The sequence below is a fragment of the Plecotus auritus genome, assembly GCF_963455305.1.
Source record: "Plecotus auritus genome assembly, chromosome: 3".
Lineage (NCBI taxonomy): Eukaryota > Metazoa > Chordata > Mammalia > Chiroptera > Vespertilionidae > Plecotus > Plecotus auritus.
Genome location: NC_137772.1, coordinates 164,903,858 through 166,057,290, shown reverse-complemented (window position 1 = coordinate 166,057,290; position 1,153,433 = coordinate 164,903,858). Strand labels below are relative to the sequence as shown.

At 38.4% G+C, this 1,153,433-nt stretch overlaps 2 protein-coding genes and 3 pseudogenes across 15 annotated transcripts; 2 read left to right on the top strand and 3 right to left on the bottom strand.

Moving 5' to 3' along the window:
• Nucleotides 1–446,536: 446,536 nt before the first annotated feature.
• TAFA2 (TAFA chemokine like family member 2) lies at nt 446,537–957,360 on the bottom strand. 4 transcript variants are annotated; one of them, XM_080658930.1, is made up of 5 exons: nt 955,889–957,360; nt 596,824–596,930; nt 499,464–499,616; nt 498,278–498,402; nt 446,537–448,663 (listed from the first exon to the last, which is right to left on the bottom strand). In XM_080658930.1, exons 2-5 carry the CDS (start codon nt 596,927–596,929, stop codon nt 448,652–448,654), a joined length of 396 nt encoding a protein of 131 aa, XP_080515056.1. In that variant the 5' UTR covers nt 596,930; nt 955,889–957,360; the 3' UTR covers nt 446,537–448,651. The 4 variants fall into 4 exon arrangements, with proteins under 4 accessions (XP_080515056.1, XP_080515059.1, XP_080515058.1 ...); XM_080658933.1 differs by having other exon boundaries at nt 446,552–448,663; nt 956,566–956,832; XM_080658932.1 differs by lacking the exon at nt 955,889–957,360 and adding an exon at nt 856,403–856,527 and having other exon boundaries at nt 446,552–448,663.
• LOC308244218 (heterogeneous nuclear ribonucleoprotein A1-like 2) lies at nt 618,341–619,224 on the top strand (annotated as a pseudogene). Its single transcript has one exon. The product of its transcript is annotated as a heterogeneous nuclear ribonucleoprotein A1-like 2 (transcript).
• Nucleotides 710,225–717,138, bottom strand: LOC308244217 (peptidyl-prolyl cis-trans isomerase NIMA-interacting 4-like; annotated as a pseudogene). The gene is made up of 2 exons: nt 717,086–717,138; nt 710,225–710,617 (listed from the first exon to the last, which is right to left on the bottom strand). The product of its transcript is annotated as a peptidyl-prolyl cis-trans isomerase NIMA-interacting 4-like (transcript).
• Nucleotides 870,643–871,023, bottom strand: LOC308244216 (large ribosomal subunit protein eL31-like; annotated as a pseudogene). The gene has a single exon. The product of its transcript is annotated as a large ribosomal subunit protein eL31-like (transcript).
• Nucleotides 957,361–1,024,305: 66,945 nt separating the features above from the next.
• Nucleotides 1,024,306–1,151,766, top strand: USP15 (ubiquitin specific peptidase 15). Of its 8 annotated transcripts, XM_080662439.1 has the most exons (23): nt 1,024,618–1,024,748; nt 1,051,595–1,051,722; nt 1,053,063–1,053,122; nt 1,054,949–1,055,079; nt 1,075,901–1,076,027; nt 1,080,197–1,080,342; nt 1,082,107–1,082,168; nt 1,095,283–1,095,369; nt 1,103,170–1,103,314; nt 1,130,628–1,130,801; nt 1,132,087–1,132,245; nt 1,132,325–1,132,549; nt 1,136,452–1,136,535; nt 1,136,629–1,136,723; nt 1,136,820–1,137,011; nt 1,137,852–1,137,967; nt 1,138,148–1,138,420; nt 1,139,574–1,139,644; nt 1,139,992–1,140,107; nt 1,140,700–1,140,849; nt 1,142,824–1,142,927; nt 1,145,831–1,145,919; nt 1,149,267–1,151,766. In XM_080662439.1, exons 1-23 carry the CDS (start codon nt 1,024,660–1,024,662, stop codon nt 1,149,447–1,149,449), a joined length of 3,006 nt encoding a protein of 1,001 aa, XP_080518565.1. In that variant the 5' UTR covers nt 1,024,618–1,024,659; the 3' UTR covers nt 1,149,450–1,151,766. The 8 variants fall into 8 exon arrangements, 6 of the variants coding, with proteins under 6 accessions (XP_080518566.1, XP_080518568.1, XP_080518569.1 ...); XM_080662440.1 differs by lacking the exon at nt 1,053,063–1,053,122 and having other exon boundaries at nt 1,024,306–1,024,748; XM_080662441.1 differs by lacking the exon at nt 1,095,283–1,095,369.
• Nucleotides 1,151,767–1,153,433: the final 1,667 nt, after the last annotated feature.

Genomic DNA, 1,153,433 nt, shown 5'->3' with positions numbered 1-1,153,433 from the left:
AGGATCAATCTGAAGAAAACCACACTAAGAAACATCATAGTCAAATTTCTAATGACTAAATTTGAGGAAAAATTATTGAAAGCATCCAGAGAAAAATGATTATTGAATATGGGCGGTGGGGAGTCATTAGAATGACAGAAAATTTCTACTCAGAAATCACGGAGTACAGAAGAAAGGGACATTAACATTTTTCAAGTGCTGAAATAAATGAATACTTGAAATTTTGTATCTGGTGAAAATATTCTTCAGGAAAAATGATGATATAAAGACATTTTCAGACAAAAGAAAACTAGGAGAATTTTTCACTGGCATACATACCTTAATTTAATTAATAAAGGAAATTCTTTGAACAGAAAGGATAAAAAGAGGAAGCTAAAGACAGGATGAAGAAAGAGATAGAAGTGTGAATGCGTAGGTAATAGACTATTCTACTTTTGAGCTTTTAAATAATATTTTTTACTAAACAGTGCTGATAGAATTTATTAGCACTAAATAATAAACTTGTTTATATGAAAAACAAGAATGTATTTCATAAATATAATGTTCAGTTAAAGAAACCAGCCATGAAGCAACCATAAATGTTGCTTACTGTATATTTCTAAGCATATAAAGTACTATGAAAAGTATAACCAATGTATGTTATTACAAACAAGGATAATGATCACCCTTGGGTGAAGATCTGAAGGAAACATAATGTAAACTATCCTATATAATAAAGAGCTAATATGCCAATTAGACAAGACAGCAGAACGATCTTCCGGAACAACCTTCTGGACGACCTTCCGGAACGACCAGTGGGCAGGACCGCAGGGCCATGAGGCAGCTGGGGCTGCAGTGGCCCAAGGCAGCCAGGGTTACAATGGCCTGAGGCAGCTGGGGCTGTGATGGCCCGAGGCAGCTAGAGCTGTGAGGCCAAGCCCCTTGCACGAATTTCGTGCATCGGGCCTCTAGTCATGGGATAATATTCTGGTTGTTGGTACATGTGTTTGTTCAGTTTTTATGCATTCATCATCATCTGTTACAAGTTTGATATATGCATTTTATGTATGCATATTATTTTATTTTTACTTTTGTAAAATTTTATTTTCTTTTATAATTTACTAGAGGCCTGGTGCACAAAATTCATGCACGGAGGTGGGGTCCCTCAGCTCAGCATGCAACCTCTCCAAACCAGGACCCCTAAGGGGATGTCCAACAGCAGTCAGAGATCCCTCTTGCAATCCGGGACCACTGGCTCCTAACTGCTTACCTGCCTGCCTGCCTGATCACCCCTAACCGCCTCTGCCTGCCTACCTGATCTCCCCTAACCACTTCTGCCTACTGGCCTGATTACCCCTAACTGCCCTCCCCCACTGGCCTGATGGCCCCTAACTGCCCTCTCCTGCCAGCCTGATCGCCCCTAACTGCTCCCCTGCTGGCCAGATCACCCCTAACATCCTCTGCCTCGGCTCCTGACACCGTGGCTTTGTCTGGAAGGAGGACCGGATGACCGGAAGATGTTTGGTCTATCCGATCTAATTAGCATATTACCCTTTTATTAGTATAGATTGTTGAAAGTATTACATATGTCTCCCTTTTCCCCCCATTAGTCCCCTGCAGCCCACTGTATGCATATTATATTTCAATAAGAATTTAACAAAATGTTAGGAAACATTCTGAAATCCCATTTAAAAGTAACATGTCAAAATCAAGTGTTTTTCTTCAGGAATTCAAAAATTGTTTAATATTAGCAAATTTATTAATCTTAGTTCACCGTTATAATACATCTAAAGAGAAAAATTAGAAAACATCTTGACAAATATCAAAGAGATTTCAACAAAATTCAACCAACAAACAAACCTTTAAACTACTAGGAATTAATGCATATTTTTTTAAAATGGTAACATATATACACCTCACTCTGAAAGTGGAACTTATTTAATGAGGAATAAATAATTAATAAAGAATGGTGTTTAATGTAAGAGACAACAATTCTTGCTTTTTGAGCCCCCCAATTAAGTAGACTTACCCAACAAGTTTGAGATAGTACCAGATTGGGGCACACTTTCCAAAAGTTTTAGCTATTGACAACATAAAACCCTGGAGAAACAGAGGAGAATTGTTGTTCTTCATGGATAAATCACTTCCAAGATCCACCCACCCACCCCCTAAAAAAACACAATGAACTGAGAATGCCATTATTTTTTTAAATTACATTTGACATAAAATATATTATTTTCAGGTACATAACCCCATGATTAGACATGTATGTAACTTACAAAGTGAGCACTCTGGTAAATCTAGTACCCAACTGACACCATATATAGTTATTACAATATTTTGTCTCTATTCTCAATGCTATACTTTATATCCCCATGACTATTCTGTAACTACCAGTTTATATTTCTTAATCCCTCCACCTTTTTCATCATTCCCCCAATACCTCTCCCATCTGGTAACCATCAAAATATTCTCTGTATGTATGAGTCTGTTTCTGTTCTGCTTGTTTATTTTGGGTTTTAGATTCCATATATACGTGAAAGACCTGGCATCTGTTTTTCTCTACCTGACTCACTTCACCCAGCACAACAACCTCCAGGTCTATCCATGCTGCCACACATGGCAAGACTTCATTCCCTTCCATGGCTGAATCATATTCCATTGTATATGTGCACTGCTTCTTCTTTATCCATCAATCCAAGGATGGACATCTGAGCTGCCTCCACATCCCAGCCATTGCAAACAGTGCTGCAATCAACATATGGACACCACATCCCCTCCTTTAGTGGTTTGGGTTTCTTCGGGTAAATACTCGAAATTGGAGTTACTGGGTCCCTCTTTGTCTCTTATGTTTCCTGGACTTGTATGTACATTTCCTTCACCAGGTAGGGGAACTTTTCTGTCATCATTTTTTTCAAACAGATTTTTAATTTCTGGCTTTCTCTCTTCTCCTGCTGGTACCCCCATGATACAATTATTGTCTTGAAGTTGTCCCACAGGCTTCTTACACAATTCTCATCTTTTTGGATTCTTTTTTTTTTCTTCTTTTTTGGTGTTTTCTGTTTCCTTATATTCCAAATTGCTGATTTGATTCTATGCTTCATCTACTCTACTGTTGATTCCCTGTAATTTATTCTTCATTTCAGTTAGTGTAGCCTTCATTTCTGGCTGGTTATTTTTTTATGGTTTATGCCCCTTTTAATGGTTAAAGTTCTCACTAAGTTCCTTGAACATCCTTATAACTATTGCTTCGAACTCTGTATCTGGTAGTTTGCTTGCCCCCATTTCATTTAGTTCTTTTACTGGAGATTTTTCTTCTTCTTTCATTTAGGATCTATTTCTTTGTCTCCTTATTTTGGTTGCTTCCATGTGTTTGTTCCTATTTACTAAGTAGAGCTTCTATGTTTTCCAGACTTGGTAGAGTGGCTTTATGTAGCAGGTGTCCTGTAGGGCCCAGAAGCTCAGTTTCCCCAGTCACCTGAACTTGGCACTGCAGATGTTCTCCCTGTGTGGGCTGTATGCATTGTCCTGTTGTAGTTGAGCCTTGATTGCTGTTGACATGTCACTGGGAGGGATTGATCCACAGACTGATTGGCTGTGAGAACCAGCTGCAACTACAGCAGAGGAACTGCTTTCAGGTCTGACCCCAGCAGGACTCTCTTCAGTGGGGCTTTAATGCCAGTCAAGTCCACCCTCTGAGTGTGTGACTCATGGAGGTGGTAGAGTTGTAATCTATCATAGTCTGAAACTGTCCACTGGTTCAACTGGCTCTGAGGCCTCCTGGGAAGTGCAAAGTCAGCCACCACCTGTGCATTGCCTGGGGCCACCAGGCATGAGCCACAGAGCGATCTGTAGATGGTTGCTACTTGTTCTGGGCTTGACGGTGCCAAGCTGTGAACCAAGGCTGGCTATCAGTAGTGCTGGGTCTAGGGCCACTTAAAGGTACAGGGAATGCAGAGACCATATGCTGCTTGTTTTAAAGATTTTAGGAAAATCTGAAGCATGAGCCAAGACAGGCTATTTGTATGAAAAGTCACTAGAAATAGTTTGGGTGGACCTGCAAGTTGGGTGGGGCAGGGTCTCAGGGAATCACCAGGGCTGGGTGAAGAGTGTAAGCCAGGTTGATGGAGACTCAGATATGGCACCTCGCTGCTGGCTCTGTGGCCAGGAGGGCTTAGAAAAGGAGCAAAGGCCTCTGCCAGCACTTCTTTCTGAGAGAAAGCTGCCCTTCCAGCCCTTGTCCTGTTACCAGACAATTCAGTTCTTACCCGTATGTCCCTGGCATTTTTCAAGCTGCTGCCCCAACACTGGAGCTTAGAGTGAGTGAGTCCAAGTAAGTTCCTGAGCCTGGGATTCCTACAGCACTCCCTCTCCCTCAGCTACAATCCCCCCTCCCCCAACTTTTTTTTTTTTTTTTTTTTTTTTTTTTTTACAGCCAGATATATGGGAACTTCTCTTCTCACACTGAAACCTTGGGCTGGGAATTCTAGTGTGGAGCTGGGACCCTCCTTGCTCCTCAGGGGGGACCTTTGCAGCTGAGATATCATTCCCAATTTTTATTCACCACACATGAGTGTGAGATCAGCCTTTTCTTGTCTTCGCCTCTCTGACCCTGATCTGGCTTCTTTATATCCTTAGTTATAGCACTTGTGTTCAGCTAGATTTCAGGCATTCTGAATGATGGTTGTTCTATAATTTAATTGTAATATTTTGTGGTTGTGGAAGGTTCGGAGTACTGCATTTACCTGTACAGTACTGCATTTATCTTGCCACAGTTATTTTTATTTCATTTACACATAAGTGATGAGAGTATTAGGAAACATGTGAGAAAGAGGTTTAGAAGGACATGTTATTTTTCCTTTATATAAAGGAATCAGCATTATATAAAAATGCTTACAATATAAAATTAAGTGGAGTAAATTGAAGGTAACTTTTAAACATGATAATAAGAATATAAAATATATATCATACCTATGTGCAAAGAATTTGAAAAATTAAGTTTTCTTATTATGTTAGTAGTACCTTGCTTGCTACCAATGATGCATTCCGTAAAGAATCCTTGAGTAAAGGATTAATAAAGAGGATTTATTACAGGACAGATAACAAGGATTTAGAATCTTCTTAGAATGTCATTTTCAAATTACCCTATACCTTCTATATATTTATCTTTTAAGATTACATTTTCACACCTTTAATAGCTCCCTGAAAGGCAATTACAAAATTTGAGGAAATGAGTTCACATTTGCACAGTGTCCTTAGCAATTCCTCACCAAGTGTGAGGAAATTGGGAAAGTAGGGGGCAGTGTATTCAAGTGAAATTCAATTAAGTTGAATGAATAATCATCTAGATCAGTTTTAAGCTACTTTGAAAGTGGCAGCAGAAGTAAAATAACACAAAATAAACTGAAGGGAGAAAAAGATGACGAAATGTCAAAAGCAAACCAAAATATTCAGAATATGTTTCTACTACTCTTTTTGTCTTCTTATTTTCCTTTAAATTTTGAAATTTAATGATAATTTTCTAATTAGATAGTTGAGGGATTATAGTAATTAATTAAGGCATAACTGAATTGTTTGTACTTTGGGACTATTTACCTTTCAGTGCCTCTTTTTCAGGTGTACTTAGTAAGGTACTACTCCAAGTTCATTCAACAAATATTTATGGGTGGCTTTTATGTCTGATGCCCCAGGCTATTTGTGGACACAAAAACAAATTCTTTTTCTGGCCTGAATAAAGGAATGGTTTTGTTTTTTTAAAAATAGAAGCATATAGTACTAAATATGTAAATACCCATACCTTTTTTGACCACATGTTTTTATTAATATTCTCGTGCAAATAGTACAGTTTCTTTTATAAAGTTAAAGTACCAGGGAAAAACAAATATTATAACAATTTCTAAAATATATATTTATGAATATATATGTAACATTATTTATGTTATTAGAATATATACTGGTTAGTTTGTATATATTTCCCATTCTAAAACATGACTTGCACAAAGCAATAACATTTTTTTTTAAATTCTTATGCTCTGTGCATAGCAAAATATGGACCATAATAAATGTTCAATAAGTGATACTACATTTTGGGCAAATCAATATACTATTCCTGACATTAAAATATAAGGGAATCAGGTATAAAAGATGAAAGGAAATGATATCTCATTGGTGAACTAGTGATGTTGAACATCTTTTCACATGCCTGTTGGCCATCTCTTAAGTCTCCTTTGGGAATATGATGATCTGTTCAGCTTTTGACATTTTTATTTAAAATTTGTTTATTGGAGAAATACTTATTGAGACCCAATTAACATTGAAGGAATGGGAATACAAATAGTAATCAGTGAGGCTACAAATAAATAGCCAAGAAGATAGAAAACATTGTATGATGTAATAGGAATCAATAGAGAACCTTAATTGAGATAAAAATGGAATATGTAAAGACATATAATTCCAGTAAGTTGGAATCTAACATTTAGGTGAGCAAGGAATCACCAGTACCTGTTTTAATAAAAATCTCTTGCTATTGTTATTTTTGTTCTTAAGAATTATTCACATTTCAAAATTAAAAACAACTACTTAGAAAATTTGTTTATTTCTAGTTGAAGAGTCAGAAGTTATTGAAAATGAGTAGAGTAAAACTGGCAGGGGATTGAGTGTATTTGAAAATCACAATAAAAGTTTTATAACACTACATTAGTTTTCCAATTGTCCTGATAAAGAAATGTCTTTTTCTTAAATATATATATGAAACCTTGTGCCTACTATCTTTTTTCCTCATTTTAAATTATAATTGTTTCTCTTACAAAGATTATTTTGGTCTGAGTGAGTATTTGATATATATGATGTTGCTCTGAATTTCATGGATTCTACTCTGAGTTGGTTCTTGAGCTACTTCAATCCCATTTTGAATCATGTTTGCACAATATAATAAGTGCATGCTGTGTAAAATCAGTGTACTGTGTATGTATAATTTAACAGCCACAAGCTGGAAAACTTAAGATTTGGTGAGCTTCAGTATCACAGAGTATATAAATAGATTTAATTGAGTTTAAACTTACATAAATATTTATAGATTTCATTTAAATGTTATAAGTTAGCAAAACCTAAATTTTGAATACAATGAAAAGTGTATAAAATATTTAAATAAACCACATAGTTTAAGTCAAACAAATGGCAGTTACTAAATCTATCTCAAATAAAAATAATGGTAACATAGACATATAGATATAAGAATAAGTATAGGTACAGATATATTGGTATGGTATAAATACAGATAAAAAGGAAATTCTAGTAGTAGAGATAATTTACAGGTAATACACCAAGTGATTTAAGCACCCTAATATTCATAAAATTCCAATAATAAATTTAACCACATTACAATTTTTACAAATGACTATCCCCTTCTAATCACATATAAACCATACAAAAACTGCATGAGATAGGAACCATTTAATTATCTATTTTATAGATAAGAAAAGTGAAGTATACTAATTTTAAAACATTTTTCATATGTTTATCTACCTAATTTTGAAGCAGAAAACTCATTTTCTGATTTATCCATATTACATCATAACTTCAGATTAGTTTGTATTGCAATCTGAATCAACCTTTTTACACATCTCACCATAAAATATACTTACAATTTAGATATTTATATTGTGGTCTCTATCTTTTCACAATCAATTTATCTCAACTAGAAATCCTATATTCCTATTCAATTTTGTTTCCTAATTGTGAATTTTTTTTTTTTAGTGAGATGGGAATAGAGAATAATATGAGACTCTCATGCTCCCAGAATCCAACTCTATCAAATCCTAACATGATTCTATATATGTTCAAGAAAACACTTTCTTTTTAAAAGTAAAAGCTTCCTAGATATGGTTGAGGTACACTATCTTTTTTTAAAATATATTTTTATTGATTTCAGAGAGGAAGTGAGAGATAGAAACATCAATGATGAGAGAGAATCCCATTGATTGGCTGCCTCCTGCATGCTCTGGACTGGGAATAGAGCTTGCAACCTGGGCATGTGCCCTGACCAGGAATCAAACCATGACCTCCTGATTCATAGGTCAATGCTCAACCACTGAGCCATGACAGCCAGGGGATGTCCACTATCTTTTGTGATCCATTTCTTCTCTTTTTTTTAAAGATACCTGGCATATGATATCTGTGTTTATCATTCTTTCATATATTTTCATGTATTTATCAAATATGCATAAATCTATAAGTGTATTTTTTATGCAAAGTTGTTTATTTGAATATAACCAAGATGCTCATATTACCCTGTATTGTTTTAGAGACTTATAATTTTTGTATATGTAGCTATCATTCATGTGTGACAATACCATAATTTATTCTTCTGTTGAAGGCCACATAATTTTTTTTCTAATTCTTTGCTTTAAAACCAACAGTGTTGTAATGAATAGTTATATATACTTTCTTGTGCACATATGCAAAAGTTTCTCCAGATCATTAGTCTTAGTACTGTATATTTAGAGATAAATAAATTTTTCTCAGGACAGTTTAAGGAAGTTACTGTCCAGATAAACAAACTTGGCCAGACATTGCAATTGTCTTAAAGTCATTATGCCAGGGTTTCTTTTTCAACTTTCTAGTCAAACTTGGCCTTTTTCATTTTGTAGAGAATGACGTATTTCTGTTAATAATTTGATGAGAAGTTTTTATTGAATAGAGATTGACATTTTAATGAATTTATATATATTTAAATCTTTATTGTTGAAAGTATTACATATGTCCCTTTTATTTCCCCATTGACATTTTATAGTCCGCCATGCCCCCCACCCCAAACCTTCACCACCTTGTTGTCTGTGTCCATGAGTTATGCATATATGCATACAAGTTTTTTAGTTGATCTCTTCCCACCTACCCACCCACCCTTCCCTGCCTTCCCTCTGAGGTTCAAAAGTCTGTTCCATGCTTCTAGTCTCTGGATCTATTTTGTTCATCAATTTATTTTGTTCATTAGATTCCACATATGAGTGAGATCATGTGACATTTATCTTTCTCTGACTGGCTTATTTCACTTAGCATAATACTTTCCAGGTCCATCCATGCTGTTGCAAATGGTAAGAGTTCTTTCTTTTTTTACAGCTGTGTAGTATTCCACTGCATAAATGTACTACGCCTTTTTTATCTACTCATCTGCTGTTTCCAAATCTTAGCTACTGTAAATTGTGCTGCTATGGACATAGGGGTGCATATATTCTTTCTGATTGGTGCTTCTGATTTCTTAAGGTCATACTGTATTCCTGGAAGTGAGATCACTAGGTCAAATGAGAGTTCCATTTTAAATTTTTTGAGGAAACTCCATAATCTTTTCCACAGTGTCTGCACCAGTCTGCATTCCACCCACAGTACACTAGGGTTCCTTTTCCTCCATGATTGTAATTTTTATATATATTATGTTTGTATGTGTTTAATTGGTGGAAAGTTATCTCATTATCTTCACTCAGTTTTGATAACATTTTCTAATATATGTATTTAATTTTTCACCATTTATTGAATTATTTTATAGGTTCTATCTATAGTTTTTGCTACCTTATCTTTGCTGGTAAATTTTATGAAACTTGTAAATATATAAAGAAATTAATGTTTTTTTTTAATTGTTAGGCTTGCACATTTTATGGATTATATGTTGAAGGTGCTATTTTGCAATTCTGCAGAATCTAAGTCTAATTTGTAGATTTCTTTCAGGTAGAGATACAAAGAATTTCTGTCTAGTGAGAAAGATAACTTCAACATTTACAATTTGTGTTCCTATGAAACAATAACTGGAATTTTATCTTAAAATTCCTATATTAAATCTTCTATACATACACAGCTCCTCAAATTCACGTTGGAAAGTTTCAACATCCCAGTGATTCTCTAATTAATTAGTGAGTTGTATAAAACCTTTTACATGTATTCATTTTATACTTGCATAAGAGTAATGGTTTTAGCTTTTTAAAAATTATACTGTAACTAGAGGCCCAAAGCACAAAATTCATGCACGGGAAGGTGTGTCCCTCAGCCCAGCCTGCAACCGCTCCAACCTGGGACCCCTCGAGGGATGTCAACTGCCCATTTAGGCCCGATCCAGGTAAGATTGGGCCTAAACGGGCAGTCAGACATCCCTCTCACAATCCAGGACTGCTGACTCCCAACTGCTCGCCTGCCTGCCTTCCTGATTGCCCCTAACCACTTCTGTCTGCCAGCCTGACCACCCCTTAACCACTTCCCCGCCAGCCTGATTGATGCCTAACTGCTCCCCTGCCGGCCTGTTTGCACCTAACTGCCCTCCCCTGCAGGCCTGGTCACCCCTAACTGCCCTCCTCTGCAGGTCTGGTCACCCCTAACTGCCCTCCCCTGCAGGCCCGGTCACCCCCAACTTCCCTCCTCTGCTGGTCTGGTCCCCCCAACTGCCCTCCCTTGCAGGTCTGGTCCCTTCCAACTGCCCTCCCTTGCAGGCCTGGTTCCTCCCAATTGTTCTCCCCTGCTAGCCATCTTGTGGCAGCCATCTTGTGTCCACATGGGGCATCCATCTTTGACCACATGGGGGCAGCCATCTTGTGCGTTGGAGTGATGGTCAATTTCCATATTACTCTTTTATTAGATAGGATAGAGGCCTAGTGCACAGGGGGGGGTGGGGGCCAGCTGGTTTGCCCTAAAGGGTGTCCCAGATCCAGATGGGGGTTCCCTTGGGGCATGGGGCGGCCTGGGCGAGGGGCCTGTGGTGGTTTGCAGGCTGGCCACACCCACTGGCAACCCAAGTGGAGGCCTGGTATCTGGGATTTATTTATCTTCTATAATTGAACCTTTGTAGCCTTGAGTGGAGGCCAGGGCCCGTCAGGGTGTGTGGAAAGCTTGGCTTCCTCTATTGCCGGGGAAACCCAAGCCTCCTGCTCACTCTGTGGCTGCAGCCATCTTGGTTGGGTTAATTTGCATACTCGCTCCTGATTGGCTGGTGGGCATGGCTTGTGGGTGTAGCAGAGTGATGGTTAATTTGCATATTGCTCTTTTATTAGATAGGATATCTCCATTTTCAGAAAAAAAATTCTATATTGCTGAGCAAGCTTCTGCAGATAACCATCCATTACTTTAGTTGAACATTACTACATTATATTTTTCTTCCTTTATTGATATTATTGCCTCCTATCTCCTCATTTGAGTTTATCTTTCTGTTTGTCTTTAAACTTCTTATATTGGTCAGATTAGTATTTCTCATTATTTTCCCAACTTCATTATTTCTAAATTAAGTTTTTAAGTATGTAAATTTATGTCCTACAAGTTTTGATTTGTATTATTTTTTAATGTTTTCAGTTTTATTTATTTTATTCCATTATGATGTCTTATAATCATTAATTACTTAATATAGTAGCATATTTTAAAATTTTTCAAATCTAAAGAATTTCCAAGAGACTGACAGCTTTTTAGTTCTTTATTTTGTTAATTTTAACCATTATGTTGACAGATGAGTTTTTCCTCCCTCCTTTTCATGCTTTCTTTTTTTCCTAATGACTGAACTTGACTGAGCTCCCAAGAGATGAGCTTGAAGCATTAAGAAACGCTTGTTGCTACAGGAACCAACAGAGGATTGCCTAACCCCCAAGGAACACGCAGTTGCTCTCTTGAAAACTTTTTACCTCCTTCCAGTTGCCAGATGCTTTTGTTCTCTGAAAATAACAATATCTGGAACATATCCATAGTATGTTTGGAGAGAAATGCAATATCTATATGTTGGGTATGGCTAAAAATAATTATAGCAGATAATCAGCTGACTAATCATGTGCTATGTAAAACTAAATTAATTTAACATTTGGTTCTTCTAAGGTTAATAAAATAAAATAAAATAATAGGTCCCATTACAACTGATTAACTGTTTCTTCTATAGGTTTAACAGAATAGGTTGCTAAACTCATTTTTAAAAAAGTTATAATCACTTTATAAGCATAGTGATGTATGCCAGTGGGTTGTAGAGGGGATGGATTCATTTGTTCCACCAGGAGGAGTCTGGAAGACAGGGAGGAGTTTAGAAAGTTCAAATGTTAATAACAAAACCAACTCCACTCCCCATTCATTTTAAAGACTGTAATATAATTGGATCAGCAAGGAGACCTATGAAACCTCAGTGAAATGAATTAATATGAAAACAGAAAAACGTGAAAAGATTTCAAAAAATAAAAATCTTTTTAAAAAGACAATAATACCATATGAACTCACTTATATGTGGAATCTAATAAACAAAATAAACTGATGAGCAACATAGAACCAGAGGCATGGATACATGGAATAGCCTAACAGAAGGCAAAGGGGAGGAGGTGGGGGGACTGGATGAAAGAAGGTGAAAAGATTAGCCAAAGAACATATATGCATAATCCATGGACACAGATGACAGCATGGTGATGACTAGGGTAGAGGAAATGGGGGATGGGGGAAGGTAGGCAAATGATCTGGGGAGAGGCAGATTGGGGACATCTGTAATAGTGTCAATAATAAAAAAAAAGATAATTGAAAGTCTTTATAAAAGAGTGAATTAAGCATTTAATGTTTCCATTTAACCCTGATGTAGAAGATTCAATGGTAGAATCTAAATTTTGACAAGTGTATGTATCTGAAACAGATAATTATCCTATATAATAAAAGGCTGATATGCAAATTGACCAAATGGTGGAAGAACCAGTTGCTATGATGCTCACTGACCATCAGGGGGCAGACGCTCAATGCAGGAGCTGCCCCCTTGTGGTCAGTGTGCTCCCACAGGGGGAGTGTCATGCAGAAGCCGGGCTCAAGGCTGGCGAGTGCCGTGGCGGTGGCGGGAGCCTCTCCCGCCACTGCAGCAGCACTAAGGATGTCTGACTGCTGGCTTAGGCCCGCTCCCCGTGGAGTGGGCCTAAGCCGTCAGTCAGACATCCCTTGAAGGCTCCCAGACTGTGAGAGTGCACAGGCCAGGCTGAGGGACCCCCCACCCCCATTGAGTGCATGAATTTCATGCACCAGGCTTCTAGTAATATTATAAAGTCCCACTACTAGAAATATATAAGTGAAAAATTATTCAGCTTCTGACTGAAATGCTAGTCTCTTAACCAGTTTCCTTTAAAAAGTAATTTCTTATTTTTACTAATTCTTCTTTTTTGATTGTTTCTATTCTATGTTTCTATTATATTCTTTTTACCAAAGATTAATACTCTTGGGACAAGATATTTTTGGAGAAGGGAAGATTCCTGCCCTCTACCCTTCTTTAAATTATTTTGGCTAGACTAATAACAAAATTGACAGAAAAACAGACTAATAGGAAAAAATAATTTAATATGTGCACATGGGAAAATCATAAATGATGCTAAGAACAATGGTAAGCCAGACAGCATTTTATACTTGTTAGAGAGATAAAAAATAAATTAGAGAAGAAATTGACAAGACAAAGGAAGTTAGTGCTCCTTTGAAAAAATCCAATAAAGTATTCATTAGTGCAGAATCTAAACAAAGTTTGGGTTTGGGTAGTAAATTAATAAGAGGCACCAAGGGCTGCTCATACAGACTTTTCAACTCTGGTTCTAGATAAGGGGTGTCTGCAAGTACAGGGAGAACACCTTTCACGTAGCATATTTATCTCCTGCTCTTAGGTGGGCAGAGAAGTCAGAGTATTCTTTTTTCACTGGCAGTTTCTTAAGTAACTCTAATTCAAAATAATCAGTATTCTATTGTGGGATATCTTGAGGTAAACTGCTCTGGGACAGTTCCCTTTTCTGAAACTTCCCTGGACGTTTCACATATTACAAGCTGGGCTGGCAGCTGCAGAGAGAGGAAAAAAATGAGTTAGAAGCTGAGTGATAAGATAACTGCAAAGAGAAAAAGAACACAGAATTAGGACAAACAAATAAAAGCCAAATCAGAGCACATTTCCCCATACTCCCTTACACCAATCTCTCATCCCTTTGGCATAGATCAGTCCAAGAAAATGTCTTTGCTTCATTTATTTGATGGGAAATATGAATCCTTTCTTTTAATAGGTTTAATTTAAATTCTACTTGTCCCATTTGGTTTACATAGAAGCAATGTTTTTTTATAGATGATTGCATGAGCTCCTCCTTGCTGGGCAGTCAGTGTGGCTAAGGCATACTAATCCTATATAATAAAAGCCTAATATGCAAATCGACCAAACGGTGGCACAACCGGCGGAACAACCGGTCGCTGTGATGTGCATTGACCACCAGAGTGCAGACGCTCAACACAGGAGCTGCCCCTGGCCCGCAGGCCCCAGGCCAAGGCAGATGCCAGCGGGGGCCCACTGATTGCCCTGCCGGATGCCCCACAGAGGTAGGCAACCAGTGGCGGCAGCAGGGGTGGGGCCAGCAAGTGGGCGGTGCCAGGCTGGCCAAGGTGGGTGCCAATGGGGGCCCCCTGATCATCCTGCTGGTCGTCCCACAGATTGGCCCTCATTGCTGGCCAGGCCTAGGGACACTACTCTTGCACACATTTCATGACCAGGCCTCTAGTTTTGAATAATAACACAAGTTTAGCTATTAACTTCTGTCTGGAATATTCCTAAAGTTTGCATAGTGGTGTTGAACTCTTGTTCTATTACCACAGAGATATTTAAGATCGCCTTTTCCAATTCATAATCTCTGATGCCTGGGAATAAGACCCTCAATGTTGAAAATAACTTGGAGTTTTGATACATAGGAGAATTCTATAAGTTCTTGACCAGCTTGTTTATGTAGCACAACTTCATGAACAAAGAACCCAAATTTGTAATTTGACTGTCATTTAGTTGGATTATTTGGTAATAGAAGGAGACAGGTATCCACATCCATATCATACTGACCATCTAGGAGAAACTTTTTATAAATTTCTTTTTTTAATCATATAAAATGAAACACCATTGTGATTTACAGACAAGGTTAAAGTAAAATCTGTAATTCCAAGGATATAAAGCATTTCATGATTTATGTTAGTATCTATAGTTCTCCAATTTCTATATGCTCCCATCAGTCAGTGAGAGCAGAACAGATTGCAAAATATCTGGTAGAGAAGGCATGTACCCTGGTTGGTTTGGGCAGCTATGAAGCTTGTTTCTGTAACCTGGCTAAATAAGTCATATTCATATATAGTCTATGATATTGGGCAGCTTAATCAGGGGAGCAGCTGCAATACCCCACATTGCATAAGGATGGCTATTAATCCATCCAAAATGTTTGGTGATTTGGCAGATGTTTGTGCCAAAAAATAAAAATAAAAAATAGGTTGTGCTAGAATAAGTTTTAATCTCTTTCAGAGGTCTGAAGATGTTACCCGGGGAGTCAAATTACAGGGTCTTATTGGAATATTGTCCTGGTAAAATCCTGTGTCATATCTGTTTTTTAATACAAAGAGAGAAAATCTTTACCTGTCATTATCTGAATAAAGGACAGTTCTAGAGTCTGTATAGAGTTTTCTGCAGGCCCAGATGACTCACTGGAAGAGGCGACAGTGACATTTGTCTTGTCGTTAATGCCATACACCAATCATGTCAAACTCGCGGCCCGTGGGCCGTATGCCTTGTTTATTTGGCCCACATTAGCCTTTGAGTTTGACATGCTTGCAGTACACTGTCACTCACTTATCTTTTCCACCTCGTCCAACAAGTGTTCACATTGTCAGGAATGACGACTAGTTTAGGTTCTTTTGCATTGATAACAGACAATCAGCTTGATTAGTTAATGTGGCCAAGGTTTAGCAAATTGAAATAAAAATACCAAACCTGTTGAAAAAGAGGGTTATTTAGAGCAAGACTTGGGTTGAAAAAGAGACCACAGCAGAAACTTATAGAGGGAAGGTAGGATAGAAAGAGACAAGCACTTGCCAGTCAACCTCCTAATAACTAATTAAAAAATTAGGGAAAAGGTCTTCATATAAAGTTAATACACCCCAGGAAGTCCTCCCCGGCCCACACTACCCCTTGCGGCACTCCAAATGGATTTCATAGACTTGACCCCAGTGTAAGGCTAGTCTCACTGTTTGGTTATTGTCTGCATGTTTAGTGGATGGACTGAACTCTATCTGACTAGATGTGCTGATGTGACAACTATGGCAAAGAAATTAATAATTGAGATTATTCCACATTCTTGATCCGTGATCTTGTGAAAAAAATGGTCTATATTGTGGTGCTGCTTGCTTCTTGGTCCTGGAGATTGGCACTGGAAATCCTTAGTTTAAAGTCACTTGTGGGGACCACCTCTCAGTTGTCTTTAGAGTGATAGTCTGTGTCCAAGGCTTGCTTGGATCCTAGGAAGATTTCTTTTAATCTTTATTGTTGAAAGTATTACATATGTCCTGATGATGGCAATATGCTTCAGGTTAGTTCTTGTATATGGTTAGTCATCATACCGAATTGCTCCCTTAAGTTCCCATAATTAAAAAACAAAAACAAAAACAAAACAGGAATGGAAGGTGTAGAGATGCCAGTAGGCAATGGGTGTCCAAATGTTTGGAGTATTCCCTATCTTTATAAGAGCCAATGTCAAAGCTTTAGGCCATTTAAGTCCAGTTTCTTGACAAATCTTTTTTAAAATGCTGCATTTGCCCTGGTTATTGAGGATGGTATGGGGGTATGAAATTTTAATGAATATCTCATAGTTTTGCAAGCAGGTTGTTTATCTCTTCTATAAAAATGAGTTCCTTAATTCATAAAGGAATACAAAAATGTAGAATAATCTCAGCTATTAATTTTTTACCATAGTTGTGGCATTGGCACCTCTAGTTGGGTAGCATTCAGTCCACCCACTACATATGCAGACAGTAACCAAACAGTGAGACTAGCCTACAGCTGGGGGCAAGTCTGTGAAATCCATTTGGAGAGCCACAGGGGAAGTGTGGGCCTACAAGGACTTCCAGAAGTTGGCGAGATTACAGGTAGTGCCCTGGGCAGGGAGTAAGGGGGTGGCTGGGGGAAGGGGGTGGAGAAGAAATGGTCAGGAATTTTGTTGATGCCAGGGAAAAACCAACTGTTTTTAGTCTCTTAACTATCTTCTATCTGCATATATGTAGCACTTGGCCAGATGTAAGTGCAAGCCAAAAGTCAAAGAAAAGGAGCTACAAGAAGTCCATTTAGCCAAATGTATAATCCATCTGAAAATTATTTGTCACCATTTTGTATGTTGTTGGTTTCTTTTTGCAGATTGTGGGGCATTTTTCTGGAAGTTAATAATATCGGTCAGGAATAAAAGCAGGTTTAAAAATTGGGTAGAGAAATGATAAGGGGGTTCATTCTGAGCTGCATGTAAAACAGCTTTGTTAGCCCTGTTGTTTCCTAAAGATATAGTATCAATCTCCTTAGTATGAATAATAAGGCTGAACAGTGAATAATAGCAATTTCAGAAGGGGAGTGAATAGCCTGGAACAGGGCAGCGATTATATGCCCATTAGCAACAGTACACACCTGCAAAAGTTAAAATTCCATGGGAGTTTTAAATTGTGCCAACAGCATGACAGACTCCAAAGGCATATTTAGAGTCTATGAAAATAATAGCAGTTTTACGAATTCAGTTTTTCCTTAGTTTTGTAAATTTTTACACAGTTTAGTTTTTTAGCCTTAAAGTTACCAGGAACATGTATTCAGATTTTTTTCTATGAATCATTGAAAATGAATCATTTTATGTAAGAAGCATCAGAGTAAAAAATAACTAAATAAGAAAAGACTTTAAATATGGTGAAAGATCTGATTATATGTAATTAATAAAGTTATTTCTGTAATACACATTTTAAGATAGTGACCAGGTATTACTGATAAACTTATATTAGCATATATCAGAATTTTAATATTTAATATCATTTTAGAGAATTTATTTCTCAATATAGACATAAAATGAAGATTTAGTATTACTTTTATTTGACACTAGAGGCCTGGTGCACGAAATTCGTGCATGGGGGTTGTCCCTCAGCCCAGCCAGCACCCTCTCCAATCAGGGACCCCTTGAGGGATCGGGCCTAAACGGGCAGTCAGACATCCCTCTCACAATCTAGGACTGCTGGCTCCCAACTGCTCGCCTGCCTGCCTTCCTGATTGCCCCTAACTGCTTCTGCCTGCCAGCCTGATCACCCCCTAACCACTCCCCTGCCAGCCTGATTGATGCCTAACTGCTCCCCTGCCAGCCTGATTGACCCTAACAGCCCTTCCCTGCAGGCCTGGTCACCCCTAACTGCTCTCCCCTGCAGGTCTGGTCCCCACCCAACTGCTCTCTCCTGCAGGCCTGGGTACCCCCAACTGCCCTTCCCTGAAGGCCCGGTCGCCCCCAACTTCCCTCCTCTGAGGCCTGGTTCCTCCCAACTGCCCTCCCCTGCTGGCCTGATCACTCACAACTGCCCTGCCCTGCTGGCTTGATCCCTCCCAACTGCCCTCCCCTGCTGGCCATCTTGTAGTGGCCATCTTGTGTCCACATGGGGGCAGCCATCTTTGACCACATGGGGGCAGCCATCTTGTGTGTTGGAGTGATGGTCAATTTGCATATTACTCTTTTATTAGATAGGATAGAGGCCTGGTGCATGGGTGGCGGCCAGCTGGTTTGCCCTGCAGGGTGTCCTGGATCAGGGTGGGAGTTCCCTTGGGGCATGGGGCGGCCTAGGCGAGGGGCCTGTGGTGGTTTGCAGGCCAGCCACGCCCCCGGCAACCCAAGCAGAGGCCCTGGTATCTGGGATTTATTTATCTTCTATAATTGAAACTTTGTAGCCTTCAGTGGAGGCCTGGGCTGGCCAGGGTGTGCAGGAAGCTTGGCTTCCTCCATTGCTGGGGAAACCCAAGCCTCCTGCTCGCTCCTTGGCCACAGCCATCTTGGTTGGGTTAATTTGCATACTCACTCCTGATTGGCTGGTGGGCATGGCTTATGGGTGTAGCGGAGGTACGATCAATTTGCATATTACTCTTTTATTAGATAGGAAGTTTTCTCATATAATTTAACATCCTATATAATAAAGAGGTAATATGCAAATGGACCCTCATGCCCTCATGCAAGATGGCCACCCCCATGTGGTCAAAGATGGCTGCCACAAGATGGCCAGCAGGGGAGGGTAGTTGTGGGCGATCACGCCAGCAGGGGAGGGCAGTTAGGGGCAACCAGGCTGGCAGGGGAGGGCAGTTAGAGATGACTGGGCTCGCAGGGGAGGGCAGTTGGGGGCAACCAGGCCAGCAGGGAAGGCAGTTGGGTGGGGACCAGGCCTTCAGGGGAGGGCAGTTAGGGGTGACCGGGCCAGCAGGGGAGGGCAGTTGGGGCCTATCGGGCCAGCAGGGGAGCATTAGGAATTGATCAGGCTGGCAGGGGAGTGGTTAGGGGTGATCAGGCAGGCAGGCAGGTGAGTGGTTGGGAGCCAGCAGTCCCGGATTGTGAGAAGGATGTCCAACTGCCGGTTCTGGCATTGGGCCTAAACGAGCAGTTGCACATCCCCAGAGGGGTCCCAGATTGGAGAGGGTGTAGGCTGGGCTGAGGGACACCGCCCCCTCATTGCACGAATTTTGTGCACTGGGCCTCTAGTATCAAATAAACCTAATATGTTTAATATTTGTTTTTTATAAGGTGAGACAATATTTTTTATGTATTCCAGAGGTGCTCTGGAGACCCCAAAGTTATTTTAAGGTCAATAATACTTAACTTAGAATTGTATTTGGGGACCAACCTGGCATGGCTCATTGGTTGATCATTGACCTATGAACCAGGAGATCAAGATTCAATTCCCAGTCACAAGGCACATGCCCAGGTTGTGGGCTCGATCCCCAGTAGAGGGCATGCAAGAGCCAGCCAATCAATGATTCTCTCTCATCATTGATGTTTCTCTCTCCCTCTCTCTCTCTCTCTCTCTCTCTCTCTCTCTCTCTCGAATCAATAAAAATAAAAACAAAACCAGAATTTTATTTGGGGAAATTTGTCAAAAATATCAAAAAGTTTTAAAACACTTGATAAATGTTGTCTTATAGGTCACTGTGAGACAACACTTACTTATGCATTTAGCCATTGTGACAAATAATTTGTAGGCAAATACAGAAGGTTAAATAGCTGTAAGTAAAATTTAACTTTTTAAAATATTAATATATAATGAAGACTGTAATGTACAGTTGTTAAGACAAAATCTTTAGTTTCTAGAAAAATTACATTAAAAGGTTAAAAGAAAAAAGCTTTTACAATCTACTATCAAAAATAGACCAAACCCTAAGAAAACTGAAGTTTAGCAGGTGAAAAAAAAGTTTTAGTTTTATATGTCTATCACTGATATTAAAGCTTAGTTTGTAAAACCCTTATAATAACATTTCAATTTTTAGCCTTTTGTATAGATACATTTAGTTTGCCCTTCATAACCAGAAATTCTAGTTTAGACAAAATTACTCTCATTGTCATGGACAAAATGCATCCTCATCCTTTATATCAATTTTTAGCTAAAACATTCCTTACTTTTCTTGTGTATAGCTGCCCCCCCTTTTATTTTCAGTAGCTTCAATTACATATATTAACACATTTAATTTCTAGTGAAATTATTCTGGGTGGGAAAATATCTCTAGATAAAGAAACCTCAAAGTACTCTTTTATCAGTTTTGTATCAGAGTTGCTAGACCCAAGAAGCTAGGTTCACAGATGTTGTTTTATTCTGGTTTGTGTTTGTGTGTGTGTGTATGTTTTATTTCCCCTTCTAATCTAAATTAAGAGAAAGATAATAAAACTTCCACAACTTTCTTTTTATACCAGACCCTGAAGACAGAGATTTTGGGAGGCTGACAAGGTAAGAAAGCTCACCCATTTGCTGGCTCTTTGGTCAGATATCCCAGGATCTCTTAGCGGTGGTGGGCTCTGGAAAAACAGTTTGCAGCTGGTGAATCCCCCTGCTGGCTCACCAAAGCTGTTGGGGAGGAGGAGAATTCTACCCCTTCCACCCTCAACTTCTTTTGGCTGAAGGAATAACAAAATTGACACAAAACCAGATTGACAGGAGGAAAGAAAATCAATTTAATGTTTGTGCATCAGAGAATCACAAATGAGGCTCAGAAAAAATGATAACCCAGATGCATTTTTTAACTTTTTAGACAATGAAACAAGACATTTGTGAAGAAATTTACAGAACAAAGAAAAAGGTAGTGCTCATTAGAAAGGAATATAAGCAAGGTTTCGGTGTTCATTAGTGAAGAATCTAAACAAAGATTTGGCTTGAGTAGTAAATTAGAAAAAGGCAACAAGTTTTGTCTATAAGACTTTTTGTTCTGGGTTCTTCAACTCTAGTGATAAGGGGTGTCTGCAGGTACAGAAAGAACACCTTTTATATGGGGAATTTATCTCTTGCGTTTAGGCAGATAAAGAGGTCAGAGCAGGGGTGGGCAAACTTTTTGACTCGAGGGCCACAATGGGTTCTTAAACTGGACCGGAGGGCCGGAACAAAAGCATGGATGGAGTGTTTGTGTGAACTAATATAAATTCAAAGTAAACATCATTACATAAAAGGGTACGGTATTTTTTTATTATTTCAATAGTTTTATTCATTTCAAACATTTTAACAAGAAGAATGTAAACACTAATTATTCTAATTTGAAACTTCAAAAAATGGAGGAATCATAGCACAATAACATACCTTATATTGAAGATGGCAAAGGCAAAATAAAATTGCCTAACAAAGGAAAGGTACAAAAGCCTTTCAAATTAAACTTAAATATAATAAAATAATTTAAAACTAAAACAAATAGAAAAGAACAAAATGTGTAAACAGTAAATTAAACATTTTCTTTAGTGCAACTTCCAAATTATACCCGGGACGTAGATGTAGATGGCAATGTAGACTGGGTTGAAAGGTTTTTGGTCTTTAAAACATCAACTGCAGTGGGAACAGTGTTGTTGGTCTCCTTTTTAGCTAATGCTCTGATACTGTGCTCTCCAGGGGCGTGTCTCCCTACATCACCAGGATAACGTGTCTACGCATTTCCAGGGTGATGTCGGGGACGCGTCCGCGGGCATTACAAGGAGCCTCTGGAAGATTGAGAGGTTGTTCCTTCTACTGAATGGGCGGATATAAATCCGCCCACTCAGAAGAAGGAGCTGCGGCCGTGTTTCCCGACGTTGCCATGTTAACACTGCTGCTGGTGAAGGAGCGGAGGGGAGAGCAAGAGAACCCTCTGCTCTTTCGGCTCCGCAGGCTGGATAGAACAGCCGATCAGGCCGGATCCGGCCCGCGGGCCGTAGTTTGCCCACGGCTGGGTCAGAGTATTCTTTCTGCACTGGCAGTTTCTTAAGTAACTTAAATTCGAAATAGTCAAAATGCTATTGTGGGATATCCTGGCATATAAGTAGAACTGTGACAATATGAAGTATTGTTTTCCCACAGTTCTACTTATATTTTACTCTTTATGTATGTTAAGCCAACTGATCCAACACTAACTATTGACTACTTTCTTTTCCTTTCTAAAACATATAACCTCTGCGTCACTGAAGGCATCTTGTATAATTTTGAAAGGGAGCTGGGATAGGTTCTCATTTGTTGCTGTATTAATTTGCTGAGGCTATGGTAACCAAGTCCCACCGACTGGGCTGCTTAAATAACGAAGTCTGTTTCTCAAATTTGAAGGATCCAAGTCCAAGATCAAGGAAGATGTAGGCATGGTTTTGTTTCTTCCCAGGCCTCTCTCCTTGGCTTGCAGATGGCTGCTGCTCCCTGTGTTTTCAGAGGCATCTTCATATGTTTATTTTTTCAGATTTTTCATCAGCATCCTGTAGTTTTCAGTGTACAAGACTTTCACCACCTTGGTTGAATTTACTGCTAAGTATTATGTTGTTATTGATGCTATTGTAAATGGGGTTGTTTTGTTAATTTATATTTCCAATAGTTTGTTGTAGTGCATAGAAATGCACTAACGATGTGTTCCAAGAGTGTGACTTCTGTATATCAATTTGAAACTTTACTGAATTTGTTGATTTGTTCCAACAGATTTGTGTTGGTTTTGGGTGGGTTTTGTTTTGTTTTGTTTGTTTGTTTGTTTGTTTAGTGTTTAGGCTTTCTATATGTAGAGCAAGTCATCTGCAGAGACAATTTCACTTCTTCATTTCTAATCAGTGTGGATACCGTTTTCCCCCTTGCCTCGTTGCTGTGGCTAGATTTTAGCTAGAATGTACTAAGCTGAAAAGAAATGACAGTGGCCATCCTATTCTGTTTGTGATCTTAAAGGAAAAACTTATCTTTTCACCATTGAGCATGATGTTAGCTGTAGGCTTATCATATATATATTTTTATACATTAAGGTACTTTTCTTCTATATCCACTTGATAGTATTAATGATGAAAGGATATTGAATTCTGTGAAATGTGTTTTTTTTTTCTGCATCTGTCAAGATGATCAGGATTTTTATGTTGATGTGGTATGTCACATTTATTGATTTACATATGTAGAATCATTTTTTTTTTGTATCTGAGGGATAAAAACAATTTGGTAATAGTATATGATCCTTTTAATGTGCTGTTTAATTTTGTTTGCTAGTATTTTTCTAGGATTTTTATGTGGTATCGGCTTATACTAGTAATGTTTTTTTCTTGTAGTGTTCTTGTTCAGGTTTGGTATCAGAGTAATGCTGGCCTTATAAAACCAATTTGGAAGTATTCCTTCCTCTTCGAATATATGGAAGATTTTGAGAAGAATTGATAATAATTCTTCAAATATTTGGTTGGAGCTACCAGGTCCTGGGCTTTACTTTATTTGGAAGTTTTCAATTATAGATTCAATCTCCTTTCTCATGATTAATATGTTCATATTTTCTAGATTTTCAAGATTCAGTCTTGGTAGCTCATGAGCAAGCTTCCTGAAGGAGTCCACAAAACATTTCGTAGGATCTGCATCCTTCTGATGCCCTCCAAGAGCCCTGTGTGCTGTTCTTCCTGCCTCTCCCACCTCTCAATCAAAAAGCACATTCTAGGTGTTCTAGGTGGGGCGAGAATGAAGTGGGCCCGTTCAGTGTCCCACATGGCACTCACTCACTTTCCCTCCAGGAAATCTGGGGCTGAGGGGTCACATAGGTAGAGTACAATTGTTTCTCCTACATGCTGAAATTTACCCAATCTCAGATTTGATTTTTTTCCTCTCTGATGGTGAGCTGGGCTTCTTCTCTGCTGGATCTGCAAAGGTACTCACATCTGTGAGCAACTGTCAAGATTCTTTGAGGTGAAGATAGTAGGAAACTATTCTACTATTTGGTAATATCACTCCATAAATTGTGACTTTTAGATTTCTAAACATATGAGTGTGTGTGGCTTTTTTTATTATTGCTTCCTAATGATGTTGTATTCAAAGAGGGTGGCTGAATGTTATTGATTCGCTGAAATTTCTTGAAACTTCTTTAGGACTCAATATTGTCACTTAATAAAACTGTCCCACATGTAGTTAAATAAATAACTGTGGGCTTTGGGGCATGGGGTGAAAAGTGTGAGTGTGTGTATCTATTGACATATTAAATCAAGTCTTACCTTTTCTTGGTCTTTGTTTGGAGGTGCCTCTGTACCTGGTTTACTACTTTACTTGTTTTTTTTAACTTTTCAAACATTCATTTTATTTTTATTTATTTTTTAAAATTTTTATTGCTGAAAGTATTATATATGTTCCCCTTTTCCCCCATTGACCTCTCCTAGCCTGCCCCCAACAGCCAGCCCAGGCCTTCACCCCCATATTTTCTGTGTCCATTGGTTATGCATATATGCATACTAGTTCATTGGTTGATCTCTTCCCACTTGCCCACCTGCTCCTGCCTTCCCCCTCAGGTTTGACAGTCTTTCTGATGTTTCTGTGTCTCTGGATCTATTTTTGTTCATCAGTTTATCTTGTTCATTATATTCCACATATGAGTGAGGTCATGTAATACTTATTTTTCTCTGACTGACTTATTTTTCTTAGCATAATGGTAAACATCTGAGAGCTGCAAATCAAAACGACAATGAGGTGCCACTCACACCTGTCAGAATGGCTATCATCAACAAATCAACAAACCAACAAGTGCTGGCGAGGATGCGGAAAAAAGGGAACTGTAGTACATTGCTTGTGGGAATGCAGACTGGTGCAGCCTCTGTGGAAAACAGTATGAGTTTCCTCAAAAAGTTAAAAATGGAACTCCCATTTGACCCAATGATCCCACTTCTAGGATTATGTTCCATAAAATCAGATATTATGCATCTCTATGTTCATAGCAGCCCAATTCACAGCAGATGAGTGAATTAAAAAACTGTGGCACATCTTCACAATGGAATACTACACAGCTGTAAAAAAGAAAGAACTCTTACCATTTGCAACAACATGGATGGACATGGAGAGCATTACTACTTTACTTTTACTCTGTAGGAGTTTCAGTGCTCTCTTGGGCTGCTTTTTACCTGATTTCCATTAATCTGAGGCTGAAACTTCTTATTGAGTGTGATGTGTGTCTTTTTCATTTCTCTCCCATTGTGCTGTCTGTGTGGGTGTATATTTGTTATAAGGATATATATAGTCAGAGTCTCTTTTTCCTGTTATTAGTATGTACTGAACATTGTTCATGACAATAATGAAGTTATGCATAAATGTGGCTCATCATTCTGACTCACAGTTCTGAAGGTCTTCTTGGTTGTTGTTTGCTGGCTTGTTTTTGTTTTTCATATATTACTATATCCTTGGGTCTCACTCTTAGGTAACCTGAATCATGAGGTCAGTGTTTGACTATAGGATGCTGCATTTCTTTTTTTTAAAATAATTTTTTATTGTTGAAAGTATTACATATGTCTCCTTTTTTACCCCATTGATCCCTTCCAGCCTGCCCCCGCCTCCCTCCCCACCCCAGGCCTTCAGCACCCTATTGTCTGTGTCCACGGGTTATGCATATATGCATAAAAGGCCTTTGCATTTCTAAAAAAAAAACATTTCTGGTGTTTCTGGTGATAATCCACATTTAGGAAACACTGGCTCCACATCTATATATTGATTTAAATTGTCTTAACTTTTATTTTTTTCTAGTTATTTAGTTCATCCTGGATCCTAGCCACATGAAAAACCTCTTCAATTGCAGATTTTTAAAATTTATATTTTTTACAACTTGTATTTTCCTAGCCATATTTATTTATCCCATTGATAATTCATTTATTAAACATATATTAATGCCTTCTACAGGCCAGGACCCACGATATAGACTAAAATAACAATGGATTCTGGAAACATACTCTTCTTGAGTTTTCAACTCTGGTTTTCACTAGGAAGCTCACAGAGAGCCAAGGGTACAGGGAAGACAAGTATTTATCACAGTCCATGTGAGGGAAGAAAAACTCAAAAGAAGATTACATTGAATAAAGAAAGACAAATAAGACTGTGCTCTAAGCATCTGTAAGGTGAGATGGGAGAGAATTCTATGTAATGAGAGTATGAAAATTATTTATGAGCTGAAGGGCATCAGGATATTGGGAAACACATTTCTATTCAACAACAGAACATTGTGTTTTTGGGAATGGGCATAACATAAAACTGTAGCTAGATTATGATGAGTAATATAATCCAAGCTAAGGGGTTTGACTCTATATTCTAAGACAGGAGGTCCTGGTTAACTTGTTCTGCATAAGGCCAGAGAGTTCATGTTTAAGCTTTGAGGGACAACTGAGATTTGTTAGGTTTACTCAACTCTGCTCTTGTAGTATGAAAGCAGACACTTACTGTAGTAAATAAATAGGTTTGATTGGATTCCAACAAAGCTATTAAGGCTGATTTTTATCTGAGTGTTATATTTGCTGTGACCTGCTTTAAAATTTAAAAATAGAACTACCATACAATCCAATAATTCCACTTCTGGGTATGTATGCAAAGGAAATGAACACAGGATATCAAAATATATCTACACTCCCATGTTCAGTGCAGCATTATTCACAATGGCATGATATGGAAACAATCTAAGTGTCCAAAGAAGATGCAGATGTGATATATCGATAGATAGATATAATGGTCTATTATTTAGCCACAAAAAAGAAAAATTCTGCCATATGACAATATGAATGCATCTTGAGGGCATTATGCTAAATTTAAAACATCAAAAATATACAATAAAAAATCACACATAATTACATCATTTGCTTCTAGTATGTCTATGATTTTATTTTATGATTTTCAAAATCTATATATACTTTTCTTAGAAAAAAACATACATACTAGTATTCCATCTATACGTTTTTCTAGTGATCATCTTTGGAATGGTTATATTGAAAAATAATATTGCTATCTTAGGTGAACTTTAGAGTAAATATTTAATAAAAACTAAAGGGCTGATTAAAATGTGGTGTCAAGAGTCTCCTGTCTGTTGTTTCCAGATTGGAGGCTACCTTTGCCATTTGAATAGCCCCTTAATGACATGATATCAAAACACAATCCAGACAAAATACAGCCCCAGAAAAATACAATACAAAACTAGTAAATCTTTGAGTCTAGCAAAAAAATTATGATGTATCTTCATTAAAATGTTATGTATTAACAATAAAATGTGGTATGACAAGCGTTTGGCTTTGTTCATAAAAACAACTCAGCGTAGGCTCTTGTTATAGCTTAAGAAAGATATATGAACAGTTTGAAATAAATTACAGGAATAAATCTTTCTTGGTTGCCCCTAAAGCTCTGCAGATAGTCAAAAACGAGAACACGTGAGGAAGGAGAAGGTTTAAATTGCTTGGATTACTTAATCCTTCCAGTGACAAGTCCTGTGAATTTCATTGATACCATATCACTGTCATTAACATTTTTTTCTGTATTTGCTACTGTATTGTAATTGACATTCTTTAGAACACAGGGTTATGTTTAAAAACGTTGGTAAACCAAGCACAGATTCCAATTTTAGTAGTCATTCCTCTATGGTGAATAAATGGAAGGTCTGAAGAAAGGGCATATGAACCAACCCAGTGTTTTTGGAATGTTTCTATAGGGCAAGTCATGGAATTGTTTGCTCAAGAAAATTATTTTCTTAAATCTCTCATGATCTCTGTCCTGTCAATTTCTAGGAAATGGAATTACTGAAATTTTATTTTATACTATTTTCTTATTCTGTTGTTAGTTTAAATAAGGAACAGATGGAATATTTAACTCAATACAGTTAAAACATGTCACTTACCCAATATCTGGCTTCTGGGTCTAACCTCATTTCTTCCTCAAATCTGAACTTCACCTACTAGCTTTAAACTTGAGAGAGTTCTAAAGATCCACTTATTTTTTCTCATACTTTTTCTCACCTTATTTCTCATGTTGAGTCTGGCTAATTGTGATTTAACCTGCATGTTAAACTCTGACCCAATATCAGCTAATTCTGTAATCAGCTCTATAAAGCTCCTAAAGCTCTACTCTTTCTTATAATTTCAAAAGAAAAGTTGCCGAAGGAATATAAAGCTAATAAAGGAGTACATATTTCTGGATTTGTCTTGGTATTTTCAGATTAATGATATAGAGTTAAATCTCACTCCAAATCTAATTATAACTTATACTAGAGGCCCGTTGCAGGAAGATTACTGCAAGAATAGGGCTACCTCGGGCCTGTTCCTGCAAGAAGAGGGCTTCCTATGCCCTGAGCGAAACAGAGAAGGGAGTGAAGCCCTGCTAGGCAGGCTTCCCCCCTGCCACCACCACCTCCCCATGCTTTCGCTGCCACTGCCACTGCTGCTGCCAAGGCAGGCTTCCCTCCAGCCGCTACCACCTCCCCACACTTTTGCTGCCCTCGCCCCGCTTTCTGCTTTCCCTCCCTCTTCCTTGTACACTGTCTTCAGTCTTCACTCTGTGCCTGCATATGCAAATTAACCACCATCTTTGTTGGGTTAATTTGCATACTCGCTCTGATTGGTTGGTGGGCATAGCAGAGTGATGGTTAATTTGCATGTTTCTTTTTTATTAGTGTAGATGTTGTTAATGCTGACTCAAGGTAGATACAATCCTTCCACCATGCAATAGTAGGTGACAGTGGTGATCACCAGAATAATTGAAAATCAAATCTCTCTTATCCTAAAATACTTTTAAAACTCATAAGAATACTATTTGACTTCACTACTACAAAGCACAGTTTTAAAGTAGGAACAGATCTTAGATTGGAGTCACAGATATTGAATGGTGGTGTCTTAACATGACATACAAAATTTGAGGCATGCTATGAGATTTATTAAGGGTCATATATGCCAGAATATTCACTGTTTGATTTATAAGATGAAGTAAAGAAAAGGGCATCAGATTAAAAGCCAAAAAAATGTTACCATGGACTAATCAGGGAAATTTTTTGAGTCTCAGTTGACTCATCTGTAAAATGGAGATAATATCATATGGTCTATCCAGAGCAATGTCATTATTAAGAAAGCAAAACAAAACAAAACAACGGTTTTAAAGGTATTAGATAAGAAATGATATATTTAAAAGGAATTGTTTCACATGCCAGATTAGTCATCAGAACTACTCTCCAAATATGTCTATATGTAAATATTACTTAATTTCCATTATAAATGAAATATATTTTACAGGAGATCCTTTATGTGAAACAGCCTTATTAGATGCACCCCTGTTTATTTAGAATAAGGGTAAAAAGAATAAACTATTATATATCTTGACTTCATAATAGTATATTTCCAGAAAAGTTACAAAAAAAGAAGTAGGGAAATAAAAGATATTCTAAGGAAAGAATAAAAATATATCTCACCAGTTATCACATTAATTGTATAAATATGTCATCAAAGACTTTTCATATAATGACATTTTATATTAATGTCACCTTGTCATATGTGAGTTAGACATAACATACCAATGTACCACCCAGTTCATCTCAAATATAAATTTGTTTTTAATCCAAGACAAACAGAAGCTAACCTCCTATGGCCATGCCTGATTCCTGTAACCCAGTGGTCGGCAAACCGCGGCTCGCGAGCCACATGCGGCTCTTTGGCCCCTTGAGTGTTCTAATGCCACTTATTCAATAGACTCGCTCAGGCCAAAACCGACTTCTGAACATGGGCCACGAAGTTTCAATCACACTGTCCGTGCGCGCCCGCACGTGGTATTTTGTGGAAGAGCCACACTCAAGGGGCCAAAGAGCCGCATGTGGCTCGTGAGCCACGGTTTGCCAACCACTGCTGTAACCCATCGCTGATTTCTTCTTCCCAGGAAGCGGAATTGGATGTTTGCCTTTCTATTGTCCTAAATGGTTTCCCTCTCTATGGCAAGACAAACCCTTGCAGTTTCCTATTTCTAGCTGGTGACACATATTTCTTTGGAGGCAATAGGCGTATTTCATAAATACAATTTCTTGGTAAGCTCATAGCACTTCTAAGTCATTGGTATAATTTGTTTCAATAAGAATGATACACATTTATGTCATGAAGTTGATATACCTTCTAACTTAGATTTTTTTAAAAAGCTCCTTTGTGTAATACTTTGTGATACATCTGCTTTAATAGTCATTAGTTGTATTTCTGGTCAAAAATACTCTCTGCGTGTTGGTTGCTGGAAAGGAAGTTTACAAAAACCATAACCCATGACTCCATGGAATATTAGTCAAGTGTTTCAGTTATCCATTGCCATTTAAAACGTCCACATTGGCTCCAGGAAAAATGGCGGCGGAATAGACAGGCGTGTTCCGAGCCTTGTCCCGGAGCAGAAAGAAAGAACAGCTGAGGGTCACACTAGGAGTGTTTGTTGGCAAGTTGGGGGACAGCTGAACTCCAGAAGAAGGTGGGAGACTGCTAGATGGGGTTCCCCTGACCTGGCAGCTCCCACTGCGGCTGGGTCCCCTCCCGGAGCTGTGGGCTTGGACGCGGAGTCTGCGCCATCTGGAACTGGAAAGTGGAGCTTATCGGAAGCCTGAGAATCCACATCTGCGGCACCCACGGAACAGCTGTGAGCCCCAGAACAAAGCTCTTCAATTGGCGCAAACACACGGGTTCAGAGGAGCTCTACACTCCAACACGAGCCTTGTGTGTTGTACCTGGTAGTGCTGTATTTTGTGCCTTTAAATCAATGCAGGAGAGAGAGAACTACATAACCAGACACCCAGAGAAGAGAGAACATGGGGAGACAAAGACACAGCCGGCATATGAAAGAAAAGCAGGCATCACCAGAAAAGGAAGTAAACGAAATGGAGGCAAGCAACCTTCCAGAAAAAGAATTCAGAGAAATGGTCATAAGGTGGCTGAAAAGAATGGAAGACAAATTCGACAATATGAGCAAGAACCAAGAGGAAATGAAGAAGAACCAAGAAGAAATGAAAAATGACATCGCTGCTGTAAAGAACTCAATAGAAAGCATCAAGAGTAGACTAGAAGAAGCAGAGGACCGCATCAGTGAGCTAGAAGACAAGATGGGAAAAAATACACAAGTAGAGCAACTTCTAGAAAAAAAAATTAAAAGGCAGGAGGAGAGCCTAAGGGAACTTTGGGACAACACGAAACAAAACAACATCCGCATAATAGGGGTTCCAGAAGGAAAGGAAGCTGAGCAAGGAATAGAAAACCTCTTTGAAGAAATAATGACAGAAAATTTCCCTGATATAGAGAAGAAAAAACCCACACAAATCCAAGAAGCTCACAGAGTCCCAAGCAAAATGAACCCCAAAAGACCGACGCCAAGGCACATTATAATTAAATTGGCAAACACCAACGACAAAGTAAGAATCTTAAAAGCGGCAAGACAGAGACAGAAAGTTACATACAAAGGAAGCCCCATCAGACTAGCAACTGATTTCTCAACAGAAACTCATCAGGCCAGAAGGGAATGGAATGAAATATACAAAGTCATGCAAAGGAAGGGTCTGAATCCAAGAATACTGTACCCCGCAAGGCTATCAATCAAAATTGAAGGTGAAATCAGGAGCTTCACAGACAAAAAAGGACTAAGGGAATTTATTACCACCAAACCAGCAATGCAAGAAATGCTAAAGGGTCTGCTGTAAAAAAAAAAAAAAAAGAAATAGGAAGCAAAGAAGGAACACAGGTGTAAAGAATAGGAATGGCGACAAATAAGTACCTATCAATAATAACTTTAAATGTAAACGGATTAAATGCCCCAATCAAAAGACATAGGATAATGGACTGGATAAGAAAACATGACCCATATATCTGCTGTCTACAAGAAACCCACCTCAGAAAAAAGACGCACACAGACTGAGGGTGAAGGGATGGAAAAAGGTTTTCCAGGCAAATGGAACTGAAAAAAAAGCTGGGGTAGCAATACTTATATCTGACAAATTAGATCTCAAACTGAAGGACATAACAAGAGATAAGGAAGGCCACTTCATAATACTAAAGGGAGCAATCCAACAAGAAGAAATAACTCTGGTAAACATATATGCACCCAATACAGGAGCACCCAAATACATAAAAAACTCCTGGAGGATATCAAGGGAGAGATTGACAGCAATACAATCATAGTAGGAGACTTTAATACCCCACTATCACCATTGGACAAATCCTCTAAACAAAACATCAGCAAAGAAACATCAATCCTAAATGACTCACTAGACCAGATGGAATTAATTGACATCTTCAGAACATTTCACCCCAAAGCCACAGAATATACATTCTTCTCAAGTGCACATGGGTCATATTCAAAGATAGACCATATGTTGGGTCATCGGCAAAGTCTCTTCAAATTCAAGAAGATAGAAATCATATCAAGCATCTTCTCAGACCACAGTGGCATAAAACTGGAAATCAACTACAATAAAAGCAACCCAAAGAAATCAAACACATGGAGGCTAAACAACATGCTATTAAACCATGACTGGGTTACCAGAGAGATCAAAGAAGAAATAAAAAACATCATGGCAACAAATGACAATGAAAACGCTACAATCCAAAATCTATGGGACACGGCAAAAGCAGTCTTGAGAGGGAAGTTCATAGCTCTACAAGCCTACTGCAAAAAACAAGAAACAATGGTAATAAATTACCTAACCCAACAACTCAAAGAGTTAGAAAAAGAGCAACAAGAAAAGCCCAGTGTAAGCAGAAGGAAGGAAATAATAAAGATCAGAGCAGAGATAAACGACATAGAGACCAAAGAAACAATACAAAAGATCAACAAAACCAAGAGCTGGTTCTTTGAAAGGATAAACAAGATTGATGAACCTCTAGCCAGGCTCACCAAGAAGCAAAGAGAGAGGATCCAAATAAACAAAATCAGAAATGAAAGAGGTGAAATAACAACAGATCCCGCCGAAATACAAAGGATTGTTAAAAAATACTACGAACAACTCTATTCCAACAAACTGGACAACCTGGAGGAAATGGACATATTCCTAGAAAAATATAACATTCTAAAACTCAATCAAGAAGAATCTAAACAGCTCAATATGCCAGTAACTATGGAAGAAATTGAAACAGTCATCAAAGAGCTTCCGGCAAACAAAAGCCCAGGGCCAGACGGTTTCACAGGAGAGTTTTACCAAACATTCAAGGAAGAACTAAAACCTATCCTCCTCAGACTATTCCAAAAAATTCAAGAGGAAGGAACACTTCCAAGCTCCTTCTATGAAGCCAGCATCACCCTAATACCAAAACCAGATAAAGACAACACAATGAAGGAGAATTACAGGCCTATATCCCTCATGAATGTAGATGCCAAAATCCTCAACAAAATTCTAGCAAATTGGATCCAGCAGTACATCAGAAAGATCATACACCATGACCAAGTAGGGTTTATCCCAGGAATGCAAGGATGGTACAATATCCGAAAATCAATAAATGTGATACATCACGTAAACAAATTGAAAGATAAAAATCACATAGTCATATCAATTGATGCAGAAAAAGCATTTGACAAAATCCAACACCCTTTCTTGATAAAAACTCTCAACAAGGTGGGAATAGAAGGATCATACCTCAACATAATAAAAGCTATATATGATAAACCCACAGCTAACATCATACTCAATGGGCAAAAACTAAAACCATTTCCCCTAAGAACAGGAACAAGACAAGGATGCCCACTCTCACCACTCCTGTTTGACATAGTACTGGAAGTATTAGCCATTGCAATTAGACAAGAAGAAGAAATAAAAGGCATCCAAATTGGAAAAGAAGAAGTAAAGCTGTCCTTATTTGCAGATGACATGATATTGTACATAAAAAACCCGAAAGACTCCATCAAAAAACTAACAGACTTAATAAATGAATTCGGCAATGTAGCAGGATACAAAATTAATGCCAAGAAATCTATGGCATTTCTATACACCAACAGTGAACTTACAGAAAGAGAGACTAAAAAAGCAATCCCATTTTCCATTGCACCAAAAAAATTAAGATACTTAGGAATAAACCTAACCAAGGAGGTAAAAGACCTATATGCGGAAAACTACAGGACACTGAAAAAAGAGATAGAGGAAGATGTAAACAGATGGAAGAACATACCATGTTCATGGATTGGTAGAATCAACATCATCAAAATGTCCATACTACCCAAAGCAATCTATAGATTCAATGCACTCCCCATTAAAATACCAACAGCATATTTCACAGACCTAGAAAGAACTCTCCAAAAATTCATCTGGAATAAAAAAAGACCTCGAATAGCCACAGCAATCCTGAGAAAGAAGAATAAAGTAGGAGGTATCTCAATACCAGATTTCAAGCTGTATTACAAAGCCACTGTCCTCAAAACAGCCTGGTACTGGCACAAGAACAGATATATAGATCAATGGAATAGAATAGAGAATCCAGATATCGACCCAAACCACTATGCGCAATTAATATTTGACAAAGGAGGCATGAGCATACAATGGAGTCAAGACAGTCTCTTCAATAAATGGTGTTGGGAAAATTGGACAGATACATGCAAAAAAATGAAACTAGATCACCAACTTACACCATGCACAAAAATAAACTCAAAATGGATACAGGACTTAATATAAGATGGGAAACCATAAAATACTAGAGGAATCCACAGGCAGCAAAATCTCAGACATATGCCAAAAGAACTTTTTCAGCGATACTGCCCCTACGGCAATGGAAGCCAAAGAGAAAATAAACAAATGGGACTACATCAAAATAAAAAGCTTTTGCACAGCAAAAGAAACCATCAACAAAACAACAAGAAACCCCACTGTATGGGAGAACATATTTGCAAATGGTATCACTGATAAAGGTTTAATTTCCAACATCTACAGGCAGCTTATACAACTTAATAAAAGGAAGATAAATGATCCAATAAAAAAATGGGCAAAGGACCTAAATAGAATATTTTCGAAAGAAGACAGAAGGAAGGCCAAGAGACACATGAAAAGATGCTCAAAGTCACTAATTATCCGAGAGATGCAAATCAAAACGACAATGCGATACCATCTCACACCTATCAGAATGGCTATCATCAACAAATCAACAAACGACAAGTGTTGGCGAGGATGCGGAGAAAAAGGAACCCTCATGCACTGCTGGTGGGAATGCAGACTGGTGCAGCCACTGTGGAGAACAGTATGGAGTTTCCTCAAAAAACTGAAAATGGAACTCCCATTTGACCCAGTAATCCCACTTTTAGGAATATATCCTAAGAAACCAGAAACACCAATCAGAAAGGATATATGCACCCCTATGTTCACAGCAGCACAATTTACAATAGTTAAGATTTGGAAATAGCCTAGGTGCCCGTCAGCAGATGACTGGATCAGAAAACTATGGTACATCTACACAATGGAATACTATGCTGCCATAAAAAAGAAGGAATTACTACCATTTGTAAGCACCTGGATGGAATTAGAGAACATTATGCTAAGTGAAATAAGCCAGTCAATGAAAGAAAAATACCACATGATCCCACTCATTTGAGGATAATGAAAAACATTATAAACTGATGAACCAAAAGATAGTTACAGAGGCAGTAAAGCATCAAACAGACTGTCTAATTACAGCGGTAAGGTTAGGGAGAGGTGGGGGAAATAAGAGATCAACTGAAGGACTTGTATGCATGCATATAAGAGTAACCAACGGATGCAAAACATTGGGGGGTGAGGGCATGTATGGGAGTGGGGTGGGGGGGGGGGGCAATGGTAAGATATGTACACATATACCTTAATAAAAATTTGAAAAAAATAAAAATAAAAAAATAAAATGTCCACATTGGCTTGCCAGTAGAGCTTTTGAAATGTAACAGATTAACATCCTTCCTTTGACTTAATTTGTGGACAGGTGGCATGAATAGGACGGAGTGATGCATTGGGCTATCCCTGAGCTTGTCAGGACTTATTCACAGCATAGGAGTCACCCTCTCCAATGGCTGATTATCTGCTTCATTTAATAGGAAGGAAACTGACCTCTGGTTTCTGTGCCGATGACTCTGCAGGTAGCAAACCACTAATGCAAAAATGCATATATTCCAAAAAGGCGCTGATCTTCAAATCTTACAAGACCCATTAAAGAGCTAACTTGTTTTATTGGACCCAGGGGATAGAAGCAATTATTTCAGCCCACTAGTTAGAATAATGAAGTTTGTGAGAAGAAATGAAAGTATTTAATTTCTTGGCATAACCAAATAAAAGGTGGTATTTTAAGTAACATTTACCACATCATTCTATACATTTACATTTATGCCTTGTAATATACCCAGTTTAGAAAAAAAAGGTTCAGTGAGTAAAGCACATATTTCAAACTCATATGTTAGATGTCACTTAACCCTCAATTGAAGACAAGCCCCCAAGAAACACTATTAGCTAGAAAGCATTACTTTTTTTGCAACATACATTTTACTTAAACTCATGGGTTAAACTATTTTATAGTTTGAATTACTTTAATTAGGACATCTCTTAATGTGATTACATATCTTAATGCTTCCAAAACTGTAATATGAGAAATATGCTTGATACTATAATTTTATTTTATCTCTTTAGACAAATAAACTATTTAGAAGCATAATAGTAGTTATTTGTAGAAAATGTATATTTATAGATCACAAGAGGTGCTGGAATAACTGGACATCAACAGATCTTTCATCTTTCACAAAATTTATTTCAAAATGCATCACAGACCTAAAAGTAAATGACACAACTGTAAAATTTCTAGAAGATAGGAGAGAAATCTAGGTGCCTTTAGGTTTGGCAATGAATTTTCAGATACAACACCCAAAGCACAATCCATAAAAGAAAAAATTGATAGGTGAGACTTCATTGAACTTAAACACTTCAGCTCAGCAAACAACATTACTCAGTGAGTGAGAAGATAAGCCAGAGACTGAGATAAAATTTTGCAAATTTGATAAAGTACATTTATCTAAAACATTCAAAGAATTCCTAAAACTCAGTAATTAGAAAACAAACAACCACTTAAAAAAATACATATGTGTGGACTCCTTTAACAGTCTGAGATATTTTATATAAATCAAGGGTGCTGATATGATAAGACTGAGGATTTGATACAATTTATGTAATTATTCTGCATAGATAATCTCTAAGGCAGTGCTGTCCAATAGAAATTTCAGTGATGATGGAAGATGGAAATGGTCTATATCTGTGCTGTCTGATACTGTAGCCTCTAGACACAGGTCACTATTGAGCACTTAAAATGTAGCTGGTGAGACTGAGAAATGGACTTTAAAATTTTTTATTTATTCAAATATAATTTTAAATACTCACTTGTGGCCTATGGCTATTGATCCATATTAGATAGTGCAGCTCTCAGTCTGTAAGAGGTGAAACCAAATAAATGTGCAGTTCTACATATTGAACTATTTCAGAATTACCTACCGTTCTGTGTACTACATAGCATGTTAACTAGGAAATGCTGTTTTCAATGTTGTATTTTTATTAGTCCAATACTAAGACCTGACCACTCACCAACACACATTGTTACACATATCATGCTTATTCAAAAAGTTAATAATTCCAGCTATCAGGTCAAATTGTTGTTGCTCATGACTTTTTCTTAAAATATGTAAGTTAATTGAGTTGCAAATGATATTGTCCCTGATTAGTAATAGAAATACTCTTTTAATTACTGGTGTATTTGATACAGTTTAGATCACATATACCATCTCAGAACAGTGTTATATTTTTTCAGCATTATTTCCTGCACCAAACTATCTGCTTGAAATAATTCTTGTCTTAAGAAATTGCTCCCACATCTATGGTGGAATTACACTGATTATTTGGCCACATGTTCATCTCTGGTTCCCTCTGTTGTAATTATTGCATGAAAGCAAATTATGCTGCTGAAACCACAAGGCTCTGTAGTTACCTCTGGCATGAGTTTTTAAGGAGGTGACCCATTTTGGATATTCAGTCTGTGATAATGAATTCACCTGACATACTTAAGGGATCAAATCTTTGCTCATGGCTTCTTCAATATAATGTACTATCCAATTAAATAGGCCTACTACTATTTATTGCTGTGACACTGGTTGTGTGCCTAAGAGTAATAAATGCTCCGGGTATAAAAAGGAGCACAGAAGCATATGTAAGAGGATGCAAAATTTAGCAATATTATAAAAATACTAGAGGCCCAATGCACGAAATTCATGCACGGGGGGAGGGGGGGTTGTCCCAGCCCAGCCTGTGCCCTCTCTCAATCCGGGACCCCTCACTCCTAACCACCTGTCTGCTCACTCCTTACCGCTTTGCTCGCTTGCTCCTAACCACCTGCCTGCTCACTCCTTACCACTTTGCTCGCCGCTCCTTAGCGCTGCTGCGGAGGTAGGAGAGGCACCCGCCACTTCCACTGCACTCGCCAGCCATGAACCCGGCTTCTGGCTGAGTGGCACTCCTGCTGTGGGAGCACACTGACCACCTGCATTGATCATCTGCTCCCTGGTGGTCAGTGCATATCATAGCAACTGGTCATTCTGGTCATTCTAGTCGTTCTGCCATAATGGTTGCTGGGTTTTTTATATATATATAGATAGAACTTGCCAGCTATGAAGTTGATCAGAAAAAAAAAGTCAATGCAAATTATCTTCTCATATGCTGGAAGATTGCTTTATTTGTTCATTCATTTATTTTTACCATGTAGTAAGCCAGTTGGAGTGAGCTCGGTTGGAAGAAATTATTACTCTTCTGAGTGTCAGCACAGGGAATAAAGTTTGTACTATATCTTTCACTTGATGGTATATATATTGAGGGTAATTGAATCCCAAATGTTTGCTGTGAATATTTACATTTCAAATTAAAGTATAAGGTCTGGAATGATATGAATTATGCCTTACATTTATTTAGGTTTCCAATCATTCTTGGTATAGTATAGTTTGATTTATGTCTTCATTTAAATAAACATAGTTCTCCCCATATTTATTGAGAAAACAACATGCTCACTTTGACAATTCCTGAAAGAGAGAGACAAGGAATAAATATATGCTGAATGAATGAATCAATGCTAAGCACTCATTTAGGCTCTGGATACACCGAGGTGAAGTATGTAGACATAGTTGGGCTCTTTACTAAGTTATAACATAGTAATTCAGAGGATAATATTCCTTAAATGATACAAAAATAATTTTGATCAGAGCTATGAATGTAACATTTAAGATTCTTTCTCCTGTGCAGAGAAGTACACACTGAGGGCATAATGATTTTAATACTTCTATATGTGATAGGTGTGCAAATTTAGGAGATGGGTAATAAAGTCAAAATCAGGGTTTCACCTATAGGGTATTGTGCTGAGTGAAATAAGTTAGTCAGAGTAGGATCAATACCACATGATGTCACATATATGTGGAATCTGAAGAACAAAATAGACAAATAAACAAAATTGAAACAGACTCCTAGACACAGATTGTGGACTGGTGATTGCCAGAGGGGAAGGAGTTTGGGGGACTCATGAAAGAGGTGAAGGGATTAAGCAGTACAAATTGGTAGTACAGAATAGTCACAGCGATGTAAGTAAAGCATAGGGACCATAGTCAATAATATTGCAGTAACTGTGTATGGTGTCAGGTGTGTACTAGAAATATCAGGGGGAACCCTTTGTAAAGTATATGATTATCTAGTCACTATGCTGTACACCTTAAAGCAAAACAAAATAATAATGAAATTAAACTGTAATTGAAAAAAAAATAATAGTAGTAATATCTGTGTCCCAGATGAGAGCATTTTCCTGGATGACAGTTTCCTGGATGACCCAGACTTAACAGGATTTGCAAGTGTCACACCCTAGGCCTTTCTTGTGTTTACATGGAGTTGGCTTCCCTAATCATACGATGGCTTCACAGATCTCTATAATAACAACCTAGAGTTACTCAGCTACTTTTCTATGCTTCCCCTGCCATTTGTTCTCAGGAATGTCAGTGTGCTATGTTATTGTTTTTGGTTGTTTTTTGTTTTTTACTCTTGGAAAGGATGAGGATAAAGCCTGAACTAATATGTAAATAAACCAATAGTAATTCTCAATGTGGAAGATAATATCAAATCTACCTCCTTGTTAAAATTGAATAAACAACAATAAAAATTTACTTTGAGTATTGTGTGAAACAGCATACAGCAGCTAAAAAACAGTTATCAGTACAAGGAAAGGATGATTGTCTTGTCTGTGGTATTGTATTTTGTTTATTTATTGTTATTGAAGTAACATTTATTAGTTTCAGGTGTACAACCTGATGATTCGATATTTGCATACACGGGGAAATGATTACCACAGTAGTCTACTTACCATTCATCACCCTATCTATAATTTTCTTTTAAACATCTAGTAAGGCAGACCTGTGTTTTGTTATTTTAATAGGGGCTGAAGAAATGAAGAAAATTATTTCCTTTCTCAAGAAAGTCTGACTACAAGGTAAGAGTTTTGCAGTATACCTCTCCCCATTAAAAAATTAATATTTTTATTGATTCCAGAGAGGAAGGGAGAGGGAGAGAGAGATAGACATATCAATGATGAGAGAGAATCATTGATCAGCTGCCTCCTGCACGCTCCCCACTGGGGATGGAGCCCACAACCCGGGAATGTGCCCTTGACCGGAATCGAACCCGGGACCCTTCAGTCCACAGGCTGATGCTCTATCCACTGAGCAAAATCAGCCAGGGATAAAAAATTAATTTAAAAAATCTATCCTTCATAACAGCTCTTTGATTATTGGCTTTCTCCTCCACTAAAATGCAAGTCCATAAGGACAAGATAATTGCCTTTCTTGTTCATTGCTGTATCCCCTACATTTATAATAGTTTCTGGAATTTATAGTGCATAACACTACACTGTAGTGTGTGTGTGTGTGTGTGTGTGTGTGTGTGTATCATATATCTACATATACTAGGTATGTGATGTATAATAAACAATATATGCTTTTTAAAAAATTCTTATTATTGAGTGACTAAATTAGAATTAAAGGATGTGGAGCAGACTTGAAAACATCCCCAAAGCTGTACACTGATAAATTGACAAGTGGTGGAAGCCTTTGTTGTCAAGGGCCCTAAGCATAACCTCTGGCCAAACACTAGCTAAACAATAATCCACTCTAACCCAGAAGAAACTCCAAGGAGCCAACTTAAAAAGTAAAATCACATAGAGTCCGGGAAGTGTGGAAGACGGTGTGCATTCCCAGGGATAAGTCCTCGCAGAGAATATTGATCAAAGAGCAAAAATCCAAACTACTAGTACCTAGCTGAATTCCTTGCATTGTAATAGCAGCCTGTGAGACACACACACACACACACACACACACACACACACACACACACACCTAAAGGTAAAAAGTTAAAAACTAACACACTATGGGTGTTTAAGCACAACCTTTGACTAATAAGTACCTTTTTTAATGTTGTTTTTTTTTTGATTTCAGAAAGAGGAAGGGAGATGGAGAGATAGAAACATCAATGAGAAAGAAATGTCGATTGGTTGCCTCCTGCACACCCCTCTGCAGGGGATCCAGCCTGCAACCCAGGCAGGTGCTCTGACCAGGAATTGAACCTGCAAACTTTTGGTACATGGGATGAAGCTCAGCCAACTGAGCCACACCGGTTGGACGTAAGTATCTTCTTCTTCTTTTTTTTTTTAATACAGGGGCAACCCCCATATATTTAGACTAAAAGATAACATTAAGACTGTAAGACCCCCAAAGGGACCCTTACTCTATCTCACGGATCGGCGGCAACCCCAATCATCCGCAGGAGGCGTCACTTGATGCAAACAGCAAGAGGCTTTATTCCAGCGCGCTGGGGCTCAACTCCTGACTCACGCGAGCGAGGAGTAGAACCCCGAGCAGACAGTCTTACAAGTATATATAGGCAAAAACTATACATCGGGGGGTTACACATGTGAGGGGGAAGAGAGGACAAAGCCGCCAGGAAATTCCAACAGGGTTCGTTAATAACATGTTTAATGACAGGGCCTAAGTTTTCAGTCAACAGTCCCATCCTGTAATCTCCTGTCCTGCTTTTCTTATCTGTCAGAGCACTATTTGCTTTATCTGCTCTTAACTCAGTGCTATTTTCCTGGGACAGGTCCAAGGGTCTTGTTCCCACCACCGGCGAAGGGGGAAGACCTTGGAGTTTTAAGATAAAACGGACAGCTGTAAGAAAACTTTACTCTTTCAGTTAGGGTTTGCTTTTTTCCTGAAGCTCCATTTTCCATTGTTGCTTTTTAATCTCTGGAGTTAAGAAGTTCAGGATTTGCCTCGATAAGATAAAGTAAACAAAATTCTTTACCTTTCAAGACAAAAAATTTGAACATAGGAATTAGAGCCTGCACCCTGCTAGAAACTTGACTTTTCAGAATTATTTCAGCCTATTTATTAATTAACAAATAAATAAATGACCAAGCAAATAGCACCTACAACATTAATATCTTTGGGGAGAGAAGGAAGAAATCAGTTTCTATAGCTTATTTCAAATATTTTCTAAAATATCCAATTTTCATCACAAGTATATAAAACATGCAAAGAAACAAAGAGTTCCATTCACAGGAAAAAGAGCAGGTGATAGAAGCTGCTATAGAAGGGAACTAGATGCTGGGCTTTATAAAGGTTTATAAATATGTTCTTAGAACTAAAGAAGACCATGTCTAAAGAGTTTAAGGAAAGTATGATGTCATCAAACATAGAATATCAATAAAATATATAAATAACTTTAAAAGAGAAAAATGGAATAGATGGAGTTAAAGTACAATAATTGAAATTAAAAGTTCACTAGAGGGGCTAAATAATATATTTGAGGTGGTAGAAGAAAGAATCACTGAATTTTAAGGTAGATTATACAATCCAAAGAACAAAGAAAAACAGTGAATAAAAATGAAAAAGACTCAAAAAAATGTGAGAGAGCATTAGCAACACCAGCATACGAGTAATGTGAATTTCAGAAAGAAAGGAAAGAGAAAGGGATAAAAAAAAAAATCAAAGAAATATTAGCTCAATTTTTCCAAATTTACTGAAAAGCATTAATCGACACATCCAAGAAGCTCAACAAACTCTAAATAAAATAAACACAAAGAAACAATTACTTATCCTTAAGATCAGGAACAAACAAAAAAAAAAAGTATGTCTAACTCTCACCACTTCTTTTAACATTGTCAGTTTATAGTTTCAACTTAATAAAAATAGGACAAATAACCCAATTTTAAAACAAGCAAAATTCTTTAAATAGAAATTTGTCTAAAGTAGATGTGCAAATGACCAACAAACACATATGACTTTCAACATCATTAGCCATTAGGGAACTGTAAGCCATGATGAGATATCATTTCAAATCATTAGGATGTATACAATCATAAATACAGAAAATGGCAAGTTGGTGTGGATGTGGAGAAATTTGAACCCTCACACATTGCTGCTGAGAATAAAATATAGTAAAATTGCTTCAGAAAAAGTCTGGCAGTTCTTCAAATGTGAAACATTGACTATCCTTAAGACCCAGCAGTTTTCCTTCTAGCTATACATCTCTACAAGTGAGATAAGCATTTTGGCAGCTTGGAGCTATTTCTGCCCTTCATATATGCATTCCTCTCCCATGGACCCTCTTTATTCCCTAACACTGCCTGTCCTGTCTCTAAAATTCCTTTCAGAAGGCTAATAATGGCCAAAGACTAAAATAATATGTGGCCGAGTATAATAATAATGGCCAAAGAATAAAAACAACTCAAATGTCTATCAACTGATAAATGGATAATAAAAATGTGGAATACTGATATAATTGAATACTATTAAGCAATGATACTAATACATGCTACAATATGGGTGATTTCTTAAAAATATATTTTTATTGATTTCAGAGAGGAAGGGAAAGGGAAAGAGAGAGAGAAACATCAATGATGAGAGAGAATCATTGATTGGCTGCCTCCTGCATGCCCCTACTGGGGATCGAGCTCACAATCTGGGCATGTGCCCTGACTGAGAATCGAACCATGACCTCCTGGTTCATAGGTTGACAGTCAACCACTGAACCCCACCAGCTGGGTATGGATGATTTTTGAAAAAAATTATGGCGAGTGAAAAAATCACAAAAGATCACATATTGTATTTTTCCATTTATATGAAATACTCAAAATAGGCAAATATATAAAAACCACACATGGATTAGTGGTTTTATAGGGCAAAGGGTGGAGGGAAAAAGAATGACTGCTAATGTGTACAAGGTTGCTTATTTGGGCTAATGCTCTAAATTTAGATTGTAGTGATAGTTGCACAACTCTATTAATAAATAAATATTTTATTCATACATACACTAGAATAAATAAATGTGAATAATGGACCCTAATATAAGAATAAGCTATTAGTAAATACATAATATAAGAATAAATGAGTAAATATGTATAATCTTAAAATGTAGAAGGCCTTTCTAAACTGAGAAACCTGAAGGAATATGATTACGATAAGTAACCAGTAAAGTATCATAATTTCTGTATGGCATGTAAGGGAAGCCAAAAAGTCAAGTTGTGTTTAAAATAAGAGGAAGAAAACAAATTAGATGGCTTTAATAATTTAGGAATGAGATACTTTTTGCATAACAACTGTGACATTTATAGAATGTATATTAATGTTCCTAAAATACAGCTTTTATATATAAAACATGAGTTTCCTTTAAATATAATTTTGTTTATTTTTTATAATTAAGTTCAAGCAAAGTAATGTTTCCTATAGATAGCAATGTTGCACTTTGGAAATATATGAATCTTCAGTTATCATGTATATTAAATGCAATAGTTTTTTTTTCACTTAAGTAAATTTAACATTTTACCAAAACACTGTGAGTCAGCTTCAAAAACAGACAGCTACACTGAAATAAAGGGACAGACTTTCTGCAGTCTTAGAGTATTTTCAAATGTACATTTTATGGAAGAAAAGATGTAAGGTGAAACTGGGGTGCCTATAGGCATGGAGATTATGACAAATAGCCAAATTAAGCAGAGTTTGAAGAAAGAAACAATCAGAGAAATTAAAAATGTAAACAAGAAAGTGTAAAAGGTCTGACTAATTATAATTTCCTCTGAAATAAATTTGCTTTTGGTAGTATGAATACTTATGTGTACAAATTGCCTTGAAAGTGTTAATTCAAATATTCAGATGCTCTGGATGTTCACTCTAACGACTCTACATGAAACACAACAAAGTTTCATCTGGTGACACACCTAGCTAGTTGTTATGGAACTAGAAAGTACTTGGGTTTAATGAAGACTTACACTATGTTTATATTAGAGTATACTATGTGTATATTTGGTATGTGAGAAATTTAAAAAATACACATTATTTAATGGATTGTTGCCTCATTTCCATCTGTCTGGATTTGCCCATTTATGCTTTTACCTTCTATTTTTAGAGGATGGATTGCCACAGATACTCAGACATATAGCAATACTATACTCAGATTTAAAATTCCTTAGAAAATTGGATACCCTAGACAGAGGATTCATTATTCATCCATTCATTACTGTACTTAAGACCTCTAGGTTATTTTAATTTATTCATTACTGTGAACCCCTTATATATGGTCATATTCTGTAAGTATTTCTTTATTATTATCACTGAAAAGAGATTAGGGCCATATTTTAGTAACAGAATAGAGCAATGTCTGAAGCAGGGCTGAATAATTTATAAAATCATGAACCTGAATTTGATTTAATTTCTGTTTGATTCTCTTGTAAAGGTTAAACACCATTTGTTAGCCTAAGAACCTTTGCCTTAATTAAAGCATTATTATGTGACAGTATTCAGAGTTTCTATTCTCTACTTTCTCTAGTGGGAACAATAATATAAAATATTTAATATGAGAATTTCAGCTTAAACTATCATTGCCTCCTACCTACTAAGGACTGTAATAAAAAAAGTCAATAGACTATTAGAATTGTGACAGGCAAACAAACTGGGCCTTAATAATAATGCAAAATTTCTTTTCCTTAGTGTTGGCTTTCAGATAAACCTGATTTTCATCTAAAAACTTACAGTCATCTGAAAAGTATTTCTAATAAAATAGATTATTTCACAATTTAGGGACTGTTAATTCAGATATTTATGTATTGGATAGGCACACAAGCATGTCAAACTTGGGTCCCGCCGGCCACGAGTTGACATGCTTGATAGTCACAAATCTTTATTGTATCTTAAAGATGTCTCAGGAAGAAATCAATATTGGTGTAATCGATGGATATCCCCAAGGTACCCCATCTAGTCAGAATACAAATGCCAAGAACATGTAACCCACGAGATTGAAAGTGGAAGGCAAGAATAGGAGTAGGGATGGGAAGGGTTTAGAAAGATCATGGGTGCCATTGAGAATGAAAATATACAAGCCACAGTGAAACTCTCTTACAACGGGACAGGAAAGCAATGGTGGAAGAAGTAGATGACACAAAACGAACATGCATAGAACCTAAGTTACAAGTTTAGGGAACAGAACTGTAAAGGTCCAAAAACTTTGTTTTCAAAAATCTAGTTGTGGATCTGGCTACCTGTAACTTTTTGTTGTTGATGTGGAAACTTGTGTGTGTGTGTGCCCCATTTTATGTATTTATTTTTAAAATTTAATTTATTGAGGTGACATGATTAATAAAATTATATAGGTTTCATGTATACAATTCTATAACAGATTATCTATATACTAGAGGCCTGATGCACGAAATTCATGCAAGGGGCTCAGCCCTCACAGCTATGGCTTCATCCGGAAGGTTGTTCGACTTTGTGGTCTAATTAGCATATTACACTTTTATTATTATAGATTGTATTGTGTGCTCACCATCCCAATTCAAGTCTCCTTCCATCATCATTTATCCTGCCTTTAACCTTTTTCTGCCACTCCCCACCCCCACTTCCCTCTGGCAATCACCATACTGTTTTCTGTGACCATGAGTCTTTCCTTTTTGTCTTTACCTAAACCCTTCACCCTTCTCACCAAATCCCCAACCCCCTTTTTTTCTGACAGTTGTCAGTTTGTTCTCTGTATCCTTGAGTCTGTCTCCACTTTGTTGGTTTATTTTCTTCATTAGAGTCTACATATAAGTGAAATCATATGGTACTTACCTTTCTCTAACTGGCTTATTTCAATTAGCATAATACCCTTCTTTAATACTAGAGGCCCAGTGTATGAAATTTGTGCATGGGGGTGTGTGTCCCTCAGCCCAGCCTGCATCCTCTCCAATCTGGGACATCTCGAGGGATGTCCGACTACCCATTTAGGCCCAATCCTACCAGGCAGTCGGACATCCCTCTCACAATCCAGGACTGCTGGCTCCCAACTGCTCACCTGCCTGCCTTCCTGATTGCCCCTAACTTTCTGCCTGCCAGCCTGATCACCCCCTAACCACTCCCCTGCCAACCTGATTGATGCCTAACTGCTCCCTTGCCAGCCTGATTTCACCTAACTCCCCTCCCCTGCAGGCCTGGGTCCCCCCCAACTGCCCTCCTCTGCAGGCCAGAGTGGGCGGGAAGCTTGGCTTCCTTCATTGCTGGGGAAACCCAAGCCTCTTGCTTGCTCCGTGGCCACAGCCATCTTGGTTGGGTTAATTTGCATACTCGCTCCTGATTGTCTGGTGGGCGTGGCTTGAGGGCATAGCAGAGGTATGGTCAATTTGCATGTTTCTCTTTTATTAGTGTAGATTATATTGCTTATTTTTTCTGTTCAATAATTAAATGAGAATATAATTATGTGTAAAACATTTACATTAGTACCTGGAACATAGTATTTATATGCCCAATAAAAGTTGCTTATGATTATTTATGATAGTTTTATTATTAAGAGAATAGTAACTTAAGAGAAATACTTAGAATACATTACATTACATATTTGTAAAGAGATAAATTTGAAAATCAACATGTACTAGTAAGCCCAAAATAGCTGAAAATCACTCAAATTTAAAATTACTCTTGGAAGTGTCTTATAGAGAAATTGAAGATGAATGCTAAATCTTTTAATATATACAGTAACACCAATTCATTCTCTATGTTAAAATAGAAGACTGTTCAGCTAGGCATCTGATACAGTACTTCAATAACCAAATGCCAGCCTAGTCCTCCCACTAAATTAGATTTTGGAAAAAAATAGTTTTACCTTATATTCAATATTTACCATACAAAGGCACTGTCTCTGCTATAGTATTTTATTTTCAACAACAAAATACTATTTAGAGAAGTTAAATATCCTATAATAAGTTGTGGAGTTGATTTTTAAAAAGCAGGGGATTAAACATTTAACACTTAGATCACTATACCTAAGAGTATGACCTATTAAGTGTTGTATACTATTATAAACATATCCTATAAGCAATATTTGTTTGAAAATACAGTAATTGGCTATGATGTGGAAAATATAGGAAGAATGAAAAACAAAGGCACACACAAACAAAAAAAGACCACTATATTAATGTATGAGTGGAGTATCTATGCAGTTCTCAGTCTCACAGATTTTCTTTCCCCAAGCATATTACATCAAATCAGAGCCCCAGGACTATCATTAACTAAGTATGCTGCCTGGAGTTATAGGTAGACCTAAACTAATAAGTTTGGCCTCAAAAGTTTTAACTAGCATTGGCTCTGCCAAACCCTAGGCAATACATTAAGATGCAGAGAGATTTGTACTAACTACTCTGGGGAGAGAGACTCAAAAAATGACTAAGGTTAAGTTTTCTATTAGCGATCAGGATGTGAGTGGAAAGTCTGAATTATTTTGATTTAACAGATTTTGTAATGGAATGTTCCTTGTGCCCATAAATTTGGGGACTGGATAATTTGCTCATGTATTTGACTTCTTGCTAGGTTAGACAGGAAGGGTTAAATTAATTGTGTAACTAATGCCTTGACTGAAACTTCATTCTGAGGTCTGTCAGAATCCCATGTGTCTGGAAGAGTGTGAAAAAAAAAAATGGAGCTCATCACAAAGATAAACAAAAAAGCAAACAAACAAGGAAACCAACTGGGTTATGACAGAATAGTGAAGAGTTGTGTTTTACGGTGTGTTTCAACAGGGACGCTCCTGGCATTTTCTTCATTGTGTGAGACATTCAAAACAGTACAGGGAGTGCGCGTTCCCTCCTGTCCTCATCGTGTCGTAACATGCCAGGAGCTCTGAGATTCTTGACCCCTTCTCAGTTATCAGCACAATCAAAGAAGCACCTTCATGTTTATTAAACCCACAGGGAGAATGGAGCTTAGAAAGCCACAGCAAGAACTTCTTTCTCTTCCCCATGATGTAGAAGACAGAAATGCAACTCTATATATTATGTTAGACATGTTTCTTTTATAAGAATTGATTTGAAATTTACTGAGCCTGCAAGTGTTGTTTGCTCTTGTGGAGACAAGCATTTTTGTTTAAGTCATTTCTCAAAGGAGATGAGAATCCAAAAAAAAAAAGATAAAAGTGTATAAGGCTCGGCCAGTGTGGCTCAGTGGTTGAGTATCCACCTATGAAACAGGAGGTCATGGTTCAATTCCTGGTCAGGGCACATGCCGGGGTTTTAGGCTTGATCCTCAATAGGGGGTGTTCAGGAGGCAGCCAACAGATCAATGATTCTCTCTCATCATTGATATTTCTGTCTCCCTATCCATCTCCTTTCCTCTCTGAAATCAATAAAAATATAAACAGAATTAGGTCAAACACAGGTTGAGATGGAACTTTCAGGTGGGAAGAATCAGTAGATCCAAAGAAGAGGAACTGGTGATGCCAATTCAGGGAAAACGGATGGTCAAGAAGAAATAGGGCATTAATACAGTATTAATTTGTCAATGTGAAATGTTTGTGCATTTAATAGGTAGTTGACCTGTAATGTAATACATGTATTCAATAGATTAAAATGATTATTCACATATCTGAAAATCTGAATATCTCTGGATATTCTTTTATTATACACTAGAGGCCCAGTGCACGAATTTGTACACCTTGAAAGAAACTGTGGGCCAAGAGGCTGTGGTGGGCACAGGGGCGGGTCTCAGCCCATCCTCCCCGCCACCGCCCAGCCCCTCCTGCCACAGCCCCCAGTCCCCTGTCTGCCAGCATCCCTGCTCCCGCCTCCACCGCTCCCACGTGCTGACAGCGCCAGCCTTGCTCGTACCCACTGAGAGTGCAGAGTGATTGGGGCCGGCGCCAGCAGCAGTGCAAGAAGGGCTGGCACTGTCAGCAGGTGTGAGCAGTGGCTACCGGCCCCCATCACCCCTCAGGAGCAGGGGGAGGTGGAGAAGCTCTGAGGGACGATCAGGGATGGCAGCACCCACTCTCACCTGCTGACGGGCCGGGCGCTGGCATTGGGTGCAAGCAGGGGCCCTGGCACTGGAAGTGGGTGCGAGTGGGGTTGGCGCCAGCAGCAGGTGTGAGCTCTGGGTGGGACCACGGCGTGCGGGAGCAAAGAATTTTCAGTAACCACCAGTGGCTTGCCCTGATGACAGCGACTGGCACCCCGCCTTGGTCTGGCACCCCCGCTCACCTGCTCCACCATCCCACCACAGCCGTTGCCCACCATGTTCCGTGCTCTGCTGCCTGCTGCCGACTCCTGCCATGTTCCACACATGCCCCCTGGCGGTCAGGGCAGGTCATAGTGACCAGTTGTTTGCTTTTTCAGTTGTTGCACCTTTCAGTCTATTTGCATATTAGGGTTTTATATATCTAGAGTGTCATGGCTTCTAAGACTAAATGCAGCGCATTCCTCTAGATATATTAAAGGACAGACATGCAGCCTATAATAGATCATGCTGTAAAGATATTCAGCAAGTTCAATTTTATTAATGCACTGAATACATGCACACACACACACACACACACAGAAGGGTATCCTATCTAATAAAAGAGTAATATGCAAATTGACCGTCACTCCAACACACAAGATGGCTGCCCTCATGTGGTCAAAGATCCTGCCCCCATGTGGACACAAGATGGCCGCCACAAGATGGCCAGCAGGGGAGGGCAGTTGGGAGGGATCAGGCCTGCAAGGGAGGGCAATTGGGGGCAATCAAGCCTGCAGGGGAGGGCAGTTAGGGGTGACCAGGCCGGCAGAGGAAGGAAATTGGGGTGACTGGGCCTGCAGGAAAGGGCAGTTTGGGGGGACCCAGGCCTGCAGGGGAGAGCAGTTGGGGGGGCCCAGGCCTGCAGGGGATGGAAGTCAGGGGCAAACAGGCTGGCAGGGGAGCAGTTAGGCATCAATCAGGCAGGGGAGTGGTTAGGGAGTGGTCAGGCTGGCAGGCAGAAGCGGTTAGGGGCAATCAGGAAGGCAGGAAGGCAAGCAGTTGGGAACCAGCAGTTCTGGATTGTGAGAGGGCAGTCGAACATCCCTCGAGGGGTCCCAGATTGGAATGGGTGCAGGTTGGGCTGAGGGACACACACCCCCGTGCACATATTTTGTGCACCGGGCCTCTAGTGGTAAATAAACAGCTTGAATTATGCCATTTACTCATTTCAACAGCTATATTAAATGTGGGAGATTTCCATATCATACCAAACCAAAATTTAAAATAAAGTCATTTTCTAATTTTTGTTTTAAGTTAAATATCTTCATCATACATTCTGTGGATATAATTTCACTTTGAATTTTATTTTTAAACTAGAGGCCCGGTGCATGAAATTCGTGCATGGGGATTGTGTCTCTCAGCCCAGCCTGCACCCTCTCCAATCTGGGACCCCTCGAGGGATGTCCGACTGCCTGTTTAGGCCAGATCCTACTGGGACCAGGCCTAAACGGGCAGTCAGACATTCCTCTCAAAATCCAGGACTGCTGGTTCCCAACTGCTCGCCTGCCTGCCTTCCTGATTGCCCCTATCCGCTTCTGCCTGCCAGCCTGATCACCTTCTAACCACTCCGCTGCCAGCCTGATTGATGCCTAACTGCTCCCCTGCAGGCCTGGGTCCCCCCAACTTCCCTTCCCTGCAGGCCCGGTTGTCCCCAACTTCCCTCCTTTGCCAGCCTGGTCACCCCTAACTGCCCTCCCCTGCAGGCTTGATCGCTCCCAATTGCCCTCCCTTGCAGACCTGGTCCCTCCCAACTGCCCTCCCCTGTTGGCCATCAGTGGCAGCCATCTTGTGTGTTGGAGTGATGGTCAATTTGCATATACTCTTTTATTAGATAGGAGGATAGAGGCCTGGTGCACTGGTGGGGGCCAGCTGGTTTGCCCTGAAGGGTGTCCTGGATCAGGGTGGGGGTTCCCTTGGGGTATGGGGTGGCCTGGGCGAGGGGCCTGTGGTGGTTTTCAGGCCGGCCCCCCTGTGACCCAAGCAGAGCCCCTGGTATCTGGGATTTATTTATCTTCTATAATTGAAATTTTGTAGCCTTGAGTGGAGTCCAGGGCCAGCCAGGCTGGTGGGCATGGCTTGTGGGTGTAGCAGAGGTACGGTCAATTTGCATATTACTCTTTTATTAGATAGGATATTTGGGTGTGTTTTTGTTCTGGAAACCTCTTTAAAGTCTTATTTTTTTAACCTATTCCCAATGACGTTATTGTTTCCTGAGAAATTGGCATTAATAACAGTGTCAGGATTAATCAAAGACATTCCAGGAAAAATGTATTAGTGTTTCTAATTGCAAACCTAACAGCAATTCTATGCTTGTTTTGTGTCTATTATTTTAGTTCATATAAAAGAATATTCAGGGATAATCCACATTTTGTAAGGAAAAATAATTACCTATATATGTCTCAGAAAGACTGCTTTCTCATCTAAAATATAGGATTGGTTAATTTAAAGCTTGTGTAAATAGTAAAAGCACAACAATTAATAAAATCCCAGGAAAAAGACATTGGAATGTAGCTTTCTTCAAAATCAAATGTCCACATGTTCTTTGAATATACACATATATGAAGAACTGCCTTCCTTTTGGTTAGCAATAACTTTGCCTTTATTTTCTATAAATATTCATTCATTTGTATGTCTCATCTAAAGACATGTCAAAATCTTATATTTAGTGATCTATTTGGTTTTTACTCTAAGAATATACTGAAATCCAATAGAATAAGAAGAAAATGGGGGAAAGTTGCCTAGCAGCAGTATGTATGAACACAAAAGAAAAAAAATATCACTTTTGGGATTTTAGGAAACAGTAAACTTAGTGATTATACATGGTGATATATTTCTTTCAAACCTTCTAATGTGATCCTGGACTACATTAAGAAAATTATAATTTTTAGAACAGGGAGGTGATAGACTAACCCATTCTATTTATTTGAACAATTTAAATGCATGTCCTTATAGCTTAGCAAACCAGGGGATAAGTGCACTTTTATATTCTGATAGCATGGCTTTGCAATCATGTTCTAGGAATAGCCTCATAAAACAGTTCAATTTCATCTGGAAACACAATTAAATTGTTAACTCCTCAGGGGCATAAAGTTTATAGCATTTATATTTTGCGCTTTAATCGTCTAATACATAGTATGTATTCAGTAAATCTTTAGTGAAACATTATACTTCCTGTAAAATATAAAGCAATAAATATTGATTATGCTCAAGTCCAAAATATCATAAATAGAGCCATGTTTTGCATCTTATTAAACAGTTTTACACATTTAGTTATTTGTATTTAATATTGCAGATAAATTTCTCTAAAGAATTCACAACTGGGAAGTGATGCTCAATATTAAATGATATAACAGCTAGTATAAGTGGACATTGGGTAGTTCCACTTCTCAAAACTCTTCCAAATCAAGAGTTTCCCAAAACATTGCATAACTCCAATGTTTTTAACACTGAAATTTGCTCTTGAAGACATCCACACTGACTTCTTAAAAAGGTTAGGCCTTTCCACAGGCAACCTACAATCTACAGTTGGATTGAATAAAAGGGAAATATAGCTAGTTTACACATAATATATGCCAGATACAATAGCAAGTAATTTTTCATAGCATTTATGTGATGGTAAATATAATTACTCCCATTTTTTAGTATATAAGGAAGGGTAATTCAAAAACAATAAGTAAGTTGCCAACTTATACAACTAGAAAGTGGCAGATCTAAAATACAAAATATTCACTCAGGCTTTCTCAGAGTTTTTTAGATGCTCCACGAGAAGGGGTCAGTACTGAGCCAATTAAGCTTATAATTATTTTTCTAACAATAAAGAGTCAGTGAGCACACTGGGTCCTTTTCATTTTTTTTTTTATTGAATTTGTTGGGGTTACATTGGTAGAACACTGAGTCTGAAAATACACTTCTCCAGACCTGCCACTACTATCCATTGGGGTCAAGAGAAGATGCAGTCACTAGATCTCCAACTTCACTTCCCCTAAGTTTTCTCCCCTATCATGATGGGTGAGAGAGAAAACTCTCAACACTCATAGCTTTGTCACCAATTTATTCATTGAATCCATAGGATTCATCTCATGTTTTCTTTATCTTAGTTCATATAAGCCATTTAAGCCCAGCCGTTACAGCTCAGTGGTTGAGTGTCAACCTATGCAGGAGGTCATTGGTTCAATTGCAGGTCAGGGTATATGCCCAGGTTGCAGGTTGATCCTGAGCAGGGGGTGTGCAGAAGGCAGCGGATGCAAGATTCTGTCTCTCCCTCTCCTTTTTTTCTCTCTAAAATTCAATAAAAACATATAAAAGTAATGTATCTTTTTTATTATATAAAAATCCTATCTAATAAAAGAGAAACATGCAAATTGATCATAGCTCCACTACACCCACAAGCCACACCCACCAACCAATCAGGAGCGAGTTTGCAAATTAACCCAACAAATATGGCGGCGGCCACGGAGCTGGAGCCAGCCAGAGGCTTGGGTTGCCCCCAGCGATGGAGGAAGCCAAGCTTCTTACCCACCCTGGATGGCCCTGGCCTCCACTCAAGGCTGCAAAGTTTCAATTATAGAAGATAAATAAATCCCAACAAAAATGGCCACGGCCATGGAGCTGGAGAGAGCAGAAGGCTTTGGTTGCCCCTGGCGATGGAGGAAGCCAAGCTTCCCTACCGCCTTGGCCTGCCCTGGCCTCTACTCAAGGCTACAAAGTTTCAATTATAGAAGATAAATAAATCCCAGATAACAGGGCCTCTGCTTGGGTCGCTGGGGTGCATGGCCAGCCTGCAAACCACCACAGGCCCCTCACCCAGGCCGCCCCACACCCCAAGGGAACCCCCACTCTGATCCAGGACACACTTCAGGGCAAACCAGCTAAACCCAACTCGTGCACCAGGCCTCTATCTTATCTAATAAAATAGTAATATGCAAATTGACTATCACTCCAACACACAAGATGGCCACCCCCATGTGGTCAAAGATGGCTGCCCCCATGTGGACACAAGTTGGCCACCACAAGATGACCAGCAGGGGAGGGCAGTTGGTAGGGACCAGGCCTGCAAGGGAGGGCAGTTGGGGGCGATCAAGCCTGCAGGGGAGGGCAGTTAGGGGTGACCAGGCTAGCAGAGGAGAAAGTTGGCGGCAACTGGGCCTGCAGGGAAGGGCAGTTGGAGGGCACCCAGGCCTGCAGGGGAGGGCAGTTAGGAGTGACCAGGCCTGCAGGGGATGGCAGTTAGGGGTGACCAGGCTGGCAGGGGGTGCAGTTGGGGGCAACCAGACTAGCAGTCAGGTGTGTGGTTAGGAGCCAGTGGTCCAGGATTGTGAGAGGGATGTCCGACTGCCAGTTTACACCTGATCCCCAAGATCTAACCTAAGCCAGCAGTCAGACATCCCCTAAGGGGTCCTGGATTGGAGAGGGTGCAGGCTGGACTGAGAGGACCCTCCCCAACCCCACGTATGAATTTCGTGCACCAGGCCTCTATTATTTTATAATTAACTAGAGGCCTGGTGCATGAAATTTGTGAATGGGGGGGGGGGTCCCTCAGCCCAGCCTGCACCCTCTCACAATCTAGGACCCCTTGGGGGATGTCCAACTGCCAGATTAAATCCTGCAGGCCTAATCTGGCAGACAGACATCCCTCTCTCAATTCGGGACTGCTGGCTTCTAACTGCTTATGTGCCTGCCTGCCTCGTCACCTCTAACCACTTGCCTGCCTGCCTGATCACCCCTAACCACTCTGCCTGCCTGCCTGCATGATCACCCCTAACCACTCTGCCTGCCTGCCTGATCACCCCTAACCACTCTGCCTGCTTGCCTGATCACCCCTAACCACTCTGCCTGCCTGCCTGATCACCCCTAACCACTCTGCCTGCCTGCATGATCACCCCTAACCACTCTGCCTGCCTGCCTGATCACCCCTAACCACTCTGCCTGCTTGCCTGATCACCCCTAACTGCCTCTGCCTGCCTGCCTGATCGCCCCTAACCACCTCTGCCTTGGCCCCCGCCACTGTGGCTTCATCTGGAAGGACATCCAGAATGACGTCCAGAAGGTTGTTCAGCTATCTGGTCTAATTAACATGTTATGCTTTTATTATTATAGATCATTACTTCCTGGACAACTCTTTCATCTTACTTACCTAAGAAACTCAATATCCCTGATAAATCTACCTCTGCTCTTTTCATGTCTATACCTATGCAGCGGAATATTGCTGGGAAATATATAATCATACTGATTAGACTCACTTTAAATTCACAACCCAGATGATTCCAAGCAATCATATTTTATTAGTCCATTTACCCTTCTCCTTTATTGGGAGAATACCTTATAGCTTCCCTCCATTCAAACTTCCATGATTCCCAACTGAAGATCTTACTCTGTACCTCACTAAGAATTCCAAATCAATCAGGAAAAGTTGTCAACTACAGGTCGTGTCACTTGCCAGTATTATCATCTACATACTAGTACTCTATATCCTTGTAGGATATCTGGTCCTGTCCAAAGCACCCATTGAGACATTTGGTCCATGCCCAAAGGTCCTTGATGTTTGATTCTGTCCAAAACATCTATGGAAACATTTGGTCCATGCCAAAAGTTCTTTGAAATTTGGTCCTATCAAAAACATCCACGAACATATTTGGCTCATGACAAATTATTTTTAATATTTGATACTATAAAATTACTAGTATCAAATTTGTGCACAGGTAGGGTCCCTAGTGGCTGCCGGCTGCTGGCCGGGGCCTTCCTTTGTTCCATGATGCCCCATGGTGGTCACCACATGTCATAGTGATTGATCGAACTCCCAGTCAGTCGAACTCCTGAGGGGATACTTTGCATATTAGGCTTTTATATATATAGATTATGAGGCATTATTAAATACTTTTAAGCTTCTTATTCATTGACTTCAGATATTGTTTTAAGAATGCTTTTAGTCATACACTTTGATATTGCAACTAGAACACACTGAGAGTGTAAATAAATATTCTAAGGGTAAATAACATACGCCAAATAATGGAGTATAAAGTCCATGCCTCAAAGAGTTATCCAGGTAGCTCAAGTGTGTGTAGTGGTTGGGTGTAGGATCTCTAGAATAAGACAGACCTCATTTGGTGCCTGGCCCTGCTATTTACTCCCTGTATAACTTGAGAAATTTGATCTGTTCCTAGAGTCTAGATCAGCCGTGGGCAAACTACGGCCCGCGGGCCGGATCCGGCCCGTTTGGCTGTTCTATCCGGCCCGCGGAGCCAAAAGAGCGGAGGGTTCTCTTGCTCTCCCCTCCGCTCCTTTACTTTGAATTTATATTAGTTCACACAAACACTCCATCCATGCTTTTGTTCCGGCCCTCCGGTCCAGTTTAAGAACCCATTGTGGCCCTCGAGTCAAAAAGTTTGCCCACCCCTGGTCTAGATGCTTATGTTCCTTATCTGAAATAGGGAAAATAATAGTATCTTCTGTAGCAGACACAATTGATATTCTACTTCATCATTCCATGGGTCAACCTGACCTTACCTGCAACTATAAATATTTCTAGCAACATTCAAGGCATTCTACTTCAATGCCTGTATCTGACTATATTTCTTATTAAGGATTTTCTCTGGGTGCTTGCTCGCTTCTAGCAGAGAAATCTCACAAGTATGAGATTGTTGAAGTATGATAGGGTGTAACTCTCAATTAATGGGGAATGGGAATCAGTGAGTGAATTCCCCAATCTCTATTTCATCTGGATTAGAACTGATCATAATCTACAGAACACCCAGTTAAATTTGAATTTCTGACAAACAAAAAATACTTTCTGATATAAGCATGTCCCATTAAACATTTCTTTGTCTACAATTAAAATTTAACTGGGCATCTTCAATAATACTTGCTAAATCTGGCAACCCTCAGTTGACAGGGCTGAGTTATTTTCTGTATCGCCATTATCTCAGAGGATCCTTCATGGGATTGAGCTCCAGCTCACCACAGCTGTAACTGCTCAGTAGCACACAGAGGTCATTGGATTTCCTGTCTCAGTTCATGACATCTGCTACATAGGATCATTTCCCAAAGAAACAATCTGAAACAAATTCTTTGTCTCAGGGTTAACTTTGGGTAGATTCTAAATTTGTAAAACTTCATAGCGTTTTTGTGAGGAATAAATTAGATAAAACATTGTATATGTATAACACATAATTATCTGGAAATTTACTGGTGCTGAAAATTTTTAATGTGTTAGTATTATTGAGGGTAAAGTAACAATAGGCTTTACAAAATAGAACTAATATGCTAAAATAATGTCATTTAAGTATATTGTGTGGCACTGAACTACAATATTGAAGGAATTGCATGATTGCAAGAACAGTGTCCCTGTGGGCTGCTATGTAATCTTTCCAAAATGTTATGTATTCTTGCTTTGTGTGTATTTTTAAATTATATGAAAATCCCTTCCAATTGCCAGGATGGAGTTATTCTTAACTCATTTTTACCATTGAGGAAATGGAGGTTTGTATAGACTGAGGAATTTACTTACCAGTATATCCATTAATGTGATAGACACAGGTCCTTTGCAAACAAATAAATATCTAAGTCATTCCAAAATAAAATACTTCTTTCAGAAAAATAAATATATATAGTATACATACACATACATATAAACTCATCAGAAGGTACTTAGAGAATAAGGTTCAAAAAATTTCCTTGAAATTCAGTTACAAAATATATAGCAAAATGGTCACTGGATAAATTTAAAAATATATTCAAATAATTCAAAAAAGATAGAAAAGGATGAATAGAGAGACAAAAAGAGAAAAAAAAAAGTGCACAGACAGTATATAGATAGTAAAATGGTAGATCTACAGTAAATCCAGCCACAACAATAATTAAATCAAATGTATTCTATTTAAAAGAAAGAAATAGTCACAATGAGTAAAAATGCAACAAAATTAATGAAAGGATAGGAGATCACTTCATCTTTTTTTTTCTGTTTTGGAAAGACCATATTTTTTTACAGTACTTGGAAAAATGGAAATGACAAGACATTAAATAGGCCATGAATTCTCTTTAAAAATAGAAAGCTATCTCTATTTTTAAAATAAGTTAAACTGTTTCCTATAATAAAATGTACCTTAAAATAGCAGTGTAAGAGTTTTTAGGCGAATTCTTACAATTCTTGAATAGTATTGTAGTTTCTTTTGAACAAACTTGCCTATGTACATTTTTTAGTTACTTATGATGTAGCTCTCATCTGCTTTGCTACTAATATGTTCTTTGGTTCTCTTTTTCTTAAATGTGATATTTTAAAAGAAAAGAAAAGCCATTCTGACTTGTCACATCTACCAATGCCATGTTTATATACTCGCACTATGGCCAATTTTAAGTTACTGACAGACATCTCTAAGTGCAGAGTTGGACAATGATGTGCACTCGAAAGCCAGTGAAACTGTCTCCAGCACACTCCTGTCCAGGTCTCTATCTTAAATTATTAGGAAGAACTTACAGATTTAAAGTTTTTCAAGATTTATCAATATTTTATGATGACTTGAATTTGATTATAAGATTATCATTGAATTACTTAATTTTACAGATGAAAGGACTGAGGGCAAAAGAAGTAAATTGAACAATGCTACATAGGTAAAACAATGAATATTAAGACTTTATGAAATAAGAAAAGGATGAATAGAGAGACAAAAAAGGAATTCTCAGATTGTCTTTAAGATTACTGCTTCTGCCTGGCTAGAGTGGCTCAGCTGGTTGGTTGGAGCATGATCCTATGCACTGAAAGGTTGCTGCTTCAATTCCCAATTCCCAGTCCGGACACATATGGAAGGTAATCAATTAATGTGTCTCTGTCTCTTTCTCTCTGTTTCTCTTTCTCTTTCTCTCTTCCTTCCTCTCTCTAAGCATGTCCTCAGGTGAGGATTTAAAAAAAAAAAAAAGATTACTGCTTCCTGGTGTACATACTTTGTATAATTCCCTCCATTTGAACATTGTTTAAAACAGATGCACTTGAAACATGAGATTTAAAAAATAATATCTATAAGTTATACAATATATAAAAATATAAAATTATATTAAAAATAAAAATTAATCTTTATGAACATAATGGCTGTTGAGTTACTTGTTTTGATTTTTTATTTGGCTCTGGCTAGTACATAAGATCCTTAATTTTGAAAAACATTGATCTTCTGAACATAGGTAGAGATTATATGGCCATCATTAGGAAATCAGTTATTTTAAAATCAGTGAGTTTTCATGCTTCTTCCTTTGACTTAAAGACTTTATCCATGTTGGCCACTATTTCTGATCAAATCTCCCACTTTACTTTAAAGTTGTTTTTTTGTGTGTTGTTTTTTTTTTTTTTTCTTACATGAATGTCAACTCTGGTAGCAAAGAATTCAACCATTGCTTGAATTTTACTTAAGTATAGGCATTTTATAACATAGTTTTTTTTTCCTCCTCATATTAAAGCCTAGGCCTACTTATGTTTTTAAAGACACAGTTTATGGCTGTAGAAAATTGTTTCAATTTTTATCTGTGTTGAAGCTTATCTGTATGGCATAAAATATTAAGAAATATGTTTTCTAATATACAGAGGGAAACCAGCAGAGTCAAAAAGACCTTAAATGATTTTCCCAAATATATATCTGGCAAATTTGGAAAAAAAAAAACAAAACAGTACAGATCTGTGTGGATTGGAATAAAAATAGGCTTTCAAATTGAGAGACATAAGAAATATTTCCTTTTCTGAGTTCAATTTATCAATTTATTAGCTCTGCTATACCTCCTTTTCTTGTTATATTTACCCTTAGAAAATCAAATTTATCTTTTGAATGGAAAACAAATATATATTTTTTTTACTTATAACACTTAGTATTTATGTCATCTAGTACTAGAAAAATAACAAACAAACAAAAATATATATATACATATATATGTATATATACAGTATCGTTTCTGGGCTAAAATAATTAATTAATGACTAAGAATGTGTGTGGATCCACATATTTTGACAGATTATGTTCTTTCAGAATCTGGACATCTGAATTAAGCATCTAAAAATAGGAAGGTAATGGTTAGTTGTACCAAAAGTAGTAATATCTAGATTTGATGTATGTGGTCCTTAATTTTATTACATATACTAGAGGCCTGGTGCACAAAATTCATGTACTGGGCAGCAGGGGGGCCCTCAGCCCAGCCTGTGCCCTCTCACAGTCCAGGAACCCGCAAAGGATCACCCCAAAGAGGTAGGCCCTGCCCACCCAGCCAGGGCTCCGTGATGGATTGCCTCTGCAGAGGGAAGCCCTGCCCACCCGCCACAGCCCGCCGGTTGGTGGCCTGGGCCTCGCTCTGAAGGGAAATCATGGGGTGATGGCCGGGCCCCCAACCAATTGCATAGCACCCACCTTGGCTGGCCTGGTTGCCAGTGGGTGTCATAACATGGTCGTCTGGACAGCTGTTCCACTGTTCAGCCCTTTAGTCTATTTGCATATTACACTTTTATTATTATAGATGATAACAGAGGTTGGGTAATACATAGAAAAAGCCACTGATTTTGGAACTGAAAAAAAAAACACGAACCCTGAGTTATACCTTTTATAAGCTTTCTATTGCAGTGTGACAAAATGTAGTTGCTTCAAGTAATGCAAATGTATTATCTCACAGCTTTTATGAGTTAGGAGTCCAGGGAGAGGTTAGCTGGGTCCCCTACCCGGGGTCTTGCCAGGCTGAAATGGGTGTCAGTCTCGGCTGCTATCTCATCTGGGCTCAGGTTATCTTCCAAACTCACTGGTTGTTTGCAGGATTCCGTTTCTTACAGAACTGAAATCCCCATTTAATTGCTCTCTGTGCAGGGGCCACTCTCACCTCCTGGAGAGGCCACCACCTTCAGGTTCTTGCCATGCAGATCCCTCCATGGCAGTTTATAGCACAGTTGTTGTTCTTCAGTGCTGGTGGGAGAATTTCCACTGCTTCTAGTTTCATCTGATCTGCAGGCCCATCAAGGCTAATCTTCCATTTGATAAACTTAGGGTCAGTTTACTAGGGATCTGAATTCTATCCCTGAAAGTTCTATCAACTTTGCCATATATTGTAACCTAATCATGGGATTAATAACCAGTTATTTCACTTAGCAGCACTCATATGAAGGAGATTATACAAGGCATGTACATCAAGAGATAGGAATCTTGGAAACTACCTTAAAATTCTGCTTAACATAGAGTCCAATATCTATTTTGTGTATCTATATAACATTGAGCAACTTACTTCTCTTGCCTTTGTCTTCCCATCTGTAAAATTCTATAATTGTACTAAGCAATACTGCTGGGAAACTTCTAGCTTTGACATTCTAAAATTCTATAAAGGACAGAGGCTCTAAAACTTTTTACAGTGCTAAGGGATAGACACACAGACTCCTGGCAGTTTACAATGCCCTCAGATTGTCTGGTAAGGGTTTTAGGAGCTTGCTTTAGATTAGTGCGGTAAGGATGCGTGGGGGTGGGGGGCAGGCTAGAAGGGATCAATGGGAAAAAAGGGGGACATAGATAATACTTTCAACAATAAAGCTGTTTTAAAAAGCGAGTTTGGGGTAAGCAAGTAAATTAAGAAATCAAAAGCAAGTATTTAAATAAATTCAGGGCACACTTTTATTGTCTCTTACCTTCTCATTCAACCAATGTAGGATTCAAAGCATAACATGCGGCGTTAAAGTATTGATTGAACTATAATCATTATGAAAAGTTAGAAATTTAAGAGGTGTGACAGAGCAGGTAGTAAAACTGACTAAAACTCTATAAGTTGAGGTATTTTTAATGGCCTTCATCTAAAATGACAAATTTATATTACTATATAATCTGTCAAATTATAAAATTGTATTTCCAAGCTAATAAAATGGTTTATAAAACTTGACTTGAAATATATTAGCAGTAGTATATTACTATTAGAAAGATGCAAGAATACATAAAACATGGATATAACAAATTTCTCTAGAGAAAGTTGAGAAGTTGTGCCAGAAAACAGGTAATTCTGTACTCCATTCCAGAAAGCATAAGCATGCCCCCAACCCCCTCCAAAAAGGATGGAATGGGACAGTAGGGTTTTCTTTTCCACTTTAACCCCATGTAGGGTATTCACAACTTGATTAGAAATACCAGGTGGTCTTAAGCAGTGCCTCTGACAACAGGACAAAGCCCACTTTCTTTTTACATGGTGTTCCACGGAACTGTTTTTCAAATGGTTTCCAATAAGTGTTTTATAGGGTTAGCTAACTCTAGACAATGTGACACTGCTGTGGTACTTGAAAAAATCACAGGAGTGATCCCGGGCCAACAGATCTTATTCAATTTAGACAGATTCATGGACAAAAAGAAAGCACAAATCCTGCAATAACATAAAGAAAATGGCAGTAATGATCAGCGGGGAGATCTTTGAGGGGCTTAAGTGTGTCCTGGCAACTAGCTCTGGTCAGAGTAAAAAGCTAATCCTCTGGGGTTGAATAAGAGTTGCTAGAAAAATCCTGAGCCACTTGAAATCATTGTACTATTTATAAAGAAATGATAAGGAGGGTTGAAGATGTGGACATGAAGGTGATGTAGGTTGCCAGGTAAATAGGCATAATGGTGAACTTCCTTTATTCATGCCCCAGCAGGCTGACTTTCAAAAGGGATTTGCTGTCTGACTTGCTGGCTGACTGCCAAATCCATTGGTCTTGCTGCCAGATCTGTTTTGACTCACAGGAAGGTAGGAAGCTGGAAATGCCTTACAAGGTGCTCTGTTGTACTTAGAAAAGGCAGGCAGTCACGAAATGCCAGAAGCACAGCGCTACACTCAGACTTCCAAAAGCCACCCTAATACCAGCCGTTTAACTGAGTGGCATATTTCAGAAAAAGTATACAGATGAGCTCTTACTCGAGTGCTAGCCTACGTGTCTAGATTTTCTACTGTTCATAGGAAAGTCATTTCACTAAGTTACTCTTCTTTTCAGTCTAGTTGATGAGAGGATATTTGAGCCAGGGGCTGGGGAGGGGTCACGGAGAGGCAGTAGAAACTGATGTTTTAAAAAAGAAATTCTGAACTAGAAGGCCAAGCCAGAGGCCCAGATGAAATGTTTTGCTTCCAAAAGACACTGCAAAACCCATAGGATTGTTATAGCCATTGAAGACCAATTCCACCAGCCAGACGGACAAGTGGCCACACTCTCCAAGACTGAGATAGTGAGGTCATGGCAAAGAGTGGGGCCTCAGACTCTTGGGCCAAGGAGGGGAGAGGACAGGGCTGAAAGATGTAGACAGAGGAGAAGATGAAAGGAGGAAGGAAGAGGAGAGAGGAAGTTGGAAGTGGAAAGTGGAAGGAGAGTGGAGGGAGAAGGAACAGAGAAACCACCTTTCTAACTCTAAGAGGTATTCAAATGGAATGGTATTCAAATTCCATTAAGAAACAAGTGCCTTGTCAATGAAAGGACTCAAAGAAAGAGTGGATCAAAACTGGTCAACAGTGAGGAATAAGTAAATTGCTTCATAGGTTGGACAAGGCTATTCCCACCTTCAATTAAGTGGATTTCCTACCCTTAACCACTCCTCCATGCCCACACCATGAGCTGGGCTAGGAGCTGTTAAGGCTCTTTCATTTAGACATAAACTTATTTTCCTCAGTTGGGACAAGGGGTCCACTTGGTGCAAAGGAAAAAGCAAACTCTATCTGCCCCTCTTTCTCAGGTAGTTTGTTGGACTCCTGCAGGTGCCAAACATTGTGCTAAACGTAAGTGAATTAACTCATTGAATTTTTACAAGAAAAATAAATAAATAAATAAATAAATAAATAAATTCTATGTAAAATTGCTGTAGTGGCAAGAATAGACACTTGGGAGGTGATAAACTGTATTGACAATAATAGGAAGTCATGCGAACAGGCAGTCTGAGCTTAAATCTGGTTTTCTTCTACATCCTGTGTAACCTTCAGCAAATGAACTTATTTGCTCTGAATCTTGGCTTCTATATTTAAATATAATAATATAATAAATTATTAAATATTCCCTAACAAAAAATATCCCTTTTTACCCTGCTAAAACTAATCACCCAACACTTCAGGTCACTTTTCTCATCTTTTATTATTTCTTAACTGTCATCATCATTACATCCAATATATAGTTGCTGATTTATTTACTTATTTTTGTTGTTGTTTCTTCTTCCAAAAGAGATGTAAGCTCCATAAGGAGAGTAAAGGTATTTTTGTCTGCTTTGCCAACATCTCTTTGTCTAGGTACAGTGGTTCTCAACCTTTCTAATGCCGCGACCCTTTAATACAGTTCCTCATGTTGTGGTGACCCCCAACCATAAAATTATTTTCGTTGCTACTTCATAACTGTAATTTTGCTACTGTTATGAATCATAACGTAAATATCTGTGTTTTCCGATGGTCTTGGGCAACCCTGCTAGCGGTTCTCAACCTGTGGGTCGCGACAGGGTTGCCTAAGACCATCGGAAAACACAGATATTTACATTACGATTCATTAACAGTAGCAAAATTACAGTTATGAATTAGCCACGAAAATAATTTTATGATTCGGGGTCACCACAACATGAGGAATTGTATTAAAGGGTCACAGCATTAGAAAGGTTGAGAACCACTGGTCTAGAGCATAGAATATTACTTAACACACAGTAATGGCACATATTTGTATTTGTTGAATAAATAAATCAATTCCAGTTTCACAGGTTCTTGTGGGAATAAAATGAAATAAGATATGTAAAGGATTCAGTCCAAAGTACCTAATAAGGACCAGCCCCTTCTTTCTTAAAAGACTGTTAATAGATCTTTTCTTTGTTGCATGTATAGGCTCTGCTTCCCTGTCAGATGGTGAGTGCGGAGAATGCAGGTACTTATTTTATTTCTCTATAAACGTATCACCTGGCAAAGAGCTTGGCACAGTGTTCAGTAAGTATTCATTAATTAATGAGTGAATAATATTGCAATAAGCATATGCTCAATAAATAATTGAAGCAAAAACGAAACAAACAAACAAACCTGAGCCATACCTGAAAGCACAAAGTACATTCTTCTAATGAAGGTAATAAAATTATCAGTTTCTTGGTGAAATAATCTACAGCTTCCTTTACCTAGATACTGAGTCAGAGGCTTTGGAATTTCACAAAACAAGGCAGAATATTTTGTTAAGTCATTTTAATATTCTACATTTAACCATTTTTTCCCAAAAACCTATATTGATCAAGATAGGTTTTCTTGTATAGTTTTTGTTGTTGTTTTAAACCTGGGAATCTAGTCTTTCTTCCTTTGAGAGCACACTGCTAGAAATAAAAATACAGGAGCCCAGCCGGAGTGGCTCAGTTGGTTGAGCATTCTCCTGTGCAGCAAATGGCTGCTGCTTGGATTCCTTGTCAGGGCACATACTTAGGCTTCGGGTTTGATCCTCAGTTGGGGCACATAAGAAAGGCAACCGATCGATGTTTCTCACATCAATGTTCTCTCTCTCTCTCTCGCCCTTCCTCTCTCTAAGCATGTCTTCAGGTGAGGATGAAAAAATGAATAAATATATAAACAAATAAAATAACATTTTTTTTATTAATCACTCCAGTCCACCTGCAGATACTAAACTCTAATTATGCCAGGAAAAACCGAAGAGCCATAATTCCAACTAGATTTGTCTCTTTTGTTAAGACATATGTTAGGGGAGTTTCACGTTCTCAGCTGAAGCTGCTGAGAGAAAATTCAAAACAGATAAAATCATAGTCTCTAAAGATCATGGCAATATTGCTGGTATTCCAGATGTCTTAAGTATAAAAGTGGATATATTAACATAATGAGAAAAGCATTAAGATCAGTCCAAGGCTAGTTCCTTCAAAGATTTGGAGACTTGGTATCAGTGAAGTCTAATAGCAATTAGAAACTAGGACATTGTCCAGCAGGAAAAATATAATTTGATTGGAGTATGAGGTAAAAAGGCTGTAGTGTGTTGGAGATATAAATTGGAAAGATAAGATCTCAGTTGTAGAAGTATTGAAATTCTAGAAAGTTCTCTAAGAAACAAAATGGGTACAGGACGGTAAAATTCAGTTATCAGGTCAAAAACTCCAAGTCAATGAGGAACAAGAGTGATTATGCTGATTCAAAAGTGTTCTTCATGAATAATTTACATTGAGTTTGGTACTAGGAAGAGTCTGAGCTGGTAGTAAAATGGCCATAGCTTTCACATAGACTTAATATAAGCCTGGACCTCTAAAACATGAGGTCCAGTGAGTTTAAAAGATATGACCAATCATACATATATAATTAGTGACAAATAGAACTGGATATGAGTCTTCAAAGAATCTCTGCAAGAAAAAAATGATGCTATTAATTTGGAAATCACATTTATAAAAATTACATATTTTTTAAAAATCAAAGATAATCTTTATTTTGAAATAATTTCAAAGTGCAAAAAAGTTTCAAAACTAATAGAAGTAGTCCCCCCCCTCCGCCCCCCGCTAAGACTCTTGAGAGTAAGTTGCTAACATGATGGCTCATTACCTCCTAATGCTTCAGTGTGTAAATTCTACAAACAAGGATATTATTCTATGTAAAGATAATAATCCACGAAAATCATAAAATTAACTTTGATACATTATTACTATCTAATTTATAGACTTTATTCAAGTATTGCCAATCCTATATAATAAAAGGCTAATATGCAAATTGTTCCCTCAACCAGGAGTATGACCAGGGAGTGGGGCCAGCCCACCAACTGCCCTCAACCCCTCACCCCGGCCGGCCCAGCCCAATCCACCCTGATTGGGTCGGGCTGGCCAGACCCCACCCATGCACGAATTCATGCACTGGGCCTCCAGTAGTCTTAATAATGTTGTTGAGGGGAAAAGGCATCAATCTCAGGTCATGTGTATTTAATTATGTCTCCTTGTTATACTCCAATCTGGAACACTTCTTCAGTCTTTCTTAGACTTTCATGATCTTGAAGAACATTCCTCGATTTGGGTGTATCTCCTTTTTCACCATTAATTTCAGGTTGTGCATCCTGAGCATCTTTGTCACAGGTATGATGCTTTAGTTTTTGCCTTGCATCTTGTCAGGTCCCATGTGATTTCAATTTTCCCATTATTTGAGAAGTTAGGTTTGTTGATTAGATTGAATCAATGTTTGCCTAATTTTTCTTTGTGATATTACTATAGTGTCTCTATTGGAGTGATAATTTTGATAAAAGGTAAATTAAGGCTATATAAATATCTTGTTCCTTAAAAACTTTATCCCCATTGATTTTCTTAGCTGACTTAATAATTATTATGATGGTTACCAAATAGTACTTTTCTAATTCCATTAGATGGTTCTCTTCATTCATTAATTTATTCATTGATTTATATCAGTATGAACTCATAAATAGCTATTTTATTCAATAGGTTACTTATTCTGATGCACAAATGTTCTAGGTTTCTATTAGCAGGTACCTCTTAGAGATGGGTTCTGTGTGTTTTGCCATATTTCTATCATTCTTCAATCTGTCTCTTCTTCAAGGAGCCTTGCTTCCTTCTTGTCAGCAATGTTTCAAATACAGTGGTAAGCACTCATCAGTTTTGAACAAAGGTAAAGAATATATGTGTGTACACACACACACACATCTACTTATATATATACTAGAGGCCCGGTGCATGAATTTGTACATGGGTAGGGTCCAGCCGGCCCACCCCGATCACTGGCAGAGGGGTGGGGAGGGGCCGTGTGCGGTTGGCTTACTGGCTACACCCCCCAATCAGGGTGGTTGGCTGCCTCAGTGCATGTCATAACAACCAGTCATGCCAGTTGTTCTGCTGTTCTGGCCATTAGGCTTTTATAAATATAGATGTTTATTTCTCTTTACATATTTATATGTTCACACCAATGGTTCTAATTCTAATCCAATACCATGGGTTCATTCTAGTTGTCTTTTTTTGTATACTTGTATCTCACTTCTTCAGCAATGACAAAGCTGGCTTCCATTATTCTCAATAGTATTATTTATTAAATTTGTCTGTAGTGTATGAAACCGATCCCTAATTGGTATCACTACAGCCTCCTCTGTTAGCATCTCCACTCCTGCTCAAACTCTGATATCTCATGCTGAACATTGCCCACCCTTTTCCCTTCCACCTCCCTCACCTAACTCCCATTACCTAGGTGGATGCCTATCTATCTCAGCCCCCACCTAATTTATTCTGTTTTTTAGTGTGGCTTGTTTACTTAATTGTTAAAATAGAAATTAGGGGGATGGAGGGGGGGAAGGGGAAGAAAGGAAGAAAAGATTAAAAAAAAAGAAGAAAGACCTTTAAAAATATAACTTTGTCTTATTAAATCTATTCCAAACTGAATTAATGTTAACATACTAACAATTTAAACACACAATCTGTAATTCTTTTCTACCTGAAATTGTTCTTTACCTCGCCAAAATGTACAGACCCCAGGAAACCTTGGCTGACCTTGTAAGTGGATCATTTCTTAACCTTACCTTTCTACATGAGCAATGGTTTTACTCATAATCAGTATGGTGTCATTATCCCATAGTGATTAAAGTGTTATCTTTCTCTTGGTCTACACAGTGAGAACCAAACACACATGTCACACTGTTCTACTCCTAATCACCCTTCATGAGGACTGTTATTCAATCCTTATAAAACCATAATCATTCTTCTATGCTGGTCTGCTGCATTGTGTGACTTCTTTATTTAACTGCTATTTTGCTTTTTCCCATCTTTCTTGGGATTTCCAACTGGGAGCAAGTTACAAACTGAGATTGTAATTCTTCAACTCTTAAGATGAGTTTGCTCAAGAGAGGATAGGGCTACAAAGATCTAGCTAATCCAAGCATGGTAAAAGTAAACCCCAAGCTCTACTCTCAAGCTTTTAGAATCCTGTTTACTACATCCAAAGATAATTGCACTAAGAACAATGAAAGTTCAATATACAGAAAAATAGCTACATTCACAGAATCTTATTTTAAAATGTGTATACAGGGTGAAGCAAAAATATGGAAAATAATACAATCCTATATAATAAAGAGGTAATATACAAATTGACCACACTTCAACACACAAGATGGCTGCCCTCATGTGGTCAAAGATGGCCGCTACTGCTATAAGATGGCTGCAGGGGAGGGCAGTTGGGGGGAACCAGGCTGGCAAGGGAGGGCAGTTAGGGGTGACTGGGCCAGCAGGGGAGGGCAGTTGGGGGCAATCGGGCCAGTAGGAGAGCAGTTAGGCGTTGATCAGGATGGCAGGGGAGTGGTTAGGGGGTGATCAGGCTGGCAGGCAGGCGAGCAGTTGGGAGCCAGCAGTCCTGGATTGTGAGAGCGATGTCTGAATGCATGTTTAGGCACGATTGCACTGGGCTTCTAGTGATTAATAAATGATAATACAAGAATAAACTGTCTCCCATACTCACAATTATAAGCCTACTTTTGCCCCAACCCGTGCATTTACAGAGTAGCTGTCATTCACCTCCCACAGTTTTCATCTTTCTTAGAATGTTACTTGCAACATTTTGGCAATACTATAGAATATTAGTATACTAGGTGTATCAGTTAATAATGAGGATTTGTAATCAAAGAAAACATGATAATTTCAAGAGAAACATCAAAAGTGCTTTATTCAAAGTAATGTCTATTGTTAGCTACACATTTCCCCATCTTTCAGGTAATTTGTAGATACTGTCCCAATAGAACTTTTCTTGATTTGAGGCAAACCATTCAGAGACCCAATTTTCCACTTCTTTGTACGTTTTGAAGTGCTGCTCAGAAAGTGCATGTGCCATCTATCGGAACAAGTGGTAATCTGAAGAAGCAAGGTCTGGTAAATACAGTGGGTGGGATAATACTTCCCATGCAAGATCTTTTAACATGTCTTTAACTGGTTTTGAAGTGTGTGATGGTGTGTTATCATGAAGCAAAATTACTTTGCCATGTCTTCTGGCCCATTCTGTTCGTTTCACAATCAAAGCGTGGTTCAAACTGATTATTTGTTGTCGATATTGATCAGTATTAATGGTTTCACCTGGTTTTAGAAGCTCATAATACACCTCACCTTCCTAATCCCACCAAACGCAGAGAATTGTCTTCTTTCCAAAGCGATTTGGCCTTGAAGTGGATGTTGATGGCTGACCTGGATCAACCCATGATTTTGTGCATTTGGGATTCTCAAAATAAATCCACTTTTCATCGCCAGTCACAATTCGATGCAAAAAAAGACTTTCTTTCATGCCATTGAAGCAACATTTTACTGATGACTTTTCAGTTTTCCTTTTGTCTTTCATTCAGTTGATGTGGCACCCATTTTCTTTCCTTTAAAATCTTTCCCATTGCTTGTAAATGATCGGAAATTGTTGGCTGAGCAACGATTAATCTTTCTGCAAGTTATTTTTGAGTTTGACACGCATCTTCATCCAATAATGCTTGTAATTGTTGGTTTTCAAACGTTTTGGTGGACCTGGACGTTCTTTGTCTTTCACATCGAAATCAGCACTTTTAAAGCGTTTAAGCCAGCGTTCACAAGTATCTTGAGATGGAGCATGTTCACGGTAAGCTTCCCAAAGTATATGATAACTTTGAGCAGCACTTTTCTTCAAAATAAAGTAATGAATTTAAACTTCCCACAAATGCTCTCTTTTTGGCACAAAATTCAATATTTTTAAGCATAAAAATATCTATGATGTTAACACCTTCAGAAAATTTGACATATGAATTTTGAAGCTTGTTGTCAATACAACAAAATAGCATACATATCAAATCGCATATATATCAACATATGTGTAACTCCATCTATTGAAAAAAATTTGCATTATTAACCGGTACAACTAGTATACCATCTATTCTCATAAAGCATTTGTGGGATGCTTTTGTCCCAAAAAGGAAAAAAAGTTCTCTTTGTGATGTGAAAAATATTTATTCTTTTTTATATATAAAGTACAACCAGGCTTATGGTCTACCCACACTATATCTATAGTATTGCAATATCACGGAAAAAAAAAGGTGATTTGAAAAAAAAGGAAATGTGTAATAAAAGGCTCCTTTGGAGGGCAATAATAAAAAAGGTTTGATATACAGTATATTGCTATGTGTCTATAACTTTGAGGGAAATTCTCCTTCATTGTCAATGAAATAAAATATTGTCATGGTTAGAATTCCACCACTGCTCTGTGGTCTCCTGGTTTTGCTCTCATGTCACTTGAGGTGGCTTGAAATATGTATGAGAGTTATAGGTCATTTACTGGTAATTATTTGACAGGTAATAGACTAACTTTTAGGTTTCACAGGTATCAAAGACATACTCCCTTTGGGTAATCCTGTTGCATGATAACTCTTGAACAGGTATTTCTGTGTTAAAAGTTAGTAGTTCCCTAACTGGGGAGATCAAAAGTTAGTTAATTATTAGTTACTTAGTTAGTTTATTTATTTATGTATTTATATATTTACTGGGTAGATGTTTGATGAGAGAAGCTAGTTAAAGATTATATTTAAATCTGGAACCTCAGATTCTCCTAAAAACTATGTTATGGTTACTAAAGTTAGTAACATACCAGGTGATAATCTTATCCACATTCTGATACTCAATCACTCCTTCATTATAGAAAGCCCAGGCACTGAGGTTACAGCTTTAACTAGCAGAAAGTTCCTGCTCTCAGGATTTTCACTATGTAACCGCAGATACTAAGCAAAAACTAACAATTATGCTCACCTTCATGACTTGACCAACAGATTCCTGCATGATATATAGAATAATAAAACATAATCTCATTACCTTCCAATCTTTATTGTAATTAATTTACATTACATTATTTTCCTACAATATTATATCTACTATATTAAAGAAATGGAATTTATCAAGGAAATAATGTGGAATGCAAATACACACTGTATCTTTGTTTACAAATAGCTGTGCTGTAATACCTATGTCAAAGTGTCATAGAAATTTATAGCAGGCAAGGATGCTGGTTAGTCTATTCACAATGTGAAGTATTTTATCTTGAAAAATATTTTCTTAGAGCTTCATCAGGAGCTATTTGCTTAAATATCCATTAAACTAGCTTTTTGTACTACAGCAAATAAAACAAAACAAAACAAAAAAATGGGAGAGGGGGCAAAGGGCAGTTTTCTGTGCTAATTTTGAACAAAACACACACCATAAAATTAGATATTATACCAAGATTAAAATCATATACAACAATCAAATAAACTCTGGACCTAAAACAATGCTGAGCTAAAGTTTAAACACATTGTTGTCATTTTTCAGTGTTTAGAAATGATGATGAATATAGGGCTCAGAGATCCAAAATTTGTTGAACTTTTGGCAACTGAAATCAGATAAGATTTGAGGTATACAGTTCCTTCAGATAATGTGATTTAGAAGGTGGTTGCATCTCCAGATTTATTGTTTGGGGACACAGTAGGAGATATAGGGATACCTAGTATCCATGATAAGTCATTTGTCCTGTATATTTTCTCCTTATATCTGATCGCTAAAAAAGCTTACACTTTTTATTGGTAATTGAAAATTAAATAACTTTAAGCAGCAGAAGGATTTAGATCTGTAATTCTATTAAATGGAGGATGACATGGTATGAACATTGAACATTGCATGCCAAATGGTACCTGATAATGAATCACTTTAAACAGTTTCATCAAGAATTATAGCAGTGAATACTCAAAACACCTTAATAGCTATAGAGATTGAATAATATTAATTAGTAGACCTTTTTGAAATTAAAGTTAAACCTTAAGACTTTACTTTTGTCCCATGAAATTTCATCTTGTTTTAAGTAAATAATTGTGCCTTTGATATTAATGAATTCACACAAAATTTGAAATAATGCATAATACTGTCTATTTACTTTAAAATATTCCTAAAAATGTTAGAACATGAATAAATGCATTAACAAAATAGGTAATTAACTCACTAATGGGCAAAAAGAGAGTAGAGTTTTAATTTCAACCACTATAATTTCTCTATGTCTATTATATATATTGTAAAATTATATAATTATATATCTAGAAAAAGACAGAGATAGATACAGATGATCATTCTAACATAAAGAGGCACCATATTGACTTCTGAAACTGGTAATTCTGACAGGGATGAGATTCTGCACATTTCAGGAGAAAGAGCCCATTTTCATAGGTCTCTTCAATGAATCCTGGGTTCATTTCCTGAGTCATAACTACAAAGTCTTCCTGAAGCCTTAACAACAAGTAGTTTAAATGAGTACTTAAATGACCACTGTAAATTCAGTTTCCATGACCCTTAAATACATTGAGCCTTATTATAACCAATCTAAGAAACTGGCTTTTAGAACTCTGGTCAATATAATGAAATGAGTTGATGTGGAAGAACCCACCTTATGTTTAAACACATACAAAGATTGAATAAAATAAAATTTTTAAAAAGTGTATTTACGTAACTGGGTTTGCTATGAAGACAGCAAATATCCCTGTGTTAGAAATGAAGAGGAGATTAATCGCCAGGACTTAATCATCTGACAGCATCACAAAAGCCCAATAGAGAAGGAGAAAAGTCGGGGCTTTAATTATAGATTAGGGGGGGGGGAAGGGGGGAAGGGTGTCCCTCAGCCCGGCCTGCACCCTCTCCAATCTGGGACCTCTCAGGGGATAACCGACAGTCAGACATCCCTCTCACAATCCAGAACTGCTGGCTCCTAACTGCTCTCCTGCCTGCCTGAATGCCCCTAATTGCTTCTGCCTGCCAGCCTGATTGTCCCTAACTGCTCCCCTGCTGGCTTGATTGCCCCTAACCACCTCTGCCTCGGCCCCGCATCTGGGACCCAGGATTCCCTCCTCCAGCCGACCACAGGCACATGGGATCCGGGCTTCCCTCCCTCTGGTCAGCATAGACGCCCAGGCCGGCTACAGCTGCAGGGGATGATGGGCAGTGGTTTCGCCTGGGCTGCAGCCACAAGTGCTGGCACCCAGGACCACGGGGTGGGTGGCTTCTCTGTCTACCAGGCTGTAGCCAGCCGCAGGTGCTGGTGCCTGCTTCTCCGTCTTCCCTGGGATGCGGTGTGGGCGACTTCTCTGGCTGGCTGTGGCCTGGGATCATGGGGCAGGTGGCTTCTTTGTCTCCCGGGCTGCAGCCAGCCTCAGGTGCTAGCACCGGACTTCTCCAACTCCCACAGGCCCAGAGTGGCTGGGGGGCGGGGCTGCGGCCATCTTTTCAGGTTAATTTGCATACTCACTCTGATTGGCTGTTGGGCGTAGCGGAGTGATGGTAATTTGCATGTTTCTCTTTTATTAGTGTAGATACTTAGTTGAGCTGGAGCTTAATTTTCTGCAAAATGACAAAAGTAATGAACAATGGAGACTTGAAAAAAATTAACTTCAATCTACCAACTTAGAAAGCAGCAAAAAATATTGCCATGTTTTTTACTTTAGGTGAAAACTGTGTTCTTTGAAAATTGGAACCTCATGCTAGCACCTTGCTGTAGGGTCCAAAGTCCCACTACAGAAGTAGTGAGGGGCCACCAGCTGAGAAATTAGTACAAACACTGATTCAGACTCAAAGGAGCACCTGCAATGGTGAATGCTAAACTATCTTCACATTGTCTCCCAGTCCAGAGCACACAGCAGTCCCTGGGAGGCAATCCTGCTGAGGATAAACTCAGAATCAAAGTCTTAAACACATAAGAAGGAAATGAACCACCACAGAAAGTGAAGGATGAAAAAAATGGGTAACTTGAACTTCAAAAACTAAACATTAGAAAATACCTGAAAAGGACTTTAAAATAAATAGCCCATTATATTCAGAGAAAGAAAAATGCAGGCAGATTGGGAAAAGACCCAAATAGAAATTATAGAAATGAACACTGTAGTCATTGAAATTAACAATCAAATAAAACCTCAAGGTATGCTTTGAATTGTTGACTAGCCATAGTTGTATAAATAATCAGTGAACTGTAAAAACAATTTGAGTTCGCATAGAAAAAGCAATAAATAATATAAAAGATAATTCAGACATGGAAGAAAAGAAAAAACTGTGAAAAGAGAGAAAATAAAAAGGATGGAGTAAAAGTGTATTTCCAGTGATCAGGGGCTTGAACTTGAGGTAATTTTTGTAAGGTGACAGTGGTGACTTCTTAGAGAAAATAGATGTAAGCATTATTCTCAGGTAATTCAAACTGAAGTCAGGGGAAAGCAAAATGTCTTCTACCTGCCTTTAAATAAAATTTTATTAAAATAATTATATTGTTGCTGGAGGAGTGGGTAGGTGGAATAGCTCTGTCACTAGTGGGAGTGGGGTTCTTGCCATATCTTCAGAAGCAGAATTTTCTTAGACTCGCATGAGAGAATGAATGATTTTTATTTGTGTGGAATAATATTTATTGGTTTCCAAAGTCCATTGTCTTTAAACCAGGCCTGGAGAAAATGCAGCGAGGTCTCCAGTAGAACTAAAAGCAGGGCCAGTGTCCAGAGTTTTCATTCCATGGTGCAGCTGGGTCCAATGTATCATCAGGCTAAAGTCCATTGGTCCATTGTGTGGGTCCCACATGGCCATGAGCCACGTGGGCGAATGCAGAGGAGCGTGCCCCGTACAGCGGGAGTCCTAAGAGAGCAAGAGAGGGAGCTTCCTTTGTTTAGGAGTTAAGTATTTCAGGTTTCATGGCCTTGCAGTGGCCACACCTGTTCTGGCCACTGACTCACTTCCAGGTGTGACTGACAGGTATCTTCCCACCTGACCCAGACTTTCCTGGGCATGCTCCAATTATCTAGTCCCTTCCCCTAGGGACCTGCTGGGAACAGATTTGGAGAATGTTAATTGCAGCTTCCTCGCAAAGCTTTATAAATGGCATGCTGATATTATCTAGGCTCTCCTTTGCTCCTTTCCTGTTAAATAATAAACAAGTTGTTATAAGGGCATCAATAGCTACTATTTCTAAATATCTACTATATGCTAAGCACTTCACCAAGCATTTTATGACTATTTATCTCCTCCAATCTCAATAACACCCACATGAGATCGGTACCATTTTTGTCTCCCTTTACTGCTAAGGAATCTGAGGTTTAGAGAGAGTTAAGTAACTTGCAAAAGCATTAGACAATTCCTGGGTGATTATCTGGCTCAGCACATGCTCTTAACAACTATCCTGTACTGCACATTTTAAAGAAGGAAATTGTAGGTTTAAATATTCTCAAGAAAAAAGGTTTTGAAGTAAACCAAAATGAAAAAAAAAAAAACTTTGACAAAAAATGTTTAAATTAATGCCCTTTAGAATACAGATATGCTCCCTAAATTACCATGGCTTTAATGTGTTGCTCACTTGACATCTGAATTTGTTAGGCTCTAACTAAGTGATCCTAAGACTCAAACAGCCCCTTTAAATCTATTTGATCACCTTAACAATTGAAACAGACAAATGTCTTTATTGTGACAGATCTAACAACCTCTTAAGTTCTTAGAAAATCCTATGATTCTGCCTCATGTCAACACTGTAAATGTGCTTGAGTCTGAATTACTTCTTACAGTTTTCAAGATGTTGATTTGCTTATTCAAAGGACAAAATAATTAAGGGAGGTAATGGATTTTAAACCATTACTAAAATAACTACCATGGGCCCCAAAACTATAAATAATTAAATCAATAAATGTAGGAGAAACAAATAGTTCTTCTTTACAATAGAATTTCCAAGTAACCACTGGGCAAACAGCACAGTTCTAATTGCCACAGGCAAGAATTTTCAAGGATTTAATGGATTAAACCATAAGAAATAGGATATCAGCCTAATCTCAAAGTATTTCTCCACAAGACATTTGTTAATTCCAAAGAGAAAAGAAAGTGACTTTACAATGAATAACCTTAACCAAGTAAGCCATCAATGTTAACATCACACGTAATGAAACATTTTCTTTGTCTTGCACCACACCCACACACACTCACATACACTCATACACTCACACTCTACAACTGTCCTTACATTTCCTTTCTGAGATAAAGTTCATTAAACTTCATTAAATAAATAAGTAATCATTGTGACTCACCTTAGATTATGCCTACATACAATTGCCTAAGAAGCAGTTTGACTTAAATCTATGTTTATAGATGCTCTAGGTGGGTAATTTTCAACTGGGGGAGATTTTGCTCTAGAGGGGCCATTTGGTCATTTCTGGACACATTCTGTTATGACTAGGGTTTAATAGCATCTACAGATGCTACTAAAAATCCAGAATTTACAGGAAAGCCCCACAACAAAGGATCATCCTATCCTAAGTGTCAGCAGTGCCAAGCTTGAGAAACTGCCGGAGCCAGTGATCATTTAGTGCTTTGAGGTGTCCCATGTGGCCCCCAAATTGATTATATGTATAATATGCATTCTATGTCATATGTCATGCCATCTCAAATATATCAGCCACATTTGATGAAAAGCAGCACAGTTTTTTTGTGTGGTGTGAAAACAGAGAATAGAAATTTAATTGAATTTATATAACTTAGCATGCACGGACATTTGTTTTTATCTTCTTGTTGGCTTTTCTTTTTTGTTTTGTTGTTTTTAATTTTTTTCCCAAGCAGACTCTTTGCCTTTTAGTGAATACAGTGCTATAATCCAATGGGATGAAAGCAACACCAGGAGCATAAAATGACATAAATACTGGACACAACTTCATTGTCTCCATTTCAGTGACTTTAGGAGTTTTGCTCACTGACTAGCAAGAGTTAGTTTCTCTCAGGAGTTTTGATTCTTCTGTGTTTTTGATAAACTTGCAGGCATCTTCTTCCAATGCAAATCCAAGTACTTCTTTAAAATCAGAACTAGAAAGCTGCAAAACGTAGTCATTGTGCTTATGATTTTGGGATTCAGAATATCTAGGTTCATATTCTGTTCTGATTATGCATTAGCTGTATGTCTGTGGGCAAATTAACTTTCATAATATATTTTCCTCATATGTAAATTTGAAATAGTAATTCCCACCTCCTAAAGTTATTGTGAAGATTTGCTATAAATTACTTAGAATTACTTCCTAGTACATTAAAAGTTCTATTTAAGTTTCTGCTCCTATGTCCTTATTATTATTATTATTACTAGAGGCCCGGTGCACAAAATTCGTGCATGGGGGTGGGGGGGAATTGTCCCTCAGCCCAGTCTGCACCGTCTCCAATCCCGGACCACTGGCTCCTAACCGCTCACCTGCCTGCCTGCCTGACTGTCCCCTAACTGCCCTCCCCTGCCAGTCTGATTGCCCCTAACTGCCCTCCCCTGCTGGCCTGATCAATCCTAACCGCCTCTGCCTCGGCCCCTGCCACCGTGGTTTTGTCTGGAAGGACATCTGGAAGATGTCTGGAAGATGCCTGGTCTAATTAGCATATTACCCTTTTATTAGTATAGATTATCATTATTACTCAAAAGGAGCCTACTCCTTGTAGACAAGCCAGGAATAAACTCTATGCATGAGGACCCTTTAAAGTGCATATGTCATGCATGTCCTTCTGGAGCTTGCCCAGGTGTGTTTTTCTTCAGGCTCTCAGGGTCAATCTCTATCTCTTCTTAATGGAGATTTTTTTTTCCATTAAGAGTTTCAAGCAGTTTTCCTTATTCTCTTCAGACGCCTGATGTTTACATTACTTGGAGACCTAGTCCTGGACTTCCCAGGGCTTTTCTCACGATGTATACACTTAATCCCTAACATTAGATAGTATCATTTTGATGGATATAGCTAAAAGGCACTAAAACCATAGAGAGATTTTGGATTTACATGCACAAACGCATGTATTTATAAGACTTGATCTCAAAATTATTGCTGCATAAATTTTTGAACTATAAAAGATGTTTAAAGACTTATTTTCTATTTATTTTCTATTTATTTCAAAGCTGACCATCTGAGATCTTTCTCTGCCTAGAAATACCCTCCATTTACCTGTTTCTAAATTGAGACATTTGCTAAAACCTTTACTTGGGGAACCCGAGTCTCTAAAATGTGATCTTGTTTTAAAGGCTATAATTAAAATGCAATTATCTTGTCTAAAACAGGACATATGAACTAAATGCATGCACTTTTGTTCTATATGTCATATCCAGAATGAAATAAAAACTGTCTTTTTAAAGTCAAGACCATTTCTACTTGTTTAACTCTAAATACATTATTTTTTTTGGCATTTTGACTAGCTTTTGGTACAAAAGTTGATAGACTATAGTGACTATCATTTCCACTAGTAGTTTGGAGAATTGTATAATTTTAAGAATGTTCTTAAGTTAGCCACAGATTTCTAAAAGTTCATTCCAAGTAGAGTTTTTATTTTTTTCACATTTTGCTTTTTTAATCTCGAGCATACCAGAGATTAAAGCAGAAAGATGTGATGTAATGTATATGAATCCAATACCAGATTTATTATCACTTTCATAGGACAGAAGTGGAGATAATCGGTTCAATGATGTCTTCTCAAAAGAACCTTAAAGATACTTTTTAAGTGTGATTAGTAAATGCTATACAAAATAGTTCAGAAAGTATGAATTAATTAATGTTATGCAAATAAATGTTTCTTAGTCCATTCAGGCTACTATGAAAAAGTGCCATAGACTGAGTGGCTTATAAACAACAGAACTTTATTTCTCACAGTTCTGGAGGCTGGAAGCTGCAGATTCGGGTGGCAGCACCAGGCCGGTTCTGGTGACAGAGCCCACTTCCAGGTTGCAGACCTGCAGCTTCTCACTGGATGCGCACCTGGTGGAAAGAGAGTGAGCCAACTCCGGGACCTCTTATAAAGAAACTAAAGCCATTCATTACAGCTCCATTCTTAATATCTAATTACCTTCAAAACCATTACATTGGGATGATGGTTTCAACATATGAATTGGGAGTGGGGACACAAACATTCATTCGATTGCAAATATGCTATACAAATATTGTATAATACATTTATTTATTTATTTATTTATTTATTTATTTATTTATTTATTTATTTATTTCCATGAATTTAAATACTGGTGCAGAAAGAAAAGTCCATCAGAATTTTAATAAGTAAAAGCAAGTTATATTGGGATTTAATATTTTCTCCAGTGCACAGATCAGAAACAGGTAGGTCATCACTAAGAGGACACTTTTATTGTAACTGGCATAATGTTCTTCAATATTTTACTTTCCTTGCCCATCCTCCCAGTTGAGTAGTTTCTGTGGATCACATAGACTTTCTTTCTGAAAATACCTCTAAAAGTTGTAAGTAACACAGAAATAAAACAAAGCCAAGCTGCTCATCCAGCCATCCACCTAGCTGTCTGTCTCTCGGTCTATCTCTATATCAATCTATTTAACCTATCTAATTCAATTTTGTAGCACACTCTTTAGAACCATTTGTAGCCATGTATTTTTTTCTCTATGGGCAATGTGTTCTCTTATAGTATTAAGGAATCTGTGCTACATTTATGTAGTATTTAGCTGCTCTATTCATGTTATTTATTGGTATGTTCTGATTTGGCATGCTCAAATGCAATAATTAGGTCACACACATGAACATTGATGTCACTTTTTGAATGCTACCTAACTAACATTGAGTTCTTTGTACTTGTCAGATACTGTTCTTTGGGTTTTATAGGATTAAATTACTTCTCAGAACATTTTCAGAGGTAGGTTTCCTTTTTATTCCATTTTGGTACAGAGGAGTTAAGTCAGTTGCCAATACCTAATAACTGGCAGAACCAAGTACTAAGCCCAAGAATACGGACATAATTCCTTACTTTTTACAGCTACAAAAAAAAGGATTCTTTCTCAGGATTGGGTAATGCTACCAAAGACAGCATTTTTTCTCCTACCTATACTTTGAGGCAAAGGCTATTTTGAGTACTTAGAATGTGGGAGACGTCAGAATTATTCTTCAACATGTTCCCCCTACTCAGCTTGTCAGGGGAAGGAATTTATAGAGGAGCCCAATTGATCAACATCTTTGCCATTATTTTACACAAAGCTGTGCTCTCCATTAACATCACAATCTAATAAAATAAAATTAAGGAATAAAAGAAAGGCCTCTAATTGGCTCAAAAAAAAAAAAGGAAAAGTGGTATGTGGAAATAAAAACTTACAGTTATTAAAAAGGGCAGCAATATCTCTGAATATAGATACAAAGTCTGTACAATAAGGGAATCTTCTCCAACACCTCTTTCTAAAGCAAGGGTCGGGTAATGAATACTGGCAAAGCCCCTGGAGGGAGAGACCCCAGAGCAGCTAGTGTTGCTGACTGAAGAAATAATTCTAGTGACAAGAAAATTCATCAACAAACTAATGCTGATTAGTGAGATTTGTTATTCTTCTTGTGCATGATCTGTTACATTTTGTGGACTAATTCCATTTGGACTACCATGATACTTAAGATAATACCTTTTACAAAATTAAACACTTAGACTTTTTTATGTATACTTTTAATATTAACTTTTAATTAAAACATGTGTCCTTTATATGTACCTTACCCTATTGCCTATACACACTAAATTATAAAAGATTATAAGGGTGTTTAAAAAGACTTCACCTAATCACCCAATAGAGACTAGAGAGTTTTTTAAATGCCCACAGAAATATTTTCAGCAATTAGTTTTGTTATTCAAATTCTAATTTTAATACAAAAAATGGAAGGAAAGACATGGTGCTATTATTAAGATAAGCTTCAACAATTTTCAAATATTAGACTTGATAATTTTATTATAAGATTGTAGTAAAATATATGCATATACAGTATTTTATCACAGATTGAAGAGTTTTAAGGAAAATTAAAGGTGCAAAAAGAAAATTAAAGGACTAAATTGTACTGAAGCAAGCCTTTAGGATAAGCAAAAAGCATACATATGATCAATAAATCCTTATACTGTGCATGTTATAAATACAATCTATTAGTGATCAATTAGTTAAGAGCATGCTTAGAATAAAGTTTTATTCTTTATTGAAATAAAGTAAGCTTACATTCATCTGATCATGCTGGTTCGTTTTTATGAAAATTAAAAGCAACCTACAATTTCAGTAACTCTCATGTCAGCTCTTTGATTAGTTGAAACAGCTATCAAATAATCTCTTAATCATTCCTTTGTCAAACAAACATTTCCTTGTGCTCAAATATTTCTTGTGTGCCAACTAACATAAACAGGGAAAAAGTTACTATTAACTTTATGTAATAGTAATAGGTTTTACATGTTGTTTTTCATTGTTATTTCAATAGAAAATGGCCCAAAGATAAGCTTATATGTTTAATATAATTGAAAAAATTAGAGCACAATGGTTGATAATAATCGAGTGGATCTTATGTAGATTTGGTGATCAAAGATAATATGCCTGAAAAACTAGAGTGAAGACTAAGACACAAAAGTATGGGGAAGATCAATTCAGCCTGAAACATTCACTGAGTCAAAGTCTGAGGCAAGAATAAGACTTTATCACATAAAACTTAAGAATGACCAAAGTGCCCAAATATTGCAATGAATGATAAAGACTATAATGGAAGTAGGGTAAGGTTGCTTTGGAGACAAAAATGAATACAAACTTCCATTGTAGCACTAGCAGGCTTCAGCAGTGCTATAATGACAGGTTTTAGGAAGTTACTGAGCAAGCTTTAGCACCCTAAATAGATACCTCTTGTGATTGGATTGTGACTATGTGATGTCCCTCCTGGTTCCTGTAACAATTTTCAGATTGCTACTGTAAATAGTATCATGTTTATGGCATAGCATAACACAACAATGGAATGATATGAGTTTGTAGAGGTTCATTCAATGCCTTACAAGTGATAGTATGAAATCCTGATTCTAATTTGAGTGCAATTTGAAGATTTTAAAGAGGTTTTTTTTAAAAGAACATAATCCATTTTAGACTTTTAGATTTTTACAAGTTCACACTCATGCTGGGCAGAGAATCAATTGAGAAATTTAAGTAAGAGGGAAAGTAAGTGATCAGTTAGAAAGCCATTTGTAGTTAACTAGGTGAAAAATATGGTGACTTGAAATGGGAATATAGAAAAATGGGTTGTTTTGAGCTATAATATAGAGTTAGACTCAAGAGAAATACAATGCTAAATTAAAGTCTTGTAGGAGATACTGTATTTTGTGATCATGTAGTATTTATCCCTGTCTTTTTAATAGCATCCAAGTTTCTTTTTATGGTATTATTGTACCCCACAATGTATACAACTGATAAAACAATAAAACTATTCCATCTTCAACTAAAGATGGAATATATCCCTGTAGGCTCTATTGTCAAATCCCTTCCCCCTAATTTATAGGCCAGGGATTAGATACATGAAGCATAGCTAATGGAGCACAGTCTCCCAGATGTTTCCATCTTGAAGGAGTGATGAAAGTTAGAACGCTCAAAGTTCTTTGGCTGGAGGGCACTCTTACCATAGAGTTCCTGCCATGAGACCATTGTTAGAGTTCCTGTTTTCTGGCTGGATTAAAGCCTGGTTTTCTATTATTTGGTTAATTTGTGGAATCAAACATTACTCAGGATAATTTCACATTTACGTTAGCCAGAGTCAGGTTCTATGATTCTTACACAAAGAACCCAGCTTTTAGTTAATTTAAGCATCTGAGTAATGTTTAAACCATCATTTGGTGGTGCAGTCTGCTGAGTGAGGAGAAAATGAGGCAGACATAGGTTTATGGGTGAAAGTGAAGAGTGAAGCTTTATGTTAGTTTGTGATATCTCTGGGATGTTTAGGGAGACATTGAGAAGCAGTTGGAAATATGTCCAGGGTTAAAAGCAGAGCTTTAATTAAAAGTTTAGGAAGCATTGCCATATATATTTTAAAACCATGGAAACTGATGAGAGCCATTACAAAGAGAAAATCCAGAAAGAAAATGTGGAGATTTAGGACAAATCCTGGGAATTCCAACACTTATGGATGGGTTAGAAAAGGATGTGGATGAAAAGGGGCCACATGTTAACCTAGCTCAGGGAAGGCCTGTGTGATGGCCTTGCAAACTCAGAGACCTAAAATAACCACAAAGGATGGTCTGAAATTCAAACCTTTTAATTAAAAAGCAGTTTATAGTGGGTAGTCATGTCCTAGGCCAGTGTCTTTCCTGACAAAGATCAACTTCAATCTTTACTGAGCCTATTGTCTTTTTACATCTGTGATAACATACCTGTGGAAATGTCAGAGTAACTTGTAACTTCCCCTTTTCTGGACCCCTTGGGCACAACAAATGACGCCAGGGCATAGACCACAAATTCCCTCATTGTTATTGTTATCATGTTTTCTTTTTAATATTTTTTTTATTGTTTAAAGTATTACATGTAGTAGTACATATATCTCCTTTTTTTTCACCATTGACCTTCCCCCAGCCTCCCCTACCCACTGTATCATGTCCTCATCCCACCCCCACAGTGTCTTGTGTCCATTTGTTGTGCTTATATGCATGCAAACAAGTCCTTTGGTTGATCTCTTCTCCCTCTCTCCAACACTCTCCTGCTTTCCCACTGTAATTTGACAGTCTGTTCAGTGATTTACTGCCTCTCTATCTATCTTTTTGTTTATCAGGTTATAATGTTCTTTATTTTCCATAAATGAGTGAGATCATGTGGTATTTTTCTTTCATTGCCTGGCTTATTTCACTTAACGTAATGCTCTCCAGGTCCATCCATGCTGCTGCAAATGGTAAGATTTCCTTCTTTTTTATAGCAGCGTAGTATTCCATTGTGTAGATGTACCATAGTTTTCTAATCCACTCATCTGCTGATGGGCATTTGGGCTGTTTCCAAATCTTAGCTATGGTTAATTGTGCTGCTATGAACATAGGGGTGAATATATCCTTTCTGATTGGTGTTTCTAGTTTCTTGGGATATATTCCTAGAAGTGGGATCACTGGGTCAAATGGGAGTTCCATTTTTACTTTTTTGAGGAAACTGCATACTGTTCTCCACAGTGGCTGCACCAGTCTGCATTCCCACCAGCAGTGCACGAGGGTTCCTTTTTCTCTGCATCCTCTCCAGCACTTGTCGTTTGTGATTGCCATTCTGACAGGTGTGAGATTGTACCGCATTGTCGTTTTGATTTTCATCTCTCTGATAATTAGTGACTTTGAGCATATTTTCATATATCTCTTGGCCTTCATTCTGTCTTCTTTCAAAAAGATTCTATTTAGGTTCGTTGCCCATTTTTTTATTGGATCATTTATCTTCCTTTTATTAAGTTGTATAAAGTTCCCTGTAGATGTTGGAGATTAAACCTTTATCAGTGATAACATTGGCAAATATGTTCTCCCATACAGTGGGTTTTCTTGTTGTTTTGTTGATGGTTTCTTTTGCTGTACAAAAGCTTTTTATTTTGATGTAGTCCCATTTGTTTATTTCCTCTTTAGTTTCCATTGCCCTAGGAGCGGTATCGGTGAAGAAATTGCTTTGGCATATGTCTGAGATTTCTCTGCCTTTGGATTCCTCTAGTATTTTTATGGTTTCCCATCTTAATTGTTGACTATTAACTATCCCATGCCCACATGTAAAAGAAGCATGTATCTATCATTTTACTTTTTATCCATTCCCAGAGGTCCCCCCGCTCCTGCTTTGCTTTCTCTTGCCTCCCTAATCTGTCACCAATTAATTTCATGTAACTCACTTCTCCTCCTTTGATGATAATTTATAAAAGTAGGTGAAAAACCACCATTCTTTGGTGCATTATCCCAATATGTTGAAACTCTGCTTCCCAGCAATTGTGGACAATTTAGCTCAAATAAACTTACAAAAATTCTTCAAAGGTTTGGATGTTTCCTTACATTAACAAGGATAAAGAATCAAATTAGATTAAGGCAGTAGCAGAACAGCAATGGCCTACTACCTGATTCATTTAGTAGCATAGTGCTGTCTCATTGAAACATATGTCTCAAGAATTGAGAAAGATCAAGATTATGCAGCTGAAAAATTAAGTAAAGTGATGACTTAAAACTGGGCACTTATTTGGCAGCAGGAAGGTCATTGTTGACTTTACAAGAATAGAAGGAAAGAATTCTGAGGCTAAATTAGACATTTATTTATTAGGCTGATTAGAATTAAAACAGCCCTTTTTGGGGGGCGGGGGGAGAGAGAATACTAAGAACAGCTAGAGGCAAGAATTTCATTCTCACTAAGGTTTTCATACAAGATTGTGGCAGATTCATTCTCCCAGTGCCCTGGCAACTAGAGATGAGAATTTGATCTAGACTCAGCCAAAATGATGCTTCCATGTGAGCTTTCAATCATCAGAGAGTAATAAAAGAACAGCCAGAAATGATTCAGCAGGCTTCAGTGGTGCTATAATGACAGGTTTGGGGAAGTTATTGAGCAAGCTTTAGCACCCTAAGTAAATACCTCTTGTGATTGGATTGTGGCTATGTGATGCACCTCTTGGTTCCTGTAACAATTTCCAATTGCTACTGTAAAATATTACCACAAGCTTATGGCTTAACACAACACAACAATCATCTCTCAATTATCTTACAATTCTGGAGGTCATAACTCTAAATTCTAGGTGTTGGCAGGACTGTGTTAGGGGAGAATCTGTTTACTTGCCTTTTCTAGCTTCTACAGGACTGCTGCATTCCTTAGCCCCTCCCTTCATTTTCAAAGCCACCAACATAGCATCTTCCAATCAATCTCTCTCTTTGTCCTTCTATTCCTATCTTCTCTCTCTCTCTCTCCTTTGCTTCCATCGACACCTCTCCTTCTATGACTTTGATCCTCATCCTGTGATTACATTGGACCTACCCAGATAATCCAAAATAATCTATCCATCTCAAGATTCTTAACTAACCGTATCTGCAAAGTCCCTTTTGCCATTTGAGTAACATATTTACAGGGTTTTGGAATACGATTAGGACATTTTTTTGGGGGGAGAGCACATTATTGTCTGCCACAGTTTCTGATGGATTTTCAAATCTGAATCTCTAGGATGATGGAGATATCCTCTCCAGAACCTATTTCTTCCTCTTTGAGTGTTTGTTGTGCTTATCTTAAGCATTGCATATTTCTCTTGTTTGAAACCAAGAATGTTGAATGGTATAGAGTGGAAGCCAAAAATAAAAACGAACATTCAGTAATCAATGCAGAATGTGAGATAACAAGCTTAATATATATATATATATATATATATATATATATATATGCATACATGCATACATAAAAAGGTTATAAACTAATGTCCAGTGCCTATTTGAAAGTTTGAAGTGAAAACAATGGGTGTACAGGACACTAGGTGACTAGATAGTTTCATTTTCTTGGGCAATGCTTAACTGCTTTGGTGTAGATTTGAAATAAAGAGGTGAATTCACTCATTCAGGTTACAGTTTTGATAACCCCATAAAATGAATAGCTCAACTCTTGGAAGACAGCTCAATTTTCAAATGTAACAGGTTGTCAAGTGCAATTTTTATTGATACTCCAGAATTTTCATCTAGATTATATAGCTGGGGACCACAAGGTGTTTATTACCCCAGATTGTAAAGAGTTAGTGATACTTCCATTTCAATAGTATAGTAAACTAAAGGTTCTAAAATGATTGTGCTGCCTCAAGTGAATGGATCCTGAATAGAAGTTATTTCAGTGCATTTTTATATATCAATAATTATATTAAAAGATATGTTGAAAAATAGAAATAATTATGAGTGAAAAACAACCAGAAAATTAAATTAAAAGATGTCATGGGCAATACCATAAAAACATGAACTATGACAGGAAAGCATGGGGAAAACAAACATGCCTAACTGAATCTGATTATAATTCTCATTTTGCTTCTGCACCTCTTGACTAGTGAGCAGCCCTCATGGGTGGATACTAGGAAGACAGTCAATTTAACCCCTGGAAAACTCAGTCACTCTGACTGCTCCTAGGCCTTCACTCTATTTGATCTACCATATGTCTTGCAGTCCCCTCTGGGAAATTCATCTGGGCAGATGGAAGATGAGCAAGTTCACAAACACTGGCCTTCCATACAGGGGCCATGGCACATTTATTTCCTCAGTGGTCTGGCAACTAAGGAATGGGAATTCCACAAGGCCAATGCTCATTTTGCCCACTCTCTCCAATGGCTGATGGTGTTTAGATAGCTCTGAGGGGAAACAGTCCTAGTCATGGCTGTTTTCTATGTTTGCTTTATTTTAATATAATCTCTATATATAAAAGCCTAAGTGACCGGCCAACTGGCAGACCAGCCAACCAGCAGACCGGCCAGTAGCTATGATGAGTAATGACCATCAGGGGGCAGACACTCAATGCACAGGCATGGAAACATGGAACAGACTGATGAATCTCAGAGGGAAGAGGAGTGGGGGGAGGGCAGGAAGAGATTAACCAAAGATCTTATGTGAATACTACAGGCCCAGTGCATGGGGTCCCTCTGCCTGGCCTGCGGGGATGGGGCTGAAACTGGCAGTCTGACATCCCACGAGGGGTCCTGGATTGCGAGAGGGAGCAGGCTAGGCCTAGAGATCCCACTGGTGCATGGTTCACCGGGCCTCTAGTATTTGATAAAGACACAAGAATACGTGGATATTTAGTCAGGGCAGGGTACTGTTGTATATGGCAGGCCAATGCTCCCACTGCAGCAACTGCTAGAAAATAAATAAATAAATTTTAAATATTATGTTTTACCATTACACTAGTAACCTATGGAATCAAAATGTACTAAAGCCACTAAACTAGCAGGAAGGTAGGAACCTTTGTTTTTCCAATATGAGTAGACAAATGTAGGGTATCTATTAAAATCCAGGTAAGGTCATGTCTGAGTCTTGGGCCATATGTCCATTTCACAGTTGGTAAAACATGGGGAGGATTAGGATATTGTGATTCATGGTGAACAGAACTTGAGGTGGTTCCTCAAGAGAACAGAGCTTGGCAAATATCATATGTCCATTGAAATGGATGAAGAACTACAATAAACCAAAATTAGAGTTATATTAAAAGTCAAACTTAAATTAAGCACAATCATAAATAATGTATAGGAAATATTACCAAACATTAATTTGTTTCTCAAATCTGTTTTTTTATAAGTGCAAGGGCCTGAGAAAGTTGCTTAATTTTTATGAGTTTCTGGTTTCTCATTTGTAATTATATTCTAACCCTCACCATAACTAATTCTAATTTCTTAGGATTGTAATGTATTTATAAAAGAGATCCAGCCTTAACCGGTTTGGCTCAGTGGATAGAGCATTGGCCTGCAGACTAAAGGGTCCCAGGTTCGATTCCGGTCAGGGGCATGTGCCTTGGTTGCGGGCATATCCCCAGTGGGGAGTGTGCAGGAGACAGCTGATCAATGTTTCTTTCTCATCAATGTTTCTAACTCTCTGTCCCTCTCCCTTCCTCTCTGTAAAAATCAATAACACATATATATATATATATATATATATATATATATATATATATGAGAGATCCAACAGTATGTGTCCTATGTTTCACAAGTTTTTATGAGGGTTTAAAAAAGATCATTATGTAAAAGTATTTGGTTATTTATTCTGTAAGGTATAATTTATATACAAGTATATAATATATATAAGGAGGAAATAAGATAAAATAAGATACATATAAAATATTATAGAAAAAATCAAACACTTAAGATGTTTTACTTTTAATAATAAATTATTAAAATAATAAAACTTTTAATCATTTATTGAGCTCTTATTGATGGCATTATGCTGAATACTTACATGCTTTATCTCAATTTGTATAATAAACCCATAAATCCCTTAGTACACATGAGGTTTAAAGGGATTGAAAGAACCTGATGCAATTAAATAAACAGCAAGGAGCAGATCTGAAATTTGGACCCAAATATTCTAACACCAGAACCCTCACAGTCTTAGTCTACAAAAACAGAAATCAAATAGCTACAAATTTAGGAGGTAAGTGTTAACTATATGGGATTTAATTTTAAAAAGTAAATAAACCTACAATACACATCTGAACATAGAAGAAGTTGCATTTTTGAAATAATATAAGTGCATTTGTGCAAAACCGATATTTATAAAAAACTAGAGGCCCGATGCACGAAGATTCTTGCAAGAATAGGCCTTCCTTCCCCTGGCTGCTGGCACTGGCTTCCCTCTGGCACCCGGGACCTGAGCCTTCGCTCTGGCTGCCACCTTCTGCCTTCACTCCGGCCCTGCTGCACTCCTGTAGCTCCCTCCACCCCCGCACCCCCCATAGCAGGTGTCCCTCCCTGCCCTGGCCACTCTGCACCTGCACACGCACGCTGCCCAGAGGCCTGGAGTGGCCAGGGCGGGGCAGAATGCCAGCATCATAGCCATGGCGATGACGCAAGTGTCACGGCCTGGCCGCCACCATCTTTGTTGCGTCAATTTGCATATTTCCTCCTTATTGGCTATGGGTGCTGCCATTTTTGTCACGGAGTGATGATCAATTTGCATATTCCATCTTTATTAGATAGGCTATTTGCATGAAAGCATATCAACATTTTATGAAATTTTTCAAATATTTGATATGTTCCTCCCACCAAATCTGAGAAATTCACTGGATAACTCTGGCCATAAAAAGAAAACTAACTAAATAAAATAGTTCCACCAAACAAAATGCTTTGTTTCAGTGTTCAAGATAATTCTCAAAACACACATTTATGTAACTTGGAATTAACTCCTCCTCCCAACAAAATTGTACCTGCTTTCAAATAAGGATATATATCTCTTATCAAAATATTCTCTATATCAACATAAGTATCATAGTTGAACCAATAAGAACAGCCAGCAGGCATTTTTTCTGTGAAGTGTGTAATAATACACTAACACATTATGCTTTTCAAAGCAGATAGGTATGATTTGCCATTCTATAACTGATTTGGTCTTGGAAGAATTTTCTAGCTTGTAATGTAGGAATTAGCCAAGATTTAAGCCTTCATAAAGCAATATTCTTGGCACTTAACTAACTTGAACCTTTTCCAGATTGAAGGGTGATGTATTTATCAGAGAAATGAATGCCTTTCTGGCCAATAGACTCTAAGAGAACCAAAACAATCAGATATGGTCGGCAATCATCTTAACCAGATCAGATTGACAACTCTGCAATTCCATTCATTGTTTTGTTTCAAACTTATGAACAGTTTTGGAGCCCAATTGCCTTTCATTGAGGTTGATTTGGTACACTTTGTTTTTATTGCAAGGTGAAATTTTTTAAATGAAATTTAACTCTTGAGTACATAATTAATTGCTTTTAAAGTGTTTTCTATGGGGCTTGAATTATTGCAAAATTATCTCCATCCTTATGCAGAAAGAAACTTAAATAATGTCACTAAGACATCAGAAAAATAGAGGCTGAAACATTAACAAAAAAAGTCTTTTGTAAATGTCCTCACAGATAATTTTTATCTCTCTGGATATGAGTTCCCACCGTGGCAATCACTCAGTGATCTGTCAGGGATTGCAACGGGTGACAGAAGCAGAAAGTGTTAGTTCTCCTCTGCAGGCTTTGTTTGAAGGAAGATGAGCCACAGGCTTTCTGAAAGGGCTGTAGGTGTTAAAAGAAATTTAGTTACATAGTTTATTGTTAGACTTAATTCTCCTTTCTTTCATATACTCACTGCCCTATTTACAATTTGCATTTATGACTCAAAGAAGAAATTAAGAAATACAGCAAGAAATCAGTTACCAAAAAAGCTGCAAATTCTTGGTATTGTTATTTCTCATAATATATAATCATATTCAATAACATGGGGATGTATTAAGCTAATTAAGTATGACAGTTCATAATAAATCTAATGCACAAATTTACTAACTTTACAAGTGTGTCAAGCTTATGTATTTTTATTCTTATTAATAAATAACATAACTTGAGGCTTGTTTTTACATTTTCAATATAGATGAACTCAATGTGATATATTTTAATGTTAAAGTTACATTTGTCAAAGTACTGTAATTTGAAAGCTGAATCAATAGACATAGAAGCAAGTTAAATTTTTAGACAGATAGCATACATTGTTAGTGTAACAAAAATGCATCCATCTCTGGTTTTAGTTTATTGGCAAAATTTTTGGGGAAAAGTAATGATTAGTGGACAATTTAAGATTGATTTGAAGATGGAAGATGATTTGACTGTAGGTAGTGGACACACAATGTAACATACAGATCTTGTAACAGAGAAATCTATGCCTGAAACCTATATCATCCTATTAATAAATGTCCCCCAATAAATTTGAAAATAAATACATAAATAAAATTAAAAGTAAGAGGTTTTGAGTTAAAGTAAATTTTCAAAAGTCATCAGAACTTTATATGCAACCAAAATTTAACCCAAACTCAAAATAATTTTTAAAAAATCTCTATTGTCTGGAGTATTACAGATGCTCCCCATTTTCCCCCATTTGCCCCTCCACCCAGTTCCCACCCCACCCCACCCCAGGCCTTCACCACACTGTTGTCTGGGTCCATGGGCTATGCACATGTGTATATAAATTAATCTCTTCCTACGCCCATACCGCCCTTCCCTCTGAGATCTGTCAGTCTGTTCCATGCTTCTATGCCTCTGGTCCAATTTTGTTCCTCAGTTTATTTTGTTCATTAGATTCCATATATGAGTGAGATCATACGATGTTTGTCTTTCTCTGACTGGCTTATTTCGCTGAGCATAAAACTCTTCAGGTCCCTCCATGCTGTCTCAAAGGGTAAGAGATCCTTCTTATTTACTGCTGCATAGTCTTCCATGGTATAAATATACCACAGTTTTTTTTATCTACTAATGGGCACTTGGGCTGTTTCTAGATCTTAGCTATTGTAATTGAGCTGCTATGAACATAGGGGGGCATACATTTTTTCTGATTGGTGTTTCAGGATTCTTAGGATATATTCTTAGGGATCACTGAGTCAAATGGCACTTTAATTTTTAATTTTTAATTTTTTGAGGAAACTGCATACTGTTTTCCATAGTGGCTGCACCAGTCTATATTTCCACCAGCAATATATTAGGGTTCCCTTTTCTCCACAACCTTTCCAGCACTTGTTATTTGTTGATTTATTTATGATAGCCATTCTGGTGGGTGTGAGGTGAAAGAAACCATCCTCAAAATGCAAAGGGAACCCACTGTATGGGAGAACATATTTGCCAATGATACATTTGGTTTAATTTCCAAACTATATAAAGAAGTCATAAAACTTAACAAAAGGAAGATTAACAATCTAATTAAAAAATGGGCAAAGGACCTAAATAGACACTTCTCCAAAGAGGACATACAAATGATCAAGAGATATATGAAAAAGTTTTCAAAGTCATTAATCATCAAAGAGATGCAAGTCAAAATCATTTTTAATCTTTCAATTTTGACTGTGAATTTTACTTATTGCAAATAGGTGAATGCAATCAATTGTATTTGAAATATAGAGAAATTATACAGCCAAATACAGGACTTATTTACATAAGAAATTTTGTTATTATTTGGAGTAGCAAAACTGAACATCATGACTAAGTTACTCAAGTCAAAAACTCAAATGCCTTCTCCTTTGGTTTTAAGTAACAAAACATCCTGAATAATACCTCAATTATAATAACTATATGATATTATATTTTCTTTGTAGGGTGGGGTCTGTGTCAGTTATGAGGCTATTGTCTCTCAACTCCAAACCTATCTTTCTATACCTTTGTGATGCTATGGCTGTTACCCCATAAATTACACTTCTCTTTTCTCAGCGGCCTTTTTGATAGGCCTGTCACTAGGGATCACTAGAGGAAGATTGGAAAGTAGAAGGAGAGGAGGAGAAACTACTTCCTGTCTTGGTGACTAATCATGCTAGGAAAGACCCTTCACTGTTGGTCCAGCCTCAAGCTTATTTTAGCATTACCAGACTAGCCTCATTGCACGCTTCAGAGGGATCAGCAGCTGCTGAGCTCCGGCTCTGAGGCACCACACTTTCATGGCACCAGCAGAACGAAGGCTACATCCTCTCTGTAGAAGTCTGTCTCAGCTCTGTAGCCCTCACCTTTCCTTTTGTTCACTCAGCTCCAGAGATTGTAGCTGCCTCTCACTATTCTTTGTTACCTCATATTTCCCATTTTGCTTTTTTAGCTTCCCAACACTCATGTCTGAGTTCCCTAAAGCAAATCCTCTCTGTTGAAAAACCTAGGGTGGTTACTATTTTGCTGATTAGACCAATTGTATTCACAGTACCAATTGTACCACAGAATCACTTTTCAAACATCGAAGGCACTTAATAGTTGTTGAATAAATGTTGATTTTTGTTCCTAAGAAAATCAGTAAAATGGGTAAGAAGATGGCATGAACACATACTAAAAAAATTGATGCTTACTTTTTTCTCTCACCTTTTCTGGCTTTCTCTGCCCACTTCTCTCTTTTCTTCCTTTCTTTTTAGCTTCTTTCTTGCCTTCCTTAATTTCTTCTTGCCTTCCTTATTTTGTTTCTCACTAGAGCAAATGGAAAGCAAATTCTATCATCCCATATTTTACAAGGAAATAAACTTTGTCAGAGGAAATTAAAAGTGACTTGCCCTAATGAGAAATCCACTAAATGGTAATGAAAAATTTGTACTGTCTGGGCTTAAAGTTCAAACAAATTTTACTATACTATACTAGAGGCCCGATGCATGAAATTCGTGCAAGGGACACGGCCCTTGCAGCCTCGGTGGCTTGCCTCAGCCCTCACAGCCGTGGCGGCTTGTCTTAGTCCTCGCAGCCCCAGCTTCATCCAGAAGGTATCCGGAAGGATGTCTGGAAGGATGCCCAGAAGGACATTTGGCTGTCTGGTCTAATTAGCATATTATGCTTTTATTATTATAGATTGATGACAATTTAGCCAAATAAAAAAATAGCATAATAGTGGGAGAAATGCTTAGTCTTTCATACCCTCTAGAAAATGCCATTTGATGGCAGATCATCCTGCAGTTTTATTATTGCCTGGAGTTTAGTTATCAATTTTTGGCAGGAAATAATATTCTTTTTTTTCTGCTATTATAATTTTTTCTTTATTGATTAAGGTATTACATATGTGTCCTTATCCCCCCATTGTCCCCCCACCCCCGCACTCATGCACTCACCCCCTGGTGTCTGTGTCCATTGGATAGGCTTATATGCATGCATACAAGTTCTTTGGTTGATCTCTCCCCCTTACCCCACCCTCCCCTATCTTCCCTCTGAGGTTTGATGGTCTTATTGATGCTTCTCTGTCTCTGGATCTGTTTTTGTTCATCAGTTTATGTTGTTCATTATATTCTATAAATAAGTGAGATCATGTGATATTTATCTTTCTCTCACTGGCTTATTTCACTTAGAATAATGCTTTCCAGTTCCATCCATGTTGTTGAAAATGGTAAGAATTCCCTCTTTTTTACCACAGCGTAGTATTCCATTGTGTATATGTAACACAGTTTTCTAATCCACTCATCTGCTGATGGGCAGTTAGGCTGCTTCCAAATCTTAGCTATGGTTAATTGTGCTGCTATGAACATAGGGGTGCATATATCCTTTCTGATTGGTGTTTCTAGTTTCTTGGGATATATTCCCAGAAGTGGGTTCACTGGGTCAAATGGGAGTTCCATTTTTATTTTTATTTTTATATTTATTTATATATTTATTTATTTATTTATTTATTTATTTATTTATTTGAGGAAACTCCATACTGTTCTCCACAGTGGCTGCACAGTCTGCATTCCCACCAGCAGTGCACAAGAGTTCCCTTTTCTCTGCATCCTTGCCAGCACTTGTCATTTGTTGATTTGTTGATGATGGCCATTCTGACAGGTGTGAAATGATACCGCATTGTCATTTTGATTTGCATCTCTCAGATAATTAGTGACTTTGAGCATGATTTTATATGTCTCTTGGCCTTCCTTCTGTCTTCTTTCAAAAAGTATCTATTTAGGTCAGTTGCCCATTTTTTGATTGGGTTGTTTATCTTCCTTTTGTTAAGTTGTATGAGTTCCCTGTAATGTTGGAGATTAAACCCTTATCAGTGATAACATTAGCAAATATGTTCACCCATGCAGTGGGCTTTCTTGTTGTTTTGTTGATGGTTTCTTTTGTTGTGCAAAAGCTTTTTATTTTGATGTAGTCCCATTTGTTTATTTTCTCTTTAGTTTCCATTGCCCTAGGAGCGGTATCAGTGAAGAAATTGCTTTGGCATATGTCTGAGATTTCTCTGCCTTTGGATTCCTCTAGAATTTTTATGGTTTCCTGTCTTATGTTTAAGTCCTTTATCCATTTTGAGTTTATTTTTGTGTATGGTGTAAGTTGGTGGTCTAGCTTCATTTTTTGCATGTATCTGTCCAATTTTCCCAACACCATTTATTGAAGAGACTGTCTTAACTCCATTGTATGTTCATGACTCCTTTGTCAAATATTAATTGAGCATAGTGATTTGGGTCGACTTCTGGGTTCTCTATTCTATTCCATTGATCTATATGTCTGTTCTTGTGCCAGTACCAGGCAGTTTTGAGAACAGTGGCTTTGTAATACAGCTTGATATCTGGTATTGAGATCCCTCCTACTTTGTTCTTCTTTCTCAGGATTGCTGCAGCTATTCAGGGTCTTTTTTCATTCCAGATGAATATTTGGAGAGTTCATTCTAGGTCTGTGATATATGCCATTGGTATTTTAATGGGGAGTGCATTGAATCTATAGATTGCTTTGGGTAGTATGGACATTTTAATGATGTTGATTCTACCAATCCATGAACACTGTATGTTCTTCCATCTGTTTATGTCTTCCTCTATCACTTTTTTCAGTGTCCTGTAGTTTTCCGAGTACAGGTCTGGTACCTCCTTAGTTAAGCTTATTCCTTGGTATCTTAATTTTTTTGGTGTGAAGGTAAATAGGATTGCTTTTTTAGTCTCTCTTTCTGTACATTCACTATTTTTTTTAAATATATTTTATTGATATTTTACAGAGAGGAAAGGAGAGGGATAGAGAGCTAGAAACATCGATGAGAGAGAAACATCGATCAGCTGCCTCCTGCACACCTCCTACTGGGGATGTGCCCGCAACCAAGGTACATGCCCTTGACCGGAATCAAACCCGGGACCCTTCAGTCTGCAGGCTGACACTCTATCCACTGAGCCAAACCGGTTTCAGCAAGTTCACTATTGGTGTATAGGAATTCCATAGATTTCTTGGCATTAATTTTGTATCTTGCTACATTGCCAAATTCATTTATTAAATCTAATAATTTTTTGATGGAATCTTTAGGGTTTTCTATGTACAGTATAATGTCATCTGTGAATAAGGACAGTTTTACTTCTTCTTTTCCAATTTGGATGCCTTTTATTTCTTCTTCTTGCTTGATCACAATGGCTAGTACTTCCAGTACTTAGTCAGAAATAATTTTCTTAATATCCACTTTTATTTAAAAATCAGAAACCTAAATATTTTTTTAAATATATTTTATTGATTTTTTACAGAGAGGAAGAGAGAGGGATAGAAAGTCAGAAACATCGACGAGAGACATCGATCAGCAGCCTCCTGCACGCCCCCCACTGGGGATGTGCCCACAACCCAGGTACATGCCCTTGACCGGAATCGAACCTGGGACCCCTCAGTCCGCAGGCCGACGCTCTATCCACTGAGCCAAACCGGTTAGGGCAGAAACCTAAATATTTTTTAAAAATCATTGAAATGTGTATGTGCTTCTGCTAAATTGGCTCTAATGTCACAAAACCATATCTATTGAGATTAAAAAAATAAATATTGCTTTATTTTACTACTCCTTAGCTTGTCCTTTATTTTAAAGGGAAAGGAAGAGCTGTTTTGAAGTCTTTATCTATAAATACTGAGTTGAACTGCAACCCCAAAACCATGTCTTGCTATATGACTGACTACTTCTAGGTAACACTGTTTTATTAATAATTTGAACTGTTAAACATTTCTTAAGCTATGTAATGACTAAACATGCATGTATTTTCTATATTTAAATGTGGTTGCTAATGCCTTTAATCTCTAATTGTATATTTACTATTGTACAACTTAATCCATAGATCTTTAAAAAGTATTTGTTATATACTCAATGTATTTCAAGCACTGTAATCTAGGGATCTCTATATATAAAAAGCCAGTGACCAGAATGCTGTAAAGACCAGAATGCTGGTCACTACTATGCCCACTGCAGCCAGCGAACCTGCCTGATCATGGGGTGAGGCTGGCAGGCCAACCCCTGTGGCCCCTCCCCCAGTCAGCCCCACCCCAGATAGGCCCCCACTACTCCAATCAGGGGCAGGGCCTGCTGGCCTACTGTCTGTGGACTGTCCCCCCAGCCGGCTCCGCCCCTGATTGGACCCTACTCTGATCAGGAGCAGGGCCGGTTGGACAACCACCCGTGGCCCTTCCCCCAGGCCACTGGCCCTCGATTGGCCCCCCCACCCCATTTGGGGGCAGGGTTAGCCAGCCCACCACCCACAGCTCCACCCCAATCAGGGGCGGGGCCTGCCAGCCAATTGCCTGAGGCCCTTCCTCCCAGCCAATCACCTGCAAACCCTTCCCCCAGATGGCCAACCTCCTGCTGTCTCCTCCTCCTGACAGGCCCAGCCCCAATCTGCCTATTGGGGCCAGGCCAGCTGGACCCCACCTGTGCACGAATTTGTGCACTGGGCCTCTAGTATAATAATAAAGACAGCCTTTGTCCTCAAAGAAGTTTATAATTTTTTTATCATATTGAACATTATTAAATTAAATAATGAGAGAAATATATAGGGAAGCACACCTAGAGTCTTTATAAGACAGAAAGAAAATGTAAATATGATGAAACAGGTTCTTGGTTACAGTCTAGTCTCTGAAACATTTTCAGTCATCATTAGAATGAATCCTCTTGGGCCAACTGAACTCCCTGAGAATAGGTAGGTGACTGAGCAGAATAAAGGTATGAACCTTTATTAAATGGGAAAAATGAAATCAATTAGTTAAATTGAAAGAATACCTAATCACAATTGATTTAACTAAGTCTCATGAGGTTAAGGTCTTCTGAACAATTAACTATTCAAGAATCAGAACTCATCACTGAGATGGAAACTCTGATAAATATCTCAGTATGAACTAGACTTCAATTAAACAAGTTCACAAAGCAGGCTATCTAGAATTTTGGATTCTTTTCTAAATCTGTCCCTAACTGAAAAGATTAGCATCCCTTTATCCTATTTCTTCCTCTTCTAACTGTGGATATAATTGATATAAACTTTCTGACCTAATCTGTATTTGGATCTAAGTACTGCCTATCTTGAAAAATTGTCCAGTCTGACTTAAGCTATTTCTGTTATCCAAACATATTTCATCAAAGCCCCATGTTAAAATTCTCAAAAGATGGGAGAAGTGGAGCATGTTTCTGTTTGCATTGTCATTCATTTCCTGGAAATTTTTACTCATTGGTATGAAATGTTATGTCACATTTTTTCCTTCACTACTTGGTACTGTTTTATTATGTTACACCATTCAAAATTACATGAGAGAAGTGGAAGACAAATCTACTTTTGCTCTTTTTTATATAATATTACTCTTAATTCCTCAGATTATTATGAAATCTTTTCTCTTCAGAAGACTTTGGAAACTCCACTGAGGTTTATTTGTTTGCTTTTTAGTATGGATTGGTTTTCACTAGGGTTTCCTGAACCATGACTCATGCTCTATATTTTCATGCTATGGTCATTTTTTTCATCAGTAATGTTTTCTATTGTTATTTACAAATTATCATTTCTTCTCTACTTATTCCTAGTTTGTTCTCCAGGGCAATCATCTTTTCACTTACTGTAAATGTTATTTATTTTTTCATCTACGTTCTTAGAATATTTTCTTGTATCTCTTGCTACTAGAGATTGTAATTTGATTTTTATGCCATTTGAATTTCTACCTAATACTGTGATTGTGATTCTTAATCCATGTCATTGTTTTTCTCTAATTGAAAATTTCATATTTATAATATGTATTTTAGCCTCATTTATGCAACATCTTGTTGAATTTTGTTGAGAACACAAGTATAATACATCCTTTTTTTAATGATAATTTAATTCAAATGGAAAATTTTTCAATTTTCTAAAATGTTTCACTTTTTTTCTGAGCCTCAGGATCTTTCCTAAGACATTATTCTATGCTGTGTTTTTACATGCTTAAAAGAGCTTTATTGACTCACCCTATATTTTCTATATATTTTTACCTAAATTGAACTGGAGCTGAGCTCTGTAAGAGTTCATTCACTCAGGTCACTTCATCAGTTTTTGTAAATAGGATCTTTAAATTGTAAAAATTCTTTACCTATGTTAAATTTTTGGTTGTTTTTGTTTTGTTTGTTTGTTTAATTTTAACGTGACAGCCTGGTAGGGTTTGGAGGTAGGGATTGGAAGAAAGATAAAAACATATTTATTTAAAGTAAGCTATTTCATCACTGTAATACAGACATGGAAAAAACATCAATTGGAAAATATCCACTTTCCATCTCTAGGTTATAGAATCGGGGCATATTTGGCAGCTAGAGCCAAAGTGATGACATGATTGGGTTGCATATGACCCTTTGGAAGTTGGTTTTTGTTTGTTTACTTTTGCTTTAGACACCTACCTGGGAGTGAGGATTTACTTGTCTAGACTCTCTCCTACCCAATGGTTTGTGGTTGGAGTAGTGGTGAGGGAGCTAGTGCCAAAGACAGAAAATGGGAATTAATATCTCCAATAGTGAACTTCTAGAGAAGTACAGAAGCCAATGGTTGATGCTGAAAATAAAAATAATGAGCAACATCAAATTCATTTCAAGGCTGCCAATAACTAGGAAGCCAGATGGAGGTTACCAGAACTGAAAGTGGCCAAAAAAATTTGAGAGTCAGCAATTAAGAAGTAGATTTGAGAGGAAGATGGATACAACTCATCAAAGAAATTGGGAAAAGACTCAAATGAATCCAGAAAGGGTATTTTTATATTACTTTATATAAGTCAACCAGAAGATGCTCAGTGAATCAGCCTAACTATGAGGGCAAGAGGAAAAATGGACATTGCTAAAACTAGATGCCAGCATTTTGTCAGATAGTTTGCTTTGAAAACCCACCATATTTGTAAATTGAAAGCATGAGACAAATCATTCCACAGTTTACACTTAAGCTTACAAATGGAGGCGAAAAATTATTTTACAGACAATAAAAGGCAAGCTAACTCAAATTCATTTCTTTAGTAATAAATATTATTCAATAAAAATATTAGTTAACTTTTAGGTTAATGTTTTATTAGTTTCTATAATTTCTTTGATAATCCAGTGTTAATTATAAGTACACTGATACTTTATTCCTCACACACTCAGAAAATCAAAACTAAAATCCAGATTTATGTGAGCATATCAATAGTTTTATTTTCCAGCTTTTATAGTGTATAGAAAGGTTTCCTATAAAATAAGTTTTCTCATAGAAGTTAAGAAATGAGAAAGGCAAAGTATCAGTGTTCTTGTTTTTGGTGTGGTGGTGTTTTTATTTACCCATTTAGAATGAGGTGCATTAATAATTTCCATCATTATTATCCATGGAATGTGATGTTAAAAATCCCCCAGTAAATTCCTATGTAAAGTAGGTTAAACATAGATTCCATTCACTTAAATCTACTTTAGAGATTTTATTTTTCCATCTATAGAAAGTGGAAATAAATACCAGGGACCAAATTAACAAAACATTGGCATAAAGAGTGAATGCCTGCAGTTGTTTGTTAGGCAACAGTGTAGACCTCAGATATTTACAGTTATTTTGTTTTAATGACATGATCTATTAATAATGGGATAATGTAGTGTAGCAAAGGTCAAGTTTGTAAAAGATGGGCTGCAAAATGTGAGGACACTACAATAATCCTATTTTCCTTCCTGGACTTTAATTTAATTTTATTCAGTTTAACAATGTGAGGGTGAAAGGGTAACTGCATTCTTTTTGCCAGCACCCATGTAACTGTAATCTCAGAACATGGCATTACATTTAAGAACTACAGTAATTGTATTAGTAATGTAAGTGTATGCCCAGGCCATCATCACCTTCTCTTATATACTGCAAACAACAGCTAAAATTGTTAGAAACTACTCCTTTAACTCTTTCTGATTTTGTATGGTTTTTTTATATACCTTCCCAATGAACTCAATATTTTATTTTATATTTTTACATCTCATCTTTTAATATGTATATGTCAAATGTTTTATAAAATGTATATTATTATAAGATAAAATGTGAGAATCAGAAGAAAGGGAAAAAGAAGAGAAAACAAGATGAAGTTGTTGTTTAGTAGTCAAAAATTCATGCAATATAAATTTTTCACAGATTGAACGTTTGGGCAATTTTTTAAGTCAAGTGAAATTAGAAAACAGAACAATTTCATCACTGTTCCTTAAAATTCTCCACTGAAGAGTGATCACACAGTTTTAGTGATTCTGAAAGGCAGAAGAAAAAAAATTATTTCAAGTGTCATGTTTATCTTGAAGATTTCTAGAAATTTTGTTTTGTCTTGTATAATATATACAGTTTTGTTTTAACATTTACATTTTTCAAATTATTACCCCTGGGGAAACAAACTAAAATTCCCATTATGTTATCTATGGTTTTTCCTGTCTCATACTACATTATCACATATTCTACTTTTATAAAAATAATACATGGTCCAAAATGTCCATAAAATAAAAAATAAAATAGTTACACAGGAGGTGCACTATTTCTTTTTCAGTCACAAAACCAATACACTGTGCAAGTTTTTTTATGAGTTTTTATATTATTTAAAATGCATGAGAAAAAAGACTTCTGAATATACCTAGGCTGGAAATGTAAGATATTATTCTAATGGCCTGCATCAATGTTAATATACAGCATCATTAGCTTATATAAACCTTATTTTACATTACTGCTGAAGAATTATTCCCCAAGGAAAACTACATATCATACACACACACACACACACACACACACACACATACACACACACACACACACTGTGGAAAGTCAGCCTGGTCCTTATAAAGAATATTGCAAAGTAATGAGTAGGGAACTTAAGGAATAATCAGGATGAACCAAATCTTCATAGCTTGGTTTTGAATATAATTTGTATACATATCCATTGGGCTATGAAATTATGTTATCGTAATTGGCTAGTTATTAATATTAACTAGAGGCCCGGTGCACAAAATCTGTGCATGGGAGACAGTGGTCCCCTCAGCCCAGCCTGCACCCTCTCCAATCTGGAACCCTCGGGGGATGTGGACCGGCAGGGATATCCATCCCTCTCACAATACTGGACCACTGACTCCTAATCGCTCACCTGTCTGCCTGCCTGGTCACCCCTAACTGCCCCCCTCTGTGGCCTGGTCACCCCCAACTACCACCCCCGCTGGCCTAGTTGCCCCTCACTGCCCCCTCTGCTGGCCTGGTTGCCCCCAACTGCACTGCCTCCCCACCGGCTTGGTCGCCCCTAACTGCCCACTCCCGCTGGCCTGGTCACCTTTTACTGTCCCCCTCTGCTGGCCTGGTTTTCCCCAACTGCCCCCTCTGCCAGCCTGGTCACCCCTAACTTCCCCCACTGCCGGCCTGGTCACCCCCAACTGCACCCTCTGCTGGCCTGGTCACCCCAACTGTCCCCCCTGCTGGCCTGGTCACCCCACGAAGCCTGCTGTTCAGTCATTTGGTTGTTCCTCACTAACCCCCCTGCTGGCCTGGTCACCCCACGCAGCCTGCTTGTTCAGTTGTTTGGTTGTCCCTCACCAACCCCCCTGCTGGCCTAGTCGCCCCATTCAGCCTGGTTGTTCAGCCATTTGGCAGTCTCTCACTAACCCCCCTGCCAGCCTGGTTGAAGGCAGCATCTTGTGAGGGCGTGACAGTCAATTTGAATATTACCTCTTTATTATATAGGATAGTAGGAAGAAAGGAAAGAGAAGGTCAGACATTATTATCATGGTCATCTGGGCAGCTTCACCAGGAACCTGCAACTTTACACTCCCTAGGGAACAACAGGTCCATTTCCTGCAAATCATTGGGGTAAGGAGTCTAACAAAGGGGAAAATGGGCATATGCACAGTGCAATCAGAGCAACATAGGGAATGTGTTATCCATCAGTCTAACCTGGGAAAAAGATAATAGTTGAGAGGAGGTGGAGCCACTGCAAGTACAGGAAATCCTGAAGGATTCATTGGTTAAACTCCTTATTAAAATCCCTGACAAAGAATTTCTCTCTCTTGGTTTGCTCTTGCACTCCTGTATCTCTCTGGCTCTATGACTCACACTTGCCCATGCTTCCTCCACAGCCATGTGGCCCTAGAAGCCACATGGCCCATGCCATGCAGACTCCACATGCAGAGGACTGCAGCTGAGAACACAAGCTAAGCTAGCCAGGTGCTAGACTGGACTGTGCTTTGATATGGAGCAGAAACTCTGTGCAATGGCTTTGATTGTAGCCCTGATGAAGACAAAATGGGAATTTTTCCATGGCAGGGCAGAGGGAGACAGAACTTGGAGGGGAACTCCCTTAATACTACATCACCAATAAAACTTTCCACGATGTCCCATCCTCCCTTGGGGGCCTCAGGAAATTCTTATTCCTGTGGTACCCCAAGAACTCCACTTCAAGTAGTAACAGGTGGGGACACAGAGGACATCTCACCAATAACAGTATTGCTAACAAAACCAAAATATTAGATCCACTCCTTTTATAGATCTGCTTCATATAGATGAAACTATTTAATGACTACAAGCAATTCCCCTATATTATAAACAACTTGTTTGTCCATCAAATGACTGCATTTTCAAGGCAACCAGATGAGAGAGGATTTATATCTTTCAGTAAAAACACTACTAGAAAAAGAAAATTCTGTTGGCATGTAAGAATGATTGTGTTCATAATGATTATTTTCATAATAAAAATGACAGCACTGAGATTGTATTGTCAATAATAATAAATTAATAATAATGATGGAGAAAATCATCATTAAATAACTTATTACTTATGGCAAATAATAAATCATTTGTTGCCTATGGCAAATAATCATTAAATCATTTATTACAGCAAATATGTTTTACCTTATGCTATTTGCATACATACTTATGTTTAGAAAGGCAAAGTATTCCTTTTTAAAAAAGAGCTTCAATGAGTAATTAGCAAAAAAAAGATAGAATAAATTATACATTGGAAGCATTAGATACAGCACTTAGAGAGTGATACCAAAATAAATCACTTCCTGGAAATTCTTGACTGCGTTGTTTATAGAGAAACTTCATGAATGCATTTATAATGTTTATTTCAATGTGATATACAAGAATACTTGAACATATAAAACTCAATTGTGCAACCTGTGACCAAATTTGCCAATTATCAATAACATTAGTGTCACCTCCACAGTTTGATTAGAGGGATGCAAGGAAGATCTTGACCTCACATCATTGGTCAGATTAAAGTAATTCAATCACTATCAGTTTGGATTGATTCGTTACATTTTTAAGACCTTTAAGTCATTCCGAATCTGATAAAAGACTCATACATATTAAAATGCAATGTTCTACTAAAATGAAAATACCTTCCTTTCTCAATTTACTGAATCTGTTTTACTTTTTTCACTAACACTTTTTGCAAATTCACATTAAATTATATGTTTTCGTCATTATCTTTTGCATCACTTAAATAAAGTACAGGGATTTAGTGTGTCTTGTACACCACTGTATTCCTAGTATGTAGGACACTCTCTGGCATATCTATTGTAAAAGGCCAGTGGCCTTGATGCCTTAACGGTCCCTCCCCCCTGGCCTGCGAGCCACACGTGGCAGTGGGATGGGGCTCGGCACACACAGCGTGGTGGGCCTTGCAGCTCGTGCAGCACGGAGGGGCTCGCACGACGCAAAGGGACTCGCAGCTCGTGTGGCCAGGTGGGACTCGTGGCTCGCACGGCGAGGCGGGGCTTACAGCCCACACAGCGTGGTTGCTCCTGGTGATGAGGTAGGTCTGGGGTCCCGCCAGTGCGGAGGGTCTGGGATCCCCCTGGTGTGGTGGGTCTAGGTCTCGCAGGATTTCACACACTGGGCCTCTAGTTATATATATTCAGTATTTACTTTTATTGAATAAATACTTAGTGGGAACAGATATATCTTAAAAGCTTTGTTTGAAGCTAAATTTTGAGGTGGGAGTACCAAATTTCTAAACCTTTTCCCTGACCCTCAATTGGTAAATATGACAGTAAATATGTTTGTAGCACATTGGATTAAAGTATATGTGAACTCTGTCTCAATCAAGGAAGGGAAAATGCTCACTCACAGGTCATCAATGGCTTTTAAATCAATATCCTTTATAATTAGTCCATATTTTCATGTGTCATTATTAAACCGCGGCTCTTTCAGGATACTTTATGTCTTCCTCTTTCTTATTATTTTATCTCTTCTTCCACCCACCAAGCCTGAATGCAATGCATCCAATTGATTCTGTGCACCATCTTCTTTTCCCACTCTTCATAACTCTTGGTAGCACTTCTCTGCAAATGACTCCTAAATTACATATATAATTCCAAACTCTCAAGCACAAGCCTTATACCCCATCTACCTGTTGGACATGCACACACATTATTTCCTCATCTGCTTCTTAGACTCAACCTCTTTAAATACTTACCTTCTCCTCCCCTATCAAATCTATTTCTATTTTTCATCCTCCAGATCAAAAACTTGGAATAACACTGTTCTTTCCACCTCTCTTCTTAGATAGAATAAAGCCTTAATTCTTGTTAATTAGGTGTTCAACGTATGCCCTCTTTCATGTTTCACTTAGCATTTCTTGCCACAATCCTGAATCAGGAGCCATTTTCCTCAAATTTTGACTTTTTAATAGTTTTCCAATTGGCTTCCCTGTCTCAAATCTCACTACTTGTGAAATTAAGAGATCAATCTTAATTTCATATATGCTTATCATTCATACATCATTCCTCCTTCCTCTCAATATGGTAAAGTTTTCCTAAAAATTGCCCCAGTCTTTCTTTCTCAGGCTTGCATCCATTATCCCCATATGATACAGAAAATGTCCCAGTTACCACTCAACCTGCCATTTCCTTCCCTATCTCTTCATATTTATTCATAACATTTTTTTCTTCTTCTTCTGGTACATCAACTGACATCCTACCAATTCTTTAAGGCTGTAATTTGTGTTTACTACCAACACTTCTAACACCAAACTTATGGGTTTTCTACACCAAAAAATTATCCAATTCTCTGCAAACACCAACTAGGTATCCTACAATTCCATTCAATTCTGCCACTATCTGGAGTTAACACAAACCCTACAGGTTAAGGGCTCAGTCCCACAAACTGCTCCTACTTCAGATACCAGTCTCCGACCCCAGGTCGTCTCTTGTACTCTGACCAACTGAACTGAACCACCTACTGGGAGAATGTGCAACTCATTTCCAAGAGGACGGAAGCACCTATGCTTCAGACACTCCTGGAGCTATAAATTGGCGTTTGCCCACAACCCCCTTCTCAGGTCTGATAATTTGCTGTAACAGCTCACAGAACACATTAAAACAATTTACTACATTTATTATAAAGGATACTGTAGGGGCTGAAAATTACTAATATTTTACTCCTACCTTCTAAGTTTTTCTGGCTAGGTTAATTATTAAATTTACTAGAGGCCTGATGCAAGAAGATCATGCAAGAATGGGCCTTCCTTCTCCTGGCTGCCGGCACCGCCTTCGCTTTGGCTGGAGCCGCCTTTCTGCTCTGGGCTGGAGCCGCCTTTCCACCTTCCCATGCTGCCCAGAGGCCTGGAGCGGCTGTGGTGGTGTGGAATGCCTGAGTCATCACCATGGCAACGATGCAAGCATCCCGCCCCACCCCAGCTGCTTGGCACCTGCATATGCAAATTAACCCTCCATCTTTGTTGGGTTAATTTACATACTCCTGATTGGCTGGTGGGCATCACAAAGGTACAGTCAATTAGCATGTTACTCTTTTATTAGGTAGATAGAGACAGATTAACAGGAGCAACAATGGGACACAGGGTGTATTTATCTAACAGGCCCCTACTTAAAGCCCTCTTATATTCACTAGAGGCCTGTTGCACAAAATTCATGCACTCAGGTGCGGGGGGCCCCTCTGCCCGGCCTGCACCCTCTCACAGTCCAGGAGCCCTTGGAGGATGTCCAACTGATGCCTTAGGCCTGAGGGGAGTGGGCCTAAGCTGGCAGTCTGACATCCTTAGTGCTGCCATGGAGGTGGGAGAGGCTCCTGCCACCACTGCTATGCTCGCCTGCCATGAGCCTGGCTCAGGGCTTCTTGCTGAGTGGTGCTCCCCTGTGGGAGTGCACTGACCACCAGGGGCAGCTCCTGCATTGAGCGTCTGCCCTCTGGTGGTCAGTGCGCATCATAGCAACCAGTCATTCCACCATTTGGTCGATTGGCATATTAGCTTTTTATTATATAAGATAATTAATTCAAATTAGGTTAAGGTGACATCCTAAAATCTCCTTCCTCAAAGAGGTTTCTCTGTCTGAATCTCATGGGCAGGGAAGGAGGGAGGTTCAGTGGTTCTTTCTGAGTCTTGTTTCTTAATAAGCAGCTTAAAATCAATAGCCCAAGAGGGCAGCTTCAGGGTGGCAAAACCTTGATTCCTGTCTATACCAATGAACAATCTGCTTCCATCCTCTTGGAAATAAGTTGCATATTCTCCCAGTAGGTGGTTCAGTTCAGTTCAGAAGCTCTCTAATCTCTGTAGTTTAAGAGTTTTTTAGGGAGGGCAAATTACATAGGCATGATTGATTAAATCATTGGCCTTCAGTGATTAACTCAATCTCCAGTCCTTCTCCCTTCTCCAGAGGTCAGGAGGTAGGTCTGAAAATTCCAACACTCTAATCATGCCTGGGTCTTTTTGATGAGTGGCCCTCATTCTCAGGAGCTTCCAGCCATCATTCATCTCATTAACATACAAAAGGACACTCTTCACTCTGGGGATTCCACGAGTCTCAGCAGCTCTCCTCAGGAGCCAGGGACTAAGGTAAAAAATTATAACAAAAGATGCACCAATCATCCCTGTCCCTAAGTAAATTTTAAAGGTTTTTAAAGCCTTTGAACCAGGAACCAGGGATGAAGACCAAATGTATATTTCTTATTATATCTCCACTAGTGGCCTGGTGCACAAAAATCTGTGCATGGGGTGGGGGTGTCCCTCAGCCCGGCCTGCACCCTCTCCAATTTGGGACCCCTCGAAGGATGTCCTACTGCCAGTTTACAGGGATCGGGCTTAAACTGGCAGTTGGACATCCCACTCGCAATCTGGGACTGCTGGCTCCTAACTGCTCACCTGCCTGCCTGCCTGATTGCCCCTAACCACTCTGCCTGCTGATCTGCTCGCCCCCAACTGCCCCCCTGGCAGCCTGATCACCCCCAACTGCCCCATGTGCCAGCGTGCTCGCCCCCAGCTGCCTCTCTGCCGGCCTTCTTGCCCCCAACTGCCCCCCCTGCTGGCCTGCTTGCCCCCACCTGCACTTCCCACTGGCCTGCTCACCCCCAACTGCCCCCCTGCTGGCCTGCTCACCCAAACTGCCCCCCACTGACAGCCTGCTTGCCCCCAACCGGCCTCCCCACTGGCCTGATCACCCCCACTGTGCCCCCCCCCCCACCGGCCTGATCACCCACAACTGCCCTCCCCTCTTGGCCTCTAACCGCCTCTACCTCGGCCCTGCCACCATCGCTTTGTCCAGAAGAATGTCCAGAAGGTCCCCTGGAAGGTCTCCCAGTCTAATTAGCATATTATCCTTTTATTAGTATAGATAGAGGCCTGGTGCATGGGTGGGGGCCAGCTGGTTTGCCTTGAAGGGTGTCCTGGATCAGGGTGGGGGTTTCCTGAGGGTGTGGGGCAGCCTGGGCAAGGAGCCTGTGGTGGTTTTCAGGCCAGCCATGCCCCCATGGGGTGAGGGTCCCCGCTGGGGGGGGCGTGGCCAGCAGGGTGAGGGGCTGATGGCTGTTTGCAGGCTGGCCATGCAGGGACCCTCACCCCATGGGATCATGGCCAGCCTGGGTGAGGGGCTGAGGGCTGTTTTCAGGCTGGCCACACCCCCTTCAGGGTGGGGGTCCCCCTGGGGTGCCTGGCCAGCCTAGGTGAGGGGCTCATGGCTGTTTGAAGGCTGGCCACACCCCTCAGTAGGGACTCTTACTCCATGGGGGTGTGGTCAGCCTGGGTAAGGGACTGAGGGCCATTTTCAGGCTGGCCACACCCCTGGCGACCCAGGTTCCCAGCCTCTCCTTCAGTGGCAGCCAGGGAGGTTGGGAAGCTTGGCTTCCTCCATCTCTGGGGGAAATCCAAGCCTCCTGCTGATTCCAGCTCCATGACCACCACCATCTTTGTTGGGTTAATTTGCATACTCACTCCTGATTGGCTGGTGGGTGTAGCGGAGTGATGGTCAATTTTTATGTTCCTCTTTTATTAGTGTAGATATTACAAAGACTCACTCAAATATCACCTTTTCAATGATGGCCTCTGATTTTTCCAAACCAAGCACATTCATGCACTTTGAAGTAATTTTCTTACAACACATTTCACATATGATTTAAAACAGTTATTCTTTTGTATCTGGCCCCTCCTATTGAAAAACAAGCTTTCCAATGACAATATGGTGCATTATATATCACAGTCATAAGATATCTTATGTCTCTCATAAGATATCAACAGATATTTGTCAAATAAATGAATGATTGATATAAAATATACTGATTGAGTTGCTCAAAACATAATCATATCAGGAAAAAAAATAGGTCTGTGGAATAGTTCTGTGAAAACAAAAAAAGAAAAAAAAAGTTAAATACTGGAGATTATATGAACCTGAACAAGTCCCGTTTCCATTCTGAAAGCAAGTTATTTTCCTGTAAAGGAAAGAGTTGGCCTAGGTGAACTCTAAGGTTGTTCCTAGTCCCAACATTCTATAATTTCACGATTCACTAGAGGCTATCATAACTCAGTGCAAGCAATAGGACGTGCCTCCAGCTCATGGCTGCACTGTCCACTCTTCTCAGTCCTATCCAGCTATGCTCCTATAGACAAAGTCAAAGTGATAAAGTGGTTAATTCAGTATGCAAATTAGCACAGCTCAGAGCCTAAAAGAAATCATGCTGTGGGCAGGTAAAGAAAATTGGAAATATGATCCACAACTTCACATATAATGTGGTTTGGAATAAATAATGTTCTCATATATTAGATGTATAATCTCTATTAGTTGAAGTAAAGAAAATAGGCAGGTTAAGAAGTTAGTTTAATATGTATGTGTATATTATATGAACAAATACATTCATATGCCCTCATTGTGATTTTATGATTGTTCACTATATGCTTTTATAAATAACTCAGTATAACAGTTTTGGTCCCAGTTTTCACATACACATTTACAGTAATTGACATCTGTCATTTTACATGAAAGCTTAGTTTCATTACATTCAAGGAAAATGCTGAGTTGATGGGGGTGGTGATTTGTTGTTATTCTATTCCAATAAGACTCCAATTAATCATCATTCAAAGCATAACAGGGCTCCTTAGTCATTAGCCTGGAACAAATCCCCAAACTGCCTTGAGTTTCTTGTAAATGCATTTGAAAGTTTTAATCTAGCTGCATTAAAATATCACAAAACAAAGCTCAGTTATCTTGACCATTTAGTTCCAGCAATTCTTACCTTCATTTTTTTTTTACATTTCCTTGTAGACACACATACTTGAAACATTTTTTCTACTTCAGATTTGTATTTTACCATGTCCAAAAAAATCACCTCTCACCATTCACTCAGTTGCATAAGCAAGAAATCTAGATTTATCCTTGACTCCTTCCTCTTAATTCATACTTATAATAAATTACTGTATCTTGCCAACTGTATTTTGTATATATATATATAATATCTAATAAAAGAGTAATATGCAAATTGACCGTACCTCCGCTACACCCACAAGCCACGCCCACCAGCCAATCAGAAGCGAGTATGCAAATGAACGCAACCAAGATGGCTGCGGCCACAGAGAAAGCAGGAGGCTTGGGTTTCCCCGGCAATGGAGGAAGCCAAGCTTTCTGCCTGCCCTGGCTGGCCCAGGCCTCCACTCAAGGCTACAAAGTTTCAATTATAGAAGATAAATAAATCCCAACAAAAATGGCTGTAGCCACTGAGCGAGCAGGCGGCTTGGCTCCACTCAAGGCTACAAAGTTTCAATTATAGAAGATAAATAAATCCCAGATACCAGGGCCTCCGCTTGGGTCACGGGGGGCTGGCCTGAAAACCACCACAGGCCCCTCGTCCAGGCTGCCAGTTGGGAGGGACCAGGTCTACAAGGGAGGGCAGTTGGGGGCGATCAAGCCTGCAAGGAAGGGCAGTTAGGGGTGACCAGGCTGGCAGAGGAGGGAAGTTGGGGGCGACTGGGCCTGCAGGGAAGGGCAGTTGTGGGGGACCCAGGCCTGCAGAGGAGAGCAGTTGGGGGGACCAGGCCTGCAGGTGAGGGTAGTTAGTGGTGAACAGGCCTGCAGGGGAGGGCAGTTAGCGGTGAACAGGCCTACAGGGGAGGGCAGTTAGGGGCAAATAGGCTGGCAGGGGAGTGGTTAGGGGGTGATCAGGCTGGCAGGCAGAAGCAGTTAGGGGCAATCAGGAAGGCAGGCAGGTGAGTAGTTGGAAGCCACCAGTCCTAGATTGTGAGAGGGATGTCTGACTGCCCATTTAGGGATTGGGCCTAAACGGGCAGTTGGACATCCCTCGAGGGGTCCCAAATTGGAGAGGGTGTAGGCTGGGCTGAGGGACACCCCCCCACCCGCGTGCACGAATTTTGTGCACTGGGCCTCTAATTTTTATATATATATATATATATATATATATATATATATATATATATATATTTGATCTTCCTTCTGCTTTTAAGCTTGTTCAGGCAGACAACACCTCTTGTCTAGAGTAGTGTTTAAGTCTTTATTGATCATGAGTCTATATCAGTCACATATTAAACAACTACTTCCAAAATGCAAATAATTATTTGTTTCTTAATCATGCAGGCAACTTTATATTATTCTATTTTTGATAATTAGAAAACATAAAAGAGAAAGTGTTATTGGTGAGTTTTCCATGTCCCTACCTGTTGCTAGGCGAAGTGGGATTCTTGCAATGTCATGAGAAAAGGGATTTTCTTAGACTCGCATGGGAGAATGAGTGATATTTATTTGCATGGAACCAAACCCCTGAGTTTCCAAGGTCCTCTCTCCCTCCATGCACCGTGGAAGAATTCCAGCTGTATCTCCAGCAGAGCTAGAATTAAAGCCATTCCATGTTTGCACAATCCAGTCCAGCACCAGGTTAGCTTAGTTTTTGTTCCCAGCTATAGTACATGTGTGTGGGATCTGTATGACCATAGACCATGCCGATTCTAGGACCACATGAGAATGGAGGGAACATAGGCCAGTGCAATGAAGCAGGAGCAAAGCCAGATGAAAGAGAGGAAGAATTCCTTTGTCTGGGGATTTTAACCTTCTAAGATTTCCTATGCTTGCAGTGGCTCTACCCCCTCTGCCAATTATCTTTATTTCCAGGCTAGACTGACAAGCAAGCACTTTCCCGAGTCACCCCAACTTTACAGTGCATGCATCTATCTCCCCCTTGGTTGGACTCCTTCTCTCAGTGATTTTCAGGGAATGGACCGGTGGTTCCCTGGTGAGTGTAAAATTGCCACTTCCTGGTGTAGGTGCCCAGAAGGTCATGCTTATAATGTCTGGCCTTCTCTTTTCTCCTTTCCTATTATTAATAACTAGCAAGTTGCAATGGTAACAATAGTATACAAGGATAAGTTAAAAATGAAGATTTTAAATTTTCTTTGTGTGTCGTGGCATGGATTTTGTTTATGCCCAGGGAACACACGCCACATTTGAGGAACCAATAGCCTGGAGTCCTAACAGTCACCTGACTGGTTAAATAGCTCTTACAATGATATATCTAAAATGTGTGTTCATATTCCCTCCCAATTAAAACACTTCTGTGTCTTCCTTTTTCCCTTTGGATGAGATACAAAGTCCTTAAAATGCTTCATGAGGCCTCTTTATGAGCTGGCTACTCACTGCTTATTTCTCCTGTTTCATCTCCTGCTAGTTCTGCTCTGCTCTTCTTCCACATCCCCATGAACATGCACCTTGTCCATGTTGAATTATTTTTGGATCCTCTGTAGGTGGCCAGGCTTTTTGTCCCCTCAGAAATACTTTGCATACCATTTAATTTTGCTTAAGACATTTTCTCTTTTCTCCCACCCTTTTCATCTGGATAAATTATACCCATCTTTGATATATCATTTTAGACCTAATGTTGTCTGGATTGAATGAGATAAGCTATCTTGGCTCATGAAACTCATATTTATGTTAATCCATGGCATTGAAGTTTGTTTTTCACATTGGCTCAGTAATTATTATATTTGGGGTCAATAGGAATAATATAGGAAACTTAAGTGCAATTTTTTTCAACTGTATTCCAAAATATTTTGATTTCATGACTTTAGGATAGACTCAGGAATGTGCATTTTAAAAGGCCTTGGGTGATTCTTATATAGGTATTTATACTGGAAGAGTTGCTTATTTACTGTGACATTTGTATAATCTTCCAGGAGGATTGTCTCATAATAGGTGCTCAATAAATATTTGTTGAATACATGTGAGGAATCTGGTTGATAAGAAAAATAACTTGTTCTAGATAGAGGTAATGGTAAAAGATAAGAAAAAATAACTTGTTCTAGGTAGAGGTAATGGTAAAAGCAAGAAAATGGGTATATGGAATCACACTGTTTGCTGGGAAACTTTCAAAAAACAATTCCTAACTCCCACCCCTAAAATGCATGTCTGTCAAAATTCAATGCCAAAGAACTAGCAAGCATACTTAAAATTAATGAATAGCCTGAAGGTATTCTATCTGTGCAGTTACCAAGAAAGAGGAAAAATCGAGACCACCATATAGAGGGTTTTATAGGCTATATTAAAGGGTTTGGACTTTATTTTAAAGACTAGAGGCCCAGTGCACGAGATTCGTGCACTGGTGGGGGGCATGGCCTGCGGGGATTGGCCCACTGTGGGAGCACCTCTCATCCCAGTCAGACTAGCAGCTGTGGACCCACCCCCTGAGCGGCTGCTCCTGCTGTGGGAGCACCACTCATCCCGGTCAGCTCAGCGGTGCTCCCACTGTAGGAGCGCACTGACCACCAGAGGGAAGCTCCTGCATTGAGTGTCTGCCCCCTGCTGTCAGTGTGCGTCATCGCAACTGGTCAACCAGCCGTTCTGGTTGTTCTGCTGTTTGGTTGCTGGGCTTTTATTATTAGAGTTATATCCTGGTCCCTGGGAATACTGACTTACCTCAGAACATTACCTAGATGTGGAATATTAACATATGCCAAACCTTCTGAAGCCAGCATCAGTTTCACTTGGCTGCCTGCCTTTTGGAGAACCATGAGAGTCCACTCAGTTGCTCCATCCTGACCACTCTTACTTCTAGTATGCAGAGGTCCACTGGGAATGTCCACTGGCAAGGCTCACTGGTGAGTGTCACTGTTACTGCAGACCAAAAGAAAAGAAGGGCCTGACTCCTCGACCACATTGCTGACTAATTTCCCAAGTCTCCTTTGAATTCTGTGAGGCCCAAGAAGCCACTCTCTTCTAGGACATGAAATGTTCTCTCCTGTAGTCGCCTTTCATCTCCCATAAACTCACCCTGACAATATACTTGATTGTATTTTCCTGAACCAAAATTCAATCTTCTACCATCCTATCTAATAAAAGAGTAATATGCAAATTAACCATCACTCCAAGACACAAGATGGCCACCCCCATGTGGTCAAAGATGGCTGCTCCCATGTGGACACAAGATGGCCACCACAAAATGGCCTGCAGGGGAGGGCAGTTGTGGGCAGTTAGGGGTGACCAGGCCGGCAGAGGAGGGCAATTGGGGGGGACCAGGCCTGCAGGGAAGGGCAGTTGTGGGCAATCAGGCAAGCAAGGAAGGCAGTTAGGGGTGACCAAGCCAGTAGTGGAGGGCAGTTGGGGGGGAAGGCCTGCAGGGGAGAGCAGTTGTGGGGACCAGGCCTGCAGTGGGGCGGAGGGGGCCAGGCCTGCAGTGGAGGACAGTTGGGGGACCCAGGCCTGCAGGGGAGGGCAGTTGGGGGGGACCAGGCCTGGAGGGGAGGATAGTTGGGGGGGATCCAGGCCTGCAAGGGAGGGAAGTTGGGGGGGAACCAGGCCTGCAGGGGAAGGCTGTTGGGGGGTACCAGAACTGCAAGGGAGGGAAGTTGGGGGGGGCAGGCCTGCAGGGGAGGGCAGTTGGGGGGGCAGGCCTACAGTGGAGGGCAGTTGGGAGGGACCAGGCCTGCAGGGGAGGACAGTTAGGGGCAGCCAGACTGGCAGGAGAGGGCAGTTAGGGGTGACCAGGCCAGCAGGGGAGAGCAGTTAGGGACAATCAGGCCAGCCGGAGAATAGTTAGGTATTGATCAGGCTGGCAGGGGTGTGGTTAGGGGGAGATCAGGCTGGCAGGCAGAAGCAGTTAGGGGCATTCAGGCAGAGGCAAGTGAGCGGTTGGGAGCCAGCAGTCCTGGATTGTGAGAGGGATGTTCAACTGCCTGTTTAGGGGGGATCGGGCCTAAACAGGCAGTCGGACATCCCTCAAGGGGTCCCAGATTAGAGAGGGCGTAGGCTGGGCTGAGGGTCACCCCCCCGCCCCCATACATGAATTTCGTACACCAGGCCTCTAGTTCTTTATAAGTTGCTTCTTGGTTTGTCTCCAGTTACTGTTTTTCTCTTAGTCCTTGTCCTTCATAGAGCTTGCTTCATATATTTCTCTACTCTTTGAGATCATAGTCCTGCACTTTCTGGTGTCCAAATCTGGGAACATTTGTTTCATGTGTTCTAACAACTTTTCAGGTTATTAATGGTGGGAGAATAATTGTGGACTGTATAACACACACATAGAAAAAAAACAGAATTCAGAATTCAACCCTATACTTTTTATTCCTTTATTTATTTAATCATCTAAACAATCATATGAGCTAGATTTTTTCAACCCCTTTTTACAGCTAAGAAAAACTAGGTTCATGAATTTAATAACATGAATAAAGAAAATGTAGTGAATTTATAAGAAGCCAGAATTTGAAACCATATTACTACACTGAAATATTTGTTTATTTAAATATTTAGTGATTTATTGATTATTATATTAATAATTTCACAGCACAGAAGGTGAATGACACCACAATGGGCACAATATATTTTTAGTCCTTTATATATAAAAATGGGAGCAGAAAATATCTTTTAAATAATTATGTTTTCTTAATTTTACTGATTTTCAGTGAAAATTTATTCAATTACTTCAATTTCAAATCTACATATACTATCAATCTACCTCTAGTTCCAAATTAAAGAGATTTTGAAATGATTTATAAGTTTCTCCTGGTTTTAATTTATGTCTTAATATCTGTCATAAGATATTTGAATCAACACCTAGCAATAATTGATAAAACTGAAAGATACTAATGCATTACTTAAAAAATACAATATTTAACAATTGAGATAAACTCTTCAGCTCTTGTTTTGAAGATTTTATCATTATGCCAGTAAACATAAAAATCAATATATATTTATGGAAATAAGGTTTTATTCTGGTTAGAGACTACTATGACACCATTCCATCTCCACATTTTTAATGTCAGCCCAGTGAAGGTGTGTTAATTGAATCCTCCTTGTCATTTGTGCACATGATGGATTAAAGAGAGAAAGAATTGTCTTCCTCCCATGCATAATATAATTCCCCAAGTAGAAATTTGTTTATTTTATTCAATCATTATGTATTCCTTGGCTTTAAATCTTCAAATAAACTTTAATATCTGGCCCACCTCCTAATGAAACCCATGTCTATTATGACAATAATAGATTATAGTATGTGTCCTTACATTCACCAATCAAAAATAACAAGTGTATAACTTTGATATCTTATACCAAAATGAACACAAATAAAATGTGAAAACTGAAATACTCAAGAGGAAATAAGATTCTGATGCTATAACATCTTAGAATATACACACACAGAGAATAATTAAAAGAAGACTGTACAAGTATATAATATCTAATGAACCTATGTTTATTCCAGAATCTTTCTATTAAAGTATCTATTCTTTTCACATATAAGTAAATCCATATATAATTCTAATTCATAATAAATCCACAGATTATATCCTTGGCACAGTTAATATTTTATGTAATTTATAAGTTAAAAATGACTATGTCATGATGATGATTGATGATGCCAATGTTAACAATAGCACTCATCAATTTTTAAATGACAGTTGTGTCCTAGACCCTGAGTTTAATAGTTAAGTTTTTTATTATTAAAGTCAATTTTTGCATATCACAAAGGTGCTGCACATTAAAACTACTTATGGGATTTTGTTTTAATACTAATGTCTAGATCACACGCATCAAAGATTCTGACTCAATAGTATGAGAACTGGCTACAGCAATTTATTAAAATTTTTCCTTCTTCTTAAGTTAGATATAGTGAGTGATAAGAACTTCTACTCTAAATTGTGCTGATTCCAAATAAAATTTTAATGCATATATAATCCTTTTTTTGCAATAGTTATGGATTGAATGTGGTGGATTCTGATAATATGTGATATTCTTCATCTTTTATATTATTTATTATTTATAATTTTGTTGTTTTTAATCCAACAATTATGTTCAATATTTATAAAATCATAGCTCAAACTATGAAAAAATAAAATAAAAATTTTTATTTTAAAAGTATAAGGATGTTGAGGGTAAATTTAGGCATGTGCTAAAATTAAAAGTAAAAAAGTAAAGCATAGAAAACTAAGGTGTACTCAAAATATGAACTATCACCCTGGCCAGTGTTGTTAAGTGGTTAGAGTGTAGGCCTGCTCACCAGAGTCTTGGGTTTGATTTCCAGTCAAGGGCATGTACCTGGGTTAAGGGTTCACTCCCTGCCCCCTGGTTGGGGCATGTGTGGGAGGTAACCAGTCAATGTGTCTCCCTCACATTGATGTCTCTCTCTCTCTCTCTCTCTCTCTCTCTCTCTCTCTCTCTCTCTCTCTCTCCCCCTCTCTCCCTCTCTCTCTCTTCCTTCCCTCTCCCCCTTCCTCTCTCCCTTCTACTCTCTCTGAAAAGCAATGGCAAAAATATCCTCTTATGAGAATTAAATATATATATATATATATATATATATACACTACCAAAAATAAATACCTATAAAAAACTGAGAAGAAACACAATTATTTGTGTATTTTACATAAAAGAATCATAATTTCAGAAGGAAAATTAGGCCTGCTTTCAAATAATGATAACTGGAATTCTTGTGTTTTTCAAAAATATATTTTCAGTTTGCTTTGGAATGGTGACACAACCTTTTAAGCTACTGCACAGATTTAATACTCATGAGTAAAATAAAAGGAAATGATCATGCATTTTGCATGATACACTTTTCAAAGACAAGCTACTGCAAGGAGAAGCTAGCAATCACTCTGCAGGGAACAACTACTGAATTCCATAATACTCCACTGTCATCATCTTCAAATAATGTACATTTTACCATGAAGCACAACAATAACCAGCTACTTTCAAACCATTAATCCAAGCAAAATTTAATTTTACATAAATGTCTCTCTCAAGATAAGATAATGAAAATGAACATTAGTTGCCATAATAACCCAGAGCTACTTCACAAGCATGTATTATTTCAAGCCTGTTACTGAACTCATCCTCATCCTTATTAATAAACACTGACTTATAATTTTATGTAGCATCCATAATTTTCAAAACATGCCAATACCAGTAATATTATTTGCATAAGTTTTGAATTTTCTTGCTGATTCTGTTGACTTCCACACAAGATGACAGTTTAAATGCAGGGCTCTAGTGATGACCCTTTCAAAATTTAATTAAAATATCCAATCAAATGGAAAAATTGAACATTTTCTCTAAATATATGGGTCTGAAAGGCCGGTCTCTCCTGAGTTTCTCTTTTAGCAGGAAAAACAAAGTTGGCAGTCATTAGCATTTTAATGGAATTGAAACCAAAGAAGTAGAGTTATGAGTTGGTTCAGAGATGTCAAGTAAGATATGTGCCCACTGGATTTAAAAACAATAATATTAGGAGTGGCATTGCAAACAGTTTAGCAAAGTGGTAAGGGCAAACACAGAGGAGAGTGCTGGAGCAGAGAATTATGGCTTCGAAGGAAAAAGAATTCAATTGGCAGTGGGAATAGGATATGGGATCAGTGGAAGGAATTTATTTTTAACTTGCTTGCTTTTGAGGACAAGAAAAACGTGAACATGTTTAAATGCTAAAGTAGAAACAGGACATTGAAGCTAAAGAGAAAAGAGATATTGCATGGAGGTCCCTCAGGAAATATAAAGAGGAGGTAAGAATCCAGAGCATGGGGATTATCATTAAGTAGGAGGAAAGACAAAGTATCTCTTACTTATGGGCTAGATAACATAATTTCAAAATATTTAAAATAAAAAATTTTGGGGAGTACCAAGAAAATTTAGAAACCTTACAATAGTAGAAGATTGTAGAATATTTCTATCAGTTCTGAAGTAATCAAATAGATGAAATAAATAAGTATAGACAGGATCTGAAAAAAAAAAGATTAATAAATGTTGCTTAAGGAAAAATGATTGAATTCTTTTATTCCCAACAGTGTTCACAAAGAAATAGGTATAGCTATTGTTCTCTTCAGTTGGAGAGGTCTGATTCCTCTGATGTTTTTAGGAAGGATAGAGGGATAACAAAACCTCTTGATCTAGTCCAGTGGTTGGCAAACTCATTAGTCAACAGAGCGGCAAACGGCAGCTCATGAGCCGCATGTGGCTTGCGAGCCACAGTTTGCCGACCACTGATCTAGTCTCTCACTAGATGACCTCATCTGTTCTCATGGCTGTACACACTATTTATATAACAACTAGAGGCCCGGCGCATGAAATTCATGCTGTGTCCCTAGGCCTGGCCTGTGATCAGGGCCATCTTCCCTGGCTGCATGCAGCTGCCCACGTCCCCTGCCACCCACCCCTGGTTCCTGTTCGCCATTGGGTGATCTGAGCCTGCTGGCTGGGGGGGCAGGGAGGGAACCGAGAGGTCAGCCATTCCTGCCTGCTCGCTGCCCCCCCACCGTGGGTCACCCTCTGTGTGTGGGGCGACTGGCAGGGCGGGGGCCTTGCCCTGGCACTGCCCACATCCCCTGCCACCCACCACTGGTTTCCCATTCTCCATCGGGCGATGGGATCCTGCCGGCTGGGGAGAAGGACCAAGAGGTGGCCAGTATACCTCATAGTGACTGGTTGAGCAGTCGTTCTGATCGTTCCACCATTAAGGTCAATTTGCATATTACCCTTTTATTATATAGGATAGTCTCACATTTTCATGTCCAACTCCAACCGTTTTTCTGAGCTTTAGGCATTATATAAAAATAACATCTCGATATCCATACTTAGATATCTCATCAACATCTCATTTTAATCTTGCTCCCCTGAAGTGCTGATTGTCCCCCAGAAGTTATTTTTCCAGTACCCCCCCTTTTATTTCACCATAATCTCCACATTCTACCTCCATATATAAATCAGAAACTTGGAAAACATTTTTTGATTCTTCCTTTCCTTGTTCCTAAATTAAAATTATTACCAAGCCCTGATGATTCTACCTTGAATATATGCATATCAAAGTTTCTATTTCTCCCCATTTTGACTGATACTTTCCTAAATCAAGTCACTTTCACCTCTCTGCTTGATCACAATAATTTCCTCTAGTTTCTTAGGTCCATTTGCCACACTCTAATCCATTCTCCACATAGAAGCCTGAGGGATTTTTTGATAATGCAAATCTCTTTATGCTCCACTGAATACACTCCATCAAGCAATACCTTTCTAGTGCATTTAAAATAAAATCCAAATGACTTAACATTGCCTATAGGTCCTATGTGTGGCTCCAAAGTTATGTCACACTACTATCATCACCTACTCTACTTACTTCTAGCCTTTAGGCCCTGAAAGGGCAGGGCTTATTTGTTTTATTCATTATTATAATGTATCTAGCAGTATCTAGCTTGTCTGGCACATAACAATAATGATTGAATAAGCAAATGGTAGATTGCTCTTAGGATAAAATCTCTTCCAAGCAGTCAGATAGGAAAGTCAGCTCCAAGACCCTGTCAAGAAAGGGCCCATCAATAGGCCTTGGGCATTAGGGCAAAGGATCTTGCTCTCTGTTTTTCCCTCATTGGCTTGCTGATGTATTCAGTCATTTCTGAATATGGGATTGGATTAGGTAAGAGGAGTGGGGCTGTTAATTGAGAAAATATAGACCATCTTTGGCTTTATTTGATTTTAGCTCTAAGCTACAACTAATCCAAAGAAGTTATCCACCAATTAGCCAGGCTCATTGGGTTTCTACATTGGGTTTACGTCCACCCATAGAGTTCTTCACCGTTAGGACTCCAGCAGCAACAAGGAAACTGGAAGATTTTAGGTGACTCAAATAACCACTGTATAGACACAGACTGGTGAAAGGGTTTCCATTTAAATGTGGCTGTGTCCCACACACTCTTTTCCTATCCTCTTCAGTATCTCTATTTGTTGTCTTCTTTCTTTCACAGTAACTCACAGTGGATATTCAGGAAGAGGGAAATTATATATCCACCTGAGCCCTTGTATATAATAATGAAACAATTGAGTTTCACTTCCTTAAGTCCAGAGAAAGCACTCATTTGAAAAACACAAATTATTTAAATTAAAATTTTATTTAATTTTGTGTTTTTATTTATTTTTTCTTTCTGTTAAATTTATTGGGGTTACATTGGTTAATAAGATTATATAGGTTTCAAATGTACATTGAAACCTATACAATGTCAAATCATCTTCCATTACTATATATTTGACCCTCTTTATTAGTCCCCATACCCTCTTTCTCCTGGTAACTGCCATACTGTTGTCTTTGTCTATGAGTTTTTGTTTGTTTTTCTTGTTTGTTCATTTGTTGTTTTCAGTTTTATACCCCACATATGAGTGAAATCATATGGTTCTTAACTTTTCGGTTTGACTTATTTAGCTTAGCATGATGTTCTCAAGATCCCAATATATAACCAAAATTGAAACCAAGTATTCACAAAGACATATGCACCCCTGTGTTCAGTGCAACATGATTCACAATTGCCAAGACATGGAAACCACTAAAGTGCCCTTTGATAGATGATTGGGTAAAGAAGATGTGGTACATATACTAGGTGTACCAGTTAATAATGCGGATTTTTCTCCAATAGGTGGAGTTACACATATGTTGATATATATGCAATTTGATATGTATGCTATTTTATTATATTGACAGCAAGCTTCAAAACTTCATAAGTCAAATTTGCTGAAGGTGTTAACATCATAGATATTTTCACACTTAAAAATGTCAAATTTTGTGCCAAAAAAAAGAGCCTTTGCGGGAAGTTTTAATTCATTACTTTATTTTGAAGAAAAAGTTATCGTATACTTTGGGAAGCTTATGGTAAACATGCTCCATCTCAAGATACTTGTGAACACTGGTTTAAACACTTTAAAAGTGATGATTTCAATGTGAAAGACAAAGAACATCCAGGTCAACCGAAGAAATTTAAGGACCAACAATTACAAGCATTATTGGATGAAAATGTGTGTCAAACTCAAAAATAACTTGCAGAAAGATAAAACGTTGCTCAGCAAACAATTTCCAATTGTTTACAAGCAATGGGAAAGATTTTAAAGGAAGGAAAATGGATGCCACATCAACTGAACGAAAGACAAAAGGAAAACCGAAAAGTCATCAGTAAAATGTTGCTTCAACAGCATAAAAGAAAGTTTTTTTTGCATCGAATTGTGGCTGGCAATAAAAAGTGGATTTATTTTGAGAATCCCAAATGCACAAAATCATGGGTTGATCCAGGTCAACCATCAACATCGACTGCAAGGCCAAATCACTGCAGAAAGAAGACAATGCTTTGCATTTGGTGGGATCAGGAAGGTGTGGTGTATTATGAGCTTCTAAAACCAGGTGAAACCATTAGTACTGATCACTACTGACAACAAATAATCAATTTGAACCATGCTTTGATCGTGAAATGACCAGAATGTTCCAGAAGACACGGCAAAGTAATTTTGCTTCATGATGACACACCATCACACACTTCAAAACCAGTTAAAGACATGTTGAAAGATCTTGCCTGGGAAGTATTAACCCACCTGCCATATTCACCAGACCTTGCTCCTTCAGATTACCACTTGTTCAGATGGATGGCACACGCACTTTCTGAGCAGCACTTCAAAACATAGGAAGTGGAAAATTGGGTCTCTGAATGGTTTGCCTCAAAACAAGAAAAGTTCTATTGGGACAGTACCCACAAATTACCTGAAAGATGGGGGAAATGTATACCTAGTAATGGACATTACTTTGAATAAAGCACTTTTGATGTGTCTCTTGAAATTATCGTGTTTTCTTTGATTACAAAATCCGCATTATTAACCGGTACACCTAGTATACAATGCCATACTACTCAGCCATAAGAAAAGATGAGATACTGCCACTTAGGACAGTGGTCGGCAAACTCATTAGTCAACAGAGCCAAATATCAACAGTACGATTGAAATTTCTTTTGAGAGCCAAATTTTTTAAACTTAAACTTCTTCTAATTCCACTTCTTCAAAATAGACTCGCCCAGGCTGTGGTATTTTGTGGAAGAGCCACACTCAAGGGGCCAAAGAGCTGCATGTGACTCGGGAGCCGCAGATTGCCGACCACTGACTTAGGACAACATGGATGGACCTTGAAAAAATCATTTTTTAAAATTCTGGGGATATATTTACATTTCATCCTAGTAAAGGATGTGACTTCTAACCCCCCTCACTATTTTTATAGGAAATCTTAATTATATAGAGCAAAACTGAAGAAAAAGAACTTAAGTTTCACCTGGTGAATGTTTATATGCCACTACATAATATTCTCTTTCTTGCTCTTCCCCATTTACTGATACTGGAACAGTTATTACCCTTTTTTATTTTTTGTTCATTTCAATCAGAATCTGAGGTGAAGGACAGTTAAATGTGTTAGCATAAATCACATCATGATCCAGACACTTTCAGAATCTTTTTTTAAGAAGGAAATTCAATTAACATTGCATTTTGTGCATTTTCCATGTCATTATATCTTATGGCATCATTTTAATGCCTTTATAATATTCCTTTACTTGTAAGTATAATGATTTATTAAACATTCCCCATGTTGTTATTTATTTCAAGTTGCTTCCAATTTTGTATAGTTGTAAATAATGCTGCCATGAATATCATTATACATAAGTCTTTGTTTACATCTATGTTTATTTCCTTAGGACATATTTCTTAAAACAGATTTACTGTGTCAATGGCCTGAATACATATTACCAAGTTGCTTTTCAAAAAAATTAACATTTATTTAAACCCAGCCAAGACTGTATTTCATGAATATTACAATTCATATACTTACTTAATTGAGTCAATTTTTATCATATCATTTTTTATACATTTGAACATGATTTTTTTACACCCTTAAGCCTTTTTTCTATTAATACATTGAATTTTTTTAATATTAGTATATTGTAGCTTTTAGTAATTCTTAGTATATTAAAGATATTAATCATATTTTGGTCTTATTTGTTTTTTTTCTAGTTGTTAGTTTTATAATGTTTATAATGATTAGTTAGTATAGAATAATTTTCCTTTTAAAATGTAGTCAAATGTATTAATCTTTTAATCTATGATTTCTTTTACTTGTTAAAAGCACATTGAAACCTATTATATATAAACCAATACGTTTGTACAATTATTTTGTAATTTCATGTTTGTATCTTAACTAATCCATCTGGAATTTCTTTTTGGTTTGTGTATAATGTGAGGATTATATTAGGGTTCTACCAAATCATAGAACCAATCTATATATATAAAAGCTTAAGCAACCGTTATGGCAGAATGACCAGAATGACCCGAATGACTGGTCGCTATGACGCGCACTAAGCAGGCAGGCAGGCGAGCGGTTAGGGGCGAGCAGGTGGGCAGGCGAGTGGTTAGGGGCGATCAGGCAGGCAGGCAATCGGTTAAGGTCTAGCAGGCGGGCAGGCAGGCAAGTGGTTAGGGGCAAGCAGGTGGGCAGGTGAGCAGTTAGGGGTGGGAAGGCAGGCAGGCAGGTGAGTAGTTAGGGGAGAGCAGGAAGATGAGCAGTTAGGGGTGAGCGGTCCCAGATTGCCAGAGGGATGCCCGACTGCCAGATGCCCGACTGTAGGGATCGGGCCTAAAATGGCAGTCGGACATCCCCTGAGGGGTCCCAGATTGCGAGAGGGCGCAGGCTGAGCTGAGGGACCACCCCCTATGCACAAATTTTGTGCACTGGGCCTCTAGTAGGATATATATAGAGAGAGAGAGATGGAGACAGAGAGAGAAAGAGAGAAAGTGAGAGAGAGGGAGAATTTATTTTAAGGATTGGCTCATACAGTTGTGGGAGGTGGCAAATCTGAAATTTATAGGGCTGGCCAGCAGGCTGGATATTTATTTAGGTAAGCATTGATGTTGTAGTCTTAAATCCAAAATCTGCAAAGTGGGCCAGTAGGCTGGAAACCTTGGCAGAGTTTCTAAGTTGCCACCTCAAGGTAGAATTGCTTTTTCTTCAGAAAATCTGTCTTTATTTTTTTATTTTTTTGTTAAAGTCTTCAACTTATTACATGAGGTCTACCCACATTATAAAGTCAATTTATTATAAATGTTAGTGACATTTATACAAATGCATTCACTGCAATATCTAGACTAGTGCCTGACCAAACAACTGGGTACCAGAATCTAGCCAAGCTGACATACATGTAAAGTTAACAATTAGAAGGATCTAAAATTAGATTGTACATATATTGAAATAATTTCTAATTACTCAGTCATCTCAAGCTACTATCCTATGACTTTTTAAAATCTGCCATCTATGTGTTCTAGTATTTATTTCATATTTTTGTTCTATTCTACTTACATAGTGATATTATCTAATATGGCACAACTATTATTCAGTGAATCTTAGGAACACATTTGAATATCTGATAAGCCATGATCCTGAAATGACTCACCTCTTTACATTAGTAAAGAATTGCCCTTACCTCCCTCCAATAGCTTTTATTTGGAATAAAATCTAAACTCTCTACCATGAACCAAAATGTCCTATAAGCTTTGACTCTCAACTGCCTTTCAGACCTTAATGCCTATTCACAGTGGTCCAGCCACAATGTCCTCCAAGCCATTCACATTTCCACTTAACAGTCACTTACTCTTTTTCTTTTCTAATTATCCACAGAATCTGACCAATTTCATTCAAGTGTCTGCTCAAATGTCACTTCATCACCGATGCCTGTCCTGGCCACTGGATATACAAGAGCACTATTGTCATGGGCCAGAAAGTTAACTGTTAGCTCTTAGCCTTGTTCTCACACTTCATATCTTTCCCTATACTTCTTTCAACTGGATATCTCCAAACCATGCTTCTCAGACTCCACTGCCAGCTAGCTTCCTTTCTGGTTGTTTCTCTCACTGAGAGACAACTAGCAACTAGTACCCCATTAGAAGATGGGAAGGAAGAAGCCATTCTGCTCTTGATGGCGCCCCCAGTGGCAGCAGTAGCAGCCTCTACTCATTAGCACCAGACAGATTCTCACATCCTAGAACTCTGTGGTTTCAGCATGATTGGTGGCAAAAACTCCGGAGCATTAGCAGCAGTGGCTGGCACCTCCGGCAAGTACAACAGTGGGGCGCCGATGCCACTTTAGAGAGTGTGGGCTCGTGGTTTCCAGCTAGGGAACAATAGTAGCTTTTTCTTTCAGGATAGCATTCTCTTCCCATTTTGCATATCCAGTCCAAGAAAATAGTCATTTCTTGATCGATGTTAAGCATTCTCCTTCCCTTTTGCACTCCAGCCCAGGGTTGGTAGGATTTTCCTAATCTCAAAGTAAGATTTTTTTTTCTGTGTGGTTCCTCCAGATTTTTCAAAATTTTGTATGAATTCCCAATACTCATTTCCTCTCCATTTGAAATACCTATTTGATTTCCATTTTCCTGACTATCGATCTGATATACTCCCCTGTGTTTCCTTGCTCAAGTGAAGATGGCTTAAACACCTTCCAAAAGTACTCTTAGTAATAGCAACTCCCTGGTTTGGACTAGGCACATATGTACAAAATGTATTTCATGGGCTCTCTTGTAGCTGGTTATGCACATGTGACCCTATTTAGGACAAACGAGATATAACTACTAGTACTAGTAACTTGTAACAGTGATGTGTACTACTTATGCATCCTTGGGGGAATTCCATCTTCCTTGCTTCCTAGGGGCTGGGAAATGGAGGTGAGTGGCATGACCTTGGAGATGACAGTTTCCCCACCAGCCCTGGATCTCCCAACTCCGCCCCAACCTGTACCTCACTTAAGCCACTATATTTTGGGGGTCCCTATAACTAAGTTATATAGAAAATAATATTAGCAATGAGATAATTCTGAAACAACACTCTATATTAAATGGCATTGTATTAGCAATTATGTTGTAACTAGAGGCCCGATGCACGAAATTCATGCATGGGGCTCGGCTGCCTCAGCCCTTGCAGCCCCAGTTTCATCCAGAAGGTCACCCGGACGGTCGTCCAGAAAGTCATCTGGACAGTTGTTTTGCTGTTCAGTCTAATTAGCATATTAGCTCTTTATTATGTAGGATTAGGCATTATTATAGTCTAAAAAATTGGGGATTCATATTGTGGCATGACCAAATATATACCAAACAGTTTCTTGCAATTACTTGTTAAAAAACCAAGTGCTTCAGTATCCTGGAGCTCTAATAAATGTTCTTAAAAATAGTGTTTAGGTAAAAACAAACAAAAGACAAACTTAGAAGATATCTACATTTTCCAGGGTTTATATTGGCAAGGAACTCAGAAATGTGTTTTACAGAGTGTGTGCTTCTTGATTTTTTTTGTTTCTGTCCTGAAACAAACTTCAAAGCATCAAATATGTCCCAGCAGAACATTGTTTACAAGGAATATATTATCCAAAGCATGGGAACATTTACAGTTTCCATTTCCTATATAGTCATTAGCAATAATAGTTACTGCCAGAAAGAAAAACTAAGTGTGGCTAAATGGACTAATCATGGGTACCACTAAGCTGTCAGAATAGGGAGTCTTCATAATTTCTACCCACCAGCAAGGCTTTGGAGCCTAGGCAATTGTGTGTTTTTAGCTATTTGTTTTTCCAAAAGGGCTTTCTCTTAAGGCTGTTGTTTTTATTCAACATTATATATAGGAGCCTTTAATTGTACCAGCATTTTTCTACTTCTTAACCTGGGCCATGGATACATAAGTGTTTGCTTTATTATATTTTAAGTTCTACATACACATTTAATACATTATGATATATACATATGTATATATATATATTCATTAAAATACGGGAGGGGGAGTAATTGACAGGGCTTTAAAACATTGTAGAGTTTTTAAAAGAGTCAATACTAAGGCAACTTTCTTTGTCTTGCCAGGTACATTTTTGAGAAAAAAATCAACATATGATGGTATATATAATGCTTCAAAAAAAAAAGTCAGGCATATTTTTATTTATAATTTTTTTCTCATTCTCTGTGTAAACACTTATGAAAGTAAAAGCATCTAAACAGCATATTTAAGAAGTATTAAGAAAGAGTTGAAATATGGAGCCATAGATTATTATGAGAATAAAACTCAACAAGGAACTGAGTGGGAAGATATGGTTTATCTACAGAATATAAAACATAACAGAGATTATACCAATTTTAGTTAAATCTAACTGCCACATGAAGCTAAATCTGGAGAAAATGTGAACTTCTGGTGTGTTTGTGTGTGAATATATGTATGTATGTATATGTGTTTTTGTGTTTGTATGTTCAATGTATGCATGTATTTCTAAGTTTGTATTCATTTGTATATGTGTGTGTATATGTGTGTTCATGGCTCTATATGAACTTGAGTGTGTCACATATGTATGTGTACTTCCATTTGCTGATGGGATCCATATTTGTATGTTTGGTTTTATATGTATGTTGTCTATTATTCTTTACTAGAGTAAACAGCAGTAAGTATCTTCCTTGGCATTTTTCCTTGAGTTGCACGTGAGGTTCTCAAAACTAATTTATGTTAAGATGCCATAAAGCATCATGAAATGCTCATATTACTTAGCCACTTAGGAACCAAGCTTAAAATAAGGAAGGCTTTGAAATAGAAAGTGAAAGCATAATGGAAGCTGAATTCACTAATGTCAAAACTTCAGGAACATACAGAAAAATCAACAAAATATTACATTTTTGCAATTACTGAAGTTAATCCACCATGAATTATTAACTGTATTGCCAGATTTTGAGGTTTAAATGAGAGAATGCAAGACTGTTATCATAGAACCTAGGACTTAATAGCATTCAAAATAATAGTCATAATAATTGTCATTTTATTTATCAATTTAATTTATGTAGTTATTTTTAGTGAGAAAGAGGTATTAAACACTTCCCTGCGGCAAGTTAAGAAGCGTGTTTTCTGAGAAATTCCAGAAGTTCACTTTCTCCCAAAAGACCTTGCAGAATACCTTTAATTACCATGATTCATCAATCATAATCCACTATCTAACATGCAACTCCATGTGAACAAAAACCTGATTTTATCATCATAATGAATATACCTTCATTTCTCAGGGGTATGCCCACATTATCCACAATTTTATGAGTAATATATAAAACCTGAATACAAATCTATAGTTATAAAACAAAAATAAAATTAGCTTATATTACATAGACTCTATGTACAAAAAAGGCTGCTCACATTAGAATTGGATAGGGATCTAGACCAAAATCATAAGTCCCTTAATGAACAGGGAAACAAAACACAAGTAGATATTTAACTGAACCAAGTATTTAATGTCATTAGGCTAAGAAAGACATACTGTCTATCTCATAAATATGTTCTTGTCAATGAAATAAGAATACGAAAAAAACAGTGACTAAAATATTCTTTATCCTTAGTTTAACACCAGAAATGACATTGTCAATATGCATGGGATCTACTTGTTAATAACTATCATCACCAAGAGTTACAACTTTTTCTATGCTCTTAGGATTTTTTAATTATACATACATTTTATAGACATACTAGAGGCCCGGCCCACAAAATTCAATTCGTGCACAGGTATAGTCCCTAGGCCTGGGCTGCGATCAGGGCCATCTTCTCCAGCTTCCCGCAGCCGGCCCCACTCCCTGCCACCACGCACCCCTGGTTCCCCTTTTGCCATCGGGTGATCAGTGCCTGATGGCCAGGGGAAGGGACTGAGAGGTCAGCTGTTCCCACCCGCTCACCGGTCCCACCCCCGCCGCAGGTCACCGTCTGTGTGTGGGGCGACCAATGGGGCGGGGGTCTTGGCCTGGCACTGCCCACATCCCCTGCCACCCACCCTTGGTTCCCCATTCACTATCAGGCCATTGGAGCCAGCCGGCCAGGGAAAGGGACCAAGAGGTGATCAGTACGCTTCATAGTGACTGGTCCAGCCGTCATTCTGGTTGTTCTGCCATTAGGGTCAATTTGCATATTACCCCTTTATTATATAGGATAGAGGCCTGATGCACAGGTGGGGCCAGCTGGCCCGCCCTGATGGGGGCCCCGGATCAGGGCCAGCTTGGGTGAGAGGACACCAGGGGAGGGGGGTGTGTTGCAGGCTGGCCATGCCCTGATCAGGGTGGAGGTCCCTGCTGGGGGGCAGAGCTGGCTTGGGCGAGGGGCCCTGGTTGTTCTGGTCTCTGGTTGTTCTGGTCATTCCACTGTTTTGGTCACTGGGCTTTTATTATATAGGATTAATTAATTAAGTGATACAGAAAATGTAGTTTTCTGTTTAGGTATCCTTTTTCTGTTCAAGGTATCTTTGCATATTCCTGTCTATGTGCAATATATGTTTCTTGTTTTTCAGTTTAACTCATGAAGGGAAACATTAATTTCTTATTTTATAATGATTAGAGACTATTTCACTTTAATTTGCAGGTATACCACATCTGACTCTGGGGTTTATGAAAGTCTTTGGTTTGTATCTACCCTTTTCACACATTGGGATGTTGAAGAGGTATGATATTAGCATTTGTATAATATGCAAGCATGTCTGTCATCGGGGTGCTTATGTTACAGGTACCTCTCACAGACACCAGAGAGGTGTTATTGGACAGCCCCTGAGTCAGAGGGAGAAAGCTGTCCCCACTTCAATTCTTATCATGCTCATAGAAATGAATTCAAAGGAGTGACTCCAGATAATTGATCATGATAAAGCCAATTTATGGAAGATGGGTGGGAAGAGATCAACCAAAGAACTTGTATGCATATATGCATAATCCACAGACACAGACAATAGGGTGATGAAGGCCTGAGATGGTGGGTGGTGGTGGGCTAGAGGAGGTCAATGGGGGCAAAAGGGGTCATATGTAATACTTTCAACAATAAAGATTTTTTTTTAAATTAAAGTAAGCAAATTTATTAAAGAAGCAAGGCAAACAAATCTACTAAACTATGTCTGAGCTGGAACTCAGATCTGTTTTCCCAACTAGTTTGGGGTTGCAAGGGGTTATATACTCTCTGTCTATAGATTTTAAAATTCCTTTACTAGACATTCTGGTATAGGTTAACTCTGAAGGTCTCTCTCCATGTTACTTTGTTATGGCTTTCCCAGAATTTATGAGAAGCACCTGGCAATTAAATCACTAGGCTGCTGGCTTCTCTATTTAAAACAGTGGGATGAGATAAGACTGTACTTTTCCTTCCCCCTCCTCCCTCCTCTCTGTTGTCTTTTAGTTGGTTTCAGGGTGATTTAAGCTATGTATTTTCTAGTTGTATTTAGACTCTTTATCCTCCTCTCCTCTCCTTCCCTTCCCCCTCCTCTCCTGCATTCTTTGGAGGGATAGTAACCATTTGTTCTCAAGTGTCCTTGGTTGGGGGAAGGTAAGAACTTGCTATTTACTAGTGCATGCTGGTTGTAGGCTGCCAAACTGTTTGGCCTTAATTTTCTTGTCTTAGTTTCCCTATTCCTCTTGCCCAGGAATTTCCCTAGCTTTTCACTGTCCTGTAACAGTTCTAAGCTCTTAGAGACAGGAAGTAAAAATAATCTCATTCAATTTTGAATTTCCACTATCAATGACCTACCAACACATTTTGGCATTAATTATGTGGGTACTGTCATTGAATACCAATGAAAGAAGAGTGAACATTCATTGTTGAAGTGAGAAAAGTGTATATTTGGGGTAAAAATTGGAATGACGGGAGAACTTCCAGAATGGCAGAATAAAGCAATTGGGAGACCCTCTCCCCAGCAACACAACAATTTAACAGATGAATATTATTATTTTTTAAATAATATTTTAAGACCTGGCCTGCAGAGAAGGGTAGTTGGGGGGGACCAGTCCTGCAGGGGAGGGCAGTTAGGGGTGACCAGGCCAGCAGGGGAGGGCAGTTAGGGGCAATCGGGCTGGCAAGGGAGCAGTTAGGCGTCGATCAGGCTGGCAGGCAGAAGTGGTAGGGGAAATCAGGCAGGCAGGCAGGCAAGTGGTTGGGAGCCAGCAGTCCTCAATTGTGAGAGGTATGTCCTACTGTGAGAGGGATGTCTGTTTAGGCAGTTGGACATCCCCCGAGGGGTCCCATATTGGAGAGGGTGCAGGCTGGGCTGAGGGACACACACCCCCACCCCAGTGCATGAATTTTGTGCACTGGGCCTCTAGTCCTTTAATAAAATGTACTTACATATCTGCTGGCAGTGCACTCATATTTTTATCATCCTTATAATTTTTGTACCATAATTTTTATTGTATGGGAGAATCAAAACATGGCATTGTATGAATAGGTTGAAGAAGTAGGAAATGAGAGTTAAATATTAATGCGGTCTAGGATAGGAACCTAAGTCAAAAAATGATATATTTCCAATTTTTTTTCCTGAGTATTTAATCCATAGGAAGAATATGGTTCAATTTTATATTCTAAAATGTCCCTTTGGAAAACTAATGATGTGTGTGTATATATATATATATATATATATATATATATATATATATATATCTCCTATATAATAAAAGGGTAATATGCAAATCGACCAAATGGCAGAACAACCAGTCGCTATGATGCGCACTGACCACCAGGGGGCAGACAACTCAACCCAGGAGCTGCTCACAACCCACAGCCCCGATCACCTGATCAGGGCCTGCCAGCCAACCTCTCTGTCCCTCCCCCTGGCCGGCAGCCTCTGATCGCCTGGTGGGGAACGGGGAACCAGGAGTGGGTAGCGGTGGCAGCTGGGGAAGATGGCCCTGATCGCAGGCCAGGCCTAGGGACTATACCTGTGCAGAAATTCTGTGCGTCGGGCCTCTAGTGTGTGTGTGTGTGTGTGTGTGTGTGTGTGTGTGTGTGTGTGTGTGTGTATGTTTTTGTTTTGAAGATAAGTTATATATCTTTAAAGATAGAACTTTATGCTTGTGCTTCCTACACACACACATACACACACACACACACACATTATTTTGATCTTTCTGTTTGCCTTCACAAAGTTACAATTCAACTGAAAAACCAGTCGGGCTGCCTCTTTCTCTGATATACTACCAGTCAATCATGGGATTGTTGTTCTAATAATTCTGCTTAGTCAGTATCTCTTGACAGATTAAAATGAAAGTGAAATATAGTACATTGAGTTGACTTGAAAATGCTGCAACTTATAATCATAAATAAAACATATGTTTCTACATGTAATCTAATAAGTGAAAGGTCACAGCCATTATAAGCATAATGCTTATGATTTAGAAGAGTTTGTAATTTGGATATTATACTTGGCTTTTTGCTATTTTTTTATTTAACCCTCACCCCACAGCAAAATCATAAGTATACAGCCTCCATAAAGCCATTCTTTGTTCTCATATTTTCTGTATTTTAACCTCAAGTACTTTTGTCACTGTTTATTGCACTACCAATTTTTAGAACAGTGACATTTTAAGTGCTCTGATACACAGTGCAAAAAAAATTGCTTAAATTAAAATACATGTCTCTAACTCTGGTAAATTTTAAAAGAAGAAAAATGCTCCATTATCAGAAGGTTATTTCCACAGGCCTATAAATTAATAGCTCTGTGTTGCTGTTAGAATAAATATGTACTTAAAATGACTTCTAAATTGTATTTTTATCCTTAAAGAAAGGTAACAATAAATGCAGAAAGATACATTTATTGGACATGAATACTACTTTTTTTAGTCACTGATTGGTAGGACATTTTACATTTAAATCACATAGCTCTTTTGTGCCTCAATATCACAGCATTCAACTCTCCACCTCTGATTTTAGAACAAACACATAATTATTAAACTTGACATAGTTATCATTAGGACTAAAAGAATGGTCTACAACCAAATATTCCAGTTGCAGTCTCTTAATTCAAAGATCACTACATTTAAATGTCTTAACCAAACTAAATATAGAAATGTCATAAAACTCCTCAGCAATTATTAGCCTAATTTCAAATATTTTCTCAAGAATCAATTTAACTCACACTGTAACTATAATTTCCACGTGTCACTTTTAACTCTCTTTCTCTACCTTTTTCCCTTATAATTTAGAGCCAGATTTAAAACAGGAAACATCCTTATGTAAAGGAATGCCATCATTGAAAATTGAAATTTACCCAAATTATAAAATAATTATTTTTTTCAACTTACTGTCTGCATTATATGTTGATTTTCTCATCCACTCATGTGAAAATGTGGAGGGACATGCATTACAAAATGATGATTATATTATAAAGGTTTAGTAATTAACACCATGTGATAATATAAACTTTAACATTAGCAAATGTTAAAAAACAGAATAATATGCAATAAAATTAACATTTTAAAAATCAGTGGAAAAGAGATGGATTATTCTAAACTCAGTTGACCATTGGGAGAAATGACACCATAAATTAAATTAAATTAAATTATATGCATATATTAATAATTAAATGTAAACTATATTTTAATTAATTTATTCTTTGTCAAAGGCATACATTTAGGGACAAAGGACAGAATTTGAATAATGAACTCACAATGTCATCTATCCTAGAAATCTCTCTAAATATAACAATAACAAAATATTTTGAGTCCAGCCCTAGACAGTTTGGCTCAATGGATAGAGTGTCGGCCTGTGAACTGAAAGGTCCCAGGTTCAATTCTGGTCAAGGGCACATGCCCGGGTTGTGGGCTCAATCCCCAGTGGGGGGCTTGTAGGAGGCAGCCAATCAATGATTCTCTCTCATCATTGATGTTTCTATCTCTCTCTCCCCCTTCCTTCCTCTCTAAAATCAATAAAAATATATTTTTAAAAATATTTTGAGTCCAAAATTTTGGAATATTTACCTTCTGCCAGGCTGAAGAAAATCTTTTATAATATGTATGAAGAAGAAGAATTCATTAATTAAAAAATAATATTATTATATGATATTTAAAATATTTACCTTTAAAACACATGTAAAGGAAAAACGAAAAATGCATCAAATAAGTATGATAGATGAAAACGGATGCCATTAATAAATAATATTCTGTTACATGTCAGTTTTAAAAGTGGGCAGATACAAAAGAAAATGGGGAAAACTTGTGACAAAACAATCTCCAAGGAGCAATAAATGACCAATAAATATAAAAAAGAATGAGAAACTTCATAAGTGATCAAAAGTTTAATCAAGGAAATGTGCACTAAAACAAAATTTTCACCTTTGAAATTGGAAAATATATGTACACTGAGTGGCCAGATTATTTTGATCTCTGAATATATATATTTTAGAGGCCCGGTGCGTAAATTCATACATGAGTGGGGTCCGGCCAGCTTGGCCAGGAGGAAGTGACATGGGTGGTTGGCCAGCCTGCCTGCTGGTCAAACTCCTGGTCAAGGGGACAATTTGCATATTAGCATTTTATTATATAGAATATACACTGAGTGGCCAGATTATCATGCGTTCAGAGATCATAATAATCTGGCCACTCAGTGTATAGATAGTCCTTGCCCCTGCAAAGTGCAAAAGAAATTGCATGTGGCACACACATGAGCCATTTCTCGTGACAATGCAGGGAAATAAATTCATTCTTTACTGGTACCATCTTTCTAGAAGACGAATGTCTTGAATTAGCCATTCTACTTCTACATTGAGCCAAAAAATGGACTCACAATATATTTGAAAACTGAAGTTCTGTTCATTTTGTAGAGTATGACCTCATTTTTCTAAAATATGTTTGTATACATATACTATGTTTGTATATATACACTTGTCTGGGAATAAAGACATTAACATATAAGTGGTAGATATATTTGAGTTTGGCATTATGGGTGACAATTTCTTATTCTTTTATATTTCAGAAATTTTTAGAGTCAGAGCTTATTATTTTGTAATTAGGGTGAATTTCAATTTTCAAATGATGGCATTCCTTTATATAGGAATGTTTTCTATTTTAAATCTGATTCCAAATTATAAAAAACATAGTAGGAGAAAGAGAAGTGTATGTCTATATATGTGTATTTCTGTTGATTTTGTTTCATTGCTTTCACAATAGGATAATCACTTAAAGGAAAAAGTTTTAGCTTTGCCAGTGCATCCTTCCACTTAGTGTAAAATATTTAATTATTTATTTATGACCAAATAACTTCAAATAGCATTTAAAACATAAAAGTTAAAAGAAAAATAATGTTATGTGTTTTGAATAATATTCTCTAGGGCATATATTTATAATAATCTATAATAATAAAAGCATAATATGCTAATTAGACCAGACATCCTTCCGGACGACCTTCTGGATGAAGCTGGGGCTGCAAGGGAAGCCCAGGTCCCTGGTGCCAGAGGGAAGATGGTGCCGGCAGCCAGGGGAAAGAAGGCCAACCATTGCATGAATTTCGTGCATCAGGCCTCTGATGCATATGGTCTCTATGCAACTGATTTATATATATAACTCAAAACCCTTCTATCAGTTGCATAGAGACCATGCATATTCTACATTTAATCCTCAATTTACTTAACACTGAAAATCAGGAGTTGCCATCTCTGTTAAAGTGATCACACAATAGAATCTAAGTCCATCTTATAAATAAATAGTATATTTCCATTAAAAGTGTGATTTTTAAGTGTAATCCACTTATATCAAGAATAATAATATTTTCATTCCAATAACAAAATAAAATGTTTAAAGCAACTTCTACTCCAAGTATGTATTGTCATGTATCTACCCTTATACTTGTTGTCACCAATTGCATACTCCAGGGCCTTTCTGCTGACCTCCTGATATCAGGCCGCTGACTTACTCTGACTAATTGTGAGGGGTATGCACAAGTATTGAGGAGGAATGTAGAAAGTTCTCCTGACCAGATGCTTCATATGCAAAATTCATCAAGCCTCAGCTGACATTGATTCAAAAGTGTAAGCCAGCAGAGATGGCGTCATTAAGCTATTCAGTATCATCTTAGAGAAAATATTTAGCTTCATAGGAGATTTCAAGGTAAGTTCCAAAATACAGAGACTGAAAAAGCCACCTGATGCATTGCTTTGGGCTGGTTATTTGAATACGACTTGATGATATCTACGTTGACAGACTTGACAAGTACTAGCCAAGTGCACATGTGAAAGGAACAAGGTTAACATAACAGCTGAGCTGAGAAAACACATCTGACAAATGGGAGAGTAGAAAGTACGGTTTATGTTCTTTATCTTGCCCCAGAACACAGTTTCTATAACATCCTGGAGAAATAATTTAATTTTTCTAGAAATAGAATTTTAAGAATCATAATTTAAATATTATTATTATTTTGTGTCTATTAATTATCATTTCTGTTTTGTTGTGTTAGTTTTATTTTTAAAGTCAAACAATTGATGCTTCGTTGTAATACAATAAAGCACAGAGAACAATGATTTGAAAACTAAAAACTACCTTTCAAAACTGTCGTAAGATGTGGTTGTGTTTACTTTAAACATGTTGAATGGCATGACATAGTGGAACAAAGTGGCAATATATTATGAAATGTCCTTGGATCTGTGTGGTTAAAGTTAATAACCACCCCTCCTCAATTTTATATGATGCAGGACAATAATTTTGTTTGGAAAATAATAGGTGGTAGACAAATAGAAAAATAATTTCCACTTCAGCAACCTGCAGAGTAACCACACAGCTGGACTTCAGAGCAGATAATCCAAGATGGAAGAACTTATGTAAAAGGTGCAGTAATGAGATGTTTAAATATGTTAGCCCTCTACATTGTCCCTTCATGTATTTAATAAGCACTGCATAATGTTTGGGCTCCTGTGAGGCTGCCTAGACAGTGGTTTTCATTGGGACAGGTCATAAATACTCTCCTGCTACTCTGCTTTACTGGGATTGAGGGTAATTGTGTGAAGTTAAAAATATATTGGTGACATGGCCTCATGCCCTGTTGAGCTAAACATGAAAAGGAAGTCATGAATATAGAAAGTTTCCATTTTATTTGAGGGTCACAAAGGACAAAAGGGGACAAACAATACAAAGCCCCTTGGCATATAGGATGATCTAAGAAATATTTCATGGAACTGTGAAAGGGCTGTGACTAAAAGGAGGGAAGTTCCCTTTGCCTCCTCTGTACAGCTGAGTAGCACAAGTGAGAAATTCTTTTCATCTGCTCTGAGATATATTTTAATGAAAAGTTGGCCAGAAAGTTCATCATATGGGTTCTTGTAACTCCCCAAGTAACTCAAATAATAGTTTCATGGCTTTTAAATACAAGTTAAGCAGTGCTGGCATCTCAGCCATAGCTTTAGTCAGTAAAGATGCAGCTTCATTTTACCACCTGAATAGAGTTATGTCAACCAGATGTCAAATACTCAGTTTCCCCCAGGCGCAGGCCATGAGGACAAGGCACTATGTTTCCCTTTGATATAATCAAATCTAACCCCAATATTATGGCATACCTGATGCTAACAGGTAAGTCAGAGAAATACTTAAATTTTAAACCACTTTATAGTATTTTATTTCTTGAGGCATACTGCATTTTTTTTAAATTAACATATGCTTAGGTGCCTTTAAATTTGCCTATAAAGTTTCCTATGGCTTCTCCTTACAAATATACCTTGAGTGATTTTTTTCAGCCACAATTCTGTCAATGTTGCAAAATAACATTCTCAGCAAGAAAATATTTTTAATGTATAAATACATCACATAAAAAATTGAGAGACAAAAATCACATAATCATATCAATTGATGGAAAAAAGGCATTTGACAAAGTCCAAAACCCTTTTCTGATAAAAACACTCAGCAAAGTGGTAATAGAGGGATCATACCTTAACATAATAAAAGCGTTATATGACAAACCTACAGCTAACATCATACTCGATGGGCAAAAACTAAAACCATTTCCCCTAAGAACAGGAACAAAACAGGGATGCCCGCTTTCACCACTCCTGTTTGACATAGTACTGGAAATGCTAGCCACAGCGATGAGACAAGAAGAAGAAATAAAAGGCACCAAACTGGGAAAGAAGAAGTAAAATTGTCATTATTTGCAGATGACATGATACTGTACATAGAAAACCCTAAAGATTCCATCAAAAAATTATTAGACTTAATAAATAAATTCGGCAATGTAGCAGGATACAAAATTAATGCCAAAAAATCTATGGCATTTTTATACACCAATAGTGAACTTACAGAAAGAGAGATTAAAAAAACAATCCCATTTACCATCACACCATAAAAAATTAACATACCTAAGAATAAACTTAACTAAGGAGGTAAAAGACCTATACGCAGAAAACTACAGGACACTGAAAAAAGTGATAGAGGAATACATAAACAGATGGAAGAACATACCGTGTTCATGGATTGGTAGAATCAACATCATTAAAACGTCCATACTACCCAAAGCAATCTACTGTATAGATTCAATGCACTCCCCATTAAAATACCAATGGCATATTTCACAGATCTAGAAAGAACTCTCAAAAAATTCATCTCGAATAAAAAAAGACCCTGGATAGCTGCAGCAATCCCGAGAAAGAAGAACAAAGTAGGAGGGATCTCAATACCAGATATCAAGCTATATCACAAAGCCACTGTCCTCAAAACTGCCTGGTACTGGCACAAGAACAGACATATAGACCAATGGAACTGAACAGAGAACCCATAAATTGACCCAAATCACTATGATCAATTAATATTTGACAAAGGAGGCATGAACATACAATGGAGTCAAGACAGTCTCTTCAATAAATGGTGTTGGGAAAATTGGACAGATACATGCAAAAAATGAAGCTAGACCACCAACTTACACCATACACAAAAATAAACTCAAAATGGATAAAGATTTAAACATAAGCTGGGAAACCATAAAAAATCTTAGAGGAATCCACAGGCGGCAAAATCTCAGACATGCCAAAGCAATATCTTCAATGATACAGCTCCTAGGGCAATGGAAACTAAAGAGAAAATAAACAAATGGGACTACATCAAAATAAAAAGCTTCTGCACAGCAAAAGAAACCATCAACAAAACAACAAGAAAGCCCACTGTATGGGAGAATATATTTGCCAATGTTATCTCCAATAAGGGTTCAATCTCCAGCATTTACAGGGAACTCATACAACTTAACAAAAGGAAGATAAGCAACCCAATCAAAATATGGGCAATGGACCTAAATAGATACTTTTCGAAAGAGGACATACAGAAAGCCAAGAGACATATGAAAACATGATCAAAGTGACTAATCATCTGAGAGATGCAAATCAAAACAACAATGAGGTACCATCTCACACTTGTCAGAATGGCTATCATCAACAAATCAACAAATGACAAGTGCTGGCAAGGATGTGGAGAAAAAGGAACCCTCATGCACTGCTGGTGGGAATGCAGACTGGTGCAGCCACTGTGGAGAACAGTATGGAGTTTCCTCAAAAAACTGAAAATGGAACTCCCATTTGACCTAGTAATCCCACTTCTAGGAATATATCCCAAGAAACTAGAAACACCAATCAGAAAGGATATATGCACCCTTATGTTCATAGCAGCACAATTTACAATAGCTCTGATTTGGAAACAGCCTAAGTGCCCATCAGCAGATGAGTGGATTAAAAAACTGTGGTACATCTACACAGTGGAATACTATGCTGCGGTAAAAAAAAGAGTTCTTATCATTTGCAACAGCATGAATGGAACTGGAGAGCATTATGCTAAGTGAAATAAGCCAGTCAGAGAAAGATAAATATCACATGATCTCACTCATTTATGGAATATAATGAACAACATAAACTGATGAACAAAAACAGATCCAGAGACAGAGAAGCATCGATCAGACCATCAAACCTCAGAGAGAAGGTAGGGGAGGGTGGGGGTAAGGGGACGAGATCAACCAAAGGACTTGTATGCATGCATATAAGCCTAACCAATGGACACAGACACCAGGGGGGGTGAGGGCATGAATGGGGGCTAGGGGGCAATGGGGGATAAGGACACATATGTAATACCTTAATCAATAACAAAAGAGGAAAATTTGAATAAGTAAAATTTTGTTGGAAAACAATGGGCAATTTCTCTTCGAATATATGAGGTCAGAGGAAAAGTTCATACTTAGACTGTTGAATTGATGTAATTATATAAAAAATTCTTTTTTATCTTAAAAGACATAAAGAAAGATGTTATAATTTTTAATTGATGAAAGTTATAAAAACACTAAATAAATAATTTTGGCACTTCTTAGTTATTCAACTCTGTAAAGCAGGCATTATGGAAAATCAACTAACGTTTAATAACTACTAACACTGATTGAGCACTGGATGCAAGGCAAGCCCTGAACCTCTAAAACTCTTTTTATTCCTCCAACAACCGCATGGCATATAACTTTATTGTTCCTAATATAGAAGTGAAAAACTAATACGAAAGAGGCTAAGAAATTGCTAGTAAGTAATGGAGCTGAGATATAATCCAGAAAGTCTAGTTTAAGAGCTTTGCTTTTAGCCCCTATACCTTGTTATATAGCATTATTTAAGAATTTTACATAGTTCTTAAATCATGATTAGATGTTTTCCATGACCATGTTATTATCTGAAAACAGTGATGGTACTGTCAAATATTCAAATAAATCATTAGTAGAATATGCACCAGTAAAAAAAAACAAAGAATCTAATTTCATATTTCAAAATTAAGTGTAAAAATACTTTCTCTGTTTGTCAGGTTGTTTCACCTATGTCACAATCTTTTAAATTTAATGTATAAAGGGCATGAATAAAAGACAAGGTGTGTAACTGAAGAAGTTATTAATGCCAAGAAAAATATTAACGCAATTCTCAACAGAGTTTGTTCTTGATATTCATTCGGGACTTTGAGATAATTGAAGTGGCCTTTGAGCTTTTAAATCACATAATGCTTTCAGCTTCAGAACTACTTAGAAAAATCTTAGCTATTTTCTATTTAATATTCTTATACTTAAAATAATATTTACTAAAGCTAAATTGTCTCTTTTTAGAGAGCATGTAATAGACATGTGCTTAGAATTTCACACCATCATATTATTTGAAGACATAAAATCTGCTCTTCATTCCACTCTCTGTCTATGACCCTAGTTCATGGTTACTTGTGTTTGTAAGTCACTCCATTGTATTTATAGTTCTGAAAGTTCTAATTTATGGTCCCCACACTCATTTCTCTAGTAGAATCTGGTTTCATTGAACTGTTTTCTTTACCAGCAATAGCTTCTTGAGACATAGGAAAAGATGCTCAATGTCAATAATCATCAGAGAAATGCAAGTTAAAACCACACTGAAATATCACCTCACACCTGTCAGAGTTGCTGCCATCAATAAATAACAAACAATAAGTGTTGGTGAGGATGTGGAGAAAAGGGAACCCTTGTGCACTGTTGGTGGGAATGTAGACTGGTACAGCCACTGTGGAAAACAGTATGGGATTATCTCAAAAAATTAAAATGGAACTGCCTTATTACCCAGCGATTCCACTTCTGTGAATTTATCTGAAGAAGCCCAAAACATGATTTTGAAAGAATATATGCATTCCTATGTTCATTGCAGCATTATTTACATTAGCCAAGATTTGGAAGCAGTCCAAGTGTCCATTTGTAAATGAATGGGAAAAAAATGCTGTGGTATATTTATGCAATGGAATATTTGTATATTTGCTCAGCCACAAAAAAGAAGAAAACCTTACCCTTTGCGATAGCATGGATGGTTCTGGAGAGCATTATGGTAAGTGAAATAAATCAGTCAGCAAAAGACAAGTACCATACGATTTCACTCATATTTGGAATATAACGAACAAACAAAATAGAGACAGACTTATAGATTTGAAATTATAAAACTTTTAGAAGAAAAGGGAAAATTTTCATGATTTTGGATTTGGCAGTGATTTCATGGCAAATTTGATTTCTTGACACCAAAAGCACATGCAACAAAGCAAAAATAGACAAATGGAAATACATCAAACTTTAAAACTTCTGGACAGCAAAACAAACAACAGAGTGAAAGACAACAAGTAGAATGGGGAAAAAATATTTGAAAACTATATATCTGATAAAGGATTAATATCCAAACATAAATAATTCCTACCACTCAATAATAAAAAATACAATTAAAAAGTGGGCAAAGGACTTGTCAACTGAAGGTCATTGCTGCCAATTCAACACCAACAAGAATCCCCAGTTTGGAATATAATGGGTGAGGAGAGACTTTATTCAGTGGAAACATCTCAATTGAGAATCAGCTTGGCTGTGGAACAGCTCGATTGTGATACAGTGCAACTTTGGGACAACATGGCTATTAAAGAGCTCAGGCAAGCTGGCCTGGGCAAGGTGGCTGCAGTGTTATAGCTCAGCTCCAGGGAGATAGCTTCACTCCACTCTGCTCCAGTAAGACATCTCTGCTCAACTCTGTGTTACAGTTTCAGCTCTGGTGTTATTACAGCTCTGGCCCAGGAAACAGTCTTTAATGGAAACTGAAAATGTGCCAGAGGCAGGGCTGACTTATAGAAAGAGAACTTTGCACCCCTGGTTCCAGTTTGACCCATTTATATGCAAATGAGGACTACAAATCTTCACAGTTTTATTGGTCCAAAAATACTGTTCTGATTGGTCCGAATAAAGCTGCTCAGATTGGCCAGTAAAGATGCAAATGAAGATAAAGCAGCACAATTGAGATTGGACAGGGAAAGTCCCAGTGATACTGATCTATTAGGAGCCTAGGAGCTTCTTTATGAGGATCATCTCAGGAGGCAGGAAGCTCAATGCAGCTTTTCCCTGAGGCACAGAGAAGATGAGAGACCCCTGTGTAGCAATGACTACTAGACATTGCTTATAAATTTGAGTCCTGTTAACCAAGAGCTTTGGGGCAGGTATATTCTTCTAAGGGTAAATTGACTTCAGTAAACATTTCTCCAAAAAAGATAAACAAATTTCCAACAAGCATATGAATAGATGCTAATTATTGTCACTAATTATTAGGTTGTTACAAATCAAAATAGATTGAGATTCCACCTCACACCTATTAGCATAGGTGCAGTTGGTGGGAATACAAAATTGTGCAGCCATTAAGGAAAACATTATGAAATTTCCCCAAAAAACTGAAAATAAAATCCTATCTAATGAAGACGGAATATGCAAATTGACCGTAACTCCACAACAAAGATGGCAGCACCCACAGCCAATAAGGGCAGAATATGCAAATTGACATGACAAGGTGAAAGGCGGAAGGCGGCTCTGGCTGGAGTGAAGGTGAAGAGGTGGCTCTGGCCAGAGCAAAGGCAGTGCCAGCAGCCAGGGGAAGGAAGGCCTATTCTTGCACAAATCTTCATGCATCGGGCCTCTAGTTATTATATAATCCAGCAATCCCACTTAAGGGTATCTATAATAATAAAAGCATAATATGCTAATTAGACTGGATAGTCGAACGACCTTCTAGACATCATTCTGGACGTCCTTCTGGATGAAGCTGCAGCAGTGGGGCCAAGGCAGAGGTGGTTAGGGGCGATGAGGCAGGCAGGCAAGCAGTTAGGGGCGATCAGGCAGGCAGGCAGAGTGGTTAGGGGCTATCAGGCAGGTAGGTGAGCAGTTAGGGGTGATAAGGCAGGCAGGTGTGTGGTTAGGGGCAATCAGGCTGGCAGGCAGAGTGGTTAGGGGTGATCAGGCAGGTAAGTGAACCATTATGGGTGATCAGGCAGGCAGGCGAGTGGTTAGGGCAGTGGTCGGCAAACTGCGGCTCGCGAGCCACATACGGCTCTTTGGCCCTTTGACTGTGGCTCTTCCACAAAATACCATGGCCTGGGTGAGTCTATTTTGAAGAAGTGGCGTTAGAAGAAGTTTAAGTTTAAAAAATTTGGCTCTCAAAAGAAATTTCATTCGTTGTATTGTTGATATTTGGCTCTGTTGACTAATGAGTTTGCCGACCACTGGGTTAGGGGCAATCAGGAAGGCAGGTAGAGTGGTTAGGGGCGATGAGGCAGGCAGGCAAGCAGTTAGAGGTGATCAGGCAGGCAGGCAGAGTGGTTAGGGCAATCAGGTAGGCAGGCAGAGTTGTTAGAGGCAATCAGATAGGCAAGCAGAGTGGTTAGGGGTGATTAGCCAGACAGGTGAGAGGTTAGGGGTGATCAGGTAGGCAGGCAGGCAAGCAGTTAGGAGCCAGTGGTCCCTGATTGTGAGATGGATGTCTGACTGCCCCCAAGGGGTCTCGGATTGCAAGAGGGTGCAGGTCGGGCTGAGGGACCTCCCCCTCTTGCAAGAATTTCGTGCACCAGGCCTCTAATATATAAATAATAATTGAAATCTCAAAGAGATACAGGCTGGGAAAAAGTATATTTACAGTTGTTCATGTGGAAAATAATACAAGAATTAATAATACAAGAATAAACTCTGTTTGGCATACTCACAACTGACAATCTACTTTGCCCTGCCCTGTATTTGCATACCCATGTTCATTGCAGCATTGTTCAGAATAGCCAAGAGGGTGGAGTCAACCTATACATCCAACAGAAGAATGGATAAAGAAAATGTGCTACATACATGCAATGAAATAATATTCATTAAAAGAAGGAAATTGTGACATATACTAAAACATAAATGAACTTTGAGGACATTCTAACTTAAAGCACAAAAAGACAAATACTGTGTGATTCTGCTAATGTGAGGTATCTTACATAGTCAAACAGAAACAAAAAGTAGCATGGTACTTGCTAGGAGCTGGGTGTGGGAGAAAAGGGAATTTGTTGTTCATTAGGTATAAAGTTTCAGTTTTACAAGAAAAAAGTTCTAGTGATTACACAGGCATAATATGTCTGTTGTAACTATTTTGGAACTGCAGAGTCTATGGAAGTCTTTGAACTTCCCCGGGAAGGACTGGAAGGTGAGTTTTGGTTAATTTTAGCCATTTGCTGCTCTTAGACAGTAGCAGTTTTCCACCCCCCAGCTGCAGGGAGGCTTTCCTTCAGGGTTTCTGGAGCAGCTTTTGAAAGCCAGAGTGAGCAGTCCTCCACATATCGGGATCTGTGCTCTGACTGCTGATTGTACCCTCTGATTGCAGAGATGCAGACAGAGCTGGGCTGACACGGAGGCAGCCCTCCCCATCATTGTTGCAAGCATCTCCTCCAGCTGAAATAACTTTTAGGGGATTTAAAGGACTGGCACCTTTTGTTTGTTTGTTTGTTTTATTTTTATCTTCTTCCCCTTTTAGGAGCTAGGTATTTAAGGACTAGGACATTTGAAAGCAACTGTATATGTGGGAGAATTTAGAAAATCACCAAGCATGCTCAGGGAAGGTCACAGACTCAGAAAAGTCCTGAAAAAAATCTTAAGTTTATAGTTTAAACTGATCTGTGTACAGATACATCATACGAAGCCACAAAATACAAAAAAACAAACAAAAAAAAAAAAACGACCCAAAAACCCCCAAAAAAACAAAAACAGCAAATCCCAGGGAAAAGGGATCTCCAGAGTTTCTCTACTATAAGATTAAAATGTCTTGTTTTCAGCAAAACATCACAAGGCATACAAAGAAATAAGAAACTATGGCCCGTTCAAAGAAAAAAAATCGAAGGAAACTGTCCTTGTGAAATGTCAGTTGGTGGACTTACTAGACTAACGATTTAGATCAACTATCTTAAAGATGCTCAAACAGAAGAAAAAGAACCAAAATGAAAATTTGGAGCTTGAAAGGTACAATAAATGAAATGAAAAATCCACTAGAGAGATTCAGTAGCAGATCTGAATCAGCAGAAAAATAAAGAACCAGCAAAGTTAAAAATAGAACAGATATTATTGAGTCTAAGGAACAGAAAGAAAATAAATGGTAGAAAAGTAAACAGAACCTAAGAAACCAGCTGTGCACCATTAAGTAGACCAGCATACACATTTGGGACTCCTAGAAGAAGAGAAAGAGAGAGTGGGGCAGAGAGGTTAGTTGAAGAAATGCAGCCAAGATAAAAAATATTTGTGGAGTAACTGTCACATGTGGAAGGCTACAGGTGTGAGAGGGGACAGAAGTGCCCTGGCAGCTATCAGGTGCTTGATGCTGGTCTGTTGAAGGCCTGGGGCAGGTGGTGGAGGCAGGCTAGAAGGAGTCAATGGGGGGGAAAAGGGGCATATGTAATTTTTTCAACAATTTTTTCAATAAGGATTTAAAAAATAATAATGTTCACTGAAAAACTATGTAATTACATGGGAAACAGCTTATGTTACAGAAAGTGTGTAAAGGACAGTTACAATAATTTAAAAAAATAAAACATAAATAAAAGCACCCTCACCTCCTACAGTAACAAATCTCCAGTAATCCCCCCTCTCCCCTCCCCCGACAGGTTTAGGATTAAGATAGCCTGAATTCAAATTTAGCCCCTAGAATAGAAAACTAAATGTGTGAACTTGGGCAAGTAATTTACTTTTCTGTGTTCTCAAATGTAAAATGGGAATAATAACCTCATTATGATTACTACATGATAATGCTGTGTGTGTGTGTGTGTGTGTGTGTGTGTATATATATATGTGTATATATATGTATATATATATATATATATATATATATATATATATATTTAACATAAGCCTTGCCACATGATAGGATTTTAGTAAATTTTAGCTATTATTATTTTATTAATATTGAGGAATGGGAAGTGAAGTAGAGAGTTAAGGTCAATCATCTCATTAGGGCTTCATTAGTAGCTGTTTTCCATTGAATCAATTTTCCAACTCTCCCTGAGCTTCAGCTTCCTTAAAAGTTAAATGGAGCTATTATCTACTCTTCAGAATTGTTGTAAACAGTAATTGTAGTATTTGCAGGCTCTTGACAGGAAATAGGTACTCAATAAATGTTAGCAAAAATTTCCTTTATATATATATATTTGTCTTGATGGAGATATTTTTGTCAAGGAAGAAAAATTGAATCTATTTTAACAGATGATTTATAATTTCTAGATATTTAGACATTTGAATATTTATAGTCTTACCCTAAGCCTGTTAATGTTTGTGGGTAGGTGGAGGAGCTTGTTGAAATCATTTTGCTAACTTGAAAGTAATATTTAAATGTTAGCTGTTAAAAGAAAAAAGACATGTAATTAGACCAGTGGTTTTCAACATTTACTGCATATTAAGTCCATTGAGGAGCTTTAAAAAACATGCTGATATCTGGGCCTTACCTCCCTCAGCTCCCAGAATTCTAATTTTATTGGTTCAACGTGTGCTCTGGGATTGGGATTTCTCATTTACTCTACAGGGTATGAATTATTCGGCTATAGAACAACCAGTGGGTCTCAAACTTTAGTATGCAGCAGTGTCACCTGGAAGGCAGGCTACTGAAACACACATCACTGGGTGCTGTCCTAACAGGTGTTTTATTCACTAGGGCTAAGATGCAGCTAAGAAGTCACCTTTCTAACATGCTTCCAGGTGTGCTTTTCTACGGTTTGGGGACCACACACTGAAGAGCATAGAACTGCACCAATAACACTTAAACTTTTGAAAGTGATAGAATGTTGTTGTTTTTTAAATCTTTAGGAATGCTATTGCCTTCTCCTACCCCCCCCCCCATGCCCACCAACCAATGTATGTATATACCATAGTCCCCTCTTCTCCTCAGTTTTATGTCCTGTAGTTTCAGATACCCCAAGCCAACAGTGGTCTGACTATATTAAATGCAAAATTCCAGAAATAATTAATAAGTTTTAAATAGTGTGCTGAGTAACATGATGAAATCTCGCAGGACCCACATCCTCACCTGGGATGTGAATCATCTCTTTGTCAGGCCTCTCCATGCTGTACACACTTTCTATCCTTAGTAGCCATCTCTGCTATTAGATTGGATGTGAAGGTGCTTGTGTTCAAGTAATCCTTATTTTACTTCATAATGGCCCCAAAGCATGAGAGTAATGATGTGGGCAATTTGGATATGTCAAAAGCTTCCTTTAAGTGAAAAGGTTAAAGTTGTTGACATATTAAGGAAAGAAAAAAAATATGCTGAGGATGCTAAGATCTAAGGTAAGAAGGAGTCTTCTATTTGTCAAATTGTGAAGAAGGAAAAAGAAATTCATACTAGTTTTGCTGTTAAACCTCAACTGTGAAAGTTAAGGCCACAGTATGAGGTAAATGTTTAGCTAAGATGGAAAAGGCATGTAGGTATAGGGAAAACATAGCATATATAGGCTTCAGTACTATCTACAGTTTCAGCCACCCACTGGGGGTCTTTTTTTTTTTCAAATTTTTATTAAGGTATTATATGTGTACATATCTTACCATTGCCCCCCCACCCCGCTCCCATACATGCCCTCACCCCCCAATGTTTTGCATCCGTTGGTTACTCTTATATGCATGCATACAAGTCCTTCAGTTCATCTCTTATTTCCCCCACCTCTCCCTAACCTTACTGCTGTAATTAGACAGTCTGTTTGATGCTTTACTGCCTCTGTAACTATCTTTTTGTTCATCAGTTTATAATGTTTTTCATTATCCCCAAATGAGTGAGATCATGTGGTATTTTTCTTTCATTGACTGGCTTATTTCACTTAGCATAATGTTCTCTAATTCCATCCAGGTGCCTACAAATGGTAGTAATTCCTTCTTTTTTTATGGAAGCATAGTATTCCATTGTGTAGATGTACCATAGTTTTCTGATCCAGTCATCTGCTGACGGGCACCTAGGCTGTTTCCAAATCTTAGCTATTGTAAATTGTGCTGCTATGAACATAGGGGTGCATATATCCTTTCTGATTGGTGTTTCTGGTTTCTTAGGATATATTCCTAAAAGTGGGATTACTGGGTCAAATGGGAGTTCCATTTTCAGTTTTTTTAGGAAACTCCATACTGTTCTCCACAGTGGCTGCACCAGTCTGCATTCCCACCAGCAGTGCACGAGGTTTCCTTTTTCTCCGCATCCTCGCCAACACTTGTCATTTGTTGATTTGTTGATGATAGCCATTCTGACAGGTGTGAGATGGTATCGCATTGTCGTTTTGATTTGCATCTCTCGGATAATTAGTGACTTTGAGCATGTTTTCATGTGTCTCTTGGCCTTCCTTCTGTCTTCTTTCGAAAAGTTTCTATTTAGGTCCGTTGCCCATTTTTTTATTGGATCATTTATCTTCCTTTTATTAAGTTGTATAAGCTGCCTGTAGATGTTGGAAATTAAACCTTTATCAGTGATACCATTTGCAAATATGTTCTCCCATACAGTGGGGTTTCTTGTTGTTTTGTTGATGGTTAGTTTTGCTGTGCAAAAACTTTTTATTTTGATGTAGTCCCATCTGTTTATTTTCTCTTTGGCTTCCATTGCCCTAGGGGCAGTATCACTGAAAAAGTTCTTATGGCATATGTCTGAGATTTTGCTGACTGTGGATTCCTCTAGTATTTTTATGGTTTCCCGTCTTATATTTAAGTCCTGTATCCATTTTGAGTTTATTTTTGTGTATGGTGTAAGCTGGTGATCTAGTTTCATTTTTTTTGCATGTATCTGTCCAATTTTCCCAACACCATTTATTGAAGAGACTGTCTTGACTCCATTGTATACTCATGCCTCCTTTGTCAAATATTAATTGCGCATATTGGTTTGGGTCGATATCTGGATTCTCTATTCTATTCCATTGATCTATATGTCTGTTCTTGTGCCAGTACCAGGCTGTTTTGAGGACAGTGGCTTTGTAATACAGCTTGAAATCTGGTATTGAGAGCCCTCCTACTTTATTCTTCTTTCTCAGGATTGCTGTGGCTATTCGGGGTCGTTTTTTATTGCAGATGAACTTTTGGAGAGTTCTTTCTAGGTCTGTGAAATATGCTGTTGGTATTTTAATGGGGAGTGCATTGAATCTATAGATTGCTTTGGGTAGTATGGACATTTTGATGATGTGGATTCTACCAATCCATGAACATGGTATGTTCTTCCATCTGTTTACATCTTCCACTATCTCTTTTTTCAGTGTCCTGTAGTTTTCCGCATATAGGTCTTTTACTTCCTTGGTTAGGTTTATTCCTAAGTATCTTAATTTTTTTGGTGCGATGGAAAAATGGGATTGCTTTTTTAGTCTCTTTCTGTAAGTTCACTGTTGGTGTATAGAAATGCCATAGATTTCTTGGCATTAATTTTGTATCCTGCTACATTGCCGAATTCATTCATTAAGTCTGTTAGTTTTTTGATGGAGTCTTTCGGGTTTTTTTATGTACAATATCATGTCATGTGCAAATAAGGACAGCTTTACTTCTTCTTTTCCAATTTGGATGCCTTTTATTTCTTCTTCTTGTCTAATTGCAATGGCTAATACTTCCAGTACTATGTCAAACAGGAGTGGTGAGAGTGGGCATCCCTGTCTTGTTCTTGTTCTTAGGGGAAATGGTTTTAGTTTTTGCCCATTGAGTATAATGTTAGCTGTGGGTTTATCATATATAGCTTTTATTATGTTGAGGTATGATCCTTCTATTCCCACATTGTTGAGAGTTTTTATCAAGAAAGGGTGTTGGATTTTGTCAAATGCTTTTTCTGCATCAATTGATATGACTATGTGGTTTTTATCTTTCAATTTGTTTATGTGATGTATCACATTTATTGATTTTCAGATATTGTACCATCCTTGCATTCCTGGGATAAACCCTACTTGGTCATGGTGTATGATCTTTCTGATGTACTGCTGGATTCGATTTGCTAGAATTTTGTTGAGGATTTTGGCATCTACATTCATGAGGGATATTGGCCTGTAATTCTCCTTCATTGTGTTGTCTTTATCTGGTTTTGGTATTAGGGTGATGCTGGCTTCATAGAAGGAGCTTGGAAGTGTTCCTTCCTCTTGAATTTTTTGGAATAGTCTGAGGAGGATAGGTTTTAGTTCTTCCTTGAATGTTTGGTAAAACTCTCCTGTGAAGCCGTCTGGCCCCGGGCTTTTGTTTGCCGGAAGCTCTTTGATGACTGCTTCAATTTCTTCCATAGTTACTGGCATATTGAGCTGTTTAGATTCTTCCTGATTGAGTTTTGGAAGGTTATATTTTTCTAGGAATATGTCCATTTCCTCCAGGTTGTCCAGTTTGTTGGAATAGAGTTGTTTGTAGTATTTTTTAACAATCCTTTGTATTTCAGCGGGATCTGTTGTTATTTCACCTCTTTCATTTCTGATTTTGTTATTTGGGTCCTCTCTCTTTGCTTCTTGGTGAGCCTGGCTAGAGGTTCATCAATCTTGTTTATCCTTTCAAAGAACCAGCTCATGGTTTTGTTGATCATTTCTATTGTTTCTTTGGTCTCTATGTCGTTTATCTCTGCTCTGATCTTTATTATTTCCTTCCTTCTACTTACACTGGGCTTTTCTTGTTGCTCTTTTTCTAACTCTTTGAGTTGTTGGGTTAGGTAATTTATTACCATTGTTTCTTGTTTTTTGCAGTAGGCTTGTAGAGCTATGAACTTCCCTCTCAAGACTGCTTTCGCTGTGTCCCATAGATTTTTGATTGTAGTGTTTTCATTGTCATTTGTTGCCACGATGTTTTTTATTTCTTCTTTGATCTCTCTGGTAACCCAGTCATGGTTTAATAGCATGCTGTTTAGTCTCCATGTGTTTGATTTCTTTGGGTTGTTTTTATTGTAGTTGATTTCCAGTTTTATGCCACTGTGGTCTGAGAAGATGCTTGATATGATTTCTATCTTCTTGAATTTGAAGAGACTTTGCCTATGTCCCAACATATGGTCTATCTTTGAAAATGACCCATGTGCACTTGAGAAGAATGTATATTCTGTGGCTTTGGGGTGAAATGTTCTGAAGATGTCAATTCCATATGTTCTAGTGAGTCATTTAGGATTGATGTTTCTTTGCTGATTTTTTGTTTAGAGGATTTGTCCAATGGTGATAGTGGGGTATTAAAGTCTCCTACTATGATTGTATTGCTGTCAATCTCTCCCTTGATATCCTCCAGGAGTTTTTTTATGTATTTGGGTGCTCCTGTATTGGGTGCATATATGTTTACCAGAGTTATTTCTTCTTGTTGGATTGCTCCCTTTAGTATTATGAAGTGGCCTTCCTTATCTCTTGTTATGTCCTTCAGTTTGAGATCTAATTTGTCAGATATAAGTATTGCCACCCCAGCTTTTTTTTTCAGTTCCATTTGCCTGGAAAACCTTTTTCCATCCCTTCACCCTCAGTCTGTGTGCGTCTTTTTTTCTGAGGTGGTTTCTTGTAGACAGCAGATATATGGGTCATGTTTTCTTATCCAATCCATTACCCTATGTCTTTTGATTGGGGCATTTAATCCGTTTACATTTAAAGTTATTATTTATAGGTACTTATTTGTTGCCATTCCTATTCTTTACACCTGTGTTCCTTCTTCGCTTCCTATTTCTTTTTTTTTTTTTTTACAGCAGACCCTTTATCATTTCTAGCATTGCTGGTTTGGTGGTAATAAATTCCCTTAGTCCTTTTTTGTCTGTGAAGCTCCTGATTTCACCTTCAATTTTGATTGATAGCCTTGCTGGGTACAGTATTCTTGGATTCAGACCCTTCCTTTGCATGACTTTGTATATTTCATTCCATTCCCTTCTGGCCTGATGAGTTTCTGTTGAGAAATCAGTCGCTAGTCTGATGGGGGTTCCTTTGTATGTAACTTTCTGTCTCTCTCTTGCCGCTTTTAAGATTCTTACTTTGTCGTTGGTGTTTGCCAATTTAATTATAATGTGCCTTGGCGTCGGTCTTTTGGGGTTCATTTTGCTTGGGACTCTGTGAGCTTCTTGGATTTGTGTGGGTTTTTTTCTTCTCTATATCAGGGAAATTTTCTGTCATTATTTCTTCAAAGAGGTTTTCTATTCCTTGCTCAGCTTCCTTTCCTTCTGGAACCCCTATTATGTGGATGTTGTTTTGTTTCATGTTGTCCCAAAGTTCCCTTAGGCTCTCCTCCTGCCTTTTAATTTTTTTTTTCTAGAAGTTGCTCTACTTGGGTATTTTTTCCCATCTTGTCTTCTAGCTCACTGATGCAGTCCTCTGCTTCTTCTAGTCTACTCTTGATGCTTTCTATTGTGTTCTTTACAGCAGCGATGTCATTTTTAATTTCTTCTCGGTTCTTCTTCATTTCCTCTTGGTTCTTGCTCATATTGTCGAATTTGTCTTCCATTCTTTTCAGCCACCTTATGACCATTTCTCTGAATTCTTTTTCTGGAAGGTTGCTTGCCTCCATTTCGTTTACTTCCTTTTCTGGTGATGCCTGCTTTTCTTTCATATGCGGGCTGTGTCTTTGTCTCCCCATGGTCTCTCTTCTCTGGGTGTCTGGTTATGTAGTTCTCTCTTCCTGCGTTGATTTGAAGGCACAAAATACAGCACTACCAGGTACAACACACAAGGCACTGAACAGAAATGTATTCACAATATTAATAACCTCCAATAAAGGTGACCACCAGAGAAAGGCAAATTAGGGGATAGGAGAGAAAGAAGAAGAGGAAAAAGAAAGAAAGAAGAAAAAAAAAGGAGTGTCAAAATGAAATTGGGAAAATGGAAAAAAAGAAGAAAAAAAAAGTAAGAGAGACAAGAAAGAGACTAAGAGAGAAAGGGAAACAGACTATATATATTGGGGATAAAACTCCAATAGAACAATCACTTATCCCAGCAAATGCCAGTAACAAGTACCTGGGGATTAATACAAACTACAACACCAACTAATATTGAGTGAGGCAAGGGAAAACAGAAGCACTAAACAAACAAAAAATAAACAAAAGAAGAATAAGCAAAACAATCTCACAAAAAAAGCATAAAAATTCGATATAATCTACATTCAAGCAAACAACAACAAAAGGACAGAGAGAAAAAACAATTTTTTGGATAGTTAAGACAGTGAAGAGAGAGGTGTGTATGGACTTGGAGCAGGGGAATGGAGATTAGATATATAAGTAGGGTGAAATTTTAACAGGGGGTAAACAGAAAAAATAGGGAAAATCTAAAGCAGGAAAGGGGTAAGATAAACAGGACACCGAAAAGGGAAAAGTGAGGAAGAGAGTGATGGCATAAAGGTAGAGTTGAGATAGAGTAAAATGATGCTAAAGGAAAGATAAAAATAGAATGTAGAACATTAATCCCAAAACAAAATGAAAAGAAAATAAAAATGACACTTAAAAAAAAAAAAAGATAAAATAGCCGTAGTAATAATACGGATTGAAAATAAGAATGTAATAATTAAAAAGGTAAAATCAAGTGAGGAAAAAATAAAAAAAATTAGTTTCTTGAGTAAAAGATGCAAAAAATGAAAATAAAAAAATAAAAAATAAAAATAAAATGTGGAGTAGTGAAGGTCATTCACTTCCTCTGTTGTTCTGTTTGGCATGCCTGTTTCTCAGTCCGGACAGTATTGCAGTTCCCTGCGTTCCACTGCTCTTCAGTGATGTAAGCCAGTCCTGATTTTAAGCAGGCAGTGTGTCTTAATTCGTATTCCTTTATTTTTGATTACACAAGAGTCAATTTGTGATTCAGCCCCTGGGTGGCAGTGTTTCTGGATTGACTTCCGGGTGTATCTATGGCCTCTCTAGGCAGTGTTAGATCCTTCTTTCCCTGTGGCACTCACTACCGGTTTGTGGGAGTGGGCTGCCTCAGAGCTGGCTCTCCGATGGTCACTCCCCGCTCCAATCCCCAGGTTCCAGAAAAACAACTTTCCCCTGCAGTCTCCCAGGGTGTCCCCAACTGGGTGATCCTATGTATTGGGCTTAGTAATCAGAAGCAAGAATTTCAAGAGGAAAAAGCCCAAGTGTGCGCACTCCGTGGCTGCGTGTAAGTCTAGCACACCCCTGAAATTCTTAGGGTGTCCCTGCACTTCAGATAAAAATGGGTTGCTTTTTAGAGAGCCCTTCTGTTAGCAGCTCTGAGGACCCCCTTCCACATTCACAGATCACGCCAGCTCCAACAGCCACGGATTTTTCTAGGCACAGACTTCCCTGGTCCTCCAGCTCCCGCAAAACGCGCGTTCCTCTCTCGCGCTGGGACCAGAGACCTCACCTTATCCCAGGCGAAATCTGACCTTTCCGTGTGGAGTGTAGAGCTCCTCTGAACCCGTGTGTTTGCACCAATTGGGGAGCGTTGTTCTGAGGCTCGCAGCTGTTCCGTGGGTGCCGAAGTTGTGGATTCTCAGGCTTCCGATAAGCTCCACTTTCCAGTTCCAGATAGCGGAGACTCCACGTCCAAGCCCGCAGCTCCGGGAGAGGACCCAGCAGCAGTGGGAGCTGCCAGGTCAGGGGAACCCTGTCTAGCAGTCTCCCACCTTCTTCTGGAGTTCAGCTGTCCCCCAACTTGCCAACAAACACTCCTAGTGCGACCCTCAGCTGTTCTTTCTTTCTGCTCCGGGACAAGGCTTGGAACACGTCTGTCTATTCCACCGCCATTTTTTCAACCCCACCCACTGGGGGTCTTGAATGTTATCCCCCAATGAGATGGATAAGGGGGCTACTGTACACTCAAAATATGCATAATACAATTTCAAAGATTGCACAAATTTACTGAAGCTCATTTATTGAACTTCTAATAGTTCAACATTTAAGGTTACAACCCTTGATTCAAAGAATTTCTGATATTATCATCTATCCTTTTAGTGCAAAGACCCGATGTCCTAATTAGTCTTTGGGAAATAATGCAGTTTTATTGTGAGTCAAATATTAAAGAACTAGAGGCCCAGTGCACGAATTATGCACATTGAAAAGAAATTAATTAGAAGAGATATTTTAGAGGCCAGGGATGGACCATGAGAGGTTGGCTCCAGGGCATGTCTGGCTCAAATTGCCCAATCCAGATTGGCCAGACCCCAGCAGCAAGCTAACCTAGTGGTCAGAGTGTCTGCCCCCTTGTGGTCAGTGCGTGTAATAGCAACTGGTTGAGCAGTTGACTGAACAGTCGACTGATGGGTTGGACACTTAGCATATTAGGCTTTTATATATATAGATTAGAGAAACATTGAAAAATTCTATTGAAAAAATATGTACTTTTAAAAGTACACAAAATATTATTGGAGTTCTAGGTGAAAAATTAATGTTGCTCTCAGATTGTTTTATTTTTCACATTTATATGTTGTCTACTTTAGGAGACAAAAGCATAAGCATAATAAATTGTGCTAAGTAAATTTATAACTGTTTTCAACTTTTCTTTAATAAAACCCTAAACATTTAATATATATCTTTATAATAATTTATTTCACACTTTAGTATTTTATTCATTTTTTTATTTATTTAATAATTTTTATTGAGAATGTTAGTTCAAGGCACTGTAATTAGTGTTGGGAGATCACAGTGAAATAAATAGACATTGTTTTGCTCATTGGGAAACTTAATTTGTGCATGAATACAGGCATGAAAAAAAAATTTTGCATTTATAAACTCTTTTCGGTATGTTTTTAAACTTGTATAAATAGCATAAACTCAGACTCTTAAGTAGCTATTTCAAAATATCTATTACTGTGTATTTTGATGTTAGAAGTAAATAAATTTTGAACAAGATAGTAACAAAGCGTAATTGTTCAGTACAGAAGGAACATATAACATAGACAAGTATTATAATTTTTGCAATGTATTTTGCACCCCAATGCTTTATAAAAGTTACAATGAATTCTGTGCCAAGAAACATCTTCTATTTTATGAAATCTGTGCATTGAAATATATTTAACAGTGGCATTACAAATACAATGTGATAATAGATTTCAAGATAATTTGATTTATAAAGAGGAATCTCAGAAGTAAGGTTTAGTATGTTCGGCAAAGTGTAATTGCCTGGTTAAAGAAAGGCAACTGCTGATGTAGTGTTAATTAGATAGTCATGTTCTCCATGTCACTGCTAGCTTCACTTCATAGTACCACAGAAATTGCTGCTTTTGAGCTTAATGAATTTTTCTTCATTAATTTAGATTTTAATTTCTAACACTACCTCGTTCCAGTATCAAAATCACTATTATATCATATATTTACGTTCCTTCTATTACATTTTTAACTTTAGGAGGAACTAATGATTTATTTGATGTCAGCTTTGGAGGAAAAAATGGTGGAGGAATAGACAGATGTGTCCCGAGCCATGTCCCGGAGCAGATAGAAATAACAGCTGAGGGTCGCACAGGGAGTGTTTGTTGGTGAGTTGAGGGACAGCTATACTCCAGGAGATGGTGGGGGACTGCTGGACAGGGCTCCCTGACTGGGCAGCCCCCACTGCTGCTAGGTTCCCTCCTGGAGTGACCCGCCCGGATGCGGAGACTGCACCATCTTGAAGGGGAAAGTGGAGTTTATCGGAAGCCTGAAAATCTGCAACTGTGGCACCCACCGAACAGCTGTGAACCCCAGAGCACCGGTCCCCAATTGGGGCAAACACGTGGGTTCAGAGGAGTTCTACACTCCACCATGGAAAGGAGAGAGAGAACTACATAACCAGACATGTGGAAATGAGAGACCATGGGGAGACAAAGAAACAGCCCACATATGAAAGAAAAGCAGGGATCAACAGAAGAGGAAGTAAACAAAATGGAGGAAAGCAACCTGCCAGAGAAAGAATTCAAAGAAATGGTCATAAGGTGACTGAAAAGAATGGAAGACAAACTCGACAATATGTGTAAGAACTAAGAGGAAATGAAGAAGAACCGAGAAGAAATGAAAAATGACATCGCTGCTGTAAAGAAGTCAATAGAAAACATCAAGAGTAGACTAGAAGAAGCAGAGGACCACATCAGTGAGCTAGAAGACAAGGGAGGAAAAAATACCCAAGTTGAGCAGCTTCTAGAAAAAAAAAATTAAAAAGCAGGAGGAGAGCCTAAGGGAATTTTGGGACAACATGAAACAAAACAACATTTGCATAATAGGGGTTCCAGAAGGAGAGGAAATTGAGCAAGGAATAGAAAACCTCTTTGAAGAAATAATGAAAGAAAACTTCCCTGATATAGGGAAGAAAAAACCCACACAAATCCAAGAAGCTCACAGAGTCCCAAGCAAAATGAACCCCAAAAGACCAACACGAAGGCACATTATAATTAAATTGGTAAACACCAACGACAAAGAAAGAATCTTAAAAGCAGTCAGAGAGAGACAGAAAGTTACCTACAAAGGATCCCTCATCAGACTAGCGATTGATTTCTCAACAGAAACACATCAGGCCAGAAGAGAATAGAATGAAATATACAAAGTCATGCAAAGGAAGGGTCTGAATCCAAGAATACTGTACCCCGCAAGGCTATCAATCGAAACTGAGGGTGAAATCAGGAGCTTCACAGACAAAAAAGGACTAAGGGAATTTATTACCACCAAACCAGCAATGCAAGAAATGCTAAAGGGTCTGCTGTATTTCATGTCAGCTTCCTTTTTTTATTATTATTTTCCCCAGCAATTTTTAGTATGTGCAAGAATATTAACTTTGATACTCTAACCCAGTGGTCAGCAAACTGCGGCTCACGAGCCACATGCAGCCCTTTGGCCCCTTGAGTTTTTAGCAAAGGCCAGCTTAGGAGTACCCTAATTAAGTTAATAACAATGTACCTACCTATATAATTTAAGTTTAAAAAATTTGGCTCTCAAAAGAATTTCAATCGTTGTACTGTTGATATTTGGCTCTGTTGACTAATGAGTTTGCTGACCACTGCTCTAACCTATAGAAGAAAGTACTATTACAGCACCTCTGATATTTCAGCGAGCTACGGGCCCCGATACAGACCTTATTCAATAAGATGACAGTTAAGTGCCTCGTACTGAACATAGAAGAATTTCCCATAACAAGGGACTTTATTTATATACTAGAGGCCCGGTGCACAAAAATTTGTGCACTCCGGGGCGTCCCTCAGCCTGGCCTGTACCCTCTTGCAGTCCGGGACCCCTCAGGGGATGTCCACCTGCCGTCTTAGGCCTGACGGGCCTAAGTTGGCAGTCAAACATCCCTCTGGCAGCCCGGGAGCCTTTGGGGGATGCAGGCCTAAGCCATTAGTTGGACATCCTTAGTGCTGCCTTGGAGGCAGGAGAGGCTCCTACCACCGCCACTGCACTGGCCACCCATGAGCTGGTTTCTGGCTAAGTGGAGCTCCCCCTGTGGAAGTGCACTGACCACCAAGGGCAGCTCCTGTACTGAGCATCTGCCCCCTGGTGGTCAGTGCACATCATAGTGACTGGTTGTTTCAGTCATTCTGCAGTTAGGTTCAATTTGCATATTACCCTTTTATTATATAAGATTTGACTACACAATTCATTAATTCCAATTTCTCTCAACAATGTCTTTTAACTTTAATTTTAAAAATTATTATTATTCTCGTTACCAAGGTTATTTGAACTGAGATTAACTATGTTGCCAAACAGAAGAAACCAATGCTTAATGATGCCCCAAAAGCTCTTTCAGACTTTAGAGGTCTCTGTATTGAGAGAGCATTTCAAAATGTTGAGTGAGAGGATTTCTTAAAATAATGCTTGAAAGTGTGTGCTTTTCGAATATTTTTGTGAGAATATGGAATTTGAGCCTATGACACTAGCAAAAAAATATAATATACTCTTTTAAAAAGCCACTGTATTTTTAATAGCTAGGGAGAAGATAAGTGTAAATGAAATGGCTTAATAGCAAATGGGAAACTGCATTTTAGTAAACCATTCAAAATATGAGAAATCAACACCTTATGGCCAAAAAAGTGTTTTTATTTTCCAAAGAGCAAGAGAAGATTTCTAGGGAAAAACTGTAACCTAAGGTTTACACACACACACACAAAAATTGATTCTCTATCCCCCACCTCAGAATCACTGTCCAAAGGCAATGACCTACGAAGTTGTAAAAAAGGAGAAACTGTATTCACTATGGAAACTGACAAAGGTATCAAAATAACATAACTTCACTAATGTTTTGGTAGACAGGAGGCAGAAAAGACTAAATTAAGCCAGAAATCCTTGGGTTTCATTCCTTTTGCTAGAATTTACTTCTGAGGATCCTAGACCAACACATTTACTTTATGTTGTAGTGAGCAAGGACTAGAGGCAGAAATCCGCCTCTGAATTCCATTTAAAGCTATTTTAAGCTTTGAAATATAATATAATCTGAGGGTAATGTTGACAATGCAGTATAGTAACTGGTAAGACAAGAATTCATATACTTAAATCAGTTTGGTGAATTTTTACTTGAAGCCAACCGAGTTCTGTCTGACAGAGTCAGACAGATGAGTCAGAGAGCAGGGAGAGAGGAGTGGCAGGGATGCAGTGAATCAAAGGATGTAGTTAATGGAGTGCAGGTCTCCATTGACAAGAAGATTGCAATTTATGTCCAGGAATATTAGACAAGGAATTTTAATAGCAGTTTTAATAGTGGAGATACAGATCTGTCATTATTGGCAGATGACACAACTGTCAGTCTGAGAGATTGAACTGAAAATGGTGATAAACAATATCTGTTTAATAGGAAGATCACAATAAGATATACAAAGCACATAGCTTTTGTATAAATAAATAATAACTACATCATTTTTCTAGTTTTATTGAGATATAATAGATGTATAACATTATGTAAACTTAATGTGATAATAGGATACTCTTATATAATTATGCAAGTAATTACCACAATAGAATTAATTAACCCCTCTCTCTCACCTCACATAATTACCATTTATTTTTGGAATGAGAACATTATGATCACTTAGAAATCAAGAACTGTATATAATGCAGCATTGTTAACTATAGTTACCACACTGTACATTAGATCCCCAGGACTTATTCATCTTATAACTGGAACTTTGTACCCTTTGACATCTTCCCATTTACCAAAACCCCCAGCCCCAGGCAACCACCATTCTACTCTCTGTTCCTATGATTTAGGCTGTTTTAGACTCCACATATAAGTGAGATCATATAGTATTTGTGTTTCTCTTTCCTACTTATTTCACTTAGCATAATGCCCTCAGAGTCCATCCATGTTGTCACAAATAGAATTTCCTTCTTTCTGTGGCTGAAAAGCATTCGTGTGTGTGTGTGTGTGTGTGTGTGTGTGTTTATCTTCTTTATCAACTCATATGTAGGCGGACAATTAGGTTGTTTGATATCTTAGCTATTGTGAATAATGATGCAATGAGTACAGGAATGCAGCTATCTCATTGAGATACTGATTTAATTTCCTTCCAATATACACACAGGGTGATTGCTGATCATATAGTAGTTTTATTTATAATTTATTGAGGAACCTACACCTCCATACTGTTTTATATAGTGGTTGCACAAGTTTACATTTCTACCAACAGTGCACATGGATTCCCTTTCCTTCACATCTTCTCCAATACTTGTCTTCTCTTTTTGATAAAAGCCATTTTAACAGGTATGAGGTGATACTGCATTGTGGGTTTTGATTTGCATTTCCTTGATGATGAGTGATACTGAGCATCATTTCTTATACCTACTGGCCATTTGCATGTTCTCTTTGGAAAAATGTGTCTTCAGTTCTTCTGTCCTTTTTAAAAATCAGATTGTTGCCCTAACTGGTTTGGCTCAGTGGATAGAAAAGTCCCAGGTTCGATTCCGGTCAAGGGCATGTACCTTGGTTGCGGGCACATTCCCAGTAGGAGGTGTGCAGGAGGCAGCTGATAGATGTTTCTCTCTCATTGATGTTTCTAACTTTCGATCCATCTCCCTTCCTCTCTGTAAAAAATCAATAAAATATATTTTTTGTAAATAATAAAAATCAGGTTGTTTGTTTTTTACTATTGAGCTGTATGAGTTGCTTATACATTTTGGATATTAACTCATCAAATGGATGGTTTGAAAATATTTTCTCCCATTCCACAGGTTGCCTCACATGTATGGTCAACTAATAATCAGCAAGGAAGCAAAAAATACTCAATAAGGAAAGAATAGTCTATTTAATAAATGGTGTTGAATAAACTGGATAATCACATGCAGAAAATTGAAAGTGAACCTCTTTCATACACCACTCACCAAAATTAACCCAAAATTAATAAAAGACACAAGCATAAGGCCTGGAATCCTAAAACTCATACCAGAAAGTGTAGGATAAAAACTCCTTGACATTGGTCTTGGCAATGATTTTTTAATATAACACCTAAGGCAGAAGTAAAAAGACCAAAAATAGACAGAATTATATCAAACTAAAGATCTTCTGCACAGCAAAATAGACAACCAAGGAGGTATTTTAATTAAAATTTCCAAGAAATGAATATGACCTAGACAAAGATATCAGCAAAATATCATAATGCATACAAGGAAAGAGGAACAAATAGAGACATGATAATTTGATAAAATTGCACAAAATGAGGAGATATGTAAATGGCCATAACATAGGATAACTCTAAATAATACAGGGGTGGGCAAAAGTAGTTTTAGAGTTGCTTTGTGACATTCTTTTGAGTTAATAAAGCTATTGTAATAATCGTAGCCTGCATGTCTTTTTTCATACAAACAACGTAAACCTATTTTGCCCATGTGTATGCACAAACTTCATAAATAATCTTTTTTTAGGTATTAAGTAAAGCATGAAATGAAAGCTATTAAATATCTAAGGGGCATAAAAAGTAAGAGGTAATGTTTAAAATATACAAGGCTGAATAGGAAAATAGGGTGCGTATCTCCAGCAACTAGACTGAGTGCTGGACTGTATGTGAAACTAAAAGCCACACCCTCTAATCACAGTGCAAACTGCAACATATAATGAAAAATTCTTTTTATCTTCCTAATTACTCCCCTTCCCCTGTCAGTTATTTTAATATACGTTTAGCTTCTCCATGCATTCCCACACATGAAAAATCAAAGGAAAATACTTTAACTAGCAATCTGACTGAACTCAATTTAGTCCAAGTGTGTCAGGAAAAAAGCAAGTTGTCATTGGGAGTCTCCACTATGAACGATTATTTCAAATTTGAAACAACCAAACTATAAATTAAAACCAAAATTCTAGAGTTGAAACAGAAGTAATTTTTAAATGTGCTTACTTTTTATTTTTGAAAGACTCTCAAGTTTTCAGAATTAATTGTATTTTAAGGAAAATAATTTTCAGTCTAACATAGGCTACATATGGATATTTTGGTCTCATAAATAGTAAATATAAATCCTTACTATCTCACTCCTGGGTCCCACCATGTTTTATACTTCAAGACACCAAACTCAAGTTAAATATAATAATCATATGATCAACCTGGTAAGATGGATATTTTTGGCAACTTATACCCACATAATATCATTGAAGCTTCAGTCAATAAATAACAATTCATATTACTGAACATATGTATATATGATTTAAAATAATTGAAGCATTTTTTGAGTAACTATTCCATATGCATAGGGCTCATTCTTTTCAAAAATCTAAGAAACATCTAATTTTATCGGTTTATGTGTCTCTAAAAAGAAATTATGACACAAACTGATTTAAGTAGTAAGAGCTGCTTCCTATATCAAATAATATAGAACCTGAGATGAGGTTATTCAGGATAAGATAATATGAGGACTCAAAGACACTGTGAAAACCTAAGTTTTATCCCAGGTGCTCAGACGGCCTTTCATCATCAAGATGCAGAAGTTCTAAGCGCTTTATATGGACACAACATTATTCTGAATAAGCTGTGTCATCTCATATGTCTCATTTTAGATCTGAATTATTCACCAAATACCTCCTACCCATGATAGAATTTTACCATGAATTGTTAACCGAAATTTTATCGTAGGACACCTTTAAATGTAATTCAATTCAGAAAGTTAATTCACATTTAGGATTTAACCTTGATGAGGAAATAGAGTAAACTCTATTTCAGCTAATTTTCTATTAGGAAAGAAGAAAATATTTAAATAAAAAGTAATATGTCTTCACCTAAGGCAATGCAAATGTTTCCAATATAATACCTAACATTAACATCACATAAAAAATCATTAACTTTAGTTACCACTACAGAAAGAAATGAACCGAATTGTGACATAAGAGCCAAAAGATCTCATCTAGGATCTGCCATTCTCTGGTCACATAATCTCTGATAACTTTTTAATCTTCTTGAAAGTTGGTTTAGTTGTAAAATGAGAATATAATTGATAACTCTGTATACTCTTTAGATATTGAGGATCAAACAGATACAATCTATAAATTATATTGTATTCTATAAACCTGAATTATAATTATTATTTAAGCTTTACTGGTATCTGCACATCAAATTTATTCCCAGTGGAGCAACAAGTTGACAAAGGGAAGGTAATGCAGAGGAGGCTACTCAACAAAATGTGTGCAGGCAGTAGAAAAGCATAGGATTTTTCTTCTTTGTACTTCTGTCATTGCACTGATTTCAACTCTAGTATATTTTATTATTTAAACATGCTCAATAATAGTTGTTGTTTTTGTTTGTTGTGGTTGTCAGTAAATACATTAACACAAATGGAGAAAGTAGCAAGTATGTGTAAGCACTGTACTATGTGCATCCTGTGTCCATAAAGAGAGGATGACTAGATTAGTAAGCTCAGCCCTGACCTCAAAGGAAAATTTGCAATATAGAGAAAGAAACAACCATGGGCACATATAATGTTTATAAAACCTTAGAGTATAGAAATCAAGCACACGGAGTCAGAAAGATGTAAATTTATGTCCCAGCTCTGGCAAAGAGTTTTTAACCTTGGACAACATATTTTGTATTTCTAAGCTTCAAGAATCATTTAATATGCCATGTGCTACTCTAAAACTCTATCCCTTATCTCTTATTCAAAATTAAGAAATGGACATATTAATATGATAAAATAGCTTGGATAACAGACACTATATTTCATGACTTGCCAAATGGTGGGTTGCTTACAAGATACTATATAAGTTTATAGCACTTTTGGGGGGAAAACATAAAATCTGTAGGAAATGGCTCTAAGCATGAGATTTTTAGGTTCTTCTATAATCAATAAAATTATCTATTAAAGAGCAAATAAATTCAAACTACTATCAATATAAAACCTAAATAGTTTGATCAAATACAATGTAATACATATTATCAATCTAAGCATGTTTTAGCTTTCCTTTTGTTCTCTAAGCAATGAAAATATTTCACTTTTTATAGCACCTATACAAAGTTTAATCATATCATCTGCTTTAGGCTTTTAAAAGCATCATTAAGTAGAAAGCTGAGATAAAAACAATTTAATGTTACTCTAATCCTGACATTTTATTCTATTAAAAAGTGACAGTGCAAAAAGAATTGGTCAGGCTAGCCCACTTGAAATTGTCAGCAGCAAAGCCAATTTAAAATTACTGTTGAAGAAATGCCCCAATTAAAATTGTTTTAATGTGACTCAACTCTATTTCATGACTTAGGAGAAAAATCATAGCATTTCAATTGTTTTCTGCTTAAAATTGTTTTATTTCAAGCTAAAAACATCTTTATTGTAATAGGATTATCAATCAAAATCAATTTATGGTTTTAGGAACTGTAAAATATCTTATGCTCAAATTTTTAACACATGATTGAAGGCCTAGTATTTTAAAATATTACTTTTCTCCTTTTTCTAATATTTGACAATTATATTACCTGAAACTATATTTTTTAAAGTTTATTTTAAAGAATTTCCAACATATTTTAAACCTGGTTAAAAGGGAATGGCATGGTATATTCAACATGATGAAAGGAAAAAACCTACAACCAAGAATTCTCTACTGGCTAAGTTATCATTCGGAATTGAAGGAGAGAACAAGATTTTTCCAGACAAACAAAAGCTGATGGAGTTCATCACCACCAAACTGGCATTACAAGAAATGTTAAAGAGAATTTTTTAAGTGGAAAAGATAAAAACCAAAATTAGAAATAAAAAAATGTATGAGAAATAAAATCTCACTAGTATAGGTAAATATATCATAAAGGTAGTAGACCAACCACTTATAAATGTAGTATGAAAATGATTAAAATTCAATAAGCACATACCTATTAATGAGCTAAGTGCTCCCATTCAAAAGACATAGCGCAATTGAATGGGTGAAAAAACAAGACCCTTACATGTGCTGCCTAAAGATTCACTTCAGATTGAAAGATACACAAAGACTGAAAGTAAAGGGCTGGAAAAGATTTTTCATGAGAAAGCTGGGATAGCAATACTTATATCAGACAAAATAGAATTTAAAAGAAAGGCTGTAACAAGAGACCAAGAAGGACCCAGAATTCCATTTCTGGGTGCTTATCTAAAGAATATGAGACATTAATTTAAAAAAGATATATTCACCCCTATGATCACTGCAGCATTACTTACAAATAGCCATGATATGGAAGCAACATAGATGTTCATCAGTAGATGAATGGATAAAGAAGAAGTGGAGCTTGGCCAATGTGGAGCGTCAACCTATGAACCAGGAGATCACGGTTCAATTTCCAGTCAGGGCACACGCCCAGGTTGTAGAATTGATCCTTAGTAGGGGGGTGGGTAGGAGGCAGCCAATCAATGATTCTCTCTCAACATTGATGTTTCTCTCTCTCTCCCTTTTCCTTCCTCTCTGAAATCAATAAAAATATATATTTTTTTAAAAAGAAAGGGATGTGTGTGTGTGTGTGTGTGTGCACCTGTGTGATACACTGGAATATTAATCATGAAACATAATGAAATCTTGTCATTTGCAACAACATGGATGGACATAGAGGGTATTATGCTAAATAAGTCAGAGAAAGACAAATAATGTATCATTTTATTTACATGTAAAATGTAATAAAACTAAACAAATGAACAAACAAAACAAACAGACTCATAGGCACTGAAAATTAATAGTTTCCAGAAGAGTGTGAGGTTGGGAAAAACGGTGAAGGTGACTAAGAGGTACAAAGTTATGACATGAATAAGTCGCAGGATGTAAAGTACAGCAGAGAGAATATAGTCAATGTCACATTAACTTTGGTAACAGATCATGGTGATCACTTTGTAAGGTATATAAATGTCAAATCATTATATTGTATGCCTGAAACTAATATAATATTATATGTCAACTATACTTTAATTCAAAAAGAGCTTTACATTCCAGAGAAAAAGAAAACCCTGCTGATAACTTTTGTATCATGGAAATGATATATATATATACCTATGTGTATATATATATATATATATATGCTTATATACATATGAATAATAAAATATAGTCAAATATAGTAATACATTTTGAATAGTGGAATTTTATGATTCATTATTTCATGGGATAAGACTTATTGAATCAATGTCAGTGTGCATTATTATAAAATAGCATAACTGAAAAATGACACTCATAAACATAGTAGTATTCTAGAATAAGGCTAAATCACTTTTGACATTGATATCAAGAGACATTAATAATAAAGAAGCATGTCAATGGTAGGAAAATAAATAATTCAGAGGACTCCAAAATAATTTTTATACCAGTTTCCACCCAGAAAAAATTATATTTAATTGCCATTTAACAAACAGTACTATTTAACATATAATCTTACAAATATCTGCATTTTAGGAAGGGAAGATCAAATTATTTTAGAAAATATATTCTGAAAAATAAAGATAAGATAAAATTAGAAAGCAATGTCTCACACATTCACTTTACTCCATTTTCACTGTCCTCATAAAATACTCCCATCCTTAAGCAACTACTGATCTGTTTGCTGTCACTGTAGATTAGTTTGCAGTGTTTAGAATTTTAATAAATGGAATCATATGGTATGTACTTTTTTTGTCTTGTTCCTTTCACTTATCCTAATTATTCTGAGATTCATCTCTATGGTTGAATCTAGCAGTAATTTGTTTATTTTTAATTGCTGAGTACTTGTCTATTATATGAAAGTACCATAATATGTTTATTCATTCACCTGTTTATGTATATTTAGATCTTTACAGTTTGGGCTATTATGAATAAAACATTTCCATAAATATTTGCTTAAAAGTCTTTTTGTAGATCCAAGTTTTCATTTTACTTGAGTAAATATGTAGGAGTGGAATGGCTGTGTCATATGGTAGGCGCATGTTTAACACTAAGAAACTGTCAAACTTTTTACCAAAATTGTACCTTTTATATTCCAAGCAATCATTGCTTCAGTTGCTCCCCATACTATTCCTAGGCCCTTCAGAAAAAAAAAATAGGTGTACAATAAATGTATCTCCTTGTCTATACCTCAGTGGGAAATATACTATATGCCAATGACCCATTGTGGTAGGAAAAATTAATATATTCATTTTGGGTTAATTCAGTAAAATGAGCAGTTATTCAACATTTTAATCCCATATAAAATAAATCAATTCCAAATTTAATCTTAGAAAATGCAGTGAGCCTCCTATTTCCTCAGAATGAATTTGAGTTCTAAGGGGTCTTACACGTGCAGCTGACCACCTGCTGGGTGCCAATTGGGATGAGCTGCACCTTTTATAATGCTATCTGATGATATATAATCTTCCTCCTAATGGTTTGTGTTTGACCTATATAACATAATCACTAGCATTCATTCTTGTAAGCATATGCTGAGGTAGCCTAAATCTTGACATATTCTCTAAATGACAGGTCATACATTCTGATTTTTATCTTGTCCTGACGCTATGCTTCTTGAGGTAGAGCAGTCCTCTCATGGGCTTTTTCATCCTGAAATTGAGGGCCCATAGGTAGTTAGCAGTCTTCCCTTTTACCAGAGCAGTGGGATATCCCTTCGGATCATTCTCTTGAACTCTGAAAGTCGTTCCTCTACTGTGCAGATGCTTTGCTGAATATCATTCTTCTCTATGGTATTACAATTTCCTTGAGCTACCCTCCAGGATGCTTGATTACAGACGCCTCTTCTGTACTAAGATCACCCAGAGATGGAAGTCCCTATCACCATCTCACTGGAGTGAATCTGGTAAAGTGGAGCACGCTATAAAGATACTCTGTTCCTCTTCTTATGCTATTCATTCTCCTCCTCTTAGCTGGTTGACTTTATCTTTCTTAGGACAAAAAAACTATCCTTTAGACATTTTGCCGTTTCCTCAGATTATTTATTCATTGTATGAAGTTTCTACTAGGTTTTTTTCTGGATTACTCCATCTGCTATAACTTAAATATTTTTGTTTTTCTTCATTTCTATCATTTCTTACTTACTTTGTGGCAATTAAATACTAGCACTGTCTCTCAAACAAACAAACATTGATTGACACAGTCATTGGAGTGTTACACACTAAAAGAAAGACTTAAAATAAAAATGTATTTTTATTATCTCAATTTATCATTCTACTACAATTCTAATTATGGTAATACTAGTAAATATTTTGACCTTTTCCAAGCATGCATGTTTTTATGTGGGAATTTCTACCTTCAGGAAGCTAGACCCAGTTATCTGCTCTATTTGCAGGATGGGAATTCATGCCAACTAGTACTTTATTTTGTGGTTAATTATCAGAAGGGTCCTCCTTACTTGCACACCTGCCCCAAACACAGGAAATATGTTGCTGTTAGGGTCAAGGCTCCATCCTGTGCAAAAAGCTTTGTGGAATTTTTGTGATGACAAGGGAGCAAATGTCTTTGCCCAAACAAAACCCTCATGAACTGGCACCCTGGCTGACATCCTGCCATGTGCTTCTCTTCCCCACACTTCTGCTGATGTCCCTAGTACTGGGACTCTCTGAGACTGGAAAAGTCCTTTGGCCCCTTTTCTGCTTCCTAGGTTTTCCCAAGCCTACCAGAATTTCTACATTATTAGCAGGAAGTTCTTTATTGTAATTTTTTTTAATTTCACAAGCAAAGCAAAGAGAAGGAAGCTTCTGCTCCTTCCAGCAGTTACCTTAATCCTTCTCAGGGTAAGCAGCGTTCTCTCTAACCTAGCGTCAGGTCTCTGCCAATGTGTATTATCCATCTGTTCTATCATGTCCAATTTCACGTGTGCTTTACTTATCCTTAATACTCAGAGATGATGGATGTTCTTTGAGACAAAGTTTGAGATCAACAGTTGCTCTATATCCCTTCCTTCAGCTTATCACCCTGTACCTACCCTTTCAAATTCTCTCTTATAATTGTACAGGGGCATTTTAAAAATCCACAGTGATTTCCAGACTCTGTCTTCTCTCTGTAAAATCCTTTTCACAGGGTAACAGCTATTGCCTCCAGATGACTTGACTTTATAATTCTGGTCTAGCATAACCCTGGTATAGATATACTAGTACACTGCATGTTCCTCCTTAGAACTGTGATTACATGCAACTTAAAATGGGTGTATATTTCACAGACTGTTATCATAATCCAGTATTAAACAAACAGTAACACAAACATACTTAAATTTGTTTTTCCAAAATCTCAACTTAATTTCTAGCTCTTGGTTATATGTACTTTTGGAATGATAGAAAAAAAAAAACTAACAATCTTGCTATTTTCAAATATACTCGAATTAATTTAAATATTATTTCAGTTTTAATTAAGAAGATGACAATTCTTAATTGTAATTTTTTCAGAAATTATTTGTTTCCAGTTAGTGCCATTATTGATGGAATAAACATATGATAAATTTTTGTATTCACTATACTATTTAATGTTTATTACCTTTGGTGAGATAGGTATTATCCCTATTTTAGAGATAAAGAGACAGAGACTTAGAGATGTAAACTATGTTCTCTACAGTCACCCACTGAATTTGTGGTAGAACCATGAGCTCTTTCAGCAGGCCCTTTTCTCCCTCAGGTTCTAGTTATTATAGTTTAGATGAGACACATTGCGTCCTGCCTCTTCTGAAAATTAGAAAGATTTTAGATCTACAGGTTAGTAAACTTGAATTCCAGAGTGCTGAGCAATTTGGCTAACTGTACTGTACCTCATTTCTTTCTTTTTTTTTTAATCCTTACCTGAGGATATGTGTTGTTTTTTAAAAAAAAAAATTTGAGAGGGAAAGAGACAGAGAGAGAGAGAGAGAGAGAGAGAGAGAGAGAGAGAGAGAGAGAGAGAGAGAGAGAGACATGGATTGGGCATCAATTGGTTGCTTCCCATTCATGCCCCAAATGAGGAGCCCCAACTAGGGATCAAACCCACAACCTAGGTATGTGGCCTGACCAGGAATCAAACCTGCAACCTTTTGGCATATGGGACAGTGTTCCAACCAACTGAACCACCCGGCCAGGTCTGTGGTTCATTTCTTGTTTTAGGAGATAAATGGCAGAATAACAATATTTAAATGGCCTTCCAATTCAACATTCCAAGATTCTTTCTACTTTAGCAAAAGGAAAGCATTAGCAAATGAGATCAAAATAGGATGACATTCTATTCTTTATATTTTCATCTAAGAAAATTTTCAAATATGATTCTGAGGAAAATGAACAGAAATGAAAAGATAACTATTAAAAAGAGAAAAAAGAAATATGAACACATATGTATGTGTGTGTAAATATATAGTTTAAATTCTTTTTAAATGTTTTCAAAATTGAATTACAATTGTTTGTCAGGTATACAGTATATTGATTAGACATTTATTAACTTACTAAAGGCCCGGTGCATGAAATTCGTGCACGGGGGCGGGGGGTGTCCCTCAGCCCAGCCTGCACCATCTCCAATCTGGGACATCCCTCTCACAATCCAGGACTGCTGGTTCCCAACTGCTCACCTGCCTGCCTTCCTGATTGACGCCTAACTGCTCCCCTGCCAGCCTGTTTGCCCCTAACTGCCCTCCCCTGTAGGATTGGTCCCCCCCAACTGCTCTCCCCTGCAGGCCTGGGTCCCTCCCAACTGCCTTTCCCGGCAGGTTTGATCACCCCCAACTGCCCTCCCTTGCAGGCCATCTTGGGGTGGCCATCTTGTGTCCACATGGGGGCAGGATCTTTGACCACATGGGGGCAGCCATCTTGTGTGTTGGAGTGATGGTCAATCTGCATATTACTCTTTTATTAGATAGGATAGAGGCCTGGTGCACGGGTGGGGGCCAGCTGGTTTGCCCTGAAGGGTGTCCCGGATCAGGGTGGGGGTTCCCTTGGGGTGTGAGGCGGCCTGGGCGAGGGGCCTGTGGTGGTTTGCAGGCTGGCCACACCCCCTGGCGACCCAAGTGGAGGCCCTGGTATCTGGGGTTTATTTATCTTCTACAATTGAAACTTTGTAGCCTGGAGCGGAGCCAAGCCTTCTGCTTGCTCCGTGGCTGCCGCCATTTCTATTTGGATTTATGTATCTTCTATCATTGAAACTTTGTAGCCTTGAGTGGAGGCCTAGGCCAGCAAGGGCAGGTGGAAAGCTTGGCTTCCTCCATTGCTGGGGAAACCCAAGCCTCCCTCCTGCTCTCTGTGGTTGTAGCCATCTTGGTTGGGTTTATTTGCATATTTGCTCCTGATTGGCTTGTGGGCATGGCTTGTGGGTGTAGCGGAGTGATGGTTAATTTGCATATTACTCTTTTATTAGGACTAGTGGCCTGGTGCATGAAATTCGTGCACGGGAGGGTGTGTCCCTCAGCTCAGCCTGCACCCTCTCCAATCCAGGACCACTGGCTCCTAATGGCTCACCTGCCTGCCTGATCACGCCAACTGCCTCTCCCTGCCTGCCTGATTGCCCCTAACCCCTCTGCCTGCCTGATCACCCCTAACTGCCTCTGCCTGCCTGCCTGATTGCCCCTAACCACTCTGCCTGTCGGCCTGCTCGCCCCCAACTGCCCACCCCCTGCTGACCTTCTCACCCCCAACTGCCCCCCTTTGCCAGCCTGATCGCCTCCAACTGTCCCCCACCAGCCTGCTCACCCCCATATGCCCCTCTGCTGACCTAATCACTCCCAACTGCCCTCCTCTCCTATCCTGATCACCCATAACCACCTCTGCGTCGGCCCCGCCACCATGGCTTTGTCCAGAAGGACGTCTGGAAGGTCTCCTGGAGGTCTCCCAGTCTAATTAGCATATTACCCTTTTTTTAGTATAGACTAGAGGCTCAGTGTATGAAATTCATGCACGGGGGGCGTGTCTCTCAGCCCAGCCTTCACCCTCTCGCAATCCAGGACCCCTCGGGGGATGTTCAACTGCCGGTTTAGGCCCCATCCTAAACCGGCAGTTGGACATCCTTCTCACAATCCAGGACAGCTAGCTCCTAACCACTCGCCTGCCTGCCTGATCGTCCCTAACGACTCTGCCTGCCTGCCTGATCACCCCTAACCACTCTGCCTGCCTGCCTGCCTGATCGCCCCTAATAACTCTGCCTGTCTGCCTGATCACCCCTAACCCCTCTGGCTGCCTGCCTGAACACCCCTAACCACTTGCCTACTTGCCTGATTGCCCCTAACTGCTTGCCTGCCTGCCTGATCACCCCTAACTGCTCACCTGCCTGCCTCATTGCCCCTAAACATTCACCTGCCTGCATGATCACCCCTAACCACCCTCCTGCCTGCCTGATTACCCCTAACCACCCTCCTGCCTGCCTGATCGCCCCTAACTGCTCCCCTCCCTTCGTGATCACCCCTGACCTCCTCTGCCTTGTGGCTTCATCTGGAAGGACATATGGAATGATGTCTAGAAGGTCATTCAGCTGTCTTATCTAATTAGCACAGTTCATAGGTATTATAGATGAAGTGATCACCCCAATAAGTCTAATACCCATCTGACACAGTTCATAGACTGTTCCCTATGCTGTATTATACATTCCTGTAACTCTTTTTAAAACTGGTTATTTCTCCTTTTTATTCCTTTTCTCTTTTTCATCCATCCCTCTAACACCCCTCCATCAGGTAACCTTCAGTTTATTCTCTATAATTATGAATTTGTTTCTGTTTGGTATTTTTTTTATTTTATTTTTTAGATTCCACATATAAGTGAAATCATATGCTATTTGTCTTTCTCTCTCTCTCTCTCTCTCTCTCTCTCTCTCTGACTTACTTCACTTAGCATAATATCCTCTAGGTCCATCCATGTTGTTGCAAATGGCAAGTTTCCATTCTTCTTTATGGCTTAGTAATACTCCATTGTATGTATGTACCACTTTTTCAATCCGTTTTTCTTTTGATGGACACTTAAGTTGCTTTAATATCTTCATTATTGTAAATAATGCTTCAATGAACATAGGAATGCATGCCTCTTTTTAAAAAATATGTTTTTGTTGATTTTAGAGAAAGGAAGGGAGAGGAGAGAGAGATAGAGAGAGAGAGAGAGAAAGAGAGAGAGAGAGAGACATCAATGGTGAGAGAAAATCATAGATCGGCTGACTGTCGCATGCCCCCTACTGGGAATCAAGCCCGAAACCCTGGCATGTGCCCTGATTTGGAATCCTTGACTTCCTGGTTCATAGGTCAATGTTCAACCACAGAGCAATACCAACTGGGCAGAATGCATATGTCTTTTTGATTAAGTGTTTTAGATTTCTTCAAATAAATACCCAGTACTGGGTTATATGGTAGTTCTAGTTCTAATTGTTTGAAGAATCTTCACAATTTTTTTACTAGTAGCTGCATTAATTTGCAGTCCCACCAACAATGTACAAGAATTCCCCTTTCTTTCTTTAAATTTATTGGGGTACCATTTGTTAATAAGACTATATAGGTTTCTAGTATACAATTCTATGATATATCATCTGTATATTGCATTGTGTGCCCACCGCCCAAATTAAAACCTTCTTCCTTCACCGTATATTTTCTCCACAACTTCACCAACACTTGTCGTTTTTTGAATTCTTGATAATAGCCATTCTGGAAAGTGTGAGCTGATGTCTCATTATGCTTTTAATTTTCATTTCCCTAATAATTAGTGATGTTGAGCATCTTATGTCTATTGTCCATTCTCCTCTGGGGAAATGTCTATTCAGGTCCTCTGCCATTCTTAAATTAGGTTATTTGTATTTTTGGTGTTAAGTTATATGAATTCACTTATATAAATTTGTGAAAAAGGGGGAAACTGTGGGAGTTAAATGGGAAAGGGTCAGAAAGAAACCAAACAGGTTTCTTTATTGTTTCATAACCAGGAAAGAAGAAGAACAGAGCAAAATCAGTACTTCTGTTGGTGGAGTGAAATTTCACTTTTTAGTTTAGGGGAAGCAAATGCACAGAGCTGAAAACATAAAGGCTTTAAATTTGTTTGGAAGAGGTGAAATTGCAGAGAATATCAGTACTAGTGATCGAGGAACAAAACATCAGGCAAATACAGAAAGCTTAAGAAAAAAAGGCAGTAATCTTAGTATTTTGAGGAAATGTGAGGGCAATTAATTTGCATAAACCAAAATACCATGAAGTAAGGAAGACTTGGATGACAAATATAATTTTTAAAAGTGAGGTCTTTAACAATAAGGTATTCTGTAAGTGCAATAAATGGTTGTGTCAAATATCATGTAATAACTCCACATTTTAAATTTGAAATGATTCTTATTACTGTAAGTGATAAGATTATTTTCTTTTTTTGTTTGTTTGTTGCATGCTATAAGAAACTCAAAGGAAAACAAATATTCCACTAGGAAAAGTGCTTTCTAGGTTTTATGATTTTACATCTAAAACATAGTTATCTAAAAGTTGTTATTGATTCTTGATTTTCTTCTGTCACTGGTATGATAGAAAAATGAATGGGACAATTGCAATAGGAAGAAAATGAAATTGTTTTTTCAATGAAAAATAGAATATTCAAGATATTGAGTTATAGAATTTGTTGGCTTTCTCATAAGCCATTGGTCGGCAAACTCATTAGTCAACAGAGAGGCAAACCGTGACTCGCGAGCCGCAGTCTTCCGACCACTGTCATAAGCATTCAGTTGTATACAGTATTCCCAGATGAAGACTTACCGTAAAAGCCAAAGCAGGTAATACTTATGATGCCAAAACACTTTATTTTTAAAAATATATAATGGAAAGGCTCTCTGATTTTGTTTCCAGGTTCCCAGGACTGAAATCCCTGAAGAGAGGTGAAGAGATGAAGGTACTGTTATCTGTGTATAAGAAAATCCTTTTTGATTAATATGTCACTATTTCAGATTCCAAGGTTTTCCTCATATCCAAGAAAAATCTACAAATGTATACATACACTGAGCAGTTTTATTTCTACTAAACATGAATAAATTTACATGTTCAAAGATACAAAATGTATAAAATGTAAATCACCTTTGACCTATGCTTTAAAAATCTATGCTTTTAAATGTTTATGTATCGTGATTCTGCAAAACATTTCATTAACAAAAGGTTTCAAAAACAAGTTTGCAAATCACTTAACTAGACCAATCCCTTTATGTTCTTCCAACATTGTATCATAAAAACCTTCAAATATTAAGAAAAATAAAAATACATTTTCAGTGAATATTTATATACCCTTGACCTAGATTATACAATTAAAATTGTACAACACATGCACAGCATATATCTGTCCAACTATCCATCTTTCTATTGATCCATCAAACCATTTTTTAAATTTTTCATGTTTTTTAAATTTCAAAGTAAGTTGTAAACATCAAAACACTTCTCCCTAAATACTTCAACATGCATGTCTTTAACTAGAGTTTCCTATGTTTTTACAATATTTCCCCCTTCAGAAGTAGAATTTACATACACTAAAATGCACCAATCTTCAGTGTGCCATTCTTTATCATCTATACTAATAAAATGTATATGCTAATTAGACCAAATGACCTTCCGGATGTCATTCCAGATGTCCTTCCAGATAAAGCCGCAGTGGCAGAGGCTGAGGCAGAGGCGGTTAGGGGTGATCAGGCTGGCAGGGGAGCAGTTAGGGGTGATCAGGCAGGCAGGCAGAGGGGTTAGGGGCAATCAGGCAGGCAGACAGGTGAGCGGGTAAGAGCCAGCAGTCCCAGATTGTGAAAAGGATGTCTGACTGCCGGTTTAGGCCCGATCCCACAGGCAGTTGGACATCCTCCAAGGGATCCGAATTGAAAAGGGTGCAGGCCAGGCTGAGGTAACCTCTGCCCCACCCTGCATGAATTTCGTGCACTGGGCCTCTAGTATTATTTTAAAAAATTCAGACATACTGGTACAGAAAAACTGAAAGGACTTTGCAATTGACCATCCATATACTTCCCACTTAGATTTTACAATTAACCTTCTCCACATATTGATTACATATTTATTTGATTTGATCAGTCAATAATTTTCTGTTTAAAAAAATCATGCTGTCTGTAAATAGGCACTGTTTTACTTCTCTCCTTAAGGTTTTTGTTTATTTTATTTCTTTTACTTGCCTTTTCCCATTGGCTAAGACTTCAATTCAGTGTTAAATAGTTGTGGTGAGACTGCCTCCTTGCCATTTTTCTGAGTATAAGGGAAATATTTTTTAATATATACCCATAGAATATGCCCACATTATGTTTTTTGTTGATGTCATTTATCAAATTGAGAAAGTTCTCTTATTTGTAGTTTGCTGTGAACTTTCATCTCAAAGAGGTGATGAATTTTCTCAAATAATTGTTCTATTGCTTTGCAATGATTATATAGTTTTATTTCCTGCATTTTTTGATATTATGAGTTCTCTTAGTTGATTTTTGAATGTTGCACTTACCTTACATTACTTATGCTAAAACCTACCTATCCGTTATTTATTATTTTTTTTCTATGTATCGCTGATTTATGTTTGCTAATATTTTGTTAAGGATATTTTTGTCTATGTTCACAAGGGACATTGGCCTATAATTTCTATTTATTATGTCTGTCAAGTTGGTTTTAATAGTCTGCTAGTTTAACAAAATGAGTTGGGAAGTGTTCTCTCATCTATTTTCTGAAATAACTTAAGAATGTAGTTATTTCTTCCTTTTCTGTTTGGTAGCATTTATAAATGTAACAGTTTGGACCTAAAGTTTACTTTGTAGGAAGATATTTAATAACAAATTCAACTTCTTTATTAGGTATAGGGGCAGTTGGACTTTTTTATTTTTTTTACCAAGTATCAGTTTGGTAACCTGTATACAGTTTAAGGTATTTTTTTCATTTCCTCTATGTTATCAAGCTTCATGAAATAAAGTTGTTAATATTACCTTATTATCTTTTGAGCATCTTTAGTCATAATCCCTCTTTCATTCCTCATACTGGTAATTTGTACTTTTTCTTTTTTAGCTTCATGAGTCTAGTTTAGGTTTATCATTTTTAAAAATATATTTTTAAAGAATCAAAATTTGGTTTTGGTTTTTCTGAAGTTAATTATATTTTTTTGTTAATTTCTATAATAACCCTTATTATTGTGTTATTTCTACTTACTTTGAGTTAAATTTACTTTTATTTTCCTGACTACTTAGGATAGCACCTTAGGGCATTGACTGTAGACATTTCTTCTTATCTATTTTAAGCATCTAAAGCTATAAATTATCTTTTAAGCACTGCTTAACTGTTTCCCACAGAGTTTCATATGTTGTTTTTAAATTCTTTGTTTTGATTTTTTAAAAATTACCCTTTAGATATTATCTTTTTAAAAAAATATATTTTTATTTATTTCAGAGAGGAAAGGGGAGGGAGAGAGATAGAAATATCAATGATGAGAGAGAATCATTGATCGGCTGCCTCCTGCACACCCCACACTGGGGATTGAGCCTGCAACCTGGGCAAGTGCCCTGACCGAAAATTGAACCGTGACTTCCTGGATCATAGGTCGACGCTCAACTGCTGAGCCACCATGGCCAGGCCTAGATATTATCTTTGAGCCATGGGTTATTTGAAAGTATTTTTCAGTTATTCATTTTAGGGTGAATTTTTCTAGAAAACTTATTGTTGTTAATTTTCAGTTTATTTTTGTCATTATAGCATATACTCTTATAATTTTAATAATTAACCTTTTAAAATTCATTGAGACATATTTTGGCCCACACATGTTCCATATTGTCAAAAAGTTTCTGTGCACATGAAAGTAATTATAGTCTTGTTGGGTACATTGATCTCTAAATATCAATTACATCAGTGTTCTTCAAATCTTTCACTTCTTTTCTGATTTCTTTGACTAGTTGTTATAGCAAGTGCTCTGAAAAGGGTATTAACATCTAAACCTATGATTGTCACATTATCTATTTCTCCTTTAATTCTATCAATGTTTGCTGCATGTGTTTGAGGCTCTATAACTAGGTGCACAAAAATGTTGAGTGATATACCGTATATTCCTCCTAAATCATTCTATTTATCATTATGTGTTTTTTGTCATTACCTCTGGTAATTGTTTTTTCATGATGTCTATTTTGTCTGACATTAATATAGTGACTCCAGCATTCTTATGCTTATCATTTGTAGTATATATATATATATATTTTTTCTTTTTAACATACATTTATTTTCAACTAGCTTGTCATTATATTTAGAATACTTCTCCAATCCAACTGTCCATTGACACTAGAATAAATATTATATTATAGCACAATGAAAAAGATTATGATAAAAAACAGGTTATGTGTCTGGATAAAACAAATCAGTCATGTAATAAAAATCTAAAAAATTATTAATAGTTTAAAAACAATCTAAAAATTTATAGACATGAGTGAATATATTATTATTACTATATTATTATCATCATCATTATTTTAAAACCTATCACCGTTGGATTTCAAATGGTTATGGACATTAAAAGGAATGTAATTAAATTTTCTAATTGAACTATATATCATTAACAAAGGCAGTTGGTCTGGTACAGACTATCATTCTCCCTGTTGTCCTGTTCTATATGATTGGTTTGCTTTCAGCAGTGCTGTCCAATAGAACATTTTGTATTGATCAAAATGGTCTACAACTACTGTCTAACCTGTTGACTATTAAGCTATTGACCACTTCAAATGTGAGTAGCATGACCAAGAAACCAAACTTTGAATTTTAATAAATGTTAACAAATTTAAGTTTAGTAACATATAAATTCATTATTGTGGAAACTATTGTAGAAGCCTTATTTTAATATTTAATATTTTAAAATATGTTTTTATTGATTTCAGAGAGAGGCATGGAGAAAGAGAGAGAGACAGAGAGAGAGAGAGAGAGAGAGAGAGAGAGAGAGAGAGAGAGAGAGAAAGATAAGAGAGAGTCCTTGATCAGTTGCATCCTGCATACATCCTACTGAGGATCGAGCCTGCAACCCAGGCATGTGCCCTGACTGAGAATCAAACCATGACCTCCTAGTTCATGGGTCAATGCTCAACTACTGAGCCACACTGGCCTGGCTGGAAGCCCTATTTTACTAACTCAACATTTTTTTTTTTTACCAAGGGGCTATGAAAAAGTTGATTGCTTATATAATTGAGGTATCTGAGGAGAGCAGGGCAGACGTCTCAAACAGTTCCAGAAAGTCTTGAGAGATCAAGGAAAGGAGAGTGGCCTGGGTGCTTACTGTGATTAGTGGGTGAAACAGTGTGAAGGTTCTTATGCGAAGACAGGAACTTAGTGGTTAGAATTTTTTTGTTGTTTTCTTTTAGCATTTTTGTCTAGCTTTGGTAGCTGGGAAATGTTGGCCTAAATGAATAAGTTAAGGAGTATTCCTTATTTGTTTTGTTTTTGTTTTTTGGAGAGTTTAGGAGAAATTGGTGTTAGGTTTTTTTTTTTTTTAAATATTTGGTAACTTTAGTAGGAAAGCACCAGCTCCAGGGCTTGCTTTGTTGGGAAATGTTTGTTGAGTAAATGAATATATACATTTTGCCTGAACTACATCAAGATAATTAAAAATCACATTCATGTGTATGTACAAGTAACATAAAACTTTATTTTTTTTTATTATTTTAAGCTTTTTTTTCAGAAAATATTTGGCATTGCATAAAAAAATTGAGAGAGAACATGTTATAAAATATACATTCTATTCCATAAGCCATTCACAATATAATTCAGTGTTCCCCATACAATTTAATTGGTCATAAAACAATTATTTCTATTTTAAGAGAAGCTTCTGGTAACTTAAAATTTTTTTCACGGCATACATGTTTATAGGGATTGTAAGATTTTCAAAGAAATCAAGCATCTGGTGAGACTTTTTATCTCCTGAGTGACAGCTAGAATGATAAGACTTTTAAGAGGCAGGATCCCAGCTCTTGTGGCAGTTAATGTGTTGTCCATGTTGTTGTGCATGACCCAACATTCAGGTAAGGCTTCTTATTAGCGAAAGCTTTACCCCACTTCTTTGATCCTTAGCTTCAAAAGGAAGATGAGGGTTAGTGAGAAAGAGCGAATATAATAAACCATAAATACTTTCAGAACAACAACAACAAAAAAGCATGATTTTAGACAGCAGAATAGAATTGTGTGCTTCAATATGCCCCACGGTCTTGTATTCATGATGTGAATATTTTAGGGATATATACTTATTACTAAAGACAGCATTCATCTATCTGCAATCTAACATGAACAATTGATTCAGCTACATAATTAAGAGCAAGAAAAAGGCTTATTTCTAGAAGAGCTGACAATTCTTGGATAGAGGTCTCAATAAGAAAACAAAAGTTGTTTTCAATAAGTATCCATCTAATCAGCAGAATTTTGCTTTTATATATAACCGAGAAAAATCTGCTGATAAAAGCTGAAAATGATCTTAGATGTCTTTATATTTTCATGTCAGTATTTTAAGTATATTTCCTAAATTTATGTATAATTTATTTCAAGAGGTAGAATTAAGAGTTATAAGATGTCTAAAACAAGAAACATAGAGTAATCAACTATATTAACAATGTTACTAAATTTTCATTTTTAACACATTAATTCTCTTTGATTCCTACTTGAAACTAATAGCAATTAAAACAAGACCTTACATTTGCATAATAATGCTTCAAAATTTATAAGACATTACATACACATTATTCTATTTTATCATCCAAACAATAATGTGAGGAAAGTATCTTCATTTTAGAGTAGCTGTAAATTTATGGTCAATTAGTTAGTTTGTGATCTAATCCATGGTTTCCCTCTCATTTAAATGACCGAGATAGTCTTAATAATAGTTATTTTTTTCATTGTGCTTCCAATATATTTTGTTGTTGTTTTAATAAAAAAGACGGTGTGGGAAAACTCTGGGTATGAAATAGGCAGAATTTTACAAATATGACAATATATAACTAAAATGATATTGTATTTCAAATAAATTTTGTCGGAACATTAGATTTATAGCGCAGGACTATTCCCTATTGACATAGATATAATATTTTGTTATCTGAGGAATTGTACTAACAAATTCCAGAAATTTGGGCTGCTCTCTTTCCTCTTTTGGGATGAAACTCTTTCACATGAACTGAAAATAAGAACAGGGCACAGCAAATTTTAGGAGTGACCAAGTGTAATCTTTATCCAGAAATAGAGAATGAAAAAGCATTATTTATGCCTACCAGCACCAGAATATTGAGCATATTCATACAAAAAAACATAAGCATCTGCATTTTTTCCTTATGTACTTTTAAATTTCATTTAAAATAGATAGGAAGTAAAATCATTAGGTAAACATATTCAGTATCACTCAACAAAAATAACTTTCTTATATTTAAAAATGTGTTTTTGTTATGTGTATGTGCCCCTCCCCAAAACAGTTTTGAATAAAATACTTATTTTGGTGGCACTAGATACCCTCTCCTTAAGAGTCTGTTATGTGATATCTCATTGTGCTTTTAAAGGAGGGATAAATAGTGATGGAAGGAGACTTGACTTGGAGAGGTAAACACACAATACAATATGTACATGATGTATTGTGGAATTCTATACCTAAAACCTATAATTTTATTAACCAATGTAACCCAAAAATTTCAATTAAAAATAAAATAATAAATTACAGCAGATAGAAGGAAGGAACAAAATAAGGTTAATAAAAAATAAATCTATAATAATAAAAGCACAATATGCAAATCCACTGAATGGCTAAATAGCGGAACACCCCTCTGGGCGACCTTCCTGATGACCTTCCAGACAAAGCTGCAGCTGTGAGGGCTGAGGCAGCTGCGAGGGCTGAGGCAGCTGCGAGGGCTGAGGCAGCCACCGAGTCTGCGAAGGCCTACTAGTGCATTAATTTCATGCATCGGGCCTCTAGTAAATAACAAAAGAAAAGAATGTGTTATGTTCCAACAAGCTGTAGGTAATCTTGTAATATGTTCTCTCATGAAAGCTAAGTCATAGATATTAAAATAGTTCCTAAAAGTTCTGATTGCCCTTTTTAACTCAAATGTATAGTTTAACTATTGTAATAGTTATTTTTAAACCTAGTTTTTAGTGTTAGAAGCAAAGAATCATGTGGCACTGAAAGTAAAAGAAATAAAGACCCATTAAGAACATACAGTGGACTTGATATAATTTTAGAAGTAAGATCATCTGATTAAGAGTAAATTCACACTAAGGTATATACAGTTAATAATATCTCAAGAAAATAAAATTATTTATTTCCATTACTACAGGAAGATTTCTTTTAACATAATTAAATTATTAATTAATTGAATTTTTTCCAAATAATTATGAGACAACCGTTTTAATTTTGAAGGCAATGTAAGAGGAAAATATATTTTTAATTATGAGTTATAACCAAAAAAGTATGCTTCTTCCTATGAGTGGATTTTCAAGGTAACTTTTCCTTGACTCTTCCAAAGTGTTGTTTTTCCCTTCCTGGCTTTTGACAACACACAGTATCTTAAGACCATTAAGCTCTTTTCACAGTTCTTAGCATAGGAGTAACTCCCATTTTGCCATTGGTAAGATAAGGTATAAAAAGTTCCAAGTGTAATTGCTTGTAAATTATTCAACTTGTGTGCTAGGTCTAGATCTTAGCCAAATAACCAATTATCACTCAACATTCAAAGATCCATATAACTCCAGTGAACAGGAGTTTCTACTTCTATTAATAAAGAAAATATGACTAATCTGTTTTATATATATGGATCATATTAAATACATTTATCTTTTTTTCTTGAAATGTGTCCAGAGGGCATGTAAATGTCCTTTATTCAATATAGAAAACATTTATTTCTGGGATGACTGAGTGATTTGGAATATTAACTACAAAACAAAGCAAAGAGCATGCCTTTCACAATAAATGCCTTCAGGAAGCTCAATGATTCAAAAATAATTTGCTTTATTTGGTGTAAAAGAGGTCAGGGATTTTATGGCTGAGTAGTATTTTACTGGTGTGTATGTGTATGTATGTATGTGCATACATATATCCATTTTTATCCACTCATTTATTAATGGATGTTTAGATTGTTTCCATATCTTCATTATGTTTATTTCAGTTACAGTTGGCATTCAATATTATTTACATTTGTTTCACATGTACAGGATACTGGTTAGACATTTATATAATTTAAAAAGTAATTCCCTCACCCCCGATTAAGTCTAGTAACCACCTGGCACCATACATAGTTACTATAATATTATTAACTATATTCCCTATGCTATACTTTACATCCCCATGACTATTCTGTAACTACCAATTACACTTCTCAATCCTTTTACTTTTCACTCAGGCCTCCACTCCCACTCCCATCTGTCAACATTCAGTTTACTCTGTGTATTTATGAGTCTGTTTCTGTTTTGTTTGTTCATTTATTTTGTTCTTTAGATTCCACATATAAGTAAAATTATATGGTATTTGTCTTTGTCTGACTTATTTCACTTAACATAATATCTCTTGGTTCATCACATATCTTTATTATCTTATATAATAAAAGCCTAATATGCAAATTGACCAGACAGCGGAACGACCGGTCGCTATGACGTACACTGACCATTAGGGGTAGACGCTCAATGCAGGAGTTGTCTCCAGCCTGCAGGCCCCAGGCTAGCCAAGGTGGGTGCCAGCAGGGACCCTCCAATCATGCCACTGGTCGCCCCACAGATCGGCCCTGATCGCTGGCCAGGCCTAGAGACCCTACCCATGCACAAATTTCATGCACCGAGCCTCTAGTTATAAATAATGCTACAGTGATTCAGGGCTACATATATCTTTTTTAATTTGTGTTTTTATATTTTTTGGATAAATATCCAGAAGAGGAATTGCTGGATCATATGGTACTTCTATTCTTAATTTTGTAAGGAACCTTCATACTGTTTTTCATAGTGGCTATACCAATTTACAATCCCACCAACAGTGTACAAGGGTTTCCTTTCCCCGACATCCTTTCCAACACTAGTTATTCCTTGTCTCTTTGATAATAGCTGTAGTAACATGTGTGAGATAATATCTCATTGTGATTTTGACTTACATAGTCAATAATTAGTGATGTTGTTCATTTTTTTTCATGTGCCTATTGATGATTTGTATGTCTTCCTAGGAAAAATGTCTATTCAGATTCTCTGCCCATTTTTAATAGGACTGTTGTTCTTTGGTTGCTGAGTTGTATGAGTTCTTTACATAATTTGTATATTAACCCCTTATCAGAATTATTTGCAGATATCTTCTTCCATTCATTTAGTTGCCTGTTTGTTTTGTTCGTTTCCTCTGCTGTGCAGAAGCTTTTTAGTTTAATGAAATCCCATTCAATTATTTTTGCTTTTGTTTCCTTTGCCTTTGGAGTCAAATTCACAAAACACCACTGAAACCAATGTCTAGAAGCCAAGTACCCATGTTTTCTTCTGTGTATTTTATTGTTTCAGGTCATACATTTAAGTCTTTAACTCGATTTGAGTTAATTTTAGTGTATGTTATGATATAGTGGTCTACTTTTATTCTTTTCTATATGGCTATCATGTTTCCCCAACACCATTTATTGAAGAGATTTTCCTTTCCATATTATATTCTTTACTCCTTTGTTAGTTGCTGTAAATGTGTGGGTTTATTCCGGCCTTCCAATTCTGTTTCATTGGTCTGGGCATATGTTGTAGTGTTTTTTTCCTGCCAATATTATACTGTTTTGGTTGCTATAGCCTTGCAATAGAGTTTGAACTAGGAAAGTAGAATTATACACCACAATCAAGTGGGATTCATTCTAGGATGCAAGGGTGTTTAGCATCCACAAATCATTCAACATGATAAACTACATTAACAAAATGAAAGATAAAAAGCATATGGTCATCTCAATAGATGCAGAAAAAACATTTAACAAGATACAACATCCATTTATGATAAAATATTTCAATATAATTGATACAGAAGGAAAATATCTTAACATAATAAAGGCTATATATGACAAACCCTCAGCTAAAAACATAATCAATTGTGAAAAACTGAAAGCTTTTCCTCTAAGGTCAGGAATAAGAAAAGAAGAAAAGAACGCCTGCTCTTATCACGTTTATTCAACAAGTGCTGGAAGTTCTAGCCAGAGCAATTAGGCCAGAAAAAAAAGGCATCCAAATTGGAAAGGAAAAAAATAAAACTGTCACTATGTGGATTACATGATTTTATATATAGAAAACCCTAAAGTCTCCAAAAAAAGCAATTTGAAATAATAAATGAATACAGTCAGTTTGCAGGATATAAAATCAATGTACAAAATTCTGTTGCATTTCTTATACTAACAATGAGCTATAAAAAAGATCCTATATAATAAAAGCCTAATATGCAAATCAACCAAACAGTGGAAAGACTGGTCACTATGATGCTCACTGACCAACAGGGGGCAGACGCTCAACGCAGGAGCTGCCTCCTGGTGGTCAGTGCACTCCCACAGAGGGAATGCCACTCAGCTAGAAGCAAGGCTCACGGCTGGCGATCACAGCAGCTGTGGCGGGAGCTTCTCCCGCCTCCACCGCAGCGCTAAGGAGCAGCAAGCCTTGCAGTAAGGAGCAGTGAGCAGGCAGGTAGTAAGGAGTGAGGGGTCCTGGACTATGAGAGGGTCCCCCGAGGGCTCCTGGACTGCGAGGGGGTGCATGCCGGGCTGAGGACCCCCGCCCCAGTGCACGAATTTCATGCACTGGGTCTCTAGTAAGTAAATAAAATACTTGGAAATAAACTTAACAAAAGAGGTGAATAATCTGTACACTGAAAACTACAAGACATTGTTGAAACAAATTGAAGATTATACAAAGAAATGAAAAGGTATTTCATGACCATTAGAATAATTAGAATAATTAACATTGCCCAGTTGGCATGGATCAGTGTTTGAGCATCAACCTATGAACCAGAAGGTCATGGTTCAAATAAGGGCACATGCCTAGGTTGTAGGCTCCATCCCCAGAGTGGGGTGTACAGGAGACAGCTGATCAATGATTCTCTCTCATCATTGATGTTTCTATCTCTCTCTCCCTTTCTCTTCCTTTCTGAAATCAATAAAAATATATTTAAAAAATTAACATTATTAAAATGCACATATTAGGCAATCTATAAATTCAATTCAATCCCTATCAAAATCCTAGTGCCATTTTTCACAGAAACAATCCTATATAACAAAAGAGTAATATGCAAATTGACCATCACTCCAGCATGCCAGATGGCCGCCCCCATGTGGTCAAAGATAGCTTCCCCCATATGGACACAAGATGGCTGCCACAAGATGGCCAGCAGGGGAGGGCAGTTGTGGGCAATCAGGCCTGTAAGGGAGGGCAGTTTGGGGTGACCAGGGCTGCAGGGGAGGATGGTTGGGGACAACCCAGGCCTGCAAGGGAGGGCAGTTGAGGGGACCAGGCCTGCAGGAGAGGTCAGTTGGGAAGGACCAGGCTAGCAGGGGAGGGCAGTTGGGGGGGGGACAAGGCCTGCAGAAGAGGGCAGTTGGGGGTGACTAGGCCTGCAGGGGAGGGCAGTTAGGGGTGACAAGTGCCAGCAGGGAAGGGCATTTGGGGGGACCAGGCCAGCAGGGGAGAGCAGTTAGGGGCGACCAGGCTGGCAGTGGAGGGCAGTTAGGGGTGACCAGGCCTGCAGGGGAGGGCAGTTGGGGGCACCAGGCCTGCAGGGGAGGGCCGTTGTGGGGGACCAGGCCTGCAGGGGAGGGCAGTTAGGGGTGCCAGGCTTGCAGGGGGGCAGTTAGGGGTGACCAGGCCAGCAGGGGAGGGCATTTAGGGGCAATCAGATCGGCCAGGGAGCAGTTAGGTGTTGATCAGGCTGGCAGTGGAGTGGTTAGGGGGTGATCAGGCTGGCAGGCAGAAGCAGTTAGGGGCAATAAGGCAGAGGCAGGTGAGTGGTTGGGAGCCAGCAGTCCTGGATTGTGAGAGGGATGTCCGACCACCCGTTTAGGCCCGTTCCTGGTGGGTCGGACATCCCTCAAGGGGTCCCAGATTGGAGAGGGTGCCAGTGCACGAAATTTGTATAGTGTTTGTATATATATATATATATATATATATATATATATATATATATATATATATATTAGAGGCCCGTTGCAGGAATATTCCTGCAAGAACAGGGCTTCCAGCAGGCTTCCCTCTTGCCACCGCCACCCCTTCCGCCCCATGTGCTTTCCCCTCCCACTGCCTCTGCCCCCCACCCCGCACTTTCCCTCCCGCAGCCACTACCCCCACCCCCTACGCTTTCCCTCCCGCAACTGCTGCCCCCCCCCCCGCACTTTCCCTCCCACTGCCACCGCTGGGGGGCGCTTTCCCATGCTTTCCCTTCCCTCCCGCCGCCTCTGCCCCCTACCCCGCGCTTTCCTTCCTGCCGTCACTATTGCCCCGTGCTTTCCTTCCCGCCAGTGCCCCGCACTTTTCCTCCCGCCGCCGCCCCCCCAACCCCTGTGCTTTCCTTCCCACAGCTGCCCCTTGCTTTCCGCTTTCCCTTCCTCTTCCTTCTATGCTGTCTTCAGTCTTCACTCAGTCTGTGTATGCAAATTAACCGCCATCTTTCATTGGGTTAATTTGCATACTTGCTCTGATTGGTTGGTGAGCGTAGCAGAGTGATGGTTAATTTGCATGTTTCTCTTTTATTAGTGTAGATATATATATATATATATATATATATATATATATATATATATATTTATTTATTTTTACATTTTGCAATTGTATGATATTTGCCACATGTTTTTGTTGGGAGAATTTATTTAGGTGTACTGGACCCAGCCTCCAAAGGAGGACAGGGCAATGAGACTGAAGAAAGAGGCTGACAACTCTAGAATTAAACAGCTGAACTTACAGACAGAAGCAGAATCTTAGGCTGAAGCAAGACAGTGGGTCTCTGGATGCAAGAGCCTCCAGGAACATAAGTGGCTTGTAGCCAAGCAACATGTGCTTATTAAGATATAAATGATTCCTCAGAATTAAAATATGACCTTGCTTCATAAGATGAACAGTGTTTAGTATCCATAGTCATATACTCAGAACTATGTTAGATAGTTCCCAGACAGTGGTAGGATAAACAAACAAGAACAACACAGATATATTTCTGATATCATGCTTGCACAGACTATAAGCCTAAGAAAAACTTTTCAAGATTGAGGAAGGAGAGTTTATTTGAACTCTGACAGTTGATGTAGTACAAAAATGTAAGTGTTTATTCATTTAAATAAACTTCATTCAAAATTTGGATATGCTATTTTTCTTTTTTTTAATATATTTTATTGATTTTTTTACAAAGAAGAAGGGAGAGGTATAGAGAGTTAGAAACATCGATGAGAGAGAAACACTGATCAGCTGCCTCCTGATCATCATCATCAGAGAATAATTTCATATCTCTAAAAACATTGCCCTATCTTGCTGGAGTGCCAACCATGCCTACATTTCATTGATTTCATAAAGAGTTTTATTATTTTTTTTTTTGGCCCATCTGAACATTGTGTTACTTCTATTAGTCCTTGTATAGCATTTACTGCATTGAATCAAAATAGCAACAACCTGAGTCTGCCTCCCACTACACAGTCAAGAATACAAGAATCATCCTTTTGTTTTTTAACTTCTATATTTTCAAAATTATCTAATTTTTGTAAAATAAAAAAAATTTTGGCTCAATACATTTTGAATTAATAAATAAATGAAAACATTCTAAAATATATGAATGTGCTTGTTATTTAATATCTAAAGAGATATGATTCTTACTTAAGGAAATTAAAAATTTGAACAAGCAAGAGAGACCAAGAGCTAGTGTTCTTAGTTTAAAGTAAGCACTTAAATGTCAATAAAAAGACAATAGCAATAAATGGGAAAAATGAGCAAAGAACATAATTATGTAATTCACTTAAATATGTTTAATAATGGCAAATATTTATGCATTAATTATGTCTTAAAAACTATCAGGCTCGGTGCATGACATTTGTGCATGGGGGGGCAGTGTGTCCCACAGCCCAGCCTGCACCCTCTCCAATCTGGGACTCCTAGAGGGATGTCCATCTGCCCATTTAGGCCCAATCCTGGCAGTAGGACATCCCTCTCACAATCCAGGACTGCTGACTCCCAACCGCTTGCCTGCCTGCCTGCCTGACTACCCCTAACTGCTTCTGCCTGCTAGCCTGATCACCCCCCTATCCACTCCCCTGTCAGCCTGATTGCCCCCAACTGCCCTCCCCTGCAGGCCTGGTCACCCCTAATTGCCCTCCCCTGCAGGCCTGGTCACCCACAACTGCCCTCCTCTTCCAGCCTGATCGTCCCCAACTGCCCTTCCCTGATGCCCTGATCACCCACAACTACCCTCCCCTGCTGGCCATCTTGTGACAGCCATCTTGTGTCCACATGAGGGTGGCCATCTTTGACCACATGAGGGCAGCCATCTTGTGTGTTGGAGTGACGGTCAATTTGCATATTACCTCTTTATTATATAGGTTACACACTGAGTGGCCATATTATTATGATCTCTGAACGCATAATATTCTGTCCACTCAGTGTGTATCCTATATAATAAAAGGCTAATATGCAAATTGTCCCCTCAACCAAGAGTTCAACTAGCAGGCAGGCCAGCCAACTGCCCAAGTCCCCTGCCCCTGGCCAGGCTGGCCAGACCCCACCCATGCACGAATTCATGCACCGGGCCTCTAATATATATACGTTCAGAGATCATGATAATTTGGCCACTCAGTGTATATATACTAGAGGCCAGATGCACGAAGATTCATGCAAAAATGGGCTTTCCTTCCCCTGGCTGCCGGCACCGCCTTTGCTCCAGCCGGAGCCGCCTTTTCGCTCCAGCCCGGAGCCACCTTTTTACTCTGGCCCCGAGCCGCCTTTCCACCTTCCCATGCTGCCCAGAGGCCTGGAGCGGCTGGGGCAGTGTGGAACGCCCCTGGTTGCTCAGCACCTGCATATGCAAATTAACCCGCCATCTTTGTTGGGGTAATTTTCATACTCACTCCTGATTGGCTGGTGGGCGTCACAAAGGTACTTACTCTTGCATCTTACTCTTTTATTAGTGTAGATATTGACCTATTTAATCCTCACAATAGCAACAGGTATATAATACCATTACCATTCAATTTTACACAGAAGAAAAGTGAAGCACAGAGAAGTTACTAGCACATGATCACACTCCTATTTTATGGTGGAGTTCATAACTCCAAAGCCTAAACGTTTAACCATAATTTCACATTGCTCCAAGAACAATAAATACAAGAAAAGATGATTCACTTCATTCATAATGTAAAATGCAAACTAAACAAAAATGGGTGCCACATTTCAATTCAAATTAATAGATTAATAAATAGGTAGTCTATACACTGTGACTAGGAGTGTCAATGGAAGGACAGTTTGGCAATATAGACCCAATGCACTCTTATGTGTGCATAGAGACATACTCAAGGGAAGGCAAGGCAGAATTGTTTATAAAAGTAAAAAAATTAAAGAAAACACACACACCTAGAATTTACCTAAGTCCCAAAGAAAAGGGTTTTGGTCACATACATCCCAGTGTAGCCAAACAATGGGACAAATGTGCAGTAGCTATGTGTCCACATGGGGGTGGTCATCTTTGACCACAAAAGTAGCTATGTCTTTACTGACATGAAGAATTGTCCTTGATATAATTTCAATTGAAAATAAAATTGCTGAACAACATACGTATTTTTTAGTTTAAGTTTGTGGTAAATGTTAACATTAAATGTGCTTAGAAAATCTCTGGAAGGATATACTTAAAATATTAAGAGTGGTTATCCTTTATAATAAAAGGGTAATATGCAAATTGATCCTAACGATCACAATGACCACTGGACCAGTCACTATGAGGCACACGGACCACCTTTTGGTCCCTTTCCCCGGTCAGCAGGCTCCGATTGCCTGATGGCCACCAGTGGCAGGGGCGGGGCCAGCGAGCAGGTGAGAACAGCCGACCACTCCGTTCCTTCACCTGGCTGTCAAGCACTGATCACCAGATGGCAAATGAGGAACTGAAGGTGGGTGGTGGCGGGGGGCGGGGCCGGCTGTGGGCAGCTGATCTCAGGCCAGGTCTAGGGACCATATCTGTGCACAAATTTTGTGCACTGGGCCTGTAGTCCTATATAATAAAAGAGAAAGATGTAAATTGACCATACCTCCGCTACACTCACCAGTCAATCAGGAGTGAGTATGCAAATTAACCCAACAAAGATGGGGGTTTAATTTGCATACACAGGCGCCAAGCGGCCTGGTTTCTGGGAACATCCTTGGGACCCAGGCCGCCCCTAGCCTGTAGGCTCGTGTGTAGGCCCTGAATGGCTGGGGTCCCAAAACACTCCTGGCCACTCCGGGCCTATGGGCGCAGGCACCAAGCAGTTGGGGGTGGGGCAGCCACTTGCACGTGCACTGGCACCAAGCGGCAGCCCGGATCCATGCCCCCAGCCCAGCCCAGCGCCCAAAATGCAGGTCTGGCTGCCGGCCTCAGGGGTGTGCGGACCTGGTGGCTGCTGCAAGTCCAGGGTCTGCACACTGCCCCGAGCCCAGCGCCCACAACATGGGGCTGGCTGCTAACTTCAGGGGTGTGCCCCTTGGCCACAAGGACACGCCCCTAGCCCAGTGGACACAACTGAGGGGGTCCTCTATGCATGAGCTGCAGAGGAAACACCTTTTCTTTCTTTTTAAAATATATTTTATTGATTTTTTACAGAGAAGAGGGGAGAGGGATAGACATTCGGAAACATCGGTGAGAGAGAAACATCGATCAGCTGCCTCCTGCACAATCCCCACTGGGGATGTGGCTCCAACCAAGGTACATGCCCTTAACAGAAATCAAACCTGGGACCCTTCAGTCTGCAGGATGATGCTCTATCCACTGAGCCAAACCAGTTCAAGCGTAAACACCTTTTCCGACCGCTCATTGGCTAAGCTCCCTGTATGCCGCCACTTGCAGTGTTCTTGGTAACTTGGGTAATAAGAATCCAAGAAGGTGATCTAGGGTTTTTCCACCACACTCCTGGAGGAAAAACGAAGGTCTGCTACTGGAAGGGCTAAGAAATGTCATATCCTGCCCTACCCAGTTTGGCTTAGTGGATAGAGCCTCGGCCTGCCGACTGCAGGGTCCGGGTTTGATTATGATCAAGGGCATGTAACTAGGTTATAGGCTCCTCCCTGGCCAGGGCCCAGGTCAGGGCTCATGTAGGAGGCAACCAATCAAAGTGTCCCTCTCACATTGATGTTTCTCTCTGTCTCTTCCTCTCTCTTCCACACTCTCTAAAAATCAATAGAAACATATCCTTAGGTGAGGATAAAAAAAAGAAAGAAAGAAATGTCATATCCTATGAAAGACACATCTTGAAAATGCCTAAAGAAAGTTTTCATATTTTCATGGTGAAGGGACTGGAGTCCATGTTGATGAAAATACCTTGGTGGCTGTGGTGACTGGCAGTGGCTGCAGCAGAGGGGGGATGGGGCTGGCGCCTTCCCCTGATCAGACCAGTTGCCTCCCACAGAGGGAGGCCAGACTGAGACTTAGGCCCGCTCCCCATGGGACATCCGCCGTCAGTAGGACATCCCCTGAGGGCTTCCAGTCTGTGAGAGGGGGCAGGCTGGGCTGAGGGACCAGCCCCCAGTGCACAAATTTCACGCGCTGGGCCTCTGGTCTATATATAAAAAAACAGCAACCAGAACGCTGTAACGACTGGAATGACTGGTCTCTGTGATGCCCACTGCTGCCAGTGAATTGGCCCAATCCAGGGGTGGGGCTGGCAGCCAACCTCCTGAGGCTCCTCCTTCCAGCTTCCCCTCCCCAGATGGGCCTCTCCCACCCTGATCAAGGGCAGGGAAACTGGCCAACCCCCCTGCGGCCTTTCCCCCCTGGCCAGCCCTGCCCCTGATGGGCCCCCACCACCGGTATTGGGGGCAGGGCCAGCCCACCAACCTCCTGCAGCCCCTCCTCCCCAGCTAGCACCACCCCTGATGGGCCCCCACCACCCCAATTGGCCCAGGGCCCCTCCCCCCAGCCAGCTCTGCCCCGATCAGCCCCCCACTCCTATCAGGGGCAGAGCCGGCCAGCCAACCACACATGGCCCCTCCCCCAGGCTGCTGGCCCCTGATTAGTCCCCCCACCCCATTTGGGGGCAGGGCCGGCCAGCCCACCACACATAGCCCCTCCCCACAGCCAGCCCCACCCCCAATCAGCCCCGACTACCCTGGTCAACCCACAGCCCCTCTCCCCAGCCAGCTCCACCCCTGATCAGACTGCCCCCACATCAATCAGGGGTGGGGCCGGCTGGCCAACCTCCCACGGCCCCTTCCACAGCCCCTGACCCCAATTGGCCTACTGGCCAATCGCCTGCGGCCCCTTCCCCCAGCTGGCCTGGCTCAGATCTGCCGATTGAGACCAGCCTGACTGGACCTCACCTGTGCACAAATTCATACACTGGGCCTCTAGTGTCTACTAGTATATAATTGGTTGGCTTGCTAAGGAGAGATATATTAGGTCAGTTTCACTTTCTATTTGACCCTTTCTATGCTATTTCTAAATGACCCTTTCTATTCTGAATTTATTTTAATGAGTGGGTATCACTTTAACATTAAAAATGATTAGATAATGATATAGTATAAAGCTCTTACCTTCTATAAACACTAAAGTAACACATATAGTCATCAGCACACACTACTCAAAATAAACACAACAGGCATCCCGTGTGCAAGTGGAATCTACATCCAAGCCACTGAGCCCCAGCAGAGCGCTCACATTCAGAAAGTAGAGTCTGGTATCTGGTGTCTACTTTGGACCCATTTAGATTTGTGACAGAATCTCTCCTGGCAAACAGGCACTGATGCTATCAGTATGACAAACAACTCCTCAGGGCTTTTCTTCTCGTTACTTGGTGTGGCAATTTCGCAAAACCACAGCATAGTATACGTTTCTGAAATTGCTGTTAGCTTCCAGAGGGTGGGAACTTAGGTGTCAATTTCTTTCCTTGTCTCCGGTTCTGTGCATTAATGCAGTATTCAGCTCCCCTGGAGGGCCATTACAGACCGACCGTCTCTTTCTTAGGAACTTAAATTGATTGACCACATGTCATCAGGCTCTCAAACCATACCATGTTTCACCATTAATATCAATAGAATTTAGTGCCTATGAGGAGGTCACAAATGATAAAATGTTTACTATCCCAGAAAAATGGCCACCCACACCCCATCATGATTTTAGCAAGCCAAACCTTATGATTTCTATACTAAAACAGGTCGTTTTCTCCAACAAAGGAAAGTCAGAAGGCTATTACATGAACCACATAAAAAAGAAAGACTTGCACATGTAAAGTAAGCAAAAGAATGCTTTGTTTTTCTTTGCTGTCATTTTCGGGAAGATTTAGAGTTATACGAAGTTTCCATAGCAATGTAAACAGAAAATACTAAAAGGATACTAATGCAACAAAATTGGGATGAAGAGCGGGCATTGAAAATATAGAAGTTCATGGTTTCAATATGTGTGCTCTCATTTGTTTATCGAAGAGCTTAAAGTTGAATGCATTATTACATGGTCAAGAAATAGTGTCTACATATATAATTTACCTTCCAAAACAGAACATTTCAGAGCAAAGGGAGAGCCTATAAGTAATTATAACAGAACAATAGGCATGAATTGGGACTCTCCGAGGCCAAACAGAATATGCAGTCACCCTGTCCAAAGAACAGCAATTGCCTGATAGACTGATCTTGGATTTAAGTGTTAAGTAAACCTGTGTTTGAATTCCAGTTCCCCAGTTCTAAAGTAATATGTTTATTTGAGCCTATAGCCCTCTTTTATCAAATTGACTTAGTATAGACACCTTGCAAGTGTTCCTCTCACACATAAAGCACATAGTTCATGGCAGACATTTGAAATACTACCGTGTTTCCCCGAAAATAAGACAGTGTCTTATATTAATTTTTGCTCCCAAAGACGCGCTAGGTCTTATTTTCAGGGGATGTCTTATTTTTCCATGAAGAAGAATACGGTACACATTTATTGTTAAATGAAAATAAAGGAAATTTATTACCTGTATACGGTACGGTAGTACGGTAGTTGTCAACACAAACCAGACAAACTGTGAATCCTACAGTATTAAGAATTTACTCATTTATTCAATGACAATCATGTCATCATCTTCTGGAACATCATCATAACAATCCAATTCCTGAATTTCCTGGTGAATTTCTTGTGACTCCATTTCTTTCAGAATCAGTGGACCAAATCTCTCATGTTTAGCAATAGCACTGTCTTTAAATGAGTACTTCTTGTCAAGGTAGCCTGCTTGCAGTGCATTTGCAATGCAACTGTCAGTGATTTTCTACCATGAATTCTTCACCCAAGTCACAACTTCTTGCAGTTTAGGTTTCACAAAGTTTCCACGCTGATTTCTCTCCATTCTATTTTCAATGTAGTCATTAATTTCCATGCGCAAATTGTCTTTGAATGGCTTGTTTATTGCAATATCAAGAGTCTGGAGATAGGCCGTCATTCCTGCGGGAATCATTATCTGATCTATTTTTCTTTCGTGAAGAAATGTCTTCATGTCTTTAGCGCAGTGAGTGCTGGCTGCATCCCAGACTAGCAGACCTCTTTGGCTCCCTCGCATAACAAGCGGCAGCATTAAATCGACCCACTTCCTTATAACTGCTTGTGTGGCCCAAGCTTTTTCAGTTTCAAGAATAAAAATGCCCAAAACACGTTCAATCTTTTCCTTCTTGCCCTTAGAAATGATTAAAGGTGGGATTAAAGCGGGGTGCCTCCTTAGCAGTTTCATCCATAGCAATCATGTTGGAAAGATTGTATTTAGAGAAGTCAGCATCATCAATAAAGGACTTGAATGCAAGTGCTCGCTTAATAACTTGAGTATCTTCCAACCTAAACAATGTTGTAGATCTTCTTAAAGACAGTTCACTTTGCTGAAGGAAATTATCCAGCCAGTGTTGTGATGCTTTGAAGTCTTCTGGGGCTATGTCAAACTGTGGTGCCATTGCAAGGGCAAATTCTTGAATCTGAGCCCTATTCACAACCAAAGCCTTTGCTCTCCTGTCAACAACTCATTCACAGATCAGGTCTTCCAGCTCAGAAAATAATGGTTGCCAACCTGATCCAAACTTGCGCTTTTTAGCATTTCCCTTGTCCACTTGTTCAATGAGGTTATCATACTCTGCTCGCCATTTTCAGACCAATCGGGTACTCAACATCTTCTCTTTGCAGAAAGCAGTAAGATTTTGGCCCCAAGAGTCTTCCACGATTCTTTTCTTGTACTCCACAGAGTAGCTTTTTCTTTTTGCGCTCATTTCTAGGGGTAAAAAAAAAAAAATTAGGGTATCAAGGTGGGGGGGGGGGATCACTCAAAATGACACAGGGGGGATCAGAGAGGGGAATTAAAATGGCACAGGAGAATCAGAGGGGGGATTACCATTTTAGTAACCCCTTTTGATCCTCCTGTGTCATTTTGATTGTCCCCTCTGATCCTCCTGTGTCATTTTAAGTGATCCCCCTCCCCCCACCCCTGGCCACTGAACACCTTCACCAGACATCCCCCCTACCCCTTTATCAGATATTTACCCCCTGGGGCCTGCCTGGAGACTGTCACTGGGCTTGCTGGGGCCTGGATCTGGGCTGGAGCAGGGTCTGCCACTGACTGAGAACCTTTAGTCATCATGAAGGCGGCCACGAGCATCAGGTAGTGTCACCAGAGACAGACCAGCACTCACCACCTTCGCCGCGTCCCATCCGCTCTAATCCTCCTGTTCTTCTACTCGCATCTGCGAAAGTCTCCTCCTCTCTCCCGCCCCGCGCTCACCGCTCATTCCAACCTCCGCTCCGCCTCCACACAGCAGTGACGTCAGGACTCCGCGTAACGTCACTGGTTGCTAGACGCCAGTCGTGGCGGCCCTAGCGACCAGTTTACGGAAAATTAATTTTCATTCTGAGACAGAGCCTGGGGCCTTATTTTCGGGGGATGCCTTATATTTCACTCAGAAGGAAACCTGTAAGTAGGTCTTATTTTCGGAGGATGTTTTATTTTCGGGGAAGCACTGTAGGTCTTGTTCCTTTATTAATAGCCCTGAATGAAGAGCAGAGCTCTTGCTGTTTGCTGACCTATCTGCACTTAAAGTTCTTAACTTCAGTAAGTTAGACTATCACCAGACTTTACAACTGCATTACCTTTTGCCAAAAGAAAATGGAATAAAATATTCAAAACACTAAAAGAAATGAAATGTGAGCCAAGAATTTTAAGTTAACGGAAACTGATTTTGAAGTACAAAAGGTATAGGTAAAATGTTATCAATATATAAGAACTCAGAGAGTATTTTTCCATGAGGACCTCCTGAGAAATCTACTACAGGGAAAGCTTCGGGCAGCCAAGTAACTAGATAGACATTGGCACAGACTTGTGGTGAGCATTAAACATGAATATGGGGAAAAAGTAGATTGACAGTGGTTTGTATGGAAAATAATACAATAATCTATATTTAAAGCCTAATATGCAAATTGTCCCCATGGGAGTTTGACCAGGAGACCGATAGCTCGCTATGACGTGCACTGACTGTGCCACCCCCAGAACAAAGGAAGGCCCTGGCCCGCAGCCAGCATCCAGGGAAGGGAGGCCCCGGCCGGCAGCTGGAAGGCCCCGATTGGCCCTGATTGCCAGCCAGGCCTAGAAACCCTACCGTGCATGAATTTCATGCACTGGGATCTAGTCCTATATAATAAAAGCCTAGGTGGTGTAGTGCAATGTCATCACAAGATGGCTGCCACAAGATGGCTGCCCTCACGTCATCACAAGATGGCTGCCACAAGATGGCTGCCCTCAACTCATCACAAGATGGCTGCCACAAGATGGCCACCACAAGATGGCCAGCAGGGGAGGGCAGTTGGGGGCGAACAGGCCATCAGGGGAGGGCAGTTGTGGGTGATCAGGCTGGCAAGGGAGGACAGTTGGGGGCAAACAGGCTGGCAGGGAGGACAGTTGGGGGCGAACAGGCCATCAGGGGAGGGCAGTTGTGGGTGATCAGGCTGGCAAGGGAGGACAGTTGGGGGCAAACAGGCTGGCAGGGAGGACAGTTGGGGGCAATTGGAATGGCAGGGGAGCAGTTAGGTGTTAATCAGGCCAGCAGGGGAGCAGTTAGGGGGTGATCAGGTTGGCAGGCAGAAGGGGTTAGGGGCAATCAGGCAGGCAGGCAGGCGAGCAGTTAGGAGCGAGCAGTCCTGGATTGTGAGAGGGTTGTCTGCCTGCCAGTTTAGGCCCAATACCTAAACCGGCAGTCAGACATCCCTCAAGGGGTCCCAGATTGAAGAGGGTGCAGGCTGGGCTGAGGGACCCCGCTCCATTCATGAATTTTGTGCACCAGGCCACTAGTAAATAAATAATAACAATACAAGTATAAACTCACATACTTGTAACTGTAAACCTACTTTTGCCTCACCTTGTATAATTACTTGTAGAACTACAATTAAAAGAGATTATAAAGGAGAAAGCATAGTATGTAGTGGCCAATATACACCCAGGAGGATTATGTTGGTAGTGGTACTATCAATACTGCTATTCTGAGGCTACTGTGATTGCCAAATTGGATAAATAAGTAGTTATAGTGGACTAGAGGCCTGGTGCATGAAATTTGTGCATGGAGGGAGGGGGTCTCCTCAGCCAAGCCTCCACCCTCTCTAATCCGGGTCCCCTTGGGGGATGTCCGACTGCCGGTTCAGGCCTGATCACAGGTATTGGGCATAAACCGGCAGTTGGACATCCCTCTCACAATCTGGGACTGCTAGCTCCTAACTGCTCACCTCCCTCCTGCCTGATCACCCCTAACTGCCCCCCCCACTAGCCTGGTTGCCCCCAACTACCCCCCCCCGCCAGCCTGGTCACCCCTAACTGCCCCCCACCACTGGCCTGGTCACCCCTTAGTGCCCCCCTTCTGGCCTGGTTGCCCTCAACTGGCCCCCCCACTGGCCTCATTGCCCCTCCCTAACCCCCCTGCCAGCCTTGTCACCCCACGCAGCCTGCTGTTCGGTTGTTACTGTGAGGGCACTGTGACCAATTTGCATATTACCCTTTTATTAGTATAGATTCTAAATTGGCATCACCTATGCCCTTGAGATTGATGAAAGGAGATATATTATACAGAAGTAGTTAAGTAAAAAATGATCTAAGAAAAATTTGAATTGGAAGAATCAGTATGAGATTTTGAGGTTGTTTTAATCCTACATTACATATATCACATATCTACTTCTAGCTTTATCCACCAAAGAGACCTAGCAGCAATACCAATCAAGTAGCATGGAGCATTCCAAGTACTAAGATTGTGGTATTGAAATATTATGACACAATAAACAAAACCAGACCTTTTGGAAAAAAACAAAAAAACAACAACAAAAAAATCTCCTTCTAAAGCTAGGTAAAAAAATGCATATGGTGAGCCTAGAACATGTTATATCAATTGCAAGGGAATTATCTAACTCAGGTCAAGTCAAAAAGAATTTAGGAGGCAATCTGAACAAACTCCTTCTCAAAGATGGGAAAAGTGGAACTTCCTTTTTAGAGGAAATGCAATTGATTGAAACATAGCAAATATGGTTGAATCTATGAACACATAAAATTAATTTAAGTGGAGGGGGATAGGGAAATAAAAGATTATCTTGAAAACTGGTAAATAAAGAGGGAAAACCATGCATTTATTTTTCCCATTTTCTATGAACTTTATTACTGGATAACCAAATAGTAGATAAAGCAAATTTATTGAATTAGAAGATCTCCATTTTCAGTCTCTACTTGCTTAAGCACTTTAACAGTTAACCTGTAAAGGGGAAAAAAAAAAAGGATGAGGGGATAAAAGAAATAACAATGCTTTTAAAATGAGAAAAACTAAATTATAGTATCCAGAATGTAGTCTTGGGATAAAACTGTAAAGAACGCCAAGAAGAGATTAATACCCACATCACATAGTGGCTATATTGGGTGGACGTAGATTGTTGTGATTGGGATAGGGTATATGGAAGAGTTTTTGGAGTGAGATTGACAAAGTTCGATTTTTTGGCAGTGTATAGCTACAAGGTTTTACTAATCTATGCAATAACATACATTTTTGGTGGTTTTCAGTATCTGTATTTTATCTTCTAATACAAGCTGCCCCATTCTAGGAAAAAAAAAATGCCTAGACCTTCATTCCACCCCCAGAGATTCTGATTTCATTGATGTGGCAGAGATAGAGTACTATCCACCATGGATAATTTTAATTCATAAGTAATTTTTTTTCTCTGCTCCTAAAATATGTTTAAAAAATAAAATAGTTCAACTTGTGGAACTTAAAGTCTAAACCAAATCAAAAAGGGTGGTATTTTATACATTATTAAGTTATTCAAATGTATATTAACAGTGTCTTATGGAGGAGACTGATATAATCATACTTGTTTTAAGGCACAACCATTCTGGGGTCACTGATTCTTTTGCATCAAAAATTTTTATTTCAATTACCATAAAACTAGGATCCAAAACAGTCCTAGTATTAAATGACTTGTTTCTTTTTGGCATTTTTCTAAAACTGTCATTAACAGTAATAAAAATAAGAAATCCTCTACATGCAATTTAGTTTAAGAAGGCACAACCCAAAGCTAAAAGTAAGCCTCATGTGTCTAACCACAGACGTGCTGATACTGCAGCCAAGTCCAAACACGTAAGTGAAAGGCTATATTAACTCTGTTTTTCATTCTTAAATTACACTGAATGGCTGCCACCAGAAGGGAAATTAAAACAAAAGCAAAAACAAAAACAAAAATAACAACACAAAACACCAGAAGAAAAAAAACAGTTATAAATAAGAAACTGTTACAAATTCCTTGACATTTAACCACAAACCTCAGTAAGCTTTAGTCTTGAATATTTTTCTAAATAAAATTTGATCTTTAGAGCTAGAGTAGTATGATGGAAAGCTCTCTTTTATAAACAAACGATTAAATGTGTTAACGAAAACACACTTTTTATTCTTGATCACCCGTGAGCACATCATGAGTGAAGTCTACAGAAAGAAAGTAGTGAATAGACCTTTACCTTTCAATCCCAACAGCATCTAGGATGTATCAATAGGCCTGTCTGTGGTTGGCTGAAGGGCCTTCTTAAAAGATGTGCTTTGAATTGCATGAGTTCTGTAGTTCACATCAGACTGCCTGGAAGAATTTGATCAAAACATGGACTTTATCTGGCATGACCAAAGGATTGTTTTGGAGGAGGGAATTTTTCCAGCTGCCAAAGGCTCGCTTTTACAAATATTTATTTTCACATTATCTGATAAAAATCTTAGATATTGCATATAATGATCCCCTAGTAAACAAAATATATCAAGTATAATTTAACTTTTACAGATGACTCAGTGAATTTAAGTAGTAACTATTGCACTCTGCTCTAGGTATGTGATTACTTTAGAAAATATAGGTTTATGACTAGGTTCTTATAAAGTTTTGCCTGCCTTTAGTAAATTAGTCCTTTTTTAATCAGAACCTTTGGACATAAATTGGAATGTATTTTAATTTAATTATTTATCAAATATGTCATTACAGTTTGGTATATTCAAAGTAAATTCATAATAAAACAAAATTTGCAAATAAAATGTTATACAAAACTGTTATGAATTTCTACCTTTGAAACTCAGAAGCAAAATCATGCAACTATATATAGTAAAATGTGGATTGCTGGAAGCCAGGAACCCCTGTGATTGAAAGAGAAAAGGCATCCCCAGTGGCCCTCAGAAGCAGCCAAGAGCACCTTAACCAGAGAAAAGATAAGATGCAGATATTAGACCAAAAGTGCTGTCTGCTCTTTGAGAGGAAAAATGGGAGGTCCAATTAAGAAAGGGTGGGCCCCATAAAGGAGTGTTATTAATAAAGGTTAAGAGAGGTGTAAAATGTTCTCATAGACGTTAATTTCTAGAACTTCACACATCATTTTTGGTTTAAATAATAATTTGAAATGTTTTAATAATTCCCAAATATATATCATCATTATAACTTTTCTTCTGTTCAACCAAAGTAAATTCAAAATCAAATTATGATACTTACATTTTTAGACATTTTATTTGTGGTTACATGATTTCATTCACATTATCATAGCGATCCTTACTAATAGTGTCATCCACATTGCCTCCCCTAAACATAACTCCATATGTTGAGAGTCTGATTTCACACCCTGTTTAGTTGTTCTATATCAGCACATAATGTGAAATTGGTACCCACTGTTATCAGTTTTAATCACGTGCCCAGTAATACATCATTTTTCAAACTTCTGTCACAAACCCATTTTTCCGGTTACTATGAACTTTCCCAGAGTGTGGGAAAATAAGGGGAAATAAGACAAAAATGAAAGAATACAATTAGTCAATTTAACTAATTAATAACTCTGGTAGGAGTCAGAAATTGAAACTTCAGGATAAAAATTAGACTTTTGGCTTATTTTTTTGTTGTTTTTTTTCATATAAGCCTAGTTTTCAGGAGAAATATGTTGTTTGTTGGAAACTTCCTAAAATGTAAATAAGAATTTCTACTTTTATTTATTTTTTAAAATATATTTTATTGATTTTTTACAGAGAGGAAGGGAGAGGGATAGAGAAGTAGAAACATCGATGAGAGAGAAATATCGATCAGCTGCCTCCTGCACACCTCCTACTGGGGATGTGCCCGCAACCAAAGTACATGCCCTTGACCAGAATCGAACCTGGGACCTTTGAGTCCGCAGGCTGATGCTCTATCCACTGAGACAAACCGGTTAGGGCTCTACTTTTATTAATTAAAAATAAATAGTCATCCACCAAAATGTTTCCTCATAATTAATGTTGTAGAGGAGATCTTCACAGTATCTAACCCTTGGTTACAATGAAGAACATAGAATACAAAAACAACAAACATTCATCTCCTTAATTTGTAGAAATATTTCATATTGCCATCCTCCCCTTACTTATCCACTATTATCAAAATAATTTCATAAATATCTAAGGAAATCATCTAAGTCCCAACATTTCTATAGTGTGTTTAAAATCAAAGGAAATTGTATAATTTTTACATATATAAATTTGTGTTTTGTGCCTAAAGTCACTGCAACATTTCAAAATATCTACTTATTATATTTTACAAATTATAATAAGATTCTTAATTACATTATTTACTAGTAGAACCATTTATGGTTAAATATCTATATAATAAAAGCCTAAGCAACCATTATGGCGGAACAACCAGAACGACTGGTCACTATGTTGTGCACTGACCAACAGGTGGCAGACACTCAATGCAGGAGCTGCCCTCTGGTGGTCAGTGTGCTCCACAGGGGGAGCGCTGCTCAGCCAGAAGCCAGGCTCATGCCCGGTGAGTGCAGCCGCGGTGGCAGGAGCCTCTCCCGCCTCCGCGGCAGCGCTAAGGAGCAGAGAGCCAAGCAGTAAGGAGCAGCAAGCAGGCAGGCGGTAAGGAGTGAGGGGTCCCAGACTACAAGAGGGCACAGGCCTGGCTGAGGCCCCCCCACCACACCCAGTGCATGAATTCATGCACCAGTCCTCTAGTAGTATATAAAAATAAAAAAGCATACAATGACATTAAGACATTTCAAAAATTCAAAGCATAGATCCTAAAGAGGATAATTAGAAGCCTTAAAAATAAAATAAAAATCTAATACCATCTGAAGAAAAAAATGCATCTTCATTGTAGCATACTCATTTTTAAAACCTAACTTGAAGGACGTTCTGTAGTCATATGAGTACCATTAAATATATGTCAGGTGTTCAGAGATTTGACTATCTATAATAATAAGAGCATAATATGCTAATTAGACCGGACAGCCAAACGAACTTCCAGATGTCATTCCAGACATCTTTCCAGACAAACCCACCACAGTAGGGGCCAAGGCAGAGGTGGTTAGGGTCGATCAGGCAGGCAGGCGAGCAGTTAGGGGCAATCAGGCAGGCAGGCAGGCAGGCAGGCAAGCAGTGAGTAGCCAGCGGTCCCAGATTGTGAGAGGGATGCCTGACTGCCAGTTTAGGCTAAATCCCACTGTGGGGATCCCGTGAGGGGTCCCCTGAGGGGTCCTGGATTTCGAGAGGGTGCAGGCCAGGCTGAGGGCCCCGCCCCCAGGCATGAATTTTGTGCACCAGGCCTCTAGTTTAAGATATAAAGTGCAAGAAGTACCTGAGCTAATAAGCCATGGGACTTGACTCTCTCCCTGACCATCTGAGAGTTTCCCCCATGGCCAACTTTGCCTTCTGGAGCAAAATTCACCCTGAACCAAACCTTTCAACTACACAAGTTGTGAATAAAATCATTCTTTCTAACAGTCCTAACCAGATTGAGCTGTAGTTCTTTAAACACTCTTGAATCCCACTGATGAGTGTCACTACCCCTTCTATCTCCTATGATTCCATCTAACCATTTCTCTCACTCTTTCCACCCACACCTCTATAGACCCTTATGAAGTCCTTGCTATATGAAATTTATTTCATTAGTTTCTTATCTTTGCCTCCTATGTGTCTCTTTAAACAAATGAGAGAATGCATTTATTTTGTTACCAGGTGTACCGGTTCATAATGCGAATTTTGTAATCAAAGAAAACACAATAATTTCAAGAGAAACACCAAAAGTGCTTTATTCAAAGTAATGTCCATCGCTAGCTACACATTCCCCCCATCTTTCAGGTAATGTGTGGATACCGTCCCAATAGAACTTTTCTTGTTTTGAGGCAAACCATTCAGAGACCCAATTTCCCACTTCTTTGTATGTTTTGAAGTGCTGCTCAGAAAGTGTGTGTGCCATCGATCAGAACAAGTGGTAATCTGAAGAAGCAAGGTCTGGTGAATACAGCGGGTGGGCTAATATTTCCCAGGCAAGAACTTTTAATATGTCTTTAACTGGTTTTGAAGTGTGTGATGGTATGTTATCAGGAAGCAAGATTACTTTGCCATGTCTTCTGGCACATTCTGGTCGTTTTACGATCAAAGTGTGGTTCAAATTGTTTATTTGTTGTTGGTAGCGATCAGTAAAAACGGTTTCACCTGGTTTTAAAAGCTCATAATACACCACACCTTGCTGATCCCAACAAACGCAGAGCATTGTCTTCTTTCTGAAGTGATTTGGCCTTGCAGTCGATGTTGATGGTTGACCTGGATCAACCCATGATTTTGTGTGTTTGGGATTCTCAAAATAAATCCACTTTTCATTGCCAGTCACAATTCAATGCAAAAAAAGACTTTCTTTTGTGTCATTCAAGCAACATTTTACTGATGACTTTTCCATTTTCCATTTGTCTTTTGTTCAGTTGATGTGGCACCCATTTTCCTTCCTTTAAAATCTTTCCCATTGCTTGTAAACAATCGGAGATTGTTTGTTGAGCAATGTTTAATCTTTCTGCAAGTTGTTTTTGAGTTTGACATGCATGTTCACCCAATAATGCTTTTAATTGTTGGTCTTCAAACTTTTTTGGTTGACCTGGACGTTCTTTGTCTTTCACATCAAAATCATCACTTTTAAAGTGTTTAAACCAGTGCTCACAAGTATCTTGAGATGGAGCATGTTCACCATAAGCTTCCCAAAGCATATGATAACTTTTTCTTCAAAATAATGAATTAAAACTTCCCACAAATGTTCTTTTCTTGGCACAAAATTTGACATTTTTAAGCGTAAAAATATCTATGATGTTAACACCTTCAGCAAATTTGACATATGAAGTTTTGAAGCTTATTGTCAATACAACAAAATAGCAAACATATCAAATCGTATACATATCAATATATGTGTAACTCCATCTATTGAAAAAAAATCCGCATTATTAACCAGTATATCCAGTATTTCCCCTTTTTTTGTTGCATTAAACTCTTTTGCCCTTAGCTTTCTTTGTGTAATAATAGAATCTGAAGTCACTCCTTATCAGTTCATAGCCATTCGAACAGATGTGAGATGGTAACTTATTGTGGTTTTGAGTTACAGTTCCCTTACAACTAGATGGTGAGCATCTTTTTACATATCTGTTGACCCTCTGTATGTTTACTAAAGTGTCTACTCAGGTTCTCTGCTCATTTTTCAATAGGATTGTTTTTGTTGTTGATGAATTGTATGAATTTGTTCTATGTTTTAAATATTAGCCCCTTACTGGAGGTATTGTTTGCAAATATCTTCTCCCATTTTATGGGTTGCCTTTTTGTTTTGTTGATTTATTTTTTGGGGTGCTTTTTTTTCTGTGCAAAGGGACAGCATGAATGAAGTCACAAGACAACTGACAAACTGAGAACAATTTTTACAACTTATATTATAGATAAAGGGTTAATATCATAACATATAAAGTACCAATAAATATTGATGGGGGAAATGGCCAAAAATCCAATAAAAAAGACATGTAGAGATAATTCACAAAATAGAGGTAAAATGCCCTTTAACTTTAAAAAAAGCCAATGTATTTAATCACAGGCATAATTTGAACTAAAACAATACTAAGAGTCTGATTCTTATTTTAAAAATAGGCAATAAAAGTCTGATAACAATCTATTATCTAGGCTTTTGGGAGAAACATGCACTCCTAGATAATATTGGTGGAAATATAAACTGGTGCAACATTTTGGAGTACAATTTAATAAAATTTATCAAAATTACATATCCACTTACCTTTTAATTCAGCCATCCCACACTTAGTAACTTACCCAAAATTCATATGTACAAGTGCAATCATTGCAGTAGTGTATTTAACCATAACTGGACACAACCGCAGCAATGCCCATACATAGGAGAGTGGTTGAATAAAATATACATGATGGAGAACTATGTATCTGTAAAAAAAAGAGAAGATAATCACTATGACCTGATAAAGGGTGATTTCATTTTATATTATTACACAAAGAAAGCTAAAGCCAAAAAGTTTAATGCAAGAAATACGGGGAAATAAGAAAATAAATGCATCCTTTCATTGGTTTCTCTAAGGAGAAACATAGGAGGCAAAAATAAAAAACTAATGAAATAAAATGCATACGTCAAGGGGTTCATAATGGTCTACAGGGGTGTGCTTAGAAACTGGGTGGGAAGAATGAGAGAAATGGTTAGATGGAATCATAGGAGATAGGAGGGGTAGTGACACTAACCTGAGTAAATCTATTTATATACTTATGATTCTTACAGCTATATTCATGGTTTAGACAGTCACGTAAATAAATACATAAATAAATAAATAATTAAATAAATAAATAAATAAATAAATAAATAAATAAAATCAATAGAGATGGGGTTTGGAGGCTGAAATGGAATAAAACAGAAACAAATGAACTAGGTTTTACTGTAAATGAATAACTCATTGATGGGGCAGGGGAGAATCAATATAAATAACCCTGGAAAACAATATTTTGACTCTAAGGCTAAACATAGAAAAGAACTATATACACATGCTTTACTCTAGTTGGTAGGTTTATTTATTGCAGATATATGAGTTAGCAGTTTTGAAGTTTTTTATGCATATTCTAGGTATGAGCAAATAAGAAAAACATAGTGTATAATGACAGCTAGTTTTCTCTCTATTATAAAAAAGACTTATAAATAAGGACCAAGGAAGGCTAGAATGTTCCCTATGGTATTAGATATGCATTAGAAGTATTAGTATGAAATAATGGCTACACAGAGACACACACACACACACACACGCAGAGGGAGGGAGGGAGGGAGGGAGAGAGAGAGAGAGAGAGAGAGAGAGAGAGAGAGAGAGCGAGCTACAGACATACTAATTTTGTTCTTTTTCTGAAAAAAAAATTATTATGTGGAGAAAGTGCTCCTCATAATGAGTAAAGCAAAGAAGGTATATAGAATATACCTTCTAAAATATAGAAATTCAACACAGGTGTGAGGCCAAGAAAACCAGGAAAAGGGTAAGGAGAAACATGAGGATGAGAATTATGTATGAGGCTTAGTGATGAACCAGTACATATAGAAAAATGGCCGTTCCAAAGCATGGGCTGGAGCAGTTCCTTCCATTCTTCAATGGACCCAAATAAGTAATAAAGGCTAAGGAACACTACTTAAGTTTCACAGCCATTTTATTATTTACTTTTCTTGTGATGTTTTTCAAGTGAAAAATGTTATAGTTTTTTTAGGGAGTCAAATCTGGCTATTATGTTATCACTACTGAGATTAACAGCATTAGGAAGTCCTATTTATTTCCACAGTTATAAAATGTCTTCTAGTGTTTTATAGGATCATATTATTGATGATTGTATTATTTGTATAGGATTAATTCCCCAAAGCATCATTGCTGACCCTGTGAGTTTAGTTTATTGTTTTAACACTGAAAATAATGCTAAATAATTTAAACCATGCAAAAAGCAATAGTAACAATTAAGTTCCCTGACACCCCAACCCACAGCACTGCAGTTCCCTTCCCTAGAGGAAAACACATTTATCAGTTCTGTGCGATGTAATAGCAGAGATAATTTTCCCCCTTTTATGGTATTACATTTAAATTGCTAGTCAACTTCTAATTTATTCCATTTGGTTTAAGGCAGAATTGCTTTTTTTTTTTTTTCAAATAAATAGCCAATTATCTTAACATCATTTATCTATAGAATAGTCCATTATTTCCCTGAGGATTTTCAAATGCCAACATTTTCATATTCTAACTCCCCATATATAATGTCATTCTTGACCCTCTCTTCCATACCACTGACCTACTCGACTTTTCTATTCTTATACCACTTTTCAAGTACTTCTAAAATTATGTGTGAGAAGATTGAGTAACATAGAATTAAAGAAAACAGAGAAACTAACTTTAAATAACAGTTGATTTTGTGTCACAGCAAAGCTGTGCACATTTATTTTTCCTTTTCAACATCTTTGTGCCCAGAGGAACTTTTGAATCAAATTTGTAAGATCCAGTTATTATCCATTAGAAATTGGCAAAGTATTGGTTTTAATTCATAAAATTATTAGAGAAAATATATTTTGTAATAAAAATAAAGTCTTCAAGAAATACACATAATATGCAATATGCACATAAATATTTAAAAAGAGTTGTAAAGCACCACATCTAATCATGTCACCTTCTCATCTCCATTTAAAATATGCCATTGGCTTTTTACTGCTGTTAATATAAAGGAATAAATGTACAATATGCTCTGCATCATGTAGCTGAAATGTACCTCTTATTCCTCATATGATTCCATGGTACCTCTTATTCTCTGAGCTCTGGTAACCACTGATTTTTGTGTATGTTTTTCTTTCTGATTACAATGTTTGTCTGTACCTCCTTCCCCATTGGAAACTTAACTAAAAGATCACTTCTTCATGGAAGTATTTACTTACACATTCCCTCCTTGACTCACTTGTTCAGTACATCTCATAATACCATATGCCTTTTCTTATTTTTAATCCCCACCTGAGGATATGTTTTTATTGATTTGAGAGAGAGAGAGAGAGAGAGAGAGAGAGAGAGAGAGAGAAATATGGATGTGAGAGATAAACATTCATTGGATGCCTCCCCTATGTTCCCTAACCAGGAATGGAACTTGCAACCCAGATGTGTGCCCTGACCAGGAATGGAACCTGCCACTTTCTGGTGTATAGGACAACACACAACCAACTGAGCCACAATGGCCAGGGCCATACGCCCTTTCTTATAGAATTATTCAATCTACTTATATCTACTTTGTGAGTGTTTATTGAGGTCTCTCTCTGATAAATGTAGATTCAACGAGGGAAGTAACCATTATCATATCTTTCTTTCAGCTCAGTGCCTGGAAAATCAACTGCAATTTAATGCATAATTGCTTAATGAACAAGTAAATATATTGTGTCCCTATTATGCATAATCCATTCAGCTCTATAAGGAAAAATATAATTCTTTACTTAAAAAAAAAATCAGTCTTAGTTTATCATTTGCATATTTAAAACTGCAAACTCCCTTCTCTACCACTCCAACACACTCTTAATTCTCCTTATCTTGCCTTTTTTTTTTTTTTTTACCTTAGCACCTCTTGGCATCTAATATACTTTAAGATTACTTAATCATTATATCTATTGAGAGAAGGAATTTTTGTTGACTAATGATTCTCAACCACTTAAAACAGCTCCTAGTACATAGTAGACATTCAGCTAAACTTATTTGATAAAGAATGAATGAATTTCCAAAATAATATTTATGAAATGACTTTTTTAATTTTTTTATTGATTTCAGAGAGAAAGGGAGAAATAGAGAGGTGGAAACGTCAATGATGAGAAAGAATCATTGATTGGGTGCTCCTGCAGGAGGCCCCACACTGGGGATGGAGCCTGCAACCTGGGCATGTGCCCTGACTGGGAATCGAACCGTAACCTCCTGATTCATAGGTTGACACTCAGCCACTGAGCCACGCTGGCCAGGCTGAAATGTCTTATTAATAAGTGTTGTCACCCACAATGTTGACCTTCACCTTAGTTAACAACACTGTGTACCTATAGCAGTATTCACAATAGAGGCAATTTCCACCCCTACCCACAGGGAACATTTGACAATGTCTGGAGATATTTACAGTTGTCACAACTTGAGGAGGATGATATTGGAATTGCTATAGAAGTCAGGGATATTTCTAAATATCCTTAATTACAGGCAATTCCCCACAACTAAGAATTATGGGGCCCAAAATGTCAGTAGTGCAGGGGATGAGAAATCGTGAACCATAATCTCTTCTGCTCCCTGTCCCTTTCTTTCCATAACTTATCTCCATCGTTTGCATCACTTCTGTTGATATAAGTCTCCTCCTCAGCTGGACCTCACTCAGTAATTCTGGGTGAAGTTTTCCCAATTTAGTTTTATTTTCAATCTGGCCTGAGAGGAAGTACAAGAAAGGTCTGCCTATTCAGCCACCATCCTCTCCCTCCTTCCTCCCCAAGGATATTTTTCTCTTTCAAATCAAAGAGAGAGAAAGATGTTAATAGCTGTGCCCCTTCTTCTCTCACTAATTTTAGCTATGCCCCTCTTCTCTCACTCATTTTCACCTCAGGCTGATCAGTGCACCCATGAGCTTTGATTAGCACTACTGAGGGCTTTTTTAAAAAGTTGCTGAATTTCAAATTTACCAAATGGAATTCATGATATCATTTTCTCTCTTCTGTAGAGCCAGCTCTATCTATTACCAGTCTATGTAAAAAATATGCATGGTTACCTAACCTATTTTTAATTCAATATTTCAATTTAAAATAAAATGTCACTTTAATGTTATTTCAATAGCTTCCATTTAATATTTAGGGAGGGGTAAACAAATGCATAGCATTTATGACTACTTTTTCTACACATGTGAAAATTTTAACTTTAATATGATATTAATATTATTCTTTCTTATTTTTCTAATAAATTAGTGGAAGATAATTATAATTACCCATGTCTAGCACTAGTATAAAAATGGCAAGTGGAGCACTGGCTGGTGTTTCTCAGTGGTTAGAGCATTGGCCTGCTCACTGGATTGCAGATTCAGTACCAGTTGAAGTGTGTCCATGAGGGAACCAATTGATGTTTCTCTCTCACATCAATGTTTCCCTCTCTCTCTCTCTCTCTCTCTCTCTCTCTCCTGCCCTCTCTTCCATTTCTTTCTAAAAATCAATGGAAAAAAATATCCTTGGGGAGGAAGGAGGGAAAAGATAGAAGATGGTGGCGGCATAGGCAGACCTTTCTTGCACTTCCTCCCAGGCCAGACTGGAAATAAAACTAAATTGGGGAACATTCACCCAGAATTACCAAGAAAGGTCCAGCTGAGGAGGAAACTTATAATAAGGAAGGACAGAAAATACCTGGAGACTGGCGAGGTCATGAGAGTGCCTGACTCAGCTTCCAGGGGTGGCAGGCCAGGAGTGAGCATCTTATAACAGTTGACCTCAGTGCACATAAGACTCACCACTTACTTGTATTAAAGCAGTCTCAGTTTCAATTTCTATATGTGCAGAGTACACCAGGCTGGTCTACTTTGGGATTGTGTGTGCGTGTGTGTGTGTGTGTGTGTGTGTATGTGTATGCATGTATGTGTTGGGGTGATGTACATGGGGGAAGCAGAGGTTTTGGAGGTCCCTTGACATGAATCAATACTCAATAATGGTTGCTGAACATTAATGTTTTAATTTGGGCTAAGGAAAGAAGGAAAATACTTTTTGTGAAGTACCTGAAAAGAAGTTTATAGAGAAGTGGGAAATTAAGAAGGCATCGCCCCTTTGATTGATTTTTTAAGGTGCTATGAATGAGGAGGGCTGTATTTGTTTTCCATTGCTGCAAGACACATCACCACAAATGTGAAGGCTAAACAACATCCATTAATTATCCCACAGTTTCTGTAGGCCGGAAGTCCAAGCACAGTTCCAATGAGTTCTTTGCTCAATATCATAAACTGGGATCAGGTCTGAGGTCTCATCTGAAACTTGGGATCTCCTTCTATGAAGCTCCCATTGTTGTTACCAAATTCAGTTCTGTGCAGCTGTAGAATTCATGGATGCTTATAGGCCACCAGGGGAATCTCTGATTTCTAGAATTTTTTACATCGTTTACCTGATTAGGTCAGGCCCACTCAGGGTAATCTCCCTTTTGATTAACTCAGAATTAACTGGGCTTTAATTACCTCTGCAAAAATCCCCTCATCTTTGCCATGTAAAATAATCTAATTATGGAGTGACTATTTTGTCCTATTTCCAGGTTCTACCCACACTCAAAGGAAGTGGTTATATAGGGAGTGCACACCGGGGAACGGGGGCAGGAATCTTTGGAGTCATCTTAGAATTCTACCAACCATAAGCCCAGCTAGAGGAGGAGCTAAAGGAGATGGTTTAACACCCATTATTGTGTTGGGGTCAAGAGACAAAGAGAAACACAGAGCTGGGGGAGAACCATCTCCTATCAAATCTAACAGAGATGACTGGACACTGTGGCATCCTGAGGGCTCAAGGTGGCCCAAGGGCAGAAGTGCTCAGGCAGGACCACATTACTGGTGTGGTAGGACAGCAGTTTCTTTGTGGAAGCCCATCCCAGTGCCATTGCGAGGTTCTCCAGGGATGGTCAGGGTTGAAGAACCTGAGTGAACCTAATTTCAATGACATATGAAATATTAGAGAGAGAGAACCTAAGAATTTTCTGGAAAAATTTTGCTAGGGTTTGAGTTTTGGAAGTTATAACTGTAGTGGTTGTAAATTATCACAATTTAAATCTTTGATATAGATTTAACATTTTTACATGTGAGCTAGTTATTTATAATGGCTCCATTTTTAGGCATTAAATTACAGGTTACGTTAATATGATTTCTATGGCCTTCTCAATATCTGCCCTTATTAGTCACCAAAACAAACTCCACACAAAAGCAAATATCACCTCAACACTGAGCAGTAATGAAGAGCTGAGGTCACCCGCTGGTGGCGGCTATGCTCCGCGAAAGCCGGCTGCTCTGAAGTACTGGTCTGTGGGATTTTGTAAGATTCTCTGTGTATGTAATAAAAGGAAATAACTTAAAACCTGAGAACTACAAGAAAATGTGTCTTTTTACAAGGAAGTGTTGTACTACATGGTTGTTTACTGTGTCCTACTAGATGACCCCTGGCAGCCACTTTGAGAAAAAGCGTATTTTCACTTTCAGTCTCACCAGGATTTTGTGTTCAGCGGTCTGGTGCCCTCTTGCATTTGGGATGAACTTCACTTTGGGGCTATTGTGTAACATAATAGAGACAATCACTGCTTCCAGCTGGCCTGTGAGTAGAAAGAGAGAGTGTAATTCCAATCTAGTCTCAGAAAAGACAACCTTTCTATTCTTCCTTTCACCACTTTGCCCCCTTACATTGGGGAATACTCTTCAGAAAACACATTCGCTTTAAGTGCTCGAAGTGGGGATTGTCTTGTTAGCAAAATTATGACATCAAACAATAAACGGAGCATTTTATCAGCATTTTTTAGCAAAGCATTTTTACCAGAATTAAATATTGAAGTTACCAACACAGAGCCTACATGACTACTAATAAGAGGAATGCAGACTGGACAGTCCTGTCTTTGTTCTTGTGATGAGATTCCAAAGCTAAACAATTACTAGATAATCCTTTCATTTAACAGACCCTCAGAATCACTGGGGATCTAACAAACTGAAATTGCTTTTTGGGGTGGAAGGTGGAAAGAGGGTATATTTTGGAATAAAGTTTGGATTGTCTCAAATATATAAGAATTGTTTTCCTAATGCAATAATTGTATTTCCCGTAGTTTACTTGCTTGGAAGAAATAGTAAATTCCCAAATTAGCCAGAATGTTCTATTGCATTTATGTATGATTTTCAAAGTGCTATAAATATGTTACTTAAGCCTCATTGCAACTGTGTTCAGTGTAGCAGTAAAAGGGAGTGAGAAAAAGAAAGTAGGGCTCCACCAATGGACACAGACAATGGTGAGGTAAAAGCCAGGGAGTGGGGGGTGGGGTGGAGGTGGGGGTCAATTGGGGAAAAAAGGGAACATCTGTAATACTTTCAACAATAAAGATACATTTTAAAAAAGAAAGTAGGGCTCCATTCTACATGTAAGAAAAGCAAAACCAAAAGAGAAAAAGAAAACAAGTAACTTTCATATTAAATAGATAATGTCAAAGTGAATTTTAATTGTATTTCCATCGCTTTTCAGCCTTTTGGCTAAGATCAAATGTAATTATATTTCCATACATGGCATAGCCTAATATTTGTTTCCTGTTACACAAAAGAGAAAAGACAATTAATTAAAGGGAATGTGTAAGACAATAGGAAGTACATAAACATTGATGCTTGGAAAACCTATACATAATTCTTGGATTTGTCTCTTTGAAAAAGATCCCTGGATTTTCCAGCACTTAAATGTGTCTATTGGCCCTTGGGCTTCTTATAAAGCTCACATTTGTTGAGCTACAGGTCTACTGTGTATAGATAGATGAGGGTCACTTGTATTTAAATAACTTAATGATTGACTTCTACCTTCAACCAAGAAGGAATATTAGGGATTTAACCTCCCTGACTGTAAGCAATATGAAACACCATAAGGAAGAACAGCTTTTAAACATTGAACCAGAGCAGTGCCACACAGTGATCCCTATGAGAACAACCTAAGTAAAGACTACAGTTACATCAGTTAATTGTCTGGAAAAGGTGGGGAAATCTACGCAGAACCCAACGATCTTACTGAGTTAAGCAGCCAAAGGTTAAAGCTCAGAGAGGTTAAGGTAGCTGGACTTTGCCGATAAAAATACTGCCTGTTTATCCTCAGGCTTGAGATGACAATGGAATAATTTTCTATTTTCAAATTGTGGCAGTGGAGGGAGAATATTCTGTGTAATACTTTTCCATGCAACACAAATGGCAGATCATATTCAAATACCTGGCTATATCTACATTTTGATCAAAGAAGGAAACACTTTTTTTTTTTATGGGAAAGTAAACAAAAAGAACTACCCATTGGGCCTTTTCTTATAAAATTAATTTTATCAGCTTGAAAATAAATCAAATATTTAGATAGATTAAAAATTGGTATTCTGGCCGAAACCGGTTTGGCTCAGTGGATAGAGCGTCAACCTGCGGACTGAATGGTCCCAGGTTCGATTCCGGTCAAGGGCACGTACCTGGGTTGCGGGCACATCCCCAGTAGGGGGTGTGCAGAAGGCAGCTGATCGATGTTTCTCTCTCATCGATGTTTCTAACTCTCTATCCCTCTCCCTTCCTCTCTGTAAAAGTATCAATAAAATATATTTTAAAAAAATCCCTTAAAAAAAAAATTGGTATTCTGTGAATTAAAATAGTAAGTGTGACTAATCTCACCTATATAGTATAAAATTTACTTTAATAAGTTTTAATATTTTCAAGAATGCAAATATAATACTAATAAAATGACTAGGTATGGACAATTGAGTAATATTAAAAATCACATTATCATTCAAAATGACAATATACATATTTCATTGATTTTTTTAAGCCATAACAATTAACACCATTGCTGTTTTCACCTGTATTTTGCATTTGATGGCTTTTATTTACCCAATGTAACTATTGTTTATTCACTTAAAGGAATCAATTTAATTAACATCATTCTAGCTAAGTGTAAGGTAGGTAATATTTTGTATTTAAAAATATTTATTGAACACTTTCTCTGTGCTAGGCACCATTTACAGTGAAAGAACACAAATAAAATTTCCACCTTCATAGATCTTGAGTTTTATGGGAGGAGACAGAATAAAAGACAAATAAAATATATATCCTATTTGGGATAAGTGCTAAGGGGAACATAATTAAAGCTGAGAAAGTGAATATGTATTATTAGATTGAAGAGGAGACAGAATAAATTTTAAATGGGGTGGTCACTTCCTTCTTACGCCATATACAAGAACAAACTCAAAACAGATTAAAGATTTAAATGTTAGACTTTAAACCATAAAACTCCTAGGGAAAACATAGGCAATAAAATCTCTGACATTTATCTTAGAAGTATTTTTTTCTGATATATCTCCTCAGGCAAGGGAAACAAAAGAGTAAATAAACAAATGGGACCACATCAATCTAAAAAGTGTTTGCACTTTTAGATGGTTTGAAGAAAAACCATAAAAAAAAAAAAAGGCAACCTACTGAATGGGAGAAGTTATTTGCCAATGATACATCTAATAAGGGATTACTATCCAAAATTTATATAGAATTCATACAATTCAACACCCAAAAAAGCAACAACAAAAAATCAGTTAAAAAATGGACAGAGCACCCGAATAGACACTTCTCCAAAGAGGACATACAAGTGTCCAATAGGCATATGAAAAGATGTTCAACATCATTAATCATCAGAAAAAAATGCAAATTACAGCTACAATGAGTTATCACCCCACATCTGTCAGAATGGCTATCATCAAAAAATCAACAAATAACAAGTATTAGCAAGTATGTTCAGAAAAGGAAACCTTTGTAAACTGTTGGTGGAAACACAGACTGGTGTAGTCACTTTAGAAAATAGTATGGAGTTTCCTTAAAAAATTAAAAATGGAACTGCCTTATGACTCAGCATTTCTACTTCTGAGGATATACCTGAAGAAACCCAAAACACTAGTTCAAAAGAATATATACACCCCTATATTTATTGCAATGTTATTTACATTAGATAAGCTATGGAAGCAACTCAAGTTCCTATTAATAGATGAGCAGATACAAAAGTGATGGTACATTTGCACAATGGAATATCACTTGGCCATAAAAAAGAATGAAATCATCATTTTGAACAACATAGGTGGACCTGAAGAGCATTATGCTAAGTGAGAAAAGTCAATCAGAAAAAGACAAATACCATATGATTTCACTTACCTGTGGAATCCAAAGAACATAATAAAAAAAAATGACACAGAATTATAGATATAGAGAACAGACTTATAGTTGCCAGAAGGGAAGGGAATTGGAGGAATGGGTGAAGGGATTAAGAGATACAAATTGGTAGTTACATTATAGTCAGGTAAAGTATAGCAAGGGAATATAGTCAATAATATTGTAATTACCCAGGTGGGCCCTTGAAATATCAGGAAGAATACTTTTTAAAGTATATGACTGTCTAACCCCTATACTGTACACCTGAAACTAATACAAAATAATATTGAATGTAAAGTATAATTTAAAATTAAATTAAATAAATAAATAAGTAAATAAAAAAATACAGCAGTCACTTGAAAAAAAATAACTTCATACAGGAATATGGTTGGGTGGTTTTTAAAACAGCAAGGAGACGAACACCAATCAGGAAGGATATATGCACCCCTATGTTCATAGCAGCACAATTCACCATAGCTAAGATTTGGAAACAGCCTAAGTGTCCATCAGCAGATGAGTGGATTAGAAAACTGCAGTACATCTCCACAATGGAATACTATGCTGCTGTAAAAAAAGAAGGAATTCTTACCATTTGAAACAGCATGGATGGAACTGGAGAGTTATTATGCTAAGTGAAATAAGCCAGTTAGAGAAAGATAAATATCTCATGATCTCACTCATTTGTGGAATATAATGAACAACATAAACTGAGGAACCAAAATAGAACCAGAGTCATAGAAGCATCGAATCGACTGTCCAAAGTATGAGGGAAGGTTGGGGGGTGGGGGCGGGGAGGGAGTAAGAGATCAACCAAAGGACTTGTATGCATGCATATGAGCATAACCCATGGACACAGATGGGGGTGGGAGGGGTGAGGTCATGTGCTGGGGTTGGGGATGACCGGAAAGAGGTCAATGGGGGAAAGGGGAGACTTATGTAATACATTAAACAATAAAGAATTAAGATTAAACAAAAAAAAAATCACCAAAAACAGTTTAGAGCAGATGAGGGAGAGAGAAGAGCTCAAAAAAGTAGTAAAGGTCAAGATTATGTAGTGCTTTGTAGGTACAGTAAAGGGTTTTGGCTTTTATTCTTAAATGAATTTGTAAGAGGATTTTGAGCAGAGAAATATGATTAAATTTCTATTTTAAATTGTCACTCAAACTGCTGGATTGAGATAGATTGGAGGAGGGCAAAAAAGGAAAACAGAATACAAAGCTTAATTAGGCAGCTATTGTAATCTAGGTAAACATGATGGAAACTTAATCAAGGGGTACAGTTATGGTTGTATTCTTAGATATATTGTTTAAGTTAGAGCTGACATATTAGAAAATGGGGTTGAAATAGAGAGGGAACCAATTGGTCTCAGGGTTTTGACCTGTACATCTAGAAGGATGAAGTTGACAGTGACTAAGATGGGGAAGATTTCAGGAGAGGCTGGTTTGGTGGAGATTATCAGAAACTCAATTTAGATTTATTAGATTTGAGATGCCAGCAGTTCATTCCAAGAGAGATTTAATTACATCAAGTGTTTATTATAATCAACCTTTGTGTTCTCTCTCTCTCTCTCTCTCTTTCTCTCTCTCTCTCCTTTTTTTAAAAAAAAATCCTCACTTGAGGACATGTTCATGGATTTTTAGAGAGAGGAAAAAAGAGAAAGAGAGAGAAAAAAACATCAGTGTGAGAAACATTGATTAGTTGCCTCTCGCACATGCCCCAACTAGGCAGGGATCAAACCCCCAACCTATGTATATTCCCTGATCAGGAATCGAACCCATCACCTTTTGGTATATGAGACTATGCTCCAACCAACTGAGCCACACACACACACACACACACAGCTAGGGCAACCTTTGTTCTCTCTTATTTATAATTTACCTGCTGACAAAACTTACAAGGGAGGAGAACTAACCCTAGAATCCCAACTGGCTAGAAAGCCCAGCAAAATTACCTAATCATTGCCCCCATTAATTCTGTCTATATAGCTTATGGCAGTGATAAAATAGGGTACAGATTATGCCAGATTTCCAATGACCATTGTTGATTTACTCCTCTCCCACTCAGGAGAGTCTCTTGATATGTAAAGTTAGATGACTGTGAAAACAGTTTGAAATAGTTGAGACTTAAATCAGTACCAAATTTAGTACTTAACCTATTATTAGAAAAGTATTCCATGTGACACATTTAACAATTACCACTAGTTAAGAACTGAAAAAATAAAATGAAGTCCAATCAGTAGCACTTAAAAATTGCAATGTCTTACAGAAATTTCAGGGAGGCTGAGGGGAAACACTCCAGTTTTAACCTTTAATCATAGATCCTTTACTTCCTAAGAACTATTTATAAATGCATGTAAGCTGACATCAGAATTAAAGCTGAATGCTAGATACCTATTTAATCTCAGAATCATTCTTCCATTAATGTTTGCGAAAGAATCTATGTGACCCTCTTATTCCAGAGGTTAAATTCTCTCCCCAGAGTCATGTGTCCCTCATATCAATAAACTTCTTTGCCATGACTTAGTGAATTATTGCAAGACATGTCCAGCCACAGCTCAGGTTCAGGCTGACAGTATGAATTTATAGCATGAACAGACACAGTGTGTGTGTATCTATGTATGTGTCTTATATATGCACGCACACACACACACACACACACACAGATGCACATAGGACTATCGTTTTAGAATAATAATGGTTTTAATATTTGATCCTGCTTCACACCAAAACTCAATGAACTGAAAGGAATAATGCAAAGGCCTCCTAAATGATGTTGACCATCTGTACTAATTTACAAAGGTTACTTGTTGGTGCTTTAGAAGACTTCTGAATCACAAATATAACTATCAATTATTATGTTACTAGGATATGTGTAATCACTTCAATATTAACCTTTGTATTCTCAGGAGGTTTGAATTTAAAGAATCACTTGCTGACTCATAGAGAAACTAATTAGTCAACAAATGATAAGTACAGAAAGGACACAAATTAGTTCTTTGTTTACAGCTACATGGTTGTACCATATAATTTGTATTATAATTGAAATGTTTTATATTGCAAACAAAACATACTTAATTCAGGGATAGATAATAACAACAGTTTCAAGTGTTCCAATGTAACTATTTTCTCTCTTTTCTGCATCCAGCATGGCTAGAGAGCGGGTCCAATTCCTGAGTAGAGGCAGCTGGGGATTGAGAAATAAGAGAGACAAGACACAGAGATAGAAAGAAAAGCTGGGGCCGGATGGACCGCTGCCCTCTTCTGATGCAGAGATAGTGACCCAGAGCCCATGCAGCATGTTTATTTTATACCCCCAAATACCAGGAAGTTTCACCAAAAGGTCAAGACAAAGGAGAATATTTGCATTCTTGAATAGGTCCTGAGCATTCCTGGTGCTAGGCTGGATTTAGATATCAAAATCCACTTCCCCACACCATGGGCTGAAATGAAGGTCAAGCTGACAATACCCTTGCCCTTTTGGCAAGGCATGTTCCCAGGGCGTGGCTTTTCCAATGCCACTGGGTTCAGCTGACAATAATTAAAGAATGCCCATGTGCCTTCCCAGGGGTCCCTCTACAGCTCCCCCATTTTTCATTTTTAAATGTAGCTTGTGGACATCTAGTTGGAGCCTTCAGACTTGAGATCACAGGAGCTTGCTGATGACTGAAAAAAAGCAGAATAAGATTAGTAGTACACAAAAGAATCCAATTAGGTACCAGGCAGTGTTTTTTAAGATAAACACAGCTGGTAAGGTTACGGTAATGGCATTGGACAGCATAATGGGTGTCCAATCTGGTGATATTCACATTTCCAGTCACCAATACATATGGGGGCTTGACACAGGCTCATAAGCCATAGCAAAGGCTCGATGTGCATGCTCCTTTAGTATTAGCTAAGAAAGAGCCAGTAAAATTAAGAAAGTCAAGAACAGTGGCTAAATGCCACAGATCTTCCTGTAAATTTCCTGTTTTCGTGGTTAGGGCATTACCTACAAAACCTCCTGGTGACATAGGCTCATGATAGGGATATTTAGCATCAAGTCTGTGGGACCAATCTAATACATACAAGTCAGAGCCAGAAATATTGTCTCACTGGTACAGGATTGGCACAATCTTGCCATTGAGGAAATGCTCCCAACTCAGTAGTGGTGCTATTAGGGCAGGAGGGGAGCGGGGGATTCTTATCAGACAGCCATTGGGTGGCCTTAGGAAATCCTAGTTTAGTAACTGTCTGAACATATTTTCTCATATCCCAGGGGCCTTCAATGTTAGCAATGTTTGTGCCTCCATAGGACGTCTTATTTTCTTGGCCAAGCTGCAAACATTCTGAAGTCCCCCTTTTTGATAAACAAATAGGGAGCTCCCCACTAAAGCCATTATAAGTATAATCACCTTGGGAAGAAGGAGTTATATGCTTGTTGGAGCTACCCCCGACCATATTAGTGTTGTTACAAAGAGTATGACTGAGTTTGTTTTGAGGTGACATATAACATCCGTCTCCCCCTTTTTGTTTTAGTAATTGCATTTTAAGAGTACGATTGGCTCTTTCCACTATTGAGCGACATCCATTTTGCCAGATTAGGTTAGGTTTAAGTCCTCGGGGATTTACCCCTAAAGTTGGCACAGGGAGGTGGATAACACACTGAGGACATTACTTCCAATAAAATATGGAAGTTGTCGTTCTCAAATAACATTTTGAAGGCTGAAAAATAAATAAAGAAGTTCCTCTGAATTAGTGTGCCCTATAGTAGTTGTTTCAATAATTTTGGCCATACTTACCACATAAGCACTATCACTATAGGTTGATGGGCTCTGTAGCAAAATCTGTTAAGGCATAAATAAGAGCTTTTTTTTTTACTGAAATATAAGAGGTTTGAAGGACCTTTGCTCCCCTGATGCAGTAGATCCAGCCTTTCCAGAACTAGATCCATCTGTAAAAATGGTTAATGCCTGAGGCAATTTTAATTTTTGCACAGAAATATGACTGCTTTGGATTCATTGCATGTTAAGCAATTTTACTATGAGATGAACTATCAATAAAAATTTTAGTTAATACTTCAGAAACGGGTTTTTTGTCCAGTACAATTAAATTTTCTTGAATATTCACTTATTTCAAGTAGCCAATTTTAAATAATTTGAAATAAGGTTTATTTTTTAACTTCACTTGTAAACTTCTACAATTAGTCTTTAAATAACTTTAACATAAACTTTATCAGGGAGGCAAAAACACAAATTATTTACTTCAGTTTATGAGGCCAAATATATTGACTTTCAATTACAATCCTTACGACATTTGAAGGAAACCTCTTTATTTCCTTCCAGAATAATTTTCAGGCTACAGAGAGTTTCACTTAAGAATCTTAGTCTTTCTTTACACCAATAATAAGTACTGGGTCATATATCCGAGTAGCCATATCACAAGCACTTTTATGTTAAAGTTGACTACTAATTTACTGTCAGATTTAATACTTTAACAACAATCTTAGTTTACACTGTAAATATCAGTGAAAGAGATTTCAAAATTTTTAAATTTCTCCTTTTTATTAAGCTAGAATTTTATTTTTAAAGAGTATCCCCTTAGGCTTATTTGCATATACAGAGGGATTATGGGAGGTCTCAGTAACTTTCTTAGAAGACTTAATCAAATTGCTTACAAAGACACTGGCTTATTCAAAGGAAAGGGGTTCAACTTTGCTGTTTCAAGATGGCAGCCCCTATGGGAGTGGCAAACCATGAGACCAACATGGTGGCTGCCAAGCCAGGCAGTCCTCATGGTGGCTTTTAATTTGTTCTTAGATTTTACTCGGATTCAATTACTTATAAAAACATTGGCTTCTCATGTAACTTAATTTATATGAAACCTTGATTATATTTTAAAAAGCTAATTTATAAAGTAATTTAAGTAGGTATTTTTATTAAAAAAGCAAAGCAAGCAAATTTAGTAAACTTATAGGTCTGATTCACAAAGCACAAACGCTGCCCCACAACCAACCTATTTAAAATGCAGGCGGCTATGGGCTTTTTGTTACTTTAAATTCCATCTTAAAATTTTGCTATTGGATTTTAAGAAATATTTTGCCCTCCTTAGAGGCCAAAACCTTCATAACATTTAATATATGTATATAAGTAAAATATATTGATTAATTTTTATTTGATAAAGCTTTCCATGTGATTTCAAGTATCAATTGGTTTAATTAAAAAATATTTCTTTTAAGAGAGAACAGACTTTTGAAAACATTTCAGGGCCCATGAAATGCCTGAAAGTTATTCTCAAAGTCTTGAAATAACTTGGAAAGATTACATATATATATATATATATATATATATACACACACACACATTTATATATATGATTTAAAGATTATATATGTAAATTATCTTAAAGAATATTATCAATTACACTTAAACTGGTTCACAGAATTAATCCTCTTTTTTAATTTTTTTAAATTAGACCAATAAGTAACATATTTTGAATTCCTAATTATCAGAGAAAACACAAAAATTATTTTCTCAAAAATAAATTGCTATACTCTAGGCATTTAGTTACCACAATTATATAATTTCTCCCAATTCAATCTGAACCTTAAACTTTCAGAGCTTCAAATTTTAGGTAGCAAATTAAATACTTAGCATTTCTCAATACATTTCAAATAAAATATAAGGCATATTAAATTAATAGATTAAATTCTATCCTCTAGACTTCATACAAGGCATACTCAGATCAACATTTCAGTATTATACCATTTCAATATATTTAGATATAAGTTTTTATCATTTGATTTAGTAAACTTCAAAGTTTTTAAGTTTCCAGCTGACAGGCCTGGCTCAGAAGCTTAACTTTTATTTTTTCCCAGGTCAAATCCACCATCTTTAAGCATGGTGAAGATGAGACTTTTTAAAATGGCTTTCTCGGAAAGTGGGCGTCCATATTGGATCACCACGTGTCTCCCTTCCCCCACCTCCTTCTTGCTTTGAGGGAAAGTTCAGTGATGGTCTGGCATCTACAGTTTTTATTTTCATTATTATTCCAATTTTTATTTATTTTTATTTTTTAAGGAAAGAAAAAGAGTTTTTAAGATAAAGAATCATTGGCAGTTGCTGAGAAATTCCTTTAATCCTTTCTACTTGGTTCAGGCTAATAGAAGTAGTTTGAGCCTCCAACAAAATGAAATATGAAGTCACTTTCAGCCAAGCGCCAGCATCCTGCCATAAAGGCTGGGCAGCTGCAAGCAAAACCTTTCTTATCCCGCTCACAGTGATGCTTGTCCCACTCTGCCTCAAACTCTAGCTCCTGCTCATAATTACAAGATAAATCTTTATCAGGTGGGCTTTTGACTGCGGTCACAGGAGTGACACGTGGAGGCAGAGGAGGTGCAGAGAGGGGAGGTGGTATTCTTAGAGATTCGCACCCCTCCACTGTAGGCTGTAAAGCCGTGGCCACATCCTGCTTAGACATTCTTAAACTCTCCTGTGCTGGATCAAGACAATCACGAATCAATGGCCATAGTGTAAACGTAGGAATAGGAATCTTCTCTGGACCTTCTGCTGTGTATTGGTCATGCGACTGCTTTCCAATCTTTTCCCACGTTTCATTAACAAAACTTAAGAAATCAAGAATCTGACTACGCTTAACAGAGCATCCTTGAGCTTTGAGCATAGTTTTAAACATTTGAGAATTACCTATATTTTACACCCAGCTAATACAACTTACAACAATCCGCTCCTTACCTTATTCTGTGGTGCGCACACTTCTTGCAGAGATCCCCTCGCCTCTTGCCTCTGTACTCAGCCAGACTACGTGGGATCCAGATGTAACTATTTTCTCTCTTTTCCGCATCCAGCGTGGCTAGAGAGTGGGTCCAATTCCTGAGTAGAGGTGGCTGGGGATTGAGAAATAAAAAAAAAGAGACAAAACACAGAGATAGAAAGAAAAGCTGGGGCCAGGTGGACCACTGCCCTCTTCTGATGCAGAGACAGTGACCCAGAGCCGATGCAGCGTGTTTATTTTATACCCCCAAATACCAGGAAGTTTCACCAAAAGGTCAAGACAAAGGAGATTATTTGCATTCTTGAGTAGGCCCTGAGCATTCCTGGTGCTAGGCTGGATTTAGATATCAAAACCCACTTCCCCACACCATGGGCTGAAATGAAGGTCAAGCTGACAACACCCTTGCCCTTTTGACAAGGCATGTTCCCAGGGCTTGGCTTTACCAATGCCACTGGGTTCAGCTGACAATAATTAAAGAATGCCCATGTGCCTTCCCAGGGGGCCCTCTGCATTCCAAGAAATATACTGACAAATTCACTGTGGTCTACTGTTTAGCACTCACAAAGCAAGAAAGAAAAGGTGGAAAAATAACTACAATATAACCACTATCAAAAGACTTTCCTCGCTTCCATTGCCATTGTTTGAATTTCTGACTAAGATCCTATCTTCATAGACGCCAGCAAATTTGTTGGAATAGAGAGAACAAAAAAGTCTAGACATGAGGAATAGTTGTTTTTTTTTTTTTTAATGTAAAACATTTTTTTCTATAATGTCTCATAAAATGTAGTGTTTTCAAATGGAGAAAGGTTTATAGAGAAATCTTGACAGTCAATTACCCATACAAAGTTTCAAGTACCAATAAGTCATGTCATTAACCTTCTTCTTGTTTAATAAAGAATTGAAATGAAGCAAAAATTGGGGGCGGGGCAGTTAAAATAATAGTTATCTGCATGAACAAAGGCCTTGATTATTGCTGCTTATTTTGTGTGTTTGTTTTTTTTAACAAAATGCACTTTCCCTATGCTGTTTATAAGTGCTAAATAATCAAAACATACAAAAATATAGGTCTTGATTTTTTTCACTATGTTGCTGGTAGTTTTAAATTATGTTTCCTTTGTACTCAAAATTTATCCCTTCATTTAAAGAACTTTTAAATTTATTTCCAGTAATTATAATTGATTCTTCTTCACATTCTCTTTCTGACCATTTTTGTTTCATTTCATATTATTTTCTCTTGGGCCATTTTTGGCAAATTTATTTTTACATCACTTTCAGATAGCTTTTATTTTTCACTTACCTGATTAAATCCTTTTCCTGACTTTTGATGTTGGTGTTGATCAATCTGAATATTAATTTTCTTCGTGGATATCAAAATGTGACTTCATAGGTTGAGGTGAAAGTTTATGGCTTTGTTTTTACTATAGGGTTCATCATTTGTTATCCAGAAATTCTGAACTTTACCTAACACCTCCAGTCATGGAGGCTTGGCCCAGATCCTGACCACTGAGCTATGTCTGCTTCCTCCAATCCCTAAAATAGGGGGATTTAAATAAGCTGTAACCCCAATAATAGTTCCAAGGTGGTTTCTTTCATCATCTCTCACAAACAATGAAATCTCAGTCAGCCCTTGCTTTCTATCCATGAGGCTTGCTTCTGCTCCTCTGCTTTCTATGAAAACTCTACTAGCATTTTCCATCACGACAAGCATGCTTTGGCTTTGGCCCTCTCTTCATCACATTGTATTTTGGTCCCATAAGTGGAACAGCAATGCTTATCTTTAATTATCAAGTCTTCTAAAGTTTTCCGAGTCTATTATTCTGAAATGACAGGAAATAGTACACAATTTCAAAGGAAAAAAGCACACAGAAGCTGCTAATTTTGCTCTTTATTCTTTATTCTCAACATATATAACCATATTATTATTGAACACCCCTTCATATCCCAGCAATCAATGACCAAACTTTGTTTTCACTGTGGTAGTAAAGTGAAAGTTTTTGACATTAAAAAAAACACCAAAGTGGTTAAAGGCATTTGCTTTGATATTAGAGTCCTAAGGTCAGATCTTTCCAGTTTAGCAAATAAATCACTTATCCTTTAAGAACTTGTATCATATAAAATGTACATAATTATATTACCACAAAATAATCCTATATAATAAAAAGCTAATATGCAAATTGTCCCCTTGGGAGTTCGACTGACCAGGAGTCCGACCACTTGCTATAATGTTCACTGACCACCAGGGGGCAGCACAGAATGAAGAAAGGCCCCGGCCAGCAGTCTGGGGAAGGAAGGCCCTGGCTAGCACCTGGCAGCTGGGGGAAGGAAGGCCCCGATTGGCCCTGATTGCCAGCCAGGCCTAGGGACCCTACCTGTGCACGAATTTTGTGCACCAGGCCTCTAGTAATAATAATAATTGAGAAGAATAATTGAGAAGTCTTGAATTATAGTAAGTGTCCACTAAATATTATTTTAATTGTGTATATATTTTAACTAGTTTTTTACTTTATGAACCATTCATTCTCTACTGCAAATTATGAACTTCAGCTAGAAAAAGATTTAAACATCACCTTTAACTTAAATTTTTAAATTTATACTCAGGCTTTTAAATCTACTGGAAATATATTCACTTTTGTTGTAATCCTCACCTGAGGATATTTTTCCATTGATGTTTAGAGATAGTAGAAGGGAAGGGGGAGAGAGAGAGAGAGAGAAACATGGATGAGAGAGAGACAGGATGACTGGTTGCCTCCCGCATGTGTCCCAACCAAGGCCAGGGATCGAACCTATGACCAAGGTATGTGACCTTGACCAGAATCGAACCTGAGACCCTTAGTAGGCAGGCCAATGCTCTAAACACAGAACCAAACTGGCTAGGGCCGCATTTTTATTTATTTTTTTTATTATCAGTGTTCATCCATCATGTGTCAGAAGAATGGTTGGGAATTGGAGGTTTTGATGCTTCAGGTGACACTTATGAACTACTTTCTGGATGTGACTTGAATGAACAGGCACCTCTGAATTGCCATGGAAGACTCTCTTCACCACTGAGTCAGCAAGCTCTACATTTTTGCTTTATAAAAATAAAATAAAAAATGGAAGTCTACACAGCCATAAGGAAAATCCTCCCTATAATTCTTGAAATGTGAGCTATTTATTAATACAGTTGTAAAAGCTCAGATATTGGAAGAAGACAATCTTTCTTTCCCTTGTTGACTAAATCACTTACTGTATGACTTTAAATACATTATTTAATAATATATTTGACTCACAGTTTTTCATCTCCAAGATTAAGTAAGAATATTTTTTAAGTTTACTGTGAAGATTAAGTGAAGATATATCCTATATAATAAAGAGGTAATATGCCAAGTGTGTTTGCAGAAAGAGTTTGCATTTGCCGGGGAATTCTACATGTCAGTTTTTCCAAAGACTCTGGAAAGAGTAGATACCAGGCTGCTGGTATTTTGTGTGAAGGTGGAAGGTATGGAACTTAGAAATTCACTACTTAATATCAAGATTTTCACTTTATTTTCACCTCCATATTTCAAATTCTGCCTTCAGTCTCTACTTAGTATCTCAGATTTGAAAGCCTCCTTCTTTATTTTTATCAGAGTGGTGCTGTAGACATTTGAGTCTTGTCACTCTGCTGAGTGAGGTTAAGGGAGAGAAAACATTGATTCCTCCAAATATTGACTTCCAAGCAATCCAAATATCAAGTCATGTAACTTATTCCTGTTATTTGTTTTAAGAAGAATCTTTGATGGGAAACATTTCTGTGATTTAGTGAGTCTAATCAACTTTCTTCTCATATGCATCAGTGTGAAAATATTCTGTACCTTTCTTTTCTCTACATGCATTTATTTGCACAAAAGTATATTAAGTGTCTTATCTACAGGTCTCCCTTCAATTTTTATCTTTGTAGATTTTCTTTTACATAATTATATTTTCCTGAGCATTGCATGTGATCAATACAATGTATTTTAGATGACATGTGCTATATTTATGCAGTATACAAAAACTATCATTAGCTGAGCTCAAACCAAAGGTAACAATTAGAATGGGTTCCAAAAAGCTTTTCTTCCTTTGAAAATGGATTTAGAGTGCTCTCTCAAAGGAGTCAATTCATTGGCAAAAGAAGAGAAAATAATGAGCAAATATTTGAAAAATATTGCCAATTAGAAAGACTTAAAGTAATTGGGAGCATTTAGCCTAGAGGCAATAAGCTGGCAGTGAGGGATGATTTAAGACTCAGATGTCGTGACTTGCTCTCTTCCTGTCTTCCATCTTAAAAAAAAAACATACAAGCAAGCAAAATGTATAATGCTTCCTCAAAAAAAATTTTTAAGGGTCATCCCAATACCAACATACCTATTTAGTGAATTGTGGACTTTCTTTCACATAGACTGAGGTGATTTAGACAAGTATTACAAATTCAATGTTATGTGAAGGAGTGTACGATTATCATATAGAGGTCTGGATTTAAAGAGTAGGAGACAAAATTACATAATAACCAATATAGGCAGTCCTCAATTTTGCATGGTACCTTGTAAATGACACTCATTACATTAGTTTCCTATGCCTGCCAAAAGAAATTACTACAAATTTGGTGGCTTAAAGAACATGTTTATTCTTTCCTAGTTCTGAAGGCCAAAAGTGCAAATCAGCTGCCAGCAGGGCTGTGCTCCCTCCGGCTCTAGGGGAGAATCTCTTCTTTGCCCTCTTCCGGTTTCTGGTGGCAGCCAACATTCCTCGACTTACAGGCACAGCTCCCCAATCTCTGCCTCCGTGACCACAATGCCCCTCCTCTTCTCACTGTTTTCTATCCTGTCTGTTTCAAATTTAACTCTGTCTTTCTCTTATAAGGGCATTTTCACAGGATTTAAGACCCACTTGGATAATTCAGGGTGACCTCATCTCAAGATCTCTCAGTTACAATGGCAAAGAACCTTTTTCCTAACAATCACAGGTCCCAGGGATTAAAACATGGACATACTTGGAGCCATTATTCAAGCCACTAAGCTCATGTATGTAAGAACCATGTCCTCACATTGATCTCAGTTATTATGGAGCTGTGCAAAGAGAGACCTATCTGTAAGTTATATCAACTATCTAGGTTTTCTAGGCGAATTGTTAAAACCTGGAAACATGTCTCAAATTATCCAGCTCAGCTTAGCATGACAAAAGAGAATTATCATAGAATATCTGGTCAAGAACCAGAATATAGTATTTTAAGTGCCAGTCCTCTACCACGAGAAATGGAGGACAAGGCTAAAACTATGTACAACAGGGCTTCTGTGACTATCCACTAAAGTAGAGGCAGATGGCTCGAGATGATATCCAGCTTCTACCAAAAAAATTATTCTAATTAGTCATTTGTCTATCTTTATGAAATCATATCAGATATGAAATATGCAATATAACAGCATTGTGGGTATGTATGTTTTTAAAGGGTTGAATTTGTACAGTATGTTAATTATTCATTTCTTTTATATTTAAACTAGAGGCCTGATGCACTAACTTCATGCAAGGGGCTCGGCCCTCGCAGCCGTGGTGGCTTGCCTCGGCCCTCGCAGCCCCGGCTTCGTCTGGAAGGTTGTCCAGAAGGATGTCTGGAAGGTCATTCGGCTGTCCAGTCTAATTAGTGTATTATGCTTTTATTATTATGTATACAGGGTGGGGCAAAAGTACATTTACAGTTATTTGTATGGAAAATAATACAATAATTAATAAATAATAACACAAGAATAAATTCTGTGTTTCATATATTCACAACTGTAAACCTACTTTGCTCCATCCTGTATATTATTGAAGTGAAACTTATGCTATTACTTGTTTTAACTCAATACTGATTTTTGCTCTTGTTAGTTTGAAAATGTGGCAAGGGAAAAGAATATCAAACTTTTGGAGAATAGGTAATTAACAACAGAATATGCAATAGTTTAGTATGTTCTTAACACAAATATGCAAGAGTATTCAGATCTAACAAAATTAATGTTTGTAAATTAAATCTTTATGTGAATGATCTAAGTATCAATAGGAAAAGTGCACCTTATAGTGAAGACATTAAATGACTGGTATCAAGTCACCAAAATATAAGAGTACTATGTTTGTTATATAATTAGTGCTCTTAAAATGTGTGTTCATTTATATAGCCTTAATTTTATTATTTAATTAAGCAAAAAAGATACAATTAGGGGAGGGTGTTACTCCACTGGAGCCATTGACCCAAATGTTCCAGTAAAATATCTCCAGGAAATATCAATCTAACATTAACATTTCAATGGTAAGAAGATAGATCTGTGGATAGATCTATTTTACAAGTGAAAAAAGTTATTTATTCTAAGTTAATAAGGAGAGAAGTCATAGAGATATAGGTAAATGCATTAATATTAAAATGGGTTTGAATTATGAATCTATTACTTATTAATTGTTGCCATTTATAAGCCCTTTAATTTCTCTATACCTCAAATTCCTAATTTATGATGGAGTTAATAATGCTATTTTCATTAGGTTATTAATATTAAATGAGTAAATATACTTAAAGCACCCTTTATAAACCTTAGCTATAGTAATTATTATTATTTCAAAAAAATCTGTTGGTAGACTTCTCATCAAATCTTTTAGCAATATTTTCTTAGGTATATACCAGCTAAAGATATCAGTTCTAGTTCTTGGCTATCCTATTATAAGCACTTGAGACTAGAAGTAAACTAAAGTACTATAGCCAATGGCTTTAACTAACTAAATTCATTAAAAACAAAACAAAACAATAAAACCTAATGCTTCTTTGTGATGGTTATTGATCTGGAAAGTAATTGAAATACCAAGATGAGTAAATGTTAGTTTTAGCCTTCAAAACTTTATAGTTGAGTTAGGAAGCTTGATAATTATAAAATAACTCAGTATAGTATTAGAAGTACTGCTACAAAAAAAGGGTCCAGATAGTAAAGGGGAAGTTAATTTTCCCTGCAAGTTTTGTAGGCCTGTGATAAAATGGATTTGCTGACACTTCTTCAGCTGGACTTTAAAGTCTCAGATTGATGAGGATGGCATATGAGGAAGAGTGTGTCCACAGACCTGGGAGTAGTGTAATTGGAAGCAAAGGGCATGCATAATGGGATGAGGTAACTAGGAAAGGAGGATTTGCTTAGAGCTGTATACACCAGGATGGAGAGTATATTTTCTTCAGTGACAGGGGGAAATTGTCAATGAATGTTGTTTTGTTTTTCTTTTTGGAGCAGTGGCAATGTAATTTTGAAGCTATAGTTTAGAAAGTTTGATTTAATTTGTAGTCTAGGATGGATTGAAACAGGGAAAGAATGAAAGTAACAGTATCAATTACAAGACTACTTATATACAGTTATCAGTCTACACAAGAGATCATGAGAGCCTAAGAAGTGTGTTTGGGAAGGTGGGTGGCATATATAATGATATTATGGAATTCAAATCATCAGGACTTACTGGTTAACTATAAGGGAGGAAGGAAAAGTAAAAAAAAAAAAAAACACCAAAAAAACAAACAAACAAAAAAAAAACACCCTGGGTAATGAGATCCAACAAAGAAGAATAAAATCTTGTGAGAAATTGAGGGTGATAGGAATTGAGTGTAGAATCACAGAAGTAAAGGTAGATTATTTTCAAAACAGAGAGGTTGCCCATCACTGCCAAGTATCACTAGGAATTTCAGAAGAGGGAAGTCTGAGAAAAGGTATGACATTACTAGGAACTTACCTTCAACAGCAATAGGATTTGTTAGTAGGATTTGGTCTCCTTTAGTAGGCTTAAGAACTCAATGGATGGTGAAAGAAATAACATTTTGTGTCTATAATATGCACAAAGTATATGCATATGTTGTATGAATGATGAGAAACCATGAAAATTATTCATGAAAGACAAGGAAAAAATTCAAGTGAAGAGGGATGAGCCTTTGAAAGTATAGTCTGCTTTTTCTAAAAAAAAAATAGAGAAAAGAAAATTAGAGTTATTTTTAGAAAACAAAATTAAAAGTGAGACTAAATTTAAAATTTGTGTGGTGTAATGAGATAAGAAGTGAGCCTACTTCCTAAATAAGAGCTTGAGATTGGTGGGTAGGTTTGAATAATATAGAATAAGGTTGAGCGAACTGTCACAGGGAATACAATTAATTCCTCATACTGGTCATAAGCAACATGATATAAATAAGAGAATTATTCAAATACTAGTGAGGACATAATACAATAAACAGAATTATAATGATTTTATGGCCTCTGGCTACATTAATCCATCAAAGAGAAGGGAGAGACAGAGAAAGCAACAACAAAATGAGTACCATGGTTCTGTCTTCATGAAGCCTAAATGGTGAGCATTCTGTCTTAATAAGACTTAAAGATTTATAACAAATAACTGTGCCTAACCAAAGCTATGTATAGAAACAAAAGAAGGTGGGAAAAGTAATAGACTGATATAGGCAGAAGAGTATAGGGGACAACAAAATCAGGCAGAAAATTGGGTCAGCAGTGGTAAAGAAATAGGAGCTGTCAAGGAACAATCAGAGTTGGCTCCTTAAAGATAGGTTAGATGACACTGAGGAGTTGAAGCTAGAGATCTTTGTATTGGATGTATTTAGTAACAGAATGTTAAGGATGTTTTCTTTCGGCTCTTTAATAGAAATATGATATTAGATCAAACCATGGATCAGAAGCAAACAAAGTGCAGGGGAAATTCAGATCAATACTTTCCATAGAATGCATTAAAGGTAATTTTAAAACATATCATAGCTATAAGATTTACTTCTCTTAAATAAATATCTTAATAATTCTGTACATTTGCATGGTTCATCTTTCATTTATTCATAAATTCATCCATCCAAGAAATTCACCATATACCATGTTCAGGACTATACCAGAAAACATGCCTAAAATAGAATACAGATGCTGTTGTCATAGAGTTTATTATGTTGTTACAGAGACAAACACAAACTAAATGATCAGCCCAGCTGGTGTTGCTCAGTGGTTGAGCATCGACATATAAACCATGAAATCATGGTTTGATTCCCGCTCAGGGTGGGCTCAATTTCCATTATTGATGTTTCTATTTCTCTTCCTCTCCCTTACTCTCTGAAATCAATAAAAAAAATTAACAAAGAAAAAAACTAAATGATCACAAGCAGAGATAGAATAGATGAAATTGCTATTAGAGCTTAAAACAAAAGAAGTTTACCTGGTCAAGGCAAACTTTTTTTTTTTTAGAAAATTGTACTTGACCTGATAACTGCAGATGAGAGAGCAATAAATGCAATTTATGTGTGTTTGCTACTGGGCAAAAGGGGAGGATGGTCAGAAGCAGTTATGTGTTCTAAAAATAGGCTTCCTTGTTTGCAAACACATGTAAATATAAGAGAGAAAGGCATATTTCAAGGACTTGGTTCAAGAAACTGAAAATATTCCAGTAGGATTAGAGTGTAGAAATAGATAGGTAGGGAGATACAGCAGGTTTTTCTAAGCCATATTAAAGATTTTAGTCTTATTCTAAAAGTAATTGGATATCAAGCAACCCAGCTCAGCAAGAGTTATCATAACTGGATTGCATTTTGAGATCACTCTAGCTTCAGAAGGTTATGCAGAAGCCAGTGCAAATAAAGACAGATCACTGGTAAGGCTTTGCAGTAGACTAGAAGATATGAAGCTGCTTCAATCAAGGGTGGGAAGGGAAAGGATTTGATGAATGTATAGGATATTTAGGAGGTTCAATTGATTGGCAGGACTTAGTGATGGATGGCAGGGAGTTAAGGTGAGTAAGTTGTCAAGGACATCTTTTTTTGGCACAGTTAGATGAATGATGGCATCATTATCGAGATAAGGAACTCAGGAAGAACATCATGTTTTGAAGCAAGTGAACTGAAGTGCTTTGTCTTTGAAATATCACATTTGGTTTTCCTTTGAGATTCCATGATGTCAGGTTAGCGAATGAACATACTAGTGTAGGTCCAAGCTGTGAGGTTTCTAATAGCCATATGAAGAAGAAAAGCTATGATCAAATAAAGTAGCAGGAAACCAAGGACATTGAGTGTCATGAAAACAAGGGAAGGAATATTTGCTTCTGTTTAATTTTATTTTTTTCCAAGAAGGATATGATAATAAAAAATGCTTAACCCTGCTGAGAGGTCAGATAAGCTAATAAGTGACAAAGCATATGGAACAACTATTTTCGGACATTGGTCTGCAAGGAAAGTGAGATTGTGACCCTACATTTGCCCTCCTTTTCTGTCTAGAGAATCCTTGACAAGAAGGAATATCCTAAGACATTCATGGAATTCTGGCAGAAATGAGGACATAGAGATGGGCATTCAATAAAGGATGGTGGTGAATTTGCTGATAAAATTAACAGAGAGAAAAACACTCACAGAAAAAATAAACAGCTCAGTAAATCGGGTTAAAGCCTTCCTTGAATCTGCTGATGAATTATAAGCCACAAGTGCATAGGTGGAAACCCACAAGGTTAACTGAAAAATAATTTCCAGGAAACTTTAGGAAAGACAATTTCCAGAGCAAGTGCAGTGCTAGAAGACAATAACGTATGGACAATAAGGAGGAGGGGATTATTTTAAACTCAGAGGATTCAGTAGAAACACTGGAAGTGGCGCACTTTACTGGTAGAAGTAAACAAAGGCTAAAACAGGGGCTGTCAATTAGGGATGATTTCACTTCCCCAGAAGACCATGGGTAATATCTGGAGACATTTTTTTGGTTGTCACATTGGGTATGGATGGTACTGAAAGGAGTTTTGGGGGTAAAATAGGCAGGTTTAGGGAGTTTTAGGAATAAAGAAGGTCCATGGGGGAGGAAGGCATAGTTGGTTGGGGGCTTGGAGCTTCCAAAAGGCATACATTCACAGAAAACAAAAGGAGCCACAGGATAGTGGGGGGAGGAAGACATCCATTCACAGAAGATAGGGAAAAGCCACAGGGTATGGGGAGAAAGAGGAAAGAAACTTTCACAGAGGATAGAGAAATGCTGACAAATGGGAGAAAGAGGAAAACAGATTTTCACAGGAGATAGAGAATTCTACCACTGAAGGGAGAGAGAAGGAGGGGCACCCCATCAGGTTTGAACTTTGAAGTTGATATTCCACCAATTGGAAGGCAGCACCAAGAGACAAAGAACTGCAGCCTTTATAAACCTTAGGAAAAGGGGCTTAGTGGGCTACCCCTTTTGGGAGTCCCTCCCTACGTGGGAGTCTGTACTTGTTTCCAATAAATTTCCACTCTTTTCCTCTACCACCTTTTGTCCGTGGCTTCATTCTCAGAATCCAACTGGTCAAGACCCTGGGAAAGAAACTACCCTCGCATCCTGCTCAGAAAAACCTCCTGACTCAGTACTACTGGCTTCTACTGAGTGGAGGTCAGGTAGGCTTCTAAACATCCTATGATGCATGAGACTGGCCTTCAAAGCAAAGAATTATTCAGCTAAACAAAGCAATAATGCCGAGGTTAGAAATTGTGTACCAGAGTAAAGGAGTACTGTCTTTAGATATGAGTGGGGGCTGTGCTCTTGGCCCCATGCCTGGGGGGGTGAAGAGGGGTCCCAATTATTTTAAAGGAATTCCCCCTCCATTGCCTGAGAACAGCTGAGGCTGAGTGGGATGTCCTTGATCCCTGACCAGAATTTGTGAGGGCTCTAGTCCCCATATCTTTATTTAGGGCTTTCAGAACATTCCCATGCATGAGCTACACTAAATGCCCCAGGCACTCATGTTTACAGAATTGTCTAAGGACTGCAAGTTTGTCACTGACGATGACTAGCATAGTATTTCTTTCACAGGATTGTGTGAGATTAGAGCACCAAAAAAGGTATGTTCAAGCCGATTTGTTGTGACTCACACTCATGGTAAGTTCAATCGTTTTTAAGGTGATGAAATTCCACCACTAACTCTTGAGCTGAGGAGCTCCGTGGGCTGGTGAATCAGCTCTTCCAACTGTGTGTCATCACCTCAGGTCTTCAGCTGCTGAGAGTAGTGAGGCAGAAGCAGGTATCCCTTACCCTATTCATTCCACCATGGCCTCTGGCACCCCAGGCAGTCACATCCACAGGATTATGTGTCAATCAGTCTTCCAGGATGACCATGTCCCTATCCTCTAAGAATTTGCAGACCACTGCTCTGCAATACCAATGGGCTCTTCTGATTATGTTCTTTCTTGACTCCAAACTATGTGATGGTGTTGTGTTTTCCTGCGTTGGCCATGCTGATGAATAACACTCATTGAGCAAATGGCACTGCTATTACCACCCACCCCAGACCTTCCACCTACCCTCTTCATTGATGACAATGCATGGAAAACAAGTGTTCTCAACCTTGAAACAATCACTTTTTAGAAATGCAGCCAGTGCAGCCTGAAGAAATCGAGGAAAGAAATGGTTGGAAAATGTGCTGTTCTACATTATGTTATAAAATTCTGAATGGTAACATGTAAAATAACCAGAGAAGAAATTATTTGCATTTTTCTGCATGCTACAAGTAAGACTTTGATTTGTACTTATAATCAATGAAAAGTAGTAAAAGCATTTGAGAAAGTGATTGGAAACTGGCATTTATAGATGGCATAATGGATGATGTAGCATAATTCATGACTCAATTTGTCATGTATTAAATAATTTTTTTATTAAATGTTATGAGGAAACTACAGAGACAAGATCTGTATTTTTCAACATAGATCACAAAGATTTGTGACATTGTAACACCAGTATTATCACCTTTTACTCATGATGGGAGATAGGAAATTAGTCAGGAGTGGCACAGTTGAAAATAAAGAAAGTGAGGAAATGTTTTCTGAATCTGAAAAGGAAGAGATGGTGCATGTACTAATCAAAGAATTATAAAACCAAAATACACAAGAATACCTTCTCTAGCTATTATTCTAAATATCCATTAATTAATAAATACGACATCGAACATGGGCCCACTAACTTTGTAACATATATTTGAATCTATTTGTTTATGTAGACAGCGGTCATACAAAAATATTTTCTGGGAGTGTTACACGCTCTGTAGGCAGCTCTCAAAAAATGGCTACTCTAAAGCTGTCCTAACAAAGCTTTATGACAAGTTTCAAATGGATCAATATTATCTGCAAGTAACTTAACTGCTTGGCAGAAAGAAAAAGTTTAATAAACTTTAAAGAATGACAAAATCTGGCACGCTACAATATAAAATTTACAATAAACCAGAATCAAATAAAAAACTCATGATATGTGTGAAGAAACAAAAGCAGACACAGAAATAACAGATGATAAAATTAACAGACAAGAAACTCATTTTTGAGCTTTATTGTGATATTGATATATAATATATTAAGTTGTACAATTTGATTATTATATACACATATATGTCGTAAATAATGATATATAATAAAAGCCCAGCGACCATAACAGCAGAACGACCGGTCAACCAGTCACTATGATGCACACTGACCACCAGGGGCCCAGATGCTCAATGTAAGAGGAGAGGGCGGGGGTACGAGGGGCCCGCAGTGAGGCCTGGAGGCACAAGCTATGGCCCAGGGATCCCAGGAACCTCAAGCTCAGAGCTTGCTTTCCAATAAAAAAAATAAATTGAAAATAAAAAGCTGCTGACGCTGCCACCCTGGGAAGAATGGCTCCAGGAAGGAAAGGCCTCCCCAGGCCTCACCTGGCCCAGCTGGTGCCCTGCGGGCTCACAGGGACTCACCAGTGACATGCAGGAAGCGCAGCCCCTTTGACTCCAAAGCCAGTCACACTGACAGCTGCTCCCCATCCAGCTCCATGGTGGACATAGCGCTGCCAGGTCGCCTCAGCTCCTGCTTCCAGCTTCTGGCTTCATGCCCACCCCTTCGCATACTACCTGTGCTTGGGGACGTGGTTTCAGCCCCCGCAGCTAATAGTGCCACAGCACAGCCAGAGAGTGGCAGGACATAGCCAGCAGGCTGGCTGGGCATTGATTTGGCCATGTGACTGATGTCCATGTGCAGTTACACTGTGTGTTTACATTTGTAGGCAAGCAGGGTAGCCCGCTTCTGCCGCCCACGTCACCTTCTATGCTAAGAAAGGCCTGCTGATCTCCATGTTTCTCCTCCCATCCGGAATCAAAACGTCTTGGGAATGAATGATCCCAGAGATGGCCCCAACACACGCTCGGTGTCACTATCACAGACATTCCCAGTTATTACAGCCTGTTTTTCAGCCCGCAGTGCCCTGGTCCACCCACTGCCACTCCTCACCTGTCACCCCCTGAGGACCACCTTATGTTAACCTATCTGAAATGTGAGCAAGATCTCAAATGCCCGCCCCCCGTCAATGGCTCTCTTGTCCTACCTTTTTTCCTCTAAAAACCTTACATTTTAAAAATATATATTTGATTGATTTCAGAGAGGGAAATAGGGATAGAAACATCAATGATGATAGAGAATCATTGATTGGCTGCTTCCTGCACATTCCAAACTGGGTATCAAAACCTCCCCTGGCCCCTCCCCCCAGCCCTCCACCCGCCAGCAGGCCCCCAGTGGTGGTGTGGCACTGAGGGAAGTGGGGGGAGGTGGGGAACCATGGGGCGGTGGGGCGCCAGTGTCGGCATCTGGCGTCTGTTCCTTCCACACCTAGCCTGGCCACCGTCACCTCCTCTCATGACCCCACCAGGGCCTTTGGGCCCTGATCAGCCTGGCCCTGATCGGCCCTGATTGCCTGCCAGGCCTAGGGACCCCACCCATGCACGAATTTTGTGCACCAGGCCATTAGTTACCATAATAAGATCAGTTAACACCTCTATCTCCTCACATAATTACAAATGTGCGTGTCCTGATAACATTTAATATCTACTTTCTTGACAACTTTCAAGTAGATAATACAGTATTATTAATTATGGTGTACATTATATATCTGGATCTTATTTATATTATAGCTGTGTTTGTACCCTTTGACCAATATCTCCCCATTTCCCTCACCCCACCAACCACCCCACAGCCCCTGCCAACCACCATTTTAATCTCTATTTCTATGAGCTTCTTTAGCTTCCACATATGAATGAGATCATACACTATTTGTTTTGTCTCTGTCTGAATTGCTTCATTTAGCATAGGCCTCACATCCATTCATGTTCTCATAAATGGCGGGTTTTTCTTCTTTTTTTATGGCTGATATTATCCCATTGTATATACACAGTATACCATATCTTCTTTAGCCATTCATTCCTTTTCTTTTTAAAATATATTTTTATTTATTTCAGAGGAGAAAGGAGAGGGAGAGAAGAATAGAAACATCAATGATGAGAGAGAATCATTGATCAGCTGCATCCTACACACCTCCTACTAGGGATCAAGCCTGCAACCCTGGCACATGCCCTGACAGGGAATCAAACCATGACTGCCTGGTTCATAGGTTGACACTCAACCACTGAGCCACATTCTCTGATGGACTGTTAGGTGGTTCCCATATCTTATCTATTGTGAATAATTCTGCAGTGAACATGGGGGTGCCGACATTTTTTAGATACTTTTCATTTCCTTTGGATATATAGCAGGGTGGGCAAAAGTAGATTTACAGTTGTGAATACATAAAACAGTTTATTCTTATATTATTATACTAGAGGCCCAGTGCACGGATTCATGCACCCAGTGGGGTCCATTGTTGTAGCCTGTGGGGATAGGGCTGAAATTGACAATCCAATGCCACCTGTTGCTCTGCCTGCTGCTCCTACTCATCCTAGCCCCACTATGCCTGCCCCCACTACCCAGGAGGCTCCCTGCTTCTCTGCTGCACTCTCCGGGCTGCAGCAGCCAGTCATGAGCCCTGCATCTGGCACCCATTGGTCACCGGAGCAGTGTTCCCACTGTGGGATCGCACTGACCACCAGGGGGCAGCTCCTGCATTGAGCGTCTGCTCCCTGGTGATCAGTGTGTGTCATAGCGACCTATCACCTGGTCGTTCAGTAGTTTAGGCTTTTATATATACTAGAGACCTAGTGCACGAATTTGTGCACGGGTGGGGTCCAGCCAGCCTGCCTTGATGGGGGCCCATTGGACTGGGCCAGTAGCAGGGGAGGGGTTGCAGGTGGTTGGCCAGCTGGCCCCGTGCCCGATCGAGGTGTTGGGGGCTAATCAGGAGTGGGTCTGGCTGGGGGAGGGGCCAATTGGGGTCTGGATCAGGCTGGTTGGCTGCCGCAGTGCACATCATAGCCACTGGTCGTCCTGATCATTCCACCATTCTGGTTGCTGGGCTTTTATATATATAGATAGATATTAATTATTATATTATTTATTTGTATTAAAACTATGAACCTACTTTTGCTTGTTCCTATATACCCAGAAGTGGAATTGATGGGGCATATGACAGTTCTATTTAAAATTTTTTAGGAATGTGCATACTGTTTTCCATAGTCACTGTACCAATATGTAGTCCCACCAACAAAGCACAAGGGTTCTTTTAAACTCCACATCCTTGCCAGCACTTGTTGTTTCTTGCCTTTTTTATAATAATCATCCTAACAGGTATGAGGTGATAGCTCATTTTAGTTTTGATTTACAATGCCCTGAAGATTAGTGAGGAGCAACTTTTCATGTACCTGTTAGATATTTGTATGTCTTTGGAAAAATGTCTACTCAGTTCCTCTGCCCATTTCCAAATTGTATTATATTTGTTTAAGGGAGCATGGTTTGTTTTGTTTTGTTTTGCTACTGAGTTGTATGAGTGCTTTATACCTTTTTTATAGTAACCTTTTATCTAATAAACTAGAGGCTCGGTGCATGAAATTCATGCACCGGTGGGGAGAGATCCCTCAGCCCGGTCCACATCCTCTCCAATCCAGGATCCTTCTTGCAATATGGAACCACTGGCTCCTAACCGCTCACTTGCCTGACGGCCTAATTGCCCCTAACCACCTCTTCCTGCCTGATGCCCCTAACTGCTCCCCTGCCAGCCTGATCACCCCTAACTGCTCTCCCCTGCCTGCCTGTCCCCCTAACTACTCTCCCCTGACAGCCTGATCCCCCTAACTGCTCTGCTCTGCCAGCCTAAACCCCTAATTGCCTAACTGCTCTCCACTGCCTGCCTAATCTCCCTAACTGCTCTCCCCTGGTGGCCTGATCCCTTAACTGCCTAACTGCTCTCTCCTGCTGGCTTGAGCCCCATAACTGCTCTCCCCTGGTGGCCTGATTCCCTTAACTGCCTAACTGCTCTCCCCTGCCAGCCTGAGCCCCCTAACTGCTCTCCCCTGGTGGCCTGATTCCCTTAACTGCCTAACTGCTCTCCTCTGCCTGCCTGATTCCCCTAACTGCTCTCCCCTGATGGCTTGATCCCCCTAACTGCTCTCCCCTGCCAGCCTGATCCAGAAGATGGCCAGTCGACCTGGTCTAATTAGCATATTACCCTTTTATTAGTATAGATGGATTGTATAAGATAGGGTTGCTTAAATGGGGGGGGGGGCTTTTTCAGCAGGAGGAGATGCTCTTGGCAGATAAAAATACATAATCCTTATATCTGGACTGATAGCCAGCCGTATGCACTATACTGCCAAACCGGTCATTAAAAAATTGAACTGCTTTCTTACACCTTATACCAAACAGCTGTTGCTTTCTTACACCTTTCACCAAACCCCTCCTCAGCCCCCACCTTAGGTTCTGCCTTCGCAGTTCCCCCAGAGTAGGTTCTGATTGGTCAGTTTCTATGCCAGTCAGCATCAAAAGCTCTGCATCCTGGCAGCCATTGGCTCCTTGCAGTTCACCCAGATTTGGTTCTGATGGGTCGGTTTCTATGGCAGTCAGCGTCTCTGGGCCTGATCAGAGAGGCAGGGCTGATCCGCAGCCACCCCAGGCTGCTGGCGAGCAGGCTGAACTGCTGACCTCTCAGAGAGAGAGAGAGGCTTGGCTGCTTGCAAGACTGATTAGCCCTTGGCTGATTAGCCCTTGCCTCTCTCTCTCTCTCCAGGCCTCGCCTGCAGCCTAGGGCGGCTGCCAATCAGCCCTGCCTCTCTCTCTCTCCAAGAGGTCAGCAGTTCAGCATACTCACTGGTCCCCGCCCACCCGAGCCTGCTGTGCATGCAGCCTGGTGTTTGGTTGTCCCTTTGGTCATTTTGGACATTACAGACCCTGGCTCTTTATGTATATAGATATACACACATACTAACACATTTTATACATATGTACACATTTTATTTATATACATATATACACATTATATATGTGTGTACATATATACACATTATATATATGCACATATACACACGTATTAATGTTTTGATTGTTGTTTTTTATTTCTTCTGCTTACTTTGAGTAGGTGGAGTTTTCATATGGCATTACTACCTTTATAAATATGGTGACAATGTATTTTTACTGCATTTCCCTGAATGGATTTCCAGATGTGCCTCTCAGCTAATGGGCAGGTCTAAGCTTAGTAACCATAGTATAAATAGACCCTAGTCTAGATAGCAGTGGTTAAAAATGAGTTAGGCCCTGACGGGTTTGGCTCAGTGGATAGAGCGTCGGCCTGCGGACTGAAGGGTCCCAGGTTCGATTCCCGTCAAGGGCATGTACCTTGGTTGCGGGCACATCCCCAGTGGGAGGAGTGCAGGAGGCAGCTGATCGATGTTTCTCTCTCATCGATGTTTCTAACTCTATCCCTCTCCCTTTCTCTCTGTAAAAAAATCAATAAAATATATATTTTTAAAAAAAATGAGTTAGTATCCTTCAAATTTTTAAAATTAATTTCTGTTTCAGATTCATTAAAAATGTATTATTAAAGAACTTGACTTTAAAATTTCCAATTTCACTCTTCTAGGTAATATTATTTCTTTGAAAGAATTCTACTGTATTCTGACTATATATATATTTTTTACATTTGATTTCTTTAATTTTGTTTGGTAAAACTGGAATTAAACTAGTTGTTTGGTGAAATAAACTAATATGTGATTTATACTAATTTTAATTTCACTTAAAAAATATATTCAGAATTATCTATTGCACCTTACTTGACCCACAAGAGAGTTAATTAAAATTTTGTAGATTAATTGAGCAAATTTCAAGTGATTTTAAATGTAATTTATCTTGTGCTATTTTTTACTATTGCTATAATGTGTAAGCCAATTTATTGAATATGCTAAAATATTTATTTATTCTTTCAACCAGCATTTATTTATTTATTTATTTATTTATTTATTTATTTATTTATTTATTTTAAATATATTTTATTGATATTTTACAGAAAGGAAGGGAGAGGGATAGAGAGCTAGAAACATCGATGAGAGAGAAACATCAATCAGCTGCCTCCTGCACACCTCCCACTGGGGATGTGCCCGCAACCAAGGTACATGCCCTTGACTGGAATCGAACCCTGTACCCTTCAGTCCGCAGGCGGACGCTCTATCCACTGAGCCAAACCGGTTTTGGCAACCAGCATTTATTTTTAATGAAATATTTTTCAACTAGTAATAAATATATTGTATAGGAAAATTATATCTTCAACAGAGCTACACAGCCCATTCTAGAAGTATCCCGTGTTTTATTTGAAACTCAGTTTTAATAGAAATTACTTCCTACATTTTCATCCCCCAAACTCAAGAACATTTTTTTATCTAAAATATGTTGTGTCATGCGATCACTTAAATATAAAGAGTAAAAAAATAACTCATTTCATCTATTTGGTTCTCACAGGAAGAATTACCATCAGCACAAATGGAAATAGCTTAACATGATAAACGTTTCTTAGAATTGAGTCTGTCTACCAAAGGTGGACATTCTCTCTCATACTGATAAAAACATACCCAGTATTGCCATAGACATTTTTACTGATATATTGTGGGTAGCATCCATCAATCTATGAGCTGCATTGAGATATCAGTGAAATTTGATAGTCTCCTGATTGCATTTTCAAAGGCCTATTTTTTTTTTTTTTACTTTTGATTCTTCCCACTTCAGTCTCCAGCCAATTTTATCTCAACATCTTGCTACATTGCATTTTATAACTATTTGCTATATCTTTGTGATTTTTGTTATTTATAATTTAATGCTCATGTTTCAAGCCTCAAAATACAGAAAATATAACCGACCCATGAATATAAAGCTTCTACCAAAATTTACTGTTTTTCTCTTTCATTTTATCCCATAAGCTAGTTTCTTTAAATAAAACAATATTTAAGATAAATGTAACTCTTTTCTTCAATTCAGAATATGTGTTTAGTAAACATATAAAATTATTTCTAGATTCTTTTGCCATTTGTTTTTATATTAAGATTCATCAATTTTGTTTTAATATGTCTTAAAACGAAGTGGAAGAAATGCCAAATTATCTCTAAATTGACTTTTAGTTAAAATTTAAAACAAAATATTTGGAATCTACTACAAGTTGAGTTAATATTACATTAAGCAATAAATATAATAGGACAGTCTTTTAATGTAGCCTAATTTCAATATGTGCCACTCTCAGGATTTTTTGAAGAAGGTACCTATGCAAGATAGATTAGCAGTAACTCCAGGGATTCCCTTTATAGTAGGATTACAATGTATTTATGAATATATACCAGGTTCAAATATACATTTGCATGGTGCTTTTTGCATTACAAATTTTAAAACATATGCCCAATTGTGAATTATTACTGGTACTAGAGGCCTGGTGCATGAAATTCATGCACGGGGGGGTGTCCCTCAGCCCAGCCTGCACCCTCTCCAATCTGGGACCCCTTGAGGGATGTCCGAGGGGATCAGGCCTAAACGGGCAGTCAGACATTCCTCTCACAATCCAGGACTGCTGGCTCCCAACTGCTCACCTGCTTGCCTTCCTCATTGCTCCTAATTGTTCTGCCTGCCAGCCTGATCACCCCCTAACCACTCCCCTGCCAGCCTGATTGATGCCTAACTGCTTCCCTGCCAGCCTGTTTGCCCCTAACTGCCCTCCCCTGCAGGCCTGGTCCCTCCCAACTGCCTTCCTCTGCTGGCCATCTTGTGGTGGCCATCTTGTGTCCACATTGGGGCAGGATCTTTGACCACATGGGGGCAGCCATCTTGAGTGTTGGAGTGATGGTCAATCTGCATATTACTCTTTTATTAGATAGGATAGAAGCCTGGTGCATGGGTGGGGGCCAGCTGATTTGCCCTGAAGGGTGTCCCAGATCAGGATGAGGGTTCCCTTGGGGCGTAGGGCAGCCTGGGCGAGGGGCCTGTGGTGGTTTGCAGGCCAGCCATGTCCCCCGGCGACCCAAGCAGAGGCCCTGGTATCTGGGATTTATTTATCTTTTACAATTGAAACTTTGTAGCCTGGAGCAGAGCCAAGCCTTCTGCTCACTCTGAGGTGGCAGCCATTTCTGTTGGGATTTATTTATCTTCTATAATTGGAACTTTGTAGCCTTAAGCGGAGGCCAAGCAGGCCAGGGCTGCAGAAGCTTGGCTTTTTCCATCATAGGGGGCAACCCTAGCCCCCTCTCTCTCCAGCTCTGTGGCTGCCACCATTTTTGTTGGGATTAATTTATCTTCTATAATTGAAACTTTGTAGCCTGGAGTGGAGGCCTGGGCCGGCCAGGCTGTGCGGAAAGCTTGGCTTCCTCCACTGCCAGGGAAACCCAAGCCTCCTTCCTGCTCTCTCTATGGCCGCAGCCATCTTGGTTGGGTTAATTTGCATACTCACTCCTGATTGGCTGGTTGGCGTGGCTTGTGGGTGTAGCAGAGTGATAGTTAATTTGCATATTACTCTTTTATTAGATAGGATGTGTAACAATATCTGTAACTATGGTAACAGCTAATCCTTACTGAACATTTACCATTTGCTTGACCTATTTAAGGACTTCATATAAGTTTTTTTTTTCATCTAACCCATATAACAGCCATATGAAGTAAGCAGTATTATTATACTTATTTTACAGAAGAGGAAACTAACATTTTGAAAAACTAGAAGAACTATCCTATTAAATGAAGAATATATGAAAAGTATTTGGGGGATAGTGAACAGATTGACTCATCTGAGATTGGTTAATATAAGGCAATAGCAAGTGAAGAATTGAGGTGAGTAAATAGTTTGAACAAAATAAAGTTTTTGAGAGCCAGAATAAGGTGCTTGGAGAGAAGATAAAGTATGTTTAGCAGTTTGATTTTGAAATCAAACCAAGATTCCCATCTTTATCACTTACTTGTTAAATGACCATGGGCATATTTCCCTGATTGTAAAATAAGGTATTACTACTACTTCATAGAATTTCTGTGAAGATTAAATGAGATGAATGAAATCAACAGCTCTCAGTCATTGGCCATGATTCAAATACTAAAGGATAATCATTGAAAGTTTTTGAGCAGGGTTTAATATTGCAGAAAAAGTTTTTAAGTCATCTCTCTGTTGTAACTACTAAATTAGAAAAGACACGAATTGGGTATAGAAATGCTTGTTAAGAAGTTGAACTACATTAATTGCTATAATTCCTTTCTTAGGGCCTGGTAATGGCAATGAAATAGAATACAATGAAAAACAAGGGGAAAAATAAAGTAAGGTGAGGTAAATGAAGGGAAGGGAAGGGAAGGGAAAGGAAGAGAACATAAAACAACATTATAAAGGCCATATATGACAAAGCCACATACTCAGTGATCAAAAACTGAAAGCATTTCCCTTAAGTTCAGCAACAAGATAGATATCTCTGCTTTCACCACTCTTATTCAACATAGTGCTAAAAGTCCTTGCCCCAACAATTAGACGTGAAGAAATAAAAGGAAACTATATTGGAAAGAAAGAAGTAAAACTGTCATTATTTGCAGATGGCACAATACTATATATAGAGAACCTTAAAGATTCCACACAAAAAATTACTAGAGCTGATAAATGAATTCAGTAAAGTATCAGGATACAAAATAAATATCTAGAAATCACTTGCATTTTTTACATCAATAATAAATTATCAGACAAGGTAATTAAGAAAGCAATCCTATTTACAATTTTATCCAAACACAAAAACAAAACTTGGAATAAATGTAACCAAGGATGTAAAAGACCACAAATTACTCAGAAGATTATAAGACAATGAAGAAAGTGAAGAATATAAAAATTAGTGAAAGCATATACTGTGTTCATAGATATAAAAAATTAACATCATTAAAATATCTATACTACCCAAAATAATCTATAGATTCAATACAATTCCTATCAAGATACTAATGGCATATTTCACAGAACTAGAACAAATATTCCACAAATTTATATAGAACAAATATTCCAAAAATTCATAAAAGACCCTGAAAGCCACATCAATCTTGAGAAAAGATGAACAAAATTTGAGGAATGACACTACCTGGTATTAAGCTATACTACAAAACCATAGTAATTAAAAAACAGCATGGTACTGGTATAAATACAGAGATAGAGATCAATGGAACAGAATAGAAAGCCTAGAAATAAGCCCACACCTTTATGGTCAATTAATGTTTGACAAAGGAGGTAAGAACACGCAATGGTGTAAAGATAGTCTATTTAATAGGCAGCAAAATCTCAGACATTTCTCATAGCAATGTTTTTCTGATATATCTCCTAGGGCAAGGGAAACAAAGGCAAAAAAACACACAATAGCAAATAGAACTATATTAAACTAAAAAGCTTCTGCACAACAAAGGAAACCATCAACAAAATGAAAAGACAACCCACTGAATGGGAGAACATATTTGCCAATGATACACCTGATAAGGGGTTAATGTCCAAACTTTATAAAAAATTTATAAAACTCAACAACAACAACAAAAAAAACTAACTTAAAAATGGGCAAAAGACCTGAATAGACATCTCTCCAAAGAGAACATACAGTTGGCCAATAGACATATGAGAAGATGTTCAACATCACTCATCATCAGAGAAATGCAAATTAAAACCACAATGAGATATATCACCTCACACCTGTCAGAATAGCTATCATTAATAAATCTTCAAACACAAGTGTTGGCGAGGATGTGGAGAAAAGGGAACCCTTCTGCACTGTTGGTTGGAATGCAGATTGGTACAACGATTGTGGAAAACAGTATGGAGTTATCTAAAAAAAAAATAAAAATGAAACTGCCTGATGACCCAGTGATTTCACTTCTGGAAATATACCCAAAGAAACTCAAAACACTAATTCAAAAGGATAGAAACACCCCTATGTTTATTGCAATATTATTTACAACTAGAAGCCCAATGCATGGAATTTGTGCAAGAGTAGGCCTTCCTTCCCCCAGCTGCTGGCACCAGCTTTCCTTTGGCACCAGGGACCTGGACTTCCCTCTGGCTGCTGGAAGGCACTCAGGACACATCGCAGCCCTGGCTTCATCCAGAAGGTCCTCCAAGAGGATGTCTGGTTTAATTAGCATATTATACTTTTATTATTATAGATAGTCATGATTTGGAAAAAGCCCAAGTGCCCATCAGTAGAAGAGTGGATAAAAAAGCTGTGGTACATTTACACAATGGAATACTACTGCATCATAAAAAAGAAGGAAATCAAAGCATTGACAGACATGGAGATTATTATGCCAAGTGAAATAAGCCACTCAGAGAAAGACAAGCACCATATGATTTCACTTATAGGTAGAATCTAATGAACAAAATAATCAACAAACTAAATAGAAATGTGCTCATAGATACAGGGAACAGACTGTCAGCTGTCAGAGGGGAGGGGTATTGGGGGACTTAGTGGAAAAGGAGATGAGATTAGGCAAACAAAACCAAAACTCATATCCACAGACAATAGTACGGTGATTACCAGAAAAAAACATGTATTTTGAAATTATCAAAATGTACACTTAAATATGTGCAGTTTGTGTGTGTTAGATATACTTCCATAAAGATGCTATAATATGTCAGATGATGGATGCTCTCCATCCCTAGAACTTGACTCTGTGTGAGTCATACTACTCACTGATGAAAAAACTAAATTGGCATTTTTCAGCTATTTTTCAAGAACCAAGAAGAGAAGGATTATGACTTAGAATGAAAAACATCTCTTGAAGTTTGTAAATAAGGACTTTGCTAGGAGAACTGACTTGTCAACAAGAGGGAAACACTTAAATAGTGCTGGTATATTGTAAATGGTATAGTAATTCTGGGTATGCCTCAATTAAAGTATTTATCATATTTTTTTCTAACTGTTTATTTTACTTAGCTTCTTACCCAGTTGGACTTGGAGCTCTTTTATGAAAACAATTTGAGTCTTTTTGTCCATTGACTAGTATATTTCCTGGCACACACTTTTGCCCAATAAATGTTGGTTGAATGAATAAGTGACTAAAAATGGATAACATCTTGAATGTGATAGGATGAAAACGCATAATGGGAAAAATATGAATTATTCTTCACCAAAAATAATTAGGAATATAGTTAGAAATAATTCCAGTGACCTCAGAAAATCATAGCTATTCTTATTTGAGCATCTTTTGCTTTCAGGCCACTTTATACAAATCACTTCTAATTTAAAAATAAACATAAAAGATAGGCATTATTGTCCTCATTACAAAAATAAAGAAATCTTATATTCACAGTTGAATGACTTGTATAAAGTAATTCTTTGAATAATTGGTGGACCTAAAATTTTGATGGAGTTAGGACTTAACGCGGATCTGCTGAGTTTAGCCACCATGATTTTCTATTACATCTTGCCGGTGCCTCATAAGTACATACAAATTCACAGAAAGCTGATTTTCATGATTTGTATTTAATATTATAATAAAATATGGTGACTATTTTTCATTTTCCATCATTGATCTACTATGGATGTAATTAAAATATGTCTATAGAGCATTGTCCACTACTAAAGTCTAGTTCCATGAGAAAATGCCAGATATATTTCTATCTAAATGGAATAAACAAATCATGGCACAGTGCACTCTGGTTCTGAGACATTATATAGGAAAGATGGAGAACTTTTAATTCTTCAGATACTTATCCAAAATTGTATTCACCTAAAAACATTATCTAATAAGTTCATGACTTTCCTTACTGAAAATGTCATCTTCTAGTAGGTATAACAAGTGATGGTTGAAACCACAAGTGGCATATGGATTCAGATAAAAGGAGACATGAATAGAAGTGATGTTATTAGGACGTGTATTACTGACTGCTTGGTCAAATAAAGAGAGTGGATATAGTCCTGACACATATCAGTATCTAAGTCGGCCATCTCTTAGAACTTCCAATGTGCATGCCACTCCAGATTGATGACATTGGACTACTTCCAGTGTAACTTCTCTCATTGTCTCCATCTTGATCCACAGAACACCTCAATACTATTATCAGAAGTAATCAGGAAATACAAGTGTAGGTTAATATAGTGATGTAGGAATATAGCTTCTAGCTCTGTGTCTGTGGTACCGAAGAACGTTGATGTTGAAGGTTTTAGAGCCCTATGTATAGAAGTGAGACAAAAGCTTTGGAAGTAAAAAAGGTCTCTAAGGGAAGGAATATATGCAGAGAAATGGGCAGCAGTCCAATGATGAAAACAATACCCAAAGATGTAAGAGAATATAAACATGTCTAAGAGAAGTTCAGAAGTTTGCCAAAAAGGGAGTTATCAGGTTCTTGTATTAATTAGTGTCTATTTTTGAGGTTGAGAATTCAAGGGTTCTGCAAGGCAGTAGCTCACATTGCAATGAGATATCTTCTAGTATTATTTTAAATTTGAAGAAAGGTACTTGGAAACATAGAAACATTACAACAGGAAAAAATGGTAAAAAGCAATTTAAAAAATGCTTCTGTGGCCACTGATATCATCTTGGTCAAATATCTTGTATATGATACTCAAAGGAGCTTTGTGGTTCTTTGGAGAAACTCATTTTCTGGCAGAAGTTTGAAAGCATTTCTGGCATTAAAAAATCAATGAGGAAAAAAGCAAGAAGGATGAGTGGTAAACTCTCATTAAAAAACCTGTACACACCATAGAAAGCCTCTTTGCAACGCTTCAGTTGGACAGGACTTCTTTAATTTGAACTAAAACAGCCTGTGTTCCATATTTCTTAGCTTGGCTGGCATAGAGGTCACACATTCACTGTGGGACAAGGTAGAACTGCTTACAGATTACCCTAAATTTAGATTTGGTCTAGTTTTTTTGTGTTGTTTTTTTTTTCCTGAAATGATGAGAGACATGGCAACAAAGATGAAACTTTGCTGCTTTTATCATATTCTTCTTGCAAAGTTAAAAAAGCACAAAATAAATTGTGCTTAAGGAAACCACTGAATTTATCAAATTCTGTCTCTTTAAAATAAGGAAGTCATTTTACCCCAACTAGCCTGGAATTGCTTTTTAAATGACCTTGTGGCATCTCCTGAATAGTCATTCTTAGCAGACACATGCAAATATATACAAATGTGGGAATAAGATTATGTGAACTGAATAGTGTTCAGTTTGAATCTTTGATGTCTTTCCCACCCCCCATTTTCCCCAGGTAATATTACCATACAGCTGATGACTGCTAGCATGGCAAGAAAGACGTTCTCAGGCGTTCTTGGGGTTCTGGTTACTCACAATTTCTTTTCTATTTTTTTATTTTTATTTTTTTATTATTTTTTTTACATATGTGTCCTTATTCCCCCATTACCCCCATCCCCCCTTTTTTAATGTTACCCCAATTGTCCCCTAAGTGTGCACTATAGTCACTATTGTCACAGGAGAATATTGGATCAATATAGTGTGTACTTATTGATCACTACAAGGTGAAATGCATTCTGTTGCTGGAGGTTTGCCTACCTTCAAAAAAGTATAATTGAAGAGGCAAGATATAATTCCATAAGAACTTTAATAACAATTAAATATTAAAACAACTCAACCAACAATAGACCAGTAGAAGAGGAAAACATCACTCTAAGCTAGAATGACTGATTAATTGATAATGCCTGTACAAAATTATGCAACAATGCAAATCTGGATCATCACAAGCTGCTCAAAGCTAGAGTTGATTCATCCCAGTAGGATTTCCCTAGTAAAATGTCTCTGTCCCTATTTCAGAGACCTCATTTGCTTCTGCCTAACTTCCAGATGCTCACCTTCCACAGATAGGCATCTCCACAATTGCTTCATAATGTATCCCAGTAAACATTCATAATTCCAACTAACCCTCCCCAATCCTACATCTTGGATCACACAATAAATCCAATGAGTAATATATACCACTAGATTCAAGCCTAAACATATGCATGCAAGAAGAATGTCTAGAAAAGGCACCAAAGAGTAAGTATACACCATCTGTGAAGCTTTAGCCCTGATCAGGCATCTGATGCATAGACCAGCCCACATCAATGTGCTGACTATTCAGTGAGTGAAAAGTGAGCATTAGGGACTAGAAGCCAGGAAAAACACAAGTATGTGGGAAAAGCTACTATGCTTTCCCTGACCTGTCACCAGCAGTTAAAGATTATGTCTGAAAAATAATTCGACATGTAGAATTACGTTACAGGCTTGGTTCAGGGTCCTAAGAAAGAGCAGATTAAGAAAAGTAGACCAGGATGTAGAAATACACAGAAGGTACAGGAAGAGTGTCAGGTAGAGCCCAGAGTATTCTAGGAATTTCATCTAAATGAAGAAAAGGACTGTTAGAAAAAGGTCTAAAGCTGGATAGAATATTATAATATATGTGAGGTAGCTATCTATAATAATAAAAGGGTAATATGCTAATTAGACTGGATGTCTTCCATGATGTCCTTCCTGACCAAGCCAGGGCCTGAGGGAAGCCAGCCCGGGTCCCAGGTGCCTGTGGGCGGCCCGAGATAAAGTCAGGAATGTATTTTAGTCTGGGTCCCATTTGCCTGCTGGAGGCTGGAGGAGGGAAGCAGCCCCGGGCCTGGATGCCAGAGGGAAACCAGTGCTGGCAGCAGGGGGCGGGGAAGGGGGGTGAAGGCCTACTCTTGCACAAATTTTTGTGCATTGGTCTTCTAGTTTTAAATAACATAGTAGGGAAAGGTTCACTAGAAAGTCTCATTTATGCAAAGAATTAGAAGCCATCCCCTTCTCCAGTGTTCTGATGAGAAAGAGGAAAATGCATTGCATGATAATTATTATCATACTTATATTACTTCCTTCAATCTACTCTAATCTTGGATTCAGGATTTGATTTTGTATTGAAGACTTTCAGAAAAAAAGAATACCAGAGAAAGTCTAGTCTTTTCATGGAGGAAATAAATGTTTGCTACCAAACAGTATCATGGACATAAAAGATTATCAGTAAACACTGCTGATAAAGGATGAGAGGGAGCACTTTTATTTATTCATTCCTTTTTACCGAATTCTATCACAATGTAGACATTGACAGATTCTGGGAACACAAGAGAAATATGGCCTGTGTCTTCATAGAGCTTATAGTCCATAAGGTTCAATCTACATGTTCTAATGGAAACAGGTGGGTCCGCACAAATCAGAGTGGAGTCTTGCAATAACAAAACTGAGATTTAGAGAATAAGACAGAAATAAGGGGAGAATCGGTGATTAGATGCTTTCCTGCTGAAGTGGAACGGTCTAACTCAGAGAAGATCTTGGAATATTTAACAAAAGAAGAGAAGGCCAAATAGTAGCTGCATGCTGGACAGGAAGAGAAGAGTGGTCAACTGTAAGGTTTCAGTGGTAGGTGAGTGGGGAGGCAAGATCACAAATGATCCATGGATCACTTAAAGATTTTTGTATTGCAAATATATTTTATAACTAAGCTGGAATGTCTGGGAAGATGAAAGGGGAGAGTTCAAGGAGTGTGGGAGTAAAGGGGTAAAAGATCAAACAAAGGACTTGTATGCATACATATAAGTATAACCCATGGACACAGACAATAGGGGGGTAAGGTCATGTGTTGGGGGGTGGGAGTGGCTGTGGAGAGGTCAATGGGGGGAAAGGGAGACATATGTAATACTTTGAACAATAAAGTATTTAAATTTAAAAAAAGAAAGAAAATATATTAGACTGAGGCAAGAGTAGACATTGGGACATGGGGTAGGGGCCTGAGATGAGGTTAGTTTAGACCAGTTCACAACAGTGAAAATGAACAGAAGAGAATAGGATTTAGTGGCTGATTGGATGTGGGCAATGAGAGATAAAGTCAGGAATGTATTTTAGACTGATGTTATCAACACTGGAGGAGATTGAGAAGGCCATGTGGTGACATAGGATTCACCAGAGTTAAAGCAGGTTTGGAGGATTCTAGGGGAATGCAAAATGGACATGCCTCATTAATAATGCCTCTGGGCTGAATGGGGACCAAACTGGCACAATCTGGGTTTGACAGAGCATAGTTTATAAATAATTCCACTGTTACTAGGTCTCATCCCCAGTTTATTTTCCACACAGCTAAAATTTCCTGTCACTCCACCTTGCTCACTTTCCTCTGTTGCAGTGGTTTCCTTATTTGTCTGTGATTATGCCAAGTAATTCCTATGTCTGCCTAGAGAAGTTATCTTCCAGATATCCTCATGGCTTACTCCAATAATTTATTAATGTCTCTACTCAAGTCTCACCTTATCAGAGAAGACTTCATTCATAAACAACTAAAACTAGAGGCCCGGTGCATAAAATTCATGCATGGGGAGGGGGTGTCCCTCAGCCCAGCCTGTACCCTCTCCAATCTGAGACTCCTCGAGGGATGTCCAACTGCCCGTTTAGGCCCAATCCTGGTGGACATCCCTCTCTCAATCCAGGACTACTGGCTCCCAACTGCTAACCTGCTTGCCTGCCTGATTGCCCTAACTGCTTCTGCCTGCCAGCCTTATCACCCCCTAATCACTCCCCTGCCAGCCTGATCGATGCCTAACTTCTTCCCTGCTGGCCCGATTGCCCCAAACTGCCCTCTCCTGCTAGCCTGGTCGCCCCCAACTGTCCTCCCCTGCTGGCCTAGTTGCCCCCAACTGCCCTCCCCTGCTGGCCTAGTCACCCCCAACTGCCCTCCCCTGCAGGCTTGGTTGCCCCTAACTGTCCTCCCCTGCAGGCCTGGTCCCCCCCAACTGCCCTCTCCTACAGGCCTGGGTTCCCCCCCAACTGTCCTTCCTTGCAGGCCTGGTCGCACCCAACTGCTCTCCTCTGCCACCCAGTCACTCCTAACTGTCCTCCCCTGCAGGCCTAATTGCTCCCAACTGCCCTCCCCTGCTGGCCTGATTGCCCACAACTGCCCTCCCCTGCTGGCCATCTTGTGGCGGCCATCTTGTGTCCACATGGGGACGGCCATCTTGTGTGTTGGAGTGATGGTCAATTTGCATATTACTCATTTATTAGATAGGATAACATTCATTGTCTCTATCCTTATCTGGCTTATTTTTCTCCTCAGCCTGCATCATAACTTGATTAATTACATACCGGTAGTTTTATGTTTATTAAGAATAAAAGTTCCTTGAGAATAGGGACTTTGTTTATTTCCTTCCTTGTAACTCCAATGGTGGAGCCTAGTATGCACCTAATGCATACTTGTCAATTGCCATAGATTTTATTCAGCACCTCTGCTCATCCATTTCCTCTTCTATTACACCCCTGCCCTTTTAAAATATTAGTAGAAACTATGTTAATAAATCTCTATTAATTCCCAACTTTTTAGGTTAATCAATGTCATTTCCCCCCCTCTATGAAGTTTGATGTCTAGAGAATACTGAAATCTCATAGCTGTTAGACTTCTTGATACAATTCTTCTAATTCCACCATTAAGTCAAGAGCATTGGTTCCCTATCTGCTTCTACCAGCTGGACTTGCCAGTGTCATTTGGTAAAGTGATCTATTACGATGTAAATCAATATGATATGAATGTGAAAGGATAAACTTGTTTCTGTGCAAACCAATGTGAATAATAGGGAAAGACTTGATAAATGGGATTTATATTTTAAAACATTGCTATTGACTGAAGGGGGAAATGTTATAAATATCTATATTTATGTATTCAGTATGTAATATAGTAGGTATATATTTAAATTTGTTCAAACTGGAAATCTTAGATGATGCCTTATGAGTGTGGTTTATGCCAAAAGAATGATGCTGAATTTCAATTAGTGAAAAAGAAAAGGCTGACCATAAAAAAAATATTGATAAATTTAGTCCTAGCCCAGTAGCTCAGTTGGTTGGAGTGTTGCTCCCTACACCAAAAAAGTCGCAGGTTCCATTCCCCGTCAGGGCACATACCTAGGTTGTGGGTTTGATCCCAGGTTGGGGCACATAGAAGAGGCAATCAATGTATGTTTCTCTCACATTGATGTTTCTCTCTCCCCTTCCCTCCTTTCCTTTCTCTCTAAAGTCAATAAACATATCTTCCATTGAGAATTTTAAATAAATTGGTAAATTTACATTTATATGTTCTAGATTAAAAGAAAATGTTTAGGACATTTATGCATATTTTTAATTCCCTACTTTAACTGGTTTTTCCTATTAATTCTCCTGAAATCTATGCGTTAGATTGACTTCTCCCTAACCTAATCCTGTAGATGCTCTATATTCGGTCCTTTCCTCTTTCATCTCAGCACAGATGAAAGGGAACTTTATGTCTTTTTAAAATTGGGATCTGTGGGCCTTGGTTGACCTTATTTCTGGGTTGAAAAAAAAATGATAAAGTTTCCAATGGAGTAAGAGGAAAACAATATTATTAGGTGCCTGTAGGGGAAGAGAGAAATGTAATCCCAGGGCTACATTTGTGCTGTTCTTGACCTGAGCACCGGATACTTCCCAGGGAAGCCTGGTGTCGGGTTCCCCAGTGAGAGCAGCACACAGGCGCACCCACCCTGCTCTGCCGCTTCTTCTATCTATTCTTATCCCACCCGATTTCATTTCATTCCAAGCTTTTACTTAAGTTTCTACATCTGACCTCCTATTGGAGGGTGGACTTAAGAGTGTCTTTTTAGGACACGTAAAAATCATCAAGGTAAAAGGAACATGAAGCTGGAGAGAAAGAAGACAGAAAAAAAAGACAGGGATGCTAAAAGAGTTAGGAAATACAAAAATGTATCCCACAAAGGCTAATAACCATTCTGTAGGTGGGCCATAAAATTGGTGCTAGCAGAGTAAGAATGACTAAAAAAAAAAAAAGTCTAGAAAAGAAAATCGGGTTAACTCATCAGAAGAAGCAAAATTATTCCTGAGTACAAAACAACTATTCTGATATCATTCTGTATACCTAGCTGGGGTTCTGCAGAGGGGAGGTGATTTCTATGCAAGGTGATTTCATGCTTTCTCTCTCTGTTCCACTATATTAAGCAATTTATTTATGCTACATGTTCTTCAGTTAATTTTATATTTTTAAACCCTTAAAAGAGATGAAGACTTCTTTATACTGCCGCCCTCACTTGTGTGACGTTGCTAGGGCTGCCGTAACCAAGTACAACAAAGCAGGTGGCTCAGAACTGCAGAAGCTTATTGACTCCTGGTTCTGCAGCCCAGAAGTCTGACATCAAAGTGTTGATAGGGCCCTGCTTCCTCCAAAGGTGCTTGCAAAGGGTCTGTTCCAGCCTCTGTTCTCACTGTTGGTAGTTCCTTGGCTTGTGGCAGCATAACTTCACTCCTTCTTTATAGGGTGTTCTCCCTGTGTACATGCCTCTGCCACAACGTTTTCCATCTTATAAAGACAGCAGTGATACTGAGGAAGGGACCCCTCTACTCCAGTATGGCCTCATCTTAATTTAACCAATTACATCTGCAATGACCCTATTTTCAAACAAGATCACATTCAGAGTCACGGAGGGTTGAGACTTCAATCTATAATTGTGGGGTGGGGTGGGAGGGGCATAGTTCAACACATAATACTATCTACCACAGAACTTTGAATACAATAGAAACTTGGTAAATTCATAAGATAGATATTAAGAAGTGAAGCAGAAAATATGTGACCAAATATATGAAAATATGAATGTTAACAGTTTCCCTTTCCTTCTCCCCATGCCCCCCGCCCATTATTTTGTCAATCCTCTGGCTTATCCTCTGAAAGTCAGATTTACTTTGCCAACACTAATGAATCTAATAAGCCAGCTATGCAAATACATAAATGAGCAGATACAAGTACTTTAAAACTTTACAAGGATGATCAAACAGACTGTCAAATTACAGCAGGAAGGTTAGGGAGAGGTGGGGGAAATAAGAGATCAACCGAAGGACTTATATGCATGCATATAAGAATAACCAATGGATGCAAAACATTGGGGGGTGAGGGCATGTATGGGAGTGGGGTGGGGGGGTAATGGTAAGATATGTACACATATAATACCTTAATAAAAAAATAAAAAATAAAAATAAACTTTACAAGGATGTTTTTCCCCTCAAATTTAACTATATCTTTTAGTGGAATAAATGTCCATCATTTTTTTTGTGCCAAACACTAACTTCAGTTTATTCAGAACTCTAGCTCTTATCTAAATATTAAAAGGAATTATAATTTTGGTTCAAGATTATACAAAACTTAATATAATACATTTAAAGAATCCTTCTTTAAACATTGAAAAGTGTAATAGCCAATCACTCTTAACCTATTATTTCCACAAGAACACAGGTGTATCCGTGTGAAAATGACAATCTGAATGATGTGCAGAAGAGTGCTTAGCAGGCATAACCAAATTCAAGCAAAAGTCTGAGCAATTACTCATTGAACATAGAGCTCATCACATAGCCAGTTTAAATGCATTAAGTGAATTAAAACATCCAGTTACGTAAGCATTTATTAGTCCACCAGTAATCATAAAACTCTGCTTTGCTTTATAAGCCATAATAATATGTCAACTTACTATGGCTTCAACTTTTGGGTTATATTTATTCCACTTCTAAGCACATTTCTTTTTTTAATGGTAAAACAGTTCTTACATTGAATTACGCATTAGCAATGCTTACATCTTCTCTTTGAAATAGTGGGTGATTCATCATCAGGACAGGTTTCTTACAAATGACTCATTTAACTCAGCACGCCGTCTTAATCATAAGAGAAAATTCAATGACAATATCAGTGGTGGCTAAACACATATACACATGCAACTTACATGTACTTTCTTGCCAAATTTTAAAATATTAAAGTAAGATGATTTTCTTTGTATACCATATACTGTGAAGAAAACAATTAGTCTTGAAAAATTTAGTAGTAGCAAATAATTGTTTTCTTACTTACTGGTCTGAATTTTGTGAGCCAATAATGCAAAAAAAAAATACAGCAATAATATATGACTTTTTAAAATTGAGATTATTACCGTGCTTTTCAAATGACAATCTGTCAAATATTTGCTTTTTAAATATTACCTGACTTTCACAGAAACAATGTCATCATATTTATCCTGCTTTCTCTTTATTCATCAGGACTGAATCCTGAGCTTTACCCACCCATTCAACAGATAAAGACCCAATGATTGTCAGCTGAACCTCAGTGAAACTGTTCTAGCATCTGGGGAAACAAAGGTAAGAAAAGACAACCTGCGAACAAAAACCATAATCAGACACTATTACATACTCACAAAATGGGAGGAAATGGACAAATAGAAAAATACTAAGTTTTACCCTGGCCAGGTAGCTAAGTTGGTTAGAGCATCATCCCAATGCACCAAGATTGCAGGTTTGATTCCCAGTCAGGGCACATACAACCAATGAATTCATCAATCAGTGGCTCAATAAATGGATGTTCCCCGCACCCCTCCCCCAACCCCGTCCCAGTGTGTGGGCTCATGGACTCAGGCAGTTGGTTGCTATGCAAACTTGTATGACAAAGTAAATAATTTTTCTCTGCAGTGTGCTCATGCATAAAATTAAGAAAATAATAGTGCCTAAATGAGGTAATGTACGTAAAATGCTTACAGTAGTGTTTAAAACATACAGTCTTTCTGGTTTGCCAATTTTATTACATTTTGGATAGCTTCCCTTGCTAGTTCTCCAAATGGGTCCATCTTTCTTCTTCTGCAGTGTCTAATCTACTACTAAATTCTTCCAATATATTTTTCATCCCAGACATTGTAGTTTTCATTTCTGGAAGTTCAGCATTGTTTTTTTTCATATTTTTCCTGTTTCTACTTAGTATAATTAATATTTCTCTACTTTTGAACACATGTAACATTGTATAAACTAAAACTGTGTTAATGCCCATGTCTCTTATTGCTACAATATGTGACATTTCTGGGTTTGTTTACATTAATTAATTTTTCTCCTCATGATGGGTTGTATTTTCCTGTTTCATGCCTGCTAATATTTGATTGACTTTTAACTTACTGGGTCTGGAAATTCTGTATTCCTATAAATATTCTTAAGCGGTTTCCTAGGATACTGTTACACTACATAGAAACAGTTTCATTCTTTCTAGGCTTGTTTTTAAGTTTTGTTAAGTGGAACAGAGCAGTCTTTGGTCTAGGGATAATTTTACTTTACTATTTTACATGGAGTGCTCTGAATGGTACTCTGCGCAATGTACATTGAATTTCAAAATGGTACACTACGGCAAGTGGAAATGCAGACTCCTACACGTGAGCTTAGAGGGATGATTCCTCTACTGCTTTCAGGTGGCCTTTTCCTGGCCCGAGATAATTTCCTCTCAGGCAAATGCTGATCAGTGCTCAGCTGCAGACCCTGGGGAGACTTTCTGAAGATCTTTGAAACTCACGTTCTCTTTTATGTTTCTCTTATTCTCTATGAGACACTGTACTCTGCTATGTGAATTCCAACTACCTCGGCCTTCCTGGACTCTGAACTCAATTTCTTCAATTTAGGAATACTGCCCATATCTGAAAATAGATGTCTCACACATTGTTTTCCAATTTTTCAGCTGCTTCAAGTGGAAGGTAAATCTGGTCACTGTCCACACTCTTGGCTAGCAGCAAAAGTCATGTAAGCTTTTATTAATAAAGACACATTTCTCTGAGTCTTACCTAGCCCTTAGCTTGTTACATCGCACAAACTGAGGGTATGAGTGAGCGTATTTAATAGCAACTCGGTTAACTTCAGATGGGAAAACAGGCACCATTGCTTTCAACATCTTTCAGCCGCTTGTCCAATGAATTCCACTGGCCCTTCACTCGCCGAGGCCCAGTACTGTTCTAATTGAACACTGCTCACTTGCAGCCATCCATTCTCCCTTCTTCAGATTCTTTTCTTTCCATTTACCTCCATAGAACGATAAAAATAAGGGCCCACTCCTAAATTTTTTTGCATGATGATTCAGACCAATTTCTTTGCAGATTTTGTTTTATTAGCATTACTCAGGTTCTTTAGACTTTACTTTTCCAAATAACAGGAGTAATTCAAATGTGGAGATAGTACATATAGTGGTTAGTACCCAGGTTATGGACTCAGACTACTGGGTTTCAACTCTGACCTATTCTGCCACTTGCACCCTAAATGACTTTAATCAGGCCACTTCTCAGTGCATCATCTTTACCATCTGAAAGCAAAGATAATCATGCACCACGTGTCACAGAGTTATTTTTAAAATGACACAAGATAATATACTTTAAATGCTTTTTTACAATGCTGGTGCATAGAAACTGTTCAATATATATTACAAGAAATTTAAACAAAAAGAATAACCTTCAAGTTGCTGCTTACTAAGTCAATTTTGCAGGTTAGGAAAATGAAGCTCAAAAAGGTTAAGTGACTTTTCTGGGACTTAACAATTAGCAAGGAGCAAAGCCTGAATGTGACCTCATGTATTCTTGGATGCTCAGAAATGCTGTACCTGTCACTAACCTTCACTGTGACCTCCTGTATTCTTGTAACAATTCTAATTAGAAATAACATCATTCTTAATGAAATCAATGTAAATGAGGCCATCATGTCCTATGGTATTAGTGAGGGACCTGTTTCTGTCACCAGTATAGGTTTGAGGCCCATTAAGGTTTCTAGAAGTCTAGAAAACTTTACAATGACATACAACTTCATATTCATTACAATGGATATATTTGAAAACACTGACAATACCAATTGTTGACAAAGATATGGAGCAATTGGAATACTCATACATTGCTGGTGGAATGTAATTTACTACAACTATTCTGAACAGAAGTTTGACATTTATTTATCAAATTAAATACATATTTACCATATGACACAACAATTCTACTCCTACATAGTTATCCAAAAGAAATGAAAACTTATGTCTACAAATGTCCGTATCAGCTTTATTCATAATAGCCAAATACAAAAAGAGCTCAAATGCCCATCAATGTGTGGATGGTTAAACAAATTGTGATATACTTATGCAATGGAATCCTACCAATGACAAAAAGACGCACCTATTTATACATGCATTACTGTGGATGAATTTCAAAATAAATACGCTTACTGAAAGAAATCCAAGAAAAGAGTGTACATACTGTACAATTTTATTTCAATGGATCTTTAAAACAGACAAAATGAATCTACTATAGTGACAGAGCCAAGATTGGTGCTGGCCTTGACAGGGATGGGGAATTGAGTGAAAAGGGACCCAAGAAAACTTTCTACATCTGTATTTGGCAATAATTAAATGGGCATATGCACTTGTCAAAATTTATCAAAGTATGCACTTAAGATGTATTGATTTTATTAATGTAAATTAATAAAATTTTAAAAGATTTTTTAAAAGCCCAATTAGCAACATTTTTACAAAGCTGACCTACATTCTTAGTGAATATATCATTTAAACATTTTTCACTGAGAATCACTTAAAAAGCTCTGTTCCCTCAGGATCTTTAAAATTTCAATTTTTCTTTGCCTACAGTGCTTTTGTCCAAAATAACAGCAAGATTCACACAGCCACGTTTTTGAGATCCATGTTGAAAGTCATTTTATGAAAGACACCTTCCATAGCACTCTATGTAACATATACCTACTTACTCCCTTCCTCTCATTGTCCCAACCCCTTATCTTGGTTGATTGTTCTTCATAGCACTAAATGTGTATTTGTATATTTGTTTCTTGTCAGTGTTCGCCCATGCTCAAAAAGGCCGGGTCTTTGATTCTATATCCTCAGAGCCCCAAACATGTAGGTGCTCAAATGTGGTGCTCACTAATATTTGCTGACCAATAGTTAGCAACAAGAATGCAACAGTAAATTGTCAGCAAAGAAAGTCGTTGCTGCTGCTGCAGGTCTGGCTGGAGTTAAAATTGGAGGCAATGGGATTAAAATTATAGGAGAATAGTACAATGGTCTTCAACCCTGGCAGCAAGTTACTAGTGCCTAGAGAGCTTTTAAGTAAAACACTGCTAATATCCAGGGCCTACCACCATAGAGTCTAATTTACTTGGCCTGGAGTTGGGGCCAGATATTAATTCTAAAAGATCCCCAAGTGATGCAGCCAGGGATGCGAACCACTGCGATAGAAGAAGAGTTCACCCCCCATTCTTTGACTTTTGCTGAGGCATCTCTTCAATATCCCCAACAGGCCAAAACCTAGGGCCACTTTCCTGGCTTCAAAATCAACTCTCCCAGGCAAGGAGCAGGGAAGACTTGTGATTATAGGCATTTCTATTAGCAGAACATGTCTGTATGTGTCAGCATGTGTGTATCTGGGAGTGTATTAGTGTGTGTGTGTGAGTGTGTGTGTGTGTGTGTGTGTGTGTGTGTGTGTGTGAGAGAGAGAGAGAGAGAGAGAGAGAGAGAGAGAGAGAGAGAGAGAGAATACACATCCTAAGCATTTGAAACATGTTTTTGGACTTATTCAGAGAGGCACACACCATTGCATAATTTAATAATTTATCTAAGTGCCATTTGTTTGATGTGCCATGGTCAAATAATTTTTTAAGTGGTGTAGGAAATAGCATCCTAGCCAATAGCCCCTTCTTTTTCACTTGGAACTCTAAGGTCAAGTGCCAGGCATGGGGTGGGGGTTGCATCAGATCTAGACTGCAGGTTGCAGAGTGCGCAAGAATATCTCTGAGATGACCTCCTGTTCAAGAAGTGATCAAATACTTGAAAACAAATTTCAATCTGAGGCTGGGCTGGGAAGTGAAAAACTGGATTTAAAAGTGGTAAGACACGCTAGTGAGGGATAGCCAATAAGATCAACAATATGGGTTTGAGAAGGAAGATGAGAAACTGAAATGAGAAATACCCTGAGTGCTATGATGTGAGCGACATCACATCTGCAGTTTCATTTGGTTACGCCTTATACTCTACTCATCTGATTTAGACAGCTTTGAAAATAAAATATAGCAGTGAAAGGAGGAAAACTAAACCAAAAATCATTTAATTATTTTGTCTACGTAGTACACATATGTCGGGAAATATAATTTTATTTCACTAAGACTATTTAGCCTGACTTTACTCTTTGGATTTTATTATTAAGAATCAGTCTATATTATTGGGCATCTTTAAAAAAGGATTACTACCCTGGCTTATGTGGCTCAGTTGTTCGGGCTTCATCCCTGCACCCATAGATTGTTGATTCAATTCCCAATCAAGGCACATGCCTGGTTTATAGCCTCGATCCTCTGTAGGGTGTGTCCAGGAGGCAGCTGATCCATGTTCTGCTCTCACATTGATGTTTCTCTCTCTCTCTCTCCCGCTCTCTTCATCTCATTCTGCAAATCCATAAAAAATTTTAAGAAAAACAAGTATTACTAAAATGAACTAAAAAAACCTCGCTTTTTGTTATGTCAAAATAATTTAATATTAAGTAGGCAGTTGACTGCAGGTTAGGAATAACCTTTTAATATTGCTACATAGAAGAATAACTCATGTTTTCAAAGCATGTGTATAAGGGGATAGTTTTTCACAGTTCCAAATACATACTTCTGGAAATAGGAATATGTCTTCCTAGCAGGAAAAAAAAGCAATGCATGTATTAGAGAGTATTTGTTACATTTAAAGGCAAGTAATATACAAAGAATTCATAAAATATAAGCAAGATTTACATCAAATACTAGAAGGGGAAACTGGAAGCTATAGTTATAGACTGTATAAAAATAAGAAAAGAAAATAAGAAAAATAAATTTAGATCATAGTAAAATAACCAAGTTTACCAGTTTAACTACATCTAGCTTTCCCTAGTTTTCTAAAACATTTAAAAATATAGTCATATATCTAAATAGTGCTAAGAAATTGAAGAATTCTTCAAACAAAATGAAAAATTACATCCTTAGTGAAACTTTCAGTGAGCTACTAAAGTTACCACTAAATGCTCTTCAACCCCCATATCAATCAGGGTCCAATCAGGAGACAGAAATGCCACAGTAATTGGAACTGGTAAATTTTAATATAAAGAAATATTGGGAATTAGCTACTTCAGGGGCCAAAAAGAAAATTCTAAGCAATACACATGAGCTGAAAAAGAGTACCTAAAATAAAACAGTCTTAGGGAGGAGGCCCTCCCAAAAGCTGGACTTTAGTTGTTGAACAGAGTGTGGTGGATACAAACTGAGGTTGGGAAAACTCATTGCATTTCCCACAGCCATGGTTAGTCCATGCCCGGGGATCGGAGGCTGGTCGGTGAAGAACTTCCTAATGATGTCAATGAAATTCACTGGGAAGTCAGTGGGTGCTGGGAGCAGTTACACTCCCTGGGAAGCTGGTTGGACTCCCACAGAAGTAGGAGGGAATGAGAAGATGCTGCTCAACTCACCAGAAAGCTGTGTGGGCACCCGGAGAACTCCTGTGTGTCACCTTGGGGAGCTGGGGATTGGGCCCTGAAGAACTCAGGAGAGGTGCCCATGTGGAATGCTGGCCAGGAAGCAGATGCAGTACTGAGGGACCTGCAAGAAAGCTGCCCCCTCCTCCCGGTGCCCTGTATGCCAGTCTAGTGCCACAGCAGCCTGTGGGAAGAAATGCACAGCAGAAAGAGTAAGAGAATCCCCTTCCTCCTATAGTGTCCCTCCTGGATCCTCAACTGGCAAAGCGTTGCCTTGGGCCAGCTGGCCAGGGGAATTGCCAGCAGCACAAGTACGGCCTTTTGGAGCTGAGAGGCAATAAACTGATAACTGGCACTCCCTCCCAACTTCTAACATTATTCGTGTCAAACTGCCAAAACTCTGGAGTTCTTTATTTTTAATAACTGATTATTGTGTTATAAGGTCTTTCATGGCTTAAGTTTATTACAAAATGATCTATATCTAGCAATTTACAAAATCAGTTTCTAATAAATTAGAAAACCCAGAACATCAGTAGCCTTCCGAAGACATCAGTGGCAATGACCTATCTATGCTAAATATTTCTTAGATAGTTTGAAGATAAAACTTAATATACACTTAGTAATCCCATTATTACATAAATACCAGTGCATTATTAAGTGGTATAATTAATAACAGTAATACATTTTTCTCATCTACCAAAGCCACTTCTTATATATAACTAAGTTGTATAGAATGAATTCATTTTTATTTTTAACAAATCCCATGTGAACTTCAAAATATATAATTCAATATAAAGAAGCCGTGGCCAGTTTGGGTCAATGGTTAGAACATCGGCCCATGGACCAAAGGGTCATGGTTTCGATTCCCAACCAAGGGCATGTACCTCAGATGCAGGTTCAATCCCAGCCCCTTCAGGACACGAGCTGGAGGCAACCAATCAATGTGTCTCTCTCACGTGGATGTTCCTTTCTCCTCTTTCCCCCTACCTGCTCCCTTCCACTCTCTCTGAAAATCAATAGAAAAAAAAATATCCTCACTTCTCGGGTGAGGTTTTAAAAAAAATCAGCTTGATTTCCCATGCAAAACATTTGAAGAAATATCCTTAAAGCAAAAGACAAGTTTAATGCTGTTTTTAAAATATCATTGAAAGAAATAATATTTAAAGAAAAAAATCAGCTGCTTTTCTAAGTATTTTTTGTTATAAAATTTTAGTTGTGATTCTGTTTGTTTGGAGTATTCAATGACTGAAGAGAGAAATGTTTTCTAAAAGTCTCTGGCACTATCTAAGCATGAATAGCTAGCTATACAGAAATATAGGCCTTCCCACAACTCTGCTATAGCAAGACAACTGAAAGCAAACAACCTCCAGGTCACAATAAAGAGCCAACCTTTCTCGTAATCTTTCTACTGAACTCAATTTACCATCTTATCACTCATCAAATGCATCTAAACAAATGAACCTACTGACACCATTTGTTTCACAATTGGCCCACTTGATAAAAGAGAATTATTTCCTTGCTCAGTATTTGAGAGGATAATGGAATCTATAATGGCTCAAAGTATTGTACTCTGTCTTATTTATAGAGAAATTCTAACATGAACATGTTCATAAATGTACTGTAAAACATATAGATTATTTGTTTGTACTTAATATACCTACTCACTATTTTTTCAGGTTGTTTGGCTCTCCGTGGTATGTGTACAAAAGAGTCAAAGAAAACAGTGAGTGCTGAATCTACAACAATAAAATGTTGGCTATTTATAGAGCCCTCACAAAAGGCAAAGTGCATTTAAATAGACTATCTCATTCATACTATAACTGGAGTAACCTCAGGATCCAGGTCTCTTGGTACAAAATGTAATAGATTAAGAAAGCAGGAGAAAGGAGAGACCCCACTGCTTAGAGCACCGGGGTGGGGGGGGGTGGGCAACAAGCCTCTATAGAGCACCAGCCTTCAGAAGGAAACACAGCCCCAGTTGCCGGTGAGCTGGTTCAAGGCAGTGTCAGTAATGTTGTGCAGTGCACAAGCTAGAGACCCACCAATAAAGGTCATTTCATAGAGGTCAGGCCAGTGACTTTTTTTTTCTTTCATTGGTTGTGCCAAATTTCTGTAAGCTGCTTGCTTATACAAATAGGAAATGACATCAAACCCCCTGAATCTGTCCAGCTATCTTAAGGGACCACTCGTCTCAGATCAGAGAAACATTTGTTAGCATCTTTGCTGAGAACTATTTTCTTTCAAACACACTATAAACATCTCTGACAGTACTTCTACTGGGAAGTTCACTTGCTAAAGGAATATTAATGTAGATCCAGTATGGGTGAACCTCGGTTGGAATTCTGAGTCCCTCTGAGATATGTATTCTCTTACAAAGCCCAAGGTACTCATTGACCATTAGTGATGTTGTCTTCTAAATGCCAAAAGAAAGCAAATTCTAGTGAATGCTCAAATTACAGCCAATAACAATTAATTAACTGAATTTCTGTGAAGCAGTGTGGCCTAAATGATATGGCAATTATGATATTCTAGGGCAGAGCTAAATGATGGAAAGATTCTCTTCAAACCCAGTGAAAACTGTCATTTCACTTACCTGATCCCATTTACAATGTGGAAAGATTGTCGCTTAAGGGAAATGAAGGCAACATGATTATAGTGATCAGTCATTAGCGAACATTGTAGCTCGTTATTAATAATTATGTATAACAGGATATTGTAAAAATTAAGTTATGAAATTTTTATTAAAACATTTCTTATATACTGTTATATTGGCTGGGCCCAAAAAATATTTGTTGTGGGCCACATGCAGCCAGTGGGCGCCGAGTTTGACATGCTTGGTCTAGTAGTATAGTTTAATATCCGGTATTGTGAGACTCCCAACTTTGTTCTCAAGATTGCTGTGGCTATTCAGGGTCTTTTGGTTCCATATACATTTTTAAAATATTTTTTCTGGATCTGTAAAATATGCCTTTGGTATTTTAGCAGGAATTGCATTGAATCTATTGGGTAGTTAATAATGTTAATTTTTCCAACTTATGAACATGGTATATGCTTTCACTTCTTTGTATCCTCCTTAATGTATTTCTTCAATGTCCCATAGTTTTCTGAGTACAGGTCTTTTACCTCCTGGGTTAAATTTGTTCTCTGGTACCTAATTTCTGTTGCAATAGTAAATTTGGTTATTTTCTTAGTTTCTCTTTCTGATAGTTCATTATTAGTGTATAGAAATGCTATCAATTTCTGGATATTGATTTTGTATCCTGCAACTTTGCCAAATGCATTTATTAGATCTAGTAAAATTTTTGGTAGCATCTTTAGGGTTTTCTATATACAATATTCTGTTCAATTTTTGGTGTTGGTTGTTCCATGTAATATATCAAGATACTTCTTGTGTACTACTTCAGACCCTCCCAGCCCCACCTTTTATTCCAGCCACTGGAGAAGTTGCAAGCTTTGATCATATGAAACCTCAAATTTCCTTTCCTCAACTCTGCACCAAGCATTTCTCATTTTCCATCCTGAGCCTCTAGAATGCTTCATTGTTGGACACCCACTAGAACCCTCTTGGCACTTGTACATGTGAAAGAACATTTGGTATAAGAGAAGTGGGAATCTGAAATGAGAATATAAAGCATCTTGGGAAGTGGCTAGTTGTCTGCACATCTGAGCAGGTGCTTGGAAGGAAATAGTTGGAAGACCAGAGATGAGGACGTCTGGGTAGAGAAATACAGACGGACAAATAGGACATGGCAAAACATGTGAAGATTTCTGTATAAATGGAAAGCAGCCATCATAGAAGAGTCACTAAACTACCAAATAGACAAAATGATTAGTCTGCTTTCGTGATAAGCACCCAGAACTGGCATAATCAATAGATGGAGTATCCTTTGTGGCAGATGTGCAGGCTATGCATGGGCCCAACAGCAGGTACTGGATAGTACCAAGGTCTATCTAATGCTACTGCTCTAAGTGTCCAACCTGTCAACAACAGAAACTATCATTGAGTCTTTGGTATAATGGTGTCGGGCTAATTTATCCTCATAGAGATAACTACCTAGTCCAGATATGTGCTTGCCTTTCCTGTCCTCAGAGACTTGGCCAACACCACTGTCTGTGGGCTTATGGAATGCCTGATCAACAGATATGTAATCCTAACAATACAGCACCTAATGAGGGGGTGTGCTTCACAGCAAAGAAAGAATATGAGTGAGCATATCACCATGGGATCAAGTTATTGTATCACACACTGCATCATCTAGAAGAAGCTGGCCTCATAGAACACCTTAATGCCCTTCTAATTGCACAGCTGAAGTGCCAGTTCAAAAGCTCATTCTGAAAGGAAGGCATGCCATACTTCAGGATATGAGATATGCATTAAATCAGAGATGCATATGTGATTTCCTCAATACAAAGAAACCATGGAACCAGGAACAAAAGGATAGAAGGAGGAGTGGACCGTTGTTTTCAAAGACCCACTGAGGAACTTAATATTTACCATTCCCATAACTCTGGGCACTGCAGGATTAGAGCTCCTGATGTCCAAAGGAGGTGCAATTTAGACAATCAAAGTCCATCAAACTATAAGCTATGGTGGCCACCAGGATACTTAATGTGCTTTGTACCTAGGAGCCAACATACAAGATAAGTTATCTTCTTTTGAGGAGTGGTTTGCCCTAATCATTAAGAGAGCACAGTACTGTTTACATACAATGGAGGAAGGAAGGAATATAAATCAAATACAAGTGATCCAATTGGGTGCCTCTCAATATTCACCTGTTCCACTGTAACTGTGAATGCAGCAACTCTGACTTGAAAAGAGTATGAAGTTATTTTTATGAAGTCCCTGAAACTTCTCTTACCCATTAATATAGTAAATCAGAAACAAAAATACAGCCAAAAGGGAAGTGTAGGGATTAATGCCATCATCAAAGATTCAGGGGTAGCAATGCCTATTATATTCTCAATTAATAGATTTGGTGGACTCTACAAAAACTGCATGGATAATGGCAGATGATTTCGAGCTCTATGAATTTTGTCAAGTGATAGCCTCAAACACAACTGCCATGCCCAATGAGGTATCTTCACTGACCAGAATAATGAAGCACATGGTACTAGGTACCATGTATCTGGTCAATGTATTTTTCTAAATCTTTATCAGTAATGAGGATCAAACCCAGGTCTTCATTATTGCATGGAAAAACATTCCCTTTGCTCCATTATCATATTTATTCTTCTGCTGTGTCATAATATAGCCCTTAATTATCTTGACATTATGCAGAATATCATGCTGTTCCTAAATTGAAAGCATCATGCTAACAGTACTTGTTGAGCCGATATGGAATCACTCTAGATACCCTAATAAGGCATATGCATACCAGTGGGTAGAAGATAAATTTCAAATATACTCAGGGGCTACCATATTGGCAAAATACTAAGGCTTGCTATAATCTGGAGCATACAAGGATACAAAGTGTTGTCATTTGTACAACCTGGCCATTAAGAAAAAGGCACTTGGTAGGTCTCCTTGAATTTTGAAAGCCATACAACCACACGCTGGAATAGTGCCCTCTCCATATTTTTAGGTGGAACAGCACTGCTAATTTTGACTGGCACCTAGAGAAGAGGAGGCCCTGCAGCAGTTTCAGTCTGTGCTGCCTGCTGCTTTGACATTTGGGCAATGTAGCCAGCAGGTTTGATTGTGATAAAAGCAGTCATGGTAGATGGGATACTGTGGAGTTTCTGACAAGCCTGAATAGGAAAATTTTATAACATACCCCTAGGATTTTGGAGGAAGGCCATGCTTTCTCTTACAGAGAACATTTCACTGTTTTTTTAAAAAAACTGTTCTAGTTATGCTATTAATCTCTATAAAGATAGAGTTTCTGGTAACGAGACTTGTGATCACATGACAACAACAACAACAAACCCTTATAACTGGGTATTATTATATCATGCCATGTGATTTCAAGTCATAATGGTAGGTGGGCTCAGCAGCAATTCCTTGTACAGTGGAAACTGTACATGTAGAATTAGGTCCAAGTAAACATAAAAATTATGAATAAACCACCTGAACAAGTAGCCCAGATTTCCATGTCACCCATCCCTGCTGCCCTGCCACCTTTTTCTACCTAGTCATTTGGCATCATGGGGGATTTTCTACACCCAACTAATAGAAGAAAAAACAACTCTTTATCAATACTGACACCTACCATGAATATGTACTTCCCTTCCCTTTCCACAGATCCTCTGCCAGAAGCACCAGAACGCAGAGAATGCCTAACTCGTTCCCAGACAGATCAGCACAATGTGTGGTCACCGCCTTAGTGCACTGCTGCCACACTAGAGCCCCATTAGAAGTGGACCTAAAGGTCAGTAATGAAGGGGAACCTTCCCGCTGCCCCCCTCCCAGCCCTGTCCCCGGGAAGAACTGAGGGATGCACATCAGATCATTCATTTTGGAAGTAGCCTGAAATAAGATAGATTGGGTAGTAGCAAAGGATTGTCTAGGTAAGAGGCTTAAAAGAGCAATATTGGAAGATCGAAGGTAAGAAAATATGGGAAAGAGGCATGTAGTCAGACATCTAAGAGAAGGTCCAAGTGTTAGGATCTCTTGTATCATGTCAACACCACTAGAGAACAAACAACACAGAGGAGGCAGGACAAAACTTCATGGGAAAAATGCCATCTTCTTTCCTCAGTCACTGCAGGTCTGGCACTATTGGCCCATGAATGGACTGACATTATCGGCAGAGGAAGAGGCTCTGCATGAGCCCAGCAGCACTGGCTCTGCTTCATCAAGGCTGGTCTAGCTGCTGCCACTAATGAAATCACAAATCCCACACTAAAGGCCAGCAATGAGCCTTCAATATGCTGTCATTCCTTCAGGAGGTTACTCAACCTCTTGGGAGCAAGTTTATTGCATGGACCCCCTTCAGCCCTGGAAGAGGCATCGATATACCTTTATTAAAACTGACACCATGGGTATAGTCTAACCTTCCTGCCCACAATTTCTGCCAGCAGCACCAGAACTTATGGAATGGCTGATCTATTCACAGTACCCTCATAACATTTCCTTCCTCAGATTTCTTGGGATTATCCCACTAGGCAAACACTTAAACCAGACAATGCTCCAGGCAATAGTGAGGGATACCTAAAATAACTAATGGAGAAGGGAGGTGAATTATATTTACCTTCAACTGCAACAGTGGAATCTGTTCTTCCAGTAAGATTCTTATATCAAATTCTTATCGAGTTTATGATCAACACAAGTTGAAGAGGATTCAGTGATACTTAGGATTGAGTAAAGGACACAAGTACCACTTCAGGTGCTCTCATGCTGCCTTTTACTGATAACTGTGGGGTGACCAGCTTGGTGCAGGCTTCATCTGGCTTGTGCAGTATGACATTCGATGCCTCACCTTGGGCTGTGCCCTGCACCTTTTGTTCTGGGTTTGCTCTCATGTGCAAGCACAGAACCCCCAGGGTCACCCTGTCAGCACTCACACAGGCAAAGTCCATGCATGCAAAAGGGGTAATGCTGCAGGGCCTCCCTTGTCTATAAGAGTTGAGAACCGATGGATAAATATTCATCCTTTCATCCTCTTGGCAGACAGTTCTAAGACATATTTTCTGTTGCTCTTTAGAGGATGCTAGGGGATTGAGTACCAGCCATGGTGGACAACTTGATAAAGCATCCTAGTGCTATCTCTCCTTTTCTATTCAGTCCCAATGTCCCTCACCTTTTACACCCTGGGATCACTTTTCAAATAAGCAACATATGAAAGTTATCTTTTATCTCAGGCATCAGTTTTAGGGGCTCCTGTCTAAAACATGGTTAGATTTATTATCTCTGTGTAGAGTAAGTCTTTCATTTAAGTTTGTAAAAAAGAGTCTCTTAGTTTATACTTTGCTACTAATTAATTTATTTGAGCATTTATAGTTTTTTACTAATTATGAAGAATAATAAAAACTCTGTGGACATATTTATACAATTGAGAGATACACAAAAGGAAAAATAAAGTGCATCTATAATACCATTACCAAGATAACTCCAGTTAACATTTCTTTGAGGTTTTATCCATGCATAACACACACACACTTTACTGAAAGGGAAGTGGAACACACTATTGCTACTCTTTTGAAACATGATTTTAATAAAACCACAAACTTATAAAAATAGATTCCCAATACAGTCATGTACAGCTTAGTGACAAGGTTACATTATGAGAAATGCATTGTTTGGCAGTTTTGTTGTGCAAACATCATAGAGTGCAATGACAAGATCCTAGATGGAATAACCTACTACACACCTAAACTATATGGTATAGCCTATTGTTCCTAGACTACAAGCCTGTACATACAAGACAACACGTGATTAAATCAAGCACATGAGAAAATGATGCAATCAAGAGACATGGTAAGCAGGAGATATATAAGGCTGCTGCCTGCATGACACAGCATAGCGTTTTACAGCAAATTTTGTATACATAGAGTGCACTCTAAAATAACAATAAAAAGTATAGTAGAGTAAGCACATAAACCAGTAACATAGTATAATTCCAAGTATTATGTTCTGTATATAATGGTATGTGCTGTACTGTTATAAAACTAGAAATGCAGTAGGTTTCTTACATCAGCAGCTCAATGAACACGTGGTTAATGCATTGCACTATGACATTATGACAGTACAATGTCAGTAGGTGATAAGATTTTTCCAGCTCCATTAGAATCTTATAATACCTCCATGTGGTCTGCCATTGACCAATATGTCATTTTATGGCATGTGACTATACATATATATTTAATATAAAAAAGATAAATATATTTTAATTTTAATAATGCATCATATTCCATTAGATTGTATCACAATTTACTTAACCAAATACCTATCAATAACTAAGTTGTTTTTAATTTCATTAGTAAACAATACTCCAACGCTTTCCTTAGACAATGCACTTGTATTAATTATTTGAGAATTATTTTATAACATAGGATGAAAATCAAATTTCTGGGTCTAAATATATGTAATTTTTTAAACCTTATATACAGATAGAAACAGTCACCTCAAGAAATATTATCTCAGTTTGAAGTCCCATCAACATTTCTTCATACCTTCACCAACATTACATATCTTCCTTGGGGAAATCTGTCCCTCCCTGTCTTTCCCCATCTCACTCTTTCTCCCTTCTTCCCTCTCTCCATTACTCCCTTCTCACCCTCCTTCTCCTTTCTCTCTCTCTCTCTCTGATGTTTGTTTGGTGTTTAGCTGCCTCAAGATTATTTCAATAATAGAAGAATGCCACTAAACTACTTTTTAGGGGCCTGGTACTTTTAAATGCAGGTCAGTGTCCTTTTAAATGTTTTAATAATCTTGATGAACTTGAATGTTACCATTTGGTAGTAAAAGATAAAGCTGGGCTGATTGTTCTAAATAATAATGAATAAGGAATTATAAAATCCTCAGAGAGTTATAGTGAGATCTGGAGAGCAGAAGAGGAAAGTGAGAAAAAAGGAGGGAAAGCAAAGGAAAAAGAGAAGAATGCATATTAAGAGCAAAGGAAAGAGGAACAAGAAAGGCAGAAAAAGGGGCAGGAGAGGGGGAAAAGAATGGGGAGCGGAGAGGAAGAGAGTGAGAGAGGAAGAGAGCACAGGTAAGCACTCACATAAAGTAAGGACTATAAGTTTAAGGGGGGAGGAGTTAGAAAGGAAAAGTAGAATTGGCATAGGTCTGTGGTTGGCAAACTGCGGCTCGTGAGCCACATGTGGCTCTTTGGCCCCTTGAGTGTGGCTCTTCCACAAAATACCATGGCCTGGGCAAGTCTATTTTGAAGAAGTGGCATTAGAAGAAGTTTAAGTTTAAAAAATTTGGCTCTCAAAAGAAATTTTAATCGTTGTACTGTTGATATTTGGCTCTGTTGACTAATGAGTTTGCCAACCACTGGATAGGTGATAGGTGATAAGGACATTTGGAAGGGAGAATAGAAGGAAGTTTTCACATGGTCTTTGTTAAGAGGTAAAATAGACACATCTGAAAAATCTTTACGAAAGTCTACCTTTTGCATTAATGCTATTGTTCAAATGGAAAAGAAAAGGGAACCTGTGGTAATTCTGAGTCTTAGGTTCTTCATCTGCTTGGCAGTGATTCCCAGAGCTTCTCAAAGTTTCTGGTATATTGAAGGGTAATTATGGGCAGCTCTGAACCAGTGAGGAAACATTGAACCTGGGGTCAGGAGACTTAAACCCAAGTTCTGCTATCAGCTTTTAAATGATAAAGAGAGTCATTTAGAGCCCTCTGAACTACAATTTCTTCAGTAGGAAATTTAAAAAGATAACAATATTGTACACTCTTGATTATTAAGCTGGTTAAGTATATATATTTTTTAAGCAAAAGAAAAGGTAGATTCACACACTGTCTTCCACAAAGTAAGCAATCAATAAATGTTTGCAGAAAACAAAAAGATTATGGTTCTTAGGAAAACTATAGAAGCAACCCAAAATAAAATATGCAAACCAAGGGGAATTAAGTAGAGTCGAAGGGACTTTACAACACTGTTAAATGATTTAACATGTCTATTTCAAGAAATATTTGTTGTACAACCAGCAATTTTATGAACTTTTATTATTTATTTAAATGTACTTAAATATTAAAATTATTTATAAAAGATAAGATTTTTTAACATTTTCAGTTTCTACATATTTGTTATTTCTATGACAAATTAGAAAGATTTGGAGGGAGGGAGTTGTTTAATTTTAATTATCATAGTTTATTTTATTGATATAGAAATATATTGAATTACTTGCCAAACTGCCAAATATATAAACCTAATTCTCAGAAGATATTGACTGAGGAAGCCATAATAATCTAATGTAAAAATATTTATTTTGATATTTTTAAAATATAAATTATTGATTCATCTAATAGCTCTAAGGGAGCTCTAATGTCCATCATTAAACTATTTAATGACTTGTTAAAGCAATAATTATTTACCTAATTGACCATAACAGTTGCTTTGGTAGAGTTATAGTTATGTCATCTAATATCTAGTTAAAGGCTTTTATAAAACTACAATTATTAGCTCTTTTTACTGTCACAGAAAGGTAAGTAATCACTACTACCAGTTGTCAACTGAGGAGCAAAATTAACAGTGCTCTTTTGCTCTGTAGAGTAATTTTCAACATTGTGACATCAAGATGCCATGATAGGAATGAATCTACCTGTCAAGATGGCTAGGAAGCTAAAGGGTAAAGATTACCACATCCTCAGTGAATTAAATCCATTTTCCTAACTTCCTTCCCTCTTACCTTTTGCCCTGTTCTCCCTTTCTCCTTATTTTTCTCCCCACATCCCTACATCATTTACTCTTTATTTTTGTTAACAATTATACACTGTGCTCAGGTATACTGCTTAACCCTGGGAGCACAAGTTGAATAAAATTTATTTTCTTTTTCATATCCTAGTAAAAAGAAATATTGATGGAAAGTATGGCACAGTACACTAAATGTTATGCTAGGTATGCACAATGGCATCACAGAAAGATAGCTTCTAATTCAGATTAAAAGTCAGAGAAGGGTCTCTGAAAGAGACCGTGGTATGGAACCTGAGCCTTTGGAGACAGAAGTCTATTTCAATAGGTCTGGAGGGACAGGGCCCATCTGTCTGTGGCCCACATCAAGGAATTGTATTTGCTTTATTCCAAATTCTAATCATCAAGTGAGTTAATTTTTTTTCCTTTTTGGATTTGCCAAAAGCAAATGCAACTTCTAATGTCTGTCTCTTATTAAGAGCTTACATTTACATGTACCTAATGCTACACTTAACTAATAAGGTACTTGTTGCAAGGGAATATCATGTATGCATTAAAAACAAAGAAGAAGGAGTAGAAAAAGCTTATTTCCATTTTGGAAAGCTTAGCAGGCTGTCAGGTCTTGCTCTCTCCTTGACCCTGCTGTGAAGTATTTAAGGTCTTCTTTCTGGCCCTTCTTGAGCTAAGAAAGAGAGATCAAAGGCTGGTGCATTTGCAGTGAGGTAACACATGAGTCATCTATTGTTTCTGATCCTCATGTCTCCTACTGCTTATTCATTTGAAGTAGTACCATGGTTTCTACAGAAGTGGAAGACAGTCACTCAAAATGTTCTTGCTTCACTTACTGAATAATAAGTCCTCTCTTCCTCCCATTACTGACAAGCAAAAACGGGATGGTGAATTCAGGTACTGACTGACAAGATTTACGATACCTGGAATTGGAGCATCCATTGCAAAATTAGTTGACATTCTAAAGGAGATGATGGAAAGATACATGTTAAGATTTTGTGAAAGCAAGGGAATTAAAAAAAAAAAATACAGCTCTATTATTATTTGCACATTCCCAACATCAAGTGGGGCTGAAAATCAGTGTATCGTGAATACTAATGCTCATTATTTCTATGGCAAACAGCAGAGTGGTATCACAACCTAGGAATTTATAATGGCATGGTTTTTTTTAAAATTCATTTCTTTTTTATTTTTATTTTATTTTACATTTTAATTTCTTTATTGGTTAAGGTATTACATATTTGTCCTCATCCCCCCATTACCTTCCCACCCCACCCCCACTCCTGCCCTCACCCCCCTGTTGTCTGTGTCCACTGGTTAGGCTTATATGCATGCATACAAGTCCTTTGGTTGATCTCTCCCCCTTACCCCTAACCTCCCCTACATTCCCTCTGAGGTTTGATAGTCTGATAGGTGCACATTTTTAACTTTGGATTGTGTTTGTGTATTTGTGTGTTCAGGATTTAAACAGGCCTAATCCTATCTAATAAAAGAGTAATATGCAAATTAACCATCATTCTGCTACACCAACAAGCCACACCCACCAGCCAATCAGGAGAGAGTATGCAAATTAACCCAACCAAGATGGCTGTGGCCATGGAGCAAGCAGGAGGCTTGGGTTTCCCCGGCAATGGAGGAAGCCAAGCTTTCTGCACACCCTGGTCGGCCAGGCCTCCACTCAAGGCTACAAAGTTTCAATTATAGAAGATAAATAAATCCCAACAAAAATAGCAGAAGTGGAGCTGGAGAGAGCAGGAGGCTTGGGTTGCCCCCGGCGATGGAGGAAGCCAAGCTCCCTCAGCCCTGGCCTGCCTTAGCCTCTGCTACAAAGTTTCAATTATAGAAGATAGATAAATACCAACAAAAATGGCTGCGGCCACAGAGCAAGCAGGAGGCTTGGCTCCACTCAAGGCTACAAAGTTTCAATTATAGAAGATAAATAAATCCCAGATACCAGGGCCTCCACTTGGGTCACTGAGGGGTGTGGCCAGCCTGCAAACCACCACAGGCCCCTCGCCCAGGCCACCCCATGCCCCAAGGGAACCCCACCCTGATCCGGGACACCCTTCAGGGCAAACCAGCTGGCCCCAACCCCCACCTGTGCACCAGGCCTCTATCCTATCTAATAAAAGAGTAATATGCAGATTGACCATCACTCCAACACACAAGATGGCTGCCCCCATGTGGACACAGATGGCCACCACAAGATGGCCAGCAGGGGAGGGCAGTTGGGAGGGACCAGGCCTGCAAGGGAGGGCAGTTGTGGGTGATCAGGCCAACAGGGGAGGACAGTTGGGGGAGACCCAGGTCTGCATGGGAAAGCAGTTGGGAGGGACCAGCCTGCAGGGGAGGGCAGTTAGGGGTGACCAGGCCTGCAAGAGAGGGCAGATAGGGGTAACCAGGCCTGAAGGGGAGGGCATTTAGGGGCAAACAGGCTGGCAGGGGAGCAGTTAGGCATCCATCAGGCTGTCAGGGGAGTTGTTAGGGGGTGATCAGGTTGGCAGGCAGAAGCAGTTAGGGGCAATCAAGAAGGCAGACAGGCAAGCATTTGGGAGCCAGCAGTCCTGGATTGTGAGAGGGATGTCCAAATGCCCATTTAGGCCTGATCCTACCAGGATGTCCCTCAAGGGGTCCCAGATTGGAGAGGGTGCAGGCGGGGCTGAGGGACACACACCCCCATACACGAATTTCATGCACTGGGCCTCTAATAGAAATATATGCAGCCAAGAAACAGAATCTATTGCATCATATAACTGTGTTTCATTGAAGTTTGTATGGAATATGAAATTGTACAAGTGTGTGCACACATTTTCTTGTGTGGGCTTTATTCTGTGAGCATTGAGTGGAAGTAGGGACATCATGGAACATGAAGCTACAGAGGTAAAGTAGGGAAGTGACCTAATAAACTGGTTTTATATGGTCAATTAGGGAATTTGAACTTTGTCCTAGAGAGTAAGGAGATAGTTGAGAGTTAGTCTGGAGGAACAACGTTGGTTTCTTAAAAATTTACTTTGACACTGAATGAGGGATAGACAAATTGGGAAGAAATTTGAATGAAATCACCACAGCCAGTAAGGAGGTTTTGGATATCACAGTCATTCAATCAAGAGATAACATGTGCTTCAGTTAAGAATTACCAATAGCTTTTAGAAAAAATGAGAACAAAATGAAGATTTATGGGGATGAATGGTTGCATAACAATGTAAATACATTCAATATCACTGAACTATACACTTAGAATGGTACATTTATGTTATGTGTATTTTACCACAATAAAAAAGTGGAGAAAATGAGAGATTAAAGAAATATTTGAGAAGTAGAATTATGTTTGGGGATCAACTTAATGTGGATGTCTCTGGTGAATCTTTTATTTTTGGGTTTTGTGACTACATGGGAAATGTGGGCATTCTCAGATTCAGGAAAAACAGGGGAGGAGTAGATTGTTTTGACTGGAGGAAGGGTGACAGGATACAGTATGTGTTTATTGCTGGCCATGTTGATTTTGAGATGTCTGTTGCCATCTACCTTATGATGTCCAGTAAGCAATGAGAAATACAGACGTGGGCCTGAGGGGAGAGGTCTGAGTGAGGGATATTGGAGACATAAATCTGAGTCATAAAATTTGAAGTCATAAATAGGAGTCATAAAATTTGAACTTAAAGCTATGAGGTGACAAAGAGAATGCTAAAGAGGGATAGATAAGGTGAGAGTAGCTTCAAGCTGAGGACTAAACCCTGGTTACCCATATGTGAACAGGGCAAGTGGTGGCAGAGTAACTCTGGAAGAGTGAAGACTAAACCGCCAAAAAGGGAGAAAAGGATCTACGAGAGACTGAGATCATAGTTATACAAGGGAGGATAAGATCTCAAAAGAGAGAGGCTTAAGCAGTAGTAAAATGGTACAGAAAAAAATTGTAAAAGAATAACAGTCATTTATAATTAGGAAGTGTGAATAGTTTCAGCAGAATGTTGGGCACAAAATAAGAAGGGTTAAATAAGAGTGAATCAATAAAAAATGCTAATGATAATGGAGATACATAGGTCAGACGTGATCTAGATGTATAGTTCATACTTGATATGAAAAGAAGTAGAGAATAAAGAGTGATGCAGAAGGTGGACATGCAAGATGAAACAGGTTTTTGTTTACTTTTGTTTTATCTTATTTTGATTTTAGATAGGAGTAACTTAAGTCTGTACTTTCCTTAAAAGGAGTCAGGATACAGAGTAGGATGAATGTTCATGGTAATATAAGAAATGATTAGAAGAAGAATGGGCTTTTAAATATGGGCGGTGTGGTTAGCCTGGAATACCAGAAGGAACAACATTTCCGCTAAGGTGGCAGGAATGAAGGACAGAAAAGATTATGGAGGGACACTTGGGAGTTCATGCCAAATGTCCTCTATTATAAGAAACTAGAGGCCCGGTGCATGAAATTCGTGCATGGGGGGGGGGGTTCCCCTCAGCCCAGCCTACGCCCTCTCCAATCCGGGATTGGGCCTAACCCGGCAGTTGGACATCCTTCTCACAATAATGGACCGCTGGCTCCTAATCACTCACCTGCTTGCCTGCCTGGTTGCCCCACGCAGCCTGCTTGTTCAGTCATTTGGTCATCCCTCACTAAACCCCCTGCTGGCCTGGTCATAGGCAGCCATCTTGTGAGGGTGTGAGGGTCAATTTGCATATTACCTGTTTATTATATAGTATAATTATATTAGTATTATCAGCTGGGGCTCTGAAGAAAGACATTGTGGGTTCAAATACCAGTCACATTACTTGGGAAAGTTACTTAGGTTCTTTCAAGCCTGTAAGTTATTTGGAAAAAAATGGAGTGAAATGGAATTAATTGAGATAATATACAGTATATCAGGTGGTTAATACATTGCATAATAAGTATTCATGTTACAAGCTATTATTTTCTTTAGGGAAAAATAATGAGACAATTCCCAGTTGTCACTGAAGAAGTCAGCTACATGGGGAAGGTTTAGTGAGTAGGCTGACTATAAGAAGTGTCACATGGCATTGAGACTTTTGCTGAATGAAGATGGGAGAGCAGTAAAGCCAACCTCAAATATATGATGCTGGAACACCCAATTTTTCAACTTCCATCTAGTTCTCGCCCCATGTACTCTTGTATTGATACAGCTTAAATGTCTCTCCATTAAAATATCTTTTTTAAACTGCTATTTATTGAGTAGCTTCTGTGTGGCAGGTACTGTTCTAGTCTCTGAGGATATAGCACAAAACTTTCTGCCCTAGAAGGATTTCACTTAAGCAGGAGAATTACAATGAGCAAGATAAACTAGTGGAACAGAGAGCATGCTAAACGGTAGAAACAGGAGGAAGCAGGGCCACAGTTTTAGGATGCAGAGAAAGCTTTACTTAAAAGGTTGACAGCGGAGTAAAGATCCCAGAGAGGTGAAGGATTGAGTTATGTGGATAACAGGTATTCCAGGCAATGCTCACAGCAAATACAAATGCCGAGGCAAAAACTACCTGGTATGATCTTGAAACAACGTTAAGGTGACTGGACAGTGAATAAGGAAGCAGTAGAGAGGTAAAAGGACAGCATAAAGATATTGTGTTTTTCCTCTAAGTGAGAAAGGAAGCTACTGATAACATTTTAAATGCCTTGCTCTTGCTCATGCTGTTATGTCAGCAAAGGAGAAGCAGGGAGAGCAGTTAGGAGACTATTACAGTAACAAGGCAAGAGATGCCGATGGCTTGGACTAGAGTGGTAGCAGAAGAGGTGTGATTCTGGATACAATTTGAAAGTTAAGCCAACTTTAAGGTATCTGGTATAAAAGTAATATTTGATGTCCATCTCTCTGACTGTTGTTGCATCTGGCTCTCATTTGCTTCTACAATTGGGGCAGAAGACAGATATTAACACTATTTCACCTCCCAAATTCCCTCAAATTACCCTCTGCTTATTTCTGACATCTGACATCATACATTTCAGAATAAGGTTCAAGGATTAGGATATTATTGTTTAGGCTTCCTCTGTCATTATTTAAATTTATTCTGAGGTAAATGTTCTAAGTTTAATCTAAAAAATAACCTCTAACACCTTGACCTTATGCAAATGAAACTTCTCTTAATCTCAAGTTTTTTTTTTTTTCTGGTGATGGAATTAGGATATTAATTTCTGCCCTTCCTAATTCATTCACAGGAGTATTCAGGTCAAAACTGATAATGTATGCTGTAGAAAATGTCATTTGTTATTTGTATCACTTCTCATATATAAGCACCTATTAAAGACTAACTGCCTTTTACAATTTTTCAGTCCTCCATGGTGATAATCAGGTTGCTTAAATTTTATTCATCTCTCATCCTCAATGTGTCAGAGTGATCAGTAGAAACTAAAAACAAGGAGTTTATTCTTTCCTAAGGTATTATTATAGAAACTGAACTTAGCTATTTGTTACATATGAACAGTATTGTGAAATAAAATCACAACAATATAATTTTTATGTTTCTTTCTTTTTAAAACATGTGCTTGTCTTTCTTACTTGTCCCATTTAGTCCTGTTGAGAATTTTAAAGTATAAATACCCAGATATCATATGCTTTTAACCCAAAGTTACTAACAATGGATACTTTTGTTGGAGTGCCCACACACTCATCATGAAGTGAAAGAGAAACAAGTTATTTAATTCAGTCACAGTCCTGATTTAGCATCAAAGTTCAATGCATTTCATTTTTTAAAAATATTTAACTATTTTTATATTAATGAGCTGCATATACAAGTTGTAGAAAGCAACTGGGTGGTGATGCATTATTAGTTATGCAGAGTCTTAAGCTATTTAAAAAATGTATTACTGTGCTGTCAGTTTAAATAAATAAATAGTACTATTGAACAAGTTGACCTTCAAGTAAAATAAATGAAAATTTACCTACTAGGGATTTTAAATAAATCCAACTACAAAATGTTTTTAAATTAGCATGATTCTTCCCATTTGTTTTGACCTTTTAAAAATAAGCCTTACAAAATTTTCTTTCTTTTCATTAATTCCTAGTGATATATATAAATTATATCTCCCTGAACCACATACTTGATTTGAAAGTGTTAAATTACATAATACTTCAAGACAATGGGAAGTCACAGAAATTTCATACTATCAAAAATTTACTTGTGAAATGAGAGTTTGGCTGTTTTATTATTACTCATTTTTTAAAAATACATTCAGCAAAAACATGTGTGAATTTAAAGGAGAAACTATATATATATATAACAAGATATTTCTTGCTCAGAAACAATCTGGTCTGTTTAGTCACTGTGTCAAGAAAACTACAGGTTTTAGTCCTCCATCCCATACAGGCTGAGTGACTAATGTAAACTGTTGTTAGCAATACCTAGCACATTTAAAGGCAGTGTAGTTAAGTGTGAATGGGATCAAATTAGAAAGTAGTTAATCTCTTCAGTCAACAAATGATCCAAGACCCCACTATGGGCTGGTCTCTGTGCCAACATAAGGAATGTTCCCGGTGCCCAAAAGCCTTAATGCAGTATTTCTAGATGCACATTTTTCACATTTTACCATTTCTGACATTACGGTACCTTCTACAACAAATGAAGGGCTTCTTAGCTTTGACAAGACATGATCATTTTAATACCCTTTACTAAAATAGCATTTTTAAATGGAGAATAAGTAGACTAAACTGGCTAGATTGAAGAGCATGGGGTTAAAAATATGAGTAGATCTTTTAAGGAGTAGATCTTGATTCCTTTTCTTACACCACTGTGTGAGAGATCTTATGTTGATATTTAAACATTATGCTTTAAAAATGTATATGTGTGCAAACACCTAAATTTTTCAAGTTGTGAGCTACTTGAAGCCAAAGATGGAATCATATTCTTCTATTTCCTTAAACATATGTAGACTAGACACTTAGATATTTATGAATGAGGACATGATCACAGATATTTGAGCTATCAAAGGAAGCATTTTTCTTATTTCTCCCACTTAATTTGCATTTTTATTTCATAAATATTAAGATTTTACATAAGTTCTCATTTGCTTGTATTTTTAACTAAATAGTATTTTCAAAGAATATGTGTATATGTATGCACACACAGACATATATATATATATATACATATATATATATATATATATATATATATATGTTTTCTTTATTATGGAAAAATCCATATTCAATAATATTTCTATTCACTTGAAGATAGTAAAACATTTTGACCTGAAGTATATCCATATTTTGACAAATACCAGGTTAAAAGTTATAATTGCAGTAATTTTAGATATTTTGATATTTGATGTTTAAAATCATGACTGAGTCTGTAGAATACTGTGAAAGTTTATTTTGGGTTCTTTTTAACTATAAAACACATCATAGACCCAACTAAATATGTGGGGATGGGTTTAGGTTATGTCCCTAGCTAACTGGATTTTCCCTCATGACCCAGGGTTATGTGTGTGTGCACGCATGCACACTCAGATAGCCTCTACTGTGGAGCTGTGCACAATGCCAACGCTCTCCTCTCCCCTGTTGCCAAAGAGCCAGATGAAGTCTTATAGATATGAGCCCTTTCTCATCTGCTTTTAGAGATTTAACTTCGTTTGGGGGGATTTCAACCCCAAGAACAAGCAAGCAACTTGCTCATGCTGTTGTAAACAATTTAGGTTTTGCAGCTCAGGGGTACCCCTGGTTTCTGGATCACATGCCCCAGTTCTTCTAGAGGCTGCAGAGTTGGCATCCTTTCTCCTCTCTGCCAAATGCTCTCCTGCCCAGTCCTCCCAGGCTCTGCCAACCCTCTGTTCTGTGGGCCCAGTTGTCTCCTAGTTTCCCAAGAATGGATTTGTTAATTTTGTATTTCTTATTGCATTGGGAAATTCTCAGGGAGGAAAAGCAGAAATGCCAACTTTACCTCATCATCCCTAAATCAGATATTTCCTGGAAATGTTTCTTTGTAAGCAGGGACCACTGAATATATTTTTACTGTAGGCACAATAACTTTCTAAGGACCTATCAGAATTAATTGATCAACAGCTAGCTATTCTCCACTTATTTATTATTCCCTCCCCTGAGTAACTGCTACTTGCTTACCTCTGACTCTAGGCTCCAGAAAAGCCACATTTGTAAATTTATAGCCCCACCAGGAATTATATAAATCCTCGTACCAGTCTCCTAAGTTGAAGTAGACAAATTAGTTACCATTAGGCAAGATCATTTTGCTATAGTTCCACTCTCCGCCAACTGCCCTTGTAAACATAGAAGAGCATTTATCTACTTTTGGACAAATACCATTCTAACTATTTGCCTTTTATCCTGCCCAGTGGCCCTATTTATGATCTCTGTCATCAGTAGTGTATCCCTGAATCCCAAGGTTGCTGTTATTTGGTTTTGTTTGTTTAAAGCACTCCATTAATTAGATTAGATTTCTACTCTAACTTGAGGCACTTATATTTTAAGCTTTTCTAGTCTTTTAGGGATTGATAACGTAATGACTTCTCAAACTTCTTGTGGGTGACTTCTCTCTTGCGACTCTGAACCTTGCTGAAGGTCAAGATCTAGAAATGCATTCATGCAGCTCTGCCTTCTTGACTCTAAACCTCTCACTCTCAATCTGTTCCCACATCCTGAAACCCTAGTCTGCCTCAGCAAACCAAATGTAAGCATCTTATCAATGTAAACAGGACCCACTGCAACTAATTTTCTGCTATGTCAACCACCTTTTAGTGAGCTCTGAACATCCTCAGATATACTAAGCTTTTTAACTTTGCAGAAATAATATTCTCCATAGTCTTTAGAAGTTGAACGGATGCTATCTGTTAAGCACTTTATGCTTAGCATTGCCGATGTCACTTTAAAGCAGACAGTGTTTCAAGAATTAAGAGAAGGACAACAATGAAAAGTAAAGAAAGTGCCAAATTGTAGCTGAGTGAACAGCAGTGGCCTAGATCTGGAAGAGCTATAGCAGTGTTGTTCTCGATTTAGAATGAATCCTGTGGAAGTCCTGAATGGCAGATCTCAGAGAAGCTATATTTAAATATCCATGGTATAAAATTAAAGAACTCTCATATGCAGAGAAGTGGGTGACAAGAATTCAAACTTGGTCTCTTAAGCAAATTCCTACAAACTCTTCTATAATATTTCTTTGCACCTTTATGTTTATCTTCCTATAAATTAATTGTTGATGTTTATGTATTAGCATTTAAAAATTGGTCAACTTAACAATTAATAAAATGACATAAAGTGTGAGGGTTATTGAAAATATTATTTTCACAGGCTTAAAAATAAGATGCTATTTTGTTTTGAGGAATGGTTGTGAACATTTATCACAACACAATTATGCTCAAATTATAGTATTATTAATTTAAGTGTTTTATAGTATACAAATACATTAAAAATAAAATTAAGACAAATTGAATTTATAATTAATTGGCTGGTTAGTATGTTAGTTTTCTTTTTTAATTGAAGGAATGAGGCATTTATTTAATTGTTGAAGGTATTATTTGTTTTATTGGGTTCTTCTATGTTAGAAAAAAAGTTAGGAGATTATTAGTGTAAATTTGAAATGACAAAAATCTTTCTTCAAATATAATAAACCCAAAATATAAAAAGATAAAATATAAACATATTTAACTATATAAAGGAATAGAAAGGGTATGATAAATATATTATATACAAAGTTAAAATATGTGACAAATAAGGAAAAATATTGGCAAAATATGGGATAGATAAAGGTCAATAATCCTTCTACCACCAAATGACTATAGATTGAGAAGAAGAAGACAAACATCCTAAATAAAAATGAACAAATGGTATGAATAAAAATGTCATAGAAGTAGAAATCTAAATATTCAATTAATATGTGAATTCCCAAGTTCATTCATAGCCTGGGAAAATGCAAATAAAAGAAATAATAAGGTGCTGTTTTTAAACCATCAGATTGGCAGAAATTTAAGATACAACATTCAGTGCTTGTAAGAACATGAATAAATGTACATCCTAAGGTATTTCTAATCAAAGTATAAGTTGCTACAAATGTTTTGCAGACTGGTAATATCTATTAATAGTGAATGGATGTTTTGAATTTGTCCAGTTTAGGAAGCATTCCCATAGAAGTAAACGAATTAATATATAAGAATACACATATGTGTGCATGCACACACAAACACAGATATGTATTGCAGCAGCATCCATAAAAAAATGAATGCAGAAAACAATCAAAATAGACAACAGTAGGTAAATTATGAAGTCAGTGGTGTTACTTTCATTCAACGGGATATTGAACAGTTATTAAAAAATATGTTTAATCAATAGCTATTCACATGGAAGAATACCCAATATATACTATTAAAAAAATAAAGAAGTTGCAATATTATGTGTATTAAATGGTTTTATTTTAATAAAAACAAGCAATTGTGAAAGTAAGAGCACCATTTGTAAGAGGTTATATGTTTATGCATATTTACATAAGCATAAGGAAATAGTGTATGGATCAGGCCATTAAAAGTGATAATTCTGCAGACAAGGATAAGATTTTGAAAACAAAATCCATGTCAATTTGAGAGTATTCAACACAGTAAAACCTTAAATATAAAAACTTAATAAAAATAAATGTAGATTTCTTTACCTAGTATTTATTTTAGTATAAGGATTGAGGTTGGAATCAAACCTACATTTATTTTCCCAACATTTAATTAGTTTTCTGAACACCATTAATTGAATGTTGCATCTTCTCAACCACTAATTTGAAGTGTTATCTTTCTCTTATGATATCTTCATATCAATACATCTCAATGTGTACTGCTATCACACTTCATTTTTTTAGCTTTATAAAAAATATATTATGTAATTGAAATACTCTGTCATCACACTTCGTTATAATTTTCTTAAATACAATGACATATGAATTTTGCCATATAAACATTTTGTCAAATTCCAAAATTTCTAGTGGACATTTGATTAGGATTACGTTTAATTTACAATTTTATCTAAAGAAAATGAATACTTTACTAGATTCAATATTTATTTATCCCAAAGTATGTATTTTTTATTCAAGTATTCTTTCAGAACATCAGAAAAGTTTTCATTTTCTTCCTGTCAGTTCTGCACATTTTTTTTACTTGAGAATGAGTTATGCAGATATAAAATAAACTACCTGATTCAGACTTAGTTGAACAAAACTCAAGTAAGTCTGAGCCTGAATAATGCAGGAAACTACCAAACATGCTTCAGTGGCTGGAAATATTTCTTGATCCAAAATTTATTCTGTGTCCTTATAATTTTTAAATGATAATTTTTCTAAGTTTTTTGTATTTTAGTCTTGTTCTTTATTCTAACTTGCCTCATACTAATAATTTTTAAATATATATAAAAACACAACGTGAGACTGAAGACAATCACAATTTTTGTTAATGTTTTTAGAAAATTTCTAGAATATAGAAATATAGAACATTTCTCATTTTATAGCTTATTGAGCTATAGTGTTACATAGAATAAGCCTTTTTAAATGCCTTTGTTTGTATTTGAGGTAACTTCTAAGATCCTACACTGAGTGGCCAGATTATTATTATCTCTGAACGCATAATAATCTGGCCACTCAGTGTACTTATGTATAAGGGAAAGCTTGCAAATCTTGATATTTCAAGGGACCAAGAGATAGTGGCCCCCAGCCTCTGGCTAGTAAGTCCTCTGCTTCTTTCTAATTACCCAGAATGCAGTCCTTATACATGGAAAAACCTTATTTTAAAATCCCAACTCTGTGGTCAGTCTACACTGAGTGGCCAGATTATTATGCGTTCAGAGATCATAATAATCTGGCCACTCAGTGTATATAAAAAAGTGTAATATGCAAATCGACTGAACTGTGGAACAACAGGTTGGCGGGGGGCAGGACTGGCAAGCAGGCAGTGCCAGGCCAGCCAAGGCACATGCCAGCGGGCAGAGGGAGGGGACAACAATGGGGAGAGGGGTGGTGGTGACCAGTGGTGGTGGAGAGGCAATGGGGGGGCGGGGCCAGCCACTCACCTGCTGGTGCTGTCCCATGATCAGCCCATCTGGTTGCCTCCCACAAAGGGAGGCCAGACTGTGGCTTAGGTCCACTTGCCTCAAGCAGCAAGCCTAAGCTGTCACTTGGACATCCCCTGAGGGCTCCCAGACTGTGATAGGGTGTAGGCCTGGCTGAGGGGACCCTCCCCTCCAGTGCACAAATTTTCATGCACCTGGCCTCTAGTAAATATATATAATATAAAATATTTTTAAGTCTAAAAGCAAAGAACACAAGTGTGATGTAACTGGCATAATACTATATCCCAAGCTCATAAATTAGTCTGAATTTTCTTATTTTGCTGTGTAGCAAAATTTATTCAACCAATACTTAATCATTCACTCAACAACAGTTTTGAATGCCTAACAGGTTTCAAGAAATGTACTAGATGCCAACAACATAAAAATGAATATTCTTTGAGTCTACATACAAATAAACCAGTAATTACAACACAGGATATAATATTTGGGGTGCATGACAAGCTCCTTGGCTATTCAAGCTTTTGGTGAGACAGGGAATGTGGTGTTTCAGAGAAGTCTTTTTGAGAGGAAGTGGTGCCTAGTCTGAGAATCAAAGGAGGAATGGGAGTTAGTGTGTAGAGGAGAGGGGGAAAGTTCTGGCAAATGACTCAGTGTGAGACAGAGTATGGTAAGTTCAGACATCTATAAACACTGGACCAAAGAAGATACATATTCCAATTTGCTGTATTTTGTTATTTTTTAATCCAGTACATGGTAAAAAATTAATGAGATTCGACTATACATATGATACTTGCAAATGTTTTAAAAAGTTGGTCTTCAGTATTCATTAATGAAATGCCTGTGGACAGAACTGATATAACTATAGCTAAACCTTAATTCTTAACATAGCAAAAGTTTTAACAGCTATCATATGAACCCCAAAACATCCTTGGTTAATAATTTCCTCTTTTTTATCCTTGAAGCATTTAAAGATTATATTTTACCCAAATTTTTAAAAATTCACCTAAAAACAACAAACAAGATATGACCACAATTGAATAACTGAGTAGGTTAGCTTTCAACAAGGAATAGTTTCTTCCACATGAGACAAGCTGAAATAGAATTGATACACACAATTTGAGCATGTACTAAAATATTTAATATACAGAGTTTGCAGAAAAGTAAAACACCAAGACTTCTAAAGGGTCAGAAAGGACAAGCAAAAGAGTCTTTTTGGCACAAGAAACACTAAGTAATTCAAATAGTATCAATATTAAGTACATTTGTGCTCTGTATAGCAAAATCTTATATTCTCAGCATAAACTCTCTATTCTCATTATACTGTTGTCCTTTTTGTCTTCCCTGAAAATAGACAAGCTCGTGCTGACTCTTTTCCTTTATTTATATAGGTTTGGTGGTTGAAGTATTTACACACTTCCCTCAGGAGCCTCCTCTAGCTCTTCCTCTTCATAAAGCTTTCTGTTAGCATCCCAACCCATATCAATTTTCCCATTCTCTGAAGTACCAATATTATCAGTAACATGTAGTTTAGCATCACTTATCAAACAGTGAGTGAGCAGGACCTGCACTGTGCCAGGCACTGTACTAGGTGCCAGGGAAGCAATCTATAATAATAAAAGCATAATATGCTAATTAGACTGATGTCCTTCCGGATGTCCTTCCAGATGACCTTAAGGACGAAGCCGGAGCTGTGAGGGAAGCCTGAGTTCTGGGTGCCTGCTGGTGGCTGGAGGGAAGCCCAGGTCTCAAGTGCCAGAGGAAAGCTGGTGCCAGCAGCTGGGGGAAGGAAGGCTGCCTACTCCTGCATGAATTTCGTGCATCGGGCCTCTAGTAAATAAATAATAAATGATGCCTTTTCTCAAGTTACAGTCTAATAAGGGATACAGGCATGTAAAAAATTATAATGCAAAGTACTATGTTAAACATAATTGGGAAATTCCATTCAGAGAACAGAGGCTACTGTGGTTGGTTTAGTAATATTCTATTTTTATTCTGGTGGTTCTAAGTGAGAATTTGTTTCCTTACTTTTTCCAGTCACTAGAGACTATTCTTGGCCCTGTTCCTCCCTCTTTAAAACCAGCATCATTGAACCAAGTCCCTGTCACACTCCCTGATTCTCTTTTTTTCTGCCTCCCTCTTCCACTAATGAGGATCCTTATGATTACATTTAGCCCACCTGGATAATCCAGGATAATCTCTTCATCTATAAATCAGCTGATTAGCAACCTTAATTACATCTGATACCTTCTCTCCTCTTTACCAGGTAACCCAACATATTAAAAGGTTTTAGGAATTAGAGAATAGATATTTTTGGTGGACAATTATCTCTACTACAATGCTAATAAAATTCCGTCCCTTCTCATATTAGACAAGACAGAACCAGCTTGCAGGTTCCTACGGAGAGTAGAAACAAGATTCAACACCCTCTCTGCCCTAAGAAAATACAGCACACTGAAATGGTGGTGACTAATGAAAACCTTTAGCTTTCCTTCAGTTAGGGATGCTGCCCTTCTCAGGAGGTGTATCTGTTGAGTATGTCCTGTGTGTGATAAGGCTTACTGGCTTAATAGAACCTGTTTTCACTGTCTCTTTGGAATTTAATTTTAACAATTTTAATGATAGAGTATTGGTCAAGATTTTACCATTTGGTCACCAGATTAAAGCTTATCCTGACTAGACATTGCTATGAAGAACAGTCAAGTGCCATCTCTGTACAGTGGATTGGATGGCAGCATTGCTTTAGCAGGTTTTTAAACTGACCATTAGTTTAGTCCTCATTAATGACAGGCTGAGGGATTCATCTAGTCATTCACCATGAGTTTGCTGAATACTATTGTTTTCAAGTCAATGGGTTAACAAGTGGGGATTCGGAGGAAATAAAGACTGATGTGTTATTTACACAAACTCAACATTTTAACCTGGAGATAGAGGTGTGAAACTACAAATTATACAATGAATTATTTAATTACTAGGGGCCCAGTGCACGAAGATTTGTGCATGGAGGGTGGGTCCCTCAGCCAAACCTGCACCCTCTCCAATCTGGGAACCCTCAGGGGAGCCCTCTCCAATCCGGGAGTTTCTGTCTGTCTTTGCAGTCATATGAGTGAATTGTCTGAGATCCCAACCCAGTTTGGTTTGGTGCTCACAGAATAATAGAGGTCTTTTTTTTTTTTCTTTGCTCCATTGGTGGAGATTTCCTAGAAGTTGCAGGATATCTTCCCTTTAATTTTTCCTTGACACTCTGACTTTACTTATGTCTCTCACCTTTGCTTTCCCTCCATCCCCCACCCGCAACAATAAAAAAAAGACCTCCAGGCTCACTTTGCTCTAGTGTCTAGGACAGTGGTCAGCAAACTCATTAGTCAAAAGAGCCAAATATCTACAGTACAACGATTGAAATTTCTTTTGAGAGCCAAATTTTTTAAACTTAAACTTCTTCTAATGCCACTTTTTCAAAATAGACTCACCCAGGCCATGGTATTTTGTGGAAGAGCCACACTCAAGGGGCCAAAGGGCCACATGTGGATCGTGAGCCGCAGTTTGCCAACCACTGGTCTAGGAGATCCCGCAATGCGTCTGCCACCAGAACTATGATTCCCAGCAATCCTGGTGCTCCCCACGCTCTGGGCTTCCACTTCCAGTCCAGGGGCTGCCATCAGAACTACAATTCCCAGAATTCTTGGTGGTCCCCACTCTCTTGGTTTCCGCTTCTGGTACAGGGACTGCACAAACAAAAAGGACTGCGAACTCCAGCCACCCCAGGCCGGGCTGACAGGACCGGACACTCCAGTGGCATCCCCAGGATCCCGGCTGCTTAGTGCTGGTGCACACACGTGCTGCCCACAGACCTTCCTTTGTTGGGTTAATTTGCATACTCACTCCTGATTGGCTGTGGGTGTCATGGAGGTATGGTCAATTTACATGTTAGTCTGTTATTAGTATAGATAATTGTGACCAGAGTTGTGAAGAAGAACAAAACTCTATATATCCAATAATTCTCAAACTATCACCAATTAGGTTAGAAGAAAGAGCTCATAAAGAGGAAACAAAAGCATTAACAAAGTGAAAATTTTAGCTATTTAGTTCACCACTGTGTATGGATCACTTTGCACAGTATGTGGCATTTACTAGAAACTTATTAAATATTTACTAAATGAAAGAGGATGCTAGAATGGAAAACCCAGGGTGTTTTTATTAAGAACTATATTATTAAAAATGTATAATATTTGGACAGCAGAGCAGCCTTACATAAGCAATGTTTCCCATAGGCTTACACAGAGGGGAAATGATTTTCTGTATTGAATAACATAACCCTTCTTGTTTTACACCAGATCTTTGGTTGGGCTTCCTCACAGTTTTCTGAGTCCACAATGGAGTAATAGAGCCAAAAGCTATCTGACATATCTCAGATACTTGAGTAAAAAGAGCTGGATGTTCAAGTCTATGGTTTGCAGTAAAATCTAAGGCCTAGACTCACTGAAATAGTACATAAATGTAGCAGCAAATCTGAGAAGGGACTAAAGTGAGACCTAGAGGAACAAAGAGAGAAGAGAGCTGGTAGGTGCTGATGAGAAGGCAAGCACAGAAATTAGGACTAGTTTTTGTATTTTTTTGTTTGTTTGTTTGTTTGTTTTTAACATTTGTCTAATCGCATTTGTCTAGACTACACCCTTTTGTTTTCGGGTGTCTTATGAAAGTCATAGATTCCACATCTCATGTTGGGCTTTGAAATACTTTCAGGACACTCAAAATTCTGATAAATGACAATATTTTTTTTTAAAGTGTGGTATCAATGACAGTGTTCTTCTCTCCTAAATGAACATGAAATAAATCTAAAGTAAGCATAAGAGAGGAAGACAAAACAGCTTTATCCATTTTGTTTTCAGAACATGTATTTTCTAATATAGTAAGAAAACGAACACCAAATCTTCTCACATTACATATCACATCTTTTCCAGAGAGGAAATCAATTGTAGCTTTTCTTATTATTCTCTTCCTCTTTCATTTCTTTTCTTTTTAATCTGTCCTGGAAACATTAAGAAAGGCAAAGTAGTGTCACAATTCTTTCAGTCAACAGAAAATAAACTTGAAGTCAAACAAAGAATGTCTATCATTTAAAGTAAAGATGAAGGAGATCTGATTAAAATCAGAATTCCCATCACTACATCTCTACTTATCACATCCAACTCAGGAACTATTGATTCCTTTAATTAAAAAAGATCTGATATGGAAATACTACACTGAGACCAGTTCCACATGAACAAGTCTGTCAGGATTTCTATTTTTGGGATCAGACCTCAGAGATAGACATGCTTAAATTTGCAATTAAATATTATTGGACATCATGCATGCTCATCCACTGAAAAATCCCAAGGGAAAAAGAGTAGGAACAAGGGGAGAGAAATGGGAAAGTGAGTGGACTCTTATGTTCAAAGGGGAAAAGAGAATAAGACTCCAAAACACAGAAGAATGAGTCAAAGGAACCAAAATAGAAAGTAAAGAAAAAGTAAAAATTCAATGAAAGCAAACTATAAAATCAAGGTGAATTATGCAGTCATCATTCAAATCCCCCAAAGTGCATAACACAAATACTATAAAATGAAGTTTAGAGTAAGTGCAGACAACATGTGTTCAATATAACATCTAAAGATTATTTATGCATTATCCTTAAAAAGTATGAACAGACCTTGTTTATTTTGACACCACTTGTCCCTAATACTGTCATTCTATAAAGTTAAAATTAAAGATAGGCCATGGCTAAGAAATACAAGACAGTGTACAGTTTATATTTCCTTTCTTTCTTTTTTTCTTTTTTACTACTAACTAATAACAATAATTCAAAGGAAACATCAGCTTTCTGGATATATGCAAGTCAACCCTAATTAATGACTTTATATCATTGTTTTCTATTTCTCATATATTAGTATTCATAACATACATGTGAGGAAAAAAAGTAAAGGGAGTAGGAAATAGAAGGAAAGGGATAGGCAGGGAAAGAAGAGAGAGAGAAAGTAAGCGTGTTACTTCATAAATGCACCTGGTCATTAAATTTTCATTGCAAGTTATTTCAGTTTTACATTTCAAGGATTTCAAGGATTTTAAGACACTTAGACTCCTTCTTAAAATGGTAAACTGGTTTAATGTTCATAGGTCTGGGACCATGATGCTGGCATCTGAAGCAGAGCCAGTTTTCTACATTTATAAAACTGTCCTAAATATCTATTTCCTCATGAATAATGAATTTCTCTCTCCTTGGGACAGACACTTTTGTATTTTACACATGGGATGGTTCTTAAATGCAAAATTCAGCATAAGAAGAATAAAAACACTGCAGCAACTTGCAAAATTCTGAGTAGAAAATAAGGAAGACATAAAATAAACAAATGTACAAGAAATGATAAAAAGAAAATGAAAATAAATGAGGAAACAAAGTGTGAGACAGGAACAGATTCTGAGAAAGTAAAGTATGAGTCAATTCAGCAGAAGAATGACTCTAAAACTCTTCCTGACATGACAGCTGATCACCCTGGTTGTTTCCATTGGAAAAACTGATTCCTACAGACCTTTGTCAATGATTTCTCTCCCTGAAGGACCACAGCTGATTGATTAATCTGTAAACATTTCCAAGGTATTTCTTCTCATGTGTTTGTGGCACCTCACAACTCAAAAAAGATTTTTTTCAGTCAATTCAGATTTTCTTTGACGTCATATCAAGATGGTAAAGAGAGAAATTATCATTGTTGTCAGTGGAAATCAGGCTCTTCCACGGGGATCTGGAGGAAAGCATCCCAAGGACCCACCCATGGGAGATTGTGGTATGGCAAGATTTATTCAGGAAGGCGGCCCCTGGTTTTCAATGTCCCATTTCCGTCCATCCTGCCATGGAAAAAGTCCAATCTCGTCGTCATCAAGGCCAAAACACAGGCCAGTGCTGAGAGTTTCTGCTTTGCATTAAAGCTTAGTCCTTTGGAGCCCACCACATGGTCTGCTTGGGCCCCATGACTGCTGGGTCATATGTTCTAAGAAAGAGAGAGTGTAAGAAGCAACAGACTAGTGGGTTACTGGGTGGGAAAGAGAGAGCTCTTTTTTGTTCTCTTGGGGTTATGACCGGGAGCTTTTTCAAAAAAAAAAAAAAAATCAACTTCCCAAGCTTTTGTGGGTTTCAGATGGGTCCACCCCCTGGCCAATGATCTCTTTCCCAGGTTAGACTGACAGGCCCCTATATTCAAGCACCTCCTCCTGTGCCACTTTGACTTCTATTGTGCATGTGCTTACCTTTCCCTGCTCCCCCACTATCTGGTACTAGAGGAGGGAAGGGAAACGTGTTCATCCTTGGCAGGACAATGCTGTGATCCGCTGGAGTGGTGGGAATATGTAGCTTCCTGGTTATAGCAAACAGGCTTAGTGCTGATTCCCTTTGCTTCCTTCTTATTAATATTTAGCTAATTACGGGAACACTGTCATGTATTACCATCCAGTTAACAAAAGAAAAAAAGAGAAAAAAATTGTCAAATTTTAGGATATATATATATATATATATATATATATATATATATATACATATATAACAATTAATGATCAGATTCAACTTACAATCTTCACAATAGAGAAGGAACATTCCTTAGAAAAGAGAAAATAACTAAAAATCATAATGTTACCAGAGAAATTAGGGGGTCCAATTTCTCCAACACTAGTGGGCATGGGGTGACTCATGTGATATCTTCAGAAAAAGAATTTTCTAAGTTTTTCACAGGAGAATGAATGGTTCTTAGTGGTGTGGAGTTACATTCCTAGGGTTGTAAAGTCCCATATCCCTTAACCCAGTCCTAGAAGAAGGGCAGTTGTGGGTCCAGCAGAGCCAAAAGGAGGGCCAGTGTCCAGAGCTTCTGTGCCATGTTGCAGCTGGGTCCAGTTCAGCATTCAGCTGAATTAAAGTCCATTAGTCCATTGTGTGGATCCTACAAGGCCATGGGCCACATGGGCAAATGCAAGGGAGTGCGTCCTCTGCAACAGGAGTCAAAAGAATACCAGCACAACAGGCAAGCAGGAGAGGCAAGAGAGAGAACTCCCTTTGTTCAGAAGTTTACGTAAATATGCAGGTTTCGAGCGCTTGCAGTGCCCATACCTATTCTGGTTAATTACCTGCTCCCAGGTATGACTGACAGACAGGTAGCACCTTCCCATGTCACTCAGACTTTATTGGGCAGAGTCTGTTGTCTATTCCCTTCCCCCAGCGAACAGCTGGGAACAGATGTAGAGAGTGTTAAATTAGCAAAGCTGCATAAATGGCATGCCTATATTATTTAGTCTTCCCTTTACTCCTTTCCTGTTAAATAATAACCAAGTTATTACAGCAGATCAATAGAATGTGTAAATTTTTATCTTAACTTTGATCCTTGACGATCTGAGAAAGCCATTCACAATTAGGATGGCCATAAGAAAGGATTATGCTCCGCTTCCCTTTACCAACATCAGAGAGAGTTTTTTTAAATGTCCAAGATCTGGTTCACAGAAGAGTCCATGAAGAACTAAGAAATTAAAATTAGGAGCAAATTTCCCCAGTGTGTTTTTTTATACTATTCTAGGAATCGATTGCAAGAGAGGTGACTTTTATGGTCACTGAAAGTGATCATAAAAACTGTCTTGGCAAATGTCAATATAATTTTACTCTAAATAGATAAAAGAGGAGAAAGCACTGAAAAGGGGATGGATAGAAAAATAGCTTACAATTTCTCAAATATATAAATAATAGATATCATTTTCTACAAAATGGGATTGGGAGGGGAAAAGGGTGGAAGGGAGAAAAGAGATGCAATAAAATGAATTGGCAACTCTAAAGGTCTTGATTGAAAGTACTCCTGTGTTACTTATCAACATCAATAATAATAATAACCAGAACAATAACAACCACAACAAAAGGGCAGTCGGACATCCCTCGAGGGGTCCCAGATTAGAGAGGGTGCAGGCTGGGCTGAGGGACACCTCCCCCGCACCCCCCATGCACAAATTTCGTGCACCGGGCCTCTAGTATCCTATAATATTGCCACAGAAATGCCATCTTTGGAAATTTATTATAAAGAGAATTGAATAGGGGAAAATGATCCATATATTTTCTATGTTTTTTAAGTAACACGCAGCATAGACCCTAATAGCATTAAAATTATAATTTTAAATACTGTGTAGAAACATAGACTGAAGTTTATGATGTAAATGGGAAAAGAATAAAAATCAAAACAAATGAGGAAAGGAATTTACACTGTGACTGTAATTATGTAGTACATGTAGTTCAAAAGACTGTCAATTAGTTTGCAAAACTAAAACTCATGTTAAAATGCTGGGATTATAAATAGTCTATTTTTCTAACATTTCAGCAAGATTTACTCAAAGCTACTATTTTTTTTCAGAGATTTGTGTCTGGAAGGGTAAATGATTTGTCATTCTCAGCCTTGTCATAACAAAAATATAAAAATTTTGCTTGCTATGGGAATAAATTCATTCAAATTTTAGTTCACAACTAAACCATGTTAAAATTTTGATGTACAGAGAGAGGGAAAAATCTTGGAGAGAACTAGAAGAAAAGTTGAGATTTCTTCTCATTTAAGGAAACCAAAATTGTCATCAACACCCTAAAATACAGCATTGCTTTCTGCTCACTTAACTATATAAATGGCAAAATAAAGTCATGAAGACAAGGGAGCTGGGACTTGTTTGAAATTATTAGATCATCTGCATGTCAAAGAAAACAGTCACATTATTCTCTAAGGCTAAGCTGAAGTACCTATGGGCCCAGCTACAGGGAACTGCAGAAACTTCTGATGTTGCACTGACCTAAAGCTCCAGAGACATCTTTAAACTAAGAAGGATTTTTGACAATAAGTTGGAAGAAATAGCTACACTAATTTCAAGGAAAACAAACAAGTCACTGAACTGCAGGTACGCCCAGGGATTTCTCATTTTTATGACTGAACATGAAAATACACAAATGTGTCTCGCCTTTTAGGCATCACAACATGAGAGTGAAATCTTTTTTTATTATGTTGATTTTATTTTTATTAAAGATAAGTATACCCATAATTTAAAGACACAAAATTCTATAAAGATTAAAAAACAAACAGCACTTTTATGTGCCACCACATTTTCTCTCTCCAGAGAATTCATTTTAGCTAAATCTTTACATATTCACTTCCTTATCCCTAAATAATTGCTTATAGTGCCCTAGCTGGTTTGGCTCAGTGGATAGAGCATCAGCCTGCGGACTGAAGGGTCCCAGGTTTGATTCTGGCCAAGGGCACATGCCCAGGTTGCGGGCTCGATCCCCAGTGTGGGGCATGCAAGAGGCAGCCAATCAATGATTCTCTCTCATCATTGATGTTTCTATCTCTCTCTCCCTCTCCCTTTCTCTCTAAAATCAATAAAAATATATTTTAAAAATAATTGCTTATAATGATACTTTAATTTTTACCCTATTTGGAGGCACTGTGATGTAAGTGGGAACTTTTTCCCCAAATACACACACACACACAACTCACATTTCCCAACATTTTAACTTCTGAATTTGATGAAGATAAGTATTCTAAGTTTTATTTTACTAGATTCATGATAGTCACAGCTGAGCTATGTTCTTTACCATGATTATTTTTGCTTTCCTGAACAATATTTTGTTTTCTCTATAGTTAGTTTTTTTCCTCATTTGCTAAGTTTATTTGTACTTACCATTGACTTAACCACCTAAATCTTCTCCAGAGGTGTGACCCTGTCCCTAATACATGGAAACCATTAATTACTTTATTGCTTGTGTTTTTTAAATACATCTTTCAGAACCACCTACCCCGCATTAGCCTGGGTATCCTCTGAACCTGATACATTTTTTCCTTAGGAACTTTTCTCATTGAAGTCTTGGGCATCTCCTTTGCTTCTCCTCTGTTCTGGAGCCCTGTATTTTTTTTTATCCCATATCTTGCCCTGGTTGGAAATCATCTATATAAGAAATACTCAGAATTATTAAGCCATTGCTCTAGTATCTTCCATTTTCCAATGCATCGATTGAGATTATCTAATGCTAATCTGATTGTTGAAATTGTAGATATTCCTTTTAGTATTCTTTGGCAATTTTAGAGTGGTGGGCATCCCCATGGGTCTGTTTCATCCAATGTGCTGTACCCTGGTTGGGGAACTTTCATGCTTGGAGCTGGTGTTCATGTCTACATGTTTTCTTTGAGTTGCTTCTTTGATGATTTTCTGTACCCTTGCACTATTTCCTCTCTAGCACTCAGACTGTCCTGATGTTGGACAACATGGTTGAGTCCTTTCATCTTATTTCTTTCTTGCTTTTTATAGCTTCTCCTTTTTGCCTATTTTCTTGAGTTTCCAAAACTTATCTTCTTACTCTTATTTAAGTTTTTCATTTCTATAATATTTTCAATATCCAAGAGCTCAGTTTAATAGCTAAAGGTTCCTTTTTCTAGCAAACCTTCCTTATTATATGGATATAATATATTTTCTTATTGCTCTGAAAATATTAATGATATTTTAAATATGTTCTTTTCCCTTAAAAGTCTCTACTTATTTTAAATTGAGGGGCCATATAATACAGTGGTTATTGGTATGGATTCTAGTAATTAAGTGTCTTCATTCAAGTCCTGGGCTCACTACTTATTAGTTGTGTAACCTTGGAAAAGTTAGTTAACCTTTCAGTGCCTCAGTTTCTTTATCTGTAAAAATTATAAATGATAGACTTGCTCTGAATACTGTAGACTAATACCTATTTAATGCTTACAGCAATACTCAGCATCAGGTCAGGCCTATATGATTTATGTTACATGAGAAGCTAATTTGTCTTTTTTATTGTTATGTTTAGACTTTGCCATTTATAAATCACATATTTAAATATCTTGTGACCTCCAGCGGTATGCTCAGATCTGCTTCTGCAGCACCGAAGAAATGATTGGAAACTTTATGCATGTCAAGGGTGTTTCCATGTGTAGACTTATAGGCTATTTAGTTGGGAAACCCTGGATGTCATCTTCATGTTTGGAACTTCTCAGATCTCTTGCCTGAAGAGTACACACCTATCTGCCCTATAAGAAAAGGTGGCTGGGAATTTCAACATTCAGTTTAAATTTTTACTTAAAAATTTCTACAGGGTGTTTTCATCCACCACTCTGCTTTATGCTTTCTGGAGAATAAAATTCAAACTTCAGTCTGGAAGGGAGGAGCTAAATTAGGGAGAAGATCTGGGTGTCTAACTTCCTTTTAAACAAATGTCTTAATTTAAGTTAGGTCTCAAATTTTCCTATCACTGCCTTGAGAATCATGTCACTGATCTGGTAAGTGAGTAACCATTTAAACAGAGATTTCCAGGCCCAACGCTCTCAAAAGAAGTGGTTTTATATCTTGCTATAGATCCCTTTGCTATTTTTAATGGGATATTACAGAGAATAAAGGTAAATGTGAGTGTTCAATTTACCATCTTTAACCAGAAATTGAAATGACTATTTAAGACAATGAAAGGCAATTATTAGTGAAAAAATTGTCTAAATTGTACCTGGGCTTTTATCTCTATAAATTTCCCTTTCTTAGCAAGCATTGATATTTTGGGAATAGCACTTCTGAATAATTGCACCCTGTGCCCATTTAACATTTTTTTCTCAATAGCAAAGCAGAAATAAGACCTAAATTCTGAATCTAACCACAGTATTCTGCCTCGCCAGCCCTGGCCCTCTGCAGAGAAACCCCCAGTATCGCCAGGACACAGCATCAACCAGCCAGCATTACCTTCTCCACTTTGTGCTTAAGCATGGAAACATACATGAGGCTGTCTATTTGTGAGTTGCTATATGTCAAATGGTCCCAAAAAGAATTTTTTAAGAGTGGCGTAGAGCTTCTGAGAGCACAGAGAAGCATGCCGTTCAGAGATGATGCAGAAAAGCTCACAGAAGAGAATGAGAAGGTGAGAGAGAGAGTAGCCAAAACAGCCATTTCCCTTGTGTGTGGCCTGGTGCGGGAAGGGTTACTTTTATGTGTGAATTTGATACAAGCAGCACCTTTGAACAGAATGTGCTGTAGGGTAAGAGTTATTTCAGGAAAGGTCATTTTCACCTCATACCACTTTGGGAGGCAGCAAGGTGAAGGAATTAAATTGGAAGTAGGTGTATTATTTTGTATAACATGGTTTCAGCAACACTAATTAATATTTCCAGGCTTGACTAGTCATCTATTCTATTTTAAAAAATATGTTTTTATTGATTTCAGAGAGGAAGTGGGAGAGAGAGATAGAAACATCAATGAGAGAGAATCATTGATCGGCTGCCTCCTGCACACCCCACAGTGGGGATCAAGCTCAAAACCTGGACATGTGCCCTGACCAAGAATCAAACTGTGACCTCCTGGTTCACAGGTGGGTACTCAACCATTGTGCCATACCGGCTGGGCTATTCTATTTTTTAATTAAATAAAATTATAATTGAATGGATATTTGATTCCATATCTCAAGGGTTACCACAATGGGGTTTATAGCAACTGCTATCACTAAAACATTACCTCAGTGGAGCCATGATGGCAGCACCACTCCTACTGTAGGAAAGCGTCCAGTGGAAGAGGGTAGCCCCTTTGGTATTGTACCGTCAAACCTCCTCCGCATACAGCTTGCCCACAGCATCTGCAGCAGAGCAGCTTGACACTGGGTCATGTGAGCTCATCGTCTTTTGAAGCAATGAGTCTGTCCATGACATGTTCTAGCTGATCCAAACGTCTCGACTGGCATTGACATCAGAAGAACATGGTGGATGATTTAGGCATATAAGAAATGCTAAAGAGCGAAGTGTTTCTCTTCTTGCCTGTGTTCTGTCAGGGATTCCTGGAATCCTATATAATAAAAGCCTAATATGCAAATCATCCCCTCGGGTGGTCATTCAACCGGAGTTCGACCACTCACTATGACGTGCGCTGACCACCAGGGGGAAGCTCACAATGTGGTGGGTGTCAGAGAGGCACAGCTACCTCTTGCTGGCTACCTGGGGGTGGGGCTGACAGGGATGGAGGTGCGGTGAGAATGTGGGGTGTCTGCTAAACTCGCTCTCACTCCCCCTGCTACCCTCCCCCAAGACGCCAGGGCACATGTGCCAGGGAAGACCTGCGCCCAGGTGCCAGGCACCCGCGAGGAGCCCGCGGCCTCTTCTGGGTGAGCTGGGCTGCAGCCGCTGCGAGCGCAGGGTTCGCACAGGAGCCAGTCTGCAGGCCAGCCAGGAGAGAGCGCACTGCCCGCCCAGCTTCCGTGTGGTGCCGCTGGGCAGCCGAGAGGCCCATGCTGTGCCCCGGCCGCTCTCACCGCATCTCCACATGGGACTCTGGTGCTATGACTCAGGCAGAGGGGGTCCAGGGGGCCCAGGGGCCCAGGTGCTGCCCAGGGCCCAGAGGTCAGCTGGGACCTGCCCTTCCACACCAGACGCTTGTGCTTCAATCACCAGCCAGGCCTAGGGACCGCGCCCATGCATGCATTTTATGCACCGGGCCTCTAGTTATCAAATAACTTGTACAGCACAACGGCTCTACAAATTTCTCTGAGGCAAACAGAAGTATTCGGATTTAGCGTAATAAATAAAAAACGTATACTCAATTCTTAAACTTAAGCAAACTCCAGATGTTCTATTATACAGGGTGGGGCAAATGTAGGTTTATAGTTGTGAGTATGCAAACAGAGTTTATTCTTGTATTATTATTTATTAATACTCTGTTTCGCATACCCACACCTGCAAACCTACATTTGCCTCACCCTGTACACTCAAATTTGAGATAGGCATGCTGAAAAAAAATATTTTTGATGTGCAAAATGATTTCTATTGTATATTATATTCCTAGCACTTGTTTTGCTTAGCACACATTAAAATTAGATCACTGATTGATCATTGTTTTCTTTTTAAAAATTACCTGTATTTATAAGTGCAAATATATAGTCTATACTTATGTATTTTATATACATATGTATTTTTGTGAGCAAAATAGTTGATCTGATGATATTTCCTATGTCAATTTACTAAGCCTCCAACAGCATGTCTCTCCACCAACCAACATAACTACATAACTCACATCTCTGACTGTATATTTGGTTTGGATTTGGAGAGGAATGGTGAATAAGATTATGCCATCATGTGGAAAAGTACATTTAAAATACCTTAGACAACGATATTCATTATGAAATATCAGAAACTTAAATCACCGATTCCCCATTATTTTTTTTTCTTAAATCACAAACAAGCCGGAAGACAGAGATGTGCCCGGTTGCTGAGCCGAATGACGAGTTTGTGGGTTACACACCGCCTATTCAGAAACTCGCTCCCTGATGAAGATGGAAACTGTAGAGAATGTTAATGGAAAGACAGAATCTAAAGTTCCTCGGTAGAGGCTATTACCGGACGCAAATGAAAAATGCAGAGCTCAGTGCTCTGGGCTCTTTGGCCCATTCTGCCGAATTGAACGGGAAAATTGAAAAGGCTCCAATTATTCCATTTATTACCTTGATGAGTTTTTATAACATGAAATGAATTTTGTGATTAATGAGGATTTTATGAAGACTGTACATAAAAAAAAAAAACTTCATCTACGAAAAGCAAATAGCATTATTTTCTGGCTAGTGAAGGTGAAAATGAAATGCAAAACAAAGTTGATTGACTTCCATTTAATATATAAAAGGTAGCACTAGTTAATAGAGTATTGATTAAAGATATAAAAGGAGATGGTGACAATTCATCAAATATCCTTGTTCTGGGTCCTCAAGTGTGGCTGCTTAATAAACATCTTTTCTTATCATCGATTCATATTTTTATGTTACTCTTTTAATATCTTGTTTCTTTTTCCTATAGACATGTCAGAATCACACAGTAACAGTACAGGAACACGTACTCATGCAAGAAAATATTATTTAAAAAAAAACACTCTTATTTTAACATTTTAAATGGGATTGATCATAAATAGGTGCAGGCGCCAAAGGGCTGGGATACATTTAATTACAACACATCAGCCTTAATTAGTCAGTTAATTCAGGCACAAAACTATAATTGAAACATAGAGAAATATACCTATAATATATGTTCTTGTCCATTAGTAATTTGAACATATGATCAAATACATGAAATTTATAAATTGTTTTTATAAAACATTTATACATAGGACCATCTTTACAACATATCAAATTGTAAAACAATTTTTAAATCTTTAGAAAATGCTTGATTTTCTTATTAAATTTATCTTCTCCTTTTACAAGATGTACTCTCCACAAAGAGACAACTTAACCTCACACACACACACACATGCACACACACGCACACACGCACACACAATTTCTAGCAATGTGAAAGAGAAGAAACACAAAGCAGCCTCTTCCCAGGATCATGCATAAACAAGCCCCAATCCTAATTCAAGGAAGTAAGTTAACTACTTTATATGCAACAGCTGCCTCCTTTGTTTTCCTCTAAATAATGATACATAAAGTGATGGGTAAACCCCTCAGGACTGTACTTCTGCCCTCATGAGAATATATCATGAAGTTCATAACATTCTGCAACTCACAAATCTTAGAAGTGAATGGATTATGGGGGAAACCACCCTGTTTATAGCATAGTTTATAGTATAGTAATGTTTTAAGCATTTTCTTCTTTTTCTTGACCAACAGGTAACTTTGCCCTATGGTTGACATTTTGAACCTAAGCAAGAAATCAGCAACTCTGTGAAATAAGTGCCAATCAATCCTACCCCACGTCTCTATCTTAATGGACCCTTATCCAGCACAGGATAAATGGCCAATTTAACACTCAATCCAGTTGGTAATCTGGTCAGGTGGCCCAAGAAACCTCCACCTACAACCAAGAGACAAGCCAAGGGAAAAATACATCAGATAATTCTATTTTATCCTGCCTAGATTTCATAGATATTTTTTCAACACATAAAAACATTAAAAATACAGTAATGTATTGTATATAATGATGATTGAGAAACAGGATTAAGCATTACCCTCCTCCTTGAAATAATATAGTCAGAGAGTAAAAATATTAGATCGACCAGTATTTTAAAAGGAAGTACAAGATTTTAGACTTGAAACAGACAAAAACTTTGCATATCTTTTCTCCAAATTTCTCATTTATGTTAAAAAAAAGAAAATAGATTTATAGCACATCTCTGTATGCCTACCATTTATAGTCAAGCATAATTATTTTTGCCATTTACTTTCCAAGATAATAGAAACTAATAGCATTGTGCTGAAATAATTTTGAAGTGACATTAAAAAGCTGCTGAATATAGTTAAGTATTATTATTAATCACTACCTAGATTCAAGATCAATACTGCTTCACATTAAATTTAGCTTAGCCTGAATTATGCCTGAAAATATATTTAACCATTATGTGATGCTTCTACTTAGCTATATAGATCATACAACCCAAATTTTCCATATTAATCTCCATGTTAAATATTATATTTCAGTGTCAGCAAATGCTTCCTGTTTTTTATTTTGAAAAATTTAGTCACTTTATATATTAGTGATATTTCATGATTCACAATAGTTACCTGGCATAGTCTAATTAAAATTTCCTCTTGCTGCTTTACTAAATACAATTCCATATGAAAATAACATATTATTTCCAAATTTTATGAGTCCATAATCACATATTTTTATTGAATTAATCTAAAATGTTAGTATAAACAAAAAAGATAATATTACAGTGTTTGTTATCCTTTATAGTCATCAAATTACTAAAATCAATATTAGTTACAATGTGCAGAATATCAATCACTGCTCAGTCTAAAAAAGTGGGCAAAACGATTTTCCCTCAAGTGACACTGGAACACACTATGCAAAATAGCTGCAGCCATCCATAATAACTTTGGTTTGTAATATTTCTCATAGTTTACAAAGGAATTTCACATTTATTTGTATGTTTTATTCAGATTAATTCTATAAGGTTCCCATTTTAAAGAGGCCAAGGTGCTGGAGCAAGACATTCCGTGATAGAATTGCGTCAAGTTAGCGTGTCTGTCTGGGTCCTTAGGGGAGAGATTATGACTGACAAGTGGGCAGACAAGCAGCTCCCAGGAGGAAAGTTTCCCAGGCTGCTGTTTAATGATACTCTCCCCTTTAATACTTCAAGTGGTGTGGAGGAAGATAAATTCTAGGTACCAAAGTTGGCCAAAAATAAGTTAGGATGGAAGTTGAGAGAACAGATGATTCTGAACATAATTTAATGGGGGTATTTTTTTACTTATATACTAGAGGCCTGGTGCATGAAAATTCATGCACTGGCGGGTGGGATCCCCTCAGCCCGGCTGCCCAATCTCACAGTCCGGGAGCCCTCAGGGGTAGGAGGTGACCTGGCAATCAGGGGAAGGCAACGCCCCCATCACACCTCTGCAGGCAAGCCTCAGCTGGCCCTGGTTACCTGAGCCTCGGGCAGCCCTGGGCAGCTGGGCAGCCGCCATCTGAGGCTTGCCTGCACCTCTGGCTGGCCCTGGGTGGCTGGGAGGCTGAGGGGACTGGGGGACTCCGAAGACAGGTGTTTGGAGTGGCTGGACCCGCCTGGGGGCAGGCCTAGCTGTGCCGCATGCCTGTTGTCCTGGTGGGGCTGAGGGGACTGGGTGCTGCCATCTTGTGGCTGTGGGTGCCACCATCTTTGAGGGCGTAGCAGTCAATTAACATATTCCCTCCTTATTGGCTGTGGGCACCACCATCTTTATGAGGGCATGGTGGTCATTTAGCATATTCCCTCTTTATTAGGTAGGATTCATTCCTTGCTTGGTTACTAGGAAGAGGTCAACTGATCTGAACAAAAAAGAACAAACCAAAAGAAATAAATATAACCTTAAAAATGGGAGTGTAATAATTTTTAAATATGGACTCAAATTCTTCTACACTCCACCCATTAAGAGATATGCTCCTTACCCTTAAATCTGGGTGGAATTGTGACTGATGCAATTATAGAGTGTGATATATATAATGCCAAATGGCTTATGAGGATAGTCCATATAAAACATGTAGATTCTGCCTTGTCTAACTGGAACACTCACTTTTGAAGCCGCAAGGCCCATGTCTGACTACCTTGAGGTCTCCATGCCATTAAGAAACCCAAAGCCCTCAGGAGCATCATCCAGAGATGCCAGTGAAGCTGTCCCCAGATGATCCCAGCCCCCCGTCTTTCAAGTCACTCACAGCCCTCTGGGTCTTCCTAGCTGTGCCCTCAACACTATGGAGACAAACTATGCACGCTGTGCCCTTTCTAAACTTCTGATTCACAGGACCTGTGAACGTAAGAAGACAGTGGTGGTTTTGTGCCTTTAAGATTTGAGGTAGTTTGTTGTAAGTAATAGATAAATGATACAATGATTATTTTGACATTTGTCAAGGCAGGGTTTTATTCCCACTTCTTCCTAAGAACAAGGCTTTGGTATGACAAATAAGAAAGACCCAATTTGCTTTATAATGGATACAAAATAGCTAAGAGAGGCAGTCAAAAGTTGCAATATAAAATATTTGTTGTTTTTTTAGCTATTTCCCTCTGGAAAAAGTGAAAGATGTAGATTCAGGATGATCTGTTGCCTCTTTTGCATCAACAACACAGAGAAACAGAAGAACCTTGCCTTTGCCTTAAACTAGTGGTCGGCAAACTGCGGCTCGGGAGCCACATGCGGCTCTTGGGCCCCTTGAGTGTGGCTCTTCCACAAAATACCACGTGCGGGCGCGCACGTACAGTGCAATTGAAACTTCGTGGCCCATGCGCAGAAATCGGTTTTCGGCTCTCAAAAGAAATTTCAATCGTTGTACTGTTGATATTTGGCTCTGTTGACTAATGAGTTTGCCGACCACTGCCTTACACAATGCAGTCTGGACCTTAGGCGGGTATAGTGGTGGAAATTATAGAAACACACACACACACACACACACACACAACATGGAGAGGAGGGAAGAGAGAGGGAGAGAGAGAGAAAAAGAGATGCCAAAATGCCCATCTGAGGTGGATGCCATGTGCACCAACAGATGAGCCCAGGAAATGTTTGCTCCATGCTCTGGAACATCTACTTATGATTCCTTCTGATAAAGGGTATGGCAACAGGAGGGGTTATATTTTGGAAGGTTCCTCCATTAGGCTGTTGAATAACCACTTTGGAAATGATTCCAGTAAATCACAGTTTTAAAATCTGGTAGCAAAGTTGTTAAAATGTAACCAAACAGTAAAATGGGAATGTTGCCACAACTGGCAGTAGGGTACCATCCCTGTGTCAACTTGGAACTCATACAGAGAGCAGCAGGAGGGATGGAGGGGAGGGGAGTGAAGCCTACACTCAGAGAACTAGCACACCCTCAATCACAGTTTTCTAACACCTTGTTCAGGGCTTCTAGCCATCTTGAAACAAGAATAAAGCACCCGCAAAGGACTGAACGCCACCATCTAGATATAAATAGAATATGGAGAATTTAACATAACTAGCCTGGGAATGAAAATTAATTTTATTTGCTTACATCTATGAAGTTGTAGAATCATGGAGGATTTCCTTGTCTCCACTTCATTGGGGGGAGTTGAGATACAGTAAAATATAGAAGGAGACCACCTGGGAGCCAAACCCAGCAGACGGAGTGTCGTCACTTCCCATAGAAAGCCAGTTTCTTAGATTTCGGAGGCTTCACTTCTCTCTCACTTACCAGGGGTTAATATTTCTTCTAGGTTCTCCTCTATTCATTCATAATTTTAAAATCAGTCTTTAAACATTATCTGATCAGTTTCTTCCTGCAAACAAATAAAAAAAAGGAAGATGATATTTTTGTCACTTGTTAATAAATTTCAGTAAAAAATCATGTCTTGGACAATAACAAGACCTAATGTATTGCAAATATATTTTATAACTAAGCTGGAATGTCTGGGAAGATGGAAGGGGAGAAAAAGACCTTGTTTATTTGCATTTTAATAGAGTAAGAATTGCATTTTGAAAACTGCCGCAGTTTCATTTTAAACCAAGCCATGTTTGAATACACACATTTCAGCATTTTTAAGCACCTCTGTTTCCCATAAAACCACTACATACATTTAATTTCCTCAATTGTATATCACCATATTCAGGAAAAAGCAAGAACACTTTGGGCAAATCACTGGCAGTCATAATAGTACTCCGTGGAGTAAGTTCCATCTCAGTGCCCAGAAAAATACCAAATCTGACAAAATAGATTCTTATTTTTCTAAACGACAGACCCTACTTCACTAACTCGAAATGACTACATGATATTACCACTTTTTAAAGAAACATTTTGTTTACATACTTCCTTTCTCCTTGGCTCTAAACCAAATGAATTGAGTTAGCTCAAATATTTTATTGGAGCTAGTGACCTTGTAAATTATACTGAACATCTAAAGAATGCCTGTTGTGGGTAGTTTATTACCAAATATGTACAACTGGTAATGTGAAGAGATTGCGGTATCCATTCACATAGGAAAGAAACTAGAAAATTGGAACTGCTGAACTACTGTTTATGTAATGAGGTTTATAACTTCTAATTTTAAGTTAGTGCCACTTATTCCTCTAATGGGGAAACTAACTTTCACTAAAGTTAATTAGAAATAAATGCATTACATTGAGGGATTATTCCACCTATCAATAAAACTGATCCTAGGTTATTTTGATGCCTGTCACTCTAAAACTCATAAATCTTGAAAATAACATTGTCAGTTCTTAATTATCTAAAAATTAATCTCTCATCTCCTCTTTCCCTGCAGTTTCAGAAGAGATATTATCCCATCTTTTTCATGGCTAATGGTTCCATCTCCAGCCCGCTTTTATCTTTTGTTGCCTTTCTTAGAGAAGTACTTCTCTAATGGAAGACACTGGAAAGAGTTGAAAAGATTTACTTTCAGGAATAAACAGGCCTGGGTTCAGACCTCCATAACTGACCGCTTCCTAATTCCGTGAGATGTGACCTCGGGGACATTAATCACCTTGTACCTGGAGGTAAAGAGTTTGAAAAACCCTTTTCCCTATGGCATAGACATGTGGGCGTTGGTTAGTTTTAGCCAAATGAATCCTGCCTGGTAAATTGCACCAGACAGGGAGGAACTATAAACATGCTGTGACCACTTTACGGGGGAAGTCACAGGTTTGAACTTCCCTAAAGGTAAAGACTCTTGCAGCTAGTGTCTTCCTCACAAGAACCCTGGGAACTATGCTCGTGGAGTTGTCCAGGGCCTATTGACTTCTGTGGAGCATGAGGCTTCCAATCAGACCCATTTTTCATGGTCCTGGTGAATCTCATCCCCTAATATGTGAGCTGTCTGCCAGAGTGCCACATAGTCTCCTATATGGGGAAATGCGTGGCGCTTCCCTACTGGCATCTGCCTATTCTGCATGCACATCTGAGCATCCCGCTGTCAGGTGTGACCTATGATAGTCCAGTGAGTCTGAATATTTAGCTGAGCCTAAGAAGAATCCCACCACCCCACCATGATCAGTGAACAAGGATAATAAAATCTACTTTTTAATGATACCATGAGGGTTAAATCAGATCACACGTAAAGGCATACACCCATATTGATTGGTTCAAACACACCTATATTTATATATGTCCACACATATACAGACCTGGGCAAAAGTAGGTTTACAGTTATAAGTATGTGAAACACAGTTTATTTTTGTATTATTATTTGTGAATTATTGTTATTATTTTCCACGTGAACGACTGTGAACCTTTTTCTCAGCACTGTATAGTCTGAGAAAGCTTATTGCATTGAGATTTTGTCAAAATTGTAATTGGAAATGCTAAGATTTATAATCTCATAATTATAAATTGATGAGGGCAGGAGTCACTGCTGTCATTTAGTGTCTACCATCAGTGAGCTGCCATATAACAGGTACTCAGTTTATGTCTGTTCTTTCTTATCAGTGGAGATCCCAAATTGAGATCTGTGGAAAGCCAACTCTTTTTAATTTTGACAGGAGTTGTTTTAAATGGGAAAGAAAAAGACTCATTGGCCAAATAAATTTGGAAAATACCTGGTCAGGTAATACTAAACAGATTTTCTTTTTATTACAGTGCTTCTTGCAATTCTCCAAAGTAGAGTGGGGTAGGGAAAAGACATAAACTTACTGCCTATGCATATCTATCCCCCTCATTTTTAGGGCTGATTTTGAGATGGGTTTATGCAGGAAATACTGCCAAAAACCTAGAGATAGATCCTCTTGGAGCTCTAAGTGTCTCTGGCTATAAACAGATGCAACTGATCCTCTCATACACAAGTGAGTGGAATGAGAACAGAAAGATTTAGTAAATTTTCAAAAATCCCACAGCAAACAATATGTCCCTCTACAGCTCACCATTTTGTTGATTGAAAATTGCCCATGCAACTTGCCACAGTTTGTCTGTATTCTACTCACCCTTCCACACACACATTAATCATCCCAGATGCTAACACAATAAGATGAAGTAGAAAATTGAGCATGTGCCCAAGAACCAGAAGGATCCTCAGATGCTAGACCTGTGGGAGTGGCCTTGTCTGGTCCACATGCATGTAACTCCTGGAATGTGTGTTCTCTACAAGCGCAAGATGAAGTTGTGCATTGTACCTGCTTTTCCTAGTCTCCCTTAGATCCTCACCACTCAGCTCAGTGATAAACCTTTGGTTCTCTTAGCGTTTCTAAAGCTCTTGAGCATTTTGAGATTTCACAACAAGAGGAACCAACCATAAGCCTCTCATTACTGCATCTTCACCATTCAGCACACAGTATGTCCTTATCAAACATTTTTAAAATGAATAGATGAGTTAATGTGATAAGGAGAGTTTAAAGAGTCACAGAGCTATCTGAGCCAGGAACCCTGCAGAGTCCAGAACCCAGTTGCTCTGAACACCAAGAATTTTGGACGCAATGGAGACAGCAATATTTTTCCTGATAATGACTAATCTTCCTGTTTCTGTGAATTGGGTATTGGATACTTGATAAAATTCTGTCATTAATTATCAAATCAATGTAAGCATTTACTGAAAACTCAAGACCTTCTGACAATTCCTGCTATATTTCAATGGGCTTAATAAAGAATGTGTGGGATCTTGAGCACCTAAGCTGTCATTAGTTTAAGGTAAATAATTTAAAATAAGATTTTAAAAAAGAATTCTTGAAAATTTTAAATCGTTTTACTCAGGATAGGGCAATTTTTTTTTTATACAAAAACTATAAAATTATTAAGCTGCTCAAAAATTTAAGAAAAAAATACTTGGAAAAGGGAACCTACTTTACCTAGAAAGAGATTCTGGGGGAAAAGATAAGAGGTAAGTCCATAATTAGAACCTAAAAGACATGAAGGTTATTGATGCACTATATGATGTATTATACATACAATTTTATTCACAAAAAAAGAAAAATGACCATCTGTAAAGCATTTAAAGTAATTTTGCCCCATGTTTGTACTAGAAGAACAGAAGAAAAGGTCTGAGAGTCATAATGATGGTTGTGTTTGCTTTCCTTTTTATTGAATTTCATGGGGTGATACTGGTTAACAAAATTACACAGGTTTCAGGTGCACAATTCCACAACACATCACCTATACACTGTGTTGTGTGTTCATCACTGAAGTCAAGTTTCCGTCCATCACCATTTTCCCCCCTATGCCCTCTTCGCTTCCTCCCACACCTCCCCCCTCCCTGCCCCCAGCAATCCTCCACTGTTGTCCACATCTATGAGTTTTTTTAATCTATTTCTCCTTTTTTCTCAATCCTCTCCCCCACCCAGCCACCCAACAACACCCCTACCCCCTCTGACAGCTGTCAGCCTGCTCTTGGTCTATAGGGCTGTCTCTATTGTGCTTGATAGCTCATTTTGTTCAATAGATTCCACATATTAGGGATATCATATGGTACTTATCTTTCTCTGGCTGGCTTATTTCACTTAGCCTAATGTTCTCCAGATCCATCTATGCTATTGCAAAGGGTAAGAATTCCTCCTTTTTTATGCCCAGTAGTTTTCCATTGTGTAAATGTACCCCAGGTTTTTTTATCCATTCATCTACTGATGGGCACTTTGGCTGCTTCCACATCTTGGCTATTGAAAAATAATGCTGCAATGAACATAGGGGTGCATATATACTTTCGAATTAGTGTTTCCAGTTTCTTCAGATATATTCCCAGAAGTATATTCGGTGGGTTGTAAGACAATTCCATTTTAATTTTCTGAGGTAACTCTATTTTTTTCCACAGTGGCTGCACCAGTCTGCACAAGGGTTCCCTTTTCCCCACATCTTCACCAACACCTGTTTGTTGATAGCCATTCTGACAGATTGAAGTGATATTGTGGTTTTAATTTGCATTTCTCTGATGATTAGTGACATTGAGCATCTTTTCATATGTCTATTGGCCAACTGTATGTTCTCTTTGGAGAAGTGTCTATTCAGGTACTTTGCCTCTTTTTTATTTTTTAAAAAGATATTTTTATTGATTTCAGAGAGGAAGGGAGAGGGAGAGAGAGATGGAAACAACAATGATGAAAGAAAATCATTGATCAGCCGCCTCCTGCATGCCCTCTACTGGGGATCGAGACAGAAACCCAGGCATGTGCCTTGACTGGAATCGAACCTGGGATCATTCAGTCCACCAGCCAACACTCTATCCACTGAGTAAAACCAGCTAGGTCTGTTCTGTTCCATTGATCTATAAGTCTGGAATGTTTTAATTGGAATGTTTTCTTTATGGTGTTGAGTTTTGTTAAGTTCTTTATAAATTTTGGATATTAACCCCTTATCAGATATATCACTAGCGAATAGGTTCTCCCATTGAGTGTGTTGTCTTTTCATTCTGTTGATGGTTTCTTTTGCTTTGCAAAAACTTTTTTGATGTAGTCCTATTTGTTTATTTTTTCTTTTGTTTCCCTTGCCTGGAGTGATATATCAGAAAAAAAAACACACTGCTATGAGAAATGTCTCAGTTTTTACTGCCTATGTTTTCTTCTAGGATTTTCATGAGTTTTGAGTCTACTAGTAACATTTAAGTCTTTAGTCATTTTGAGTTTATTCTTGTGTATGGTATAAAAAGTTGGTCTCATTTCATTTTTTTAAGTCCTAGCTATAACAATCAGACTACAAGAAGAAGAAGAAATAAAAGGCATCAATATTGGAAAGGAATAAGTAAAACTGTCATTATTTGCAGATGACATGATACTGTATATAGACAGTTCTAAAGATCCCCCCAAAAAGTATTAGAACTGATAAATGAATTCAGTAATGTAGCAGGATACAAAATAAATATCCAGAAATCTGTTGCATTTTATATACCAATAATGAAATATCAGAAAGAAAATAATCCTATTCATAATTGCTTTAAAATTATGCTTTAAAAATAATAAAATACTTAGGAATAAATTTAACCAAGGATATAAAAGACCTATACTTAGAAAATTATAAGACACTAAAGAAAGAAATTTAAGAAGATACAAATAAATAGAAGTATATACCGTGTTCAAGGACTAGAAGAATTAACATCATTAAATGTCCAAATTATCCAAAGCAATCTATAGATTCAAAGCAATTCCTATCAAAATACCAATGGCATATTTCACAGAACTAAAACAAATATGCCAAGAAGTTTATATGGAACCACAAAAGACCTCGAATAGCCACAGCAGTGTTGAGAAGAACAAAGTTGGAGGAATCACGGTACCTGATATCAAACTATCGTATAAGGCCATGGCAATCAAAACAGCATAGTACTGACATAAAAAAACAGACTTATAGATCAATGGAACAGAACAGCGAGCCCAGAAATAAGCCCACGCCTTTATAGTCAATATTTGACAAAAGAGGCAAAAACATACAATGGAGTAAAGATAGTCTATTCAATAAATGGCTTTGGGGATATTGGACAGATATGTGCATAATGATAATTTTGAAGGAAAAACTTTTACTTTTGCTGTTAGTAAAATGAAATCAGAAATATGGTTTGAGACAATACATAGATATCTGATTTATTTGACTAGAAAGGAATCTCTAGGCCCTGACAGGTTAGCTCAGAATACTTGGTTAGAATGTCATCCTGATACACCAACGTTTCAGGTTTGAACGCTGGTCAGAAACATACAAGAATCAACCAATGAATGCATAAATAAGTGGAATGACAAACCAATGTTTCTCTCTCCTCGCCCCATTTCTCCCTCTTTCTCTAAAATCAATTTTTTTTAAAAAAAAGAAATTTCTCTAGTGACTCTTAGCAATCATTAGCCTTCTAACCTCAATCTTATTAAATTGAAATTAGTTTTTGAGACTAAACATCTTTCTTTTATTCCAGTTGCCTGAAAAGTGTTTCATCAGCATAGAGGGGGTTCTTGGATTCAGCAAAAAAGAATATAGGGCACCTAGTTCAATTTGAATTTCAGATAAATAATGAATATTATTCAGCATAATTTTTTTTAGTGTGTGTTGCATGCAATATTTGAGACATAAGCATACCAAAAAGTATTCATTGTTTATATGAAATTAAAACTTAACTAAGCATCCTGTATTTTATGTGGCAACCTTAACCATATAATATATCATTTAGAGATATATGCGAATCTTAGAAAAATCTCAGCTTTAATTTTTTCAAAGGACTTAAGTTGAAAGGATGTTGTGAAAGTTAAATGAGTTAATGAATGCAATGTACCCCCAAAATGGAGGGCACATGATAAATAGTTAAATGGTTGCTATTTACTAAAATTTTTGAAAATTTAATAGGTGCTTCTACTAATACTGATAAATATTATTTTATAGATGATAAAATGTAGGCTCAGAAAGAGTAGGTGACATTATCAAAGTCTTGCTGATATATAATGGTAGAAGCTTATGACCTCTAACTGCTAAGCTGGTACTTTTCATAATATTTCTTTCTGTTGTTGGCCTCAATTTGTACAACTATATATAGTGTTACTACAGAGTATTAGTGTCCTGGCCAAAGTGAAAATATAGTTTTAAAAGATTTATCTTCTCTTCGTCTTCTTCCTGTGATTAATAACTGTAGTTTTAGCAGCTGCAGAAATAACTAGAAGAAATGCATATTTGACTTGAAGCATTCAGAGATATATTAAGGATTTAAAGTTATTTTATTTTGAATTGTAAATGGGAAACCTACTGATCACCTAAATGGCCTTATGAGAAGCCTGATTTTATATTTCAATTATCGAATAGTCGAAGGTCAATATTTATTTGGTTTTGAAACTAAATGGCTATAGCTATTGATCACAGCATAACAAACTTGCCCAAAATACAGATTGATTTGAATCAGATACACTGGGTAAGAATTACAGTGAAGAATAGTCACATCTGAAACATTAATTATTTATTAACTTTTTAAAAGAGCCAATACTTAGTTTTCCTTTTACATTTAAAATTCTCACCTGCATAATCCTGATTGAAAATCATTGGTTTTTACACATTTTTTGAGTAATTTCTGGACTGCAGGGGTTACTCGATGTCATCAGTAAAAGTAAAGCCATCAAAGAAAAGTGCAACATTTTTACTAACCTATCTTAAAAAATCACTTATAAAATAAGGTTTCAATCACTTCTTCTTGGCTAACAGCAGGGTTTTCCTCAAACTTTTTAGTGCTCATAGTGGCCCACACACTTGGATAAGTTTACTCCATCTTATACTTTGTGGTCATGTTGCAAGAATGAAAATAATTAGGGGAGTAAATATACTCTACCTCAATCAGAATTCTAGGTGCAATCTGCAGGGGGCTCTGCAAGAACCAATTTGCAGTAACCAAATCAGTCACAAGCACTGTGCACGGGACATTGTGCAGGATAGGTTCTCCGGAGGTAGGACAACTTCTGATGGACAACCAAGAGGGCAATGAGGGCTTACTCAATGCCAGTGGGGTCTTGGCTGATTCAGTTAAGATTAGAACTTTCCCAGGCAAACATATAATCAGAGGAGTGTTGTATCCAAAATATCAGCATTTCAATTTAAACACCTAAATGTAATTTGGGAGATAAAGAACATAATTAAGATGACCCCAAACATCATAATTTATGAACTACATATTGATAATGGAAAAAATATAATGGAAAAAGCATTGCCAAGAGAAAGAGTTAGGAGGCTACTAGGGAAGTGGAGATTATGCACATCTTCTGCCCTAGTTCTCAGAGCTGCCATGAAGTCACTAAACTGTTGCTAAATTCAGCTCCAGCCCCTGCCATAAACATCCTAGAACAACAATCTATAATAATAAAAGCATAATATGCTAATTAGACTGGACAGTCAAATGACCTTCCGACATCATTCCGATGTCCTTTCTGATGAAGCCACAGAGGCGGGGGCCGAGGCAGAGGTGGTTAAACACCAATTCCCCATCTCCCCCTGCCCATAGTGCCTGGCAACTGCCATTCTACTTTCTGACTCTGAATTTTACTACTCTAGGTACCTAATTTAAGTGGGATCATACAATATTTGTCTTTTTGTGACTGGCTTACTTCACTCGGCCAGTTTCCTTAAGTGTCATCTATGTTGTAGCATGTGTCAGAATTTCCTCTGTAAGGCTGAATCGTATTTCATTGTGTATATGTATCACATTTTGTTAATTCACTCATCGCACTTAGGTTGCTTCCACCTTTTGGCTATTGTGGGTAATTCTGCTATGACCATCAGTATACAGATACCTGAGTCCCTGCTTTCACTTCTTTTGTGCATATATAAACACAAGTGAAATTTCTGGATCCTATGGTAGTTCTATATTTAATTTTTACTTAATTGTCATACTATTTTTCACAGCAGCTATACCATTTTGCATTATTACAAGCAACCAAGTTAAATTTTAGCAGTGCCCTGATCTTGAAGCCCAACTGCTTAATTTGAATTGACCGTGTTGGCTGCTAATGAAAATAACCTCAAAAATTATTCTGACAATGGTGTTCCTCATAAGTCCTTGATTTTAATGAATGAAGATTTCTGCTTCAAGCCCTGTGAACATTCTATGAGTTACTCCTCACTTCTGCCTATTTTGGGATCTGCATTAGCATGTGTGTGCATTAATGTAACAAAGGCAGAAAGACACAACTCTGTGACTACTCAACTACTCAAGAAAACCAGTCTTTTTTGGGGTGGGGGGCGGGGTCATCCTACACTCATTTGCAAAAGCTTCAGCATCTGTCTTCTTTGTCACTAATCCTCATGTGCTTCTTGTCCTGTTTCCAGGACTGGGTTTTCTTTAGGTACAGTCTTAGATTTACTAGTCATCTAAAGACCATTAGTGACCATTGTCTTAAGTCACATTTCTAAGACAAGAGGAATTCTGTCCTGGACCCTCAAGTTGATCCTGGCATCTTCTCCTAGACTTCTCGGGTGGCCACAACTTCCTATATTATCATTGCCTCATCTTCATCATCACAATTTCCTGCCAGGTACCAGTTTCTGAACTCTCATGTTGCCCATTGTTTGAGGCAGAAAGAAATAACTTCTGAACACCATTATGCTAAGAAAAATATCACCCATCCAATTCATTCTGATCTTTTCGAATTCCTTCCTTTAAAAAAGAGAGGAGTAATTCAGGATATATCTAGAAAAATATATAGCAGAATATAGAAATATTTATTAATTTTTTTCTATAAGAGAGAATTTCTGCCCTGCTGGTGTGGCTCAGAAGTTGAGCATTGACTCAGGAATCAAGAGGTCACTGGTTCGACTCCCAGTCAGGGCCCCGGGCACATGCCGGGTTGCGGGCTAGATCCCCAGTGAGGGGCATGCAGGAGGCAGCTAATCTATGATGATGTTCCCCTCTCATAGGTGTTTTTATCTCTCTATCCCTTCCCCTTCCTCTCTCTCTAAAAACCAATAAAAACATTTAAAAAAGAAAAAGGAGGATTTATGCCCTTAAATATAATGAAAGAAGTCAAAGAAAATTATAACATTTCAAACATCAGTACATAAAGAATTGCTACAACATAGGGAAACCCAGAGAACATTATGGTAAGTGAAATAAACCAGACACAGAAATATAAATACTATATTATCTTATTTATATGTAGAATCTAAAATAAACTCATAGAAGCAAAGAGTAGAATGCTGGTTGCCAGGGGCTGGGGAGGAGGAAATGGGCAAGTGCTTGTCAAAGGGCACAGAGTTTCAGTTATGCAAGGCAAGTAGTTCTAGGTAGCCACTATACAGCACAGTGCCTATAGCTGACTGTACTGTATCCTTAAATTTTGCTAAGAGGGTAAATCTATGTTAAGTGTTCTTGCATTAATTAATTAATTAATTAATTAATTAAAGAGTGGGTGGAAATTTTTGGAGGTGATGAATATGCTTGTGGTGCTGACAGTGGTGATAGATGGGTTCACAGGTACATATTATCCCCAACTAATGGAGTTTTAGGCATTAAATATGTATAGCTTTGTATAATTCAATCAAATATCAATAGTTATTATTATTTTTAAGAAAAACAACATGTGACCGAGGAGGAAATGCCTTAAAAATATTATCGATAATTAAATCAAATGTTGGGATGATCAAAGATTTGTTTTTTATAGATTTTTTTGTTTTCTTTCCCAAATAATTATACATTACTCTCATTGTTAGCAAAAATAAAATAGTTAAATAAAGTAATTGATGATTTCAACAAAATGCATAGTAGTGCATTGCAGGTATATCATCTTGATAATCTTGTGTTCCACCACGAGCTACCTGGGCTTGGTCAATCACAGAAGCTCTCTGAACCTTGGTTTACCTGTATGATACTTTTAACTTGAAGGACTGAAAGCAGGGCTTTGAGTAAACATAAATGTGAAGCAACTAAATGTAATTTGTAGTAAATGCTCAATACATAAGAGCTAATATTAATTTTTTTTTTTGGTAGTCTTGACTTTAATCATGCTGTTCCCAACCTCTGGAGAACAAGAAACACAGTGTTTAATACTCTGAAGCTGTGGCCGACATTATTCAACAGGGCAGAAAATCCATTTAAGCACTGTTAACATTCAAAAGTTCCCCAGCCCTACCTGTCTACCTGCACTAACGATCCCCAGTAGTAAGACACCTGCCTTTTATTCCTCCAATGAGACTCTGGCACCAATGCAGTGGCTGGTTATGTTTCTCACATTCTGTCTTTCACATGCACCACTTTGTTTAGAGTTCTGTAAGAACCTCTCAGAAAGTAAACTTCCGTGAGCCAGGTAAACTCGGCTATCCTGTGGCACAATCTTGCTGAGTCATTAAATGCTCTAGAGTAAATACTCCTGCTCTGCAGTTTAATAGGGAATCGCTCAGAGTTGTGGAATCAATTATGTTCCTGCTCCCTTGCTTCTCTCTACAGAAAAGAATTGACAAATGACACACAGAGGCCTGGTCAGCGAAATGAGTCTGTTCTCCCTTAACTGCAACTTAATCAGCATGGTAGTCTCAGTATTAATGAATATTAGTCCTGTCAAATTTCAGCTGGAAGTAACCCAGAGCATTCTCCAAGGCAGTCATTTTGTAGATGAGGAAACTGAAGTCCAAAGAATGAGCGACTCACTGGGACACAGTAGGCACTGAATACAAACTTGGTGAATGAAAGCTTTTATGTCAGAGGGCTAAATTGTAAGACAAAAAGTGATAGCTAATACGTTTTAAGGGATCACTGTTGTTGCACACTATTCTAAGTGTTTTACATACATTAGCTTAGGGCACCCTTACCACAACACATTTTACAAACAAAGAAACTGAGATATATAACAGTTTAGTGACTCTACCAAGGTGACATAAATGATAAATGGTGGAGGTGGACCTTAACCCCAAAAACTCTTTCCCCATGTCACATATCACATACTCAATAAATAGACTATACTCTCCCTAGGATTAAGACTCTTGTCCTGTATTTCTATTTTTAAAATATCTCTCAAGTTTTTCATTTCTTTCCACTATCAATATTAATCAAGTTCCACCGTCCTCTCTCACCTCTATTCCTGAAACAGCCTCCTAATTAGTCTTCTCTCCAGTCTTCTCCCTCTACCATTCTCCCCAGTACCATCAGACTGATGATCCTTCTAAAAGACAAATTTAATCATATTCTCCATGGTTAAACCTTACAGTGTTTCCTCATTATCTTTGGTATATAACTCAACTTATCAATGGCTCATCAGACCTTGGATAACCGTTTTCCCCTTGAAATTCCTATGTAAGTTTTATAAACTTCTTTCACCTCCTACAAAGCAATACTCTCTTTGACCTCTACTCTGGTCTACCCCTTGCCCTAGCTGGCTGACTTCTATTGATTCCAGGTTGCAGCTTATACATCACGTACTTGGGAAGGCATCCACCCAACCTGTCCCAAGTCTTGCTTAGAGGCCCCTTCTTTGTATATGATTCTCTAGCAAATAACTGATCACACCACAGTGAATCTTTATTGCCTATTGAGTTGCCTGTTCCTCTTATTAAATTATTTACCAAGTGAAAAATCAAGTTTGTCTTTTTATCATTGGATCCCCTTTGCCTGGTAAGTCTGTTAACCTCTGTGTAAGTCAATTTCCTCAACTAAATTGGGTATGATAGTATTTACATTGAATGAGAAAAAGACACATAAAGTCTGTCATGCCTGGCACATAGTGATTTAACAAATGACAATAAATACAGATTATATATATATATATATATATATACACACTGTACATTTAATTGTTTAGTAGACTTTCTGTTCCCAAGGGAGTTCTGAACCTTGTGGTTGTGTGCATGGGAAAATGCCCTCCAAGAAGCCAGCAACATAAAGTACATCAGCACCTGCCATAGGCTATGGCTCAACTACTAGTAGGTCTGTATTCACTTAGACCCCCTCTTACTAGAAATTACCTTTCCATTCTTTCCTCCTTTTCTCACCCTGATTTTCTAACACTGACCCTGTCACTATCAGAGTGAGCTGAACTTTCAAAAATGGTTTTAATTCCCCTTTTTATACCTCCTAGCAACATTTTCAAAGAAGTTCTCTATCTCCAGAATTAAATATTTCTTGTCACCTGCCCAGAACTACACAGCCCATAACTTTATCAAGTTCTAAATGGAGGAGTGGCTCTGTCCACCTGAAAATCCATGCTTTCATATGGGCCCAGTCTGCCTTTCATCCAAAAGAATCGGGTCCATGTACAAAGCTGCACCAGCGTGAGGTTCTCCAGTGCAACCAGCCAAGCACTTTGTAGGCCTCCACTATAAATACATACAGGGCGGGGCAAAGTAGGTTTACAGTTATGAGTGTGCAAAAAAGTTTATTCTTATAGTATTATTAAGTACTAGAGGCCCAGTGCATGAAATTCGTGCACGGGGGTGGGGGGGCGTGTCCCTCAGCCCAGCCTGCACCCTCTCCAATCTGGGACCCCTCGAGGGATGTCCGACTGCTCTTTTAGGCCCGATCCCACTGGGCAGTCAGACATCCCTCTCACAATCCAAAACTGCTGGCTCCCAACTGCTCGCCTGCTTGCCTTCCTGATTGCCCCTAACCACTTCTGCCTGCCAGCCTGATCACCCCCTAACCACTCCCCTGCCAGCCTGATTGGTGCCTAACTCCTCCCCTGCCAGCCTGTTTTCCCCCAACTGCCTTCCCCTGCAGGCCTGGTCACCCCTAACTTCCCTCTCCTGCAGGCCTGGGTTCCCCCCAACTGCCCTTCCCTGCTGGCCTGATTGCCCACAACTGCCCTCCCTTGCAGGCCTAGTCCCTCCCAACTGCCCTCCCCTGCTGGCCATCTTGTGGTGGCCATCTTGTGTCCACATGGGGGCAGGATCTTTGATCACATGGGGGCAGCCATCTTGTGTGTTGGAGTGATGGTCAATCTGCATATTACTCTTTTATTAGATAGTATAGAGGCCTGGTGCATGGGTGGGGGCCAGCTGGTTTGCCCTGAAGGGTGTCCTGGATCAGGGTGGGGGTTCCCTTGGGGTGTGGGGCAGCCTGGGCGAGGGGCCTGTGGTGGTTTGCCCCCAGCGACCCAAGCAGAGGCCCTGGGATCTGGGATTTATTTATCTTCTACAATTGAAACTTTGTAGCCTAGAGTGGAGCCAAGCCTTCTGCTCGCTCCGTGGCAGCAGCCATTTCTGTTGGGATTTATGTATCTTCTATAATTAAAACTTTGTAGCCTTAAGTGGAAGCCAAAGCAGGCCAGGGCTGTAGAAGCTTGGCTTCCTCCATCACCGCAGGCAACCCTAGCCTCCGGCTCTCTCCAGCTCCGTGGCTGCCGCCATTTCTGTTGGGCTTTATTTATTTTCTATAATTGAAACTTTGTAGCATTGAGTGGAGGCCTGGGCCAGCAAGGGCAGGCGGAAAGTTTGGCTTCCTCCATTGCCAGAGAAACCCAAGCCTCCCTCCTGCTCCCTCTTGCTGTAGCCATCTTGGTTGGGTTTATTTGCATATTCCCTCCTGATTGGCTGGTGGGTGTGGCTGGTGGGTGTGGCTGGTAGGCATGGCTTGTGGGTATAGCAGAGTGACAGTTAATTTGCATATTACTCTTTTATTAGATAGGATTATGTTTTTCATAAAAATAACTGTAAACCTATTTTTGTACCAACCAGTATATTTTGTATTGATATATATAAATAGACATACTAATATATGTATATATAAAAAACAAAAAGTGGCTTGCAATATAATTTACTTCATATATATAAAATATATAATGAAATAAATTACATTGAAACCTATTAAGTTTTCTTTGGACAATTTGAAGGTTGTATTTTTAGTTATTGCATATATTATTTTAAATGTCCTCTATATCATTTTTTCAGCCCTAGTCAGTTTGGCTCAGTGGATAGAGCGTCAACCTATGGCCTGAAGGGTCCCAGGTTCAATTCCAGTCAAGGGCACATGCCTGGGCCGCAGACTCAATCCCCAGTGTATGTTTGCAGGAGACAATCGATCAATGATTCTCTCTCATCATTGATGTTTCTATCTCTCCCTCCCTCTTCCTTCCTCTCTGAAATCAATAAAAATATATTTAAAAAATTTCTTTTCAGTCATGGTTAGCAAAATAGGAGACAAAAAGTTCTTGTGGTAAAGCAATTTGACTTGTAAGCATTAACTATATGATATATATAATGCTAAGCACTTCCTATGTGTCCCCATTTATCCTCACAACAACCTTGAGAAATATTCATTGTTATCCCTTTTTATTATGTAGAAACTGAGGTTCATAGAGGTTTACTAATAGCCCAAGGTGACATAGCAGTGCATGGCAGAACCAAAATTAGGCACTGCTCAAACTTCCTAGCCTGCAAGATTAGGTCACAGTCCCCAACCACAGCTGAGACGATCCTCATTTAGTGTCCAGGTGAATTACCATAATTTCAGAAGCACCTGACTTAGGGCAAAAGCAAACACAAGCAGAGGCAAGTAAAGGCCTTGAGTGATACAACTTTCACTCCAAAGTTAAGATTTAGCTATCCAGAAAGCACCTCAGACTATGAACAATGCTATTCCCTTTCAAAGCTACCTTCATGAGGCTAGGCTGCCAAGCATTTCTGTAGAGGGAAGTGTCACAATTTTCTGAAGGAACCCAGTGCTTCCTACTCTTTTCATACTTGACCTCATGTCTCAGCCACCTATGTACTTTTCTTAGTAAAACTGCCCTCCAGACCAAACCATAATATAAAAAATAATAATAATAGTTTTTTATTTCATGTCAAGATCACTTCAGGCCAGAACAAGGATTCTTACAGCTTAATCTTGTTTTTATATCAAACATCTTAGTTAAAAACAATTTTACAGTCATTGATTTTCCCAAATTCTATCTCCCAAAACATAACTCAAATATTTACCTCCTAGGAAGTTCTGTATGAAAAATGAAGTATTATTTTAGGTATGTACATTGAATTATGATATAGTGGACATTTAAAATAACATATGCAATAACTAAAAATACAACCTTCCAATTGTCCAAAGAGAACTCAATAGGTCTATTTTTCTTACACTTTATGTGAAAGTAAATAAATATACGACGATTACAGTAAGATAATATTCTTCAGAGACTAAAGTGAACACAGGAAGTTGATCTTGTAAAACTAAGAAGTTGCATAGCATATTGCAGTACTCTTCAGACTTAAAAGTGCATATGAATTCCTGCAGTACTTAGTTAAATCTGAGATTCCATTTCAGTAGGTCTGGAGTAAGACTGAGATGCTGCACTTCTAACAGGCTCCCAGTTGATATTGCTGCCGGTGGTCCAGGTACCACACATTGAAGAGCAGGAGACTGATGGTTAAGAAAGTGGCTCTTGCATGGCCGGTGCGGCTCAGTGGTTGTGCATTACCCATGAGCCAAGAGGTCACTGGAGGTCACTGGTTCAATTCCAGTCAGGGCATATGCCCAGGTTAATGGGCTCAATCCCCAGTAGGGGGTGTGTAAGAGGCAGCCAATCCATGTTTCTCTCTCATTGATGTTTCTGTCTCTGTATCCCTCTCCCTCTCTCTAAAATTAATTAAAACATTTTTAACATGTTACATAATCTGGGTTTATATCTGGGTCTATAATGTAACCACTGTGTAACCTTAGGTATGTTCTTTAACCCTCTTTCTGTTCAATATTATTTGTAAAGCAAGGCTAATCAGAATGTTGTTATATAAGACAATGTGTGTGAAACATTTATCACAGTGTTTGGCACATTAGAGATAACTAGATGAAGAAAATGTAGGAAAAGGAGGAGAGGGGGTTTTGAAAAATTAATATATTTTTTGTTAATGTGGCACAGAGGGGTGAGTCCTCAGCCTTATCCAAACAATGAAATACTCTGTGTGTATGCATGTTTGTGTGTGGGGTATGTATTCACTATTTCATAACTATTTCAATATTTATGCATATTTACTGTTTCACAAATATATATTCAACTCAGCTTTTCTCCAATAAGAATGAGAGTGAATGATGTAAGGATGAGCATTCCTCAGGATCTAAATTGTAGATAACAATAGGGCAGAAATGGAAGAGAAGTCCTGAATTCACAAAAATGCTGACACAAGATTAACTCTGCTACTGCTGAGACTACTGAGAAGTTTCTATGGCTGCTTAGAGCTAATTTCCAGACAGAGACACTCTTAATCAGCCAGTGATTATAAAATTAAGAAGGAGGAAAAGGTAACTAGTGGGAAGAGAAAAACGTTTTAGACAAAGGAAGCAGCATGTGCAAAGGCAATGTGATGAGATCGAGCATGGTAGGAAAGACTCATTGAAAGAAGGCTAGTGCTGTGGGAGAGCAAAGAGCAAGAGGCCACATGGCATCCGGTGAGGGCAGGCACTGAGGCAGGTCCCAGACCATGTCTGACCCAGGTGCTATTCTAAGGAATTGTGTGTTGATCTTAAGAGCACCACTGTGCTTTAAGTAAGCATTGACATCATATGGTAAAATATTATACTAGCCTTAGTATGACATGAGGTCTGGACTGAGGCCCAGCTGATAATGACTAGTTCAGGGACTATTAAAGTAGTTGAAGACAATGGTGTTAGAGTGAGAGGGGGTATAGTGGTGCATAGGCACTGGAAATCATTAAAGGATTTCAAACAAGGATTCAAGAAAGTAAGGTTGTTGTGTTAGAAACATATATGGTATATTGAAGATAGCAAGCCCAAAGACCAGTTAAATGGTACAGCAAAAGTACAGGAAGAAAATATGAAGGTCTGCGGAGTTAGAGAGGAAAGGATGGATTTAAGCAGTATTTATAATTTAGAAGCCCCCTTTTAACCAATTTTTGTGGCCTCCCATGATTCAGTGGGAAGGACACAGAAAAAAAAGAAAGGGCTTTTGAAAGGCTAAGTTAGAGGTTCATTACTTGTCACATCACATAGTTGATATATTTAATATACTTTACAACTCAGCAGCCTAATGTATGTCTTCCCTTAATCTTTTTTCATTTCCTTGCTAATAACATTTCAGACTGACAGGAGTTCTCAGAACAACACTATAAGTCAAAATAGTATCATTTAAGTCTAATCCCAAATATTTTTATAAAAGGGAATTGTGTTCTGACCAAGAGGTTGATATCCGACATTTTAAAAGCCAGACCTCAAATGTCACATTTAATTGACTGTGTGAGTACGCTGTATGAATAAAGACCATTTGTCAAGAGACAGTGCCTGAGTCTGTAAACCATATGGAACCTCAAGAATAACACTGGTCATCACAGGGTTTGCCACCTGAGACCTGAAACAGAGAATCAAATCTTATGAACTGAAACACTCCGGGCGTCAGTAGGTCAGTGCAGCGCCGCGCTATTTGCTGTAATGGCACTGAGCAATCACACGGATGGGTTGGGAGAGCAGCGGACCTGTGAGTCACTATTGGAGGACCACCCTGGGTTTGTTTTCAGCTTAAACTATCTACGAAAGAGCTGAAAGAGACACCTGGCAATGCCCCTCAAGGAGATGCTCTGACTTAGGAGCTGACAAAGCCAAGACGAGTGTCTATTTATCTTCACTGCAGAGAGCTAGATGGCAGTGCGACCTGGGAAAGTTCCAGGGACTCGGCTCAGCCTTGATGATGAAGAGATCAGTGCTTTAAGAGAAAGAACATCAGCTCGAAGGCCAGGCCAGATACACCTGGTTTCACTACGGTATTGCACGACCTTTGTGATCTTTGGAAAGAGAATGGAGGCACATTTTTACCTGTGAAATAATGACTGACTTATATCGTATATAAGTACTAAAAACTTAATATGCAAATAGCACATGGAAAGGTGACAGGAATATAAGTGCCCATCAAATGTGGTGCTGTTTTCCCTCAACTTACTACAAGGGTGGTTCAAGACTACATAAAAATCACCCAGGGTGTGTGTAATATGTAGGTTCTTATTCTACTTTCCAGGAATTCTAACACGCAGCTCTAGAGTTGGACTCAGAAATGTACATCCCAAAGCACCCAGGTGACTGGCACAGTTGATGCACTGACTGACCACATGCGTGTTGAGAGAATGTTAGAAAACTGAGACAGTGACTCAGAGACGCAAAGGGGCAATCCTGGACCCACTACAAGAAAAGGACTCAGTTTCCTGGCGTGGTCCCAAATCTCCACAGGAAAGACAGGCGTTCATTACCTCAGGCCAAATGTGGAATTTTTCTCAGAGAGCCAAAGGTCACTGGTTTTTCTAAAGATGCTGTTCTCCTGTCGCCCCAGGTCTAAGACAGAACTATAAGTGATTGTCCTATGACCAACAATATTTGATTTTAAAAAGAGGAACTCTCATTTAAGCTCAGTGAATGTTTTCAATAAAAAGATAAAACAAATATTTGAGTGTTAGAACATATGTTTTTCTATTCAAATCTATCATTTCCTGGGGGATTATTTTTTTTAAAACCCTGCTTTGTTATCTCAGAATTCCTAAAGAACAAAGCCAGTTTCTTCTCATCATCCCCTCACTTGACATTTCCTTTGCTCAATTCTGTACCTGGAACTCTCACATTAAGAACTGTGAGTCAGCCCTCTCTGTATAGGATATAGTATTTTCTACAGTGCTCTAACACAGCAGCAAGTACATTGACATCCTACCTGAATTCCCAAACTGTTCCTCTGACTAAGCAAAGCTCAATTAATTTACCTCCCCAGACAACTTCCCACACTAGCAGTGGTTCTTGAGGGAACCAGCTATTCTCATAACCTGGAATTTTTTCCATTCATCTAATAGCCTTGCTCTTTAGATGTATGAATACATTAAATCACTCAGTGCTGCGTGGTGGTAAATCACTGCTCTGCACGCCCAACTTCCACTGAAGCCACTGACAAGAAAGCCTCATACAAGGAGATCACATGCTATAAGACTCTTGCTCCAGACATGGTCTTGGGGGAGCCAGGATCCATTAAGGGGAAGAAAAAAGAAGAGGAAGAAGACGTGACCATTCAGCGTGAATCAAAAATGAAAAGAAACATTTTAGACCCCTTCTTTAAAATAGCTTTTGTATATGAGAGAATAAGAAATGATTTTCCCCAAAGTACAATCCTTTGGGGACAAAACTAAACTGGGCTTTGTAAATAAGAATTTAGGACTTAGGATAAACATAGTTTTAAAACCTCTAATTATCACTTTCAAATTCTAATACATTTTTTAAAAGTTCCTAAAAATAACTCCAAATATCGTTCTATGTTTAGGTTTTTTTAGGGCTCCAGAGAAAAATCAAAGGACTGGTAATCAGAACTTTTAAGATTAAATTCTAAGTGCCCCCAGATACAGGAAATGGAACTTTCTTCTCTTTAGAGTCTTTTTTTTTTTTTTAAATACATTTTATTGATATTTTACAGAGAGGAAGAGAGAGAGGAATAGAGAGTTAGAAACATCGATGAGAGAGAAACATCGATCAGCTGCCTCCTGCACACCCCCCACTGGGGATGTGCCTGCAACCAAGGTACATGCCCTTGACCAGAATCGAACCCGGGACCCCTCAGTCCGCAGGCCGACGCTCTATCCACTGAGCCAAACCGGTTTTGGCTCTTTAGAGTCTTATGTAGTATGTGTCTTGACTGAGTGCAATCAGGTAAAGAACATTAAAAAAAAAAAAAAAAAAAAAAAAAGAGCTCATTCTGAGTTGAGACCAAATTTCAGAGGTACTGGAATGGGAGTTGGGGTGGGAGGTGGAGGGGAGAAGGACCCCAGAAAAGGGAAGAGAGAAAAATCAACAATCTTTGAAAACATTTAAAACACAATATATAGTACCATATCTATAGTCTTTGTAGCTGCAAGATATTGCTTCAAGCTAAAATGACAAATGAATTAAGAAGTGTTTTGTTTTGTGGAATATAATGAACAACATAAACTAATGAACAAAAATAGATCCAGAGTCATAGAAGCATGGAACAGACTGTCAAACCTCAGAGGGAAGGTGGGGGTGGTGGTATGGGGAGAAGTAAGAGATCAACCAAAGGACGTGTATGCATGCATATGTGCATAACCAATGGACACAGACAGTAGTGGGGATGAGGGCATGTGCTGGGGGATGGGAGAGGCTGGGAAGAGGTCATGGGGGGGAAAGGAGACTTACGTAATACTTTTAAACAAGAATTTAAATTAAAAAAAATAGTTTGTTTTAAGAAAAATATCAATGAAGGGAGCCATGAGGTTTCCTATAAATACTTAGTTCTTACATATTGCACTCTAACTGTGCTACAATATATTTCTATACATCTTCCACCAATCATATTTATTACCTAAAGTAAGTTTCACCTGTTTCTGGTTTCCATAGTAAAGCCTCTATTGTGCCTAAGTTTTAGTCATTAAGAAACTCTTTTTATGAGGGAGAAAAGAAACCTTTGAAAGTTTTTCATTTGTTTCCCCTTGAATTATTCCTGTAAGACTTGACTGAATGATAATATTCATTCAACAAAAATTCATGGAATAGCAACTGTTCCAGGCTCGGTGCTTTCATGGTTGGAGGTGGCTTCATTAAGAAAACTTGCTGAGCATCCTGACACCATCAACACCTCCAGCTTTGCTGCCCAATGAGTGCTTCTTCCTGCTCACACAGGGCATACCCTCCTTGTTAGAAGGAATGGCTGCAGATGGAACGACATGTGAGATTTTATTTCTGTTTATCACTGGCTGAAGCACCTTATCTCTGTACCACCAACTCCACCATTAGGATTATTGAGCCACTTGACCAACACTGCCTTTCATCACTAGCCCCAGGAAAAGGCATAGCATGTCTAAAAGTCTGAGCTCTCACCAGCTTACCTCTCCAGGTTCAGCAGCAAGGACTTTGTTACCTAGTTCAGTGTGACCTTTTGCAATAGATATGGTAACAAGGGCAACTCGTTATATGCCCACCTTCCCCAGGAGGGCCCACCCTGTCCATCCTATGTTTAGTAATTGGACTTCTACTGTCCCTGTGCCAAAGACCCTCATGTAGTCCATCATGATAGCATCAGCCATAAGTGATCAGCCAATATGTGCTCAATATATACAATGTCCTCAATATATCTCTCTCTAGCCCAGCCTCCTCTCCTGCCTCTCCGACAACTCTCTCTCTCTCTATATATATATATAGCTTTTCACTGTTCACTTACTGCTCTATTACCTTCAAGCATTTTGACGCATTGATTTATTAGCATGTTGCCATTTTAGGAGCTCTTTCTATATCTGATTCCATGTTAAGGACCTCTGTTGTAACAACTAATTCTTAAAAATCAGAAATAGGAGGAAATAGGAACTTTTGTCTATTTGTCAAAAAAGAAACCATTCTTAGGGGGAAAAAAAAGATTTGTTCAAGGCCATACAACTAGTAAATAGTAAATCAATTATTTGAATCTAAGTCTGTCTCCAAAGCTCCCGGTCTTCACCAATTTGCATTACTGGTCTTCTATCTTCAATGATTATGGTAATACTTTGCCTTCGTTAGGTACTGAATAGATACTCTCTGATAAAAATGAGCGAATGAATGACAGAATTCATTTGTACTATATTAACTTCCACAGTATTATCCTTGTGTGCAGGGATATGGTGCCTGGAAGTCATGTTAGCAGTATGTAAGGTATTCCATGAACACAGTTGATTATGTTCAGAAAAATACTTGACTAGAGCTGTGCAAATCAGATTCTTTCTCCCAAGAATTTAGATTCAGGCTAGTCAACTGAACAGAAAAAAATGTTTAAACTCTGGACCTGTGAAGTGGCTTCGTTTGTTTTTGTAGGTGCCAAGCAGTGAAACCTAGTGTGCAGAGAGAGAATATTGATGCAGAAACATTGAGCAGAAGCAAAAAGGATACAAAATATTACCTGAATTATTAATGTGTTACAATTACTTTTATAGCATGGCTTAGTGCCAGGCTGCCCTTGAGTTCATTCCATGAACTATCCCTATATAAATAACCCAATAAGTTTTCTTTATTCTTTGGCTTGAGGTACATGGAAAGTTTTAAGTAAGATAATTATTCATGATCAGATACCTTCCCCATCACTTTTCTTTAGTCACATTAACCTTGGAGCACCCCAAATATCTCTATCTCCAGTATCACTAGAGACAACATCCCCTTTCTGACCACAAACTTATGTTTTCCAACTTGGTTTTTCAAATAATTTCTCCACCTATTCATTAATCCCAACTAATCCTCTAGCCTATTGGCCCCTCAACCTTCTCCCTATACAAAAGCCCCCTGTTGTAGGTTCACTCTCCACCCTACTCAGTTTAAATGCATGGTCTTTCACTTACATCATTTGTCAATACACTTAACTCCTTACCTCTTTGGCCTTCTCTAGGAGCACCTGAAAACCAAATATCATCACCACCAACCACAGCAACAGCTTGGATGAATCCAATTATCATCCCTTTTTCTAGACCTGCACTTGGACATATGCATATATATGTATATATTAAATATTATGTAAATATTAACATATTATTATAAACATGTATTAAATATATACCTTGACATTTCTAAGCCAGGCACTGCTCCAAGTGTTGTGCTTACAAAAACTCAGTTATTACATGAGGTAAGTACTTTTGGTTGTATTTTACAGATAAAAAAACTGAGGCACAAAAGGAGATGCTACTTTATTACAAGGTCACACAGCTAATAAGAGGCAGAGCCAGGATTATCTGGTTCCATAAAATCTGCTCTTATTTGTCCTACTTCACTTAAAAAATATATATAAATACTGTTTATATATAAACAGAAATTCATTGTCCCACCAACAAATCTAAATGTAGGCATGCGCCCCAATCCTTTCCTCCATCCCTTCAGTTAGAATAATCCTTCTGTTTATCTCCAAATTATCATTCCCATCCCCCATCTTCTTAGAAATCTTACTCTGGTTATTTTATTTTCTCTTTTCTGCATCTAAACCCTCACATTCTAATTTCTGAGGAATCTCCAGTGTTTGTATTCTAAACATTTTGTTATTTATTTTGCTATTGTATTTTTAACAACCAAGAGATATTTCTTGGTCTTGATATTTCTTTCTTGGTTTTAGCCTTTTCTTGTTTAAGACACAAGAAAAGTTTTCTTATCTCTCAAAGGGTACTCATTACAATATTCTGAAGATTATTTTGTTTTCTTCATTATCTCTGTTTTATCCATGATCCTTTCATCTCTTTGTTTATTCTGAACTCTTTCAAGATTGATATTTCTAAACTATGTTGTTTGCTCTTCAGCTACAGATTTCATTCTTAAAGCACCGAGGACCTAATGGAAATGCTGAGTCTGGCGGAAGAGCTTTCCAATAAGTATTGACTACTGTGCTCAGTGATCTGAGCTTTCTGTTTGGGGAACCAAAAATATATTTGAGTTGATTCAAATTTGACAACAGTATGGGTTGAATTGTAGTCCCTACAAATTTATTTATTAGAATCCTAACCCCCAGAACTTCAGCATATGAACTTAATTGTTGCAGAGGTAATTAAGATCATACTGAAGTAGGGTGGACCCCTCATCCAACATAACTGGTGTCCTCAAAAAAAGGGGAAACTTGGACATAGCGATACACACAGGGAGAACATGATGTAAAGATTAGGCAGAGACTGGGGTCATGCAATAGAAGTCAAGGAATGCAAAGAGTGCAAACAAACCACCAAAAACTAGGAGAGATGCTTGGAACAGATTTTCCATCACAGGTCTCAGAAGGAATCAACTCTGCCAACACCTTAATCTCAGACATCTAACCTCCAGAACTGTGAAAGAATAAAATTACGTTGTTTAAGCTACCTGGTTTGTGGTACATTGTTATGGAAGCCCTACCAAACTAATATAATACCTCTAAATGCCCTCCCATGAGTATTTGTTTCTGGCTTCTGACATTTAAGGAGCAAGATGAGGACTACCAGCTGGGATGCCCACTCATCAGCATGTAAACTTTCACTCAGTTCCTTTGTTTTTAGTCTTGTACTTCACCACCTACACACACACACACACACAAACACATAGACCCTCCCTTCCTATTGTGTCAGGTGTCCTGAGCTTTTTTGGGTTTAATTTCTACAGAGAAAAAGGCCTCTGGATTGTGGGCAGGTGGTTCTCCTGGTTATGCTCCCTCGGGTTGTGGATCAGCAACCCCAGGTGCTCCATCTACAGGATCTTCAAAATCCCTCTTATTTCTTCCTATGCCTGCAAGTTACTTTCCATGGCACATGGTGAAGCTCTATGGAGGGTCTTAACTCACTTGAAGTACTGGAATTTCAGTACCCCCTCTGCTATAGCCTACTTTCTAAATGTATATGCTACATAAAATGAGTTATCATTTCTTGATCTACTTTCTGTTTTTCAAAAGGGTGTTGCTTCCTCACTATCACCATTGTGGATACACTTTTCTTAATCCCCTTAATTTCATTGTAGTTGCCTCTCTGTAAGGAGTGGGGGTAAGTACGTGTGAACAATTTAACTTCCCTCAAAAAAACTACATATGTTCCTAAATTCGCACCTCTTTCAATTCCACATTTCCCTGTAACTTGTTCTGCTAGCCTCTTGCTCCTTCCAGTTATTTATACTTTTCTTCTCTATTTTATTACCTTCTCTTTAATCCTCACACCTCTCTCATCTAGCTTCTGCTCCTACACCAGTTCCATCAAAATTGTCTATATAATGACCCCTAAGATTTCAATGTCATAAAATCCAATTGACACTATTCAGTTGACTTCTTATCTGCACTGTTTAGATGACTATCGCCTGCTTCTTGTTACATTCCCTCTCTTTGCCTCTGTGACACTTGATTTTCATAAGTTGCCTTCTACCTCCAAGGTTATACCTTTTCAGTCTCCTTTGTTGGCCAAGTCTCCTCCACCTGAACTCTGAATCAGGCATCCCCAGCAGTTTCTCTGAGACACATTTCTCTTCCAAGACTGCTCTCTGCTTTATGATGTATTCCGCTCCCGTGGCTCCACTTCCTGTCCATTCTCTTATGATTCTTAGATGTGTTTCTGCAGCATGGACTGAGGCTGGGACCCATTGACCCATATAGTCAATAACCTATTTGACATTGTCCTGCAGATTTCTTATAGACATTTCAAACTAAATATGGTCCTAATTATAAGTAATAAAAGGAAAGGCAATATACCAGGACAATGATATGAGAAACAGAAAAGCAGGAGTGGGTAAAGAAAATGTCACAGTAAGAGCCAGAAGTGTAGAAAAAGTTGAGAGTGCTTGTTGTCAAGAAAAACAATTGAACAGAACACTAGAAGGATGGATTTAACAAGTGAGGTATCATTAAGATCTAGATAAAGATCAACAGTTGGAGAAAATAGATATTAGGTGAGATGGATTTTGAAAGATGAATGAGGGGTTTGGCAAACTATGATTGTGTGAGTATAGAGATGTTTAGTGAGTTCTTTGGGCAACAAGGATGTCAAATGCTGGCATTTGAGATGAAGATGCCAGATACTAGTATTTTGCTATCTTCACATTTTGGTTCTATTATTGATTTAATTATTACTATACAATCCTATATAATAAAAGCCTAATATGCAAATCAACTGAAAGGGGAACAACCAGTGGGACGACCAGTTGCTATGATGCACACTGATCACCAGGGGGCAGACATTCAATGCAGGAGCTGCCCCCAGCCCACAGGCCCCTGGCCAACCAAGGCAGGTGCTAGCAAGGCCTCCCCACCACCCCCATTGCCCTGTTGGTCACCCCACAGAGGGAGGTGACCAGCAGCAGCGGCGGCGGGAAATGGGGCCGGCAAGTGGGTGGCACCAGAACTAGGGAGCCTACCTGTGTATGAAGTTCATGCACTGGGCCTCTAGTTTGTGTTTAAAATGTTTATATTTTCAAAATTTATTTATTGTTAACAATCATCTCTATAGGTATATAGGGATGCAGACAGCCCTCAGTTTGACTAGACACTCTTTATCCATAGTGTAGCCCCACCAGCAAGCTCCCAACACTCCATGAATAGCAGTCCCTACCTCTGTATGATTCCAGTCAGAATCCATGAAGACAGAAGCACGGTCAGTGCGGGGTACAACCTCTCTGATGTCTGAAGAGCTGTTCCTTGCTCCTCTTATGGATTCTTTTTCCTCACCAGTGAGGCAGTACAGACTTTCCATAAAAAATATTAGTGTCTGCTGCCAACATTACTTTTCCTCCTATATTGTTGTTGTGGAATAAACTATGCTGGTCTGTAGCAACAACCAGCTTGACAATTTTTCTGCAAGGAGTGTCATACCAGGGTGTATATTGAGCCTTTTGTTTTCTTTTCCCCATAGCTCTGATCCTCAAAGGTTATAAAATACTTCTCCAAGGCCACCAGTCAGATTACATTACTCTGCAATTCTGTCATTCTGAGGGTTCTTTAGTTTCTGTTCTCTACCTCTCATCTCGGATCCAATTTTTGAGATTATTTCTCTTTATTTGACATGGATATTCATTTTCACAGGGCAGCAGAGGCTTTCATAAAACTTTACCTTTCTAGGCCAGCCAGTGTGGCTCCGAGGTTGAGTGTCAACCCATGAATGAGGTCATGGTTCAATTCTTGGTCAGGGCACATGCCCAGGTTTCAGGCTCGATCCCCAGTGAGGAGTGTGCAGGAGGCAGCTGATCCATGAGTCTCTCATCATTGGTGTTTCTATTTCTCTCTTTCTCTCCCTTCCTTTCTCTGAGATCAATAAAAATAATAAAAATAAAAATAAAAACCATACCTTTCAGCCACATGTCTTTCCAAGGAACTGGTCTTTCCCTATGCTTTCTCTCCTGCTATATTCGCCATAGATTAGTCAGCAGATTCAACTTGATTATGTTTCTCTTTGGATCTACAACTGTCCATCCTTAAGCTAATACTGAGAAATAGAACCCATTTTATGTTCCCATCTTAAATATGAAAAAATGTCACTCATATTATGTCAGCAAATTTATAAAGCATCTATAAAACGCTTAGAGAGAGCTCTACTTCTCACTCCTTCTACACTGCTGCCTGGCTAAGTCATGATTATCTCTCATAGATTATTCCAATAGGTTCTTAATTGCACACACACACACACACACACACACATATACATACAGTTTGTTATTTATTCTCACACAACAGTTCAAATGATATTTTTAAAACGAAGATTTAATTATGTTATTCTGAAGCTCAAGTCCTCCAATGGACTCTCATCTCACTCAGAGTCAAAACCGAAGTCCTGACAGTGCCCTATAAAAGCACTATCTGATCTGGTATTACATCTCTCACTCTATCTGCAACTATTTTCCTTTCACTACCTGCCCTGCTACATTGGCCTCCTTGCTGTAAAAGAGCACACCAAACATTCAGCCACATCAAGGTCTTTGCAGTCCCTTCTTCTCTGCCTACACAGACCTTCCCACCTCAGGTAGTTGCCTGGCTAGCTTCTAGTTTCTTTACCTTCTTGAGTTCTCTGCTCAAGCATCATCTTGGAAATTTACCTGGACACCTTTTTTAAAAAAATTTTCTCTATTCCTCACCTGAGGACATGCTTAGAGAGAGGAAGGGAGAGATAAATACATATGTGAGAGAGAAACATCGATTGTTGCCCTTTATAAGTGCCCCAACTGGGGATGGGACCCGAAACCTAGGAATGTGCCCTGACTGGAAATCAAACCAGCAACCTTTCAGAGCACAGGACTACATTCAACCAACAACCAATGTGCCACTCAGGCCAGGCCCAATTTTAGATTGTAACCCTCCCATGGCTCCCTGAACTCTCCAACCTCCACCTTATTGTATTTCCTCCAAATACTTTTCACTATCTGATTTACTCCATGTTTTAATTATTTTGTATATTGTGTGTCTCCTAACCCCCTCATACATACACATACATGCATACACATGTGAACATGCATACACACAGATAGCATTTTAGGCCATAACAACAGGAATTTATGTCTGCTTTGTTTATGCTATATAGTCACTGAATAGAAAACTGCCTAGATACCTGTTACATGTTGGGTATTCAATAAACATTTGATGAATTAATAATGAAAACTCACAGAGCACAGCTTACTATTTTATGTTTTTATTATAACAGTGGGTGTGCTATTACCACTTGTATTAGTCAGGCAGAAAACCCAGTTCTTCTGATGTCACATTGCAGTGATCAAAATACTGTGGGTAAGAAGATAAAGAGGGAATCAATTATAACAGCAAAAATAAGTAAGTGGAAATAAAAAGCACTCCAGTATAAGAACTAATAAGTTTTCATCAAATGTGCACTAAAAATATGAAGGAGGCAGCATGATTCTTAAAATATGTTCCATATCCTCCCACATTATCTTCTAAAGTAGTATAGAGACCAGTGATACAAATAATGATTCGGGTGTTGTTATCAGAGAATAAGCATTACATGCTTCAAGGTGTGTGAATGCATATGTGCTAAGAGTATTTTGGGAAGCATTTCTTAAATCAACAGAAGCTATCTGGGAGGAAATGTTTATAACTTATTTTTCTTAAAAGAAAATATTGGATCTTTTCCTGACATGGGACTGGAGGTCACTGAACACATTCTCATAGTAGTCCCCACCCCCACCCCCCACAAAAAAAAAGGAAATAATTCCCAAAGGCTCTCTTTAATTTTGAAGGTCATTAGCTCATTCCCATGAAGATGGTCACATAAGAGTTTTCCCTAAAGACATCTACTGCCTACTAAACAAATTATTGTTAGCTACATGCGAAGTGTATTTGTGGTTTATGGGCTGTGTCCGACAGTTACTAACCTCATGTCCATGTCAAAGCATGTCTAGCATAAGGAGATCACAGGTTTGAAATCAGTGTCCTTACAATAGTTGAAGGAGCTTTGTGATGTTACTCAGCCACTATGAGCCTTCTTTCTCTCATCTGTAAATGGCTATCATTATATCCTCCTCATATGATTGTTGTAAGGATTAAAGATATGATGTATGTAATGTTCCTGGCACAGAGCATGGAAAACAGCAGGTACTAGATAAATGTTCATTTCCTTTTAATTCCCCCAGATATCCCAAACCAAAGGGCCTTGCTTTGCTTAATTCATGTGATCATCTAATCCACGTAAAGTATGTTGTATGTTACCCTTCACTACTAATAGAAAACATTCTTACTGAAAATTGTTCTATACCTAAATAAGTGACATAATTGATAGTAATATGGCATCTAAAATGTATCATAGAAGTTTTGAAGCAGATAAGACAAGTAGCTGATTGACAGCTTTACCTAGGCAAACCAAACTAAGAATAAATACACTCTACAGATATTGTTAAGAAATTATTAAACCAGGTTGTGGTGGACAGTTGTTTTTGCTGCTTAGCACCATGATGTCTTCTCTTCAAAATTTTGCCTTATGGGACCCAACACAGCCCCACTTTCATGCTGTGCCTTTAGGGTGAAATTAATGCCTACTCTGGGCTAAGGAATGGGACATATAGGCTAAGCAAAACAGACTATGCATTCCACCCTATATGATCACACTGGATGTCTCAAAGATGATACTTGTCCTGAGTCTGAACATTTAGAGCTAATAAGACCCGTTTTAAGCTTTCTGGTAAGCTCTCTTGCTATACTAAGTATGGTATAAAGGTAAGCCTGAAGGTGTGGGTGGTCCCCATGGAGAGCCTAGAAATGAAACCATTCCAGACAGAGATAGTTGAACAAATATGTTTTCTTTTGTTATACTTTAACCCTCAATTTAAAAGCATATGTGACAGATAATGATGTCCTGCCCTTAATTTTCTGGCACCCATGGTTCTCGTGCACACCTATAGCTTCCTACTGCCAGCACCTGTAATTCTCTACCTGAAGTCTATCTCTGGCTACAGGAGCTTACTTCACCTAATGCAGAGGATGTCAGAAATGCTTGGAAGATATAGCCCCTAGGAGCGGCCATAAATGAATTGGAGGATAATACCCAGCTTCCTCGATCCTTGGCGTTGTTACAACTCTGAGTCTGTCTTGCAACATTCCCAAGTGGATTGAGTCTTAGTTTTCCACAGAGGTCAACTCTTCACACGTCTTTATTTGGCTTCCTTCCTTTCCTTTCTCAATTCTTCTTGGGATTACTTCCAAAATAAAGTACAGAAAGCCTTCTCTCAGAACCTGCTTCTGGGAGAATCTAACATAAGGCAATTGATGCCTGAGTAGCCCTGGGAAGCAAGCACTCAAGGTGGAATTCTTGGATTGCTCGCTGGCTAACCTACTAACCTACAAGGCCTCCACAGCTGGTTTGTGCAGCAGACTCTTTGACATGAGATAGGATTGAGATTATTAAGAATCTTAACCATGGTAAATTGGGATGCAGTATAAATGGAAGGCAATACAATATTCTAGTCTTTGAAAGACAGAGTGTTGTAATTACAAATCACTATAGAGTTGGTAGGCTGCTGTTATTAGCCAAAAGATGGCTGAAGCCAGTATCAAAAGATAGATATTCTCATTTCCTGCTGGCAGGGAGAAGACTGCTAAAAATCAGGTTCGAGATTTGCTTATAAAGGTCGTATTACAAAAAGAGCTGGATTCATAGCCCTGGAAAGTCTCCTGCTTTAAAGTCATAAACTTGACAGGCAAGAAAAGAGGTCCTGAGTCTTAGGATGGGGAAATTCAGGGGAGGGGGAGGAGATGATCTTGAGATCATTGAAATACAGATGACCCCGAATCCTCCAGCCAGGAGAAGTGGCTCGTTTCTCCTTATTAGAAGACTAAAGGCCCAGTACATGAAAATTCATGCACTGGAGGGGGGCTCCCTCAGTCTGGCCTGCCCCCTCTCACAATCTGGGAGCCCTCAGGGGCGGGAGGCAACCGAGCGATCAGGGGAAGGCGATGCCCCCATCACACCTCTACTGCTGGCACTGCAGGCAGTGCAAGCCTCGGCCAGGCCCTGGTTACCTGTGCCTTGGGGCTGGCTCTGGGCTGCTGGGCAGCTGCCATCTGAGGCTTGCCTGTGCCTCGGGCCAGCCCTGTGTGGCTGGGGGGATGAGGGGACTAGGGGATTCCGGAGGCAGGTGTGCAGAGCACCGGACCCACCTGGGGTGGGCCTGGCTGTGCTGCATGCCTGCCACCCCGGCGGGGCTGAGAGGACTGAGCGCCACCATCTTATGGCTGTGGGTGCCGCCATCTTTGAGGGAGTGACAGTCAATTAGCATATTCCCTCTTTATTAGATAGGATAACAGCCTTCCCTGCTTGGAGATTCCTAAGAGGCCTCATCTGAGCAGATGTTTCACAGAATTATGCTGGTCTCTTCCAGGCCTACCCCAATTGTGTCACTTTTTATACTACAGTCTCTCAACAGAGGCATTTCGAAAAGATTAATTTTTTTTGTTGTGGGGGGCTGTCCTGTGCATGGGTTAGCAGCATCCTGGCCTCTACCCACTAGATGCCAGTAGTGCTCTAATGGTGACAACCAAAAACCTTTCCAAACTTGACCAAAGTTCCAGGTAGGGAGGACACAAAATCACTAATAAGATCAAGCAAGAAAAAATGCATTGATGCAGTGTGCAGATGTGTTGTTATTGAGTTGTACACTTGAAATGTATGGTTCTACTAATCCATGTCACCCCAATAAATTAAAAAACAATAACAACAGCCCTAGCTGGTTGCTCAGTAGTTACAGCATTGGCCATAGGCCTGAAGGGTCTGGGGTTCCATTTGGTCAAGGGCACGAACCTCGGTTGCAGGCTTGATCTCCGGCCCTGATTGAGGAGCATGCAGGAGGCAACTAATGGAGGTGTCTCTCTCACATTGATGTTTTTCTCTCTCTCTGTCTCTCCCCTTCCCTTCCACTCTCTCTAAAAATCGATGGAAAAAAATATCCTTGGTTGAGGATTAGCAAAATAAATAAATAAATAAATAAATAAATAAATAAATAAATAAAACAAAGTAAAATACTATCTATGCTGTGGAAAGGAAAGGATTATTTATTTAAAGAAAGAGCTGCAGAACCAGATTAATAAGTATCAACCAGAAATGGGAGATATCTGGGAGTGGTTCTTGATCTTGGCTGTGGTAAGATGAACAGTGCCCCCGCCCCCGACACCCTCTACAGAGATGTGAATGAACTAATCCCCAGAACCTGTGATTATGTTATTTTGCATTGCAGAGTGAAGAGAGATTTTACAATAAGATTATCCTGGATGATCCAGGTGTGTCCACTGTGATCACAAGGGGCCTTATGAAAGGGAGGCACAAAGTTCAGAGTCAGAGAGAGATGTAAGTAAAGGAGGGATATAAAGCAGAGAGACTAGAGAACATACTGCCCTGCTATTTTGAAATGAGAGAATGGGGCCACAAACTGAGGAATATAGGTCTCCTTAATAACCTGGATAAAGGCAAAGAAAAGAGCTCTACCCTAGCGCATCCAAAAGGCATGCAGCCCTAAGGACAGATTTTAAAGTCCTGACCTCTAGGACTGTAAGAGAGGTTTTCTTTGCTTTAAACCACTACCTTGTGGTGATTTGTTACAGCAGCAATAGAAAATTAAAACACTTGTCCAGGGAGAATATAATATAAACCAGATAAAGAAGAGTTTATTTATGTGAGAGCATATGCCTATAACTAAAGATTTAACTCCAGGAAAGAATGGCTATAAGTGATTCTAATTTACTGTAAAAATGGTTCCTTAAAACTTGGAAACAATGATGATCTTCAATATAGAAGAGGGGAGGGGAAGGCTGGAACTGCCTTGGTGGCAAAAGGATCACAATGTGTGAGGGATACTGCAGTGAACATGGAGTATAGGTACCTCTTTAAAATCCAGATTTTAGTCCAGCAGGTGTTGCTCAGTGATTGAGTGTCGGCCTATGAACCAGGAGGTCACGGTTCTATTCCCGGTCAGGGCACATGCTGGAGTTACTGGCTCGATCCCCAGTGGGGGGCAAGCAGGAGGCAGTCGGTTGATGATTCTCTCTCATCAATGATGTTTCTATCTCTCCTTTTTCCTTCCTCTCTGAAATCAATAAAATCTGGATTTTAATTATTTTGGACATATACCCAGAAGTGGGGTTGATGGATATTAACCCATTATCAGATCTAGAATTTGCAAATATTATCTTCCATTTTGTATGTTGTCTTTTCATTCTGTTGATTGCTTCTTTTGCTGCAGAAACTTTTCGTTTTGCACAATACCTGATATATGGAAACAACTTGAAGGTCTATTGGTAGATGAATGATTTAAGAAAATGTGGTGTATGCATACAATGGGCTATTATTCAGCCTTAAGAAAAGGAAATCCTGCAGTAAGTGACAACATGAATGAACCTTGAGCATATGATGCTATATGAAACAAGCCAGTTACAGAAGGACAAATACTGCATGATTCCATTTATGTGAGGTATCTAAAACAGCAAAATTCATAAAACAGAACAGAACGTTGGTTGTAAGGGACCAGCTGAGGGGAAAGGAGGGGTTGTTCAGTGCTTATAAAGTTTTAGCTATGCAAGATGAGTAAGTTCTAGAGATCTGCTATACAACATAATACCTATAGTAAATACTATGATATTGTGTACATCAAAATTTGTTAGGATGATAGACCTTATGTGAAGTTTCTTACCACAGGTTTAAAAAATGCAGGGAAGTGGTCATTTCACAATGGTTTTTAAAAATCTAATGTAGTCAGTACACAATTGATTCCTTTCCTCATGAAGACACAAAGGATGTTTCTTTGCTACTTTAGTAGACAAGGGATGATAATAGGAGATGATGCTCTGGAACTGGGCTCCCTAATGTTGGTGGAAATGGTAGGATTCTGAAATATCAAAGGCCAGGGGGTTGCACTTAACCATCTGGGGCAAGCATGGTGAATGTAACCATTATAATGGGCCAGTAAAATCTAAATGAAAATAAATTGCCTTGACTCACAATAATCAGTAATTATGTTAATTAGACTTGGTGTCCCTAGGGGCAAGATAGATGCTCAGCCAGTGAGGGTATTACTTGACTAATGTAAAAACAACCAAGATCAGGCAAGCAGAACTTTGATGTAAGCTTCCACAAAGGAAATATTTCATTCTTTATTCAGTTTTCAGACCTGAGTCAGTTTTTAAACACAGAGCATTCAACGAAGAGCAGGCCAATTCCCCTTGAAAAAGTATCCTGAAATATTATAGGAAGTCTATATAAAGTGATTCCTCTAATTCTTTTCCAACATGATCTAATAGCATCTATCAGTGACTGCCCCTGAAGACAGATGAATATCTAAATCATTTGAGAGCCGTTGGATAATGGGTAGTAGCTGTTATCAATACCATAATGACATCATGGCCCTCACTTAGGGTGAGGATATATAAAGACCAGATAATTAATGGAGTCCTTATCCAAGTTTATCTTATAGTTGGTTGAATCTGCCATGGACACGTCCACACTGGTCATTTTCTTAGATCCTGAGATAACAGATATATTTAACACCTGGTTGAACCCTCACCAGGTTCTGGTCCTATGGAGTCAGATTAATCATGGTGGTAAAGGCCAAGTAGAAGCCTCTAAAACTATTCCCCATCCCAATAAGATAGAAATGTAAAAGCAATACAGAATCCCAAATTGATACAAAGACTAAAATGATGATGTGGCTGTTCCAATCATCCTATATAATAAAGATGTAATATGCAAATGGTTGTTATGCTGTGAAATGTAATGACTGACCGAATAATGACCAGATCATGGATCAGCAGGAAGGTGGGGCAGCGAGCTACAAGTGGGTGGTGGAGTGCTACAGGAGGGGGCAGGGCAACAAGCTATGAGGAGGGGTTGGAGGGTGGAGGGAGCTACAGGAGGGCGGGGCAGCAGGCCGAGAGCTACTGGAGGGTGGCAGTGAGCTACTGGCGAGCTACTGGCACATGGATTCATGCACAGGGCTACTAGTATCTCATAATGTGCCACTATGGCTCCTGCAAAAACCACACCTGCCAGTTGGAATCTTTTTAAACCCAACAGGAACTCATGCACATGAAAGGCATACATTTATAGACTTGCTCCAGGGCTCTGTTAACTCTCCTGCTCTCTGTCACAGCATAGTCCAAAGGGACCTTGATCATCTTGATATTTATTATCTTGATACTAGGCCTGGTGTATGAATTTGTGCACCAGTGGGGTCCCTCAGCCTGGCCTGCAGGATGGGGCCAAAACCAGCTCTCCGACATTCCCCGTAGGGTCCCAGATTGCAAGAGGGCACACTGGTGCACAATTGGGGCCAGGGAGGAATGCCAGAGGTGGTCAGCTGGGGAGGGACTGCAGAAGGGCTCCAGGGCATGTCCGGCCTGTCTTGCTCAGTCCCGATTGGCCAGACTCCAGCAGCAAGCTAGCCTACCAGTCAGAGCGTCTGCCCCCTGGTGGTCAGTGCACATCATAGCAAGCAATTGAGCGGCCTTAATGTATCATTAGCATATTACGCTTCGATTGGTTGAATGGACCACCAGACAACCTGACACTTAACATATTAGGCTTTTATTATATAGGATTCCAAAAATCAACATACTGGTCTACTTGAGTAATCACGTTAAGTCAATCAGACTGCTTAATAGAAAACTACAAGTACTCTGAATGCTCAGGTAAGACACATGTTGGATGAATACTACAAAGATTAAGGAACCTATCACATTACTGTTTTTAGGGGTACAGAGATCTGGGACATATTAAGATCCTCCCTCAAGTTAAAGGACATTATTGCACCCTGAACGTCCTATTTTCTCTCTTTAAGAAAGAGGTTCCATATGTCCATCCATGTTTTGTAAGCCTTTTGAATTTGGAGATAGCCTATACACACTTAGGAATATTGCTTTAACTGGGTGATTGCTACTAGTTTCACTAACTTTCTGATCTTCTCCTTTCCTTTTTTTTACGCCATAAATTATAGTGGGGAATCAATTGTAAAACAGAGTGAACATGTTAAATTGGGGAAAGAATAGTTTAAGCAGTGCGAGAGTGGACTGTAGGTGAGGCTCAGTGGGCTTCCAGTCCCTTTGCAACCAACATCCTTGTGTATACTTAGAACTTCCAACTGCAGGGATCTGTGACTGTCTGTGAACTTTCTCTAGTCATAAAAGTATCTTCAACCTGTATTTATGGAAAACAGAAGAGCCTAAGAGTTAATGTGCCTGTCAGCCCTCAACCAATGATAGGACAAGTTGGGCAGGAATAACCTAGCTTCTTTACCTCTTAGGTAGAACAACTCTCAGGCCAAGTCTACACTGTGTCTCACAGGGCATCTGTGTTGCACACAATGATAACATGCTCATTCTTTCATCCTTTTGAGAACCGCTGCTGTAGAGCCTAAGACCATCGGAAAACACAGATATTTACATTACGATTCATTAACAGTAGCAAAATTACAGTTATGAAGTAGCAACAAAAATAATTTTATGCTTGGGGGTCGCCACAACATGAGGAACTGTATTAAAGGGTCACGGCTTAGAAAGGTTGAGAACCACTGCTTTATAGGCTTCTCCTTCCTGCTGAGTTTATTCCCACTCCACTAGTGGTGCTCCAGAGAACATGTCACAAACAGCATGCACACAAGACTGTCTCTAAGTTCTATGTTCTTCTAGGGGAAACTAATCTAAAACATTGCCTGTGGTTTGGACTAACTCTGAGTATGTTTTGTTTGTTTGAGCTCTCTTTCCATAAACCTATTTGAGGAAGGTTTGCTTTCCCTGGAAACTAAAGAATTCTACCTTCTATAGAGGCTATAATAAAGTCAGTCCATGCTTATTTTTAAAGAGCAGACTCTATTTGCACAACGATGGAGAATAACATTACTTTTCTTAACCATTACATTTTATAATATAGATTTTCTAAAACGTATATTCTGCAAAGCCTGGAATCGTGGCACTACTTTATTTGTACCTTTCACTACTATCTAACTAGGACTTGTATCCCCTTTTGACTCCCATTTCCTAACCACAATTTATTATGTTCCTATTCTGTCTTTTAAGCATTCTCATTATTCAGGTTTTTATCTTTGATTTTCTCATATTTCTCATTGTAAGACAAAACAAAAAGACTATCTAATTTCTTTTTTACACCCTAGGGTTTCAACTTTTACCTTTGGACTTCTGAGTTTATCTTCTGAGTTTCTAACTAAAGGCCCACAAGACAACTGTGGGCTGAGCTTTAGAACTTAAATTAACCTTAACCCAAAACTAATCATTCACCATCCCTTAACCAAAATGTGTTAACTTGTTACTTCTGAATAGGTGATTATCAATTATGGGAGCCCAAGCACTATAAAAAGCCTTCTCTCGTGCCCGGCCTACAGGGCTCATTGGTTGAGCATTGACCTATGAACCAGGAAGTCACTGTTTGAGTCCCAGTCAGGACACATGCCTGGGTTGCAGGTTCTTTCCCCAGTATGGCGCATGCAGGAGGCAGCTGATCAATGATTCTCTCTCATCATTGATGTATCTACTAGTATCTCTCCCTCTCCCTTCCTCTCTGAAATAAATATTTTTTAAAAGTCCTTCTCTCCTTCTCTTTCTCCCTCTCTCCCTTCTCCCTCCTTCCTCACTTCCCACTCAACACCTAAGCATTACTGTTTCACTGGTTGCAAAAGTTATAGCCATAAAGGCAGAAAAAAGGACGGAGAGAAGCCAAACAAAACACTTTGTCCTAATTTGTCCTTTAAGGGCTAATGAGAATCAATTAAGAAATTAATACCTAAAAGTGTTTTATAAGTATCTAAAGTACCTCCCTCTCTGTTGTTCTTCATATCTAATTAGTCAAATCATGTTAATTTTAACACTTAAATATTTGCCAAACCCATTGACTCTGTCCTGCCTAGAAGACTACACCCAAAAAGCCACTCTCTATCTCAGCCTCTACTATGTTGCTGGAATGACCTTACCTAAAATCTAATTTGATTATATTTCTTTCCTATTTAAATCCTTCTATGTTATGGTTGTCTTATATATAAAATTTAATCTCGTGACCATATACAGCCCTTCATGATCTGACACCTGATCCCAAAACTCTTCTGGCTTCTCTGCATCAACTTAAATTTCACCTCCTTTTGGAAGTCTTCCCTGACTCCCCAAGGCTGACTTAGTCAAGTGCTCCCACCTCTACCCCCATGAACATTTTGTACAGATCCATTATGCTAAATATATCACTATATTACATATATTTCCATTTGACCTTAAGGCTCTAAGGGCAGACATTGGGGATTATTCTACTTTGATTTCCTAATACTGAACACAGTGCCTGGTATGCAATAGGCTTTTAATAAATTCTAATTGGAAAAAAATAAACTTGTGAATGAGTAGGCCAGCATCACAAGTGGTATAGCTCCTCTACAAGGCACTGAGGGTCTTTAGCAGAAATCCTGCATATATATTTGCCTTCTCAAAGAGCTCATAAAGATGCCCAGCAGGGTCTCAGAACCACTACCCCTCTGGGTATGGGAAACTAGGATAGCTCAAATCTTCTAATGGCTAAGCAATGAAAGGTCATCTATAGAACAATGTAATACACTTTTTGGAGCAAAGCCTTGTGGCATATTTTCAATGACTTAGCAATGCATTATGTATTGTCAATAATATCCAGATTGCAGCCAAGGAGGTTTGCTTGAGACTAGAGCACAAGGTCACAGGAGAGTTTATGGTGCTTGTAACTGAACAGCATAAAGTCAATCTTAAGTTCAATGAAGGAAATAACACCACTGACAGCATCACTTTCCAACACAAGACAAATAAATTGCTTTTATGATTAGAGACATGTAACAGAAGTGTCCAATCTCCAATTCACTTATAACTCTCATCTAACTCGAGCCTTCAGGGCCAAGCAGGTTATGATAAGACAGCATAACACCATCACAGGCCTCTCTTTACAACCCCTCCTCTGGACTTATTCCAACACAAATGCATGTTAACACACAGAACACACACAGCATGTATAATTTTGTGTCTGCCTGACCCACACTCAATGGTACTTCTAACAACAGAGGGTCTTCCTGCCTTTGAACTCATACTTTTTCCACTCCCTTTTCTCTCTCTGAGCAATACTCTGTCAAATTCAAATATCAAATAAATCCTCTTTAAAGACATCTGGTTCTCCTGTTCAAAATGAGCTACTCCCTTCTTCATACCCTTATGTCCCTTTGATCAAAATACATATTATATCACATATATCAAAGTTATTCTAATTAATTTTTACCTGTCCTGTCTTTTCACTTGATGATGAACTCCTTAAGGACAGAGAATATGGTTTGCTCTGTTTCATGTTTCAGTGCATAGAAGGATGTCTGGCACATCTAAGATGCTCAATACATGCTGAATGCATCAGTCATTAGACTACAGCTCTGGTTCTCCCATTGTTCTTTCAAGACTATATCTTTAAAAAGAGATAAATAATCTTGCTCAGATGTGATGATAATTCCAGAATTATTCATAGCTTGGAGTAGAAAATACAGCTTCCCTGGTCTGTCCAAGGGGTTAGAGCTTTAAGTACCTAGTAAAGTCCTCCTTTTTCAGCCTTTTTCATTACTGCCCTGGGTACAGTAAATGCTGATTTCTACTGAGGTGTCTTGGTTTACACAATCTAGAGGGCTCTTCCTCCTCTTCTCTGTGTATCTAGCACCTACCCATCTTGCAAGGTTCAGTTGAAATCTTACTTCCTCCATAAAGCCTTCCCAACAAGTTGGGTCCTGATTTAGCTCTTTATTCAAAGACTGGGGCCCTGGCTATCCCTAGCACCTGACTTATAGTTATCCCTCTTTTATGTACACGATTTATTGATTTATATCCTCCACAAAATTCATTACTTTCCTATATTGCTTTTCAATTATTTTTTCCATCTTATCTCCCAAGCCCCCTGAAAGACATAGGCCGTTCGGATGTTTCCTTTTCATAGCATTCAGTTGATATAGACCATTTACATTGCAACCATACACTTCAGCAGATGCCGTACTGTTCATGAAGGAACTGACTAATCCCCTAAATATGGGTACATCTGGGAACCCTGATTACAAAGATGGTATTATAATCATATCAGATTTCTTATTTAGTGAGGAATAAAAATTTTAAGAATAAAAGAAAATTAGGCCTTTGGATACTTGACAAATTAGGGAAGTAAATTTTATTTTCTTAGTCCCAAAATAATTTTGATGAATACTAAATTAGTACTATATTTATAGCAGTTTTTTATGATCAGTATAAAAGAAGTTTATATTCAGAGACACTGAGAAATTAAAAATCTATCTGTAGCAATGTGACAGAAAAGCTTTATAGGCAAATTCTACAACACACACACGCAAGTAAACAAAAACACCTCTCATAATTCCTATGACAATTGAGTATGTATTCTCATCTCAGTACTTAACACATAACTGCATTAGCAAGGCTTAAAAATATCTGAGAGTATAATACCTGACATTATATGGCCCACCATACTAATTTATGCAGAGAAGTAACTTACATACTTTACTTTCTCTTTCAAAGGGAAGGTGGAAGGTACAGGAAAAATCAATGTAAGGGTAGAGTTGGATCTATAATTATAACATTAATAAAAAAGATTTCATTGAAAAAAAAAAGAGGGATTTAATTTTCCAATTGTTTCTAAATACCTGAATGTTTGCTATTATGTAAATTTGGACAATTTGCTTCATTTTTGTTTCTTATTAAGATACATCAAGTCCTTGGAGATGTAACTTGGCATTTTGTTCAGATAATGGCTTTGTGAAATGTTTTTAGCTTTCAAAAGGAAAAAGGAAAGAAATTGCATTTATGTCACCCACTGTGATACAGGAACTGTGCTTGGTACTTAACCCTTATGATCTCTTGTACTTATTGATAAACCTGTGTACAGGCTGATTCAATTAAACATATTCATTTCAGGCTAACCAAATTATATTTTAAATACATTTTAAGTGGTTTTGTTTAGTAAATAATCAAAGATTTTTGTAACTTACAGGCAGTGATGTGCTGGCAAACTAACTCTGAAGAAAAATCTCTTATTTTTGGTGTTTACAGCTTCCTGTGGTGTAAATTCTTCCACAACTGGGAGAATTTCAAACTGTTTTAACACTGGCTAACACAATTCTTGGACATTTAGCATTTGGTTCCTGTGAGCTGGCATGAGTAAGCCCCACACACCTCTGCTCTAGGTGTGCGGTCCTTCATTCTGCTTCTAATCAGAATCCCTCCCATGCAGGGGGCAGAGGTTGCCTCTGTCTTGTTCTGCGTTTCCATTTATTACCTGTTTGGTTCCATGTAACAACAGCCTTTTTACTGCCTATGTATTTAGACAATCTCCAGCCATTATTTCACAAAAGGTTTGAAAGTGCTAACTGCCAAGTGGGCCCCAAGCAGCAGGGTGTAACATAAAGGTTACCACCCCACAGTCACCAGGCTGGATTGAGCCTTCAGAGTTTTGTTTGACCAGTTGAAAGCTTTCTGAAGTATTGAATGCATTATGGGCACTAAAAACACAAATTCTCAGTTTGTCTTACAAAGTTTGAAGATCTGAAAACACCAAGACCACATCCCCACATGGCAGCATCTTCCTGGAGCTAAAAGGATGCTACCCCCTTTAAATGGAGAATATCCTGTTCAGTTTGCCTAAGTGTCCTCCACCCCAATGCCTGGCACCCCGGCCAATTTTGCTCATTCCTAGTACCTGCCTGGCCCCGAAAGCTTTTGACCTGGGAACTGTAGCATGGTGTTTTTATTTTAAAAGGGGGAAGAAAAGGATCTTTGGAGTTAGACAAATTTGGGAACTAGTCCAGCCTCTGACACTGACTAATGTGTGAACATAAGCAAATGATGACAGCTCAAATCTGTCTCTTTTTCTGAGAAATGGAAGGCATCTTCTAAGGTTATAACAAGGACTAAACAGCCTACACAAATGCCTAGCCGAGCATCCGTCACAGAGTCGGGCCTCTGTACCTGTCAGTCCTTCTCCCATTGTCCCCCCATGCTCATCTCAGCTACGTCCCTTCATATTCTGTTCAGATCACTTACACTGAGCTTCGTTTCTCTTATGCTGTGCCCACTGAATTGGGCTCACTCTCACACAAGGCTTCTTTATTTTTCTTTACCATTTCCTGTTTTCCAACTTGTATTTTCTTTGTACAAGTGCTACTTGTCTCAGGAATGTCAATGACCTCACTGGTCTCATTTTTCACTCTGGCCGTACCAATCATCCTAACTGTGCAGTCCACAGGTACATCTGCTGGGTCTGACCCCTTGTCTTACGAGTCCATGCACAGTGAGAGAAGTAGGCACATGTCCCAGTTGTTTAGATTGGAAACAACTAGTTATGACAAACTCCACAACCCCCATCCTACTGCAGAGAATTAAAAAAAATTACACACTTTCAGTTATGAGATGAATAAGGTCTGAGGCGCAAACCTATGACATGGTGGCTGTAGTTGATCACACTATGTTATGTAATTGAAATGTGCTGAGAGTAGAACTTTTCCACAAAAACAAGGGTGGGAGGAGATCAATATGTGAGATTATTGATGTGTTACTTCAAGGGCCCTCCTTTCACAGTGTATAAGTATAGCAAATCATTACGTTGTACACTTTATTTTTTTAAACTTAGCTTTATTGTTGAAAGTATTACAGATGACCCTTCCCCCTCCCCACTCATCCTCTTCTTCCCACCCTTCTCCCCTCCCCAGGCCTTCATAACACTATTAGCATTGTCTGTGTCCATGGGTTATGTATATATGCATACAAGTTCTTTGGTTAATGTCTTTCTACCCCCCACCTCACCCCATCCCCCACCTTCCCACTGAGATTCCTCAGATTCCATACTTCTAAGTCTCTGGATCTATTTTGTTCACCAATTTATTTTGTTCATTAGATTTCACATATGAGTGAGATCATGTGATACTTGTCTTTCTTAACTGGCTTACTTTGCGTAGCATAATACTCTCCAGGTCCCTTCATGCTGTATCAAAGGGTAAGAGATGTTTTTTCACAGCTGCATAGTATTCCATTGTTTAAATGTACCACAGCTTTTTTTATCCATTCATCTACTGATGGGCACTTGGGCTGTTTCCAGATCTTAGCTATTGTAAATTGCACTGCTAGGAACACAGGGTTGCATATATTCTTACTGATTGGTATTTCAGGATTCTTAGAATATATTCCTCGAAGTGGGATCGCTGGGTCAAATGGCAGTTCCATATATAATTTTTTTAGGAAACTCCACTGTGTTTTCCACAGTGGCTGTACCAGTCTGAATTCCCACCAGAATTATACTAAGGTTCCCTTTTCTCCATATCCTCATTTGTTGATTTGTTGATGATAGCCATTCTGACAGGTGTGAGGTGATACCTCATTGTTGTTTTAATTTGCATCACTTTGATGATCAGTGCATTTGAGCATCTATAATAATAAAAGCATAGTATGCTAATTAGACTGGACATCCTTCCAGACATCCTTCCTTCCAGACAAAGCCTCAGCGGGCGGGGGCCAAGGCATAGGCAGCAGAGGCCAAGGCCCTTGCATGAATTTCGTGCATCAGTCCTCTAGTTTTTTTATATGTCTCTTGGCCATCTATTTATCTGCTTTGGAAAAGTGTCTATTTAGGTCTTTTGCTCATTTTTAATTGGATTGTTTGTCTTTCTTTTGTTAAGTTGTATAAGTTCTTTATATATTTTGGAAATTAACCCCTTATCAGATGTATCATTGGCAAATATGTTCTCCCATACAGTGAGCTCTCATGTTATTTTGTTGATAGTTTCGTTTGCTGTGCATCAACTCTTTAGTTTGACAGGGTCCCATTTGTTTATTTTCTCCTTAGTTTCCCTTGTCCTGGGAGATGTATCGGCAAGCATTTTGCTACAAAAGATTTTGCTGCCTAGCATTTTTATGGTTTCATGACTTACATTTAAGTCTTTAATACATTATGTTGTTCACTTTAAATACCTCAGTAAAGCTGGGGGATGGTGGGCAAAGTGATTTTGCCCTTAATGCTCCCCTGTTCTTTTAATTTGAAGCTCTTTCCTACCCACTGATATTGGATCAGGTAAAAAAGGCCAAAAATCTAATTTATAAACCAGCTGCTAGTTATATTTATATTGCTGATGTCTCTACAGGGAAGTGTGTTATCACTTTTACTTGGATAACCTCTTCCTCTCCAGCACATATATGCTACCAACAATTTAATTTTTGTTAATAATAATAGATTTATCTCTCCTCTTTACCACCATCACCTAATAATTCCCCAACCATGTTGATTCCAACTCCATAATATGCCTTGAGTCTATGTCTTTGTACTTCTACTCCCATCCACCCGATTCTGAACCACTCCAACTTCCTGCATGAAATCTGTAATAGCTTCATAGCTGCTCTGGCAACATGCACTTTGACCTACAGTAATCTAGTCTCCATCCAGTAGCTAGACTGATCTCTAAGTTACCAAGTCTGATATTGTCACTCCTCTGTTTGAAATACTTCAAGGATTTCATTGCACTTAGAATAAATCTCAAATTCCATGATATGACACTATAGAGTGAACTAATGAACCTGGTAGTACTACCAAAAATGAATAAGACAGACATAGACCTTACCTTCAAGGAGTTTAAAATCTAGTGGCAGACAGAATAATAGAAACATGTGTAACTCTCTATATATGATTTTGGTAAGTTCTGTGAAGAAATGTTCCTAAATAGCTATTGAAATTAACTTAGAGCTGTAATTTACATTTTGAAGGTTGCTATGATAAGATTCTGGTAAGTAAAGGAAACCAAAGCACAAAGCTGTATCAGTTTCTTACAATAATAGACCAGTGTTTTCAGGGTGCTTTATGTGTATTACCTCACTGAATTTTTGTAAAAGTCCTTTATTCTTTTGCAAATACTTATTGACCACTATGTACCAGGAATGATGTGAGGAAGTAATTTTACAGAAAGAATTAATACAGAAAAGAGAGATTAAAATCATAATAGCATAAGAAAAATATAAAATCACAATTAAAATAATTATTGTAAAGAATGGATGAGGTTGGTATGATGAATATAACAGGGACCAAGATTATGAATCAGGAACTCTTTAGGCAAAGTCCTAAATGATGACTAGGACTTAAAGAAGAGATAACAGATGAGAGGAAGTGAAGATAGTATAAAACTAAATTATCTAGAGTGTTAAAATGATTTGAGATGAGAAAACTAGAATATAGATAGATATAAGCAGAAGCATGTATTGAAGTCAAGAATCCTATATTTATTCTTTTATACATTTAAAAGAACATGTCCTTATTATTTTTAACAATAAACATAGAATTTTAATTATAAAATAGTTCCACACATAAAAAGTTACATAGCAATTGAAAAACAATGATCCACATGATAAAGAGTGAGGATTTGTTAATTGTAAAATTAATTTTATTGATTTAAAAATCCAAACCACTTAGTTACTTGAATCTTACAGTGTAGCTGTCTCTATTGACCAAAGTAGTTGGAAGATGGCCAAATTCCCACTCCTTTTTGAAGTCCAGATAGTTTTTCAAGGTTTTATTTTGTTTTGTTTTGTACTGGTCATTTCAATATAAAAAAAGAATTCTATTACGACACTGTGTCTTTGAGGGTCATGTCTCTATATCTTAGCACAGTTCAATAGAGAGAGAGATGCAAAATATAGTTAACTGAATATCTTGTTCCTGGAAGAATAGGGTGTTCAATGATCTGGTAGAATAACTGCCAAATCAAGCTGGACTTCTGTTTTCATTGGACCTTCACACCTCAGGATTGGACAGAATAGGAGAGTGAATCACATCCAGGATACTTTTATGTGCTCCAGTCGCCTATTAACATTCACACCTATTGGTTGTCTGGCATATACATGAAAAGCTCTAGTGATCCAATATTCAATGGATCAGAGCTCTAGTGATTCAATATTCAGAAGAGTAATGGACAAAAACTTCCATTACTCTTCCAAAAACTTGGTTAGAAAATTCTTCCTCATCTGGAACTGGTCTCTTTTCTGTGGCTCACAGTCATTGGTTCCAACTGTCCTATTTGAGGCACACAGAGAAAGTTTGGTTCCTCTTCAATATAATTAGCCCATTAGATATTATTATGCATCTGTTAAAATGTCCCTTTATTAACAATTAAAAGCAGAATAATTGTTATGTTACATTTGAGTTTTATCTCCTGATGGTCAATGTAAGGCTGTGAGTAACTGTTAGTATAATGTTCTCTAGGCCTTCCACAGCTGTTTGTTTCAGTTATTATCCTGCCAGTTCTCTCTCCATCTTCCTTTCTAGGCTGAACGTTCAGCTCCTACAGGCAGTCATCATGGGAAATGTAGCTGACCCTTGAATAATGCTAGGGTTAGAGGTACTGACCCCCATGCAGTCTAAAATTCATGTATGCATTTTGATACCCCCAAAACTTATCTATAATCATCCCTCAATATCTTCAGGGATTGATTTCAGAACCCCTGAGGAGATCAAACCCACAGATGCTCAAGTCCCTTACATAAAATGGTGCAGATCAATACATACAGTTTGCCTTCTACACCTGCAGATGCCCAACCATGGGTTGAAAATACTGTTTTCCATCCAGAGTTGGTTGCATCCATGGATACTAAACTCAGGGATATGGAGGACTGACTGTATATTTAGTAATAAAAATTCACATATTAAGTGGACCTGTGCAGTTCAAGGGTCAAACACAGTTATAACCTCTCTGAGCATGTTCCCAATTCATTTGCATTCCTCTAGTGATAACGGCTCAATATGAATTCAGCTTTACTATGCATATTTTTCTAAGCTGTTTTGATTATACAATTTAAAAAGAAAATTTGCTTAAATTAAAAAAAGAGTGTATTGGTTCAAATAAGTGAAAAGCCCAAGGGAAACTCTTTCGTCAGGCCTGATTGGGTACAAGGCTGCTAGCAATGAAGTCAGGAACCTGTAAGTTCTGCTTGACTCTGTGTTGGCCTCCATCTCTGGCAGCAGTTCCCTCTCACATTCTACCAGCACAGCAAAACTGGAGAGAGCACTGCATTTCTAGTTCTCCTAGCAAACGTCTGTGATTGACGTTGACCTACTCACATATCTACTTTGAACCTAAAAACTGGGTCTTTGGGTTATTCTATTCCCCTTGGCCAGGACTTAGACATGTGCCCATTTCAGAAGGCAACATCAATCCCACTCAAAAGTATAGACTAAAAAAGATAATAAAGAGTTCTCTTATATCATAATGAGGAAAGCTGGATAGGTGAAAATACTGATATGCATTGCTCTGTAGGAAGAACCTTAGTGACAGCTCTTGTATGCCCTGTGATCAGACAGGGACAGAAGTAAATTGTCTTTGGAAGTACCTACAAGATTCCACATAAGTTACACATGCTATTTCAGTGCTGGTTGGTGACTTTAAGTTAGAAGAACACTAGTGAGAGTTTGTCCAAATTTTGTATGTTTTTAATTCACCAACATAAAACCTGTACCTAGCACAGTGCTTTGGCTTAGATAACATTTACAAATTTGTTGTTGAAATTTTAAGCAAACATAACTATATGACACCACAAAATGGAGAATTTGTTTTCAAATATAAACAATATAATTAGGACCCAAATATACATTGTGAATGTGTCCAAATGTACATCAACAAATACAAGGCTTTGAAGAGGAAAGTGCCACTAAATGTGCAAAGAAATTTACATAGATTCCTTGATTTAAAGGTGAGGGAAATACAGGAGGTTTGGGGAAAAATAAAAGGAAAACTATACGCAGGATCGTGGAAAAACAGGGAAGGAAGGTACATATCAATAAAATTCCTTAACTGTGAATAATATATTTAATTATTAAAACTGAAAGTAGAGTAAGTATTCTGTTTACTTTGATTTAACATTCTTCCCCTTTTATCTCAAACTAGAGGATGAAAAGAGACAGATTCATTGAAATTTTCTAAGCAGTCAGTTTGGCTTCTTGATCACAGCATAGATTTTTCATGGGTTCACAAAAAGGCAGGGAGTTTGTTGATCCAATGAAAACAATTTCCACAGGTTTTAAAAATTAATGATAGCTGTCCCACCAATATTAAAGTTTATGACATTCATTTGCAAAATGAAACTTGCAGTTATACTTTTCATTGTGTCTAGGAAAATACAAAATGATTAAATTTATCAATAAATCATTTTAAAATGTATAATTTGAACCACGCACATTACATTCTAGTGACAGATACAAAGAACAAGCAACTGAGCAAACCAATAAAGTATTTTAAAATTATAAGTCTCATGCAAAACACACAAAAAGAAATGATACATAATGATAGAGGGTGATTATGGTCAGTCTCTCCCAGAAGGTAATGTATTTATTAAGACAAAAATTATGAGGGGGAGCCTTCCCTTCAGAGAACGGAAGGACATGTATCCCAGGCAGAGAGAACAGCATGTGCAGAAACTCCAAGGCCAAGTGACATCTGCAAATTTAATGAATTGTAAAAAGTCTTAACATGGCAGGTGATCAAGGGGTTTAATGTGCAAAATAGAAAGTTCAAACCATGCAAGACATTATAGGCTATGGTAGCATTTAATTTTAAGTACAAACAATAAGATGCATCAGAGGATTTAAAGGAGGGAAATGGTGTGATTCAATTTGCATGCGTACTTCTATAAATAAACTGAAATAATCAAATATATGTGCATGGGAACGTACTTTCCCATAATTAGTGACCCCAGTTCTCTCATACCCTTTGCTCAGGATAATAAAATAATTTAGCCCTCTAAAAACTCTCTAGATGCCACCAAAGAGAAAATAAATAAGATCTACTTCTGGAAATGGTAGAGAGAATAATCTTAGACTTGTTGAAGAGGTCATAGAGATAGATCTAGTAAGGGGTTTGAAAAAGGCCAAATAGATCCTAAGAAAAATAGCATTATATATTCAAGAGCAAACACTTGTGGAGCACTTATTAAAAGCACGATAATATTAAAAGCACTTATTTCTAAAAACATGTCTAATTCTTGTGATGATTTAATTCACCAACATAAAATTCTTGTGATGATTTAATTCACCAACATAAAACCTGTACCTAGCACTATGGCCATAGGTGCTTTACACAGTTAATACTCATAATAATGAGATAGTAACCATTATTATCCCTATTTACCAGAGGTCTAGAAATAGCACATACAGGTCATAGACCTATCAAGGGGTTAGAGCTGAGATACAAGAGTCCAGGCGGCCTGGTTGCAGAGCCAACGTTCTAAGAAATGCTCTGTTGTGCACGGGAAAGGATGAGCTTGCTTGGGGCACTTGAGTGAATCAGGTTTCTGTACTTCTTTCATGGGCCAAGTAAGCTCACATGCCACTTTCCTCTCATAAGCAGGTTCAGTGATCTAGAAATGCTCTTATGTATACAGAAACTCAAGCAATCTTAGTTAAAAAACTGGATCCCCTCGTACCATGGTGCACCCCTTACTAGGGAAATCTCTGTTCCTGGAGCCATTCTAATAGGTCCCATCCTGAGAGATGAATATCAGTCATGAGACCTGATATAGACTCCTTCCTTGACCAGACTTTAGTCAGGTTCCTCGGAGCCCTCTTCTGGACCTGCCCTCAACCTTTGCCTGCCAGCCCAGTGTTAGTAAAGAAGCTTACTAAGTCAGTTAATCAAGCATCCTCCTTCCCTTGATACCTGGTTATTGTGGTCTGCCTTTAGCAAGAATCCTGTTAAACAATTTTAGCAAATATCCCCTTACCCTTGATCTCTAATCAAGTTCAACCTTGTAATTTTCCACCCACAGACTGCCTTACTCTGCTATAAATCCCCAGCTGTCTCTTCTGTATTCCGAGTTGAGCACAGTTCTATATTGAAAGATCTTCCCACTACTATAGTAGCTTAATAAGATCTATCTTGTTCTTTTAAACAAGTGTCCAGTATGACAACTTTTTATACTCTCCTTTACAGAAAGCTTCTTTTTACACTTATCCAATAAAAAAAGATTAAGTGATAATATCTAAAATATTTACTTTGACAGAATACAATGCAACAATACTAACTGTGAAACTATATAAAATATATCACAAAGCATCCAAAGGGGACCAAGAAGTTTATTATACATAAGTTTACATGTTATATATTTAGCCATAACATAAATACATGCTAAATATAACAACTGCTATTACCCCTATACATGTGGATAACTAATGCTGGAGGAGATGAAAATATTCACATTTAAATATGTCCAACTAAACAATCCTAAATAGTTTAAATTGCATAAACATGTGTTCAAAAATGATTGTTTTATATAATAAATAGATGAAGGAGCCAAAAATAGGTAAACTTAGTTTAATATCAAAATTTAAATGTTCAGAAGCATTCATAAGGAATGTCAACATGTCCCTTCCTCTCCGCAATGTCACTAGACTGTAAGAAGAGTGAAGCATCCTGTTGGAACAATATATGATTGTTTAAACCTTCTCCAGTTTCTCTGGTTAATCTTAATGTTTAAAAACTCATTCTCCACACCCATCACCTGCCTTGGGATCCCCTGGCCTGCTGGCAGGGCCCCAGAACTGATTACATATCTCGGGGAACTCAGGTTTCTTCTCCAGGGAGAGCCCAGCTCACACAATTGGGCGAGAGACAGATCCATGGTACCAGCCACCACGAGGCCACAGGGGCATAGGCTACCGAGGAGACAGAACTGAACCTCACATCACCCTGCTTGGCCCCGGAGGATGACTGGTAAGCCAGAGACGGGTAAGATTCCTCAGGGAGGGAACAACCTAAGACAGGCACAGTCACAGAGGGGCCATCAGGAGAGAACTTGGATCATCAGAGGTGGGGCACAGACCCCCACCCTCCCGACCTTGCAGGGGCCTGAACCCTCACCCCGCCTGAGGGAGGTCTCCTGCTCCCATGGCTGCTTTGCTTCCCACGCCCAGCTCAGATCGGGACACAGGTGACAGACAGTGTGACTTGGCCCAGCTCAGATTGGGACCCAGGTAACAGACAGAGACTTGGCCGACAGCAGCTGCCCTATATATAAATCCAGCCTAGCACCAGGAATGCTCAGGGCCTACTCAAGAATGCAAATAATCCTTTCCACTAATATTTACAGGGTAAACTAAGATTGTTGGTAGAGTATTAAATTTGACAGTAAAATAATAATCAAGTTTTCAGATTAAATTAAATAGGCTAATTCAAATAAGTGAATATTCAAGAAAATTTAATTGTACTGGACAAAAAGCTGTTCCTAAAGTGTTAACTAAAATTTCTATTGGTAGTTCATCTCATGGTAAAATTCCTGAACATGCAATGAAACTAAAGCAGTCATATTTTTGTGCAAAAAATTAAAATTTAAAGTTATCAAGACTGCATTATAAAAGTTACAAAAGCCTCCATTAATCAAAAAAGGGGGGATAGTAGGGTAATATCATGTAAGGAAAAATATCCTATAAGTAAATTATATCTAGAAAATTTTTACTTTACAAAATTAGTTTTCATTTGTAATGCTAACAGCAAGACGCCCATGAAAAACACACATGGTGTCTAAATAAGACAAAGAAAAATCGTTTGGGCAAAAATAAAAAGGATCCCAAATCAATTATATAGAAAAGATTCCTTTATTAACTTTTGGTCGAGAATATGTTTGTATATTTTCAGAAAACAACTCCAAGACCATGTGGATTCCTGCAACAGAGAGGAATTGACAGGACTGCTCCAACCACGAAGACAAGAGGAGAAACAGTCCAGAGATGGGAGACGCTGACGACGCCTTGCCATGCGAGCAGTCAGAAGCTGTGCGACGCAGCAGCTTGCCTAGGACCAAACCAGAGAGGGTCGGACCTGCATTGCCACCATGTGCCCACCATCCAGATATCATTGCTGACATGTACACATAAGGAACTGTTTGACATTGAAACAGGGACTCAGAACTGTTGGACATTGAAATTGGGACTCAAACATTTTTTGTTATTATACGTTTATTTCTAGTCTGCAGAGGCAAGATTTTTTAAAGGAAAGAAATGGGGGGAAAAATAGATACAGAGGCAAATAAGCATTGGACAGACTGTCAAACTACAGCAGGAAGGCAGGGGAGGTTTTTTTTTGGGGGGGGGGGTGCTGTAAGAGATCAACTGAAGGACTTGTACACATGCATATAAGCATAACCAATGGATAAAAGACACTGCGAGGGGTGGGGGCAGGTAAAGGCATGTACTGGGGGGAAGGGGAGGCTGGGGGAAGGTCAATGGGGGAAAAAAAGAGACATATGTACTACTATTTGTAATACTTCAAACAATAAAAATAAATAAATAAGAAAAAAAATAAAATTATATTTAAAAAATAATAAAAAAATAAAAACTCATTCTCATTTCAAAAAATTATTAAAAGAGCAATTCATTGCAAATATTCAGACTGTTATGAAATATATAAAATAGAAAGGGAACATCCTCCTTAATTGCATACCATGGAGATTACTGTTAATGGTATGGGCATTATTTTCCAGGTCTTTTTCTCTCTTTTCATTTATATTTAATCTATACTTATATGATGTATATGCATATGTATGTCTAATATGAGTTTTTGCTAGACATGTTCTAATTTCTTTCTTATTTAACAATATATCAATATGAATGTACATTTTCCCATGGCATATGGATCTACCATGATCTATTTAAGAACACAGAAATCTGCTTTTAAACTAGCAGCCATTTAAAAAATCCTATGGCCATGACATAAACTGAGAATTGCTCAAGATTTCACTAAACTTCTACTAATCTTTCTATTAATAAAAAAGATACCAAGGACCACAGGAAAGAGTGAGTAGAGGAAGGAAAGGAAAATTCCAGCTGGAGTAACTCGCCACTGCACAGGTCTAAGGGTGAAACAACAGCCTGAATCTAAAGGACTTCCATAAGGAAATACTCCACAATCACGTAGCTGTGGAGCATAAAGTGGTTTTATAGCTAACAAAAATCTATTGCTCATTGTGGAGCAGTGTACTGAAAGCTAGTTTTGGGGAAGGCAATTGTTAAAGAAAAGTCTGTCATCCCAGTCATGTCAGGGTTCTGAGGGTTATGGAAATAGAGTCTATCAGGATTGTAGCTCAGGAAATGGAGTGTAACAGGTCAAGTACCATGTCAATTTGGGGCAGGCCACTGGGCAGAAGTGTTCCTGGCATGGGTCAGTGCCACAGCCAAAATGAAAAAGAATATAAATAGATCCAATTAAAAGCAATCCCCTTGTGGAGGTCACTTTGGCCTTAAAATAAGACTGGCAGGCAGATCTGTCTAGCTTATGACTAAAGTTTGGTGGGGCAGGGGGAGAAATAAAAACTGCTCTAGCCTTCCATAGCTTTTCAGTAGAATGAGTAATTAGTATGGAAGGCATAGAATTAAGTTCCATGATCACAAATAGATTACCTAAGGAGACTCATGTCAGCTACTTGGATATTGCAATTCAATCCCTGTTGCAGATGTGACCTTAAGGAGTTAATTATTATTATAATTCATCATGGTGAAGCTCCCATAAGTATTGAGAACCAGAGAGTCCAAAGAATTGTTTAGGTAATTTGAGGCAAACATTTTTGTCTAAATTATATTAATAGAATTCACTGAATGAATTCACAACATGGGTACAAATTTCACAACTATGTATTTATTGAACACTCTATGTCCAAAACCCTGTGCTAGGTGCATTCACATAACTTTTCTAATCCAATTGAGGCAACAGTTCTGTGAGAGGAGCATGAAGGAGATTGTTCCTCAGAGTTAAGAAGTGACTTACCAGAAATCACTGTTAGCAAACAGAAGAGCCCTTTTTGAACCCAATCCTCTAAACACGACTGCAACAAAATTGCTAAGTGTTCTACTTCTTTTAAGAGAAACACATTCTGCAGCACACGATGTCTCGTCATACACAGTGACAAATACCACTTTTCTTACAGCAGGATCCACAGATAAAAAGCCCACAGGCTGCTCACAGGAAACTGCGATTTCAGCCCCAAGACTGCCCTTATCTGTGTAATCTGAAGCAAGTCAATTCTATTGGCTTCATTTCCTACAACAACAAAAATACATGAACTGATAAAAACTATATGAAGTCTATTCTAACTCCACAATGCAAACTTGAATTGTTATTAGTGTCAATAATGTGAGTTTTGATCCAGATTTAGTAAACGCACTGAATAAATGGTACTGTTAATTGTTTTTCAAAAAATTAGATATTTTATCATCCCAACGATCCTATCAAGCAGATATTATTGTACCCATTTTACATGTTTAAACTAAAACCAGAATCCCAAATAATGTAGAAAAATAATCTCTTTACTAATTATAAATGACATAAGCCATGATTTATATCTAGGTATTCTGACAACAAGTTCAGCGCCTCTATTACTACCATCCAGCTGTCTCTTGGTCATGGTGGATGAATTTAATTTATATCTGCTATATTACCCCCAGACTCCATCTCAGGACCATTTTAGGGGTTGGAGTTCCAGGAAAACAATGTGGAAAAACCCAACAACATCCGCTTATTTTGGAAAGTTGCAGTAAAACTGAAATATCTGACACTGGCTGTAAGTTGCTCACAAGTTTAATCAGCCTGAACTGTTTACAGTAAGAAAGTCTACTACCACATTTGTATTCCTAAATCCCAAATCCAAAAATACAGTCTGGCTAAGGGAAGGGAAATGTGATAGCAGTGTTTGTGGCCCTAGCATTTGAGAGAGTTTCTAAAAGCAATTTTAATATTTTATTTTTTATTCAGTTTCTAAGGTCTGTTCTTGCACAAGCTGCAGCCTGAGCTGCAAGATTGGAAGAGAACACGTATACCGTACAGCATCCTTTATTAATGACTTTTCCTGGATTTCTATATTCTAGTGGTCCTTCTTTTTGTTCATGTTCAAAAGACTTAAATTCTGCTTTTCCCAGTTTTTTTGAGATGTAATTGACATAGAACATCATATTAGTCCAAGATGTACAATGTAATGATTTGATATCTTATATAATAAAAGGGTAATATGCAAATTGACTATAAGGATGGTACAACCGGTCACTATGATGCACACTGACCACCAGGGGGCAGACGTTCAATGCAGGAGCTGCCCCTGATGGTCAGTGTGCTCCCTGCCGGAAACCGATCATTGTCTCACTAATTAGAAAGGTGTGGACAAGGAACCTTGGAAGGCTGGTCAACCTTGAAGCTCTGAAAGGTCAGAGCCAACCACTCCCTATCTAATTGAGACAATGGTAATTGAGGCAACTTCCCCATCTTGTAATCATGTAAATCCTTACTGATATGATAATCCTCTTATTACCTGCTTAAGGGCTATGGGTGTTTCCCAAAGCTACTTAAGGGTAATGGGTGTATCCCATGGCCTCAATAAAAGGGATAGCAAGGCCAGAGCCTAGCGGTTGTCCTCCCACTAGAGGTGGGCTCCCGCCTGGCCCCCCATTTTCCCAAATTAATACTTTTCCAAGTCTCTTTTCATTTGTGTGCGGCCTTCTCCAGAACCCGAACCCTGAACCGGAACCCTGAACCACGCGGGATGTGAAAGGGGTTCCCACAGCTCCCACAGGGGGAGCTCTGCTCATCCACAAGCCAGGCTGACAGCTGCGAGTGCAGTGGCAATGGGGAGCCTCTCCTGCCTCCTCGGCAGCGCTAAGGATGTCCGACTGATGGCTTAGGCCCGCTCCCCATGGGCCTAAGTTAGTCTTGGTAGGCTTTAACTTTTAGCACTGTATCTAGGTAACAATTCTAAACTTTCTGAGGGTCACAGTTCTTTGAATGTGTTCCCCAGAAAAGTGAGCATTATCACAAACACATTTTTTCATCACTTTTATTGGCATTTTTAAAGATTGTTATAGTTCCAAACAGACAGAATAGGAGAGGGACTCACATCCAGCATACTTTTATGTGGTCCAGTCGCCTATTAACATTCACACTTGGTGGTTGTCTGGCATAAACATGAAAAGCTCTAGTGATCCAATTTTCAATGGGGGAGCGGGCCTAAGCCATCAGTGCCATCAGTCAGACATCCCCCAAGGGCTCCCGGGCTGCCAGAGGGATATCTGACTGCCAACTTACACCCAGTCCCCGAGGGAGCAGGCCTAAGCTGGCAGGTGGACATCCCTTGAGGGCTCCCAGACTGCGAGAGGGCTCAGGCCGGGCTGAGGAACACCCTCCCTGCCCTCTGCCACCAAGTGCACAAATTTCCATACACCGGGCCTCTAGTATGTATATATTGCAAAATGATTATGTTTTGTTACCATCAATCATCTTACATAGTCACAATTTTTTTCTTGTGATCAAAGAACTTTTAAGATCTGTCTTAGCAACTTCCAAATATGCAATATAGTATTATTAACTAGAGTCATTTTCCCCAGAAGTTATTTATTTTATAACAGGCAGTTTGTATCTTTTGACCATATTCACCCATTTTTCCTCATCTCCCACCTCCATCCTCTGGCAACCACAAATCTGTTCTTTGTATCTATAAGTTCCATTTCTTTTTTAGATTTCACAAATAACTGAAGTTACACAGTCCTTGCCTTTCTCTGTCTCAATTATTTCACTTAGCATAATACTCTCAAGGTTCATCCATGTTGTTACAAATGGCAGGCTTTCTTCCTTCACATGGCTGAATAATATTGCATTATATACATATGATTTTATTTTTCCATTCTTCTACCAATGACAGGTTGTTTCCATGTCTTGGCTATTATATATTATAAACAATTCTGCAGTGAATATAGAGATGCAGATATAACTTTGAGATGGTTATTTTGTTTCTTTGGATATATACTGAAAAGTGGTGTTCCTGGATCATATGGTACAGTTGACCTTGGAAAAACATGAGGGTTAAACATGCAGTTGTAAATTCACATATGAATTTTGACTTCCCAAAAACTTAAGTTGTCCTTCCATATCTGATGGGTCTGGTTCTAGTCCCCTACCCAGATACCAAAATTTGCAGATGTTCAAATCCCCTATATAAAATGGAGTAGATCAATACATATAATTGGCCCTTTGTATTCACACACTCCCAATCATGTATTGAAAACAGTAGAGGTATTTATTGAAAAAAATCCACATATAAGTGGACCACCCAGTTTAAATCTGTGTTGTTCAAGGGTGAACTGTAGTTTTAGATTTAATTTTTAAGAAATCTCCATACTGTTTCTTATAGTGTCTGCACCCATTTGCACTCCCACCAACAGGGTACAAGGGTTCTTTTTTCTCCATATCCATGCCAGCAATTGTTCTCTCTTATCTTTTTTATAATAGCCATTCTAGGAGGAGTGAAGTGATATTGTGGTTTTTATAAAGACTTAAATTCTTAAAACTACTAAAAAGAATATTTCTTAAGAAATAAGGGAAAACAGTCAAAATGTCATTTCAGTAAAAGGGATGTGCACATTCATAAGAATAAGTCTAACAGCCCTAACCGGTTTGGCTCAGTGGATAGAGTGTTGGCCTGCAGACTCAAGGGTCCCGGGTTCGATTCCGGTCAAGGGCATGTACCTTGGTTGCGGGCACATCCCCAGTGGGGAGTGTGCAGGAGGCAGCTGATCGATGTTTCTCTCTCATCGATGTTTCTAACTCTTTATCCCTCTCCCTTCCTCTCTGTAAAAAATCAATAAAATATATTTTAAAAAAATAAGTCTAACATACCACACACACACACGCATGCACGCACACACACACACAAACTTCCTTCTTGAAAACTACTCTGTAAAACCAATGTTTGGAACTATAGCAATCTTTAAAAATGGCAACAAAAGTGATGAAAAAATGTGTTTGTGAGAATGCTCACTTTTCTGGGGAACACATTCAAAGAACTGTGACCCTCAGAAAGTTTAGAATTGTTACCTAGATACAGTGCTAAAAGTTAAAGCCTACAAAGACTAATTGGACCATAATCTAGAAAACTTAATCTAGGAAATGCATTTATTTCTATTTTTATTGGGCTCAATACTAATGGGTATTTTTAAATTACCAACATGGCAACTGTAACTCAATGCTGTTGGGTAACTAATATTGGATAACTTGTATCACTTATTATTCACATTGAACAACATCTGGAATATGTAAAAATAAGTAAACACTATTGTCAAATCAAAGGATTCCATTTTTATTGCCTTAATTTGTGATATGTAGATGGAAAGTTTGTTAATTGAATAAGATATTATGTAATTTATTTTACTTGTACAAAAAAGCAATTTTCTAGGGAAAATAATGAACTTTTGTCTTTCTCCTGAATCTGTGACATATTGGTGGTGCTTTACATAATTTTTTGTGCCTGATGACTTGATGTGCATTTCCTGGTTACCTTTCTTTTCTATTGGTTTATTTAAAATATCTTTCCTATAGCAGTTATTTGTATTTACATGTTCTCCTCAAATAGATGAAATTTTCTTAAATAGAGATGTTAAAAGATTAAAAGTCTAGCTACAGAATGGAAAATGAATTAGGAGATGAGACTTGGAGGGAGATATAAAATTCAGGGCTTTTACTTTAAATTTATTTGAATTTAACAGATATGAAACTATGAATAAACTGGAAGTGTGTGGTAATACTTGTCAAGAATGACTCTGCTATTCTTGACTTCAGAAATTGTGTCAATGGTGGTGGAACTTTCTTCTCTGAAAAGATAAGAAGAACAATTTGAGAGATGGGAGCATATCAAGAGTTTATTTTTTGTATATGAATTTTGAGCAAGTGCTAGTGAAAATGGCAAATATTCAGCTATTAACCGTGAAAAATGTAGAACTCAGAACAGATGTCCTAGCTGGAGCAACCCGGGAGTTACCACTACTTAGATTGCATTGTAAGCTGTGTCTACAACAGCCTGGAAAAAGAGTACAGAAAGGGAATTTAAGAGGATCTGAGAACAATGACTTGGGAACTCTGTTATTGGGAAATTGGAAAAGGAGTCAAAGTAACTAAAGGAGATGGAGAAAAAGAGCCAAAAGAGAAGAAAGAATATTACAAGTCAAAAGAGAAGACAGCTTTGAAGAGGAGTGATCAACAATATTATACTTGCTAAGCCTAGTAAGATAAATACAAAAAATACCCATCCTCTTCTGTATTATGGGAGTCATTAGTAATCTTAGCAAGAGAATAGTGAATTGAGAGCACCATGCATGTGAAGAAAATGAAAGTGTTTGCAAAAATTTTTATGGGTATGCTAAGTGAAATAAGTCAGTCAGGGAGATAAATATCACATGATCTCACTCATTTGTGGATTATAATGAACAACATAAACTGATGAACAAAAACAGATCCAGAGACAGAGAAGCATTAATCAGATGCTCAAACCTCAGAGGGAAGGAAGGGGAGGGTGGGGGTAAGGGGGAGAGATCAACCAAATTGGTTAATGCATATAAGCATAACCAATGGACACAGGCACCAAGGAGGTGAGAGCATGAGTGTGTGTGTGTGTGGGGGGGGGGGGGAACAATGGGGGGATAAGGACACGTATGTAATACCTTAATCAATAAAGAAAGAAAAAAAATTTTTTTAAATTTATGGAACTTAGTGGAAAGGGGTGGAGAAATAGAGTGATAGCTCTTTTAATCAGGGTAATTTATGTAGCTGCCTCTAATAGACAATGGTGATGGATAATTATTTATGTCTCACTCACAGTGTTCATTGATGACCTCCCTACCCTCCATTCTGTAGTATGCCATATGGATCATGTGGCCTCTGAGTTCACATGGAGAACATATACCATCTCTTAGTGTTACACATTACTTTTACTCACAATCCTTGGATAAGAACTAATCTGGCCCAGAAAAGTTAGGGATTTTAAGAGGGCATTTGAAATAATTGGTGCACACATACTACTTTACCACAAAAATTGGAGTAGTATGTGGGGTCAAGGTCTATATTTTTATGGATTGGTTTTGTTTTATTTGTTTTTAAGATGGGAGATATTAGAACACATTTCTTATCTGATGAGGATAGTCTGGGAAGGAGAAAGAGAAAGAGAAGTAGAAGCAGCAGGGAAGGAAAAATCTCAGAAGACAACATTCCATGAGAAGGAAAAAGGGGATGGAATCCAAACCACCTGGGAAGGAACTGACCTCTGACATTTTATCTGCTGAGTCAGTGTCATAAAAGGAGGTGGTGGTGATTGGTGGAGGTGTATGTATTGAGCCGTGATGGAAAGATGAAGTGCCATTTTCTCATTGTATTGTGGAGCAAGATTATGAGCTGAAACTCAAGAGGGCAGTGCCTGGCTGGGGGTGGGGAGGGAAGCTCACCATTCTAAAATATTTAATAGAATCTAAATATGCCATGTCCTTGTTCAGATTTCATGATTTTATTGTTGCATTTTCTCTGCCTACACTATTCTCCCCAACCCCATCTTGACTGCCTTGCAAATCTTCAGTCATCCTTCATCTCTTCACTGAAGTAGGGGCTCCTTTATGAAGACTTTTCTTTTCCTCCAGAAAGTCCCCCCTTCCCCTTCCTCTTCTAGTAATTCATGTCTTCCCCATGAGACTCTACATTTCCTAAGGTCATGAAATCTTTGTTTTCAGAATCTAGCACAGACCATTACACAACATGCAAAGATGCTCAAATTGCTTGTAGACCAGCTACAAGCATTTAGTGAAGTATAAAGTATATTAAAGATTATGAATAAATTTTGTCACTCTAAAATTCTGATAGAAATCTAAATTTTAATTAAATATTTAAAATAGCATTTAAAATAGGAAAACATGATAGAAATCAGCCCATATTTACTAAGAGAGGTTGAGTGTTTTCTGCCACATAAGCAGCCAGTTCCAAGTCAGAAACACTGTAAATAACTAATTAAAACATCTTTCTGTTGCAATAAAAATAAAATGCCTTCAGCAGTCTAATCTGCTTTCTCCAACTCATTTAGCAACTTCCTTACTGTGTAAATGCCCTTTACAAAATAGACACCAGCTTTACAAAAGTTATTTTTGAATAATTGAAATATGAAAGCAAAATTTTAAGGCATGCCATCTGTTTTATTTTTCTTGGAGCTCAACGATTTTATCTTTCCTGAGATTCAAACCACCTCACCCTTTATAGCAATTCATTAAAACTTCACTGCAGGGGGAGGTGAACAGGAGAATCTCAGCCGCAGGATGTGAAAAACCTCCCAATTGATCCAGAGTGTTTCTACCACTTTGGATGATTCCTTATAGTAACTCTACAGGCTCTACAGGTAGGAAAATTTGAAATCACTTTTTCAGTTTGGCAACTCAATTTTTAATCAATGTACATGGAATTTGTTATGTCTTCCATACACCATTACAGAAATCCAATTAAAATCACTACTATTGGGTAATAAAGTATTGCCATTTTTCTCAAAACCAAATTGAAATCTAGGGTTGCAAAGCTGTCGTCACCACACACACCTGCACACTATTAGGAAACAGTGTATAATTAGTGGAGGCAGAGTTTATGTGGAGCTCTCAAATATATTTGGCTAAAGCAAACCTTTACAGCATAATCCTTTAACCTTAATTAAATTATGTAATTAAATACGACCTCAAAAGTAGGTAAAGTCCCCCTTCCATGGGAAACCTTGGAAGAAACTGGCACAATGGAAAGAGCACTGGTCACAAATATGAGAGCCTTGGGCTTCAGCAGCTCTACCCCTCCGGACTATGCAGCATAGAGTACCTCTGACTCTCACTGTCCTCACTGTGAATGGAGGGCATTGGACCTCTTGATTTCTAACATCAATTGCAGCTCCATAATTTGAAGAAATGCAAAGGCTAACCAGATAACATGTATGTCTCATTGTGAAACCTGTTTGTGTACCTTTCATATTACCCTGTGCTATGAAACTTGATTGCTGTTCAATAAATGGTATATAAATATATGAATGCCTATATGTAAGCAGGAATATGAAGAGACTTGTAAGAGCCAATGGAATGCAAGGAAATCAAAGAGAGAAGCAGGGACAATGGGTGGCTAAAAGGAAGGGATAAAAAGAGGACACATGAAGTATTTCCCTTTATTTTACACTAGAGGCCCGGCGCACAAAATTTGTGCATGGGTACAGTCCCTAAGCCTGGCCTGCGATCAGGGCCATCTTCCCCAGCTGCCCATAGCTGGCCCCACCCCCCACCGTCACCCACCCCTGGTTCCCCTTTTGCCATCGGGTTGGTTATCAGTGCCTGATGGCCAGGGGAAGGGACCGAGAGGTTCGCTGTTCCTGCCTGCTTGCTGGCCCCGCCCCCGCCATGGGTGGCCATCAGGTGATCAGAGCCTGCCGGCCAGGGAAAGAGACCATGAGGTGGTCAGTGCATCTCATAGTGACAGGTCCAGTGGTCGTTCTGCTGTTAGGGTCAATTTGCCTTTTATTATATAGGATAGAGGCCTGGTGCACAGGTGGGGGCCGGCTGGCCTGCTCTGAAGGGGCCCCAGATCAGGGTAGAGGCCCGGGTGAGGGGCCATGGGTGGTTTGCAGGCTGGCCACGCCCCCATTCGGGGTTGGGGTCCCTGCTGGAGGGTGGGGCCAGCCTGGGCTTGGGACTACTGAGGGTTTGCAGGCCAGCCATGCCCCCAATCAGAGTGGGGGTCCCCGCTGGAGGGTGGGGCCAGCCTGGGCTTGGGACTACTGAGGGTTTGCAGGCCAGCCATGCCCCCAGCTTTGTCAGGAAGGACGTCTGGAATGATGTCCAGAAGATGTCCAGTCTAATCAACATATTACCCTTTTATTAGTATAGATGTTTGCCCACTGCTTCTAACTCACCTGATAACTTTTTTTTTTCTTCAGGTAGTGTTTGCTCTGAAACCATTAGTAAAAGTCATTATTAGGGTACTAAAGTATCTGTTTAATTAGTATTTAGCTCAGCTCCCAGTGTCAGGAAATCCAAAATAATAGTGGCTTGAGAAAAAAACATTATCTCTCACTTATTTTATTTTTTATTTTTTTTAAATATATTTTATTGATTTTTTACAGAGCGGAAGGGATAGGAGGGATAGAGAGTTAGAAACATCGATGAGAGAGAAACATCGATCAGCTGCCTCTTGCACGCCCCCCACTGGGGACGTGCCCGCAACCAAGGTACATGCCCTTGACCGGAATCGAACCTGGGACCCTTGAGTCCGCAAGCCGACGCTCTATCCACTGAGCCAAACCGGTTTTGGCACTCACTTATTTAATTCAGGCAGTTCAGGGCTGGTGGTAGGTCAGGCTCCCTCTGTTCTTTGCACTCTGACCTGGAGGAAACTAGACAAATATACAGGGGTGGGAAAAAGTAGGTTAAATTACCAGCTGTCATTACCTAAATGATAAGTCATAAGTAAGGATACAAGATAGTAACAATAATAATAAAAAGAAAGGAATAAATAATGCAATGATTAAGAAATAATATAAGAATAAACTCTGTTTCATGTACTCATGACTGTAAACCTCCTTTTGTCCACCCCTGTATTTCTCCATTTTAATCTAGTAGATGTTCAGGGTAGTAACTCTCCAAAGAATGTTTACATTTTCAAAGAAAATCTCAAGAGGTCAAAACTTATGTTTAGAAATGAAATAAATGCCTCACTAAATAAAGTCTCATTGAATAAATGCCTCAGTGAAGGAAAGGAGAGTTTTAGGAGGCTGTCATGAGGAGCTCCAATGACACTACTCAGCAGCACCTATGTCTGGGAACAGAACCAATCTTCCAGCACTTTCATTCTTGTTTTTTTCTCCAATGGTTCTTTCATGCATTTGTCTACGGAATCATGGTTTTCTCTTTGTGTTCTTATTAATGTTACAGAACTACATGGTATGTAGCTGAGTTTTAGTTTTATTTTAATACTATAATTAAAGGCGATCTTCTGAATCTAAATGAAGATCGTGGTTTGTCTCCAGTGAAAAGTTCAGATTACAGGTTCACCAAACATATAACTATCAAAATCTTAGTACATACTAATTTATAGACATGAATGTTCTCACATGTTAAGATAAAATTTTAAATGAATGTTAATTATACTAACTAAAACTATAATAATGAAAAAAAGATATTTATTACTGTAAGATTCCCACTTATAGAACAAATTTATTTCTTAATATGTCCCACTGTGTCCAGCTATTAGAATACAGGGATTATTTTTGATTCCATATTGTGAGTCACTTTCCATCCACTCAGTTCACTTCATAGCCACCATGGTCCACTGGGTGAGTTCCAGACTCTAACTAACTGGGGAGCCTTACAGCTCTCCATGCCTACAGAGTTCTACATGTTTAAAGCACTATAGACGTTTACACTTGTGCTAAAGCATCTAGATGTTATTTCCTTTAAACATGGGTACACTTTTATCCTAAATTAAAACTTTAGGATTCTTTTATAGATATCACAGTTATGCTCAGGAGTGGGAAGAAATTGGGACAGGGCTCCATGACCACCTAATCCATCAATATGCAAATTCTTCAGAGAGCATTTATTCAGGATTCCCAAGGCAACTCAATTCCAACTTAGTCAAGTACATAGAAATGAGGAAAAGATGTGCATAAAAGTATCTGGGAAACTCTTAAAAGTGAAAATTCATGCAAATTTCCAGGGTTTAATCATGTAAAGACACAGAGTACAGATAGAATACATGACTGTCCTTTTTTAATTACAAGAAAATCAAGTGATTGTAAAGGTTGTAATAGGCAGAATTCCGCTCCCTCCCACCCTGTCTTAATCCCTGGAACCTGTGAATCTTTACACAGAAAAAGAAACTTTGCAGATGTGATTATGGCCAAGGCCCTGGAGGTGGGGAAGAAGAGCTGAATTATCCAGGTGGCCCTGATCTAATCACAGCCATTCTTAAAGGCAGGGAACCTGGCTGAGTGGAGCTGTGACTACTGAAGGGTCAGGGGACTTCTAGTTTCTGGGTTTCAAGATGTAGGAAGGGGGCCATAAACCAAGGAACATGGCTGCTTCCAGAAGCTTTAAAAGGTGAGATTTCCCCCACCCCACCCACTGCTGGAGCCTGGGGAAAGGAATGCAGTCCTGCTCACACCTTGATTTTCACCCAATGAGACCCATGTCGGACTTCTAAACTACACAGCTATAAGGTAATCAGTTTGTGATGTTTTAAGCCATTAAGTTTGTGATCATTTTCTATTGTTGTTGTAATAAATTAATATGTGAGTGCTCTGAGCACCACACTTTGAATTTCTATTAAGCATTCAAAATCCTATCTAATAAAAGGGTAATATGCAAATTAACCATCACTCCATCACAAAGATGGCAGTGCCCATAGCCACAAGATGGCAGCGCCCATAGCCACAAGATGGCGGTGCCCAGTCCTCTCTGCCCTGCGGGGGTCCCCCAGTCCCAGCGGGGAGAGTGGCCGCTGAGAACAGGCAGTGTGAGCGGCCTGGCAGGATATTTGCTTCGTCGTCGCAGTGATGAAGCGAGCATTCTGCGCCCAGCCACAGATGGGCCTCTGGCCAGGCTGGGGCACGGAACGCTTATGTAAGAAGAGAAGGAACTGGCGAGCTGAGCAGAGTCGAGTGGCCCCTGACTCCCAGGCAAGGTCAAGTCCGGGCAGCCAGAGGGTGGAGGGTGTGGAGGATAGTGTGACAGGAAGGAAGGGCTGGTGGCAGAGGCACAGGGGTGAAAGCTGGCCAAGAAAGAGGAAGGAAGCCCTTTATCAGAGCTCCTGAGAACAGGGAGGAAAATCATTTGCATTTCCCAGCCACAGATGGGCCTCTGGTCAGGGCGGGGCATGGAACACTTGTGTTGTCACCCAGGCGACAAGGCAAGTGTTCTGCACCCAGCCGTGGATGGGCCTCTGGGCTACAGAGAGCCTCTGGGCAGCGGGCAAGGAGTGGCCAGGCCCTGCAGAGAGCTACTGGTGCATGGATTCGTGCACAGAGCTACTAGTAATTAATAAATAAATAAATAAATAAATAAATAAATAAATAAATAATACTGAAACAAAATCAAATGGTGTTACAGTAAAGATGGCCTAGTCTGCAAAAGGAAAAATGTTTTCTGCAGCATTTGACAATTATTTAAATTCATGTGTGGGGTATTGATTGTTCCTATTGATTGGTTCTAAAGCATATGTAAAATTATGTTCAATTTTATCAAAAACTAAAAAAATAAGAGTAAGGAGATATGAGGATGGGGAATAAAATAAAAACACAGGAGGTTGGATAGGAATAAGAAGGAAACAAAGAATGAGGAAAAAACAGGAGATTTGTTATTCTTTCATTGGGGTAAGCAGCCTGAGGAAGAATGTGAATGCTTTCATATTACAAACAAATTCAAAGAGGCCTGACAAGCTAAGAAGCAAGTAATCACGAAGTGGCCTAATAAACAGCCACAGCTGTTCCCCATGCAGTGGTGTTTTCTCCTGGCTGCGCTGGTGCTATTATGTCTTGTGAAGCACATGTGCTCCAGTCATTTTTCTCCTGTTCTAAATTTGGCTCCCACTCACTATTCCATTTTCAATCAAAAACGCTTGCCTCTGTCATCTCCAAACATTTTTTTTTTTTACTTCTATAATAAAATCTCTGAGTCTGCTAAATACTGTATATTTCCCAATCCTGGATTCCAAATCAATATATTCTATAACCCAACCAAATTTCCTTACCTCTTCTCTAGGGCCAATCATTCACAGAACTGTAAGTAACGTGAAGCAGGTCTTGTCTTGCAAGAGGGCTATAGTCAGTCCCATATGTTGGAAACCCCAAGGCTATTCAGAAAATCCTAAATCTTTTGTAAACCCAGGCTGGAATACTTGGGGGTGGGGCATGTGGGAAGTTTGTGTTTCTATATTTTAAAGCCAAAGATTCGATTCAGAAAAAGCAGCATTTGAACATGTGCTAGTTAATATGTAGACGACATAACTCTCAGCTTGGTAAGAGCAAGGAATCTTAGTAATTGACCTAGTCGGGCCTCAGCCCTGATCTAGTTAATATGCCACCAACCCCATGTGCACTGTCTGGGGAAAGCTTTCCTTCTTCCCCTGAATGTTTTCCAGTTGAATCCTCTCATTTACCGGAAATATGTCAGTGCTCACTGCTATGATTATAAAAGTACTTTATTTCTGCTGACACACTACTCCACAGGGATCTTGGTCTCCCATAAATCTCTCTTCTCTATTACTATCGCCATCTTTCTTTCATTCTTTATCTCTCCTCCATACCACTCACCGACGCTCCAGCTGTTGCAATGATTGCTCTGTCAGAGCATCATGGATAAGTCACAGACCTTCCTTATCACCCACAGTTTCCCTCCTGTGCTCTCAATTCCCAGGGAACTCTTAATTAAGGAAATAAAGAGCAAGCCAGGCTGCAAGGAAGCCTCATGCCCAATTGCCTTTGTAATATATCCCAAGAATTCGGTTTACAAAAACCAGATTTGGATTTTTTTAAGGCTATCAATGCAAGTCCAGGGAAGAAATTTAGAAGTGTTCACCTCGTTTGAACTGAACTAAGCATAAACAGAAGGAGGGATTTCTTCAGAGGCTGGGCAGTGCTTTTTCTGCTTTAAGTGACGCTCAAACTCAAGTGCAAGAAACTGCAAGAAAATGAAGGAGCAGCCAGAGCAGTGTGGCCGCCTACCCCTCACAGAAATGGGTGATGCTGACCCTGTGGTAGTACATGTCACCCCTCTCTCTGTGGCCCATGCAAGAGGGAGAGGAATGAACAATAAATGGATCAAACACTTGCATATAAAACACCTGTAAAAGTTCCACCATAACAACATAGAATGTTATCACCGTGTGGGTGGTTATTTTGTAGTGAAGAAGCAGTTCTATGTTTTTATCATTTTCATTGTAAACATTTTCAAATATGCCGTGTAGTAGGCACAGCGATCCCCCAAAGATGTCTACACCCCAATTCCTGGATCCTATGATTATAGTACTTTATAGGCAAAAGGGACTTTGCAGATATAATTGAGGCAATGAATTTTAAAATACCCAGGGAAATGGTCTAATCACATGAGCCCTTAAAAGCAGAGAACTCTCTCTGGCTGGAGTTAGTGATGTGGCACAACAAGTCGGAGAGATTAAAAGTGAGAGGGATTTGGTTCACCTGTGCTAAAGGGAGGCCACCTGGGAAGCATGAGAAGGAACGTGGCAGCAGGAGAGACTGGGCCCAGCTGACAGCCAGCAAGGAAACCGGGAGCTCAGTCCTGTGATAGTAAGGAATGAATGTGGCCCAAAACCTGAGTGCCCTCGGAAGTAAATTTAACCCCCCAAATGTTAGGACAGGAACTCAGTCCTGCTGACCAGCTGATTCTGTGATCCTGTAAGGAGGGTCCCAGTGGAACTACTCTGTACCCGGTCTTCTTCCCCACATACTGTGAAATCATAAATTACAGAAATAATGGGGAACTAATTCATATTAAACAAAAGTTTAAAGTGCCATAAACATCAATATGCCCACTGCTTAAATGCAATAATTATCAGCGTTTTTTCATATTCTTTGTGTTGTGTTCTGCTCAAGCATCTCAAAGTGTTATAGAAGATCTGACTTCAGCACTACTTGATCATGCCTCTCCAAAGATAAGTACACTCTCTCCATAACCACAATATCATTACCACAATTAACAAAACTGAAAATGAAGTCAATTCTGTTAAGAAACTTATTCTGAAAACATGAATTTGTTTTGATACAATTTATATATTATGGGAACAATTGGAGCTTTCAGAATTTTGAATTTGTATATGCTTTCTGTCAGCAAGCTATAAATACAGCTTTTCTTTAGTTTGGAATAGGATCAAATCAAATACGACAGATTGCATTTGGTTGTTCTGTCTTAAATCTTTTATCTGGAAGAGCACTTATTATTTTAATGACACTGATAATTTTTTTGAAAAATTCGGTCAAGTTTCTGAATGTCTTAGATTTTTTTCTGGGCTCATCTTATTATTTCTTCATGATCTAATTTAACTTGTATCTCCCTTATGTTTTCAGTAAAATGTTATATCTAAAGTCTTAGAGTCAGGTTAACTATTTTGGGAAGAACATTTCATAGATGCCACCTGTAAATCAACCTTCCTCCCTCCCTCCTTTCCTTTTTTTATCAGCTGTGTCTATTTCTTACTCTGTCTAGATTTCTGACAAGCCAAGAAAAATGTTTAATTTTTTCCCTTTAATAACCAATTTGCAGACTCAGGAGTAGGTGAAATAGGAATATGGAATTTTTAAGAATGATTTAAAACTCAGAAATTATAAAAGAGATGATTAGTATAAGTGAGCTGTAATTTTAAATGTTTGCATCATGAAACTATGATAAAAGCAAAAGAAAATACTGGAAAAATATTTATTGTGCATATAATAGATAATAGCTAATTCCCCAAAGGAAAAATTTTCTATACATCAGTAAGAAAGATATTTCTATCAAATTTCAATAGAAAAATGAGAAAAATAAATAGCTCTCTCTATAGAGAAATGCAAATGACTCATAGACATAATATGCTGCATAACATTCATCTCACCTCTCCAATTGCCAAAGATCAAAGGTGTATCAATGTATTAATTTTATCAATGTATAATACATATGTACAATAATTATGAAAATACATTGAAATTGAAATGATGTGATGAAACAGGTATTCTCAGGTATTGCTATTAGAAGTCCAAATTGGTACTACCTTCAATAAATTAAGGCCATTTGGTAATGATTATCAAAATTAATCCATATATTCTTTAAGCCAATAATTCTCCTTTTTTAGAATTTAGCCTATGCACATAGGTTCAAAACTAACTTAATTAAATAATATTATTTCAATTTTGTTTTAATAAATTGGAAAAATGGAAATGATCTGAATGTACATTAGTTGGAATTGATGCAATAAATGTGAATTTGGGCAGGTTTATAAAATGGAATACTGTGCAATAGGGAAAGTAATGAGGCATAATACTGTGAAATAATTTTATAGATATATTTTAAGTGAAAAAGCAGCATGCAGAACAGTGCATGAAGACCAGAATGGATATTTATTAAAAATAATAGGGGTGTATATACAAATGTGCACACACATGTCACACATATATAGGCATGTATTTGCTTGTATATGCACAGGCTACCTGTCAAAGTACCTGATGCAGACACCTCCTGGGGTGAGATCTATATGGCTGGAGAGAACCTTTTACTGTATATTCTTCTGTATTTTGTGAATGTTATGCTTTATGAAAATAAAAATAACACACACGTACCTGGGAGAGATCACCTAATGAGTGAATCTAGGAGAGAGGAAGAACTCAGGAACTTTATTCTCTCACAACTCTGGAGGCTAGAACTCAGCAATCCAGTTCTCAGCAGGGCCATGCTTTTACTGAGGGTTTGGGGGAAGAATCCTTCCTTGCTTTGTCTACCTTATGGTGGCTCTAGACGTTCCTTGGTTTGTGAGGATAATGCCAGTCTCTGCCTCTGTCTTTACCCTGCCCTCTTTTCTGTTGCATGTCTGTTTTTTGTTTTGTTTTTTCCAAAGTCTCTCCTCTTCTTACAAGGATGCCAATCATTGGACGTAGGCCACACCCACAGGCACCCAAACCTTCATCTCCAGACGCTTAATTACCAAATAAGGTCACATTCTGAGGTTTCAGATAGATGTGAAATTTGGAGGGGATACTATTCAAACCACAACACACTCCTATGAGAGGAGCTGAGAACTACAGGATTGTTTTTTTTTTCTGGGCAACCATGGCTTTGGTGAAAATGGAGGGTTCTCTTGCTGTGAGAAAGAGACTAAACTGACTTGGAGGAAACAAGCTGTCTCTGCCTCTCTAGACTAACTTGGTTTTATTTGCACCTCATGGCTGTTCCTTTCCGTCTTCTCTATCTTTTCTTTCTTTTTGTTTTCAAACTCTAAATACTGGAGAGTCCCAGATCGCAGTTCTTGAATTTCTCCTCTCCAACTCTGATTTCCCTGTGTAATGAAGTTTACATTCAGAATCCCTAGGACACTAGCTTTGCATCATGCCCCCCTCATTGTGCCCAAGCCAGGGCCATGGAGTGTCCCCATGGTTGTCTGGGAAATGGTTTATCCTGAAGCCATGCCGCTCAGTGTGTGCAGCATATGTGGCAGCCCTAGGACTGGCCACTACATTGTCTTTCCATTTCCAACATTTTCATTCCTATGCTTTTCACTGGCACTTATCCCTTTCTCTGGGCTTCTGCTCATCCTTCAACTGTCAGCTAAACATATTTTAGCTTTGTGTGAGAAGCCTCCCCTATTCTATATCCTCATTGCTCTCTATACTTTTCCATCACAGAACTTATTTATTTCCATTAAATTGCAGTCATCATTTATGCAACTGTATTTAATGAAAGGCAGCGTGGCAGAGTGATTGAGAGCACAGGCTGTGGAACCAGACAACCAGGTTTAAATCCTGACTTACAACTTCCTAGTTCTGTGACCTTGGACAAATTGCTTGACTAGCCTCAGTTCCCTGATCTGTTAAATGGAATAATTGTAGTGCATACCTGATGAGGTAGTTGTGGGAATATGAATTAAGGATATGAACGTGTCTATGTAGAGGCCTGTAAATGAGTATACCTGATACATGTTATGACACATGGTTCAGAAATTTGTGGGCAGCATGAAATTTGTCAGCACTATAAGTTGGCAGCTAAAATTTCAGGTGTAATAAAAGCTGGGGCTTATTTCATTTTAAATTGCAAATGATTTAGAGTACTTTTGCATTTTTGGTTAAATTATGTTTCTTTAAAAAAGGTTTTATATATGTGTGTGGAAGAAACCACAGGTTGGCTCAAATATCCAGTAATTATGTTTCCCCTTGTCTTGCCCCAAATATAGGCTTGAGTGTTGCATACTAGGATTCTAAGCTTCCTAGCAGCCAGGAATGACCAGGAGACAAGTTCTGGCCAATGACAAGGGTGCAGAAATCCCTGGGAGGCTTCCCTCTCCAAATCAAGACAAACCCTTACAAGGAGGAAGGCTGAGGAGGTGTGTCATTTAACCCTTTGCTGAATTTCCCTGCCCAGAATGCAGCATGTGTACCCCCATTCAAAGCCACATGCTTAAGAATGGCAGAGCAAGAGAACGGAAAGAGCCAGGTTCCTGATGACTTTCCTTGCATGACTCCAGCAGCCTTGGATGCCCACTCTGGGCTTCTCATGTGAGAAACGTTAATCCTAGGAGGCTGGATATGCAGGCAAGGCCAGACTATATGTGACAATAGAACTCTGATCCACATACTAAGCCCAGGAAGCCAAACCACAATCTACAGCAGTGGACCCAGAATGGTTAGGATTTTGTCATGGGTGACTGACAACTGTTTTTGTGTCCTCTTCTCTTTCTAACTCAAGACCAACCAGAGAAAGCCTGTATTTCCCACCAAATCAATCACATATGATGTCCCACTTCTGGTTGGCTGCTTGCTCCCACTTTCCCGCACCAACCACCTCCAATAAGAGCACACATGAAACCTTGTCATTTTTCTTCTATGGAGCTTTTCCACTTCGCTAATTGCCTTTGAGTCTTTGCCAAATGCAAATGATGGTGTCTGACTCCCTTGCTGTAGAAAGTTCTGAATTCATGGCCTCTGCTTGTTCTCATTTGCATGGTTTTCATTTGTTTCCACAAACTCATATTTGTTTAAACATCTGTTTGCCAGCTTTTCTATTGCTCAAAGCTAAGTGAAATTTTGATGCAATATGGGTGTTGTTGTTTTAATATATTTTTAGTGATTTCAGAGAGGAAGGGAGAGGGGGAGATAGAAACATCAATGATGGGAGAGAATCATTGATCAGCTGCCTCCTGCATGCCCCACACTAGGGACTGAGCCTGCAGCTCAGGCATACGCCCTGACTGTGAATTGAACCATGACCTCCTGATTCATAGGTCAATGCTCAACCACTGACCCATGCTGCCTGGGCAGCATGTGAGTTGTTTGGTTGCTGTTTTTAATCATCTGTATATTGTATTTTACTAATAAGGCAAAGAAGTCTATTCCATAGTGCAGTGCTTCTCAAACTGCAATGTGCATAAAAAGGTCTTGGCTTTCTGAATTACTAGGTCTGGGGTGAGGCCACAGACTCTGTTTTTAATAGGCTCTCAGGCGATGTCTGAGGCCCACACTGAGTAGCAAAGCTGTAGTGGATATTTTCCAGCAAGCATTTAGATTCCCACCTTCAGCAACAAAAACATTATAATTAAATAGCAACTTTCCCCTTTTCACAAGGGAGAAGGATGTCAGAAAGACAGAGTCCAGTCAACAAGTGAACGTAGTTTTTCATGTTCTTACTCCCAATCTCTCTTTGGTGTCTGGGGCTTCTCTGGGTTTTCCTTTAGACTGTTCTGGTAGATGAAGTCAGAGTTTATCAAATAGACTAGAGGATCAAAGATTCCATCTGAATCCCTTATTCAAACACTCTTTCTTGTGAAATGAGATGAGGAACCCTGCTTCACAGCCTTGGTACTACAGTTCTTGACCACCCATCGGTCACACAATCTGGCCCTCTAACATCAAAGTGATGAAGCAGCAGCCCTTTGGTAATGAGATGAAAATGTTTTTAGAATGAGTCTGCAAAGTGCTGAGTCTCCAGCAAATAAGTATGAGAAGGAGAGATAAGGGAATTCAACAAATATTCTTTTACTATGTCACATTTTTTACATTCAAAACAAATATACAGCATTTTCCCAAACCACTGTTTTTTACAAACACCATAACAGAAAATGGAGAGGCACACGACCATAATAAATAACAAGTCTATGTATTAACATCATAGGAAGGTGTGCTCTGAATTTTGAGAGAGATTTCACTTTTTGCAGATTTAGTAAGACTGAGCCTGAAATCTTGTTTAAACAAAATTTTCACCAAAGGCCTTGTCAGAGAATAGAATCTCTGAATCCAGTGGTAATAGTTTTTTTCTGGACATCTTTAAATGCATAAAATTTAAATCAACTTTGCTGTCAAAGAGGCTGTCTTTAGTTTCAGTTTTGTGGCATTTTGGTTTTAGAAACATCACGAACAAATCTCCCAAGTCTGAGTTTTGAGAGCCGTAAATCAGACTGCCTGCTCAGTTCACAGACAATAAAGCCATCATCATATTTCTCTCTGCAGCACCCAGAAATCTGTAACACCCACTGGAAGAGCAAATGGCCATTAGATCTCCCGATATCTGATACACGGACACAGGGCGTGTGTAGTAGCAATTACATCTTAACAAAGTACTAATCTGACCGTCTTTGTGCTCTGACAGCATAACAGTAAATATAATATTAAAAATGGCATATGATTAAGACAGCCTAAGGTTTCTCCAGACTAAAGTTGCTTGATTAAAAAATGACTTGATCTTGACACTAGGCCCTGGCATCTTCTTTCTTATAGAATTCACCCTAGAAAACTTGCACTGTGAATTCTTCTCTCTTCCCTTGACGATGTAAAGTTTCTTAAGAGCCTCTCAGTGGTGCAACCTAGAGATGTTTTTCTGAAGGATCTAGGACCATTCCCTTTGAAATGAAATCATTAAGGAAGAGAGAGTCCCTGTCTCCCAGTCTCTGTAGGAGGGTAGGAGTCTAACTTATGTGGATGTCTTTTTCCAAGTTGTAACACCACCTCCTTCATGAAGATGGGAGAAAGTTTACTTTTCTTGTGGGTAAGGTCAATTAGCAAACACCAGAGGCCTAGGATTCCACCAACCTCAGCTTGTAAAAAACCCTTCTGCCCTCTGTTTCAGCCGAGTTGCATTCAGGCTGTGATCTGGCTTCTTTCCTGCAATAACCTTGAATAAAGTCTTCCTTGCCTGTTTAACTTTATCCAAGGCAATTTTTGCTTTGATATAGACAGTCAATTATGTAATTTATTACTAAGCAAATATACCCATGTTCTCTAGCATGTTCACAATTAAAGAAAAGTAGTAAGAGAGGGCAATTTTCCAAGTAGTTCTAACAGCCACCACCACCACCACCAAAATAAAATTATGAGCCTTTTGGATTAGAAGACAGTACCAATGAATTAATTTGTCGATTAAATCTCACAACAAATATATCATTTTTATCACATTAGGGGTAAAATGTAAGCAAATAGAGGTTCAGAGAGGAAAGGCACACTCCTTGTTCCCTATCACATGCTACCACACTGGGCTGTTTAGGGAGGTCTGGAATGTAAATCAACAATTGTAATTCAGTATGGTAATTGCTTTCAGAGGAGTACATGCAGGGAGTCTTTAGAAGGTCAAAGAGGAGTATCTAATTTAGATTGGGGAGGTTTTTAAAGAGCAAGTGACATTTTAATTACAACTTGAAGGATCAGTAGGTATTAACGAGGCAGAAAGTTGGAGAAGAGTTGATCTCGGTAGCAGGAATAAATAACAAGCACAAGCATGGAAACAGGAGAAGGTGTAGCATAACCTGAGATGATGTGTACTTTAGTGGGTGGCTGGTTCCTAGGGTGTGTGTGGAGCCCTTAACTCTTTTTCTCTTGCACCACAACACATGCAATCGAAAATGCTTTCAATTTAGCTTCCAAAACAAAACCTGTCCACTTCCCTCCACCTCTCGCCTACTTAAGTTAACTTTGAAAAATAGAATACTATTAAAGTTTCCATTTGGGGGGGTTAGATTAGAGACTTAGGGCTTGAGCAAGGTCATAGCACTAGTAAAATGGCTAGCATAGAATTCAGCCACCTCTCAGGACCTCCATCATTATCACCCTGGCCTGGCCCCCATACCTTTCACGTGGTTCATTGCAGTAGTATTCTAACCAGTCCCCCGGCCACCACTCTGCCCTCCTCCAATCAAATCTTCATACTACAGCCAGAATGATCCTTTAAAAATGCAAATCATATGTTACTCTCTTGACTCAATTTTTGCAGTCCGTTGCTCCTTTTTGCCCTAAGAATAAAATTCACACTTTTTGTTGTTGTCTTTAAGAGGAAGAAGGATATGTCTGTTCTACTTCTCTGGTTTCATGGAGAGTTTTACCAAAAATCTCTTAGGCTTTTCTTCCATTTTAAAATCCTTTCCTCAGAGATATCTTTAGTTACTGGGTTGGTAAATTGGGAGAGGAACTGGGCACAGATGGCTCAGCCTCTCCCTTCTCTTTGGGACCTATGGACTGGTAGAGAACTTGCCCACAAGCCTGCTCTCCGCCAAACAGAGAAAAGGCCTTAGTCTAGGTGGACATTTTTGCATAATTGGATCCTTTTTAGTTGGGGACACATTACAAATGTCACCTGACCATCCTGTCTAAAAGTAAGCCTTCCCCCTTCATCACTTATAGAAACCACTGTTGTTTTCTTTATAAAATCCATCAGTGTCTGACATTTTCTTTGTCATTTACTTACGTTTTTCCAACTGTTCACATTCAAATGTAAATTCATTAGAGTAGGAATCTTTTCCTTCTTATGCATTCCTATATCTCCAAAGCCTAGAACCACACCTGGCAAAGGCAGACAGATAGTTGTTACATAGCTTGGATCTACAGATGTAAAGAAAGGCTGGGTCATGGAGACAGATGCCTAGCTAAGTGCCCCTGTTTTCATATCATGAAAATTTAAAGCTTGAAAGCATTATTCAACAATTCCAAAACTGCATAAAATATAGAAGGAATTTAAATAAACCACCAAATAATAATTGTTATGAAACAGATTAAGAAGTCATTAAAATAACTACAGCTATGTAGGATATACAGTGTTTTCTATTGGCTAGTTGAAAGAAACATATCAATAAAGTTAAGACTTGTTTACATCAAAAATGGTCACATTTTGATTAATTGCCAAATACTTTAATAACATAAATGTGCAACCTACCTATACTTAAAAGCCTGAGACGTGTAATTGAGTTTCCTACCCTATGTGGGTAATCTCTAATCTTCATATTCTGTTAATCACTTATGCCCTCACATGCAAAAATATGCTGCTGCCCTCAGTTGTCTAGGTAGAAACATTCATTTTGTAAGTGAAGGCAGCTGTAACCTGACTCATTAATTGCTATAACATCGCAGGTGATTTAAAGGACGTGATTTTCAAACAATTGTCTTCCTTGTACTATAAAAAGACAGTTTTTAATTTGCTGTCAATATCTCCTGGTCACTTGCTGGTGGTTTTGTGATGAGTCTCAGCTAATGTGTCTGGCTTGATTTAGAAACATCTAAGTCATCATATATCTGAGGCAGAGGTGGTGATCTTGAGTAACTGTTTAAAGTCCCATAGTTCATATTCTCCAAAAGAAATGTATCAATAGAAGTGAAGATGTTCAAGAATTACAGAGACAAGAGATCATTTCTCCTTTAAGCACTTTATTCCATTATCCTCTCTGACTCCTCCTCTCACAGGTGAAGCTTGGGAAGGCATCTGGGCCACAAGATGGTCATGGTTGCTATTATAGATGTGACATGTGATTAAGCCAAGCTTCTAGGGCTTATATGTAAAAGTACTGGATTCTTATGCTAAGAAGTTAATCCTTGTATTTCCAATGCAGTTATTTCTGCAGATTCAACCTAGGGGTTTTAAGTCTGTCTCTTCTTTGATGGGTGATTACTCTAAAGGAGTTCTGATAGCCTAAGTGGTGTTTCCATTTCTTCTGGAGAGCTTTACTTAAAGTAATTAAGGTATCCTTAAATCATTTTCTTTGCTGAAAACATCATCCTTTTTCTATTTTTATAAAGTAAGATTATTGCATTCTTTTAACTATTGATTATTATTGATTTTGCCAGTGTTTCTGAAAGTTAAAGTAATGCACAAACCTCTTTCAAAAAAGCAAAATGTCTTAAACACTATTGGTATTAAAATTTAATTTTTGGTTAAGTGACTTAAAATTTATACACACATAAAACCAGACATATATTCATCCTATTTCCAGATCTCAACTACCATAAAATGGATATAAATTGAAATATTAAACACTAAAAAAACCTACAAAACCAATAAAGTTATAATTTTATTTCCTGTGATGGATGATGTTGTGTCACTGGAATTAAATTACCAAAGTTGAGGTTTAATAGTTAAAAGATGGAGCCTCTGGTCTAGTTCTACATGTAATACATTTATCGGTCTTAACTTGATAATATTCAGAAAATGGATTTTTGCAAAAATAATTTGGTAAGAATACATTAATAATTCCCATTTTTGTTTGCTATTTCAGAAAACTCTGACAATCACCCCTTAACAAATCATGGCCATCAAGTATATTTTCAATGGTAATATGAAGTCAGCTGATAATCCTAAAAACTTTCTCATTTAAATTAGCATTAAGCTAAATTCTAATTCAATAGTTGATGGAATTGGGAAAATAAGCATTATTCATTTAATATTTACTACCATAGTTACTGCTAATGAAATATAAATTGGTCTATTCATATTATAATAATACCTCTGATCACAACATTTATGTATAGTATGATTTCAGCACAGGCTCTCTGCACTTGATGGACCTATACTTTATCATAACTCAGTTTCCCACTGGTGATCTCTGAGCTGCATCAATACTTTCTTTCAGATAGTACATAGACATTGTAACTATATGACAGTCCTCAAAGTCAATTTTGAACCTCCAGGAAGTTGTCCCAGATCCATTTACATTAAGTGATTATTCATTTAACCACAAAAAAAGTAGGTAAAATTACAGTTTGTGTTTCAAAAGAAAGCCCATAATTTTTCCTTCCTTTCCTTCCTCTTCTTCTCATGCCCCACCTCCAACCTTGACCCAAAGATGGTAGATGAGGAGGGCTCAACAAGGCTAAAATTGTTAGCCATCTTCTGTGTGTCTGATGATTTACATAATCTTATTTAATACTCACAACATCCTTGAAAATTGGTCAGTCAGGATACAGGGGTTCAGAGAGATTATATAATTTGCTCAATCCCACACACTAGTAATTGTTATGACTGGTTTCCAAACCTAGACTTTTTATCTTTCCAAAGCTCTTTTGCCTGGAGGCTTAATCCAAAGAACCCATTCCATCGAATTTCTGTGATCATAACCCATTGATGAGTGTTTTTCTCAAGAGACAGTAAACTCCTTAAGAAGATGGATAGTATCATGTTCACTGTGGTGACAGGAGTCTAGCCTAGTGTGTGACACTTAATTGCCCATTGCTACTTTTCAGTGAATGAGCAAATTTATCCCTAGACATAAAATGTATATCTTTAAATCAATCTAAGTATAGATCATTCTCTCTCCACATCTTGAATGAGAGAATATTATTACACTGACTAACTTCTCTAAGCCTTCATTGGGAAACTCAGAGAATAATGAACAAAAACCTAGCAAATTTGCTTCATGGAATTAATCCTAGAAAATTATACCTGGATACAGATGTTATTTTGTTAGGTGCTAAAAAATCTTAAGCATCATGAGTTATAATACAAGGTCAGGACCTGAACAACACTCTATGTTAGAAAAAATCTGGCAGAAATCATCTGTTAGTAAATTTACTCTTTTTGCCGGGGAGGCGGGAGGAGCATTGGGGAAGAAAAATAAGGAAAGGAAAAAAATGTCTTCAAGTTCAGGACCGTAATCTTTCTCTTATGGGCTACTAAAAATTATATCTTCTCTTAATCTTCCCACTCATTTATTCATTCATTTATTCATCATCATCATTATTGTTATTACTACTACTTCTACTATTACCTATTTCCAACACTGTGCTGGATTCTAAAGAACATGACAAAAACAATTTCATAAAAATATTTGTTGTCCCAAGGAGAAAACATTATCAGACTAGAGGTAAAAAGAAAAGGTAATAGAAAGACAAATGCTAAATTAATAGGCCCTTACATTATATATAATAAGGAATAGTGGCTGTCACAATCATTATAATATGCAGTGCAGTGAGAAACTACCAAAATTCTATTTTCTCCAATTTTTCTTCATTTATGTCTTTGACAAAAGGAACAATTCTTGTCAAAAAGTGTTGCTAAAAGGAAGTATGAGAGTTTTAAGCAAGTGTTCTCAGGTTAGAACTGAAAATATCAGCAACCTAAAGCTTTAAGAAATAGTAACTATGAAGATGAGCCCCAGATGAGTTTTTATTTATTCTTAATTAAGACTATTAGAATAAAGTAGTTCTCCCCAAAAGCTCCTATGTTTTAGGAAAAGGAAGGCTAAAGCTCAAATTAATCACCTCACTATCATTCATCATTCCCACCAGAAAAAGCACTACACATTTTAAAGATGGCTACTAAATGTTTTCCAAAGTAGTTTAAAATTTGTTTGCTAAGATGTTCTGAAAAATGCACAAAAATAGGCAGCAGAGTAAAATGAGATTTTTTTAATGTTGAGTCTCTTTACCTTATTTCTGACAGAAGCACCATAAAAGAGATAAATTTATTTATCTATGAAAAAGTTTCCACTAGTTGTTATATTTTCATTAAATACTAGAGGCCCAGTACACAAAATTCATGCATGGGATAGGGGGTCCCTTGGGGGATGTCAGGCCTAAACCAGCAATCAGACATCCCTCTCTCAATCCTGGACTGCTGGCTCCTAATCGCTCACCTGCCTGCCTGTCTGGTCACTCCTAACTGACCTCCGCCAGCCGATCGCCCCCAACTGCCCCCCCCCCCCACCGGCCTGGTCACCCCATGCAGCCTGCTTGTTCAGTCATTTGGCTGTCCCTCACTAACCCCCCTGCCAGCTTGGTTGCCCCATGTAGCCCGCTTGTTCAGTCGTTTGGTCATCCCTCACTAACCCCCCCGCCAGCCTGGTTGTAGGCAGCCATCTTGTGAGGGTGTGAGGATCAATTTGCATATTACCTCTTTATTATATAGGATTAGCTGAATATTGTAATTCACACTTCAGTTCTCTCTAGTAATATGTATTTATGAATGTAGAGTTAAATTTAGATATCTTGCAAATGTATTTTAAGCAATTAAAAAGGTTTATTTGAAATTACTTTAAATTTGAATAATTTAAGGTTATTAACTATTAACATTCTTTAAATATTGAAAAATGATTTTCACAGGTACCTACATTTTTCTCCTATTTATTTTTATGCTATTGAGAAATATATCAATAAATGAATAAAAGTTGTGTCCATTGATGTGAAGAAAAGTCTTCTCTTTTTTTAATAGTTTTAATTTATCTGAAATTGTCTATTAGCATTGATACATACAAGATTTCAAGTCAGTTATAACTAATCTAATTCATGATTATTAGAATAGTGTAGGGACTTAAGACTGCATTAGTTTTCCAGATCATTTTCTTAGCCAAGGGAAATATGGACCATATTCTTATGCAGTTTCTTTCAGATTTTTCCTTGTAGCTTCAGAAAGAATTATACTTAAACATTTGCTATAGAAAATACACAAAGAGAAATAGTAAATGCCATTATGCAAAATCCTTCAGTGAGTATTTCTATGTGCCAGGGACTGAAGTAGTCACAGGGAATACAATAGTCAGCAAGACTGATCTTGTATAGCCCATTATAGAATTCAGAAGGGTTGGAAATTGAGAAGAGAACATTCCAATATCCAAGACAGGACACAATCAAAAGCTTTAAAATGAGCAAGCTTTCAGAGGCAAATGACAAGAAAATGGGCTTGACATAAAGGAATATATAATTAGAAGACAGTGAGATAATATGTTTGAGAGGTGATGAGGAAGGAAACAGGGATGGCTAGAATATTAGGTCTGAATCAAATGAAAAACTGAATTTTAGTTATTATCTAGAGTGTGATCTGAGTGAAACTGAAAACAGATGAAGCTGCCCAATGAGTTTGCTTAAACCATGGGTACATGTAGTAGCGTTAATCTAATCAGGTTGTGTTCCACTGTGTAATTATTTGTTTTGTCTTTTGGACATTTAGAATGCAGTAGTTCAAAAAACAAATGTCATGCTTTCTTTTATAAATTTGTTTTTTGGAAGAAAAATTTGAAAGATATAACTTATCAGCTGATCAGGAAAAATAAATTCAAAAAAGACAAAAGCATTATTAAAAAGTAACATTTATTAAGTAGTTCAATACTGTTTCTTTGACTATTTACTATGTACCAGACACTGTTTTTGCTATCTTGGGTATAAGATAGGGAATCAAAATGCAAATTTCTCTGCTTTCACGGACTTTACATTAAAGTGAGACAGATAAGATAATGACCAAATAATTATATAATGTAATGACAGTTAGAAATATGTGCCAGGAGAAAAATAGAACAGATGTAAAGAGGTATGACGAGGGTGGTAGGCAAGCATAGATATTTTAGGTATGGTTAGCATATAGGAATGTCAGAGGAGGTAACATATGACCAAGACCTGAAGGAAATGAGGAATGAGCCATGTGGTCCTTTGGGTGTGGGGAGGGGAGACAAAAGAGGACCTGCAGGAAGAGGCAACAGTCAGTGCAAATGCCTTGAGGCAGGAACTTGACCTGTGTGAGAAACAGCAAGGACAGTGGGGCTCCGAGTGGAGATAGAAGCGGGAGAGGAGGAGGTCGATGGAGAAGTTATCATAGGGCTTTGTAGGCCACAGGAAAACCTTTGAACTTTATCCTAAACATCATAAAGACCAACAAAGCAACTGGTTTTGAGTACAAGAATAGCATGATCTGATTTGTGTTTTAAAAGGATCTCATTCCTATTTTGAGAAGAAATTGTGTGAAATGACAGAAACAAGAATAGTAGTTAAAAGGCAATTAGCAATAATCTAAGTAAGAAATTTGGTGACTTGGATATATGGAAACAGGTAAGGTGGTCAAAAGGGCTGGATTCAAAATATAGTTTGCAAAAGGACTGACAGAATTGGCTAATGGATACGATTCACAAAGTGAGAAAATAAGCAGAGTTCACAATGACACCACCACCATTGGGGTCTAAACAGCTGGTTAAGAGGTCCTGTAATTTATCCAACTGAGCTTCTTAAGAGAGGGATAGACTTGGTGGGAAATGAAGAATATGAGATAGATAATTGAAGAAAATGTAGGAGAGATGTTCTTATTTAGTGCAGAAATAGAAAGGAAAGCAAGAAAGCAAGAGAACAAATAAAAGGTGGAAGCAGGAGCCTCAAATGAGACTTTAAATGAACAATCATGCTTGATAGAAATAAAAAACTTTTATCATTATTTTATAGATTTATGTCCCATTTTTAAAAGTTTAGATCATATATCTTCTTGAAAGCATTTTTCCCTCACCATTGAAAACTTCAAAACTATGATTTTAATAATTAGAAAATGTGGATCTACAATAATTTATTTAACCAAACCTTTGTTTTCAAAAATTTAAATACACTAAATTTTTTTTGGCAATTTCAATAACAATGTGAAAATATTTCCTGGATTTTAATTACTTGCCTTTGTAATTGAGTAGTTCTGTTGCCACTGACCAGGAAATCTTCTCACATTATTGTCAGATTTTATGTTGAATAGTCATTGTGTCATCATTATATTGCTCTCTCCTACAGAATTACTTGACTAGGATATTAATATGTCAGTAGCTTGGAGCCCTCAGCCAAGTAAAACACAGTAAGTCTGTTAATTCATGTCTTGTCAAACCTGAAAGAGAAAATGCATCCGTCTGTCATGCTTACATGGAAGGTAATGGAAGCCCTGGAAAATAATGACCTTCCATGGGGTGGACAAACAATCAGTGTGCTCTTCTACGCCACTGATGTGTCTTCCAATTTATTGCTCAGAAGTGTTGCATTTCCCCAAGGAAGAAAAAATCCTTTCATGGGCCCAGGTTCTTTAGTAAATGCTTATGACAGAGCATTTCCTCTTCATTCTGTGTCACAAAGCTGCCTATCTATCAGGAATGGGGAAAGTCAGGTTTGATAAATTGGAAGCCTATTTAAAATTCTCCAGCTCAGAGCCATTATCTCTCAATGCCATTTAGTATTTCTTGTTCCTTATTTTCAAGTTAAACAGAAAATGTGGAGAAAGGGTAACCTTTCTAATACAATACATGAGTTTGATGGCTGAAATTTGGTTGCAAAACAATTTGTAAGTCACAGATATTAATTATGTTAACTTCTAATTGCAGTTTTTATAGCTATAAAGTAAATAGTACCAGAGTTGGTCTTACAAGGAAACACAGCAAGAACACCATTTGCACTTCAGCCCCTGACCCTAATCTACCTTCTTGAAGAGGAGAAGGGTGGAGATAAAAATAGGTGCAGAAAACAATGGCAAAAACAGATTCTCAGATGTTTTGCTTTCCAGTAAGGCCAACCCGCATTTGAACAGAGATACTTTTATTAGGTAAGGGATTTGATCTCTTATCAACACCCTATTGAGGTTAATGACAACTGTCCAGTAAAAAGGAAAATAAAAGTGTAGAGTCCTGGGGAACAGTAAGGCTAATACCAAACCTACTTGCTTTTCGACATTGTCTAGGTTGGCTCAGAATATCCTAAGAAGCTTGGTAACACAATTGGGCAATCTCCACAGAGCCAGCCTGTGAATCATTATTCTACTGAAGAACACAAAACCAAATTTCAAAGAATTGCAAATGTAGGCAACTCCTATGCTTTGTGGAGTACACCCATCCAACAAAGCCCTTGCTAAGCCCTTTCTAATTAGTATTGAACTGAAATCATCCCCCACACATTAGCATGCTGAATCTGAGTATATTTTAACTTGCTGGCCTAATTGGGATATTTTACATTCCTCCCAAATAAAAAATTTTGAAATGCAGGTTATCTCAGAGACAACTAAGTAACTTCACCTTGCGGAGCAGACAATTCCTCAAATCATTCTTTCTCTTCTTTCGAACTAATCTCTGGACCCATCCTGGATGGCCCCTCTGACATATAGGGCTCTTCCCATGAGGTTGGGTTTATGCTTCTGTTAGTAGCATTCATATTTCACTGTCTTAATCATCTTCATATTGAATGATAATATCAATAGTTGATACCCAACACTACCTAGAACAAAGTAGGAGTTAAATAAGTGTTGGCAAGTATAGCAAGTTAATTCTAATAATGTCACCTCACCCCCTTGGCTCCTGGATATCCTTCCACTTAAAAAAAAAAAAAAACATTGATCTGATTCTACATGTAATCTAATACTTGGAAAGACCTCTATTAGCTCCAGAATTATTTTTTAAGATAGAGAAATCACTTTTTCCTTAAGTACAAAGCTATTATTATTATTATTATTACTTATTTTGTTAATCCTGACCAGATAATATTTTTTTCCATTGATTTTTCAGAGAGTGGAAGGGGGTGGGAGTGGGGGTGGGGAAATAGAGAAAGAGAAACATTGATGTGAGACACATTGATTGGTTGTCTCCTGCACTCACCCTGCCCAGGACCAGGGATCAGCATGGGTACATGTCTTTGACTGAGAATTGAACCCGGGGCCCTTCAGTCCACAGGCTGAAGTTCTATCCACTGAACAAAACCAGCTAGGGCAGGACACTCAATTTCTTTAATGAGTGTCTAGTTTAGTCAAGCAATTGATAATCAGACTTTCAGAGGAAATAGAATGAAATTTATTTCATTCTAATATGACGGAAATCACCCATATGGTGTTTCTTCCTATCCTAAAAAGGTCATTGAGGCAAAGAATGTTAAAGGGCCAGGCTACCTTCTTGAAGAGGAGAAAGGTGGAGATAAAAATAGGTGCAGAAAACAATGGCAAAAACTGAGATCTCAACAAGTATCCTGCTGAAATGGCATGACCAAATCATGCTCCCAAAGGAGAAATAGGACTTTGGCCTCCATCATCTTTCTTTGAACAATTCAGTTGTAACTCTCCTTGACATGAAGCAAAGTGGTAGGCAACCTACAGACTACCTTTCAGGGACACAGTCTCAGATCTTGCCTAGACTTATTAGATCTGACCTGCAGTGTCATAAGGATTTCAGATGAATCCAATGCGCATTAAAGTTTGACAAGCCCTGGCATGGAGAACAAGCTCTAAAGTCAGAATAATAATGATAATGGCAATTCAGCACATATGTCCAGTAAAGGCAAACAATTTATATTACACCAATACAATTTTTCACATATGAGGAATCAAAGGAATGAGAAGTAAATAACTTATCCCAAGTCAAAAAGGCAATAAATTGAATCAGGAAGTCAAATAAAGCTCAAGTTGAAGCTCTAACTCTGCTGTTACTGGCTTGTTGACCTTGAACAAGCTACCTAAACTTTCTGAGATTGTTTTCTTATTGGAAAAAATGGGAGATTGTATACACATCTCACAGTTGTTATGTAAGTTAAATGAGATTATTTGTGTAAAGAATCATACATACATTGATATTATTTATATTTTCAATGCTTCTGATAATCTCTAGAAAATACTAGTCAGCTTGTTCAGGATTAATATATTTAATCATTATGTTGGATGTGGGAATCATTATGTTGAATGTGGGATGTGAGTGAAAGTAACTCCAACAGAAGGTATATGAAACAATACTGAGGAGATTTAATCTTCAGATCTTTGGCTGTGGAAATAGGTGACACATTCCAGGGGCAGAGACTAGAGAAGAAATTGACAGACCTCAAAGAGGAAATGACAGCAGTCATGAGAGAAAATGTTTGAAGGTGAAGCTTTTGTTGCCAATTAGCAGATGTTTTAAATTTAATATCTGTATTAAACTCTTAAGTGTTTAAATTTAGCATAATCAATCATTTTGTAATGTTTTTTGCTTTAGGTTTTTTCCCTTTTCTTTTTTTTTTTTTTTTTTTTTTTTTTTGCTTCATTTCTTATTTTTTCTTTTTTAAAGCCAGAGGTAAAACTCCATAGGGTAGAAGCAGATGAGAAACATGAAAGGGTGAAACCTGTTGAGAAACTGTGAGATTAAAATCATGTTCCTGGAATCCTGGTACTGCACCAGGCCTGCCGAGCCATGAGGCAAACAGGGAAGTCTCCTGCTGTGTTTTCTAAGAAACCAAATAGAAAAACATCTAAAAGGAAGCGGTGTGAGGTAAGAAAGGAATCATGCTGCCGCAAAGACCCTCCCACACTAGGTATGCATACACACACACACACACACACACACACACACTACATGAGTGTACCCATAACCCCTGCATATAGACATACTGATACACACATCTATTTTTTCTACTCATCTATTTTTTCCCCAGTATTTTGCTTTGCTGGCAACCAGAGTGGGGGTTCTGAAATTATACTATATTGGGTACATTTGAAAAGGAAAATAACCTTGATTTGATTTATTTTAATATTTTTAACTTACAATTTATCACTGAACACATGTAATATGGGGCATCCTACAGGGCAGGCAGGGAACATTGCTAGGGTTCCTAACAGCATTTGAACTTTCAGTTTCCTAATTACCACCTACTTTCTACTCCCTAGAATGGACCTATTAGTGTACTTTACAGAATGAATAGATCTTTTATTAGCAATTATGTTTCAGAATTGCTTTTCATATAAAAGCCTTGCACTAACCGTATCATTCCATTGATCTTACTTCAATGTGCTCCTTATAGTCATTTCAAACAGCTAATAACTTGCTAATATAACTTAACAGGTACATTTTGTACCTTTCTCTGCACCGACTGTAGACATACCAGCTCATTAACACTGAGAAAGAACACAGGCTAAAGCCCTTTCTTTTAACAAGCCAGCAGTGTGAAACCAAAGTCTGAGCTCTTTTTCTTGTAATCATCTTGCTGCACCACCTCCATAAGACCAGGAGGTAAAGTGTAGGGAGAGAATACCTCATCGAGTTGCTTCAATAAGAAATTCTTAGCATTTGGGTGGTATTTCTAAAGTTTTCTTTCAGATGTGTTCATTCATTCCTATCTTGTGTCATTTCAAAGTCTCAGCGGTGCAGCTAGCTGGCTGCCTGAGGAGCGTGCCAAGGTCATATTGAACAACGATACTTGTGCCGAGGTGCACTTCCACACTAATATTACTACTTCCAGGCCAGACCCACCTCTAACAACACAAAAAGGAAAAACAAGTTGCTGTCAATTGGCAAGACAGCAGCAAGGAAGGTGAGTCTGCAGGAACCCTCCTGGGACGACGGTTGCTGACACAGTTGTTAACTACAGAGCACAGGATTTTTCTATTCCCAGTAGTTCTTTGATTGCATTTGATTATTTGGGGGTTAAGTCAGAATGAAAGGTGTTTTCACTAGTCCAGTCTATTTAATAAACTGCTTACAGTAAGGGAGAAATATGTTTGAGATTGTTTGCATATTCTATAAGGAAATATAAGCCAGCTAACAATAGAACCAATAAGAATTTCATAGAGTCTCTTGCTGAGTGTACTATATATTTATATGAAACAGATATTGCATACCTGCCAGAAAAAAAATCAGCACAGAGCTTCATTTGAATCCCATTACCCCAGTTAAATTAACCCAAAATGACAAAATTGTTCAATAATTGTATTCTTTTATTATACCCACTGCTTATGCTTTCAAATAAAATCAGGCAGCTCTTAAAAACAGTGTTTTTCACAAGGAGACCCTTTTAGTGAATGCCTGCTTCCAAAGTCTTCACTCAGTGAAAACTCCCACTGATTTAATTCACTTACAGGTATTTTCATAACCTCTCTCACACGAACATAAATGTTCATGGGCTACATCCAAGAAGTTAACAAGCCTAAGATAACAGCTCTGCAAGCTATGAACTCAATTCCTGCTCCAGTTTGTGGGAGAACATGCAATGCTAGCAAAATAAGGGAGTTCAATACATCAACCTGTCTGCCAAGAGAATTCAACTTGCTCAAAATACATGAACTTAAACCAATAATCTGGAGAGGTAGATGCAAATGAACCAACATGGCTGCACAACCAACTCCAGCTAGTTTTCACCATAGCATTAGTGTGTGTGATTGAAACACAGATAGTGGCTTTCTCCACGGTACTCCCATAATGCTTTGTATACACTGCTATTCTAGTCTTTTCTTCAATGTATTATACTTATTTCTTGGGATGAACTTTTCCCTCTAATTATCTTGGGTCCCCGGAAGGTAGGGAACATATTTTTGGTTTTACAAATGCTTGTCAAATGAATGAATGAATATTAAACATTTTCAATTTTTTTTCAAACGACTTGAGTTCTTCATTTTCAACTTATGTGTTTAATATTAATATTATTTTGTTAACAGATGTTTTAAATTTCAAATATAGCATTCATTTTATTTTGCTAATCGTCTTTCAAAGACCATTTCAAATGTAACTTTAACCATGAAACTTTTGTTAATTTCTCTAGCTGCTATGATTTCTTCCTCCTTTGAATACCTATTTCACTTGAAATGTGTTTCTGTTTCAGAACCTCCCTTATTTTTTTTAAATTCTTTTATTTCCTCAAACCCAATAGGCTAAAATTTCCTCAAGGGCAGGGTCTACCTTTTCATCAGTTGCTTTGTTCAGCATGAAGTCATGTACATGGTAGGTGTTTGATTTAATGCAACTTAACCAAATTTATTGATTGCAAAATATGGCTCAATACTGTATATTAAAAAAACCATAACTGTGGCTTGTAAAACATCTGGCCTTAAAAATAAAATTCACATGAAATTCAACTAATTCACCAAAGGGAGGAATATAGGCTAAAATAGTTTATGGATATCTACATGGAGAAACAAGTAACATTTTGAAAGGTAAAGAAACATAATGTATGAAAGACAAATATCAGAAATTGTATTATAGTACAGCAAAGTAAGTCCTGCCGTTTGCTTTTTCATGTGACACTGGCAAAATTGCACTGCCTTTGGAGTCTCTATAAAATGGACATAATCATGCCCACTTTACTTTGAGAAGGAAGTGTGAGATTTCTGAAGCTTCCTATAAACTCTAAGATGCTGCACAGGAGAAGATGTTTTTAAACACACAGAGGATTAGGTCCAGAATAGAGGGAAATGAAGATAGATGGGAAGGGTAAGGTTGTATTGAAAACTCTCAAAGTCAAACAGAGCAGCTTGGATTTGATGAAGTAGAAAGGAGAAGATGTGCATACTCTTTAACGTGGAGAATGACAGGAGAAAAGTAGTTTTAAGGTGTATAATCAAGAAGTACTCAGTAGAAGTGAGATCTGAAAAAAGAAAGATGCTATATGTTCTCAACTCTATGTGGAATCTAAAACAGGTAAACACCTACAAATAGAGAGTAGAATAAGGATTGCCAGGGGCTGAGGGAAGAGGGGGAATGGAGAGATTTTGGTCAAAAGGTGCAAATTATATTGTAACAATACAGTATCATATACTTGAAAATTGCTAAGAAACTAGATCTTAAATGTTCTCTCTGCAAAAAAAGATAATTATGTGAGGTTAGTGAGGTACTAACTAACTTTATTGTAGCAATCATTTCGCAATATATATGTGTAGTAAATCACCATATTTGTACACCTTAAATTGAGAGGATGGAAAAGGATATTCTAAGCAAATCAAACCAAAAGAGACCAGGGGTAGCTATACTTATACCAGACAAAATAAAATTTAAGCTCACAAGAGACAAAATGTCATTATATAATGATAAAGGGGTTAATTCATCAAGAAAATATAATAATTGTAAATATTTATTCATCCAGTATTGGGTCACTTAAAAATATAAAGCAAATAATAACAAACTAAAAGGAGAAATAACAGCAACACAATAGTAGTAGGAAACTTTAATATCCCATTCTCAATAATGGATAGATCATCTAGATAGAAAATCAATATGGAATTAGCTGATTTGAACAACACTATAGACCAGGGGTGGGCAAACTTTTTGACTCGAGGGCCACAATGGGTTCTTAAACTGGACCAGAGGGCCGGAACAAAAGCATGGATGGAGTGTTTGTGTGAACTAATATAAATTCAAAGTAAACATCATTACATAAAAGGGTACGGTCTTTTTGTTTTTTTTATTTCAATAGTTTTATTCATTTCAAACATTTTAACAAGAAGAATGTAAACACCAATTATTATAATTTGAAACTTCAAAAAATGGAGGAATCATAGCACAATAACATACCTTATGTTGAAGATGCAAAGGCAAAATAAAATTGCCTAACAAAGGAAAGCCTTTCAAATTAAACTTAAATATAATAAAATAATTTAAAACTAAAACAAATAGAAAAGAACAAAATGTGTAAACAGTAAATTAAACATTTTCTTTAGTGCAACTTCCAAATTATGCCCGGGACGTAGATGTAGATGGCAATGTAGACTGGGTTGAAAGGTTTTTGGTCTTTAAAACATCAACTTCAGTGGGAACAGTGTTGTTGGTCTCCTTTTTAGCTAATGCTCTGATACTGTGCTCTCCAGGGGCGTGTCTCCCTACATCACCACGATAACGTGTCTACGCATTCCCAGGGTGATGTCGGGGGACACGTCCGCGGACATTACAAGGAGCCTCTGGAAGATTGAGAGGTTGTTCCTTCTACTGAATGGGCGGATATAAATCCGCCCACTCAGAAGAAGGAGCTGCGGCCGTGTTTCCCGACGTTGCCATGTTAACACTGCTGCTGGTGAAGGAGCGGAGGGGAGAGCAAGAGAACCCTCTGCTCTTTCGGCTCCGCGGGCCAGATAGAACAGCCGAAAGGGCCGGATCCGGCCCGCGAGCCGTAGTTTGCCCACGGCTGCTATAGACCAAATGCACCTAACAGACATGTACAGAACATTTCGTCCCATGGTATTTAAATATACATTATTTTCAAGTAAGCTTAGGACATTCTTCAGTATAGATCATATGTTTAGTCATGAAATAAGTAGTAACAAATATGAAATTATATTAAGTATCTATTATTATGAATGCAATGCTATAAAATAGAAATAAATAACAGGAGGAAAACTGACAAATTTAAAAATATGTGGAAATTAAACAATACATTCTTGATCAACCAATGTTTAAAAGAAAAAAGAAAAAATGAAATAAAATATGTGACGTACAACACACCAAACTTATGGGGAAAAGAGGGAAGTTGATAGCTATAAAAATTACATTAAGTAAAAAAGATAAATCTCAAACACCTAACATTGCACCTGAAGGAACTAGGAAAATAAGATCAAACCAAGCCCCAAGTTAGTAGAAAGAAAAAATAAATATCAGAGTGGATAAATGAAATATAAACTAAGACAGCAGGAGAAAAGATCAGTAAAACCAAGACCTCATTTTCTGACAATTTTAGTCTGTGTGTGTCTTTGAGGCTAAATGGAATCTCTTGTAAGCAGCACATCATTGTCTTTTTTAACCCATTCAGCTACTCTGTCTTTTGATGGGAAAATTTAATCCAGTTACATTTAAAGTAAATATTGATAAGTTTGTTTTCTGACTGTTTCTTAGTTCCTTTTTTTCTTCTCTGGCTGTCTTTCTTTGTGATAGGATTTTTGTAGTAGTGTGTTTTGATTCCTTTATCTTAGCCTTTTGTTTGGTCTACAGGTTTTTTCTTTGTGCTTACCATGAGGCTACAAAAGTATCTAGCAGTTATAACAACCTTTATTAAGTTGGGCCAGTCACAGCAGTTGGCAGTCACCTCAGTTGGACAGGGTCACAGGCTATATTCCCTGACAAGGCAGTGCCACTGATTGGAGTCTGCAATTAGTCAGTGCTGCAAGCTGGGGTCCTCAATTACTCCTGGTCAGATGGGGCCACAGGCTGTGCTCCCCAAGATAGTACTGCTGTCTAGAGTCGGTAATCAGGCAGGGCTGAAGACAGAGCAACGTGATCCAACAGGACCTCAGGCTGTGCCCTAAAGTTGGGTGGGAATAAAGACAGGACTCTATCAACAGACAGGCACTGGCTGTGCAATCCTGTTGATCAAGATAGATGGGACTTCCAGTTATATCCTGCAGTTGGTGGGGCTAGCGGCTGTGGTGTGTTGTTGGATAGAGTTGCTATCCAGATTCCCTGGTGCAGAGGCTCCACAGGCAGTATGCAACAATCGGGCAAGGCCGTAACTGTGCTCTGATGTCAGGTAGGGCTGTGAACTGAGCTCTAAAGCCAGGCAGTGCCTTAGGCTGGGCTTCAAGTCTACCTGAGATCACTGTTTGGGCTTCTTGGTCAGACAGTGCAGGAGGTTATATTCAGCAGCTGGGTGGCATGCTGACTTGCTTCCCTGCCTAGGCAGGCCATAGAATGTGTTCTGCAGCTGCCTGGCATCTATGCCCAGACTTCCTGGTGAGGCATGACTGGAGGCCATGCTCAGCAGTTAGACAGGGATACTGACTTGCTTTCTTGTCCATGTAGGGCTGTAGAATGGACTGCAAGGCTGATACAGCCATTGGCTGGGAAACCAAGTAAAGTAGAAGCGCCAATCAAGTTCCTTGGCAAGATGGGACCAACATCTTGGATCTGTGCTTACGTACCACCTCTAGCAGGAGCACTGTTTTCTAACATCTACACACTGGTTGCTACAAGGCACATCCCCCTTCCCCATCTCTATCTGATCCCTGGTGGTCAGGGTCTATCCCGTGAACTCATGAGGTAAGACTCAAATGGTCCTCCGGGGAAGCAGTCCACAATGTTGTGAAGCAGGGATGCCCACCTTAGGCTCTCTTTTACTCACAAGAGAAACAGGAAGCCGAGGGGCCAGGGTATCCTCTCTGTGCTGCTCTGCCAGCTTCGGGGAGGAGCAGTGAGGTCAAAGTGAAACCACTCCTCTTACCCTTCTAATATGTTTCTTTCCAGTCTCTGTTGTCTAAGGGGGTGCTTCTGCCTAACTCTTCGCTTCTGGAATTTTTACAAAGGTGTCTTGTCTATGGATGGTTACTAGTTGGTTTTCTGTGAATGGGACTGATGTCAGGGACCAGCTATTCTGCCATGTTGATGACATCACTGAATTGTTTATTTTTAATAAGGAAAAAATAGCCTGGCCCAGGATTGTCAGTAGAAGGAGAATACAGAGAGCACTTCATTATGCTCCTCAGATATTAGGCTATTATAAAATGACAGCTGCCAAGCTTAAAGTAAACAGATAGAGAAAGAAATGCATAGCCCACTTGTGTTGATCTATAGGAATTTATCTGGTATGACCTTGCTGATCAAAGGTATATTTCTGCCCTGACTCCTTAATTCTGTTAGAAATAAAAATAAATTGTTTCTGTCCAACACAGTCTGTATTTCTTCCTTATGTACTACACAGATATCTTTTGTCCTCCCCTATCATCTACAGTGCTTGATATAAGAAAATCATATGTATTAGAAGTCTGTATCCCACTGTGCATCATAATCTACTTCCTGCTCAGTTGTTTCCTAGTAGATTTAGGTCCCAAATTATGTCAGAATGTACTAACGGGACCTAGGGAGGGGATGGTCCTGATTCTGTTTTAGAAACCAGTACTGCACAGCAGGGGATTGATTGCCAATCTTCTTGTTGCTGCACAATCTGCATCACAATCCAGAAGTAAATGGCTAGGAGAACTAAACCTGCCTCATGGTAGATAGGACTATTCTATTCCAAAATAGCAAAACGTGCCATAATGTTATATCTTACTTCAGTGCTATATGATCTAAGGTTATTGTCATTTATTCTCAGTCTTATTCATATGGTAGTCTGAAGTGCAGTTAATTTCAGAAATCATTAATCAGTTAATCAAAATATGAATTCAGTGTACCTAATGTAATTAAAACAATGATGATAATAATTATTGTGTAATGTGCTTACCATGAGGCTACATAAAATATCTAACAGTTATAACAACCTTTATACATCACATGTGTAATGATAGTGAGAGAGTCCAGTTATCAGTCCCACACTAGTCACCAAAGAGAGTGTATGTATCCCCTATTGTTTTCTACCTGGAAGAAAAGCACTGATAGGAATAGATGAAGCATAAGGACATTATTTGGTAATGATGCCAGGTTAGATTTTTTTAATTTATAGAGAAACAATTAAAAATACTGCTTCTCCATGGCACTTACTTTTGGCCTTTTTTTGGCAGGGAATATGGCATCTCTTTGGAGAGTCCTCTGGATCCTCTTTTGAGATCTTCATCTGTTGTCTAAGGCTATTAGACTCCTTAAGGCTGATACAAGGTGGCTGTTAGCCATTTGGGATTGGCTTCTTGTCCTGGAAAGGTCTAGAACAGTAATTCTCAATGGGAGGTGATTTGGGCACTAAAGGACATTTGGTGATATCTGCAGACATGGTACATACTACAATGCACAGGAACGCCCTTCACAACATAGAATTGCTCATATCAAAATATCTGTGCTGTGGTGGCAAAACTCTGTCTTCATCCTGGTCATTTGAGCACATAAGGGGGAAAAAAACCAAAAGCAGGTGACATGGGTACTTACTTATTATATCGTTATTTCTAATTTTAACTATCACAATCATCTTGTAAAGTAGTTATTAGTGCACACATAGATATATGGTAGACAGTAGAGAGAATTTTAAACAATATAAATAACTGCAAAGTATATTTTAATTGCCTGTTTTATTTTTCAGTGTTCAGAAAATATTATGATAGTTCACAGAGCCAAGATAGAACTCCAAGTCTGTTCCACTGCAAACTCACATTTCTATGCTACCACTTTATTTATATATATAAAAGCCTAATCAACCGAACAACCGAATGACTGCCGACCGGTCGCTATGACGCTCACTAACCACCAGGGGGCAGACACTCAACACAGGAGCTGCCCCCTGGTGGTCAGTGCGCTCCCATAGCCAACCTCCTGTGGCTGGCCAATCTCCCACGGTCCCTCTCCCTGGCCGACTGGCCCTGATTGGTCCCCATTGCCCTGATCACTGGCCAGGCACAAATTCATGCACCGAGCCTCTAGTAATTTTAATAACATAAATGCATCGTCATTCATCTGTGAAACATTAGTGAACACTCACTCAATGCTCTGAGTGGCAATTAGACCTGGAAAGAGTATCAGGCTGCTTGTACTCACACACATGTAGCTCTGTGCAGTTTTAGAAAGTGTTTTCCATATATTATCTCATTTTCAAAATGACCTCTGAAGTAAGTGAAATGTTGTACACCATTTTGCAGATGAGAAAACTGAGGTTCCACAAATGTAAGAGAATCAAGACCCAAACTGAGATTTCTGACTCCAATTAATCTTTACTAGAAAAGCCATTCTCACCTTAGCTTTTCTTATGTTCACCATAAGTGTACTTCCGGTGCTTCCCAAACTTTTGACATAGTGATAATATTTGTTCAGTCATTTTAGGCAAAGAGAAGTGTGATTAGTTCAATATTCTGGGGCTTCAGCTGTCCCAAATACCGCCCCCCTCCCCCGCCCCGGCCAACCACAAGTGCTAAAATTTGACACACCAGTAACCCATGCTGGTGTGTTGCAGATACTGACTGAAAATATGTACTTAGCCTCACATATGGGCTTTATTAGAGTCCTCAGTTTACTCCATTATGCACCAAAATGTGCTAGGCAACATCACCAATAATATGTCAATTACAGCATGAACTTATCATCAAATTCACAACAGGTTACTGCCCACAAATCAGATGTTCTATCTGTATAAACATAATTTAGCTTCATGTTTCCTCGTATTTTAAACATTATAGAAAGATTAATTCAAACATTCCCCATATTATTACTAGAGATATATCAAATAGTTGCCTTTTAAGAGAACACAAATGGCTAGGATCTTTCACTTCATGTTTTCTCTCCTCATCAAGAGAAACCAGTATGACAAAGTGAATTATAATATAATCGTGTTCTTTTCTAGTGCACCATTAATCCTTACCTTTCCATTCTATTATAATTCACTTTACCTAACAAAACCAACATTCTTAATGATATATTAGCTCAAATTTAGCATAGTATATCAAGAAGTAAAAATATAAATCTCAGACATAATACTGTGTCAGTATGAATGAATTTCTTTCTGTGTCTGTGTCAATTTTGAGTCTATTTTTACCCCAGTGGATTTTGATCTCTGCAAATAACACTTCTCAAACCCCATGATGCCATTATAAATATGTTTTAAACCTTTTTGCATTAAATAATTTCAGTTTCCTCTTGGCTAACCCTTTTCTCTAGCTAATCTAGAATTTCTATGAAATGTGAGTAGATCAAATAATCACACGCAGCCTATTTCTTACTTGAATGCAATAATTGTTAAATCTTCTTGCAGTATTTTTTGTTACCATGAATAACATCACATCGATTCACTTCATCAAAGATTTTGAAAAGAATCATTTCTAGTAACAGAATGTATAAACTAACTTTATTTGGGTTTTTAGTAAAATGGAATTGTGGTTGGAAGAGATTATAGAATTTTCCAATATGATATTTGGAAGATGTTTATTAGCTTTTTATGGCTACAAGTTTTCAACCTGTTATGTTAACAATATTTAGTAATTTATGTACTTAGTCTCACAGTAAAGAGAAGAGATATTCCTATGGAATTCCAGAAAAATAGATGACAGTCACTTATGAATGAACTGTCTAAAACCTACCCCCAACAATTTAAATATTATAAACTCATGTTACCTAGGCTTTCAAAACAAATACCTGATAGTTTTACCCTGTACTTTTTGGTCTTGACATAGTAATTAAGCTTAAAAAATTCTTCATGGTTCACCCTTTTGTTGATGACCAAAAAGCTTAGCTCTAACTAAAGTAAACTTTGTACTTTAACTTAAAAACAGTTCTTGCTTAGAGTTACACACATACACACATATGAACACACAAGTTCTTTCTTCGTTTTCTGCATAGAGCATTGTGCTTATGACTTGAGAAGAGAAATTCAAAAATAATTTATAGACAGACTCATAATTTGTGGAATATTAGAAACTATTCGATTTTCAAATATAAATCTGTTTAAGTATCTCCCCTGCTTAAAAAGTCTTCCGTAACCCCCCGCCCCCTCACTGACTTCAGGATAAATATGAAGCACCGTTATTTATAGGCACCCAGGGCCCTTCATGATCAGGCCTAAGCTTGTTTTCCAGCCTCAAGGTTCACCCCTCCTCACCCCTCCTTCTGATGCATGTTTGGTCTGTCTGATGCTCTTAAAACCTACACAGCGGGACTATTGGTAAGCCTTCCTCCAGAAGTCCTTTCTCAGGCCTCTACACCTACCTGGTACGCTCAAATATTGCTTGCTCCGTGAGAGTAATCAGCATTCCTGCCTTACCTGAGCCATAGCCCTGGTTTGCCTCTTGCTCTTCTGCTCCCTTGTGCACACCTCTCCCTCAGTTAGAGTGTGAGAAACTTCCACAGAACAAAAAATACACCTCAGGACCCCAGAAGGTGTATTTTGTACAGAAATCTTACACTTGTTTGCAGTTTAAGTTAACTTATTTTCCTTCATAATCTCATTCCTCCACTTAATTTGTTTTACTTTGTTGTCTTATGGGAATACATTTTCAAATAAATAAATATAGCAGTATTGACTTAAAGCTGGCATCAAAATTCTTTTAGAGAAAAATGCCCTTATTAGGAAGCACATTTTTAAGCCATGGGAGAAAGGTAAGCCCCTGCGGGCATGTGTTGGCAGCTTTCAAGACAACAAAAGCAGTCATCTAATTGCTCTGTGTTAACAATGAAGAGACATATGTTGATGGAAAATAAAGAGGAAATGGGGAGGAGGGGGAGAAAAATATATAACAATTTCAGCTGGAATTTTGATTATTGTAGAGGGACTTAGGGACAGAATTATCTTAAGAAGACTATTAAGCTGATTTCATTGATCTGATACAGACTTGTCCATCATTCCAAGTATCAAATATATGTTCTGCACCCTGGGATGGAAGTCCACATCTGGGATGTCTAGGTACATAGTGAAAGGCGTTTTCAGGAGTAAAATAGGCAGGTTTAGGAAATTTTAGAACTAGGGGTTTTATAGCGAGGAACCACAGGGCTGCAAAGCTGGGAGCTGCCAGAAGGCATACATTCACAGAATAAAGGAAAGGAATGCACTCATTCAGAGAGGGAAGAGGAAGGCCAAAGGGAATAGAAAAGCAAAAGGGAGAAGAAGAGGGGAACCTCACGCGGGGTTTGAGCTCCGAAGCTGCTATAGACCAGAGGGGATATCAAGACACAAAGAACTGTAGCCTTTATAAACCTTAGAAAAAAGGGACCTAGTGGGTCTCTCTCACCCTCCCCATGTGGGAGTCTGTGCTTGTTTCTCAATAAATTTCCACCTTTTCCTATGCCACCTTGTCTGTGGCTTCATTCTTCGAATCCACCTGGATAAGAACCTGGGAAGCGACCTTTGCATCCTGCCCAGGGGAATACCACACGTTCCAGTTTAATTCCCGAGTTTCAATAGCAGGAACATTGGGGAGAGTGCTATAAGAGGATCCCTAAACTGAGCTAATTATGGAGGTATATGCAAGTATACTCATGAGAACATGGGAACCACTGATATTTGCAGAAATACTGTTCTAGGCATTGACCACAATCATGGTCAAAGCATGAGAAGCCAATGTGAGCTGTACTCTAAGGACTGTGACTCCACCTGATAGCTAGTATGGAAGAAAATCAATCATGGCATGATTAACATAAGACTTTGTTTGAAAAACTTAGCAGAAGGTTCAAAAGAATCTTTCTAATTTGAGAAATAAGGGCAGTAATTTTATAGAACTTTCACAGGAGGGCTTACATAATTTCCAGTTTATATTAAGAATAGTGTAAGGGCAAGTATACATTAAAAATAAGAGGCTTAATTCTCTTGAAAATAAAGAGACTTCTCCCTCTCCCTTTCTTTAGAACATTTATTTTAGAGAACTTGTAAGTTCTTTCTCTCTCTTTGAAATGCATGTAAAACTTTTTAGACGTGATTATGTCTTGCCAGCTTTATGACCCAGAAATCTCTTTCTCAAGGAAATGTAAATATCAAGAGAGAGCACCCCCTGCCTCCCAGTCTATGGGAGAATTGGATCCTAATGTTAGCAAGTGCCTGACTCAAAGTTGTAAATAGGAGAATGAAAATAGAAGTACATTTTCCCTTTGTATAAAAGCAGTTAACTAACACCAATAGTCACCCCAATTACCTGGCACATTTAGGCTGAACTCTGTGTGATAAATGGTGCGGTCAAGTACTCTTTCATGAGGACTAGTTATTATCTTTAGGACATGTGTGCAATGGTTGGTATCTGCTTGACTATATTAAAGGGTGAGATTTCTTTCTGTCTTTGCAATCTCTTAGCAAATTGTCTGTGGTATATATCCCATTCTGGCTTGATGCTCATTCAATAATAAAACTGTGTGTGTGTTTTAATTACCCATGTGACAAGATTTCCTGGGTTGGGAGGTTTTCTTCTTAATTATTTCTTCAACAACAATTGATCAAAAGGAAGTATTTTTTCTGGATTAGCAACCATTGGGCAATTTGTATTTTACTGACAAAGCATGAGGAGGGGGTATGATAAAGTTAGAGACCAATTTCTTGTGCAAAAGAGGGTAGTGAAGAACTGCTGTGAGACTGAGGGGGGCCCAAGTGCATGTAAGAATCACAGTGGAAAATTCTCACCAATGTCTATTACGGTGAATATTGGATTAACAAACATTTATTGTTTTGAACATCTCTCCTCAATAAACACATTGACATCAAAGACTTGGTATAACTCATATTTACATCCTTTGTCTCTAAAATATACTAACATCTAATAGTTTAACATTGTATAAGTTGAAAGGTATACAACATGTTGATTTAATACATTTATATGTTGGAATATGATTACCAGCAGAGCTTTAACTATAACACCTCTATCACATCACATAATTGTTTCCTTTGTGTGGTGAGAACATTTAAAGTCTAGTGTCTTAGCAATTTTGAACTATATAATATAGTATTGTTTACTAAAATCACTGTTTTGTGCATTAGATCTTCAGAAGTTATTTATCTACTACAGGCAGTCCTTGGGTTACGTCGGACTCCACGTATGTCGTTTCATGGTTATGTCACCATCTCCCATTTATTTATTAAAAAAAAAAAAAGTTCTGTCATTTCAATGTATGTACATATGTGCTTTATGTTTTTTATTATTTATTTACCATAAGTAAAGGTCAGGAATTGTTATCTTTATTTTAATTTTTTTTTACTGTTTCACTTCATTACTGCTGTGTATGTGCTCCATGTGAGTGACATAGGTGCTTATATAGGTGGGTTCCGACTTACAGCGAAAATTGCCTTATGTTGCACCATAAGAACAGATCTCCGATGTAACCCGAGGACCTACTATAGTTGCAAGTTTGTACCATCTAATAACATCTCCCCAATTCCTCTTCCCCTAGACTCTGGCAACCACCATTCTACTGTTTCAATGAGTTCAGATTTGTTTGATTCCACATAAGTTATATCATACAATATTTTACTTTATCTGGCTTATCTCACTAAACATAATGCCCTTAAGTTTCACCCAAATTGTTTCAAATAACAGGATTTCCTTGTTTTTCATGGCTGAGTACTATTTCATTGTATGTCACATTTATCCATTCATCCATTGACAGACATAGGTTGTTTCAAATTCTTGGCTATTATGAATAACTAGGGGCCCAGTGCACAAATCCATGCACCTTGAAAGGAACTGTGGGCCCTGAGGTTGCAGTAGGCACAGGGGCGAGTCTCAGCCCATCCTCCGTGCCCCTGCCGGGCCTCTCCTGCTGCGGCCCCGGTCCCCTATATGCCAGCAGCCCCTCTCCCACCACCCCTGCTCTCATGCGCTGATGGTGTGCAGCGATTAGGGCCGGCACCAGCAGCAGTGCAAGTGGGGCCAGTGCCCCAATCGCCCCTCAGGAGCAGGGGAAGGTAGAGAAGCCCTCAGGGGTGATCAGGACTGGCAGCTGCCGCTCGCACCCACTGATGGCACCAAGCGATTGGGACTGGCACTGGGCACTAGCAGCAGGTGTGAGCAGTGGCTCAGCGCTAGCCATGGGTGCAAGCATCAGGTGGGCTGGTGTCACACAGGAGCAAAGAATTTTCAGTAACCACCAGAGGCATGCCCTGATGACAGCAACTGGCACCCCACCTTGGTCTGGTGACCCCGCTCACCTGCTCTACCATGCCACCACGGCCGATGCCCTCCATGTTTTGTGCATGCCTCCTGGTGGTCAGCACACGTCATAGTGACCAGTTGTTCGATTGTTCTGGTTGTTCCACTGTTCAGTCTATTTGCATATTAGCCTTTTAATATATAGGATGCTGCAATAAACATGAAGGTACAGATACTTTTTGATATCCTATTTTTATTTTCATTGGGTATATACTCAGAAGCAGGACAGCTGAATCATATGGTAGTTTTATATTTTTAATTATTTGATGAGCCTCCATACTGTTTCTCATAATGGTTGCACCAATTTACATTCCCACCAATAGTGCACGAGTGTTCCCTTTTCTCCCTATACATAGCAACACTGCTTCACTCTTGTCATCTTGATGATAGCAATTCTAACAGGTGTGAGGTGATAGCTTAAAGTGGTTTAGATTTGTGTTTTCCTTATGAATAGTAATTATAAAGTTCAGAACCTTTTTATGTACCTGTTGGCCATTTATATATCTTTTTTTGGAGAATATATATATATACATTATATATATATATTTTTTTTTCTCAATTTTTAATTGGGTTGTTTGCTTTTATTGAGTTGTATGAGTTCTTTATATATCTTGGAAATTAACCCCTTGTCTGATTGATATACACTTTACAAATATTTTTCCCCACTCTGTATATTGCCTTTTAATTTTGTTGGTTGTTTCTTTTGCTATGCAGAAGCTTTTAAGTTTGACATAGTTCCACTTGTGTTTTGCTTTAGTTGCTTGAACTTTTGGTGTTATCCAAAATATCATTGTCAACACCAATGTCAAGGAGTTTTTTTCCTTACTTTTCTTTAAGAAATTTTATGGTTTTGGGTCTCATGTTTAAATCCTTAATCATTTTTAATTAATTTTTGTCAGTGGTATAAGATATGGGTTCAATTTCATTTTCTACACATGGTTAATGAGTTTCACATAACCATTTATTGAAGAGACTATCTTTTCCCCATTAAGTGTTCTTGTCTCCCTTGTCAAATGTAGGTTGACCGTATATGTGGGGTTTTATTTCTGGGTTCTCTGTTCTGTTCCATTGATCTGTGTATCAGCTTTTATGTCAGCACATATTGTTTTGATTACTATAGCTTTGTAGTAGAGTCTGAAATCAGGAAGTGTGATGTCTCCAGCTCTGTTGTTCTTTCTCAGGATTGCTTTGGCTATTCAGGGATTTTTGTGGTTTTATACAAATTTTAGGGTTGTTTTTCTATTTCTGTGAAAAATGCCATTAGAATTTTGATAGTTAAAGCATTGAATCTACAGATTGCTTTGGGTAGTATGGAAATTTTAGCAATATTAATTCTTCTAGTCTGTGGATGTATGATATCTTCCCATTGGTGTCTTTTCTGATTTCCTTCATCAAAGTCTTATAGTTTTTATTGTACAGATCTTTCACCTCCTTGGTTAAATTTCTTCATAAACATTTTACTGTTTTGATGTATTTGTAAATGGAATAGTGTCCTTCTGTTGTTGTTTTTTTCAGATATTTTATGTTAACATATAGAAATGCAACTGATTTGTATATGTTGATTTTATAACCTGCAACTTTGTTGAATATGTTGATTAGTTCCAAAATTTTTTTGGTTGAGTCTCTTGGTTTTTTACATATATGCTCATAACATCTGTAAACAGAGATAGTTTTACTTCTTTGTTATTTGAATGCCTTTTATTTCTTTTTCTTGAATGTTTTACTTAGGATTTTCAGTACATGTTGAATAATAGTGGCGAGAATGGGCACCCGCATCTTGTTCCCAATCTTTGAGGAAAAGCTTCAACCACTCACCATTGAATATAATTTTAGATGTGGGTTTATAATAATGGCCTTTTTATATTGCTCTATGTTTCTCCTAGACTCAATTTCTTGAGGGTTTTTATGATGAAAGAATGTTTTATTTTGTTGAAGGTTTTCTGAAAATATTGAGATGGTAAAATGATTTTTATCTTTTATTCTATTAATGTTTTGCATCACATTTATTACTTTACATATTTTGAAACATCTTTGCATCCCAGGGATAAATCCCACTAGGTCATGGTTTCTGAACTATTTCATGTGCTGTTGAATTTGGTTTGCTAATATTTTGTTGAGAATTTTTGCATCTCTTGTTTTGTAGTTTTGTTTTGTTTTTTTCATTGTATTCTTATCTGAATTTGTTATCAAGGTAATGCTGACCTCATAAAATGAGTTTGGAATTGTTCCCTGCTCTTCAATTTTTTGGAAAGGTTTGAGAAAGATCAGCATTAATTCTTCTTTATCTGTTTGATATAATTCTCCAGTGAAGCCATCTGGTCCTGGGCTTATGTGTTGGAAGGTTTTTGATTACTCATTCAATCTCCTTACTAATTATTGGTCTGTTCATATTTTCTATTTCCTCATTACTCAATTTTGGTAGGTTATTTCTAGGAAATCATTCAATGCTTCTATATTATCCAATTTACTGCCATACAATTGTTTATAGTGGTCTCTTATGATCTTATGCATTATTGTGGTATCAGTTATAATGCTCTCTATTTCTGTTTTTATCTATTTGAATCTTTCTCTTTTTTTTCTTATTCTAGCTAAAAGTTTGTTAATCTTGTTTACTTCAAAAAAACTAGCTCTTTTTTTGTTGTTGATCTTTTTTAATTGTCTTTCTGGTCTGTATTTCATTTATTTCCACTCCTATCTTTATTATTTTCTTTTTTGCTAATTCTAGGCTTAATTTGTTCTTTTTGAAATTAATAGCCAAAATATTTTTGTCAAATTCTAGATTTCCATTACAAATTAATTTTAGAACATGTCCAGCTATTGTATAATATGCTACTTACAAGAACAGGTTTTCTTACAGATACAGATGAACCCTTTTGTTTTTAGCAACCTTACTTTTCTGTTCATTTATTGGATTCACCAGAATCTACAGGCATCTGAATCTGCTTTTACGATTTGACTTTTTCTTTATGGTAGTTTTGTTTGATGGTTTGGTTTTTAATCTCTATTCTCCTAATAACTTCTCCATCACTATCCTAATATCTTTTCACTATCAAATATTTCTTCAAAGCTCATAGCATAGGTTTCAAGAAAACTTGAAATTTAAAGATATGACTTTTACATTCTTAGTACATGATACTGAACACTCTCCTTGTTACCTGTCCATGTAAGGCTGAAAATGTTGATAAAGCCCTTGAAAGTCCTATACCCAGTCTATAAGGCTTATTTAGTCACCTCAAAGGGGATAAATAAGCATTTCCTCCTTGATTTCTCCAGTGTAATACTAACTTTTTCCATGTACTTGATACTATTTTGGTTTTTAAATTCTATTTAATTATAGTCCAGCCCCCCCCCCCACCCTCACCCCCCGCATCTGCCTCTTCCAGGATTTAGAAATTGATAGCAGAGGAACAATTCCAAAGATTTCTGCAATCCCCTGTAATTTCTGTTGAGGCTCTGATCAATGTGAACTGAATTAGGGATTGAGAAATAAAGGAGTTAGGGGAACAAAAAAGGAAGCCAGGGATGTTGAACATAGATATGGGATGGCATCTTGTCAGCATGAACAAATACATTCCCCACAGGTCTCGCCTCACTCCTCTCATCAAACAATTGGGATGAGAACATAGAGTTGTGTCAAATGTGCAAATGTGCAAAATGCTTAGGAAAATGCCAGGCATATTCCAGGCACTCAATAATTATTAGCCACTAATACTAAAAATAGGTGTGGTCATCAAAAGTGTTGTTTTTTTAATATAAATAGTAGCAGGAGCACTATTAAGACAGTGCTATTGTAGAAAGAACATAAACTCAGGAGTCTATATACTTGGCTTTGAATCCAAACCCTGTTGTATATAAACAAACCCCTAAACCTCATCATTTCTTAGTGTCATCATCAGTAAAATGGATTTAATAATATTTAACTCAAAGGTCTATTGTGAAGATCATGGTCTTGCACATTAAGAAGTTGTTCTTGTAAACTAAAAGAAAAAATACTATAAACATTATTTATCCTATTTCTACATATACTAAACAGAGCCAGTATGAGTTGAAGGTGACTCATACTAAATATTCCTGACTAAAATCTCTAACAGGTCTTGTGTAGATGTCTTTCTCCACCATTAGGGATTATTTCTGTAGCTTATACAAATGCTTCTAAAGAAGGAACATATGAAGCTGTTATGTCAGTTATACCATAGGGTAGGCCTAGTTGTGGAACAGATTTATCCTACTCACTTCCACTCTGACACAATAAGAATAGACTTGGAGGAGGAGAACAGAGTCAGAAGAGACAACTAGAGCATGAAACACCATTTGGAAGGGTAGAGTGAGGAACTGATCGCTTGGATCAGACACCAAGGAGAAATTTCACTCACAAACAACACAATTGTACTCTGTTAGACCTAACTTAAAATCACAATGACTTTTTGTCATTTCCTTTTTGATAAAAACTATGAGGAATATACAATTGGGCAAAATATTTTGCTTTAAGTTTGATGTGAAAGTAAATTTTAAAAAGACTTCATTTTCTTATGTTACTTTCCAGCTCACTAATTCATTCAAGTTAATTATAGACACCGCATATAAATTACCATTTTCTTTAACCACTGAGAAGCAAAAACAAAAACTTCTTTATTCTAAAACGTTTGGTGTTTTTTCCTCAAAGACTCTGTGATTATAGTCCTCGTACACAATTCTGGGTTATCCTGAAAACTCACTTTATAAAAATAGAAAACATTCTGACTACCAGAAATCTCTTTGCAGTGACACTGCCATCTTGAAGTATTAGAGGGGAAAAAAACAGTAGGAAAGGCTACCATTGAGTAGATCTTGGTAAAATGGACTGTGTCTCTGCTCTTTAATATGGAAATATACTGTCTCCGGGTAGTTTCAAAACTTCTGAAATATCACCACACACTTTTCACTACACTTGCATGAGCCACTGAAATTACAGCACTATTCCCCATCTCATTTCAATTGACAATTGTCTTAACTTACTTTTTTGCCATAAAACCATATATTCTACCTTCTCTTCTGTTTTCTATCCTAAGTCCACATATCTAGATTTCCCTGGCAAGAATAACTTTATTTTTGCTAAAAACCTTTTGAGATACACTATAGTAATGGTAATTCATACACAAGATGGTAAATTGCCCATGATTCTAAATTGTTTCTTATACTATTCTTAACTAATGCACAAACTTAATGTGTTCCTGTTCAGTTATTCTTCTCTACTGAGTCACAGCAAAGCCATATAGAGGTCTTTGGGGAGATTAAAAATTAATACTTCAAGTAGTAACCAGACTGGGGAATGAATATAAAGAAGAGTGAAAAAAAGGATTTCAGCCAACTTTAGCCCATAAAATTATTTCCTCCAAGGTTATAAGTACTTTGGGTAAATCTCTCATTTACTCCATACTGCACTAAGTGCAATGTCCTGCTCAAATGAACATTTGACAAATAACTATTGATGATGACATATGAACATAACTTTTAATAATACAAAAGAAAGGAACCCTAAATGCCAAATTTGATTAAACCTTTTCTTCGGTATTTTTTCCTCCCAAATTCCCCAGTTATTTAAAATGGTAGAACTTTTTCGTTTCTAATTTATGTTCTGGGCCTAAATGCTAGTTTCTAACATTCTCATTACTCATTTCTGGATAATTTTTATTAGGATCTTGGATGCTTATAAGTGGAGTAGAGTGTTGCTCTTTGAAAGTTTGTATTTGCAAATATCTCCTTCTCTGGAGGCTGAAAATTATCCCAGAAAAAGGGGAATCAGGATCTTCGCTGAGGTTTATGAATATAAAAATATTTCTGATGGACTAAAGTAAAACCACTGAGACCAAACTTCAAAATGAATACCAGTGCTCCCGAGAGGGAGATCTGCATAAAGGAAAACAGCCTGGAATAATGATCTGGCTGCAGCACCAAGACCTAGGCATGTTTGAAGGAGATAGTGAGGGTCTAGCAGAGCTTATACTGCAGTGGAATCCATGCTACCCAGTGTCCCTAGCATGTTCAATATGTCTTAGGGTAACATCAAAGACCAACCCCCAAGGAGAGAGAACATCACTGTTGGCTCCAGAGATTGCTATAGGACATACTTTGACTGAATGTGGGATCATTCACTTGATTTGCTAACCCTGGGCATATAACTAGTAGTAACATTCTTAGACTCCTCACTTTCCCTGCAGCATCATAGCTGCCTTGGCTTTTCCCCTGGGCACAGTGATGTCTGAGGAAAGTAAAGGCCACCTGATTGCAGCAGTACTGCCTCTGGACAACTCAGAGGTAAGTTCTATCTCAAGTGAATCGTTGACTTCCAGGGCCACCTACAGGTGAGAAACACTTTCCTAAATTAATGAGTATCTTTGGGGTTTGGAGAAAATATCTGAGGAAGTAAACCAAGGAAAACACTGGATTTTTAGTGAATTAATAGTAAAGTATTAGAGCATTAAGACCTGAAGCAAAATGCAAACATGATTTTATTTGATATTAAGTTGTCCAACTGGTATACCTAAGCTTTTCTCCTCCATAATCCAACCAACAAAACTTTAGAGATAATCTGGGAGAAAGAAAGAAAGGAAAAGAAAAGGAAAGAAAAAGAAATTAATGAAAAGGAAAGAGAAAGAAACTAATGATAATATGGAATCTTTTTTAAAAAACATTTATTTACCCTCACCCGAGGATATTTTTTCCATTGATTTGTAGACAGAGTAGAAGGGAGGAGAGACAGAGAAAGAGAAACATGGATGTGAGAGAGACACATTGATTGGTTACCTCTCACACACATCCTGACCAGGGCCAGGGATTGAGACTGCAACTGAGGTATGTGCCCTTGACAGGAATCAGACCCGGGACTCTGCAGTCCACTGCAGTCCACAGGCCGATGCTCCAACCACTGACCCAAACCAGCTAGGGCAATAATATTGAATCTTATTAAGAATCATAGTATGTAAGTCAAAATGTCAATTCAGTGGTGTGTGTGTGTGTGTGTGTGTGTGTGTGTGTGTGTGTGTGTGTGTGTGTGTGTATTTATGCTTGAAGTGACATTTTTTTCATTTGTGCCAGTTCTCCTACAAAGTATCTGTGAGCCAGTTTAATATGGCTTGTTATGTCAGTTTTTCAAGTGCAGCTTTCTGCAGCTGAGACACACATCCCTCATACTGAATATTGATCACCGATGATGTTTATTTTCCTCCCTTGTGAGACATTTCCCACTCAGCTTCTCTCAGCTGATGCCAAAGGCATGATTTACATGTTGAACAGTCCTGACACATCTAAGGAATTAACTCATCTTCTTGCTTTCAACTGCCATCTTTTTCTCTTCCCTTTCATGCAGATGTTACGTCTCTTGACCACCTGGTAGAGCAGTCACTTTGAGCTTTCAGCCATCTCCAGCTATTCCATCGACCCCTTGCACCACAGTACTTTCTCTAATTGCATGATGTTCAGTGGATATTCTCTTCCAGTTTTAAAATTTCATGAATTTATAACACTGAAAATTATTTTAAAATAATAATCTGTTATTTTCTGATAATCTATCATTTAGATATTTAAATATTTTATTTTTTCCATGTTCATATTCAAAAATTGTATTTAAAATTTACTAATTTTTTAATTAATTTGGCAAAATAATTACCTACTAATTAAAAGCATGTAAAATGTTGTCAATTTTTGTTTAGTATATATGGTATATAGTTATATGTGTGTATGTATGTGCATATGCATATATGGTATAGGTAATACATATGCAGCATTAAGTATTCTTATGGTAATGATAACATAACTTTTGGAAAAGGTTTAATGGAAAAAGAACCAAAATATCTATAATCAAATATATCCCATGACCCTATTAAGAAATAGGACATGTAATAGTATAGCAAAGGAACTTAAGTAATATGAAGTATGAGTAATAACAGGTAGTGTTCTTCACAGATTCAACAGAAGTTATTATTGGTCCACTCACTCCCAAGCCAGAGTAGCCAATAACTGACAGAACCCTGTTACCTTTACATGACAATGCCACCCAGGGCTCAGGGAGAAAAGACAAGTGTCCTTTAGCTGCAAGAGAGCAAATGAAGACTTGAAGAAAATGAAGCTACCTTACTTAGTTCCAGTATCACATGGATGTGTGCCATAGCAAACAAGGAAATATAATTGGTACTACACAAAGGTAGTTGATATGGATGTCACACCTTAAAATAGGAATCGTATACAGTTATAGACATAAAGCACAATAATTATCTGTACCTTAGATATCAAGGCTGACACGAGGAAGTGATCACATCAATGTGATGATCAGACTCATTAGAGAGAGAGAGAAAAAAAGAGGATTAGAAAACAATCAAACTCCATATTGTACATGGAATGATGGTGATAGAAACATTTAACAAAGCAGTCAAAACTTAAGATATCTCAAATTTTCAAGTTAGGAAGGTATAGTGGTTGGAGTAAAAGCCAAATTGCTATTGTAAGGAGACCCAAAAGTCAATGGTTTACATAAGATAAAAGTTTGCCTCTTTCCTATACCAGTCCAAGCCTGGCAGGCAGGCTCCCCTCCATCAAGTTATTGTGGTACAAGCTAGCAAGGTAGCTCTACCATCCTCTGGGCATTGTCATCATCTGCATGGAAGAAGTCAGTTTCCATCAGATTAGCCAGTGGGAAAGAAAAAGGAGCTTAAAGAAAACCATCTTAAAGCCCAGTCCAAAGGGAACACATTGCACTTCAGCTCCATTCCACTGGAAGTATAGAGCAAAATTTGGTGGACAGCTAGCAGGATTGGACTTAATGGCAGGGCTGCACATTAATAAGGATGCATTTAGGGGGGTGGGTGAGAGATATGGATGACTGTTGGATGAATGATTGCCATTTATTGATGGTTGTATAAATATAGTATGTGATTCATATGCTCTAGTTGGTGTAATGATGCTTAACTAGCCCTTTATATTATATTTTACCATGCCCTGAGTTTAAACAACCATTTACATTGTTTAAAAAAACACACCTCATTGATCTGGATGGACTGAAATTGCACAGGTCACAGGGTTGAGAATAAGGAGAGTAGGTAAGCAGCAACATCACCTAATGATATCTGAATCAGGGCTTGTCTAGACCTTCCTTTTGCTGTGTTACCTAGGATTTACATCCATTTTGCCCATCCTTAATTTTCTTTATTGATGTGTCAGTGCTTGCTCTCTATATAGTGAACAATGAAAGATAGGTATAATATAGTATATGTATGTATGTAACACATCATTGAGAAAAAACACATCATTTTAGTACCCCCAAAACTAGTAATGAAATATGCTATGAGGATGTGGAGAAAAAAAGGAACCCTGGTGTTCTGTTGGTGGGAATGTAAATTGGTATAGTCACTATGGAAAACAGTATGAAGGTTCCTCAAAAAATTAAAAATAGAACTGCCATATGATCTAACAATCTCACTTCTGGGTATATATCCTAAGGAAATGAAATTAGTATCTTAAAGATATGTGCACTCCCATGTTCATTGCAGCATTATTTATAATTAGAGGCCTGGTGCATGAAATTCATGAACGGGGCGGGGGGCTCTCCCTCAGCCCAGCCTGCACCCTCTCCAATCTGGGACCCCTTGAGGGATGTCCGCTCACCCATTTAGGCCCGATCCCAGTGGGCAGTTGGACATCCCACTCACAATCCAGGACTGCTGGCTCCCAACTGCTCGCCTGCCTCTGCCTGATTGCCCCTAACCACTTCTACCTGCCAGCCTGATCACTCCCTAACAACTCCCCTGCCAGCCTGATTGATGCCTAACTGTTCCACGGCCAGCCTGATTGCCCCTAACTGCCCTCCCCTGCTGGCCTGGTCACCCCTAACTGCCCTCCCCTGCAGGCCTGGTCCCCCCACAACTGTCCTCCCCTGCTGGCCTGGTCTCCCCCAGCTGCCCTCCTCTGCTGGCCCAGTCACCCCTAACTGCCCTCCCTGCTGGCCTGGTCACCCCTAACTGCCCTCTCCTGCAGGCCTGGTCCCCCCACAACTGTCCTCCCCTGCTGGCCTGGTCTCCCCCAGCTGCCCTCCTCTGCTGGCCCAGTCATCCCTAACTGCCCTCCCTGCTGGCCTGGTCCCCCCCAACTGCCCTCCCCTGGTGGCCTGGTCCCCCCCCCAACTGCCCTCCCCTACAGGCCTGGGTTCCCCCCCTACTGCACTCCCCTGCAGGCCTGGGTTCCCCCCCCCAACTGCCCTCCCCTACAGGCCTGGTTGCCCCCAACTGTCCTTCCCTGCTGGCCCAGTCACCCCTAATTGCCCTCCCCTGCAGGCCATCTTGTGGTGGCCATCTTTGACCACATGGAGGCAGCCATCTTGTGTCTTGGAGTGATGGTCAATTTGCATATTACTCTTTTATTAGCTAGGATAGCTAAGATTTGAAAATAACCCAAGTGTCCAGCAACAGATAAAGATGTGGTGTGTGTGTGTGTGTGTGTGTGTGTGTGTGTGTGTGTGTGAATGAATAGTATTCAACCATGAGAAAGAAAGAACCCTACCATCTGTAACAACATGAATAAACCTGGAGGATACTATGTTAAGTGAAATAACCAAAGAAATACAAATACTTTATGTAGAATCAATATATAAATTCTAAAAATAAAAAGGTCAAACTCATAAAAGCATTGAGTAAAATGGTGCTTACCAGGAGCTCTGAGGCTGGAAAAAATGGGGAGATGGCAGTCAAAAGGTACAAAGTTGCAGTTATGTAGAATGAATAAATTTAGAGAGCTAATATACAGCATGATGACTACAGGTTATAACACTGGATACTGGAAATATGCTGAGTAGACTTCAGGTGCTCTCATTATAAAAATAAATGGTAACTGAGGAAATATGTTAATTAGCTTAACTAGTAATAATTTAACTATCCATGTATCTATCTATCAATCATCATGTTATATACCTTAAATTAAAATGATTTTTATTTAAAATATAGTTACAGTCTGGCCGGTGTACACAGTCTGGTTGGTTGAGTATCATCTCATGCACCAAGAGGTTGAGGGTTCTATTTCCAGTCACGGCGTATGCCTCGGTTGTGGGCTCAATCCCCAGTAGGAGGCATGCAGGAGGCAGCCAATCAATATTTCCCTCGCATCAATGTTTCTGTCTCTTTCTCCCTCTTCCTTCCTGTCTCTCTAAAAATCAATAAAAACATTTAATATATATGTTTATTATAAATGGGCTGTATATTTACCTGGAAACAAAGTGATCACTAGTATTTGAGGAGAGGTGGGTTCTTAAATGAACTCTAACCATTTTGTCCATAAAATTCCTCTCCTCCCAGAAAATAAAGCTTAAGAGGTTATGAGGATCTATGTTTATTGTTACATACATAGACTTTAAGGCCAGAATCCCAACTGCTTTTGTGTCTGTGACCCATTCACTTCTACCATTTATTTACTAAAAAGATAATAGAAATAACAAACAATGTGAGATTTCCTGATCTGAGAATAGGAGGGAATATGCCATTAATCTTAAGACAGTCTCTCAGGAAGGAGAGTTCAAAGAGTGTACTGAATGTGAGCTTTTTGAACTAGATCATTTGAGAGTCATAGAGTCCAAGTACGACCCTTTGGTTTCCTATCACATTGACCTCATCAAAATAACAAGAATGGATTATTCTAAAAGAAGATTTCTAGATGTCTGCTGAGCTGTGAGCAGTGGCAGCATCTGCAGAAAGTTGCCTAGAAACAGGATTGCACCCTTTTAAAAGAAGCTTCTAACATAGTATTTCTTAGGGCTTTAAGCTCATTTTACTAACAAGAAACCTTTCCCTCAATCCTATAAAAATAAATGTCTCCCAGTACAGTTTTTATTTGTATATCAGTATGACTTGCACGAAGCCGAAAAACACAGTGAGGAAAATAAAGGAGGGAGCTTTACATCCTAGTTAGACAGAGGTTTTGCAGGCAAACCAGCAGATGTGCACGTACTGCTTGGGAGCTTTGAATTTGATCCAGTTATTTACACAATCGAGGGCTCAGTTTCCTCGTCTATAAAAGGCCTATCATGTTTATGTTATAACATAGTCTGAGGATTAAGAAGAGAATGTATGGAAAGCACTCTGAGCAGGGCCTGGCACGTGGGAAACAGTCACTAAGCATTTGACAGTTACCCTTTGCTGTTTACCCTTTGATTGACTTTGGGTTTAAGAATAATGTTGACCACTTTCACAAATTATGGAAAAACACTGCTGTGCTCTCTTCGCAGGTCTGCAATCCACAGTGTCTTTCATTAGTATTTAAATTGATTGTAAATATGTACATTTCATCAGCATTTCAAGATAATCATGTTTTTCTATATGTTTCAGTGGTGACTGATGGTCAAAACATCGGAGATTCAGGATGCTTGGGAAACCGGTAATGAAGCTTATAGAGCTTATTGAAAGTGCCATTTAACAAAATGTATTAGCCCATTCAAATGTCATCTCCAACTCTATTGTACTTCAAGTTAAACGCCATGCAAAAACAGATCTAAAAGGCTCCATTACTTGCTTATTTTCAAGGACATGAGGAAAATGTCACCAGTTTACAAAGTAAAATGAGAGTCTCCGACAAGAGGTGGAAAGTGAACTAAGCCCAAAACAGTGGCTGGTAACGATTCAACAATTCATCACTTATTAGGAATAACTGATGTTTTTGTGATTTCCAACTCTTCTTTCAAAATAGAATCTGCTCATTCCACTATTTCATAGCATCCTTTTTTGTATCCATTAATGTAACATATCCTTCCACACTCAATGGGGGAGATTTCTCTCTCCTGAAATGTCACCCTCCACGAATAAGTGTAGAGCAAGCCTTCCATCACTGTAACAGTTAAACGACGGTGAAGCTGAGTAATTGAAACAGAAAGAGAAGTCACCTTGGCAGCCCTGTAACTGGGAAAGCAGTGTAAAAGGCATCAGAGCTTTTATTGTGAACGACTTGAGTGAGTTTATGTCTATTCACCAAAAAAACATATATTTAAATAATTTTTCCAGCTTTGAGACAAATCAAGGAATTTCTTCCTGGAGCTTTTAATACTCTGTCAATTATAATAAAATATGCATACTAGAAAGTAAAGAAAATTAAACTATTGTTTCTCTAGGCATTAAGCAAATTATTGATGTTCCTGGGGGGTCTCTTACAAAAGAATGTCACTAAGATAAGAAATAAGTGAAATGTTTATTAATGACACTTTGTAAGAATTCTGGAATTACTTAAAGGGTTTTGTTTTGTTGTGATTGTTTAATAGCCCTCAATAGGTATTAGAAAGTAGGTATGTTAGACAATCTGGTATTTAGAGTTGTGCTAGCTAAAGTCGATGTTAGGAAAGAAATAAAAATGGCAAGGAATTTAAAAAACTAAGCATGCCGCTTTCATAGACAGTGCACCGGAGTAGGATTTCCTCCTCACCCCCTGAATAAAACACATAATTATATCAAATTGTCAATTGACATCACTAATGTAGACCCATTTTTTAACATTATCATTATTATTTTTATATACTCCAGGAAATGGCAGCACTTTATATTATAAAAGTTATTTTTTAGCAAACTGCAGTGAGTCACAAATATAGAGGATATTTTATAATGTTCAGTGTAAGCAACTGCTTCATTTTAATGATCTGAACAGAAATTAAACTGCCAGCTCAATATTATTGACATTTAAATCCCATGTAGGAAATACTGTATGACCCAACCATGAAAATTAGAGAGATTTCCATAAAAATTATAACTCTTAGCCTTAATGTTTATGGCCTATCAAACAGATTTTCCCTAAATTTAATAAAATATAATGTGTTCCTACTTTGATGAATGAACATTTCCCATCACATTTTCAATGGCATTACGTTCATTGCTGAAAATTAAATCAGGCTTGAGCAGGCCTCCAAGCCTAAGTTCAGAGCTGTTCATCTGCCACTTGCCATTTCCTGGAAGTGAAATGCAGGGAAAGATGTTGAGGTCAGTTCATCAGGAACATGCCTGAGAGCTCCCAGGAGGCAAGCCGAGGTGCTTTATGCAAGAGTTACAGAAGAACTTGGTTCGATGAAGCAACTAGAGGACCTTTGAGTAAATTCAGGCCCCATACAACTGGGACTTCGTAAACTCCTGCACCCTGACTCTGTAAGCAAAGCAAGGGTGCTTTGTCACAGGTGACTCAGAAGAGACTGCACATGTCTCATTGCACTTTCCAGGACCTACTGATTTTAGGACCCTCTCCAACATAGTTCTTCTCCACAGGGTGGTCATTACCTACATATAGGATGCTTACAGTTTCTCTCCAATTACTGCTCTCTCTCTCTCTCTCTCTCTCTCTCTCTCTCTCTCTCACACACACACACACACACACACACACACACACACACACACGTGCTCACATGTTAGGTTATAGGGATATTTTTCTTTTTTACATATCCTTTTATTTGGACATACTACATTCTTTCATATAAAGCCATATCCTTTTATTTGGACATACTACATTCTTTCATATAAAGCCACATCCTTTTATTTGGACATACTACATTCTTTCATATGAAGCACAGTGAACAATTAATACCATAAGGCTCTCTTTCTATAGCACCGAAAGTCTAGAAACATCGAGTTGAGATGTTTAAATTTGTGTTCTATATATTTCTGTGTGAATGTGTGTGTGTGTTTGTGTGTGTCTGCATACATAGGTGAGCAAAAGTAGATTTACAGTTGTGAGTACACAAAAAAGTTTATTCTTGTATTATTATAATAATAACCCATGTTATTATACAAACAACTGTAAACCTACAAACAACTGTAAACCTACTTTTGTCCCCCTCCTTGTATTGTTAATGTTTATTTACCAGTAAAATTTATTGGTGATTTTATTTACCAAAATTGAAAATAATGCTGCATAGTGTGACACATATAAGTACACTTATGAAAAAAAATAGAGGAGGATTCTTTAAAATCAGGATTTCTTCTAGAAAAGGAGGTACTCTGTTGTTTCCTGGGCCTATTATTTCCCATGGAGGCATTTGGGCAGGATGCTGGCAGAGCCATTTGCAGACTGAGCTGGAGTCATCACCCCAAAGTGGGAGGTCAGGGTAAAAGGGTAAAAATAGTCAATGGATCTGGATCTAACTATAGGCCTAGGTTTGGTCCTGGAAGTTCCATTAACATAAGTCTTAATGTGTTTTGCTGAAAGCAAATTCTTAAAGGGCCAGACCTGACAATTGTCTTTATATTTAAATGACCTTTAAAACTATTAGAATAAATCCATAAAACAGCTATATGCTGCTATAATATGATGGAGCCAATGGTTATCTTGACATTTTTCCTCCTCTGCACTATAGTTTTTTCTTCCATAAGCAATGCCATAAATTTTAAGTACAAGCACCCTTTTATAAGAAAAAAGGGTATTTAACATAAGAATCAGCCATCAGCATTGTTTGACCTGAATATTACCAAATTATAAATCCCTTTATTCTCAGGCAAGTAATGCTCAGTGTTTTTAATATTCTGTACAATTATTACAATGCCTTTGCCATGCTGATTTATACCTGAAAAGCAAGAGATACAATAAGCTAATTCTTAGCTAAAACTACCTGCATAATTATTCAATTTTGCATTTCACTTGGCATGTGTTAATAAGCCATTGATGGCTGTTTAACCATTTCTCTTTAGATAACATTTTTTGAGGGTTGATTTAAATGTTCAGGGTACTATTTCAGCGGATGGTGGTATCTTTTCCATAGACTAGACTGACAAATCAAAATATCTGCTTTCCTCCATTTATTAAGAATCATCTATATAATGAGTCACTAGAAACAATTATTCTTTTAATGCGTTCAACAGGGAGGAAAACCGAGTGAGTTTTGTCTCCTGGCATATTTGCTTATAGCCCATCCTTACAAAGGTCTGGATAAGTGGCAATGTGGTAGATGCTTGGATAATCTGATCAAAGCATGATCACAAAAGATAGCCCACTTTTCACATCTTATGTATGGTTATATTTTTGATATTGAATGCATAATTCCCAGATTTCCATTTTTCTCAGCTTCCTGAAAATAGATTCTAAAAAAGTAAATAAAACTTACCATCCAATTTACTGGGACCCTAGAAGAAGCCCAATGCAAGTCAAGGAAGGTAGTATTCTTGGAATTCGGCATTTGCAAATGTTATAAAAACTTACATGGATACTTGATTTTCAGATCTGCCACTCACTTCTCAACTGAGATAATTGTTCTTATGAAAACTTTCCATTAGCATTAGTGAAAGATGGAGGGCCAAGGGTTTTAATGGAATTTCTGAACAGCAAAAATCTGATTGGCTCTTGTGTTACATTTAACAGTAGGTCTTCTTTACCAATTGTGCCACTGCAAAGACACTGACTACTAAAATAGCAAGTTAACCAAAACAAAGGTCTCCTGGGAGAATAACTGATAGAAATTATGATTCATACTATATAAATAGATGACAATAATATGCAACAAATCTTACTTCAAATATCAGAGAGTCAACCCTCAGTAACAACCAATGAATTCTATTTCAAAACGTGTAGCTTGACTGATTTGAACCTGGATAGATATTTATTCACTCTGGTAATTGTCACTGGTGAAGAAATGAAAGTTTCCATTATCTTAATGTCCTAATATTTTACCCTTTGACTAATAATATAAAAGCATTTTTAAAATAAATGTATTAGTTGGGAAACTTCTCGATAATATTGATGATGATAATAATGACAACTTATCTGCCAGAACCTGCTTGACACTAATTGTTTTAGTAAATTCTCACAACTTCAGACTTTCTTGCCCTTATTTTATAGATGAGGAAATTAGGACTTGCGGACCATAAATCACTTGTGTGAAGAAACTGGAACCCATGTCATTCTGAGTGCAAACTCCAAGCTCTGAACCACTGACCACACCTCTATTTTTTACTGTCTTCTTCCATGGAAAGAGAGAGATTACAGTTACAGAAAATGCAGTAACAACCTCTCTTCTACAAAAGAATGAAGATTTCTGAAACTCACTAACTAGACTTTCAATACTGAAAAGGAAAATTAGAGAAGACACCCCTCTGGCCAGGAAGCTAGTAAATATTTAATTTCAATTGAGAATACCTTTGTGCTTTGGTTAAGATAGTGAGAATTATGTCACCTACTGCACAAAAGAGCAGCCATTACTATTTCTGGGAAGCTGTTTGCAGAAGAACTTTTAGATTATAAATACACTATCACACAGCATTTTCTACCAATGGCATCATTGTTTCCCTCCATATGTTTTTCCTGTAGGTGTCTAATGAGTTCCTACATATGAAAAATGACAAGGGAATCTATCTGAGGAATAATTTCTGTAACTGTGGCATATGGAGACATTGTTTTCAGGTCTCTTTGCCATGATTTCTAGGCAAAGCCGCAAGATTACCTGGTGGTAAAGGCTAGAACAGTTGTCGTCCCCCCTGCTTGTAAATTCTGCTGTGTCCTCACCTGCAAACTGCAGGATATTCTTTTCGGCTTTGTGCTGACAATGATAGTGGAGAAAAGGCAAAATTTCTGTCAGAATGTGACGACGTATTTTCTCCCGTCCATTCCATAGTCAACATTTCTCTGCCACTCAGCTCAATCCATGATGATATGAAAGGAATCGTTAGGACTTTTGCATTAGGCTCCTTTAACTCTACACCATTGATAAAAAACTCTCTTGTATTTCTGAGTGTTTTATGTATGCTCCTCTGAACACTTGTGAGGATTTGGCGGACTGAGAGGTTTTGTTTCAATAAAGACATTCCCCAATGTATAACTCTACTTTTCTTCCTTGCAAATAGAGGAGACCCTCATGCATTTGAGACAAGGTGGTAGAGAGATATAACATAGTAAGAAGTGACTCTCCACACCCTCTATCCTTCCAGATTCTTAAAGGTAGTGATTGTGCAATTTACTACTTCTCCCACATTCCAGCTGCACAGACATATTTTCACTCATCACTTTATTTATTCACAAGCATTATTGAGCACACTTCTAGACTGAGCAACTCAATACTGCCTTACATCACACTTTTGTGTATTCAGTGCTGCCTACTAATATATATACATTTACTTTACTGATTATATGCCAATCCCCAGTTTGGACTTTGGTGTTCAGTCATTTATTAATGACCAAATTAATAAATTTAGTTGACACCATTAACACATTATTCATTCAGGTCTATATTGTGGTTCAACTATTCATGCAAGTGGTTAACAATTCCAGCTTTTCTTTTCTTCTCTCTGTCTCTCCCCATCTTCATCTTTTACTCTTCCCATCTCCCTCACTCCCTCACATCTCATCATTTAAACAAGCAGGAATATGTATCTGCTACTTGCCAGACACTGTTTTATGATTTGGAGAAACCATGCTGAAGAAAATGAAATCTTACTTTCCTGGGTTTACATTTGAGTCAAAAGGGGGAGGAAGATATAAAGACAATGTAATTAAACTTATAATATCATATTTTGATGAAAACGTTAAGGAAAATAAAATATAGTTAAGTGGTGGAGTGAATGGACAGAGTAGGGTGTTGCCTACTTTAGAAATGGTAGTTTGGAAGTGTGTCTCTTAGTAAGAAACATTTGAGAAGATATATGGATGACATGTAGAAAGATACCCAAGTGAAGATCTGGGGAAGACCTTTTCAGACAGAGGAAACAATTAGAGGAAGGAATATGGCGTTTATTTTATTTGAAGTGTGGTAGACCATTAAAGAGACTTACTCAGAGCAGTTATTTGTTTTCTTTATATCCATTTTGTTGAGTTTTTATCATGAAATAATGTTGAATTTTGTCACTTGCTCTTTCTGCACCTCTTGAGATAATCATATGATTTTTATCTTTCATTTTATTAAGGTGGTGTGTTACATTGATTGATTTGGGGATGTTGAACTATCCTTGCATCCCTGAAATAAATCCCACTTGATCATGGTGTATGATCCTTTTAATGTGTTATTGAATTTGGTTTGCTAGTAATATGTTAAGACTCTTTGGAATCTATGTTCATCAGGGATTTGGGCTTATAATTTTCTTTTCTACTAGTGTCTTTTTCTGATTTTGTTATCAAGGTAATGTTGGTCTTGTAAAATGAGTTTGGAAGTGTTTCCTCCTCTTGTTTCTTGTTGTTTTTTTTAGAAGAGTTTGGTATTAATTCTTCTTTAAATGTTTGTTATAATTCAACAGTAAGCCAACTTGTACTCAACATTTGATGTCGGGAGAGGTTTTGGATTACTGATTAAACTTCTTATAGTTACCAGTCTGTTCAGATTTTCTATTTCAGTCTTGGGAGGTTAAATGTTTCTAGGAATTGGTCTGTTTCCTCTAGGTGTCCATTTTGTTGGTATATAATTGTTTGATAGTACTCTCTTATGAACCTATGTATTTTGTGGTATCTATTGTGATGTATCCTCTTTCATTCATAATTTTGAGTACTCAAATAGTAAACCTCTAATTCTATTTCCTTATTATACTGGGCATGAATCTTTGATTAAATAGGTTAGAATCTTATATATACCTTATTGAAAGTGCAAAATTAGAATCTAGCTTTAAAAAAATGTCCTCAGGTTATTCTAAATGATCACTATCTTTCAAGGATAGCCCCCATGAAATAAACAAAATATACCATTGGCCAAACATTACAAATTTTTAACCTCAAAAACTGTGATTTGATGCTTAGAATACAATATTTGCTTAAATCTATAAACACTTAAAGGATAACGTGTTTCCATTTGCAACAATATTAAAAATGTGCAAGAACCACCATGTAATAGAGTGCTGTTTTAATTAACAATGCAATGTTAGAGCTCTCACTGATAGAAAATGTTATATAGATTTTGCCAACAGCATCCAGTGCCACGGGTCCTCCCTGGTACATTCTAATAATGATCATAATATTAGAACATATTTATCTAGCAGTTTTAACTTTGCAGAGAATTAAGCAGTCTTTCACTTAATTGTTCCAATAGTCCTGGGCAGCAGAGAAAAAAAGATATTATTATTTATCTTTCACAGATAAGAAAATGGAGGCTCAAAGAGGTTAAGTAATTGGTTTGCCCAGGGTCAGAATTTATAAGTTCATGGCCCGATTCTCTGCAGTGCCGTCATCTAGTGCCAAATCATAAATCAAAAACCTGTCACTCTTATTCTTTATAGTCCTTTGAAACAAAGCAGGAGGCAAATACCTCTTTCACAGTGGAGAGACTCAGCAGAGCTTCTGTTTACAGTTGTGCCAGAGGAACGCTGGGCAGCTCTAGGGACTGACATTCACATAGTCGGTACGTAAATGGTGCTCCCTGGAATTGTGTACAGTGCCCAAGCTATGTGACCCATGAGGCACGTACGAAGAAACCAGTTTCATTGATCCAAAAGCCTAAGTCAGAAGCAACAAGCAGCGGTAGAATTGACATCCCGATTTCCATTTCATTGTGTGGTTTCACAGCAAAGAAGAACCAAAATGAAATCAAAAGTAACTTTAAGAGGAAATCTGTCACTCAGGTTGAATTTTCTCTTAGTTGAAATTCATCCTGTCCATATACAATGGAATAGAATGACATTTGATTGAACTGACCAGGAAAGAAAGTGACAAGATATATCCGGATCCGGGCTCTCAAATTTGGTTTATTGTTTAGTGCAGCAACCCCTGAAATTAAATGAACACATACAGGAGATTCATCATAATGCCATCTGTGGAATCATGTTCTAGGGAGACAGTGCTATTACAAAGTCCTCCCACAGTTAAACTCCCAAGATGGACGTGATATTCTGCAAAATAGCACATTGCATTTAAGTGAGCCTGCAACTTTTGCCCCCCCCCCCCCATTTTTCCACTTAAATTCAAAATCTTGTCATTGGATTTTTAAAAGCTCCTTGTGAAGTAATTATCTATAACCCATTCTCAAGTATTCTTTCTCAATAAACCTGTAAGAGACACAAAGAGATACCACATAACCTCCCTTTACAACTGCTACTCGGTTCTCTTTGAAACAAGATACTGCAATGAGTCTTTTATAAAAGAAAAAATGACCATTTTAAAAAACTAAATAGGAATTACAAGACAAGAAAAGAGGCTTAATGTATAAGCTGAGGTGAAATGAGGAGGGCCAAATAAGTTACACAATATCATTAGGAATGCTACAAGAAATAATTAAGCCAACAAAAATATTTAAGTGTCTGTTAGTGTTAGAGATGTTGGCACCATACATCATTAGCTATCATGAGGGAACACTGTAGAATTCAAAATTTCCTAAAATCAATTTTTAAAAGTTAGCATAGAAGAAATGCACAAATAAAGCATTGAAAGTGAAAATAAAAGGTGACCAGTGCTGTCACATTTTTAGTAAAGTAATTGACATGTCTGGCAGTGAAATAGCAATGGATTGTTTATATATTCCAGGACAAACAACTTTTAAACTGCAATTTGTGTTTCCTAAGGCTTCAAAGTTTTAAAAAATGTTTTCCATGAGAACTCACCAGCAAAGACCCACAGCAGTGATTTGGTAATACCTTTCTGCTATTTAGCAGCTTGGGAATTATGAGAAGTATTTGATCCCTCAGATTGTTTAGCTGGGACGTTTTTGATGCAGAAAACAAAAATGATTAATGTGATATTTGCACTACAAATCGCAATCATGCTTCATTTGCCAGAATCTTCCCTAACTGCTGATACTCAGATTTGGGGTGATAGGAATAAGTTAGTCAACAAGAAGCAAACTCGGTTACTAGTAACTACATATATGTAGTGCATTAAATCATACAATGATTCTTTTTTTAAAGAATTAAAATTTTTTGGTTTATGAATAAAAAGTAATGAAAAATCTCAATGACATCTGCAATGGCCTTATTTCCAAATAAGTTTACATTCAAAGGTATGGAGTATTAGGAATTCAACATCTATTTTGGGGGGCGACAGTGGATGGGTGTGCATACAACGCAACTTAGATCATACCCTATAGCATGTAGGGAGGGAAGTGGAGAGGGCAGTAAAGTGAATTCTTCTGGGTCTCTCTCAGTTGCTTTCCTGGCTCCTTTTGACATTCAACTGAGCTCTGTTAATGAAAACTGGGAGGAGCTTTGCCAACAAGAAAATAGGAAGGATGCTCATCTCTGTCCCTCTCTTCTTGATTCCCAGAGCAGTTTATCATTTCCATTCGGAGAAACCATGGCAGCCCTTGCCCACTGCTTCCTGTCTCTTCACAAAGTGTAAGCCTTGCTTGCCAGGCTAGGTTTGCAGTCATTGCTCACTGACCAGGCAGAAAACAACACAATGGCTAATGGAAATGTTCTTCTCAGCATATATTGTGCAGTTCTCTAATTTGTTTAGCTAAACTCCATTAGTCATACTGAAAGCTTTTTTATTATTATTGATTAAGGTATTACATATGTGTCCTTATCCCCCATTGCCCTCCTCTCCCACTCCCATTCATGCCCTCACCACCCTGGTGTCTCTGTCCATTGGTTATGCTTATATGCATGCATACAAGTCTTTTGGTTGATCTCTCCTCCTTACCGCCCCCTCCACTACCTTCCCTCTGAGGTTTGAGCATCTGATCAATGCTTTTCTGTCTCTGGATCTGTTTTTGTTCATCAGTTTATGTTCATTATATTCCACAAATGATTATTTTATTTTATTTTATTTTTAAATATATTTTATTGATTTTTTACAGAGAGGAAGGAAGAGGGATAGAGAGCTAGAAACATTGATGAGAGAGAAACATCAATCAGCTGCCTCCTGCACACCTCCCACTGGGGATGTGCCCGCAACCAAGTTACATGCCTTTGACCGGAATCGAACCTGGGACCTTTCAGTCCGCAGGCTGACGCTCTATCCACTGAGCCACACCGGTTTTGGCCACAAATGATTATTTTAATAAGCAATGTCTTGCCCTGGCCAGGTGGCTCACATGGTTGGAGCATCCCAAAAGCTTGTGAGTTTGATTCTCTCTCTTGTGAGTTTGATTTTCTCTCTCTCTCTCTCTCTCTCTCTCTCTCTCTCTCTCTCTCTCTCTCTCTTTCTGTCATGCTGCTTTGAGTAGCAGGCAGGGAGAGCATTTGAAAAGTAGGTACAGCTTACCACTTAATTTTTTTTTCACTGCATCTAACACAGTTCTTGGCACATGGAAGGAGAAATATTTGTTAATGAATTAATGGATCTCTCCTCATTCCTCATCCTAGGCCCCTAGCATTATTTCCCTTGGCCTCACTTTTAAATTTCTCTCCAGTTTCCTTCATCTTTGTTCATTTATCTCACAGAAGAAATGTTATTCCACTCACACTAATCATTCCACTTAATATTCTCAACCCCACCTATTACTTCTTCCTCCAGGATGTTAATTCATCTATTCCTTTATCATTTTCTCATTCTCTACTGACTCCTTGCACTCATTCTATAACCCTTTCTGTCCTCTCCTGTCAGAAGAAAAAATATTTTTACTCAGCCTGTCACTAAGGTTACTCTTTACCTACATTGTAGCCACTTAATTTTAGAAAATAAAATTATTTAAACGTAATGCCTCTATATCTTCCTCTTCTACTTTACACATATACCAGCAGGTTCCAAAACCTTTCATATCATATATATTCTTTTCTATCAACATGATTTTACATTATTGCAGAGCAAACAGAACTGTGACATCTTTCCCAGTTGAAGAACTACCATTTAATAAATATGTACTACGCATTAGATATTATGCTAAACACTTTTACATATATCATTCATCAATAATTCAAAATAATCCTGAGGTAAAATATTTTCATTTGACAAATAAGGATACTGAAGCTTAGTTTATTTTTTTGTGTGTTTATCTATTTATGACCTCAGAATCATTCACCTTGTAAGTCTCAGTAGCCAGGTACAAGTCGATACTCACCCATGTACTAATCAACTCCAATGATTGCTCTTTGACTCAGGGTCTATCATATACCAATACTGCTGTGCTGAAGGTCAGCAAAGACTTACCAATTACCTCTGCATTGTTCACATCCCATTAGATTTGCTATGAGATTTGGTCCTGCTCATTCCTCTTAGATTATAAGGATACCCCTGCCTTCATCAGTTTCTTTTTTTTTTCCACTTCTATCTCCTTAACCCCTTCCTCCCTCTCTCCCTTGCAATATATATATTTTGCATATTAATTTCAAAAGTAATATGGTTTTCTTCTTTGTTCCAAACAAATTAATGATAATGAAAACTCCCTCTCTCCCTTGCAATATATATATTATTTCTCCCATATTAAGAAATATATATAACTAGAGGCCCAGTGCACGAAATTCGTGCACGGGGGTGGGGGGTGTCCCTCAGCCCAGCCTGCACCCTCTCTAATCTGGGACCCCTCGAGGGATGTCCGACTGCCCATTTAGGCCCGATCCTACCTCGGACATCCCTCTCACAATCCAGGACTGCTGGCTCCCAACTGCTCACCTGCCTGCCTTCCTGATTGCCCCTAACTGCTTCTGCCTGCCAGCCTGATCACCCCCTAACCACTCCCCTGCCAGCCTGATTGGTGCCTAACTGCTCCCCTGCCAGCCTGTTTGCCCCTAACTGCCCTCCCCTGCAGGCCTGGGTCCCCCCCCAACTTCCCTTCCTTGCCAGCCTGGTCACCCCTAACTGCCCTCCCCTGCAGGCCTGGTCCCCCCAACTGCCCTTTCCTACTGGCCATCTTGTGGTGGCCATCTTGTGTCCACATGGGGGCAGGATCTTTGACCACATGGGGGCAGCCATCTTGTGTGTTGGAGTGACAGACAATTTGCATATTACTCTTTTATTAGATAGGATTAGATAGGATAGAGGTCTGGTGCATGGGTGGGGGCTGGCTGGTTTGCCCTGAAGGGTGTCCCGGATCAGGGTGGGAGTTCCCTTGGGGCATGGGTTGGCCTTGGTGAGGGGCCTGTGGTGGTTTGCAGGCCGGCCACACCACCCGGCGACCCAAGTGGAGGCCCTGGTATCTGGGATTTATTTATCTTCTACAATTGAAACTTTGTAGCCTGGAGCAGAGCCAAGCCTCCTGCTCGCTCAGTGGCTCCTGCCATTTTTGTTGTGATTTATTGATCTTCTATAATTGAAACTTTGTAGCCTTGAGTGGAGGCCTAGGCTGGCCAGGGTGTGCGGAAAGCTTGGCTTCCTCCATTGCCAGGGAAACCCAAGCCTCCTGCTCACTCTGTGGCTTCAGCCATCTTGGTTGGGGTTAATTTGCATACTTGCTCCTGATTGGCTGGTGGGCGTGGCTTGCAGGTATAGTGGGGTGATGGTTAATTTGCATATTACTCTTCTATTAGATAGGATAATATATTATTTCTCCCATATTAAGGAAAATGCACCCTTCCAATTCTGCCTGCCCTGCATAACCACCGCGCTTTTCTTTTTCACTCCCCAATGAATGAGACATTTACCTTATTATTTCCACTTTTAAATCTCTCATTCATTCTCCAACCTGCTAAACTCAGTTTTACAATAAGCACTTCATGGAACTGCTCTTTTCATGACCAACAATAATCTCTCATTACAAATCAAATAAAAATTGCTCACTTCCTATCTCACATGACCTTTTTGAAATTGTCACTTTAAACTCAATATGCTTAAACAATAACTTATGGTCTCCACTTGCCACTCAGTTTGCTTTTCATTCATGTTTTTATCTTATATTTAACTGAAGCTCTATAACCCTATTTTAGTAGGTTCAGGACCTTATGGAGTTCTCTTCCACATTTCCCTTTCACTTACCCAATCTTTTTACCCAATCCTGATTTCCACCTTGGCAAAACCCTTAATTAGTGGTTCTTAATCATAGATGCTTAAAATCTCCTGGAGAGCTTTTAAAAAAATACTCATAACCAGCACTGGCCGGCATGCTCAGTGGTTAGAGCATTGGCCTGGGGTCCAGAGGGTCATGGGTTCAATTCCCAGACAAGGGCACATAACTGTGTTGCATATTTGAACCCTGTCCTTGGTTGGGGTGCATGCAAAAGGCAACCAATCGATGAGTCTCTCTCACATTGGTGTTTCTATCCTCTTTCTCTCCCCTTTCCTGTCTCCCTCCTCCCTCCTTCCACCTCCCCCGTCCCTTCCAGTCTCTCTAAAAATCAATGAGAAAAAAATATCCTCCAGCTAGAATTAACAATAAATAAATAAATAAATAAATAAATAAATAAATCCCCAGACTCTAATCCCAGATGATTAAAAGAATCTCAGAGGGTAGAATAGGACATGGATATATTTAGTATCTTCAAATCATTTAAATTGAAACCAGGATTCATTCATACCCATTGTCTCACGTTCTTCTCAGTCTAATAGCCCAAACGCAGGCCCACATTAACTCTCCCCTGGAATGTTTTAGTCCCTTTTATGTTTACTTTTTGTAGTCTTTTACAGTGCAAGTCAATGCAGTAAAGAAGAAGTCTGGTATCTCTACTGTTTTTCATTCTATATACAAAACAAAAGAGAAAGAAGGAAAGGAAGGGAGAAAGGAAGAACAGAAAGAAAGGCAAATAGACAAACTCATACCTTAGTAAAAATAGTCATGATCTATGAGTTCTCTATGTGGGTAAGGGGAGCAAGAGATGCCCAACTTTTCAGTTTCTCCAAGCAAAGTGTCTGCCATCATTCTAATTCTCTCAACTTAAGTGAGTCCAAATGAGGAAGTTGGATAATGAAAAATAATAGTTAATATATTTGCATAAATTACTCTTTCAGATTGATGTATCTTCTATAAGTTGAAAAAAAAAACTTTTTAAAAGTCCCATTTAGTCATTGTGCTATTAGCTGCAGTGTGTTATCAAAAGTCACAATCCACCTGGATAGCATTAGTATAGTAGCACAGGACTTGCCAATGCAAATAAAGAACAGGATTAAACTCAACTATAGACACAGATTCTCAGATCTCCTCTTACCCCTCAAAACCAATACCAAACTTAAAATCATATACATGATAATATCTGGAGTTAAAACTAGAAGTGTTTATGTGTTAAGGCAACAAGAGTATATAAAAATAAAATAAATTCTATAGAATGTTATTCCAAAACTAGAGAACCTAAAAAATTAATTAGTTACTCATCCATATATACTCTCACACTCCAATCCACATCCTGGCATACTATAGTGGATAGGTACCACGTTGCTCAAAAGGGATAAGATCTCACATACACATAAACACACACAAGGTGCATGTGAAAACTGGTGAAATCTGAATAAAGTCTGTGTTTGAGTTAATAGTATTATTCTGCCAATATCATGGGCCTTGGTTGACAATGGTTTTATAAGATGTTATCACTGGGGATGACAGAGAAAGGGCACACAGAGTCCTCTGTGCTATTTTCATAACTTCTTGTGAATCTTAAACTATCAAATATTGGAACCTGTGTAAATGGCAAGATTTGCCATGGATTTCCATTTTTAAAAAATTGAAGAAATTATGTCAGTTTCCACATGAATTCAGAGGTTTTCCTGGATTGTAACTGAAGTGCTTTTAAAATAAAACCCTAGAAAACAGATTCTCCAAATGTAACTCATGAGAGTCTATTTTATATCCCAATTTTATTCACTTTTCTGAATAGTCACAACAGTATTCTATTGGGGATAATCTAGTTAGTATATTTGAAATTCCATTTATTTTTTCTATTGATATGCATGTATTACACATATATAGTACAGAATTTTCAGTGTTGTTTTCAAGAACATGGTTTAATAAATGAGAGGCATGATCTATAATTTCAAACCAACCTAGGACAAATGCATAATTTCAAAAGTAATATGGTTTTCTTCTTTGTTCCAAACAAATTAATGATATAATTGACGCAGGAACTCCAGCAAGACCGTTATTCCTGTCTTAATGTTCATATAGTATTGAACCATTGCAAAATCCATGTGGAGCCATTTAGTTTTATGTATAATTAAAATAAAAGGAATAAGTCATTTCATTGACTTATAGGGCAGTATAGTTTAGTTCAATGTCAAAAGCATACTTTACAAATTTAACTTTTAACAAATTTTACCACTTTTAGTTGTTTTGCCCAGAAAAGTTTACATCAGTCTTTGGAAGTTGTTACCAACTAACAGACCAAAGGTCTTCAGTTGGCTCAGCCTCTATCATGGAAACCAACATATACCTAATTGGCCACGTCAGTGAGTTTTAGAAACACAAAAGATGTCCACACCTTCTCTAACATAATGGAATTTCTAATAGGACAATTTCTGAAGTATTTTCCCATTAGTTTAAGATGAGTAAAACACAGAAGTCCCTCCATTTACATTCCTTCAAACTGTAAGTTTATACAATATTATTACAGAATAGCTTAGCAATTTCCATTCTTCTCTCCCTTCACATCATAAATGAAACAAAATAAATGTAGTATAAAAGTATACATTCTGTAATAACTTAGGAAAAAAGGTACATACATGTTTAAGGCCTTTAAATATTTATATGATTTCCCTATAGAACTGAAAACCACAAATGTTAAAATTACTACAAAAATGTGAGCAAAAACTAACCTAAGAAATTGTTCACATGGGACAACTATAAGCAAATATTTATAAATTTGATACCAAGGAAAATGTTCAATTTATTTTATCCACAGACTGGACAAACAGCATTCAAAGAGTCATTGGGATCAAGCAAGAGACAGTCTTCTAAAATGAGATAGAAAGAACAGTTTTAAAATGTAATAAATGTAAATGAATAACTTTCAAGCTAAGAAATCAGAAACCCACATGCATCCCTGGCAATTTTTGAAACTCAAGGCTACCTAACTCAATACTTGACTGCTCACTGCTGATTTCTGTGAAGGAAAAAAGTAAACATAAAACAGAAAGAAAACAGCCCACTTTAAAAAAGAAAGAAAGAAAGAATGCTCTAGAGGTACAAAATAGTATTCTATGAAAATGGTAATTCAATTCTAACTACTACCTATTTAACTGACAGAGAGCTGCAGTAGTGTATTAGCCTTGGGGAAACATGTCAGCTAGTCTATACATTCTTATGTGATTCATGTATTCAGATAACTATTACTTGCCAACAATAATTATTATCAATGGATATATTTTTCCATTCCTTTAACAAAAGCAACTTTAAGATGTTAAAACATGTAGGCTTTCAGAGCTCCAAGATTAGGATACAAATAAAATGATCTCAGTCCACACCATGCCAGAGAAGTTTGCAGAGGAAATGTCACTAAAGCCATATACAGTCCCACTAGCCACTGAACACAGGACCAGACCCAGGAACACATCCATGACAGAAGGCCAGTGCATTTGGGAGACTTTCAGGAACAAGAAAAGCAGTCACATTTGGAGCAAGGAGCCCAAAATGCGAGTGTCTCTGACATCCCCCGTAAACACCAACTCTTCAGATGACGACTTCAAATTCTTTTAGGAAGTACAATTTTACAAGTTGAACACAGTTCAAATCTGATGAACTCTTCATGACACAGAAGTTCATGTCTGACTTTTTTAAAGTCTTGATTTCAAGAAGATGCTGATGATGAGCCATAAAATCCCTTGGAAATAAGAGTCTGGAGTGCCTCTTCAGAGCAGTATAAAAATCTTCCTTCAAGACCACCAGAGAAGTTAAGTTTCTATGCATATGTTCAAGGTAATCAGCCTTGAGGGTCACTTGATTTATTCTTAGTTAATGGGTTACCTATAAAGGAAGAAGAAAATATAATAATTTCATAAAATGGCTATAATCTTAAATCCCCAAAGACAATTTAGTATTAGAAGTTAATATATAGTTCAAAATGCTGGTATGCACTATACGAAATGGTTGAATTTTAAAGACTACCACATCCAAGCTTATTAAAAGTTACACCTATATTTTTCTCTTTATCATTTCACAATATTTCTAGAACCACTTGCAGAATTATCTAAATGACTCCAACTGTGACCAGGAAACTCCTAACGGGTGATGCTATCCCTCTCAGACCCAAAGAATGAGTCAGGAATTCCTGTTCTTTGCACAGGTTTGGAGGACATAATCCAGAGACCATAAACACATCATCCCAGCCCTTGGGAATGGACTCCATAACATCCATTCTTGAAGTAGATTAAAAATTGAGTGCTTATCTGACTTAAATTATATTTCAGGAAAATCAATTATTCATGAAGGTGTTCGGAGTTGCCTAACAGCCCTTTTCTAGCAATGGTTGTAACAAAAATGGAATTCTTAAAAATTATTCTGAATACTTTGATTCCATTCCAATTAGTGACATAGTTATTTCTCCTTTCATAAAACATTTACAAAATGGCTATTTTTCTTTTGCTTTGCTTTTGTTGTGTTTTTAATCAACTATGAAAAAGAGAAACATTGAACAAACAAAAAAAGAAAGCTTCCTCTAGATTTTGTTCTACCAGAGCTAGTCTCAAATTATACCACAAAAGGAAGATGTAAAATTCACAAATTCCTTTGTGTGTCTGTGGTGGGCCCTCATTCCCATGGAAGGAGCCTCTGCCTGTACATTTGACATTCCTTACTCCCGTGCACAGAGGAACTCTGGGAGGAAGTGAACTGGGGATGGGAGTTACAAACACATAAGTAAAGGGCCCCCTGACCTCAAGAGATTCTAGGAGCCGGGGAGCAGGTAGGGCAGCAGTTCACTATCAGTTTGCCATTCAGTGGTCAGGTGCTGTGAATGGCTTCCATTTTGAGTGTCGGTGTAAGAAGAACATGGGATGGGAATAGGACAATTCCTATGGACATTGTGCCACAGACTACTAATGGAGATAACTGACGATTGTGAAAAGTATGAACATTTTATTATTACAAACTTTCTTGCTAAACATGAATTCAACAAATCTTTGATTTCCATGGGCTGAAAAAGATCCACCTGCCTCTTCTGAAAGTTCTTAGTAGGAAAAATTAAGAAGCATAACATAAGATCATAGTTCTAAAACTAGTGGTTGGAATGACAGGAAAAGAGAGGAAGTGATACAGAGAGGGAGGGGAAAAGATTGCAAGAGAACAAATGGTTTAGACTCAGCAGGGACACAGCATAGGCAAGTGGAGCGACGTGGTGTCATGACTTTGAAAGTGAGGGCATGGCCTCTTGAGACACTTCAAGCCCAGTTCCTAAGTCATCTATTGGTGGGTATGATAGATGCATTCTTCATTCCAAGCTAAGCTAAGTACTTCATTCTGCTTCTTTATGTAAATCTCAGGAGTGATTCTCTCAACTAATTATATTTTAAAACTTTGTTTTCAAATAATTTTTAAAAAATAGGCATCCAACTCGACAGTACAATACATAGGCTTATGTACCTAGAACAAATTTCTTCTCCATCTCAGTAGAGAAAACATATATGTATAGACACAAACATATAAACACATATAAATATAATTATACAATCCTAACCTTCAGGAATATCATAAGCATATATTCTTATTACACTCAGTTTTTATCAGCTAAAATAATTGCTAGAAAACCAAAATGTCAACCTGACTAAAAGAAGTAATTATTGAAATATGCATGGGTTGGAACATAATTAAGGTAATTTTTTCACACTGTAATTTTATAAAATATTCTTTGTTTATTAATCCTAAATGCTAGTATATTCTGGCATGTTTTATGAGGTGAAGAGTAGGGCATAAGTTATTTCTAATATCAGATGAAAGTGGACAATTGTTTTAGATTGGGTTTTGATCAGAAGGTCATGTGGTTTAGCATTCTGGATTTCGGTTACTGTGGCAGTAATACTGTTCACACTGGGAGCTCAGTTTTTCCATATGTAAAAAGGGGGAGGGGTGATCCTGTTAACCTCATAGGGTGCTGTGAGGATCAAATATTATGTTTATGTAAACACCTAGCTTTGAAGACTGAAGTACTATAAAAACAAAAGTTTTAGAGTTTTGTTTTGTTTTTTAACTGCATACATTTTTAACAAGAGAGCCACTAAAAGTAGGATGAAAGGATTATACTAACAAGTCAGAGGATTACATTTAGGGAATTCAAACAAAGGCTAAGTAATAACTTGCCCTTTTCAATGTAGTTATAACTACAAATGTGTTTACCCTACCTGACAACCTCCAGATTTTGTAGCAAATGAAATGGCAAAACCAAAGATTTAAAAAATTATGGAAGACTAGAGGCCTAGTACACAAATTCGTGCACCAGTGGGGTCCCTGGGCCTGGCCTGCGGGATCAGGCCAAAACCGGCTCTCCAACATCCCCCGAGGGGTCCAGGATTGCAAGAGGGCACAAGCCAGGCTGAGGGACCCCACTGGTTCATGATCAGGGCTGGGGAGGGACACAGGAGGTTGGCCAGCCAGGGAGGGACTGCAGGAGGGCTCCAGGGCATGTCCAGCCCATCTTGCTCAATCCTGATCAGCCAGACCCCAGCAGCAAGCTAACCTACTAGTTGGAGTGTCTGCCCCCTGGTGGTCAATGCATGTCATAGCGAGCAGTTGAGTGACCTTAGGCATATCATTAGTATATTATGCTTTGATTGGTTGAATGGCTGACTGGACAACAGGACAATTAGCATATAAGGCTCTTATTACATAGGATGCTTCTGAATATAGGTACCAGTTTTCATCACCTAATATGTAAGACCCAAATCATATCCTATATAATAAAAGGCCAATATGCAAATCGACTAAACAACAGAACGACCGCTCGCTATGATGCACACTGACCACCAAGGGGACAGACGCTCAACACAGGAGCTGCCTCCTGGTTGTCAGTGTGCTCCCATAGGGGGAGCGCCGCTCACCCAGAAGCTGGGCTCAAGGCTAGCCAGCTCAGCGGTGGTGGTGGGAGCCTCTCCCACCTCTGTGGCAACACTAAGGAAGTCCGACTGACGGCTTAGGCCCACTTCCTGTAGGGGAAGAGAAATGGTCCATAAAGAGCAGACCTAAGCCATCAGTCGGACATCCCCTGAGGGCTCCTGGACTGGGAGAGGGCACAGGCCAGGCTGAGGGGACCCCCGCCCAAGTGCACGAATTTCCTGCACCAGGCCTCTAATTTTAAAATAAAATCACTGGCTAAAATTTAATACACAAAAACAAACCCCTTTCTGATCTATATACTCATTGACTAAGTCCAAGGTACTCAAGTTTAAATTCTGGCATCTCAGTGGGGCAAAACCAATGTCATTTTACCCTTTGTAGACTACAAACTGGCACTTCCTGATATTGGAGAGTTGCTTGAGCAATATTAATACAATCCAACATTTAATTTTTTTTCACTTAAAAGTAATTTTTAGTACACCAAGTTAAGCATTGCTTTATTTTTAGAACTTAAATATTACACTCTTTTCATTCAAGCCGTATCTTTTGGAAGAGGCCAAATTTTAAAAGTTGTACCTTCTAAGGAGGATTTTCAGCAAGTTTTCAGTAACTAAAAGCACGATGTTGTAATAAAAGCAGTTTTACAGGAGAGGGAATAGCATTGGCTGCCATGAATGCACTGTCTTCTGGTTCTGAGGGCAATAGACATAAAAGACTGCAGAGGAAGAGAAATGGTCCTACAATTATGGTTGTGCCTGGAGCTTCATGCACTATAATCACTATCTCGGTAAATTTGCCTTTTCAAAGGCAATATTTTACACAGCTGTTCTTATTTATGTAAAGGTTATTTGTATGTGTGCTGCACACCAACCAATTCGTTAAGTGAATCTACTTAACTGCTGAACAGGTACAAAATGCAATAATAATAATAATAACAACAACAATAATAAAATAATAACAGCTTTCCCAGTCACAAGCAGAAAGGTTTCTTGGTAATGATTCACCAGAATGAAGAAGCTAATCTGCTAACATTTTTTTAAAGCACTAATTCTTTAAGATGAGAGTGTCTGTTTATGTCTCCCAGTCCAAAAAATCTATAATAGGGCCCTGATTAGATTTCTCAAAAATTTATAATAAAATTATGTCTTTTAATTTTACACAAAATTTATACTAAAATCACCAACTAAAATTGAGAAAATAAAACCAGGTATACGGCATATTTGAAATCAACTGAAGTCAACTATTTTATATACTTCTCCTTTTATATTTTGAAGATTACAAAATATCCTTTTGACTATCTTAAAGTTAAGATAAACTAGAAAGTCTCAAAAGGAAGAAAATTCAATAATCTATTCTGTTCTCATGTGTAAATGATGCTTTTAAAATCATTACATTTATGGAATCTAATTTTTCCCCCCGTTCAAGTCATGCTGACTAGATTATCAAGGGGTGACAACATGTTATGGTGCAAGGCATAGTGTGGGCTCTGTAGGCAAATCTCCTGAGTTCTGATCTCTGCCTTATATAGTAACTTTCTAACACTGTGGGGCTGAATAAATTAAACTCCCTGTGCCTTAGTCTCCCATGTGTAATATGGAAAGGGTATTATCGGCCCCTATAATTTTGCTACTTTGATGAAATCAGGTAGTTCCTGCAAAATGTCTGTCCAGCTAAACGCTTTTTAAATATTAAGAGGTAGTAATTGCCAAAGAAAGACACAAAAGATATGGATACATATTGGAGGGGGCATTACTTCTTATTTCTCTCCAGCTATTGACTTACTCAATTAGAGTTAATTTTCTGTGTCTTATAGTAACTGATCTTGCAATTTGTTCTTTTCATATTCCTGTCACTCATAAAACTATTATATCTAGAATGAAGCACCACTCTTTTGGAGAACTTTGGGAGAGAGAGAATCTTTTCAGAAAAGGTGATACAGATCAGTGGTTCAAAAGGATGTATCTCAAAGCTAAGCTAAGCTCAGTTCTGATAACTCAGTACATGACCTTGAGTAAAACAGGTATATTAATATCTATGTCACAGAGGTGTATGAGCTGAGAAGTTAATGGGTCAAGTGTTTAGAACAGTTCTAGACACACAATAAGCATAGCAAGTGGTAACAATTATTCACAATTGCCCCTAATTCTTTCTGAGCATACGTTATTAGTCTTCACAGGCACCTAATTTCATTCTTTTTCATCCTTTGCCTTTCCAAGGAGCCAGCTACCATCAGACTTTGCATGCAGGACAAATATTTAGGAAATTAGCACTGTACTCTAACTACTTAGGCTTAAAAATAAATAGGGTATAATGATGCCAAAACAAAATGAAGATTTGTAAATTTATTTATTCATTATTGACGGTTCCTCTGATATTGTTTTTCTTTGATTTTTTTTTGAACCTCAGTCATTCAATTTGCCAGTTTACATAAAACTGTGAACTCAAATTTCCACAGCATCAATGTGAATGTTATATCATATTAACTAAATTCACAAAATAGTATGTTCTCTTCTTCAGTATGATCATTAAAATCTTATTATGAGGAGCTACTGAATAATACTTACATTCCTGTGACTGTAAAATGAATCCTATACACACAATAATAGAAGACAATGCATTTTGAACATTACGAGTCAATTTCATTTTTTAAAAAGCTAAATTTTCACTAGGATACCCATGTTATTAGGGAAACATTTACTTTTGGATTGAGGAACATTATTTATTTAAGCAATTGGAAGGCAAGAAATATGTGGGTGGCAGGTTTAAAGGCAGTGCATGTCCAATCTTTCTAGTACATCCCCTTAGTAATATCACAAATAGGCTCCATTTCAAACTAACATTCCAATAAATAAATTCAACTACTCAATAAAGGTAAAAGGAAGAATAGAATATATTCATCATCCTAAATGCTGATTTGAATGCATTTTTCCTTGTGTGGAATATAATTGCTGCTTCACTGCAAATGTATTTTTTAATGTAGCTTTTACAAGTACATGAATTAAGCTCTCACTTCACTTTTGTCTACTAAATGTGCAATTAAAACATAATAACTCTGCAGTAGCAGGTTTTCTCATTTAAGCTGGAGAAAATCTGCTATTGAGCTAGTCATAACTGTACATGAATGTACTTGTCCCATCTTAAAGCACCTTATACAGGGAGGTATTACAAAATGAAAGACACCTGTCAGTCCGGGATAATCATTTGATAGCAAGCTGACCAGGCGGTTTTTAGGTACAAATGAAGTTAAATCAATGACTTATGAATTGCCTTCATAAATATACCCCTATACAAAAAATAAGCCTGTCATTGCCTTTCAGGTGATATGGTGATTCCAACAGCTTTGAAAGCTGTTGCATTTTCATACCACCATTTAATTTTCCTTCCTAAGAATGGCTAGTGCTGAAATGGTCTGATCATTTATTTTAACATTTGAGGCACCAAAGGTTATCTGTTTAATGCTTCAGCTAGAGTCAGCATTTCCACTAAATGACCTTGTTATCTGTTCTATAAATTCTTTAAAAATTTAACAACCTTGGGTGATTGGGACGAAAGTCATTTCAAACAACAGAGAGCCTTTCGGTAGCTAACTGATTATATTTAGGTGTAGCTCTGTGTGGAAGCAGAAGATGGCATATAGTCTTCCTAGATTTCTGCAGAGAAATAGAACAAACTACAAAACCGAGGAGAGAGAAGAGGATAAGAGTTCTATTCCAGCATTACAACCTATAGTGGTTTTAGAAATTTGGACAAGTCACTTAATCTCTGAATCTCCAGGGTCCATACCTTCCATGAGAGTCAGTTGGATTCAGTGAGTTTCTAATTCCCTTCTATCCCCAAACTACTATGACCTTTCTTAAGAAGGACTAATTCCACATGGGATAAAACTTGGCCCTGATTACCTAAGTTCATCAGTGGTATAACCCCTATGTAGACTTCTTTTTTCTAAAAAGCCTACTCACTAAATTAGAATGCAGAACTAGTGAGCTTTGCCACAAATTCAACAGCTGTCAATGGCTTTCAGCTTCCTATGCTGTGCACATGACGATCTTGACTGGAAATAAGTCTTTCGAACAGATGGACCTGCACTGTTTCTTGGAACTTTGAAAGCTGTACAGTGCGCCTGCCATGAACTCTTCTATGTGACTCATGAAAACAGATGACTGTTTGCATAGCCACTTATGCACATTCATCCACTCAGAGGCAGATCAAGAGCTCCTCTCTGATGACAGTAACTGTTAGCAAAACATACCCTGACTTCAATTCTGGCAGCTAATAAATTTCTTTGAGACAGTAAGGAAACTTAAAACTTTCCTGCTTCTTCTTCCCCAGACCCTCATCATGCACTTTAGTTTATGCAGGTTTAGTTCATGACCCCCAAATTAAGATAACTTTGAAAGACAGCAATATAATGGGATTCAGTTATGATTCCTTCAGAAATATAAAAAAGCCCTTAAAATGGGAGAATTATTATTTTGAATGCTTGGAGGAAGTCTGAATAGATTTTTTAAAGATATTATTCCATATACCAGCACAGTACACACATTTTTAGACAGTTGATATTTTGAATTCAATTAAAAGGTATTTTACCTGCTAGATTTGATAGTAGGTTCATTTTTTTTAGAATCACCTCTCATTTGTTAAGGTGTAATTTGAAATTATAAGTTTTTTTCCACTTTGTCATTAAGGCTTAATTTAAAAGTTAAAATCTGCTAGAGTATCACACTTCTCACAAATTTCAGCCTCACTACATCTGAGAGCTAGTAGAAATAAGCAGTAAAAAGTATGCTTAAAAGTGGAATTTCAGTACAGAAACTTAAGAAATTCATCTTAGTAACCTAGAGATGACTAAGAGAGCAATGTTTTCTCTTATCCTCCTGATTGGTTTGAGTTAGAAATACAAGTGGTTCCTAGTAATAACATTTCTTTAGGATACCTGACTGAATAAAGAATATGTTGTTTATTATATTCCACAGATGAGTGAGATCATGTGATATTTATCTTTCACATGATCTCACTCATTTGTGGAATATAATGAACAACATAAACTGATGAACAAAAACAGTTCCAGAGACAGAGAAGCATCGATCAGCCCATCAAACCTCAGAGGGAAGGTAGGGGAAGTGGGGGTAAGGGGAGAGATCAACCAAAGGACTTGTATGCATGCATATAAGCCTAACCAATGGACATAGACACCAGGTGGGTGAGGGCATGAGTGGGGGGTGTGGGGGACAATGATGGGATAAGGACACATATATAACACCTTAATCAATAAAGAAAAAAATTTAAAAAAAAGATGTTGTTGTCACTTTGAGAACTTGAAGAAGACAAAGCTAGTACCATGCCTGAAGTAGCACATCCTCTCTCATCTCCATGCCTATCTTTTCCCATAAAATGAAGTTTAGAGATGATAGATCTCTGAAAAACATTCCCTTTCTGCAAGTTGCTAAACTAAATTCATTTCTGAAGAACAGGGAAGCATCTAGACCAGGGGTGGGCAAACTTTTTGACTCGAGGGCCACAATGGGTTCTTAAACTGGACCGGAGGGCCGGAACAAAAGCATGGATGGAGTGTTTGTGTGAACTAATATAAATTCAAAGTAAACATCATTACATAAAAGGGTACGGTCTTTTTTTTTTATTTCAATAGTTTTATTCATTTCAAACATTTTAACAAGAAGAATGTAAACACTAATTATTATAATTTGAAACTTCAAAAAATGGAGGAATCATAGCACAATAACATACCTTATATTGAAGATGGCAAAGGCAAAATAAAATTGCCTAACAAAGGAAAGGTACAAAAGCCTTTCAAATTAAACTTAAATATAATAAAATAATTTAAAACTAAAACAAATAGAAAAGAACAAAATGTGTAAACAGTAAATTAAACATTTTCTTTAGTGCAACTTCCAAATTATGCCCAGGACATAGATGTAGATGGCAATGTAGACTGGGTTGAAAGGTTTTTGGTCTTTAAAACATCAACTTCAGTGGGAACAGTGTTGTTGGTCTCCTTTTTAGCTAATGCTCTGATACTGTGCTCTCCAGGGGCGTGTCTCCCTACATCACCAGGATAACGTGTCTACGCATTCCCAGGGTGATATCCGGAGATGCATCCGCGGGCATTACAAGGAGCCTCTGGAAGATTGAGAGGTTGTTCCTTCCACTGAATGGGCGGATATAAATCCGCCCACTCAGAAGAAGGAGCTGCTGCCGTGTTTCCCGACGTTGCCATGTTAACACTGCTGCTGGTGAAGGAGCGGAGGGGAGAGCAAGAGAACCCTCTGCTCTTTCGGCTCCGCGGGCCGGATAGAACAGCCGAAAGGGCCAGATCCGGCCCGCAGGCCGTAGTTTGCCCATGGCTGATCTAGACAGTGACATTTAATATGTTGGTGCTTTTACTTTTTCTCCTTTCTATTTCCCAAATATATTCCTCTCTGGGTGTTTTTTGTTTGTTTGTTTGTTTTTAATAATGCTCAAGCCCTAGCTGGTTTGGCTCAGTGGATAGCACGTTGGCCTGAGGACTGAAGGGTCCTGTGTTCGATTCCAGTCAATGCACATGCCCAGGTTGCAGGCTCGATCCCCAGTGGGGGGTGTGCAGGAGGCAGCTGATCAATGATTCTCTCTCATCATTAATGTTTCTATCTCTCTCTCCCTTTCCCTTCCTCTCTGAAATCAATAAAAATGTATTTTAAAAAATAATAATAATGTCAAAATTCAGTAGTCACAAATTCCCAAAGTTGATCAAAATGTGAATCTGTAACTCTAGCTATTTCTAATTGCTTAGATGGTGGTCTGAGATAGCTGATTCAATTATAGGGCAATTTACATATAGAAAGTATGGACCATTAGGTAAAGGCACAATCATCATTTGTTATATGGAAACTCAGTGAAAGCCTGATGGCACAATACTTTTCATGCTAATTTCCAAATTAATAGGCAGATTGAACACTGATAGGGGTCCACTAATACAACCAGGGTTTTATATTATCCACTGTGTCCACTGGAGGGCTATCGTAGGTGGTAATATTAAATTCACAATAATGATATATTGGCTATTTGTGGCCAATTTGTTCAATTTGTGGATATCATAGTTCAAAGAATGATGCCCCCTTCTTTTAATAAAGATAATTTGATGCCTTTCTTCACTGATCACAGAGGCAGATCTTTGCCTTCTGTTCCCTAAAGCTGTATGGAGTTCATCTTTCCTCTGCAATCAGGGGCCCCTGGAATGCTAATGGGAACTATAAGGAAGAGTTGGTTACAGTTAATCCTGTAACACAATGTACACACCTGCTTCTCTGGGAGAAATAAACTGAGGTGAGAGCGCATTTCTGGAGTTGTTTTGAATCTTTACTCCTCAACGAAACTTCTGTCCCTTCCTTAGAATCCGACCAACATTAGGATTTACCACACTAGTGCTGCATGGTGGAGCCAGAATATTTTGAGTGTGGATATTAAAAAATTGTCATCAGGCACAGCAGAAACCTTCTCTTTCTACTCCTCCATTCGAACTTGAAGAGTTTTACACATTTGCCTAAGGAACAAACACATGTCAGGGACTCCACTGTTCAACAGGTTATTACAGGAAGCAAACCTGAGAGAAAGGGAAAATTCAACAGCAAGACAATAATTTCCTTTACCTCCATAAAAGCTCAGAACAGCAATAGTTTTGTATCTCTCCTAGAGGATTATAAACTCTTAGAACATTTTTTATTTCAGAGAAACACATACCCATAAATGGGACCTAAAATAAACAGGTGTTATAAGAAACTGATACAAGGATAGTAAGCGTTTCTCATGAGTATTTTGGACAGCATTCTGCACAAACTTAAGGAAAAAGTTCATTAAGATCAAGGGAGAAAGTATGTAGAAAACAGCAGACAATCATTTTAACATAAAAGGGTAAAATAATTGTAGAAACAATATTATGTAGTAGTATTCAATTTGAATTCAAAGACTTAATACTTGCAATCTTAACTGTTCATAGGCTTGTTTGAGCATCCATATCTATAGTAATTTATAATTTGGTAAAGTATGAACTCATACATACTTTAATACTGATAAGTATGGCAGAGTAATATGGCCAATGTATGGGTCTAGCACCCATTGGCATTCTCATCTCAATCCATCTTTGTTATTCTCTGCTCATCATTTGTGTAATCCTCATTAATGGTCAGAATGAGATCCATGACTTTTTCAGTTGTAATTTATGTTATTTTATAGGTATAGACTTTCAAAAGTTATATTTCTTCTTTTTTATATTCTTTTGTTGATTTCAGAGAGGAAGGGAGAGATAAAAATATCAAGGATGAGAGAGAATCGTTGATCAGCTGCTTCCTGCACACCCCTTACTGGGGATCGAGCCTGCAGCAACCCGGGCATGTGCCTTGATGGGAATCGAACCGGGACCCTTCAGTCCACAGGTTGATGCTCTATCCATTGAGCCAATCCAGGTAGGACAAAAGTTATATCTTTCCAAAAGTATTCCAGATATTACATAAAGCATATACTATTTTAATTTCAAATATTTGGATAATTTATTATTGAATATTAGTCAGTATTATTCAATAATCATATGGAGGAGTGGCTAGTAATTTAGAATTAGATAACAGAGGGTTTTGGTAATATAAATCATTTCTTACATAAATTTATTATATAAACTAGAGAGCTCAGGGTAGTTAAAACTAATCTATAATAATAAAAGCATAATATGCAAATCGACTAAATGGCTGAACAGCAGAACGACTGTCCGGAAGAAGCCGGGGCTGTGAAGGCCTACTCTTGCATGAATTTTATGCATCGGGCCTCTAGTCATACTATAAAAAGCTATTTCCCAATTTTGAAAAAAAATTGAGTCTTTTAGTACTAAGAACAGACCCCCTTTTCCCTTTCACTGCTAACTTGGCCACTTCCTCCCTAACCATAAAATGTAAGACTAAAATTATGGTGTGAAAAAGAGCAAAAAATTTCACTCTGGTCACTGCATTTACTTGACTTTATGCATTTATATTAGAGCCAACGCGGTCATGATATGGGTCAGTGTCATGACTCACCATGGAAACATGTGACTGAAGACAAAAGATGAAGGTGGAGAAAATGTAGAGGAGCTTAATACCCTTGAGAAAAAGCATGGAGCAGACGGAGAATATACTGCTTAACATTTCTAGTTCTCCATTTTCTTCATGTTGTTCAAAAATGTGGAAAGTCTTATTGTTTTTTAATTTCCTATACCCACTGAATATTTTTAGAAAGATAACATAAATGACCCCCATATGTTTTATTTCTAATCAGTTTCCTAGTCATCTTTTTATTCTCTTCCCAACTCTCTGTCTGGCTGTTACTATCTTCATCAAGGCCTTTATTGCATCTGGTTTGTACAGTTGCAATAACCTCCTAATTTGTCTTCTGATTTGTCTTGTTCATTGTAGCCCTCCTCCTCTTTGCCACCATTATCCTGAAAACAAAAATCTATAATAGTTTCCTGTTACAGAAAGAGATGTAAATTCTTGTTGGCGATCTAGAAGGGCCTTCACGATTAGACCTCAACCCACCCAGCTTCATCTCTCTATCTCCCCAAAGCCCCTCAGAGACACATAGGCACAACTCCAGCCATACCTAACTAATACTTGTAGGACTTGATATGCCCATTCATATCTCCTTATCCTTGTGTACATTTTACCTTTGCCTGAAATCCTCTTCTTCCAGACATTGGAGTATTCAGATAGTTATCACTTCATAGTTCATTAGCCTTTGTGATTTATCTAGTCAGCACTTTGTCCATACTTCTATTATAAGACATATCTTGTCCATAATTCTATTATAAGACATATTTTGTCATATTATGCTAATTTATTAACCTGTTTGTTTCTTCCACTAAACTAGAATGTATTGGAAAAAGATGATATTAACATATTTTAATATTAATTAATTTTATTATTTTTTTTGTTGTCAGTTATACAGATGTCCCTTATCCCTCACCCCCTTGGCCCCTGACCCAACCATGCTCCTGTGCTAAGCAGCATTCCAGGCCCTTAAATAATGCCTAACATTTATTAAATAAAAGATTGAAACAGTGAATGGATGGATGGATGGATGGATGGATGGATGGATGAACAAATAAATGAATATAAGGGGAGAATGATAATTAATTTTAGAAGAAGAAAAACAAGTTACTGTCTGGATTCTCCATGAATAGCAAGGGGAATGATTAAGTGACCCAAAACGTCAGTTCCACCATTTTTAATTTTTTAAGGATTATTCCCCTGATTCTGTGATTTCAGAATTTTAAAATTATAGATATGCAGGGGTCCTGACATCAGCTTCACACTCACACCTTGGATATTTAAATTTATTCTCATTTGGAAAAGGCCTGATTTTTTAAAACAATATTAATTTATGAAAATCATAATGCAAGAAGATAATAGCAATCTGTGATGATTTAATTGGTATTAGACTAACCACTGGGGATGTGGAAAATGTCCAAATAGATACAGCAAGGTTGATTATGGCATATTCATTACAGTTAATACTTCACAGAGAAATTTATCCTAATTTTTTTTAAATGCAGTTTTCTCTTGAGTAATTTTAATACTGCTGCTTAACGCTGTCAGGAAATTTTTCTCATGAAATGTTCCATTGTGACAATTATCCTACAACCAAGTATTACATGCTCACTTGACAACAGGTATGGCAGTGCATATGAAGTACCAAATTCCTTATAATGGAACAAATACTGCAATGACTGCTTCACCCAAAGTACTATTGTGCATGCAATCTCTCTCCCTCTCCTATGCATGCCTATATTTAATTATATATTCTATATTTAAGTTCAGGATGCCTGGCTGCTCTCCCTCCACCCAGATTTTATTTTTCAAATATAGAGGCTGGTATTTCAAAAGACAAAGAGAAGTCAATTTTTGCTTAGCAAAATGCGGCAGATTGCATTTTCTAGTCTAGACAAGAATGTCAAAGGCAGTTGATCCTTCTGTTGCTCATGGAACCTGGAACCTTCCTCACCCTTCCTTTGCTTCCACCTCTCAGATATTAATTGCCAGCACCAGTAGACTACTTAGTGCACATCCATATTCTCTTATAGCTCTCAGAAACATTCTGTGAGACTGTCCCTGTTTGGTATTTACTGTTATGAGTCTTTGTTTCTAATTACTATTATCTCCTCGCAGTTAAATGGAAGCTCTGGTGAACTAAGTGAACTTTTCAAGGATGCATATAAGCAGTAAGTGATAGTTTGCAGACTGAGATCCCTGATTTGGGGCTTCAATCCTAGTGAAATAGGTCCTGCATATCTGTTATTTCATTCATTCATTTGACTAATATTTACTGAGCACATATGAAATGTCAGGTGCTTTCCTAGGTATGGAGGGGGGTAGAACAAAAATCATTGTTCTTGTGAAACTGATCATCGGTCAAAGACACAATAGTAACATTTTAAAGTATGTTAGCCCATGCAAAGAGAAAAATATAATCAAAAGGAAGAAGGGGAATTTTGAGGCAGGTATGTTCAATTTTAGTTGGCATAGATAGTGAAGACTTGCTAATAAAGTGAGACTTCAGTGACAGCCTGGAAGAGAGAAGAGAGCCAATCCAGCTGATAGCTGGGTACTTCACACAGAGGGAATACATAGCGTGTGCCAGTGACCTGAGACAAAAAAAGGAAGGAGAGTAGTGAAGGGGGGCAGTATAGAAGATGAGGTCACAAAGGCTCATTCATTCATCTATTTCTTTGTTATTGTTTTTTTCAACAAATGTTATTGTTCTTGCTATTTTACTTATTGAAGATAACCGGTGGGCAAAAGCAGATATGATCCTTGTTGTCATGATTGCACACTCAGTGGAACTACATGGTGGTTACCAGAAATAACATGGCTTCAGACCTTCCTCCTTTCAAAAACCTTATTCCTGGAAGTTGGAACTGGATAGGCTAGCCTGAATGGACAGGGGAGAACACAATGGCTTCTTTATATAAGCCCTGGAAGCCACTGTTCTTTCCATTCCAACAGCGAAGAATTGCAAAGCTTTAGGAAAGGAGGGCCGTGTGAGTGTGAGTGTGTGTGTGTGTGTGTGTGTGTGTGTGTGTGTGTGAATTTGGATGTGAAACGATGGAACATTTCCCTGGCAAATGTTTTCAGCTGACTGGTGGCAAAACATTCCTGAATGCCTGTCTTACATACACTTACACTCTAGCTAGATGGAGACATCCCCTAGTGTAGAAAACCAACCTCGAATAAGAAGGCCAAGCATTCCTCCACTGTAGCTTTCAGCTTTTCCTGTCTATGAGATATGCTTTAAAGGGATGTCCTCTCCCCAAACTAGTCAACTGTATGTGAGTTCAATTGTGAGAAAAATACCACATCTCCATTTGAGGGGATTCTGAAGGAAGAGGTGGAGAAGAATCTGAACTAATATCTGAAGCAGAGAATCTCTAAGGAGCTACCCCTGCCATGGCAAACTGGTTTGAAATGTGTAGCAGAGGGAAAATCAAAACTTATTTGGTCCATTTAGGCTTTTCCTACTCAAATATTTATTCTCTTACCAGGAGGCTAGACTGCCTGGGTTTAATCCTAGGTCTGATGCTTATTGGCTATGCAACTTTGGGAAACCTTTTCATTTCTCAGTCTCCTCATGTGTAAAATGAAGATAAGCCTATTTCATAGAGTGATTGTGAGCATTAAGTGAATATATATTAAGTGCCTATAATGATGCTTGACCATAGAAAAACTTCAGAAAGTCAGTTATCATGTGGTTTCTTCCTGAGGAAGTAAAACTTTTATCATTGGGAAATGTTCTTCCTTAATAGCATATCAACTTACTTTAGGTTAGTGTTTGTATAGTGTATCTTTTCCATTATTTTTTACATTCAGTTTTTCTTCATTCTGGCAGTCCTTGGGTTACGTCGGACTCAACTTATGTCATTTCGTGGTTATGTCGCCATCTCCCATTTATTTATATAAAAAAAATTCCGTCATTTCGACGTATGTACATATGTGCTTTGTGTTTTTTATTATTTACTGTATTTACCACAAGTAAAGGTCAGGAATTGTTATCTTTCTTTTAAATTTTTTTACTGTTTCACTTCATTACTGCTGTGTATGTGCTCCATGTGAGTGATGTAGGTGCTTATGTAGGTGGGTTCCGACTTAGGGCGAAAATAGCATTACATCATGCCTAGGAACAGATCTCCGATGTAACCCAAGGACCTACTGTAATTTTAGATTAGATGAACCTCTGTGAAATAGTATATACTTGTGTTTTGATCTTGTGATCCAGATTGACAATCTTTGTATTTGCCTCATAATTGGATCATTAGGCCATTTGCACTTAATATAATCACATTATAAATTTGGGTTTAATCTACCAACTAAATTTTATTTTACTTGTTCTGGATTCCTTTTTTCTTTCTTCTTTTGCCTTCTTTTGTGCTCCCTCTAACATTGACAACTGCCTCCATGGATTAAGGAATTCCCAAAACTAAACTAATATCTCTTACCCTTTATTCTCCCCTAGATTCTGGAGCAATAACTCTTCAATTTCTTATTAACTTTTCAATGCCTCCACGTATGCCATCTTACATTTTGTTAAACTCTTCAGTTTCCTTAGAGGGAAGGGTAGAAAACAGGGCAGTTTGGTGGTATTATTAAGTATCCATTACCAAAAGTGAAAGTTAAGTTATATGGGTTAAGTTTTATTGATGAACTTGGTGTCGATTAGTCATTCACCAAATGTATATAATATTTGAAATTTACATTTGATATTTTACTGGCATAGTACCTCTGCATTACAACCATGTTGAGATGGAATCTTCTCTCCATATTTACCTTCACTTAATGATTAAAACAGAACTTCATTAGAAGTTACTTATATATACATGACTATATTGTCCAGTTCATCTAGGAAAAACCTGATTTACACAGTTTATTCTGTCTTCACATTAGATTTATCCTGGAATTATGTCCTAGTATGGACAACAAATTATATCATCACCCACAGAGAGTAGTTACCTTCATTGTGGAAGATTTAATTTTTAGTAAATAATTCATAATGTTGAAATCTTACAGCTATGAATCAATGACTCTCTGATACAAGTATTTCAACTATTGCAATAGTAAAAAATGATCATTCCTTGAAGCGTACAAGATTTCTGAAACTCATTCAGTCACATCAAGTAGCTAATCAATTTTTAAGGCTAGCATTAAGGAAAGGTTTGTCGCTAGAGCACTGTAGTAACTTCTTCAACTTTTCCATAATAAAGCTGAGACATGGATGTTATAATGTGAAAGAATGACTACAATATTATCAATTAGTGTTGTAATCCAAAGTCATAAACTCTGAGAATCAAATTAAAGCCATTGCACAAGCTGTTACCTTTGAGATAAGAGATTTGTTAAAACAAACAGGACAAATAGGCTTCTTATAAAATCAAGATTTATTTTAAAACACTAATAATCTCAAGTATAGGGTACATTTTTTTCTGGATTTTTTTTGGATATTTATATTATATTATAATGAAAAATTCAATTCTGATGGAATTTTTCCAATGTTGCCTAAAATATAAAAATAAAAATTACCTGTGAATTTCAATTTCCCCTAATTATTTTTACCATGAATAATTAAAAGTTGGATAAGAGGCAATATAACCTATATACACTGAATGTTCACCTATTGATGATTATGATGATGATGATGATGATAAATAAAATGATGAATTTAAGATTTTCTAAGAATCAGGCAGGTAAATAATTATAATACATAGTTAAGAACCAGTCTGAGCATTGACCTATGAACCATCAGGTCATGATTCAATCCCCAGTCAGGGCACATGCCCAGGTTTCGGGCTCGATCCCTAGTAGAGAGTGTGCAGGAGGCAGCTGATCAATGATTCTCTCTCATCATTGATGTTTCTATCTCTCTCTCCCTCTCCCTTCCTTTCTGAAATCAATAATATATATATATATATATATATATATATATATATATATATATTTATATATATATATATATATATATATATATATATATTTTTTTTTTTTAAGAAATAGTTAAGAGCAGGGGGTTAATAACATCATTCAGCCAAGGGGCTATCCTGACTTGGCTATTTATTAACTGTGTGGCCCTGTTATTTCACTATTTAAAAAAACCAAAAACCTCAGTTTCAGTCCTTATGTGATAATCCCTATCTCATCCTACAGCTATGAAGATTAAATGCAATAATGCCTGTAGTGAGAATACAATGAATAGTAATTTTTAAACACTTTCAAACAGTACTTTGAAATAAAAATATAAATATATGCTCTTAAGATTATTCTAATTATTACATCATTATTATAAAATATTAACTTTAATTATATAAGGCATTAATTATAAATGTATTTCTGGCCCTTTGATACTATGATTGCCCTTTCCAAAGCTATGCATTTCCTGTGCAAAGACTGCTTTATGTTCAAAGATTATACTAGAATGTGATACATTATAAAAATGCTATATTCTGTACATAAGGTCTAACACAATTTTTAAAAAATCTATAAGCAAAATACATAACACACTTTGTTTGAAATGTACTGAGGTTAAAAAAATCATTTAGGCTTTATTTATTATTCCATAAATAGGAATTATTGGCCTCTGCTAATTGTATAATATCTATAAACACTTTTAGCATGGTGTTTTTGTGATTTAGTAAGAACATTAATCTTGTATTAGTAATAAAAAAAAAATGTGCCAGGGTAGCTTAGCATTCCATAAAATAGTCCTTTAATTCTGTACCAACTACTTCAAGCTAACCTCATCTTAAATTGCTCTAGGCAAACAAATACAAAAAAAACCCTTAAAATTAAAAAAACCCCCACAAACCTAGAACATAGACCCTAGCATAATATCTCCCCCTCTAAAGTTATCAAAACATATTAACCATAAAAGGATACTTTTTGTATGAGGATGTCTTTAAATTGTATCATTGAATATAGAAATACCAGCTGAGCAAATATCAACAATTGCAATGATCAGAAAAAAAAAACTGCCTCCTTTACTATGGAGCTCTGATAAGTCCTCAAGAGATGTTGCTAAAAAGCCAATGCCTGGTAGCTATAAAGGAGAAACTATTTTTGCTCCTACAAGATAAACCTGGGAGAAATGCCTTTGCAATGGATTAACATAACAGTTTCTATCTGTCCTATCTATGTGGGTAACTGAAATGACCCAGACCCTGTGACCACTACAGACACACACGAAATCCATTTATTCCATCTCTATGGTTTCTGTCTAGGATGCATTTTTGTACCTACTCCAGAAGAGGATAGGTATAGATAGACCAACCTTCAAAGTACTTGTGCTTTTTCTTCATAGCCCTCATCTAAATATAAATGGAAGTCTTGTGATAACTCTGCATTAGTATTTATTTAGCCAGACTGACTACTGTGGAATAATAATGTGCAAGCTTGAATTCTGAGAGAGCTAGCCCATTTTATAAGCCTTTTAAAAAACTTGCTTGATTTATGTATTTTACTTAACAAGGACACATAGCGTTTACATTTGGCCAGTAACTGTTAAGGGCTTTACAAATGTTAACTCACTAAATTCATACAAGGAAACTATGTGGTAGGTATATTATTGTCCCAATCTCACAAATAGGCGAACTGAGGAGCACAGGTGTAAAGTAACTGGCTAAAGCTACCAGCTAACAAGTAGCATAGTTGGGATGTGAACCCAAGTAATCTGGCTCCAGAGACCGGCTTCTTAATCATTACACCATCCTTGAATATACACAACACAGCAGCCATTTTTTCACTGAGGTAAATGGGACTCACTGAAATAATGGAGGGGTGGATGGATGGATGCTTCTGGCAATGTATCTATTGAGAGTGATTATGGCAAAACTAATAGAACTCTTGGAGTCATCTGGAGTCCTCAGCAATTTAGGATTTTTTTTCCTTGAAAAATCCCTGTGAAATTGCACATAGATTATTATTACCCCCCTCCCAAAGAACAAGAATTCCTTGCTTGGGCTAAATAGCTAGGCACAGAACTTGAAAAATGTTGTTTTGTTTTCTGTGACATCAGTTCTTAGCTCTGTTGTATGTGCTCTGACTAAAGAATGAGATTATTTTTTGTTGTAATAACAAGTGGGTTTTTTCCTTATAAAAATGTATCCAGTAGGCATAGATAGTTTAGGATGACAACTTTTTAAACTACTTGCCTGCTTTAAATATCATCTCAAAAGCTAACCCTTTCCAAACGACCCTGGTAGAGATACAATAAGAGATATGTAACCTGAAGAGGTAGGTCATAAAACTTGTGTCAGAACTTCCACTGTAGATGAGATAAGAAAATGTGTAATCTGAAGTGGCATCTCTATTCAACAGACAGATTTGTGAATGTATTTGTCTGTGGATACCAACTTCCTGCCACAGTGGCTGGCATCGAATACATGTATAATAATAAAAGCATAATATGCTAATTAGACCGGACGTCCTTTTGGACGAAGCCAGGGCTGTGAGGGAAGCCCGGGTCCCAGGTGTCAGAGGGAAGCTGGTGCTGGCAGCCAGGGGAAGGAAGGCTTACTCTTGCACAAACTTCGTGCATCGGGCCTCTAGTGTTTAATAAATGCTTAGCAAATTAATGATTGAGATATGATTTTGTTCTAACATGTCCTTTCACAGGTACAACATACAGAGTGAAAAAATTCTCTGACTTTTCACATGTAATTCCAAATTTACATTGCATAAAAAAACATCTCCTGGGCATATAGAAAGACTTCACTTCTGGAATCCCCTGCAGCTGGATGGGTATATCCATAAGAGTTTTGACCAAGAATTATGGTCAGATTTTTTGCTTTAGGGCTGATCATATAATTGCTAGCACAAAACCCTCCAGAATTATCTTTCCCTTTTAACTACAGGGGAGGGGGAGGGCAAAAGTAGATTTATAGCTGTAAGTATGTGAAACAGAGTTTATTCTTGAATTATCATTTTTATATCCTGCATGCCTTTTTCCATATGAACAACTGTAAACCTATTTTTGCCCACACTGCATACTAGATCACATCTGCACTGAAGCCTTCGGTCTGAGGAAGACCCAAAATTGACAATCCAAGGCTACCTATGATGTTGATATAGTTGGAGTAAGACATAAACCTTTATTTTAAACTACTGAGATTAGATTGTTTTAATTTCTTTTTTTAAATTTGTGGTTTAACCCAGGCTAATCCAGAGTCCATCCCATTAGATATGAATGGGAAAGTCTCCTGGGCAAAGACCATATTATTTGTATGTGTATCCCCAGGGTTTATATAGTGGTATTGAATTTGATTTTAGTAACTGAAAAGAATCTGTTTAATCTGTATCAGAATATCATCAAAATGTAGTACAATATCTAAAATCTTAGGAAACAATCTAGAAACAGCATTGGAAGTTTCCAGAATTCATAGAAATTGCAAATCAAAATGCTTAACTTAGAAACCTGGTCAAAAGGGGTTATTATGTGGGAGTCTACAATGGAGTAACTGAATTATGATTATAAATAAATGTACAGGCCTTCCACTAAGTACAAACAGCAGTTGGCAATTGGAAGTCCTAGAGAAAAATTATTTAAGGCACTCTTTCCCCAATGAAAGCTGCAAATTCCTACAGAATGCTTTGTAAAAACTGCTACAGAGCCTTTTTAAAAGTATAGTTTACATACAATATCATATTTGTTTCAGGTGTACAACATAGTGATTCTACATTTATACTAGTGGCCCGGTGCATGAAATTCGTGCAAATTAAAAGGGGATTAATTAGAGGAAATAATTTAATATTGCTATTTGCCCTTTTTCTATAATAAAAGTGTCAGAGATGAAAGAAAATTAGTAAAATGTATATGAAAACCTTCCTCCTGTCAGAGTCTGGGGCTCACCATGGGACCCAGAGTCAAGTCCCTGCCCACCCACATGCGCCTCAAAATCGTGTGAGACCCAGACCCAGCCGCCCCCCCCCCATTGGGCTAGATCTAGACCTGGCCAGTCCCACCCTTGTCAAGCCCCGCTGGGCAGGGGGCATAGCCTCAGGTCCCCTGGCCTGGCGCCAGGACAGGTGGACACAGACTGAGATCCCCTGTCAAGCCCTTCTGGGTGGGGGGCATGGCCTGAGGTCCCCCGTCAAGCCCCACCAGGTGGGGGGGCACAACTTCAGGTCCCCCAGCCCAGCATCGGGAGGGGGGCACAGCCTCAGGTCCCCCATCAAGCCCCACTGGGTGGGGTGCAGCCTGAGTTCCCCTGACCCAGCACTGGGGGTGTACCTTGAGGTCCCCCAACAAGCCCTGCTGGGTGGGGGCACGACCTGAGGTCCCCTGTCAAGCCCAGCCAGGCAGGGGTGCACAGCCTCAGGTCCCCTGGCCAGGTGCTGGGGTGGGGGGAGTGGCCTGCGGTCCCCTGTCAAGCCCCACTGGGCAGTGGGTGCGGTCTGAGGTCCCCCAGCCTGGTGCCAGGATGGGGGGCACAGCCTGAGGTTCCCGGCCTGGTGCCAGGGTGGGGGACACGGCCTGAGGTCCCCCGGTCTGGTGGCGGGGCAAAGGGTGTGGCCTGAGGTCCCCTGTAAAGCCCTGCTGGGTAGGGGGCAAGGCCTGAGGTCCCCTGTCAAGCCCCACGGGGTGGGGGAGGGTGTAGCCTCAGGTCCCTGCTGATTGTTCGTTAAGGCTCCTTAAGGAAACTTGGCCTCAGCTGTGGGTGCAGCCATCTTTGTGATGGAGTGATGGTTAATTAACATATTCCCTCTTTATTAGATAGGATGCCTTACAATGTGATCACCATGATAAGTTTAGTAACCAACTGTCACCATACAGAGTTGTTAGGATAATATTGGCTATATTCTCTGTGCTGTACATTATATCCCTGTGACTTATACTGGAATATGGTACCTCTTACTTCTCTTCACCTTTTCCACTCATCCCTCCTCTCCTCCCCTCTGCCAACCATCAGTTAGTTCTCTGAATTTATGAGTCTATTTCTGTTTAAATTATTTGTTGTGGGTTTTTTAGATTTCACATGTAAGTAAAATCATGCAGTATTTCTGTCTTATTTCACTTAAGATAATATACTTTACAGCCATCCATTAGTGTTGCAAATGTCAAAGTTTCATTTTTTATTATGGCTGAATAATATTCCATTGTAGTACAGCTTAAAATTGGGAGCATGATGCTTCCAGGTCTGTCCCTTTTTCTCAAGATTGCTTTGGCAATTTGAGTCATCTGTGTGTGTTTCTAGGAATTAAATGAAACAGTTTTCTCTCCCAGTCCTTTTTTTTTTTTTTTTAATATATTTTATTGATTTTTTTCACAGAGAGGAAGGGAGAGGAACAGAGAGTTAGAAACATCGATGAGAGAGGAACATCGATCAGCTGCCTCCTGCACACTCCCCACTGGGGATGTGCCCGCAACCAAGGTACATGCCCTTGACCAGAATCGAACCCGGGACCCTTGAGTCCGCAGGCCGATGCTCTATCCACTGAGCCAAACCGGTTAGGGCTCTCTCCCAGTCTTGAAGGGTTGGTCTTGTGGAGGAATAACTGGATGTGCATAGACTGGATGTGCTGTGTGATTTTGGCAGACCAGCTGGGCAGGGATGTAGCATATAATGGCTGAGGTGGCCTATGGCTTCAGGGAATCCTGCTAGGCTGGCTGGCTGGGACTGAATTGGTTCCTGGCTGACGAGGCCTGTGGCACTGAGCTCCAGAGGTGCCCTAGGAGGCTACTCACTGAGTCTGCAGTGGACACTGGTCAAAGTGGCTTGGGGCACACTGGAGGTCTTGTAGTGTGGCTAGAGCACTTGGACTGAGCTCCTACCCATTCTATCTAGATGTAGGGGGCATTTAAACAATGACACTCACAATCCCAAAGAGTTCCCACATTTCCCCACTCATTTGGCAGGTGCGATGGGGTTAGTAAATTGACTTTTATCACATACTAGAGGCCTGGTGCACGAAATTTGTGCACTCAGGGGGGTGGTCCCTCAGCCCTCAGGGAATGTCCAACTGATGGCTTAGTGCTGCCACAGAGGCTGAAGAGGCTCCCACCACCGCTGCTGCACTCACCAGCCGTGAGCCCAGCTTCTGGCTGAGCGGCGCTCCCCCTGTGGGAGCACACTGACCACCAGGGAACAGCTCCTGCATTGAGTGTCTTCCCCCTGGTGGTCGGTGCACATCTTAGCGACCAGTCATTCTGCTGTTTGGTCGATTTGCATATTAGCCTTTTATTATATAGGATAGTGTAGGTGCCTCTTAAATCACTGTTTTATCACTGTGACCAGAGCAGACGAGTCTGCCCATGCAAGCCCTTCAGTGATATCCCTCCCTACTGCAAGCCAGTCCTATTGGGTGGGGTTTCTACAGTTACCACATCTCCATCTTTTTTACCTTTATCTATGTGGTCTCTCTCTTATTTGTTGTGCAAGAACTGTTCAATCAACTCTCAGTTATTCTTTGAGTGAGATTACTATATATATAGGTATATATTCAGTGTGTCCATGGGAAGAGGTAAGTCTAGGGTCATCCTATGTTACCATCTTTGACCTTCCCTCTACTACCAGTCTTTTATTTGGCTTCTAACTGTAGAAATGCCTTGGTATCCTTTGATGGATTGAAATTTCTGACCTTTGTAATTGTAAATTAAAAAATTATTCATACACATTGTTTTGACGTTCACAGCACTTCTAAGAATAATACCTAAATAATTATTATATTTGAAGAACACGTGATGATCATGTCCCTAAGAGTCAAAATTTTCTAAGAAAATATTGGGGAAGATATCTAAAGTTTACATGGCACTTCGAAATTTTACACTTCTTAAGAAACAACATATTTAAGTGGAAAGAGTATAAACTTCAGAATCAGACAGATCTGTGTTAGACCTCTGCCACTTACTAATTGTATAGCTCTGGGAAAGTTACACTGTTCAAACATCTTTTTTCATCTGTACTAAAGAATAAGGTGACTTAAAATGCAAGTTATCATAACTCTTAGAAATATTTGTTTAGATCATCTAGCACAGTACCTGGCAAGAATTGGCATTAAGGAAAACAAAGCTATTAGTATTATCAAAATTATTACTGTTGCTATCTTGATCTTCTATATTGTTTTGGATACTGTTGAAAATGGCAAAATATCCAAGTGTTGTTAGTCAGGGTTCTCCAGAAAATAGAACCAATAGGACAGAGCCTTCAACTATCTGGATGAAGCCCACCCATGTTATGGAGGGCAATCTGCATTATGCAAAGTCCACAGATTTAAAAGTAAATCTCATCCAAAAGACACCCTCACAGAAACATCCAGGGTAATGTTTGACCAAATATTTAGACATGTGGCCCAGCCAAGTTGACACATCACACTAAATAATATTTTGCCCTTGACTTTCTAAACATTGAATTCCTATATTTTATTATCTGTTAATAAACAATGTTATTTTATAATTGAGCAACAACTACAATACTTCTTGAAATTCTTTCTTGTAGTAGAACTTGAAACAGACACATTCTCATTGTGCCCATTTCTCTTATAAAACCTACAAAGAGCCGAAACCGGTTTGGCTCAGTGGATAGAGCGTCGGCCTGTGGACTCAAGGGTCCCAGGTTCGATTCCGGTCAAGGGCATGTACCTTGGTTGCGGGCACATCCCCAGTAGGAGGTGTGCAGGAGGCAGCTGATTGATGTTTCTCTCTCATCAATGTTTCTGGCTCTCTATCCCTCTCCCTTCCTCTCTGTAAAATATCAATAAAATATATTTAAAAAAAAAAACCTACAAAGAGGTAGTTGGCATCTGCATATTGAATAATAATTAGCCTTCATGATTGTTTATGGAACTCCCATTTTGTACCAGATAAGAAAAGAAAAGAAGGAAACTGTACTGGAGAATCAAGCATCCCTATTCCAAACCAAAAGATATGTGATATCATAGAAGGATAAAGAAAAACAAAACAAGAAATTGTCTATAAATAATCAGCAAGACTCACCCGAGTGACGTACACTTAATTACACATAAGCACAGGGTGGTTATGTGGGACCTTGACAAGTTGGGTAGACTTAACATCATTGCACAGAAATCACTAATGGCCATTCTGGGTGAAATAGAGAATTAAAAATTACCTGATCCATCTTGATAATGTCTGCATCTTTCTGTAATTTCAGTAACCTAGGACAGGCTAACCCTTAGTGAGAAGTTACTAGTACTACCAAAAATACTTCTATCCTTAGAAGCACTAGTGAAAATACTTCTACCCTAGATGTTTTTAGTCTATTGGTATGAACACTTCTCTTTCATGTTATGAATGTTTATCTTTACCTTTGATATCATATAGTTATGTGACACAATTTCACTGAATAGAGTCCCCTTAGACTATTACATAGGTGAAATGTATATTTCTCAAAAGTTACTTTCAACAGCTATTATCATAAACTTTATTCACATGGGAATCTCCTTACTGCTGATATAATAAATCCTCAAAAGTATGTTGTGGAAGCAGATAGTGCACATCTTTATTATATATGCAGGAGTACTCTCAACAAGTTGATTTCATTTGTGAAATTTAATATTAAACAATGGTTGACTGTGTGGCCAGACATTTGACTTTAGTAATCTCTCAAATCGATCATATGTTGTAATTGAAGTTGGAAGCTGAGATTTCTAATCATGATACCTGTTTAAATTTTTCTGTCAACCAAAGTGTCTGTTGAGAATATTCAATTTTATTTCTTTCAAGATAGAATAAAAGCATCTCAGTATATGAATCCTAGGAACAAGCTGACTAAATCAACTCTCCCCACAATTACTCAAACAGCCCTTTCAAGGATAGGGTATTCTAAAGTTGCAAAGCGGAGATTGCATTCAATTATTTGCAAACATCCTTTGAAAATGAATTTGCACTGCCTTCCTTGGTATAACCTAGTCTCTGTCTCTGTCTTTCACTCCTACTTTTCTTTTAACAGCACTGGAAAGAGAATAGGGGGTGCAAAATAAAGGTAAAATATGTTTGCCACCAGCAGAGAATAAGCAATAAAAGATAAAGGTAAATAGCCAACAGTAAGCAGAACATCAACAAAACAGCCCTTTATTGACTTTGGACTAATCCCACCATAAATCATGGGAAACCAACATTGCTACTTAATAAGAGCAAAACACAATAATGCTGAACCACAGGAGCTAAAAGTACATTCAATAGCTAAATAACACTCATTTTAATAAGTTCAGAATTAAATGTTTTAATGAATGTTCAATGGAATTCCTTGGCTTATTATAAACTATAAAGATTTTTTATTTCTTTTTGTAACTTGTCAATTTATGTTTCATGTCTTAGATCACATTTCAATTGGAAGGCTGATTTTGCTGTAATATATGTTAAAGATTTTTAATTTTATTTTTTCCAGCACCATTTATCCCCTCTATGTTCTCTTCCATCTCCAAAGATTTTTTAAAGTGTTCTATAAATTTCAAGCATTAATAAATATATGCAATGTTATAAGGTTCCAATATTCTCATTAGCTGGTGGTAATCTTAAATTATTTTCAATTTAGCGCTATTACTATGGTCTCATACACAAAATTCCTCCCATCTTCTCTCACATATTTTATAACTGGAAGAAAAATGTTAAATGGTTTACAAGTCTAATCCAAAAGTATTTATTTAGTGTTACATTTTTCTCTATGGATAGTTCATTATTAGGAAAGTAGTCTAGTAGAGAAAGCATTTTGTTGGTTATTATTTTCTTATGGTAGTACAATATCAGATATAAAAGTAGAAAACAGTTCAATGTTGACATCACAGAACATAAAATTTTTAGTGTCACTATAGACTAAGGAGAAAAAATATTGACTGAATTGCCTTTGAGTGGCATCAAAATCTGTTATCCACGAGTTTTAGGAGGGTTAAGGGATATGCAATATTAAACTGTTAATATTGCCCCAAGGCAGTTGTGCAAACCTCTGTGCTACCACTTCTGTACATGATAGTGATTTACTGACTTTTTATCCACTTGAAAGTGAATTCTTGGACAACAAAGTGTCATCATTTTTCAAAATTTGAATCCCAAAGTGTACCACAATATTAGGCATGTAACCACATAGCAGGCATTCAATTTATCTTTATAGAGAGGATAAACAAATAAATGGACAAGCTTCCCTTGAATGAAATTTGTTAATCTGCTAAAGAGATTCATATTTATTCTTATTTTAAAAATGTTTCTAACAGTAGATTTTGTGTTAAATAGATGCATATTCTGTGGTGTTCACAGTGTGCTACCAATGACACCATCCAACTACGAGGCAAGTTTTAAGAATATGATAGAGTAAATAACTTCAGCTAACTGATCATGACCTTCCACTATTTCTTGAAAATATCCTGTTCAGAAAGAGGTTTAAAGGCCAAATAATCTGTTTGTAGTTTCCATGTTTTTGTATCAACTGGCAGCCCTGGCTCCCAGGGTCCCTGGAGCTCTCTCTGTGTTCGCTCAGACTCTGGTCGCTCTTGGTTTTCCCATCTCTCTGTCCACATGGCATGTTCCTTAGTAGTCAAATTTTCTATTAGCTGCTAAAATGTTTTTGATACCACCTTTCAACACATTCCTTCTGAGAGAGCCTTATTAATTATTTCAACACGATTTAGGGGATAACTATTCTCAGACTTCTATCTTAATCTCTAGGGCTATGTCAACCTATCTACTTCATGTCTACCTCATCATATCTTTATCAATTAATATCACCAAATAGGTCAAGGCAGAAATATGGGTCTTTCTGGAATTTTTCCTTTCACTCACTATTCATATTTAATGACCAAGCCGTATTGATTCTACAACCTAGCCCTCCAGATCCCCACAACTGTCCTATCCGAGTTCAGGCCTATTATCTTATACTTCCTTTAATTCCCAGCAATTGATATATTATATCTGAATATACTTTCTAAAGTGTAAAGCAAACCCTTCTTCTCTCCTACTTAAGATTCTTCAATGGTTCACCATCCAGTGGTTCTCAACCTTTCTAATGTCACGACCCTTTAATACAGTTCCTGATGTTGTGGTGACCCCCAACCATAAAATTATTTTCGTTGCTACTTAATAACTGTAATTTTGCTACTGTTATGAATCGTAATGTAAATATCTGTGTTTTCTGATGGTCTTAGGCAACCCTGCTAGCGACCCACAGGTTGAGAACCGCTAGCAGGGTCGCCTAAATATCTTTGTAAATATCTAAAACACAGGTATTTACATTATGATTCATTAACAGTAGCACAATTACAGTTATGAAGTAGTAACTAAAATAATTTTATGGTTGGAGGTCACCACAACATGAGGAACTGTATTAAAGGGTCGCAGCATTAGAAAGGTTGAGAACCACTGGGCCTTAGACAATAACATTCAAATATTTTAGCTTGGCATTTAAAGGGCCACCATCAACCTACCCTGACTTCCCTCCCAGGAATTCCGCATCATCCCAGGTCCCCCCACACACACATGAAGTTACCCCATGAATAAGCCATGATCTCCTACATTTCCATGCCTTTGCATAAGCCATTTCTTTGTGAGTTAAAGTGCACTAGTCAACTCTGAATCTCTGTACATCCTTTAAGTCACAAATTGATGACTTCCAGAAATGAGAAACTTACTATTTCCCAAGGCAGCCCATTCAACATCATCTAGAGCTGACAAGAAGAGATGTAAATTTTGGCCTTAACTGTATTCCTTGTAGTCACATAGAACAAGTATACTTTTTTCTTTCACATGATATCTCTTCAAATAATCTAAAACCTATTACTCCTAGGGATTCTATTCTCTGAGGTAAATATTCCCAAAGCCCTTTACATAAGCCTCCTTTTTCTAGCACACTCAGAGCTGGTATTCAGAAAGGCATTGGGTACCCCAGCTAAGGTCTGATCATTGAAGCTCAACTCCGCCTTTGCATTAGGCACACTTCACAACCAACTCTAGTGTTCAGAGGCGGATTACCCAGCAGAGAGCTAGGATTCACTCTCATCTCAGAGAGAGCTGGGAATTAGACCACAATCTCGGCGCAAATCATAAAGCATTTAGAATTCTGAGCTGTGGGAGAATTATTTTTTATTTCTCAATGAAAAGTACCTTCATCTCACTTTCCAAAGTAAGAAAATAAAATTGGATCTGAAATCATTGATTAAGGAATTTAAATTCCAAAGAAAATGTGTGAGGAGGAGAGAAGGGAAAGAGCCTAGGGGAGTGTATACAGGAGAGACTACCTATTTTTTTTTTTTTTTAAAGGAGGGCTGTCACCCACCATAGAAAAAAGAACAGGCATGGCAGCCCCACTAGCTAGGGTCCCTTGAACTTCCTGTTCTATTCTTCAAGTCTGATGAGGTATTATTCCTCTTTTAGTAAGGCACTCCAGATAACCAAAACCAGATGGGAAGTACCTCTCCTAGGAGCTTTTACCTCTGAACAAACAGGAAGCTCTTCAACATTAAAACTAAGTCCCTGACACAATTTTAGTCCTCAGACCACAGGTAAGAGGGATATTGTTCTCAGAACTTAATTAACAGTAACCTAAAGATATACCTCACTCGTGCTGATTAAATTCTCTGATGCTCTAACTAAATCCTATTACAATGTGTGGCTATTCACAATTAATTATAAGATCATAAGCATACTACTCAGAGTAATACTTATAAATAAACATCTGGCTCAAATACTATACAAGCATTTAAATCTTACGAAGAACTTCAGAGCACTCCCATGTTGTCCATTAATTGTAAAGATATAAGCCAAGGCTTAGAAATATAGCCCTGATAATACACTTTTTTTTAAAGTCTTTGCATGAATTTCCAATAACTCTAAGCAAATATCAAAGCAGACACTCTTTGTTCTATTAAATTATTGTTAATTAGGTAAGCAGCTGTTAAATTTAAAACACCAGGTTTAAAGTGTTACTTTTGCTAATGCCATTCCTGGACACCTAACTTGGTGTCTTACCTACCTTGGACTTAATATGTATTTGAGAATAAAAATACCTTCAATTTATTCATTCATTTCTGTTCACATCTCTTTATAAAATACTTATTATTATAGCAATGATACAGTTCTATAGGTGCTTTTTTCCAAATGCCATATCATTTGAGATTTTAAATCTTTTCTAATACTAATTTCATTCAATGTCTGAATTTCTTGTTACTATAGTTTAAAAAATTCACCTATTTTTCTTCATAAATATCAAATTCAAGATGATATACTATATTTAAGATTCCATTAAGTCAAATGACCTAGACTTGGGGATATTAATATAAAACTTAAGTCAATCACTATATACCTCATATTACCTTTCTAACCCTAAATTCAACCACTTGCTTTGTCCACTGCAGCCACACTGGCATCATTACTGTCCCTTGAATATGGTATTTCCAGGGCATGTCCCATCTCAGGTACTTTTCACTTGTTCTTCTCTTTACCTGTCCTCCAGATAGCCCTGGGCCTCATCCCCTCTCTCCTTAAATCCCTCCATCAAATATGCAAACGCCCTTGCTCAGCACTCTCTAGTTCCCTTCCCTGCTTTACTTCTTCCCATAGCACCTATCACCATCAGACATATAATTATTTTATTTTTTGTCTCCCCATTAGTAGGTAGAATTCTAAAGATACATCCCTAAGATTTCTGTCCTCTGTTCAAACAAACAAGCAGTCTAAGAACTGCTATGAAGGGACTTTGCATTATAATTAAAGTTGTTAATCAGCTGATCTTAAAGTGGGGAGGTTATCCTGTATTACTGGGTAGAGCCAATGTAATCCCTGAGCCCTTAAAAGCAGAATAGTAAGGCAAAGGACAGATTGTGGGAACAGGGACATCAGAGAAATTCAAAGTGTGAGGAAGACTCAGCGTGCCCTGGCTGGTTTGATGGAGGGGGCAATGTGGTGAGGAAGGCAGGAATTCTGAAGGATGTGAGAGAGTCTTCCAGGTGACAAACCCTAGGGGAATAGAAACTTCGTTTCCACATTCATAAGGAACCAAATTCTGTCGATAACCTGAGTGAGCCTGGAAGCAGATTCACCCCCAGAGCCTCCAGAATGAAAACTAGCCCTGTTGAAAAGGTGAATCACACTCTATGATTTCAGGTTCATAAAATACAGAGTAGAGATATAGTTGACTGCGCCTGTATGTCTGACCTGCAAATCAGATATTGTCTTAAGTCATTAAATTTGTGCTAAGTCACTAAAATTGCAGCAACAGAAAATGAATACACCCACTTAGAATATAGGCCTTATGAGTGCAGGGGATTCTCATCTGTTCATTTTTCTCCGCTGCGCTCCAGATCCTAGAATAGCACCAGACAATCATAAACACCCAAATACTTGTTGACTTAATGAATTCCATGAAATCTTATTTTACAAGAGCTTATGAAAGTTTTACCCCAGAACATTTAACTAAAATATTTAAAAATTAAAATGTAAAAGGTAAATTGATTTGAAAACTATCTTGTGGCAAGTTAGTGGTAGCTATCGCTTCCATGGTGCAGACAAAGGAAGCAATCAAATATCACTTCCTAAAGTAGTGGTTTTCAAACCACATCTTGTAACATATTGGCAGGTCATAAAATCAATTTATGGAGTTGAGAAAGGAAGGAAGAAAATAGAACCCAAACACTAGAACTTTAATTTTAGTGTGGGGTGAATGAGTGTCTGTTGTATGTATGCTGGGTCACAACATAAGACATATTTCTTACTGTAGATACCATCAAATAATTGAGAAGCCACAGCCCTAAAGGTCATCACACTCTGTGCTGTGGGTCAGGGTGCAATATGAGGCCTGACCTGGGGTGAAATGAATACAAATGAATGGGGAATATGTCCTTTAAGAATGGCTCATCAAGAAATAAATACACTAACTACCCTAAATCTATGATTAAATATTCAAGGCAAAAGAGAGCACTATGATTAATGAGTTCTCACAAATTGCACCATCTTAAGGTGAGGACATTAACCTTTTTCCTCTTGCTATATTCTTCCTTTGCCTTGAGCCTGAAATAGCAACCCTGGACACTGTCAACAGAGCACTGTCACTGAGTCTTGGTATAAAATCTGGCAACATCTGCAAGGGGATGGCTTAGGTTTTAATCAGCAAACCCTCCTAGCATATTGATTTATTTTCTCGCTTATAAGGAAAGGACTAAAAACCCAATGCTAATCAATCTTCTGAGATTAGCCATGATCAGTATCATATAAATTTAGCTGGGAAAGGAAGTTAGAAATATCCTTGGCACATGGAACCAAAAAATAAATGTTGGTTAGAAGAACATGAAATTTTAATCTAGTTCCATGTTGCCATTATTTTTGCAGATGAAGAAGCTGAACTCAAGGCCTATGCTATCCCCAATGTTATTCTTGACTTATAGTTACCAGCGATTCAATGTGTACTGTCAGTGGACTGCATAAAGATAGAGAACAATGTGACTGTATAGTTATTCATTTCTCCACTCGAGGACATATTCCTGGGGGCAGGGACCATGCCATATATCTTCGTACACTTGTTAGTGACTGCTGTGGCTGGGAAATTAAATAAGACAATACCTGCAATGCAGTTACCAGAGGGCACAGCACACTGTAAATGGTCTCATATTTGTTTTTGTTGCTTTAATCTCAACATGAGCATTATTACTATAGAATGTTCGTGCATAGAAAATTCTTAATATCTCATGATTTTCATTGCATTATAGGACAAAATAAAATCATTGTATGTCCTTAAAATTCGTTTATATTTGAAGAGGCATTCAAAAATTACAGAATTCTTATCTGCTTAAGGCACTTTGAGTAAAAGAGTGAAGATGAAAGAATTCCAATTAATTAAAAATTACCCAGAAAATTTCTTCCTTAGCATAGGAAAAGTAAATAGATGTGAGATCCATGACTCATAAAAATTAATATTTCTAAGGAAAATATGAATCTTGTATAACATGAAGTTAAGTTTATTCTTTCTTAGTAAGAATCAGACATAAGAGCTGCAGGCACCACTAGAGTTTAAAGTCCACCCCAATGGCCCAGGACTGTGAATCCTAAAAGCAGAATATGACTTCCTTAAGGAGGTCTATAGAGAAAGAATAGCAAAACACTGAAAGAAATTAATCAGTCTATTTTTCTAAAGATTCCAACAATGTTATCAAATATTTCTTTTCCTCAAACCTTACAGGCTCTGCAGCACCTTTCCCCCCTGCTCCTTTAATATTATATAATTAGCAGATAATTATGTGCTCTTCCACACTGAAAAGTCTCTTCTTTTATCAATGACTCTGAAAAGTTCTTTATTATTTATCTTTTTAGTGAGTTTGAAACCAAAAGGCTTTCATGACTTTTCCTTTCTTTTTAACTTCAGACTTCTTAAAAGTAACACAATGGTTAAGGGTGTCATAGGCAGTCATAAGACCTTTAAAATGAGAAATAGGGTTTGGGAAACAAATGTGCATCCTCCTTTCTCTATGGATCAAATGTTTGGGATTTTGAAGAACATGTTGCAAAATATTGAGGGTCTTTGCGTTTTGTAGGAAATGGATCAGAACAATAAGCTTCCTGAATCCAGGAAAAAGATAGAAAGAATAAACAATTTCTTTATTGATTAAGGTATTACATATGTGTCCTTATACCCCCACTATCCCCCCAAACCCCCCACTCATGCCCTCACCCCCCTGTTGTCTGTGTCCATTGGTTAGGCTTATATGTATGCATACAAGTCCTTTGGTTGATCTCTCCCCCTTACCCCCACCCTCTTCTACCTTCCCTCTGAGGTTTGATGGTCTGATCGATGCTTCTCTGTCTCTGGATCTGTTTTTGTTCATCAGTTTATGTTGTTCATTATATTCCACAAATGAGTGAGATCATGTGATATTTATCTCTCTCTGACTGGCTTATTTCACGTAGCATAATGCTCTCCATCTCCATCCATGCTGTTGCAAATGGTAAGAATTCCTTCTTTTTTACCACAGTGTAGTATTCCATTGTGTAGATGCACCACAGTTTTTTAATCCACTCATCTGCTGATGGGCACTTAGGCTGTTTCCAAATCTTAGCTATGGTGAATTGTGCTGCTATGAAAATAGGGGTCATATATCCTTTCTGATTGGTGTTTCTAGCTTCTTGGGATATATTCCTAAAAGTGGGATCCCTGGGTCAAATGGGAGTTCCATTTTTAGTTTTTTGAGGAAACTCCATACTGTTCTCCACAGTGGCTGCACCAGTCTGCATTCCCACCAGCAGTGCATGAGGGTTCCTTTTTCTCTGCATCCTCTCCAGCACTTGTCGTTTGTTGATTTGTTGATGATAGCCATTCTGACAGGTGTGAGATGATACCGCATTGTCATTTTGATTTTCATCTCTTGGATGATTAGTGACTTTGAGCATGTTTTCATATGTCTCTTGGCCTTCCTTCTGCCTTCTTTCGAAAAGTGTCTATTTAGGTCCGTTGCCCATTTTTTGATTGGGTTGTTTATCTTCCTTTTGTTAAGTTGTATGAGTTCCCTGTAAATGTTGGAGATTAAACCCTTATCAGGGATAACATTGGCAAATATGTTCTCCCATGGAGTGGACTTTCTTGTTGTTTTGTTGATGGTTTGTTTTACTATGCAAAAGCTTTTTACGTTGATGTAGTCCCATTTGTTTATTTTCTCCTTAGTTTCCATTGCCCTAGGAGCAGTATCAGTGAAGAAATTGCTTCGGCATATGTCTGAGATTTTGCTGTCTGTGGATTCCTCTAGTATTTTTATGGTTTCCCATCTTATGTTTAAATCCTTTATCCATTTTGAGTTTATTTTTGTGTATGGTGTAAGTTGGTGATCTAGTTTCATATTTTTGCATGTATCTGTCCAATTTTCCCAACACCATTTATTGAAGAGACTGTCTTGACTCCATTGTATGCTCTTGCCTCCTTTGTCAAATGCTAATTGAGCATAATGGCTTAGGTCTATTTCTGGGTTCTCTATTCTATCCCATTGATCTATATGTCTGTTCTTGTGCCAGTACCAAGCTGTTTTGAGAACAGTGGCTTTATAATACAGCTTGATATCTGGTATTGAGATCCCACCTATTTGTTCTTCTTTCTCAGGATTGCTGCAGCTATTCAGGGTCTTTTTTTATTCCATATGAATTTTTGGAGAGTTTGTTATATGTCTGTGAAATATGCCATTGGTATTTTAATGGGGAGTACATTGAATCTATAGATTTCTTTGGGTAGTATGGACATTTTAATGATATTGATTCTACCAATCCATGAACACGGTATGTTCTTCCATCTGTTTATGCCTTCCTCTATCTCTTTTTCCAGTGTCCTGTACTTTTCCACATATAGGTCTTTTACCTCCTTAGTTAAGTTTATTCCTAGGTACCTTAATTTTTTTGGTGCGATGGTAAATGGGATTGCATTTTTAGTCTCTCTTTCTGTAAGTTCACTATTGGTGGATAGAAATGCCATAGATTTCTTGGTGTTAATTTTGTATCCTGCTACATTGCCGAATTGATTTATTAAGTCCAATAATTTTTTTGATGGAGTCCAAATTAGTCTTAAATGATGAATTCACCCAGCCTCTGACCTCAAACCAGTTCTGGGAGGTACTACGCATCTCTGCTGAAGCCAACAAACCTCACTGCTGTTTTGGCTGAATGCTCTTTTCTAACCTTAGGCTTACCAGAGCATTCCAGATTGGATATGGACAATTAGAGGTAGGCTGTACATATTGCAATTTTTAATCATTGCTTGGGCCATTTTGCTGGCAGTGATAATCCCACAAAGCCAACATATCATGTATAAGAAACGCAAATGCCTTTTGGCTAAGAACTGCTCTTCAGTTACTTTGTAACCTATTCCTGCTTCACTTCTGCACTATGGCATGTGTGGCTGGGACCTGCCAAATCAGGGCCTCAGTGGCTGTTAGGCTCACCACAGCCATGGAGACCTTATTCAAATTTGGCAAGTGAAAAATAATACCAATAATTAAAATAATAGGTTTCTCCTCAATAATATTGCTGCTATTTATGTATGGCATAAACTACTTTTGTCCAACACTTCCACTGTGGGAAAAGGAATATTGTACAAAAACAATTTCAAGAATTGAAATTTCCTATACTTTTTACACTGTTTCCATAGAGATGGTCGAATAATAATAATCTGATGACATTGAAAGCTTTGCTTATTTTTTTTGAAAAAATTTACAACTATAGTTGACATACAATATTATGTTTCATGTTTATGAAATAGTGATTAGATATTTATATAACGTATGAAGTGATTGCCCTGATAAGACTAGTACCTATCTGACATCATACACAATTATAACAATATTATTGAGTATGTTCCCTATGATTGTTTTTTAAACTGGAAATTTTTACTTCCTAATTTTTTTCACCTTTTTTGCATATTCCTTCAACCCCCCTTCCATCTGGTAACCATCAATTTTTTCTCTGTATCTGAATTTGTTTCTGATTTGTTTGTCCCTTTGTCTTATTTCACCATGATGTCACTAATGGCAATCTTTTTATTAACACTTCTTTATCCAATTAATTATCTATGGGCATTTAGATTGCTTCCTTTCATATCTTGGCTACTATAAATAATGCAGCAATGAACATAGGGGTACATACATCTTTTTTAATTGATTCAGATAAATACCTAGAAGTGGAATTGTTGGGTCATATGGTAATCCTACTGCTCATTTTTGGAGGAATTGTCATACTGTTTCCATAGTGGCTGCAGCAATTTACAATCCTACCAGCAGCACACAAGGGTTCCCATTGCTACACATCCTCACCTTCACTTCTGTTGGTTGATTTATTGATGATTGCTATTCTGATCAATGTGAGGTGGTACCTTCTTGCTTAAATTCATTTCTAGGTATTTTATCCTTATTGATGCAATTGTAAATGGGATTTTCTTAATTTCTTTCTGATAGTTTGTTATTGGTGTATAAAACTACAACCAATTTCTGAATATTAATTTTGTATCCTGCTATTTGCTGAATTCATTTATTAGTTCTAATGGTGGTTGCTTTTTGTTTGTTTGAATTTATTGGCTTCTCTATATGTGGTATCATGTCATGTACAAATACTGAGTTTTATGTCTTCCTTTCCAATTCAGATGACTTTTATTTCTTTTCCTTGTCTGAGTATTGCAACTAGGACTTCCAAACTCTGATGAATAAAAGTGGAAAAAGTGAACATCCTTGTCCTGTTCCCAATCATAAAGAAAAAGCTTTCACTTTTTAGCATTGAGTATGATTTTAGCTGTGCATTTGTCATATATAAGCCTTTATTATGTTAAGGTATGTCCTTCTAGCTCCAATTTGCTGTAAGTTTTTATCTTCAATGGATGTTAAATTTTGCCAAATGCTTTTTCTGCATCTACTGATATGATAATATGATTTTTATCCATAATTTTGTTTATGTGGTGTATCACATTAATTGATTTGCACATAATGAGTCAAGCTTTCATCTAAAGAATAAATCCCACTTGATCCTGGTGTATGATCTTTTTGATATACTGCTGAATTCAGCTTGCTATCATTTTGTTGAGGATTTTTGCATCTATGTTCATTAGGAATATTGACCTATAATTTTCTTCTTCTTCTTCTTCTTCTTCTTCTTCTTCTTCTTCTTCTTCTTCTTCTTCTTCTTCTTCTTCTTCTTCTTCCTTCTCCTTCTCCTTCTCCTTCTCCTTCTCCTTCTCCTTCTCCTTCTCCTTCTCCTTCTCCTTCTCCTTCTCCTTCTCCTTCTCCTTCTCCTTCTCCTTCTCCTTCTCCTTCTCCTTCTCCTTCTCCTTCTCCTTCTCCTTCTCCTTCTCCTTCTCCTTCTCCTTCTCCTTCTCCTTCTCCTTCTCCTTCTCCTTCTCCTTCTCCTTCTCCTTCTCCTTCTCCTTCTCCTTCTCCTTCTTCTCTTGTAGTGTCTTTGTTGATTTTGCTATCAGGGTAATGCTTGCCATGTAAAATGAGTCTGGCAGCCTTCCCTCCTCTTCAATTTTTTGGAATAGAGAATAGGTATTAATTCCTTCTTCGAATGTGGTAAAATTCACCTATGAAGCCATCTGTTCCTGGGCTTTTGTTTATTTGGAATTGTTTTGATTACTGGTTCAATTTCATTATCAGTTAGCAGTCTGTTTAGATTTTCTGTTTCTTCTTAATTCATTCTTGAAAGATTGGATGTTTTTAGGAATTATCCATTTTTCCAGGTTGTCTAATTTGTTCACAGTATTTCCTTATACAGTAGTCCTTTATATTTCTATGGTGTTGCTTGTCACTCTTTTCTTTCTGATTTTATTGATTTGGGCCCTCTCTTGCTTTTGTTGTTGTTATTATTGTTGTTTTATAAGTATGGGTAAAGGTTTATTTTTATTTATCTTTTTAAAGAACCAGCTCTTGGTTTCATTGATCTTTTCTATTCATGTTTTAGATCTATTATTCTCTGATCTTCATTATTTCCTTTCTAGTACCCACTTTTGGGCTTTTTCTGTTTTGTATTGTCTTTCTAGTTCTTTTAGGAGTTTTAGATTATTTAATATTTTGTTTTTGAGGTAGGCCTATCTTGGTATTAATTGCTTTGTCTGTGTCCCATACATAGATCTGGGGTCACTGTGTTTTCATTTGCCTCAAGGTATTTTTTTAAATATATTTTTATTGATTACAAAGAGGAAGGGAGAGGCAGAGAAAGAATTATCGATAAGCTGCAGCCTGCACAACCCCTACTGGGGATCAAGCCTGTAACCCGGGCATGTTCTCTGCCTGGGAATCAAACCATGACCTCCTGGTTCACAAGTCGATGCTCAACCACTGGACCACATCAGCTGGGCTGCGTTTAGTTTTTATATACAGAGGAAAGCAACACTTGTAAAACAATTTACTATGAGAATTTAGATCACATCATCTTGACCTTTTCATTTCGATGATCAAAATTGTTAAAAGCTGTTTTTAAATGTGTGCCTTATGTGAAAAGAACTATAGGGAACTTCCATCATTACTACTTAAGAATAAATTAAATTATCAAATATAAAGTACAGGTGAAGAGATTAAATATAGAATGAGACTGTATGGTTTGAACCCTGGTTTCTGCATTAATTAGCTACATGACCTTGGGAAGTCACTTAACATTTTGAAGTTTGAGTTTACTCATCTGTAAAAAGAAGATACTAACTTTTTCACTGAGCTATGAAGTGGATTGAATGAGCTAATTCACATGAAGCACTTTGTTCAGTATATGGCATATGTTTTAAGTATTCAATAAATGTTAGCTTCTTCATGTCCACTGAAGTAATAAAAACAAAATTTAGTTGTAGAGAACTCACTATATTTTAAAAATTGTTTTAGAATCTTAACCTGTCAGTGAATTTCCATGAGTGCTATTTTGAACTAAGAATTCACAGTGTTAGGAACAAATCTTCATGCTCTAGCTAGCTTGTAAGGAAATTTTATATAGCCAGAATATTTTTACTAAATCAATATGGATTATATCATATGCTAACTGAATAATACAATTATTCTAATTGACTGATCACATAGTCTGTGGATTTTGGAATGGTATGCCAGTATTTAGTCAACAAGTTAGAGTCACAAATAATTTGAAAAAATATGAAGTTATTGTGTCTAAACAATCATTACTTGGAAGACTGAATCATACCTCTGATGGGATTATAAAATAATCCTATTGAATATGTCCAGACAGGATTTTCTATTTAAATTCTTCATTGTTTAAAGTATTATATATGTCTCCTTTTTCCCTCATTGACCTCTCCCCAACCACTCCCACCCCTAGGACATGCCCCCATACTGTCTGTTTCCATTGGTTGTGGTTATATACATGCACACAAGTCCTTCGGTTGATCTCTTAACCCCACCCCTCCACTACAATATTCCCCTGCCTTCCCTCTGAGGTTTGACAGTCTGTTAAATGCTTATATGTCTCTGAATCTATTTTGTTCATCAGTTTATGTTGTTCATTATATTCCACAAATGAGTGAGATCATGTGATATTTCTCTCTCTCCGACTGGCTTATTTCACTTAGCGAAATGCTCTCCAGATCCATCCATTGTGTTGCGAATGGTAGGAGTTCTTTCTTTTTCACAGCATCATAGTATTCCATCGTGTAGAGGTATCACAGTTTTCTAATCCATTCATCTGCTAATGGGCACTTAGGCTGTTTCTAAATCTTATCTATTGTAAATTGTGCTGCTATGAACATAGGGGTGCATATGTCCTTTCTAATTGGTGTTTCTAGTTTCTTGGAATATATTCCTAGAAGTGGGATTACTGGGTCAAAGGGGAGTTCCATTTTTACTTTTTTTTAAGTTTTTCACAGTGTCTGCACCAGTCTGCATTTCCACCAGCAGTGCACGAGAGTTCCTTTTTCTCCACATCCTTGCCAGCACTTGTCGTTTGTTGATTTGTTGATGATAGCCATTCTGATAGGTGTGAGATGGTACCTCATTACCATTTCTATTTGCATCTCTCAGATAACTGGCAACTTTAAGCATGTTTTCATATATCTCTTGGCCTTCTGTATGCCTACTTTCGAAAAGTGTCTATTTAAGTCCTTGGCCCATTTTTGATTAGATTATTTATCTTTCTTTTGTTAAGTTGTATGAGTTCCCTGTAAAGGTTGGAGATTAAACCCTTATCAGGGATAACATTGGCAAATATGTTCTCCCATGGAGTGGGCTTTCTTGTTGTTTTGTTGATGCTTTCTTTTGCTGTACAGAAGCTTTTTATTTTGGTGTAGTACCATTTGTTGATTTTCTCCTCAGTTTTTATTGTCCTAGGAGCTGTATTTGTAAAGATATTGATATGACATATGTCTGATATTTTGCTGCCTATGGATTCTTCTAAGATTTTTATGGTTTCCCATCTTTCAAGTTCTTTATCCATTTGGATTTATTTTTGTGAATGGTGTAAGTTGGTGATCTAGTTTCTTTCTTTCTTTCTTTTTTTTTTTTTTTTTTGCATGTATCTGTTCAATTTTCCCAACACCATTTATTGAATAGACCGTCTTGACTCCATTGTATGCTCTTGCCTCCTTTGTCAAATGTTAATTGAGCATAATGGCTTAGGTCTATTTCTGTGTTCTCTATTCTATTCCATTGGTCTATATGTCTGTTCTTGGGCCAGTACCAGGCAGTTTTGAGAACAGTGGCTTTGTAATATAGCTTGATATCTAGTATCATGATCCATCCAACTTTGTTCTTCTTTCTCAGGATTGCTGTAGCTCTTCAGGGTCTTTTTTTATTCCATATGAATTTTTGGAAGTTTGTTCTAGGTCTGTGAAATATGTCATTGGTATTTTAATAGGGATTACATTGAATCTATAAATAGCTTTGCGTAGTATAGACATTTTAATGATGTTGATTCTACCAATCCATAAATTTGGTATACACTTCCATTTGTTTATTTCTTCCTCTCTTTTTTCAATGTCCCATTGTTTTACAAGTACAGGTCTTTTACTCCTTAATTAAGTTTATTCCTAGATGTCTTAATTTTTTGGTGCAATGGTAAATGGGATTTTTTTTTTTTTTTAGTTTCTCTTTCTGTGAGTTCATTATTGATGTATTAAAAAACCATAGATTTTGGGGTGTTAAATTTGTATCCTGCTACATTGCTAAATTCATTTATTGGGTCTAGTAGTTTTTTGATATAGTCTTTGGGGTTTTCTATGTACAATATCATATCATCTGTGAATAAGTACAGTATTACTTCTTCTTTTCTAATTTGGATGCCTTTTATTTCTTCTTCTTGTCTGATCACTATAGCTAGCACTTCCTGTACTACATAGAACAGGAGTGGTGAGAGTGGGCATGCCTGTATGTTCCTGTTCTTAGGGAAAATGGATTTCGTTTTTGCCCAATGAGTATGATGTTGGCTGTAGGTTTGTCATATAAAGCTTTTCTTATGTTGAGGTGTGATCCCTCTATTCCCACTTTGCTGAAAGTTTTTATCAAGAAAGGATGTTGGATTTTGTCAAATGCTTTTTCTGCATCGATTAATATGATTATGTGATTTTTGTCTCTCAATTTGTTTATATGATGTATAATGTTTATTGATTTGTGGATATTGTACCATCCTTGCAGCTGCGGAATAAATCCCACTTGTTCATGGTGTTTGATCTTTCTAATGTAATGCTGGATCCTATTTGCTAGGATTTTGTTGAGGGTTTTAGCATCTATGTTCATCAGGGATATTGGCCTGTAATTTTCTTTCTTGGTAGTGTATTATCTGTTTTGGGGATTAGGGTAATGCTGGCTTCATAGAAAGAGCTTGGAAGTATGCCTTTCTCTTGAAATTTTTGGAATAGTCTGAGGAGGGTAGGTTTTAGTTCTTCTTTGAATGTTTGGTAAAACTCCCCTGTGAAGCCATCTGGTCCAGGACTTTTGTTTGCTGGAAGCTTTTTTTATGACTGCTTCAATTTCATCAATAGTCATTGGCCTATTCAGGTTCTTTTTATTCTTCCTGATTGAGTTTTAGAAGATTGTATTTTTTCGCCCTAGCTGGTTTGGCTCAGTGGATAGAGCATTGGCCTGTGGACTGAAGGGTCCCAGATTCAAATCCAGTCAAGGGCACATGCCTGGGTTGCAGGCTTGATCCCCAGTTGTGGGCATGCAGGAGGCATCCGATCAATGATTCTCTTTCATCATTGATGTTTCTATCTCTCTCTCCCTTCTCCCTTCCTCTCAGAAATCAATATATATTTCTGGGAGGGCAGTTGGGAGGGACCAGGCCTGTAAGGTAGGACAGTTGTGGGCCATCAGGCCAGCAGGAGAGGGCATTTGGGAGGGACCAGGCCTGCAAGGGAGGGCAGTTGGGGGCGATCAAGACTGCAGGGGAGGGCAGTTAGGAGTGACCAGGCCAGCAGAGGAGGGAAGTTGGGGGTGACTGGGCCTGCAGGAAAGGGCAACTGGGAAGGACGCAGGCCTGCAGGGAAGGGCAACTGGGGGGGACCCAGGCCTGCAGGGGAGGGCAGTTAGGGGAGACCAGGCCTGCCGGGGAGAACAGTTAGGGGCAATCATGCTGGCAGGGGAGCAGTTAGGCATCAATCAGGCTGGCAGGGGAGTGGTTAGGGGGTGATCAGGCTGGCAGGCAGAAGCAGTTTGGGGCAATCAGGAAGGCAGGCAGGCGAGCCGTTGGGAGCCAGCAGTCCTGGATTGTGAGAGGGATGTCCGACTGCCCGTTTAGGCCCAATCCCACCAGGATCATCCCTCAAGGGGTCCCAGATTGGAGAGGGTGCAGGCTTGGGCTGAGAGATACCCCCTCCCCTCTGTGCACAAATTTCATGCACCAGGCCTCTAGTGTGTGTGTGTGTGTGTGTGTATATATATATATATATATATATATATATATATATATATATAGAGAGAGAGAGAGAGAGAGAGAGAGAGAGATTGTATTTTTTCTAGGAATATATCCATTTCATCTAGGCTGTCCAGTTTGTTGGAGTAGAGTTGTTTGTAGTATTTTTTTAGAATCCTTTGTATGTCTGTGGAGTCAATATTTATTTCACCTCTTTCAATTCTGATTTTATTTGGGTCCTCTCTCTTTGTTTCTTGGTGAGCCTGGCTAGAGGTTCATCAATCTTGTTTATCCTATCAAAGAACCAGCTCTTGGTTTTATTGATATTTTGTATTTTTTTTTTTTTTTTGGTCTCTGTGTTATTTCCTCTCTGATCTTTATTATTTTCTTCCTTCTGCTTACTCTGAGATTTTCTTGTTGCTATCTTTCTGATTTTTTAAGTTATACGGTTAGATAATTTATTACCAGTTTTTCTTGTTTTTTGAGGTAGGCCTAGATAGCTATAATCTTCCCTCTCAGGACTGTTTTCACTGTGTCCCATAGATTTTGGATTGTTGTGTTTTCATTGTCATTTGTTTCCAAGATGCTTTTTTTTTTTCATCTTTGATCTCTTTGCTAACCCAATCATTGTTTAAATATCCAAGTGTTGAATTTTTTTTCATTGTTTTTTATTGTAGGTGATTTCTAATTTTAAGCCACTGTGATCTGAGAATATGCTTGATATGATTTCTATCTTCTTGAATTTGAAGAGACTTAGTCTGTGTTATAATATGTGGTCTATCTTTGAAAATGTCCTAGGTGCCTCTAGAAGAATGCATATTCCATTGCTTTTGGGTGAAATGTTCTGAAGAGGTCAATTAATTCCATCTGATCTAGTGAGTCGTTTAGGATTGCTGTTTCTTTGTTGATTTTTTGTCTAGATTTATCCAATGGTGTAAATGGGGTATTAAAGTCCCCTACTATGATTATATTGCTGTAAATATCTCCCTTGATATCTTCCAGAGGTTTTCATTATGTATTTGGGTACTCCTGTATTGGGTGCATATATGTTTACCAAAGTTATGTCCTCCTGTTGTATGGATCTCTTTAGTATTATGTAGTGGCCTTCCTTATCTCTTGTTATGGCTTTCACTTTGAGATCTATTTTGTAAGATAAGTATTGATACCCCAGCTTGCTTTTTTTTTTTTTTTTCATTTCTGTTTGCCTGATCTTTTTTTTTCCATCCCTTCACTTTCAATCTGTGTGGGTCCTTTGTTCTGAGGTGGCTCTCTTGTAGACAGCATATATATGGGTCATGTTTTCTTATCCATTCAGCCACCTTATGTCTTTTGATTGGAGCATTTAACCAATTTATGTTTAAGGTTATTATTGATAGATACTTGTTTGTTGCTATTTTTATTTTTTATGTCTGTGTTCCTTTATCCTTTTCTATTTCTATTTCAACAGTCCCTTTAAGATTTCTTGTATTGCTGGCTTGGTGGTAATAAACTTCCTTAACCTTTTTTGTCTGTGAAGCTCCTTATTTCACCTTCAATTTTGATTGATAACTTTGCTGGATAGAGTATTATAGGATTCAGTCCCTTGCTTTGCATCACTTCATATTCTTCATTCCATTCCCTCTGACCTGATGTGTTTCTGTTGAGAAATCATTTGATAGTCTAATGGAGATCCCTTGTATGGATCTTTCTGTCTCTCTCCTTTAAGATTCTTTCTTGGTCATTAATGTTTTCCATTGTAATTACAACCTGTGTTGGTGTGGGTCTTTTTTGGTTCATCTTGCTTGGGACTTTCTGTGCTTGTGTGACTTTTTCTTCCCCACGTCAGGAAAGTTTTCTGTCATTATTTCTTCAAATAGGTTTTCTATTCCTTGCTCCTCTTCTTGAACTTCTGGAACCCCTATTATTTGGATGTTGCTTCATTTCATATTGTCCCAAAACTCCCTTAAATTTTCCTCTTCTTTTTATTTTTTTTCCAATTGCTGTTCAAATTGGGTGTTTTTTACTCACTGATTCAGTCCTCAGCTTCTTCTAGTCTACTGTTGAGACTTTTCATTGTGTTTTTTATTGCCACTATATCATTCATCATTTCCTCTTGATTCTTATACACTGAGTGGCCAGATTATTATGATCTCTGAACGCATAATAATCTGGCCACTCAGTGTATATCCTATATAATAAAAGGCTAATATGCAAATTGTCCCCTCGACCAGGAGTTCGACCAGTAGGCAGACTGGCCAACCGCCCATGTCCCCTCCCCCTGAGTGGCCAGATTATTACGCGTTCAGAGATCATAATAATCTGGCCACTCAGTGTATATGTTGTTTTTCTCATCCAGCTGGTTTAGGAACTTTATGAACCATACTCTGAATTCTTTTTCTGACATATTGCTTGCCTCTATTTCATTTAGTTCTTTTTCTGGCGATTACTCTGTTTCTCTGTCTCCCCATTTTGCTATCTCTTTCTGGCCCTGGGCACCATGCTGGAGGTTTGAGGGGTTGAAGACCCTATCAGGCCAATGGTCCAGAAATCATTAGCTCAGAGGCTGGGTCTGCCTTGAGTCTCTTTATTGTCTCTGCTCTGAGTTTTATCCCCTTCTCCCACGGATCTTGTCCCTCAGTTGTCCGCTGCAGAGTATCAGTTCCTCTGGTGTGTAACTCCCTGTGAGGACCCCGAGCCCTCTGACATGCAATTCACTGTGTGGCCCCTGCACCCATGGCAAAGTGGTGCCCTAGGTCCCTCTGGCAGGGCACTTGCAGCATGGTACTGTGGCTGGGCATACCAGATTGCTCCAGTTCACCCCAGCAGTGCTCTCCTGTAGCCCAGAGTGTGGCATGGTCTGGGTTGCTCCTGGTAGCCCTAGAAGGACTTCCCAGGGGCTGGGGTGGAGAGGGTACGGGTTGCTCTGGGTTGCACAGTCAGAGCTCTTCTGTGACCCAGAGTAGGGCCTGTGCTGGGTTACTCTAGGTTGTCCCAGCAAGTCCCTGGGCTTGGGGTGGAGTGGGTGCATGTTGCACTGGGTCACACAGTCCTCACTTTCATTTGGCCTGGAGTGAGGCCTGCTCTTTGTTGTTTCAGTTCGCCCCTCCCGGCTGTGAAGCGGGGGCACGTTGCTCCGGGTCACACAGTCCTCACTCTCCTGTAACCCAGAGTGAGACACACACTGGGTTACTCTGGGTATCCCCGGCAGGACTGCCCAAGGGGCCAGGGTGGAATGAACGTGGGTTGCTCTGTGTCACATAGTAATAGCTCTCCTGTGGCCCTGAGTGAGGCATGCACCGGGTTGCTCCGGATCACCCCGCCTGGGGCCCTGGGTGAAGCAGACATGGGTTGTTTTGGGTTGCACAGTCGGTGCTCTTCTGTGGCTCAGAGTGGGGCACACACTATGTTTCCCCGGGTCGCCCTGACAGCAGGTCCCGGGGCTTGGGTGGCTCTGGTCAGATGTGGGGCACAGGAGTCCCCCTGGATTGCATTCACTGCGGGTTCCTGGAAACGGATCCTGGGATGCTGGGTCCTAGCAGGCTAGTGAGGAGGCCTGGTGGGGAGGTCACTCTGGCAAGTGCTCACTGCAGACATTTGGGATCCTGCCAGGAGGTACTGCACCACTCACTGCCAGGGAACAGTGGTGGTTCCACCCAGGTAATGGCTGGCAAGTGGCATTCTCTAGGCATCCTCTGACCTTCCTTATTGAAAATTGTCTCCTCAGCTGTGTCTAATTTGTTAATTCTGGGTGGATGTTCTCTGATTTAGTTGCTTTTCTGGCCCCAGAAGGAGGTGCGTGACACTTCTCCCAGACAGATTTATAAAAACTGTTATTGTCAATTACCAGCATCTAGTTTTTTTATGTTATTTTGTTTATTGTTTGTTTTTCAATTTTAAAAATTTTATTTTAGAGAGGAAGGAAGAAGGAGAGGTAGAAACATTGATGAGAGAAAAACATCATAGATCAGCTGTCTCCTGCATGCCCCCTGCTGGGGATTGAGCCTGCAACCCAGGCATATGTTCTGACCAGGAATTGAACTGGCAACCTCCTGGTGAATGGGTCAATGCTCAACCACTTAGCCAAGAGGTCAGGGTTATGTTCTGTTTTTTTATAAAACATTCCCTTGTACAATGATTCAATTCTATTCAATTGTCTACTTTCCCCTCAGCAAAACAAGACAGAACTTTCACAGCTGAATCTACAAAGAAAATATTTAAAATCTGCCAGTCCAGAACATCCATTGAGCTAATTAGAAGATCAAAGAATAACACTTTTTTTCACTTCTCTCCCATTTCCCAGAAGTCAGCATTGCAAGTGGAAGTATATCGTTGTCTAAAGAATATTCTCTTCATATTGACCCATGGAATATACTGTGGTAATTTGAGCACTTAACAAACTATTTGTGATAACAATTAAACAGGCCCATGTAAAGTTAATACTATATTAGAAAATTGTTTATTGATCCAGAAATCAGGGAGATCAAAATAATTACTTTCATAAAAATGCAAGAATCTCAGTTGGCAAATTTTATTGTCACATCCTATATAATAAAAGCCTAATATGCTAAGTGCCTGACCATTTGTTGACCAGTCACTATGATGTGCACTGACCACCAGGGGGCAGATGCTCAGACCGGTAGTTTAGCTTGCTGCTGGGGTCCAGCTGATCGGGACTGGGTGAGACAGGCCGGACATGCCCTGGAGCCCTCCCGCAGTCCCTCCCCGGCCCCGATCGTGCACCAGTGGGGTCCCTCAGCCTGGCTTGTGCCCTCTCGCAATCCAGGATCCCTCTGGGGATGTCAGAGAGCTGATTTTGGCCCAATCCACACAGACCAGGTCAAGGGACCTCACCAGTGCACTAATCCATGCACTGGGGCTCTATTATAAAATAAAATATTTTCTTTTCTTTTCTTTTCTTTTTTTTTTTTTGAGAATCTATTCAGAATTCTATCCATGAGCAGCATAAGGGGTTGGGGTCATCTTCCCAGCATTTTTAATATGCACCCTTGGGGGGTTTCACATTACTGTCAGTATCTCATGAGGGAACAAACAATATTTGTTTATTAGATAACACAACAGCTGATGGCAATCTAGAGATGTTATTCTGAATGAAATAAAAAATGTGCTATGAAAAATGAATTAGGGAGAAAATGGGGAAAAACATACTATGGAAAACTATACTCTCTCATTTTCCAACCAACACTGAAAGATATCACTGTGTACGCTTTGTTAATTCAGAGACATTTTACTTTCCCAAGCTGGTTGTCCACTTACCCGAGTTGTTTTCACTTTATTCCCAGAGGAGCAGCTCCATCCTTTCCTATCAGGAAGAACTTTACACTCCTCTCCCTCAAGACATGGCTGCATATGACACCACCATTTCTGTTCCACTATGGAAGCTACAGGAGATAGAAAATTGATGCAATGTTTTCCATTGGTTTTGTTCATTCTCTGGGTGCACATTTAAAGAAAAAGCCATCAATTTTTCCTATCACTGGATAGACTGTGTTTTAGGGCCTGCCTTTTTTTTCCCCCAAAAGGGCTAAATCTAGATTTTCAGAGTAGAATAATTATTTTAATTTTACTTTATTATGGTAAGAATACTTTACATGAGACTTACCCCTTTGAATCATTAAACGTACAATACACAATAAGCACATTGTTGAATGATTTTTCATGGGAATATATAGGCTTCATGAAAACTGAGATATTTGAAAGAAACTAATAGTATGTATGCAATAACTGGTTTACATAAACAGATAAGCAAATAAGCCCCTGACCAATTTAGAGTCAACATTTTAGAGTAAATGTTGTATTTCCCACAGTAGGCTGAAAATCAGAGGGCATTAGAGTTAATGCAATTTTTTAAATTTCTTTTTACTGTGGGCAGTAGCCATCTTCACAAGATATGGACCATGCTAATATGAGCACTTAAATTATTATTTATGGTAACATCAATTAAATGGCTGAATATCCTATTCTAATTAGGTAAATAATCAAATAAAGAAATGAGTATTCTGATGCATCTTTATAATAACCAACATTTTATGTAAATTCTATCCACAACTAAATATTCTCTTATGTGCATGATGTTCATTTTTCATTCTCAAGAACCATCCATGGGCTTAGAAATTCATACTATTTAATCATCTGTTTTCATCTCTTCTTTCCCAATTAATTTACACACACACACCCTCAGCTGGTAAATCAGTATTTCATGGCGTCAAAGAAGCACTTGAATTTGTTGGAACCCCATTATAATGCCGTTTAGTATGAAACTGGGTAAGTCCTTAGGCCTTCTTCCAAAGGATTTTGGATTTCAAAATGCCTTACAAATAACCTCATATCAACCACATAATGTGGTCCCTCAGAATTGGTCCCGTCCACAGCATTACACTGGGGTTCCATTTCTAAGCAGTCCCCAGCTACACTACCGCAACGAGCAATGTAAAAGTCTCACCATCCACACAAGATGGAGCAGCTCGCGTGGTGCCTGCCACCTGCCCGGGGAAGCAGGAGCACTTGACCGTTTGTGACCGTTCTTCTATCTTGTTCTTATTACAGCATCTGTGGAGTGCCACCACCTCGCAAGTGCCCGTTTTAACATGGTGAGCTGTACAAACAAAAACAAAAGATGAGACATTAAGAAAGCTTTGGACACTTCCTTCCTCTTTTTAATTAGCAGTGCATTACATATAGCTCTATAGGGGACCCACCAGGCATGAAACTAGAACTACAATGATGCTGACTCCATAATGGGAGTTGATTTCTTTTCTAAATGTGGCAGGACCATTTCTGCCAGTAAATGCTTGGTGAAGCAGGAATAATTGGTGACTAGATTAAAATAAGCCGTTAGAACTGCCTGAAATACAGGAGCAATATATACTGCCATCAAAAACATATTTAGTTGCATGTGGCTTCTTTTTACACCTTTTTGTTCAACGTGTTAAAGTAAGGTAAACCCCTGGACAAATATGCTACAGTGTTGCTGATGGTTAATATAAAGGTTATGTTCTTCTGGGGGTGAGTGTAAGGTCAGGCAGAATAACAATTTTCAAGAAGCGATGATGAAGGGAAGATTTCCCCCTCCTTACTATTCATCTGCACAGTTTCTCTAGAAATGAATTAATTGGCTGATTCTTGAAATTGCTATTATTGTCCCAAAAGTTCCAGCCAGTTTCAGAACCCAAAAATCATTCCTTCCAATTTTGCTTGCGGGGACAACTGCCACCAAAAGGCACCAAGTACAGCCAGAGCTTGGGTGGGTTTATATCTAGCCTAGAAACCCAGTCCAAAAAGCTGTGAGGTCCCCTACCCATTCCATCCACCTTGCAGTAAGGCTATGAAGGTGAAATTTTGGGATCTGACATCACATTACGATAAGGTTCTATTAATCCTACTGTAACATGATAAAGCAAAAGTTTCACCTGCTAAAAACAAAAATAGCTTAGAATCCAACATCTATTGAAATACTATACTTTCAGAAGTTTTAAAACTGTGATTGCTATAAAATAAAATTACATAGAAAAAGTAGAGATCTAAAGTTCTTTAATGTTATAAACATATTGAGAAGAGCACATTATGCATTTATAACATTAATCTTCCCTGGGAGATGAGGAACCACTGTGCAGTAACTCAGGTTAGATAACTTGTTTAGATTTTTCTTGTGAGAAAAAGGAAATCACACATATTATCCACCTCATACCTCCATGAGAGATCAAGAAGCTCAAGTATGGCATACAGCTTTGACACGTAATTCTCAAAAGAGCTTTTAAGAAGCAAATACCATTTCCAAAGTCACAAAGCTATCCCTAGCAAAGCTAAAAACTTAAGAGCAAGACTTCTATTCCTCATGCTTTGTTGGTAGCCTTCCCATGATAATTTCGTTCATTCTATGACTTGTACCTATTGGTTTAGGTCTCTTAAGTGTGAATCTACAGCTCAGATTTCTTCCCTAAGCTCTATTTCATAAGTGGTGCTGCCTGATTTGTATCTCTACTTAAGTGTCTTATAAGGAGTTCACATTTAGAGAAAAAAGAGAACTATAGACATTCTAGCCCAACCTATTTTTTGCCAAATTCTCCTTTCCCCAAGACTTCTCTATCTACTTCTGGAACATACTTTCTTAGCTAAGGATGATTCCATTTGTTTTAATTTATTGAATGTTTTGTGTTATACAAGCCATCATACTGCTTTCTACACTATACTTAGTCACATTTTAATTGAGTCAATACCACACATCAGGCATGGTTCTATGGTTGCAGGATTGCAGCAGTGAATAAGAGGGGCATAAACCATGCCCTTAAAGAGCTCATATTCCTCTGGAGAAAACAAATAATAATGCCTAAGTTAACGATTCCATAGGACAATATTAGATTTGTAAGTGCTTTGAAGGAAATGCAGTATATTTTTGAGAGTAATTAAGGACGGAGAGAATGTATATTTTTGCAAGAGTCTCAAGGAAGACCTCTCTAAGGAGGTACCTGAATAATGACCTGAGTGAAGAGAAGGAAGCACCCATAATGAAGATCTAAGGAAGAGCATTCCAAAGAGAAAGAGCAGCAATGACAAGGTACCAAATGGGGAAAAGCATGGTGTGTTCTCAGGACAGCAGGATGACCAGTGTGGTGGAACAATTGAGAAGTCAAGGGAAAGGTGTCCGAAACATGGGAAGATCATGTAGGGTCTGGTATGCCACAGTAAGGAGATGGGACTTGATTTTCATTGCAAGGGAAAGTCTTTGGGTAGAAATGGTATGATCTCACTAACACTTTAGACATTTTCTCAGGCTGCTCTTTAGAGAAAGGACTGGGGGGGAAAAGCAAGAGTGGAATCAGGGAAACCAATTACGAAGAGACTGCAGAAGTGTAAGTGATAAAGGATGGAACTAAGACTATACTAACAGCAGTAAACTTGTGGGAAAGTAGCAGGTTAGGGGTATTTCAGCGCAGGGTTGGTTTGACTTGCTAATGGGTAGAATGTCAGCTGTGAGGGAAAAAGGAATTAAGGATTACTCTTAAATTTGTCCTGAGGTTGGTGGTGTTGGTAGATAAAGTCTTGAGGAAAGGAGAATTTGGCAAAAGATGGGTTGGGCTAGAATGTCTATAGTTCTCTTTTTCTCTGTTAAATGTGAGATCCTTATAAGATACTCAAGTAGAGATATACAGTAAATCAGGCATCATTTATGAAATAGAGCTTCGGGAAAAAATATGGGCTCCAGATTCACACTCAAGAGATTTGAACCAAATTACCATGGAAAGGCTACCAACAAAGAAGGGGGAAATGTCCAAAATATAGACTTGCAATGAAGAAAACAGAAAAAAAAAAAAAAAAAAAAGACTGATAAGGGCCAACATATAGGGTGCGAGAAAAAAGAACCCAAATAAAGACATAGAACCCAAAGAATAAAATGTTTTCAAGAAGAAGGGATTGATCAGCTATGTCAAAAGCTACTGAAAGGTTCAATAAATTAAAAGAATAATTGTCCCTTAAAAAAGTAATATGATGTAGTGGTTAAAACCAAAGTTTCTGGGTTCAAATCTAAGCTACTCCTAGCAGCTGCGTGATTTTGGGCAAGTTACCTAATATCTCTGAGTAGCAGTCTTTTATGTCTAGAACAGAGATGTTAATAGCATAATCTTCATATGGCTTGTTTGGGAATTAAATGATTTATCATGTATAAAGTATTTAGAACACTTCCCGACTCATCATCGGCACTCTGTTAGCATTGTTAGCATTTCAACTTAATAAAAATCATTTTAGCCAAAACCGGTTTGGCTCAGTGGATAGAGCATCAGCCTGCAGACTGAAAGGTCCCAGGTTCGATTCCGGTCAAGGGCATGTAACTTGGTTGCGGGCACATCCCCAGTAGGAGGTGTGCAGGAGGCAGCTGATCGATGTTTCTCTCTCATCGATGTTTCTGACTATCTATCCCTCTTCCTTCCTCTCTGTAAAAAATCAATAAAATATATTTTAAAAAAATCATTTTAATGGCCTAATAAAGCATGATTGAAGTATGTTTCATACAGAATAAGATGTAAAACTATACAATTATAAAAATTTCTTTCATGGAGTTTTTCTGTGAAAGAAAGAAGGAAACAGATACCATAAAAGCATGCTTACTTGCTGGAATGATCTGGTACAGAAATCAGTCAATATCGGAGAGAAAAATGGATAATTGAAAAAGAAAGTTCTTGAGAAGGAAAAAGGAATTGAGATTCAGGGCACCAGAGAGGTTGGCATTAGATTGATGTGGGGACACAATTCATTTGACTGAAGCAGGTAAGTGTGAGTGAGTGGATTAGGTGGTGAGAAGATGAGGCAGTTTCTTATATGATTTTATCTAGTTTTTCTATGAAATATGAGAGATGTTTCAGAATAAAAAATAGTATTAGTATATGAAGTAAATATCTCAAAAAGAGGAAAGCAAGTTTACCTATAAAGGGCAGTAGATCATCTGGCAGGAAGTTGGCTGATGCACCCTGTGAAGTGCACATGGCACAGTGGATGGAAGAAGGGGTGGAATACTGAGCAGAATTAAGATAAACATCTCTGTGATATCAGATTATTTGGTATGCTTGGAATTTTTATAGTGATATAGGAAAACAGAGACGTTAATCATGAGACAATTAATCCTGCAACTCTTTGAATGGAAGCCAGGTTAGAGATAAGGTATTATTAGGATTCTTCAGATAGTGAAGCTGTAGGCAGAGTGCTGAGCTGAGACAGTTTCAGAAAAAGTTGGATGGTGGCTAGGGCTCTGTGGTCTTCCCCAGACTAGGCAGCCAGGAGCACACAGTAGGTTCCACCAACCTCTCCCCCGAGAAAAAAAGGCATAATTTCAGCACCAAGGCCATTTTACCAACTTTGTTATGAGGAAGGTTTTATCATACATAGAAAAAGACCCTTAATCTGATTTTTTTTCCCCAAATGCCAATATCAAAAGTTTGACTTTGACAAGAAAAATAAGAGGATAAAATCAGTGTGGTAGTCATTAGTGCTGTTCACCAAATATTTCTGGTTCTCTCCTTTCTGGGATGTGGTAGTATTATATTTCTTCACCCAATTAAATTTAGATGCAGTGATGTGACTTGTTTAGGCCAATGAAATGGAAGTTAAATAATATGAGTCACTTATGAGAAAAGGGAAAGGATAGCAGTCTATGTGGATAACTAATCTATGACAAAGGAGGCAAGACTACACAATGGATTAAAGACAGTCTCTCCAATAAATGGTGTTAAGAAAACTGGACAGACACATAAAAAAATGAAACTATAGCATTTTTTATATTATATACAAAAATAAACCTGAAATAGAACTATAGCATTTTTTATATTACATACAAAAATAAACCTAAAGTGGATTAAATGCTTAAGTGCAAGACCTTCAACTATAAACTCCTAGAAGAAAACATAGGCAGTAAATTCTTTGACATCACTCAGCAATATTTTTTGGACATGTCTCTTCAGGCAAGGGAAACAAAAGAAAAGTAAACAAATAGGACTACACCAAACAAAAGTTTTTGCACAGTGAAGGAAACTATCAACAAAATGAAAAGCCAACTCACTCAATGGGAGAACATATTCACCAATGATACATCTGATAAGGGCTTACTATCCAAAATATATAAGAAACTCATACAACTTAACACTAAATAAAACCCAAACAATCTGAATAAAAAAATGGGCAGAGGACATAAATAGACATTTCTTCAAAGAAGACATACAGATGGCCAATAGACATGAAAATATGCTCAACATCACTAATCATCAAATAAATACAAATCAAAACCATAATGACATTTCACCTCACACCCCTAAGAGGGCTATCATCAACATACAACAAGTGTTGGCAAGCATATAGAGAAAAGGGAATCCTCATGCATTGTTGGTGGGTTTGTAAATTGATGCAGTCACAATACAACAATATGGAGGGTCCTCAAAAAATTAAAAATGTAACTATCATATGACCCAGCAATCCCACTTCTAGAGAGTTCTCTAACAAATCCAAAACACTAATTTGAAAATATATACATACTCCTATGTTTATTGCAGCATTATTCACAATAGCCAAGATATTGGAAGCAACCCAAGTGTCCATCTATAGACAAATGGATAAAGAAAGTGTGGTACATTGTACAATGGAATATGACTCAGTCATAAAAAGAATGAAATGTTACCTTTACAACAACCTGGATGGACCTAGAGTTAATTGTGCTAAGTTAAAGTCAGGCAGAAAAAAAACACCATATGATTTAACTTATATGTGGAATCTAAAAAAATAAATGAAGAAACAAAACGAACAAATTCATAGTTACAGAGATCAAATTGCTGATTGCCAGATGGGATGGGTGTAAAAGGTGAAGGGGTTAAGAAGTACAAATTGGTAGTTACAAAATAGTCACAGGAATGTATAGTACAGCATAGGAAATATACTCAATAATATAATAACTATGTATGGTGTCAGATGGGTACTAGACTTATTGGGGAATCACTTTGTAAGTGATATAAATGTCTAGTCACTGGGTTGCACACTGAAACTAATATAATATTGTATGTCAATTGTAATTGAAAAATAAATTAAAAATAAAGAGCGAGTGTGTAATTCACCACATTTCTCCCTACCAGCCAGAGAAACCAATTGTGTTCTTGGTAGTAGAGACTTGATCAAGCTGAGTCCCCACCAAGATGCACCTATGCCTGAGAAATAAACCTTCAATTGTTATAAGCCTCTAAAATTTGGAGGTTTTTTATTACGGCTCCAAAACTTAAGCCTCAGTAGCACTTTCTCCTGGGAGGTTCATTATATTTTCCTAAATGCATTAGTTGGAGGATAATTCAGTTAAGTATGATATCTCAAAACCTGGATCATTTACCTTAATTAAGTCAATGCAGAATAAATATGGAACACACACAACTAGATGGAACACACACAACTTGTTTAGATATTTATGTGATTCAAAGGATTGTAATGAATTGTTCCATAGTTGGATAATTACATGGGCTAAGTTGGGCATGTCAGAGCTCTGGTAAAGAAAGTGTGCTTCTTTCTTCTCTGAGGAGAACGGAAATGAAGTGCCCGCGTGGTTCAATGAAGAGGAGGATGAGGTAGGCGCTGCACTGGGAAAACAGAACGTGGGACTAAATGCTAGGAGATTAATAATGAAGGCGGCAGCAAAAGCAGGCCTGACAGACATGAGGCTTTTCTGACCTAAACTTTCTTTTCATTGTCTCTGAATAAAATACTCAGGCACACAGGGTTTTTTTTTTTCCTGGCGAGAAATGTGATTTGTGAAAAATCTCTCTCAGCATTTGCTGTTCTTATTAGAACTGGAGTTGTAAAGTTTATTGTGGGAGAATGAGAGAGCGATAATTAATCTTTTAAAAATAGGATGGATGGAGGGATAGATGGATAATCTTGTACTGAAAGAGTTTGAAGGCTTAGGTAGGGAGAATATTGACTGTTCAGTATTACTTGATATCTGCTGGTAGATATGCCTCAAAACAGGGAAATGAATCTTCTAGCAGAACTTAGTCCACCTAAGCATAGCATGTATATAAATATATATAGTTTTCTCATTTGTCTGATGTACTTCTTATAACCAAATTCTTGTGGACAAAGACTAATTTTTCATGTAAACTGCTCAGTATGTGGTATAATAGATGGTAAACCAATAATTTAAGAAGGTAAAACTAATGCCTGTGGTTTTATTTTAAAAGGCTAATGAGACTGTAAGAAATTCAAGCCGTTACTGGAATTCTCTACACAGATTCAGACAGAGCTCATGCTAAACTAACCTAATCAAATATTAGGGTTTTCCAAATTAACAAAACAGGCTTCACAGGCAATCAGTTAGCATCGTAACAAAATGATGCGAGACCCCCTGGAGAAGATTTAAATGAAAAAAGAATAATTAAAAAAAATGATTTCAGAGAGATAGAAACATCAATGATGAGAATCATTGATTGGCTGCCTCCTGTATGCCCCCTACTGGGGACAGAGCCTGAAACCTGGGCATGTGCCCTGACCAGGAATCGAATTGTGACCTCCTGGTTCATGGGTCGATGTTCAACCACTGAGCAACCCCAGTTGGGCACAGATTTTTATTTTTTATGTAAGAATTCTGAAGTTAAAAACAAAAGAAACACAACCCACCTGGTTGCTAGTCTGCAGTTTTTCCCTGTCTGGATGTGATGCATAAACACAAAGTTGCCTCCTCCAATTTTGTGAGGTGACACTAGAGACACATCAGTTTAATTCTTATAAAAATAGGAATACCAAGTCTTACCCAGCTCTAATTGTGCCTTCCAAGCTTATTAACTTACGTCTTATTTCAACAATAGGATCGTTAGTCGTATAATGGTCCAGAAACATGGCCTTAAGAGACTGCCACTTAAATCATATCTTAAGATTCCTAAATGTTTGGCAAAGGTATATTCTGGCATGAAGTCCTATAAGGCATTTTTTTCCAAATACCTTTTTTACCCATTGAAAGGCACCTCTCCATAAGGGGGCAAAATGAATTAAACAGCATTTTATTTGTAAGCATGCAGAGATTTTTAAGCATTATATACATACATAATTATATGTGTACATTTATATTTACATATGTGTTAATATGTTCACATTTTATTCATCACCTGTGAAACACCTATAAATGCATAGCTATGAAAAATGAGTTCACAACAGAGTAATAGCTATGTAAATCATTCACCTGGAGTAGATATTGCTGGCCTTAGGGTTAATAAGAGCACAAAGCTTTGCATATCACATTCTATATGTAAGAATAATTCATTCACTCTGGAAACAATGTATAGAATAATGGTAATTGCTAACATTTACTGAATTTTATCTGTATGCCAAGCGTTTTTCTATTTTATCATCACAGCAACCATTAGAGGAGAAGCTATAATTATCCCCAATTTACGGTTGCAGAAACTGAACTGCAGAAATGTTAAGTAACTTGCCCAAGGTAATGTAACTAGTAAGGGACAAAACCAGAGAGGAGAGTCCAAGCAGTTTGCTTTCAGAAGCCATGACCTTGACCACTGTTCTCTTGTGGCTTTTCTATAGAGCTTCACATGTGCTACAGAGGACAGATCCAGGTGATGTGGAGAAATGCAGGGAAGGTATCCCTGTCCCCACATGCAACGCTTGGTAGCCTTGAAAGGGCATGGGCTCTGGAGCTGAAATACCTCAGTCCCCGCCTATTTTCACCTATACTTTACTGAGCAAAGACTGGAACAAGCCCATTCACTTTCAAGGAACTTGTTCATGTCTAAAATGGCTCCATGAGTCCTTATGAAGATTAAATCAGACCATGTACGTGATGAAACTACTTTTTAACTGTTTAGCAACTGAAATGTTAATTATCTTGATTTTTACTTTTTAAAGTAATAAATATCAAAACAATGCAGCATGTATAAACTACAAAGACAGTTGTGAGGAAAAGTTACCTACATTTTATCAAAGTTCTAATTTCATATTACAAAAAAGTCTATATATACTGTGTTTACATAAGATACATGTAAAAAAAATTGAATCTGACACTTAAGCTACAGAGAGAGTAAATTTAGCATAAAGTTGTGAATTTGTACCTATCTGGTTTCCTCTCCACTGAATTTCAGTTCTTATTTGTATTCTGATTTGTCTCATTGATTCTGAAATTTTGTTTGTCTCCATACAATCCTACTTAATAGTTTTACCCAGCTTGAATAGCTCCCCAGAGAGTCTGCATTATACCTTCTTCTACACAGAAATAAAGTATCACCTACTAGCACCAAAATAAGCATCTAAAATGCAAGCGAGTTAGTGGATTGAGGTTGCTGTAAATCACTTTGAATGGAAAAATGTGCTGAAACAGAAACTTTTTGAGACAGCTAATTTCTCACTTTAATTCATTAGAAGAAAACAAGGCACATTTTTAGACTTCCTGGTGAAGCAATCTAATTAAAAGAAATGATCACTTAAATAGTTCAATGAAATTTCAAAAATTTGCATAATTTATGAAGTCAGGATGATTGGGCAGGAAATAGCCAAGTGCCAGTGACATTTTTGCAAAGCCTGTTTTCTGAAATGTCTCCAATTTTATGTGGAAAAAATAAAATTATTGGGGAAAAACAGATTGGCACTAAAGAATAACCCTAATTAACAGTACAGTCTCTCTTAACAAAAGCAAACTCTCAACCAGGTGATGTCCTCAGTTTATTTTAAGAGAAAGGTGGGACAGAAGATTCGCTCTTTCCAGAATTTTAGATTCATTTGCCCTCAGTTTAAACATGAACACCTTGTACCTCCTTCGTTTTTTAAGTGAGAACTGATACTGAGGAAGGCAACAGTGGTCTCTTTATAAACTGCCCAGCAACTTTTGCTTGGGAGGCCTGATCTGAAAAAGAGGAGCTAGACCAATCAAATCCATCCCTCTGGAAATGTGGACTAGAAGTCAGAATAGCCACATGGAAATGGGCATTTGAGCCCAAAGTCATCTGGCTCAGGAGGCAGATGACCCATGGAAAATGTTGTGCACCTCATGGTGATGAGAGATGCAGTCTCAGAGGAAGTAAACAAGGAGAGGTGCAGAGAGTTAACAGACAAGACAGTAGGTAGTTCCTTCAGCTGCCTTGGGGAGGTCTTCCTGAAATTTTCCCGACAATCGTTTTTAATGAGCCCTTTCCGCCCCCCCTTAGATAACTCAGTGATGTCTCTGTTCTGTGACACCAAAAAATGTGTTGCCTAGGATATTTAAGTTTGTTTTTTTAATTTAATAAATCTTTATTGTTCAGATTCTTACAATAGTTTCTCTTTTTTCCCCCCATAGTTCCCCTCCACCCGGTTCCCACCCAACCCTCTGCCCTTACCTCCCACTGACTGTCCTCATCCATAGGTGTACAATTTTTGTCCAGTCTCTTCCTGCACCCCCCACACCCCTTTCCCCCTGAGAATTATCAGTCCACTCCCTTTCTATGCCCCTGATTTTATTATATTCACCAGTCTATTCTGTTCCTTAGATTTTTAATTCACTTGATTTTGGGGTTCACTTGTTGATAGATATATATTTGTTATTCATAATTTTTATCTTTACCTTTTTCTTCTTCCTCTTCTTAAAGAATACCTTTCAGCATTTCATGTAATACTGGTTTGGTGGTAATGAACTCCTTTAGCTTTTTCTTATCTGTGAAGCTCTTTATCTGACCTTCCATTCTGAATGATAACTTCGCTGGGTAGAGTAATCTTGGTTGTAGGTTCTTGCTATTCATCACTTTGAATATTTCTTGCCACTCCCTTCTGGCCTGCATAGTTTCTGTTGAGAAATCAGCTGATAATCATATGGGTGCTCCCTTGTAGGTAACTAACTGTTTTTCTCTTGCTGCTTTTAATATTCTCTCTTTGTATTTTGCTCTTGGCATTGATGTGTCTTGGTGTGGTCCTCTTTGGATTCCTTTTGTTTGAGGTTCTATGAGCTTCCTGGACTTGTAAGTCTATTTCTTTCACCAGGTGGGGGAAGTTTTCGGGTCATTATTTCTTCAAATAGGTTTTCAGTATCTCTCTCTCTCTCTTCTTCTGGCACCCCCATAATTCTGATGTTGGTATGCTTGAAGTTATCCCAGAGACTTCTTACACTATCTTCAAATTTTTGGATTCTTTTTTCTTTTTTCTTTTCCAGTTGAGTGTTTTTTGCTTCTTTGTATTTCAAATCTTTGACTTGATTCTTGCATTCCTCAGGTCTGCTGTTGGGTCTCTGTATAATATTTTTTATTTCAGTCAGTATATGTTTAATTTCTAGTTGGTCCTTTTTCATATCCTCGAGGGTCTCACTAAATTTATTGGGCTTTCCTAGGAAATTCTTGAAAAACCTTATAACTGTGGTTTTGAATTCTATATCCAGTCATTTGTTTTCCTCCATTTCTTTCATTTGTGATCTGTTACTTTGTCTCCGCATTTCCACTGCTTTCCTGAGTTGGTAGGGTAGCTTTGTGTGCTAGGTTTCCTATATGGCCCAGTGGCTCAGCCTCCCCAGCCACCTGAGGTGGACACTCTTGGTGCACCCCTTTGTGGACTGTGTGTACAGCCTTGTTGTAGTTAAATCTTGATTGTTGTTTGTATCACTGGGAGGAATTGACCTCTAGGTCAACTGGCTATGTGTATCAGTTGTGTCTATGCCAGGAGACCCGTGCTGGAGACAGCCTTATAGGACCAGACTTGCAAAATTGCAAAGGCCTCTGTGCTCAGCTTGGATGGGGCAGAGTCTCAGGGCTTAGCAGACAGTCTTGGCTTCCCATCAGCCCTGCCCTTGCGCATGCGCCTCCAGACCTCTGCCTTCCGTGGCTCCCCTGAGTTTCCACCTGACAGTCCAGATTCCCCCAGGCTCGCCCAGAACTGGGGTTCAGTGCAGTCAGGAGCTTCCAATTCCCTTCCACTAGGTAGAGCTAGGGGCAACCTCAGTAGTCAGTCTTCTGTGTGCACGTGCAAGCCTCCAGACCCCTGCCCGCTGCAGCTTCCCCGAGTCTCCAAGTCTCCGTGTGCCTTTCTACCTGACAGTCCACACTCCCCCCTTATGAGCCTGGTTCCACAGGGTTTCGCCCAGAACTGGGGTTCAGTGCAGTCGGAACTGGGGTTTAGTGCAGTCGGGGGCTTCCTTCCCTCTCCTGCCAGAGAAAGCCAGCCAGGCACTCAGCCACCCTTCCTCTCCACACACGTGTCTCCGAACCTCAGTCCTTTGCAGCTCCTCTGATTCTCCGTGTGCTTTCCTCTTTCCTTCTAGTTGTAGAATTTCCACTCATCCAGCTTTCCTGTGGTTCTGGATGATGTCCGTTCTGTCTTTTAGTTGTAGTTTTGAAATTGTTGTGCGAGGCAGCAGTTTAGGTGTTTACCTATGCCGCCATCTTGGTTTCTCTCTCTAGGATATTTAAGTTTTTGTAATTAAAATTATAATGAACAAAAGCTAATTATTAGCAAAGGGATTCTTTACCCTTACTTTTAAGAGCAAGAGACAAGTTTCCACCTTCAAAGTACCCAGAAAATTCACAAACCAGCAGCCACACTTTCTCCTTTAACCTCCTAGTGGAAATTGACATTTCAAATGATGATCCAAAGTCCATCTCAAATTACTGTGAATGTTTCTAATGTCAAAGGCTAACAGCAGATGTCCTGCTTAATCCCAAATTACACACGCACACAAAATGTGAAGTATCAGAATATCCCTGCTTCCTATACACTGTAGGAGTCACAGTGTTCTTTAATGATTAATAAATTTCCTTTAAGTGATTCTAGGAAGGAGGGCAGTACAGCCCAAGTGCTTATTGAGAAAAATGACAGTGAGTAGAAAGAGCATTTAAAAGAAAGACCGGATATTTGGGCCTAGTACATAGTTCTCTGTCCCTAAAGAGTGTAATCTTAAGTCATTTGGATCTCTGGGTCTTTTTCCTCATTTGCAAAATAAGATATCAGTCTATTTATAGAGAGAATTTAAAGATTCCATCTACTTTTAAAAATCTATGAGTTTATGAAATGATTAAGTTTCATTAAATGGGTACTATAAAGTAGACCTCTCGGAAAATGAAAGTCAAACAGATTTTTTTAATCACTTCAGACTTACATAAATTAACTTCATTAAGTCACTGCACCAAATGAAAAACTGCAAATGGAGTCTATAAATTTTATATTTTGGATATATTTCTTATATGTATGAAGTCATGAATCTTAACTACACAGTATAACATTCACTGTAAAGTCAATCTACATCCTCATAATCCTCATATTCTTTTATGTACAAACAGTTTAATTACTGCTGATTCCATGAGACAAATCAAGTACCAAAGGTATCCTAGCACAGTGGTTTGGGTGAGGATTCTGAAGCCAAGATAGTTTAGGTTCAAGTCCTAGCTTTACAAGATAGTGCCTACATGTTCATTAAGTCTCCTTTATCTTTCCCCCTGGGCATACAACTAGACTATGGGCAGAAGTACATTATACTTCCTTAAAAACCTACTCCATCACCCACTCTCTCCTCCCCTTTAAGTTACATGTCAGTGCCAAAAGTGACCTTGAAGAGCCACAATCATCCTGAATGACTGTGTAGAGGAGAGATCCATCCCCTGACATTAATTGGCTTTATATATGCCAGAAATAAACAGGCTATGTTAGGTCAATGAGATTTAGAAGCATATCTGTTATAATAGCAAGTATTAACTAATATACAATAATATTCCTATCAATGGGCCTAGGAAGGAGTCAGGTACAGTCCAAGTGCTTCTTAAGGAAACTACACAGTGCTATGGTCTGAGTGTTTGCGTCTCCCCATTATTCATGATGGAAACCAAGTGCCCACGGTGATGGTATTAAAGGTAGGATCTTGAGGAGGTAATTGGGTTAGTGTCCTTATAAAAGAGGCCCCCAAGGATAGGCTCACCCCTTCTGCAATCTGAGGACACAACATGAAGTCTGAAGCACCGAAGAGGGCCCTCTCTTGTACCATGCTGGCACCCTGATCTTTAACTTCAAGTCCCCAGAACTATGAGAAACAAACTTCTTTTGTTAATAGGCCACTCAGTCTTTGGTATTTTATGATGGCAGCTTGAATGGACTAAGGCATTCAAAGAACAAAAAAGATGTAATTTGAAAAAAAAAATATTTTGCCTCTCTTATGCTTCAGCTTCACATCAGTAAAATAGGAATTATAATACCTATCATAAAGGGATGAAAGGGTCAATTGATTCAGCACTTATAATCATGCTTATATTTGATAAACAGAGTAAATGTTAGCCATACCTCTTATTATGGAGTCTAAGAAAACCTTACTTAACCCTTGAATCCATTTATATAATGCAGACATCTAAGAGAGAATCATTGACTTTTAGAGAATTTAAAAATAATAAAGTCATATTTTGCCACTTTACAAAAATGAAATTGTTAGAAAACATCTAGAATACTCACTAGTTCAAAATCACAGCCTTAAGGGTGGGGAGATCCATAATTAGATTTCAACTCTCTTAACTCCCAGTTCAATGTCAATTCTATCACCTACCCCACATCTCTTTGCTCACCAAATTCCTCTCATTTTGCTTCCTGTTTACTTAATTTCCCTCCCTCATTTGCAACTTTACCTCTAATGACTTAACTTGGGCATCCTTAGCATCTTTTCATAGCATAACCATAATGAATCTCTGATGGGTCTCCCTCCTTGTTAGCTTATTCTCTTGCACACATATAAACACTCACATTCTACCATGGTAGATCTTTCTAAAATTAATCCCAGGGTATAAAACCATTCTTGGCTCATAATTATTCATAGAATAAATTTAAATTCTTGGGTATGGCTCAAGCATCCTTCCATCAGCCCATTTCCAACTATTACAGTCTCCCTTTCCTGTGTGCTCTGTTGTACCCTATACTTGGGTCATAGAAAAAAATTTTAGAACCTTATATCTTTGCTCAGGCCACCTCTCTCTCTCTTTCCTGAGTCCTTGCCCCACTTCTTAGCCCCCAGGAAACACCTACCCCACCTTTCAATTTGAAAACATCGCAACACCTACTCTATGAAGCTGCTAATCAAATCCTCGGGTAGACTGGACCAGCCTTCTTGCCTCTGATTAATATTTTCTTAGTTTTTTTCTGAAACACCTGGAAGTTTTCTATATTTACTCTTTATTTCCCTCTATCAAATTGTGAGGCTCAGATTCATGATTATTCATCTCTGATTCCCCAGCTTGAAGCACAGTTTGAGAACCATAATAGAAAAAATCAATGTTTGATGAATAAATGAATAAATAAATGGTTTACTACAAGAGTTCTCAAAAAAAATAGTAATAATTTTTCAAGTCCAGGCTTAGATTAATACACTCAGTGAGCCATGGATTGGGAAATCAGAAGCCCTAGGTTCTATTTCAGTACTATCACAAAGGGACTATTTAAACTTCAGTAAATCGGTTAATCTCTCTAAGTCACAAGTCATCATCTCTAAAATAAAGTGACCATATACAATATGAGAACATCTTACCTAATAATAAAGAAACATGTAAATTGACCGTACCTCCCTACGCCCACAGCCAATCAGAGTGAGTATGCAAATGAACCCAACAAAGATGGCGGTTAATTTGCATACATACTTGGGTCCCGGGAACCTCCTCAGCACCCAGGTCACTCCCAGCCAGCCATCGGATGGGTCTAGCCTGTGATGGGAGGGGCAGGGTGGGGGTGGGGGGGGCACTTCCCAAGCCTAAAGCCTGGGGCTTGGGAAGGGGCCAAGCCTGAGACCAAACCCACACCATCCAGAAGTCAGTGCTGGGTTGCCCAGCTGCAGCCTGGCAACCCAATACTGACTGCCCAGGTGGCTGAGACCCAGAAAGTGAGTCAGGGCCTGATCTGCAGCCTCAGTGGAAGCTGTTGATCAGTGTACTTACCTCTCTCTTTCTCTCCCTCTTTCTTTCTGATCTTGCCCAGCAGCCAGGCTTTTCTTTCTCTCCCTGCCTGGGGGGGGAGGAGGGGGGAGGGCTACTGTTAAGCCCTGCCTCTTTGATCAGGCCCAGAGATAGGCCTGGAAATGATGACTGGCATAGGAACCAACCAATCAGAAACAAAGGTGGGTGCTGTGGGGAACCAATGGCTGTCTAGGAGGCAGAGCTTCAGACACTGACTAGCATAGGAACTGACCAATGAGAACCAAAGGTGGGTGCTGTGGGGAGCCAATGGCTGCCTAAAAGGTGGAGCTTTTGATGCTGACTGGCATAGGAACCGACCAATAAGAACCAAAGGTGGGTGCTATGGGGAGCCAATGGCTGTCTAGAGGGCGGGGCTTTTGATGCTGACTGGCATAGGAACTGACCAATGAGAACCAAAAGTGGGTGCTATGGGAACCAATGGCTGCTAGGAGGCGGAGCTTTTGACGCTGGCTGGCATAGGAAATGAACAATGAGAACCAAATCTGGGTGCTGTGGGGAGTCAATGGCTGCCTAGGAGGTGAAGCTTTTGACTCTGGCATAGGAACCGACCAATCAGAACCAAATTGACCAGCAGAGGAGGGCAGTTGGGGGCAACATCAGGCCTGCAGGAGAGGGCAGTTAAGGGTGATCAGGCTGGCAGGCAGAAGCAGTTAGGGGCAATCAGGCAGGCAGGTGAGCAGTTAGGAGCCAGTGGTCCCAGATTGTGAGAGGGATGTCTGACTGCCGATTTATGCCTGATCACTGGGATCAGGCCTAAAATGGCAGTTGGATATCCCGCAAGGGGTCCCCAATTGGAGAGGGTGCAGGCTGAGTTCAGGGAATCCCCACTCTGTGCACGAATTTTGTGCACCGGACCTCTAGTTTAATATAATGTACTAAAGAAAAATATTGTAAAGAGAAACAAAGATGGCGGCATAGGTAAACACCTAAACTGCTGCCTCGCTCAACAATTTCAAAACTACAACTAAAAGACAAAACAGACATCATCCAGAACCACAGAAGAGCTGGCTGAGTGGAAATTCTACAACTAGAAGGAAGGAGAAGAGCATATTGAGACTCAGAGAAGCTGCAAAAGGCAGAGGTAGGGGGACGCAAGCGCGGAGAGGACTGGCGGATGAGTGCGTGGCTAGCTTTCTCAAGCGGGAGGGAGACAGAAGCCCCTGACTGCGCTGAACTCCAATTCTGGGCAAGACTCTGGGAACCCAGATTCATTAGGGGGGCAGAATCTGGACTGTCAGGAAAAGAGAAAAGCACACTGAGACTCAGGGGAGCTGCAGAAGGAAGAGGTCCAGAGGTGCGCACCGCACAAAGAGGACTGACTGCTGAGTGCGCAGCTGGCTTTCTCAAGCAGGAGGGGGATGGAAGCTCCTGACTGCGCTGAACTCCAGTTCCGGGCGAGACTCTGGGGACCCAGACTCATTTGGGGAAAAACTGGACTGTCTGGCAGCAGGCAAAACTCGAGGACGGCTTTCTCTCAGAGTTGCTTGCAGCAATTACCGAGGGACACTGAGACCCAGGGACCTCACAGGGCAGGGCTGACAGAAAGCCAAGGCTGTCTGCTCCACCCTGAGACTCCGCCCCATCCAAGCTGAGCACAGAGGCTTTTGCAATTTTGCAAGTCTTGTCTCATAAGGGTGTCTCCAGCACAGAAGTTCTCCCAGCGTAGACACAGCTGATCCTCACAGTCAATTGGCCTGGAGGTCAATTCCTCCCAGTGATACCAACAATAATCAAGACTTAACTACAACAAGGCTGTGCACACTGTCCACAAAGGGGTGCACCAAGAGTGTCCAACTCAGGTAACTGAAGGAGGCTGAGCCACTGGGCCCTATAGGACACCTAGCACACAAAGCTACTCTACCAACTCAGGGAAGCAGCAAAAATGTGGAGACAAAGAAACAGATCACAAATGAAAGAAATGGAGGAAAGCAAATGAGTGGATATAGAGTTCAAAACCACGGTTATAAGGTTTTTCAAGAATTTCCTAGAAAAGGACGATAAATTTAGCAAGACCCTCAAGGATATGAAAAAGGACCAACTAGAAATTAAACATACACTGACTGAAATAAAAAATATTATACAGAGACCCAACAGCAGACTAGAGGACCACAAGAATCAAGTCAAAGATTTGAAATACAAAGAAGCAAAAAACACTCAACAAGAAAAGAAAAAAGAATCCAAAAATTTGAAGATAGTGTAAGAAGCCTCTGGGATAACTTCAAGCATACCAACATCAGAATTATGGGGGTGCCAGAAGAAGAGAGAGAGAAAGATACTAAAAACCTATTGGAAGAAATAATGACCGAAAACTTTCCCCACCTGGTCAAAGAAATAGACTTACAAGTCCAGGAAGCACACAGAACCCCAAACAAAAGGAATCCAAAGAGGACCACACCAAGACACATCATAATTAAAATGCCAAGAGCAAAAGACAAAGAGTGAATATTAAAAGCAGCAAGAGAAAAACAGTTAATTACCTACAAGGGAGCACCCATACGATTGTCAGCTGATTTCTCAACAGAAACTATGCAGGCCAGAAGGGAGTGGCAAGAAATATTCAAAGTGATGAATAGCAAGAACCTACAACCAAGATTGCTCTACCCAGCAAAGCTATCATTCAGAATAGAAGGTCAGATAAAGAGCTTCACAGATAAGAAAAAGCTAAAGGAGTTCATCACCACCAAAGCAGTATTATATGAAATAATGAAAGGTATTCTTTAAGAAGAGGAAGAAGAAGAAAAAATAAAGATAAGAATTATGAACAACAAATACATACCTATCAACAAGTGAATCTAAAAATCAGGTGAATAAAAAATCTGATGAACAGAATAAACTGGTGAATATAATAGAATCAGAGGCATAGAACAGGAGTGGACTGACAATTCTCGGGGGGAAAGGAGTGTGGGGGGTGCGGGAAGAGACTGGACAAAGGTCATACACCTATGGATGAGGACAGTGGAGGGGAGGTAAGGGCAGAGGGTGGGGTGGGAACCGGGTGGAGGGGAGCTATGGGGGAAAAAGAGGAACAATTGTAATAATCTGAACAATAAAGATTTATTAAATTAAAAAAAATTGTAATATCAGCTAAAAGCATTTCAACCAGTAGCATTTGTCCAATGAAGTGAAAGTCTGATAGAATCAATGAATGCCTGTCCATCACAAAAGCAGTGTGACATTGTATCCCCACCCAGGAGATCTTGATTTTGGTTCCAAATTGGTCAGGAAAATTCTTTGAAAAATTATGTTTTTTATTTGGACTTTACTTTCCTCAGGCACATTAGAAGGGTCTCTTAAGTTTCTCTTCTGCTCCGAAAACGTATTATATGGTTGCTATAAAGAAATCTAGATCAATAAAGGCACTAGAGTCATTTGTCTTTGGGAAATAATTATCCCCTGTGAAAAGGATGAACTTCTATTTCCCATATCTATTTTTTCATATTCATAATTCCATACTTTTCTGTGTACTAAGAAGTTTTCTACATCTGATGTATTGTTTGAAGCTAGCAAGACATCTATAAACAGAATAAATCAGTATTATTCAAGAATGAATGAAATAACTGCCTTTCAACAAAATTTTTCTAGCACATGGAAAATTTGCTTCATACCCCATGATTGACATCAAAAGCAAATTTAGGTTATCTTTCCTCTACTTCAGCAATTTCCGTATGGAATATCCAGGTTCTGAGTGTCACTCTGGATCAAAAGCATATAAATCGTAAGTCAAATTACTAAGGAAGTCTAAAGGAAGCTTTTTTTAGTTTTTAGAAGAAAGATGCTAATAGCTCTTTGAGAAATTATATTCTGCACTGCCTATTCATGGGGTAAGGATTTTATACTGTCATATCAATTAAGATTTTTTGTTGTTGACAGCTTCTGAAAATGTCCTCTTTAAAAATAACTTGATAATTCATTCATGAAGTGAAAATGAAATGAAAATAGAAAAGTAGCGAAGTGTAGTAGAAAGATCATTGGTTCCTGGCCCTTTGGGAAATCTGTCCTCCTTTGCATTCCACTGTTAACTAACCATGAGATATCTTCATTCATATATTGAAGATCTATCTATCATTGAGTAAATACCAGGTAAAGGACCAAAATTCTGCCACCCTGAAGCTGCTTTTTGGGACATTGATTTTATGTTGTTTATTAAGAAACAAAAAAAACTCAGAAAGAAGCTTTGACCCTCCACCCTTCTCTAACCAAAAGATTCAGACAGAAAAACCCGCTTCAGGAAGGAAATCTTAGGATGCTGCTTAGCCTAATTTGAATAAGTATGACAAGTAAGAGGGCTCCAGGCAGAAAGATGCCTGCTAACTAGATTTCCCCTGCATTCCATTGTTTCTGAGTCGCCTCGCCAGGATTTGCCTGCCATGTGTGTTCTGCTCTTCCTCAACTACCCGTATATTGCCCATTTTCTCCAAAAAAAAAGTCATATACCCAATGTTGCCTCATGGAATGATCTTGTCTAGGTGAATTCCCCATGTGCATGTATTAAACTTTGATTTTTCTCCTGTTAATCTTCCCTCTGTTGATTTGGAAATTGGCTAAGCCAGAAGAACTTAAAAGGTGGGAGGAAAAGCATTAATATATTTTAGCCCCCACATAGGCATTGTGCTAGCTCCTGAGAAGATGAAGCCAAGGGAATGACCACCCCTACTTTCAAGGAGCTTACAAGGCAGTAGAGGAAGGGAGCCATGTACACAAAGAGAAAAAAAAGGTGATATAGGAGCCATGATGGAAATAGCCACCGAGTATGCTAAGACTTCAAAACAAAACAAAACAAAAATTCATTTCCACTCAGGGGCAGTACAAGAGGATCAGGAAAGAATTCAAAAAGAACATGATGCATAATTTGAATTTTGCAAAACACCTGAAGGTTGGCCAAGTCACCTTAGCTTTTGGCCTTACTTCGTTTCATTATCTGTCTAGGTCCGTGGTCGGCAAACTGCGGCTCACAAGCCACATGCGGCTCTTTGGCCCCTTGAGTGTGGCTCTTCCACAAAATACCACGGCCTGGGCGAGTCTATTTTGAAGAAGTGGTGTTAGAAGAAGTTTAAATTTAAAAAATTTGGCTCTCAAAAGAAATTTCAGTCCTTGTTCTGTTGATATTTGGCTCTGTTGACTAATGAGTTTGCCAACCACTGGTCTAGGTGATCTCTAAACTCCCCTCTGACTCTAAATTTTTATCTTTAATAACAATATAGAAAGGTATATGTTTCTGTTTTGTTTACATATGTATATATTTAACCATAGTATGTACATTATCCTAAATCCTCTATTAAATATTTCTAATATAAAGCTTTCTAAAGTACTTATTTTGCTTCTTTAAATAGTATCTCCTAAATATTATTTAACTTTTAGCTATTAACCTTGGGCATGATGATAAGCATCCAGTCCTAGAGTATGTTGGCAGTGTAGCTTTATGCAGATGTACAAAAAAATCAAGACATAGTGTGACATGTAGTGGTAAGTGGATCCTGAACAAATTACATCTTAGGAATTTAGTTTATTATAAAAGTCCCTGATATTACTTTGTTCTTTTGGTAATTTGCCTTTTTCTATTGAAAGTGAAGTGAGCATGCACACTAACATGCCCTCCTGGGCAGCATAAAATAGACATGATCCAGCCTATCTAATGAATGAATCAAAGGCTAATGCAGCCTCTGGTGGGAGGCAGCAGAGGGACTGGTGGTTACAAGAAATGAAACAGAAGCTGGCTTTTACACTGCTGTTACTAGCTGTATGACATCGAGCAAGTTACTTACACCTAAGCTTCAGTTTCCTCATCTGTGAAACAAGAATGATAAACCACCCAGCTAGTGCAGGTCAGTGGTTGAGTATTGACCCATGAACCAAGAGGTCACTGTGGATTTCCAGTTGGGGACACATGCTCAGGCTTTGGGCTCAACCCCCAGTAAGGGGCATGCAGAAGGCAGCTAATCCACAATGTTTCTCATTGATGTTTCTATCTCACTCTCCCTTCCCCTTTCTCTCTCTCTAAAATCAATAAAAACAAATTTAAAAAAAATGGTAAACCTATTTTATTTTATTGTTGAAGATTAAGAGAAAGCTGATAAAGCTCTCAGCATTATATCCAGCATGTAGATCGGTGATTATTGGCATTGTTGTTACCATCATTCTTACAAATCCAGGGACTCTTACTATCTTTGTTAAACATTCTACAAGATGCGAGGCATGACAGATGGTAATGGTTTTCAGTGAAAGTAACTTATGGATCTAGTCCTCAGCAAGCTACCTTCTTATCTAGGAGTCAGTAGGTAACAAAGTTGCATCGTAGGTAAGAACACAAATTCTAGAGCCAGTCTACTTGGATTCCAATTCCAGCCCTCCCTCTTACTTGTTACCTAAACTTTGACAAGTTTCTTAAGCAGACTCCATCTTAGTTTCCTCATCTGCAAAAACAGGAAAATAGGAAAATTCAATAGTACCTGCCTCATAGCATTGTTGTATGGATTTAATTCATATATATATATTCACACACACACACATACTGAGTGGCCAGATTATTATGATCTCTGAATGCATAATAATTGGGCCACTCAGTATATGTGTGTGTGTGTGTGTGTGTGTGTGTGTGTGTGTGTGTGTGTATATATATACATATATATATATATATATATATATATATATATACACATACACACACACTAGAGGCCCCGTGCATGAAATTCCTGCATGGGGGTGTGTGTCCCTCAGCCCAGCCTGCACCCTCTCCAGTCTGGGATCCCTCTCACAATCCAGGACTGCTGGCTCCCAACTGCTCACCTGCCTGCCTTTCTGATTGCCCCTAACCGCTTCTGCCTGCCAGCCTGATCACCCCCTAACCACTCCCCTGCCAGCCTGATTGATGCCTAACTGCTCTCCTGCCAGCCTGTTTTTCCCTAACTGCCCTCCCCTGCAGGCCTTGTCCCCCCAAACTGCTCTCCCCCTGCAGGCCTGGGTCCCCCCCAATTGCCCTCCCCTGCAGGCCTGGTCACCACTAACTTGCCTCCCCTGCAGGCCTGGTCCCCCCCCAACTGCTCTCCCCTGCAGGCCTGGGTCCCTCCCAACTGCCTTTCCCTGCAGGTCTGGTTACCCCAATTTCCCTCCTCTGCCGGCTTGGTCACCCCCAACTGCCCTCCCCTACAGGCCTGGTCCCTCCCAACTGCCCTCCCCTGCTGGCCATCTTGTGGCAGCCATCTTGTGTCCACATGGGGGCAGGATCTTTGACCACATGGGGGCAGCCATCTTGTGTGTTGGAGTGATGGTCAATATGCATATTACTCTTTTATTAGATAGGATAGAGGCCTGGTGCATGGATGGGGGCCAGCTGGTTTGCCCTGAAGGGTGTCCCGGATCAGGGTGGGGGTTCCCTTGGGGCATGGGGCAGCCTGGGCAAGGGGCCTGTGGTGGTTTGCAGGCCGGCCATGCCCCCTGGCAACCTAAGAGGAGGCCCTGGTATCTGGGGTTTATTTATCTTCTATAATTGAAACTTTGTAGCCTGGAGCGGAGCCAAGCCTTCTGCTTGCTCGGTGGTGGCAGCCATTTCTATTGGGATTTATGTATCTTCTATAATTGAAACTTTGTAGCCTTAAGCAAGGCCTGGGCCAGCCAGGGTGTGTGGAAAGCTTGGCTTCCTCCATCACCGGGGGCAACCCTAGCCTCCTGTTCTTTCCAGCTCCGTGGCTGCCACCATTTCTGTTTGGATTTATGTATCTTCTATCATTGAAACTTTGTAGCCTTGAGTGGAGGCCTAGGCCGGCAAGGGCAGGTGGAAAGCTTGGCTTCCTCCATTGCCGGGGAAACCCAAGCCTCCCTCCTGCTCTCTGTGGCCATAGCCATCTTGGTTGGGTTTATTTGCATATTCGCTCCTGATTGGCTGGTGGGTGTGGCTTGTGGGCATGGCTTGTGGGTGTAGCGTAGAGATGGTTAATTTGCATATTACTCTTTTATTAGATGGAATATATATATATATATATATATATATATATATATATATATATTTCTTTTTTTTTTAGAGGCCCGGTGCATGAATTCATGCATGGGTGGGGTCTGGCCAGCCTGGCCAAGGGGAGGGGACATGGGCAGTTGGCCAGCCTGCCTGCTGGTCGAACTCCTGGTCGAGGGGACAATTTGCATATTAGCCTTTTATTATATAGGATATACACTGAGTGGCCAGATTATTATGCATTCAAAGATCATAATAATCTGGCCACATATATACTAGAGGCCTGGTGCACGAAATTCGTGCACGGGGGTGTGTGTCCCTCAGCTCAGCCTGCATCCTCTCCAATCTGAGACCCCTTGAGGGATGTCCAACTGCCCATTTAGGCCTGATCCTGGGATTGGCCTAAACGGGCAGTCGAACATCCCTCTCACAATCCAGGACTGCTGGCTCCCCACTGCTTGCCTGCCTGCCTGATTGCCCCTAACCACTCCCCTGCCAGCCTGATTGATGCCTAACTGCTCCCCTGCTGGCCCAATTGCCCCGAACTGCCCTTCCTAGCCAGCCTGGTCACCCCTAACTGCCCTCTCCTGCCAGCCTGGTTACCCCCAACTGCCCTCCCCAGCTGGCCCGGTTACCCCTAATTGCCCTCCCTTGCCAGCCTGGTCACCCCTAACTCCTCCCCTGCTGGCCTGGTTCCCCCCAACTGCCCTCCCCTGCAGGCCTGGTCCCCCCCAAATGCCCTCCCCTGTTGGCCTGGTTCCCCCCAATTGCCCTCCCCTGTAGGCCTTGATCCCCCCCCAACTGTCCTCCCCTGCAGGCCTGGTTCCCCACAACTGTCCTCCCTTACAGGCCTGGTCCCTCCCAACTGCCCTCCTTTGCTGGCCTGGATCCCCCCCCCAACTGTCCTCCCTTGCAGGCCTGGTCACCCCCAACTGCCCTCCTCTGCTGGCCTGGTCACCCCTAACTGCCTTCCCCTGCTGGTCTGGTCACTCACAACTGCTCTCCCCTGTAGGCCATCTTGTGTTGGCTACCTTGTGTCCACATGGGGGCAGCCATCTTTGACCACATTTGGGGGGCCATTTTGTGTGTTGGAGTGATGGTTAATTTGCATAGTACTCTTTTATTAGATAGGATATAGCACTTGCAACAGTATCTGGTCACAACAAGGATTCTGTAAATGTTTGCTAGTGATAGAAATAACACTTGATGTAGCACCGATGGAGATACAGGAGGTAGTGTCATCAAGGTGGGCTTAATGGTGACCTCTTACCTCAGTGGTAAAAGCATTCTCATAAGGCCCTCCTGAGGGAAAGGACAACTGAGAACTCATTCTCCAGGGTGACAGGCCCAGATGAGAAAGCTGACCTGTTGTGCATGACCTTGTTCATATCATTTCATTCCAAAGTCTCAGGTGACTCAGTCCTAAAATAGGATAGCGGTATCCACCTAAAACTGTGGTGAGGATGAAATGGGATCCCAAATGTAAAGTGGCTTATTACCTCTATACCTTTAATGATTTTTTAAAGGCTCAACCTAAGGGTTCACTGAATTTGAGCCCTCCCCTTGACCACTGCCCTGTACTGTCTCTGTAGCCTAAGGGGCAGGAAAGCTATTCAAAAATACCCTGTTAAACTATTCTGCCACCAAACTCTGACTCCTGAACCTTTGTACCTCATTATATCCAACCCCTAGTTCTGAACCGGTTTCTCCCCTCGCACTCTTAGCAAGAGCCCCAAAGACTCCACGTGAACATGTACTGACAGACACTTGCCACCATTCTTGACTGCCTTTCATATACAACCCTGTGCCTCCCTGTCACTCTAGCTCTCATTCTTATTCCCTCTCATGGGTCACTTCAATCATTCAGTCATTTAACCTGTATTAAACATGTAAGGCATATAAACACAGAAAAAGCAAAGTTCCTGCCCTCATGGAGAAGATAAACTATTGAACAAACTATGACATAGCTGGAAGGCAATATAGGGGACTGACTCAGAATACAGGACATGGAACTAAATCAGCTCCAGCCCCCATACTTATTAGCTGTGTCTTAAATGAATCATGTAATTGCTCTAAGCATCAATTTCTGCTGTTGGGAAATGTGAATACCACTGTTCACTTGTAACTAGAAGAATAACCCTCCTCCTTCACCACCCACCCTCTATCTGCCTCTGGGAAATTACTCTAGACCAAAAAAAAAGAAAAGAAAAGAAAAGAAAAGAAATCATTTTACCCATTACACCCTGCTTACAGGGACTGATGGGATAGCTTGCTTTAAAATGTGATCTGTTAAAAAGGGGCGGGGGGAGAGAGTTATGTTTCCAAAGCTTCGGCTGATCTTTCTATAAATAAAAGGTCAACACTACATCTCTGTTTTCTGAAAACACAGCAAAGAGCCCCTCTGGAGAATGAACCAGGCTTAGCATCACAGTGTAGAGCTCTGGTCCCTGTGTTCACTGTGGGCTGGAACCGTTGCTCATTATGTTGCACTTAAGGCAACATTTTTCTTCTTAAATTATGCTTAAAAGGTAGTCAGCGTGAGAACTACATTTTTTCTTGAAGTTAGTTGTGTGGGAACATGTGTGTGTGGGGGCGGGGGAGAGAGAGAAAGTATAGCAATGACAGGGTTTAATCAAATAATTACATATCTGATAGCGAGATAGAATGAGGAGGTATATCTTCACTACACACTGGCAGAGGACCTCAGAAGAGATTAAAAACTTGGAGTGACAAAGCTCATGTCCATATAATTTATTATGCAGATCAGGACCTATCTGAGAGTAAAAGGGTTTGCTATTAATGATTATGCTGCCGTAATGGGTGTTAACTGGGTGGATGCAAAGTGGGACGTATCATTACACCAATGCTCAGCCTGAACTGTTCTGCTGAAGCCTGCTCTTACTATGGTCTTATTCTAGCCTCACTGCCCAGGCTTTTGAAAATGTGCTGCTATGAATTATTATGAACTAACCTGGCAGGGAGAAAGGGAAACTAAAATCCTAGAGGAGACTAAAATCAGTGGGTAGGCAACAGATTTTCCTACGTGGCGATACAGATTTCGCACTCTGAAAAACCAGTGGCCTTCTCTTTCTCTGAAAAGCCTACACAGGATATGGCGGGCTAGAGGCTGGACCAGGGACAGTGTAGGTGCTTTTCTCCCACTCTCAGCAGGCAATGCTACTGCTTCGATGGTGTCTTTGCCCTGGATCTGTTCTTTTCCTCGGTTTTGTGACCACAAATATTAATCCTCGCTATGATACCATCTCTATTAATGAAGGGGATGCAGCCCAAACTATATTTATTTGGGGCAATCCTCCATAACCAGGGGCATAAATAATATTGTGCTTAGAGGAATGTTGAGGACATCAGGTAAGGAGTGTTACAATATGAAAAATCATTAAATGAAAGGACAATGTCAAATATCCCAGAACAACATGTACATAATTCCAAGCCCTGGGGCATATGGAAGAGATAGCAGAGATCAGATTACAGTAGAGAGAGAGGCACTGAGAGAGAATAACTGCCAACAGGCCTACCTGTGCTAGGGCACGTGCCACAGACAGAAGAAACGAATGATGCAGGGACATCAGACCAACCTCAGCCAAATCCAGAAGAACTAGAAACATCCATAATGTTTTCAAGGAACTGCAGAGCTTTCAGGTGGGATTAGAACAGGAATGAGTGTGGAACGTGAATAACCAAGAGGGCCTTCGTGATCTCAGTTTGACTAAACTTGAGACAGGCTTTTTTCAGACTATAGGCCCCTGATCTACCTTTTTTCTATAGCATTTACTTTAGAAATGTTGTGATCCTAAATTCTTTCCTTACCATGCTGAGATGTAAATCTTCTCCCAGTCTCTTGCCAGTTTTACAACCCAGGAATGTCTTTCTCAAGCACCCGAAAGCCATCCCTTAGAAATGTAATTATCAAAGAATCTTATCTTCCAGTCTCTGTGAGAGGGGTGGAGCCTAACATTGCTATGCACCAATCAGCAAACACGATGGCTTACTCACAGTGACCAATCTCCTGTCCTCCAGGGCCTCTGCACCAAGCCCAGTGTTGGGAGATCCTCCTGCCTTTTATTTCAGTGGAGCTGAAATCTCTCCCCCTTTGCAATAGTCTTCAATAAAGTCTTCCTTGCCATTTTTAACAAGTGTCCAGTAAATTTCTTCTAGTGCATCTGCTCAACACATCCTAAGTTCTAAATTAAATTTGCCGGACTAGAGCCACTGTGAGTTCAGATGCTCCAAAGGGCCTCCTCCTACCTCATTCTCCAAAAATGATCTTACCAGCCTGCAGGGAACCGTTTTTCTAACAAGGAGTCAGCTTCTCCTCTGCAATCAGGGATAAAGGTGGATTCAGGTAATGCTTCAGTGGGGAAGCATTTCAGGGTGTAATCAGACAATTCAACAGGTATAAATGGGTCATGATAAGAGCCTTTCCTATTTGGATTGAGGAGCAAGAAGCATGAGTAGAAGGACAAAGAGGGGATGTGGAGAAGAAAGAAAGCAGAAAAATGAAGGTGAAGACAAACTTCACAGGATTTACAGCTTTGCGGAGAGCCTTCCTCATCTACCTCCAACAGGGCTGGGATCAAAGGAAGCTGGGGGCTGAGGTGTTTTTGTCATGCAGCTGCACACACAAGCCACACTTGGCTTGATTAATGAAGATGTTCAGGGTTTATTTTATTAAACACTTCTGACTTCTTATAAAGTAGCTTAGATTTTTAGAATATTACCATACTTGAAATCTAACATTATTTTTCCACTTTTCTTTCTATGGCATGCATCAGATGAGTGTATGCATGGATGCATGAGTGTGTGTGTGTGTGTGTGTGTGTGTGTGTGTGAGAGAGAGAGAGAGAGAGAATGAATCATAGCCTCAGGCAAAGCAAAAATTCCCAATTCTTCTCCATTATACACAATGCTATTTTGAAAGAAAAACAATAACCCAGCCCTCAGTGATATGAATGTTAGAAATTAATCATAGATATATATCTTAATGTCATTAATGAGTCTTATAGTAGACAAATATTATAACACAACTATATATTGTTACAAAAAATAGATTGTATTAAATAACCTACAACCAACACAATAATTGTACTAAAATAGCAATAATTCCAATTAAAATCATAAAGAGCAGCAATGTTTCTTTTTGTTAGGGATAGTTGCTAATATAACAAGTAAAAATACAAATTTAAAAAATGCCATGCCATTAGCCAACCAATAAAACTCACAAAACTATTCTACATGTTTGGAGTTTTTCTCTTACATTCTCAATGGGGGTCCCCCTTAGGAAACAGTAGGTTTAGGGCTAGGAGAGATTGGTGTGAAAAAGTCTCTATTTCCATGTAAATATTTGAACCCACATGTATAATCTTAAATACTAGCCCTAAAAAAAAATAAGCTTGCAAATATTTATTCCTTTTTTGTTGTTGTTGTTATTTAATAAGGTTTCAAGCTCCTCTGTAATTCAAGGACTGTTTAGAAGAGTTTTAAACTAAAGTTGACATCTTATGTAATGTAGTATTTATGAGCTTAGGTGAAGCAAATATATTTATTTCCTATTTATTTATGCTATCTAGCAAAGACTTGAAATCTAAATCCCCAAAGAGCTCTTTTATTTCCTAACTAGAGGCCCGATGCACGAAATTTTTGCAAGAGTAGACCTTCCTTCCCCCAGCTGCTGGCACAGGCTTCCCTCTGGCACCTGGGACCCGGGCTTCCCTTGCAGCCCCGGCTTCATCCAGAAGGACATCCAGTCTAATTAGCATATTATGCTTTTATTATTATAGATCATGAAGAGCATAGTTGACATAATTTTTTTCCAGGAGGTTCCAGAATTTTATCTTAAAGCTTGAGGAAAATATTTATTCTTGGGGAGTTTATGTTAAAATACTTTACATATTTAGTTTTCAACATACTTTTACATCAAAGGGTCAATAAGTTGTTTGAAAACTACTTACATAAAACACTGCTTACAGGTCATTAACTATCTGATGGACAGCCCAAGGCTAGGAAGTCTGAAATGCTTGGAGGCCACAGAAGATCAATCAGAAATATGAAAACAAGGCTATAAAAGGAGATCATAAGAAATGCAGAAATTAGTATTCATTTTGCATAGAATTGTTGTTTAATGCCTCCCTATTTTGCTTAAGACAAATTCATGTGAATAGGCTTTGATTTCACATGTCTAACCACATGTGACAGAATCAAGCTCATTTCTGGTAAGAAAATTAAGAGCTTGTGACAACTTCCCTTTTGCCCACCAATATAATTAGACAGTTATCAAACTCTATTGTAAGAATTGGCTTCCTCTTGATTTGAAATCCTCCAAGGCAAGGATTTCTTAAACTTGGCACAGAGTATGTATTCAATAAACGTTTATTGAATTAAGATTAATAAACACTAAGGAAATGTCACACAGGAAGCTAACAGAATAGTCTTCACTTCCATTCCCAGACATATTCCTTACTCCATTAATAGAAAATTAGTTCAGAAAAGGGAAGCAGGCAAGAGGGTCTGCTCTTTCAAGTAGTAAAGCAATACTTTTAAATTACTTTAAATTGAATTTATTGGGATTCTTGAGTTCCAAGACAAAATCAACAACAAGACAGTACTAAAAACTGCAAAATTCAGTACCCTATATTGACATTCTTAAAAAATAAAATTCAGTGTCACTAAGGAAGGAAAGAAGCATGTCCTTTAAATATTCATGTAGCTTAATGTTTCATTTCCATGCTTTTACTAATAGTTCTTTTAGTCAGAGGAGGTTAATATACTGGTATTTTTATTTAAGTAACCAAGATAATCAACTTTAGATCATGTATAAGTGGAAAATTAAATGGAAGTCAAAGGCATAAAAACAGCACAGCTACTTTATGAAAATAATATACTTTTGTCATCAAGTTTGTTTGGGTGACTGGTCGTGCTTTCTCGTGTGAGACTGAGGCCCTCACTGGAAAAGGGAGGAGAGAAGGAAAGGTCAGAATCTAATTCTTTTGGATAGTTTGGAAATAAGCTCACCCTGTACAGAAAAAGATAGAAAAGGGAAGAGGGGAAAGGATATAAGGAGTAAAAGACTGTTTTAGTTCAGGCTGCTATAACAAAAATATGGTAGATTGGACTTAAGCAACAAACATTTATTTCTCACAGCTTTGGAGGCTGGGAAGTTCAAGATCAAGGCATTGTCATACCTGGTGTCTGGTGAAAGCCTTCTTCCTGGCTTAGAGACAACTAGCTACCTTCTAACAGTATACTCCCATGCACATATAGTAATAAAAGTATATATTACTTTTATTTATTTTTTTAAATATATTTTATTGATATTTCACAGAGAGGAAGGGAGAGGGATAGAGAGCTAGAAACATCGATGAGAGAGAAACATCGATCAGCTGCCTCCTGCACACCTCCCACTGGGGATGTGCCCGCAACCAAGGTACATGCCCTTGACCGGAATCGAACCCAGGACCCTTCAGTCCGCGGGCCGACGCTCTATCCACTGAGCCAAACCGGTTTTGGCCATATTACTTTTATATTCTTATAAGAATCCTGTAAGTTAGATGTTTTTCTTTTCAGTTTACAGAGAAGTAATGGCTCCGAGAGAAAAATAAATTTTCTATAATCAAAGAGCTAGTAAGTGGCTGAACTAATACTAGAACTCAGCTTTGTCTATTTCAGAGTGTGAACACTTTGTACTGAATAACATGATGTATCTTTCAGAAATACCTAATTAAAATTATTTTGTTCCACATTTAAAAAAAGTGTGTACCTAGGATCATTATAGCAAAAACTGCCAAGCACATCAAGAGAAGGGATATAAAAGAAGCCCCCTCAGAAAAATGTGAGGCATGATTCATCTCATGATTCATGTGCATATCATGTCTAAGGTCAGAGGTGAGAAAAACCCTCTCTTGCTTTTATTGACTTCATGGAAGTGGGTCTAATCCACAGATTGGGAAGAGAATTTCTCGAAGTCCAGTACAGGGAGACAGAATATTTTGAGAAATAAATTTTGAGTGTTCAAGAATTTTTATCATAAGACAACAAAGTTAGGTGAATGTTCATCACTAATCCTAATTAAACTAAATGAGAGGTTCAACATGACTTAATATCTCCCTCCCATTAAAAAAAATTATTTCAAATTTATGTCACATAAAAGAAAGCTTTATATATTTAGTCTTCCTCATTTTAAAATATTATCTTTCCTTTTTAAATTTCATTTTTTGACTCTTAAGGAAGGAATTATAGGAAACAAAGATTTCATCACCATTTACTATAGTGTAGTTTTTCCACGAAACCAGATTATTTCTATTTGTTGGCAAAGAAATAACTGTACATATGAAAAGTGCACCTCTTGTACCTTTGTGCAGTGCATGCAGTACCAACCATGCCTTGAACTCTCTGGAAAGATGTAGAGTATAATGTGTCTGCACTTTTAGTATGAGTACCTTGGTATTATATTGTTTGTTGGCTCTAACATATTGACTCAGATACAGTTTCATGGTTTCTCCAAAGGAAACTAATCTAAGAATAGTTTAATCCTAGTTTAATCACACACAGAATGAAGTATTAAATTTAAAAAATATGGAGGAGAAATCCAGATGTCTGACTGACTCCCTAAATCATGGTGACAGAATTGTGAGTTAGGGGGAAAAAAGCAGCTTGAGTTAAGAGAACAATTTACCAGAGAGGAGAAACAATACAGAGCAAGAACTTGTGTATTCAGGTGGAGTACTGATCAGCACACGCTTATGAGGAAACTACCTGAGGCAAGGGAAAGAAACAACCCTAAAGGATTAAAGAAACATGAGCCAGAGATTACACAAGACTGTGAATAGTGCAGACAAAAAAAACCTTCTAAGTCACAAGGCCCTACATAGCATACTCAGAAGGGTCTTGCCTCAGTAGTAGGAGATAATTGGTTCTATGTTAAATGCTGCTCTGGTCCTGCCTTCCTAATCTTAAAAGCTACACCCAGAGCACATAAAACTATCCCCAAGTAACATAATTGTGTACTAGAACAAAGCTTAATAATATTTATATTAATTTTTTTAAATCCAACAACTAAAAGAGTGAAATAGACTCTTTTCAGCCAGTCAAAAATTATCAAACATGTGAAGAAGTAGGAAAACATGCACTATAATAAAAATAAATATAACAAAATAATTGAAACTGACCCAGAATTGACCCAAATGTTAAAATTAGCAGGCAAACATTAAATCAGCTATTGTATCTATATTCCATATGTTCAAGAGGTTGGGGAAGGGAGAATAAACATGTACATCTTAAGCAGAGAAAAGAAAAATATAAAAATTCAAATTGAACTCTGACATATGAAAACAACAACATCTAAGATGAAACAATACACTGGACAGGATTAATGATGATTTAGACATTGTAGAAAAACATTAGTAAATATGAAGATATAGTAATTTTAAATATCCAAAAGAAAACAGAGGGAAACAACTAAAAAATAAACAGAGGATAAGAGTGTTGTGGGACTAAAATATGCATAATTGGAGTTTCTGGAAGAAAAGAAAGAGGTTACAGGGAAAGAAATAATATTTGAAAACATAATGGATAAAAATTTCCCAAAATGGATTTTAAAAAAAGTAAACCCACAGGTCCTAAAAGTTAAAAACAAACAAACAAACAACAACAAAACAAAACAACAACAACAAAAAAAAAAACCAAGCACAAGAAACATGAAGAAAACTGCATCAGGGAACATTATAATCATATTATTCTAAAAAACAAAAAATCATGAAAGCTTCCAAAGAAGACCTGTTAGGTACAAAGGAACAAAGATAAGGAATTGAGCAGATTTCTCAATGGATACAATGCAAATGAGAAGTAATGGGACATCTTTTTAAGGTTGAAAAATAAAAACTTGAAGGGTTGTAAGCCATAATTCTATACCTAGCAAAAATATCTTTTAAAACTATAAGTAAAACAAAGACATCTTCAGACATACAACAGCTGAAGTAATTCACAGCCAGCAGAGCATCACACAGGAAATGTTAAAGGAAATGCTTTAGACATAAGGAAAATGATATCAGATGCAATTATGCATCTACATAATGGAATAAAGAGTTCTGGATGTTGCATTATATAGGAAAAATTATAAGATTGTTCTGATAATTTAATTCTCTTTCAAAGATAATAGACTTCTTAAATATAACAACAATGTAGTTTGAAGTTGATAAAAAATGTAGAGGTGAAATGTATGCCAGCAATAGTACAGACACAAGGAAGGAGAAATGAAAGTACAACTATATTAAGCATCATAATATCAGGAGAAGGTACACTGTTATGTAAAGTTAAAAATGTGCACTGTGTACTCCAAAGCAGGGGCAAGGAAGCCAAGCACAAGGGTGAGGAACCCAGCCCCTGGCCACATAAGGCCCACAAAATGATTTGGTCTGGTCCTGACAAGGCAATTGGGATCAGTTAACTAAATGTATGACCAAATATAGCAGGCTAATTGTTAAGCTGATAATTTTGTATGGCCCATGAATGATGTAATAAATATACAAATGGCCCTTGGCAGAAAAAAGGTTCCCCACCCCTGCTCTAAAGTATTCTAACAACAAAAAGTTATAGCTAGCAAACCAATTAAGACACAGCTGGCCAGTGTTGCTCAGTGGTTAAAATGACGGCCCACTCACTGAAGGGTTGTGGGTTCAATTCCCAGTTATGGATAAGAGGACATGCTTCATCATACCTCTTTTAAACAGCTGTTACAAAAATCTCAATCACACTAGAGAGCAGTTGTAACTTCACAAGAGTAATTTTTAGTGTTTACTACAAAGATGCTGGCCAGCTAACGTGGAAGAGCTGATTCCACTGAGCCGTGAACCTACTTAGTCCAGTTGGATGTAGAACGGTGAGCAGTGTTCACACAACATCACATACCAATAGCATCTTTAGTGGCCTTAAAAGCAGGGCTAATGAATGGTTTGCCACAGCCACACTGCAGAGCGTGTGCCACTGCACAATGTCAAAGGAAAAAATTCTCCTCCATCAGCTGGCCTGTCAGCCACCCAGAACAGCCATCTGCTAAGGAAGACTTTTCCTCTCTGGAAAAAAGCATCAAGGAAAACTAAAATGAAAGCATTCTCTAGGGAATTATTCACTAATGATCCAGTGAAGCTAAGCCCCAAATAGTACCAGGACACTGCCCATGAGCTGCAGTGGACAGATGGATGAATTTACAGCTGCTGAGTCAGGAAAAAGTTTAATAGGAATTACATGGCAGATTGGCCTAGAGTCAGCGGGCACAAAAATCTGTTAAAAAAAAACAAAACACAACAACATAAAACCACAGATGGATTACAACCACAATGTATTCATATCTACTCTATAAAGTAAATTATATACTCCTATCTACAATTTAGAAGTAAAAAACTAAGGATCCTGAAGATAAAGTGATTTAACCCTCTGGTGGAATATAGACAAATACACAGGTTTTGTGTTTCTAGTACAGTTTTCTTTCTCTCTGGGAAGGTACTAATCTTCCTATTTCTTATAGTTTAACTCTAGGACCTGGCCAGTGTTCAGCCATCTGACGTGAGCCTCCGAGGTGTACAGGGATTCATTTTACTCAATCAGTGCTTTAGCGCCTGGTAAAAGCATGTTTCTCTGAATAGGTGATGTCATCTTCCACAGAGTCAACACCCCTCCAAAGTCAAGATCCCTCCCCTTTATTACTAGTGCTGCGATTAAAGCTGCAGGCATGTACTGAACACCAGTTCCCTGGATTTGTAGTTGATAGAATAGTTTGATGCTAGTCAATTAATTAGACTTCCTCCCATCTGAAATTTTTGTCTTTCAGTGTTTTGACTTTCAACCACAATATATTCATATCTACTCTATAAAGTAAATAATATACTCCTATCTATAATTTAGAAGTAAAAAATTAAGGAACCTGAAGGTAAAGTGATTTACCCTCATGTGGAATATAGACAAATAGACAGGTTTTGTGTTTCTAGTCGTTTTCTTTCTCTCTGGGAAAGTGCTAATCTTCCTATTTCGTGTAGTTTAAGATTGCATAAAATCAAGTAAATTACACTGTTCACAAATAAATATTATTATTTATTATGGTAAGTAATGAATATTTTATATAAATAACTGAGAAGATATCATGGAATTAATTTAAATACACTTAAAAAGCAAATCATATTTGAAGTAATAAAATTAGTGATCAGAAGATAATATAATTAGCCATAGTCATGAATAATACATTGACTATTTTTCTATATGTTAGATACAATGTTAGTCATCTTTACCTATCATGTATCTTCATCTTCACCACAACACCTAAGAAATTAATTAATATTCTTGGCTGGGAACTCTGTAGTCTAGTTTAAAACTTGCTAAAGAAAGAAACTGCATGATTGGAAACTTGCTTTAAGAAGTTGACAGATTTATTCAATTTATATTTATTAGGAGAAAGCTGCTGCTGAGAAATAACTTGATTTAATAACTGAAGTCAGGTAAACATGAGAAGACTTTATTCGGACACATTGAATTAGTGGTCAACAGTCCAATATTGAATAAATTCATCAAGAACTTGGAAATGTGGGGCAAATATTCAGGAACTTGATTGACTTGAGAAATGAATTGGGAAGTCATTTGCTATAATGGTGAAATCAATGAAGTTTTAGGGGTATAGAGGGATGAGCAATGATAAGGGCTGTGCAGGCAAATTTTTAGGAAGGAAGGAGAATGAGTAGTAAAAGAGAAGGAATGTCCAGAAATAAGGAGAAACAGGATGATGCCAGGTAAAGAAGGACATGGAAGACAGATTCAAGTAGGAGGTTGTGGGCAGCTGTGTTCAATACCTCAGAAAGGCTAAAGAGGGCCCTTCGGAGAAATGCCCTTTGCTGATCTTTAAGAGAACACTTACCAGTCATAGGGTCAGAAGGAGACTCCACGTAGAGCAAAAAAGATAAAAGTTAATGAGATACCATTTATCATCCTCTTAGTGTAGGACACTGTGAAAGCAGCAAGGATCGCTGTAGTGCATGTCAGTTAAAGAATGCCTCACAGGAATCCCCTGAGCTTGGTACTTTCAGTCTCAGAGCTCCACACGTGCATTGCTCTATATGCAGGCATTGTAACTCGAAATTCGAAACTTCCCTTAGTAACAGTTTTTGAACGTTATATATTCCATTTTTGAGAATGGATAGCATCAGTAAAATAACTATTTGCATATTTTTCTGTGAGTGGACTATAGACCTGATCAATACTTTTATCCATGGAGTACAAATGATGAGACAAACAAATGGATAAGAACCAAAGGACTGGCAAGACTTACTAGTTTTTATTAGTTAGAAGTCTCTGACTAGGAAGAAAATACCTTAAAGCTGTATGTTTATCATGCCATTGAATAGAAAGTATAAAAGAAGATTCACTAATGGTGAAAACTTAAGATTAACTGTCAAGTAATACAATGTCTGATTTCATATAGGGTGGATTTCATTCAGATTCTTCAGCCAACTGTGTGCTCAGCTTTAAGCATTGATGTTCTGTTCCATTTATACACACTAAATCAGAATTTTGTATGTTAGTAGGTGTACATTTCATGGATAACAAAATCAGTCTAAATTCCCTTATGCATATGTTATATCAGTCACCCTTATTATAGTTGAATTGAACATAAAGAATAATTTTTCTAAGATTCTACTCAATTTTTAATATATAACTATAGATCATTGATTCATTTAAATTAACATTTTATTAATTCTCAAAATCTGAAACATAATAACTTATTCATTTATGACTAGTCAAATGAATTCTCAAGAGATTTGTTATTGCAAACCACTGAAATAACAAAAATCCAGTACCTATCCCAGAATAATAAGAATCACAATAGCTAAGATCTATATATACCTATGGACTTAGTGTAATCATATGCATCTTACATATATTAACTCTTTTAGTACTCATAATAAGCCTACAAGGAAATTATTATTACTAAATCCATTATTATTCACTCAATAAACTGAGGAAGAAAGATAATACTGACAATGTGGATTCTTCTCAGACTGGGATTACCAGTCCACTGTTTTTCATCCATGTCAGCACTAGAATACAATGGCTTTTCACACTTAAAATTTAAAAACTTGTGACTCATTTCTCTTTTGTAATCCTTTAATATTTAACTAGCAATTAATATATGTCCATTTTACTAATAATATTGCTAACAAGAAAGATAATATGTCCATCTTCAAATATATGTCACAAATAAACATTCACGAGCATGTATGTCAGGAACTTGTTAAAGCTATATGGTTTATGCTCTCCACTAACCACCACTTCAAATTCAGGGAGAACTGAATTATTCAGTAAGCAAACCCTCCTTGAACTTCTCTAAGAGAGAAAGACAAGAGAAAGGTACTTCAAGGAGTTCCTATTTACAAATTTGTGCTAATGCTGCCAAGGAAATAAATTACATTGAGGTTGGAGCAGAAAATCGAGTCAGGAATTGCATTTTGTATTACAATGATTCTGGGATATATTTGGGCCAAAGTTGTTGAGCCAAGTTATGTTGTAGGAAACAAGCTTCTACAATAAGTACCTGATAGAATCATTATTCCCAGAAATCCAGTAAAAATTAATAAAGTCTAACATCTTTGAAGCATTTTCTAGGTCCCTTTCTTCTATTTTATACCCATTATCTCATTTAAACCTTACATTAATCCTTCACACATACACCTATTACTATTCCCACTTTTCAAATGAAGAAATTGAGACACATAGAAATTTAGTAACATACCTAAGATCATATAGATCATAATTGGAAGAACCAATATGCAAATTAACAAAATTTCAAAATTCCAGTGGTATTTGGAAAGTTACCTATACCATTCCTATTTCTACATAAAAATGATCTGACATGAGAACCAGAGGGAGGACAACCCTTACTGTGCATATTCACCTGTAACCATTAAGTCTAAAAACATAATTGGTATATAGTATAAATTCTAAGATTATTCCTTGGACAAAATGAACAATTCTATTTTTACCTATCCATAAAAGGTATATGTCTTATATTTACAGATGATAAAGATAACATATATTATGGTCAAAAATTTATATTAAAGATTAGTCATTTAATTCAAAATAAATGGTGTCTAAAGAAACAAAATGGATAAAGGCAAAATGCTTTCTAATATATGACATTTGGACAAAATATTTAGCCACTAAATAAAACTAAATAAATAAATACTCATTTGTCAAAACACATTACCAGTTGTCACTCTAAGAATGGGTATCTTAAAGCAATTGAAACCTGTAGCATAAACTAGTGAGATTCTATACCTTACGTCATTCATGATTGTATGTGGAGACATCCAATTTTAATTCAAAAGCTCAAACATCAATAAATGTTGATTAAATATTAGATTACATACTAAATTTAGAATAATGCATTTATTATCTTTTAAACAAAAATATATTTAAATTGCATTTTAAATTTTTGCTAAATATTTTTAAACTGGAGGCCCGGTGCACAAAATTTGTGCATGGTGGGGGGGTGTCCCTTAGCCCAGCCTGCACCCTCTCCAATCTGGGACACCTTGAGGGATGTCCGACTGCCCGTTTAGGCCCGATCCAGGTAGGATTGAGCCTAAACGGGCAGTCCGACATCCCTCTCACAATCCAGGACTGCTGGCTCCCAACTGCTCCCCTGCCTGCCTTCCTGATTGCCCCTAACCGCTTCTGCCTGCCAGCCTGATCACCCCCTAACCACTCCCCTGCCAGCCTGATTGATGCCTAACTGCTCTCCTGCCAGCCTGTTTGCCCCTAACTGCCTTCCCCTGCAGGCCTGGTCACCCCTAACTGCCCTCCCCTGCAGGCCTGGTCCCCCCCAAATGCTCTCCCCTGCAACCTGGGTCCCCCTCAACTGCCCTTCCCTGCAGGCCCAGTCGCCCCCAACTTCCCTCCTCTGCCAGCCTGGTCACCCCTAACTGCCCTCCCTGCAGGCTTGATCGCCTCCAACTGCCCTCCCTTGCAGGCCTGATCCCTCCCAACTGCCCTCCCCTACTGGCCATCTTGTGGAGGCCATCTTGTGTCCACATGGGGGCAGCCATCTTGTGTGTTGGAGTGATGGTCAATTTGCATATTATTATTTTATTAGATAGGATTAGATAGGATAGAGGCCTGGTGCACGGGTGGGGGCCGGCTGGTTTGCCCTAAAGGCTGTCCCAGATCAGGGTGGAGGTTCCCTTGGGGTGTGGGGCGGCCTGGGTGAGGGGCCTGTGGTGGTTTGCAGGCCAGCCACACCCCCTGGCGACCCAAGCGGAGGCCCTGGTATCTGGGATTTATTTATCTTCTATAATTGAAACTTTGTAGCCTTGAGCGGAGGCCAAGGCAGGCCAGGGCTGAGGAAGTTTGGCTTCCTCCATCACCGGGGGCAACTCAAGCCTCCTGCTCTCTCCAGCTCCATGGCTGCCGCCATTTTTGTTGGTATTTATTTATCTTCTATAATTGAAACTTTGTAGCCTTGAGCAGAGGCCTGGGGGGGCCAGGGCAGGCGGAAAGTTTGGCTTCCTCCATTGCCAGGGAAATCCAAGCCTCCTGCTCTCTCCGTGGCCGCAGCCATCTTGGCTTGGTTAATTTGCATATTCACTCCTGATTGGCTGGTGGGCGTGGCTTGTAGTTGGAGTGATGGTCAATTTGCATATTATCTTTTATTAGATAGGAAAATTCTCTGTTTATAGCCCAAATGTTAAATACTGTGTAATAGTTAATATTGCAGTGAAGATGATCATAGCAACCTCATGACCATCCTAAGAAATTCCTTTGTGCAGGACATGTCCATCAAGATGCCCTAGACCAGTCGTTGGCAAACTCATTAGTCAACAGAGCCAAATGTCAACAGTACAACGATTGAAATTTCTTTTGAGAGCCAAATTTTTTAAAATTAAACTTCTTCTAACGCCACTTCTTCAAAATAGACTCGCCCAGGCCATGGTATTTTGTGGAAGAGCCACTCTCAGGGGGCCAAAGAGCCGCATGTGGTTCGCGAGCTGCAGTTTGCCAACCACGGCCGTAGGCAATCCTTTTTAGATTTCCAAAATTAATACATACCTGCAGAAATAAGGAAATGTACTCACCAAATGTGCAAATACCAACTTATTTAATTTTACCTTTTAAAAGTACAGAGATACCAATAAGCAGAACTCATTAATGTTTTGAATATGACAATAATCTATTCATAGATGGGATTTTACCCTAAATTTCTGATGGTTTCATTTTGATGGAGTTAACAAATTAATAGATTACATTATTTATTATTATGTACTCAAAAATATACAGAACTAACTGCAAAAACATATTACTATATAGTCCCTACAACAAAGACACAGAGAAAAGGAAGAAAGATTCGTTACTTGGGTGTGAGAGAGGGAGAAATCAAAGAAGATAGCTCATTTTCACACAGTGTGTTGCATTTTTGCAAGGAACACATATGATTTTTATTTTTGTATTGTATACTTTTCATGTAAATGTATACTAATAAGAAAAATGGTGTATAATTATATGTGTGTGTGCATTCCTTATTCCCTGGGGAAAAGTAACTCCATGGGAAAACTAACCTTAAAGGATGATTAGGATTTAGGGAAGTTGCGGGACAAAGCAACCTGTAAAGACAATGAGAGGAAAGGACATGTGGTTTAGCAGGAATTTACGTAAGATTAGATGGATGTTTTTAAAAGCCTTTAACATTGAGCATAGAGCTTAGATTTCCCGGATGGTCCTGAAGGAGTAATGCAAGATAGATTAGGGGTAAGAGTGAAGTCAACAGATCAATATTCACAGTTTTTACACAGTGCCTGAAGCACAATATGCAATCAGTAAATGTTTATTGAATGAAGGTATATATGAATGAACCATGATATTAAAATGGAAAATAAGTCTGATAAAGACATCTAGAAATGGTGGTTCTGGAAAACAGATGAATCACAGATAATACCCAAGTTTGGAGCTGTGTGAAAGCACGTAGTTTGAAAATGTGTGTATATGAATCCACATCTATGGAGAGGCAGAGAGCACAGGGTTCAGTGAGCAACCTCTAAAGTCAGGCTGCCTGGATCAGACAGGAGCCCTAACACAGTAGTGCCCCCTTATCCATGGGGGATATGTTCCAAGACCCCCAATGGGTGCCAGAAACTATGGATAGTACCAAATCCTACATAGACTATGTTTTCTCTTATAAATACATACATACCTATGATAAAGTTTAACTTTTAAATTATGTACAGTAAGAGATCAATAACAATCCAATATAATAAAAGCCTAATATGCAAATCAACCAAATGGCAGAATGACCATTGGAACGACCAGTTGCTATGATGTGCACTGACCACCAGGGGGCAGACACTCAATGCAGGAGCTGCCCCATCCCACAGGACCCAACCAGCAGCAGCGGCAGGGGACAGAGCCAGTGAGTGGGCAGTGCCAGGCCAGCCAAAGCAGGTGCCAGTGGAGGACCCTCGATCACCTCACCGGTCACCCCACAGACCAACCCTGATAACCGGCCAGTCCTGGGGACCCTACTCATGCATGAATTTCATGCACCAGGCTCTAGTAACTAATCATAAAATAGAACTAAAACAATATACTGTCGTAAAGTTCTGTGTACGTGTTCACTCATTTCTGGGGATCACTTGCCTAAGTCTTTCTATAGGCTCAGTGTTTTCTGGTGCAACACAATGCCATCAATCATAACACATTTTCTGTCCACTTCTTCCATCCACAGATTTAATGCCTTTTGTATCTTAACTAAGCACTTATCCCACACTGTGGCCATAAATTTTGCAGTGTGGATGTGATAGCAAAACTACCATGAATTTCCTTTTCTTTCTTCCCAATTTCACAGATAGACTATTCATTCTTACTATACATCTTAGTAACTTCAGCATACAATTTTTTTTTCTTATGTCAAAACCTTTTACCTTTTTATTGCAAGAAAGCACTTTTGGCTTTTCTTTGGTATATCCAAATTTCAAGCCTCGTTACTCTTGCACTTTGGGGCCATTATTAAGTAAAATAAGGGTTCCTTGAACACAAGCACTGCAATTCAGAAACTGTTGATCTGACAACTGAGCCAGCTATTCAGTGAGTAAGGGGTAAGGAGCGTTCTCTAGAGCCTGGGCATGCTGGACAAAGGCAATTCATGTCCCAGGCAGCATGGAGCAGGACAGCGTGAGATTTCATCATGCTACTCCTAATTTAAAACTTGTGAATTGTTTATTTCTGGAGTTTTCCATTTGATATTCAGACTGCAGTTGACCACAAGTACCTGAAATCATGTAAAGTGAAACTGTGGATATAGGGAGGGACTACTGTACTTGTTAGCTAACCTTGACATGTTATTTCATTATCAAACCTCAGTTTTCTTATTTAAAATATGGATAGTGATAGTAGCTTCTTTATTTTTAAAATGGCATTATAATAATGGCTATAAAATTAGTTGGAATAATAAAAGTAAAAGCACTTAGCAAACTGTCTTATACATAGCCAGCATCAATAAATGTTACTTACTATTCTTGAGCCTATTTATCTTCTTCACAGAGCTAAATACATGTGGTTCAGGGATGGTTGACTGGGACTCTAGGCATTTGTCATAATAAAAAGTATGTAAAAAGTAGCTCTTTATTAAAAGAAGAGCCCAGGGCCTGGCCGGCATGGCTCAGTGGTTGCATGTTGACCTATGAACCAGGAAGTCATGGTTCAATTCCCAGTTAGGCACATGCTGGGGTTGTGGGCTCGATCCCCAGTGTGGGTGTGCAGGAGGCAGCCAATCAATGATTCTCTCTCATCATTGATGTTTCTATCTCTCTCTCCCTCTCCCTTCCTCTCTGAAATCAATCAAAATATAAGGAAAAAAAGAAAGAGTACAGGCACTGATTATTATCTAACCCATGATACCAACAAGAATCATGATTAGAACATTTTTAAAAATAAAAAACATTTTAACAAAAAGTTTCTTAGCTTTATAGTTTTTTATACTAAGGGAAATCTGACCTTTACTTATGGCTGAGTAAAAGCTCATGGGGGTAAGCTTGTGAACCTATTCCACCTTATTGTCACCAACACAAAGTACCAAGCCTTTCTCAGCTTTAATAGTCACCCCTACCACAAAAAGGTGGATGGAAATACCTCTGAGAACAGGTGATTTAAGTTTGAGAAGCTCCAACATTTTGAGATGACAATTTCCATACAATATCCCAATCTTATAATGTTTCTGCAGACATAACAGGCCATCGTCTACAAGGGGATTATAGGAGTGTTAGAGCATTCTTGGGAACTGCATTTTCTTTACCATCATCTTTGCCATCTAATCAAAGGCTTTCCTTGTAAAAAAAAAACAAAACACATATTTCCTATTTATATTCTTTTATCATTTAACATTTACCAAAATATGGGTGAATGAACAGCATAACACATAGTTTTCCTGAAAATAAGCCCTGCCCAACATGTTAAGAAATTCTGCCTCTGATTTTCAATGCGTCAGACTTAAACCTAGCTTCCTAAAATGATTTCTACTTTTTCTCTAATGGGGAAACAGATGCTTTACAGGACTCATAATCATTATTTTGAGTTTCTTTTTTAGAAAAAAACATATGTAACTTTTTTGGTTTTGGTTTTGGTTAATCCTCACCTGAGGATATTTTTCCATTGATTTTAGAGAGAGTGTAAGGGGGGAGGGGGAGAGAAACATTGATGTGAGAGAGACACATCAATTGTTTATTCATCTCTTATGTGCCCTGACCCAGGGCAGGGATTGAGCCTGCAACCAAGATATGGGCAGGCCAGGCATCAAGCCTGCAACCAGAGTATCTGCCCTTGACCAGAATCGAACCTGGGACCCTTCAGTCCAGGGGTTGGCACTCTACCCACTAAGCCAAACCAGCTAAGATAAAAACATGTAACTTTTGATTATGAAGCCTGTGTTTTAAACATCTATATTTCCACTCAGACTTAAGTACATTTAAGGAAAATAAATGTATCCTCAAATAAAGATTCGATAATTAGGAAGGCAGTGCTGGCAATCAAGAATAGATTAGAATTACTGTTTCACATGATATGATTCCTATTACTATAAGGTGACTCCTCTAATAATATCTAAGCATTAATAGAGTTGAAATTATATGGCAGAAATAGCTTATTATCTAAAAAGCTAGTTATCTCCCTTGTACTCCCTTCCTCAATTATGAGTTATTGCTGGAAAGTAGCTGACTGGATACAGAATACATCCCCCAGCTTCTTTTGTATCTTGGTGGGGCCATATGACTAAATTATAGTCAAAATAATTGGGATAGAAGTGAGGTTTGCCACTTCCAGTCATAGAGCATAAGAATCTCCTAGACCTATACAGTCCTCAGTGATCTTTCTCTCTTCTCCCATCAGCCAGCTGAAGTATTTGCCCTAAAGTGATCTTGTAAGCCAGGTGTGATGTTGAAAAAGGCAGAGTTTAGTCAGCCTGAGTTTCCAAAAGATTGGGTGAAAACTAAGACCAACCTACTACTATTCTGGTTTCTATCAAGTGGGTGGAAATACATTTTTATTATAGTAACCTATTGAGATCCGATGGTTTAATTTCTATAGCAACTAGAGTAACCTTAACTAGTCCATGTGGTCAAATTACTACACAGTAAATGAAAATTATATTAACACTATACAACCAACATATAAGTAAAAACAAACATTTTTTTCAAAGGGAGATTTCTAAATGGTTGGTAATGCCAACATTAACATACAATTTTTTTTTAAATATATATTTTATTGATATTTTACAGAGAGGAAGGGAAAGGGATAGAGAGCTAGAAACATCGACGAGAGAGAAACATCGATCAGCTGCCTCCTGCACACCCCCCACTGGGGATGTGCCCGCAACCAAGGCACATGCCCTTGACCGGAATCGAACCCGGGACCCTTGAGTCCGCAGGCCGACGCTCTATCCACTGAGCCAAACCGGCCTCGGCAACATACAATTATTAATAAAAACATATAAAATTTTTATAATTTGCCTAACATTTATTGATTGCTTACAATGTGCCATTCTACATGCATTCTCACATTTAATTCTTAAAAACTTTACCATTGAAAAATATAAAACTTAGACATGTTAAGCAACTTGCCCAAGATTATATATATATATATATATATATATATATATATATATATATATATATATAAAAGCCTAAGTGACCTGCCGACCAGCCGACCAGCTGATAGCTATGACATGCAATGACCAGCAGGGGACAGACACTCAACACAGGAGCTGCTGAGTGACAGAAACTTTGCAGAGTGCCCTCTCACACTCCAGGACCCCTCAGGGGATGTCGGATTGCTGGTTTTGGCCAGACCACTGCAGGCCAGGCCCAGGGACCCACCTGCCGGAGGGACCCCGCTCATTCCACAGATGTCCTTTAAGCCCCAGCACCACCCCATGTGTGGCCAGCTGGGGAGGGACTGCGGGAGGTTGGCTCCAGGGTGTGTCCAGCCCGTCTCACCCAGTCCCGTCCCACTGGCCACCTTCTAATTAATTTCCTTTCAATGTGCAGAAAGACAATTATGTGGCTAGTAAATAAAGAGACTATTCAAGAACACAAACCAATAATAATAAAGCAAATTTGTAAGTTAATTGTTCATTCAATTAGGAAGTGTTTATGTATAGGGCATAATAATATTCAATGATCATGGGAAATACGAATATTTAAAGAACAGGAAACATGGCATGAAGCATATTAAAAACTAGTTGGATATATAAACCATGTGCAAAAATAACTGGTAAACTACAGTACATGGTAAATGTCATAATAGTATTGCAGAATAATATAAACATTTAAAAGGGAAAGATCACTTTTAGCAGGGAGTCAGAGCACCTACTTTGAAGTACTTAATCTGGTTCTTTGTGAGTGGGTAGAGTTCAATAGATAGAAATAGAAAAAAAAAAAACCTTTCAAGTGGACAAAATATGGCATAATCCAAAACAGAAAATGGGTGAGTGGAGAGCTAGAAAGACAAATTAGAATAGTTTTTACTGGATCTTGAATATCAAGATAAGTTTTGGCTTTATTAAGCACATAACAAAAGCCATTAGCAGCACTCTATACTAGCTAGATAAATCCAGTGATCAAGTATGAATTTGACTAGCAGATTAGAATATGAAGAGCCTCATTTTTTCTTCCTTTGTCAGTGTAATGGCTATTTTTTATGTTTTGTCTTTATTTTCAATAAAAATTTACTGAAGACAATTCTAAAAATACAGATGCATAAGAAACAAAAAATAACCTCATAATGTGTTTGCTATTATCTCCTTCCCTGATTTTTCTTTTGAAAAATGCTTTGTAAAAACAACATTTACTATTCTGTAAACTACTTTTAACACTTCATAAACATAATGGTTGTATAGCATTCCATCAATTGACTAAATAACACTGTATTAAACAATACCCAATTATTAGAAAATTAATTTGTTCTCATTGTTAACTATGTATACTAATAAAAGGATAATATGCTAATTAGACCAGATGGACCAGACGTCTTCCAGACATCCAACATCCTTCCAGACAAAGCTACAGAGGTGGGGGCTGAGGCAGAGGCAGTTAGGGGTGATCAGGCCAGCAGGGGAGCAAGCAGTTAGGAGTGAGATCAGCCTGGCAAGGGCACAGTTAGGGGTGATCAAGCCAGCAGGGAGAGGTGGTTAGGGGCAATCAGGCAGGCAGGCAGAGTGGTTGGGGCAATCAGGCAGGCAGGCAGGCGAGCAGTTAGGAGCCAGGAGTCCCAGATTGCGAGGGATGTCCAAGGGGTCCCGGATTGGAGAGGGTGCAGGCTGGGCTGAGCGTGTAGGCCGGGCTGAGCGAATTTCGTGCACCGGGCCTCTAGTCATTAATAACTGTTATGAAAAATAAGGTGATATCTCTCCCACAAAGATGTCCACATATTCATTCCCAGGATCTATGAATATGTTACCTTACATGGCAAAAGAGACTATGAAGATATGATTAAGGATCTTCAGATGGGAGGATTATTCTGAATTATCTTGTTGGGTCCAATGTAATCACAAGAATGCATGCATATAAGAGGGAGATAGGTCGGAGTCAGAATCGGGAATATGTCAATGGAAACACAAAGTAAGAGATTGGAAGATGCTAGACTGCTAACTTTGAAGATGAAGAATTGGACCACCAGCCAAGGAATGCAGATGGCTTCTAGAAGCTAGAAAAGGCAAGAAAATGGGTTCTCTCCTAGAGCCTCCTGAAGGAACAAAGTTTTGCCAACACCTTGATATTAGCCCAATAAGACCTATTTTGACCTCTGACCTCCAAAATTGTAGGATAATTTGCATTATTCTAAGTTACTAAGTGTATGGCCATTTGTTATAGCAGCAATAGAAAACTAATACATACGATTTTTACATTAAGTAATTAATGTGGGAGATGATAGCGTAATACAGTAGAGTAGTGGTGGCAAACACTCAACACAGGAGCAAAAATAGCAGTGAAATGGATAAATCAGATACATATTTTCTAGGTAAATCTGATAGGGTAGGCATTGGTTTGGACCTTTTAGTTTTGACTTAACAAATAGATAGATAATGACAATTAGGGAAAATGTAGAAGAAACATTTTGGACAAGGAAGAAAAAGTAAAAACTTTTATTTTGAAGGAGTTAAGTTTCAGATGCTTTTTAGACATTCAATTAAGAAGTAAGCAATTGAATATATTCATCTGAGGCTCAGTGGAGAGGTAATGGATGAAGATATAAATTTTACTTAGAATTTGGGAGTATCAGTATCTAGATGGTATTTACAACTATGAGGCTGGATGATATTATTCCTTCCTGCACTAAATATTTAATAACCTACTGCTTTTCTAAGATCAGGATGTATAGCAGTGAACAAGACAAACCAATCCCTGCTTTTATTTTATTTTAGTGAAAGGAGATATATAATAAGCCAAATGAATATATAAAAATATAAGTAAATAAATGTTATAATGAAAATAAAACAAGATGGTATGGACCTCAAGGCTATTTTAAATAAAGCAGTTGGAAAAGGTCTTTCGCAGGCATTGGCAAGACATATTAAAATTAGGAGAGGGAGCATCCTTAGACTGGGAGTCAGAGAAGTCTTTATGTAGGAAGCACTTAAGCTGAGACTTGAATGACAAGTAAGCAGCCATACTTATTGGTGGATATAGTGTCTGTTGTCTCCCATCTGACTAAGCACTTGGAGGACAAACATATTGCCTAATTTTTTTATACATACAAAGTCTGGCACTGAGATATCTATTATTATGATGTGTATTATAATATGTATGTCTTGAAGATCATAAACAAATAATGAGTTATTTGTTGTTTATTAGCTTTGGGAGACCAAAAGAAATTTGGTTTTATTGCTCATTCCCAATAGCTCACAATCTATTTGAAGAAATTACATACTAGTAAACAGAGTGATGGAAAAGGCAGACCTCAGGCGCCATGATGTGTACTGCCACATTACATGCTACAGGAAGACATCCTGACAAAGTGAAGAGTGGACTTAGAGTAAGAAGATAAAACTCTTAAACTTGACTTTGCACATAATAGGATTGGAGACCTTGCCAAGTAACTCAACTTCTGAGGCTTAATTTCCTAATCTATTAATGGGATTAAATGTATCTTCCGGTCCTATCTACATGCAACAGGGCCACAACAGGCACAAAGTGAAAATAATGAAGTAATAATTATTATAATAATAAAAATAATACATATTAGGATAGCATATTTTAATTATTATTAGAAAAACATTATTAAGAAATTCAAGTGCCAAAATATTCTTCTAGAATGTTCTTTTAGAAATAGAAAATGTATAAAGGATTTATATAACATGGTTTTAACTTACTGGAAATCTTAAGCATACACAATCAATTCATAGACAAGAAGTGTTTCCCCTGACAGAGATTTTTATTTTTTTCTACTCCAAAGGTCATCTTAAAGTTAGCACTTTAAAGTTGTTTTCTGTGTTAAGTGGTAGTGAGGTATGCCCTGGGTCCTGAAAGACTGAGACCATAACTCTTTCCAGTTCTGATGCAGATTAGTGCAGCACAGAGCAGCCATAAAAAGGCCACAATGAGCGAATTTTAGCAAAAAGCAATAATAGTGATATATAAAAATGGCCAATATAAACATAAATCAGCCACCTCCAAATGACATATTGACACAATTGTGTGGTCTACTCAACCAAGTTTTACCTCCCTCCAGTTATTTTTTCCTCTAAGGCTCCAAACTTCATTCTCAGAAACTTTAAATCACAATGATGGCTCCGGGGAGCCTCTGGTATTCAGTTACCTTCACTTCATGCTTCCATCATCCTTCAGCAACACCCAAAGCTGCCAACTAGCCAAAACAGACTCTCCCAGGTGCCCACCATCAGCTGCATCATTCTTCTTCATAATTTAGCAGAATGCCCGCCATCCTCACCACCAGAATGGAATCCACATCTTCCTCCATTGGGACTTTCAGCCAATGGATCCTGATCATTTTTCTGAAGCTTCAACTTTCTCTCTATCCTTCTTGTCTGTCATTAAATATTCAACTCATTCTCTCTGTTCTATATTGTCGCATCTCTCTTCTTCTTTACCAAATAGAATCTGCCAAACCCCATTCCATAAAAATTGTTCATTTCAATGCTCATATTCTTTTACCTGTGACTAATAGGTAATGTGCCAGAAACAATTATTCACTTTGGGTAAGTAATATAACCTCTCTGGGTCTCAATTTTCTGATCAGCAAAATTGGGGTGGGATGGTCTAGAATTAGTGGATTTTAATTTGTATTAAATAGTGAGATTCTTTCTTCAAATGCTAAGAACCAATGTAAAGAACAAATCTCCCCAAACAGAGCACCAGCTGACCCAGGTGGGAATGGGATTCCAGAGCCCTCATCATTGGAGGTATTGTTACCCTTTCTCAATATGGCCCCTGAGATATTTCCAACTTACAAAACTCTAAGGAATATATGACAATCTTTCAACTAAGTGATCACTAAGTCCCTTTCTAGCTCTAATATTCAAATATTATATTCAACACAGTTAAATGGCAAGAAAGACTGAGTGGCAAGGAAATGATAATACGGTTGAGTGCCAACTTTAGTTTTATTGAAATGCTGCAAAGCAGTATCTCATTCAATTCCCCTCCTGCCCCAATAATGCTACCACAGTCTTTAATTTTTAACCAATGAAAAGCAAAGACTCAGATATTGAAACTTGTTTAAGCTTACATATTTGGAAAAGGCTGGAATGGGAGTCCAACCCTTGCTTTTTCCATTATTGTCCATTACTGCTAAAATACATCATCTCTTCCTAAACTCATCTTTATCCAGCCTTTATCACTGATTAATCATATTCTCTCAATTTATTGTCAAGGTGTTTCATATGTGATCCATGATGGATGTTTGTGTTTACTTATCCTAGTGAAAAACAGGAGTAGATTTGTATAAAGCACTAAGAAATAATAGCTTTGGCTTAAGGAGAGGAATAGATGAGATAGTATTCACAAATTTATAAAGTTAAAAATTTTCAAACCTAGGACTTTTAAACCTACTAGAGAAATTCTGAGTGCCTGAAAATATTATTTTAAAGGATATACTTTTAATTCCTTCTAACCCATCCAATACCACCAAGTTCACAGAATACATTGGATTTTCTAGCACTTATAAAATCTTTCCAATGGTAAAATGTAAATACAAGCAGATTTCTTCTTATATAAAGAGCTGGGAGAAACCAAGATGGCGGCATAGGTAAACACCTAAACTGCTGCATCGCACAACAATATCAAAACTACAACTAAAAGACAAAACGGACACCATCCAGAACCACAGAAAAGCTGCCTGAGTGGAAATTCTACAACTAGAAGGAAAGAGGAAAGCACATTGAGACTCAGAGGAGCTGCAAAAGGCTGAGGTACGGAGATACGCGCGCACACAGAGAGGACAGGCAGCTGAGTGCATGGGCGACTGAGTGCATGGCTGGCTTTCTAAAGTGGGAGGGAGATGGAAGCTCACAATTGTGCTGAACTCCAGTCCCGGGCGAGACTCTGGGAACCCAGACTCATTCGGGGGGAATCTGGACTGTCAGGAAAAGAGAAAGCACACTGAGACTCAGGGGAGCTGCGGAAGGCAGAGGTCCAGAGGCGCGCATGCACAGAGAGGACTGACTGATGAGTGCACGGGTGACTGAGTGCGTGGCTGCCTTTTTAAGCAGGAGGGAGACGGAAGCTCCCGACTACCCTGAACTCCAGTTCCGTGCGAGTTTCTGGGAATCCAGACTCATTCGGGGAGAAACTGGACTGTCTGGCAGCAGGCAAAACTCGAGGGCGGCTTTCTCTCAGAGGTGCTTGCAGCGATTACCGAGGGACACTGAAATGCAGGGGCCTCATAGGGCAGGGTTGACGGGAAGCCAAGGCTGTCTGCTCCACCCTGAGACTCCACCCCATCCAAGATGAGCACAGAGGCTTTTGCAATTTTGCAAGTCTTGTCTCATAAGGGTGTCTCCACCACAGAAGTTCCCCCAGTGTAGACACAGCTGATCCTCACAGCCAGTTGGCCTAGAGGTCAATTCCTCCCAGTGATACCAACAATAATCAAGGCTTAACTACAAAAAGGCTGTGCACACAGTCCACAAAGTGGTGCACCAAAAGTGTCCACCTCAGGTAACTGGGGGAGGCTGAGCCACTGGGTCCTATAGGACACCTAGCACACAAAGCTACTCTACCAACTCAGGGAAAAAACAAAAATGTGGAGACAAAGAAACAGATCACAAATGAAAGAAATGGAGGAAAGCAAATGACTGGATATAGAGTTCAAAACCACGGTTATAAGGTTTTTCAAGAATTTCCTAGAAAAGGCTGATAAATTTAGCCAGACCCTCGAGGATATGAAAAAGGACCAACTAGAAATTAAACATACACTGACTGAAATAAAAAATATTATACAGAGACCCAACAGCAGACTAGAGGACCACAAGAATCAAGTCAAAGATTTGAAATACAAAGAAGCAAAAACACTCAACCGGAAAAGAAAAAAGAATCCAAAAATTTGAAGATAGTGTAAGGAGCCTCTGGGACAACCTCAAGTGTACCAGCATCTGAATTATGGGGGTGCCAGAAGAAGAGAGAGAGCAAAATATTGAAAACCTATTTGAAGAAATAATGACAGAAAACTTCCCCCACCTGGTGAAAGAAATAGACTTACAAGTCCAGGAAGTGCACAGAACCCCAAACAAAAGGAATCTAAAGAGGACCACACCAAGACACATCATAATTAAAATGCCAAGAGCAAAAGACAAAGAGAGAATATTAAAAGCAGCAAGAAAAAAACAGTTAATTACCTACAAGGGAGCACCCATACGATTGTCAGCTGATTTCTCAACAGAAACTATGCAGACGGGAGTGGCAAGAAATATTCTAAGTGATGAATAGCAAGAACCTACAACCAAGATTGCTCTACCCAGCAAAGCTATCATTCAGAATGGTAGGTCAGATAAAGAGCTTCACAGATGAGAAAAAGCTAAAGGAGTTCATCACCAGCAAACCAGTATTATATGAAATGCTGAAAGGTATTCTTTAAGAAGAGGAGGAAGAAGAAAAAGGTAAAGACAAAAATTATGAACAACAAATACATGTCTGTCAATAAGTGAATCTAAAAATCAAATAAATAAAAAATCTGATGAACAGAATAAACTGATGAATATAATAGAATCAGGGGCATAGAAGGGGAGTGGACTGACAATTCTCGGGGGGAAAGGGGTGTGGGGGGTGCCGGACTGGACTGGACAAAAAGAGTACACCTATGGATGAAGACAGTGGAAGGGAGGTAAGGGCAGAGGATGGGGTGGGAACCGGGTGGAGGGGAGCTATGGGGAAAAAAGAGGAACAATTGTAATAATCTGAACAATAAAGATTTATTAAATTAAAAAAATAATAAATAAATAAATAAGCTGAATCCCAAGTCTATAGAATACCTATTATTCAAATCTTATTATTTCTGGATAATTTTAGAGATAGTATTGTTGTGGAAGAGATACTAGGGATCTGAACTCAAAAACTTAGATACTGCATTATCATTCCCCATTTATCATCTTATATCTTTCCTCAGATTCTGTTATCTTTGGTTGTTTTCCTTTGGCAGATGTTCAGGGGTGAATTACATAATTTAGAATCCAAAATTCCACTTCATCCAGATGCCTAATTTGCTAACTAGTCACTTGTCAAAACACATGTTTACTATCTATTACATAATGACTACAGCTCAGAACAGCGTCTGGTTTCCATTTCATGAATCAATACTGAGAATCTAACAAATGTCCCAGAAGGCATTTTTCAGTGCACATTTCCATGAAATTTTATTAAATTTCATAAATGCACCAAACATCTGGGAGTGAAAAACTTTCCCCCGAAAAGTTTTAAGTTTCAAAATCATTGTATATTTATCTTCAAAATCCATGGGCAAATTTGTGGAATAATAAAACTTCACTCAGTCTCCAAACTTTGTTGAAAGTTTAGCTCATCTTGAAGAGTCACTCTATCCCATCCAGAGAACATGAATAAGAAAAAAGTTTATACAAGCCTTAATAGTCATTGTTGAATTCATAAAGTAAACTGCAGTTGTATCAGTTTCTCCTGCCACAACATTTGCCAACACCCTTCATTGTGTCAAGGATTTCATTATGTTGTGGATCAATCATGACATAGTAATAGTCAATGATAGGAACTTTAAGAAATGGTGGTGAGGTCATAGACAGTTCAAATACTTGGATACCAATAATGAATATTATATTGTGTTGCAACCCTAAATCTTTCTCAAATATTCATCCAAAATGTGGGAAGTATAAGCTTATGTTAACTATCACATCTACATTCATTCCCTCATTGATCTTTACTTAACTCTAATAAGCAATAATAATTATTATCTTCCTTTCTTCTTTCCTTCCTTCCTCCCTCCCTTCCTTATCCCCCTTTCCCCTACTTCCCTTTTCTTCCTTCCTATCTATCATCTATCTATCTATCTATCTATCTATCTATCTATCTATCCATCCATCCATCCATCTGGCTCACTCTCTTCGGAACTGTGAGTTTTAGGAACTCCCTATATCCAGAATACCTATCACAGTAATACAAAAGGGAAAAAAGAAGGAAGGAAGGGAAGGGAGGGAGGGAGGGAAGGAAGGGAGAAAAGGGAGGGAGAAGAGGAAGTTAGAAAGGAAGGATGGAAGGGAGACATAGTGGTTGACACTTAATTTGATCAAGATTTATATACACACCATGTGATTAAATGAGGTCACTGAAACATCTCATTGTAATCTGAACTAATTGCTGTAAGATGGACATGTTTCCTAATTTACTTTCTCTAGCTAGAGGGTAAAATGTTGATATATTCATAGTGATGATTGTTTATAATATAGGTAAATTCTCAAATTTTAACAGACGAAATCTGTTTTTATTAGTTTTTTTTTAAATAGCTAATCTGAGAAGTGGTTAGGAAATAAAACTAAAATATATCTACAGTTAAATAAAAGTCATCTTCCAGAACCTAAATTGGAGTTTTCACCTTTAGATAGCCTACTGAGTGTTATCTTTTAATAAAGTGGATTGCAAAGAAGAAGAAAAAAAATAAGAAAGGAAGAGTAGGGTGGGGGGAGAAAGAGGAGATAAAAAAAAAGACCTTTAGAAACAAGTGTTACTTCAGAACTGTCCTAGGAAATTGTGTGTGTCATTTAGACTATGACAACATAAATTTGCAAGAACTCTAATAGGAACATATTTTTCCTCCATTTTTAAAATTCCAAGAGACATCCATATATATAAAAGCCTAGATCGACCGGTCACTATGACGTGCACTGAGCACCAGGGGGCAGATGCTCAACGCAGAAGCTGCCCCTGGTGGTCAGTACACTCCCACAGCCAACCTCATGTGGCCAGCCAACCTTCCGTGGTCCCAATGGGCCTTGAGTGGGACTGGGTGAGCGGCCCCAATCAGACCCGATTCCCGGCCAGGCCAATGGACCCCACCCATGCACGTCGTGCACCAAGCCTCTAGTTAATTATAAGAATGCAAAATTGACTGTATGAAATTTAAATTCAGATAAACATGTTTTAAATGAACTCATTGTTTTTTGCCATGCCTCAAAACTTATTCCCAAACTTAAATAAAATTTCTGAACTCAGTTTTCCAAATTTTAAATGTTTTCATTTCTGTAGAGCTTTGAATTTATATGAAATTTTTATGCATTGTCTCCTTTGAGTTTCACAGTCCACCTGTAAATTAAATTGGAACTGTTAGCCCCATTTTACAAATAATCAGTTATATGTTATTAAATGAATTAATTTCAAAATGAGTGGAACTGAAAATCAATCCTATATAATAAAAGGCTAATATGCAAATTGACCGAATGGCAGAATGACCAGTTGCTATGATGCACACTGACCACCAGCAGGGAGATGCTCAACACAGGAGCTGCCCCTTGGTGGTCAGTGCACTCCCACAGGGGAAGTGCTGCTCAGCCAGAAGCCAGGCTCACAGCTGGTGAGTGCAGCAGCAGTGGCAGGAGCCTCTCCTGCCTCTGCAACAGCACTAAGGACCCTTTGGGGGATGTCCGCTGAGGAGTCCTAGACTACGAGAGGGTGAAGGCCAGGCTGAGGGACCCCCCTCCAGTGCACGAATGTCATGCACTGGGCCTCTAGTTATAATATAAAGCAATAAATGCAAGAAATTTATGATATATTTCATGGTAAATCTCTCTTTTGGATATATTGTACAAATATTTCTCATTCATTCTGAAGGAGTATTTGCACCAAAAAATAAAATTAACTTGTATACTAATTCAATCTTTGACTACTATAGGTAAAATTTTCATTTCATTCTTCACTGATGACTAGAAAAAATGAATTTGAGACAATGAGAAGTGAGTCTCTCACCTCCTAAATCTTTAGACTTGAGCACCGCAGATCTAAAATAAATCACCTACCTATTAGACACTTATCAATGCACGTGCCCATTGGCCATGAGGTTGTGCATAGCATTAAACCAGGAGCAGTATCAAGTAGTATAGGAAATGAATGATGTTGCTTTTATCCCTGTTCCCAGCTCCAATCTAGGAGAACTTCAAAACCATGTACATCAGAATAAAAATGCAACTGTGAAGACTCAAAATGCAGATAAGCTAAAATTTCTAGAAAACTAAGAAACTAGTTGGAAGGGAAAGATATTTGTTCACAATGTACCTCTCTGTTGTCAAATGTCACTTATCTAAAAGCCTTTCCAACTCTTCAGACACAGGAACTATTCCTTCTTGTTGATTTGTTCTACAGTTACTTCATATCACCACACTCTTAGCATATTGTATGACAATTTTCTTTATGCTTCCTTCTATGAGATACTTAAAAGTAAGTACTAAGCCTTGACCTTTGTATTCCTAGGGCCAGTATAATGTTTAGTATTGGTATATATACTAAGCTGCATCAATATGTAATTAAATGAATGGGTGAATGATTTACATTGATGGAAACACAAATGTATTCTCTGAGTAGAGCCTAACCAGGATCAAGAAAATAACTGGGACTATAGACCAAGGTGTTTCATGTATTTATGATTAATAGTTTTGATTCCATTCACTCCATATGTGTTCTCTATAGAGTTATATATCTAACTCTTAGGAAATACCATGTTATTTTTTGCTCCATAAATAATATAACAACTAACATATGCATAAAAGATCTCATTTACAAATTGTGTAAAATAACCTTTTAATTGTATTCTTTGCATACCAAAATAATCATAATAACTGTATAATTTTCACTCTGCTATACCAGTTTTAAAATGTTTATAAAAGTGTTCCAAAAACTGCTTCTTTGGATCAAATCCAATCTCCGTAAACTATATTTAACTGAATTAATTTCACTGTAGGTACTCATTAACTTTTCTATCTAAGAGTTCAGGGTCTCCAGGTAGTCACATATTCAGATTCAATCCTGGATAAACCACTCCATCTCTGAGTAATTTTGTTTGCAAGTCAGTACAATGAGTAGCTGTGCCAGATGACCTTGCACGTCTGTTCTGTTCATAACATTCTGAATTTTTATATGAACTCTGTAGTGGTTTCAGTACTTAAAACAGCCAGCAAATAAAGATCTTCCTTGCCCTTCCAACTGCATCCAGTCCTTCAATGCTTATTATCTTATTGATGGAAATCTAGTCATGAAAGTGTAAACTAAGAGGTGTAAGAGATGATTCCTAGAATAAAATGTACAGCAGAACCTGAGGCAGGACTTATGCATGGACAAATAGGAACCACATGCCAAAAGCCATCATCATGTGAGACTTTAAGTTGGTCCATCCAGCTACTGGTGTCCACACCTTTGATTCCCCTCCCTTTGAGTATGGATGAGACCTGTGATTGGCTTCAAACCATTCCAAAATGGCAAAAGTAACAAAATGTCACTTCATGCTTATGTTATGTAAGACTGTCTTGCTAGCAGAATGGCTCTAGAGTCACTCTTCTTTGCCAGCCATGAAAAAGCCAGCTGCCATGAAATAGAAACTCACGCTGCAGGTAACTGCTAGTGGTCTCTAAGAGCAGAGGGCAGCCTCAATCCTAGGTTGCAAGGAGATGAATCTGCCAATAACCTGAGTTAGGCTAGAAACAAATTTTTACCCAGTTGAGCCTCTGATGAGACTGCAGACCCAGTCAACACCTGGATTGCAGCCTGAAGCACTAAACCCAGTTATACCATATCTGGCTGAACTTCTGACCCACAGAAACCATGAAATAATTGATGTGTGATGTTTTAAGCTGCTACGTTTGTGGTCATGTGTTATGTATCAATAGATCACTAAAAATAACTGTGAAGATAATTATGCTCTTTTCATGCCTGAATTTTGTGGAGGATGTTCATTAGGTAGTAAAATCATACTGACCCATTTTATCTCCTCTACAAAACAATAGGTACAGCTATTTTATTTAAAAAAATAAAGGTCATACCCTTTTATTCTTTCAGGAAATTGAACTAAAACACACCTTAGAAAGTTAATGAGGAACTTCCTGTTCTCAAAGTAACTTACTAGGTCTTTGGCCATTCTTTACAGTTAGGGACCACCAATACTGATAGTAATAAGTCTTAAATTCACTCATTCATCAAATATTTAATGCATTTCCATTTTGTGGAAACTGAAAAGTGCTCTAAGAAAAGCATATATGAACAAGACATGGCTAGTGCCTTAAGAAAAATTACAACTTTGCCCTAATCGGTTTGGCTCAGTGAATAGAGCGTCGGCCTGTGGACTCAAGGGTCCCAGGTTCGATTCCAGTCAAGGGCATGTACCTTGGTTGCGGGTACATCCCCAGTAGGGGGTGTGCAGGAGGCAGCTCATCGATGTTTCTCTCACATCAATGTTTCTAACTCTCTATCCCTCTCCCTTCCTCTCTGTAAAAAAATCAATAAAATATATTTTTTAAAAAAACAAAAATTACAACTTTGATACACAAAGTTTTGAGAATGTGTTGTCAATGCAAAAGAGTTTAAATTATTTACAATATGGTATATATCTTAAAGAATCATAGTTTTAGAACAGAGAAAAATAAGCGTGTTTAGCAAAGTAAAATTGCTGGTATAAACCCACCTATAACATATTTATCAAAAAATATCATGTGTTTTTTTTTTCTGATAAATGACCATGAGTCTTACGGATGGGTAATATTTCAAAAACTGGATTATGAAAGAGAACATTCTATGGGGAAAAAAAACACAGTGAATGAAGGCACTTAGGGGTAAGAATGAGGGGCATGCTCAGAAAACAAGAGATTTTGTCTTGAAAGGAATCATGGCTTATTGGGAAAAGCAAGAGCACAGGATACAGTGTCAATTAGAAAATAATGAGAGGCTGAGCCAAACTGGGATGGAGCAGAGGATGCAGACAAAGAAGAAAGACACTGCAGATGTGGGCCCTAGAATAAGCAGCACAACGGACTACATGACACAGATGATACAGAGAGACTAATTGAATATGAAGTTTCAAACCTGTGTGAGAGAGAGAAGAAGCATCATTAACAGAATTAGGAGAGTTAAGAGGTACTATTGGTTTGTGCAGAGGAAATGGTTGGATTTGGTACATGTATTTAATGGGCAAGTGAGAGGGGAAGCTTGAGGAGAAAGGTGAGGAGAATGAGGGCAAGGAATGAGGAAACCTCTACTACTGTGTTTCAGTTTAATATAAAGAAGTTGCTAGTGAGAAAGTGGACATAGTGACTACATATAACATGTTCTCAAGGTGGCAAAGCAACAAGGATCTTGAATAAGAACATGGGAAAGTTTGAAGGAGATTAAAGTTACTTAGATGCTTTTCAGGGTATTTCTCTTATTACGACTCAAAAGTAATGATTTGGTTTGAGTATTCTCAAAACAAGAAAAGAAGTGTTTCATTAAAAGGCTCCATAGGAATACACAAAGCACAAATGCAAATAATACAGTTGTTATTTGGGGCATACACATCTTTTGGAACATAGCAAATCCCTTTTCTGTTAGGGGAAATTAAAGGGGGGGCGGAAATACCTCCCATCCATATTTTGAATACAGAATAAGTCATTGGACCTATAAAAATAAAATAGATGCATAGCTGTGATGAGTATGAAAAGGACTGATGAAAGTTCAGAGAATGTTGCTATTATATATATATTATTATTTGAGGAATTTTCTGAATGCTTTTCATTTCTTAATGCAGCACCCTGAATTGAAGCAATTACAGCTAGATGCAGGATGATAACACCTGTTTTCAGCTATGAAAAGCAAGTTATTTATTGATGATGAGTGTTAGATACAGACAAGCAGATAACACCATGCTCACTAGTCCTATAATTTGCATGTTTTAGGAAATTTTCTTGTTTTCTTTCACTTCTATTTTTAGAATATGTGTAGCACAAAACTGCAGTGACTAAGGTTACCCTTTTTTTGCATCTTACATAGCATCTAGCATAGTCTGTGCAGAGAAGGTGTTTATAACTATTTAGTAATTGATATATCTAGATATATATGTATATATGTGTGTGTATATCTAGTATATAAATTATATATTTGCATATATAGATGTATATAAATTACAAATACATATATACAAATATATATAAAAATTTGAATTTGTGAATGAAGTGAGAATATGGATATCAAATAGCCGGCAAAGTGTTCATTAAAAACTTAAGAAAGCATGCAATCTTAGAAATATTGAATCACAAAACAGTTTTGAAATTCAAAAAGAAAATTGGAAAATAGTCCTAAGCTTAGAATCTATGTAATGTAAAAATATGAAGTATGAACATCATCATAAAGCAAATAGTATAAGAATATTTGTGTGGCTGTGAGTCAGGCAGCTGATGTGCCTTTTTGACACAGCACTTATTAAATTTCCAGTGGCCAGGCTATCTTACCTTAAATGCAAAATATTATCCTCAGCTTTGACTCACAGCAAGATCCATTGTGCATAGTCTATCCTGTTTTCACCTCCTCATTCAATCATAATTTCTTTCTGTCTTCTCCTTCTGTGTTATTACCCTTCCCTCCCATTCTTTCTCTCTCATATTATTAACATCTTATACCTTACTAGATTTTCTTATTATAATACATACTTAAGGAATAACAGAAGATCAGTAAAGAAATGCAATCTTAATGTCTAGAGGCAGTGTTTCCTTACAAATATGTCATCAGAAGCAACTGTACTGACAATAAGGCCATATAACAGAGATGGTAGATTCTTCTCCAATATCTCTACTCTCCTCCTTTTATAGTAAGAAAACTTCCCAATCTTTAGCTGGGCATATACTCAGAAAAAAAAACAAGCCCAGTCAGTTACAGGTGCAGGTAGATATATGATTCAGTTTGGAGGAAAGGTATGTCAGTAGAACTATATGTGCAATTTACAAATTGTGTCCATAAAAGAAAGTAGCTTGTCTTCCCATTGCCCCCTAGATCCACAGAGATGAAGGGATCATACTAGGAGTCTGAAGCAACAAGGGAGAAGAATCCTCAGTCTTGATAAATTCTTGACACAGAGCTCTAATACCATTTCAGGATTTCATGAGAGAGAAATGGCCTCCAGTCTTGTTTAAAGCAGTATTATTTGGGGTTTTGCCATGTTGCTGAACTTATATCCTTGTGATTTCAAAAGGATCATGTATATTTTTTAGGAAATAGGACGTTCTCCACCATTACTTGTTCTTAGACATCGTACTCATTTTAGTTTCCTTTCAAATTAATAGTTCCACTTTGAAAAAAATGATTGTATTTAAATAATTTCAGAGCTGTAAAATATAGTATGATGTTTTCTGATGTGTATTTAATTGGATAGGCAGTAGTCTTGTGAGATAGGAATACAGAACATCAAAGTAAAAAAGTTTGAAAAACATCTAAAATCTATCCTTTTCTTTAATATTCATAAGGCAAATTAGCATATCAAAATATGAATATTCCTGAAATAAAGGAATGAGTTTAACTTTTTTCCCCTAGCATAGAACATAGAAAGATTTAAAACACAATACATATTAGCATACTTTATAAGTACTGTTCTGTGAAACATTCTTTGGAGAATTTTAAATCACTATATAATGTGTAAATCCCTACTACAAATGGTTCTTCAACACAGGCTTAGTTACCTTCCAATAACAGGAAACTCTCTACTTCAAAAATACTTCATTTCACACACTTTTCACTTTTGAAAATAAGGACATTGATTAAATGGGATATTAACTAGTTCTATTAATGTATCCATGTCCACCTTTTGGACCTCAGTCCCTTTGCCACAATGTGTCAAGGATTATTTACCAGTGTAGTGATGGCACCTGAAAATTCAATGAGCTCCATGGAAACCACTCATACTCCATCTACCTAGAGTTTCAGTTTCCCTTTAGCAGTGTTGATCATCGATCGTCTGATCAATTCCTTTCAGTTTCACATGTCAGAGAGGAAGGAGTAAATTGAGTAAATCTTGCTTTCACTCAATCATCTGATACATAGAAAACATCATAAAAGAAATTCAATTATTTTCTGATAACCAACATGACCAATTTCATTATTTGCCATTTGACTAGAAACTCAAGAATTGCAAAGCCAAAGTATTATAAAACTAAAACTCACATTTAGTCCTCCACATCCATTCTCCTAATCAATAATTGTTACCTTGACACATGGTCATAAATCCATATGTGTATGGGCCACTTTAATTTTTCATTAGTCATGCTAATAAAATACAGTTTATTAGAAGTGTAAAAATAGCATGAGTCTACCAAAATGGTAGAATTACAATATTAACTAACTTTATTTATATAAATGTACATTGTAATATGTGTGGTAGTAGTAACTGATTAACTAAAATTAAAAATTGTTTTACCAAGATAATTAATATTTGAAAAGCAGCAGTATTGAAATTATTTGTTTTGACAAATTTTTAAATAAAATTGTTGTCTTGGCCAATTTGTTTGTGACCAAGTTGTTTTCAATCAGTTCATTTGCTATCCTTTCATGAATTAACCAAATATACAATTCTTAAGATTTTTTTAAAGTTGCATTGAATAAGCTTAACTAATCAAATTTTTATTTCAATCAAATCTCTTGGTTTTCACAATGTTAGCTCTCAACATTAAATGTCAGAAGTTTAATTAAAGAGAATTAATAGTGATTCCACTGAGCTCTGAGTAATATGTAAACTGTTGAATAGCCATCAAATGACTCCACATGGATTACTTGATTCTGAATTTAAATATATTCTTGAATAAATTAATAATGTTCTTGTTTCTTTTCCAATAACAAATTAAACTTATTCAAATATCTTATCACATTGGTTAGCTATTTGTGAGTATTAATTAATTCTATTTAAAACTAGCAAGGTCTCAGGATACATTTGGTTTCTGAGTTGTTTGTTAACATTTAGGTTTTTAAAAGGAGATAGGCATTTAATAGGGCTGAGCTCAAGGTATGGCATCAGCCTTGGTATTAAGACCAAATATGCTTTTAGGTCTGGCTTCGGACATGGTCTTGAGAAAGCCCAATAGTCAAAAGCCTACTTAATGCCATTCTGGGCTTCACTGAAATTGATTGAGATCAATAATCATGCAATGAGTAGATCACCTATATTTTCTACTCACAATATTAACATAAAATAAAAGTCATTTGGGTCCATTGTTAATATGTGAATATATAACTTGGAAATCTTTTTATGTGCTATGTAAAAAATTTCAGCCACAAATGCAAATTTATTTTTGTAAGAGCAAAATGCTTCAATAATTAATGTTTAATAGTTAAAGCAGCTACATTTTATGTCAAAAATGCTTAAAAACATCCAAAAAGTTAAACAAATAGGGAAATAACATGTACTTAATAGATATTAGGAAAAAATATTAGATAGACATCTTTAGAAAAAACACCTTTTTGATCTAAAAGTTTTTGTGAAATGTAAGTAAAAAGTTAGAATAATAAGAATTATATCATAATTCTAAGCTCTCTGGAATTATTTAGCTTATAAACATTTATAACATTAAAAATATTCAATTATTTCAAATAATTTTCAGTCCAAATACAAAGAACACAAAAAATAAAAAGAACACTAAAAAGAAGAAAGTTTGAGGAAAAAAAAAATATATAGTCTCCCAAATATCTTGCTCCCTTCACCTACTTTGAGGATTTATTTTATATCACAAACAATAGAGTAGAGTGTCTGCAGAAGCACTCTAAAAAAATGAGAGTACAGAGAAAGTAGTGTTCCTATACTATAATGTCAAACATTTAAACAACGAGTGCTTGATATTTTAATAATTACATTTAATAATTTCAAAATTTATAAAACTTCAGATTTATGATAATACCTCAGAATTTTATTCTATGATTGTAAAATTTAACTTTGGCCTTGGCTTCAGTGGGCCAAATTTGTATCCAAGGCACATCTATCAAACATACAAGAAGTTTCACATAGAAAGAAATACTTTATTCATAGCAATCAATTCCAATAAATATATGTATTTTCTAAATTTGGCTCTTAAAAATTTTTGGAGTCCATTTTTGTTAGAACACTGACTTTGTATACTAACCATTTTAGTTTTGAGTCACCCTAGACAAGTGATTTAAATTATTTGAGCCCTGGTTTCTTATAAGTTATGGATAATAACTATTACTTTGCAGTAGTGAATGTATTTAATGGGATTACATGTGTTAAGCATCCTACATCAGTGCTTGTTATGTAAAGATTTCCACAACTGGTACTTTCCACACTCTTCTTCCTTTGCCTATATCTTTAATATTCCAATTGCTGTCATTGCCAGTTTATGGAAATTAGAAAAATAGAAACATAGAAAGTTGGGAATGTAAGGGAACTTTGAATAAATCTACTTTATTGTTTCTAGGGTGTGTTTTTTTGTTGTTTTTTTTTTGTTTGTTTTTTTTGTTTTTTTAGCAGTAAAATCCTTTTTCAATAGATAATTCCACATGGAACCCCAATATAGAACTGACCAACTCAGAACTACTCTGGTTGAATCTCCTCTGAGCACAGGGGATTCTGATCAACCCACTCTTATGGGATTCTAGGATTGTGCAAAGATTTAGAAAGGAGGAAGCATGAGGAATTATCAGCACTAACTCTGGAAGCTAGCTTCCTCCCAAATGTGTTCCTTGTGCAGGTCACTTAACTTGTTTGGTTAAACTCCTCAGTTGTTGTGTTGTTATTATTTGAAAATAAGAAGTTTTAAAATATTCCATTTAAGTCTAATCTATTCTGACTCTTTTATTTATTTAACCACAAAACTTCTTGAAGAAAAATTTACATACAAAGTTGTTTCAGCAAACATTACCAGTTGTGGCAAATTGTATTTTCAAAAATGGTAGCAATGAAATCTCCCTTCCCACATGCTCTTTGCAGTGTGATCTTGCCATTCACCAGTCCAGAGATGGAGTCTAATTCCCCTCACCTTGAGTCTAATTATTCTATTTTATCTGTTCTGGCCTTAGTTACTCAATTGTATCCAACACCCTACAGCCACGGAATGGCACTGTGAGATTTCCTCAGCTATATCAGCAAAGGCCATGCAACTTATATCTGCTTCCTTTAGACGGTTCACTTACTAGATGCTACCTCTCTAGACACACTCTCAGAACAACCCTGACATCAAGTTATGATAAACTCAAGCCAGAGGAACAGTCACCTACAGGTATTCTGGTCAACAGTCCCAGGTAAACCTCATCTTCAAGTTATGCCAGACCACGCACAAGACATGTGAACAAAGCCTCCAGATGATGCCAGCCCCAATCTTCAAGTCACTCCAAGCCAATCAAATGTTTCCAATGGAGCGCCCAAATAAGTCAAACTAGTTATGCCTTGTCCAAATTCCTGATCCAAGAATTCATGAGCATAAAAAAAATGGTTGTCTTTTTGCCACTAAGTTTGAAATGACTGATCGTGCAGCAATAGATGACAAAAACATTTATAGCTTTATTACTTACTAAATTCAGTGTCCTCTACTCATTTTCCATATTCTTCAACCTTACAAGAACCTCATTTTACCTATACATTCATGACATAGCAAATTCTTATTCTTCTCTCCCAGTTTCAATTTTTTCAGCAGATTCATTTCCTCTAGCAAACTTTCAAAAGAAGGCATTCCAAGAGGTCATTTCATCAGGTCTCTTTCTTGCTGTCTCTTCTTCAGTAGCTCATCCACCATTAATATTTAAAATTATCACTTCATTTATTTGTAATTAATTCAATAAATATTGATTGAGCACCTACAATTTGTGTAGACACTATACCAGGGACTGGATTATATAAAGCTGTGCACCAAACAGACAACATCCTTCCTATGATGTTGCATATATTATAATAAGAATATATGGAAAATAAATAAATTAGCATATAACTGACCAAGTAGAAATATGTGCTATGAAGAAATGTAAAGCAGGTGAAAAGGACCGAGGAGTACAATTTTATAGAGTGGTAATGGAAGATATTTTTCATAAGACATATTTGGTCAGAGACCTATATAAAATGAGGGATCTAGTTCTAGTTTTATAGAGATCATTCCAGGAAGAGCTATGTGATCATAGTGTTCAAAAATGACAAGAGGCAGGAATCGCTGGAATAGAGTGAGGAAGAACAGTATCCAGGAAGCAGACTGTATATGATCCTTTGGCTATCATAGAGGCTATGGATTTTATTCTGAGTAAAGTGATGTTGGGAACATTATGTAGGTTCATGAATCTTTAGTTCTCTCCCTTTGGGGCCATAGAAATTACATTTCTCATTTGGGCAAGACTTTTTGACTAGACATGGCCAATGAAATATGAGTGGGAGTGATATGTTACTTTTGAGCTAAGGCAGTAAAAATGTCATACAGGATACAGCCTATATCTTCTTCACCTGCCTGAGCAACCAAGGATGCACATTCCAATTGGTTGAGCTACAACAACCCATTAGCTTGGGTCCCTGGACACACAATAGACATGTTGTATGAGTGAGAGCCTTTGAGGGGTTTACCACTGGGGATGTATTTCAGTAGTATAATCTAGCCTACTCTGACAAAGGATGAAAGGTACTGGAGGGTTTGAGCAGAAAATGATTTGATAACGTATTTTGAAAAGCTCATATTGGCTATTTTATGGATAACACACTGTGGGGAAAAATAATAAAAGTAGGGAGGCAATGAGAATCAATTGCAATAGTCCAGGAGAGAGATGAAAGTGAAATGTATTAATGTGGTAACTAAGATGACCATTGTCCAAATTAGAACACCTTTGAGAGTAAAAGAAAATGCTATTAACAGCCATGAATGTGGACTGCCTTGTGGAAATCAAATGGCATCTTTACAGGTGTAAAAAAATTAAGAACATATTTTGAAGAGAATAATAGGATATGCTGATAGAGTGAATGTTGAGTGTAAAAGAAAGAGAGGTGTCAAGGATAATTCCAGTGTTTCATCTTATCAACTAGGAAGTGGAGATTGGGAAGACTGAGGAAAAAGTAGATTTGGGTCAGGAGGTAGAAAAAGTTATATTTGAAATGTTATTAGATGTGATTGACAAACATGTGGTTATGTAAATAAGGGAAAAAGTTGGGGCTAGAAATTTTAAAAAATTAGAAGTTATGAATGTATAAATGGTATTGAAAGCCATGGTACTGCCTGACCACACCATGGGAGTTTAGAAAGAGAGAGAGAAAGAAGAAGAAGAAAAAAAAAGAGGTCCAAGAACCGAACCAAAAAGATGAGAAGGATCCTTCAAAAAGACTAGGGAAGGATGGCAGATGAAGTTAGGAGAACCAAGAAAGATGTCTCCAAGGGAAAATAACTGGATGAGCCCTAGTCAGTTTGCCTCAGTGGATAGAACATGGGCCTGCGGACTGAAGGGTCCCAGGTTTGATTAAGGTCAAGAGCACATTCCTGGGTTGTGGCCTCAATTCCCAGTAGGGGGTGTGCAGGAGGCAGCCAATCAATGATTCTCTCTCATCGTTGATGTTTCTCTATTTTCCTCTCCCTTCCTCTCTGAAATAAATAAAAAATATATATTTTTAAAAAAGAAAATAACGAGGTGACTCTCCACTTCACACAAACCTCCACACCTCCTGCATTTCATTATGCTGTCATACTCCACCTACTGTTCCAACTTCAATGATTGCAAACCTGGCTGTGCATCATAATACTTTATGGAGATTTAATATATACATTATATAGCCCTGTTGCAAGATCTAGGGTAGAGCCTAGTGTTCCTGTTTTCTTATTAAGTTTCCCATGTGATTCTTATACAGCCAAAGTTGGTCAATAAACCAAGGATGGAAATCACTGTACCTAATGAATTCATTAGAATTCTACTCATCCTTTAAGTTCCAGGGAATGTCTCTTTGCCATTATCCCTTCTCACTGAAATTCATCATTCCCTTTTCTTGCTTACACTGTGTTTATTCCATATGCAGGCACTGATTTTAATACTTTCATACACATTAGCTCACTTAATCCTCATCATAAATCAACATAGCTGAGATATGGCTTTTGACCTACTCTCATTGTTTTACCCCTGGGCCCAGCTGTGGAAATGTGTCCACTTACAGAGATCTCCTGCTTCTTCCCACTCAAGAGAAATGAGAATTTGAGAAATGAGAGCATGAGCAGGAAGTCAGTAAAATTAATAGCACCAGGTTGTCTGATGTTGCGGTTTGTTGCTGGATTTCTTACCTGCACATCAGCACTTATTTCTGCTATGAATAACTCCTCTGATTCACAATGTTGACCTTAGCCTGACCCTGTGACTTCGGCTTCTGCAGAGGGAACTCTAGCAGACGGATGTGCCTTCAGACCAGTCTGCCACGCTACTTCCCACAGAGCACACCCGTAGGCTTTAAGTCTCTATACAGTTGTATAGTGACCTGGTGTAAAAGCTTCGTACAATATTTTGCTAAGAGGTCAATACATGTTTCCAAACATCTGTTCTTAGGGAAAGCATAAACTCATGAGGGACCATCCTAATTAGATAACTTCAAACAATGAACAAACACTATAGATAAAAAAATAAGTAGGAAAAAGAGTACAAGAAATATCCAGCATTAAAATCCTGCCAGCAGTTGATCTTATCATTTGACAAGATTCTTTTTCTTTCTGGATTAAGTGACAGCCATTTCTCTTTATTACCATTCCCTATTCAATAAAATCAATAATGCTGTATAACTTATCGAAGCTTCAGCAATTATTCTTTACATCAAATTATGTAATTTATTGCTTTCATGGTTCTAGTCACTCAAAACTTAATTTTTGGAACACAACCTCTTTTTTCAGTAATTTTTAATTTTTTTCTTCCTCTGTGACTATAATCCTCCATAATTGCTTTTGTTGTCTCAGCTGCTCTGCCTTGACTATTTTCTGCATTTCTAACTAAATGCTAATCCATTTCCTCTCCTTGCCTGAGGAAAGAAAATCAGTTCCACCTCAAACATGACTGTCTTCTTCTGACTATAAAACAATGCGTAAAAATTGTGAACAGGTATCAAGAAGAAAATAAAAGTGACACACCCCAGGCTGAGCCCCTGTGAAGAGTAATGTGCTTTCCTCCCAGGCTTTGACCTATGCAGATATAAACAACTATATTAATTTGAAAATTAGAATAATGTTCTACATAGTTTTTACTGTAATTTTTTTAAAAAACATCAAATTTTGAGCACTTCCTATATTCTTTAAAAAGGGAGACTTTTAACATTTAAAAAAACAAATTATTTTTAATAACTAGATAATATTTTACCAGGCACACCATAATTAATTTACTTATTTTCATACTGTTGAATGTTTAGGATATTTTTAGCTTTTACTGCTACAAACAATGCTATAATGAGTAACCCTATAGCTATTTTTAAACTGTCAAAAATCATTGAATAATTATTCTTTTTAAAAATATATTTTTATTTATTTCAGAGAGAAAATGAGAGAAAGAGAGAGATAGGAACATTAATGATGAGAGAGAATCATTGATCGGCTGCCTCCTGCATGCCTCCAACTGGGTATCAAGTCTGAAACCCAGACATGTGCCCTGACCAGGAATACCTCCTGGTTCATAGGTCAGTACTCAACCACTGACCCACACTAGCCGGGCTGAATAATTATCCTTAAACATATTGGTCTGAATTGTTCCTAAGATTTATAGAAGTGAAGTATTATTAAATGAAAGAGCACAAACATTCTATTTCTTCTTTAGTTCAACCTAAAAAATAGGTGTTTAACACCTATTTTGTGCCAGACACTATCATAGGCTCTAACAATATACTAGTAGCTTTGGAATAGATGTAGCACCCACCCTTACAGGGCCTATAGTTCATTGGAGAGATAGTACTTGTACAGTTGCACTTAGCATCTTCAGTATTGAAATAATGGTCAGTACTACAAACATTCCCTTAACTCACTTCCACTTAGACAACTCTGGTTTATCTGTGGTGCTCGATTCTAAGCTTTTGATTAATGGATTTCCCAACACCAATAGCAATACATGCTTGGATAATGGCTACTTGATCCTACTGGTTAAATTAAGTACTTACCAAAAATCAGTTGCCTGTGCCCCCAAACATGTTTATATCAGTTGTACTTAATTACATAACTTAATTAACCATTATAAAAACTGATGCTGTTTGCATGTGAAAAGCTCTAATAAGGTTCGAGAAAGAAAAGTAACTAAAATATATATTTCTGAGGAGTTAGGTGTGAGTGAAAAAATGCATAAAACATTAGGAAAAATGAGATCTGGGAAGATTTTACACAGATTATTCTGCAGGTGTCTTAGATTCTTGAATCCCAACCTGGAAATTTAGATGATGCATACAGGGATGGTAAGGTCAAGCTCTATTCGGAGGGCCCACCTCCAACAAAACTCCCTATTCCTTCATAACAATTGGGTGAATTAATGTGTATCTTTGCCAGTTTTTAATTTTACAGTTTCCTCCTTAAAGCAGCTGTTGGACTAAGTGGTTTTCTAAAACACTGAGGGTCTCAATGACACTGGATGAGTAAATTATTTTGTAACAAAAGCAAAGATCTTGCCCTGACCGGTTTGGCTTGGTGGATGGAGCGTCGGCCTGCGGACTGAAAGGTCCCAGGTTCGATTCCGGTCAAGGGCATGTACCTGGGTGGCGGGCACATCCCCAGTAGGAGGTGTGCAGGAGGCAGCTGATCGATGTTTCTCTCTCATCGATGTTTCTAACTCTCTATCTCTCTCCCTTCCTCTCTGTAAAAAATCAATAAAATATATTTTTTTAAAAAAAAGCAAAGCTCTTACAAAATAGTGCCAAATTGCTTCTTTAAAGTTATTCTAATTATATCCCTCAAAACAAGTTCATGAATGTCTTTTGATCATAAATTAGCTAGCACTTAGTATTCAGAATATTTGCTAATTATACCTCTATGTCACTGTTATGCTTTTAGCAAATTAAGAGTGAAATGGAACCAATTTTTATATGTGTATACTAATATATTAATTGGGAATTTGTGTATTCCTTCCTTTGTGAATTTCCAACTAACCTATAAAAGTGTTTGCAGGTTTTTTTCCTTATTCATTTGTAGTAGTGAAAGGTGCTCAATGTATTTAAGGTATTACCCCTTTATCAGTCATAAACATTTTTGAAGTCTGTTTCTTATATTTAAATTTTATGTGTGGTGTTTTATTAACTAACCAAAGTTTTTAATTTTCATATACTCTAATCGATCATTCCATATCTTTCATCTCTAAACTTATCTATAGTTTGTGAATGACATAACAACTAAATGATTTGATAGGAACTGCAATCAATATTCTATTCTAAGAGCCATTTTAATTTATTATTATTACTATTTCTTTGAGTTTGTAACAACCAAAGTTTATGTCACACACTTTGTTATTTCCATATGTAATTCCTTCTCTACTATTGAGCATCTATCCTTACAGGGATAAAAATGAATGCTGTTTTTTATTCACAATATAACCCTTAAACCACTGTGGCTACCTTACTATTACATAACTTGCAAAGCACTTCTGATATATTATCATTTTAGCGATAGTATTCAAATATTTGTGATAATCTGGGTGTTGACGGTATGTATATTATTTTTAAATGCTTTTATTGATTTTAGAGAGAGAGAAAGGGAGACGGAGAGAGAGAAAGAGAAACATCAATGTGAGAGAGAAACATCGCACGTACCCTGACAGGGGACCAAACCCACAACCCAGGCGGGTATCCTGACCGAGAATGGAACCGGCGACCTTTTGGTGAATGGAATGATGCTCCACTGAGCCACACTGGTCAGGGCACAGTATGTATTATTTGAAATCACTAATATTCCTTTAAATAAAACTAATTTGGAATTGTTTAACATTTCCTCTCTAATATATCACTTATATGTCTGATTTGCTAGGAATTTTGTGACTGAGTCCAGGAATTCATTTTTACATTCAATAACTACTAATCAGATATGTACTCTTAGCAAGACTAAGCTAATTGCTGAAAATAACATAGAACAAATAGATGTGGTTGCTGCACTCCTGAAGGTTGCATTTGAGTGGGAGAGAGATAGCAAACAAATTATGTCAATAAGAAAGTAATCATAATTTTAGTGTTATAAGGAAATGCAAAGTGCTACAAGAGCTTTTAATTAGGGTTCTTTGAAGCAATGATATCAGAGATGAGCTCTGAAGGATTGCAAATAATTAGCCACTGGAGTAGACAACATTTGAGTTGGCTAGGTGGTTCACAAAATTCAGAAATAACTCTTTGCTGCCTCATCTGTTTTATGTGAACCTAACTCACAGCCAGAGCTGATTAAACCAGGCATGGCATGGACATTTGACCCAATGTGAACCAATTCTGGTGACTAAACTTAGAAGAAGAAAATCTATGCCTCTCTGGTGGTAGTGATACCGTTGTAATGAACTAGTTACAAACAGCTAGAGAGGAGCAAAGGGAGGGCCAAAATTTTTATATATGTACCTGAGGCACTTCAGGCACATATATAAAAATAGCTTTGAAGCATATTAAGTCAGAATTAACCTAAAAATGCCACTGCTTCCCACTTCACAATACGCCTAGTCACAGCTCTGTGCTTTGTGAATTTGACTGCTGGAGCCTTGAATTCGGGTTGGAATTGCTGCCCCTCTGAGAACAGCAAGGACTGAAAGCACCAGCCTTATCTCTCTTAGCCCTGCCTCTTCCTGCGCTCTCTGGTTCAGGCTTCCTGAGACCCTGGCCCAGGGACATTCCATATGCTTGCACAGCTCCAGTTCTTTGCCTATGAGGCTCCTTCTACCTGAAGTCTTTCCCCCAAAGAACACTTTCTCGGGAAGAGATGTCTTAGTTGCTACCCAACTTCTGTTTCCCTCTCTAGCTGTTTGCTCCTCTCTAGCTGCATGTCATCTGTGCAGCTTTGCCAGGAAGCTGCAGTTTAACACTTGCCAGTATATTCCCCACAGATCGCTGGGGGAAGGGATGATGCACAGTAAAGTCTGGTGAAATAGGGAGGTACTTTTCTGTCAGTCACACTTGGGAACAGGCCATTGGCCAGGGTAGGCATGGCCACAGCAAGCCTGGGAATATTTGAGATACTTGATCCCCTAAACAAACAAATTTGCTCTCTGGGAACTCTTGTTAACAGGGGGCACACTCTCCTAGCTCTCCTGTATTCGCCCACATGGCCCATAGCCATGTGGACCCCAAACAATGGACTAATGGACTGTAACTACCCTGATGCTAAACCGGCCCCAACTCCACCATGGAAAGGAAACTTTGGATGCTGCTTTTGCTTCTATCTCTACTAAATGCCAACTGCATGTCTTCCAGAACTGGGTTAAGGGAAATGGGACTTTGGAAAACCAAGGATGTAAATCCATGCAAATAAAAATCACTTATCTTCCTGTGCAAGTCTCAGAAAATTATTTTTCTTGTGATATCATGAGGACCCAACCCCAAGCACTCTGTGGGGAAAGATATAACTCACTTCCACTGATAACAGTAGAATTGTCGATTAAGGAGGGAGACTCGGCACATTGCTGTGCCTCTGTTCTCTGCACGTGAAGGAAGGATGTCATAGCGGAATAAAATGAAAGTATATCAGAGAGGTAGGGACATGAGAGGCAGAAACAGGAAGGGGATCCGGGCAACATTTAAGTTTCTTGTGTCAATTGTCCCCAAGGCCTTATTTCTCCTACCCTTCTTACTATTATGTGCATAACATGCTTCCAATAAATCCTCCTCTTTTCAAAGCTTGTTGAATATAAACTTTTATAGTTTTTAATTCATATTAGCAGGTAAATAAAGGGGGGGGGCATATTCCAGACAGAAAAGACAACAGATCCCAAGGCTCAAAGCAGATACAAGATTGACAGGTTGAAGGAATCCTTCAAGCTGAAAAGGAAAACCATCTGAGATGAGCCCAGTCAGTAGGAAGACCTAGAATCATGTGGGCCTTATGGGCCATATGGGATTAGGGATATAGTCTATGGACAATTTTCACATTGTTCCAACTGAAGCAGAAAAAGAGGCAAACTAACAAAAAGGCATTCAGTCACTGAGAAATGTATTCTTCCCAGGCATTTTTTAATACTTTCAGCAAACATTTTTGAGCACTTACTATATGCCCAGTGCTGCAGAAGTATAGCAGAGGGTTGGGGCACCAGGAAGAATGAAAGTGTTTGATTCCCCTGAAAATATAATTTAAAGGATACATTTATCAATAATTTTGAAGAAGTATAACATTTTTAAAGAATATGATGAATAACCTTACAGCAGCAATTCTCAACTGGGGAAAACCACAGGTCCCACCACCAGGGATATGTGGCAATGTCTGAATACATTTCTGGTTGTCACACGGGGAGTGGGGGAGGCAGGGCCGGGGATGGGGCTGATTGTACCTAGTGGGTTGAGGTCAGGCATGCTGCTAAAATCCTACAGTGCACAGGACAGACCCCCACAACAAAGATTTATCCATCCCGGAATATCAACAATGTCAAGGTTGAGAAAACCTGCCTTAGAGGAAACCAGGTGATATCAAGATTATTAGACATGAAGAAAAAGTATCAGAGTATGGACTTCCCTCAGGTTTGTCCTGTCAGATGTTCAAACTTGCCTATGCCTCTGGGGCACTGAAGCAAGCAATCTTTTTCCCTCTAGGAACTTACAGTCTGGAGAGGGGGACAGCCCAGGAGATATGCATAGAGCAACACTGTCAGTACCAAGACACCAATGAGCATGTTGTCCTGTGGGGCAGTGCAGGGAATATCTAACCCAGTCCAGGAGGATCAAAGAACACTTACTCGGGAAGAGATGTCTTAGTTGCTACTCAAGAAGGTAAAAATTGGGTCAGAATCAGTACCAGAAGAATTAGAAGGAATTAGTCAGGCAGAGCTGACACAGACATGGGGGAAAGACTTCAGGTAGAAGGAGCCTCATAGGCAAAGAACTCGAGCTGTGCGAGCATATGGAATGTCCCTGGGCCAGGGTCTCAGGAAGCCTGAACCAGAGAGCGCAGGAAGAGGCAGGGCTAAGAGAGATAAGGCTGGTGCTTTCAGTCCTTGCTGTTCTCAGAGGGGCAGCAATTCCAACCCGAATTCAAGGCTCCAGCAGTCAAATTCACAAAGCACAGAGCTGTGACTAGGCGTATTGTGAAGTGGGAAGCAGTGGCATTTTTAGGTTAATTCTGACTTAATATGCTTCAAAGCTATTTTTATATATGTGCCTGAAGTGCCTCAGTGCTGTATTTCACCGTGCCTGCATATTTATGTCGAGAGTATGATAAATCAGTGATAATGTTATTTGGCATGTTTCACAACCAGTCAGTTTGACACAAGGAAGCAACCTCGCATATTTTAAAACTTCTTAAATTTACTTTGGTTATAAGATTGTATATATTAAACATCTACCTTCCTTGTTCCTTGAAAAACCTTCCTTTAATTTTACATACATGTTAATTTGTAAACTACGCCCTTCAACCAGAAGCAGACAAATAAGCTGCACAGTTTCTAGAAATAGAAACCTCAGTAAAAGGGACTGGTTGAGAGATGACAGAACAAATGAGCCAGCCAAAAAATATCAAGTGTAGAGTAAAACAATTTGATGCCAGTTGCCAGGGAATTGTCTGTATTTCTAAGGTAACCCCCAATACAACTTGTCTTCAGTCTCTATTATACTTTGAAAATTATTCAGACTTTTTTCTTTCCATAAAGGTCTTTCACTCTTTTTAAATATTCAGTTAAACAAAAAATGTACTATTTTCATGACCAGCGTTCTAGTAAAGGAGCAAAGAAGAACAATGACCTGATTTCTTTTCTACAGGGTTTTAATGCAATTTCTCTTCTGAGACTCTCATACCAGGCAAGGCAGTGGGAAAGTGAGGATGGTGATAGACACATAGATACTTGAAAGGCCAAGAGCAGGAATCATAAGGGAAATGTAGAACCTAGTTAAGGTCAAGGCAAGCATTCAGAAGCCAAAAATTATACAGAAATCAAGGCTAATCAAGGTCAACTATCAGCAGGAAAGACTCCAGATCCCCATTGTAGAAAAGATCTTATACTGGCACAAAGCTTCTTCAATTTAATTCAACAAAGACTGACAGAGTCCCTAATTTACACAGGGCACTATGCATATCCATGTTTCCAGTTGGAGCAAGGGTCAATACTAGCGAGAAGTCAGGCCACAGACTACTTGTACCAGTAGGTGAGTCCCAGTGTAAATGTGGCCCATGCACACTATATCTGCAATGAACAGTGTGAAACCATAGTGAGAACAGACTGTAGCAGACCAGATGCATTATATTATGTCAAAGGCTCTCTCCCGCCTGGCTGGCATGGCTCAGTGGTTGAGCATAGACCTATGAATCAGGATGTTGCAGTTAGATTCCTGGTCAGGACACATGCCTGGGTTGCAGGCTCGATCCCCAGTATGGGGGGTGCAGGAGGCAGCTAATTAATGACTCTCTCATCATTGATCTTTCTATCTCTCTATTCCTCTCCCTTCCTCTGTGAAATCAATATATATATATATTGATACTTTCTCCCTTTATTTAAAATGTGAATGGCCAAAATGAGATTTCTCCCAAAAGAAACATATTTTAGAAGAACCTGTCTCAAACCAGTATACTTTTAAGAATGAGGCTAATTCAAAGAGTGGTAAGATAGAAAGTTTAAAAGCCACTGTTTGATAAATAGGGTATCCAAATTGGTCAGAAAAGATGATATAAAGAGGTGGACGGCCATATAAATTCCTAATCAATCAAGTCATGATTTGTGTTTCTTACCCCCAATTTAAAGACTGCTCCGTGCTGAATAAAGCTTAAGCTTTAAGAAAAGTACCAAGGAATTTTAATATTTTAATGCCACAGTCTTCAAAAGGAAGCGTAAAGAAGCCTTTCTTTCTTTTGCTCATGGTATATAGAAAATAATTATATTTAGCATTATATCATGCATCTTCTTGGCCACCTACATTAGTTCACTACGCACACAGGGACAAAAAGAGGAAAACATAATATAGTCTAGTTTACTCAGTCAAAGAACTTCTGACTCATGAAGGAACTTGATCTTTATTTGGGGGAGATCAAATGACCAATATCAAGTGCAACTAAGTGCAACTAATACTTTCATTCTAAGGGAAAATGCTATTTTGGCACAGTGTATTCTTGACTTTTTTTAAAGTTGAACTCTGTTGTTCTTTAAAATATCAGGTACAAATCCTCTGAAATGTCTGACATTTCAATTTAAAAACAATGAATTGCATAAATCTGTATGAAGAATAAAAGGCCAAGTTAAGAAACTGAGCTTATTCAGGTTTGTGTGATTTTTATAATGAGCCCTTTTAGAGGATTCTCATATCAAGGCCCAATGCACTCAATGAAGCATTTTCTAGAAATCAAACTAAAGCATCCATTCTAGGTCCAGAAAATTCAATTTTTCCAATACTTCAAAGCATGAGCAGCCCTTAATATTTTATGATATTTTAATTTCATCAAAAATGAAAACTACAAAATAGTAGCCACAAACTGAAAGAGTTGGGGGAAACCAAAGGGCTGTTCAACATTAAAGAAGACATTCTTTCCCATTGAAATGTCCCACACAAGCCATATTTAACCTTAAGCCACAGTTACTTAGGCCAAAGGTTTCCTTAAACCAGTGGTCACCAACCTTTTGGACTTCATGGACCACCAGTGGTCCACAGACCGCTGATTTAGGGAATCTCAGGAATTTTCACTTGATACTGAAATACACTAGTTTCAGGAGTATTATAGAAGTGTGTGGCTGCAGCCAATGTATACACTTCAGAGCTGTTGGGTGGCCATATGCATAGAGAATCAGAGCAAGTCCACAGGATGAAGGAGGGCCAGACTGCAGAGCAGAGCTGAGATTAGCCACCATGTAGACAGAGAGAGACTAGGGAATGGCTAGCTGCCTTTGTATATACTTTAGGCCTTGCAGGAGAATTGAGACAAGCTTCAGAACAAGTTCACCTCAGTAAAAGCACTTGAGAAAGAAGATGGCAACCCTGAATCATCATTTCAAAAAAGTCTTTTCTTTCTTGTACTACATATCTGAGACCACTGAGTCTTTGCTGAATTGCTTCACTTTGCTCTGTTCTTTTTTTTTTTCCTCTTTTTTTTTGAATATTTTCTTTTTTTTTATTTTTTTTTATTAAGGTATTATAAACTTTGCTCTGTTCTTAAAACAGAGTTGGCACACTGTTTAGGAAGCAGCAGGACTCTAGATATTGGGAAAATTACATTTAGAGAAGCTAGAAAAGTGAAGCTGCCCAAACAACTGCAGAGAAAGCAATAGAAAAAAATTCAAAACACTGTGTTTCTCATTTTATTCTGCTTTAGGTAGTCCATAATTAAGCTGCAATACATAGAAGCAAGTCTTCAAAGGATTGTAAAGGTAAGAGCCTGTTTTTGAAGATTAATTGATGTTAATTCTGAAGAAGAAGAGAGGTCTAAAATAAAATATGTGTATGAAAATGTTTAAAAGACCATTACATAGAAAGAATAGTCATGTGATGCCTCGTTATCTATTTTCAATTGGTTGAAGTTATGTAACAGATGTTATTACTTCTAATTCTGGAAGTAGATGCATATATACACAGATAAATAGGTAAACAAATGTATTAATATATAAAGACATAAATTTCAAACAAGTTCAATTTGATGTTTAAAAAAATGAAGTAGGTGGACTTGTGAAATAGCAAGCTGAGGTAATATATAGGAAAAGCTGAAGACTGGTCAGGAGTACTATAGAAGGGAGTTGTGCACTGATTAGTAATTAGAAGTATATGACCTCTAAGTATTTTTTCAATCCTGAAATTTTGGGTTAATTGGTTACTGGGTGGGGGCGGTGTTCAGTTTTAATAATAGTGGGAAAATGATACACACTTGGCTTATAAGAGTTCTAAAAGTGTTTAATAATGTATGCATAAATATAGTTATTAGGGCAGGTGGTGCTTTAAAAGATGAGAGTATTATAAACTTGTACTTTCTTATTATTCATTTATTAATTAATTTTTCCGAGGAGTAGCCAAATGAGACTCCATGGGAATTTCACTACTTCTACATTTCAGCCAATAAAGAAATACTTCAGCCTTGAACTTAAGACTGACACTGAGCATGACAAGCATCTCCAGTTTGAAAAAGATTGTTATCTAAGTGGTTTTCTGAAAATATTTCAAGGCATCTTTAGCAAGAATGAAATCTGGTCAAGTACAGTTTCAGTGTTTCAGCATTCAGAACTGAATCATACAGATGGTGCCATTTTTCAAAACATAAGGAAAGGTTTGCTTCATTGTTATAATAGCACAAACGGAGGCCACATCTTCTACATATTTTCAAATGGTTATTATTTCTTTGTGATACAGAAATTTATGTTACCAAGATAAAGCTTTTATTATTTAGGTTAAATGGATCATTTTTACAGGAATTAGTTTTTAAAGCTCATTACACCCAAAGATTTCCATTATGATCTAATTTGAAATGAAAGTAAACAGAAATAATAATTTTGTTCTGCTAAAATAGAATCACTGTGCTTCAATAAAATATCACAAAACACAGTTATAGAGAGATAACAAATTGGATAGAAAGCATGACTCATGAACAATTATCAGCCATGTGAGAATCCATTATTAGCTCACAGAAAATCATCTTTGTCTATGAGGGGTAACAATATTTTCTCATCCTGCGATGGTATATTATTGCCTGCCTTGAAAACACTCCACAAAGCAACCTCCATCTGGTAGTATCACAAAACTCAGAAGTATACACACGGTGTGTATTTATATGTTAATTATACAGACCGACTATCTAAAATTCAATGAAAGTTACTGTCACACTGAGCTCAGGATCACCTATAGAAATGAGTCTAAGTCATAAGGAATTAAACATGATGAGATGGGCTGCTTGACATGGTAGCTATGGGTTCCTGGGAACACAGGTAGCAGAGAACCAAGATATTTCATGAAGAGAAGAAAGTCAAATGATGCACTGAAAAGTGTCCAAATAGTTGAGTTGATCATTTAAATTTCTGGGGTCTGAGAGAGATCCAGTCCAGTCATGTCCACGGCAGTTGTAGTACTGACAAAAATACAGGAGTGTCTTTCCTGTGACATGGGCCACTCAGTGAGACTATTAACATTTAAAATTTAATTCGCATTATTCTCAATAGTTTTTACCTAGGTTACCTTGTTTACCCACTCAGAGACACTGTCTCTAGAAAAAAAGGAAAAGCATACAGAGACTCCCAATATGCCCCAGGGCTTGGTCAACCCAAGATTCTGGCTCCCAATATCCTAAGCCCAAAGTCTCTCATTGTCTTGTAGGGACAGGACAAGTGACACAGAGACCTTGAACATTGCTTCAGGAAACACTGTGACTTCACAATCAACCTCTGATTTATTAACAAGAACAGGATCTTATCACAAAAATTTTCCCTATGAGAATTTGGTATTAAGGCTTTGAGAGAAGCCAGAGTTGAGACATTAAAGAAAATACCTAGTGGAATGAGACAGGTCAGTACCCTTCTGGGGAAATCACCCATTTTACAGTTCCCCAGTGTGTCCAGAGGCAAAAGCAATCATCTGACAACTCTAAAGTCAAAGGCCTTTTGCCAATAGCACTCATAGAAATGACCCACAAAGCAAGGTTCTATCAAAATACAAAACATACAACATACTACATGGAAAGAGTCCAGGATGTTCCTATTGATAGAATAGATAAATGTTTGCCTAATCCCATTTTGCAAGACTGTAATTCCCTTATTAATACAATAGAAAGGTTGGGTTGAACTAACCACAGAAGTCATTACATAAAATAAGCTTTTGTTCCACTTTGCAAGGTAATACAGGAGTGGGCAAAAGGAGGTTTATAGTTATAAGCACACAAAACAGAGTTTATTCTTGTATTATTATTTATTCTTATATAATTTTCCATATGAACAACTATAAACCTACTTTTGCCCATCCCAGCAAACAATTTATTTGGGGAAGTAGACATGTTCATCCTAAGTGATTAGTTAAGTAGTCATTTTGTTTGGTAATTTAATATCCAGTTTTGTGTCCTGTTTATTTTATTTGGTTAACATCCAAATATCATCACCAGATTTGAATTACTTAGTAAATGACTTCCTATTATAGAGACATCCAATACATTAGTGATACAGAAATGGAACTCACAATATGAAAAAGTAAAAACTATAGAAGATATTAAAAGTATTTTCCATTGGCCTAATAATTTGTATTATTATAAAAATTATAGATCACTATGGTTTGGTGACTTGAAAGAAAGGTATTCACAGGACCAAGACTAAAAGCTTGGTATGACTGAACAAAAATTTAAGTTCTTTTTTTAATAATAAAATAAAGTGTAGGATATATGAAAGAACTTTTTCCCTCAAATACAGAGATTGGCAAAAGTACGTATACAGTTGTGAGTATGCAAAACACAGTTTAATTTGCATTATTACTTATTAATTATTGTTATTTTCCATACAAACTGTAAACCTACATTTGTCCACCCCTGTACAAGTTCATGAGTATGGGAAACTGCATTTGTAGGATAAACAAACAGAAAGACTAATTTGAATTGATATTTAAGATACTTATCTGATCAGAGTGGTGAAAAGAAAAGACAATTTGGAGTCAGGAGAATTTAGGATTTAAGCTTGAATGCCCTTGGGTGAAATTATTACCTCTAAAATTTTAGTTTCTTTATCTGTAAAGTAGAAATAACAGGTGCTCATTTTTCTACACTGGCTTGCTGTAGAGATAAAAAAAATGATAATGCACATGAAATTTCTTTTTAAGAGTCATAAAATGTAAGTTATTCTAGTTTCTACAATATACAAAAATTTTAATTTTACTGATAATACTTTTATAAATATTGATAGTTTTGAAAGGTATTTCTTAAGAAATAAAATTAAATTTTAATTCATTTAGGGAACAATTTCTTGCTTTTTGGAAATATGATATAATACAAATAATAATCAGCCCCTTAATCTTTTCCCATACATGAAATTAATGTGCTTTTGCAAATGTGTATCTGTGGGAGTATTTTAAGGAAACTGAGTGTTACCTGTTAGTTGGAAAGGAATCGAGCTCTTTTATAATGTATTTTCAAATTATAACTAGTTCACTGAGAAAATCAATCAGCTGAACAAATTTTTTTCCTGATTTGAAACAAATTGCACAGGAGTATAAAAAGAAATGGAACTCAAGTATAGATAAATGTTACAACCTCATTAAAAGAGGATTTATTAAATTATTAGGTTATTTGTATAATAATTATAGCCTATGTATTATTTTCTAACTCTGTAAATGTCTTATCTCAAAATATATGTTATTTACATAAAATCACCCTTACCGTTGTTCTTGTTTAACAAACATTGTTATGAAACACTATAACAAATACTTCTCTAGAATGCTAGCACTGGAAGACACTGAGATCAAAGATAGGCAAAGCATCTTTTTCATATACATATAGATGATATATTTCACATATAATGGGATTTTTCAAAGTAATTTATACATGTCAAATATTGAATACAATTAGCTTTCAGAAATAATATCAAATTCTCATTGCTTTCTTTCTTTTCAAATATTCTTTTTCCTGGTAATTTATTTATGATTCATTTATTCAACAAATATGTGTTGAGCATTTATTATAAGCAGATACTACTTCAGCACCAAGAAACCTTCAAAATACACTAGATCTTTTTGGTCTCAGGAAACTCACCAACTTAAAAATAAGGGCACATATGCAATACTTTAATCAATAAAGAAAAAAATAAAATATAAAATCCCAAAGAATATAAAAACAAACAAACCACATACTTGTGTAATAAAAGTGAACACAATGAGTATGTAATTAAAGCTTACTTATTCACACACAGATAAGGACAAAGCATGTGCACATATGTATAATAACAACAGTAGAAGAAATCATAGAGACAAGTCCATCTTAATGTTGAAAAGGTAGAGTTACTAGAAAGTGCAAAAATATGTGTCAGCCTGAGAAGGTCGGTGGAAGTAGGAGATGGCATGTTGTAAAGGAGCAAAGGACTTGCATGGAAGAGAAAGTGTAGGCGGTTGAACAGCAGCTCAGAGAACAGGAGAAAATCTGTGTGGGCAGTAAGAAGGAAAGGATAACTGCAAGCTATGATCACAAAACAACGTGCTTGATGAAATGCCCCTGGGAGATGAACTGGAGTCGTTAGTCTTTCTAGAGTAACAGCTTGAATTTTGAAATTGCAGAACGTTCACTGTTTTAAGTTAACAGTTGTTAAAATCTCTTCCTATTTTTACAGAAATTAATTAAATACCTCTATCAAAAAAAAAAACAAACATGACTATCATTCTCAGACCTATCTTTGACCAGGCAGTTATTTTAGGTTGTAACTAAAGTTCTCATTTAATCACAAATCAAGTTTCAATTTTAATTGAAATAATATTCAAGTTACATAATCCAAGACAACAGCTCTAATCAAGTCAACCTTATATTATGAATATATTTAACTTCAGTTTTCCTTCACAGTTTTCTTACTTGAATTGTTTTGGGGTTGTGATCTTATTTATCAGAGTACAGAATTCTCAAATAAAATCTTAAGAAATTTTTTCATAAACAAATATGCTATATCACCTTGGTAGAAATATTAGAACAATTTTCATTCATATTTCAAAGGTATTTTTGAACTTGAATCTAATAGTTTAGAAAAATGCTGCTAGAAGTGAAGGTCAAAAGAAAAATAAAGCCCCAAATCTTAATAATTTGAAGAAAGTATGCTAAGGATTATGAAAGGGCAAGCCACAATAATATTTACCATACATTAATAAGAATAGAAAAACTGTCTGTCCATCTGATATACTGAACATGCAATGAGAGCACCTATGAAGACACTCTAGGGTCTTATTACACATCAGCCCCAAATTGCCATTTTTCAAGATTGACTTTGTTGTTCTTTACCTGAAGTTTCATACTTCCAAAAGGGGGCCCAATCTGTGCTCTATGTTGTTGTTTTTTATTTCAAAATATGGGTTGATAGTGCTTTTAGTAGTATTTTGTCATGTGAACTCATTAAAATTAGATTATTGATCTAGTAGATTATATTAGCTTCTATTAGGGACTTTTCTAAATGATGATTAATGACAGGAAAAGAATGGTAGTACTAAGAAACAGGTACTATGGAGTAACAAAAATCATCTATGAGTCATACATTTTCCACAAGGGTGATATCATCCCCTAAGGGGGTGAAAATTGGTTCATGGGAAATGAAAAAAATTTCATTCTCTTTATCTATAAATCCCAGAAACATAAGCACATTAACAGATATACAGTATATTTGTGGTATGAAAATTTCAAGAAAGTGGAGATCAACTAGGAAAAAATATCTTAAAAAGCTCCCTAGAGAACAAAAATGAAAAAAAAAAAAGGTTGAGAAATACAGCTCTGAGTAAACAAGTATTAGCAAATTCTACTCTAAGTTAAATAAATTCAAAACTTGTTTTATTTCCTTTAATTATTGCTAGGTGATGAGGATCAGTCATAGAAGTATCTATATATATAAAAGCCCAGCGACCCTTATGGCAGAACGACCGGAGGACCAGAACAACGGTCGCTATGATGCACACTGACCACCAGGAGGCAGATGCTCAATGGAGGAGCTGCCCCCTGGTGGTCAGTGCGCTCCCACAGTGGGAGTGCTGCTCAGACAGACGCAGGGCTCACAGCTGGCTAGTGCAGTGGCGGCAGCCTCTCCCACCTCCGTGGCAGCGCTAAGGAGCGGTGAGCCAAGCAGTAAGGAGCAAGCAGGTGGGCAGTTAGGAGTGAGCAGGCGGGCTGTTAGGAGCGAGGGGTCCCAGATTGCGAGAGGGATGTCCGGATATCCCCTGAGGGGTCCCGATTATGAGAAGGCGCAGGCTGGACTGAGGGACACCCCCACCCCGTGCATGGATTTTTATATATTTCCCCAAATAAATTATGGAATGCTTGTTCTTAGCTCACAGTATCCAGTATAGGGCTAAAAATTACTAAATATATTTTAATTAATGAATTGTTTTCAGTCAAAAGAGAAAAAATGCCTTTTTTTATTTTCATCTTTTTTAAAACCATGAAAGTATGCAGTAATGACATAACTTCATTCAGTGACTGTCAAACCCACCAATACCAGAAACTATATCCAATTTTCTCAAATAGTGAAATTCACTCCACTCATAATAGACATGCTCTGCTTTGGGTTCATTACACACACACACACACACACACACACACACACACACACACAAATGTATATTTTGAATACATGAGAGAGGATCTTCAGTGAAAGATTATCCTTTCTTAATCCAAATAAATAAAGTCATACTAAAAAATAATAAGTAGGATTACTCCACTTGTTTTAACATTAAATATTCAGAATTTCCCTACTCCTATACCTGCAAATACATCCTACACTGAAAACAAATCCCAATCCTTTAAGTAATTAGAGAAAACATATAAAGAAAATATCTTCCATGTAATTTTTAAACCATTTTTTAAAGGTCAATATAATCTTTAAAGCCAGAACACTAGAGTAACCATCATTAAAATAAGAACAATAAAGATACCTGTTATCACCATTGATTTTTCAAACTCTTTTGCACCTTCTGTTCAAAGTTTTGAAATATGAAATCTAAATTCAGAATATATTTAAAGGAAGAGACCATATCATATTTTTCTTTATGCTAGATACTGTTAGGAACAGGAGATGCCAAGCATGAAGTGCCTGGATCTCCCTTCAGCTAAGTGGTAAAGTAAGTATTAAGCCACAACAATCAGACAAGAAGAAGAAATGAAGGGCATCCAAAGTGGAAAAGAAGAAGTAAAATTGTCATTATTTGCAGATGACATAATACTGTACATAGAAAACCCTAAAGACTCCATCAAAAATTATTGGACTTAATAAATGAATTCAGCAATGTAACAGGATACAAAATTAACACCAAGAAATCTATGGCATTTCTATACACCAACAGTTAACTTACAGAAAGAGAGATTAAGAAAACAATCCCATTTACCATTGCACCAAAAAAATTAAGGTACCTAGGAATAAACTTAACTAAGGAAGTAAAAGACCTCTACTCAGAAAACTATAGGACATTAAAAAAAGAGATAGAGGAAGACATAAACAGATGGAAGAGCATATCATGTTCATGGATTGGTAGAATCAACATCATTAAAATGTCCATACTACCCAAAGCAATCTATAGATTCAACGCACTCCCCATTAAAATACCAATGGCATATTTCACAAACATAGAACGAACTCTCCAAAAATTCATCTGGAATAAAAAAAGACCCTGAATAGCCACAGCAATCCTGAGAAAGAAGAACAAAGAAGGTGGGATCTCAATACCAGATATCAAGTTGTATTACAAAGCCACTGTTGTCAAAACTGCCTGGTACTGGCATAAGAACAGACATGTAGACCAATGGAATAGAATAGAGAACCCAGAAATCAACCCAAAACACTATGCTCAATTAATATTTGACAAAGGAGGCAAGAGCATACAATGGATTCAAGACAGTCTCTTCAATAAATGGTGTTGGGAAAATTGGATAGATACAAGCAAAAAAATGAAACTAGACCACCAACTTATACCATACACAAAAATAAACTTGTATGTACTAATATATGTAATACTTTAAACAAGAAAAAAATATTTTTAAAAAAATAAAAAAGTGATACATAATGAATAAACAAAATTTTGAAACAAACAAAAATAAATAAATAAACTCAAAATGGATAAAGTACTTAAATGTAAGATGGGAAACCATAAAAATACTAGAGGAATCCACAGACAGCAAAACTCAGACATTTGCCAAAGCAATATCTTCACCGATACAGCTCCTAGGGCAATAGAAACTAAAGAAAAAATAAACAAATGGGGCTACATCAAAATAAAAAGCTTCTGCACAGCAAAAGAAACCATCAACAAAACAACAAGAAAGCCCACTGCATGGGAGAACATATTTGCCAATGTTATCTCTGATAAAGGTTTAATCTCCAACATTTACAGGGAACTCATACAACTTAACAAAAGGAAGATAAACAACCCAATCAAAAAATGGGCAACGGACCTAAATAGATACTTTTTGAAAGAAGACAGAAGGAAGGCCAAGAGACACATGAAAACATGCTCAAAATCACTAATCATCCGAGAGATGAAAATCAAAATGACAATGAGGTACCATCTCACACCTGTCAGAATGGCTATCATCAACAAATCAACAAACGACAAGTGCTGGCGAGGATGCGGAGAAAAAGGAACCCTCGTGCACTGCTGGTGGGAATGCAGACTGGTGCAGCCGCTGTGGAGAACAGTATGGAGTTTCCTCAAAATACTAAAAATGGAACTCCCATTTGACCCAGTAATCCCACTTCTAGGAATATATCCCAAGTAACTAGAAACACCAATCAGAAAGGATATACGCACCCCAATGTTCATAGCAGCACAATTCATCTTAGCTAAGATTTGGAAACAGCCTAAGTGCCTATCAGCAGATGACTGGATTAGAAAACTATGGTACATCTACACAATGAAATACTACGCTGCTTTAAAAAAGAAGGAATTCTTACCATTTGAAACAGCATGGATGGACCTGGAGAGCAATATGCTAAGTGAAATAAGCCAGTCAGTGAAAGAAAAATACCACATGATCTCACTCATTTATGGATAATAAAGAACATTATAACCTGATGAACAAAAAGATAGATACAGAGGCAGTAAAGCATCAAACAGACTGTCAAATTAGGCTGGGAAGGTGGGGGGCGGTAAGAGATCAACCGAAGGACTTGTATGCATGCATATAAGCATAACCAATGGACGCAAGACACTGGGGGGTGAGGGCATGTGTGGGAGTGGGATGGGGGGGGCAATGGAGAGATATGGACACATGTAATACCTTAATCAATTAAAAAAAATTGAATAAAAACTCTTTTGTACCTTCTGTTCAAAGTTTTGAAATATGAACTCTAAATTCAGAATATATTTAAAGGAAGAGACCATATCATATTTTTCTTTATGCTAGATACTGTTAGGAACAGGAGATGCCAAGAATGAAGTGCCTGGATCTCCCTTCAGCTAAGTAGTAAAGTATTAACTTGTAATTTGTAAATAATTATACAAATAATTAATTACAATTGGTGTGATTTTCTTTCTCCTGAGTGAATGTTGAATGATACAAACTTCATTATTTCAATCTTTTTTACCTCAAAAAATTCTCACTTCTGTTGACTATGTAAAGAAATTGAATACGAGCAAAATGTATTAATACATTTAGTTATTAATATTAAATGTAAACAAAAGTTATTACCCAAATGTGTTTATATTAGTATTAACAAACAAAATAGTCTAAAAAAAAATCTAACAACAAATATTTTTTAAAGTAATTTAGGGTACATTATTATAATGTTTCTTCATGTGTTTGTAGATAGTTTGTAGATATAGTATAAGTAAGTATACTTCATTTACTGCTAATTATATTGCTAAGTGTGGGGAAAAGTAAAGTTGAATTTGTACTTAGCATATGACCCCTAAAGTTCCATTCTTAGAAATGTACCCTGGGGAAATTTTGCACATGTGAATAAAAATACATGTAAAATAATGTCCACAGCAGCTTTGTCAATAACAACCAACAGCTGGAAAGACCCAAATTCATCAACAGCAAAAGATAAATACATCACAGTATATTCATACAATGAAATCCTATATGACAACATGGGTGAATCTCAAGAGAAAATGTCAATGATAAAAAGCAAATCACACTGAAAAGAATGCCCATAGTAAGATTCCATTTTTACAAAATAAAAAAGACAAAACAATATCTATTATTTAGGCATAGCAAGTCAGGAAAGAAGTACCTCTGTGGGAGGAAAGGTTGTAATCATGGAGACCAATATAGAGCTCTGAGGGGCTGACAGTATTCTATTTCTTATCCTGGTTGGTAGTTGCACAGTTGTTTGCCTTATAATTATCCTTTTGAGTATACATATGGGTTTTATGCTCTATCCTGTAAGCATGAGATATCCTATAGAATAAAAGCCTAATATGCTAAGTGTCTGACCGTTTGTTCGACCAGTCACTATGACGCACACTGAACCCCAGGGGGCAGATGCTCCAACTGGGAAGTTAGCTTGCTGCTGGGGTCCGGCTGATAGGGACTGGGCAAGACGGGCCAGACCACCCTAGAGCCCTCCCGCGGTCCCTCCCCAGCCCCAATTGTGCACAGGTGGGGTCCTTCAGCCTGGCCTGCACCCTCTTGCAATCTAGGACCCCTCGGGGGATGTCGGAGAGCTGGTTTCGGCCTGATCCCTGGAGGCCAAACCAAGGGATCCCACTGGTACATGAGTCTGTGCACCGGGCCTCTAGTCTTAAAATAAAAACAAATAAAAATAAAAATATAGAAGAATAAACTCCAGGAAAAAGGAAATTTGATCTGCATAATTTAAAGCAGAATCACCAGCTCAGAGCAGCACAGTCTCTCACATGCCTAGTCTATCTCCATAAATGTATGAATAATTAAATAAGCAAATGAACACCAAGATCTCTAATATGTTTAATATGCTCATAAATTAGATGTCCAGATGCCATCTGATAATTTTTATGTGGAAAAATTATGGGTGACTTAATTTCTCTTCTTGACATTTTTCTTTCTTATCAAAATTCTCAAATAAATATGTATTACTTTGAAAATTCAATAAACTATGTCATAAGATGTGTTGTTAAATGTCCAAAATTGAGTCAGTTTATGTTATGGCCATTTTTCTTTCTCTCGGGCCATTAATATGATTGTTTTCATAAACAAGGTGCTTAAAACAATATAGATTATAAACCAAAGTTCTTAAACTGTGATGCACATAATAATCAGCTATAAACCAGCCCAAGAGAACCTAGTAATACCCTAGCTAAATCGGATGAAACAATTTTAAGTGTAAGAGAACAAGCATTCTGAATATGGCCCCAGAGGATCTGCCCCAGCCCCCTCTCCCTGCAAATTGTGTGCCACAATCCTTGCTGTTTACCCTCCAGACAGTGACTGCTCTTAGCTCCAGAGCACTCTGTCTACTTAAGTTCCACTCCCCATTCAGATCTTAGTTCAAAGGTCCCTTCTCTAGAAGAGATTTCCCTGATTCCTCCACATCTATTTTACAATTTATATATTCTTATCCTGAAATTTTATCTTTACAGCACTGTATTAAGCAAATATTTATTCGTCTGATTATCACATTAATGTTTTTTTCCTTCCCAACTATACTGTAAGCTCCACAGGGCAAGGATTGTGTTGCTTTTGGTCACTTTAATATCTCCAGAACTGGACCTAACATCCAACACTTAACAGACAATACATATTTTGGTTACTGGGTAGTTGGTTGGATAAATGAGTAAATTACCAAGTGAACCAACAAACAAATGAAAAGCTACCAAGAAAATTAAATGGCTGCTCTCTCATTAGCCTTTGAACTAAAAATCATCTTTATTTTAAATGTAGTTTTTCTGTGAAAAAATTTCAATTTAATCAAAATGTCTAACTCAGATTAGTAATAACCTTGTATGACAATGAGGATAACACATATTCAATTTCAGCTAATCAAAAGAACTTTTATTCTTTTTCTCCTTGTATATAATTTTCACCTGTTTATAGGTCTTTCACAATAAATACAGATACTTTTCCAATCCAAATATCCAATGATGGCTATATGGGTAGAGGAAGAAAAAGGCAAGAAAACATATCAACCTTCTAAGATTAATGACTATATGTTATTTATTGACTATATTTTTTGTTGAGAACTTGGAGTCCTAAACTGAAAGGTTTCCTCTCTGATCCACAGAATCTGAAGCTGTATCTAATGTAATTGCTTCCAAGGGTGGAATACTGCTTATGCTTTCTGACTGGCTGTCACACTCCTCTGAGTTAATCACCATCCCCCATAAAACGCCCGGCTCAAAACAATTTTGAGAATTCAGGGCTGAATCTCTGTGGTGGTTTGAGCAGTAAACTAATTCATCTCTGTGAGGGATATTTTAGTCCCCAAAGCTCAGAGGATTTTATTAAGCAGGTGACATTTTCTGATTTTTAGATATATCATTTTTCAAATCCAAATCTCTACAAGTATTTCTACATCATGTTTAAAAATCTGAATAACACAATACTGCATTGGGTTGCTTTTGAGAGCACAAAGCCATTGCACTGGTGTTTTGATGAGCTATCTATTCTATTTTTTATTCTCCTACATTAACCTGTTTTGTAATGACCTAATGTCTTACTCTCTTTCTTACATGCTCTATTCTATTCACACCACTCTTCCTGCCATTTCTCCTTGTCTGCAAGCGTGCTTCTACTTGAAAGCATTCATACTTATTGCTGCTGGGCCTGGAACATCCTTCCCCCAGATGTATTCATATCTGTCCCTATTGAAAACGTTAGGTCTTACCATAAGACTTTATTGACCATTACAATTCCTGAACACTTCTAATACCTCTTTATTTCTTTATTTTTTCCATAGCATTCACACAGTAAAACTTTTTATTTTCATTAACTATCTTCCCACCTGTAGGACAAAAACTCCATAACGGCAAAGATTTTGCTTCCTTTATGTTCTGCTATATTCTCAGCCCTTATTGTAGGTACTCAAAAATTATTAAGTAAAAGAAATATTTCATCAGAATTATCCAATCTAAAATATTCCTATGAAAACTACAAATAGACGCTGTGAGTCTAGAAGTACTGCCTCCCAGAAAGAAGATGCTTTTACCAGGGACAAGAGTAAGAGTCCTGCTACACACAAAGCTACAGCTGCTGCTGCTCAGCCCCACAGACAGTGAAAAGGAAAGGAGTTAGATACTGTTGAGGTAAAGGACCATGATGATCATGAAGAAGAGGGTATCTCCTGTATACTGGGATGGGTAAGAATATGTTACCAGGGGTCCTCAAACTTTTTAAACAGGGGGCCAGTTCACTGTCCCTCAGACCATTGGAGGGCCAGACTATAGTTTAAAAAAAAAACTATGAACAAATTCCTATGCGCACTGCGGGCCCGAGATGAGTTGGCTGCTAAGCAGGACAGGCAGCGGCACCCGGCGGGCCGGATAAATGTCCTCGGCGGGCCGCATGTGGTCCGCGGGCCGTAGTTTGAGGGCTCTCAGATGATCCACTGGGCATTTCTTGACATCACCATGACTAAATCTATATATATAAAAGCCTAAGTGACCAGCCAACTGGCCAACCAGGTGACCGGCCAATCAGCCAGTAGCTATGTCGTGCACTGACCACCAACGCAGGAGCTGCGGAGCTGTGGTCACTTGGCTAGCAGCGGTTCTCAGATGACGCACCTGGAACCAGAAAGGAGGGAGCCCGATTCCGGGGTACATCACCCGTGAACCACCCTATCACAATCCAGGACCCCTCAGGGGATGTTGGAGAGCTGGTTTTGGCCTGATCCCCACAGGCCAGGCAGAGGAACCCCACCAGTGCACAAATCTGTGCAGTGGGCCTCTAGTATAATTACAAATGTGTTCGTACAATAACTACAGCTTAAGAGCATGATAACCCAGGGTTCAGAACCCTCAGGCATGTGATCTGGATAAAACATGAGGCAAGCCTCTTTAATGAGCAGAAGTGCTAGCTGAAGGAGAGGAGAGCCTAAAATGCCTAGGGGTGTGGGCAGATAATGAGCATTGGTAATAGCCCTGGTACAAAGTGCATTAGTGGGAGCCCCACTTTTGCTCAAGAACAGTTTCTTGGAAATTGTAACCAACTAGAATCTTTGATAAGCTTTGCCTGGATGGAGTGAACCTTTTTTTATTTATTTTAGAGAGAGAGAGGAAGGAAGTGGAAGAGAGAGAAACATCAATGTGAGAACCATTGATTGGCTGCCTCCTGCATGACCCCTACTGGGAATTGAACCAGCAACCTGGGCAAGTGCCCTGATGGGAATCAAATAGGCAACTTCTCAGTGCAGGAAGGACACTCAGCCAACTGAGTCACACTGGTCAGGGCTGGATGGAGTAAACTTAACTGAGAAGCAAGCAGATCTGAGGGGCACAAGGAAGAGACTGCAGAGGAATATAGGCTGGTTCATTACCAAGATCCTTTCTATCAGCTGTGCACCTGTCTTCCATTTGCTGTAAATGTTATATTACTATTCATAGCCCCTCCCTTGTTTGGAGACTCACCTTCTGCTAAAGAGTAGCCACTTCCCCAAGAAGCACCCCCCCCGCCCCCGTACCATGGGTAATAGATCCGTAGCTAATGGGCACAAGGATAGAAGAGGCTGTCCATTTCACCTCAAGAACGGACCAATTCTGTGGAGCAAATCATGTTTCAGAGCCTCCCAGGACCTGACCAGGCTGTTCTCTAGCTGAGACTCTATTTGTGCTTAGCTTTTATCTCCTGCTGCTCTCCCGGGAGCACTCTTTCAATGAATAATATAAACAAGAATTCCTGCTGTGGCTCTGCTTCTAAAGAACCTCACCTAAGGCACATGGCATATGCAAACCATCTCTGGAAGAATGCATCCTAAGCAGAGGCCTATAAAATTCTCATCAATAGGATTACAATGAACATTAGCTCACAACACTTTTAAAAATCACAAATCCTAAAATAAATAAAGAATCATGAATGAGATTCACCAGAAAGAAACTGCAAAATTTTCATAAAATCATGCTCCTCAGAATGTGCTTGAGACAGAGCCTTGCGCACATGCACCAGGGTACAAGACTGTTCATAGAAATATCAGTCATAATGGCAAGAAAACAGAATACCAAATGCTCATGTATCAGAAAATAAATACGTAAACTGTGGTGACTTCATACAATAAAATAGGGTGCAACATTAAAAAAAATAAATAATAAACTACAGCTACATGCCATCAACTATAATAAGTGCCACAAATATATTATCTGGCAAAATAGAAAATTACAGAAAAATACAATATACACTATGTGGCCAGATTATTATGATCTCTGAACACATAATAATCTGGCCACTCAGTGTATATCCTATATAATAAAAGGCTAATATGCAAATTGTCTCCTCGACCAGGAGTTCGACCAGCAGGCAGGCCGGCCAACCGCCCATGTCCCCTCCCCCTGGCCACCCATGCACATGCACCGGGCCTCTAATATATATATATATATATATATATATATATATGTACTGAGTGGCGAGATTATTATGCGTTCAGAGATCATAATAATCTGGTCACTCAGTGTAATGATATTACATAAATTCAATAACAACCAAAAATTAAGCAACATGCCATTTGGAGATATATACATACATGGTGAAATCAAAAACAAAGAAATTATAATCACAAAATTTAGAATAGTGATTATCTTGGGTAAGAGGCAAAGGAATAAAATCAGAGTGGCAGACACAGCCAGTTTCAAGAGTATTAGAAATGTTACATTTCTCAATTGGGTGGTGAGCACACTGGTATTCGTTTTATGAACATTCCTGAAATGCACATACACATTCCACTTCTTATTTTAAATGTAAAATACATTAAACTAAAGAGGCATTTTGTATGGAAAATATAAAAGAAAGAAAGAAAGGAAGAGGGGAATGAGGAAAAAGGAAAGTATAGAGAAATCTGTTCTCAAACCTTCATCCAAAATATCAGTGATAAGGTGAGAATGAAACACCAAAAGGGCACAAAATTCTCTAATGCACTGGGTTTGGCACTTTAAGTAGGTTTTCTGAGATGTGTAATCTCTTATGTCCAAGAAGTATTTTCTTGGCAAAAAGTAAGGAAAAACCTTAGTTTCAGAGTTAGCATAGACCACAACACAACTTAAAAATTATCAAAAGTAGTTTTAAAAAGTGTATGTAATAGTCACTGCAGGGTAGTCTTCATGCGTGATTCTCTTAGAGACCTTATCACTTGGCTTTGCAGATGGAAAGCATCTTTTTCACAAACCCTTGCTTCACCAGGCTGATGCCACAGTTCCTGTGAGTCTCCCCATCTTCAATCACCTATTTTTTTATAAGATGGGAAGGGATGTACATATATATCTCCAAATACATGTTGCTTAATTTTTGGTTGTTATTGAATTTACATATTAGCATTATAGTCCTCCAGATAGTAAGGATGACATGTCTTCTCTTGATAACACCAAGACAGGGCGGCTGGCCCCAATGGTTTTCAACTCTTTTTAAAGGTGAGTATTTAACACTATTTTGTCCTTAAGTTTGGTTCAATGTTGCCATTTTGGAGGCACAGGGAATAATGTCCTAAGATGCTCAACATCTTTTATTAATACCAATTATCAAAGAAAATTTAAAGTTTGATATGTGGATCAGTGTGTAGTATTAAAGAAAACTCTAAAATATATATAATAAACACACACAGTGGGACAAAAACAGGATTATGAAACATAAAAGACCTCTTCATAAAATTCATATTTAGAAAGATGGCTCTGGTTTAAACACAGGGGGAAAAGATTTTGTCTGATAAACATCACTCCTTCATGCCACATCTTTCCTTTCCCTGCTGTTAATGTTCCATGTAATGCTAATTAAATGCACACGTGTAACCAATTTAAGGTGTTACAGAATTCAAGGTGGTCTTAACTCCCCTTTCACCCCAACACAAAATCAGAAAGTAAGTTGCTAGCCTCTAGAATTTACAGAGGACTGAGAATTAAACTGTAAAATCATATTTCAGAGAAAATCTAAATTGACTTCTCAGGTTATAAATACATGATTATGGTAGGGACAGTTCAGAAATAGCTCCATTTTCATTCACTTGGAAAGAGGTAGTTACTCATTATATTGAGTCTCACGCTCAGGAAAGAGAACAGACAGGACGTAATTTTGAAGTGTCAAGCTTAAAACATGTATGAAACAAATATTCTCACTCTGTTCTATGGCAGAATTAGGCTTCTAAGTATCAGACTAGATGGAGAGTCCAAATGGTGGTTACAAAGGTACCCTGGCATGAAGAAGTGTGATTCACAAAATGCACTGAAGGAAAATTTCCATATATGCATATTGTTAAGGTACATATCATTAAAGATGCTTTCATTATGAGGATGACTACAACCTGAAACTCATCTTTATTACGTGTCAACCCGACATTCCTACATCACTCTCTTTAAGTTGTAAATGATGCGAAAGTCTGAGTCACAATTCCATCCTCTTTGAACACAATTTGCAGAAATGGCAACTATCCTGGAAACATTTAAATAGTCATGCTTCCCCTATCAAAGCCATAGTAAGGATAACTATCTCTGCATTTTTACTCAAAGAGAATTGCCATGGGGACCCATATCCAGTAAAATTAATATCCCAGTGAAGATGGAACATAACAGTCAGTGTTGAAGGAAGTCACCTGCTACAGGTGGCTGAGAAAGAAAGCAGAAGAGCTTACCTTTATGATGGTTTGCGCTGGATATGACTTTCCCCCACAAGGTTACAATAAATATTATTATTAGCAGTTTTCCTTTTGTTGCTTTCTGTAAGTATCCCTTACTCATCCTGCAAATAGAAAATAATAATAAAAATCCTAAGTATATGAAGCCATTGCTTTTTCATTATAATTATGCCACGTTTAAAGCTTTTCATGACACCTTAACCCATTTAACTCCTGAAAATTGCATAAAATTGCATTTATTATATTTAAAATGCTGTCCACTGTATATAAACTATGAAGAGAAAAAAATGTTTTCTAAGCAACCTTCTTATGAGATAAGAGAGATTCTGCCTAAGTCAGTCTTCATTCACTTAACAATAGCCTAAATCAACTGAGAAATAGTACCATTTTCCTCTCCATACACATAACTTATTCACAAAATCAAAGGCACAGTTGTTTGAATAATCTCCAAATAGTGACTTATTTTACTTTTTTTCTAAATATTCCTCCTTCAATGCCAAGTCAAATGGTCAGGGTAAGCAGTTTAGATAAAATGAGCTAGATGAATTTCTGCACAGAATAAAATCACTTCAAATCTATTATTTCTAATGTGCTTTAAAAAAAAGTCACCAGGTACAATAGCTTTGTCATTATACATCACTACTGCTGGAGATAGGCAGATATTTTAATATTGTTGAACTCCTCTGTGCTGTACTTATCAGAAGTAGGAAAAAATGGAAAAGCAGATAGAAAAAGTACCAACTTAACATTTTCAAGTTGAGCACACAAAACTAAGGAAAGCAAAGAAATGTTATAAAATCATAGCTACTTAGAATAAAAGTTCAGCACCTACTTTCTCTAGCACTTTATAGAATATTATTTCAATTGCTCTTCAGAACAAATTTGATATGTTGTTATAACTACCCTACTTCATAGATGACAAAATTTAGAAATTGGCCTCAGGTAATATTTAATAATGAAATAAAAATCCAAACCCAGAATTATCTAATATTAAAATCCTATATTACTACATTGCTAAGAGGTAAGCAAAACTAATATAAAATATAGTCATTATGCATTTATATTTTAGGGAGATAAAACATATGTCCGTCACTCAGTGTCTTCTCAATTTCATTCGTGCTTGACCTGCAGATTCTTGCCTTGGTTCTACTGCAAGTAAGTTCATGAGGTCAATTCCTAACCTAACCTGATTCCTCCTGAATTCTCCAAGTTAGCTTTCTCCCCCCACCTTTGTTTTCAATTATACCAGTTCCAAAAATATGGCTCAGTGGTAGCAATGGTGGCTATACAATTTTGAAAAGAAGCCTTTCATACTGATAAATATGTAAAACAATAAATTAATATATTATGTATATGTAATATACATGTATGTTAACATTTACTAGCCTTGTGCACACTCATTCAGATGCTGAGAAAGCAACGTTGTATGATTAAGAACACAGACTCACTCTTGAGTCTTACTGTCTGGACTTGAATCTAGGCTTTACCAGCTTCTACTTGTGTGATCTTGTGTGGGTTTCTGATCTCGTTCTTCAGTTTCTTCTTCTTTAATATGGAGTAATGCATCCGAAATGCCTGACCCACTGGCTGACATGTATAGGGATCAACCACTTTGAAGTTAGAGAATGTTCAATCATTTGGATGTTATGTTGATCCTTGAGCACATGAGAGGACAGTCCCATTTATGTGGTGAATGAAGGGAGTTTCAGTGGCATCAACAGCTGGAAGTCCTCTGTGGACCTTATTCTTGTAACATGTCAGATCGTGTACAAAGGGATAGGTGCCTAACTTTTTAGATTAAACTGTTTGTTTTAAAATTTGGCTTCCTGCCTACTGACTATATGACTTTGGACAAATTACTTAATAACTCTGAGATTTTTTTGTCACTAAAATGAGGATTGTAATAGTATCTACTTCACAGTGTTGTAGATATGAAGACTAAATAAGATCATGCATTTAAGAGTTTAACATTATGCACAGAAGATAATAAAAGCTCAGTAAGTGCTAACCCTGACTATGATCATAACTTAGACCAGCATTCTCCTAGTTGTGTCTTGGGAGGCACCAGTTCCACAGAATGTTAATGCAGTTTCAATGAAAAACATTGGGGCAAATGTATTTATAAAATTCTGGGTTCAACAGCCCCGGCCAGTGTGACTCTGTTGATTGGATGTCATCCTGTGCACTAAAAGGTTGCTGGGTTTGATTCCAGTCAGGGCACATGCCCAGGTTGTGGGCTTGATCCCTGTTAGGGGGTGTGCAGGAGGCAGCCAATTGATGTTTTGCCCTCACATTGATGTTTCTCTCTCCCCTCTCCCTTCCTCTCACTCTAAAAATCCATAAAATATATATTTTTTAAAATTCTGGGTTCAACAAATTTAAGCAGATGTTTTTAACAAGAGGCATATCTGAGTGCGTGACATTTTCCAAAAACCTCTCTCCACAGAGTAACACAGGATACAAATGCCATCAGAAAACCTCTTAGAGAAATAATCTGTTATAAAATTCTTCCTCAATAGACAAGTGCCCATTTTCAATCTTTCATTGCCTTTGTTTCCCCTCAGCCTTCTTACTACTAACTTTGTTACAACACTCTACATTTTCTCACTTTTTGCCAATGACCTTGCCTCCCCTTTTACATCCAATCCCTGCAGCTTTATTGTACTGCATATCATCTTTAAAAAAAGTAGCAGTTTAGCAAAACTCATCTGACAAGAAGAGCTGCTTAGCATAATTCTTGATAATAGCTTTCCCATAGCAAATGGTCTCTGCTACAAGGTCAATGACCCATTGTATTTGCCATTCCACTATGCACCCACCAAATGGGATGACAAAACTGACAGCTGGTCAAACAGATAACTAGACATATGAAAATGGAAACACCCACAACGTCACCAGGCTGTCAAACTAAAAGAGGAAGCAGAATGAAAGTCAACATTTGGAGGTCTCTAAAGACCCATGCCTTCTCCCTCTTACCAACCCTATCCCTCACCAGTCAATTACCATCTTCTCTCAATACTACTTCCTCAATATCTCCTAAATGTATACACTTATTTCCATCCCTATGGCAATACTGAAGACCACCAAAATTTTCACAGGTTACAGCCTTCTAACTGGACTTCCTGCCACCAAAATTGCCACCCTCTGGAACTAAAGACAGGCTTGGTATCTGCCTTTTCCACAACTGTATTTGCAGTATTTAGCACTTCGTAAGTGCCTGATAAATACTGTTGACTGAATGTATGCATTCTCTGTGTTGTAACCAAATATGTAACTATGATCATGAGATACCCTTCATAAGATTAAAATCTTCACATGATTCCTCTCTACATTCAGAGGTAGAAAATGCTATAATCCTTAGCAAGGTATAAAAACCTGTATCAGGGTTTAAAAAAAAAACAAAAACTGTTTTTGACTCATTATGTCTCTAATCTGATTTTTACTGTTCTTCCCATCACTTTATTTTAACTCTACTAAATTTCCTCAATGCTTTCCAGCATACCTCACCTCCATGTCACCTGAAACATATCAGCCACCCACCCCATCCCCCATCCACTCTTCAGAATGCTAACTGCTATTCACTGGTCAGAGTACAAGTTAGAATTTCTCCCATTGGATTTGTCCAAGACCATGTTGAGCACCCTTCTTTATGCACGACAGCCACTTGCCACACTGCATTATTATTTTCCATTTACTTATCTCCATCCTCCACTCTAATATAAGATCCCTAAAGATCCACAGGGACTGTGTCCAATACATTTGTGAATACCTACAGGCTGGCCCAAAGTTGAGCTTAATAACTGGTAAATGAGTATTTATTGAATGTTGGTGGTGCCTTAGAGCCAAATATATTGTGTAGTTGTCAATGTGAGGAGGAAGAAGTGTGTGTCATTTCTTTAGGATGAAATGATAAAAAGGCAAAGAAGAAGAAAAATGTAAAAAAGAGGTGGGGGAGGAGAGATGAGAAAGGCAAACTGGAAAAGAAGAAAGAAAGGAGAAATTCAATCTGTAATGAGAGTTTTATTCTGATTTTTAAATAACAATCACGCTGAGAGAAGGAAGGTTTTTGACAAAGGGGCAGTATGAAAACCCAAAGGAACAAAGGCTGAATGGCATGTTTCTTCCTGATCTTGTGTGGGAGCCACAGGAGGGGGCATTCACTTCCCACTCAATGTGCTACCCACCAGGCCTCAGTTTAAAATTTCCCACCACAGTCAAGGGTCCAACACACTTTCAGAATTGTCACATTCACCTGTAAAAACAACAAAATTTAAGTGAAGTTTTTAACAGCAAAAACTGAGGGGAAAAGAAACAGGAAACTGCAGGATAGATACACACAGAGAAGGAAACCTTGAAATTGCTCCCCAAGCAGCAGCAGCCTGCACACAGCACAAGGGAAAGGGATAATTGAGAAATGGTAACCTTGGCAGTGAAGGATGCTGAAGTGAAAAGTTGTCAAAGTGGCAGACTGACAATTACATCTCAGACTTCCTCCCACTCTTCTGTTCTGTATTTCGTTTCAGGTAGACTCACTGAGATGTAGACTTCTGGGTGATATTGAAACCCTTTCCCTCCTGACCTATGCTAAAAGTGCATTTAATAGTAAATAAACAAGAATTGAAAAACTGTTATGATATTAGAAAAACCATTTCCCCCTACAAACAGAAAGTAAGCTTAACTGGTCTAAAGAAGAGAAAATGGAAAGGAAAAGGGGAGAATCTTATACAGAAAGGAGATAAAAGCTGTCCTCCTCTTGAGCTTAAGGCACTTCTGTGGAAATAAAGGTGATGTAAGGCAATACATATAAAAGGCTCTTTAGGACACTTCTCTACAATGACCTAATATTCAAACCAATCTGGTGTTAATTAATTAGAATAGCATGGATTTCAACAGCCAAAACTAGTACAGGAATCAACCCTTGAGGTAAAATACTCTAATTGATAAGGCGCATTCCTTTTGTCTCATAGGGATCAGAATGATCTTTATAAAATGTAAATAAGATCACATTACTCCACCTCACACCTTACTTAAAATCCCAGAATTTACCCACCCATTGATATGAGAGTAAAACGTAAATTTCTTACTAGAGAAAAGGCTCAAGCTTCCCCCTCTCTGATTTCAGTTCACATCCCTGTTCCCTTTGTTCCCCATTGGCCTGCCCTCTGTCCCTTGTGCGAAGCATGATCTAGTTTACACGAAATTTTAGCTCTGCCTTGAGGCTCTTCCTCCCATCTCTGCGTGATGAGCTTCTGTTTATGATCATCTCTGCAGAGAGCACCTCTTGACCACTCTGCCCTCCAGATCCAAAGATACCAACCCCACAGCCTCTCTTTTTCCTGATATTCTGAGGTACTTTATTTATTACAATATGAAATTATCTTATTTACATATTACACATTTAAGCAGTTTATTTGCGTTTTTCTCCCACTAAAATGTAATTTTTATGAGGGCATATCCTACCTATTTAGCACTACTCCAGCAATGGAACACCATCTACAATGTTCAATATCTACATGTTCGATGAAGGAATGTGCATATTGAATATGTAATCATAACAGAATAGATGAATCCTTTTTAATGGGGAAGTTTCATTACTTCTTTTAATTTAAACAATTAAATTTCTATAATATTCATCAGCTAGGAATGCCAATGGCAAGAACAGTGCACATATTGGTGGAGTGATACAATATAAAGTGAGAAGAGGAGTAAGTGGGAGATGAAAAAATGGAAACAGTGTCTTGATTAATCTCTTAAGAAACACACAAAGAATGGAAGTAAAGGAAGAGTGGTAGCTAGAGAGATTTTAATAAGGTGATGGGAAAGAGTCAGAAGGAAGAGAGAAGTTAAAGATACCAAAGTGAGAGTAGACTATAAAGATTAAAAGTTTTTGTAAACTTTTACATTCTACAAGTATATATTGTTATTATAATGTTACTATAATTACAACTAGAGGCCCCGTGCATGGATTCATGCACAATTGAAAGGAAATTAATTAGAAGGTGGCCAGCAGGGCGGGACTGGGCAAGATGGGCCAGACATGCCCTGGAGCCAACCTCCCGCATTCCCTTCACAGCCAGCACACCTGGGGCAGCGCTGGGGTTCAAAGGGCATCTGTGGAGTGAGCAGGGTCCCTCAGGCAGGTGGGATCCCTTGGCCTGGCCTGCATAGATCCAGCCGAAATCAGCTCTCTGACATCCCCTGAAGGGTCCCATAGTGTGAGAGGGTGCTCTGCAAAGTTGCTGTCACTTGGCAGCTCCTGCGTTGAGTATCTACCCCCCGGTGGCCATTACACATCATAGCTACCAGCCAGTTGGCTGGTCGGCCGGTCACTTAGGCTTTTATATATACAGATAAGTTATTTTTGTTATTATTACTTTTTAAAATATTGTATTGATTTTTAAAGAGAGAGAAAGGGAGAGGGAGAGGGAGAAAGAGAAACATCAATGTGAGAGGAAAACATCAATCGACTGCCTCCTGCACGCCTCCTACCAGGAATCAAGCCCACAATCTGGGCATGTGCCCTGAACAGAAATCGAACTAGCATCCTTTTGGTTGGGCTAGGACAATGCCAAACAAATGAACCACACCAGCCAGGGCTGTTATTATTACTTTTAATTTCCACATTTTATGTAGAAACACATGTATCTTCCAAAACTAAATCATTCATTGTTTTTTGGTAGCTTATTAAAATAATCCTACTGATAGGACATATAGATCACAAGTTTCACTATATTGTTGGTTTTATCCAATAATATCCAACTTGACTATCATTTTATTATAAAGATTATGACTGCATTTAGAATATCCAAGTTATTTACTGAAATAGAAATTATCTTTGAGTAGATAGATGGGTACATATAGATTAAGTAGATACAGATGTGCATAAAAGTATAAGGGACTCCTATATATATGTATTTTGTATATAAAAGAATATATAGTAACAAATTTAAGAGATAATCATGTAGCCCTACCAATAATCCCACATTATGTGTTATATTATCCAGAAGCTGAAGTGGTCAATTGTAGTCATTTTTATTATTGCTATTCATTTTGTTTTTATTTTACATCATATATCCAATAACATCACATTATAGTATTTCACACCACACTTACCACCAACATTACTTGAATTAGAATCTCCCTGTTGAATAATCAGAATCTGGACATCCCATCTTGTAAATTATCATCAAAAGTTTAGAGTTGGATTTTCATATGCCAGTCATATGATTAACCCAATTAACTCTTAAGTAACTTTAGAACAAAGATTGAAATTTAAATTAGTTTCTCAATTTTTTCTGAATTGAAACATCTGTTTTAAAATTTCCATTTTTTGATACAGCAGTTTTTCATGATAAATCTACATTCTGAATTCCATTCTGTTAAGTCAACCCTGGAGATTTAGCCAAGAAATCACCATTGTTTCTAAAGATTGCCTGGCAGCAAATGCAAGCCTCATTTAAGAACTACCCCCTTTCTTCACCCAGATTTTATACTTCCATTTATTTCCTCACAATATTGCAATTTGGGTGGGTACAAAAGCCCAGGAGTGTGTTTGCTTTGTGCTTAGCAAGGTACCATCAAAGTGTTGATTTTGTGCAAATGCCTTTGCCATCTAAATCTGTACTAATAAAAGGGCAATATGCAAATTGGTCATGACGCCCTCACAGTAACAACTGAACAGCAGGCTTCGTGGGGTGACAAGGCTGGCAGGGGGTTTAGGGAGGGACGACCAAATGACTGACCAGCAGGCTGCATGGGGCAACCAGTCCAACAGGGGTGTTAGCGAAGGATGATCAAATGACTGACCAGCAGGCTCTCTGGGGCAACCAGGCCAGCAGGGGGGTTAGTGAGGGATGACCAAATGACTGATCAGTAGGCTGCGTGGGGAAACCAGGCCAGCAGGGAAGTCAGTGAGGGGTGACCAGACTGGCAGAGAGGGGCAGTGAGGGGTGACCAGGCTGGCAGAGGGGGGCAGTGAGGGGCAACCAGGATGGCGGGGGGGGCAGTTGGGGGTGACCAGGCCAGCAGAGGGGGGCAGTTGGGGGCAACCAAGCTAGCAGGGGGATCACTAAGGGGTGAACAGGCCGGCGGGGCGGACAGTTAGGGGTAACCAGGCTGGCAGGGGGCGGGGGGCAGATGGTGGGCGACCAGGCTGGTGGGGGGGCAGTTAGGGGTGATCAGGCTGGCAGGCAGAGGCAGTTAGGGGTGATCAGGCTGGCAGGGGGGGCAGTTAGGGTTGATCAGGCAGGCAGGCAGGTGAGCAGTTAGGAGCCAGTGGTCCCGGATTGTGAGAGGGATGTCCGACTTCTGTTTTTGGCCTGATCCCTAGGATAGGGCCAAAACAGGCAGTCGAACATCCCCCAAGGGGTCCCGGATTGTAGAGGAGAGTGCAGGCTGGGCTAAGGGAACCCCCTCCCCCCGTGCATGAATTTTGTGCACTGGGTCTCTAGTTTTATAATAATAGGAAATAGAAATGCATTGTCATTTAAATGATTTCTCCAGAAGCATACGTTATTCTAAAACTCTAACTAAGCTCTAATACTCAAACAGACAAAAATGTCATAAGCAAAATAAAACAATTATTTGAGATTATAAGAGCACTAGAAAGACACCTGAAATGACCAGGGCTAAACTATACCACAATGCTGTGCATCTGTTATTACAACTGAATTGCTTACCCTCCTTTTCTATCTATAAAATTGAAATGTTGTCTATTCTTCAAAGAGGAATGTCATTATAATAAACAAGAAATCATGTGACAATTTGGACTTAATAAGACATATGATAAATCAGAGGTGTTACTATTTCTTCAAAGGTCCTACTCTCAGACTATGGGCTTATAAATCAGAAATACCTACCTGAGTGTGATCTTGGCTTCAACACATAATAGTTAAATGAATGTGTCAACTTTACTTAACAACTTGAGCATTTATACCCACATAGGGAATGCATTAATACTATTACATGTTGGTAGTAGGACTGCTCTAAGGAATAAATTCATTGTATATAAAGCATTTAACACAAAGCCAGAATAGGCACTCAAACTGTAGCTATTATTATATATTATTAATAAAATCTGGAACATGGCCTGCTAGCTAGGAGTGAGTGGGGAAAAAAAATCTTTGAGCAACAAATAAAAGAGCTCATGCGTTTTAATCATAGGTGATAAATAAACCTACTTTTAGGAATTTACTCTAAGTCTACAGAATTGGAAGGTAAGACTATAAAGCAACAAGCTAAAAATGGAATAGGGCTGATTAACAGTCTCCTGGTGGCCCTGCAAAATAAATACTAATACTTGGATATCAGGAAGTAAACATCAAATCTATAAATGTATAGCATCTGGGATCATTAAGTATAAGAACAAATATTCCTCAAATGCCTCTAGAGATATGTAGAACACAGCATGCTAACTGAAGTTATTAATAACTAGAGGCCCAGTGCACGAAATTCTAGCACTCAGTGTGTGTGCGGGGGGGTGGGGGGGGCGGGGGACCCTCAGCCCGGCCTGCACCCTCTCGCAGTCTGGGAGCCCTTGGGGGATGTGTGACTGACATGGGGAGTGGGCCTAAGCCATCAGTCAGACATTCTTAGCACTGCCACTGAGGCGGGAGAGGCTCCCACCACTGCGTTCGCCAGCCGTGAGCCCAGCTTCTGGCTGAGTGGTGCTCCCCCTGTGGGAGCACACTGACCACCAGGGGGGCAGCTCCTGCATCGAGCGTCTTCCCCCTGGTGGTCAATGCATGTCATAGCGACCTGTCATTCCACTGTTCAGTCTATTTGCATATTAGCCTTGTATTATATAGGATACTATATGTTTTTGTAGAGTTTCAAATATACTGGCTTAAAATGTTCTAACTCATTAAATATGTTATTGAATCCTCACAATGACTCAATAATCCTCAAGAGAACTAAACTACATGTATTAATATTCCAAGATCACGTATAGAATCTGAAAGAATAATTTGAACTCAAGTAATAAGTGGCAGAGGAGAGTCCTGAATTCAAAGCATCCACTTGAATTGGTTACATTTCACAACACTTGGGTGGAGTATCACTAAGTAGAATAAGAAATAAAACTTTCAACATATTTTATTGGCAGTTCAATCACAATCCTAGCATTTAATTTTGTGATCACTGTGGCAAAAACAGAGCTAGCTCAGCACATCACATCTAAGTTCCACATACAGGAATCATAACAAAATACTCTCCTTTTTTAATAAAAATTTTATAGTTATTAAAACAAATAATTGGTGATCATGTAATCAATTCTAAATACTTGTCTGCTCTATTACCACTGGCCCTAGTTAAGTGCTTCTATTCGTTTTACTCTCGTGTCTGTGCTTTCTTGGGAAATGAGGATGCAGAAGAAATCCTCTGCACCCAGCTCCTTCTCCTCATGTTAGCAAAGGAGCCAAAGAATAAGTAAGAATGATGAAAAAATTAATCTTTAAGGGCTCTTTGTCAGGATAAAATTCGTGGTCCAAGAAGGACACATATTCTCACTGTGGCTACAGCTATGGATATGAGGGATTCTTCCCTTTGTGAATTCACTCATGCAGTCATGGCCAATATGCTATCAAATACTAACTAGGCAACAGCGTGCAATCAGTAGAAAAACACACCTTTACTCACGGTTGACCTTCCCTCAACATAGAACCTCTCAGAGGTCAGTGAACAGAGAGGCTAAAACCTGAAGGCCTCCCCTCATATAACCATGCCCCAAGAGGCACAAACATTCACACATTTCATCTTACCATCAAAAATATCAAAGCAAATAAACCATGGAAAGACGATGACAGCTACATGTTGAAAGACATGCCATTCTGTGTCTTCAAAATAAAGCAATAAAAAGAAGTTCAAGAGTTCTAGCTCATTACAGTCTGTCTGTACTTTGCTCTAAGAATAATAGTTTAAGCAAGATTTTTGGACAACACATGTACGAGCATTGAATTCCAAGCACAACTTCACAATGAATGATGAAAGAGATAGTGATGCTGACACACCAGTTTATTTTTTATTGTTGACAGTATTAATACAGATGTCCCCCGTTCCCCCCTTTGCCCCCCTCCACCTAGCCCCTGCCCCACCCCAAGCCTTCACCACACTATTGCCTGTGTCCATGGGCTGTGCATATATTCATATAAGTTCTTTACTTAATTTCTTCCTGTGCCTCCAACCCCCTCCTCTCTGAGATCTGTCAGTCTGTTCCAGGCATCCCTGCCTCCGGACCTATTTTATTTGTCAGTTTATGTTGTTTATTAGATTCCACATATAAGTGAGATTATGTAATATTTGTCTTTCTCTCACTGGCTTATTTTGCTTCCATTTTTATAACTACATTTCACACACACATCTTGTAAGTGTTTGATATTTGTACATGACTTCATATATAATGAGCTCCTTTTGAGCAAAAGTGGAACATTCTCAGATTTAAATATAGCGAAGTACTATACCCAGCTTTCAGTTAATAGCTAAAGGAACTGAGAACTCAACTGGTTAAGAATCAAAGCAGCAACCACTATGTGCTATAAGCATCAGTCTACAGTAAGCTCTGTAATATTCTTTCATCTTGTTCCTTTGTAACAAGATTTCTGCTCCTTTTAAAATCTCACATTTTTATTCTTTCCAATTTCTGGACTTCCTATCCTGAATAAAGTCAATCACATAACACAGTAAGTCAGTCCTCACTTACTGTAGTCGTTAGGTTCTGTGACTTTAAGCTAAATGACGTATAACAAAACCAATTTTACCAAAGGCTAATTGATAGAAAGAATCAATTAGCTACAGCATCTCATCAACGTTACAAGGAAACGACCTTGAATAAAAAGATGTTCTTTGAATACCTGCTGTGTACACTAACTCTACCTTCTCTTTGCCATCAACTGTTTCTTTCCACTCCTAACATTTTCCTTATGAATGAACTTCGCTTCCTCAATCACAGAGCAAGCAATTTACGGGAGGATGCAATCACACTGCAAAGCAGCCTCAAGTGGTTAAGTGTGCAATCTTAAGAAATTTGCCCAATGATGAGATTTATTAGATTGTGAAGTTATGTCCAAAGGGTAGTGGTAGAAGCTTATGACCTAAATCTATTTTTGAAAAATGCTCAAAACACCCTGAGAAGAGGAATGTCCTACCATAGGGGAGACGGTAAGACGGGTCCATACTACAGCCATTGTCATTTCATATTTGCTGAGAAACCACCGCCCTTACTTCCTCCCAATTCATATACTCTCACTTCACTGTTGGTAACAAGGTTTCAAAATACATCAGATAGAATGTTATAAAACAACTGAGTCAGATAACACCACAGTTTTGTGACAATAATCCCTGAGTTAACACTATTCTTGGCATGTATAATGGATATTAGAGTTCTTTGTAAAGTATTCTACAAATTAGACTTATTACCAAGTCGTGTTAAAATAGGCAATATTGTGAATGGATTAACACTATGGTGTGTATACTAGTATACTGTGTAATATTATTCAGCCTTAAAAAGGAAATTCTGATACATGGGTAAGCCTTGTAAACATGCTAAGTGGAATAAGCCAGACACAAAAAGTAAAAATATATTAGTCCACTTACATACGCTATATAAAATAGGCAAATAAATTCATAGAGACAGAAAATAGAATGGAGGTTACTAGGATCTGAAGGGAAGAAGAAATGGAGAGTTTTTGTTTAATGGGGACGATCAAAAAGTTTTGAAAATGGATAGTGGTCATGGTTGCTCAATATTATGAATGCACTTAATTCCCCTGAAACAGTTAAAATGATGAATTTTAAGTGCATTTTATCACAATAAAAATAAAGAAAAAATAACACGGCAAGAGTCATAATGAGAACAGCTCTGCTCATCAGTTCTGTTACATAACCTACATTTATTTTCCTCATGGAACATAACAGTATTTGAAGTTATAATGACCTGTTTGTTTATTGTCCCTCTCTCCCCCTACTAGAATACAAATTCTATAAGAGCAAGAGCCGAGGTGTTCCATTTCAATGCTTTATGTCCAGCACTTACTATGTTTTTTGTCGCAGAGTAAATACAGAATAAATATTTGTGGAACAAATGAAATAATAAATAATAAATAAAAATAATAATATATGTCTTTTTAACTTTGCGTGCATAGTCATGCACTTTTTCTTAGATCTGATAACATTTAGTGCCTCCAGTCTTTGTAGTCAGAAGGATACTTTCAACTGTCATTTACCTTATATGTAAGTCCTGTCTCTGTAACCAGATTCCAAGCTCCTTGAGAAATCAGATGCTATAGCTCTGCTTCCACATAAAATATCTGATCCTTGCATAGCAGCATATAGCATGGTAAGAACTTCCACCCCATGATCACGTTTTATACACATGACCAAGAGGCTGGCAGACGTAACAATCGTTTGCAAAGATGAGGAGACACGCTCAGAGAAGTTAAATGATTTGTTTAAGGTCAAAGTTAGTAAGTGGCAAATCCAGAACTCAAAACCAACTCGTCTAGCTCCAGGTCCAAAATTCTTTCCATTTGAAGTTTGATAATGAAAGCAATGATGCTGTCATATTTTCAACACTTTAAAATAGAACATTTTAATATATTTCCTACTATCTTTTCTCTGGGCTTATAATAAAAGATATCTTGACCGTGGGTGTGTTAGAATTGCTCAGAAAGAGGCAAATTACACATGTTTGAAAATAAATTTAGCTATTTGCCAATATAATACTAAAGGGAAGGAGGAAGGGAGGAAGTCACCAGCTGTTTAGAGATCTCTGATGGAGCCAGCAGGAGCAGTAAAGTAAGTGAAAAGGGGGCTCAGTCTTACCCTCCAAGTCACCTCCGGAAACCACTGAGCTCCAGCCCGTTGATGAAATGAAAATGCGAGCTTTGTTCTGGCATACCCTCCCATGTCTCTAAAAAGCCAGAAATTCAGAATCATATCTGAAATCTCACAATTTTTAAGTGTTCTCAATGAATTCCATGTTTAAGAACATTATGCATGCCAAATGCAGCCTGTTAGACAGCCAGTGTGTGGTCTCTGATGTAAGCCATCATTTTCCTGGGTAGGTTTTAGAAGAGACAGTGCTTTCTAGTCATAGGCTACGGAAACTCTGACTTGGATCAGAACAAACAGAGCAGGAAGGGAGCATATAAAGAGAAAAATTACCTTAAATGAATTAGTTATTTCCCCTGTAACTTTTATTTACCCCATTGAAAATTATACCTAGACTTATAGGACTTCAAACGAGTGCTTTTATATCAAATGACTGTGCTTTTATGAGTATTTAAGGTCCTTAGATTTGAAAGTGTTTAGTATACAAATGCAACTCAAAATGAACATTGCCTTCCTTGGGAGAACACAGATGTTGAAAACAGAGTATTCATTCTTGCAGGGACCAGATCTGATGCTGTATGTTAGCAGTGGCACATAAAGATTATAATTGAGAATGAGAAAAAGAAAGGGACCTACTGAAAAGCAGATGTCTTGAGCTAGAAGTAACAATCACACATCTGCATTTGGGCAATGGGTTGAAAACATTGGAGGAAAACAATAAAGTACAAAATATAAAAATACCAAAGAAGTCAGCTGGTTCCTTTCAACTGGTAAGAACAAAAACTACAGAGTACAAAAGAGTATTGAGAAGACTGATAAAATCTGAAGCTTTAAATAGCCTATGGTTCAGACAAGCTGGAAGTAAGGGGCAAAGCAAGAATATGAAGCATTAAATGGCTGTACTGAATTTTTCTCCTAGTGTAAGTCTCAAAGGACCATTCACAATTGCCTCAAATTCAGAGTCTCTCTCCAAACTCAGTAACATTGCTTCCTTGGTGGTGCCATCTTTCAGATGCTTAAGTCACTTCAATGTATTACACACAACTTTCTAGCCTTAAAAAGGCATCCATCATGGTTGTCCTGGCCAATATTCCCTTCTATGCTTATATTCTTTACCGACTATATGAAAACACAGAAAGAATGCTGAATTTGCTATAAGCATAGTGGGATTAGAGTCTTGTTCACCTGCTACTGCTTAGGTAGATGATTTCTGGAGACATATAATCTCTTTGAGCCTCAGCTTATTTATTTATTTATGTTTGTTTACTTATTTGTTTGTTAATGTAAAATGCAGTATTAAAATTCTTAAATATCTCACAGGGTTGTTGGGAAAAATCAAGAGATAACATATATGATAATGTCTTACAAGTTTTCATCCTAATGATATCGAAAAAGTCAAAGGTTCATTTATCCAATGAAAACTGCAGCCTCATGAGCCATTCAACAAATAATATTAAACATCTACTGTTACTTTAAATACCAGTGATATAGCTGTGAAAATGACAGGTATCATCAGGATCCCTATACACATGGAGCCTACATTCTGATTAACATTGTAAATTCTTAATTTGAGTTTTGACAATAACATCGTAAACAAAATAATTCATCTTATAATATAAATTGATTTTAAATAAGTTTACGAATATGTATTGCTTGCTTTCCATTAATATCCATAAAGAAAAGAACATAATGGCATTTTTAATCAAATTCAGAAAGGCACTTAGCCTGAAATTGTATAGTCAAAGTATTATTACTATATATGTGTCATTGGTACATAGTAATTATTAAACAGTTGGCACAGACACACTTGCTATCAGACAAACATAAGGGAAATGCTGTTGGGGAAATGGCTTGGGGAAATACCATGTATTCATCCAAAATAGCTATTATTAAATGCTTAATTTATGCAAGGCCCTGTGGTGGGCATTGTGATACTACTCCCCAGTCCCTTCCTTCGTTTAAAGGACTCATAAGAGAGAAATAGAAGACTTATAAGATCATGTAAATAAGAGAATAATGCATGAAGTATTATAAGATCACCATAGTTTAGAGAGACAGAACAAACTTAGGGAGTTAAAGTTACCTTCATAAAATTTTGACAAATAGGACAAAGTGCCAGACCAGTAGTCAAAATTCTGAGTTGTAATCTAAATCTAACCATGTCTTTGCTCTAGACTGGTTCTATGAACTAAAGAAAATTGTTTCAACCCAGTTTTTCTATTTATAAAATGAAAAAATAAATAAAACAGTACCAATCTTCTGTCCCTTCTGGCCTTCTCAAATCTTTTTGAAAACACACACACAACTCAGAATAGAATAAACAGATTTACTGCACAATTTTGGTAGTTACATTAGATAATATATGTGAAGCACCTTCACTATTTCTGACACTTAAGAACATCCTCAATAAGTGTTAAACCTGGGTCTGAAGAAGGAAATATCAAACTAAACCTTGAAGCATGGGTAAGATGTTAATAAGCAGAGATGATACAAAGAAAGGTTCGCCAAGTCAAAGGAACAGTCTGGGAAAAACACTCAATTTGGGACCTTTAAGGAGTAGGAAAAGCAAGCAGTCTTATTTGGCTTCGTCCTACACTATGGAATGGATTAATAAGAGTTACATCTGCTTTTCTTCTATGCCATTTATTGTTTCAGACCTTATATTTATGTCTTTGATCCATTTTCAATTAATTTTTGTACATGGGGACAAAATGTAATCCAGTTTCATTAAGTTGCATGTCGTTTTCCAATTTTTACAGCACAATTTATTGAAGAGGCTACCTTTACTTCATTGTGTGTTTCTGGCTCCTTTGTCGAAAATTATCTGACCATGTACATGTGACAGAAGGTTATTTGACCTTGGGTGGTGGGCACACAGGGCAACATACAGATCTTGTAACAGAGAAATCTCTACCTGAAGCCTATATGATCCTATAATCAATGTCACTCCAATAAATTAAAAAAAAAAATAAATTATTTATTTTTAAAAAAGAGTTACATCTGGAAAAGGTATTTCAAAAATAAGGAAACAGGCTCAGGGAGGTGAACTGACTCACCCAGTAGGGATACACCCCATGTAATAGCTTTAGGACCCATGTCCAGGTCCTCTGATTACAAATTCCTTGTTCCTTCTACCAGGTTACCCTACAGCAATATTTGTGGACATGTATGCACCAGATGAACAGTAGAGAAAGAGACTCTGGCTTCCACATTAGTTTCCATCTTTCACAAAAGGATAAGGATGACACAGAGCCAGGGCACAGGGTGGCATTGTTCCTTTATTCCTCTTTAGTTCTGCACCTTCTGTACTGAGCATTGACAAAAATAATCAAGTTCCCAGAACCCCTGACACCATCTGCTGACACTACATTGTACAAACATCAAATGTAGGTGACAATAAAATTGCTTTAGTCTATTGGGGACATTATCCAATTTCTGAATTATCAGGGGAACATGTATCCTCCACCTCAGGTCACATGCTGTTCACCTGATCCTGTATTAACTCTTTTTGTCAGTTATAAGGAATAAAAATTGACCACTGTATCACAATGTATTTAAGAAGGTAATTATATATGCTGGAAAACTACATAATGGTCCCTAATGATAAATAGCAATAATTTTGGACTCCCTACAATTTGGGCTTATAGACATCACCCTTCTCAATTCATGCCAGCAACTTGATGTTATACCCTTTCTAAACAGGCTAAGTGCCCACCTTCTGACAACAGATAATACTATTAATATAAATGATTTTTCTCTCCTCTCAAAAATTTTATTCCTGTGTAAGGCAGATAGTATGTCCAGGAACATTGTCTTCACTCTATCTCAAGAACCAATCAGGAACTTTGTAAGTGCAACCAATGGAATGCACCTAAATCTAGCAATAATCACCATAGCTATGACAAATAATTGGAAGAGGATATCCTAAGGCCTCCCTCTGATAAAAGAGGAAACATTTTTTTTCCAAAGCCTCCCCCTTCTGCAGGCTCAGACCTCCCTCTAGTAATTAGGATGAGCCTTAGTAGTTGGAATATGAATTTGAAGATCTGCCCTAATACTATAGGACTCACATCACATTTGTCAGTCTAGCTCTCTTGTGGTGCCCCAGTTCAGCTTCTACCATTTTCCCAGACCTGACTCCTTTGGAGCAGCTGTAAACACTTCATTTTGCTCTTGCCTCCCTTCCCCAACCCATCCCCCCAACACACACACCTAAAATGCAATTCCTGAAATTCAGTCCTTGTCTTTACTATCTCCTGACAATCTTCCCTGGCCATTATTTAAAATCAGTTAAACCTCAAAAGGAGTGAAAATTAAGTGAGTTATCAACTGTTAAAATGTGTATCCATTTTGGGGGACACCCTATATTTCTCCTGCCCTTAACAATAATTCTCTGGGCTATGTTGCTCTTGCCTTATTGCCTGGATGTCATGCCTCACCTACCAGAATGGACCTTCCTCAGGACTGAAGTTGGGCCTGATCCCATCATCAGGCCCTCATAGTGACAAGGTCAAGTTATGGGTCCCAACTGTCCCCATCTGTGTCAATTTGCTGGGATTGATCACTTGAGGCTTATAGTTTAATGAAAAGAAATGTACTTTAAAATAGATTAGTTCTTGACCCTTATTGTTTTATATTGTTAGTTCACATAAGCATCTAAAATATCAAAAGATAAAATAGTGTGGTTCATAAATTGGTGTATATTATTCAGCTATAATTATGGCCACCTTATTTGACATTGATACTGAGGGAAGCCACCACTTGCCAATACTGTCAGTGCAACAAGGAAAGTGTAAGGCCAATGGACCTTGGGTGTTAGCAGGGCTGATGCTAAGCACCTCCCCTGTTGAGATAGTGGTGGCTCAAGGCAATTCCCTAACTTGATAATCCTTTTACTGTTTACCAAACTTTACCTTTGATATGTCCGTATGCATTGCTAAAGGCCAAATGTGTATTCAAGTAAATAAATAGCAGACCAGGCCAGAAGTCAGTGTGCCTCTTCAAGAAAGAGGTCTCCACCTGGCCCCCAATGCCTTCTAAATTCATATTTCTTGTATAGTATTTTCATTTGTGCATCAGACCCTCCTTCAGATCCTGAACCCCACTGCGAAGATTGCAGCATGATACATAATTACAATACTGAGTAGTGGATACATAACTCAGGAGCTAGATGTCCTGCCTTCAAACCCTAGCTTTGACATTTACCAACTTTGGGCCAGTGGACAAAATTAACAAGTGCTTCAATTTCTTCAACTATGAAATGGGGAAAGGGGAAAATGATTCCTTTCTCAGGAGTTGTGAGTATTATTAAATGTGAATGAAACCACTGTAATAACCTGGTTATTATTAACAGGAAAGGAATAAAGTGAAGACTAGGTAATATAAGCATGCCGTTTTTACAGCTTTGCTAATTTAACACTCTCCAAGTCTGTTCCCTGCTGATTAATAGGTGAAGGAACTAGACAAAGGCAATTTAGTCGCATACCCTGTAAGGTCTGAGAGATGAGGGATGGTGCCTACCTGTCTTGTCAGTCACACCTGGGAGTGAATCAACAGCCAGAATAAGTGTGGCCATTGCAAGGTCACAAAACCTGCATATTTAAACTGCTATGTGAACTAACAATATTTAAACCTGAATATTTAAACTGCTAAGCCCCTCTCTCTCTCTCTCTCACTGGCGTGCCAGGTTCCTGGTGTGACAGCTATGTGGGACTTTTAATTCGTCTGAATGCTGAACTTATGAGGCTGCTACATAGAACAGAAGCTCCGGACACTGACCCTCCTTTTGGCTCTACTGCATCCCCAGCTGCACCTTTTTAAGGACTAGTTTAAGGGACATGGGACTTTGCACTCCTAGAAATTTAACTACACACAAATAAAGTATTTTACCACATCTCATTCTCCTATATGGATCTTAGGAAATTCATTTTCTAAAGATATCACAAGGACCTCACTCCTATGAGTGATGGAGAAGTTTCATTCTCCAGTGACATGTTGATATATATGAAGTTTTTACAGTAGGGCCTCCCTCATAATAAATGCTCAATAATTAGATACAGGCAACCATATCTAACAAATAATTATGAGAATCATAGAGAAGATCAAACAGAAAAAAAAATTAGTGCTATGCTGAAATCAATGCTAACTCTCCCATGAAGACTTCTATGACCCTCCCAAAACAATTTGAAATTGCCTTCAATATGCCAGTAATTCTTTAGCAGAAAGGTTTGAAGTCCTAGGTCGAGCTTGACAGCTTACTACCTGTGTGCACATTCTTTATCTATTAAATGCCGAAAATAGTGTTTCCTATCCAATAGCACTAGCCTTATTATTACATTTGTTAAGACATACAAAGCACTTATAGAAGGGGCCTGACATATAGAAAGCACCTAAGTGTTGGCTAATTTCTATTATTAGTGTAGTCCATACAATAGAAAGATGAAATGATGAAACCAGAATGTCCCTAAGGGATTGGAGCCAGGAGGAATCCATGTTCCTGACAAATGGACAGTTTGTTATTAGCTCTAGTCCCAAACAGGAGTTTCCCCCACTTAAAGTGAGGTCAAATCTTAATTGTGAAGCCTGAAAAATTCACCAGATGGACAAGATCACTCAGATCAGAAGGAAGCAATCATAGCCACACCCTCCTACAAACAGAGAAAGCAGGCAAATCACGCAAGTACATATAACAATTGACATTTAGCAAAGTTTTCAGGGGATGCAATCTTTCTTAGAAAGGCAGTGAGAGACTGCTCTCTAAAAGATCAAATGGATAAAAAGACTCAGAAAAAAATTAGGGGCCCCAAGCAAGAAGGCAACAATCTGACATACACTGGTATGAGGCAATAATAGTGTAGACACGAAAGATGATCAAAAGAACCTTGAGGAAGAATTTCAGAGTGGACCAAGGTGTAGGTAATACCAGATTCTTAGTGACTAGGTCTGAGAGATAAAACTCAAAGTTCCATTCTATACCATGTGTAAGTGCACATAAATATGTCTTAGTCAGTCACATACTAAAATTTAGATAATATATTCTTTTTAAAAAAAGACAGTTATTCAGCATCATGATCAGACTACCACATTTAGCAATCAGTAGCATGGGTACAAAAAAAATCTACATTAAAACCCTTTGTTGGGATGCTTTCCAGGGGTCCTCGAACTTTTTAAACAGGGGGCCAATTCACTGTCCCTCAGACCGTTGGAGGGCCGGACTATAGTTTTTAAAAAAAACTATGAACAAATTCCTGTGCATACTGCGGGCCCGGGGCGAGTCGGCTGCTAAGCAGGACAGGCAGCGGCACCTGGCGGGCCGGATAAATGTCCTCGGCGGGCCACATGTGGCCCGCGGGCCGTAGTTTGAGGACGCCTGCTTTACACTTTCCACAGAACAGAAACGAAAATAACCTGTGATACAATTAGTCACAAGTACAGTCCTCAAGTTTCTTGCCCATTCACATGAGTATTGTCTAAAACATGTCTTCTCTGTAGTAGCTATGCCCTGTCATCACTGTGCTTGGCTGAGTTCACAAATCTGTTGTAACCTGTAGCTTCCCTGTCACTTCTCTGGCTCTCCTCTCCTCTAAGCTTTGTTTTCTGGCAGTAAGTAAAACCTTCTGCCACTGCCATAGCTTTCTGCCGGGGGACACCGCCGAGTAGCATTGGTGAAGTCCACTCTCTGGCAGTTGTCATGTCAAGTCGGTCTCCCAAAGAGAACAAACAGCTGCACAAGCTCTTTATTGGAGGTTTGAGCTTTGAAACAACCACTGAGAGTCGGAGGAGCCATGCTGAGCAATGGAGACACTCACAGACTGTGGTGGTGAGAGGTCAAACACCAAGCACCCCAGGGGCTTTGGGTTTGTCACGTGTGCCACTATGGAGGACATGGATGCAAGGCTTCACGAGGTGGATAGAAGAGTTGTGGAACCAGGGAGGGTTGTTCCCAGAGAAGATTCTCAAAGACCTGGTGCCCACTTAACTGTGAAAAAGACGTTTGTTGGTGGTATTAAAAAAGACACTGAAGAACATCACCCAAGAGATTATTTTGAACAGCATGGGAAAATTGAAATGACAGAAAAATCATGACTGACCAAGGCAGTGGCAGAAAGAGAGGTTTTGCTTTTGTAACCTTTAATGACCATGACTCTGTAGACAGGATTGTCATCCAGAAATACCATCCTGTGAATGGCCACAACTGTGAAGTAAGGAAAGCCCCATCTAAGTAAGAGATGGCTAGTGCTTCATCCAGCCAAAGAGGTCAAAGTGGTTCTAGAAACTTTGGAGGTGTCGTGGAGGTGGTTTTGGTGGGAACGACAACTTTGGTTGTGCGGAAACATCAGTGATCCAGGTGGCTTCGGTGGCAGTCGTGGTGGGGATGGATATGGTGTTAGATATGGTGGCAGTGGGGATGGCTATTATGGATTTGATAATGATGGAAGCCATGTGGGAGGTGAAGGATGCTACAATGATTTTGGCAGTTACAACAATCAATCTTCCAATTTTGGAGCCATGAAAGGAAGAAACTTTGGAGGCAGAAGCTCTGGCACCTACAGTGGAGTATATTTCTTGTTTTAAATGTAGATTCAGTTATTTTCAACCAAAGCTCCTCTGATCCTCCTCCTCCCAAGTAGAGGTTAAACTCCCCTGTGGTCATTGAAGGCTGTACAACAGATCGGCCTTGACTGCTAGCTACCTGTGTGACCTCGGCTAAGTTATTTCATCTCACTCCCCAATCGTCTCCTTGTCTGCCAAGTGGAATCTGCCTAACAGGAGTAGCATGATTATTAAATCAGCTACCACAAATGAAATCCTTCGAAGGGTGCACAACGTACAGAAAACATACATACTTTGTGTTCCCATGAAGTACCAAGTTAAAGGATGTCACCATTTGTTGTTTACTATCTAGACATACTAACTGCACCCCCACTGACTATTCTAATCAATATTGTGGAAGTTAAACGGGGCGGGGGGGGCGGGGGCAGGGGGGCGGCAGATAAAAAACTAAAAAACACATTAGAATATTGTCTTCTGCCGTGTTCACCAGGGCTCAGTCCCACAATCAGGCTTAACAAGGGTCCTTTTCTCTGGACGTAAATTACATTACAATCTGGGTTACTAGGAATGGGCTGCTTAGGAACCTGAATGGCTCCTTTGATCTCTGTAGTACCTTACATTGAACATGGTGCCAGGCACAGACCAGTATCTCAAAAAATAAATGAGGAAAGATTAACAAATGAGTATCAAATAAGAAAAAAAGTATTCTAAATCCAGGACTACTTGTTAAAATCAGCAGATTTTTAAACTTGTGAACAAAACAAAATTATCATTTTAATGTGTTTTTTAATAGGTTACAGCTAAAAGCATCAGCAGTGCTTCTTAAAGTGAATTGTGCAAATCTTTAAGTTGGAAATCTTAAAATGTTTTAACCGAATATTACTACCACTTCCTTCTATCACTTAAAGAGTTTTAAAATTCTTTTGTCTGCCCCAAATGTTCTTAGAAGCGTGAGTGCTCTCTATGCATTGGGCTGCCTAAATGTAGAAAAATTATCTGCTCCCCCACCAACCACTGGTTTTTTCTATTACCAAATGAGAGTTTCTAAAGGCCTACCATGACTAGGATAAATCACTCCATTTCTTTTACTCTATTAAAGTAGGTGTTTTATGTTCCACTGCCACAAAATCCAAGATGAACACCAGAAATAGCCTGTGAGTTGAAGACTCTCATTTTAAAATGGCACCACAATTTATCCTAGTTCTTGCTGTACCGTGAGCATTACATTATTCATTAGAAGTATTTGTGTTTTAAGCAGCTATTATGCAGCTTTTGCTGAGCATAGCCTTCCCGGTGCAAGGTGGTGATGTGGAGGGCTGTCTTCCAAAGAGAGGGTCACTTTGTGGAATTCCCACCTCTGTGACCCCAGTGTGTTTGCATACATATAAATTCACTCTATGACATTCCTGTCATGTTTGCTCAGTGAGCAAGTAATTTCCCACTCTCATTACTCCAGGTACAAGGTACCCTGTGGCAAATCAATCTTCTTTCTGCTTCATACATCACAGCTCCCCCAGACATCCAGGGCCTTCTGACTCTAAAACGCAGCTGTGAGATAAAGACCCAAGTCTGTTTCAGCAACTGCATTGTCCAGAGGGGCTAGTGAGCGTTACACCTCACCGGAAACCCCATCTCCGGGCAGGGGAAATGTTTATGTCAAAGCAAAGATGCTGTTAAAAGCAAAGCATTTCCTGTACCAGAGGGAGGGAGGTTTTAATAGCAGAACAAAGGAGTAGCTACAGGGGGTTTAGTGCACAGTATTTCAGAAATATTAATCTACCATCTTCTCCGGTCACAAATCATTTTCTCCACCTCTTGACAGGCTGAAATTTGACTTTGAAAGAATCCACTGCAGGATCCTGACTGGCTATAATATGTTAGGCTTCTCTCCTCAGGGACAGAGCCAGCTCATACCAGCAGATGAAACCATTTCAGTGTTTTCATTTGTGCTGATTGCTGTTTTTTCACCAACATTTCCAACTCGCCATTGCAGCATTCGTGCTGGTGGGGGGAAAAGCAGTGGAAATTCTATATCTGTCTTCAAAGCTGAAGAAGGATAATATGCTGGGGTTTTCATGACACATCACAGCTCAAATCTATTTTAGAAAACCACTCATTCAACAAACATTTGTCAACAAATATTTGTTGAGTACCTACTATGTTGTATTCTTGGATCTGTAGATAAAATAATTAACAAAAGAAACAAGGTGTTTCTCCTCATGGAATTTATGTTTCCGAAGAGAAAAAATAAATGAAGATCTAAAAACGCCAATGTGACAACTGCAAATATTGATCAGTGATATAATACATAAAAAACAATTGTGTGATACAGAGTGGTGAAAGGACAGAAGCAACATGAAACAGGATGGTAAGGAGGATATTAAACAAGTGAATAAACCATGAAAAAAAGGAGGGGAAAGCAAATGTGGGCAATAAAAGGGAGGAGATTATGAAAAATAAAGAGCTAGTGAAATAAAGAGGAGGCAGCATGGCTGGAGGAGGTAAGCATGAGTCTAAAGAGAGGTACTAGCCAGCGTCAGATCGCAGAGGCCTTGTTGGTCATAATAAAGAATCTGGGTTATTCAAAGTGCAGTGAGAAGCCATTGGAAAGTGGAAGTAAAGCGAGCTTTGAAACAGCAGGCCAAATGACACAACCTCATTGACATTATTTAAAGGTCTCTTTTAAAAGTATCTTTGCGTAGAGAGATAGTTGTGGGGAATAGGTGCCATAGATGCAGGGAGAACAGTGAGGAATCTGGGGTTATAGTCCAGGAAAGTTTCATAATGATGTGACCTAGGAAGGCATCAGTAGAGATAAAGAAAAGTACACATACCTGTGAGATGTTTTGAACGTATAAGCCTTGGGACTTGTCCAAATATTTAATGAGAGTATGGTAAAAAGAACATTGATGTTATTAGTAAGATGAAAAGGGGGTGAAAGTAAATAATTCTCATTTAGACATATTAAGTTTGAGAAGGTAGATATCCAGGATATTACTTTTGGAAGCTGAGAGCACAAAAATAGAGCTTAGAGAGGTAAGTTCTGGGTCATACAGATAGCATTTAATACCAAGTAACTAAATAAGCTTACCTGGCATAGAGTTAGAGATGAAATACAGGACACTAGTTAAATTTAAATTTCAGATACAATGAATATTTTTTTAGTATAAGTATGTCCCAAACATGCATGAAACATGGCTATACTAAAACTAGAGGCCCGGTGCATGAAATTTGTGCACAGGGGTGTGTGTGTCCCTCAGCCCAGCCTGCACCCTCCCCAATCTGGGACTCTCGAAGGATGTCTGACTGCCCGTTTAAACGGGCAGTCAGACATCCCTATCACAATCCAGGACTGCTGGCTCCCAACCACTCGCCTGCCTGCCTGCCTGCCTGATTGCCCCTAACCACTTCTTCCTGCCAGCCTGATCACCCCCTAACCACTCCCCTGCCAGTCTGATCGACACCTAACTGTCCCCTGCCAGCACGATTGCCCCTAACTGCCCTTCCCTGCTGGCCTGGTCACCCCCAACTGCCCTCCCCTGTAGGCCTGGTCGCTCCCAACTGCCCTCCCTTGCCAGCCTGGTCACCCCTAACTGCCCTCCCCGGCCGGCCTGGGTTCCCCCCAACTGCCCTCCCCTGCTGGCCTGATCACCCCCAACTGCCCTCCCTTGCAGGCCTGGTCCCTCCCAACTGCCCTCCCCTGCCAGCCATCTTGTGGTGGCCATCTTGTGTCCACATGGGGGCGGCCATCTTGTGTGTTGGAGTAATGGTCAATTTTCATATTACCTCTTTATTAGATAGGATATATCCCAACAGTTTGAGATGGATAGATAGATGATACATAGAGGTGTGTGTGTGTGTGTGTGTGTGTGTGTGTATGTATTATATGAAACACATAACACTAAAAAAGGTTATCTAAAATTCAAGTTTAACTGGGCATCCTGTATTTTTTAATACTTTATTGTTTAAAGTATTACATATAGTATTATATATGTCTTCTTTTTCCCCCATTGATCTTTCCCAGCCACCCCCAACCCCCTACACATGCCCTCACACCCCTAGTGTCTGTGTCCATTGCTTATGCTTATATGCATGCATACAAGTCCTTTGGTTGGTCTCTTACCCACCCCTTCCCCTGCCTTCCCTCTGAAGTTTGACAGTCTGTTCGAAGCTTCTCTGTCTCCGGATCTATTTTTGTTCATCAGTTTATGTTGTTCATTATATTCCACAAATGAGTGAGATCATGTGATATTTATCTTTCTCCAACTAGCTTATTTCACTTAGCATAATGCTCTCTAGGTCCATCCATGCTGTTGCAAATGGTAAGAGTTCTTTCTTTTTTACAGAAGCATAGTATTCCATTATATAGATGTACCACTGGTTTTTAATCCACTCATCTGCTGATAAGCACTTAGGCTGTTTCCAAATCCTAGCTATTGTAAATTGTGCTGCTATGAACATAGGGGTGCATATGTCCTTTCTGATTGGTGTTTCTGATTTCTTGGGATATAGTCCTAGAAGTGGGATTACTGGGTCAAATGGAAGTTCCATTTTTAATTTTTTGAGGAAACTTCATACTGTTTTCCAAAGTGGCTGCACCAGTCTGCATTCTCACCAGCAGTGCACGAGGGTTCCTTTTTCTCCGCATCCTCACCAGCACTTGTCATCTATTGATTTGTTGATGATAGCCATTCTGACAGGTGTGAGATGGTATCTCATTGTCATTTTGATTTGCATCTCTTAGATGATTAGTGACTTTGAGCATGTTTTCAAATGTCTCTTGGCCTTCTGTATGTCCACTTTCAAAAAAATGTCTATTTAAGTCCTTTGCCCATTTTTTGATTGGATTGTTTATCTTACTTTTGTTAAGATGTATGAGTTCTCACCCTAACCAGTTTGGCTCAGTGGATAGAGTATCAGCCTGTGAACTGAAGGGTCCCAGGTTCGATTCCGGTGAAGGGCATGTACCTTGGTTGAGGGCACATCCCTAGTAGGGGGTGTGCAGGAAGCAGCTGATCGATGTTTCTCTCTCATCGATGTTTCTAACTCTCTATTCCTCTCCCTTCCACTCTGTTAAAAAATCAATAAAATATATCAAAAATAAAGATGTATGAGTTCTCTATAAATTTTGGAGATTAGGCCCTTATTGGATATAACATTAACATCCTGTATTTTTATTTGCTAAATCTGCCAACCTTAAGTCAGGGTGATATCATAAATAGGGAAGACCAAGACCTGGTGTATCCACACTGGAGAAGTGGATCAGAGGAAGAGGGTTTAGGAAGCATTTAGGAGTCTTAGAAGGAACCAGTAAGGAGAGTGTGGTGTCCCAGGCACCAAAAAAAAGGTGTCCCAAGAAGAAAAAAAATACTCAATTGAGTGAAAAGTTTGTACTGTTGTTTAAGGTTTGAATAACGTGAGCTCAACAAGTAACCATGGCATTTGGCATCAGGGAAGGAAGACTTGCTGACCTTGAAAAAGAGCACCTACTGGAACTAAAGACCCACTGGAGTGGAATAAAGAGATAAAGAGCTGGAGACAGTGAATATAGAAAACAGGGTGGTAGCTATGGGGCCCAAACACTGGGGGAGATGCAGGAGAATGTTTATGTTCTGATGGGATCAATATGGGGGAGAGGAGAACTGCATGAGTCAGGAGTGAGAGGGAAAATGTGATCCAAATCATGATGGAAACAGGAGTGGAAACTATTCTTCCATTTCAACAGAAAGAAGATAGCAAATATGGGTGTGGTTTCTGTTGGTTTCAAATTATAAATGACTCCATTTATAAACATCCACACAAAAATATTTCATTTATAAAGTATTTTTTCCACATTGTAGTTTGTTCAAAATTATCCATCTATTTATTATATATTCATAAACCAATATAAAATAACCAAAATTAGTTGCTTGTTTTAAGTTGTTTTGATAGCTAAATCAATTATTGTTCGACAGTTGTTAAGGGGAAAAAATAAGTGTTCACTTTTACTTTCCCAGGGTTGCCTTTAGTTTTCAAGACTATGGGAAGACAAAATAGCCTTTAAACTTTTATAACGTAAAACTGAAGTTTTTCTACTGGAAAGCAGACATTCCTAAACAACATTTCCCCCAAACAACTGCTCCATGCCATACATCATTAAATAGAAAAGTTTTTCTAACACGAAGTAAAAGCAATTACTGCCAAGCTCCAGAGAAACAAAGGTCAGTTGCTGTGGGAACCACGCTTTGGACCTTCTGACCTTTGCATGTGTTGCATTAATGTGGAGATTTGCATTGGATCTACTCCAAAAGAAAAACCAGGTATCCAGGGAGACAACTATAAATATAGCTCAGCAGCGAAGAGATAGTGCTGCATTTTGGGGAATACAAAGGAAACAGTAAACACGTTTTTTAGCTAGATATACTAGTAATACCTTTAGAACATTTCTCTAAGTACCATGCAGTCATTTGTCAGTTACCTGAAGTCCTGATGATATTTATAAATGAACATGAACATTTGCTCCATAATACTTCATGTTATTATTAACAGAAGAGTGATAGTCTGGCAAATGAAATTTCTTGGTTTATTAAAGTTTCAGAGTAAGGACTGTCTGCATGGTTCCCATTATTTTTAACACAAAGCTCACAGCGAAAGCAATCTTGGATCCTTTTGAATATTTAAAGAAATGTGTCTCCTATCCATATCCTGTATTTGAAGGCAAACTGACACTGCTATTAGAACTGATAAAATATGGGTGAAGAAAAAAATCATGAATATTAAACCAACTAACATTTATTATCTATTGCTAACACTTTCCACAGTGAACAAGCCTCTTTTTCAGCATGTTTACTACAATTTAAAATTGCCACCTTCACTATCTTTAGGTAGTATTTTTTTTTTAGTTTCCCTATATGAACACAAGGAGCACAAAATCTAAGCTCCACAAAGATGCCTTAAATGCATTGCCTGGTGTCTGGTAACCTAAAGGCAGTCAATAAATATGGACCGATGGATGAAGGGGTGGATTGATGTCCAGAGAACTATGCGGAAGTGAAGCTATGAAATTTAGCCAGATGGTGAAGAGATCATATACTTTTCTTAATCAGGTGAGAAAAACAAGGTGTATCAAATATTCTCCAGAACTTCCTGCCATCCCTAAAGCCACAAGTTAGTGACAAATATTTTAATTCCATTTAAAAACCCTAGTTCTTCTACATGCTTCCACCCTACACGGGGTACACTCTCCTTTCCCCCAATCCATCCATTCACACACTCAAAGTGAAACAGACCTCACTAGGCTCTGGTGACAGATTTCTGCCCACCCACCCTAGCTTTGATATATAACTGATACATAACACTGTGTAAGTTTACGGTGTACAGTGGGGTGATTTGATATACACATATACTGAGAAATGATTGCCACAATAAAGTTAATACATCCATATCCTCATATAATTACCTTTGTGTTTGTGCCCATATGTATGTGATGAGAACATTTAGGATTTACTTTCTAACTATTTTTCAAGTATACAATAAAGTGTTGTTAACCATAGTCGCTATGCTGAATATTACACAGCCAGAACTTATTCATCTTATAACTGGAAGTTTTTACCCTTTGACCAATATCTCCTGATTTCCCCCACCCATCAATCCCAGGTATCCACCAATATACTCTTTGTTTCTATGAGTTCTGCTTATTTAGGTTCCACATATAAGTGAAATCATACAGTATTTGTCTTTCTGTGTCTAATTTATTTCACTTAGCATAATGCCTTCAATGTTTATTCCTGTTGTCTCAAAAAGGCAGGATTTCCTTATTTTTATGGCTGAATAATATTTGACTATATATATATATATATATATATATATATATATATATATATACTCATTATATACCATGGATATTTATCCATTCTTTATCTATTTAGCCACTGAGGAACACAGATTGTTTCCATATCTTCACTATTGTAAATGATGCTGCCATAAACTTAAACCCTGATACCTGGGATTTACCCAAGGGTTTCAAAGCTATCACAAATACAGTGAAATAGAGAGAGAGCAATTCGCAATGGTCAATACTCCCAAGAATAACACCCATGCTTTTTTAAAAATAACCTCAACAGTTCAGATCTTTGACATTTCACACCTACAAATCATGTTAGGGCATACAGAGAACTTCTTGGAGGCTGGGACCTGTTACTCTCAATTATGTATCCCAGAAATCTACCAAAGCACTGGTGTATAGTAGGTACTTAATGCCTATATTTATTAGATGAAAGAATGTATGAAAGAATGGAAGCACACATGCCCAGGTATTTTAGTAGAAAGTAGAACACAACCTGGTAATCTAATATCCTAATACAATCTATTAAAAAACAGATTATGCAAATTCCTCATGTATTTGATTTTTTTTTTTTAGAGAAGTTACCCTTTCCCCACAAAGGACTGTTATGAGAAAGGATTTCTTAAGACAGAAGACCACAAATCAATTCAGCAATTAGAGAGAAGGAAAATAGAGGAAAGAGGGAAAAGAGGAGGGAAGAAAAGGTCAAAGGTAGGGGAAGGATGAATACAACTATCAAATGTTGGTGAGTCAGCAAGATTGTACATAGCAAGATGGTGGCATAGAAAGAGCCTGAACTCACCTTCTCCCATAGACACACTAAATCTACAAGTACCTATGAAATAATTCCCACTGGGAAAAAAAAAAAATCCTTACAACTAGCTGAACAGCTCCCTTCACGACAAGGGATGAAAGAGCCACATCAAGATGGTGAGGGCATGAACAGGAATGGGGTGAGGGCAATGGGAGGATAAGGACACATATGTAATACCTTAATCAATAAAGAAAAAAAAAAAAGATCTGTAAGAGAGGCAGAGTTGCATTATCAACAAAAACCCCACTCCCAGCATGGCAACACACAGGAGAATTTTATCTCATGGATCTTCCACTTCTCTCTGAGAAGTGAGGGGTTTATGTCCCACAATGGAAAAAGACATTCCATGTAAATGGAAGAGTAAAGAAAGCTAGTGTAGCTATATTAATATCCAACAAAATAGAACTTAAAATGAGACTGTAACAAAAGACAAAGAGCAATACATAATGATAAAAGGGTCAATCCAACAAGAGGATATAACATTTGTAAGTACATATATACTCAACCTAGGAGCCCCAAAATATTAACATACCTAAACAGAAAAATTGACAATATTACAATAATAATAGGGGACTTTAACACCCCACTTACATCAATGGATAGAACATCTAGTCAGAAAATTAATAAGGAAATATTGGCCTTAAATGACACATAACACAAGATAGACTAATAGTTATATACAAAATATTTCACCCCAAATCCACAGTCTTTTCAAGTAAACAAATTTCAATCTCCATTCATAAAAACTCAATGAAGTCAGTATAGAGGGAATGTATTTCACATAACAACAGCCATATATGACAAACCCAGAGCTAATATCATACCTAATGTGAAAAGCTGAAAATTTTCCTCTACAATCAGGAAAAATACAAGGATGTATTTTTCTTGCCACTTTTAGTCAAAACAGTATTGGAAGTCCTAACCAGAGCAATTAAGCAAGAAAAGAAATAAAAGATATGCAAGTCAGAAAGAAAGCAGTAAATATATCTCTATTTGCAGAAGACATGATAATATATAAAGAAAACCCTAGCCCTCACCTGGTAGCTCAGTTGGTAAGAGCATCACCCACATATGCCAAGGTTTCAGGTTTGATTCCCAGCTATGGCACATACAAAAATCAACCAAGGGATGCATAAATGGGTGGAACAACAAATCAATGCTTCTCTCTCTCCCTGCTCCCTCTCTTTCTCTAAAAATAAATAATTAAAATTGTTTAAAAAATAAAAGAATCCACACTGAAAAACCACATTAGAATAAAAGAATCTAGTAAAGTTCCATAATATGAAATCAAGATCCAAAAATCAGTTGTTTTTCCATAAACTAATAATGAACTATAAGAAAGAGAAATTAAGAAAACAACCCCATTTTTAATTGTATCAAAAAGAATAAAATACCTAGGAATAAATCTAAGCAAGGAGGTGAAAGACCTGTACACTGAAAACTATAAGACATTGATGAAAGAAACTGAAGACACAAGTAAATGAAAAGATATCCCATACTCATGGATTGGAAGAATTAATATTGTGTAAATGTTCATATCATCCAAAGTGATGTACAGATTCAACACAATCCTTATCAAAATTCCAATGGCATTTTTCACAAAAGTAGAAAAAAATAATGCTAAAATTTGTTCAGAACCACAAAATATCCTGAATAGCCAAAGCAATTCTAAGAAAAACAGACAACACTGGAAGTATCATGCTCCCTAATTTTCAACTATATAACAAACCTATAGTAATCAAAACTGCATGGTATTAGCAGAAAATGGGACAGAGAGTTCAATAAAACAGAAGAAATAAACTCACACATATATGGTCAATTATGTATATGAAAAGGGAGCCAATAATATGCAATGGAGACAGAACAGTCTCTTCAATAAATTGGATTGAGAAAACTGGACAGCTACACATAAAAAATGAAACTAGAACACTACCTTACATTATACACAAAAACTAACTGGAAAATTGATTAAATACTTGAATATAATGCCTGAAACTATAAAGAAGTAAAAAGAAAACATAGGTGGTAAATTCCCTGACATCAGTGTTGACACTGAGTTTTTGGATCTGCCTTCAAAAGCAAAGGCAACAAAAGGAAAAATAAACAAGTGGGACTAAAAAACTTCTGCACAGCAAAGGAAAACATCAACAAAATAAAAAGACAACCTACTGAATGGAAGAAAATATTTGCAAATCATATATCCAATAAAGTGTTAATATACAAAATATATATTTTTAAACTCAATAGCAAAAATAAGATAAAATAAACAATTTGATTTAAGACATGTAGATGACCATTAGGCACATGAAAAGATGTTCAACATCACTAATCATCAGGAAAATGCAAATCAAAACCATAAGAAGATATTATCTCACATCTGTCAAAATGACAATTATTGAAAGGACAAAAAATAGCATGTGATGGAAAGAATGCAGAGAAAGGGGAACCTTTATACACTGTTGGTAACATGTAAATTGGTATAGCTGCTATGGAAAACAATATAGAGTTTCCTCAAGAAATTAAAACTACAACTACCATATTATTCAGCTATTCCACTTCTGGGTATTTATCTGAAGAAAAGAAAAATACTATTTAGAAAAAATATATGCATCTCTATATCCACTGCATTATTATTAACACTAGCTAAGATATGGAAACAACCTACAGTGTCCACTGATGGATGAGTAAATAAATAAGATACAGTACATATGTACAATGAAATAATACTCAGCCATAAAAAAAGAAAATCTTACATAGTAACGACATGGATGGATCTTGGGGATATTATTCTAAGTGAAATAAGTCAGATATAGAAAGACAATACTATGTGAATTCACTTACATGTGGAATACTATATAATAAAACCCTAATATGCAAATCAACCAAAGGGTGGAACAACTGGTTGCTATGACACGCACTGACCACTAGGGGGCAGATGCTCAATGCAGGAGCTGCCCCCTGGTGGTCAGTGCACTCCCATAGAAGCTAGGTTCATGGCTGGTGAGCACCTCCACTAAAGACCACTTGGGGGATCCAAGGGATCCTGGACTGTGAGAGGGCACAGGCTGGGCTGAGGGACCGCCTCTACCCCCCCACCCCCGCCCCTCCCTCCGCACAAAAGTTGTGCACCAGGCCCCTAGTCTAAAATAAAACTCATAGATACAGAGAATAGATTGGTGATTATCAGAGGGGAAGGGAGTTAGCCAAAATTGGTGAAGAGGGTCAAGTGTATGGTGATGGATTGCATCTGGACTCATTATGGTGATCACTTTGTACTGAATACAAGTGTCTAATTTTTATGTTGTACACCTGAAACTAATATAATGTTATATACCGATTTTACCTCAATAAAAAAAAAATGCTCATGAATGAGGCAAAGGGAATCAGTTCTTTATTTTAATTTTCACTTCTGTCTTTTTACAGCAATTAAATCCTTAAATTTTCCAAAGCTAAGTACGAAGTGCACAAGGAAGTTATGACTCAGGGCTGGAGAGTTAATAAAATTCTGAAATGAAAAAAAAAAAATTAACAATGGCAGTCAAAAGCACAAACTAAGCCAAGATCTAATTATATTATACTTTCATGAAAGTAAAAAACATTATGAAATATTTAATAATCTACTAAACTCCACATTTTTCATCTTCCATGGATTCCACAGACTTGCACACAATTATCTCTTCAGTTAAATACACAGCTCTTGACAAGTGCTTAGATTCACATTCCCATCCTTGTTCTTGATACTACGGGGCCACTTCAAATGCTGAAAGCTCTTCCCTTGCCAATCTCCATGCTTTAGAGAGGTTTAGGTTATCAGGGTTTCAATCTGCTTGTTTTAATCAATACTCCTGCACTATTTGCCTATACCTTACAGGTGAGCCTTTTGGCAGATGATTTATTTGATTTTCTTTATTCTTATCTTGCCAGCACTCCCTAAAATTTAATGAAAGGATAAAGGAAGAAGGTTCAGCAGGCACTGAACAACATCTCTTATTGTCAACAGAATATGCTCTGATTTCTGTAAGACCCCAGGATCCAAGCTAAACTTACAAAGAGAGATGAAATTTTGGATTATCTGTGCTTTTTTCTTTTGCATATCATCAAGCTATTGTGATGTAAATAGCAAAAAAAGAAAAAAGATACAGTTCCCTGAGAACACAGAACCTAGCTAACACCTTATCCCTTTAATCAGTAAAGATGATCCTATAACTGACTTGAGATATTACTTTTCTATACTATTTGATACATATAAAAACGGGTAATGTATGTACAGTTAGGAAGCATAATATAAAATAATTGTGAACTACCACCTACTAAACCCATCACCAATTTAGGAATCAAACCTTATGCTTGCTCTTAAAGCTATTTTTGCACCTTCCCAGCTCAACTCCTGCTTCTCTTCAACTAAAAGTAATTACTAACTTTCCTCTTTAAAAAATAATGTTACAATATATATGGGAGGTATCATTAACCAATGTATTAGTACAATTTGCTTGATTAAGCTTTATAAATGTGTTATTACACTATGTGTAATCTCCAAAAATTTATTTTTTCATTCAACATTATATTTCTATGATGTGTTTGCATCCAATTGTAGTTCATTCATTTTCACAGTCATATAAACTGGTCTGTGATTTTAGCAAAATATACCCACCCATTTCTGCCTATATTGTTTATGACTGACAGCTCTATCTCCCTTTTTTTGAGAGCCTAATTTTTATTAAACGATTGAGACCAGCAGAAATTAAGAAGTTTTGATTATTAAGACCTTAAAAAAGGGGAGGAAAGGCAAGGTGCTGACAGTTCTGCAATTGGGTGCATCCAAGAAGTGGTCACCACAATAAACAGTGCTCAGGATTGAGCTGATATAGCACAATGAACGTTGGCAGAGTAGAGTATTCCTAAAGGCTGCTCTACTAGAATGAGGGGTTCAGTACACTTAATGAGATGCAGAGTCCATTATCAGAAAGTATAGCAATAAAATATAGGCTCATCATGCAGTTGTAAGAGTTTTCACAGGTAAGGTGAATTAATGGATACAAATACTTAGGAGTCTAGGCAGGCATGTAAGCTGGTAGGACCTGAGAAACCATTCAGCAGATTATAAGTTCTCAGCCACTAATCTAGAATTCAGGGCAAGACTCTGTACTAGCAGGGAGACTGGCTAGATGAAGACAAAATCACAATTCTGGAGGAATACATGCACTGTGTATGCTACTGAAAGAAAGACTTGAGTGCAGAAACTGGAACTAAATCCAGCTGATCAAAATGTGGGTACAAGCAGTTGAACTGAGCTAGCAGCCAGGAGACGTATGCTAATTCTGCGTGAACCTAAGTTTGGGGCCAGAGGTGTTCACAATATTCCTCTATGAGATCAGGATTGGCCTGAACACTGGGGCAGAGTGGTGCCTTAAAGGGCTTTTGGTTGTGGGAAGGAGAGAACTTGGGGGCAGTTCCCGCTCTGTCCTGGAAATGCCCTTCCAATATGGAATGGATGCCATGGTGGAGACAGCCCTTTAGAGACTTTCCTTCATGATCATTATTTACAGTACATTTATAGAAGGTATTAAGACTATATGGGTAAATGCCTCTTATACACCCTTTATAACTCTGTGATTCCAAAAACATTTAATATCAAAAAAGAATGCTATATGATTTGCTCTTCTAGATACTTGGATTTTAAGCAATATTGGAATCTTCTTTCAGAAGTTAAAGATGAAAAAAATTGCCTTAAAATGAAGTAGGATAGTATTTGAAAACAGCCTTCTAGGTCCCGTGAGAAATCTTTATTAAACCATAAAGCTTTATTTAATCTTCAGTGTGGTAAGGAAACATGCTGTTATTATAAATGTTTAATTTTATATTGGAATGTACTGTATGGTTTTTGTCTTGGGAAGATTTTTTACTGTTTATTGAGGAGAAGAATAAGTAAGTATACACATGATTCTATAGTAACTTCCAACTTCTACTTTCAGATTTCCTAACTACAGAGCCAGTTAAAGTTGTTCAGCTGACCAGGAGGGCTCTTTAACTGATACATATGGATGGAAAATAGATTTTATTTTGGCAGCATAAACTGTAATTACTTCCATATGAATGATTTCTTCAACTACTTTATGCATAAAGGCCTTGCAAATAAGAGAAATATTTTCAACTATTTCTCTGTATCTAGGAAGCTGTAGTTTAATAAATCCACTTTCAGTACCTGTCTCATTTCAATAACTACTTCATGGAGCACAGCAGCCCACAGGAGGCCAGTTATGGTGTACTGGAAAGAACTTGAGTTTTGGAACCAATAGGTATGAATTTTACTGCTTTTTTAACCTCTTACTAACCCTGATCATGGATAATTTACCTAACACTCTATGTTTCCTGACCTGAGAATGGTGGACGAGACACCTCCTCCAGAGGGTTGTTGTGGATACTAAAGAATGAAACACTTAACATAATGGCTGCACATTTTACGATTTCATTTAAAGTTCAGTTCTTTTTCAGCTTCAGTCTCCTATTTAAACAATGGAGAAATGCCTCCCTCATCAGACTGTTTTGAAAATCAATGATGAAAACATGTCGAATAATAAGGTCCTATAGACATGGAAGGGGTTCGTTATTCTTTGCTGCTAACAACTGATGTCTCAAAAATGTTTTGAGATTTCTTAATCACATGGCCAGTTAAAGTTGTTCACCTGACCAGAAAAGTCATTTTAGAGGGAAAACAATTGTTTTGGTAATTTCTGTGAAATTCTTATTTGTTTCTTTAATCTAAATGCATTTTTACTTCTTTCGCCTTTGGTCCTATGGCACAGCACATTACCCTCCTTTAACCATGGTCTCTTAGCTTCTTTAGCCAGCACTTCTCTTGGTTCCTAAAAGACTGGGTGGCTTAAAACAACGGAAATGTATTGTCTCACAATTCTAGTGACTAGAAATTGAAACTCAAGATGCTGCAGTGCAGCGCTCTTTCTGAAGGCTCTGGAGGAGGGTCCTCCCTGCTCTTCCAGCCTCTACCAGTCCTTGGTGCTCCTTGGCTTGTAGATGCCAGCATTTGTTTCATAGCCGTCTTCTCCTATGTGTCTTCACATCGTTTTCCCTTTGTGCATGTTGTCTGTGTGTTCAATTTTCCCTTTTTCATAAGGACACCATTTATATTGAACTAGGGTCCATTTAACAATCTCATTTTTACCTTGTCACCTTTCTAAAGACTATTTCCCAACAAAGTCACATTCTGAGTGGCTGGAGGTTAGGACTTTTTACATATCTTATCTTGGGTGGGGTACAACTCAACCCAGACAAACAGTACTCCCTAAGGTTCTGACCACAGACACTTTTGGGTCCCCTTCTTCTCTGTAAGTAGTTTCATCTTCTCATGACTCGAATAACAACTGTGGTATAACGGAATAAACATGGTCTTAGGAACCAGACTATCTTACATTGGAACCTGGCTATTTCACTTTCCAGTGAGATTAGCGATCTAAACATCATATTTATAGGGGTCGGTTGAGTGGTATTTTCCCATTCAGGGTTTTTTCCTGGGGAAATGCAGGGTACAGAGTGCTACAATATATGCCAAATCCCCCAGTGAGTTTGCCTTCAGCTTTCTTAGCTTACCCAGTTAATATGAACACCCAGAAACAACCTTGAAGTGTAAAAGCAATCAGAGAAAAATCACTTGCACGAATGTCACTTAAAGTGTGGTGCACACAGCAGCAGCATCTGATCACCTGGGAGATTTGGAAATGCAAAAGCTTGGATCCCAGCTCGACCTACTGAATCAGGATTGGAGAGGTAGGGCTCAGGGATCTGTTTTAAGAAGTTCTATAGGTGATTCGTACGCATGTTGCAGGTTGAGAAGTACTGCATGGGAGTGGGTATCACAGGACTCTGTGCATATTCACCATGGTGATGATGGTGGGCTTCATGGGTTGATGGCACAAGTGTATATGCATCTCAGGACTGTTTAAGCAACAGATGGTGGGGCCACCCCGCCCCTTTAACTTCCCTTTCCTTGAGTTCAGCAACTTTCCTAGACATACTACTGGCAAGGATGGCATTGATATCAGGGCAATGTAACATTAATTTCATCTGAGTCACGTTTTAAAGTTTTATTCCAAGCTCCATTTGGAAACTGATCTCTCTCAGCACTGTTTAACACCCTGCTCTCAACCATCAAGTCTGTGGTTTATAACTGCTGATCCAGAGTGAGTACAAATCCACTAAAAGGATTTCATTTTTCTCTTTTTTTGGAAATGTGTTATGCACATCAGCCTCCTATTATCCTCTCCAAGGGAAAGTGTGCCACATAAATTATAGTGATTTATTAGAAATGGAGAACCTATTCTAGTGCCCTTACTCAGCAGTTTTCATGAAGTGCTCTGTAAGTAGATAAATATTTGTCATTTGGGGACAGATTCAGAATAAATAAAATAGAGAACTAGTGTAAGAGGAGGAGAGTTTAACATGCAAAATATTTGAAATAATATTATGTTGTTGCTGACAAATATTGTATTTAGGTCTATGATGGTTGCATCTGTACTGTATATGTATAGTCTTTTTAAACTTATTTTATTCCCTAAAGAATACAATAGAACTATTTACATAGCATTATATTATTTTGGATATTATAAGTAACCTAGAGATGATTTAAAGTGTATGGGAGGATTGGGTGGGGTATATGCAAATACTACTGCACTTTAAATAAGGGAATTGAGCATCTGTGGATTTTAGTTTTCACAGAGGTCCTGGAACCAATCTCCCTGGAATATAGAGGGATGACTGTAACCTAATTTCCTCCTGAGAGCTTGATAAATCTTATGTATAACTCGGCTTATTTTTTCTTTAATAATTGAGACTTAAAATGCACTCATGGTGGAAATGATGGGTAGAAGGGATGTGCATTTTCTTTCTAGAAACCTGGTATATTGCATTTCCTTGCATAGCATTTTCAAGTGATAGAATGAAGTGAAGGTCCTAGCATTTCATTCTTTTCTCTTCCTTTGTGTATGTCTAAAAGTTTTTTTTAATTTTTTATCTTTATGGTTAAAAGTATTATAAATATCCTCCTTTACCCCATTGATCCCTTCTAACTCACACCTGCTCCCCATCCCAGGGTCGGTGTCCATGAGTTATGCATATATGCATGCAAGATCTTTGGTTAATCTCTTCCCACCCACACCCTAGATGTTCTTATATAAATATGAGAAAACTGATTAAAGTGGATATTCTTGTATGTAGATATATATGTATTTATCTAAAACTCATTGAGCATGTGCTGTATAACTGGTCTGGGGTACAAAGGTAATTAAGTCATTTTGTTTCCTCCAAAGAGATTTCAGTCTAGTAGAAGAGGCTGTGAAATCATCTGGAGTAAAATAATTTATATTGTGAATTATATTTATCTATCAATGAGCAATTAATAATTATTTGCCCATTACTAATGATTGCTCTAGTATAGGAAGTACTTATTCTTGAATTTTGGTGTACATCAGAATTTAATGTGCAGGTTCTCTTGGGGATTTTGTTGAAATGACAGGTAGCCTGCCCCTCTCTCTCATTAGTCATGTTCCATAAGTCTGAAGTAGGGCCCAGGTATATGTATTTGTAAAGGGCAGTGCAGGTAATCCTAATGCCAACCAAGCTCATGAACCGCTGCTGTCAGTGCTTAGAAGCCAGGCTGATATCCATTATTTACTTGTGGCATGAGTGGATTAGAATCATGCAATTTTGTAAAAATCTGGAAATTGCCTGTAACTTGGAGCCAGAACTCAAGTGAGAGCCACTTAATGACCGCTTTGCTTTGGCTGCTGGAGACTTCACCTGGCTCCTGGGTCAGAGGGGTTCCACTGGCAGTGTTTTTCCATGCCGGCATGCTTAGGGACATTGGCTCTTGCTTTTTGGTTACTGGTTTGAATGGAACTCATCCTGCACAGATGGACCATGGTTTGTGAGGACAGATGGAGAAGGAACAGCAAGGTCACTGGCAGAGCCAACACATGGGAAAGAGTAAGAGAGAAAAGACAAAGGTTGGGGAAGGGGGGCCAGGGGCAGGCTAGAAGAGATCAATGAGAGGGGAAAGAAGATATATATAATACTTGCAACAATAAAGATTTTTTAAAAAATAAAAATGACATTCCAAGTACAAAATAAATAATTTTAATCACCTCCCCCCCCCAAAAAAAATGACAAAGGCTGGAGGTGGAGCACTAAACTACATCAACATTCACCTGGTTATTGTAGAAAATGCTCCCTTCTCTTAATGTATCTTAATAAGAGTGTACATAGCAAGTCTATTTGAAGCGCATGCAATTTTATCTTATTTATGCCCTTTAAAAGTACGTAATACCTTCCAAGTATTTATTATAATAAAAATAGCTAACAATGCAGCAAAACTGAAGCAAAATAAAAAAGCAACATAGTGACATGTTTTTTCTAAACAGCAGAAGGAACTGAGTTAAGAAGAAGAGGATCAGTTGACTGACTTTCTTTTCTAACCATAATGGTCTCAAGTTAGTGTTACTTATAAGAAAAATAATTCCTGATTCTGGTAGCACAACTTCATTTTCAGTATTTGATATTTGCTTTGGTTGATATTTGATTTTATTTCTTGTTTTTTTGCTAAAAACAGGTATATTCAGATATACTCCTGGGAGCATAAAATATAATTATTGCTACATATTCTGTATTTTTATACTTTTCACTTTCAGTTTACTCTCCATACTATTTTAAAATGTAACTCTTACCCCCTCCCCAATATGCATACTGGAATTCCAACAATCATCACCAAAGTATTATTTAGCAAACACTATGTAGAGCATTACTGCCAGGCTGTAAGGTGAACACAGATGCACAAAAGGCCCCTCAAAATGATCCAGGTAAATAAATGAACACTACGGAAGTACACAACAAGTGGCCTTGTTCCCACTCCCAGCAAGACAGCTTACCTAATTCTGAACATCTGGGGAGAGATTGACCTACTCTTCTGTACGCTTGGAGAGTTATCATTTCTCTCGCAGATGTAGAATTTCACTCTCAATTAATTTCCTCTTGTCCTACAGATTGTTTGACAAATCATTCATTTTCATAAACGATTACATTTCTTCATGTTGCTTTTAGGACAAAGGCCAGGCTTATTAACATTATCAATAAGGCCCTATGGCAGCAGTTCTTAATTGGGGATGATTTTGTCCCAAGAGGACATTTGGCAAGGTCTGGAGATATTCTTGGTTCTCAAGGGATATCTGGGGGTGGGTAATAATGCTATTGGCATATAATGTGTAGAGGCCAGAGATGCTGTTAGACATCCGATAAAGTGCAGGACAGGTCCTCACAACAGGAATTATTAACCCCAAATGTCAACAGTACTGAGTTTCAGGATCTTTGCCCTGTGGCGTCTGGTTCCTGCTAGCTGTGACAGCCTCATCTTGGGCTATCTTCTCCACTCCCAGAACACTGGGCTTCCTTTCAGTTTTCTCAGTAGTCTATGGTACTGTTTTATTTGCCTAACAGGAACGAACTCTGAATCCTTCAGAGCTCAGCTAATAGCACTCCTCAGAGAAGTCGTCCATACCTCTCACACTGCCTTAGATTACCTTATGCTTTAAGAGCACCATGTATTCCAGTGCCTTTGACCTTATGGATACTCTAATTAAAAATTTATTTTGTAATTGGTGGTTCACATCTTACCACCCCCATTAGAATATGATCTCAAGAGGACAGGGCGTATTCACTGTTTTATCCCCAATGTCTAACATAGTGACTTGATAATCACTCAATAAATATCAGTTGAATAAATGAGTCATCCAATAAGATTATGACAGTGATTTTAAAAAAATTAGACCCATAGCTATTTCTGACACATCACCTGGAGGTGACCTATGTCCTCAGAATCTATAAGGAATTTTTATTCAAACCAATATCTGATATTAAGCATATATGGTTTTATGTAGTAGTTATGGGCAAAGTAGGATATGTCGGTTTGGCTTTTTAGATATCGTTCTTTTGGTGCTAGTGTAAAGTCACTCTCTTTTTCTATCACCATCCCTTGCTTTCCTTATTCTAACCCTCTCACTCCAATTATAGCTGACTTTCAATTTCTACTTTACTTTTTCATTGTTTGATTTTTTAAAAGACTAATGAATATTACTTTATATTCAGAAAGATGATTAAAATTTTCAAATTCTATCGGAACTATACTGGATTCTCAGATTATATCATCCAATTCCCCAAATTATAATTTTATAGGAATTTAATAATATTAGTATAACACATGGATACTATTGACTATGTGGAAATCTATGGGAGATTTAATTAAAGATTAAGTATGCAATTTGGAGTTGAAAACAAGGGATATTGTGATGCAACATCCTGCTTGGCTCACTGTCTAATATATACTCAGTCAAATACAGTTAGCATAATTACGCAGCCTACACAAAGCAGAGGTATTCATACCCTAGATTTTTCAAATGGAAAACAGACTAAATATCCTTATTTAGTTGATAAATCTATTTATTACCTGAAACTAATTTGACTGAATATTACAGCTAAAGAGAGTAACAAGAAAACTTGAATTACAGACCATTATATATTAATAAATTCACAAATGAGCTGGCTCTGGCCCTTCCTGATATAGGCAAGTCTAATAAACATTGGACTCACATTTATGTGATTTGTCTACCAACTGATGCTTAACCTTCATCATGCCCCTACTCAGGGTGTGGGATTGGTAAAGGGAGTTGTGCTCAGAGAGCGGTGAAGATGTCTACTGCTTACAGTGCTTGATAATTTAAAAAATGTGTCATCTGTTTTTAGCTGCCCTTGAGTCAATATGCATCAAATTGTTGCTCATAATGTCATGTACCCATAATATACATTAAGTGTATTAACTGGACATGATGACCTGGAAATAGAAGGACTTTGATTTATACATCATTGTTTCTAACTTTCTTATATCTCATGCTATTCAGTTGATTTTTTTTTTTTTGAGTGAGTGTATCAGGCTGAACCATATAAACTGTCGATATTCAATTGTTTTTGACCCACAAAAATGACATTTTCATATGGTTCCATTTCATATAAATAAGTGAACAGATGAACTTTGAGTTTATCTTTCCATAGAAATAATGTTTTAATTAAGAGTGAAACATAAGGAGTCAATGGGAGAAAAAAGGGAACATATGTAATACTTTCAACAATAAAGATTTAATAATAAAAAAAAGAGTAAAACAAATTTGAAATAGTATTATATGTACTTTGCTTAGGTACACTGTGACTGATTCAAATAGATTTTTATGGCAAGCCAGAAAACCTAGCCATAATTTAAACCATTGATTCTGTAGAAAAATGCATGTCAACTACAAAATTCAACTAAAATATGAACATTTGGTACACAATGTATTCAGAGATCGGTGACATAAATCATTACACCTGTAGGAATTACCTTCATATTCTGACAGGATAATTGACAGAAATTTCTTTACTAGTTCTTTGGTTTTGGCCCAGCAATTAGGGACTAGCAGAGAATTAGGTGATAACAACAGTGTTGTTGGGAGTCTGTATCCTTAAGGCATTAACTCATTAATGGAAATCTTTGTCACTAGGGAACAGAATCTTTGAGATCTGATGAAATGTAGGGGAAAATGTGCAGAATTATACAAAACCTTTTTTACTAGCATCTAATATATTCTGCATCAGCAATCTACAATGAATGAAGGTAATTTTTCTTCATTATCTATTTTCTGATCTTATGGTTTGGTGAATTCTTAGCTCATGGACTTTTAGTTCTCCAGGAACCCAGGAATATATGTGTTTTCATGAAAAACTTCATAATGTGAGTGGACATCTGATGGTGTTTCATAAGGAGACACAGGAAGCATGATATTTCTGCCAAAGGATGATGTAATCCACCATCATTTCAGCCTTTGGAAAGCAAAGGTAACAGTTTAGCTCAATCTTGCTCAAATGGATAGGCTGGGAAAACTTTCCAGGTGCCCATCTGACATGGCTGCAGGGGGCTAGCAGCCCGTGTACATGTTTTCTTCTGGGGCAGCATTTTAGTTGGGGGAGAGGAAGAGACAGAAGTTTGGATCATAAATTTTTATTTACTCTTGAAATCCCTGGAATATAAAATAACAACATCAAAAATAATAACAAAAATCGTGAAAATAACATAAAGAAATGGTACTTATTGCTAAGGAAAGGATATTCTCAGGTAAGAATGTTGCTACCTTCTCTGATTTTGTTTTTTAGATAAAAAGAGGAATAAGGGAACTTCCACATAGTCTGTTTCTATTTGTCTGGTTAATATAATGCAAGAGAAGCTCACAACACTCTTGATGCTCATAAATATAACAAGCTTCAAGCAGCTTTGTTGTTTTTGCCTTGTTAAAAAGAAACCTTAAGATTTTTTTATTAATGCATCAAAAAGTCTTATATGAGTATTTTTTTAAACAACAAACCATTAGTATTATGGAATTTAAACAATTAAGAAAATCAGATAATAAATAATGTGATTGCCAAGAGTTTTGAAGGCTGTAAATACTTAATGCTGGTCAGACTATAAATAATACTGAAATTATTATTGTATTAATAAAAACAATTTTTGTTTCTTTATATATTTAAAATATATATTAAAATTTGCAATAATATTTTTACATTTTCTTCAGATTCAAAACAACTAAGAGGACCTTTTATCTTCATTGTGTGTGAGAGTGAGTGTGTATGTGTGTGTGTTTGCCGTTAAGAGTAACCTTTTTTATTTTGACTGCATAAAATTTAAAAATGCTAAACAATAAATAGTATCTTAGACAAAAGAGAGTAAAAAAGAACTATAAAGCTGAAAGGAATTCTAAAGATTTCCAATCTATGAATTTAGGGCTAAACTATCCTATGAGTTTAGGGCTAAATTATGAATTTAGGACTAAAATAATGAAAATATTATGCAGTTTGAATGGGATGTTGTCCTGTTCAATTTTTTTGAATTGTTTTTAAAACCAACAGGTACATATTAAGTTACTTCTATAGACTTGTGATAAGAGCAATATCATACAATCAAGGTCTTTGTTTAAACATCCATGTCAAACTTAGATAGTGGATATCTAAATCAAAATACAATACTTTTAGTGTATAATTCTAAAGGGTCTTATGGGGAATGTAGTATTCATGAGAATTATACTAAACTAGAGGACCCATGCACGAAATTCGTGCCCGGGGGTGTGTGTGTCCCTCAGCCCAGCCTGCACCCTCTCCAATCTGGGACCCCTCAAGGGATGTCTGACTGCCTGTTTAGGCCCGATCCCACTGGGCCTCACAATCCAGGACTGCTGGCTCCCAACTGCTCGCCTGCCTGCCTTCCTGATTGCTCCTAACCACTTCTGCCTGCCAGCCTGATCACCCCCTAACCACTCCCCTGCCAGCCTGATTGATGCCTAACTGCTCCCCTGCCAGCCTGGTCACCCCTAACTGCCCTCCCCTGCAGGCCTGGTCACCCCTAACTGTTCTCCCTTGCTGGCCATCTTGTGGCGGCCATCTTGTGTCCACATGGGGGCAGGATCTTTGACCACATGGGGGCAGCCATCTTGTGTATTGGAGTGATGGTCAATCTGCATATTACTCTTTTATTAGATAGGATAGAGGCCTGGTGCATGGGTGGGGGCCAGCTGGTTTGCCCTGAAGGGTGTCCCAGATCAGGGTGGGGGTTCCCTTGGGGCGTGGGGCGGCCTGGGCGAGACTGATAGGTGGTTTGCAGGCTGGCCACGCCCCCTGGTGACCCAAGCAGAGGCCCTGGTATCTGGGGTTTATTTATCTTCTACAATTGAAACTTTGTAGCCTGGAGAAGAGCCAAGCCTTCTGCTTGCTCCATGGAGGCAGCCTTTTTTGGGCAGATTTATGTATCTTCTATAATTGAAACTTTGTAGCCTTGAGTGAAGGCCTAGGCCTGCAAGGGCAGGTGGAAAGCTTGGCTTCCTCCATTGCCAGGGAAACCCAAGCCTCCCTCCTGCTCTCTGTGGCTGTAGCCATCTTGGTTGGGTTTATTTGCATATTTGCTCTGACTGGCTTGTGGGCGTGGCTTGTGGGCGTGGCTTGTGGGTATAGCGGAGTGAGGATTAATTTGCATATTACCCTTTTATTAGATAGGATGATCTACATTTAAATAATACTGCTGTAAAGTTATAATGCTGTATACTACTAAGGGTAATTGTGGCATCAATTTAGTAAGAGTAGCAAAACTAAAGAGAGATCAATCAGAACTCCTGGAACAGAAATACAGACAGAAGTTATGCCCTGGTTGTGGGTACTCAGGACCCAGAGACTGTGGAAGCTGAGTCACAACTGCGGGTGATGCTGAATTCTTGAGGTCTTACTGGGCGACCTCCCTCCTGGAGACTGCAGGTACCAAAAGAGCCACCTCGGAAAGGCTGGAACTTGGACTTGGACTTGACCTGGGCCAGCATTTGCTTGTTGTGATCATTTTCCCGCCATAGGTACTGGAGCTTTCTCTCAATGAACTTGGCTGCCATGCAGGCTTCTTCAGCTCTTCTCTGATGGCATCGAATCTCATTTTCATAGTAGAAAGTGCTTCTTCGTAGCTCCTGATTCATGTCTTGGACCACCTTCCTATACATGTTCAGAAACTGATAGTTGGAGTTCATGTTTCTCCAGACGTTGAAAAACTTCTTCTCCATTTCGAAGCCGCGCATTTCCGCCTCAAACAGTTTTTTCTGTAATTGTGTTATAGGATCTTCATATACATCAGGAGCAATTTCAAGCTTCAGCTTCAGCTGTTGCACCTCATCTTGTAGTCTTGAATGTTCACGCTGCAAAGATGCTTTCTCGGTTTTCAGACTCGTTATTTCTGCTGCAAGCTCTTCATTCCTTTGCTTTTGTTCCCACACTTGGGCTATTTCCTGCTGTCCGTGGTCAGCACTTTGAAGGGACAGACTGACATCAGCATCATGAGGGACACGCTTGAGATCAACTTCCGACCCATGGATGAATCGACCTCCTTTTTCTGCTTCCCTCTTTTGTGGGAATTCCAAGTTCCCGTCATACAGGTGATGTCCAAGGTCGTCAGGCTTGGGGTTTCCAGCCACTGACGCTGATTGGCCGCCTCTAACTTTCAGGACCTGCTCCATTCCTGTGTTCTGCCCCAGCCTCTGTTCCCCCTCCTCCTTCTCTTGGATTTTCTGCTTCCATCCCATAATTTCTTCTTGGCGCAGGTTTGGACTTTCTGGATAATGAGAAGTTTTGTTCAAACCACCCATTCTGTTCTTCTGAAGTTGTTCTCCATCAAACCCCGATGCTTTTGAGATGGGCTTTTCCTCAGTCACTTGGGAAAGTTTAGGAGGTTGGCTCTTGCGTGCCGTTTTCCGTAAGTAAACCGTGTCCTGAAGTGACAGCTTGCTCAGGTGTTCATTCAGTGCCCTCAAGCACAGAGTCTGCAACAGGAGGGCACCGGCCCCCGCCCCGGGTGGCTTGAGGGCGTGGATGACTCCTGTGATGGGTCCAGTGTTCTCACTGCAGCTCGCACAGACTTCACTGCGGGCAGAACGCCTTCTTGAAGCGCGTCGTCTCTTTAGGATGACAGACACCACCGCCAGAGTGCCGACCAGGATCCCCCAGGGGAACGCAGCAGCACCCGGGACGAATCTCACGCTCTGGGAAATCCCCAGCAGAGCCCCGCACAGGTGCCGCAGGATCAGCTGGCAGGCGGAGGCGGTGGCAGGCAGCAGGCCCTCCATGGCTGGTCGGGCTCTGGGCTCCGACTCTGACTGCCAGTGTCTGGTGGACACAGACCACCCAGAACCCTGTGGAGTGTTCTGTCTCTAAGGTGACCGCGTGCCCAGCAGCCAGGGCTGGTCAGTTGGGCTGGGGGAGGGGAGGCCGGTGGTTCTAGAAAACAGCTCCCAACTTGGCTCTGAAATGGGACGGTGTAAAGAACCAGTAAACTTGAATGGAAAGTACAGAGTTCACACGTACCCCTGACATCCCGCATGAAGAAGCCCGTGCTGTTGGCATGCCTGTGGGATGGCCTTATAGTCGGTGGATGAATGGATATTGGCACATTGTGGTCACCTAAAGTCCCTTTACGTTAGGGTTCACGCTCTGTGTTGCACATGATGTGGTTTTTGACAAATGTGTGATGTCTGTGCTCACCATTATTGTCCCACGGAATATTTTCACTGCCCTAAAAATCTCCCGTGCTCCACCCAGTCATCCCCTCCTCCTTCCCCTGATCACTCTTCTTACTCTCTGCTCTGCTCTGTCTGATATCAACACAGTGACTCCAGCTTTTTAAATTAGTGTCAGCATGCTGCCTCTGTCCACACTCTTCACCTTGCTGTGCCTTGTAGTTAAAGTGGGTTTCTTAAAGGCAACATTATGGTTGGTCTTGTTTGTGTTGTTGTGGTTGTTTTCCATCACCATTTATCCCTTCTATGCCTTTTTCCACTTCCACACACCCTTCCTACCCTGACAATCACCATACTGTTGCCCATGTCCATGAGTTTTCTCTCTCTTCATTTTTCGCTTAATCTCTCCTACCCCCACCTCCACCCCCCCCCCAAAAAAAAACACACCACCACCACCACCACCAGAGCTGTCTGCCCACTCTATCCATGAATCTTTCTCTATTTTCCTTGGTAGTTCAGTGTATTTATTAAATTCCACATATGAGTGAAATTGTATGGTACTTGTCTTTCTCTGCCTGGCTTATTTCACTTAGCATTTTTCTCCAGGTCCATCCATGCTTTCACAAAGAGTAAAATTTTCTCCCTTTTTACAGACAAGTAGTATTCCATTGTGTAAATATATCACAGCATTTTTGTCCAGTCATCTACTGATGGGCACTTTGACTGCTTCCAAAACTGGGCTATTGTAAATAATGCTGCCATGAACATAGGAATACATATATTTTTTCAAATTAGGGTTTAGGGTTACTTTGGATAAATTCCCAGAAGTGGAATTGCTGGGTCATAAGGCAGTTCCATTTTTAATTTTTTTGAGCTAACTCCGTACTACTTTCCACAGTGGCTGTACTACATTCCCAACAGCAATACAACAGGGTTCCCTTTTTTCCACATCCTTGCCAACACTTGTTGTTTGTTGATTTATTGAGATAGACATTCAGACAGGTGTGAAGTGATATCTCATTGAGGTTTTAATTTGCATTTCTCTGATGATTAGTGACATTGAGCATATTTTCATATATCTATTGGCCATCTGTATGTCTTCTTTGGAGACATACATGTCTAGTCAGACATTTTGCCTATTTTTTAATTGGATTGTTTTATTGATGTAGAGTTTCATAAATTCTTTATAAATTTTGGACATTAACTCCTTATTAGATGTATCATTGGCAAATATGTCCTCCCATTTTTAATTCTATTTCCACCTTTGTAATTTAAAAACATTCTCTAAATTTTACTATCTCTTGCTACCTGTAGCTGAACAAATATATGGTACTCGTACAGTAGAAAAAGACATAACAATGCAATTACAGTGCAAAAACCTTGATTTTCTCAGAAGGTCATTTGAAGAAAGCACATATACTTGGCCTATGAAAACTACTTTTTTCAGATAATATCAGAATAAATAGAATCAGATTTAAAGTTGAATTGAAGATATGTGATTACAGTGCAAAAACTGGTTTTATCAAAAGGCCATTTGAAGAACACACATATATTTGGCCTATAACAATGGATTATTTTTCTCAGGTAAGATCAGAATAAACAGAATGAGGTTTATAGTTGAATTGAAGGCATCATACTGATGAAATAGCTTTGATACTTTATGTCTCCCACAGCATAGAGAGACCATTTTAAATAGTAAGGCATGTCAGTTAATGATGATGATTACACAGTCAGACATCCTGCCACAGATCTGCCATGTTACCATTAACAAGAATGGGGTCTGTTGAATTTTGGTGTTTTTGTTTGTTTGTTTTTCATTACTAGGCATCAAAGTTTCCTTATTTAGTGTACATGACGAGGATAACAGTACACTTCCTATCAAATATAGATTTTTGACTTTTATAGCACTTGTCTATGGCTGTGAATAGGTCTTCCAGCTCTGCAAACCTGCCAATTAAACTCTTTCATTGCAACCTATTGATTTAACCAGGGGGCAGTAACATTAAAGAACCTGTGTTTTTCTGGTATGGTACTATAGGAATCCAACCTCTCGGTAACCTATTAAATCTATGCTATATACAAAATAATGCTATCTAAGTATTCTAGCCCCACTATGGAAATTGGGAAATATACAGGGGTGGGCAAAAGTACGCTTTAATTAAACCACCTCAGGAGTCAGTGGGGTTCACCCCAAACAGGTCACTGAAATTCAGCAGATGAGTGGATTAAAAAACTGAGGTACATCTGCACAATGGAATACTACGCTGCTATAAAAAAGACGGAACTCTTACCACTTGCAACAGCATGGATGGACCTGGAGAGCATCATGCTAAGTGAAATAAGCCAGTTGGAAAAAGATAAATATCACATGATCTCACTCATTTGTGGAATATAATGAACAACATAAATGATGAACAAAAATAGAACCAGAGAAAAAAATGTTTTAGCATATAATAGAAGTAATCCTATTATTTGCAGATTTTTAATATTCCCTACAACTTTTGTGATATTATACTATGTTAGTACAGTTTTGGTAATATTGTATTTAAAATCTTTTTTCTTGAAATATTAATGTTTATTGCATGTACCATTATTATATTTAAAATTGTTTTTCTTGAAATATTAATATTTTATGCATGTAAATGGCTAATTATTTTTATCTACAAAAAATTAAATTAAAAATTAAATTAAATAAAAAATTAAAAACTTAAATGAAAGATATATGGATAGAAAAAAAAGAAATTCAGGTTTGTTTACTGATTTTCAAAGACTACAAGATTATATAAATAAGGAAGGCTGGCAATGTGAGCACTTACGAGATTGTACCTAAGTACACTGTGCCATTGTGACATTCTTTTGAGTTAATGAAGCTATTGTAATAATAATAACTTGTATGTCTTTTCCCATATGGACAACTATAAACCTACTTTTGCCCACCCCTGTATATTACTTCAGTAATACCTTTACTTTTTAAGAAATGACCAGTTGTCACCACCTTTAAAATAAATATCAATACCATGACTACTTTCTATATTCTCATCCAATTCAAAGCTGGAAATGGCATACTATCCATGCTCAGTTCAAAAAACAGCACAGAAACCACCTCCTGTGCTACAGATCACTTCATTGTCCCCATTCTTCTAGGCCTCTCTGTAATATAAACACAACTGAGCACACCCTTCTTTTGTTAGAAACATTGTTCTCTCTCTCTGGAAGTGAGAAATTGAACATTTTCATACTTTTGGTTCTCTTACTAACCTACGGGCCTCTCATTTCAGGGTACTTTGCTAATATCTGTTTGTCTGGCTGACCTCTGAAAGGTCACTGCAGTGCCTCAAGGCTGTGCTGGAGCCTCGGTTCACCATTTCTCCCAGAGTACCTCACCCAGATTCATAGCTTTAGTGTGATCTCCTCACTGATAATTCACAAAAATTTCCTCCAACCCTAACTTCTTACCTGAACCAGACTTTCCTATTCAACTGGGAATTTAGCATCTTTAATTAGATGGCTAATAGATATGTCAAGCTTGAAGGGCTGACTGATGCATTTCCTTCTTTCTCCCTGACTGACTATTTCTGCCTCATTCTTCATTGCACCACCATACAGCCAAGCAAAAATTCAGAAGTCACCTTTGATTTCTCCCTTTCACTGACGCCCATTTCTAAACTTTCAGCACATCCTATGCTCAACATCTGAAATATACAATAAACCCATCTATTTTTTCCACCTTCATCCTTGTCCAAGTCTGACCTTCATTACGACAATGATCTCCTATTTGATCTCTGCTTCCACTCTTTCACCATAGCATTTTTCTCCTAAAAACATAGACAGCCATTATTTTCTTTTTACATGCAAATCTTACTACTGCATCACTTAAAAAGTTTCTGATGCTGGATCTTAAAAGTTTCCAATGTACAACCAATGTATTATTATCAGAATAAAATTAAAATCCCATCTCCTTACCATGGCCAGTAGGCTACCGACATTTGATCACTTATCCTTCTCCCTCCCACTCATACTCCTTCCTAAAAAGCCAAACTCAAGTCCTCAAATCCTTAATACTGCCTAGTTCTTCTGCCTGAAAGTCCTCCTCATTCTTTAGATTTCTGGTCAAATTAAATCTTTTCAGAGAGGATTTTCTGACTATGATATAGCTCAGCATCCAATTTACTATTATTTCCATCCAAAGAACATCACTATCAATAATAATGTATGTGTTGGCATATTTTCTGACTCCTACCACTAGCCTCTCAGTTTCACACGAGAAACCTTTTCTGTCTTGTTCACCACTGTGTTCCAACCATCGGGGTCTAGAACAGTGGCTGGCTCATGCTAAGCATTCAATAAATATTTATGAAAAAAATAAATTGTATAAAGCCCCTCCTCCTGATACCCAGTAACCATTCCCCAAATGCCCTGAATTTCTTTTATTTGCATGTCAAAATTAATAATCATGGAGAAATTACTTGATTTGTGTGCCACTTTCTAATTTTAAGAAACATTTAAAATCTCTCATTTCTCTGTATGTCGACTATTACATGAGTCAAAAAAATGCAATTGCACTCATGAAGTAAAAAATGTCACATTTATTTTTACTTCTGAGGAACTTCAAGAGCAAAAGCTCTTCTCTACAAAGTTGATTGTAATTTACTCTCATTAAAATTATCTTTCAGACAATGGAATAATAATAGTTTAAGTGATTTGGGGGGAAATGCCTTGCTTTTGACAAAACCTGCTATTCTTTTAAGATCCAACATTAGAAATTACTGAAGACTTCTGTAAGCCATGCTTTGGAGACCCTGACTGGCTTGGGGAAACTGACACAATGTTATAGAAGTTATAAGTGGAAACTTCAAACCATCCATCTATATCAACTATATGACTAATAAGGTAAAGAAAATATTGATTTGATCAGCATTAATACACTCTAGCAATTATTGGAGGTGATCTAAACATATAACACACACCAAGAGCCCCTTGGCTTTGCAGCCATTATACCTGCTTGAAGGTAAACAACCTCCAAATAAAAGTTTGGACATTTGGATAAAAATATCACATGTTGTTTTTTCCTGGTGGGACAAACACCCCCAAAACTCAGATATTTAAGAGGCAGAGTAGAAGAATGAGAGTGTAGAGAAATTCAAGGTTATACATGAAAAATTTGGCTCTGCCTCTTACTGGTTTGTACTTGAGTGTATTACATATCTTTCCTTCATCGAATATTCACTGAGCACTTACTCTGCCAGGGGCTGAACTAGGTGTTATGTCTAAATAAAAGCCCTTAGAGTAGTTTAGAGCCTTCATTTCCTCTTAGATAAAAAGAGAATAATACCAACCCCATTGATGATCAACCAAGATAAAGCAGGCAACATTCTTATCATGAAACACTTCAATAAGTAACTTATGATGTTTATAATTTTCAACCAGGTTATGCTAACCCATGGTCTACATGATTTCTCCTCATGATTTACAATATAGACTTGAAATAAAAATTTAGACTTATTCAATTTCATTGGCAGGAATTACTTCGTAACTATTGGCCTGAGCATAAAATAAATGATAGTAAGAAAAAAACAGATGTACTTCCAAATTTTCAATGTGCCTAAAGGCTTATTAAATAGATGTTTCACTTGGCCCCAATTCTTTGATTTGATGAAAAAGTACAAAAATCCACCATCTTGATTTTATTTACCAAGATTTTTTTTCATGTAATATCTTCAGCAGGTTGCCATCAACAGTTAAATGCTAAAAAGGATTCAGAGGGAATTGTGCATTCAGTACTCATGGAATATTCAAAAGGTTGTTTTTTTGTGTGGTTTTTTTTTCATTTTCATTTTCTGGTTCTCCATTTCATAACAATAAATTGGTTAAACCTAGGAAGATAGCCAACAATATTATTCTGTTCCACAGATAATTAATGTATCTAATTCAGTAGTACATGAGAGTCTTGCAGTGTAATAGAACTATTTTATGACTATCTTTAAAAAGTAGTCTCTTATCTTCTCATGGAGTAAGAGATTATTGTTCAAAAGCATGTCATTACCAGGCCTTCTAATAAGTTTGCTAATTATTTGAAAGACATGAGAAGTACCACAAATGAAAGAGCAATAGATTGTCAGTTCTTTTGAAACTTACAGTTCAGTAACCCAACATTCCAATTACCTTAACATCAAAATACTAATTTAGAGTTACAAACTGTTATAATAACAATGATCCAAATTAAAGAAAAATTATTAGCTAACCTCTCAAAAGGTAAGATGGTCTTGATATTATTTCATTAACATTGAGGATCAAGCTTGATATTGTACATAAGTGAATACGTAAATTGCAAAGTGCTAAATAAATGTATAGAATTCATATCACCAGATAGTCTCAGTATCACCAGACATATCATTGTTACATGTATTAAAAATTATGGAGGTCTCCAGAAATAATTTCCTCATATCAAATTAGTATGAAATGAGATTTTAATTAGAAAAAAAAGTCTTCTTGTCCTTTTCAGTTATGAAAGCAAAGCATAATGAAAAATTCTTTTCTCCTACACAGGGGATAATAGCTTTTTGAAAATTACCAAAAGGCAAATATTCATTTTATTAAGTCTCTGAACAAAATGCCTCTGACATCTATCTACTGCTACCAGGCACGCAGACACACTGGCTCACATGCAGGCCCCAAAGCTCTGTCTTTTTCAATGCTTTCTCAATTCATCTGAGTACACATGGAGAAAGCCAAAATTCAGTAATCATGTTGTTAACATGCATCCCGACTACTTTTAATCTCTCTCGCAACAAAGAAAGCGTACTACCTGATTCAGAGTAACAACAGAGACATGAAGCTAGTCCTTGATGGGTTGTCAAGAAGAAGCATAACTATTTTGAACACTGAATGTTAACTTCCAAGTACAAAATGAGGAAATAAACTAGGTAATACCTCATGGTCTTTCCCAACCCCTATATTTTACTATATTATCAGAATGTTGCATTCTTTGCAAACCTAAGCCAAACTGATATTAACTTTCCCCAAAGTTAGTTTATTTTCTCACCTAAAGTGTAATTTTTAATCCTAAAGTGATCCAATAGTGCAATTTCTGGAAGCAAGTTCTGCGTGAAGGAGCCTGCATTTCACTGTCAGCAAGTCACCAGAAATGACAGTTTTCAGTCCCATGGACACAGTGAAGGATGTTCACAGACCAGGAAATCTGGAGAGAAAGGCATCCAAGGCCTTGCACGGGGTAAATTGTCAGTCACAAATTCATAAACTATTGTGAGCATTTTGACCTTGAAGTGACAGCATTTTCAAAGTTCTATTTTCTTGTTAGTAAAAATGGAGGTGAGTTACCAAAGTATGGGAAAAATCAGGCAATTTCAAAGCATCCTACTAATGCCTCGGGATGTACGGAAAAGTAAGGCGTAGACCCTCCTCATGGGTATAGTGGACAGGCCGGGTGGTTTTATGTGAGATCTTGAGCCTCAGGCGGAGCCGTCTAGGTTAGGAATATACATTTGGGGGTTACAGCATGGTGGGGTGTGAGGAGTTAGGACTAGGAGGCAGAAAGAGTTTGTTGTTAGCAGAGGTGTAGCAGATAAATCTCTGGGGAAATGCCAGTATTTATGAGAGGCAGAGGAAGAACTGCCTGCCAAAGACACAGAGACATGAGAAGTGCAAGGTGAAGCAGCCAATGGGGGACAGTCATGTGGGCAGGAATTAAACAGCAGTGACAAACGCAGCAAAGAGATGGGAAACCACCCACTAGATGTTTATAGAATGGGGAAGGGGGGAATTGAGAGTGGTCCCACCTAAGGCTTCTGGTTTCCTATAATTAAAAGGCACCGTAAACTGTTGAAAATCAAAGTGGAAAATTTGAATATGGTCTTAAAGAAAGTGGTGGAAGAGAGGAATATTCACAGTGCATTTTCATCTTAAAGTAACATTTTCTAGGCTATTGAAAGGAAAACATGATATACTTACTGCCTTTTAAATGTGTAAAGATGGTAAATTTATTCAACAAACAATTATTAAAGGACGTTATGGGGAAGCACAAGGATACATAAGGCAAATCTCTGATCTGACATCAAAAATTCAAGTGTGTAAATAATTCCCAATACAATGTAAAATAGGGCCCGAAAGGGACCACTAGAATTTTGTATGAGTGTGCATGTGTGTGCATGTGTGTGCATGTGTGCATGTGTATGTGTATGTGTGTGGCTAGTGGCTATGCTGCCCCATCCCAACTCTTTTCTCTTTCAGTCGCTCAGGACACAAAGCATGCACAAATAAAATGATTCGGGGAATTTAGGGATATAATCCATAGTTTGAAAATAAATGTTCCATTCTTTTATTCATTAATATTGTAACCCGAGTGTTAGGAACATGCTTATAGGACTAACTAGAGATGCTAGAAAGGGTCATTCCCTCCTGACTTCCACAAAGTAGAGTTAGCTGAGGACAGCTGACAGCTGCAGAAGCTGGGGTGGCTGAACGGCTGTGACTCTGCCTGCCTCTCCACTCAGTGGGCAACCTTTTTCCCAGAGGTTGACTCTGCGAAAAACATAATCCACAAACACCCTCTGGGCAGGACTTGGAGGTAAAATGGCATAAATAATATTCTCTTTCCACAGGAGCTCCCAATTTAATTGGAAAATAAAACAACCATAAGAAACCTTAAATAACACACAGATTTTGTAAGCTGGTAAGACAACTCGAGAGGAGCTGGCTCAGGGTTGTGCATTATTCTTGCCAAATCCATGCAATAGACTGAAATATGTAAGAGGAAAAAGAAAATGTATAGAAGAATCAAAGAGGAAAGAATACATTTAAGGGAAAGCTGTGGAAAAGGGAGGAATTGTGCTGAGTCTGAAAACTAGGTAAAGGTCAAGACCCCACACAGCACAGCAAAAGCAGCCATCACAATTAGTACCCTCTTTGCCATTCCTGCTGATAAACTCACCCTGTGCAACTCTGAACCATCTGTGTTTCCTCAAGGCGCATAACTATCAGCCCTAACCCTGCCAATGATTAGGACAGCTCTATTTTAGGAGGCATTTGCTTCAAAGATCAGATGTTTGGCTGTTTCTTTGTCTTTGGGACTTGCAGAAATAAGACAAGCAGTTTGCCTATAAGTTCCCTGCATGGCTAAGGACTTGAATCATGTATAGATATTCACAAAGGTTGCATCTGTTGGCATTGTGTCCTCAGAAGAAAATAGCTGTGTTTGCTTTACATGGTACTTTCTGAGCTATACATTTAAGATTGGATGGGAAACAGAAAGTCATAGCAATTTACCATTATTTACACTCTTATAATCACTCAGCCACAGGACGTTCCTTTTCTCAATTCTCAACTCTGTATTCCCACCTTCACCCAGGTTCTGGGTAGCATTTCAAGTGAAGAGACAACAGAACTGACCCAACCCTCCAAAAACTCTAAACTATCAACAACCCTACCATTTCTCTTGCATTCATTATTCCTAATCAAGCAAGTTCCATGTACCACTAAGTTGTAAGCTAAGTTGTGTTCTACTCTGCATGTCTGAATTAAATCATGACAGTTTTCACTCACACAGCACTTCAAATAGTTTGCCTTGGATACCAAATTAAATACTATAAGGAATTTACTGTCAGGTTTAGGTACAGGTACTGAAAAGCACCCCAATCTTTAGAAAGCCCATACTTCTCATGCATTCAGTGATCAAGGTTATCGGCCCTACTTTTCTTTCTGTGGCAGAGCAAGAACAAAACCAGGGCTGGTGCCAGAGAAGGGGAAACAGGCATCAGGCCCAGACAGTGAGTCACAAATAGAACTGGGGGTACAACCAGGATTGATGACAAAGAGCCTAAGTGAGAGAGATGTCAAGAACCTGAGAAGGTCAAACAACAGAGTAACAGCCAGGAAACAACAAGCCAGGCTCTCACGAAGGACGTGAGCAATCAAAATGCAAACTACATAGGACACTGAAAAGGATGTAGAAAACCTCAAAGAAGAAGAACCAAACCAATACCAAACAGAAGCTAATGCCTCACTCCCACTAGCTAGTAGTTCTGATGGAGCCCCTATTGAGGAGATAACTTAAAATTTTTATCCAGACTCCCCACTGGGACATGAAACGGATAGTTGCCTGTCAAGTATCTGCAAAGCACTTTACCTACATTATCTCACTTAAACCTCAAAACAACTCTATAGGCATTTATAAATTCTCTATTTTATGCATGAGATATCCAAGGCTCAGAAAGGTAAATTACTGCTTAAAAGTTTCCCAGATAGTAAGAGCCAGAACTGGGATTCAAAGTATTCATTTCTCTATAATATGCTGTCATACTGATGTTTATACATTGCAAAATGTTTGTAGTTCTTTTTCTAGAAAGCTGCTGTCCAATATGGTTGCCACTAGCCACATGGGCTCACAAAATTAAAAATTTATAGAATCAATACTGGTAATATAAATAAGAGAAATTGTTCTGGTATAGCACAATAAAGAGTGGTAGTGAGTACGGTAAATAGGTGATGCATATCTGTCTAAAGGCATCAAATTTGAAAGTTTTAAAAACATTATGCAATAGTTACGAAGGAGGTAACCATGAACAATCTTTTTTCCTAGTTTTGATGCTGTAGGCTTTATCACACTAAATGAAACGAAGTTAAGAATAAAGAACCAGGTAAGAAAATAGGCAGACACAGAGGTATGAAGGAAGGAATTGAGCATAAAATGATCCCGATTACTAAATAAAGTAAGTGTCCATCTGAATAGGACCCAAGAAATCTGTATCACCAATTGGTATTTATAATACAAAGTCTTAACATTTCTCAAAAGACTTTATTGGTATTTGCTGATTATTTTAAACAATCACACCTGAAGGTAATGCTAATTCAACAGCTTTTGTTAAAGAAAAAACTGGAGACATGGGGAAGAAATTGACTCAGAGTTGCATAACTTAAGATGGCACTTTGAAAGCCTGACTTTGGCCATGGTCAAAGGATCACATTTCTTCCTGTTTAATAGGACAAATAGAAGTCAGGAGGATGTGAATCACAGGGAGCAAGTGTATAGGGATCATGATCCTGACTTCCAAGTATCTGTAACATTTCTGATTAATATTTGTTGTACTATTTTGCTTTCTCAGTCATTTAATTCTCAAACCAGTGAATGGGGTCAGTAATAATAGAAGCCAATGCCCTTCGTGCAAGAAAGTCACAATCTGGTCAGAGAGGAACACTTGCCTCTAAGGTAGCTATGAAACAAGGCTTTAGGTCACTCAGATGACAGAAGGAGCTAGATGCCATATCCTCACAACTCTTCAATAAAGCCCAACATCTGAGTCCTGAGAGCTATGGTTTCACTGTATTCAGAGTAAGAGTGACAAAAGAAACATCTATCTAAATAAAAACCTTTTAAAGTGATTGTGTTGTATAATACTAGAGGCCCAGTGCACGAAATTCATAGTCCAACCATCCATCCAATCTTCTCTACAAGATCCCCACTCAGAGGGTGTCCCTCATCTTCTCCAAATCATCCCATGAAGAGAAATTTACTCCCCCCAATTAGAACAAATTTTCTCAGTAGCTCCTGGTCCTACATTATATGAATTCAGATGCATATATATATATATATATATATATACATATATATATATATACATATATATATATATATATATATATATATATATATATATATATATGGATAGCTATCGCATTTTCCATGACTGATCCAAGCGACCTCCAGGGCCTTTCGTCCTTCATATGAAATGACATAAAACCCTTTGTCCCTGAGGTCATTCTCTTCTGAACAGGTTCCAGTTTGTCTATGTCCCTATTGAAAGATGATATCCAGAACTAAATGTAATAAAAGGAGAATATATACCATAATAGTTTTTAAAAAATGGGCCCTGTGGTCAGATAAATCTGTTAGAATACCAGCTCTAAAACTGCCAACTGTTTGACCTTCAGCAAGTTAATTAACCTCTCTGGTCTGTTTCCTCATCTAAATATCCCTGTACTAGGGATCAGAATGTTTCATTATATTCCTTAAAGCTTGATGAAAAGGATTAAATGTAGTGAGTATAATGCTTAGTAGGGTATCTTATACATAGCAAGGTTTTAATAAATGGGTAGTTGCTTTTATAGTGTTATTGTTTTTACTCTCCAGCTGTAATCTAACTAGCCCCAAAAATAGCATGACTGTTAAGTCATCTCTGAAGTTGTGTAAAATTTACTGGAAGACTCTCTAGGCTTTTGTGTGTATGTTTTATTCTCTTATTTCTTGGCTTGATAACTCACCCACCTCTGCCTTTTGCCTTCATCCCACTTTGGTTGAGAAAAAAAATTTCCGAGTGGGGACACCTGAGCCATGTGTCACAGCAAATCTTCAGTGTGGCTTCAAGATAAACCTCTTATTCCCAATTGACAGAACCACAGTGAAAATTCCAAATTAATCTAAGATGCTTTCCATTTTTGTTTGAAAAATAATTAAGGAAGGATGTATTTCAGGTTTTATGCTTCCTTATCCAAATTATGTACAGATGCTGCATAGAAATGTATTCTTAATAGGTATATTAACTATAATAAGTTCACTCACATCATTGTCATTCATGTCTAATTAACCTAAATGCCCCACTGGGAGTAGTAAGAACTTGTGCAAGGCAATGAGAGTGAGTCGTTTGGATGTCCCAGCCCCCAGTGCTGCCATTTAAATATACAGGATAGGAGAGGGAAATGAAGATGAGTGTTCAAGATCAAGAGGGTTAACTGTCAGGAGAACTGATAGGACTCTTTAATAGCATAGATCTGAAGTCATCAGACATGAAAACTTTCCTTTGACAAGAAAAAGCTCTAGTGACATAATAAATAGAAAGAAAAAGCATAAAACAGTCCCTATGAATCAAAATCTAGACAGCATTTTGAAAGGAGTACATGCACATTTTTTGTTCATAATGTTTACCTGTCAGAAACTAAACAATTAGTTTTCCTTAATAAGGTCAAAGTCCTATCCAATTCTTTGTGTAGTATCCCTAACAATTAGGCATCCAGACTATGTTTGATTATGTCCACTGGCAAGCGCTCACTATCTCCCAAGGGTATTTCCTGATGAAGATCTCTTTTGGTTAAACATTTCCTCCTTTTTTTCAATTGATCTCTATACCCTGCATAACTCCTCCACTCCAATAGTTGGCCTGTGCTCTCTAGAATGACATATCAAAAAGCTCATCAGGTAGGAGACTGAAGGGAATGAGCTGGTGGATGTTTGGGGACAGTGCATCTCCCCCTGCTGTCTGTTAAAGAATGAGGGCCACTTATTTCTATGGGAGGCAAGCCTGCAGTCCTACTTTCTGAAGTGGGGGCCAGAGAAATAAAGGATGAAAATGTTTGTCTGTTACTTGAGTATAAGTCTATCTAAGTTACACACTAGGCACATATTGAAAGGCCCAAGAAATCATGGGGGGGGGTGGAAATCCTTGAATACCTTGACCAACTGTCAGGCATATTATACTGAAGATATACTGGATTCTCAATTTATATTGGATATAAGAACCATGCTTGTTTAAAATGCAGACTATTGGGTTCCATTAATTCAGTACCTCTGGTGTGGGGCTTAGGAGTCTTCATCTGTAGCAAAGGAATGCTCTTTGGAAAATACTGGGGCCACGGTTAAGAGCTCTGGATTCAGAAAGATTTGAGTGAATACGTGGGTTTGCCAGTACCACCTGTATTTCTTATTCAGTAAAACGGAGATGATAATGATAGTTCCAATCTCTTTAGGTTGTTACAAGTATTAAATAACAACATGGGTGTAAAGCATAAAGCATACCACCTATGATGGCCCATTAAGTAATTTGTAGCAATTATTATTTTATTTTTTATTATTATAATATATTGATTTCAACTTTCCCTTGGGGAATTATTTATACAATCAAGACCATACTTCCTTCTTGGCTTTCTTTTTCTGATGCTCTATTTAAAATGCAGAAGATAATTTTGAAAATAGGGCATAGAGGAATCAAATCGAAGACCTGTTAACTTAATATTCATGTCTTTCAAGTCCAACCCTTCCTCCTTTCAACTTCCCTTTCCCCAGACACTACCTCTTCATTCTCACAGCCATTTCTCTTGATAAGGCCTCTGTCAATATTGTGCTTTTTGCCTAGAAAGCCTTTCTAACTGCCTTTCTGAATAGCTAAATAATTTCTACCTGTGAAAAACACTCAGCTCGCCCATCACCTCCCCAATGCAATCTTTCTGACCATTGTATTTTGTTTTCTAATTATATAATGGTCAATTTCTTCACTTATTTCATTTTCTCAAGTCTAAACCTGTGAGTAAGAGTAGGAAATAAGGAAATGGGACAAAGAATGGTAGGTAATCATTCAACCCGAAACAGTAAAGTCTGTTTCAATTGCTTAATTCAGGCAAATGCATTTTTGGCCCAGCTTATCAGAATAATATCATCAATTTTTCTGATGTTGACTCATGATAAAATTTCTCTGTCTCTTTAGTTAATTACAAAAGTGAAATTATTATATGTAAAATTTGAAAATAATGATCATGAAGACAATTTTTAAAGTACTTGAAGCATTATGAAGCACTGAAATTAAAATATCTATAGTGTTAATATAACATATAACTGATATAATAAATTAGCACTAATTTGGACACTAAATGAGATAGTAAAATATGAAAAAATGTACATTCTTTCCATTGACAACTGAATTATTAATAAGTATACTATGCAGAACAATGTAATATTCTGATAATGTAATAGTATAATAATAAGCCTGCCATATAGAATACTAGGTGGTAATGTTAAGCCACTATGAAAAAATAAAGGACAAATGGGGAGTTGTCAGAGCAATCCTCACTGACAGGATACAGACTGAGTTAAGATAAGGTAGTAGCCATGTCAATTTTGGGGCAAAAATTCCCTCTGGAAATGCCATTGCAAAGGCCAAGAGTCAGAGGCCAATGTGCCTGGAACAGAATAAATGAAAGGGAAAGCTGGAAGAGCCAGCATCAGAAAGAAAACGGTGGGCCAGGTCATAATGGGAGTTAGTGGCCATTATGAGGAATTGGCTTTTACTCTGAGTGGCAAAAAGAGCTACAGGAGTATTTCAACAGAGGATTGCCAAGAACTGGCTTAGGTACTAAATATATCGCTCAGGGTGCTTGATTGAGATATATGGAGGAAGGGAGACAGAAGGGGGACCACTTAGGAGATTATAAACTAATCCAGGCCAAAATATTGGTGATTTAGACCAGAGTAATAACAGAGGAGGTGGTGAGAAGTAGCCAGATAATTTGAAGGTACAGTTAGACTGAATGGGGATATAAGAAAAAGCAAGTCTCTGTCCATCAGTAGATGAGTGGATAAAAAAGCTGTGGTACATTTACACAATGGAATACTACTCAGCTATAAAATAGAAGAAAGTCTTACCCTTTGCAACAGCATGAATGAGCCTGAAGAGCATTTGCAAAGTGAAATAAACAAGTCAGAAAAATACAAGTATCATATGATGTCACTTATATGTGGAATCTAATGAACAAAACAAACTAACAAACAAAATAAAAACAGACTGATAAATACAGAGAACAGACTGACAGCTGTTAGAGGGGAGGTGGATTAGGAGGCTGGAAGAAAAGGTGAAGGGACTAAGCAAAAACAAACAAAACCCTCATAGACACAGACAACAGTATGGTGTTTACCAGAGGGAAGGGGGTGTGTAGAGGAAGGTACAAGAGGGTATAGGGAGATGAGTGATGATTGAAGGACTTGAATTGGGGTGGTGAACACACAATACAATACACAGATAATATATTATAGAATTGTACCCCTGAAACTATATAATTTTATTAACCAATGTCACCCCAATAAATTTAATAAAATAAAAGAAAACAAAGAAAAAAGAGGTCTCAAGGATGACTCCAAGGTTTTGGGGTTGTGCAGTGAAAGAACAGAATTACCACTACTTGAGATGGAAAAGGCTATCAGTTCTCCATGGAATTGTAGAATTAAGCAATTCAAAACCTAAGTGAAGAATTAAGGATAAAGGTCTATATACAAATACTAGTTATGGAACCACTAGCATATTGATGTTATTTAAATATAGAAGTAGATGGTATGACTATGAGTGAGTCTACAGAAAAGAGAAAAAGATTAAAGATGGGACTCAAGGCTCCACCAACACTGAGAGTCAGGGACAAAAAAAGCAACCAGTAAAGGAGACTGAGAGAAAAAGAGGTAGGAGAAATAAGCCAAATAAAGAAAGCTTAACAAGGAAAAGTATGTGATCAACTATGTCAAATGCTGTTAATATATCAAGATGAGGAATAAGAACTGACTATTAGATTTAGCCTAGTGAAAGTCTTTTGTTATCTAAATAAGATCAGGCTTAGCAGAGTGATGACACATGAAATATATTATAAGAGAGAATGGAAGAAAAGCAAAGGGATGTAAAATAATAGAACTGATTATGGAACTGATGGAAAAGTGCAATAAAAAAAAACTTAAAATATATTGGTACAATGACAGCATGTTTGTATACTGCTGAAAATGATCCATAAAGAGGTGAATAACTGATGATGGAAAGAGAAAGAAAGTCACTAGAGTCATGTCCTTGGGAGGTGAGATAAATAGAATCCACTAAACAAAGTGGAGGGATTGGCTTTTGATAGGAACAGGAATACTTTTTCTATGGTAATGGTTCACAATGCTGGCTGGACAGAAATATCTCCAGGGAAATATTTTTAAAATATAATACTCAGGCCCCAACTAACAGGTTCTGATTTAATTTGTCCAGTGTAGGAGGTATCCGTAGATTTATAAAATTCCCAGGTGATTCCAGTATGCCCACAGGGTTGAGAACCACTGCTGCTTGGTAGGAGACAGGAAGGCCAATGCTGGTGGGTGGGCAAATATGCTGATGGAAGTTCTCTGCTGATCCTTCAGTTTTCTCAATAAATCAGGAAGATAGTCCTCAGGTGTGGGATCCCTTAACACGACCCGCATGGTTCAGGGCCCACTCAGGGTCCGGTTTCTGGAGGAGGCCGCACACTAAAATGAAGAGAGACTAGAAAAGAGTTAATTTGGGAAAATGGGGGGCCAGGCGGGAGTCAACCTCTAGTGGGAAGACTACCGCTAGGCTCTGGCCTTGCTATCCCTTTTATTGAGGCTATGGGATACACCCATTACCCTTAAGCAGCTTTGGGAAACACCCATAGCCCTTAAGCAGGTAATAATCGGATTATCATATCAGTAAGGATTTACATGATTACAAGATGGGGAATTTGCCTCAGTTACCATTGTCTCAATTAGATAGGGAGTGGTTGGCTCTGACCTTTCAGAGCTTCAAGGTTGACCAGTCTCTTTCTATTAGTGAGACAATGATTGGTTTCCGGCACTCAGGGAAGAGTGAGGATGAGGATGAGGTGCTGGGCTTGGAGGAGAGAGGAGAAATGCTCTTGACAGACCTTGAAGAGCCCAGGGAAAAGTTATGGGAAATGGGAAGGATGAGAGGAGGCAAAATAGGAGTTAAGAAAACCTAATGGAAATTAAAATGTGGGAGAGGTTTGGAATCTCTTGTGGGAAATAACTTGAAAGCACTAAAGGGCAGCCGAAACCGGTTTGGCTCAGTGGATAGAGCATCGGCCTGTGGGCTGAAGGGTCCTGGGTTCGATTCCGGTCAAGGGCATGTACCTTGGTTGCGGGCACATCCCCAGTAGGAGGTGTGCAGGAGGCAGCTGATCGATGTTTCTCTCTCATCGATGTTTCTAGCTCTCTATCCCTCTCCCTTCCTCTCTGTAAAATATCAATAAAATATATATTTTAAAAAAAAAAAAGAAAGCACTAAAGGGCAATTGAAGCCAGTCCGAATGAGCTCAAGGCAGAATGTGATAGTAAGACGGAGAGTGTTTGGAAATAATGGAAAAAGAATCTAGGGTTCTCTCTTGACCCTTAGGTGGAATCAAGGAGTTCTGGAGAAATAGAGTGTCCTTAGCCCTCCTGTTGGTGGAATGTATGGTCACCCTTTAAAATTTAAAGTAAAAACCAGTACAAATAAAAGTATATCCTTTTTTTAAATTGAGGTGGTGATGGCAACAGTGAAAGGAACATGGAATTTGGAAACAAACATTTGAGATTAAATACCAGCTATAGTAATTTTTAACCAAACTTGCTTTTAAAGATTTCATACCAACTGTCCCCTAGCCATCATGTCCCTAAAGAGATTTATGGTTACACAAGCTATCCTTTAGCATCCTTATTCTGTCTGTGTTATCCTAATCTCTAGCATGCTCATCTGGAAGAGTAGAATCACTAATAATCATGATAGAGATAACATCATTAAGCACAATTTGCAAGGGCTCTGGGGTCAACAGGCCAATAGAACTGGATGGGCAATTCAGTATCAAGAGCCAAGGCAGGGCCATGTCACCAAAGGATCAATAAAATATCAGTACAACAGCAACTGATGGCAAATATAAAGCAACACACAACATTTAATACTTCTTTGATGCCAAAACCATTCAAAAGCCCCTTGGAGATTATGATTGTCATTAGGGAGAAGGAGAGGAGAATAATCTTTACCTGACGATTCACCCAAAATAGACAAGTTTTAAACCAAAAGTGACTGTACAACCTTAAGCTGGCAAGATTAAATATCCTATCCTAGAGTAAAAATGAAGCCTTGAGAACCAAGGTGGCGGCATAGGTAAATGCCTGTACTTGCTGTCCCCCACAACCACATCAAAATTACAACTAAAATCCAGAAAAACTATCATCCAGAACCATGGGAAAGCTGGCTGAATGGAAGTCCTACAACTAGAGAAGCAAAGAAGAAAGCACACTGAGACTGGCAGGAGGGACAGAGGCGTGGAACGGGCTGGTCCAGCACCCAGGTGTGCCGCTTTTTCACTTGGGAGGGAGAGCGCCTCTGCAGAGGCCACCCAGAGGAGCGAGGGGTCCAAGCCTCACACCAGACCCCCCGCCCAGGGCTCCTGAGGGGGGAAGAAGTCCCTACGGGCAGTCAGAACTACGGGCTGTAAAACCCAGTGCAGATTGGGGCTGAGTGACACACAGGCTGCTGGAGACCCAACTGTGCCTCTTAAAAGGCCAGCACCACAAAATGAATTTAAAAACTCCCACTTCCTCTGAGCTCCAGTGCTGGACGAGGCTCTGGGGAACCTAGACACATATGGGGAGAAACTGGACTATCTGGCATCAGGGCAGGTTTTCTTCCAGGCGGAGGTGCTCGCAGTGGCCATTGTTCCTGTGCTGGGACCTCCCCAGTGCAGGGCTGACTGGCAGCCATTTCTGTTTGCTCCGCCTTAGTGATTCCCTGAGACCCTGCCCCACGCAATTTACAACCCCACCCAAGTGTATGTAGCGGTTTTTGCATATGAATGATCTGTCCTTTCTCAGGCTAAAATTCTGTCAAGCAAGCTGAAGCTCAGTCAGGGAGCCCCAAACCTATCAAGAAAAGGCCAAAGACCCCACACCAGCACCAGCCTGCTTTGCTTCACATCTGGGCTTCGTCTGAGCACTGCCAGACCCAATACAAAGTGGAGAATCTGCAGATCTCTCTGTAGCTCCTGCTGGGTGGCCCCAGGCAGTGACTGACTTTGCACCTCCCTGGAGACCCAAGAAGCAGTGTACCCAGTGGTCAGTGTGAGACCATACCAGATTACAACTTCACATCCATAGGAGACACATTCAAGGAGCAGACTCAGTGAGCACCAAAGCCCCACTGAAGCAAGTCCTGCCCCATAAGGGTGTCTCCTGCACAGTAGCTCTCCCACTGTAGTCACAGCTGGTCCCCACAGCCAATTGGCCTAGAGTTCAATTCCTCCCAGTGACACCAACAGCAATCAAGGCTCAACTACAACAAAACTGTGCACACAGCCCACAAAGAAGTGCACCAAGAGTGTCCACCTCAGGTAACTGGGGAGGCTAAGCCACTGGGCCCTAGAGGACACCTAGCACACAAAGCTACTCTATCAACTCAAGGAGACTTAGTAGCTACCCAATACATAGAAACAAACACAGGGAAGCAGCCAAAATGTAGAGACAAAGAAACATGTCACAGATGAAAGAAATGGAAGAAAGCAAACTACTTCCATTAATATAAATTTCAAAATCACAGTTATGAGGTTACTCAAGAATCTTCTAGAAACCTCCAAGGAACTTAGTGAGACTTTCAAGGATCTTAGTGAGAATGCCAAAAAAAAAAAAAAAAAAAAAAAAAAAATGGAAAAGGACCAGTGAGAAATTAAGCTACACTGACTGAAATAAAGAATAATATACAGAGATTCAACAGCAGACTAGAGGATCCCAAGAATCAGGTCAAAGATTTGAAATACGAAGAAGCAAAAAACACCCAACCAGAAAAGAAAAAAGAAAAAAGAATCCAAAAATATGAAGATAGTGTAAGGAGCCTCTGGGACAACTTTAAGCATACCAACATCCGAATTATGGGGGTGCCAGAAGAAGAGAGAGAGCAAGATATTGAAAACCTATTTAAAGAAATAATGACCAAAAACTTCCCCTACCTGGTGAAAGAAATAGGCTTACAAGTCCAGGAAGCACAGAGAACCCCAAACAAAAGGAATCCAAAGAGGACCACACCAAGACACATCATAATTACAACGCCAAGGGCAAAAGACAAAGAGAGAATCTTAAAAGCAGCAAGAGAAAAACAGTTAGTTACCTACAAGGTAGTACCCATAAGACTGTCAGCTGATTTCTTGGCAGAAACTATGCAGGCCAGAAGGGAGTGGCAAGAAATATTCAAAGTGATGAATAACAAGAACCTACAACCAGGATTACTTTACCCAGGAAAACTACCATTTAGAATTGAAGGTCAGATAAAGAGCTTCACAGATAAGAAAAAGCTAAAGGAGTTTATCACCACCAAACCAGTATTATATGAAATGCTGAAGGGCATTCTTTAAGAATAGGAAGAAGAAAAAGGTAAAGATAAAAAATATGAACAACAAAGTGACAGCAAATACATATCTATCAACAATTGAATCTAAAAATCAAATGAATAAAAATTCTGATGAACAGAAAAAAAATGGTGAATGGAATAGAATCATAGGCATGGGAATGGAACAGACTGATGATTCTCAGAGGGAAGGGGGTGTGAGGGGTGTGGGAAGAGATTAGACAAAGATCTTATATGCATGTATGCATTAGCTATGGACACAGACAATAGGGTGGTGAGGGCCTGGGGTGAGGTGGGAACTGGGTAGAGGGGAGCTATGGGGGGAAAAAGAGGGACATCTGTAATAATCTCAACAATAAAGATTAATTTTAAAAAATTATAGCCTCAAGAGCCAAACTAAATTCAGAAAAAACACACACAGAAACTTATATCTTTGTACCCCCTGCACGTTAAGGAGCCATTTCAATAATAGTAAGAAACATGCACTGAGCGCTTAGTATGTGGTAAGTTTCATCTAAACCATTCACATGGATTATCACATTCCTCTTCATGGCAATCCTCTGAGTCAGTGGTCGGCAAACTGTGGCTCTCGAGCCACATGCGGCTCTTTGGTCCCTTGAGTTTTTAGCAAAAGCCAGCTTAGGAGTACCCTAATTAAGTTAATAACAATGTACCTACCTATTTAGTTTAAGTTTAAAAAATTTGGCTCTCAAAAGAAATCTCAATCGTTGTACTATTGATATTTGGCTCTGTTGACTAATGAGTTTGCCGACCACTGCTCTGAGTAAACACTATCATTTGCTCTATTTTGCCAACAAGAAAGCTAATACCTCATACCTTCTCAGGGGCAAAACCAAGATTTGAACTGCTGGATACAAAGTCCCTGATCCTAATCAACTTGCTCCATGTTAGTACTGCCTCTGTCTAGCACAAACCATTTATATAGTCAACATTTTAGACCAGGGGTGGGCAAACTTTTTGACTCGAGGGCCACAATGGGTTCTTAAACTGGACCGGAGGGCCGGAACAAAAGCATGGATGGAGTGTTTGTGTGAACTAATATAAATTCAAAGTAAAGGAGCGGAGGGGAGAGCAAGAGAACCGGATAGAACAGCCGGATCCGGCCCGCGGGCCGTAGTTTGCCCACGGCTGTTTTAGGCCATTACTTTTGGACATTAGATTCAGTGGATAGCTCCAAGACTCGTTTTTCCACCCGATTCAAGTTCCTCAAGACCTTAGAACATATTTTCACAATTTTCAGTACCCCCTCATAGCACTCTGTATGACTTAGGAAGAAACTAATGTCCTGAACAGCGATGTCCATAATCCAGTTTGTCAGGGGCCATGAAGCAGGATGGTCCACATGGGGGTAGCACCTCCTTTGATAGCCTTGATGTTAAAATCCTAAGAGGATTCCATGGTAGAAGTAATGTGGTGCCAACATCTCAAGGAGTACAGTGAGAACTTGTCTTCCACTTCAACCCAGTGATAGTTGGTTTGATAAAATAAATACGTAGACCGACAGATGAGAGATCATTGACAGCCTCCTGATCCGAGGTTTCAGTTACTCATGGTCAATGGCAGTCCAAAAACGCTAAATGGAAAATTATGGAGATAAACAATTCATAAGCTTTACATTGTGTGCCATTCTGAGTAGCATGACATAATCTTGCACCGTCCTGTTCTGTCCCACCCAGGATGCGAATCAGCCCTTTGTCCAGCATATCCATGCTGTACGTGGAGTACAATGGGATATTTTGTGAGAGAGAAAGAGACCACATTCATATAACTTTTATTATAGTACTAGAGGCCTGGTGCATGAAAATTTGTGCACTTGGGGGGGTCCCTCAGCCCAGCCTGCACCCTCTCGCAGTCCAGGACCCCTCAGGGGATGTCCACCTGCTGGCTTAGGCTCTCTCCCTGGGAGATCAGGCCTATGTTGGCAGTCAGACATTCCTCTGGCAGCCTAGGAGCCCTCAGGGGATGTCCGACTGGGGGAGCAGGCCTAAGCCACGGTTGGATATCCTTAGCACTGCCGAGGAGGCAGGAGGCTCCCATCACCTCTGCTACGCTCATAGCAGCAAGAGAAAAACAGTTAGTTACCTACAAGGTAGTACCCATAAGACTGTCAGCTGATTTCTTGGCAGAAACTATGCAGGCCAGAAGGGAGTGGCAAGAAATATTCAAAGTGATGAATAACAAGAACCTACAACCAGGATTACTTTACCCAGAGTATGTATGGAGCGCACTGACCACCAGGGGGCAGCTCCTGCATTGAGTGCCTGCCCCCTGGTGGTCTGTGCACGTCATACATAGCGAGTGGTCATTCCTGGTGCTTCTGCTGTTAGGGTCAATTTGCATATTACTCTTTTATTATATAGCATAATTATTCTATTTTATTAGTAGTAATTGTTGTTAATCTCTTACTGTGCCTAATTTATAAATTAAACTTCATCATAGGAATGTGTGCATAGGAAAAAAAACCATAGTGTACATAAGATTCAGTACTAGCTGTATCCCCTGTGGCTAAGGTGGGACTGCTGTATTTCCTTTTACTACATGTCCAAGTAGCTATAACTTTAAAACATGTCGAACACATTTTGCTCCTTATGCCACCATCAGTGTAATCTTTATCATAAATAGCTACAGTTTTCAGAAGGCATTCTGATTAAAGTGTATTATCTTTTTTTGTTTCAATTTTAGGATTACCGGAAACTCTGATCTCTTCCATGTGTTGTTTCTAAGCTCTCAAAATTAATCCCTGCTATATGCACACGAAAATTAATCTCATGCTAGATGCCTGAATTAGATTGGAAAACAGAAACCTCAGTTCACCTGATACATAAAAATACTTACTTTAGTTTTAGGTGCAAATACTGTAGTACTCAAATTTAAATCAATATAATAAAGAAGGCAGAACACCTGACCTTATGCCATGGGAGCTCTTAGCACTATCCAGCTGTTGTGAAATTGGATACATTCTTTTTAACGCCTTTCTGTAATAAGCCTATTATATGAATGCCATGAATGAGGAATATATACGCCTACCCTGTAATTTTCACTGCAGCTTACCCACGGTCTTTTGTAAAACTACACATCACACAAAATCTTGGATCTGCTCTGCTTCTTCCAGTAGTCCCAAAAACTAAGGAGAAATAAGCTATTTTAACATCCAGTGTGGAAGGTCCTGTTTAAGTCTAGCTGCATATGTCCCCGGTGGTCATAGTCATTTTGTAATGTTACAAGGGCTTTTGTTTTCAAATGCACAGTGGGCTTGTACAGCAGCTTTATCAGATTAATTATCTTCTTTGGGAAATCTTCTGGAACACAAAAAGTAATATACAACAAACCAATTTTTGTATCAGGTTTGTGCCAGGCAATTTCTATAATCAAAATTCTGTACATAGGATTCTTGCTTGCCTCCAAAAATATATTTGAAGACAATTCTGCTTCACCTATGTTTTCATTCCTTGCGAATATACCTAAGCATAAATTTCCTCCTTCACCTCATACCTTTATTATTTTTTACCTCAGCTACATCAAATAACATCATAAATCACTGACTTGTTTCAAATTGAATTTTGTACCAGAAAAACAAATTCTCTTAACCAAAGTAGTAAAGTGGTGTCTATTATTAGCATGCATAAACAAAAAACAGCCAAATGGCATTTGAAAGGAAGAAGGACAGTTTGTAGATTTTCCTATTTGGGGAGTAGTCTCTGCAGGGCCACCTCAAATGCCGCCCACGGGTCCATCAGGGATGGTGCCCTTTACAGCAAAAGACAAGGGGCCGTGATGCACACGCTGCAATGCTATTTTCCTTTTCCACTTGTGTTCCAGTTTTGAAAGGAAACTTTAAGGTGGTGACCCATGAGTGAGAGTGGCAATAACAAATGCTTTCTGAGGCTGGGAAATGAAGTAGCCAGAAAGGTGAAAAGTGAAAAGCAGATGATGTTCCAGCAAGGAGGGGAAAGACATCATGCACCCCCTACATCTTTTAATGCCCCAGAATAAGGCCCCCAAAGCACTTCCATCCTGTTCAGTAGGGCTCTAGACTTTCTACACCCAAGTGACTCCGTTTACCTTCTGCATCCTCCCTCTTCCTAGCAGAGAATTGATTCCTTAATGATTTATGGTAGTCCATTGTGATAGACTTTTTGTTGCATCATGGTGCCACCAAGTCAGACGTTAAATGGAGCTTCCCTGGGCCACTAGTTGCTGTCTCCTGGGACTTGGAAACTCTAAAAGCTGAGCTGGGTTACAGGTAACCAGGGAAGTTAGTAGAAAATTGAGTTTATCCAGCTGAGCTGATTATCAATTTCCCCAAACTAGTTTTACATAGTGAAAAAGACTTAAGGTAGTGGAGATACTTGTGCTAATGCAGGAAGGAGTCTTTGTGTGCTGACCTGAATTTATTTTATTTCTAAATGTATCGCTGATGCTTCATGGCATCCAGGAAGGGACAAAGAATTTGGGATCAAACAGATTGAGCTCAAATTCGAGTTTAATTTCTTAAAAATTCTGAGCAAAAATATTCATAGTAGCACTAAGCTATGGTTTCCATATTTATGTAATGGAGAGGTAATATCTACCTCATTAGTTTGTCATGAGGATTAAGTAAAATAATATATATGAAGTTCCTGGTGCAGAACTTTAATCGAAGCACTTACCTGTTTATTGATCTAAACCTATTCAAAATAATTTAATAGTAGCCATTGTAATAGTAGCATATATATATAGTAAGAATAATAATAATGACCTTTCATTGAATACTTTATAGGCTAGGCACTGTGCTAAGCATATGCACATTGCATTTCTAAATCTCATTAATGAACCCTACAACCTGGAGGTCATTTAATAGAAAGTATACCTGTTAAGTGTTACAAACAACAAGGAGAAAACTGGACAGGCACAGGAGATTCCATTCCTTGCTTTGAGTCGGGGTTCTGCCAGACAAATTAGCATCTAATTTGACTTTAGGAAGGTTAAGTACCTTCTCCAAGGCCTCACAGCTAACAACTGCCCCAGGCTTATTATATACTTAAAATATAATAGTTTTCCCTGATTTTTGTAATGCATTTCAAAACCTAAAAGTAAAAGAAATTCTTGGAACCCAAGTAAATTAAATCCAAAGAAACTCACCACCCTGCATCCTGTTGCTGCATAGCCCAAGACTGTCAGATAAATACCGTTGTCCAGAAACCACCCCAAACCAAACACCCATGGAGTGGCCTGGAATAAGACCATACATATCAGAGAGAAGAGAAAAACCTGACCAGAAAGTCCTCAAGTGGTGGGCCGACAGTAACCCCAGGTCACAAAACTCCCATTCAGAGCTGAGGAATAAGTGCACCACCACTAATGACACTAATTGAAATAAGCACTGAAGATAAGTAATCTTCTCATCAGGAATTAATGTTGAGTCCCAGCACCAACAAGAATCACATTCAGCACCTCAGAAAGGAACTGCATTTTATATGGAGATGATAAGCCACTTCTTGCAATTTTTTTTCTTATCGTGCTAAACTGAACTCCAAGACAGGATATAAGATAAACCCTTGGTACCATCAAATATATACCAACTGGATGCTCATTTTCCTGGGAAAACCCTGCCTCAAAGCAGAGACCAATTGACCTCAGACATTTCTTCAGACATTTCTTCATGCTATTGTGACACATGACAGAAACACTTTCCTGTGTCTCAGATGCTATGTTTCAAATACTAGTATATGGAGTTGAGCAAGAGTTTCTCTGGAGTTAACCTTCTACTTAGCACATAGTGAACCCACTAACACGGGAAAGTAGTGAGAGAGGTACCTAGACCAAAATCTAAATAAATGAAGTTGAGTGCTCTTGCAAGATTCTCCACTTCTTGAAAATATTTCTTTAAATAACCACTTCCTTAGGACACTTACATACTTAGAACTTTTAGGGACTGGACTTCACTTATAAAATGAAGAACTCCTATATGTCTCAGATTGGGTAAGATTTATGAAAAAAAAAATGAGTCCACTTCACTGAACTCATAAACATCAACTGGGCCTGCCATGAGTACATGAAATAACTAATTATTGACTATGTAGCACCCTCAGCTGAATCAGGACAAGAAATAGAACTGCAAGGTGCTACATTTCACTATCATGCCTTACCCTGAAAACATTTTCTGGGAGCATATTTTATTTTTAGAATGTCTGGTTTCTGACAACACTTTCCAGAATTAATTATTCAATAGTGAATGACAAGACACCCAAGTTTCAAAACGATAAGAAGTATTTTAAGCTATCTTTCCCAGAAATGTGATCTGTTTCTCAATTGATAGAAATTTATCATAAGCAACTGCCTATATTATAGCGCTCCAGAAAACTTCATCATGCTCCAATTCATCAAAAGCCACAGACTGAATTGCTATTTAATCCCCGAATCAATGCAATAGTTCATCTAGCTACTTATAAGTTTATAAACACCTTATCAAGTATTTGATGTGCTATGCCACACCAATTTTAAACTCCATCCAATGTATCAGAAATGCTAATTCTTGATATACATTTACTTTCATTATGGGATTTATATGAGCTTAACAAAAATCACTGCTTTAAGAAAAATAATGACATTCTTCAGCATAGTCATTACATAGAAACAGAAAAATGGTAAACCTTTATCACATAAAAAACAAATTTGCAATAAGTTAAAAGAATCATTTTTTTAAAAAAGATTAACTTTTGATCGAAACAGAGAACCAGAGACAAAAAACTTGGGGTTTGGCAGCCCCACCCTTTATTAACTTACATGATCTGAGCCCATTTGGTTTTCAAATTTCACATCTATAGAGTAGGAAAGAACAATTTCTGTCTATTTCATAGACTTTTTGTGGAGCAAACAGGGTAATTTATTAAATTTTTAAGTATGTAATGTTATTATCAAAGGCATTTTCAAGTAAAAGGAGAGAAACAGCAAAATACATTTGGTGGCTGCCTCTCCTCAAGTGACTGTTCCCTTCACCCACTCTAAGCAAAAGAGCCAAAAATAAGTTGTTGCTCGAAGTAGGATTCAAAGAAAAAGAGTAATTCTCTGGCATTGAGATGTTCACTCTTGGGGCAGATACAAAATTTCCCTGAGCCTTAGTATCTCATTCTTTCTAAATGGCACAGCTTACCTGCCCCCACCTACACAGACATAAGACAACAGATTTAACAGTGTTGTCTTACTCAGTTTTCTCATCTGTGAAATTGGCTTTGGAGATAATATATTTAAAGCCTATGGCCTAGTGCTTAGCACATTCATTTATTCAACAAATAATCTGTTCTAGCTGCCACAGATATAACAGAATGGAATAGAAAAATCACAGGCCCCATTGAGTTTATATTCAAGTCTAGGGAAAAAGGCAAGTAACTGAATAAATAAGTAAAATATATGGTCTTTAAAATGATGGCAGTGCGAGCTTCATGGGCACACAACCTGTGCAATTGCACAGGGCCCTGAGCTCAGAAGGGCCTGTGATTCCTTTAATGCTCTGCTATTGCAGTCTTAAAATTCTTAATACTTTTGAACAAGGGGCCCACATTTTCATTTCCTGGATAGTGGTAGACACTATGGAAAAAAATAAAATTAGCAGGGAGATAGGGAGATGTGCCCTGGGAGGTAGAAGGAGCAGTCAGGAGGCCTCAAAAGGACCTTGTGCATTTTGAACACTACACAAAGGTGTCAAGTTTAGGGGGCTAGTGGAGCCTGAAAACTGCCTAAAGGGAGGGGCCTTTTTCTTTGTACAAAACTGGCTCCAGGCAAAGTGCTCTAGAAATGACAATCACATAGATTATAATGTGCCCCAAGTATCTTCAGATGGGTAGCCCAGCAAATCATCTGCTTGTTCATCTGTCAACCACAGAGCCATGGCCTCAGGTGGGTACCATTTTCTCCTTTACACAGAGGTTCCAGTTAAGCCAGCTATGGACCAGCCAATCAGAGAAGGCCTCCCTGAAAGGTCTGAAAGTAAAGGTCTGAAAAAATAAGCACATCAGTTATGCAGAATAGAGAAAGAGGGAGCTAGACCAAAGGGAACTGTGAGTGCAAAGGTCTTGACACAGCAGCCTGGCTCATGTTCCTGGAATAGCCTGGAAGCCAGTGAACCCAGAAAGGAGGATGTGAGGCAGGAAATCAGGTGAGAGAAGCAGGTAGAATTGTGAAGCCATTATCAGAACTGTGGCTTTTATTCAGACATGGGAAGCCATTGGAGATTTGCAGTAAGTATCACGTTATGGGTTCTGGGTTGAGAATAGACTAAACTGGGCATGAATATGAGTACAGAGAGTGCAATTAGGAGGTTATTCTAATTATCTAGATTAAAATGGTAGTGGCTTAGACCAGGATAATAACAGGAAAAAAAAGAGTGATAAGAATTAGTTTTTGGATATATTTTTGAAAAGAAAGCCAACAGGATTTGCCAATAGATTTATTAGAGGTTATAAGAGAAAGAAAGGCACCAAGAATGATGCCAAGATTCCTACCTCGAGCAACTGGAAGAATAGAGTTACTATTAACTGAGATGGAGAGGACTGGAAGAACTTGTTGGTAGGAAATCAGAAAATTTAGATACATTATACTGGGGCTATGTATTAGACATCACACTAGGTAGTGGAGTAGACTGGAGTTCAGGAAAAGGTCTGTATTAGAGGTTTGAATTTGGGAGTCATCAACATGTTGATAATATTTAAAGTTATGAGATTGGACAGAATCACCAAAGAATGAGTGATGAAATGGTCGAAAGACTGAGATCTGAAGTCTTTCAAAGTTTAAAGGTCAGTAAATTAAAGAGGAAAAGGAAATTGAGAAGAATCAACCAAGGTTAAAGGATGACTAGGAGGATACGATGGCATGGATCCCAGGAAAATGTGTCGCAGAGAAGAAAGAGATCAGTGTATCACAGGGTGCATAGAGGTCTCATAAGAGGATGCCTGAGAATTGATCTTTGGTTATAGACACATAGGAGCAAGAGGAGAGCCTCAATAAGTGGTAGCTAATATGGTAACTTCAAAAGAAAAGCATAAAAAACTGATCATATCTATAAGCTACTTAATAAAGTCAGTATGATACTGTGGGTGTAAGTTATCATTTGGCTACATTAGAGAAAACATTATTTATTAATTTAAGGGGAGTATAGTTTAATACAAGTTGTACAATATGGGAATCACTAGTCATATGTGGCTATTGAATATGACTGGAAATATGACTCATGTGAGTTAGGAACTGAATTTTTAAATTTATTTAAATGTAACTTATTTAAATTTTAAATTATTCTGTTATTTAAAATTGTTTATGAATGTTTTAAAGAACTTGTACACATGAATCTATGTTTTAATTCTGATTTTAAGAAATTTAAATTCAGGCCACATATTTTCTATGAAAATTTAGAGTCTGAATTAAATATGCTATAACTATAAACTGCACACCAAATTTTGAAAATTTAGTACCAAAAATAACTTAAAACATAATATTAATAATTTTGTATTGATTACATGTTAAAATTATAATATTTTAGATATGTTGGGTAAATAAAATACAGAGGTAGGCAAAAGTAGGTTAATAGTTGTGAGTATACAAAACAGCATTTATTCTTGTATTATTATGTATTATTTTCAATAGTAACAACTATAACCCTACTTTTGCCCACTCCTGTATATCATTAAAACAAATTTCAACTATTTCTTTTTACTTTTTAAAATGTGGCTACTATTGTTTTTAATTGCCTTTTTGCTCACATTATATTTTATTAGACAGTACTGATATAATAGAATGTTGTAGAGAAAATAAGGTTTTGCCAAAATTAAGAACTTTGTCACCTATTTCATCACAAGCTCCTCTACAACAAATGAAAAACAAAGGTGTACTGAGAACCACATGATGCTGCCTGTCTGGAAAGTTACATGTACTCTTTCAACTTGTTGGAAAACCCCACCTTTGTTCACTGGACCAATAGACATCTATCCTAAAAAATTCTGCTCCTGTGATCTAAGAAGGTGAATTATCTGACCCCTGAAAGTCAAGGTCCTCCCTGTCACTTTGATATATAGATGACAGCACTATGACACTAAAAGTTCATGTCTGTGTGCCTACAAGACTTCTCCATGTCTGTTTCTTCTCTGCTACACAATCAGAACTTATTACAATGACCAGTAGATAGTAGGCAACCAGCCAAGGAGAATTGAAAAACAAAGAATACATACCAAAGAGGTAAGACAGTAGGCAAAGGCTTTGAGCCACCTTTCTAACACCAATCCTCTTATTCATAGGAAAGGTGAGACTGTCTTTGGACTGGAGCCTACTGACTTCTTATTGGCTCTACAATTTAGCAAGCATGTTCAACTGGCTTTTCCTAGACTATAGTTTTGCCCCAGATGACCAGGACTGCAAATCAGATACTAAAAGTGAAGGATTGAGAAAAGGAAGCTGCTACAGAAGACACCTTGCTGAAGTGAGAATAAACAAAAAGAAAGTCAGAAGAATCAACTCAGTAGCAAACAGGAGACTTGGTGCAGGTGAGGGCAGTCTCACATACGTGTGTTTTCCTTAAGGGCTCCACGGAGCACAGAGGAAGAGTGATTTTTGCAGACATTTGGTTAAAGAAAAGATTAAATTATATGTCTTTACAGGCAACTATATAATTTATTTTAGAGAGGTTTTTGTAACAAAATGATTAAATAAAAGAAGTCTGATGTTTTAAAAAGAAGTAATGTCAGCAACATGGACTATTCCCCACCCAGAAAACATTATAGACTGCAAATAACAAGTAAACAAAGAATTAATGAGTATTTCTGCAGTAAATGTACACAGATGTGGTGGCTTTAATACTACAGCTGATCTTGGATGTGAGATAAAAATTAAACAAATCATCAGAGAAGTGGGAGGAGGTCAGAACCCCACTGGAAAGCCTTCTTGGTCTTATGTCTGGAAAACAAAAGCTACAGAGGGAATGGAGATGAAGGGCATCGCAAGAAAGAGGAAGGTAAAGATGATGTCACAAAGGAAATGTAGTTTATCCTTTCTTCCTTCTCCAGATGACACTAAGGTATATACTATAAATTTCAAAGTAAGTCCAGAAATCAATATACACAGCTAAAAATGTGCCATAGTTTCATCCATGAGTTCTAGAGGGACTGTCAATAATGCTGTCTATGGCAGCCTTTGAAGGATGATCCACAAAAACACGCCCACTCATTCAGGCTTATGTGAGGTGAGAACACTCAGTGAATAGGATTTGGAGCCACATGGAATCTTGGTAGTAATATGTAATCATATCAATATTTGTTATACCCTATTTCCTCTTAATGAAATATCTATTCAGATAATTTATTATGCCTGTACCATATATCAGGCCTATCCAGGAAGGCTCAGAGTAGAATATTCGATTAAGAATTTGTTTCATTAAATAATTACCTAGTAAATTCATATACAAGTAAATTGGCAAAGGAGTTCCATATCTGAAATAAATAAAAGTTAACATATATAAGATGCTTAGGACAGTGCCTGGCACATGGAAAGTGTGTGTTAAATAATAAAACATGTGAGTGTGTGTGTGTATTATATACATACTACATTCACTTTTCTTAGGGTGCTGCTTATTGATGGAAATAAATGTCTATTTGAAAATGGGCAACAAAGCCCTGACAAAATGCTACTTAGATTTTACTATTTCCCTGTCCAACACTATGATTTGACAATAGAATAAAATATTTTGTTTGCCAAAGATATTCTAACTTTAAATAAATCTTTAGAGTTTGGCCCTTTGGCTCTCTGATTTTACATATGATTAGAGGAGTCTCTGGGCTGATGGTTCAAATAAACTGGTTTTAATTTTGCTACTGTGCTGTTTAAGTGCCTGGAAGGCTGGGAAGCAATGGGGAGAAAAGGCACCACACAAACATTAGAGTTACACCGAGGTGCTATCTGCGTGGCTTTCACTCTGAGTATCTGTAAAAATAAATATGAAGCCCTAACTAGTTTGGTTCAGTGGAGAGAGTGCCGGGCTACAGACTGAAGGGTCCCAGTTTCAGTGCCGGTCAAGGGCATTGGGGTAGCCAGTTTGTTAATCTTTAGGATTAACACCTTGCCATGTCACTGCTTTTCCAATTTTGTCATTCATCACCACCTCCAAACAAGCTTTCAACAATTCTCCTATTTCACGTATGCCACAACCCTAGTATTCTGATTTCTATACCCCCCATCCCAGTTTCAAAATGCAGGAATTATTCAGGCATACCTCTATCACACTAAACACTATGTTTACCTACTGTGGAAACTGGTTTGTCTTAATGTTTAAGGCTTCAGTCTGAGATTTATCTAGCTGCAATATTCACCTTATACGGAAAGAAAAGTTAAATATAGCTTAACTAATGCACACTTGAGAAAAAATGCAAAGCACTTTAAGCAATCTACTAACCGAAATGGCCAAACCCAGAGTAGCAATATGACTAAGTGGTAAGAAATATGGATTGTCAAGAAATATATTTCTCATTTCTACCCCTATATATTTTTCTGCTTCTTTTCTTTATGCGCATTCGTAGTCCCAAGTCTCTGCAAATGCTACCATCTTTTTTTAATGTAAAAATGTGTTTATTCACAATCCTTGACAAGCTTCAAAAAATTCTTTATGAATAAAATGCCAAAAAAATTACAATAGTAGCTTATACCAAACCAAAACTATACATCAGATGTATACAAACTTCAAAAACCATTACACAGTCAGTGTGAATATAGATTACCTTTAACATATTTCCCATGACATAGCTACAATGTAAATTATGTCAACACAGACATAAACAATAGCATTATCTAATATGTTTACACTAGAGGCCCAGTGCACAAAATTCGTGCACGGGGAAGCAGGGGCAGTCCCTCAGCCCAGCCTGCACCCTCTCCAATCTAGGGTCTAAACCAGCTATCAGACATCCCTCTCACAATCCAGAACTGCTGGCTCCTAACCACTAGCCTGCCGGCCTGCCTGATTGCCCCTAACCACTCTGCCTGCCAGCCTGATAGCCCCCTAACCACTCCCCTGCCGGCCTGATTGACACCTAACAGCTCCCCTGCCAGCATGGATCATCCCCAACTGCCCTCCCCTGCTGATCCAATCACTCCCACTGCCTTCTCCTGCGGGGCTCAGGGGACTGTGGGACTCTGGCTGAATGAGGCGGGGCTGAGGGGACTAGGCGCCACCATCTTGTGGCTGTGGGCACTGCCATCTTGTGAGGGCACAACAGTCAATTAGCATATTCCCTCTTTATTGGTTTGGGTGCCGCCGTCTTGTGAAGGTGTGACGGTCAATTAGCATATTCTCTCTTTATTAGATAGGCTATTTAAAGTGTCATATTAAGTCTTTGAAATAAAAGTGATAGAATCATAGATGCCATTGACTAGCAGCTCAGATATGGAAAGGACCACATGATTGTTTTAAGTACAGCAAGAACTCTGAGTTACTATTTACATCTGAACTTTCCTATATTTTTTTAGAACGTGTACTGTCATTGTTGAAAGAAAAAGAAAAGGAAAAAACACTAAGGAAAAAATCAAGAGTTTGCTTACTAAAATCATATCAACCCTCAGCAAAATCAATACAAGCTATTAGGGAGTCTTATATCCTTGGCCTTTTAAGTTGATGCCTAAACTTTAGAGAAAAGAGTTCATTATATATCACAAAAAGTAGTTAAATATATTGATATACTTAGTTCTAGCCCATTAATGCACCTTGTATTACAAGGCAAAGGAAAACTTAATAGAAATCAACAGATCCTTTCACACCAGAAAGGATTTATTTACTTTGAAATAGTCATATTATCTTTTTAGGTTTTCCTTTCTTACTAAATGATGCACAAAGAATATGATCTTTCTAAGACCAGTCACTGGAAATATAAAATTAAGAGAAAAAAAAAAATGACACCTAGAAATGATGATTGATAGGAAGGCAGATAGACAGAACCAATCTGTTGCTACCCATTTCCAACCAGACTCTCTAACATAAAAATGTCCAACCTGTCAGTCAACATTTCCATGTTTTCATTAGATAATTATTTTTCTCTGATAATGATGAAGAAGCTATGAGACTTTCCGTGAATAAAAAGGACTATAAAAAGTTTTTAAATATTAAAGGTTTATATCAAAATTTTCCATCCACAATTTGCTTTGCATGACCCTTTCAGAGGTTTTATATTTTTATTCCTGGTTCTTGTCATTAAGTTATTTTAATTAATGCAAATTAACTTTTATTCTTTAGATTTCTAGGAGTTAAATACTCATCTTTCTGATATCAACATTAAAAAACTTCAAGAACTGACAAAGACTAACCTATTGGAAATAGAAAAGCTTTCAGAAACACAATACTTGCACTTGACTATTTATAGAAAAGAAATAAGAAGCTGACATTTTATTTCTACCCCATAGTTTTACAATTGGTTAATTTTTAGGATTTTTTATATTGCCTTAAAAATTGCATATCTAAAGCTAGAGAAAATTTATGAGATAGATGGGAATTTAAAAGAGAATTCATTTATATGTTTCTGAATCAGGAGAGCTCCATGAAAATATATATATATATATATATATATATATATATATATATATGTGATTTTATATACATACTAGGGGCTCAGTGCACAAATTCATGCACCTTGAAAGAAACTGTGGGCCACGAGGCTGCGGTAGGCATCCTCTGCGCCACCCCCCCCCCCCCCCCCCCGGCCCCTTCCACGACTCCCGCTCTCACTGCTACCGCTCCCATGTGCTGACGGCACTGGCCCTGCTTGCACCCACTGAAGGCACGGAGTGATTGGGGCTGGTGACAGAAGCAGGTGTAAGCAGCAGCTCCGGCACCAGCAGTGGGTGCAAGTGGGGCTGTTGCTGGCAGTGGGTGCGAGAGGCGGCTGCTGGCCCCAATCTCCCCTCAGGAGCAGGAGGAGGTGGAGAAGCCCTGAGGGGCAACAGGGGCTGGCAGCCGCCACTCACACCCGCTGACGGCACCGAGCAATCAAGGCTGGCACCGGGCACTGGCAGTGGGTGTGAGCGGCGGCTCTGGCGCCAGCAGCAGGTGCAAGCGGGGCTGGCGCTGGCAGCAGGTGCAAGTGCCAGGTGGGACCGCGGCACGCAGGAGCAAAGAATTTTCAGTAACCACCAGAGGCTCACCCCAATGACAGTGACCGACACCCCACCTTGGTCTGGTACTCCTGCTCACCTGCTCCACCTTCCTGCCAGGGCCGACGCCCACCATGTTCAATGTACACCCTCTGGTGGTCAGTGCACATCATAGCGACTGGTTGTTCATTTGTTCAGTTGTTCCACTGTTTGGTAAATTTGCATATTAGCCTTTTATTATACAGGATATATGATTTTATATACATATATACATATGATTATATATGTAGCCATATAAAGAACCAAGTGCTTTGTACCCAAGATGAACTTTTTTAGATCATTTTTACTTCTTTATATTTTGTAAAAATAGAAAGATTATGATCTGTTAAAACAGCCTAGAAAACCAAGACCAGTTTTTGTATATGTCATTTTATTCTGAAAAGCACAAGGCTATGTCTTTCACAAGTAACTTAACTTAAGTGAAGGTGAATCTGGGGGTGGGAGGAAGTGGTTAATATGTAGGAATCTTCTGGAGCTATTAAATGTTTGGATCTAAACACAATTTTCACTTAGTGACCATGCCTAAAGTTCCTGTTGGTTGGGTACTTAAATATGAATAACGCATGGCCTCTGTTTTCAGGAACTCCCTACTATTTCATGGGGAGGAATGAGATAGGAGTAGAAATAAATAGTAGATAAGGAGGAATATACATATTCATGAGAGGAAGAAATAAATGAGAGGGAAAGAATATATCTGGTGAAGGAGAGAAGAAGAGATTCATATAGGAGGTGATATTTTAAATGGGCCTTGAAGGGTAAGAAGAATTGTGACAATGGGAACAGTAAGGGAAACGCTGTATGCTAAAGACAGCATAAACCAAGGCAAAGAAGATGTATTAGAAGGACTGAGCATATTGGGGGGCTGGGGTTAGTAGTTTTGCTGAAACATGCAGTATCAGGGTACTATTGCAAGACAAGACCAATGTCTACCTAGATTTTAATGGTCAATAGGAGCCACAAAAATTGACTCAAAGCAAAACTGTAAAGTGTATCTTCATCTCATCTCCTCCTCTTTATCATGTTCTCCATGAAGCAATGAGGCTCTCATGGAAGTCAAGAGAAGCAATAAATGACTGAGCTGGTCCAGTGTCCTGAGAACCCACTGCCTCCTCCTGAGAGCACTATGCAGAGGCATTGTTTGCATTTTCCATAGAAACAATGGTATTCCCTTTAAAAAGTCCTAAAACTTTGTATTACTACCATCCACCAAGTCTGTATTTTTTCAAGTGCTTATTTCAGTCAAATTACAGACCTTTGTAACAAGAAGTTAAATGCAAAAGATACTAATCCATTGCAAAGTAGGCACAAGTCAGCATTAGCTTTCAAATCAGGAAAATAGTTGAATAATAGTAACTCAAAAAGGTGTAATTTCAGTGAAGTTACATTGTTGGGTAAGAAAATATGAAATGCTTCTAAGATTCCTCTTTTCCCTGAGACTTAACTACTGCCAATCACTCACTGAGTAACTGACATTTTTTACAGCCTCCACCATCATTTATTTGCCACATTTCTGTGGGATTTTAGCCTATACATTAAAAAAAGCATATGATTAATAAGCAGTGGCTTTAGCTAATGAGATATTTATGAGTAACATACAGGACATAAGTTTCATGATTTCTGTACAATTCGGAAGCCTATCTCTGTGCTTCCCCAATATGGAAGCACTTCATCCAGAGAAACACCAGGGCATGTTTGGACAAATTTAGTACCACAGAAAGTCAACCTTTTATCCATCACAAGGACACAGAGAGGGCAGAGCAAAGTGTGACAAAATTAGGCACAGAGATAAGGCATTTTACTGATGACAAATCACTAATGGGCAATTTTTGAAAAGCATATTAAAAGGGTACCTATTTTCTTAAGTCTACCATTAGCATCCTATCTAATAAAAGAGTAATATGCAAATTAACCATCACTCTGCTACACCCACAAGCCACACCCACTAGTAAATCAGGAGGGAATACGCAAATAAACCCAACCAAGATGGCTACAACCACAGAGAGCAAGAGGGAGGCTTGGGTTACCCCGGCAATGGAGGAAGACAAGCTTTCCACACACTCTGGCCGGCCCAGGCCTCCACTTAAGGCTACAAAGTTTCAATTATAGAAGATAAATTAATCCCAACAAAAATGGTGGCAGCCACAGAGCTGGAGAGAGCAGGAGGCTAGGGTTGCCCCCGGCGATGGAGGAAGCCAAGTTTCCACAGCCCTGGCCTGCTTTGGCCTCCGCTTAAGGCTACAAAGTTTCAATTATAGAAGATAAACAAATCCCAATAGAAATGGCTGCTGCCGTGGAGCGAGCAGAAGGCTTGGCTCCACTCCAGGCTACAAAGTTTCAATTGTAGAAGATAAATAAATCCATATACCAGGGCCTCTGCTTGGGTCGCTGTGGGGCGTGGCCAACCTGCAACCACCACAGGCCCCTCACCCAGGCCACCCCATGCCCCAAGGGAACCTCCAACCTGATCCAGTACACCCTTCAGGGCAAACCAGCTGGCCCCCACCCATGCACCAGGCCTCTATCCTATCTAATAAAAGAGTAATATGCAGATTGACCATCACTCCAACACACAAGATGGCTGCCCCCATGTGGTCAAAGATCCTGCCCCCATGTGGACACAAGATGGCCAGCAGGGGAGGGCAGTTGGGAGGGACCAGGCCTGCAAGGGAGGGCAGTTGGGGGCGATCAAGCCTGCAGGGGAGGGCAGTTAGGGGTGACCAGGCCAGCAGAGGAGGGAAGTTGGGGGCAAACAGGCTGGCATGGGAGCAGTTAGACATCAATCAGGCTGGCAGGGGAGTGGTTAGGGGGTGATCAGGCTGGCAGGCAGAAGCAGTTAGGGACAATCAGGAAGGCAGGAAGGTGATCAGTTGGGAGCCAGCAGTCCTGGATTGTGAGAGGGATGTCCGACTGCCCGTTTAAGCCCGATCCCACCAGGATCGGGCCTAAACGGGCAGTCGGACATCCCTCGAGGGGTCCCAGATTGGAGAGGGTGCAGGCTGGGCTGAGGGACACCTCCCCCCCATGCATGAATTTCATGCACCAGGCCTCTAGTTAGAAATAAGGGTCTAGAAATCAGCTTAACTGAGATGCTGAAATTAAAGCATGAATTTAAAGCAACTACAGAGCTACTAATAAGAACTAACAGTGTTAAAAATAAAGTCCACTCAAGATTCTAAGAAGAATTTATCTTTGGAAAGTGGTGGGGTGGGGGAGGCAGGTTCAAAGGACTCCATTTTATTGCATTTTGTCTCAGCAGATTCTTTTGGAAAGAATGCTTTAGCAAAGTATCCCTATATTGGCCTTACATGTTAATTTTCCTACACTAATCCTCTTAAATTGAGACAAATACATAACCCATATTATGTAACATTTAGAGTTTGTAATATACTAGTAGAAATTTAAATTCAAGTTAATTGCTTTAAAAAAAAAAGGTGCTCTCATACATAGCATAGATTCGATCATTGTCTATCAACATTTTTCTATGTACATAGGGTTCCTAGTTTAACTTTATAATAAACTTTTTTTTTCTTTTTTGTGTCCTGATGGAAGGTCATGGAGAGGATGGGCTGGGATGCACTGAACATCAGGGGTGATGTAGAAAATTGTGAAATTGGCCACTTGCCCCAGAACAAGCCCTATCTTGAAGGTTCTAAAGGACTGGAAGGAGAGTCCTGAGAAGAGAAACACCAGGTGTCTGGGGGCTGCAGTCCCCTCATCCCAGACTCATCCATAAGGAGTCTGGCTCACACCACCTATTATGCAAACCCCAGTGCTCATGGATGCCTCACTTCACCCTCACCCTAGAAGCCCTGCCAGGTATGGGGAAGGGTCTGCGGCCCAAGGCGGCCCAGGACAGGCACTGAAAGCCAGACAACAGGGAGTCAACTGTGCATATGTCAGCAGAAAATCTACAGCATCTTTAGGCCTTTGGGGGCTGGAAGACTCTAGGATAGTGAGTTCAGGCTTGCACAACCCAGAGGCCTCAATCCCATGTCTGCCAAGGTCTAAGACCATAGCAACCCTGAGCACCTGTTCCACTGCACAGCCGTGGGGCCAGGTGTTCCTCCCAGCAATTTTGAGGTGTCTCAAATTCATCCCAGGAGACAATCACTGCCTGTTCCCTGAGCCTTTCCCCTAAAGAGCAGACTCAGGAAGTTACTCGTTTCTGACCCCGCCCATCTGTCAGCACCCTGCAGTGGGAGAACTTTATACACATAGGAAGAACACCTGTGGAATTACTGCTTAGGGATATACAGGTGAGGTGGACTGAGCTGACAAGACACGTGACTTTGGTGAACAACGTGTACAAGAAGATAATCAGCATCCTTTAGGGAACTTTGTCCAAATGATGCTCAATTCTATTTGGATGAACTACTTAGCACAATATTAAATGTAATTTCAATTTTGTGCAAAAGGGGAAACATGAACATGAATGATAACAAGCAACTTTATTTGAAAATAGAACAGACACCCCCCGAAAAAAAAAATGTGCTAACTATTACATTATTATACAGATTTTCCACTTCAGGAATTTTTTCTCATAGCAAGCCCTATTTCGGGGTTCACTGACCTACACAAAATCATTAAACCACAGAAAATTTTATTAACCTGAAGTCTTCATTTACTTTATAACTCTTAGAAGCTTACCAGGTAGTAAGGTAATATAACCCTTCCTGAATATGCACATTTCATCATCCCTGTAAAGAATATAATGAGGGTCTTGATGTAGTAGGCTGTATTATCTAGAAATAAGATTAGTTTTACTAAAAATAGTGTCTTAAATTCCCCATATTATTGGAGTAATAAACTAACATCTGGATTATGAAGTTACTGGCTGATATTTATTGCTTAATTTCAAGAAAACATTAACATAGATTGGTTAGGCACATAATGTTTGCTCTATCATTTAGATGAAAAACCAGAGCACAATATTATCCTATGTTTACCTTTATATAATAGAGGTTTCCAGAAAAATTAAGTTTAATCAAAATGTGCATCAAATTAATTTTAAATTTAATACATAGTCAAGAGGAGGGCTGAGTTTTTCTGGAAATGACTATGAAATTGGAAATCCATGAATCTCACAAATTTTCATTGTTACATGGATAATGGGGTGATGAATAAGACTAAATCGAATCAATCACATATGGTGATTTTATTTATACCAATTTTCCTGGTGCCAGGAAACTCTCATGTCCCAAATTTTATGATACAGTTGTCTTGATTTCAAAATTTAATAGCTCAATAATATATACAAATTTTTAAATTTAATCTCAATTATGATTTTGTTAAGATGAGAACATGAGATTTAGTGGTAGACAATAACACACAAATAACGTTTATCAGGAAAGCTATGTTCTAATGGCCCACTAATTTATGAATGCTAGCAAGTTAGATTTTTCAAAAAATATTTTTGTCCTACACTTGCTAAAGATTTTTATATGTTAATTTTCATGCACTAATACTTCTTAAATTGAGACAAATACATAATCCTGTCTTTTGTAGGTGTATTAAGGATTTCATGAACAAAATAAAATGAAACAATTCTCTCACAGTAATGTTTCTTTCCCTCCACCATCTTCTCAAAATCCAAAAGGAAGGAGAAGACACAAAAATATTGGCAAGATGATGCTTTGTCTTGAGACCCCAATTTTTCTAAGAATTAAGAGGAGTTAAATGAGTACATTTTCAGTATACATAACAACACCTGAAAATACAGTTGGTTTGTTGTTTTTAGGAATCTGAAAATTTGTTTTCACAGAAAACCAGATGGTGTTTTTGGTTTGGGGTAGTAGTGGAATTTTGTTTTGTTTGTTGTTGTTGTTTGTAAAAACAGGTGTGATGATCATTTTCTCCTGCTACTATATTAGCACATGTAATTGCTAAGTTCACAGGCAACCATCTCAATTCTTTTACCAGCAGATGGTGAAAGAGAATTTAAGAGAGGAGTAAGGATTTTTCAAAAACCATTTCAGAACAGTATGAGATCTGCTCTTTTCCTCAATGGGTGTGTCAACTTCTGATGAACGCTAATGGAACTCACATAACAGCATCTACAGTGCATTTGCCTTTAATTGCTTGACAGTTATCCAGATTTTGTAAAATTATTCGCACATTATCTAACAAAGCATTATGTACTTGCAGTAACTTTCTTCAAATCACTTTATAACCATTAGCTAATTAAACTGCACAAATACTTCTGCAAAATATGGAGGTGAAAAGTTTTACAGGCTTCATTTTATTGAATTCCTAGTTATATCACTGGCAGAGATGGAAGTGAAATGTAAATCCCAAACTTATAAGGATTTATGCTCCATGTCACACTGGCTCCTCAAAAGTAAATGACTCACTTTTAGCGTACATAGACCTTTGATGCCACAAGCACTGTTAATTGCTTCCTCATTATCCAGTCCTCTCCTTTTCTTAGCTAGCAGAATCCTACTTCTCTTCAAGAATGGCCATTATTAAAGGAAAAATGATTCTGACACTTGCTAAAATGGTAATGAAGACTTTATCCAATACTCTCACAATAGACGTATTACAATTGGGGACAGAGATCAGACTCCAAATACAGCAAAGATAGCTGGGGATTTGTAGAGTGAGGGGACCAGTGGATAGAAAATTACAAGAGGAGACACCAAGGGTAAGAGAATTCTTACTAAACTACCTAATAAGATTCTGCTAACAAGCCAAGGACTTATAATCAAAGGTGGGAGATGAGGAACTTGATTGGATACCAAGGGTAGGGAGTATCTCCCTAAACTGATTGTCAGGATTCTTTGCCAACACTGGGCTGGACAGGCCAAAGACAGGATGGGAGCCAAAACAGAGGCCTCATCTAGAAGAGGGCTCAGGGGAGCCTAACTAAAGTTTGGTCCAAGAGTCTTTGTCACCATGTATCCAGCTAAAAATTCAAATCTCCCTTGCTACTGGGTAGGACATGTTACATGATTCTAAACACCAATGCATAAAGAAAAGTCACTGGGAAGTTTTGAGAATGTTTTTGTTTTTCTGATAAGGTAACTGCCTCCTTCCATCACTTCCTTCCTGAATGCAATGAGTCCCAATTGTGACCATTGGGATTAAAGCCACCTGCTAAAGATGGTGGAACAGAAAGGAGGAGGCTAGGATGCTGATGAAAATGTGGCACTGTTGACACATCTCTGGGCTGCTTCCTCCAGACTTCTCTTTATGTGAGGAAAACTAAACCATTATAGTCAGGTTGTCTGTAATTCACACTAGAAAGCAAACTTGGTTGAGACATTTGGCAAACATGATGATACTAGAGTGCTCATGGCAAAATTCTATATTAAACTGGAAAGATAAAATTCAAAATATAATTCTAAAAAAATTAAATATCAAGAATGAACGAGGTAAAGGGGGCCACAGGTTCCAGGCAGTCACAGGTTTCAGAGGCCCAGGTTGTAGGCTCAATCCACAGTAGGGAGCATGTAGGAGGCATCTCTCTATCTCCTTTCCCCTCTCTCTAAAATCAACAAAAATATATTTTTTAAAATAATAACAACAGCCAATACAACAATAGCCATCTGCTATGAATGAATCAAAATTATACATTTTTTGTCAGATAGGCCAAAAGATTTTTTTGATGTGCTGCATAATTTTAGTAATTAGTTTATGTGTGCCATGAGATCAAAAAAGTTTGAGAATCACTGACCTAGGCCATTATATTGTGTGTTCTTAAGAGAATAGCTATATTCAATTATTACTGTATCCCAATATTTAACACAATGCTAGACATCTTTGATGCTAAATATATTTGTAGAATAGAGTTTTGTGGTTCACTAAATTTACATTGATTCATTTTATCTTCACAACTACCCTGTGAGAAATGTTTCATTATTAATCTCATTTCTCAGATGAGGAAACAAACTCTCAGCAGCTCAGAGAGTAAATGTACAAGGACTGGAATCTGGTCTTTTGGTTCCCCGTCCCGTCTACTCATTGCTGTTACTCACATGATGTGTTAGTGTATCCTTCAATTATACATTAGTGTATGACTATTTAATCAGTTGTATAATTCTGTCAAATACAGCACTTGTCCACTTTTTAAAAATTATCCTGCGGCCTTTTTGTAAATATAACCACTTAGTCCTATTTCACCATTAAAACTTTCAATCTCAAACTTGCCTTGCTAAAGTAAATGTCCTCAACATCTCATAAGCATGTACAACCTGATGAAAACAGAGAAAACAGAACACTTCTCTTTACCTTTCTGTATTTGCTATCAACTGTATATAGTTATGTGCCTCAAAAAACATTCCCCTTGGACTGCGGTCCCATAAGAGTATAATGAAGCTGAGAACTTCCTATCACCTAGTTATTAGTAGCCATTGTAATGTTGTAGTATAACACATTTACTCACCTGTTTGAGTTGATAATGGTATAAACAAACCTACAGTCCACCTAGTTGTATGAAAGTATAACACATATAATTATAACCAGTACATAATCATTTATAAACAACTGTTACTGGCTTATGTATTTACTATACTTTTAATCATTATTTTAGAGATTACTCTTTTTACATGTAAGAAAAAGGTTGCTGTTAATATGCCAGCAGGTTTATTTTAAACACAAGAAAAAATAAACAAGCAGAACCATATCAAGCAAATAAGCTTCTGGATAGTAAAATGAAAGGCAACCTACAGAAAGGGAGAAAATATTTGTAAACCACATATCCAATAAGGGCTTAATATCCAAAAAATACAAGAAACTCATACAACTCAATGAAAAAACACACAAGTAACCCAATTTAAAAATGGGCAAAGGACCTGAATAAACATTTTTTTCAAAGACAACATACATATGGCCAACAGGTACATGAAAAGTTGCCAGTCATTACTCATCATCAGGGAAGCAAATCAAAACCATAATGAAATATCATCTCACACCTGTTAGGATGACTATTATTAAAAGAGAGAGAGAATAAGTGCTGCCAAGGACACAGAGAAAAAGAAACCCTTGTACACCCTCAGTGAAGGTAAGCCGGTGTAGCCGCTATAGAAAACAGTATGTAATTTCCTCAAAAATTAAAAGTAGAACTGGCATATGATCTAGTAACCCCCACTTCTAAGTACATATCCAAAACAATTAAAATCAAGATCTTGAAGAGACAGCTATATTCCCATGGTCACAGCAGCATTAGTCACAAAAACCAAGAAATGGAAACAACTTAAGTGTCCATCAATGGATGAACGGATAAAAAAAGTGAGATATAGATGTGTGCGCGCACACACACACACACACACACACACACACACACATATATACATACACATACATACATACACACACAATGAAATATTATTCAGCCTCAAAAAAGAAAACAATCCTGTCATTTGCAACAACATGAATGAACCTTTAGGGAAATAAGGCAGAGAAAGACAAATTACCTCAAGGTATCACTTATATATGTACCAATTTTAGTTATAAAATGAATGAGGTCTGAGGAGCTAATGTATAATATGGTGACTATAGCTGATAACACACAGTATTGTATAATTAAAATTTGCTAAGAAAAGAGAAAAATGTTCTCTCAGAAATGTAAGTATGTGAATTGATAAATGAGTTAATTAACTCAATGGGGGAAATCATTTCACAATATACATCAAATATCATGTTGTACACTTTAAACATCTTATTTGTTCATTTTACATCAATAAACTGGGTGGGAGGGAAGATAATCAGTAGAATCCAGGATGGGACTGAAACTGATGGACTCATTGCAAGGGTACTCTAACAACATCATGGAATCATTACTCCTTAACCAGGCATAAGCGGCACTGTGAAGAGGGAGCAAGACGGAGGTTGCAAACAGAAGATTAGTGGCCCCAACTCTGGAAAGCTGAGAATAACATGAAATTGTGCAATGCTTGAAACACCTAATCAGAGACATATTCAACTGCACTCACTATCTCTCGGTCTTTGGGTTAAACTTAAAGGCTAACACTCGTCATGTGTCCTAGCAATTTCTGAAAAGTATAAAGCCTGCCTTTCTCTCCTGACATGTCTCTACTTGGCACCTTCCCTGAGCTTCAGCCACCCTAGCATCTAGTTTCTCCATGAACAAATGATCAACAGTGCCTTTTTCCCTTCTCTTTATATTCAGCTAGCTCCTACTCTTCCTTTAGTTTTCCACGCAAATAAGCAAAACCTTATTCAGTTAATCACCACAAAAATATTTTAAAACACTTAAGGGAAGAAACTGTTTCTTAACTGTCTTGGCAGGGGTAGGCAGTAAAATGTACAAAACGTAAATTTTACCATCTTAGCAATTTTTAGGTGTACAGTTCATCAGTGTTTAGTACATTCACATATCGTACAACTAATCTCCAAAACTCTTCATCTTGCAAAACTGAAACTTTAGACTCATCAAATAACAACTCCTCCATTTACTGCTCACCCCAAGTCTCTGACAACAACCCATTGATGTTGTCACTATGAATTTTACAACCCTAGATACTTCATTTAAGTGGAATCAGAGTATTAGTTTAGTTTTAGTATTAGTTTTCTTTTTATAATTGGTGTATTTTACTTAGCATAATGCCCTCAGGGTTCACCCATGTTATAGCATGTCAGAATTTCCTTCTTTTTAAAGGCTTAATCATATCCCATTGTATATATATATACCACATTTTATTTATTCATTGATGGATAGACACCAGTTGTGTCCACCTTTTGGCTATTATAAATAATGTTGCTATGAACATGGTGTAGAAAATTTGCTTTCAATTCTTTTTGATATATACCAAGAAGTATAATTGCTGGATTATATGGTAATTCTATTTTCAATTTTTGAAAAACCATACTGTTTTCCATAACAGCTGCACCATTCTACATTCCCATCAACAGTGCATAAGAGTTCCTATTTCTCCTCATGTTCACCTTCTTATTTTGTGTTTTGTTTTTTTAATCTAATGGGTGTGAACTAATAATCTACATCAGAAAGTCCATGGCTGAGCATATAGTAAGTGTTCACTAAATATTTATGAAGTTTAATTGGAAAAGAGCTCAGCTCAGTATGATCCGAAGAAAGCAGGTGCATATTACATGGTGTAATTCCATCTCCAGGGTGCTTGGAAAAGAGCCCATTTTGTTCTCACTTGCAGTTATACCAACAACTTCTATCTCCCTACTTTCTCTTTTGTGGTGTTTTAAACTATCTGACCCTGGCTGGTTTGGCTCAGTAGATAGAGCGTCAACCTGCAGACTGTAGGGTCCCAGGTTCAATTCTGGTCAAGGGCACATGCCCAGGTTGTGGGCTTGATCCCCAGTAGGGGCCATGTAGGAGGCAACCAATCAATGATTCTCCCTCATCATTGATGTTTCTATCTCTCTCTCCCTCTCCCTTCCTCTCTGAAATCAATAAATATACATATATAAAATTAATCTATCTGGATACATGTAAAACACTAGAGTGGGAGATTTCAAAAATAAATAGATATTCCTTATGTTTTGCCAGTCATTTTTCTATGTACTTCTTTTTATATGTGTATATTCTATTGCATTAAGTAACTTTACATACGAGCAGTAGATGTAGAAGAATAATACCTATGTGGACCTGGGGGCAAAATTCATATATTACAAATAAATTTTAAATTACTTCAAAATAAAAGTGAGAATTGCAGAGGGACTATATAATAGGGGGTCTCGATCTTTTATGTGTGTTAGTCTTCACTGAAGAGGTGACATTTGAATGTATCATTTTTCCGTATGTATATTCTATTATGTTAAGTAGAGAAGCATGTGTACTTTACTGGAAATAGACAATAATTCAATCAAGAGACACTAATCACCTGCTAAATCTAAATACTTACAAAGACGAACCCAGCAACTTGACTTGTTCCCAAGAAGTGATATAGAGACTGAGAATAACCATCCATGCTCTACAGAAGTCCTCTACCAGAGGAAGTTCAAAGTTCTCATATGCAATAATTTAAATTTAAAGGATAAGTTAAAGAGAATCTAATAGCCATCCACTGTGTATCTCCTACAATAACTTGTTTTTAAGAGCACACTAAGTCCTCATTGTTCCTTCAATCAGTGAATGAAGCATGTCCAGCATATTGCATACATTATATCAAAAAGCACTGTCAAGCCCAGCAGGCATGATTCAGTGGTTGAGCATCGATTTATGAACCAGGAGGTCACAGTTCGATTCCCAGTCTGGGCATATGCCAGGGATATGGGCTCAATCCCCAGTGTGAGGCAGCCAATCAATGATTCTCTCTCATCATTGATATTTCTATCTCTCTCTTCCTCTCTCTTCCTCTCTGAAATCAATACAAATATATATTTTTTAAAAGCACTGTCAGATTGGCACAGTGCTTTCAAACTATAATAATGCAAGGTGCTGGAAACTGAAGTAAAAGATGATCCAACTCTTTGAGCCATTCAAAACAATGTTGATAGGAGTGTGGTCCTTTAAAATACCAGATATTTCAGTTCAAAACTTGAAAAGCAATCAAGAAGTGGCAGGAGGAGTAAAAATATATCAGAAGAAAGTAAAGTGATAAGTCAAAATTTATGGAGTTCCTGCCTCTGAAAAGCAGTTTATCAATGGGGAGGAAAGATAAAGATGATCTATTCACCATTGACATCCATTTTCCAACAAAGAAGGTAAGAGTCCATATATGATATACACACAAGCAATGAAACCCATGAACAGGTCTGCAGCCCCACATTTCTGCCATCTAGGTCCTGGTTTGGTGTTGTCAAGGAGGTCAACAATTGTTTAATAAGGTCACCTTGTTCAATGCATATTCCTCACTTAATGAACTCACCATACCATATTACCATTTAAAGCATATTAAAAACATGTTCCCTATCTCCTTCCCACATTAGCTACTCTTCTAGGTGGCAATACAGATGACTAAAATGTAGAAAATGAAATTTTAAAAACTTCATTTGTGCTGTGCTGACCTCATTTTCTTTTTCCATATACAACTTGTTTATTCCAATCCCTGGGCCTTTCATTATGCTACTAGAGGCCCAGTGCATGAAATTCATGCATGGGGGGTGGGGGGCAGTTCCTCAGCCCAGCCTACTCCCTCTCCAATCCAGGACCCCTCGGGGGATGTCCGACTACCGGACATCCATCAGTCGGACATCCATCTCACAATCCAGGACCGCCGGCTCTTAACCGCTTACCTTCCTGCCTGGCTGCCTGATCACCCTTAACCATTCTGCATGCCTGCCTGATCGCCTCTAACCACTCTGCCTGCCTGCCTGATGTCCCTAACTGCTCCCCTGAAGGCCTGATAGCCCCTAACTGCTCCCCTGCCTGCCTGATGCCCTAACTGCTCCCCTGAAGGCCTGATCACTCCTAACTGCTCTCCCCTGCTGGCCTGATTGCCCCTAACTGCTCTCCCCTGCTGGCCTATAGCCCCTAACTGCCTCTGCCTTGGCCCCTGCCACTGTGGCTTTGTCCGGAAAGACATCCAGAAGACATCCAGTCTAATTAGCATTTTACCCTTTTATTAGTATAGATAGATTTTTCCTTGCATAGCGTATCTTTTATAGCCCCTCTACTAGCACTTACATTATAAGCCTGTCAGTATTCTTAATTCCCCCTAACTCACTCCATTCTCCAAGCCAAGCACTACTTCCTTTGATCTCCCTTAGTACTCTACACACATATTGTGATATAATAAGCAGGTGCTTCAGCTACATTTTTATCTGCCTTAATAATGCACATTAAAGCTGCTTGCTCATTTTAAGCCACTATACAAAACTATAAGACACACAACATGGGCCTCAATCTCAGCATTACTGTTTCAAGCCCCACATTCAGCATTTTGAACTCATTGTATTTGTTTAGCTATATATAGGTCTTCTTTGCTTGTTTATTTATTCAGAGGTAGTATGATTAAATCATCATAATAATAATAGCTTCCAGTTTTTCAAAGTTTACTCTGTTCCAGTCACTTTGCTAATAATTTTTCACATTTTTTTTTGTCAATCATTGAAACAATGCTATGCTATTGAGGTAGTCTGAAGATAATTACTTCAATTAACTACACTACAAAACCGATAAAGAAGTTAAGAAATTTGTTCTAGAATTCATATCTCTCTGAACTATCACATTTATTAGAGATGATATGTGGAACCAGAGTGTTGGCTTTAGAGACATATAAATCTGAATTATTTCAAATTCTTTCTCTGCCCCTCACAAGTTAGGTCGCCCTGAGTGAGTTCATTAACCAGTTTGAACCACATTTGTTCATCAATGAAATAATGTTATTGTATCAACAAGAATTATGTATATGAAATACAAAAGAATGAGACTAGCATACAGTAAATGCTTAGCAAGTGTTATTTCTTTTCTCCTCTCCTTCTAAATAAATTAGAAGCTCTTCAAGTCAAGAAATATCTTTATGACAATGGTTTAGTCTAGTGTTTCTCATATAATAATGTTATCATAAATAATCAATAAATGTTTTATACTTGAATAATATAAATTTACTATTATTAAGAAAAAATTTATATTAATATACTAACTGATTTAAAGTTTAAAAAAGATTCCTTTGAAAAAATCTACTTTAAATACTTTTTTTCTTCCTGAATTTGGAGTCTACTACAATAAATGAAACTATACAAAGGATATGGAAAGTGATTATTTAACACAGGCTATCTGGAGACATATTCAATGCATAAGGAGGAGAATCCTAACCAGTTTGTGGCTATTAGACTACTTTAAAAATATAAAACCTGATCTGCTTGCCAAAATCTAGTTGTATGCATTGTGTAAGAGGGCAATTCATAACAGACATGTATTTGTAATTATCTCTATTGAAAAACCTACTAAGTACTGAGAGAAAAAAATAAATCAAGACATATCCTGATTAACTCAGTCTAACAGAGAAAACATGTAGAACATAATGTGGTAAATACTTTTTAAAGGTTATGAAAATAACGAGGTAACAGCACAAAGGAAGGAGATATTCACTAAGCTTGAGAGATCAAGAACTCAATACTCATTTGAACTTGGCCTTGTGTAAGAGTACAATTCACAAGGCAAAGAAGGAGACAAAGGGATGTTTTATACAGAGGGAATTGTGAGAACAAAGACACAAATGCATGAAAAAAATAGGTTGCAATATGTTCAGAGGATGTCAAGAAATCCAATATGACTAAAGCAAAGGGCAAATAAAGATGTATGGTCAGAGACAAGATGGGAAAGGAACATACATTCAGACTATTAAAGACCTCAACAGCCAGGTTACAAACATAGAGTCAAAGCAGCTGCTTGGACTACTGTTTCAACCCTGAGAATATTTTTAACCAATGGTACACAAAATTCCTGTGTCTTTGTTCTTTCATAGAATGTCCTCTCATTTTATTTTGATACTAAGAATAAAGAAGAATACATAATTTAAAAATCAAGCATTTAAATTATAATGGAGATCACTGGTATATATCATTAAAACATAATAGAATTGACAATGGCTAAAACTGTACATGATAAAACTTACTAGACACTACAAATTGATGGAAGAATCCAATTTTCTTAATGAAATTTATATCTGAAAATTTTTTTGTTCCCCCAATACTGGGCCTATTAGAAAAAAAAAAAGACAGATCAAGAAAAAATACAATGTCAGAAGCTATTATTTGTTAAATGGGATAAGAACAAAACTGGCTAAAAAGAACAGGCAAAATTTAAATAAACAAAGAAGGGTTAACACATCTGGAATGTAAGAAATAAACCAATTTAGCCAAAAGAATTATTTTTTCCTTCAGAAGTTCTGATGTTAAGAATTAAATGGCAGATCAAGCCCAGAGTCTGAAGAACTTTACAACAGTCAAAGAGTTTAGTGGTAACAAAAACTAAGTTCTTCCTCAAGAAAATTATATACCAAAAGCACTATTCATTAGTTATTATAACTCATTCTTTAACAAACACGCATTAAATACTAACCATGGACCAGGAGAGAGGAGATTACAGAAATAAGAGTGAGCAAACCCCTGCAAAAATTATCATGAACATCCAGAGTAAAATGGTAACATTGGAATGGAGAGTAAAAAATTCAAAGGGCATTTTAAGAGATGAAAACATGGTCCTTGATGATTCATTCTATATAAGTTTAAAAAATAACAGGCTAAAAAATACATTCCTGGCATATCTGCATTTCAAAAATGAGAGGATAACCCATAATGTCTAATGACCCATTAGTTCTAGATAAATGCAGACTGGAAAAAAAGTCCCTGGATATAGCAAAATATGCCATTACAAACTTAACAGAATAAAAGAAAAGAAAATAGGAGAAGGCAAGAGTGAGTGCAAATCAAAGACACAAAGACAATGGATACAGAATACTCATTCAAAAATCACATGGGAAAGGGTGATCAGAGATTTCCTGGGGTTGAGGGGAGGTTATCTGGGTCTTGAATGATGAGCAGGAATCAGGCAAAAAGTGGTAAATCATACATACTCTTGAATCTATTCAAAGTCTGTTATTGCTATCACAGTAAGAGAAATTAATAGAGGAATATAAGTTACTATCCTATCTAATAAAGAGGGAATATGCTAATTGACCATCACTCCGTCACAAAGATGGCTGCACCCACAGCTGAGGCTAAGTTCCCTTAAGGAGCCTTAACGAGCAATCAGCAGGGACCTGAGGCTACACCCTCCCCCACTCCCATGGGGCTTGACAGGGGACCTCAGGCTGTGCCCCCCACCCTGGTGTCAGGCTGGAGAACCTCAGGCGATAACCCCCGCCCCAGCGTCAGGCCAGGGGACCTGAGGCCACACACCCCCACCCGACGGGGATTGACAGGGGACCTCAGGCTGCACCCCCTGCCCCAGCACCGGGCCAGGGGACCTGAGGCTGCACCCCCCTGCCTGGTGGGGCTTGAGAGGGGACCTCAGGCCACGCCCCCCCATCCTGGCGCCGGGCTAGGGGACCTGAGGCTACGCCCCCTGCCCAGTGGGGCTTGACAAGGTTGGGACTGGCCGGATCTGGATCTAGCCCAATGGGGAGGGGCAGCCGGGTCTGGGTCTCACGCAATTTTGAGGCACATGTGGATGGGCAGGGACTTGACTCTGGGTCCCCCTTTTTTTATGGTAATTATTTTTTTATTGTTTAAAGTATTACATATATTAGTACATATATCTCTTTTTTTTCCCCATTGACCTTCCCCCAGCCTCCCCTACCCCCTGTCACATGCCCTCATCCCACCCCCCCACAGTTTCTTGTGTACATTGGTGTGCTTATATGCATGCATACAAGTCCTTTGGTTGATCTATTTCCCTCCCTCCCCGACACTCCCCAGCCTTCCTACTGTAATTTGACAGTCTGTTCGGTGCTTAACTGCCTCTGTATCTATCTTTTTATTCATCAGGTTATAATGTTCTTTATTTTCCATAAATGAGTGAGATCACGTGGTATTTTTCTTTCTTTGCCTGGCTTACTTCACTTAACATAATGCTCTCCAGGTCCATCCATGCTGCTGCAAATGGTAAGAATTCCTTCTTTTTTATAGCAGCGTAGTATTCCATTGTGTAGATATACCATAGTTTTCTGATCCAGTCATCTGCTGACAGGCACCTAGGCTGTTTCCAAATCTTAGCTATGGTGAATTGTGCTACTATGAACATAGGTGTTCTGACTGGTGTTTCTAGTTTCTTGGGATATATTCCTAGGAGTGGGATTACTGGGTCAAATGGGAGTTCCATTTTTAGTTTTTTGAGGAAACTCCATACTGTTCTCCACAGTGGCTGCACCAGTCTGCATTCCCACCAGCAGTGCACAAGGGTTCCTTTTTCTCCGAATCCTCGCCAGCACCTGTCGTTTGTTGATTTGTTGATGATAGCCATTCTGACAGGTGTGAGATGGTACTGCATTGTTGTTTTGATTTGCATCTCTCGGATAATTAGTGATTTTGAGCATGTTTTCATGTGTCTCTTGGCCTTCCTTCTGTCTTCTTTCGAAAAGATTCTATTTAGGTCCGTTGCCCATTTTTTTATTGGATCATTTATCTTCCTTTTATTAAGTTGTATAAGGTGCCTGTAGATGTTGAAGATTAAACCTTTATCAGTGATAACATTTAATGTGCAGGAATTTCGTCACCGGGCCACTAGTATTCAATAAAAGGTCAAGCGACTGGACTAGAGCATCAGCCTTGCTTATAAAGAAGGAAATATAGAGAAAGGAAGACCTCAAATTAGTTTAGTTGGGAAATATACTGAAATGGTGATAATTTCACTTTCCCAGGCTTTCCAAAGTTGTATGAGTGCTAAGTCCTGTATTAAAGCCTTCATACGTAGGGGTATGATATAGAAGTATTAAGCCTGGATACCTTAAGGAAACTAGAAATGGAAAAAGGAATGAGCAGGAAAATAAAAAAGGAGAGGGTGAGAAGGAACAATTTGTAATAGAGGAAGAACAAGAAGTAGAATGACCTTTTTACAAGAACAAATGACTTATACAAAATTTAAAAAAAAAAAAAAAACACACAAAAACTGGTCATTGGAAACAGATTACTGGCAACATTAATCATCTTGAGAAGCAGCCGGGCAGCAGAAGAGGAGCTGCCAAAAGAAGGAAGCATACAACAAATAACTTAGGGAAAGTAAGAGGTATTTTTTTTATTATTGATTACAGAGAGGAAGGGAGAAGGAGAGAGAGAAAATCAATAATGAGAGAAAAATCATTGATCGGCTGCCTTCTGCATGCCCCCTACTGGGGATAGAGCCTGTAACCAGGGCATGTGCCCCAACTGGGAATTGAACCATGACTTCCTGGTTTATAGGTTGACCAGGAGCCATGCAAGTTGGGCAGGAAGTATGTTTAAAAAAAAGAGAGAGAGAGAGAGAGAGAACAGGCCCCAAATGGAGTCACTTGTTCTAAACCCAATCACCAAACCAAGACTTAGTATCTAACCTAACTGCAGTTTCAGTCCCTTCAGGAAAATAATCTTAACCAGTCAGCACTACCGAGGTAATCTGCCAGACAGACCATGTGTCCTTGACCAGAATCGGACCCAGGACCCTTCAGTTCACAGGCCAATGCTCTATCCACTGAGCCAAACCAGCTAGGGTACCATTAGTTGCTTTTTAAAGCTCCAAATGTACAGCCAAGTTTGAGAACCAATGCCTTACACTAGAGGATGGTTTGTAATAGTAATCAAAATCATAAGGTGTCTGGAAGAAGAATTTCATTGATATAATAAAAACTCTTATTAAAACTATCCAGAATAGAAAGAAGGAAGAAAAGAACAAAACTGTTAAATAGATTATGTAAAGATAATAATGCTCTAGTAAGTAGATCTGCTATTATGTTAACAATATTAAAAATTAGGGCAGAAACAGGAAAAGACTAAGCAAGACAAAGGAAGAAAAAGAAATGTAACCTATTGCCATTAAGAGATGTGTGATGGAATCTTTCCATCTCTGTGTAATTAACCTAATATGCTCCTATTCTATTCACTACTGGTGCCAGATGTGTAAGTCTAAGAAAATTCAAAAAGAATTTTAGTGATATAAAAAAGATTCCAAGTACTCACATATGCAAATTAAGTGACTGAGTAACTTCAAAGCAAGAAAAGGTCATCTCTCCTCTCTCACTGCCATTCTATCAGTAGTTCCTGGCCACTCTGGTTTTGTTGAAGATTAGCTCGGTAAGAACAAAATGTATATTACATTTCAAATGCAACAAAAGGGGTGGTTGAATTAAGATGATTTGATGTTATAATTTTTAAGTGTTTATTTAATCTTTGTTTTTCTGTAAATACTTTTCAATCATTTAAGTATCATTTAAAACAGATTTTGTAAAGTATGATCAGATGTGCTGTCAGATGGGGAGACAAATTAAAAGTGCAATTCACACTGTTACAGTAGCAACGCTCACAGTAAAATGTAATCCAGTCTCTACAGTGTACGTGATTAAAGACTTGCAGGGAGAGGAGCATTTAAATTATTAATCAATGCTGTTTCCTTTGGTGAAAAAACCTGTGTGCTACATAAATGGGGGAAAGGTTTTTTCCTTTTTCTTTTAACTTTTGCAAATTGGCTGCCTGGTAAAAAGCTTCAATTATCATCAGGTCATCTAAGTAACAGCTAGGTAGGCCTATACTACCAATTGATAGTATATGCTTAAGACAAAGTTATGGGCAAACATCTGGACAGCCAATCCTCTCAGGAGGACTTAGTAGTTATTACAAATGCAAACCCCCAGGCCCGAGCCAGATGAACCAACAGTTTCTAACGCAGGGGCAGGGGCAATTCTAGGCATTTGTTGTCTTACCTACAAGAGGGAATCAAGAGGCAAATTTTTAAAAACCACTTTCACTCTCCATTGCCTTGGAAGAAACTCTTATAAATGAAAAAGTTAAAGATGATATGTCTTTTCAACTTCTTCATTGAGCCACTATTGGACTCACAAGTTACCCAATGGAAAGGCTTCTTCCCAACAATCTGAGTTGTGACTATTAACTTAATTAAGCCAGGAGGCCATTAGACTGTGGTGACTCCAAGGCTATGGTGGGTTAGGTAAGCAAACTCAAAACTAAGCCTGTAAATACCTTAAGGTTACAAAATCAAAACCTAAGGACAATCACAAACAAGCCAACTAGGATTAAGCTGTAGCCAATCAAATAATTTCCTTTCTTTGTTTCCACACCTTCACTCCAAGTCTTTTCCCTGGCTTCTGGGTAGATGGCTCCTAGCCATTCCAGTTTGGCACTGCCAGGTGGGAATCAATTTTTGATCAATTAACCTTGAATCTTTTGATAGGTTTCAGTTTACCTTTTAATATACATAACTCTGAAAATAAAAAAACAAACTTAAAGCAGGCCATCCTAGCAAATATAAGGAATCACACAGGAATTGTCTAAATCAGCTTTTACTTTGAACTGGGTGAGGAAGAGCAGAGTTTGTCACCCCAAAATATGCCTTTTGGGGATACTGATTAGTTTAAGCTGGTTATATTTTTAGGGGGTCAGGACAAGTCTCCCCAGAATGTGCCACCATGGTGTGCAGATTATTTCAAGCAGAAGACAATTAAAGCCCAACAAATTCAAGAAGAGCTTTTCATCTCCTACTTACCTGCCTAAAGGAATTTAGATAAAAACACTGCTCCTAGAGCAGTGGTCGACAAACTCGGCTCGCGAGCCACATGTGGCTTGCGAGCCGCGGTTTGCCGCTCTGTTGACTAATGAGTTTACCGACCACTGACCTAGACTCTCGATTCCAATAATTACAGACTGTTGTTGTTCCTTGTGATTAAGCCCCTTGACCTAGAGGGAGCTGTCACCTTGGCATAACATGAACTAAGTGCAGCAGACAGGGAGGAACCTAGAAAGTCTGTTACATTCCTTTCTGCGTTCCATTATTTCTGGGTGGCCCAGCGAGAATTTGCTTACCAAATGTTTGCTCTTTCTCATTCACCTGTGAATTACCTGCTTGCCCTTGGAAGTCCCAGATCCCTGTCTAGAATGGCATATAAACCCTGACTGTCCTTGAGTCCCAAATTCCTATGGAACCCCTGTATGGATATATGTAATTAAATTTGGTTAGTTTCTCCTGTTAATCTGTCTTCTGTTAATTTGATTATTAGACCAGCCAGAAGAACTAAAAGGGAAAAGAAGGACATTTTTATTTTTCCTCACACTGGTCAGCAATGTGTATTATAATCCAACTAGAGGCCCAGTGCACGAATTTGTACATGGGTGGGGTTCCTCGGCCTGATCAGGGCTGGCCACCAAGGAGAGGGACTGTGGGAGGTTGCTGGCTGCAGGAGGTTGGCTGTGGGAGTGCACTGACAACCAGGGGGCAGCTCCTATGTTGAGTGTCTGCCCCCAGGTGATCAGTGCGTGTCATAGCAACTGGTCGACGGTCATAACAGTCACTTATCCTTTCATACAGATAGATCACAAAATAAATGAGACAATTTAGAAATCACTCTATGCACAAAACATTTTGCACTTTTTCATATGAATCTGCATCATAAACCACATACACTTTAATCGCAAATAAGAGATTCAAGTAAACTTTTCTGCCAAGGCCTTATTAAATGGTTGATGTGATCAGCAATTCCATTCTCCTCTTTGCAACAATTTTGGATAAATAAAATATTTGGTCTCCAAGTTTTAAAATGGTTCCAAGTTGCCAATACTAAATAAGTATTTGTAATTCTAATTATGTCTTTCCCTGAAAGATGGTCTATGCTTTTCGCTTTCATGCTATAAACATTATAAAGAGTTCTTGCAAATTATGAAACCAAGATGCCTTATTGTTTGACTTTCCTGCCCAGTGTTGTTCATCAAGTGAGCACTGAATTGGGTGGCTTCCATGGCTGAGCCCAGATAGTGGATGTGCTGCTGTCAGCAAGGCCTCTCTGACGGAAACCTCTTTTGTGGAACTTATTCGGTAACCCTGTCCCTGGCCTCTACAAAGAATGGAATTACATTTGTATGTCTTACAGTTGGTAGGCCAGTGCAGGAAAATTGTCACTCTTTTTAAAAGCCTCGCTTTCCCTCGGTGGCATTCACTCCATTCTACAGGTCTTTGTCCTTCCCTAGAATATGCAGCCATTCTTCCACTTTGTTTCTCTCACCATAAAATAAATCAATGCAAAATAGCCACTTTTGTGAACAGCTGTCTTTCTTTCAGCCAGGCTCTTAAAATGCAAACACAGCGGTGTCCTCGTTCTTCTGGTCGGTTCTCAGACACCCTTTGATTGGGGCAAGGGGAGGGAGGAAGACAGTAAGAGGAAAGGAAGGAAATCATAACACAGATTTCAGTAGATTAAGGATTTTCCTTCTTTTAGACAAAGAATTCTTTGGTAAGAATCATGAAAAAACATTCCTACAATGTTGACCATGATGAAGGTGCTCAGAGGTCGTGAAGGGGAGCAGAATTTGGTCCCAAAATATGTCTCTCTGGCATAAGGATTATGTTAGGCTGGTTAATTTTAAGAAGGAGCAGACATAGGAAGAGCTGAACACTGAGTGGAAGTGACATTTATAAGGGAAATCTCCATTTGTAAGAGTGTCTCTCTGAACTAAGGAATAGAAAGGGAAGTAAATTTCTAGAAATTCTAATAAATGGAGAAGGTGTGGATAAAAATGCATAACAACCACACACACTTGATTCAAGTGCTCTGCCTGGTAACCCCTCATAACTGAGTCCTCCCCCCGCCACCCCCGCCTTTCCCCAACATCTTCTTTTGCCTTTAGCTAGAGATAGTATTTGAAGTGGTGGCTTGGGCCATTTCAGGCAGTTACTCCATTTTCCTGGATATCAGCCATGTATATTGGAGGTATACATGTTATTAAACATCTATTTTTTTCTCCTTTGAATCCATCTTTTATTACAGGAAGTGTCTCAGCCAACAACCTAAAAAAATAGAGGAAAAATTATTCTTCCTCTCCCACAGCAGAATTACACAGACTTTGCTTAGCAATAAATACTTATTGAGCCGTGTGACTTTGGGAAAGTCCCTTAGCTTCTCTGTGCCACATTTTCCCATGTGAAAAGGAGTATAATAATATTTCTTGTCTACAAAAGGTTTTTGGATTAAAAGGAATAATGTATATAAAATACTTCACCTGAGGAACTATCCAATTAAATTAACCCTTATTTTGAAAGCAGAATTGAATGAAGATCTCCAAAAGACCTAGCATCCTCTCCAAATGTCTTCCAAAATGAATTTGGTGAATCCAGCATGCTTGTCTCCATTTTTCATATCCATCACACTCCACATTCTAAGATATACATGTATTAGTGTCTCAATATTTTTTTAAAAATACTCTAATTGGGGAACTTAATAATTTCTAAAATGAAAATGTATTTTGAAGTTGAAAAGAAAGGAGAAAGGTGACTCTATGAGAAATAAGGGTGGAATGGCATATGCCTATGTCAGACAGAAGTACTGAGGTTGGGGTGGGGGAAGGAACAGCCCACAGGTGTCTAAACACAGGCACACAGATTAGGCCTGAACGTCCTCATGGTGCTTGGTGTCTCTCAAAGTTAAAGATGCCTTGGATTCACTTGGTGAGCACTTAAGCCTACAAGGATAAAGGACAGATTTGGGGGCCACAACCAGACCTTCTAAATTAGAACCTCTGGGGTGAGGGGGTGGTGGAGCCCAGAATTTGACAAAAGCTCCCTCCTATGCTCAAAGTCCCCAGTGATTCATGCCAGTAGTCCATATCCCATACTTCAAGAAACTAAACTGTAAGAATTGATGTCCCAGGTGAGGCTTGTTAAATATGGCCTATTCTGGCCTACATTTGCATTGCTTTTCAAACTAGGCACACAGGGAGGTGGTCGATATTTCCTCAATGATCACTTGCAACTACTGCCTGATCAGAAAAACCAAGAGCCTAGTTTCCCCAGTAACCAGGAAAGTGTGTGGAATTCATTTTCACGGGAGAATACACTTTGCTTCTTCAGTGCTAAACTATAATAGGTTGTAATGTGAAACTAAATGACATTTGCCATTTTCCTACAAATAACTTGATGTTATTCTCTTTCGGTATCAAGTGAATTATCATTAAAATAAATTTTGGTCAAACAAACTCCCCCCAAATACCAAACTTATTTTGTAATTGTACATTGTTTAATTACCCTGCCACTGCATAGCACTTACCACATAATTAGATAAATAGTAATTATCATTTGAAGAATCAATAACTAAGCAGAATTCTTGCATGGTAATGGTAATCGCTGCCTTATTGGATAAACAAGGAAAGGGGATCTTCAATAAAGGTTTCTATAATTAAGCCATGAAGAACATCTCGAAAGTCATGGGTTTTAGATTTTATCACCTAAATAAAAAACAACAACAACAACAACAAAGTCAAACAGAGAAAATGTAGCGAAAAGGTTGATTCAGCTTCTGTATCATCATTTCAGAACTTAAAGCTGGAAGCATAGGTTCACCCTTTCTGTTTTAAAAATGCTAAAATCCAAGTGAATCTATATAGTGAAGGCATAGGAAGAATGGGAAAGGAGTGAGGTAATCTATGTTCCAGCAACTCACTGAATGTCCTAAAATGTCCTAAATTGGATCAAGTGTCTTCGGAGTTGGAAAAGGGAGCACAATTCACGCAGAGAAAGTTGGGGGGAGGAAAGCGAAGATGAGAGAAAAGAAAAGCCAATCTCAAAGAGAAAAGCAGTTTGGCAAAGAGCACAGCAGTGCCCCCACCTGGGCAGTTCCATCACTGCAGTAAAGGCACCTAGAAGGAGACCAGTTAAAGATGCAGTCATGGGAACTAGACTGGAAGAGAAGTCTCACAAAGAAAGCATCATAGAAAGAAATAAAAAGAAAAAATTAACAGCTCTCTATGTTCACTTCCCACCCCATGTCCCATAGGCAAGTCTTACCAGCACTGTGTTCTATAAAGGAATACTTTAAATGCCACACTGACTAGAAGCATGATTGCTAAAGCTTATTTAGCAAACAATTTGTTAGTTTCTTTTATGCGTGTTATCTTTTAGTGTATTTCATGCTCATGAATTGTGAATTACTTTCAGGGACTCTTTCCTCCATAGAAATATGTCCTTGGAATCACGGGAGAATACAGTCTAGCAGAGTCAGAAAGACTCTTTGATTTCCAAATAATAGAGCATGACTTTCCTTTGTCTTTTGAACCTTAGGAGCAAAGAAGTGAGTTAATCATATCCCTGGGTTCACAGCACACTATCATCACTGTATAACTTCTCTCTTGTTTTAGCTTCATTTCCAATTTATTTATTTCTTTAACATTTTTTAATTTTATGTATTGATTCATTTGAGAGAGAGATGAAGAGACACACACACACAGAGAGACAGAGAGACAGAGACAGAGAGAGATCAATTTGTTGTTCCGCTTATTTATGCATTCATTGCTTGCTTTTTGTATGTGCCCTGACTAGGGGTCAAACCCAAAACCTTGTTGTATCAGGACAATGTTCTAACCAACTGAGCCACCCAGGCAGCGCTCCAATGTCTTTCTAATCTCTTGTCCCATTGTCCCCCATTCCTAAACTGCTTGCTATAAGTCCTTAAATATACCCATATTGTTATAAAAATAGTAACTTTGTGTGAATGTGTTTAATTTACAAATGTAATGTTATGTCCAGGTGTCCTCAAACTATGGCCCACGGGCCACATGCGGCCCGCCGAGGACATTTATCCGGCCCGCTGGGTGCTGCTGCCTGTCCTGCTTAGCAGCCGACTTGTCCTAGGCCCGCAGTGCGCATAGGAATTTGTTCATAGTTTTTTTTTAAACTATAGTCCGGCCCTCCAACGGTCTGAGGGACAGTGCACTGGCCCCCTGTTTAAAAAGTTTGAGGACCCCTGTTAGACTATGCATTTCATTTTTTATTTCTTTTTTTCTTAATTTCTTAATATCTATTCAGGTTCTTACTATCTATTCATGTCGTTCCATTTATATCTAGCTTGTTGCCTTGGAGTGCCCTTGTTAAGCATACATATTGCACATTTTACTTCCGCAGTTCCCTATTGTCATCTTTGTTGCCTCTAACTCTCAAGTACCACTCCCAACACCACCAAAATAGACAGATGAGAGAGAAAGATAACCCTCAAATATCTTCCTTTACCTTTGTTAGGATTTTCCCTAGGGTATCGCAGGCCTGGTTGAGTCTTCATGGAGAGTATGCAAATATAACCTCACTAAGTGCTAACAGACTGCTTTCCAGAACGACTATTCCCATCAGCAACTGGGTGAGAAAAAGGAGTGTATTGTTTTGCTTCTCTTCCTGTACTTTTCATATATTTAAAAGTTCTTTACCCTGTGGATCACCACTCTTCAAATTCAATTTTTAAAAAAGGAGAAGGAAGAAGAAAGGCTTATTTCAGAAAGCACAAGGTCAACAGCTGGAATGTAGTAATTTGGGTGGAGTAGGAGATAAAATACATACACTACCGTTTACAAAGGCTCAGCCATGCAATAGACTATTGGGAAGCTAAAAAGATACAATGTTAGAATATGGTGCATTTTCTACTGAACACCTCATTTTCCTTCACAATAAGCTACATCTGTCATAAATCCGCCCTGCCATTTATACCCTGTGTGACCCAAAATGGCACCCTCAGGGCAGAAAGCAAACAAAAGCTTCCCGTCAGATATCCACTGACTCTGCTGGGAAACTTTCCGATATTATCACCGAGTAATAAAAACTGGGGAGGGTGAAATTCTAGGTCCTAGGTCCCAGGATTATCAATCAGCCCTCTAGAAACCAGTCTGAAACCCCTGCATTTTAACAATCAGCGAAGTCAGTGCAATATCCTATTCAGAGGCCAAAAACAAGCTGAAAAGCCAAATGGATAAAGCTAATAGCCCCAAGTCCTAATACAAACACCTCTATTATCTCAGGCTATTCACTGTGTGTGTGTGTGTGTGTGTGTGTGTGTGTGTGTGTGTGTGTGTGTGTGTTTATTACTGTTCTGTGAGCACACCAAGAAACCCTGGGTTTCTTGTTTCTTACTCTGCCTGAGCTCTCTATCCCCATATATTCACAAAGCTCACCCCTGGCTTTGCTCAAGTGCCCATTTAGCAGAAAGAGCTTCCATACCACTCTTAGTAGCACTGTGCTTCACACATTCTGCTGTATTATCCATCAAAGCGCTTAATCACATAGATCTTCCCACTAGAGTGTAAACACCATCAAAGCAAGGATTGTGTTAGTTTCTTTCACTGTGCTATCGCCAGCATCTAGAACAGTGCCTGGCCCAAAGAAGGCACTTAAACATGCGTGGACCAAATCTGTTTCAATGATGATAGATGCTGAAGGTCCCATAATGAAAAGACACCCAGTCCCTGCCCTCATAGAGCGGACACCCTTGTGTGGGAAACAGACTAGCAGGCTGTAAGAATTGCACAACCCAGGTCTTCTGACTCAGGTGGCTCTTTCCACTGCCATGCTCAACAAGGTGTAAAAAGATGGGCTTCAATTATTTAGTGGCAGCTAAAGGAAGGCATTAGCAAGCATGAGAAAAGAAAGCTTTAAGAGCTGAGGTAGTTGCCTTTTTCCATCATGTATTTTTAAAGCCTTCCTGTGGTTTTTTTAGAGACCCATTCAGATTTGAGGCCACAAAAGAGGAAGTAGCCATGAGGACTCTTCGGGTGACTTTAGTATTCTAAAAGTATTTTCAGTTGTTTTTTGTTTTTTGTTTTTTCAGTCTTCCATACCATTTTATTTTCTCCCTTCAACCATAATAATATATGCACATTTTTTTTTCTTAACCAGAGTGTCTGCAAACAAAGGCTTGTCCAACCCACTTATAGGCAAGGCAAGTGCTGCTGCTTCAAACGGCCCCCGATGAGCCCTCTGGCATCCAACCCAAGTCGCCCCTAGCCCTGCTTTATCTTCACTAGATTGTGCAGCCACTTCATTGAATCTCATTCCAGACTTTAACTTTTCCAAGGCTTCCATGATTTTTCCGTGTTTTTCACACAGAATGTGTTTGATCTTTATTGCATTGCACCATCTTTGGGACCCCGAGACTCCTCGTCAGAACTGTCACTCCCAGAGGCTGCTCCTCCATCCTCCTCTTTTCCAAAATCGCTTTTTCCTTTGGGGTGGCATCTTCAGAACTTGACATTGAACTCTCTACTGTATCAGTTTCTGTACCTTCAGTTGTATATTTTATACATGGAATATTACTTAGGTTTTAAATAAATTATCATAGTAGATTAATTGGTGTGCATAAATTTACACATATACATAACTTCATGTATAGTTTAACAGTGAGTACAGAACTGACCATTGGAAATGTTTCAGTGGCTACCTAACTTGTCCTCATTAAGTCATGATGCTTGTTTTGTAACAGAATGAATGCAATATCTACCAAGTCTCATTAGAATTGCGATAGTGTTTAGCAAGTTAGAACATAAAGCTTCATTCCCTATGCATTGGAGTGGAAATGAATATTCTATTTTGTATTTTAAAGCCAGGCTCTCCTTGACTTAACTTGGGGAGAGTGAAAGGAACACTGCCCTAGCATTTAATTGAGAGAGGGGGAAAGGGGGAAAGTTGCTTTGAATGTGAGTTTGGTTGCTCATGCAATTTACTCTCTAGAAGACACCTTTCATGCCTGTTGACTGACAATGCTGTCTGACACGAGAGAAACCCAGTCTAACAGACTAGTTCCTTCATTGAGAGCTAGAGATCTGTGCCCCAGCATTGGGGGGAACATGGGGCTTATTTTGATGTGTATAATATGGCCTAAATATGAGTGAATAAAGGAACATAGGAATATTTTGCAAATAACCTTTGTTAGAAGTTTATTTTGCCCTGTGTACACTTTAGCTCCTGGGAACCAGAAGGACAAAGTGTGAGGCAGCAGTCTTCTAATCCGGAGCCCTTGAGGAGAAAACATAATATTGGTATTAATAACAATAATAAGCTAATGGCTTTCCCTGGTTACCACTAAATAACACATACAAAGTGGCTCAGTGACACACCATCTTTTGTATCATGTTTAGTGTATTTCCTAAGTGAAGGAGTGACAGGACCTAAGTCAAATAATCAAAGGTCTACAAAAAGGCCCATCACTTACTGGTCATGAAACGTGGAAAAAAATCACTTAATCTCTTCAGTGGTAAAACTCACCCTATCTTCTTAACAGGGGTAATTGCATCAAATAAAAGGTGTTATCATATAGTGTGGGAGGATGCGTGTATGTGTGTGTGTGAACATGTTTGTGCACGTGTGGTTAGTTGGTCAATAGTGATGTGATCACAAATGTAATTGAATAGCCAGTATATGGTATTCTTTCAAGTAGAAATCAAATACAGTCCTTACAAAAACAGAGCTCTGGTGACACAGCGCTACAAATGCATTGGTAATTTTCACCTTTCTTCTCCTCACGGTTATTTCTTTCAGACTAATAGGAGCAGGGTATATAAAAGAGAGATTTTAAATATTTTTTAAATGCCAAGAAATATATTTATAACTGTATAAGAGTCAAAAGCATACCAACTTTCTTTTATGTTTGAAAACTAAAATTATTCAAATTTTTAATAATTACATAACAATATGACATATATAAACTGGTCTTAACAGAAGCAAAACCAGGGAGAAGACAAAATCTTCAAGGTCAGAGACTGACATTCTTCAGCACTATAAAGCCATCATCTGCTACAAAGTGATTGTCTTGGTCAAGAAAATGAACTCCAGAAGACTTCCATCATGGGGAATTATTTCAAACATACAAATTATTTCCTTTCAGAAACTCATCTTATGTAGCTGAATTTCCTCTACCAAATATAAACTAAGTCATAAAAATCATAATTTTGCTATCATTTTTAAGCATCAATTTCATAAATGAGGACAGAAAATACAATTTTTTTCAAAATTCAAAGGAAATAAGTTGCAGTATGGTTTTAAGAATCTTAGTGCAGTGAGCTCCACAACTCGTAAATCATAATGTGCTTCCTTGCAGTGTCCTCTTTTCATGCAGCTGAATTAAAAAAAAGCAATAAGGGGTGAGCAAATGTACCACTGGTTTCTGTTAACGTGTGTGTTGTATCTACAGATGGCTGCCTGCATTTCAAGCCAGTCATTCATCAAGGTCCAGGACAAAGGAATATATGGTCCTGGTCATGTCATCACTGAGCAAATGTGCAAATGTACTTCTCTCTGGGCTGGTCCCATTATTGCACAACCTGAGTATCATGCACAATTTGTGTTTTGCCTTGTTCAAAATGCAGATTGCCTAGGTTAGAAACTGACAAGAAATATTATCCCCTGCAAGCCACTAACCTGCAGCGTCCAAGAAAGTCTGTAGCTTCCTAAGTAGCGGGTGACCTGTTGAAAGTTGTACTTCGAAATTACAATAATATCTAAACCCAACATATGCTAATCTCAATGCACTTAAATTTTCCGGCTGCTCCTCCCTCTAAAGTAAATGACCAAATTATGTAAATAAAATAATGTAACATCTTCTGAAGGGTCTCTTTGGCAGAAGGAAGTGAATAAACACAGAAGTGTTGCCCCACAACAGAGTGCGCTCAGAAAGCTCAGGAGGAAAATCTGCTCTTGTAAATTGCCCAACTTAAATTGAGATCTCAACAAATGTTTGCAGAGGCAAATTAAAATCATCTGTAAAACTTTCAACAATAAAGATAAAATTTTTTAAAAATACATATAATAAAGTCAATAAACTTCCCTAAGGCTTAAATCACATAAAATAAGTCAAAGATTATAAATCATCACAGCAATGAAACCTTTCTTTCAATTAGTATTATTCCATAGTGACGAATTGGTGCTTCTGATGGATACACTGGGTTAGGGCCAGGTTGTAGGGTTGCCCTGGCAGTGCCCAAACTTTGGGGGGCTTATTTGTGGGTGCCACCAGGGACCAATCCTGTGCCCCGGACTGAACTAAGCACCTCCTTCAACAGGTCTCAAAGGAAGGCTCTCTTTCTCCTGAAGGAGCTGTTTGGGGAAAATTATTTTGTTGGTGGTTTCTTTTTCATTACTAACTATGCCCTCCTCATTCCCCAATAGGATTTGAAGCATTTCAGGCAGCAGATAGTGAAATAGACTAAATGAATTATAAAATGCTCTACGATTTAGAGTCTAGAGAATTTTTTATAATATTAAAACACATAAAACAACTAAGTTAAAAATTAAAATGGATCAGAAAGCATTTAGGGAGTAATGAAATCAAAAGAAGTATGTGAGTCCATATGGAAAAACAAACTCTCCTGGTAATAAACCCTGAGAGGAGTTTTTCACACAGGGTACATAATGTCTTTAGTTCATTCATTAATTCAACAATGTTTATTGAAAACATCTGCCATGTACACTGCAATTTTGCTTAAGAAATATTCTTTAAATAACAGTTTAACTTGGCCTCTGACCAAAGCCAAGGATATAACATTTAATTATATTCATCAAAATACATTCTACCAGAAAACTAAGGTTTTAGCCAAAATACACTGTATTCTGGTGATGTAATTTGGCCCCAGCAACAGTGTTTAGAGACTACTCAGTATGTACTGAAGAGTTAGTATGTCTCTTGAGCTGAAATGTTTCTCAAAATACTGCTGCAAACATGCTTCAGCAGGAGCGGTCTGTGCAAGCCCGGGCTCTTTGCTAAGTGCCGCAGGAAGTGGAAGGCTACCTTTTTAGTTGATGTAGACATTCTACTTTGACACTTGGGAATACAGCTTTCATCCTTATTTCAAAGGAAACGATCTCACCTTGGAATCAGGTAGGTGCAGAGATGTCTGGACAGGACCAGATTTTTTTCCTCAAAAATGTAGATGTTTTCAGCTGTTCAAATGATTCGTACATAGCACATGACATAGATGTATTTAACCAGAAAAAAAAATTAAAGGTGGTTGTTAATAGAGTTCTATATTGGCATGCTCTTTAATATGACAAATTTTAAGTAGCACCCCATCTTGATGCTGCCCATGAAGATGTGTTAGTTGTAAGAAGGTCCTCATGTCTGTGTTCATTAGTTTTGTGCAACAGCACAGAATTCATTTGAAAATCAGATTGTATATACCCTCTCATCGAGATGTGGGAAAATGCCTGGCAATCCGTAAAGAACAAAGACAGTAAAAACATGCACCCATACAGAAATGAACTGTTATTCCTTCTTCCCCCAAAAGAGGCTCATGCCTAAAACATATGGAAAAGCACAGGTGCTCCCATTAACTTGCCCCCACAGAGCAAAACTTTAACCATTGTACAGAACATTGGCTTTGAAAATGCCCATAACATTCCAACAGTTGCTTGGCTATGGAAATCACTCCTGGCTAATCAAGAGTATAAAAATATGTGCTCCCCACTCTCTAACTCAGCACCAAGCTCAGCACCACCACTGAAATGCCTTCCTCATCCAGAAGCAGTGTTATACACCACCTTCTCAGAGTAGAACCAGAGCCAACTCACAGCTTGTGTTAGAAGAGATGTGAGAAGCTACACTTCTTTACCCGCCCCCAGAACAGACATAGTTCAAGAGTGGCATCTGGCAGATCTAATCATTTGAAGCAAATGTATAGAAGTGCTCCAAAATAGATTGCCAGAAAGCATATTGCCCTCATAGCCAATTAAAATAAATAGAGAGAAGGCTACACAAAGGAAAAATAGTAATTATCCAGGCTGGAGTGTGCCCAAGTCCGAACTACTAACATAACCGAAATGTGTAAATAATCACCCTCAATATTTTTATGATTTCAGTAATTGAGAATCGTCTTTTCTTCATTTCACCTCCCAAACAGCACTCCCTACCATTCATTCTCTATTAACAATCTGCTGAAAGATTAATTGAATATTGACCCCACAAAATGGCTGCTACCTGTGGAGTCACTACAACTCTCCAATAAAAAACTGGGTCTAAATTGAAATACAGCAAGTTGAGAATTCCATCTCACCACTTTGATTATATTTTAACTGCTAGTACTTGGAAGCCAAAGTATTTTATTTAAAAACAAGGATTAAACCATTTCAAGACAACTGCAGTGTAATGAGAAAAGCCCTGGATTGGCAATCAGGAGTCTCGGCTTTCTATTATAGCTCTGTTCTCAGAACTTTATGACTGTGACTGTGAACCATTTGTTCATTCATTCTTCTATTCAACTATTTATTAAATATCTACTCTGAGCTAAGCACTGTGCTAATTCCCATCAGCCCATGATTCTTCATTTGTTTAAAGGATAAATAGATATTTATATCTATTCTAACACACAGGGTTGTTATGTGAAGTAAATGAAAGTGTTTATGGGGTAGTTCTTAGTTAACAATAAAGTACTATGCAATTATGAAATAACTGTTATTAAGAAAGCATTATAATCTGCTTCAGTCTTCACCTAACCAACACATCAAGGGGTGTATAGGAATATAAACAGAATTTGTGTGTAAAATATATAAATTGTGAACAATGATATGTTATAATATATTTGAGTGATAACAAAAAATATATAATTTGTAGAATAGAAATGGAGAGGCAGACTAGTAAGGTGACAGAAATAGTGAATTTCTTAAACTCCTCATACAGTAACTATAAACAGGGTCAAAAATACTATAATTTAGAAGACAATACATGAAAAAAGACAATAGAACATGGTGATTCATGCTATATTGTGGAACCAGACTGTCTAGTTTCAATTATCAGCTCTACCACTTACAGCTGTTGCCTAGGAAAAGTTGCTTAGTCTCTGACCTCAGTTTCCTCATCTATAAAATGTGGTCAGCAATAATATACACTGTCTGGGACTCTTGGAAGGATTAACTGAGCTAACATACTACGCAGTACATTGCAAATCTACCTGAGGGTGAGCTGTTTACAATGCAGAGACATTATATTTATGGGTGGGGTGTCAGAGATAATAATACTTATAAATCAATTCAATAAATTTTATTATAGGCACACATATAGGTTTTTATGTCACTACTCTATTCAAACATCTATAAAGGCTTCATGCTGCCTTGCAGTCTAAAGTCATTCATTGGCTTTTAAAGCCATATATTATCAACCACTATTAAAATATTTGTCACAACTTCTAACATAAACTCTAAGTTCAATTACATCAATTATTCCCTCTATTGGCTCTTTCCATTAGCATAATAAAAACTATATCTCCCCCTATTTGTTTTTTTTTTTAAAAAGCTTTCTTGATCTTGCTTAATTCATTTCTTTGCTCTCCTTCACAGCAAAACTTTTTTAAAAAACTGTTTGTACTTACTATCTAAATTTCCTGTTGTAGTCTCTCTTGAACCTATTCTAACTGAATTTTTTAAATTATCTAAGTGCAGATTTCTCTCCATAAAGCTAGGCACACATCCAACTTCTGTTAGTTGGTTCCATTTGGAAGCCTAAAAATCTGAAAGTTAGTATGTCCTGTAGAACTCGATTATTCCTCCCATACCTGCTGTTACCTCCATCTCCTAATTTCTGTAAATGGAAACTCCATTCAGAAGGAATCTTGTCTGATTACCCTTTTTCTTTCATACTTCACATCCTCTCCATCAGTAAATTATGTCAACTCTTTGTTGGCAACATATCCATCCAACTGGATCTCAGAGCTGCACCACTACCTGACCCAAAAGCCCCTTTGCCTCTCACTTGGACTTCTTACAAGATCCTCCATGCTTTTGCCCTTGCCTCCCTCTGCTTTGTTCCTACGCAGCAGCCAGAGTGAGCCTTTTACAGAAGTCAAACTATGGCACTCTTCCCTCCAAGTATCTAAATGGTTTCCCATTTCACTCAGTCAAATCCAATATCTTCACCATAGCCCCCTACTGTGCCTTCAGGCCTTACATAATCTGGCCACTTCTTCCTCTCTGATCTCATCCATCACTCCTCACCAACACCCTCACCCTTCCTTTCCTGCTTCAGCTACACTCCTCTTTCCTTTCTTCCACCATACATCCATCCACAAGAATATAAACTCCATGAGAGTATTTTACAAATTATTGCATCCTCTGAACCAAGAACAGTATCTAGCACAGTCATACATTCATTGAAAAAAAAATAGTCTGAATTAATAATAAATCTCTATTGTTCCACAATAACTCCTACACCTTGAGGGCCACGCCCAAGCCTATACTATGTCAAACCTTCAGTGAAGACTCTGAAGACAAGCATTAGTATCCCCATTATGCAGATGAGGAGGCTGACAAGGTTGTATTTCATGCCCCAGATCTCACAGCTGGAAAGTGGCAGCACTAAGGTTTTAACTAGAATCTGTGCTCTTTCCCTGGGGCCTCTCTGCTCACCAAGTAGTCCACAATCATTTCCATTCCTCCAACTTGCGTTGTTACATGTCTGTAAAGTTTTCTTCCAACCTTAAATTTCAGATTTCTACTATAAATCAAGGTTCTCTTAGTAATTTCCTTTTCAACATCCCACACATTCATATGAATTATTCCAATTTGTATCATTGTCTCCATTCTTAGGAATAAAACACTTAAAGTTCACAAGGTACTGTAACGCTTTTAATTATATATGCTTTTCCATAATTTTCTAATTTTTATGTTTGTGTTATTCTTATCTGCCAAAAAAAATACAATTCAGGACTTTACTTTGAACCTATTTCATTAAAATGTCTTTCTGTCTCATATATTGGCCATTGTGAATGTACCTACATGATGGATTAACCTGAAGACACACATATAATGTAAAAGAGTGCAAGGTACCTGGATGTCAGAAGCTACACACCTCATGTTGCCATTCAAAAATTCCTATCATTGGACATAACAGCACAGAGAGTAGATACCCATTTGCTCAGACACATGAAAATCTCATAGATCAGAATTATCCTTTCCAGTGATGCTAAACCTGTTCCCCATTTGTAAACCGAGGACACTCCACAAATGGTCACTGTTAGGTACAGATATGGAAATAGATCTTAAAAATAACTCTCCAATATGGAGGCTAAAGTGTATGTGTTAACAATGTTTATTTGCCTTGAGTGATTCTATTCTGTTCACCTCAAATCCACACTGAAGGCAGATGAAAAATTCAAGTCCCTAAAACACCACTTCCCTCACATCACTCCCCTCCTATGAAAGCCTGCATTTCTCTCTACTACCTACAGAATGAAGTCTAGACTTCTTAGTCGAACATGGAAAACTTCTCACAACTGAATCCTACTCTCTACAAACTGATGGCCCACAACTTTGTAATTAAGACTCTAGACCAGCCGTGGGCAAACTACGGCCCGCGGGCCAGATCCGGCCGGCTGTTCTATCCGGTTCTCTTGCTCTCCCCTCCGCTCCTTTACTTTGAATTTATATTAGTTCACACAAACACTCCATCCATGCTTTTGTTCTGGCCCTCTGGTCCAGTTTAAGAACCCATTGTGGCCCTCGAGTCAAAAAGTTTGCCCACCCCTGCTCTAGACCAATAAATTTGCTCATGTTTAGGTAATTCGAGTAGGCATTATATGCACATAATACATTTATGCTGTGCTTTGTTAGCCAAAACAGTCTACCTTCAGTTCCTCAAATTATCTAAGCTTTGCCCTGGATCAGAGCCTGTACCAACGCTGCTCCTCTTCATAAATCAACCTTCTTCCATCTCCATGTGGATAGTTCCTGCATGTTCAGCATAATGTCAACTGCTTAGAGACATTTTTCTCATGACCTCACAATTCAATCAAAGTGCCTTCCCACTATCAGTTTTCTCTATTTGTATACTATGTTTTTATTACAGCATTTATCTCAGTAATTATCTTATGTGTTTATCTAGGTTTTTGTTGTTGTTGAATTGTTTCTGTCTTCTCTATTAGAATGTAGTTTAAGACCAGGTCTGTTGTTTTCAACATTGTGGCTCCTGTATGCCTATCATAGTGCCTGGTTCATCGTGGGAATGCATGTTTAAGGAATCAATGAATGTGTACTAGTATGTACAAGATTTAAGAGTTCATTTGACCATATGTTATATGATTCCATTTATTTGAAATATCCAGAATCATCAATAAAGACAAAATGTAGGTGAGTGGTTGCCTAGGGCTTGAGGTAGATGAGAGGGAAGGATGATGACTGCTAAAGAGTTCAGGATTTTTTTGGGAGTAAGAAAAACATTATAAAATGGACTGTGGTAATGGTTGCACAACTCCTCAAATATACAAAAAAATCATTCAATTGTACACTTTAAATAGGTGAATTGTATTGAATATGAAACATGTACAGGGAGAAACCAAGATGGCAGCATAGGTAAACACCTAAACTGCTGCCTCGCACAACAATTTCAAAACTACAACTAAAAGACAAAACGGACACCATCCAGAACCACAGGAAAGCTGGCTGAGTGGAAATTCTACAACTAGAAGGAAAGAGAAAAGCACATTGAGATTCAGAGGAGCTGCAAAAGGCTGAGTTATGGAGACACACGCGTGTGGAGAGGACTGGCGGCTGAGTGCACGGCTGGCTTTCTCAAGTGGGAGGGAGACAGAAGCTCCCAACTGCACTGAACTCCAGTTCCAGGCAAGACTCTGGGAACCCAGACTCATTCGGGGAGAAACTGGACTGTCTGGCAGCGGGCGAAACTCAAGGGCAGCTTTCTCTCAGAGGTGCTTGCAGCAATTACCGAGGGACACTGAGACCCAGGGGCCTCATAGGGCAGGGCTGACGGGAAGCCAAGGCTATCTGCTCTGCCCTGAGACTCCGCCCCATCTAAGCTGAGCACAGAAGCTTTTGCAATTTTACAAATCTTGTCTCATAAGGGTGTCTCCACCACAGAAGTTCTCCCAGCGTAGACACAGCTGATCCTCAGAGCCAATTGGCCTGGAAGTCAATTTCTCCCAGTGATATCAACAACAATCAAGACTTAACTACAACAAGGCTGGGCACACAGTCCACAAAGGGGTGCATCAAGAGTGTCCACCTCAGGTAACTGCGGAGGCTGAGCCACTGAGCCCTATAGGACACCTAGCACACAAAGCTACTCTACCAACTCAGGGAAAAAGCAAAAATGCGGAGACAAAGAAATGATCACAAATGAAAGAAATGGAGGAAAGCAAACGACTGGATATAGAGTTCAAAACCATGGTTATAAGGCTTTTCAAGAATTTCCTAGAAAAGGCCGATAAATTTAGTGAGACCCTCGAGGATAAAAGGACCAACTAGAAATTAAACATACACTAACTGAAATAAAAAATATTATACAGAGACCTAACAACAGACTAGAGGACTACAAGAATCAAGTCAAAGATTTGAAATACAAAAAAGCAAAAAACACTCAACCGGAAAAGAAAAAAGAATCCAAAAATTTAAAGATAGTGTAAGGAGCCTCTGGGACAACTTCAAGCATACCAACATCTGAATTATGGGGGGTGCCAGAAGAAGAGAGAGAGCAAGATACTGAAAACCTATTTGAAGAAATAATGACCGAAAACTTCCCCCACCTGGTGAAAGAAATAGACTTACAAGTCCAGGAAGCACACAGAACCCCAAACAAAAGGAATCCAAAGAGGACCACACCAAGACACATCATAATTAAAATGCCAAGAGCAAAAGACAAAGAGAGAATATTAAAAGCAGCAAGAGAAAAACAGTTAATTACCTACAAAGGAGCACCCATACAATTGTCAGCTGATTTCTCAACAGAAAATATGCAGACCAGATGGGAGTGGCAAGAAATATTCAAAGTGATGAATAGCAAGAACCTACAACCAAGATTACTCTACCCAGCAAAGCTATCATTCAGAATTGAAGGTCAGATAAAGAGCTTCACAGATAAGAAAAAGCTAAAGGAGTTCATCAACACCAAACCAGTATTATATGAAATACTGAAAGGTATTCTTTAAGAAGGGGAAGAAGAAAAAGGTAAAGATAAAAATTATGAACAACAAATACATATCTATCAACAAGTGAATCTAAAAATCAAGTGAATAAAAAATCTGATGAACAGAATAAACTGGTGAATATAATAGAATCAGGGACATAGAAAGGGAGTGGACTGACAATTCTCAAGGGGAAAGGGAAGTGGGGGGTGCGGGAAGAGACTGGACAAAAATCGTACACCTAGGGATGAGGACAGTGCAGGGGAGGTAAGTGCAGAGGGTGGGGTGGGAACCGGGTGGAGGGGAGCTATGGGGGGAAAAAAGAGGAACAATTGTAATAATCTGAACAATAAAGATTTATTAAATTAAGAAAAAAGAAACATGTACCAATAATGCTGCTCCCTCCCACCTCCAAAAAAAAGAATGCATTTGATTAATCTATTGGTTGACTGATTTTTGCTTTCTTTTTTACATTTTGATAGATTATGTATACTAGCCTATATATTTTTTGCTTTTAAAGTACTTAAGGGTACTATCAAAATTAAGTGACTATGGGGTAATGCTAATAAGGCAGTCAAATAGTAAAGAAGTATCTATTCAACATCTACTATAGATCATGCAAGGTATTGGACTAACCAAAAAACGCTCAATCCTGCCCTTAAAGAGTCTGAAGAGCTAGTTTAATCAGATTAAGATGGTTAAGAGGAAAACAGTGAAGATTATGTTATCAGAATCCTCTTGTGACCCATCTTTCATCCTCCTGCACCCCTTTATCCTCCAGCTGGTGCTTTAGCAACTAGCAGTGTACAGATGTAACCTAACAGCTCCTCACCATAGCTTCCAGCAGGTCCTCCCACTGCAGCCACATGAACATTGTAGAACTGCTCAGCCATTCCAATGCACACACAAAACTGCAGTAGATGGGAGTTAACAACTAGTACAATCCTGGACCACATGGCATCTGATGCATATATCTCCACTCTTCTGTGTCTCAGGTGCACAATTCTCAGGTGTATTATATACCACTTCTCAAAGTTTGCCCAGTGGGATTAAGTTATAGTAGCCCACAGCTATTACTTCTTCCATCTTTCTCTTTCCAAGTATTCCACTTCTTCATTCTAGTATCATTTCCCAAGTTAACATCTCCTGGTGAAAGCTCTGCTTTGGGAAGTGAAGGGGTCTCAGTTTCAAGCAATTCGCAAAGTCTTTTTCTATATTCTCATCACCTAACCAAGAAGAACCAAATCTCTGCATCCAAAGCATAGATAATGTCAATCACGTAAGATAGCCATAAATTCTGCCTCGGTTGCCAAATGAACTCATTCAACAAGCCATTCATTCCTTCACCAAATATTGAATGTGCACTATAAACCAGGCTCTCTTCTAAACTCTGAAATACAGCAGTAGACATAATCAAATCCACACTCTCCAGAGGTTATATTATAGTAGGAAAAAAAGAAAAAATAAACAAGTAAATATATGATATGCCAGATGATGATAAGTGATATAATAAAAAATAAAACAGAGTAAAGTGGTTAACAAATGATGTGGAGAGGTTGTAACCAGGAAAAAAAAAAAGTGATATTTGAGTAGAGATCTGAATGAAGTGAGGAAGTGAGTCCTGAAACTCTCTGAAGAAAATTGCCTCAGGTTAATGGAACAGCAAGGGCAAAGACCTGTCAGTAGAAATGAACTTGTTATGTTCAAGGGAGAGGGAGAAGGCAGTACAGCTGGAATGGAAGGAGGATCGAGGGGAATGGCAGGAAATAGGCAGGGTGGCTCTTGAAGTCCAAGGGACAGAAGGTAAATTTTATTCTGAAAGCAAAAGGAGGACATCAGAGCCCAGCCAGCGTGGCTCAGTGGTTGAGTGTTGACCTAGGAACCAGGAGATCACGATTCATTTAGTTGGATTCCCCATCAGGGCACACACCCTGGTTGCTGGCTCGCGATCGCCAGTGGGGGACATAGAGGAGGAAGCCAATCTATGATTCTCTCTCATCATTGATGTTTCTATCTCTCTCTCCTTCTCTCTTCCTCTCTCTGAAATCAATAAAAACATTTTTAAAAAGGAAGCTATTGCAAAGTTTTGAAAAGGGGGAGAACATGACTAAATTTACATTTCTAAAAGATCATCCTAGCTGTTGTGAGGTAAATTGACTGTGGGAGTGCCCAGGTGGATGGGGGGAGGGGGGTGAACACAAGTAAACTGTAACAGTTGTCCAAGAGAGATATAACAGTACATACAGATGGAGGGAGGGAGCAAACATTCAAATCGATGAAGCACCTAGAGGAAAAATGAAGATGTTAGTTCTGCTCAAGCACTGTTTTTCTTTCACATGAACATGTTGATGAAAAGCTATTCCTATTCAACCAAAGAAAATTTAAATGAATTTTTAAATAAGAAAGTATAAAACTGTTCTGCAATATTACATGGTGTTCATATTGTTTTCAAAAAAAAGCAGTGTCTATGTTTAAGCACTTGACTTAAGGAGAGAACTTAGAACAGAACCCCCTCAATCACAATCTATAGGAAATCAAAGGTCAGATGTAAATTATGTAAGTCAGGAGGGAAAAATATCCTAGTCTCACTATTCTATATAGATTAAAAATTAAAAGGAATTTAATGAAGGATTTAAGGGGTAAACCAGCACAAGTAAAAGGAGAGTGAAATTTTTTCTTAAAAGTATGATTGCCAAGTCCTGTCATTCGGGATATTGGTATGAGGGGAAATCTGATATTTCAACTGAAATGCTAAGATTACAGATGCACAGATTTTTGAATAAATGTAAATAGCATATTTTAAAATATTTTTCAGAAAAAGTATTTTAAAAACATCCTTTGCTTGTTCATTTATTTCATCTCCTTCTTTTACGCCTTAAAAGAGACAGTGCTTGCATGAAGATTGAACCCAGATGTCAAAAAGCAAACAATATTTTTATGCCACAGGTACGTGTATTTTTCTCTTTAACAAAAACTTCATATATTAATGGCCAACACATACATAGTACCTGCTATATGCTAAACACTATTCTATGTGCTTTACAGACATAAAAGCATTTCATTCTCACAACTCTATTAGGCATGTGCTGCTATTAGTCCCATTTTATAGATGAAGAAACGGAGGCCCCCCAGAAGTTAAATATGTTGGTATAGCTGAAAGCCAGAAGTCAAACCCAGGCAGACTGACTCTGTGCTCTTGACTACCACTCCTGTACAGGTGGTAGCTCTGTTTATGTGTCGGCAAAAGCAACACCTGTAGGGTGCAATTGAAAGAAAATGAGGAAGGCACTGGGGAAAATCTCTCTCCTCAACAGCTAACCCTACCACACCAGAGAAGATGCAAGTGACTTTTTCTAATCCTGCCGAACATCTCACCTAAAAGAGGGATTTGCCTTCCATATCATAGGCAGCGTCTCATATTCTGAAGATTTTCTTCTGGCCGTAGCAGTCAAAAGCTACCCTGCTTCATAACAATACCAGGGCACTGTGCCAAAGAAGCTGGATTTTTATTCAGCTGCGTGAACAAAACCTGGTTTCAAATACAAGGCTTCCTTTTTTCTCATTCTAGGGGATTTCATTTAAGACTGAAAAATGTCCTTGCCATAAGAGGATCTTAATATAAGAGGAAACAATTCTATTTCATTCTAGGGGTTTTTTCCCTCCAACTTAACTCAAATTCAAAATACCATTCACCCAAGCATGCCCTCTTCTTCTAACGTGGCCTAAGACTCTCATCTCAACAAATCTTACCAGACATTCCCAAACAATTCATGCAATCGCATTAACACACTAAAACAATTCGGTGACTTTTTTTATAAACAATGGCTGTTATCTTATACTACCCATATTTAACCTCATGAAAATCCAGCTATGAAGACTCATATTAGAACCTGCATTTGCTAAAGAAAGAAGGTAAAGAACAGAGAACTAAAATGTCTTGCATGGGATCACATAAGTAGGTGAAGTGTGGAGAAGATATGTGGATATGGCTCCAGAAAAGTAAAGAGCAGCCATTCACTGTCCATTGGATATGAAATCAGCCACTCAGCTGGCTTACTGAAAGCCTGACGTGCCCGTTCCATGCTAATCAGCAGTTCCATAGCGAACCATTGGAAACTCCCAAGCAAGTTACCCACCTGCCCCCGTTTCCTTGTCTACATAATGAAGCTAGTACTAGTACCTATATCCCAGAATTATTGAGAAGGTTTAACGAGGTATTGTATGTCAGCATTGAGCACAGTGCCTGGAACAAAGGATTTTAATACATAGAAATAGAACGATGCAATTAGAGCAGTCGAATAATGATTGAGCTCCTCTTACCACAGGGTGGAGAGGTGGCTTGACATATAACAGAAATGATGGATAGAGCCTTTGCCAAACCTGTGAGATTAAGGAAAGAGGTAGCATCTTGGCTAATATAAGTTCTTCTTACATCTATATGCTGACATAGGAGTCCGTTCTCAGAAATTTTCACATGGTTACAATGAAAAATCTTACAAACAAAAGAGTCATACCAAAATAAATCTAGGCAAATGCTTGGATTAACTAACTCTCTTTTTCCCCATTAACATTACTATCATTTCTTGTTGCTTATCCTTTTAAAAAGGAAAACCAATTACAGGAACCAAAACGAAGTCACACAAAATTAATCCACCAATTATTAACTTAATCCTGTAACTTAGCATTCTATTATATATTGTCTTGTTGTCCTGTAGTTTCTTCAGAGGCTTTTAGCTATCCAATTAGATTAGGAGAAACTCAAAGGCAGAAACTGCATAATATACTTTCTTTTTTGTTACCTTCACAGCTTACTATAATTTCCGGTACATGGTAGATAGTCAATACCCTAAGACCATGGCGGTTGTGAATTAAATTCCAAATCATGCCTTGGCAAGGCGAGGCACACATGGAACTCTCATGCATTACAGGAGAGAGTTAAAATTGGAATAACCACGTTGGGAAAATGTTTGGTAGTATTTACAAAAACTGAACATACACATACCCTATGCCACAGCAATTCCACTATTGGTGTATATGCATAAATATGTGCACACACAAAAAAATATATAAAAATGTTCAAAGCAGTATGATATGGAATAGATCAAAACTGAAACAATCTAAATGTTCTTCCAAGAGAGAGCAAATAAGTTAATTATGGTATATTTACAATATGGAATACAGTGCAGTAATAAAAATAGACTATCTCCTCTAATTAAATGATATCAAAAATGGTGACTCTCGCGAGTATAATGTTAAACAAAAGAAACCAGGCCCGAAGAGGTTCATATATGATTCAATTTATATAAAGGTCAAGGACAGGTAGAATGAATCTATAAAGATAGAAGTCGGAAGCCTTTGGGAGAGGAACACAGGAGAGACTTTGGAGAACTGGTAATAAAAATGCTTATGTGAATAAAAAGCCTCAGGACCAATATTATTGTAGTCCCCTGCCTTTGTCCCTCTCCCTATTGCAATCACTGTAATTTATGAATGTTCTATACGAATCATAAAAGGCAGAGAAAAGAACATCACAGGAAATAACATTGGCCTGTAAGACCTTCTCTAAGATTCTGTTGCTCCCTTGAACTAATTCTGCAAGTTAGTCAAGTTGCTAAACTTTTCTGTGCTGCCTCACCTGGAAAAAAATCTCTTTTATTCCCTAGGCAGCACCATACATAGTGACTCACGACATGTGTAAAAAGTAAAACAAAAATATATTATGATGACAACTAATTAAAAATAATTTAAACATCAGAAGAAGCTATGGAAAGCTATAATTAGCTGCCAAGTGATGATATTGTAAAGAGATTTTAATACAAATAAAACTTGGGATCAAAAGGTCCCATCATGCTATGAACAGAACAATGTTACCAGAAAAACAAAAGCCAGATGATTTTATCACCAGCCCAGAGTACCCTCAGCCCTCCAATCTCTCCATCTTCTGTAGAACCACATCACTGGCCCCCTTTACCCAGCCAATGGAAAACGCCCCCCAGGAACTGGCAATAATATGGTGGGGCAGGTCAGGGCAATGAAGTCTTGCAGTGGCTTATACTTCATTGTGTTTGCATAGAGCATTGGATATCCTATATAATAAAAGGCTAATATGCAAATCGACCAAAAGGTAGAACAACCGGTCTCTATGACGCGCACCGACCACCAGAGGGCAGACGCTCAAAGCAGGAGCTGCCCCCTGATGGTCAGTGCGCTCCCACAGGGGGACCACCGCTCAGTCAGAAGCCCTGAGCCAGCCTCATGGCTGGCGAGAGGGCACGGGCCAGGCTGAGGGACTCCTTCCCCCAAGTGCACAAATTTCGTGCACTAGGCCTCTAGTAGTACTTATATATTGCAAGTATTGTGTAAATATTTATAGATTTTATTTCTTGTGATAATAAAAGAAGTTTTCTGTGGGGCATACACTTTAATCATATAAGACATGTCTTGGTTTCTCCTTCCTATAATCTTTACCTTCTTTCTCTAAGAGAAATCCTGGCCACTCTGCATCCGCTATATCCTTTCTCTTACAACCTTTATACAACTGGGCCTAGAGAGGAGGTAGGTGACCCTCTTGCTTCTCATTGCAGCTTCCCCTTACATTACATTTTCATTATATTAAATTACTAGAGGCCCAGCGCGCGAAATCATGTGGCCCCACCCACCTGCGCATGCCCTGGCTTGACACCCTAACCTCTCTCCATCCAGAGCTTGAGTGCGCCTGGCCCCACCCCTGACCCCTCTGGCCTTCTCTGGCCTCTCAGTCCTGCGAGTCTCCTCGGGCTGGTCCTGCCTCCTCCGGGTGCCTCCCCACTTCCGCCCAGTCTCCGGAGCAACGCGGAGGGAGACTCTGCTCCATCATGGTGCCAGAGGAGACCGTGGAAGTCTCATGCCTGCTACAGAGTTTCAAGAGCCACTTCCTGGCGGTGCGCATGCTGTGCTCCTTCCCCTGGCAGGTGGGCGGTGGGTGCGCTAAGTGTGAGCAGTGGGTGGCGAAGGACTGGTGAGGGGGGCGCTATGGGCTCTCACCACTGCCCTTCCTGCCATGGGATGGTCCCACCTCCTCCAGGCACCTCCCCACTTCCGCCCCATCTCTGGAGCAATGTAGTGGCTCCACCCCGCCGTGCACGTGCATGCAGCCTCCTGCTGATCGGTCATTACAGCGTGAGGACAACACGACCATCAGCATACTAGCTCTTTATTATATAGGATTTTCTCCCTCTCTCCTCCATAAAGTTTCCTAGCTAAAATCTTATCAGTTATCACCCCCAAACTCTCATTATTGATGTCATCTACAGATACCTGAGTCATTTCTACTCATTGGTTGACAATTTTAGCTCCTACTTCATGATGACTTTATAAAACATAATTCCTATCTTAATTTTTAGCTATTTTAATTCATACATAGACCTTCCAACCCTGGCCTCTTCTTGAATTTCTCTCCTCTAATAATTATGCCCTACACCCCATCCTAGCCACTTATTCCCAAGTCATGTTACTCACCTTATTACCTACCTACAAAATCTAAATTTCATGCATCCCAATTCCTGACCACTTCTTTCTTCATGCTCATTCCTTCCAGTACCTCAATTCACTCCACAGGGAATTGCAGAACACAGATCCTACTAATTTTTCACTGTCCTCCCTTTCAATGTCTCTCCATCCTCCAGATGTCTCTCTAACCTCCTTGCTCAATTAAAATTCCATGACAATCATTATAATCACTTCTTTGCATATATCCTTGACTCTTTTCCTCTCTCACCACCTTATCTCTCACATGGATTATTGCCTTAGTATTCGAATAGGTACCCTAGCTTCTATCTTTATCCACTGACAGTCTGTTCTCAACACAGCAGCCAGGGGGGTCCTTTAAAAATGTAAATCAGGTCATGTCATTTCTCTATTCAATACTCTCAGTGGCTTCCATCTCACTCTGAGTAAAATCCAAAATCCAAGCGATGACTTACAAGCCTACTTATGATCCACGCCCCTTACCTCTGACTTGCCCTCCTCCGACTCTTCTTTGCACTCACTCCAGGACAAAAACACTAGTCCCCTCACTATACCTCAAACCCACCAGATATTCCCCTGCCTCAGGGCCTTTGTGTTGATGATCTCCCCTGCCTAAAATGCTCTTATCCTAGATATATCACTGTGACTTTCTCCTGTGCCTTCAAGTTTTGCTCAAATCTCAGTTTCTAAATAAGGCTTACCCTGAAATCTTATTTAAAATTGCTAAACCTCCACTCCAGCCTAGCACTCGCAATCCTCTATACCCTGTCCTATTTTTCTTTTAAACATTGTATTTTCAACTGTCAACTATACTACACAATTTGATCATTATGTTTGTTACCTTCCTCTTGTCCCCTCCACCACTAGAATTTAGGCTCCGTGAAGAATAAAGGTTTGGATCTATCTTGTTCATTTGTACCTGCCAAGTACCTAGAGTAAGACCTAGTATGTGGTAGATATACAATAGATTTGTTTAAATAAATCAAACATAAATATTTCTCTCTGTGTGACTTGCTGGATTTCAACAGCACCAGAACCAGACTACAGTAAAAACTCCCAGATTCCTAATTTACAATGTTTCTATAGGGAATGGGCTCAAAAAGAAAAGAAAGTTCCTAATTGACCCATATGTTACTGCCCAAAAGTTGATGTCTACACTTTCCCCTATAAGTAACAAATATTTTGATTGTCGATCCACAAGTCAGTCTATAAGATATTTAATTTACAGTTATTTTAATTATTTTCTATTATAAATGAATAACAATGAATTAAATTAACTCAATATCAATTAATTAAGCAGGAATGCAAAACACAAGGAAAAATTTGGAGGTGGTGGCTATATCTACTACATTGATTGTGGCGATGGTATCACAAGTATATGCCTATGTCCAAATTTATCAAATTGTACACATTAAATATGTGCAGTGTTTGTATCTCTATTATATCTCCATAAAGATGTTTTTTAAAGCAAGACAAAAATAATGAATAGTATGATTTTATCTTGAATGCCAGCACTTAAGAGCAGCCATATTTAATTAAAGAAAGTGAGAAGAAAGATAGAAACTTTCACGCCTACTCTGAAGGGGATGTCAAGGCTCTTTCAGGTTATTAGAAATATAGTCTTTGTTATGTCTATTTTCACTTCAAAGCATGGTTTCCCTTTTCTCTGTTACAAGTGGATCACCAGCGCTGCTCTTATACCTTCTAGCTCACAGATTGGTTCTTTTCAACTCATCGAAATGAAATAAAAAGAGAGCTCGAAAGAGTGAAGGAGACTACGTGTTTTTGATATTACTAGGCAACAGCTGGAAGGAGGAAAACAAAATGGTGCTAAAATGAAGAAAAAGTGTTTGAGCTGAAAATAGGTGTATTGTATATGAGGAGGGAGCATCTCCTCTGGGCTCAGACCCTTAGTCGAAAGGGAAAAAATAAACAGTGTTACCAAGTCCAGGGGGAAGTGTAACAGTGTGTAAGCAGGATGAGCAAGATAATTGTTCAGTTAGTGAGTCGGTGAATTAGTGAATGAGTACATAAGTCATAAGTATATAATTCGAGCTTTGCTTTCACTCTGGGAAAGAGAGTGCCTGGAAAGAATTATTACATTTCCCTGATGGTCAGTCACACTGGCTACCTTTTAAAGGTTCTGGTTTTATTTGCATTGTCTCCACATTAGACTTGCTTCTTTCTCTCTTTCTAATCGGATCATAAATATAGATCACTGTGGCTTCAGAATATATATATGTTTCTGGAAACTTACATATAATAAAATTTAATTTTAAACAGAGGGAAATGCATGATTTTTTACTCCATTACATTTAAATAGCACTTTCCAGTTTATCAGTCATTTAGATGTGAAATTTTAGCATAAAGTGCTTTTTGGGACCACATACTATCTAGATTATAAATAATCTGGTTCAAACTGTTCATTTAAGAGCAGGAAAATGAAGTCCAGATATGGCCAACGATTTCTCTCAGGTCACAAAGTGGGCCTAAAATGCAGGTTCTCCCTCTGCCCATCCTGCTTTCTTCCCAGTAATCCACACAAGTAACTCAGGCAGACATCACTACATGAATTTTACAAATCAGGAAAGTGAAGTGTAGACAGGACACATGTCTTAAGTAAGCTACACAAACAGCAGCCCATCTCCAGCCTGATGCTCTTTCTGATATGCACACCTGCTCAAGGCGAATCATGTCTGAAAAAGAAACAAATGCGAAGCCAATAAATCTTCGACAGTCTACCCCCAAATCATCTACATATTTATATCTGAATTTCATTATTTTCATATCATTATTTTCTATTTCGCAACACAAACCTGTTTGCTTTTGTAATACTATTAAGATTCACAGCAAGGATTTATTAGTGTATTGTTCTTCTTTAGATTTAGAGAAGCAGTGTGGAACAGTATAAAATCTAACCTGATGATAGTATTGACTAGATCCTAAATTCCCTTCCATTTGTTTTGTAAACTGTGTACAAAGGATTTGAAAGGTTATCATTTAGGAAATGTTTTGTGTTTTGTTTAACCTTCCTTTCTAATTCATCTGTGCTTTTTGTTGACCAAGTAAAACAGGGTTGTGGAGTGTGCCCTCTGCTGGTAAGAAGAGGAAATTGTCATATTTAAACCAAAGAGATCCTTTGAATTATGTGACTATGTGGTATTATCTGAAGATCTAAAATATATGAGGCTACAAATAATTGATTTTGTAAATAATCATCATGTTATGATATAGACACTTAAATTTGGGAAGAAAATGGATTTACAAAACACAGAAACTGAAATTGAATTATTGGATTTATACTTATTTTGACATTTTATTTTGTTTTACTACTAAGTAAAGTCTAAAAGGCTACAGCTAGGAAGAGAAAGTGCAGTCATTCCAGGTTGATGAAGCCACTCCAGTTTTTCATCATATTTTTCCAAGCAAAGTGTCAATTGCAAGCACTGACTCTCATTAAATGGAAGACACTAAATTCAGTGACCAATATATCTTCTCCCACCCATTTTCTATCACTGTCCTTCAACAACTCCATATCAACCTTTTTAATAACTGCTTCCAAGGCAAAGAGAGAGATAAATTCCCAGCTGATCATTATAAGGGTATGCTTTAGACTTGGAAAAGTTACTTAAACTGCCAACAATAAACTTAGGATAATACTTCTTACCTCCTAAGGTAGTTTTGTGGACTAAATGGAATAGAGCAAAAGTAGGTTTACAGTTATATAGATGGAAAATAGTAATAATAATACAAGAATAAACTCTGTGTTTTGCATACTCAGAACTGTTAACCTACTTTTGTTCCACCCTGTATGTATTCCTTATTATGGCGGTGTTGAAAAACAGGTATTGCCCCTAAAACATAATGGGCATGCTATGATGATGACTGTCCTATATGATCTGTCACCTGGCCACCTCTCCTACCACACTGTACCTCTGCCATGCACACTGTGCCCCTGGGCCTTTGCCCTTGCTGACCCCTATGACTGTACTGTTCTTTACACCTACAGCACATAGCCTGTTCCTACAGTTCAGTTAGGGCTCTGGGCCACATCAAAGGGATCCTCCCTGATCACCCTATATCAAATCCAATTGCTTTACCCTGCTTTTCTCCCATGTATCACTTCCTATTATTATGGTGATTTTGTTTTGTTTATAGTTCACAGCTTCCCACTAGAAGGCAAGCTCTGTGAGGCAGAGACTTTACTTGGTTCACTGCTCTGTTGATGGTAACTGGAAGAGTACCTGGTTCTTATTAGGTAATCAATATTTACTAAATGAGGAATATTGCAGAGAATATTTTTGCTTTCAATGGAAGAGTGGTCTAATGACTTCTAGAGCCCCATCTTATGATTTTATAAGGAAAGATCATCTCAAATAAACAGACCCCAGGCTCTTCCTATGGATCACTAAAAGAGTACTTTCAGAAGTCCTCATAGCTTCAATGGTATTCCTGAAGAAAAATATTTACATGGTGGTGCATTGATCAGGCAGTTGAAGGCAAAATAGAGCAACCAAAAGTAGCTAAAAAATACCACATTCCTGCAAATGGTTAAGTGTTTAAATGTTAAATATTTCATATAGCTTCTACTCCTTAAAATTAAGTATATAATAGAATAATGCTTCTCAAGAACAAAAAAGGAAAAGAAGTAACAGAGAAAATATAAAATTTCAATGTGTGAGCATATGCTAGTACCTACTTTTTTATGACAATGCTGAACCTTATTAAAATAGAAGTATTTTAATGCAACATGACACTCTATAACATCTTCTAAATCTACTCAAAAATAATACGCCTAGAATTCATCTTAAAGAAATATTATACTCTATTAAAAATATGCTACCATAAAAGCCCTACTTCAGGATAAACACATTTTAAAAACGCTTGCAATCACTAAGGAATTAGCAAAATGAGGAAATTGTCAACATGTCCAAATATTCCTAGCTGGTTTTCTGGCAGGGCTGTCTGTCTAGATGCATCAGGATTACACACAAGAAAAATGATTGCAGTCATTTGGTGTTTTGAAAAATGCCTGACACTATCCATCTTATTGCCAACATTTTAGGCCCCATATTGCACATGATGAGAGAACTGACCTTTGAAAGGAAATTGTGGGGTCAAATAGAGAAATATAAAATGACAGAAACAGATAGAAAGGACTGTTGCTGCAATCATACTTGGATCATCTTCTCAAATGACCAACTTTTCTAACCAGTAAATTTTTGTTACTTAATCATGCTCCTCAGTAAAAAATCTCCCATCCAGGTATGTATCACACGAGGGGAAATCCTGTAGCTTAAAAAAAATGCAAAGCTATGAAAACTTCAGTACCTAGTTATATGTAGAAAAGTCTTATTGCATGCATAATTTCAGGTCTTTGTAATATTTTACAAAGTTACAAATTATGTTAAAATTAAATGAATTTTAGGAACTTCCTAAGACCAAAAGGTGAGAGGCAGGTCCCCTTAATCATGATATCTTCATGTTTGCTGGTGGGTACCTTCATATAGAGCTATAAAAAAGCAGGAGGAGCCCTGGACGGCGTGACTCAGTGGTTACACCATCGGTCTTGAAACCTTCACATCGATTTTTCTCTCTGCCCTTCTCTCCCTGCTTCCTCCTTCCTCCCTTCCACTCTCTCTAAAATCAATGGGGAAAATATCCTCCAGTGATCATTAACAATAACAAAACAAAAAAAAGCAAGAGGAAAACCTCAAATTCCTTAGATATAGTTCTTCATTTATTCATTTAATAAGCATTTCTTGAGTGCCTGTTACATGGCAGAGCCTGCTGCTAGGGGTAAAAGGTTATACATAGTCTCAGCTGTTGGGAGCTGAGAAAGCAATAACATGACAGAGAGGACTTCTAATTTGGGGGATAACAACATCATCATGAAGTGCTCCCAAAGAAAAGTAAAAAGGAGACTCAGCATTAGATAAGGAGCAATGCATTTGGCCACTCCAGACATTTAAAAAACACCATCATGTGCAAGTCTGATATTATTTCAAATGCCTAAGTCATCAGAAGTGATTTATTATGTTATCCATCAATTTATCACCCCTGGAAAGTAATAAGAAAATTATATGCCTTGTTTTGCAGATTATGAAACCAATATTCTGTAAACTGTGACATACACAAGATTAAAAAATGAGCGGATCTGCCTAGTCCATGGTTTTCCCTATTATAATAGTTTCTCTGACCATATAGAATAAACTATTCTTCCTTCCATTTCCCTCTTCAAACACGGGTGAAAATTCCTTAGCGACCAAGTAGTAAATGTTAAAGTCAATATACTTTGAAAATTGGCCCCAAATACCTCTGCCAGTGCCATAAAAGCATAATGGAAACTGGCCAGTTGAGGTAGCTCCATTGTAACGTTCTTAGAAACACATAATTCTTCATTAATTTTTAGATATTCCTAGTATATTTTTCTAGCATTCAAAATACACAAAAACATTCATTTGAAACTGGAGTATAAGTTAGCCAATGAGCTCGTGGGCTTGCATTAGGTAGATGAGAGTAAAAACGCAGGCAACCCTACTGAGCTCCTCACTAACCCTGAGCTTGCCTCATCTGTAAGACAGAGCAAGTACCCGCCACCACATTAGTAAAATGCTTGGGTGAGCTCACAGCTAAATAAACTACACAGTTGTGTTTACTTTTCAAGTAATTTCCTAGTGCATGCTTAACATTACAGTTAGAATCTATAGCAATCAGAAATTTCTAAGGCCTAAATTTTTAGTCATATTCAGTAAACATTAATAAAAGTGATTTAACAGTGATAATAAGAATCCACCTGATATACATCCGGGCATGGAGAATTATCCGTAAATGTTAATTATTTGACTGTCACATTATTAAAAGTTAATAAGTCTATACTTCTCTTGAGGCAAGTATAAACAAACATTTTTAAAATATATTTTTATTGATTTCAGAGAGGAAAGGAAAAGGAGAGAGAGATAGAAACATCAATGATGAGAGAGAATCATTGATCAGCTGTCTCCTGCACGCCTCCTACTGGAAATTGAGCCTGCAAGCCGGGCATGTGCCCTGACCGGGAATTGAACCTTCATAGATCAACACTCAACCACTGAACCATGCTGGGTGGGCAAAATAACAAACAAACAAACCAAAAACACACACACACACAAAAAAAAACCAAAAACAGAAAACATATTTAGTGTAAACAAAACCCTCTTCTTTTAATTCCTTTTATTTTCCTTTAGGTGAATGTTCCATATTGAAACCAGTGGGAGGCACACATATCATCTTTCTCAGATCTCAGCATTTCCAACAAAACAAACTGTGGTTCCATTATAGAGTGTTGTTGTTGCTGTCATTTTAATATCTGTAGATTCTTTGTGAAGGCGCAAAGGTGCCTGTGGTTAGAGAGAAGATATTTTCCATTTTTATTAGGACCTTCAAATTTCCATAATTTTTGCTCTTATTGGATTTCCTCAAAGCACAAAAGTAGAAAAATCTCTACTGGAGTGAAACTGCATCCAAATTATACTATCTCAGCCTGTCTTTGTCTTATTCCTAAGATTATCCCAGCAAAACAAATGTTTAGAAATTTAAAGAGAAATAAGAATCCAGTCTAAAACACAGTACTTGCTTGGAATTTAACCTTACCAATAACAAAGAGAATCAGTATGCTTTGGATCCTGTAATGCTGATAAATATTGCACACTAAAATGGACTCAGAAGAGAAAAAAATAAAACCCTCTTTTTCCGATTATTGCAAGGTAAGAAAAAAAATCTCTTAAATCTAAATACTGGAAGAAATGTAATTTGCAGGAAATGATGTAAGTGCGCTCATGCTGCAGACTAACATCGCCCGGAAATCTGCCCCCTTAACAAAGGAGTTCACAGCCTCAACGCACACTTACACATCCTCCTTATTAAAATGCTGGAAATTAATTCCTTGCCCAAGAGGCATTCATGGTTCCATATTTAAAATCCTGCAGGTTCACAAAAAGAACATTTAGATTATCTGCAGATGCTGTCATGCAAATTTAGCCTATTATTGAACATTTGCTGTCTATGGGCACGAAAAAAAAAATCAGTAAATTCAGTGGAATAGGCTGCTTGGGATGGATTAGGTTATCAGACTATAAATGAGGTAGAATTTTTCTACATGGAAATCGGTGAGATAAATTCAAGCTTTGTACCTTATAAATATGTGGTATTTATGGTAAGAGTGGCACAATAGAAATCAATGCCTGCCACTACCCACCCACAAATCTCTAATCATAGCATATTAACAAGGCTTGAACTAATGCAGGATCAAGTAGAACACAATTTTCTTGGTTAATGTATTTTAAAAGTAAGTGTGTTAATAAAAAACACAACAGAGAAAAGGAAAGAAGACTTCCTGCTGCTAAAGGGTACCATTTGGGATTTAACTTCATAGTAAGTCCAATATCTAATTCTTCAGACAAACACTACACCCAGATATTTAACACCACACACATCATCATGACACAGCATGGCAGCTCTGTTGGACTTACTCTGTTATAAAAAACACCCTTATTACTAGCCTAGTACCACAGTGTGAATAATGAACTGTATTGTAAGTTGTATAGGATCACTTAACGCACTGCAATAATATGAAATTGCTTTTCAGTGAAATGTGTTGAAGCCAGGTTGTTCCATTTAATAACCTGTCTTATTCACTCAACTCTTCAATCTTCAAATCTTGACCATCTACAGTTAGGCCCTGTGGGAGAGTCAATATGTAATTATGATAAATTAGTTGTAAGTTAAGTGATAATGTAAAATCACCTTCAAATACAGCCTAATAAAATGCCAAAACACCATTACACTTTCACAATAATCGATATAATGTCAACAGGTTCTATCCTATGAAGCCTACCCAATTTGTCACTGAGTGGAAATTAGCAATCTTAGATCAGTTTTCAGGAAGAGAGCCCGAGACACAGTGAATGTTCCGTAAATACTTGATACCTGATTGTTGAATAATACTTTATAGAGCTCCTGCGAAACAAATTAACCAAATCTTTAACATACACATTATTCCACTAGGTTCTATACACACATAGTAAGTTGAAAGGCCCTACTAACATCACATCTTGATTCTATTATAGGCACCAAGAGGCAAGTAATTACAAAGCTACATCCTCAAAGTTACTGTGCAACCATGCATATCAGTGGACTAGATTTGACAGCAAGATACCAATGTACAAACCTAATCAGACAGTGTATTAACCATTGCTGCTGGGTAATTAATTTAGTGTTTGTGAGCTAGAAATAATCTAAAAATATTTTCAGTTTTCAGACACTTTTAATCTTGGCTGCTATACTTAAATGTACCATGAAGTAATTCAAAGTCAGATTCCACTGGCATTTCTTAAACAGAACGATTAAACACCAAAGGCTGGGACAGACCTTTCCACAGAAATTGGTGATTCTGCTGACCAACCAGGTTTGGAAACCAGCCTGCCAATCAGTGCTCAAGTACAATATCTTCATGATTAATATTTTTCTGTCCTCCAGTGGTAGGACAGAAAACCTGAAAAAGGCCATGCAGCACAGCTAGCATGGCTCAATGGTTGAGCATCGACCTATGAACCAGGAGGTCAGGGTTCGATTCCTGGTCAGTTCACATGCCTGGATTATGGGCTTGATTCCCCAGTGTGGGGCATGCAGAAGGCAGCCGATCAATGATTCTCTATCATTACTGACTAGAGGCCCAGTGCACAAAATTCATGCACTGGTAGGGTCCCTAGTGGCTGCCGGCTGACAGCTGGGGCCTCCCTTCCTTCCCCCAGCCACCTGCCACTGCCAGGGCCTCTCTCCCTTCCCCCAGTCGCCTGCCATTGCCAGGGCCTCCCTCCCTTCCCCCGGTCGCCTGCTGCTGCCACTAGACAGCACCTTCCTCTCTTCACCAAGCCAACCCTGCCCCCTGGTCGAACTCCCAGATGAATTCCTGGTCGAGGGGACAATTTGCATACTATGCTTTTATTATATAGGATGTTTCTAACTCTTTCTCCCTCTCCCTTCCTCTCTGAAATCAAGAAAAATATATTTTAAAAAATAAAACAAACAAACAAAAAACTGAAAAATACATGTTTTTTTTTAAAGGCCAAGCATTTTATCTTTGAAGAGCTCTATTAGCAAATCCTATGTAATAAAAGCTTAATATGCTAAGTGTCTGGTCGTCTGGTGGTCCATTCAACCAATCAAAGCATAATATGCTAATGATATGCTAAGGCCACTCAACAGCTTGATATGACATGCACTGACCACCAGGGGGCATATAATCAACCGGTAGACCAGTCACTATGATGTGCACTGACCACCAGGGAGCAGATGCTCCGACTGGTAGGTTAGCTTGCTGCTGGGGTCCAGCTGATCAGGACTGAGCAAGATGAGCCAGACACGCCCTGGAGCCCTCCCGCAGTCCCTACTTGGCTGGCCAACCTCCCGCGTCCATCCCTGGCCTTGATTGTGCACCAGTGGAGTCCCTCGGCCTGGCCTATTCCCTCTTGCAATCAGGGACCCTTCAAGGGATGTCGGAGAGCCTGTTTCAGCCCGATCCCTCAAGCCAGGCCGAGGGACACCACTGGTGCATGAATTCATACACTGGGCCTCTAGTTCTTCAATAATTAGCCAAAATCTGTATTCTAAGAATGTCTATCACATGACTCTTTGAGTCAAACACGCCCTCTTGCTCTCCTACATGAGAGTACAGCTCTTCACAAACATGAAAATAGCTATCATGTCTCACCTTCCCTCAATTTAAAGTTGTTTGCCCATGACCAATCTTTCTGGTGCATCCCATCTTTTTCCTTTACATAATTTACAATGACTAGGTCATTGTGTGCTCATGTTTGTACAGCCTATGTTCTCCACTAGACCTCTCTCCATGAGTTCAAGGATCATTGGCACCATTGCACAGCCAGCACCTAAAACATAACAGGTACTCAACAAACATTTGATAGATGAGTATGTTAAAGAAGAAATAAATTATTGTTGGGGAGGTGGTGATAAGTCTACAGTCATTTGATTTAGATCATCATAAGTTATTTTTAGAGAGATTACAGAAGAAGAGTAAGTTCCTGTTTTAGAGCTGGTCTCCTACATTATAGAGAAATCTCAGTAAAATATGTTTAAATGATTTTTTATATAAGTAATTTTTTTCAATGATGAAGATAAAGATCAGCAACATTTGTTTAGCCTATATACAGGGTGTCCCAAAAATGTATACATACTTTAATTCCAATGGGTTAAATCTGAAAAGAAAAACATCAATTGAGCTCTCAGCTGTTGAGTGTGTATACATTTTGGGGGACACCCTGTATATGTTATTCTATAAAATGCAAACAAATACCACACATTTGTGATATAGTGTGAGCAGAATAGATACAGTTCTTGCCCTCATGATGTGATAATGAAATTTAAGGGGCTACTACACAGAGAAGGAAAGTAAAATATTTACTGCATGAGAATTAAGTTCACTTCCTCACAAAGATCTAGCGGTGGAACATCAATCCCAGTAATTGGATAATAACCACAAGGAGGGAAAACAGACGATAGTAGACATCAATTTAAACAAATAAATCATAGAGTTATAAATCCAAAACTCAAGCAAATTCAGAGACAGAAAGCAGAATGGGGGTTTCCAGGGGCTGAGTGGGGAGGAGAATGGGTAGTTACTGTTTAAGGGCTTGGAATTTCAGTTTGGAAACATGAAAATGTTCTGGAGATGAATGGTGGTGATGGTTGCACAACAATGTGAATGTATTAATGTCACTGAACTATACACTTAAAAATAGTTAGAATGATAGATTTTATGTTAGGTAGACATAAAATCCCCCCCCAAAAAAAAACCTGAATCACACAAGGCAGTGCAGTGGTCATTCAGCACCCATGTGCAGAACTACTAGTCCTGAGTCTTTTACTGAGTTACACATGCACAAGTATGGAGAAACACCACCAACAGCAGGATCTTCAAGCAAAGACAGACAACTACATTTGATAAATGATGCATCATTATGCAACTAACAAGGAACCTCAAGGACAGTGACAGCTCATTTTTTCCTCTAATTCCCTTTCAGGAAAGCTCTCCAGAGCCATGAGACTCAGTGATTTTTTTTTAAACACCTAACCTCCAAAATACAAAGCTTTACCCTAAAGTGAAAAGGCCTTACTTTGAAAAATCTCAGGACATGACCAACAGAAATGACTTCAGGATGAAAATGAGAAATACTGGCAAAGCTAATTGGAAATTGGTAACCTTGTCCAAATACTCTAACTGTTCTCTGTTCCTTGTTTACACAGGCACAAGGGAAACAATATTTAGAATCATGATGCAAGTGGTATATTAGTGAGGAAAAGAAAAAAAACAACAACTATCTCTATATATAAAAGCACAGTGATCTGAATGGCAGAACAACCAGAACGACCAGTGGCTATGACGTGCACTGTGACAGCCAGGCCCCCCTGGATCAGTTTGATCCAGGCCTCGATCAGCCCCTCACCCAGCCAGCCCCACCCCTGATGGACCCCCAACACCCTGATTGGCAGTGGGGCCAGCCAGCCAACCACCCGTGGCCCCTCTCCCTGGCTGGACCCACCCCCAATCAGCCCCCCACCCCAATTGGGGGCGGGGCTGGCCAGGCAACTTCCTACGGCCCTTCCTCCCTGCCAGTCAGGCCAATGGGCCCCCATGGGGAAGGGCTGGCCAGACCCCACCCATGCACAAATTCATGCACTGAGCCTCTAGTTTTAATATAAAATGTAAGGCATACTGTAACATTCCTCTGAGTCCTTCCCAGAATCAACCATTCTACCAATCACTTATATGGAAAGAAAAACCAGAAAGTGTCACCACCAGGCCTGTCAAGCTGTCCACCACATTTATCATTGTGTGTACAGGGTACTAGTAGTGACACAAAAGAAAAAGTATTATCTTTTGTTCTTCAGGAGCTCATAATAGGCAGCATAATGGTTTGTACAATACATAATTTGGTCGGGGAGTTGGAATGCAATGATGAGAAGAACCTGGGCTCTGGAGTGAGGCCGATCAGTGATGCAATCCCAACTCCACAACTTTTTAGCTGCATGGACTTAATAATATTAGCTCAATTACTGAGGGCTTACCACAAACCAGGAAGTTTGGTCTATAATCCATGCAAGTTAATCCTCACAAACCCTATAAATATTATCATTATTATTATTATTTTAATTCTCACCCAACAATGTGTTTTTATTGATTTTTTTAAAGAGAGAGGAAGTGGAAGAGATAGAGTGAGAGAGAAAGAGAATGAGAGAGTGAGAGCAAGAGAGATAGAGAGAGATTGGTTACCTCCTCTATGCACCTGACTAGGGATCAAACCCACAACCTAGATTATGTGCCCTGACTGAGAATCAAACCCACAACCTGTTGGTGTATGAAACGATGCTCCAACCAACTGAGCCACCTAGCCAGAGCTATTATTATTTTACACATAAACTTGTTATTTAACTTTCCTAAGTCTCAGTTTCCTTGGGGGAAGCAGGGTTAATAGCAATCTTATACTATTGTTTACAAAATTAAATGAATTAATATGTAAAAAATAACTAAGATACCACAGGTTCTTAATGAATGAATGAATGCTGATATCATCACTTAATTACTATCCTATCTAATAAAGAGGAAATATGCTAATTGACCATCACATCCTCACAAGATGGCGGTGCCCACAGCCAATAAAGAGGGAATATGCTAATTGACTGCCACACCCTCACAAGATGGTGGCGCCCTCAGCCACAAGATAGCAGTGCCCAATCCCCTCAGCCCCACCTCATCCAGCCAGAGTCCCCCAGTCCCCTCAGCCCCACCTCATCCAGCCTCAGTTCCCCAGTCCCCTCAGCCCTGCCTCATCCAGCCAGAATCCCCCAGTCCCCTCAGCCCCACAGGGGAAGACAGTTGGAGGTGATCAGGCTGGCAGGGGATGGAAGTTGGGAATGATCATGCCGGCAGGGGAGCGGTTAGGGGGCTATCAGGCTGGCAGGCAGAGTGGTAAGGAGCCAGCAGTCCCAGATTGTGAGAGGGATGTCCAACTGCCAGTTTAGGCCTGATCCCACAGGGGTCCCAGATTGCAGATGGTGCAGGCTGGGCTGAGGGACACCACCCCCCCAGTGCACGAATTTTATGCACCGGGCCTCTAGTATTTTATAAACTCCTGTACCAATTGAACATATACTGATTTCCAATCATTGGAATGCAATTCTCTCAATAAAGGACAAGCAGCCAGCATTCAGACATTCTGTTTATAATGACAACCTAAACTACAATTCAAACTCACTATTATCTGTTATAATTATCAGAATGAATGAAAATAAATGATCAATAATGAAAAAGCTTCTTATTTATCTCACATGGCAGTGTACTTTCAATTCCTAGTGAGATTTCCCAAGATATTTATGGTGAAATCTACCCAGAACACTGATCTCAATTGAAAATCTTATAGTTTGGGAGAATGCAGGAAATTTCCCCAGGGTAGTAGGGTGATATATGATATAAGTTCCTGGATATTCCTGCAGTAAATAAGTACTCAGCATGTACAAAACATCTGAGAGAATTTATATTAACAGAATATCTGGCACAGTAAATAATTTATGTTATAAAATGCCTCCCATCTCTTCTAGGTAAACTTCATCAAAGTAAAATTTTGAAAGCAGTTAATTTGCTGAAATAACATAATCATTAGTCAAAATCCATTACATTTCACCATGGAATCTCCAGTACTATCACTGTCCTTCTAATAGCAATACATGGATATGGTTAAATATCACCATTTTTCCCTACAAAAACAAGCAAAGGCTTAAAGACAGTATTTTTAAATACATCTAGAGATTTCAACTCAACTAAGCTTGAAATTAAGTTATAAAACTGATATTTTATACCACACATAATGCTTTTAGTTCTTGAGTTTCCAATTTAATTATTTTCAATTTCTTTTTTTTTTTTTTTTTTTTTTTTTTTTTTTTTCATTACCCTTTTATTATATAGGATATATATATATATATTACTAGAGGCCTGGTGCACAAAATTTGTGCACTCAGAGGGGACCCTCAGCCCAACCTGCGCCCTCTCACAGTCCGGGAGCCCTCGGGGGATGTCCGACTGATGGCTTAGGCCCACCCCTCTCGTCACTGCTGCTGCACTCGCCAGCTGTGAGCCTGGCTTCTGGCTGAGCAGCACTCCCCCTGTGGGAGCACACTGACCACCAGGGAGCAGCTCCTGCATTGAGTGTCAGCCCCTGGTGGTCAGTGTGTGTCATAGTGACCGGTCGTTCTGCCATTGGGCTGAAACCAGCTCTCCGACAGCCTTCGAGGGGTCCCAGATTGTAAGAGGGAGCAGGCCAGGCCAAGGGACCCCACTAGTGCACGATCGGGGCCGGGGAGGGATGCAGGAGGTTGGCCAGCCAGAAAGAGATTGTGGGGAAGCTCCAGGGCATGTCCAGCCCATCTCACTCAGTCCTGATCGGCTGGACCCCAGCAGCAAGCTAACCTACCAGTCGGAGCATCTGCCCCCTGGTGGTCAGTGCATGTCATAGTAACTGGTTGACTGCCCCCTGGTGGTCAGTACACATCATAGCAAGCAGATGAGTGGCCTTAGCATATCATTAGCATATTACGCTTTGATTGGTTGAACGGCCAACCAGATGACCAGACAGCATATTAGGCTTTTATTATATAGAATATTTTTTTTTTTTTTTTTTTCAAATTTTTATTAAGGTATTATATGTGTACATATCTTATCATTGCCCCCGACCCCCACCCCACTCCCATATATGCCCTCACCCCCCAATGTTTTGCATCCGTTGGTTACTCTTATATACATGCATATAAGTCCTTCAGTTGATCTCTTATTTCCCCCACCTCTCCCTAACCTTACCACTGTAATTTGACAGTCTGTTTGATGCTTTACTGCCTCTGTAACTATCTTTTTGTTCATCAGTTTATAATGTTTTTCATTATCCCCAAATGAGTGGGATCATGTGGTATTTTTCTTTCATTGACTGGCTTATTTCACTTAGCATAATGTTCTCTAATTCCATCCAAGTGCCTACAAATGGTAGTAATTCCTTCTTTTTTACGGCAGCATAGTATTCCATTGTGTAGATGTACCATAGTTTTCTGATCCAGTCATCTGCTGATGGGCATTTAGGCTGTTTCCAAATCTTAGCTATTGTAAATTGTGCTGCTATGAACATAGGGGTGCATATATCCTTTCTGATTGGTGTTTCTGGTTTCTTAGGATATATTCCTAGGAGTGGGATTACTGGGTCAAATGGGAGTTCCATTTTCAGTTTTTTGAGGAAACTCCATACTGTTCTCCACAGTGGCTGCACCAGTCTGCATTCCCACCAGCAGTGCACGAGGGTTCCTTTTTCTCCGCATCCTCGCCAACACTTGTCGTTTGTTGATTTGTTGATGATAGCCATTCTGACAGGTGTGAGATGGTATCGCATTGTTGTTTTGATTTGCATCTCTCGGATAATTAGTGACTTTGAGCATGTTTTCATGTGTCTCTTGGCCTTCCTTCTGTCTTCTTTTGAAAAGCTTCTATTTAGGTCCGTTGCCCATTTTTTTATTGGATCATTTATCTTCCTTTTATTAAGTTGTATAAGCTGCCTGTAGATGTTGGAAATTAAACCTTTATCAGTGATACCATTTGCAAATATGTTCTCCCATACAGTGGGGTTTCTTGTTGTTTTGTTGATGGTTTCTTTTGCTGTGCAAAAGCTTTTTATTTTGATGTAGTCCCATTTGTTTATTTTCTCTTTGGCTTCCATTACCCTAGGGGTAGTATCACTGAAAAAGTTCTTTTGGCATATGTCTGAGATTTTGCTGCCTGTGGATTCCTCTAGTATTTTTATGGTTTCCCGTCTTATATTTAAGTCCTGTACCCATTTTGAGTTTATTTTTGTGTATGGTGTAAGTTGGTGATCTAGTTTCATTTTTTTGCATGTATCTGTCCAATTTTCCCAACACCATTTATTAAAGAGACTGTCTTGACTCCATTGTATGCTCATGCCTCCTTTGTCAAATATTAAATGCGCATATTGGTTTGGGTCGATATCTGGATTCTCTATTCTGTTCCATTGATCTATATGTCTGTTCTTGTGCCAGTACCAGGCTGTTTTGATGACAGTGGCTTTGTAATACAGCTTGAAATCTGGTATTGAGATCCCTCCTACTTTATTCTTCTTTCTCAGGATTGCTGTGGCTATTCGGGGTCTTTTTTTATTCCAGATGAATTTTTGGAGAGTTCTTTCTAGGTCTGTGAAATACGCCGTTGGTATTTTAATGGGGAGTGCATTAAATCTATAGATTGCTTTGGGTAGTATGGACATTTTAATGATGTTGATTCTACCAATCCATGAACATGGTATGTTCTTCCATCTGTTTACATCTTCCTCTATCTCTTTTTTCAGTGTCCTGTAATTTTCCGCATATAGGTCTTTTACCTCCTTGGTTAGGTTTATTCCTAAGTATCTTAATTTTTTTGGTGCGATGGAAAATGGGATTGCTTTTTTAGTCTCTCTTTCTGTAAGTTCATTGTTGGTGTATAGAAATGCCATAGATTTCTTGGTGTTAATTTTGTATCCTGCTACATTGCCGAATTCATTTATTAAGTCTGTTAGTTTTTTGATGGAGTCTTTCGGGTTTTTTATGTACAATATCATGTCATCTGCAAATAAGGACAGCTTTACTTCTTCTTTTCCAATTTGGATGCCTTTTATTTCTTCTTCTTGTCTAATTGCAGTGGCTAATACTTCCAGTACTATGTCAAACAGGAGTGGTGAGAGTGGGCATCCCTGTCTTGTTCCTGTTCTTAGGGGAAATGGTTTTAGTTTTTGCCCATTGAGTATGATGTTAGCTGTGGGTTTATCATATATAGCTTTTATGATGTTGAGGTATGATCCTTCTATTCCCACCTTGTTGAGAGTTTTTATCAAGAAAGGGTGTTGGATTTTGTCAAATGCTTTTTCTGCATCAATTGATATGACTATGTGATTTTTATCTCTCAATTTGTTTATGTGATGTATCACATTTATTGATTTGCGGATATTGAACCATCCTTGCATTCCTGGGATAAATCCTACTTGGTCATGGTGTATGATCTTTCTGATGTACTGCTGGATCCTATTTGCTAGAATTTTATTGAGGATTTTGGCATCTACATTCATGAGGGATATTGGCCTGTAATTCTCCTTCATTGTGTTGTCTTTATCTGGTTTTGGTATTAGGGTGATGCTGGCTTCATAGAAGGAGCTGGGAAGTGTTCCTTCCTCTTGAATTTTTTGGAATAGTCTGAGGAGGATAGGTTTTAGTTCTTCCTTGAATGTTTGGTAGAACTCTCCTGTGAAGCCGTCTGGCCCCGGGCTTTTGTTTGCCGGAAGCTCTTTGATGACTGCTTCAATTTCTTCCATAGTTACTGGCATGTTGAGCTGTTTAGATTCCTCCTGATTGAGTTTTGGAAGGTTATATTTTTCTAGGAATATGTCCATTTCCTCCAGGTTGTCCAGTTTGTTGGAATAGAGTTGTTCGTAGTATTTTTTAACAATCCTTTGTATTTCGGCGGGATCTGTTGTTATTTCACCTCTTTCATTTCTGATCTTGTTTATTTGGGTCCTCTCCCTTTGCTTCTTGGTGAGCCTGGCTAGAGGTTCATCAATCTTGTTTATCCTTTCAAAGAACCAGCTCTTGGTTTTGTTGATCTTTTGTATTGTTTCTTTGGTCTCTATGTCGTTTATCTGTGCTCTGATCTTTATTATTTCCTTCCTTCTGTTTACACTGGGCTTTTTTTGTTGCTCTTTTTCTAACTCTTTGAGTTGTTGGGTTAGGTAATTTATTACCCCTGTTTCTTGTTTTTTGCAGTAGGCTTGTAGAGCTATGAACTTCCCTCTCAAGACTGCTTTCGCTGTGTCCCATAGATTTTGGATTGTAGTGTTTTCATTGTCATTTGTTGTCATGATGTTTTTTATTTCTTCTTTGATCTCTCTGGTAACCCAGTCATGGTTTAATAGCATGCTGTTTAGTCTCCATGTGTTTGATTTCTTTGGGTTGTTTTTATTGTAGTTGATTTCCAGTTTTATGCCACTGTGGTCTGAGAAGATGCTTGATATGATTTCTATCTTCTTGAATTTGAAGAGACTTTGCCTATGTCCCAACATATGGTCTATCTTTGAAAATGACCCATGTGCGCTTGAGAAGAATGTATATTCTGTGGCTTTGGGGTGAAATGTTCTGAAGATGTCAATTAATTCCATCTGGTCTAGTGAGTCATTTAGGATTGATGTTTCTTTGCTGATGTTTTGTTTAGAGGATTTGTCCAATGGTGATAGTGGGGTATTAAAGTCTCCTACTATGATTGTATTGCTGTTAATGTCTCCCTTAATATCCTCCAGGAGTTTTTTTATGTATTTGGGTGCTCCTGTATTGGGTGCATATATGTTTACCAGAGTTATTTCTTCTTGTTGGATTGCTCCCTTTAGTATTATGAAATGGCCTTCCTTATCTCTTGTTATGTCCTTCAGTTTGAGATCTAATTTGTCAGAAATAAGTATTGCTACCCCAGCTTTTTTTTCAGTTCCATTTGCCTGGAAAACCTTTTTCCATCCCTTCACCCTCAGTCTGTGTGCGTCTTTTTTTCTGAGGTGGGTTTCTTGTAGACAGCAGATATATGGGTCGTGTTTTCTTATCCAATCTGTTACCCTATGTCTTTTGATTGGGGCATTTAATCCATTTACATTTAAAGTTATTATTGATAGGTACTTATTTGTCGCCATTCCTATTCTTTACCCCTGTGTTACTTCTTCGCTTCCTGTTTCTTTCTTTCTTTCTTTTTTTTTTTTTACAGTAGACCCTTTAGCATTTCTTGCATTGCTGGTTTGGTGGTAATAAATTCCCTTAGTCCTTTTTTGTCTGTGAAGCTCCTGATTTCACCTTCAATTTTGATTGACAGCCTTGCTGGGTACAGTATTCTTGGATTCAGCCCCTTCCTTTGCATGACTTTGTATATTTCATTCCATTCCCTTCTGGCCTGATGAGTTTCTGTTGAGAAATCAGTTGCTAGTCTGATGGGGGTTCCTTTGTATGTAACTTTCTGTCTCTCTCTTGCTGCTTTTAAGATTCTTACTTTGTCGTTGGTGTTTGCCAATTTAATTATAATGTGCCTTGGCGTCGGTCTTTTGGGGTTCGTTTTGCTTGGGACTCTGTGAGCTTCTTGGATTTGTGTGGGTTTTTTCTTCCCTATATCTGGGAAATTTTCTGTCATTATTTCTTCAAAGAGGTTTTCTATTCCTTGCTCAGCTTCCTTTCCTTCTGGAACCCCTATTATGCGGATGTTGTTTTGTTTCGTGTTGTCCCAAAGTTCCCTTAGACTCTCCTCCTGCCTTTTAATTTTTTTTTCTAGAAGTTGCTTTTCTTGGGTATTTTTTTCCATCTTGTCTTCTAGCTCACTGATGCGGTCCTCTGCTTCTTCTAGTCTACTCTTGATGCTTTCTATTGAGTTCTTTACAGCAGCGATGTCATTTTTCATTTCTTCTTGGTTCTTCTTCATTTCCTCTTGGTTCTTGCTCATATTGTCGAATTTGTCTTCCATTCTTTTCAGCCACCTTATGACCATTTCTCTGAATTCTTTTTCTGGAAGGTTGCTTGCCTCCATTTCGTTTACTTCCTTTTCTGGTGATGCCTGCTTTTCTTTCATATGCGGGCTGCTTCTTTGTCTCCCCATGGTCTCTCTTCTCTGGGTGTCTGGTTATGTAGTTCTCTCTCTCCTGGGTTGATTTAAAGGCACAAAATACAGCACTACCAGGTACAACTCACAAGGCACTGAACAGGAATGTATTCACGATATTAATAACCTCCAATAAAGGTGACCACCAGAGAAAGGCAAATTAGGTGATAGGAGAGAAAGAAGAAGAGGAAAAAAGAAAGAAAGAAAGAAAAAAAGAAAAAAGGAGTGTGAAAATGAAATTGGGAAAAGGGAAAGTAAAGAGAAAAAAAAAAGTAAGAGAGACAAGAAAGTGACTAAGAGAGAAAGGGGAACAGACTATATATATTGGGGATAAAACTCCAATAGAACAATCACTAATCCCAGCAAATGCCAGCAACAAGTGCCTGGGGATTAATACAAACTACAACACCAACTAATATGGATTGAGGCAAGGGAAAGCTGAAGCACAAAACAGACAAAAAAATAAACAAAAGAAGAATAAGCAAAACAATCTCACAAAAACAGCATAAAAATTGGATATAATTTACATTCAAGCAAACAACAACAAAAGGACAGAGAGAAGGACAAGTTTATGGATAGCTCAGACAGCGAAGGGAGAGGTGTATGTGGACTTGGAGCAGGGGATTAGAGATTAGATATGTAAGTAGGGTGAAATTTTAACAAGGGGTAAACAGAAAGAATAGGGAAAATCTAAGGCAGTAAAAGGGTAAGACAAACAGGACACTGAAAAGGGGGAGGTTAGGAAGAGAGTGATGGCCTAAAGGTAGAGTTGAGATAGAGTAAAACGATGCTAAAGGAAAGATAAAAAATAGAATGTAGAACCCTAATCCCAAAATAAAATGAAGAGAAAATAAAATGACACTTTAAAAAAAAAAAAAAAGATAAAATAGCAGTAGTAATAATACGGATTGAAAATAAAAATGTAATCATTAAAAAGGTAAAATCAAGTGATGAAAAAAGAAAAAAAAGTTTCTTGATTAAAAGATGCAAAAAATGAAAATAAAAAAAAATAAAAAAAAATAAAAAAATAAAAAAATAAAAGGTAAAAATAAAATGTGAAGTAGTGAAGGTCATTCACTTCCTCTGTTTTTCTGTTTGGCACGCCTGTTTCTCAGTCCAGACAGTATTGCAGTTCCCTGCGATCCACTGCTCTTCGGTGTTGTAAGCCAGTCCTGATTTTAAGCAGGCGGTGTGTCTTAATTTCTCGTATTCCTTTATTTTTGATTACGCAAGAGTCAATTTGTGATTCAGCCCCTGGGTGGCAGTGTTTCTGGATTGACTTCCGGGTCTATCTATGGCCTCTCTAGGCAGTGTTAGAGCCTTCTTTCACTGTGGCACTGCCACCGGCCTGTGGGCGTGGTCTGCCTCAGAGCTGACTCTCTGATGGTCACTCCCCGCTCCGATCCCCAGGTTCCAGAAAAACAACTTTCCCCTGCAGTCTCCCAGGGTGTCCCCAACTGGGTGATCCTATGTATTGGGCTTAGTAATCAGAAGCAAGGATTTGAAGAGGAAAAAGCCCAAGTGTGCGAACTCCAGGACTGCGAGTAAACCCAGGCACAAAGGGAGCGCACGGGCTGCGCGTAAGTCTGGACAGCCTGAAATTCTTAGGGTGTCCCTGCACTTCAGATCAAAATGGGTTGCTTTTTAGAGTGCCCTTCTCTTAGCAGCTCTGAGGACCCCTTTCCACAATCACAGATCACACCAGCCCCTACAGCCACGGATTTTTCTAGGCACAGACTTCCCTGGTCCTCCAGCTCCCGCAAAACGCGCGTTCCTCTCTCCTATTTTCAATTTCTTAATACTTACATTTTTTATTCAATTTTAATTGTATCTGTTTCCATCTTAAACTCAGAATACCTCATTATAAATATTGAAAGATAGTCATCACTGTGGATTGAACAGTCTAAGAGGATATTGGGAATTTACTTTATATGAAAATATTTTTTATTTTATTAAGTTGTTACTAAATGACAACCAATGCCAAGTTCTCTACTGGCATTAGGCATACAATGTACCTTCAAAACACGGTGGGAAAAAGCAACACACACAAAGATAAGGATTAAAATACAATATGAGAGTGTGGCAATGGTGATAGATACAAAACTCCACAGAAGCATAGAGGCATGTGCCCATTCCTGGGGAAGAAGTGAATCTTGAATAATAAACAATACCTCCCTAAGCAGACAATTCAAGCAAACAAATAAGCAACAAAAAGCAAAGAACATTTTCAGTAAAGAAAGATGCAAGACACATGACCTAGAGGTAGGAATGGGCATAACATTTTCAGAGAATGTCAACTAGTCGTGTCGATGATTTGCAGTATAGAGGACATTGGGAAGGGGGCATAAGGGATGGTTGGATAAGATAGAAGTGGAGATTAGCTGCCTACAAACCAGATTGTAGAGATTCTTCAATGACACACTAAGGAGGTTAGGCTCTAATGCAGGGAACAGTTGCGTGTAAATTTTCCCCTTGTGTTCCCTTTGAAAATGACTTCAATGAAAACATTCCCCTTTACTCACTCATTCATTTCTATGGTCAGGGATCAGCAAATATCACAGAGGCCAATTGTTTCCTACTGCCTGTTTTTGTATGGCCCGCAAACGAAGCATAACTTTTACATTTTTAAATGAATCGGGGGGGGGGGGGAGGTGCGGAATACTACATCATGATATATGAAATTCAAATTTTTGTGTCCATAAATAAAGTTTCATTGAAACAAACTCACATTCATTTATTTGGATATTATCTATGAGTGCTTTTGACCTACAATAACAGAATTGACTAATTACAACAGAGATAGTATGGCCCACAAAGCCTAAAGAATTGACTAAACTCTAAAAAGTTAGCTGATACCTGTACTAGATAATGGCAAAACACAAGGAGGTCTAATTGTGGAGATGAAGGAAGTAGACCCTCACAACTCAGGATGATGATAAGTACTGGGGTACAAATAACCTCAGAATATTGTAGGAGCACATAGTTGGGACACACAGTCCACATTGTGACAAGGGACTGTGAAAGGCTTGTGAAATTGGATTAAATTAGGAGATTAAATCTTAAGGAGCCTTGCATGTTATGCTGAGAATTCAGATTTCATTATGAAGTTAATGGTAAGCCTCTGCAGGGTTTTCAGAAGGCCTATGACATGATCAGTCTTGTATTTGAAAACTGCCATCTGATGGCAACGTATCTACTTATACATAATGCCTTTTTCTGGTACAGCAAACACAGCACTGGCACATAAGGATGATTTGCTCTGGGAAGAACTGATGAGCATTCTTATCAGGCAACCATTTTTCTTAGTTATTTTCTCTTTCTTAGTAAAATAATAACAACAACACTGGTACTTCTTGTATGTCGCTATGTGTCCAACACTTGCTAAGGGCTTTGGATCTATTAACTCATTCAGACCTGTCAAGTAATTCTTGGTGAACTTGATACATACAACAATGGGATCCAATTTAACCTTTTTCTCCATGAAAACACTCCTAGTGTTTAAACTCGTGTTCTGCTTCTCAGTAAATACATTGAACAGCTGTAGCATAACTTTGACTCCTTTTGTCAAGCAAGACAAGTATTTCTGTATTCACTCAGTCATCTACTACCACTATGTACTGAGTGTCTGCCATGTATCAGGAAGTCTGCTGGAGAGGCAGTGTGTACTAGCAAGTAGCTCCCATTCCCAGGACTGAGATGGCTGAATGGGGAAAGCAAACACACTGCCAATCTCAGACCTGAAACACAGGCATCCATCAACTCAGGTTTATACTGTTTGATACACCTAATCCTTGAAATCGTTCTTATTAAAGCATCCACCTTCTAAGTGGCTTTGTGGATAGATGTTCTGATAAGGGGGAGACAGCTACAGAGACAGAGATAAAGAATTACTAAGCATTGGTGATGAGAATGAAGCCAAAAAAGACAGAAATCAATACTTCATACATGGTATTTTGGGCCTATTTCCCAACAGCAAACATGATGAAATCACAAGGGATTGTTATCTGAGTTGACTGGTTTAGGAATAGAGCGCAAAGGGCATAGGGGAGGAAAGGGTGACCGCCATGGTATGAACAAGAAGTGGATCTGTAGCCTTTACCTTCATTTATAATAAGAAAGGGGGAAGAGCCAGACCAGTGTGTCTCAGTGGTTGAACATCAACCTATGAACCAGGAGATCAGGGTTCAATTCCTGGTCAGGGCACATGCCCGGGTTGCAGGCTCGATCCCCAGTGTGGGGTATGCAGGAGGCAGCCAATCAATTATTCTCTCTCATCATTGATGTTTCTCTCCCTCTCCCTTCCTCTCTGAAATCAATAAAAATATATTTAAATAAATACATAAACAAATGAATAAATAAAAATAAAAGGGGGAAGAAACTAAATATTTTGCTTATGTTAAATAAATTTGCTTTTAAATTTAGATCTAAATTTACAATTATATATATATCTAGGTTATAGGATATACTGTGTTTTATAGATTTAATCGCTTTATTAATAAACTAGATAAAATCAGATAACAAACAAGGAAGTTACCATTTTATTGGAGCAATACCCACACAGCACAAGATTTACAAACCAAGACAAGGGTTAGAAACCATGATTTTGTAATTAAGAAGGTGAAGTGTATCTGAATTTCCTCTCAGTTTCCTTCAGCAGCAACACACCTTTTGGATTCACTAGAGAACATCGCCAAGTCAGAATGACAGCATTTCATACCTCTGTACTTTTTCAATTCACCTGAGATGGATAGTTTTACTACTACATCTACTCCTTACAGTCTGAACTTGACCTGCTGTCAAAGGGAAAGAGGGGGGGGGGGGGAAAGGAAAGAGAAAAAATTCGGGTAGAGAAAACTACAGGTCTCTCCCCAAAGCTTCCCACCGTTGTTACCTCGCATTCCATTTTTTTCTTCACTGCACATTATCATCTTTATTGCCAAAGGGTGGCTAACCTCAGTTACCTTATTAGGAGGTTTATAGAAGAGTTAAGTAGACATTTGCTAGGTTGTGAAAAACCATCAGAAGTGTTGATTAGTGCTAAAGTGCCTGTTTGTGTGTGATGTGATAAAGTTTCCAACATCAGGATCAGCTGTTTTACTTCTACTGCTTAAAGAGTCTCTGCTCCTATTTCTCTTGGCTGCCTCCAATATGGAGACATTCTCTACATCAGGCAGATCCCTCCTTCCCCTCTCACCACACCATAATTCAGTATAATAATCCTTGTTTCCACTAGGAAAGTCAAAGCTCCATGATCTCAGCTTCATTCTCCTTAGCTTTCTGCAGAGACCTGGTACATACTACTGTAAATACAACCTTACAAAACCTACAGCCTACATAACCTGACTGTGTTATGTTAATGAAAAATGAACAGTCATGAAGAAAAAGATAAATAGTTGTCTAGAAAGAGCTAGATATGGGTCTCACCAGGCATACCTTCTTCTACAATGACTCTGTGTTAGTGTTTGAGGGGCCAACTGCTTGACCAGAGCACAACCTCTGCGGACTGTGTTTACTCTGAAGTTGGATAAAGTTAATGTCCCTTATGCGAAATCATTCTGACGTCTACATAATGACCACCAACAATTGGCGGCTTTCTCTCTGTATGACATAAATCCAAAAAACGTTATTGTGGACTGTTTTTACTTATAGGAAAGAGCTTCTACATAAAATGTATCATCCATATTCAAGCAAATAGGTACAATTTAGCCAGAACATTTTATTGCTATTGTTTATTGCAAAAAAAAACAACTGTCTTTTAACTTGCTTTGTTTCATACTTAGTAGAGCATAAGAAGCATTGCATTTTAAAAGGCATCTAATAATAAAAAATATGTTTTTATGAGACAAATTATAGCCTAATTCAAATTTTATTTTCTAGCTCTGATTTTTAAAAACTGGTTGTTCCATCTTAATTACAATACAAACTAGAGTTTTTACCTAAAGAAAATAAAAAATATTGAGTACCTACTATGTATACTGCAGAGAAGCCAAGTGAGTAATCTAGCCAATACTCTACATTAACTGGTAAGACATATTAACATGGTAAACAAGAAACCCTGCTTCTTTTTTTATACAATACATATTTCAGTACATGCAGGAACCCATTTAATGAGGATTACTAATAATTTATATTCCAAGGGGAGGGGGAGGATCTACTAACACTAAAACAATTGGGAGAAGCAAACAACATTCACATCATTCTTTTTAGATAAACATACACCATAGCCATGAAGCCCTGGCCAGTGTGTTCAGTGGTTACAGCACAGGTTCAATTCCCGGTGATTTGCAGTAAAAGGCATGTACCTGGGTTGCAGGTTCAATCCCCAGTGTGGTAGGGGGGTGTGCAGGAGGCAACCAGTGGATGTGAGTACATTAATCTTTCTTTCTCTTTTTCTCTTTCTCTCTCTCTCTCATTCTTTCTCTCTCTTACCCTCTTCAACTCCCTCCCACTTTCTCTAAAAATCAATGCAAAATATATCCTCAGGTGAGGATAAATAAAATAAACCCTAACTGTAAAAGAGATTAAATTTAGTCTATTGCCTTTTCTCTAGCTCTCTGATAAATCACTGGTGAAATGGGAAGGTTTCTTAGGTGTTCCATTTGTGTAACATTCATTCCCCACTTGTTTTAAGAAGGTTTACCTGAGTAGATGGATGTAGCCATTCAAAGAAGGCACACAGAGAGAAAGGAACATGTAAGCCCCCTGCCAGGCCTCCCCACAGTTTGCACTGAGGTGAACCCATGATAGATTTTCTCTCTTCTTGGCAAAGCCTAGAAACAGCCCTTCTCACTAGAACAGGTTGATTTGCTTATTGATCTGATTTTCTTTCTTCTAGCTCCAGCTTGACTTGACCTTTCATACTTCACACTTCCTCCTTTGTCTCACAAACAAGTCGGATTCCTCTATCATCTGGCAGACAGTAGTCATTTTTTCCAACTTTGTTTTGGTTTGCAGAGCCTGGGAGATGGCCTATGTTTTGCACTTGCTGAATAACAGCATTATTCAGCTTATTCGCTGCATCTTCTATTTTTATCAAAGGTTTCCATTTTAGAAAGTACTCCAACTCATGATCAATCTTTTGGGGATTTCAAGCTTAAACAAAATGCCTTCAACATAGGAAAGCATTTGGGATTATGAATTTGCATTTAAACGCTTGACCGTGCCTGCATCACTTATGTGGCAATATCAAACAGCATGAGATAAATCAGAGCACAGCTTGAAATTATAGTCCTAATTTATCTAATTTCATAATAATTTTAGGGTCTTTTTTTTTCTAAAAACCAATAGCTCAAAATCTTACATTTTTTCCAAGGAATTCTCTTTTCTGTTTGAAAAATAACTCTCCTGTGGTTCACAGAATCTCATTTATAACAGCACTATTTCTATAATAATTATTTCTAATTAAATTTAGCTAAGCAACATCAGCCAAATATTTATTAATTTTAATTTTTAAAATTTTATTGAATTTATTGAGGTAACATTGGTTAATAAAATTATATAGGTTTCAGATGTATCAGCCACATATTTATAACTATAAAATTAGATAAAACCACTGCAGTAAAAGAGTTTAGTTGAAATTATTTAAATGAAAGTTTTCTAGACTTGCATGTAAGTTACTATTTTGAATTTAATTTTGTGAAGATAAAGAATGAACATGTAGTCTACAGCCTTTTAGAATGACCCTAGACCCAGGACATGAACTAAAAGGACAATGTTTACACTCAAATAAATTAATAAACAAGAGTATTGTTCATGCAGCAATAGAGTAGGGAAGAAAAATACTACTAGAGAACAATAAATTGTCTTCATGAGAAGTTATATAAATGTAAAATCTCTAAGAAAGTGAAATTTATTAAATAAGCAAAGAAAATGTTCAGTTTCCTTTTAATAGGGTTATGATACATAATATTTAGAATTGTGTAGCACTTTGAATCCCAGAACATTCTAATTATTTTTTTTACAGAACATCAATGTTACCTTACTTTATAGAGAGTGAATCTATACCCACCTAACCCCCCAAAAAAATAACCTCATATGTGGTACTTTGCCATATACCCAGCCCGGACTAAAGTTTATTCTAAATCTTCCATGAAGCAGATACTATTCCCATTTTAGAGATAAAGAAATTTAAGTACACATGGTTTAATTAATTTGCCCAGTTGTCAAAGGTAGAAAATGGTAAAGCAGAGATTCTAACCCAATTATCCGTCTGTAGAATTCTTGGGTTTAAATGCCATGTTTTAATGCTTTACCATCACCAATTCCTTTGGAGAACTGCAAGACTAGCTCAGGAGTTCTGAGGTCTTTCGTTCCTAACTCTTCTGCTGTAGAGACAAAATCTGTTATCAGACTAGTTGGGTTCAAATCCCATGAGGCCATGTCATGTATTAGAGAAGAACAATGTCCCTTGTGCTTTCATTGTTATAAGAGAGAAAATTCCCAAAATATTTCTCTGCAACTCTAGCACCATATCAAGTTCTCAAGGAATGATGTCCAAAGGCAAATGTTCATTCTTGTTTTCTATGGATGTAGTCTGGCCTTCTACTAGGACAAGCTGGGCGTGGCTCAGGACCTAGTCTATCTACACCGAGAGCTAGACCAGGAAGGGACAGGAAGACAGTTCATTCTCTCCTTCACAATGAGCCTCCCTCTCTCCACCTATCTTTAACCTCTGAACCATATCTCCTTGTCTGCAAGAAGAAAAGTCTAACAGGACTTGAAAAAATAGCTCTTCTGCCAAAGGCTCAAAGCACAGACATTTATGAAATAATTATCAGCTGCCAGGTACTAAATACTAACTACATGGCTAATTCTAGAGTCCTCTGTGGCCAAACATGTCAACACAGCATAACAGAAGTATCATGTGAGTTACTAGAATCCATCTCTCCTTACAAGTGATTTTACACTGTATAAACTCCATTAATTTTCCTAAGTTTCTCTAAACTATTGCTTTAATCATAACAGAAGGTTCTCAAAGCTCCTGACAGTCAGCAGTTGCAGAGTCATCTACAGGCTGACTGGCCACCTGTTGTGAGGTAGGAGCCAAGAATAAATGTGAGTAAAATCATCTTTGTTTATTAAGCAGGAAAAGGGACATCTGCCACAACAGCCAGTACACAACCCCAAAGGATAAACTATAGGCCATACCACTTCCCAATTCCTGGTTGCTTCCATTCACCCCTCCTTTACATCTAATACAGGAGTCTCTGCCATATATTATTCATACTGTGATGACAACAAACAGCTACCAAAGCATAATTATTTTCTTTTAAAACATATGTATTTAATTAACAGACATGCATTATAAAATTTATAAAGATGAATATTTTAAAAGACCAAATAATATGTTACATATTGAGAATAAAAAAATGATGTCAATGCTTTTAATTTTTTTTAATTAAAAGATAGGTAAAGAACATTTTAACCTCCACTAATTGCTTTTAAACAATCATTTTATATTTTTTTTCCAAGTGAAATCACACCAATGATCTCAAACCATTTGGTTAGGTTTCTAATCTATAAAAGACACACCCAGTGGCAGTGCTGCTGTGGTCAACTGGGGTGACAGGAAGAAAGAAAACTATCAAATTATGGAAAACCTAGCATGTTTCTGATGTGCTAGACAAGTTCACCTGTCTGATATGTTTTTTAACACTAATATTATGCTTGTTAGAGAGGTATGATGATAGCCATTTTACAGATAAAAAATTATATGTCTGAGAGGTTAGCAACTCATTTAAGGTCATACAGCTAATAATTAGCAGGTCTTCTGCTTGCAAAGCTTTCAACTCCAGTAAACTATACATTAACTAGTTTTATGGCCCATATCCTAAAGCATAAATTCATGAGAAGGTGGTTAATTTTTATACAATATGACAGAACATCCTGAATTGACAGGACAAACTGTCTTTCCCCCTCATCCAGCCCTTGTCAAAAAACAAAACAAGACACACACAAATGTGGACTACTAGTATAAAATCAAAAGAAAGAGCAATCACTGTATACTTCTATATCACCTCATTAGTTAAGCATAGGTCAAGATTTCTCTGGAATAACAATGAACCCAGGTGAGGAAAGTTGACTTAGTCCTCAAGGTCATGACCACATAGATAAAGTTACATAGGATAGGGAACTCACTTCTCTTTCTCTCTCTCTCTCTCCCTCTCTCTCTCTCTCCCTCTCTCTCTCTCTCTCTCCATACACACACACACACACACACCATACAAAGATTCTAGAAAATCAGCATAAACAAAGCAGTAGTATCATCACATCATTTTCTAGAAGGAAAAAAAAAAGATTTTAGAATTAACAAAGGGCATTGCTTTCAGCACTACATTTACCTCCCATTGAAATCTCATCTGACTACTCCAGTAAATAAAGAGGAACCACAGTTTCTTGAGGAAACTTCATACTGTTTTCCACAGTGGCTGCACCAGTCTGCATTCCCACCAGCAGTGCACGAGGGTTCCTTTTTCTCCACATCCTAGCTAGCACTTGTCATCTGTTGATTTGTTGATGATAGCCATTCTGACAGGTGTGAGATGGTACCTCATTGTTGTTTCGATTTGCATCTCTTCGATGATTAGTGACTTTGAGCATGTTTTCATATGTCTCATGTCCTTCTGTATGTCCACTTTAGAAAAGTGTACATTTAAGTCCTTTGCTGATTTTTTGATTTGATTATTTTCCTTTTGTTAAGTTGTATGAGATCTCTATAAATTTTGGAGATTGGGCCCTTATCAAATATAACATTGGCAAATATGTTCTCCTATGCAGTGGGCTTTCTTGTTTTGTTGATGGTTTCTTTTGCTGTGCAGAAGCTTTTTATTTTGATGTAGTCCCATTTGTTTATTTTCTCCTTAGTTTCCATTGCCCTAGGAGCTATACCAGTAAAGATATTACTACGACATATGTCTGATATTTTGCTGACTATGGATTCTTCTAGGATTTTTATGGTTTCCTGTCGTATGTTTAAGTCCTTTATCCACCTTGAGTTTATTTTTGTGTATGGTGTAAGTTGGTGGTCTAGTTTCATTTTTTTGCATGTATCTGACCAATTTTCCTAATACCATTTATTGCAAAGAGTGTCTTCACTCCATTGTGTGATCTTGCTTCCTTTGTCAAATATTAATTGAGCATTAATGGCTTGGGTCAATTTCTGGGTTCTCTGTTCTGTTCCATTGGTCTATATGACTGTTCTTGTACCAGTACCAGGAAGTTTTGAGAAAAGTGGCTTTGTAATTTAGCTTGATATCTGGAATTGTGATCCCTCCCATTTGATCCAGTAATCCCACTCCTAGGAATATATCCCAAGAAATCAGAAACACCAACACCAATCAGAAAGGACATATGCATCCCTATGTTCATAGCAGCACAATTTACCATAGCTTAAGATTTGGAAACAGCCTAAGTGCCCATCAGAATATGAGTGGATTAAAAAGCTGTGGTACATCTACACAATGGAATACTACGCTGCTATAAAAAAGAAAGAACTCTTACCATTTGCAACAGTGAGGATGGACCTAGAGAGCAATATGCTAGGCCAGTGGTCAGCAAACTCATTAGTCAACAGAGCCAAGTATCAACAGTACAATGATTGAAATTTCTTTTGAGAGCCAAATTTTTTAAACTTAAACTTCTTCTAACGCCACTTTTTCAAAATAGACTCGCCCAGGCTGTGGTATTTTGTGGAAGAGCCACACTCAAGGGGCCAAAGTGCTCGCGAACCACAGTTTGCCGACCACTGTGCTAGGCAAAATAAGCCAGTCAGAGAAAGAAAAATATCACATGATCTCACTCATTTGTGGAATATAATGAATGACATAAACTTATGAACAAAAATAGATCCAGAGAAGAGGACAAAATGGTGGCAGAATAGGTGGACATGTCCCGGCCTTGTCCCAGAGCAGACAGAACAAGCAACTAAATTGAATAACATCTACCCCGAACTGGTGAAGTAAACATAGCTGGTGAGACAATTCGCAGCCGGGAAGGGCAGAAGATGCCTGGAGAAAGGTAATATCAGGGATCTGGGCTAGAGAGAACTGTGAGAACTCAGAGCCCAGAGGGTCAGAGGGAAACCACACAGCACCGGCACCGAGGCCGCGTCCCTTGGGACAGGCACAGCGTCTGACTGTGGAAGGAGGTCCGCAGGACTGCTGGCGGCAGGGGATTCTAGATCTGGGTCCATAGCCAAGAGAAACTGAGCCCAGAGGGGGGCAGCCTGGACGGCTACACAGGCCACGCAATGCCAGGGGGAGAGGGGCTAGCAGTGGCACAGCTCTTTCCCCTCTTTTTGGTCTTTGCTTTTGTTCACTGAACCTAGTTCATAGGACCTTTCAAATACAGACACTCACCCGTGGCTGAGGTGCAGGTGGAGGTGCAGACTTGTGGAGTCTGGGGATCATAGGGGGTCCGGGAGAGGTGGCTGCGAATCTGGTGCTGAGGCATACCTGATGTGCCAGACATAGGCAGCCATTTTCTCCTGAAGGTATAGCCCCTTACTACAGTCTCCAGGCAACCAATACAGCCACACCCAGACTATACCCTGATTGGTACAAAGGATTAAAAAAAAAAAATCTGAATAGTCCCTAAGAGCCCACTGGGACTGGCCTAAAGAGAGGCCTTCAGTCAGAGCAGCAGGAAACTGCAAAGTGGCAGACAGTAGAGAAGAGTGGGATCTTAAACCAGCCCTCATTTTTATTTTTATTTTTATTTTTATTTTTATTTTGTTACCTCTCTTTTTCTTTTTTCTTTTCCTTTTTTCCATTTGATTCTTTATTTTATATTTCTTTTCAAATTATTTTTTCATCATTCTAATTTTTTATTTTATCCTACTTTTTTAATTAATTATTTAAATTTTTTATTTTTTTTTCTTTCTTCTTATCCACTCATCCTCTTTCTACTTCCTCTCTACTGAAATGAGGTCCACCCCATATTCATTCAATTCCTTAACCTTACTTTCTATATATAAGATTCTGCCCCCATCCTCTTTACTGGGTATTTGGTGTTTGTATGTTTTGGTTTATCTGTTTGTTCTCTGGTGTTTTCTCCCCATATATATTTTTTTTCCTCTTTCTTCCTTTTTCTTCTTTTTGGTCTCTCTTATACCATTTTTTCTCTCTTTGATATCATTTGTGCTCTCTTTTCTCTCCCCTAATTCTCTTTTCTCTGGTGGTCACTTATATTGGGGTTATCGTGTCATGAGTACATTTGTGTTTTGTTCCCTTTGTGTCGTGTCTTGCCGAGGTGAATTTTATCCTGTTTGGCTAATGTGATAGAGAGTGAGCCATATAACCAGAGACCTGAAGAGGAGACTCCATCCATGAATGGATCAATAACACTCCAGACCCAACTACAGAGGCAGGAAGAATGTGGCAGTGAGGGAGAGAGTGTGAGAGAATGAGGGAGCAAAAGTGTGTGGTCATGTGGGGTGTGTGTGTGTGTGTGTGTGTGTGTGACACAGTTAGATCCCGTAGGACCTTTGGGGGCAGACTAACTGGGCTCACCTAACCAGGCAGCCTCTGCTACCATTGCAAAAAGTCCCAGAGTGGCTGGCTCTTCCACAGAGGCCACGCCTTTTTGAAGGAGAGAGCTCCTATGACTGAGAGCCCAGTGTCACCTCCACCCAGGATGCCCTCAGATAACACCCAGGACTCTACAGCCACCTCCGCCAGGGACCTGCTAACTCAGTTGCAGTTCCATGGTCACCAAGACTCCAGCCACCCCAGGCACGGGCTCATGTGAGTTTTGAGGCACACTCCCCTCTGACCAGCCCAACGCTTTAGCCCAGGGCACCACCACCACACAAGCAGCAGCGACGTGAGCAGCACACTCCCATCTGAGGAGCAGCAGGCTCACGCGGCCTGCCCCCACCCAAGGAGCAGCAGCCCTGCGAGCAGCCTGCCCCAGTCTGAGGAGTGGCAGCCTGACACAGCCTGCCCCCATTCAAGGAGCAGCAGCCCTGCGAGTGGCCTCGCCCACATCCGGGGAGCAGCAGCCCCATGCAGCCTGCCTCTGCCCAAGGAGCAGCAGCTGCGTGAGCAGCCCACCCCCATCTGAGGAGCAGCAGCCTCATGAGTAGCCCACGCCTGTTCGAGGAGCAGCCTGCCCCTGTCCAAGGAGCAGCAGCCCCACGAGCAGCCTGCCCCCATCCAAGGAGCAGCAGCCCTGCGAGCAGCCCACCCCAGTCCCAGGAGTGGCAGCTTCATGCAGTCTGCTCTCATCTGAGGAGCAGCAGTCCCATGAGCAGCCTGACCCAGTCCGAGGAGCAGCAGCCCCATGAGTGGCCCACCCACATCCGAGGAGCGGCAGCCCATGCCCAAGGAACAGCAGACACACGAGCAGTCCACCCCGTCTGAGGGGCAGAAAATGTGCAAGCAGCCTGCCCCCGGCAGCCAGAGGAGCCACCCACCAGAGGAGCCACCAACTGAGGAACAGCCGCTACTGCGACCACCCGAGGAGTCACTGCCACCCGAGGAGCAGCCCCTGCATGACTCAACACCTATATCTTTCAGTGAGAGCAAAAATGGGGAGACAAAGAAATCCCCAAAGGAAAAAACAGGAGGAATCACCAGAAAAGCAGCCAAGTGAAACAGAGGCATGCAATATGTTAAAAAAAGAATTCAAAAAAAGGGTCATACAGTTCATAAACCAGACAGATGAAAAAAATCAACAACTTATATAAAAATCAAAAAGAAATAAAGAGTGATATAGCTGCAATAGAAAACACCATGGAAAGTTTCAACAGTAGGCTAGGAGAAGCAGAGGACCGAATTAGAGAATTGGAAGACAGGGAAGCAAAACACACCCAAACTAAACTGTAATTGGAGAAAAAAATTAAGAGGCAGGAGGAGAGCCTAAGGGAGTTTTGGGACAACATGAAACAAAGCAACATACAATAAAAGGGGTGCAAGAATGACAGGAAGAGGAACAAGGGTTAGAAAACCTATTTGAAGAAATAATGTCAGAAAACTTTCCTGATGTGGGGAAGAAAAAAATTACAAAAGCACAGAGAATCCCAAACAAAATGAACCTGAAAAGACCCACACCAAGACACATCGTAATTATGATGGCAAACATTCAGGACAAAGAGAGAATCTTAAAGGCTACAAGAGACAGAAAGTTACATACAAGGGATCTCCCATTAGATTATCAAATGATTTCTCAACAGAAAAACATCAGGCCAGAAAGGAATGGAAGGAAATTTACAAGTGATGTAAAGCAAGGGACCAAATCCAAGAATACTCTATCCAGCAAGACTATATTCAAAATTTAAGGAGAAATAAGGAGCTTCACAGACAAAAAAAGCTAAGGAGTTTATCACTACCAAGCCAGCAATGCAAGAAATGCTAAAGGGACTGGTGTAAAAAGAAGAAATAAACAGGTAAGAAGGAACACAGGCACAAAAAATAAAAATGGCTACAAACAAGTACCTATCAATAATAACTTTAAATTAAATGGACTAAATGCTCCAATCAAGACATCAAATGGCTGAATGGATAAAAAACAATAACCCATATATATGCTATCTACAAAAGACCCACCTCAGAACAAGGGACTCACACAAACTGAAAGTGAAGGAATGGAAAAATATCTTTCAGGCAAATGGAAATGGGGGGGAAAAAAGCAGGGATAGCAATTCTTATATCTGACAAAATAGACCTCAAAGTGAAGGCCATAACAAGAAATAAGGAAGGCCACTTCATAATACTAAAGGGATTGATATAACAAGAGGATATAACCCTCTTAAACATATATGCACCCGATGCAGGAGCACCCAAATACATAAAAAAAAAACTTCTGGAAGATATCAAGGGAGAAACCAACAACAATACAATCATAGTAGGGGATTTAATACACCACTGACATCACTGGATAAACCCTCTAGACAAAAAAAAAAAAACAGCAAAGAAACAGCAATCCTAAATGACTCACTAGATCATATGGACTTAATTGACATCTTCAAAACATTTCACCCCAAAGGCACAGAATTTACATTCTTCTCAAGCGCACATGGGACATTTTCAAAAATAGACCACATATTGGGTCACAAGCAAAGTCTCCCCCAACTCAAGAAGATTGAAATCATATCAAGCATTTTCCCAGACCACAATGGCATAATATGAGAAATAAACTACAATAAAAACAATCCAAAAAATTCAAACACTTGGAAGCTGAATAGCATGCTATTAAACAATGATTGGGTTACCAAAGAAATCAAAGAAGAAATTATCCTGGAGACTAATGACAATAAAAACTCAACAATGCAAATGCTATGGTACACAATGAAAGCAGTCCTGAGAGAGAAGTTTATAGCTCTACAGGCCTACCTCAAAAAAAGAAAAAATGGTAATAAATTATCTAACTCTACAACTCAAAGAATTAGAAAGAGAGCAACAAGAAAAGCCCAGAGCAAGCAGAAGGAAGGAGATAATAAAGATCAGAGCAGAAATGAATGACATAGAGACAAAAAAACAATACAAAAGATCAATGAAACCAAGAGCTGGTTCTTTGAAAGGATAAACAAGATTGATGAACCTCTAGCCAGGCTCACCAAGAAGTAGAGAGGACCCAAATAAACAAAATCAGAAATGAAAGAGGTGAAATAACAACAGACCCCACAGAAATATGAAGGATTGCTTAAAAATACTATGAACAACTCTATTCCAACAAACTAGACAACCTAGAGAAAATGGACATTCCTAGAAAAATACAACTTTCCAAAACTCAATCAGGAAGAATCTAAAAATCTCAATAGACCATAACTATGGAGGAAATTGAAGCAGGCATCAAAAAGTTTCCAGCAAACAAAAGTCCGGGCCCAGATGGCTTCACAGGGGAATTTTACCAAACATTCAAAGAAGAACTAAAACCTATCCTCCTCAGACTATTCCAGAAAATTCAAGAGGAAGGAACACTTCCAAGCTCATTCTATGAAGCCAGCATCACCCTAATACCAAAACCACATAAAGACAATACAATGAAAGAGAATTACAGGCCAATATCCCTCATGAACATAGATGCCAATATCCTCAACAAAATTCTAGCAAATTGGATCTAGCATTACATCAGAAAAATCATACACCTTGGCCAAGTAGGATTTACTCTGGGGATGCAAGGATGGTACAATATCCACAAATCAATAAATGTGATACATCACATAAATAAATTGAGAGATAAAAATCACATAGTCATATCAATTGATGCAGAAAAAGCACTTGACAAAATCCAACACCCTTTCTTGATAAAAACCCTCAGCAAAATGGGAATAGAGAGATCATACCTCAACATAATAAAAGTCTTATATGACGAACCTACAGCCAACATCATACTCAATGGACAAAAACTAAAACCATTTCACCTAAGAGCAGGAATGAGACAGGGTTGCTCATTCTCACCACTCTTGTTTGACATAGTACTGGAAGTGCTAGCCATAGCAATTAGACAAGAAGAAATAAAAGGTATCCAAATTGGAAAAGAAGACGTAAAACTGTCATTATTCACAGATGACATGATACTGTATATAGAAAACCCTAAAGACTCCATCAGAAAAATATTAGATTTAATAAATGAATTTGGCAACGTAGCAGCATACAAAATTAACGCCAATAAATCTATGGTATTTTTATACACCAATAGTGAACTTACAGAAAGAGAGATTTAAAAAACAATCCCATTTATCATTGCACCTAAAAAAATTAAGATACCTAGGAATAAACTTAACTAAGGAGACAAAGGACCTGTACTGGGAAAACTACAAAACACTGAAAAGAGAGATAGAGGAAGACATAAACAGATGAAAGAACATACTGTGTTCATGGATTGGTAGAATCAACATCATTAATATGTCCATAGTACCCAAAGAAATCTATAGATTCAATGCACTCCCCATTAAAATACCAATGGCATATTTCACAGACCTAGAACGAACTCTCCAAAAATTCATCTGGAATAAAAAAATAACCCGAATATCTGCAGCAATCCTGAGAAAGAAGAACAAAGTAGGAGGGATCTCAAAACCAAATATCAAGCTGTATTACAAAGCTTCCTGGTACTCAAAACTTCCTGGTACTGGCATAAGAACAGACATATACACCAACGGAATAGCATAGAGAACCCAGAAATCGACCCAAACCACTATGCTCAACTAGTATTTGACAAAGGAGGCGAGAACATACAATGGAGTCAAGACAGTCTTTTCAATAAATGGTGTTGGGAAAATTGGTCAGATATATGCCAAAAAAATGAAACTAGACCACCAAGTTACACCACACACAAAAATCAGAATGGCTATCATCAACAAATCAACAAATGACCAGTGCTGTTGAGGATGTGGAGAAAAAGGACCCTTGTGCACTGTTGGTGGGAATGCAGACTGGTGCAGCCACTGTGGAGAACAGTATGGAGTTTCCTCAAAAAACTAAAAGTGGAACTCCCATTTGACCCAGTGATCCCACTTCTAGGAATATATCCCAAGAAACTAGAAACACCAATCAGAAAGGATATATGCACCCCTATGTTCATAGCAGCACAATTTATAATAGCTAAGATTTGGAAACAGCCTAAGTGCCCATCAGCAGATCGTGGATTAAAAAACTGTGGTACATCTACACAGTGAAATACTATGCTGTGGTAAAAATAAAATAAAAAAAAGAAGGAACTCTTACCATTTGCAACAGCATGGATGGAACTGTAGATCATTATGCTCAGCTAAATAAGCCAGTCAGAGAAAGATAAATATCACATGATCTCACTCATTTGTGGAATATAATGAACAACATAAACTGATGAATAAAAACAGATCCAGAGACAGAGAAGCATCGATCAGACCATCAAACCTCAGAGGGAAGATAGAGAAGGGCGGGAGTAAGGGGGAAGAGATCAACCAAAGGACTTGTATTCATGCCTATAAGCCTAACCAATGGACACAGACACCAGGGGGGTGAGGGCATGTGTGTGGTGGGGGGGGGAGGCAGGCAATGGAGGAATAAGGACACATATGTAATACCTTAATCAATAAAGAAAAATAAAATATATATGTATAATAATAAAAGTATAATATGCTAATTAGACCAGGTGTCCTTATGGACTAAGCCGGGGCTGCAGCCACGATATAGAGGCAGCCACAGTGCTGCGAGGGATGGATCCTGGCAGCCACTGGGGCTTCAAAGGCTTACTCTTGCACGAATTTCATGCATCAGGCCTCTAATACACACTGAGTGGCCAGATTATTATGACCACCCCATCAGTACTTCATTGGGCCACCTTTTGCCTTCAATACTGCGGCGTATCTTCTTGGCATTGCCTCCACGAGATGTTGAAAGGTGATGCGAGGAATCTGACACCATGCCTGATGAATAGCACTGTCCAGTTCTGTGAGATTTGATGGTTGTGGAACCAGCTGCCTGATGGCTCTTTTAACTTTGTCCCACAAATGCTCAATTGGATTGAGATCTGGTGATTGTGGGGGCCACCTAAGCAAGGTAAAGTCTCCCTCATGTTCTTGAAACCACTCTTGCACAATACGAGCACCGTGGCATGGCGCATTGTCTTGTTGAAAGAAGCCATCTCCATTGGGATACGCCATCAACATGACAGGATGAACTTGATCAGCAACAATATTTAGGTATGTTGTGCTATTCAGACGTTGTTCCACACAAATTAAAGGGCCGCCCAAATCATGCCAGGAAAACATGCCCCAAACCATAACACTGCCCCCACCAGCTTGAAGGGTTGTACTCATGCATGTGGGGTGCATGCTTTCATGCTGTTTCCATGAAATTCTCACTCTGCCATCTGCATGATGCAACTAGAAACATGATTCATCGGACCACATGACTTTTTTCCAATGCTCGACTGTCCAATGCTTGTGCTCCTGTGCGAATTGGAGACGTTTTATCTTGGTAACTGCAGACAGCAAAGGTGCTCAAACAGGCCTTCGGCTTCCATATCCCATACGATGCAGTGTACAGTTAATTTGCCTACAAACATCATAATAATCTGGCCACTCAGTGTATATATAAAAGAAGATAGACAGCTTCATTGCTGAGTGCCTCAAGGCATCTTCTTAATATATTCCCTCAAGATCAATGGGCTTTAAAGGGGGGGGAGTAGAAGAACTATGAGTGTTGAAGATAGGAGGGATGATGGGTTTCTCAGGCTGCCTCTTCATCCTCAGTGATACAGGTAAACAGAATGGGGGGGGGGTGGTCTGGGCTTAATCTGAATGTATATCCAGTCCTCACAGTGAACCTAGGAACTACTATTATTCCAATTTTACTACTTATGAGAAAGAGTTAACTCTACTCTCTCCTTAAATCTCCAGAACAAATGAACCATGGATTATCATGTCTCTGCTTTAGGGAGAAGGGATCTGTACCTGCACAAAGTTGCCAAGGATGAAGATCAAGGGATGGGACCTGTGTAACAGAGCAGATAAATTCACACAAAAGTATAAAGAATGCACATTGCCTACACATATATACCTTGAGAGCTTGGGAAATAAAAGTTTAGAAGTCATCTATACCATGAATTTCTCTCTTTCACCTAAAGCACAAAAATATTCCATCATTTCAGGTGATATAAATTTTGTAGCATTTGAAGCATAATTCAAATATTTATGGTTGCCAACGTTATTGTTAACCTTATTTACAGTGAGTATATTCTAATATCTTCAGGATGAATTTCCCAGGCCAATTTAATTTCTTATCTGATAAGGAATATATAACTGATGTAGTATGAGGAATATTATGAAGAAACAAAAAGTGAATTCTTCTTAATAACATTAGCCAAGATTTTAATTAGACCCTGCTTGCCTTCTATTGTCAGATTGAAAAAAATATGGTCATAATCTAAGTAACATTGAAAAATTGGCTAGAAGATGTACTTAAAAAGCACTTACAATGGCATAATACTAACCTGAAAATGCAAAGCAAGTGTTAGTTCAAGAAATCAGTGGTGAAAGATAATTATGGACATCTTGGTAATTTTAACAAATAAAATAATGTTGAACATATGAAGCAGGAGGATATAGCTATAATGAGGAAAAACCACACCAGACAGAATTTCATTCAGTAATCTGATACATCCCAATTTTATTCAACCTAAAATTTCACTGCTGGAATCTAGTAATACATACTGACATTGATAGAACATGCACATTAAGATTTAATCAAACTGTGCCAATATCTAGGACAACAGTTCCAAGAACTATTTTTCAAATCAAATATATGAGAAAGGGTTATAAGGCGTAAAAAATCATGATGTTTATATTAATTGTATATATCTTACAACCAAGGCTACTTTACCCAACAAGGCTATCATTTAAAATTGAAGGAGAAATAAAGAGCTTCCCAGACAAGAAAAAGCTAAACATGTCTGTTACCACCAAAAAATTATTAAAAGAAATGTTAAAGTGTTTGCTTTAAGAAGCAAAAGAAGAAAACACAGAAGAACATAGTTTAAAAAATAAAACAGCAATAAATATGTACCTATCAGTAATCACATTAAATGTAAATGGCTGCAATATTTCAATCAAAAGACATAAGGTAGCTGAATGGATAAGAAAATAAGACCCATGTACATGCTGCCTCAAGAGACCCACCTCTGAACAAAAGATACACACAGACTAAAAGTAAAGGAATGGAAAAAGACATTTCATGGAAATGGAAAGGAAGAAAAAGTGGGAGTAGCAATATATATATCTGACAAAATAAAATTTAAACCTAAGTCTATAGTAAGAGGTAAAGAAGGACACAACATAATGATAAAGGGAGCAATCCAACAAGAGAATATAACCCTTGTAAACCTTTGTGCACCCAACACAGGAGCACCTAAACATATAAAGCATATCTTGATAGACATAAAGGGAGAGATGGACAGCAATACAGTTATAGTGGGGGATGTTAATACCCCATGACATCAATGGATAAATCTTCCAGGCAGAAAATAAACAAGGATACAGCAGCCTTAAATAACACACTAGATCAAATGGATTTAACCAATATCTTCAGAGCATTCCATCCCAAAGCAGAATATACATTCTTTTTAAGTGCACATGGAATGCTTTTTAGGATAGACCACATGTTAGGACACAGAACAAGTTTCAATAAATTTAAGAAGATTGAAATCAAATCAAGCATCTTCTCTGACCATAATGCTATAAAACGTGAAATCAATAACAAGAAGAAAACTGAAAAACACATCAATACATGGACACTAACTAACATCTTAATAAACTATGAATGGGTTAACAATGAGATGAAGGAAGAAATCAAAAGATACCTTGAAACAAATGAAAATGAGAACACAACACAAAATCTGTGGGACATAGGAAAAGCAGTCCTAAAAGGGAAATTCATAGCATTACAGGCTGTTTCAAGAAACAAGAAAAAGCTCAAATAAACAATCTAGCTTTATACTTAAAGGAACTTGAAAAAAGAACAATAAACAAAGCCCAGAGTAGAAGGAAGGAAATAATAAAGATCAGAGCAGAAATAAATAAAATAGTCTAAAAAAGAATCAATGAAATTAAGAGCTGGTTCCTTGAAAAGATACACAAGATTGACAAACCTTTTACTGGACTCATCAAGAAAAAAAGAGAGAGGACCCAAATAAATAAAATCAAAAATGAAAGAGGAGAACTAACAACTAACACCAAATAAATACAAAGGATTGTAATAAAATGTTATAAACAACTATATGCCAACATATTGGACTATCTGGAAGAAATGGAAAAATTCCTAGAAACATATGACCTTCCAAAACTAAATCAGGTAGAATCAGAGAATCTGAATAGACAGATTACTACTAGTAAAACTTAAGCAGTAATCAAAAAACTCTCAACAAACAAAAGCCCTTGACCAGACCACTTTTAAGGTGAATTTTACCAAATATACAAAGAACTAACATCTATTCTTCTAAAACTATTCCTGAAATTTCAAGAGGAAGGAAAACTTCCAAGCTCATTTACAATGCTGACATTTTTCTAATTCCAAAACCAGATAAAGACATGACAAAGGAAGAAAATTATAGGTGTATATCCCTGACAAATACATATACTAAAATCCTCAACAAAATATTAGCAAACAGAATCCAGCAATACATTAAAAAGATCATACATCGTGATTAAGTGGAATTTATTCCAGGAAGCAGTTATTACAATGTCTGCAAAACAATAAACATGATACTAATACATCACATAAACAATTTGAAAGATAGAAACCAATAATCATATCAATAGACGCAGAGAAAACATTTTATTAAGTCCAGCAACCATTTATGATTTAAAAAAACACTTAGCAAAGTGGCATAGAGGGAGCATACTTCAACATAATAAAGACCATATATAACAAACCTACAGACAACGTGATATTCAATGGGCAAAAACTACAAGTGTTACCCTTAAGACTGGGAATGAGATAGGGATGTCTGCTTTCACCACTCTTATGCAAATCTTTCATCACTTTTAGGTCCTGAAAGTCCTAGCCACAGCAATTAGACAAGAAGAAGAAATAAAAGGCATCCAGATTGGAAAGGAAGAAGCAACTGTCATTATTTGCAGCTGACATCATACTGTATATAGAGAACCCTGAAGATTAACCAAAACATTACTAGAACTGATAAATTAATTCAGTAAAGTAGCAGGATACAAAATAAGTATCCAGAAATCAGTTGCATTTTTATACACCAATAACAAACTAATATAAATGGAAATTTTAAAAACAATCTCATTCACAATTGCTTCAGAAGGAATGAAATACCTAAGAATAAATTTAACCAAGGGTATAATAGACCAGTACTCGAAAATTATATGACACTGAAGAAAAAAATTGAGGAAGATACAAATAAGTGGAAACATATACCATGTTCATGGGTAGGAAGAATTAACATCATTAAAATGTCCATACTACCCAAAGGAATCTAAAGATTCAATGCAATTTATATCAAAGAACAAATGGCGTCTTTCACGAAACTAGAACAAATGTTTCAAAAACGTATATGGAACCACAAAAGATCCCAAATAGCCACAGCAATCTTGAGAAAGAAGAACAAAGTTGGAGGAATCACACTACCTGATATCAAACTGTACTATAAGGCCGTAGTAATCAAAAGAGCATGGTGCTGGAATAAAAACAGAAATATAGATTAATGAAATAGAATAGAGAACCTGGAAATAAAGCCATGCCTTTATAGTCAATTAACATTTGACAAAGGAGGCAAAAATATGCAATGGACTAAAGATGGTCTATTCAGTAAATGGTGCTGGGAAAATTGGACAGATTTTTGCAAAAGAATGAAACTAGACCACCTTCTTACATAGCACACAAGAATAAACTCAAAAGGGATTAAATACTTAATTAAATGTTAGACTCAAAACCATAAAAAATCCTAGAACAATACATAGGCAGTAAAATTATGGACATTTCTCATAGCAATATTTTTTTCTGATTTGTCTCCTCAGGCAAGGGAACAAAAGAAAAAAAAATAAACAAATGGGACTACATCAAACTAAAGAGTTTAGCATAGCAAAGGAAATCATCAACAAAATGAAAAGAAAACACACTGAATAGGAAAACATATTTACCAACTATTCATCTGATAAGGGGTTAAGTTTCAAAATTTATAAAGAACTTATAAGACTCAACACCAAAAAAACAAAGAACCCAATTAAGAAATGAGCAAAGGATTGAATAGATACTTCTCCAAAGAGGACATACAGATGGCCAATAGACACAAAAAGATACCCAAGGTCACTAATCATCAGAGAAATGCAAATTAAAACCACAATGAGGTATCATCTTATACTGTCAGAATGGCTTTCATCAATAACAAGTGTTGGTTAGGATGTGAAGAAACGGGAACCCTCGTGCACTGTTGTTAGAAATGCAGATTGGTGCAGCCACTGTGGAAAACAACATGAAGTTACCTCAACAAATTAAAAATAGAACTCTCTTATGACCCAGCAATGCCACTTCTGAGAATTTATCTGAAGAAACCCAAAACACTAATTCAAAAGAATACATGTAATCCTATGTACACTGCAGCGTTATTTACAAAAGCCAAGATTTGGAAGCAGCCCAAGTGTCCACCAGTAGATGTGTGGATAAAAAAGTTATGGTACATTTACACCATGTTGTTAAAAGAAAGAAAATTTCAAAAGAAATAAAATTTTACTTTTTGCAACAGCAAGGAGAACAATATGGTAATGGATATAAGCCAGTCAGAGAAGGGCAAGTACCACATGATTTCACTCATATGTGGAATTCAATAAACGAACTGAACTACCATGCAAAATAGAGACAGACTTATACAGAGCAGGCAGACAACTCTGTTGTGGGGAAGAGGGGGGACTGAGAAAAAAAGTAAAAAGGGAGAGAGAGAACTCATGGACATGGAGAATAGTGTGGTGATTGAGGGGTGAGTGGAAGAGGGCACAGAGGGGATAAATGGTGATGGGAAAAAAAAAAGAAAAAAAAAGCAAGACCAACCATAATGTTGCCTTTAAGAAACCCACTTTAACTACAAGGCACAGCAAGGTGAAGAGTGTGGACAGAGGCAGCATGCTGACACTAATTTAAAAAGCTGGAGTCACTGTGTTGATATCAGACAGAGCAGAGCAGAGAGTAAGAAGAGTGATCAGGGGAAGGAGGAGGGGATGACTGGGTGGAGCACGGGAGATTTTTAGGGCAGTGAAAATATTCCGTGGGACAATAATGGTGAGCACAGACATCACGCATTTGTCAAAAACCACATCATGTGCAACACAGAGCGTGAACCCTAACGTAAAGGGACTTTAGGTGACCACAATGTGCCAATATCCATTCATCCACCGACTATAAGGCCGTCCCACAGGCATGCCAACAGCACGGGCTTCTTCATGCGGGATGTCAGGGGTACGTGTGAACTCTGTACTTTCCATTCAAGTTTACTGGTTCTTTACACCGTCCCATTTCAGAGCCAAGTTGGGAGCTGTTTTCTAGAACCACCGGCCTCCCCTCCCCCAGCCCAACTGACCAGCCCTGGCTGCTGGGCACGCGGTCACCTTAGAGACAGAACACTCCGCAGGGTTCTGGGTGGTCTGTGCCCACCAGACACTGGCAGTCAGAGGCGGAGCCGAGAGCCCGACCAGCCATGGAGGGCCTGCTGCCTGCCACCGCCTCCGCCTGCCAGCTGATCCTGCGGCACCTGTGCGGGGCTCTGCTGGGGATTTCCCAGAGCGTGAGACTCGTCCCCGGTGCTGCTGCGTTCCCCTGGGGGATCCTGGTCGGCACTCTGGCGGTGGTGTCTGTCATCCTAAAGAGACAACGCGCTTCAAGAAGGTGTTCTGCCCGCAGTGAAGTCTGTGCGAGCTGCAGTGAGAACACTGGACCCATCACAGGAGTCATCCACGCCCTCAAGCCACCCGGGGCGGGGGCCGGTGCCCTCCTGTTGCAGACTCTGTGCTTGAGGGCACTGAATGAACACCTGAGCAAGCTGTCACTTCAGGACACGGTTTACTTACGGAAAACGGCACGCAAGAGCCAACCTCCTAAACTTTCCCAAGTGACTGAGGAAAAGCCCATCTCAAAAGCATCGGGGTTTGATGGAGAACAACTTCAGAAGAACAGAATGGGTGGTTTGAACAAAACTTCTCATTATCCAGAAAGTCCAAACCTGCACCAAGAAGAAATTATGGGATGGAAGCAGAAAATCCAAGAGAAAGAGGAAAGGGAACAGAGGCTGGGGCAGAAGAACACAGGAATGGAGCAGGTCCTGAAAGTTAGAGGCAGCCAATCAGCGTCAGTGGCTGGAAACCCTCAGCCTGACGACCTTGGACATCACCTGTATGACAGGAATTTGGAATTCCCACAAAAGAGGGAAGCAGAAAAAGAAGGTCGATTCATCCATGGGTCGGAAGTTGATCTCAAGGGTGTCCCTCATGATGCTGATGTCAGTCTGTCCCTTCAAAGTGCTGACCAGGGACATCAGGAAATAGCCAGACAAGTGTGGGAGCAAAAGCAGAGGAATGAAGAGCTTGCAGCAGAAATAATGAGTCTGAAAACCGAGAAAGCATCTTTGCAGCGTGAACATTCAAGACTACAAGATGAGATGCAACAGCTGAAGCTGAAGCTTGAAATTGCTCCTGATGTATATGAAGATCCTGTAACACAATTACAGAAAAAACTGTTTGAGGCGGAAATGCGCGGCTACGAAATGGAGAAGAAGTTTTTCAACGTCTGGAGAAACATGAACTCCAACTATCAGTTTCTGAACATGTATAGGAAGGTGGTCCAAGACATGAATCAGGAGCTACGAAGAAGCACTTTCTACTATGAAAATGAGATTCAATGCCATCAGAGAAGAGCTGAAGAAGCCTGCATGGCAGCCAAGTTCATTGAGAGAAAGCTCCAGTACCTATGGTGGGAAAATGATCACAACAAGCAAATGCTGGCCCAGGTCAAGTCCAAGTTCAAGCCTTTCCCAGGTGGCCCTTTCATTCCTGCTGCTCCTCCCCACAGCCCACAGAGGCCTAAAGTGTCAGGCCATGGATCATCTAGTCCCCAGGAGGAAGGCCACACAGTAAGAGCTCAAGAATCCAGCGTCATCTGCAGTTGTGACTCAGCTTCCACATCAGATGGGTCCTGAACCCCAACAACCAGGGCACAACATCTGCTGGTGTTTCTGTTCCAGGAGTTCTGATTGATCTCTCTTTAGTTTTGTTACTCTTACTAAATTGATGCCACAATTACCCTTAGTAGTATACAGCATTATAACTTTACAGGAGTATTATTTAAATATAGATTCATTCATATAATTCTCATGAATACAATATTCCTCATAAGACCCTTCAGAATTATATACTAAAAGTAATGTATTTTGATTTAAATGACCACTATTACCTAAACCATCGTCTAAGTTTGACATTGACATTTAAACAGAGATCATGATTGTATGATATGGCTATTATTACAAATTTATAGAAATGATTTAATGTGTACCTGAACAAATTTTGGTTGGTTTTAAAAGCAATGCCAAAAAAAAAGAAAAAGAAAAACTTTAACAGGACAACACCACATTCAAACTACATAATATTTTCATTATTTCAGTCCTAAATTCATAATTTAGTCCTAAAATCATAGAATAGTTTAGCCCTAAATTCATAGATTAGATATCTTTAGTATTCTTTCCAATTTATAGTGCTTTCTTCTTCCTTCTTGTCTAAGATGCTGTTTATTATTTAGCATTTCTAAATTTTATGCAGTCAAAATAAAAAAGGTTACTCTTGATGGCAAACACACCCACATACACTCACTCTCATTCTCTTTCACACACACACTCAATGAAGATTCAAAACATATTGTTGCAAATTTTAATAGGTATTTTAAATATATGTTAATAAAAAGAAAAAAAACATTGTATTCATTATTATTATAATAATTTCAGTATTATTTCTAATCTCACCAATTTGAAGTGTTCACGGCCTCAAGAACCCTTGGCATTGGCAATCACATTATTCATTATCTGATTTTTTAATTGTTTAAGTTCCATAGGATTAATAGGGGGTTTTTTTGTTAGTTTTTTAAAAAATTAACTCATATAAGACTTCTTGATGCATTAATAAAAAAATCTCAAGATCTCTTTTTCAACAAGGCAAAAACAACAAAGCTGCTTGAAGCTTATTGTATTTATGAGCATCAAGAGTGTTGTGAGCTTCTCTTGCTTTATATTAACCAGACAAACAGAAACAGAATATGTGGAAGTTCCCGTATTTCTCTTTTTATCTAAAAAATAAAATCAGAAAAAGTAGCGACATTTGCACCTGAGAATATTCTTTCCCTCAGCAGTAAGTCCCATTTCTTTATGGTTTTTCCCATTATTTTTATTATTATTATTGATGCTATTATTATTGTATGTTCCAGGGATTTAAAAAGTAAATAAAAATTTATGATCCAAACTTCAATCTCTTCCTCTCCTCCAACTAAAAAGCTGCCCTAAAATAAAACATGTACACAGACTGCCAGGCTCCTGCAGCCATTTCAGATGGGCACCTGGAAAGTTTTCCCAGCCTATCTGTAGAGCAAGATTGAGCTAAACTGTTACCCTTGCTTTCCAAAGGCTGAAATTATGGTGATTACATCAACCTTTGGCAGGAACATCACCCTTCCTGTGTCTCCTTATGAAACCCCACCCACAGATGCCCACTCACATCATGAGGTTTTTCATGAAAACACATATATTCCTGAGTGCCTGGAGAACTAAAAGTCCATGAGCTAGGAAATTCCCCAAACCCTAAGATCAGAAAATAGATAATGATGAAAAACAAGCTTCATCATTATACATTGCTGATGCAAAATATATCAGACCCTAGAAAAAAGGTTTGCTTTGTATATTCTGCACATTTTCCCTACATTTTATCAGAACCCAAAGATCTTGTTCTCCAGTGAAAAAAATTTCCATCAATGAGTTAATGCCTCAAGGACACAGAATCCAACAACACTGATATTATCACCTAATTCTCTACCCATCGCTAATTGCTAACCCTAAATCAAAAAACTAGTAAAGAAATTTCTATTAATTACCCTGTCGGAATATGAAGGTAATTCCTACAGGTATAATGATTTATATCACCAATCTCTGAATATATTGTGTACCAAACATTCATATTTAAGTTTTGTAGTTGACATGCAATTTTCTACAGAATCAATGATTTAAATTATGGTTAGGTTTTCTTGCTTGCCATAAAAATCTATTTAAACCACTCACTATGTACCTAAACAAAGTACATATAGTCCAGTTGGCATGGCTCAGTGGTTGAGCATCGACCTATGAGCCAGGAAGTCGCCGAATTAATTCCCAGTCAGGGCACATACCCAGGTTGTGGGATCAATGGGATCAATCCTCAGTGTGGATCCGTGGATCCTGCAGGAGGCAGCCATTCAATGATTCTCTCTCATCATTGCTGTTTCTTTCTTTCTTTCTCTCTCTCTCTCTCTCTCTCCTCTCTCTCTCTCTCTCTCTCTCTCTCTCTCTCTCTCTCTCTCTCTCTCTCTCTCTCTCCCCTTCCTTCCTTCCTCTCTGAAATCAAAAAAATATTTTTAAGTACATATAGTACTACTTCAAATTTGTTTCACTCTTGATTAAAACATTATTTTATGTAAAAATGAACTCAAAGCTCATCTATTCATTTATTTATATTAAACTGAACCATATAAAATGTCATTTTTATAGGTCAAAAAATAGTTGAATATTGACAATTTATATGGGCAACCTGATACACTCATTCAAATAAAATTAACTGAATACCATGACATAGAAGAAAGTTGGGAACAAAGATATATAAGGCAAAGTCCTTGTATTTACAGATCATCATATCCAATCAATACCATAATGTGTATTATTGGTACATAACATTATGAGCAACAATTAGATGCATATTGACTCAAGGACAACTAAAAACAGACCATGCATTTTTTAAATTATCAAGCAATGTAAGCAGTAGACATATTCACCTCTCTCTGAGCCCAACCCCCTTTACTCATCCTACACCCTGAGTAGGGGCAGGATGAAGGTTAAGCATCACTTGGCAGACAAACCACACAAATGTTTATTAGACTTGCCTATATCAGGAAGGGCCAGAGCCAGTTCATTCTCTGTGAATTTATTCATATATAATGGTCTGTAATTCAAGCTTTCTTATTACTCTCTTTAGCTGTAATATTCATTCAAATTAGTTTCAGGTAATAAATAGATTAATCAACTGAATAAGGATATTCAATCTGTTTTCCATTTGAGGAACTGACACAATGAACACTTCTGCTTTCTGTAGGTTGCCTAGTTATGCTAACCATATTTGACTGACTATATATTTAACAGCGAGTCAAGCAGGATGTTGGATCACAATATGATCCCTTATTCTCAACTCCAAATTGCATGGTTAATATTTAATTAAATTTCCCACAGATTTCTCTGTAGTTAATAGAACCATGTGTTATATTAATATTATTAAATTCCTATAAAATTATAGTTTGGGGAATTGGATATAATCTTAGTATCCAGTCTAGTTCCAATTGAATTTTAAAATTTTAATCATCTTTCTGAACATAAAAATAATATTCAGAAAGGACTTAAATGTAAGATGGGAAACCATAAAAATCCTACAAGACTTCATAGGCAGCAAAATAGCAGACATATGTCGTAGCAATATCTTTACAGACACAGCTCCTAGGGCAATGGAGACTAAGGAGAAAATAAACAAATGGGACTACATCAAAATAAAAAGCTTCTGCACAGCAAAAGAAACCATCAACAAAACAACAAGAAAGCCCACTGCATGGGAGAACATATTTGCCAATGATATTTCTGATAAGGGTCTGATCTCCAAAATTTACAGAGAACTCATACAACTTAACAAAAGGAAGATTAAACTATCCAATCAAAAAATGTGCAAAGTATCTAAATAGACACTTTTTGAAAGAGGACATACAGAAAGCCCAGAGACATATGAAAACATGCCCAAAGTCACTAATCATCCAAGAGCTGAAAATCAAAATGACAATATGATACTATCTCACTCACACCTGTCAGAATGGCTATCATCAACAAATCAAAAAACAACAAGTGCGGCCGAAACCGGTTTGGCTCAGTGGATAGAGCGTCGGCCTGAAGACTGAAAGGTCCCGGGTTCGATTCCGGTCAAGGGCATGTATCTTGGTTGCGGGCACATCCTCAGTGGGAGGTGTGCAGGAGGCAGCTGATCGATGTTTCTCTCTCATCGATGTTTCTAGCTCTCTATCCCTCTCCCTTCCTCTCTGTGAAATACCAATAAAATATATTTAAAAAAAAAAAAAAAAAACACAACAAGTGCGGGCGAGGATGCAGAGAAAAAGGAACCCTCGTGCACTGCTGGTGGGAATGCAGACTGGTGCAGCCACTGTGGAAGACAGTATGGAGTTTCCTCAAAAAGTTAAAAATGGAACTCCCATTTGACCCAGTAATCCCACTTCTAGGACTATATCCCAAGAAAACAGAAACACCAATCAGAAAGGATATATACACCCCTATGTTCATAGCAGCACAATTTCCAATAGCTAAGATTTTGAAACAGCTTAAGTGCCCATCAGCAGATGAGTGGATTAAAAAACTGTGGTACAGGAGAAACCAAGATGGCGGCATAGGTAAGCACCTAAACTGCTGCCTCGCACAACAATTTCAAAACTATAACTAAAAGACAGAACGGATACCATCCAGAACCACAGGAAAGCTGGCTAAGTGAAAATTCTACAACTAGAAGGAAAGAGAAAAGCTCACAGAGAATTGGAGGTACGGCAAAAGGTCTTTGTGCGCGCAGAGGGAAGGGCGGCTGAGAGTCTGGCTGACTTTCTCTGGTGGAAGGGGGAAGGAAGCCCCCGACCACACTGAACCCCAGTTCTGACTGCACTGAACCCCAGTCCCGGGCAAAACCCCGTGGACCCAGGCTCATACAGGGGGAGTCTGGACTGTCAGGTAGAGAGAAAGGCACCCGGAGACTCAGAGACCTGGGGGAGACCCAGGGGAGCCTCGGTGCGCGCCAGTGCGCACAAAGGCTGCGGAGGTTGCCACAGGCTTTCCCTAGCAGAAGGGAGTGGGAAGCTCCTGACTGCACTGAACCCCAGTTCTGACTGCACTGAACCCCAGTTTTAGGCGAGCCCCTGAGGACCCACGCTCTTGTGGGGGGAATCTGGACTCTCGGGCGGAGACTCAGGAGCCGGGAAAGGCAGAGGTCTGGAGGCGCGCCCATGCTAGTGCGCACAAAGGCTGCGGAAGTTGCCACAGGCTTTCCCTAGTGGAAGGGAGTCAGAAGCTCCTGACTGCACTGAGCCCCAATTCTGACTGTACTGAACGCCAGTTCCAGGCGAGCCCCTGGGGACCCACACTCTTGTGGGCGGAATTTGGACTCTCGGGCGGAGACTCGGGAGCCGGGGAAGGCAGAGGTCTGCAGGCGCACACGCGCACAAGGGCAAGGCTGACTGGAAGCCAAGGCTGTCTGCTCCTCCCTCAGACTCCACCCCATCCAAGCTGAGCACAGAGGCTATTGCAATTTGGCAAGTCTAATCCTATAAGGCTGTCTCCAGCACCAAACTTCTCCCAGCATAGGCACAGCTGATCCTTACAGCCAACTGGCCTGGAGTTCAATTCCTCCCAGTGATACCAACAACAATCAAGACTTAACTACAACAAGGCTGTACACACAGTCCACAAAGGGGTGCATCAAGAGTGTCCACCTCAGGTTAACTGGGGAGGCCGACCCACTGGGCCATATAGGAAACCTAGCACACAAATCTACCCTACCAACTCAGGGAAGCAATGAAAATGCAGCGTCAAAGAAACAGATCACAAACAAAAGAAATGGAGGAAAACAAACGACTGGATATAGAATTCAAAACCACGGTTATAAGGCTTTTCAAGAATATCCTAGAAAAGGCCAATAAATATAACGAGACCCTCGAAGATATGATAAAGGACCAACTAGAAATTAAACATACACTGACTGAAATAAAAAATATTATACAGAGACCTAACAGCAGACTAGAGGAACGTAAGAATCAAGTCAAAGAATTGAAATACAAAGAAGCAAAAAACACTCAACCGAAAAAGCAAAAAGAAAAAAAAATCCAAAAAGTTGAAGATAGTGTAAGAAGACTCTGGGACAACTTCAAGCGTACCAACATCAGAATTATGGGTGTGCCAGAAGAAGAGAGAGAGCAAGATACTGAAAACCTATTTGAAGAAATAATGACTGAAAACTTCCCCCACCTGGTGAAAGAAATAGACTTACAAGTCCAGGAAGTGCACAGAACCCCAAACAAAAGGAATCCAAAGAGGACCACACCAAGACACATCATAATTAAAATGCCAAGAGCAAAAGACAAAGAGAGAATATTAAAAGCAGCAAGAGAAAAACAGTTAATTACCTATAAGGGAGCACCCATACGATTGTCAGCTGATTTCTCAACAGAAACTATGCAGGCCAGACGGGAGTGGCAAGAAATTTTCAAAGTGATGAATAGCACGAACCTACAACCAAGATTACTCTACCCAGCAAAGCTATCATTCAGAATTGAAGGTCAGATAAAGAGCTTCACAGATAAGAAAAAGCTAAAGGAGTTCATCACCACCAAACCAGTATTATATGAAATGCTGAAAGGTATTCTTAAAGAAGAAGAAGAAGAAGAAAAAAGTAAAGATAAAAATTATGAACAACAAATACATATCTATCAACAAGTGAACCTAAAAATCAAATGAACTAAAAACCTGAGGAACAGAATAATCTGGTGAATATAATAGAATCAGGGGCATAGAAAGGGAGTGGACTGAAAATTCTCAGGGGGAAAGGGATATGGGGGGTTCAGGAAGAGAATGGACAAAAATCATACATCTATGGATGAGGACAGTGTGGAGGAGGTAAGGGCAGAAGGTGGGGTGGGAACCGGGTGGAGGGGAGCTATGGGGGGGGGAAAGGAGAAACAATTGTAATAATCTGAATAAAGATTTATTAAAAAAAACAACAAAACAAAAAAAACTGTGGTACATCTACATAATGGAATATTATGCCGCTATAAAAAAGAAGGAATTTTTAACATTTCCATGAATGAAACTAGAGAGCATTATGCTAAGTGAAATAAGCCAATCGGAGAAAGATAAATATCACATAATCTCAGTCATATGTGGGCTACAATGATCAACATAATTTGATGAAGAAGAATAGATCCAGAGATAAATGGTAGGGGAGTGGGGGTTAGAGAGCAACCAAAGGACTTGTATGCATGCATATTAGCATATCCAATGGACACAGGCACTGAGGCGGTAGGCTTGCCTGGGGTGGGAATGGCTGGCGGGGGGGGGGGGGTGTCAATTGGGCAAAAGACAAATGTAAAACTTTAGACAATAAAAAAATAATAAAATAAATTAATAATAATATTCAGTAATATTTTTAAAAAGTCAAACAATGAAAAAATAAAGTAGGAATTGAAAGTCAGCTGTAATTGGAGTGAAAGGGGTAGAATAAGGAGAGCAAGGGATGGTGATAGAAAAAGAGAGTGACTTTATACTGATATCAAAATAATGACATCTAAAAAGCCACAACCAACATATCCTACTGTAGGAAATAGGCCTCTGTGATCCATCTTCAGCATAGTCCACTTTTAATGGAAATGGTTACTGAATTTCCCCAGGGCAAACAGAATGTAGGGAAGAAGATATAAGAACAAAGATCTGTGTATGTGAGCCAGCATCACAGTGGAAACACCCATGGGATGAAACACCTCATCCCCACTTCAACTAAACAGGGGGAGGTGGAGACAATTAGAAAAGGCCTCACCCCATTTTTTTTAAATGGCCCCTGGTAGACAATGAGACCTAGACTACTTATGAGGAAAACTATTAACCCCATAGTATTCAGCCAATGAGGAACCGGAGGAGGGATAAATAGCCTGTGATCGCTGCTTCCTGTTGGCCTGTTCAACCAGACGAATACTTGCTCTTCCAAGAATGTTTAAAAGTTTCACTTTCACTATGCTTCTATCTCCAAATCCATCATTTGAATATGGACAGGTGAGCATTTCTCACACTCCTTTGCCCTTAACTACTATACAAAATTACATATACTTAATACCAGATATTGGTTTAAATGAAAATTCCTTATAGATCCAGATGGCATAGGACACCTCCAGATGGTGTATCAAAAATAGCAATGGGTCTAATTCTTTATAAATTATCTTCATTATCCTATTGAATGACTCATTTATTCAACTGATATTTATTGAGTGACTACCAAGTGCAAAGCACTGTTAGACAATGGGGATACAAGAATGAATAGGCCCTGCCCTCTTGAAATTATATTCTAATGGAGGTGGTAAGATGTGAACCACCAATTACAAAACAAATGATTAATTAGAGTATCCATAAGGTCAAAAGCATGGGACTACATGGTGCTCATAAAGCATAAGGCAATCTAAGCTTGTGGGAGAGGTATGGATGGCTTCTCTGAGGAGTGTTATTGGCTGAGCTCTGAAGGGTTCAGAGTTCATTCCTGTTAGACAAATGAGAGGAGTGGAAAGAGAGTCCGTGTACAGCTAGCCACAAAAACAAAATCCCTAGAAATAAAACAGCACCAGAGGCTATTCAGAGAACTGAAAGGAGGCCAGTGTGCGAATGGAGATAACAAAGGGAGGGCAGCCTGAGATGGAGCTGGTGCAGCAAGGAGGGTCCAGACGCCACAGGGCAAAGATTCTGAACCTCAGTGTTATTGACATTTGGGATCAATAATTCCTGTTGTGAGGACCTGTCCTACACTTTATAGGATGTTTAACAGCATCTCTGGCCTCTACACACTGCATGCCAATAGCACCATTACCCACCCTCAGATGTCTTGTGAGAACCAAAAGTGTCTCCTGACTTTGCCAAATGTCCTCTTGGAGACAAAATCATCCCCAATTAACAACTTCTGCTATAGGCTCTTATAACTTCTGCTATAGGTCCTTATGTTAATAAGTCTGGCCTTTGTCCTAAAAGCAGTAAAAAGACACTGAATAGTTCATACAAATGAGTAATTTTTCAAACAATCTGTGTAGGGCAGGAGGAAATTGAGAGTGATATTCTACATCTGCAAGAGAAATGATAGCTCTCCAAGCCTACAGAAGAGTAGGTCAACCACTCCCCAGATGTTCTGAATTAGGTAAGCTGCCTCGCTGGGGAATGGGAACAAGGCCACTTGCTGTGTACTTCCCCAATGTTCATTTCGACTGAGGGGCCTTTTGTGCATCTGTGTTCACCTTACAGCCTGGCAGTAATGCTCTACATAGTGTTTGCTAAATAACACTTTGGTGATGAATTGTTGGAATTCCAATATGCATATTGGGGAGGGGTTAAGAGTTACATTAAAACAGTATGGAGAATAAACTGTAAATGAAGAGTATAAAAATATAGAATATATAGCAATAATTATATTTTATGCTCCCTGGAGTATATCTGAATATACCTATTTTTAGCACAAAACTAAAAAAAAAAAAAAAATCAAATATCAAAACCAAAGCAAATACCACATATGAAAATGAAGAAGTTGTGACTCCAAAATCATGAATGATTTTTCTTACAAGTCCTGTGACTACACTAACTTGAAACCTTTATTGGTTTAAACAGAAAGTCAGTCAACTGCCTCTCTCCTTAACTCAGTTCCTTCTGCTCTTGAGGAAAAAACATCAAATAGACTTGCACTTCAAATAGACTTGCTATGTACACTCTTGTTAAGATACAATAAGAGAAGGGAGCATTTTGTGTGGAGCATTTATGTTTAGTGCTCCACCTCCAGCCTTTGTTTTTTCTCTCTTGCTCTTTCCCAAGTGTTGGCTCTGCCAGTGAACTTGCTGTTCTTTCTCCATCTGTCCTCACAAACCATGGTCCATCTGTGCAGGATGAGTTCCATTCAAACCAGTAACCAAAAAGCAAGAGCCAATGTCCCTAAGTATGCCGGCATGGAAAAACACTGCCAGTAGAACCCCTCTGACCCAGGAGCCAGGTGAAGTCTCCAGCAGCCAAAGCAAATAGGTCATTAAGTGGCTCTCACTTGAGTTCTGGCTCCAAGTTACAAGCAATTTCCAGATTTTTACAAAACTGCATGATTCTAATCCACTCATGCCACAAGTAAATAATGGATATCAGCCAGGCTTCTAAGCACTGACAGCAGTGGTTCATGAGCTTGGTTGGCATCAGAATTACCTGCACTGCCCTTTACAAATACATATACCTGGACCCTACTACAGACTTATGGAACATGACTAATGAGAGAGAGGGGCAGGCTACCTGTCATTTCAACAAAATCCCCAAGAGAACCTGCACATTAAATTCTGATGTACACCAAAATTCAAGAATAACTATTTCTAGACTAGAGCAATAATTAATAATGGTAAAATAATTAATTACTAATTGTTCAGAGATAGATAAATATAATTCACAAAATAAATTCTTTTACCCCAGATCCGTGGTCGGCAAACTGCGGCTCGCGAGCCACATACGGCTCTTTGGCCCCTCGAGTGTGGCTCTTCCACAAAATACCACGGCCTGGGCGAATCTATTTTGAAGAAGTGGCGTTAGAATAAGTTTAAGTTTAAAAAATTTGGCTCTCAAAAGAAATTTCAATCATTGTACTGTTGATATTTGGCTCTGTTGACTAATGAGTTTGCCGACCACTGCCCCAGATGATTTCACAGTCTCTTGAACTAGACTGAAATCTCTTCGGAGGAAACACCTTTGTACCCAGACCAGTTATACAGCAAATGCTCACTGAGTTTTAGATAAATAAATACATAAGTATCTACCTACAAAAATATCCACTTTAATCCACTTTAATCATTTTATTTTTATATAAGAACTTCTAGGAGGTGGGTAAGAAGAGATTAACCAAAGAACTTATATGCATATATGCATAACCCATGGACAAAGATAATACTGTGGTGAAGGCCTGGGCAGGGGGCAGGTGAGAGCTAGAAGGGGTCAATGAGGGGTGGGAGGGAGACATCTGTAATACTTTCAACAACAAAGATTTTAAAAAATTTTAAAAAGAATTTCTAGACATACATAAAGGAGGAGAAAGAATGAAATATTAGGACCTTCATTTTATTCTATCACTTGGAAATGCTTTGCAAGAAAGTGCAGTATACCAGGCTCCTAGAAAGAAAATGCACATCCCTCTTACCCATCTTTTCCACCATGAGTGCATTTTAAATCTCCATTATTAAAAGAAATGAAAATAAGCTGAGTTATACATAAGAATTATCAAACTCTCAGGAGGAAATTAGGTTACAGTCATCACTCCATATCCAAAGGAGACTGGTTCCAGGACCCCTGTGAAAACTAAAATCCACAGATGCTCAAGTCCCTTATATTAAGTGGAGTAATATTTGCATATACCCCACCCAATCCTCCCATACACTTTAAATCATCTCTAGGTTACTTATAATATCCAAAACAATATAATACTATGTAAATAGTTGTTCTATTATATTCTTTTGGGAATAATGACAAGGAAAAAAAGGATTATGCATGTTCAGTACAGATGCAACTATCATAGACCTAACTACAGTATCTGTTGGCAACAACGTAACATTATTTCAAATATTGTGGATGTTAAACACAACATACCTCATACTAGTTCTCTATTTTATTTATTCTGAATCTTTCCAAAAATGACAAATGTTTTTCTACTTACAGAGTACTTCATGAAAACTGCTGAGTAAGGGCATTAGAATAGGTTCTTCGTTTCTAATGAATCACTATAATTTATGTGGCACACTCTCCCTTGGAGAGGATAATAAGAGGCTGATGTGCATAACATATTTCCTCAAAAATAAAAGAAACACCTTTTACTGGATTCGTACTCACTCTGGACAAGCAGTCGTAAAGGAGCAACTTGATGGTTGAGAGCAGGGCGTTAAGCAATGTTGAGAAAGATCAGTTGCCAAATGGAGCCTGGAATGGGATTTTTAAAAGTAACTCAGATGAAATTAATGTTACATTGCCCTGATATCAACGCCATCCTTGCCAGTAGTATGTCTAGGAATGCTGCTGAACTCAAGGAAAGGGAAGTTGCCGGGAGCCATAAAAGCAGTTCGGTCTCACTTCTTGGTCAGCCCTACTTCCTGATTGAGCAAGAACAAAGAAAGCCCACGCACGCGCCAAGGGCAGAAGAACCTCCCACATCAGAGTAACCAATCAGCTAGGACAGATACCCAGTCCCCAACCAATCATCCCATGGCAACTCCTTATCCTACCCCTCCCCTCCTGAGTGCTTATATACCGCAACGCTCCAATAAAAAACGAGGCTTGATCAGAACCCTGTCTTGCCTCTGTTCTTCGCATTCCTTGTTTGTTTCATTCTCTTAGGTGGTTCCTGCGTGCCCTCGTTGCTGCCCCGCAGGCCGGGGCAGGAAGTTAAAGGGGCAGGGTGGCCCCACCATCTGTTGCTTAAACAGTCCTGAGATGCATATACACTTGTGCCATCAACTCATGAAACCCACCATCATCACCAAGGCGGATATGCACAGAGTCCTGTGATACCCATTCCCATGCAGTACTTCTCAACCTGCAACGTGCGTATGAATCACCTACAGAACTTCTTAAAACAGATCCCTGAGCCCTACCTCTCCAATCCTGATTCAGTAGGTCGAGCCGGGATCCAAGCTTTTGCATTTCCAAATCTCCCAGGTGATCAGATGCTGCTGGTGTGTGCACCACACTTTAAGTGACATTCCTGCAAGTGATTTTTCTTTGATTGCTTTTACACTTCAGGGTTGTTTCTGGGTGTTCATATTAACTGAGTAAGCTAAGAAAGCTGGAGGATTTGGCATGTATTCTAGCACTCTGTACCTTGCATTTCCCCAGGAAAAAACCCTGAATGGGAAAATACCACTCAACTGACCCCAATAAATATGATGTTTAGTGAAATAGCCAGGATCCAATGTAAGATAGTCAGATTCCAAGGACCATGTTTACTAGTATTCCATTACATCACAGTTGTCAACAAAGTCATGAGAAGATGAAATCACTTACAGAGAAGGAGGGGACCCAAAAGAGGCTGAGGTCAGAACCTTAGGGAGTACCATTTGTCATGGGTTTAATTGTGCCCCACTCCCCCCAAGAAAAGATATGTTAAAGGCCTGAGCCCCAGTGACGCAGAATGTGACTTCGTTGGGAATTAGTCTTTAGAAAGGTGAACAGGTAAAATGAGATCATTAGAATGGGCCCTAATGCAATATAAATGGTGTCCTTATAAAAAGCGAAATTTGAATGTGGAGACAACATGCATGAAGAGGAAACAGTGTAGAGACACGTAGGAGAAGACAGCCATGGGACTGAAATACTGGCATCCACAAGCCAAGGAGCACGAAGGACTGGCGGCTAGAGGCTGGAAGAGGCAGCGAAGACCGTGCTCCGGAGCCTTCAGAGAGAGCACTGAGGTGCAGGCATCTTGAGTTTGCCTTTCTGGTGACCACAACTGTGAGACAATACATTTCTGTTGTTTTAAGCCACCCAGTTTTTTGGTGCTTTATTACACGGTTCCTAGGGAATCAACACACCAATATGTAGAGGAACAAAAAGAAGTGCTGGCTAAGAAGACAGAGGCCATGGTTAAAGGAGTGACATGCAGTGCAATTGGACCAAAGGGGAAAGAAGTCAAAATGAATTTAGATTATAGAGAAATAAGAATTTCACAGAAATTACCTAAACAATTGTTTTCCCTCTAAAATGATTTTGCTGGAAGAGGATCCAGGATGGCGGCGTAGGTAAACACCTATACTGCTGCCTCACACAACAATTTCAAAACACAACTAAAAGACAAAACGTCTATCACCCAGAACCATGGGAAAGGTGGCTGAGTGGAAGTTCTACAACTAGAAGGAAAGAAAAAACAGCATTGAGAGGTGGACAAGCGTGGAAAAGCTGAGGTACGGAGGCGCGCGAATCGGGCTGGCGACAAGCGACTGGGAGCACTGCTTTTTTCGACCCGAAGGGAGACAAGTTCCCGATTACTCCGAACTCCAGTTTCTGGGGAGACGCGGGGGACCCAAACTCCTACGGGGAGAAGCTGGACTGTCTGCCATCGGGTCAGAAAGTGGGTGAGGCTTGCTTGCAGGGCTGCACGCAGGAATAATTGTTTACTGCGCTGGGGCACAATCGGAGACACAGAGCCTACTAACTAGCAGCCATCGCTGTTTGCCACGCCCTAGCCTAGTGATGCCCTGAGACCCCGCCCTGCACAATCTACAAACCCACCCAAGCGCTAAGCCAGGGGTGGGCAAACTTTTTGACTCGAGGGCCACAATGGGTTCTTAAACTGGACCGGAGGGCCGGAACAAAAACATGGATGGAGTGTTTGTGTGAACTAATATAAATTCAAAGTAAAGGAGTGGAGGGGAGAGCAAGAGAACCCTCCGCTCTTTCTGCTCCGCGGGCTGGATAGAACAGCCGGATCCGGCCCGCAGGCCGTAGTTTGCCTGGGGAGGCTCTAAGCAGTGGCTTTATCATATGAATGGCCTGCCTTATCGCAGCTTAACCTAGCAAACTTGCAGCCCTGGTCAGACAGCTCCAAAACCTCCAAACACCAAGCAAAGAGGAGAAAACTGTGGTTCTTGCTGTAGCTCCTGCTGGGTGGCCTCAGACAGTAGCTGACCTGCACCCCGTTAGAGATCCAGAAGCCAGTGTACCTAGTGGTCAGTGTGAGACACCAGATTTCAACTCCTCACATCCATAAGTGACACATTCAAGAGGCAGACTCAGTGAGCACCAAAGCCCCACTGAAACAAGTCCTGCACCATAAGCGTGTCTCCAGTGCAGCAGTTCTTCCATTATAGACACAGCGGGTCCTCACAGCCAATTGGCCTGGAGGTCAATTCCTCCCAGTGTACCGACAGCAATCAAGGCTTAACTACACCAAGACTTTGCACTCAGCCCACAAAGGGGTGTACCAAGAGCGTCCACCTCAGGTGATTGGGGAGGCTGAGCTACTGGTTCCTATAGGTCACCTACCACACAAAGCCACTCCATCAACACAGGGAAGCAGCAAAATGCGGAGACAAAGAAACATGTCACGAATGAAAGAAATGGAGGAAACCAAACTACTGGACGACATTGAGTTCAGAACCACATTTATAAGGTTACTCAAGAATCTTCTAAAAACTGCTGAGGAACTTAGTGAGACCTTTAAGGATCTTAATGAGAATGCCAAAAAAATGGAAAAGGACCAGTCAGAAATGAAGCATACACTGTCTGAAATAAAGAATATACAGAAACTCAACTGTAGATCAATGTACCCCAAGAATCAAACCAAAGATCTGAAATATGAGAAAACAAAAAACACCCAACCAGAAAAACAAAAAGAAAAAAGAATCCAAAAATATGAAGATAGTGTAAGGAGCCTCTGGGACAACTTTAAGCATACCAACATCCAAATTATGGGGGTGCCAGAAGAAGACAGAGAGCAAAATATTGAAAACCTATTAGAAGAAATAATGACAGAAAACTTTCCCTACCTGGTGAAAGAAATAGACTTGCAAGTTCAGGAAGCGCACAGAACCCCATACAAGAGGAATCCAAAGAGGACCACACCAAGACACATCATAATTAAAATGCCAAGGGCAAAAGACAAAGAGAGAATCTTGAAAGCAGTAAGAGAAAAATGGTTAGTTACCTACAAGGGAGTAACCATATGACTGTCAGCTGATTTCTCAACAGAAACTATGCAGGCCAGAAGGGAGTGGCAAGAAATATTCAAAGTGATGAATAGCAAGAACCTACAACCAAGATTACTCTACCCAGCAAAGCTATCATTCAGAAGTGAAGGTCAGATAAAGAGCTTCACAGACAAGAAAAAGCTAAAGGAGTTCATCACCACAAAACCAAGATTACATGAAATGCTGAAGGGTATTCTTTAAGAAGAGGAAGAAGAAGAAAAAGATAAAGATAAAAATTATGAACAACGAAATGACATCAAATACATACCTACCAACAAGTGAATCTAAAAATCAAGTGAATAAAAAATCTGAAGAACAGAATGGACTGGTGAATATAATAGAATCAGGAACATAGAAAGGGAGTGGACTGACAATTCTCAGGGGGAAGGGGGTGTGAGGGGTGCGGGAAGAGATTGGACAAAAATCTTACACCTATGGATGAAGACAGTGGCGGGGGGTAAGGGCATGGTGTGGGGTGGGGAATCAGGTGGAGGGGAGCTATGGGGGGAAAAAAGAGGAACACCTGTAATAATCTGAACAATATTTATTTTAAAAAAATAAATACAATAAAATAAAATGACTTTGCCGGTCAACATTTTTGAGACATCAGTTGTTAGCAGTAAAAGTAATAAAGAACTCCTTACATGTCTATACGACCTTATTATTGAAAAATGTTTTCATCATTGATTCTCAAAACAATCTGATGAGGGAGGCATTTCTCCATTGTTTAAGTAGGAGATTGGAGCTGAAAAAGAACTAAACTTTAAATGAAATTGTAAAATGTGCAGTCATTATGTTAAGTGTTTCATTCTTTAGTATCCACAACAACCCTCTGGAGGAGGTGTCTCGTCCACCATTCTCAGGTCAGGAAACAGAGTGTGTTAGGTAAATTATCCATGATCAGGGTTAGTAAGAGGTTAAAAAAGCAGTAAAATTTATACCAATTGCTTCCAAAACTCAAGTTCTTTCCAGTATACCATAACTGGCCTCCATGTGGACTGCTGTGCTCCATGAAGTAGTTATTGAATGAGACAGGTACTGAAAGTGGATTTATTAAAGTGCAGCTTCCTAGATGCAGAGAAATAGTTAAAAGATATTTCTCTTATCTGCAAGACCTTTATGCATACAGTAGTTGAAGAAACCGTTCACATAAAAGTAATTAAAGTTCCTGCTGGCAACATAAAATCTATTCCCCACACAAAGGTATCAGTTAAAGGGTCCTTCTGGTCAGGTGAACACTTTAACTGGCTCTGTCGTTAGGAAATCTCAAAGTAGAAGTTGGAAGTTACTATAAGATCATGTGTATACTTACTTATTCTTCTCCTCAATAAACAGTGAAAAATCAGCATAAGACAAAAACAATACAGAACATACCAATATAAAATTAAACATTTATAATAACAGCATGTTTCCTTACTACACTGAAGATTAAATAAAGCTTTATGGTCTCATAAAGATTTCTCACGGGCCCTAGAAGGCCCTTTTCAAATACTATCCTACTTCATTTTAAGGGAGGTATTTTTTTTTTCACCTTTAAATTCCAAAAGAAGATTCCAATATTGCTTAAAATCCAAGAATCTAGAAGAGCAAATGATATAGCATTCGTTTTAATATTAAATGTTTTTGAAATCACAAAGTTATAAAGGATATACAAGAGGCATTTAATTTACCCACATAACCTTAATACCTTATATAAATGTAAATAGTGATCATGATGGAAAGTCTCTAAGAAGGCTGTCTCCACCATAGCATCATTCCATATTTGAAGGGCATTTCCCGGACAGAGGGGAGTCCTTCATGGGGTGTCTTACCTGTCCCCAAGTTCTCTCCTTCCCACAACCAAAAGCACTTCAAGGCACCACTCTGCCCCAGTGTTCAGGCCAATCCTGATCTAGAGGAATATTGTGAATACCTCTGGCCCCAAACTTAGGTTCAAACCAAACAGCATATGTCTCCTGGCTGCTAGCTCAGTTCAGCTGCTTGTACCCCCATTTTGATCAGTTGGATTTAGTTCTAGTTTCTGCACCCAAGTCTTCCTTTCAGTAGCATACACAGTGCATGTATTCCTCCAGAATTATGACTTTGTCTTCATCTAGCCAGTCTCCCTACTGGAACAGGCTTGCCCTGAATTCTAGATTTGTGGCTGGAACCTTACAATGAGCTGAATGGTTTCTCAGGTCCTACCAGCTTACATGCCTGCCTAGACTCCTACGTATTTGTATCTATTAATTCACCTTACCTGTGAAAACTCTTACAACTGCATGATGAGCCTATATTTTATTGCTATACTTTCTGATAATGGACTCTGCATCTCATTAAGTGTACTGAACCCCTCATTCTAGTAGAGCAGCCTTTAGGAATACTCTACTCTGCCAACGTTCATTGTGCTATATCAGCTCAATCCTGAATACAGTCCATTTTGCTCACTACTTCTTGGATCCACCCAAATGCAGACCTGTCAGCAACTTGTCTTTCCTCACCTTTTTTAGGCTCTTCATAATCAAAACTTCATAATTTCTGTTGACCTCAATGGTTTAACAAAAATTAGAACCTCCAAAATAAAAAGGGAGATAGAGCTGTCAGTCATAAATGATAAAGGCAGAAGTAACAAATATTTATAATTTGTATGTTTCTCATTCTGGAAATAGAAATTTAAAACATGCCATTTTATATTAATAATATTTCATTGTACATTTCAAATCCTGCTTTATTTAAGAGGGATAAGTAATATTTGCAATTAGTTCAAAGTATTATGGCCCTGACCAGTTTGGCTCAGTGATAGAGCGTCGGCCTGCAGACTGAAGGGTCCCATGTTCGATTCCAGTCAAGGGCAAGTACCTTGGTTGCGGGCACATCCCCAGTAGAGGGTGTGCAGGAGGCAGCTGATAGATGTTTCTCTCTCATCGATGTTTCTAACTTTCTATCCCTCTCCCTTCCTCTCTGTAAAAAAGTCAATAAAATATATATTTTTTAAAAAGTATTACGGTAATTGAATCTCCATGGGGTACATCTGTAATACTCTCCACAATAAAAAGAAAAATCATGTTTATACCTCAAAAAATAATAACTAGTTACAAATATTTTTAAATTTTACTTATTGGTGTTTTGTTTGCTGCAAATAATTTTGGAAATATGTCACACTTTAAGTACTTTGCAGGGAGTCTAAGTTCTTCAAAAGAAAGGGCTATATTGCTTGAATATACATGTGATAGTTTCATCCTATATTAAGTCCATAAATCCCTACACATGGATTTAAACCACATGCTGGGACATTATTAACATTTGTAAAAGCTTTGCTGACATCAGACTAAAAGCTGTATTAACAATTATGATAATTATGTTGGAAAAATAGAATAAACAAAGAAAAGCACTAAAAAAGTAACATATGGCAAAAAAAAGTAACAAATGGCACTTGTTCTAACATTCTAAAGCAAATACAATCCTCTTCAATTCAAAAATCTTCTATTAATTATTCATGAGACTTCTAATGCTCCACACAATTTGCAAAACTTTTTCATCTTTGAACAGCATACTTTCAGATACAGATACAGAGGTACTTGAGGATCCTCTAAGAGTGTGATCCTAGAGTGAGGTAACCACCTTCTGAGGAGAGCAGGTGCTCAGGAGCTGTGATTTTTCCTTTTGTGAGGTGCCAGGAAACCTCAGATTCCAAAATCTGTTCCCCTTCTCAGATGTTTCCTATTGTTTGAATTGCCCAAAGCTTTTTAGTTTAAGTGCTTAATACTAGTATAACTGGCAATAATTTGGGAATTTTAACACTTTAAAGCTGCTTTCATCTATATATATAAAAGGCTAAGTGACCAACTGTACATACATCTGACCAACTGACCAGCCAGTACATATGATGCGCACTGGCAATTTAAAAATAAATGTTGACTCGCACATGTGCAATACTTATAAAGCTCTCGCTGGCGCCAATCACACGCGTGTGTGTCCATCTGTCATTGTCGATCATGAATTTGGTTGTTTTTGTTAACATTCTGAAGCTGAAAGAAAGCGGCATCATAGATAGAATATGTCTGAAGACCAACTATTGGCACAACGTACCTCTGAAGCTGAAAGAAAGCAACATCGTTGACAGAATACATCTGAAGAACAACTATTAGCACAACGTACCTCTGAAGCTGAAAGAAGCTGACGTCATTGACAGAATGTATCTGAAGACCAACTATTAGCCTCCCATTTAAATTAATTCAAAGACAGTTTCCCATGATGCCAGCATTTGCTATGACTATTAATAAATCACAAGGACAAACTCTAGACAGAGTAGGAATATTCCTACCTGAACCCATTTTCAGACATGGTCAGTTATATTGCTTTCTCTCGAGTTTGAAGACCATGTGACGTTAAAGTTAAAGTTGTAAATACTTCATCAAAAGGAAAATTAGTCAAGCACTCTGAAAGTGTTTTTCCTCTTAATGTGGTTTACAGGGAGATATTAGAATAAGTTTAATCAATTTATCAGTCATTTTTTTTATCAATGTTGTTTTTATATCATGTTTTTCTTGTTTTTATATGTCTTTGTTGTTATATCATGTTGTTATTGTTTATTTATTAATCAATTTATATATTATTTTCATATACATTTTACTAATTTTATTTCATCTCTGACTCTTCTATTATAAAGGGCAAAAAGTGATATTAAAATATTTCTTCTAATTAATTTCCTTTCGATGTGCACGAATCCATGTACCAGGCCACTAGTTTCTATATAACTGAGAATAACAAAAGATCTATGGGGACAGATAAAGTGATGAGAGGAAATGAATCATGAAGTTACCAAAAATCTGAGCCTGGGAAAGGTGCCACCAGATTCTGGGGAAAAAACAAGGCCAGTCATGTGTATGTGCCACAGGTGGAAAGCCTGAGTAGCTGGATTCTAGCCTACAGCAGGCAGGCCTCATTCTGGCAAGGCCAACAGACCGAGCATTAATACCCATGGAAGTAGACAGTAATTTTCAGTTCAGACCTGATCTTCCTTTTGTCAGGCTCAAATGTCTGTTTCCTACCTGCTAGTAAATCAACAGTCTTTAGCAGATATTGTTCTATGTGTTAAACATCTTGGGCGCCAACTGGTTTTGGGAAAAAGTCCACGAGAAATGGATTATCTTATCTTTCATCCTTTTGAGGTATTGCTATTCAAATGCTGGTTGATCAACTGGGCATAAAAATCTTTCCCAGGTGTAATGGAAAGAGAAGGCAATCAGTCAGTGTCCTTCAAGGTTCCAAACAGGTCAGGCTGATTACTGCTTCTCACATTTGGCAGAAAAAAAAGGAGGGGAGGGGCCTCCATCTATATTCCTTGAGCCCTTTGAAAATCAGAATGCCTGACATTTTAAGGCCCCAAACACCAGAGATGACACTCCTTTAAGAGAGAACAGACTGAACCACCCATCCAATATAGCAATGGGCTTCCTTTTTGAAAAACTTAACTAGCCCATCTGGCACATATCTGAGACACAGATACTCTTTAATGTGGACACAGCCTAAATCATGCAGAATAAGAAATAAGAATAGAATCCTAAGGAAATACAAGTTCCCACAAATTAAATTGCCTTCATTCATGCTCCAGTTGTCCTGTTCATTTCCAATTTTTTTAATGCTGATAACCTCCTTCCCAACTTCTTTGTTTATGCTTGGGCTCACAGATTCTCTTAATCTGTTAATTATCTGTATTAGTTATTCATCAAATACGATATGTCTCTAGTTGGAATATAACAAAGTAATAACAAAAATTTCATGCTCTCCTAGGAATAACTTATAAGAGACAAACCTAAATTTCATCATACAATGCATGCATTATACTTGCCAGAGAGATATTACTGTTCAAACAATGCTGTTTATTGCTTTCTTTCATAGCAATGTAGATTCTAAAAATTTCAACCAAAAATAAAAAATTCAAAAAAAAACATATTTATGGGTAAAGATGTTATGCTTTCAAAATTATGCTCTACAAACTTTTGCTGTATCTTAGGAAATATCAACCTACACTGAGGTGCCAACTATTATTAACCTGGGATGATTTTTAATGTTCCTGTTTTTAAAAATTAAGAAATAGAGAGCATCCAAGATGGCGGCATAGGTAAACACCTAACCTGCTGCCTCGCACAACAATTTCAAAACTACAACTAAAAGGCAAAACGTCTATCACCCAGAACCACGGGAAAGCTGGCTGAGTGGAAGTTCTACAACTAGAAGGAAAGAGCAAACAGCATTGAGGGGTGCACAAGCGCTGAAAAGCTGAGGTACGGAGGCGTGCATATTGGGCTGGCAGCAGGTGACTGGGAGCGCTGCTTTTTTCAACCCGAAGGGACACAAGCTCCTGATTACTCTGAACTCCAGTTCCTGGGGAGACGGGGAGGACCCAAACTCCTATGGGGAGAAGCTGGACTGTCTGCCATCGCGTCGGAAAGTGAGGGTGGCTTGCTTGCAGGGCTTCTTGCAGGAATAATTGTTTACTGCACTGGGCACGGGACACAGGGACACAGTCAGAGATGCAGAGCCGGCTTACTGGCAGCCACTGCTGTTTGACACGCCCTAGCCTAGTGACGCCCTGAGACCCCGCCCTGCACAATCTACAAACCCACCCAAGCTCCAAGCAGCGGCTTTAACATATGAATGGCCTGCCCTATTGCAGCTTAACATAGCAAACTTGCAGCCCGGGTCAGACAGCTCCTAAACCTCCAAACCCCAAGCAAAGAGGAGAAAAACTGTAGTTCTTGCTATAGCGCCTGCTGGGTGGCCTCAGACTGTAGCTGACCTGCACCCCATTGGAGACCCAGAAGCCAGTGTACCTAGTGGTCAGTGTGAGACACCAGATTTCAACTCCTCACATCCATAAGTGACACATTCAAGAGGCAGACTCCGTGAGCACCAAAGCCCCACTGAAACAAGTCCTGCACCATAAGCGTGTCTCCAGTGCAGCAGTTCTTCCATTATAGACACAGTGGGTCCTCACAGCCAATTGGCCTGGAGGTCAATTCCTCCCAGTGTACCAACAGCAATCATGGCTTAACTACACCAAGACTTTGCACTCAGCCCACAAAGGGGTGAACCAAGAGCATCCACCTCAGGTGATTGGGGAGGCTGAGCTACTGGTTCCTATAGGTCACCTACCACACAAAGCCACTCCATCAACACAGGGAAGCAGCAAAATGCGGAGACAAAGAAACATGTCACGAATGAAAGAAATGGAGGAAACCAAACTACTGGATATAGAGTTCAAAACCACAGTTATAAGGTTGCTCAAGAATCTTCTAAAAACCGCTGAGGAACTTAGTGAGACCTTTAAGGATCTTAATGAGAATGCCAAAAAAATGGAAAAGGACCAGTCAGAAATGAAGCATACACTGTCTGAAATAAAGAATATACAGAAACTCAACTGTAGATCAATGTACCCCAAGAATCAAACCAAAGATCTGAAATATGAGAAAACAAAAAACACCCAACCAGAAAAACAAAAAGAAAAAAGAATCCAAAAATATGAAGATAGTGTAAGGAGCCTCTGGGACAACTTTAAGCATACCAACATCCAAATTATGGGGGTGCCAGAAGAAGACAGAGAGCAAAATATTGAAAACCTATTAGAAGAAATAATGACAGAAAACTTTCCCTACCTGGTGAAAGAAATAGACTTACAAGTTCAGGAAGTGCACAGAACCCCATACAAGAGGAATCCAAAGAGGACCACACCAAGACACATCATAATTAAAATGCCAAGGGCAAAAGACAAAGAGAGAATATTAAAAGCAGCAAGAGAAAAATGGTTAGTTACCTACAAGGGAGTAACCATATGACTGTCAGCTGATTTCTCAACAGAAACTATGCAGGCCAGAAGGGAGTGGCAAGAAATATTCAAAGTGATGAATAGCAAGAACCTACAACCAAGATTACTCTACCCAGCAAAGCTATCATTCAGAAGTGAAGGTCAGATAAAGAGCTTCACAGACAAGAAAAAGCTAAAGGAGTTCATCACCACCAAACCAGTATTATATGAAATGCTGAAGGGTATTCTCTAAGAAGAGGAAGAAGAAGAAAAAGGTAAAGATAAAAAATTATGAGCAACAAAGTGACAACAAATACATACCTACCAACAAGTGAATCTAAAAATCAAGTGAATAAAAAATCTGAAGAACAGAATAGGCTGGTGAATATAATAGAATCAGGGACATAGAAAGGGAGTGGATTGAGAATTCTCAGGGTGAAGAGGGTGTGAGGGGTGCGGGAAGAGATTGGACAAAAATCTTACACCTATGGATGAAGACAGTGGCGGGGGGTAAGGGCATGGGGTGGGGTGGGGTGGGGAATCAGGTGGAGGGAAGCTATGGGGGATAAAAAAGAGGAACACCTGTAATAATCTGAACAATAAAGATTTATTAAAATAAATAAATAAATAAATAAATAAAAATTAAGAAATATTACATATGAGAAAATCAAACATGACAACTTTTCTTCATCCTTTTCCCTTTCAAAAAACAATCAAATTACAATGGCTACCAAAACAGCATGAGAAAAACTCATCCTTCACAACACATACACCATACATACTGCAAACAGCACTAAGGTTTCCCAAACCAGCATTGTACGCAGAGTCAACAAAAGACAGGAGAGAATGCAAACTGCCTGCAGTAAGAAAGACCAGAGCAAGGGATCTGAGAGCTAACTGAGAATTTAAGAGCAGGAACTGTGATTCAAAGTCAGTCTGAGGGAAAACAAGATGAATGGTGAAATTTGAAAGAAAGAAAACCACCTAGAGTAATAAGAGACCCCAGATAGGCAGGGTCAAAGTAGCCCATGGCCATAATGATGGATTCAGAAAGCAACAATTCTGTAATTTGCTCTTTAAAAACTAAGACTAGATCTAAAAGATTACAGTGTGTTTCTGACACCATTTGACCCCAAAATTCAACCTGCTCCAATGTTTGTTATATATCAGAGCTAGAAAAATGCGTCAAGATAAGGCAGTTTCTGTGCTGATTTATTGCCATCCAATTAGGAAGTTCCTGGCTCACTGATCAGAAACAAAGATTAAAGAAAAAAAAATACTATAAAGGCTAAAACTTCTACAATCTTCTATTGAAACCAACTACAAAAGATATGCAGAACCTAATTGGGTATGTGTAATAAATCACTGCAAGTGGCAAAAGAAGAACAAATTTTACTCTTTAAATGTGTTTCTTCTGAATTTTGGTGTATTGTTACCTAACTGATAAAAATACTTTTTAAATGAAGGTAAAAATGCCCTTATTTTGCCTAGCTACATAGAACAAGTATATCCAATATTAAAAGTACCTTATATAAAGGAAAAATATTTATATAAGTATAAAATACTATAAAAATTTGAGTAAATATTATTACTATAATTGTTATTTGGTCCACTTCATTCTCTTTTTGTTGAATTTATTGGGGTGATACTGATTAAAAAAATATACAAGCCCTAACCGGTTTGGCTCAGTGGATAGAGCATAGGCCTGCAGACTGAAGGGTCCCAGGTTCGATTCCGGTCAAGGGCATGTACCTGGGTTGCGGGCACATCCCCAGTAGGGGGTGTGCAAGAGGCAGCTGATCGATGTCTCTCTCTCATCGATGTTTCTAACTCTCTATCCCTCTCTCTTCCTCTCTGTAAAAAATCAATAAAAATATATTTTTAAAAAATTAATTAAAAAAAAAATATATATATATATACAAGTTTCAGGTGCACAATTCCACAATTCTCTTTTTCTGACTAGCTTATTTCATATAGCATAATGCTCTCCAGGTCTATTCAGGCTGCCTCCAAGAATAAGATTTCCTCCTTTTTTATGGCCAAGTCATATTCCATTGTGTAAATGTACCATAGTTTTTTTATTCACTCATCTACTGATGGATAGTTGGGCTGATTCCAAATCTTGGATCTTGTAAATAATGCTGCAATGAACATAGGAGTGCATATATTCTTTTGAATTAGGTTTTCCCATTTATCGGGATAAATTCTAGGAAGTGAGATATCTAGGTCATAAAGCAGTTCCATTTTTAATTGTTTGAGGTAACTCCATACTGCTTTCCACATGGCTTCACCAACAGTGCACAAGGGTTCCCTTTTCTCCACATCCTCCTCAACTCTTGTTTGTTGATTTATTGATAGCCATTCTGATAGGTGTGAGGTGATATCTCATTGTGGTTTTAATTTGCATCTCTCTGATAATTAGTGACCTGGCGCATCCTATCTAATAAAAGAGTAATATGCAAATTAACCATCACTCCGCTACACCCACAAGCCACGCCCACAGGCCAATCAGGAGCGAATATGCAAATAAACCCAACCAAGATGGCTACCACCACAGAGAGCAGGAGGGAGGCTTGGGTTTCCCTGGCAATGGAGGAAGACAAGCTTCCCACCTGCCCTTGCCGGCCTAGGCCTCCACTCAAGGCTACAAAGTTTCAATGATAGAAGATACATAAACCCAAACAGAAATGGCGGCAGCCATGGAGTTGGAAAGAGCAGGAGGCTAGGGTTGCCCGCGGCGATGGAGGAAGCCAAGCTTCTGCAGCCCTGGCCGGCCCAGGCCTCCTCTTAAGGCTACAAAGTTTCAATTATAGAAGATACATAAATCCCAATAGAAATGGCTGCCACCACGGAGCAAGCAGAAGACTTGGCTCCGCTCCAGGCTACAAAGTTTCAATTGTAGAAGATAAATAAACTCCAGATACCAGGGCCTCCACTTGGGTCGCCAGGGGACGTGACCGGCCTGCAAACCACCACAGGCCCCTCGCCCAGGCTGCCCCATACCCCAAGGGAACCCTCACCCTGATCCAGGACACCCTTCAGGGCAAACCAGCTGGCCCCCACCCATGCACCAGGCCTCTATCCTATCTAATAAAAGAGTAATATGCAGATTGACCATCACTCCAACACACAAGATGGCTGCCCCCATGTGTTCAAAGATCCTGCCCTCATGTGGACACAAGATGGCCACCACAAGATGGCCAGCAGGGGAGGGCAGTTGGAGGGACCAGGTCTCCAAGAGAGGGTAGTTGTGGGTGATCAGGCCAGCAGGGGAGGGCAGTTAGGGGTGACCAAGCCGGCAGAGGAGGGAAGTTGGGGCGAACAGGCCTGCAGGGAAAGGCAGTTGGGAGGGACCTAGGCCTGCAGGGGAGGGCAGTTAGGGGTGATCAGGCCTGCAGGGGAGGGCAGTTAGGGGAAAACAGGCTGGCAGGGGAGCAGTTAGGCATCAATCAGGCTGGCAGGGGAGTGGTTAGGGGGTGATCAGGCTGGCAGGCAGAAGCGGTTAAGGGCAATCAGGAAGGCAGGCAGGCGAGCAGCTGGAAGCCAGCAGTCCTGGATTGTGAGAGGGATGTCCGACTGCCCGGTTAGGCCCGATCCCAACGGGGGGTCCCAGATTGGAGAGGGTGCAGGCTGGGCTGAGGGACACCCCCTCCCCATGCACGAATTTCGTGCACCGGGCCTCTAGTCTTTTCATAAGTCTACTGGCCATCTGTATGTCCTCTTTGGAGAAGAGTCTATTCAGGTCCTTTGCCCATTTCCTAATAGTGTTGTTTGTTTTTGTTAAGTTCTTATTTTGGATATTAACCCCTTATCAGATGCATCATTGGCGAATATGTTCTCCTATTCAATGGGTTTTCTTTTCATTTTGATGGTTCCTTTGCTGTGCAAAAACTCTTTAGTTTGATGAAGTCCCATTTGTTTATTTTTTTTTCTTTTGTTTCCCTTGCTCAAGGAGAAATATCAGGAAAAAAAATTACTACGCGAAATGTCCAAGATTTTACTGCTTCTATATTCTTCTAGGATTTTTATGGTTTTGAGTCTAACATTTAATTAAGTCTTTAATCCCCTTTGAGTTTATTCTTGTGTGCTGTGTAAGAAGGTGGTCTTTTTCATATTTTGCATGTATCTGTCCAATTTCCCCAACACCATTTATTAAATCGACTATCTTTAGTCCATTGTATATTTTTGTGTCTTTTGTCAAATATTAATAGACTATAAAGATGTGGGTTTATTTCTGGGTTCTGTATTCTGTTGCATTGATCTATATGTCTGTTTTTATACCAGTACCATGTTGTTTTGATTTCTATGGTCTTGTAGTATACTTTGATTATCAGGGAGTGTGGTTCCTCCAACTTTATTCTTCTTTCTCAGTATTGCTGTGGCTATTCAGGGTCTTTTGTGGTTCCATATACATTTTTGGAATATTTGTTCTAGTTCTGTGAAATATGCCATTGTTATCTTAATAGAAATTGCACTGAATCTATAGATTGCTTTGGGTAATGTGGATATTTTAATGATGTTAATTCTTCCTATCTATGAACATGGTATATGCTTCCCTTTATTTCTATGTTTTTCAATTGCTTTTTTCTGTGTCTTATAATTTTTCTGAGTACAGGTCTTTTACATCGTTGGTTAAATTTATTTTTAGGTATTTTATTCCTTTTGAAGCAATTAATGGGATTGTTTTTTTAGTTTCCCTTTCTATTAGTTTTTCATTGGTATATAAAAATGCAACTAATTTCTGGATATTTGATTTGTATTCTGCTATTTTACTGAATTCATTTATCAGTTCCAGTAGTTTTTGGGTGGGATCTTTAGGTTTCTCTATATACAGTATGATGTCACCTGCAAATAATGACAGTTTTACTTCTGTCTTTCCAATCTGGATGCCTTTTATTTCTTCTTCTTGTCTGATTGCTGTGACTAGAACTTCCAGTACTATGTTGAATACATGTTGTAAAAGCAAGACATCCTTGTCTTGTTCCCAGTCTTAAGGAAAATGCTTGTAGTTTTTGCCCATTGAATGTGAGTTTCTAATATATTGGCCTTCATTCTAATTGCCTATGCCTTAACTAAATCAGCAAGAACACTGTTCAGATTCAACACATGAATAACCAACACCATGGGAATTGAGAGATTTGTCTTGATCCAATAATCATTTAACAGATTACTGTCATGTTCATTACAGGATATTAATACTTCAACGTAGTATTTGCAAAATCCTGAGAATTTTAAATTACACTTTTATTTTTCATTCCTTAGGCTCACACAAATAGAAAATGCATGGAAGAAAACTAAGATTATCTTAAAGTTAGTAAAGTAAAATAGTAACAATAATAATTAGGGCAGGAACTGAAGCATTAACAAATGTGCTGATTTATTAATAGGTGATAAACTTTCTCAGCAAGAGATTTTGATCAATTCTGATGACTACTCAGCCATCTTAATGGTAGCAATTTTTTTAAGATAGAAATGAGGCAGAAATGGAGGCAGGGAAGGAGAAAGAATCAAAGAAGGCCAGGTGGCAGAATGCCTGCATTTTAGATCCTCCACTGATAAACTGTATGATATTTGGCAAGTCAATTTTCCTTTAATATACAGTATAAGTTCAACTTATGTCCCAGGAGCATACTGATGATTAAATTAGGGGGTGTAGGTGACATTATTTTACAAATAATAAAGCCCTATGTAATATAAATTTATCACTGCTACCACCATTCTGCTCAACAGAGGAAACAATAAGAAATATGAAGAAAAAATTTGATTAGGTGCTGGGTTTATTTGATCACAGAGTACTGTTACATTTCATTAATTCAATTTCTAATGTAGATTTTTCAAACTTATTTATCCAAAGTGTTAGCTGGCATTTTTTATAAATACCTGTTAAACAGAAAGAAAAAAAAAATTAATTTAACCAGATAATAAATTATTTTTCCTTGAGGTACATACATATAGCCACAAATTTAGAAAAATTGTCATCTTACTACTTAAATAAGATTTTTAAAAAATAAATAAATAATAACCTTAGTCCCACCTTCGTCTCCTGGACTTCAAGAATAATTTAGTTCTGGATTTTCTGAAATACTAGGAAGTTAAAATGGAAAATAGACCACTGCTTTTGTAGTCTGGAGGTCCCTGAACAGAACCTCTGCATGCATCCTTGCCATGTACCTCTTCAAAATATCACAGAAAAAAATAAAAACCCAAACCACACACATTCCTTGTTTTATAGAAAACAATGTGTTCTGATAAAGTGATCTCTGAAGCAAATTTTTTCAAATAATTTTAGTGATCACTTTAAGATGGAGTTTGCTTCCAAGCAGGAAAATTCTCTCTCAAATGTCTGCACTGAATAGTTTTAGTAAAAACAAATATAAGATAGTAACAATACCCTAAGTATACTGGAAAGGAAAATCCTTCCCAGCAGCTCACTTTTTCCAATATTACATTTTCCAAATTTCTGCATCTTCACTTGTCACCAGTTACCTCTTTATTTGCTCCTCAGCTTCTGACCATAATGCTGTTATAACAAATTCATTATTACTTTTGTCCCTGATAATTTCATTTCATTACTATAAATAAGCTTTATTATGAGTAAACTCAATATGCAAATTATCCAAATAATATAATTAACAAAATGGAGAACTAATTATTTTGCATAACCCAATGCCTAAAACTTATCATAATTCAGTTATTTCATAGTATAGAATTGCACCCACTAACATGTGTGACTATTTCAGCTGGGCACTACATACACAGGCCAAAGAAGAGGAATGTATCACCCAAAGATTTAAAAATACAGACAAAATGTCTGTATGCACAGGCACATTCACAAGCTGACTAGTCATTCAGTTGCTCTTGTTATTAAGAAACTATCACTAGAAATGTAACAAAATAGAGAAAATTATATTTACACAAAGTTATCTCAATGAGAGTTTATAGAAAAGAATGCTTTGATGAGTCTCATGAGGTGGGATATATCCCACAATAGATATGTCCAAGAAGCTCTGGTATTATAGCGTCTGGAGATGTAGGGAAGGATTCCCTGAGTACGCTTCCAGCACCCCTCCACCACCTATCGCACCACCCATGGCAACCAACCAAATAAATGTTGACTAAAGAAATAGAAGGAGCACCAAATCATTGTCCTACCAGGGCAGCCAGATGTCACCTAACATGGGCAGATTTTCATTTTAGATGGTGTACTGTGGCAGCATTTGGAGAAGAGACACTTAATATCACAGAGAGATATTAGTAGACAATTACAGTTACCCAGGCAAGAAGTACCTAGTACCTAACTCAATAGGTAATAGTGAGAATAGAAAGAAAACAGCTGAATTCATGCATGCATTTGAATAAGATCATACAGGGGACAAGCAAAGAAGAGATCCTAAACTAAACCATTTGGGGTTGAATAAAGGGCCAAGAAGCCAAACCACAGAGTTCAGGAGCAAGTGGAGACTATAAAAAGAGATGAATGTAAACCCCTTTTCCTTGAAGACTGACTATAAATGAATGTTTTAAATCATCTTAAATGTCATGAATAACCTTAAAAGAAAGTCAACATATCTAGGGAAAATGGGGATATGAAAACCAGGTTTTCAACATGAAGTATATATATAGGATTATGCAATTAAGTTTATTGAGTGACATATTAACAACAAAAAGAACAAGTAAGCCAGAATGTTACCAATGTTACCAAGAAACTGAAGAACAAAGGTAAAGCCTCTGTACCTAATACACAAACCAGTGATGGAGGAAAGCTTGGTTACCAGTTGCCTGTAAAAAAAAAAAAAAAAAAAAAAAATGCTGTTTTGAAAAATGTCCAAGCTGCCACCTGAATGTCAAAAATGAATAATTTAGTAAAGCACGAATTACCCTCAGAAAATGTATCCTATCTAATAAAAGAGTAATATGCAACTTAACCATCACTCCGCTACACCCACAAGCCACACCCATAAGCCAATCAGGAGCGAATATGCAAATAAACCCAACCAAGATGGATACGGCCACAGAGAGCAGGAGGGAGGCTTGGGTTTCCCCGGCAATGGAGGAAGACAAGCTTTCCGCCTGCCCTTGCCGGCCTAGGCCTCCACTCAAGGCTACAAAGTTTCAATTATAGAAGATACATAAACCCAAACAGAAATGGCGGCAGCCACGGAGCTGGAAAGAGCAGGAGGCTAGGGTTGCCCACGGCGATAGAGGAAGCCAAGCTTTCTACACACCCTGGCCAGCCCAGGCCTCGCTTAAGGCTAAAAAGTTTCAATTATAGAAGATACATAAATCCCAATAGAAATGGCTGCCACCATGGAGCAAGCAGAAGGCTTGGCTCCGCTCCAGGCTACAAAGTTTCAATTGTAGAAGATAAATAAACCCAGATACCAGGGCCTCCGCTTGGGTCACCAGGGGGCATGGCCGGCCTGCAAACCACCACAGGCCCCTTGCCCAGGCCGCCCCATACCCCAAGGGAACCCCCACCCTGATCCGGGACACCCTTCAGGGCAAACCAGCTGGCCCCCACCCATGCACCAGGCCTCTATCCTATCTAATAAAAGAGTAATATGCAGATTGACCATCACTCCAACACACAAGATGGCTGCCCCCATGTGGTCAAAGATCCTGCCCTCATGTGGACACAAGATGGCCACCCCAAGATGGCCAGCAAGGGAGGGAAGTTGGGGGTGACCAGGCCTGCAGGGGAGGGCAGTTAGGGGGGACAAGGCCTGCAGGGGAGGGCAGTTAGGGGGAAACAGGCTGGCAGGGGAGCAGTTAGGCATCAATCAGGCTGGCAGGGGAGTGGTTGGGGGGTGATCAGGCTGGCAGGCAGAAGCGGTTAGGGGCAATCAGGAAGACAGGCAGGCGAGCAGCTGGAAGCCAGCAGTCCTGGATTTTGAGAGGGATCCCAGATTGGAGAGGGTGCAGGCTGGGCTGAGGGACACCTCCCCCCCCCCCATGCATGAGTTTCGTGCACCGGGCCTCTAGTAGATTCATGAATGTAAAATCAGACTAATGCTGGCTAGAGCTACTACACGGTCCTGGCTCATTTGGATGGACATCAAAAATTCCCAAAGCTAAGTCCTTGTACCTTTGAGGCCAATTGTGGGGTCTCAGTTCACCTCTCAAAGATAACTATGAAATGCCTTTACTGTTACCACTACTGAAGGACAAATAAAATGCCTGAGACTATGCCCTCTGCCCTTCCTGAGATGCAAATTTTTAAATTATTGCATCTCTTGCCAATATGTCATTAAAAAAATAAAACTTTATTAAAAATTTTTCACAATTCCATATATATCTGTGTAAATAAAACAAATGGTCACATATATGCTTATCAGTTAACTAGAGATCTGGTACATGAATTCATGCACAGGTGGGGTCCAGCCAGCTCACCCTGATGGCTGCCGACTGGGCAAGGCTGGCTGCAGGTAGGGAATGCAGGAGGATGGCCAACTGGCCAGAGGGAGGAGCCCCACCCCCGAATGGGATAGGGAGATCCGATCGGGGTGTGCCGGCTGCAGGGAGGGGCCATGGGAGGTTGGCCAGCCCCATTCCTGATCCAGCCAGGGCTGGCTGGGGGAAGGGGCCTTCCATTTGGCATATAGATATAGATAGATAGATATAGATATAGATATAGATATAGATATAGATATAGATATAGATATAGATATAGATATAGATATATAGATATATAGACATAGATATAGATATATGATATAGATATAGACAGATAGATAACATAAAGCACCATATTGTTCCTGTGACCTGCCAGTAAACCCCTACAACAAAGCGCCAAAGTTACTTTAAGCGAGCTTTATACTAGAGCTGGCCAGGGCTGACTCCCGAGAGGCAATTAGTGTTCAGTAATGTCAAGTCAGTAGCTTAAATCAGTCATGGTGGGAGTATTTACACCACAGAAACTAGAAAACATTGCAAATCAAAGTCTTTGTCCCCTTCTGGAGAGCAGTTATTAAACCTTTATCAGCCAGTGACTGCCATAAGTAAGCATCCTTTTGTCCATGCTATAAAAAGCAGGCTTGGATCCCTTCCCTTCTCTGTCTGGGAGAGTTCCCCAGGATTTCCAAAATGCCAACATTTTCAAGTCTGAAAGTTCACTCTCTCCAAGAAAATACACCTGAACAGCATCTTTAGTGTTGCTAAATTACACTACAGGAAAAAAAAATACTTTTTTGCTAAATCAGCTTTTGGTACTGCTCTAATATTTCAGTTCCGGGCTTCCTGACAGCTAGGAGTCTAATTACCACTCTCCCATTCATCTGTTCAGCAATCCTTGACTATTCAGACCCTCAGTCCAGTGAGGCATACAGGTTACTCCTTACTCCTCCTCCTCCTTCCTGCTCCCTGCAACAGGATTTTGTCCAGATGCAGAAACAGATGCCCATTGTTTTGTGATATGGAATGCCACTCATCTATATAATAAAAGCCTAAGCGACCGTTATAGGAGGATGACCAGAACTACCGATCGCACTGACCACCAGGGGGCAGATGCTCAATGCAGGAGCTGCCCCCTGGTGGTCAGTGCGCTCCCACAGGGGGAGTGCTGCTCAGCCAGAAGCCGGGCTCACGGGAGGCAAGTGCAGTGGCAGTGACGGGAGCCTCCCCCACTTCTGCAGCAGTGCTAAGGAGCAGCAGCGAGCAGGAAGGAGCAGCGAGCAGGTAAGCGGTAAGGAGTGAGGGGTCCCGGACTGCGGTAAGGAGTGAGGGGTCCCGAATTTCGTGCACTGGGCCTCTAGTTTTACTAATAACCTTGCTATCCAAGTATATACTCCATGCTCTGTGCCAGGTGCTGACAATACAAAGATGGATCAAGCACAGTCTCTCCTTTTGGCAGTTTGCAAGTTCAAGTGTGGCAGACAAACATATAAGCAGTTGCTTCCACTGTATTTTAAACAAGAGGAGGAACAGCAAAGAACATTTTAAAATTCCAGGAGAATTTCAAAGTATACAACTTCTCAATTCCATGCAATTCATTGACTTAGTGACCACAGTGAGCCGGGAACTGTACATATCTGTCACCTGTTCATGAGGTTATAGAAACTTAGTGAGCGAGGCAAACATACAATCAGTGAGGTAGGAGCCACATATCAGATACCTTTATTGATTTCAGAGCGGAAGGGAGAGAGATAGAAACATCAATGGTGAGAGATAATCATTGATTTGCTGCCTCTTGCATGCCCTACATTGGGGATCGAGCCTACACCCCAGGCATGTACCCTGACTTGAAATCGAACCATGACCCTCTGGTTCATAGGTCAATGCTCAACCACTGAGTCATGCCCCTGGGCAGCAAATATTTTCTCAAAGGGCCACATAATTTTTCCTTTCTCCAAGTTTCATGTATATTACTCTAACTCAGATTACTATTTTCTCAGTAGAATTTTCTGTCTGGTAAGTATAAAATGCTATCCTAAATGCATGTAGTTAATCTTCTGGTATGTTTTTCAGAATACTCTTAGTTATCTTTTATTGTGAGTGTGAAAGAGTACCTTTATATGGAAAAACAAAAACCCTGTATAGAGACACTAACATGCAGAGTATATAAGATCATTTTATGGATGTAATAAATGGATAATTTACTAACTCTGAAATGAAAGCTATCAATACATAAGCTAAAAATTGTAAGTTACACTATTTAATATGATCCTATCTAAAATACCATTTACTAAAAATATATTTTAACAAAAAATAAAGCAAAACATTCATAATACAAAAAAATAGGTTTAATAACTCAATTTATTGTTGAGGGGACTCTTTACCCTTTTTCACTTTTTGCAAGCTGAGCAACAGCACCACCCAGTAGACTGAGATTACCCATTGCAAAATATGGCTCTATTGCTTAGTAACTGTATGACCTTGGCCATGTTAATTAGTCCTCTATGGATCCCAATTTGCTCTGCAGTAAAGTGGGAATAATACTGGAACCCACCTCATAAGATTGATGTGAGACTTAACTGGAATAATATTTGAAACCTACTACAAACAGAGCTTAATACAGAGAAAATGCTGAACACAGTTTAGCCATTAGTAATGTGCTCATTTTTTGGGGGGGATTCAATATTTTATTTACTACAACTTGACCTCACAAATGACAAATAAGAGACTATACCTGCATAGAAAGGCAGAAAAGCGAATTGGTGTCAAGCAGTTTGGACTGAGAAAGACACCAGATTACTGCTCAGTGTCTGTGACACAGCTGTGCACTTCCGGCGAGTAGCTCTGGCTTCCCGGTGGGTCTAGTGCCGTGCACCAGGATTGCAAAGCAATTTGGGCCCAGGAGCATCAAGTAGACCAGAAACCCAAATGGCAAAAGTGTGTCCAGTGACAGATTCTATGGTTAACTACAACTCAAATACAGAAAATGTGTCTGCACGCACACAAACTCAAATATGGGCATGATAGTAAAAGATTTATACTTTGCTTCAGCTTTCTTCACCATTAGTGCCTTAGATTTAATAATTATAAAGACTTTCCCATTGTGTTGGCATCAAAGTAACATTTTTAAAATGAAGTTTCAGAACACTGAAAGCTAAATTTCAGACCTGGCAAAATCGGTGTCACTCCAGTGTCTTCCATGGAAAGGAAATGTATAAAAGGTACAAGTCACTTGCAGCATTAGCTCACTGAACCTTATTAAAAAAGAAAGGGACTGTGAATGCAATTTACTGTGAATTGCATTTTAAAGCAAAAGCAATATAATAGTCCCTCTGGAATCTCATAAACTTTGAATAAAAATGAGCAGTTCACACTTAATGCTCTTCCAGATACTTGAAGTGTAAAAGCTGCTACTTTACATAAAACAACATTCTATTGTATAAAACTAGCTTCTAAATGGATAACACTTGAGTACATTTCATGGCACTTTAAGATGCATTGTTTCTTGGACCTGCCTTTATTGGTGATGTCCTAACTCAATTATAAAACAATTTAAGGTCTGGAAACATGATTTCAACACAATCTTATTTTTAAAACAGCATTTTTATCTTCTAAATATATTTATGGTACAAAAGTTATTTTCATATGTATAATAGGTTGACCTGGATCACTATAGCAATTAATATTTAACCCATAGACTCAAGGATGATTGAAAAAGTCCTCCAATAGGAAAGAACCTCTCTATCTGATTTTCCACATACCACCTATCACTTACTACATGATAAATATAGATAATTTTACCTTGTTACCCCTGGCATTAATTTCAACCATCAGCAGCAGAATTAAACTTATCAAAGATGATTGTGTGCTATGTGGGTCACAACCACTGTTCTGCCATCAGCTCAATGACAAACTAGAGAGATTTCCAAAAAATATATATATTTTAAGTGACAGTATCTAAATAATTTTCAATAATAGAGATCAATAGTTATCTAAAGAGAAAGATATCAGCAATATAATTATATTTTAGATAGTATGTTTAAAACTGTAGGTTGTGATCTATCTATTAGTGTGTCCCCAAATAAATTTAGTAGTTCACAACCTGCATTTTTTATTTAAATTCTTTTTTGTTTAAAGTATTACGTCTCCTTTCCCCCCACCCCCCGACCTCTCCCCAGGCACTCACACCCCCAGCACAAGCCCTCACCCCCCTACTGTCTGTGTCCATTGGTTATGCTCATACAAGTCCTTTGGTTGATCTCTTACCCCACCCATCACAACCTGCACTTTTTAACTTAAATGATAGAATAGAATAAAATAGAAAATAATGAAAATATTAAAGCCTATCACATGTAAAGTATAAAATGGAATAAGAAGGAATGATATAAGAGTATCTTTCCATAAAATGTCTTCTTCATCTACATTGTTGCAGATAAGCTGCCAGGTGGCATGGGAGAATGAACAGCCAGGCACTCAGAGGATTCAGAAAGAGTGCCTTTATTTGCAGATGCACTAGTGCCTTTATTTGCAGATGCACTAGTGCGGTGACTCAGGGGAGTCAGTCTCCAAAGCCTGAGCACCAAATGCGGTGGGGGGGGGGGGGGGCGGGGGACGAGGGGGGAGGATGAAAGAGTGGGGCTGCGGGGGAGGGGAGCTTTCCCTCTTATCCCCTTAGTTTCTATGTCTCCCAAATATGGACCAGACTTCTGGACTTTTTGCAGGCTTTGCAGCCCCCGTGGGTTGGAATGGGAGAAGTGAGATTATACCCAAAGGCCTGGCCTGGCTGGCGCCAGCACTGCCAACCCCCTTAGGGAATTGTGTATGGTTCATGGCCTCTGTAAAATGGAAGTGTTCAGGGAAACATGTTTTGCATGGCTAGCTAGGACACAAGCGGAAAGGGGGTTGGGGCTGGCAAGCATATGCATCAGCATGCAGGTTGGGGGTCTCAGGCTGCCTTCACACATGACTATTTGTGTGTATATTCAATTGCAATTAAAATCTATTTCTTATTATAGTAACTGCCAAAAACCTTTGTAAGATTTTTTTTAAATCTTAAAAAAAAATTTTAAACAAGTTCATAGATACAGAGGATAAACTGGTAGTTGCCAGAGGCAGGAGGGTGGAGACTAGGAGAAATCAGTGAACTGTTTTTTGTGGGATTTTTTAGTTTAAACAAATTGAATAAGTAGCAACAACAATAAAAATAATAGGAGATAGACTTACAGTGTGACCTGATACATTAGAGGCCTTTTCTCTTGTACATGTAGTTTCCTCTCACCATTTTGAATTTGTTTTTTAAAACTATTTCTCTCATGACTCTGTCTTATTCTGAAGTGTTTGCTTCCAGGCAGTTTGTGTGTAAAAAAGTGTTCGGATCTCTCCCCACCCAACTGAGAACACGTGGGAGTGGGCCAGTTAGACGGTTTCTGTTCTAAATCTCAGGGAGAAATGTGATGCTTTTTCCTTGGGTTCACCTTTCCCTACTTATCTTACTACCTTAGGAATAAGACCTCGAAGGTTAAGTTTAAACTGTGGGGCTGGGGAAAGGGCCAAGGAGAACAACGGCATTGTTTTCAGTCTAGGCCTTTTCAGAAAGGCGTGAGATGCTGAAAGTTCATGCACAATCCAACCAATTAAAGGGCCAGTGGATTGGAGCCAGAACTTATAACAACAAAAGGAGTTATGACATCAAAGTGTCTCATCTGCAAGTTTCCTCATGATCTGGCAGTTGTGGTGGGGGGCTGGTCAAGAATGCATCAGTATAGGTTCCAGGATAACTCAGCCTTTTCCACCCTGAAGTTAAATTTAACAAGGTCCAATCCTCTGCCTTCTGCTGGGAATGGTGTGCAGATGTAAACCGACCTGCATTCATTTTCTTTGGTTGCTGTCTACCACAAACATAGAAAACAGAAATGTATTACTTTACAGTTCTGTAGCCCAACATACTAAAGCCAAGGTGCTGGTAGGCTACATTGTTTTCTGGAGACTCTAAGGGAAAAGCCATTTTTTGCTTGTTGACAATATTCAGTTCCTTGGCCTTGTAAAGCTCAGTCTTCATTTCCTGCTGGTTATAAACAAAAGGTCTTTCCCAATTTTTAAAGGCCACCACGTTCCTTAGCTCATGACCCCCTTCTGCCTTCAGAGGCTGAGTCCCTCTCACACTAGGGAACTGTCCTCCTCCTCCTATCTCATCTCTGACCAGCAGGGAAAGGTGGTGCACTCTTAAGGACTCCTGTAATTAGACTGGGCCCACCTACTAGTAGATAACCCAGTGAAATCTCCCATCTTGATCACATCTTCAAAGCCTCTTTACGGTCTGAGTGTCTGTTTCCCCTTAAAAGTGATATGTTGAAATTCTAGCCCCCAAGGTGATGGCATTAAGAGATGGGGTAGGGCCCTAACCGGTGTGGCTCAGTGGATAGAGCATCGGCCTGCGGACTGAAGGGCCCCAGGTTCAATTCCAGTCAAGGGCATGTACGTTGGTTGCAGGCACATCCCCAGTAGGGGGTGTGCAGGAGGCAGCTGATCGATGTTTCTCTCTCATCGATGTTTCTAACTCTCTATCCCTCTCCCTTCCTCTCTGTAAAAAATCAATAAAATATATTTTTTTTAAAAAAGAGAGAGATGCGCCCTGACCGGTTTGGCTCAGTGGATAGAGAGTCGGCCTGCGGACTCAAGGGTCCCAGGTTCGATTCCGATCAAGGGCATGTACCTTGGTTGCGGGCACATCCCCAGTAGGGGGTGTGCAGGAGGCAGCTGATCGATGTTTCTCTCTCATCGATGTTTCTAACTCTCTATCCCTCTCCCTTCCTCCCTGTAAAAAATCAATAAAATATATTTTAAAAAAATAAATAAATAAATAAAAATAAAAAGAGAGAGATAGGGTAGGGAGATCATGAGAGAAGTGCACTCATGAATGCCCTTATAAAAAGGCACCAGAAAGCTCTGCCATGCCCTCTTCACTATGTCAGGGTATAAGAAAATGATCATCTGACACCTGGAAATAGTCCTCATCAGAAACTGACCATGCTGACACCTGACCTCAGACTTCCAGCTCTCAGAACTTGAGAAACAAATTTATGTTATTTACAGGCCTATGTTATTTCTAAGCCCCTCTCCCCGAGTCTATGCTATTGTGCTATAGCAGCCCAAACGGACTACAGTAGCCATGTACTAGTAAGGTAACAGTCACAGTTCTGAGTAGCAGGACACAGACATCTTTGCAGGATCATTATTCTGCCTACCACACAGCCCCAGTGACTTAGCTCCATGATGGTCCTTAAGCAAGAAAGTTATATTGGCTACAAACAGAGGCTGCGTTGGGGAAAAGAAGAGTTTTCATGGTCTCTTTTGGTCATGCATAGCACAAAATGGAAGACTTCAAATAATTGCTATCATTAAATTACTAACTATGATATAAAAGTAATTTCAGAAAGTTCCAAAAGAGGAAATAAACTTCCTACATAAAGTAACTGGAATAGAACCTCTTTATTATTGAACTTATTTTGGGATACAGAACTAACTTTGCAAGCTATGTACTATTAAGTTCCCATTACATATTATTAAAATGCTTTATGAAACAATAAAAATCCAAATCTATAATACCAAATCATGTTACAATAGGGAAATATTATTTGTTTTTATAAAACCATTAATAATGGCAATGCATGTGTTTTTTTTCTTTCTCTAGGAGTATGCTTGTGATACTTTATCACTTCAGGATAATTCTTTTTTGTGATACAAGTGTTTTCCATTAATTTAACCTAAAATGGCAACTTTAAAATGTTCTTTGTGATTTCAGAGAACATTTATTTATGTCCATTAGAAGATTCGCTTTGGGTTATTTTAGTATTATTTAGACATTGTAGTCTTCTTATGAGAGTTGCTTTCTAGAAGGTAAAATTGGTTATTATCTCTATTAAAGTTTCCCCAAAATCTTAATATAAAATATTCTAGCAATTTTCAATGCTAATCTATCTAAGTCAACATCATAAGTGGGCTATTTATGTATCTACTTTGTGTTATGAATAAATCCAGGAGCCATATCTTGCCATAAAATTTTTATTCAGTTATTTGCTAAAGTTTATGTGAGGAAACACTATGTATTCCAGATATAGCTCAGGGTAACCTTTAGTTAATGCACTTGGATCTTTTTATAGCAATGAAATCCATTCAGAATGCAGCCCTAGAAAAGGCACCTTTGAAAGATAGATACAATGAAATGTTCATCTTAATGGTTAACCAGATTATATTTTTCTGTCTATTTGGCCAATGAATGCTATTCACATACTAAATTATTCATTATCCAAATGAGAATAAGTTATCCTGATATATCGAATATTATGGTTAATGCAACATATAGATTTCCTGCAAACATAACCTTTAGGAACAAAATTTAATCATCATTAATAACATAGATATTCCCAGAAATTAATCCAAATACAAAAAAAGCCAGTAGTTTTCGGTTGTCACACCTAGGAAAGCTGTCCATACACACAAAGTAGATTTGACAACTGTAATGCTTAAGAGCAAGAGAAGCAACTCTGGAGAAAAACAATAATGAGAGTAATTATTCCCTTGTCCTATTCCTGAGAGCATGCGAGGTGCTTAATATATACATCCTTAATACATTTCTTACAACTGCTGTGTTATTTATGTGGCAGGACTATTTTGGAGACAAGAAAACTGAGGCTCAGAGACAATTTTTAAAATTTGATTTAGGTCAAATAACTAATAGATTTGGAATTTTTGAATCGAATCTGAGCTCAAAGTTCATGATCTTTCTAAAATTTACTAAAAATTTTAGATGACAGTTGAAAACACCATTAATCTTTAAATTTAGGGGGAAATATACTTTTATTTTATGGAGTTTTAGAACAAATAGACAATTTTGCCATGTCATGCCACTGTACACATAGACATAAAAAAGTTTATATGTCAGTTTTAAAAACCTGTAGCTATCAGACAATAAACAACTTAACTATGCTTTTCTTATTAACATATTGCCAGCATAACATTCAGAGTGAAAACAGAGCTAGCTTAGGAGCCAAAAACAGTAGAAGGAGACTAAAAGGAAAAATATAGAGCATCCAAATCTGTTGGACTTTGGTTTCCAAATTTGCCTTCGCTGGATTCAGCAGAGAAAATGCCAATTCCTAAAATAATTATCCAAATAAAAGAAAAGTATTTTTCTGTTAAATATAATCATTTGTTTCATATATAATACAATTTTAGGCAAATACTGAGTCATATCACCAAATTGTATTTCCTAATAAATAATATTAAGATACATATTTGTTCACTATATACTGATCCATCTGTAAACTTGAAACAAAATGATGGTAAATCACAACTACTAAGTATGTATAATGTCTATATAATTCACAGAACTTCCAATAACTGTCACCATAAGAATACAACTGATAATCCTCCCAGGAAGGCTTCTATTGAATTTGCACAATATTATAAACTAGAAGAATAATTTATGTTGTCCATATTTTTCTGTCACTTTTCTTAACATTGTAAGATTTGCTACCATAATTAATGTTAATTTTACTATTTAACTATCAATATTCAATACTATAACTGAATGCTACATATACTATTACTTTAAATAGCTGGTTTTGCTATGTTTTAATACTATCCTAAAAACACTCCCTCGAAATTAGAAAATCATGCAGCCTTGCTTTTCCTCCAAGGAATTTAGTTCCCAAATCCAATCATGGTACAAGTATTTTTTACAAGTTATTTTCATAATGAGTACAAGCTTTGCACAAAATCAGAATGTAATTCAAAGCATACGTATTTTACTAAAGTAAAAATAAAAAATAAAAACTCATTAAAGTGATATACCTGAGTTCCAGGAAAAACCAAAAAGCAGTCAAAATATCAACAATATTTATACGGGAGTAAACAGGAATAACCAGAAACCTGTACCAGGCCAAAGTTTGATTAAGAATCAATCATTGGGTGGAGGATCCAAGATGGCGGCGTAGGTAAACACCTAAACTGCTGCCTCGCACAACAATTTCAAAACTACAACTAAAAGACAAAACGTCTATCACCCAGAACCACGGGAAAGCTGGCTGAGTGGAAGTTCTACAACTAGAAGGAAAGAGCAAACAGCATTGAGAGGTGCACAAGCGCTGAAAAGCTGAGGTACGGAGACGCTCGAATCGGGCTGGCGACGGGACGGGCAACTGGGAGCACTGCTTTTTTCAACCCGAAGGGAGACAAGCTCCCGATTACTCCAAACTCCAGTTTCTGGGGACACACAGGGGAACCAAACTCCTACGGGGAGAAGCTGGACTGTCTGCTGTGGGGTCGGAAAGTGCGGATGGCTTGCTTGCAGGGCTGTGCGGAGGAATAATTGTTTACTGTGCTGGGGCGCTGAACGCAGGGACGCGGTAGGAGACGCAGAGCCAGCTTACTGGCAGCCATCGCTGTTTGCCACGCCCTAGCCTAGTGACGCCCAGAGACCCCGCCCCATACAATCTACAAACCCACCCAAGCTCGAAGCAGCAGCTTTAGCATATGAATGACCTGCCCTATTGCAGCTTAACCTAGCAAACTTGCAGCCCGGGTCAGACAGCTCCAAAACCTCCAAACACCAAGCAAAGAGGAGAAAACTGTAGTTCTCGCTGTAGCACCTGCTGGGTGGCCTCAGACAGTAGCTGACCTGCACCCCATTGGAGATCCAGAAGCCAGTGTACCTAGTGGTCAGTGTGAGACACCAGATTTCAACTCCTCACATCCATAAGTGACACATTCAAGAGGCAGACTCAGTGAGCACCAAAGCCCCACTGAAACAAGTCCTGCACCATAAGCGTGTCTCCAGTGCAGCAGTTCTTCCATTATAGACACAGCGGGTCCTCACAGCCAATTGGCCTGGAGGTCAATTCCTCCCAGTGTACCGACAGCAATCAAGGCTTAACTACACCAAGACTTTGCACTCAGCCCACAAAGGGGTGTACCAAGAGCGTCAACCTCAGGTGATTGGGGAGGCTGAGCTACTGGCCCCTATAGGTCATCTACCACACAAAGCCACTCCATCAACACAAGGAAGCAGCAAAATGCAGAGACAAAGAAACATGTCACAAATGAAAGAAATGGAGGAAAGCAAACTACTGGACGACATAGAGTTCAGAACCACATTTATAAGGTTACTCAAGAATCTTCTAAAAACCGCTGAGGAACTTAGTGAGACCTTTAAGGATCTTAATGAGAATGCCAAAAAAATGGAAAAGGACCAGTCAGAAATTAAGCATACACTGTCTGAAATAAATAATATACAGAAACTCAACTGTAGATCAACGTACCCCAAGAATCAAACCAAAGATATGAAATATGAGGAAACAATAAACACCCAACCAGAAAAACAAAAAGAAAAAAGAATCCAAAAATATGAAGATAGTGTAAGGAGCCTCTGGGACAACTTTAAGCGTACCAACATCCGAATTTTTGGGGTGCCAGAAGAAGAGAGAGAGCAAAATATTGAAAACCTATTAGAAGAAATAATGACAGAAAACTTTCCCTACCTGGTGAAAGAAATAGACTTACAAGTCCAGGAAGCACACAGAACCCCATACAAGAGGAATCCAAAGAGGACCACACCAAGACACATCATAATTAAAATGCCCAGGGCAAAAGACAAAGAGAGAATATTAAAAGCAGCAAGAGTTAAACAGTTAATTACCTACAAGGGAGCACCCATACGACTGTCAGCTGATTTCTCAACAGAAACTATGCAGGCCAGAAGGGAGTGGCAAGAAATATTCAAAGTGATGAACAGCAAGAACCTACAACCAAGATTACTCTACCCAGCAAAGCTATCATTCAGAGTTGAAGGTCACATAAAGAGCTTCACAGACAAGAAAAAGCTAAAGGAGTTCATCACCACCAAACCAGGATTACATGAAATGCTGAAGGGTATTCTTTAAGAAGAGGAAGAAGAAGAAAAAGGTAAAGATAAAAATTATGAACAACAAAATGACATCAAATACATACCTACCAACAAGTGAATCTAAAAATCAAGTGAATAAAAAATCTGAAGAACAGAATGGACTGGGGAATATAATAGAATCAGGGACATAGAAAGGGAGTGGACTGACAGTTCTCAGGGAGAAGGGGGAGTGAGGTGTGCAGGAAGAGATTGGACAAAAATCTTACACCTGTGAATGAAGACAGTGTCGGGGGGGTAAGGGCATGGGGTGGGGTAGAGAATCAGGTGGAGGGGAGCTATGGGGGGAAAAAGAAGAGGAACACCTGTAATAATCTGAACAATAAATATTTATTAAAAAAAGAAAAAAAAGAATCAATCATTGATCATAAGGTAAAAGACTCTTGTTTTCCTGCCTAGTCTCACCAATGAAAATACCATAACAATGTTGAAAAATGGTGCAGTTGAAAACTCCAAATCCTACGCAGACTTGCAAAAACAATAATCAGTCTGAAAACTGTCATACTACCTGGGTAAAGGCCCAGAGCCTAATATATAACAAAACTTTTTATTTATTTATTCTTATTGGCATCTGTATTGTGGGCGAAAATGGGCCACTTGCTAACCTGACTACTTCAGGGAAGGCCTGTGTGGCAGCCTTGAAAACTCAGAGACCTAAAGATGGTCTGAAATTAAAACTTTTTAAATTAAAAAGCAGTTTACAGTGGTTAGTCGTGTCCTAGGCTGGTATCTTCCCTGACAAAGGTCAATCTTTACCTTAATTGAGCCTATTGTCTTTTTGCATCTAAGGTAACTTATATCGTTGGAATGTCAAAGTAATTTTCCTTTTTCCAGATTCCTCATAGCACAGGCACCGCTCTGCAGAGACCACCAATCCCCTCGTTGCTATTGAGTTAATTGTTGACTGTTAACTATCCTGTACAACCTATATAAAAAATATGTGTCTATCATTTTACTTTTCATCCAACCCCAGCGGTTTCCCCACTTGGCTTTTGCCCGCCTCCCTAATCTATCACTAATAGATTTCATGTAACCCACTTATGTCCTCTCTTTTGATCGTAATGTATAAAGGAAGGTGCAAAACTGCCATTCTCTGGAGCATTCTCTCAATCCATTGAGATTCTGCTTCCCGGCAGCAATTGTCGACAGTTTGGCTCAAATAAACAAAAATTCTTCACAGATTTGAATGTTTCTTACGTTAATAGTATCATCCAAAAGACATCAGGTGTGGTCAATTTTTTTTTTTTTTTGAAGAATAGTTTTATTTGTTTGAGAGAGAGAGAGAGAGAGAGAGAGAGAGAGTAAAGCAGCGGTTCTCAACCTGTGGGTCGCGACCCCTTTAGTTGTCAAATGACCCTTTCACAGGGGTCGCCTAAGACCATCGGAAAACACAGATATTTACATTACGATTCATAACAGTAGCAAAATTACAGTTATGAAGTAGCAACGAAAATAATTTTATGGTTGGGGGTCACCACAACATGAGGAACTGTATTAAAGGGTCACGGCATTAGGAAGGTTGAGAACCACTGGAGTAAAGGAAAAGAGAGAAACCTCTATGTGAGAGCAACATCGATCAGCTGCCTCCTGCACTCCCCCTACCAAGAATCAAGCCCAAAACCCAGGCATGTGTCCTGACCTGGAATCTAACCAACAACCTGTCCAGGCCAAGTATGGTCAATTTTTTAAATCATGCAGTTTGACTAAGCAAGAAGCATTACATATGCTGATATGAAATCTGACTCTGACTCTCTCTCTCTCTCTCTCTCTCTCTCTCTCTCTCTCTCTCTCTCTCTCCTCCCCCCTCCCACCGTGTGTGTGTGTGTGTGTGTGTGTGTGTGTGTGTGTGTGTGTGTAGGGGGGGAGCATGCAAGGGCCTGTTATGATTAATGGGAGTGAAACTAGAACTCAGAGTTCTGCATGTATGAGATTTCACATCAAATATAATATTGATACCAGTGATCAGCCTTATTATCCACAAAATGATAAAATAAAAACAAGTTCTTTATGGTATGTCAATAACAAACACACCAATGGTCTCCAGAACCACATCACTTTATATAACAGCTGGTTTCAATTATTAATGTCAGTGTAATCTAGAGAGCACCAAGGCACGTAGAAAAATCTTGAGAAAAATCTCGTCATTTCTGTGTGACTCGGAACAATAATTTTTCATAGAGAAAGGATACTGTGAATTATAACTGAAAAGTAAAAACAGGAGAATTCCCCCACAAACAAAGGCTGATAACTCCTTCTTTTCCTGAAACATCCTTTTTTTAAATATTTTCATTTATTTCAGAGAGGAAGGGAGAGAGGGAGAGATAGAAACATCAATGATGAGAGAGAATCATTGATCAGCTGCCTCCTGCATGCCCCCTATTGGGGATCAAGCCCACAACCCAGGCATGTGTCCTTGACCAGAATCGAACCCAGGACCCTTCAGTCCACAGACTGATACTCTACCCACTGAGCCAAACTGGCCAGGGCTGAAACATCCATTTTTTTAAAAAAAAATAGTAAAGTATCAGACAAACATTTATTCTCCTTAGAATATCAAAAGGAACTTCCAATAAATATTCAGGTGTTTTCTAATTATCAGGCATCATTGAAAGGCAAATAAAACATCACACTTCACAATTAGACTTGCATTTTAATATTACTTAATTGACTCTTTTCAACTGACTATGTGTCTCTTTATTACTTTCCTTTTTAATAATTTTTTGTTTTGCTTTTTTATTTGTTTAGGTTCTTCTGAATAGAAAGAAAGATTAGTATCAGATCTACAATTCTACGAACTCCATTCCACAATTCCACAGAGGCTCAATTCTACAGCCACTGGACTATATGCCTTTTCCCTGGCTTCTACAAAAATAGAAATAAGGTTTATTTACCTCCCTCACTCAGAGCAGATCTCTGTGCAAATTTTAATTTTTTTTCTTTTTTGTTAATCTTTACCTGAGGATATTTTTTTTCCATTGATTTTTAGAGAGAGAGGGAGAGAGAGAGAAACATTGATGTGAAAGAGACACATTTACTGGTTGCCTCCTGCACATACTCTGACTGGAGCTGGGAATGGAACTGGAAACCCTTTGGTGCTCGGACTAATGTTCCAACCACTGAGCCACACTGGAAACATTGTGATGAGTAATTGTGATGTCCTTATAAATACAATTGAAAGGAGGGAACTGGAAACTACAAAAGTGAAGCTTCAAGTATTTTTAAATGATAAATACCCTGGCATGAGCTGACTTGTTCTCTCAGTGACCTCTGTTTAATCCCAAAGGCACATCCTCAGTTACCTGTGTAAATCCACCACATCGGCACCCTGGCACTAGCAAAGTTGTAGGAGGGAGTAGTAAAAGAAAGATGAGATGGAATTCTCATTTCATAACCTCACCTCTGCTCACTTTTGAAAAGCTGAAAAATATCAAAGCTAAGCTATTTTTCCTGCTGGCACCCTAAGAGCAATTATCTCATCTTCCACCTGCCTCCTAGGAATAGGTGTTACAATAGTTAAGCAAGGGGCTCATATATCATGCCAGTCAAATCATCAGATGGGCTCACTTTCTGTTAGAATATGGAAATGAAAAAATTCACAGACTTCAAATATCATTCAAAAAATTCAATTTAGAGGAATTCTCCTTCACCAAGTCAAATGTTATCTTTGACTTCACAAAGAGGATTTCAGGTGTTTTGAACTCCTCATTGTTCAGAGCTGCTGGGAAATGAGAACCTGCCGTCTGCATGATTGCATCCATCAGAAATATTGATGCTCACAGGTAATCATTTAAAAGCAGAGATGATGAATTCCTACTGATTGAAGTCATCTGTATTCCCAACATCAATGCCCACACAGATACATAGATGCTACTCAGAAACTGTGAGCCCGAATGTCACCAATTTTCTCTACGTTTGAAAAGTTTCTTGTGTAGGGACATCGCAAAGCATGTACTCTCTAGAAAGGAATGAAGCCAGCTTGAAAACCTCAATCACAAAAGAAGTAGAATGATTCTGTGTCACAATTTCCACAGAAAGGAAAGCTACTGGAAGCCACCATTAAATGGCTTCTGGGCTCCACACTGGTCACTTGCTCTCCTTCACTCCTTTTCTTATTGCTCCATGACAGCCTGTTACTCTTTGTAGTATAACCCTGGCCATCACAACATCCCTAGTGACACAGGGGCAGGACATAATCAAAACAAAGGTTTCTTTAAAGGATTTTCTTGTTTATTTTTTGGAAATCACTGATCTGGTCATCTTATAATGAGTCCAAAGAGACAGAAACAGCATCAAAATATTTATTCTGTACACACTTAATATCAAAATTAAGAGCATGCTGAACTACAGCCTTCCTGAGCTTCATAGACAGCCATTTTCAGAAACTACATGCATTCTGATTTGTATTTTAATAGCATAAACAATTCCACTGGGACACAAACAATAGACAAGAAATGCCTTCTTAAACCATCTAATGACACTAGCTAATGTGTTGAGCAGTTCCTAAGTGCCAGGTCCATGTGTAAATATATATTTGTTGAGTCCAAGTATTTGTTTCTTATGCTTGGAAAAAAGAAAACAAATAATATATCACCACTCAGGACTCGACTGCCTGGGAGGTTTGAATTTTAGTTCTTCTACATGTCAAAACAGCACAACAGTGACCTGCACTTTGCTTCAGCTTCTAGGTGCATTCCTCATTAACGCTGTAAGATTTGCTACCATATTTAAAAACATTTATTTGGATTAGATATCATGCTTCCTATGGCACATGTGTTGAGTTATTTCTAATATTTATAATGTTCCAGGTGGTCTGACTTCTTGAGGACATTTACACACTTGCTTGCTAGTCTTAGGAGTAATATCAATTTTTCCATCCATTCATTCATTCATTCTGAACCATCTGAGACTAGCTCTCAGCAAGAAACTAGAGGAAATTCCAAAAATATGGAAGTCAGAATTTTTTAAAGATATTATTGTTTATGCTGCTTTATGTTCAGAATATTATTGGGAAATTTAAGTTTCAAAGGTGTAGTAAATAAAGTATAAGAGTTAGCAATGAATGGCAGATACTTTCTTAATCTCTTTCAAACACTGATAGAACTGGCCTCTTTTTTGAGCAAACATCATAGGATATAATTCTTTCCATAAAGACGAGAGAGAGAGAGAGAGAGAGAGAGAGAGAGAGAGAGAGAGAGAGAGAGAGGAGAGAGGGAGAGAGGGAGAGAGGGAGAGAGGGAGAGAGGGAGAGAGAGAGAGAGAGAGAGAGAGAGAGAGAGAGAGAGAGAGAGAGAGAGAGAGAGAGAGAAGAAGAAGAAGAAGAAGAAGAAGAAGAAGAAGAAGAAGAAGAAGGAGGAGGAGGAGGAGGAGGAGGAGGAGGAGGAGGAGGAGGAGGAGTGGGGGAGGAGGAGGAGGGAGGGGAGGAGGAGGAGGAGAAGGAAGAAGAGGAGGAGGAGGAGAAAATGGGGTAGGAGAGAGAGAGGGAATATGCTACAAAGCTCACCAACCACATATTTAAAGATAGGTTTTAAATTATACCAGCCAGAGACAATAACCATATAAGCAAATATACTCAACAATCTGATCTTTCACTTGACTTAAATCAAGTGAAAGACTCTTGGTGGCATCGCTTTGGCTAGGGAATTTATATGAAATGCTCCTTAATAATGGAGAAAGTGGCATAGCTCCATTCTCTTCTTGCCTCTGATAGTAGTTAGGGCTACACTTGTAGTAACCAATGAGTGATTTGAACACAAATTCAGAAATTATTTATCATTCAAAAGAAATACCCATAGAAAAATCCCCTCATTATCATGGACTCTGACTACCAGAAGTAAAGGTTAAATAACCATGAATATCATTTTAGTGCATCATGCGGTATCAATACACTCTTTCATGTTTTTTTTTTCTCTTTTTTGTTTTTCATGTCAATTTTGCAGGGATCAGTATACAGTTTATTATAATCTCATCATCCATCTCTTGGTTATAAAACATGAATGTTTCAGCTATACCAAATTTCAAATATGAACACATGAAAAAAACTGGCACAACCTACCATTAATTAGTGTCCTCATATAATTAGAGTTAAGTTTTGTTGAATATACAAACTACAAAAAATATATACTCCAATAAAAAGCAAAAAATAGTCTTTCAATAAATAGTATTAAATCTGTCATAGACAGGCACTGTTCTAGATCTCGTGACTACAGTGATGAGGAGAACTTGTCTAGTCCCTCACATGAAGCTGAGAGCCTAATGGGTCAGAGGGCGATAAATGCTATGGAAAGACTAACAGTAGCAATGTGAAGGAAAGTAACAGGAAAGCCCTCTCTGAGAAGGTGGCATTTAGGCTGCAACTGGAATGTCAGGAAGGAAACAATCTTATGAGGATAAGGAGGAAGAGCTCTCTAGGCAGAGGGAATACTCAGTGCACAGGCTTTAAGCTGGGCATGTGGCTACAACGTAGTGAGCTCAGGTGAGAACAGGACCACAAAAAAAAGCTCAGAGAAGGGGACAGGTCATGAAGCCCGAATAAAGAGAGCAGATTTTCTTTGGTGCTAGATGGGGAGCTTCGAGTGGGAGTGACATATCTCATTTACACTTTTAAAATCCTGTATAATAAAAGCGTAATATGCTAAGTGTCCGACCGATAGGTCGACTGTTCAGTCGACTGCTTGACCAGTCGCTATGATGTGCACTGACCACCAGGGGGCAGACGCTCCAACCCTCTGCTGGGGTCCAGCTGATCCCGATCGCTGGTCAGGCTGAGGGACCCCACCCATGCACAAATTCATGCACCGGGTCTCTAGTATTACTGTAAGATGTTCCACAGAGGATGAATTGTTGGACAGCAGCAATCCAAGGAAGAATTACAAAGAGCTATCATGCTGGCTTGTACTAGGATGCTAGGAGAAAGAGAAAAGACAGATTTTGGGATATGTTTTGAATGGAGGGTTAACCATAACTGGCTGATGGGATAAATGTGGGGAGCAAGGATAATACTGCCAGCACTAAAATGCGTAAGACTAGAAGAAGTAACTTGGTGGATGTGAGGTTAATACAGTTTTGTTTTGGCCATGTTCTGTTTGACATGCCTAAGCACACCATTTCTTGGTGTTTTATCAAGCTGTATACTTCACTACCCTCGTGTTTATAAAAATTAAGGGGAAGTGAGACTAAACTTCTTAAATTACATTTTTGTGGCGGGCTGGCACAGCCATGGCATACTCAGCCCCAGGGCGCCTTATATGCCGCGCCAGCTCAGGCAGATTCAGTGACCCTGAGTGGGATTAGAAAAGACAGACACGAGAAGAAAGCTGGGTCTCGGTGGGACGCTGCCCTCTCTGATGGAGAGAGACAGCGCCATGGACTATAAGCTGCGTCTTTATTTTATAGCCAGATGCCACAAGGCAAAGTAAGGGCATGGTCAAGATGTTTACAACATTCTCGTGGGTTTCGAGCCTACTCAATTACATGCACCTGAACTCTACCAAGCCCACATCACTCAGGCACGTGGGGCCATGTGTTCGGACCATAGGTTCAAGCTTACAACTATAGCTGTTGGCTATAATTGTGCTAGAAGGGCTCTGCCCTCCAAGCTGGGACTTGCACGTGGCCATGAGAGGACTGTGCCCTCTCATTAGTCTGAGGCTTAAACCCGTCCAAACACTGTAGCCGCTCTCCACACATTTTAGACACTATTTTGTTATGCTCTTTCTCTAAGCATCTTGGCTTAGAAAAAGTTTCCTCTCTGGAGAAAGATAGGTAAGCTGAAAAGTAACATGGGCATAAGGACTAACATCCTTGGGAAACAATTATCTTACACCCCCATGTTAAAAATGATGCACTCTCCAGATGAAAATACTAGATGACCAAAATAGATGAAGCAAAGTAAGAAGGAAACAAATCCCCTAATTAGCTGACTTTCAATGTAGCACAAGTCACTCATGTATAATGAGACTGTTTAGTTAGAAAGAGAAGTCGGTGTGAGAACATAGTTCTTGGATGTTATTATTCTCAACCTATGCCATTGCAACCTTTAAATTCCCTCCTGCCAGAATAGCACAGAGGATAGGGCAAGGGCTAAAACAAATTAACCCAAGATATTGCTTTTGATACCAGGACACCACACCCTATTTGTAGTATTATGGGAAATAAAGATAAGCAATGTAGATCAGTGGACAGAAATAAGAAAGAAATGAAGACTAAAATCTGGGGGGCGGTGCAGAGCGGGGAGAGGGGGAACCCACCTTAAGATTTCACCATTACTCTACTATTGTTCCCTTCTGTGTAGTAGACATTTTTCCAAAGTTAGTCTTCTCCCATGTAATCTTCACATCAGCTCTGTGAGGTATGTGTTATTATTATCAATGAGAAAACTCATTTTTAGAGAAGGTAACTTGTGTAGCACTGCAAGGTAAGTGATAGAGCCAGGATTGGACTTTTAGTCTCCTTAACTTCAAAATTCATGTCAGTACCTCCCTATTCTTTAATAATTTGCTAGATACGTTTCTGATTACACAGCAGGGACACAGTGCATTTTTAGTTATCTGTTATTATAAAGTGACAGGCAGACACAGGTGGCACTAAGATCTTTCTGTGCCATGACTATACAGATAAGAATGAATTCTCCCATAAAATGGTGAGAAAGCAAGGACTGTTATATTGATTCTAGAGGCCCAGTGCATGGATTCATGCACCGGTGGGGTCCCTCAGCCTGGCCTGTGAGGATAGGGCTGAAACCGGCTCTCCGACATCCCCCAAGGGCTCCCAGATTGCGAGAGGGTGGTTCTTGGGTGATGCACCCCGGAATCGTGCTTCCTCCTCTCTTCTCCCAATATTATGTCACTTTCTCTCTGTATCTGTCTCACTTCTTCCATCTCACTTTACCCTAAGTGTGGTGGTAACTGACGACTTGTGGGCATTTAGCTGCAAAATGCAATTATTTAGCAAACAGATTTACTTAACCTGGAATCTAGTCAGCCTAGGGCAGGACCCTGCTCAGTGTTAGGCTCCCACCCAGGCCCTTCTGCCCAGGCAGAGTCCTGTGGCAGCGGGAACTTCCTTCTTCCCACCTGAGCTCTTTCCCTTCTTAGAGGTTGCCCACTGGTCCTACTGTCCACCCAGAAGGGGGGAAGCTGTGTCGTTTCCCAGCCGAGAGTGATAGTGGGAAAATTCGCTGCCTCCACTGGAAATCGATATTAAGCAGATGGGCCAGCACAGGCGCCAGACGTCAGAGCTGCAGCCAGTAGGTCCTGCACGTCTCATCATTTAGCTAATTGAGTCAAAAAGTTTCTGTAAGGGCCAGACCCACGACCTCTGCAATGGGCTAGAGGCCCGGTGGGAGCCAGACCCGAAGTGGGGAGTCAATGGGCTAGAGGCCTGGTGCACAGATTCATGCACCAGTGGGGTCCCTCGGCCTGGCCTGCAGGGATTGGGCTGAAACAGACTCTCTGACATCCCCCAAAGGGTCCTGGATTGAAAGAGGGTGGTTCTCGGGTGACATGCCTCAGAATTGGGCTCCCTCCTCTCTGGTTCCAGATGCATCACCTGAGAACCACAGATGCCAAGTCACCGCAGCTCTTCACCTCCTGCGTTGAGTGTCACCCCCTGGTGGTCAGTGCACATCATAGCTACTGGTCAGATGGTCAGATGGTTGCTTAGGCTTTTAGATAGATAGATAGATAGATAGATAGATAGATAGATAGATAGATAGATAGATGAACCAGCCCTCAGATTTGCATATTGTTAAAACAAATTAGATCTCTTTATGTCTTAACTATGTTATATGTTTATGGTAGACATGTTTTTTTAAAGTATGTGTGATGAATCTAAGGTTGGGTTGGTGGGTACAAATTTGATTTCATTTGATTTACTTGGATAACAGAGCATTTTATAGTAACATCTACTTTTCATTAAATGCACAATAATTAGTGGATGCAACAGTGATTTAAGTTTATGTGTTATTATCCATTTATTTCTGGGAGAGAGAGAGACAATATGGCCAAGTCAAGATTAACTTTAGATTTGTGCCCGGGCAGTAAACAGACCACTAGGCACCACAATATTCCAGCCAGCAGGATAGCACAGACATAGAGTTTTTCCAGCATATGTCATTAAATAAATATTTTTTGCACTATAAATATTCTCATACTTCATGTTGCTAAATCTTGACATGGAAAGGCTCGTTTAAAAGGAAGAATTTTTTAACCCCCTCAAATTCTAGTCTCTAAAGCAATTTAATTGTTTTGGAAATGATATGTCTTATGAGCTTATGCAGAATTCATTAAAATTCATAGATGGTGATAAATTTGCTAATTTGGAAGCATTTGTGGTAAGATGTCTCATATGTCAAAGTTTTTTTCATCACTAACAAATCCATAGATATAGAACACTTTGAAAATAAGAAATTCTAATTTCCCTTTTGCTTCTGAAGCCATATCCTTGAATTATCTATTTATTTTCCCAAACAAATAGTATTAAGCAAGCTTATATGTGCAATACTCACATCTAGAATCCCTTTATCTACATAATTTTTAAATGTTTAATGACTGCAGGAAACTTGTCACACATGAAAGATGGGATATATGCTTATTATATTTTCAATTACTGAGCATTGTACCAAGAATATGACATTCCTGTTCTTTGTTATTACATGAAATGTTTTGTGTAATGACAGTATCTACCACTTGAGTACTTATTATATGCCAGACACAAATAAATGTACAATCTACATGGTATATTATTTAATACTAAAGGCCCGGTGCACGAAATTCGTGCATGGGGTGGCGGGGGGAGTCCCCTCAGCCCAGCCTGCACCCTATCCAATCCAGGACCCCTCGGGGGATGTCCGACTGCCGGTTTAGGCCTGATCCCGGGGATCCTAAACCGGCAGTCGGACATCCCTCTCACAATCCTGGACTGGTGGCTCTTAATCGCTCACCTGCCTGCCTGCCTAGTCACCCCTAACTGCCCCCCCTCTGGCCTGGTAGCCTCTTACTGCCCCCCCCTGCCAGCCTGGTCGCCCCTCATGGCCCACCTGCCAGCCTGGTCGCCCCACACAGCCTGCTTGTTCAGTCGTTTGGTCATCCCTCACTAACCCCCCTGCCAGCCTAATTGCCCCATGCAGCCTGCTTGTTCAGTCGTTTGGTCATCCCTCACTAACCCCCCTGCTGGCCTGGTCACCCCACGCAGCCTGCTGTTCAGTAGTTTGGTCGTGCTTACTTGTTCAGTCATTTAGTCATCCCTCACTAACCCACCTGCCAGCCTGGTCACCCCACGCAGCCTGCTGTTTAGTCATTTGGTTGTGCCTACTTGTTCAGTCATTTGGTAGTCCCTCACTAACCCCCCTGCCAGGCTGGTCATAGGCAGCCATCTTTGTGAGGATGTGATGGTCAATTTGCATATTTGCATATTACCTCTTTATTATATCCTATATTATAGGATGTAAATCATTCAATGTACTAAGTATTCCATTAAAATGGAAATAAGGAAAATATAGTGACTGTCATGGTGGACATTCTAGCTGTCCCCTGAAATCAGTTGTTCTTCTGATAGTAATAAAATTCTAGATGGGATATGGATGTGAAGGTAGACACTGTATATCTCCAGGCTCCCTTGCAGTTAAATGTGGCCATGTATCCAAGCTCCTGCCACTGGAGTGTGGGTAGAAGCAATGTGTGCAAATTCCACCTCACAGGTTTGAGTGGAAATCAGTGGACCCAGATTAGACTCACCCCCTTCTTACAGCTTTGTTCCTAATTGACCGTAAGGAGCAGAACTGCCAGCCAGATAAAAACATTTAACTGTTATTTACCCACTAATTTCATGTCTATCTGTTGCAGCAGCTTAGGTTATCCTAATTAATAGGTCATACATACATTGCCACATATACATATACATGCATTTTATAGTCAATAACCATTGGGGGCTTTCATTTTTGCTTTTGCAGGTTTACTAATCCATTAAGTTATATAAGAGCAAGTACAGACCAAAATACCAAGAACGCCCACATGAGCTACAAATAAATTATTGTTTTCCAATTGTTATATTGTTAATGATAAATAACATTGCAATTATATGGTTTTGAGCTGAAATTTTATAGTTTACAAAACATTCTCACTTGATCCTCATTACAGTCCTTTTATTTTGCAGATCACAAAATAAAATTTAGAGAATTTAAGTAACTTGCCAAATAGTGCACAGCCCTCCACTGACACAAGAGACACTAAACTGAATCTGTGCTCTTCAGACTGCTTTATACAACCTCTTTGGGCCGGTATTTCTAATGTGTGACTTGGTAAATCCACCTAAATTTAACTGTTCATTTCAAAAGGAAGTGAATTTTGCCTGGTATTGCGGTGTGTTTTTTTTTTTGTGTGGAATTTTTAAAAATCTTTATTGTTGGAAATATTACATATGTCCCCTCCCCAACCATGACCTCTTCTAACCCAAAGCAACCCCCGCCCCAGGCCTTCACCACCCTATTGTCTGTGTCCATGAGTTATGCATACATGCATACAAGTTGGTGTTGTTTTATTAAAAACCAGAGGACCGGTAAATGAAAATTCATGCACTGGAGGGGGGGGTCCCTCAGCCCGGACTGCCCCTCTCACAGTCTGGGAGCTCTCAGGGACAGGAGGCGACCCAGCAATCAGGGGAAGGCGACACCCCATCACACCTCTGCTGCTGCCACCACCAGCAGAGCAAGCCTCAGTTGGCCCTGGTTACCTGAGCCTCAGGCGGCCCTGGGCAGCTGGGCAGCTGCCATCCGAGGCTTGCTGGTGCCTCGGGCCAGCCCTGGGTGGCTGGGGGGCTGAGGGGACTGGGCACTGCCATCTTGTGGCTGTGGGCGCCGCCATCGTTAAGGGCGGGGCAGTCAATTAGCACATTCCCTCCTTATTGGCTGTGGGCGCTGCCATCTTTGCAATGGTGTGAGGGTCAATTAGCATATTCCCTCTTTATTAGATAGGATTAGATAAGATCAGACTTTCCTACATCCATATATTAAAGTATGCCTGGTGTAATTTGTATTATTTTTTTAATATGTTTTTTATTGATTTTGGGGGGAAGAGAGGAAGGAGAGGGTGAGATAGAAACATCAATTGGCTGCCTCCTGCACACCCACTATGGGGATCAAGCCTGCAACCCCGGCATGTGCCCTGACCGGTAATTGAACAGGTGACCTCTTGGTGCATGGGGCAATGCTCAACCAGCTGAGCCACACCAGCTGGGGTGTATTATTCTTTCTTTAAAAGTAATTTATTGCCCTGGCTGGTTTGGCTCAGTGGATAGAGTGTCAGCCTGTGGACTGAAGGGTCCCAGGTTCGATTCCGGTCGAGGGCACATGCCCAGGTTGCGGGCTCGATCCCCAGTTGGGGGCATGCAGGAGGCAGCCAATCCAGGATTCTCTCTCATCATTGATGTTTCTGTCTCTCTCTCCCTCTCCCTTCCTCTCTGAAATCAATAAAAATGTATTTTTTTAAAAAAGTAATTTATTGGGGTGACATTGGTTAATAAGATTATGTAGGTTTCATGTGTACAATTCTATGATATATTATCTGCATTGTGTACCCACCACACAAAGTTAAATCTTCTTCTGTCACCATATATTTGACCTCCTAGACCCCTTACTCCCCACCCCTCCTTCCCTATGGTAACCATCATACTAATGTCTGTGTCTATAATTTGTGTTGTTCTAAAAAATTCAAGAACTAGGTATCGAAATAGGCAAAGAAAAATTAAGAATTTTAAAGTTTTAAGACTCTTAGGAAAAAGTCTCCAAATTATCTTTAGGTTTTGTTAGCAGGGTATCACAGTAAGATTTAAGGCACTAGAAAAAGAAATTGATTTTTAAATAAATATTTCCAGTGCAAAATCTAAATTTTTTGAAAATCACTTTTCTGTCTTGGATTTCAGAAAAGTTGTATTATTGACATGACACTTGGGACAGTTATATTTTATTCTACTTCCTAACATTTCTTTAATGGGTTTTTCAAGTATCTCCCTCAATAAAACCTAATATTCTCCTCATGACTCTTCCAAATTTTCTTGCCAAGGTTAGACACCACATGTAATGTATGTGTGTGTGTGTGTGTGTGTGTGTGTGTGTGTGTGTGTGTGTGTTGGCCAGGAACCTTCCAGAAGCATTCCACACCAATCTGATCTCATATTTAAACAATACTTGCCCTGCCTTCCAAAAGAAGGAAGTAAAACAACTTCTACCAATTCTTTTTTATTTTTTATTGATTTCAGAGAGGGAGAGGGAGAGGGAGAGATAGAATTGATGAGAGAAAATAATTGATTAGCTGCCTCCTGCATGTCCCACACTGGGGATAGAGCCTGCAACCCAGGCATGTGCCCTGACCGGAAATCGAACTGTGACCTCCTGGTTCGTAGGTCGACACTCAACCACTGATCCAAGCTGGCCAGGGTTACCAATTCTTTATTCCAGAGAATTAACCAGCTGCTTTAGTGTTATATGACACAAAAAGCAGAAGGAATAAAAATATAATTTATTTCTTAACCCCATAAGTATCCGAATGGGCTAGAATTCAGAAAAATAGTTTTTCTGAAGGCCCTGAACATGTATATAGCTGCTCACGGCAGCATCAAGGTCTCCAGGGGAAAAAATAATATGAAACTGCAACCTCCAACGAGGAGAAAAGAGCTCAAAGGAGGAAATCTGATAGAAATGAAGCCTCAGTGAATTTTAGACTCCACCAGTATGTTAATCTAGAATTAGGTGATTAATATTCTGAGATATTTAATATCAATGAAAATAGTGCATATTCTTCCAATCCTAGATAATTATTTATGGATCCATCAACCAGAAAAGAAATTATTCAACACTAGATAAATTATTAAATTCATTAATTAGCAACCTAGAGATTTTTTTTTTAAAGACAGCAAGACATTTTTTTTTAATATATTTTATTGATTTTTTACAGAGAGGAAGGAAGAGGGATAGAGAGCTAGAAACATCGATGAGAGAGAAACATCGATCAGCTGCCTCCTGCACACCCCCCACTGGGGATGTGCCCGCAACCAAGTCACGTGCCCTTGACCGGAATCGAACCTGGGACCCTTCAGTCCACAGGCCAACGCTCTATCCACTGAGCCAAACCGGTTTTGGCAAGACAGCAAGACATTTTATTATTAAACCTAGAGAATTATTGTTGGCTGACTTGATTAGGTCTCTCCTTAAAACCAACAGCTAAAAGTCACTTCTTTGAATTAATTTGACCCTAGTGATTTCAGAAGCTACAAAACACATGAACATGGTATAAGGAGATGCTTTTATTCCAGGGGTGGGCAAACTTTTTGACTCGAGGGCCACAATGGGTTCTTAAACTGGACCGGAGGGCCGGAACAAAAGCATGGATGGAGTGTTTGTGTGAACTAATATAAATTCAAAGTAAAGGAGCGGAGGGGAGAGCAAGAGAACCGGATAGAACAGCCGGATCCGGCCCGCGGGCCGTAGTTTGCCCACGGCTGTTTTATTCTATGCTCTGTTTTCATTAATTGACAAAGAAACATTCACTGATATTTTCACTCAAAGTCATTGCACAAGCTATCTTTTACATAAGAGTAAATTAAAAATTAAAGTTCCCTCTAAAATTAGCAAGTAATGATTGGTTACTTACAAAAGAGGAAGTGCTTGGTCACTTCTTTCTGGATTGTTAAAGGAAAGTAATAGTGTTGGTGAAGAAATGAGGATCAGCATCAAGTGTAGCTCATTTCTGAGAAGAAATTTATTTTAATGGCTTGATCGTTAAATCCATCTGAAGCTATGAATAGGTATTATAAAGTATGAAGAAATTTCATAAAGATATACAACCTCATTTCTCCCTTAGCTGCCAGGATCCCACTTTGTTCCAATTCTCTTCCAAACTCTGACAACTTATCAGTACTTTCCAGGATTGCCTGTCCATTTCCAGAGCTTTTTCTCATTATCCCATATACTCCCTCAAGATGATCTCATCTGCACCCATGAATTCAACTGTCATCAGTATGCTGATTGTCAAAATCCACATCTTCAACACTAACCCAATTCTAACTTCCCAGTCCATAGTTTTAAAACCTCTACATGACAGGGACCTCAAAATTAACATGTTCCAAATTTACTACCTTTACTCCCTACCCCACAGCCAAATAACGTTAGTCCTCCTGTGTTTTCTCTCTCAATCAATGGTTTCAGTCTTCTCCTTCAGTGTTAATGGTACACACATGAATACCTAGAGCCTTCCTAGTACCAAAGCAATGCCATGCGTCACAAGAAAGAGGCTGGAACCCTAAAATCCCCCACTGTCATTCACTTTGGTCTCTGGAGATCTACGAAGCCCAGTTAGTGTGCATGTTTCACAAGCTTTTCTTGAAAGCAATTCCTTAAGTTCCAACTATAGCCTTTCTCTCTGTAAGGTCATATGCATTCCAAGTCAGATTGCATTCCCAACGCCATGTCATCATTTGCAACTGCCACTCTCTTCAAGATCAGCTCTCCAGAAACCATACACTAACATGTTCTTTGCAAGCCCCTTTCTCCAAAACAAAAGTCTATTCATACAAACAGAAGCTTAGGCAAACTGCTGGTCTCACACATCCAAATATATTTGAATCTCTGTTTATCTTAACTATCAGACACGTGCGCGCACACACACACACACACACAAAGATACACACACATCTGTAAACTCAAAGTCTGCATTTTCCATCATCTAACATTCAACTGCATCCATCCCTGTCACAAAGGCAGGTAGTAAACTGACATAAGAAAAAGAGCATGAATTTAAAATATCAACGTTTATAAAAATATACTTAATTAATTTCAAATTATTTAATATTCTGAAAGGTCTACGGAATTAGAGTCAATATTGTAGCTTGATAAATGATAAATGGCATATTGTTACTAAATCTATGATCAAAAATCATTATTCCTGACTCAAAATAATTCTTGGATATTCAAGTTAAGCTGGTCCAATTTAATCACTTTCTTCAGAAGAAGCTGCTCACAAAAAAAGTAAATCAAGTAGCACACTAATGACAAAGCCAACTAACTTAATCTCCCTGCATAAATTTTCTACTGCTGCATCATGAATTACCACAAACTTGGCTGCTTAAAAAAATGCCAGGTTATTAGCTCATAGTTCTATAGGTCAAAAGTTCAAGCACAAAGACACTGGTTCCAATACTCAGGCCCCACAGACTAGTCAAGATGTCAGCCAGCTTGTGTTCTCATTTGGAGCTCAGCTCCTCATCCAAGACCATGTTGTTTGGCAGAAATCAGTTCCTTGCAGTTGTAGGACTGTGCTCCCTAATTCTTTGTTGGCTATCAGATGGAAGCTGCTCTCAGCTCCTAGAGGCACCCACATTCCTTTCCATGTGGCCTTCTCTGTATTCAAAACAAGCAACAAATATTCTCCTTGGTGTCCAAAAACAAATTTCCACTCACTCTGAATCTCCTTCTCTAGAAAGAGCACAGTCCCTTTTTAAAGACTCACCTGATGAGGTCAGGCTCACCAAGGATTATCTCCCTTTCTTAAAGCCGTATTATATTCACAGTCCAGGCCTACATTTGAAGATATGGAATTTATAACAACTAGAGGCCCGGTGCACAAAATTCATGCACTGGGGAGGTGTCCCTCAGCCCAGCCTGCACCCTCTCCAATCTAGGACTTCTCGGGGGATGTCTGACTGTGGTGGAACATTAAGTCGAGACCATTTTTTTATTTTCTGTCACCCTGTGGGATCGGGCCTAAACCGACAGTCGGACATCCCTTTCATAATCTGGGACTGCTAGCTCCTAACCGCTAGCCTGCCTGCCTGCCTAATTGCCCATAACCGCTTTTGCCTGCCAGCCTGATCACCCCCTAACCGCTCCCCTGCTGGCCTGGTCGCCCCCAACTGCCCTCCCCTGCCAGCCTGATGGCCCTCAACTGCCCTCTCCTGCCGGCCTGCTCACCCCAATGGAAGCCATGTGGAGCAGCAGCAGGGACCCACCCCCTGGCAGGGCTGAGGGAACTCCGGAGGCAGGCGGGTGGGGCCGGTCGCTTCGTGCACCTGCTGCTGGGCCTGCCCCCTGGTGCGGCCACAGGAACCCTGGTGGCAGGCGCACGGAGTGGCCGCCAGGCCTCCCACTCCCTGCAGGGCCATGGGAACTGCGGTGGCAGATGCATGGAGCAGCAGCTATGACCTGCTCCCCGGCAGGGCTGAGGGAACTCCAGGGAAACCGTGCAGAACAGCAGCCAGGACCTGCCCCCGCTGTGCACACCACCATCTTGTGATGGTGTTATGGCATGAGGGTTAATTTGCATATTACATCTTTATTAAATAGGATATACATCAAAAGGTAGAATTCTGTCTACCACATTACCCTTTCTACTTATAACAGTTCTTTCCTACCACATAAGCATGCATTTATTGAATTACCTCCTGGGCAAAGACAGGAGGGAAAAATAGAAAAAGAAAAAACATACACGGGGAATAAAAATGTGCACTTCTGTTATGGCTTCTTTAATTTGCCACACATGTGAACTTTACAAAATTCTAAAATCTATGCATCATTCAATGTGGATCTATTAAATCTCTGAATATCTCTGGCTTTCACTTTCATAATTTATAAAACAATGGTTCTCACTTTGTATGACCAAACATTCACATATAACATATTTACATTATAAAATTTACCAGGTGACAGAAAAGGAAAAATTGGTCTCGACTTAATGTAAATATCCATAAAGAGTAGTCTCCACAACCAGTTCTTGAAAAAGCAGCCTCCTATGCCTTTGACAAATGGTCTATTTGCTCTTAGCATCAAACCCTTCTCCTGAGTATTACTTCCCTTTGTAGAATTATTATACCATCTATGCAAGTATTTAATCATTTTAACTTTTCAAGTTACCTTTATAATTACTGTCACATTAATTTTATAATTTTAAAAATCCATGTAAAAATAGATCAAGCAATATATTACGTTTCTCGTTACACAGGTGGGAAAAAAACCTGAGTTTGGGAAAGGTTAAATGGTTTTTCCTCAGCAAGTTAGGAATATAACCAAAAGCAGATTCCAATTTACCTTTCATCTGACCTGATGTACTTCCTATTTCACTGTTGCTCCATCATCTTTGTTAGTAAGCAGCTGTTTTATTTTTAAGTGTACAAACATCACATCTTGTTTACCTTGCTTTGCACAGGGCACAGCACACACAGTGCTTGCTGGTGCAACCAATACTTAACATTGCTGAGTGGCAAACACAGTTCTGGGCTGGGGCTCGGGGCTGCCCCAACACCAGACACAGCCCTGCCTTCATGAAGCTCATCAAGTTCAGATACTACATTCGAGGGGAGTGAATTCTGACTCAGTCTCCAGAGAGCACACCTGAATCTCCAAGAAAAAGAGTCTTGACATGGGCTGTGAAGTCAAGTCAAAACAGTAATTACATCATGTACGGAAATAATAACCAGTCATAACTGGACACAGTGAAACATTTCATTGGAATTCTGAAGAATATCCAACATAATTTTAAAATATAGCCTCTGAGAATAATTTCTATCATTTGGTCACTCACTAAAAAGAAGTTTTATCCATAACATTAATTATGGATCCACTGTGTTCTATAGCTATTTTTTTTTTTCATTTAACCCTGCAACAACCTTTTAAGAGCAGGTGCTATTATTATCCTCATTTTTAAAAAATATATATTTACTGACTTCTGAGAGAGGAAGGAAGACAGAGAGAGAGAGATAGAAACATCAATGAAGAGAGAGAAACATTGATCAGCTGCCTGCTGCACGCCCCTATTAGGGATTGAGCGCACAACCCTGGCATCTGCCCTGACCAGGAATCAAACCGTGACCTCCAGGTTCATAGGTCGATGCTCAACCACTGAGCCACACCAGCTGGGCATATTATCCTCATTTTTAAAGTGAGGAAACTAAAGAAAAAAACTGTCCAAAATCATATACAATAAGTATTTGAGCTGACATTTAAACTCTTAAAATCTGATTCCAGAATTGAGGCTCATAACCAGTAGTAGGCTCTATTGCCTCAATAAACATTTGCTGAGTGCCTTCTAAATTCCAGGCACTGTGAATTTTTATCTTTTTGGTTTTTGGTTTTTTTGTTTTTTATTAATGGATATTAAAAACTGGAGCAGCAATCTGATCTGATATAAAGCTGCAATGATCTGATATGACTGTGATACCATCTGACCTGAATCATCTCTTTTAGTAGAAAATGTACTGCTACAGTTCCTACAACTTTCACAATGATAGTGACCATTTCTTCCCTCTAACAACATTCCTGTTATCAGAAGAGAGTAAAGGAGTTACAGAAAGTGGAAAAATGCTTACTGTCTACCTTCTTCCAGTCAAAATCCAATTAAATATTTCTCTGAAGTACATGCCAAATACAGGTTTTATCTTTTGAAACCTCTATCTTTGAATAATACCTCTTCTCCACACCAAAGCAAAACAAACTCAAATAGGGGTGAGTTTTTATTCATTTGAGTCTCAAGAATATTTTTATAGCTATAAACTGAAATCATATTTGACTGCAAATACTTGTACATCCTTTACAAATAAAAATTTATTCTGTCATTAAGAACTTTGGTTTGTCTCCCACAGTTTTAGCATGAGGCAGAAAAAAATAGATTTTTATATGTTTTAAATATTATTTTAATGTAGCAATGAATGAAAACCTCACTAGTGTAGGAGTATCTTTAGTGTACTAGAGTCTCAACAGAGTGTCTTGGTCATTAAAATATCTAGAACATTTAAAATTTTTGTAGCCTTAGCATTTCTGTGAACTTTTTCATTTCTCATCATCTAATTTCAATTCTTCCCACACTGGTGACTGTTACTTGGAGAATGTTTTATTCTCATTGTGTCTGTGCTTCAAAAGATACATATAAGAAGAGATGCATCAGTATTCCCAGGGTGTTTTTAAATTGAACTCCAAATTCAAGAGATTTATGGCTTAACTATAAGTACACAGTACATTTTCCAAAAAGCCAACCTTTCATCAAAAGCTGTACTCGGTATACAGAGAAAGACAAAATTATCTGGCAACTGCGCTACATTCTTTTAATATTTTACTCACTTTTCTCTATTCCACTCCCTCCAACAACTTTCAAGTCAAGTTTATAAGAAAGCTTTCGGAGAGCACAAAACCACTTCCCAATTATATGCTTAATACTTAAATACCTAACAGCTTATCTAATGCTTGTTTAAATAATGAACCCAATTATGACAATCATTAGCATTTTTCCATTTGCTCTTCTCTAATTATAATAGTACAAAGGGAGAGACATAATACAAATGATGCTGAATAGAGCAGAACAAAGTCATAGTCACAAGAAGTGGGAGAGGTTTCAGCATATGTACTAATCACCAGTTAAATACGTCTGTCCAAACTTGAGAGCAATGTTCGGACATGACTCTTCAATAATTTTTATGAGAAGAGAAATTGTGCTCCCCAGAAAGGGGAAAAAGAATAGTCAAGGGCAAGTTTTCCCTCCAGTGGTTCCTTAACTTCTGCAGAATGTTTCCTTTAGAATTAGCAGACCTCATCCTTAGATGATCAGAAACACTGATGCCCAGCAGTAAGGACTGGTTAAAGAAGCAGTAGAGACATCAGACATATCTGAATGGTGAGTTCTGAGAAACATTCTAAAACCCACCCATAGCCCTAACCAGTTTGGCTCAGTGGATAGAGCGTCGGCCTGCGGACTGAAAGGTCCCAGGTTTGATTCCAGTCAAGGGCGTGTACCTTGGTTGCGGGCACATCCCCAGTAGGGGGTGTGCAGGAGGCAGCTGATCGATGTTTCTCTCTCATCGATGTTTCTAACTCTCTCCTTTCCTCTCTGTAAAAATTCAGTAAAATATATATTTTTTAAATAATTAATAAATAAATAAAGCCCACTTATAGAAGTTATTTTGTTTTTTTTCACCCAGAATCTGTAAAGGTGAAAATAAATCTCATATTTCAAAAAAAAAATGATGAGGTAGAATTCAAGACATGTTGACATCAATTAAAACATTTACTAAGGCTTTCCTGATATAGCAGTTGTTTCCCATGTCACACAAGTCAAGGATATACTTAGAGTTCAGTTCTTTTGATGGCTTGAATGTCTTTCCTAAAAAAGGGAAAAGAACCTGTTTACGGTGCCTCAGGAGCCACTGTATTCTTCACACATGACCTCAAGCTTTAGGATCCATGAGGAAGCCCTGCTGCTCCTTTTAAAAACTGAAAATTCCAAGTGTTGTTGGTCTTGTCAGCCTCACTTGTCAGGCTTCTACAAGATAAATACTCCTTTGCTATTTGTTCAGGTCCCCAAGTCCCCACTCCACAGCCAACCAGAGTAATTACCCCACCGCAGCCTGAGATGAGGCTGTTTTCCTCTGCCCCAGTCTATCCATCCTTAGATGCATCCTTCAGCCCCTCCAACTTCTATCAACAAAGAAACTGATTTGTCTTTCCTTTACCAGATTTCTCTGTCTCCAGGAGCAGAAGATGAGTGGTGGAGAGAATCTTCTCTATTCTCCAATTATTAATGGGGCAATGCTGAAGTTTTTAGGACCAGTTCCTCAATTATTGGTCATATATTATGTTAACAATCATATATAGGACTGGATTTCCCTTAGAAACTAAATGAAGTTAAAGTGAAAAGATAGACATCTTATATGAAACTTTAAAAATCTAAAAAATGTATCTATTATGAAGGCATTGCCACCATTTCTTCCTCAGATGAAAGAAAATTTTTCATTGTTATGTTTGTTACATGACATTATGTTAGTCAATTATGTAATGTTTTATTCCCGTTTTAGTAGATTGAGAAAAATTAAGTCTGATTAACCAGGCTTCCAGGAGGATAACTTCTAGACTACATGGTCACAAGAAATAAGAGCAACAGAAGAAAGTTGACCTAGAAGGTGACCTAAATAGTGTAAATAAATAAATTCTCAAGCTGGCACAAGATTCTATGATTCTGAGAAGTAAGTTTTATTTCCCTTAGAGACTTCACTGAAATGTCTTGTTATTCATTCATTCCACATTTTACTGTGTGGGAAGTATTGAGGGAAGAACTGGGATGCAATATAAAGCAAGGCAGGCACAATCCTTGATGTCACTGAGCTTATATTTTATTGAGATTATAGAAATAAAAAACAGAACTGGTACCATATAACATATACAAAAATTAATTTTAAAAGGATGAAATATCTAAATTGTAAGAGCTAATTTTATAAAACTTAGAAGCAAACATGGAGGAAAAGCTTCATAACATTGGATTTGGCAATTATTTCTTGGATATAATAAAAGCACAAGCAACAAAGGAAAAATTTGATAATTTTGACTTTTTAAAAATTAAAAATGTTTGTGCATGAAAGGACACTATCAACAGAGTAAAAAGACAACTCATAGAATGGGAGAAAGTGTTGCAAACCTTTTTTTGGTAAGGAATATATCCAGACTATATGAAGAACTTTTATAACTCAACAACCACAAACAACCAATTGAAAACATGGGCAAATGACTTGACTAGACCTTCTTCCAAAAAAGATATGCAAATGGACAATAAGCACATGAAAAGATACTCAACATCACTACCCATTATGGAAATGCAAATCTAATCCACAGTGATATACCACCTCCATTAGGATGACTGTTATTTAAAACACACACACACACACACACACACACACACACACACACACACACACACACAAAATAAGTCTTGGTGAAGATATGAAGAAATTCAAACCCTGTTCACTACTGTAGGAATGTAAAATGGTACAGCCACTATGGAAAACAGTTCCTGAAAAAATTAAACATAGAGTATCTATGTGATCCAGCACTTCCATTTCTGAGTGTGTACCCAAAAGATTTGAAAGCAGGGACTCAAACAGATATATCTACATACCCATGTTCAATGAAGGATTGTTTATAACTAGAGGCCTGGTGCACGAAATTCATGCACAGGGGGAGGAGTTCCTCAGCTCAGACTGCACCCTCTCGCAATCCAGGACCCCTCGGGGTATGTCTGACTGCCGGTTTAGGCCCAGTCCCTGTAGGATCAGGCCTAAGCCAGCAGTCAGACATCCCTCTCGCAATCTGGGACCACTGGCTCCTAACTGCTCACCTGTCTGCCTGCCTGATCGCCCCTAACCCCTCTGCATGCCTGCCTGATCACCCCTAACCACTCGCCTGCCTGCCTGATCACCCCTAACCGCCTCTGCCTCAGCCCCCACTGCGTGGCTTTGTCCAGAAGGACATCCGGAATGACATCTGGAAAGTCATTTGGCTGTCTGGTCTAATTAGCAAATTACACTTTTATTATTATAGAAGAAGAAGATACCCAAAAGATGAAAGCAACCCAAGTGTAAGTGTCCATCAACAAACAAATGGATAAACCAAATATGATATATACACATATAATGAAATATTCAGCCTTAAAAATGAAAGAAATTCTGGCCCTGGAGCATTGTCCCATATACCAAAAGTTTACAGGTCCAATTCCTGGTCAGGGCGCACATACCTAGGTCACAGGTTTAATCCCTGGTCGGGGCATGTTTAGAAGGCAACCAACCAATCGATGTTTCTCTCTCTTTCTCTCTCTTTCTCTCTCTCTTTCTCTCTCTTTCTCTCTCTTTCTCTCTCTCTCTCTCTCTCTCTCTCTCTCTCTCTCTCTCTGTGTGTGTGTGTGTGTGTGTGTGTGTGTAAAAATCAATAAAAACATATCTCCTTGGGTGAGGATTTCAAAAAAAGAAAAGAAATTCTGACACATGCTACAACATAGATGAACTCTGAGAACATTTTGCTAAGTGAAATAAACCAGTCACAAAAGACAACTACTGTATGACTCCACTTATATAAGGTACTTTGAGTAGTCATATTCATAGATACACAAAGTAGAATGGTGGGTGCTAGGGGTTGGGTAAAGGGAAGAATGAGGAGTTACTTTTTAATGGGTATGAATTTTCAGTTTGGGAAGATGAAAGAAGTTCTAGAGATGGATAGATGGTGATGGATACGCAATGTGAATATATTTAATGCCACTGAGCTATACACTTAAAAATGGTTAACATGGTTTTATTTCATGTGTATTTTACATAATTTTTAAAAACAGAATAGAAAAAATTCAGACATTGAGAAGGGCTATAAGAAATAGTATAACAATGATAAGAGAAGGGATTAAGACAGCATTACTATGAGTTCAAGTATTCAGAGGAGGTGATATTTTTCTAAATATCTGAATGATGAAACTCAGAAAGGTAAGACTTGGGTGGTGGAGGGCAAGCATTTCAGGCAGAGAGAAAATCAAATGCATAAGTTTCACATTTGAAGAACTAGGAAGAAGGTCCAGTAGAGGGATTCCTAGCAATATATTGATATGGGATGACCAATAAGAGAAAGGTAAGGCATTGTGGGCCAAGAAAGCAGTGTGAATCTTCTTCTAAGGAACTGAAACCTTAGGAGATTTGGGAGAAAGGAAATTCTGTGATTGTTTGTAAAATATTGTTTTGGCAGTTGTGTAGAAAATATATTATAGGAGGGCAAAAATCAAAACAAATCCATTATTAGTACAGAGTAGACATGATGATGTCTTAGAATAGATGACAGCAGTGGAAATGGAGATAAATGAATACATTTAACATATATTTTGATGATAAAGCCAACAAATATTCCTGTGTTTTTTTTATGGATAGGGTAATCTTACATTGCCTGTTCACCTGGGACGAAACTGATTTCTGCCTACTGTCCCAGTGCCCTCTTTTATCCTCAACATTATTCCAGTTTGCACAATAAATCATATAGTTGCCCTGGCTATAGGGAATAAAAAATAAGGAAGACTCAAAAATGACTCTTCAGCTTGAATAATAAGTTTATGCTACTGATGTTTCAAAGGTGGTCTATTAACAATATCATTAAGGAAGGGGAAAATATAGTTGGAACTTTGTATTCCATTTGTTATATTCACAAGCCCTTTGTGTCCACGGTCATCCAGCAATCCCATGTTCCTCTTCCCATCCCAATTCAGTAGATATGTATGCAGCTCAAATCTTCAGTCAAAAAAATAATGGCAAATTAAATTAGCCAACTAAACAATAGTTCAAGTAACTAACTGGCCAGAAAGTAAAGAAGAAAAGCAACTTTCAGGAGGGAGCAGCATGTACAGGAGTATGATGGCCCTCAGTGCTCCTGCTCATGCAGTGACCAAGTTCATGGACGGTGATCTTTGGTCTGGCAAGGCTGTGGTAGAATGACTCTATCCTGGATCCTGGAGCCTGCAATGGTTTATACCACTAAGTGAGTAGAAGGAAATACTCTCAATAAGAATCTCAGGGAAAAGAGCCCTAAATAGAGACCGCTTGCTCCACAGAAAATGGCACTGGGCTTGGGTTAGAAAACACATAAAAAGTAAGGAACTAAGGTTACATATGAGTTCTTCTTTAGCAGGAGGATAATGGCACAGGAATACTTTATATCTACATAATTAGAAGTGATGGAGATTGCCCTATGTAAATTAGAAGGAAAGAAATACATTTGGATATTTGTAAGTTGTCATTTCCTGAAACACTCTCAAGGAATGTCAGATTCATTATGATTTTGCACTCTGAGAAAAAATCGAGGTGGGTGTGGCCTGAAGAAATACCTACTAGCTATTCTATACATACACACCAAAAAACCCTCATAAAGCAGTACTTCTTTTTCTTACCCTTTATCCAAAGGAAAGCAGCAGCAATGAAAAAAAAATCATCTAAAGTGTATTTTTAATTCTAAAGTTCAACAGATTACAAGGCCAAAATGGAATTTCAAACCAATCCTGAGATAATTGTTAAAGCAAATTAACACCAAAGCTTACTACCGGAACCATTGCCCTTTATTAATATTTGAAAGCCAGTTAATTAAGATTAAAACTTCTTACTACAAAATGAACCAATATTTTTTTCTAAGTGATGGATAATTGACTGGGGACTGTCAGTTCATGTAACCTGGGTAAAGAAGCAAATAGAAAGATTAGTTGTGTTTCAAAGGGAAATATTGCACTTCACTTGCTACCCATAATTCATAGACTATTTTAAGCCTCAGTTTTGTGAACCATCTATATACTATGATGTCCAATATTACCCTAAATGGAAGAACCCTAGCAGTGCCCAAGGACTTGATGCTGATTTTTTTCATTTCCGTAATTGGTTTTGTCAGTTAATAGCCTTGTGATGAGCCAAACAGGATATGAAGAGCAGCAGGACTTAACTGAAGTCTAAATTCAGCTGTAACATCATGAGGAGGAAGGAAGGAAGGAAGGAAGGAAGGAAGGAAGGAAGGAAGGAAGGAAGGAAGGAAGGAAGGAAGGAAGGAAGGAAGGAAGGAAGGGAGAGAGGGAGGGAGGGAGGGAGGGAGGGAGGGAGGGAGGGAGGGAGGAAGGGAGGGAAGGAGGGAGGGAGGGAGGAAGGGAGGGAGGAAGGGAGGGAGGAAGGGAGGGAGGAAGGGAGGAAGGGAGGGAGGGAGGGAGGGGAGGAAGGGAGGAAGGAAGGAAGGGAGGAAGGGAGGAAGGGAGGAAGGGAGGAAGGGAGGGAGGGAGGGAAGGAGGGAGGAAGGGAGGGAGGGAGGGAGGGAGGGAGGAAGGAGAGAGAATATGAATCCCTTTAGGCCAATTGAATCTACTCTATATTCCTGATGAGTTGGTCCAATCTTTTAAATATATATGGTTCACAGAAGTATCTGAATGAACTTTTGAAACCACAGAGCTGAAAGAAATAATTGCTAAAGAATCATTAGAATTGAAAGTTGGATGAAATCTACTATTCAGGTTTCCAAGACCAATGGCTGTGGGTAATGTTGGATTAGGCTTTTGCCCATGCAAATATCATTCATCTCACCTCATTATTTGTTTTTATTCCCTTAACAGAGTTCTTTAACCACAGATATTTCTAGAGATCCATCAAACCTCACTCATCAGTGTATCCTGTACTCTAAATTAAGCTGGATATCATTTAGATGTTATCCTTTATGCGTTATATGCTACCAAAATAATATCAATTTTCACAAGACTACCTGAATATTATGTTCCACACATAGTTACCTTCAAGCCCTTGCATTGGCTGCTAATTTTATTTAACAGTAAAGTCTTCCTTAGCTTCAGTTCCTGTTCAGATCTTGGCTTTTTCAGTGGATTACATTTCAACATGACTTCAAAATAGTCTCTAACTTCTAGCCCAGAAGAGTTAAACTCTTGTGGAATTTATTCAAAATTTTCCATCAATGGACTGATTTGAAAGCTTTTTCTACAAATAAGTGATTAGCTATAGGAATTTGGACTCTGAACAAAACCTCCTGGCAGTCATTTACACATGTATAATGTAACAGAAAATATTCAAAATCCACCATAAAGTTATCAAAATTTTACTGCAAAATCAAAGAAAATAGAAAATAAAATATGTTTCTAGTTTGAAAAAATAGAAACATAGTTTTACAGTTTAAAAAATAGTGGGGGTTTTTAACAAACAGTCAGCATCACTTTGAGCAATCTGATTTAGAAACAGAAAGAGCTTGCCTCAAGACTGTGAATAAGACATTTTCCTTTGGCAACTGAAGGAAAATTAAGAGACTGAAATAGAGTCATCACTAATCCAAGTGCTAGAGCCTCAAAGTCAACTGAAAAACTAGTCTATCCTCTACCTCTTTTCCACAATCATTTAATCATTCCTTTTTCTTTCTTGTTAAATATTTCTTTTTTTAAAAAAAAAGGTAATCTCAATTGCAACCTTCATTTTCCAGAGAAAATATTCCCATTTAGATCAAGATGAATGAGCAAAGGTATCTCTTCTTAGGTTGTTAGTCCTTTCTATAAATCTGCCACTTTTGTTAAAACATTTCATAAATCCTTCAGAAGACAGCCACTTTGAACCTAAATTAGATTTTTAATTAAGACTGGATAATGCTAACAAAGCTGGATTCTTTACTACATATATACAGATATTTGTGCCTATTCTCCATTGTTTTGACATTTTCAGGAAATCTGAACAAAAGACTTAAATATTCACACACATAATATAGCAAAATTAATCAAGCAGGCATTGTTAAGTGTTTAATATGTGCCAACCATTTTGCTAGGTGCAGATACATCCTTTTCTTATCTCAGGTGCCAAGACAAAGACTTGGCTCAAAGCCCCAGTGTAAGTTCTGTGTTTCTCATCCAAGTGTTCTGCTACTATTTCAGTTCACAGTGATTTTTTTTCTTTTTCTAAGCAACTATAGCTTTTATGTCAATATTTCTCATTTTAATTCAAGGCAGTGAATGTCCATTTGACATTAAATAACATCATTACAGAAGTTGGTACGTGCTTAGCAGACAGTAGATATATATTAATTTGCCTCCCTCTTTAATTTAATGTATATATTTACATAAATACATGGAAACGCATCATATAATGATTCTCCAGACACAGACACTATGTTTTTATGCCATGTACTTTACAATCTTGCTATTACTAGAGAGTGGAGAAGAGGATGATTGCCAAACTACCCATGAAGAACTGATAGACTGGCATTACTGGAATTCTGACCCAGTAATTCAGATCTTTTCTCATTACTCACATCTCCAATGCAATCATTTGAAGGTCCCAAATTAACAGCCACACCTACATGGTTCCAGCCCCTACCTATTCATATTCAGTGATTTATACTCTGGTTTCTCTTCGAATTGCATAAATCTTTCACCTTTTACTAAACATAGTCAGTGATTTGTTAAATTGAAGTCAAAGGGCAACCTCAATCACAACACTTTTCCATAACTGTCTCAGACCTGCTTGCTCTAGGAAGGAGATTTTGAAACACCACTTGAAGAGTTGCTATTAAGTGTTTTTAATGCATTTCCAGTGAAGTGTAAAGCATTCTAATGACTGTCAATGGAATATCAAGTTGAGTGTTGTACTGATCTGGGGTGATAATGAGCAACAATACTGAATTGTTTGAACATTTAAAATTATTTTTAAAGGATAAATAATGCCCACTGCTACAATACTCACCTATTGGCATCTATGCCCGCATACTCTACATTCTTCCTTGATAAATAACATGGAACTGTCTGTGCTCATAGTTAAGATCTACACTCCATTTGTGCGCTAGTCCCAACCCCTCTCATCTACTCTGTAACACCGATCCAGCTCTTCTCTTACATGAGCAGATTGTCCCTCTACTAGATCACTACCACAGACACACAAACATGTTGTGACTTCTCCCATTTTATTAAAAATAAAACTTTCTAGACCCCATTCCCTTGCACCTTAATCTCCCGATCACCTCATTTCTCTCTAAGCCTTTAGCAGGGGTGGGGAAACATTCTTCTGCCAAGGGCCATTTAGATATTTATAACATCATTTGTGGGCCATACAAAATTATCAACTTAAAAATTAGCCTGCCATATTTGGTCAAACATTTAATTAATGCCTTGGCAGGGCCAGACCAAATAATTCCACAGGCCGGCTGGTTGTTCCCCATTCCTGCTTTATAACAAACCTCCTTAAAAGAATTGTTTAAAGTCTTATCTCCATTGTCTCCAAAACCACTACTATCAAGGTCATAAATGACTCTTTACCTTGATAAATTCCATGGTCAGTTTTCAGTCTTCATGTTACTTGACACAAATAATCATCTCAGTTACCTTAAAACATCTTTCTGACTTCCCCAACACAACACTCACCTGGTTTTCCTTCCACTCATTCTCAGCCTCCTTTATTAATTTCTATTCAACTGCCCAATGTCAAAAATAGAGCCTAGAATGTGGTATATGTGTGCATGTGTGGAAATATATATATATATATATATATATATATATATATATATATATATATATATCTTGAATCAATGAATTAATAAATGAATCAATCAAGCAATCAATCTCAATAACACATGTATTGAAAATCTACTAAAGTAGGTTAGGAGATGGCTCCAAAATTAATGGCATGATTTTTTTACATATCTGCCTGTTTGCAGAAATATTATATCAAGGGAAAAAAAGGAATAATGTTTAAATTTCCTTAGACAGTTTCTGAGACACAGGCTTGGCAAATCATTTCCCTGCAAATCCCATATAATTGTTAAGAGCATTATAATTAAATGAATAATTGCCATTTATTATTGGTTAGACATTTGTTTCCAGTTAACTTCACACATCAATAGAGATTTGATTTTCTTTGCAACAAAATAACTTGATATGCCATTTATATCCTCTTTCTAATCAATATATCCATTATATTTTTAGACATTTGATAGGATTTAGTATACAACTTTATTATTTTAGAATATTATCAAGGTCTTGGCTGTTATAATTTTGCATTTATAATGCATTATTGCTACATCTCTGATTTATTTGATTTTCTGTCATCAGGTAGAAGCAAAACCTGCAACAATATTGCTCCTTTGGGAAAATATTATCTGCTTTATAAAACCATTTTCAGGAATGTATTATATTGTTAGTCAATGTCCAAATCCATTTCTATGGTTTTAACATAAGCCACTCTTGTATGCATGCTTTGGGTTTATCAAGGTAGCAATGATGATGAAAATGAAGATTTCAAGTATGTGTAATTGAAGTGATAAATGTTTAATGGTAAGACCAACAATGACAAAAAATAGAGTGGATATTGCCAGTGCTAGATTTTTTTAAACTAATAGAATTTACACATTTGAATGAATTTTGGCTCCAAAGTTATGTATCTTAGAAAGCAAAGAATCAACAAGACATCTGGGGAGTCAAATTTTAACTATAAAGATAATGACTGCTAATACTTATACATCCAAGTAGGTACTGTTCTCCTCAAAGTGATAATCTTGCAAGGCTGTACCACATTCCAATGATAGTACCATATGCTCAGACCTTTTTGGAACTCTATCTTCAAAAACATCACTAAAACCCACATCACACTCTTTTGTCATCAGAGGACCACATATTCATACTCTGAAGTGGGTTTTTTAAAGAACCAATATTATTTAGTGTCAAGTCCAATAAATCAGGTGAATGATAAAATTGAGTAATACTATCTTGAATCTAAAACAAGATTTAACTACAAATAAAAAGGCAGATGTCCTTGTAAAGATTGTAAATTTGCTCTGAAGGCAGGTCCAAAGGAGGAGATTTTAACATGTACTGAGCAATTGCAGCAGGGTTGAATACTTTGAGAGATATCAATCACTTTGATTATACATTCAGGAACTTTTGTGTTTTTTAAATTCCTTCCTGTGGGTATTTGTAAATTCAAGTGCCTAGGAGCCAACCTTCCCCATCCTTCTCAGGGTTGGCCTCCCAACTTAAATAAAAAAATATCTGCATTATTGACTCTTGGCTTTAATAAGAAAGAATTTTAGGAAGAAATTGGTTTAACTTTTAAAATTTCAAATAGACAAATAACATAGGGGAAATAGACAAATGTAAACCTAAATTTTATCACTGAATTATCTAATACAATAATTTGTTCATTTATTTTGGCTAGCATTGAATGCTTACTGTCTTTCAGATACTGTTCTAAACACATTGAACATATTACTTCATTTCATCTTTACAAGAACCTTGTAAAATACATTCTATAATTAGCTTTATTTTTAAATGAAGAAACTAAGATCAGATAGATTAAGAAACCAGCAAAAATCTCATAGCTCAAAAGAGGTAGAGCCAGGAAGGGAACACAGGTGACTCAATCTAGAGACTGTGCTCTGAACTACAGTGCTATAGTGCTTGGACTATTGGCCAAATTATCATGAAAAAAATTAGAGAAATGTCTGCTTCAGAGGTACTAAAACTTGCAAGGATAGGAAGAGATGAAAGTAAAACATTAGTCATGGACAAAGTCTCCTTAATTGCCTAGTTTTCCAAATGCTAAGGATGTTTCTAATAGTATCATTATACCTGCTTACCTTGCCCCCAGATTCCAGGTCCCAGACCTCATAGATAAGGTCTTGCTAAGGGATCTGAGTGATGCAGTGAGTGTCTGGCTTGCATACTCTTAGCAAACTTCCCTACCTATCATGTACCTCCTGGTACAACTACAAGAGCATCATAAGCCTTACTGTATACTGTGGGAGTAGGAAATGTAAGGTCCGTAAGTGTCAGACATTTCACTTGGTCCTTAGGCTGAAGTTCAGAAAGGGACATACTAGTAATTACCACCCTGCTAGAGTTAACATCGTGAGGAGTACACTGTCAAGAAACAAGTAAACAAATAAAATAAATGAGCATTATTCAAATTTATGAGAGAAGTAAATGTGACACTGTAGTAAGGAATAAAAGGGATGATTGGGAAAGGCCTAGAAGACCCCTGTCAGGCCTAACACCCTAAAACCCAGATGGCACAGCAGTAAATACAATGTGGAAGTGCCACGGCAAGAAAAAACTATGAATCCAGGACCTACATCTCAGTGGCACCACTCAAATAAGGCAGACCCCATAAACTGAGATGCCCGTTGCTCACACTAGCCTAAAAAGGGTCTTTTACACCTGATTCTATTAAACTTTGGGGGAGGCTCTAAAAAACACAGGAGATTCCAAGAATCTGTGAAGATCCTCACCCTTGTGTTGTTCAACTCCTGGGCACCCTTGCAATGGTTATTTTCTGATTCGCAGTAATGCAGAAGAAAACTAACATTGCCCAAAGACTAATCCTTTCCTGCCAATCCTCAAGTGTGAACCAAGTCTTTGAGAACTGACATACCTCAGAAAGCCTCACTGAGGATGTGGTATTTAAATTGAAATCTAAAAGATGAGAAGGAGCCAGTTATGCAAAGCTCCAAGAGAAAGAGCATTACAGATCTGGTTCAAAGAGTCACCTTTCACAAAGACTGATCTTAGGAAAATGTCTCTCATGGTACCATATCACTCTTATTACCTTTTTATATTACCAGTTCCCACTACCATGAAGCCAGCATCCCACAGTAAGATGGGGAAACTCTTATCAAGAGCAGCAGAGGGTGACTTTTGCTTCTCTCCTTTGGGGATCTTATCTGCTAGGCTCTTAATATCTTTAAGCACAGTTCACTCCCCAGAAGGATCCAGACACTCCTATTCTGATGTTAAAGATGTTGCTTAGATTGAGATGTGCTCTTTCAAAAAGCAAGCATTCACACATCACTGATAATACAAACACTAAAATCACATAAGTACTATACAGCAAACAGGGGAAGGTAAGGTGGCTCTGCTCCAACTATATCTGAATCAAAAGGAAACCATTTAGAACAAACTAAACAGAAACTCATAGATCCAGAGAACAAATTGGTGGCTCCGGGATGAGAGGGAAGCTGGGGGGATGATGGAAAAGGGAAAGAAATTAAAATGTACAAATTGTCAGTTATAAAACCAGTCATGGAGATGTAAAGTACAGCATAGGCAAGAAAGTCAATAATATTGTAATGGGCCCTAGCCAGTTTGGCTCAGTGGATAGAGTGTCAGCCTGTGGACTGAAGGGTCCCGGGGTGGATTCCAGTCAAGGGCACGTACCTCGGTTGCAGGCTCAATCCCCAGCCCTGGTCCAGACGTGTCCGGGAGGCAATCAATCCATGTGTGTCTCTCACATTGATGTTTCTCTCTGTGTGTCTCGTCTGCTACCTTCCACTCTCTCTACAAATCAATGGGAAAATATCCTCAGGTGAGGAATGAATGAATGAATTAATGAATGAATGAATAAAAATTTATTGTAATGGTTGCTAGGTGGGTACTAGACTTATGGGGTGATCACTTCGTAAGTTATAGAGAAGTCTAATCACTATGTTGTGTACACTTGAAACTAATATAACATTGTATGTCAACTATAACTAAAAAACATTTTTTCAAGTTTTTTAAAAGGAAAATTGCTTTTTGCCTCGGCTGGAGTGGTTCAGTGGTAGAACATCAGCCTGAGCCCCACAGGGTTGCAGGTTTGATTCCTGGTCAAGGGCACATACTTGGATTGTAGGTTTGTCAGGGTGATATGGGAGGTAATTGATTGATGTGTCTCTCTCACATAAATATTTCTCTCTCTCCCTTTCTCTCTCTCTCCCCCTCTCCCTCCCTTCCATTCTCTCTAAAAATCAATGTAAAAAATATCCTCCGGTGAGGATTAATAAAAGGAAATTGTTTTTTAAAAGCTGAGATAAAAAGACATAGCCCATCACAATGAGATTCTATTCATAGATAAGAAAATGCAAAACATTAACTGAAGAGCACAGAATAAATTTTATTTTAAAAGGGTTTACTAAATTAGGTGATAACAATTTAGTATTATAAATGTGTATTATTATAAATAATAATTTGTTTTATTATTTATAACCCAGGATTATAAATCCCAATTATAACTGAGTCTTCCCTTTTGTAAGTATTCCCAGAAGAAGTTAAATTGTTTTTAATAAAAATACCTCTAAAGTGTACAAGGCAATTTCCAATATTTCAATAATGATAACTCAATGTTACAAATTAAGTCAAATCAGTAGTGTTGCTCGTGTACAGCCACAGGCACAAATGGCTGAGCTTGTCACTTACAGGCAGTGTGCAAACTGTTCCTCAGGTGATAAGCTGGACTGATTACCAGGTCTCTCCAATGTCACACTGATTCGCTCAGGGGCTGTTGAGCAGGAGGCTCATGTGCCTGTGCATGTCCTTGTGGGACACAGGCCTGAAATCCCACAGCCCCATGCCCCAGACAGCAATGCTGTTCTGTCCGCTTTTTGCTTGTATATCTCTCTTTTGACTTGACCATCAGAATGTCTACTGCTATTTACCACTCCTTGCTATTTCTAAGCTTTATATTCAGCTGTTGCAACTATTTCTAATCTCCTCTATTTCCTTTTCCATTCTTCACTGATTATTCAAAAGCATTTACTTAGTAATAATTATATTCCAGGCACTGTTTTAGGCACCAAGTGAACAAAACAGACATGATACCTGATTGGATAGCACTTAAAATGCATAAGGAAGAGAGACATTAAAAATATATGTCGCAGTAATACAATACTATAGAGCAGTGGTTCTCAACCTTTCTAATGCCGCGACCCTTTAATACAGTTCCTCATGTTGTGGTGACCCCCAACCATAAAATTACTTTCGTTGCTACTTCATAACTGTAATTTTGCTACTGTTATGAATCGTAATGTAAATATCTGTGTTTTCCGATGGTCTTAGGCGACCCTGCTAGTGGTTCTCAACCTGTGGGTCGCGACCCACAAGTTGAGAGCCGCGGCTGTAGAGCCTAAGACCATCGGAAAACACAGATATTTACATTACAATTCATAACAGTAGCAAAATTACAGTTATGAAGTAGCAACGAAAGTAATTTTATGGTTGGGGGTCACCACAACATGAGGAACTGTATTAAAGGGTCGCGGCATTAGAAAGGTTGAGAACCACTGCTATAGAGGAAGAACAAAAAGGTGTTTATTTAGACTTGGTTCCAGGAGGCCTTTCTAAGAAAGCAATAATTTTACCAAGGGTAAGTAGGACAAAATCAAGAAAAAAGTGGAAAAAAAACACTCAAGAAATAAGTTGTAACCTGGGCAAAGGCCTAAGAACAATAAGAGGTTTGTACATGTAAGGACTAGAAAGGTCAGTCACCTCCGGTCAAGATGGCAGTGTACTATAAGTAAACATGGTGAAGGTAAAATTGGCATACATTGAGGTGGGGGGAAAGTAGGAGCCAGATCATGGCTTAGAGGTCATGTTAAACATTTTTAGCATAAGGATTGACCAATGAACAGTATTGACAAGATTGACAAGATGGCAGGAGTGGAAGATAGGAGACCAATTATAGGCGCATGCATTTGTAACATTGAGTTATCATTATTAAAATACTAGAGGCCTGGTGCACAGAATTTGTGCACGGGTAGGGTTCCTAGGCCTGGCCTGCAATTAGGGCCAATCTTCCCTGGCTGCCAGAAGCTGGCCCCGCCCCCTGTCGCCCGCATCTGCCACTACCCATCCCTGGTTCTCCATTCCCCATCAGGCGATCGGAGCCTGCCGGCCAGAAGAAGGAACCAAGAGGTTGGCTGGCAGGCCCCTATAGGGTGATCGGGGCCTGTGGGCTGGGGGCAGCTCCTGCATTGAGTGTCTGCCCCCTGGTGGTCAGTGTGCATCGTAGTGACCGGTCATTCCACCATCTGGTCGATTTGCATATTACACTTTTATATAGAGAGATTGGAAATTGCCTTGTACACTTTAGAGGTGGACCCCACTTCATTTCAATGAGTTTCTTCTATCTCCTTCAGTCACTTATATCCCACTCTGATTTTTCATGAAAAACCTTGACTTATTAGAGATACCAAGTTCCCTCTTTTATTCAATGTGGCAAAGCCAATAATCAGTTCTGGTTCTTCTTAGTTGTGTTCACTGTTCTTGGAAGCAACTTTGTCATTAAAACTTAAAGATGTTGCCCTGGCTGATTTGGCTCAGTGGGTAGAGCGTCGGCCCGTGGACTGATGGATTGTGGGTTCAATTCCTGTCAAGGGCATGTATCTAGGTTGCAGGTTCGATCTCCCAGCCCTGGTCAGGGTGTGTGCGGGAGGAAGCCAATGGATGTGTCTCTCTCAAATTGATGTTTCTCTCTCTGTCTCTCCCCATCCCTTTTACTCTCTCTTAAAAAAAAAAATCAATGGAAAAATATCCTCGGATGAGAATTAAAAAACAAAGATGTTTTAAGGTTGTGCAGTTGATCCCCAGATAAAATCTATACATTCCCATATATTACAAGGAGTTATTGCTTGAATGCTATTGGAGTTACACACTCACACACACACACTTTTTTTAAACAGAAAGAATTTTATATATTGGAAATAAAAACACATTTGCTAAAATTTTATTTCAATGATGAATCATGCTGCCTTAACATTTTATCACAGGTGTTGTTAACTTGAAGTCCATAAACATCTAAGGAGAAACTATAACTAGCTTCCTAAAAAAATATTCTAAAATACTTAGATCCATTTATGCTTAGAGATTTTCCTGTAAAGGTCCATAATACTCATCACAATTTCAGTAGATTTCAGAGTGAATGACGATTGACCTACCTGAGCCTAGCAAGCTTTCCCATCACCCGCCATGGGCACATGACTAAGGCCTGCCCAATCAGAGTCTTTCCTGGCCCTGACAAATGAACAGAAAGAGAAAGAAGCTGTTTTTGCACTGGAGTTGCTAAGATTGGGCTGCAATGGCCATGTCCTTGCCTTATGGAAAAATCCTTCCGAATAGAACAAATGTAGAAAGAAATAAAAGCATGGGCAAAGAAAAATAGGTAGAGATTTCTGCCATCATTAATCCACTCATTAAGGCCCTAATTCTTCCTTCTCTGTCTCCAGTCTGTCCAAGTATTCTTCCAAACTACATGAGCCAATCAATTCTTTTTTGTTAAGCTAGTTGGAGTTGGAATTCTCAGTCACTTGCAACAGAATTAGTCCTAAGCTGTTAAAATAGCCCCCACCCCCAAAAGCTGAAGAATCATCTCTTTAATGTAGTAATCTGATATCAGAATCCCTCAGAGACTTAAAGATATTAAAATTAAACCAAGATACAAATTCACATTTGACCAGTTAACAATGAGAGATATTACTATGATTTAGAGACCTACACACACTTTGTTGGATTTAATTCTAGTGGCAGAAATTAAAGCCTAATTAAACACCTGTGAGAAGTGTATTAAATTATATTTACACATTAAATGTTTGCATAATAAATCTAATAGGCCATTAGAACACTAGAGGTTACAAAGCAGATGGCATATTTTAGATAAATTTAAAGGAATTAGGCAGTTTTCATAAAATTCTTCAATCCTGTATATGTCATAAAAAACTAAAAATTCCATGATAGAAAAGGATCTGTGGATCTTTTCAATTTGAGTCTAGTAGTAATAATAAAAGAGCGAAACTGATAAATCACAAAATATAGAAACATTCTGCCTAATAGTGTAAGTCTCTAGAATATCCTCCAAATCAATCAGATATATAATAATAACAAGAAGCACCTAATAGTAAGTGGGGGTAGGGGGAGTGAATTGTAACACAGCCCACTACCATTATCTGAACTATATTAAAAAGTGCATTTAACACAAAAATGTGATCAGTCTTCTTAAATTCAGTAGCACTAGCAATAAATAAAATTTATCTTTTCTTCTTCATCCTAGGAAGTAATAACATTCCTGAAACCTCACAAAACTACAAAACAAATCCTTTTAAAACTCTTAGACCACCCTAGCACTTTACTACAGACTGATACCTGCAGGCTTTTAGCAGTGTCTAAATCATTCAGAGTTCATAATTACTGAATTCAATGACCAGTTATTATCTGAGATGTGCATTATAAATTTAATTCCCAGAGAAATAGCAATGTAGTGAAATCTCATTGAGAATGGGGTGTTTCAGATAAACAAATTTCACCAAGCAGATGAGGAGAAAACTAATACTAGTATATTGGGAGGGAGCAAAATGCTGGCTTCACTTGACACCATATGATGTCAATGGAGCCTCACAATACCCCTGTATGGTGGGAAGTATCACTTCCACTTCATATATAAGAAAGGTAAGAAAACCAAGTTCAGAGCATTAAGTAATTTGCCCACATCCCTTAAGCATAGACTTGAATCTGGATGAAATGTAAATCCAGTCTAAGTCCAACTCCAACTTCTGTTTTAACCATATCATGCTGACTCCTCTTAGCTACCAAATTGTTTTCACGTAGGTCATGTTTTAGTTAACAAATGGCCATAAAATGGGAATGCATTTTAAATGTGACTTTCCTTTTAAAATAGAAAATATTGAACATATTTTCTTAACATCTCAGGGATAGCAATGTGGAGTTTTGGTGTTGTTTTCATTTTTCTTTTTTACCCCTCTAGGTCAAGCTTTAGATTGTTCCACTGGCTATCATTGTGTATTGTATGCACCATAAACACTGCCCCTTCATAATAGTAGCTTTCCACATACATATGGGTGCATACACGCATACACGCATACACACACACACACACACACACACACTCACTCCTTGAGATTTGCTCTTCTGTGCATAGGGTAACAAGATAACCATATTATTTAAGAACTATAAGTTTATTAAGAGTCATTAAAATTCTGGAAGAACTCAGAGTCAATTCCCTGTCTTCATAGTAAAATCTTTGGAATCACTACTTTAGAGGCCTCCTCAGTTTATTCCCTTACATCTAGTTAAAGTTATATTCTAAAATATTGATGTCTCAGAAAGCAAGATTGGAGGTAGAAAATCACCTCCAAGTACATAAAATGTGTGATTGTACATTTATACAGTAATAGAGGCCCTGTGCACAAAATTCGTGCACGGGGGTGGGGTGTCCCTCAGCCCAGCCTGCACCCTCTCCAATCTGGGACCCCTCGAGGGATGTCTGACTGCCCGTTTAGGCCCGATCCCAGGATCGGGCCTAAACGGGCAGTCACACATCCATCTCACAATCCAGAACTGCTAGCTCCCAACTGCTCACCTGCCTGCCTTCCTGATTGCCCCTAACCACTTCTGCCTGCCAGCCTGATCACCCCCTAACCACTCCACTGCCAGCCTGATTGATGCCTAACTGCTCCCCTGCCAGCCTGTTTTCCCCTAACTGCCTTCCCCTGCAGGCCTGGTCACCCCCAACTTCCCTCCTCTGCCAGCCTGGTCAACCCTAACTGCCCTCCCTGCAGGCTTGATCACCCCCAACTGCCCTCACTTGCAGGCCTGGTCCCCCCCAACTGCTCTCCCCTGCAGACCTGGGTTCCCCCCCCCCAATCTGCCCTTCCCTGCAGGCCCGGTCGCCCCCAACTTCCCTCTCCTGCAGGCCCGGTTGCCCCCAACTTCCCTCCTATGCCGGCCTGGTCACCCCTAACTGCACTCCCTGCAGGCTTGATCGCCCCCAACTGCCCTCTCTTGCAGACCTGGTCCCTCCCAACTGCCCTCCCCTGCTGGCCATCTTGTGGCAGCCATCTTGCGTCCACATCGCAACAGCCATCTTTGACCACATGGGGGCAGCCATCTTGTGTGTTGCAGTGATAGTCAATTTGCATATTACTCTTTTATTAGATAGGATGGTCTGGGATTTCTAGCAAACAAGCTGACTTCTAAACATAGATTGTAGCAATGATTATAACATGGATTATATTTTCAATCCCTTACTCAACTGTTAACATCACTTTAAAATATCATTTGTGATAGCCCATGTCATATCCCTTATCCTATTCTGCCTTCTTAAAAGAACAGTGAACTATAGCCAATTTGTCTCAGCGGTTAGAGCGTCAGCAGAATGAAGGGTCCTGGGTTCAATTTCAGTCAAGGGTGCATACCTCAGTTGCAGGCTTGATCCCTGGTCTCGGTCAGGGTACATTTGGGAGGCAACCAGTCAATGTGTCTCTTTCACATTGATGTTTCTCTCTCTCTCTCTCTGTTTCTCCTCCCCTTTCATTCTCTCCAAAAGTTAATGGGAAAAAATATCCTTGGATGAGGATTAACAAAAAAAACACACTGATAACCTTCCTATAAGGATGAAAGTGGCCATTTATTGTACACATCCTAAATGTCAAGCAGAGCTAACTAGGTGTAGTGACTCATTACTGCTCATAACCAAGCAGGTCTTCATTCATTATGCTCCTCACATTTGGAGATGCCAGTCACATAGACTACAATATGAATGATGATTCTGGGCATGGACAATGCTCAACTCATGCAGTGGCCTAAAGGCAGGTATTATTTTGATTTTCATTATCACAGAAACCAAGGAAAATAAGGCTTAGACAATTATTTAAGTGGTAGAGATAAATCAGAAAAAGAGATCTTAATCACTATGATAAACTAGATCCTATAGTTTCCTATGGAATACTTCTTAATTGTGACACTTGAAGACATACCTGTTATGGGCTAAATGTTTGTATCTCCCCAAAATTCTTATGTTGAAACCCTAACCTTCAACATGATGGTACTAGAAGGTGGGGTCTTTAGGAAGTAATCAAGTCATGAAGGTGGAGTCCTTATGAATGGGATTAGTGCCCTTACAGGGAAAAAAGAAAACAACAGTTTCTCTCTCTCTCTCTCCCTCTCTCTCCCTCCCTCCCTCCCTCCCATGTGAAAATACCATCAGAAAACTAAACCAAAAGGAGAGCCCTTGCCAAGAACAAACCATGCTGGCAACCAGATATCAGACGTCCAGGCTCCAAAACTGAGAAATAAATGTCTGTTGTTGAAGCCACCCTGTCCATGGTTCTCTGTTATGGAAGCCTAAACTGACTTCAGACAATGCCCATATATACAGAAACTCAGATACACATGTGCAAACACACACAATACAGAAATGGCCTAAGTTAGTACCAGATTATTCAATAATAACTGAATCAGAGTCTTTTTAAAGAATACTCTAGAATTAACCAAGGCCCAGGAAAGTCCTGAAGATTCTAAGAGATCCCTCAAATATCAGGGCTACTTGAAAAGCCAGCACTTCACAATCTAGGTTTCTTGACCAATGACACAAGAAGAGCCAATACATAATTGACTCAGCGTCTTGACCCATATGGCTGACACCAAATTATCAGACCATCTCCTAAATAAGTCTAAAGGTGCAAAGAACTGAAACATCTTTAATCCATTATCATGCTTACCATGAATTTGAACTTACATTAAAGGTATTTTGCATTTACTTGGAGATGCACACTCATCATACAATAGTTTGTTATCAAATTTCCTTAGATCGGGAGTTAGTTCTGCTATAAACCCAAAACTGGCTTTTTTCCTGAAAGACAAAGAACTGTAACATGCAAGTGGGTTCCAAGGTAGGTGGTCTGCAGCTGATGGGTTACAGGAGCCTAGGTGCAGCTTTTAGGAGAGCAATCCATCAGCGGGCATGCACCATCACCACCGTCAGGATGGACCCTTTCTGAAGTCTGTTTGCGAGTCTATTAACATTTCCCACTTTTCACAAGTATTTATTGAATACCCACTCTAGATGTAATGGCATTGGGCATTGGCATATTGAAATGAATAAGGAATAATCCCTGTCCTCAAGGAACTCGGTCAAGGGAAGGAGGAAAATATAAAAATAAATTCTAAAACTTATAAAGCAGTGCTATGAACAAAGTGCTGAGAGAGTAATCATCTCTGCCTGTGGGTAGAACAAGAGGTTGGGAAAAGAGTCACAGGAAAAAAAAAAGCCAACATTATTAATGGATTTTGAAGGACAAGTAGGAATTTGCCTGGATAAGAAACTGAAGTGAAGCTGGTGGGAGCAAGCTTCCTCTTGCTGCATAGTTAACTCTACGAGTGTAAAAGGAAATTTTCCTTTCTGCTCTCACTATAACTAGTGCTTTGTCCTCCGCGTTTGTTTGTTTTTAGTATGTTTTTATTGATTTCGGAGAGAGGAAGGGAGAAGAGGAGAGAGATAGAAACATCATTGATGAGAGTCATTGATCGGCTGCCTCCTGCATGCCCTCTACTGGAGATTGAGCCATGACTTCCTGGTTCAGTGGTCAATGCTCAACCACTGATGCATACCAGCCAGGCCTCCTTTGATTATATATGTTTTTTAGTATAATGTAGGTAATGGAGCAGATTTACTAGGTTTTATTTGTATTAAAATGGAATAGGTTGCGTTCAGAAACTATTGCTATATTTAAAATATCTAAGTCCATTTTTAAAAATAGCCACAGTATCTTGACTTTTCAACTGTTCATGTCAGGAAAACATGAGACATTTTTCTTCAAAAAAATATAAGTTCAAGCCCTAACCGGTTTGGCTCAGTGGATAAAGCATTGGCCTGCAGACTCAAGGGTCCCAGGTTTGATTCCGGTCAAGGGCTTGTACCTTGGTTGCAGGCACATACCCAGTAGGGAGTGTGCAGGAGGCAGATGATCGATGTTTCTCTCTCATTGAGGTTTCTGATTCTCTATCCCTTGCCCTTCCTCTCCGTAAAAAAAAATCAATAAAATATATTTTTAAAAAATCGCTCTACTCCTTAAAAATATATATATAACTTCAAGGTCACAATTAAACATCAACATTTATTAAGATCAACTTAATACTCCCTGAAAGTCAGGTTACTCTTCCCAGTGTGCATTTAAATTGGCAACTAGTGACTAGTAAAAGTGTTCTACATTGTTTCACCACAGCAACATGGAAGCCATTAAAAAATGTAAAATTATTGCTGAGAGGGTGATCCCTGAGATCTTTTCCATAAACTCCACGAACTGAGCTACTTATTAAACAACAGTGTCAGAAATGCTCTAAATTACCATGGCTTTTCAGAATTCCAGAACTAACACCAAATCTAAACAATTCCTTATTACAAAACAATAATATATCCTGAACCCAACTCTCTCGTCAGCTTATAAAGTAAGTTAATCAAATGTATTCTGGTAGAGAAAAATTAAGTTAGCAACTCATGATATTTAAGTGAACCTATAACTATCATGCTCAATCTTCATAGATTTCATTAAAGAAGGCTTTGGGACTATGCTGAGCACAGTTTCTCCATCACCTTTGTGTCTTATCAACAGTCCATCCAACAAGGAGAGAAACTACCCAATTCCTAAGTCACCCATATATATTCTGGCTGGTACTAGCCTTGATTTCTTTTTTCTATAGCACATCCTTATGCTCAAGTAACCTATAGTCCTATTGACAAAGATGTGTGAACTCAATTACATGACTTCCTCTCATGTGATCAGAGTTCATACTCAGAAAGGCACCTGTCAACGCCTGTCATCTCACTCATTACATTTGAAATCAGACGCATCAGACCAGAGGAAACCTTGACCAAAATGCTTGCCATTCACTCAGAAATGCTGCTTGTCCAGAACTGCTGCATTCACCTTGTCAATAGAAACATCTTCCTGGAATCTATAATATTGGCTGTATATCTAGCTGGACACTTTCGTTTCTGATCTCATGCTAAGGTCAAAGTCATACTTACATACTTACCCCATCAGAACCCAGCAGCAATGGTCTGTCATTGTCCACTCCAATGTACAGAGGATATCTTCAAATTAAGACAGCAACTAGAGTTGTGCAGAATGGCTATTTGCAGACTACATGCTTCCTTGTGCACACCTGGGAGCTGGCAGGGCAGGATGGTATGCACTGATGGGAAATGATACAAATGACAAATGAGCAATGTCTAATTATTCCAGTGCCGCTCAGACTCGGAGACAAAAGCAAGCAAACTGAGAGTCTAGGATGAAACCCCATCTCCTCTAACCCTATTGTGCCTGTGTACTGCAGTACATATTAATGTAACATCAAGCCCTATTTTTAGACCTCTGCAATTCCACGGGCATAAATCATTCCTGTGCCACAAGTCACCTTTGAGTTAGCAATGCCAAGTTTAACATTTTGCAGGATTCTACAGACTATATAATTGCAAGCAAGTGATATTTAAAATGAATAGTAATAACTTTAATGAAATAATATTAGCCTAAAAATAGATTGTTTGAGAGGATTTAAATAATAACTAAAAGAAAAAGTGACAAACGTGCCACTTAGCTAATGCTCTCTGCACAATAGCTTTCAGTTGAATTTGGAAAGCTGTTCTTTCGCAAAAAAAAAAAAATGCTAATGAATGTCTTGTTTTCTTTTTACATAATACTGTTTAATCCTCAGTGCTTTTTAGCCAAGAGGGTACTCTGAATTGAACATCTGATTAAAGAATGAAAGACACAGAACAACCAAAGGCACAAATTGGTCAAAGTGCTACTTTTTATAATAGTCCATGACAACTGTTGGGGAAATATGACTAAAAAAATCTTCTTAGAACTCACAAGTCCTCTCCCCAAAGGTAACAGAGAAAAAGAAAAAAAATTTTCTATTTTTGAAGAAGCATTAAACCAGAATGTAGAGAGCATCACATGCAATCTGCTAAGAAAGTGCAAAGATGAAAGGAAGTCTCATTCTTTTATATAGCCTCCCTAGCAGATACAAATCATTAGCTACGTATTTTCAAGATAAACAATAACTAGTCCTCAAGTAAGAGGACTTGACAGCGTCATTTGTCACATGTGGTTCATCTTAAATGTACCTGGTAATTGGCTTTATCTAGAGGAAAAACAAACCTCTCCTATCTTTATGACAAGAGGTAGTTTTGCAACTTAGTACAAGACTCCCACCAAATTTGGCTCCTGCCCTCCCCTTCACACTGCAATACAGGGATGCTAATTTCCTTGATGTTTACGTTTCAAATAGATGGCTCCCAAGTTCTTGAGGAAAATATCCCTGGGTCATAAACTTGAGGAATAGACCTATCCAGTTTTCAGGATTCATATACGTTTTGAAAGTGAGGAGAAAATACTCACAAGTTTGCTAAAGTAAATGTTCTAAGAAAACATGGGGAAGAGCAGTCTCTTCCCTTATTTTCAACAGGGAGAACTGAGCCTCCTAATTTGTATTTGTCCTAATACCATACAGGTTCAGTGTGATTACCATCATGCAAACTTGTTTACACAAGGAATGTGAGGACTGCAGGTTCCCAGAAGAGAAAATCCAAAAAAGTAAAACAAAAATGGTTTCTAAACCATTTAATAATCAGTGCAAATTAATACATCACGCCAAACCACTTGCCTTACGGACTGCAATGATTATTGGTAATATATTTCACCAAAGGGAATGCAAATTCTTAATAAGCCATTGTTTTCCTGCCCATTTCTGACAGGAATGATGATTTCATTTTTAATTTGTTTAGGATGGATTGCTCTTGTAAAATGGTTTTGCTCCCCTGTATGAGATTACCTACACAATCATTAGCCATTAAAAATGTATTATATTGAATACAAAGAGAAGTTTTGCATTCATCTAAATAATACATGTTTACCCTACAAAAGACAAAAAGTATAGGAGAGATGTTAAATGAATCAACTTACCAAAATTCCCAATCAGTCCTATAGTTAGAGCATATATTTGGCTAATGATGCATCTCAGACTCATAGTTCAAACTACCTCATGAACTTTCTACTTATATACAATAATTTTCCACTAAGTGCTCTTATAAAGCATCACCTAATGTTAGCATTAAGAGGAATGTGTAATACCAATCAATAGCCAAATAAAACAAAACCACCAGAAGTCAGAAGGGGATAATGCAGAGACTAATGCGTTCTGATGAGACCTTTAGAGGGCAACTTCAAAAGGATCCATCCAGAGGCTATTGCCATTAGTAGATCACGTGCAACACTGATGAAGATGCTAACATCTTTAATGAAAAATAGGTGCAATCTTAGTTCTTGCCACATGTGCTTCAATTCCTCTAGGAAAATGCTTTGATAAAAAGGAATGTCATAAAGGAAAGAATGAGGTTTTACCAAAGCACTAAGTAGAATACTAAACTCAGGCATCACCCAAAAAGTTTTCTGTGTTTTGATGTTTGGGAAGGTTGAGGAAGAGGCAAAAGGGAAGGGATGTTTTGTTAGCATAGCTAGTATTAATAAAGGAAGGGAGCAAAGGGAATCTGACATTAAGCAAAATAAACTAGAACGCTGAATCAGATATTAAGCCTAATCTACCAGGGAGCTGACTAGGACAATAAGTCTGCCTCACTAGGAAGTTGCAGCATTCACAGATCCACAGAGGACCCCTGCATCCTCCATCCTGGACCTAATCCTGGAAGCAGCAGGAAGGATGGTTACCAGTCATTAGCCGGGATTACCAGGGGAGAGAGAAAACTATAAAGTGGAAATTCCTGTGATGGGTGCATGGCGAGGGTATTCTACTATGGGGCAAGCACAGTAGAAGCCAAGATGGCAACCATGAAGGGGAAATGTCTAATCTGGAAAAAGACCGATTGGTTAGGGAGAGGGCCCAGCACAATCCCATGAAGGATTGGGAAAGATATTGGTCAGTTTGAAAGCCAGAGATAATATAATCAAAGCTTAACAAAGGCCTCTGGCTTGGTAACAGGCATTTGTTTTCCATTCATTCCTGCACTCCTGCATTCCCATTAGCTCTCTCTCTCCATAGTAGCCAGATGGGCCCAGAGGCAAGACTGGGTACAGCAACACAGCACTAGGCAGAGCCAGGAACAAAGACTAAGCCAAGTGGGGACAGAGACTAAAATGGACTAAGCTTTGGCATGGACTGGACCAATGGTACAGAATTTCTGGACCCTGGTCCTTCTTCTGGGCTTGATGAAGACAAGGCTGGACTTCTTCCACAGCAAGATGGACAGAGATGAGCCATCCAGAACTTGGGGGCAGCCTTTTATTTCTATTCCAATGAGCCTTACCACTACATCTCATCTTCTCACAGGGTCCTGAAATGCTTTTCTTGTGACTCTGTGAAAGGACCCCATTTCAACCAGCAACCGTTTCATTGCTGTCAATCTAAAAACTGCCCTCAGATCTGATGTGTTTGGCAAATTAAAAGAAGGTGTAAGAGAATCACTGAAGATGGCACTCTGGTCTGCTTGCTGAGAGTCTGTAGAGTAACTGTAAACTTTTCTCTAGTATATTCTCCTTTAATTTACATGAAAGGAGAAGCTGTTTCTCCAACACTCACCCCTAACTTCCTACTGTGAAGACAGCTGCCTTATTTGCCTTTCAGCGAATTAAAAGTTAAAATAGCTTCACTGTCAGGAATAGCAGCAACAGTGAAGGGACTTGTAAAAGACCTTCAATTACTACTGTAGACTGTTCTATTTTCAAAGGATCACTGCTACCTTTTGACTCTAGTAAAAACTCTCTCAAGAAATGATACCCTTTCTTTTTCTTTTTCTTTTCTTTTTTTTTTTTTTTTTTTTTTGCAATTTTATAACTTTATTTGGCAATCAGCAGTAAATTCTCCTCCACATTAACTGTTTGTAGATTTTTGAAAGTGGTGACAGATACATAGGTGACCAACGTGTAGAGCTTGTTTGGTGAATCTTCATCTTCATTACATTTTCTGGACAATTGTACCGGGTACGGTATAGGACATTCCTTATTCCTTTGGCCCAGATAGCTTTGTTCAGCTTAGTGTCAATGCATACATCTCCTTCATGACAAATTTCGAGATCTCCTTAGTTCCTGAGGGGCATGTTTCTTGAAACCCACTCCATGGATGTGCTTGTGAATGTTGATGGTGTATTCTCTGGTCACTGCCTCATTGATGGCAGAATGGCCCTTCTTCTTCTCGCCACCCTTCTTTGCAAGAGCCATTATGCTCTGCCCATGTTGGAAAGAAACAGCTGGAGGTATTGTGAGGGAGGGAGGAATAAGCAGGGTTGCAAGTACCAATACCCTTTCTTTACTAACTCACTATCTCCCTTTTTGCTGCTCCCCTCATTGGAAAAGGTCAAGACAAAATCCCTAACAAGAAACATTCTGCTTTCTTAATGTTCTTCATGCATTAATTTTTGCTTTCATATGCTTATACTGTTAAAATTCACCAATAATAAAACTAATTCATAAAAAGTTTAAAGCAAAACAAAAATTTATGTCACTGCAGTTCAGGCTAAAGTGTAAAATGAATCTGATATTTCCTTTTTTTTATTTAGTTGACATACAATACTATATTAGCTTCGGGTGTACAACATAGTGATTAAACATTAATATACTTTATGTCTGATCACCCCAATAAGACTATCCATCTTGATATAGTAGGCAGTTAGAGAGACATGAGCAGAGTAGAAACAATAGGCTAGGTATAGAAGGTCAACAGAGCAGGAAGCCCTGGGTGCCTAGTAATGAGCAAAACTGGGCTGGGACTTTGTCCCCAGAGTGACCTTTCCTCCCCTAACATATCACTGGCCATGCTGTTTAGAACCCCTGACCTTTCACATTGCTGGTCAGATGGGTCAGACCCTCCCCTGACCTTTCCTCCCCTGAGATGTTGCTAGTCATGTGATAGACCCCCTTAGAGGAGGAACAAGGGGGCCAGAGTATAGGACTCCCATACAAGCCTTTGCTGAATCCCTCCTTTAAGCATTAAGCCCTAAAGATAACATCTAGGCCTCAGTTGTTCAGCTCTAGGCCCAGAAAAGCAGCAAGGCCAGGTGGGGCAGCACCATGGCTGACACCAGGACCAGCTGCAATGACTAATGATCCCCTGCCCTGGTAACTACCAATCAGTGGAGACCACAGCTCAGAGGAAACACGCCCGGAAAGCTGATGAATGTTCTATTGAGACCATCCCCTGAGATCTCCAGTTAAAAGCCCTTAAGATGAAAGACCAAGCTCTCTGTTGAGTACTCCCATGCCTTTCCTCCCTTTCTTCCCTCACGGTGCATATATTTGCTCTCTTTCTCCTAAGCTCTAAGGGTCCTTCTTTCACCTCTGTAACTTGTCTCTGGAATCCACACAGCCCAGCTGGCTCACTTTTTCTACCTCTGTGACTTTCTAAATAAACTTTCATTTGTATTTGAGTCTTGGCTCTGAATTCTTTCTTAGCCAAAACTCAAGGACTGGGGTCTAACGTCTGGCACCATTTACCATTAACATTCTGACGTTAACCATACATACTTACTACAATATTATTGACTATATTCCCTATGCTGTACTTTATATTCCATGACTATTTTTATGACTGCCAATTTGTACTTCTTATCCCTTTTCCCTTTTTTTACCCAGCCCCACCCCACCCTCCTCCCATCTGCAGACCATCAGTTTGTTCTCTGCATCTATGAGTTTAAAAAAAAGAGTGTTGAGAAAAGGACTAATGAGAGTTAATAAAGCTACTAGGGAAAAAGATAGACGTCATTTCTTCAAAAATGGCAAAAGGCAACAAAGAAAGAATAAACAAAGAGAACCTCAAATAAATGCCACCAGAATCCTAAGTTTGGCTTGCACATTATTTTTCCAAATAAATCATAGTCTATCTCAAAAACAAAAATTAAGCTGTGAATTATGAAGACTTTTTAAAACCATGGTTTCTTTATTTTAGTCTAGGAATCTCAACACTTTCAGAATTCTGATTTAATGAAATAAATTTGTTTCTTAAGTAAGGCTTTTATTGGAAGAGGAAACTGAAATAGGAGGCCTGAAAGAAGAGTTATTTCATTAGGATATTAATGAACTTCTTAATTCTTCTGCACTTACACTTCCCTCAGAGAAAATTCATAACAAAACCTCCTCTTTAAAATATAAAAGCTCACTGGCTTATTTTGTTAAAATCTCCTGGATGACTAAAATAAGAAAGCTAGAATAGACATTACTGTAGTATTTATGACATTATTACTGTCATTAATATCTGCCAGAGGCCATTAAAATTTTCTTCTCTTTTTCCTATTTTGTTTCAGAAGTCATAAAGAGTACTGCCTAAAGAATTCATTCTTTTATTCACTATATTTTCATGTATTTTTAGCTGTACTTTGTGAAAAGCCATAGGAAAGCTTTTATCGTGTATCAATAATTTCTAATGTGTAATAAAATTAAATTATTTAGGAAATGCAGAAATCATATGACTCAATAACTAATGGTTAAGCCAAAAAAACCCACAACATTTTATATGATGGGTCAGGCTGCTAAAAACCTCCAATTAGTAAAAATTTTAATAATAACATAAATTATGACAATTGCCAGGCACATTAAATACGTGATCAGATTTAATGTGTACAATATTATGGAATTGTAAAATATACTCTATTTTTTTAAAAAAGCCAGGTACATTGCCCAGGTTCACACAGACACTCGACAGTAGAGCCAGCATTTTTTTAAACATGTTTTTATTGATTTCAGAGAGAGGAAGGGAGAGGGAAGGAGGAATAGAAACATCAATGATGAGAGAGAATCACTGATCAGCTGCCTCCTGCATGACCCCACTGGGGATTGAGCCTGCAATCGGGCATGTGACCTGACCAGGAATTGAACTGTGACCTCCTGGCTCATGGGTCGACACTCAACCACTGAGCCACACCAGCTGAGTGGTAGAGCCAGCTTTTGAATCAGAGTTGATCTAAATCCAAAGCTCAGAATTTTAACCACTACTTAACATTACCAGGCATATTTTATCACTTGTCACTATTGTAATTATACAAGTTGTTTTTCTTGGTATGATTTATAACTCTAAGAGTCCCTGCAAGTACTTTATTTTTATTAATTTGTATAAGATTCCTGCAAGAACTTTATTTTTATTAATAACATGTCATAGTTCTGATATAGGACATATTCTAATTCAAGGGCATCATTTAATTGAACGTGGGCTGATCTAATTATGGATTGGTTGAAATGCAGTATGATTTAGGTCATTTAGGCTAAGGCTAATTTCTATAAATAACACAATACCTTTCTTTTTAACTATTGTCTCAAAATACTAGTATTGACTTGGAGTAATTCCTTCCCCCCTAAAATTTTGCTATTTCCCATTTTTATTTTTATTTCAAGTCTAAAAGACTAATAAATTCATTTTGACCAGAACGTCATCAAATTGAATAACAAGAGTTAACTTACATTTGCACCAAGATTGTGTACGCTTTTCTCCCCAGGCCCCCATTTTCCAAGTTTATATATAAGATCATCTTCATGATACTGCAGAAGGCCAGTATTTCACACTGTACTGGGGTGTTTGTTTTTGTTTTTGTTTTTGTTTTTGTCAATTTATGACAGCATATTACAAGAGCTCTGGTAAGATTTTACAGTTCATGAGTCTTCAGCCTTGGATCAAGCCATACTGCAGCTCAATCTTTTTCAGTCCTTGTTAGCAGAGGTTGTTGTAACTAAATCGAATATTTAAAAAATACAGTTCCAGGTCCAAATCACAGACCATAAATTCAGGTGATCACGAAACACCACTTTTTGTATATTGACATTTCTATATCCATGTGATGAAATGTCATCTTGTTACATGTAAAAATGCATCCTCTCATGTACCCTCCCTTGCCCTCCCCCACAGTCCTGGTTTCTCAAGGTTATGTCTGATTTCTACTCTGTGGCTATTAAGTTAAAATTGGCCAGTGGGGTGGAATCCTAATCCAATATGACTGGTGTCCTTATAAGAAGAAAAGAGGCTGGAGATGTGGCCACACAGAGGAAAGACCAAGTGAGGACACAGCAAGAAGATGGCCATTTACAGACCTAGGAGAGAGGCTCCAAAAGAAACCAAATCTGACAGCACTTTGATCTTGGACTTCTAGGCTTAGGAACTGTAAAAAAATTAATTTCTATTGTTTAAGCCATCCAGTCTATAATAATTTTTTAATCCTCACCCAAGGATATGTTTTGTTTTGATATTTTATTTTTAGAGAGAGAAGAAGGGAGGAGAGAAATATTGATGGGAAACAGAAACATTCATTGGTTGCCTCCCATATGCACCCTGATGAGGGATCAAACCTGCAACCTAGGTATGTGCCCTGCCTGGGGATAGACCCTGCAAATTTTTTGGTGTACAGGAGGATGCTCCAACCAACCAAGCCACCGGACTAGGGCCAGTCTATAATAATTTCTTATGTTAGCCCTAACAAACTAATACAAATATGAATAAACTAGTGGCCCAGTGCATGAAATTCGTGCATGGGGAGGGGGATTCCCTCAGCCCAGCCTGCACCCTCTCCAATTGGGGACCCCTTGGGGGATGTCCGACTGCTGGTTTAGGCCCAATTCCTGTGGGACATTCCTCTCGCAATCTGGGACCGCTGGCTCCTTACTGCTCACCTGCCTATGTGATCACCCCTAACCTCTCTGCCTGCCTGCCTGATTGCCCCTAACTGCCCTCCGCTGCCACCCTGATCTCGCCCCCAACTGCCCTTCCCTGCCAGCCTGATCTCACCCCCAACTGCCCTCCCCTGCCAGCCTGATATCACCCCTAATGGCCTTCCCCTGCTGGCCTGATTTTGTCCCCAACTGCCCGCTCTGCATCGGCCCCCACCACCATGGCTTTGTCTGGAAGGAAGTCGGACACCCAGAAGATGGCCAGTCGAACCAGTCTAATTAGCATATTACCCTTTTATTAGTATAGATAGATTATATAGGATAGGATTGCTTAAATGGAGGGGAAAGCCTTTTTCATCAGGAGGAGATGCTCTTAGCAGACAAAAATATATAATCCCTATATCTGGACTGATAGCCAGCCATATGCACTATACTACCAAACTGGTCATTAAAAAATTGAACAGCTTTCTTACACCTTACACCAAACAGCTGTTGCCCTTAAAACCCCTCCTCAGCCCCCACCTTAGGTTCTGCCTTTGCAGTTCACCCAGATTAGGTTCTGATTAGTCGGTTTCTATGCCAGTCAACATCAAAAGCTCCGCCTCCTAGGCAGCCATTGGTTCCTCGCACTTCACCCAGATTTGGTTCTGATTGGTCGGTTTCTAAGCCAGTCAGCGTCTCCGAGCCTATCTCCGGGCCTGATCAGAGAGGCAGGGCTGATCAGCAGCCCCATGGAGGCCCAGAGAGAAAGAGAGGTGTGGCTGTCGGCCCAACCCAGAGAGAAAGAGAGAGGCAAGGGCTGATCAACAGCTGCCATGGAGGCTACAGATCAGACTTCTCTGTCCATGCCTCTCTCCAGGCCTGATCCGCAGCCCCCTCAGCAGTCAGTGCTAGGTCACCACGGCAACCCAGCACTGACTGCAGGACTGACTTCTAGTCAGTCGAGCCTTCGGTCATTACGGACCCTGGGTTTTTATATATTAGGATATTTTGAGTTTTATTACAAAATAGGATTTCCTGTTTTTAAAATTGCCAGCTATTTTTGTAAGCTGAAATTTCTATCCCTTTTATTGATTAGCTCTTGTGCTTGTTTTGAATCTTGTATATGTCACCTAATATTTGTATTGTATTATATTTACAGTAACTCATAATAAATTAAATTTTGCTATTCTAAGATGCTTCCAATTTTATTTTCAAAATACAAAAAACTGTGTATATTTGGGAAATGCATTTTTAGAAAATTAAATTTTTATCTTTAATATTCCACATACATGACCCAGAGTACTCAACCCAAAACCACACATCTTTGAGATTTAAATACTTTTACAGTGAAAACTGGTCTCATATATTGCCTTAATTTTTTTTCTTTGAAAAATAGATCAAATATAATAAAAATGAGCACCAAGAAAATGAAGTAGAATGATCCTTATGTTTCCTTTTTTACGTGACAGACACAGATAATCTGAGAATGAGCTTAAAAATGGCATTTCATGTAACACTAGAGGCCTGGTGCACAGATTTGTGCACTGGTGGGGTCTCTCGGCCTGGCCTGCAGGAATCAGGCCAAAACCAGCTCTCCGACATCCCCCAAGGGGTCCCAGATTGCGAGAGGGAGGTTCTCAGGTGATGCACCCTGGAATCAGGCTCCCTCCTCTCTGGTTCCGGGTGTGTCACCCGAGAACCCCTGCTGCCAAGTGACTGCAGCTCAACAGCTCCTGTGTTGAATGTCTGCCCCTGGTAGTCAGTGCACATCATAGTTACTGGCCAGTCGGCCAGTTGCTCAGGCTTTTATGTACTAGTATATAGATATAAAATTGCATTTATAAATAATATAAAAACTGTAACATAATATAGCCTATGTCAACATAAGAGGACTCTGATTACACACAACCTATGTTCAGCTTCATGGTCACATCATATGACATTCCTCTTGATTCCCAGATCTGAGGCACTAACTATACTGCATTCCATATTCATCATTTTCTTAACTTCCTTGGTATACAGAATTATTATATCTATCTGTATTTTAAGTGGTATTTCTGTTGTTTTAACTTTGAGCTTGCTTTGTTTTTACTTAGCATAACATTGCTAAAATGCATTCATATTTGTAAATGCTGTACTTCATCCAACAGCTTTTATATTTTATTGTTAGTATATCACAGTTAAATCATCCACTTTCCTACTGATGTGCATTTGGACCGTTTGCAGGTAGTTGCTTAAAAAGCACCAAAATGAACATCTTTGAACATGTTTTCTGTTGTACCTATAAATGAATTGTATTAAATACCTAGCAGTGGATTTCCTGAGTCACGGGATATATGAATATGCGTTTTTCCAAAAACATTCGTTTTCTGAAATGATTGCACCAATTTGCACTCTGACTAGCATGAACATCTAATGGATCTATATCCTCTCCAACAATTTATATTATCAGGCTTTTAATTTTTTTGCCAAAAGAAAAGTATAAAGTGATAGTATAGTATTATCTTGCATTCTCATGATTAGTAACAGATATGATATGAAGTAAGAATATATCTCCATATGTTTGTTGGTCATGAGTTTCTCTTCTGTGAAATGTCTATTAAGGACTTTTGTCCATTTTTCTTACTGATTTCTAGGGGATGTTTTTTGTACTCTTGACATCAATCCTTCTATAGTTGGGTATATTGTGAATATCTTCTCCTAGTTTGTAAACTTTTCATTTTCTCTAAGTGGTTTCTTGATGAACTAAAGTTTTTAATTTTAATATAGTGAAATTTATGTCTTATCTTTCTTAGTCAACATGTTTTATCTCTTCTTTAAGGAATACTTCCTGACTTCTAGGTCTAAAATATATTCATCTATATTTATTACTAAGTTTTCAAAGCTTTGCTTTTGACATTTAAATCCTTAATCCCTTTGCTGTTGATTTTTTTTCTACATAGTGTGAGGTAAGAATCTAACTTTATGTTTTTTGACACTTAATGAATTATTTACTCTTCAGGTATTAATCTCTAGTTATAGAAAATTGTTATTACATGATTCTAAAATAAACTATCCCAAAATTCTGATGTTAGTTAGTTATACTTTTGTAAATGAAAGAAAATCTTGCACAGTAGAAATTGAAGTTGCTAATTTTGTCATATATAATTAGGATAATTATAAAAGAGAGAAACGTGAAGATGGTTTTTTCTGACAACTAAGCATTCCCATTCCCCTCACCATAGCAATTTAAAAATCTATTTTGACTAATTGAAACACACACAAATTCACACATATATACACCACACGCAGAAACAGCAGTGAGGAAAAGGCAAGCACAATTATTGCTCCACATATAAACTTCCTTTTATATTTTTCATTCCTATTATGATTTAATTTGTTTTATAATAATTTTTATATTAGTGTTTTGATTTCTGCTCTAAACTAAAATTGAGTTAACCTCTACCTTAAATATAACTTCACAAATTAAGTAATGGCACACCAAAATGTAAATTAATTGCCAAATATCCACTATCTCAGAGGAGCTCTTGTTTCTCTGTTTCTCCACCATTATACTCTATAAAAGTAAAAGGGCTTAACTTCTAACACAGTTAACAAACATCCACTATGGGCAAAGCACTGCACTAGCTAATATAAAGAACAAAAATTTGTTCCCTAATATAATCAAGGAGCCATAAATAAATTTAAAATGGGACTAACTATGATAAATTATGTAATAAAAGTACCCACAAATGTTGATTGAGTTCAATTATGCTTATAATTACCAAGCACCTAAGAGAATATGGCATTGTACATTTCAATGGTCTCATTAAATAGGCATTTTTTATTTCTTTTTAAAGAGTCCCATTTAGGAATTTCACAATGTTGGAAATTTATAATTGAAACAGTCAACAGTAATAAAATTTGTTAAGCAAAATCCATTTATAGAGATGCCTCAGACCGTAATGTAAACACTAACATAGAAGATGCTGTATACCTGAAACTAATACAAAATAATATGAAGGTAAACTGTAGTTGAAAAAATTAAATAATAAAAAAGGAGATGATGATGAACATGGCCAACATATTTGATAAAGGCTTTTGTCCAAACCCAAGAGAGAAGAGGAAGCACTGAAGAGCAGGTTCTTTCCATACTCTCCCCTCATGTAGAGTACATAGCCCGACAGTTACAGCTACTCGGTTACTTGGCTTCAGGTTTCTCCTGACCCAAATGCAGGATCAGCTCTACATAAAATTATGGAGATTTGTAATGCCTGCTCTAGGTCCTCTAGGTTCCAGTCTTGCCTGTTTTGTTTGTTTTCCATGTTCCCACTGCCTTTACTCAGAACCTTTAGTGGAGTATCCCATCCAGGCCTTTCAGTTCCAATGGATAAATTATGATTTCTATAAACTACTCAGGGTAGATTCTAACTCTGCCCACTATTTCTCCCACCTCATGTTTCTGCCCAGTATCACATCCCCTATGAATATCAGGGTATCTTCCAAAGCAATCCTAATCCAATCTCACACCAATATGAGAAATTTAGAGAGACCCCATCCTTCCTGGGGGAGCCGATGTAATCATGAGGCTTTCAATTTAATTAGGAAAAAAGTATGGTGCCACTAAAGCCTCAGGAAATCTTCAGTTGAGGGATCAAGTCCAAAGTCCACAATGATTTGTGTTTGAGACTGAGTCAGTCCCTGAACTCTACTGAGACTCAGTTTTCAATCTATTAAATGGAAGACATAATAACAAATTCACATGAATGCTCTAGGAAAAGACATGAAGTGTAAGAGAGTATTTGTAAACTATAAAGTGACCTAAAATACATGTGGCTTTCATTTTCTGGCGATGATAAGCCAGTAGGGAAGATACTTAATTACACGTCCCTCAAGACATTCTGTAGACACGTCTGCTCCACCTAGCTAAGCATAGGAGTGCCAACAAACTTGTAGAAGAGAACAGGGATCATTTTCAAAATCATACCTCCTTTTGATCATTGGCCCATTCATAAAAGGAGGAGGAAAGAGTCAATGCCAGGCACAGGAGCTTCCATTCTGTCCATGGTTCAAAAACAGCTGGACAATGTGGAGGCGCTGCAAGTGCAGAGGGCCACCGAATTCCCAGGTAAGCATCTCTCTTACTTGAAATGGGTGTCATCTTTGTTTTTCCAGAAACGATGCTAAGCCTGTGAAACTAGCACAATCTTAAACCATATACTCGGCTTCATTCATAACCAGCAAAAGTCAAAGTAGTCTAGATGAGACCCAGAATTTTCGTATTTCTAAAACTTTAAAAAGCAGGATATTTGCTTTCTTTTCCATTTTAGGGGCACATTAGCTCTTTGATGATATCAGCTAACACTCAGGGCTCGCCAGTCTTTAGGCACTGTTTTAAGCAGATGACATTCTGCTTCATTTAACCATTATAACTCCACGCACTAAGTACTATCATTATCTTGCCATTTCATAGATGAGGGAAATAAGGCATAAAGAGGTTAAGAAACTTATTCTGGGTCACACATCTGTTTTTCTGATGTGCCCAGGATTCAAATCTAGGCTGCCTGATTACACAGTCCAGTCTGGACCCACTGTGCGCTACTGCCTCTTTATAGATTCCTCTCAATAGAGTGATTGACAGTGAAATACACCAAAAGTGAGGAACCACTGTTCAACATGACCACAGTCACTCCAGAGCTCACTCTAAGGCACTGGGTACCTCCAGGAGCACCATCCACCTAGGCTTGCTGTGAATGGCAGCCCTCCAGAGTATGCAGCACACAAAAAGGATAACCCTACACAGTGACCCCTATCTCCAACATAAACCATACGTTTTTGCTCACAGTTTTTCCCACGTTGCTTCCCTACCAAGGAAAGCCCTGTCCCCTCCTCCCTTCCCCTCTCACCATTCACAAAACCACTCCTCATTCAGGCCCAGTCATATCCTCCTTGAAGCCTTTCTGTGCTCTGCCAGCTACCTCAAGGATCTGCATCTCTCCTCTATGATCACCTGCATTATGTTCAGTTTCCTTTGGGGGCACCTTAAACTACTGCCTAGCCTTTGGTTACATAATGTTTTGTTTTTACCAAAGATATTTATTTACTCAGCTACATTATGTAAGTTCACTGAGAATAGAAAGTAGTTTTGATTTTCCCTCCTGGCCACACCCTCCTCCATAAACAGGCGCACACACACACACTGCACCTCATATACTATGAGAAGTTCAATAAATACTGTTTGGATAGTTGGCGGACTAATTGATTAATCTATTGAATATTCTCTCACCTGAACTTAAACAGCCTCCAAGGTTTTCTGCGTTCAGACAGGGATGCACATACAATGTGTGGGCCAGTGAACTAATGGACTGAAGAAGGAAAGTAAGAAAAGCTTTCACTGGGAAATTACCCTAATTATAAAAATCACAAAAAGTAGAAATGTATAAGGATTCAATCTAAAGGAGTTTTAAAGGGAGAATTGACTAAATGAAAAAGTAAGGAGAAGAAAGTGATTTTATACATTTAGTGTGAAGGTACCTTCTCAGGATCTGAAAATCAAATGCTTCTCTCCATGGGCTCTGTCATTTTCCTTCAGAAGATGTAATATAGCTCCCACCTTTTAAGTACATATTAAAATGTACATGGCTTGCACCTTCTACTTTACTTCTTCCTTCTACCCTCTAACACACCTAGGTACACACACACACACACACACACACATCCTGACTTCTCCCCACCCAACCTTTTCCCCCCTCCTCCCCATCACCTTTTGACTATGAATTGCTAGTTCTGAGTCATCAAAACAGTTCCTTTCCTTCATTAGCTTGGGCTCCCTCTGCTGGGTCTGCAGCAGTAAAACATACAACTCATTAGAATTGGAGGTTATAGAACTCATTCCCCACAGAATTTCTGTTTTAACTAAAATTAAACTCAATATCCAGCAAAATATAGTAATAATAAATAAAAACAAATGGTTTTTCAGAAACTGCTATACAAATCAGTGTTTTTCCCTAGTGTCCATTGTAGTAGAATAGTGGAACACAGCAGGAAATCTCAAAGATTGCAGAAATGAGGTGAAACTATGCAAAAGAAAATAATCATGTAAATAAGATCTGGATTACAAATATGTTTGTCAGAAGCAAATGCAGATGAATATGACCATAGACCAGCCGTGGGCAAACTATGGCCCGCGGGCCGGATCCGGCTGTTCTCTCCGGTTCTCTTGCTCTTCCCTCCGCTCCTTTACTTTGAATTTATATTAGTTCACACAAACACTCCATCCATGCTTTTGTTCTGGCCCTCCGGTCCAGTTTAAGAACCCACTGTGGCCCTCGAGTCAAAAAGTTTGCCCACCCCTGCCATAGACCATATAAAGGCTCTAAGTGAGTTTTCTGAGGAAATAAAAAGCCGCAGCAGCTAGGTAGTATTACTAAAGTATTAAAAATCAAAACTGTTGATAACATCACTGTTACCAAATTATATACTAGCAAACCTGATGTTATAGAGTATTTGAGCCTATACACACCCACACACACACAGATACACACACACATACACACACACACACAATCACAAACTGCATTCACATTTACTAAGGATAATAGAAATGTAACTTACATAGTAAAAAAAAAAAAAAAGATAAATATTGAATCCTGTTCAAAGGAAATATTGTATCTTATTTCATTGATTGGTGCTTATTATAAAAGAGAATGGTTAAATTGATCAAAAGCAAACCATCAGACCAGGATAAAGGATGAAAATAGAACTAAGACCTTTAAGAATCATCAACAAATCAACAAACGACAAGTGTTGGCGAGGATGCGGAGAAAAAGGAACCCTTGTGCACTGCTGGTGGGAATGCAGACTGGTGCAGCCACTGTGGAGAACAGTATGGAGTTTCCTCAAAAAACTGAAAATGGAACTCCCATTTGACCCAGTAATCCCACTCCTAGGAATATATCCTAAGAAACCAGAAACACCAATCAGAAAGGATATATGCACCCCTATGTTCATAGCAGCACAATTTACAATAGCTAAGGTTTGGAAACAGCCTAGGTGCCCGTCAGCAGATGACTGGATCAGAAAACTATGGTACATCTACACAATGGAATACTATGCTGCCATAAAAAAGAAGGAATTACTACCATTTGTAGGCACCTGGATGGAATTAGAGAACATTATGCTAAGTGAAATAAGCCAGTCAATGAAAGAAAAATACCACATGATCTCACTCATTTGGTGATAATGAAAAACATTATAAACTGATGAACCAAAAGATAGTTACAGAGGCAGTAAAGCATCAAACAGACTGTCTAATTACAGCGGTAAGGTTAGGGAGAGGTGGGGGAAATAAGAGATCAACTGAAGGACTTGTATGCATGCATATAAGAGTAACCAACGGATGCAAAACATTGGGGGGTGAGGGCATGTATGGGAGTGGGGTGGGGGGGGCAATGGTAAGATATGTACACATATAATACCTTAATAAAAATTTGAAAAAAAAAAAAGAAAAAAAAAGAATCTGGAAAATACTATCTGTCATATAATTTTTCCCTTTAAGATAGACTAGTATTCTTATAGGATAAGAATAAATATCTTAAAACAATCCCCAGGTGATCTTATAGAATCACCAAATAATCAGAAAATTGGATATTCTACAGCCTAGAAATTCAAGGCCCGAGCATTTCCCTTCAGAGTCCAGGATACTGGCAGAACCTCGGTCATTAAAGAAGGACCTTTGCTGATAGCACTTCTGGTATTGCCAGTCCACCCCCCTTCTCCACTGTCAAATAATTAGCTGCCATAAGAACGTAACCATGACTGGCTACAAAATTTGAAAAGCCCCTTATTCAAACAGCATTAAAAATTTCAAGACATTGACAGCAAAGCAGGAAACCAAGCATGTAAACCCTGAGCACAAACCTGCTCAGTGCCAGGCTTACGTGACTGCTTAGGTCACACCCCCAGGACACTGGCCTCAGTTAGCTGGAGGTTAGCAGTAATAATGTCTTCAAGGGCCCTTCTTTCCCAACACTCACAGGCAAAAATGTTAACCTCATGGCCTGGCCACGGTGGCTCAGTGATTGAACGTCAACCTAGGAACCAGGAGGTCAGGGTTCAATTCCCAGTCAGGGCACATGCCCGGGTTGTGGGCTCAATCCCCAGTGTGGGGTGTGCAGGAGGCAGCTGATCAATGATTCTCTCTCATCATTGATGTTTCTATCTCTCTCCTTCCTCCTTCCTCTCTGATATAAATAGAATTTTTTTTTTTATGTTAACCTCATCTTCCCACCCTCAGAGAATTTCCTTGGCAAGACAGACACATCTTTTCCAGAACAAACATACTTCAGTTTAGTTCTTCAAATGTATACTGGAACCTGTTAATGGGGCATATTTGTGTTCTGTCTATGCAAGTTTGGTTTCAGAGACAGAGCATCTGTTGAAAGAATCTAAGATAACTCAAGCAAGTTTTTTAATTTCCTTTCCTTTGAGGGACTATCTATCTATATAATAGAGGAATATGCAAATTAGCCAGGATGCCATAATGTCATGACCGAACAGCAGGGACCTGAGGCTGCATGGTGCCAGGGCGAGGGACCTCAGGCCATGCCCCCCACCCTGTGGGGCTTGATGGGGAACCTCAGGCCATGCCCCTCACCTGGTGAGGCTTGATGGGGGACCTCAGGCCATACCCCCCACCCCGGTGCCTGGCCAGGAGACCTCAGGCCATGCCCCCCTCCCAAGCACCAGGCCAGGGGACCTCAGGCTGCACCCCCCACCCAGTGTGGCTTGACAGGGGACCTCAGGAAACACCCCCCATCCCAGCACTGGGCCAGGAGACCTCAATCCGTGCCCCTCAACCCCAGCGCCAGGCCAGGGAACCTCAGGATGCACCCCCTGCTCAGTGGGGCTTGATGGAGGACCTCAGGCCACGCCCCCCGCCTGGTGGGGCTTAACTGGGATCTCAGGCCGTACCCCTCGCCTGACAGGGCTGGACAGGGGACCTCAGGCCATGGCCCCCGCCCAGCAGGGCTTAACAGGGGACCTCAGGCTGCGCCCTCTGCCCCGGTGCCAGGCTGGGAAACCTCATGCTGCATCCCCCACCCCAGCACTGGGCTGGGGGCCCTCAGGTCACACCCCCCACCCAGCAGGGCTTAACAAGAACCTCAGGCCACTCCCCTCACCTGGTGGGGCTTGACGGGAGACCTGAGACTGTGCCCCCCACCCGGCGCCAGGCTGGGGGACCTGAGGTTGTGCCCCCCGCCTGGAGGGGCTTGATGGGGGTGGGGCCGGCCGGGTCTGGGTCTCACCCAATGGGGGTGGGACCAGCTGGGTCTGGGTCTCCTGGGTTTTCAAAGCACATGCAGGTGGTGGGCGGGGACTTAACTCTGGGTCCTTCAGCATGCCCCAGTCTCTGACAGGAGGGAGATTTTCATATACATTTTACTAATTTTCTTTCATCTCTGACACTTCTATTATAGAGAAAGGGCAAATAGCAATATTAAAATATTTCCTCTAATTCCCTTTTAATGTGCACGAATTTCATGCACCTGGCCACTAGTATAACATAAGTGGTTAAAAACATAGCCACCAGAGTCAAACCACCTATGTTCAAGTCCCATCTCCTCCACTGGCCACCTGTATGACTTTGAACAAGTTACTTACACTTTCTGAGTCTCTGCTTCCAAAATTCAATAATAATAGTACTACTTCATAGGGTTGTTTATGGGAATGTATTGAAGCATTACCTTTAAAGAATTTAACTCAGTCCTTAGCACATAATAAATGTTGAATTTGGTATTATCTTTATATAATAAGAAATTTTTCCTATGTACTAGAGTCTGGATCATGGAAATGAGCTGGTGGTTTGTGAGCTACCTGACATTTAAAATTCAGTAGTGTTTACATGGCTTAATGGATTATCTTATATAAAATAACTTTTGGTATAGCTCCATGTGCTTCATAATTTTAAAGGTATTCATTTATTCATTTAATTTCTGCTATAAGTGAGCTCACCAAACAGACACTTAAATGGATAATTTTAATACAATGTGCCAAGCACAATGACTATTGGGGGACAATTTCCACAAATCTCTCCAGTTTCTGCACTTTCTGAGCAAAGGCATTCACAGATCTTTTGTTTCAGATTAAATGTTCAGGAATGTTTGTATGCCAAACAGCTTTGGAAGACAGAGTATCTCTACAGGGCAAAGGGCGAATTTGTTTTCTGACCAGAATATTAAAGATAATGCGTCTTTCCGGGGCAAAGTCTGGGCAGATTTGTTAACAGGCCTTTTTAAAAGACTGAGGTTTCCAATGTTTGGAATTCTTCAGTTGTGCCACGAGCCCGCTGTGTGTGGACGGAAGGGGAAAGCAGATATTTCATGCAGAGGGAACCGAGGTATGAAACAGCAGCGTGTGGATGCACCAGTATAAATAATGCAGTAATGCCAGTAAGGCGTGAAACAGGAAGTGGGGAAAGATGAGGCTGGAGAGCAATGAAGGGCAGAGCCATGGGGGACTTCGTGTGCCATTTCATAATGACTGTTTACCTAATGATTTTTCACCTTCGGCTCTTGAAAGTTATGCCATTTTTTGAACAAATCTTTTTTTAATTAGAGCAACATCTGTTTTCCAAAATCCCCTAAATAAATACACTATAGGACATGATATACGGATGTTACTGTTTAAGGGAGACACACTCACCAACTTACTTGACTAATCAGTGTTTAGTCAGCAAGTATCTTATGGAATACATTTGAATTAAGTAGCACATTTGAATGAGCCCAAAAAATTTTTGAGAGAGATGAAGAGAAAGCAGGGGTCTGTTGTGTGCATGCATGCCCTAGTTTCATCACGGGTTCAAGTATTAGATGAGGTCTTGGGTTTAGCCTTTATTTTGCTCTAAAGGTGTTTTCCTATGCTATCACTTATAAAGTGAACCTTGAGTACAAGATAATCTTAGTCCAAAAAGGTTGAAGAATTGGTGAGGAAAATAGGACAGAAAGAAGATTGTACCTTCCAAAGAATGAGTCCATTGCGCTCTACATCTACCATTCACTGCCCATCCCAAGTCTTTTCTTCCTCCTTTGCCAAGTATAATAAACCTTCATTTTATGTAGAAATTGGATTTCTCTACTTTCAAATTGTTGTTTATTGTTTACATAAACCTGTTTTTGTTGTTGAATTGTTATCTTTTTCCACCTAGGAAAACTATTTAGGTATCTTGAGTTGGGACAGAACTCATTATAATTTTTCTCATTAAAGTCAATGGATTTTTTTTTTTCTACTTTTAGTTTTTCACTTAGCAGTAGGTTTTTTAAAAAAATAAGTTAGTCATCAAATGAGAGATAAGGTGCTCTGAATTTTGTGGTAGGCTCTGAGGAGACAATAAATACCTCAACCAAGAGAGCATACATAACATGCAGTTATGGCCCGATGCTCCCAAGTCAGAACACTGGGTTATATCCTGGCTCTACCACGTAGTATATGTCACCTAGAGAAAGTTTCTTCTTGGGCCTTCATTTTCTTGTATGTTTAATAAAGGTAATAATAGTTCTAGTATCACACTATTGTGAATATTGAAAGATTTACTGTACATTGATCACTTTAGATCAAGTACATTACTTACTAGTACTCAGATAAATGTTATCTGTTATTGTTATTATTATTCCTTTCATATTTGTAGTTTTTGTAGATCATTCTGACAGCAATATGGAAACTATATATGAAGGGAGAACATATATTAAGACTGGCAAGAAAAATGCCCTGGAGGTACAATCAAGATAAGGAAAAATGGGTAGGGAGTAAGAAGCAAGAATATGGTAGAAAATAATGCATTCTATTTTAGACATGTTGAGATGAAGGTGCCTGAGTTACATTCTTATTTCTTCTATCTCAGTACTCTGTTCAGGACCAATTTTATCACTCTCTTAAAAAAATATTTAAAAGTTGAATTAGGATTTTGCTTTGAAATAGAAACTGCAGAATATGCAAGCTCAATAATTTTTATTGTTTATTCAATGATTATCTATTCAGAGAAATGGCCCTGGAAGCCACATCCTTGTTATTGTTTAGTGTGACTAAAGTGATGCACTGAGTTTGCCCTCAGATAATTCATTTCCTTGGGAACTCAGAGATTGTAAAACAAACATAAATTAAGTTTGTGTTTACCCTGCCCTTGCCAAGGTTAATTATTTAATACTAAAGGCCCACTGCACAAAATTCGTGCACAGGTCGAGTCCCTAGGACTGGCCGGCAATCAGGGCTAATCTGTGGGGAGATTGGTGAGGCGATCTTGGGGGTTCTGCTGGCACCCACCTTGGCCAGCCCCACCCCTCACCGCCGCCAATCGCCTCCATCTGCGGGCACCCGGCAGAGTGATTGGGGGGGGGGGGGGGGTGTGCTGGCACCTGCCTTGCCTGGCTTGGGGCCTGCGGACAGCTCCTGCATTGAGCGTGTGCCCCCTGGTGGTCAGTACACGTTCATAGTGACTGGTTGTTCCACCGTTCAGTCGATTTGCATATTAGACTTTTATTATATAGGATAGAGGAGAAATAAAAGTGTCTAAAAGAAAGGGTTAAAAACAAAAAGAATCCAGGTAAAGAACAGGAGGTTAACACTGGAATAAGTGACAGATTGTATGTCTTTCATGTTTTGTTTATCCTCTTTTACCACTAATAACACATTACCATTCACATGACTCATCGCCTCACTGCTCCGTCCCACTCAAGGTTCTCAATAGTCCCCTCTCTACCTCCCTATTCCCTCTCTTCACCACTGCCTCCTGCAGTTACACAGAAGGGCAGGGACTGTTTCTGATTCGTGTTTATGTCCCTTCTTCCTAAAATAGCATTGCAGATATTAGGTAATGTATGCTTAGTAAAAAGGGACTCATTGATTACATAAACCCACTTACTGATGATAAGCTACTTAATTGTGTCATAACTCAAAACGTGGTTCTAAGGATAAAATTATGGCAACACAATAGGAGGTTTCTATAGTTGTAAACACCATACATTGTATCTAAATTCATGTGAGCAAGAAGTTACTACAAACATATAAAATTAAATTCACTCTCATGCTTTCAACTTTTATTTTCCAAATAATTCAGTAAACGACATCATAAAAACTTCTACCTTATTTACTGCGCTAGCCCCAGAATGTGAATGAGACAGTTCTCAATAAATATTTAATTAAGATACTAATAAAAAACAGATTCCTTTGTTTTTCTACCCAGAAGGGGTGTTTTTCTTGGATTGTGCCCACAAATAAACTTTATCAAAATAGTAGAAGGAAAATCTTTCTTCTTATGTTCCCACAGTGGGCTCAAAGTAAAAGCATAGTAAGTATTATAAAAACAGCTGTATTGACAAAAACATTCTTCCAAGACAATGTTACTTATTATCCTTAAAGTATATTTAAAACTCATTAATACAGGTCAAGTTATATTTTAATTCTGTTGTAATGTAAAAATAATCCCTTCTATAAGGAAAAAGTAGCAATTCTAACTCAAATGGCTGTTAGGACAAAAGAATTAATTGAGCCTCTTCAGATAATTGTATCACAGCATTACATCTTTATCTATCACTCCAAGGCTCTAGACTAATACAGTGGTGAAGACACTGAATCTCTGTGAGATGCTAAATTATTATCTAAATCACCAAAAATGCTTGCTGTCATCTTGACCATGAACTGAATTTTGCTGAATTCTAATTTGATAAAAAGTGCTAACCTGCAGAGCAGAGTTTCTCAAACTCAGAACTACAGCCATTTGAACCAGACAATTCTATGTAGTTAGGACTGTCCCGGATGCTTAGAACCATTCCTGGACTTGACCCACTAAATGCTAGTAGCACCTCTTCCTGCCACCACCCTGACAATCAAAAATGTTTCCAGGTATTGCCAAATGTCCGCTAGGGGCCAAAACTGCCCCTGATTAAGAACCACTGCTGTAGCCGAAACCGGTTTGGCTCAGTGGATAGAGCATCGGCCTGTGGACTGAAGGGTCCCAGGTTCGATTCCGGTCAAGGGCACGTACCTTGGTTGCGGGCACATCCCCAGTAGGAGGTGTGCAGGAGGCAGCTGATCGATGTTTCTCTCTCATCGATGTTTCTAACTCTCTATCCCTCTCTCTTCCTCTCTGTAAAAAATCAATAAAATATATTTTAAAAAAAAAAAAAAAAAAAAAAAAGAACCACTGCTGTAGAGGGTAAAATGTGTGGCACCTCTGAGATCCATTTCCCAATCATTATAGATGAACTAGAAATCCGTGTTAGGCTTTAGTAACATCCCATTAACCAACATATTAGATTAACCCATAGATCTAATTTCCTTGTTATAAAAAATGATAAACAGAAATCCAACGTATTTACTCTATTCATGAACTTAACTTGTTATATTTTAGTAGCTATTTTTCACAGTAAATTAGAAGACAGGGGGAGTTCTTAAGGCAAATTGCCTTCATTGTCCCAAGTGGCTGGGAGGCCTGAGGGACTCTATAGCCATGGCTGTGGCCTGGCACATGATACCCCACTTTAGCTTTTCTTTTACTCTCGGTAAACACAGTAATTCATAACTTTTCAACTGCTATCAAGAAGTTTCCCCTCCTGTTGCTTCAGAGTTTCCCCAGCTGTTGCTCTGGCTGGTGTGACTCAAATGAAGGAGAAAATACATTATATTTTAGTTTAAAATTAAAGTGGTAAAAATGAAATACACAATTTAAGGGGGTAACAGATGAGTGAATTTACAGACTAACAATGCAAATAAGGTAAAACCAGCTCATGACATTTTATCGGCCAACCCATCCCCTAGAAAAGTGGTCGGCAAACACATTAGTCAACAGAGCCAAATATCAACAGTACAACGATTGAAATTTCTTTTGAGAGCCAAATTTTTTAAACTTAAACTTCTTCTAACGCCACTTCTTCAAAATAGACTCACCCAGGCTGTAGTATTTTGTGGAAGAGCCACACTCAAGGGGCCAAAGAGCTGCATGTGGCTCACGAGCCGCAGTTTGCCAACCACTGTTCTAGGGCAGCAGCCCTAGAACAGTGTTTGGCAAACTGCAGCTTGAGTTGCCCCCAGCAATGGAAGAAGCCAAGCTTTCCGCCTGCCCTGGCGGGCCCAGGCCTCCGCTCAAGACTACAAAGTTTCAATTATAAAAGATAAATAAATCCCAACAAAAATGGCTACGGCCATGGAGCAAGCAGGAGGCTTGGCTCCGCTCAAGGCTACAAAGTTTCAATTATAAAAGTAAATAAATCCCAGATCCCAGGGCCTCTGCTTGGGTTGCCGGGGGGCATGGCCAGCCTGCAAACCACCACAGGCCCCTCACCCAGGCTGCCCCACGCCCCAAGGGAACCCCCTCCCTGATCTGGGACACCAGTCAGGGCAAACCAGCCGGCTCCCACCCGTGCACCAGGCCTCTATCCTATCTAATCCTATCTAATAAAAAGATAATATGCAAATTGACCATCACTCCAACACACAAGATGGCTGTCCCCATGTGGTCAAAGATGACTAACCCCATGTGGACACAAGATGGCTGCCACAAGATGGCCAACAGGGGAGGGCAGTTTGGAGGGACCAGGTATGCAAGGGAGGGCAGTTGTGGGCGATCAGGCCAGCAGGGGAGGGCAGTCGGGAGGGACCAGGCCTGCAAGGGAGGGAAGTTGGGGGCGATCAAGCCTGCAAGGGAGGGCAGTTAGGGGTGACCAGGCCTGCAGGGGAGGGAAGTTGGGGGCGACCAGGCCTGCAGGGAAGGGCAGTTGGGGGGGATCCAGGCCTGCAGGGGAGAGCAGTTAGGGGCAAACAGGCTGGCAGGCAGGTGAGCAGTTTGGAGCCAGCAGTCCTGGATTGTGAGAGGGATGTCAGACTGCCCATTTAGGCCCAATCTTACCTGGATCAGGCCTAAACGGGCAGTCAGACATCTTTTGAGGGGTCCCAGATTGGAGAGGGTGCAGGCTGGGCTGAGAGGCACTCCCCCCCATGCACGAATTTTGTGCACTGGGCCTCTAGTATTTAATATGCTTTAATTGTTCAGATTTTCAAACATAATATCTTTTCTTTTTTTAAATATGTTTTTGTTGATTTTAGAGAGAAGAAAGGAGAGGGAAAAAGGGGTAAGAACATCAATTGGCCACCTCCAGCACAGCCCCCAATGGGTATGGATCAAGCCCACAATCCTGGCATGTGCCCTGACTGGGGAATCAAACCGATGCCCTCTCAGTGCATGGGATAATGCCCAACCAACAGAGTCACACCTGCCAGGGCCATATTGTTTTCTTTGAGAGAGATATACCTATTGATAAGCTAGAGTCAGGAAAGGGAAAAGAGAAGGGGGGGAAATGATATGTTTGGTAACATTAAACTGTAAAAATACTTTTCTGAACAAAAAAGGAAAACCATGTCAGCAGTTGGCAAAGTGAAAACCTGACAAGTGATAAGCACCAACAAATTGCTTAACAAAATGTTAGCTGATTGCAATGTTGATGCAAAACCAAAACAAAAAACAAAACAAAACAAAAAAAGCCAGCTGACATAAAATAACATGTTAAAATGGAACACCTTGCTAATGAAAGGAACAATGCTGTGGAGCTCGTTGGCTTTCATGGAAAGAATGTCACATAGTAAGCAATGAAAAAACATGTACTGCAATCAGTTCTCTAGAGGAGCTGGAAATTTGGGGGACAAAAGCAAAATGTCAGAGCCAGTTCTCTGGTAAGTAATTACAACATAAAGAGATGACCTACCACCCTTTAAATTGTAAGGACTACGAGCAGTACCCACACACAGGGAGAAAGAAAAAAGAGGTAATGTTTGCACTTTCTCTATGCAATCAAGCTGATCCAATAGCAATAAGTACTTATTTAAAGGAAGTTTGGTATGTATGCCAGTTATTTTATACAAACTGAGTAGTAGTTCCGGAAGTAAAGAGTTTTAGGAGTGTTACCTAGAAGCCGTCCACAAATTTCTCTGAAAAATTCAAACGCCTCTCAGTAGTGCTCCTGGAGCACCCAGTGGCGATCTGTGCACTGCACCAGATACATTGTGACCAAAGCAATAGGAACACATTTTTGGGTTTTAGTTTTTTTTTTTTTTAATTTCTATATTGATTAAGGTGTTACATATGTATCCTCATTCCCCCATTACCCCCCACTACCCGCACTCATGCCCTCACCTCCCTGTTGTCTGTGTCCATTGGTTAGGCCCATATGCATGCATACAAGTCCTTTGGTTGATCTCTCCCCCTTACCTCCACCCTACCCTACCTTCCCTCCGAGGTTTGATGGTCTGATCGATGTTTCTGTCTCTGGAACTGTTTTCGTTCATAAGTTTATGTTGTTCATTATATTCCACAAATGAGTGAGATCATGTGATATTTATCTTTCTCTGACTGGCTTATTTCACTTAGCATAATGCTCTCCAGTTCCATCCATGTTGTTACAAATGGTAGGAATTCCTTCTTTTTTCGCGCAGCGTAGTATTCCATTGAGTAGATGTACCATAGTTTTCTAATACAGTCATCTGCTGATGGGCACTTAGGCTGTTTCCAAATCTTAGCTATGGTGAATTGTGCTGCTATGAACATAGGGGTGCATATATCCTTTCTGAATGATGTTTCTAGCTTCTTGGGATATATTCCTAGAAGTGGGATCACTGGGTCAAATGGGAGTTCCATTTTTAGTTTTTTGAGGAAACTCCATACTGTTCTCCACAGTGGCTGCACCAATCTGCATTCCCACCAGCAGTGCACCAGGGTTCCTTTTTATCCACATCCTCGCCAATATTTGTCATTTATTGATTTGTTGATGATAGCCATTCTGACAGGTGTGAGATGGTACCTCATTGTTGTTTTGATTTGCATCTCTCAGATAATTAGTGACTTTGAGCATGTTTTCATATGTCTCTTGGCCTTCCTTCTGTCTTCTTTTGAAAAGTTTCTATTTAGGTCCATTGCCCATTTCTTGATTGGATTGTTTATCTTCCTTTTGTTGAGTTGTATGAGTTCCCTGTAAATGTTGGAGATTAAACCCTTATCAGTGATAACATTGGCAAATATGTTCTCCCATGTAATGGTCTATCTTGTTGTTTTGTTGATGGTTTCTTTTGCTGTGCAAAAGCTTTTTATTTTGATGTAGTCCCATTTGTTTATTTTCTCTTTATTTTCCATTGCCCTAGGAGCAGTATCAGTGAAGAAATTCATTCGGCATATGTCTGAGATTTTGCTGCCTGTGGATTCCTCTAGTATTTTTATGGTTTCCCGCCTTATGTTTAAGTCCTTGATCCATTTTGAGTTTATTTTTGTGTATGGTGTAAGTTGGTGGTCTAGTTTCATTTTTTTGCATGTATCTGTCCAATTTTCCCAACACCATTTATTGAAGAGACTGTCTTGACTCCATTGTATGTTCATGCCTCCTTTGTCGAATATTAATTGGGCATAGTGGTTTGGGTCGATTTCTGGGTTCTCTATTCTATTCCATTGATCTATATGTCTGTTCTTGTGCCAGTACCAGGCTGTTTTAAGAACAGTGGCTTTGTAATACAGCTTGATATCTGGTATTGAGATCCCACCTACTTTGTTCTTCTTTCTCAGGATTTCTACAGCTATTTGGGGACTTTTTTTATTCCAGATGAATTTTTGGAGAGTTCGTTCTAGGTCTATGAAATATGCCATTGGTATTTTAATGGGGATTGCATTGAATCTATAGATTGCTTTGGATAGTATGGACATTTTGATGATGTTGATTCTACCAATCCATGAACACGGTATGTTCTTCCATCTGTTTATATCTTCCTCTATCTCTTTTTTCAGTGTCCTATAGTTTTTTGCATATAGGTCTTTTACCTATTTAGTTAAGTTTATTCCTAGGTATCTTAATTTTTTTGGTACGATGGTAAATGGGATTGCTTTTTTAGTCTCTCTGTAAGTTCACTATTGGTGTATAGAAATGCCATAGATTTCTTGGCATTAATTTTGTATTCTGCTACCTTGCCAAATTCATTTATTAAGTCTAATAATTCTTTGATGGAGTCTTTAAGGTTTTTTATGTACAGTACCATGTCATCTTTGAATAAGGACAGTTTTACTTCTTCTTTTCCAATTTTGATGCCTTTTATTTCTTCTTCTTGTCCGATAGCAATGGCTAGTACTTCCAGTACTATGTCGAACAGGAGTGGTGAGAGAGTGCATCCCTGTCTTGTTCCTGTTCTTAGGGGAAATGGTTTTAGTTTTTGTTCATTGAGTGTGATGCTGGCTGTGGGTTTATCATATGTGGCTTTTATGATGTTGAGGTATGATCCTTCTATTCCCACCTTGTTGAGAGTTTTTATCAAGAAAGGGTGTTGGATTTTGTCAAATGCTTTTTCTGCGTCGATTGATATGACTATATGACTTTTCTCCCTCGATTTGTTTATGTGATGTATCACATTTATTGATTTGCAGATATTGTACCATCCATGCATCCCTGGGATAAATCCTGCTTGGTCATGGTGTATGATCTTTCTGATATACTGCTGGATCTGATTTGCTAGAATTTTGTTGAGGATTTTGGCATCTATGTTCATGAGTGATATTGGCCTATAAATCTCTTTCATTGAGTTGTCTTTATCTGGTTTTGGTATTAGGGTGATACTGGCTTCATATAATGAATTTGGAAGTGTTCCTTCCTCTTGAATTTTTTGGAATAGTCTGAGGAGGATAGGTTTTAGTTCTTCCTTGAATGTTTGGTATAACTCTCCTATGAATCAGTCTGGGCCTGGGCTTTTGTTTGCTGGAAGCTTTTTGATGACTGCTTCAATTTCTTCCATAGTTATTGGCCTATTGAGATTTTTAGAATCTTCCTGATTGGGTTTTGGAAGGTTATGTTTTTCTAGAAATATGTCCATTTCCTCCAGGTTGTCTAGTTTGTTGGAATAGAGTTGTTCATAATATTTTTTAACAATCCGTATTTCTGTGGGGTCTGTTGTTATTTCGCCTCTATCATTTCTGATTTTGTTTATTTGGGTCCTCTCTCTTTGCTTCTTGGTGAGCCTGGCTAGTGGTTCATCAATCTTGTTTATCCTTTCAAAGAACCAGCTCTTGGTTTCATTGATCTTTTATATTGTTTTTTTGGTCTCTATGTCATTTATTTCTGCTCTAATCTTTATTATCTCCTTCCTTCTGCTTGCTCTGGGCTTTTCTTGTTGCTCTCTTTCTAATTCTTTGAGTTGTAGCATTAGATGATTTACTACCATTTTGTTTGTTTGTTTGTTTTTTGAGGTAAGCCTGTAGAGCTATAAACTTCCCTCTCAGGACTGCTTTCATTGTGTCCCATAGGTTTTGGATTGTTGTGTTTTTATTGTCATTAGTTTCCAGAATGTTTTTAATTTCTTCTTTGATCTCATTGGTAACCCAATCAATATTTAATAACATGCTATTCAGCTTCCAAGTGTTTGAGTGTTTTGGATTGTTTTTATTGTAGTTTATTTCTAATATTATGCCATTGTGTTCTGAAAAGATGCTTGGTATGATTTCAATCTTCTTGAATTTGGGGAGACTTTGCTTGTGACCCAGTATGTGGTCTATTTTTGAAAATGTCCCATGTGCACTTGAGAAGAACGTATATTCTGCAGCATTGGGGTGAAATGTTCTGAAGATGTCAATTAAGTCCATCTGATCTAGTGAGTCATTTAGGATTGTTGTTTCTTTGCTGAATTTTTGTCTAGAGGATTTATCCAGTGATGTCAGTGGTGCATTAAAGTCCCCTACTATGATTGTATTGTTGTCTATCTCTCTCTTGATATCTTCCAGATTTTTTATGTATTTGGGTGCTCCTGCATTGGGTGCATATATGTTTAAGAGGGTTATACCCTCTTGTTGTATCGATCCCTTTAGTATTATGAAGTGGCCTTCCTTATTTCTTGTTATAGCCTTCACTTTGAGGTCTATTTTGTCAGATATAAGAATTGCTACCCCAGCTTTTTTTTCATTTCCATTTGCCTGAAAGATTTTTTTCCATCCCTTCACTTTCAGTCTGTGTGAGTCCCTTGTTCTGAGATGGGTCTCTTGTAGACAGCATATATATGGGTCATGTTTTTTTTATCCATTCAGCCACTCAATGTCTTTTGATTGGAGCATTTAGTCTATTTACATTTAAAGTTATTATTGAAAGGTACTTGTTTGTAGCCATTTTTATTTTTTGAGGCTGTGTTCCTTCTTACCTTTGTGTTTCTTCTTTTTACAGCATTCCTTTTAGCATTTCCTGCATTGCTGGTTTGGTAGTGATAAACTCCCTTACCCTTTTTTTGTCTGTGAAGCTCCTGATTTCCCCTTCAATTTTGATTGATAGTCTTGATGGATAAAGTATTCTTGGATTGAGTCCATTGCTTTGCATCACTTTGTATATCTCCTTCCATTCCCTTCTAGCTTGATGTGTTTCTGTTGAGAAATCATTTGATAATCTGATGGGGGATCCTTTGTAGGTAACTCTCTGTCTCCCTCTTGCAGCCTTTAAGATTCTCTCTTTGTCGATAACATTTGCCATGGTAATTATGGTGTGTCTTGGTATGGGTCTTTTGGGATTCATCTTGCTTTAGACTCGTTGTACTTGAGTAACTTTTTTCTTCCCCATACCAGGGAAGTTTTCTGTCATTAATTCTTCAAATAAATTTTCTAATCCTTGCTACTCTTCTTGTCCTTCTGGCAGCCCTATTATACGTATGTTATTTCGTTTTGCATTGTCCCAAAGCTCCCTTAGGCTCTCCCCCTGCTTTTTAATTTATTTCTCTAGTTGCTGTTCAGATTGGGCAGGTTTTCTGTACCTGATTTTCTAACTCGCTGATTCGGTCCTCTGCTTCTTCTAGTCTACTGTTGAAGCCTTCCATGGTGTTTTTTATTGTTGCTATATCATTTTTCATTTCTTCCTGATTTTTGCATAGGTTGTTGATTTTCTCGTCCATCCAGTGTATGAGGTGTATGACCATTACTCTGAATTCTTTTTTTTTTAATTTCTTTATTAAGGTATTACATGTGTCCTTATTCCCCCATTACCCCCCACCTCCCATTCATGCCCCCACCCCCCTGTTGTCTGTGTCCATTGATTAGGCTTATATGCATATATATAAGTCCTTTGGTTGATCTCTCCCCCTTACCCCCACCCTCCCCTACCTTCCCTGAGGTTTGACATTCTGATTGATGTTTCTCTGTCTCTGGATCTATTTTTGTTCATCTGTTTATGTTGTTCATTATATTCCACAAATGAGTGAGATCATGTGATATTTATCTTTCTCTGACTGGCTTATTTCACTTAGCATAATGCTCTCCATCTCCATCCATGTTGTTGCAAATGGTAAGAACTCCTTTTTTACCGCAGCATAGTATTCCATTGTGTAGATGTACCACAGTCTTTTAATCCACTCATCTGCTGATGGGCACTTAGGCTGTTTCTAAATCTTAGCTATGGTGAATTGTGCTGCTATGAACATAGGATTGCATATATCCTTTCTGATTCATGTTTCTAGTTTCTTGGGATATATTCCTAGAAGTGGGATCACTGGGTCAAATGGGAGTTCCATTTTTAGTTTTTTGAGGAAACTCCATACTGTTCTCCACAGTGGCTTCACCAGTCTGCATTCCCACCATCAGTGCACCAGGGTTCCTTTTTCTTGGCATCCTCGCCAGCACTTGTCATTTGTTGATTTGTTGATAATAGCCATTCTGACAGGTGTGAGATGGTACTGCATTGTTGTTTTGATTTTCATCTCTCTGATGATTAGTGACTTTGAGCATGTTTTCATATGTCTCTTGGCCTTCCTTCTGTCTTCTTTTGAAAAGTGTCTATATAGATCAGTTGCCCATTTTTTTATTGGGTTGTTTATCTTCTTTTTGTTAAGCTGCATGAGTTCCCTGTAAATGTTGAAGATTAAACCCTGATCATTGATATCATTGGCAAATATGTTCTCCCATGCAGTGGGCTTTCTTGTTGTTTTATTGATGGTCTCCTTTGCTGTGCAAATACTTTTAATTTTGATGTAGTCCCATTTGTTTATTTTCTCTTTAGCTTCCATTGCCCTATGAGCAGTATCAGTGAAGAAACTGCTTTGGCATATGTCAGAGATTTTTCTGGCTGTGGATTCCTCTAGTATTTTTATGTTTCTTGTCATATGTTTAAGTCCTTGATCCATTTTGAGTTTATTTTTGTGTATGGTATAAGTTGGTGGTCTAGTTTTATTTTTTTTGTACTCTGAATTCTTTTTCTGTCATGTTGCATGCTTCCGTTTCACTTATTTCCTTATTTGGCAATACCTCCTTTTCTTTCCTCTGGGGATTGCTTCATTGTCTCCCCATTCTGACTATCACCAGAAGGTTCAGATGTCAAGTTGCAGGGGCCTGGACCATGTGCAGTGGGAGTTTTGCACCCCCCAAGTGTCACTGAACACCTCTGATACCAATACGTGCAGTTGCTGTGGGTTGCTGGGAGCCATGCTCGCCCTGGGTCAGAGTCACAGGCACTTAGTGTAGCCTCGTGTGTGCACCTAGAATAAGGGACCCTGCATGCACCACATTGAAGCAGAGAACCCACTGGCATGTGCCAAATATCAAAGTCCCCTATTGCGTGTCAGGAGTCAGAGGATCCCTGTGTCCATGCTGAGAACTGAGTGTTAGAGTCTCTGTTTCTTGGTGCTACTTTGCACTGAGAATCAGGTCCCTGTGTGCACATGCACCAAGAACTGGAGTCAATGGCTCTTAGTGTGAATGTACTGGGAATCAGGGATCTCAGGCGCACGTAATGAGGAACGAAGTCTAGTCACTGGTGGTCAATGCTGCCTCTTGTGTGGAGATTCAGGGTCCCCAATCTGCCCAGGAGACCGGGTTGCTCAGTCACACTGTGTTGGCAGGAGGTCCACTTCTGCCCTGCAGTAAACAGCCTTCTGTGTGCGCTTGCCCTGAATCAAAGTCAGGTGGCACTGCCACTTAGTGTGGGTGTGGGTCTGGTCACACGGGTGTGCACTGTGGAAAACAAACTCCCTGTGTGCATGTACCCAGGCTCAAATTCAGCGCTGCCTTCCTGTGTGGGCACAGGGTCTGGTCGTGGGGAACAAACTCCCTGAGACCGCACATCCAAGTTCAAATTCACCACAGCCTCTCTGCTAAGGTACAGGGTCTGGTCATGGGAAACAAACTCCCCGGGTTTGCACCCCCAGGCTCAAATACAGCGCTGTCTCCCTGCATGGGCGTAGGATCTGGTCACAGAAAACAATCTCCCCAAGGTCGTGCGCCTATGCTCAAATTCAGGACTGCCTCCCTGCCTGGGCACGGAGATGAGTCGCAGGAAACAAATTCCCCAAGTTCACAAGTCCGGGCTCAAGTTCAGCGCTGTCTCCCTGTCCTGAGTGGGCGCGGGATCTGGTCGCAGAAACTGCCTCCCTAGGGATGAGCGGCTAAGCTCGAATTCCGCTCAGTCTCCCTGCCTGGGCATGGAGACTAGTCGCGGGAAACAAACTTCCCGTGTCCAACACCAAGGCTCAAAGTCAGGCAGCGTCGCCACTGCTTTGTGTGTGCAGAAAGACTTATTGTGCGGCTGGGGTCTGGTAGTTTCTATGTCGCTGCCGCGGGGGCTCCGGGGGAAGGGGATTGGCTCTGTGACTCACAGAAATCTGCGGCCGGGTGCCTGGAGTCTTGGTGTCCCTTGGTCTGCAGCTGTGGTGGAAGACCTTCTACCAGAGCAACTGTAGGGTTTGCTTCCGAGACCAAATTGGGTAGTGGCGAGGCTAGGATCCTAGTCTCAGGCAGTTCTGTTCTTCAAGATGGCATGGTCTCTGTGCCGCCAGTGTCCTCCCCAGAGTGTTTGCGGCAGCCGCGGGGTTTTGCCATCTAAGACTGCCTGGATTGGCAACCCCCTGGAAGAACTACAGGGTCTAACTGTCCCTATTTCACTCACACACACACACACACACACACACACACACACACACACACGTCCACACACACCTCTATGGCTCTCTCACATACTCTCCCTCTCTACCTTCCTGCCGGTCGCCATCTTTAGTGTTCAGTTTAATTCAAGGAAACAGATAAGGGTTTCACTGTGTGTGAATTTTGAAGCAATAGGGAAAAAAATCTATTCCCACTATCTAAAATGGCCATTTTTCCAATGTTCTTTTGTAAACCCTGCTTTAAAGGAACCAGATATGTTCATATAACTCTAATCTGAGTTAAATGTCAACAATTTAGCCTATAAATAAACCAAGCCACTATTCATTTTTGCATTTGCTACCTTTCATTCTATCCTTTCATGGTTTCTGTGATGGCTCTTTTATTAGGAATCTGTTATCAGCCATTCCTATTCACAACTTCATGGACAGGTTAGGTTTTATACTTAAGGGCCTTTCTAGATGCTGGAAGTTCAGTTCACAATATTAAAATGGGAAGGGGTGTGTTAAAACAGTGAACAAATGAACGATGAGTACACAACACTGAATTAAATGGGGAAAAAAAGAATCTGAAGTCTACATTGATAAAATTTACAACATAAAATTTGCATCACCTCAGGTTAACTTGCCCTTGGATTTTTTTGTTTTTTGTTTTTGTTAATCTTTACCATTGCTTTTCAGAGAGAGTGAAAGGGAGGGATCGGGGGAGGGGGAAAGAGAGGGGGGAGGGAGGGAGGGAGAGAGAAAGAGAGAGAGAGATGAGAGAGAGAGACACATCCATTGGTTGCCTCCTGAACACACCCAGACCAGGGAGTGGGTAGCAAACCAGCAACTGAGGTACATGCCTTTGACCAGGAATCAAACACAAGCCAGAAGACGCTCTAACAACTTCACAACACAGGCCAGGGCTAACTTGCTTTTTAAAATAAATTATGTGAGCTCATATTGACAGGAAGTTACCCTTTTTTGTTGTTGTTTTTAATCCTCACCTGAGGATATTTTTCCATTGATCTTTTAGAGAGAGTAGAAGAGAGGGAAAGACAGAGAGAAACATCAATGTGAGAGAAACACATCGATTGGTTGCCTCCTGCAAGCACCCTGACCAGGGAGAAGCCTGCAGTCAAGGTACATGCCCTTGACTAGATTCAAACCAGGGACCCTTTGGTTCACAGGTTGACGCTCTAGCCACTGAGCCAAACCGGCTAGGGCAGTAGTCAGCAAACCACGGCTCACGAGCCACATGCGGCTCTTTGGCCCCTTGAGTGTGGCTCTTCCACAAAATACCACGGCCTGGGCGAGTCTATTTTGAAGAAGTGGCGTTAGAAGAAGTTTAAGTTTAAAAAATTTGGCTCTCAAAAGAAATTTCAATCATTGTACTGTAGATATTTGGCTCTGTTGACTAATGAGTTTGCCGACCAGTGGACTAGGGCAACAGGAAGTTACCTTAATCTAGATTTTTCCTGAAAGTACATTTAATATAAAAAATATTACATTTTAATCACTTCTGTCTTTATTTGAAATGCTGATGTTTAACAATAAAATAACTATCTAGTAGATTGTGGTAACTCCCCAATATCCATTCCACCTTTCCCCTAGTGTATATTAACCACGCTGCTCAGGTACTGACCCCATCCACAGCTCCAGGGGGGTCCAAACCAGTAATTTTAACCCGATCAGACCTAACAGCCCCTCTATGTAATAAATATTTTGTAATGTCCCTTCCTCTACTACAATGATATTAAGTAAATATAATTATCACCATAATTTCAAAAATCCATATAATGCTCAAAATAAAACATAAAGCAGAAATAAAATTATGTTATAAAACAAATGTATCCAATATGTAAATACTCAGGCATGATAACCCCTACATCTTTACATGGCATCACCATGAAATGAGACACCTACAAAGGCAGGAAATAAAGTGTATCACATACACAGCTCAAGTACCCAAACATCATCCCAACTGTTATATGATCTTTTTCAAATGGGTGAACAAATCCTGGGAAAATGCTGAACAATGTACAATATTCTCACAATACACACAATAACTCTAATTATTGAAAACTTCCCCCAGTGCCAACTTCCCTCTGGCACCCAGGACCTAGGCTTCCCTCCAGCACTCAGGACCCAGGTTTCCCTCACAGCCCCGGCTTCGTCCGGAAGGTCATCCGGAAGGACGTCTGGAAGGACATCTGGTCTAATTAGCATATTATGCTTTTATTATTATAGATTCAGTATCTATTAAAATAGTGCTACCCAAACCTCACTTTGTGTTTTAGTGTGAAACAGCTAAATTCTAGGTTCAGATGATTAAATAATATTTTACATCTATATATTGTCCAGAAGTACACCCAAAATGTGTACAGAATGTGGGACAATTCTTTGTGGTACAGGCCTGTCCTGTGTATTAAAGGCCTCTAACATCCCTGGTCCTCATCCACTAAATGTCAGTTTTGCTCCCCCTTCTTTCACTGTGACAATGCCACACACTTCATAAGTTTCTCTGCACACCTTTCCATAAGTTTCCATGCACACACACACACCCAAGGGTCACTAGCACTCCCCAATAAGAATATCCTTACCACACACTTAGTTTAGGAGTAAATATGGAAGCCAGTCAGCATGAATATTCTCTTGGTTCTATCAGCATCAACCCAATCAACACAAAGCTCAGGACTTACGATGGAAATTCTAGAACCCTTTCTCCTTTGGGACAGTATGGTATGTCGATCTATTATTTGGAATTGGGCAAAATTCAATCAAGAAAAGAGCAGAAAAAAATAGAGATGGAGATTTACTCAATCATCCTGGATGCCCTATTTCAATTCCATAAGTAAACAATTCTCCTTTACTAGTAATATGTAAGCCATACTGATCTTTGTTTTTCCACTACTAACAGATGGAAGATCTTCTGTCTTTCCCATGCCCTCCAAGGATGCAACATGACTCAGGGAAAAGAGCAAGACACAGCTCCATGAAGGCAAGGAACTTGAATATCTAATTCAATTTTGTGTCCCTGGAGCATAGCATGGTGCCAGCTGCCCGTAAACACGAGCTAGTTGAATGAATAGGCTTGGACAACACACATGGAGTCTATAGGCTGCATTGACGTCATAGCTTTGAAACTATCCAGTTCTAAAAGACTGGATAGTTCAATAAATTGCTTAACCTTGCTTAACCTTCTAGTGACAGGCATCACAAGATTGTCATCTAATTTATGATTTGGAAACTCAACTACTCAACAAAAGTGAAAATCTACAGTTTATAGAGCCAGCCAAGTTTTACTACTACAAGGTAAATTTTGGAAAATTCATTACAGATGTAAAACAAAGGGTTATTTGAAAATGCTATGCCTCTTTTTTAAATAGTTTTTATTGATTTTAGAAAGCGAGGAAGGGAAGGGAGAGGAAGAGAAAGATACAAACACTAAAGAAATTCAAACACAAAAGAGAGAGAGACATTGATAGGCTGCTTCCTACCAGGGATGGAGCCCAAAAACCCGGGCATGTGCCCTCACTGGAAATCAAACTGGCAACTTCTTAGTGCATGGGACGATGCCCAACCAACTGAGTCACACTGACAGGGCCATGCTATTCCTCTTGCCAGAAATCTTATTCTTCCATACCAACATTGCAACACTTCCTGATCCCATCTCTTCTCACCTAATTTCCACTCTTCTATCAGATCTTAACATTATTCTCTTCCAGAAGGCCTTTTCTGGCCCCAAATACTAAGTTAAGACCTCCTACTCTTCACTGCAATAATGCCATGACATAATATTAATCACATGTGCTAGAATGATCATTTAATTACCTCTTTTCCCTAGTGAACTATAAGCTCTATGGAGGGTAGGACTACATTTTGGCCACAGCTGCAGGCACATAGTAGTTGCTCAGCAAGGCCTATTCCCTTTCCTACTCCAGTAAAACTGGTACTGAGATCTGAGGTTGTGAGCAAGAGCCCAATACAAAAAAAGAGCCAGTTGTGTGTTTTACAAATGACCCAAGCAAAGCCACATGCCCAGCAAACGTTGACTCTTCTAACTTGATATCAAGAAAAATGCCAGTTCTGAAAGACTGGGTAGTTCAATAAATTGCTTAGCCTTCTAGTGACAGGCATCACAAGATTGTCATCTAGTTTATGATTTGGAAACAACTACTCAACAAAAGTGAAAATCTATTCACCACAGGGTTATAGAGCCAGCCGAGTTTTACTACTATAAGGTGAAATTTGGAAAATTCATTACAGATGTAAAACAAAGGGTTATTTGAAAATGAAAATAAATATTAGAAAAAACATGAATAAAAATAGATTTTGTATATCATGGTAAAACAACCAAATAAAATAAGAAAATGAGCTGCCTTTTTTTTTTTAAGTAAGCAAGTTTAGAGGCTGATTTACCACCTCTGAATTACTCCACTTATGGATATCATCAGCTCAATTAAGTTAGTAACAAAGCTTGCATTATACAATAAAGTGAAAACCAAATAAAGTGCTATTAGAAAAGCTTATCTCTTGACTGGCCAGTAGCCCTTTAAAGAATGAGGATGTTACTTAGTCTGTGATGTAAACAATGTAAATCTCAGGAGAAATCATCTTACCTAATAATAGACAAACATGTAAATTGACCGTACCTCCGCTATGCCCACAGCTGATCAGGAGTGAGTATGCAAATTAACCCACCAAAGATGGACCGTTAATTTGCATATGCAGGCGTGGAGCGACCAGCCGGGGCGGGACGCCTGCTATGAGGGGGAGGAAGGGGGGCGGAGGGAGCTACAGGAGCAGTGCTCCTGTCAGAGCGAGGACTTGGTGGCTCCCGGGCGGCCAGGAGCAAAGCCAAGGGAAGGAAGGCCTATTCTTGCACAAATATCGTGCAATGGGCCTCTAGTCTATAATAATAATAGCATAATATGCTAATTAGACTGGACAGCCAAACTTTCCGGACGTCCTTCCAGAAGAAGCCGTGGCTGCAAGGGCCAAGTCCCTTGCACAAATTTTGTGCATTAGGCCCCTAGTTTATATATAAAAGGAATGCATGGCTTCTTCACCCTGACCAACTTGTCTCTGCTCTCCATGTGTCTCAGGAGAAGAATGCCCTTTTTCATGCCAGACGTGTCATTATGAATGCTGAGACAATATTTGGCTCTGCACCACCTAGGCACTTACTTGGCATGCACTTTTTCAACTTTGTAAATTCTTTGGCTTGCACACACTGCAGTATTTAGAGTATGATTCCTAGTTAACAAGTGGACAGGTTTTTGTTTTTAAATTATGGAGATTTTTATTAGGATATTTTTTTCATCCATTTAGAAGATCCAAGAATCTTAAAAGTTATTTTCTGTAATACAGTAATGCACAATTGTTATAAATCATTTAGTAAAAGTATGGATACAGATGGGTTAGAAACAAATCGAGAGTCAGACAGAATGTGGCAGTTTTAGTCTCCTTTGTGATTCTTCTGTCCACTCTGATAATTGTCAAAAAAGATATCTGCTTTTTCCCTCTATATCGTTCCAATATTCAACAAACAGAAATAGCAGAGGACAAACCTTTTCAGAATATGATTCCCCCTCTCAGGGCTTAGGGAAACAGTGTACAGAAAAAAAATGATCTATCCTTATAATTCACAATAATACGTATAAGGTATAAACACATCCTAAGCCTTTTCCATAAACAGTATATACGCAGAGGTTTATAATTATCAGTGGTTGAGGAGTTAAAGACAGAAAATATTGACAGACTGAGAAATATAAGAAGCCAGGATAACATCTTCCAACCACAAAGTGTTTTGTGGTGAAATATTTGTTAAGAGAATTAGCAAGAGTAGGCAACAATTTCTCTTATGGGGGCAGGGGACAGTGGAGGTGGTTTTTTAGAACACAGTAAAATTTTATAGAACAGTGGTTGATAATATTTTAGGGTTCATAAACCTCTGAGAATCTTACAATCTTCTATTTCCTATTTCCAGAAAAAAAATATATTAATACACAAAATTTTCATAAAATTTGAGGGAATTCCCTGAGCTCCTAAGTCTACCCTTGAGAACCCTCCTCATTCCTCAATAGAAGCCTCTGCTTTGGAGAGGGCTCCCACCTTAAACATGGGACTGAAACTTAAAAAAAAAAAAAAAAAAAAAAAAAAAAAAAAGCACTGTGTTAGGAATTTGTCTTCAATACAGTTGAAGCTGTTTTACAAGAAAAGCTCCAATTTCTCATCCTGCTTCCTTAAGGACAGATGGACTAGGAAATGTCCTGCACAGATTCTGCCCAAGGAGTAAGAGGAACAAATTTCTAGTTCATGGACAAAGGAGCATGATCTAATGAGTTTACACTGTAAACAACCATCTTTAAGCTAATGAGAAATTGAAGATAACTAATACTTATGGAGTACTTAGATACGCTAAACCCTCTACAAGTTGTTTTCGCCATCTCACTACATTAAATCTCCATAAAAATCCTGGAAGTTAGTTATTATTTCCTGTCTTAGACCATTCTGGCTGCTATTCCAAAATACCACAGACTGGGTACTTTGCAGAAATTTATTTCTCATAGCTCTGGAGGCTGGGAAGTCCAAGATCAAAGCACCAGAAGTGTAAGACATTCAAGTCAAGGCATGTCAAGTCAAGAAATCAGGCATGGACATGATCTGGTGGGAGCTCTCTTCCATAGCCGGCACCTTCTGGCTATGTCCTCACAAGGCAGAAGAGGGCATGGGATCTTTCTGGAGGACGTTCTTTTATAAGGGCACTAATCCCAATCATTAGGGCTTCACGCTCATGACCTAATTACCTCCTCAAAGGCCTCACCTCCTGATACTATCACTTTGGAGGTTAGATTTCAACATGTGAATTATGGGGGAGCACAGACTATAGCATTCCCATTCAAACACAAAGACAGTGGCTATGAAAGGTCACCCTGCTATTAGGTGATAGAAACTGGATTCTAACTCAGATTTCTCTAATTCTAAAACCAATAATCTCTCTATTATATTCTATTTCCCACAGCTAATGGCATGGTCTTACAATGCTAGAAATATAGTCAGAGGCCAGGGCCTCCTTCTTAGAGCATATACGTAATCTAGACAAAAGAATCCCAACCTCTCACTACTTCTACTGCAACCAGCCTGGTGTAAGCCATCATTACCTCCACATGGGTTATCATAATAGCCTCCTCACCAGTCTTCAGGCTCCCATCCTTGCCTCCATACATTCTATCCTCAACACAGCAGCCAAATGGATTCCTTTCACAGCATAGGTTGGATCACAGCATCTCTCTTCCAGAAAACCTTCCAGTGGCTCTCCTAACACATTCAGAATAAAAACTGTCTTAGAAAAGCCAACGAAGTCCAACTCTATCAGGCCCCATCCCTGCCTCTCTGACCTCATCTCGGATCTTTGTAATTACTCCCTATGAATCACTCCAATCTAGCTACATTGGTCTCCTTGATACACCTCTCAACTTCTGTGCTGCTTATTCCCTCTGCCTGAAAGAATCTTCCCCCAGAATCCCCATCAAAACTGCTGAGCATCTTTTAAGCATATGCCTCAAATGCTACCTCCTCTTGAGGTCTCTCCTAACCCTGCTATTTAAAATTACATACCAACTCTTACCTCGGCATTCCTTATTCTCCTACCCTTCTTTATTTTATTACCATTTGAAATATCATTAATGTTACTTGTTTGCTTATGTTCTGTTTTCTCCCCCTGTAGAACATAAGTGTCACAAGGCAGGAATTTTTGTCTAATAGTTTACTACTAGAGGTCTAGTTCCTAGGACAATGCCAGACACATAGGTGCACAGTCAGCATTTGATGAATGAATGAATAAATAAATAGTCACTGGCACTTCAAGTCTCAGTTGACAGACCTACAGAAGACATTGAATTATGCACTCTCCTGAAGTCTACTTGGCTGATGGCTCTGTAATGGGAGGGTTGCCTCGCTACACTCCAATGCATGCCAATTAAATGCAGCCTTTGAGTGTGTATGCAGCGCTCAGCAAAGTTTGGCTTCCCCTGGTACAACCAAATGTCTGCTTCACATCCTCTTTTCAGTTCAGTGCACCATTTAAGACATCTAAAACAATGGAAACAGAAACGCTCATTTTAATTTAAAATAACCTTTTTCAGGAGAGATGTGAGCTTTACATTTTAAACAGGCTTGCCCACTGAATCCTTAATTCAATAATGAGTGCCAAAAGAATTCAGACATTTCATGCCACCCAAAGACCAGCAATAGGGTGAAAAAAATAATGCATGTTTTTACCCATGAAGTAACTAGACATATAAATGAAGAAATCATATGATGTTATGACATTGTTAGATGTGCTTAAACGATAGGAGGTGGAGGTGGGGAACTCTCCCAAAGCTCTTTACGTTTAATACCAGCTTAAGCAGAGTTCTTGTCAATCACTTGTTAAAAGGTGGAGATGGGGAAATAAAATAAATACAAACAAGAAACAAATGTGTTTTAACACTCCTGAAGAAACTAATAGTGAGCAAGATAGTCATTATTATAATTACTTGGTGCCATCACAACCAATGCAGCTGACACTGTGAAATGAGTGTTCTTTACTCAATTACCGAGTGTCATAAAATTCTTAAGTATTTTGTAGGATTCATTTCCCCTGTCTAGGGATTGTAATTTACAAAGTGGGATAAACTGAAACTTTCTACCCCAGAGTATCAGCACTACAAGTTGTTCTTACTGGAAAAACAAAATACAAAATTTTATGATAGAATATGAACATTATGCCTACTGTTTTATAGTTTAGACATGGATTCAATATAAAATTATACATAGCAATTCAAAGAATTCATTAATATGGTTTCTCTGATTGGGGATGGGAAGAGGGATATGTTAGTCATTATCTATACCAATGACATACATCTTGGTAACAAATATTGCTCGACACATAGCATGTCCTAAAATGACTAAGGATCCAACATTATTTTCATAACAAAATTATCAGAATTGGAAGGGATCTAGCCCAATTTTGTCATCATACAGACAAGATAACTGAGGTTTGGATTTGAATGACTTGCCCAAGGTCAAACAGTGACTGAGCCAAGACTAAAATAAAGTCTCCTAACCCCAATCCAATCATCTTTTCACGACATTGTGGGTACAATAAATATTGGTTTTCCTTTCTTTTAAGCAGCAGGAAGTAAGACAGAGAGAAAGGACACTGTCATTTATTATTGTTTATTTGTATTTCTTAATATAAAGATTTTAGAAAGACAATACCAGAGCGGCAATGTGTATTTTATTTCCCCAGAGCATCATGTGCTCTTGGTAAATGTGCTTTATGAAGAGATTTGTCCTAGGAGCTTGGCAGATCTTACTGTAAATATTTTAGCAGTTTCCTATTATTTAGTTGTGGGATTAAATTTTTACCCCAGCCTCCACAGGCCAATGTCTGTGAGGGAGCGCCTACGGCAAGAATGATGGCTTTCTTCTTTAAAGAATGTTATGTTAGACATTTTAAGAAGGGCTTCCCCCTGTCCAACAAGAAAGAACAGTTTTGGCTATCAACTCCTTTGGCTTCCCCTCAACTGCAGAAAACTCAGGAGCTCAAGCCCTTCTAGTGCCACCCAATCGAGTGCCCAACCTAGGTGGATATAAACTTAGTCTGCCCAATGCAAGACACCTATGAGGAACAATGCTTACTCCAGAGGTCATTGCCAGGGGAGGAAGGCTTTGTCAATTCTGCATCACAACTCAACTTCTCCCTCCGCCCAATCCTGCTGCCTCCTCTTTCCCTTCACAGGTGCTAATCCCTAATAAATATCTTGCACCCCAAACTCTTGCACCACAATAACTGCCTTCATGCAATCCAACCTACAACGTATGTCTATTTTGTTTCTCAGACAGACACCCTAACCGCCAGCTTCCAGCCAGCCTTGATGTACCCAGTTCATACTATAACCAATTTCCCACTACTGATTATACTAGTAAAGTCAGAAATGGGTTATTTCCTGCAGGAACAGGGAAATTTGAGAGACTAGCTAATCAAAGACTATCGGCATTGCTCACATCAGATCAAAAAGTGAGCTCATGGGGCCAAGTGGAGCTTGACTATGGAAAGAACACATGGGCCCTGATAGGTGGACACCAGGGAAGAACCCGCTGGTCATGGTTTATCATGATCAGCTTCTCCTGGTAGTTTTTAATCATTACAGTTTTGCTGTTTTGGAAACAGTCTTAGAGAAGCTAAATAAATTGTTCACTGTCACCAACCTCATCATAGATGCCTGAAATTCCTTTATCAGTCAATAAAGTTCCTCATTTCACCCACAGAAGGTAGGTTTAAAGCCCCCAAGCATCTCTGGAGATGGAAAATTCAGAGAATACTGGGGCCTGTGTGTTCCATTTAGCCTGACCACATGCACTGCAGGCACAGGCCTGCCTTACCTCAGCTAATGAGAATCCTTTCTTCTGAAGTAGCTCAATGTGTTGGTGCCTGCCTGGAAGGATTCCGTTCCTGCTGCTGTTCAACGGATTCTCATCTAGCCTCAGCTATCAGAAACTTCACGTGAAACCTTACTTTGAGGATAACTCTCATGGCATTCAAACCAAAAACCGTGGCCTGGCCCTTTGACTGCTATTTCAATATTTAAATTTTACTCTATACTGCAGTGTAATAGTTTTGTCTTTTCCCATGATTTGGCTTTAGATTATCTGTTGTTGTTTTTTAATTTTTGACTGTAAACAATAAGAGAATGCAAGCAAAGCAATTTTGAGGAGAGCCATGCCCCCAACGGGAGAAACTGATCACTTATTTTCTAGAGTTTGTTCTGCACAGACAAACCTATATACTTAAGGCAAACTTCAGTAAACACTAAACTCAGTCAACTAAGAAAGACTGCCAGTGCCATGCTTATCACTGGTCCTGCTCATTTAGAAGACTCCGAAACTAAATTTTCCTTTGGAAATGCATTGAAACTGCCCTTCACAATAGATTACCATTGTTTCTGTTATTACCAACCACTTATTGAGTGCCCGTGAAAGCTGGGCTTCAACATTATCCTCACCACCCAACAAAAGAGGAATTTTTTGAGGTCTCTCTCTCTCTCTCTCTCTCTCTCTCTCTCTCTCCCCCCCCCCCCCCGCCCCCCGGACCCCCTCTCTTTCTCTCTCACTTCCCCCACCTTCAAAAATCAATGAGAAAAATATCCTTGTGTAAGGATTATCAAAATAAAACAAAAAAGAGGACTTTTTATCTCCATATATGCTAACTACTGGTAGGTATTAATTTTCCTTTTTGTATAGAAGAAGCCAGGGCACATAAAGGTGAAGTCACTTGCCACTTTATGAGCTTGTGATTTTAGGAAAGCTATTTAACCTCTCCAAGCAGTTCTGGTGTGTGTAAAGTGGAAAAGGTAATAACTACCAGAGCCTGGTACACTGCCCACTCCCCTAGTGCTCTGCCACACTAAGCCCTCAATTAACATTTGCCAAATAAATGAAATTCACCTTCGAGTGAACATCAGTGGTCTCCCTCAAGGACAACCCCCTCCCCCACTGGGTCTCTACCCAATCTGGAGAACTGTCCAATGCCTCACTCTCAGGAAGCACTCATCAGTATTCTTAGCTGACTCTGCAAGGTGTCCTCACTGTACAGTTCCAGCCTGACCTCTTTGCTGGCCCGCTCTCAACTCCTACCACCAGTGGTATGTATAGCCCAAAGCCCTCTGCTGCAAGGATGCCCCTCCTTCTGTGAGATATGGGGAGACAGCTTAAGCCTTGTTACCTTTTGGTATCTATGTGACCAATGAGAAATTCATGCTTCCTTCCTTGCCCTGCCAAATAGTGGGAGTGAAGGTTACTCCCTATCCTGCCTCCTCTCTGCCCCAGTTTCACTCCAGTTTTTCTTTCTTTTGCTAATATAAGCACAGGGATATACAAAAAAGCCCTTTGCCCTACCCAACAGGAAGTGACATTTCCCCTTCTTGCAGGCACCTCCCCCACCCCCACGCTCACCCCCAACCCCCAGTCTCTAAGAAAAGTTTTTCGGATTCCTTCTCATTTCATGTTGAGAAGTTGAAGCACCTTCCTTCTGCTTGGCACCATTCCCCACCCACCATCTCAGCACTGCAGCCTAAGGCTGCTACTGTGTGCTTCTCTCATCCCATCTTCTTTTATAGACTGGGATTGGAGGGCCAGATTGCTAGGGATTGGGGGTGGCCAGGCTTGTGCCTCTTAGCCCCGAGAGAAGCGTGTGGCTCCCAATTATGGTGGCTCTCTTAAGAATGGGAGGCTTACCCTCTCTGTTGCTAGCTTTGGGATCTAGTCCTTCTATCCTAGACAAAAGGAGAAGCGACACTCAGCATCCTGTCACATGTAGAAGCATGAGCCAAGGCTTTAAGAGGCAAAAGGCTGCCTTTTCCATGATCCTGAGAGTTCTCTGGAATATATCTGACAAAGACTAAACATCTTTACAATGTCACCGGATTAAAAGAATCCACTCTGACCTGATAATCCCCTTTGGGGAGTTTTAAAACTCCAAAACTCTATGGTTGATACAGGGCCTGAAATCTAGAGAGTGACTCTCTCTGGAAGGAATTCAGGTCCTTTATTAAAATACAACCACTAGGCAATAGACAATAGGAGGTTAACTCACTGATCTTGGTTAATATTAGAGGGACTGTTCTTAGTTATCTGACATACTATTTAGTATCCAGTTAGAAATCATTCCTTCTAATGCCAACATGGCCCCCTCCCCAATAAAAGATGATCAAATATGTCTTAAAGTATATACTGGGCTTTCCCGATTGAAGTGTTAATAAATTATTTAAACACCCCAACTTTATAGTCTTCCGAATTTATGTTTTCTATGATCCCATTAACTGATACCATAATCTTAGAATTACTTAGAATTCTTTTCTAGGCCATGCCTAATTCCTGCACTTCTGCTAGAGTGGGCTCAGCCTCAGCCTGATCAGGCCTTAGCACAGACTTACAATATTTGTTAGGGTATCTTTTGCTTTTTTTGAAAAAAACATACCTGAACCCACTAGATGTTCATGATATAAATTCCAAGAATACTCCTTTGGGTTATTATAATTTCTGAAGAATCAGCATGGGTAGAAACTGGCTCTTGAGAGTTAAAATTCAGGTCCTATACATGGAGGAGAACAAGGGATAAGACACAGATCTAGGCAAGTTTCTAAAGCTGTTAGAGGATAAAACCAGGTTCTGCAGAGCCCTGAGATTCCATGGCGGTGTCACAGGAACCTTCACGGTGGCGGAAAACTTAGAAGGGCGGCTCTCCGCACTCTCTCCCTCACTCACGCACTGTCAACCAACATAGATCAGATTTCATCTGCTTTGAATATTAGGCTTAAGATTTCGTATAGGGGAGAATGGTTTTGCTGCCAAAAAATAAACATTTGCTCTTTGAATTTCTTTTCTGTAGATGAACTGAATATATACCCTCTTGCCTTTTCAAATAAGAAGAAAAGCTGCCTGAAGGAACAATGGAACTGTTTACCAATTACAGTATAGTCAGGAAAAAAACAACAACACAGTATGTTAATAACTATGCCAAAGCATATTCATCATTTTTGAGATTCACCCTTTAGTATTCAGCTATACTGAATAACTCTCACTCAGCCACAGAAATGCCTTCACAAAACTATCTATATACATAAAAGCCAAGCGACCGAACGACCGGTTGCTTTGATGTGCACTGGGGCCCCAGTCGCCACCCTCACCCCAATCGGGGGCAGGCCAGCCAACTGCCCACGGCCCCTCCCCTGGCCAGCCCCGCCCCTGATCAGCCCCCCAACCCCAATCGGGGGCAGGGCCAGCTGGCCAACCACCTACAGCCCCTCCTCCCGGCCGGCCCAGCTCCGATTAGCCCCAATTGGGGAGGGCCGGCTGGACCCCACCCATGCACGAATTCATGCACCGGGCCTCTAGTAATTTAATACTGTGCCTTGGTCTTTATCAGAAGTCAATATAAGGAACCCCAATGACAAATATTTCTGCCTTGTGTGTGAAATTGCTGTTGAAGATATTGCCCATGTCCCTTATCTAATGATGATACATTCTATGAACTCCTCCTTAGGAAAACATAGAAAAGTCTTCTATGTTTTCTTTTTTTAAGATGCCAAGGAACTTGTAATTTAGATTTGCTTAACTGCCAGTAAACAGAAAGTTAAATTTAGTGTTCAAAGTCACAAGGGGGAAGGGAGTTATCTATATGCAAGATGCTATGTTTTCAGACCCATTATCAATTATAACCCACTCTCCATTAAAGTCAGGCAACATTAATTGAGTACTTTCGTGCCACGCACTGTGGTACTTACCAAGATTACTAAAACATGCTGCTTTCTTGAAAAGAGACCTTGTTTAAATGGTTCTTATTCTTTTATTTTATTTTCATGGTCTCTCTGTATATCTACATTTATTTGTAAACTGTCCCATATTAGTTTTTGAAAACAGATGTGTTATTATAGGTAAATAAATGAATTGAATTGGTATGTTCTGGAAAGAGAAAGTGTTGATTTAAATTTACCTAGAGTAGATAACGTATTATATTCTTCTCTCTTAGCCTCCTAAATCATCTCACAGACCGAACTTCTCTTCGAACCATCCTATATTCATCAGATTAATTTCCCTAACAGGCTTTTTCTGATGCCTTCACTCATCTACTCAAAAATACTAATTGCCACACCATACAGATTGCCCTCAAAATAAATTAAAAAAAAAAAAAGAAAACACACAAAACAGTTGCAAGTCAGAGGTCATTTGTCACAAAGAATATGGAACCTGCCTAAATTATTTGTCCCCTATATGTGTTTATGAATGGATAGACCTGGGTAAGCCATTCCAAGACTGAAATAGGCATATTCAAATACTGAAGGCCTTGTCATTTAAAAAAAAAGAAAAAGGAATGGTGACAATAGACACATGTGCTTTCACCTAAAGCTCAACTTACCTTTTACCCATTTGGGGTCTTATATAACCACCACACAGGTTATTTACTTAATTTTACAGGTTTGTCGCATTCATGTCACTACCACTACCAAAGGGGGAGGGGAGGACTGATTTGCAGTTTCTGATTTGTAGTTTCAAATGTACCCAAAATCTGACTCCTAGAGCCAGAGGGGCTCCAAGAGGCCTTGAGGAGCAAGCAGATGGGTTTCCTTCTTTTAGAAGGCAAGGAATTCTTTTTACCCTTCACAAATTCAACATCAGCAAACCGAAGTCCATGGTCTGGCAGCCAATCAACACCCACCTGGCTGGTTTCAGCTTGCTGCCCTGGTGCCTCTATGAAGCACATCACAGACCCATGAGCCAGTGCTGGAGGCAGTCGGTGATGACTGTCCACTACCCATCAGTGTGCTCCTCTTGCAGTTTAGTCTTTAACTGAAAGGCTCCACAGAAAAAGAGGATTTTGTTACTTGCAGAGAAGCCTAAAATGTGTTCTCTATAAAAAGGAAGATCTTTTTTACTTTAAATGCAGAAGATTGGCCAGAACAACAATATATGTGTCCCGTTTGTAGTATCTGATGTATGTATAGACATTTAGTGTCATGTAGAAAAGACCTGATACTTTATGGCAAGACATTAGCAGCAATTTTTGTAGCGCAATTATATATTGCCTTGGAGAGGAAAATCCTTTGGTTGGTTTACTCTGGCTCAATTGTAATTTTTTCACTTTTCTAGCCATAAAAATGTTAGTAAGCTAATTTTTTCCTCCTCCAGATTTGTGTATCTTGTACATAGAATAGAAATCTCTATTTCTACCCACCCTTGAACCCAATGGAGCTTCTATGCCATACATTAGAATAGACTATTATTTAGAGAAGTATATTGATGGAGTTAGGAAAACTAACAAGACACAAAAAAATAAATTCTTCCGTTATGTTTTATTTAGTTATCAGATAGAGTTACCCAGTGAACAAGTGAAACAAAGTGATGTTAGCCTTTAAGATGTTTATGGTCCTAGGGAGGAATAGGACACACAATGCAAGGCTGTAGCGCGAATAATTTTCAATAAAGCGGACATTTCTGATTTAGTGCATTCCTCTGGAACAGCAGGCCTACCCGTAAAATACACAGCAGAGTGATGTTGCTTTGGAAAATGTGCAAACACCTTACACTGCAGTCAAGTGTGTCTACAGGGGAAAAGATGATGTCTGGAAGGTTTTTCCTGCCACACTCATTAGAGAGAATTTTTTAATTACCTTCACATTCTCAGATTACTGATTTGTATGCACAGAGAACAATGTAGAGGAAAAATTTTAAGTGAATATGATTTGCTGCAAACTATTGGGAAAATGTGAACTGATGTCAGTGTTGTTAGCATAAGAAACATTCAAACCTATAAAGAATTTTTGTGAGTTTGAGCCAAACTTTCAACAATTGCTGGGAAGCAGAACCTCAACGTATTGAGATAATGCTCCAAAGAATGGTGATTTTTCACCTATTTTTATAAATTACTATCAAAGTAGGAGATCTAAGTGGGTTTACATACTAGTAAAATCTATTGGTGATAGATTAGGGAGGCGGGAGAAAGCAGGAGGGGGATCTCTGGGATAGGATAAAAAGTAAAATGATGGACACATGCTTCTTTTACATAGGTGGGTGCAGGATAGTTAACAGTCAACAATTACAAGGATAACAATAACAATGAGGAAATCTTTGGTCTCTACCCCAGCCAGTGCCCTGGCTCACTGCTTGTGCCCTGAGGGGTCTGGATAAAGGAAATTTACAAGTTACCCAGACATTCCACAGGTATGTTATCTAGATGCAAAAAGACAATAGTCTCAGTTAAAAATCAAAGTACATCTTCATGTAGAAGATACCCCCCTAAGATGTGACTACACACCACAGACTAATTTTTAATTAAAAAGTTTTAATTTCAGACCATCCTTTGTAGTTACTTTAGGTCTCCGAGTTTGCAAGGTCGCCACACAGGCCTTCCCTGAGTTAGTCAGGTTAGCATATGGCCCCTTTTTGTCCACAGTGCCTTACCCAGATAAAGCAGCTTAGAAATAAGATCCCCAGGAAGATGAGGCACATTGACACTCCTCAAACTTGGGAATTCACTCTTGACCCAAATGATAGCACAAAAAATGTAACTAGTTACTCTCTGTTTAGAGAGCTTGCTTTTTGTTGATTGCCTGTGGCATAAAGAAGTCCCAAGTTATCTGAAAACCTGGAACCCAAACCTGTCTAATCCAGATCAAAAGGGTAGACATGAACATTCTGACACTGTTCTTTGCATGATAATTCATCTTCTGTTTAAAGGTCTGTGTTATGCTATTCTGAAATGCAGGATCCCTCTCTCACAGAAGTGAGGCATAGAGCTCTGACAGGGACAGTGAATAATTTTAGGCTATTGGTACACAGCTGCTGCTACTTGCATGGGTAATTGCTTTTACCCAAATCAACAGTATAATTGTGGCTCTGAAGATATAGATTTAAAAGCCATTGAAGTATCAAATTATATTACAACAATAGAGACAGTTCTCCAGAAAATATCCATGTTTTCATATCAATCAAGCTCCAAGAATGTGTTGAACCCTTGCTATAGGGCACAAAATGCCAACATGTTGTGAGATACTGATGTCTAGCATGAAAAAGGGGGGGGGGTATTAACTACATACACTGTATTAAGAATCTATTAATATTTCTTTTTTTAATATATATTTTTATTGATTTCAGAGAGGAAGGGAGAGGGATAGAGAAACAGAAACATCAATGATGAGAGAGAATCATGGACCTGCTGCCTCCTTCACGCCCCCCACTAGGGATGTGCCTGCAACCAAGGTACATGCCCTTGACTGGGAATCGAACCTGGGACCCTTGAGTCCGCAGGCTGACGCTCTATCCACTGAACCAAACCGGTTAGGGAGATTTCTTTTTTTTTTTTAAATAAATCTTTATTGTTCAGATTATTACAGGTGCTCCTCTTTTTTTTTCCCCCATAGCTCCTCTCCACCCGATTCCCCACCCCACCCCATGCCCTTACCCGCCCACTACTGTCTTCATCCATAGGTGTGAGGTTTTTGTCCAATCTCTTCCCGCACCCCTCACACCCCCTTCCCCCTGAGAATTGTCAGTCCACTCCCTTTCTATGTCCCTGATTCTATTATATTCAGCAGTCCATTCTGTTCATCAGATTTTTTATTCACTTGAATTTTAGATTCACTTGTTGGTAGGTATGTATTTGTTGTCACTTTGTTGTTCATAATTTTTATCTTTACCTTTTTCTTCTTCTTCCTGTTCTTAAAGAATACCCTTCAGCATTTCATATAATCCTGGTTTGGTGGTGATGAACTCCTTTAGCTTTTTCTTGTCTGTGAAGCTCTTTATCTGACCTTCAATTCTGAATGATAGCTTTGCTGGGTAGAGTAATCTTGGTTGTAGGTTCTTGCTGTTCATCACTTTGAATATTTCTTGCCACTCCCTTCTGGCCTGCATAGTTTCTGTTAAGAAATCAGCTGACAGTCGTATGGGTGGTCCCTTGGAGGTAACTAACTGTTTTTCTCTTGCTGCTTTCAAGATTCTCTCTTTGTCTTTTGCCCTTGGCATTTAATTATGATGTGTCTTGGTGTGGTCCTCTTTGGATTCCTCTTGCATGGGGTTCTGTGTGCTTCCTGGACTTGTAAGTCTATTTCTTTCACCAGATAGGGAAAGTTTTCTGTCATTATTTCTTCTAATAGGTTTTCAATATCTTGCTCTCTCTCTTCTTCTGGCACCCCCATAATTCAGATGTTGGTACGCTTAAAGTTGTCCCAGAGGCTCCTTACACTATCTTCATATTTTTGGATTCTTTTTTCTTTTTGTTTTTCTGGTTGGGTGTTTTTTGTTTCCTCATATTTCAGATCTTTGGTTTGATTCTTGGGGTCCTTTGATCTACAGTTGAATTTCTGTATATTCTTTATTTCAGACAGTGTATGCTTAATTTCTGATTGGTCCTTTTCCATTTTTTTGGCATTCTCATTAAGGTCCTTGAAGGTTTCACTAAGCTCCCCAGAGGTCTCATCAAGTTTCTCGGTGGTTTTTAGAAGATTCTTGAGTAACCTTATAAATGTGGTTTTGAACCCTATGTCCAGTAGTTTGCTTTCCTCCATTTCTTTCATTCGTGACATGTTTCTTTGTCTCCACATTTTGCTGCTTCCCTGTGTTGATGGAGTGGTTTTCTGTGGTAGGTGACCAGTGGTTCAGCCTATCACCTGAGGTGGACACTCTTGGTACACCCCTTTGTGGGCTGAGTGCAAAGTCTTGGTGTAGTTAAGCCTTGATTGCTGTTGGTATACTAGGAAGAATTGACCTCCAGGCCAATTGGCTGTGAGGACCCGCTATGTCTATAATGGAAGAACTGCTGTGCTGGAGGCACGCTTATGGGGCAGGACTTGCTTCAGTGGGGCTTTGGTGCTCACTGAGTCTGCCTCTTGAATGTGTCACTTATGGATGTGAGGAGTTGAAATGTGGTGTCATCTCACACTGACCACTAGATACACTAGCTTCTGGATATCTAATGGGGTGCAGGTCAGCTACTGTCTGAGGCCACCCAGCAGGAGCTACAGCGAGAACTACAGTTTTCTCCTCTTTGCTTGGGGTTTGGATGTTTTGGAGCTGTCTGACCAGAGCTGCAGTTTGTTAGGTTAAGCTGCAAATAGGGCAGGCCATTTATATTCAAAAGCCGCTGCGTGGAGCTTGAGTGGGTTTGTAGATTGTGCGGGGCAGGATCTCAGGGAGTCACTCAGCTAGTACATGGCAAACGGCGATGGCTGCCAGTCAGCCATCTCTGCATCTCGGCATTTCCAAGTCCCTGTGTCCCGCGCCCCAGTGCAGTAAACAATGATTGCTGTGTGCGCCTCTGCAAGAAAGCCACCCTCACTTTCCGACCCAATGGCAGACAGTCCAGCTTCTCCCCGTAGGAGTTTGGGTCCCCAGCGTCTCCCCAGAAACTGGAGTTCAGAGTAATCGGGAGCTTGTCTCCCTTCGGGTTGAGAAAAGCAGCGCACCCAGTCACCCGCCGCCAGCCCGATTCACGCGCCTCCGTACCTCAGCTTTTCAGCGCTTGTGCACATCTCAATGCTCTTTTCTCTTTCTTTCTAGTTGTAGAACTTCCACTCAGCCAGCTTTCCTGTGGTTCTGGGTGATAGACGTTTTGTCTTTTAGTTGTAGTTTTGAAATTGTTGTGGGAAACAGCAGTTTAGGTGTTTACCTATGCCGCCATCTTGGTTCGGATCAGGGCAATTTCTTTATCATTCAATAACTTTATTTATAATACGTGCATATAACTACTAATTCCTACAATTTAAATTAGAAACTGGTGTTTGAAGGTAGCAGAGCCAGCTATGTTTTTTTCCGATAGGTGGCTGGTGGTGGCTGTCCAAAGTAGAGTGGTGACTACAACAAAAATTGATTTATCTGCTACCTCTGCATATGTTTGTCACATTGAGCCCTCACCTATCACATCCTATTATTATATCAGGTAAAGATGAACATTAATCTCTGCTCTAGAAAATATTCAAATCTGATTAGACAAGGTTTCTAATTAGGTAATGTAGTATAGTGAAAAAGCGTGTATGTTAGAATAGAAAGACTTATGTTTAATCTCAAAGACTGCCAATTATGTGCTGTGTGCTCTTAGCCACTGAAATTTGAACATGAGAATACTAGTAATATATTTTTATTAGGAATAGATTGCATGTAGATAAACTGTGGAGGTTATTTGTTTTTTTTCCAAAACAGGAATTCCAGGAGTATGGAGGTGCTAAAGTTGATTTGGTGATTTAAAGATGTCAGGGTCATGCTCACTAGAGTTCTCTTGGCTTTTCCCTTGGTCCAAGAAATCTGTATCAGCTCTAATGATTATGTCTGTGATAAGAGGAAGTAGGGGGACAGGTGAGGAGCAGGAGAAAGACGTTACTGGAAGAGACAAAGCTCTCTAGGCCCAAGTAGGACTTCTGTTTATAGTTCATTAGCTAGAATTGTGTCACATGCCACCGATAGCAAGGAGGTTAGAAAATGTAGGGGGTTTTAAAGCAGGACACATTGCCAGTCCAATCAAAATTGGGGTTATGTCAGTAAAGAAGGGGAGAATGGAATGAATAGGCAACTTGCAATGTCTGCCTCAATATTCTTTACAAAGTTGGTGTTAAGGATTACATGAGATAACTTGTTTGAAAGTGTTTTATTAACCATAAAGCTAAACAAAGTTGATTGTAAAGAGCAAAAAATGTTATATTCTCCTTAAATACATACAATGTCATGGAAAAGATCTTTAGATAAAATGTATATTTTACTTTAATATATATATTACCTAATATATAGGTATATTAACTATTATATAGTATATTAGGTCACACACACACCTTCTGAAGCAAATGGGAGGGATGAATTTCTTCTCATTGTGTATTTGAGACAATATACATGTGATTCAATTATGATCTATAATATTAAGGCAAAGTATAAAAACATTTTACTCTGCTTTATTTCTTTAACACTATTTACCTCCAATGACTCAATTTTTTGTCTATAATTCGGATATAAATGCCTTTACCTCATTTACATGTGATAAAATTAAATGGTAATTACGTAGTTTCTGAATTAAAATACCTTGAATCACTATGCTCTCCTTCAAAAATATAAATAAAAAAAACTATAAAACATTCTAAGTACAAATTTTAAAATTATTTATCTTCAGTATCCAACATATCATAGAAATTGTATTTTTTTCTTTCAAGAGTCTATGAATTTTTTCTTATCCTATAAAAAGGTCAGAAAAAGAAAGATTTTTTTAATTAAAAAAGTCACTTCAAGAAAAAAGCACTAGAAAAATATTCTGTCTCAGTGACAACATAATAACAGTGCCCTGTGAAGAAGCAGTGGGCACAGTAACTTGGTTTATATTGAACATCAGAGCATAGATAGACATTAAAATGCAATTTGAACATGCATGATGTCAAAATAGCTAGTGATACTAAGGAGCAGATTGTTTAGAAAGCCTCAGAAAACACCTTCCATCTACCTCCACGTACACCTACCGACCCCTGACCATGGCCAACACCTCGGTGGTCAGGCCTGCCCTTCATCCTTACACCTCTGCCTCCCTGAATCACACCAGTTCACACCCATTGCAGGGCTTTTCCACTTGCTATCACTTCCCCAGTTTTCACATGGCTGTCTCCCCATCATCTGGTGCCGATTCAAATGTCACCTCCATAGAGAAGTTTTCTCTGAACAATCTGACCTTGAAAGAGTCACTCACCATCACCTTCCTCTTATTTCTCCGTAGCATTTACAACTACCTGACATATTTCATTTGGTTTATCTGTCTACCCTATGCCTTCCCACTAGACTGGAACATAAGCTTCACAAAGGCAGAAACACTGTCTGTCTTGTTTATAGCTCTATCGCCAGCACCTCAAACAGGGCTCATCACAAAGCAAGTGCTCCATAAATACTTGTTGAGTGAAAAATATAGATGGTAGCTCTGATGGTCTGATAGGTTAAACTGTGTTCCCTATAAACATTTCTAAAAAAATCAATAACTTTAAGGTTTATCCCAAATAAATTAAACTACAAGCAGCATTTTATACTTAGTATAATCTAAACTTGACACATAGATCTCAGTAATTATTGGCTGAACTGTATTAATTCAAACTTTATTTAATCTGTAAATATGAAAAAATAACAGAAGACACTTGGAAAGAACTAAGCTACTGCATACAGGTGTACATACTAGATAGTATCTCAAATCATACATATAAATTTTCTTCATGTAATATTTCATTAAAACATTCTATATTGTATAATTCTACTGAGAGGAGGATTCTAATTACCTCAAGGAAATAACTAAAGAGCTAACCTAGACATTCTCCTGGTGAGTTCCTCACAATTTAGTAGCACATAAGGACATATTTTTCCAGAGACTGTCAACTCACCATGGGAACAGAGTAAAGTAAGTCTTCTTGGATCTATAAGCTAAATTCCATAGACTAAGGACTCTTAAATTGCTATGACACCTTAAATATGTATCTTGCATCTTAGACCAAGGTCTCTGTTCTTCACATTCAGTTCTTTCCTACCCAGCCCAGTTATTAAGACATGTCTGTGATAATATAACATCTTATTTTGGAGATATATATATATATATATATATATATATATATATATATGTGTGTGTGTGTATATGTATATATATATATATATATATATATATATATATATATATTACAACAAATAGCTATTCTCTTTCCCTTTAGTTTTCAAGACAGGTTGTTAAAAGTCAGCTAAAAGCAAAACAGAATGTTTATCTCCTTCATTATCTCCATCATTTTAACAAGATTCATGTACTTCCAATCATAGTCTAAAGAACCAGCACAAATGAAAAGGAAAAGGCATTGGAAGATAAGCATGTGATTTGTTATTTGATTCTTTTAATGCAAGAAAAAGGAAATGTTCATCTTGAATTGAAATACTCCAGTTCAAAAGTGAAAGGTAATAACTTTATATATTATTCAGGTATTACAACCAAATTCTTAATTCAATATGGAGTTCTAAATTATTAGAGTGCAGGTTATCAAAAGACACATTATAGAAGAAATATAATTTCTTTCTGTCCCATGGTGTAACTTGACATAGCACTGAAGAACTCTTCTGTTTCTTTAAATGTGTTGTGTGTGGATAAAAAACATTTTTCATGCTCAAGTTGCTTCCTTAAAGTATTGGCCCATATGGTGTTATAGTTGATCATTCGCCAAAAAGTGGGATCAGGGAGGAATATAACAGAAACAAAACAACTACACAAAGGATTTTAATAACTCTGAAGAAACTAACATTCAATGTAATGGCCACTAATAAAAATACTCAAGGTATCATTACCAGCAGAACTGCCACCATAAACTGAGCAGACTATGGTGCATCACTGAGAATCATACTATAAAGCTCTGAAGTACCTTGTAAGATGCATATCCCCCATCCAGGAATTATAGCTCACAAAGAAATATTTAAAAAAGGAACAGTCTGCTCCTCTGAGTGTCAGACTCCAAGTTGTTTTAATAGAAAGCAACAATAAATATTCTTATGGTAGAATCTGAATACAATGTTTGTATTTTATATCAAGTCCCAACTTTTGAGCTAAGCTCAATGTGATCAAAGTAGTAGAGAGTATGTTTGATGCTCTCCTTGGATGCCCTGCCCCAGGAGCTCTGTGTCTTCAAGCTTCTCCTCTCGCCTTTATACCCTTACCCAAGTCATTCAGTTCAGGAAATAAGTACTGAGCATCCTCCATGTGCCTGCCAAATCTGAAACAGGTCTTGTGTTTCTTGAGCTCAGAAAGGCAAAGCTGTTGGTGTTGAGGTTGTACCTAAAGTCCTTTCTGAAAATTTCTGGGGACCCCGACCATGCAATTGTCTTTTCCCCCTAAGTGTCTCTCTTGGCCTTTCTTCTCTCCCTAATAGCACTATGATCCTAGAAAATGATTAGGTATAAGAAAAAGTCATTATGTCTATGAGTGTGTTCATAGGCAGCTGATAGAGATCTCTACCAAGGTTCAATGTAATCTCCTGGATTATTCAGGATGCTCCAGAAAAATAGAACCAATAAGATATAAAAGGAGATTTAGTACGAGGAATTGGCTTATGCAATTATGAAGGCAGAGAAGTCCTGAAATCTACTGTAAACTGGAGACCCAGGAAGCCAGTGGTATAGTAGTAATTCAGGCCAGTTCAAAGGCCTGAGAACCAGTGGAGCCAATGAGGAAAATCCCAGTCTGAGGGCAGGAGAAAATGAGATATTATGTTCCAGCTCAAGCAGTGAGGCAGAAAAAAGGGGGGTAGGGGACAAATTTGTTCTTACTCTGACTTTTATCCTTTTTAGGCCCCAGGATTGGATGCTGCCCACCATATTGGAGAGGACAACATACTTTACTGAGTCCACTGATTCAAATGCTAATCGCAGCCAGAAACACCCTCACAGACATACCCAGAAACAATGCTTAATTTCGGTACCCCATGGCCCACTTAAACTGACATATAAAATCATCATGACCCCTAAGGGAATATTTCCAGAATCCTTCACTTCTTCTTCGAGGTCTCAGAACATTTTGTTCATACTTCTCTTAAAGACCTGGGCCAGTTGCATTGCAATTAGTTGATGTCTTATAATAAGCTGTGTTCGCTCTGTATTCATCTCTGTACCCCTAGTCTTAGCCTAGAACCTGTCATAGTAAATACTGAATTAATGTTGCTAACTATGAATGAGTTGGAAAATAGAAAGAAATTATTTTATCCCTGCCATCTGGGCGCTTCAAGTCATACAAAAGGGATGAGGCATGCACATAAAAACTCTAACATGTGACACAAAATAATGTGTCTCCAGGGAAAGATAAATTCTTACTGCCAATTTCTAACATTTTCAATATTATCAGCTGCAAGTGCTCATGAATGAATGGGGAAGCAGATCTGTCTCCTGTAGGTATGACCCTAACCAATTCTGTGTCCCTTACTCACCTGTGACAGAGGTCTGAATTGGTCTTTTTGCTCTAGGGGTGGTATGGTAAGGGAAAATAAAAATTTTGAAATAAGAGACATCTGCCCTCCCATGTTTATTGCAACATTATTCACAACAGCCAAGATATGGAAACAATCTAAGTGTACATCAATGGATAAATGGACAAAGAAAATGTGGGATGTCCTAGACAGTTATCTCAGTGGTTACAGAATCAGCCCATGGACTGATGGGTCTTGGGTTCAATCCCAGTCAAGGGCATGTACCTGGGTTGCAGGCTCAATCTCCAACCCCAGTCGGGGCACATGCGGGAGGCAACCAATCAATCCTCTCTCTCTCTCTCTCTCTCTCTCTCTCTCTCTCTCCCTCCTGCCCTTCCACTCTCTCGAAAGAAAGAAAGAAAGAAAGAAAGAAAGAAAGAAAGAAAGAAAGAAAGAAAGAAAGAAAGAAAGAAAGAAAAGAAAAGAAAAGAAAAGAAAAGAAAAGAAAAGAAAAGAAAAGAAAAGAAAAGAAAAGAAAAGAAAAGAAAAGAAAAGAAAAGAAAAGAAAAGAAAAGAAAAGAAAAGAAAAGAAAAGAAATGGAAAAATATGCTTGGGTGAAGGTTAACCAAAAAAAATGAAAAAGAAAATGTGGGATGGATGGATGAATAGATAGACAGACAGGTAGTATACACACACACACAATTCAAAACGGTCTTCAGCCTTAGAAAAGAAGAAAGTTTTGCCATTTGGTACAACATATATAAAGTTAGAGGACATTATACTAAGTGAAATATATCAGAGAAAAATATTGCATGGTCTTACTTATATGTGGACTATATGCATATTTAACCCAAACTCATAGAACAGATTGTAGAATAGTGGTTACCAGAAGCTGGGCCATGGAGCGAAGGAGGAGATTTAAAAAAAAATAATAAAAGGAAAGTAGAATGGTGGTTTCCAGAGGCTTTGGAGGAGGGGGTGATGGGAATTCTTGTTTAATGGGTACAGAGTTTCCATTATGCAAGATGGAAATAATTCTGGAGATGGATGGTACTGATAGTAAACAACAGTATAAATGCACTTGATATCACTGAATTGTCCTTTAAAATGGTTAAGATAGTAAGTTTTATGTTATGTGTATTTTACTACAATAAAAAAAAAAACAACATCCTGATGTATAAAATACTACTGGAAAAGAAAATTACTTTAAAGTGAAGACTGCCTGAATGTGTGTCTACAGCAACAGCACGATCAATTAAAGAATCACTCTTCTGTATATTAAAGGAAGTTTAAAATCTTGGAATTATTAAAATAAATAAACAAATATGAGAGCTGGGCCAGCGTGGCTCAGTAGTTGAGCATCAACCCATGAACCAAAAGGTCACCAGTTCAACTCCCAGTAAGGTGCATGCACGGGTCACTGGCTCTATCCCCAGTAGGGGGTGTGCAGGAGGCAGCAGATCAATATTTCTCTCTCATCAATGGTTCCTGTCTATCCCTCTCCTTTCCTCTCTCAATCAATAAAATCATATACATAAAAAAAAACTAAAAAATAGGGGAGGAGGGGAAAGGGACGAGAAATCTTTCCCCCACGCCATCCCTTTTCTTTTTTTATTTAAGAAAGCTTATAATTGTAAGATCTTTCTCTATCTTTTTGAAATACATGTAAATCTTTTCTAAATACCCTATTGCTAGCTTTAAGATCCAGGAATGCCTTTCTCAAGGACCTGGGAGCCATCTCTCTGAACATCATGAAAGATAGTGCCCTTATCTCCAGTGTCCACGGAGGGCAAGAGCCTAATTTGGAGGGTGCCTTGTGCCAAATTGCAAAACTCCCTCCAGTCAAGAAGATGAGTTTGTTTCTCCTCCAGATAAAGCCAATGTGCTAACACAGATGCTTATCCCAATTACCAGGTGAATATAGGATGGGCTATGCTTGACAAGTGGTGCTGTCAAGAACTCTTACCTGAAGATTAGTTATTGTTTATCTGGAGAACATGTACAGAAGGGTTTGTACATGTTCTCCAGATAAGAGTGAGATTTCTCTCTGTCTTTGCAATCTCATAGCAGATTGCCTGTGATGCACTTTACATTCTGATTTAATGCTTATTCAATAACAAAACTGTTTTATTTCTCTTCTTTGTGGGGAGGCTTTCTAAGTTGCGAGGAGATGGTGTTTGTAATTACATTTCCCAGCAGTAAGCGGAGTGAACTCTGGGCACTGAAATGCCCAGGCCGTTGCAGCCTTTCTGTGGTCCCCAGCTAATCTGCTTTGTCCATTTGGCTGGGATTCCTCCTTGGTTTCTAACATTAAAAATAATGAGATCTTATAATTTGAAAAAAAATAGATGTCAATTAAGAGAAAATTCTGCATTGACTCTATGAATGTCTCCATGTGGCATTCCACCAAAAAAAAAAAAAAAAAAAGTCTAGTTTTTACAAGGTCTGAGAAAGGGAAAGAGTTCTATAAAGGCAGAAATAAAAAGATGGCTTTGCAATAGAAAACACAGGGTGAACAAAGCACAGAGGAGAAAAAAACAAAAAGTGAAAAAAACTGAGAAGTCTAATCACATTACAATGTCGATTGTAATGTGTGTGTAGGAATTGGAAGACAGAACCAGTAATAGAAATTAGAACAATGGTGCAGATAATGTGGATGCTATAGAAAAAAAAAACACACTATTAACATACAAGCTATCTTGTCTCTGAAGGAAGCAATATATATGAATCAGCAAGGATCTTTCATGAAAAATATGAAAGGGTATTTCACTCCCTTAACAATTCTGTACAAAAGAGCCTCAGTTCCACTCAAAATCTCCAAACATGAGTAGAAAACACAAGTCACAACCTTTCCCGGCTCTCAGGAGCTGGTCTTTTAACTAACCACAAATATCCATTTTAGCTCCGTAACACCTAACAGCAGTCGGGGTGCTGTTATTAACTATTTAAAAGAACCACTTTTCTCTCTCAACTCCTTATCTTCTGGGCCAGAAGCAAACATTGCTCTCCCTTTTCTTGGGCCATTTCTCACAGCGGCTAAGGGCGGCGGCTCTACTCTTTCTTTGACCTTCCTTCTCATCTCCAGGGAGGTGTCTTACCTATTTAGAGATGATTTGTGGAAACCAAGTAAGCAATCACGGAAATGTAAGAACCCACAGAATGTCCTCTTTCATTTATAAAATCTACTTTCAAAGACAGATGCTTTTGGAGAGAGGCTGTTATTTGAGTATGGAAAATATAGTTGTTTGTTTTCTAAGTAATGTAAATCTCTCGCCAGCCTAACATAATTGCAATGGATCTGCAAAAAGCTGGGCAAAGGGAGAAATGGACACCAGCAATAAGCATTTGTATTAATATGTCACATTTCTTTGGATGGGTAAATTAAAAACACAAGGGTTGGGAACAAGGAGAAGTGAGGAAAAGGTTGCATTTTAACTCTTTCCCATGACTTCATTAAAAGAATTTTCATTTCAACAGATGCATCTATTAAGCAGAGCTGAGATCTAATTTATTTTTGGAAAACAGAGAAAATGAAAATGTTATGAACAGTCTTACTTCAGGCAATCAAAGAGAGTGGAACAAGAACTCTAATATTTGATTTGTTTTTCACTAGTACCATTCAAAGAGTATCTGTGCTTATGCCATGGATCCTCCCGGGTAGGGCTCTCCCTTAGAAGTCTGAGTAAGAACCGAGTCCATTAATCTGCAATTTGGTAAACTTGAGGTTTTTGAAGGGCAGCCAAAATTTCACTTCGTTTTTCAACAGTTCTCTCTCTCTCTTGAACCTGAGAACATCTATCTTATTCCTAGAGAACTTAAATATATTTTTATACTCAAGATATCAATGTGCTGGAACTTGCAAACAAAAGCCAGGTGGATTTACTGAGACACTGAGTTCTTTTTAAAGGAATATTTCATTTAGTTTTTTAAACGGCATGTCTGACTTCAGTGAAAGAAACATGCCTAAAAATACAAGTGCCACTTCCCATGGGAATTTATGTTTTAAATCTAGCCAGGGTTCAGCTCTTAGATATTAATACACACATGATTCGTAAAATATTTAAAGTATCTAATTTTTTAAATCCACCCAGTAATTAATCAATTAGAAACGTAAAAAATTAGAAAAAATTTTAGACATAATCTTGGTTACTTCAGAGTAGTTTCCACTGCTAGTGCTTCTGAACATTTCAGATTAAATAATGAAATTCTAGATAAAAATGAACATTAAATATCACATAAATGAAAGAATGGGTAGAAAGTAATTAGTACATGGCCAGGCACATTCTAACAATAGCATACTAGTGATTGTGACAGTAGTAATCATATACCTTTGTCCTCACTCAACAATTCATTATACAGATGAGGCCCAGAGAAATTAAATGATTTGCCCTAGGATACAAAGTTAGCTAGCTAGGTAGTGGCCGAGCTAAAATTGGAACACAGCAGCTCCCAACAAGTCTAACACAGGGAAATATTTTGTTCAATTTTAATTAGCTATTTTGTCATATGAAATATCCCTCTAAAGAGCTAAGCTTCCCTTATGTTCAGGTAGAAAGCCTTCTCAATTTCTATTGTGATGAACTTGTAATTTCAGAATGTGATGGCCTTTTTCTCATTTCCTTTTAGCCTCTCTGCTACATTTAATACCATCGCCTTTACCCTGAGGGACACCACATTAATCCAATCTCTATCTCTCTAGCTATTCCTTCGGTCTTTACTTTTTTCCTTTCTTCTTCACAGCATGGGAATTCCAAAGTTTGACGTTTTGTGAAAACTGGGTGATTTGGCCAAGATCATACAGCTAGTAGGCAATAGAGCTATAACTCTAATCTTAGTTGTCTGGTTCCAAAGTCTATGATCTATTTGATACACCGAGATATTTCTAAAATGCACTATACTGACACCTGAACACAAATATTTGTAAATTAATGACTATCTGCACTACAGGTATTAATGTATTAGCTTTGTAGGGTTTTCTGTGCCTTAAATATGCATTTAGTAAAAGTTTTGTAAGTGCATTATAATAAAAAATGAAGCCAACTAGACAAGTGGTAAATTAGAAAACAGCATAAGAAATAAATGTTTTTAAATAACTAGTAGTTCTTTTTTAATGTGTTTTTATTCGTATATTCTATTTATAATGTATAGCACCTGTATAATAAAAATGAGTCTGAGGTGTACAATAGGAATGAGCTTACAACATAAGCACACATCTAAAATATAAATTAAGATAGCAACAGCAGTAATCATATACCTTTGAGACAATGCATATCTTGTATGGCTTTCCAAGTTCTTTCCATAACTCTCTTCTTATTTGTCTTGTTGGGCCAGTGATTTAAGGAAGCCAGAAGACAAAAATTGCAATCCCAAGGATCCTAGGGCAAGCCTTAACAGTTCCCTTGAGGCCTAAAATAACTGATACCCCTTTTTAAATGCCAAACACAGGAAACTATATGTCAGAGTCCAGTGTTATCATCATCATAATTCTAAGTAAAGATATTTTTTAGGTCAGGTGAATCTTACAATAAGGCATTGGCCTCACCCTGGGTGAGTACTTTAGACAAACTCGGTAGGGAAAAAATTTCCATGATACAGCTAGTGTCAAGATGTGCCTCCCTCTGAAATGTTGCCAAGACATGAAAGAAATACTGGTTTTAAAAAGTATTCAACTTGTACATCAAGTCAGCCAGGTTCCTGAGATAGATCACTCTGCTTTTAGGTTCTTCTATGTCCACATTTGCTCTACTAGAGTTATGTATTTATTTATTACTTCTCTATAGGAGTTACTAAGTAGGGACCATGAAGAGCTATAAATCCCAACTACAAATGGGCTTTATCAGGTATCAAACTATCTGAGCTATTGGACTATTATTGTGGCTCTACCTGAGAACATTTTATAAAAATATTTTTTTACATTCTATTTTTTTATTTTTTATTGTTGACACTATTACAGATGCCCCCCATTTTCCCACCTCGACCCAGCCCCCACCCCACTCCCCTGGCCTTCCCCACACTGTTGACTGTGTCCGTGGGCTATGCACATATGTTCTTTGGCTAATCCCTTCACCTTCTTTTATCCAGTCCTCCAAACCTCCCTCCCCTCTGACAGCTGTCATTCTGTTCCATGTATCCATGCCTGATTCTATTTTGTCAGTTTATTTTGTTCATCAGATTTCACATATCAGTGAAATCATATGGTATTTTTCTCTGACTGGCTTATTTTGCTTAGCATAATAATATCTAGGTCCATCCATGCTGTTGCAAAGGGTAAGAGTGCCTTCTTTTTTTTATAGGCATATAGTATTTCAGTGCTTTTTTTATCTATTTACCACTGCTTTTTTATCCATTCATCTACTGATAGGCACTTAGGCTGTTTCCATAGATTGGATATTGTAAATAAAGCTGCTTTGAACACAGTGGTGCATATATTCTTTCCGATTGGTGTTTTGGGGTTCTTAGGATATATTCCTGTAAGTGGGATTGATCACAGGGTCAATTTGCAGTTCCATTTTTAATTTTTTGAAGAAACTCCATACTGTTTTCCACAGTGGCTGCAACATTCTGCATTCCCACCAGCAATGCACTAGGGTTCCCTTTTCTCCACATCCTCACCAGCACTTGTCGATTTATTTATGGCAGCCATTCCGGCAGGTGTGAAGTGATACATCTTTGTAGTTTTAATGTGCATCTCTCAGATAATTACTGATGTGAGCATTTTTTCATACGTCTCTTGGCCATCTGTATGTCCTCTTTAAAGAAGTTTCTATTCATGTCCTTTGTCCATTTTTTAATTGGATTATTTGTCTTCCTGGTGTTGAGTTGTGTGAGTTCTTTATATGTTTTGGAAATTAACCCCTTATCAGATGTATTATTGGCAAATGTGTTCTCCCATAGAGTGGATTCCCTTTCATTTTGATGATGGTTCCTTTTGCTGTGCCAAAGCTTTTTAGTTTGATGCAGTCCCATTTGTTTATTTCTTTCCTTTGTTTTTCTTGCCCTAGGAGATATACTGGCAAAAATATTGCTACAAGAGTTACTGCCTATGTTTTCTTCTAGGATTTTTATGGTTTTATGACTTACATTTAAGTCTTTTATCCAATTTTAGTTTATTATTGTATATGGTGTAAGTTGGTGGTCTAGTTTCTTTTTTTGTTTGTTTTGCATGTACCTGTCTAATTTTCCCAACACCATTTATTAAAGACACTGTTTTTATTCCATTGTACACTCTTGATTCCTTTGTCAAATATTCATTGACCATAAAGGCACGGGTTGATTTCTGGGCTCTCTGTTCTGTTTCACTGATATATGAGCCTGTTCTTGTGCCAGTACCAGGCTGCTATGATTACAATGGCCTTGTAGTATAGTTTGATATCCAGTTGTGATCCCTCCAACTTCATTCTTTCTCAAGATTGCCAAGGCTACTTAGGATCAAATATTTTAATTGTTGACAGTATTACGGATGTCCCCCATTTTACTCCTCTTTGCCCCCTTCCACCCAGCTCCTGCCCCACCCCAGGCCTTCATCACACTATTGTCTGTGTCCATGGGCTATGCATATATGCATATATGTTCTTTGGTAAATGTCTTCCCATCCCCTCTACCCCTCTTCCCTCTGAGATCTGTCATTCTGTTCCATGCATCCATGCCCCTGGACCTAATTTGTTCATCAGTTTACTTTGTTCATTAGATCCACATATAACTGAGATCGTGTGATATTTGTCTTTCTCTGGCTTATTTTGCTTAGCATAATGCTCTCCAGGTCCATCCATGCTGTCACAAAGGGTAAGACTTCCTTCCTTATTACAGCCACATAGTATTCCATTGTGTAAATGTACCACAGCTTTTTTATCTACTCATCTACTGATGGGCACTTTGGGGTCAATTTTTAAAACTGTTATTCTTAGTTTAATACGTAGGCTGCTGTAGCATTTCTTGATTGATCAATACTTTAGAACCAGTAAGTGGTTTGGAAGCTAGCAACATTCTATTATTCACTTTACTATGACCCACCACAGTTAAGGTATCACAGTCTATTTAATTATATGTGGTATTGTTGCTGTTAATATTTTAGTATTAATCACTTATTAAGTTTTATTATTAATCACCTCTACTGATAGCTGATTCATGCAGACAACTATAGTATTTGAAGAGAAAAAAATAATACAGAGAACATAACCAAGCAAATCCACATGCAATTTTTGAGCTATGCTCTACTAAAACTTTATATTACAGAACAATTCCAAATTCTGAAACATAGGCCCTGTACTTTGATGGTACTGAAATTACAGCTGTGTATAGAATAAAGTTGGAGCGATAACAAGAAACTTCTGCTACATGATAGTCCCTTGGTAATGCATCATCAAGAAAATGCATACCCCAAAAGACAAAAATTTCTCAAGATATATTACAAGACCACTTTTCTTCACTGTTAATGCATTGTATACTGACAATATTAAGATCAAGTAAAACTAAATATATAAATCTATTATAATACTAAGAAATTGGCCGCAGGCCCACATCTATTATTTTTTAAAATTCATGGAGGATTAGAAAGATGATCAGAATGTAACTGTATTGTCTCTCATATATATTTTTCATGTAACTGGAAACCTATTAAAACAAATCATCACAAAATCTCTTTGTCAAAAAGAAAAACAGCGGAGATCATATAATAAAACCATTCTTCAAAAAAAAGAAAACATTTAAGACAATTTTAATGCTCTTACTTAGCAAAATTATAGGTTGAGGAGAGAGAAGACAAGGACAACAGTGTACCATAAAATGGGAAAAGAACAGTCCCTGCCCTCAAGAATCATATCATTTAGTGCTTAAGGAAAACAAATAAGTAATTTTATTACAACAAGGTGTATTCATTAATAGTTAAAAATCAAAGTAGTAGAAGTGACCAAAAGAGGGCCCCAAGAGCTCCATTTGATAGAAGACCTCTTGGCATTACTTGAATGATATATTCATCAATGCACACACAAAAAATGTTTCCAAGATCATGTAACTACAGTTCAGCAGGAAAAATGAAGTGATGCAGGCATTAATCTTGGATCCAGAGTGGTTTAAAATATTTTTCCACAACCTTCATGATAAACCAGACAGCATGGTCAGTAAAACTGTAGGCAACATGTCTTTCAAGTCAAGGTCTGACTTCTGCATCTTTTTACTGCACATAATGCTCAGTATAAACAAAATATGTGCTTAATACATACCAATTATACACTCAAAGTGAGATAAACATGCAAAGTATTTTCACATATAAAAATGGAATGTAAATGCCAGTGACCTTGGTCAGGCGAAAGTATAAATAGAAAATAAATGAAAACTGGAGAAAGCCTTTGCCTTTCAATTCGTATATTCTGGGTGCAAATTCTAGTTCAGTCACTTAATTGGCTAAGTGGTCTTTAGCAGGGTTCCAAACCTCTTAGACTTTCAACTATTTAGTCATTAAATGGGGATGAGAATATTGATACTAATCCCTTGGGCCCTGGGATCATTATGAGGAATAAGTGAATTAATATACAGTACATAAGAAGGTTCCTAACACAGGGCTTGGCCCAATGTAGGATACTCAATAAATGTCAGCCTAATATCCTCACTAAATATATGGAATAAAGAAGATTTCCTAACTGGAAAAGACCTTGGATGGTCTTCTCATCAATATCCCTTTAAGGTATACTGAACTGAAAATATGTGGAAAAGGTTAATCTATAACCTTCTTTATTTAAATGGCTTAATCTCCCTTGAGAGCAGGGAAAAAGTGGCATTAGTATCAAGCATAAACTTCATCCATTCATGTATTTGATAATTATATTCCAGACCAGTGTCTTTTAAACCTGTGTCTAAGTTTCTGATCTAGATGACTTGATAAGTACCCACATCAACCTCCATTGTTGAAAATTTATCACTTTCTGAAACAACCTTTAGTCTTTGGACAGATTTAAATACTATTTGATGACCAGAAGCAGAAGAATTGTGAGGGAGTGGGGAATGATTTCATTTTGGGGTATGTTGTGTTTGATTCCTCTGAGACATCCATCTGGACATTCAGACTGAAAGGTCTTGCCAGGAATCTCAGATTTGAAAATCATCGACACACAGGCACTAGAGAAGTGATGAGAGTAAATGAGAAAAACAGGAAATATGAGTATGTTGGTAAGAACAGAGGACTGAGAACATCAACATTCAAGGAAAGACTAAGGAAGAAAAGCCAGCAAAAGGATTTCTAAAGAAATAATCATAACAGTAGGAAGAGAAGCATAAATGCTGTTTAATAAGCCTATGGGGGAAGGGAGTTCGGTTGGCAACCAAAAGGAGTTGTCATTCTAGATCAAATGTCAGAGAAATTAAATAAAATGAAACCTAAATAAAATGTGCTGGGTAAAAAAACTGAATTTACCCATGGAGAAGCTCAAAGAAAGACAGCAGGAAAGCGGCCATCCAATGTTTAATGCCCCCCAAGCCAGGCTCTCCTGGGAGCTGTCCAGTTGCTCTTTCATGAACTCTCCCAGGGTTAGAAATTTACCATTTTCTAAAATTCTTAATCTTTGGACAGCTCTAACTATTACAAATTTTCTCTCATTTTTGAATCAAAATATTTTTCTTTGTATGTATGTCCACTGATAAAACATTGTTTTCTAAATATATGAAGATAAATGTTCTGATATACCCCTTACCCTAATCTGAAAGTGTGTGTGTGTGTGCGTGTGCGTGCGTGTGTGTGTGTGTGTGTGTGTGTGTGTGTGTATACATACAGAAATACATATTTATTTAATGGCTGTCTCTCCCACTGGATTATAAACTCCAAGGACACTCTGCTTTACAAGTATCTGCATTAGTATCTGTTTTACAAGTATCTGCACAGTGCCTGACACATAGTAGGTGCTCCATAAATAATGATTAAATGAATAAGTATATTGACAAATGGGGTTTTAAACTCTAGAATAAATTACTGAAATAAATTTTAATATTCCTTTCTATGTGGATCTTTTTTCCCTTAATTTTATCAATATTCACGTAACTTTTTAAATCACTGTAAGAAAGCAAGATAGATTAGGTAGCTCCCAAACTCCCTTCCATAACTTTGATTCCATGAAAAGCTGACAAAGATTATTTGTAGTGGAAACATCCCATTGGGAAGTCAGGAAACCTGGGTTCCAGATCTGGGTTTGACAGAATTTCTTTGCCCTTCAGCAAATCTAGCTACTTTTCTGGGCCTTGGACATCATTTATAGAGTGAGGCTTTTGGATCCTATATACTCCAAAGTTTTTTTCTGGTTTAAAACTATAAGATTATTGGGTTGGAGAAACTCATGTGTAAATGTTATAATAAAATGTGTAAAGAAAAATATTTGAAATGGCTACTCAGTGCTCTAATTATATCATTTCTTCAGGCTTCACATTTTCATTCTTTTCTAGTTATTGTGTATTTACAATAAGCTTCTTTTATACCACAATTTCACTTTGCCATATCCACAGTCATTCAGTTTTTTAAAAAAAAAACAACTATCCTGTCATCTTCAACAAAGTGGATCCTCAAATGAAATTACATTGTTGTTTGTTATGATTTTAAATCTTATTCTTCACAAGGGCCTTTCTCTTAGCCCCATCTAGAAAGTTTTGTTTCCATTTATAATTTTAGAGCATAATCTACAGTGATACTTAACTTATTGCTATTAAAACTAGTTATCACCAATTACTATTCCACTCTACTGTATAAGCAACAACTATAATTCAGACCAAGAAAGTGAATCAAGTATACAAAGAGCACATAATACATATAATATGTACATCCTGAATGTATGTCTACAGAGATATTGTAGTATACCTCTCATTTAAAAAAAATAGTCTGTTCCTATTCTTTTCTAAGATTGAGTTCTAAAAACAGAGTAAAAAAAAATACAACGTGGCTGTAATACAGAAGTCCTCCTCTGATGTTGTCCTCATATTAAAAACATCTATAACATTCAAGAATAGGAGCCTACTATTCACATTACCATGGGATGTCTGCTGGCTATATTACAATATTATTAGGGGAAAGGTCCGTTTACAGATATATTTACTGTTTACTCAAAAAGGGATTGTCTGAACTTTTTCAATAAAATTAATGTTTTTGTGAGGCTTTGTCATTAATCAGAAAATTAGAAGATTGCAATGTACAATACTTACCAAGCACTGAGCATTCATTAGCCTTACAGTGATGTTCTACAAATGCAACTCAGTGCTGCAGACAGGGCTGCTACATAGGCTATTCCTGCCCTGCCCCCAGGAATCCCATTTCTTACAGAGCAATGGGCCCAGGAGAGATTTTGGCAAGATAAATGTAATAGAATATTTTAGCCTGAATTTAAATTCCAGAAAAAGACGCCTTAGCTCACTTTTGGTTAGGAGCTGGAGTTGTTTTAGTTTTTTAATTCAAAGGAATAAATATTTGAGCATATAATTTTTTTCCAGATTTTCTTGAATGCTAGCTCTATATCTCATTACTTAAAATTTTTTATCAAATGAAACAGGAGACTTATAGAAAGCCACTTATGGGAAATCTGTGACATATTCAAAGAATGCTATAGATATTATAGTGTAGTTTGAATAATATAGTTCTAAATTTGAAGAAATAGGGCATACTTAGGATGTCTACATATAAATAATTTGAACCAAGACAATTCTCTAACTAGCCTTCTGCTAAGCAGAATGAGTCTCATTCTCCAACAAATATGATTGACATGCAGTACTGTATGGTTAAAACTCAGCTCTGAAGGCAGGGTATGTGATTCAAAACTTTTCTCCACTTCTTACAAGCTGTGTGGCCTTGGTCAAGCTACTCCTTTATAAAAGTATGGATAGTAGTGGTATCTTCCTCTGGAATTACTGCGTGATTTAAATGAAGTAATTCATGTAAAGTGCTTAGCACAGTGGCTGGCACATTATAAACACTTGATATTTAATTTTTTTTTTGTCTGTAGATCTCCATGGAGAATAAAGACCACAAATGAAAAGTTCTGGCCCCTCACAGTGATCTTGTCTGTGACAGCTATGCAGGGGCACAGCCTTAGTACATGATAATATTCAGGGCATAGCAGAGGGAAAATGGAAATGGGGAACTCTGAACATGCTGCCCACTCTTCTCCATTGCTCTCTCTCCCTGCTACCATCAGCTTCTCTAGGCAGGAAAGGTGGCCTGGTTTATGAGGCCAAGTTCCTGAAAACTGGGCAAAAATCCAGAGAGAGAACAACAGAGAGAAAGCGACTCTTCCTGCTGACATTAAGTAGAGCTGAGATTCTTTTATATACATTATTGTTCCCCAGTGTCTCTCCTTGGTATTTTCTACACACTCTTCCTGGAGACCTCATCCAGTTAGAAGGTTTCAACTGTGACATGTACGCTGACGACTCCCAAACTTCTATCTCTAAACCATAATTCTGTCCTGAACTCCAGACTCAAATGTACCACTATTTACTTAAATGTCCTCTTGGATATCCCAAGGCATCTCAACCAAAAATGCTTAACATTAAGCTTACTGTCTTCATCTAGAATGACTACAATAGGTTTCAGGATGCTTCTGTATAAATAACATCAGTCACTGAAGTCAGGACCTATTCTTTTTTCCTTTTTTTAACATATTTTATTGATTTTTTTACAGAGAGGAAGGGCAAGGGATAGAGAGTTAGAAACATCGATGAGAGAGAAACATCCATCAGCTGCCTCCTGCACACTCCCTACTGGGTATGTGCCTGCAACCAAGGTACATGCCCTTGACCGGAATCGAACCTGGGACCCTTGAGTCTGCAGGCTGACGCTCTATCCACTGAGCCAAACCGGTTAGGGCCAGGACCTATTCTTGACTCTCATCTCTCTCTCCCCAACTCATTCAGTCTCTAAGACCCATTGGTTCCATCTTCCACCTCTAAATTGTGTCTTTTTTCCCTCCCTTCTTCAACTCTCTTCTTCAAACTCTTTCCAGTTCTCACTAGAATCACTAAAATACCTCTCTAGCTGGTTCCCCTGACTTCCTAGTCTGCCCCCCATGGAACCTATCCTCCATACTGCCACTAAAGGATCTTTCTGAATATCAGAGGAGGATGGACCTCAGGTCAGGGAGTACTGAAAGCCTGACAGCAGTAAAGTAAATCACACATTTTTGATACAACTTTACGTACAGTAGCTATGAGAGTGGACATAAACTAGGCAAAAAAAAGAGACATGATTTGATGTGACAGAAAGACACACTGTCAAAAACTGTGAAGGTTTTGAGATTTTTACCTTACTTACAATCTTACAAGTTAGGCTACCATAGTTTATGGTTGCTGGCAAAAGACATGAGACTCCTGGGTCAGAAACAGAAGACTTTATTACTCATTTAATATCAAGTAGCATGAATGTTAGTCCGTTCTTTTACCCCAAATCCCGCAGGTATGATGCAAAGCAGCCCATGTGGATGTTGCACACACATTGGTTTATGGAACCCTGAGCAAAGTGAACCCAAATATGTTATAATGGACTATAAGCAGAACTCCCTTTATCCTTGAGGGAGACTGTTGTTGTTTTTTATGCTGGACAGTAGGCAAATCTGCCTTGTGAATCAAAGGGAGACAGTTTACTTTTGAAACATCCTTAAAAAGATCTTATGGAACAAAAGGGCAGTTAATGTCTTGAGAGACCCATGGAGAATTATCTCCCAGAAGATAGGCTTTAAATTCAAACCAGCCTCTTGGCATTGCTAGCTGTATGATTTTTACCTGTTTCCTCATCCAGAATTGAAAATATCACTTATCCCTAACTCACAGCCATTTTATAGTATCAAATGAAATCACATGCATGAAAGCATTTCTATAAACAATATAGCACTATGTAAATGTACTATGTGTGCCTCTGAAACATATTTTGTTGTTTATTATGGAACATAAAGATGACAATAATTTCAAATTTTAGAATAAAAAATTAAAGATCAATTAATAAAATACATATTAAATGTCTGAATATGTTCTAGATTATCCTTGGGTGGTACATGGTGAAGAATAAGAAACATTCCTTGACCTCAAGAATTTCATAGTGTGGGGCAGAAGCAGAGAGAAAGGACAGTGTTCAAGATATGTTAATAGAAGCATAGGATGACCTATGGTCATCATTGACTTAATGAAGCTTGGAGAGATCTAAGTAAATTAAGTCCAATTTACCAATGAGAAACTAATGACAAAAATGTTCAGTAACATTCTTTCAGACTTCTAGTTTGGTAAAATACCTTGATGAAAATTTCTTATTCTCAGATACAGTTTTTACAAGACCAAGAGAAAATTTTGAGTTGGCTCAGGCATTTTTCTCTCAACAGTCTTACTTCTACTGGTTGCCACTTTGCCTCTTTGTTCCCCCAAGAACTGCAACGGATTATTCTTTGTCTAACTTCTAATCTCTCTCAAAGGTCAAGGATTTCCTCTTTTTATTTTGTATAAAAATGCTAGTGAGAACAAAATTTCCTTTCACCTCTATTTTCTCCCTACCTAATTCCTTTCCCATTGGAATTCCCTACCAAATGCAAACCTTCTCAGTCCCTGACTGCCAGTTACTCAGTCTCATTTTTGTGTCTTTCATTTCACTCCAGTCTGCCATACCATCTACCCAGTGAACTTGAAACAGATTTCACAAATACAAAGTGACGTACTGGCCACAAACCCTGAAGCCCACCTTAAAGACTAGATGTAATCAGCTGCTAGGAAAAGATACTACGCAAAGAAAACCATAGCTAACCCAGTCTTCCTAGAATTATAACTTGGACTTTGCTCCAAAATAAAATTTACCGCTAAACAATAAGCCTGATTTTAATTCCACTGATTGATATTGAAAATCAGTACTACACAGTCCCTAAATTTTTCATTCATCTCATATTTGGTATTGAGTTGGGGAAGAAAAATAGGTCTTTTTCAATAAGTTTCACAGTAGTCCTAGCTCAATAAACTTAGATCTTAATTATACACATCTCAATGTTCTGGGACAATATAGGAAATAACAGGTCCATTTAAGTCAAAGACTGTCTTTTGACTCATTGAGGAGTTCCAAAAATACAAAATAGATACAGAGACACGGAAGCATGCAACAGACATCCTTTATACTTCAAAAAAGATATCCTATTCAAGGGTTTTAAGAAATGTTTTAAGCATATAGGGATGCTAATATATACAATTTAACTCAATCTTTTAAAATAAATGTGACACAAAAAATGCAACTAAGTTTTTGATGATCTAATGAGTTGACTCTTGGTTTTATAATAAACATGAGTTTTCTTAATAATCAAATATTTATAAAGTTTTAATTTTGTAAAATCTTCTATAGCAGCAAGCATTTAAAATCTTTACTTGATCTAGGAGGACTAAAATAAAATATTTGAATGCATACTATCTGTACTAAATAGCATTTAAATTTTAGAACATTAAATTTAAATGTCATTAAAGCCAAGAACAATGGTATCACAATCAAAAGTGTTCCTGAAGGTGAAAAGAAGCAAATCTGGTTCATGATAAATTATGAAAATGGTAATTATGTAGATAAGAATAAATGGCTTTAAATTCCCTAACAAATGATGAATCAAGTCACTGACAAGAGCAATCAAAGTATATTCCATATGTGATTAACAACACTTAAGTTTGACATTGACAAATATTACTTAATTTACAGTAGAATACAAGCATATGTAGTCTCTAAACCTCCAAACTACAGTAAATTGTCAAATATCGGTCAGCATGCTAATTTTATTTTTTCCCTTGATATTTTGCCTAGAATGTATGTATTTTTTAATGCCAAAATACCTTTCAGGTGTAGGCCAAAATCAGTAGCCTCTCTTTCTCTTTCTATATTTTCCAAAAATTTCTCTCTGTCTCTCTCACACAACATAAACACACACTCAGTTAGACAGAATAAATGACAATGCTTCACAGGATACTTCCTTATACACTACACAAATATGCAAAAAGACATTTTATCAATATGAGCTCGTGATCATCTTCCCATTAAATTCATCAAGTACCTATTATGTGCCAGACACTATGCTAAGCACTGGGAATCAATAGAAACATGATACACATAGTTCTTCCTCACAGAGCTTACAGTCTAACAGACTCAGGAAAATTAAATCATATTATTACTCAGTTTTAAGCAAAGCTATTTTATATATCAGAAACCTATAAGCACTTAAATGAAAGAAATTGAGTAAGCTTTAATAGCATTACTATTGCAAACTATATTAATCATACAACTTCCAAGAAAACAAATTGCTTCATTCCCTCAGACTGACATGTCTAAATCCAATCTCAGTTTATAATTAATATGCCAGCATAAGAAACATAAGAATTTCCAGGGCATTGATAAAACTGACAACAAAATAGTTTACCCAATGAACTGAGCTTCTGACATAAGGCCCAGGTCAAACCTCAGTACAATAGAGTCACAAACCTAGTTATGACACTTGGCATTAGTAAAACTGGTTTAGGGGGAAAAAATGCTAATGATATATAAAGAAGTTAAACTCCCTAAATAATAAGTCATTATGTCTTCAATCCTAAAGAGACCACTGTGGGAAGCTGGTTAGGATTAGCAGAGCAAAATGGTGAGAGAGAGAGAGAGAGAGAGAGAGAGAGAGAGTCATTTCATCTATATAGAGATGTTTATTTTTTTAAACATTTTTTAAAAATTTTTTTATTGATTTCAGAGGGAGGGAGAAATAGAAACATCAATGATGAGAGAGAATCATCTATCTGTTGTCTCCTGCATGTCCTCTACTGGAGATCAAGCCCACAACCCGGGCATGTGCCCTGACTGGGAATCTAACTGTGACCTCCTGGTTCATGGGTCAACACTCAACCACTGAGCTACATAGGCAGGCAAGAAACAGTCACTTTAAACTGTAAGCCCACCAGTCAGAGAAAGACAAGTATCACATGACCTCACTTATATATGATATCTAATGAATAAAATAAACTAACAAACAAAATAGATCCAGAGACATGGAAGTATGCAACAGACTGATGAATCTCAGAGGGAAAGGAGAGCAGGGAGGGAAGGTGGGAATAGATTAACCAAAGAACTTACATGCATAACCCATGGACACAGACAATCGTGCAGTTGGTGAAGGCTTGGACAGGGGGCGGGAGCAGGAAAGAGGGGATTAATGAGGGGACAATGGGGGATATTTGTAATACTTTCAATAATAAAGATAAATTTAAAAATAAAGTAGTAAGCCTAATAAACACACAGATAAACCATCATTTTTCAAATCTATCCTCTCACCAACTCATAATAACTACTTAAGTAAAACAAAAATCTAGATATTGTGGCCAAAATTTTGACATTTAAGTCCTAAAGGGAAGCAAATATTGTTAAAATTTCAAAACTGATTTAGAGAGCCAAATATAATGCCTTAGTTAAGAAATAAACTTATTCCTTCAAGCTATAGGAAGTGAATCAAACTTGTATTGATATATGAGGAACAGATAATGTCTGATTAATACTTGGGTGGGGGGGGAATATGTCCTCTAAACGAAAGACTAGAAAAATAAGCAAAACACAGGAATTCTGTGCTCAGATTAAAGAGCCTTTGAGAAAAGTGTTTGGAGTCAGTGGCCAGGTTTAGGCTGTTATTGCAGAGAGAAACCTGTCAGAGCTAAGGGTTGGAAGCCTCCCACCTCTCTGCATGCATGAATGGAAGTTCAGGGTGAGAATGCTCTCTAAAGTCTTGCAACTCAAACTAGTCCATGGGCCAACAGCATTAGCTTTACCTGGAAGCATGTTAGAAATGCAGAATCTCAGGCCCCATTCTAGAACCTGCATTCTAGCAAAATTTCCCCAGATGGCTTGTGAGCATTTTGAAGTTTAAGAAGCACTATTCTTGCCCTAGCTGGTTTGGCTCAGTGGGTAGAGCGCCAGCCTGCTGACTGAAAGGTCCCAGGTTCGATTCTGGTCAAGGGCACATGCCTGGGTTGTGGGCTCAATCCCCAGTGGGGGTCATGCAGGAGGCAGCCAATCAATGATTCTCTCTCATCATTGATGTTTCTATCTCTCCCTCTCCTTTCCTCTCTGAAATCAATAAAAATATTTTTTAAAAAAGCACTAATCTAAAAGAATAAGGCATTATAGAATTACAAAGCACATTCCAAATATATGGCATCAATTTAAACTTCTGCATTTCCAGCATCTCTCTTAAACCCTACAAGATACCACCAACTTCAAGGTGAGTTCAGCATCAACTGCACAATGAGTCAACATGAAGAAAACTAAATACAGAGACAAGATTGAACCACTCCTCGTTATTCAGCTGCTCCAGCTGAGCCCTTTACTGGCAACCAGTCTCACTCCAGATGCCAGTAGGGTTGGAGAATTATGGCTAGAGATGACAGAGAGTCCCTAACTAGCTGTTCTCACATATCCCCCCGTCAACATGCTCCTTAGCCTGCATACGGCCTTCAGATATGTCTGTTGACCTACACAGTGTTTTAACGTTGAGTTCATTACCATCATTTAAAAATCTGAAACTTTCACATAAAAAAATCTGCACATCTAAGTTTCCTTCTACAAGTCAGAAAATCTGGCAGCACCAGACCTACATTCTGGTATGGCAATAAGTGGAGCCAAGGCCCAGCTTTCCCACTTAGATGTTGGCCAGAATCTCCACCACTCACTATGGTATGCCCAACACTGAAGCTGAAGCTGATGTCAGTTACCATTTGTCATCTTCCATTTGGTCTGCTTCACTCACTCACATTCCCAGCCGGACTCCATAAGTGTTTGAATGTGTGACCCATTTAAGGGACTCTATAAGTATCATGTCACTGAAATAAAATCATTCAGCCTATCTGATTTTATCCTTTCATATGTGTAATTCAGGAAAAGGAGCTACTGTTTGTGTTACCCTAGGTTTGATCATAGACCTTGTGAGGTAGAAGGAACCCACTCACTTTAAATATTCCATACTCTGCTATTTTTCTTCACATCTCATTCCAACTCAGACAGTTTAACTATTTTGACAATTTCTTTTCAGAACTATGCTTCACGGTTACAAATAAGAATTAGTAGCAAGTGCAGACACAGCACAATACATTCTTGAACCACTCCTCCAGATTCATTTCAAAACTTCAAGTAATATACAAAAATGGTAAATTCTATGAGGACGGGTGTCTTTGTCTTTTTTTATTTACTGAGAGACCCCAAACACCTAGAAATTGTTCAATAAATACTTATTGAATAAATGAATAAACTTTTCCCAGGAATGAAAAATTCTCAAAAATTCATACACAGATTTTGAATCAATGTGTTCAATTATCAACAGGTATATGAAGAGTATTCACTTGCTAGTCTAGCTCTATTTTGGTTGGTCATTTTATTTTAGTGACAATGAAAACCAGCAGTAAAGAAGAGACATGGAACCCTAACAAGCCTAAGACTCATGGCCTATCACAACTTGTTTTGCAACAAAACAGCATGATATAAACTAGACAAAATGGCTAAACTGAATTATTAAGATTTAGTCTGATTTAATTTTATGTCCCTACATCTGTACTCTTTAGTCATCACCATAACCATTATTATCCTCATCATCCCAATTGTATAAAGCTGGACAACTTTTACAAGTCACTTCTTGAAAAGCATTTATAGAACATTTACTAATATGCCAGGAACTATGTGCTAGATGTCTCTTGACTGCCTAACTAAAAGATATGTCTTATAGTACTACTAGTGACCCAGTGCATGAAATTCATGCACATTAAAAGGGGATTAATTAGAGGAAATAATTTAATATTGCTATTTGCCCTTTCTCTATAATAGAAGTGTCAGAGATCAAAGAAAATTAGTAAAATGTATATGAAAACCTTCCTCCTGTCAGAGTCTGGGGCACACCACAGGACCCAGAGTCAAGTCCGCACCCACCCACATGCACCTCAAAATCACATGAGACCCAGACCCAGCCGGCCCCCCACCATTGGGCTAGATCCAGACCCAGCCAGTCCCACTCTTGTCAAGCCCTGCTGGGCATCAGGTCCCCTGGCCCGGCGCCAGGAGAGGGGGCGTGGCCTGAGGTCCCCCAGCCCAGACTGGGGCAGGGAGTGTGCCTTGAGGTCCTCCATCAAGCCCCACCAGGTGGGGGACACGGCCTGAGATCCCCCATCAAGCACTGCTGGGTGGGTGGCACCGCCTGAGGTCCCCTGTCAAGCCCAGCCAGGCAGGGGGCGTGGCCTCAGGTCCCCTGGCCTGGCACTGGGGCAAGGGTTGCGGCCTGAGGTCCCCCAGCCTGACGCCAGGGTGGGGGACGCGGCCTGAGGTCCCCTGTCAAGCCCTGCTGGGTGGGGGGGTGCAGTCTGAGGTCCCCTGTCAAGCCCTGCCAGGTGGAGGGTGTGGCCTGAGATCCCTTGTCAAGCCCCATGGGGGCGGGAGAGGGCGTAGTCTCAGGTCCCTGCTGATTGTTCGTTAAGGCTCCTTATGGGAACTTGGCCTCAGCTGTGGGTGCAGCCATCTTTGTGATGGAGTGATGGTCAATTAGCATATTCCCTCTTTATTAGATAGGATTACTCTCATGTTGTGATGCTTAGTAGGTCTGAGCACAGGGGAAATTTTTTAAATTTTTAATTGTCTTGCAAACTTGACTGAAAAGAGAAGTATTGCTGCGAAACTGAGGCTCATAGAAATAAAGTGATTTTCTTGTGGTTCCATGATTACTTATTGGTAGAACTACAAAAGTTTCTCCAGACCTCTCGCCACTATACCACACTGCTTTCATAATAGTCATTTTCAAAATGTATCTGCTAACCAAAATGCAAGCCAATGAATTTTAACCACTCAGCAAATTATGAGATGAGCAACTATATCTAAGTTTGTCAAATAGTAAAATCTAAGTTTTAACCCAATTCTGGTATATTTATAAACACACCAGGTATTTCCAATAATGCTAAACACATATCTTGGCAGGAAACTACTGTAATATAACATTTCAAGAATTAAAGCTGAAAAATTTTAGGTTAGAAATGTTCCTTGAACTTAAAACTATTCAAAATGGTTTTATGGAGTATGAGACTGCAATGCCCTGTCACTTTGCCCTTGGCCTTTGGGTTGCCTGACTGACAGGTACAACATCTACCTCCTTTCTCCTTATACACCATAAAAACAAAGAACTAAAGTTAGAGCTGTTTTGCTCAATTCAACTCAACTTTCTGAAGAAAATACAAACAAAAGCAGGACCAGGTCACTGGTACTAGTATGTCTGACAGTCATTCTAAGAAGAAATTCACTGAACTCTCCAGCACTAACAAATTTGAGCATGCCATTCACTAGACACCTATAGTAAGGTAAAACTAAACTAAGAAAGAAACGATAACAATAACCAGATTGTCCACCTTAAATGAATTTGAAACTGTCCACAAACTAATATGAATAAAAAAAGTATTCATATTGTTTTCCTCAAATGATCTTTATTGGCTATTTCTGAATACTTGACTGATTTGAGCAGACATGAATTCACTGAGTTAGTACATAGAGCAATATCTACTATAATACAATTAGCTAAAATAGTAAAACTTATATAATTTACTTTTGTCTCCTTGTTTTAAATTATTTCAGTCTCAGTAATTTCCTTATAAATTCTTTTCTTTCTTTAAGTTTCTACTAAGTTAGATTATCAAGCTAAAATAGAATGACTCCAGAAATTCAGAGTAAATGGTGAATGGGAAGGAGTTTAATCATAACTTTAATACATATTTTACAATTTATAAACATGCAGATATTTCTTGAAAGAAGGCAGGGGAGGTTGCGGGGGGTGGGGGGCGGGCGCACTGTAAGAGATCAACCGAAGGACTTGTACGCATGCATATAAGCATAACCAATGGATACAAGACACGGGGGGCGGGGGAGGTAAAGGTATGTACTGGGGGGTAGGGGAGGCCGGGGGGGAGGTCAATGGGGGAAAAAAAAGGAGACATATGTACTACTATTTGTAATACTTCAAACAATTAAAATATATATATATATTTAAAAAAGAATTTGGTAATTCCTTTAAACCATAAATTATAATTGCATCATAATTATTTATAGTCTGAGATGTTTCAGGGCAAAGATATATTTATTTAATCATCAGTGTAATCCTGGCTTCCACAATGCATAGTACATGTGCATTCAATAAATGCATGTTAACACGGACTGAAAAAAAAAAAAAAACTTTAAATAGTAAGTTCATAAAAACTAACTAGTAAAGTAATAAATGGGACCGAGCTTGAACTTGACTGAAGTAACAAAACATAAAATCTGCGGCAGTATCTTTTATTTAAAAAAACAAGTTAAAATACTTGATGCCCTTTAGATGCAAAATATGGTTGAATTACAAAGCATGTTAAGGTAAAATCACTAACAAGGGAAACATATTTAAATATGATACCTAGTATTACTTTTAATCTTTACCTGATATGTTTTTTTTAATTTTTAAAATATATATTTTTTATTGATTTCAGAGAGGAAGGGAGAGGGAAAGAGATACTGGTAGAAACTTACCCTCTTGAACAATATATTCTAACAAAGTCTCTGTGTCATATCACTACTAGCTTGAGGTTTTGTTAAGATTCCTATGACCACATAACCCTTTTTTACTCCCCTGCTTTTGCTTACTTTACAACCCGTAAAGACAAAGACTATGAAACCAGAAAAAAGCAGAATGGAACAAACAACACACCTTGCTTTTCTCATAAAGATGGTCTTTTTCATAACAGAGCAGGAGAGCATAGGCATATTTCCTTCCTCCAATATTTAAGTTCAATTCTCACTGGGTTCTCCAAGAAGGACATTAAAAAAGAAAAACTCAGCCAGAATCAAATAAAACTTTGCACAGTTTTTACATATAATTTTAAAAGATGGATTTTTCTGTTCCAGAAAGCATCTGTCCATCTCCTCATAGCCCAGGCCATTCAGGCTTAAAAACTTTATTCCAAAGCAAATACACTTTTCCAAAAATCTTCTGTCATAGTGCCTACTATGGATACCTTTGTAAATGTGCTTATAAAGAGCTGCATAATCTGCAACAGAAAGCCTAAGTATTACTCTGTATTATTAAACTCAACAGAAAGCTCCATATGCAGCAACAGGAGGTCATAGGCAATTATCACTGGAAATTGAAAGGTTTATAATCTTTGTATGACCTTTAAAGGTCAACACAGTTGCCTATTCACATGCATGCAATTATACAGTGACTAGTTCACAGCAGAAAAAAAACATAAAAATATTTAGTAAAACAAACCTTGCATTCATCAAAAGCTACTTTGCACTCTCCAGGCTTTATCTGAAGAGTTAGCTTTACAGAGCAAAGGGGCTACTTGTCCCCATTTTGTCGAAGTTCTAAATCCAGCCTACCAGCATAATTGCTAAGAATTCAACATTATCACAATATCCAGTCTCTCTAGAAAGAGTTTCAAAAATAAAGATAAATTTAATTGAATGACTATGTTTGTGCTATTGCTAGGGAAAGGGAGACAGACTTTGCACAGTTACCTTCACTAACTGGCCATTCAGAGGAAATCATAAAACAATTACAGCTACTGTGGAGTAATTCAGGAGACTAAAGGAAGTGATTAAAAGGATCTTATCTAATAAAAGCGTACTATAAGCTCTGATTCCTTGGTTATCTCTCATACCCCATCTGGATCACTGTGAACAAAATGGAATGTTCTCCTTATAGTGAATATATTCACTTTTCATCTGAATCCCAAGTAACCTCAAAGTCTTGTTTCCCCAATGGTCATAACAATCAATTGCCTAAAAAAGGCCAGATTTTCACTGATTCTAGGGACTAAATGGCCTATCACTACAGCAGAGGATGAAATCCAACATATACATGTGGTATATACATTGGAAGTGGGTGGGTTATGAAAACCTAACATAAATTTGGCCTATAATATCAATATGTTGCTGGAAAATGCGTAGGTAACACTTGTAAACCAGAATAGTATGCTCTAATGTAATGCGAGGTTTATGTTTGGACTGTGGAGGTGCATATTTAATAAAGACAGCATACAGATATATTCAGTGTTTAAAATACGTTGAAATTCCCAGTCATAGCGTCAATAAACATATCCCAAAGCGTCCCTACAGAGAGGACAAAATTGATTTATTTTTGCATTTGTAGCCTAACAAATAAAAATGTAGTAGGCAGTTAGACAGGCCTGACAGAGCAAGGACAAAAATACCTAAAAAAAAAAAAAAAACTAAAGAGGGAAAATATACTGCATGTAACAGTGGCTCAAACAGTAAAACTCAATTATAAACGACCTTGTTAAACCATGGATACAGCTGTACTGTAGGTCAAATCATGCAAAATAGTGAAAAACTATGTACCTAACAATGTACACATTTTTTATAGTTGTCCTCACCCCCTTCGATACAAAAATCAGCATTTTCCATAGGTGCCATTAAAAGCATTTGTATACATATATATGCATGTGCATATATATGTATAGATATAGAGATTAGATAGATATCGCAGAGAAATGTATTTAAATAGTAATTTTCTTCATGTTCCAATAAGTCTAACCATTCCTCTCAAAATTTCTGTTAAGAATAAGTAGAAGACAAGAATTGTTAGTTATATTTCATTGACAAGGACACTAAATCACTGTGCCAAATGAATAGAATCAGACTTTCTAAAAATTACCTAATAAATCAGTGGTGAATGACAACTAAGAAACAAAAACTAACTTTTAGGTCTCTGGTTGTCATACCCTTCTTTCCATCTCCCCTGTTTCAGCCTGTGCGCCAAACCTAAAGTAAAACTGTTCTCTAAAAAGACTCATTGTAAAATTATTCCTCCTCTTCCAGTGGTATAGTTCAATATGCTTCAAATACAGTGTTCAAAATAAAGTTAACCAAAGAATTTCTGAACAAAATGGCAAATTCATCTTATTACATGGCATTAAAAAAAATCAATGTTTCCTAAGTAAGATGTATCATGTGAAATACTGTGCAAGTATGTGGACCAGATAGATATGAGGTTGATTTAGCTAGTGTGGCCTTCATATCTAGCAGCATCTATGCTAATATGTTTCTCCTCTGTGTTGTGAGGGAACCCTACTAATAACAGGTTGATGAATTGCATTTGTAAATGTCAGGCATAGATCAAAGGGGACTATGTTCGATGCTCATTTTACCTCAACGTATGGTTTTTCACCAAGGAAACAAAACTGCATTGCACAGTAAAGTTCCTTATTTTTACTTGAATGTTTAATGAACAAAACAGCTGCAGAATAATGCGACTTAATGAGGCATCCCTAATAAAATACTGGAGAAGTAAAAGCATGGGCACTGAACTGTTTGCACTCTGGTTGTTTCATCTTCTCAAATATATTAGAAATAACTGACGACACTTGGAGCATTGTGAGTTTAGCACATGCATTAGAGAGGCAATGTTCATCAGTTTGCAGCCACGGCTGAACTTAGGCGGGATCTGAGAACACCTTCTCTTAGGGCCCATAAGAAGAAATCCTGGAAAATGCTGGAGAGGCACATTTTACCCTCCCCATGCAGGGTAATCCATAACCTGTAATTAATGATAAATCAACCCTAAAACACACTCTCAATAGTTCAATGTTCATAAACACATTGTAAAGGGGTCATTTGTTAAAATACTAGATCCGGGACCACTAAGATTTTCTGATAAGACACAAAATAAAGTTTATCAAAACTTGTATTACCCCCTAAATTTCATCACTTTATAAGTTTTTAAAAAGGAAAAGTAACCACATTTAAAAACGCCTTTTTACAGCTGTGTCATCACATTTTATAACTTGGTGGTTAGTAAATACTATAATGTAGTCTCTAAGCAATATGTATCATTTTTGACATAGACCCATGGGCATCTCAATAAATCTTCATTCTCCAATTTGTCATTGTTAAAGGAGCTAACATTTTTCAGATTCAAAATCACAAACTCAGAAAACTTCAATTCCCCTTTGGCACAACTTGTAGCATTAATGTTAAGGTTTTGGTTCTTCTTTAAGAGGCATATATCATAGCACTATATGTTAATACGTAAGTTTATGCATCCTAAACTACAAAATTTTATTAAAGGTGTGCAAAAGAATCAAGATTTTCAATTTCAAAAAATGCCTAATAGAAAGCAAAACACTAAACTGTGCTCTGCCTCTTAGAGTCACCGTGTCTGAGCATTCAGTTGGTGTGACACTGTTCTCATAGCATACTATCTATAAATAATACAATCCCATTTTTATTGAAAATTCAGAAAACCAAAATAAAATGCACTTCAGTGTAGTTACTGGTGGCCTTTCAATGGCTACTGGTGGCTTTAAAAAATAGGACTAAAGAGGTCAATATGCAAACAATTGACCCAGGATGAGAACCAGGACAGAATAAAGTAGGAAAAGAAAAAATTAAATTACATGTGTATGATCATTCTTAAGGTTATTTAGGTGCCAAGTTTGAAACTGTAAAAGGTTCACCAGTCCGAGAGTACATGTGGAAACAGAGAGGCTGGAGTGAATACCTATAATCTTAATGCTCTGGTTTTTAAAGCCTTTAGAAGTGTTTTCAATCTCCTTTGCTAGTTATTGCCATTTAGCACTTTACACAGAAATCTTAAATTACTCAACTGTCTTAACTTACATTGCTTAATAGAGCAGTTTTAATGTGTTAATTGATAACAGTCTGAACATTAATGTCTCAAACAATCTAGTTGGGAAGACAGGAACCAGATAATTATCATTCAGTCAATAGTCATTGAAATTCATCCTGTCCTGAGAGAAGGACTCATATACAGACTGCTTTGAGTAAAGGTTGCATTCAGGTTTGTTTTTGGTGTTTGTGGGGGTTTTTTTCCCAAAAACAACAAAATGCAAGAAGGGATTTAATACAAACAGAATGTACTTTCTTTTCTGTCTCATTGCCACAAGCCAAACTCTCTTCAGCACAAGGTGGAAGAGAGAGAGGCTAGCTAGCCACTGTAGTAACTACACATCTGATTCCAAACGCACCAGGCAATGGTTTAACACTGGTCAGGAAGAGAAATCTGAAGAGGAGAGCGTCGCGTCCACGGGGGGTGGGGAGGCGGCAGCTCTGCAAGCGCCCACAGTTACTCCTTTTCAAGTGGAGACTAGACAGCTCAGCCTGCAGTCCTAGGAGAAATCGGGCGGCGAATCTCAAACTTTCCTTTGCAAACGCAGTTTCTGGACACAACACGTTCCCCCCTGGCAAGTGAGGATCAATAGCCTAAAGGAAACACCTCCAGATAAGAACCCGGCCCTTTGGGACAGAAGGGGCGAAGGGACAGCAAAGCAATGGGGCAGAAACACCGTGCACTATTAGTAAGATTTGGGAGGCTTCCATTGGGAAAGAAATGAAAAACCTTTAGTTTCTCTAAGCTGTTTGTTTGGGTTTTGTTGTTGTTGTTTTGAACGCCGTTGGTAAAATAATGCTTTTCCTGAAGCTCTCTTGTAACATCCTTTATGAAAGCTTCATTTCACTCAGGAATAAAGCGTCCGTTCCCACATTGAAATAAACCTTTAAACAGATGGGGCTGAGGAACTTAGCAGGACGGTTCTTTATGAAGGTAGTTACGAGTGGGGAAATTGCGAGCCTCACTGAAACGCCCACCGTCTGCAGGCAGGCCCGAGAATTAGCTAATCAGAAGTGGACAGAAAGTAGGGATTTCAGAAGGGCGACCTGGCACACCTCAACGGTCCTGCCTCGAACGCGACCCCCCAACTCCTTGAGAGGAGTCCGAAATGATTGCCAACCCGGCTGGATCTGGCTGAGGGATCCAGTTAAAACTCGCTTTCACTCTCGGCCGGGTCGCTCGCAGGGTTAGGAGAAATGGAGCAGAAAAGGAGGGAGGGCACCGCGCTCGGAACGACGTTCGTGCGCTCGGATCCCCTCTCGGTGTCCCTCTACCCGCACCCTACCCCGACAGCCCGCGAGGAAGACGCTGGCCGCCCGACCAGCATCGGCTCTCCCCTCCCGCCTTCCCCGGCAAGCCCCCTAACAGTTCCGGACCCAGGGGAGGAGAGGGCTCCCGGGCCCCGGTCCTCCAGCGGCCGAGTCCCCCGAGCCCGCGGGGGCACGGCTCGCACCTACCTGCAGCCCGGCTTCCTGGTGGCGGCAACACCTAGCGATGCTCCTGCAGCTTCCGCGGGCCCGCGCCAGCCTTATCGCTCTTGCATCGCTTCCAAGATGCCAATCCGCCGTCCCCGTTCAGGGGCATAGGGAACCGGAGTCCGGTGGTGTGTGCTCGTGGAGGGCTGGTGAGTGAGGTCCGGAGCGTGCGTGTGTGCGCGCGCGCGTGTGTTTCCTCCTCCGATGGCAAAGAGGCTCAGGAATCTCTTGACATTTACACCGGAATCCCCTTAAAGCGGATGGAAGGTGGAGCGAGTGAGCCTCGCCTCTCTTCCTCCCTTCTATGCCACCGTGTCAAAGTAATCAAAAAAATGTGTTTCCTGAGGACAAGCCAAAGTCCCGCAGCCCTGGCCAGCGCCCGCGGTCGCCCGCTGTCCTCGCCGGATGCGCGCGGTGCGCTCAGCTCCCCCCACTGCGAGAATCAAGGCGGTCTTGCAGCAATTACCACCCTTATTCCATCTCTGATTTGTTTGCTTTTAACGCCGAGTACAGACTTTTCCTCTCGCCTCACGTCGTCTCTCCCTCTCACACACACTCACACATGACTCCGTTCCTTCTCCCGCCCTCCCTTTTGCTCTCTGGGAAAAGGCAATTGGACGGAACGGTTCACCTTCAGGAAAGCAGCCTCTGCCACGTACCTCTGTTCTCCGGCTCTCGCAGGTCCAGGAGGAGTTGCCGGGAGGTTCTGGGCAGGAAAGCGGAGAGCTCTGAGCTCGGCCGGCCGTCGTCTGCCCACAAGCCGCCCGGGTTCCTCGGTGCAGGTGCCCGTCCTCCCGCTTTTAGCAGATAGGTCCCAGCTGATGCTCTCTCGGAGACTTAGCGTGAGTCCAATTAGCAGCAACTCCTGGCCAGCTGCAGCCCCTCGATCCCTCCTAGAAGTGCTGCGGGCAGAGCCCCACGCAGCCCAACCGCTGCCCCTCTAGGCATCCTGGGCTGGAAGGAAGGGAAGTCGCCTCTGTCCCTCTTTCCCCAATACCTGGCACCGTCACCTCCGAGAAGGTGTAAGTTCCAACATCCAACAGGAGTGAGCAACTGTGTCACTTCGCTAAAGGCGGGGGAGGGGACCGAGGAAACAAATCCAAATTACTGAAGGAAACAATGTAAACGGTTTAGTAATCAAACCCCCCTCTCCTAAGCGCTATACAGTCCAAAAACACCGGTGGTATCTTTTTAAAGTCACCGTAAAGGGCAGAACCTCCCTGTCCAACCACACCCCTTACTCCACCCAGCCTGGTTGTCCAAGGGGGTACAGAGACTGGCCTCCCGGTACAGTGCAAGGAGATCGCAGAGAGAGACTAGGTCCCAACACTCCAGGTTGAGCTAAGCAGTAAAATGGGATGGCAAGACCAAACAATGCTGCCTCCCTCCGTCTGCCTCCCAACCGCCAGTTCTGTTAGCAGCCGCAGTTGCTGCTGAGAGCAAACTGCGGTCCTGCAGGAAAAGACAGACACTAAAAAATAAAAGGGCGGCAATGGGTATAAAAGCTGGACTATGTCTCCCTCTAGAGGAAGAACCGGGTTAGAAAGCTTTACTGTCTGTAACTAGGATTGCAATTTTTCCACAAAGGAAAAAAAAAAAAAAACAGTATCTGGTTTCAGAGAATTTTGCATTTTTACCAGTTCCAAGCTATAATGGTTTTGGAGAGATGATTTGCACTGCGGCACTAGGTAACCAGAGTCCTTGGTAAAAGGACCTTGTGCTATTTACAGAAATGTAATAGCAAGACCCTGGAAGGTCATGTCCTTACAGGTTAGATCAAATTGGAAATTGGTTTAAGGTGTATGCATATGAGCTCAAAGGAAGGGTCTTTTTAGGCTCACTTTGATCAGCTTTGGCGATGAGCAAAATCTTAATCTAGTGATTAGAAGTTATGCAAAATGAATAAGTACTAATAATGGATTTAGAAAAAGAATATCTGAAGCAAAGAAAAAGAGGCTGAGCCAGGAAATCTTACAAACCCCTTACAACTAAGGCTATCTCAAAGATCTTGCTTTGGAGCCAATATTTTATACATCTTATTCAACTAGACTAGTAATTATCAAAGTAACTAAATTCCTTCAACTCTGAAGTTTTGTGCTTTTATAGCTCTGGTTCATGGAAATCATTGACAAAATAGGTATCAGATGTTCTCCACACAAACTCTAAAATTAACAGCAATAGTAGGGCCCTGGCAAGGGTGGCTGTGTTGGTTGGAGCATCCTCAGGTACACTAAAAGATTGGGGGTTCAATTCCTAGTCAGGGCACATACCTAGATTGTGTCTTCCATTCCCAGTGGGGGTGCCTATGGGAGGCAAGCAATTGATGTTTCTCTCTCACTCTAATTCTCTCTTTTAAAAAATCAATTTTAAAAAAAACATATCCACCCTAGCTGGTTTTCCTCAGTGAGTAGAGGGGTCCTCAAACTTTTTAAACAGGGGGCCAGTTCACTGTCCCTCGGACCGTTGGAGGGCCGGACTATAGTTTAAAAAAAATCTATGAACAAATTCCTATGCGCACTGCGGGCCCGGGACGAGTCGGCTGCTAAGCAGGACAGGCAGTGGCACCCAGTGGGCAGGATAAATGTCCTCAGTGGGCCACATGTGGCCCGCGGGCCGTAGTTTGAAGACCCCTGGCAGAGCATCAGACTACAGACTGAAGGGTCCTGGGTTCGATTCCTGTCAAGGGCACCTGCCTGTGTTGATGGCTCGGTCCCCAGTAGGGAGGGTGCAGAAGGCAACCAATCAATGATTCTCTCTCATCATTGATGTTTCTACCAGTATCTCTTTCCCTCTCCCTTCCTCTCTGAAATCAATAAAAAATATATATTTTAAAAATTATTAAAAAAACATATCAGGTAAAGATTAAAAGTAATACTAGGTATCATATTTAAATATGTTTCCCTTGTTAGTGATTTTACTTTAACATGCTTTGTAATTCAACCATATTTTGCATCTAAAGGGCATCAAGTATTTTAACTTGTTTTTTTTAATAAAAGATACTGCCACAGATTTTATGTTTTGTTACTTCAGTCAAGTTCAAGCTCGGTCCCATTTATTACTTCACTATTTAGTTTTTATGAACTTATTATTTAAAGGTTTGCTTTCAAGAAATATCTGCATGTTTATAAATTATAAAATATGTATTAAAGTTATGATTAAACTCCTTCCCATTCACCATTTACTCTGAATTTCTGGAGTCATTCTATTTTAGCTTGATAATCTAACTTAGTAGAAGCTTAAAGAAAGAAAAGAATTTATAAGGAAATAACTGAGACTGAAATAATTTAAAACAAGAAGACAAAAGTAAATTATATAAGTTTTACTATTTTAGCTAATTGTATTATAGTAGATTTAAATCAATTTAGCACATGACAATCATTTGAGGTGCCTTCAAATTATCTCTTTTGAAAGGTTAATGTCATGTGATGAAAGATATTTCTTTTTTTCCTCTTAACTAGCAACTTATTTCCCCAGGGAACAAAGTTTACATTTTAAAAGGCCTGGCACTACTATTTCATTGCAAATCTTACAATAATTCTCTGCTATGTTAAGTAGTGGGATCAAATCCAAATGGGAATGAATTGGAAACCCAGGCTCTTTGCTGGGAAGAATAACCATTTACAAAATCACTTTAGAACACTGGCCTTCCTTTCCTATCCTATCTAATAAAGAGGGAATATGCTAATTAACCATCACTCTATCACAAAGATGGCTGCACCCACAGCTGAGGCCAAGTTCCCATAAGGAGCCTTAACAAGCAATCAGCAGGGACCTGAGGCTACGCCCTCCCCCACACCGGTGGGGCTTGACAGGGGACCTCAGGCTAGCAGGGCTTGACAGGGGACCTCAAGGTGCACTTCCTGTCCTGGTGCTGGGCTAGGGGACCTCTGGCTGCTCCCCCCATCCCAGAGCCAGGCCAGGGGACCTCAGGCCGCGCCCCCCACCTGGCAGGGCTTGACAGGGGACCTCAGGCCACGCCCCTCACCAGGTGGGACTTGACAGGGGACCTCAAGCCACACTCCCCACCCGGCAGCAGGCCGGGGGACCTCAGGCCGCACCCCCCGCCCCAGCACTGAGCCAGGGGACCTGAGGCTGCACCCCCCTGCCTGGCGGGGCTTGACAGGGGACTCAAGGTGCACCCCCAGTGCTGGATCGGGGGAACTCAGGTGGCGCCCCCTGCCCAGGAGGAACCTGAGGCTTCACCCCCCTGCCGATGGGGCTTGACAGGGGACCTGAGGCTGTTCTCCCCTCCCGGTGCTGGGTGGGGGGACCTGAGTCTGTGCCCCCCCCCCGCCTGGTGGGGCTTGACGGGGGACCTCAGGCCATGCCCCCCACCCAGCGGGGCTTGACAGGGGATCTCAGGCCATGTCCCACACCTGGCGGGGCTTGACAGGAGACCTCAAGGCACACCCCCCATCCTGGCGCCAGGCCAGGGGACCTGAGGCTACATTCCCTGCCCTGCGGGGCTTGACAAAGGTACTAGCCAGGTCTGGATCTATCCCAATGAGGGGGGGGCGGCCAGCCGGGTCTGGGTCTCACGCGATTTTGATGCGCATGTGGGTGGATGGGGACTTGACTCTGGGTCCCGTGGTGTGCCCCAGACTCTGACAGGAGGAAGGTTTTCATATACATTTTACTAATTTTCTTTCATCTCTGACACTTCTATTATAGAGAAAGGGCAAATAGCAATATTAAATTATTTCCTCTAGGCGGAGAAAAATGGCGGCGGAATAGACAGACGTGTTCCGAGCCTTGTCCTGGAGCAGAAAGAAAGAACAGCTGAGGGTCGCACTAGGAGTGTTTGTTGGCAAGTTGGGGGACAGCTGAACTCCAGAAGAAGGTGGGAGACTGCTAGACGGGGTTCCCCTGACCTGGCAGCTCCCACTGCGGCTGGGTCCCCTCCCGGAGCTGCTGGCTTGGACGCCGGAGTCGCTGCCATCTGGAACCGGAAAGTGGAGCTTATCGGAAGCCTGAGAATCCACAACTGCGGCACCCACGGAACAGCTGCGAGCCCCAGAACAACGCTCCCCAATTGGCGCAAACACGCGGGTTCAGAGGAGCTCTACACTCCACCACGGAAAGGTCAGATTTCGCCTAGGATAAGGTGAGGTCTCTGGTCCCAGCGCAAGAGAGGAACGCGCATTTTGCGGGAGCTGGAGGACCAGGGAAGTCTGTGCCTAGAAAAATCGGTGGCTGCTGGGGCTGGCGTGATCTGTGAATGTGGAAGGGGGTCCTCAGAGCTGCTAACAGAAGGGCTCTCTAAAAAGCAACCCATTTTGATCTGAAGTGCAGGGACACCCTAAGAATTTCAGGGGTGTGCTAGACTTACGCGCAGCCACGGAGTGCGCACACTTGGGCTTTTTCCTCTTGAAATTCTTGCTTCTGATTACTAAGCCCAATTCATAGGTTCACCCAGTTGGGGACACCCTGGGAGACTGCAGGGGAAACTTGTTTTTCTGGAACCTGGGGATCGGAGCGGGGAGCGACCATCGGAGAGCCAGCTCTGAGGCAGCCCACTCCCACAAACCGGTAGTGAGTGCCACAGGGAAAGAAGGCTCTAACACTCCCTAGAGAGGCCATAGATAAACCCGGAAGTCAATCCAGAAACACTGCCACCCAGGGGCTGAATCACAAATTGACTCTTGTGTAATCAAAAATAAAGGAATACGAATTAAGACACACCGCCTGCTTAAAATCAGGACTGGCTTACATCACTGAAGAGCAGTGGAACGCAGGGAACTGCAATACTGTCCGGACTGAGAAACAGGCGTGCCAAACAGAACAACAGAGGAAGTGAATGACCTTCACTACTCCACATTTTATTTTTATTTTTTATTTTTTTATTTTCATTTTTTGCATCTTTTACTCAAGAAACTAATTTTTTTTTTCCTCACTTGATTTTACCTTTTTAATTATTACATTTTTATTTTCAATCCGTATTATTACTACTGCTATTTTATCTTTTTTTTTTTTAAGTGTCATTTTATTTTCTCTTCATTTTGTTTTGGGATTAATGTTCTACATTCTATTTTTATCTTTCCTTTAGCATCATTTCACTCTATCTCAAATCTACCTTTATGCCATCACTCTCTTCCTCACTTTTCCCTTTTCAGTGTCCTGTTTATCTTACCCCTTTCCTGCTTTAGATTTTCCCTATTCTTTCTGTTTACCCCCTTTTAAAATTTCACCCTACTTATATATCTAATCTCCAATCCCCTGCTCCAAGTCCATACACACCTCTCTCATCGCTGTCTTAACTATCCAAAACATTGTTTTTCTCTCTGTCCTTTTGTTGTTGTTCGCTTGAATGTACATTATATCGAATTTTTATGCTTTTTTGTGAGATTGTTTTGCTTATTCTTCTTTTGTTTATTTTTTTGCTTGTTTAGTGCTTCTGTTTTCCCTTGCCTCACTCAATATTAGTTGGTGTTGTAGTTTGTATTAATCCCCAGGTACTTGTTGCTGGCATTTGCTGGGATAAGTGATTGTTCTATTGGAGTTTTATCCCCAATATATATAGTCTGTTTCCCTTTCTCTCTTAGTCTCTTTCTTGTCTCTCTTACTTTTTTTCTTCTTTTTTTCCCTTTTCCCAATTTCATTTTGACACCCCCTTTTTTTTCTTCTTCTTCTTTCTTTCTTTTTCCTCTTCTTCTTTCTCTACTATCCCCTAATTTGCCTTTCTCTGGTGGTCACTTTTATTGGAGGTTATTAATATCGTGAATACATTTCTGTTCAGTGCCTTGTGTGTTGTACCTGGTAGTGCTGTATTTTGTGCCTTTAAATCGACGCAGGAGAGAGAGAACTACATAACCAGACACCCAGAGAAGAGAGACCATGGGGAGACAAAGACACAGCCCGCATATGAAAGAAAAGCAGGCATCACCAGAAAAGGAAGTAAACGAAATGGAAGCAAGCAACCTTCCAGAAAAAGAATTCAGAGAAATGGTCATAAGGTGGCTGAAAAGAATGGAAGACAAATTCGACAATATGAGCAAGAACCAAGAGGAAATGAAGAAGAACCAAGAAGAAATGAAAAATGACATCACTGCTGTAAAGAACTCAATAGAAAGCATCAAGAGTAGACTAGAAGAAGCAGAGGACCGCATCAGTGAGCTAGAAGACAAGATGGGAAAAAATACCCAAGCAGAGCAACTTCTAGAAAAAAAAATTAAAAGGCAGGAGGAGAGCCTAAGGGAACTTTGGGACAACACGAAACAAAACAACATCCGCATAATAGGGGTTCCAGAAGGAAAGGAAGCTGAGCAAGGAATAGAAAACCTATTTGAAGAAATAATGACAGAAAATTTCCCTGATATAGAGAAGAAAAAACCCACACAAATCCAAGAAGCTCACAGAGTCCCAAGCAAAATGAACCCCAAAAGACCGATGCCAAGGCACATTATAATTAAATTGGCAAACACCAACGACAAAGTAAGAATCTTAAAAGCGGCCAGAGAGAGACAGAAAGTTACATACAAAGGAACCCCCATCAGACTAGCAACTGATTTCTCAACAGAAACTCATCAGGCCAGAAGGGAATGGAATGAAATATACAAAGTCATGCAAAGGAAGGGTCTGAATCCAAGAATACTGTACCCAGCAAGGCTGTCAATCAAAATTGAAGGTGAAATAAGGAGCTTCACAGACAAAAAAGGACTAAGGGAATTTATTACCACCAAACCAGCAATGCAAGAAATGCTAAAGGGTCTGCTGTAAAAAAAAAAAAAAGAAATAGGAAGCGAAGAAGGAACACAGGTGTAAAGAATAGGAATGGCGACAAATAAGTACCTATCAATAATAACTTTAAATGTAAATGGATTAAATGCCCCAATCAAAAGACATAGGGTAATGGATTGGATAAGAAAACATGACCCATATATCTGCTGTCTACAAGAAACCCACCTCAGAAAAAAAGACGCACACAGACTGAGGGTGAAGGGATGGAAAAAGGTTTTCCAGGCAAATGGAACTGAAAAAAAAGCTGGGGTAGCAATACTTATATCTGACAAATTAGATCTCAAACTGAAGGACATAACAAGAGATAAGGAAGGCCACTTCATAATACTAAAGGGAGCAATCCAACAAGAAGAAATAACTCTGGTAAACATATATGCACCCAATACAGGAGCACCCAAATACATAAAAAAACTCCTGGAGGATATCAAGGGAGAGATTGACAGCAATATAATCATAGTAGGAGACTTTAATACCCCACTATCACCATTGGACAAATCCTCTAAACAAAAAATCAGCAAAGAAACATCAATCCTAAATGACTCACTAGACCAGATGGAATTAATTGACATCTTCAGAACATTTCACCCCAAAGCCACAGAATATACATTCTTCTCAAGTGCACATGGGTCATTTTCAAAGATAGACCATATGTTGGGACATAGGCAAAGTCTCTTCAAATTCAAGAAGATAGAAATCATATCAAGCATCTTCTCAGACCACAGTGGCATAAAACTGGAAATCAACTACAATAAAAACAACCCAAAGAAATCAAACACATGGAGACTAAACAGCATGCTATTAAACCATGACTGGGTTACCAGAGAGATCAAAGAAGAAATAAAAAACATCATGACAACAAATGACAATGAAAACACTACAATCCAAAATCTATGGGACACAGCGAAAGCAGTCTTGAGAGGGAAGTTCATAGCTCTACAAGCCTACTGCAAAAAACAAGAAACAGGGGTAATAAATTACCTAACCCAACAACTCAAAGAGTTAGAAAAAGAGCAACAAGAAAAGCCCAGTGTAAGCAGAAGGAAGGAAATAATAAAGATCAGAGCACAGATAAACGACATAGAGACCAAAGAAACAATACAAAAGATCAACAAAACCAAGAGCTGGTTCTTTGAAAGGATAAACAATATTGATGAACCTCTAGCCAGGCTCACCAAGAAGCAAAGAGAGAGGACCCATATAAACAAAATCAGAAATGAAAGAGGTGAAATAACAACAGATCCCGCCGAAATACAAAGGATTGTTAAAAAATACTACGAACAACTCTATTCCAACAAACTGGACAACCTGGAGGAAATGGACATATTCCTAGAAAAATATAACCTTCCAAAACTCAATCAGGAAGAATCTAAACAGCTCAATATGCCAGTAACTATGGAAGAAATTGAAGCAGTCATCAAAGAGCTTCCAGCAAACAAAAGCCCGGGGCCAGACGGCTTCACAGGAGAGTTTTACCAAACATTCAAGGAAGAACTAAAACCTATCCTCCTCAGACTATTCCAAAAAATTCAAGAGGAAGGAACACTTCCAAGCTCATTCTATGAAGCCAGCATCACCCTAATACCAAAACCAGATAAAGACAACACATGAAGGAGAATTACAGGCCAATATCCCTCATGAATGTAGATGCCAAAATCCTCAACAAAATTCTAGCAAATCGGATCCAGCAGTACATCAGAAAGATCATACACCATGACCAAGTAGGATTTATCCCAGGAATGCAAGGATGGTTCAATATCCGAAAATCAATAAATGTGATGCATCACATAAACAAATTGAAAGATAAAAATCACATAGTCATATCAATTGATGCAGAAAAAGCATTTGACAAAATCCAACACCCTTTCTTGATAAAAACTCTCAACAAGGTGGGAATAGAAGGATCATACCTCAACATAATAAAAGCTATATATGATAAACCCACAGCTAACATCATACTCAATGGGCAAAAACTAAAACCATTTCCCCTAAGAACAGGAACAAGACAAGGATGCCCACTCTCACCACTCCTGTTTGACATAGTACTGGAAGTATTAGCCATTGCAATTAGACAAGAAGAAGAAATAAAAGGCATCCAAATTGGAAAAGAAGAAGTAAAGCTGTCCTTATTTGCAGATGACATGATATTGTACATAAAAAACCCGAAAGACTCTATCAAAAAACTAACAGACTTAATAAATGAATTCGGCAAGGTAGCAGGATACAAAATTAACGCCAAGAAATCTATGGCATTTCTATACACCAACAGTGAACTTACAGAAAGAGAGACTAAAAAAGCAATCCCATTTTCCATCGCACCAAAAAAATTAAGATACTTAGGAATAAACCTAACCAAGGAGGTAAAAGACCTATATGCGGAAAACTACAGGACACTGAAAAAAGAGATAGAGGAAGATGTAAACAGATGGAAGAACATACCATGTTCATGGATTGGTAGAATCAACATCATCAAAATGTCCATACTACCCAAAGCAATCTATAGATTCAATGCACTCCCCATTAAAATACCAACAGCATATTTCACAGACCTAGAAAGAACTCTCCAAAAATTCATCTGGAATAAAAAAAGACCCCGAATAGCCACAGCAATCCTGAGAAAGAAGAATAAAGTAGGAGGGATCTCAATACCAGATTTCAAGCTGTATTACAAAGCCACTGTCCTCAAAACAGCCTGGTACTGGCACAAGAACAGACATATAGATCAATGGAATAGAATAGAGAATCCAGATATCGACCCAAACCAATATGCGCAATTAATATTTGACAAAGGAGGCATGAGCATACAATGGAGTCAAGACAGTCTCTTCAATAAATGGTGTTGGGAAAATTGGACAGATACATGCAAAAAAATGAAACTATATCACCAACTTACACCATACACAAAAATAAACTCAAAATGGATACAGGACTTAAATATAAGACGGGAAACTAAAAATACTAGAGGAATCCACAGGCAGCAAAATCTCAGACATATGCCAAAAGAACTTTTTCAGTGATACTGCCCCTAGGGCAATGGAAGCCAAACAGAAAATAAACAAATGGGACTACATCAAAATAAAAAGCTTTTGCACAGCAAAAGAAACCATCAACAAAACAACAAGAAACCCCACTGTATGGGAGAACATATTTGCAAATGGTATCACTGATAAAGGTTTAATTTCCAACATCTACAGGCAGCTTATACAACTTAATAAAAGGAAGATAAATGATCCAATAAAAAAATGGGCAACAGACCTAAATAGAATCTTTTCGAAAGAAGACAGAAGGAAGGCCAAGAGACACATGAAAACATGCTCAAAGTCACTTATTATCCGAGAGATGCAAATCAAAACGACAATGCGATACCATCTCACACCTGTCAGAATGGCTATCATCAACAAATCAAGAAACGACAAGTGTTGGCGAGGATGCGGAGAAAAAGGAACCCTCGTGCACTGCTGGTGGGAATGCAGACTGGTGCAGCCACTGTGGAGAACAGTATGGAGTTTCCTCAAAAAACTGAAAATGGAACTCCCATTTGACCCAGTAATCCCACTCCTAGGAATATATCCTAAGAAACCAGAAACACCAATCAGAAAGGATATATGCACCCCTATGTTCATAGCAGCACAATTTACAATAGCTAAGATTTGGAAACAGCCTAGGTGCCCATCAGCAGATGACTGGATCAGAAAACTATGGTACATCTACACAATGGAATACTATGCTGCCATAAAAAAGAAGGAATTACTACCATTTGTAGACACCTGGATGGAATTAGAGAACATTATGCTAAGTGAAATAAGCCAGTCAATGAAAGAAAAATACCACATGATCTCACTCATTTAGGGATAATGAAAAACATTATAAACTGATGAACCAAAAGATAGTTACAGAGGCAGTGAAGCATCAAACAGAGTGTCTAATTACAGCGGTAAGGTTAGGGAGAGGTGGGGGAAATAAGAGATCAACTGAAGGACTTGTATGCATGCATATAAGAGTAACCAACGGATGCAAAACATTGGGGGGTGAGGGCAGGTATGGGAGTAGGGGGGGGGGGCAATGGTAAGATATGTACACATATAATACCTTAATAAAAATTTAAAAAAAAAAATTTGACAGTAAAAAAATAAATAAATAAATAAATAAATAAATAAATAAATTATTTCCTCTAATTAATCCCCTTTTAATGTGCACGAATTTCGTGCACCGGGCCACTAGTCTATATATATAAAAGCCTAAGCCACTGGAATGACCGGTCACTATGACATGCACTGACCACCAGGGGGCAGATGTTTAATGCAGGAGCCGCCCCCTGGTGGTCAGTGCACTCCCACAGCTAACCTCCCACAGATCCTCCTCCTGGCCCCCAGGCTAGGACGGGGAACCAGGAGTGGGTGGTGACAAATGTGGCCCCTTTCCCAGGGGAGCCAAGGGCCGGCTCCCTCCTCGGGGTTGGTGGCCAGCCTCCATTGCCCCATCCCTCCCGCCAGCCAGCAGGCCCCGATTGGCCTGCCTCCTGCCTGCTGTGGTGGAAGCACGGCAACAAGGGAATGGGTGGGGGAGGGAGGCGGGGAACCGTGCAGTGGTGGGGTGTTGACAATGGCAACGGAGGCGTCTGTTCCTTCCGCACCCGACCCGGCAACCATCGCCTCCTCTCCGGCCTGGCCCTGATTGGCCTGGCCCCAATCGGCCCTGATTGCCAGCCAGGCCTAGAGACCCCACCCATGCACAAATTTCATGCACCAGGCCTCTAGTAAGAAATATAAAGCATGCATTATAATCCATCTGGCTTCTAAGTCATTAGCTCTCTGCAGTGGTGGGGGAAACTATAATTTTACTATGTTGTTAAAAGTGTATTTCTGTTGTTAAAATGTGTGACATTTTCCTCCTTATTTTCCTAATTAAACCCACAAAAATGTGGAAAAAGTCAGTAAAGATAACAAATGTACAAATTAATTGCAAAATATAATTGAATTTCTTATTCAAAGTCAAGATATTAAAATTCTGTAATAATCTTTGTATTTTTTATAAATATTCAGATAAATAATTCCTAGTGATTTTTAGATCAAGGTATTTCTATACCTAACACTTCCTAGACTTTAAAACAAAAATCTATCTCTCCCTCTAAAAAGAAAAATATGGCAAATACCTTCCTAATTTAATAGAAATCTTGAGATTTTTTTTTTTGCATCTGTTTACTTAAACTGCCTCCTCCTAAACAGTAAAAAAAAAAAAAATAGTTGCTTTGAATGCTGAACTTCGCTGGCCTGTTGCTCCATGTAGCTCTCCGTATTCTGAAGGCTTACTAAAATGTCACTTTGGGGCACTTTAAGCTTTCTGCTAGAGGCTTATATGCGACCTCAAATCCTTACCTCAATTTCTCACAACATCTCATAAAGTAGATGGCATAACCCCATGTAAAAAAAATTGAGACAATTTCACCCTCATTAAGTGGTAGCACTGGGATTCAAACCATATGTTCCTAAATCTAAAACTAGTTTTTGTTTTTTGTTTGGCTTGGTTTTGGCTTTGATTTTTTTTTTTTCTGTCTTCCCCAGCACCACACTGAAACATGCTATCTTCATATTACAAGGAATTGAAAATTATATGCACCTGCATATGGAAAAGCCTCAGCCAGAGGACTTGGGTCCATTCATAATAGAAAGAAGTGGTTAGTGGTAAAGATGGGGAGAAAATATTAATAACAGCTCCCCTCAGCTTTCTGCCAAGGTGTAGGGCAGTAAAACAGATGAACAAAAGCTCTGATTCCTAGTGCATAAATGAAGAAGAGTGCTACACATAAGCTACTCAGTCCCATTTGTCTCCTCTTGTTTTATTTCTTCAGTGCTAACCATCTTATATCTATCTTTTTCAATAATGCTTCTCCCACTCATCTTTTAAGTGTTTTTCATGTAATTAGGTGAACAGAAGGAGCACAGAATTCATTCCGTATAACCCAAGGTGGCATGCTATTCACTTTTAGTATCCCCATCATGCAGCAGAGTACCTAACATACCACAAATACTCTATAAATACTTTATGGTCAGTAATCAGGAAACCAAACAGGTCAAGTGAGCAGACCCATGCCATGAAAATAAATCAAGAGATTTGGAGTGGTATGAGAACCACCAAGTGGTATGGGAAAGAATGAGGCAAGAAAACTGTCCTATAAGTAGCATGTAGACAAATGAAAAAACTACCCCCAAATGTAGTGGCTTAAAAAACAACATTTATTTAGTTCGCATTTCTATGGATTGGCAATTTGGATTGAGCTCAGCTAGGCCCAGCTGAGCAGTTCCTCTGAACTCAGCTGAGCTTACTCATGCATCTACGATCAAGTGGCAGTATAGTGCCTCACTTATTGTCGGACAATTGGCTAACTGGACACTGGCATATTGGGAGCTAACTAGACCACATGTCTCATATTCTAACAGGCCAGCTTCACTTTTTAACATTATGGCGGTCACCCACTTCCAAGAGCAGTGGTAGAAGAAGCCTCGATACCCAAGCACTTTCCAAGATTCTGCTTACATCGTGTTTGCTACAGCCCCCTTGGCAATGCAGTTCGTCCGGCCAGCCTATACTCAAGAGATGAAGAAAGATTTCATCTCTTAATAAGTAGAGCTACAAAAACACATTCAATAACCTGGTACAGGGAAAGAGTTTGTTTTCATTTTTGCAATCTACTATAATAGCTATTCCAGAAGGCTAGCATTTTGCACACTATCTTAACCTACCAGGTGTCTTGTAAACTGATCTGTGGAAAGCAGAATAATCCCATTACAGATAAAGGACACCTATCTTGTGTGAGAACAACAAGTTTGTACAGATTATCAAGTCTCTGGACTCACTCCCTTTATCAATTTAAAAGATATAGTCTGTCCAACAGCTTTCACCAATACAGTGGAACATGTCTTTGTAATTATTTGCCTCTCTAGACAACAAAAGTTGTATATACTTTCTACACTCGTCATTGAATTAGTGCCAAGACTTTAACTTACAATTCAGATATATCAGTATTATAAAATCTGACTCGTTAAGCTAGAAATCACTAGCAACTTTTACATTGAAGTGATTGTGTCATCTTTGGTGTATGGGCCTGATTTTATTTGCTTACTTTCTGATTTTTTTACCATGTTCCAAAGACTTAAGATAAATAATACCTATTATAAATGGCTTCCCAAATGGATTTGATTGACATCCTTGGCACCACACACCATATCTGTAAGCAACCTCTACCTAGTAAATTCCAACTCACTACTTAAGTCTCAATACAAGGGTTATTTCCTCTAAGAAGTCATCACAATTCCCTTAATTCACTGTACTATTTGTCTTGTTCTCCCTGATACCTAATGTTTCCCTCCATCTTAATACTTATCATATTGTGTTGTAATTGACTCATTTTTATAGATTATCCCACATTAGACTGTATGCCTCTTGAATGCATACAGTGGTGTACATCTTTGTTTTCACCTAGTAAAGCTGCAGACATGGATGGATGGGTGGATGGGTAATCAATATCTCAATGCACATGATTGTGGAATAATACAAGGTGTCCCAAAAAAATGTGTACACACACTTTGAATAATTATAAAGATGGTGTTAATTAAAATACATTTCATTTTCAAAATTGAGCTGATAGCTATTAAAATGTGTATACGTTTTTGAGACACCCTGTATATTGTCACATTTATTTAAATATCCAACAACAATGACTTTAAGCCTTCATCCTGATGATCACAAGAATTACATTTATCTAAATATTAGATTCCCAAGTGGCTGCTGGCAATCTTGAAGAATGCTGACACAGTCTATGAAATCAGCCTTCTTCACTGCTGCATGTACACACACACACACACACACACACACACACACACACACACCAGAGACAAGAAGCTCAAATGAACTCCTTATGGTCTATTTTGACCTGCTGACTTTCAGAGCCCCACCTGCTTGTTTCTATTTCCTACATTCAGCTGCTTCCACATTTTACAGCTAAGTCCCATTTTAGAATAGTAACTGAAGTCCAATTTGCTCCAACAGCTGAACCACAGTGGTTCCTAGGATACAAGGGAAGTTCCACTTCTCCACAATATTTTATTCAGTCCAGGATCAAAGAAAAATAGTCCTAGTCTCCAGAAGCCCCAGCTTTTTGTGACCAACTTATTTAAGTTGCAATCACATAGACCTTTTTCCCAAGGTGAGCCCACATCGCCAGAGTAGCCAGGAAAGAAAGAGACCCAATATCAGCTTCTTGGTTAACTCAGCACAAGTCCTTCCCTGTGGCAACTTGGATATGTTGCTGAGTCCTGGTCTCTAGTGTCTAGACATCACCATCCCTTATGAACACAAAGGTTGCCCACAGGAAGTGATGGGGTGTGATGGGAATCTTGGTCTCACAACCTGGCTGGATGCTTGCACAGCCAGAAAGAAAAAAGAGCACTTTAGAGAATCTAACATATATTTCCCAGTAGTTTGGGGGCAAATGTGAAATTAGAAGGAATTGCCTCTTCTTGTCTGAAAAATCCTAAAAGTGGGAGACTGGCTGAAGTGACCAAGAACAGTAGTCAGAAAAAGATGGATCATCCGATAGTCAAGAGAAAAATCTATCATTTCATGGGCCAAAGATATATTTGTTCCATAGACCAACTGGCCACTACACAAGGTAGTAGCCTGAGACATCAAGGCAATGGGAGAAAAATAAAACTATTTCTTGACTTCACTTATGGTTTGTATCCATTTATTAATGGGCTAAACATTAGGTTCTATGAATACTGGCCTTTGAGATATTTCAGTTCTGTCATATAAAGCAGCAAAAAAAATATTTATAGACACCACTATAGAATCATTATGAACAGCTAGTATGGGGCAAGAAATGGGTAGAAACTGACAGACTCCAGATCTCTGAGAAATTAATAGCCCATATAATGAATATATGAGTCTCAGCAGTATAGATTAGAGGGCACGGTCATCAGGAGTGAGGATGATGTCTTAATAACCATGACCTTTCTCCATAAAAATTTATTGACCTTCTTCAATAAAAATTTCCATTGGTTTGAGGTAGGAAGTCCAGGATTTTTAACAATTTACCTCATTTAATCCATTGGATGTCTTCGTTTTTAAGATTTTCATCACCCAGAGTTGGTCCCCCTTCAGTCTCCACTTGAAGTGTGATCCACAGCCCCTGCCAATACTACCAGCTGCAAATGATCTATCTCTTGACTGTCATGCTTGTAATAACCATGTACAATTAATGTTTCTTCTAATCCTCATTCTTCCTGCCTAATTTATCAGATTAATTATATTGCTTTTGGTCTCTTAGTCCCTTTTTTCCCTCCTTCCTTCCCCCATTTCCCCAAAGCAAGGTTGTAGAAGCAGACAGATTGTCACTTTAGCAGGACACCAATGATTTCAAGTAGCAAGATACATTCTGAAGCTACAGACCAAGATGAAAGTGAATTTTCAGTACTGTACTTAAGAGGCTAAGTCCTCCTAGACTTTTACTCAAAATCCCATTTCCCTGTATTATTTGCTAACTAAATAAATAATAATAACCCATCATTTTGTTCATCCACTGAATACAGATAAAAATGGACAGGAGTAAGATCTACTAATTGATCACACATCAAAAACTATTTTTAACTGAAGCTAAGTAGAGGGCAATGTTTATAAATTTTAATTAAAATTGAATATAAAAGTAAGAAAGAAAACTAACACATCTTTCTTCTCATAACACTTTTATAAGATATTGGTTAAGATTATAGATATTATCTGTAAGGTAGATATTATCTCATTTTATGACTCAAATTGAAGCTCAGAGATTAAGTATCTTGTCCAAGTAACTTAGTTAAATAGTGAGGGCAGCCGGAATTATAATTAGATTTTTTTTATCAAGAGCATAAACAAGAACTCATGTCTCCTAGTTTCCAGACCAGTGTTCTTTTCACTCTACATATTGTTCTGATTTAATTATTTCCAGAAGGCTCAAACTCAAACCCTAAAATTCCTCCATGCAAATTATCTTTAGAGTCCTCTCATTTTTAGTATGATATAGGATGATTACTGTCATTCAATGTGATCAAACTAGCGCCTACAGAAGTTTAACCCTGTTTCAACTTCTGTATGCATTTCGGCCACCCAGTGTCAAAACAGAGCAACTGCAGGCAGATGCTAACCTGTCTACAGAGAAGCATGATAGTACAGACTGTTTTACAGCAACAAAAATACATCATGACAGAGGTTCCCGAGTCTTTGAGTGGTAAAACTTGTACATATTTAAGATAATCCCACAACAAAAAGGGGAACATTAAAATGAGGAGCCAAATTTTTATAAATTAAAATTTTTAATAGCATAAGTGAAGATGTGCCTGTTTCAAAATGGTAGAAAAAAATAAAGTAACAAGAAATTAGATAATAAATTCTAATAGTATGTAACAAATCAGTCAAAAATAAGAGGAGTTCTATTCAGGGGTTTTTTGTATATTTTTTAATGTAGAGGTTAATCAGTTAGTGTAATGAGCCACAGAAAGAATTAGTGGAATTGCCAATATTGAAGATATTCAGCAAAATCTGTAACTAGGCAACTGATGGGAACCCTATAAAAATCAAGTTCCACCAAGTTGTAATGACAAACAAAAGTGAACAACATGCAGCAAGAAATCCAGTAGGACTGATATTAGAACAAAATCATCATTTATGTAGATTTACTACACACTGAATTATACACAGATAGCACCTGCCCTTTAGAAAGTACAATCTAATAAAGCAAAAATGATGACATCACCACAAAATAAAGCTATTAGTTTATGAATGACAAAGAGGAGAGACTTTTAGAGATGGGGTATAGAGTACATGTTTATTTTAAATTTAAAAAGTAGAAAAATTATAATAGAATTCTGAGTATACGAAAAGACTTTTTAATGGTAGTATGTCTTCTTTCATACTTATTCAGGATTGGTGCTTGAGCTGTTTGGGTCAACCTCTATTGTGAAATGCTATTTCTATTATGGTGTTGGCCCCAACAGAGTGCCCAAGTGTACATAGATTAGACCAGTGGCTCTCAACATTTTGATTAGTTTCCATATATAAGATAAAAACCATTCTCATAAATATACCAGGGTTATTCAAACTTTTTGGCTTCTTTCCTGTAAGTCTTTATTCTCCCACTGACAAAAGCATAGTTAATACAAGTGAGTAAAAAGACAATTATAAAGGACAATGATAAGAATAATTATCCTTCAAAATAAATATTTCCCTAAGTTTAGTATTTTATTAGAAGTAACTTTATTGTTAATGACCTACTTCACAACAAATCACCAAACTGCATGAAGTCAATAGTCAAGCAATAAATATTGTTAAAGATCATAATTTAAGTAGCCCCTGTGGTTCAAGGCATATAGCAAATCAGAAAAAAAAAAGTGGATAGAAAGAAAGACATTTGGTGTATACTTACCATCAATTCATAAAATTAGAAAGAAGCTTTTAAGAAGTACTTAGTTTTCCTTTCATTCTAAAAGTTTTCCTTCAAACTATCCCCAACCCAAAACCTATCTCGCGTTTTAATACTAGTCAGTGATGGAAATTCAACAATCTCTCCAAGAAGCCACTTGGAGGTGCTTGGTTGAGTCCTCTATTTCATAATGAACCTATTTTTTGGTCTTGTCTTTTGTGGGTTTTGAATAAGAGAGGCTCCATCTCTTATGATCACGTTTCATATTGTCCCAGATGTCCTCTAGGAAAACTCCCCTCCACCACCATTAGACGTTTTGTAAGTTGACAAGGTATCCAAGCTGAACCTGTCCAAGTCCTCTGACATGTGTGGAGGCAGTCACTTCACTCCTCTATGCTTAATAACCATCCTCTAAACAGCACTTCTTCTTTCCTTGGCAGATATCATTGCTTTCTTTTAAAAGCCTGTCAGGATAGTTGAGATATACTCTACCCTCAAAAACTAAGTACTAATAAAAATGAGATATTGGAAATGCTTTCTTGTTTATTCATTTGGCACTCTAAATTATCAAAGGTGTAATCCAACTCTCAATAGAAAAAATAAATGGCAACTGTGATGATACAATAGGTTTCTTAACTATTGCACTACGTTAAGGAGAATAAAAAATATACCTAACTGCTTGAGTCCAAGAGATGTAAATTCCAAGGTAAGAATTATTTATAGAAGATTAAAACATTTAATATTAGATGCCTGAAAATAAAATTTTAAATCTTATAAAATAAAGGTCACAAATAATGTATTTTGTTCTCTTTGGTAAAAATAATTATATTAAATTTATTAAGTAACTGTATTAGTAAAACTTACACCAGAAACCCAGGAAGTTTTGAGGCCACACATCTGGCCCTGTCACAGAATCAATTCATATATTCAGGAGCCACTGTGAATGTCTGACTTCTCTTCTGGATTTAGACCAAGCAGCCACTTGTCACCACATAGCCTTCAATCCCTCCTCACTTGGGTGAGACATAGTCATAGAAATGGTAGAAAGGAGAAACAGAATAGTTCTAAAACAATGCTTTCAAATTCAGAGGAGAAATTCTTAGTTGTACTTTGTTTATGGACAATCTGTCCAGTTTTCTGGATGATTACCTGAACAATTTAAGTAAGTTCAATTTGTTTTATAATTATTAAAAGTACAAGTTGCCATTAGGTACTCCTGTCTGTGTTACTGTGCTTTGTAAGTACACACATTGTCTGGTCTTTTAGAATTTTTAATTTCTTTATAGATTAAGGTGTTACATATGTGTCCTTATTCCCCCATTACCCCCCACTATCCCCTCCACTCATGCCCTCACCTCCCTCGTGTCTGTGTCCATTGGTTAGGCTTAGATGCATGCATACAAGTCCTTTGGTTGATCTTTCCCCCTTACCCCCACCCTCCCCTACCTTCCCTCTGAGGTTTGATGGTCTGATCGATGTTTCTCTGTCTCTGGATCTGTTTTTGTTCATCAGTTTATATTGTTCATTATGGTCTTTTAGAATTTATAACTCAAGCTAAAGGATAAATAAGTTTTCAGCTACTGAAACCCTTTAAACTCAATTACCCTTTATCCCAACTATAGGTAACTTCAATTTACGAATGGGATGTCTTTCAATATTTTAGATGTTATTTGGAACTCAGAATGTCCCGATCCCATGGAAAAATAATTGAAATGGCTATTAGGTACCCAGCTCTATGTCCCAAAATTAAATAAGAAAAGTCTATTAAACACAGAGATACTGAATCAAGTTCCCAGTTGACATCACTATTAGTATATAAGCACCATTTTTTACTCTTAACCTGTAGGGGAAGCATTGAGAATCTTCTAAAATTCTAAAAACTGTTTCAAGGAGTCCAGGAATCCCCTGAACCATCCAGGCACACCAGGTTAAGAAAGGCTAATCTAGACATTTGAGTAACATCAGCAAGATAGTGGAATAGGAAGTCCCAGTCCTTGTCCTCCTATAGAGATGTTGATGAAACTACAATACTTGGTCCAATTTCCTTTATGAAACATCCAGAATCCAGTTAAGAATTTGCAACAATAGAGAACCAAGATGGCGGCATGAGGTATACACCTGTACGTCTGCCTCTCACAACCACACCAAAACTACAACTAAAAGACAAAAATGACTATCACCCAGAACCACGGGAAAGCTGGCGGAATAGAAGTTCTACAACGAGAAGGAAAGAAAAAAGCGCATTGAGACCGGGTAGGACGTGCAGAGTCTCGGAAAAGCAGAGGTACAGAGATGCGCGCGAATCAGGCTGGCGTGCACTGTTTTTTTCAATTGGGAGGGAGTTACAAGTTCCCGACTGCTCTGAAATCCAGTTTCCAGCGAGACTCTGGGGACCCAGACTCATATGGGGAGAAACTGGACTGTCTGACATCGGGTGGGAAAGTGAGGGTGACTTTCTCGCAGAGGTGCGCGCAGGAAACATTGTTTACTGCTCTGGGGCATGGGACGCGGACGGAAACGCTGAGATGCAGAGAGAGCTGACAGGAAGCCATCGCTGTTTGCCATGCCCTAGTGATTCCCTGAGACCAAGCCCCGCCCAATTTACAAACCCACCAAGCTGTGCGCAGCGGCTTTTGCATATGAATGGCCTGCCCTCTCGCAGCTTAACCTAACAAATTGCAGCTGGGTCAGACAACTCCAAAACTTCCAAACTCCAAGCAAAGAGGAGAAATCTGCAGATCTCCCTGTAGCTCCTGTTGGATGGCCTCAGACAGTAGCTGACTTGCACCTCCTTGGAGACCCAGGAACCAGTATACCTAGAGGTCAGTGTGAGATGACAGCAGATTTCAACTCCTCACATCCATAAGTGGCACACTCAAGAGGCAGACTCAGTGAGCACCAAAGCCCCACTGAAGCAAGTCCTGCTCCATAAGGGTGTCTCCAGCACAACAGTTCTTCCATTATAGACACAGCTGATCCTCACAGCCAATTGGCCTGGAGGTCAATTCCTCTCAGTGTACCAACAGCAATCAAGGCTTAACTACAACAAGACTGTGTACCCATCCCACAAAGGGGTGCACCAAGAGTGTCCACCTCAGGTGATTGGGGAGGCTGAGCCACTGGGCCCTATAGGTCACCTACCACACAAAGCCACTCCATCAACACAGGGAAGCAACCAAATGCGGAGACAAAGAAACATGTCACAAATGAAAGAAATGGAGGAAAGCAAACTACTGGATATAGAGTTCAAAACCACAGTTATAAGGTTACTCAAGAATCTTCCACAAACCGAGAAATTTAGTGAGACCTCTGAGGAACTTAGTGAGACCTTCAAGGATCTTAATGAGAATGCCAAAAAAAAATGGAAAAGGACCAGTCAGAAATTAAGCATACACTGTCTGAAATAAAGAATAATATACAGAAATCCAACAGTAGACTAGAGGACCCCAAGAATCAAACCAAAGATCTGAAATATGAGGAAGCAAAAAACACCCAACCAGAAAAACAAAAAGAAAAAATAATCCAAAAATATGAAGATAATGTAAGGAGCCTCTGGGACAACTTTAAGCATACCAACATCTGAATTATGGGGGTGCCAGAAGAAGAGAGAAAGCAAAACATTGAAAACCTATTAGACGAAATAATGACAGAAAACTTTCCCTACCTAGTGAAAGAAATAGACTTACAAGTCCAGGAAGCACACAGAACCCCAAACAAGAGGAATCCAAAGAGGACCACACCAAGACACATCATAATTAAAATGCCAAGGGCAAAAGACAAAGAGAGAATCTTGAAAGCAGCAAGAGAAAAACAGTTAGTTACCTCCAAGGGAGTACCCATATGACTGTCAGATGATTTCTCAACAGAAACTATGCAGGCTAGAAGAGAGTGGCAAGAATTATTCAAAGTGATGAACAGCAAGAACCTACAACAAAGATTACTCTACCCAGCAAAGCTATCATTTAGAATTGAAGGTCAGATAAAGAGCTTCACAGACAAGAAAAAGCTAAAGGAGTTCATCACCACCAAACCAGGATTATATGAAATGCTGAAGGGTATTTTTTAAGAAGAGGAAGAAGAAGAAAAAGGTAAAGACAAAAATTATGAACAACAAAGTGACAACAAATACATATCTATCAACAAGTGAATCTAAAAATCAAGTGAATAAAAAATCTGAAGAACAGAATGGACTGGTGAATATAATAGAATCAGGGACATAGAAAGGGAGTGGACTGACAATTCTCGGGGGGGAAGGGGGAATGAGGGGTGCGGGAAGAGACTGGACAAAAAATCTTACACCTATGGATGAAGACAGTAGTGGGCAGGTAAGGGCATGGGTGGGGCGGGGGGGAATTAGGTGGAGGGGATTTATGGGGGGGGGGGGAAGAGGAACATCTATAATAATCTGAACAATAAAGATTTATTTTTTAAAAAAAGGAAAAAAGAATTTGCAACCCTAGAAGGAGCACAAAACTGAGAAAATCCACTTTGCAATGAACAGGAGTTTCACTGGATCCATATCACACCTTCCCTCAAGCCACCCAGTTCAGGACTTAACAAAATCCACTCAGCCTGAAAATTGTTCCTCACAGAAAAGTGTCCATCCAGCATCCCAGCCTTTCAGGGCACTGCCCCCCCAATACCTACTTCTGTTTCACTTCATTCAAGGCACAGGCAACTAGCATTGTAAGAGCACCTGAGGGGAGCTAAGAACAAAGAAACAACAGCTTCACTAGCGAATTCTACCCAAACATTAAAGAATTAATACCAATCCTTCAAAAATTCTTCCCAAAAAAAGTGAACCAGAGGTCACTCTTCAAATTCATCTTATAAGACTAACATTACCGCCCTGGCTGGTTTGGCTCAGTGGATAGAGCGTCGGCCTGCGGACTGAGGGGTCCCAGGTTCGATTCTGGTCAAGGGCATGTACCTTGGTTGCGGGCACATCCCCAGTAGGGGGTGTGCAGGAGGCAGCTGATCGATGTTTCTCTCTCATCGATGTTTCTAGCTCTCTATCCCTCTCCCTTCCTCTCTGTAGGATATCAATGAAATATACTTTTAAAAAAAAAAAAAAAAAAAAAGACTAACATTACCCAGATACCAAAGCCAGACAAGGACACTACAAGAAAAGAAAAATCACAAGCCAGTATCCCTGATATAGATGCAAGAATCCTCAACAAAATACAAACAAACCAAATTCACACACTGTAATCAAGGTGGATTTATCCCTAGGATGTAACATAAGCAAATCAGTAAATGTGATACACCACATTAACAGATTGAAGGATAAATATCATATGATCATCTCAATACAAGCAGAAAAGGCATTTGACAAATTTAGCATCCTTGGATGACAAAAACTCTCAACAAATTAGGTATAGAAGGAATGTACCTCAATGTAATAAGGGCCGTATATGACAAGCCCACAGTTAATGCCATACTCAATGGTGAAAAGTTAAAAGCCTTTATTCTAAGGTTAGAAACAAGACAGAATGCCCATGCTCACCACTGATGAGACCCATTCTCTTGATTCAAAATAAAAAGGGGGCATGTCGAGAAAGGAAGGAAGTAGTAGAATTCTCCTGAGACAGATTACAAAAAAACTAAATCATTAATTTTGCAAAATGTTTTTTTTTAAATATATTTTATTGATATTTTACAGAGAGAGGAAGGGAGAGGGATAGAGAGCTAGAAACATCGATGAGAGAGAAACATCGATCAGCTGCCTCCTGCACACCTCCCACTGGGGATGTGCCCGCAACCAAGGTACATGCCCTTGACCGGAATCGAACCTGGGACCCTTCAGTCCACAGGCCGACGCTCTATCCACTGAGCCAAACCGGTTTCGGCTGCAAAATGTTTTTATAGTTAAACTAGAGGCCTGATGCATGAAGATTTGTGCAAGAATGGGCCTTTCTTCCCCTGGCTGCTTGCACTGCCTTCACTCTGGCCAGAGCTACCTTTCCGCCTTCCCACGCTACCCAGAGGCCCGGAGCTGCTGGGGCAGTGCTGAACGCCTCTGTTGTTGCCATGGCAACGACACAAGCATCCTGCCCCACCCCTGGGCACTCAGCACCTGTGTATGCAAATTAACCCACCATTTTTGTTGGGTTAATTTGCATACTCACTCCTGATTGGCTGGTGGGCATCGCGAAGGTACAGTCAATTAGCATGTTACTCTTTTATTATGTAGATAGGACAGTGAAACTTTCCAAGACAATCAGACCCTTGTGTTTCTGAATTGGGGAACAAAAGGCAGTTTCCACTTGCTCACATTTGGAGTAATTGATAAGTCAGTTTTTCATAAAGTATTTATTAGTTGCAGTCACCAAAAGAATCCCCCTGTGTCCTCTACCTAGATCATTCAGGTTTTCTAGTCTCAGTAGTTTCCCTAACACTAGAAATACCATGTAATGGAAGAAGGCCAGGTTATAGGATATAAGAATAAGTACATCTTATAGTCTGGGGATGTACTGATATTTTCACCTATTTTTTGCCTTTTGGTTTTGCTTTCAGACACAAAGAATTATCTGTACAAAATCTTACTCTGGGTAAATTTATGCTGATACAGCCTTTCCAGGACAGTATTTGACTTAAGAGAAAGAACATTGTTTCACAATACAAATACAGGTTTTGCAACTTACTCTTTGTGTGACCTAATCTCCCTGAACCTTGGTTTCTTAAATGTAGAGAGAGCTATTCTAATTATAATATTGTAGTGATCATTAAATAAAATTATATAAGAACTGTTATTTGTAAAGACAGTGAGTTTGAACCATTGAAAGAAGGAGTCCCAGGACCTATTTCACCATGGCAAGTTAACAGTTACCTCAATCCTTTCCCCAAGGATGAAAACACCTACATATTTCAAGGGCTTTGGACACAGAGTTCAAATTGACACTGAAGCATCATTATGTTCCCCCATTACAGTACCAGCATATGAAGGTAAAGTAATAAGTAGAGGCCTGGCCAAATTCCTACCAACAGCAGGTCCACAGAGCCATCCAGAGGTCACTTATCCTGAGCCCAGTGTTAGTTCCTTGGACCTAGATAGTAGAGAAAGCTAATTAAAAGCTTCTGAAATGTCCCCTCCCCCAAGATTATAAAGTTTTTTAATATTTTAAAAATATTTGTAAATATATTTAAGGAAAAAAAGGGGGCATGTCTAGAAAGGGAAGGAAGCTCCTGGATGGGAGCATGTGGTAAGGGGAGTGACAGAGATTAGTGCCAATCTTAAAGATCTTAAAGATTCACGGTTGATGGTTCTTATCATATCCCAATTTAATTAACCAGCGCAGACCCTACACAAAATAGACATATTTTTGGAAATGATAGTAAAGTAAAATAACCTCAATTAGAAAGTAATCCACCTGACCGCTGTGGCTCAGTGGTTGTGTGTCAACCCATGAACCAAGAGGTCACGGTTGGATTCCCGGTCAGGGCACGTAGCCGGGTTGAGGGCTCCATCCTCAGTAGGGGGTGTGCAGAAGGCAGCTGATCAATGATTCTCTCTCATCATTGAGGTTTCTGTTTCTCTCCCTCTCCCTTCCTCTCTGAAATCAATAAAATATTTTTTTAAAAAAGAAAGAAATTTAATTGCAGCTGCTATTCCAGATGTGGCCTCTTCACTACAGCAGATTATCATGGCCTCGGGTGCATGGTTTATCATCACTGATCTGATGAACATGTCATTTTCCATCTCTATTGGAGAAATCAGGAATTTTTTTAATTCATTTGAAGCAGATGTGTATACACGGTGGAGCAAAAGTAGTTTTACAGTTGTTCATATGGAAAATAATACAATAAGCAGTAAATAATAATAAAAGAATAAACTCCATGTTTCGCATACTCACAACAGTAAATCTACTTTTGCCCCCACCCTGTATATTTACATTCTTAACTAGAGCTAAGATAATTATTTTGCCCACTGACATAATATAGTCCAGAGAGACTTGACTTGGTCATTTGATAAAACATCATGTTGGTTCACTTCTTGTCAGTACCACGCTAATTGGACTTTACGAGAAAGAAGTAGAATATTTATAACAGGCCTTGTTATAACATATGAGTTCAAGAGAGTGGGGGTTAAATCCTATAAAGATTCATGGAAATAACATATAAGCTATATATAGAGGTCCAATGGTCTGGGATAAACCATAACTTCCTTTCTACAAATTATTTCTTTCCCTACAAAGAAAGAAATACAATGTCTTGTATTTCTGTTTGGGTTCTGAAGTAACATGCTATACCCTAGCAAATATTGCTCTGACCAACTTACCAGATGGCATGAAATCTTGAGTGGTACCCAAAGAAAGAAGGAGACTTGCAGTATTTGGACCCTATGATCTAGAAGGCCCTTGAGTACTAAAAGCATTCATGATGGGAAAAGATACTATGTGAAGTTTATGGCAAGCCCCCAAAGTAAAATCACAATGTAGACCCCTAGGGTTCTGGATCAAACTATACCATCTGCAGCAGTGAGTTATATACCATTAAAAACACACACACACACACACACACACGCACGCACGCACGCACGCATGCACGCACACACACACACACACACACACACACACACACACCCTCTCTGGCCCTGCTGGTGTGGCTTAGTGGTTGAACATCAACCTATGAATGAGATCAACCTTTGGTTCCCAGTCAGGACATATGCGTGGGTTGCAGGCTCAGTCCCAGTGGGGGGCGTGCAGGAGGCAGCTGATCGATGACTCTCTCTCATCATTCATGTCTCTGTCTCTCTCTTCCTTCCTCTCTGAAATCAATAGAAATATATTTTTTTAAATCTCTGGAATGCTACTGGATCTTGATAGACAGAGCCTGACATGGGAGATCAAGTGACCAGTGGGCCAGACTGATCATTATGAGATGGGTCTGCCAGACCTCCCCTAAATCAGCTCCAGAGAGCCATCTGGCCAAGATCAAGCGCTGGTCCATTATCCTCTGGTATCACTGGTGGTAGGTAGGTCCCCAGTGATACCAGAGGATAATGGACCAGCACTTCCTTCAAACTGGAACAACTCTGAAGGGCCACACTCATTCCAAAGCTCCCTGTGAGATGGTTGATGCTATTGTCACAACTGCATCACAGCTCAACTCCTCCCTCTGGCCATTCGTACCTCCTTTGCTCCCCCATAGATAGCGATCCCCAAGACCTCCATTATACTTCTTGCAAACAAATCTTTTTCCAAAGCAAACCTACCTAAGAGTTACATCTCAAAATTCTGTTGAGTTAGGGCCTAATTTAGGCAAAAGTGTGGAAGGAGAAATAAGAAGCTTTACTTCTGGATTTTTCATAATAAATCTGAATTGAATTGATTTATAATTTATAAAGAAAAACAGTGGAAGAAAGGAAGAGAGGGAAGTACAGAAAAGGTAAATGAGATTCCCCTTCCCTTGCTTGATTAACACATCTCCCCATTACTTGAAATATATGGTCAATTGAGTAGGCATTCACTTCCCAAGTTACTAAAGTGGAGGATAGTATTTGCCCAGAGGAATAATACCATTTACTATTCAGCAAAGAAGCTAACTATGTTAACCCAAACATGTTTTTAACCTTTTGTGAAAAGTCTGAATTTCATTATTCACTTAATAAATATATACATATTTAGTACCTATAATATGTCAAGCATTGTGCTATATTCTATGATATAGCACTTTTAGCTTTATGTACATTCATAAATCTATGAATCAAATAGATGTTTCAAATATTCTTGGATATAGTAACGTTATTCCTACACATTTATTCTCCTCTTTTATATTTTGTTGATTCCTCTTTGCAAGTCACAAAGTCAGTAAAGCAATGATAATCAAAGTAGATATCAAAAGGACATTTAAATTAGAGTAGTTTCCTATTTACCAAACATATTCTGAAGGACATTTTTTCAAGAAGTCTCACATTTGCATAGGACATTCAATAAAATCATACTTGCAAAGTAGTTAGACATTTCACCTTTTGGATTTAAGATGATGGGATTAAATGGCAATATATGAAAACTGTGATTTGGGCTAAATGAGAAAAGATGAGGACAAAATAACATTTTAATTACTGACAATTAATATGTGAAGTTGACTATAGTAAAAGAAAATTTTTCAATGAAAAAAACATTTTTGGAAAATACAATTTAAAAGTCCCTTCCCTCTTATTAATGTATCTCTATAAATGGATGAATAAAAATGTACTGCAACTCTGAAAATAAAAATATAGGTTGATGTATAAGAATTCAATACAGAACTAAAAGAAATTAATTTGGTTATTTGAAGTGTGAAAATGGAAAATTAGCTTTAGTGAAAATTATAAGTGAAATCATAGGTCACAATTTTATTTGTACTTTATAGAAAACTTGAAGAGGTCTTTAACACAAGTGCTTTTGAAATGCAAAGCATTTGATACAGGAGAAGGTTAGAGAATATTTACGTATAGTAACTGCAAAATAAATTAAATCTACACTTAATCTAAACCAATATAAACCTGAATTCCTGCATACCAAGGGCAAAGAGTTGTTCTAAAATATTCAAAGTTAATTTAATAGTAAAATTTCCATGATTGTTGAGTTGAAACATTTGAGATTTACTAACAAAAACTTTGGTTCATTTCAAGTTGTAAGCAATATTTGTCATAGGAGTTGAATTTGCTCACCAAAGTTGTGATAATTAAATCACTGCTCTTATAAATGACCTACCCAGTATATAAATACTGTGATTGCTTTGATTAGGTTAGAACTGTATCTGTGAGTCTTTCTCCTTGAATACATCTATCTATATAAAACCCTAATATGCAAATTGACCAAACAGTGGAACAACCTGAAGAACGACCGGTCAGCAGGGGGCGGGGCCAGTGAGCAGGCGGCACCAGGCCAGCCAAGGCAGGTGCCAGCGGGCAGGGACGCAACTGGTGGCAGCAGCAGGGGGTGGGGCCAGGGAGCAGGTGGCGCCAGGCCACCAGCCAAGGCAGGTGCCAGCAGGGCCCCCCCCCATCACCCCGCCAGTCCCCCAAAGATCGGCCCTGATCACTGGCCAGGCCTAGGGACCCTACCCTATATATTGGGAACAGTCTCTTAGATTTAAAAATTAAAACCTGGCAAGGCTACTCTAACACTGAAAAAACAGGATGATGCAGTGATGACATGCATGGACTCTGGCTTGCACATTTTGTGGTCAGCCTGATTATGACACTTATAACTGTGTGACAAAGCCAATTACTTAACTTCTCTCTGCTTCAGTTTTTCCACCCATAAGATGGGGAAAATGGTACTACTGCCTCAGAAGGATCATGTTATGTACTATTTATAATCAGGGCAAAAAAATGTAGCTGCCCATACAACAGCAAGACGCCTTTCACCTGTATGAAAAGTATGGTCACTGGTGCACGCAGCCTCCCGGATTGCGAGAGGGATGACCGACTGCCGGTTTAGGCCCAATCCCCAGGAGTCAGACATCCCCTGAGGGCGCAGGCCGGGCTGAGGGACACCCCCGTCCTGTGCATGAATTTAGTGCACCGGGCCTCTAGTTATTAAAATAAACAAATGATTCTAACATATTAACTTTATTGTTATGTTTTTTTTATTTTTTATTTTTCAACTAGAGGCTCATTGCATGATATTCATGCAAGAATAGGCTTTCCTTCCCCTGGCTTCACTCCCAGCCACCCGGGAGCCAGCAAGTTCCTGGTCCCGGGCCGCCCAGGAGCTGGCAAGTTCCCGCTCCTGGGCCGGAGCCGGCAAGTTCCCGCTCCCTGGCTGCCCGGAAGCCGGCACCTCCTTGCTCCCGGGCAGCCTGGAGCCGCAAGTCCTCACTTCTGTCTGAAGCACCACTGCAGTAGCTCCCTCCGCCACCCCCCTTCCCCTCATAGCAAGCTTCACTCCGCTCTGCTCCATGCCTGCATATGCAAATTAACCTCCATCTTTGTTGGGTTAATTTGCATACTCACTCTGATTGGCTGTGGGTGTAGCAGAGTGATGGTTAATTTGCATCTTTCTCTTTTATTAGGTAAGATTGTAGTTGACTTTCAATATTGTTTTATATTAGTTTCAGATGTACACCATAGTAGTTAGGCAATTATATAATTTATAAAATGATTCCCCCAATAATTCAAGTACATACCTGACACCATACATAGTTTATTATATTATTGACTATACTAGAGGCCCAGTGCACAGATTCGTGCACTGGTGGGGTCCCTCAGCCTGGCCTGCAGGGATCGGGCCGAAACTGGCTCTCAGATATACCCCGAGGAGTCCAAAGTGCAAGAGAGCACAGGCCAGGCCGAGGGACCCCACCAGTGCACAATCAGAGCCGGGAAGGGACCGCAGGGGGCCTCCAGAGCGTGTCCAGCCCATCTCTCCCAGTACTGATCAGTCGGACCCCAGCAGCAAGCTAACCTACCAGTTGGAGCATCTGCCCCCTGGTGGTCAGTGAGCATCATAGCGACTGGTTAAACAGTCGAATGAACGGTCAGACACTTAGCATATTAGGCTTTTATTATATAGGATTCCCTATGCTGAACTTTAAATCCCTGACTATTTTCTAACTACTAATTTGTACCTCTTAATCCCTTCAATTTTTTTCACACACACTTCCAACCACCGTCCCCTCTGCCAACCAACAGTTTATTTATTTATTTTGTTCTTTAGATTCCAGATATAAGTGAAATCATATGGTATTTGTCTTTCTCTGTCTGACTTACTTCACTTAGCAAATTACCCTCTAGGTCTATCCATGTTGTCTCAAATGATAACATTTCATTTTTTATGGCACAGTAATATTCCCTTGTACATATATATGTACCACTACCTTTTTATACACTTCATTTGTTGATGGGCACTTGGGTTGCTTCCATATCTTGGCTATTGTAAATAACCCTGCAATGAACATAGGGTTGCATATATTATTTTGAATTAGTGTTTTGAGTTTCTTTGGACATATACCCAGAAGTGGAATCGCTGGGTCATAAGGCAGTTCTATTTTTAATTTTTCTATAGTGGCTGCACCAATCTGCATTCCCACCAACAGTGTGAGAGGGTTTCCTTTTCTCCACATCTTCACCAACACTAGTTACTTGTTGACTTATTGATGATAGCCATTCTTACAGGTGTAAGATGATATCTCATTGTGGTATTAATTTGCATTTCCCTGAAGCTTAGTGACATTAAGTATCTTTTCAAATGTCTATTGGCCATCCATCTGAATGTTTTCTTTATGGAAGTATCCATTCAGTTTCTCTGCCCATTTTTTAATTGAATTGTTTTTTGTTTTTTTGTGTTGGGTTGTATGAGTAATTTATAAATTTTGGGTCTTAACCCCTTATCAGATGTATCATTGGCAAATATGTTCTCCCATTCAGTAGGTTGTCTTTTCATTTTGTTGATGGTTTCCTTGACTGTGCAAAACTTTTTAGTTTGATATAGTCCCACTTGTTTCAATGGCCCAGGAAGATATATCAGAAAAAATATTGCTAAGAGAATTCTTAGAGAGTTTAATGCCTATATTTTCTTCCAGGAGTTTTATGGTTTAGAATCTTACATTTAAGTCTTCAATCCATTTTGAGTTTATTATTGTATACTAGAGGCCCAGTGTATGAAATTCAGCCCAGCCTGCACCCTCTCCAGTCTGAAACCCCTGTGGGATCAGGCCTAAACCAGCAGTTGGACATCCCCCTCACAATCCAGGACTGCTGGCTCCCAACCACTCACCTGCCTGCCTGCCTGATTACTCCTAAATGTTTCTGCCTGTTAGCCTGATCACCCCCTAACCACTCCCCTGCCAGCCTGATCGATGCCTAACTGCTCCCCTGCTGGCTCGATCGCCCCCAACTGCCCTCCCCTGCCAGCCTGGTTGTCCCTAACTGCCCTCCCCTGCAGGCCTGGTCGCCCCCAACTGCCCTCCCCTGCCAGTCATCTTGTGGTGGCCATCTTGTGATGACATGGGCGTGGCCATCTTGTGACCACATGTGGTCAACCATCTTGTGTGAGGGCATGATGGTCAATTTGCATATTACCTCTTTATTATATAGGATGGTGTAAGAAGGTGGTCTAGTTTCTTTTTTTTTTAATATATATATATCTGTCCAATTTTTCCAACACAATTTATTGAATAGTCTGTTCTTGTCCCCTTTGTCATATATTAATTGTTCATAAGGCATGGGTTTATTTCTGAGCCCTCTCTTCTATTCCATTAATCTGTGTGTCTGTTTTCATGCCCATACTATGCTATTTTGATTACTATAGCCTTACAGTATAATTTGATATCAGGTATCCTGATACTGCTAACTTGGCTCTTCTTTCTCAAGATTGCTGTGGCTATTTGGGGTCTTTTGTGGTTTCATAAAAATTTTTGGATTATTTGCTCTGGTTCTGTAAAAAACATCATTGATACTTTGATAGGAATTTTATTCAATCTATAGATTGTTTTGGGAAATATGGACATTTTAATAATGTTGATTCTCCCTATCCATGAGCACAGTATATGCTTCCATTTATTTGTATCTTCTTCAATTTTTTTTTCAATCCCATCTAATAAAGAGAGAATATGCTGATTGACCCTCACGCCATCGCAAAGATGGAAGCGCCCACAGCCAATAAGGAGGGAATATGCTAATTGACTGCCCTGCCCTCAAAGATGGTGGTGCCCACAGCTAATAAGGAGGGAATATGCTAATTGACTGACACGCCCTCAAAAATGGTGGCTACCACAGCCATAAGATGGCGGCACCCAGTCCCCTCAGCCCTGCCAAGGTGGCAGGCATGCGCCAAGGCCGGGCCTGCCCCCAGGAGTCCCCCAGTCCCCTTAGCCCCCCAGCTGCCCAGCTGATGCCTGAGGTGCAGGCAAGCCTCGGATGGCGCCTGCCCAGCTGCCCAGGGCCACCCAAGGCTCAGGTAACCAGGGACGGCCGAGGCTTGCACTGCCTGCAGTGGCAGCAGCAAAGGTGTGATGGGGCATCGCCTTCCTCTGATCGCCGGGTCGCCTCTGGCCCCTGAGGGCTCCCGGACTGTGAGAGGGGGCAGGCCGGGCTGAGGGACCTCCCTTCCAGTGCATGAATTTTCATGCACCAGGCCTCTAGTGTTTTATAATTTTAAAAGTACAGTTCTGTTACCTCCTAGGTTAAATTTATTTCTAGGTATTTTTTATACAATTTTAAATGGGATTGTTTCCCCCAATAAGTCTAGTACCTACATGGCACCAAACATAGTTACTACAATATTATTAACTATGTTTCTTATGCTGTACTTTACATCCTTGTGACTTCTACATATTAACTTTAAAAAGCTAACTTACAGACTTGAAAATTTTTTTAACCTATTGATCAGTAGATCAGAAAGAATGTGAGATGCAAACTAAAAATTCTCATTACGTTTTAGAAAGTAGAAAAATCTAGGACAAAAGTACGGAGTACTTTTAAATCAATGACTCAGAATAGATAGATAACAGAGAAAGATCTGTTTATATGTGAACACTTGATATATAACAGGAGTAGCATGAGAGTTTGGCAGATAAAAGATGAATTTTTTAGTAACTGGATTTGGGATAATTAGGCAAATTGACATTGGTCCCCAATCTCCGACCATTCATGAAAATCAATTCCAAGAGGATTAGAGACACAAATATTTTTAAAAATAATAAATTATTTTATTCATGTATTACTTGGTAATTTTCTAATATGTAAGTTTAGAATCAGCTTGGCTAATTTAAAAATCTTGTTAGTATCCTGATTGGGATAACATTAAATTTATATCTTAATGATGTCAAGTCTTTCTAATCAAGAATATACCATGCTTCTTCATGTAAATCTTTGTCGGGGAGATAGTTGAAGGATAATCCCTTTTATTTGAGAACCTTGAAGATCCAAAGGGCCTGCATGAGTGTTTTTAGTTCATCTTCTAGCCCTGAGATCTCATGAGACTGGGAGGGGGACTCTTTTGGTGTTACCTGGAACCTCCATTCACATTTCTACTCAGCAGATCTATTTAGACCAATGTTGGTTTCAGTTTAATATAGAGTGTTCTTGCCTCAAAGGAAACACTTGAAAATCTCCAATTTGGATCAACTCGGGGTCAAGCATTTAATGAAATGGATGCCTGAAGCAGAACTACTGACCTAAAGTCCCAGGGAGAATTAGAGACCCCCAAATTAGAACAGTCCTTGTCCTCAAACTACTGCCTCCCAGAAGGCCCCAGCTCACTGAGGGAACACTGCCAGCCACATTGTGAGAGTTGACTGTGGTCACCATGGTGCTCTGATGGGTAGAGACTTATCCACCAGGATAGTTGTCCCCATGTCTTTTTCAGATGATAAATCAAGGAGCTCTTCAGAGCACAGAGGATGGAGTAGAGTGAGGAGAAGTTTCAGAGGACTCAGCATTCCTTAGCTACTTCGATCCAGAGCCCCATCAGCCTGGCCCTGTCATGGGCAAACAAAGGTAGGTGGTGGGTCCCCAAGGTAGGTGGTGATGATTCAGTTGACTTCCTTGTTAAATTAGGTGAAGATGGCAAAGGCAGTGCATGCCAAGTGTTCCTTGCTCCTATTGTTCCACTGAGAGCACTTGGAGCCCAGGCAGAACAAGAGAACCACCTTCATGAACAGCTCCTAGAAACTAGAGGTCCAGGATATGTTGAGTGGTGTTGAATGCTGGATAAATGAGGATGTAGGTAGTCATGTAGGTGGTGATTCTATATGGGAAGGCTGGTACGAGGGACACGACTGGATGCTTCTGTATTATGCCTACCTGGGGGTCCCTCAAGATGCAGGCCTCTAGTGTTTTATAATTTTAAAAGTACAAGTCTGTTGCCCTAGCCAGTTTGGCTCAGTAAATAGAGCACCAGCCATCAGACTAAAGGGTCTGGGTTCGATTCTGGTCAAGAGCACATACCTCGGTTGCATCATCATCACACCTGGGCTCCGGCAGCTGGAAGAGTGGACTAGAGTCATGTGAGGAGAGATTGTTGTTTGTGGCTCTAAGGAGAGAGCTCAAGGGACAGCTACCAGAATCCCTGTGCTGAGTTCCTCTCCTGTGCCATCTTTCTTGGGTGGTCCATTTAAGCCCTTCTTTGTGTCCTTTAGTTGTATTTTAAAATAGTCTTTAAATAGCTATCACATACTTTTTATTTAATGTATTCTCAGGTGTTCTTTATATTTTTATTGTTGTTATAAGTGAGATCTTTTCTTAATGTCATTTAACTGGTCTTTGACCTAGACAAGAGGTAAAACTAAATCTTTTAGAAGAAAATATAGGAAAAAATGCTTCATGACATTGAATTTTGCAATGATTTCTTGGATGTGATCCAAAAGATAAGACAATAAAAGAAAAAACAAATAAATTGGACTTGATCAAAATTTAAAACTTTTAAATACCAGTATATGATGATGAAAGAAGACTTGACTTTGGGTGATGAACACACAATGCAATATGATGTATTATAGAATTATATACTTGAAACTTATATAATATTAATCAATGTCACCCTGATACATTTACTAACATTAATTTTTTTTTTCATTTTATACATCAAAGGACACTATCAACAGAGTGAAAAAGAATGTAAAATAGTGCTACCACTGTGGAAAACATTATGATGATGCCTCAAAAAATGAAATACATACCATATGATCCAGCAATTCCACTCCTTGATATATATATTCAAAAGATATGAAAGCAGGGACTGGGACAGATATTTGTACACTCATGTTCACAGTAGCATTATTTACAATAACCGAAAGTTGAAAGCATATATAATAGAAAATTATTCACTCTTATAAAGGAAATTCTGATACATGCTGAAAATCAATGGGAAAAAAAAATCCTTGGTAAGGATTAAAAATAATAAATAAATGGTTTTGGAACAATGAGTAGCCTTTTGGAAAATAATAAAATTGGGTTCATATTTCCCATCTTATAACAAGAAAAATTTCAGATTGATCAAAGAAATCATACGTACAAATCATAAAGAAACTAGAAAAAAAACATATGGAAAAAATTTATGATCTTGAAATAAGTAAATTTTAAGTGTGCTATCAAATTGAAAAGACTGATTAATTTGACTACAATTATTCTTTTAAATACATAGAAAATCCCACCAAAGGTTTTATTTTTTTTTAAGAACAAAACAAGAACACAATTGCAACTTATTTGTGGACAAGTGATTAATTTCCTTATATTAGTAAAAGTTTCTCCAAATCTGAATTATAGAAATAATATGGAAAACGGGCTCTTGGAAAATAATATGAAAAGATGCACAGACTTTCTCACAAGAAGATAAACATATATACAGATACACTAAAATATCAATTTTCACCATTAAGTTTGGCAAAGGTCAGAGAAGGTTAACAATACATTCTTGGCTGTACATAGAGAACCAACTGTGTTTCTGCATTCATGTCTGATGTGTAAATGAATTTAAAATCTGTAGAGCACAATTTCCCAGGTTCATGCATTTTGATTCAGCAATCCACTTGTAACAACAGGTGGTTTCACACAACCAACATGCCCTCCATTCCCAAACAAATTGTTCAGATTTTGCTCCCCAGACTATGACTATCACCTCTGAGGAGTTTACTTCGATGGTTCTTTCCAAGATGTTCACAGGGGCACGTTCTCTCTGATTCCTCCTACAAATACCTTTGCTTAATTTCTAAAGCCTTTGTCATCATTTTCACCTATTTTGTGGATTGCCGTTTAGCTATCTCCTGGTTTGTGTTCTTTTATTTTCTCATTCTCCTTGTTGCTTTCAGATGGTTTTTAGGAACAGAATAGGAAAATGCTGACTATTGACCAAAAGTCCTCCCGATTCCTTTAATTCTCTAATGCCTTAGCTTCTGACATTTAAAATCCTTAATGCATCTCCTTTTCCTGACTGACGTATAATTATCATTTGCCTTCATAAAGTCTTCCTACACCCATCTAAAATGCTATAGCATTTTAGAATTTTACATCTTTCTTTTTATATACTCTCCTGAAGCAATCCCATCTCCTCACTGGACCTTAACTGTTATCCGTATGTTAACATCCCCCCCATCTTTAGCATTCACCCCCATCTTGAGACTTTTACATCAGTTCACCTGTGTGTTACCTAAACACTTCAAACAGTGAATATCTAAAACTAAATTTATTCCACTTTCCCTAAAAACATATCCCTCCTCTCTTATTTACAAAATCACCAAGTTACCCAAGGCAAAAAAAATATATAGGAATCATTTTCAGTAACTTCCTCTTTTTCATTTTTCACTCACAAACCATCATAAAATGGTACAAGTCTTACTTCCTGAACATTTCCCAAATCTGACTTTTTCACTGCATCCTTGTTACTGATGCTTAGTTCAAGCTGTTATCTTTTTAAACCTGGAATATTGCAACAGCTAAATAACTTCACTTCTTGTGTCCAGCCTTGCCCCCATTAAGGTCATCAAAGCCTTGGCAACCTATCTAAAATTCAGAACTGCGCATATCAACCCTCTGCTTACAATCCACCAGTGGATCCCCATTGCCTTCAGGTTAAAGCCTACCAGGGGTGGGCAAACTTTTTGACTCGAGGGCCACAATGGGTTCTTAAACTGGACCGGAGGGCCGGAACAAAAGCATGGATGGAATGTTTGTGTGAACTAATATAAATTCAAAGTAAAGGAGTGGAGGGGAGAGCAAGAGAACCCTCCGCTCTTTCGGCTCCACGGGCCTGACAGAACAGCCGAATGGGCCGATCCAGCACGCGGGCCGTAGTTTGCCCACGGCTGGCTACTTAGCATAAAGTAAGACTTTCATGACCCATTGCCCTCGCTTCATTTTTTATTATTCCATATCTAGTACTTTGTGTTCTGGTAGTGCAGAATTTCTGGTGTTTCTCCCTCATATCACACTGTTTCTGACCTCTATCCTCTCTGCTTATCCTCCCACATTTCTTCTTTTTTTTTTTAATAGGTTATGGATTTTTTTTAATCCTCACCTGAGGATATTTTTCCATTGATCTTTAGAAAGTGTGGAAGAGAGAGGGAAAGACAGAGAGAAACATCAATGTGAGAGAAACACATCGATTGGCACAAGCCCTGACCAAGGTACGTGCCCTTGACTGGAATCAAACCTGTACGTGCCCTTGCTCTATCAGGCCAAAGCTCTATCCACTGAGCAAACTGGCTAGGGCCCACATTTCTTCTTTACAAGCCTTATTGATCTTTCTAGATAGGCGTCATTCTTATATCCTCCAAGAAGCCTTCTCTGAAACTCCTGGTGGGGATAAGTGTCCAGCCCTACCGTGTACACTTGTGCAGTTTATACACTGCACTAAAGTGCCTGGCTGAGGGGACAAGAGGGGCAGACAACTACCTGGCAGAAGGGGTACCTTTTCCTAATTTTCACAAATGTACCATAGGGGCATAGCAAGCCTCATAGGCATGTAGCCTATGTAGTTGCACAAGACCCCAGACTTAGAAGGGTCCCACGCTTGGTTAATGCTCTGATGTCACCTTCTTCAATTCATAATAATTTTCAACATGGGCCCCACATTTTTATCTTGCATTGGTCCTGTATATGGACTAGCTCAGCCCTTTAAGTGCCCCATCCTCTGTATCTTTATGGAATCTGTGCCTGTCTTAACTTTTATCATTTTTACCATATTACATAATAATCAGTTATTTTGTGAGCAATTTTCATGTGTTGGGCACTGTGGTAACTATTTTACCTGCATTATCTCATTTGATCATCCCAACTTCTCCCTGAGGTAGGAACTATTGCTTTCCCATTTTATAGATGATGAACCCGAGGCTTAAGAGAGATAAGTAACTTACCCAGAGTTAGACTCTAAAGTCCAATTAAATCTTTAATCCCTAAGGATTTTAATTGAAACTTCTAATTTATAAATCTGATCTTCCCACTAGATTTAGAATAGGGATTATGTTTTATTCATCATTTTGTTTAATCTTTATTGATGAAAGTATTACCTATTAAAAAGAAAAGAAAAGAAAGTATTATATATTTCCCCTTTTTTCCCCCTTTGACCTCTTCTAGCCTGCCCCTACCCTTTCTCCCTCCACACCAGGCCTTCACCATCCTATTGTCTGTGTCCATTAGTTATGCATACAAGTTCCTTGATTGATCTCTTCCTATCCACCTATCCTCCCCTGCCTTCCCTCTGATGTACGACAGTCTGTTCCATGCTTCTATGTCTCTGGATCTATTTTTTTCATCAGTTTATTTTGTTCATTAGATTCCATATATGAGTGAGATCATGTGATACTTATCTTTCTCTGACTGGCTTATTTTTCTTAGCATAATACTCTCCAGATCCACCCATGCTGGTTTTATTCATCTTTATAGCCCTGGCAACTAGCATTATCTGAAGATCCTAAGTACCTGTTAAATGTTTGATGATCTAAGTCCAATCTACAATGAGTTGTATTTGGAAGTTTACAGAAGAACTATAGTACATAGTGTATATATATATATATTTTCCTGAATATGTATCCTTAGACCATTCTTACCCTGTCCCTGTATCTTCCTCTAAGCCAAATACAATAAGTCCTTGCTATCCCCACCCCCCAAAAATCCAATTCAATTCCAGTGGACAACATATAAAGAGATTTTTATGAAGCAGAAGAGCAAAACTTCTTCCAAATTCTCTTTGAAAACCTCAGAAATTTTCTCAGACCTTTTATTTCCACAGCAGCTGACCTGTCTTTTCTTTTCTCCCTCTGTACCAATTTCAGCCATCTCTCCCTCCAGAGTCTTCTCCCTGACTATTAAATCAAATGTGGAGAGAAATTTAGCTCTTTAGGCTTTCTCATTTTCCATCCTCACTGAGGCAGATTGTATTTTCCAAAGATTGCCACCACAATACAGGGGTGGGCAAAAGTAGGTTTATAGCTGTGAGTACGTGAAACAGTTTATTCTTGTATTATCTATTTTTAATTATTGTGTTATTTATTACTAGAGGCCCAATGCACAAATTCATGAGGGGTGGAGGGGGGAGTCTGGCCGGCCTGCCCACCTTGATTGATCGGGGCTGATTGGGCTGGGCCAGCTGGGGGAAGGGATGTGGGCAGTTGGCCAGCTGGCCCCACCCCCTGGTCAAACTCCTGGCTGAACTCCCGGTGGAACTCCGGGTCAAGGGGACAATTTGCTTATTAGCCTTTTAATATATAGGATTATTAGCCTACTCTTGCCCACCCCTGTATATCCCATCTCAGAAGCAGACCCCTTAAGTGTTATTGTGCTTTAGCATCCTTTGTTGATACACATCTTTTTCTTGATATGTTTTTACCAAGCAATCCCATGACCTCTCTGAGCCCCATCAGTATGTTAATCACCCATAGTCTGCAGCACTGATTCTCATCTTCAAACTTTTACACAAATCTTATTATGGAGTGACATTGATATTCCTCTCATCAAGGAGTAACCCTTTGCCTGAATTCTGAATGGACAGTTGTAGCTACTTCAACCAATAGAGTATGGTGTCAGTGATGCTATGTGACTTCCAAAACTAGATCATATAAATGATATGCATTCCCAGATTGCTCTCTTGAAATCCTCTCTTTGAATTCAGCCACCATGCTGTGAGGAGCATAAGCAGTCCCATTGAGAAGCTATATGTAAATGGCCCATCTGACCGGGAGCCCTAACTGAAGACCCAGACAACAGCCAGTATCAATTGTTAGATACGTGAGTGCATCTTCAAATGATTCTAATCCCCTGCCATTGAATTACTCAAGCCACCCCAGATGCTACTTCATGAAACAGAAATGAGCTAACCCCACTGCATCCTGCCCAAATTTCATATTCATGAGTAAAATAAATGTTTGTTATTAATTTAAGCCAATAAATTTTGGGTGCTTTGTAACACAAAGAAAAATAACCAAAACTTAATGCTTGTCTCAACAATACTAAAGATGGACTCTCCATAGAAGACAAAGGAATATAAAAAAGTTTCTAGTCATATATATATATATATATATATATATATATATATATATATATATTCTAATAAAAGAGTAATATGCAAATTGACCATCACTCCAAGGCACAAGATGGCTGCCCCCATGTGGTCAAAGATGGCTGCCCCCATGTGGACACAAGATGGCCACCACAAGATGGCCTGCAGGGAGGGGCAGTTGTGGGCAGTTAGGGGTGACCAGGCTTGCAGAGGAGGGCAGTTGGGGGAGACCAGGCCAGCAGAGGAGGGCAGTTAGGGGGGACCAGGCCTGAAGGAGAGGACAGTTGTGGGGGGACCAGGCCTACAGAAGAGGGCAATTGTGGGGGACCAGGCCTGCAGGGAGGACAGTTGGGGGGGGGGGCAGGCCTGCAGGGGAGAGTAGTTGGGGGGACCCAGGCCTGCAGGGGAGGGCAGTTGGGGGGTACCAGGCCTGCAGTGGGGGGCAGTTGCAAGGGGGGGGGAACCAGGCCTGCAGTGGAGAATAGTTGGGGGGACCCAGGCCTGCAGGGTAAGGCAGTTGTGGGTGGTTAGGCCAGCAGGGATGGCAGTTAGGGGTGACCGGGCCAGCAGGAGAGGGCAGTTGGGGGGGACCAGGCCTGCAGGGGAGGGCAGTTGGGGGGACTAGGCCTGCAGGGGAGTAGTTGGGGGGACCAGGCCTATAGGAGAGGGCTGTTGGGGGGGACCAGGGCTGCAGGGGTGGGCAGTTAGGGGGGGGCGGGACCAGGCCTGCAGAGGAGGACAGTTGGGGGTGACCAGGCCTATAGGAGAGGGCTGTTGGGGGGGACCAGGGCTGCAGGGGTGGGCAGTTGGGGGTGACCAGGCCTGCAGGGGAGGGCAGTTGCAGGGGACCAGGCCTGCAGGGGAGGGCAGTTAGGGTTGACCGGGCCAGCAGGGGAGGGCAGTTGGGAGTGACCAGGCTGGCAGGGGAGGGCAGTTGTCGGTGGTTAGGCCAGCAAGGAGGGCAGTTAGGGGTGACCGGGCCAGCAGGGAGGGTAGTTGGGGGTGATCAGGCCAGCTGGGAAGGGCAGTTGGGGGTGGCAGGCCTACAGGGGAGAGTAGTTGGGGGGCCCAGGCCTAGAAAGGAGGGCAGTTGGGGGAGACCAGACCTGCAGGGGAGGGAGGTTGTGGGCAATCAGGCCAGCTGGGAGGGCAGTTAGGGGTGACCAGGCCAGCAGGGGAGGGCAGTTGGGGGAGACCATGTCTTCAGGGAAGGGCAGTTGTGAGCAATCAGGCCAGCAGGGGGGGGCAGTTAGGGGTGACCAGGCCAGCAGTGGAGGGAAGTTGGGGGCAACCAAGCCTGCAGGGGAGGACAGTTAGGGGTGACCAGACTGGCTGGGGAGGACAGTTAGGGGTGACCAGGCCAGGAGGGGAGGGCAGTTAGGAGCAATTGGCTGGCCGAGGAGCAGTTAGGTGTCGATCAGGCTGGCAGGGGAGTGGTTAGGTGGTGATCAGGCTGGCAGGCAGGAGCCATTAGGAGCAATCAGGCAGAGGCAGGCGAGCGGTTGGGAGCCAGCAGTCCTGGATTGTGAGAGGAATGTCGGACCGCCCAGTGGGATCAGGCCTAAACGGGTGGTCCAACATCCCTCAAGGGGTCCCAGATTGGAGAGGGTGCAGGCTGGGCTGAGGGACTCTCTCCCTGTGCACGAATTTCATGCATCGGACCTCTAGTATGTGTAAATATATATATACATACACACTAATAAAAGGGTAATATGCTAATTAGACCGGATAGACTGGACATCTTCCAGTCATCCAGTCCTCCTTCCAGACAAAGCCATGGTGGCAGGGCCAGAGGCAGAGGTGGTTAGGGGTGATCAGGCCGCCAGGGGAGCAGTTAAGGGCAATCAGGCCAGCAGGGGAGGGCAGTTGGGGCCAGTGATCAGGCTGGCAGGGGAGGGCAGTTAGGGGCGATCAGGCCAACAGGCAGAGGCGGTTAGGAGCAATCAGGCAGGCAGGCAGAGTGGTTAGAGGCGATCAGGCAGGCAGGCAGGTGAGCATTTAAGAGCTAGCAGTCCCGGATTACGAGAGGAATGTCCCACAGGGATCAGGCCTAAACCGGCAGTTGGACATCCCCCGAGGGGTCCCGGATTGGAGAGGATGCATGCCAGGCTGAGGAACACCCCCCTCTCATACACGAATTTTGTGCACCAGACCTCTAGTATATATATATATATATATATATATATGGCTTATACCATAGTTTAGAATGGTGATGCTCTCACATAAGCTTTTAAGTTATTACAATATATTATTATTGCTAGTATAATTTTTAGTATTACCATTAAATACTAAGATCAAATAATGCCCTTGGGAATTATGATGAATAGATATGTGAATTGGATAAATCTCATTTGACCATTTTATTCATATTTTGGCCTCTAGAGTGAGTGACCAGAGGAGCAGTATTCATTACAGAATGTGTCATATAAAGATTTATTCTGGCCAAAACCGGTTTGGCTCAGTGGATAGAGCATCAGCCTGTGGACTGAAAGGTCCCAGGTTCGATTCCGGTCAAGGGCACGTAACTTGGTTGCGGGCACATCCCCAGTAGGGGGTGTGCAAGAGGCAGCTGATCGATGTTTCTCTCTCATCGATGTTTCTAACTCTCTATCCCTCTTCCTTCCTCTCTGTACAAAATCAATAAAATATATTAAAAAAAAAAAAGATTTATTCTGTCTACCTATGCCACATGTTAGATAAACTCCTTGAGGAGGAATGTCTGATTTTGGTTTTGGTCTTCCTCAGAACCAAACAGTATAGGTAGAACTGATTCATCTTTGGGCTCAGGTGCTTCCTATGTAGCATATGATGGTGATGAAGAGCTAAGGGGTCCAGAACCAAAAGAGGTTAAAGTAGCAGTAAAGATGGAGAATGCTGATCATTGTTATTTGATCTATAAGACTAATTTTTCTTGACTGTTAATCACAGAAAACTATGACTATTATAGTGCCAAGCATTCCTCCAGTGGAGGCCAGACATAATTCTCAGATTCAGGAAGTTGTTCTTTGTTTGTTTGTTTGTTTGTTTGTTTTAAATATTTTTTATTGATTTCAGAGAGGAAGGGAGAGGGAGAGAGAGAGAGAGAAACATCAATGATGAAAGAATCATTGATTGGCTGCCTTCTGCACACCCCCCACCAGGGATCAAGCCCCACGACCTGGGCATGTGCCCTTGACCGGAATCAAACCCAGGACCGTTCAGTGGGCAGGCTGAGGCTCTTATCCAAACCGCAGGGCAGATTCAGGAAGTTTTTAGCTTACCTCAGCCTGAGTGGACTCACCAGGCCAAAGCCTGGTGAATAATGAATAATAAAACTATTGCTTTGATATATTACACCATTATTTCCTGTTTCCAATGTTGTGTAATTTTTTAGTCAGCAAATACTACTTAATAGGTTCTCTAATTATTGGGTGTGAAGATCTATAATAATTAATGGTGGTTCTAATTTAAGAGTTGTTTTCTGACACAGGAAATTAGAAATTGTAGACTTTGGTAAACTCTTGAAGATTTATATATTACTTATCTTTGTGTTAGAAACATTACAGCTAGGCAGACTTTTAAAATTTAACCTGTACCCTCAAAATGGAAGAATCATTAATCTGACCTGTTATTGATTACACTCTTATTGTCACATCCCATAGACTTCAAATCTCAGTTTTCTCAGTTAAAAATAAGCACCTCATTGAAAGGTTTTGAATCATTCAACATCACAAATGTTTAATGAATATCCACTTATACATAAGTCCCTGGGCTAGATGCTTTGAGAGATGTAAAATTAATAAATAAAGGCTCAGCCTTTCAGGGATTTATAGTCTAGGGATGACAGAAATGAATAATAAGTATAACTCCTCCATGTGGAAGAATATACCATGTGCCACGAAAAGTTACAAATGAAGAGCTACCGAGGATCAATGGAGGAAGAAATAATACCTGAAGAGGGCAAGAGAGGCTGAAGTGGGCAAGGAGAGCTTAAGGTTGTCCTTGAGATGACCAGAAAGAATGAGTAGAATCTGGCTACAGAGAAGCCTGGGGGCAGAAGAGAAAAAGACTGGTGAGGACATCTCAGACCAGGGCTTTTTAATCCTCAGTGTATACTAGATCACTAGGAGAATATTTAATTCTCACCACCCACATCCGACTCACACAAGCCAAGGTTGATAATCATTTTTCTATGCAGAGAGAACAGCATGTGTTTTTGCACAGCAAAAAGATATGAAATAAAAATATATTCTGGGAAAATGAAAGATCAGTTTTGATTTAAACAGGAAGGACATGTAAGAAAGTAATGAAATATAAACTTGTAAAGTTAAATTGGGGTCATATCATCCAGCAAACTTGCCTCAGGTTGATACTTGCGCTGTAAGCACTTAGATTTGACCTACTTCCTGTCTTCACCTGCTGTCGCTTGGAAATACAAATGTCTCTTTATTTCAAAGACAAAGATTTGGTTTTATTTTTTTCTCTTTATTGTTTTGAGGTGATTTTTCAAAAGAAGCCAGAAATATCTTTCCATCTTGAAAAGGGATTACCCTTTTATTTATTTTTTACACTCAGTTGATTTTCCAACATTAAGTTCTTATCCTTCCCATTGCAGAAATTTTATTTAGTTTGTGTTTTTATTTTTCAGGTAATTTCAAGTCTACTTTAGTGATGTCTTCATCAAGTCCCTAATTTGGTCCCAATAATTAATTTGCTACCATACTAATTATTGGGAATATGGAAGTCTAACTTCTGACAGAAGGAAGGCAAATGTTTCTGTTTCCCCATTTGAAATTACCTCAAGCAACAAGGAGAATAAGAAACAGAAACACAAAGTACATCTTTGTCTATATTGGGAAATGCAAAGAGAAGCAGGCTGCCTTAGCCCTCAGAACCCTAGAAATGCTCAAGAATTGGAGGCAGTGATGCAGAGAAGGGGCTGTAACACAGGGATTGTTAGTAAGTATGTATAGCTAATAATTAGACCCCAAGCTCTTTCCTCAAGAAAGCCAAGGCAACTGTCCTTTCCCTTTACCTACAGGGAAATGTGTGCATTTTCTGGAAAAAAAGAGAGGTACCAATTTGAAGGTTATTAGGCATAGGCAAAGGTGGTGAAAAGAGTTCCTACTGAGCAGTGGAATCATTTTCCTCCTCTTTCCTCTGTCCAACTCCAGAAAGAAGATGGAAGGAAAGCAAAGAGGATTCTAAAAATGGTGACAAGAGAAGTTTCAAGAAAACAGTGAACATTAAAGCAGAGAATGCAACCAATTCAGATTGGTGGGACATCAGATGTGTTTGTTGTTGATGTTTCCAAGGGGAAAAGTAAAACTAACATATTGTTTTAAAGTGTAGGCCTGATAAAAATGATTTTGAGATATATTTTATGGAGATTTTGGAATTATGGGGAAAATTTCACCAAAATGAGAAATCAAGCAATTATTAGCTTCAGAAAAAGGTGGGGGGGAAGGACAAGATATGAAGTAAAAGCATAGTTTAACACTTGGCTCAGTAGTGATCAATATTCACATAGTCAAAAGATGCAGACAGTAATAATCAAAACTGAGATACCAAATTGTATAGAAGAGTAGAAAGAAGAAATGAGAAGCTATAAATGAACTAAAGTTTTTATGTACAGGAAAACAGTAGATCTCTAGGATTCATAAACAAGCAATGCTAGTATGTGCATATTATATTTAATGGAAATAAATATCAGAATCAACTTTCAAAACAGTCAGAAGTGGTGGCTTTAGGGAGAAGCAGAAGAAAGTAGAAAAAGAGACTATAATTTTTATGATATATTCTTAACAATGTCCATTGAATTTTTAACTATCTAAATATATATATAAAGGCAGTGACTCTAATGACCAAAGGCTCAAGAAAACACCAGAAGTCAGTCCTGCAGTCAGTGCTGGGTTGCTGTGGCGACCCAGCACTGACTGCCGCCACTGCGGGGGCGGCGACCCAGCACTGACTGTTGAGGGGGCTGTGGATCAGGCCTGGAGAGAGAAGCAGGGTCTGATCCATAGCCTCTGTGGCAGCTGTTGATCAGCCCTGGCCTCTCTCTTTCTCTCCAGGCCTCCGCAGGGTTTGCTGATCAGCCCCGCCTCTCTGATCTGGCCCAGAGATAGGCCCAGAGATGCTGACTGGCATAGAAACTGACCAATCAGAACCAAATCTGGGTGAACTGTGAGGAGCCAATGGCTACCTAGGAAGCGGAGCTTTTGATGCTGACTGGCATAGAAACTGACCAATCAGAACCAAATCTGGGTGAATTGTGAGGAGACAATGGCTGCCTATGAGGCAGAGCTTTTGATGCTGACTGGCATAGAAACCGACCAATCAGAACCTAATTTGGGCGAACTGCGAAGGCAGAACCTAAGGTGGGGGCTGAGGAGGGGTTTTAAGGCAGTTGAGGGTGAGATCAGGCCAGCAGGGGAGGGAAGTTGGGGGCAACCAGGCCGGCAGGGGAGAGCAGTTGGGTGCGAGATCAGGCCGGCAGGGGAGGGCAGTTAGGAGCGATCAGGCAGGCAGGCAGAGGCAGTTAGGGGCGATCAGGCAGGCAGAGAAGTTAGGGTAGACAGGGCAGGCAGACAGAGGGGTTAGAGCAGCCTTGGGCAAACTATGGCCCGCGGGCCAGATCTGGCTGTTCTATCCGGTTCTCTTGCTCTACCCTCTGCTCCTTTACTTTGAATTTATATTAGTTCACACAAACACTCCATCCATGCTTTTGTTCCGGCCCTCCGGTCCAGTTTAAGAACCCATTGTGGCCCTCGAGTCAAAAAGTTTGCCCACCCCTGGATTAGGGGCAATAAGGTAGGCAGAGGCAGTTAGGGGCAATCAGGCAGGCAGGCAGGTGAGCGGTTAGGAGCCAGGGTCCCAGACTGTGAGAGGGATGTCTGACTGCCAGTTTAGGCCCAATCTCACAGGGGGTCCCCAATTGGAGAGGGTGCAGGCTGGGCTGAGGGAAACACCCCCCCCCCCTTGCACAAATTTCATGCACCAGGCCACTAGTCTATCTAATAATAGGATAATATGCAAATTGGTTGGGACGCTGTCACATAACAACCAATCAGCAGGCTGCGTACCCGTCCCCTGTACCAGCCTGGAGACATGAGGCTCACGTCCCCATCCCCAGCAACAGGCCCCAGGATGTGAGGCTCACGTCCCCGCCCAATGCGCCAGCCAGAAGACATGAGGCTCATGTCCCCGACCCTAGCAACAGGCCCTGGGATGTGAGGCTCGCGTCCCCAACCTGGGCAACAGGCTTGTGTCCTCACCCCCCTGCACTGGCCCAGGGGTCCACAGGCATGCGGAGAGGCCCCTCCACCCCAGTCCCGGCCGGGGGTCCGCAGGTGCGTGGAGGTCCACAGGCCACCCCTGGCTCTGGCCTACCTCTTTGGGGCAATCCATCAAGGAGCCCCGGATGGGTGGGTGGGGCCTACCTCTTTGGGGTGATGGATCGTGGGGCTCCCTCACTATGACAGGGCACTGTAGAGGGCCCCCTGGGAATGCTCAGGGCCTACTCAAGAATGCAAATAATCTCCTTTTGTCTTGACCTTTTGGTGAAACTTCCTGGTATTTGGGATATAAAATAAACTCATTGGATTGGCTCTGGGTCCCTGTCCCTGTCTCTCCATCAGAAGAGGATGGTGGTCCCACCCGGTCCCAGCTTTTTCCTTCTATCTCTGTGTCTTGGGTCTTTCTTTTATTTCTCAATCCCCAGCTGCCCCTACTCAGGAACTGGACCCACTCTCTAGCCACGCTGGACGCGGAAAGAGAGAAATACCTACAGGGCACAGGCCAGGCTGCGGGATACCCCCCACCATACCACCCCAAGTGCATGAATTTCATGCACCGGGCCACTAGTTTGAGTATAATTCCTTTGCAATAAATAAATAAAGGACAGAGAGATTAACATGAACATGCTGTATAATTCAACATTTCTACTTCTAGATATATACTCTAGAGCAGTGGTTCTCAACCTTTCTAATGCTGCGACCCTTTAATACAGTTCCTCATGTTGTGGTGACCCCCAACCATAAAATTATTTTCATTGCTACTTCATAACTGTAATTTTGCTACTGTTAATGAATCATAATGTAAATATCTGTGTTTTCCGATGGTCTTAGGCTCTACAGCAGCAGTTCTCAACCCGTCGTTGCTACTTCATAACTGTAATTTTGCTACTGATATGTATCGTAATGTAAATATCTGTGTTTTCCGATGGTCTTAGGCGACCCTGCTAGCAGTTCTCAACCTGTGGGTCGTGACTATAGAGCCTAAGACCATCAGAAAACACAGATATTTACATTACGATTCATTAACAGTAGCAAAATTACAGTTATGAAGTAGCAACGAAAATAATTTTATGGTTGGGGGTCACCACAACATGAGGAACTGTATTAAAGGGTCGTGGCATTAGAAAGGTTGAGAACCACTACTCTAGAGAAATTCTCACACATGTTTACAAGGGGATAAGTGTATGTAAGGATGTTCATTGTTTGTATTGGCCAAAACAGAAATATTCATCAGAAGAAAAATAAGTAAATAAAACATGGTATGTTTAAACGACAGAATATCATAAAGCAAATAATAACAAGCCATTTTATAGACATATATATATATATATATATCCACATGAAAATATCACAAAAGCAACACTGATTAATACAAGCAAATGCAAAATGATATGCAGAAAACAATCATTTAAGTAACATTTCAAACATAAAATAATACTATACTGTATATTTTGTTTGAATATCTTTTCATATGAGTAAAACCATAAAATTTGAATGAAAATATACATTAAATTTATGGGGAATGGGGACGGAAATGGTTTGGGGGGCAAAGACTCAATGTTTTAGTCACCATATTACAAAACTATTCTCAATGTTTTAGTCACCATATTACAAAAATGTAAAGCAAATATGACAAAATGTTAACTATTAAGGATTCTTTGTAGTCTGTTCAAAGGTGTACCAGTATGTTTTATTACTTTGTGTACTTTCCTATATTTTTTAAATTATTTAAAAATTTAAAACTTAATTTCACACACCTGGTCTGTGACTGCAAATCTACAAAGCAAAGTCTTCTTAGTCTGAGAAAATATAGTACTTTGATTGGAGTAAAGTTCACAGAAATTAAAATTTACATACCCTATGTAAACATAATCTATAAGTAAAACTCTCATCAAAAACTTCGTGTTTGAAAATAAAAAGCCATTTTCATTTAAAAGTCCTTTTAAATAAGTCACTGACCTGAAAAGTAGATAACAAATATGTGTTTTACATAAAATTATTTTGGAAAATATAGATTAAATTATTAAGAGTTTAAATAAGTTATTTAAGATTTTAAATACTTAAGATATTAGAAAATAAAAATACCCAAAGTTATGAAAAATTTACATAATAAGAAAGACTATCAGGGTATTGGTTTTTCATTACATATTTTTATATAGAGACTATATTTGAATGTCAGCAGCTTAGTAATATAACTGATAAAGGAAGCATAACAAGAATATGCTTTTGTTACTTATGATGCTGGACCTGCAATGTAGCACTAGCAAATTTGACATTAAGAACTGCATAATTCCATATTTATAAATGCATATCATGTATCTTTAGGCTGGAATGAAGCCCTCCAGCCATTTCAGTTTATCAAATAAATGCAGTAAATTTTTTAAAAATATCATTCAGTCGATTAAACCAAGCAACAATATAGACCCATGATCATTTGTAAAGGCTACTGTTTATGGACTGATTATCTGTTTTATTGTGTGGTTAAATGCCGGGGACTTGAACCAGCAAAAACAAATGACGCTGTGTAAATCCAGAAAACTGAGATGGTAGTTCAGTAGCAATCTTCTTTTAATCATTACAGCTATTATTTAATATTCATTGCACATTGGCAGTAGTCTACTCATTTTATAAAATACCCTGCCTTTGCAACGGACCAGATATTGGCTTTTAAAAAATCCTTTTTTGTTTTCTAATTTACTAATTTCTGTAGCTTATTCTGTTATACTTTATCAACATCTTAAAATGAAATTTTAGCTCATTTATTTTCATTTTTTTAAATATGCATTTGAGACCTTCAATGCCATTTTAGGTTCTGTTTTAGCACCAAATTGTTTAAATTGTTATTCCTTTATAACTAATATATAATTTCCAATTATGATTTATTTTAGCCATGTACTATTTAGTTTAGTTTTCAAACAGAGTATTTTGGGGCTTATTTTTTTCTTGGGGTGTTTTGAAACAAGAAAACTTTTACTGACACAAAATTTAGTATTTAAAATGGATAGTTATAGTAACAAAACCCTAAAACATATTGCATTGGCCTTGGGAATGGGCAGCAGGCAATGGTGTAATTGTCTTGGGAGAGTAGAAAAATGGCAGCAGTTATGTAGTGGCAAAACATTTGAGAAAATTGTCATCTGCAATAATATGGAAGGCAGAACATACACTTTAAAATTTTGTGAAGTTCAATGAGGTGATTTCAAAGCAGAATGTTGAAAAGCTGGCTGCTGCTAGCTGCACTTGAAAAGGCATGAAAAAGAGGTGAACACAAAAAGAACTGCCTCTAGATTACAAATAGAGTCAAGAAAGAATAAAGAGTCCAGAAATTCTGAAACTAGCAGGGTTAAAAATGAAACTTTGGGTAAAGCAAAGGAAAAAAAATTTGCTTATTACCAAATCCCAACATCAAAGAAAAAGCAAATTTAGGCTACTGCCAGTAACACATGACCCCAGGGTAAGGACCAAATCAAGGCTGTAACTGCAACACCCTTTGATAAAAGTGGTATTGCAGGTCAGAGTGCTATGAAAGTGACTCTGATATGGAGATTAGCCTGCAAAGGAGTGTTCTCAGGATCAACACCTGTGGAAGAAAGGTAGTAAACAAGAACAAGCAGAGAAAGAAGGTGGGCTATAATGCATTTACAAAAAGACTTCAACCAACCCACTGAAACTAGTAGATGGTTCCTCGCAGTCATTCCAAATCAAGGCAATGGTTTCAGGTCTTTACAACCCCACATCAACCAGTCATTACATACTGACTGCCAATTGGAAGGGAGTATGACCTAGGCATGGTGGCCCTCTGTTTGGCTATTATATTATAAAAGACTAGAGGCCTGGTGCATGAAATTCGTGCACTTGGGGGAGTGTACCTCAGCCTGGCCTGCACCCTCTCGCAGTCCGGGAGCCCTGGGGGGATGTCCGAATGACGGCTTAGTCATTCTGACATCCTTAGCATTGCCATGGAGGTGGGAGAGGCTCCCACCACTGCCACTGTGTTTGCCAGCTGTGAGCCCGGCTTCTGGCTGAGCAGTGCTCCCCCTGTGGGAACAAACTGACCACCAGGGGGCAGCTCCTGCATTGAGTGTCTGCCCCCTGGTGGTCAGTGCACATCATAGTGACCGGTCATTCCACCATTTGGTCATTTGCATATTAGCCTTTTATTATGTAGGATACACTGTAGATGAGGCTCCCTAGAACCATAAGAAAAGCAAAAAATTCACTGTTAACTCATTCTCGAATTGCGCCACTTAAAATCAAATTGCCCTCCCTGCCCCCGTGGGGCGTGTGCTACACCTTGGGAAACACTGGGATTGACACTTTTCCTCTCTGATCTTCATTTCTGAATACATATGCATATACCATGGGAATTGTAATCTCTTCTCTGCCTACCTCACTGGGTTGTCATGAGGAGGTTCTGAGCTAATAAACCTAGAAATGTTTCATCAAGTAAGTGATGTCTAAATGGGAAGGGATTGTTATTTTTAAGCTCACGGGTACCCTCGCAGGTAGAAGGTGCTGATTAGGGGAGGAGGGCATGATTGTTTCCTGGGACTGTAGCTATGGAAGCTTTGCAGAGGGTTCCGCAGGCCTCAGAGGGGCGGGCTCTGGCCAGCAGCCCTGTAGCGGTGGTCATCCCTGGAGGTGCTGGCAGGGGGCAGGGCGTTAGGGGGGCTCTCAGGGGATGGTGAGGCCGAAGGGGGAGTAACTGTCAAACCTCCCACTTGGTGCCATTCTTTAAGTTGTATGTGGCTGTTTTGCAGCTGTACCTGCTCAGGGCGGGGCTCCAGTCTCCTGGAGCAGGGTGGGGGCCAGGCCAGGGCGGAGCCTGGCGGGCTAGGAGGGCGGGTTTAGCCACAGCCCCAGAAGGTTCAGCACACTTCCACTGTGGAGATGGCGCTGCTGCTATTGGGGGGAAGGGTCTGACCCTGGGGGACCACTCAGGCCTGCCTCCACCTGGGTCTGGAGTTGTAGGGAGGAGAGGGGGCCCAGCAGTGGCAGGCCACAGGCCCCAGGTGCCTTGGGGGCACTGACAAGTGGTCACAAGTGTGCTATTTTGTGGGCACCCCTGGCGGGGGTTGTAGGGGAAAAGATCAGGAGTCGGAGGAGCAGGCTGCAGCTACCCCCGAGGCTGGGTCTCCTCCCCCTCTGGTCAGCCTCCCAGTCCCCCTGGGGGTGTGGGGGCTGGGGTAGGGTGTCTGTGCAGGGGGATTGGAAGAGCTCCCCGTCAGGCACTCTCCTCAGACCCCCTGGGAACTTGGCTCCAGCCACCTGCCCCCTGCTGCCTCCTGCTGGTCTGTCAATATGCAAATTGGTCATTACTGGGACACCGTAATGGACAATTAGCATATTACCTCTTTATATGTATGGATACTATGTTGTGCCACGCTCAGCATGGCCAGAAGTGAATCTGAGGGGCAGCGGTGAAGGATTAAAGAAGACAGACAAGAGAATAAAGCTAGAGCTAAGTGGGACACTGCTCTCAGATGGAAAGACAGTGCCACAGCCTGCAAGCTGAGTCTTTATTTTATAGCCAGATTCCACAAGGCAAAGTAAGGGCATGGTCAAGATGTTTACAATGTTCTCACGGGTTTCAAATATACTCAATTACATGCACCTGAACTCTATCAAGCTTTGTTTTGACAGCACTTGCTGCACGTCCTGCAGCCTACCTCACCTAGCCACCTGGGACCACAGGTTCAGACCATAAGGTCAAGCTTATAATTGTGCTGGGACTATAATTGGCTATAATTGTGCTGGGAGGGCTTTGCCCTCCAAGCTGGGACTTGCACATGAATTTGCCACGAGAGGACCGTACCGTCTCATTAGTCTTTCCTTTCTTTTTAAAAAAATATTTATTGAATTTATTGGGGTGACATTGGTTAAATAAAATTATATAGGATGCATGTGTACAATTCTATAATATATCATCTGTATATTGTATTGTGTGTTCACTACCCAAAGTAGAGTTTCCTTCTGTCACCATTTATCCCACCTTTATCCTCTTCCACCTCCCCCAACTCTCCTTTCTCTCTGGTAATCATTATACTGTTGTCTGTGTCTATGAGGATTTTTGTGTTTTCTTTTTGCTTAATCCCTTCATCTTTTTCACTTAACACCTCAAATCCCCTCACCTCTGACAGCTGTCAGTCTGTTCTCTTTATTTATGAATCTGTTTCTGTTTTGTTTATTAGTTTATTTTGTTCATAGATACCACATATAAGTGAAATCATGCACTATTTGTCTTTCTCTATCTAGCTTATTTCATTTAGCATAAGCTCTTCAGGTTCATCCATGCTGTCACAAAGCTAGAGTAATCATGGCAATGTGATACAGCCATAAAGAGAGACATAGTGATGAATGGAATATAATTGAAAGTCTTCACAGTTATAGTTAATCAATTTTCAAAAGGGGTGCAGCTGATCGATGTTTCTCTCTCATTGATCTTTCTAACTCTCTATTCCTTTCCCTTCCTCTCTGTAAAAAAAAATCAATAAAATATGTATTTTTAAAAAAGACAGAAAATAACAAGAGTTGCTGAGGATGTATATAATTCGAAACCCTTGTAGACTACTAGTGGCAATGTAAAATGGTGTGGCCACTTTTGGAAAACAGTCTGACAGTTCTTCAAACAATTAAACATAGAGGGACCATTTGACCCAGTAATTCCACTATTAGGTACATACCTGAGAGAAATGAAAATATACATCAATACAAACATTTGTACATAAATGTTCATAGCAACATTATTCATAGTAGACCAAAAGTAGAAATAAATGTCCATCAATTTTGAATAAATTAAAGGTGATGTACCCATACAATGGGACCATTATTAATTATCATTATTCAGTAATTAAAAGAATGAACTACTGATACACACTACAACATGGATGAACATTGAAAACATTATGCTAAATCAAAAGTAACACATATTGGATGATTCTATTTACATGAAGTCTCCAGAATAGGCAAATCTAAAGAGACAGAAAATTTATTCATGGTTATTTGGGACTAGGGGATAAGTAGGTTGTTGTGACAGCTAAGGAATATAGGGTTTGGGGGGAGGGCAATGACAATATTCTAAAACTCATTATTGTGATGGATGTGCAACTCTATGAATATGCTAAAGGACATTAGTTTGTATACTTTAAACAAGTCAAATATATGGTATATAAATTATATCTCAAAGTAGTTTAAGTTCATAGTGTTTGGTTGTGTAACTATGTGTTTAGCTGAAACTTCTATTGCTATAGAAAATAGGGGGAATATACATTTGAAGACAGAAAGACACCTCTGCTGAGGGAGTGCTATGACTGATGGCACTGATTAGTACAGTTTCTAATTTAGTAGCTAATCATATTACATTAAGAATGTTCAATATCATTAATATGGTGACTTATTGAATGAGTGTAACATTACAGTAAGCGCAATGAAATAAGAGTCAGGTTATTTGAACCCTATAGAGCACTCTACTTGTTACTAGTTTTCTGACCTTGGTAAGTCACAACCTCTCTAAGTATTAAATTGCTTACCCAAAAGTTAAAGATTAAACAAGATGATTGCTGTAGGTTCATTGAGTCCTAAAATCATTTGATTCTGACTCTACAAATTTATCTTTTCATGGATTTTTTCCCCCTCCCCATTTGTTATTTAAATAATCAGCACTTGTTTGGATTATTCCTTTGAGCCTCCTTCATGTATATCAACCACTTAAAATATTGTTTAAATAATATTTTCTTTTCATTCTCAAATAGTTGATTTTTTTTATTGATTTCAGAGAGGAAGGGAGAGGGAGAGAGATAGAAACATCAATGAGAGAATCACTGATGGACTGCCTCCTGCACGCCCCCCACTGGGGATTGGGAACCCGGGACCCTTCAGTCCACAGGCTGATGCTCTATGCACTGAGCCAAACCAGATAGGGCTCAAGTTTATTTTTAATTTCTTTATCCTCTTAAAAGTTTGTCTTTTACCATTTGAGGTACTGAAAGTGAATGAGAGCTTTTTTCTCAATATTTTCTACTAGTGGCCTGGTGCACAAAATTTGTGCATATTAAAAGGGGATTAATTAGAGGAAATAATTTAATATTGTTATTTGCCCTTTCTCTATAATAGAAGTGTCAGAGATGAAAGAAAATTAGTAAAATGTATATGAAAACCTTCCTCCTGTCAGAGTTTGGGGTGCACTATGGGACTCAGAGTCAAGTCCCTGCCCACCCACATGCACCTCAAAATCATGTGAGACCCAGACCCAGCTGGCCCCCCACATTGGGCTAGATCCAGACCCAGCCAGTCCCAACCTTGTCAAGCCCTGCCAGGCAGGGGGCGTAGCCTCAGGTCCCCTGGCCCGGCACCAAGACAGGGGGCATGGCCTGAGGTCCCCTGTCAAGCACCGCTGGGTGGGAGGCATGGCCTGAGATCCCCTGTCAAGCCCCGCCAGGCAGGGGGGCACAGCCTCAGGTCCCCCAGCCCAGCACCGGGAGGGGGGTGCACCCTCAGGTCCCCTGTCAAGCCCAGCCAGGCAGGGGGGCGTGGCCTGAAGTCCCCTGTCAAGCCCCACCTGGTGGGGGGCACAACCTGAGGTCCCCTAGCCCAGCACCAGGATGGGAAGCGCACCTTGAGGTCCCCCATTAAACCCTGCCAGGCGGGGGGTGTGGCCTCAGATCCCCTGGCCTGGCACTGGGGTGGGGGGTGCAGCCTGAAGTCCCCCAGCCTGATGCCAGGGCAGAGGGTGCGGCCTGAGGTCCCCTGTCAAGCCCCATGGGGGCGGGGGAGGGCGTAGGCTCAGGTCCATGCTGATTGCTTGTTAAGGCTCCTTATGGGAACTTGGCCTCAGCTGTGGGTGCAGCCATCTTTGTGATGGAGTGATGGTCAATTAGCATATTCCCTCTTTATTAGATAGGCTCAACTATTAGGGCTGGATTAGATATCAGGGAAACAAATACAAAGCCCTGACTTTATAAACAGGAAACTATTCAACTACAATTATAAATAAATTAGTAAAGGCAATTCCCCAGATTATTTTGCAGTAATTTCCAAATAAGAAATCGTAGTTATGGCTAACCAAAATCCTTCAATTCCTTCTGTCTCCAATGAAGGGAACTGCATTTTTCTACATGTTTTGCTCTTAAATTTAATTCTAGTTTATCATTCTTAGTTTAAAAACCATCTTCATATTGTCATAGTCTGTTATCTCATAGTTTATTTATTCAAGACTTCTTTGATTTTCATGTTATATTCTTTCTTATCTGTCAAAATTTGAGAGTCCAAAAGAAGTAGTTTTATAAACAATACAGAGGAAACTTCAGTACTTTTTAGGGAAGTCATGTTTTCAATTCCATGGGTCCCGGGTCCCCAAGATGCTCCTTAGGCATTTGTGCTCACAGAAGAGAGACATGGGTCCAGGAAAAAAAGACCCTTTAAGCTCATTTTGGGGTAGAATAGAGGTGGTACCCACCATCACAAAAAGAATAATTACCTATGCTTACATTTAAATATATGTTGTAGTCTTGCTCTCTAAAAGTCAAGATTTCTGAGGACTACTTAACTGCATAAAATAATCTAGGGGGCTTCCAACACTGAAGATTCCTAGTTCTGTCCTCCTGATTTTCTGATATGTCACCCAAGAATGTTACATATCCCCTACACAATGCTTATATAACTAAAGTTGGAGGATGACAGCAATCGGGAAAAAAAAAAACACCTCTTTTTCTCTTTTCAGTGTTTTCAAAATGAAATCAAATTTTAATAATAATATTTTCTATTATGGTGAGCCTTAAATGCAGAAATAAAGACTGTGATCCTTTAAAATATAAAGCAAATAGGTTTTGATAGTCTGCCAATTATTACATATTTAAATTGTCATAAATATGTGTGGTACACTATTTATACAATTATTTGATTCCCTCTGCTTAAACATTATCTCTAATTATAAAAATCTATATGCTATAGTATATGTGAACATTTACAGCTTAACAAATTAAGCTGTAAATAATTATCTCTAATTATAAAATTATCTCTAATTATAAAAATCTATATGCTATAGTATATTTGAACATTTACAGCTTAACAAATCTTAAATTAGGTGTTTTTATATAGGAAGTACATCCCTTTTAACAGAAAAATTAAGTACTTTTACTAAAAATATTTATCACTCACTGGATACACAGTTCTTAGGGGTTTTTGTGTGTGTGCTTTAACTGAAATATAATTTATCTACTTTAAAAAAAGGATCCCAATGGACTATAAATGATTAATGTGGAAACTTCAAATAGAAGAAATTATTGAATATATAATCAATCCACTGATACAAGCCAGCATCTTTATTGAAGAAATTATCATAATTTTTAAGAAGAAAAAAAATCCTAGATGAAGTGATGCCAACTGCAGTATGTGAGAGCTATATGAGAGCTTGTTCATTTAATTTACTGAGATTAAAAAATCCTAGAGGGCTGGGATAGAAGAAATTGCTCTATTAAGAACTGAGAATTGCTACTATATGTTGAACTCTATTATGAGTTTCACATTCAGGATTTCATTCTCTATTGACCGAATCTTATAAAATTAGTCTATTATTCCCATTTTAAAGTTGAAGACACGAAGGTTTCCAGTATCACAGAACTAGCAAATGGCAGAGTAAGACATTCAAATATAGGTCTTTCTGATTCTAAAATGTATAATCCTTCCACTATATTTTATTACATTTTCATAAACATTAAGTAATTTAAATTATAGGTAGAGGTATATTATTATTATTTCCTACATATCTCATGAATTCCTTATACTATAGAAATCAGGTCCCATGTATTACATTAGTAGCATTGGGCCACTAACAATTTCACAAATCCGTAACTGACATAGTTCAAAGGGGCCTTAAAAAAGCATGCTGTACTAGCTAACAACAAAAAAGCAATGATAAATGTTTTTATAAAATCACTGGGCTTGTTTTATCTTCATTGCTGATGTCTTCTAACAGACTTTTAATAGGGTCTGTAGTGTCCTATTGCTTAGAGATACCTGGAAAAACAACAACATGAAAAAATGTCTCATTCAATGTTTCCATCACTCCTGGAATAAAGAGGTATTCTTTAAGCTCTGCTATTATATTGTTCTAAAACTCTTTGTAAGCAGTTTAAATCTTTTTTTGCTGTTTAAGCCATAATGAAGAGAAGGATTGTCTGAAAAGAAAACCTGAATAATTCAGACCTCTCTTGGGAGAAAACAAAGTTAATCTCTCTGGAATCTATATAGTTGCAGAATCACTGGATCATTACACAACTCTATACTTCAGTTTGATGTGTAGATTTCCAAGATCCATGAACATAAAGAAAACATTTTAAAACTCTTGCACGAAACTGATATAAGTAAAAATGATCAAAATATAAAGTTAAGATCCGTATTTTTTAAATTTAATTTGTCCTTTAAAAGAGCAGCATGTTTGAAATGACTTAGCTTTCTAAAGCCCATCCATTATTAGGAAGCTTGAGAAAGGACCCAGAGGCTGCTTAATATTTTTACTTTTTTCATGAAGTTGTTCTTTATCAACCTTGCAATCTGTCAATAAATATAAACAACATATTTAAGCTTGAAATCTGTTAATAAATCTAAAAAACAAATAAAGAAAATATAAAACATGTATGTTTTCCCTGCTATCATCCTTGGTTTGATCTATACCACTCTTGGTTGGAAAAGATATCTGAACTCTTCCTTAGAAAAGTTTCCCACCATACAAATATATTTCATTTTAAATATCTAGGACCCACAAATATATTATCTATCAAGGATTTTTTTTGCTATAATTCTCAAGGTATAAGACTAATTTATTTATTTATTAAATTCAGTTTAGTTCTATCATTTAGTAAATATCTATTATAAAGTAGACTGACATGAACCTTCAGAGTAGTGTTAGCTTCCATAGCATTTTGCAGGTGCTTCCAAAAAGAAGAATATAGTGACTCAGATTAATCAATTTGCAAAATTCATGCCCATGTTAAAATGAAACTTTCCAGGTACTTTAGGATAAAGGATATAGTTTCATCTGTTATAATTTTGTAATTTAAATAACTTTAGTTGGGGAAGACAGTTCATCAGAGTCCCCAGAACTCATTATCATCTTACAACGGATTTGCTTCACCTATTTATGTTTAACTATATCTAACCCTTGTAGGCATTTAACTTTCAGCCCCGGAAGAGTCTTATTTATAATGAGAAAACTAATGCTCACAGAGATTAAATAACTTGGCCAAGATTACCTAGTTAGTGGCACAGAGCCAGAGTCAAAATCCAAGTATACTGGCCCTTTGTACAGACATTGTATTCATTTCATGACTTTTTCTTTCTCTTATTAGGACCTAACATTTGTCTAAAACAGGGAGCTTTTTGTTTTTTGTTTTTTGTTTTTAAGTTTTAAAAACTGCATCGTGGCACTGAAAATTTTTTATTCATATCTCAAGTTTCAAAATATCATTAACAGAATGCTATTTGGTGTCTGCACTACTCCCCATTTTCCCACTGCTTTTTGTTGTTCAGAGAGCTTGTAAACGGAGAAGGGAGTTATAAAATCACAAAAAAAGAAAAGAATGAAGGATTTAGAGTGGTAAATAAATGGCGGCAGGGGTTGCGGGAATTATCAGAGGAAGTGACTGTAGAGGAAGCACAAGATAGAAAAAAAAGGTGAAACAGTGAAGACCAAAGTTAGGAAGAGTTGAGAAATAGATAGCTAGGCCATCAATCATTGTTCTTTCAGGGATGTGCTTATTCTGGCAGATTCTTCCTTAGGCTCATGTAACTAACACCAAACAAAATTGTGAAGTAGGCAAAGCTTGTCTTGGACTTCTTTGTACTTTCTTCCATTCAGCTTTATTTAAAAACTAGAGGCCCGATGCACAAAATTTGTGCAAGAGTAGGCCTTCCTTCCCCCGGCTGCTGGCACCGGCTTCCTTCTGGCACCTGGGACCGGCTTCCCTCGTAGCCCTGGCTTCGTCTGGAAGATCCGGTCTAAATAGTATATTACACTTTTATTATTATAGATGCAGTGCTTTTTCTTCTTTCTCTTGTTCATCCCAGGCTGAAAAGGGCTCTCATTTGACACCTTCATTTTAAGCTTTACTATCTCCTGGAGTGTTCAGATTCAAGTTCTCTCTCTCTCTCTCATTTTTTATTGTTGACAGTATTACACATGTCCCCCATTCTCCCCTACCCTTTGCCTCCCTCCATCCAGCCCCTGCCTTACCCCAGGCCTTCACCAAACTATTGTCTTTGTCCATGGGCTATGCATATAAATTCTTTGGTTAATCTCTTCCCATCCTTCCTAACTCCCCTCCCCTCTGAGATCTATCAGTCTGTTCCACATATCCATGCCTCTGGACCTATTTTGTTAGTCAGTTTATTTTGTTCATTAGATTCCACAGATGAGTGAGATAATGTGATATTTGTCTTTCTCTGACTGGCTTATTTCGCTTAGCATAATAATCTCCAGGTCCATCCATGCTGTCTCAAAAGGTAAGAGATCCTTCTATTTTATGGCTGCATGGTATTCCATTTGAATATGTACCACAGCTTTAAAAATATATATGTATATATTTTTTTTACTGATTTCAAAGAGGAAGGGAGAAGGGAGAGAGATAGAAACATCAATGATGAGAGAGAATCATTGATCTGCTGCCTCCTGCACACCCCTGACTGGGGATCAAGCCTGCAACCCAGGCATGTGCCCTAACCAGGAATCGAACTGTGACCTATTGGCCAGGCAATATCTCAGCTTTTTTATCCACTCATCTACTAATGGGCACTTGGGCTCTTTTCAGATTTTAGCTACTGTAAATAAAATCTGCTATGAACATAGGGGTGCATATATTATTTCTGATTGGTGTTTCAGGTTCTTAGGATATATTCCCAGAAGTGGGATCAATCACTGGGTCAAATGGCAGTTCCATTTTTATTTTTTTAAATAATTTTTTTATTGATTTCAGAGAGGAAGGTAGAGAAACATCAATGATGAGAGAGAATCATTGATTGGCTGCCTCCTGCACGGCCCCACTGAGGATTGAGTCTGCAACCCTGGGCATGTGCCCTTGACCAGAATTGAACCTGGGACCCTTAGTCAGCAGGCTGTTGCTCTATCCAGTGAGCCAAACCAGCTAGGGCCATTTTTAATTTTTTGAGGAAATTCCATAGTTTTTCATAGTGGCTGCAACATTCTGCATTCCCATCAGCAATCTACTAGGGTTCCCTTTTCTCCATATCCTCACCAGCACTTTTGTTTGTTGATTTATTGATGGTAGCCATTCTGGCAGATGTGAGGTGATACCTCATTGTCATCTTAATTTGCATCTCTCTGATGATTAGTGATGCTGAGTATTTTTTTCATGTCCATTGGCCATCTGTAGGTCTACTTTGGAGAAGTATCTATCCAGGTCACATGTCCACTTTTTAATTGGATTATTTGTCTTCCTTTTGTTGAGTTGTATGAGTTCCTCATATATTTTGAAAATTAACCCTCTATCAGATGTACCATTGGCAAATATGTTCTCCCATACAGAGGGCTCCCTTTTCATTTTGGTGATGGTTTCTTTTGCTGTGCATAAGTTTTTTAGTTTGATGTAGTCCCATTTATTTACCTTTTCCTTTGTTTCTCTTGCTCTAGGAGATATATCAGCAAAAATTCTGCTACGTGAGATGTCTTGAGATTTTACTGCCTATGTTTTCGTCTAGAATTTTCTTCTAGGTTTCATGACTTACATTTAAGTCTTTTATACATTTTGAGTTTATTCTTATGTATGGTGTAAGTTGGTGGTCTAGTTTCATTTTTTTGCATGAACCTGTCCAATTTTCCCCACACCATTTATTGAAGAGACTGTCTTTACTCCAATGTATGCTCTTGCCTCCTTTGTCAATTATTAATTGACCATAAAGGCATGGGTTGATTTTTTAACTCTCTGTTCTGTTTCAGGCTGTTTTAATTACAATGGCTTTGTAGTATAGTTTGACATCCGGTATTGTGATCCCTCCAACTTTGTTCTTCTTTTTCAAGATTGCTGTATCTATTTGGGGTCTTTTTTGGTTCCAAAAACCTTTTTGGAATATTTGTTCTAGATCTGTGAAATATGCTGTTGGTATTTTAATAGGGATTACATTGATTCTATATATTGCTTTGGGTAGTATGGACATTTTAATGATGTTAATTCTTCCCAATAATTCTCTTCTCTGCTTACCAATGTTTAAATGATTCCTTTGACAGAGGTTCTTGCACTTAATAATTAAGAGATAGGACTAGAGCCACTCTATCAACTCAGGAAGACTTAGTAGCTACCCAGTACATAGAAACAAACACAGGGAAGCAGCCAAAATGTGGAGACAAAGAAACAAGCCACAAGTGAAAGAAATGGATGAAAGCAAAATATTGGATATAGAGTTCAAAACCACGGTTATAAGGTTACTCAAGAATCTTCTAGAAACCTCCAAGAAACTTAGTGAGACCTTCAAAGATATGGAAAAGGACCAATCAGAAATTAAGCATACACTGACTGAAATAAAGAATAATATACAGAGACTCAACAGCAGACTAGAGGATCCCAAAAATCAAGTCAAAGATTTGAAATACAAAGAAGCAAAAAACACCCAACAAGAAAAACAAAAAGAAAAAAGAATAAAAAAATATGAAGATAGCGTAAGGAGCCTCTGGGACAACTTCAAGCGTACCAACATCAGAATTATGGGGGTGCCAGAAGAAGAGAGAGAGCAAGACACTGAAAACCTATTTGAAGAAATAATGACTGAAAACTTCCCCTACCTGGTGAAAGAAATAGATTTACAAGTCCAGGAAGAGCAGAGAACCCCAAACAAGAAGAATCCAAAGAGGACTACACCAAGACACATCATAATTAAAATGCCAAGGGCAAAAGACAAAGAGAGAATCTTAAAAGCAGCAAGAGAAAGACAGTTAGTTACCTATAAGGGAGCACCCATACGACTGTCAGCTGATTTCTCAACAGAAACTATGCAGGCCAGAAGGGAGTGGCAAGAAACATACAAAGTGATGAATAGCAAGAACCTATAACCAAGATTACTCTACCCAGCAAAGCTATCATTTAGAATTGAAGGTCCGATAAAGAGCTTCACAGGTAAGAAAAAGCTAAAGGAGTTCATCACCACCAAACCAGTATTATATGAAATGCTGAAGGGTATTCTCTAAGAAGAGGAAGAAGAAGAAAAAGGTAAAGATAAAAAATTATGAGCAACAAAGTGACAACAAATACATATCTATCAACAAGTGAATCTAAAAATCAAGTGAATAAAAAACCTGATGAACAGAGCAAACTGGTGAATGTAATAGAATCAGGGGCATGGAAAGGGAGCAGACTGACAATTCTCGGGGGGAAGGGGATGTGTGGAGTGCGGGAAAAGACTAGACAAAGAGCTTACACCTATGGATGAGGTCAGGGGGGGAGGCCTGGAGTGGGGTGGGAACCGGGTGGAGGGGAGCTATGGGGGAAAAAAGGAACATCTGTAAAAATCTGAACAATAAAGATGTTTTTAAAAAAGAGAGAGATAGGACTAGAAAACAATTAAGAGATAGGACTAGAGAGTAACATTTCTCATCAATTATCAACTTAGTAAGAGATGTGGACATTAATCAATTTAGTATTTGTGAACAATATCTTGTTTCTCTTCATAATTGACAGTAGAAGCATAATTCAAATAAGAATTTCCAAAAATTAGTAAACCGAGATCACTAGAAAGTTGATTGCTATAATCATATCATAAGGGTCAGTAGAAAAATCAAAACTTCTAGATTCTGGAGCTAGACTGCTTGGTTTCAAATTTGGGTTCTGCCACTTGCCTCAATTTTTCACCTACAGAATGGCAATAATAATAATACTTCATAGAGTTGCTCTGAGGATTGAGTTAATAAACTGTTTAGAATCACACTTGGTACTTTGTAAGTGCTTCTTAAATGCTGTAACTATTATTTCTTTCCTGACTCTGAAGGCAACTAGTTACATCTACAAAACGACCTCAGAAATCTGATGTGCAATTCAAATTGAAATCAAACTTGCATATTTATATCCTCTTAATTCAGTGTCTTGAACATGGTACAAATGAAGAAAAAGTATTTTACTTTATTGCATGGATACAGGCTTCAATATTTCAAACATGCATTTTCTTTGAAAGGAAACTGGACAGCAGACTGTATGTACATGAGGCATCACTTCTCAATTATATTATGTTTACATAACAACAGAAAACATGGTTTTGCCTTCATAGTTGTAATAATTTTTTCAACAACTTTATTGAGAGATAATTTATATACAATACAATTCATCCTGACACCAGTAAACAATATTAGTGTTTATTGATTGGCTATTATGTTCCAGGCAATAAACACTAATATTTCATTTAATCTTCATAAAAATCCTTTAAGGTAGATATTATTATCCCAAATTGTGTAATTAAAATAAAAGTTAACTACTTTGGCTCTGGCTGGGTAACTCAATTAGAGCATTGCCTAAATCGATCCCCGGTCAGGGCACATACAAGAAGTAACCAATAAATGCATGAATAAGTGGAACAAGTCAATGTTTCTCTCCCCTTCCTCTCTCTCTCTCTCTCAAATCAATAAATTTTAAAAAGGTTTTAAAGTTAAGTACTTTGCAGCTAAAGGTTGAGGTGAGGTTTGAACTCATGTTCATAACTCCAATATTCTTCTCATACATATCATGTTGTCTCTCTGGAAATTTACTTGCCTTTCTTTCAGAGGTTGGCTGGGAAATGGGGGTAGGGGTCGGGGCAGGAGAATGTGACCCTTTGATGGTACTCATGGTTAGAGAAAGTCTAATTTTTTTAACCTGGCTAAAGAAAAGTCAAATAATATAAGAAATAACAGTAACCGGAAGCTGTTTTCAGAATCCCAAAGCAAGGATGACATGATAATGTAAAATAGTATTATGAAAAAAAAAGCAATCATGCTATATACACAAATCATAATGCCAATATATACTTTAATTTAAAATGGTTCAGTACTTCTTACTAGCATAATTACACCCACCTTTACTGCATTCCCACCAAGTGAGTTAGTGTAGACATAAAAAATAGGAAAACAAGAGAAATCATACCAGAATTCTTATCCACCTTTTACATTTTTCACATCATTTATATTTTCCTAAAGTAAAATCTCTGTATATCTCCATGTTTGGAAACATACATTTTTGCCGCAGTTCATGTATTAAACAAATATTTAGGTGGTACTTATGTCAGGTGGTACTTATATGTTAGGTAGCACTATGGTAGCCACCAAGTGTACAGAGGTTCAAAAATAACTAAATGAATGAATGAATAATTTAATTTAAAAAGATGGACCCAGTACCCAGCGTAGCCCAGTTTATAATTTTAGTTCAGGCTTTCACAAGCAATAGTGAGTGTGCTATAGTTGATAAACAGCACGTGGGGTTTGTAATTTGGGTCAAAAGCTTGCCTCTCTACTTTGTGACCTTGGCATTTGATTTTTGAAAGACTTGATTTCCCCATTTGTAACAACTGACTTCAAACGAAAGTTGGATTCTCTTTTCAGGTGTACACACCCTGGGAAGATGCGGCAAAATAAACGTTATTATGACATCCAGGTGAGAGGGGTTTCTGCACGTTTTCTCCCCGTTTAGTACCTGGCATGATTCGGTTCACATTTTACACCGATTTCACCGAGGAACTGGAACCTGTTTTTCACTGCAGCTTAGCTGTCTGGGTGTGCCTGGGGAGGCGGCACAAAGAGCTGTAAAAGCTCTCCACCTACACCAGGAATAGGAGCGCAGGAAGGTGCCCAGGAAGGGCACTGCGGCCAAGCGTTCGGTTTCGGATTGTTCTTTGTTTGGGCCAAAACGAGCTTGGGTTCTGTGGCTGGCAACAAAAAGACGAGTCGCGGAGTTGTTAAAATTCCTGCCATATCTCAGCCCTGCCCACGCCTACCTTCCCCACCCTTCCCCTTCCCTCAGGCTGGAGTGGTTGCGCAAACAAGGGTTTTCTGGCGTCTCTAGGAAAGAGGTAGGAGAAGTAGGAGAAGGCCGAAGTCGAGGATGAACGGGGTAGTGGCTCCGCGCCAGCGACAGAGGACGTAGGCCCCGCCGCGAAGAGTCAGCCTCAGGTGGTCCCAGGCGGGAAGAGGCCAAGGAGAGATGCAGGACGAGCGGGGACCGATGGAGGGCAGCCGAACTCGGCAGAGCACTTACTCCGCCCCCAGGGCCAAGGCGCACCCCCCCACCTGACATCTCTTTTGGTTTCGACCTGCAGCCTGGGCGGGGCCGCGGGACGCCATTCCCACAATGCTCTGGGGCGTGCCGCCGCCGTCGCCGCCGCCTCCGCTGCCGCTAGTGGAAGAAGATGGCGGAAGGCGGAGCGGCGGATCTGGACATCCAGCGGTCTGACATCGCGACGCTGCTCAAAACCTCGCTCCGGAAAGGGGACACCTGGTGAGGGGAAGGGGTTGGAGGTGGCCGCGGTTGCCCAAGGATGGTGGAGAACTGGGCGGGAACTGCGGGCTGGTCTCTTCGCTAGTGACAGGTGCGGGCAGGTCCGGCAGCGGCCGCCCTGGGCTGCAGGATTTTGGCCGCTCTGGAAAGGTTGGGTCAAAGATTGGACCCGATATGAAAGAGCCAGCGTTCGTGGCTTGTCTGGACAGGCTGAGAGGCTGGCGGGAGCCGGAGCGGCTGAGGCAGCTCGTGTAGTTCTCTTTCCTCCTTCCTCCCGTAGTGCCGCTCCCACTTCAGGCCTTCCCGAACCCGAGGTTACAGTCGTTCGGTGTGGATCTCTTCATGTTTGACAGGTCCTGGTCCCGCGGCTTCTCACCATCTCGCCCTCTTTACTTCTCCAGTCATTTCCTTCCCCGGCATGGTCGGCATCCTAGTTCCCCTTTATTCTGATTCTTGCATTCTTCCGGGAGGCGGGCTGCAGGATGTTTGCGGTTAGTACTACACAGGTGGCATGTGTCCGGGCGCCACTTAAGAGAAGGAAACCCTAGTTTCCAGTTTCTTGTGAAGAGGTAGAGCAAGCAGTAGGAAACGGTAGGCTTAGGAGAGGTACCACGTGGTCTTGTGCTTTAGTAGAGGCTTGATAGAAGCCAGCAGCGTTTCTTAGAAGTGCAGCCCTTCCCTCCCGGTTGGAAGCATAACGTAGGCCTGCAAGAAGTAGATAAGTCCGCTTGAGGTTTAAGTCACTTGCTAATACACAAACTTGTAAAATACCAAAGGATATCCTTAAAATACTGAAGGAAGTATGTGGAGGTTTTAATACTTGTTGGCCATATTAAGTGATATCCAAAAATAAATATATGTGAATGTGAAACAGAAACAGAAAGTGGTGTGTTTCTTAGGAAGGATAAAGCGCCTCTTTATTATAACAAAAATTGTTTTCGGTTGTCGTCACCATAACAGTGGTATGTAGTTTACAGTGTTTTTGCATGTGTCCCTATATAGCATAATGGAAGGAGCGTAAGATTTAGACCTGAATTGAGTCATCGATACACCACCTAAGTTGCAATATGACTGAGGAAAGTTAATTTAAATCTTTGTACTTAAGTATCTTTATCTATGAAAATGGACAGTAATCATTTCATTATATGGGCTTTACCTTGATTCGGTGAAATATTCTAAAAGAAGATGATTTTCTGTTTATGAGATAACATTACGTTTTAGTACTTTGATCTGTCGTGATACTTTTTTCCTACTTTGTTAGGCTCCATACTATATTTATACAATAAAAATCTATATTTATACAATAAGGGTGTGAACATATACTTGCATTACAGCAAAAAATATAATTTAAGAATTGTTATTTATATCGGACTGTTCCTTGATGTTTATTAGAATGGGGAAATTAGACATTTCCTAGAACACTAATGAAACACCTTGGCTTGTGGATTGTTAAAGATTAAATCAATCCGCTTTCTATTATTTGTTAAAGATCAATTAAAAATTCTTAATCCATATAGCCTTTAACCATGTCATAAAAAGATAAATGTGGATTTCCATAAAATACAATTCTATAAATTAAAGCATGGACATCATTTATATAGCTAGTCTCTTTACTGTTATGTTTTTGTTATACTTAGTAATAATTGGTGTTGTTGACACTACAGGATGATAGGAGCAATATGTGTATTGTGGGCATTAAACTTTTTAAAGTTTGGTATTTTTAAAATGAAAGTATTTTTGCTTTTTGACAAAGTTACTGTACATTATTTTAAAGAGTAAATACAAGGAGTCCATTAATTTGAGTCATTTCAGTGCTTTCATTTTAAAGACAAAGAAACTAAAGACGAGGTATTTAGTTTAACCACAAAATGTTTACCCTCACTGATTTCCCCACATATTTTAAGGGGGCAGGGAGAAATGCAGGAGCAAAATGGTACTGGGGAGTTGCAGAGACCAGTTTGATTATAGTGAGCCAGTTTACTTGCAATTAGCAGGGAAAACCTATCTATCGAAAAAGGAACTAGAGCAGAACTTTGATTCAGAGTTTTAAGGTGACTAATTTGATAAGTACAAAGTTCATGAATACAGAACTGATAAAGATATTTAATAAGTTAGTTACTTAGGCTCATGTTTTTGGAACTCATTGAAATGAGTTTTTAACTCATTAAACAGTTATTTCTCTTTTTAACTTTTTAAAAAAATTTTTGAATTAGCCATTTATGGGTATTTGGGCAAATTCTGTGGGCTTTTTTTGTTTTCTTTGTTTTTGCTGAAATGGATCATATGCAAATGAAATATTGTCTCAGTATATGTATATAACCATCTTGGAAATGTTGCTGGAACTATTGAGAAAAAATGGTAGTATATTCTTTTTTTGTTGTTGTTAATCCTCACCCGAGGATTTTTTTCCCATTGACTTTTTTTTTTTTCTTTTTAGAGAGATGGGGGGGGGGGGGGAAGGAAGGACTGAGAGCGAGAGAGAAACATTGATGTGAGAAAGGCATAGATTGGTTGCCTCCCGAACTTGCCCAGCCATGGCCGGGATGAATTTACAAGCCCACGTATGTGCCCTGGTCCAGGAATCGAACCCACCACCCTTTGGTGCTGCTAACCACTGAGCTACACTAGCCAGGGCCATAAGTTTATTCTTGCAAGTTTAATACTGGTGTTTGATGTTATAGTCATATGTATTAAAATGAATACATTTTATTAATTAGGTCGTGAGCACTTTGCAGATAAGGACTGTCTTGTAGTACTTTGGAAACTAATACCTGGGCAAGGATAAAGATTTGATTCTGTATGGATACTAGAGTTTCTGTTTATTTATAAATAGTGAATGCTTTTAAACTGCAAACTGACTTTCTAGAGATGAAAATATGTTACAATGGTCTGAGATGAGGAGGAACAAATTTTATGATATGCTTGGTACTAGACTTTATAGTGACAAAAAATTCAAAAATGATATTTCTTAAAAAGGTGAGGTATGAAAGTAACACTGATTTACATTAGAAGGAGTAAAGCGGTAGTCTCTTAATGCTGTTTCTTGATCTGTGTTTCAGCTCCAAGAAGATTCAGAAATGGACAGTATTAATAAGTACATGGTTTATAATGATTTTAAATACTGGATATTTTAATATCTCCTTAGAATTAAAAATGTTTTATGTTTGTCACTACTCAAATATAACTCAAAGAGTATTTCATTGTCACAATCTTAAACTATTCCTTCTTAGTTCCCATGTAGAATGAACATGAACAAGATTGTAAGAATTTAGGAACTGTAGAAAAAGGATAAAGGAACTAGAATTGTTTACAATGAATGAAAGAACTTAATCTTCAAATATCTGGTGTTTTTTTCTGATAAGACAGAAGGAAAATTTGGAGTTATAAAGAGAAGTTGTGGGTTATGGAATACTTTCTTTAGAGATATTTGAAATAGACCTAGTATGAGTAAATAAACATAACTATAAATCATCAAAATCTCTGCTTTATTTCCCCATTTTTATTAAATGTCATTCATTTACCAACTATTTCCACTAGTTTCATGTGTGAGTATGTTCAATGGCAACACATAGCTAACTTTACAAATTAAACTTCGCATGTCATTTTTGTATAAATTCTAGTAACTCAGTAAGTTTAAGGTAACTTCAGAGTGTAACTTTAATTTGTATTTATAGTCATTTAAAATGTGTATATTTTTGTTTCAATAAATTGCTAAGGAATAGCCCATCAGCTCAGTGAGGTTTTTAGATAGGAGACATTGATTTTAGTTGTAGAGCTTCCCTTCCATTCCTACTCTTAGAAATCTTTGAGGTTTTATTTTTTACTAGAGGCCCGGTGCACGAAATTCGTGCATGTGGGGGGGGGGGCGTGTCCCTCAGCCCAGCCTGCACCCTTTCCAATCTGGGATCCCTCTCAAAATCCAGGACTGCTGGCTCCCAACTGCTCGCCTGCTTGCCTTCCTGATTGCCCCTAACTGCTTCTGCCTGCCAGCCTGATCACCCCCTAACCACTCCCCTGCCAGCCTGATTGATGCCTAACTGCTCCCCTGCCAGCCTGTTTTCCCCTAACTGCCCTACGCTGCAGGCCTGGTCCCCCCCAACTGCCCTCCCTTGCTGGCCTGGTCCCTCCCAACTGCCCTCCCCTGCTGGCCATCTTGTGGTGGCCATCTTGTGTCCACATGGGGCAGCCATCTTTGACCACATGGGGGCAGCCATCTTGTGTGTTGGAGTGATGGTCAATCTGCATATTACTCTTTTATTAGATAGGATAGAGGCCTGGTGCATGGGTGGGGGCCGGCTGGTTTGCCCTGAAGGGTGTCCCGGATCAGGGTGGGGGTTCCCTTGGGGCGTGGGGCGGCCTGGGCGAGGGGCCTGTGGTGATTTGCAGGCCGGCCACGCCACCTGGCGACCCAAGCAGAGGCCCTGGTATCTGGGGTTTATTTATCTTCTACAATTGAAACTTTGTAGCCTGGAGCGGAGCCAAACCTTCTGCTTGCTCCGTGGCGGCAGCCATTTCTGTTGGGATTTATGTATCTTCTATAATTGAAACTTTCTAGACTTAAGCGGAGGCCTGAGCCGGCCAGGGTGTGCGGAAAGCTTGGCTTTCTCCGTCGCCGGGGGCAATCCTAGCCTCCTGCTCTTTCCAGCTCCATGGCTGCCGCCATTTCTGTTTGGATTTATGTATCTTCTATCATTGAAACTTTGTAGCCTTGAGTGGAGGCCTAGGCCGGCAAGGGCAGGTGGAAAGCTTGGCTTCCTCCATTGCCGGGGAACCCAAGCCTCCCTCCTGCTCTCTGTGGCCGTAGCCATCTTGGTTGGGTTTATTTGCATATTCACTCCTGATTGGCTTGTGGGCGTGGCTTGTGGGTGTAGCAGAGTGATGGTTAATTTGCATATTACTCTTTATTAGATAGTACTAGAGACCCAGTGCACCAATTCGTGCACGGGTGGAGTCCTGTCGGGGCGGATCAGGGCTGGGCCTGTCAGGAGGAGGAGATGGCGGGAGGTTGGCCAGCCGGCCAGCCCCGATCAGGGCCAGGCTGGCCAGGGGGAAGGGCTGTGGGCCTATCGTGGTGGGGTGGGCCGATCAGGGGAGGGGCTGGCTGGGGGAAAGGGGTGGGTGTTTGGCTGGCCTGCCCCACCCTTGATCAGGGTGGGAGAGTCCGGTAGTGTGCCGTACTTATTAAAGGATACTTTTGAGAACAGTAACTGGGAAGAATGGGAAAAGAGCAAGTTTGAGCAGAGGAATAAGTAAAGCTGCAATGCTGGCCAGGGATCAGCCTCAGTGAACCACATAGAGAGCTCTTGGGTCAATGGGGAAAAAAGGATACATATGTACCTGATCGGGCTGGTTTGCTGGCCACAGTGGGCATCATGGCGACCAGTCATTATGGTCGTTAGGGTGGCTGGCTTTTTATATATATATAGATGGTGGCTGGCTTTTTATATATATATATATAGATGGTTCCTTATGCTTGTACTAACAGAAAACAGCCTTCTAATCACATCAGTTAATGTAAATGGGCAATATTAATCAGTATGAATTCCAAATTGTTTAGTATATATTTCCTAAAGAAATTTTTACATTACTATTAATATTAATTTTAGTTGTGCCAAAGTGTTTATCACTAAATAGGGTATGTTTACATCATTTTCAGGAAATAAAACCAGAAAGCAAAACTTTTTTAGTGTTGGTAAATTGATGAAAATAAGGACAGAAATAGTGGCATTCAAGCATGTTTTTCACATTTTAGTTGCTTAAAAACTAGAGAAGCATTTTTTTTCCTAATTTAAGCCTTTTCATAAATGTTTATAATCACTTATACATTGTTAGTGAATCCATGGTTAATGTATACTACTTGTCCAAGATGATTCAGAGCTTTAATCAGTGATTTTCTTTCTTTCTCTCTCTTTCTTCCTTTCTTTCTTTTTCTTTCTTTCTTCCTTTCTTTCATTTATTTATTTTTATTGACATTCTGACTTTATTTTTTTCTAAATCATACCATTTCCCATTAGCGCATGCAGGGTATTAAATAAATGGTCATTTTTACAAAATAGTCGTGTGACAACTATTAATCTTGCTTGCATATAAGAATAGTAAGAAAAAGTTAGTCTGACCCTGACCTAAAAACACATGTTTTAAGTACTTACACATGTTAACTTGTTTACTTAGAACCTCAATTCAAGGGCACTAGAATGTGAATATGCCATACTTCACATTTGACTGAATGGGAATCCTAGGCTCAGAGAGGTGTTCACACAGTGATATATCTGAGATTTGAACTCAAGTCGTTTGGGACTTTAATACAGGTCCTAAAATCACTGCACTACACTGCCTCTTATTTTAAAAATACATTTAAAATGTAGTTTCACTTTATAAAGAAAAATTGACTTTTTTTTTCCTCTTTAAATGGATCTATTTTATTTTAGTGGCTCAGTATAACATTTTATTCCCCCACTCATCTCTTGTGAATCTTCAGTTTAGATATGACAGAATATGTAGACAATCTTAATATCTTGCTTTTGGAAATTAAAATATGTTTAAAGATTAATAGATGATTAAGTGAATATGTAGAATAAATGTTATTTTGATCCAAAAGTGCATTTAAATTAAAGAAACTGGGATCATTTATTGAGATTTTGGATTTTAATTGTTTATCAGTAATTATAAGCTTTTATTAGGGGCCATGTGGTTCCTTGTCTTATAGTTTTACAGAAATAATATATCAGGCAGATAGAAAGAGATTGTAGGATATTTTGTTTTAGTACTTTACCTGTATCTTAAAAGTGCTAGTTTAGTCCTAACCAGTTTGGCTCAGTGGATAGAGCGTCGGTCTGTGGACTGAAAGGTCCTAAGTTCAATTCTGGTCAAGGGCATGTACCTTGGTTGTGGGCACATCCCCAATAGGGGATGTGCAGGAGGCAGCTGATCGATGTTTCTCTCTCATCGATGTTTCTAACTCTCTATCCCTCTCCCTTCCTCTCTGTAAAAAGTCAATAAAATATATTTATTTTACAAAAAGTGCTAGTTTATAGTGAGCCACTAATAAATACATAGGCTCTTTTTTTGGACAGACCAGCCAGACAATGCAAATATGAATGATTGACATTTTATGTTCCAGGTTTACCAACTGATATTTTTCAGAAATAATTCTTTTAGTAAATTTTCAAAGTAAACGACATTTGAATTAAGACAGTAGAAGGTACATGACTGTACTATTATCTCTTTAAAACTCCTGAAAACACATTCCGAGTAGCATTGCTGCTAATAGAACAGTTTTTCCATCTTAGTCTTTAATTATATTCATTTTATTACATGAATTTACTAATTTTTCTTTTCTTTATTTTGAGAATCACATTATTAATAAGCCATGATTTTTATAAAAGTGAAGTGAGCCAGCCAGTGTTGCTCAGTAGTTGAGCTTTGACCCATGAATCAAAGCGCATGTCTGGGGTGCAGGCTTGATCTCCAGCAGCGGGGTGTACAGAAGGCAGCCGGTCAATGTTTCTCTCTCATTGATGTTTCCATCTCTCTGTCCTTCTCCCTTTCTCTCTCTCTGAAATCAAGAACATTTTTTTTTTAAGTGAATTGAAACCATCAGATATATTGGCGGGTAGATAAGGGGAAGGTTGAGAAGTATGTTTACATGTATTATCTAATTTGATCCTCAAAATAAGAATCAAGTATGTATTTATATTTCTTTTAGATAAGGAATCTGAACTCAGAGAAATCAATAGATTTATTTGCATATGATTTGCAAGTGATAATATCACCACTAGTGAACATTTGAGTGCTTACTCTGTGCCAGCCACTATTCTAAATGCTTTATCCTATGTAGCCTTTCAAGTAAGTGCTCTTATTTACCTCACTTTATTATAAAATAGATGTTTGATAATTTCAGAGCTGGTTTATGTTTAAATACATGGTTTATAATGATTTTAAATACTGGATATTTTAATATCTCCTTAGTATTAAAAATGTTTCATGCTTGTCACTACTCAAATGTAACTCAAAGAGTATTTCATTGTCACAAACTGTTCAACTGTTCCTTCTTAGTTCCCATGTAGAATTTTTTATCAATTACTAGTTTTTTTTTCCTTCCTTGAGTAATGGCATTTCAGATTGTGCCTCTTATTTTTATTTCCTATTACCAATATAATTCATACTCTAATATTTATTCCTTTGAAGTCATTTAAACAGATTCTTTCTCCATCTGTTCTTTAAACAAAAGATTGTAGTTCCTTTTAGTTTATAATCCAGTTTACACAGAAGTCACTACTAAAGAAACCAAGAATAAGACTAGTAGTAAGTGACCTCAGTTTTGGATACATATTAAAATAACATATCTGAGAATGTAAAAAATGGCTGATCAGAAAGAAGTAAAGAGGTCAGCTTGTAATATAAGGCAGAAAACCTCTGGAGGATTAACCTGTATTTCATTATGCCTAGAACACTTTTACTGCTTCCACTGGTGAGATTCTGCATGGTTTCCTTATACCTCTCCAATAAGAAAAGGATGATAATGACAATTTTTTTCTTCTCCATGAAGGGAGCTAAGAATGCAAACACTCCTTCCATTCTCCTTTTAGCTTTGAGAAGACCAGAAATTAGTGGATCATTCCTTACTGTTAGGGAAAATTGTTTATCAGAAGTAGCTATAGAAAGGACTTCCTTTGTGAAAGAAGTCAAAGGCTCTTACAAGCAAATCCAAGAGTGACTCAGTTAAATCAAAACCTGGGAGCATTAGAGATAAAATTAATTTTTTGAAAAGAGCATCAAGTTCCTTTAGTAAAAACAAAAAGTTAGAAATGATAAGGGTGAATTGATTGTGGTAAAAAAAGACCTGATAATTAGATTGCTTTATATTATTTAATAATATGTTTTAACAACTTGACACAGTTTAACAATTTAATAAAGATATTTATCTTTGATATAGGTGGAAAATTTATATTCATAAATTTGAATGGATTTGAAGCTGAAGAACCTTTTGATTCTCAGGAGAGGTATAGCTAAATAATTATATATACCATATAGTTTAGGCCATGGTAACCACTTGTTTATCATGTTAAGAGCTTTTTACATGTATAAAATAAGTGAGTATTCTCATTTTACAGTTACATAAATTGGGGTACAGAGTTCAGTACACATAGTCAGTGGTAGAACAGAGATTCTAACCTAGACAGTCAACTCTAACAGCCTGCATTTTCAACTGTACTGACTGCCTATGAGTGATAAAGCCATATCCATATTATGGAAGCAACTTTTTGAGGGATGAATACTTGGAAGTATTAAAATCAAGAAGTGACAGCTTGTCACATTAGTAAAACACCATGTTTCATCTGTTATTCATATGAGGAACCAATAGAATTTTCTGGGTCTCCTTGGTTTAACATTCTAGTCTTAGTAGTTTCACTTCTAACTAATGTATCTCTGCTTTGATACAAATAGTGGTCCCATTTCCTGCAAATTATTTACTTATTCCAGCCTTATAGGGCTTTATACATCATTCATATTATTTCAAGTACATTTTACTAATTGCTGACTTTCATTCACTTCAAAACCTAACTCAAAACCAGTCTTTGTAAAATCATCCCTAGTAATCCCACCCTTTAAAATATATAACAACTTTATTGTGATATAATTCTCATATTGTACAATTCACCTACTTAACATGTATAATTCACAGGGTTTGGGTATGTTCGCAGAGTCATGCAGTTATCACCGCAATCAATTTTTATCATTCCTAAGATATACTCCTACCTATTAGCAGTCCACCAATTTCTCCCCAACTTCCCCCTGCTCTGGTCTAAGCAGCTACTAATCTATTTTCTATTCTATAAATTGCCTGTTCTGGGTATTTCATATAAATGGAATCATATGATATGTGTGATTTTTGTGTTTGGCTTCATTCACATAACAATGTTTTTTAGGTTCATCTATGTTGTAGTATATATCAATACTTCACTTCTTTTTATTGCCAAACATTTCATTGTCCAGACAGACCACATTGAATTTATCCCTTCATCAGTTAATGGACCTTGGGTTGTTTACCTTTTTTGGCTGTGAACATCTGTGTACAAGTTTTTATATGGCCACAATTTTCATTTCTCTTGGTTATATACTTAAAAGTGGAATTGTTGGGTCCCTATGTTTAATATTTTGAGGAGCTGATAGATTCTTTTCCAAAGTGGCTACACCTTTTTTGCTGCCACTGGCAGTGTATGAGGGTTCTGATTTCTGTACATCCTTGTCAGCATGTTATTGTCTATCTTTTTTATTGTAGCCATCTTAGTGGGTGTATAGTAGTATCGCATTGCTGTTTTGAATTGCATTTCCCTAATGGCTAATGATGTTGCACATCTTTTTATATATGCTATTTGTATATCTTCTTTGGCAAAATGTCTGGATCCTTTGCCCATTTTTAAATTTGGTTGTCTTTGTAGTATTGAGTTTTAAGAGTTCTTTACGTATTCTAGATACAAATTTGTTATCTAATAGATGATTTGCAAGATTTCCTTCCTTTCTGTGAGGTTTTTTTTTTCTTTGCTTTCAGAATCTTACTTGGCTTCCTTCTTAAGTTCCTTATTTGTACCTTAGTTCAGATGTAAAAAGAGGTCAGAAAAATGAGTTCTTGCTAACTGATTAATGTACAAAGCAGAAAATAGGTTGGATATGCTTGAAATCTAAAAATTAAGATATAAAGGAATGATTGACCAAGCTATTTGTTTATTTAAAAGAACGTCAGATTTTTTTGGTTAAGTTTTACTGAAACAATGAAATTCTGAGTTTTAGTCAGTGGTACGTAATAAATTTTCAGTGAAATATTTGGTAAAATACTAGCTACTAACAATATATCCTTTATTAAAAAAATGGTTTTATGCTTTTGCTACTCAGATGTAATTTACACAGTATTGAGAGTAGTCATATAGTGAATGAACAAATTAACATCCAGAATTGTTTATGCCATTAATTTTTCACAAGATAGTTATACATACTGTGAGGAGATTAAGTGTAATACATTGTTTTAGGGTGATATTTTTGTGTATCTTTTTTGTTGTAAAAAGAATGGCTGCTTTATGCCTACTTTATAGAGAGAAAGGTGGGGTTTTTAAAAAATAACAATATTCTCAGATGTCTTACGTAGCAGAATTTTTGCTGATACATCTTCTAGGGCAAGAGAAACAAAGGAAAAAAACAAATGGGACTACATCGAACTGAAAAATTTCTGCACAGCAAAAGACACCATCATGAAAATAAAAAGGGGACCCAATGTATGGGAGAACATATTTTCCAATGATACGTCTGTTAGGGGCTAATTTCCAAAATATATAAAGAACTCATACAACTCAACAAAAGGAAGACAAATAATCCAATTAAAAATGGGCAAAGGACCTGAATAAACACTTCTCCAAAGAGGACATACAGTGGCCAATAGATACATTAAAAAATACTCAAAGTCACTGATTATCAGAGAGATGCAAATTAAAGCTACAATGAGGTATTATCTCACACCTGCCAGAATGGCTACCATCGTTAAATCAATAAACAACAAGTGCTGGCGAGAATGTGGAGAAAAGGGAGCCCTAGTATATTGCTGGTGGGAATATAGACTGTTGCAGGCACTATGGAATACAGTATGGAATTTCCTCAAAAAATTAAAAATGGAACTGCCATTTGACCCAGTGATTGATTACACTTCTGAGAATATATACTAAGAATCCTAAAACACCAATTAGAAAGAATATATGCACCCGTATATGCATAGCAGAGTTATTTACAATAGCCAAGATCTGAAAACAGTCCAAGTATCCATAAGTAAATGTATGGATAAAAATCTGTGGTACATTTAAATACACAATGGAATACTATGTAGCTGTAAAAATGAAGGATCTCTTACCTTTGCAACAGCATGGATAGATTTGGTGATTATGATGCTAAGCAAAGTGAACCAGTCAGAGAAAGACAAATATCACATGATCTCACTTATATGTGGAATCTAATGAACAAAATAGATCCAGAGGCATGGATGCATGAAACAGACTGACAGATCTCAGAGGGGAAGAGGGGGAGGGAAATGGAAAGAGATTAACCAAAGAACTTATATGCATACTAGAGGCCCGGTGTCCCTCAGCCCAGCCTGCACCCTCTCCAATCTGGGACCCCTCAAGGGATGTCCGACTGCCCGTTTAGGCCTGATCCTACCTGGATTGGGCCTAAATGGTCAGTCGGACATCCCCCCTCACAATCCAGGACTGCTGGCTCCCAACTGCTCGCCTGCCTGCCTTCCTGATTGCCCCTAACCGCTTCTGATCACCCCCTAACCACTCCCCTGCCAGCCTGATTGCCCCTAATTGCCCTCCCCTGCAGGCCTGTTCACCCATAACTGCCCTCCCTTGCCAACCTGGTCCCCCCAACTACCCTCCTCTGCTGGCCTGATCGCCCACAACTGCCCTCCCTTGCAGGTCTGGTTCCTCCCAACTGCCCTCCCCTGCTGGCCTGATCGCCCACAACTGCCCACCCTTGCAGGCCTGGTCCCTCCCAACTGCCCTCCCCTGCTTGCCATCTTGTGACGGCCATCTTGTGTCCACATGGGGGCAGCCATCTTGTGTGTTGGAGTGATGGTCAATTTGCATATTATTCTTTGATTAGATAGGATAGAGGCCTGGTGCACGGGTGGGAGTTGGCTGGTTTGCCCTGAAGGTTGTCCCAGATCAGGGTGGGGGTTCCCTTGGGGCATGGGGCAGCCTGGGCGAGGGGCCTGTGGTGGTTTGCAGGCCTGCCACGTCTCCCCACCCCTCCCCCCCCCCCCGGTGACCCAAGTGGAGGCCCTGGGATCTGGGATTTATTTATCTTCTATAATTGAAAGCCTTGAGTGGAGGCCAGGGCAGGTGGAAAGCTTGGCTTCCTCCATCGCCAGGGGCAACTCAAGCCTCCGTCTCCGTAGCTGCCATCATTTTTGTTGGGGTTTATTTATCTTCTATAATTGAAACTTTGTAGCCTTGAGTGGAGGCCTGGGCCCACCAGGGCAGGCGGAAAGCTTGGCTTCCTTCATTGCCAGGGAAACCCAAGCCTCTTGCTCTCTCTGTGGCCGCAGCCATCTTGGTTGGGTTAATTTGCATACTCGCTCCTGATTGGCTGGTGGGCGTGGCTTGTGGATGTAGCAGAGGTACAGTCAATTTGCATATTACTCTTTTTATTATATAGGATATGCGTGGCCCATGGACACAGACAATTGTGTGGTAAAGACCTGGGGTGGGGTAGGATTTGGTGGAGGGCATTAAAGAATCCTAAAACACCAATTAGAAAGAATATAAGTGTTATATATGGGGGCATCTATAACACTTAATAAAAAATAAATTAAAAAACTGTTATATTATGTCAATAGTAGGCAATTAAGCATTAGGAACTTTTTATCTGAAAGTTGTCAGCATGAGCATAAACTAATAAAAAAAAGGGAACTATACATTCACGTTCACTAGCACTGTGGTTTCCTAAATCCTGCTATTGGGATTTATTCATTTCCCTTTACTACTATTAAATTTCTTTATATCTAGGACTATTTCTGACTCATTTATTCATTCTTATATATCTTTCCTTAATTTGTTTCTACTGTATATAAAAACACTAAAAAACTTTTGAAACTCTCCTGTCTTTCTCCCACCACTACTATCCCTCACCAAAACAAACAAACACCACCATAATCTGGCCTTTTTAGTTCTGCATTTGAGGACTGTTTTAAAATTAACTAGATTTATTTAGATTACTAAAGTTGGCCTAGCCTCTCTGGAGCCATTGAAAATCATTCTGTACAGACCATGATACAAATTGTCTTTCTTGATGCCTTCAGAATATTTAGCACCATACACTTTAAACCTTTTGAAGTAGTCATAACTTTATGTAAGCTTTTATTAATCACTTCACATATATTTGATCATCCCAACAGTCCTGTGGAATATTCCCGGTAGTCTTCATGAAATAAATCAGATCATAGCTCTTCTAAAAATCTTTCAATGGCCTTTCATTGCATTTAGGATAAAATCCTTATCATCATCTTAAAGGCACTATATATTCTGGCCTCAGACCATTTCTCTAAACTTATCCAGTATTTCTCCCCTTGTCATAAACTCCAACCTCATTTAATAAGTTCCTCTAACATACCAAACTCACAAAGTTGTTCTGGTCCTAGCACATGCTGTTCCTTCAGTGTAGATAGCAGTTTTTTCTTACTCTCCCTGAAATAACTCCTATTCATATGCTAAAATGGTATTTCCTCAAAGAGACTTTCCTTTATTCTAAACTAGAGGCCCGGTGAACAAAATTCATGCACTGGAGGGGGGTGTCCCCCAGCCTGGCCTGCACCCTCTCCAATCTGGGATTCCTCTTACAATCCTGGACTGCTGGCTCCTAACCATTCGTCTGTTTGCCTGCTTGATTGCCCCTAACTGCTCGCCTGCCAGCCTGATAGCCATCTAATTGCTCCCCTGCTGGCCCGATCGCCCCCAACTGCCCTCCTCTGCAGGCCATCTTGTGACGACGTGAGGGTGGCCATTTTGTGAGGGCGTGAGGGTCAATTTGCGTATTACCTCTTTATTATATAGGATAGGGACTCTTTTTATGCATTCAAAGCATAGCTCCTTGTACTTTTCCTTCACAGCACTTTCCATGATATTTTACTACATATCTTCATTATATACTATCTCTCTCCACTGGACCCTGAATTCCATGAACAGAGGGACCTTGGCTATTTTGATAACCTATTCATATGAAATAACATATTAGACCTGCAATAAATATTTTTGAAAATGAATTTTCATTTCTAAGATACATAATCTGAAGGTTTTAGTGCTGAGTAATTTATCTAAGACCTCACAGCAAGTAATATCAGGAAAAGAATTTTGGTCTAGTATTCCACATAATAATTAAAATTCATATCTATTCAAGTCTCATTTCAACAGGTAAAAAATTTAATCATGAATCAAGAATTTTAAGCAAAAATAATCATGAAAACAATTTGGATGTGAAAAAATTCATCCACAATTCAGTGTTTATCACAACTCAAGAAAACCTTTTAAAAGAAAGATAGTGTTTATTTTCCTGTAATCTTAACTGACATGAAAACATGATTCTAATATAGGCATTAATGTGAACAAATGCTCAGGCTTTACTACTAAGTTCCTGATGGGCAAAGGTCTAGCATTTACTGAAGATTTCCCACTTTAAAATTACTTGTTTTGTTCATCTGTAAAATGGATAAAAATTGCTAGACTATGCCCTTTAGATAAGTATTTTCATTCTTATAACTTGGTGATAACATGATATTTTTCTGCCACACTTTATAAAGAGAACCCTTACCGCCTTAGCCAGTTTTGCTCAGTGGATAGAGCCCTGAGGACTGAAGGGTCCTGGGTTCGATTCTGGTCGGGGCACATGCCCGGGTTGCGGGCTCTATCCCTAATGTGGGGCATGCAGAAGGCAGCTGATCAATGATTCTCTCTCATCATTGATGTTTCTATCTCTTCCTCTCCCTTCCTCTCTGAAATCAATAAAAATACATATATTTTTAAAAAAGAGAATCCTTACCATTTCATAAAGACGGTAGTAATAATTATGATTTTACCAAGCATCTGTTACATCTTTAGGTCTTGGTTAAATAACTGGAATTTAAAATTAAGTTTAATACAATAGAAAGAGCATTGAACTTGAGAATATGAAAATTACAGTACAAACTGAAAGCTGGCCCTGCATATTCTGTAGTGTTGTGTGACCTTGGTAAGTCATGTAGCCTCTCTAGGTTTTGGTTTCCCCATCAGTTATAGAGGAAAAAGTAACTTTTATGACAAACTAATTAATGTTAAAACACTTCGTACAAAAAACTTCATATAAATACTGGTGACCTGGTGCACGGATTCGTGCACATTGAAAGGAAATTAATTAGAAGGTGGCCGGCGGGGTGGGACTGGGTGAGATGGGCTGGACATGCCCTGGAGCCAACCTCCTGCAGTCCCTCCCCGGCCAGCCGCACCTGGGGCAGAGCTGCAGCTCGAAGAGCATCTATGGAGTGAGCGGGGTCCCTTTAGCAGGTGGGGGTCCCTCGGCCTGGCCTGTGGGGATCAGGCCGAAACCGGCTCTCGGACACATCCCAAGGGGTGCAAGAGGGCACTCTGCAAAGTTGCTGTTGTACAGGGTGTGGAGTGCAAACAGAAGTGTGCAGTAAACCAGATTCGGGGCCGAAAATGTCCCAGCAACAACATAACCCACGGCTGAAGGTGGAATCGCGCGGCCATGCAAGGAATCGGGTTCCCTTCTCTCTGGTTTTGGGGTGTGTCTCCCGAGAACTGCCGCTGCCAAGTCACTGCAGCTCGGCAGCTCCTGCATTGAACGTCTGCCCCCTGGTGGTCAGTGCGCAGCATACCTACCAGACGGTTGGATGGTTGCTTACCCTTTTATATATATAGATAAAGCATTTATATTCTGTTTTGTGATATTAGAATTTTAATTTAAACAGAGCAGTGACAATCCTATTTGTTTTTAAAATGTCTATGGCCTTTCCAGTGGCCATTCTCCTTTGAAGAAGGCCCCATAGGCAGCAGCCCTTGGTGCCCAGCTGAAATGGCATGATCCTATAGTCCCACCTCCATAAGGACTGGCAGTGGCATATTTCCTTCTGGTTTAACCATCCTGCGTGAAAGAAGGCCCAGCAAGCCAAAATGCAGTGTGTCGCTCTGTGCCCTGACCCCTAACCCATCCAGTCCATAGTGAGATGCCCTAGGGTAAGGTACCACACCAATTGCTAGCAGCAGGGCTTAAGGGTGGATGGCATCCAAGAAAGGTGCCACAGACCATTGGGATGTCAGTGGATCTGAGGAGGCAGAATAAGTCCACCAAGTCTCTTCAGGCCAGTGTGAACAGCTGAAGGAATAACCCTTAAAGCTCATACTCTTCTCTAGGAAGCCTTTGGCCCCAAGAAGGGAGAACTCAACTTGGCCACCCAACTGACAGGACCAGTCATGCCCATACAGAATATCTACAACAGGCATCCTCAAACTTTTTTAACAGGGGGCCAGTTCACTGTCCCTCAGACCGTTGGAGGGCTGGACTATAGTTTAAAAAAAACAAACTATGAACAAATTCCTATGTGCACTGTGGGCCTGGAACGAGTTGGCTGCTAACCAGGACAGACAGTGGCACCCGGCGGGCTGGATAAATGTCCTCGGTGGGCCGCATGTGGCCCGCGGGCCGTAGTTTGAGGACCCCTGATCTACAAGAAGGAGAAAGCCAGGGCCATCACAGAGGAGGAGAACTTCAAGGTATTTGCCAGTCTTCCCATTGGCTGTGCCACTGCCCTGCTCTTTGTGTCCAGGCAAAAAGAGCCCAGAAAACTGCAGAACAGGATGTTGAAAAGAAGAAATAAAGTGCTATTGGCAACTTGTGATGAAAAGATAATAAAATGTGGCAGCAGAATGGAGAACGAATTAAAAGCATGCAAACTTAAAGAGAGGGACAAGTTAGGGAGCTGTTACAGTAATCTATGCCACTGAAAATGATGGGGAAGAGGAGATACAAAACTAAGATACTTTTCTGAAAATGAAGAGAGAGATTTGATTACTAGATGTTAAGGGGTTATGGAGGAATATAGAATAATTCTGGTTTCTGGCTTGGGAAGTTAAATACTGATGACATCACTTAGTAAAGAAATACTAGAGAATAATACATTTTGTGTTATGGATATGATTGGCAACTCAAGGTTTAAATGTTTGAAAAATGGAAGTTGACATGAACTAGTAGGAATTGGAAATATGGTTCAAGAACTCGGGTACTAGCCCGGGAATACAGATTTTGGAATCATTGGTATGAGAGTGTGTAAACAGAGAAGCAGAAAGTAGAGAACAGCTCTATGGAATATTAACATTTAAACAGAGGAAAAGAAAGTTTCTTTTTTAAAAAAGAAAGGAGTATCCCTCAAGAAAAGTGGAATCACTTTCTAAAAAATATTGATAAGGTACATAAAATTATGGCTCCTTTGGATTTGTTAGGGTGAGTGTTGGTGACTTTGTGAGAACCTTTTCGAGGGCCCATTGGGGTAGGAAGACCTACTGTGCCCAATTGCAGAGTAAATGAGGGTTCTTCCAGTCAAGATGGCAGCATAGGTAAACTCTGCACTCGCATGCTCCCAGAGCACATCAAAATTACAAATAAACCAGAGAAAAACCATCATTCAGAACTATCTGAAATCTGGCTGAATGGAAGTACTACAGCTAGAGAATTAAAGAAGAAACCACATTGAGGTTGGTAGGAGGGGCAGAGGCTGTTTGCAGAATCGTGGAACTGGCTGGTCAGATACCCACGTGGGGTGTTTTGTTAATTGAAAAGGTTGTCTTGCCTGCGGTAGGTCTATGTGAGGAGTAAAGAGTCCCAGTCCCACACCAGACCCTGAGGCCCAGGGTTCCAGTGCTGGGAAGAGAAGTCCCTGTAACTTTGGGCTCTAAAAACCAGTGGGAATTGTGGCTGAGTGACTTGGAGGATACTGGAGTCCCAGGTGTTTCTCTTAAAGGGCCAGTGCACAGATTTACTCAGATTCACTTCCTCTGAGCTCCAGCACTGGGGCAACAGCTTGAAAGGATCCATACGAGTAGGAACTAAATTGTTTGGCATCAAGACAAGAACTGAGAGGCAGCTTTCTTCCAGACCAGTGGTCGGCAAATCGTGGCTCACGAGCCACATGCGGCTCTTTGGCCCCTTGAGTGTGTCTCCTCCACAAAATACCACAGCCTGGGCAAGTCTATTTTGAAGAAGTGGCGTTAGAAGAAGTTTAAGTTTAAAAAATTTGGCTCTCAAAAGAAATTTCAATCGTTGTACTGTTGATATTTGGCTCTGTTGACTAATGAGTTTGCCGACCACTGTTCCAGACAAAAGTGCTGGCAGAGGCCATTGTCCCTATGCTGAGACCTCCCCTGCCACAGAGACAACTGGCAGGTGCCATATCTGAGCTTCCATCATACTGTTGCCGGTGTCTCCCTGAGATCCCACCCCACCCAATTTGCTGTCCCACCCAAGCTGTCTGTAGTGGTCTTCCCATATGAATAGCCTGTCCTGGCTTAGAGACTTTTTAAAAATCTCTCAAACAAGCAACAGCTGGCCTCCGAATGCCTCATACCTCTCAATAAGAGACCTCAGCCCCGGCACTGGCAGCAGCCTGCCTTGGTTCACAGCTTGGCCTCTTCTGGGCACCTCCAAGTCCAACATAAGTAGCAGCCAGCGGCAGATCACTCTGTAGCTCATGCTGGGTGGCCCCAGGCAGGGCAAGGAAGTAGCTGACTTTGCATCTCTCAGGAGGCCCCAGAGCCAGTGTACCCAGTGGTCAGCTTCAGACCACACCAGATCACAACCCTACCATATCCATGAGTAACACACTCAAGGGTCAGACTCAGATAGCTCCAAAACCCCACTGAAGCAAGTCCTGCTCCATAGGGGTGGCTCCTGCATAGCAGCTCTTCTGTGTAGTTGCAGCTGGTCCTCACAGCCAGTTGGCCTGGGGACCAGTCCCTCCCAGTGATGCCAACAGTAAGCAGGGCCAACTACAGCAGGACAGTGCACACACAGCCCACACAGGGGCACACCTAGTGCCCAGCTCAGGTAACTGGGGAGGCTAAGTCACTGGGCTCTACAGAACACCTAATACACAAGGCCACTCTGCCAATTCGAGGTAACATAGCAGCTCTACTTAATACATTAGAAACAAACGCAGGGAAACAGCCAAAATGCAGAGACAAAAAAATAAAAGTCACAAATGAAAGAATAGAAGAAATCTCCAGAAGAACTAAATGAAATGAAAGCCAGCAAACTAACATATACAGAGTTCAAAACAATGGTTATAAGAATTTTCAAGGAACTTGATGTTATCTTTAAAACTTAGTGATTAACTTCAAGGAACTTAGAATATCAATGACATAGAAAAGGAACACACAAATGAAGTATACACTAACTGAAATGAAGAATAATTTACAGAGAATCAAGTGTAGAGTAGATGACACTGATAATCAAATCAGCGATTTGGAATATGAGGAAGCAAAAAATACCCAATCAGAAGAGCAAAAAGAAAAAATAGTCCAAAACATATGAAGATTGTATAATGAGCCTATCGGAAAACTTCAAGCATACCAACATTCACATCATAGGGGTGCTGGAAGGAGAAGGAAGGGAGCAAGAAATTGAAAACCTATTTGAAAAAATAATGACAGAACACTTCCCCAACCACATGAAAGAAATAGACATACAAGTCCAGGAAGTTCAGAAAGTCCCAAACAAGATGAACCTAGAGAGGCCTACACCAAGACACTCATAATTAAAATGTCAAAGGTTAAAGCCAGAGAGAATCTTAAAAGCAGCAAGAGAAAAGCAGTTAGTTACCTGCAAGGAGGACCCATAAGATTGTCAGCTGATTTCTCAACAGAAACTTTCCAGGCCAGAAGGAATTGGGATGAAACACTCAAAGTGATTAAAAGCAAGGACCTACACCAAGGTTACTTTACGGAGCAAAGCTATCATTTAGAATTGAAGGACATATAAAGAACTTCCCAGACAAGAAAAAGCTAAAAGGATTTCATCACCACCAAACCAGTATTACATAAAATGTTGTAGGATCTTCTTTAAGAAGAAGGAGGAGGAGGAGAAAAGTAAAAATATGAATAATAAAATGGCAATAAACACATATCAACAATTGAATCTAAAATTAAAATAAATGAACAAAGAATCTAATGAACAAAATAAACTGATGAATAAAATAGAACCAGAGGCAAGGAAACATGGAACAGACTGAAGAATCTCAGAGGGAAGAGAGTGGGAACAGGAAGAGATTAACCAAAGAACTTATATAGTATGCATAACCCATGGACACAAACAATAGGGTGGTGAAGGCCTGGGATGGGCAGGATCCAGGTCACTGGGGGAGGGAGGGGGGGAAATGAGGGGGTTAAAGGGGAGACATCTGTAATAATCTCAAAAATAAAGATTTTTAAAGAAAATAAAAAGTGAGGGTTGGGGAAGGACTAGCTTGGCTGCAAAGACAAGAAAAGTGGGAGTAGATAAATAAGTATGGGAGATGGGAAGTGGTTTGGGAAGAAAGGAGGAAATAAATGGCCCTTTTATATGCTGGTGAGAAACAAAAAAAGAAAATATTCTGGGAGGCAGAGCTCCAATGTTTTCTCAAATACATAGCCAGATCTTTCCCCACTAGTTAGTAATGATGCTTCTGATTTTTGTTTCTTTGTGCTGTTTTCATTGGTCTTTTTTCTTCTCCCTATGCCAGTATCATATTTTCTTAATCACAGGCCTGGCACTTGCTTTGTAACCTTGGGTGTTAATTTCTATGTGCCTAGGAAATTTTAATAACGCCTACCTCCTTGGACAGAGTAAATAAGCCAATATATTAAAGTATGTGCCTGGCACAAGAGTAAGTTCAAATGTTAATTATTTTGTTATTAAGTAATTTCTATAATGTAAGAAAGAGTTTCGATATATAATAATCTGAGGTTTTTCCAAATTGAGAGGAAATAGAAGCTTATGGAAGGATTCTTCAAAAAAGTGACATTTAGGCTCTCTATAAGGTGATAGTTGACTAGGTGTTGAGAGCAATAGAATATTCTAGGCAGAGGAGCCATGAGGCAGAAAATTGTGTGTCCAGAAACAGAACGCTTTTGTAGCTAGATCTCAGCACAAAGATAAATGGTACTAGCTGAGACTAGAAAGGTAGGGAGGAGCAGATCAAATAAAAAATACTCACATATATTTAAAAAAAGTAGTAGTACCTACTTTGTAGAAAGTTATCGGAATTAAATGAGGTAATGAAAGTAAATTCTTTGGCTCAGTGCTGGCACACAGCTTAAGTGCTTAATAAATGGTTATTCATAGAAATATGATTATTCACATATTAACTTGAATAAACTAGTTTATCCATCCAGAATTAACTCTCAAATAGCCAGTTTCTCTAACGCCAGTTGATAATTCATGACACCTTAATTTATAATACCTCCTTTATCATATACTAGTGGCCTGGTGCATGAAATTTGTGCACATTAAAAGGGAATTAATTAGAGGAAATATTTTAATATTGCTATTTGCCCTTTCTCTATAATAGAAGTGTCAGAGGTGAAAGAAAGTTAGTAAAACGTATATGAAAATCTTCCTCCTGTTAGAATCTGGGGCGTGCCATGGGACCCAGAGCCAAGTCCCTGCCCACACGCAGCGCTTCAAAATCACGCGAGACCCAGACCCAGCCGCCCCCACTCCCATTGGGTGAGGTCCAGACCCGGTTGGCCCCACCCCCGTCAAGCCCCACTGGGCGGGAGGCGCAGACTCAGGTCCCTTGGCCCAGCGCCAGGCGGGGGGCACAGCCTCAGGTCCCCTGTCAAGCTCCGCTGGGTGGGGGGGGGGGGCACAGCCTCAGGGCCCTCGTCAAGCCACGCAGGGTGGGGGGCACAGCCTCAGGTCCCCCATGCACACTCAGGTCCCCCGGCGCCAGGGCGGGGGGCATGGCCTGAGGTCCCCCACCAAGCCCCGCCGGGTGGAGTACGCAGCCTGAAGTCTCCCGTCAAGCCCTGCTGATTAGGGGGCACACCTTGAGGTCCCCCATCAAGCCCCGCCAAGCGAGGGGTGCACCTTGAGGTCCCCCATCAAGCCCTGCTGGGCGGGGGGCACAGTCTGAGATTCCCCCATCAAACCCCACTGTGTGGGGGGTGTGGTCAGAGGTTCCCCGGCCGAGGGTCAGGGGCGTGGCCTGAGGTCCCCTAGCCCAGCACTGGGTCAGGGGGCACACCTTGAGATCCCCCATCAAGCCCTGCCTGGGGGTGTGCTGCCTGAAGTACCCTGTCAAGGCCCACTGGGCAGGGGGCACAGCCTCAGGTCCCCCAGCCCGGGTGGGGTGCACAGCCTGAGGTAACCCGGCATTGGGGTGGCGAGTGCGGCCTGAGGTCCCCCGGCATGGGGTGGGAGGCATGGCCTAAGGTCCCCTGGCCCAGGGCAGGGGGAGCAGCCTGAGGTCCCCCGGCCCAGCATCAGGGTGGGGGATGCACCTTGAGGTCCCCCGTCAAGCCCCGCCTGGCAGGGGGCGGGGCCTGAGGTCCCCCATCAAGCCCCACTAGGCGGGGGTGGGGGGGTGCAGGCTCAGGTCCCTACTGATTGCTCGCAAAGGCTTGTTATGGGAACTCAGCCTCTGCTGTGGGTGCAGCCATCTTGTGTTACGGAAACCCCGCCTCCACTGTGGGCGCCACCATTTTTGTGATGGTCAATTTGCATATTCACTCTTTATATAGATAGATTGAATTCTTATGTGTCCTTTGGCCCTGCTAATGGACTCGGTTTTGTCTTTGTTTATATGTTGATTATTTTATTAAAATATCATAATTTTAATTATTATGGCTTTATTAAATTGTTATTTAAAAAGACTTGTTAGGCAATGTTAAGAATTTAGCTTTCATCCTAAAATAATAGTTATGACTATTTGTGAAGAATAAAAGTCATGAAATAGCAATCTTTGCAAATAGTTAACTATTCAAAAAAGAAACTTAGAAGTTAAAATTGGGCTTATCTGGACCCTAAGAGTATACCAAGGATTAAGAGTGCTGTTGAGAATGTATAAATTCAGGTCTTTGTTCATTCATTTGTAATCTTGGTGAGCTATTGATTCTGTTCTAGGATTTTGTCAGGTCAAGTTGAGGAATTGGGATTTTAGCAGATTTCTTAGATTAGGAGTAGAGTTTTTACAGTACAACAAATCTATGTAAATGTCTTAAAATAAATTTTGATTTGACTACTTATCTAATTGTCTTTTGTGAGTAAACCTAAGAAGACTACACATTGTTTCTGTAATAGATGCTCCCATTTTTTCTACTTCTCTCGTATTTCTTTACTACAATGATGCCCCTTTGCAATTGAAGATAGTGTTGAAAGCAGCCAAATAGTCATCAAATGGGAGAGTCTCCTCTCATAATGATATCATGTTATTTATGGCAGCAGATGAACACTGCCAAGTGCAAACCTCCACTATAACTGTGAAGAATATATTAAATACTTGGGGAGATAAATCCCCATCATTTAGAAATACCTTTTAAATAAATATAATTTTGATACTATTCCATTAATAGTTTTTAAAGTAAGTTTTATAAATTGCATTTTAAATTATGTTACTAGAGGCCCAGTGCACGAATTTGTGCATGGGTAGGTGCCTTGGCCTTGCCAGTGATCGGGACCGATTGGGGGGGGGGGCGCAACTGACCGGGGGGAGGGGCCGCAGGAAGTTGGCCAGGGAGGGACCACTGGAGGTTGGCAGACTGCCAGGGGGAGGGACTGCGGGGGGTTGGCTGGCTGGGGGAAGGGACCACAAGATGTTGGTTGACCGAGGGGAGGGACCGCAGATGTTTGGCCGGCTGCGAAAGGTTGGCTGTGGGACCGCACTGACCTCCAGGGGGCAGCTCCTGCATTGAGTGCCTGCCCCCTGGTGGTCAGTGCGTGTCATAGCAACTGGTCGTTTGGTCACTTAGGCTTTTATATATATAGTTAGATTGTTAATCTATAAATTTAACAAAATTTCAATCAAAATCTTAAACTGTTTTTTGATGGCGTGTGTGTGTGTGTGTGTAACTTGATAAGCTGTTTATAAAATTCATATGGAAGAGCAGATGGCCAAAGATAGTTAAGACAATTTGCAACACAAACAAGTTGGGGGAGCTTGCCTTAAAATATATCAGGATTAAACTAAGACACTGTGAAATTGGAACAGTGATAGAAATGAAGATGAATGGAATAAGGGAAAGATCATTTTGTGTGACATTTTTTTTGCAGAGAAAGCAAATGAAATGTCTGAAACACTTGTTTAAATTGCAAAGGAGAAAGTAAAAATTTTTTTGATGGGTAAAATACAATTTAGTGTAATTTTGTTTATTATCAATTTAACATATAAACTCAATACTACTATAAACTATTTTGTTTTAGAAATAGGGTTCTCTTACGAGTTAGTCTCATAACATTTTTTCCCCCTCATAAATCTCAAATTTTATGATTTGGGGGCTCTTAGTTGCACAACCCTAATAGTGGGTTTGGAGTATTGATGTATAGAAATTCTGCCATATCCACTTTTTTTTTTCATATCTACTTTTAAGGAATTAAACTTGATGACTATTCTTTAAGAATGGTGATGTTTTGTTAGGTTGATGTATTTGCTTCAGAGATTTTCAAACACTCTTATAGTGCTATATAGTAAGCACAAAAACATCAGAATGATGATCTAAAAACTTGTTTACATGTCTTGTTAACCTTTACTTTTCATTTTGTTTGTGATTGAACCTGGTTAAATGTGGGGGGGATGTTTTTGGAAGAGAATTATGAACCAGTGACAAAGCAGTATTTCATAGTAGGTATAATATAGTCAGAATAAATTTATAAAGTTCTTTAGGCTTATGATTTTTTTATGCTCTCTTTACTAGAGAACCATTATTTTACTATTTTCTGTCACTGGTCATCTAATAAGAATCTATTTTTTTTAATTTTTTGAAAATAAGATAAATATAGTTAAATACTTGGTGTGTCACACTTACAAAAAATGATCATATATCAATCCTGCTTGTCCTAGTAGATTATACTAGTTGTTATTGATAGTTTTGGCAAAGAAACTAATTATTTGTTAATTTTTAAAAAAAACTTTGATAATAATAATTATGATCAATCTTGCAAACCTTTAATAATTGCTTTTCTTACTCCTAAAAAGATACACTAAAATATATGTAATTAACAGATGGTATTTGTAAGTTTTTTGCAAAAGAACCATTTTTCTTGTTATATTTTATCACATTACGTTTTAAAATTTGTTTTGATCTTTATGATTAGCATTTGAATTTTCAGCTGGCAAATATTTTAATGAAGAGATATTATTTGCATTTTTTTAAAATTGCTATAAGGAATTTTTAAAAATGTATATGTCAATACTTATTATCTAATAGTAGATATATAGAATAATAGAAATAATACTTTATACAAGTGAAATATTTTTCTTTAAAATACTGTGACATTAAAATTATTCTCAATAATCTTTGAAGTAGGTACATACTTTAATATATATAAAATGAAATATAGTAAAATCTTGATATAACAGACTAATGCAGGTGAGGCCTTGTATGTTAAAGCCAAACATCCGTTATATAATAAAGTAGGTTTTCAGAATGCATATGTTAAAAAATTTACAAATTAGTTTACCTATTTTTACTTGTGTAGACTTGTGTGTAATTAAAATTAAGTATGTATGAAAAGCTTAATTTCACAGAAAACTTTCCTATATGTATTATAGTAATTTTAAATTTATATGAATAGGTCTAGTAAGTACATGCATTTACCAGTCACCCCAGTATACAAATGCACAGGGCTGGGGCTAGCACACCCAGCATGTGTTCAGACTGCTGCAGAAAGTCAGGCTAGGTGACAACAGAACCAGTTACTGAGGGCGATGCAATGTGATAACGTGCTATTAATTAACTGAACATTATTTATAAGCGGTGACTTTGGGATTTAAATTTGTAAACTATAATTGTAGATATGTAATATCTATGTCAGCGAAATTGCTACAGTGTTTTTTTTCCAATATATGGCTGGTTCAAAATAACCTGTTAATTTAATTATAAGCAAATATTGGTTGAAAGCATTTTAAAATTAACGAAGTGTTAATTTTTACATATGATATATAGACCACAAATTTTGTCCATTAAAATCCAAAGTTCGTTAAAATGAGGGTTTACTGTATCAAAAATAGCTTCTGTGCTGTTCCTATAGTTCCAGGTTTTCCTTTACCAATTTTTCTTTTTTAGGTACCTAGTTGATAGTCGCTGGTTCAAACAGTGGAAAAAATATGTTGGCTTTGACAGTTGGGACAAATACCAGATGGGAGATCAAAATGTATATCCTGGACCCATTGATAACTCTGGACTTCTCAAAGGTATTATTTTCTTCTTTCAATCAAAATTTAAATGTGTTTCTTTCAAATAGTTACAATCAATGTATGGAACACAGAAATGTGTACATTAGTACATAAATTGATAAACTAGAAATTTCTTTGTACTGTAGATTTGATATAATGAACTCAGATTATTCTGTAAATTAGCTTGTATCGTGACAAATTTTGTTTTTCATTTATGATGATATATAGGTTTATTATTATTTAAACCTTTAAATGAAGAATGTAAGTTAGAAAGTGCTACCTTATTATTTGGGGGGAATGTTGTGTTGTATATTGTTTTTCCTAATGGATACAGACATTTTTAAGTTGGGGAGCACTAACGTATGTTTACATTCTTGGATCTTTGCATTAATAAAGCCCAGTGGAAAATGTGGGCAAAGATTTGAACAGATGTTTCACCAGAGAAGTTTTCAAAAAGCACATGCAAAGATATTCAACCTTATTAGTCATTAAAGAAATGAAGATTAAAACCACAATACATGTACTAAAATAATTAAAGTTTAAAAGACTGACCCCATACCAAGTGTTGACAAGGATGTGGAGCAAGTGGAACTTTAATACACTTTCTGGGAATGATATAGTCTGGCAGTTTTCTAAAACACTAAATATATTTACCATAGGAACCAACCATTCCATTTTTAGCCATCCACCCAAGAAAAGTGAAAGTATATATTCATATGGAAACTTGTACACAAATGTTTATAGCAGTATTATTTGTAATAGAAAAAATTGGAAACAACCCAAAATGCCCATCAACAGCTGAATGGATAAACAACTATATCTATATAATGAAATTCTACTGAGCAATTAAAAGGAATGAACTATATAGATACAAAAGCCTAAGCGATCAGTCGACTGACCACTGAGGGCAGATGCTCAGCGCACAGGCATGGAAACATGGAACAGACTGATAAATCTCCGAGGGAAGGGGAGAGGGGAGGGTGGGAAGAGATTCACCAAAGATCTTATATGCATACTAGAGGCCTGGTGCACGGGGATCAGGTGGAAACTGGCAGTCTGACATCCCCCTAGGGGTCCCAAATTGCAAGAGGGTGTAGGCCAGGCCAAGGGACCCCACCGGTGCACAAATCCGTGCACCAGGCCTCTCGTTGATTCATAAAATCATAAATGGATCTCAAGAAAATTATGCAGCATAAACGAAGCTGTATAAAACAGTACATAATATTTTTAGCTAAGATTCTAGAAAATGCAGATTTGCCTATGGTAGCAGAAAGCACACACAATTTTCATATACAATTCTAGAACATGCAAAATAGTCTGTAGTTGCAAAGCACAAATAAGTGGTTTTCTCACAATAGGAAGGTTGACTTGGATGGACAGAAAGGAGAGATTACAAAAGGCTACAAGGAAAACTGCAGGTGATGGATATGTTCATCATTTTGGTGGTGGTGGTTTCACACTGGTATTGGTATGTCAAAACTTATCAAACTGTACATTTTAAATATGTGCAGTTTATTGTGTATCAATTATATACTAGTAAACACAAAAGTAACAAATATCAGCTATTCTGTGTTTAGGGATGTTTTCTCCCTTTAAATATAATCATTTTATTTTGACTACTAGCTACAAATAACTGTTTACATTCTGGTATATAATAAAGTCATTTACTCGAACTCTCGAATTATTATGGAAAACAGCATTGAAGTCTTAACTTTAAACTTTTTTTTCTAAGTTTTCTTTGAAACATTTTGTTATAGTGAAAGAAAATAGATGATAGAGTAAAAGGATTTGAATCCCGTCTCACTAATTTTCTGTCTGTGTGACCTTGGGCAAGTTAAAAATACTTAAATCTGTTTACTAATAAAAATGGAGATATTTCATAATAGTGGAAAATTAATTGAAATAAAAGGATTTTCGATAACAACATTTTTTTACTATACCTGCAATTTTTTGGATATATGATCTTGGGCAAGTTACTCAATTTCCCTGAATATATTTTCGAATCTAAAAGGAAAATACCTATTTTATAGGATTGCTTTGAGGAGTGACTGAGATAACATGGTTATCTGCTGCATTATATATCATAGTACATTACCCATATAGTGTTGTTTTTCATCTTCAGAGTGTTCTGAAACTGTATTGCAAATTTCAGTTTTCATCAAGAATTTAAAAATGACAAGGTTTAAAAAAACTGAGTTTAAAAAGTAATACTTCATTTACATCTACTATTGAGGTCCATATTATAAAATCCAGAGATTTTCCATTTCTGCTCTATATATAACATATTTTCTCAAATTCAGTATGATTCTGTGGTGACCTAGGTTGATCCTAGATAGAATAAATAACCTTCTTTTATTCCCTTCAGCATTTTTCCTGCTTCCTGCTTAATTTATATTTTTATATCTAATAAGAATAGTATGTTCTTATTATTGAAATTCTACCAAGAGCATTTTGGTTTTCCATGCTTGATCATTTAAGACTGGCTCAGAATGAGAGAGTCCCCTTTATGTTATCTATAACTTAATAAACTATTTCTGTGTCTGTACTTTGAAAATTGATGTAAAGGACCAGATAATAATAAGTGAATCTCCAAGTAGGACTGTGATGTAGGTATAATTCAAGATCTCTGGCCTGCCCTGTATTAAATTTTTAGTTTAAACAGAATTTTGAAAGTAGATCATAGAATTAGAATCACATCTGAAAAACTACTTCCACTTTAGCTCTAGGGAAGAGTCTAGAGATTATGGACCTTCTGGAATAAAGAGCTGGTTCACAGGATGCCCTCTTGTGATTTCCATCATGGTTTCCAGCCCCATGTGTTTTGGAGTCATTGTGAAAGGTTATTGATTTGTTCTTTGTGTTTCCTTCATCAGCTAATGCTAGAATGACCACTATTACCGTGTGACGGATCTCTGATACTGAAAATATTTGAAAAACACTTTTTTGAGGCCCCTTGGCTAACAATTATACCTTATTATATTTTTTAGAGACTAATAAAAGAAAAATTGTGTTTTTAAACATTGTTGCTTGACTAATGTTAAACATTGGAACTTTTTAAAGCAACAATTTATTTTGGCATATATAGATTTAGATGTGAGCCTCTTCAGAGCTTTCTTCAAAACTTATTTGGATATTTTAATTAGTTTTCATGAGTTTAAGTAATTTGTGATGTATACAACCAGAGTGTTTAGAAGTATGTACTGTTGTTTCTTTTTATGTATTGAATTTGTTTTTCCTTTTACAGATGGTGATGCCCAATCACTTAAGGAGCATCTTATTGATGAATTGGATTACATACTGTTGCCAACTGAGGGCTGGAATAAACTTGTCAGCTGGTATACATTGATGGAAGGTCAGGAACCAATAGCACGAAAGGTACATATTAGAAATGTTTTTCCTGAACAATTCACAATTTCTTGTTAATTCAGTGGCTTGTGAAGCCTTGTCAATTATCTTAGAGATAAAGAACCGTAAAATGTTACTGTATGTTGTGCAATAACAACTATCATATACTGTATACCAGCCACTGTTACAAGCACATAAAAGTAACCCTCTTTACTCACAGTTTTGCTTTACATGGTTTCAGTTACCTGTAATTAACCATTATCCAAAAATATTAAATAGAAAAATTCAAGAATTAAATAATTCGTAAGTTTTCAGTTGCATGCCATTCTACATAGCATGTTGAAATCTCACACCTTTTTTTGTGATTTTATTGATTTCGGAGAGGAAGGGAGAGAGAGATGGAAACAGTGATGAGAGAGAATCACTAATCATCTGCCTCCTACATGCCCCCCCACTGGGAATCCAGCCCACAACCTGGGCATGTGCCCTTGGTTGGAATCAAACCCGGGACCCTTCAGTCTGCAGGCTGACACTCTATCCACTGAGCCAAACCAGCTAGGGCTCATACCTTCTTGCTCCATTTTGCTGGGATGTGAATCATCCCTTTGTCCAGCATATCCATGCTGTATCTTTTATCTGCCCGTTAAATCACTTAGTAACCGTCTTAGTCATCAGATGGGTTAGAGAGAGAGAGAGAGAGAGAGAGAGAGAGAGAGAGAGAGAGAGAGAGACCACATTCACATAACATTTATTTCATTATATTGTTATGTGTTCTATTTTATATTGGTTATTGTTAATCTCTTACTGTGCCTGATTTATAAATAAACTATATTATAGGTATGTATATAAAGGAAAAAACATAGTATACTAGTATGTAGGTTCAGTACTATTCACGGTTTCAGGCATACATTGAAGGTCCTGGAACGTATCCACCATGGATAAGAGGGGGTTACTATACATTAATAACTAAATTAGTCCTCACAGAAAACCCTATGAGGAAGGATTGTTATCTCCATTTTATAGATGAGGAAATGAGAACAGAAGTAAGAGATTCAGGGCCTTTTAGAGAGCTATATCACTTTACAAACTAAAGCAGCCTGACTATTTTTTTTTATCACTGTGTAGCACTGCTTTTTTGGCAAAACAATCCTATATAATAAAGAGGTAATATGCAAATTGACCCTCATGCCCTCAAAAGATGGCTGCCTACGATCAGGCCGGCAGGGAGGTTAGTGAGGGATGACCAAATGACTGAACAAGCAGGCTGTGTGGGGTGACCAGGCCAGCAGGGGGGTAAGTGAGGGACAACCAAATGACTGAACAGCAGGCTGCATGGGGTGACCAGGGGGGCAATAAGAGGTGACCAGGCCAGTGGAGGGGCAGTTAGGGGTGAACAGGCCGGTGGTGGGGGGTGCATTTGGTGGTGACCCGGCTGGCAGGGGGTCCAGTGAGGGGCAACTAGGCCAGCAGGGGCGGGGGGGGACAGTTGGGGGCAACCAGGCCGGCAGGGAGGGGGCAGTTATAGGCGACCTGGCCGGCAGAGGGGGAGCAGTTTGGGGTGACCAGGCCAGCAGAGAGAGGGCAGTTGGGGGCGACCTGGCCGGCAGCAGGGGACAGTTAGGGGTGATCAGGCTGGCATGCAGAGGCAGTGAAGGGCGATCAGGCCGGCGCGGGGGGGGGGGGGGGGGTGGCGGGTGCAATTAGGGGCGATCAGGCATGCAGGCAGATGAGCAATTAGGAGCCAGTGGTCCAGGATTTTGAGAAGGATGTCTGACTGCCAGTTTAGGCCCCATCCCGGCAGTCGGACATCCCCCAAGGGGTCCTGGATTGGAGAGGGTGCAGGCTGGGCTGAGGGGATCCCCCCGCCCCGTGCACGAATTTTGTGCACCGGGCCTCTAGTTAGAAAATAAGAAAGTAAAACTTGAAAAAATACATTGCAATGTGATTTTTTTAAAACCTGAAAATGCACATATCTTTTTTTTACCATAAAAATCACCTCTTTAAAGTGAAAAATTCAGTTGTTTTTAGTATATGGACAGAATTCTTTACAAATAAGCAAAATCATTTTTTTACATTTTCATCACATTTTACATTTCCAACAGAACCAATATCATCCCAAATGAATTCGAAGGCCCAAAACATTAGATCATATGTATGAAGATCATTGTACTTTGGAGCTTTCTGGCAAGTTCCATCTTAATGAAGACTCTGATTTCTAGGAAGCATTCAAAAAGCTTCTTAACTATACATACAGAGAGAGAAAATAAAAACAAATGGACAGAACACCACCACTAATGACTTATCCAGCCCAAAAATTGAGAGTGGCATTTCTTTAGAGTCCATTCCAATCAATTAATTGTTTTAATTTAAATTTTTATTGTTTAAAGTATTACATATGTCCCCTTTTTTTCCCATTGACCTCTCCCAGCCACTCCCATCCCCCAGCACATGCCCTCACCCCCACTACTGTCTGTGTCCATTGGTTATGCTTATAAGCATGCACATAAGGTTTTTGGTTGATATTTTATCACCCCCCCTCCCTGCCCCCAACCCTTCCCTGCCTTCCCTCTGAGGTTTGACGGTCTGTTCGATGCGTCTCTGTCTCTGGATCTGTTTTTGTTCATCAATTTATGTTGTTTATTATATTCCACAAATGAGTGAGATCATGTGATATTTATCTTTCTCCGGCTGGCTTATTTCGCTTAGCATAATACTCTCCAGGTCCATCCATGCTGTTGGGAATGGTAAGATTTCTTTCTTTTTTACAGCAGCATAGTATTCCATTGTGTAGATGTACCACACTTTTTTAATCCACTCATCTGCTAATAGGCATTTACACTGTTTCTAAATCTTAGGTATTATAAGTTGTGCTGCTATGAACATAGGGGTGCATATATCCTTTCTGAATGGTGTTTCTGATTTCTTGGGATATATTCCTAGAAGTGGAATTACTGGGTTAAATGGGAGTTCCATTTTTAATTTTTTGAAAAAACTCCATACTGTTTTCCACAGTGGCTGCACCAGTCGGCATTCCCACCAGCAGTGCATGAGGGTTCCTTTTTCTCCACATCCTCGCCAGCACTTGTTGTTTGTTGACTTGTTCATGATAGGCAGATATCTTTCTTATTCCTCATTTTAAATTTTTACAATTATAATCTAGAAGAATTAAAAATGACCGATTTTCTTTACTTTGCGGAACTAAAAAGTCATCCCATAGTAGAATAATACCCAGTACTTAAAGTAGATCTGTCAAAATTACACAGTTTTTTAATAGTGTATTTGGGTGAAGAGGACCATGGGGAAAAAGTTGGGGGGAGAATCAGGATCTCTGAGCATAATTATTTGGTGATTCTTTTTCCTACATTGAAAGAATTAAAAAGGTGACTTATGTAATACAAGGGTATAAACCTCTAGTAACCAAACCATATTTGAATTTATTTGGAACAGATGCTATGAAATTGCTATTTTCTTTTTATTTTTTAATTTCATAAATCTTTATTGTTCAGATTATTACAATTGTTCCTCCTTTTTCCCCCCATAGCTCCCCTCCACCTGGTTCCCACCTCACCCTCTGCCCTTACCTCACCCCCCACTGTCCTCATCCATTGATGTACGCTTTTTGTCTAGTCCAGCCGTGGACACAGCTGTTCTATCTGGTTCTCTTGCTCTCCCCTCCGCTCCTTTACTTTGAATTTATATTAGTTCACACAAACACTCCATCCGCGCTTTTGTTCCAGCCCTCCGGTCCAGTTTAAGAACCCATTGTGGCCCTCGAGTCAAAAAGTTTGCCCACCCCTGGTCTAGTCTCTTCCTGCACCCCCCCCCACACCCCTTCCCCCCCACCCCCCGAGAATTGTCAGTCCACTCCCTTTCTATGCCCCTGATTCTATTATATTCACCAGTTTATTCTGTTCATCAGATTTTTTATTCACTTGATTTTTAGATTCACTTGTTGATAGACATGTATTTGTTGTTCATAATTTTTATCTTTACCTTTTTCTTCTTCTTCCTCTTCTTAAAGAATACCTTTCAGCATTTCGTATAATACTGGTTTGGTGGTGATGAACTCCTTTAGCTTTTTCTTATCTTGTGAAGCTCTTTATCTGCCCTTCAATTCTGAATGATAGCTTTGCTGGGTAGAGTACTCTTGGTTGTAGGTTCTTGCTATTCATCACTTTGAATATTTCTTGCCACTCCCTTCTGGCCTGCATAGTTTCTGTTGAGAAATCAGCTGACAGTCGTATGGGTGCTCCCTTGGAGGTAATTAACTGTTTTTCTCTTGCTGCTTTTAATATTCTCTCTTTGTCTTTTGCTCTTGGCATTTTAATTATGATGTGTCTTGGTGTGGTCCTCTTTGGATTCCTTTTGTTTGGGTTTCTGTGGGCTTCCTGGACTTGTAAGTCTATTTCTTTCACCAGGTGGGGGAAGTTTTCTGTCATTATTTCTTCAAATAGGTTTTCAGTATCTTGCTCTCTCTCTTCTTCTGGCACCCCCATAATTCTGATGTTGGTACACTTGAGGTTGTCCCAGAGGCTCCTTACACTATCTTCAAATTTTTGGATTCTTTTTTCTTTTCCGGCTGAGTGTTTTTTGCTTCTTTGTATTTCAACTCTTTGACTTGATTCTTGCGGTCCTCTAGTCTGCTGTTAGGTCTCTGTATAATATTTTTTATTTCAGTCAGTGTATGTTTAATTTCTAGTTGGTCCTTTTTCATATCCTCGAGGGTCTCACTAAATTTATCAGCCTTTTCTAGGAAATTCTTGAAAAACCTTATAACCGTGGTTTTGAACTCTATATCCAGTTGTTTGTTTTCCTCCATTTCTTTCATTTGTGATCTGTTTCTTTGTCTCCGCATTTTCGCTGCTTCCCTGAGTTGGTAGAGTAGCTTTGTGTGCTAGGTGTCCTCTAGGGCACAGTGGTTCAGCCTCCCCAGTTACCTGAGGTGGACACTCTTGGTGCACCCCTTTGTGGACTGTGTGCTCAGCCTTGTTGTAGTTAAGTCTTTATTATTATTGGTATCACTCGGAGGAATTCACCTCCAGGCCAACTGGCTGTGAGGATCTGCTGTGTCTACGCTGGGAAAACTTCTGTCCTGGAGACACTCTTATGAGACAAGACTTGCAAAATTGCAAAAGCCTCTGCTCAGCTTGGGTGGGGTGGAGTTTCAGGGCGGAACAGGCAGCCTTGGTTTCACGTCAGCCCTGCCCTATGAGGCCCCTGGGTCTCAGTGCCCCTCTGTAATTGCTGCAAGCACCTCTGAGAGAAAGCTGCCCTCGAGTTTCGCTCACTGCCAGACAGTCCAATTTCTCCCCGAATGAGTCGGGGTTCCCAGAAACTTGCCCGGAACAGGAGTTCAGCGCAGTTGGGATCTTCTGTCTCCCTCCCGCTTTAAAAAGCCAGCCGCGCACTCAGCCTCCCATGCATTCAGCAGTCAGTCCTCTCTGCGCTTGCGTGCCTCCAGACCTCTGCCTTCTGCAGCTCCCAAGTCTCAGTGTGCTTTCTCTTTTCCTGACAGTCCAGATTCCACCCGAATGAGTCTGGTTTCCCAGCATCTCACCCGGGACTGGAGTTCAGTGCAGTTGGAGGCTTCCTTTTCTCTCCCACTTTAGAAAGCCAGCCGCGCACTCAGCCGCTCATGCACACACCTGCACGTCCTCTCCGCGTGCGAGTCTCCGTACCTCAGCCTTTTGCAGCTCCTCTGAGTCTCAATGTGCTTTCCTCTTTTCTTCTAGTTGTAGAATTTCCACTCAGCCAGCTTTCCTGTGGTTCTGGATGGTGTCCGTTTTGTCTTTTAGTTGTAGTTTTGATATTGTTGTGCGAGGCAGCAGTTTAGGTATTTACCTATGCCGCCATCTTGGTTTCTCTCGAAATTGCTATATTAACTATTCGTATTTGTATATTTATGGCTTAGGTTAGAATTGAATCTTCTTTCCTAAATAGAATGTGAATGTACCTTTGAATTAATTTACTTTAAGTATAGTTCCTTAATTTCACTCAGCCTTTTCTTATAGTCATTTCAAAATTAGGATTCTTCTCTTTTAGGAATGTTAGCCTTATATGTACAAAAAGGTCTCTAATTTTACTTGTATTGCTGGAGAATTGACTATTTTGACCATTTGAAGGATAGACTAGCTATAAAACTGTCCTGAAGAAGAACTTTATTTCTGTTGTAATGGAAAATCTGTGTCTGAAATATTTTCAAATATGTTAAAACTATAATATTACTTTAACCTTTATGGTATACTTTTTTTCTTAATAAATGTGGTATATCATACAGACAAAATGTTATTATTAATGGTAAATGGATCAACCAACAACTTCATTGTCATTACTTTTTCAAAGAGGTTTTGTTGGAGTTCTTTGAAATTGGTGTGTGATAAGCAAAGTAAAACAAAAAAAGAAAATCACTGAAACTTTACACAGGTAGAAAGAAAATAAGCTGAATAAGTCTGCTAGGAGATCATACACTTATTTTTTTATTAAGGTAGTTGGGATTTATTTCACTATAAAGTAATTTTCAAACTTTAATATGCATAAAATTACCTGGAGTTTTTATTAAAATGTGTCTTCCTCCAAAATTAAATCAGTAAGTCTGGGAATTTTCATTTATACTGTGTCCCACATGACTCTGATACTAATGGATCTCCGTTGAGGATTGACTGGTCTTTTAGGATCTGAAGCCCAACTTTGACTTTTACTAGTCTCTGATTGGAATCTAGGGCTGGTATCCAGAAACAATTTAATCATCTTCCTGGACCATAGATTATCTCTAAAATGTTTCATTTCTAGACATTCAATTTTAAAAAAACAATCACACTGCCCTGGCCAGTTTGGCTCAGTGGATAGAGTGTCGGCCTGCGGACTGGGGGGTCCCAGGTTCGATTCCGGTCAAGGGCATGTGCCTTGGTTGCGGGCACATCCCCAGTGGGGGGTGTGCAGGAGGCAGCTGATCGATGTTTCTAACTCTCTATCCCTCTCCCTTCCTCTCTGTAAAAAATCAATAAAATATATTTTAAAAAAACAAAAACAAGAACAGACAATTGAGCAGGAAATACAATGAAACCAAAATCCAAGAGAAACTATAGACAACATAAACAGACCCATGAGGAATCTAGATAATGGAGTTATCAGACAGAGACTTTAAAATATTGTGCATATTATGTGTAAAAAATATAAAAGAGTTGAAAAGAAAGAACTGTTAAGAACCAAATTAAATTCTAAAACTGAATAATATAAAAAAATTAAGAATTAAGGACTTAATGTTTAGATAAAATACTAGCTTAAAAAAGAAACAGACTGCCCTGACCGGTTTGGCTCAGTGGATAGAGCGTCGGCCTGCGGACTGAAGGGTCCCAGGTTCGATTCCGGTCAAGGGCATGTACCTTGGTTGCGGGCACATCCCCAGTAGGGGGTGTGCTGGAGGCAACTGATCGATGTTTCTCTCTCATTGATGTTTCTAACTCTCTATCCCTCTCCCTTCCTCTCTGTAAAAAATCAATAAAAAATATTTTTTAAAAAAAGAAACAGACAGAATTTGTAAAGTAAATGATATCATTACAAAATATACACATTAAAGAGTGGGAAATATAGAATAAAGCAAAGGGACACATGGAATACAGTAAATAAGTTTAACATACATATACATGAACTTATAAAAAGAGAGTAAAGAATGGGATAAAAGTAATCCTGGAGGTACTAATAGTGGAGAATTTCCCCAAACCAATTAAAGGTATCATGCTACAGACTCAAGAAATTCTGTGAATCCCATGCTGAAAAAAAATATGTAAACAAAACCATACCAGTAAATCTGTTGAAAAGCAAAGGTAAAAAGATATTCCTTATAGTAGCCAGAAAAAAAGATATGTTACCTTCAAAGTAAGGATATAACAAAGAAATGATTTCTCAAAAGAAATGAAAGAAAATACTTTTAATGTGCTGAGAAAAAAATAACTGCTTCTGTAGAATTCTATGACCAAAGAAAAGAACTTTCAGAAAAAGCTATTTTTAGATAAATAAGTTGATAGAATTTTACCAGAAGACCTGAATTAAAGGAAATGCAAAACAGTCTGCAGAATGGAAGGAAAATTACTCCATATGGATGTTTGGAGACACAGAAAAAAATGTAGACTGACGAAAATGTGGTGGATAAATCTTAAGGCACATGGTTTAAAATAGCAACAATTTCTTACAGGGATGAAAATATGTATTAAATTTAAGTACATAACAATATTAACATATAAACTAAGATAGTAGCCTCCAAGATGATTCCCAATGATCTCCTCCTCATATCCACATCCTTGGGTAGTCGCCTTCCATATTGTACCAAAGTCTTGGTATTGTATTAGTCTGGGTAGCTAGTAATATATAGTAGACTAGAGGCCTGGTGTACGACATTCATGCACTAGGGGAAGGAGGGTCCCTCAGCCTGGCCTGCGCCCTCTCGCAGTCCAGGAGCCCTCAGGGGATGTCCTGTTCAACTGCCGGCTTAGAACATCCTTAGCACTGCCATCCCAAGCCGGCAGTTGGACATCCTTAGCGCTGCCACTGCCGCTGCGCTTGCCAGCCGTGAGCTCGGCTCAGGGTTTCTGGCTGAACAGTGCTCCCCCTGTGGGAGCACACTGGCCACCAGGGGGCAGCTCCTGCGTTGAGCATCTGCCCCCTGGTGGTCAGTGCACATCATAGTGACCAGTCGTTCTGCCATTCAGTCAATTGCATATTACACTTTTATTATGTAGGATGTCATGACATGCCACTTTCAAGATTAGGTGAAGGGGGTAAAAAGGAACAAATTTCCAGTCATAAAATTAAGTCTTGAGGATATACACTGAGTGGCCAGATTATTATGCGTTCAAAGATCATAATAATCTGGCCACTCAGTGTATATCCTATATAATAAAAGGCTAATATGTAAACTAGAGGCCCGGTGCATGAAATTTGTGCACGGCAGGGGGGTGTTGTCCCTCAGCCCAGCCTGCACCCTCTCCAATCTGAGACCTCTTAAGAGGGATGTCCAACGGGCGGTTGGACATTCCTCTCACAATCCAGAACTGCTGGCTCCAAACCACTCACCTGCCTCTGCCTGATTGCCCTTAACCACTTCTTCCTGCCAGCCTGATCATCCCCTAACCACTCCCCTGCCAGCCTGATCGATGCCTAACCGCTCCCCGGCTGGCCCGATTGCCCCTAACTGACCTCCCCTGCTGGCCTGGTCATCCCTAACTGCCCTCTCCTGCCAGTCTGGTCGCCCCTAACTGTCCTCCCCTGCAGGCCTGGTCACCTGCTGGCCTGGTCACCCCTAACTGCCCTCCCCTGCCAGTCTGGTCGCCCAAAACTGCCCTTTCCTGCTGGCCCGGTCACCCTTAACCTCCCTCCCCTGCTGGCCTGGTCACCCCTAACTGCCCTCCCCTGCAAGCCTGCCCCCCCCCCAACTGCCCTCCCCTGCTGGCCTGGTCTCCCCCAACTACCCTCCTCTGCTGGCCTGGTCCGCTCCAACGGCCCTCCCCTGCTGTCCTGGTACCCCCCAACAGTCCTCCCTTGCATGAATGGTCCCCCACAACTGCCCTCCCCTCTAGGCCTGGTCCCCCCCAACTTCCCTCCCCTGCTGGCCTCGTCTCCCCCAACTGCCCTCCTCTGCTGACCTGGTTACCCCTAACTGCCCTCCCTTCTGGCCTGAAAGTCCACAACTGTCCTCCCCTGCAGGCCTGGTCCCCCCCAACTGCCCTCCCCTGCTGGCCTGGTCTCCCCCCAACTGCCCTCCTCTGCTGGCCCTGTCACCCCTAACTGCCCTCCCTGCTGGCCTGATTGCACACAACAGCCCTCCCCTGCAGGCCTGGTCCCCCCCAACTGCCCTCTCTTGTTTGCCTGGTCACCCCAAACTGCCCTCCTCTGATTGCCTGGTCACTCCTAACTGCCCACAACTGCCCTCTTCTGCAGTCCATCTTGTGGTAGCCATCTTGTGTCCACAATGGGGCAGCCATCTTGTGTCTTGGAGTGACAGTCAATTTGCATATTACTCTTTTATTATATAGGATTGTCCCCTCGACCAGGAATTCGACCAGCAGGCAGGCCAGCCAACCGCCCATGTCCCCTCCCCCTGACCAGGCTGGCCAGACCCCACCCATGCACGAATTCATGCACCAGGCCTCTAATATATACATACATACATATATATATATATATATATATATATATATATGTATATATATATATATATATATGTATATTTATATGTATATATATACACATACATATATGTATGTATATATATACACACACACACTGAGTGGCCAGATTATTATGCGTTCAGAGATCATAATAATCTGTCCACTCAGTATAATGTATAGTGGCATGCCACTTTCAAAATTAGGTGAATGAGTAAAAAGGAATAAACTTTCAGTTATAAAATAAGTCATGGGGATATAATGTATGGTGATTATACTTAATAACACTGTATTGCATATTTGAAAGCTGCTGAGAGAGATCTTAAAAGTTCTCATCACAAGAAAAAATTTTGTAACTATGCATGGTGGCGGATGTTAACTAGCCTTATTTTGGCACGCATTTGGCAATATATACAGATATCGAATTATTATGTTGTACACTTGAAGCTAACAATCTTTTATGTCAATTATACCTTATTAAAAAAGAAAAGATTAGGTTATAAAAGACAACTTGGCTTACATCCTGGGTGTGCATGCCCTTATGCTCTCTCATTTCTTAGTCTGGGAAAATCATCTGCATACTCAGACAGCCTTTGGAGGGCCTCACACAGTAAGGAACTGAGATCACTGGACAAGAGAGGAACATAGGCCTACCAACAATCATGAATAAGCTTGGAAGTGACTCCTCCAGTCTCATTTGAGCTTCCAAATAGTTGAAGCCCCAGCCCTCATAAAGCTTGAAAACAATCTCATGTAAACCCCAAGCCAGAACAACCCAGCTAAGCTGCTCCAAAATTCTTAACCCAAGAAACTATGTGAGATGTATGCTTTGTGAAGCTGCTAAGTTTGGGCGTAATTTATTATGCAGCAGTAGGTAGCTAATACTGATTTTGATATCTAAAGGAGTGTGCTGCCTAAAAAACTTGGAATGTGATGGTGTTTTTGGAACCGGGCAGTGGGTAAAAGCTGTAAGGACTTTTAAGAGTATTAATGAATGTCAACAGAGCCTTGAATAAATTGTAGTGGAATTTCAGAAATTGAGTAGGTTGCCAGTGAGGGCCTAAAAGAAAGTGAGGAAACCTTGAAGAAAGTGGTCTTTGGTATAAGGTGCCAGAAAGGTTAGCAATACATCAATTGCAGTAAATTGAAAGGTTAAAAAAATATATCTAATGAACTGAACGATAAGCCAAAATGTTGAGAGGACTATATAGTCAGATATGAGAAGAGAAAAAGAAGGTAAAGAAAGGAATCCTATATAATAAAAGCCTAATTTGCTAAGTGTCCTGTTGTCCAGTCAGTCGTTCAACCAATCAGAGCGTAATATGTTAATGATATGCTAAGGCTGCTCAACCACTCGCTATGACATGCACTGACCACCAGGGGGCAGACGCTCTAACCGGTAGGTTAGCTTGCTGCTGGGGTCTGGCCGACCGGGACTGATTGAGACAGGCTAGACACGCCCTGGAGCCCTCCCGCGGTTCCTCTCTGGCTGGCCAACCTCCCGCATCCCTCCACGGCCCTGATCATGCACCAGTGGGGTCCCTTGGCCTGGCCTCTGCCCTCTCGCAATCTGGGACTCCTTCGGGGATGTCGGAGAACCAGTTTCGGCCTGATCATGCAGGTCAGGCTGAGGGACCCTACTGGTGCATAAATTCATTCACCTGCCTCTAGTGTTACATAGAAAGGAGGCAAGACTTCATAGTTTTGAAGATTTCTAGCCTCTCCAGATGAGAGACAGTGCTAAAACTAAGAAATGTTTGAGCAAAGATCAAAATTAGGGCACTCTCAGTAAAGTATGATCTGAAGTTGAAGCCTAGGATGTGATTATAAAATTCATTGTTAAGACCTCAGAAAAGTTAATGGTGGTACCTCACAGCTCTCTTCACACAAAAAGCCTTTAAAGAATTTATGAAAAGATGCTCACCTTCATTAGCTATAAGAGAAATGCAAATCAAAACTATAGTGTGATACCACCTCACAGCTGTTAGAATAGCTATTATCAATAAGACAAGAAATAAAAGAGGTGGAGAGAATGTGTGGAGAAAAAGTAACCCTCAGACACTGCTAGTGGGAATGTAAACTGATACAGCCACTATGGAAAACAGTATGGCAATTCCTCAAAAATTTAAGAATAGAGCTGCCATATGACCCAGCAATTCCTCTTCAGGGTATCTGTAATGTTTGAAAACATATACTGTAAAATATATTATTCATGGTAGCTAAGACATGGAAACAACCTAAATCCTTTGATAGATGATCGGATAAAGAAATCGTGTTAAATATATACAATTGGAATTACTCATTAGCCATAAGAAAGGATGAAATATTGCCATTTGTGACAATATGGATGGATCTTGAGAATATTATGCTAAATGAAATAAGTCAAACGAAAAAGGATAAGAGCCATATGATTACATTCATGTGGGATATAAAACGGAAAGCAACAGAGACAACACCTCATCTGAGTTCTCCAAGTTAAGGCCTGGTCTGTTCACCATTGAGCATGTCATTGGATGAGAAGGTTGAGTGATTTCTCCCAGAGCGCACAGCTGTCCTGCATCACTGCCTAAATATAGTACATCTGCGCCCATCAAATAACCCTCTGATTACCCCCTGAAGGACTCAGGTATCTAGGCCACCTGACACCCATCTGACATTTGTTATCTAGACCACTGGACATAGCCAGACCTCCTGACATCCATCATTTAGACCAGCATTCGCCAACCTTTCAGACCTCACAGACCACCAGTGATCCGAGGACCATTGGTTGGTGACCGCTGAAACTACCTGTCATCTGACTGATAACCAGCCTGAACCAATCTTAGGGCTAAGACTGCAAGTCTAATATTTCTTTAGAGTGTACATTTTTACTATAAGAACTCTTAACTTTTTTTCTTCTTTAGAACACTTCTGGGTTTTTGCCTAGCTGTTTTCCCAGTTTGTAAACTCTTAAGACCCTTGAACAAATCTTTATTACTTGTTTAAAAAAAGAAAGCAACAAATGAACAAAACAAACTTATAGACCAGCCGTGGGCAAACTACGGCCCGCGGGAAAGAGCGGAGGGTTCTCTTGCTCTCCCCTCCTTTTGTTCTGGCCCTCCGGTCCAGTTTAAGAACCCATTGTGGCCCTCGAGTCAAAAAGTTTGCCCACCCCTGTTATAGACACATTCAACAATATGAGGTTACCAGAGAGGAAGGATGAAGAGGGGGGTAAAGGAGGTGAAATATATAGTGATAGAGGGAGACTTGACTATGAGTGATAAGCACATAATGCAGTATACCAATTATATAATAAAGAATTGTACACTTGAAACATAGTGTTATTAGCCATGTCACCCCAATACATTTAATTTGAAAAAAATTGCTAATAATAAAGGTAATAAGTATTGGTAAATATATTTATACTAGAGGCCCGGTGCACGAAATTTGTGCATGGGGTGGGGGTGTGTCCCTCAGCCCAGCCTGCACCCTCTCCAATCTGGGGCCCCTCAAGGGATGTGATCCTACCGGGATCGGGCCTAAACAGGCAGTCGAACATCCCTCTCACAATCCAGGACTGCTGGCTCCCAACTGCTCACCTGCCTGTCTTCCTGAGTGCCCCTAACCACTCCCCTGCCAGCCTGATTGATGCCTAACTGCTCCCCTGCCAGCCTGTTTGCCCCTAACTACCCTCCCCTGCAGGCCTGGTCTCCCGCCCGCAACTGTCCTCCCCTGCAGGCCTGGTCCCCCCCCCCAACTGCTCTCCCCTGTAGGCCTGGGTCCCCCCCAACCCTTCCCTGAAGGCCTGGTCACCCCCAACTTCCCTCCTCTGCCGGCCTGTCATCCCTAACTGCCCTCCCCTGCAGGCTTGATCGCCCCCAAGTGCCCTCCTTTGCAGGCCTGGTCCCTCCCAACTGCCCTCCCCTGCTGGCCATCTTGTGGCGGCCATCTTGTGTCCACATGGGGGCAGCCATCTTGTGTGTTGGAGTGATGGTCAATTTGCATATTACTCTTTTATTAGATAGGATCTTTTAAGTCTGTTTTAATCTACAGTTTCCCACCTCTTCTCTCACCTTGCATTTTTATTTATTGAATAAATTGGGTTTCTTGATTGGCAGGAAAACAAATTTTGGAATATACGTCACACCTCCTTTCAACATTTGGGCTTCTAAGAAAAATAAGGCTTAAGAGAAGTTTAAGGGCATTGCTTCTCAGCTTAAACCGAAGGTAGAGAGGACTTACCTAGGGGACATTTGTGTGTGTGACTTGTCTAATGGAATGAACTCCAGTGAAATCGACTGGAGACCTACAGTGTTTTCAAGAACCACTGCCATGTTGAACTGAAGAGACAGTATAAAACAAAAGGCCTTTTACCTCCCAGACAAGCGGGAATCAGACAGATAGTTTACTCAACAGTAAACACGTGCTAACTTTCACAAAAAAAAGCATCTCAGAAAACAGAACCAAATGTTATGAAGAGTCATTTTCAGGAAAGGGCAGAAGTGAGTCCTAATCAAAAGTCTTCAGTATTTGCCTAGGTGGATTTCAGAATTTCTATGGGCCATTGACTCCTTTTACCTCCTCTTTTTCCCCTTTTTTACAGGAATATCTAAAAGATTACCTTCAGCATGTCCCATTATTTTATTCTGGGTGTATGTGTGACAGATGACTTACAACTTAGTTCATGGCCTATAGATCAAGGGGAACTATACTCAAGATGCTTAAGGAGCTATATCCAAGGATCCTCATCTATACCTGGATTAGTTATAGATGACAGGTTTCTGAACTTTGAGTTGATGTTATAATGGAATGAGACTAGTGGGAGCCTTTGTAGGGGTTGGGTGTATTTTGCATATTGCAGGGAGAGACTATGACATAATTGGGGGCTAGAGGGTGGACTGTGGTAGCCAGCCTCAAAGATGCTTCCCATTGATCACCACCACAGGGTATTCACACTGGTGTATAACCTCCCACATTGGATCACGGTTGGTTTATGTGACTGTTAAAATATGGCATAAGTGATAGTATGTCAATTCAGAGATTAGTTTACAAATATACGGGTAGGTTTAACTTGGGGGTGCTCTCTTTCTCTTGCATCAGTCACTCTGAGTGAAACAGCATGCCATGCAGGCAGCCTACAGAGACTCACATGATGAGGAACTGAAGTCTCTGTCAACAGCTGTAGAGGAACTGAGGCCTGCCAACAATCACATGAGTGAGCTTGGAAGCAGATTTAAACAACGTGATTAACCACCTAATGACATGCATAGCACTTAGTGCAGAAGGCAAATTTATTTTGTATTCTAAAACTGTCTAGTATTTTCAACTGAATAATAAAATAGTACAACATAAAAGAGTGACTAAAGCCATCCTTAGAAGGAATTTTATAGTTAAATGCATATATTGGAAAAGAAGAAATACTGAAAATCTGTTGTCTCAAGAAGTTAAGAGAAGAAAAGGAAATTAAGCCTAATCGAGAAATAATAATGTATAGTAGACATTAATAAAACAGAAAAATAAAACACTAAATGAACAAAGTTTACTCATTACAAAAACAGTAAACTTAGACCAGTAAAATAAAGATGAGTCCTGGCAAGACTGGTCAAGAATAAAGAGAGAATAGGCACAAATAACCTATTTAGGAATGAAAAGGGAACATCATAGCAGAGCCTAAAGACTTCTTTAAAAAATTACGTTTTTGAACAGCTTTATGCAATAACTTGAAAATTTAGCTGAACTGGACAGATTTTTACAAAAACACAACTTAATGTTGAAACAAATAAAAAGTCTGAATTGCACTTTGTGATTAAAGAAATAGAATCATTAAATGAAAACCTTCCCACAAAGTAAAATGCAGGTCCAAAAGGTTTCATCAGTATATTCTATCAAATATTTAAGGAAAAAATAGAAGGCATACTTCCTAACTTATTTTGTGGCTAGCATAAATTTGACACAAAACCTTGAAGGGCATTATAAAAAAATAATTACAGGCTAGTCTTATTGTGTACATAGATACTTAATTTCTAAACACTATATTAGCAAGGCAAATCCAGCAATAAGTAAAAAGGGCAGATATAAATGAATAAACTGGATTTTTAAATGCAATTTTGATTTAACTTTGAAAATCACTTATAATTTTGGTATCAGCTGAATAAAGAAGAAAAATAATCTCAATAGGTACAGAAAAAGCATTTGATAAAACTTAATATTCATGTATGATTTTTTTTTTTAACTCATAGAAATAGAAAGCTAGAAGTAGAAGATATGCAAATATACTATTGGTAAAATATTCAAAGCTCTTCCTCTCAGATCAGGGACAAGACAAGGGTAACTATATTAGAGGTTTTAGCCAGTTTGGTGATCCAAGGAAAAAAAATGAAAGAATAAAGGTTAAAAAATAAAAACGTAAGACATTTTATATGTTTAAAATTTCAAAAAATTGTACTGATAAACAATTAGAATTAATAAGTTTAGCAAGATAGCTGGATATAAGGTCAATATATAAAAGTCCATTACATATCAGTAGCAAATAAAGTTGAATTTTAAAATAATACTTGTAGCATCAAACTTCTTAGGAATAAACCAATAAAAACTTTTTCTACTGAAAAATACAAAATATTACTGAGCAAATTTTTAAAAGACCTAATGAATTAATGGCCATTAAAGGGCTAGATAGTAAATATTTTTAGCATTGTGGGACAAAATGCTCTCTTGAAACTACTCATCTCTGTTGTTTTGGGTGCAAAAGCAGCCATACATGATACATAAATGAATGAGTATGGCTGTGTTCCAGTAAAATGTTATTTACAAAAATAGATGGTGAGTCAGATTTAGCTTGTGGGTCATAGTTTTCCCACCTCAATCTAGGCACTTGGTTAACTTATACTTACATCACAAGAAAGGAGGTAATTAAATATTATTTGCATTTTATTTAGAATACATCTCAACATTTATGAAGTAGTCAATAAATATTGCAAAAATGAAAAGATACTCTACTTTTTAGTTGAAATATATTGAAGAGACTTTATTAATTGTAATATGTCAGTTTTATTTGAACTCTGATTCAAACAATATATTAAAAATAAGAGACAATTTGAACATTGACTAGATAATTGATATTAAGAGATTCATTTAAATTATTTTACTTGTGATAATGGTGTTATGTTTGAGTCCTTGTTTTTGAGAAGACGCATCCTTAAATATTTGTAGATAGAGAATAACATGTAGGATTTGTTAGTATAAACAACTACTAGTATGTTTTCATCTTTGTGTTATACTTCTCTACTTGTCTGTCTTTACCACTAGGTGTTCTCACTCTGACTCCAGAACCTAAGTCTAATTCACCTGTTACACCTAGCACTAAATATAAGTGCTTAGTAAGTGCTACAAAAGTGAAGGTAGCTCACTCCTCAAAAATAGTAAATGTGTCCATTTAGGCCTAACGGATTTCTTTAGAAACTACTTTCTGTATCCAGAGGGGGGAGTAGGCATTATTTGGAATGAAATAAAGTTTCTGTAAACTTTCATACATTAAGTTTATTAAATATATTTCATGGCTTTATACAAAATGTTTTCTAATATTCACAGCAAAATGAACAAATGGAATTTATATTTATTTAATTCAGCATAAACTTGTATTTCCCTCACTAACTTTGTGAAGAGGCTTTACCTCCTATGTGGCCTTGAATTAATGGAAATATATATTTTTTAATCCTCACCCAAGGATGTTTTGATTGATTTTAAAGAGAGAGGAAGCAGGAGGGAGGGAAGGAGGAGGAGAAAGAAACATTGATGTGAGAGAGGAACATTAATCAGTTGCCTCCTGTACTCACTGCTACTGGGGATGGAACCTGCAACCTTTTAGTGTATAGGATGATGCTCCAACAACTGAGCACCTGGCCAGGGCAGAAATACTTTTATATAGCCATCAGTCTTATATTGGACAAGGAGCCAGATTTTACCATGTGCTTGCTCCTTATTTATAACAACGTAACATAATTTACTTATAAAACCATTTTAACTGTCACCTCTAATTCTGAAACATAACTATTATTTTTGAATAGTAACCTTCCAGGCTTAAATTTCAAATGTATGTTTTAATGGTTATAATAATAGATAAATATAACTTTATAACCTATTTTTATAAGCCTGTTTCTTTCTGTTAGTCTTCATAGCCATCATCTTAAATGATTATTTTCAGTGCAAACATTTTTAATGAACGTAGGAAACTTTATATAAATAAAAATAAAATCAATGTTATAGAAAATAATTTACATATGATCATAACATGAATACATAAATATGATAATTAATTTTCTGTGCTGTAGTGCTATAATCACTCATATAGTATGGTTCTTTTAAATCAGAAATAGTTGGAAGACAGAGATATTTTCTTTAAAAGAACAGCTTTTTTTGTTTTTGTTTCCTTTAAATTTTTTTTATTATAAAATATATAAAACCGCCCGGCCGGCAGGGCTCAGTGGCTGAGCATTGACCTAGGAACCAGGAGGTCATGGTTTCATTCCCGGTCAGTGCACATGCCGGGGTTGCGGGCTCGATCCCCAGGAGGGGGCGTGCAGGAGGCAGCCAATCCGTGATTCTCTCATCATTGATGTTTCCATCTCTTTCTCCCTCTCAGAAATCAATAAAAAAATAATATATATATATTTTTAAAAAGTATATAAAACCTAAAATTTGCCATTTTTAGTGCAAAAGTCAGTGGCAGTAATTACAATCAGGATGTTGTGCAACCGTCACTACTATTTCCAAAATTTTTCATCATCCCAAACAAGAATAGCTTTTTAATACACTACTTTTAGAAGTACTATAATATCTTATAAATATATTCATAGTATTTTAAGTAGTGATATTGTTTTAGTAATGTGTGATATTGTCAGAAAGAAGAAAAAAATGAGAAAAATTCTAAATCCCAATAAAATGTGGATTTTGAAATAATCTGGATGGTATTTTTTTCACTGTTCATAATGACTTTCTAACAGTTAAATCACCAGGGTTTTTTTGTTTGTTTGTTTTTGTTTTGTTTTGTTTTTTCAGAAAAATATCTGTTAGTGTTATTAAAATTAATTGCTTTTAAAAAAAGAACTATGATTATTTAAAAAATATATACTTCCATATACATCATGAGGAATTTTCATATTTTTTATTATTTTATCCTGTTTCTTTATTCCATTACCTGATCTGTTGTTGGTCATTCCATTTTCTCCCCCATAAAAATGAGGCCTGTAGTTTTTATAGCAATTTATCAATGATTAGTAGCTATCTTAAAATAATATTATTTTATTATTCTTTTCAGGTATTGAGTCTTAGAACAGAAATTTTTTATTGATAGTGATATTTGATTCCTAGTTTTTCTACTTAAATATAGCTACAAGCAATCTTATAAAATAAAATGATGTATCTTTTGTTACATTCTTAACCTCAAAATAAGCATAAAGAGATAAAACATTGTCTAACTTAAGAGTTAGACAATTTTACATATTGGTTTATAAAATGAATTAATTAATAGAAAGAGAGGCATAGGCTGTTAACCTGTTTTAGAAATGCAATAGGAGGACTACAGTGAGGTGATTGTGGGTTTTGGGGCTGGAGGGAGGGTATAGAGGAGATACATGGGGATGGACGGGGACCTGAGTTGGTGTGGTGAACACACAATACAGTGTACAGATGATGTGCTGTAGAATTGTGCACCTGAAACCTGTATAATTTTGTTAACCAATGTCACTCCAATAAAATAAATAAATGAATAAATAAATGCAGTAGGAGAATATATATGACAAAGTATCATAAAAATTATGTTGGGTTAGACATTAAGTACTAGATAAACTACATTTGAAGTTTTTGAGCTAGAACAGTTTTCCTACAAGTAAAGAGAAATTTTTAAATCCCTTACTAAAGTGATGCTAAGCATGTGAGTGCAAGAGTCATTGGAGCCTCCCTTTTGCCATATTTGTCTAATGTATCACATATCAGGCTGATTACTATTTTCAGCAACAGTATTCATGACTGAAACCCTACAGTTAACCTTTAGAAGAGCAAAAGGAAATATACTTACTAAAAAGGTGACCCTAATGTACACATATTTTCTATCTTTCTGCTTTATTGCTTGCATGTTTAAGCAGCTTTTTTTTTAAATTTGTTGCGTAGAATTACTAAGTGTGCGTTTAAAGATCAAAGTCATCTTAGGATGGTAAACTAACATCAGGAATAGGGCATAGCTAAATAATTTGGCAGCAGTAATTTTAAAATATTTATTTTGACATACAGAGTGAGACAGCTATTGCTAATTGAAATTGTATAAAACGTATCATTTTAAAAGGTTTTCAGCTTGAGTTCAGTACTGAAAACTATAAGTATGTGTGTATCTTTAGTCAGAGTTGTATTTACATTTTGAGTAAACTTTTTTATTGTAAGTACTGAATGTATTCATTGTGTACTTCCTAGATCAGTAGAATACCTTTCCATACTGTTACTGTTTAATGTGATTATTCATATTCTGTTGAATATTAAATTTTCCAAAAATGTTTCTTGCCTTTTCAAATAGTTAATATCTTTTATATTGATAGATTTTACTAGTTATTGTTTTCCATTGGAGATCTGTGGCTTTTTTCTAAGCCTCTGTAGAAAATGTATTCTGTTAGAGACAGTGAAATATATTGAGCTATAGCTGACACTATTTTGTTTTGCTTTTTCAGGTGGTTGAACAGGGTATGTTTGTAAAGCACTGCAAAGTAGAAGTATACCTCACAGAATTGAAGCTCTGTGAAAATGGAAACATGAACAATGTTGTTACCCGAAGATTTAGCAAAGCTGACACAATAGGTAATGCAAGATCTGTTAAATCATTGCTATTAGAAATTTAATTATAATTCTATTTGTTAAATGTTACCAGGATGATAACGATGATAAGGATCTGTATTTAACATTATAGATTCCCAAGCTTGATGTACTATGTCTTAGCTTAATGTTGAATTATTTATGGTTTCTAAATTCACTTTGCATTATTAGATGAATTAATATTTGTGCCATTTTACTTCTTTAAAAACATCAAATCATTTATTTTGAGTTTAGCATTTGAAAATGTATATTTTGTTTTTAACAGGATTATAAATTAAAGAACTGTTAATGATGAGTAGATTAGGGAATTAAAGTTTCAAATAAAAGTGTACCTAACTCCCTTTATATTTTTACTAGAGGCCTGGTGCACGAAATTTGTGCACTGTGGCAGGGGGGAGGGGGGAAGTCCCTCAGCTCAGCCTGCACCCTCTCCAATCTGGGACCCCTCGGGGGATGTCCAACTGCCGGTTTAGGCCACAGGGATTGGGCCTAAACTGGCAATCATACATCCCTCTCACAATCCAGGACTGCTGGCTCCCAACCGCTCACCTGCCTGGTTGCCCCTAACCGCTTCTGCCTACCAGCCTGCTCACCCATTAACCACTCCCCTGCCAGCCTGATCAACACCTAACTGCTCCCCTGTCAGCCCGATCGCCCCCAACTGCCCTCCCCACCAGCCTGGCTGCCCCCAACTGCCCTCCCCTGCTGGCCCGGTCGCCCCCAACTGCCCTCCCTGCCGGCCTGGTCCCCCCGCAACTGCCCTCCCCTGCCAGCCTAGTCACCCCTAACTGCCCTCTTCTCCCGGCCTAGTTGCCCCTAACAGCCCTCCCCTGCAGGCCTGGTCCCCCCCCCAACTACCCTTCCCTGTAGGCCTGTTCACCCCTACTGCCCTCCCCTGCAGGCCTGGTCCCCTCCAACTGCCCTCCCCTGCCAGCCTTGTAGCTCCTAACTGCCCTCCCCTGCAGGCCTGGTCGCCCACAACTGCCCTCCCCTGCCGGCCCGGTCACCCCTAACTGCCCTCCCCTGCAGGCCTGGTCACCCCCAACTGCCCTCCCCTGCAGGCCTGGTCTCCCCAACTGCCCTTTTCTGCTGGCCCGGTCACGCCCAACTGCCCTTTTCTGCTGGCCCGGTCACCCCTAACTGCTCTCCCCTGCAGGCCTGGTCGCCCCTAACTGCCCTCCCCTGCAGGCCTGGTCCCCCCCAACTGCCCTCCCCTCCTGGTCTGGTCGCCCCCAACTGCCCTCCCCTGCAGGCCTGGTCACCCCTAACTGCCAGCCCAGTCGCCCCCAACTGCCCTCCCCTGCCGGCCTGGTTGCCCCTAACAGCCCTCCCCTGCAGGCCTGGTCCCCCCCAACTGCCCTCCCCTCCCGGTCTGGTCGCCCCCAACTGCCCTCTCCTGCTGGCCTGATTGCTCACAACTGCCCTCCCCTGTTGGCCATCTTCTGGCAGCCATCTTGTGACCACATGCGGGCGGCATCTTGTGTGAGGGCGTGATGGTCAATTTGCTTATTACCTCTTTATTATATAGGCTATGTCTACATATCTGTATATATATCTATAAATGTACATTGAAATTTATGTAAATTTTTTCATTCTATTTAAAGGCCACATTGTAAATATACTACCAAGAATATATTGAGTGAAAAGTTTTTTAAATAAACAATTAATAATTTAATCACTAATTTTAGTACATTTGGTAAAAACAGCTAAAGATAAAAATCATAAACTAGTTATTTTCAAATAAAGCTATTGGAAAACAAGGTTAGTAGTAATAATTTGATCTTTTTGTAAAATATAAAGAAACTTTGGAGATAACACTTAATGCAGAGCTCTTCAACAAGGAAGAGAGGTTATAAATTAAGGCACTGTTTAGTTTTCCTTGTTGGAAGCAATCATTAAGTACACTTTGCTTACAAGTAAATAAAAGAATTTCTGAATTTTTTATGCCATTTGACTTTTACCAGTCACCCATTTCACAGCAGGAAAATACTTTTAATCTATATTTTTCATAAAATAGTACCATCTTTCAACATCCTGTGCTTGTTAATCCTAATGTTTTCACCGAAAAAATATTATGTGTGATTTTTTTTATTTTTACCTTCTTTATTTAGCTAGGACATTTCAATAAACTCACAGTCACTTTTCTAACTTGAATGCTTAAAATATTAGGAATTCCATATGTAACTCTTATATTATGAAAAAATTAACTTTTGAATTTCAAGATTTGTGGAATATCGTTAGGAGAAGAAAACAATTCTACATACTAAATACTGAAAGTTTTCAATATAATACAGTAGAGTGCCCTTATTAATGGAGCATATGTGAATGCCTAAAACCAAGGATAGTACCAAACTCTATGTATATCTGTACTATGTTTCCTCCTATACACACATATCTATGATAAAGTTTAATTTATAAATTAGGCACAGTTAGAGATTATCCTATATAATAAAAGGCTAATATGCAAATTGTCCCCTTGGGAGTTCTACTGACTAGGAGTTTGACCGCTTGCTATGACTTGCGCTGACCACCAGGGGCTGGCACAGAATGAAGGAAGGCCCCGGCCAGCCACCAGGAGGCCCCAATCGGCCCTGATCACCGGCCAGGCCTAGGGACCCTACCCATGCATGAATTTCGTGCATGGGGCCTCAAAGTTAACAACACTAACTAATGATAACTTAATAGAACAATATACTGTAATAAAAGTTATATGAATGTTGTTTGTCTCAATATTTTATTGTACTACTAGAGGCCCAGTACACGAAAGTCATGCATGTGTAGGGTCCCTAGGCTTGGCCAGCGATTAGGGCCAATCAGGTTTCCCACCTCCTCCTTCTCTTGCTCTCTTAGCGCCCCACTGCTGCCGCTGGTCACCTGCCATTTTCCACACCACCCCCTAGTGGTCAGCGCGAGTGATCAAACTCCCGAGGGGACACTTTGCATATTAGCCTTATATAGATAGATAGATAGATAGATAGATAGATAGATAGTCACCATTTCACTTAAAAGAAGCATTTTACATTTCTTTAACGTATCCAAATTGCCAGCATCACTATTCTTGCACTCTGGGGCCATTATTAAATAAAATAGGGTTATTTGAACACTGCAGTACTATGGCAGTTGTGACTGAGACAGTTACTGAGTGACTGGCAGCAGGTAGCATATACAGCATAGATGTGCCATACAAAGGAATGACTCACGTCCATGGTAGGACAGAGCAGAGAGCTAAGATTTCATCCTGCTACTCAGAACACAGGCAATTTAAAATTTATGAATTGCATTTTTCTGGAATTTTCCATTTAATATTATTAGACCACAGTTGACCACAGGTAACATAAACTGCAAGAAGCAAAACTGCGGTGGGGGGAGGGGGTACTACTATCTATAATATTACATTAATCATGACATTAAAATCTGTACAATAAGAATCTATAAATCTATCCCAGGAGTATAGTCTATTAAAATTAATTCAGCCGTAGCTGGTTTGGCTCAGTGGGTAGAGTGTCAGCCTGCGGAATGAAGGGTCCTGGGTTTGATTCCAGTCAAAGGCACATGCCCCATTTGTGGGGTCAATCCCCAGTAGGGGGTGTGCAGAAGGCAGCTGATCGATGATACTCTCTCATCGATGTTTCTATCCCTTCCTCTCTGAAATCAATAAAAATATATTTAAAAACAAACTATTTAAATTGTAAATTATATTTAATTTAATATTAATTGTTCTGAAATTAGTTATGTCATAATTAAAAATATTTTCCATTTGTAACATCTCTGAGTCATACTTTATTTTCTAACGCCTACATATCATCAGAAAAATTATGTTGATTTTATAATATGTAAACAGTTAAAATTTAAGCTATTTGACATAAATTATACTTTGGTGTTAATATGATTGAACTCCTTTACCTTTTGAGATCTCAATTTCCCTAAGTAATCATCTGTGAGAGTTATAATTACCATTTTCTTAAAAAGCACACCTGGTCTTAAAAATCTTGTTTATTGTGGGGTTTTTTTTACATATTTTTTACATATTCGTTCACCTATTCTTACTATCATATCAGTATTTTAAATTTGGGACTTTTATGCTGGTGAGCACTTAGGTCTACGTGGTATATATTTAAATACTATATTTACAAATCTTGTCTCCTTAAATCTAGATACAATTGAAAAGGAAATAAGAAAAATCTTCAATATTCCAGATGAAAAGGAGACCAGATTGTGGAACAAATACATGAGCAATACATTTGAACCTCTGAATAAACCAGACAGCACCATTCAGGATGCTGGTTTATACCAAGGACAGGTATTGTTTACTAATACTGTTTATTTTAAGCATACCATACATGAAGCTTTCATGAGTCACAAACTTTTTGGACATCCTGACATCTATAGTGGGTCCTATTGGCTCTCGCTTCCTTTTTCTAACTCATGTCTTCCTTGTCCTTGCTGGACACTTAACAATAACTTCTGTTTCCCACTTTGAACTTGAATATCAAAAGAAATAAGTTTCCATTAAAAAAAACAAAACAGCTAAATAAGATGGGTCAGTCAACTTTCTATAAAGGATTAAGTAAATATTTTTGGTTCAGCCATCTCTGTGGTTTCTGTCACAACTACAACTCTGCCATTGTTAGTATAATGAAAGTAACCGTAGAGAGGATATGTAAACAAATGGAAATGGCTATGTTCCAACAAACTATTTACAAAAGCAGTCAGTAAACTAAGTGAAATATAGTTTGCCAGCTCCTGCTAGAAGGTATCAAGCCCCAATTTGTTCTTTCTTTATGATATAATCCAGAGAAATGAATATGTTGAAAAATGAAGACATTTAAATACAGTCAGCAAATCCTACTGATTCTGCCTTCTAAATATTTCTTTAATCTCCGTGTCATTCCCAGTCCTTATTTAACAGCTCTCTCTGCCTCCAGTGTTTTGCATATCTACTTTCAATCTTCCATATTTCTGTAATAGACTATAAAAACAGTTATTTGATACTTACTTTAGCCATTATATTCTTAAGTGAAATCTTAAATTTTTAATATGTAATACAATTAAAAGTAGAGTTACCTGATTGAAGCTGGAGTGAGGAACTTGGAACTCTACTATTCATCAACACTCCCCTCCCTAACAAGCCAACTCTCTTTCTTGTCTATCAATAGACCACCACGTCTCTCCTTGGTTACCATTTAGCAGGCCTTGAGGTAGCTCTGAGGGACAATTTTAAATATATAGTTTTATTTCATTAACTCTTATCAGTGATTGGTCCTATGTAATGACTATTGTTCTTTTTATTATGTACATTAGAAAAACTGAAGCTTCGAGAATTTAAATAATTTGATCTTGCTAGGAATATATTTATCAGATTTTGAAATAGGAATGTTTCCAAAAATGTGCATTAAATTTTCCAGATTTTAGCCCTAGCCAGTTTGGCTCAGTGGATAGAGTGTTGGCCTATAATCTGAAGGGTGACAGGTTCAATTCCGATCAAGGACACATGCCCAGGATGCAGGCTCAATCCCCAGTAGGGGATGTTCAGGAGGCAGCCAATCAATGATTCCCTCATCATTAATGTTTCTCTCTCTCTCTCACTCTCCCTTCCTCTCTGAAATCAATAAAAGCATTTAAAAAAATATTTTTCCATATTTTAGAAGTTATTTTCTAACTACTGATAAATAAACTAAACACTACCCTGAACTTTTAATGTATTTATTTTTTTTTACTAAAATTGAAAGTACCCTTATTAGGAAGTGAAACAAAGATATATTATTGAAGAGTTTGCTCCCCAAAATGAGTGGTCTTTATCTTTCTCGTGTGTGTGTGTGTGTGTGTGTGTGTGTGTGTGTGTGTGTGTGTGTGTGTTCAGTTGCTTAGTTTTTATATTTTGCTTCTTAAATTTTTGTCTTCCTTGCCTAGTTTTGGAATCAAAATGCAAATACCTCTTCACCTTATATACTGTGCTTTAATTAATCACAGGGTTACTTTAGTTTCTTAGTGAATTCAGCTAATCTTTTAAAACTATTTTTAACATGGGGTTAAGACAAACACTCTTACTGTGTCATATTTGTAGGTGTTAGTGATAGAACAGAAAAATGAAGACGGAACATGGCCAAGGGGTCCTTCTACTCCTAAGTAAGTGCTCCCCCTTTTTATGGCATATTACATGATTTAGAAGCCTTTGATTTGAGATAATGAAATCCAGAGTGATAGATGAATCTAATTGTGTGTTGTACATACCTTCTTTATATTTTAATATTTTTCCTCAGTATGGAAGTTATCTAAATTTGCATTTAAATTAATGTGCTATTATTAAAAAGGCTTCCAATTCAAATCTCTTGTAGAATGAGGTATAGTATAAATGTTATGTTATATTGTCTAATACAGTTAAATCACTCTTAAACATTTTCTTTAATGTTTTGTTTCAGGCTTTTGATACTTCTCAAGTGTCTGTTTAAAAAAATGTTCTTTATTGCAATGATTTTGATGTGAAAGTATTTTCATTAAAACATGTTTTAGAATATGAAAGCACAAGTAGAGATACATGAGTATAAGAATTGCTTTTAATAGTAAATGAGGGCTGAAAAAAATTAGAAATCTTTTTAAACTTTTTTTAAACTGTGGTAAGATCTATCCTCTAAACAATTTTTTAAGTTCACAATAGTGTTGTTAACTATAGGCACATTGTTGTACAGCAGATTTTTAGAATTTATTCATTTTGTACAACTGAAACTTTATTCCTGTTGAACACTAACTTTCCATTTCTTCCTTCCCCCAGCAACTACCATTTTACTTTGTTTCCATGAGTTTTACTAGTTTAGATACATCATATAATTAGAATTATGCAGTATTTGTCCTTCTGTGAAGTTAATTTTACCTAGCATAATATCCCCCAGGCTTATCCATGTTATCTCAGAGGGCAGGGTTTTCTTTCCTTTTTAAGACTGAATAGTATTCCATTCTCTGTGTATATCACATTTTCTATATCCGTTCATTTGTTGATGGAAATTTAGGTTGTTTCCATATTTCAGCTATTGTGAATTGTACTGCAATGAACAAGGGAGTGCAGATATTTCTTCAATATACTGGTTTTGGTTCTTCTGGATATATACCCAGAAGTGAGATTTCTGGATCATATTGTATTTCTATTTTTAATTTTTTAAGGAACCTTCATACAGTTTTCTATAGCAGCTGCATTATTTTACATTTTCACCAACAGCATACAAGGATTCTAATTTCTCCACATCCTTGTTAGCACTTATCTTTTGTTCTTTTGATAATGGTATGAGGAGATAATCTTGTGGTTTTGATTTGTATTTCTACTATGATTACTGATACTGAGCATCTTTTCATATACCTGTTGACCATTTGTATGCCTTCTTTGGAGAAATGTCTACTCAAGTCATAGGCCCATTTTTGATCTGTTATTTGGTTTTTAGCTATTGAATTGTAGGGGTTCCTCATATTTTTTGGATATTAACTCTTTATCAGGTATGTGGTATAAAGATTTTAAAATAAAGCCTGAATCCATAAAACTTCTAGAAGAAACATTAAGGCAAATGCTTCATGACATTGGTCTAGGAAGTGATTTCTTGATTATGACACCAAAAGCATAGGCACAAAAGCAATAATAGATGGGACTATATCAAACTAAGAAGTTTTTCCACAGTAAAAGAAACAATCAAGCCCTGGATGATGCAGCTCAGTTGGTTGGAACATCATTGGGTGCACCGAAGGGTTGCTGGGTCAGTTCCCCATCAGGGCACAATGCCAAGGTTGCAGATTCAATCCCTAATCGGGGCACATATGGGAGGCAACCAATTAATGTTTCTCTCTCATATTGATGTTTCTCTCCGTCTCCACCTTTCCTTTCCTCTCTCTCTAAAATTAAAAAAAAAAATTTTTTAAAGAAAGAAACAATTAACATAGTGAAAAGATAACATACAGGATAGGAAAAATATTTTGCTTGGTTTTAGAATTATCAATTCCTCCATTATCAAAAACACTTAGGTCATGGCTGGTGTGGCTCAGTGTTTGAGCATCAAACTATGAACCAAGCGGTAGCAGTTCGAAACACATTGGTGTTTCTCTCTCTCTCTCTCTCTCTCTCTCTCCCCCCCCCTCCCTCCCTCCTCCCCCCCTCTCTGAAATCAGTAAAGATATCTTAAAACACACACACACACTTAGGGCTAGTTATATATTTTTTAATGTTTTTATTGACTTGTGAGAGAAATATCTATCGGTGCCTCCTGCATGCCCCCTATTAGGGATGGATCCTGCAACTCAGACATATGCCCTGACCAGGAATTGATACATGGGAAGAGGCTCAACCAATCGAGCTACACCAGCTGGGACAGGGCTAGTTGTATTTTAATATTCAGATTTCTTATACCTTTGAGGAGATAATATGGTACATATGCCACCTATTATTTTATATTTCAGTAGAGTCCAGAGGTATCTGTCATAATCAAACACATTAATATTCAGCAAATATTTATACTGGGTAGGATAAATAAGGACTATAAATAATCCTCATATTGGTTAGATTACCCTCAAATGAATTGTGAAAAATTTTTTTAATTTTTCAGAGATTTTGGAATTCCAGGTTTTTTAGTAAGAGATTGTGGACCTGTATTTTAAAATGCTTAAAATAATGATTCTTCAATAAGTTAATGATAATTTTTGTATTTGCTAACCTAGTAAATAAAAGAGAAGAATGACCTGGTACTTAGTTTTCTTCGAACTAAAATGCACCTTTAATGAATGGTTCTCTACCTTTCTTATCTTGTGTAAAGTTGTTTTATTTAAATTTCATGAGAATGTGCCTAAGTATATTACAGTTTATTTTTACTCCATTTAGTTGCATACAATACAAAGGTAGAACTTAATATAAGAAGATTATAAAAGCACATAGTATAATTGTGTAGATTTTTTGATGAAGTTTTAGAAGTTAGGAATAATTTCATTTAGTCTCTAGATTAGAACTAGTATTGTTCTTTGCTAGTTTATCTTTAGATTGTTATATATGTTTTATTAGAGGCCCGGTGCATGGATTCTTGCACCGGTGGGGTCCCGCAGCCTGGCCTGTGCCCTCTCGCAATCCGGGACTCCTCCGGGGATGTCAGACTGCTGGTTTTGGCTCAGTCCCCGCAGGCCAGGCCCAGGGACCCCACCGGATTCGTGCACCAGACCGCTACTATGCATATAAGATCTTTGGTTAGTCTCTTTTCACCCTCCCCCTTTCCCTCTGAGATTCATCAGTCTGTTCCATTTTTTCATGCCTGTACATTGAGCATCTGCCCCCTGATGGTCAGTGCGTGTCATAGCAAATGGTCGAACGGTCGCTTAGGCTTTCATATATATAGATAGTTTTAAGTAATTCTTGATATTACAAAATTACTTGTGGGTTAATATAAAAGCACCATGAATTCCAAAGATTTGAGAGATCTTTTCAACTTAAAATTACAAAATTCACCTGAAAGATTGAACTAATTATATATTTTCTTTTATCATCTCTATGTGCTAATACAATACCATTTTTGTTTACTTAAACAGTTGTAGTAATTGCTTGTAAGGAAAAACACAATTTCTTACATAATACCTCACACAATACACATGCAATAAATATTGGTGAAAAAAGGAACTGCACTAGAGATGCATGGAAGTACAAGTCTCATTTTTCACTGAATCAAACAGTTTAATAGGGAACCCATATATTAAAGCCTGAAGAGGTAAGTATTCATTCTTTATACAATATGAGAAATACCATATAACAATATGTCCTGAATTGTCAAATGAGAGTTTATTAGAATACAACATTTTTTAAAATTATCACCTGTATATGAAAAGACTCTCAGAAACTAATAATAAAGGGAAATTTTGCTAATTTGATAAAGCCTTAAATGCCCAAAATCTATAGTAAACATATTTAATGTTAACACTTTCCTTAGCTATAGCTTCTAAGGTACAACTTTATTCAATTTTGATTAAATTGTATTATTAATTTTTTTCTTTATGGTTTCATTTAGGTATAGTTATTTCAAAGAATGCCTTTGACATTACTAACATTATAGAACTAAGTTCTAAATTTTGCTGAAATAAGTAAAAATTCCTCTTGTGAGAATAGCATGAAAAGTTGATTTAATTCAAACATTTTCACTAATCACTTAAAAATATTCACAAAAGGCATGCACTTAAGTATTTGGTGGAAAGAAAGGCAAGGGTCATTGATGATTGTCTTGGCAATTTTCATGGGCTAGAAAACAACCAGAGAAGAAACCAAAACTAACCAGATAAGGCATGAGAGGCTGAAAAAAATCAAATGGCAAACTAAGCCAGTAGTTCTTTACTCATTCATTGTCCCTCTATTACCTGTGTTCTGATTAACAGAATTCCAGTTTGGTGACTGAAACACTAAGTATAAAGTTAATCTAGTGCCACATTAATATTTTTGCAGCACTCTCCCTGAGTGTTCTGCCTGGAGAGATGGAGCACTTTATAAATTAAACCATTGCATACTACTTTTGGTTAGGATAAATAATACACACCTAGCTGACTGAAATATTGTTTCTGTGTTTTTACACTATCTGTTTCAATATTGTACCTATTTAAATGCAAGTAGAAAAACTTACCATATGCTTCTTTAAATTTTTAGAGAATAATTATGTACAATCCTATGTAATAAAAGTGTAGTATGCAAATTGTCCCCTCGACTGGGAGTTCGACCAGGGGGTAGGACTGGCCGGGGGAAGGAAGGGAGGCCCCGGCCGGCAGCTGCTAGGGACCCTACCAGTCCATGAATTTCATGCACTGGGCCTCTAGTTTGTATATATAATTACTGTAAATTAACTGTATAAGTGGATTTAGAAATAGTAAACAGAAGTATTTAATTGAAAATTATTAAAATACATATTAGGAAACATCATGTATTTCATTTTAACAAAATTTATACTGAGACTTTTTAAGTATTATAAACATGATACTCTGCTTACTTGAAACAATAGTAGGTTTAGTTATAACTGTTTTGTCTTGGTACTAAAGAGGTATAGATTACAGAAAATGCACTTAAAATTTTCTATGAAAGTATACAAATTTGTTACCAATTTTAACCTTGTTCAAATACTGGAGGGAGGGAATTGAATGATTTTGATTTGTGGTTGTTGAGAGGATGTCTCAAGAGAAAGCTTTTCATTTTCATTCATTCATACTTACATTTTTTAAATTAATATCTTTAATTTGAAATACAACCTATGAGCCATAAATCTAGGGTAATATCCCCAAACCTTCAATGTTTTGTCATTTTAAAAGACATTTTGAATTTTTATAAATTTCCCCACACATTACCTTCTTTAATCTTGTTATTATTATTCCCATTAAGAAAAAGACATTTGTGACTTCTTCTGAGAATGTAAAGTTCGAGGTAATGGTACAGTCCAACAAAATTGCCTTGGATGCAGTTAAAGATAAGGAACCAAACTGAGAGAGTAGTGAGAACTGTAGGCATGGAGTTATATTCCAAGAAGTGAGAAACATAAGCATGTATGAATTATTAAATAAAACATGTAATAAACTATATGTTAAACCTTAAAGGATGTCTCTAAATAATGATATAAGACAAAAAGATCAAGTAGGATAATCTTAAAGGTTAAGGAAAATTTGGATTTTATTTTGTCATAGAAGCTAAGGGAAAAAGAGCTTCTAGAAGAAAGGGAATGGTCAGCAATACTGAATGTTGCAGAGATTGGGAGAAGAACAAAGAGATGCAATGTATTTGACAAGTGGAGACAGCATAATGGGAATAAGAAGTGGATTACAGCGAAGGAGGGCATAAGTACTGTAGTAGAGAATGGAACAACTCGCATAAATCATTCATAATGAAAGGTACTGAAAGAAGAAAGATAATCAAGGTGGTACTTGGTTGTAAAGGCAGGATTCTTGGAAAGGAAAAGTACATATAAATTATTTTGTTAATTAAATATACACATGCTTTCCTAGGTATTTGATATCTAAAAGATAAAGGCATCATAATAATGTTACTATGAAGTTCCTATATACTGCTACTTATCATAAACTTTTTTTCCGATTATTTTTAGTTGTCCAAACTCCATATCCTTTTTGTAAATGCTTGTGTTTGTACATAAATGCACTACCTATAACTCTGTACTTTGAGATTTCTCAATTTAACAGTCATCAAGATCTTGAGTGGATACGCAGATTTTCCTTTGAAATCTTCATCTAAACACTGTACCTACTTTCTGTTGTGGAAAGATAATGTATAATCTAGTACCATGTCTCCAAGTTTTACCAAAGAGAGCATGCTAACAGTCAAGTTCATTAACTATTTGATTCAAATATATAAAGGCCATTTCCAAATTTAATTGCAGTTAGAAAATTTAGACAGTCTGTTTCATCATAAATGAATGTAATTTAAGTGTGTAGTTCTCAGATAGATGCTTGATACTCACAGGTTCTCATAAATAATTATTGAGTATTTTATTTCTTCTTTTCTCTCCTGGCTTGTTCCAAAAAGGAATTGAGCAAGTTACAGTAGCACATGTAAGTCAAAGTTAACTATAGGAATAGATACAGAAATCAGGACAAGTGGAAAATAAGCATATTTACATATTGAAGCCAGAGAAGAAGTTAGTTAACAAGAGACAAGAGCAGTAAGGGCTTTTGAAGCTATTAAAATAAATCTGCAAATGTATGGGCTTTTTTTTTTTTTTTTTTTTAGATCCTGATTCAAACCAATTGGAGGAGAAAATATACTTTTGAGAAAATTGGTATAAAATTGAACATAAACTATAAGATTGGGACCAACGGTAGTATAAAATAAAAAATCTCTTACCACTTAGCCAGTGTGGTTCCATGGTTAAGTGTCGACCCATGAACCAGGAGTTCACTGTTCAATTCCCGGTTGTGGGTTTGGTCCCTGGTGGGGGGCTGTACAGGAGGCAGCCAATCTCTGTCATCATTGATGTTTCTAACTCTTTCTTCCTCTCCCTTCCTCTCTGAAATCAATAAAAAAAAATTGTTTTTAAGTCTCTTACCTATTAGGGATGTGTACTATAGTATTCACAGGTGAAATTATGAATGTCTGAGATTTGCTTTAAAATAGTCCAGCAAAAACATGGGGAAAGGGACACAGAGGAGATGATAGATAAAACAAGAATGACAGAACGTTAATTCTTGAAGCTGAGTGACTGATACGTATAAGTACATGAGAGCTTGTGTATGTTTGGAAATTGAAGTTGAAAATAAAAATGAATGGTAGTTTTGGTTCTGAGATTCATAATGGCTAAAGAAAAGTAATTTTAGTTTTTATGGTAGAATATTTTATGTTATAAATGCCATAATTAGTAGTCAAAATAAGGAACAAGAAATAATGTTATGCCCTTGCCAGTGTGGTTCAGTTAGCGTTGTTTGGAGCATCGTCCTGTATACCGAAAGGTTGTGGGTTCGGTTCCCTGTCAGGGAACATACCTAAATTGCGATTTGAACCCTGGTTGGGGCATACAGTAGGAAACGATGCTCTGTCACATTGATATCTCTCTCTCTCTCTCTCTCTCTCTCTCTCTCTCTCTCTCTCTCTCTCTCTCTCTCTCTCTCTCTTACACACACACACACTAAAATCTGAACATATCCTCAGGTGAGGATTTAAAAAAAAAATAGTCCTAGTTGCTTTTGCTCAGTGGTTAGAGGATAGGCCCACACACTGAAGGGTCTCGGGTTCGATTCTGGCCAACTGCATGTACCTCAGTTGCAGGCCAATCCTGGGCACTGGTTGAGGCAGGTGCAGGAGGCAACCAATCCATGTGTGAGATGTTTCTCACTCTCTCTCTCTCCCTCCCTCCCACTCTCCCTCCCTCTCCCTCCCTCCTTCTTCCCCTCTACTCTAAAGAGTCATTGGAAAAAATATCCTCAGTTGGGGATTAAAAAAAAAAAAATGGGCAAAGTTTAAGGTTGCTCTTGTTTTTTTAAAGGTAATTTTTGTTTTATAGTGTTAGATTTTACAAAGTTGTATTTATGTCAGATTTGAAAGTAACTATTAAAATCTTTGTTTTGCTATGTCAACTTTCAGACTTGACTTTTCTATATTTTGGTTGCTCAATATGGTATTAGATTTTCTAGTGTGTTAAATATTCAGTTAATTTACCAAGAATAAGCTCTGTTTTTCTGTTAAAGTCAGAAGTTTAACTTAACTTAGTCTTAATTGCATGATTTTCATTGTAACATTGGAATAGGGAAATTCTAATATTGCATTCAGTTGTAAGGGCTAAAGTTTAATTTTCTCTCTTTATAAAATTATTTTAGCTATGTTGATGTTTTACCTTTTTCTGTCCTATTTAAGAGATAAGTCACTGCCTTATGTTACATCTACCTCAATCTATCAAAAATTAGTTTAACACTAGGTTAGTTAAATTTAGTATCTATGACTTAATATCTATGTGTAATATTCTAAACGTTTTTCTCTCTTCTCTTTTTAGAAAGCCACTAGAGCAAAGTTGCTAATAAACAGTGTAATATCCAAATTACATCAAAGGAAGAGAGCTAAAGGGCTCAGGTTATAATGCACAGACTGACTAGTCAACCCCTTAAAAAAACAAAAACAAAAACCCACAATGTTAACTAGATTGGACTATGTGTAATCTAGGTCAGAAGTTGGAAATCAGAATAGATAAGTGGTCAATAATGTCTGTAACACTTAAAAAGTGTTATCATATTTTAAAATTACCTGTGGACCACATCCATTCTTCCCTTTCTAATCTCCATGCTATTTAAGGGCAATCTCTCCAGTGAAGTTGTTTATTTCAGTGCTTCCTAGACCTTGTTTTTTCTTTTATTGTCTTTTCTCTCCTAACTATACAAATGCCTAGCATACTGCCACAATACAGTAGATACTCAAATAATACTCATTCTTTCTTTGTTTCTTGTCTAGAATCATCTTTCCCAAGCCTATAAATGTAAATAAACCTCTCCCATCTTTTTTTTAAAGCCATAAACTTCCCCCAAATATGATTCTTTAATTTTTCTTTTGATAGCCAATTTCTTTAAAAAGTAAAATTTCTTACTACCCATTCAGAATTTAACAAAGTCCTTATTTTACTTTTTTTTGTAACTTAGTTTATTTGACCTTTCTTTAAAACTTATTTTTGGTAACTATTTTCTAAAACAATTACCTTAATTTGAATCTATTACACTCCAGTTTTTCAAGCACTATTTTTACCTCTCTGACCAATCCTCTGGCTGGCTGGCTCTCTTCCTATTCTGGGCTGCTATGTTTGGTTGTGCAGGTTGTATACTACACAGTTCTTGAGGGTATTGTTCACATTGTAATATATGTAAAAGGCCCTTCTTGGCACTGTGCATTATACAACTTCACTGAATATATGCAGCAGCTCTTCTCACAATTTAAATGCATTAATATTCCACACATTTCTATCTAAGGACCTCTCTTTTCATACCATAATAGGCTCTCAAAATCAATGGATGGACTCTATGCTAATCCTGTTTTTTAGCTCAAACTGACACTGATAGCCTTTCCATATTTTTAACCTAGAGCTCTCTGCTGAATTTCATATTTTTCCCTAAATGTCAGGTAGAGCTCACAATATCAGATTGAACTTAAAATCTTTTTAACCCATGTTCTTCCATCCTCTCAACCTAAACTATATCCATATCCTATATTCTTTATTTCAGGTACCATCTGAGAGCCATCTTAAGTTCTTCCTTTAACTTTATTTCTTTTATTTAATTAGTCAACTAGTCTTACAGATTCTGCCTCCTAACCCAAAGTTTTCAAATGTTTTGATCTTGGTACCCCCTTATATTAAAAGTTATTAAGGACCCAAAGAACTTTTGTCATATGTGTTATATCTATTGATGCCTATATTTTAGAAATTAAAAATAAATGTTTATTTATTTATAAATAATACTACACTATTATATATTGACATAAGTAATATTTTGTGAAAATAACTATTTTCTAAAACAAAAGATGTACTGAGAACAATAGCATTATTCTAAATTTTTGCTAAATTCTCCTCAGTGCTTCTGCATTGAATTTATTGTGATATATTGTTTGTGTAAATTCAGTATTACTCAAATATATAGTTAGAACAGGGAGGAGGGTTTTTTTGATAGTTGATACCATGTCAAAACTCAGCCCATGGTGGTTTAATGATGAAAGGTTAATTGTGATGTGGAATCTGATATCATGTCAGTGAACTTTTTATTCTATTACATTGAAATCTGTCATGTATAACTTCATGCAGTGGAAAATTTGATTCACTGAATTTTACAGGTATTCCAAATGTTGACATAAATCATTATACAATTTTTTTAAATTACACTTATTAAAACATCACCAATTTTAGTGAGAAAACTTTAAGTAGTAGGAAGCTATCAAGCTCAAGTTTTGTTTCCCTTACAACATTTGGAATACCTGTAAAATACATGAAGGGAGCCTGTTACTTTAAGGCTTAAAGTAACAGGCTCCCTTCATGTATTTTTGAGAAAATGTCTGCTAGATAGCCTTTTATGTAAAAGAGTGAAAAGAGTGGATAGTTCACTTGAAATTCAGATAAATGTGTTTTTTCTCATGACAACCACGTTCAGTATGTAGCAGGTGTGCTTTATGAAAACTTTCTAATTTATTACTCAATATTAAAAGAAGTTTAATTAAAGGTCATGGTTTAATAAAATCAGTAATTTTTATTTTTCAACATATATATTCTTAAGTAAAACCATATTTTCTAGTGTAGGGGTGGGGGTGTGGTGAAGAATACAATGATTCTAGTACATGGTTTGGTGCTACTGCTTTAACTCATGCTAATGTGTTAGCAGTTTTACCCATCATTGTTTTTAAGCTGTCGGTGCAAATATCCACCCAGTAAAAGGGATCAAATAACTACTTAAATAACACTTTGGTATTATTATGGAAATAGTTTTGACCTCATAGATGGGCACCCTGAAAGGATCTTAGAGTCCCTTAAGGGACCATGGACTGTACTAGCACAACTAGATAAAATCCAAATTCCTTCATAGAACATAAAAGGTCCTATGTTATCATACCTACCTTACTAACTTCTACTCCTATTGCTATACACTTACTCTTTCATCCAAGCTGAATTTATTTATTCCCTATAAATATCATAATATCTACAGTTCCATGCATTTGCATGTGCTGTTCTATTAACCTGGAATATTCTCACTTTCAGTTCCTACCTACACCTCCATCTGTGCACATCATTTAAAAATTGCTGCATATTACTACCTACAAAAATTTTATAGTTTGTTATAATTTTAAATTTTGTCATAGAATTTATACTGTTTTATAGTTATTTTGCTTATGTATTATTTTCTCCCATTAATTTGTGAGCTGGTGGAGGTCAGGAAGAGCTCTGTCTTTAAACTCCTAGTACTTGCCAGGGGTGATGTTTTAGTAATCATTTAATCAATGTTTGAATGTTTTAATGAATTTCATAAAAACGTATAATACTATCCTTTGGTAGAGTTGCTGATGAACAGTAAAAAGGCCCCAGATGGACAGAAAAAGAAAATAATATATGGAGTGGGGCAAAAGTAGGTTTACAGTTGTGAGTACACAAAACAGTTTATTCTTGTATTTTTATTCATTAATTATTGTATTATTTTTCATACAACTGTAAGCCTACTTTTGCCCCACTCCGTATATTATTTTCTTTTTCTGCTCATCTGGGGCCTTTTTACTGTTTTGCCCTGCCCTATATATGCGTCTCAGCCACTTTATTGGATGACATAATATATCTTTATTTCCATAATTTTTGCTGTAAGTAAAATTCAAGGGAACATTTCAGTTTATATCTCTGAAAAGTTGTAATGAATTAAATTATAGTCAAATTTTCAAAAATTAACCTCCTTTAATTTATTAGCCTCAATGTCTAATAAATTTAGTTTTTTTCTAATTTAGCATTCTTAACATGAAGGGGGAAATACCATGATATTCCTATATTTTTATTAATATTTTAAAACTAGTATGCCTTAGAATACTAGGACTACAAAATTACCTTTTAAGTAGGTTCTCTACTTTGTTTTATATTAAAATTTGGTTGGTCATATTTTGTATCTTGAGCTTAATATAGTAAAATAAAATCTTGTAAGAGTCTTCTGTTAGAAAGGCACCTAATTAAGTCTCACTTAATGTAACCTACCTATGAACAGCCTGTATCAACAAAAAGAACCTCCTTTAAAATGAAGAAAAAAATTTACCAAGATTTTATAATATATAAAACTTCAAAAGTTAAATTAAAATGTCTGTATGTAAAAAATTTTATTATCCACCATTTATTCTGCAGTTATGTAGATTTAGTGAAATCCAGATTACTAAAAGCTAGTTTTATAGATTGTACTTTCCTGCATATTGACCATTTCATTGTTCATTAGCATCTGAGTAGAGGAAATACAATAATTTTTAAAAGTAATCACGTTGGGCCTCACTAATTTAGAATTTATGATGATTGAGATACTAGACTGAAAGGTATCTTTTTACAGACTATAGGCTAGATGTTGCCTAGTAAATTAAAGTTGTTTATAAAATTAAAACAAATTAAATCTTTCATAGACCTTTAAGTACTTTATAATGGAATTGTTGATTATAAATCATGCTTTTAAAGCATTTTATTTGATTAAGAGCCAGTAATTAATTAAAAGCTAATAACTGAGACTTCTCCACAAAGATTCTGAATTAGTGAGGTATGTAACATATAGTCAGATTTATGTCTTTTCTGTTTTTGCACAGATAGCTGCCCAAAAAAATTACTTTTGGGGATTATGTTTTGAATTCTTACGCTATTCAATCCATGGTGGCATCTAACTTGAGACACAAGTGGTTTTATTTACATACTTCCTTAAAAGATAATATTTTAATTCCATGGATTTAAGCAAATTGTTGATTGTAAAATATTCATAATGATTACCTGAAGTAGGAATTAGTGTTATTGGGTTAGTATATCTATAAGAGTAATATCAAGTTGCATATTTACTTCATAAATTTCTTTTGAAAGTAGTTCCCTTTGTACCATTATTTTTTATATAAAAGAATACATTGGAAATTGAAAACCAAAAAATATATAGTGATTTTGCTCATGAATTTGTTTTCCAGCATTCATTTACTACATACATTGTCATCTATTGGTTCTTTTCTTTATTTCATAATTAATTTGAAAATTCAGCATTTTTTATCTAATTTAACATTTTCATATTTTTAAAGGTCCCCAGGTGCATCCAATTTTTCAACTTTACCAAAGATCTCTCCTTCATCTCTATCAAATAATTATAACAACATCAACAACAGAAAGTAAGCACTGAATCTTAAAAACTCTTTGTTTAATTGATCGCCCTATTGTGGTTGCAAAAATTCTCTTGTATCCAAAATTTAGGATAAAAGTCTTAATGCACTAATTGAATTTTTAAAAATTACTGGTCGGATTTTCTAGGAGTAACTTCACAGGAAAGAACACACAGTTACAACCCTTTCCTTGATATAATACATATACTACAGTAATTTACTAAAAGTGAAATAAAGCACTTTTAAAATGCTACATTATAAACACAGAAATCTGTTAGATTTACATTCTAATACATAGAAATTTGTTAGAATTCAGTTTTTTAGAAAGAATATAAATTTCAGTTGTCATTTTAGAACTAAATATGTAATCACCTACAATCCTCTTATATAATAAAAAGCTAATATGCAAATCGACCAAACGGCGGACCGACCGGTCGCTATGACGCGCACTGACCACCAGGGGGCATCTGCTCAATGCAGGAGCTGCCCCCTGGTGGTCAGTGCACTCCCACAGGGGGAGCGCCACCCAGCCAGAAGCTGGGCTCACGGCTGGCAAGCACGGTGGCGGTGGCGGAGCCTCTCCCACCTCCGAGTCAGTAATAAGGATCCCTCGAGGGCTTCCGGACTGAGAGAGGGCGCAGGCCAGGCTGAGGGACCCCCCTGAATGCACGAATTTCATGCACTGGGCCTCTAGTATATAGTATTTTTAAAAAGTGTGTATCAGTGATTCTCAACTGTAAAACATACATGTTTTTACGTTTATTATAAAAAGGCAATCTGTGTTTCTTTAAAAAGTTCAGAGAAACAGTTCCCTTGCCCCATCCTGAATAATATTTAGAATCTTGGAATTTGTAAAAGTTAGTGGAATTGTGTGCTTTATTAAAAATAACTTGAACTTCACCAGATCATCTGATATGGGTGTATGACCTTGAAAATTGGCATGGTTTTTATTTTATAGAAAAGGATAAAAAGAAAGCTTTTATTTTAATTAGTCCAGTCAAATTATAGGAAGAACATTAACCCAGACATGATTATCCTTTTTCATTTCTTGGCTATAGACATTGTGGTTTATATATTAGGTTAACAGTATTTAGGTAGTTAAATATTTATACTACTTGTCCAGTTCATAAATGGCATCTGATTATCCCAAAGAATAAATTCAAAAAGACTAAAGCTGTGTGTTAAATAATCTTTAAAATAATACCATTAATTGAATACATAGGTTTAATTAGTTTTCCCTTAAAATTCATATTTGGGTTAATTGACAAAATTTGTTTAACATGCATCTGAATTATAAATACATAAGAATAGCCAAAATAATTTGGAAAGAAAAAATCATGAGAAAGTATTAATCAAATATCACAACCTATTATAAAGATACAAGAATTTGCACAGCATAGTGTTGACACAGAAATATACCTACAGATCAACAGACTAGGTAAGACAGTCCATAAACAGAACTTTATGTATAAAAGAGTTTAATGTGATCAGAAAGGATTCTAGACCGATGGAGAATGGAGCAGGTTATCCAGGATATGTAGGGAAAATTGGATAGCTATTGAGAATTTTTTTTTAAAACTTTAATTACTTTTTGTTAGGACATAAGAATTAAAAGGTAAATAAATGGAAAAATGACTTGCTATAAATGGCAAATTAAGAGTTAATATTCTTAATATATCATGTTCATAAAATATATGAGAAATAGTCTATTACGAAAATATGCAAATGATGTAGATGGGAAATAAAAATAAAAGGATTAAAATATACTAATATTTTAAATGTTCAAATTTACTACTAACTGGAGATATGTAAATTTAAAACCATAAAAATCTTCATCTACTTTCTCCCACCTCAATATCATTGGGAAAAATTAAGTGATGAATATCTATTCTTATGAGGATTCTGTTTGAGTAATTATTAGTACAAGTTTCCTAGAAAATAGTTTGTTGTATGTATTAAGAAGATTTAAAACATTCATTCCCTTCTTTCAGTATTCATAAAAATATGTGCACCATAGTCTAATAGCATTACATTGTAGTGTAATAGTGAAATATCGAAGACACGATGAGTATCCAAAATGGCAGTATTTTATGTTCTATTTTAAAATGTCTATCCATAGGTAAAAGAGTAAAATGAAATATTCCCCTTTAATCTGGTTTATGTTTTGTTTTTTAATATTAAATTTATCAAAAATAATTTTTTCATAGGAGATAAAATATTACTTGTGTTTCTGCCATTGCAGATGGCTCCCATATTCACTATAAAATAATTCAGTTCCAGGTGTAACATGTATTTATAGGTATTCTTTGGAGATATTTTTAACATTGTATATAGATTGTATTAAACATGGACTCTATTTTGACTAGAGTCACTATGTTAGTATATGTGATCTGTTGTGTTTCTCTTTGTCTTATTTCCCTGTTATGGTAAAAATATGACAGTAAAATCTGATCTCAAAACCTCTGACTGCAGAAAATGAGAGGAATTGGTGTGTTTTCTTATTTTCAAAACATGATTAACTAATGACTTTACTCCTATACTAGATTATATATTTAACTATTTATACTTATCTTTTTTAGGCAGTAAAGCAGTCCTTTCATATTAGGAAACTTTAAGCAAATAGCTACGGAGGTTATCACCGCGATTAGTAAAGCTTACCCTTCTTAGTAAAGAACAAAATTTAAACATTTATAATACAGAAAGTTTTTTTTTCATTTTTAAAAATTTTAATGTGATCATAGTTATCTAAACAATTATTTTACATAAAATTTATTTCTTAATTTTCCATTCAATTTGTGGAAATAAGTAGCAGCTTAAGACTTCAGATGGAAATAGCATCATTACCCATTTTATATAAAACTAGAGGCCCAGTGCACGAAATTAGTGCTCTTGTGGGGATCCCTCAGCACAGCCTGCCCCCTTTTGCAGTCCCAGAGCCCTCAGGGGATGTCCAGCAGTCGGACATCCTTACTGCTGCCGCAGAGGTGAGAGAGGCTCACACTGCTGCCCCTGCGCTCACCAGCCGTGAGCCTGGCTTGCGGGAGCGTACTGACCACTGGGGGTAGCTCCTGCGTTGAGCGTCTGCACTCTGGTGTTCAGTGCGCGTCATAGTGACTGGTCGTTCCGCCATTTGGTCAGTTTGCATATTAGCCTTTTATTATATAGGATGGGTAATGACCTTTTTGAATTATGTGCATTTTTGAAACTTGATATATGTGGAGATATTCTACAAGTATAAAGTATATATTAAAATCAGTAGTTGTGACCCACAGGTTTATATGAAACTTATTACAAATTCAAGACTTGAATTAAACTATATACATTACTAAGATAGACCATTTTTATTTATCTTCAGGAATAAAAATATTAGTTATAAGGTAATACAAAGTATACTTTGAATTATTTAAGTTTAATAAAGTTTTTATTGAGGACTAATATTATGAGGAACCAGTAGCTGGAATATTGTTTTTTTACCATATAAGTACATTTTTAATATGTACCAAATTTATTCTCTTTTTATTTCCTGCATTTTTCTCTCTCACTACATTTGTCTTAATAAAAAACTACCTTAAAAAAATTTTTTTAATGTATTTATTGTCTCAACTCTTGGCATTCCACCTCAGAATATATTTCTGTTTTTCTGTTAATTCATTTAAAGCTCTTATTTGAAATGTAAATGACTCCCTGTAGGACATTAAGCTAGGAAAAGGACCTGGGTTTTGGAGCCTGCCAGAGGTAGCTAGCCATCTGGTTCTTAACAAGTTACTTGCTGAAAGCATCATTTCATTAACTGCAAAGTGAGCATAATTATAGATATGAGGATTAAATAATAGATGTATAAAGTTTATAATGTCAAATCTAAGTACTAATTAAAAAGTCAGACTAAAATTTTTATAAAGAGACTAGAGGCCCGGTGCACAAAATTTGTGCACGGGGGGGGGGCGGGGGAAGGGAGTTTCCATCAGCCAGGCCTGCACCCTCTCCAATCTGGGACCCCTCAAGGGATGTCCAACTGCCTGTTTAGGCCCGATCCCACTGGACTGCTGGCTTCCAACCGCTCGCCTGCCTGCCTGCCAGCCTGATCACCCCCTAACCCAGGGGTGGGCAAACTTTTTGACTCGAGGGCCACAATGGGTTCTTAAACTGGACCGAAGGGCCAGAACAAAAGCATGGATGGAGTGTTTGTGTGAACTAATATAAGTTTAAAGTAAAGGAGTGGAGGGGAGAGCAAGAGAACCGGTTAGAACAGCCGGATCCAGCCCGCGGGCCGTAGTTTGCCCACAGCTGCCCTAACCACTCCCCTGCCAGCCTGATCAACACCTAACTACTCCCCTGCTGGCCCGATTGCCCCTAACTGCCCTCCCTTACCGGCCTAATCACCCTAACTGCCTTCCCCTGCCAGCCTGGTTGCCCCTAATTGTCCTCCCCTGCAGGCCTGGTCCCCCAATTTCCCTCCACTGCTGGCCCAGTCACCCCTAACAGCCCACCCTTGCCAGCCTGGTTGCCCCTAACTGCCCTCCCCTGCTGGCCTGGTCCGCTCCCCCCAGCTCTCCCCCCCTGCTGGCCTGGTTCCCCCCCCAACTGCCCTCCCCTGCTGGCCTGATCCCCCCCGAACTGCCCTCCCCTGCTGGCCTCATCACCCTCAACTGCCCACCCTTGCAGACCTGGTCACCCCTAACTGCCCCCCCTGCTGGCCTGGCTACCCCCAACTGCCCTCTCCTCCAGACCTGGTCATCCCTAACTGCCCCGCCTGCTGGCCTGGCTACCCCCAACTGCCCTCCCCTGCAGGCCTGGTCCCCCCCAACTGCCCTCCTCTGCAGGCCTTGTCTCCCCCAACTGCCCTCTCCTGCTGGCCCGGTCACCCCTAACTGCCCTCCCCTGCTGGCCTGATCACCCACAACTGCCTTCCCCTGCAGGCCATCTTGTGGCAGCCATCTTGTGTCCACATGGGGGCGGCCATCTTGTACCACATGGGGGTGGCCATCTTGTGAGTTGGAGTGACAGTCAATTTGCATATTACTCTTCTATTAGATAGGATAAGGGCTCAATGTTACCAAAAAAGTTACATTTTTAATGTATATTTAAGGTGATAGAATTATAGTACAGAATTAACCTAGTGAAGTACTTAAATTCCCATTAAGATTACTGGCAGGCTTATTTATTTTTGTGAAGTAGCATAGCTTTATAGGATGAAGGACTAGCTTACTCTCTTCAGGGAAAAAAAAGCAGAAATAGTCATGAGAAAATAGGTTTCCATGTACTTTGTCAAAGCATTTAAAGAACTGCTGGTTTTAGTATTTCCCATTGCAAACTTTAATACTTGATTTAGAAAGCACATAAAATGTGGATTATAAGTGACCAATCATGATAGTTTTAAAGTATTTTTTAAGTTGATCAGTTTTGATTGTCATTGTGCATCTAGACTACCTCAATCTTTGGAAAAGGCTTATACTTACCCTGACACTTAAAATGTAGAAGTCCTTTAAGGATTCAGATTTTAAAAGACAAGATAATCTGTCTTGCATGACTCAGTGGTTGAGCATCAACCTATGAACCAGGAGTCACAGTTTGATTCCCAGTATGGGGCCTGCAGGAGGCAGCTGATTGATGATTCTCATCATTGATATTTCTATCTATCTCTCCCTCTCCTTTCCCCTCTGAATTTAATAAAAATATATTTTAAAACAAATTTTTTAATAAAGACAAAATATAAAACTAAATTTCCAAATAAATTTTTGTTCATTTCTCAGTAAATAGGAAAAACTATTCCAGCAAATCGCATCCTGTTGCCACAGAGAAGAATAGAGCTTCCAACATCCATTTGTGTTATGTGTAGGAGAGGCAGATATATCTGATATATACTTATAGAATAAGCATGTAAATATGCTTTTAATCTTTTCGCGCGCGCGGGTGTGTGTGTGTGTGTGTGTGTGTGTGTGTGTGTGTGTGTGTGTGTGTGTAGGTAGGTGTAGGCATGAACTTGCATTTGGGCATACCTTCCCTGTACACTCACAGATTGCTTAAAATTTTATGTCTTTATAGCCAGAATACATGAGTTTTTTAATGTATAGAATGTGTGGAAAATATAGACCTTGCTTTTTTTTCATATATAGCACTTCTTAATAGAAAGAAAGAAAACAGGATTAAGTTTTTTTTGTTGCATGTCTTCGAATTAGATTCAAGAATCTAGTCATCAGTCATTGAGTGAACATATATTGAATTGCGTATAGGTGCCTTGTACTTTATTAGTTAGTGGGAATATAAAATATTAATTATAAGGCTACTGATCTACAAAAAACAAAAGATGCTTGAATTCTATTTGTTTCATACTTTTTTTAAAGTTTAAAATAAACATATAGCTACAAGACTAGCAATTCTGAATTTGAATTGATCTAGGTTATATTTCTTTTGGGCACTGCTGTTTTTGTTCAGTCTTGGGGTGGGTTGTTTTGTTGGGTTTTTTGTAGTCTGGGAGTTGGTTTTTTTGTTTGTGATGAAGGGGGGTGTTTTCTTAAAAATGCAAAAATATTAGGCTACCATTGTGTATATAATTTTGGTTGATGTGGTTTTGTGTGTTTTACCTATTTATCTTGGTGTGTGTGTGTGTGTGTGTGTGTGTGTGTGTGTGTGTGTGTGTGTGTGTGTGTGTTACTAAAGGCTTTATTAGAGCAGGCTGTGGCAAAGTCCACTTAAACTGTTAAAATAATAAAGTGGAAGTATAGAAGCTACAATATAATGTATTTGAAATTATAAGTAAAAACTACTTTTAAAAAAATAACAACAAATTGTAAGCCATTTGAAGTCATGTTTATTTGTAGCAGTTTTTTAAAAAATTTACACTATTAAATTTTAAAAATTTGATTCTTGTTCAGGTTTGTACTAATGAACTTTTTTTAATGATTGAAATATGCTTTTAAATTATGTCCAAAGTATCCATTATATTGGATACTTTGGATATAATTTATAAGGTAACCTATTACAAATTAAGGCAGAATCCATATTTTTTCCAGAAAAACATTTATTACATATAAAAAGAAAGAGGCATTATTTAATTTATTGATTGACTTTTCTTAGTTCTTTCTAAAATTACCTTGATATTCTCAAAGATTGATATCTTTTCAAGATTAGAATTTATTATGATAGTACAAATTATCCTGAGGTTATATTCATCTAATAGTTAAATAAACTTCATTATTCTAACAACCTAAAAGAAAGAAAAGCCAAATAATTCTGGAATGTACTTGCTTAGAATCATTTCATTTTTGCATTCCTGATCACCCCTGGCTTTTTTCACATTTGAATACCAGATTTTGCTGGTCTAGCCTAGAAACTATAAATAGAATTTTCAGTGCATCAGTACAGTGATGTCACACAGGCCTTCTAAATTCTGGTCTGATCTGTAACTAAGGTCCAACCCTTCATGTTTCTACTACTATTCTCTTACAGTAGCAGGATGTAAAAGGGACATAAATGAGATGATTTATTGCTGCGGGTGGTGTTTAAAATCTAAATGTTTTAAATTTGATGGAGCAATGGAGGATGGAGCAAGCTGTGAAGCTGCTCCAGTTAATCAAGGGTAGAAAGATACAATGGTTTGTTTTTGTTTGTGTGATATAAGATGCAGTCATTTGTTGATTGGATGAGGAGTGTCTTAATTAAGGGAGTATTAAAAAGATCCTGAGTTAAGTGCTTTATAAAAAATTTTAATTACTGACCACCTAATTCAAACAAGTTGAAAGTACTCTGTTCATTATAACTATGTTGTAATCATTGACTGCATTGTGAAAAATATTTTTTGTTTTCTTCCAGTGTGAAAAACTCAAATTATTGTCTCCCATCATATACTGCTTATAAGAACTATGATTATTCAGAACCTGGAAGAAACAATGAACAGCCAGGCCTCTGTGGCCTAAGTAACTTGGGAAATACGTGTTTCATGAACTCAGCTATTCAGGTAGGTATTTCCAAACAATGTGAAACTCGTGTTTTATGAGAGTCGGTAATACAAGAAGAGTAGACTTGGGTTTTATATGTCAGAACATGAGTATTATATGTGTTTTGAGAATTTCTTTTTTCGTGGAATATTTACTCATACACATTTGACTCATTCATTCTAGTGCTGATAATAGAATATCTTTATCATGTTCCTCAATTAGGTGGCATATAATTGATTACCACATAGTGGAAGATTAAATATCACTTCATGCAAAAATGTAATTCAAAACAGAAAACGTAGACTCTCTGAGAAGAAAAGAAAGCTAGTGAGATCTCTACAATATTCAGTAGAAGCCTCTTGGTTGGTTGTTTTTGTTTTGACATTGATGGGAATGTTAGAGAATAAATATTTTATGGTCACCAATCTTCTAATTCTAAATAAAATTATTTTTAAATCTATTTTTTAAACCTTAATGTGAAGTTAAGATTTAAAAAAGTTTTTTACGAACCTCCTTTTGTATACATATTTTAACACATCACTTTCCTTAAAGACCTTTAATTTGGGGATATAAGAGATCACTGCCTTTTTCCCCTGTCCCTCCATGGAGCTTCCCTTTTTGTCCTACTCTTTCTATACCCTCTTCCAACTTAACTTGTTAAATTTTTATGTCTTTGCTTGATTTTAAAGTAACAAGATCTATATATATCTTAATATCACTGTCACTGTGTATAAAATTAGAGCTGGTTATTTACTACCCCTTTTACAAATAAAAATTTTTTCAAGTGCCTGAAATAATGGCACATACTGTTTTTTATATTTAAATTTTAACTTTTTTTTTTTTTTTGCAAATTCTGTACTTTACTTTTAAATTTGCAATTTTCTGTTCTCGATTCATATTTAATACTGAATCTCCTTTGCCTAGGAGGCAGCCTCCAAATATAGAGATTAAATACAGAATATGGCTTGATAAGGACATTATTGCATATCTTTTTTACTATCTAAGAAAAGTTTAGGACTGTTCACCATCCAAAATTATAAATAAATCCTTTTGTAATTGTCTTTATAGCATTCTTGGAAAAATTAGATTTAAACTGTCATCACTCTGTAGATCAGGAATTGGAGGAGTTGGCAATCTTTTAGAAATGTACAAGGGGTCATAATTGGTTAGTTTCTGATTTCTTGGTTTAGAGTTGAGCTTCTCAGTGTCTGTTGCAGATACTATGTCGATTAATAAACTCTTCCATTAAACCTTCTTTGATGAATAATATTTATTCACTTTAATGTGAATTACTTTATTCAAAATTGCTTTTCTAGTATGTTAGCACTAATGAACAATTACATTTTTATCTTTCTGGTAAAGGAGAAATGAAACTCATCGAGAAGAGCAAGCACAAAGCATATTGTCCTTATCTTTACTTAGATAGCAAAGTACAGTGCATTAGTTTTGAGCATTCAGAGATAGGGATTGGGCAGACAAGTTGCAATTTTGTTTGTATATCTCTTGGACTACCCTACTGATCACTGAAAATTATCCTTAATACCATCTCTGAAAAATGTTTCATATAAACAAAGTTTGATATAGCTTGAGGTTCTTTTAAATGTTCTAGTATAGAAAAACAACATTGGTGCTTTATTATAAGGATTAAGAAAATATTTTAACATCATAGGCAATAAATATTTGGGTCTTTGAGAAAAAGCAAGATTATTCATGCTGTGAATCATGGGAGGCTCTGGCTTGCATTCCTTTTAAGGCGATATTACATTCTAGTTTCCTGTGCCTTTGATGTAGGCTATTTACTGTTTGTCTCCATATGGTTAAATTAATTTCTCAAAAATGAGTATTAAAACTAAATCTTCGAATCAGCTATATTGAGCTAGGTTTGGCATTTGTTTAACTTTCTTGTTTATGTTTTAAGGTGTCAGAAACTTCATTTTATTAGTTTTTGCTATTGTTTAAAGTAATTTTATTACAAAAACAATTGGTAGATGTAATGCTGACACTCGTTCTTAGTATGTTTCACCTTCACATATTCTATTTCAACTGAGATGCAGTCATGAGGGTGAGGTTTGTTAGGGTGATAGTATGTTATTTTCTGGTAATCATAAAGTATGAAAAATTCTTGATGTAAATTTCAATAAAGTATTTTAAGCAGTAGATATATTTCATGTCTGTATCTTGGTTGGTTGGAAACTGTATTTTCTCAAAAATAAAACTCTCCAAGCAAATTGTAGAGTACAAATACGAGTTTATATATTTGCTAATTTTGACTTTTAATCCAAATCCAGAATTAAAAAAACTAGTGCTTCAGTTTTATTTTCTTAAATCTTCTGTGATTTTCAGTTGATTTAGATATAAGCTCTCAACCAAAAGTCACACTAATAGGGAATACAAAATTGTAGCCGTAACCTTTTTCCTCTGTTTTATAAACACACGTGTAAGTTCTTAGGTCCACAGATGAAAATGATAAAAGATAACTAATAGAGTAGTTTTTGTTTTTTCAAATTTCCTTATAACTTCTGTGAAATAGAAGACAATTTATGAACATCAGAAAATATTATGAAATAACACTTATACTGATAATTTAAATTTTAATATAGTTTCTTATATTCAGTAATCCTAAAAATATGAGTGGGCATTTTATAGTTTGTGATCATGATTTATGCTTAACCCATCAGTAGCCTTGAAATAGTGAAATCTTTTTGATCGCTCATGATTAAAGATTAAACAACACCAATCTGTGTGATTTAACGTTATTGTTATTCAATTTAATTTATTGGTGTTTAAGATTTTCTCTGATGTGATGGTATTTGTGAGCATTAAATTTTTCTGATGAGTCCAGTACTGTGATATAGTTTCAATTTATTAAGTCAATTTTTATTTAATGTGAGATACTTTTGATCATAAATCCTGACCTTATGGAGATTATAAGCTAGATATTGTCATTTTCAAACTTTTTTGCTGTTTAGCATGAAAAGATTGTAAATTATTACTGTGAAAAGTTTAATTGTATTGTCAGTATTTAAACAGATGTAGTGAAATTGCTTTGATTGGGTAAAGTGTCCAGAGTCCCATCGGCTTTCTTTTCCTTAATGGCCCCAGAAGCATTCTTATGGGATACCAAGAATAGTTTAAAAACCATATTGTGGCCAGAAAGAAAAGTAAAGAACACATCAAAAATTAATAATATAGGTTAGGAGCACACTATGAAGTTACACTGCCTGGATTAAACACATCCCTGCTACTTATTAGCTGTGTTATCCTATACAAGTAATTTCCAATACTCATTTTTTCTTACCAGATGAGGAAAATAATACCTGTATGTAGGAGTTTTGTGGGGATTAAGTGAGTTGATAAATATAAAGGTCTTAGGACAGTGACTGGAACATCATAAAAGAATTAGGTACGTATTAGGTTGATGTTATTTTGTCTGTTTTTAAATTCAAGGAGTCAAGCAGAGTGACTCTGGAAAAACTCCAAATTCCATAGCTTGTTTACTTGTTCTTTCCTACAAGTCTTATTCCATTTTGGCTGGACTTAGTGAATGAAGAAAGAATTGAATGTACTTTTATTTTTCACTGTATTATTCAACAATGGTATTTATCATCTCCCTTTTCTGAACTGTGTCAGTTTAGTTCTCCTTAGGCAAACTGATAACTAAGGGGTATAATAACATGGAGCTATGTATGAATATTCAATCCACAGGGAACTCAAAATTCTTGAGTTCAGGTTATCCCTGTCCACAACTTTCTGAGTAGTTATGATCATAGGCATATACTACCATGTCCTGGTGGTACAACAAAATACTTTTCTAGCGCCTTAAATGTATATTACTCCATTGAGAGAATGTCTAGTTTTTTTATTGGAGGTTATTTTAATTAGCATTAGTTGAGTAGATTCAGGAGCACTCCAACCTTGTCTTTTTCATTGTCAAGGCCTAGGAGGCTCATGATTGGCTTCCTGGAAGAAGCAACTCTTCAGATGGATTTGAAGCAGGGGAGTGATATGGTCTTTTCCACTGGAAAGCAGCATGGCGTAAGATGGTTGTTTTCAAACTTTTTTCTTGGAAATAGTAGGGCTCTTTAAATAGACTCTGGGAAGTCATTGAAAATTTTTATAGTAATCGAGGACCTGTCCATTATTCCTGTCATACAATGTAAAGTCAGTTGTGAATTCCAACCTTTTTAAGGTCACTTTTTTTTCTGTGATCTCTTGGGTTGGGAAAAAAATTACTCAGTAAACTCAAAAGAATGTTTAATAGAAAGTTTAGGGTTAGGTTTTATTTTTTTTAAGACTTAATTAAAGAAAATGAGCAATACTACACAGAGATAACATTCTTTTAGGAAACTAGATTCTCATTATATTATAAAAACAGAGAGGAAAATGATTATTGAAGCGATTATTTCTGTGTTCCTGTACTTCATAGCTTTGAGTATGATTAAATATAATGCTGTTCTACTCTCACCTTAGACATTCTTTTCCCTTTTATTGAAACACAAATTCTTGGAAGCCCAGTTTAACATGAAGCTTTCTAATTTTATTCAAATTAACCAAAGTTATAGTTAAATAAATGATGTGGTTTCCATCAAAAAATTAAACACTTAAACCCCAAGACATAAGAATTTTAAAAAATACTTAATGATCTTAAAGAAAATTACTTCTTATAAACTGAGAATGTGACTGACTAAAAATTCAAGTAGTTCTTCCTTGGGCAAATTTTTATCTAATTAAGGAAATTAAACTCAATTATTTGAGTTCCTTCCATATTATGTGCCAAAAATTTCATGGTATGCTATCATCAAAAATATGTTAAATCATCTATCAAATGACAACTCTGTCAGGTATTCTTTCCATTTTGATAAAAATAAAGATATGGAAACTCCCTTACTTGTATTAGATCCATTCACTTTCTCAGCACAGATACCAGTGTTTTTACTTTTCTCATTGTTAAAACTAGGGTAAGGGAGAAGTATCCCTTTTAACACTGAAGGAGGAGTGGGAAAAGATACCTTGAATTCTCAGGAAAATTATTTTGGGGAAGAGTATAACAGTTCTCTAAGAATTTAGTTTTTATAACGGGGAGAAATGGTATCTCTAAAAGAATGCCTTGCACCTGTGTAACTTGGTTAATAATGATTTTTTTGGTCATGAAAACATCCTTAACCTCAGATACAGGGTGGGACAATCTTATTTTTCTGCTCTTCACATTCTTCCGAATTAATATATACAAGTTTCTTTAGGATTAATGCTTCTATTTCTGATAACTTAAATAATTTGCTTAATGACTTAAATACTTTGTTTGTCCCTAGTTCTATAATAGGAATATAGAATAAAGGGAAATAGAGAGGTTATTTGAAGGAGTTGTAAATAAGAACATCTGGTTCTAATAAAGAATGGTTTTATATTACTCTGGCTATAAAAGATCTACACTAATGTAATATAAATATGCTCATTAGGATTACTTACAGAGATCACATCTTATAACAGCAGTTATAAATATGATTAGACTGAAGTATCTTCTGTTGATTTTAATAACTGTTTAAAGGATTTTTATTTGTAATTGAAAGGAAAATCTGTAACTTATAATGGTAACTACAAATATGCCCCCCTTCAAAAAAACCAAAGTGAAAGAAAAAATGGTTCTGGATTTACTTTTATCACCTAAAAATCAAACAGTTTATTTTCTTGATGTCAAAATCTTTCTATATTTTTCTCCTTTATTAAAATGTATACTTATATCATTAACATTTTATGGTTGAACATTTCTAAAGTGTGTCAGGCTTATCCTCTAAATTACAAATTGTTATTATTAAATAGTGTCACTAGAAAATATAACATACTGTACTAATAGAGCCTTAAAAAGTAGAAAGCTAGGTTAAATCCCTATTAAGGGCTTGTTTTGTTGTCTTTAATGTATACATTTAAATTCCAGTCTATTGAAGCCAAGCTGTATATATTACCAAAAGGCCCTCACCTAGTGGATTTTTTAAAATCTTCAGATAATCTTCTTTCTATTTTAGTTTGTGAGTAGAAATACTTATGGTGATGCTCATTATCCATGACTAACTTTATTAGTATTGTTACTTTGCCAACAATGGATGCTTAGTCCAATATTATTTCAGTACTATACGTATGGAAATCAATTGCTCAGTGTTATCAATAATCTCTTTACATAAATTGTAAACTATACCAGGCAGGTCAGTGACTTGGTCACTGAAAATCATTGCTTTAATTAATAATAATATTTAAAATAAATTAGTAATTCTCATAAACTCATGAATATATTAACAGCCCAGTAACAAACCCGCAGCCTCTGATAATAATAGTACCCTTCTTTGCATAGTGCATGTTGTTTTCCATCATTGTCTCTTTCTTAGTTTCTCTTCCCAGAGGTGTTTGAGTAAGGTGTCCTTATTTTACTGGTAATGAAATTGAGGCAAGAGAAGTTTAAGTAACATGTTACCCACTTAGACAACTTAATAAATAAATTAAAACAGGGTTGTTATTGAGAATATTCTGAGATCATCTATCTTCAAAATTATACTAATCAACTTAGAAGAAATCCCTTTAAAATTTTTTCTTTTGGTCAAATGTACATAACAAAATTTACCATTTTAACATTTTTAAGTGTACAGTTTAGTGGATTAAATATAATAACATGTTGTGCAAACTTTTAAGATATTTTAAGTTTATGCCAAATATATGGCCCCCATAATGCAATATGCTTCCATAAGTAATATTACTGTTGTATAGTTCAAAACAGTTTACCTAGGAATTATATACATCCTTATTCATTTGATGGTAAGAAGTTCAAAATAATTCAAGAACTCCTTTTAGAATTGTTATCATCCTAAGCTATGACCAAAGAATAGGTATGAGTTAGGCAGGGGAGAAGTGATGTTAGCTAGAGCAACAAACTGTGCAAAAACCCTAACATGGGCGAGTTTGAGGATGAAAAGGTGAGTAACCTATGGAATAATATTTGAAGGGGAGTGATATAAAATGAATTAGAAGAAGTAGACAAAAGCCAGGTCATATAAGGAGAATTTGAATTTTAATGTATTACAAAAGCATTGAAGGTTCCAGGTTATCATCATTTCATTTGGTTTATTGTAATTCTCTCCTAGCTGATTTCTCTGCTTATACCCATAATCCCTATGGTCTGTCTTAAAAAGAGTAGCCAGAGTGATTCTTTCCAACCAAAGGCATTTCCTGTTACTCTTTGTCTATAACACTAAATGCCTTTTCATTTCACTCAAGCTAAAGTCCTTAAAAGATATCATAAAGCTGTATTTAATCTGGCCCCCTGCTATCTTATTTTCTCCTATTTTTCTCTGTGTTCACTTTTCTCCCATCTTCACTAGCCAAGAATGTTCCAGACTGAGTGTCTCTCAACTTTAAATTTCCTATACCTGGAATGTTTTTTCTCCAAATATTTATATCCTTGCTCTCTCACTTCCTTCAGGTCTCTATTATCAGATTCTTCCCCAATCACTCTATGCAATAGTACTGCCCTCCCTGCATTACATACATCAATCATGACCTATATGTATTTGGGTTTTTGTTTATCTGTCTACTTCCCCCCTACTTCCAATGCACTCACACTCTCCATGAACTCAGGGGCTTTGTTTTAGTCATTACTATTGCCCCATTATCTAGAACAGTGTCCCCATTATGTAGAATGCACTCAAATTAATGAAAAGCGAAGGAAACCACAAGTGTGTCTCTCATTTCTGAGTTATACATCAAAATGATAACCATTTAATGAAATTGGAGTAGAAGGAGAAGGGACAAAATTAGAAGAGTAGGTTTGTAGTGGGGAGAAGATAATAAGTTAATTTTAGGATTATGCAATTTGTGACAGCCATGAAACATCCACATAGATCAGGGTGGGGATACTTTTTTCTGCCAAGGGCTATTTGCGTATTTATACCATAATTCAAGGGCCATACAAAATTATCAACTTAAAAATTAGACTGCTATATTTGGTAAAACATTTAACTCACCACTAATGTCTTGGCAGGGCCAGACCAAATGATTTCATGGGCCTTATACCACCATGGGCCAGATGTTCCCCACTCCTGAAACAAATACATCATAGACAGATTAGTATCTATATATATAAAAGCCTAAGTGACCGTTCGACCGATAGCTATGACATGCATTGACCTCCAGGGGGCAGACGCTCAGTGCACAGGCATGGAAACATGGAACAGACTGATGAATCTCAGAGGGGAGGGCAGGAAGAAATTAAACAAAGATCTTATATGCATAGTAGAGGCTCGGTGCACGGATTCATGCACCAGTGGGTCCCTCATCCTGGTCTGCAGGGATTGGGTAGAAATTGGCAGTCTGACATCCCCTGAGTGGTCCCAGATTGCGAGAGGGCGCAGGCCAGGCTGGAGGACCCCACCAGTGCATGAATCTGTGCACCGGGCCTCTAGTTCTAGTATAAAATACAGACTAGGGCCTAGGTTGAAAATAGAAATATGGCTGTTGTAGATTGTATCTAAAATCAGTGAAATGATTGCATCTAAATGAAGACATCTATTAAAAAGAGATCCTATAATTAAGCCTTACAAATACATTTGAATGGAGGAAAATACTGTTGCAGCAGGAAAAAAGAAACTATGGATGCAAGTAGTTTCTAGATTTTGTGATGACTTCCATTATCCTAAAAATATGAGACCAAATCATTAGCTAAGGATGAAATAGTAAATTTCTTGGCAGTATTGCAATCTCGTCTAAAGTTGGAGATCAATTTAGAATTATATAAATTTGTTTACTTGAGACATTCTCTAACAGTGTTCAGCTACATGGTCCATAAAATAGATGACTGAACTCACAAAATAAATAATTGGGTTTATCTAGGATTGGAGAGCGAAAGGGACAAAGGAATAAAGAGCAACTACATTAGTTTTCTTGTTTTTATTAGGGTAATTCATTAGCTAATTCAACAACAGTTATTGAGTCTCTACTATGTGTCAAGTATTCTAGACATTGTTGATACAGAGTTGAAAAAGACAGTGCCTATCCTCTGGACGTTAATGGTATAGTGAATGAGGTAGACATATAAATAAATAAGATATGGTAGAACACATGATCAGCCAAAGAGAAGATGTGGAACCTAAGAGAAGAGAGCCATTGGAAAATAAGTAAGACTTCACCAAGGAGGTGACATTTCAGTTGGGTCTTGATTTCATTTGGTAGAGTACATTATTCATTATGACTTAGGTTTTGCAGGTGTACTCATGAAAATAGCAATTACCAGAGATAAACTATAACATAACGTAACACTTTTTCTATCACAGAAATCCTTAATCAGAAATCTATTTTGTGTTCAAACACCTAATAAACACATATTGGCACCTCCTGTGGGCTACATATTGATGCTTTTTCATATATATATGCCAGCACTAAAAAGAGAAATACCTAAAATATTTTAAGCCCATGACAATATCAATAGAACAAACATATAGCCTCCTAAAGTAATTACATCAATGATGATGTCTATTTGAATTTGAAGGATTTACTGGAAAATCCCTCTTTTATAATCACCTCGTATATAATAAAAAATATGTCTATGGCCTTTATTTAGAGAGATTTTGCTATAAATATAAACTGAATTATTGACACATACACACTAACATACATACACACATGTATATTCATTATGTATACCACTATATGTATGAATATATATGTATGTTTGTGATTTTGTATATAATTGAGATATTAGAAGTAATCCTATCTAATAAAATGGTAATATGCAAATTAACCATCACTCTGCGACAAAGATGGTGACGCCCATAGCCACAAATATGGCAGCGCCCATAGCCACAAAGATGGCAGCATCGGCTGGAGGCCGGTGACTAAGGAAGCCAAGCTTCCTGCACGCCCAGGCTGGCCGCTGAGGGAGACATGCAGGGAGTGCAGTGGGGAAACATGCGGGGAGTGAGCGAGGTTCCCTGTCTGAGAGTTCCAAATCCGTCATTGGTTCCTTTCACTGCTGATTCCCCTCCTTGCAGGTATCCTCCATGCAAAAGCCATTCTGTGCAAATATGTCATGTCCTAATGGGTGAATCCTAAACCGAATGGCTGTCACATTTGGGCAACCTAACTCCCGTTAGAAAAAGGACCTCAGAGGAGGGATTTAGGAATCATGAAGCCGTCGTGATGTGCTCGGTCTCCGGAACTGCTGTCAAACACAGGCAGTCTGAGACCCTCCCAAACACCACCTGAGCTAAACCTGAGAACCAAGATATTTTCAAGGCCCAAAGTTGACGGGGGTAAGGGAGCAGGGGAAGCAAGCAGAACAGCCAACTCAACCAAAGACGCAGGAGCCTAAGATAATGCAGAGAAATGTCCTGGCCACCGATGCTCTCCTGCAGCCATGGTGCCCACACCCAGCTGTGGGGAGGGGGTGTGTATGTGCAGAGTTTAAGGACACGGGCAGGAGGGAAGCATGAATAAGGATTTTTTGTACATGTCCCACAGTCGAGAAGCAGAGTCAGAATCAAGAAGCGAAGTCTTACCTCAGCGCTCTGGGGTGTGTAAAAGTATCTAAAAATAGCAGTTCCATCCTGAGTCCACTGCCATGTTTGCCACGTACGGGAGGCGTGCAGAGGACTTCCGGGGCAGCCCTATAACCTCGGGGGCGACAGCAGCTCTTGAGAGGGAGAGATTGCAGGACTTAGGGTGTTCAAAGAGCTAGCCCTGCAAACCTTGGCCTATCCAGAAGCTTGGTGCTGCTGCAAGTTGCTGGCCCCGCCTTCTCCAGCATGGTGGTAAAAGGCTGAGAGAGGAGAGGCGGATACAGTGGCTCCAGTGGTCCAGATCCTGTCGTTGTCTCTGTTATCTAGCCTCTGCGCCCCCCAGGACATCCTCAGTACCAGTGCAAAGGAGGCTTTGGAGAGGGTAGTGGTGAGGAGAATCCAGTGAAACCACTGTTAAGAGCCTTTCTATGGCTGGCAGGAAAACACAGCAATGAGGGAATAATAATGTCTCAAAACGAAAAGGTTGGTGTTTTTTTTCTCATCAGCAACATATGAATATTACCTAAACCATAGACTTTGCGAGAATTAATTGAAATAACTTTCCAGAAATTTTATATCAACCAGGCTGAAGTGGATAGGTTGGTTGAGCTTGAGCGTGGTCCTGTGCATGGAAAGGTTGCAGGTTCGATTCCAGGTCAGGGAACATACCTGGCATATACCTGGGTTTCAAGTTGGATCCCTGGTCAAGGCTCCTAAGGAAGGCAATTGAAGGGATGTTTCTTACATTGGTATTTCTCTCTCTCTATCCCTCTCCCTTCCATTCTCTCTAAAAATCAATGGAAAATGAATTAATGTCATATCTACAAATGTGGGTAATCCAAAAAGAAAAAAAAAAGTATGGGGGGCCCTAACCAGGGGGCCTCAGTGGATAGAGCATCGGCCTGTGGACTGAAGGGTCCCAGGTTCTATTCCAGTCAAGGGCATGTACCTTGGTTGTGGGCACATCCCCAGTTGGGCGTGTGCAGGAGGCAGCTGATTGATGTTTCTCTCTCATCGATGTTTCTAACTCTCTATTCCTCTCCCTCTCCGTGAAAAAAATCAATAAGGTATATTTAGGGGAAAAAAAGGGTAAAACAGGTTGAATACGTAATAAAAGCGTGTAAAATAATATAACTTTTTAGGGGCATATATGTTATCTATACTAATAAAAAGGTAATATGCTAATTAGACCAGACATCCATCCAGACGTCCTTCCGGACAAAGCCACGGTGTTGGGGGCTGAGGCAGAGGCCATTAGGGGCAATCAGGCCAGCAGGGCAGGGCACGTAGGGGCGACCAGGTTGGCAGGGGAGCAGTTAGGCATTGATCAGGCTGGCAGGGGAGTGGTTAGGGCAGGGGTGGGCAAACTTTTTGACTCGAGGGCCACAATGGGTTCTTAAACTGGACCGGAGGGCTGGAACAAAAGCATGGATGGAGTGTTTGTGTGAACTAATATAAATTCAAAGTAAAGGAGCGGAGGGGAGAGCAAAAGAACCCTCCGCTCTTTCGGCTCCGCGGGCCGGATAGAATAGCCGAACGGGCCGGATCCGGTCCACGGGCCGTAGTTTGCCCACGGCTGGGTTAGGGGGTGATCAGGCTGGCAGGCAGGCAAGCAGTTGGGAGCCAACAGTCCCAGATTGTGAGAGGGATGTCCGACTGCCGCAGGGATCGGGCCTAAACAGTCTATCGGACATCCCCTGAGGAGTCCTAGATTGGAGAGGGTTCAGGTTGGGCTGAGGGACACCCCCCACCCCCCGTGCACAAATTTCATGCACCAGGCCTCTAGTTCTTCAATAATTGCCTGGGGCTTTTATGAGCATTATAAACTTTCAGTGAGGCTTTTAGTAACTATTTTTAAAAGAAACTAAAAATAAATTTTTGACAAAAATATTACTAATTATTTATAAGAAAATTATTGATAGTAAGATAGGTATACTTTAAGATTCCTCTTATACTCATTATCTACCATACCAAAAGTGTCTCTGTCATCTTCCTGAGACTTGTCCCATTAATCATCTCTTCTTTTTCTATGTTTAGCCTCACCTGATAACTGTCTTTCTTTTGGCATACATACATGGTTAAGTCTTTTTTATTTTTCTATTTTTAAATATTTTTATTAGTTTTAATAGAGATAGAAAGGGAGAGGAATAGAAATATAGAAACATCAATAAGAGAGAAATATCATTGATTGGCTGCCTTCCACATGTCCCCTACTGGGGATTGAACCCATAACCCAGGAATTTGCCCTGAGTGGTAATCGAACTGGTGACATCTTGGTTCATGGGTCAACATTCAACCACTGAGTCACACCAGCTGGGCGTTAAGTCTTTTTTAAACTAGGTAGGAGGGGTGGAGTGAAGAGGAGCCTTGACCTTGAAAAGGGTGGTCTTCTTCTCCTTCCACATCTCTCATTCAGTAGTTCTCTTCTCTGCAGCATAATATAAAAGTTAAAAGCATGGATTTTGTGGATGGGTGGGAAGAGATCAACCACAGAACTTATATGCCTATATACAAAGCCCATAGACACAGACTATATACTAGGTGTACCAGTTAATAGTGCAGATTTTTTTCAATAGATGGAGTTACACATATATTGATATATATGCGATTTGATATATATGCTATTTTGTTGTATTGACAACAAGCTTCAAAACTTCATATGTCAAATTTTCTGAAGATGTTAACATCATAGATATTTTTACACTTAAAAATGTCGAATTTCATGCCAAAAAAAGCATTTGCAGGAAGTTTTAATTCATTACTTTATTTTGAAGAAAAGTGCTGCTGAATACTTCGGGAAGCTTATGGTGAACATGCTCCATCTCAAGATACTTGTGAACGCTGGTTTAAACGCTTTAAAAGTGATGATTTCGATGAGAAAGACAAAGAACGTCCAGGTCAACCGAAAAAGTTTGAAGACCAACAATTACAAGCATTATTGGAGGAAGATGCGTGTCAAACTCAAGAACAACTTGCAGAAAGATTAAACGTTGCTCAGCAAACAATTTCCAATCATTTACAAGCAATGGGAAAGATTTTAAAGGAAGGAAAATGGTTGCCACATTAACTGAACAAAGACAATTGGAAAACTAAAAAGTCATCATTAAAATGTTGCTTCAACGGCACAAAAGAAAGGCTTTTTTGCATCGAATTGTGACTGGCAATGAAAAGTGGATTTATTTTGAGAATCCCAAATGCACAAAATCATGGGTTGATCCAGGTCAACCATCAATATCCACTGCAAGACCAAATTGCTTCAGAAAGAAGGCAATGCTCTGCATTTGGTGGGATCAGGAAGGTGTGGTGTATTATGAGCTTCTAAAACCAGGTGAAACCGTTACTACTGATCACTACTGACAACAAATAATCAATTTGAACCACGCTTTGATCGTAAAATGACCAGAATGTGCCAGAAGACACGGCAAAGTAATTTTGCTTCATGATGATGCACCATCACACACTTCAAAACCAGTTCAAGACACGTTAAAAGATCTTGCCTGGGAAGTATTAACCCTCCTGCTGTATTCACCAGACCTTGCTCCTTCAGATTATCACTTGTTCTGATCGATGGCACATGCATTTTCTGAGCAGCACTTTAAATCATATGAAGAAGTGCCGAAACCGGTTTGGCTCAGTGGATAGAGCGTCGGCCTGCGGACTGAAGGGTCCTGGGTTCAATTCCGGTCAAGGGCATGTACTCTCTATCCTTCTCCCTTCCTCTCTGTAAAATATCAATAAAATATATTTTTTATAAAAAAATCATATGAAGAAGTGGAAACTGGATCTCTGAATGATTTGCCTCAAAACAAGAAAAGTTCTATTAGGACGGTATGCACAAATTACCTGAAAGATGGGGGAAATGTGTAGCTAGTGATGGACATTACTTTGAATAAAGCACTTTTGATGTTTCTCTTGAAATTAATCATGTTTTCTTTGATTACAAAATATTATTAACTGATACACCTAGTAGTGTGTTGAAGGCCTGGGGTGGGGAAGAGGGACAGTGTGAGCTAGAAGGGGTCAATGTGGGAGGGGAGCGGGAGAGGAGAATATCTGTAATACTTTAAACAGTAAAGATAATATTTTTTTAAAAGTATGGATTTTTGGAAACTGACAACTTGTATTCAAATCTTAGTTCTGCCACTTATAAGTTATGTGACCTTGGATAAAAATAAGCTTCTTGCTGGGTCAGTGTGGCTCAGTGGTTGAATGTCTACCTATGATCCTGGAGGTCAGGGCACATGCTTTGGTTGTGGGCTTGATTCCCAGTAGGGGGTGTTCAGGAGGCAGCCAATCAATGATTCTCTCATCATTAATGTTTCTGTCTCTCTCCCCTTCTTCCTTCCTCTCTGATATCAGTAATAAAAGTATTTTTTTTAATTTTTTAAAAAGCTTTTTAATTTTTTCATCTGTTAAATGAAGATAAAGTGCTTGTCACATAATAAGCAGCATTAAAGTATCAACTGCTGTTATGTAATTATTTTTACTATCATACCATACTATAGAAATTGATTTTTATAAGGTTACTCTTGACCTCCTATTTGCTGCATTCTTTATCTTTGAGAAGTTAACATCTCCTTATAACTGACAAATCACAAATCTATCTTAACCATAATTCTCTCTCTTGAATGTCCCTCCAATATATAACTACTAGAGGCCTGGTGCATGAATTTGTGCACGGGTGGGGTCCCTCGGCCTGGCCAGTGATCAGGGCCAATCAGGGCCGGCCAGCCAGGGGCAGGGACCATGGGAGGTTGGCTGGCTGCAGGAGGTTGGCTGTGGGAGTGCACTGACCACCAGGGGGCAGCTCCTACGTTGAGTGTCTGCCCCCTGGTGGTCAGTGTGCGTCATAGCTACCAGCTGGTCGTCTGGTCGTAATGGTAACTTAGGCTTTTATATTTATAGATTAGATAGACATTGTGCCTAGCTTATATATTATAGACAACTCAAATTCAACAAGACTAAACATATATCCCCAGAAACCTCATCCTTTTCTTACATTCTCTTATAAGAAACCATCCATCTAGTAACTCAAGTAAAAAACCTGAGACTTATCAGCCCAAATCCTGAGCATTCTACTGCCTCTTAAATATTACTCTCCTTTCAGTACACTGTCTCAGTACTTGAACATCTTTTATGTGAACTATTAACACATTGCGGACCAGTAGTTTTATTGCTAGCTTTACCCAGTGGCCAGATAAATTTCTATTGAATGAGTACAAAAAACATTTTACATAAATGTTAAAGGCACACTTTAAAATTAAATACCCATTGCATTTTGACGTTTTATTACATGTTCTTACAAGCTAATATTTTTTTAAAGTATGATGCTTTGTAAAACACTGTGTAATATGAAGCGAGAATTCTCGTGATCCATCTACAATGTGTTAAAATACTAGTTTAGAACTCACGTCTTGGTTCCATGGTTTATCCTCTTCCAGTCCATTTAGTAGACTGCTTTGAGTCATTGTTTTAAAATGCAAATATGATTATGTTATCTCCTTGCTTAAAACCCATTTCCCATCATCTAAAGGATAAAATCCAAACTCAGCCCTACCTACATCTTTAGCCAAAACTGAAGGTCCTTGAAATTCCTTACGTTTCAAACCTCTTTGTATACACTGTCACCTTTTCACTTGTTGTCTTTCCTACACCTCCTGTTCCCTCTTGTTTTATTCTGGCAAATACTTATTATATAGTGAGAATCATGAAAGTAGAGATATCTTTGGTTTTCTTTTATATCCCCAATGCTTGGTATACTCTCAGAAAGTACATTTGAAGAGTGCTTCTCACAATGTGTCTATGAATGAGACAGTGCTGGTCAGCAATAAAATAAGTATAGAAATTGAGAGTAAGTGGTCCAAAACTTTTACAGGAAAAGTTTACATCTATTAAATCTAATAAAAATGGGGCAATGGTTTTTATTTCATTTTTCTAGTGATTCATCTGTTTGTGACAATTTGGGGAAAACTTCTTAAAGTACTTCTTCACATAGATGGTTTGAGAATATACTGCCTTAGAAAAGTTAGCATGGAAGGAGACTTGATTTGGGGTAGTAAACACACAATACAATATACAGATGATGTATCATAGAATTGTACACCTAAAACCTATATAATTTTATTAACCAGTGTCACTCCAGTAAATTCAATTAAAAAAAAGGAAAACCTATCAGACATGTTAGAACTTAACCCAGCCGTGGGCAAACTACGGCCCGCAGGCCGGATCCAGCTGTTCTATCCGGTTCTCTTGCTCTCCCCTCCACTCCTTTACTTTGAATTTATATTAGTTCACACAAACACTCCATCCATGCTTTTGTTCCGGCCCTCCGGTCCAGTTTAAGAACCCATTGTGGCCGTCGAGTCAAAAAGTTTGCCCACCCCTGACTTAACCTATATCAGATTAATGATATTTCTGGAGCTTTCTAAACTCCATAAGAGCATAATAGTTTTAAAAAGAATTATATATATACTAGAGGCCTGGTGCATAAATTCACCACAGGGGTCCCACAGGCCAAGCCAAAACCAACTCTCCGAAATTCCCTGAGGGTTCCCAGATTGCAAGAGAGCACAGGCCAGGCCGAGGGACCCCACTGGTGCACGATCAGGGTTGGGGAGGGTTGTGGGAGGGGCCCAAAGTGTGTCTGGCCTGTCTCATTCAGTCCCAGTCAACCAGACCCCAGTAGCAAGCTAACCTACCGGTTGGAGTGTCTGCCCCCTGGTGGTCAGTGCACGTCATAGCGAGTGGTTGAGTGGCCTTAGCATATTATTAGCATACTAGAGGCCCAGTGCATGAAAACTCATGCAGTGGAGGGGGGTCTCTCAGCCCAGCCTGCCCCCTCTCACAGTCCAGGAGCCCTCAGAGGCAGGAGGTGACGCGGCAATCAGGAAGGCAACGCCCCATCACACCTCTGCTGCTGCCACGGCCAGCTGGGCAGCCGCCATCTGAGGCTTGCCTGTGCCTCGGGCCAGCCCTGGGCAGCTGCCATCCAAGGCTTGCCTGTGCCTCGGGCCAGCCCTGGGCAGCTGGGGGGCTGAGGGGACTGGGGGACTCCGGAGGCAGTTGCCCCAGCGGAGCTAAGGGGACTGGGCGCCGCCATCTAGTGGCTGTGGACAATGCCATCTTTGAGGGTGTGACAGTCAATTAGCATATTGCCTCCTTATTGGCTGTGGGCGCCGCCATCATTGCAACGGCATGAGGGTCAATTAGCATATCCCTCTTTATTAGATAGGACTACACTTTGGTTGGTTGAACGGACTACCAGACACTTAGCAAATTAGGATTTTATTATATAGGATTTACTCCTTGCAACCAAAGGGTCAGAGACCTAACAATATATATAAAGTCCAAGAAATACTGCAGTTTATGTTCCTCCAATGTATTTGATCTGTAGCTCTTAGATTAGGCTGTCATGTTAATCACAGCTTGGCAAAGCATACCCCCACCATGCAAATAGTTCCTTGAATGACTTACGTGAATGATAGGAAAAAAAATTTTTTTAAGAACATTATTTCTATAGTTCTGGAGATTCTTAAAATAATCTGTTCTTAATAAATATTTGTTGAATGATTATTTAGATAAATTTAAAGTTTTTATTTTGAAGACTAGAGGCCCGATGCAGAAATTCATGCACAGGGGGGTTGTCCCTCAGCCTGGCCTGCACCCTCTCACAATCTAGGACCCCTTGGGGGATGTCCGACTGCGGAAATCAGGCCTAAACCAGCAGTCGGACATCCCCCAAGGGATGTAGCAGTACGCCAAGCAGCAGGCAGCCAGGAAGGATCCAGAACCAGGACTGGGCGCTGCACCGCTCACGCTCATCCCTGCCCACTGTGCCTGCTGCCGCAGCTCAGTAGAGCTGCTGCGGAGTCAGGTGAGGCTCCCTCCGCCGCAGCTGCGCTCGCCCACCCTGAGCTCGGCTTCTGGCTGAATAGCGCTCCCCCTGTGGGAGCACACTGACCACCAGGGGCAGCTCCTGCATTGAGCGTCTGCCCCCTGGTGGTCAGTGCACATCATAGCGACTAGTCGACCCGTTGTTCCGTTGTAATGGTCACTTAGGCTTTTTATATATAGAGATAGAGATAATTAGAAACCTTCATGGTTCATACTATCACATACAGTCTTTAAATTTCTGTTTCAACTCACCTTAAGTATTTATTGGATGTGGGCCTAGGATAATGAAATGATAGAGTAGTATGTGACTTGGTAGTTAAACCAGTTAAATTTTTAAATAATTTTTTTCTCTTGTTTCTTCCTGTATGCCTTTGCAGAAGAACTAAAAGATCAACAAACCACACAGTTCTTAATACTTATTTACTAAAAATTGTTTCTTTACTGAATATTAAGTGCAAGGGACTGATCACATACAAAATTATAAAGAATTATTTTTTTTCTTAAACTGACCTTTATCTTGCTTGCCTAAAATGTTGGCATTTATTTCACTATGAACCAGTTTTGAATTATTAATCGGGTAATAGATAAGACACTAAACATTAAAATTTAATTCATAAACTTTAGTTTTTAAAAATAAATATAACTTATACTAATGTTTATTAATGTTATTAGAACCATTTGGTTTTAGCATGCTTCCCATAAAGTGAATGTGTAAACATAAAATCCCTCACTAAATACCCTGTTACTTTAAGAAATTAGACATTTGCTATTATAGTCTAATAGTTTTAAAACTTCATTTAAATACACATACCAGAAATTTTATAGCATTTTTCTTTGTGTAATCATTGTCAGTATCCTAGAAGCTTTCAAATTTATATTGCAAGTGGTTCTATCCAATTTCTGCATTTGGCTTTTAAGATAAAAATCAATGGTGTTTACATAATTATGGCTCTTTTAGCACCAATATCTCTAGTTACAGATTTACTCGTGGCAAGTAACAGTCTTTTTGACAATCTTAGAATTCTTTTTACTCAGTTCTGTAGATGAGGAGGGGAGGGAATTATTAACATTTCTTTGCTAGCCAACAAAATGTTTTCCATTAGATCTCATACTTCTTGGGAATTTTTTTTTAATTCAAGTTTGTGTAAAGAAGAAATTCCATAGATTTTGAAGGAAAGGGTGACAGCAATGACTTTAAATGAAGTTTAATTTTATTCATGCTTTAAAAATATTAACCATATTAATAATAATATTATTAATATATAACATAATAATGATATATGTTAAAATACTAGAACATTACTTTCCAGTTCAAAAATGCTTCCGTAAAATTCCAATATTTTAAGTAGAGTGTATGCTAGTCTTAACTGACTAGTTGGGAGTGGGGGAAACCTAGTTCAATAAGTTTTTTAAACTAAAATAAATAAATAAAAGGAAAGTTATATCCCCTTATATCTCATTTACTTAAATATGTTCTTTAAAGAAAGCTTGAAGAGAGAATGGCAATGCAAAATGGAAAAGCTATATAATTGTATTTGCTTTCCCAAAATAGGTGGCAAAGCTTCAAAATTGACCTCTCAAATGTAATGAGATTTTTCTTTCCTAGGGGAAAAATGTCAGAAAAGATAAAATATCAGGTGTCTTAAAAACACCTCATTTTTTAAATCTACTTGATGAAAGGGCAGGCTTATATTTGTAGTTCTTCATCGTAAAAGTATTTATTACAGTTTCCTGTCTCATCTAATTAATTACTGAACTATAGTCAGTATTTCAGTATTAAGAGAACGCTTCAGGATTATACAGTACCTTTTTGCATGTTTTCACTATTGTCATGACTAATTGAAAAACAGTAACATGGCAAATATAAAAATTCTTTATCCATCTAATCTTAAAATCCAAAAAGAAAAAAAATTGCGGGGTATTCTAAGGTTACTTTAACCATGGATTACTTCATATTTTTTAAATCATAATGAAATGGTTTTCTCGTTTTAGGTTGAGTTTTTATTTTTAGTATTGATTGGTTTGAAGGTGTAGCTACTTTTCATTAAAGCACTGTGAGGGGCTTTACATTTTGATCAGTTACAGAATGAGTTATACAACTCAAAGGCTTTAGGTAATCAAAAATTAAGTTTGTTTTCTTTCCTGTTCTAGTTACCGGTTTACTAAAATAGTGAGCATACATGATCACTTGAAAATTGGGCTTCTGGAGCACCTGAACAGAAAGGGAGTGGTTCATAATCAGCATTACAAAAGACAACTTTCTCTTTTTGAAGGGGATTACTTTGGCTATTTTCCAGGTACTGGGGAAATTCCAGATTCATTACAAATTATTGGGATTGCTACTAATTATTCATTTCCTAAAACATGTTGATTACCGACTTGAGATTTGGTAATATAATCGAACTTTATTTCACGTCAACAATTTTTTTAAACTATGTAGAACTTTATAGTAAAATACAAATTTAGACTCCTATGAGTCATTTTTTCAGAGAGCTCTAGAAACATCAATCTTATTATTGAGAACATATTTAATAGGAGAACTTTTTTAAAGTAATGTAAGAGCAATAGAATTTGTGCATGTGTATATAAGGAAAAGTTATGTGCAAAGCATTGTAGTCTTTCCAAATAATAAAAAAATAAAGTTTATTTTATATAGTATTCCAATTTTAAGAAGTTGGGTTAAGGATGAAAATTTATAACGAGAGTTTCTCATAGAGAATTAAAACTTGATGCATTCTTTTTTAAAATAGTTTTTCATTGTGGCAATGGTTAAAGGTCTGTATACATTGAACCATATAGTAGAATGTCTACTTGATGAGACATTTGATTATTTAGAAGAATTCTCTAGTATTTTTATGTCTTGCTACAATACAGGTTGAAGATTTGGGGGAAAGAGCCTTCATAAAAATATATTTCTAACTATTTTTCCTTCATTTATCTTTTACTTATATGTATTTAGCTTGATAGCTATTGGGGCATTCACAATAGTTACTTTCCTTATTAGGCAATCCTCTTTAGGCATTACAGGATTTGGACTTATTTTTGAGTTGTAGGACTTTTAGACAGGTTATATTATATAACAGGGTGCAATTCAGATTTCTTTAGTCAAGTGTTTTCCTTCTACTCTCAATCTCTGTAAGGACTGCTTCTAATCTTTCTACCATACAGGTTTTCATTCATTCAATACACTTTATTGAGGTATGTGCCAGGCATTGTGCTAGACCCTGAGTTACAAAGGAGAATGAGACATGGACTCTGCTCTCAAGTTTAATATAAGTGAGTTCAAGGTATAGAGTTAGCCCAGAGGAAAGAGTATTATTGTTCTTCCTTGAGGTGCTAAGGAAGATGTAACGTTTGTAAGAGGTGCTGAGTGTTAAAGAATAAGTAGTAATCTTATAGGGGAAGAATATTCTAAGAAGGGAGGAGTACATGCTAAGGCTCAGTTTAAATCATTAAACCTAAGAATATGTCTTAAGATCCTAATTCAGATTTACATTCAAGAATACTCTTATTACTCATAGTTTCCATTTTAAATGCATATGTAAACATAAATAGAGAACCACAAAGCCACTTTGAGGAATAAATACTTAGCAGTCCTGTCTGCTCACAAAATGATTGGCTTACACATACACCAGCCATTTTCATCATTCCTTATGAACCAACAACTTTTCATAACAGCTTATGTCTGAAAATCTTCCATTTAGGCAGCTAGTCATTATATCACAAAGGCTAAAATAATGAATACCCAAAGCCTACCAAATAATATGAAATGTAGTTTTTCAATCCTTAGGTCTTTAAATGCTCTTGTCAATTTTGCACACTTTAATTTGCCTAAGGATCATAAAATATATTTAAATATAGAAATATTTAGCCTAGTTAATGAGTGCATTTGACTCTTCATTAATGTAAATCTTTCACTTTTTCTCTTTTGCATTAAGAATTGTAAATACTGGTACATAATATTTTTCTTTATTCTCATTATTTATTTTTAACATGGTATTTGACAAAATTATCAATTTTAGGACCAACTCTAGGCACACTTATGATGTAAACAAAATGTGACTTAAGGTAATGTATTGAATGATCAAGCACATTACTTCATATATGGACCTTATTTTTTGGTGATTAATTGTAAGAGATAGTTCTCCCTGAAATACTGAAGTATTAGCATATGTCAGTGTCAGACAGTTGAAATCAAATTAAGAGAGGTAAAATTTAAAATGGCAAGTGACTGGTAGAGTGTCATAAAACTCCTAAGTAACCACAAAAATAGCATATTAATACTGTCTATATAATTTCTTTTGTTCTTATGAAACATTCATATACTGTGTTTTGCTAAGAAAAACCAAGTATATTATGGAAGAATGAGTTTGTTCTATTTCACAGTTTAAGAATCCTTGAAAGTAAGAGATATATCTACATAGGCACAACATATGTTGTGTGTGACTTCTAGTCCATATTACATTACTCAGTAAAGTATCTTACAAGTTAAGAAGGAAATTTCCTATGTCAGCACTTGTATGAATCTTAATACATGTGTGTCTTTAGAAAGGAATTGTTTTAGGAACAGTCCTAACCAGATAGGAAAGTGATAGTTTTTGTAGTAGAACTTTTGAGAGAGATGCTTCAGAACTCTGGTTTTGATTTTTATTATTGAACTAATGAAAATTATTTTCAAAATATATTTACTGGTGCCAGTCCATGTATCAAATTTTCTTATATTTGTCAAAGATGTTTATTTTTCTAGAATAGCCTCATGTTAAAATATTGAATAATGAGTTGCACAAATCACAAATCAAGCTGCCTGACCAACTTTAAGAAACTGTCTTTTTTCTTCAATCAGAGTGATGGCATTTAATACTGATATCATCTGGAGCACGAAAATATTTTAATTGTTTTACCTCTATTACAGTTATGCCTTGAAATTTATATCAGAAGTTATAAGAACTTTTAATATTTTAATTGGTTTTTATACTATGCCAAGAATATAGTGACTCCTAGAATATTGTTATTTTCAAATAGAAAAGCATGGTATTTTCAGGATGAGGTAGAAAAGTCTGACATCAGTTTAGTTTTTAAACTATTATGATATGTGCATTAGTAGAACAATTAAACTGGCTATTGAATTTCTGTATTTATATATGTATTTATACAAATTTTCAGAAAATCTAGCTTTTGAGTTTCTTAAAACATTATGTTCAAGGAATAGTATGTTTTGGGGGGCCATTTAGGACTTAATGGTTTAAATATAAGGTTTATCTCAAAATATATTGGTTATGATATCTTGACAGGCAGTTACTTATCTTTAAAACTGTGTTGTTTAATTGTTGACATTGAATTATATTCAGTTACAAACTGGCATGTGTCACTATGAAAATGAGCACTGGTCTCTGTGTCAGCGACTTTTTAAAAATCCATTCAGAGACACACTGCAGATAGTGAACTAAATGAAAGTCAGACAAAGGGGTGTAATAGGTGGTGGTTCTTCTTTTGATTTTAGTATTCAAGTACAAGTGCTTGGAGAAATTTGGTATTATTTATTATAAGCAAATATATTTTTGCCTCAGTAATTTTTTTCAACAAAAATTTGAGTACTCTGTGCCAAACAGTGAAAGAAAGGAGTTTTTTTTAAAAGAGCATAAATACATTAGTAAACATAGGCAAAAACTTTTTTTAAGTATTTTTATTAATTTCAGAGAAAGATAGGGAGAGAGAGAGAGACATCAGTGATGAGACAGAATCATTGATCAGCTGCCTCCTGAACACCCCCTACTGGGAATCAAGCCTGCAACCTGGGCCTGTACCCTGACTGGGAATCAAACTGTGACCTCCTGGTTCATGGGTCAAAGCTCAACCATTGAGCCACACTGGCTGGGCTAGGCAAAAACATTTTTATTAAGCATACGTTTATTGTAGGCATGCTAAGTGCCAAGTGACATGGGTGCTCAGTGCTGGAGATATAAAGTGTATCATGATTCCTCCTGTCATGGAGGTCTCAATCCATTCGGCAAGACAGACAAACTAAAAATTAAAGTTACAATATGTCATAAAATAAGTGAAGTAATAAAAGTGAGTGCTAAGCACTGTGGAAACATCTATGAGGAAACAATGTAAGGGAGTCAGGGAAGGCTTCCCAGACAGGATTCCTGAATCTTTTTTTTTTTTTAATATACTTTTATTAATTTCAGAGAGAAAAGGAGAGGGAGAGGAAGATAGAAACATCAATGATGAGACAGAATCATTGATTACTTGCCTCCTGCATGCCCCACACTGGGCATCGAGCCCACAACCCAGACATGTGCCCTGACTGGGAATTGAACCGTGACCTCCTGGTTCATAGGTCGATGCTCAATCATTGAGCCACCCAGTTGGGCAGGATTTTTGAATCTTGATGGTTTAGTAGAAGTAAGGCAAAGAAGGAACATTTTACATAGCTGGAGTAATGTTGCAAACTTACAGAGAGAGAGTGCAAGGAGGTCACGTAATCAAGTAAGGCTGGGATGGAGTTCTTTAAAAAAAAGGTATTGGTAAGGGATGAGGCTACATGGGTGGGCAAAAGGTAGACTCTTTTAGAGATCTAAGATTTTAATCTGAAATTGCTATTAAAGAATTTATAGCAAGGAACATACATAGAAGATCACTCTGATGCTATTAGTAAACTAAGAAATTTTCAGTTATATTTGGAAGATAAGGATATATGTGAATAAGTACAAACTATTCAAAAATTTATGTTTGCACAACTTGGTTATTTGAGGTGTTTCATAAAGCCATAAATTAGGTTCTTTGTATAACTGTACTACAGACAGTAGTGGAATATTCTTAGTACAACCCTGAGTTGTGATCAGATATAAGGAATTGAAAACTAATTGATAATTGCTGGAAATGTTGTCTGACTTCCCCTTTGCCTCAATGACTAGTGTTGATTCTATTTATACTCAGATGATACTACTAAGTGATGGCTTTGCTCTGTATAGCCATGGTACAGTCTTGGTTGCCTCGCCCTAACTCCAGTGCTTGGTTTATAATTAAAAGGACCATCAAAAGGAAAAGAGAAAATGAAACTCAGAAGGTGTGTAACATTATGAAAGGTTGAGATTTAAAAGGAGTTAAGCAGAAAGGTAGAAAGGGATCATTTCCCTAATTGCCTCTTGTATTGTAACCTACCTCTATCTTTTTGCTCATATAAAAAAAAAATTTCTGCTGAAAATGGCATATTAATGATTCTAAAGCTTATATAGCCAACCCCAAATATTTTTAACTGTTTATATGGTTTTCATTGCCTAAGAATTAATGTAACAAATTCCATGATGGTATAGGCAGTCACTCCTTTTGCCTTGACATGGGGGCTAGACTACCAATTTGGACAGTATTGTATTTATTATATAAAAAACTTCCCAACATAGATATTATGGTTACTTAAGTAAACATAATTTGATTTATAATTGAAACCACAAAGTAGAATACCATAACTTATTTTTTTAAATTGAATATGCCTAATTTTGGGGTTTTAGCCGAACAGTACATGTATAGTCATAGATTATAGCATCCAAGTTATCACCATGAATCCAGTAGTCTGGACCTTTCATAGCTATCAAGACTATTTAAGTTAACCCAAATGAATGGTGAGCAAGCTTTGAAAAACTTTGATTTCTATTCATATAAATCTGAGTTCTCATAAGAGTGGATTTCCAGCCCTAGCCAGTTTGGCTCAGTGGATAGAGCGTCAGCCTGCGAACTCAAGGGTCCCGGGTTCGATTCTGGTCAAGGGCATGTACCTTGCTCAAGGGTCCCGGGTTCGATTCTGGTCAAGGGCATGTACCTTGGTTGCGGGCACATCCCCAGTGGGGGGTATGCAGGAGGCAGCTGATTGATGTTTTTCTCTCTCATCGATGTTTCTAACTCTCTCTCCCTCTCCCTTCCTCTCTATAAAAAATCAATAAAATATATTTTTTTTACAAGAGTGGATTTCCACTACTTTACATACCACCAGCTTCACTTAAAGCACTTTGCCACTTTCCTCCAAGAAAAATATCTTCCTTCAGAAAAAAAAAGTTACCTATATGACTATATGTCTATGTCATTCATTATATATTCTTAATGACTCTAGGCCTCTAATCAATAAAGTTATAGTGGGTTCATATTATATGGTATTATCAGCTTAAAATTATTCCATCTTGAGATAAAATATTGTGGAAAAATTGTATATCTGCTTTTTATTTTAAATCCTGGATTATTTAATTCAAAGGAGAAAATAGTTGGAAAAGTAACTTATTCATATTTTTAATCTTGCCATAGAGGAAAATTTGATTGTTAAGATATTGAAGAAGAGCTTGAAGAAGTAAAAACACACTTAGCCAGAGTTTACATAACTAAAGCTTTTTTTTTCAGACTCATTTAATCAGTATTATTCCAGCTAAAAATGTCTGACCAAATGAAAAATTTAAAGCCTGCTCTTACGTGATAAGGAATTGACAGTGAAAGCAGTAAATACTCTTTTAAGTTAATTTTGTGCTTGCACTCTATCTCAGTTTTTACCTACTCAGGCTAATTTGCAGGTGCCTGGGATGAGTAGACAAGCCATAATATCTACCAATCAAGTAAAAGAAGGAAAGAAAACTCTTGAGCTACCCTCCCAGTTAACAAGGTAGTTTGCTGTGGTTAAAATTAATGCAGATTTTACAGCAACAAATATTAGCATTATCATTTATTATAAGTAATCGATTTGAAATTTGGGAAATGAATATTTGAGTGCATATTTTGAGTGTTTATTTAACCAGTTATTTATCAGTGCAAGAGGCCATCATTTAAATTTTTCTCTATATGTTGTGGCAAATCAATTTGTTTCTTTCTTCATATTTAACATGTGTGGTTACTTTAACTTGAAAATATATTTTATCCTTTGCAGTGTTTGAGCAACACACCTCCGCTTACTGAATATTTCCTCAATGACAAGTATCAAGAAGAACTGAATTTTGACAATCCCTTAGGAATGAGAGGTGAAATAGCTAAATCTTATGCTGAATTGATCAAGCAAATGTGGTCTGGAAAATTTAGCTATGTCACACCAAGAGCTTTTAAGGTTAGTATAGTAGATATATTTTCAGGAGGGCTATCTCCACTCCTAGAGGACAAAAAATGGTTCTCATTCAGAGGTGGGCAAACTTTTTGACTTGAGGGCCACAATGGGTTCTTAAACTGGACCAGAGGGCCGGAACAAAAGCATGGATGGAGTGTTTGTGTGAACTAATATAAATTCAAAGTAAAGGAGCCGAGGGGAGAGCAAGAGAACCCTTCGCTCTTTCGGCTCTGCGGGCTGGATAGAACAGCCGAACGGGCCGGATCCAGCCTGCGGGCCGTAGTTTGCCCACAGCTGTTAGCTATTACAATGGTTTGTAGCCTTGCAAAGGAACACAGCACCGTAAATAGATAAAAATATTATTTCTGGTATTAAATTTTCTGGCTGGGGGGATGGGACAAATGATTAATTTAAAAATGTCTTTAAAGGCTCTGAAGGGTGGGGAGGAAAGTAATGATATAATGAAATTTTATGTGTAATTCTTAAACTTTTAAGTTTATTCTAATTTATAAAGTAGTGACTTCTTAGAATCAATACAATCTAAAGTAGTTTAGTTTGTTACTAAAATTTTTTTTTAAATTAAGCAGTTTTCAGCCATTTTTATACAAACATCTTAAATGACATTTATATAGGACATGTAGGCAACATTTTATTATCTGTATAATAGTTCTTTAAAACTAAAAAACAACAATTAAAAAGTCTCTGGCATTTAACTTTCTAAACCTTTCTCAATCCTTTCCCACGTTTAGTTTCATGAGTTTCATTTTGTTAAATATTGCTATGTAAATAGGCTTTTTATATCTGACTCTTTTTTCACATTTCTTTTTAGTCTCATCAAAGAAATACTTAGTACTGCAAAGAATAGGAACATTATATGTGAACATGCATATTCCTGTTATCTCTATGAGATTTCATCCTCTTTTTTACACACAGAAACAAAATGAGAACTATGTAATTTTTTCTAGTGACCCAGAAATCTTGAATTTTAATAATTCTTTTTACAAAACTTTACCGTATTTCCTCCTTGTTCTTTCTTCAAATCAACATTTCTGTTTTACAGACTAGTTATTTTAAAATATTTTAGATATGTAATTATATGTATTTCTATGTGTAATTATCATATTTGCAAATGATAAAAAAAAGTGTCCATAGATAATTTGGGCTTAAATAAATTTTTGCAAGTGGATGAATTCACAAATAGAAATCCATGAATAATAAGAATTAGCTATGTATTTTTTTAATCAATCTTGTCCCTAGAACTGATTTTATAGTTTTGCTTTTCTTACAGACACAGGTAGGACGTTTTGCACCACAGTTCTCTGGATACCAGCAGCAGGACTGTCAAGAACTATTAGCTTTCCTGTTAGATGGACTACATGAGGATTTGAATAGAATTAGGAAAAAACCATATATACAATTAAAAGATGCTGATGGAAGGGCAGATAAGGTAAATTTAATTATGTTATTGTCACCATTGTTTTAATAATATAATATCTCTGTGTAATATGTGTCTGTTTTTCTTATAGGTAGTTGCTGAAGAAGCCTGGGAAAACCATTTAAAAAGAAATGATTCTATCATAGTAGATATATTTCATGGCCTTTTCAAATCAACACTAGTTTGTCCTAAGTGTGATAAGATTTCAGTAACATTTGATCCTTTTTGTTACTTGACACTTCCATTGCCCATGAAAAAAGAACGTACCTTGGAAGTTTATTTAGTTAGAATGGATCCACTTACCAAACCTATGCAGGTAAGTAATGATTTTTTTTTTTTTTTTGCATTTGCTATTTTCATTAAAAATTAGTATTGAGTTCTTATGCCTCAAGAACAATCTAATAATAATGTTTGTTTATGTAAGATTTTATAAGCTAAATATTTTAAAAATTAGTACAACTTTTTATAAACTTGAAAGCATGAGGGATGTGCAAAGTATTATTTGTCATGTAAAAACAAAATTCTCAAAGGCTTTTTCTTATCAAAGGACATTAGAGGAGAGCCTCAAAAGAAGGTGTAACCAGGGAAGTAGAAAAGAATAAGAAGTAATAGTATAGGAGAGGGGGAAGATGGCGGCATAGGTACACTACTGTACTTGCCGCCTCCCACAACCACATCAAAATTACAACTAAAATACAGAACAACCTTTATTCAGAACTGCTGGAAAGTTGGCTGAATGGAAGACCCACAACTAAAGAAGTAAAAAAGAAAGTACACTGAGACTGGTAGGAGGTGCAGAAGCGAGGAATGAGCTAGTCCAGCACCCATGTGTGCCGCTTTTTAATCAGAAGGAAGATCATCTCTGAGGAGGCCACCTGAAGGAGCAAGGGTTCCCAGCCCCACACCAGGCCCCTACCCCAGGGTCCCAGATCTGGGAAAAGAAGTCCCTAAGAGCAGTAAGAATTATGGACTGTAAAAACCAGTGCTAATTGGGGCTCAGTGACACAGAGGCTGCTGGAGACCCAGCTGTTCCTCTTAAAAGGCTGGCACCATGAACTGAACTTACAAGGTCCCACTTCCTCTGAGCTCCAGCCCCAGGACAAGGAGGAACTGGATTGTCTAGCATCGGGGCAGGAACTCAAGGGCAGCTTTCTCCCAGACGGAGGTGCTCCCAGGGTTCATTGTTCCTATGCTGGGACCTCCCTGGTTGCAGCCATTTCTGTTTGCTCCGCCCTGGTGATTCTCTAAGACCCTGCCTCATCCAATTTACAACCCCACCCAAGCTGTGTGCAGCAGCTTTTGCATATGAATAGCCTGTCCTTGCTCAGGCTAAAATCTCTCAAACAAGCTGCAGCTGGGTCCGGGAGCCCCAAACCTGTCAATAAAATGCCCCAAATCCGGCACAAACACCAGCCTGCCTTGCTTCATATGTGGGCCTCATCTGTGTACTTCCAAACCTGATACAAAGAGGAGGAGTCTGCAGATCTCTCTGTAACTCCTGGTGGGTGGCCCCAGACAATGGCTGACTTTGTACCTCTCTGGAAACCCAAGAGCCAGTGTTCAGTGTCAGTCCATACCAGATTACAACTCTACATGTCCATAAGTGACACACTCAAGGGGCAGACTCAGTGAGCACCAAAGCCCCACTGAAGCAAGTCCTGCTCTATAGGGGTGTCTCCTGCACAGCAGCTCTCCCACTGTAACCACAGCTGGTCCTCATAGCCAATTGGCCTGGAGGTCAATTCCTCCCAGTGACACCAACAACAAATCTCAATTACAATAAGACCGTGCTCACAGCCCACAAAGGGGTGCACCTAGAGCTCCCAGCTCAGGTGACTGGCTAAGCCACTGGGCCCTATAGAACACCTACTACACAAGGCCACTCTACCAATTCTAGGAGACATAGCTCTATCCAATACATAGAAACAAACACAGGGAAGCAGCCAAAATGCGGAGGCAAACGTCACAAATGAAAGAAATGGAAGAAGGCAAAATACTGGATATAGAGTTCAAAACCATGTTTATTATATTACTCAAAAATATTCTAGAAACATCCAAAAAAAAATGGAAAGGACCAATCAGAAATTAAGCATACACTGACTGAAATAAAGAATAATATACAGGGATTCAACAGTAGAGGATTCTGATAATCAAGTCAACGATTTAAAATATGAGGAAGCAAAAAATCCAACCTGAAGAGCAAAAAGAAAAAAGTATCCAAAAATATGAAGACAGTGTAAGGAGCCTCTGGAGCAACTTCAAGAGTACCAACATCTGCATTTCGGGGGTGCCAGAAGAAGAAAGAGCAAGATACTGAAAACCTATTTGAAGAAATAATGACAGAAAAGTTCCCCTACCTGGTGGAAGAAATAGACTTATAAGTTCAGGAAGCACAGAGTCCCAAACAAGAGGAACCCAAAGAGGACCACACCAAGACACATCATAATTAAAATCCCAAGGACTAAAGACAGAATCTTAAAAGCAGCAAGAGAAAAGCAGTTAATTACCTACAAGGGAATGCCCATATAATTGTCAGCTGATTTCTTAACTAGAGCTATGCAGGCCAGAAGGGAGTGGCAAAAAAATATTCAAAGTGATGAATAGCAAGGACCTACCACCAAGATTACCCAGCAAAGCTATCATTTAAAACTGAAGTTCAGATAGAGAGCTTCACAGACCAGAAAAAGCTAAAGGAATTCATTACTTCCAAGCCAGTATTATATGAAATGCTGAAGGGTATTCTGTAAGAAGAGGAAGAAGAAGAAAAAGATAAAAAATATGAACAATAAAATGGCAACAAATACATACCTATCAATAAAATCTAAAAATCAAAATAAACGAATAAGAAATCTGATGAACAGAATAAACTGCTGAATAAAATAGAATCAGAGGCATGGAAATGGAACAGCCTGATGATTCTCAGAGGGAAGGGGGTGCGGAAAGAGGTTAAATATATTTTATGCATATATGCATTACCTATGGACACAGACAATAGGGTGGCGAAGGCCTGGGGCATGGCTGGAACCAGTGGAGGGGGCAATGGGGGGATATCTGTAATAATCTCAATAATAAAATTTTTTTTAAAAAAGTAGTGTAGGGAAAAGTAGTTAATGGAGGGCGTGGTCAGCAGTCATGCTAGGGAAGTCAATAATATATGGACTGAAAAAGACTTGGTTGTATGATAGTATTGACAACATTTGTAACAGGATAAAAAAAGAGGTGAAGACAGAAGCCACAGTGGATTGGTTGATAAGTCAATGGGAGGTGAGGATGTTATGATAGTCGGTGTAGACACTGCTTTTAACAAGGTTTTTTTTGTTTTGTTTTGTTTGTTTGGTTTGGGTTTTTAAATCGGGGAAAACAATGAGGGACTATTTTGTTCTGGTTTTTTTTTAGAGATGTGTATATATTCCAGTGTTTGTGTACTACTCAAAATAAAATGAAATAAAGGAAATTGCTGAGCTTAGGTTCCAGAGGAAGCAGCAGAGCATGGGATTCAGAGCATAGATGCTAGGGTTAGCCTTGAGTTGGAAGGACAACACCTGATTCTCTTTACATGTGTTGAGTGAGACAGAAAAGGACTGAAGTTTGTAGGGGGAAAGCAAGTTGGAGATTTCTTCTGCAGTAGCATCTAATTTTCTCCAGATAATGAAGGGAGAAGTGGTGAAATAGGAAGCCTAAGGGATGCTGAAGATTTTAAGTAGTTACTGAGAGAATAAGTAAATAAGGGATACACACAGACTTCTGGCTAGCGCTGAGGGACCAGTTGAGATAGCGCACTGAATTTGTAGTGTACCAGTCTTTAAAGTTGGGCAGTTTTCTCCAGTCTGTGAACAGCTCTCTAAGAAAGTGTAGCCAAGAATAAAACTGAATAACAAGTAACTAAAGGTTTTGCAATGGAGTAGTTGAAGTGAGGAATCATGTGAGGTCTGGATGGAAGGGTCTGAAGACAGGGAGCTAGTAAACTGGGGGAAAATTCAGAATAGGCCAAGAATATGAAATAATGAGTTTCCAGTTAGACAAGTAAGTATAGTTAGACAGTATCCTGTTAAGAGTTTTAAGATATCATATGGACATTGTCACCCAGGATGATGTTATATTGGAGACACTGTGAGCCAAATGCCAAGAGAATGTGAGGAAGCAAACATGACATTGGTCTTATCTATTGAATATTTTTTGCAAAGTAATAAATTCATTAAAATTTTTCTTGTTTCTTAGTACAAAGTGATTGTCCCCAAAATTGGAAACATACTTGATCTTTGTACAGCATTGTCTGCTTTATCAGGAGTACCTGCAGATAAGGTAAGATGGTTCTGGTTTTGAAGAATGTTAGTTGGAGTTTATTTTTGCAGTGTTGTAAAACCAGCTCAATAGAAATTTATTTTTTTTTTTTAGATGATAGTTACTGATATATACAATCATAGATTTCACAGAATATTCACAGTGGATGAAAATCTTAGTAGTATTATGGAGCGGGATGATATTTATGTGTAAGTATAAGATTCATTTTGCAAAATATCATTTGAGAAAATATTCAAAAGAATAACAAAAGTTTTCAGAATTTATTTTCAGCTTTGTCTTTATAGGTTTGAAATTAACATTAATAGGACAGAAGATACAGAGCATGTGATTATTCCTGTTTGCCTACGAGAAAAGTTTAGACACTCAAGTTATACCCACCATACTGGTTCTTCACTTTTTGGTCAGCCTTTTCTTATGGCTGTACCACGAAACAATACTGAAGATAAACTCTATAATCTCCTACTTTTGAGAATGTGGTAAGTGTCAGATAATTCTGCATTAGCAAGATAAAATATAAAATAGCTAGAGAAAATAAAGGTGCATAGTACATTTGATAAGTCTGCATTATCTCTAGTTTGTTTAGCTAGGTAACAATTTAAAAATCAAAGTATAGTCTAATCCAGTTTCTTGTTCATGTAAAACATTACTGAGGTAATTTCACACCCAGGAAGCATGAATTCTTTTAGCCATTTTCACCAAATGTTAATAGTTGGAAGAAAATAATAAAAATGTATCATGTATATACACTCTGAAATCATAACAAATGTCAGCTGTTTCATTTATACACACTGCTAGTTCAAGAACTCATACAAATAGTTTTATTTAAAAGGATAAACTGTCATGGTTGGTAGTATTGTAAGGCAAACACTCTGTCTTCCTTGAATTGAATTTTAAGATAATCAAGAATGTCATTTGATCCCTTTCTTTTGTCCTTTATCACTGACATATTTAGTATTCTTAAATACTTATTTTAATCATTGTGGTCTCATATCCCATACATAAAATCATGTTACACATCTATAAATGATCTTAGCAATAATATATATACTTAACCTAACTGAGAATTTTTAAGTAGAGAAATTATTTACCACACACTTTTAACATATAAAAATCTGTTAAAACCCAAGAAGAACAAATTAATTTTTTATGAAGACAGCCAAAACAAATGATTAGTCAGTTGCACATATGCAACTTTATCTTGAGTTGAATTCCAGTTATTGCCTTTAAAAGTTTTATTTTATTAAAAGAATAGAAAACTTTTTTTAAGTTTTTACCTTTATAGGACTGAACTTGTTTGATTTCTGATTTTATTTAAGCCGATATGTCAAAATATCTACTGAAACTGAAGACACTGAAGGATCCCTACATTGCTGTAAGGACCAAAATATTAATGGGAATGGCCCAAATGGTATACATGAAGAAGGCTCACCAAGTAAGACTTTCCTACTAAATTGTGAAAATTCTTCACTTGGATTATTGCCTCAGAAAAGTCAAGAGGATGGGGATTAAGGAACTAAAGGATATCAGCAAGCCTAGGAAACATAATGTTAGTGTTAATAATTTTTAAATGCAACATTGAGTTTATTTAAAGATTTCTAATATCTAAAATTAGGTGAAATGGAAACAGATGAACCAGATGATGAATCAAGCCAAGATCAAGAACTTCCCTCTGAGAATGAAAATAGTCAGTCTGAAGATTCAGTTGGAGGAGATAATGATTCTGAAAATGGATTATGTACCGAAGAAACTTGCAAAGGTCAACTCACGGGACACAAAAAACGATTGTTTACATTCCAGTTTAACAACTTAGGCAATACTGATACCAACTACATCAAAGACGATACTAGGCATATAAGATTTGATGATAGGCAGCTTAGGCTAGATGGTAAGTATTTGTGAAAAATGGCTTGAACACCAAACTTTAGCAAAAAGCATGTTATTTTTTTAGATGGAAACTATAAAATTCAACACATTAATTTTGATATTTACTTACCTATCTAAAATCTTAAATGAAAAGCCTTAATTTCTAAGTATCCTATATAATAAAACCCTAATATGCAAATCGACCACAGAGGGAGGTGACCAGTGGTGGCGAGGGGCATGGCCAGCAAGTGGACAGTGCCAGGCTGCCAGTCAAGGCAGGTGCCAGCGAGGGACCCCCCTCCTACACACACACACACACACACACACACACACACAGGGACCCCCCCTCCTACACACACACACACACACACACACACACACACACACACACACACACACACAGGGACCCCCCTCCTACACACACACACACACACACACACACACACTCCCCGCCACCAGTCATCCCACAGATCAGCCCTGATCGCCAGCCAGGCCTAGGGACCCTACCCTATATATTGGGAACAATCTCTTAGATTTAAAAATTAAAACCTGGCAAGGCTACTCTAACACTGAAAAAACAGAATGATGCAGTGATGACATGCATGGACTCTGGCTTGCACATTTTGTGGTCAGCCTGATTCTGACACTTATAACTGTGTGACAAAGCCAATTAACTTCCCTCTGCTTCAGTTTTTCCACCCATAAGTTGGGGAAAATGGTACTACTGCCTTAGAAGGATCATGTTATGTACTATTTATAATCAGGGCAAAAAAATGTAGCTGCCCATACAACAGCAAGATGCCTTTCACCTGTATGAAAAGTATCGTCACTAGTGGATGCAGCATCCAGGATTGCAACAGGGATGTCCGAGGGCACAGGCTGGACTGAAGAACCACCCCATCCCACCCCCGCCCCATGCCTAAATTTCATGCACCAGGCCTCTAGTACTAAAATAAATGTTAATGTTTATTAAATAGAGGTCGGACACGCTTAAGTTTTGTTTTGGTTTTTTAATTCCTAAAATACTATAATGGCTTAGAAACAATGATTTGCCCTGATCACCTAATCAAAGTGAAAAGGATTGTTTATTCTCATATATGTCTTAACATTAAAATACATTGATTTTAAGATTAAGGCATATTAAATTTTAAAGAAAAATATGTTTTCCACCTTAGAAAGATCTTTTCTTGCTTTGGATTGGGATCCTGATTTGAAAAAAAGATATTTTGATGAAAATGCCGCTGAGGTAAGTCATCTCTCTTACTTTTTTATATTTTCCATCTTGATCACACTGTTTTGTTGCATTCTTTTGCTTCTACCAAATGTATTTATTTTGCCAGTATAAACTTGGTTGGTTATGTACTAGAAAATATTTATTGGTTTTAAACATGCTTTCTGTTTATACTTTTTAATTGTTTTTAGGTGTGTATATAGAACTTATTTAGAAGCGTGGTGTAAATCTCAGCTGAAATAAGCTTTATGATTCTTTTGAGGAAGTTTGCGAGTTTTTCATTACTATTCATAGTAATATGGTATCACTAAAATGAGTTTTGTCTCATTTGTTCTCTTAACTCAAGAAATACTTCTCTTTAGGATTTCGAAAAACATGAAAGTGTGGAATATAAACCGCCTAAAAAACCCTTTGTGAAATTAAAAGATTGTATTGAGCTTTTTACAACAAAAGAAAAGCTAGGTGCTGAAGATCCCTGGTAAGAAACAAAGTTAAATAGTTGTTTCTAATTTTTTTAAGGTTTTATACTGAGGTATGTGGTACATCAAGTTAGAAAGGTAATAACTAAATTCCCTTTGATATTTTAAATAATAAGCATTTATTTATATTTCATTATTATTAAGAGGGATGAAAATGTTTTAAAAGTATTATAATCTTAAGCTTTAATTCCACTACTATATTTTTCATGATAGTTACTTTTTCTTCAGAATTTTTAGCAGTGCTGCCATTTTGAGAGAAACTGTTTTAGGAAAATTTGTTTTGTGGTATTATTAATTTCATTAAAGCCCAGAAATTTTTAGATTTTTCTAATACCTATATCTCAGCAGAGTTAGCATACTGAAATGTAAATAACCTAGCCTTCATCACTTATTTGAATACTTATTTACATATTAGTTCATAATAGTTAAATCTACTTGGAATATGTATTGAATATAAAAATAATAATGGGAATTCCTGTCAGTCTGGTATATATTATGCATACAATAACTGCTCATTAAAAAAATGTAGAACTTTTCAAACATTGTTTTAATTGCCTCTATCAAGCTTTAAGTGTTTCCCTTCATTTTTAGGTATTGCCCAAATTGTAAAGAACATCAGCAAGCCACAAAGAAATTGGATTTATGGTCCCTGCCTCCAGTACTTGTGGTACATCTCAAGCGATTTTCTTATAGTCGATACATGAGAGACAAATTGGATACCTTAGTTGATTTTCCTATCACGTAAGTTTTGATTATGCTTCATAAACATCAGACAGCTCTAACTTTTTTTAGGCATCAGGTAGCATTGGACACAGTCTCAGTTTTTGAGTGTATTTTCGAGTAGTTCTAACAGTTCATAACAATAACAATTTTTATTCCTACTTTAGAGATTTTTTTTTTCAGAGAACAAAAAAATATACTTAAAAAGAAAAAGAATAAAACTCATTCTGTATTACATTATTATGGATTCATTGTCCCTGTTTATAAATCTAAGATACTCATGTGACCTTGGTGATTTTGTTTTCCTAGGAATCAATCATCAATTATTCCTAAATATCCTTTTTTAAAAAAGATTGAAGTAATATATAAAAACAATAATGACCTTGTTTAGAAGGATAACACAGTAGTGCTTTCGTGTCATCCACCTTCAGTTTTCTTATTGTGTTGTCCAGAGTATGATATCATATTCGTAGAAAGGTATGAAGTGGTCTGGAGATATAGCATCTTTGTAGTCCTCTCTTTTTAAGCTTTCACTGAATATAATTGAGAATTCAGAAGGACAAAAAGGGAATATTGTATCTCATTCATGTAGTCCAGGAGGGACTTTATGAAACGAAATTATGCAACAAGAACTTCATACTTTTCCATTTTGCTAAAGAACATTGATAGTATTATTATACATTCCATATTTCTGCACCAAATTTACTTGATATAGTTAATAACTAGACAAATGTTTAAGGCAGGTATATAAAGGTGATTGGAAGGAAATAAATGATAAAGCATTAAAAACATTCTGTCAATTGCTTATTCTAATTGGTGATTATAAATTTAAAATGTTGCCCTGGTCAATGTGGTTCAGTTGGTTGGAGCATCATCCCATACACTGAAAGGTCTCAGATTTGATTCCTTGTCAAGGCACATACCCAGTTTGCAGGTTCATACCCAGTTTGCAGGTTCAAACACAGTGCACGGGAAGCAACCAATCAATGTTTCTCACATCGATGTTTCTCTCTCTCTCTCTCTCTCTCTCTCTCTCTCTCTCTCTCTCTCTCTCCCTCTCTCTCCCTCTCCCCCCTCCCCCCCTCCTTGTCTCCCCCCACCCACTCTTGTCTCTCTCTCTCTCCCTCTCTTCTTCCCCCCCTTCTCTCTTCCACTTTCTCAAAAATCAGTGGATACATATTCTCGGGTGAGGATTAAAAATAATAACAATTGAAAATGTTTTGCAATTAATAGAACCAAAAAATGGTAATTTTCTCTTTTACAAAATTATGAGCCATCAAAGTTTTCAAGAATATGGCATTTTGACTATATAAGTACAAGCATAACCAGAAGTAATGATAATCTAGAACCTATTAGAGAAAGAAGTTTAGAATCATTATTGTTTTTCAATGAGGCGCGTACAAAAAGTGTAACCAGAAGTAATGGTAAGCTATAACATGGTCATGTTCCAGTTTCATGAGTGGCAGATAATAAATAGCTGATTACATGTCACAGAATGTTGACCATTTGGGATATACAATTATCAGAACAAGGAAATGTAGAATAAATATTGGGGGTTAGATATATTTAAATTATTATAATATTTCCAAGGAAGTTGTTTTTTGCTATCCCTTTATTTTTCTTTAAATAATTCATTTCTTAAAATGTCTTTAAAAATGCAAAAAAACAAAAGGACTCAGATGGTAGGTAAATAGCAATGAATACTTCTCCTAGTGCCAAAAATTAAATGTATTAGCATAAAAACATTAATCTGAATAACAACAATTATTTAAAAAATTCTCACTGGAGAATTTTTAAATTCTCAACCCCTAAGAAAATTTTTGCCAAAACATTCAAATCTCGGGAGTATATACATGATTTGCTTTATAAAGTTATTTGTCTCCTAATAATTTCTTTAGAGATATGTCAAACAACACTGACAGAGGGGAATAGAATTAATTACATGTATTACATGTAAGGAGAACATAAGACTAATTTGATCTGTCTTTAAAACAGTGACTTGGATATGTCGGAATTCCTAATTAATCCAAATGCAGGTCCTTGCCGCTATAATTTGATTGCTGTTTCCAACCACTATGGAGGGATGGGAGGAGGACACTGTAAGTTGACAGTTACCTTTCTGCTAAAATCATGATGTTTGATAACTCCAGACTTTTTTCCTTAAGATATTTATTATTCCTTAAGGGGAAAATATGAGGTGTGTCTTACATGTAGTAGTTGTTCAATAAATATTGATTAATGAACAGATCTGCTTTTGAACGTTTTTTGACACCAGGCATAGAGGATTGAATTATTCATACTCAGTTCATACTTGTCTATTCAGGGATACTATCCTTGCCCATTCCTCTTCCCTTTCTAATGTGTTTAATGTATGTGCTCTTATAGATCATGCATCATTATTAAATTACATGATTGGTACTGTGCTATAAATCTCATCTTTTTCTCTTAACATAAGAAATGTCCATGTAGTCCATTGCTCCTAAACACTCATAACTTACATGTATCATATTTTATCTCTCTACTTACTTCATGATGGATATTCAAATTGCCTTTAACATTCTACCACCATAAGACTGATAAACATTATTGTTTATGCTCCCCTTTGTGAGAATTTTTTTGAGCTACATACGCAGAAGTGAGATTGTTGGGTCATGAGTATTCAAGTACTTCCAGATGGCTCTCCAGGATGGTTGTACCAGTCTATATATACACTTTAGTTGATAGAGTTTTCATTGAACCATCTTTGCATTCCTGGAAAATCCAACTTATCTTTTAGTATTTTTTATATACCCTGTTGGATTTGGTTAACTAATTTTATTTAGGATTGTTACAATTAATTTGTGCTAACTGCTACACTGTGGAACTGCACGCTGTAATAATTAATGTGTAAATGAAATGTCTATTCTAATAAAACAGGCTGGGATACTTTATCTGTTTCCTGAAGCAGCTAGTATTGTATAGAAGTTAACTATTCATGAAAGTCTAGTAGAATTAACCTGTAAAAATTCTCTTACCTGGGCTTTACAGCCTTAAACTTTTTATTTAAGTCATGCTTTGTGAAGTCTATTCAGTTTTCTTTTTCCAAAAATTGCACATTGTGGCGTTTTTCTGTTTTTCCAAAAATATATCTGTTTTCCAATTTATTTGAGAAGAGTTGTTTGTAATACTCTTATGCTTTTTTTTCCTTTGTCTTTTCTCTCTTTTTTTAATTGGTCTTCTCAAGTCTGTCTTATTACTCTGTTCAAAGAATTAGCTTTACAGTTTATTAAATTTTCCTGTCTATTACATGTATGTGTTTTATCTTACTGATTTCTTCTCTTCCCTTTGGTACGTTTTTCTTCTTGTTACTTTGGGTTTGCTCTGTTGTTCTTTCCCAGCTTTTTGAGTTGAATGCATTTGGCTTTCCATTCCCCCCACAACCGCCCCCCCTTAAAGGCTATAATAAAAGTTCTAAATTTCCTTTTAAATACTGCTTTTATCTGTATCCGATTAAATTTGGAATGTCATATTTTCAGCGATATGCTTTTCTAAATACATGATTTTTATAAAACTCTTCTTTTGTTCTGAATTTTATTTTGTTACAGGCATTGTCTGTATTATATTAATCCATAGGAGGGTTTATTAAGGCTTTCATTTGGCTTAATAAATGGTCTGTTCCTTAATGTTTGTGTGCTTGAAAAATAGGTATTTTTCTATTCAAACATAGAGTTCTTCTCTAATAATTTATGCTTACCAAATGTATTCAAATTATTACTATTTCTGGTCATTTTTTATGTTTATTCTGTTTTTGAGAGGAATTTGTTGGGACTTCTACTGAGTGTTGTTTTACATTATTAATTGTATTTATGTTTATAATGGGTAGCTCTACTTTCTCTTTTGTTTCTTTTACCAGGATTTGAGGTTCTTTTGTTTTTCTCAGAATTATAAAAGTTAATCTAGCTTTCTATCATTTAATTTGCAAACTCTGTGTGCCTTTTTGTAGGATTTGTCTCTCTTATAAACCATATTGTTAGATTTTTGTCTTTTTATTCAGCCAAACAATGTTTCTTTTCATTTCTGAGGGTAGCAGGTGTGAGTTCAGATTGACAAATTTATGGCCCACAAATAGGCTCCACTCAGAAGAACAATGCATTTGTTTTGTGATGGGCAGAATTTATTTAGAAGTCGTGGCCTATAAAGTGTCACTTTTTAGAAGTTATGACAGCAGATAACTGTTTTCAGGACATTTTGCAACTTTGTTTCCTCAGTTATTAAGTAGTTTATACAAAACATGGAATGGGAAAGGGGGCAATTTTTTTAACTTCAAGATGAAGCAAAACTTTGAAAGTTGTGCAAATTAATCACTTTTTACCTTTCGCTTGCTCTGTACTTTTATTAAAGAATGAAAATTATTCTAGTGTAAAAACCACTATAAATTAGTGGGCTAGTATTGTTGGAAATTTTGTCATAGAAAATTTAAATTATAGTTGAAGTTTCAAACTTTGAAGTCAGAGACAGACCTGGCTTTGAATCCTAACTCTGCTACCTAACAGCTACACTGTTGAGCAAGATGCCTCCCTTTCTCCATCTCTAAAATTGGAACAATAATAATGACAATTCTTTCTTTATGAATAATGCATAGAAGGTGCATGCCACACTGCCTGGTACATGATAAATGCTAATTAACATTTGTTGTCATTAGTATTTTTACTCTGTGAAGTTTAAAAAAATAACAAATCTAAAAAAAAATAAATAACAAATCTGTTCTGTTTGTCCCTGAGATGAAAAACAGTTATAAATTCATCTTATGAAAAGTATCATAGGCATGTAGATTTTAGGAAATTATTCTAAAAACTTTTAATCAATGAAATCAGTTGAATGTGTAACATATAGGCCTTACATAGATGATTATCATATGATTTTAAAAGCTGTTCCTCACTCATATGATTTTAAGGTTTTAATGGTTCCCCCCAGGAAACCATAAATCATTTCAGTTATAGAAGTGGTTATATTTTTTCATTAGATACTGCTTTTGCAAAAAATAAAGATGATGGAAAATGGTACTACTTTGATGACAGTAGTGTCTCAACTGCATCTGAAGACCAGATTGTGGTAAGTATGTCTTTTATTTTCTGAAAATCAAGAAAACCACTGTTTTAAAAGGCCCATGGGATTCTGTAGTCTGCTAGCAATTCTAATAGCTAAGAGAGACTTGCTCTGATTTAAAGAAATGTAAAATTGTCCCCTAAGTGAAAATTTGTTTTCTAAATTTGCCCACTAACAAATTTAAAAGTACAAATTGCAACGTGAAAATTTTCCTGGTAGTTTTCAACATGAAAATTGGAGTTTTCTAAGAAAAATAATAACTTCTTATAATAAAAAATTTTCTCTAGAAAATAGGCTCAGACATTTCTAGACTACTTAAAGTCAGAATGTTAAAGTAAGAAAAAAAGTCCTTTAAGGGCCTTACTATACATATGATTTTAAAAGTAAAATCTTATCCTCTATGACAGTTAAACTCAAAATTACATAATTAGGTAAAAGAAATTTTATATATATATTTTAAATTAACCCTGTGTATTTGTTACTTTAATATTTTCTAAATAGCAGAAAAATTAGGAAGCTACATCTAGTCACACTTGCATCAGTTTATCAGTTATAGCCAGAGCCAAAATATTGGATTTGTTTTGCTTCCCATCAGAGCAGATACTGATTGATAAAAAGATGACATATATTCTAAGAAGAAAGTTAAGATTTGCTTGATAAAAGCTTATTTTTCTATGAATTTTGCCTTTCTATAAGTTTTATTTATTGATCACAATATTATAAAGATTGAGAAATATAGTATTTACTCATGTGATATTTTCTATACAGAAGTTTTCTGTTGATGTGTAAAGTGCTGACTGCTTTACTGTTTTTTCTAAGTTTAAATTATATATTCCTTGAGGGCAGAGACTAGCATTTGTTCTAGTTTATAATAATTTAAAATTCTTCAACCTAAATTATTCAACTTGGTAAATTAATAAAATTCTGGGCCCATTTATTTGACATGGTTTTAACCTGTCATTGGATGAACAGGTGAGACATAATTTTGAGTTGTTTCCCTACAAATGTTTTATTTTTTATGTATATGTAATCTATGTATACTAGAGGCCCGACGCACGAAATTCGTGCAAGGGGCTTGGCCCTCGCAGCCCCGGCTGCCTCGTGGCCCCAGCTGCCTCGTGGCCCCTGCAGCCCTGCCAACTGGTCGTTCCGCCGTCCAGTCTAGTTAGCATATTAGCTCTTTATTATATAGGATACATATAAATTATGTACTGTTGCTTATCTCCTTATAGCTATAATAGAGAACAGACTTGAACTCTAATATTTTTTAAAACATGTATATGACTAAATTGACTGTATTTCCGGTTCATATTTAGACTTCTAATTTCAAGTCATATCTCTCACTTTTCAATCCTGAAATAGCTTACATCCTTTTTCAAAGTCTTTTTGACAACACTGCTCTAATCTTGCCTTCAAATAAATATTTTGTTTATATATAATATATGAATTAGATTTTTCCTTGCATCTTAATAATAATGGTTCTTCATTTAGTCAACAAGTATTTGAGTACCTTCTATATTTAAAACTATTGTAAGCTAGGTTAAAAGACAAATATCATTTCAAGAGGTTTACAATCTAAAGATGACAGATAAGCAGATTAACAATTATATTTGATAAGTGCTATTAAATATTTTGGCTACATTGAAAGGAGGCAGCTGTCTTATGTGATCTGGGGTTAAAGGAGACAGGACCACTGCAGGGAAGTTTGCCTAGAGAAAACAGTGTTTAACCTGAGTCTGCAAGTACAAATAAGAGTAAATTAGACAAAAGAAACAAAGTATTCTACACAAAAAGAACAGTACCTACAAAAGTAAGGAAGCATGACAGAACATGACATTTAGGGAAACAGCAAATAATAATTCAGTATTACTGAAAGAAAAGATTCTTGTTAGGCATATGGGGCAGAAATTAGCTAAATTTGGAACTCGGATTAAGATAGGTGACTTTATTTAGACCTTTTTTTTTTTTTTTTTAAAGCTGTGAGAAGCATTGGGTGATTGTTAAGTAATAGGACATTATTAAATTTGCATCTTAACATCTGTCTGAGAACACTATAGAAGATAGGTTGAAAGGCACTGAGAAAAGCAGAAAGGCCATGTTCTGCCTCCAGCAGAAGGGAGGCTGTCATGTAATTTAAGCAGTAAAAGCTTCTAAATCTATATTGTCCACCTGAAACTAATATAATAGTGTATGTCAACTTTAGTGGTAGTAAGTGTATAGACAAGGGGAGAATGGATTTATGAGATTTATCAGATAGAATTAAAAGAACTTGATTAAGATTAGATATAAATGAAGATACAAATATAGAATAGAGATGCAGAGAGGAAAAAATTACAACATACCAAAATAGGAACTAAAGAAAGAAAATTTGCATTGAAGTTTGAGGTGCCTGTATGATAGCTATGTGGAATACTCCTTAGGTATTTGGACTAATAGGATTAGAGTTCAGGGGTAAGAACTGGCTTAAGTTATAAGCTTGAGTTGTGGGTCTTAGGTAGCAGTTGAAGCCATATGTTGAATGAGTCACAAAGTGAGAAGATATAGATTGAGAAAGAGTGATGGGCTTAGGACAGAACGTGATTTCTTTTAAAGGACAGGATTTAATGAGCCCACAGAAAAGTCAAAAGAAACCATAGAGATAGAAAATCTAAGTTGTATCACAGAAGCTAAAAATGGTTGGATGCAGGGAAGAGTAGTAGTAGAGCATAAAATGCTACAGAGAGATTGACTAAAATAACTAAAAAAGGCACTTATTTAATTTGTTTATAGGAGGCTATTGACCCAAGTGAAAACTATTTCATTAAAATGGTTGGGGCAGCAGTTAGGTCATAGTGAATTGAGTGTGCAGGAGAGTAAATGATAAATATTAGACTACCATTCTGGCTGAGGAAGACTTTTAATGTCAAGAAGTCCAATAAATAAGGACTTCTTCAAGATACACAGTGATGGTTGATGGAACAATAGCCTTAAGACAGAAGTTGGACTCTACAGCAAATGGAATGATGTGATTAGTATTAGAAAGAAGCTCCTTAGAGATAGGAGGGAAGAAGGCATAGAATTCTATTTCATGTTAGAGTAACTAGGTTAATATGTTATATTGTTGCATTTATTCACCTGTCCAACTAACTTAGAAGAGAATAAAAAGGTTAAAATTCCAGTGACCATTCTATTTTTATAAGTAGAAGTAATCTTATATTTAATCAGTTTTTGTAACTTCCATCTGACTATGTGGTTTTTTTATATTTGATGTATGCCCTATCACCAAAATTGGTTGCCAGGTAAAAATTCATACTATATTTAATGTGACTTTTGAGAATCATGACCTTTTTAACAGCCTTTGCTTGTTTTAACAGTCCAAAGCAGCATATGTACTCTTCTACCAGAGGCAAGACACTTTCAGTGGAACTGGCTTTTTCCCTCTTGACCGAGAAACTAAAGGTGCTTCAGCTGCCGCAGGCATCCCATTAGAAAGTGATGAAGATAGCAATGACAATGACAATGATATAGAAAATGAAAATTGTATGCACACTAACTAATGAAAGTCCTAGAAGCCATAAAAGAGAGACTTTCTTGCTGGTGGTATCAATTGAAATGAAGTTATCCACCACATTAAACAAACGTCTGAGATGGGGAGTTTCAGATAACCGAATGTAAATCCTTTATCAGATTTTAACTTGTGCAGTACTTGAAGTGAAACACAATGAAAACTTTAACAGAAATTGTCTCTTAATACATTTACAGTCTTGTATTTACAAGCTAAATATATATAGGAAATCACAAATAAATCCCTTTTAAGTTTGCTGCTGTTTTGATGAATTATGTTTTCTTTAATTTTTTGGATGTGAGTTAATTGATGACAAATGTTAAATTTGTGGATGTTGGTCATTTTTTGCTCTAATAATACTGCAAGAAAACTATGGCTGAACTTAGTTTTTGAATAATCTAGTTCATGTGCATTAGGCTGCCACATATACTACTATAATATTTAGCTGCAGTATCAATGTGGCATAAATACTGCAGTAGTATCCTTGGAAAACCAAATTTTCAAACTATCCCTGGTAATCAGTGTGGGCCTATTAAAAAACCAAATCACGATAAAAGAATCTTGAAAAAGTTATTTCCTTTTGTAGTATCATTAAAATCATCTTACTGCTACTGTGGAAACAGGTTCTAAATTTCATGCTCCATCTGAAGTCATTGTTCAGTTAAATGTGTTTTTTACGGCTATTGGGATCTATTTCTTAGACATTCAAATTCTTTTTTACTTGCTTAGTATTAAAATGCATATTTTTAATCAGGTGTTGGTCCCAAATTAAAATTTTTGCTGTCTGTTTTTCTCTACACCATATTTTGGTAATTTGGCAACTTTTAGCTCTCCCAATTATTGTAATATAAGAACAGACTTGATAGTATTCTGTATCCATAGTAATAATTACATCAAGCTTAGGATGAGAAATTTTTTTCATATACTGGCCTTTAAATCATTATTGGACAATTGGCTTTAAAGGTAGGTCTGTTAACTTTCTTTGTGTGTTCCTGATGGAATTCACCATAGCCTTACAGCTTTTCTCAGAAGGTAACTTGCTATAAGAGAATTGGCATTTGCATGTTCCAGAGTCAGAACCTGTACAATATATAAAGCATACAAACCTTGAATTTGATTTTAGTTCACCACATTTAAGGATCCAGGATGCCAAAAATATGTGTGAACATTTGAAACATTTTTCATTTGCTGCTTTCCCTTTGATCTAGTTGAAAAGAATGTATTGTAAATTGGCATACAATACTGCCTTTAATAGAAAATCTAAATGCTGGGGCACATTTCACATATCGACTACCTGAGAAATTGCTTTGTGTCCTACTGTTATTAAAGCAAAAAGTATAATGTTCTTCACTTGAACTAATCAAATACAATAGATTATAAATTGTGTATTGTAAATAAAAGTTCACTCTGTGAGTGCACATTTTGGTAAATTATTTATTTATGTTAGCATTTAAAAGTTTTAAGAAATGCATTTGACCAGGAAAAATAAATGAGGTATGTTGATCATGGCTTTGCTTTATACCTTGATATTAAAGCTGGTTTTACATCCTGGTATTTTAAAAGCTGCTTTGTTTTTTTGTTTTTTTGTGGGATTTTTTTTTTTTGGGGGGGGGGTTGTTTTTTTTTCTTTTTTCTTTACTTTTTTTAAATGTAAACTAACCTCCTGCATGACAGAGGTTAAAATTTTGTCTGCACTTGAGTTCACTTGAGTTTACATTTGAAATGTGCATGTTTATTTATACAGATTTCAATAAAGCTATTCAAGGCCTTATTTAGTCTTTTATTTCTTACTTTGAATCTTTTGATTTAAAAAATATCCCCTATTTTATGAGTAGGTGACTGATTATATGCTAGACTTTATAGTTACCATATAGTTAAAGATGGAAAGGAAAGCATGTCAGAGCAAAGTGAATCCTACTGTTTAAGGGCATATTTTAAGTTGATTTTTTAAATGTAAACATTCATTAAACCAGTGTTTGTGTACCTACTAATCACTTCTAGAGTCTTGAGAGTAAACAGATATCCCTGCAGTTACAAAGCTTGCAGTCTTTCTGCTCTCTACCACCCAATAGACTATATTTCCATTTTTATGAGGTTGAAAAAAAAACAAACTAAAATTAACTTTTTCTAGCCCTAGATTCCAGTCTCCGCTCTAATTGTCCATAGAGACCATTGCTTTTTAATGCCTGTAATTAACTGTTACCACTAAAAGAAGTATGTTTTTTCATTGGAAATGATGTTAATTCAGTGGAATTTGTCAAACTCAAATGACATGGTCAACTGCAAAAAATAAACTGTAAAAAATGTGCAAAAGGCTAATCTATACTCTAAAATTATATCTTCATCGGTAATATAGGGTAGTAGGGATATATCCATTCTAGAATTCTACTTCTAGCTTTGCTGTTTACTAATCATATGACTTTTGATCTCTCCAAGTATGTTTTTTTACCCGTAAAAATAATGATAACAGCAGCATTTATTGAGTACTCAACAAGGACCGGCTATTATATTAAAGTGTTACATAAAGTGTTCTCATTTACCACAGTAGCTATGAGGTAGGGACAGTCATCCTATTTTTCATATGGAGAAACCAAGGTACAAAGCAGTTAAATAATACTCCCAAGTTCACATGATTATGATGTGGTGGAGTCAATAATTTTTCCTCAAATGTATGTACTACCTCCCACTGTTACAGCCTCACAGGATTGTTGAGTGCTGACATGAGCTCATGTATTTTATGGGACGGTACTTTGTGAACTATGTGGTATACTCATTACTAATTCAGTCTAATAACTTTGCTTCCAAAGTACCTTCAGCTCAGTATTTGAGTTTTGAATAAGAAAGATACCAGCTGGAATATTAACCTTTCCCTTTTGAAATTCAATTTATGTACATTTATTACCATTTTTACTAAATTTAAATGTAATATGGCAGTTTCTCTCTTATCTTGTTCATCTAACTTAAGTGTACCTTTTATATTTTCTTAAATGCAACCCTTATTTTCAGGACTTTTCCTTCACCTATACTTTAGCTTTAATTAAACTGTGAAAAAGCAGTAGCCTGATCTTTTATTTAAATGTCTCACTTTCTCTTAAATCTGTGTGGTTTCAGTAGTCCTTTTATTCTTGCTTTCCTAGCAACTAGATATGAAAACAATTGATTTGGGCATAAAGAAGATTTACTTACTAGTACTAAAGCCATTGATACAGTATGAAGACAGTGCTTTTTTATCAAGTATGTAATTTCATTGAGATGAAGACATAAGAAGAGAAATTGCAGGAGGAGGGGGACTCATTCAGTGGCTTACCAAAGAGGGTGGGGGAGGCATACCAGTAGAAGCCTTCTACCCCAGAGAGGAGAAATGTACTGTCACTAGTGCATTGTGATAATCAAAAGCAGGCTAACTTTGAATCTGTTTTATTACGTTTTTTACAGACAATGCATTTCATTACTGCCTGCTTCCCACCCTCCCTACTTGTATAGTGTAGAAAGATGAACACACATCTCCCAATTTATTTTTTAAGGTAGAAATGTGAAGAATTCTTGTACGTTAGGGGAAGGAAAACAAGTTTGCTAAAATCTCAGAAGAGTGAGCAGGAAAGGAAAATTACATTTTTGGAGCCAAAGAAGTGAACTGGAAATTTTTTTTAATATTTTTTTACTCTACAATAAAATAAAATTGTTTTTGTTTTTAAACAGCTTGTCTTCAAAATGTAATTTTGTTGATAACTCCCAAATCTTTCAAATACCAGAGGATAAAGAAAAAAGAGTTTGTTTGCATCATGCTGACATATATTAAGTTGCAGAACTATATTGTTTTATCAGACTTTTCTAATGAGAAATACATATGATTTTTTATGAGCATTATTCTAGGTTGGGGGGCATTTCAATTCAATCTGTATATTTTTCATGTGCTTAATTGATATTTACTATGTATTAAGAAAGGAATTTCCAAAAAGCTCAGGCAACAAAACTT

Coding starts and splice junctions, on each gene's coding strand:
- USP15 (XM_080662439.1), top strand. CDS start 1,024,660: ATGGCGGAAGGCGGAGCGGCGGATCTGGACATCCAGCGGTCTGACATC. Junction 1,080,343..1,082,106: donor CTGGTTTATACCAAGGACAG/GTATTGTTTACT, acceptor TCATATTTGTAG/GTGTTAGTGATAGAACAGAA. Junction 1,136,536..1,136,628: donor CAGGAGTACCTGCAGATAAG/GTAAGATGGTTC, acceptor TTTTTTTTTTAG/ATGATAGTTACTGATATATA.
- TAFA2 (XM_080658930.1), bottom strand. CDS start 596,929: ATGAGTAAGGGATACTTACAGAAAGCAACAAAAGGAAAACTGCTAATA. Junction 499,617..596,823: donor CAGCGCAAACCATCATAAAG/GTAAGCTCTTCT, acceptor TTGTTTGTACAG/CTCACCATGTTAAAACGGGC. Junction 498,403..499,463: donor TGCTCCATCTTGTGTGGATG/GTGAGACTTTTA, acceptor TATCTCCTGTAG/CTTCCATAGTGGAACAGAAA.